Source organism: Neopsephotus bourkii, unplaced genomic scaffold, assembly GCF_033783945.1.
Source record: "Neopsephotus bourkii isolate Nb327-2 ecotype Australia unplaced genomic scaffold, CSIRO-AGI_Nbou_v1 NB_1394, whole genome shotgun sequence".
NCBI lineage: Eukaryota > Metazoa > Chordata > Aves > Psittaciformes > Psittacidae > Neopsephotus > Neopsephotus bourkii.
In genome coordinates, this window is record NW_026901872.1 from 3,977,484 (window position 1) to 5,130,916 (window position 1,153,433).

General features: G+C 37.1%; 1 protein-coding gene, 1 long non-coding RNA gene and 1 other non-coding gene across 4 annotated transcripts; all 3 read left to right on the forward strand.

Moving 5' to 3' along the window:
- The first annotated feature begins 72,195 nt into the window (after positions 1-72,195).
- LOC133220028 (uncharacterized) lies at positions 72,196-974,152 on the forward strand. Of its 2 annotated transcripts, none has more exons than XR_009727626.1 (3): positions 72,196-72,255; positions 537,407-537,481; positions 973,967-974,152. It is a non-coding gene; the product is annotated as an uncharacterized LOC133220028 (long non-coding RNA). The 2 variants fall into 2 exon arrangements; XR_009727627.1 differs by lacking the exon at positions 973,967-974,152 and adding an exon at positions 886,531-886,659.
- Positions 116,981-117,055, forward strand: TRNAK-CUU (transfer RNA lysine (anticodon CUU)). The gene has a single exon. It is a non-coding gene; the product is annotated as a tRNA-Lys (tRNA).
- Positions 271,734-467,588, forward strand: KLHL1 (kelch like family member 1). Its single transcript, XM_061367773.1, has 11 exons — positions 271,734-272,313; positions 338,357-338,539; positions 348,386-348,522; positions 361,774-361,970; positions 395,758-395,970; positions 423,095-423,281; positions 438,732-438,956; positions 448,174-448,336; positions 461,254-461,466; positions 464,923-465,094; positions 466,810-467,588. Exons 1-11 carry the CDS (start codon positions 271,820-271,822, stop codon positions 466,861-466,863), a joined length of 2,238 nt encoding a protein of 745 aa, XP_061223757.1. The 5' UTR covers positions 271,734-271,819; the 3' UTR covers positions 466,864-467,588.
- Positions 974,153-1,153,433: the final 179,281 nt, after the last annotated feature.

Sequence of the window (1,153,433 nt, forward strand, 5' to 3'; positions counted from 1 at the left end):
GTGAGTTGGGCTAATGCCAACCTCATGAAGTTTAACCATGCCAAGTGCAAGGTCCTACACCTGGGTTAGAGCAATCCCAGGCACAGCTACAGGCTGGGCAGAGAAGTGATTCAGAGCAGCCCTGCAGAGAAGGACTTGGGGGTGTTGGTCGATGAGAAAATGAATATGAGCCAGCAGTGTGCGCTTGCAGCCCAGAAAGCCAACCGTATCCTGGGCTGCATCAAAAGGAGTGTGACCAGCAGGTCGAAGGAGGTGATCCTGCCCCTTTATTCTGCTCTCGTGAGACCTCACTTGGAGTATTGTGTGCAGCTCTGGTGTCCTCAACATAAAAAGGACATGGAACTGTTGGAACAACTCCAGAGGAGGGCCACGAGAAGGATCAGGGGACTGGAGCACCTCCCATATGAAGATCGTCTGAGAAAGTTGGGGCTGTTCAGCCTGGAGAAGAGAAGGCAGCGTGGAGACCTCATAGCAGCCTTCCACTATCTGGAGGGGGCATATAGGGGTGCTGGGGATGGACTATTCATTAGGGACTGTAGTGAAAGGACAAGGGGTAATGGGTTAAAACTTCAACAGGGGAAGTTTAGATTGGATATAAGGAGGAAATTCTTTCCTGTTAGGGTGCTGAGGCACCGGAATAGGTTGTCCAGGGAGGTTGTGAATGCTTCATCCTTGGCAGTGTTCAAGGCTAGGTTGGATGAGGCCTTGGGTAATATGGTTTAGGGAGAGGTGTCCATGCCCATGGCAGGGGGGTTGGAACTTGTTGATCTTAAGGTCCTTTCCAACCCTGACTATTCTGTAATTCTATGATTCACAATCACTTCCAGTTTTTTTCTACTGAAGAAATACTTTCTGAAATAGAAAAGTCAAGGTATCACACTTGACCTTTAACTGCAGAAGGTTATTAACTTTCCGTAGCTTCTGTGTCATATCTGTCTGTCACAGAAGTCTTGATATATTTGAATGTATCAAATTGCACCAGATACTAAATAGCCTATCTCTTCTGAATATAATGGAGATTGGACCTGTAGACTGCTGTATTGTAAATACCAGATTTAGGGCTTTTGAGCCTACATTTAAATCCCAAACAAGTTTCAGATTAATTTAAATAACCTATCAGAAATAAAAAATATTGTTAAAAAAACCCAAAACCGAAACTGTAATCTAAAACCTAAATATAACGTCATAATGTATTAAAAAAAAAAAGAGAAAAATATTGATACAAAAAAGAATGGGACAAGTCTATAGGGAAGCATACCATAGAGAACTTGAATTTGAATATACATACAGAAGTAAAAAACTCAGTTCAAAGTAGTACAGTAGAATGGATTATTTCCTATTTCTCCTTTATAAAAATGTAGGTTAATTTAGACAACAGCTTCTGTCAGTTTTTCATACCGTTACAAACTTATTTCAGGATGATCTGAGCCCCCTTCTGGAACTATCTTCCTTTTTTTCATGTAGAGTGAAAGTAGCCAAGTCTGTTACACTAAGAGCTAATATTTTAGATGGCTACATTCAAGTGAGATTAATCTTAATCTCATTCTTTATTTCCACCATGGCAGTTGTTTAATAGTTTTAATATCTTGTGCTTCAAATGTTAAACCAGTGGGGTAACAGTTGCTTGCCATAAAACAAATTACTTCCTTGATTAGTTCATTCATTGATCAGTGTTTTTATCAGCAATATATTAACACTTAGCAATCTGTCTCTAAAAATGTTTTTCTTAATTATTCCTTTACAAACTCCAGAAATTTGTGGAGGTTTGGGGGTTTGGTTGGTTGTTTTCTCTTGAGTTTGTTTTGGGGATTTTAATTTATTCCTATTGTTAGTCAGCTGGAGGCATTGGGAAAATAGTATTTTGAACATCGCTTTTCAGTGAAGACAAGTTTGTACATTGTGGCCAGTTGACCTTAATTGGCTGAGAGAAGCCTATCCAGCTGCTCTACCACTCCTCCTTCTAAACAGAACAGGGAGAAAAAATAAGGTGGAAGCTCATGGGTCAAGACAAATCTCCTTCCAGCAAAGTCCCCCAGATTTATATACTGAGCATGGCACCTTACAGTATGGAATATCCCCTTGGCTAGTTCAAGTCAGCTTTCCTGGCTGTGCTCCCTCCCACCTTGTTGTGCCCCTTCTCACCGGCAGGGCATGGGAAAATGAAAAGTCTTTGATCAGGGTAAGAAATACTTAGCAACAAGTAAAACATCAGTGTGTTATCAGCATTATTATCAGGCCAAATCCAAAACATAGCACTGTACCAGCTACGAGGAAGAAAATTACCTCTATCCCAGATGAAACCAGGACACCTGCTCATGTTTAATCAGCTACACAAGAACACAAGGCTGAACTAAGAAGGGGATGGTATGCAGGTCTTGTTTCTGTATTACTTAAGTAAAAAGGCTGTGAGTTTAAGAGATAAGGTTGATCTATGTGACTCAGAGGATAATTCCACAGTTCAGGACTCAATAATCATAAAGAAATAAATTGGGCTCAGCATAATAAAAAGAAAAATTAAAAGGAAAATATAAATTATCTAGTTTTTCACATATCATATGAGGAAAACAAAAAATGTTTTATGCTGGGTGCACATGTGACCTGACTTGATGAAATTAGGTGTCCTGTAACATGTAAAAGAAATGAGATTAATTTGTCGCAGACCACTGGCCTTAAAACATCTAAATCTATCTAAATATTAAAAGAAATATCTGTTCCTTCGGAAATAGCAGTGAATGATGGACTTCCATTTGCATGTCCTTTGACTTTAAACAAAGCCACTGAGTATTTCTGAGTAAGAATATTTCTATTGACTTTGGCACTCTTTTGGATACAGCCTAAGGATCTCTAATGGGATTCTATGTGTGTGAAGGGCTTACAGGAACTGTCCTTCATAGAAAGGCCCAGAAAGAGAGTCAGCTCAGCAATCAATAAGAAGGGAATACAATTTCATAGAAAGGTCTTTCAATACATATGGATCTCATGGTTCTAGAATGAATATAAAAAATAGTCCACATTATTTAATAATGAATTGTTGCCATATAGTAAATGCAAAGGATCTACTCAGTCTTTTTAATCGCCGAAGTGTCACAGAAGGCATATTATTTACCCAGAGCATGCTTTCAAATGTGGCAAAGGATTACTTGCATACTTTGCAGAAGAGACTTTTCCAAATTTTGTTGTCTTCATCAAATGTTTTTAAATTTGAAGGAGAATTTGGTTTGTGGCCAAAATTATTTTTGTAAAATGCATGAACACCCCGGAAGAAAGTAACAAAACTCTTGTATACTGCTCTGAGACATGTTCCTTAACTACCAAAATAATAATTATGCCCTGACTTCTATGAGACTTTCATTTTTCCCTAGAGTGATGCAGCTTCATCAGAATTGAAATAGTCACCATGCTTCACAACTCCATAATTCCTGCACTATGTGATGGTAGGTACGACACTTTTGTGCTATTAGAACTATCAGTTTAAAATCCCATAAGCCAAGTAGCAAATGAAGCTCCTATTTCTCACTTTATGAGAAATACCACTTACCAGTACCCTAGATAACCTTGTTTTATTTTTTCCCTGCTCCCTCTCAGATGCAATGTGGTGCTAGATGGTGTTAGATAACTGAATCTTGCTCATGCACTGTACTTACCACATTCTTAAGTACTCAGAAGTAGTCATAAGGAAAGTGTTCCACTACCTTGTACTATACAGTAAATTTTCAGTATATTGATAGTTATGAGCTTACCCAACATATGTTGGGGGGGAAGGGGAGGATATAATTCTGAAATAAGTGAGAATTTTGGAACAAACTGGGTACTGTAAACTCTCTTTTGTCTTCTGCTCCTTAAAAGTTTCCTGAGTATTTTGTTTCCAGTGACATCAGCGCTACACTCTTTTTTTCTTGGAGTAGAGCTAAGACATATCAAAGAGGTATTCCATACCACAGCACGTCATGCCCAGAGAGGTAACTGGGAGTTACCCAGAAGGGCATGGGCTCTCTTCCAGGTCATGCTTGTTTCGGTGGGTGGTATCATATTCTCTTCCCTTGTTATTTTCTCTTATCATTATTATTATTGGTGGTAGCAGTAATGGTTTGTGTTATACCTTAGTTGCTGGACTGTCCTTATCTCAAACTGTGGGAGTTACATTCTTTCAATTCTCATCTCCATCCCTCCAGGAGGGGGAAAGGGGGGTGGGGTGGGGTGGGGTGGAGAAGAAAGGAAAGAAAGAGGGAAAAAGCAGGGGGAGCGAGTGAATGAGCTCTGTGGCTGGATTTAAACTACTGTGTGGCTGGGTTTAAACTACGAAAATTCTTTAGACAAAGGCCTGGAGTAGCTGCACTGACTGTTGCTTTACCCTCAGATCCAGGGACATTTTTTTCCTTTTGAAGGTGCTGGATAGTGTTGAACAAGGCCCTGTAAGCATAGGCCAAGCCCCAGAAGGTTGCCATGATTTGTCCATCTCTGGTATGGCAGAATGACCACACACCTCATTTAAGTGTTTTACTAATGATGATAATGATAAGAGAAAATAACAAGGGAAGAGAATATGATACCACCCGCTGAAACGAGCCTGACCCAGAAAAGAGCCCGTGCCCTTCTGGGTAACTCCCAGTTACCTCTCTGGGCATGACGTGCTGTGGTACGGAATACCTCTTTGGCTAGCTTGGGTCAGGTGCCCTTTCTCTGCTTCCTCCTGGCCTCCCTTCCTCCCTGGCAGAGCACAAGATTCACAAAGTCCTTGGTCAGAGTAAATATTACTGAGCAGCAACTAAAAATATCGGTGTTATCAGCTCTTTCCCCAGGCTGAAAGTCAAAACTCAATGGTGCACCAGCTACTAAGAAGGAGAAAAGTTGACTGCAACTGCTAAACCCAGGACACCTAGACAATTTATTCCCTTAGTGGGAATTCAGATGAGGAAAAATATTTGTTCAGCTCAAATCAAACAGGAATGTTTTTTATTATGGTTTTTACAAAACAGGAGCTGAAAGAATTTTCTACCTCTTTCAGTCATGAGTTTTTAACCCTCTAATGTTTATTGTATTTCTTTGTAAAAGGCATTCATAATTTAAAACAAAATTCTGTGTTGCTAAAAAACAAGTGAAAAATTTAGACATGTTCCTTACAATGACATATTTCAATCACTGTAATAGTGATTTCTTTGTTTCAGTCTCCAGAAGATTAACTCCTTTTCACAGAATATTGTAAAATTCACATGGCTGTAAGGAAATGGGTAACTAGTGTGTCTCTGAGAGGTAGCAGAAATACTGCAGAGATAGAAACTATTGAATTTTACCCAGTATTTTCAGCATGTCTCTGTGGCTTTCTAATGCTGCATCTAATGCCAGCCTCAAGTTAATTCTGAACTATCGAGGTACATTTGGTGGATCTGATCTACTGTTTCTGTTCTCATGTTTATTTCAGATCCCTATAAATTTTTCTCAAATAGCTTCTCAAAATTTCAGCATCCTTTGGCCTTGAACATGATATGCTATTTCAGTGTTTTTATGTTTTTCATACTCTCTAATTAAAAATGTATTACTTGTTGCATTTTTCCTTGTAAAGCACTTCTGCTCTCTCCTCTTATTTTAGGAATACATTAGTTTTCATCAGCTCCTTCGTCTCATTTTGCATAAAAAAACTACTAAAATACTCAATAGTTTCAAAATGAAAAATTAAAAAAGTGGGTTTTATCTTCTCTTTAGCTGGCACCAATTATTTTTGTATAAAGAGTCAAATGTTTTCTAAATGACTTCACATTCTCTTTATGAGGTAACAGCTTCATACGTCTCAAGGTAATTTTCTTAGTTCATAATACTCCAGTTACAATGTGTCAACAATTACTCAAAGCTAGGTACCCTTACAAATGTCTGGCTGTGGGTCCTCCTAAGAACAGTTCATCTTCTCATAAAATATGTTTGAGGTAGGTGAGATAAATATCCTCTTGAAATGGCTGGGGTTTCAGTTGTTTTTTTCTCCTGCACAGAGGCGGCTTGATGCAATTGCTCACACTTCAGCATGAATTTATATTTAAGATCCCCAGAAAGGATCCTTTGGGGTCCTATGTTGTCCACACAACTCTTGTGTCATATATTTAGTCTAGTGCAAAAGTCTGGCATTTTCCAGTGGCACTAGACAAGTATTTTTTGGCTGCTTTATAAATATTGTAGTCCAAACACCTACTCCAAATTGGCAGCTACTTTTGGTCAGGTTATTTGGCTACACTGACTAAAAGTGGGACTCAGTTTCTCCCATCACTTCATGATTTTTATTTTACAGTTGATTCTTAGTTGCTGCCTGCCTGCTGCTATTTCGCCAATATTCTTCCAATTAGTTATAAACAAAGAGAAGCTCTCACAAACTGGGAATAACATCCTGGCTCCACAAAAGTCAATTGGGATGAGATCTATTTTTCTTAAAATTCAGACTGCAATCAATCACTTAAACACAGATAACCACTGATGTGTGAGGTATCTGAAGGTATCTAACCTGAACTGCTGTTCCTTACCAGAATCATGTTAGTTTCCCGTAGATCTTTCATCATATGTACCATCTGTGAGCAGAACACCTCAGATGTTATGACAATCTCAGATAGCCCTGAAATTTACTAAAAACTAATTCTACCAAAAAACCATAAAAATGATTTCTATGATGTTTGTGTAAAACCTCCCTTAAAAGTAGCTCCTTACAGTTCAAGCATTTTTTATACATTGATGATACAAACCAGTTTGGTCTGTACTGGAATTAAGTGGTCAAACTCCTCATACTCTTTTCAGGGGTCAGTTATTCATTAGATGTGACCATTTTGATTTAAATTAATACTTTTCCTATGCACTTTAATAAGAAAGTGACTTGAAACATGGGAGAGAAATTAAGATTACTTTTTTTTCAAATTTAATTAGAAATCCCATGGAGTCGGTATGTCCATACCTTGAGGGAGGGACTGACTCATATCAGTTAGCAACAAGCTGTCTGGTTTCTTTAGAAACATTGATAGAGTTTCCAAATTTCCTTGACCAGAGGAAGGGACTGTGGGTTTATTTATTTATTAAGATGCAAAGATCACTTTATCACTAGAATCACACTGTTTATGCAGTTCTGTTTAAAACTCCACTTCTGAGAAAGACAGGCTTCCAACACTTTAGTTAGCATTCTGTATCCTACAGTTCTTGCAAGCCTGGCTATGGCCTGACAGCTACATAAAAAGGGAAAGGCATGAACAAGTTGTCCCCCTCCCATACAAACACAGCCTCTGCGATGGTAATATCCATAGACTTGCCACTGCCAATCTGTACCAGGGTGTGAGTTCTGGCAACAAGGAGAACAAGAAAACGTCTGGCTTATGTCAAGGCAAAACCGGTGGCATAGTGATATGCCAGCACACTGGTGCCAGGAGCCTTTGAGGTAAAGGGAGAAAGCCATTCCTTGTGATTTGAGTGCTTCTACTTTGATCTCAAAGGAGACTATTGAGAAGGCAGGTTTTTAAATCATATGGGTAAGCTGTATAGGCATGTTAAGAGAGAGGGTAGCAAAGTGATTTTTTTTGGGTAAAAAACTGTCTCCAGTTGTCTGATGGAATAGTAAAATTTACTTTAAAATTATAACAAGGTTTTGATTTGTATTTATTTTTTTATCCAGTGAAACATTTCTACAAAGCTTCTGCTATTGTTTGAACTGTTTCAGGCTTTGGTAAACTGGTTTGAAAAGAAATATATGCTTCAATTCAAAGGCTATGACAACACTGCTAATAAAAGAGAACAAGAGACCAATCCCTGTCGTGTGGCCCAGTGCCATTGGTAGGTCACATTCCACCTGTTTAAACATAGCACCTCTGTTGCAGATTTATCTCAGAGAGAGCTGACTGAAGCAATTCAGACCTGAAAATTTAATGGGGTAAATAGTCAAGGATTTTACTGCTCAAGCTTACTCCCTAGCCATCTTTTACATAATAATATGGGCTGGAACAAAGAGAAAATTGTTAGAATTCCTTTCATTTTGTGTTAGAGATGAATGAAGGAATTGAGATTTTCATGTTCAGCATTTTGCACCTTTTTTTTTTTTTTTTTGGTAGTGGAGTGATAGAGAAAAAATAGTAATTAAAAAAAAAACAACAGCAAAAAAACAACCTGAAAACCAATCCAGTGCCATCAAACTATAGTTATTTTCCTTTAAATGAATTTGAATTGTATTTTTTTCATTTAACATTGTTTTGATGAAAATTACATAACCATATGAACTAAAATACTTTATTTCACTATAGCTTGTTAGACAAATAGTTCTCAGTAATTCTAGTAAATGATTTTCTCAAAAAAGAGGAAAATAAAGTCTTAAAGGACTTCTGATATAAAAATTTTCCTCCTAATATTTATCTGTGTCTGTCAGGGTTTATGTATTATAGATGTAGAGAGCTAAACAATCGCTGCATTCACAGGTGAAGCATTATTAAACTATTTCTAAATCTTATCTTTTTTTTTTTTTTTTTTTTCCAAAGCAAGACAGGAGAAGAGGACAGTCAATTTCAACATTCAGTTCTGAAATTTTCTGAGACTGAGGAAGATTTCAAAATCACAGCAGAGGACCACATCAACTAGCTATATGAGGTCCCCATTCAAAGCTGTCGCCAAGGAAATAAATATAACCTTAAACAAAAATAGGATGCCAGAAGTGTTTAACAGAATCACAAAATCGTTATGGCTGGAATGGACCTCTGGAGATCATCTAGTCCAATACCAAGTTAGGGTCACCTAAAGCAGGTTACACAGGAATGTGTGCAGGTGGGTTTTGAATGTCTCAAGAGAGGGAGACCCCACAACTCCCCTGGGCAGCCTGTTCCAGTGCTTTGACACCCTCAGTGTAAAGTTCTTCCTCATGTTGGGGTGAAACTTCTTGTGTTTTAGTTTATGGCCATCGCTCCTCAGCCTGTTGCTGGGCACCACTGAAAAGACTTTGGCACCATCCTCCTGGCACCCATCTTTGGGACACTTACATGCATCAATGAAACCCATCTCAGTCTTCTCTTGTCTAGACTAGGCCCAGCTCCCACAAACTGTCCTCATAAGTAAGTGTCCTGGGTTCAGCAGTATCAGTCATTTTTCTCCTTAAGAGCTGGTGCAGCGTTGTGGATTTGACTTTCAGCCTGGGAACAGCACTGATAACACTGATGTTTTTAGCTGCTGCTCAGTAATGTCTCATGCTCTGCCAGAGAAGAGGGGAAGCCAGGAGGAAGCAGAGACAGGACACCTGACCCAAACTAGCCAAAGAGGTATTCCATACCACAGCACATCACGCCCAGTATAGAAACTGGGGGGAGTTACCTGGAAGGTCCAGATGGCTGCTCAGGTGGGGCTGGGTGTTGTTTGGCAGGTGGTGAGTGGTTGTATTCTCTTCCCTTATTATTTCCCTTATCATTATTATTATTGGTTGTAGCAGTAGTGATTTGTGTTATACCTTAGTTACTGGACTGTTCTTATCTGAACCCATGGGAGTTACATTATTTCAGTTCTGCCCCCCCATCCCCGTGGGAGAGGGCAGAGGAAAAAAGGGGGAGAGTGAGCAAGCAGCTGCATGGTTCCTAGTTAACATCTGGGCTTAAATCATAACAGGAAGATGCTCCAACCCTCTGATCATCCTTGTGGTTTTCCACTGCACCCTCTCTAGCAGCTCCTTATCTTTCATGTACTGAGGAGCCCACAGCTGGATACAGTGTTCCAGATGTTTCCTCACCAGGGTCAATAAAAGGGGGAGGATCACGTCCCTCGACCTGCTGGCCACACTCCTCCTGGTGCACCCCAGGATACTATTGGCCCTCCTGGCTGCAAAGGCACAACTGCTGGCTCATAGTCAACATCATCTACCAATACTCCCAGGTCCTTCTCAGCTGAACTGCTCTCTACTTAGGCAACTCTCTCATGAGGAAACACTGAGAGCTGGAACTCTTCAGCATGAAAAAGAGAAAGCTCGGGGGAAACTCTTCAATGTATATAAGCCTGATGGGAGGGAATGAAGAAAGAAGCAGGACCATCACACTAGTCTCCAATTACAGAACAAGAGGCACATATTACAGTACACAAAATTATACCAGAATACATCAAAACATTTTATTTAATCTGAGGGTAATTAAACACTGCAAGACTGCCTAGAGAGGTCATGAAGTTTCTGTCTGTGGAAGTGATCAAAACCCAACTGGTCACATCCAGAGATTAAGCAGTGAATGGCTCAGTGTCTCCATGGAGATCAGTGATGAATGGTGTCTCCTCAGGGTCTGTATTAGGACCAGTACTGTTTAATATCTTCATCAGTGACACAGATAGCAAGATTGAGTGCACTCTTAGCAAGTTTGCAGATGACACCAAATTGAGTGGTGTGGTTGACACACCTGAGCAACAGGACATTGCTCAGAGGTACCTGGACAAGCTTGAGAACTGGGCACATGTGAATCTCATGAGGTTTGACAAGGCCATCTGTGTTACACTAATCCCTATTATCAACACAGGCTCAGGGGTGAAGGGATTGAGAGTGGCCCTGTGAAGAAGGACTTGGGGGTACTGGTGAATGAAAAGCTGGACATGAGCTGGTAATGTGCACTTGCAGCCCAGAAAGCAACTGTATCCTGGGCTGTATCAAAAGGAGATCGATGGAGGTGATTCTGTCCCACTACTCCACTCTTGGTTAGATGCCACCTGAAGTTCACCTCTGAAATCACCAACCCAGGAAAGACATAGACCTGCTGGGGCAGATACAGAGGAGGGTCACAAAAATTATCAGAGGGATGGAGCACCTCTCTGTGGAAAGGCTGAGACAGTTGGGGTTGCTCAGCCTGAAGAAGGCTCTGGGTAGGCCTTATTGCATCCTTTCAGTACTTAAAGAGTCTTATAAGAAAGATGGAGACAGACTTTTTAGTAGGGCCTGTATTGATAGGAGAAAGGGTAATGGATTTAAAAAGAATTAGCATATATTTAGATCAGATATAAGGAACACATTTTCTATGATAAGGGTGGTGAAACTCTGGAACAGATTGCACAGTGGGATGGTAAATGCCCCATTCCTGGACACATTCATGGCCAGGCTGGAAGTGGTTCTGGGCAATCTGATCTAGTTGAAGATGTCCCTGTTCACTGAAGGGGGGTTGGACTAGGTGACTGTGGTTTAAGCCCAGTAGGTAACTCAGAAACCACGCAGCCATTCGCTTACTCCCCCCAACCCTTTCTTTCCCCCACTCCCAGAGGGATGGGGAGGAGAAACAAAAGAAAGTGACTCCCATGGGTTGAGATAAGAACAGTCCACTAACTGAGGTATAACACAAAACCACTACTGCTTCCACCAGTAATAATAATGATAAGGGAAATAACAAACAAAGATAATACAACCGCTCACCACCCACCAACCTATACCCAGCCAGACCCAAGCAGTGATCTAGCTCCTCCAAGTAACTGCCCCCAGTTTATATAGTGGGCATGACATGCTGTGGTATGGAATCTCTTTGGCTAGTTTGGGTCAGATGTCCTGTCTCTATTTCCTCCCGGCTCCCCCCCTCCCTGGCAGGGCATGAGACTCAGAAAGTCCTTGGTAAGTGTAAAAGTTACTGAGCAACAACTAAAAACATCGGTGCTATCAGCACTGTTCCCAGGCTGAAAGTCAAAACCACAGCACTGCACCAGCTATTAAGAAGGAGAAAAATGACTACTACTGCTGAACCGAGAACAATGACCTTTAAAGGTCCCTTTCAACAAGAGCTATTCTATGATTCTATGATTTTATGTTTACAGACAACTGGCTCTAGAGCTTTGTCAGGTAATGCAAGCAGTATCTTTAAATCTTCTGGCCAAGTATCACAAGATACTGTGCTAGAAGAATGATCTGTCACTATTTTAAATATTTCTGCCTTGGCTGGGTATTTTCACAGCTGAATATCACATGTAATATTTGTAGCTCTGTCTGTATATATTGCATTACTGAAATATGAAGAAGTAAGAATTGAACTTTGTTAGTAATATTTAAATTACATAAATTGTCTGTATTTATGAATCAAATATGTAAACTTAACTTGTGATGGTGGTTTTACTTCTGCCTGTCCTGTGGAAAGTGAGAAGAAAATGTGGTTGAAGATCCTCATTGTTCCTTTAAAAACTTCATTTTAGAAAGATCAGTCCTCACATCTGAGAGGTTATAAATAGGTGGCTTCAGAAGCTCATAAAAACATTTGCTGTTGAACGAAGAAGCTTTTTATGCTGAGTACCTCAGATTAGAATCTCTCCCAGTGTTAGTGTATTCAGCTTGCAGAGAGGATTCATCATTTCCCCTAACAAAAAGCAGATTCTTTACATATTTGTTCTGTGATAATTTTTGTGGTCTGATCCACACACTAACTGGAGTGCAAGGACATTTGGTTGGATACACAGCGGAAACATTCTTTGTAGTGGATGTTGTTTTTTATTAAATAGGAAAGGATTTATTCCGGGGGGGCCCCCCCCCCCCCCACACACACACACTGATAGGCTGATAAAATGAAACACATTTCTGGGTTGAATTACACGGTCACAGTCATCACAAAAGTAATTGCCATTGGGTACCTGCGCCACTGAGGGTCTACAGAGATGAACAATGCACTTTAAGAGTACACTTTTGTCTTTTAAGTTGGGCTTCTTCCATAAGCCATCAGAAGATCTTTAAACAAGTTATTAAGGTCAGGGTTGTTTTGAATAATGTCCCAATGTTTCCCTGATAATTGCTTGGATTCCGCCTACCCATTCTTTAACCTAGTGACATGGCTAATAGAAAGTTATTTGTGTTTTGATGCACAGTTGTTTCGATAAGAGCTCCACTCATGCTTTCCCAACTCCAGGTATATTCTAGGCATGAGGGAATTATACTTAAGAAAAGAACCTATAAAATAAATAAAACTTCTCTCTGAGCCTATCAGACCTTTTCAATAAAGGCCTTTATGTTAGAGAATCTCTTGAATATAAAATGTTATTTAATCAGTAAGTCCTAGCTTTTATTAAGGCTGGCAATTTTTGTAGTGTTATTATTTTTTGCTTGTGATTAGGTGTATTTTCTATGATAGGCAATATTTCATCTTGAAACGTCCTAGCAAAACCATGTTTCAAAATAATGTTCCTATTTCCCATTACGTTCAATATGGAGATGAAATATTTTATGAATTTTTCTCCACACCTGTCAAAATAAACAAAATATAATTTCCAGGATAATTTCTAATGAATTTTAAACTTTGTATTTTCTTAGCAAGTTATATTTTCATATTTTCAATGAAGAAATAAGGAAGATTCATGTTATGTTTTGCTTTGCATATAAAACATGTGCCTTTGACTGGAATAAATGCGAAAGCTTATGGAGTAAAGTGCCATTTGCTGGAAGTCAATGTATCACAGTATCACCCTCTGAATTTTGCTTCAGTAAGGTATGTAAGATCTACTAAGTAATGCAGAAATTATTATGTGTATATATTTTGCAAATGAAATAACTTGCATTTTAATTAGATTTCCCCACTTACTTAAATGCTATTCTCAGTATATTTGGTTTTGTAAAAGAAACTGTATTTAAAGCCTGTAATCCTGTTTTTTGATTTATGATGAGAAAAATCAGGAAAAGATCAGTAAACTTACTACAACAGAAACTGCATTTTATTCTTTATTCCAGTGCTAGAATTCTACTTCTTCATTTGGGAGAGAACCCCAGAGATGTCCATATGGAATGAAGAATGTGCTTTTCATTGTACAGGAAGTAAAACAGTTGTAAGTGATATGAGTAACAGTTATGACTAAAATGCTTGCAGAAAATATACAGAAGGGCAAAAAGTAAAGTTTTGAAAGAAGCAACTTGAATAAAAAAGTTATCTATTCCCTGATTTCTAAATCTGTTATTAAGACTGAGACTGTCCAGAATCTTTGGATGTGTAACATAAGCCAAAGACTCAAACGATAAATTAGTCCAAACCATAGTGATCCTAGTCAAAAACTAATGATAGAGGAAATACACTTTCTAAATACAAAACTGGGAGAAGGTTTATCTTCTCAAATCCAGAACACAAATTAATCATTGGTGTAATCTGAATGCAGCCAGTTGGAATTATCCCAGAAACGAATATAACCCAATTTGTTAAAGATGCGGTACTGTAAATACTGCGCTGTATCAGCTATACATTTGTTCAGCAAGTGCCTCAGCTAGATAGATAAAAGACTCTTTCCCATTAGCTAAAAGCAACCTAAACATTTAACTCGGACCAACCTATTCTGTCAAGGTGCAGAAGTGGCCTTCAAACAAACTGTCTCAGTATTTTTCACTTGGAGTCAGGAAAGGCATCTAAAATTAGATTAAAAAAGAAAAAAAGAAAAATTACCAAAGCTCAGAAAGGAATAAAGGGAGGAGGGCAGCATGAAGGGCATTCAGAGTACCACATTCAGTCACTAACAGTCTGATCTTCAAAGAATTTCAACCAATTCATTAAAATAGGAGGTTAGTTTTTAATGAGAAGGTATACAAATGCCCAGTATAATTAGACAGTGGGCTCTGAGGATTTACAGGACTTATGAATTTTTGAAAGAGAAGAAATAGCTTAGCAAACTGAATTTAGCAAGTACTGTCCCTAATATTGTGCACAACCTGCATGTACAAGTTGTTTTAATATCATTATATTTCAACCCCAGCCAGCAACTAACTGCCACACAGATGCTCACTCACTACCTCTCTGGTAAAATGGAGGAGAGAATGAGAAGGGTAACAGTGAGAAAACTCATGGGTTGGGAACACAAAACACCATCACTCTGAATGTCCCCTCCTTCCTTTTTATTCCCTGGCTTTATACTGCTGAGCATGACACCATATGGTATGGAATATCCTTTTGGGCAGCTGGGGTCAGCTGTCCTGGCTGTGTCACCTCACAACTTGTACATCCCCAGCCTAACATTACACTTGACTCTGTGAAAGCACTGCTCAGCAATAGCTAAAACATCCCTGTGTTATCAACAGTTTCCATCAAAAATCCAAACCATAAAGTCATACCAGCTGCTATGAAGAAAATAAACTCAATCTCTATCACACCCAGCGTGTTCTCCAGTCCTTATTCCATTCCATTTACTTCATGCTCAGGTCCCACACTTTTCAAGAGATCCTTATTACACACCCACACCCTTTTCATCCTTTGATATAATATACAGATATCATTCTCTTAGTCTGTAGACCACTCCAGTGAAATGTCTGTAAAAATCTGTAAAATTGTCCACAGTTGTCTACAAAATCTCCATTGAATTCAATCAGTCTATGACATTGGGCTCCATCTGTTACTGAGCTCACTTAGAACAAGAGAGGTAGTGTGTTGCCTGGAGCTACTGAGCACCAAAGCCAGGTCAGGTCAGGTCACTGCTGCATTTGCACTGCTCCTTGTAAGGCTTGTCCTCCATCGGTTCAGGTGGTTTGTACTACAGTAAATCCTATAAAATGCAACTCAGATCATGGGTTACATCAGTCTAAAGGTATGTCCATTACAATCTCCACCCTTTGTCTCTTTGGACCAGGTCATAGGGTTTAACATTGTAATGGACTCCTCCACTTGCTCTTAGCCTGGCTAGAAACAAGGGGTTCCTCCTGCAACTCAAGTCCCAGGTTACAACAATTTCAAGGTATTTCGATTGCATTTTCCAGTCCTGGCCCCTTTGGACCAGACCATTGAGTTTAATATTACAATGAACTTCTGCCTTCACACCTGCTTGAGCTTGGATTTATCCACAGACTGCAGTTCCTTAGGGTTGTACCTGCTCCAAGTGGAGTCTTATCTGTGACCCACAGTCTCTCCAGAGGTATACCAGCTGCGGTATAGGCTTATCCACAGCCACATTCGACTTGAGGTATGCCTGTTCCAGTATGTGTCCTTCTCCATGAGCCACAATGCCTTCAGAGATAACCCTGCTCCAGCATGGCCTTACCCACAGCCACCGTTCCTTCAGAACTAAACCTGTTCCAATATGGCCTTACCCCCAGTTGCAGTCCCTCTAGGGGTATACCTGCTCTGTCACGGGCTTATTTAGGGACTCATGCTCTGAGGTGCTCCAGCATGACCTCACACAGCCACGGATACTTCAAGGTATACCTGCTGCATCATGGACATAACCACAGCACTTGAAGATGCACCTGCTCTGGCATGGGCATATCCATGGTCATAGATGCTTCAGGGTTCCATACTTCTGTGTGGACTCACCCACAGGCCATGGTCCCTTCTACTTGACTTGACACTGGAGTTCCAGCCTCTCCAGTACAATAGCAGCAAAACAGCCCTGGCATCATCCAGCCATGTTGTATCACCACTGCTGTTATCCAAATGTTCCCATGCACAGCAGAGCAAAATGATAAGCAGTACAGCAGTACAGGAAGCATTGTAAGCAAAGAGCAACCACTGACAAGCACTAAACTATACTATACAGTAAGGCAAGCAACCCCCACAGCAAGCACAGAAGCTTGACAGTTAGTAGCCAAACAGCAACAACAGGTATGAATTTGCTCTAGGACATTCCAGACAAATCTGTTGTTAACTCAAACCCTTCAAGCCCCACACTGAGTGCCCAAAAGGACTATGGTGGTTTAACCCCAGCCAGCAACAAGCACCACACAGACACTCACTCACTCCCCAGCAGTAGGGTGAGGGAGTGAATGAGAAAGGTAAAAGTGAGAAAACTTGTGGGATGAGATAATGACAGTCTAATAGGTAAATCAAATGCCACAGGCACAAGCAAAGCAAAACATGGAAATTAATTAACCACTTCCCATTGGCAGTCAGATATTCAGCCATCTCCAGAAAAGCAGGCCTCCATCACACGTAACAGTTACTTGGGAATTAGAATGGCAACACTGTGTATTTCCCCCTTTCCTCCTTCTTTCCCATTTTATATTTCTGAGTATGACAGGATATGGTATGGGATATCCCTTGGGTCAGCTGTGATCAGCTCTCCCTGCTTTATCTTCATCCAACTTCTTGTGCACCCCCAGCCTACTCACTGGTGGGGTGGTATGAGAAGCAGAAAAGGCCTTGACTCTATGTAAATAGGAACTAAAACATCTGTGTTATCAATAGTATTGATCACAAATCCAAAACACAGCCCCGTACAAACTACTGTGAAGAAAACTAACTCTACCCCACCCAAAACCAGGACAAATATGTATGCTTTGAACCTTGTGAGGCACTGAAAAACAACAGTTCCTTCCTCACTAGCTGTTTCATCGGACAATCTTGCCATGGATTGTACTAGAGCCTTTCATCTTCTTACCCCACCATTCTCCCACAGTGAAAGCTATCCTTTTTATTTACTAGACAATCTGCCATGTATGCTTTACTTATGTAGAAAACAGTTTAGCAGGGTCAGTAAGTGAAAGCAAGGGAATGCTTTCATGGAGGATTTTTTTTCCCTTTGTTTACTACTGTGCAGTTAAAAGCCTCACAGTTTTGCACAAATGCATCTTTTATTTGAAATACTGATAATTCCTTCTAGTGAACAACACCTCTCAGCTCTAGAAAGAAACAAACACTTATAGTGGATTAAAAAAAAAAAAAAAAGCAATTTTATAGACAGGCAGAACCTTTAAAAGATAATTTTGCTCGTGTATATGAAGCTTATTGCACCATTAGACTTACTATGTTTCTCCCTGGCTTAACTAGCTCTTCAGCTGTGGGGTTTTTTGGTTTGGTTTAGGGTTGGTTTTTTTTTTGGTCTCATGGGCCCTTTCCTTTACTTTGATTTTGTTTTCCAAGCCTAGATCTGGTGGCCTCCTTTCTGAGATCACTGTCTCTCTCTCTTTCTTTCCTTATGAGAAGGTTTTTGCATGTAAGCACTTACCAAAGTTTTTTATTTTTAGGAAATGAAAGAGCTGAATGCATGTTTTAATATATTTTTAATGGCCATTGCTGACAGACTGATGGTACTGTCTTGCATTGCTATTATGTTAAAAGACTTATTTTTATCAATATCTATTGTGCCATCCAGTTAAAATGACAGTCTCCCACGCTGAGCAAATTGAACAAGCTTTTCACTTCATTGAAGAAAAGGACTAGTTCTGGCTGCAATGGCTTTTTTTTGGAGAGGAGGAGACATTGTTCACATTCTATTGACTCTATAGTTCTTCTTAACAAATGTTCGTGTATTATTAAGAGAATATTCATCTCTAGTGTAACTAGATAATAAGTTTCTTTAAGCACTGTTCCATTTGGAGTATTTGCTCATGAGACTCAAGTCTTCTGCTGCCACCTATAGACACGATAAAGTATTGCTGCATGGTGTACCTTGTGTATAACGTAAATAACGCTGGCATGCATTCATCACGTAGTTTCAGAGACACTTCTTCAGTTCCCTGTTTCAGCGTAATTTATTCTACAAAATGTCTCGGAGAAAGCCCGTCACGTAGGGATACGATTAGGGAAATTGAATAACTGGCCAAAACCATTCTCATTGTTTACTTCTACTTAAAACTTTTCTGTGCAGGATGAATATACATTAGTCCATTTATTCTCTCTCCCAAAGTGAAAAGTGCTCATTCATTTAACTGCATACACCAGTTCTGTTCTGTGTTTGAGTTATTGTTTGTAGTGCCTTTCATGTTCAATTCAGCTCCTAGTGATAGGGTTTTCTTGCATCTCACTCCAAGCTGGTGAAATACCCTTCCATATGTCCTTCATGCTCATTGTTCTTTTGCTGTATCAGCCTGGAAGAAAAATTAAGTACAGTGGTTTCCTTCTCTCATTTGTAATACATAGTGCAGATGAAATTCTGCCAGGGTGAAGCATTAGTGCACAGACCTCCTGGAGCTGTAAATCTCACAGGAGGCACTGCACAGATGCATGTCAGAAGGAGTATCAACTTTTGCCTTACTCTGCTGAACATCTGTGGGTACTGGTGAAAGGAACCTCTCCTAAGAAATTGTACAGCAGAATGAAGTGCTTAAAAAAGGGTATACAAATGAGGAAAACTCAGTATATTGCCATTTATTCAAACACTATGGTCCACTATCCATTGAGGCTTGAGATTAAAAAGGGTCTTACTCACCTGTTCCATCTCTGAGGTCTTACGTGTCCCAGTGGCAGAAACAAGCTCCTGGTACTCACTCAGACCAGAGCATATTGTAGTAAAATACCCACAATGCACCTTGAAGTAAACCCTTTCCTATGAAAAAAATGCAACCAGACAAAGAAACTGTGAACACTGAAAGGCAACAGGTAATTTGTGTGTGTGTGTGTTTTGAGGGGGAAGTGGAGGATGAATGTCCAAAACTGAATTTTTGAATTCTCAAGAAGAAGCCTGCTACATGCTAGTTTCAAGTGGTATGGATTAGTGGTAAATTTTATATAACTTGGACTAAACAAAAGTGGCAGTTCTTGAATCCTTCATTTAGTAAAAAAGCATGAGACAGAACCACCAACTAGGACACTAAGCAGACAGTTTCTGAAAAGAAACTTTTTAGACAGGGAATGCTGAAGATATAGGAGGTTCTGAAAAGTAAAGGAGGGGGGGAAAATAAAGATGTGATCAAAAGGAAGAAGAGGCTTCAGAGAACAGGAGGTGACCTGGAAAGATGAAAATCCCTGCTGGAGAAGCAAGGGAAGATCCTGGATGTCAGACAGAAAAGAAGGAGCGAGGTGGCTCAGGGGCCTTGCCTGGTGACCCCCAAGACTGGTAACTGTCAACAGCATCACAGTGCTAAAACAGATGACTTTTGGCTTGATCTTCCCAGACCAGCATGAACCCCACTGAGGTGAGGGGAAGCTGAGTGTAACACTCAGGAAACAGATCAACCATGTACCATAAATGAATGAAGAGAAAGCCCTAATCTTGCTGGTTCTTAAATAAACCCCAGTAACAAAATTCATCATAAACTAAAGCACCTTAAATAAAATCATCATGTTTCAAATTAGCACTACAGATTAAACCATCATAGTCACTGTGATGTCAGATAAGGGATATTCTGAGGAATCTAGAGCTGAAGAATCTTAGAGACACTACTAGATGTCTCTGCTTGGTGGGTATAAAGAAACTCAAAATATGGTGAATTCCCAGACATTTGAATAAAATAGAGATTTTTTTTCTGAGGAAAATACAATTGTTGGTGACATCTTTTTCCTATTAGACCTTTTTTTTTTATGAACCAAAAAGAGACAAATTAAAAATAAAAACCCTTACTTTCATCTTAAGTTTCTTCTCTTACATCCTCATTTTTACAGATTTTGAGGCCAGAAAGACCCATGAAATTTCTGATTGACCTTTTGCTTAACACAATTTTTAACTCTGTTCAGTGACTTCTCACACAATAACACATTTTCATAACCACCTTTATCAGCTACAGTGACTTTCCTCTTGCCTCCTACTAGTCACTGTAATTTAACAGAAGGGGTATTTCAAATACTATAGATTTTAATATGCATTTTTCTCAAGAAGGGCTTATTTGTAAACACAATTGGAATACTAATTTCTTGGTTAAATTTTACTTATAGATGTGAAATTTTGTCTAACATTATTTCAGTATTTCCATTTGAAAATTTTGTTTCAAATAACATTTCTCCTAGTTAGAAATAACTTCTTTTTTTGTAGTAAAATTTAAGAAAAAAAGTTCAAGACCAGAAATAACAGATTTGCCATCAGCAGGCTCTTATAAACATTGGTCTTGTACGGTTATTTTCTGCTTAATCTTATACGCAAAGAACACGAAACAGTATGCAGAATCAAAGTAGAAACAAATGTCATCAAAGCATTAATAGGGCAAGACAGTATTTTCCACATTATTTCTAGACAGTAAAATGTTACACGTGAAATAAAACATTGCTATCTTTTAATAAATTTATCCTTCTGTTGTGGTGTTGGGGCTTTTTATTGGTTTGGGGGGGGGTTGTTTTTTTCCCAAATGATATCATTTGTATTCATTCTTGTGGATGTTTATTAAAGGCTGATAGAAATTATAAGGGCTACTTGCTGTATATTTTCATAAACACATATACTGCATGTTTTGATTTTGTCATTTTTAAGTAAATGAACTGCCATGTGAGAATGAATAACGTGTACAAAGAGGGTCTGAACTATCCACTTTGATAGAACAATGGAACCAATGTTATTTTCATAGGCAATAAATATTTTGCAGATTTGCAGTAATTAATGTCCAGTCTCTGGTCCTTTTTTCAGATTATTAACACAAATTCTTAGACTCTTCAAGTACTTCAAAGGTCAGTTCAAATATAATATGCTTAAATTGTATTTGTTCCTTTTATGAAGTGCATAGCTAAAATCTATATTAAAGGTTTTGCTCCTTACCAGACAAAATATTCATTCATTACTCACCCCTCAACCATCTCCTTTGCCTGAAAACTGGTGTCTCTGTTAATCTTAATGAAGGAGTTACTATTTCATTGGCATGGACTGAAGTGCTCCTATCTACCATGAAGAAGGTCTGAGAAATCAATCCTGGAGTAAGAACTGCAGGATTCGGCCCAACACCTATAAAATATGAGGAGATAATTCTTTCACAAGGAAGAAGAATTATCATCTATTGTCTGTTGATGAACTCTGTGATGACTGCATTACACAGCACTCTGGATAGCAGTAAATGACTATTGTACTTGAGAAGTCAGATTTATTTTGCACATGTAAGACATTATTTTCATTCTTGGTCTTCAAGGACTCTTCATTCAGAATCTAAAATGTTTCATCAAACAATGTAGCATCTGTTAAAATTATAATCACTCACATCAAGAATCCATATCAAAAGATATACTGTACTTTGCTTCCTCTGTATTTATTGCCCCCCAAAATAGGTGTGTCAACAATTTGGGAGATATATAGCAGACTTATATGGCAGAAAAAAAGTGTTCAGCTATTTTTTTTGTTTTGTTTTAGTTAGCATCAGAAGTGCAGTAATGCTAATTTAGAAAAAGTAGGTTTTAACTGGTTTTATGGGCAATGCAGAGGCAAAGTAATAAACCAAGCATGTGGGCTTTTTTCATCTATTATGAATAGTGTTATTACCATGAAATATATTATGCAGACTTTAGTCAATTTTCATTGTGATTTGTGAGAAATTAAACCACTGCTTGTTAACATGAAGGTGGAGAAGGATCTTAAATTCTAGTAGGCCATGCTGTTGAATCTTGACTGTAGGTCAAAGACCGAGGAAGCCAAGAGGAGATGAATGAGATGACCAAAGAATGCAAAAGATGTCTATTAACATGTGACAGTTGTCATTTTGGCATCCAGGAATGACTGTTTTTTTAAAACCACACTGAAGGTCTGAGTCTCCTTTTCACTGTCTTTTATTGACTGGATCATTTTGTGCATATTTGTTGTTAATTCTGTGACATGCTAATAAATGACAAGATAAGAAAGCAAAACCTGCTCTTTTTTCATACTACTTTCTTCTTCTCATATGTTTGTTTTTCTCATTTTCTCTAATGGCAGGAAGATCTTTTAAATTTCTTTTCGGAAAAGCAGTATAATCTGGAAACAGACTAACTTTCCAACTGAGCTCTCCCTGCATCCTAGGAAATCCTTCGTCTTGAATGGAGGGAGAGATGTAAGGAGAAATTTAGTTGTATAGAAAATCTTCAGGATTTGCACAGTCCCTTGATTTAAGTAACACAACAATATGACTTCATGTGTCTGTGTGAGAAACATGCAAATACGTAAGCTCACAGTTACATTGGGGGTCTAAAATTTCTGATGCCTTGAGATTTGGAAGGACTTGCATGCACTCCAAAATTCATCGAAATTAAATTAAAATGTTTAAAGCATGTTTCTAGCCCAGTATATCAGCAGAGAAGCCATATCTCATTTTTGGGACAGACAGGAAAGAAGAACAGGAAAAGCCTAAGAAGAAAGAAATCACAGCTGCTTCCCCCCCCCCCCCCCCCAGCACTGAATAACTTATTTCACAAAAAGACTTTGTCAAAGAATGTTGTAATTTCATCTGTGGTGGCTAATACGTCTTCTAAACCTCCTAGAAATGAATCAGAAGCATTGCTTGACAAAGATCCTGAAGTTCATTGAAACATTAATAGCCAGCAAGGGAAAACCAAGAAGAAACTGTGGGTTTGGGCCTAAAACTCAGTGTTTTCCATATACAGTGATGGACATGAAATATACCACACTTTTAAGGTCCTTTTGTCGTACTTGAGTATTACACATGCCAAATTAGGTCACTCAGTTTGGAATGGACCTAGGCATGGTGCAATGAGTTTTTATATCATCCTATGAAGCAATGAGTTTATTTTCTACTTATTCCAGATTGCAATTTTGATTTTGCAAACCAATGTAAATGTCTTTTAAAAACTTAAGGAATGAATGGACACATCAAAATTTTAAAAATAAAACATGGTACAATTAAGCTGTACACATGCTATATTAAAATAATTGGAAATGCCTCCCAAGAGAAAAAAAAATCTCAAAAGATTATGGACATATTTGGAAATACATCAATGAAACAATCAACTATCACTTAAACAAACAATATATCACCATAGGGAACCCCAGATTAAAAATCCTTCATACTTTAGAAGTCATTATAGATAGTGTTGCCAGTTGTACACTTGAAATTATTTTAATTTGCTATGGGATTTAGCTGTTTGGTTGATGTGCGTCATTACCCCTTTGATCAGTTATAATTTGGAATTTCCTCCTTTTTATTTTGCAGATAATGTTTCCTCAGATTTTTCTTCAGTCCTCTGTGTTGATGGAGGGATAATTATTTATTACACAAAATAGTTCTAGTTCTTAAAAGAGAGAATTACTTTGTCATTTTTTCTGGGGGTTCGGAAATGGTGAAAGGAGAAGAGGCAGTTTGTCATATTTTGTATTGTCCAACTGTTTAACGGTAAGGACATTTACCTGGAGATGCTTATTATAGAATCACAGAACAAATTTGTTGGAAAGGACCTTAAGATCCCCTAGTTCCAACCCCCCGCCATGGGCAGGGACACCTCACACTAAACCATGCCACCCACAACTCTGTCCAACCTGTCCTTGAACAAAGCGGCAACACTTCAACTAGCCAGGGTACAGAAGAAAGTAAGCTTGTTCCAAAACTGCACTCTGGGGTATTTGAGTACCAATATATAGGAAGATGAATGTAATTCAGTCCTGGGTTTACTGAACTCAAAAGGAACCTTGGTTAGTGGATTCAGGACTTAATCGGTGTCTCTACTGCAGACACTGTTTCTGTGATTTTATTTACTTATTTTTTTTAGCTTAAGCAGAAATTCAATAAAAAAGAGGGGAGTATTTTTCTATTTTACACCTGATATTTTTTTTACCATACTCTTGATATTATTGCAGCGTTGTATCCAAAATACTTTGAGATTAATCACATTTCCATGGGAGGTTTTTCATTAACTTCACTGTCTGTACGAAGATTTAAGACTGAAATTTCAGACTTTTGAAGAACAAAAATCTGCAGAACAAATGATACTGCACTAAAAATGTTGGTGCAGATATAGACTTTATAATAAAGAGACTGTAGCAAGAGAAATCAAGCTTGAGAAATCTTCTCAAATGTTATTGTTTCATTTCAGTTATAAACAGGTAATGCTGATGGAAATTTTTGAAAGGAGTAAACGACATTAAAAATTATGTGATTGAAGGAAAATAGCTGACATTTGCTGTAACAGATAAATCTAAGACTGGCACAGACCAGTCTGTAGTTACTTCAACTCATCAGTGATATTTGGTGTTGGGGCAGAAACATCCAGGATTTCATTTACTATTATTGTGACATTAAAAGGTACAGAAGAAATGCTGGAGCTGGCACTTATTTCTGCTTGTGTTTGTGTTTTGATATTATGAAGTGCGTTCTGCAAAGAATAGGACTGCACCTACTGATACGTGCTGAAATATATACTTAATGCTGTCCCCTTCTGCAAAGAGCAACAATGATCTCTAGTGGCAGCAACTTTTATTTCAAGCTTAGTGATAATAGAACATGGTGAAGATATTCCATATTGTCATATGGTTTAAGTTGTTGGTAGGGTATTTTTCTTAAACCCCCCCCAAAAACAAAGAAACAAAAAAAAAAAACAAACCACCCAAAACCCAAAAACTTGGTGTGGGGTTGTTTTGTTTGGTTTTTGTTGTTTTTATTTTGTTTGTTTGTTTGTTTGTTTTAATTTAAGCAGCAGCAGTTAATGAAATTTAATTCCCTTTATCCAGTATATCTTTCCCTTCTCAAGTTCACAGATTTAGCAGACCCTTTGGTAATAACCTGGTTTTACATGCGCAACTGTCTGCTATATTTTTTTCCAAACTGTTTCAGATATATTACTTTTATAACTACTTTTAGCTGAGGCCTTTAAATCTGTGAGTTACTGTTGATAAAACAGAAAAAACAGACAGCTAAATTCTTCCTTCCCTGCATACAGAGTAGCTTTACACTGCTTTTATACATTTGTAATTTATTTTCTATCAAATATGTATGGTTTTGGCCACCCCAAACAGCAGCACTGTGTTATCTAAGGTGGCACAATAATATAAGAATTAATAGTATGATTAGGAATTCTTGGCAAATGCTTGTACCCAGGATTGTAAGATGTTAGGTGTCCTAGGAGCTTTAAAAGCAAACAAATATAAAACCCTGCATTCTTTACATATGCTGTCTTCATTTACAGATGACTATTTCATATAAAAATTTGAGGCTAACAGTGTTTCCTAAACCTTGTATTTACTTATGTTGTGAAAACATTCTTATTCTTTTCTATCTTTTAAGAGGTGAGGCAAGGAAAGAAGATGCAAGTCAAAGGAAGGCACTCAATACATAGGTTTAAGAAAGAATCTCAACTATCTGTGTTACTGGAACCTGCTTATGTAGCATTTGTGGCCATTTACGCTGGAGGGAAGGAATGATGCCCAGAGGGACCTTGACACGCTTGTGAGGTGGGCTGATACCAACCTTAAGAAGTTTAACCAGGACAAGTGCAAGGTCCTTCACCTGGGTCTTAGCAATCCCAGACACAGCTACAGGCTGGGCAGAGAAGAGATTCAGAGCAGCCCTGCGGAGAAGGACTTGGGGGTGCTGATTGACGAGAAAATGGACATGAGACAGCAGTGTGCGCTCGCAGCCCTGAAAGCCAACTGTATCCTGGGCTGCATCAAAAGGAGTGTGACCAGCAGGTTGAAGGAGGTGATTCTGCCCCTCTACTCTGCTCTTGTGAGACCTCACTTGGAGTATTGTGTACAGTTCTGGTGTCCTCAACATAAAAAAGACATGGAACTGTTGGAACAAGTCCACAGGAGGGCTGTGAGTATAATTAGGGGACTGAAGCACCTCCTGTATGAAGATAGGCTGAGAAAATTGGGGCTGTTCAGCCTGGAGAAGAAAAGGCTGCGTGGAGACCTCATAGCAGCCTTCCAGTATCTGGAGGGGGCATATACGGATGCTGGGGAGGGACGCTTCATGAGGGACTATAGTGATAGGACAAGGGGTAATGGGTTAAAACTTAAACAAGAGAATTTTAGATTGGACATAAGGAACAAGTTCTTTATTGTGAGGGTGGTGAGGCACTGGAATGGGCTGCCCAAGGAAGCTGTGAATGCTCCGTCCCTGGTGGTGTTCAAGGCCAGAGCCTTGGGTGACATGGTTTGGTGGGAGGTGTCCCAGCCCTTGGCAGGGGGGTTGGAACTAGATGATCTTAAGGTCCTTTCCAACCCTAACTATTCTATGATTCTATGACTGGATATCTGGCCACAGATTCTGTGGAGCCACATAAATATATGGCTCTTTAGTATCCAGAGTACAGTGTCTATCATTTTCCTTAGGTCATCTTCAGTATTTTGGAGGACCAGTGTGTGTTAGATGTATAATGTCAGAGCACTGCCCAACCTACAGTGAGCCCAACCTACAAATTGGCATTGAATCTTAAAATCATAGAATAGCTTGAGCTAGAAGTGACCTTTAAAAATCATCTAGTTCCAGCCCCCCTGACATGGACAGGAGCACCTTCCAGATCGGTCAAAATCCCAACCAGCCTGACCCTGACTTAAAACCCCAACCAGCCTGACCCTGAACAATTCCAGAGATGGAGCATCCACAACTTCTCTGGATGACCTGTTCCAGTGCCTCATAGCCATCACTATAAAATATTTTTTCCTTATATCCAGTCCTTGATAAGGAGTCTCTCCCCATCTTCCCAAAGATACCTTTTATAAGCCATCAAGTTGATTTTCACAGTAAGACATACGAGTGTTTGTTCAGATCACTTACTTGGCCAAAGTGGAATTACATGTTTCATGACTGTTGTAATTTAGCTTCTTAATGACATGCTCCTATCTGGAATTAGTTAGAGAAACAACTAGAGTTAGAGAAAATCTTCACTTACATTTTCAAGCCAGAAATGTTTCTCCTGTTCTGTGATGTGATGCCGTTCTGTAAAAACCTAGAAATTTTTCCTGAAAGCAGGCAATTCTGTTCCAGCTTATGCCCCCTTGTTGTATAGTAGCCTAATAGTTAGCCTATTGGCCAAGATAAGACTGTCTAGGTTACATTGCTGTAACCTGTCTGAACACTATCAGTACTCTATTTCTTTTTTCCTTGTAAGATTTCCAAACTGCAAGGTATTCTAGACAGAGTTTTACCTGTTATCTCTTAAAAGTCATACTTATTTTGTCATCTTCTGAGTCAGAGGGAAAGAGCATAAGCTAGAATGCTTTGCTAGTTTAGCCTCATGACACAATTACAATGATACTGGTTTCCTGCAAGAGAAAAGTTTTGTATCTTGGTCCTATTTTTTTCCACTGACACACTGACATTGCTGGTAAGAGAAATTTATCTTTTGTAAAAGAAATCTGCAGCATGGAGTTTTATAGTAGCTGCCTGATTATTTTATTTGGATTTGGATTTATGTAGGTTTGGCACAAATTATAATAGCTGCTCATTATATAAAGATGTACATAGCCATTGATATTTTTCTGGCTTTCACACTGCATGACTGTACAACCTTTGCTAGTTTGAAAAAGGAAAGCTACAGCTGGTAAAGCAGCTGTTGTCTTGCTTAGAAGTTGTAGTCAAAATTAGCACATTACTTCAGGCTTCCAAGATTACTGCACGATCTCCATATATGCTTCTGGTTGCAATTCCATGTGTTAATATTTAATTTCACTTTAGTATACTGCATGCTTTAGGGCTTATCTGTTTGGAAGACTCTTTCCCTTTGTATTGATACAGCAACAGAAATCAGTTCAGGTAATATGATTCTAGGTCCCTGTATATGCACATTTTGGATATAAAATGGACTATTTCCAATAAAGATTGCTTCACTAGATTTATATTTTCCTGGTGAATCTTCCAGCCAGCTATTTTTATTCCGGTTTTCACCTGAAGTGAACTGTGACCTTTATCTATAGAATGTTCTATAGTGTGAGAGCACTTTTAAATACTTTTGTCAGCATGTTTGCATTTATTTTTAGTCTATGCACACATAGGTTATGCATAAGGGTTGGCAATCAGAGTTGGGCAAAAGGACAGGAAGGGACTAATATACTTTCCATTCACTCAAATTGCTCTGAAGCTTCCCTTTCTCTACAGTAAACCTTTGCTTCTACCCCAATAACCTCCTCTCATTGTAGTGGCAGGTGAATTCTCTCACAATAAACACCTCCTCCTTTTCCTTCTTAGCCTTTCTTTCTACTTCAGCAGCATCATGTCAGACCCAATAAACTCCTTCCATCCTTCCTCATCCAGCACCTATTCTGCCACCACCGCCTGCATCACCTGAAATCCTGCAACTGGCTCTGCTAACAGCCTTTTGTCTATAACATTTCTATATAAACTTTGTCATACTTTGCAATATAATTGCTGATAATAGCTGGTTGTGTAGACAGGCACTAAGCACGTGTGCCTATATTTAATTATACATATTAGTCAAGTATTGCTTAGATCCCAAAAGAAAAATATTTGAACGTGGGCAACATTCCACCATCTGGGATAACAGCATGGAATCTGTGGCAGCCATTTCCCACTGGAAGAGAGCCTTAAGGCCTAAAGGGTTGTTAATCCTTCAATTAGAATATTCTCCAACTTATTTATATTTTTTTAAGACAGACAGCCAAACTCAAAATTTAACAGATGTTAAACCCCTTTACCCTGCAGAATTCTGGAGCTACAAATCCCAGATTGCTACATCCAAGAACAGGCCTGCAGGTGTTGAGGAGCAGGCTCAGGGGAGGACTGATGTGTCTCAGAGTTTCTTGCTTGCATGGACCATAGGTTTGGGAATTTGGTGCACCTGATTTCATAAACACTGATAGCAATGAAAAAAGTTACTTGTAAGCATGCAGTCAGAGCTTAATTCAGGGACAATACTGGAACATCAGTTGTCCTCAAATAATTTCCTGACTCATTCAGTAACTGTACACGGTCAAATGATTTAACTTCCCAGTTAATTTGCACAATGTCAAGGCACTTAATTAAATAAATATTAATAAATTAGACACACTATGTAGACATTAAATAACTCTTTCATTTCATTTTCAAGTGAAGCAACTGGCTGCTCCTGGAAGAAAAATTGGGCAGAGATTTAGTAATAGTTCACTGCAAAGGTTGCTTTAATTTCAGGACATTATGAAAAATATTGCTTCTGATTTGGCTATCTTCGCTTTACATTTTTCAGTACTACCTTAAAGGTGCTGTTTCTTTAGATCCTCCCTTTGTCATCACGAGGTATGCAGCATATACACTTCAATGCATCTTGGTTGTAGGGTATGATGTCAGCTTTACAGCTTCTTCAGATACTTCAGGCACATTTGTCAGAGCTTCAGATAGGCAAGTTCAAGAGCTTCAGGCTCTTCAGAGCTTCACATATTTTCATCTGAAAAAAAAAAGATAAAGTAAAAATAATAATTACGTCTTAGATCTACAAGTATACCACAAGATGCCTCCCTGGTCAAGTGGTCTGCAACACCAGAGCCTCATGCAATCATTTTCCATCATTTCCATTTGGTAAGGCATGGATACACACTGCTACAAAAAGTATTTGCTAAAATAATCCTGAGAAGATCCTGCTCTCTCCTCTGAAAATATCATATCCACATCATCTCAGATTCTTTCTGTGTATTTAAAAGGCATAATGAAGAAAGTCAAGCATCACCAATAATTTTGTTTACTTATGGACTAAAGTTGCCCTCTGGAAAGTACTGTTTTTTCTGATGGCTGTGTAAGCAGACATGTGGAGTCCAAAGACTCAGATTATATTCCCATCTTTGTTCATATTGCATGGTGAGTTAACCATTAGGAATAGGATTCACACAAATCAGGAGGATGAGCAGGGTATTGCATAAAAGTAGTGTGAGAGCTATTACTTGTTGCTAGCCGTGAGCTCCCCCTTGAAGAGGCACTTAGCTGAGTCAGTCATTTCTCACAAAATACACCTGAGGGATCCGAATTAAAATATTACTTTTGGAAAAGAGATTTAAAGACAGATTCCTAAACTGTTTCATTATTTCATTCTATTTTAAGGTGCTGTTCTCATAATCTTACCCAAAGTCATTCCCCTCTATAAATCATAGACATTGGGTCAAGAGACATAAGAATGGCTAACACAGGTTTGTGCTTTGATGTGTATTTGATTATTTACAAAGTAGCAGAGATCTGAATAGAAAAGTGTGTGCAGAACACACTCTGGATGTCTTCTTTGCAGGACAGGCATGTTCTGAGAATTGCCAGTCCCTGAAGATAAATACATGGAGACAAAACACCAAAAATATCTTAAAAGTACAAATTTAAAAAATGCATAGTCAGCAGATATATGTATAAGTAGGGATTTAGGCATACACAGGATTAAGCAGCAGCCATGAAAGAAGGGGTTGTGAGTTCTTTCTGATGTCATCTGCTAAGCACTTAAGGAATTTAATAACACTTAGGTACAAATACTAAAATGACTCTGGACCTAGATTGTTTGAAATAGGAGCAAAAAGTCACAAGTTCCTCTCCCTTGGCAGAACACAGGAAGTTATTTAAGGAACTGTAATTGTGGTGAAGGTTCACTTTGGAAGGTAAACCACAGAAATTTGTAATTGCTCTCAAAAGTTAAATTGAAAGTAAGAGGAGAGTCTTGAAGACTACTCTGTTTTGTAAATCTGGGTATTTTTCTCAATGCTGTTAGACACACCCTCCTCCACTCTGGACTCTCAGTCAACACTCATTCTTTTTGAAACCTATAATTCTTTTCTCAAAGCCAGAGGTTTCCATATGAGAATCAGCTTGTAAAATATTTCATCTTGAGATCTAGAAACATACTAATGTTAGGGATGAAACTCTGGCTGTTACAATGAATGAATTAAAGAATTAATAGTGCACCGAGTAAATTTAGGATTTTTAGGAAGATGTTATATCATAGTTTAGGCTTGGTAATCATGAAATCGTATCATTGAGCTAGGAATTGGTTCTGACAGAGACTGTAGACAGGGGAAAACATGCAGACTGTGAATCAAAAACTATGTCTGCCTTGTAACTCTGTTTAAAGACTACGGATAAGCTGTCTGATCTATAGCATGGGTGACTTTCCAGTACGAGAGGTAGAAAAGTTCAGTTCATCTGAAAAGATGGGGAATGGCAGCCCCATCTAAACTGGTTTGGTTTCACTGTTATGCAGCTATCACCTTTACAGCTAATTGATAAAAAGGAGTAAGAGGTTGCCTTCCTTTAGCGTAGGTGATTAAAAAAAAAAAATCACTACAGAGACTACTATCATTGGTTTACTGCAACATTATTTTCCAGGTGAAATAATAATGTCCATGGTTACAGGTTATAGACGCCATTAAAAACACTACAGGAGTATCATGTAAAATCAAACATTCACAGAGAAAAAAGGTAGACAGAATTAATATTTTCCTGTTTAAATAGATTTAATAACAATTATAAAAGAACTATGACCATACTTCTAAAAAGTATATGCATAATTTTCCCCAAAGAAATTTTAAATTTTTTTTTCTTTATTCTGAATACTTTTTGAATCAGATTACAGTTTTAATTTTACATTATTTTCAAAATTATAGAATACCCTTTTTTCAATACCTGTTGAAATGATTTCAAATAAAGCTTAACCAATTGTTCTGATCAAATTAAGTTTAGGCTTTACTGCCACAGTTTCATATCAAGAGCTCATAATTTTTCCATTAAAACAAATCTCTATTAATAGCTCTTAGATACAATTCAGGAAAAATACTGGTGGAATTTTAAAGAGAAAGCTTAAAAACTAATTTATTCATTATTAATTTATTATGTATTTTATCTGACCTGCATTAGATGAAAAGAGCTAACTACCTTCATAAGCAAAATCTGTGTTGACCATTACACCCATTTTGATCTTGATGCCCTGGAAAAGATGGCTTATAACTTCATAATATGGAACTGATGTCACATGAAAGGACATATAGATTGTCCAGTTGCTTATTAGTGCTAGTCATGGAAACTGCATGATTCTAAGAAATATTATAAACAAAAAAAACAAAACCAAAAACTGACCAAGAAGACTTAAAGTTACACAGATTTTTGTTTTGTGTCACAGATGTTTCTTTTTAATATTCTGAAAATTAAGATGAATCTTAATCCTATGAAACTCTAGAGACCATAAAGATTTTACCTTGTATGCATGCATTGAATTTATGATGCTGTAGTTCAATATTGCACAAAATTAATATGATAAGACATAGACCAGTCACAACTTACCAGGAGAAAGAGAGCCAGTTCAACAATGGTACTGCAGTACACATTCCTTTACCTATAACCCCTATTTTATGGTCATTAGCTTGACCCTTAGTGGTCCTAAAAGCCACAACGGTTACACTCAAGAGTAAAAAGAAGGCAATTTAAACTCATGTTTCCAACTAAGGCTGTGTGTTTCTCCTACTAAAAATTACACTTGTCAAGATCATGCTCCAAATCAGTCCCAAGAAGCTGAAATATAAATTTCTTCCCATGATGTTTTAAACTACAGGACTAGAGGTTATCACACAAGGTTGTAGGAGATTTAGTTGGGTGAAGCAGCTGGGAATCAGAAGCTAAATAAAAAAACGGGAATCACTGTGGTAATATACGCAGGTGCCAAATGTACTTACACTGAACTGCTGTTTAAAAGAAGAACAGCAAAAGAAAGAAGGTTGGTAACAAACTTAAAATACTTCAGCTCGGACAAATTTACCTGAGTTGAAACACTGCATTTATATGTTCTATAGTGAACGTAGATAAAAATATAAAATTTTCTGATGAGAATTACGAACTTCTGTAGAAATTGAATTTCTTCTTAACTGTTTTCCATTGTGAATGTTTGGTTTGAAGATATTTTTGTGATAATGAATGCCAACAGTATTTCTTATTATAGTGTTATGAAATACAATACAGTTAGTAATATTATAGCAACATTAGAAGAAGAAATTTATACGTTAGGTGTACTATAATCTCTTTGCACTGTACACTGGCAACTATCCTATACATTATCATAAGCTTTAAAAGGTAACATATAAAACAGTATAATAAATATACACACTCATTCCCAGATTACTGCTGTTTATTTGCCACATTGCTGTTCCTTTTAATTATTTTACTTTCTCTTGTTATTTCAGTATTGCTTTAGTTATTGATTTTTAATAACTTTTTTGTTATTAACTTTTTATTAATAATTAGACAACTACTCTTCATGACTGACTCTGGTCTTATCTGTCATTATAATGACCTTTCATGTCCCACACTGGGCGCTAAAAGGAACTGCAGGGGTTTAACCCCAAGCTGGCAAGTAAGTACCACACAGCCACATGCTCACCCCCTACTGCCCCAGTGGGATGGGGAGAAGAACTGGAAAAAAGGAAAAGCTCATGTACTGAGACAAAAACAGTTTAATAATTGAAATAAATGTATTAATAATAATAATAATAAAGTAATAAAGAATAATAAGTAATAATAATGGGAAATAGAGATAGGGGAATAAACCCCAAATGACCCCAAATGACAAGTGATGTGCAATACAATTGCTCACCACCCACTGTCCAATAGCCAGCCCAACCCCGAGCAGTGATTGGACCATTCCGGGTGACTCCCCCCAGTTTGCATACTTGGGCATGACGTGCTGTGTATGGCTAGTTTGGGTCACGTGTCCTGTCTGCTTTCTCCTGGCTTCTTGTGTACCTCCTAACCGGCAGAGCACAGACAGACTAAAAAGTCCTTGATCAGAATACAGTGCTACTTAGCAACAGCTAAAATATCGGTGTGTTATCCTCATTATTTCCAGACTTAAGCCAAGCACAGCACTGCACCAGCTACTGGGAAGAAAATTAACTTCAAAACCAGGACAAGAGAGTAAAAAAATTTGTCAGGAAGCCCATACAGATTTACAAATAGCTACACAGAAGCCAAAACTAGCATGCTGGTAGGTAAGACTATGTGATGATGACAGAAAAAAATCTGGAAAATATGGAAAAACGTGCCTGTGGAACTTTTTCACCATTTTGATTGTGTCTACTGCTGAAATACATGCAACCTAATACGGAGAGGTGGAAGAGGAGAAAAAGTCCTGTTATTAAACCAATGGATAATATTTCACTTAATATGCAGAGAATAAGCAAAAAATTGTCCTCTAAATTCTTTTGTTGTGGTGTGCAGCACAGGAATATTGATTCTGAATTCAAACAAAACCATTGTGAAATTAGACATTAACTTAAACACCAGTAATACTGGAGTAAAAGTGGAAGATTTATTTATATTATTGTTACTTAGTCACAGTTTAATTACTAGGAATGAAATCTGCATATAAATTGAAGTAATTAATATTGTTAAAAAATGCTGGAATCTTAAGTAAGTGATACATTACTGCAATCAATAATATGAAAATGAATAAACAGATTAAAAAGCACAAAGCCAGCCTACCATCAAAAATAGAAAAGCACAGAAATCAAATAATATCAATCACCTCATAGCCATGATTTATGCATTCTTACTGACCCTTTGTATTTGTATTTTGCCTGAATCTACATGAACACAAGCAGCTCACTTCCAGTAAATCCACTGGTGTTCAGACATGAAAAAAAGATGCACTTTTAGCCATCATTATTTTCCTGTTATATGCTAAGGTTCTGGAACAACAAAACTGGTTAGATTGGGTTGACCTTGGCTAAATGCCAAGTACCCATCTCACCCCCACCTCCCCTCCCAACTGTACAGAGGGAGAAAAATACGACAAAATGTTCATGATTTGACGTATGGACTAGGAGATCACTCACCAGTTACTATCATAGTCAAAACAGATTTGACTTGGGGAAATTAATTTAATACATTAGCAATGAAATCAGAGTAAGATATTGAGAAATAAACCCAAATCTTAAAACACCTTTCACTACTCCACCCTTCTTCCCAGGCTCACCTTAACACCTGATTACTCTGCCTTCTTCCCCCAAGCAGCACAGGCAGATGGCAAATGGGGGCTGTGTCTCTGCCGCTCCTTCCTCCTCAGGGGCAGGACTCCTCACACTCTTCCCCTGCGCCAGTCTGGAGTGCCTCCACGGTGGACAGTCCTCCATGGATTTCTGCAATGTGGGTCCTTCCCATGGGATACAGTTCTTCATGAATTACTCCAGTGTGGGTCCCTTCCACAGGGTGTAGTCCTTCAGGAACAGACTGCTTCAGTGTTGGTCTCCGATGGGGTCACAAGTCCTGCAGAAAACCTGCTCCAGCATGGGCCCCTCTCTGCACAGGTCCACAGGTCCTGCCAAGACCTGCATGGGCTTCCCACAGTGTCACAGCCTCCTTCAGGCATCCGCCTGGTCTGGTGTGGGGTCCTCCATGGGCTGCAGGTGAAGATCTGCTTCACTGCATGTCCATGGGCTGCAGGGGCACAGCCTGACTCACCATGTTGTACACCACGGGCTGCAGGGGCATCTCTGCTCTGGCATGCAAAGCACCTCCTCCCCCTCCTTTTTCACTGACCTTGCTGTCTGCAGAGCTGTTCCTCTCACATATTCTCACTCCTCTTTGCTAGCTGCTGTTGTACAGCCATTTTTTTTCCCTTCTTAAATATGTTATCCCAGAGGCAGTACCACTGTTACTGATGGGTTTGGCCTTGGCTGGTGGTGTGTCTGTCTTGGAGCTGGCTGGCATTGGCTGTATTGGACACAACATCTTCTCAGAGAAAACACCCCTGAAGTCCCCCTACTACCAAAACATTGCTGCATGAATCAGATGTATTAGCATTAGAATATTCTACTACTACTCATAATCCAGCAAAATATTAAAGGTGACCTCACCCCACATAATACCTATTTTAGAACAGCTCAAATTTAAGTTACTGTCTTATTTTCAGATCATCAGCCACTGCCTGTTACTCTGCGTGGTGATCCCTTCAGCAACTAAGATTTTATTTGCTTACTTATATTCTTATATGCTTATATTATACTTCGGTGCCTTCCTTTCATGGTCCCAATATCAGGCATGTAGTATAGTACTCAAAGATTCATAGCTGTAACTGGGGCAAAATAGCAGCAGTAACTCAGGAGAATCAGCAAAAGAAGGTAATTTAATTTACAAGGAACAAATAAAATCTTAGTGATATGAAAATTTTGGTTATAATTTCTTAAGCATAGCTCTGACACTGCAGTACTGAATTGTGCAACTAGTTGGTAATGTGATTTGCTGCATGGTTATTCTTTTACTTAATTCATTGTTGTGCCTAAGCCTCTTTGAAGAGCTTTATTTGCTCCATGTTCTTGAATTCATTACCTCCAGTCTCTGCTGAATGTGTAACTTCCCACTAAAACCTGTGCTGTTTCAAGCTCTAAGCCCAAGGTTTGATAGATTTAAACTGTCAGATTAGACTGAATTAAGTTTTTTTCCCTCTTTTTTCTTAAAAAAAAAAGAAAAAACTGATTATAAGACTACATGTATTTGCTTTGACTGTCTAAAGCTCTACAGTACAAAGGTTCAGAGCAACCTGTGTCAGTTCTATTCAAGTCTTTTTATGCTGCAAAAGAATGTACTGCTCCCATATGATTTAGTAGGCCTGGTCCCTGTCCTGTGCTACTTGTACAGATAAATCACATGGGAAAAAAAGTACTTGTGGCAGTTGAAGTAGTGCCAAACACCATTCCAGTAATTCAACAATCTAAATGATTGAGACCTAGATCCTGCGAACGCGTCCTGGTATTGTTTGTCTATATGTACTCATATAGATGTAACCATGTGTGCTAAAATGAATCTTAACATATACGTGAATGATATATTGAACTGAACTAGATATTTGACCTTCAAGAATGGCAAGCTTCTGGCACAAAAACATCAAATCAAATGCCAGTTAAATTCTCCATGAAAAGACTCTAGAAATACTGCTTGATGATCATTAAAAGCCAATAGCACAACATTGCCATCCTCTGAGTAGAAGTAAATGGATAGGTAGATGAATGCTGAGGACGTGGCCACAGACATGCTCTAGTATAGTATCACTGACATGTTGTTTACTGGAAAAAGAGGTTGCAGGTGGTATTTTTGTCACTGGCCACCTTCTTCCACAGCAATCCAGTGGGAAGAGTACATCACCTTTCAGCATGTTTGCGAAATATTAGATGCTTAACTTTTAGATATTCTACATAAATTATCACAGATTAAGGCCACATCAAAACACCTGTGCAAACAGAAGCATGCATCTGCTAAATTATTTCTTGTCTTAAATAAAGGTTTCTGCAAAGCCATGATTCACAGCATAAAATCACATTCAGGACACAGTACCAAAGTTGCCTTGCTCAAGGCAAGGAGTATACAGTTCACAGTGTGAATGTTTGCTATTTACTATATATTCATTTAATCTAAGCATCTCTGGGGCCATAGATTAAATAGTACCATGTGTTCATGCCCCGGCTGCTGATCCTGGAGCTTACAGTCTAAATTGGCTTTCTGACTCGTGCAAAAAGCAGTGTTCAGTATAGACGCTAGCACAGAAATTTTTATTAAAAAATCACATCCAGTAATGCTAGTCGTTTTTCATGAGATGTCAAATAGCTGACAAATGGTTCTGGAGCACTTCTCCAGAAAGTGAAAAATCTGGATTCAGTCTATTGCTCTTCATAAGGCTTTCCAAACCAATAGCTTTCATCTTCCATTTACTGAAGTTGTGTCATTAGGGCAGTCTGGCGAAAATGCAAGACTCATCAAATTAGTGAGAGCAGAATAAAACCAGAATGTGATTCTGTAGTGTGATAATCAGGGAAATTCTCAATGGAGGGTATTACTCAGCCTTCTTAACAACTTCCAGAGTTGGGGAATAAAATATGAGATCCTTCAGTTACACAAGCACATTATTCACTAAGGCCACTTTCATTCAGTAGGGTCACAGAATTAAAGATCTGTATTTTGTCTTTTCCTGTTCTTACCATTTTTATTACAGCTGGCCACATTTTTCCTTACAAAAGAGAAATGAGAGACAAAATTTCAGGCAAATTATTTTAGCATCAACCAGGGACTGCTGTTTCTGCATAGCATACAAGTTTCTGTATAGCATAAAGGCTTTTTTTGTTGTTGGTGGTGGGTTGCATTTTGGTTTGGGTTTTTGTGGTTTTTTTTCTTTTTTTTGTTGTTCATTTTGTTGTTGGCCTTATTTTTTGGTTAGTTGGTTGCTTTTGGGGGTAGCTGAGTGGGTTCTTTGTTGGGTGAGGTAGTTGTGACTTTCTAATTTATTTTTTGTGAAGCTAGTCCTAAAATACTCAGGTTTGCCCACATATTTTTCAAGGAATCTGAGAATTTACTCTGGGTCTATGAGTTCCACTCCTCCAGCCACTGGCTATGAATTTGGGCACAGATAAACATTGCAGAAGAAAGGTGAATATGAAATGAACTAAGGCAAGATGGTCACTGACAAGGAGACTGCCAACCAAGGTATGAGATTATATACAGCATATAAACACTTAATTTGGTTTAACAGCATTTGGTTACTGTTTGATTTGGTTTACTGTTTGATTTTACTTGTTGATAAATAAAGAAAATCATTAGAGAATGGCAGATAGGGAATTTTACTGAATCACTGAAGATGATGGACTTAAGGAGCTACTTAATTTTAAAGCATGAAAATTTCTGTAGTGGCTATAATTTGAGGTCCACTTTTCTCAGAATCCTGCTATGTGCCACTGTTGGGAGAGCTACATTTTCTTCAAAGGACGGAACAAAATACTGTTTAAAAGAGTTCTCAGGAAAATTGTGTCTTAGAAACAATTTTTACTTCCTAATTGGGATTGCTGTAAATTCTGAGGGTATAGCTTAGAAAACTGAGATAGAGAAAAAAAACCCACATTGTGAGTTCTGTTGAAACTCAAATATACAAAACACTCAGTTTGTTTTTGGTTCTCCTCTTTCAAACTATCCTTTCAGACTATTCTTTATCTATCCACAAGATGGCACCACAAGCTTGACTAAGTTTAGTCTGTTCATGGCCACACATACCTTGACATTTTTGTTTCCTCCGCATCTCTGCCACCAAAGTACCAGAAATATAGTATGCACAGCACAAACCAAAAAATCTTCATCTGCAAAACTCTTTGAAATAACCTATAGTATTTAGTAAGAGTAAGGGCAGTACACATCTCTGATTCAAATATGTATTTTGTCGCATGTTAGACCAATGCTTAAACTTTAGAATATTTATTTTCTAAACCTATCTCAGTCATGATTTAAAAATGTAGACTAATTCCCAGGGAAGACCATTCATACAGTAACATTTGAGTTGACTGCTTGATACTCTTTTAAAGATAGAGTAACATACATTTTATCAAACGACCCAAAGTTTCATTTTAAAAGATCTTTTAAGATTGATAGAGGTTTATATAACTTTAAATTGATTTCTTTCTAAGTGGGAAAAAGTTTATAGTGTGGCTACTACAGGTGAACTTAGAGCCGCTGATAATTTGCTTAGTTTCTATTTTTATCTACCAAATCTTAAGAAAATATTTAGTTTCTGTAGTAATTTAAAGTGTATAATGAATATTTGTACTACCCTCCTCTGGGAATCTTGAACATAAAATTAAGTTATTTACAAATTCAAATAAGGCCCTTAAGACCTATCCATTCATTGGCATCTGTAACAAAGAGACTAGGAAAGGTTTCTTTTAAAATTTGAATGGTAAAATTAGTAGAAAAATCTAGCCTTTGCAAAGAAAAAATTATTTGCTTTGTAAAACCAAGATAAATAACCAAGTTGCAAAATAATCTGATTTACTTCTGAACTCAGATGCATGTCCTTTCTTCTTATAAAAGGTACAGTTTACATCTGTAATAAAAATACGTATCAAACGTGTGAAACTAAGATTCTAAAAATAGAAAACATAGTAATTTTCAAGCTAAGACAATTTTAAACCTTATAGCACAGCACACTACAAATGCCAATATGTCCTGGGTTCAGCAGCAGCAGTCATTTTTCTTCTTCTTAGTAGTGGTGTAGTGCTGTGGTTTTGCCTTTCAGCCTGGGAACAGTGCTGGTAACGCTAATGTTTTTAATTGTTGCTCGGTAATGTTTAGTCTGATCAAGGACTTCGAGTCTCATGCTCTGCCAGGGAGGAGGAGAAGCCGTGAGGAAGCAGAGATAGGACACCTGACCCAAACTAGCCAAAGAGGTATTACATACCACAGCACATTATGCCCCGTATATAAACTGGAGGAGTTACCCGGGAGGGCTAGATCACTGCTCAGGTCCGGCTGGGTATAGGTCGGTGAGTGGTGATCGGTTGTATTCTCTTCCCTTGTTATTTCCCTTATCATTATTATTATTGGTGGTAGCAGTAGTGGTTTTGCGTTATACGTTAGTTACTGGACTCTACTTATCTCAGTTTGTGGGGGTTACATTCTTTTGATTCTCCTCCCCATCCCTCTGGGAATGGGGGGGAGGAAGAAGAGAGAAGTGAGCGAGCAGCTGCGTGGTTCTGAGTTACCATCTCGGCTTAAAACACAACACAATAATATGTAGGTAACATTATTTGCCACAGCTGCCAAAAGTAAAGACAAGCATATAGTAAATCAGAAATATGTTCTACTAGAACCAGCATGCTGAATTTACCATTTCCTTTCAAAAAAAACCAGAGAGAAACATACAAAAGCAAATCTTGACTGCTCATGAAATACAACCTGGTGAATAGTTTGTTTGATCTGTTGTGCAAAGAGTAAATGTAAGTTATTAAGCAGAAACCATTCTATTTTCCTTGAAGTTGGAAGAAGTCAAACTGACAGGGTATTTTTAGTCAGTTCAAATACAATTTAAGAGTTTCATTAAGTAAAAAAACATTGGGCCCAATCCTATAATCTATTGATGTGTGACAGTCGACTGCAGAGGTGCTGCATGTGAAATAGTTACAGTTAATTCCAGTGCAGAAGAGCTGTCTCACACAAACTGCATCTTTCAAAATTTAATTTAGATACATTTTAGGTTGCTGTTTTGAACTGGACACCACATTATGACTTGCTTAATAAAAGGTTCTAATATTTAGGCATTGTTTTTTCTTATTTTTAGTGACTGCATCATAAGTCATCAACTGTAATTCTGTGATTTTTTTTTTCCTAGTGTCTAAAATTGTCAAAAAATATTTCAGAAGGAAACCTGGTTAGGTATTAATTTCATTTTAACACTGTGAACTGCAGATAATCTCACTAAACTGAGGGAAGGTGTAAATTCATAGTAGCGTAGCAGAAATCAGAATACAGACCTTAAAGCCAAAGTTCTCTTTTGAAAGCATCTGAAATTTTTTTAAGATAATCCCTTTGTGAAGTCATAGAAATAATCTCACAAAGTTTCCAGTGCATGTTTTTAAAGTATGCTCTAATAGAGAAGTCTTTGCTGAATATATCTTTCTTTTTAGATGCCAGCATCAGCATAGTCAGCGATAAATAGTTCATACATTTCTAATACGGTCACCACAGTTTAGCCATATATCATTTGCATGAATAGATGCTCTTTAACCTTTATTTACCACTAAATGCGTGGATTCCCCACACGGATGAACAATGTCACACTGTAAGGAACTGCTCAATGGTGCAGTTAAAAGGTTAATTTCTGTTTCTGGGAAAGAAGAATTGTTTTTTACAGCGCTAATTAGTTGTAGGAAGTCTCAATTTTTTCACAGTGTAACTCAGCTAGGAGTTTCCTGAATATATTGTTAGCTTTGCTGCATATTTTTAAACAAGGACAGTGAGGGTCTGCAGACTGATATACAGAGCGTGTTTCTTAACTGAGTGTGGGTTTTTACATCATAATCTCTAGAGTCCATATAAGCAACGCACAGTAAGTGCCACTCCAGTTACTGTCTGTTGAATTTTTTAAGATAGATGGAAATCATAATAATAAAAAGTGCTTCATCTTTTAAAAACATTATGGCTTAAACCATGACAATAGCTTCAAATCCTTAACATGTATAACCTTATGTAAGAAAACTAGTGCTAAGCAATGCGAATCCAAATTTAAGCATGCAAAACCTAGGAAACTACAGAATTAAGGTTTTCCTTTCCCTTAAATGTCCCTATTCAGTAAGACGCATATTAGGTATATGTCTTTAACTGCATTCCATTTTCTTCCTGTGCATGTCTTCCCTATTTGACAGAGTGGATGACAATGACAGGCTGTTCCCAGTTCTTCCCGTTTGATGTATATGACCAATGCATAATTTCTACATTTTATTCAAGATACAAAATGAAAACCAAATGGCTTATACCCTGATATTCCCACTCCCCCTTACTGTTCTAATAAGGTATTTAAATGCTTTGTATCTACTAAGAGGCATGGTTATCCAATGCCTCTTTGGTGCTTCAAGAAAAGGTTAACAACCTTCCTCAGTGTTACACACACTAAATACTGACTTCCATTTAGAAATACAATTTGGATGCAGAGTGCCCTAGAACAAGATACTTTACTGTTGCTCACCATGAAGACATTCAATTTACTCTCTTTCCTTAAAACCTGAAATAAAACCCTATTCTGAATATTTCATATGTGACAAAACCTGACATTCCAGCATTGGGTTTTTTTTTCAGTTTTCAAACCTGAAATAGTTACACCATCAGACCTCTCGGAATAAATGAGAAATTCACAAAATATCCTTTTGCTTAAGTAACAGGTACCAGATGTCACAGCAAGTAAACTATACCTCAGCTGCCTGTGGGTTAGCAAATTCCTTTCGTTCAACATTGCTTAGATTAATTGGCAGGCCATTTGCTTTTGACATGCTGCTATTTGCACTGCAGGACAGGGCACAGACTGGTACAGAACAGCCTCAGCTATGCAATTACATCAAAGATGACTAAAAATAAAGCTTCAGCTTTAAAAGCTGGAGTAATTAAAAATCCCAACAGAACAAGCTCCAAAACCAACATGCATATTTATGGCTTATTCTTCAAACAGTTTTTTTCTGCATCTAACCTACAAATAAAGGTGCCTTCAACAATGTTATCTTAAGATATTTTAACAGTCAAAAACATCTAAAAAATCTCTGATCAGTAAGTCAGAACTGGTATTATGTGGGTTTACAAAATTTCTTACTCTCATTCAAGAGGACAAATAGTATGTACTATAAAAGATTGAACTGGGAATACCCCTGGTAATATGAATCAACTAGATACCCATCTGTTTATTTTAAGTCAGGTCGTTCAAGATCTAGAGGACTTAAATGGCCCTTCTCTAGCATCAATTGGAAAACAAGCAAGTAAAACTGTAGTCCCTATACCATACAAAGAATTCAATTGCTAATTTTTATTAATAATTCTAGTGCATTCTCCTGTTTGATAGGCATCATCACAGAGTGAGATGATACTATTACTTTATTATAATACAGAAATATAGGAAAATAAGAATAATGTTTCTTTTCAGACTGGATTGTATAACTTAAATGTAAATAATTTGAAATTGTAAGGATTTTAACAATTGAGATGCTAGGCTAGTTTCACCCCTTAGAATCAGGGTGAAAACCAGCCTGGATTTGGGAAATTTCTGTGAAAAAATAAAGAAAAAGGTAATGAGCAAAAATCAAATTTTGTCAGGAAGAGGGATTCTGATTTTTTTAATAGTTAAATGTCAGTTAACTCTAAAATTATTTATTTATAATCTTAGAAACATTATCTTGGAGAAAGGGTAGCCTCTGCCTGCTTGCTATCTTTGAAGTGTCTTTGCCCTATGAACTTCCCTTCGTCTCTCTATGAAACACTTTTGCAGGCACTGTAACACCCAGCTAGTTTACTTCCAAACCTCACCTTAGAAACATTTCTGAGTTCATGTTAAACTTCATTTTTTTGTCATCATTTCAAACAGATATTGAGTCATGCTGCCCTCAGAAGAAAAGAAACCACGGTGAGTCAGGGAAATCTGTGCTACTTGTGTGTCTTACCAGGACTGTAAACTGGTAAATCTTCCATGAGTAACTAAGGAAGAAGGAACTGCATGGTTTAGCACATGAACCACCCTGAACACAGTATTCCCCACAACAGCTCATCACATCCCTACAAGTCACATAAGCTGACTTGCAACCTTGACATAACTGTCTGTTGTCACCCCTTGCAGAGAAGGACTTGGGAGTGTTGGTCAACAAGAAACTGAACATGAGACAGCAGTGTGTATTTACAGCCGAGAAAGCCCAGAAAGCCAACCATACACTGGGCTGCATCAAAAGAAGTGTGTTCAGCAGGTCAAAGGAGGTGATCCTGCCCTCTGCTCCCTTCTTGTGAGACCTCACTTGCAGTATTGTGTACAGTTCTGGTGTCCTAAACATGAAAAAGACATAGAACTGCTGGAACAACTCCAGAGGAGGACCACAAGGATGATAAGGGGTTCAAGCACCTCCTGTAGGAAGACAGGCTGAGAAAGTTGGGGCTGTTCAGCCTGGAGAAGAGAAGGCTGCGTGGAGACCTCATAGCAGCCTTCCAGTATCTGGAGGGGGCCTATAAGGATCCTGGAGAAGGACTCTTCATTAGGGACGGTAGCAGTAGGAAAAGGGATAATGGATTTAAACTTAAACAGGGGAAGTTCAGGTTAGATATAAGGAAGAAGCTCTTTACTGTGAGGGTGGTGAGGCACGGGAATGGGTTGCCAAGGAAGTGGTAAATTCTCCATCCCTGGCAGTGTTTAAGTCTGGGTTAGACAGAGCCTTGGGTGACATGACCTAGTGTGAGGTGTTCCTGCCCATGGGACGGGGGCTGGAACTAGGTGTTCTTAAGGTCCTTTGCAACCCTAACCATTCTATGATTCTATGATTCTATAGTCCTGGTTTTATAGGCCTCTATCATATATCATCTAATTAATATTTATTTTAGATTAGATGTTCTTAGCCTATTCAGTCATGGCTTGTACAGAAAATATTCTGTATTTTGCTGCCTTTCTGGATTTTTTCAAAGTATACTGCTATATTTTTAGACTCAGAACTGCTTACATTATTCAAGGTATGGGAAAGTCATCTAACAGCATTATGGTTTCTTTTGTTTTGTTCTACCTTTTTCCCTTAATAGTCCCTAATATTTTATTGATTTTTCTGACCACTGATAACATTTAACTGGTGTTTCAGGGAAGCACTTTTTACAACCCCAAGATGTCACTTTTGGGAGGTAGTGGTTAGTTTAGAGCCTATAACTTTGTATGTGAAATTAGGATTGTTTTTCTCCCATGTGCATCATTTTACATTCATTTACACTGTATTTCATCACTTCCCTGCCCTTTCAGTCCTTCACAGTCTCCCCCCAATTCCTCACAGTCAGCTTTCAACCTTACTATCCTGACTAATGCAGTTTTTTTTAGCAGCTTTTTTCTTTTCACTGATCTCCTGATTTCCATGTCAATGATAAATATGTTTTAGAGTACAGCCCCCTGCTTACCAGCACCAATGACGTCTTTTCACTTCAAGAACTTACAGTTTACTCCTATTTGTGTTTTCTTTCCCATAACTGGTCATTTATGTAGGCACAAATGGCTTTGCTTATGCCACCTAATTTACTTTAAAGCTTTGTATATGAGTCTTTGTCTAAAGTCCTTTTGAAATCTATCTAAACTAAATAGTTTCCCTTCTTCTCCTACAATCCCGTTTCACACAGATTCTTAATAAACCCCTTGAGAGTGGCTCTTAATAGGACTCTCCTCTCCCCTTTCTCTTATGCATGGATCACCACTTGCAGCCTCTCAATAACAACCTTTTTCTCCTTGTTCACTTTTAGTAATGTTTTATATTCATCAAGTAGGCATACAAAGTTCTTCATCCTGATGTGTGCAAAAACTAAAAAGGAAAAAAGAATTTAGTTGTTTATTTTTGTCACTTTTTCCTTCTTTTTAATTCTGGTTTTATGCTTTCACATTTTATAATTCCTTCTATTTTCCTTTGAATTGAAGGATATGAATTCAGCTTTTTGAAGAATGTTTTATTTTTTTTAAACACCTATTACTACTAAATTTTGTTTTATATCTCAAGGTCTAAAGAGCTTCATAGTGGTATTAAAAATATTGATTCTGTTCTATGAAATAGGCTGTGTGTTGCTTTTTTGATTGGTTGATTGGTTGGGTGGGTGGTTTTTTATGGCAGGGCATGGGTGCTTGGGTTTTTTATGTGTGGATTTTTTTTGGTTATAGTTCAGGTTTGGCTTTTTTTCCCAGTGGGAACTGACTTTCTGAATTGCTACTGTGTCTAAAAGATGGAAAATAAGAGAGGAAAAAAAAGTTTACTCTTTCAAGTGATCCAGAGAGCACTTTTCTCATGGAAACTCTCACACAATTGGAAATGGTCTTAGCAGATTTATTGCTTTTGTTGACTTTTTTAGGGTGCTGGGGGAACACATGGCGGGGGGGGGATCAGACTATATTGGCATGTGATAGCATAAACAGTTTGCTTCAGCAAAAGCTTGCTTTATCTTTGTTTTTGCATTGTATCCTGCTTAAGCATGATCGTGCAGGTGGATGGGAAGAATTTGACTTCCTGAAACTGTGAAACAAACAGGAACAAGTGACCTCTGTGGTCAGACATAGGACATATGCCAGCCATGCTTGATCGAACCAGCATCTAATCTAGAAGTAACAGAACAAGTTATATGATAAGGGCTTTAGGCACATGCATGGGGTTAAGTAGGTCAAAGTTCATATCAAAGACTACTGGCCTTTATCAGCTAGCTCTTAAAAGACCATCCTGGATATGCACAAAAGAAAGAACGAAGATTGCATCAGCCATCAGGAGGTGGATTCATCTTCCTGAAAGTCCTATGAATACGTAAAAGGCTTGACTATAAGAAACTTTGACTCTGTACTCATAAGTGCATATGCAGGATATGAAGGCATGCACCCAGTGCTGTAAATAAAACTTTCCTCTGTTGATTTTGTCCCCAGTTAATTTTTTCTAAAGGTGAGCACATTTCTCGTACAGAGGTCTAATTTTTCTTGCAAAATTTCAAAAAGAGATTTGAATCTGTGAAAAGAATGAAAGCTTAGACAACAGAAATAAACCATGGCATTCCTGGGCAAGCAGCTGAGGAAAAGCATTATCCCCGGAGCCATGTTCTAGGGAGTACGTGTTAATTTTCTGCCTTATTGTGGATGTCATGAGTAAGAAGCATATTAGAAAGGATGTGTTCTGAAAATTTCAGAACCAGGTGTGTATGTTTAATTCTCTTTTATACAAACATTTTAACTACCACCTGCTTTGAACTACTGTAATTTCCTGAGGCTTAAATTGAAGTGATTTACAAAAGAATCTGATGGGATTTTTTAAAGATTAAAGGGTAAAAAGACCAAAAGATCAAATTTCACTTAAAACAATGAAGTAGGACAACATAGATAAAAAAGAGAATTGAAAATTATTTTCCTAGAAAATACTATAATTAGAAAATCTTATACCCTTCCATATATCATGAAAATTAACATCCCAGATCCAAGTAATCTTTCTGGAATCACATTCATTTTATTAAAAATATACAGCTATAATTTTTCTCCTTTCTCCATTATCACAATATAGTTTCAGTTTTTGAAACCATTTAAAAGGCATGCCAAGGGGAGCTTGACGCAACACATTTTGCTTGACGCAACTCCTTCCAAACATTTTCCATTTAAGCCAGCCATGGTGCTAGGGGATGTAGGCCTCATCTCTGTGGTGGCAGCTTAAACTAGAGATAGGTTTAGGATTAAGGTTCAGAGATCCAGAAAACCTACAACTCCAGGGACACTGGGAATGTAAAAGGCATGCCAAGTGGAGCTTGGCACAGCACCAACTTACTCCTCCCACACTTATTTCATTTGTGCCAGCCATGGTGCTGGGGGATATAGTCCTCATCTTCATGTTGGTTTATTAAAGTAGGGTTAGGCTTAGGGGTCAAAGATTCACAAAGCCTATAGCTCCACGGACACTGGGGCTGCAAAACACATGCCAATGAGAACACTGCACAGCACCAACATTACTCCTTCCACAACTTTTTCATTTAGGCCAGCAATGGGAAGGCACTTGGGAAGTAGGTCTCATCTCCATGTTGGCAACTTAAATTAGGGTTAGGCTTTGGGCTGGGGTTCAGAAACAAAGCCTATAGCTTCAGGGACACTGGGGCTGTAAAAGGCATGCCAACGGGAGCTTGGGACAGCACCAGCATTACTTCATACACACGTTTTTTATGTGGGCTAGCAATGATGCTGGGGATGTAGGTGTCATCTTTACAGTTACTTGTTAAATTAGGGTTATGCTTAGGATTAGGATTTAGAGATCCATAAAGTTTACAGCTCCAGGGACACTGGGCCTGTTAGGGATGCCAAGAGGAGACTGGCACAACACTAACATTACTCCTTCCACACTTTTTTAACAGGCCAGCCATAGTTCTGGGAAAGTAGGCCTTATGTCCATTGCAGCAGCTTTATTTAGGGTTAAGCTTAGGGTTATGGTTCAGAGATCCACTAAGCCTACAGCTCCAGGGACACTGGGGCTGTAAAAGGCATGCCAAAGTAAGCTTGGAATAGCACCAAATTTACTCCTTTCACAATTTTTCATGTGGGGCGTTCACTGTGCTGGGGATGTACACCTTATTTCCATTGTGGCAGTGATAATTATGGTTAATCTTAGGGTTATGGTTCAGAGATACACAAAGCCTACAGCTCCAGGGTCACTGGGGCTATAAAAGACATTGCAAGGGGAGCTTGGCATAGCACCAACATTACACTTACACGCCTTTTTTAAGTGGCCCATCCATGGCACTGGATCATCTCCATGGAAGGGCATTAATTAGGGCTAAGCTTAGGGTTCGGGTTTAGAGATCAACAAAGCCTACAGCTCCAGGGACATTAGGGCTGCAACAGATAGGCCAAGGGGAGCTGGGCTCAACACCAACATTACTCCTTCCACACATTTTTCATGTACACCAGCAACAGCGCTGAGCGTTGGGGATGTAGGCCTCATCTGCATAACGGCAGTTTAAATTAGGGTTAGGCTTAGGGTTAGGGTCCAGAGATCCACAAAGGTTACAGCCTCAGGCACACTGGGGCTGTAAAAGGCATGCCAAGGGGAGCTTTGCACAGCACCAACATTACTCCTTTGACACATTTTTCAAGTGGGCTAGCAATGGTGCTAGAATATAATAATTACTATGATACGATATGACATGACATAATAGAATAGAATAGAATAGAATGGAGTAGAGTGGAGTAGAGTGCCCACAAAGCCTACCACTCCAGGATCTCTGGGCTTCAAAAGACATTCCAAGGGCAGCATTACACAGCATAAAAATTCTGCACATTTTTATTTTAACCAGCCATTTTGCTAAGAGTAGTAGATCTCATCTCTATGGTGGTGGTTTAAATAAGGGTCAAGGTTAGAGTTAGGGCTCAGAGATACTGAAAGCCTACAGATGCAGGGATACTAAGGCTGTAAAAGTCATTCCAAGGAAAGCTCAAAACACCACAACCATTACTCCTTCCACAACTTTTTCATGTAGGGCAGACATGGTGCTGGGGATTTATAGCTTATCTCTATTTCAGGGGCTTACGGTTAGGGTTCAGAGATCCACAAAGCCTACAGCTCCAGGGAAACTGGGGCTTTAAAAGGCATATCAAAGGAGCTTGGCACAGAACCAACATTACTACTTTGACACCTTTTTCATCTGTTCCAGCAATGGTGATGGGGATGTAGGCCTCATCTAGGTGGTGTTAAATAGGGTTAGGCTTAGCTTTAGGTTTCAGAAATAGAAAAAGTTTACAGCTATATGTGCACAGGGGCTGTAAAAGGTGTGCCAAAGGAGCTTGGCAAAGCACTAACATTCCTTCCTCACATTTTTCATTTGGACAAGCCATGGTGCTGTCGGATGCAAGTTTCATGTCTAAAGTGGCAGTGTAAGTTAGGGTTAAGCTTAAGGTCAGGGCTCAGAGATCCACAAAGGCTACAGTTCCAGGACACTGGGGCTGTAAAAGGCATGCTAAGATGAGCTTAGCTCAACAGCAACATTACTCCTTTCATACCTTTTTCATTTATGCCAGCCATGGTGTTGGGGGATGTAGGCTGCATTTCTATTGCAGAGGCATTAATTAGGATTAGGATTCGGGTTAGGGTTCAGAGATCCACAAAGTCTGCAGCTCCAGGGACACTGGGGCTGCAAAAGGCATGACAAAGGGAGTATTACACACCACCAACATTGCGCCTTCCACACCTTTTTCATCTGGGCAAGCAATGCTGCTGGTGGATGTCGGCCTCATCTCTATTGCGGTGGTGTGAATTAGGGTTTGGTTTAGAGTTAGGGTTCAGAGATCTGCAAAGGCTACCAATTCAGGGACACCGGGGCTGTAAAAGGCATGTCAAGGAAAGCTTGGACTTGCACCCACATTATTACTCCTACATCTTTTTTGTTTATGTAAGCCGTGATGTTAGGGGATGTAGTCCTCACCTACATGGTGGGGGCTTAAATTAGGGTTAGGCTTAGGGTTAAGGTTCAGATATTCACAAAGCCTACAGGTATAGGGACACTGGTGCTGTAAAAGGCATGCCAAGGGGAGCTTGGCACAACACCAACACTGGTCCTTCCACACATTTTTCATGCACGTTTCACCAGCTATGGTGTTAGGGGATGACGTCTTCATCTCTTTTGTGGACGCATTAATTAAAGTTAGGCTTAGGGTTGCAGGTCACAGATCCACAAAGCGTACAGTTCCAGGGAGACTGGAGCTGTAAAACTCATGCCAAGGTAAGCTTGGCACAGCACCAACATTACTTCTTCCACACATTTTTTAATTAGGCCAGCCACTGTGCTGGAGACTTAAGCCTCATCTATTTGACATTGGCTTGAATTAGGTTAGGTTTAAGGTTAGGATTCAGAGATCCACAAAGCCTAAAGATCCAGGGACACTGGGGCTGCAAAAGGCATAACAAGGGGAGCTGGGATCAACACCACCATTACTCCTGCTATACATTCTTTAACTGGGCCATTCATGGCGCTGGGGGCGTAGGCCCTATCTCCATTGAGGCAACGTAAATTAGGGCTAAGCTTAGTGTTAAGGTTCAGAGATTCACAAAGCCTACAGCTCCAGGGACACTGGGGCTGTAAAAGACATGCCAAGGGGAGCTTGGCACAGCACCAACACTAGTCCTTCTACATGCTGTTTATCTGGGCCAGCCATGGTGCTAGGGGATGTAAGCTTCATCTCTACTGCGGCAGCTTAAATTAGGGTCATGCTTAGGGTTAAGGTACAGAGATCCTCAAAGCCTATAACTACAGGGACATATGGGCTGTAAAAGTCAAGGAAAAAAAAGCTTGTTACAGCACCAAAATTACTCCTTCCACACCTTTTTCATGTGGGTCAGCAATGGTGATGGTAGGCCTCATCTCTGTTGTGGAGGTGTTAATTAGGGTTAGCCTTAGGGTTAGGGTTCAGAGATCCACAAAGGTTACAGCTCCTTTGAATCCCAACTGGAAACCTAAGCCTAATTTAGGCTGCCACCATAGAGATGAGGTCTACATCCCTCAGTACCATGCCTGGGCCAGCTGGGAAATCTGTGAAAGAAGCAGTTGGTGCTGTGCAATGCTCCCTTTGGTATGACTTTTGCAGCCTCAGTGTTTCTGGAGCTGTAGGCTTTGTCAATCTCTGAATGATAACTCTTAAGACTGACCTTAAATTAACCTTATTAAATTAACGTTATGATTTATCCTTAATTGTTTTAGAGTGTGACTACTATGTCAGTTTGGAAGATATTTTTTATTTCATCGGAAGTTATGTGTCTCTACTGATATGCATGTTGGCTGGTGGAACGTGGCTGTTCTTTTGAGGATCCTATATACTGCCACATCAAATAAAACAGGAAGGAAGGCTGACTAATACTGAACTACATAAAGCAAGAATTACTATTATGCTTTTACAGTGTAAACAACACAATTACTATCTTTATACTGTATTAGTTTTTAAATTGTCTTATCAAGTAATTTACTGTCATATCTTGCTAAGCAGTTAAAACTGTGCTAACATTTCTCCATTTAAAATTCTTTTACTTCAGTAGGGCCTAGACTTAATCTTGAGAAGCAAGCTAGGTTCTGTTTAAGCAGTTTATATAGTGGTGGAAGATGAAGCAAGATAATGCAATTTTTCAGTGATAAACAAAAAGGAACAAATTTTGACTTCTTTTCCAGTCCTCATAGGGGCATATTAGAATAAATCTCATTTACTGAATGCATTTTTTTGGTCCATTCTGACACTTCCGTTTCAGTTCAACTGAGATAGACTAAACAGAAACTCATCTGAATGCTTTCCTCACAGATAAAATGTGTTTGTCACTTGCCTCTAGCAATGTAGTTTGCTAGGGCCCTGGCAAATAATAAAGTCAGAAAATTCTTGTTTCTCAGTCTCCAAAACTTCGTATTAACTGAGAAGTATTACCAGAGAGCCCCATCTGTAACTCAGCTACAGATGGGCTCGACATTTGACTTGAAATCAAAGAAACATGTCAAAACCTCTCAAAGATTTCTAATTAAAAAAGTATTCTGCATAACAGTAGAATTTAAGAAATAACAAAGTGTTCTGTAATATAAACATCAAGAACAACAGCAATATGCAATGCAGTGAGGAAGATGCAGTGTAGTTTGAAACAGAGAGATATTGATAGCCTTTTGATGGATTAACGGTTAAAAGCCAGTCAGTCACCCACCCAACCCTCTCTCACTTCTCAACAGGTCAGGGAAGAAAATAGGCTGAGAAAGGCCGCAAGTCACTATTAAGACAGGGAGTTTATTTACCAATTACTGCCATGGACAAAGCAGACACAACCAAAATTAATTTACCTTGCTTAGAGCTACAATAGATTAAAAATTCATAAAATCATAGAATCAAAGAATGCAGATGCATTGCAGAACACAAACATTAAACAAGTATTTTCTTATTTTCCTCACAGGGAAAAACAGACAGTATGGCAATAAATATGTAGAAAAACAGAAGTCTAACAAAAGTGTAATTGGCTTAATTGTCAGATGCAATGGGAAGAACGGTAACACAAATCTGAATGAAAAGCAGCAGTTGTACTGCTGAGTTCAGCATCACCAATCTTGAATGAGCATATACTTAAAAAAGGTAAATTGTAGACTGATAGCAGGCAAAAAGAGAAACAAAAAACCCAGCAGAAAAATCTTTAGTAACATTTCACTATTAGCTAATTAATCTATCTGGCTCACACAGTCAACAGTGCCCAACAGAAAAGTAAAATCCAAATGTATATTTCCTAGAACACGCTAGATATGAAATGTACTTCTGTGAATTTGGTTTAAAACAAGAAATAGGTAGATGTCCAGGTTTTGATAAACCATGACAGTAGCTTACAGGGAAAAAGTTTTAGATAGACTAATTTGCTATTTAGTATTCATTTGATACATAAAGTGAAGATAAATGCTTCCATATGCCCTTAACAATGCTAACCATGTAACATTTTACATTTTGCTTTTTTATTATAATGCAGAAAATAGAATATGAAAATGAGTTGATATAATCACTTGTCTTAAAATTCAGTAATGATAAATTAACTAGGTTACTCCTAGTAAAATTTTGTAAAACTTACGTAAAACTGTGGCCTAGGCCATTTCAGACAGGTACAAGAAAACATTTATAAGCATTTGAGAATTAATTAAGGGTTTAGATTCAAATATCAACTAATAAGACAAGACTCATTTGAATTTTAAATATAGGGGGTTTAGACATTACTTTGAAATTGTTTACAGGCAAAAATAATAAAAAAAATATTTTCTCAACACTGTGAAATGATAAATACATTTGCGAGTTTTTCTAAGTCACCCGCAGAGAATTCCAGAACAGGGAGAGGTGAAATTCAATGAATAAATGAGAAAAAAACTTTCTCAATCTAAGTTATAATGCACAGATCAGCAAATTTAGGAGCCTCTTTTCAGCGCTTACACTGATTAACACACCATCTTTTCTTTACCATAGTTTTAGAGATGCTGTTTGTAAGTGTTAGTGTGTGTCTGTCATTTCTATTGTATGCTAATAATTGTCAGTTTATTCACTGAAATAGGGCATCATAATTAAATGTTAAGGTTATCTTGCTGATATTATTTACATCGGATAATTTATTTTTCAAGTTATCCCACTGATATGACAGATACAAATAATTAGGAAGAATAGCAACAAAAAGAATGTTGTCATTTCCTAATTAAGCAATTTGTCATATAAAGTAGAAAGACATCTGAAGTGCTGAACTAATTTCTGCACAAAAGAATTCAAGAAAAAAGAAAAAAAGAGTGATTTGCATACCCCGATAATGCTTGAAGTGTTCCATGTCTTGGATAGAAATCTTCTTTATGCTGAGTGTCTAGCTGAGTGTCAGTTAAGACCTATTTTTAGGTGATAATTGGATTGTATGAAAACCTCATGCTGAACAACTACACAAGTAATTAAACTTTTTTAAAAGAAAGAAGCTATTTCCACTGAAACAATTTTCACTTCCAACTACTTTGGTGGTTATAAATTATTAAAAAATATGAGCACACATTTGAGAGAAAGAATATGCCTATTCTGTACAAGTGCAAATTTTATGAGCATACACTACAGTTTATAAGAATGCAAGCAATATGGGTCAATTAGCAAGCACAGATAAGTTAAGATGCAAAAATGGAATCTTACCTCCTTAATACTATTCAGAGACACAGAGACACCTTGTGAGAATCATGTTGTTTTCATGGTTTGGAACTCTGCTTAGGAATAATTACGACTGGGGGGGGGGGGGCAGGAATCAAACACCACCAAACCAAACCAAACAAAAAAAAAAATCCACCACAGGTGGGATGTCTTAATGTCAAAGCTAGTTTATGGGTAGATTTTTCTACAACATCTCATTAATTCATAAATATAAACCTAGCTGAAGGTTACAAGACCTTGAGATGAAGAATCACTCCATAAATGCTCAGCAATGCAACCATTTCTTAAAGATACAAGTTTAAATACTAAAAACTTAGCTTCTGTATGATTGGTAAGAGCACTAACATCCAAATCCATCTTGGGAAATAGTTAAAACATTTGTGTTCATTTACAGGTATAAAGACTTAGAGAAGTCAACTATTTAGATGATTACCTTGTCAGACATGAAATATGATTATAAGGGGAAATTCTGTGATAAATGAAAAGACCAGTTACTTGGAAAAATACATGTAATTAGAGTTAAAAAAATTAATTTATGAAGTAAATTATGGGTATTATATTGCTTGAAATATTTATAGGAATACTGTGTTGTGTAAACAATAAGCAGTTCTTGGAAAGCTGACCTGTTATTCTGTCCAGTTTTTAGTGTATGACTCTATTAGCTTTGAATTCAGGATGTTATTAATCCTTGTGCTCTCCTCACACAGTAACGTTTCATCTGCACTATGGATACATGAACAAATTAACAGGAATTTTCAAGGAAATTGACATAAATGAAAAAGTTAAAAAAAAAGTCTCATGGAATGTTAATATAACAGGACAGTTATGTCAGTTTGGCTGCATTTTGGTTTAAAAAAAAAAAACAGAACCAAACTAGGCTTGGGGTTATTAATCATTACATTATTTTATTCACTGGAAATCTGAATAGGGCTTAGTAACAAGTTTAGTCCTTGTAAGTAATAAGCTTAAAAAAATTACATTGCTCAAATCCAAGCAAATTGAATATTACCCTATACTAACAGACATTGCCTCATTGAAATTAAAAAAGACAACTCATGACAAGATATTTTAAATCCGTATGGCTATCTGACACACAGAAATCAAAGAAAAAACATGCAATACCACTGCTGAAGCAAAAAGTACAGCATAAACAACAGATGGACACAATGAGGTGGTGTTGCAGATGGAAACAGAAGCAGCAATATGTTCAGTGAAATAAAGCAGCAATCTAGAATCATAGAATCACAGAATAGTTAGGGTTGGAAAGGACCTTAAGATTATCTAGTTCCAAGCCCCCTGCCACGGCCTGGGACACCTCCCACCAAATCATGTCACCCAAGACTCATCTAACCTGGCCTTGAACACTGCCAGGGATGGGGCATTCACAATTTCCTTGGACAACTTGTTTCAGTGCCTCACCACTCTCACAGTAAAGAACTTCTTCCTTATATCTAACCTAAACTCCCCCCTTTTAAGTTTTAAGCCATTACCCCTTGTCCTGCCACTACCGTCCCTAATGAAGAGTCCCTCTCCAGCATCCCTATATCCCCCATTCAGATACTGGACGGCTGCTATTGTTAGTGTAAGAATGACACATAACCACCGGAATTGTTATATGAGGTGCTTTATCGCAGCTCTGGGAAACCAGGGGCACACACCCAAATCTGGCTTCACCCTCGTCACATCACATTCACAATTTATACACTAAAATTTCATAACTAATACATATTCAATACAGATTACATCATTGACTAATACATATGCATCAAGGATTACCACATCAGTCTACTGCATCAGCCTCTTCTGCGCTTGCGCAGCCCCCTCTGGTGGTCGTCCTTATGAGGTAAGAAGTCTTCCTCGGCTTGTCCTTTTCACCTTTCCGCTCTTTGGACATGTCTCAACCATTATGTGGACGCCAGCATTCTCTTATCTTCCCTTGACTGCCTCTGGTATACCTAGGTTCTGCTTGGGTAGAGTTTCACAATATACTTCCCTAAATCCACCCATATACCCTTCACCATATATGGTTATGTTAGCTGTTGCTACCAAGACTACCATTGTAACATTTGTTATAACCATGATACTAAACTACAAAGTTACAACACTTCCTAATATACAAAACCCCACTATTGATTTATAAATTTCTCAAATATAATCATTTCCACTATTTTATATGATTATTTTATAGTAAAAACTTCTCCCTTTTCTAACACTATGAGGTCTCCAAGCAGCTTTCTCTTCTCCAGGCTGAACAGCCCCAACTTTCTCAGCCTATCTTCATACGGGAGGTGCTCCAGTCCCCTGATTACCCTAATGGCCCTTCTCTGGAGTTGTTCCAACAGTTCTATGTCACTTTTAAGTTTAGGACACCAGAACTGTACACAGTACTCCAAGTGAGGTCTCATGAGAGCAGAGCAGACGGCAGGATCATCTCCTTCAACCTGCTGATCACTCTCCTTTTGATGCAGCTGTCAGAGTCCAATTGGAGGAAATCCACAGTGCCAGACCCTGTTTCAATCTGAGATTCCAAGAGTGAAATTAAGACACAAATGAGGTCAAGTACCATAATGGGACAGTTTGTTTATTACAAGTTACAAAAAGACAATTATTATAAAAAGGGAAATTATTGCAATAAGGGGGATAGCAATAGAACAGATAGGGAAAAAAGGTAGAAAATGAAGGAAAAATTCAGGGTGCAGAGAGATAGTCACCACCGTGGATTCAGTGGTGTCCCGGGGATCAGTTGTTGTCGTCATTGGTGGTGGGAGTTCTTCAGGGTTCATAGTTGGTATCGGAGCAGAGTGCCCCCCAAGAATCCATCACTGGTGGGTGTCCTTCTGGAGGTGTCCTTCTGGAGTCCCCTTGAAGGTACCCATCTTGGTGATGTTTTACTCCCCCTTTTATTATTAGTTGGGGGGAGTACCTATGTCCTTCATGTCACCTGTTCCTGTTCCTGGTGGACCAGTTTTTCTTGTCTTGCAGCCAACTGCATGTGTCTGCACACACAGAAGTGTCTGCAGCAGTTCTTGGGATAATGGGCAACAATTCCTCACACCAATCCTCGAGGTAATGGATGAAGAGTCTTATCAGCTCTTTCTCATTCATACCTCAGGCATTGGATGGTGGAGTTACAATTCAGCTCTTCCTACCCTTCTTCCAGGCAATGGATGAAAGAGTCTTACCCCAGCTCTTTCCACCCTTCTCCCAGGCAATGTATGGAAGAGTCTTACCTCAGCTCTTACCCACTCATCCCTCAGGCAGTGAATGGTGGAGTCCCATCTCAGCTTCTTGTACCAATCTTTGAGACAATGGACAATGGAGTCTGATTTCAGATCAGTCTCTCACAGCAGCCACAACCTCTCACAACAGGGTACTGTTGGCTTTTTGGGCTGCAACTCTTTTCTTGCTCTTTCTCTTTTTGTTATCTCAAGTTATTATTGTTCCTGTTAAATAACAGTATTAATTCAATGATTAAACTGTCTTGTCTCATTCCACAGGTTTCACCTTTTCTCGATTCTCCTCCCTATCGGGGGGGGGGGGGGGACAGACAGGAGACAGACAGCAAAAAAAGAGTCCTTTAGCCCCAGCGTTTGCTCAGAACTGCAGAAGCAATAGAAACTGTATGGACGATACTTCCATTAGGTCTCAGCTGTGAGGATACAGAATGCAAACTCTCTTGGTAGAAGAGGAAACTAAAACTAGGGTGGGATTTGGCTCACTCTAACTTCTGCTGTGTCTCTGTTTGGGCTAGGTGTCCACACAGCTATTAGAGTGAGAAGGTATCAAGGGCTTGATGCAGTAGCCTACTCTTTGGCACATCTTGAAGAGCTCCTTCACCCAGCTGTGTCCAGCTAACACCTGCCCAGCCCCATCCTTGCCACTGCTGCTGCTCCTGCTCTACTGTCAAGCCGTACCAAGCATGGAAGTGCTCCCCTGCTCCCCAGGCTGGCAGCAGAGGGAAGAGCTGGCTTGGGTCTCACACAGCTCTTTCTCTGCCTCTTCCTAGTGCACAGACCACCTGAAGGAGTGGAGGTACCCTTGGTCACCCAGCTGACCTCCATGATGCTGGTGCTGAAGGAGCTGAGCGGCCAAAATGTTGTGAGTGTCCCTCCTGCCTCTTACTCTGCCCCCCAGGTGCTGCCCAGGTCAGCATCAGCTGCAACGCTCCTCACCTTCTGCTCTTTTCTCCTTGTCCAGGCGATGACACTACACGTCTGAAGCCTGGAGAAGCTGCTCCAGTGCCAGGCTCAGGTAAGGGTCACTTGGGGTGTAATCAAACCCATTCCAATCTCTCAGACACAGCCAGGGGCTGATTCAGCTCTCTGGGGACCCTTTCTGCTGCAGGACCCCCAGCACACTTGGTGAGTGCAGCACATTTCTTGCAGGTGCCAAACAGCTGCCACCTCCCATTCCCTCTGGCAATGAAGGTGGACGTGGCCACAGAGCTGGTGAGTTTGGGAGAAGACAGGGGCAGGACGGCCCTTCTCTCCTGCTCTTGCAGGCAGGCACACATGCTGCAATGGGGCTGCCACTGCCATTCCCACAGGGAACAATCATACCCATCACACTGCGGCAGGGAGGAGCTGAGCCCCAGGGTCAGCTCCCAAACAACGACACCTCTCTTGCACCCTTGGCAGTGGCAAGACAGCACGGAGGGATTCTGGGAGCGCTTTCCTGGTGCTTCTCCTCCGGGCCTCTTTGCTCTGTTTCCCTTAGCAGCAAGTGGGACCTGCAGGAGGACGCTGCCCTGGCCATTTGCGTGTCCAGGGACCTCGGCTGCAGCAGAGGCGCCAGGGCTGTCGAGCTCTCTTGGCTGAGGAGTTCCCTTCAGCTGGCTCCTTGGCAGCTCTGTGCAGCCAGGACAGCATGCTGCCCCAGCCCATCCAGGCAAGCCAGCCTGGCCAGGGGATCTCCATCCCATCCCAACCCATCCCATCCCATCCCATCCCACCCTGTCCCATCCCATCCCATCCCATCCCATCCCATCCCATCCCATCCCATCCCATCCCATCCCATCCCATCCCATCCCATCCCATCCCATCCATCAGCTCCTCCACAGAGGGGCTGTCCCCAGCACCTGCCCCACTGCTCTCCTCTGTCCCCTCAGGACTGCTGGCTCTACTGAAGGAGCACGGGCCACCCATGGAGGGGATCTTTCAGCAGGCAGCCAGTGAGAGCACCTCCTGTGAGATCAGGATGGCCCTCAACAGCGGGCTGGAAGTCTAGCTCCTAAGACAATCTGTGCTGCTGCTGGCTGTCATCATCAAGGTGAGCTCTCCTGGCCTGGAGGCCAGCAGCTCCCAGCTCTCTTGGTGCTGGCGGGCACATACAGGAGCAGAAGCGGAAACCCAGCTGTGAGGATGGAAGGCACGGACCCAGAGGTAGAGTACAAGCTGGATCATTTATTACAAGGATTACACGATATTTATGTGCTTTCAAGCAATTAGCCAAGCACATCTGTGTCTGCCTTGTGGTTACATTTACAACATCGGGCAAAAGGTTTATCTGATCTTTCTTACAAACATCCTCTTTCCAGTTCTGACATCCTTGTTCCTTGCCACTTCCAACATCTTCCAACTACCCGTCAGGGAGGGGTCACTCTTAATTGCCTGCTGTGAATCCTCCTTCCCACGGTCTCTGACAGTTTCGATACATTCCAACCCCCACACCGAGCTGCCTGCCCATGAGTCGGAGGGCCTGGGATGCTGTGAGTGCTCCTGGGGGTGGTGGCCAAAGCCTCACGCAGAGCCCTTGCCACTGCAGGACCTCCTGCGCAAGTTCGCCTCCAAGCTCCTTGATGTCTAGATATACAAGGAGTGGACCTTGGAAAAGACCAACAGGCAGCAGAGGCTGGCAGCGCTGAAAGACTAAGTAAGCATGCCAGCAGTCTGCCTTCTCTGCAGGGACTGGCACAGGCCAGGACTCCAATACAAAGCAGTGGCCTGCTTGAAATAGCCATAGTTTCTGCAAGCCACCTCCTGCGGCTGTGGGGTTTATGTCTGGAGGGAAAGGGGCACAGAAAAACATTTCTCTCTATGGAGAACTTTGTGCAGGCATTGGGGCTTGCTCCAGCAAGGGCCTCTTTCTGAAGGGCAGGGAGGAAGGGAAGTGGTTGTTTCTAGCGAAGGCAGTCCCTCTGCTGTAGACCAGGCGGTGTCCTTGGGTGAGATCAGCCTGGGAGACCTGTGCTGTCAACACTGACTCCACTAACGTTGTGCTCCTGTTCCATCAGGGTGCCAGCAAGTTACCTGAAGTCAACCTCTTCCTGCTCAGGCACTTGCTGTCCGTACTCAGTAACATCACCAGGAGCGTGGCCACCAACAAGATGACAGCCAGGAACCTGGCCATCTGCCTAGGGCCAAGCCTTCTCAGCCCACCCCATAAGCTGCCCTTTGATGATCTGGCACAGGAGACAGGGAAGGTATGTTGTGTTCACCAGCCAGCTACAGCTACCCAGGCCCAGCTTTGCTGCTCAGAAGGCCCTGGCTGCCTCCTCCTTCAGCAAAACCATTGGGCAGCAGCCAGGAAGAGCTCGGCTAGGAGAGGCTGAGCCCTTATCAACCACCTTGGTGAAACCAGTGGTTTGCCTGTGCAGGTGACACAGCTGGTGGAATTCCTCATCAACCATCGTGAGGAACTCCTTGGGGAGGAGATGGCTGGGCTGGCCAGAGCTTCAGGTGAGGAGCCACCAGCACTGGGAGCAGCACCAGAAACAGCAGAGGTATGTGAAGTTCACAAGCAGTGTGGCAACAAAAGCCTCCCCCCTCAGAAGGTAAGGCTGCTGCTGCAGGGATAAGCACAGTTATCCATTAGCCTGCAGCTCTGCCAAAGTGCAGAGTGAGGCTGATGCAGGTTAGCCATCGTGCTTTGTGCATCGATCCCACCACAGCTGGCTCAGCTGAGGTGAACAAACCCATACAAGGGATGTGCCTTTCAGAGCCAGGTTAGCAATTGGGCAGGGAGGTTCTTGCCCCCTGCTAACTTACACATTACCATTGCAGGTGCCTCCTGTTGCTCCCAAAAGCAAACACCGGAAGAGCTTTTCTGGGGAGAGAAGGTAAAACTACCTAGCTTTGCTTGGTTCAAGGTAATCATGGCTTCACCTATCTAAAAACACTACTGAATGGGAAGGTTGCCAGGCTCTGCATGAGACAGCAAGTGACAAGCAACCTGTGAAGAGAGCAGTGACGGGCGACTTTGCAGGAAGAAGAGCAGGTTGTCAACTGAGTTCTCAGGGATGTTCATCCAAGCAAGGGATGAACAAATAGCCCTGGTATGTAGCAGACCCTGTTTTCCATCTTTCAAAGATTATCGAGCCCAACTGTTACTCAAAGGCTGCCAAGCCCACCACTAAACACTGTCACTAAGGCCAATCTGATCTCCCCTCACGGCTGCTCCTCATGATCTCCAGTCACAGCGACCCCTCATCTGCCCCTCACAGTGGCCCACATTATATAGCTGTCACCTCTACCCCTCATGGGCACCCTGCCTTTCCCCTCAAGATCTTCCCTCATGGCCATGTCTGCCCCTGCTCTCCCCTCACAATCTTCCCTCACCTCTCATCACTGCTTCTCCTGTCCCCTCATGACTGCCCCAGCCCTCCCCTGATGATCTTCCCTCATGGTCGCCCCTGATCTCTCGTCACACCTCATGAAAATCTAGGTGCATTTACCTGTTGAAATTTTTAAAGACCTTCCATTTATACCAAAAACATATAAGAAACATTTAAGCATGTCATCTTATAAAACTGTGAGAAAGCAATGTAGTATTGTATTAAATATACCAGTCTGTGTCACAGAATGGGCAACATAGCATAAATGCATAAATTTCTAGATTTAAGCCATCAAAACTTTCCCTAACATGGGAGTTAGACAGTATTGAAGTACTTGAATTCAGAACACTGACTCAGCCAGCCTGCTAATCAGTTCAGAGTAACCTCAAGGGAGTTTTAAATTAACTGGCAGCTCATCTTTGGACGGATCTCAAGACAATTAAACTCAGGTATTTGTGCTAGTTCTCCAAGCTCAGCTGCTAGAAACTCAACTCCTAGTTAAGTATCAGAGCCATACAGAGACAGCACAAGGTACTGCTTAGGCTCACAGGGGAACCCATAACTCCTGTGTACAGAGCATTCCTAATGTATAGTGACAGCCCTAAATTCGTCAAGACATACAGCAGTCACAACCACTTTACAAAAGATATCTGTTGGCACTCTCCTTAACATCTAGCTTTTATATAATGGTCTATTGTTATCATTAGTTACCCAGCAGGCACAGGACATGGAATCTGAATCCTCCACTGCATGACAATACATAGCCAAACACTAAACTCTCATCCTCCAGACAGGCTAGAAAAGGGACATTCTTAAGGTGACACAGCCCCATTTTGATATTCAAATTTCATGTTAACCTTCTGGCAGGATGCACTGTGGATATGTGCTTTCTGTTTCTGTATATGAAAGAGGACTTGGACCAGAGAATATAGTGAAGGAATTTTATCCCAAAATATATACTATTTAACTGAATAATCTAAACCTTTCCCTAAAATTATGTCAGCAAGGCTTAGTGCAGTGAGAATCTCAGATGGATATCAAGCTAGTAAAAAAATACCTAGAGATCTCTAGCATTAAATATGGAGATATACATTTAAGAAATTTATGGTCAGAGTAACAAAACCCTAAATAATGATTAACCTGCAAACAATTGTATGCCTGCTCAGAGACTGAAGTCACTGACTAGAAAGAACATTGTATGGAAATGCCTGTAGTGCTTTGTGTAGTCTAGCCATGTCTCTTACAGCTACCCTCTTGGGGAATGCTCAGAGAGGATTCACATCATCTCTCAGCTGTAAAGACTGGAAGCTGCATGGACTTGTAAAGTTGCACAATAAAGCTAATGTTGCAAGAACTCCATCAATGCCAGACACTGAACCCTTGTCTCCAGAGCTCCAAATTTACTTCCCACGTATATATAAGGATAAAAACATGATTCATTTTTAGGTTGCAATATCTCTTTCTCCTCGGCACCCCCACCCCACTTTTTCTTCTTTGTAGTATTTAGAAATAATTTTCAAGGACATATTCTGGTTTTCTGTTTTGGCAAAAATGTAATTTTTATGTCTTATGTTTAAAAAATGAATCAGGTTATTCCTTAAGAGAGGAGATGTCTTTAAAGATTCCCTTTTCAGTTCAGAGTTCTCTTAAAAATGTGAAGTCAAGTTACAATATCTTTGTAGCAGATATGTTTCACTATCTGGGCTTTTTTTTTTTTCTACAAGTTTAAAGTAGTGTTTGGCATAAAAATCAAACATATTTAGCACCTCTGAAAATCTTTCCTTCCCTTTGAGTATCTTGTTTTAAAGTTTTATTAAAGTATTAGCAGGAAACTGGGAACAAAAAGAACATTTGACCAGAATGGCTAGAAAGCCGCTGAGTTTTGTCTCTTGTATTTTCTATTTCATTGTGCAATTTTTTTCATAACAATTAGAGATGCCAAATTCTTCCTTATCCTGCAAGTTCTTCCTATAATGTGGTTATAACAGGGTATCCTGATTTTCATGGTTTGAAGGCAGGAAGGTATCTTACGGAGTTTGAATTGTCATCACTTCTCCAGTTCACAGTGTTGGAAAAGGGCGAAGTTTTTATGATAAAACAATTGTATAAAATAGTAGAAATGGTTATGTTTGAGAAATTTATAAATCAATAGTGGGATTTTGTATATTAGAAAATTTTGTAACTTTGCAGTTTTGTATCACAGCTGCTCTGTAACCAGTGTTGCAACGGTAGTCTTAATAGCATAACCATATATGGTGAAAGGTGTATGGGTGGATTTATGGGTGGATTTAGAAGAGTATGTACTGGAGACTATACCCAAGTAGAACCTATGCATGAGGTATCCAGAAGAGCATACCGAAAGCTGATAAGAAAATGGGTTTGTAATGTAAATGTAATCCACACAAGGGTTGGGATATGTCCCAGTAAGGGAAAAGGTGAAGAGGACAGCCTGAGGAAGACCTCTTATTTCATCTGAGGAAGACTCCTTACTTCATCGGAACGACCAGCAGACGACCACCAGAGGGGGCTGCGCAAGCGTAGAAGAGGCTGATGTCGTAACATTTATGAGGTGGCAATCCTAATGCATATGCATTAGCTAATGTTGTAACCCGTGCTAAATGTGTATAAATTGCAAGCGCGATATGACGAGGTTGAAACCAGGTTTGGGTGCATACCCCTGTTTTCCCAGCGCTGCAATAAAGCACCTCATATAACCATTCCAGTGCTTATGTGTTTGCCCCTATGCTAACAACAGGGGAAGTGTTTACCTTTTCCATAATGCTTTTAATTCTGAGTTAGAAACAGTATGAAGTCCTGTTTAGATTACTTACACATACAGACACACACAAAAACACAATATGCTCACATTTTTGCCTCCCTTGAGTTTCAGAAAATATTTTCCACTGCCTTAAGTTTTAATAGTTTCAGATCCCTTGAGTTTTGACTTAATAAATTTAGTTCCTTGATAACTGTTATGAAGAAGGTGAAACACAAAACTGAACTCAATTTATGAGGTCACCAGTGCTTATTCCTTCAACAAATCACCACCTATTACCTGTTTCATTTCAAAATCAAAAATAGTCTTAAGAGTACAAAGTCAGTCTTAAAACCCCTGTGGCTACACAAGGGTAGCAAAAGCCTTAAAGCTACAGTAACAGCCTTGCCAACTCTGCAAAAAAAAATTGGTAGAACTTGACTTGATTTCCCACCCCGAACCCCCAATTTCCACTTTAAACTGGGAGAGTTTCATGTTTTTAGAATTTTTACAGAAACCTCTCAGACCTATGGACATGATCTATGTGCATATCATTGTTGCGCAGATTCATCAATGAAGAATCTGTTTATTGAAAACTGGAACCATTTTAAAAATTAAAATTAAGTCAATGATGGGTATGTAGTTCTCATCACTGGGACTGGAATATGTTACATTCACTTTGTCTTGGTGCAGAAGACTGCAGAACACACAGAAAGAGGACTTTTCTCACAACTCGTTCTCTTTAGCCTCTGAAGAAAAGAATTCTGAGTCAGGCAACTCAAAGTGAGAGCAGATAGTCAGCTATTGTAAGACTGCCTCTCACTTATTTCTGAAAAAGTCCATGAGATAAGCACAGATGCATTAGTTAAACACAGTATTTGTGCAGGTATATTTTTTCTATTGCAAACCTATTAGTTATATTTCCTTATTATTTCATGAAATACTATCATCTGATTGACATTAAGCAGTAGACTGTCATACAAACAGGATGAGAATCCACAGCTGTCTCAGCAGCCAACAGTTTGCAAGGATTAATGAGACAGTTCCAAGTTGGGTAGTAAATTTATCCTGTCATCAGCCTGGTGACAGAAAGGGTGAAGGCTGTGACAGTTGGCAATGATGACAAAAACGTTAGGTTCTAGGAGGCAGGAAGTTTATTGTCACACATTTACACCATTTGATACAAATACTATTAATATTCTAATCATGTCATTATTCACACAATTTAAAATTCATAGTACTTAATTATATTTAACTTTATCATGAACATCCTAATAAAAGGGAGCTGTGAGTTACTAGCCCATCTGTTTTACAGTGAACACTGACATACAATGGGTGATTTACCAGGCATCTATCTGTAACACTGAAAACATTTTCTGAGATTAATTCATATGTTTTTCTAGTTCCACAGCAAGCAAATTTTAGGTGCTTGTGTCACATACACCTGTCAATGCATATGGAAAAAAGAAAAAGTAACATTCAGTGGTTCGAAACACTTCAAAAAGAAAAATGCAAAATGAAGATTCAATCACATAAGAAGGTAGAATCTACGTGTTTTCCCACTGAAAAAAACATGTGAGACTTTCTTAGGTTCCTCTACACTTGACTATGTGGACAGACACACCCCACCTCCACTTTGAATCAGCTCTAATACTTGTTAGCCATATATTAAACTAGCTCAATTTGCTAGAAATCTACGTGATGAAAAAGCAGAATCTATGGTAACTGAAGAAAAAGAGCAGAATTTTACAGTTCACTGCATCAAAACCATCTTAATTCATGATTAGGATCACATCTGATTTCATACAGTAATTATTTGTTCTCGTAGAACAAAGACTTTCTGGTCAGGGCTAATAGAGCAGATATTTGGACAAAAAGGAAAGTCAGATTTAGTCTTGGTATAAATAGCTTAAGTCTTCAATTTCTTCTATTTGCATAATCAGCAACATTTTTTACCATAAATATATTGATTTTTATCTATTCTGGATGTGGGCAACACTAGTATTTCTGACCTGTTTTAAGTCACTTGGAGTTAGCAGTAATCTGAAAGAAAGAGGACAATCTCCAGGTCTCTGCTTACCAAAGCAGTAATAATTTTATGGAACAGGGCACCACAGCAAGTGCTTTACCATTTTAACATACTTTGCATAATGTTAAAGTTAGCTCAGACCATTCTGTAATTTGCTTCACAGGCTCAAAGTAAGAGTTCCTCAAGCAACCAAAAAATTTCCTAGAACACAGCAATGTACTGGTAGCATACCTTAATCCCCTGCAACAGGCAAACTGTTCCCATCAGGCTCAAAATAACCTAAACCTCATAGCCTTGTGTGTTTGGATAGTTGCCATAACCACTGGCACTCTTTGCCTCATTGGCCACCTAGCTTTTCAGAATGTGCCATTCTCAAGAGAACGCAAGGCAGGGAATGGCAAGGCATGGAATGGCAAACATTTCCTAATGGTTGCACATGTCCAGCTGACTAGAACTTCCAGAAATACTTGAATACCTCCATGAAGTATTTAGAAAATAGTTATGCAAGGCAAACCAGATCATATTTCTTCACACTCTTACTTTTCAGTGAGGCAGCACTAATGCAATGAACCACATCCTTGATTGAATCAGAAAGGTGAAGCATTTTGCATATGTAGCGTTGCAGAATATATTTTGTGATTTGAGAAGTATTTCTTTATTGCCAAATACGTATTCAGTGTAGACAGGGACAGGTTGTTCCATGTATAAACCAATATTTATCTCCTTGTTTTATGTTATTTCTGAAGTCACAAAAAATATTTCTTTTGTTCAGAGCGAACAGCAACTGCTGTGCTTGAGATGCAGTCACCTGTATTGACACTCTCAGTGTCATTCAAAACAGTGAAAAGAGCCCAAGACAATGTAATAGCTTGAATTATTGTTACAAGCTCTGTTAATTTTGATGTTTAATGCAAAACTTAGAAACATTTTAACTTTAAATTGTATATGTAGTGTATTCTAAATAAAGAAACACCATTCTCTTATATTAAGGTTGAAATACATTCAGTTCCAAAGTAATTTTTTGCTACCTGGTCTTTTTAAGCTAATTTCTAAACTGACTTCATTAAAACTTGACAGTTGAAATATGTCTGTAAATGTTGTAATTAACTATAGTAATTGTGATTCTTTAAAAAAAACCAACGGTGCCACTATATTTAACTCTCCTTCAGATACTGAAAAATCTTGAACTATGTACAACTGGCCATAAAGATGACTACTTTTGCTATATAAACATTTTTATTCACAGTGGATTTTATTCTTTTCACTTTAGCTAATCATGGCATAATATATTGTAAGCTATTGTTATAAGTTTGCAAAAGACCATTGCATTCTTAATTATAATTTACTTAATATTTTAAAAATTAACTGAAAAGGAAACAATCTCACATGGCAAAAATATACCTTATAGAATTGGTAGGTTTTCCCTAGCAAACGCTGGACCTTGAACATCTGTGTTGATATGTGCTATATTATTGGTTTTAAAATGTCAAAATAGAACATTTCTTGTTCCAACTGAAAGTATATGCATTTAACTATGAATCAGCTGTACGGGTATTTAAATGATCACAGAAGGAGTTTTTTCCTATATTTGTCCATGGTTTCAGTCTTTTGCCTTACTACTAGAAATACCAGCAATTTAAAAATTAAAATAGCTAATTGTGTATTATTATTGATTTGGTATAAATTTTATCATCATTTATATTTCACCTTTGTGCCTCATTGTTTTGTTTACAATTCTTGTCTCCAATATCAACTTGCATAAAGAAATGCATTTCTGCTAAAGCAAAAATAACACGTAACATCAATGTTACATTTCAGAGGTTTCTCTAGAATTATCTGAACAAAAGAAATGAAAGAGCTAGAATCTGATGCAATGATTAGAGATTTCAGATTTCAACATTAAGCTATGCACACTGCCATCAATCCACTATAATGGTAATTTCTGAAGGAAACCCTCACCTAACTTTAGTAACCTGTTATGTTAATGTGCATGCCTTAGGTGATATCCTTAGGTTTCTGGTTAGAGCTTCTGAACTGAAATAGGCATTTTTAAAGTATAATTTACCTATATCATACTGTTAATATCATAATGTTAAATGCGTAAGAATATAATAAATGTTCTTTATGAAAGATTTTCCTCATTAACCATAAAATGAGCCTTCGGTGTCTACCTAAGGTACATATATCTGTCCTATGTCCTAAATTAAAAAAATGTATTGTAAATGTCAGACATTTTAAAAAGTTAGCATAGTCTCAGAATATTATCACTGGTAATACTCCATCTTAGCTGTCTACTAATTCACTAATAAATAATTTCAGTGTATATCAGTGCTTTTTTGTGTTCAGTTTTTGATAGTGGCAAGATTAAAATTAGGCTTAGAGGTTCACCTCTTTCCTCTCTAATTCCAGGAGAAACTTCAGGGACAAAAGGAATTTGCTGTTAGTCCAGTGTTGGCCAGAACTACAGCTGTAAACATCTTAATGTAGGTGTCTGCTTACGAGCTTCACCTGCCTAAATGTAAACAAGGATTGCCATGTAAGCTGCTAGAATATATCCTCGCTTTCTAGATGCTGGTCAAGGAGAAAATGGGTCTCTCATTGTTCCTGTGTTGTATGTTCACCCCTGTAGAAATGTCCTAATCATCCTAATAAAGTTGAAATTAGGTACCTAGATGTAGGTGAATGATCTGAGTCTGAAATGTCATGTTTAAGTTCTTAGTACAGTTAACCAGTGGAGTCCTCTCGTTACTTAGACAACTAGACTGTATTGCACTGACTGTAACAACCAGATCTTCATTGACTGTGAAGGAGTCTAAAAACCTATCACTCTGTAGACAATTTGGACCTAAATTCCCACCCAAAGGCTGTAGTCCAATGCATGAACACAGGCAACTAGTGTTACTTTAGAAGCCCTAGGTTGCCCAGGTTTTTTCCACACAGCTCACAGATAGGACCTAGACAAGTGTGATACCAGGTTTTCTGGGGCATTAACATATGTTTTCAGAAACTCCACATTCGAAGGTATTTAAATTGTTAAATGGAAATTTCTTAAACTTACTGTGATGATCAAGAGAGCCTTTCGGGTTTTGTCTCAACTCTAAAGATAGAAGGAAATGACAGCTCGTTATCGTTTGGGCAAACGGCACAGAGCAGAAGATACTGTCCCACGAAGGAGGGGGATGGTTCTCCTGTGTTGTCTGCCCCAAAGCCACGAACGTAACTGCCTGCAGACAGTCGCACAAACACTGCATCTCCTACTAGGACACGAAGGTAACTAGCCTGGGGTCTCACCAGCTCCGCTGAGAACGATTCATCAATTCATCACTTGTGGGAGGATTCCAAAAGAATCTGACTCCAGAAAAAAACAACCGTCCTATAGCCTTGTAGCGTACCCCTCCACCCTGGACCACAGTAGACGGACTACAAGGACTGAAAAGACCACAAAGGACGAACTGAAATGATTTCCACTCGCTGACCGACAACACCGCTAGATCCACAAGGTGGTAAGGATGTTTCTTGTTTTCTTTTTCTTTTCTTGCTTTAATTCCTTCTTTACTTTCTTTCTGCCTTTCTCCCTCCTCTTCAATCTTTCCTAAGAACTTACAAGGACTTCTATTCCCCTTGACACAGTTTTAGGGACGTTTACAATAAAATTAATGGTTGTTGCCTGTTCCAACTTCTGGAGGGCCTGTGGTTTGTCCTAACAGTTAAGTACATGATCAGCTCCCCCTGTCACGGGTAGACGGGACACCCACATTTTCAAAGTTTCAGGAGAATTCATTTGAAATCCAGGCTGAATGACTAAATGCGATATATCGACCTTGGGCAGCAGCTAGACACCCAGCTGCTGTCTCACTGCTCCTCAGTAGAATAGGGGGAGAAAGTAAGATGAAAAGGCAAATGCAGGGAGATAAGGACAAGAAACTAGCAGATTACAATCACAGGCAAAACAGACTTGGCTTGGGGAAAATTAATTTACGGTAGAATAAAATAGAGATGGACAGTAGGGGGGAAAAAAAACCACAAACACCCCCCCCACCCGAAAAAAAAAAACCAAACAAAAACCAACAACAACAAAAAAAACCAAACACCAAAAACCCAAAAAAAAAAAAAACAAAAAACAACACAAACCCAAACAAACAAAAAAAACCACCCCGGAACAAACACCTGCCCCACTGCCAGCCCCTCTCATCCCATTTTTTTTCCAAGCTCAACTTCACTCCTGGCTTTCTTAGCTTCCACCACACCAGCAGCACTGGGTGACCATGAATGGGAGCTGCAGTCAGTCCCCAACAGCTCCTCTCTTGTCCTCCTTCCTCCTCACACTTCCCCCTGCTGCAGGATGAGCTCTCTCCAGGCTGCAGTGTGCTATCTGCTCTGTTTTGTTTCGATCATTTTTTTTTATTACGGCGTCTTAAACACATTTTCCATACGGCAACACCCTCTTCTGTATGCGGTGTTGTCATGGTTTAAACCCAGCCAGACAGCTTGTTACCCACTTCCCCCCCTTCTTGCCCTCCCCCTACTCCTAGGGGAATGGAGAGGAGAATCAAAAAGAAATGCAACTCCCACAGGTTGAGATAAGAACAGTTTAGTAACTAAGGTATAACACAAATCACTACTGCTGCCACCAATAATAGAAATGATAAAGGAAATAACAAGGGAAGAGAATACAACACCTCATCACCAACCGACAGAAAACTTGCCCCCCCAGCCTGACCAAGCACCGACTGATACCTCCTCCACCCCTGCAGTCCACCCTAGCCCTTCTGGGTAACTCTCCCAGTCACCTCCTGTGCATGACGTGCCGTGGTATGGAATAACCTCTTTGGTCAATTTGGGTCAGGTGTCCTGTCTCTGCTTCCTCCCGGCTTCCCTCCTCCCTGGCAGAGCATGAGGCTCACAAAGTCCTTGGCCAAACCAAAACATTTTTTTCAGCTCTGTTCCCAGCCCGAAAGTCAAAACACAGCACTGCACCAGCTACCAAGAAAGAGAAAAAATGACTGCCACTGCTAAACCCAGGACAGGTGTTCAGCCATGCCCTGTGGAACCGGTTGTGTCCGGCACGGGTCAGCCCAGCCCTCTCCTCACAGAGACCGCCCTGCAGCCCACGCTGCCAGCGCCAGGGCACCTGAACCAAGTATGTTAAAACTGAGAAGCCAATGCAATTCCGCTCCTTTCCACGACAGTGGGGAGGATTGCTTCGATGCAAACCTTTTTTTTCCTTGGCATTACAGTAATCAATCTACCTCTGTAAAGCAGGTGATGCCTGACGAACTTTTTAAAGATTCAAGTGGAAATACTTTTGTGTGTTACTCAGGTGATTTTGCCATTGTAATATTCTTAAATACATGTTGTATGCTTTCACCTGTTTAGTATGAAACACAGTGAGTGTTAGTGAGACACCTTGTGAAACACATCTGAGGAGGCATGGATTTGAAAAGTGGAAAAAATAGAAGTGCCAGGCAGAAAATCACTGTCTTGATATCAAGAGTCTGAATTCTGTCACTTAACTATAGGCTCTATATTTGAATGAAGGGTCTTAGCCTTCTAAGATTCACATTTTTGAATTTTCTTTTATTAGAAGGTGAGTGCTGTATGATAATTTTGTGCTACAGCCAAAGCATCATGTAAGTCAGAAAACATGTACTTATCTGCAATTAAAAATGTGGCATACAGAAAAATCCGATATTTTCTTTTTTCAGCGGAAAAATGGCAAAGTTTGCTGCACATATTAGTGTTGCAGACCTACAATATAAATATCACACCTACTATAAATGATGGACATCTGAAACATCCCCAGTGAGTGACTGGATGCAGTGTCTAAGACTAGCAATATATTGACCACCTTTATGTCTAAACAGCACGATAAGAAAGTTTATAGTGAATGAGAAAGTAAGGGCAATGTATTGAAAATCCAGTACATGAAAAATGAGAATGACAAAAAGTCCCCAAACCAGGACATGCATACGCTAAAGCGTATGCAAAACCCAGAGGAGAATTTGCATTGAGTGGAAATGATGTTGCTGTTTTGATTGTGCCTACTGAGTAGCAGGTGATTACTTCATGACAGAGAAGAATGACCCTTCTCTCCGTCATCTCTCTAGGTAGTTTCATAGCTGTCATCACTTCAGTACATGAGTGTAGTTTCTTTTTCCTTCGTTTATACATCACATTATTTATCTACTTTATGTACACCATTTAGACTTCCTAGCAGGAAGCCTCTGTAACAACCTTTGGTTGCAATTAGTTACTGTCAAGTTAATTGCAAAAGTTATAAGCTGTCCAAGATTTTCTTGCATTTTCTCACAACCAGTTCCCTTTAGGATACTAAGATGCACTTATAGGAAAATACTAGTGCAATGTTCACTAGGGCAAGGTTATTCATTATAATTTTTGGCAACAGGATAATATAGATAAGTAGATAGAAGACATAAATTATTTGTCATTGACAGATGCTTGCTATTTCATTTTCTGCTTGTTTTGGTTGGGATAGAGGTAATTGCTTTCATTGGAGCTAGTAGGGGGTTATGCTTTGGATTTGTGTGGAAAACACTGTTCATAATTGTGGGGTGTTTTAGTTACTGCTGAACAGCGCTTACCCAGAGTCAAGGACTTTCCTGCTCCTCACCATCTGACCAGTGAGTAGGCTGGGAGTGCACAAGGAGCAAGGAGGGTACACAGCAGGGACAGCTGATCCCAACTGACCAAAGGGGCATTCCATACCATATGGATTCATGCTCAGCATATAAAGCTGGGAAAAAAGGAAAGGGGGGATGTTCTGAGTGAAGTTACTTGTCTTCCCAAGTAACTTTAGATGTAGCGGAACCCTGCTTTCCTGGAGATGGCTGAACTTCTTCCTGCCAATGGGAAGTGGTGAAACAGTTCCTTGTTTTGTTTTGTTTGTTTGTGTGGCTTTTGCTTTGCCTATTAAACTGTCTTTATCTCATCCCATGAGTCTTCTCACTTTAAGCCTTCAGTTTCTTTCCCATCCCACTGGGGGGGGTGGTGGGGGGTAAAGTGAGTGAGAAGCTGTGTAGTGTTCAGTTGCCTGCTGGGGTTAAATTACAACAGTTTTACAAATGAATCGTAGATATATAAAAAGACTAGCAATAAAGATTTTTAAACAATTTTAACAACAATTTTCAAAAGTCGAAGTCCTAATACACTGTTAGAACACCTAAGAAAAGGGGGAAGCTGATAATAATCATAATCATTTTCCATTACTGACTAAATCAGGTCATTGGTAGATATCATGCTAGTCACTCCTGAGACTAAAGTAACCAAAATAAGTGTAATGTTGTAAGATTTACTGTATATTAAAAGAATTCTCTGGGTTTAATATTACACATTACTTTATGGTGCTTTTTTTGAGATTTTGTGTTGATTTCATCTGCCTTGTGGAAATCCACTGATTTCAGGAAAGTTTTACAGCTTAAGTGAAAAATAATGACACTAATAAAGGTACCATGCTTCTCTCCTACTTCACACTCATTTACTAGTAACAAAAGTATGTTTTCATTTGAGTAAGACCCCCAGAATTTTCCTACTATGGTAAGAGACTATAGGCAATAGATGTTTTTTTTATACTGTCATTAAAATTTATCACCTACTGGTATTGGGGAAGATTAAAGGATTGAATAATTAAGCTCTACTTCATATCTGGGCTTTGTTCATCTGTTTATCCACCCTGGTAACAAAGTGAAGTTGATCCAAGTGTGAAGACATGATTTATTAACAACAGCTAGAAGCAGCATGCTTCATATAAATGAAAGTGTTTGTACACTGATTTTATTTTTAAGTATTTTGAATTCAAGCAACTAATCCTCTCTGCAACTTTGTCAAAACCACAGTAGATACCATGGTTTCCTCAAGATACCCGTCAACATTTCTTTTCCTATACTTACTAAACATTATTCTAGGCATCCTCTTCAGGTGCTATTTATTTAAACTGGAATTGTGTTTTTGTGATGAACTCAAAAGAAGTATGTATGTATATATATATATATATATATATATATATGTACGAACTGTTTATATATCTGACATTCAGTAAAGCTGAAGAACTTTGGAAACTAGGATTCGTGACCGGACTAAGGAAACAATAGGCACCTTTAAAAAATTATTACTATGAAAAATGAAGAATCCCTTTTTGATTAAGCCACAATAATTTACAACACCTAAGTGTGCTGGGCCCAGGAAGTCAGCAGCCTGCAGTTTTCTTGTACACAGCCTTTCAGCTATTAAACTGTATACAAATTTGTAGCTGCCAAGTGTCAGGTCTTCGATTTTCCTCCCTACTAGACAACAGCTGCTTTACTCACTCTTAAGAAATCTTCCTCTCTAGGTGACATTGGAAGTGTAATAAGAGACTTCATTACTGATGAAATAAAGCTTTGGATTACTACAAGTAAATGACAAAACTCCACACTTTTAGTAAAAATGCATAATTTAAGTGCAGAAGAGATTGGTGGGAGTAAATATAGTTACCAGGAGCCCTACCGTATGAATACCAATTTCCTAATATGCCCTCTTTTATATAAAAGCTTACTCTGTCTACTAGTAAAAGAAAGGTTTTTCAGATATTGTATTCACTCTTCTGTTGAATCTTAATATTGATAATACTGTCACCTAAGATAGGAAAGGATATTTTATCTGTGAGCTGTTAACTGTAGAATAAAAAAAAAAAAAAGTAAATGGTTGACAACATGCACAGGTGCAATGAGTAGGTTTACTCTGGTAAAGACTAATATATGGGTGATTTTTATAGCCTTTTAATAAGAATTTTAAGATTAATCCTACCTAAACAGGTCAGATCATGCCTAGGTTTTTCTGGCATTTCTCAGGACGTTTTGGTTCATGCATTAATGTGTGACTTTCTTAATCAATGTAAACATTTTTTTCTTCAGACCTTAAAGATTTTACTGTTTATTTAACAGCTAGTTCTCATGCACTGGAAATTAACAGGACAGTTTAAGAAATAAAGCCTATGCGAATATTGATATTTAATATATTTAATATACTAAATGTATATAATTTTATATATAAATATATATAAATATATATTAATAGATATACATTGTTATATATAATATAGATTTATGTATAAATATACATTTTATATATTTATGCATATTTTTTTGTACAAAATTGTCTCTCACTCTTTAATCAGTAATGGACCACAAAAGTGTGTTCACATTTAAAGTCAAAACAATGCTCATTCTGAAAAAAAAGGGAAAAAAGAAACCCAAGTCATAATCCGCAGCACACGTCTGTGTTCATCGACAAAGGTAGAGAAAATGAAGATGTTAATCGGAAGTCTCCACATCCTGATTATATACCATGAGCTGTGGTTACTTCTTCCAGTGTTTGCTGACTCTTCACTTAAAATATTTTACTGGAAATCTTTCCAATGTAATTTTCAAAGGTATAGATACAGTACCCTAATTATTAGTTTATAAAAACTAAGTTTACGTAGAAAATAGATTATTTAATTTGATTCAATATATCTGATCTATTCTGTGTTATTTTGTGTTTTATGGTGTTTCAGAATTAGAAATAATCTTGACTTGTATTTAAAAAAGCTTTGTTATCTGGTAAAAATTTTGTGGAATCTGTTCTTATCCACCTCTTCCACTTGTACTTGGAATTTGCATCAAGAATTTTTAGGCTGATAGATGCTTTATCACAGTAAAGTAAAATATCAGAAGGTCCAAGAATATAAATGTTTAGTTTCTCTACATATTCTGCCATCATACTTTATTACAATGCAACATATATGAAGATTTCAGATGAGATGAGAGTATTACTATATTATAAAAAGACTGTTTTTTTATATAAAAGATCTTTTGAATGAAAGGAGAATGTAAAGAAGCAAAAGACAGCAGTTACATATTATTAAATATTATACTAGGGTTAATAGCCACTCTACTTGAAAAATCTGCTTTCAAATTATCATGAAAAAGGCACAATTAATCTAAACCATTGAAAATCATTCTTCCAGATACTAACTCACAAGTGACATTTTTTTACCTATGATTATTTTATCTCTTTTTTGAAAACCACAAAACCTGTTACTTCCAAATACTGCTATGTAATTTCAATTTTGCAGTTTCCATATGTAAATCTTCAAGCAAAATGCTACAAAATCTATCAATTTTAGTTGTTTATTTATTGTCATGTCGTCTTAGGCAGTGCTCCCTGAATACAGGAACAATTAGAACTGCCAACTTAGCTAACCTTACAGAATCAATGTTCTTAGCAAGTTAAATACAAAGGGGTTTAGGCAAAAGAAAAAAAAAAAATGTTATAAGTGATAAATATGTTATGTATTTACAGACAAATAAAATTTAAGTGATAAGTAATGGGTTTTGATTACTGCTATTCTGAAAAGACTTAATGTAGATCCTGTGGGAGAAAGTTGTACCTCAGAAATTTGTTAAGTCGGTGAGCTTAAGGAGAAATTCTATGTTTGTACTTGGATTCTATAAAAATTTCAACACTGTCCATGATAGTAGTCTCCAGTGGAATAGAATGAAAAGTTTCAGGATTATTATGATGAACAAAAGCTACTGGAAAAAAAAATAATCTGATTTTCAAGCCAGAGGAAAGCTACCAACTGGATAATGCTCTGTTTTCTTTTTCCACATAACCTGCTATGTAGATGGGGACCACAGAAGGAGCTTAAACCAGACCTCTGGCCAACCATATATTACTTAATTTCAAATTTACTTGAAATTTTTGGACCAGATCACTCCAACTGGCTCTGTGAAAGCCAAAGTTTTTATTGGAAACCTTTGACAGTGAGGATGTCTGTCATTCAGCCATGCGCTAGTGGTCAAGCCAGGTCCTCTTAATTTTTGCATGTGAATGTAGTCTGCGTGTCTGTTTATAAGGAGAGGCAAAGGTATACAGTTCAGATGTCTGTATGCTAAGCCCCTATCACTGGTGGATGAACATAAAAAATTTAAATACTTCAGTCATTCCCTTGTCCATGGCAGGGGGAGTGGAACTAGATGATCTTAAGGTCCTTTCCAACCCTAAGTATGATATGATTCTATGATTCCTTGGTCTACTTAACACAAATTCAATATTTACTATTGTCGAGGTTTAAAACCAGTCAGGCAGCTTGTTCACTCACTCCCCCCTTCTTGGCCTCCCCCTGCTCCTGGAGGGATAGGGAGGAGAATCAAAAGAATGCAACTCCCATGGGTTAAGAACAGTTTAGCAACTAAGGTATAACACAAATCACTACTGCTACCACCAATAATAATGATAAAGGAAATAACAAGGGAAGAGAATACAACACCTCAGCACCAGCCGGCCAATAACTCGCCCTCCCCCACCAGACCGAGCACTCACCGATGCCTCCTCCAAACCCTCAGTCCTTAGCCTTTCTGAGTAACTCTCAGTTACATCCTGGGCATGACGTGCTGTGGTATGAAATACCTCTTTGGCTAGTTTGTGTCAGGTGTCCTGTCTCTGCTTTCTCCCAGCTTCCCCTTCTCCCTGGCACAGCATGAGACTCAGAAAAGTCCTTGGCCAGACCAAACATTTGAGCGTTATCAGCTCAGTTCCCAGGCCGAAAGTCAAAACACAGCACTGCACCAGCTACTAAGGAGAAAAATGACTGCTACTGCTGAACCCAGGACAACTATGTAATACATATTCTGAAAAAAAATAAATTAATGTGACCTAAAATTAAAACTCACAAAATTTAAACTGTGTCAGATTTTTATTAAATGTCATCACTTTTACCATGCAAAATGATAAATGTGGCTCATGGATTAGAAAACTAAATGGAAGCAGAAATGAAAATTTACTTTCCATGTGCATCTTGTAGCATTAGAAATTATTAGGGAGTTAATGAATTAATATGTCAGTTAAAATTATTAGTTCAGTTTTCATAAAGTCAGTTTTCAAATTTTCAGAAAAGTATGAAAGTTTCAGGTTAGAAACGCAGCCCCAGACTTGTTCCCACCAAAATGGTGGGACATACATAATAGAGAAAGGTGAATCTCTAAAGGGTGATCATATTTTCATGATTGATACATGGTGCAGATTAATGAGCAGCAAATATTCCAAAACATGCTTGATTTCTGTTCAGATAAAAGGAAAACTTGGAGAATGCAGTATATGAAATATACTGTTTAAAAGAATGGTATATTCATCATGAAAAACACTACTTGAAAATTAATTGTAATTAGCTGCACATTAAAACTGTTCATAGATTGAAAGCTGTCTGAAGAACAGTAAATGAAGGAGAACAATGAACAGCAGTATTTAGAATCTGGATATGCAATGTAAAATTAGTAACTTTAATAAAGACTGGAACAGACAATAAGCTGCTGTTTAATAGTTACTAGTTCTTCTAAGCTGGAAAATACTGCAAATGATAAAAGACAAATGATAAATACAGGGAAGAGAGAGAATAAGTTGTAAGCTAACAAATTTAGAGTGACTTCCCAAAAGCAATAAAATGGTGAGATTCTTACAGATACTACGTGAAAATATGTAGTTAAATAACTTGTTTTAAGAAAACAGTCAGGCTGAAAAGCACTGATTGAGAGTGTGTGTCGTCTTCATATGGGGGGGTGTAGTGGTTTAAGCCCAGCCAGCAATCCAGAACTACGCAGCTGTTAGCTCACTGCCCCCACCTTTCTCCCCCAACTCCCTGAGGGTTGGGGAGGAGAACTGAAAGTATGTAACTCCCACGGGTTGAGATAAGAACAGTCCAGTAACTAGGTATAACACAAATCACTACTGCTGCCACCAATAATAATAATGATAAGGGAAATAACAAGGGAAGAGTAGTACAGCATAGACATTTTAAGTTTTACCTCCTGAGATGAGATTGGCAATATGCCTTACCAAAACTAGTGAGATAAATGTTTTGAGTGACAGCTTCACAATTCATGCCAAGAGACAAATCAATTATATATTTATGAAAGTGAACCCTGTGTAGAGTACCAAATGCAAATTAAGTTTCTAACCCTTGGCCAGTCAGGTATTGCTCTGAATTTAAAACAAAACCAAAATATTCTTTATCCTAAACTGACTGAAAGAGAGTTAGGAACTTGTGCCACAAAACTGCCTGGAGACAAGTATCACATTATATAAAAGAATTAAGGCAGAACTTGGCAAGGCTCAGCCTGAGCCCCAAAACTTCAACAGATCAACAGAAAAGGGTTCTAGAAATCTCATTAAGATACTGAGGTTTGTGTTAACCTGGAAAGGGCTAGAGCACAACCTTATCACTGAGTTAAGTCCCAAGTTCTGTTCTTTCAAATTTCATAAAATATTCATCAATGATTATTTAATGTTTACTTCTGCATTTCAACTGTATGTGTCCCTGTACAGTGAATGACACTGTTCTAAAAACAGAGCACCTACAAAGAGAGATTCTAATGATTATGGGCCAAATCTAAAGGACAGTCAACAGGTATTCATGTTTTACATTCTTGCATTCAGAAAAAAAAGTCTCTTTTGTCCCATATTTCATGAACAAAAGTATCATTTAGTAAGTTCTGGCAGCAAGGTGGGTCATGCAAAAGAACCTTTGCAAAGAACTTTACTTGAGGAGCTTATTAAATGTAGTTAGGACAAGAGCAGAATCTGACTGCTCTTCACTCTCACTAACCAATGTATTTTCAAATACATTTTTTTTTATAAAAGGGCCAGGAATGAGAGACACCTAGTGAGATTCTTACAAAATAGGACAAGGCTATCTTTCAAGTATTTCTGCAGAATTTGTATGCAGAATTCCAGTTCTCATTAGACCATCTCAGAAAGTTAGCTTTCATTCCTATTTCCCACTTAGAAATTAACGCTTACATGACAGTCATTTTTAAACAGTAAGTGGATAAAAAAAGCAAGGAAAAGTTTGGAACCTTCCCCTAGCTCATATGATTGTTAAAAGCATGCACTTTAGAATGCAAAAATTTTGCCATCTTGGCTCAGCATGTCTATGAAAAAGAAAGTCTTTGATGTCTGATGTACATTAAATGAAAGGTTGCAGTCCTCTACATGACCCTCTCTAAAGCTGTAATATGTTTACTTTGGTGATACGCTGAAATAAATACTTTCAAAGAGATCTCATTAGATAGAGATTCTCTTTGCTTTTAGTCCTGTCAAATACCTATAATTTTGCTTCAAGGTCAAACTGTAGGATGTTCTATCTGAAGCAAAAGCACATTTCTTTCTGCTGAGTCTTGATTTCCTGAAGCACTGCTGTTCTATGTGAGCACCAAGAGCTAAATCACAGATTCTGTGTTCATTTATGAGTCCAGTCTCATGTCAGAAGCTATTCTCTTAATGTCTAACTTCAGGAAGTTAACTAGAATTAGGCAGTTATTTAAGAGATTAGATAATATCACATGTGATTAAAAAAAAACAGTTTTAAATTATGGAGCTATAATCTAGCTAATGCTTAGAGTTAGCAGAGGCTAGCAATAAAATAAGAAAATCAGGACAGTTACCAGCTGTATCACATTATCAGGTGATACTGCTTTTACAACCAGAAGGTTCTTTCATTCTATTTCCAAACTATACAGTGATTTACAAATATGCTTGCTTGAAAAGGACTCATACCTATGTCCAGCATGGATTCTCTTTCCAAGGTACGTTTAATTTATCAGATGCGTTACATTTTATATGCCATTGAACTGGCATTTTCATTTTAACATAATTTGGAAATAGTTTTATAGCTTTCAGAGCAACAGATGAAGAGTGTTTAATGTAGATTTTTTTTTTTTCATTCTTTGAACAGTATTCCCAGTGGTCCACAAGACTGTGAGGGTTAAAAATCTGATTTAAATTTCATTTAATTTCTGAAAGGTTTTGCTTCTCCACAGATTTAGATTTAATCACAGTAAAGAATAAAAGAATACATAACCTTTAGTGTCTAAAACAGATTAAACAACATTTGTAATTTAAAAGTATTAATTCATCGTTAAATGGCATCTAGGATGACTGTTCTATAGCCATATTAACATTGATGGAAAATATCAAAGTATCTAAATGTCAAGTTGTTTTCTTTAGGTTTCAACCATTCTTCCATTTTAATAAGTAACAAATTGGTCAAGCAACAGCACTTAAATACCAAAAAGGTTGTTGAGGCATCAGTATAATCCTATTCTAACCAATTGTTTACCTGGGTTGAATATTCTTGATATATATTGCTGTTAAAAAAACATGCATAGCATATCTGAGCACCTTCAGATACTGCAGTTGGGCATAGATTATATACATACCTCAATCTGGAGTATTTATTTCTATGAAGGATTTGAATCTTCCCTCAAATAAAACAAACAAACAACAACAACAACAACAACAAAAAAAAAACCACCCCACAGTATCATTTTAAACTCCAAACTAAATGTAAAATGAAAGGAGCCAGTCATACTGGTCTCATTTCCTCCACTGTAACATTATGCTGAAGAGGTATGAAGCCAATTCTTCTTGTAAACCATGAATAATTACTGTAAAACAATTATTATGACCTATCTGCAAACATATTGTAATTGGGCATATAATTCTCAATTTATTATTCATTTGATGGGTAAAGTTTCTTAATTTTTCAAAGAAATAGGTAGTACCATATATCAGCTGGATGGATTCCTCCATCCATCACCCCCTGGCTCAGAACTTAATCTCTTCAGCCTATTAAAGATCTTTAAAATTACCATTTTATAGAATTATTAATACAGGGTATGATAATGACTCAGAAAGCCAATTCCTTCAGCCTGTCCATTCTTTTCAAGTCAGCATTGTTAGGACAGAGGAATTTTAACTGAGCCTGCTCATTCACGCAGCACATTTTCATATGACTTCAGTCTCATAACACAGCCAAGAAAATTATTTGTCCAAAATTTAAATGCAAAAGGAAGATGCTAATTAAGGAGAATATGAAGGTATTCACTGGATGTTAAGAGACTAAGCATTCCAAGGCACATACTAAAAATGGTTGCTCTTTGTTACTGTTTCTTTATATGTGAATTTTTCTTTTATTGAAGTGAAAAGTCCTTTCTTTTTAGCTCAAGGAGGATTTTATGGCTATATTACTATGTTATTCTAAGACTCAACTTCCTTTTTCTTTTTCCTCTCAAAGTGGTAGTAAAAATCCTTCTAGGTAGCTCCCAGGACTGGACTTCCGGACTTTTAATTTCTGGGGCACTCCTGGGACATATGGGTTCTGCTGCCTCCTGGTGTCAGACCTTTGATTTCCATTCCTTTCAAGATGAAACGAAAATCTCCCTCATACAGTCTGGGAGGTAAGGCTGCTGTTATAAACACACACAAGGAGATTGTAAACATTATCTTCTGAGGCATCCATTCCCAAGGAGAAATCCGGATACACTGCTTTTCAGTGAATGAGATACTGTACTGTTTCCTACACTGTATCAGGAAAAATCGGAAAACTGCCATAATCACAGATTTGCAGATATGACTAATTCTTCTCACTGACTGAAGGCAGAAGTTGTGCATTTATTTTAGTATGCACAAAAATTATATTACTTGCCCAGAATTGAAACCTTAACATGATTTGAGTCCTTTTGAGAAGTTGTCATGATGGAGTACACATATTGCTTTGAATGATTGTGGAAGCATGCAAAGCTTAAGATACATTCAATACATTCCAAAAGAGAAATAACTGAAGCATATTGTCCAGGAAATAACACGTTCTTGTATGAGGTACAAAGTGAGATTTAAAATACTTCAAGTTATAGAGCAAGTAAAAGAAAACATATTAAAAAAATGTAAATCAAGTTAAAACCGTCATCAACTCAAAAAACAAAGGCAGTACTCTAAATATTTCCATTTATCTCTAACTTAACCACTAATATTATTCAAATTAATTTTTGTGACTTCACAGAATTACAGAAAAATTGGGGTTAGAAAGGGTATCTGGAGGTTATCTTGTCCAATACCTCTGGTCAAACAGGGCCACTTAGAGCAGGCTACTCAGGACTATGTGCACACAGCTTTTGAGACTCCACAACCTTCCTGGGCAATGTATGCCAGAACCCAGTCATCCTCATGGTTAGAAAAAGAAAAATAAAATTTTCCTGATGTTTAGAGTTTTGTGTTTCAGTTTGTGACCGTTGCCTCTGGTCCTGTCACTGGGCACCACTGAAGAGATCCTAGCTCCATCCTCTGCACCCTCCCTTCAGGTATTTCTATACATCAGTGAGACACCTGAGCCTTCTCTTCAGGCTTAAGAGTCCTAGCTCTCAGCTGTTCCTCACAGGAAAGGTGCTTCAGTCCCTGCATGATTCTTGTGGCCTTTCACTGGACTTCCTGAGGTGTGTCCATGCCTCTCTTGTACTGGGGACCACGGAACTGGACGCAGCACTCCAGATGTGGCATCATCTGCTGAGCAGAAGGAAGGATCACCTCTGTCAACCAGTTGTCAATACTCCTCTTAATGCAACATCAGCTTACTTTTTGCAGGGGCTTGTTGCTGACATGTTTTAAAAGACATAAACTTTTTACCTGAATGTGCTTAACAAAAAGAATTTGATTAATAAATGGTTCCTAGGTAAGAATACTAGCTATTACGTTCTTTTAAGGTAAAGTAGGACATCTAAGAAATTAACACTATCATAGCTCAATATAGGTATTTTTAAAAGATGAATTATTTCCTAGTAAAAGTAAGGATACATAAGCTAATATAAGTAAATATAATGATATATAATAAAAATGAGTTTGTATTTCATATGTAAAATTACTCCTTTTTTAAGGAAGCGTTTCATGTGTATATTTTATGATAATTTAATAATAAGAAGAACTATTTACCTGGAAAGCACTCATACAAGTCTGCTGAGTACGTTCCTGGAATGTAATTGTACCATGTATTCCACTACAAGAAAAAGGCATAAAATTGTAGCCTTATTATGTTTAGGATATGGAAGTTGATTTTTCTGTAGTACAACTCTTTTACAAGAGAATAAGAGACAAAACTGGCATAATACTTTGCAGATGTTAAAGAACAGCTTGTTAATCTTTCTTGGCATTTCATTGAAATACGACAAAACCTTGAGGGCTACAAAGTTAATACTTTGCTAGTTAGAGCATCTCTTAATTTTTCAGTATGAACGAATTTGTTAGTGTATAATGGTTCTAGTCTATATAACAAATAGAGATATGATGAACTCACCGTGTTGCATCTGTCTGTGCAGCTATTTATAGTAATTGTTCATTCAGATTCATAAATGTATCCTGCAGATTTTCATGAGGATCACATTGCATTATTACTATAAGCTACATAAAATTTCACTAAATGAGCTGCTAAGAGATTTATATATATATCTGGCTCAATTTGGATATGAAAGTAAAAAAATTATAATGCATTTTAAATATTCAGTGAACAGAGACACTACACATTTAATTTGACACAGGCACTAGTTCTAGTCTTCCACTGTTCCATAATGTTAAACCTTTTCTAGTGCCCTTTAAAAATTCTGTGATTAATGAAATTAGTACTTCAAATGCTAACCCTTTGAATTTCAGGGGCTTAAATATCTGAGTCTCAATTCTACTCAGTCTTTTTACTGTTTCAATTTGATTTTGTCTGATTCTGTCAGAGTAGATTAAGTTTGTAATTCCAGTAGACATTCATTTCTTAAGATCATATAATTCATTCTTTACATGCACAATTTAATTGCTTATGTTATAATTTATTTGTTGAATTGTTTATAATTTTTATTTTGGCTTATCTGTTGGAATGCTTTTAATTCATTAGAATTTGTTTATATTTTTTGTTGCTTAGCTTACCTGATCTTGCAGTAGGAAATTTTATAATATGAGTGTTATGATTACTACTTGGGAGTGAAAGATAGACTGAAGAGATCCAAGCACAAGCTTGCTTGAGGACCAAATGATAATCTCAGTTCTGAATAGGAAAGACAATAATTACCCCCTCCAAGTAATGAGATCAGAATTTCATCAGAATTACATAATGCTATTATATATTATTTTAAGATCTCTGTTCTGATTGCTTATGAGTTTGAAAACTGAACTAGATGATCTTAAGGTCCTTTCCAACCCTAACTATTCTATGGTTCTATGATAACGCTATCTAAAGATAAGGGGTTCAAATCTGGAGCAGACTGCAGTCCACTGCTTATCCTTGCACTTGTTTCTTGATTGTTCTCTCTGACCATGACAGCAGGCAAAGAATATGAAAAAAAAAAATTATAAAAATTAAGATCACATGACATTTGCAAAGGAGAAATCATGAAGGAAGAGAGGGAATATTTAGATTCTGGCAAGGAAGTGCAGAAAAGGTATGGACTATGCCAGAAAAGGTAGAGTCAGCTGAGTGGAAGTGAATGTGTAAAGGAGAGTGGTTAAATCTGCCTGGAAATAGTGTGTTTCCTCTTGCTAGACCCAGTTTGCTTTTTTTTTATTTGTAAAGAATAAAGATTCAGGTGAAAAATCAGTGAGATAGAAACTGTTTTGAGATACGTTTAACTGAGAGTCATCTGACCTAGATGAGTGCATGGGGGAGGCAGCTCACACATGACATTTGACAAGTACAGTATTAAATAAATATCAGTCATCCATATAGCATCAAGGAGCTTCTGAAAGCAAAATTTAGTGCAATCCTTATGACCCAAAACTCCTTTGAAGGGTTCTGGGATAATTAAATATATGAGAATTCCCAATCTGCCTCATACTTTAAATTGTTTAATCGTCTGAGATGATCAGGAAAAAAAACTCTCAAAGTATGGAATAGCATTGGAATTACTTAGAATCCTGGAATCTTCCACTTATATGCTCCTTGACCTTAAACAAGTCTGATTTATTAAAAAAAAAAAATCCTGACTCAAGCTTTCTTCTAACACTACCTGCTAACCTACTATCACTACCCACCAACCTGTTAACACAACCTGAATAAAAGTTATAGAAAGACTTAAAAATATGAAAGATCATTTCAAATCTAGAAAGACCATGCCTTTGCAACAGTAGGCAAGTCACAGTACAAACTGCAGCATTTCTCTTGTTATTTCCATATAAAAATAATAATTAGTCCTTTACAAATTAATGGAAACAAGTATAACTGCATCATCTATACCTGTTTTTTCCAGACTGTTGATATTTTTCTAGCTAATATGTTTTCTGCCAAAAAGATAATTCATCCCAATTTTAGTTTATTATACTAGAAGCCATTGTAAAATATGTTTTTGAAGTTTTCCTATTCAATGATGACACACTTCAGAGGAAGAAAAAAACAACACAGAGTGCACTTTGTTCTCCAGCATTGATCAAATGTCTTCATATTGTAGAGGTTATTACAGGAAATTTGTTTAAATTAGAACCCTTTTTCTTCATAACTTTTCAACATACAAATGACATATCTTAATGTGAAATCAATAAATGTTTCATATCCACTTCTAATTACCTCTTGTTCTGGTTATAACAATTCCCTTTAAAACAGAGAACCTGAATTCTTTATACAAAATCCTTTGAAGTGCTGGCAAGGAAGAGATTAAAAAAAATGTCCTGTGAAAAACCCAGTCGTGCAGTGAATAGTGTGCCTGAGTCCCTGATCCTGGGTGACTGAAAGTGTTTATTATACCCATTGTGAATGTAATTGTGTGCTAATGGAACACATGAAGACTCCAAACTATAACTTTTGTGTTAATATGGCACAATCTAACCAACGAAGCAAAATATTAGTTGAAAGATTTTGTTTCCATTACAGCTCCAGTAATATTAAGTTATAGGATATTTGAAAGACATTGTACAATTTTTGGTTTTCAGAAGAAAAAGGTTTTAGTACAAGAATTATATTTTATGTATTTGTATTGAGGTTATGAATTCATTATAATATTTTTAAACTTCTAGATTCCAGTATAGAAACTGTAATAAAAACCTGTAATTTTAAGGCCAAGAGTATATATGAAGAAACAACTTGTGCTTTGTTTCTTTTATACTTTGTCCTTCCAGATACCATAATGGAAAGTCACAGTCTTTGCCTATGCCTAATAGCTTATTGATTGACTTTCCTTCTGCCCCATTTTGAAGGACAGGTGAGTGGTGTGATTTGCTTACAAAGACATTGCTCAAAACAGATACAAGCAGTTGGATAAGCATATTGTAAGGTGTTCCCGGAACACAAATCACGTTATATTGGAAGCAAAGTCTGTAGAAGGGCTACTATGTAATGAAAGCCTGGGTGATAATGGGAGAATCTTTGCAATTTTTGCTCATGCTTGCTTGTCATTTGCAGTGCACAGGTATTATTGTGCACAAGACACTATTGGCTAAAGTCTGCAAAAATAAGCAATAGATTAAAGCATTAAATCAATGCCAAAGGTACGTCTATATTTGATAGATATGTTGGTTTTTTTAATTTACCTCTTTCAAAATTACTGTGTTACTCCATCAATGGTAGCAACAGAAAAAGTGTCTGTACAAATAGTTTGCAGCAACAGAATTGTTATGTCACTTTTCTATGTTCATAGTGTATCTATAACTACCACAGCAAAGTCTGGAAGCCTGGAAAAGTTAATTTTGTCCTTTTGAGTTCCTCAACTATCTGTACTAACTTTAGAGAACCCATATGCCAACTATACTCCCAACTTGGGCACCTTGATCAGAAACATAAAGCTCTAGGTTTGGTAAATTTTGGCTTTTATCTTGTTCACACAAGTGCTTCCCTTGCTGCAAATGCTGTAGTGCTGCACAATATACCAGTAAGTTCAGAGAAATGTTCAATTAGACAGACCGGGTAGGAATCCAGTTCATGTTAATTTAGATACCTGCATAAGACTAGACATCTAAACATCAGATGATACGTTTGAGTTTACATTATTGTAGTTGGTGATGTAATCTGCACAGTCAATGAACCTTCACCCTACCTATCTGATCTGTTAATACCACTCTAGAAACCAAGAACTATACTGACTGGATTCTTACCTGAAGTAATGGGAGCTAGGATATCAAAACCACATAATAGACATCTGTCATGTAGACACACTAATGCTGACATTGCTGAATCCCAGTTGAAGAGCTATAGGCTTGGTGTATGAAACCCTGCAATAATTCCAACAAATGTGTAAAATAAGGTATTCACAGTGACCAGCATGAGTATATGCTTAGGCTTAGCTTACTACAAGAACTAGCAAATTCACTCAGTGTGGGGCGTCCCCACCATGGGAGACAGTCTGAATCCCATGAGTTGCAGTTCTTCACAAACTGCTCCAACATCGGCCCTTTGCACAGGGTGCAGTCCTTCAGGAGCAGATTGCTTCAGTGTGGGTCCCCCACAGGTCATAGTTCCTGCCAGAAAATCTCCTGCATGGGCTTCTCTCCATGGACCACAGGTCCTGACAGGAACCATTCTCTCCTCTCCCCTGCATTCCCCCTCCCTTCCCTCTCCTATCCTCTATCCTCCCCTTCTCTCTTCGCCTTACAGGAGCCACGCTAGCAACCCCTCTGCTACCAAAACCTTGCCACGGTCACCCAATACACCCATATATGCATAGAACATAAGTAGAGAGCATTTTCTGCAAAATAAAGAGGGAAAACAGAATTAACCTTTTATGTGTTTCACATTATATATTCCAAACAGCACAGTATTACAGAGAAGCAGTTTCTTATATTTGGTGATCTTTGTTAGATAGCACAAACATTGCAAGATAAGTGCCAGAACAAAAGATAAGAGGAGAGTACATGCCATGCTGGTGTATTCAGTCAATGTAATTTTTGATGTTATCAGAAAGCAGGGTAGTAAAGATTTGTATGAGCTCTTCTAATGCTACTGTATAAGTCTCCTTTAGTATTTTCACTTTAGATCAGGCAAACAGCTTTGAAATTCACCTTCTGATTGTCTCCTGAGTCACATGCTGGAGTTGTTTCAGACAGGCAGTTACTGAATTCCTTTTGGCCAAAACCTAAACCACTGGATTCATTCCAGGGGCTCATGTAATGCACTCCAATTTCTCATGAGTGCACATTGTGGGACCTAAGTAGAGCTGGCCCAAAGTAAATGTTCGAGACATACACTATGGTTGCCATTTTCCCATCTTCATTTGTTTGCTCTGCAAGTCTGAGAAAAATTGTATTTCACCACTTGCGGATGTGGATGTAGTCCTCATTGTCATGAGTCTGAAGATCGGAGGCAACTCTCAGCAGTACAGCAATATTTTGGAATGGGAACAGGCTAGTTTTATATATCTATAAAATGTATAGTCAAGCAAAGAATAATAGAATAGCAATAAAAGAATTCTAACAGAACAAATAACTGCATATAACTACCTATTAGCTTTTTTTTTTGTGGTAGATTGTTGAACAAAAATTCACCGACAATTTAAAGTGTGATATAGTGTCCTGATTTCAGCTGTAACAGTTATTTTTCTTCCTAGTAGCTGGTGCAGTGATGTGTTTCAGCTTTAGTCTGACAACAATGCTGATAACACACCGAGGTTTTAGTTATTGCTAAGTAATGTTTACTCTGATCAAGGATTTTTTAGTATCTCATGCTCTGCTAGTGAGGAGGGGCATGGGAAGCCAGAGGGAAGCAGAGACAGGACACCTGACCCAAACTATCCAAAGGGGTATTCCATACCACAGCACATCATGCTCAGTATATAAACTGGGGGGGAGTTACCTGGAAAGCCCAGATTGCTGCTCGGGTCGAGGTGGGTTTCTGTTGGCGAGTCGTGAGCAATGGCATTGTGCATCACTTGTCTTTATTGTTTTTTTCCCTTTCCTTTTTTAGTTTTATATTCTCTTCCCTGGTTATTTACCATATCATTATTAGCAGCAGTAGTTTTGTGTTATACCATAGTTACTGGACTGTTCTTATCTCAACCCATGGGATTTACATACTTTTAATTCTCCCCATCCCACCTGGAGGTGGAGGGAAAAGGTGGAGGTGTGTGAGCAAACAGATGCGTGGTTCTGAGTTACCAGCTGGGCTTAGGTGACCCAGTACTTTTCCAGTGATTGTTCAGTTCCCTTTGGAGTGACCCAATATATGGGACTGCTGTTAAGAACTGCTGAAGCATCAAGAGTATTCACGTTTGGAGATGAGCTGTGATATGACAATAAATACAAAAGCTTCACAGCAGAATGTATACGTATCTCTTAATTTTTAAGTACAGTTTTAGGAGAAGATATCTCCAGTAACAACTAAAAAAAGGTTGTAGCAGCCCTTCAAGAAGTGGGAGATCTTAAGCCTTACTGTAGCTAACCTTTCGTCTTCCACCAGGCAAGGAGTTCATGTGAGGCTGTGTTTTTTTTCCCTTCCTCCTACTGAAAAGAAGCATAGGAGCTTCCTGGTGTGAGAAAGGGAATGTTAAATCCAACATGTATCTCCAAGGGCACTCAGTTGCGAAGGGGTGCATTTTGCCTTTATCATTAACCTTCAATAGAATTGTACGTAGTATATGTTTAAGCCACTTAGTCTGAAAAAGTGATTCTAAAATAATAATAATAATAATAATAAGCCGCTCAGGACAAGTGGCATCTATCCCAGCCAAGATCTGTTTGCATTTCTGAACTACCTTCTTCAGAAGAAGTGCAGTAAAATCAGACAGGCTGGTTAAAAATTACCTGGCTGATAGCTGTCTTTGGAAAAGGAGCTGAGGAACCTTTTCTTCTGAGGGCTGTTTATAAATGTCTTCAGGAATACCACTTTAGTATTACCGCAGTGAATAACCAGGATCTCATGTACTGGTTTCTGTAATTATTTCATAGGTGGTTTATGTATTCGATTTTAACCTAATTGAGTTAAGTCCGAGGAAGTAGAGAGGATGGAGGACAAATGACAATCAAAGTAAGCAGTGCAAGGATTTAATTGCTGGTCGATGTCTCTGATTTTTGTCCAAGAATAAGAGTAAGGTTTTACTCTGGCAGGTCTGAAGGAGGCTGAGTCTAGTAAGTAGCAAAAGCCTTTATTTAAGAAAGGGGCATTACATACAAGCACTGAACAGCCGTCCAAGGTTCCTGCTTGAGCAGATTCTGGAACAGCTGCAAGGAAATTCTGGCAGAAAGACTGAAATGCACTTTTTCCTAACTGGGAGACTGAGTAACAAGACTGAAAGGATGTTATTAAAGGAAGAGATGAAGATTTAGATACAAGGAAACAATTGCACAAGGGCCTTAAAAAAAATCTTTGAAACATTACAACTGAATGAATAACATTTTAGGTTATTTTAACTAAATTAATTGGAGAGTTGGTTTTCCTGTGCTTTAGTTCAATCCTGACAGGACAGAGCCTTAGTGATACGAAAAGATAGCAGTCTCAAATAGCCTTTTCCTTTATCTTCCCCAGTACACAGGTTTATGACTTCAATATAATTGCTTGGTTCTCTGTTACTACTGATGTTACATCTGCAACCGCGGTACAGATGAGTACTTCAGAACTTGCTTATTTTGGGTTACCCATCCACTGTGCTATTGGTCAATGGGAGATAAGTACCAATGTGTGTGACTTGAGTTCCCTAAACACCTTAGGTTTGCACTGTCCTTTATCTCAGTGCTTAAAGTTACCATTTATAGTGTGACTGTACCTTTTCAGTTGCTTGGTTAGTTTGTTTTACGCACATATGAGTATTAAAGTAAACATTGACATAATGACTATAGAATTTAAGCAGCAAAACAAGTGATATAATTTTGAATCTACCTGACTGACAGCAGTATAAGCCAGCACACATAGATGTCAAAACAAATTCCTGTTATGCAGACCTTGAGAAGCAATTTGGCTTCTGAAGAATAATAAATGTATCTAATGTTCTATTAGGCAAGGGTATTCAAGGGAAAACATTGGAATCATTCAAAAAACTGTGATTATATAGGCCAATGAAGAAAATGAAATACAGAGAAAGGAATGTGTTGTGACAGGCTAAATGCCCTTTGCTCTTTCTTCAAAAACTGTTTTGTTCTTGTTTATGGCTTTCCTTAGGGAAATGTGTCCTTGTTGCATATTCCTTTTTAAATGCCCTGTAAAACTATTATGACACCAGCTGTAGAACAACTTGACTGGTTTATGCTTACACAGATTGAACTGTGGTGCTGTAAATCTAAGAGCTGACAAACTGTCTACACACACTGTGCTGGAATTGCCTGTGATCCTCTATTATTTGTCTTTAAATATTTTATGCTTCTGACACAAATCCAATATTGCTTGCTTGGCTGTATGATGTTTTCAGATTCCAAGGTCATTTACTATAACTAGTAGTTCATGAACCCTGTACACAAACATTTTGTAGTGCTGTTTCTTGTTATATGCCATTGTATTTCAAAAAAGATGCCTTTCTCAAACATAATCCAGCAATTCTGACATGACAATGGAAAAGGTCAGTGAATGAAATGGAAACACTCGGGTATCCTGTATTCTTGTTCCCATTGGCAAAGCTGTTACCTATTTTTGTCTGTCACATGATTATGTAAAAGGAAGCCTGAAAGTCAAAAAGTGGCTGTTTAGCCATCTATATATGACCCTAAGAGATCACCTTCTTCACATGCATGCTATGTTGTGTTTTAAGTAATCCTACACCCAATCCCCTCTCATTCCATTAAATAAAAAAAGTGTTTGGTCTTAGAAGACTCCAGCACTGCAACTCAAGGATCAGCCCACACTGGAGCACTCCAAAGGGAGGGAGGGAGTCGTGCGGAGAACACATACTGGAGCATCATAAAAGAATGGGAAGGACGGAGCAGCCAAGAGGAGCTGCTACATCCTGACTGCAACTCCCACCCACTACCCCAGAGCTGTTTGTTGGCTCCCTGAAGGGACTGAGTGTAATCCATGATGATAACAGGGCGTGAAGGACAGGTGCTTAGAATGAAGTTGACCCTTGTTTTATATATCAAATATATCCTTCAAATAAAAATGGGTGGGGCGGGGAGGGGAGAAAGATGTTATTTTGTCAGTTATTACTTGGGGTTTTGTTGTTTTTTTTGTTGTTTTTTAAAGCACTACTGTCCTGGGTTCAGCAGTAGCAGTCATTTTCCTCCTTCTTAGTAGCTGGTGCAATGCTGTGGTTTTGACTTTGAGCCTGGAAGCAGTGCTGATAACACGAATGGTTTTAGTTGTTCCTAAGTAATGTTTACTTTAACCAAGGACTTTCTGGGTCTCATGCTCTGCCAGGTAGGAGGGGAAGGTGGGAGGAAGCAGAGACAGGACACCTGACCCAAACTACCCAAAGAGGTATTCCATACCACAGCACGTCTTGCCTGCTATATAAACTGGGGGGAGTTACCTGGAAGAGGCTGATCACTGCTCAGGTCGGGCTGGGTATCGGTCGGCAGGTGGTGAGCAGTCGTATTCTCTTCCCTTGTTATTTCCCTTATAATTGTTACTAGCAGTGGCAGCAGTAGTGATTTGTGTTATACCTTAGTTACTGGACTGTTCTTATCTCAACCTGTGGGAGTTGCATTCTTTCCATTCTCCTCCCATCCCTCCGGGAGTGAGGGAAGGAAGAAGAGGAGAGTGAGCGAGCAGCTGCATGGTTCTGAGTTACCGGCTGTGCTTAAATCATGACAACTACCCAAATCAGTAATTAATATTTATTTTAAATGACAATAAATAATGTTAATTTCCCCACGATGGGTCTGTTTTGCCCACTATAGTAATTGATAAGTGATCTGCTTGTCTTAACCCTAGAGTTTTCTTGTTCCTGTTCTTGCTGCCTTCTCCCTGTTGTCCAGCTTATTTTCTCCAAATAATTAGGATACAGTGTTTTTTTTCAGAGTTTTATGGAAAATGTGAAACACTTTTTAAAGGGTCATATGATCCATAAAAGAATGTGATTAATTCAAGCTGTTTATCTCCTTATGCATCACTGCACTTACACACTGAGATTCAAGGGCCATCATGTGGTCTTTAAATGAATGGATTTGAACTGTGTCTTACCACTTAATGTATTTTTGGGGTTTTAATTTTCAAACAGAATAAGAGTGTATCATGAAATCTGGTAGTTAACTTGGTTTTTTTTTGTTTGTTTGTTTGTTTGTTTTTGGGGGGGTGTTGATTTTGTTTGTGTGTGTGTGTGTTGTTTTTTTTTTCTTAGTTGGTCCTTGTATTTACTGCACAGAGGTTCTATTGAGATGTTCCAGTTCCTCGGATGTTCACTTCAGTTTGATTGATCGATTACACCTCACACACACCCCTTTTGTTCAGCAAAAGTATTACTTGTACTCTGTATGCTCATCTAATATTTTACAGCAATCATTCTATCATGTATGTTAGCCATCATCTCATGAAAACAAGTTTTTCAGAGTCCTGGAACTCTGATCTGTGTCTGCTGAATGTCACGGTCATCGAGTGTCAGGGAGCAGCAAAAGCAGGGGAGCTGTGGGTGATAACAAGGCCAGCAGGAGCAGGGCTTCATCTCACATCCTAGAGCATCCAAGCAAGAAGAGCAGGGCCACAGCACAGGGGCAGTAGTCATATTCAGCAGAGTCCAGATCACCAGGGAAGTCTCTCTGTTGATGGGGCAGGTCTAGGGGTCAAGCCAGGATGTGGAGCCAGTGAGTCATTGTCAGGTCCAGAAACTCCAACTGGGGTCAGACAGTCCAGTGGTCACTAGGTAAGTCCTTAATGCTGAGACATGTCTGAGGTCAAGCTAGTGAATCTGCTGGTCAACCTGCTAATTAAGGACAGTGCCCAGACCAGTGGGGTACATGGCCAGGCATGGGTATGACTGCAGCACCATTGAAATGTGGCTCAGGTTGGTATAAAAAATGAGCGTCTGCTTAAAAGCAGCCTCTAAGTGCAAGAAGGGGAGCTTTTGCTGAGGCTTCCTAGAAGAGCAGCTCAGTGGGGCCTTCCTGAGGCTTCTTCCATTTTTTAGTTTCCTCCCAAGGCCAGCTCAGGCTGTTTAAACAGCTCTCTCTCATCAGCAAATTTGTCTTGAAGCTCCCTAGATGAACTCGTAACAAGGGTGCACTTGTTATGTACTTGCTGGGATGGAGTTAACACCCATGTTTTAGGTGTTGCTGAGCAGCACTTACCCAGAATCAAGGCATTTTCTGCTTCTCAAACTGCCTCACCAGTGAGCAATCTGGAGGTGCACAAGAAGCTGGGAGGGGACAGAGCAGGGACAGTTGACCCCAACTCACCCAATGGATATTCCATACCATATGCTATCATGCCCAGCATATAGAACCGGGGGGGAAAGCAGGAAGAGGGGGGTGTTTGGAATTACATTTGTCTTCCCAAGTAACCATTACTTGTGAAAAAGTCCTTCTTTCCTGGAGGTGGCTAAACACGTGCCTACTGATGAGAAATGGTGAATGAATCCCTCAGTGTGATTTGCGTGAGTGCACAGCTTTTCCTTTACCTATTAAGCTGTCTTTGCCTCAACCCGTGAGGTTTTTTGCTGTTGCCCTTCTGATTCACTTTTGCATCCCACTGGGTTAGAAAGAGTGAGCAGGTGTATGGTGCTGAGCTGCTATCCAGGGTGAACCTGCAACAAAAGGAGGACACTCCAGGCCCTGACAACCACTTCATTAATACATGTTTTACAACATAAAAATGGGAATGTAAGAAGTTAGAATTAAAGTCTAAAAGCATAAAAACACAGTCAACAGGTAAAAACACAGTCAACAAGTATTTCCAAGTATGCCACCTGTTTTGTTAGAACAGAAAGAATAAACCTGAAGAGGCAGTAAATCAATCTTAACACACACGCATTCAGCATAACCAAAATACTTACATTCCTAGTCATCGCTTTTCATGCTCAGACTGAAGAAGTACTTAAACTATATGATTTTACTAACAAAAGTGCAACTTACTAGAACAATTTTAAAACTAAATCATCTTCTCTTGTCACTTCAATACTCCAGTAACTGTAAAATTAACTGAATAGTAGCCTTTCTAGACTTTTTTTTTCTAATATAGCATCAAAAGCACCGTTAATTCTCTTAGCAGTAAACATTTTTAATTCATAATCAAATGCAATCAAAATTCATGTAACTCAAACAAAGAGAGCTAAAAATATGCCATAGTCATAGAATCAACAGGGTTGGGAAAGACCTTTAAGAACATCCAGTCCAACCATTACCCAGGACTGCCAAGACCACCACTAAACCACATCACTAAGGGCCTCATCTACATGGTTTGATATGATGAATCATTTATTTTCATAAACTGAAGAAATCTGATTCTTTTATTGTCACATTAGTCTTGAATGGAAAGCAGACAAAATGAAAAATTAATTCCAGTGAAAATAATGATTTTTCAAATTCAAGCCTGTGGCAATAAACCAGGATGTATCAGCTTGAGTAATTTTCCAGATCTATACATAGATTTAATTTTCCAATGTCTGTCAAATAATTGTGACAGTTTAAAAGGCCTGATATTGCAAAGGGAGTCTTGCTGGGTCAGTTGGTGAAATTTAACTGTAGGACATAGTGGACCATGTCCCATATGTTGCAAAATGAGTGGTTTAGGTTTGCTCAAGGAATCATCATCAAAGATGCTAGTAAGAATAGTTTTAATATGAATTTATAAAAGCATGATTTAACAGAGTTCAGTGGCAAGGTTCATTCTAGTACTTACTACATGGATGAAACATAAAATGGAAAATAGGGGTAAAATCAGAGCTAAAATAGTTAATACAGAGACAGAAGGCACAAAGATTAAGAGACACTCTCTCACTGAGTAATGAGTTTCAGAGTGGACCCCCTTGCTTTCTAAACTCTTGATGGAGTTTAGGTGTGGCTAGGTCTAATCTTAGTCTCAGAGTTAGTCATTTATGTGTAGTGTATTGTTGCCGCATGTTCAGCAGTAGCAGTTATTTTTTCTCCTTCTTAGTAGCTGGTGCGGTGCTGTGGTTTTCACTTTCAGCCTGGGAACAGCAATGATAACACTGGTATTTTTAGTTGCTGCTCAGTAATGTTTACTATGACCAAGGACTTTGTGAGTCTCATGCTCTGCCAGGGAGGAAGGGAAGCCAGAAGGAAGCAGAGACAGGGTACCTGACCCAAACTAACCAAAGAGGTATTCCATATCACAACACCAAAGAGGTATTCCATATCACATCATGCCTACTATATAAACTTGGGACAGTTATCCGGAAGGTTTAGATCACTGCTTGGTCAGGCTGGGTATTGGTTGGCAGGTGGCGAGCGGTTGTATTCTCTTCCCTTGTTATTTCCCTTATCATTATTATTATTAGTAGCAGCAGTAGTGGTTTGTGTTATACCTTAGTTACTGGACTGTTCTTATCTCAACTTGTGGGAGTTATATTTTTTCGATTCTCCTCCCCATCCCTCCAGCAGCAGTGGGGAGGAAAGGTGGAGGCTGAGAGGGCAGCTGCGTGGCTGACTGAGTTTAAACCACAACAAATGTATAAAAAGTAAATTGAGGTAAAATCAAGCTAAAATGATATTCAAAGAAACTGAAGGTGTAAAAGGGTGAAGGTGACCCCCTAGCTGAGTCACAAATTTCAGAGTAGACCCCCTTTCTAGTCCTTAAGTAGATAGCCTTTCTTGTCTTGAAATGCATATTCATATTAATTGCAAAAATCTAGGAGGAAAAAACCAAAAAGGTATTCAAGTCAAAGCACATTTATATAGTCAGGTATATATCATGTAGAAAGTAAAAAGGAGTTTGTTTTTACTTAATTATGACTGGACTGTAGATAGGGTGGGAAATAGTAATCAACAAATAAATTAAAAATTATGTCAGTGGCTAAATTGATAGATACACTGACTTTCAAAAATGAAAGACAAAGTTCTCAAAAATTACTATTAGGACAAGATTTTAACATTTCAAAAGTGAGGTCCCTAAAAAATCTTGTTTAAAGGTTTGGTGAGCTCTTCAAATCTTTACAGAATGATTGACTTCTAAATGCTGTCATAGTGTTTCACAGTCATTTCAGTCAGCAGCCTGTTAGTGGCTCCTCTCAAAATGTCAGGATAATCCAGAATTGTTTGTTTTATTTCACATTCTTCTTACAAAACAAAGTATTGTCAACTACATATAGCTAATTTTCTTTAGATCACTCTAGGATTATTTTTAGTTTCTCGGTTAATAAACATACTTAGTTGAACTCTATTGTCAAAACCCACACTAGAACTGAAAATAATACTCAAAGCAGTTAGGAAATAGTTTATTATTTCAGACATGGAAATTATTTAATTTGTATAATGCTAGATAGGGGTAAAGTTGCAAGGAAATTGATGTATTGTTCTGTTTTGAAATGTCCCATTAAAAAAAAAAGTTTCCATATTAAAAAATGAGAATTTCTTTACCTGCATCATTGTCCTGGGTTCAGCAGTAGCAGTCATTTTTTCTCCTTCTTAGTAGCTGGTGCACTGCTGTGTTTTAGACTTTCAACCTGGGAACAGCACTGATAACACCAATGTTTTTAGTTACTGCTCAAATGTTTAGTCTGACCAAGGACTTTGTGAGTCTCATGCTCTGCCTCCTCCTCTGGAGGAGGGGAAGAAGCCAGGAGGAAGCAGAGACAGGACACCTGACCCAAACTAGCCATAGAGGTATTCCATACCACAGCATGTCATGCCTGAGATGTAACTGGGAGTTACCTAGAAAGGCTGGTTCACTACTCTGTCGGGCTGGGTTTTTTTGGGTGGTATTGTATTCTCTTCCCTTGTTATTTCCCTTATCATTAATTATTGGTGGTAGCAGTAGTGATTTGTGTGATACCTTAGTTACTAAACTGCTCTTATCTCAAACCATGGGAATTACATTATTTCGACTCTTCTCCCTGTCCCTTCAGGAGTGGGGGCAAGGAAGGGGTGGTTCTGATTTATGGTTTGGGCTTAAACCACAACAATCATTGTACCTGGATTATTTCTTTAATGCATTTAAAACTTTTTACTTCTAATATCGCTAATTGGTAAGTCTACTAAAACACCAAATAATTTTTTACCACTTTTCAGTTTCAATCAGAATCTATTTTGTGGGAAACTCTTGGCTGTCTTATCTAAATTATTTTAACCAATTTATGGTGTTTATGACCATATAATCTATACCGAAAATTGTTCAGAATATGACAACAGACATGAGTCTGCATGAAGAAAGAGCATATAGTAAGTGCAAAAATCACTTTTTTTTTCTTATGGAAGACCATGGGGAAAAATAGTCATACATCAAAGAACATTTTTCTGCTTTTACTGTGGTTTAAGCCATGTATCATCTTCCTACTGAAAAAAATATTAAGGCTACCAAAAGTCCATTTTCTTCCACCCAGTTTGAAAAGATGACTTACTAGAAAAAGCATTTATAGGAAAACAAGATGAATACATTTTTCTTTCTTTGTTGTTATTGTTAATACTATCTGGCCTGTCTGAGGAAAGAAATTTAGCCAGAGGAACTACAAATTTGCTCATTCTTTTGCATCATCAAATGTATTTCATTTTGAGAAGTAAAACAGTTGCATTTTAAGTATGCAGACTACATGATAAATAATCAAAACTAACAAGATTTCCTTTCTTCAAAGTTATTGAGGGCATTTCTGTTCTTTGGGGGATTTTCTTTTCATTTTGTAAAAGCTTGCTCAGAATGTGTTTCCCAAGCTGGATGACCACTGGAAACATGATAAAAAAGTTAAATGAATAGAATCTGGAATATTAATACATTTAATTTCATAGTTGCATACATCTTGAGATACTGCTGAGGGGATTTTTTTTCCTCGTTTTTTACTAAAAGTAAGGGTTCTTTCTTTTCTTTTTTTCCTCAACAAATCAATTTTCCTTTTTTTTTCTTTTTCATCTTTTGTTAGATAAATGATAATTTCCTCTGAAAAATTTTCTGATATCTGTACTATGTTACAATAATTTTTGTGCCTTACTCAAACTTAATACCCTAATTAGGATACTAATATCTATTGATTTAAATATTTTTTAACATTTCATTATTTTTTTGGTGTTAAAGCAGGTGACATTTTTCATTAAAAAAATAATGCTATCATTTCACCAGGGGTAATTGAAAACTACTGCATTTAAACATTTGTGATTCATACTTTTCAATAACCTAAAGGAAATAAAATTGTTCAAAATTATTACTTTAGAAGTATTCTTATATAAAGGTTTTGTGAAGAGAGAAATGAAAACCAGATCACTATTCACAGACTAACTCCATGATTTTAATGATTTTGGACTTTTTCATAAACTGCTCAAATGACAACAAGTGGAGGTAAACTGTAATTTCAACATTTTGAATCAAGAAGGCATACTGTACTTGTATAATAAAAAAACTCTATCTTGGAAATCAGTAGCTAGGAATAATATTCAGCCATATGTGGTAGGCAGTTATCATAATAACTTGCCAAACTTTGCTGTGGAATATGTTTGGAATTTTTTCTCTTCCTCCTGATACTTTCTTTGTCAAAGAAACTGACTCAGGAAACGCTGATTGTGCAAAACCTAAGTAAGATGTTCACTGTGTTTTCTTTATACTTAGCAGTCAGAAGTATAGCATGATTCTGAATTATTTTTCTGGATTCCTAAATGCCTATTTTTCTGTTTAATCAAAGTCAACAAGAATTAATTTTTGAAATCACATTAGCCAACTCCTGTTCCTTTCTTTGAAAGCATCTATTTTTTCTTATATTTTAATTGTATCATGTTACATGCTGGTGGATTTCAGTATTATTTCCTAACAGCCTTTGTGTTTTATATGCCTTAATTAAAACTTGAATTCTTCATGGCACCACGATGCTTTGCTTTCACTGGGAAGCTTACAATTCTTGAGTGATGGGCATATACTAAATTCACTTTCTTTCTAAAAGAAGTAGATGCAAGATTTATTTTCATTTTATAAAAATGCAGTATTATAGTTTCTTTCATGTTTCATGGTTTTCCACATTTATTGCCCAAGAAAAATTCATTTATTTGTGTCAAAAATATCCTGGGTTTCTGAGTATGCAAAAGTTAGTTAGTTTGAAAAGACCTAGTTTTCTTTTTCTTTCCAACTTTATCATCTGTATCGGTCACACACTGTAATTTCTTTTTTCTTCCAGTTCATATATCTCAGTTTGTAAAGGATTTACCCTGGTAGTTACCACTACTGATCTGTAACTTGCTGGGATTGTAGATATTTTTTATTTGCTCTGTAACCATACCTTTCTACTTTCTTTTTATATAGATCTCTATTGACATCCCAGTTATAAGAATCTTCTTTTTTTTTTTTTTTTTGAGTCTCTTTGCTTGTTTCTCATCCTTTCTAGCCTTGTGTACAGGCACTCTAATACAGATGGCTTTTGATTATTCATGATTCATTCTTTTGACAAACATGTTTTCCAATTTGTTACCATGATACCAAAGGTGCCAAAAGCCTAGCAGAACTCAAAGGTCTAGATTTTTAGAATAGATACTATTTTACAGTCAATAAACTTTACAGTTATGTAACGTACAAAAAAAAACAAACACCCAAATACCCAAAATACTCAGAACAATAAAACGAACCCTCCCAAAACAAACCCTAAGCCTTCTTGGTTCAGGGTTTAATTAACTGTTAGCTTTCATTTTAGACATACAATTCCTTTAACACGGATGTGTCTAAAAATACTAAGAAGCATCTAAAATTCTCTATTGTTCCTAATACAAGCTGTGGGAGTATTCCAGCATTTAAGAAACTAAGATTTATTTAGGTGCCTAACTTCAGGCACCTATTTCTAAGAATTTTCACCTACAAGTTGAAAAGTCCTGTTTTGAAATTATACAGTGAAATTAACTGACAGCATTGTAAGTTATGTTGTGATTGGAGATAAGAAAAACTTGACACTAGCATTTTCGTTCTCAAAAATATTTTAGATAGCATTGCTGGTGCCCTATATGCAAGATTTCATATCTCACAGTAAAAGTTAGAAAGAAACGAGCAAGACAGATGCCCAAATTCTGCATTAGTAAGAGTTTTTTCTAAGCAGCATCTACACTGACCCTGATCAGTGAAAAGGATAAAGCTCATGTTTCTTTAATTATATTCACACCCTTAATAATATTTACCCTTCGTTTTAATTTTTGTTCTCAAATAGAGTGTGGGAGTGAATTCATTCAAATGGGACTCAACAAAATATCAGTACATGTATCAGTGTCCTGACTATCTCTTCTGTTTCTTCTTCCATATAAATAAATTGTTTTCACACTTCTATTCACTGTTGAATTTTTGCTTCTTACTGTGGATGTTGGTTATGTCAAAAGAAGTTTTACACTGATAATTGGAGTTCATTTCATAGTCAACATGTAGGACATATTCAAACAACCAAAAGCTTTTCATATGAATTACATAATTTACATTCTTTACCAGTCCCCTTCATTTACAGATGAGGGTGTCATAGCTATAGCAGTCAAGTCTTACCTGGTTGACCTAATGGCTTTCTATAATAGAATGATCACATCAGTGGAAAAAGATGAAGAGCTACCGATGTCATCTAACTGGACTTCTGTAAGGCCTTTGACATGATTCCCCACAACATTTTTCTCTTTAAATTGGAAATGGATTTGATGGCTGGACTGCTCAGTGGATGAGGAATTAGTTGACTGGTGACATCTGGGGGCTTGTGGTCAATGGGTCAATGTCGAGATGGAGATGGGTGGTGGGTGATGTCCCTCCGGGGTATGTACTTGGACTAGTGCTATTTAATATTTTAACCAATTGCACAGACAGTGAGATTGAATGCAATCCTCAGCAAGTCTGAAGACAACACCAAGCTGAGTAGTGCAGCTGACATGCCTGAGGGATGGGGTGCCGTACAGAGGCACCTGGACAAGGTCATAAAGTGGACCTGTGAGGCTCAACAAGGCCAAGTTCAAGGTCCTGCACCTGGCTTGAGGCAACCCCCAGTATCAATACAGGCTGGGCGATGGATGCATGAGAGCAGCTCTGTGGAGAATCACTTGAAGGTTCTGGTGGATGAAAAGCTGGACATGACCTGGCAATGTGTGCTCTAGGCCCAGAATGCCAACCATATCCTGGGCTGCATCAGAAGAATTGCGATTGGCAGGTTGAGGGGGGTGATTCTGCCCTGCTACTCCACTATGGTGAGACTCCACTGAAGGACTGTCTCCAGGTACACAGTCCTCAGAATAGGAAAGATAGCAACCTGTTGGACTGAGTACAGAGTGCCACAAAAATGATCAGAGAGATTGAGCACCCCTCCTATGACGAAAGAGAGTTCGGGTTGTTAAACACGGAGAAGGCTTATTGCAGCCTTTCAGTGCTTAAAGGGGACTTACAAGAAAGATTGGGACAATTTTTTAGTAGGGACTGTGAGGATAAGACAAGGGGGAATGGTTTAAAATTGAAAGAGGGCAGATTCAGACAGAATATAACAATTTTTTTTTATTATGAGGGTGGGGAAACACTGGCACAGGTTGCACAGAGGCATGGTAAATGTCCTGTCCGTGGAAACATTCAAGGTCATGTTGCATCAGGGTAAGCCAGCTCATCTATCTGAAGATCTCCCTGATCACTGAAAGGTGTTGGAATAGATGACCTTTAAATTTCCCATCCAAATCAAAATATTATGTGACTCTGTGATAATGGTAAACAAAAGCAAGCATAGACACAGAGGTCATACTAGTAACTCTCATTTTCAAAGTTTTTTTTTTTTCATTAAAATATACAATCTTCAGTGCTTGAAATTTGCAGATAATAGCCTTTGTTTATATTGTTCATACAGCACATTTTTCATATCATGAGACAAATGCAAAAATCAGACATTTAGTCAAATGACTTTGCTTTCTCTTGTTACACTTGGATCTCTTACAGTATTTACACACTAAGCTTTTTATTTCTCTATTTAAAAAAAAAATTAACTACTATCATTTGAAGTGGTTAGCTCTGTTTATCACATCATGCACAGTGTAGTCCGTATTCTGTGTGTTTTCAGTGTTGGAAACTTGACAAATCAGATGCTGTTTTATCTTGTGATGCTTCTATGTTCACCAAGTCCTACAAATGCTAAAGGGCTTGACGCTCCACTTTCTCCAGTTAGCTGTACTATAATAGGTTTCAGTAGGCTTTGCCACTGTTATTCTGCAGGCAACAATAATAGGGATGATGGCCCCAATTTCGTAATATCAAGGCTAATACTGCCAAAAAAAAAAAAAAAAGGAAAACAAATTTTAGTTATCTGTTGAACAGAAAACAACAAAACCAACAAAACCAAAACAAAACCAAAAATCCCTAAACAAACCCCAAAACAACAAAAATATTTAATGTTTAGGCTACCTTTTCTTATGTGTAGGGATCTTTGATTTGTCAGAAATTAAGTAATAACCTCTTTTTTCCAAGAGAAAACAGGTTTTTTTCCCCTACTGTTATTCAGACCATTCATTTCCATTTGGGATAGTTTGTGCTTCTTGGTCAATTTTGTGATTATCCTTAGGATCATAGCCTTTAATCCAATCTGCATTTGCTCTGCTGAATTCAACTCATATAGAGAAGAACTCAAGCACTGAAAATAACTCAGCCTCTTCTCACAGGTCAAGTGCCCCACCCCCAACCATTCTTGTGACACTTGTTTAAAATTGCTGGAGCTTATTGATAAATTCCCTCTATAGAAAAGCCTCAAATGAGTCCATAGCATTATTGCTTGCTAATTTCACAAAACTGTCTTGAAGCAATACTTTTAAGTAACACCTTAAAATACCCCTTGGCAGTTTTCGGGAACTACTTTGATAAAAATTTATTCTGCCCTGAATTCTCTTTTCAGTGTCATTATCTTTCTGTTAGGAATTAGCTTATTTCATTGAGACTTTAATAGTGTTACATATCAGTATCTTAACTAGAAAACATTTCACTTACCTTCCACAAAAGGACTTCCATTCATCTTACTCATTTTTATCTTTCAGCATTTCAGTCGGTTTCTATACCTATGTTAAAATCATAATTTGTCAATTACCACTTGTAACTAGTGCTCAGTTTAAAAAGAAAGTAAGACAAGGAAAACCAGTAAATAAATCTACACTTACCCATCTTGCTGAAACCATGACCAACAGTAAAAATTTTATTTCAGCAATAAATACCAAATACTGTTTGTTTTTTTTTATCCTGGCCATTAATCTTTCTTCATCTATTTCCTTCCTTTTTTGTACTCCTGTTTTTTTATAGCTGATTGAACCTTTAATTAGAGGTAGGAGCTCATACAAGTTATATTTTAAGTCTATGGCAATATATAGACACACTGGATTTCAGAGTTTTGTCAGAATGCAAGCTAACATGTTATGAAATCACTCATCTAAATCATTATCAAAATTATTGATTTCAGTGTAGTAATGACAATTAAAATCTGGAAATATTCTCTTTGATTGCTTATGTATGCAATGTTCCAGCATAAGTCTGTTAGTTTTGAAGCAATTGCTTGGTTTGTGGAATTGCTTTGCTTTGGTTTTGTGCCTACAGTTGCCTCTATTTTCTTCTTGTAGTATTGTATGAAGCTATGCAAAGTCCCACTTACATAACAGGGTTCAAACTTGAATTGCATTTCCCCATCCAGTAGGCAACTGAATGTTGTCTCATTAGCAGTCTAGCGCTAGTCATTGAAATATTAATACCTGCTCATACCAGTATACATTCACATCTTGCTTACTTGGCCTTTGGTTTATGTTATACACAAGCAAATAAAGCAATAAGGGTTTTTTTATAAACAGTGAAGTAAACTATTAGACCTTGAATATCTCAGAAAAAGATGGATTTTTTTTTTTCTTTCTTCTTCTTTCTAGTTTACTTCTCTGAAGTCCAGGAGTTTGGCATACCACTTTCAAAGCTTGTGACAGTCTAAGTGAGGTATGGTCTGGACCCTAGCAGGTCACTTTTTAGGTCCTGTTCAGCAATTATTCACTAGCTTCATTAATCACAATTACATTAGCACTTCCATTAGCAAAAAGTGTGTACTTCTCTTTTCCTTCCTGAATTAAAGGCCTCTGAGATGTCAAGGTGCATTGTTGTTATTGTACTTTAAGTGTCCATTCAATACAGAATCACAGCTTTTATATATAATAAATCCACAGACTGATACTCACTTTTTTCTCTTTTATATTGCCATCATTTTGTATTTGTTTCACATAGTCATTGATCAATTTTATGTGTTGTCTTTGACTTGTGAAGGATGCAGCTTTTATATCTTTTTTGTTTAACACAGTTCTGGCCAAATACTTGGAGAAATTATACTGGTTCATCTTTTAAATGATACATCTTTCAGATAATAATGCACTGTGTAATTTTGTATATATTAACGGTAATGTACTTTATGTCTATTTTGGTCCTCAGATCTCATGATGTCCAAAGCTCCATTTGCCTATTTTGCTTAACAGACATTGTTAGTATCATTCCTGTGGGTAAATGTCACATTGCCCTGTGAAGCATTATTCAGGTTATGATGTATATGAAAATGCATGCATGCATGTAGGTACATGTATGTGAATCTGTCTTAATTAGAAAAATATAAATCAGATCTCCATTATCAATCCTCTATAGAGAAGTTCTTTCTAATGCCATTTATAACAATAGCAAATATACTTCTCTATTTTACTAGCTTAAAAAGGAGACTTGTTCCATTGCAACTTGAATTCTATTATCAATTCAGGAAAACACAGATGGAAGAAGAGAGCATGGAAATTAAAGAAGAGCAAGGAGGATTGCCTATAAAAAAGCACTGACTTTAGTTTAAATTATGAGCATAATCCTCCCATAAAGTATTGCAGGATGTACAAGTTCTGAATGATGACAGGACAGATATGAGAGACAGACTCTTAAATACTGACACAATTTGGCACAGAGACAGTATTTTTGTTGTTGTTCTTGTTTAATTGTAACTCAGTAGCTTCTTTTGCTTGTGATGAAATGCAAAGTCTGTAACTGAAGAAAGAAGAAAAAGGAAGACTCAGAAGAATTAGAAACGATAAGGTTTTAGAAGGTTCTGAAGATACCTATAATGTTTCAGATAATGATGTAATGAATAAAGAAAACAGTAAGTAGTAAAGAATAAATTCTTAAATAATGGAAGAATTCTATCAGCTACCTGCAGCTCAGAATACAGAATCATAATTGGAAGTCTGAAATAAAAAGCTTTAGCACAATTCTGTTCACCAAGAAATAACATTTGAAGGGAGAACATCCTTCCAGGTACTGTTTGAAAAGGTATTTTGTGTTCAACCATTCTAATCTTATATTCTTTTTACAATTGCTACTGATATTCCTGGCACCTATGCCACGATTACAGGCTCATAGTTTCCCAGATCCCCATGATCCTTTTTTTAAAACCAGCTCCTGCTCAAAAAGGTTTACTAAAGGTGTTTATTTAACAGTGGACACCAAATCAAAGAATTTCTTTTGCAACTCAGCAGCATCAGTGACATCTCTGAATACTACCTTTTTACCCTGGTCAACAATTGGATCTACAGAATTTCTGACAGGCTTTCAGCTCCTGATGAACTGAAAGGAATTATTAAGTGTTATTTGTTGCATTGCCTAGTTTCTCGAACTAGTCACTCCTCTTCATATCGCTGTGTCCTGGTTTCATCTGTAACAGTTTGTTTTTTCTCCTTCCTAGTAGGTGGCACAGTGCTGTGTCTGGCTTTAGTCTGAGAACAATGTTGATAACACGCTGATGTTTTAGTTGTTGCACTTACCGTGATCAAGGACTTTTCAGTCTCTCATGCTCTGCCAGGGAGTAGGGGAAGCTGGGGAGAAGCAGAGACAGGACACTTGACCCAAACTAGCCAGAGGGGTATTCCATACCACAGCATGTCATGCCCAACATATAAACTAGGGTTATTACCAGAAGGGCAGATCACTTGCTGTTGGTTGGCGGGTGGGAAGCAATCGTATTGTGCGTCACTTGGGTTTATTGTTTTTTTTCTTTTCCCTTTTATATTCTCTCCCTTTGTTATTTCCCTTATCATTATTATATATTATTATATATTATTATTAGTAGTGGTAGTTTTACATTATACTTTAGTTATTAGACTGTTTTTATATCAACCTGTGAGGTTTATATTCTTTCAGTTCTCCTCCCCATACCACCCAGAGGCGGGGGGGGGGGGGGGAGAAAGGTGAGAAGGGCACAGCATGCTATCACACATATTTAATAATTTAAGGATAAATATGCCTATTCCTCTATCCCTACGTACTCATCAGATTTTTAGCAGTCTTACAAATGCACTTTTCAGTATGTTTCTTGTCATATTTAATATCACTTGGTTTTAATATCATGAAGTCTCTGTTTTCTGAGTTTCCCTTATATTGAAGATACTGATTTTTCAACACTTTATTGTTAGAAATGATTTTACAGAAGTTATCCCAATGACTGTGCTTTGAAATTTCATTTCTAGTAAGAACTGTAATTCAAAGTAAAACACGGATTTGGGGAACAAACTTTCATTGACACTGTGCTAAGTCAGCAAGACACAAACTCCGTCAATTAAAGTAACATGTTCTATGAGGAAATAATTTATTTGACTCAATCCCTTGTTCTGTAATGTAACAATGCAAGTCTGTCATATACCTCTATACATGCTCAACCTATCATAAAATGCAATATTCACAAAAGTATACTTCAGACACAATATGAACATATAATGCAACTGGACATATAGTAATCCAAAGGGATAAACATGTCATATGACCAAACATGTATGAAACTCTGACCCATATGACCTGCTTAAAAGTACTTACAATGGACCTTCAAAAGAGAAGAGAATGGAAAAGGTAGAGGGTCTCAGAATATCTGGCTTGCAGCCAGCTGTCTTTTTGTCTTTGGGGGGGGGATCTAAAAAGAAAAAGATGAAATGGAGTGTAATGAGAGTTAAGTAAATAATTCTGCTAAAGTATATCTGAGCAATGCAGTAATAGCTGACTACTTCTGAATTTAAAGATGAAATCTGCAATCAAGTAAAAAATATTTATATTCCGCATCTACCAATGAGTGTAAAACCATAGGCTAATCTGAGTTGTGTTGTTCCCACAAAGTGTGGAAAAGGCAGTTAAAGTTTTCCTAAATAATGCTCAGCTGAATAAAGTCATTATAATACTTAAGTAGCATGCTCTATCATTTTAAGCCATCCAGAACCCTTATATGTTTTTTTTTAATTGCTCAGATACTCTTTGGGCAGCCATTGGTTAAGGAAGCAAATAAGCTGCTTGGTTATCTTAAAAAAGCAATAGAAAGGGATATTGAAAATATTGTTTTAATACTGTTTTACATTTTTAAAAGCAGCTAAACATCACATTTACCTTCGTAGATACACATATATTCTACATAGACACCAGTTAAAATAGTAAATATAATACTTTTTTGCTTTAGAAAGGAATTTTGCAAGTACACATTTTGCATGCTGTCATGCTACCTAATCCATGAAAGTAAATAACTGCTCACATTTATCCATGCTGTTACTTACTGAAGTGAATTGGGATCTCATTCAGCTTTCTTTACCCCTGAAGCATTATTTATGAATTAAAGTGTTCTTTAGCATGAGATGTCAGAATTAAAGAATACAACCCTCATTTAATATTTTTCTAAACACCTTTTTTTCTATTAAAGGAGGGAAGGAAAGCATATTGATTCACTTATTCACATATTGATACTTTTAAGTATTTGCACATCTAGAATATTGAAGAGAATGTCTGGAATCATAGGTTGGGGGCAACCTTGGCTGCACTGACCATGAGATGGCACAATTCAGCATCCTGAGAGAACGGAGCAGGGCTAAAAGCAAGAACACAGCAATTCAAGAGAGCAGATTTTCCTCAGTTCGGAGATATGTTAGGTGAGGGTGTTAGGGAGGGTGTTAGGGAGCAGCAAGGGTTGGCTGCCCTCCAAGGGAAGGTGAAACAGGAACACTGTGTGATAAGAAGGCAGGTGTAAGAAGTGACCTCATCAGTGAGGTCCTGGGAGGTAAAATGGCAAGTCAGGGTCAGGACCAAAGCCTGGGACAGTGGTCAGGGTCAGATATAGTCTAGTGATCAACCAGCTAGGTTGCAATGAGGAGGCAGGTCTGAGGAAGCTAAGACTGGGTCAGCTTTGGGGAGGTATAAGCCTGAGCACAGATGCAGCTGTTGCATAGCTGTGATATTTCATTGTCAGGATTGAGCGCTGCAGCCTCAGCTCAGAAGTGGTTCCCAAAGGAAGAACAACACGATCTTACTTTCTTCACAAAGGAAGCACAGGAGCTGACCTTGTAGTCAACCAACTAAACTCTTTGGATTTACCAAATAAAATCCTAGAAGGGGGATGCAGTACATAGCTGACTACAAGAATCCTGTGGGATGTATCCCTGGAGAGAAGAGGTCCAGGACAGTTTGATTTTCAAGGGTCACCTCCTTCAAGCCCCCAAACAGTCCATCTGGATTAGCTGAAAATCAGGCGAAGGTGGCAGAAGGCTTGTGTGTACTGACTAAAACTCAGAAGGTAGAAAAGTGGAAGAAATGATTGATACAGTTGGTGGGTTTGCTGCTGTTTAGAAGGAGCTCAAGTGGCAGGAGAACTTGGCAGAGAGGAATATTGCAAAGCATAACAAAGGGAATGTAGAATGTATTGTGATATTCTATATCTGTGGAGGAATAACCCCATGAACTACTATGGTCTGGGCAGCTACCACCTGGAAAGCAGCTCTGCAGAGGACCAGAGCGGGTCAGGGTAGAAACCAGGCTGAACATGAAGAAGCAATATGTCCTTGCAGCAACAGTATCCTGGGTTGCATTAGGAAGAGTGTTGCCAGCAGGCCGAAGGAGGCAATCTCTCCCTTGTACTCAGTGCCAGTAAAACACATTTGGCATGCTGGGACCAGGTCTGAATTTCTCAGTATGAGAAAGACCTGCATTTATGGTGAGCATCCAGCACAGGGACACTGAGACCACTAAGGGCTTTGCACATTTGCTGTATGAAGAGAAGCTGAGAGAGCTGGGACTGTTCACCTTGGAGAGGAGAAAGGGAATCTTACCAATGTGTATAAATGTGTATAAAGAACTTGATGGGAAGGGAGTAAAGACAGAACTAGGCTCTTCTTGGGAGTACTCACTGATAGGACAGGAGGCAGTGAGCACAAATTGAAACATGCAAAAAGCTAGATTCTTCTTCTTTTTTTTTTTTTTTTTTTCTTTTTCACCTTGGGAGTGATCAACACTGGAACAGATTGCCTAGAATGAAATCTTGCCTACTTGTGGAATTTTTGTCTCGAGATAATCAAGACCCAGTTGGTCACAGGACAGATCAGCCCACTTTCCTACATTAATCAGGGCAGTTGGACCAGTTGATTTTCAGATATCTATTCTAACCTCAAGCATTCTGTAATTTTATGACTATCTAGGATCATGCCATAGTTTGGTGGAAAGGATCCTCCAGAGGCCCTCCTGCAGCCATCTGCTCTCCAGGCTGACCAAACCGCAGTCACTCAGCATCTCCTCATATGCCAGAACCTCCAGCTCCTGCTTCAGTGGCCTTCCCCTGAGCTTGTTCCAGTTTACTGATATTTCCAGTCCTGTGCAGTCCAAAAGTGGATGCAGTGCTGTAGGTTTGGCCTAACGAGTACTGGCAGAGGGGAAAGAATCACTTTCCTTGTCCTGCTGACTGTTTTGTTGATACAAGTAGTTGTACTTTCAGCTTGATGCTGTCTGCAAACTTGTAGAGAGTGCACTCCATCTCAAGGTCATTGATAATGATGTTACACTGGAGAGTTTCCAGAACAGGCCTGTTCCAGAACATTGGTACTCCAGCTGTATGAACAATTAACCAGTACCTTTTGAATGTGACAATCCAGTCACCTTTTAAACCATCTAGTAAATCTTCTGTCTAGACTGCTGTCTGAGACATCAGCTTGGATGTTTTTGTGCTTTTTGCTATTTAACTGTGGCTTAAAGAAGAGAAATTTAAGTTCACAGGAGAAGGTAGGGACTTGCTGTCTCTACAGAGCTGATGAGAACAGGGTTTGCCACTAAGTTATGAGGGCCTTGTGAGATCATTAATAGACTTTGATAATTAAATATTTTAATTAGCTATGATGTTTTTGGAAGCGCCTAGAAAGTCCTTACTGTGAGGAAACTATTTCACAAATGATAAAATTTTCCTTCTTTTTCTTTCAAATCAGTAGTTTTGCATGATGAGCACAAGACTGAGTTGCACAATTTTGGATGGGTATAATGCTCTATTTTGAGATTGCACCAAAGAAAACCCCTCTCCTAAAGCAATGTTTTATGGTATCTGAACATACCTTTTATGATATTTTACAGTTAGAAATTACAAAACACTAAATTATCCAGTAGTGTGAAGGTGAGATTTTTTAATTTATTGTAAGCAAGATTTTCAGCCTGATGCAGGGAACAAGCACTCTATATGCTGGTCCTGACAGCTATGCCACTTTGGATAAAGGTTACAAATTTCTGTCTTTCCCAGTCACTGATGACCATTCATTCAGTCCTTATCCTCCTGTCTGGCTCTTGCTTTTAGCAATGGATGCTTCAAACTGCTGGTTTACTGACAGGGTGCTGAAGTATGCTGAAATAAATGAACTTTGTTTTTTGGATCAGCTTCTAAGGAGGACAAATGACATGAAAGTGACATTATGACAGCAGAGAAATCAAGTCTGAATATGCATCAGAAGTACTGGTAACATGTATTTGTAAAAATGTAACTATAGGGTAGATACTCTACTAGGGTAGATACTGTACTAGGGTAGATACTGTACTAAGATTTTTTTATATGACATTACTGAAAGCAAAAGGAGACGATAAACTCAGAATCTGACTTCTTTGGTTAGTTTTTTTTTGTTGTTTTTTTTTTTTAACCACACTACTAACATTATTTTCCCCAAATAATACGACCATATTCGATAGTATTAATCATGCACTATATGTTCTCTTAGGAGAAAAAGAAAAACTCGTGCTTTATGTTCTAACATGAGTCTACTGACTTCTATTTTACAGATATATCAAGATTTTGGTTAATCTTTCTTAATATACAGAAATAAAACTGGGGAGTTTTTTTCAGGGGAAACTAAAATTAACATGTAGAGAAGAGGAGAATGTGATAGTTATACCAGATAGCAGGCACTTCTGCTGTACTATTTTCCATTAGACAGACAGAAATTTCCCTTTAAAAAAGCCCCCAACAAAACCAAACACAAAATACATGGCAAATATTAGAGTACCTACCAAACTTCGAGTTTAAAGTATGTGACTCTTTGTTCATTGATTATAAATCTATCAGATGCTGTATCTTCCAATAGTACTTAAAAAATAAACACAACAAATCAAACAACAAAAAATCAAGTAAACCAAACCTTCAGATTCCTTATCTACTTGTTTACTAATATTCATGTCTGAAACTGCTAAACTACTCCCAGTGTCTGTTTAACATGACTGCCATGTCTGCCCTGGGAGATAAAGCCTTCTTAGATTTCTGTTCAAGGTCTCTTGTGTAGAGCTTCAGAATTTGGCCTAAAATAGCCTTTTAGAATGGTAGTTCCATGTAAATAGTAAGTAGTTTCAGTCTCAGCACACATACTTAATTCACATTAAAAATAACAGCAGAATGCAACTGTATAATTCTCAGTGCTTTACAGTCCACACCTCTGCTGGAATATGGTCAATACTAATGTTTCTCCATACAAAAAACGTCCTGAAAAGAGTATTTTAAAATAATCAGACACATAGAATCATAGATTCATAGAATGGTCAGAACTGGAAGGGACCTTAAAGTTCATTTTGTTCCAACCCCCCTGCCATAGGTGCTCTAGCCCTCTGATCATCCTCATGGCCCTCCTCTGGATTCGTTTGAGCAGGTCCACATCCCTCCCGTGTTTAGGGCCCCAGAGCTGGACGCAGTACTCCAGGTGAGGTCTCATTAGAGCAAAGAGTCAGATCACCTCTCTTGACCTGCTGGTCATACTCTTTTTTACGCAGCCCAGGATACAGTTGACTTTCTGGGCTGCGAGCACACACTGCTGGGTTATGTTGAGCTTGTCAACCAACACCCCCAAGTCCTGCATTATATATTGACACTGAAAATACAATATAAATTCATGATCTAATGTGTATTTTAATACATGCAGAATAAGAACTGAAGTGAATTGGAGAAGGTATCGTCACTATAAGGGATCAGTCTGTAGGAAAGCTTTAAATTTTGGAATACCACTAGTAAAACCAAATAAACTATTAGGGAAAAGAGCTGTCAGCTATTATAATTTAATCCGTCTCCAGGGAGCATTAGCACTAATTTCTATTGGGCAAAAAGTCTGTGTTTACTAAATATTTCTGTAAGAAATTTGTAACTTTTAATCAAAACTACTTTATCTACATCAGAATAGAAGATGAGAAAAACACGTGTAAAATGGTGTACATTTGGAAGTAATACATTCAGATACTTCAAATTGACTACCTCATAAGGTAATGTCTAACAATATCAGGTTTGTCTACAGTATATATACATTTTCTTTTATGCAAATGTTAACTTTAAAGAACTAATATAAACATATCAAGATAAGCATATCTAATCTGAAAACATTTTGCAGATACAGGTATTATTTTTCACCTGCAAAGAAGGGAACAACCGATAGCTAGAAGGAGAGTATTACTCACCGCTTCATTCAGGGTGCCTATCTGTTCTCTGTTCCTATGGGCTGTCCTGTTGGGTTTTGGTTGTTTTTTTTTTTTGGGGGTGGGGGGAGGGTGTGCTTTTGTTTGTTTTCAGTATCCAGAAAATAAAAATTTAATATGCAATGTCTTATGAAAGATGAAAGTTCACAAATTACTAGTACCATGTAGTCAAGATCACAGCAAGATCGTAATCTGAGCTTCAGCTTAGTTAATTATGAAGAAATAATGCCACACACACACTTTTAATTTATACTTTCACAAATTAGAATATCAATACAATTGCTCAGGTTCAGCTATTTGTATTACTGAGCAACTCTGAGTCTAAAGTAGAAAAACATCTACCCCGTCATTATCCTTTAGATGACAATTATATCAGCTTTGCTAAGTTTTATAAGAATAATAATCACCTGACAGAGACTAATGTTTAATGTATAGGCTTTTGAAATTTTCTTATTCTTTTGGGTTCAGGTAGTGTAACTGACATATCAGGTTTCCCAGCCTTTGAATATTTTCATTACATATACAGCAGTGCAAGGGATCATAACATAATACTTCTCAGGCGCCTTTCATTCATATTTAGCTTATGTCTATGTTGGCTCACAAACCACATTTCTGAGAACCAAAGGGAAGGACATTTGTGTTAAAAATCTATATATCATGATCTTAAGAGAAACACTGGACATAATTGGCTACATTTCCTTCTGTGTCACAGAAGACATATGTATTGCTGTTTCTCACTGCATAATTGGCTACATTTCCTTCTGTGTCACAGAAGACATATGTATTGCTGTTTCTCACTGGGGCAAGGTAACAATTTTCAGTTGCATTTAAAAGCTAAGGTTTATCTCCCGATAATCAAAGTCCTAAAAATATGGAAGAAAAAAGGAGAAAAAAAAAAAAGAAAAAAAACAAAAAATAACATTCATAGAAGGAAAAAAAAAAAAGATAACTGAATTTGGGCTAAGTTACAAAGAATGCTTTCAAGGTATCTTTTCCTATTGAAATAATAGCTTGAATTGATAGTGTAATGTTGTGGTTTAAGCTCACAGCTGGTCACTGGCTGGCTCAGTTGGTAGAGCATGAGACTCTTAATCTCAGGGTCGTGGGTTCGTTCCCCACGTTAGAGTGACTATTAATCCGAAACAATGAACGCTTATCACAAATACGATTAGACATACTTCAGTCAGATCTGTTGTTATCTCAACCCTTCATGCCCCACATTGGGTGCCAAAAAGAACTGTTGTGGTTTAAACCCAGGCCGTAAATCTGAACCACGCAGTCTACCCTCCCCTCCACCCTTTCTTCGTCACCCTGCTCCCGGAGGGATGGAGAGGAGAATCAAAAGAATGTAACTCCCATAGGTTGAGATAAGAACAGTCCTATAACAGAGGTATAACACAAGCCACTGCTGCTACAACCAATAATAATAATGATAAGGGAAATAACAAGGGAAGAGAATACAATACCACCCGTTGAAACCCAGCCCGACTGAGCAGTGAACCAGCCCTTCCGGGTAACTCCCAGTTACATCCCGGGCATGACATGCTGTGGTATGGAATACTTCTTTGGCTAGTTTGGGTCAGGTGTCCTGTCTCTGCTTCCTTCCGGCTTCCCTCTGTCCTGGGTTCAACTCGACAGCCCAGTGCCCCTGTCCTGGTGTTGAGATAATGACAGATCTGTCCGGATTAATAGTCATTTGTCACAATGCTGATTTATTGGCCTCAGAGTTGTTTCTCTTGACCTCACAGTTTCAGAATGTAGTACATTACTTAGACCCAGTATTTGCTGTGTTAGTGTTTATCAAGTGTGGGGACTTGGACGCCAAAAAATTAACTATCCCACATGTCCATGATTTTCCTCTCCATCCCTCCAGGAGTAGGGGGAGAGCAAGAAGGGGGGGAGTGAGTGAACGAGCTGTCTGACTGGGGTTAAACCACGACACCCTCCTCCAGAGGAGGAGGCAGAGCATGAGACTCACAATATCCTTGGTCAGACTAAACATTTGAGCAGCAACTAAAAACATTGGTGCTATCAGTGCTGTTCCTGGGTTGAAAGTCAAAAAACACAGCACTGCACCAGCTACTAAGAAGGATCAAAAAATGACTGCTACTGCTGAACCCAGGACAGGTAGTTTACTAAGCCAGAACATTTTTCAGCTTTTTTTATTTTTATATCAGTATCATACTGCACCATAATTTACTTCTTGGCACAGAATTTCATGATTTCATTATAGGTAAAAGCAGAAATCATCCAGAATGTTATTAAAACTTGAATCGCCATTTCTGTGATATATTCTCTTTTTGATAAAACAATAGTGGCTTTAGATATTGTGCTTTTTTCTTTTTTTTTTTTTTTTTTTTTTCCTATCACATATCCTTTTCCTCCTATGTAAGTTCTATTTCAGTTTGTATCAAGTCTGGTTCTCAGTATGGACTGCCAACACTGACATTTCAAGCAGAAGAACTTGAATATCATGTTCTTGGACTTCAGAATTTTATTTTTCATGCAGGAGTTTCCAACTCCAACATTTTTCTCCTAGACTTCAATTGCTTTTTGAAGAGACAACATAAAACATTTTCCTCTACTTACTGTTGAATGCTGAAGTGCTGAAACCATCTTATTTCAAGAAATATAGGTCTCATTGTGCAGTAACAAGATTGCCAAGATACACAAAATAATATGAGTCTGAAACTGAAAAAGAAATATATATCCAGCATTAGATAATAAACCTGTTAATGCTCTACATCTATCCTATGCAGTTTATACTGATGGTAAAGATCCATGTGGGTGTTTGGTTCTCCCTTATTAAATCTCTAATCTCTTTCCTATGTTTAATAATTCAGTAGCACAGGTGAAACATTACTAAAACCCAATAAAAACAGCTATAGAGGAACTCTGACAATTTCCCTGAGTTCAGTATGGGTCACACATCACTGCTCAGAGACACTACTTTGCGTTATCACGACCTGTCAAGGGAACGGGAAGCCAGAAATAGGGAAATATGTAACACTTCATTCTAGTTAAAAACCTAAGGACATTTCCAAAGATTAGAAAGAAAATCTTTTATATTTAGTTGTTATAATTCAAAGAGTATCAATTATTTGATGACAACTGAGTCCATAAGAGGAGTATGGAGCCTACAAGTCTTAAGTATTTCCCGCTGACTGTCAGAACTGCCTTTCTGACTACGTGCCTTGGGATATCTTCAGTGTAAAATTCATTGTAACTGTGACAAAAAGTCTATAAAAATGACCAGTAGATACAGCTCAACTCCAGTGCCAGGTAGCAGAAAACAACCTGAACGTATATTTGAATGTTTCTCCTGACATACTAGTATATCAGTCCACTGTGAAGTTTATAGCAATTTTTGAAGTACTATAGAATATGAGTAGAAAATAACCTGTCATGTTTGCTTTCATGGGACGTCTAGGCTATTGTAGTCAGCAGATTATAGGCAGAACACTGAAAATGACCAATACAGCTTGAAGTATGCCTGTAGGTGTGTTCATATACCCTTCTGTGCTTGTAACCATCCACAGAGAGGGAGTGTCTCAGTCATTATTAGTGTGTTGCAGTCTTTGAGTCTGACAACACATTATAAACCAGTCTTTACTGTGGCAGTAAAAAAAATGAACAATAATACTCCCATACAGTGATGTACCTGATCACTGATAACAAATACAGGATCATAAGTGATGCCGTGGTTCCAGTGTATGATCATGGATACTTAGCCTGCAGGTGATCCAACAGCAAAAACCAATTGTGATAATGCTTTTTTGTGTAGGCAAGAGTTGTGCCACTCCTTGGCTCCACCAATGGTAGTGCAATTTGAGAGAGTTGCACTACCATTGTAACTGAGCATTGAACTACTATTGAGATCTTACATGTCAGTAGTGTGCCCCTATGTGTCACTTTGGATGATGTGGGCAGTACCCTGACATACATGACAATATTGGTCAAGGAGCAGCCTGTCAGAGGGCAAGATGCCAGTTAGTTACTTTGGCCTTTATGGATATTCTTGTGCCTCTGTTCAATTTTTTTTCCTGCAATTCTTTATCAGGTTCTATTAGTATAAGTTGAGTTTGCAAGATTCTACGATTTGAGCCACTGAGGACAACATGGCTTGTATTGACTGTACTACACTCAGTCAGTTACATGCCTGCCTGTTGAGTCTGCAGTAAAGGAAGGCTGTCATATATAACTGTGAGAGAGAAAGTACAGTGGCTAGACTGAGTTGCTAATCCCTTTAGCTGTATACAACTGCAGCTGAAGAGAATGTGTAAATATCATTTATGGCTTTTAAACCAATTACAGGAATTTTCAAAGTATTCAGCACTTAGCTAGCTGAAGTTTTTTACAAAGTTGTAGTTTTATCATCAACTCAATTGGACTTTCAGAGCTAGTTTAGAACCGACCTGTTCTGATAAATCTCACCAATATTTAACATATTAACAATGAGAAAAGTCACTCGAGAAAATGAAATACTTGGTTTACCTAAAACTGCAGTCTTTGTGGACATATGCCCTTAATATGCCCAAAAATTTCTTTTGTTAGCAATAGCAAAGAAACTGCAGTTGGAATACAGGCAAATATCAAACTAGCTGGATAATTTGAACAGAGTAATATTAAGGTACCTGGAAGGACTAAAGGACAGTTATGAATTGGAATAGCTACAGAGTTACATAGTGGACCAGTTTTGAATTCTGCAGCTGACATTATAATTTCAAAGTCTGTTTAAAAACATTTGCAAAAAATAAACTGTCTTTTGTATTTTCAGCCCAAACGTTATTTTCATAAAACATAATAGGAATTTATTACCACAAGAAGTCAGCTTTGGTGACTAAAGACCATTCTTCAGAAGATCATATCAGCTAATTATAAGCTTTGGTAAAAGTATTTAACCTCTTTAGTCCCTTTTGAGGTCAATGGAGAGGCATAATTTATGCCATGTAGCCTATCAAAACCCTGAGTTCCATTTTTAGATCTCTTTCAATTCACTTTGCTGAAGTCAGTGTCACATTAGTGTGCGGCTGGGTCTTGTCTGACCACATATGTAGGCATCTCTACTTTGGCAAAGACAACAGAAATGATATTTTGGTATTTACATGACTTCCAAAGCCCTTGAGCCAATGGGGATGCTGAGTGCAAACCAGAACAAAGGAAATACTAACAAGGAGAAAATATATTCCCAAAGATTTTCCTGTTCAATGCTTTTCAAATAGCCCTAAGTAGAAAGAATCTCATGGAGTTCCGGCAGAGTCAGTTTTCTTTAATGTTTGAATTTCAAAGTAACACAGGTGGCCCTGTCAGCTAAGGATATGTAACTTCTTCTGAACCTGTCATGTGAAATCATCCCCACAATCTAAATTTATTTCATACATTGAAAGAAGGGCTCCTAATTTTCACAAGTCAAGAAGCCTGGAATAACTGACACTAAACCCCCTAAGGCTAAAAATATGAATGTTTACAGAAACCAAAATGCATCTTAAGAAAAAAAAGAAAACATAAAAACACTAGTTTTCAAGAAGTACAACCCTCCATTGTCACTTCTACCTGCTGAAGGGAAAGGAAGTTATATGTGCAGCAGCATCTACCCTAATGAATTGTTAAGAAAATAACTTTAACTATGCCTTAAATAATATCAAGTCCAAGATGTAATTGGATGCAATGTGATATTGTCCTGGGTTCAGCAGTAGCAGTCATTTTTCTCCTTCTTGGTAGCTGGTGCAGTGCTGTGTTTTGACTTTCGGAGCTACTAACAGTGATGTTTTGGTCTGGCCTTGGACTTTGTGAGTCTCATGCTCTGCCAGGGAGGAGGGGAAGCCGGGAGGAAGCAGAGGCAGGACACCTGACCCAAACTGACCAAAGAGGTATTCCATACCACAGCATGTCATGCCCGGGAGGTAACTGGGAGAGTTACCCAGAAGGGCTAGGTGGACTGCAGGGTTGGAGGAGGTATCGGTTGGTGCTTGGTCAGGCTGGGGGGTGTGAGTTATCGATCACCTGGTGATGAGGTGTTGTATCCTCTTTCCTTGTTATTTCCTTTATCATTATTATTATTGGTGGTACCAGTAGTGGTTTGTGTTATACCTTAGTTACTAAACTGTTCTTATCTCAACCTGTGGGAGTTGCATTCTTTTTGATTCTCTTCTCCGTCCTTCTGGGAGTAGGGGGAGGGCAAGAAGAGGGGGGAGCGAGGGAACGAGCTATCTGGCTGGGTTTAAATCACGACAGATATAAAGGAAAATAATATTATATACTTAGAACTGAACATTTCTAACATTTCTGAACATTCTGGTGGGAAATCTTCCTAATGTTAAAATTTTGTAGTATGTTTAGGATTATTTCTATTTTATATTTCTCATGATAAGGCTTTTCTATTGTGCTTATTAAAAGTGTTAATAGACATATACATGCATATTATGAGTTGTATATTTGATAGAATCATAAAGAATGTGAGGGTGGCATGGACCACATCCTGGGTTTAGCAGTAGCAGTCATTTTTTATCTTTCTTGGTAGCTGGTGCAGTGCTGTGTTTTGACTTTTGTGCTGGGAACAGAGCTGATAACAATGATGTTTTGGTTTGGCCAAGGACTTTGTGAGCCTCATGCTCTGCCAGGGAGGAGGGGAAGCCAGGAGGAAGCAGAGACAGGATACCTGAACCAAACCAACCAAGGAGGTATTCCATACCACAGCACATCATGCCCAGGATGTAACTGGAAGTTACCCGGAAGGACAGGGGGTGTCCTGGGTTGGACTTGTTTTTTGGAGGGTGGTATTGTACTCTTTTCCCTTGTTATTATCTCTTACCATTGTTGTCGTTGGTGGTAGCAGTGGTGATTTGTGTTGTACATTGTTTGCTAGACTGTTCTTATCTCAACCTGTGGGAGGTACATTCTTTCGATTCTCCTCCCCATCCCTCCGGGAGCGGGGAAGGGGGGACCCCGTGGGGGGTGATGTGGACCTTGACTGCTTCCAGCCTGGCACCACTCACTGGGTCTGAGTGCACAAGCTGTCTGGCTGGGTTTAAACCCCGACAGACCACTAGAAAACCTCTGGTCCAAATCCTTGCTTAAGTTGCATCAGCTAGAGCAGTTTGCTCAGAGCTGTCTCTAGATGAGATTTGAATATGTCCAAGGATGAAGACTGCAGCCTCTCTGGGCAACCCATCCCAGTGTTTGATCACAGTCATCATAAAGGACTTTTTTCTTATGTTCAGGTGCTTTTTCACTTTGTGCCTGTTGTTTCTTGCACTTTCACTGGGTAACACTGAGGAGAGTCTAGCTCTGTCCTCTTCACTCCTTCCCATCAAATATTTATACACATAAATAAGCACTCCTGAACCTTCTTTTCCACAGGCTGAACTGTTGCAGCTCTCAGCCTCTCTTCTTATGACAGATGTTCCAAGCCATTAATCATTTCCATGGCCCTTCACTGGACTCTTTAATTGTGCTGTAGCTCTCTTGTACTGGGAAACACAGCACTGTACCCAGTGCTCCAGACATGGTCCCTCCAGGGATGAGTACAGAGGAAGTTTTACCTCCCTAACAGTGCTGGCAATGCTCTTCCTAATGCAACCCATGATGGTATTAGCTTTCATTACTGCAAAGGCCCATTGATGCTATGTTTAGTTTGTCAGCCAGGACCTCCAGCTCCTTCTCTGCAGATCTGCTTTCCAGATGGTCCACAGTCTGTAATGCCACATGGGATTATTCCTCTACAGGATATTACATTTCCCTTTCTTGAACTTCTTCACAGGATTCCTCCCTGCCCCTTTCTCCTTCTTATAGCAGTTCCTCTAAATGTCAGCACACCTAATATGTATCAACCACTCCTTCCACTTTTGTTATTACCTGCAGACTTGCTGAGAGTGCACAATGCCCAATCATCATTTCTAGTAAGTGTCTATGTCTATGTAAATTGTAATATGTCCTATATTGACATAATTCATATCTAAATGTCATGTTCTCTTCAAAGAAGGAATTTTTTTTACAGTAATAAACCCAACTCTTGGTGTATCAGCTATAGTCAGTGATGAAGTATAATGAAGTGCAAGTGACATCTCTGCAACTGAAGCAATTAAAATTACATACTAGCTTCCTGTCACAGATACTGGCATGATATGCATGTACACGTGGCCGTGTACATGTGCCCATGCATGCGCATGCAAACAAGCAAATCATCTTTGTAATTTTTTTTAGGATACTGGGATACTGACACCCCTTCCCTTCCATTCTGTTCCTTTCCTTCTCCTCCCATTCCTTTTCTCTCCCCTTCTCTCCACTCTGCAACTCTCCTCCACTCCATTATTAAATTTTTCCCATTCACTTGACTATACTAGACACAAAACATTTAAAAATTTATTTTGCTTTCCAAATCTGAAGTAATATATGCTACTGGTGCTAACCAAGATGTAAACCTTTGCCATACTCATGAGAGGTGTCTTTGGTGAATAGGTACCACTAGCCCTGCTTTTTTGATAAAGAAGCTCAGAAGTTAAGGATCTTATTTCAAGCCTCTGGATGAGCTCATTCTAAACTCTAGATGTGGGAAGTTGAAAAAAAGGCAAAAAGGTTATTTTCTCTGTTCTAAGAAATCCCAATTTGCCTATATTCTTCTTAACCTGCTGCAGTTATGCCATTTTTTTTTGTATATGCGCATATATTCAGCAATCCTACTATTCCCACTCCTTTTTTTGTTTTAACAAGATTTGTATCTGAATGCCAGAATCTAGCTTTTACTATTTGTCTGTCTATGGATTCAGTCTTAAAACTGTGAAGTTTAGTGATGCTAGTCAACACTTGGCCAACTCATAGAATCATAGAATAGTTAGGGTTGGACAGAACCTTAAGATCATCTAGTTCCAATCCCTCTGCCATGCTCAGGGACACCTTGCACTAACCATGTCACCCAAGACTCCATCTAACCTGGCCTTGAATAGTGCCAGGGATGGAGCATTCACAGCTTCCTTGGGCAACCCATTCCAGTGCCTCACCACTCTCACAGTAAAGAACTTCTTCTTTATATCTAACCTGAACTCCTCCCATGATTAAGTTTGAATCCATTCCGCCTTTTCCTATCACTACAGTCTTCAGTGAAGAGTCCCTCTCTGGCATCCTTGTAGGCCCCCTTCAGATACTGGAAGGCTGCTATGAGGTCTAACTCAGACCATAGGAAGTAAAAGCATGTATTATTACAGGATGAAAACTCAAGAATCCTCTCGAATTAAACCTATGATAGACTCACAGCTTTCACCATTTGATGGCAGAAATTCAGATGTGCACACAGACCAATAGACTATATTTAAAATATGAGGTTGATACAGGGTGAAACTACCCATTATGTATAAAAGCAATTTCAAAATATGGAAACAAAAGAAGGTGAAATTATGTGTAATTTTAATCTTAAAAAAAAACAACAACCTAGCCTTAATAAAGTCAGGAAAACAATTTCAGTAGTCATGACTGAAATAGTGAAAATAAGATGAAGTGTCATAAATAAATTCTGATATCCTCCTGTTCTATTGTTATGTCCCAAAGGCATAAGATTTGTTTCCTGGATAGCAGGTGACTTCTACAGGTGCAAATTCATTTATATACAGTAAATTTCTGTCTATGCTTGCATCTAATAAAATCAATACTCACTAAAAATCACAGGAAGCTTATACACCCTGCATGATAACACCTTCAATAGCCCAAGGAAAGAGTATGATGAAAGCAACTTTCTCTAGTATGTACAGAGAAAATCTGATCAATAATATATCACATATTAACAAAGGTGAATTAATGTCTTTATAATGAAAAAAGGACAAAGAACATTCCTTCTAATTTTTTAAGATGATCCCTGACATGATGGTGTTGCCTGTCAGCTAACACTCTTTGAACAATGGAAAAATGTAACTTGGAAGGCAGCTAGAACTACTGGGCTATTCTAGTACACAGTAGGAACAAGGCCATTCTACTACTTGAGAAAAAGGACACCTTAGTCATATGGCTGCAAAGTGTGCTGTGACACTTGCTTTCAGAGCACAGAGTGGCTGTTAGATTATTTGCTAGTGTTGATATCATAGAATCATAGAATCATAGAATGGTTAGGGTTGGAAAGGACCTTAAGATCATCTAGTTCCAACCCCCCCTGTCATGGGCAGGGACATCTCACACTAAACCATCTCACCCAAGGTTTCATCCAACCTGGCCTTGAACACTGCCAGGGATGGAGCATTCACAACCTCCCTCATCACCCTAACAGGAAAGAATTTCCTCCTTATATACAATCTAAACTTCCCCTGTTTAAGTTTGAACCTGTTACCCCTTGTCCTATCACTACAGTACCTAATGAAGAGTCCCTCCCCAGCATCCCTATCACGTAAGAGTTCACCAGTGCTAGAAAAATAATTATCCAAGTATAGAAGTTCAGTGTTTGGAGTTTTTTTCTAATTCTTTTCATGTCAGACTCTAGTCCACTGTAGCCCTGAAACCACTACTTAATGATGCCGATTTCTGAAGGATAGTTACCTTTTCCTATGTTACCTGCTTAGCTGTTGCCGTTTTGCAGTAGAGAAGTAGGAGAGAAAAATGTCTCTGGCGTAGTTTTGTCTCATACACAAGGTTCAGCCTTTCCAGGTAAGAATGTAACAAAAAAATAGCGTTGTTAGTGTGTAAAACTGCTCACCTCTAAAACAAGGCCTTTTGTCTTTTAGTTTACCATCATTATGAAACAAGCTATTGAGAGCAGAGTTCATCTCACTTCACACTCTCTATGTATATATAAAGTCATCCAGGCTTCTCTACAGTCAGCTGTGAAAGAAAGATATCTCCAAAAATATTTAATCAATATCTTTGCCAGGAGCTTAAAGCTGTACCTCTACAGTCAAAGGTTGTCCAACACTTAAAGTACTGTGTCATTTAATTTTTCCAGTAGTAGCAAAATCTGTTAATGCAACCAGCATTTCAAACAAAGTAAGAAGACCAAAAATTTTAAATCAACCTCATTGCCATTAATGTTAAAGGACATTAAAGAAAAGTAATTTTTTCCTCTTCTGCTTTGTAGAGAGAGATGAGGGACTTTGGCTGTTTTATATCATGTGTCTATAAAGTTTCCATGTGTCTTTTATTTTAGTAAATACTATTGTCTGCCTCCAAATTACTATTACAGGAAGTCTTGCGCTTAGAGGTTATATCATTTGCCTAGGGTTTGCTATGGATAATAATATATATTTATTAGAAAAACATGATATTTTGTAGGTTTTGTCATTTGAATTATGAGATGTATAAATAATGCATAAACTCCAGGTAGCAATGCAAGGAATGTTGTTTATTCTCATGTAACTCCTTACTAAATCATTACTGGAGTGTATTCTCTCTTACAGTGAAATAATTCTAGTACACTGTACCAATGCAATATTTTATTCTACAAAACAACAGAACCTAGATTTTTCCTCCTACTAAATCTATTTTTAATTTATCTTTCACATGAGAAATAATTTTATTGACTGTGCACAGTCCAAGATGTTTAAGTAAAGCAAAATCAGAATTATACTTTGCCTACTAATCTGGAAACCTATGTCACTGCCGTGTATGGAGACAAGATTCATTTAAATTCTCTTCAGGCACTTGTAACATAGATGTCAAATACCTGAGCCAATTGATTAGACCTTCTTTGTAACAGATGGAGAAAAAATAGTACCTCTTCGAAATGCCTATCTGATCAATTTTTAGACATCTATCATAGGATTAAATAAATCTTTATTTAGATTGCCTGTTTCTGTTGAGAGGTTAAATGACTGGGTTTGTTACATATGTGTTCCTTAAAGACATACAAAGTTGATGTTCTGTTTTTTGTTTTCTGGTGACATTTGATCACTCTGTTCCTCTGCCATTAAGAAGAAAAAGGACCTGTTTCAGAATATTTACTATTTTACACAGCCCTTTCACTCTTATCCATTGGTATAATGACTATAACTTGCTGAGAGGTATAATTGACTATAAGTTTTGTAAATTTTGCTAGCAAGTTATATATCCCTGCTTGTGATGAGTTTATTTGACTTTTCCACTCATCAATATATCCCTGTGCCACCTCTGACTTGAAAGTTTGTATTGTGTAGTGGTTTGACTTCGGTTACTCTCAGGTGCCCACCAAGGCGCTCTGTCAGTCCCCTTTTCAGCAGGACAGGGGTGGAGAGAATAAGATGTAAAAGAACATGTGGGATAAAATAAAGACAGTTTAATAAAGCAAAGACCACATGTGGAAACAATGGAAAACAAAATATTTATCCTCTACTTCCCATCAGCAGCTTATGTTCAGCCACTTCCCAGGAAGTAGGGCTTCAGTACACATAGCAGTTGTTCCAGAAGACAAAAGTCTTAATAACAAATGCTCCTCCTTTCTCTCATCTCCCCATCTCAAAGCCCCCCCTCCCTCCCCCCCCACTTCTCTTAGCTTTGACTGTTTGGGTTAGCTGTCCTGGCTATGTCCACTCCCAAGATCTTGCCCACCCCCAGGTTGCTGGGTGAGAAGGGGGAATTTTGAGAAACAGCACTGATGCTGTTTGAGCATTGCTCACAGTAACCAAAGCATTAGTGTGTTATCAACACCTTCCAGGTATCAATACAGAGCACAGCACTATAAGGGCTGCCATAGGGAAAATTAACTCCATCTCAGCCAGATTCAATACACCGTGGAAGAAGCAGAGAAGGCAGGCAGGCAGGAAGGAAAAGGAGGGGGGGGGGGAGGGAGGAAGGGAATAAAAAAGGGAAGGAGGAAAACGAATCTCACCCCCAAATTTTCACAGAAGTAAAATATTACAACTTCTTTCTTTGCCTTTAACTTTAAGGTTCTGGTTTCACTACCCATTATTTTGGCTGCTCAGAAACCATATTTCTGAGCAGCTGCCTTTGGATATCTACCAGACCAGATAACTACAGATAATTGCTATTAGATTTTTGTGCAGGAAAAACAGAGAGGAAATGGTGATAAAACTAAAAAAACACACCTAAACCTAGTAGAAAATAAGTTCTTATTAGCAATGCACACTGCCAGGAATTGCCATACTGCATTCAGTTGGTGATAGAAGGGAAATAAAACTGATAGAGGTTATAAGGATATTTTCCCCAATTGTACTTTCCCTGTGCTGTGGGTAGAATGCACTAAGGATTAGCAAGTAGAAGCATTAAATTCCTCCATTCCTCCATTCCATGCATGATTAGGATAAGTTTTAGGATAATTTTTCCTGTGATCGAAGAAATGAGAATTCAGTACTGAGTTCTGGCAGTGACTTCAGCGAGTTTGGGGTGTTAACATAAAAGACTCTATTAAGCCTCTGTCCTAAATTCTGTTTACTTCAGGGTGGCAGAAGAGGGCTGTTAAAAGAGATGGTCTGCCTGTGTAATATCGGTACAGCCCCAAGGCATCAAACCCACTGGTATGTGATATGAGTCATCAGCTATAAATATCCTAGTTTTGCGAATTATTTTAAATGCATGACATGCATATATATGGGTGTGTAAATAGATAAATGACAGGGATAAAAATAAACCAATCACCTTACAGAAAAGCCTTTTTTCTTGTAGTCATATTAATTCCCCAGAAATAAACATCTTTTTTTCTAAAGTTTGACATTTCTAAATACCTGAAGAATTCTTTTGCATTGCTTTTTCTTCTGTTTAAAAACTTGAGTCCCTAGAGAGTATGAAATAACAGGAGAATCCTCAACCAATATTTTTAGTATGAAACGGCCTAATGATTTCTCTGTGCACAAGAGCACTTTAACAGAGCTATGCAAACTTTAGAGCAGCTTCACCAAAATAAGATTATGCTAGCATCAATGTTAATATTCTGAAATTATTAAGAAAAATAAAACAAAACAAAAACCCACAAAAACATAAGCAGTAGAAATGACATTATAATGACACTGCAGTTCTAAGGAAAATAAAGTGTAATTTTAGGGAAAATGTCTAAATTTATCACATTTGATGTATCAAGAAAAGAATTCATTGCTCAAAAAAACCCAGTTAATATGCAACACCTGTCATGCTAAAATAACGGGAAAACTGATACCTGTATGCATCCTGTAAAGAACACGGTATGGTACCTTGTTTGAAATTTTGAAGCTGTAAGAAGTTCTTGTATTTTGTAGTTATAAAAGCTCTACCTCACTGCAATCTATGAGGTTATTTTAAAATTCATATTTATTTCAATGTTTAAACTAAACTGTTGGTCCCTGTGCATTTCAGTTGACCGGAAAGCATATACATAATAGCCAAAGAACTGTAATGTTTCTTGCCCAGATATTATTTATGGGCTATAAAAGGAAGTAAAAGAAAAAGCTAAGAGAACTTAAATTACTGTGCGGGGAAATACGGTAATATTTGTCTTTAGTAATACAAGTTTACTGCACTCTGAAGAGGTGTAAGGACATAGAACATCAGATTTCATAAGTTGCAGTGCTCTTGGAACAAAATAGTAATCGCTTGATGATGCCTATGGTTTTAGAACTCAGCCAGACTTTTATACACATGTAGTTTAATAAGATCAAATTATAACTCCAAATTCTTTCCCTGAACTGCTACTATTTGTCAAATTACTTTAATAAAAATCTAAGGTAAAACTTTGTTTTGATAGGTTTCCTAGAGCATGAAATGTTAAACCTTCTGTGTGTTTGGCATGAGGGTGTTAGAGTGTGTCAAACTATTAGAAGTGATATAATTTAATTTACAGCTAGCTCAGTTTTAAATTAACAGTGAGCTGAATTATTTATAGGAATCTGTCTCAATTTTTGCTAGTGTACAGTATAAGTTTGAGTTATCAGAGTAGAACTCGGTTAGTACTGATGTAGTACTTTCATTGTCTAGATGTCTTTAAATAGTATTACAGAATGTAGGTAAGTATTCTGGAATTTCAGTCCATGTTACAAATACTGTTAATTTTGCCTACTCATCCATTGATAATACTATGTATGAAGCATATTTTTCTAAGAACCCATTATTTTTATACATCACTTGTTTGTTTATTACAGTTTAGACTAACCTGTTCTTTCTCAGCATACACTTACATGACATGATTTCACATATTGTTGAAAAAAATCGCATATTTTCTGTGTGTAGGTTTCAAAATTACCATATCATTTTGTCAGCAGTGCATAAAGTAATCTGGAATTTTGCTGGTTATGGTAAATATGCAATGAAATGCGACTACTTATCAAACCTGAAAGAACTTATAAATATTTATTTTTATGTTTGTGTAATAAAAGCAGATTAAGTTGACAATATTTTTCTACTATGTGAAGGAAGTATATAGGGGTATTAAAAGATACAGTAGACATAAATTGAGAAGTGTCATATAAGTATAAATATAATTGAGAACAGAATTGGTTTGCATTTTGTTTAATTTCAAAGTAGAAGAGGTATCTCACTAAGACTTCCTGCAATACTTTCCATCTTTTACATAGGAATAATCAGCACTATGTTATCAGTTCAAATAAAAAAAATTAATTATATGCAAACTTTTTGGGAAACTACTTGGTCCCTAGAAGATATTTGTATACTCTGTAGTAGTAGTTTTGCAGTAAACACAAAAATACTTAATAAAGTGAACCATAATGGAGCCAGTTAGATTAATGGCTCACTAAATGCAATAGCCACTTCTGTCAGTTTTTGCTAACATGTGCACAGGTATTTCCTGATAAAAGAACTAATTTTTATGCATGCATCAGAAATTATTTTTCCCCTCTTAGAACAAATTTCTCAATTTATAGACAAAATATTTCTTACCCTAAATAAAGAAGACATGTTGTGAGGGACACTTGGTCTTGCCATCAACTTGTGACTTCCATATATGATTTATATTTCATAAACTGATAACAGATGACTCTGATCCTTTTCTTAAAACTATTGCATTTGTCTTCTGAAAAAAGCAGCAAAGAAACGAGATGTAAAGAGTTGTGTCATCATTAATCAAATCTATTACTAACCTTTGCCTTAAAATTTTTAATTAAATCATTAGCATAAGAACCTCAATTATTTTTATGCTTTTCTTAATTATTAAAAAATTAATCACTGATCTACAGATTATTAGGAATTTTTTTCTCCTGCAACAGGCTGCTGGCACCTTGAAAAAGAAGAATCTTGATAGTGACCTTTAAGAAAATATATTGCAGTATTAGGAGGAAGTACCTGTCTTACGATAATATTGTTAAAAAAAATAATATTAAAATGTTTTCTAGAATATAATTCTATTCCATATAAATTTGAAATATTATGCTGTTTAGCATGCAATGAATCAATGGAATCAATGCTGGGCCTGGCTGTATGAACAAAACAAGAGAACAGTTGGCTGAAGAGGACTCCTGGAGGTCATCCAGCTCAAATGCCACTTGGCAGCATGACAGACATGGTTTGTCTAATCTTGTCTTAAAAACAGGGTAATCAGACATGATGAAACAATGAAAACATGATCGTCAATGATCTGATAAAGGGAACAAACAAATAGATATCCAACTTTACAGGTGATACTAAGCTCTGGTCCATAGTCAAATGCCATGCTGATGATAAGGAACTCCACAAAGGTGAAGTTGAGTTTCAGTATAAATGAAAATGCGTGTAGAGGTAGCAAAAATTATACTAAGCCTACATGATGCTGAACACAGAAGTAACACTTCCAGCCCTGAAACCATAGGTTTATTGTGGCTTAATCCCAGCCAGCAACTAAGAACCACGCAGCGGCTTGCTCATCCACCACCCTCTTCTCCAGTGTGATGGGGAGGAAAATCAGAAAAAGGTAAAAACCTGTGAATTGAGATAAGAATAGTTTTATTATTAGAATAAAGTAAATTATAGTAATGACAACAACAATAATAAAGGTAATATTAGTAGTAGTAATAATAATAATAATGTTAATAATAATGAAAAAGAGTGAGAAGAATAAAACCCAAGAAAAAAGATTTATGCACAGTACAATTGCTCACCACCTGCTAACTGATGCACAGACCATCCCCAAGCATAGCAGCAGCTTCAGACAACTTCCCCAGTTTATATACTGAGCATGATATTCTAGTTCAGATCAGCTACCCTGACTGTGCTCCCTCCCGGCTTCTTGTGTACCTCATCACTGGCAGAAATGGTTAGTTAGACTCCAAATACAGAAGTTGTACTGGAAGCATGGGAAAAATCTACTGCAGAAAGTCGTCCAGCTAAAAAAGTGTATGTTACTACAACTGTCAGACTTGAGCCTGGGCAAAAGGGAACATTGACTTGACACAGCAGGGTATTTCTTGTGTTCTTCCAGCTTCTCCTGGACACCTCAGAGTTTCCAATTCTTGACAGAAAATACCTGTAATTCTTTTTAGTAAATAGTACAATTGAGAAAATTGGCAAAGTTACAGACAATCCTGAATGTGTCTATTGTCTTTTATTTATCTTTCAGATCCATTTAATACTTCTAAGAATTAAAGGCATTGGCAGGTTTGTTTCCTTTTTTTATAACTATACTCTGTCTTCTAAATGTAGGTCATAGCATCAACACAGGCAACAAAAGTTTCAGAACATTTCCTGCTGTTAAATAAAGGATGAAAGAATTTTAAATGGAATTTAAACAGAAATTTCTGAGAGCTCTTGTCATCTGGCAACTAATCCAAATAACAACAGTTTGAAACAAAGTGAGAATCATAGAATCATAGAATAGTTAGGGTTGGAAAGGGCCTTAAGATCATCTAGTTCCAAACCCCCTGCCATGGGCAGGGATACCTCACAGTAAACCATGTTACCCAAGACTCTATCCAACCTGGCCTTGAACACTGCCAGGGTATGAAGCATTCACAACATCCCTGGGCAATCCATTCCAGTGCCTCACCACCTTAACAGGAAAGAATTTCCTCCAGTCTAAGCTTCCCCTGTTTAAGTTTTAACCTGTTACCCTTGTCCTATCACTACAGTCCCTAATGAAGAGTCCATCCCCAGCATCCCTGTAGGCCCCCTTCAGGTACTGGAAGGCTGCTATGAGGTCTCCATGCAGCCTTCTCTTCCCCAGGATGAACAGCCCCAACTTTCCAAGCCTGTCTTCATACAGGAGTTGCTCCAGTCCCCTGATCATTCTCGTGGGCCTCCTCTGGACTCATTCCAACAGTTCCATATCCTTTTTTATGTTGAGGACACCAGAACTGTACACAATACTCCAAGTGAGGTCTCAAGAGAGCAGAGTCAAGGGGCAGGATCACCTCCCTCGACCTGCTGGTCACGCTCCTTTTGATGCAGCCCAGGATGCAGTTGTCTTTCTGGGCTGCAAGCGCACATTGAAGCCAGCTCATGTTCATTTTCTCATTGACCAGCACCCCCAAGTCCTTCTCTGTAGGGCTGCTCTGAATCTCTTCTTTGCCCTGCCTGTTGGTGTAGAGAAGATGTCTTGAATTGTAGATTACAGTTTCAAGGTAATCAGTGAAACTTTTCTTAAAAAACAAACAGACAAACAACAACAACAACAACAAAAAACAACAAAAAAGTATTCAGCCTTTTTTTCTATTTAGAAAATAAAAGATAAGAATATTCAAATTTGCAAAACAATTGTAAATCACATTAATTCTTAGAAATTACATCAGTCTGGAAAACTCGCATGAGTTTTTAGTATCAGTAGATCATAACATAGGTAGCTGAGTCTGTGGTTTCTTTAAATCTTATTTTTATTTTTTTTGAGTAGGAATGCATTTAAAGCAAAGATCCACTTGACCTCACATAACAGATGCAGCAAATTAAGCAGTTATTCCTTACTAAAAATCTCTCTTCTGGTAACTTAAACTTACTGTGAACATCAATTGCCTTTAATCCTAACCATTTGAGCTTAAGCATAGTTTCGTATAACTATTTTCAAAGCAGTCTTTTATGAATATTTAAGACATCTGATCGTAAAACTCCTCAAAACATGATTTTTTTTTTTAGAGGAAATATATTTGTAAATTTTATAGGTCCTAGGATTAAAATAAAAGGAATAATGCTCAGAAAAAAAATATAAAAAATATATTTTTGAAAAAAGTGCAATAAACATATGTTTTAAGTATAACGCTTTTTTTTTAGGTAGAAAGGGTACCGAAATGCAGATTCACGTCTCTGGATATTTACCGTTCCTAAAATTTTTGAAGAAAAGTCATGATGTAATATTTTTTATCTGATCTTATAAAATAAATTATGTTCCAACACTTTGCACATTATCTTTCGTTTCAAAGACCTTAGCAGGCTTAAGCACCATGCTGAAAATTCTCCTTTTTTTAACTTCAGAAGAGAATATAGTACCATCATGTGACCAATTACTATTAGCTATAACCTAAGAAGGTTAACTGGCAAGACAAAACAAAACAAGAAAATCAGTATCAGGAACAGGGGAAACACCCTTTTTTAAAAAGGGACAATATCATAAATACCAGGGAAAGAAGACAACCATTTTGGTTCCATCTTTTTTTCCTCAAAACTCTCCAGCCTGAATGATTCCATGGGGAACAGCTAAGGATCACAGACATCAAAATTATATTGTTATTGTCTACATGGCATAGTATACTGGCAGACAATGTAGGATATGTGTTAAAGACTAATGTTTCCTATATCTTGTGATGGTGATGAATATTGTGTATGAACAGAGAATTTGCAAGGAATCTCTTGTTAAAGAATGCATTTTTTAAGGTTTGAAACTAGCCTGATTTGTCAGTCTTTTTAAATGCTTCTATCAGCATTCCCTGATCTCTCCCTCTCTTCCCTTTTCCTCCTTCCCCCCTCTCTCATTGCAATAATGGAATAAGTAAGAATGTATGAAAACTATGTATGTGTATATGTGAATCACTTACTAATAGCTGTGTCATGATCTCTGTTTTTTTTCCTTTGTTTTCATCTTCACAGACCAGATTTTCTTGAGAGCAAACTGAAGTACAGGCTCTAACTAAGGTGCTTATTAAGGTGCATATGTCGTAACATCTACTGGGCCCATAATTATGCTTATGGGCAGCTTTGAACCATAAATCTGATGAGAACATTCGGTCTAGGGAATCATGGCACTGATAGGAAGAACAAACCTGAACCATGATTTTAGCACAAAACAGCTCAATTTTGTGACCTTCTCCAATCTAATCTCTTATTTAAACAATGTATAACATCTACTTAAATTTTAAAATAATAATATAGAAGCTTCTGTGCTAAAAGTAGATATTATATATACCTAATCTTAATCTTCCTCTCCCGAATGAAATTCATTCATTATATTTTGAAATGTTCAGCAAGCATGTTGCCATTTTGATAGCATACCTCTGAGCTGAAAGTCAACAATGCAGGTTAACTGGGGTGTATTTTATGGTTTGAGTAGACAAAAAAAGGCGTGTAAACATTATATATAGAGAAATAGAAAAATAGTCCTCTGTGCTCACTAAAGCTGCATTATGAAGGTAGGTTCTGCTACCTACCATAAACCACAATGAAGACTATGCAGAACTTTGGCTTGCAGATATGCATTTTTTCATAAAGATAATAACTGCATCATCTAAGAAAGGGAGAGAGTAGATGGGGTGTATTCAGGAGGAAAAACTATAGGGCACTTTTATTGTTGGGCCTTGCCCTAGATTGCCCTACAACAGTGGGACAAAACAAAGACAAGCAAGCGGTGTGCAAATTTCCTACATATGTGTTAAGTGAAAGTGTTTCAAACACGTATTTTTTCTTAAAAAACACATGCTGAAATTTTCTGTTAAATTTCAAGGGTCAAGAATTTACCAATGCACAGAACTACTGCCACAGTCATACAAATCAAATACTGTGCTACATTTCCCTGAAACTGAAATGCCATAGCAGGGAATATATAATAGATCCTAGAAACAGATTATTATATAGAAATCAGCACAGAATTTAGCCTTGTATCTTTGCATCTGAGGGAGCAGATGTTAGGGTCTGATATACAAATAGCAAAATTAGTTGGCTTTGATTTCAAAATAATTAATTTTAAATTATTGAGTAGAATAGGACAGAATTAAAGAGACTGGATATTCACTGAAAATCTGCTATTTTTGTCATTCAGGTGACTCATATACCCGAATTTCCCCTGGGGCTACCATGTTGTTAAAACCAGCTTCTACGACAAGATTGGTGCCAGTAGAATATGTGCATACATTTGACTTCAGCAAAAAGTGTCCTTTCAGTCTATTTCTTTTGCTGAAATCATAACACAAGGTTACATTCTATCGCTTTTGCACTTTTATATATGTATGTATGTATTTAAAATTAACCCATTCCACTGGTATTCTAGACAAAAGAAAAATATTTAAATACTGGCTATATTTAGGAATTCCCTATTCGTGGGTGATAAGCCTGCTGGGTAAGGTAGAGATATAATCTGGCTATAGCCAACAACCTATGGCTGACTCAAAAGTAATAAAGATAACGTCAATGATTAAGTTCTTGCTTTCTTGCATTTTGTTGCCTCAATGTTTTGAAAGTTTTTTCTATAAACAAACAAACCAGAGTTCTTCATGTTGTCCGAGCTAAGACAGTAATAGCAATTGCTTTCCATTATGAAGTGTTCATCCTCTATGGTTTAAATTGTAATTTTAGTTTTTCCATTCTAAGAGGGGAAAATGTTCCCAGTCAACGTGATTTCCTCTTTCATACTTTTGTTGTGGCCAGTGATGGACTTAGCAATCACTTGTGTGGGAGTGTTAAATTCATTGTCTGATTGCTTAATTTCTGAATACCCTTTAACTGAAATAATCATAAACTTTTACCAAGTTGCATAATAATTAACCCACTGAAGGAAATCATATACATCCTGAATATACATTCGTATAACTAGACAGCACTGGTGATGGGTCAGCAAACCGATTTTGTAGAGACTCTTCCCTGAATTAATCCTTAGTCATTAAAACTCTAAGATAAAATAAAATTTTATTAATAAATTTCAAATACTGTAATCTCTGAACAAAGCAAATGGAATTCCTTAGTTGCAACAATACATTTTAGTATACAACTCCTTACTTCAAAATGATATGTCTACATGAAGCAAATGAGTTTCCTGCTATTTGTCATATCTTTCATGACAGAAAAAAAAAAAAATACCACAGGGAGGAAGGAAATAACTTTTCAAACTCTGTGAAATCCTGGCTTCACCAAAGTGAATGACAAAACTCCAGAAGACTTTAAATACTGTCCGCACATTATCCACTAAAGATCAGCATCTTTAGTGATCAGTTCGGTTGTGAGCTATTTTCCTTTCTATATTGAGTGTGTATGTGCCCATTTGTAAAAGTGACATGGGAACATTTAAGTTTCCCTGTGCTAGGTGAAATAATTTTGAATCTGAGCATTATTTGGGATAAGAAGATAGAGAAAAAAAAAATAAATAAAATAGTAAAACCAGAAAAGAACCTAAGAGACAGTTAAGAAAGGCATTTCTAGCTTGACTCAGGAAAAGTGGGAGAAAAACTAATATTGTAAAAACATATCAAAAAGGAGAAGCTTAGATCTAGTGAAAAGGAATTGTCTCATCTAGTTAGTTTATCTTCTGTTAACAGAAACAGGATTGTGTAAATATTCTTGGTAAATATACCAGAGAAACACTTCATCCTTGTTTTTCCTAATAGTAAAGCTGTCAACAACATAAAAAAAAAAAAAGAAGCTGTCAGCAACATAACTTTGTCTAAGAACTTTGGTCCATAAAGTATCACAGTTTTAAAAACAGACAAAATAAATTTACAAACACAGTGAATTTGTTCCCATTAAGTTAATTTTCACATAATCATTTTGAATAAGCAAATCAAATAAAAGCTTTCAAGACAGTACTCCTGTACAACTTTGATGATGCACAGAACAAAGTAGCTCTTCTTATAAATAGATTTTGCCAAGTAAACAGTCTGTAATTGTTTTGTTGAAGGTCATCCCTCAGAAGAAATGCAAAATTAACATCTTAAAAACATATTTTTTTAAAGCCATAAAATATATGAAAAATAATGCCAAACTATCATGAGTGTTGCCATAAAGGCAGGGTTACATTAAAGTCTTAAAACATTTCTAATAATAAGAAAAGGAAACAAATTTATTCTGCTGAAGGGCACAGGAGGTTTCTTTCCCCGTTTGCAAGCTGCCCTCTCATAAAATGGTATAGCTGTGGGTTTTAAGCTGAAAGTTTTCCCCAACACTCCACTGAAAGAGGCTTTCTAGAAAAGAAAAACAGCTTGGCAACAGCATGAACAGAAATAGCACTAGCCTGCTCTTATCAAAACCCATAGAAAATTAAAGGAGATCAAAACCTAACAAAACTGCTAAGGCTATATTTCACATTTGTGATATTTTTTTAAATTTTTTTAATTATTGTCATATTTTGTGCAGAGGAATATTATGAACTATTAGCCTATGGCAAAAGCTAAGGAAATGAGACTTCATTAAGTATTAATACTCATTAAAGCTCTTTGTATGAAAACTCCCCCACCTACCACCCCTTGGCAGATGTGTTTTGGAAGACCAGGGGCTTAGGCACTGTTTTTAATAAATGCTTAGGTGATGCAATTAAATTAATATTTGAATGTACCCATGTTCTGGCTTAACTCAGCCAGCAAGTAAATAGCACGCAGCTGCTCACTCACTGGCCACCTCCCCTGGTGGGATGGAGAGGATTTGGAAAATAGAGGGAAAAGTTGAAAAATTGGAAAAAAAACAAGATAAAAAATACATGGGTTTATCAAAGAACAGTTTACCAATTGTCAAAAAAGGAAAATATAATAACAACAATATTAATAATAGGAAATACAGAGGAATAAAACAAACAAACAAAAAGAAGACAAATGATGCACAGTAAAATTGCCCACCATCCACAAACCCAGCCTGACCCAAGCACTGATCTGGGCCTTATGTGAGACTCCCTCCAGTTCATATACTGTGCATGACGTGCTGCGGTATGGAATACCCCTTTGGCTAGTTTGGGTCAGGTGTTCTGTCTCTGCTCCTTCCCAGCTTCATGTGCCCCTCTTCACTGCCAGAGCACCAGAAAGAAAAGTCCTTGGTGAGGGTAACTGCTAATGAGCAACAATCAAAACGTCAGTGTGTTATCAGCATTATTCTCAGACTAAACCTGAAACGCATCATTAGGAAGAAAATTAACCCTATCCCAACTGAAATCAGAACAAGCTGAGAAGAAGAATGAATCATCTTTCCCATTCCTTTATTCTTTATATATAGAAATAAATTGATGTATCTAGCAGGGTTGTGACACTGCCTCTGTAGTCCACTGAATAGTATACAGAAATGGAAATAATACTTCATGATAGGGGCAAGTAAATTTTTCCCAATATATGTATGTTCCCCTACACATTACAGAAATTTCACATATTTGTTAGCAACTTCCTGATGACTTTGACTTTTTAGGATTATTTTATCAAGGTACAAAAGATATATAAAATGGAAGTTCCTGTCCATCTATATAACAATGTACCTGGAATAAAAAGTGCACTTTAAAGTTACTGTAGTTTGGTGCAACTTCCCTGTCAGAAACCAGTAAAACTGAAGAAGGCATTAAGACTGTAAATGTCCTCAGAGAAGTTTAATTTTTGTGGGTGTCTTTTTTTTGCTTGATTGCTTGTTTTTTTCACTTCCCTCTTACTCTTTTCTTCTTATAAATAGAGACACTGAAGAACATTTTAATAACAAGTTTGTGGCTTGAAGAATTATTCTTACCAAGAAGTGAGTTTGGTTATCATTAATGGACATGCAATGCCCACTACCTTTAAAAGAGATTTATTTATGTTGCTTTATTATATTTCTTTTGACTTTATATTTGGACTTACAAATATCACATAGTACAAACAGTAATTTAAGTTCTTTTGTCCCTATGCAAATGAAACCCCCAAACACGTGGAGCCAGTGGGAGGTTTGTGTGTCCACAACCCACAGATCAAGGTCTGGTTAAATGACGTGCATTTGAACTTTGATAATTTTTCAAGGGCATTTTCTGAATTTTAATCATAGAATCATAGAATAGTTAGGGTTGGAAAGGACCTTAAGATCATCTAGTTCCAACCCCCCTGCCATGGGCAGGGATGCCTCACACTAAACCATGTCACCCAATGTCTCATCCAGCCTGGCCTTGAGCATTGCGAGGGATGGAGCATTCACAACCTCCCTGGGCAACCCAGTCCAGTGCCTCACCACCCTAACAGGAAAGAATTTTCTCCTTATATCCAATCTAAACTTCCCCTGTTTAATTTGAGCCCATTACCCCTTGTCCTGTCACTACAGTCCCTAATGAAGAGTCCCTCTCCAGCATCCCTATAGCCCCTTCAGATACTGGAAGGCTGCTATGAGGTCTCCACGCAGCCTTCTCTTCTCCAGGCTGAACAGCCCCATCTTTCTCAGCCTGTCTTCATGCAGGAGGTGCTTCAGTCCCCTGATCATCCTTGTGGCCCTTCTCTGGACTTGTTCCAACAGTTCCATGTCCTTTTTATGTTGAGGACACCAGAACTGTACACAATACTTCAAGTGAGGTCTCAGGAGAGCAGAGTAGAGGGGCAGGATCACCTCCTTCAACCTGCTGGTCACACTCCTTTTGATGCAGCCCAGGATACAGTTGGCTTTCTGGGCTGCAAGTGCACACTGCTGGCTCATGTTCATTTTCTTATCAACCAACACCCTCAAGTCCTTCTCCACAGGGCTGCTCTGAATCTCTTCTTTGCCCAACCTGTAGCTGTGCCTGGGATTGCTCTGACCCAGGTGTAGGAGGACCTTGCACTTGGCATGGTTAAACTCCATGAGCTTGGCACCAGCCCACCTCACAAGCGTGTCAAGGTCCCTCTCGATGGCATTCCTTCCCTCCAGCATATCAACCAAACCACACAGCTTGGTGTCATCAGCAAACTTTCTGAGGGCGCACTCAAACCCACTGTCCATGTCACCATGTCACCAACAAAGATGTTGAGCGAGAGCGGTCCCAACATGGATCCCTGAGGCATTGACCACAACTCTTTGTGTGCGGCCTTCCAGCCAGTTCTTTATCCATCGAGTAGTCCACCTATCAAATTGATGTCTCTCCAATTTAGAAACAAGGATGTCGTGTGGGACAGTGTCGAGCACTTTGCACAAGTCCAAGTAGATGACATCAACTGCTCTACCCCTGTCCATCAGTTCTGTAACCCCATCATAGAAGGCCACCAAATTGGTCAGGCAGGATTTCCCTTTAGTGAAGCCATGCTGGTTGTCACCAAGCACTTTGTTGATTTTCATGTGCCTTAGCATGCCTTCCAGGAGAATCTGCTCGAAGATTTTGCCAGGCACAGAGGTGAAACTGACTGGTCTGTAATTCCCTGGGTCATTCATTTTCCCCTTCTTGAAAATGGGGGTTATATTTCCCTTTTTCCAGTCGTCAGGAACTTCACCTGACTTCCATGATTTTTCAAATATGATGGGCAGTGGCTTAGCAACTTCATTTGCCAGCTAATGTCAAGACATGTAAAATTTTATCCAAGAAATTTAGATAGGCCTTTTTTTGTCAGATTGAAACTGATGAATAACAACTTGTAATTTTAAAGCTGATGTCATTTTAGGCTATGGTTGGCCACAGTTCTTTGGAGTAAGTGCTCAAAATAGTTGGATTTGAAATACTGAAGCTGAAAGGAACACCTACTAAAAAGCCCCCAGTGTAATAAATTCTGCATTTTTTGATTGCCTTAGAATCATTCCTGTGTGAAAATCCAAACACTAAAATAAGAAACTTAAAAGAATGTTACCTAAATCATTTAAAAGATCAGGTAAAGTGGTCTCAGTTTTCTTTTCTATAATTTTTAATATATGTGTGAAAACATTTATCCAGCATGTAGAATACCTGAATTCCTCCCTCAGGTATTAAGAAAACATAATATCAAAGCTCAAAGTTGTTCTCAGCCAGGATATCTTTCTTAATTACGTGGGTATAAACATTATATTACAGGAGTTATGAAGTCAGCATCAGTACAAGAAGGAGCTTGGCTATTAGTACAGATATTGAAATGATAGCTCAACTTCCTGTTTTCAAGCTTTTTATTTCATTTCAGGTCCTTTCATTTTTTTCCAAAGACTACTTGAAGCTCAATTTACAATAATTCTTGCAGGCAGCAAAATAGACTTATAACCAAGTAAATATACTTACCTCTAAATTATACTTAATGCCTTTCTTAGATTCTCTAGATTCTGTATTTTCTGCAGTGGGGGTCTCATGTTCAACAGTAGAAGAAGAAAGTCTCCTATTAGTACTAATTAGATAATCAGAGTGTCTCATAAGCTCTTCTGAATTTATCTAGGTTAAAGGAAAAGCTGGATTTCCTTGCTAAGTACCCACACCCAAAGAGAGGCACGACACTATCTACTTCACACCCCTAAATATGGAAACTGGTCTCTCTCCCTCTCTCATGAGAAAAGTTTATTGCTTAAGTTCTTCCTGGTTTGGCATTGTTTTTCATTTTGGTGTTTTTTGGGTGTTGTGTTTTTTTTCGGGGGGGGGGTTGGTTTTGGGTTTTGTTTTTTGGGGGGAGGTTCGTTGGTGTTTTTTTCTGGGATTTTTTGTACTTGGTTTGTTTGTTTGTTTGTTTTTCCAGATTTAGAGCAGAAACATCACGTAGTACTCTGAGTGACCTGCAGGAGTATTTTACTCCAGATGTAATGCCTAAGTAGGAAAAACTTCTAAAATTGAACACCTGCAAGAGGATGTAAATGCCCTAGTATCTTAAAATACAAAATGTTAATCCCTTCTTCTAAGACCACATTTATATTTTAATCTTCAGATTAATTTTCCATACTGTAATCATGATTAACTGAAACATGGCTTTTCTTGAAATTCTGACTCAGCTTCCCGGTCACCAGAAAGGGGTAAAAACCTGGTGACTGGCATTCCTTCGTTATCAGCAGTATGTAACTCTGAACTCAATTATTGATCATCCATCTATGGATGAATGAGTAGGGATCATTCCTTATGAATTATTAAAAAAAACAAGGCACCTAATCTTAAGTTTCAGCAGCCTTACAGACATGCGGTTCTTCATTGGATCTTATATTAATGACTTCAGAAAAATTATATTAATGTATGTAATTACATACATAAAGTGTATGTAATTTATCTGGCTTTCAGAAATGTGTTTATAATTTTCAAATCTTAACATATATAGGACATTAATCCTTTTTCAGTGACTTCAGAGAAAAAAAAAGTATTTCTCCTTTTAGATTAACATGCACTAATTGTTTGTGTTTTTTTTCCCTGTGAAAACTGCTTTATTATGAAACAATCACTAGCTAGATGATTTAGTGCTACCAAAGCAAGCATTTCATGACAACCCCTGTCTTCTCTCTTTCCTACATCTTCAGGCTCATCACAGTGAAAGAAAAGGCAGAAAATGATTTCTCCAATTTACTATTGCATTTTTCTGGAGGCAATTTTCTGACTGAAATGACACAAAATCCACTGGGAAACTAGAGCCGTGGACCTTATAAATATGCAGCCATCACTTCTCTGATCAAGCTTTTGACTGTGTTGCTATGACTGTCATAATAAGCCGAAATGTTATGGGAGAAAAATAAAAAGGTTTTTGTTTGAAACTCCGTGGCTCATTCCCTAGCACCCACAAAATTGCTGTCTATTGTAGGAAACACAGAGTCTGAAAAATTATTACACACACAGTTGGCAGCTGCTGTCAGCTAAGTTGGAAGCTGTTATTCACTTCAGAATGTCAGAGTCAATATTTAAAAAATCATTACAGCTGCCTATTCTTCAGTGCATTATGTTGGTGAGGATAATTTGGGATATTGTTTTTCTTTTGCTGCCTATTGGAATCTCCTGGTATACTCCAGCTTTCCATTTAATATTTCTCAAATAAAACACAGAAAAAATCTATCAGAAATGACATAAAAATTGTTTGCCTGGACAGAATAGAGCCAGTATTATCATCTGCGGCTTGTCGGCTCATTATTATTACATTTTCATGCATCCAATTACAATTTCTGTAAGCCAGGAGCCCCAGATTCTGCCAGCAATGTGCTGCAACTGGCACATTGTCCCCTCCTCACCGAGTGTGACTGGGTTTTTCAGACAGATGCTATTACCATTCTGATTTAATAGGAGTATGATGTGATAAAAAAATCTGTCAGCCAATCCAAAATGGCTGAGAGTCATTTGGTCTTTTCCACTTCACTTTGTGATCTAGCTGGACAGGAATCCAGCTGATTACAGAAATACCTTTTATCTACTCTGTTGGGTGGCAGTAGATTAAATAGTGATCCCCAATCACTCTGGAAACAGATATGTACTTAGTATGAACAGACAGCTGTGTGGAAGCTCATGAAGAACTAAACAGGAATTGACTCAGCTCTAGAGAAGCAGGATTCTGTTGTTACTGTCTACATGATCTAAGAAGTGAGTAAGGATGGAGGCCTGGTTCAAAGTGAAGCTTAGGGGAATACTATATATTTAGTTTTCTACAGACCAGTAGCAGGAAGCTCACAGACATCCTGAAGTCAATAAGCAGTATTAAAAGTTCATCAGAATGTCCTGAGTCCATGAAAAAAAATTCAAATACTTAGGTATGAGAGCTCCCTAACCACTCAGAAGCTTACCTATACATAAATAATAATTGTTTCTAGCTCCTGCAGGCACTGAACTTCACAGACTCAAAAAGAGCAGCTGGGGCCTGATTTGGCAACTGGCCTTAAGGAGCACTAGTTCTCTAATTGTTTCACTTGAACTGTTCTCCACAAAAAACTTGGATATTTTTTTTTTTCTTACTGTACATGTACCTTTTTTGGAACAGGAATCTACTTCTACTCCCAAAAGTGGAATTCATAGTTCTAAAAAGCACATTATAATTTCAGATTTGAGCAACTCAGTCTGCATGCTTGTGTATTCAGGAGAACTACCCAAATAAGAAGCATAACGTATTTTGGTTTTACCTGGTACTAAGGGTCAAGCTCTCATCTTTGATTACCTGATAGCTTCTTTTTGGCCTCTGTGATCTATAGAAAAATGTGGAAGGAGGGAAAAATATCTGTGATTTTTATTCTTCACGAGCCTTCTTTATATATACTGAGTGTCGGGTGAACAAAGACAGAAGCTATACTGAGAATAATAATATAGACTGCAGAAGCCACCAACCAAAACAAGAGCTGATAAAACAGCTGAGTGGCAAGCCAAAGGAGCAAAGAATTTTCTGACTTGCATATTCAAATAAATATGCAAATTTAAAAGGTCCAGTTCTATTCTGCTATGAACCACCTTTTAGCCTCTGATCCTGGAATTATGGTAAATTTGACAATCTCATTTCTTCTGTTTGTAATTGCAACTTCCTTTCCTTAAGCATAAAGGCTGCCCTATTTTTCTTTTCCTTTATGTAACTGTATTATAGAAAATGGAATTTTCCTTCTATGTTTTCTGCCCAATGTATTTTTCCTCTTATTTTCTTATTTTTACATGCTCTACATATATCCCTGAACTCCCCATTATCCCCCTCTCCCCAACTGTATTTTCTTTAGTCTTTTTTTTTTTTTCCTGGCTTAGTGAAAAGGAGCTAAGAGCAGCAGTCAGGAAACTGCAGTTTTGGTAGCTCTGCACAATAAAGAGCTGGCAGTGCCTTCAAAATTTTTGGAGTTTTTTCCTTATTTTCTATGAACATAGTGTAGCATAAATACTTAAAATATGTAATGTGGCTGGAGGGAATATTTTCAGTTCATCAGAGGAGCAAAAAGTTGAAGGAGAGATACTATCATCAAATTGTTGGAGGAAATCCAACTTAGCTTTTTCTTTTTCAGGTAATTTATTAGAGACCAAGGGGGAGTGTGCGTGGTGTGTGTGTGTGTTGAAATCAGAAATGCCATTTCTGTGATTGGCAAGAATTATTAGGTTCCTGGTTAGTTATCAGAGGCTTTTATTAATTTTTCTGATACTCTATGGCTGTACATTCTGTCTTCTGGTTTAATCAGACTGTCCTAGTCCTACGCAGATCCATTGGGTTGGATCTGTGATGCAGCACATCATCAGAGGTGTAACATAAAAGGTAGGTCCGCTGGAAAAAGCAAAAGATAATCAGTAGTAGCATGCAAGTCAGCATTTTTCCATGTTCAAAATACTTTGCAAAACCTCAAGATTTCTATTAAATTCACATTATTTTAAAAACAGCATTTATCACTTCTGACAAGAACTTTCAAAAGAAATCTGAAGGCCAGCTTTTTAATTCACATCTTTAAAACAGACACCACATTCTTTCCTATGATTTATATGACTGATTTTTAAGTTTCTTACATTCTTGTTTTCATTTTTTTTATTTTTAATGTTGCTTTTTATTCCTTGCAATAGAAGTACCTAAACACTAGAGAGAACTAGGTAATATTCACACTCCTTGTCCAGATGCAGACTCCATATTCTCCATACATTTTCTATTCTTAGAGCAAACTGCTCACTGAGCTGAAATAAATGATGTTATAACAACATAAAAACTATTCCCATGTAAAGCTCAAGCTCAGTATTTTTCTTCTATCTATATATTCTGCCCTAAATAGCCACTGTTAGTTCGAACAGGATTGCTCCAATTTCATTCAGCTCTTCAAAACTCTAAAACATCCTTGCTTGGTCAGCAAGCAAATGCTGTTAAATGACCAAGCAGCCCTGGGATTTTTTTTTCCTGGACATCCAGTCAACTTCCCTCTCTTGCCAGGCTCTACTGGTGTTGGTTTTGGTATGTTATTTGTGACATGTTATTCAGAAGCTTATCTGGCAGAACTTGATTTTCAATATGACATTTTAACAGAAAAGCAACAGTAAAAACCAAGGTTATGAGTGTAACGGGAACATTATGTGAAAGAAGTTTTATTATTTCATTCACTGTAAGTCTTCATCTAATTAGATTTCTGCCCTTTTTTAGTATCATTTGATTAAACAAAAAGCTTCCTTTAAGATTTAGAATTTAAAATTTGTTCTTTGTTTAATGACAAAGTGCCCAACTTCAATCTTTAACCATACTCAGTCCCCAAACACTTTTTTCGTAAGTAATATCCTAACATGTTCCCTTTTATTAATAATTCTTTTAAGTGGGTGATTTCTTGTCAGTTGATAGACTCCTGCTACTTTTTCCTGATCATGTTAGAAGTTTACTTTACCAGTCCTTTTAGTTCTCAGTTGTTAGATTTAGCTGAGAGCCTGAAATATAAGACTCAGTCCAGTAAAGGATTTGGAAGCCCAATTCCTGATTTTAAATTGCTTAACATAAAGAGGTATCTAAAGTAGTGTGTTTGGATGAATGATTCATTAGAGCATTAGGTAGCTGAATTTAGAAAAACAAAATAAAGCAAACAACAACATACAAACAACCCAAGCACAAATCCAACCCTTTCTTTATTGGCTGGTAGAGGCAGGCAGTGATCCTAGAAAGGATCAAGCCAGAGTAGCCATTTGAGAAATTCTGTACCAGCAACTAGAATGTGGCTGAAGAACTGGGGTTCCTATGTCTAGGTGCCAGCAATGGGGCAACTGGGATGCAGGGGTGGCTACAGGGCAGTCTGTACAGGACCAGCAATGTCCCTTTGTGGAAAAGAGGGCCAGTGGTGTCTTGGGCTGCATTAGGAAAAACATTGCCAGGAGGTCATGGGTTAATCATTTCCCTCTACTCAGTGCTGGTAAGACCTGCTCCAGCATGCCCTCCTCTCCACAGGCCACAGTTTCAGCCAGGAGCTTTTTCTGGTGTGGGCTTTCCACAGGCTGCAGCTTCCCTCAGGGCACACTCATCTGCTGCAGCATGGAACCCTCCGTGGGCTACAGGGTGGATACCTGCTCCAACATAGAATCATACAATGGTTTGGATTGGAAGGGACCTTAAAGATCTCTAGTTCCAACCCCCCTGCCACACGTGGGGACACCTTTTTCACTAAACCGGGTTGCTCAAAGTCCCATCCAACCTGGCTGGTACTTCATGGGCTGCATCTGCACCCAGTATGCAGATATAGGTTGGAGAGCTGCTTAGAAAAGTAAATAATCCAGCTGACTACGTGACATCAAATAAGGTTTAAAATAAAGTGCTTTAGAAGACAAATCTGAATTCTGAACATAGATTCATAAATTTAGTTTAAATTTCTGCTCCTGGCACCTAAGCAGCTACTGGAATCTAGACCTAATCTGATTTACCCCTAAAATGCAGTGTAGACAAAACAGTGTGAATATAGGTAGAAATGGAGTGTTGACATTCATTTGCATTATTAGGCTTCAGAAATACAGCAGCCAAAAATCAGTGCTGAGTGGACACCCTATTAAAAAAAAAAAAAAAAAACAAACAAAAAATGAAGCCAAAAAAATCCCACAACTTTTTTTAACTATATAATTTTCAGTTTTTTAGAATTTGTGCACTAGTCAGCTATCCTACAAAGCCAAGTAGACTTCAAGCTGTCACACTGTTTTCAGTTCTATGTCTCTCTACCAACAGACAGAAGCTCATTCCAATCTGTGAATCGGGTGTGCCTGTAAAGACGAGTACCAAGAACATAAGCTTGTAGTTGTAGCTTTTCAGTTTCTGTGTTGTCAGACTTATCTTAGCAAAAATTTTGCACAGATTTGAATCTATTTCCCTCCAGTTGAAGGGTTCTAAAATCTGATCTGAATCTGATTTTGACAGACATGAAATAAGTAAATCTAGGATTATTTAAAGTCTTACTGGTTTATCTTTATAAGATAACATTTTGACAGGTTACTTACATGTATTGAAATGATTTGAATCTGCAAACACAACAATTATGTGTATATTGGCAAATAAAGCAGCATGGACCAATATCTGACCCAAACAACAGATGGCATAGCATGGTCTGTGACTTCACTGGCTGTGATTTTGTCCCTCAGGAGCAGGCTACCCACACCTCTTTGTTGTGCTTAGCTCTGGGTCTCCTTTGAGTAACATTTGACTCCCTATAAAACAGTTACCATGTGGCCCTCAAATATTTTACATACATATATATTCAATTCAAAGTGTATGAAACACTTGGAGTGCTATACTGTACCTCACCAGTACATCAGTTTATAACTCTGAGGAATTTATTTCGGTGAGAATTGAGGATACTTAAATGTGCAAAGCCTGGAGTGGAGTCCCTTTGGGGACTTTGTAGGTAAAGGGAACCTAAACTTTCCATCCATATTGCCCTTCAGGGAAAAATTTGCAATGAAATACCCCCTCAAGTTATGCCCAGTGTTTGTCTTGGAAGCAAACTAGATGCAGTTGTCCAAAACAGAGAAAGGAAGAAAAGAAATAGTTGAGTGCATGGTCAGGCAATGACACTGTAGTTTACCTTCCAGCACTCTCTTACTTATACTAGCGTCATTCCCAAAAGAAGAGAGCAACTTATCTGCTACATAAAACTGCCTTTTATTTTATTTTTTGTCTTTATTCCCTTTCTGCCTGCTGCTTCTGCATCTCAATGAGAAGTAAACTGGCAAGTCTCTGCTCATTCATTTGTATATTAATGAAAATGTGTTAAGACCTTTTATCTTCATTCTAATTCAAGGCAGAATAGTCATGTTCTGCATACCACCATTCAGAAGAAGAAAAAATATTGTAGGTGTAGGTATGGCAAAAGTTCTATGTATTCAGTGTATAATTTAATGCTCATAGGAAATTAGTTTATTTTTTATAATAGGAAGGTCAACAGTTTCAGTTTTGTTAATGCTGAGAAGACACAAAGGAGCCAGAATCTCAAAAGATAGTCATCTAAAAAGGGAAAAAAAATTCCTGAAATATGCTTAATTTGCATGTCAGACAATACAATCATTCATTCCCTGTAGAGACAAAGATATTCACGTGTATGGCAGCAAGCAAAGTTTGCACAAAAAGAGAGCCATGTATCTATCTGTCCTACACCTGGGTCGGAGCAATCCCAGACACAGCTACAGGCTGGGCAGAGAAGAGATTCAGAGCAGCCCTGCAGGGAAGGACTTGGGAGTGCTGGTCAGTGAGAAAATGAACATGAGCCAGCAGTGTGCACTTGCAGCCCAGAAAGCCAACCGTATCCTGGGCTGCATCAAAAGGAGCGTGACCAGCAGGTCGAAGGAGGTGATCCTGCCCCTTTATTCTGCTCTCGTGAGACCTTACTTAGAGTATTGTGTGCAGTTCTGGTGTCCTCAACATAAAAAGGACACGGAACTGTTGGAACAACTCCAGAGGAGGGCCACGAGAATGATCAGGGGACTGGAGCACCTCCTGCATGAAGATAGGCTGAGAAAGTTGGGCTGTTCATCCTGGAGAAGAGAAGGCTGCATGGAGACCTCGTAGCAGCCTTCCAGTATCTGAAGGGAGCCTATAGGGATGCTGGGGATGGACTATTATTCAGGGACTGTAGTGATAGGACAAGGGGTAATGGGTTAAAACTTAAACAGGGGAAGTTTAGATTGGATATAAGGAGAAAATTCTTTCCTGTTAGGGTGGTGAGGCACTGGAATAGGTTGTCCAGGGAGTTTGTGAATGCTCCATCCCTGGCAGTGTTCAAGGCCAGGTTGGATGAGGCCTTGGGTGATATGGTTTAGAGCGCGGTGTCCCTGCACATGGCAGGGGGGTTGGAACTTGATGATCTTAAGGTCCTTTCCAACCGTAACTATTCTATGATTCTATGATTCTATCTGTGACATTGGGACTAACTACTCCACAAATTTCCTTTTTTGGTTCTACACATTTTTGCAGCTAGACATAGTGGCAATCTAAAACTAAAAAGTTTCTCATAACCTATGTTTTTACAGTTTCAGCACAAATCTGTTCCCAAATTTTTAATTTTTGGCAGGTTTTGGCATAACAGGTGGTATTTATCTAATCCTAGACTAAAGAAATTAAACTACCCAACTAGTAACATCTGACCTAGCTCTCCTAGTCTTTCTTCCAGAAAACTGAGAAAAGACCTTACTAGCATGTAATTAATATCATCCTAAAAAGTTCTCAAAATTATATAGAAAACTAACCAACCTATAGATATCTCCAGTGTCTACATGGTAGATTGCCTAAATCTCTGAGATGAATCATGTGTCCCTAATGAGTGCATGTGAGAAAAGCAGAAATGAAAAATGTGAAGCATGTTATCTAACTCATCTTGATCAGATGTCAAAATATATTTTTAGGATTAAATAAAACAAACTCTTTTTCTCTTCTCTGATTAGGAAGGCAGCTTAGGTTTACTAGTTTAGATATAGCATATACACTTGCGGTTAGTGTCAGTATCACATGAGCATTATGATTTGCAAAACTTAAGAATTTAATAGAATTATCTTATTGAAAAAAAATTAGGGTTTGCTTTTGTGCTGTTTGCTGGATTTTGGATTTGGGCTTTGTTTTGGGGTGGGTTTTTTGGGTTTTTTTTACATTAAGTCTTAGTTTCTTTCAGTGAATTTGCTGTGATCCTTCTGGAGTCAAGATAGTATGTAACAAATTCTTGTAGCTACCATTGGGATGGCAGTCTCTATCAGAAGAATCAGAATAATAATCAGAATTAAAAAAAAAAAGAGTACTCACAATTAAAAAATAATGATTTACACTTATTTTTTCTTCTAAACATCAAAAATAGGAAAAGACATTATTTTAGCTTTCTCGGTTGACATTCATTCTCATTTGTTCCCCCAGTATCCCTAATCAGACAACTAGTCTTCATTCTTCCCTAATTCCTTCGCAGGTAAAATATATTTCAAGATACCTTACCGCATATGTGGAAGAACCAGACAATGTATAAATCATCCAGGTCCTCAACTGAAATTCTACAGAATCAATTTTCACAGAAATAAAGGACAAAGAATGTTCTGTGGTTAATTTTATTTAGTCTCACAGCAGTCCTGCCTTGAATAGTAATAATTGTATTCCCTATCTTAGCTAGGGGGTGTACGGGAGTATTGTTTCCCTTCAAACTTTTTTTTGTGTGTCAGAAAGGTCATTTAAAGCATAGCTAATCTATTTATCTAAAATCCATTGAGACGTAAAATAAATAATGTAGTATCCTCATCCCAATAAATCTTTTATCATCCCAGTTACTACATTCTTCCTTCCCTTGGGTATCAGTTATTTTGCTGCTGTATTTTTTTTCTGCAATATTTTATAAGATTTCATCATATTCCTTTTGTATATGTGTTTGTTAAAGAAGCTTTTGACTAGACTGGAAGTTAAAAACCTAACTGCAACTAAATGATCAAATACTTGATTGGCTGGACTGCTGCCTACTGTTCTGCTATATGCATATATATATATATATATATTCTATATTTGTTTTCCACATATTCTTTTTTTACTTCTTTTACTCATGATGTCTGTATTTATTCCTTGTGATTTGTCTATTAGCATTTCCTGAAAAGACATTAAATCACACAAAATCTCAAATTTCTCTCTGTTTTTTCTAGTTACTTACAGGTGTATTACAGAAGGTATTTGCATTTGTGAAATCTGTATTTCCTACATTTTTCCCATATATCCGTTTGCAGAGATAGATATTGTTTGCAGCTTTGGGATAAAATCTTTTGTCAGAAGACAATAGCTGTCTTATTTTTCAGAGTGTGCAGCTCCTTTGGGCTTGGTATCTCACTGCAGATGTCTTTCCAGTAGAAGCTATTTCTTAAGGGTACTAAAGTCTTCTAGCAGGCTGGAATCCTGCTAAGCATTGAAGTCTAATTGAAAAAAAAAATAAACACAAATTGCTTTTCATTCATTTCAAAATTTCCAGCACAAATATTGAAATACCATGCATTTTATTTTCCAAAATAAAATAAATCTAGTGTTTACTATAGGTATTATTAAGTATGGTCCTTCAGCATTATAGTGATTGCAAATTTTAACACTGGCTCTCATGAGCATGTATACGAGGCCATCTGCTTGTGAAAAGAAAAGCCTTCTTTGCAAATGCAATATGACAGTTTGAGGTGAAGCTGTGTTTTTAGAGCAAGTAGTTATGCCTATATGTAAATAAATTCAGCTCAATAATGGTCTACATATTGATGTACAAATTCTGTAGATGTACATCTTAAGACCTCACCTGCCACCATCTTACTCCCTTTGTCATTTTATCAGTTCATTTCCAACAGGATATTAAGTCCTTTAAAGCAATATATTTCTTGGGATGGCATAAATCACTTGATTGATTATAGCAAAACTTCCTTGCTTGTAATCAAAATTATTCTTTTCCACAGTGTAAGAAGACATGGTGATCACCATGTGGGAAAAAAAAACAAACAAACCAGCAACCCGACATTTAGTCTTAATGAGAGTTATCAGAGAGAAATAAAAAACCACATATTTTTCAGGACTGTCTTCTCTTTTTCTTTCCAGCTGTTCATGGGAACAGAATGTCAGAAGTGTTCCCACAGGAAAACATCAGACGGAATCCTAGTAAAGTGGCTTCAAGCATACTTGTGCAAAGTACATGCAATGAAATATTTCTACTATCATTTTTTCCTGGGTTTGCATCATAGTTATCCCATGCATTATGAATTAATTTATAATGGTGCATATTTCACAGTATATCTAGCATGCAGTTCTTACTACTAAAGTAGTATAAAGCCCTGAATGTGCAACTGTGGGAGTTACTGCCATTGCCTAAGTCATACACCCAAACAAACTTCTTATCTCTTTAATGTAATATCTAGATAGCCTTTCAAAATACTTCAGGTAGCATCCTGGGGTTTGGGGTGGAGTTTTTTGTGTTTTTTTGTTTTTTTTTTTGGCTTTCAGTAGATTCCTGTCATTAGATATTGTGAAAACCTTTCTTTAAGTCTAATTCAGTGCAAAATAATCCACTAAAAAGCCTGTTACACTGTTCAAAAGATAGCTCTCATATAGGTATTTAGGACAAGCACATATTTAAGTAAAAAAAGGAGAGACTGATGAAAAATATTTTCATTTCTATTTCAAATTGAAAGGTTCTAATTTATTTATTTTTTCCTCAGTCAAAGCAATTACATATTTTCTTTTCTGTACTGTTACAGTTGAGATGTAACTTTTTTGAGATGAGGGATCTAATCCACACATAGGATTCAGAAAGAATATACAAAATGCCATAACCTCTTTTATTTGTTTGGGGTATTTCATTTGGTTTTCCTCTAATTCTTTTCTAATAATTTCAAGTGAACTTTAATTTTTATTTTGAAATAGCTGTTGGTTGTAGAGATTAAGTTTCCACAGAACCATATGTAACTCCAAGGTCTTGTTTCTGACAGCTATTAGTCAGATCAGAGCCCAATATTTGAGCACAGAATTGTGGTTTTCCCATGTGTGTTACTATGTATTTGTCAGTGGTAAATTTTGTCTGCCATTTATGTATCAGTAACACAGAACTGCAAGGTCTTTCCACGGTTCCCTACAGTCTTTACTATTTACCTGAATAATTTAATGACATCAGCAAACCTAATGATTTCATAGTCCTCCTTTCCAGATTTTTACGAATTTTGAAGAACTTTACTAATGCAGAAAACTGTGAGAGTTAAGGATATTAAAAAGTAAGAAAAACCTTAATAGATCAGGTTAAATCATCACCTTAGCAGACAACTTTTCTATTTTTTTTTCTCTGTTCCTAGTTTATATCCTGTGCTTGGCATTGGGTAACATCAGATGCTGACAAAACAAATCATATATGACATAATGTTATTGTCCTTTCCTCCAGCATCTTTCAGTACAAAACTCCTGACCCTGAGGTGATATTTTTGTAGCACTTTTAGGAATTTACTGCTAGGTCTCTCTTCACAGTGGAAACTTGCATTTTCATTTTTCTGGGTTTTAGCCAGTTATGTATCTATGGAAATTATTTTACCCCTAATGGTTTTATATGACAGCCCAGGCTGGATGTGATCTCAAAAGATCATTTGGGCCAATCTTTCATGGAAAAGGGAGCCTAGATGAGATTATGAGAAAGGGAGATTAGATGAGATTGTTGGGAGCCTAGATGAGATTATTCCAGTTCTGTTTAGTTTATTGATCATTCTTTGATGATGGACCTTATCAAATACCTTTTGGATATCTCCATAAACTATACTTCATGGATCACATTTATATCATCTGGATATCTTTGTGACTACTAATAAATTTGCCCTACAGTAATAAAGACTCTATTCTTGGTTTCCCATGTAATGTTGAGTAAAAATTTCAGATATAATTCCACTCAAGCCTACTAAGTATGTGAATGCGCTTTTAAATGACAGTCACCAAAATAGTAATAGAATATCTCTGAGAGGAACAACTATATTTAGAGATTCCCCGATGGCCTGTCAGAGCATCTTTCTAGAATTGTTCTTGGTTATGTTAAAAAATTTAGCTGTCTTGAGTCCCAGCATGTAAGCTCCTTATTGTTAAGTACCTTGAGCAGAAAGCAAATCAAGGACTGCCCCTCCTTCCCTTGGAAGCTGTTTTGAAACTAAGACTCTGCCCCTTGGCCCTGCCTATGATTTCACCCTTGATGCAGTTTTTCCTTCACTGGTAACTGTTCTTGTTGCTCCCTAAAATATCCCAGGTGGAATTTTGCTGTGGATATCAGAACAGAGACAGAATATAGGGTGAACAGGACATTAGGATGTCAACACTGGACAACAGAAAAGCAGGTCAAAGTCAGATCGTATTCAGTAGAGATCTGAAAATTTCCTGGAACAGAGATTTCATGGCTTCCTTGGGTAACGTGTTCTAGTGCTATTACTTACATTGAATCTTTACTTGTTTTTTCTTTTCTCTTTTTCTTTTTATTTTTTTAGTACTTTGCCTTTTTTCCTCCCGTTTTGCCTTTTTTCTTTTTTCTTTAAAAACCCTCTCTCTGAGTTTTATGTTCCAGACTCAGTTGTCTGACATGTTAATGCTTACAATTTAGATGCCTATATGTGTATTACTTGAATAGATTGCATCTGCTAAACAGCTCTATAAATTCCATGGGTTTGGATTAGTGACCCACACATAAGAACCTAATGTCACTTAATAAACCTTATGTTTTTGACAGCAACCACATGAACTGGCCCTTTTCTCAGAGGACATATGGGGTATCTGCATTGATCTTCAATAGCAGCTGCTGGAGAGGTAGGGTAATTAAGGTGGTCTCAAGTGACAATAGGTACCTTTTGTGTAGGCAACTGAATCAAATCCATTAACTGTTATTATTGGTTTTCCTTTGACTATGCTCAGATTTTAACCACGTAGCTCACTTAAAGACAGATCATTAATTACAGGTGTCTGCAACCTAGAGCTGAACCCCAACTTCAAGGACAAGTGCCTGGGATCTGAAAGTTAGACCTATTATAGAAATCTCAACTATTTCCTATTTTGCCTGACAATAATACTGTTTTTGAAGTAAAGGTGAATATAAATGCAGGAAGTAATCTGGCAGTTTGGGAAATGACAGAAAATGTAGGGACTTGTGGATCAATCAAGCCACTTAATTTTCTTCTTAAGGTAAATAAAACTTCCTAAATACCTCTTTCTGAAATAAATTTTCATTGTTTCAATTAAATTAAATTTCAAAATTGCTTTTGAAACCAAGAATGGGACAGCTTGAAATAAGCATAAACAAAGCAGGAAAATTCATACCACCAAAAACTTGTCCACCTTCGAGTGGGACATCAACAGCAGCTACACTGTGGTGAATAGGGTGGCACTGTGGGGTGTAATACTCAGAGTGACAGTGCACAGACCACACACTTAGTGTGTGTGTGTGAGCCTGTGGGGTGCTTTCTCAGCAGTCAGCAAGGTGTTGGGAGTGGCAGGGATGCACTCAAAGCCAGAGCACCCTCATCTCCCATTGGAAGGGTGTGCATGAAGGGGAACCTGCACTCCCTGGGCAGTGGGGTGCTGATTACCAGCATTCATCTGCTTGTGTGAATGAGTGTGTGTGTATGTGTCTGGTGTGTGTGTGTATGACAGCAAGAAAGAGAGGTCACCAGCTACAGAAGGGGGTGTTTAGAAATATGTAGGTGTTTATTGATTTTTTTAAATGGCTAGTGTTGTGGTTTATCTTCTGTATTGCTGTTCCAGACCTTGAATGCGTAGTTCACAAAGTGCTTGTTAATTACTTGTCATTAATAAATCAATAACTCACTTTTATAACAATTTTTTTAAAATTACATGAACTAAGTATTTTTTACCTGTGATAGATAACCTGAGGTTCTCAGGTTTTTGTTGTGGATAGCAGGAATTTATTTTTTTGTCTCTAAAACTATATTTTGATTTCATAGTATACAAATCTGAATATTGTCTGCCTTGTCAGACCCCAATATTTTAAAGTGTAACTGTTGACATTTCTGAAAACATTAGTTCCACAGATCAATATTATTAAAAATGTTATTCATGATAGGCCTAATTCAGTACCCTGTCCTGTTGCATCCTTCCCAGCCCCCAACTAATACAGAAGTGTCATATATTACAGCTTTATTTACATCTCTTGGAAACACTGGTATTTCAGATAATATTAAACATCTCCATTTGCACTATATCAAGCTTTCTGTCAGCACTTAAAATAGAACCATTTACATACAATGAGAAAGGTTCCTGAAGAATGGGAACTCTCAGCTGGATATAGATTCATGTAAAGAAATTACTGAGAAATATGTAACACATGTACAGTTGAAATACTAGGAAGAAAATCAGCATGACGAAAACAGTACACAGAACAAACTTGCTACTTAGATTAAAAAAGAGTAACAAAATGGGATGTTTTGTGAGGAACAGTGAAGGATTAATAGGTGAATTTAATGTTTCTCTTCCTGCAGTGATCTATCAAACCGAAACCAAATTTGTATTTTTAATTTGTGATAAAATTGTGATAATTTGAAACAAATCAGAGAAGTATGTAGTACCTTCTGCAAAAGTAAAATCCTAATTACTCAGTATCCATAAACCCACAAGATTCTATCACACTGGCAAGTTTTACAAAACCATTATTTTAATACCAATAAAGACTTTCATCAGGCCTACCCTTTTTGTAATTTCAGACCTAAATCTATAAAAGATAACTGACTTGCCAAGTTAGGACATCCATCTGCAAATATTTAGTCAGCATTTGAAGTACAGTTCATTAACTTTCATTTAGTGTAACAGACCTAAAGAGAAAGAAGACTCTGATTAGAAGAGAATGGTTTAAATCTGCTTGACAATACCATTGGTTGCATCAGATTACATTGAATATTATCTGAATATTAATTTCTTTCAGATTCTGCAGACACATCACATACTTTCGTAAGTGCAAAGGTTTTCTCCAGTTCGAAATACTTAACACAGGCATCATATCATAATGTTGTTGACAAAGGGGTACATTCTCTATTGCTTCTTTTATGACACAAGAAGCAGAGAAGCACATCAGAGGGGATTAAGATGCAAAGGTGTTTTTTTACCTGAATTTTATCTGCTCTGCAGACTGATGCAAGTGCTGATCCTCACAACAGCTTTTACATTGTCACCTAGCTGCTTTGAATTCCAGAATTGATTTAAAATAATGCACTTCAGCTGCACTTCTCCCACCCTGATATGTTACACTTGCTTCCAGAACACTTCTGGGCAAGATAAACTAAAGAGAGAAAAACATGAAGTTTCTCCCCTGCAGCTCTAGGAGAACTCCTATAAATTGTTACTCCCATGTGCAGGAATATATTAATAAGAATCAAAGCTAAACAGTTTATAAACACTGTTTCAGCAATAAAACATCTGTTCATGTTCACCATCCTATCTGGAACACCAAATAAAATCGTTTATTTCTTAAAAAAAAATATATTATTTTTTATTTGCTGTTAGTAACTGGTTGCACATTAGAACAAAAGTGAACTTGAAATCTGATTTAATAACAGTGACAAAACTCAAAACAGAATTCAGGTGATTATATGATCCATTGTGAAATACTTATTTATGGAGGATATCATACATGTTAAAAATATTTTAAAAAGCATTATGTCCAGAAGACAGCTTGAAAACATTGAAACCTTGAAAATGAGGCAGAATATAAATTCTGTATGAGCCTTAAGCAGAACTTCTGCATGTGGTGAGTTTAACCTTTGATGCATTTTTGTCTAAATTATTTTGGCTGCCCCAAGTTTGTAATAGAATTGGTTTTGCTCAAAATTTTCCACTACTGAAAAAAATTACATTTTATGCCCAATTTAAGTTAATGAATGTGTCATCTAAGCTGATAGATGTTCTCTGTTTCCTTCCACTGGTATAAGATAGGAAAAGAAAAATAGAGTATATCTTTCTTTTTATTTATTTTGTTTTCTGTTATTAAAGAAAAATTCTGCAATGCTTTAAATAATGAAGATAACATATTAATGCAATTGAACTGTATAGATTTCTATTGTTCAAATGGCATTTAACAAAAGTAAAACAAAATGAAACAAGCATTAAGTTTTTTAACTTTGTTTTTAGATCCTCCGTCAAACTTTAATATATTACTAAATTAAATCTGAGGAGGTAATTTGGTTTCAAATGTATTCCAATATTTATGCCATTGGAAGTGTGAAATGAAAAAAAAAAAAGGTAATATTTTTATCGGGCCGGATGATAAGATTGGAAAAGGCAGAAAGCTTTTGGACACAGACTCTTCATATATATTTTCATATCACTATGGCTACAGCATATTGTCATTATTATATTATTTCCATCACTAGACACAGAACGGTAGAGATATAAAGAAAGGCGTGCAATTTCCAGAGACATTTCCCTACTAATATGCAAAATGAAAAATAATCAGTTCAAGTAAATTAAAAAAAACAAAAACAAACAAACAAACAAAAAAAAACTATAATTCAGCAACTCCAGAACTTAGGACTGAGGATCAGCTTCTCCTGATTCACAAGTGCGGTAATGTTAAAAATGCGTTTTCATTAGAATTAAAAAAAAAAGAGATTCTGTAGTAAGCTTATTTTATGTCCACTCACTTCAGACATTCTGTTTAATTAGTCCTTCCCTTCTTTTTACCTTCCTCTAAATTTCTCATTTTATTTCCTCATGTTTCTCATGTGTCTTATGTTTCCCTTTACATCTTTATTCCTTCAGAAGTGTATACTGCATATATTAGCTATACACTGTTGAGTGAAATTGTTTTCACTAGAAGAGTCTTAGATACTGTGGTGTTGAAGCTGGTAAAAGATATAATATTGAATAGAAAAAAATGTATGGTATGGTAAGGTTGCTAATAATTAAGCTATAGGTATTTTATCTCACTGTAATTTATTTATCAAATAACAAAATAATTGCTACAAGTAATATTTACAGCTAAACAAATAAAATCTTATTTGAATAAACACCTTCCCCCCCTCAGCATCCTATTTAAAAAAATCTATTTTTTAAGCATTTGAATTTTACCAACTGACATACCTTCTTCGTTGATATTGCACTGAGAGGTTTTTCACTAAATCATAGAATCATAGAATAGTTAGGATTGGAAAGGAACTTAAGATCGTCTAGTTCCAACCCCTCTGCCACAGGCAGGGACACCTCACACTAAACCATGTCGCCCAAGGCTTTGCACAACCTGGCCTTGAACACTGTTAGGGATGGAGCAGTCGCAACTTCCTTGGGTAATACATTCCAGGGCCTCGGCACTCTCACAATAAAGAACTTCTTCCTTATATCAAATCTAAACATCCCTGTTTAAGTTTGAACCCGTTACCCTTGTCCTGTCACTACAGTCCCTGAAGAATAGTCCATCCCCAGCATCCTTATAGGCCCCCTTCAGATACCGGAAGGCTGCTATGAGGTCTCCACGCAGCCTTCTCTTCTCCAGGATGAACAGCCCCAACTTTCTCAGCCTATCTTCATACAGGAGGTGCTCCAGTCCCCTGATCATCCTCATGGCCTCCTCTGGACTCATTCCAAGAGTTCCATGTCTTTTTTTATGTTGAGGACACCAGAACTGCACACAATACTCCAAGTGAGGTCTCAGGAGAGCAGAATAAAGGGGCTGGATCACCTCCTTTGACCTGCTGGTCACGCTCCTTTTGATGCAGCCCAGGCTAAAGCTTGCTTTCTGGGCTGCAAGCGCACACTGCTAGCTCATGTTCACTTTCTCATCGACCAACACCCCCAGGTCCTACTCTGCAGGGCTGTTCTGAATCTATTCTTTGCCCAGCCTGTAGCTGTGCCTGGGATTGTTCTGATCCAGGTGTAGGACCTTGCACTTGGCGTGGTTAAACTTAATGAGGTTGACAACAGCCCACCTCACAAGCATGTCAAGGTCCCTCTGGATGGCATTCCTTCCCACCAGTGTATCAATCAAACCACACAGCTTGTTGTCATCGGCAAACTTGCTGAGGGCTCACTCAATCCCACTGTCCGTGTCAGTGACAAAGATGTTGAACAGGACCGGTCACAACACCAGTCCCTGAGGGACACCACAGGTCTCCAGCTGGACACTATAAGCCATTGATCACAACTCTTTGCGTGTGGCCATTCAGCCAGTTCACTATTCGTCGAGTGGTCCACCTATCAAATTGATGTCTCTTCCATTCAAAGACAAGGATGTCATATGGGACAGTGTTGAATGCTTTGCACAAGTCCAGGTAGATGACATCAACTGCTCTACCCCCATCATAGAAGGCCACCAAATTGGTCAGGCAGGATTTCCCCTTAATGAATCCATGCTGGCTGTCACCAGCCACCTTGTTTTTCATGTGCTTTAGCGTGCCTTCCAGGATAACATGCTCCAAGATTTTGCAGTCACAGAGGTGAGACTGACTGGTCTGTAATTCCCCAGGTCATCCATTTTCCCCTTCTTGAAAATGGAGGTTATATTACCCTTTTTTCAGCCATGGAATGTGGGTTCTAGTCATAATTTTTATACCTGGATTAATTGCCTCCATGTTTTGACCACATAGAAGTGGGATGAATTTTGGCATGAAGATCAGGAATATGGGACATGACTGCTTGACTGAAGCTCACATTTTCAAATATTTCAGCCAGGCTTTCCTGTAACACAAAGATGTGCACATGTATAGTTTTGCAAAGAACTGACATCATCCCTTCTAAAATGTGTATTCATATGTTTTCTTAAAACATTCTACCCCATATTCTCCTTCCCTCTTTTACTTCATCTTTATTGCTGTTGGCACGTGGAGAGCCTCTTGTAATGTTAGTAAGGGATGATAACAATAACAGCAAAACAAAGTTAGTCACTGACGACAAAACTTAACAGAAAAGCTTCTTAAGACAAAAGGGAAAAAATTATATCCTAAGAGATAAAAAGCTCAGAGGAGAGGCAGAGTAAGATACATTTCTGAAAATGTGGATTGCATAGCAAATGTATAGGATTTCTTCTGCTGCTATCATTTTCTGGTTTTGACAAAACAGGTGCATCTTAGTCAAATTGCTGAAACTACAAGTAAAAGCACTGACTTTGTGTACCCTGGTGCAGCAAAGAGCAGAGAGATGACAGGAGGTGGTAGACTGGGCAAATCATCTGGACGGATTGTTCTCTCTGCACCTTAAATGATATGTATAGCCTTTCCATTTTAAGTACAAGGTGCCCCTGAATTCAGGAATAGGGATGGTCACCCTCTGTTAGTCTGTAATGCTGACTTTATCCTTACAACAGCTTCCTATCTGGGCCTTTCATTTTGAATACTATAAATAAAATGGATCAAGAAACATTCTCTGGCACTGAGATCAAGCAGCGTGGAGTATTTCATTTCATGCATTCAAACTGTGTCTCTCCGTTGGTTTTATTCTTCTGTACCAGCATTTGGTAACAGTTCCTCTAATTCTGTATCTCCCAAACCATGATGGGGTTGCTTAGGAAAATGCTGGAGGACTGGAGGAAAAACATATCATAGGCCAACTTGATAATACATATGAACATGTTCCCCTGACCAGCACTGGCTATAGTTTCTTTAATGGTATTCACATAGCCTTAAGGGCCTTTTTTCATAGTTTTCACTTTGTATTTAAGTTTGCCCCCATGTAACTTAAAAGCTGAAAAAGGTGAAGGCAAGGAATTAATAATCCTGATTTGGGTGCTTGCATAATCTGAATTAAGTGCAGAGCAAAAGGAGAAAAGAGCAAACACCGTTACTTCATGTGTCTTTTTTGACTCCCCTACAGGGAGACCAGGCTGATCTCAAAAGCAAAACAAACATGGAATTGTTTCAACTTTTGTCACATCTTTCAGTCACTTGGTTCAGCTAGAAACCTATGAAGCACAGGATGTAGAAAGGACTTTTTGTTCTGGCACAGTTTTAATAATAAGGGCTAAAAGAAGAGAGAGTGATGATAAATCTGAGTTTTCCACATCTTCAGTGCTTATTCTTGATTAACTTGCTTCTGTTAATCATTTCTAGGTAGCATGTATTAGAGGAAAACACCAATCATGTATCTAATAAGAACTTCATAGCTCTCCTCCAGGGATATCACAATTTTTTTAAGGAGGTTTAGCTTGAGAATAACGTTAGCTTAAATACCAGGCGCTTAATTGCAGATTTCTGCAATTGACTCATGCATGGTAAAATGACATCTGTATGTTGACACAAAATTATATGTATTTAGATTCCTTCCTGATAAAGGAAAATAAACCACAGCCTGTTCTGTTCTCTAGCTTCTCTGAAGTGTTCCTTTAAAAATATAAGTATCTGAGTAGTTCATCTATTAATAAACAAGAGCCTTGACATCACTGGGAGAACAAGGGACTTTGGTGTAGTCTAAATGAGCCTATCATTTCAGTTACTCAACTGGCTTTAATCAGCAGACAAAATAAATAAATACAAACTGATTTCTGGTACCATGTGCAAATATATATTGGGCTGAAATAAGCATTATTTTGCATATTGTTATCTATCTATTAAAAGCATGAAGTATTCTGAAGCATATTATATTTTATGGCTCTTTTAGCTGCAGAGCAGCTGGTCTAAATTGTCAAAGGAGGATGCACAATTAAGGAGGATCTTGCTAGTACAATTGAGGTCTGTAATTAAGCCTCTGTCTCCATAGACACATCTGATATCTGCCTCTTCACTGTGCTCTGAAATCTGAGATTTACCGTTGTTTGTGAATAACATCTGTGTTGGGGCAGGTGGGTAGTGAGTTGTGTGTCCACTGGGCATGATACACCTCACAAAGACCTGCAAGATCAAGTCCTTAGTTTTAGTGAACTGAATTTCAGGTGAAGATCTCACTTATTTTCTTAGGATGTTTTAAAATTTCCATTAGCCACATATTTTCCTGTATCTATTTGCATTTTTAAAAAACACATGAATGTCTGAAAACAATGGAGTCATAAGCTACATCACACTTAAAGTAATAGCACAATTGTCTGTAAAACTGTTTTTTTTTTTTAAATTCTATGCATTATGTAAGTAATGTGGCAACACCTACAGGTTAAAGGATTTTCCATTTCTATTCTGTATGTTATTATTAGTTAGAATGCATTTAAAATGTATTATTCCGTATTGCTTATATAAAATTAAAAATGTACCTATTATAGGTCATAGATTAAGGATCAAAGTCACACAACTGTAAGGCCAAAGTAAACATTTAAAATCATCTCTATTCTGTTCTCATACTAGTATCAATGAAATAAGAGATGATGTCACTCGTACATAGGCTCATAGACTCATAAAGTGGTTTGGGTTGGAAGGGACCTTTGAAGATCATCCAGTCCAACCCTCCTACCACTGGTAGGGACATCCGACTCTAGATCAGGATGCTCAAACTCCCATTCAACCTGGCCTTCAACACTTCCAGTGACAGGCCATCTACAGCGTCTCTGGGCAACATGTTCCAGTACCTCGCCACCCTTATTGTAAAAAATATCTTCCTTATTTCCAATCTAAACCTACCTTTTTTCAGTTTAAAACTGTGCCCCTTGTCCTATCCCTACAGTCCGTTGACAAAAAGTCCCTTCTTCATTTTCCTTGTAAGTCCCCCTTAAGTATCAAAATGCTGCAGTAAGGTCTCCCTGGAGCCTTCTCTTCTCTGGGCTGAACAAGCCCAACTTTCTCAGCCTTTCTTCAAAGGAGAGGTATTCCAGCCCTCTGATCATGTTTGTGGCAGTTCTCTGGACCCATGCTAATAGGTCCATGTCTTTCATGCACGGAACAGTCCAGAACTTTTGGATGCAGTACTCCAGCACTAAGTAAAAGGGGAGAATCACCTCCCTTCACCTGCTGTCCATGCTCCTTTTGGTGCAGCCCAGTATATGGTTGGCTGCAAGAGCACATTTCCAGCTCATGTTCAATTTTTCATCTGCCAGTACCCTCAATTTCTCCACAGGACTGCTTTGAATCCCTTCATCCCCCAATCTGTACTGACATTGGAGATTGCCCTGACCCTGGTGGAGGACCTTGCACTTGTCCTTGTTGAGCTTCATGAGGTTTGCACATGCTCACCTCTCAAGCCTGTCAAGGTCCCTCTGGATGGCATCCCTTCCCTCCAGCATTTCAACTGCACCACTCAGCTTGGTGTTGTCGGCAAACCTGTCCAGAGTGCACTTAATCCCACTATTTATATTATTGATGAAGATATTAAATAGTTTTGGTATGACCTCTGAGGTACACTCTTTACAGGTTCCCACTTGTACATTGACCCATTGACTCTAAATCTTGTGTGTGTGGCCATCCATCTAATTCTTTATCTAATATTCTATCCATCAAACCCATCCCTCTCCAATGTACAGGGAAGAATGTTGTGGGAACAGTATCAAATACCTCACAGAATTACAGATAGATGACATGTAGCTTTTTCTCTGTCCATTGATGCTGTCACTCCTTCATGGAAGGCTACTAGATTAGTCAGGCATATATTTTCAATTAAGTTAACAGCTGAGTAGGAATAAAATAAGAAGTGCAGGTACACACAAAACCAAGCAGCACATACATTGTGATTGTAATCATGTAACCATATATATACATCATTAACAAGAAACATGCTTTCAGTCTTTGAAGGATATCTGGGTTGTAGAGTTAGCTCCTATTGGATCACACAAGTAGCACAAGTATAAACAAGTCTCTGTACAATTGCTGCATATGTGAGAAAAGGTAATTATTTCAGCACAACAGATATTTGCTGCTGACAATCAGCTTTATATAAAGCCTCTCAGAAGCAATTGAAAAGTTCTCAGCAATTTCAGTGGTTCTCATAGTAATCATGATGTGAGGAGTTTGTGTATAATATAGTAAGTTGATAAATCTGTCCTTTTGCATTTAAATAAAAGATATTTCACTAATTATAGTGGATTAATAAATAAAATCATTTTGTAACTGAACCTTCTAAAAAGTAAAAAAGTTTGGTCTTGATCTTGTCTGCCTGCATCTCACACTCTGTGATACCTGTACAATGAATATATGCATATATACATATATATCCACTCACCTCTTGTTAAACTGGAGCCAGACTAAAATTAGTGTTTCATATTCTAATGTCAAAACCTGAATATCTTAAAAACACTGTTTTATAAAAGGGGATGAAATAGCTGAGCTGGGCTTCAATATTCAGCATAGTACATTTTAATAGGCAGAAGTATGCATATTCATCCAGAAACACACTGCTGACTCTACAGCATTGTTATGAGTAGGATAATAGTTGCCCAGTGCATGTGAAGAAGACTTTATTAAATATTAAAAGCATGAACTTACCCTGTGTGGGAGATTTTTTGCACTCTATTCTGCAGGTTTTATGAGGAAAACCTTCAGGACTGGGATGATGATGTATTAAAATTTTTTGAGAATAATTTGGATCAGAGATTGCTATGGCTGACTCTATAACTTGAAGGTTTACTCAATAAATATGAACTATGTTGTGTTCTGGTTACTAAGGAAACTTGCTGCAGATGTCCTACCCCCATTGCTTTATAAATGATGGCATAGTAGCCATGTGCTGTTTGGAATGAAAGGAATCAAAAGGAATGAAAAACCAGGAAATACCTGTACACAGTCTTTGATTGAATCTGAGAGAACAGCAACAGAAAGCTACAAGAAAAATCAGAGTTTTGCTTTGCAAGTTTGACTATTGCGTTGAATTAACAAAGTCTTATTTTTTTCTGAGTATACCTGACATAAATTTCTGTTATATGAACTTGTAACTTGTGATGATTTCATATTAATTGGATGAGCCAGACATGAATTTAGGCTTTCTGATAAACCCTTATCCCTTATTAACACAATTGATTGGCTGTTGCCCTGAAGTAGGATGAGAGATTTGAACTGGTTTTAGCTTTATGGATTGATACAACCTAAACCCCAAAATGCTTGTCAGATGTTTTGCTTACCAATCCCAGATGCTTTCTGTGGAACAATTGGCATTCCTGGAAATCAGTGTTGGATATGGTGTTAGCAATTAAACATGGATAATGACAAATCTTCTTGCTGGTCCTGTGTTACTCATATGTACAGATAACAGCCCAAGTGTCTTATGGCTGTTTATTAATATCATTGGTGTTAGCATTATCTATGTTTAAATAGAAGGCACATCTTTAAGATGTTTATTATTGTGAAAGCTGAGTTGTATGGCAAGTATAAATGAAAATTAATCACATTATATTCTATAGCCAGAAGAAAATACACTGTATATGATTAAAGAATACACTTGGGAGCAGACTCCTTTATTCTGATGCTGCAGGCAGGTGTTACCTATTCAGCATGTCACTGAGCTGCCTGTGCCTCATAATTCCCATCTGCAAAAAAAGGCATAGTTTACTCATTAACTCTAGGGAAATACTGATACCCTACAGTTTTACTAAAATGTGGTGTTCCCTTTATACATTTATACATACACACACTTAAATATGAGTGAACTTTGTTTTTGAAGAAATCACAGATTTTGAAGGGGAGAAAAAAAAAATAGCTGTGTGTGGGCAAATGGCCAAAGCAGTCTATGACAGAAGGAAGAGGGTACTCCTGTCTAACAGACAACCTGACAGAACACATGATAATATAATTCAATCTAACTGAAAATCATAATTGCATTTTAAGATTAATGGGAATTACCAATATTTAGCAGTACATACTCCCATCTTATCCCCAGTAGACATTAATGAGCATTCAAAGAATGAATGAAGTATGCAATTGGAAATAATCTGTCATTTAAAAAGTGACATTGATCAACCTTTAGCTATTCAATAGCGTACTATTTTACTATTTAATTTTTATTTAAAAATCTTTTATTTTTATTCTTAGTAAGTATCCACAGAAGGATCTTTCTGCCCCTATTCAAGTGCACACCCCATGCTCATAGATCAGGTATTTGTCATCCACTTCTGAGATCTTTAAAGAGAAAACTCACGTTTAGAAATGTTGGCTTCATGTTTAGAAATAGTGAGAAAACACTGTGCATTTTGCCTTCTAGAAAAAAATATAGAAAAACCTGTTACAAGCAGACTTACTCAACTGTTACCTAGCGTTCTGCTGAGGACATTTTCTGTGGTCAACAGACACACTCTAACTCTAGACATTCAGGTCAACTTCAGATATTTTGTGTAGAAGTGCAACTCCTCAACACTTCAGTGGTCTATAGAGAATTTTTAATTTATGAATCTGAGACGCCAGTTGATTTTTTTAGGGGTTGATCATTATTTCAGACATTCCAGGTGCCATAACTGAAGGTGGGGAGGTTTTCACATTAGGAAGCACTATGGTTACAACAACTGGAAAGATGTTAATATCACTGGTTCCTTTCCCTCCTTAGAGAGGAGGAGGAGATATAAGTAAAGTGTTACTCTAACAGCAAGAAACTATTCTGTCCCAACCCTCATAGAATGGAGTTGGAGTATTCATACAGATTTTTCATCTTACATGACTCATGAATGGACGGAAAAGTATACATTGCCACTCTGCATCATCACATATTGTGTTTATCGTGACAAAGTTTGAATGAAAATATTGACACTTATTTCTTTGTTAAAATTTAAAAACCCAAACCCAACTCATCCAGACTCATCAAAGCTCTATATCTACAAGACAAGGAGATAAAACATATGTGTGAATCAAGCACAGAAAACAGGGTAATCAGGTGTACTGTTTAAGAAGATGGTATATTCATTGAAGCAATGAATTCATGTTCCTTGAAGAGAAAATAAACATTTTCACATTAACATGACATTTCTTTTGCTATGAACATTCAAAAGGACTCAGTCAAATAAGCGCAGCAAGTCCTTTTGAGATATTAGGTGTCACGGAAGAGTCTTTGCATCTATGCACCAGTAGAGGATGCCAAAAGAAAATGTAAGGAAAACTTTCTTGTCCCATGAGCATATACCTGCATTGTCAGTGGATACCTTCGCATTTCATATCTTAGCCTTTCAGTCTGGCAGTCAGAAGCCTGAAACAAAGAAGACAAGAAAAATCACAAAATAATAATTACAATGTGATAGCAGCAGTCAATGTACAAAAAACCTTTGTAATGGAAGAAGCAGACTAGTTTATTGGTATGCAAGTAGTGCTGTGAAAAATTTGAAGACTTCAGGACTATTACACATAATAAATAATAGGGTAATAAAGGATCAGTCAGTATATATCACTACATGCAAAATGTCTTTTTTGCTCTAAGAAGTACCTAGTTTTGTGTTTATGAGTTTAAAATATTACAAGTATATATTAAGTCATTAACATTTATGCCTAAATTTGGTAATTGATTTATAGATTTCCCTATGATAAATCATTTATGGCATGTAACTTTTAATGTATTTGTCCAATTTAAGTTATATTTCTATACTATGTGGCAATCACAGTGATTACTTTTATTAAATAATGTATTGGGTTGAAATGCCATTTTGCTTTATAAATTCACATTGACTTGCTTGTTTTTACCATATTTTTTGTTTGCAGCATTAGCATTCTGTGGTGCAGCTGCATTAAACTAACCGAGCTAGGCAGGCATTCAACCAAAGGACTTCATTTATATGGTGCTCAAAATTGTGAAACGTAACTGCTCAGCTCCAGCAGTAGAATTTGCAATGCAGATGATTAAATTCCCATAAACTGGGATTCCCATAAACCTCCCCGAACTCTAGAAAACTCAAGACAAAAAAAGTACAAAATGAGAAAGGAATGGACTCAGGTGATTTGCCTAAACTGAATTGTCATTTGATATTCCCTACTGATGATGAACTCATGTTAGGAGCACCTCACCAAGTGCTTTTTAAGATGGCTGAGGGTATCCAGTAGTTCACATGACCAACCCTGGGCATGTATCTCAGGTAGCCATCTCAAATGGCAGCTGATGTGAGGTTGCAATGTATTGAGCCACATGTGCCTGAAATTCTCTTTTATTTTAAACGTATCAGAGCCTCCTATAGGTGGGGCAGGGGGGGTGTGGGGGGGGAAGGGCGGAAGGGGAGAATCTTGTTTTAGGTGTCTAGAGCATAGTCAAGTCATAAATTAGGAGGAATAAATCCTAGGAATGTAATTTCTGCTGCCTGCAACAATCATCGCCTAATGCAAAAAAACACAAGGAGCTGCTGGAGAGTACTCTGAAATGTAACTAGTGGAATCTACAAATTTCTCTGGCCCAGCTTTTTGCTTGTTTGTTCATTTGTTTTTCTCATTGCTCTGTCCATTTTTATTCTAAATGAAACAGAGTCCCAATTTCAAGCAAAATACCTCTGCATTAGTTTGCAATATAGACTCAAACCTCATGCTAACAAGAGGAAGAGTTCAGATCACCATTTTGGAGAAAGGGTAAATTTTCTAATAGCTTGTTAGGTTAATATGCAGAAAGTTGACGTTTCCTTCAATATCAATCAACTGAAATAAAGAGAGCTCTGAATATCCTTACCAAGTAAACCTCCTCCATCAGTTTGTATACTTACCTGCTATTTCAAAAGTTTTAATGCAGGAGATGGGTATATCTACATTATAATCAGCAGAGCATGATCTGAAAAAAAGTTTGTTGCCCTCTGAGAAGAGGTTTTGGCAAAGTCCTGCTGTCCCTGAATATGAGGAGAACCATTGTGCTGCTCTCTCCAGGAATGGGAAGTGAAAGGTTCCATCTCTCTCCATGCACTTAGACCAGTGCCCATACCCACACTCCCCATGCACTAGCCAAGTTTTGCAAAATCTTCTCTCATCTCCTGTCCCCACATGTCTGTGCCCCATCTACTTTATCCTGAAGATCTTGAACACTTAAATAGGTTAAATATTTTATTCTCTTTTTCACCCCTTCCCCTCCATAGTAAGCTAATTATTGTATCAATCTCAGAAAATAAAGTTTTCAATGTAATTAAAAGTGTAACTAAGTTAGAATTCTATGGATAGATAACTTACCTAATTTTGTGTATAATAGTCCATTCATGGAGACCATCTCAAGAAATATTCACAAAACATCTTATTCTGAAACATTAGTGAATTCTTTAGGTTTATATTAATTCACTGTTAGCAATAAATAGCAAATTGCAGATCTATCTAGATTCCATTGAGCTCATACAACTAACTGTTTTAGCTAATCGCTACAGCTCTAAATGTTATGAGAGATTAAGAGAAGATGGAGCCACAAAGCAAACACAGCTTCAAGAACGAATTTACAAATTAAGAAGATAAACTGGATTCCACATACATTTCACAGTTATGTTCACTATGGCTCAATTTGTTCATCAGACAGTTTTTTAGTGTCAGATGACACATTTTATGACTTATAACTTAATTTTCAATGTTGTGCTAATCAAATATTGGTGTCATAAACACCTGGCAAAGTGTGACAAATCTGACTTTGACAAAATAGTGTACTGTTCACCTTGACACCTGATATATATATATATATAGATATATATGCGCCCTGATACTTTAATTTATCGGGGAAATCTGTGAAAATTACAGAAGAATGCCAAACAGATAAGATAAAAAATATTTTTTCATGTACGAAGTACTATATATCTTTAGAAGGCTTTTTAAAAATGCGCTGTTACTAGCAATTATCTTTTCTGCAGTTCCACAGGCTACATTAAATGATCATTCCCATTAAGCTCTAATTATATTTCTTGAATAAATGTGTTGATTACTTTGCATCTAAAGAAGATTATTCAGTTAAAATTATCCAGTGCACAAATTGTTTTCAGCTGTGTTATACTGCATTATCACTTCAGCAAGAAAATAATTTATAAAAAATATCTGTCAGTACGGGAAAGAAAAGTCCAATTTGGGGGATTTCTGCTAGCTTCTATCATATTTATTTTACTTTATTATTCACATCCTTTTCTTTGTGATTTCTTAGAAATTGATACAGTAGAATATGCAGAGCATGTAAGTAATAATACTGCAGAACCTTTTTCTATACAAATTAGACACTGTCGTGGTTTAAGCCCAGCCTGTAACTTAGAGCCACACAACTCCTCACTCACTCCCCCCTCATCTTCCCTTCCCTCTGCTCCAGGAGGGATGGGAGGAGAATGGAAAGAATGTAACTCCCACAGGTTGAGATAAGAACAGTCCAGTAACTAAGGTAAAACATAAAACCACTACTGCTACCAGCAATAATAATGATGATAAGGGAAATAACAAGGGGAGAGAATATAAAAGAGGAAAAGATAATGAAAACAATAAACACAAGCGATGTACAATACAATTGCTCACCACCTGCAAACTGATCCTGAGCAGCGATTTGGGCCTTCCGGGTAACTGCCCCCAGTTCATATACTGCGCATGACGTGCTGTGGTATGGAATACCCCTTTGGCTAGCTTGGGTCCGGTGTCCTGTCTCTGCTTCTTCCCAGCTTCTTGTGTCCCTCCTCATCTCTGGCAGAGCATGAGAGACTGAAAATTCCTTGATCAAGTGCTAGGGTAAGCGCTACTTAACAACAACTTAAACATCAGTGTGTTATCAGTGTTGTTCTCAGACTGAAGTCCAAAACACAGCACTGCATCAGCTACTAAGAAGGAGAAAACAACTGTTACAGCTGAACCCAGAACAGCTACTGAAAAAAGTTAAATAAATTGCAAGCTCAGTGAATAATTTCCTTCTTAGTAATGCAGTTTAAATCCTAGTTTCCAAACACAGCCCGCATCAAGACACATCTCCTTCATTTCACCTCTATTTTTCTGCTGTCAATTCACACATTCCCCAATTAGGAATTAAAAAAAAAAAATTAAAGAGCTTTTTCCTGGACAAGAACATACTGAAAATATTGCTGGTACAGTAAAAAAATAAATTAATAAGGCAAGACATATTTTACCTCATTTACATGGTAGCAAAGTCCCTCTATCTGGAAAAAAAAAAATACTATCAAAGTGTAAAATGTATTCAAGCAATTAGGTTACTCAGGTGAAAAAGAACAGGTCCTGGGAATGTCCTTCGATGCAAAGAATTTATATTCACCTTCACTGTTTCTCATTTGAGGTGCATTGAACTTCATTCTTACTTTACATGTCGATACATCTACTCCAAAAAAAGCACAATTATACCCATGGCAGTCCTGACAGATACCTGCTATGCAAAGCTTCTGGTGTTAAAGACTTCACAGACTTGCTATGGATTTTAGTAGTGCTCTCCTAGTCATTAGAAAATTTTATTAATTTTCTAATTAATTTTATTAAACTTGCTCCATTATTTCTTATGTAGTTCACCATGTAAACAGGGTGCAAATTATTGCATTTGCAGGAAGCTTTTATGGATTTGAAGCGTATTCTCATGATGGAGCTACATGCACACACACACCGTTTTGATCATCTTCAAATTAAACAATCCTCACAATACATTATCTCATAAATGTAAGTTAGTAAGAAAAGCATGGCAAAGATAAGCAGTGCATAGCTACAGGGGATTGTCTACAGACAGCACACTTTAATATTTTTAGTTAGATAGAGATACATTTTTTGATTAGTGAATTACACAACCATCAGTGTTTTGGGGGAGTGGCTTTGAATTCGAGATGACACTGGAAACTGAGAGCATGGCTACATAGGAGCTGCTACTTTTAGATCAGAACAGTCAACTGCTTGAAGGCAGGTAGGAGAGTAGCTGATCAGTGACAGCTCTGCCAAGAAGAGTGTAGGGATTGACCTGTGGTAACAATACTAACATATTGCAAAGGAAGAAAAAACTATTTTCGGAGGAATGAACATCAGCAAGAATAAAAAGGCAAGACATCCTTGGGCTCTACTCATCAGAAACATGCGGTTCTCCAAAATACTGTATTTGGTTACAGAGAGAGTTCATCAGGAGAGGTGCATCAGTTAGAAAATCTGTAAGAGTGCACACTGAATGATGCAACACAAGCTTATGTAATATGCAACATTATACAAAATAACAGGAACAAACATTCATTTCAATCTCCCACGAAATTCGTGACTTTTATTTTGCTGTGCTAGCTTTAGAAACTGAAGAATTTATTTTTTAACCAAAATATATTAATTCAGTTAGACTATATTTTTTGATGTTTGCATACCTGTACTGATCATTGAAATGGCAATGAGAAAGGCAATGAAAGGAACCTGATCCACCTCTCCCTCCTTGTAGTATCAGAACAATGAGTGATTAAAAGTTAGGTACTTTTTGTTTAAGATTAATAGCTTTAGCAAGAGAGAATATTGTCCAGCCTTTATCTTTCCTTTTGGAGCTGTTCCACTTTGTAATAATAAATTATTAATTCAGCAGGTGAGAAACAATGGCATTACCGCCTTAGAGGCTAGGGCACACAGCTGGGAAATTAAAGTTTCATGTTCAGGTCTCTGCTTCAGTGAATATTCAAAATTCATCAGAATATGTTCAAAGACTAGAAATACCAACTCAAATAGCCTAATTGGGATAGTCTGACTGCACGCCCAAACTGACGGAGTAGAGGCAGCAAGCAGGAGCTCTCAACTGTTAGACGACTACCCTGTCAGCAGGATATTGTCTATTTAGGAGGCAGTAATTCCTGGATTGATTTCATTTTTTACATTGCAAGTTAATGGTCAGTCCATTGTATTACTGGGTGGAATAGAAAAGTGTCTTCTGAGTGCTTTCAAAAGGGCAGGCTACCTGGCTCTACAGCTACTTACTTCCATGATAGGATGCTTTGTATTAAGAGGAAATTTTTCTTGGCATTTATCATTGGATGGCTTGTATAGCTGAGAACTTCACTCAGTATGCAGATTTCTATCAATGTAATTCTTCTATGTCCTGTCATCACAGGTAAACTTTTATGAGTCTAATCACTCAAATCATAACTCTTCTGTTAAGTCCATGTGCTGATGAGATGCATCCACAAGTCCTGAGGGACCTAGCAGATGTTATTGTGAGGCCAATCTCAATAATCTTTGATTTATTATGAATCATGAGCAAAATACTCAAAGACTGGACCAAAGCACATGTCAAGGCCATCTTCAAGAAAGCAACAAGGAGGACCCACGGAGCTATAGGCCCATCAGTCTCATTTCAATTCCTGGAAAGGTGGAAGCTAATCCTGGAAACCGTTAGGTATGAGAAGATCATCAGGAGTAGTCAGCATGGCTTAACTAAGAGGAAACCGTGCTTGACCAACCTGATAAACTTCTCAAGGAAGTGACTGGCCTGGTGGGTAAGAGGGGAGCAGTGAGTACTATCTACCTGGAATTCAGGAAGGCTTTTGACAATTATGGCTCAGAGGGGATCTTATCAGTGTGCAAAAATACCTGAAGTGAAGGTGCAAAGAGGATGGAGACAAGCTTTTTTTTTCAGTAGTGCCTAGTGAAAAGACAAGAGGCAATGGTTACAACCTGAAACACAGGAAATCCCCTCTGGACATCAGGAAATAATCTTTTACTTTGAGGGTGAGTGAACCCTGGCACAGATTGCCCAGAGAGGCTGTGGCATGTCTATGCTTGGTGATACTGAAAAACCATCCAGCCACAATCCTGGGCAAGTGACTAGATATTCCTGTTTAAATAGAGGGGTTGGACGAGATGACAGGCATAGATCCCTTCCAGCCTCAATCATTCTGTGATAGTGATTTATTTTGGAAATGACTGTCATACAGATTTCTCTACAAAGCTAGATCCAAGTCAACATGGGAAAATTTCCCATAGTGGACTTCAAGTAGAATGTGAAACTCAAGAAGAATACTCACTTCCATAATTTAATTCCTTTCATGAGAAATTTCCTCGGTATCTTCTGATACACATATGTAAGACTGGCACCATCAGCATAAGTCTGTGTCTCTAAAACCAATTAAGATCTTCATAGCAGGTGCTGGAAGAACAGTAACAGAAGATATGTTGATGTCGCATCCTATATAACAATGATGGCTATCTGTCCACAAAATATCTTAGAAACATCTACTTGTATTCAAAATAAAGTATTAGTCTTTATGCAATACTTTCTTTACAATACTCATAAGGAAAGGAGAAGACCTAAGTCGTATGCTTTCTCGACTCTGTCATAAATCTTTAAAAATTTCCCTGTGAAAGTTTAATTACCAGACTAAGGAAAAATGGTAGTGGGAAAAGTGCTATGGTTGTATAGAGTGAAGAGGGAAAAAGCACAAACAAGAGAACAAGAATGAGCCTAAATCTGCAGGTCAGTCCTAGAAGCAGTCCCCCTATAACTGGACTTCAAGTTGAATTTCAAAGGTGTTTATGCGCTTCATTCAGTAATTGGTCAATGTAGAGGCCAATCCTTCAGCTCAACTACCAGCAACAGGAACTCCAACAAATTGACACCACCAGCACTGTGGTCCCAGGCCATATTTCAAATACAAGTGAAAAAACAGCTTAAGTAAAGGTTTTCTTAAAAATCTATTTTCATAAAAGTTGTATAGTATTTCAGGGATTCTCCAAATTCCCATTTCTTTATGCAGGTTGAAAATACAAATAAATTTGATAAAATATGTAATACAGTATCAATAGTAATAAAGATTTTATTATTTATAAGATACAGTAGAAATTATTATTTTGTAATTAATCACCTGTTAAGTTTGGTGTTCACACCCTGTGAAGTTTCTCAAAAAAAAAAAAAAAAAGAAAATGGAACATGATTCTGCCACTGCAAGTTTCCTATACTGCATTAACTACTCCTTTTAAAAGTAACACCCTTTTTAAAGCATTCAAATCCATTTCATGCATGTTTATACCACTCCAGAAGTAAGACAGCAGGAGTGTTTAATATGTCTATTTGGAAAAATGTAGTCAAAGTCTATTACTAGTACCATAAAAGACTATTAATCATACAGAGTGATATTGAAGCACAAATAATATTCCAATTTAAGTTAAATAATCTGAAACTATAGACAATGTAGTCTAGAAAACAAAGCAGTGCTTTGATGAATACATGCCCATATCTTGTGATCAGGCCTATTACATTGCAGAATGTTTTAACAAAAATGTCACATTACAATTACAAGAAATATTTCAGTAGAAAATAGGATAAGCAGAACTAATTAGTTAGAATATGTAAGACAAAGAACTACCCTTAAAATATTTATAGCACTGATTTTGGTATTCCCTTTGAATGTTTTATCTCCGTAAATTAATTAGTTCTACAGGAGCTTTCAAAAGGATAGTTGTTATCTAAAATCTTAAACATCAAATTTTCCACATACTAGAGTTGCCTGTCTATGGTTTAAATTATTAAAAGAACAAATAAAATCATTAGCAAGCTTGGTTAAGAGAAGATGTTCATGTATAAATCATAGCTTCAGAAATACATTGCTTTTCAAACTAACTAGAAATAATACTGATAAAGGAAAAAAAATGAGCAGGGTTTATGTAATTGTACAAGTGTGAATAGAAGATACTGCAGAATTTGAATCTCCAGCTTACAAAGTTTAGGTAAATAACCATGACATACTGAAGCTAGAAAAACAAACTTCAGCTTCCAAAACTGACACTCAATTTTAATTTTCAGCTCAGAAGATTGTCATTATATTACATCTATTTCAGGGGAACAGAAGGAAGATGACAGTTCATATGCAGTGGAATAAAAGGTAACAAATGGAAGACAAAGAATAAAATTTAAAAGTGGCTAAATAAAATTCAATATGTAAAGAGCTTTAAAATATTTGGAGCTTTGTTTACATTTAATATAGCATTTAAAGTTGTTTATCTAAAATTAAGCATACTTGTTTCAGTATAGCACTTTTCTCAGTTTGCTGCCCAAAACATTGCTATCCAATGTTTTAGGCAGTAAACAAAACCTGACATAATTATAATTCTACAAAGATTTTTGTTCATTCTCCTTTTTTCATATGAGATAAAAAAATAGTGTAATCATCCTGTGTGTGGAAGATAAAATATTTCAACATAAATGTATATTGTTAAGTTGCACATGTAATAGACCCAGTTGTGTATTTATTATCCCATTAACTAGATTAACAATATGTGGTGCAAACATATCTCATCTACCAGTTATATTGCTTTGTTCATCTTATACATAGCTGCTGATAAATGGTGCAGTAACATGTTAGAAATGCTGAAGCTGCCTATATAACATCACTTGAATTGTTTTTTTGTCATTAATATTTAATAAATTAATTAATGTGGTGAAGTAATAAACTCAAAGCTTTCTTTTTGTAATAGCAGTGAAGCAATATATTTTGGCTACTAAAAATAGAGGTAAATGTTTTTAGTAGGCAGCGTCAAAGAAAATTATTTACACAATGCTTACACAGCACTTTTAAGAGAAAAATGCAAGCATTCCACATTTAATTAATAAAAAAATACCTTAATGGGGCAAAAATTGGAAAAAACTTATCTTTCTTTCAGGAATTCCAATTTCAGTTTACAGTTTTTTCATTCTTGTTGCCACTCCACTAACTGGCGGAGTTTAATTTTCTCTAATACATAAGCACAAAATAATGGAGAAAGGCATTTGTCAGAAGATTACCCTTGTAGAAGAAAACAATCTATCTGGCTACTACAGAATTAAAATAATTTATTTATTGAAGTTTCTTGATATGGATTATGATACAGAGGTTTTGCAAGTGTTTGGTACCCAGATAATAGGATGCTTCCCCAGTATCAGGATATATAGAAAAATGTGGGACCTGAGCATGATGTAAATGGCATAGAATAAGGGGTGGAAATGGTCCTGGTTTCAGCTGTTCTTTTCTCCTTCTTAGTAGCTGGTTCAGTGCTGTGCTTTGGACTTCAGTCTGAGAACAATGCTGATAACACAAATTTTTTAGGTGTCGCTAAGTAGTGCTTACCCTGATCAACGACTTTTCAGTCTCTCATGCTCTGCTAGTGAGGAGGGACACAAGAAGCTGGGAGGAAGCAGACAGGACACATGACCCAAGCTAGCCAAAGGGGTATTCCATATCACGGCATGTCATGCCCAGTATATAAAGTGAGGGAAGTTACCTGGAATCAATCAGCAGGTGGTGAACAATTGTATTGTGCATCACAATAAAATTTGGGGATTTTTTCCCCTTTCCCTTTTGGTTTCTTTCCCCTTGTTATTTCATTCTCATTATCATCGTCATTAGTAGTAGTATTGTATTGTACTTTGGCCATTGTACTGTTATTATCTCAACCCATGGGGTTTGCATTCTTTTGATTCTCCTCCCCATCCTGCCTGGAGGGAGGAAGAGGAGAGGTGAGCAACTGGCTGCATAGTGCTGAGTTACCACCTGGGCTTAAACCACAACAGATGTGAAGACTACTAACTTATAAAGCCATGCAAGAAAATGCTGAGTGTTTAAGGAACATAAAAATGTCTGTACTGGGACAAACTGATGATTTATCTAGCACAAAAGCTTGTCTATGAAAATGGCCAACAATGGATGTTTAGCAAATAACGAAAACAAATGAAGAGGCTGCAAATCTGATTTAGAAATTTATACTACACACATTTTATAGAACATTAGTGTTTCAGAGTATTAAAAAAAGACATATGGTCCTGATTTTCAATTACTTATATACAAGTAATAAGAAATAAGACAGATACTTGAATTCTTATAAGTGTCGTGTGTTATTTTCTGCAAGGTCAGCAAACTACCTGACAACAGCAAAATGACTTGCAGTGTAGAAAGCAAAATAAGTCTAAAGTTCTTCATGTTCAACCTTGAAATGTTCTCATACTAAGGTAGCACTGGTGTGGGCGCACTACTGATGGAAGGAAGAAACAAAGTGCCAGTCGGAATCAAGAGCTTAGATGGTGACTTTGTGTGACTGTGTGTATGTGTGAATATATACCTATACAGATCCACTTTCTTTCACATTATGAACTGTGCTAAATTTCTCTGAGGAGATTATAATATATTTATTTACTAATGGTGTATTGATATTAAAACGAAACAAAGGAAACCTCAGTCCACCTTTTTTTGTTAGAAACTGGTAAAGGTATATGTGCTTAGGTCTTCTACCATAACTGCAATTCCGGACTAAACTGGACCAGTGACACTTTGAAATAAAAGCATGTTGCAACTTCCATCTGTAGGCACTGAATTTATTTGCAAATGCAAAAGTGACCACTATCACACTGTGACTTTCTTCTGGCTCTGTGTTTCTCCATGTCTTTTCAAAGTGTCCCAGTATTGGGTGCTATATTTACCATCATATATAGCAATGGTATTTCTCATGGCTTGTTTGTTTTTCTACTGCATTTAGATTAGGTCTGTGCCACACTCTGCTTTACCTTCCCGGCAGTGGTTATTCATGCATATAGTCGCTACACCTGTTTACTTAAGAAATAATGAAACTTAAATAGAATAAAGCATATGAGCTTTTAGAGTGAGGTGTCCCTGCCCATGGCAGGGGGGTTGGAACTTGATGATCTTAAGGTCCTTTCCAACCCTAATTATTCTATGAGTCTATGATTCTATGAAGCACATGTGAGCCCAAAACATTAAAACAGTGAGAACAAGGGCTCAGCAGCTACTTCATGCTACCAATATAACTAATATATAAAGTCATAAACCAAAAAAGCTTTACGACTGAGGAAGTACAAGAAATGGATGAAGTTCTTGTACTTTGGAACAGATCTGGATTCCCTCCTGAATTATAATAGAAACATCATTTGTAATGGGTTAAAACTTAAACAGGGGAAGTTTAGATTGGATATAAGGAAGAAATTCTTTCCTGTTAGGGTAGTGAGGCAATGGAATGGGCTGCCCAGGGAGGTTGTGAATGCTCCATCCCTGGCGGTGTTCAAGGCCAGGTTGGACAAAGCCTTGGGTGGCATGGTTTAGTGTGAGGTGTCCATGCCTGTGGCAGGGGGGTTGGAACTTGATGATCTTAATGTCCTTTCCAACCCTAACTATTCTATGATTCTGTGACTCTGTAATAGAATTATCCAAAATCAGTCACCAATAATTAAATGTGAAAAAAGTCTGTAAGTCAATTTTTGTTAAAAACAGGGTTTTAACAATGTTCTGATGAAAGACTGAACTTTTAGTGAGTACATTGACCAGAAAGATTGAGCTTTTCCTTAATGTTCTGAGTATTGCAAAATGTGTCCTGGCATCCATGAGAAGCCTTCTGTCTAAAATGTCAGTAATAAGAGACAGTAGTATATATTTTTTTGTAACACTGCCAAACGAAACTTGTATGCAATGTATGCACATTTTACACGTGTGTGAAGGTTATGACCAACAAAAGACAATGAAGTGTGCAGTTTTTTGTGGGAGGCATAGAAAAACTTGTAAACAGTGGCCCAAGTAACAGATATGCCAGAGACCAACAAAACAAGATTAGTATTAGGGACTTCAGGCAAGCAAGACATCCTGATAAATGTGTGGGATAGATGAAAGGAAGATGAAAAATAAGATAAACAGCAGTTAGTGCAGATGAGCTTCCACATCTTTAAAGTGTGGTGAGAAGCATGAAAACACTAGGGTTAAATGAGTGAATCTAGATAAAAAGAGCACTTCTGCTTCAGTTCAACTTTCTTGGTTCTCAAGAATGATAACCATGACCTTAGCAACTCAGAATAAATCAAGGACCACAGCCCTCAGTGCTAAATTATGGCACCAACTCCATGGTATTGTATACACAGTTAATTTGGAATATAACTTTTAAGGACTAACAAGTGTGTATATGAACCGATAAATAGTGGCAGTAACTTTCAAAATGCACTCCTAATAAAAATCAGTCAAGTAAAATTTTATTTTAATATTTTAAAGAAGACAGATGAATCAGACTGTTGTCACAATGAGTTCTAATTCTCTAAGATAAATAATATGCATGGGTGTATATAAATATTTATATATGTGTGTGTTTTGTATTCTGTAAATATATGTGTATCTAAACATATTTAGCTTGAGTAATACATATTTACTAACTCCAGACAGTTCTGATTTTTATTGATAAACAGGGTTAAAATTGTTTTTTGAATAGTTATTGTACTTCCTTCACAGTGGGTCAGCTGAAATCCATGAAGTTGTTCTGCTGACTTCTGCTGAGCTCCAGGTAAGGATGCAATCTCCATGAATTCCAATATCTTCTTTTGGGGGGGGGGGAAGTATTTAAAAAATGGTCAAAATGTTCTAGTTTTAAAACAAGTTTTTTTGGTATTGATTCAAACTTAATGTCTAGTAATGAACTACAGAGGGAATACATGTTCTCCTGTTCCACATGGAGCATAATTCCATCAGCTATGCCAATATACCATAATCTACTAATGAACACATAGCAAGATACGTCACTTCAGCAAATGTTGCTTCAAGTCCTGACTATTAAAACTAACCAACCCAAAACCCACTCTGTACTGGATACATTAAAAAGTTAAGTACACACAGAGATCTTCCAGATCCTCAGGGTCAAAAGGCATTAAGACACAACAGAGGTAAAATTAGTGGCAATGAGTTACTATCGTAGTAACAGTAACAGACCTTTTATATCTAAAAATAAATTATCTACACAACAGTGAAAGTATACATTGCAAAGGTGAAAAATAAATTAGTGAAACAGTTAACAATGTTTAAAAGTCTGAGATATTTTTTCTGTGTGAAAAAAGTAAATGAGAAATCATGGTTAAAACACGAAGTATGGCATGCTTTGCAATAATAGGTTATATCAATTATGAAATAATGAATGTCAGAATGTATGGAAAACATGAAGTTACACAAATCAGTGTGAAGGGTACTACTCAAATTTATTTACCAAATTATTCTTCAAAATCATGTACAAATGAAGAAAATTGTAGGATGACTAAATAAATGTTTCTCTGCTAATGAAGTTATTGCTTCAGTATTGGGAGAAAACTGTAAAATTTTTTTGCTACTCTTGTGTAAGTTTGTGCCCACAGTTTCTTTAATACTCTTAACAGTTTCCTATATACTGTGTGCCATATCATTATCTCTCCTGCTAAAAATTGTCTCCATTCCTGTACTCCTTCCCTGCGTACTGAAAAAATTCAAAACTTAGGTAACCTATACTACAAAAAGCATAACAAGTAGTTTAGCTATTTACAACTATAATTCAGTGGCTGACAGATTCTACATGAGACAGAGCTTGCTTCCTGCAGAATCTCTTTTCCATTTGACAATGCACAAACTCACCAAAAGCGTTTGAAAAACAATTAAGAGGGATTTGGATATGTTGCATGTTTGCAAAGCAGCTAGATTCCCAAAAGTTATTGAATGAAGCATAATATCCTGCCTTACTCTTCATTCCTTTTCCCGGAAAAGATAGTAACAGACAATATTATCTACTCTGTGTGATATCTGTATGACGTATTTATTTGGAAGGGCTTTTATTTCAAGACTATTTCACTGTAAAGGCAGACTGGTGTTAAACAGCAACTGAACCTGAAGGCATGCTTCACTGAAATTTAAAATGAACAGACACTGTTAGTTGACGGAAACTGGACAAGAACTATTTATAAAGCAAAGGGGAAAAAAAACCAAGCCACAAACAAATCAACAATCACTGTTGAAATTCGTTCCCAGGAAGCTCTCGGGTGAACTAGCTACACAGGATTTGGAGAAGGCTGAGGTTCTGAATGACTTCTTTGCCTCTGTCTTCACTGGCAAAGGCTCTGACCACACCACCGAAGTCTTGGAAGGCAGACGCAGGGACTGCGAGAACGAAGACCTTGGGCTCACTGTAGGAGAGGAACTGGTTTGAGACCATCTTAAAAATCTGAATGTGCACAAGTCCATGGGTCCTGATGAAATCCATTTGCAGGTCCTGAAGGAGCTGGCAAATGAAGACATCCTTGTCTCTAAATTGGAGAGACATCAATTTGATGAATGGACCACTCAGTGGATGAAGAACTGGCTGGATGGCCGCACACAAAGAGTTGTGGTCAATGGCTCAATGTCCGGCTGGAGACCAGTAACGAGTGGTGTCCCTCAGGGATCAGTGTTGGGACCGGTCTTAACATCTTTGTCGCTGATATGGACAGTGGAATTGAGTGCGCTCTCAGTAAGTTTGCCGATGACACCAAGCTGTGTGGTTCGGTTGATGCGCTGGAGGGAAGGAATGTCATCCAGAGGGACCTTGACATGCTTGTGAGGTGGGCTGATGCCAACCTCATGAAGTTAAACCATGCCAAGTGCAAGGTCCTATACCTAGGTTGGAGCAATCCCAGACACAGCTACAGGCTGGGCAGAGAAGAGATTCAGAGCAGCCCTGTGGAGAAGGACTTGGGAGTGCTGGTCGATGAGAAAATGAACATGAGCCAGCAGTGTGTGCTTGTAGCCCAGAAAGCCAACCATATCCTGGGCTGCATCAAAAGAAGTGTGACCAGCAGGTCGAAGGAGGTGATCCTGCCCCTCTACTCTGCTCTCTTGAGACCTCACTTGGAGTTTTGTGTGCAGTTCTGGTGTCTTCAACATAAAAAGGACATGGATCTGTTGGAACAAGTCCAGAGGAGGGCCACGAGGATGATCGGGGGACTGGAGTACCTCCCATATGAAGATCGGCTGAGAAAGTTGGGGCTGTTCATCCTGGAGAAGAGAAGGCTTCACGGAGACCTCATAGCAGCCTTCCAGTATCTGAAGGGGGCCTATATGGATGCTGTGGTGGGACTCTTCATTAGGGACTGTAGTGATAGGACAAGGGTAATGGGTTAAAACTTAAACAGGGGAAGTTTAGATTGGATATAAGGAGGAAATTCTTTCCTGTTAGGGTGGTGAGGCACTGGAGTATGTTGCCCAGGGAGGTTGTGAATGCTCCATCCCTGATAGTGTTCAAGGCCAGGTTGGACGAGGCCTTGGGTGGTATGGTTTAGAGCAAGGTGTCCCTGCCCATGGCAGGGGGGTTGGAACTTGGTGATCTTAAGGCCCTTTCCAACGTATTCTATGATTCTATAAGTTGCTGTTTTGAATATTAGCACCAGACATCTTGCTACTCTGTGGTGTGAAATTCATACTGTTTTGAGTACAATGGGTAAAATTACAGGATCACAGGATGATTGAAGTTGGAAGGGGCTCTTGAGATCATCTAGTCCAAATGCGTTACCAGTGTCAGTTGGACCAGGTTGCCCAAGACTGTATGCACTAGTGTTTCCACAATTGGAGACTGCACAGCCTTTCTGGGTAATCTGTTCCACTGTTTGAGATCTCTCACAATAAAAATGGGTTTTCTTGTGTTCAGATGGAATTTCTTGTGTTCCAGTTAGTGCCCATTGTCTCTTGTCCTTTCACTGGATGCAAACAAGTCTGTCTCCACCTTCTTTATTCCCTTTTTTCTTGTGTTCCAGTTAGTGCCCATTGTCTCTTGTCCTTTCACTGGATGCAAAAAAGTCTGTCTCCACCTTCTTTATTCCCTTTTATCAGTTACAATTACAGATATATTCCCTTGTGTGTTCCTTCCCTTCTCTACACTGATAATCAGGCCCAGCTCTCTCAGCCTCTGTACAACAGATGCTCCAGACCCTTTAATCATCTCTGTGGCTCTTCATCAATATGTTCATATCCCTTTAGTACTGGTGAGCCTAGAACTAGGTCCAGCAGTCGAGATGTGTCTTACCAGGGAATGATCACCTCCCTCAACCTCCCAGTCCAGTAAAGGTCTTTCTACTGTAACTCAGGAAGCTGCTGACCTGCCTTGCCACATTTCTCGTTCACAGTCAGCTTGTCCTGGTGGCCATAACCCAGGGTGTTTCTTTGCAGTGGTATGTTCCAGCTAATTGGCCCCCAGTATGTATTGGTGCATTTGTCTTGGCATATTCCTTTGCTGAACTTCATGAGACTCCTGTCAGTTCACTTCGCCAGCTTGTCATATCCCTCTTAATGGCAACAAAACCATCTGGCCTACCAGCCATTCATCACAGTTTTGTATCACCTGGTAACTTGCTGAGGGTTCACTCTGCCTTGGAACCCACATCATTAAGGAAGAAGATGAACAGTACTGGTACCAGTACAGTACACCACTAGTAACTGGCCTCCGACTGGAATTTGTTACACTGACCACAGCTCTATGCACCCAGTCATTCAGCCATTTTTTTGATCCACCTCACTGTCCAACTATCTAATTGTCCACTTATCTGTCCACTCTATCTAACCTGTACTTTGTCAACATATGCTACAATGTTGTAGGAAATACTGTCACAACCCTTACAACAGCTACTGTTCTTCTATCATTCATCAAAATAGTCATCTCATTGTTGAAAGCTATCAGGTTGATAAAGCATGATTTCCCTCTCATAAATCCAGGCTGACTACTCCCAAACATTTGCATGTCTGGAAACAATTTCCAGAATCAGTTTCTCAATTTACCTCTAGGGAACTGAGTAGAAGCTGACAGTTTGTAGCTTCCCTGGCTTCTTCTTGCCTTTCTTGAAGATGGGAGTGGCATTTGCTTTCTTCCAGTCTTCAGGAACCTCTCTGAACCATAATGACTTTTCAGAGTGGTCCCTCAATTATATCAGCCAGCTCCCTCAGCACCCATCAGGTTGCATGGATTTTTGTACATCCATTTAAATGCTCCTTAACATGGTCCTCCTTCTTGACCCAGACCTTCCCTTTACTCTCAGGAATCTGGGATTCCTGAAGGCCAATTTACTGGCAAAGACTGAGGCAAAGAAGGCCTCAGTACCTAGCCTTTTCCATGTCCTTTGTCAATATGTCTCCTGCTCTATTCAGCAGCAGGTCCGTGTCTTTGCTAGTCTTCCTGTTACTGTTGATGAACATGTAGAATCCCTTGTTGTTTCCTTTCACCTCCCTTGCCAGAATTAACTTCAGGTCACCCTTGGCTTTCCTAATCTTATAACTGAATGACTGAACATGGAATGCCATGTGTTGAACAGTAGCTCCATACTTTGCTAGGGCCTCTTGCACACTTCCTTATTATGTCTTAGTTCAGTCAGGAGCTCCTTGCTGATCCATGCAGGCATCCTACTGCATTTGCATGACTTTCACTTTGATGGATGAAGCCTTATTGGGCTTGGAGAAGGTAATTTTTGAATATCAGTCATCTCTCCATGGCCTCTTTTCTCTCTAGGACTGTACCCCATGTGATTCTTCCAATCAGATCCTTGAAGAGGTTAACCTTTTCCTTACAAAAATCCAGGGTTGTGGTTCTGCTTTTTGCCCTGTTTCCTCCTTTTAGGTTTCTAAATTCCACCATTTCATGGTCATGGCAGCCAAGGCAGCCCTCAACATTCACATACATGATAAATTCCTCATCTTTTGTAAGCATTGGGTCCAGCAGAGCACAGTTCCTTGTTGGCTCTCAGACACCGGTGTCAGGATGTTGTCAATATATCCTAGAAATCTAGATTGCTTGAGCCCTGTGGGGTTGTCCTTCCAGCAGGTATCGTGGTAAAGCCCACCATGAGAACCATAGTCTGTGAACACGAGGCTTCTGCCAGTTGACTCCCTTACCAATGCATCTCTTGTCAATCCTAAAGAACTGTAGATCACAAAAGTGAAACTAGAACAGAAAAATGTCAATTGAAATACTTTTAAGACTTATATCCTACAGTGTATTTCACCATAAATTAAAGCAGAAGGTAGAAGCTAATGCAACAGATTAAATTTTTCTTCCTTATGAAGTTTAACCAATTTAAATCCTAACCCCACAGTACTTCAAAATACTGGTCAAATTCACCTTTGATTAGAATCAAACTAGTAATTTAGAGCTGCTATTTGTGCATGTCAACACAAAATTAAACTTTCTGAGTTAATATCTGAAGGAGGAAACATGCTATATCATCATAAAATTATTTAGATTAACATAATAATGTAATGTTGAATAAAGACTAATATAATAAATATTTTAATAAAATTAACATATTAAACAGTGAAGGTGCAAAGGGCTCGTTTGAAAGTGATGAACAGTCACAATTTTCTGAAAGCAGTAGAAGTCCAAATTACTTTATGCATTCCAATTCATGTCTTGTTAATATTAATTTTGGCTGGATACCTAGGAGAGGCAAAACTGAATGTGTACTTCCCACTCTTCATCTTTATTCAAGAATCATTCAGAGAGTAGATAGAAGAGACTTTTTATACGTTATTCTTCTAATTTAATTTCACCCTTCCCCATTCTCCATCCCAAAACTGTTTTCACTACTGTCTCAGTTCTCTGACAGATACATTCAATGAGTAAGATAGCAGAAGTCACAATTAGATCTTCCTTTATTTCAATACACAACTTTTATTTTAAATCTCTGAGGCCCATGAGATGATTACTATATATCAACAAACTTTGTTGCTTTTTAAGATTGTATAGATATATATTGTGAGAAAAGAACACAGATCCCTATGGGTTCATTTCCATTTATAAAAGAAATTTGATGAAAATGAGTCTGGAAGGTTGCGAGTCTTCTATTTTCAATGAGAACAAATATGTTACTTCATAAATAAACAAATAGCCCTGCACAAAAATGTTACCTTTTTCTTAAAATCTTGTTACTACCTTATAGATAAATTAATATCTTCCAAATAATACCAAATATTACCTAGTTATTATCTGTTTAGATTAGACTATCAGGCAAAAGGTAGCAAGAAGGAATACAGATTAAGATGTATATACATTTATCAGACTATGACAGGAGCAAAAATGTTAGAAATTCACTCTTTTTGCTAAACATGTACTTGGTGTTCCAAAGATTGCACTGTACTGAGGAAAAATACAAATCCTTAGCAAGGGCAATATGTCTATTCAGAGATGAACAAGATAACTTCTAACTTCAGACATATACAAAATATCTTTCATATATTGAGATAAAAGATGAAAATCATTGCTTTTTTTTTCTGTTCTGTACTGTGGTAAACGCAAAGGTCAGGTCAAAAAATGCCATCCAATAGACTTGCTATCTGTGAAATAATTCCAGCAGCAGTTGGACAAAAAAACAAAATTAATTTAATTGTTTCACCAGAAAAAAAAACACAAAAAATTGACAAAAGAAAATCGGAAGATAATATCAGCTAAAGAAATAAAGAGTTAGAAAATAAGAAGTTTAGAGATCAAGGAAACATCACTGACATAAATACGGATTTTTATAAAGTTAATTAGGAATAAAGGAGTAAAAGGAGTAACAATCACCAAAATTTTACACACGACAAGCAGGTGTTAACAAATATAAATTAAAGTAATGGCAGAACCTAGACTTTATCACTTAGTCATATGATCAAATACCTTCTCTAAATGATGAGCAGGCTAGTCTGGTCTTCTGAAATCTTATGTTTGTTTGATTTTTTAAGCAAGCTTTTTAATGTGAAAGAATAAATTTGTTCGCATGTGCTTGGTTAATTAAAGTACAGTTTTGTATCCAGTAAGAGACTGGGTAAAAAGTCACTTTGAGAAGACTCCTAACTCAGTACATATAGAAGAGTAGCTTTGAAGTAGCTTTCATAAGAGAAGTTAGAAAAAGTACTTTGAACAAATTATGATGTACTGCTTGTGTCAAACCAAAAACTGAGTTCTGCAGTGGTCTGTATAACTCACTGAGATTATAAGAAAAAAAAAAATCATGTGTGACAAACATTAGATTGGATTGTCTTTCTGAAATTCTTTCTAGCTTGTGTATGTACTTCTTAACATATTTATTTTTAGCATGTCATCCTACTCATCTGTTCCATTTTTATAGGGCATTCTGCCTCAGGGTGGATTGATAAAGGGAGCTAATTTGGCACAAAACCTCTGTCCTGGGTTTAGCAGTAGCAGTCATTTTTTTCTCTTTCTTGGTAGCTGGTGCAGTGCTGTGTTTTGACTTTCGGGCTGGGAACAGAGCTGATAATAATGATGTTTTGGTTTGGCCAAGGACCCTGTGAGCCTCATGCTCTGCCAGGGAGGAGGAGAAGCCGGGAGGAAGCAGAGACAGGACACCTGACCCAAACTGACAAAAGAGTTATTCCACACCACAGCACCATGCCCGGGAGGGAACTGGGAGTGTTACCCGGAAGGGCTAGGTGGACTGCAGGGTTGGAGGAGGTATCGGTCAGTGCTTGGTCGGACTGGGGGGGTGTGTGAGTTATCGGTCACCTGCTGATGAGGTATTGTATTCTCTTCCCTTGTTATTTCCTTTATCATTGTTATTATTGGTGGTAGCAGTAGTGATTTGTGTTATACCTTAGTTACTAAACTGTGCTTACCTCAACCCATGGGAGCTGCATTCTTTTTGATTCTTCTCTCCGTCCCTCTGGGAATAGGGGGAGGGCAAGAACGGGGGGAGTGAGTGAAAAGCTGTCTGGCTGGGTTCAAACCACGACACCTCTTATGTGAGATTAAAGGCAAAGTTTGCTTTGTTTTTTATAGCCTTAAGGAAAAATCTGACATTTACAGTATAGAACGGTGCATCATCCCAACTCTCAGGCTGTCATCACAGACTTTCCAAAGCTGTAGAGCACTTGAAAGTCTCACAAATCTTTTTTAAGGTTTGAAACTATTTTCTGACTAAAATACTAAGCCTTTCCAGCACATTATCTAATTTTGTTTATATTGAAATTGTAAGTCAATAAAGATTATTACATTAGAGCAAGAAGATGGTTTGCTAAAGTAAATTTTCTGTAGGTGCTCCTGGTGAAAAGGTCTTGATATTAACTTGTCATTAGTGTGAGAATTGCAATAAATTCAATTGTATTTTATATTTCTTCTGCAAAATTGCGACTTTTATTAAAACAGTATGTAAGATTATTATAATTAACAGGAAAAAAACAACTTTTTAAACTCTCTATGAAAACTCAGTTGGCTTAAATACACATACACACAAAAAAAAAAAACCAACAGACTCCAAACAAAAAAAAGGGATTAGTCTCCAGATAAAACTACCATGTGAATTATCTGTTTATACACACCTCTTTCCATCACAGCAAAAAATGATGAAACATCACTAATTTGATTCAAACAACCTTATACATAGAATTGAAGAGTTACATGCTTCCTCCTTACAATGGAGAGTGGCAGCACTTTCAAGCTTTTCTGTGTTAACTATAATGTTTTTCATTACGCGCAGGATACTGCTGCAATCAGGTTTCATGATACGGAGCCTGAGATGTCATGGTTTGTCATGCTGTGGCATTTGCAGCACAAGCTAGTTCAGGCAGTTATGTCCAAGGACAGTAGGCTATACAGTCAAAGATCTGATAATCCAGTCATCCAGGGTAAGGAGTCAAAAACCTGAATGCCCTGAAAAAACAGTTCTAATGAAAATTCCAGTTTCATTTTCAAACCAGGTATAATACCTCTGGGGTTCTGACAGTTCTAGCACTCAGGATTTACTTGTTTCTACTGCCATCTTGGGAAAAAAATTTGAGGTTTTAGGAACCCCAGGTCCATTTTCTGCCAGCTGGAAAGCCTTGTCAGATGCCTAAAAGTCCATGAGGTTTCAGAGTCTGTGAGAAACTGATCTGAAATCAGACTCCACAGTCCATTGTCTCAAAGACTGATCTGAAAGATTGATCTGAGAAGCTGAGATGGAAATCCACCTATCTTTTGTCTCAGAGATGGGTGGGAGCAGTTGAGATAAGACTCCAGTATCCACTGCCTGGGAGAAGGGTGTGAGGACTGAACTGGGACTCCACCATCCATTGCCTGAGGAATGAGTGGGAAAGAGCTAAGACTCCTCCATCCATTACCTTGAGGGTTGGTGTGAGGTATTATCCCAAGAACTGCTGCAGACATGTGTGTGCAGACACATGCAGTTGAAGAGCTGGCTGCAAGATCAAGGAAGCTGGTTCACCAGGAATGAGTAATACGTGACATGAAGAGCAGAGGTACACCCCCCAGCTCTTTCTTTACAAAAGGGGAAAAGGTAACCACCAAGAGAGACATCACCAAGAGGCACATCGCCAGGGAGCCATTGCCATGCGGATGACTCCAAAAGGACACCTCGATGAGGACACTCTCCATCAATGACCACTATAGACCCCGAGGGACACCCTCCATGAGACATGGCCATGAGGGCAACTCCACGAGACACACTCCACAAGGTACCTTCAAGGGAACTCCTGAAAGATGCCTCCACAAGGACACCGACTGCCTGCCAACGGACTCTTGAAGGCACTCTGCTCCAATATTATGAGACTATAAACCCTGAAGAACTCCCACCGCCAATGACAAAGACAATGGATCTCCCGGACACCCCTGGATCGATGATGGTGAGTCTCTCTCTCTTTCTGCACACCAAATCCTTGCTTCATTTTCTACTTTTTTTCCAACCTGTCCTATCGCTATCCCCTTTATTACAATAATTTCCCCTTTTTTTACAATAACTGTTCTTTTTTGTTTTTTTTTTTATTTTTATTTTATAATTTGTAATAAACAAACTGTCTGATTATGGTACTTGACCTTGTTTGTGTCTTAATTTCACTCTTGGGATCGCTACTGAAACAGCACTGGGGGTTTTCCTTCAATCGGACCCTGACAGAGGCCACAAAGTTTTCTGGAATCTTGCGGTTTCTAGAATGATTCTGAAGTTAAGAAACTAGAGGGCTATACTGTAACAATTACTCTTTATGATCACATATGTTTTACTGTCCTGAGACTGTCACCTGTATTGGTGGATGTTATTTACCTGTAAATTAGTGAAGCCTTTGACATGGTTTCCACAGCTTTCTCCTGGAGAAACCAGCTGCTCATGGCTTGAATGGGCATGCTCTTTTCTGGACAAAAACCTGGTTGGATGGCCAAACCCAAAGAGTAATTTTGAATGGAGTTAAACCCAGTTGGTGGCCAGTCACAACTGATGTTCCCCAGGGCTCATTACTAGGGCCAGTTCTGTTTAATACCCTTATCAGTGATCTGGATGAGGGGATCAAGTGCATCTTCAGCAAGTTTGCAGGTGACACAAAGTTGGGTGGGATTGTTAATCTGCATGGGGGTAAAAGTCTCTACAGAGGGATCTGGATAGGCTGGATCAATGGGCCAAGGCCAATTGTAGGAGGTTCAACAAGGCAAAGTGATGAGTTCTGCACTGGTTACACAGTAACCCCCATGCAAATATACATGGGGGTCTAGAGGAGGGTGTCTGGAAAGATGCCCAGTGGAAAAGGACCTGGGGGTGTTGGTCAACAGCTAGGTGAATATGATCTGGCAGTTAGGCCCAGGTGGCCAAGGAGGCCAGTAGCATCCTGGTTTATATCAGCAATAGTATGACCAGAAGGACTAGAGAAGCGACTGTCTGCCCATACTGGGCACTGGTGAGGTTACACCTCAAATACTGTGTTCAGTTTTGGGTCCCTCACAACAAGAAAGACTTTGAAGTGCTGGAGTGTGCCCAAAGAAGAACAGCAAAACTGATAAAGGGTCTAGAGCAAAAGTCCTATGAGAAGTGTCTGAGGAAACTGGGCATGTTTAGTCTGGAGAAAAGGAGACTCAGGGAGACCTTACCACTCTCTACAACTACCTGAACAGAGCTTGCAGCGAGATGTGGGTTGGTTTCTTCTGCCAAGTAACAAGCAATAAGATGAAGAGTCCTCAAGTTGTGCCAGGGAAGGTTTAGATTGGGTATTAGGAAAAAATTCTTCTCCAAAAGGTTATCAAGAACTGGAAAATGTTGCCCAGGGAAGTGGTTCAGTCCCCATCCCTGCATTATTCAAAAGACATGCAGACATGTTGCTTAAGGATATGGTTTAGTGGTGGACTTTGAAATGTTAGGTTAATGGCTTGACCTGAAGATCTTAAGGATCTTTTTAAACCTAAATTCTATGAATTTATGATTCTGCGATTTACCATTCATAGTTTATATTACATATCAAGCCAATGGGGTTCCTAATTTGTCTAAGGAATACTTAATAGCATTTAGATAGCAAAATATGGAAAGATTCACATTTCCAACACTAGCTTGAAACTCTCATGCCTATTCATAACATTGCTTTGCAGTTATACTGCATGATGCCTGAGTACCAGAATGAAGTTAAGCATAACAAAGATAGCTTCAATTCAAGTCAGAGTAAAGACAACCATTCTGAAAATGCTGTAGTTGTATTTGGTTGTCGAATGAAACATTCGCTGCTGCCCCCACAAGCCCACTTTTCAGGCTTTGTCAATCAGAGCAGCCAAAGTGAGATGATCGTCTTCAAGCAAAGAGTGTTCAGCATTTATTTTCTAAACTACAAGATTTCCAAAGCCTTTTCAGGTTATATTTCTAGTCAAACATTGTCTGAATCCATATTACTGTAACCCAAAACACTACCAAGTCTGAATACACACTTTCTGTCTTGATTGTTACCAGAAAGCCTTTAATCAATTTCTTTTAACTGCCATATCCACCTGGTGAGATCAAATTCAGGCTATGAAAATATTTAAAAAATGGGGAACGTTCCCGTATCCAAGGGTATGCTAGATGTTCATGACAGTTTTCATATTCTTCCAGAAAATACCCAGAGAATGTTCCTGGTAAAAAGCCAAAGGATGTGAATTCAGAATTTCCATTTCCACATGTTTTAATAGATGGGGTAACCCATGTTGGGGATTTTTTATTGTCACTGAAAAGTTTCTTGGCTTAAAAGCAGAAAAGGATCCACTGTGCCATTCTTAATATTAGATGTTTGTATTAGTTTGCATTTCAGAAGCAACAGTTTAATGCAGCAAATTTACTTAATAATGTGTGCTGTTTGGGGAAAAAAATAAAATTAGAAGAAATTAAAATCCCCTTTCACTGTTTTGTCCAGTTAACATTGAACATGAGCCTATATATTATTCCAGAATATGGTGAGAGATTTAGAGTGCCCTTGCACTGCAGCAGTGACCTGGAGAAATGCAAGCTCATTTCATGTCCTTCCCTATCAAGATATTTGTGCATCAGTTCTGGAAATGTAAACACTGCACAGAAGGGTAAAAAAGGAATATCACAGAATCATAGAATCACAGAATAATTTGGACTGGAAGGCACCTGTTACAAATTAAAATTCCAAAATCTGTGGAGGCACAGAAGCCAGATAACCAACAGAGCTGTCAACAGACAATGTAAGAAAGATATTCTGCAGAATGAGGAATGATAATGCTCACTATAATTCTATGAGAAAAAGATTTAAATGAGATGGAAGGATTTTACGCAACAGGGAGTCTTGAAGTAGATTTTTTTTTCAGGAACAGTGGGCAGATTTTCACATAAGCCTGCACATTTTTTGATCCATGTGTTAAGACTAGCTGGAGGAGCATTATAAGCACTTATCTGGATTTGGCTGACCTGCCAACAGCATTTACACTGATTTTAGTGCTTTACTGCAAGTTCCTTGCATTCTGTATCAGCAAAAATCATGAGTGGCTTTTGCAGTCTTTATTCCCCCAATAACTCCTGAAAAACTTAATCCCTATGGTGATTCCCTTCAAGGGAAGAAGCAATAATAGGAGATACAGAGACAAAAACACTTATTTTGCCTTTTATCACAGTTCACAGCAAGGTTAGAAGAGCTAAGGGAGAAACAATAAAACAAGAGTGAAAGGGTGAAGTTGAGGGAAGAGAAGACAACTATTTATGCTGCCTTAGAGCAGCATATAAATTCATATAAATGATATATGAAATTTACTTTTATATGCAGGCATTTTTTGGCTGTACTTTACATGTAATTATTTTTGCCTCTGATGAATTCAGTATCTGTTAATTTATTTAATATTCTCTTGTTGGGTGAGAAATTGGCCCGACAGGTTGGGCTCAGAGTTACAGCAAATAGGGTTATATCGGGTTACATGGTAGCCAGTCACCACTGGGTTCCATCTAAACTGGAAATGCTTCCACTTTTTTTGATCTCTTAAAAAATGAGTTATCTCTCCCTCTAAGTATCATCTTTTTGTGGCTCCACTTTATGAGTTACACACCCTCAGGGGAACACTGTAGATCATAGATGGGGTTATGATGCATGGGATGTTGAATCTCTAAGATGGGGGCCAACACCTGACTTGGCAATAAAAATAGACTTGGTCAACAGACACGACAATGACAAATATTAGTAGTGACTTATTTCAATGAGGACACAAGTCATATGGACTATGTAAGGCTTGCAAGCTCAGCTACAAATAGAACATATGCAAATAGAGGTGATTCTGCTCTGCCTCTGACCTCATCATGAGCAAGGTGTGAAGTTTTCTAATGAATTTATCTAATGATGTACTGCTGGTTCTCCATCATTCAGAGTTAAACATAAAATCTTTTAGCAACCATTCCCAACATCTCTTTTTTTTTTTAACTAGCATTCATATGTCCACATTTTTATGTATATTGTGAACTACTAGGAAAAAGAAAAAAGCAAGTTCACATGCACTTTTAAACTGCTGTAGTTCCTAGGGAAAAAACAAAGAGTATGAATCACATATATTTCATATTTGATCTAAAGGTTAAAAGGGTAAGAGAATGGAAAGAATTATATAAAATCCTATCATACCCTAGATATCTTCGAGCAATATAAAGAAAAGCAACACACACCTAATTGCCATCTTTACCTATAAAGTTAAAAGAGGTCTTCTATAAAAATTACATATAATCAATATGAATGCAGCTATAAAAGGAACCACACATGGCACCCTGCAATTTAATACTGTCCTTATTACTGCTGGGTTCCACTTTTATATTTATAGTATGCATAATGAATGAATACATTTTAGAACTGATCCAAGGGGAAAAAAATCTCTTTGCCTTTTGACATATCCTGAATCAACTACTTGTTTTTCTTAAATTCAAATTAAAATACATTTGGTTTGTGGTTGTTCTGATGAAGAATTAGGTTGGTTTTATGCACTGAAGAAGCTGTATGAAGGAGAACATTTAATTAAATAAAGAAAAATGTATCACAGACATAATCAGAAAGCCAATCAGAGAAAAGAATGAATAAATTAGCACCAGTAGCAAGTGCAAAAAATTAAAAAGTGCATACATATATATATATATATATATATAGTTTCCAGATTTGGAGTTATTTGTCAATTAGTTGTAATGCCTCTGGCTTACCTTGACAATATCTTAAAAAGAAGTATTTGCCATTTTAAGAAGCATTATTAGGCAATATATTCTGTGTGAGAAAGTATTTTTCTAAGTATGTGTGATTTTAGGTGCCTTTTTATGATCAGCTTATGCAGTTCAAGCTTAATTAATTTTGCTTGAACACTTGAAGTCCAAAAGAATCTACTGTGCCAGTGTCCTGAGTCACTTAATCCTCTTCATTCAGACTTACTGATCTACATTTAGTGCAAAAAATCTAGTAACTAACAATATCTATGTAGCTCAATGTAGATTTCAAATACAAACTCACTGACCTGTGAGCAAGAAATAGAGCCTGCTATAAATATGAAACTTACCGATACCTAAATCAAAGAGTTATCTAGTTTAAACTAAAATAGTGGAGATTTGGACTAGTTATAAGAAATATTTTTTTAACAATGAGGGTGATTAAACACTGGAACGGGTTGCCTGGTGGGGTAGTAGATGACCCATCCCCAGTAACATTCAAGGTTAGGTTGGTCAGAGCTCTGAGTAACCTGATCAAGTTGAAGATGTCCCTGCTCATTGCAGGGGGAGTGAACTAGATGAATTTTAAAGGTCCCTTACAATCAAGCTATTTTATAATTCTATGTTTCTATTGTAACTACTTACTGCAAGTAGGATAACAATAGATGTTTTGTACTCATCAGTTGTCACAATCTTTGCTATCATGAAAAACGTGAAGAAGGAAGTATTTTGCAAATATGCGGGAGTTTTTTTCTCCATTCTTAAGAAGCCAGAAGTGCATGCAAAACTGACAGGAGAGATGATTTCACTCTTCAGTCCATATCTATGATCAGATCTAAGGTCTTTAAATAGGTCACATAGAGTGTGCATGGAAGGCATAACCAATACCACGCACATCAGATGTACTGTAATGTGTTGTGCTACTGTTTGTGTATGCAGTGTTGTTGTATGTGCTGTCACTCTGTCCCATGCAAACTCCTGAAAGCATACATCTCAGCTTTCAGATATGCTCATCTTATTGTACATGCCATATAGCACATCATCACATAGATATTGAATTGCCCATGTCACCTTGGAAAGGCATATGCTTTTCCTTTCCTTGTTATTGGAAACTACTAAATATTCTCCTGTTCAGACTCTATAGCACCTTTTCCATGCATCATCATCTTCTGCTCTGATGTAGCTGCCATTATAACAGAGCTAGTACTTTGTATTCTCATTATTATTCAATAACCTTGCTTTTCTGTTGAGCAACTGCCTTCTGTCCTTGTGTTTGACCTCTGAAATTAAGTCATTCTAACAAGAGGACCAGTCTTTTTTACAACTTTGTAAAATGTCACAGAATTGTAGAATGGTTTGGGCTGGAAAGGACCTTAAAGATCATTGAGTTCCAATCCTCCTGCCACAGGCAGGGACACTTTCCACTAGACCAGGTTGCTCAAAACCTTGTCCAACCTGACCTTGAACACTTCCAGGGGTAGGCGTTCACAACGTCTCTGGGTACTGTCTGTTCCAGTGTTTCACCACCCTCATATTGAAGAAATGGCATAAAAACATTCTAACAGCACAAAAATAAAATCTGCAGTAAGGTACAACTTACTCAAATCCAGAGTTCCTGAGCTCTAGTTTTCTCTGCCATTGATTTTTTAAATAACATAAGACAAAATTTCTGTGATTTAATCTGCTCAATTTTACTTTAGGTTGATATCTAATTCAGTGAGATCCTTCTGAACTCTTATTAGAGCATTGTTAGGGATATGAAAATAAAATGTTACATGAATGCAAAGTATTGCTATGTTTAGATGCTTTGCACCAGCCTGCTGCTCATTGATGTTGCTCACAGGCAAGAGTGAATGATATAAACATATCTGACAAAAAAGTCTTCAGCAATCACCAGGATTAGTGCTATGAAGGTACTAAAAACTAATGACAGTGTCATTGTATTCAGGCTAACAGGCTTTGCTAAGAGGCGAGAAATGTTAACTTAGGTCTAGATCTGTAAATAGACTGCATTTCAGTCATGGCTGTCTGGTGTCTGGCTGCTCTGATATGCTAGAAGGATGAACACCTGACAATCTGCAGCAATGAAGCCTATGACTTCAAATATATTGAGTTACTAATGCTAATATTATTTATTTCGCTATTGGAATTAAGCTGACTTATGACAGATTGGCTTAGAGGACTTAGAAAAAACTCTATAACAACCTGCATCTATCCAGAACTGTCCATACACAAGGGTTTATTAATTCACTGCTCTTCAAGATCAACTAGAATACCTTTTAATGACTTTCAGATCTCAGTTTTACAGCTTTAGGGTTGCATTAAAAGTGTATTGTTTTTCCTACTAAACAGTTTATTATTAGACAACATAAGCTTCTTAAGATGTTACCTAATCAATATCCTTCATCAGGCTTGATATTTTAAATAGCCATTTTTAATTATTAAAAAGTAGTAATTAATAGACTGTTGAAGAACAACAACAAAAAAATGCAAGTCCTTTTTTTGTAAGATTTTATATTCAAAGGGTTTAAATTCTTCTGCTTTCAAAGAGGCAGAAAGCCTTACAGAAAGACTAAAAAGAGGGAGCACTGCTTTTTTCTTCTCAGAAATGACAGGAAATATAAAATGTAAATTTTTGCAATTTAAGTACATTTTCAAGAAGTGTCTATATATTTTGTGTGCTTGCATAAAAGTACATATTCTGAGTACTTCATCATGGTCAATCATTTCTTCACTAATTTCTATTGAAGAGTTGTCTAGGATGTATAAACTCTAAACTTCAGTATAACTTGACATTTTTCTTATTCTTTCCAGGATCGTCCATTTTATGAGTAATAAGGGTTCTACTTGTTTGTAAGATAGTCTTATTAGACGAAGCTACAGCTTCAGCAGTTTCCCACAAAAGATATTTGCTGCACACAGTTTGTTTACACTTTATTCTTTATTTCTTCTTGATACTTCTACTCCTTCTTTGTGATTCCCTTAGAGATATGTTAATTCTGTCTGTTTAGACTGGTTTTGCTTCCAGATCGCTTTCTGTATATTTATTTATTTTCTTCTCAATGCATTACGGGGAAATGAGTCCATTCTGCATCTTAGAAAACACACAATTCTTTCTCTAAGTTTAATAGTTTTTAATAGCCTTCCCTTCAATTTTGGGCCTTAGATTAATAGTATAAACCTGTTTACCGGGGTTTCAAGTACCTTTCAAAGTTCTCTCACTAGCCTCAAACCTGCTTTTAATTATTTTAATTATTTTTTTTTTTTAGTTTCTCACATAAGACCAAAATATGCACATGGCCTCATTCTCACCTGCTGAGGTGAGTAGCTCTGGAGAGGACGCCTTCAGCACCGGAGTGTGGGGAAGTCACAGCATCCAGGAGCCTTGTTCTTAACTGCAGGAGCAACCAGTGGAGCCTCAAGTCCTCCTCAGGACTTGCCCAGGAGCTGCAGCTCTGCTGACGAACCGGCTGCTTCACAGGGACAGCGCTGGGACTGCACCTCCCCGTGCAGGGAACACCAACCTTGGGAGTGTGAGCACCCGAAGCACATCACGTCAGAGCAAGCAGGCAGTGTCCAGCAGCTCAGCAAGCTGCAGAGGTGAGCTCAACCAGTGGTCACTGAGACAGTGCTCTAGGAGGCACCCTCTCAGCAGAAAGCACAGAAAGCTATGTCCTCTCTGCTGGCCCTCAGTGATACATTTTAGTGGTGGTGGTAGTCCTGAGGTAATGGTTGGACTTGATGATCATAAAGGTCTTTTCCAACCTAGCTGATTCTATGATTCTTTACAAGACTTAAATTTCCTTAACTATCTTTACATTGCTTTTGCACTCTTCCCAACAACTATGAATGTAATGTCATAGTCTGTATTTTTTACTCTTAAGTCTTCTATTTAAAACTTTTTTTTTTATTATATTATTTCTTTGCTCCCATAGGTCCACTTTTCATTCTGATTCTACTGCTGATACTCAGTAGTGTCATATTGTGCTTTAATTTACAAATTATAACAATACCAAAACCTTAATAAGATGACAAAAATGGAGATTTTTGTCTTTTCAGCTGAAAATATGAAAGTAGCTTTAGATAGACTAGGATTTTGCAAAGATTGTTTCTCTTCTAGTTTGACTAGTCTCATGTGTACAGGTTATCTCAACAGTTTTCTGCTCCAGAACAATGCCTTTAAACTTTTCATCAGCATATATAACATGTGGGTTTTTTTTATAGCAATATATATTTAAGGCTATGTGATAGTATGAAAAAATGACAAGTGCAGTAACAACATATATACCTATAAAAATAAATTTAAGCATAAGACCTATGAGAATCAATGAAATAAGTAACAGTAGGTTATTGTTTTTTCCAAGGGAGAACAAAGATTCTTGACCATCATTTATTGTTCTGCAATTTCAAGTGTGATGGAGGACAGAAAAAAGCTGAACATCAAAAGGGTGCAAGTAAGAAAAGTTAAAGTGTAGGGAGAAAAGTCTAGATGGAATGCACTGATAAAAAATTAGGCAATGAAAGAAATCAGGAGAAGAGTGGAATAATTTCACTTTAAAGTCTATTTTAAAGGTTGAGGAATGTAATGTAGTTCTTTCTCTAGTCTGCACTGTGGTTCTTAATAGTATATTCTGCAGCTGCCCTGTACACAGGACTCCCACTGATATTAATAAATGTTCTTTTCAGCGAACTACTGCAGAATATGAATAGAAATCAAGAGAAGAAAACTTTTACTGTTATGCCCAGAACACAGAACACTTTCTATCCTTACAGTGCTGACCTGTTCTTTCATCCCTTGATCACTGTAATCTGTTTGAATTTGACCTTTGTCTCATGGTTATATATATGTGACATGTTATTTGCAGAATAACTATTGCTTCTTCCTGTTTCTTTTCAATATCCATGCATTCCCATTTTTCTCCATGACAACTCTGAAGTGTAATTACAGTTAAAAAAAAACAAACCAAAACACAAGAAACCACAATCATTATTGCCTTAGAAATCTTCATGATTTCCAAATACACCACAAAGTATCGTAGAATAATAAAGACTTGCTTTTGCTATCTTTGGTTGATTCAATGCTTGTTGACCTTCATGATTCATGTATCACAGAAGCACAGGGGGTTGATATGGGAAGGTGTCCTGGGTTTAGCAGTAGCAGTCATTTTTTCTCCTTCTTAGTAGCTGGTACAGTGCTGTGTTTTTGACTTTTGGCCTGGGAACAGAGCTGGTAACACCGATGTTTTTAGTTACTGCTCAAACGTCTAGTCTGACCAAAGACTCTGTGAGTCTCATGCTCTGTCAGGGAGGAGGGGAAGCTGGGAGGAAGCAGAGACAGGACACCTGACTCAAACTAGCCAAAGAGGTATTCCATACCACAGCACATCATGCCCAGGATGTAACTGGGAGTTTCCTGGAAGGGCACTCGCTCTGCTCAGTTTGGCTCATTTCAGCGGATGGTATCGTATTCTCTTCCCTTGTTATCTTTCTTGTCATTATTATTATTGGTGGTAGCAGTAGTGATTTGTGTTTTAACTTAGTTACTGAACTGTTCTTATCTTACCCATGGGAGTACATTATTTCAATTCTCCTTATCCCTCCAGGAGACTTGGGGGGGGGGGGGGGGGGGGGAGAAGGGAAGAAAGAAAGGGGTGGAGGGGGAGTAGAAACTGCGTGGCTGGCTTGCTCACAGGTCTTAAACCACAACAGAAGGGAACTCTAAAGGCTCCAACTCTCCTGCTCAAGCATGGACACCCAGGGCCAGTTGTCCAGGATACTGTCTGTGTGTCTTTTAAATATCTCCAAAGATGAAGACTCTACAACCTCCCTGGCAATCTGTATCAGGGCTCAGTTACCCTCACAGTCAAAAAGTGCTTCCTGATGTTCAGAGGGAATCTTCTGTATTTCAGTTTGTGCCCATTGCCTCTTCTCGTGTCGCTGAGCATCACTGAAAAGAGCCTGACTCCATACTCCTTGCACTCTCCCCTTCAGGTGTTTATATACATTGATGAGATACTGCCATGAACCTTCTTCAGGCTGAACAGTCCCAATGCTTCAATACCATTTTACAAAATCAGATTAAGGAGTGTTGTTAAAGGATTTGCAGAACATAAGGCAAATGACTTCTAAGAGTTATCTAATTTGAAACAAAAGATGATGTTATTTAAAAGAATGTATGATATGTTAATCAATGTCAAAGGAATTGCATTTATAGCTCTATAGTGCTTTGCATATTTTTAGATCTGACTAAATTTGTAGGATTTCTAATAAATTATATCTTCATTATAAAAGGAAAAGCAAACACAATATTTGGTTGATTGTATTTAAGGCATTTCAGTAACCAGCCTGATGATCCCTGCCATTTCACATATGACCTAACGTACTCAGTAGTAACAGTAAAGTAGATTTTCAAACATCTGTATGTAATTTCTTTCAAAGAGTAGATGATTTAAAAAGTTACATGTAAAAGAGTGAAATTATGTATTTTGTAGACAAAGAGGGGTAACGGAAATAAAGAATTTTAGAATTTCAGGCTACCATAATCTAAACTGACTTTGAGTCTAAAAGAATTAAGGAAGATGTTAGATATTTAGGAGGGAGTGCTGGTTTTGTTTGTGGTTTTGTTTTTTGCTGTTTTGGGGTTTTGTTTTTGGTTGCTTTTTTTTTTTTTTTGTTGGTTTGGGGTTTTTTTTGTTTGTTGGTTTTGTTTTGGTTTTTTAATTGAAACTATGATCAAAACAACAGAATCAGAGATTATAAGGAATCCAAAGACATTTCTGCTCAGTGGCACAAATAGTTTATTTTAAAGCCATAGCAATTAGTGAAAAACCTTCAACTTCTCATCTAACTTCAGACACAGACAGTCTGGATCTCTGTCTTTGATGTATTGTCACTAGGATTTATTTATAATCAATATAAAGAAGCAGGTATTTTTAGGATGTGATTTATCACATCTTAAATAGACCTCTTCAGATAAATCACATACTGCAATTGTCCTTTTTTTTCATTAACTATAAGCAAAATCTGAGAGTAAATACCTAAGATGCATACTTCTCCACTTAATTGGATAAATCCCACTGTTGATAACTTCAGTGGGTCTTGGATGTTTAGAAATTTTATCTTTTTTTTATCACCATTAAATAATGCAACATATTGATATGCTGCATTAGTCCAAGAAAGCCTGTGAGGGGCAAGAGGATTCCTGTTAACCGGAAAGGGGTGATTCCATTCACTTTAGGACTGATTCTGCTAATTTACTACTTAGGCATATTGATTTGGCTATACTGAGCTGACTAGCTCATATTTTAGTTTTAACTGAAGTACTTGATGCAAAAAGAATGCAAGTTTTCTGTGGAAAAAATAATTAAAGGTAATAATTTCTTATTCTGAAGTTTCTGAGCAATACAGTAAGTTTTGAAAGAGTTCAGTAGTTACACACTCATCTCTAATCAAACATACACACTAATACCCACACCCATGATCGGTATAGCAGAACATTAGCACCTTAGAAAAGACTGAAATGCTAAATTGTTTTTCTGTCCAAAACACCCATTGTAATAATGGGGAAATGCAGTTTAATGTCTACACCATATTTAAAACATGGCTAGTTTGTTTTTTTCATTTTTATTTATATATTAGTTTTCTTATTTCATTTAATTAAAGTTTCACAGCTTCATTTATCATCTTTTAAATGTCTGCCCTATTTCTATGAATATTTTCTTACTAATAAGAGAAAAGATTGTATAATATCTTCTACAGTAACAGTATACAGGGATACTGAGTACAGGGATATTGTCCAGGAAGCTAGGGACCAGGTTAGGAAAGCTAAGGCCCAGTTAGAATTAAACTTGGCTAGGGATATTAAGGATAACAGGAAGGGATTCTACAGGTACATAGCAAATAAAAAACAGATTACGGAGAATTTAGGACCCCTCAGGATCTCTCAGGTGAGCTAGCTACCCAGGATTTGGAGAAGACCGAGTTTCTGAATTACTTCTTTGCCTTGGTCTTCTAAAGCAAAGGCTCTGACCGCACCACACAAGTCTTGGAAGGCAGATGCAGGGACTGTGAGAATGAAGACCTTGGGCTCACTGTAGGAAAGGAATTGGTTCGAGACCATCTTAAAAATCTGAACGTGCACAAGTCCATGGGTCCTGATGAAATTCATCTGTGGGTCCTGAAGGAGCTGGCAATTGAAGTTGCTAAGCCACTGGCCATCATATTTGAAAAATCATGGCAGTCAGGTGAAGTTCCCAACGACTGGAAAAAGGGAAATATAACCCCCATTTTCAAGAAGGGGAAAATGGATGACCCGGGGAATTACAGACCAGTCAGTCTCACCTCTGTGCCTGGCAAAATCTTGGAGCAGATTCTCCTGGAAGGTATGCTAAGGCACATGAAAAAGAACAAGGTGCTTGGTGACAACAAGCATGGCTTCTCTAAGGGGAAATCCTGCCTGACCACTTTGGTGGCCTTCTATGATGGGGCTACAAAACTGATGGAGAGCAGTAAAGCAGTTGATGTCATCTACCTGGATTTGTGTAAAGCGTTTGACACTGTCCCACATTACATTCTTGTCTCTAAACTGGAGAGACATCAATTTGATGAATGGATTACTCGGTGGATAAAGAACTGGCTGGATGGTTGCACACAAAGAGTTATGGTCAATGGCTCAATGTCCGGCTGGAGACCAGTTGCGAGTGGTGTCCCTCAGGGATCCCTGTTGGGACCGGTCTTGTTGAACATCTTTGTCACTGACATGGACAGTGGGATTGAGTGCGCCCTCAGCAAGTTTGCCGATGACACCAAGGTGTGTGGTTCAGTTGATGCGCTGGAAGGAAGGAATGCCATCCAGAGGGACCTTGACACGCTTGTGAGGTGGGCTGATGCCAACCTCATGAAGTTTAACCATGCCAAGTGCAAGGTCCTGCACCTGGGTTGGAGCAATCCCAGGCACAGCTACAGGCTGGGCAGAGAAGAGATTCAGAGCAGCCCTGCAGAGAAGGACTTGGGGGTGCCGGTCGATGAGAACATGAACATGAGCCGGCTTCAGTATGCGCCTGTAGCCCAGAAAGCCAACCGTATGCTGGGCTGCACCAAAAGGAGCGTGACCAGCAGGTCAAAGGAGGTGATCCTGCCCCTTTATTCTGCTCTCGTGAGACCTCACTTGGAGTATTGTGTGCAGTTCTGGTGTCCTCAACATAAAAAGGCCATGGATCTATTTGAACAAGTCCCGAGGAGGGCCACGAGAATGATCAGGGGACTGGGGCACCTCCCATATGAAGATCAGCTGAGAAAGTTGGGGCTGTTCATCCTGGAGAAGAGAAGGCTGCGTGGAGACCTCATACCAGCCTTCCAGTATCTGAAGGGGGCATATAGGGAGTTTGGGGATGGACTCTTCATTAGGGACTGTGGTGGTAGGACAAGGGGTAATGGGTTGAAACTTAAACAGGGGAAGTTTAGATTGGATATAAGGAGGAAATTCTTTCTTGTTAGGGTAGTGAGGCACTGGAATAGGTTGTCCAGGGAGCTTGTGAATGCTTCATCCCTGGCAGTGTTCAAGGCTAGGTTGGCCGAGGCCTTGGGTAATATGGTTTAGAGCGAGGTGTCCCTGCCCATGGCAGGGGGGTTGGAACCTGATGATCTTATGGTCCTTTCCAACCCTAGCTATTCTATGATTCTATGAATATATTTTCAGGATGAAAGATTATTTGGTTTATACAACTTCGAGCAGTTCTGCAGTTCTCATGTGGAAACATTCATTTGTTCTTCACTAATTTGAAATAAGTAATTTAATCACAGACCATTTATAATGAAATACTTTACATTTATCATATGGTTTCAAAACATGTGGTCCTCATTGTTTATTCATTTTAAATAGTAAGTTTTCCTTGAAAGGAAAGTATGTATGATATATTAGTAAAAACACTAATTATTAGCAATGACCAGGCTGAACTACAGTAAAGAATGCCCTGATTGATGTTTTATCCTCTTGTCACTTCCTGAAATCTTATCACTATGGAGTGATCCTCCATATATTTTATATTTTAATTATTTTACTATATTTTTTAACATCTAATGTATCTTCTGCACAGTTTTCATTAGCCTTTCTGTTGCAGTAACATAAATCACACATAATTACATTTTTATACAACTTTGAATTTATACCAATAAAACTGACTGATGAACTTGCTTTTATCCTGAAATCTGAGCTTCTTTCATAACTGTTAAGAGGCTTACTTGCTGCTATGGAGCTCAGCAGTTTCATCACTTAGTGATTATTAGCTAAGCAATAATTCTCATTCATTCTTCAAATGTCTCCTGTTTTCTATTTGGTCTTCCAGTCCCACTGTTAACTTTACCTTTTCCTTTCCCTCAAATCACTACTTCTAAGGGCTTATCATTGCCAAAAATGCTATTGAGTAGTGAAACTTGTTAATTTAAAATCCCTTGGATTTGGGAAGTATTGATGGAAGTACAAACTTAGGTATTTTCATTCTAAAGTTATCAAAGATATTATTTTGGTGTTACTGCTTAAATGTCACATGGTTATTATTTAGTGGAAACTCACCATGCTATTATTAACTTCTAGTACATGAAGATAGCTTCAACCATCTTCAGATTTTTAAATAAGATTTTCAGATTTGCCTCAGATATTACTCTTTTGGTACTTCACCCAACAACACTAAACTGTAAAATAAATGAGCTTTGATCAAAATGCAGTCACCACTTGGAGTTCGTGGAAAGCCCCACTCCATGGTGTTAAAGAACCAGAGATATATTTCCAGATCTGGTTCTATGAGAACACCAGACAATTAATGGATGGTGAGGTTCTTGGAGGAGAGTGGTATTTTTAAACCTCATGATGCCAAGGAGGGCCCAGAGCATACCTCATTCATGAAGCTGTAGCGAAGAGACAGTTGTACCAGGAAGTACAGCAGGCTCCTGCAACCTCATAAAAGGACATGAATTTCCAAAACTTTGGTGAAAAGTTGCATCTACTATGTAGACCTTAGGACAGTATTTGAGGATAAGCACCTGTTCTCTGTTGTATCCCAGTTTTTAGCTCCAAGTACGTTCCAAAATTGGAATGCAGAATCACTGTTGGTTCTATCAGTGCTATGAGGCTTTATGCTTTACTTTTAAAAACAAATATATATTGTCCCAGTCACACATACAAAGCTTTAGAGATAGGTAATTGATTACATCGGGATCTTGGTAACCAGTGTCTGAATATTAGTTTGAAGAACTTTGATAGCTGAAACTGGGTCTCTGCAGTTAAGTATTGCAGCACTGAAATCATGCAGCTAAAGTAGATGGTTTTCAGTATTCAGTATTCCAGTACACAAAACATCTGTTTTTACTCACAGCTGAAGGTAGTGCTGAACTAAAATAGATGGGGTTCAGTACAGATATAATTTAGCTTACAGTTATGTGTATGACTTTAAGTCACAGTATGTTAGAGATTGGAAGGGACCTCAAAAGTCCCAATCTCTCCTATGAATTTCACAACAGGAGGTTGGAATGGAATGATGCTGTTGTTTGAACTATCTCCTATGTTCTTACTATTTCTTTTCTATATGTACATTAACAAGCTGATAAGGACTTTTCCATAGGTTTAGTAGCATCACAGATAAAGAATGGGAAAAAAATAAAATAGGTAAGCTTTTATTTTATTCATGCATAATACATAAAGCAGCTTTGATTGCATGATTTTTTTTTCCATATGCCTTTGTACCTCAGCAGGTGTTTCTCCTAAAATCAATAGTTTGTAAATTGTCTGAAAAAGCTTTATTTCAGCTTTTTTAGCAAAGAGTGTTTTGCAGTAATAATGAGTTCCCATTAAAGTAAAAACATTTTTTTAATTTATGTTGGAATTAATAATTTAAGTGTATAAAATTTAAGGAAAGCTTCAAAAAAAAAAATATTAATATCAAATTACTATTATTAATAAAACAGTAAGTTTTATTATGATGACTGAAATGTAACTAGTTAAAACTTAAACAGGGGAAGTTTAGATTGGATATAAGGAAGAAGTTCTTTACTGTAAGGGTGGTGAGGCACTAGAATGGGTTGCCCAGGGAAGTTGTGAATTCTCCATCCCTGGCGGTGTTAAAGGCCGGGCTGGACAGAGCCTTTGGTGACATGGTTTAGTGGGAGGTGTCCCTGCCCATGGCAGGGGGGTTGGAACTAGACGATCTTAAGGTCCTTTCCCACCCTAACTATTCTGTGTTTCCATGTGTTGATGTGCATTTGAGCTTGACACTTTTTGAAAAGTGCTTAGATTTTAAACTTAAAAACTGTAAAATTACAAACATCTTACAACTTCCTGAGATTCAAAGTTGCAGGTGGCAAGTCTCTATGCTCTATATATATCCGTCAAACACTCTCAGAAAATTTTACTTCAGATGAATATATCTTCTCTGTAACACATTACTACTAGATTTTAAAGTGGAGACATTCACAGTGCAGTGAAGCTGTCCAGTGAAGTTGAGGTGGCAAGCATCTTCTCATTGGATTTGTGTACACTGTACATCTTATCAAAACTGGGAAATCCATCCCAGGTATGTTATATTCATCATTCCCTCTGTATCAGGCCTCAAGAATCTGTGAAAATTATGCTGTGGACTTTGAACATAGTTCATGCAAAACAGATGAGAGATAATGGCAAAGAAGTTGAAGGAGAATGTAAGGTGCATATGGTCCTGGACAGATCCCATTAAATATTGTTTTCTATGATCTACAGCCTGGAAAATTCCTTGGCCCCATTTAAAGGCTGTGTTTGAAAAAACAGTGCTGAAACAGGTCTTCAGAATACCTTGTAGGTCAAAAATGCCTTCAATGAAAGTTCCCTGGACAGCCATCTTGCTGATGATGATTCTCCCTTTACCCTAGCTGGTCAGACTGAGCCATGTTGTCATAGAAAGACTGCACAGAGAGTTGTCACATTTTCACAGATCCAGGGAAAAATCTCCTTGTGATAAACCCTGATGATTCATCCAAAAATTGTAGCAACTCATGTACTCTCACCTACTGAGCAATATGTAAGTTAGTGGGTTCACTGCCTATTAGCAACAGTTTAGAAAATAAATGTTTGATTTACATTCAATGCCTCATACATCCTATCTGTCTTTGCTAGATTTCAATCAATGAAGAGGATTTGCTCCATCATCAAAGTGTTTATGGTCGTATAATTCTTTAAACTGTTGTAATTCCCCTTTATTTTCTCTAAATCCAGACTGTCTGTCCATGATTGCCAGATGTTCATGGTAGTGGCATGACTAAGTTTCTTCTTCTTCACTGGCTTCATTTTTCCAAGAAATATAATTTTGGTTATTCTTTTATTAAATTACTGCCTTGTAACGTCTGTCTGAAATCTGAAGAACAAACTTAATTTGCCCTTTGCCAGGTATCATCGTCTGTAATGCAAATTCTACTTGATAAATAACACACACGCTTTGCTATATGATACTACTAGTGTTGTCTTTGCAACATTTTTTTCATCGTTTGTTTCTTTGATGAAGTGAATGATTAGGACATAAGCAGTGGCATTTGTTCAGGATGTGCCAGAAAGACCTGCACTCTTGTTCACTTCTTCACTGCTCATGTTAGCACTACACTGTTAAGAGTAAAGAGGACTAGAAAAAATGTTACTTTTAATCTAAATTTGTGTATAATATTCTGAATATCCTGTTCAATGACAAGATGCTATTTTTTAAACACTGCATCTTAAGGGAAAAAGTCATCTTTAAAGAGGCTTCAAGGCAGCTGTTTCTAGGGGAAAAATACAAATTGAAGCATCTTCGAGGCTTTAGCCATGATACTTCAAAAAGTAGTCCAAAACAGTTTCCTCATAAGATGAAAAGAGGACAATGAATACAATTCATTTCAAAATGAAGCTACGTAGACTTATAGATGGACATACTGAACAAAGTTTCTTGTGAAGCCAAGGGACTGCAGTCAACCCTCAAATGCTTTCCTCACTGAAGTTCTTGTGCATTTGCTCCTGTATACAGGTTCTACATTTATTAGCCGTAATATAGTATGCAGTAGAATATACAACTAGATTATGTGTCCAATACCTCTAGTTAAAATTGGCTGGAACTGAATGTGTTATGCAGTATTTACAGTAGCTTTTATTAGTCTTATTTTGACAGGTTTTCTTTAGACTACATTTGAGCAGTAACAAGTACTACAGCTTGCTTCAGAGAAAAACTTGTAAGAACAGAAAAATGTTACAGTGTCTTCTGCTTTCTCACGTATGCTGTAGTTAAATGCATGCCAAGAAGCTTTTGTTACTAGTGGTACTGTCTTATAGGAGTGCTTGATCTGTTTTTATCTTTGATAAAATTATTTATTGGCTACTTTTCCACAAGGCAACAAATTCTAGTTTTAAAAATATGGTTTTAATAAGTTGGAAACCTAGCCACTTAAACAAACGAACTTAAAAAATGTCCAATATGTTTGACTTAAAAGTAAATATCCTAAGAATCTTCATTCTATCAAGACAAAACTTTGGTTTATTTATTTTGTTTTCTTTTAAATTTTTTTCCTATTATGCCTTGGATTTGTTTGGGTTTTTTGTTTGATTGGTTTGGTTTGGGTTCTTTTTTGCATGAAACTCCTTTTTGCCAACATAAAGATTTTTTTCCATGGCAACTGTGTAAATATTTATGTTTACTTAGTATTGCAGAACTAGTAGATTGTTTATAACTATTTTAACTTTTAACATGGTCCAAACTTTTCTGACAGCTAGACAGTGGGGGTTAGTAACAGTGACTGAGAATAATTCTGAACGATTTCAGAAGGTTTTCCAGGAAGTGCTTGCTTCCTGCTATTGGAAATTTTCAGAGATATCTGATTAACTGCAGCATAAAAAGAGTACTTTTGCAAAAAAGCTGGAGGCAAGTTCAATTGCCAATTTACCAATGAATGCAAAGAGGGTACTCTTCACAGAATACAGTGCATATTGTCACTTCATCCATCTTTCTCTGGGACTCGTGATAGTGCTTAAGTGGCCAGTAAAAAAATTTGTACCATTACCAAATTTGAACATGGCTAAAACACATCCAATTTAATCCCTGGCATGGCAATGCTCTACACAAACAGTAACATGCGACCTTTAGAAGACTATGCAGGGATATTTGCGTATGTGCATGAGTTTGGGATTTTTTAAGCCTTACAGGTAAAATAATTATAATAATCATACTGGAAATAAATATTCCTTGTTGTTTTGGGACAATGAGAATTGCATGTCTACATCTGTACAATTCATTGAATTTGAGGGGAATGAGCACCATTTGCTTTCCTGTAGACTTTCTTTGAGCTAAGGAATCAGAGAAGGGAGAAGCTTTAACTTTGAAAACTGAAGATTTTGCACTTCACAAGCTGATGGGAATTTTGCCATTGATCTCAATGGCAATCCATGAATGAATTCTATCCTTGACCCTAACAGCTTTTTCTAGTTCGTAATTCAGCTCCTGGTTTTGGCAGAGAGCAAGGGATATCTTTAATTTGTTTGCTTGCTTGCTTTTTTTTTGAGGTTAAGTAGACAGGTTTTTCCAACTGGTTACATTTGAAAGCAAATTATATCTGACATATTATCACAATCCCTATTCATGGCAAATTTTCCATTGCAAATTTTTGCAGACTCCATAGGAAAATAAAACAGCTTCAAATCCTTACATAGTTCTGACTTTCCTGCCAGAGGATCCCTCAGATGAAACACTCAGTTAATTCTTCTTCCACTATACTTCCTTTCTTACAAATCACCTCAAATACATTATTACCTTGTCATCCACCAGTTGCATCACAGCATTGGAAGATCTTTAATTCACTAAGAGCTTTTTTGGTTTGATAATAATATAAAATAATAAATATTATACAATTATTATAATATATTAATGTAACAAAGTAATGTAATGTAATGTAATATATATCTGTATTATAATGTGTATGTCCTTTTTATACAAATGCTACAGAATACAGTGAAAGTAGCTAGCTATAAATATAGAATCATCGAATAGTTAGGGTTGGAAAGGACCTTAAGATCATCCAGTTCCAACCCAACTGCCATGGGCAGGGACACCTCATACTAAACCATATCACCCAAGGGTCTGTACAGCCCGGCCTTGAACACCACCAGGGATGGACCAGTCACAACCTCCCTGGACAACCTATTCCAGTGCCTCGGCACCCTCACAGTAAAGAACTTCTTCCTTATATCCAATCTAAACTTCCCCTGTTGAAGTTTTAACCCATTACCCTTGTCCTACCATCACAGTCCCTAATGAAGAGTCCCATCATAGCATCCCTATAGGTCCCCTTCAGGTGCTGGAAGGCTGGTATGAGGTCTCCACGCAGCCTTCTCTTCTCCAGGATGAACAGCCCCAACTTTCTCAGCTGATCTTCATATGGGAGGTGCTCCAGTCCCCTGATCATCCTCATGGCCCTCCTCTGGACTTGTTCCAACAGTTCCATGTCCTTTTTATGTTGAGGACACCAGAACTGTACACAATACTCCAAGTGAGGTCTCAAGAGAGCAGAGTAGAGAGGCAGGATCACCTCCTTCGACCTGCTGGTCACGCTCCTTTTGGTGCAGCCCAGGATACGGTTGGCTTTCTGGGCTACAAGCACACACTGAAGCCGGCTCATGTTCATTTTCTCATCGACTAGCACCCCCAAGTCCTACTCTGCAGGGCTGCTCTCAATTTCTTCTCTGCCCAGCCTGTAGCTGTGCCTGGGATTGCTCCAACCCAGGTGCAGGACCTTGCACTTGGCATGGTTAAACTTCATGAGGTTGGCATCAGTCCACCTCACAAGCGTGTCAAGGTCCCTCTGGATGGCATTCCTTCCTTCCAGTGCATCAACTGAACCACACAGCTTGGTGTCATTGGCAAACTTACTGAGGGTGCACTCAATCCCACTGTCCATGACACTGAGAAAGACGTTGAACAAGACCGGTCCCAACACCGATCCCTGAGGGATACCGCTCGTGACTGGTCTCCACTGGACATTGAGCCATTGACCACAACTCTTTGTGTGCAACCATTCAGCCAGTTCTTTATCCACTGTGTGGTCCATTCATCAAATTGATGTCTCTCCAATTTAGAGACAAGAATGTAATGTGGGACAGTATTGAATGCTTTACACAAATCCAGGTAGAGGACATCAACTGCTCTACCCCTGTCCATGAGTTCCATAGCCCCATTATAGAAGCCCACCAGATTGGTTAGGCAGGATTTCCCCTTAGTGAATCTGTGCTGGTTGTCACCAAGCACCTTGCTGTTTTCCATGTGCCTTATCATGCCTTCCAGGAGAATCTGCTCCAAGATTTTGCCAGGCACAGAGGTGAAACTGACTGCTCTATAATTCCCCGGGTCATCCATTTTCCCCTTCTTGAAAATGGGGGTTATATTTCCTTTTTTTCCAGTCATTGGGAACTTCACCTGACTGCCATGATTTTTCAAATATGATGGACGGTGGCTTAGCAAATTAATTTGCCAGCTCCTTCAGGACCCACAGAGGGATTTCATCAAGTCCCATGGACTTTTTCAGGTTCATAAGATGGACTCGAACCAAATCCTTGCCTACAGGGGGCCTATGGTCTTCATTCTCACAGTCCCTGAATCTGCCTTCCAAGACTTGGGTGGTGCGGTCAGAGCTTTTACCAGTGAAGACTGAGGCATATCAGTCATTAAGAACCTCAGCCTTCCCCAAATCCAGGGTATCCAGTTCTCTTCATAGCTTCTGGAGGGAGGCTACATTGTTCCTAGCCTGTCTTTTATTCTCTACATACCTATAGATTCCCTTCCTGCTACCTTTCACGTCCCTAACCAAGTTTAATTCTAACTGGGTCTTACCTTTCCTAACCTGGTTCCTAGCTTCCCGGACAACATCCCTGTATTCTTCCCAGGCTGCCTGACCTTGCTTCCACCTTTTATAAGCCTCTTTCTTCATTTGAATTTTCCTCAGGAGCTCCTTATTCATCCAAGGAGGTGTCTTGGCCCTCCTGCTGCACTTCCTTCTAGTCGGGATGCAGCACTCCTGAGCTTGCAGTAGGTGATCCTTGAATATCAGCCAAAAGGCTTGGGCCCCCCTGCCCTCTAAGGTTATATCCCATGGAACCTTACTAAGCAGGTTCCTGAAGAGGCCAAAGTCTGCTCCCTTGAAGTCCAGGGCCGTGAGCTTGCTGCACACTCTTCTCGCTGTCTATCTCATGATTGCTGCAATCAAGGATGCCCTGGAGTGTCACATTTCCAAACAGCCCTTCCCCGTTGGTAAGCATGAGGTCAAGCATGAAGCCCCTTCCTTTTAACTGTCCTCTTTCTCATTTTTTTGGTTTTTTTTTTTTTTTGTTGCTGTTTCCCAGCTTCCCGGGTTAGTAGCCTCCTTCTTTCCTCCATGAGCTACAGGGGACTCTTGAGGCCTCTGCACAGTTTGGGCCTGGAGCAAGCATTCCTGCTTCCTCTCAGATTCCCTGACATCTTCCAGCCTATTGACAGCATCCGGCAGGTCAGCCACCTGCTGCAGGAGGACCTCCATCAGGGAGCACCGAGTGCAGCCCTGCCCATTGTGCACCTTTCCCTCACAAGACCAGTGCAGGCACTCTCTACACCCGGAAGTCTGCATTGCAGCCTCCCCTCTCATCGGCTCTGTCTGGGTGCCTACGCTGGCCACTGCCAGGGCAGCCATAGCAGAACTCCCAGACTGGGCCCTGGTCATATGGCAACTGCTCACCATCCCGCTCTCCTGCCCACACAAACTGCATCAACACACACTGTTTGCCACGCTTCTGGTCACTCCCCGGGGCAGGTTTTTATCCAGTCAGGGCTTTTGCCTGTCTCTGCCCCCTGTGATTCAGCTGCTCGCGTCAGCTGAGCTGCCGGCTCCTGGGCAATTCCTGCCGAGGACTTGAGGCTCCCTCAGTGTGGAATACAAATTCAGAAGTTTAGAAACTAGTTAGAATAAAGTAAGTCTGAGGTGACATAATAACAAGAAGAAAGTAGCTTTTTTATTTTTCTTTTCACGAAAACATTTGGGGAAACTGAAGAACTGAGTAGGTTCACTACAGATGACAGTTTTCATTAGGAAGGGAATCCTTTTGAAAGTACTTCAATTTGACTTCAAATAATTGTTGTGATGATTAGTTTTACCGGTCATGAGCAGAAATTCTCATCCCTTTTTATGGAAGTCATCCTGCAAATGGAGCTAAGGATACTTGAGTCATGAACTGGGGACATAAGAAAGCATTAGAATGCAGGTAAGACTGTACCTGTACTAGAGACAACAAAGTGCAACAGGGACAATTTCCTTTAAGAATCTACAGGATTAACAGCATAATAAATTAGTTCATGTGAAGTATTTATGAATATAATTAACCTTTAACATAACATTGTTTTCAAAAATGTCAAGGTTTACAATATCTCTTCAATGATAGACAGTTATAGGTTGAAAAACAAAAACATTTTTCTAAACTGTTGTGGCCTTTGAAATGATTTACAATAAAAATATATTTTTTTCATACTGGAAATTATGTTAATTACAATAATGCCTTGTAGCACACTTGACACTTGTCTTTTGGTTAGTGCAGATTTTTATTTATCTACGATTTTTCATATTGCACTATTTTTCAAGTTTAATTAATGCAGCATCCATGGAGAATTTCTTGAGTTTTATTTTGTTCTCTATCCTGAATGGCAGGTTCTGTATTCTGCCATCTGTCTAGCTTTCCTGCTTGATACAGCTTCTAAGTGGTATTTTCAGAGGTGAGGCCTACTTTCAAGAATGATGTTAAATAAAAACATGCATTTTATTTATTGGTTTTTTTTCTATACAGCACAATAATAATAGGCAAATAATGATGGTAGATTCAGTTCTCATCACAATAATACACAGAGGACTATAAACATCATTAGAAAGTGAGCAAGTCACATTTATTGCAAACACAATACTGCCAATAATGCAAATTACCCTGAAAATTCAAAATAAATCTGTATCATAGAAGTTGATTGAATTTTTCTATTGATATAATACTTAAAACAATGAAACGAATTATTATGTCAAAAAATATGATTTAAATATATTCATTAATATTACTCCAATCTACGTTTACAATGCTCTTTTCAAACAGTTGAAACATGTCAGTTTTTTAAAGTATACAATACAGTACACAATACCAGATCAGCACGTACACATAAAAAAACCCCAAACCATCCAAAGACAAATTCAGTCAGGCCTGCAGGCCTTCAAGAATGCTTAGGCTTAAAATACCTCCAGAAAACCATGCCAGTGACAAATTTTCTACCTTTGCTTTAGCAGAGGCAGCTGGCATGTGTTACAGGATGCAATCACTCCCCACAGCAATGTTCTGCACTACTGCTTTATACAACTTCTGCTCTTTCCTTGGACTTCACATCTGCATATCTACACAGTCACTGAGTCACTTATATAAAGACAGGTGAAGTTTGGCTAATGGGTTTCTGAGATTTAGAGTTGCTGTGTTAAGTTTATTTTAGCTCATCTAAGCATACTATAACTTTCTGATGTGATATATGGCACTCAGCAACATGGTTTGATTGATGCACTGGAGGGAAGGGATGCCAGTGCCAACCACATGAAGTTCAACCAAGCCAAGTGCATGATTCTGCACCTGAGTCAGGGCAGTCCCAGGCACCGCTACAGGTCGGATGGAGAAGTGATTCAGAGCAGCCCTGCAGAAAACAGCTTGGGGGCGTTGGATGATGAGAAACTGAACATGAGGTCCTTTCCAGCCCTAGCTATTCTATAATATGTGGCCTATGTAATGTGTGCATTTTGCACATTCTTATTTCTTCACATAAAAACTTCTCACAGAGCCCCGTGACACCTTAATGCAAAAATATGTAGCTGAAAAGAGCGAAGTTAGAACAGCAGGGAAACCATGTAAACAATTCATCTAACAATAGAGGCTTGAATATCTGAATACATTGACTCAATTTGAAATAAAAATATAATATCTAAAATCTTTTAATATAAAAATGTTTTGTATGTACCATTTGGTATAAAAATGGTTTATTCTTTGAACAATCTCAGAAAAAAATAGTATTGTTGAAAGTATAGCATTAAATATTTGCCAACATACTGAATTTTTATTACGCAATAAAATAAATCACATAACTGAACTGGAAAACAGAGGAAAAAAATAATAAAAAAAGAATAAGGCTTCAAGCTATGAAGAATGTGAGGTTTCTTTCACAAGTAACTACTCAAACGCTTTGCCCTCACTTGTTGAAACTTTCCTTCTATTCCAGGCTAAAATGTTAGCTGACTAAGTACTCATACATTGTTTATAAAAACATCTGCACATAAAAGCACATCAATTTGTGCTTGGGACTTGGATGTTATGCATTTCTAAAACCCTTCATTTTACTGCTTCCGAAGCCTGATTCAGTCCATTGGAATTCACCTATATTTTAGGTGGAATAGGACTTCTAATGCATATAGTCTGCAGAGAAAGGTAGATAAATTTGAAGATATTTTTCAGTCAGTGGCATTTAAGTTATTTGCACAAACATATGGTATTTCTGCTGTCTTCTCAAGGTCCCTTCCCTCAGAGACTTTTCCATTATATATCTATAGTTCTTCTAGAAAGACTGCATTGTCAGACTTGTGAAATGTAGACTACAAAGTGCACACTAATAGTGTACACAGGGTAATAACAGAGCGTCTGAGAACATAAGGAGCCAAGACACCTCATGGAAAACTCAAAAAGCAACTCCTTTTTTTGAGCCCCAGTCAGGAGTGGGAATGTCCAACTGCATGTAATTACTGCATTTACAGCTGTACACTGAGATTGCGTGTGAGCATCATGTGAAGCGTTAATAATGTAATCTTATTAGTATAAAATGAGATACCCAACTGTCATTCACAGAAAAAAAAAAAAAGAAAAAATTGAATAAGAAAATAAGAACTGTCAAAACAATAACAACTGTAATCATTAACTTAAAGCATTAGTTCATTTGAAGAAATCATGAAAGAGGATTAATCATGCAAATATCCTATCCTAAATGTCATTCTGTTTATTTATGCAAGTACCTTCTTATATTCCTATCTAATACACTGGGCATATATGTTTCTGGTGATACAAACACTTGCAAAGCTTACCAGATAAATCACGTGCTCTCTTCAAACAACTGATCATTTATTTGTGGTTGGACTCAATGATTATGGTTGGACTCAAAGATCTCACATGTCTTTTTCCAACCAAAATGCTTCTGTAAATGTCACAACCTACTCTATAGAGACCTGTCATCAGACTATGGGAAGAAAACTTTTTGGAACTGCTAATAAAAATTCTACAACCACACTGAAGCAGGAGAGAGAACACGGATCACTAGAGTTACTTTGTGGCATCCCAACACTCTCTTTCAATCCTGATAAATAATCATACTTTTCCTTTCAAAATCCATGACATCACAGACACTAATTAAATATCATTTGGCAGGGAGGGAACATGCTATTATTCTCATTTTACTGATGGGTAATCTGAAATGTGAAGCAACTAATCCAAAATTAACAGGTAATAAAATCAGTACTAGAACTCACCACTGTTTTGCTTATTACCTAAATTCTTGTTATCCCAAAACACAGTAGCTCAAAATACAATAATACCTGTAAAATCCTTGTTCCTCCCTATTATTTTCTATACCTACATGACAAAGTAAGGGCAAAGACAATTCCAAACAATTATAATCCATGATAAAACAGCCCTAATGCCATGTTCAGATTCTGCATAGCTAGCTCTTCACCTGATAAAGTTACTCCTTAGCAACAGTTTAGGAAGTGTTGTGGAAGGCTGGGTGTTGTTTTTTTAATCATCTTAGCCATTCAAGCATTCAATAGCAATGAGAAAGCTCAAAATAAGGTAGTGCTATTGGTTGACTTTTGTATATGACAGGCATACTTCCATAATACAGAAGCTGACCTAACACTTTACTGCATGTGGGTGAAGTGGTATCCTATTCCCCATAGGTTTTTCTATTCATTTTTTAATTGCTTTTCCACCTGTTTAGTGAGCTGAATTAACTCACCAGGAAGCTAGACAAGTGCCAGAGCTTTCAAAGAAAAAAACAGATGCAAAATTATGATATTGATGTTTCTTGACAAGATGCCTTTTTTCCTATTTTTTCTAGCTATATGGCATATTCTAGAATTATATTGTTCTAATTTTTTTTCATTTTTTTTTTTTTTTAGATTTTAATTCTTAGGTATTCTTTTGTCCATTTTAAGAAATATATTTCCTTTGTTAATATGGTCTTCCAAGCTGAAATTGGTTCTGGTAGATATAAGCTCTGGTAGGTAGAAGTAGACCATAAAAGGTAACATTCAGAATGCATTTCCCTTAACTTCCCATTAAAGAAAGTTAAAGAAGCAGGCCGAAGATCAGATAATGTGCTGTGTGAATTGAAAGGAACCTGTCCTTATTTGAAGCAACTGAGAAACTCATACATCAAAATAAAGTTCAAAGGGATTAAAGGGTCACATGTGATATCAAATCTATACTTTTGAAGTTTGAACTAAACAAGGTGAACAAGGTGTCTTTAAGTTCAATTATATAAAATAAAAGTGGATTTGCAGAAGCAGTTGAACTAGGTCTGTTATATAAATCCAATGTTTTATAATTAAACTGAGAATTCAGGAAGGCAACCTTGAAATTAAAAGGATTTAGGAACTTACAAATGACAACATTGGCAGTTCATTAGCTTTATTACTCTTTGAGATAAGATTTATTTTTCACTTCTGCTTTTAGTTATTCTGATGCCTTTGAGAATGCTGTATTTTAAAAAATACTCTGAAAAATCCTTGAGAAAGCACTCGAAAGTATTATTTATAGGGGTTACATGGTCCTTTAAAAGGTATCTCTTGGAAAGGAGATGAAAAAAACTGTAATGTTTTGAGAAAAAACAGTATCTTACAAAACCCCAATATATTACAAAAAAAACTATATTACAGAAATGCAATGAATTCTGTAAGGAGCAAAAGTCTGTAATAAAAGCAGCGTGATGGGTATCATCTATTGAAAAACAAAACCCCAAACAAAATTGTTGAAATTATGATTTGGGGAGGGAGGGAGGAGAAAAGGTTTGGGGGGGGGGTGGGGGGGGGGGGTGGAAGGGAGGAAAAAGCCTTCTGAATCTGCTTTCCTATTCCAGGATGCTATAATGTTTCATTTTGCGACTAAGGCTGATTCATACCTTACTAAAAGTTACAAAATGGAGAGTATGAGTTTTCACATTTTAACCACACAAAGAAATATTGATGGATCTCTTTTATACAGCAGCAGCTATGACTTAATATCTGCTTCACAATTAAGCGAATTCTGGAGGACTTCACAGTTCAGTCCTCCAGATTCAGTGAGGGTGTCAGATTTAACCTCTATTCCCATTTCACCAGTATCCTTAATTATGTTTAAAACACTTGGTTATTTCATTATCTGAACATGTCTCCCTATCTCCACTTTTATCTCCTTTTTCTTGAATATACGGGAAACCCCTTCCAGTTTAGGCTATCAAGGATACAGCTCTTCAAGATCACATACGTACATTCTATCTTCCTACAGATACACTCATACTATGGGGTATAGTTTGAAAGATCCTAGTTTTCTGTTTCTCAGATGTGCTGCTGTGTAACGTCCCCTATTATAATTTTTCCCTGTTAAAATATAAGGTCTGTGCTTAAATTATTCTGATGCTAACACCATTATCATATATTCTGTAGGCTTAGAGAGTAAACAGCAAAATATTCTGTTATTCAGAGGACATTATTTTTATGAGAAGTGCTGAAGGTCTGTATTTAGTTGCAAATGCCACTGATTCACAGATTGTAAAACTGCTAAGGCTAGTAACAGCAGGAAAAGTATCCCACTGCTGTATGTGTAAATGTCAAGTCAGCTGCCGTTGGGATAAAAAGTATAAACATAATCAAAGATCTCTGCATAGGGCTAAAACAAGATGAAGAGTGTGTATGGAGTGTTAATTTCAGTGACTAGCCAGTATCTTGACCAGTGAAAATATATTATTTTATCTCCAGATTTTCCTCTAATTTTGATGGTTTCAGAATTTGCCATAAGTTATATCTTGTAGCATCATACAGTGGGCAATGATGTTTCACAAAAGGATAGTGACTCAACAAGAACAAGTGCCATTGGTTGGCAGAAAGTTGGCCATACCCACTATCATTCCTAAAAAAAAAATATATATTTTTCTTGAAACAGCACTGTCTTATTCCAACTATTCCTGCCAGATGTCCAGGAGAAAGAGACAAGTGAAGGCATATATTGTAATGAAGTATTTGTGGGTATTTCAGTTCTTTAACAGTATGTTTTTACTGGCACCACCCTTTTATAAAAAAATAACGTATTTTTCTATCAAAACATATTTTACAAGTGAGGCCATCAGACAAGTGATGGTGCCTCTGTGAGAAAATACTCAAGAAAGGGCAAAACACATGAACAAGCAGTGAGGGAGAAAAGTGGAAGAATCAGCCTTGTAACACTAAGGTTAGGGGAGAAAGAAGGGGTAAAAGATGCTCCAGGTGCTGGTACAGAGATTCCCTTGCAAACCCTAGAGAAGATTATGGTAAAGGAGGTTGTTCCCCTTCAGCCCTTGAGGAACTGTGGTGGAGCAGATTGCTACACTGCCGCCTGTGGAGACCCCACGGCTGCAGCAGGTGGATGTGCCCTGAAGGAAGTTGCAGTTTGTGAAGAGAACCAGAAAGCTGTCCTTGACCTTTACCACCTATGTGTAAATATCTAAGAACTACTAACTGTAATCTTTTTTTTCAGTTAGTATCATAGGTTAGTAAGAAGACAGTACAGAATTCAAAATCGAAATATTTGGTGGAAGTTAGGTTGAGGGTCCCTCACTCCTCACTCTCCAATGGGTTTAGTTACACGTGAAATTAAATTCAGTATAAAGTCCTTAAGAATTGAGGTTTAGGTTTTGTAGCAAATAGTTCAAATCATTCTTGTTGCTTTAATTTTTTTTCTTTTCATAGGACAAACAAAAAAAAATTACTATTTTCTAAGGTAGAAGTGGTGAGAATGTAGAGTATAATTAATCTGAAATGAGAATACCATTTAAGGACATCAGTTGTTGCAAGCTCTTTAGTTTGTAACTAAACTTTTAAACAGACCTAGAACACAATTTTTGTCTCTGATAACATCTTAGCATTCAGCTTTAAATAGTTCTATCTGCCTTACAGTTATGACTTACATTTTAGGTTTTATTTGAAAAGCAATATTTAAGACTCAGATAATCTGCAATTCTGAAGCATTCCAGTTGTTGACAGCTTTCACTGTCTCCCAAGGGCAGGAAAAGAGTCTTTACACCAACACTGAAATAAATTACTTGGAAAAAAAGAATATTTTTCTATTTTCTGCCTATTCTAACAAGCATAACAGAAGCACCACCACTTCTATGACTCTTATGATAAGCTACAACTCATGGACGACAAACTTGCAGGGGTGGTATTTTATTTACTCACATTTCTGATGGTGGTTGTTAACTGTTGTGCAGAAGAATCTGTAAATTATTTTCACAGGGGGATACCTGAATTGCTTCACTTATTAGTGAACCAGAGAACTAAACTAGCGCTGAATTTTTTGAGATCTTGCTGTGCTATCCCCCAAACCCATTTGCTTCAAAACGAATTCTACTTTAGACCAAGGCACTTCATTACTTCATGATAACACAAAGCCATTTTTCTTAAAGTTCAGAATATTATTGTATAACCACACCACCATATTCCAGTAAGAAGTTATAATTTCTGTCCTACATAATTTAAATCACTTGTCTTTGGTGCATGGGTCATAACATCTGCAAGAAATGCAGTTTTCAGTAAATGTACACAGTGGGTAACTAGTCAAAAGTTTATGATTCTTTCTTAATTTTTCTTTGGAATTTAGTTTTTGGTATTTGAAGCGTGCTTTTAGTAAAGCAATCAAATACTGACTGAGACATGCTGAGAGAGTTGGGATTGTTTAGCTTAGAGAAGGCTCCAGGGAGACCTTGTGGCAGACTTCCAGTTCCTAAACGGGTCTACAAGAAAGATAGAGAGGGACTTTTTATAAGTGTGTATGGATAGGACAAGGGGTAATGGCTTTAAACTAGAACAGGGTAGATTATAATTAGATGTTATGAAGAAGTTCTTTACTGTGAGGGTGGTGAGACACTGGAACAGGTTGCCCAGAGAAGGTGTGGTGCTCCATGGTTATAAGTGTTGAAGGCCAGGTTGGCTGGAGATTTGAGCAACCTTGCCTAATGGAATGTGTCCCTGACTGTTGCAGGGGCATTGGAACTAGACGGTCTTTATGGCCTCTTCCAACCCAAACCATTCTATGATCCTATGGTTATTACCTGTTCCACAATGAAGAAAAATAAACATTATTCTGTGGTTGATCAACATAGAATCGTAGAATCATATGCAACAATTCTAATAGAAATAATGGTCTGAGTCACTAGTGTAGCACATCAAGGCTGTAATAAAGTCACAGTTCTTCAGGAGTGTATTTGTACTGTGCAGTAGCAGTAAGCACTTTCAGGATAGAGATAATGGCACAGGCTCCTGCACAAAGAAAGGAGTCATGGCATGGGATTTGTATTTATCATAGTGCTATCAATAATCCAGAATTCTTCTGAGTCTATGTATAGATACAGAAAAATACAACTCAATTAAAGCATTTCATGACCTTTCCTAGTCTGAAATTTGAGTGACTTGAAGGTACCTTAATGGCATCTCACTTGTCTTGGTCTGCGTTATGTGCTATAGCTGTTAGAAAGCTAGCCAGAAGGGCACTTCTTTTACAGTCATCTGTACTGAGAAAAATGAATTATTATGAATTATTATACTAACATAATGAATCAATGTGTATTGCTTTATGATTTAGCATGAAAAATCTTTCCTAAAATAGGGAAATAGATGTGATACCATTAGGCAGACCATATGCCATAGAAGCTATGTTAATAACTGCTTTATTCAAGGTCAAATGTGATGCATTAGAATTGAAAGAGGAAGTATTTGCAGTAGAACTCCTCTTATTTAAGTCTAAATTTGTGATAATATAGAAATATTTATTTAAGATTGGATGCTTTTGATTTGTCTGTGTTTTTAAAAAATGTCCAATCTGGTCTGTTGCAGGGCATTATGCTTAATCCGTTCATTGGTCTATAACTAAACTTTTCTGTTCCCAGGATTTTGAAACAATATAAATGAAAATCAGTTCCAGACTTAATTTGTTAATTTTAAGAATGGTATTCAGCTTTCAGTGAAGTCATCTAAACTGATGCCATTCAGTTAATACTTTTTAACATATTGGCACTGATAGAGATGTCCTGAGTTATCTGAGATGTACAGATGGAGCTAATAGGTGTGAACATCTCCTATTGCTTTTTTGATGAATTAGCAACAGCACTTGATATGGGTTTATGGTGGTTTGGGTTTTTTTGTTTGTTTGTTGAATTATATCTGTCTGTAATTAAAATAGTCCTACTAGAGCCACATTCGTATTTTAGAAAACATAAAACCAAAATACTCCCCCAGCCCTTCCACCCAAATCTCTGTGTTGGTTAAGACCAATGAATGGAAAAGAAAATAAAAAAAAAATGAAGTAAATATATTGATTTAGTGCAAAAGAGACAATTTTATTTTTTTTCCTTATTCCTAGTCATATTTAAAAGGCAACAATGTTCTATTTTAAAATACATTCTTTAGGATGGTATAGTCCCAAACTACTGATTCTGAGTCCTTGCAGGGAGGAAGAAGTCAATGAATTTCCCAAATTTTTGGTGTTTCCCAGGTCTGCATTCAGTGCAGTCAAAACACTGGATCTGAGAAATCACTGTCCAAGGAATTTAACTGTTTTCATGTTTAAGTTAGCATTCTTATTTCTAGTTATGGTCCTGGTACGTAAATATCAGATGTTGCAGGAATTTTCTTAACTTCTTAAGGGTTCTTAAAACTATGAAACAGACTATTTTAAGTGTTTTTTTTTTGTGTTTCTGTGGTACATATTATGGTCTCAGTTTTTACAGAACATATATTCTGAAAGTAGATATTGGCACTTATTAGTTCAGATAATAAAAAATATTTCCAAAATTTTTCAAAAATTAATTTATGCAGCTGAAGATAAAATATTCTAAATAGTGAATTCCAGTACAAATTATTATCCTTAACATTTAAATTGAGCTGCATGAAGAATTCTAGTCTCTCAGACACATAGGAGTGTTTTTCAATTGACTGGAAAATCCTTAAAAACAGCTTACCTTTGAAAAATTAAAGAGTAATGGAAATTGTGAATCATACACTTCAACACTTTACTCTGTCAGTTACTAACATTAAGCCTGCTCTGTGGGTGAGCACACTTCTCTACCACCCCTTTCCTACAAAAAGTTCTGTGATTTTGAGTGTCAAAGTAGGGACTTTTTTTTTTTTTTTTCAGTCTGTTTTGGATCTGAAAGACAAGATGTATTCTTCATGGATCTGTCAATAAAATTAATAAAATATTTGGTAAAAACAATCCAAATTACACCTTCATGTGAACCATTAATTTTAAGTTGGTCTGCTTACATACAATTCTTTTCTGAACATAAAATAGCAATTAAAGAATATTTATGTCAGTGACAGATCATCCTTTGCATGTCTGTGGTGTGTTCAGTACACACCAATGGCATGCATTTTTTAGTACAGCGATTTTTTTCAATAAATCTCTCTATATTTAATTTTTCCTATAATAATACCCTGTTTTCATTAAAATAAAGGGAAAAACTCTCATTAAAACCAGAACCTCTCTTTCTAAAATATGTACTGTCATAAATGTACAGGGTTGCTGTTAAAGTAAGAGCAACTAATTTAGGTAACTTGAAGATAAAACTATGAAATTAAAATTAATTTTATCAGAGTTTATATTTTTTTACAAATATAATCCTATATAAACATCTTCTTGAAAATATCAATTTAAAGTAATTGAATAATGGTACTGTTCAATGCTCGCATTTCTAAAGTTGATTCCATTTAATTTGACTGTTAATAAAAGAGAAATCTATTAGACAAATTTACACAAGTTCATTTCCTATAGAAGAATCTTGTGAGATACATCTATATTGATTCCTCAGACCCATAAAAATGTTCAATAGAGGCTTTGTTTATAAGGGGTATGTAATAAATGCAAGCTTAATTAAATTACAGACATATACCTATGAATGGACAAATCATAAATCCACCCTTTTGATAATTAGTACATCAATTGTAATAGAAATTATATGAGTAATAAATGGAATTGCAAGCTTGTTTTAATTAAAACATGAGAGTGCAAATATGTTACATATACTTTCTAAAGATCATATTGTAGTACTTCAGCCAAGTAGAATCACCATTACAAAAGCTGAAAATAAATACCTTTCACCTAGTTTAACTACAGCAGTTTCCACGGAAAGCATTTAAATAACTAGCCAGTATATCAAGATTCATATCAGGCCTTCTGGATTACTACTTATAAATTACTAAAATGTATGAACCACAGTATACTTTAAAGTAATTTGGTATGAAAAATATGTTGAGCGTGTATGTTATTCAGCCAATATTTTCTACTCTGCAAAATAAGAAAACAGACAGTATTATAACTATGCAAATTACAACATATGGAACATCTATGCAGAACATGCACCATAAATCCAATTATAATTTAGGATCTATTAAAAATGAAAAGCCTGATAACTGGAGGACAGACCAGATGGTGGGCTGCAGCACGTCACTGCAGTTCCTTTGTCTTCATCTGACAGGAAAAGTCTAAGGATGGAAGATCCAACTTTGACCGTGATTCCAAGTAGTGGCTAAGAGCATTACATATCACAAGAGGATATATACTTTTAAAATAAAAGTGTGCACCTATAATTTAAACAATAGGCCATTCAGTCTGAGATAGAAATGTTACATTGCCGTGGTTTAAGCCCAGCCGGTAACTCAGAACCATGCATCAGCTCCCTCACTCCCCCTATCCCCACCGCAGCAGGGGACCCCTGCTCCTGGCAAGATAGAGACAAAAATCGAAAGAATGTAACTCCCACGGGTTGAGATAAGAACAGTCCAGTAGCTAAGATATAACACAAATCACTGCTGCTACCACCAATAATAATGATAAGGGAAATAACAAGGGGAGAGAATATAAAACTAAAAAGCAAAGATTAAAAAAAACAATAAACACAAGTGATGCACAATACAGTTCCTCACCACCCGCTGACCGATACTCATGGCAGCAATCTGGGCCTTCTAGGTAACTCCCCCCAGTTTCTATACTGGACATGATGTGCTTTGGTATGGAATACCCCTTTGGCTAGTTTGAGTCAGGAATCCTGTCTCTGCTTCCTCCCAGCTTCTTGTGCCCCTCCTCACTAACAGAGCATGAAAGACTGAAAAGTCCTTGATCAGGGTAAGCGCTACTTAGCAACAAGTAAAACATTGGCATATTATCAGCATTGTTCTCAGACTAAAGTTGAAAACACATCATCACTGCACCAGCTAGTAAGAAGGAGAAAAATACCTTTTACAGCTGAACCCAGGACATATGTTCTAAGTAAAAACCTCGAGTTTGCTCTTCCTTTCTTGGAACTATCTAGTGCTGATAGAAAAAAAAGGACAAATAATAATGAATCTGATTTAGGACTGTGAGTTTCCTATGTATTTGGAAAGTACATTAAATCTACATTACTGAAAATATTTGCTAAGGATTTTATCTTAAAATTACAGAATCAAGTGCATATTTATTTGACCTAACTGCAGAAATGTAAAGTTGCAATCTATCTGAGGTGTTTAAGGCTATGCTATTTTGAAATTTGGTTATAAGAATCTACAAATACTTAAATTCACATATCTTAGATTCTCAGTTCCAAATTCGTTCTAATATTTACAACAGTGAATACACAGACATACACATATATACATCCATGCATATATACATTTTACTCCTGTAATCAAATCATGTTGCACAATTTAATTTGGTGTTAACCACAGAAATATTACTAATAAGTAATAGTTTGAATTACACCTTATAGAAGCGTTACCACTTGCCTTTTACAGAAAATCATATCAGTAACAACGTTCAGACCAAAATACTTTTAGAAACAATATTGTTTCAAACAGCTTTTAATACTTTCTCCCCCTTAAGCTGATAAAAGTTACACTGTCAAAGATGAGTGAAAAAATTGCAACTGCATAAATTGTTTCTTTTGTTTATTTTGGGGTTTGTCGATTTGGTTTTTTTTTTTTAACAGATCATAATTTATTATTTATAATATTAAATAACCCTAGCAGAAGATATTTTTAATTTTGGTGGAAAAGTATATAACGCTTACAACAGTTGTCATAGAAGCTACTGGTTACCACGCAATGTGAAATAACAATCTGGAAACACGTTTTTATGATTTTTTCTTTTTTTCTTTTTTTTTTCAATATTTCACAGAAAGTCATGCCTTAACCTAGAGATACAGTTACAAATCACTTTTTTGGGCATTTTTGTTTCCATAGCTCAAAGAATGATTTTATTTGGAGGGAATCCTATTTAAGAGAATAATGTTTCAGAATCTTTAGTTTTAGTAGAGTGCTGTCATCTAGATCACTAGAGAAAAAAAGTCACTGAAATTAAATTTCTCACCTTTTTTAGATGTCATTAAGTGGTGGTTGGATTCCTTTGTTTCTAGATACTTGGGACTAAATAATACACTACAATTCTTTGCATTGCTTTTGGAAATATGGCATATTTTTGTAAATTGTACACTCAGTTTTCTGAAAATTAATTGAAACCAAAATCTGTAACAACCAGTAACACAACATTAAGAATGAATGCACCAGGAAAAAAAAGAAGTAGACAGTAGATGAACTGATGCACTTATTTTATGCAAATATTAAAAAAAATAAATAAATTCAAAAAGCTTTAAGTTACAGGTTTTAGAGGCAATTTAAAATGCAAAAAAATTACAGTGGGAAGTTTTACTAGGTGGCTAGACATGCATCCACAGGACACCAGCCTCTAAAGAAATTCTCTAATGCTAAATGCCATTAATTTTTTATGTTTCTCATGCACATTGACATTTTAAACACGAATGATTCTATGATTCTATAACTTATTACTCTGTACATATATATCTCACAGATTCCTCATACGTAAAGCAAATATTTCAATGATTCTCTTTAAGTTCTGCTGAGTGCTCTATACATTTATATACATACTTTTTTACTTCTTGTAGTGAATACTGCACACTTCATGTTGTCCACAAAAAGTATGATTCCTTCAACCTAGGTTTATGTATTTAATCTTTAGGGTCCCCTTATATTAAACTGGAAGAAAAGTAATTGATTTTTTCCACCTAACATTGATCTTTGTGTAGAGTTCACCTTGACAAAACTTTCTTTCTGCTAGGATTCAACTCAAAGATTGAAATAATTAAATCAAGATAACTAGTGGGCACTGGAGCATGGAGAATTCTTCAGCCTCTGTGGATATATAGTATAGAATAAAATTATCAGCTCTTCAAGCTTCATTGACTGTACTTAACAGAACTGACTATAATACACTTCACATGTAGATACCTACATTAAAGACGCATTGTAAGATGAATTCCACCTCCTCTTCTTTGCAGATGTTTGTATTTCTATTGGCTATTTAGGAAAACTAAGTGACTTTCAGATGGCTGAAGTTAGATGAGATGAAATCCGTTCTCAACATCTAGAAAACCCTCCATAGAAACTCTAAAATTCAATGCAGCATTTTATGTGAAATAGCATTTAGTGAGATTGCAAAATATCTGCACCTAGGTATTCTTCAAGATATTGACAAAGTATTCTTAACATAGGAAGATTTGAAGACACATCTTTCATCTTTTCAATTAATAAAACCCCAAAATATATTACATTTTGGAATTTCTTACTCCTTCCTGTTGAAATTATTTAATTTTGTATGGATGAATTAAAAAGAGTTCAAATCAGAGAAAGATCATGAGGAGGTAGAGAACTCAGCACAGAAAGTTAGAATGGTGATAGAGTATGAGTAGAAAGACTGGGAGCGAAATAAAGAGTAAGGAAACTTAACAGAAGCAGTGACAATATGAGACATACTGGGAGTTTCCTACTGGAATTATGTATTATTTAATCTGTGACAAAATTAAAAGAGCTTACACATTTGATATCTCACCAAGGGAACACAATAGCAATTGTGCATGCTTATAACTGTCAAAGCAACATGGCAAATATAAGAAAATATACAGAATAGAAGAAATGAGTAATAAGACCTTCTAAATAATTAAAATTTATAATATAAAAATCAACATTTTTATTTTATAAAGCAGCAGATACAGGCAATCTGGTAAACTGCATGTATGTATCACTTATGCTCAGAAAAACTATTTGTAGAAAACTGCAAGATTCTAGTTGTGATCAAAAGTTTCTGAATGTCACGAAAGAGAGTATAAAAATGCAATTCATAATATTTGGATAGAGGACCAGGATCTAGGGATCGAGAAATTCATCAAGACTCAAAACACACAGCTGAACCATCACAAGCTAAGCCTAGGCTAGTTAATTAACTACAACTTTTGTTTATTGCTGAGGGCAACTCTGTGGAGCAACCTGCATCTATTAAACCATTAAACTCCCGTATTCTCCAGAACACCATGGATACGTTCACAGTGCTATTGGGGGGTCATCCATAGTCAGTGTTAACTCCCAGACTGTCTCAAGAAATGCTCTGGGAGATTGTTAATGTCACAAGCTGAAGTCTTTTTTGTGGACCCTACTAGCAGTCTGACAGAATACGTAATGTCTGTCCACAAGGATATGTCCAGGAGCATTTCCATAAACTGATTTATTTACTGATATAGATGTAACCAAAGGCTGCACTAGCAATGTTGTTTACTTTTTTTTTTTTTTAACTCTTACTTCAGATTACATGCAGCTAAATAACTGGTATTACATAGTATAACATTGTGCTTTCAATAAACCTCTCTAACTGGTCATTTCTGAGTCCTGGGCCCTTGAATATTAAATATGTATGTTTAATCCATTCATAACTTTTAGTCTGTCATGATATTTCTCTGCACATTAGGGTGTACTAATTGGAGACATCTGCCTATCTGTTCAACAGTCCGTAATCCCAGATTTATTTGAGAGGTGTGAAGACTAAGGTATGGTTCAAAAAGCTTACATTAGAAATGTCTGCTAGTCCACTACATGATTTCCATTTCATGTTGCCTAGCAACCTTTCTCTGGTATCAATGCCAGCATACAGATTGGCAAAAGGATCTACAAAAACAAAACAGAGATAATCAAGAAAAGAGTGAGCTATCTGAAAGAAATACAGGTAGAAAAGGATTAAACTTGTTTTCATGAATTTTTGCATGCATGTTCATTCATACACTGATACTTTGTAAAAGAATAAAGATGCCACTGTGGTCACTGTGATCTGTGCACCTTAAGGTAATGTCAGGAATGAATGGATCTGGAAAAAACCCAAAAGCATAAACTATGTCATGATAGTTGTAGACTGAAGGTTGTAAAAGCAAAAATCCATTCACGTTTCCTTTAAACGTTCTGAAATGCTCTGCAGCTATTAATATATGTTTTTCAGAAAGAAAATTTCTGAAATAATAGGTAGGCCCACTTGTAATGCTGTCCAGCTTTTTCACATTAATACAAGTTCCATAAATGAAAAATTGCAGAATTCTGGGAACAACACTGGAACTGCTTTATGGTATAGGATTGGGTACATACCATGAAATTTAAGATATATTTAACTTGTTTTAATTTGAATAGCTATATCAAAGACTGAGCTTCATGGAAAATCATACTTATTCTTTTGTTAGCATATATATCTGGATATAGATCCTTCATTGTGTCTGAGAATATTGTCAAAATTTTCTCTTTATGGTCGTGTCTACTTACATCTGGATTCCAGCAACAGCCCCAACAGAAGTACCATACCCAAGGTAGCATATGATTATGAGCTGCTTCTAAACAAAAGCCAAATGTCATACCTTTTTTTGACTGCCTTTTGATAAAGACAATGTCTAGCTCCTTTATGCATTCACCTACATCCCCAATGTTCTTAAGTACAGTTTGAACAAGTATGGGAATGGATCACCTGAATGATGAATATTAAGGCACAGAGAGCATCTATCCAGCTTCAAACACTTCCTTCTCAGTACATGACTCTTGTGAAACTTCATCTCAGATATCCATTCAGTGTGCTCACTAACAGTGTGAGGATATTTAATTTTTCTCCCCCTTTTATATTATACAAGATTGAATTTAACAAGGAAGACAGTGATGACAGCAAGAAACTGTACTCTTCAACTATCACATTCCAAAAATTTAAACAATATGGAAAGAATTCTGGGGGGATGGAGAAAAGGTACAGAAATATTAAGTCTCATAAACCCATTTTTCTATTTATACATTAGGTATTCCACTTGTCAGAAAGATATAGATTCAGCTACTAATAGAAACTAAAAAAGTATCCATTAGGATCTAAATTAGGATTTACTTCATTGCCATGTTTATTTCTAAGCCTTGTGTCTGTGTCTCTGACTTTTACCTCTCTATCGTTATCAGCAAACCTATGACTTGTTTTACTATAAATTCTGACACTTTTTACTGTAAGACAAAGTGAAATCACGTAGATTTGGGCTCTTAATGAAGGGATCATCTGAAGCAAACACTTTAGGGTACATAGAATCATAGAATAGTTAGGGTTGGAAAGGACCTTAAGATCATCCAGTTCCACCCCCCTGACATAGGGGGGAATGGTCCCTGCCATGAGGCCAGAGGCACCTCACGCTAAACCATGTCACCCAAGGCTCTGTACAGCCCAGCCTTGAACACCACCAGGGATGAAGCATTCACATCTTCCTTGGGCAATCCTTCTAGTGCCTCACCACCCTAACAGTAATGAATTTCGTCCTTATATCCAATCTAAGCTTCCCCTGTTTAAGTTTTAACCCATTACCCCTTGTCCTATCCCTACAGTCCCTAATGAATACTCCATCCACAGCATCTCTATAGCTCCCCTTCAGATACTGGAAGGCTGCTATGACATCTCCATGAAGCCTTCTGTTCTCCAGGCTGAACAGCCCCAACTTTCTCAGCCTATCTTCATATGGGAGGTGCTCCAGTCCCCTGATCATACTTGTGGCTCTCCTCTGCACTTGTTCCAACAGTTCCATGTCCTTTTTATGTTGAGGACACCAGAACTGCACACAATACTCCAAGTGAGGTCTCAAGAGAGCAGAGTAGAGGGGCAGGATCACCTCCTTCGACCTGCTGGTCACACTCCTTTTGATGCAGCCCAGGATACGGTTGGCTTTCTGGGCTGCAAGCGCACACTGAAGCCGGCTCATGTTCCTTTTCTCATTGACAAACACCCCCAAGTCCTACTCTGCAGGGCTGCTCTGAATCACTTCTCTGCCCAGCCTGTAGCTGTGTCTGGGATTGCTCCAACCCAGGTGTAGGACCTTGCGCTTGGCATGGTTAAACTTCATGAGGTTGGCATCAGCCCACCTCACAAGCGTGTCAAGGTCCCTCTGGATAGCATTCCTTCCCTCCAGCGTATCAACCGATCCACACAGCTTGGTGTCATTGGCAAACTTGCTGAGGGTGCACTCAATCCCACTGTCCATGTCAGTGACAAAGATGTTCAACAAGACCAGTTCCAACACCAGTCCCCGAGGGACACCACTCGTAACTGGTCTCCACTGGACATTGAGCCATTGACCGCAACTCTTTGTGTGTGGCCATCCAGCCAGTTCTTTATCCACTGAGTGCTCCACCCATCAAATTGATGTCTCTCCAGTTTAGAGACAAGGATGTCATGTGGGACAGTGCTGAATGCTTTGCACAAGTCCAGGTAGATGACATCAGCTGCTCTACCCCTGTCCATCAGTTCCATAGCCCCATTATAGAAGCTCACTAGATTGGTCAGGCAGGGTTTCCTCTTAGTGAAGCCATGCTGTCTGTCACCAAGCACCTTGTTGTTTTCCATGTGACTTAGCATGCCTTCCAGGAGAATCTGCTTCAAGATTTTGCCAGGCACAGAGGTGAGACTGACTGGTCTGTAATTCCCTGGGTCATCCATTTTCCCCTTCTTGAAAATGGGGGTTATATTTCCTTTTTTCCAGTCATCAGGAACTTCACCTGACTGCTACGATTTTTCAGACATGATGAGCATTAGGGTAGATGATTCAGCACTGGGTTCTGTGGCTTGTGGGCAGCTGTCCACATTGATGTGGCCCTGGGACCTTTTTCCATATTTTTGGTTAGCACTGGAATTTATGTGCCTTACGTGGTTGGAACGATGCTGGCACTACTACAAAAAAAGCTCAGGCATTGCTCTCAGATCTGTTAAAGGATTGTGTCACTGGAGAAATCTGTCATTATTGAGTTCTTGCAATAAGTGTTTTGCATGAAGGCAATTATTGCAAGCAGTACTCTTAGCCTGTATACCTTGATCCTGTATAGAGTGTGAAGATAATAAGGAAAGTGTCTATGTAACTTCCCAGGCACACTCAGAACAGCCTTTAAGGTTCCTTTTTTGATACCCCCACCTGCCTCTAGTAACACCCCCCCCACCACCCTCTTCCATATGTGTTGTCCTATATTAGAGGGGTTCTTCCACCTTACACGGCAAAGTGAAAAAACACTACCGTCCTACATGCTGCTCAGTAGGAGAGCGATCTTCAGCTGCCAGCATCTATATGCCCTTATAACAGAAACTAAGTATGCAAATCATTAACTATACTGCACTACAGGCAGCAATTATAATATTTATTGTCTGAACATATAAGATATTTGCATGGTCTATTTGCTTTGGTTTTGGGTGTGACAGATGGGAACCATGGTGTCCAGGTTTGCCATATTTTGCAAGCTTACTGCTTCTGTGAGACTAGAAACTATGACTCTTCTTTTGGAACTGTCTTACAGAGGCTACATCTTTTTGTCCATGAAAACTGCCCTTTCCATTTTCTGGAAATTTCACCTGGGGTAAAGGAAAAGAGGTCCTGCTAGCAGAGAAGGAAAAATAAACCTCCAGCTTTGGGGGTTTTTTGTAAAACAGAGTAATGACAGATTTGAAGAAGGAACAAGACTAAGCTGAAATATGGAGGGAAAGAATGGGAGGAGGGGGTTTTAGTGTGATGCCCTGCAGCACTTTTTCTTCATGTTGCTGTACTGTCACGTTAATAAAGCTGAATCACCTGAAACACTCCAGCTGAAGGCTGCCTGTCCATAATATCTTTCATTGTGTAAATAGGGGAATAGGATGTCTGCCTTTAGGCAGATATCTCATGATTAAATGCAGTCTGGAAGAAGCACTAGCTTAAATTTAGAAGTCTATTTTTAGGCATCTGAATCACATCCCAACAGAAATAATTGTGGAAGTACATTGAGTTATCACTATGAGCCAAAGGATGACCCTGCAGTCCCTCTCACAAATTTCTTACAAAGAATCTGAGAATACTTTTTAGGAGCACAAAAATATTTTATGGTTGATTAGCCTTCATGGAAAAGAATCATGGAAAAAAATGGAAAAAAAGGTAACTGTAACAATTAGCAATTGACAGAGGAACTACAAAGCCTCTGAGTCCTACCTAGATATTGCATGTAAGAAATGATAGAAGTCAATGTCAGTTAATGCATTATGGATACTGTACAGCCATCACATCTGTTATTAACATGTTTTAATTTGCTGCATTTGGTTAGAGTCTGGAACACTGACATTTAAAACTAATCTATTGGGAGAGGTGCATCCAGACTAAAATTAAAATTGTGTGTATATCTTTCAGGAGTGCAGTTGGGAAGCAAAACATTCTCTAGCACATAAGTATGTGATTAAACAAAGGGTCCTTGTTATATTATACTCATTAACTCATACCTATAATAAATGTCCATCTTTAAATATTTTTTTATGGTTGAATTCATGTTGCTGAATACTGTACTTCAAATCATAGAATCATAGAATGGTTAAGGTTGGAAAAGACCTTGAGTTCATCCAGTTCCAATCCTCATGCCATGGGCAGGGACACCTCGCACTAAACCATGTTACCCAAGGCTCTGTCCAGTCAGACCTTGAACACGGCCAGGGTTGAAGCATTTACCACTTCTTCGGGTAACCCATTCCAGTGCCTCACAGTAAAGAACTTCTTCCTTATATTTAGCCTGAACTTCCCCTGTTCAAGTCTGAACCCATTACCCCTTGTCCTATAACTACAGTCTCTGATGAAGAGTCTCTCTCTGTCATCCTTGTAGGCGCCCTTCAGATACTGGAAAGTTGCTATGAGCTTTCTCTTCTCCAGGCTGAACAGCCCAAATTTTCTCAGCCTGTCTTCATACGGGAGTTGCTTGAGCCAGCCCCCTGATCAAGTTGTAGGGTCTCTGGGAATATCATATCTATCTCTTTCTTACTCATCCTCATGAATGCTACACAACCTACTTACTTTCTCCAGTAACTCCTTGGCCTGGTGACATAGCTCATCAACAGTAGCACTATTCCTGCAGAAGGGATGACTGTCAGCCTCAGCTTCACAGGGAGGCACCAGGCACTCCATGCAGCCTGAGACCTGCAGAGCTACATCTACTGTCAGAAGGTATGTCTGAGGAAGCCTCTGACACAGCTGATGCAGCAACTCCAATAGCCACTGGGAAACACGCTCTGTGGCATGTCATAGCCATTTCTTAGGGATCGTACTACAAAGACTGGGGATGAAGGGGTTAATACTATTCTCTGTGATAGTGCCTGTGAAAGAGTAAGATATTGATAACTACATACTATCTGTCAATAAAGACTCATAATACCAATAGAGGCATGGAATCAAAGCTCTGGAACATTGCAATGAAAGGTACATGTGACCTTGCTGTCTCATTGGGTAGACAGTACAGTTTAGAAGGAAGGGAAAATGGGTCAGCATAGTTGTTGCAACTGTGTGGTGAACAATCGTGGTGGCTGGGCTGGGTATCATGCTGGTGCTGTATTCTGCAGTTCCATCAGTCCTGTCTTGGGTCCTGTCCTGCACAGTCCTGGGTCTCTCTTCTATCACCAGCATCTTTCTGTTTGTCTCCAGCCCTTCACAGAATCTGTATGTGTCTCCCTAAATGCCTTCTTCATGTCTTCCCAAGAGTCTATCCCAAGCTACCTCACCTCAATGCAGAATCATAGAATCGTAAAATAGTTAGGGCTGGAAAGGACCTTAAAATTATCTGTTTCCAACCCCCCTGCCATGTTTCGCCATGTACCTCTTCTCCCATGTTTCCCAAAATGTTTCTCCCTAATGTGTCTCGTGTACCTCACAGCTGCTCCTCTTTCCTAAATACATGTGATCCAGAGCACCTATGGTTCCCCTGACTGGCTGCAATTTGGGGTCCAATGAAATGTGTCTGTCAATGTCACAGCCAACTGGAGTCCCAGGGCCTCTTCCACTGAAGGCACTCTGCAGCTCCCAGCAACCAAACAAATGTGCTACTAAGGTCTGACACATAGACGTTTAGAATCAGCTACTTTTTCCTTCCTTCACTTTTTCAGAGCTCAGAATACTTTGCTGCTAAGGTTCAAGATTTGATGGTCAACCTTTTTCATTGTTTCTACTATATATAAAATATATATTTTTCCTCCCAGCAGGCAGATTTACTTGGTTTTATTGACCTGTAAACTAGCTGCTTCCTATAACATTTTTTTTAATTTATTAAGCATATCAGACAGCTCATATATATATATATATGCGTATAATTTCTCTGTAAGATGCATTAAAAAAAGAAAAAAGAAAAAAAGAAAAGGGGAAAAGTCTTGTCAGAATTTGACTGGAGCATGATACAATTACTAGATAGATTTTTGGTGTAACTTGTCTATTGTAAAGTAAATAATCACCAAATTTATGCATTTCTGGCTTATAATTTTATAAACAAAGTCAAAGAAAACGAAAGCAAAGAAAGCAGGATAGTATGTACACATCTCAAAAGTGTCCTTTCTTGCTCCTGATGGTTGTCTTTCTTCTGTTTCTATCATGGAATCTGTTTTTCTTTTATTTTTGATGTTCAGCTTACACAAGCTGTAAATGGATGACAGGCTCATTTTACATCTAAGTTCCATTTGGGAATTTCTCTATCAGTTAGCTCAAGGTCATTATGGGGAATAAACCCATGAAACATAAATTGTTTTCTTATCATTGGAGAACTTTTTCTACAGAGATCAAACAATCAACAATTCTTCTATACTTGCTACAAAGTTTAAGAAACTTTGCTTTTAGATGCAGTATTACATGCATTATAATGTCTGAGTCGATCTATTAAAAAAAAACAACCTTAATTACTCTACATCAAGTAGTTTTGCAATGCTTGTCTCTCTGTTTCCTGTCATTCTGACTCACCTAAATTTGTTGGAAAGGGTTAAGACACATGAGCACTTGAACTTTCTTTCATATTTGTGTAAAACTCTCATTTATATCATGAGGATTTAAGCTGTAGATTGAAGATGTTTTTACATATCCAGAAGCTCATCAACCCTAAAGAAAAGAGGTTTGACAAATCCTCCCTACAGAATGACTGTGACATTCTAGTTCTAAGGTTTTACTCTAAGTGAAAAAGTCAGAAGGCATCTAATTTTTAATTAGTTCTCCCCATCTGGGAGATCATCTGATTTTACTGGCAGAATTAGCAAGTGAAATCACTTAAGATCTGCCATGTAAATGTCTCCTACCCCTAGGCCCTCAGTATATTAAATGAATACATTGTTAACCTGGAAACATTATTATTGATTTTTAAATGACAGCAGCTCTGAAATTTGGGGAAATCATTAAATTTAAATTATTGTTTTTATTCGTTTCTTGATAACTGATAATGTAAATTACATGTTTAAAGCTCTTTTTTGCAATTTCTGTAATCTTCCCCTATTTTACTGATTATAATCAATAATTTATATTTATTCCAGAGATATTTTATAGTGTTTTCTGACAAACAAGTTGAAGAACTTACAGGGTGTATTAAAAAAAAATGCTGCAAGTCTTTTTTTTCATCCTTGGTCTTTATTTTATAATTTTTTTTTTGCTAACATACATAGAATAACATTTCACTGAAACAATTTAGAAAAATATTCTGAGATTTATTTTTCAAGTGCCATTTAAGTACTAAAATTCAACCATATTTCTGTGACAAATTTGTGACATTCAAATTGGTTACAAATAAAGGCTCTTTCTGTTGTATCAGTATGGAAGCTCATTTAGTGTAAAATTTACAATGCCTATCTAAATTGTGAATGACTGCACCCTGGGGCCATACAGACAGCTGTCATGTACTTAAAGCTCATTCCTCCAAAATTTCTTGAATAAGGGCCCCAGTCTTGACTAGTCTTGTAGAACTGTCGCTCTTATGGCACATATTACTTGAAAACTAGAAATAAGCAGAGATTTGATTAGCTTTGCTTTCTAGTTGCCTTTACATAAATTGCACTGCTAATACAAAAGACTCTCTTAAAAAGAATTAAGCATTTTCAGTTAAATATCAAAGTGAAAACCAGTTAGTGTAAAAAAACATTAGTAATAATAACATGAAATTTTTATGTGTGCTTACATTTTCATATACACACATATGCATATGATTCATACACAATAATAGAATAATATAATTGTTAAAGCTGGAAAAGACCCTTAAGATCATTGAGTCCAACTCTTAACTAAGCACTGCCAAGTCCACCATTCCTCCATGAAACCACGTCCCTAAGTGACACATCTGCATGTCTTCTAAATACCTCCAGGGAAGGGAATCTACCAATGCCCTGGGAAGCTTGCTCCAAAGCTTGACAAACATTTGGTGAAGACATTTTCCTAATATCCAATCTAAACCTCCCCTGGTGCAACTTGAGGCTGTTTTATCTTATGGCTTGTATTGTACACTTTCTCCAGGCTAAACAACTCCAGTTCCCTGAACCATTCCCCACAAGACCTGTGCTCTAGATCCTACACCAGCTTTTTTGCCCTTCCTTGGACACACTCCAGCAGCTATGACCTGGCACTTTTCTTGGTCATAGGAAAAGTGCCATGGTTAAACATAGAATCGTAGAATCATAGAATAGTTAAGGTTGGAAAGGACCTTAAGATCATCCAGTTCCAACACCTCTGCCATGGGAAGGGACACCTTGCACTAAGCTGTGTCACCCAAGGCTCTGTCCAGCCAGGCCTTGAACACCACCAGGGGTGGAGCATTCACAATTTCCTTGGGCAACCCATTCCAGGGCCTCACCACCTTCATACACAACTCCATGCAGTTGGCCTCAGCCCACTAATCCAGTGTGTCCAGATCTCTCTGTAGAGACTTCAAATCCTCAAGCAGAATAACAGTCCCACCCAGGTTGGTATCATATAGAATCATAAAATCATTTAAGTTGGCAATCTTTAAGACCATTGATTCCAACAAGAATTAGGAAGAACACCTGTTAGAATATCAAAAAATACACTCAGGCATAAAATAAAAATTTAGCTTTCCCAATTCCCTTCCATCTTTTACTCCAAAGGATAAAATGACACATGACAGATTAAAATAATTGCACATTCTCACATTGTTCTGGGTTCAGCTGCAACAGTTATTTTTCTCCTTCCTAGTAGCTGGTGCAGTAGCTTCAGTCTGAGGACAATGCTGATGACACACCAGGGTTTTAGTTGCTGCTAAATAGTGCTTACCCTGATCAAGGACTTCTTCAGTCTCACTCTCTGCAAGTGAGGAATGGCACAAGCAGCTGGGAGAAAGGAGAGAAAGAATTCTTGAAGCAAACTAGCCAAAGGGCTATTCCATACCAAAGCACATCATTCCCAGTATATAAACTGGGGGGAGTCACCCAGAAGGCACAGATCGCAGCTCAGGTTGGGCTGGGTAGTGGTAGGCAGGTGGTGGGCAACTGTATTGTGTGTCACTTGTGTTTATCGTTTTCTTTGCTTTTCCCGTTTTAGTTTTTATATTCTCTCCCCTTGTTATTTCCCTTATCATTATTATTATTGGGGGTAGCAGTAGTAGTTTTGTGTTATACCTTAGTTTCTGGGCAGTTCTTATCTCAACCTGTGGGAGTTAACATCCTTTTGACTCTCCTCCCAATCCCTCTGGGAGCAGGGTAGGAGGAGGGAAAAAAGGGAGGGGTGAATGAGCGAATTTGTGTTTCTGAGTTACTGTCTGGGCTTAAACCAATGACATACATTTTCAAACATAAATTCCTGCAAAAAAAGTAGCAAAAAGCAGGTCTTGATTTCACAAATCCAATTAAGGTCAAAGGTGAATGCATCTTTTAAAATCAGAGAAGTGGTATGCAAATCTATCGTAGTAACGGAGAAGACTACTTTTAAATGTAATCTAAAGCAGCCTGAAAATGTCACATCAGAGAAAAAAACCCCAAAATATATTACATTTACTATCACAAAAAAAAACCCAACAAGGAATAGATCAAATCTTTGAGAAACTCTGCAGTCCTCAGAAGGATAGAGAAATAAATACTTTCACCAAGGAGAGGCTCATAAAGTCTTAACAGCCTCAGAGATATATTTCTTTCTTAGTCACTAATGCTTTCAAAAAGTCATGCATAAAAGCAACAAGGTTATGAAATTGATAATGAAATAGAAAGATAACAAAATGAACCATTCATTTTTCCTCAAAATAAACATTAAGATTACACTTAAAAAAACCCAGACTAAGAAACTTCATAACTTATTACACAGCTTTTCTGAATACAGTCCACCAAATTTAGAGAACACTGACAATTTACATTGCAGTAGATTTTGGCCTTCTCTTATTAATATATTATTAACAACATTAATATTAATAAAGCAAAACAGTTGGGGCTATTCTGTTAAGACAAATTGTTATTATTATTTTCAGTAATACCTGTATCTGTTCTCAATGATAGAAGTCAACACTCGCTATTCTATAAAACATTATACCTAAAAATGGAAATTTGCTTCTAAGAGTTGTCAAGAAGGATATGAGAATTCATTAAGAGCTACAAAACCTATTTTAAACAAAAGCAGAGTACTTGAAAAATGCTTACAAATCAGTCTAAATAAATGAAGCCTCGAGAAATATGTTAGTCAAACAGAACAGGATCCAATTCTATAGTGCTCTTGATCATGCAGTCATATGCAGCTGCAGAATATGGATATAAATCATTATCATTTTGATATTTCTAAGAATGTAAATATGTATGTATACTCAAAACCAAAATAATTGGAATCTGAATTTTAACTTCTGTGACTTCCTTTCTTTTATTTATTTAAATGGTTGGACAAATGAGTATAAAAACTGTTCTTTTATCGAATTGTCAGATAATTTTGATTTGTAAGCAGGGCCCAAACCTGTGCAATATTTGGATGGTCAAGAGTAAATGTATATTTTCTGAATATTTCTCTGACAACATAGTCCCTTTTGCTGCTTCTGTCAGGTTCTTCTTTATGGTTCTGTCAGATACAGGCCTCAAAGAAAGAAACCATTTTGGCAACTATGTTGCCAATAAGGTTCTATGAATAATATCACGGAATAGCTATAAAGAACTGGTATCTGTTATATAAGCCACCCGAGAATATCCATTCCAGTACTGAGAGCCAAAAATCTGCCCTATTTATACACCAGTCAATATGGTTTTATGTAGAGACAGGTGATGCTTAGAAGTCATGATTTTCTTTTTTCACTCTCTAAATTTCAATGTTTTCTTGTCTTTATTTTATGTTATGATGTCTCAACTTGCATCTTATGCTCCTAGAACAGAAAACAAATGAAAGTATTATCCGAATGGAAAAAGACATTCAGCTACGAAAGGAAAAAAAAAAAAAAATAAATCCAAACAGTAGAGACTTATAATCAAAGAAATGTCTTAGCTGAAGCTATTTCAAACACTTTGAAATGTACAGTATAGTTTGTCACTCTATGTCCACCACCTTTCTACTCACTGGTTCCTTTGCGCTTTTGTGTTACTGATTTTAATTCAAGTACATCAAGTTCCAGCAGGAGTATGCTTTATGAACCATGCCTATGTTGCGGGAGTCAAATTGCTATATGCAAGCATTTCATAATCACTTAACTACAGACAAGCATACTGATATAACTGTGTAGTGAATCTTGCTTTTTAAGGAGGTACAAACCTTATGATCTACATATACTGTGAATAAACCATCTGAACTTCCCTAGAAGCACTTTGGTGTGAGCTCCTTGCGAATGTACTGTATATCAGCATGTACATCCCACAGACCTTATAAAAAAATATTGTTGCAGTGTTATTTCCAAGACATTTGACTTCTTTAGTTTTAAAGAATAACCTCTGGGAAGCAAACTGATGTTTCTTTTTTACATTATTTCCTTACAGCCAGAGGACTGGTAGGTCTAGGCTGTCAAAGTTCTTAATTTAATCAACAACTTGCACCAACAGAGTAAAATAAGCATCCTGGACTTCCCAGAAAAAAAAAACCCAACCAAAAAAAACAAAACACCTTAGACATGACACTAACAGATGTTGGGTTGGAACAGAAAACTTCTCTTGTTTCCTCCTTTTAAATAGTACAGTTATGCAATACGAAAAACAATAATGTGTCAGAAGAGATACTACAAGTATGACAATAACTCCTATATCTTCTGAAAGCTTCTACGAATTTGATGCCTTTGAAATAGGAGAGATAAATGAATCCGAACTTTTTAATTTGTTTCAGAATTTCAGCTACTTCACTATTATTGTGAATTACTTAACTAATATGCTACTGATAATTTTTTTTTTTAGTATTATTGCAATTTATGAGGGACAAATGTGATGATAAACTTTGTTCACTGTGGCTTGGGATTTCTATAGAGATGATGTTGGCAGAATCACTGGGTTTAGTATGCAGCAGCAAGGTTCAAGACCTTGGTTATGCAAATATCAGAATGAGACTCCCTGCAAGCGTGCACATAATCAAGGCAGACTGATACTAGTGCAGGGATGGCCTTTGTATGGTTTTCTAGCATTATATACTATATCCAAATTTTGGGTTTAGTCAAAGCCAGATTTCCCAAACCCAAATTAAGAGTCCAAGTTTTCTAACCATATTTCAGAGGTAGTATTTTTTCAGGTTGAGTCTATCAGTTACTTGTGCAGTTATTCTTATTTTGAAAAAGCCTCTGTAAAGCATCAGCACTTTCCAGCCTGGATACATGGATCCATGTATCAGCTTGGAATAGTCAAATCTGTATGCCAGCAACCCATCTGAGAATGCTTACTGTAGCTAATTCCCACAGTTGATTTTGATAAACATAATTAAATTGTGTTCAGTATCACAAATGTGAATATATGAGAACATAACGAGAGTTTTACTTCTGCCATTGTAATGCAGAGAAAATATATCTACTTAATTAAAATGATCTAACTATAATCTGATTTGTATATTCATTTATCAAGGACTAATTATAATAAATAATCCTATTTATAGTTACAAGTACGCTATTAAGCACAACACAGTATGCAATCCAATGAACATGTGGTATGTGCAGAACCTGCAGTGCCACCAAAAACAAAACATAGCAGTTATCATATTTTATTTATCTTAAGATAAACTATCACTGCATTGGAATTATACAAGCATGACAATCAGACAACATCATTATTTGAGCTCCTCCTTTCCTTGAATCTCTTTTAACTTAGAAATCCTAATATCTGTGGATGTTGCATTGTTTTACTGAATGTGAATTATTGTAGGCGTAGTGGGTTGAGTTGTTCTCCAGTATTATTTCAATATAGCAATGATTTATTCTAGGTATTAATTTTGTCATGTTTCATATTGTATCTATTTATATATAGTTCTTGGCAAGAATACCTTGTCCAATATTCCTTCAGTAATGAGCTATTAAGTTCAACAAGTGAACTTACAATGCCCTTAGAAATAAAGCATTCAAATTTACCTTTCATTCATGTCAGAGGCTAATAATTTCACAAGTTAATAACTTCAGTCTTACATAGGCAATCAATATTATTTTGTTCGATAAGCTGGAATGAGCATAAAAATTATCTTAGTAAGAGATATTCGTAGCATCAAAAAAAAATATTTCTTTTCAGTAACTGAGAAACAAGCAAGTTTATAAGAGTTAAAATACCACTGAGCAAAGAACTAAAAGCATACACATTTGAAAAGACAGCTCTAATTATTTTCATTATGTAAATAAAGCATGCAGGTACAATTCAACAGCCAGTGCTACATCTTAAATTAACTTCATGTCACAGTGCTGACTTCTGTTTGCATAAATAATGATTAAAATAATATCTTATATTACTTATTTCTTTGTGGCAATAATAAAAATTTAAGAACCCTCAATCTGTCATGGTTATGTACATAACTTGACAGAGCTCATCTTGCATCAAGATGTACTGGATAAAAGACATTTTGCTTTGGAATGACTTTGTTACTATTATTTAGACAGCTAAATAAATTATCAGCCTGCTCTAATTTAAAAACTCAACAGTAGGCCAAGTAAGAACTCCAATTACCTCACTCAGTAAGAAAAAAAAAAATTTTACCTAAAATGTGATGATTGGTTTAAATAGAAAACTTGTAACAGTTGCAAGTTTCTAGCAATTCATGGGAAAAGCTGAAGACAAAAGAGAGTAACAGTAGGTGAAATACTGAACATCCACTTGGAAGCCAAGCAGAATTTTAAGCTTAGAGAATAGTCCTATATGTTATTCTTGTTCTCTGTTAATATACTGATACAGGCAAAAATTTTATTTTATAAAACTTTCCATTGCGAGTTACAATCTCCGATCTGGTTATTAAATGTTAAGTATTTTCAAATTACTTGATATTATACACTTATATCTATTAATCTGATATAAAAGATCAGTTCTCACAGTATAATCCTTTCTGGAAAGGGGTCTGCAGAGGCTTTGCCTGAAATTGAAGGGATTTTAAGCTAAACAGGACATAGGTAAACAAGAACAAACCACCTCACACAAATGAATCAAATGAATTTATATCAAAATCATGCGATTGTTTATCTAAAACAGCATTAATACTGGCATTGCAGAAGAATGGCTAATTTTTAAAGTTTTCATGGGTAGACAGAGAGCTACATCTTTATAACTCTTATACCAAACAAATTAAGACACTACAAACGACAGAATTAATAGATATGTGGATAAACAAGATCATTCAGTGGCTTGTTTATGCTTTTCTCTTTCTATCAAGACAAACAAATATTTTAAATCTTGCTCTTAATATTAGAATTTCACTCCACAGTAATCTATAGCCTGGAAGATATGACATATGCAAAATACCCCTCTCTGCACGGAGAGGAAGGAATATGACTTCACATGTACTGTATCCTATCCTAATAAACTGCTGCGTGAAAGGGAAACAAACCTTTTCTTGCTGTGCTCTGTATCTTAAGAAGGACTGTTAATCACTAACGGAGAAAACAGCCTCCCTGGAGATCAGTATTGTCTGAAGACTAATGGCACTGAACAGACACTTGTTATTGTCTAGCTATTGGCTCATCATACAGCACTCTAGCCTTCTAGTCAGCCTCAAATATGTAATTTTGTTTAGGAAGATAATAGTCTAATAAAAATGTCTGGGATTTCAGTCTGCAATGAACACATGTGAAAACCAGAATTGAAAATGAGGTACTGCAATAATATGCTGCAGTGCCTAAATTCCTTTCCAGATGTAATCTTCTATTAATTTAAGATAACACTTAAACTGTTCCTATCTGTTAGTGGAGTCAATCATACTGGAAATATTTTATTACAGCAATATTTTGTGAATTGTATTTTTTATTGGTTCAAAATGAGTTATTAATAAACAGTCTACAGCAGAAGAGATTTTGCTTTTAACATAATTGAACTAATATATGTAATGAAATTGGATAGATGCATTTTGGAGTACATAGCCTTAATTGCTTCTGTAAAACCAAGCAAACAAAAAAACAAAAAAAAACCCAAACAAATAAAGAGTCAGGCAAAAATAATTAATATTCTACCCAAGTAGTCTGTTAAAAGAGAGAAGAGAAACCTAACAAATATGACTTATCTGGATGACAGCATGAAAAAAAATTTGATCTCTTTGAGAACTCCTGAGTTCTTTGGACTATGCAACTCTGGATAAATCATCTTTGATAGTCATAATGAAACATGTTTGCCTGACAGAAAAGTAAATATATTATCTGTTATATTATTAATTTAAATTTTTATACAGGCACAGTGAATCTTCAGGCAGCTCAAACAAGAATTAAACAAAGAAATAGAATTGGCTGCATTTTTGTGATTCTGGGTCATCTTATTAAATGCCAGGCTAACATATTGCAAACTATTATCATCTGGTTTTAATGAAAAATAAACCCTGAAAAATACTGCTGAAACCTTCTGGCTAGATTTTTTTTTTTTTGTAAGCCAAAACATGCTCTTTAAGTTAAATTAAAACAGAAGGAAAGAACAGTGTTCTATAAATGTTTATCAGTGAGCTCATGCCTAACTCTAACAGAACACATATACTTTGCAAAATGGTTTCTTCTCTCTCTCTTGTGTCTTTTGACACCTTTTTTTCTCCAACTTTCTTCCATCACATTTCCAGAGTACCACTCCTAAAAGTGCATGAAGATCAAAAAGAACCTTTAGAACAACAGAAGAAACAAACTGCCAAATGCCAGACCAAGTGTAGTTTTGTTTTGTTTGGTTGGTTTTTTTGGGTTTTGTTTTTGCTTTGTTTTTTTTGGTGGGGCTTTTTTGTTTTTTTTTTTTTTTGGTTAGTTGTTTTTCACCATTGTTTGTTTGATTTTTTTTTTTTTAATTTAACTTCTTAACCGTCCTCCATCTTATAATTTATATTACCCTTTCTGAAGCTTCATAGGCTTTTAGACTTATTGGTCTTTTATTTCTCAATTTCACTTGGCTGAAACTAGTCCATACATGATGCTCTGCCGGCCACATCACCTTTTTCCTAGTAGAAATAATCTAGATGGTGGATTTCTATCCACCCAGATATATTTGTATTGGGGAGGAATGGTGTGACATGGCAAGCTAATGATGTTAGTCTGTGCACCAATGATTTTTGTTGGACATTAACTTCATTGAATTTTAAAGTAAGGTTATCTGACTGGTTTCACCACATATTCTTTGTAGCGTCATAGAATCATAGGATCATAGGATCATAGAATCATAAAATCATAGAATCATGGAATCATAGAATCATAGAATAGTTAGGGTTGGAAGGGACCTTAAGATAGAATCATAGAATCAATAGTTAGGGTTGGAAAGGACCTGAAAATCATCAAGTTCCAACCCCCCTGCCATGGGCAGGGACACCTCACACTAAACCACCTCACCTAAGGCTTCATCCAACGTGACCTTGAACACTGCCAGGGATGGAGCATTCGCAACCTCCCCGGGCAACCTATTCCAGTGCCTCACCACCCTAACAGGAAAGAATTTCCTCCTTATCTCCAATCTGAACTTCCCCTGTTTAAGTTTTAACCCATTACCCCTTGTCCTGTCACTACGGTCCCTAATGAAGAGTACCTTACAGCATCCCTGTAGGCCCCCTTCAGATACTGGAAGGCTGCTATGAGGTCTCCGTGCAGCCTTCTCTTCTCCAGGCTGAACAGCCCCAACTTTCTCAGCCTGTCTTTATGCGGGAGGTGCTCCAGTCCCCTGATCATCCTCGTGGCCCTCCTCTGGAGTTGTTCCAACAGTTCCATGTCCTTTTTATATTGAGGACACCAGAACTGCACACAATACTCCAGGTGAGGTCTCACAAGGGCAGGATCCCCTCCTTCGACCTGCTGATTCCCCCTCTGCCATGGGCAGTGGCACCTCACACTAAACCATCTCACCCAAGGCTTCGTCCAACGTGGTCTTGAACACTGCCAGGGATGGAGCCTTCACAGCTTCCCCAGGCAACCCATTCCAGTGCCTCACCACCCTTACAGTAAAGAACTTCATCCTTATATCCTATCTAAACTTCGTCTGTTTAAGCTTTAACCCATTACTCCTTGTCCTATCACTAAGGTCCCTAATGAATGGTCCCTCCCCAGCATCCTTATAGGACCCCTTCAGATACTGGAAGGCTGCTATGATCTATATAAAGCTAAACATATAAGTTAGTAAATTACAGGTAAATAAGTACTGACAAGGGGACTTAGTGTCTGCAGTGCCATTCAGCATTCAAGTGCATAAGGCACTGAGACATCATATTTCTATCTGGCCATATAATACACTTATATGGACATAGTGTCGGGTATAAGAGCTAACACAGAATTTTGGAATTTATGTTGTGTAAACACACAGACAATGCACAGGCAAATGAGAGACTTCTGAAGAACTTAGATACACTATAGCAAGAATAACCTAAAACAGTACATTTAAAAAAAATAAAACAATCATAATATATATGCAATAGCTAACAAAGTATGTCAAATATCAGAAAATAGTCATCAGTAGAGGATTTGTGCCTTTAGGTATCTTATGCAGCTGTCACTTGAGAAGGGCACAGGGACTATGTTATAGCTGCCATATCTGTTATATCTCTTTGAAAATCAAGGCAACTGTATGGTGCCAAATCTTACTATTGAATATAATATAAACCACAGTATTTCACTTTCAAAGCCACATGTAATATCTAAGTGCACATAAATTTTAATGTGTTCAGTCTGTAGCTAATTCCAACTTTGCTCTATCCTACGTTTACTTTATCCTTAGTTCTTAAAAAATCCATTCTTCTAGCCACAAAACTGTCCTTAAAGAATCTGTCTTAAAGCCTAACCTACATTTGTAAAGGGACCTGAAGATAGTACACAGGAACTAAAGACCATAATTTGTGCATTTGTTTCTTACATGAGCAGCAAGCCCAAAGAATCTGTGAGTCAGATTCACAGGAGGATCAAGTTCCAGGCAGTATGTGTACAGAAAACCAGATCCACTGGTGTGCTACATCCTCATTTTAAAACATACAAATATATTTAGACCTTTAATGTACAAATCTATAATAATGAAATGATCAGGTTTGTTTCAGCTATGCTTTCTTTCAGAAACAAATGGTAAATGCAATATATAGCTAAAACAGATAGTTTTTAAGTTCTCAAAATAAAACTCCAGCAATTTGTGGTAATTTTCTGTATAGTTAAAAAGGAGAACACAGAAGGAAAAATCAATACCTCTGAAACTGGAATTGACTTTGAGTGCACTTTTTAATTAATATCACAGTTTGCTCTTAATAACATTTTAACAAAATGAAATCTTTTATTCTGCTTGTAGTGTTCATAGACTTTATGTATATATATAGCTAAAATCTTTCTACTTGATGGCAAATCTTCACACATAAAATATAAATACAGTGGACTGTAAAATTATCAGACACAGCTTCATAACTAACATTTTTTCTTACTCAATTAAACTTTGTAAGGATCATTTAAATGAAATGTAAAATTCAAAAAATTCTGAAAATAGATTTTTTTATTTTTTTTCTAAGAAGGAAGACTTTTGAGTATGTTTGAGAAGTAAATTTTGTATTAAAGGCTAGAGCATTTGAGCAAAGTAATCAAAACCAGCAGGTTGTAATAGTTATTTTAAGTCTCGTAATGTTAAATACTGTTAGTGGTGTTACTGAAAAGGTTACCTGACTATAAGAATGTTACAAACATGGGCACAAAAGTGATGGATATTTGCTGCTATTTATTTTATAATCAACCTTTTGTCACTGCAGTTTTATCATTTGAACTTATGTGTTTTAGTGGCACTTAGTCACCTTAATATTTGGTATTTTATGTGTATACATATATGTTGCTGGACTGAAAGTCTCTTAAATGGTATCAGCAACAAGGCTATAAAACTTAGATATGTAAAATATACTTTGGTAAGAAAACAGGAATTTCTGTTCAAAAGTTTTCATTAAATTCATTATTCTGTTATTTTTTTAATGGAGTCTTTATGATCTACATGGAGACCTTTCAATATTCAATACCAGCATTGAAAAAAGTACAGAATAAACTGCAGGAAAAAAAACTACACCACAATTTATTGAGCTGCAAATAAAGGGCTACACAGGTAGTATCTTTTGCTTCAAGAAGACTAAGTATTTATTACCTTTATATTTATCATCAACTAAACTTCAACACAGCCTAAAAAATATTCTGCATATCTTCTCTCCCTTCCTCCCTAAATCATATCTTTTCTGTACAAAATACTTGTGTCATAATTTTTTATTAATCTAAAATATTTTCACCTCTTTTACCTTAGAATTCTACATCTAGCTCCCCAGAAAATATTAAAATTTAGGAAGCAACATACGCTGAATACAAAGAAGGAAGAAATATACCCCATTACTGATAATTTCCTGATTATAAACAATTAAATACTTACTGAAGAAGAATAAATTTCCTACCTCAGCTTCTACAGATTTATTTCCCATTTGTAATATTATGAAGTTCAATGAAGAATTTGGTCCTGCAGCACTTCAGTATATTCAATAAAAAAACTAAATTTATTAAAACATGGAACATAGAATATTTTAAATTTTATACAGTACAAGACAGGTTAAATTACTGGATAATACTTAATTAAAATATGATGAAAGAGGAATAATATGCACGTAAACTTAAAAAAAAAGTTTAACACCCATAAATTCTCATCCCAATAAAACAAATTAATTTTTATAATCTGGTATAGTTTTAGTATCATGAATAACAATATTAAATGTATATGCAAAACACTCACATAGCTATTCATTGCTGGTTTGTTTTTCTGAGAGGACATGAGTCACATTCACAAAAATTGACATATTTCAGCACCTCTGACACTGAGAGATCATTTTTAAAGATATCTTTGAAATGGTCCCTTCTCTTTTCAAGATGCCATGATGCCATACAGGCTCAATAGCAGTCTGCAGTCCACTGCGGGAAAAATGGATTAGTGCATGAATGGTAGCAGTGACTTTGGAACTCCTAAATAGACAACACTTTACATATTAATGTGATTGTTCAACACATTTCTTCAAAGGAAAAAGAAAAAAAAGGAGGAAAAAGAAAAAAAAGGAAGAAAAAACAAAGGAAACAAAAAAGGGAAAAAGTTTCTTATGTGGGAAAACCTGGAAATCAATCAAAAAAGACCTGCACATTCATGTAAAAAAATGTATGTGTGTTCTTATCAACAGAAATTTCTTAGACACTTTACAACCATTTACAAAAAAAAAAAAAAAAGTAAAATTCAGACTTTCAGCTCTGAAACTCTTTCATGAAGATTCCTAACTCATGTCTGGATCTACCTCAACTCCTGTAGACAACTCTTTCAGTTAAATCCTTTCTTTCTTAGTTGTTATTTTATATTTCTATTGTCTTTAGGGCTTCTGGCCATGAGAATTCTTCATGAGGGCAGAAGTCCTTATTTTCAACCACGTAATATATATACTATAAATGCAATACTGAACCTGAGCACTTATCATAGGTACAATACTAGGGCTTATAAAATCTTTTCTGGGTCTTCACTGCCTTGCTTATCAATTGTTTCAAAATGAAGAACATGAGGCAAATGCAACATATTATTACTTTCCATGCTATTTATGTGAATAAAAATGAATGCTATAGTAGGGTGTTTTCCAAGTAGTGTTTACTGCCAAATGTTAATGAATACTAATTTACATTTGAACAGGGCAATATTTCACACAAATTCCAATTAATAGGGACACATTTTTCTATGCCAAGAGATAAGTGGCTTTCAACAAATTTTAAAGTATATCTGAAATTTAAATTTGATTTTTGATAATTTGATTTTTTGATCAAATATTTTTTCAAAAATGAAACACATTTTAATCAATAATTATTTAAAGGTATATGAGCCAGTTTATTCAATGCTGCCTACTTAACAGGGACCTAAATTATTATTAATCTTAGGTGCTTTGTGAGTCATAGTATTTGCAGCTCCTAAATTCCCTAGTGGTAATGTCAGCAGGCAGCTATCTTTAAAGGTACTAAAATAAATATTTGCAAATAATAACAAGAAAAATTGAAGAAATTTTGTTTTGTGTTGTTTTTGTTTTTGTTTTTTTTTTTTGAAAATGTGTTCTTTCTGAAAATTAGAAATCATACCAAAGGAAAGAAATCAAGCTTTCAGAAATTTGTGAAGACAAATTTAAGATAAATACTGCAACTGAAATCCAGATGTTTTACTAGACTTTATATGTTTTTATTCATAAATGTTTTATTTAATTGATAATTATTTAAATTTAATACATGAGAACTAATACTTCCAATGCAAATGTGCACACAACAAATTACAGTACATGAATATACCCCTTGATCAACAAGTACAGCTGCTTGTGATCCAAGGCTTAATTTTCTGCAACACAGCTGTGTGACTTTGGCACTGTTTTGCTGAGAGAATTATTATAAGTATAAAAATATAAGTGGTCTAAAGTAGTAGAAATTTCTTTTTTTAAAAAAAAAGGGTGAGAGGAGGAAGTGTAGGTGTTGAGACAGTGATAATCGGCAGGTCAGAGATTCAATATGAAAAACGCTGAAGTGAAAATTAATTAAATCCTGAGAAAAATTCAGCAACAGTCAGAATCAGCCTGTTCAAAGAACAATAAGGTGCTTCCCCATCTGACTACTAACTCCCCAGTAGACTAAGACTCATCAGAGATCAGCATTAGGGTTCGCAAGCATATTAATACTTTGCATGGTATTAGCAAAACAAAATAAATATTGCTTTTCACTCCTAAGGTGTTCATATCTTACTGACAGTGTCTTCCTTTATGATAAAAGAAGCACAAAAGAAGTGACCCAGAATAAGGGTTATCCTTGGTACAGTAAGGTAGACCTATCCTTCATGACCATTATGCTAAGGAAAACTGAAAGAAACCTACAAAGAAGGATGAAAACTGGATAAGATTTTCTGCTGAATAAAATTTATTAACCTAACAAGCATTTCAATAATTGCCATTTAAGATCATTTCAATTACAGAAAACATTCGATTACCACAATATGATTTAGAATTGAAAAGAGTTTTAAGTTCTTGAAAATGTGTTAGTGTCATGTTAACAGGCTTTCATTTGGAAAACTTTTGAGTATGCTTATATTTTGTTTTAGGTGTGCAGTTTGTTCAGATGTATCCTAAATAACAGGAAAATTAAATAATAGTAGTATAACTGATTTTGTTTAAACGTTGATTTTATACCCCATTGAGCTACATTTCATAAATGTATTTGCTACTACATTATGCAAAGACAAAAGAAATCTGATTCAATACTATTCAAGAACATTTTTGAAAGAATACCGTGTATCTTGCTGCAACTTTCATACTTGTGAAGGTCAAAAATGTTGGTTTCTTTTTATTCTTCAAATTACTCCAAATGTTGATAGCATATTTGATATCACCCATGATACTGTTAAAATAGGGATATCTGAATGAGATTAGTTTTCTTTCTCTTTCCCTTTTTACAGTCATTTATGCCAGCATTATGTATTGATATTCATCTATTTGCAAAAGTATGTACTGACAGCATAGAGAAATTTTGCACAGTAACACCCCTAGTGCTTTCCACTTCACGCAAATTCATATGCTCAACTGGTTTAAAATAAAAGTGTCTCTTATTCTTCTCTCCAAATAGATAAAAAAAAAAGTCTTTGCTAGACAAATTTACCCATTTTTGTCCACCATTCATAAAATTGTGATTAAAAGACATATCTTACTTTGAGGACAAAGCAGTGATGAAAATCACATTGAGAAAAAAAGATGGAAAGAGCACCAAACTTCCAGGATAAATAAATAAGTAATGAGCTACACCATGACACTACCACAATCTAACTTCAAATGGCTTTTCTCCAAATTGATAGCCTTATTCAGATTTTGTATACTGTAAACCTTAAACTTAAATGTTACCCAAAATAATACTTCTCTTGGACATTATCAGAGACTCATTTTTATCAGTAAACTTAAAAGAAAACCACACAAATGAAACAATTAAATTGCTCTCATATTTAGCAAAACACTAGAGGAATGTAAATTTTAAGTTTTCATTTTCCAGAAAAGTCTTGACCAGGATTAAGAATTGCATTTCTAAGAAAACAATGACATTGTTCACTTGAAAATTATTGTGCTTATCTGAAATTATTACAAAACAAATGGACAAGCAGGTAAGAAAACAAAACAACCAGAAGTCAGCAGTACTGGTTAAGTAATGGCATTTATTTGTCTATTTTCAGACTTTTAAGATTAAGTTAAATGGATTAGCATTGCACATTATTTCTTCTCCCTAATTACCTCTGTGTAAATCTGAATAAATGCATTAGTTTTCAATTACATGAAATAAAAAAAAAATTGTAGATTTGGATACAATTAATTTTATTTGACATCTGCATTGCAAATGTTTAAATAATAACTCCTAATTTTTGTCTACTTTTACATTCAACAGTGACAACTTCCAGAGATTGGTTCGTGTCACCCCAGAAAGACACCTGATAGCTACGCTGAACAACCCTTTGCAAATGCCATCTTCTTCCCACTGATTATGAGGTGACTCATGGTGACCAGCTTAGACCCAATCAGAAAATATTGTGACCCAGGTTGCATAGCTCAACAATAGTACAGGAGGCTCAATTACACTTGTGGATGAAAGCAAACAAGGGAAAGATTCTTACTCTTAATAGCTTACAATGCTTAGCTGCTAATTTACTATTGGCTCTTTTTCTTGCACATCTGTCATTAGTTATCTTCAAGACTAATCTGTCATTAAAATGGATGAGTTTAAGCAATCTTTTTTTAACACTTAACCACTGGTCTAGTAGTCATTCCCTTGCCTTTAGTAAATTAACAGTAGCCAGGATAGCCAAGGCACAGGAAAAAATCAGCCAAGGCACAGGAAGGGAAAACATACTATCAGTTAATTGGAAGCAAAAGGATAGGCAAGAAAGAACTGAATTATTATTTAAAGGGCACCAAACACTATTGAATAAGCTGGGAAGTATGAAGTCTTAACACTTTTCCTGCTTCAGTTTACATTAAGGAGGTTATGGATAAATGTACGTCACACCAAGACAGACTAAGAAAAAAAAAATTCTTAGATAAGTCAGATGAAATTTAATCAGGTTAATCAAATTTTTTGCAGAGTATAAATGATATTCCAGAAGATTAGAAAAAAATAACAAAAATATACTGTTTTTAAAAAAGAAGAAAATGGACCACAGTTATCAGGCTCCAGCTGCTGAAAAATATTAGTACAAAAATTTGGAAAATCAAAAGGTGTTTATTACCAGCCAATAAATCATGTCATAACAAAGAAATTTCATTCAACAGGATACTTAATCTCTTTAGTATGTTAGAAATACTACATGTTTCAGGTCGTGTCTAGTACTAATTTCTTACATGAACTAGAAAATAACAGTGAAGAAGAATCTGCTGCAAGGTAAGTGGAATGGTTGGAAAACTGTACTTAGCTGTTATTCATTGCTCACAGTAGAACAACAACAAAAATTTGAGTGTGTTTACATATGCATTTTCCTTCAGTACTGTTCAATACATTTATCATTTTATAATAGAAAATAAAGTACACTATTCAATTTGCAGAACACTTCAGGCTGGATTAGGCTTTCAAGACCACATTAAAATTCAAATGATATTGAGAAACTGAAGTAGTTTATCTTAAAAAAAAATCCCAAACAGAATGTTTGGTGACAGTAATGCAATTTTACCTTAAAAGAGTACAAAAAATTGTTCTTATCTTCACTTTAAAACTACAGCCTGATTGTCAAACAGCACATGTGAATGTCTTAGGCAAATAAAAAACTTTCCCAAAAGGTTACCAGAGTGATTCTATAAATTAGGATTTTCTTCAGTGCCTTCCTTAAGAGCATTAAAAATAAGGTTGGGGTTTTTTTTGTAGGTTTATTCCTACTAAAACTCAAGCATATCCAAAGATACTACTTCAGAACTGCTCATATAACTCTTGCTGAATAGATAACATACGTTCTGGCTGTCACAGCAGCCCAGTTACTGACCTTTGATAATTATGACTCCTTATTGATTATATGCTGTAGCAATCCAACTGCTTAACTCAGTTATAACCAAGTTATACCAAAATAAAATTATTTCAGTTCTTATTTCATATACTTGCAGCTATAAGCAATGTATCACACCTGAATTTTACATATACATTCAAATTATATGCAGCCTTATGTTGCTGCTAAAAAGTACAGAATAAACTGGGGAAATAAAAAACTTTCTATCATCAGCATTTTTAAAAAAACCTAAAATATCTGTCAGAGTTCACTCAGCTTTGAGGAGAAAGGTTTAGGATAATTCTTTCATTAAATTAATTGCTATTTTTTTAGGTTCTATCTCTAATTCTATACTGTAATTTATGTCTAGGCTTTTCTTGACAAAGCAACTATGTCAAAAAATGAAATTAGAACATATTTGCCATGTCAGCAGTTATAGTCTCATGAAACTGAAATCTATGATGTTCTACCAGTATAAAAAACTGTGGCCAAGGGACTAAATACCTACTGTAGTTCATCTGTTAAAATCAGAGAAAACACTGTAGGAAAACAATTCTGCATAAAATAACAGCTATCAGTATGTGAAATGTCAACTACATAACTACATAATACAATAAAACATGACAAAAAAGTTCATAGAACCAAATCTTTCTGCTTTTGTACTATGTAGCTAAAAAGAGAAAATTTCAAGCAATCTGTGATCAAGAATATAGTGTGATGTTAACATCTACTACCGCAGGTGTCATGGCATTTCTATGCAAAAATATCCTCTCAAGTTGTTCAAGTGATTACAATAATATAATCTGAATTATAAAATATTTTCAAGGGAAAAAAACTCCACCTTGTATACTCTTTGGGACACTCAGTTCAACTGAAAGATTGAGTAAGTAGATTAAATAAAGCATTATCAAATATTTGTTTTTTTTAATTCTTCCAGACACTGCATATAAACAAATGAAAGAGCATTTGTACACATAATCATAAACAAAGCTCCACTTTTACTTTTTGAATAAGTTACATTTTGTTGCCTTATTCTAAGTGCTGAAGAATTCTTTTACAGAAATAACACATTTATGCAAGAAACACTGTAACTTCTTGCTGAAGTTTTGAAAGAGTTATTTGACTGTGGTGTAAGACATGAAACAATAATACGCATGGTAAATAAAGATTTCAGTGTCATTAAAGGTTTAAAGTTTAATTTTCATGGGAAATAAAAAAGAAAAAAAAACCAAAACCATGGAAGTATACATTTTTTTTCAGAGTCCTGGAATCTGTTCACTGAGACCAGAAAATATGGGAAGCATAAGGCAGCAGAAACATTAAATAAGAACTTAATTGACAGAATACACATCTTTTAGGACAGGGGTCTCATATACCATGAGAAACACCTAAAAATACGGAAATGCTTCTCCTGTAAGCGCATGCATTCATAAGAAATTAAGCAGTATGGATTGGAAGTTATACCCCAAGGGCAACTGAGACAGAGCTGGAGAAAAGGCTAGAAGGCATCAAGATCATCATATGTTACTTGTTTCAATACTCAGTGTCTCTAACAGGCTTCTAAAGAGCAGCAAGGTCTCATAGAATCATAGAATCATAGAATAGTTAGGGTTGGAAAGGACCTTAAGATCATCCAGTTCCAACCCCCCTGCCATGGGCAGGGACACCTCACTCTAAACCATATTACCCAAGGCCTCATCCAGCCTGACCTTGAACACAGCCAGGGATGGAGCATTCACAACCTCCCTTGGCAACCTATTCCAGTGCCTCACCACCCTAACAGGAAAGAATTTCCTCCTTATATCCAAATTAAACTTCCCCTGTTTAAGTTTTAACCCATTACCCCTTGTCCTAGCACTACAGCCCCTAACGAAGAGTCCCTCTCCAGCATCTTTGTAGGCCCCTTCAGATACTGGAAGGCTGCTATGAGGTCTCCACATAGCCTTCTCTTTCCCAGGCTGAACAGCCCCAACTTTCTCAGCCTTTCTTCATAAGGGAGTTGCTCCAGTCCCCTGATCATCCTCGTGGCCTTCCTCTGGACTTATTCCAACAGTTCCATGTCCTTTTTATGTTGAGGACACCAGAACTGCACACAATACTCCAAGTGAGGTCTCACGAGAGCAGAGTAGAAGGGCAGGATCACCTCCTTCGACCTGCTGGTCACGCGCCTTTTGATGCGGCCCAGGATACGGTTGGCTTTCTGGGCTGCAAGCACACACTGAAGCCAGCTCATGTTCATGTTCTCATCGACCAGCACCCCCAAGTCCTTCTCTGTAGGGCTGCTTTGAATCTCTTCTCTGCCCAGCCTGTTGCTGTGCCTGGGATTGCTCCGACCCAGGTGTAGTAGGACCTTGCACGATTCTACAGGTACATAGCAAATTGTGTGGAAGGTTTACATCTTAAGTAATTGCATGTGAATGAGATGTAGAGGAATTTCTACATTGTTTTATATTATCTTGTCTCAGTTTAATTACGGAACTTTTGCTTATATATTTCAGTGGCAAAATTAAAAATGCAAGTTCATATTTAACACTAACAGAAGTTAATTGGTGGTCTGTATGTAAAAAAATTTAATTGTACACTGCAGGTGGAAAATATTTATTTAGAAACGCATACAACACTTATTTTGAAATAGCAAAAGTTCAATATAAAATTTTAAGATTATTACACTTGTTACTAAACATATTAATCTGAGCAATAGCATGCTATTAATCTATGCATATCTCAGAATAAAATTGTAGATATATAATGCAGTACAGTTGGTATTTTCTACTTTCCATTTTTCTACTCTGATTGCAATTTAGACACTAAATAATTTTATCAGAAACGATTCCTTAAAATAATCCAATATCCTTTTAGTTAGATAAAACGTTTTGTTTTTTAAAACTAAATTCTATAGCAATAGTCAGTTTTCCTATAAAATAAAGCAATAAATTATAAATCAGATCTATTAAAAAAAAAAAAAAAAGAAGCAGCATTCCTGTTAAAACAACCTATCTACAAACGGACATTTAAAAGTACCATATATCATTTGAAAGTGAATACCAAAACCATGATTATTTTTTCATCTTAACCAGACAACTTCCTTCCTATATTCAATTTATAACACAATGTCTTATGACACTGGTTAAGATTGCTGCTTATTCAGATGCTGGATAAAGACATACAGGCTTGGAAAGAAAGTTACTCAAAAGATAACCTCTACAATAATGTGACATTACAAATCTGCTATTATACCATCTGATCTTTGTTCCTAAGAAAAGTCCAAAAGCCTTTTGTTTTCTGTTAAATACTAAAAGGCTTTAAGGATGAAACACCCCTGAAATATATATATTTATATATATATATATTTACTTAAAAAGAACCTATAAGCTAAAATACATGCATCATAAGGTCATGTCTAGAACAATAAACAAAATCTCTCAGGGCCTATTCTCTTCTCTGTTCAGGCTCTGGGACTCAGCCCAAATGGCACAGCACAATTTACCTCAATACGATTGAATGCTTTTATCATAAAATCATAGAATAATGGAATCATAGGATGGTTTGGGTTGGAAAGGACCTTAAAGATCATCTAGTTCCAACCCCACTGCCCTAAGCAGGGACACCTTCCACAAGACCAGGTTGCTCAAAGCCACATCCAACCTTGGCCTTCAACACTTCAGCTATGGATCATCAAACTTCCCTGGGCAACCTGGTCCACTGTTTCACCACACTCACAGTAAACAATTTCTTCATGATAACTAATCTAAACCTATCTTCTTCCATCTAAAGCCATTCCCCGTGTTCTATCACTACATGCCCCTGCAAGAAGTTCCTCTCCATCTTGTAGACCCCTTTAAGGACTGAAAGGCTGCAACAAGGTCTCCCTGGAGTCTTCTCCAGGCTAAATAACCCCAGGTCTCTGTGCCTGTCTTCACAGAGAGGTGTTCCAGCCCCCAGTCATCTTTGTGGCCTGGACTCCATCGAGCAGGTCCACATTGGAGGCTCCAGAGTTGAATGGGGTACTTCAGATGGGATTTCACAATGATGGACTAGAGGGTGAGAATCGCCCCCCTTGACCTGCTGGTCATGATTCTTTTGATGCAGCCCAGTATCAGAAAGGCTGGCTTTCTGGGCTGCAAGCTCACGTTGTTAGGTCATGCTGGGCTTCTCGTCAATCAATACCTCAGATTCCTTTTCCACAGAGCTGCTCTCAATACAGTCTCCACCCAGCCTATAGCTGTATTTGGGATTGTCCCAACCCAGGTGCAGCGCCTTGCACTTAGCCTTGTTGAACTTCATGAGGTTGGTATTGGCCCATCTCTGGATGGCATTTCTTCCCTCCAGTGCATTGACTGCACTACTCAAATTGGTGGTGTCAGCAACCTTGTGGAGGGTGCACTCAATCCCTCTGTCCATATCTCTAACAAAGATTTTAAATAGTGCTAGTCCCAATATTGGCCCCTGAGGAACGCTGTTCATCTCTGGTCTCCATTTGGGTATTAAGCCATTGACCAAAACTCTTTGACCACAACCATCCAGCCAATTCCTTAGTCACCAGGAAGTCCATCCATCAAATCCATGTCTCACCAGAGAAAGATGTCATGTGGAACAGTGTCAAATGCTTTGCACAAGCCCAGGTTGATGACATGACATCAGTGCCTCTTAACTTGTCCACCAACACTATCACCCTTTGTCCTGGGTTTAGCAGTGGCAGTCGTTTTTCTCTTTCTTGGTAGCTGGTGCAGTGCTGTGTTTTGACTTTCAGCTGGGAACAGAGCTGAAAAAAATGATGTTTTGGTTTGGCCAAGGACTTTGTGAGCCTCATGCTCTGCCAGTGAAGAGGGAAGCCGGGAGGAAGCAGAGACAGGACACCTGACCCAAACTGACCAAAGAGGTATTCCATACCATGGCACGTCATGCCCAGGAGGTAACAGAGAGTTACCTGGAAGGGCTAGGTGGACTGCAGGGTTGGAGGAGGTATCGGTCGGTGCTTGGTCGGGCTGGGGGGGTGAGTTATCGGTCTCCTGGTGATGAGGTGTTGTATTCTTTTCCCTTGTTATTTCCTTTATCATTACTATTATTGGTGGTAGCAGTAGTGATTTGTGTTATACCTTAGTTACTAAACTGTTCTTATCTCAACCCATGGGAGTTGCATTCTTTTTGATTCTCCTCTCCGTCCCTCCGGGAATAGGGGGAGGGCAAGAAGGGGGGGAGTGAGTGAAAAGCTGTCTGGCTGGGGTTAAACCACGACACCCCGTTATAGAAAGCCACCAAATCTGCCAGGCATTGCTTAATGAAGTGATGTTGGCTGTCACAAATCACATCCTTACTGTCTGTGTGCCTTAGCATACTTTCCAGGAGGATATACTCCATGACCTTGCTAGGCAATGCACTGCAGTTCACTGGCCTGCAGTTCCCCAGGTTTTCCTTTTTTTTTTTTCCATTTTAAAAGTCAGTGTTATAATTCCCATTTTCTAGTCAGTGGAAACTTCATCAGACTGCCATGACTTCTCAAAGATCCTCTAAAACTTTAGCTATATCTGAAGTGCCTATTGACAGTGTTTCCTGGCTTATGCTAATTCCTGAACTAGTTTGAGAGATGATAGTTTATACAACCCCAAACCATTTTAATGATTACGATAATGCCTTATCAGTATTGACCATCTTATGCCAGTTACATTGGCTTTGTTTAATTTAATAAGTCCAATTTAATTCACTGGTATATATGTAGTGGTAAAATCCTAGATACTTCATTTTTATATAGTCTTTGCAAACTATGTGTGTCTCCATTGTTGCGATTTCCTAGTATATAACATTTGAAAGAATTTTTTGCTTCATCCTGAAAAATAAATGTTAAATAAAAAATCAGCAGGGAACTGCATATTTTTTAAAACAGAATAGGAAAGCAAACCAATTCAAAGAAGGCTCTGAGTCACAGAAAAAAATTACAGCAACTATTATTGAATCTAACTAAGAAAAAAAAATCGTATTTTCATCACCAGAATTTCCACTGAGATGAGAGACTGATAATAATTCATAGAAGCACTGCTAAAAGTGGTTGTTTTGTTTTGCTTTGTCTAACACTTTTCTTATTGGTGATTTGAATGAGAAATTCGATAACCTAAAATAGATAATAACAACTTTTGTGTGAATCAGCAAGTGGGAGACACAAGTGGCTTTCAAATGTTAAGGTCTAGGGATATTACACGGAACATGGCATAGGAGCACAAAGGTTTGTGTGCTCTTTCTAGTGTGCACTAGATAAGAGTTTGGTGTTTCTTCCTACCATAACTTTGACAGGAAGGCACTTTTTTTCAGTAAAGTGTAATCTATCACCAGCTTTGGTACTGCAAGTAAAAATTACGTATTTCTCAAGAGAACTGACAACCATTGAAAAGAGAGAAACTATGGGAACTGATTTTAGAATTGAAGAAACTTAATAGTCTTTATTTTGCCTACTTTTATAAATTTAATAATTACTTTCCTGGTTTCATAATTTTATGTTCTCTAGCCTTCATTTACTTATGAATCTTTATCCATGACAAATCATGTAGCATTTACTCTTCCTAAGTGAAAGTTTACAACCATTTAAAAACTGCTTTAAGATGTGTTTATACGAAACTGTTTAAGAAGTGACTGTCCCTCAAGCTAATATGAGATAACTGACCATGCTCTTCTAGGCTAATGCAATGCAGAATAAAATGTATCTCATCAAATCACCAGTGGGAGCAATTCATTTATCATTATTTTATCCAGCATTACTACGGAGGCAGTAACCAGCAACTATAGAGAAGCAATTTTTGTTACTCTCTGAGATAAATGTAGCTGGGTTATGTCACTACACTTAAAGAAATCTATCCTGTGCTGTGCTAGCTCACTGTTAAATTTGAGAAATAACATTTAACCTTTTAACTTATCAAAGGCATACTAATTCTCAGAAATTCAGTCTCAGTTGAAAACTCACTACAAAAACACACACAAGATCTGACAAGTGAATCAGGTCTGGTTTACTGTTTGGCTGGTTTTGCTATTCCTTTCTTGCCATTAGAAAACAATCATTAATAAATGTAGACATACTTATAGCATTTTAAGTATGTTTATATATACTATTATGGAAGGAAAATCAGCTGAAATACTTGAAACTCCACTTCCTGGCTCACAGGATTATATGTATACATTACAAACAAACTAACAGTTTAGTTTCCCACTACTATCATCTTTTCCCAGTGTTTCACGGTTTACTTATCTAAATGAACTCAGAATATATGTGTGCTTCATAAAGCTTGTTCAAATTCTTAGTACACGATAGAATTTTAAAGAACACGTCTAATACATTATTTATTTGTTTATCATAGCACACTGCCACTTTCTTTTCAGTAAGTTTTGATCTCCCAATGGATGTCTAGTCCCATCAATTTCTTTCCCTACTCTCTTTAACTATAGATCTGTTTCACAGCACCTTTATAACACCCTCAGATTCTTGCTTCTAAATGTATAATTAACCACCCACAAAAACAGCATCTTTACAGTTGAAGCGCATGTTCGTTCGTTCATCCATTCATTCATTCATTCATGTAAGAATTCCCACATTCAAGTGAGATTTGATTTAAAACCATTCATTCTAATATTGTCTTTATCCAAAGCACAGTGATGTATCTTGTGCTTTTTCTGTTTCTTTTCATAAAAGTTTAGTGTCTTCTGGAATAAAAGGCCACACAGATTAAATTTAAGCAACAGAATTACCTCTGATTCTTTTAGTTTGCTGTTAAGTATATATCTTCTCCTATTAATAACTATCATTCCATAGTAACACATATGCTCATCACCTTCAGACTCGCTGCGTATCTTTTGACTTTATGTAATGTGAAGACTCACACTGACTGTAGACTAGGACTATACATAACTCTAAGGATACTGTTAGGAAATTATTTTGCATGATGGTTCCTTTGTTGCTTGTTTTAGCAATCACTTACTGCACCTATGACTTTATTCCTGATCCACCAGTTCTCCCTGGGATACAGGTACAACATGCAAATAGCTTAATGTGATACAGCTGAAACCTAAAAATAAACAATACTCCAAAACTTTGAAATGGAAAGAAGGGAAAAAAAGGGTTAATAAAATCTGACCAGTTTGGATACCTACTTTAAGGTTCTTCTATTTGAAAGTGATTTTTACTACTTGGAGGACTTATTAAAAGAAGATATATATCCCTGAGCTACTTTTCCTGCAAAAAAAAAAAAAAAAAAAAGAAGCATGATACTTCCTAGGAGACACGACTATGTGAATTTAATTCATTTGAAGAGCATCAGAAAGACAGAAACACAAAGTGTCGGGAATCTGACTTATAACAGGGGCATAAAAAATAATCACTTTCATCTGTTTGTCTAACTAACAGATAAAAAACAGCCATAAGTACTTTCAAGCTATGTATGTAAAAGTGTTCAAGATTTCAGTGGCTATGTATAAAACAGAGAAACTACAACAGGTGAGGAAATTCAGAAACTTGTTGTTTAATAAACAAACCTACAACGTGACTCACTATGTTCCAATGTGCAATCAACAGACACAGGAGAGACTAACCATGCTTATAATCTTGGAGACACTTCATGGAATGTCTGAGATACGGATGGAAGGCAGTTAGGCATCAAAATGTTTTCCTTCAACAACTCAGCTACATGTGTTCATGTTTGCATCAACCCCATATGAGTAGACTAAGACATACTTGAATAGCAATTATTTTGTTGTAATTCCTATGAGCAAGTTCCCTAGAACTCCAGTAGAGAACCTCTTTTGTTTTGTTTTGTTTTGTTTTTCTCTCCTGATGGATAAGCAAGTCTAGATGACCTATAGAGTTAAGTTACTCTTTCTATGTATCAGAAGTTTCAGCTGAAACTCAAGACATTTTTGTTCATCTTTCTGTGTGACAGCCTAGACTATATTGTTTGCTTCACTGGCATATGTCAAATGTGTTCACATTGAAACATGAAGACAAGAAACAGTGGAAATCTAAGTAAACCAAACTCTTTCATTCTTTTAGTTTATGCTCAGGAAACCAATCTATACACTAACTACATGTAGTGGTATCGGCTACTTCTTCAGTGTAGCTTTTTTGGGGGGTGGCTCTTGTTTACAGTAAATTGAAAAAGTAATTGTGACAGTGATGTGAATGAAGAAAATCAAGAGACCTTTCCAGAGTTCATTTTATGATAGAGAAGTGCTCATATATCTTCATACATGAAAAAAATCAGGTATACATACTAAATGAATTGTAGAATCAAAGAATCATAGAATAGTTAAAGTTGGAAGAGACCTTAAGGTCATCAAGCTCCAACCCCCCTGCTGTGGGAAGGGACACCTCACACTAAACCATCTCACACAAGGCTTTGTCCAACCTGGTCTGCAACACGGCCAGGGATGAAGCATTCACAACCTTCCTTGGGCAATCTATTCCAGTGCCTCACCACCCTAACAGGAAAGAATTTCCTCCTTATCTAAACTTCCCCTGTTTAAGTTTTAACCTGTTATACCTTGCCCTATCACTACAGTCCCTAATGAAGAGCACCCCTATAGGTAGCCTTCAGATACTGGAAGGCTGCTATGAGGTCTCCACGCAGCCTTCTCTTTTCCAGGCTGAACAGCCCCAACTTTCTCAGCCGATCTTCATAAGGGAGGTGCTCCAGTCCCCTGATCATCCTCGTGGCCCTCCTCTTCACTTGTTCCAACTTGTTCTATGTCCTTTTTGAGGACACCAGAACTGCACACAATACTCCAAGTGAGGTCTCACGAGAGCAGAGTAGAGGGGCAGGATCACTTCCTTCGACCTGCTGGTCACACGCCTTTTGATGCAGCCCAGGATACGGTTGGCTTTCTGGGCTGCAAGCACACACTGAAGCCAGCTCATGTTCATTTTCTCACCAACCAGCACCCCCAAGTCCTTCTCTGTAGGGCTGCTCTGAATCTCTTATTTGCCAACCTGTAGCTGTGTCTGGAATTGCTCAGACCAATCTCTTACTTTAAAAAAGAAGGATATGTACTAAAAAGTGAAAGAATAAAGTAAAGATAAAAAAACATATGGAAGCCAATACACGATATATTGAAGAGCTGAGATTTTAATTATAAAAAATAAATCCAAGAGTATTTATTTCAGTTACTGACATAACTGATATAAAGAAGTATGAATAACAACCTGTTTTTTTTTTTTTTTTCTAATTGCTTGCACGTGTATACTGGAAAAGTGATAAAAAATGAATTATTTTCTTGGGTCATACTGTAATATACTTATTGGATACCATCCAACATATATTTATAAAAACATTTTTTTAATATACTGTCATCTATATTTATCTATGCAACAGAAATAAACCTAGAAAACATAACTTTTCAACCACACGCATCAAAAGATTAACTAAAATATTAATGCAGATTTTAAAACGTCTAGGATTTATAGTATGGCAAGGAAATGACATAATTCTCAGCACATTTCTGAATTTTCTTAATCAGTTAAGAGGTATTAAAACCAGAACAGATAGCATGCTACTGTCTATGTATTCCTTGATTAAATGTAATTTATATGTACATACCCACATCTCTTAGAGCTTGTAACTAGATATTAAGTAACCAGAATTCACCCATATTGTCATAAGAGATGCATTTTTTAAGTGCCTGAAATGATGAATGTTTCCAATTCTAGGTGAAGAGTTTTAGGCTTTCCTTCCTACTCTCCCAAGCAGCATGCGTTCTCTCAGATTACTTCCTGAATAAGAACGAACTGTCTTTTCTGTTTGTTTTAGAATGTTTTTTGTTTGTTTGTTTGTTTTTTTTTAAATCACCTAATGCTGAGAGCAAAATTGAAGCACTGGAGAGTTTGCTGTCCAGCTGTTGTAGCATAAATCAATATTTAAAATACACAGTGGCTATTTTTCTTCCTTTGAAAGTAGGACTTCAGGTCCTGAATTTCTTGTTCTTTTAAAACCAGAAGTTTATCAATGTTAACCAGAAATCCTAATATTGGTTTGTAGCCAGAAGCACTACTTCAATAGTAAATAAAACAGTAATATACTTCAGTGATAAAGTAAACAAAACAGTAATAAAATTGTTAATTAATGTTTGACTTCTGTTTTTCTCTGGAGTAATTTCCAAGCCCTAGTGTTTTATCAATAAGGAGCTAATGCATTCCAGCTTCAGGGAAAGAATTCCTTCATTTCTTGATTTCAGAAAGAGTTAGTATAACAAACTTTTGTGACAGCTCACAAGTGCACGCATAAAGCTGGCCAATGTAAAGAGGAGTACCTGAAGGAAAATACAACCTTTTTGATATTTTTCCTAGAGATAAATCTTCTTCTAAAATACTAATTTCTAAGATACAGGTGGACTGCAGGCATTCAGAATATCATCTTATTGCTGACAAATTTTTATGCCTGGGGATTTATGAGCTAGCAGATGACGATATACAGTTTTGCTTCTGTATTCCTCTCCTACTTTTTGCCATGAAGCTTTTAACTCTGTAATTATATCCCAGATGAACAGTGTACTTCTTGACACTCCTCCCCAGTGGGCAGCTGTTTCTAAGCAGATCTCTCTGTTGTGAAGTAACCTCCCTTGGGTTTAACACTGTCAAAGTGCATTAAGAGCAGATATAAAAGGTAAGAAGCAGATATGCAGTGCTATTTCTGTTTGACACACTGTCCTTCTATCCAGTGTTTTCTACTGGTACATCAAAACTAAACCAACAGAATAAATTGTTAACCTGTAACCTCACCCAGTCTGCATGCAGTCTATTAAGTCTGTACTCCTGTGATTCACACTCTTGTGTTTACTTTGCTGCTGCATTTGTTGTTTCACTTTATTTTGCTCCCAATTTTACATTGTACTCTCAGAACCGAAATACCAAGGTGAGGAGGCCTGCACTGGAGGGAGGGGAGGAGGATGCTGTGAGTGGCAGTTAGTGGCCTGACAACTTGCACGAAGAAAACCGAAGCATCTCTTTTTCCCTCTGCCTCTTCCCACTGACAGCCCCAGAGCACATCTGCGTCACACACAGGGGAGGGGGCGGCTTGGTGAGAGGCGCTGAAATGGATAGAAAATTGTACACTGAGAACCTTGACAGCCTCAGGGGCGTGATTTTTTTATTTCCCTTTCTCTCCTGCGTACAGTGTATATAAAGGAGCCCCTCTTTCTGTGTGCCAGATCTCAGCATTTGCCACCCCAGATAACCGCAGGCATGGGACTCCCCTGAGAAACAGGATGGGAAGGCGGGAGGTGGAGACAGGCTTCCATACGAGTTTTTCCCCTCTGGCTGCACTCGGTCACGGATCTCTAAGAGAGGGAGGAAGAGCCACCTGCCTCCTGCTGTGGCTGCTGCCGCTGCAGGTCCTCTCCGGGCTGTAGCTCGGTTCCCCGCTAATCAGATTAGCGCGTCTTCTCAGCCTCCCTCACCCGCTCTTCCCTTGCAAGTGCTTGTTTCCCCTGAGAAATGTCTCTCATTCCTGCTTTTCTCTCCTCCCCTTTCCACTGATCACCGTGTAATTCTCGTCAGCTCTGGGCATCTTTGTCTATCCCTCTTTCCTGCTGGGTGTCTACCTCCTCTAGGCTCCGTGCATCGCTCCATCCATCCATGCATCCTCTCTCTCTGCACTGCTGAGTGCTCGCATCTCCTCCCGTCGGCTGCCACCCCTCGCTCTACAGCGCAGCGCTGCCCGGAGGAACCACCGCCACTGCCGGGAGCGGAGCCGCACCGAGTTGCTGCTGCTGAGACCGCCGCCGCCGCCCGGCCCTGCCTGGCCGCTGTGAGTCGCTCCTCAGCCCGCGCCCGTACCCTGCCCGCCGCATCACTATGTCCGGCTCCGGCAGGAAAGACTTCGACGTGAAGCACATCCTGCGCCTCCGCTGGAAACTGTTCAGCCACCCCTCGCCGGTGGGAGGCCCGGCGGGGGGCGGCTGCCTGCCGCCCGACAGCAGCTTCGAGCACTGGGGGCCCAGCCAGAGCCGCCTGTTGAAGAGCCAGGAGAGAGGCAACAGCATCTTCTGGAAGAAATCTGCCTCCTCCGCCTCCTCCTCCGCGGCTACCACCGCCAGCCCGCCCAACGGGACATTGCTGTCCGCCTCCAGCCGGCCCGGCGGGGGGCACGGGCTGGGGCACGGGCACGGGCCGGGTCCGCCGCCGCCCCGCACTGTCTTCTACGTGGAGTCCCTGGAGGAGGAGGCGCCCGGTGGGATGGAGGTGGCCCGGGAGCCCGAGAAGCCCCTGGAGCCGCCGGAGCGGGAGGAGGCGCCGGGGGGATGTGCTGATGGAGGCAGCCGGGCAACAGGTGATGGAGGCGGGCACAGGTAAGGGACCCGCGGCTGCTCCGGCGCAAACGGCGCGTGTCGGGGTGCGTCGGGGGGTCCCTGCCCCGTGCCCGCGGTGGTAGGCTGTCAACCGCGGGGGCTGGGGCACAGATGAGCTGGTATGCGGACATTTTTGCTGGAGGGTCGTGGGGCTGAGGTTGGGAGGACTCTTCCTTTTGAAATGGCAGGGTTTGGGAGTGTGAAGGGCTCCCCGCCGAGCGGGAAGGGCGGGCGAGGGGCTGCCAGAGGGTCTCAGGAGACCTCGGGCATTCGCGGCGTCGGGGTGCCGCGGACAGGGGATGCTGCCGTTGCCCCTGTCCTACTGCTGTCCTGCCCCTCCTCTGCCCCTGTCCTGTTCTTTCTCTGCCTCAGCTCCTGCCCGCGGCGCTGGCCTGGGCACACGCGTATCTCAAAGCCGGTGCTCCGCGCTGGGGATCGTCACCACTCAACTTTCTCAGAAGTTCATTAAAATGATAGCGGGAGGTGATGTTCTGGGTATTGAGATGGCAGGTGAAAAGCTCAAAAGTAAAAACCTTCGCTTTTGTGGAGCTTGGCGACTAAATCGTGTCAGCCTCAGAGAAAAATTGTTAGTTTTACTAGTCATCAACTGAGTGACTCCTGAGAATATGTGAAAACAAGCAAGACACATCCAGGTGCTTGTGTCTCATATGAAAGTTCAGTTAATGTTGAATTGTTTTTCTTTCTCAGTCCTTGTCCCCTCTTCTTCCCCCAGCCCAAACAGAAATTAAAATCATTAGAAGTAAATGTAGCGAACACAGAACTATCAGAAATACGGTGACACAAATAATCCTGAGGACGAAATGCTTCATTGCTTTAACTCTGCTTGCCCCCACCTCCCCATGGTTAAAATAATTGCATTTTCATTTCCCTTGTAATTTACTGCTTTTCCTATAGAAAAAAAAAAGGAAAAAAAAAAGTTCTTTTTCTAAGCAGAAAAGAATTATTTGTGTTCTTTATATTGGTAGTAAAGCATATGGTATTAAATATTTTATTATATTTTATCTGATAAAGAGACATTGCTGTGTATGTGTTTGATTTTAATATAGCTGTAGATAAATATACATGTGCATATAACTTTAAGCATGTTAAGCCTTTCAGACAGACCTAAAGTAATATATTCTCTACTTGAAAATCATAAATTGTTTTGTCAGTTATCATAGTTAATTTCATAGAAACTACATGACTTAAAGAAATGTGGAATAGCTGATGAATCAATTAGGTAATATTTTTAAAGGAAAAGCATTACAGAAGTTTTCATGAACACTGGGAATTATTCTGAACAACATGATGCTTATTGTAGGATTCAAAACAAATTGTTATTGAAATATGCTATGTGACAGGTAAAACAAAATAAATTTATCTCTTCAAGTTTTCTGAACTGAATAGAAGAGGTTAAAAACTGGCACAAATATAATCCCATTCTATAGATTTTACATTAGGTATGTCACAGATCTGAGAGTCTTCAGATATCTGCAGTGCTGACAGAAGCTTACTGAATTTTAATGGCACCACTTAATTTGTCCAGAAGAATTGTCTTGCTAAATGAAATTCCTCATCACATATATATTCTCTGCTAATATAGAACTAATTTATTCTTACTGCTCTTTTTTTTTATAATCCATTTGTTCCATGTTCTTCATTCGCTGCTACTGAAGCTACACACCCAGTCATCAGTAGCTCCTCATCTCTTTGAAGAAATATGCTAAAATTGTTCAGATCTAGAATAAGTAAGACAGGGAGATACCATTTTATTATTAATGAAAATGCCACCTTTTGAGATATTTAGATGAGATAGTTTTAGGGTCTGAGACTTCTTTTTCCATCCAAGATTCTTTCATTTACCTATATGAGTCTTGAATGCTGTGGCAAGAGGTGGTCAAGTGATGCAGAAATATCAGTGCTGTGCTTGAAAGCTCTGTGATCCAACAAGCTTATAATGCCCTTGCAAGTTATGTCTTACTGCTTCTGTAGAAATTAGCCCTTCTATAAATCCCAAATGCCACGGAAAAGAACACTTTCCACTAGACCAGCTTGCTCAAAACCCTGTCCAACCTGGTCTTGAAAAATTCCATCTAGTTCCAACTACCTGCCAGGGCAAGGATTCCTCACAATAGGCCTTGTCACTCAAGGCTCTGTCCAACCTGTCCTTGAACACTGCCAGAGGAGCATTCACAACTTTCTTGGGCAACCTATTCCAGTGTCTCACCACACTCACAATAAAAAACTTCTTCCTTGTATCTAACCTGAACTTTCCCCGTTGAAGTTTGAGCCCATTGCCTCTTGTCCTATCACTACAGTCCCTGATGAAGAGCTGCTCTCTGGCATTCTTGTAGGCCCCCTTCAGATACTGGAAGGCTTCTATGAGGTCTCCATGAAGCCTTCTCTTCTCCAGGATGAACAGCCTGTCTTCGTATGGAAGTTGCTCCAGTCCCCTGATTATCCTCATGGCCCTCATCTGGACTTGCTCCAACAGCTCCATGTCCTTCTGATGTTGAGGACACCAGAACTGTACACAATACTTAAGTGAGGTCTCACAAGAGCAGGGTAGAGGGGCAGGATCACCTCCGTCAACCTGCTGGTCACACTCCTTTTGATGCAGCCCAGGATACGGTTGGCTTCCTGGCCTGCAGGCACACATTGCCGACTCACATTCAGTTTCTCATTGACGAACACCTCCAAGTCCTTCTCGCAGGGCTGCCCATTGGCATTAAGAAGAATGAAGGGATGGACTTCATACATGGCATAAAGTACTGACCTAATGGTTCTACATTCAATTTTGCATTTGTAAAAACAAACAAACAAAAAAAGTTTTAAAGTTAACAGTTAATATTAAACCACTATTTGATTACATGAAATTGCTTGAAAATTTGCATATCAAATTGTTTTAGACCCTGTATGACAAATCTGGCAATAACTGCATTAGATAGTTAAACATAGATTCTATTTTTATCTTAATTTTGTAAGAAAAAGCTGTAGAAACCAAAATCTGTATGCTGAATTTACAATTCATATTTATAAATCAATCACAGAAATGCTTGGAAAATAGCAGTGGCTAAGATTTTCTATACAGCCACTCGCTAGGAGTTTATAATGGAGTTTATCATAATAGCTTATTTTACAGGACACATTAATCATCCCTCAACATGAAAAGTATTCACTTAATAAGCAAAGAGTCGGTATTTTCTTTCCTCGTTCCTCAGGGAATGATAGTATACTTTGCTTGGTTTACACTGTCTGAATCCTATGAAGATATCATTACTCATGAACCCTCAGCACCGTTCACCACTATACTCAGTATGTGCATCATAGACTTCATGGGTTTATCTTTACAACTGTCCTGTTCTACAATGGTGGGGTGAGTCAGAGAGAGATATAAAAGCAAAAAAAGAATTGAATTTCTCATTTCAAAGCATACAGCTTTTTTGTCTCAGTTGCACCCATAAGTAATGAGCCCTTCTGCAAAGCAGTCCCAGAGTCCTCTGGCTGCATACAAGAGGAGTAAGTAGCACAGGATTCACTAAACATTTTGTTTGAGGGTAACTTGAAGTAGATATGCCTAGTCCATACAAAACAAGCAGACAGTGAGGAAGTCTTTCATAAAACATACAAGCGTTTGATAAATCAGCTTCTGAAAGATGGCAAGTTGTCCCACCATTAGATACTGTTTAACAGTATAATGTAAAGCAAGAAGTGAAATGACTGAGTACCATGCCTTTCCTACGCAAGCAGTTTCACACTAAAATCTTGCTTTGCCAGAAAAAGTCATGAGGAAGGAATTTTTTCTACCATTCCTGTCAAACTTGTCAGTGGGAAGCAAAAAGTTCAGTATTAATGGGAATCCAAAAAGTTAAAAAGTAAGAGCATAATTTTGTAATTCAAACATTAACTGAGCAATTTAGTTTAGAAGTCTCTACAGTCAGAACTATTTATTTAAATTAAACAATTTTTTTATAAGAAACAATAATGATCAGTGTAAAATCAGGAACATAAAAATGTGTATTTTTAAACTAGAAAATCAAAACTGTTGGATAAGCATTTATTTTGTGTTTTTCTGTTCTGATCCCACAAATATTGTACTTTATGCTTTTGATCATTAATTTCTCCCAAGTCTTCCTTCTTTTCTCTTAGAAGCCTACCACCTTGTGGTTAGCACAACGATATAGAAGGTTACGAGTTTGAAACTTGATAGTATAAGCAAGAATTTCAATGCAGTTTTCCGATTTAATAAGAAAACATTCTGATAATTATAGAAAATGTAGATAAAATTCCCATCAAAATTTAGAACTTAAGTACTTGGTATACTGTTCTATGTGTACCTTGTCTCAAGAGAGGATCCTGGGCTTTGTTTTCTAAGTAGATGAGGTTTTCTTTTTTGCAGCTGTGACCTTGTTACCTGAGCTTACAAAAAAGGGGGATCAAGACTGTGTCTGTCCTGTAAACTCTCACATCTTTAAGTACTTTCTCAACTGAACACAGAGAATGTTCAACTCAATGCCTTTCTGAGTTGCTATCTTCTTTGTATTATTTAAATATCAAAATATGAACTGTGGGTACTACTGTGATAGCCAAATTCTAAAATTAGGCACCGTAGATGTCAAATTTGTAGCTGTTTGCATTTCCCATTTGACTTGGCTAGCTAACTGCTCTGTTAGCTGTGTTGTGTTAACTGTGCTTTGTTAGGAATGTAATTTAATGCTAGAGGTGGAATATAGATCACATAACTCTGCATTTATAGGTTATAGAATCAGAAGAGAATAATTATTTTTTCTTTACCATGAGCTGACTTTTCCTCAGTTATAAAACTTAAAATAATGGTTACATAACTTCTATGCTTTTATACTCACACTTTTTCGTGAAAAAAAAAAAAGAAGCAGGGTTCATACACAACACAGAACACAGACCTTTTTCTTCCAATGTACTGGTTAATTCTCAGAGGATGCATGTTCTGTGCTTGGGATACAAAAGAATCTTGTGATAAAAAAATAGTGCATGATCATAGTGAGACTGTAGGTACACATAAATGGAATTAAAGTCAGAGGAAAATCTAGTTCTGGAATTTCCCATGTTGTCTTCAGCTTTGCTATCTGTAGAATGTCATTTCTAATGTGGATTGTTTAGGGTTTTTTTGGTTTTAACAAAGGAAGAGGAGCAACACACATCATTTCATGTGCTGTTACTTTTTGCATTCACCACTTGGATACAGGGCTGAAACTTGAGAATTCACTGTATATATCCCACTGCCACTTGAACTGACAGAATAGCTAATGGCAAAAGGAAGTTGTTGATTTTTGTGTGGATAATTACAACAGTGATTGTATACTTCCTGTGCAGAAAGATTGGAGTAGATGATAGCTGAAGGGATAGCAAGCCTTCAGTGTCTTCTGCTGCATTTGGGAACCTAGTAGTAAGGACAGACTCATACACTTTTCTTCTTGGTGCTCCCAAACTTACTTCCTTTTGCTCCCTCCTCTTTAAGCTCTTGTTGTCTTAATTATGTGTTTGCTTTCTGGTTCTTATTCTTTTTTAGTCCTTTCCACAATCTCAAACCATTTCTGAGTTTCCTTACTTAGTGTCGTGAAACTTAATGTTCCAGGTCACTAAAAGAAACACTGTCACATATATTATCAAAAGTAATTTTAATAGAAATTTATGAATATGTGGTTCAATTTGATGGCAAGGTTCACTCTATTACATTCAGGAAAAGTTTGTGTCAGAATTGGCAATGTTTTATATGGGATTTGGTTAAAGTGATTTAGACAGAATTGAAATAATGTGTATGGAAACCAAAAATACAAAGGAATAAGGGAGACCTTCCTGTTGAGTCATGAGGTTCAGACTAGACCCCCCTTTATAAACAAACAGAGCCTAGGTGCAGCTGGATCTAGTCCTAGTCTCAGACTTTGGCAACACTTTATGTTTAAAGGAATTTAAAAGAAAATTGAGGTAGGGGTTTTGAAAGTGAAAAATGTAAGGGAAACCCTCCCATTGAGTCACAAGTTTCAGATTGGAACCCCTTGTTTCCTAAACTTCCTCTTGGAGAAGAGCTTGAGTGCAGCTGGACCCAATTTTAGTCTCAGACTGGTCAATGGTTTGTGTCTAATGAAAGAAATAAAGAAAATAAGGACATCCTCCCTTTAAGTCAGACTCAGCAGTCAAGGTTGAGACTAGACTCCCTTGCTTTGGAGAGGAGTCTAAGTGCAGATGGATCAAGTCTAGTATCAGACTTGGACAATGGTGTACATCTAGAGGATTACAAGTGTAATTTAGGAGCAGTTTGTGTTGTTAAAATGAATCATGAGATTTCTAAAAACACTTGGCTATTGAAGCTAATATATATACATTTAAAATGAAGTAGCTAAGCTAAAACAACATACCAACATGGAGAGACAGGAATATATAGATGTATATACATATATACACATACATATGTTAAAAATTTTCCTCAGGTGCTGTGAAAAGTAATATACTCACATCACCTTTCTCAACACTCCTCAATGGACAAAAGGTTGAGTGTCAGTGAGCAGCGATAGCAGTCCAGGCAGATTATCCGCCCTGTTTCATAAACTGAGAATTTACTAACTTTGAAGGCTGTGCCACTTGGAGGGACGTGACTGGTCCCAGCCCACTTGGGTCCCAGAGAGCTCACTCTCTCTTGGGACTACTATTTCTAGGGTCTTAAGATGATTTGCTTTAGTCAGTAAATTTTCATCTTGGTCTCAAATCTTTTCCAGGGAATGAGTTACCATCTCAAAAGAACTCCTGATATGATCAAGGAGTATGTGACCTTCCTAGTATCTGCATGGCTGTTCCTACCTTTGTTAGGCAGTTACAGTTAATGGTCAGGGGTTTCCAGCTGTCTAACTCCTTGCATTTGGGCAAAGTCTGTGGCCTAATAGTAGCTGCTTGTTGAAACAGAGGTGTCCAGAAAAGAGGAAAGGAGGGGGATGCACCATCATACTCAGATAGTCTTACTTGATTTTACTGGCTTCTCTTAAGATCTGCGTCCTTGGTTTACTCAACAGGTTGCTTACTGTAATGCAGAACTGTCTATTCTTCGCTGTATCTTGCCCTAGATAGTTTCACAAATCAAGTGCAATTGTCCTATAGTTCCTTAACAGCTTGTCTGATCTCTCATTCTGATGTTTCTCTGTCACTAATTTTTGAATTTCAGTATCATTTACACCTTCCTCCAACTGATCTGTCAGTTTTAATGGAATTTGAATAGAATTACCATTCCTATATTTTCTCTCCAGCTCCTAGTTTTACTGTTTCTCTGACCAGTTTCCTCAGCCGTTGCCAAGTTGATGATACCATTTGTTATGTTTAATGGGTCAGTAAGACACCTAAGTTTGAGTATTTCATTCTGTCAATGATGAGGATTTGTCTTCTATCTTTCTTAGATGCACATTTTTGAATAAGGTGAATTGTCTTCTGGACATGCCTGTTTCTCTTCACTGAGTGTAAGAGTAGTCTAAAGTGTTTAGTTCAAATTTAAATGTTCATTTTAAATGTTTAATGTTCAATTAAGTTTGAGAAAATGAACATCATTTGGAGTCTACATTGCAAATTTAACTGCTTTAAAATGATGGAACTAAGTTAATTAAATGCATTGTCATAGCATTAATAAAGAGTGTATCTCTCATCCTAATAAATGTAGGGGTGCTGCTTTGAAACATTGACCCAGTAAAATCACTAGAAAGCAAGATCTGACAGTTAATTTTGTTGTTATCCCTGTACTTCAAATATTAGCTAAAACATTTTTTTTTCCAGACTAATTTTCAGAAATGCTTGCACTGTTTTGCTGGAATGTTTCCAAAAGATTCAACATGAAGAAAACATTTGGCAGTGAAAATATCAGCTGCACAGAAAGTGGCTAAATCAGTAAAATACTTCTGAAACTATGGTTGTCATACAGGTAATATCAAACAGCGTTAGAAAAGGGAAATGCTGTTCAGCCTTTCTGTAGTAAAAGCAAAAGCTCATACAGAGAAAAACAGCTGGGAAATCTAATTGATGTTGAATCTGTAGGTAAGCCTCCTGAAATAATTTTGGCTTGAATAGTTTTTGTTTGTTTGTTTGTTGTTTTTTTTTTCTGTTAAAAAAAAAGTTAATAATGGTAATATCAATATATATACATCTGTATGTGCACACAGACATCTAATATGTATCAGAAGTGTTTCCTAATATAAACATCATAATGCATATATGTATATAAATGGGGTGTATGTATACATGCTTTGTGTTTATGCATATACACATAGTTTTAATCTTTAGATTCCTAGTTATTAATAAATAAATTGTAGTTGATTTTCCTATGCAATTTTTGTGATCAATAAAGTTCACTTAAATGGTATAGATGAAGAAAAGGTAGAGCATATTGCTTGAATCTCTGCTAGATTCAGAAGTATGGTGCTGCTACATATAGGTTAACATGTTCTTAACACATGAACATTGCTTTCTAATAGCTATTTCTTACCCTTGTGACACATTTTGGTTTTATGTTCTGTTTCAAGTGGATTAAGAGATTGCTCTTTTATATCTCAAACTTGCATTTTTTAGGTGAAATCTGCTTCTTAAATATTATACTATGATGTTTTAGCAGAACTTTGGAGCAGACGTATTTCCTGCTGGTGTTTGAGCAATTTTTTTAAAATACGGGATTGGTGACCTAAAATAATTTATTTTCACTAGCGAAATAGTTAGATGTGTCCCATTAAAAGTTTCAGAAAGGAAATCTGTCCTGTAAAAAGTTGAGAACTGCTGCAGCTTCCACAGTAAGCCAAGTGTGTAGTCATCCCTAGTAATACTGAATAAACCCCAAACTAAGCCCCCAATCCTAAACTTTACCAAAAATATAATCTCAGTAGTGCCTAAATTTTTAGATTTTTATTTCAAAAAGTCATAGTTTACCAAGAATTTTACCCACAGTTTCAACTTATTATTGTGATTTTACATTAAAATGTTCAACCTTTTATAACATTTGGATTTGCATTTTTCACCCGTTTTTACCCTTGCTCTCACTCTAACCATATGGAAAAAGCAGCATCGTTTTGATCTTATGATATCTTTTTGCTGCTATTGTAGTGTTGCTTTGTGCAAAGCTCAGAGGGAAACCCCAGACCAAATCAAATCAAAGAGCACAAAAGATCCTTCTATCTGAGCGGGTATAATCGCACATTTGTACCTTCTTTCCTGAATGTAGCCCTAGAATTGAATCCTGTTTTGCCTCCTAATTGTTTATAGTGATTCTTAAGCTATGTAAGTATGTAGGTGATTCATACCTATAAATAGGGTTCAATATGCAACAATACAGAAAGAAGGAAAATACAGAATGCATATCTAATGGATTGTTGTGTTGTGTTGTGTGGTTTTGTTGAAACTATCTGCTACTGGAATATCTTATAGTTTATCAATGAAGAAGTTCTTTCAGGGCATAGAAATTGTCTTACGTTTCTTGGGCAAATGTTCTAAGTATGGAGAAAGCATGCAGAAAGAGCAGTCCTGCTATATTTGCAACAGTATGTGGTTCTTCAGATATCAGCTTTCTGTTCTTAGACTTCTGGCTATCTGTGGAGATAAATATTTCCTTTTATGCTTTAGACAAGTTAGGTGTATCACTAATTCAGGCCTTCAGTCACTACTTTTTCTCAAATTCCATGTTATTCCTCTACTTATAAATTGGACTCTAGAATAATATTAGTATGCATCTATTCATTTTTAATCTCCACATGCACTCAAGCATTTTTATGCATGCAATTGAATTATGATCATTTGTGTATATCAAGAAGATTATTTTTATAAAATTATTACATAATTTTATAGTATTAACCATCATGCTAAATTTGTGCCTTCTGCTTGTAATGTCTAGTGGCTTTATTTATGCAAGTTGATTTTTATTTTGTCTGTTGTTTTGCCTTAATTTTTATTATTAATTTATCCACAATAATAACCTACTCTTTATGTTAATTATCTGAAATTCAGATTAAAGCTACCCCCAAATAAATATGTGTCCCTACCTTACCCCCTGAAGTATCTATAGTAAACAAAACTTAAAAGTATGAGATTCAAAGCAAGGAAGACAGAAGGAGAAAGAAAAGGAGAGAGAAGTAAATAATATAGAATAAAAAATTCCTAATATTTCAAATTAGTCTTCCACTGGCAGACATAAGGGCTTCAAATTGCTGCTACATTTCAGAAGATCTTTTTGATAGAAAAAGCTTCAATAAATAGTTGTTTGTTAATTAACAATACCTTCACCATATTTGATTATAATTAATTCTCCTGAATTGACATTTGCATATCTTGTCATTTTAATTTAGAAGAGAATGACTTTGTTTTGAAAATGTAATAGTCTTTGAAAGGATTGAAATTTAGATGAAAGTGAATGCTTCTGTGCACTGTTCATTTGCAGTGGAAGTGGAATTTATGAAAACTGCTATAAAAGGTATGCAAGAGGAAAGCCTTGTTCACATGGAAAAGGTAGGGAAAATAGTTCTATCAGGTGGACTTCTTCATATATTTCTTCTGGGCCCAGTATTTTCACTGTAGTCACTAATGAGTAAATAATGAAATAAAGCATGAGCTTCTTAAAAATAAAGACAGAAACAGGCTTAGAGTTTCCACCAGTATGTTACAGAAGAGAAATAGAAAGAAATAATCTTGAAAAAACAGAATAATCAGAAGAGATAGCCAGTGGGATCAAATGCCTAGATAGAAGTTCAGCAGAAGTGTTGCAGTTAGTGAAGAACAAGTAAAATATGAGGCAATGATGCCATGCTGCAGCTAAAATGTAATCATGGGAATACATGAACAGATATATAGCCTGGAAAACAAATAATTCCTCTGATCAGCTTTGGTAGAGCCTTAGCTGTACTATATTGTTCAGGACAGTCAAGACAAGTATGGGTTGTCTGAAGAAATTAAGAAATTCCAGGCAGAAAAACAACAAAAAACCCCAAGAATTTTAGAAAACATGTACCAAAAAAATTGCCATAGGATATCTATCTGTATCTATATCATCTATATCTATATCATCTATATCATCTATATCTATCTATATAATCTATCATCTGTATCCATATATCTGTATCATTTATATCTATATCTATTTATATAGCGGGCCTATAGGTATATATATCTATATTTATATTTAGGGGGCCTATAGGGATGCGGGGGATGGACTATTCATTAGGACAGGACAAGGGGTAACGGGTTAAACAGGGGAAGTTTTAGATTGGATATAAGGAAGAAGTTCTTTACTATAAGGGTGATGAGGCACTGGAATGTGTTGCCCAGGGAAGTTGTGAGTGCTCCGTCCCTTGTGGTGTTCAAGGCCAGGTTGGACAGAGCCTTGGGTGACATGGTTTGGTGGGAGGCTTCCCAGCCCATGGCAGGGGGGTTGGAACTAGATGATCTTTAAGGTCCTTTCTAACCCTAACTATTCTATGATTCTATGATTCTATAGCTGTATCTATCTATATCTACATATATTATTTTTTTAAAAGGTTTTTGCAATATCATTCTTCTGCTCTTCCTATGAAAGGAATGTAGGAAAAGACTTGACTTAAAAGATTTAAATTACCCAGGAGATGATCAGTAAGAAACTGATTCTACAGATATTGATGCACGTGAACAGATTTCCTGGGAGTGGTGTGGACCATCTGATGTGTGATCTTAGAAGAACAGGCTAGACCAGTGTTCATCAATCATGACACATTTAAACGTGAAAGCCCTCCTGACTCGAAGAAGTAAGTGCATTAAATAATCTCTCACAGTCTTTGTCAGTCAGTATGATTCCATGAAATGATTGGCCACAGATACTGCCAAAGAGTTAAAAAAAAGTTCTAACTTTTCATATGGGGATTAAATGTCTTTTGTTATCATCCCATTTTTACAGCATTCTTTGTATATAATTTTATAATTTAAGTACCTGCATCTCTTACATTTTATGACATCCTTGTTTAATTTGCTCTTCCACTGAGGGTACTGTGGTGTGTCAAATCTCATGGCTATGCATAACCAAAATCAGTCCCCACCATGTTAGGCATTTAACATACGCATATCTTAAAAAGCTTAGAGTTTAAAGAAATAGTACTAATTGGAAATAAATGCCAGTATTACCTGTTTTGGTTTTTTTTTTCAAAAAAAAAAAAACATAACACTGAAACAAAAATAACTGAAATATATAGGGAAATTTTAAAAACTAAAGAAGCCGGTTTGAGTCTGAGTCCTTAAAGGCAAGACCCTTTATCTTTTACAAATAGATGTTGTAAAATAAATTCACCCACCGTACTCATAAAAATTAAGTTAAAGTGCATAATCAAAACTTGTGTGTTTAGTTCCTCAAACTCTATAATTTTAATTATGTGAAAATGCATATGTTCTTTTCTGCACAACATCTTCATTGATATGCCCCAAATAAGACAATTCAATGTCATGTATCTCATTATATAATATAAAAAGAGTTTAAAGAATATCATTAAGTCTTTGCTTCTGGAAACAGTGAATTAGATACAAAATAGACTTAAAAGTAGTTTTGAATAGTTTCCTAATAGCATTAAGTATTCTGTAGTGCCACTTGTCTCAAGCCCATCTAAGCTGGTATGTTGATTTCTCTTCAGGTGACACTGTTTTCAAGACAAGCTTCTAGCATTACTAAAGGAGTTGTAATAATGTCCTAGGCTCTTAATCCTCTTGTTATAAAAGAGTACAAAGCATTAAGAGTGTAATTCACAAAATCAAACATGGATGTATAATCAAGGAGATTGCTGTCCAAAACATCCCGTTTCCTTTGTGGTGGTGTTTGGGAATTATGTTACAAAAACAAGGCAGAGAGTAATTAAGAAAGGAAGAAATTTGCCTTGTCTGATGAACCCTCACTTAAGAGGCTTCCTTCTGAAAGAGAAATTAGTTGAAAAGATTCTTTCCAAAAACTTACACACTTCCACATGACATCCTTGTCTATGAACTGGAGAAGACATAAATTTGGTGGATTGACCACTTGGTGGATAAAGAATTGGCTGGATAGCTGCACACAGGTGCAGGCAACACCCCAATGTCCAACTGGAGACAGGTAATGAGTGGTGTCCATCAGAACTTGGTACTGGGGCCAATCCTGTTCAACCTCTTTGCTGGCCATATGGACAGTGGAATTGAGTGCACCCTCAGCAAGTTTGTCGATGACACCAAGCTCTGTGGTTCGGTTGATATGCTGGAGGGAAGGAATGCCATCCAGAGGGACCTTGATACGGTTCTGAAGTGGGCTGATGCCAACCCCATTAAGTTTAACTATGCCAAGTGCAAGGTCCTGCACCTGGGTCGGAGCAATCCCAGGCACAGCCACAGGTTGGGCAGAGAAGAGATTCAGAGCAGCCCTACGGAGAAGGACTTAGGGGTGTTGGCCAATGAGAAAATGAACATGAGTTGGCTTCAGTGTGCGCTTGCAGCCCAGAAAGCCAACTGTATCCTGGGCTGCATCGAAAGGAGCGTGACCAGCAGATCGAAGGAGGTGATCCTGTCCCTCTACTCTGCTCTCTTGAGACCTCACTTGGAGTATTGTGTGCAGTTCTGGTGTCCTCGACATAAAAAGGACATGGAACTGTTGGAACAAGTGCAGAGGAGTGCCACGAGAATGATCAGGGGACTGGAGCACCTCCCATATGAAGATCGGCTGAGAAAGTTGGGGCTGTTCAGCCTGGAGAAGAGAAGGCTGCATGGAGACCTCATAGAAGCCTTCCAGTATCTGAAGGGGCTACAGGGATGCTGCGGAGGGACTCTTCATCAGGGGCTTTAGTGATGGGACAAGGGGTAATGCGTTCAGACTCCAACAGGGGAAGTTCAGGTAGATAGAAGGAAAAAGTTCTTTACTGTGAGGGTGGTGAGACACTGGAATGGGTTGCCCATGGAAGTTGTGAATGCTCCCCTGGCAGTGTTCAAGGCCAGGTTGGACAGAGTCTTGGGTGATATGGTCTTGTGTGAGGTGTCCCTGGTCATGGCAGGGGATTGGTACTGGATCTGAGGGTCATTTCCAACCCTAACCATTCTATGATTCAGTGATTAAGAACCAATACAGGTGTTAAATATTTTGTCAATTATATGTCTACTACATTATATATTCATTTCCTTGTGCCTGACACAAGAACATTTTGAAAAGATCAGTAAAAATGTTCAAGATACAGAAAACTAAAAAAAACCCTAAGATTAATTAATCTCAAGAATTAATCTCACAAAGATTTTTTTTCTTTTTTTTTTTTTCTGCAGACTCATTGATATATACAACAGAGGCATACCTAGGTGTATGTTCTTTTGCAAGTGAAGTCAATAACTTCACTCTTCAGGGGTGTGTTTTTCTCTCTTGCCTGTTCATGTAGTCTAAACAGAGCTAATCAAATGATTACTGTGCTGTAGGAAAAGCTCAAATATACCTCAGCATATGAAAACAGCAGTTGGGAAAACCCCACCCATTGCATTCTATTACAAACCCCACTCATTTGTTCATTCTATTACAAACAGATGATAGGTGCTCCGGCTAATATTATGTAGATAATATTGTCTGCTAAAACTTTTGGAGAAAGTATGATTATGGTCTAAATTAAGCAGAAAAATATCAGTATGTCTTTTTCTGTATATATTAAAAGGTGAAGAATCTATGTATTTCAACATATACACAGTTATGTTCCTGTGTATATAAACATAGATAGGCAAGCCAGGAAATCAGGAACAGTATTCCGAAGTACTACTGCCTCTTTATTCAAATGTCATGTTTTGATCATATGTCCTGAACTCTGCTGTTGGGGCCACAACACTGTAATAAAACTTACATCTCTGCACATTTCAGCGTATTGAAATGCCAAGTAGATGGGTCCCAGCTTGTTTTCTGATTTGTATTTCTTTTTTTTTTTTTTTAATATATTTTTTCATTGCTTCCTTTTTTTTCTGGAAAAAATCCAGGTAATGGTATTGCCTTTTTGTCTTTTCATAATAATGCTAAATTGGAGGAGACCCTGGTGCAGCTCAGAAAAATACATTTCCTGTTTGCATGCAGGTGAAACTTATCTAAGATTCCTTACTATTACGATAACTGTCAATCTCTCCCAGAGACTGAATTCCAGCATCATTTTAGAGTAAGCAGCAACTGTAATTACTTCTTTTCCACTTTCATAGCTGTTTTTCTCTTCAGGAACAGAACACTGTTAAAAACTTAATTAAAAAAATTAACCAAACAGAAACCTTATGTCGTATACCGTAGACAAATTTCAGAATATCAAAGCTCAGTCTAAAGCTAATCTAATGTAAAGACAACTATGTCTCAAACATAGCTATTACTAATGACTGTTTCTGTAAATTATGTTGCATGCCTTGTGTTTGCTGTGCTGATTTTCAAAAAATCCTGTAAATTTAGGTGCATTTTTGTGAGTTCTCCTGTAAGTTTTGATCCTCTGTAATAATAGTCTTCTTTTTTAAACTTATGTACAGGGTTGGAGTCTGGAAAATTTCCAGATGGCAGTGTGGAATTTTCAGAACATTATTAGGAAATGGATATATGGATATGTTTGGAAAGCCAAAATGCAACATAATAGGAATCTGAAGCAAGAGCTTCGGAAATAAATCTTTGACACCTTCCAGTAACTGTATTCCTGATTATTTGTTTTATTTGGATTATTTTTTATTGAGGCCAACCATATGTTATTAAGTTTAAAAAAAATCAGAAAATATCAAAAAAAGTCAAAATTTAAAACCTACAATTCATGTAAGAAGTGATAATAGAAAATAAAAAACTTATAAAATTCTTTCTTTATTTTTAAGTCCCTGATTTGCTTTATCTTTCAAATTACTTTTCATGCTGATTTGTATAACAATGTCTTACCTTTAAGCATGCTTTTTAAATGAGTCCTTCTTATAGAGAGTTCCTTTAGGCTTGTTTGAAAATTAGTGGAAACTAAGAGGTATTAAATGCGATCATTCTATTCGAATTCAGTTCGACGTGGAAGGGTCATTGTGAAAAGAGTGTTCACAAAAACTAATAATAAATGGGTCAAATGAATGTGTTGAATTTAGGTGGTTGAGACTTCTTATTTACTAATTTATGAATTCTGTTTCATGGAATCATCAAGGCTTTGACTACATTGTCAGAGCCTTGGAAAACTATTAATCTCAAAATCCCATGAAATGATTGAGGAGATGGTTACAAGTCCAGTGGAAAAAGGAAACTATGTTTTGTCATTAATTCTGAGATCCTCTTTTAAAGAATTTTGCCATCATGTGAATATTTTTAAAATGTATACATTTTTGTTGATGTAAGTTCTTCCGGGTATATAGTTATCTCACTTCATTAATTTTTTATTATCTAGTCTTCTACATTTATACAGGCTCGGTATATTATTGAAAACAGGCCAGAATTAAAATAGAAATAATCAGTTCTAGCTGGGTAAACTTTGCAATATTTGTAGCCTTTTTAATAAATATACACAGTCGGTCTTACATTGTTGTTTATAGTTTGCTAATAAACATAATACTTCAACATATTGTTTCCTTTTACTGCTGATAAGTACTCAATAAGATGCAGTGTCAAAGGGGAGTGAGCCATACCACTCTTACCAGAAATAACTGTTTCTCTTAAAAACTCAATAGAGGCAAAAAAAGCAGTGTCATTCTTCTGCTAAGCCTTTTGTCACATGTTGTGTATTGTCACTGCTGTATGACCTTTTTAAAATGACGTTTCTTTTTGATCTCTACATTGCATTAGAAATTAATTCCTGAGAATAAAAGAACAATTCTTAGGTAATATAATTAGAAAATTTTGGAGAAGTGGCATGCAATGAAGAGTACAAAATTTCTTACAACCCTGTTTACACTACCATAACTTTTCTTAGCATTATTTTTGTGTGTTGGCTTATCAGGTCCCAAACAATTTAACAGCTTTGCTAAATTTTCTTTGCTAAAACTGCAGGCAGTCAGCATTGATGAAGCTATTTTAGCCTTGTTTTTTCCATGACAATTAGTTTACTAATAGGAGTTTCTCCAATTTAATTTTACTCATCTGAAAGAAAGACATCTAGTCCAGTATTCATCTTGCCAACCTAATGGACTCAACAGTTGAATATAGTTATTTGAACACAAAAGATGTGACATATGCTGCACAAGATGAGTCCTCCGTCTGTGTTATAAAAGAACATGCATTAATTAAACAAGTGAAAGCAGAAATTCATTATACAGTCCAAAAATAGCTTCAGATGATTATACAGGTGCCAAAGTGTCTGGCATTCAACTATTTGGATGAACCTTGGATGCTAGTAGTCAGACACTGCTAGTGTTAACCTGTTGTGCACCATAGAATTGAAGGTGGCAAAATATGTTTATGAACAGTGTGTGAGCGAGCATAATACTTCAACCACTGGATATTTGTGTATATTTTAAGTATGATTTCCTTCCAGATCAGGTTTTACACCATCTCACTATAATTTTGTGTTTTAATTCTTGCATCACAACCTTTTCTGTTTATCATATCAGAAAAAAAATATGAATTACAGTAAGCACCCAAAATAATTATGTTCCTACCATTTTGTAAAACACTATCATTTGAACATCATAGCATTCACCAGCCTAAATACAACCACCAAACTACTTTATGAAAAGGCAGAATATGTCTTTGAAGAGGTAACAGAAAATCTTGTAATTCAACCCAAACCCCAAAAATGCATAAAAAATCAAGATTCACGAGTCCTGGTGCTCACAGGATTGTTTGATTTTATTAAAATGTGATTTTCCTATATATGGAAAAGTTTTAAATTGAAATTAGAATGTTGACAGTGAAGTCTTGGTTAAAAAGTAACCTCCGTCTGGTTAATATTAGGACTTCTAATTTGTAATTGTAAATCACTGTAGTGATTTCCAAACTGCAAAAAAAAAATAGATTATAGGAAGTATAAAACAAAACAATTGAAAAAAACAGTTGTAAGGAGAATGTAAACTGATACTGTCATCATGGCTGTTTAATTCATTTTACTTTACAGCTGCATCAGTTTAGAAGCATTTTCAGGGACAGTTACTGTATGTCAGCTGAGAACAGAAGTATCATAAGAGAGGTCAACTTGTTAATTTGCTACCATCTTCCTATATCCTAAGACTGAAAATTTTAAATGTTAAGAGTTTTTCTTTATTCAATAAAATAGAAAAATGAAAATGTTACTTGTCTTACATTATCCAATATTCTTGATTTATGTCTAGCTTAGTATCTGCACACCTAAAAAGTTATGTTAAAAGAGAAGGGGTTGGAGGAGATAAATTATTCACTTTGCTCCAAAACTTTTTGTGAAGTGCTCCTCATTAGTGGAGCCTAGGATGAAACCAGGATAGTCTACAAAGGTTCATTATTTCATTGCTTAGAAGTAATGTGGTAAGAGGAGGCATTTTTAGGTTCTTGTATTACAAGGGAAGCAGACTCACAATACTGAGATGATCATGATGATCTCAATTCACTTCAGCCATTTGCATTTATTTACTTTAAGCCATGGTTCAGCTAATGTGTCAAATGTCTACAGTAATATGGCATGGATCATGCCTCAGAAGTGCTTATATTTCCTGTGTTTCCATAAAGGTTCTTTATATATAGAATAATGTGGAGTAAACTGGGGCAAGGCAGAATCTGAAATTTAGCCTTCTCATGTGCTTTCATTACTAGGAAGGAAACCCAAGCTTTTTTTCCCTGTTATGTGTTTACCAAAAATATATTTGACATGAAGAGAAAAAAAAAAAAAAATCAGAAAATCATCTCTGTAAAGCAGCACTGTAATAAAATGTGCATTTCTTTCCTTTTTCATAGATGTTCTCTTTTAAACAGAACTTATCACAAACTCAGTTCTTGTCTTAATATTTTATAACCTTAAACCTTATAAAACTTTAACTCTGATATAAAAGTTTAATACCTCAGCAGAAGATAGTTGCTGAATAAGAAAGTTTTGAAAGGGGCTCTTTAGCACAAAGAAGGAAGCAGTGACGTAATTTATGAATATTTCATATTACAAGAACCAGCTTCAATGTCAACCTCCATTTTTTTTTTACAAAAATACCGTCAAAAGGTTAGTCATAACCTTTAGAAAAGGTTACGTTAATAATAACAAGTATAGAAGTATATGAAATGTTTGCATGCCTTTGGGTTTTTAGTATTCATGTTTCTGATGTCAATTAAAAATATCATCATTCAGGGAAAAATGAATTTTGAAATAGGCATTGGTAAAAGTTTTACCCTTCAGAAAGTATTTCAAAGGAAAACAAATAAGAGGGAAATTATTGATATATATTTCAGATTGAAGTCTTTGTAAAACCCCATTTTATTCTGGGAGTTAGATAGTTGAACTAGTTTTCAGTTCCTTCCAGCAGACTATACTGTTTTGCTTCACTGCAATGGTCCTACTAAAATTAAAACAAAAAATTATGAATGACAAGAACAGCAAAAAACTTCTAAGAAAAGAAAGAATCATCCCTGAAACCTAGGGTGTTTGGTCACAGCTGGATCCGGTAGTCCTGTTATTGCAAATAGGCCACTTCAAGATATGTTTGGTGGTCCTATATTGATAAAATCTGGCCTAACTAGTATGATTGCTGGGTATCCAATAGTTTTGTGTCGAATCCTCAACTTACAAATAGAAATGAGGGACATCTTGTTTCAATCTGTTTTTTCTTTGCTTCTTCTCCGTGCCCCAGTTGCTCTGTAGTTTACAGCAGTATGAAATACAGATCACTTTTCCACTGGCTACACAAGTTTTGGCAAGCATTAACATTAAGGAGGGTTTTATACAGAATACGGGAAACAGCTTCCCAAATTATCTTTTCTTCTTTCTTCCTTTCATTTTTTTTTTTCTCATTCCACAGTATTGAGCTGTACTGCTGTCATTGCCTCAATAAAAGAAAATACTGCTTTATAAACTGCAAATGTAATAAAATTGCTCATCATGACAAATGAATTAAGTCAGTGTTCCCTATTATGTCCATGTAATGGCTGTAGTAGGTACTGTGCTGCACTGAAAAAACAAAAGAGCAAAGCTTCTGCAGGTACTATAGTACCAATTTTTCCCACAAGTAAATCAGCCAGCCATGAATTGCTTTCCTCTTTCAGAGTATTCGTAAAGTCTCTATGATGAGTTTTCTGTGGAGGCAAAAGTTGCCCAGAGTGCTGGAACCCTGCACAGCTGCTGTGTACCATTTTTCTCTTATTATTAGAAATGGTCTGGCTCTAATTTCTCTCAATACAAATTTTCATGGGGACTCCGAGAAGGTTTGATTTAATTAAAAATAAAATTTGCCTTTCGTTTTACATCTAAAAGGAGAGGAGTTGAAAGATATCACTAGTAACTGGCTTACTAAAGGAATACAAAGTGCAGGAAAGATGGAATGAGGGATGGGATGCTTGCAAAGGCATCTACTCAGGATCATCTTAAATGTAAGGCATGTGATTCAGAAGATGATTGTAAGAAGTACTTTTTTTTCAAATATAATCAGTGTGGTGGTATATTGTGCATATAAAACACACATAGACACATGCACAAAGAGATTATTTTTTTCATTCTCACAGAGTAAGGATATTGAAAAACTCTCAGAAAAAAACTGCCTGTAGTTTAAGTTTCTAAGAAAAGAATGATCTCTATTAAGAAAATAAAATGTGAATGCTAAAGTAAATAGGATTAAAATTAAATCACTATCACATTGCTTTTTCTGAGCAGTTAAAGACAAAAACCTGCTGCCAGATCAAAGATCCCAGCATCTGATTTAGGAAGTAGCTGCTGACATACATAAGAAAAGATTATTGAATACTTTACTGGACTTCTTAAGAAAAAAATATTATCCACTGTGAATCCAGAGTTTTGTTCTAAGTGGATAGCTGATTTAGTCTGTTGTTTCTCATGTCAGAATAATTTTCCAGTCTCCTTCAATCTGCAGTTTTCAACACTGAATTTAATCCAATTTTGTTAACATTCATGTATATTGCTTAGTCGTTCAGAAATGTGAGGTCTTTCTTATACCATTATGATTAGGTTAGATTTTATTATAATTAATAATTTAAATAAAAGATTTTACATACTTTTTTTTCTTGGGTAAATAATTAACGACAAATTCAGCAACACAGATTGTTCAAGGATTCCTTTATGCGGTCTCTTCATTATGCAAAATGGCCATTCATTCCAATCATTTTTCTGTCTTTTAGCTAGTTATTAATTCATGAAAGGTCTTCCTCTTTCTTTAAAACATGATAGGTTATTTCAGATATTTTGATGGGAGAACTTAAGAAAATTTTATTGGAAAAGTTTTATTGGAAAAACAGAGTACATACTGTTCATATCTTACTCACATACTTGCGGATTCTTTCACATGACTCAACTAAAATTGTAAGGGCAGGATTTCTTCCATGGAAGACAGTTTGAGACTTCCGAATGTAACATATATTCAAATGTGTAAAGAATGATGTTCCTTATAATAAAATTCAGACAATGGCTAGATCTCTTTTTAAAATTGGTGTCACACAAAGCTGATTAAAGTAATAGCTTATACTACAGAACTAAGACTTTAGCAGTTTGATAAGTATTTAATACAAAAAAACTAGTAGATGAATAAAAATTAACCAATTTGTTATTTTGAATTTCATAAATTTATACCAGACCCTTTCTTTCAGGGATTTCATTTTGTGGCTACTTGTCAGGTTTTGTTTCCAGTGAAAAGAAGACATCCAGTCATAGAACTTACATGCGTTCCTCTGTGACTGAACTCTGCTGTAAATAGAAAATGAGATAGGATACATGAAAAAGCAAAATCAGAAACCCCAAAACTGAGTGAAGCATGGGGTTTTCTATGTTGGTTTTTTTTTTTTTTTTGAGCTTTGATAAATGCAGTTTAAACCATTGATTTTTTACAAAGTTTATTTTCAGATGTGATTCATTCTTTCAGTGTGCAGTATTATAATACTTTTCCTATCAATTTCTTGTTCTTTGCTACAGGCATTGTATTTATTTCAAATAAGTCTCAAAAAAAAAAAGTAACAGACATTCAAGCACATAAAGCTAAAAAGTTGTTCCGTTCTTGCCTTCATTCTATCAAGCTTTTTTAATTGCAGCAAAAAACGCATCGTAAAATGGAAAATAGTCGATACATTTTGTTGTGTTTTTCTGTCATAGTATTCAAAGCAAAGAGAGAGATATGCTAAAAAGCAGACTTGACTTTTAGTAAGTAAATACAAATTTTTTTTTCTTTACCATAAATACAGATTTATGAAAATAATTTAATTTCTGTTATATCAGATGTTTAGTAATGATTGTTAAAAGCTCACAGCCTTCGGCCTTTGTTAGTACAAGGAGATGTGACATCTCTCACATATATCATTTGATGCTCAGTAAAATCTCACTTGAACTAATTAAGTTTTACCAAAGTTTTATTTACAAAAGGAAAAGATTAGCTTCCTCATGATTTTGCATTTCTCATGCACATAACAAAGAATCTTTTGGAAAGGAAGAGAAGAAGGGAGGAAGACAGGAGTAATTTAGATACCATTGAGATGTTCTTGGCATTTAGTTATTCTTCACATGTAAGGTCTATTGCAGTATACTGTCTCCTAAGATTAATGTCATCAGAAGATATGCAAACAGTCTGATATTGACTAGGTTGGGTGTCTGAACTCTATTTTGGGGAATTTTTGTTTGTTATATTTATTTAACTTCTAAATTACTTAACAGAAAAACAAAAAAAAAAAATCTTTAATGCCAGAATTGTGATAGATACAACTATTTCTCAATATTGGCTCTGGAGTCTTCCAGAAACTTCTAACTTTTCTTACAAATGAAGAAAATAGTATGAGAGATTCTCCCTTTTGAACAGATCAATTCAGCTTCTTTGGTTATTAACATTTTCATGTCATGTTTGAATAATGTAATAACCGATAAACAATTGCAGAATTACAGGAATTTGTAATGTGGTGGTGAGTTAGCTGCTAATGAATTCTGTGACCAAATTTTTTCTGTATTAATTTTAGCCAAATTGAACTTAAAAGAAAATCTTAAAAACTGAAGCAAGTCCTTATGTTTGAATTTAATTTCTTATTTTAGGAAAGTTTGAGGGAGTCTCAGAGTTATTTGGGAAAGCTTGCATTTGTTCTTTTTTTTGTGTGTGTGTGTTTGGTTTTTTTGCTTCTATATTATTAGTGCTGACTAAAGGATTGTAAAGGTCTTCATAAACATAACAGCCCAGATTGAAAAGAATTCTGACAAAAAAAAAGAAGTTGTTCACTGTATAAACAAGCATACTTTGTATTGCTGAAGCAGATACAACCTGATTTTGTTTCTTAACTTCAAACTGTTTTAAAAAAAGAAAGTAATTTTTATAGTTGTCAGTAGTCTGTAGCTGTTCTTGTGTTTTGGACAGACTCAGAAGCTGTGAATTCCAGTATGTAAAGCCCACTTTTCTTCTCTCTCCCAAAGAATATTTGCTTTGTATTAATATTTACCTAATGACCATACGTACCTTTCTAATTCATCACTGAAAATAAATCAGAAAACAGAAAAGTGCTGTTTGCCTTTCTGAAGTCTGGGGCTTCATTCAGGAAATAATACCATCCTGAAAAGGTAAGGTTTGAGTCCCACCAAATTCTTTAATGAGAGCTTACGTTAATAATCTTAATTTCAGTTGCTCTTCACTAACACACAGGAAAAAAATCACCTATCTATTACTCTTCCTCAGCAAGATCTTTACAAAATAGCAGTTATGTTTTTATTTTTGCTGCAAGTGACAAGTAAAATTTTATTGTAACTTCTGATCACTGTATCAAACAAAATTGAAAAAGCCATTTCTCTTGCTTCAAGAAAGCTCCTGAAGCTGTAGTGTTAAAAAAGTGAACAAATAATAAATAGCTTAACTTTTTAAATATATATTAATGTTCAGAATGCTCTGTAGAAAGAAAACAAAATAAGGCTTTACCAGAGAAATTGCTCATGAATATACAGCTTGAAGTCTAGGAGCTGTTAAAAGTTACCGGTAGTTTTATGTGTTGTCAATAAGTAAGATAAAATGTGTGTCTGAGTTTGGGGGCCAAATTAGTGTTGGCATTCCTCATTCTGCTAAATAAGGAAGTGTGAGCAAAAGTTGTTTCCTGCCTATGTGCCTTGTCACTATGTTCACAAAGGAGTCTATATGTGGCTCTTAGCCTTGACTAAGTGCTCCTAGCTATAGGCATCTACCTCAGGTCTAAAGATGAGGAACATGAGAACTTCACTTAATGGTAGCAGAAAAAGGAAAGCATTTCCAAGTAATCTAATTTATTTTAGGTCCATTACACACAGTTAATCCAGGGTGATGAACTGAGCCTTTCCTCATAAGCACCTCCAGCATTCTGACTTCTTCAAAGGGAGTCAGAAAAATAGGGGAACATGTAGTAGTGTTTTGAAAGGTACACAGTCAGCCTCCATTCACGTTGATTCGGGAAGACTGAGAAATCACTCCCAGCAGACACTTTCAAATCTGTTCCTGTCTAAGCCACTTCTCTCAGGTCACTATTAAGGAATGACATGGGGCACCATGTGGAATACTACTTGAAGAAAGTACACTTGCATACTTCTGTGAGTCCAAGATTATTCCAGAAAATTTGATCTGCTGTGGTAATAAGTTTCTTGTAGACTTCACTCCCCTCTGTTCTACCTCCATGAACAATAAGGGAAGATGAAGGAACATGAACATTAAAGGAAAGTGCAAGTAAAATTCAGTATCAGGCAGATTAAATGGCATTTGGGAACAGCTTTATTTTTATTATGGACAAAAAACCCCAAATAGGTATAGATTTTTTCCTTCTAATTTAGAAGCATGACTCTGCTTACCTTCATTGAGACCGCTAGTCTTAGGATTTCAAGTACCTTTTTTGAAAATGAAATTTTAGAAATTCAGAAATTATCGTGTAATTTTTACTAATTTAACTGAATAAATCTGGTGTGTCAGCCACATTTAACTGAGTGTTCTGCATGCATATGTGTTCAGTGCTGCAAAGCTGTCATCCCTTATGATGTTTATTCGTAGCATAATAATAGAATAAACTGAGTGAGTGTGCCTGACATCAAAAGAAACTGTATATGAAAGCAAACTGATGTCCTCACACATGAGCGTACCACAAAGTGAAACTCTAAAAAGGCACTCTTTGGAGACGTACTGAAATGTTGCAATGGCTATTTCTTGTATAAACATGGACTGGCAGAAAAAAAAAAAAAAAGTTTTTAAACCAGAGAACAGGTTTATGTAGGCTTAAATATTACGAGGTTAGCAATTCTAAACTAAGTAAACCTAAACTGCCATGTAGTGGAAACCCCTGAATGAGGGTTATCTATTAATTTCTTAAAATTCGCTATTCATGGATTGAAGCAAATGAACTCTTCCATCCCTCCTGCTGTTTTGTTTGCCTTAAGGATTGTTAATTAATCAATCAACAAGTATTGCAGATAACCTCCTTACAATAAAATTTTTAACTAAGTTCCTTATCCTCAAGCATTAAGTGAGACTCTCATGCTCTGGTACTTAACCAACTACATGTCAACATGATTTGGCAGGCAGGCACTGATACATCTCTATGAAGAGGCTTTAAAAAAGAGGCATCACAAATATTTAATTCAACAGAATAAAATGCTAAACATTTATTTCTATTCTTTCATTTCATGTTATTTTCAAGCAAGAGAAACAGCTTTGCAATCCTAATACAGAGGTTATACTTTAAAAATATTAATTTATGTATCACTCCCACAAAGTGATGCATGGAAAATCATAATATTGCCATGTGCTTGTTATGTAAGACAACTGATGGTTTGTGTCCCACTGTCTACCAGCTATATGCAAATAACTGTTGAGGGTGACAGTTGTGTTACACCCACTTAGCAGCTTTGGTTGGACACTCTCAGCTTCAGCTTCAAAATATTCATGAGATATGAGCAGTTAAGAGAATATGTATCCATTGATTACCCTATAAGTGGCTACTATAAACCATGTACTCAGCGGTTTCCTTAGCTGATAAAATGTGGAATTCGTTTTTGAAGGCTTTACACAAATCCAAAGCTCTGAGCTTGTATTTCATTATTTATAATTCCTATTGCATAGCTGGATGCATGTGTCAATCCCCTCTGATGCTGTTCTTGTTTGTTCTTGAGTAAGCTGAGACAATGCAACTATCAAGCTCAAGGAATGTAAAAACAAACACGTTTATTCTGCATTTAATGGTCACAGTATCACAGTATCACAGTATGTTAGAGATTGGAAGGGACCTCAAAAGATCATCTAGTCCAATCCCCCTGCCGGAGCAGGAACACCTAGATAAAATTACACAGGAACGTGTCCAGGTGGGTTTTGAATGTCTCCAGAGAAGGAGACTCCACAACCCCCCTGGGCAGCCTGTTCCAGTGTTCCGTCACCCTCACCGAGAAGAAGTTTCTTCTCAAGTTTAAGTGGAACCTCTTGTGTTCCAGTTTGTACCCATTTCCCCTTGTCCTATCATTGTTTGCCACTGAGAAGAGCCTGGCTCCATCCTCGTGACACTCCCCCTTTATATATTTATATACACTAATAAGGTCACCCCTCAATCTCCTCTTCTCCAAACTATAGAGACCCAGCTCCCTCAGTCTTTCCTCATAAGGGAGATGCTCCACTCCCTTAATCATCTTAGTTGCCCTGCGCTGGACTCTCTCCAGCAGGTCCCTGTCCTTCTTAAACTGAGGGGCCCAGAACTGGACACAATATTCCAGATGAGGTCTCACCAGGGCAGAGTAGAGGGGAAGGAGGACCTCTGTCGACCTACTAACCACCCCCCTTCTAATACACCCCAGGATGCCATTGGCCTTCTTGGCCACAAGGGCACAGTGTCGGCTCATGGTCACCCTGTCGTCCACCAGGACCCCCAGGTCCCTCTCCCTTACACTGCTCTCTAACAGGTCGTTCCCCAATCTATACTGGAACCTGGGGTTGTTCCTGCCCAGATGCAGGACTCCACACTTTCCCTTGTTATATTTAATCAAGTTATTCCCCGCCGAACTCTCCACCCTGTCCAGGTCTCGCTGGATGGCAGCACAGCCTTCTGGCGTGTTGGCCACTCCTCCCAGCTTAGTGTCATCAGCAAAACCTCCTTCAAATCCTTTGTATGTATTTTTAAATCTTTCTACAGGCTTTTAAGAAGCAGACTTTATACTGGGATTCATTTTGCTTGACTTCACTGCCTGTAATGTTGATATTTGAATGTGGCCTAATAATTGAAGCAGACATTGTTAAGAAAAAAACAAAAGAAAACCAAACCAGAGCAAACCAACAAAACAGTTAAGGCATCTGGAGAGCTATTAATCTCATTGCTAAAGTAAATTTCTGTAAATATCCATATGAATAGTTCTCTAGGCTATAGCAATAACTTAGTTCAGTTCCCTATGCATGCACATCTAGTGTTATTTGACATGCCCTAAGATGTCTAAGATTTAGTTACAGGGTTGGCAGATACTACATGGGATCAGGAGGATACCATGCTTTATGTGCTACCACCTGAAGACCAGACAAGATACATAAGAGCATGTTAAATTGCTTCAGGATGACTATATGTAGGCAGATGAACTGGTATCTTATGGCATAAAGAATGCCATGAAGTGGCATATTTATGTTCAAGGCAGAAAGACTGTCATCAGTGAGGACTGATTTTAAATGTGCAGATGTATCTTGTGTTTACTTAGTGAGCAAGTGTACTGTAGAGAAGATGATTTCACAATCCTCAGTGTAACATTACTTGTCTTACTAATGTCTCTATTTTAAAATATCATCATAATAGGGTAACATAATTGCCTTTGATACAAAATTATCATTCCTTAGTTAATACACACATACAGCAGACTCTGTTTCTAATTACAAAAAAAAAAAAAAAGGCATATCAAAGAGAAGATGGAGTGTACTGTAATTTGGTTTTGACTATTGTAATTTCTTTTTGGAAAAAGAAAAAATGTTACAGACCATGTTATATTCTGATTTATGGCCACATAGCACAACTATAGCATGAAAATCCATCCTAACTACCAAAATTTGGTACAATGCTTCAAAGAGAAAGATTGTTGGTGATGGAGAGAAGAAAAAGAAAAAAAAAATCCTGAAAATGTTTCAGATTCAAATATCATGTCTATTTCTCTTTCTTATGTTCTTGCCTATATTCTAGATATTATTTTTTTTAAGTTCTGTGACCAGAGAGCAAAGACATTAATTATATTTGATACTTGTTTCTTTAAATGTTCTAAGTTCTTAATCTTAAATTTAACATTACAAAAAAAAAAAAAAAGAAAGAAATTGCTTTCAATTATGTTAGGGAAATTGTATTGCCCATTATTCACGCTATATATTCACTTAAGATGCCTTGAGATTCCAACTCTAAGAAAAACAGTTTTGGTAGGATCCTTTCACTTTTATGAGACACTGGACTATGAAGTCTTTTATAATGTGACATTTATTGTATCTGCTGCTTGAAAGGAGTACTGTCTCCTACACTGGGAGTTCGAAAGCAGTGAAGAAATGATGGATTTATGACAATTAAGTCCTGAAGGGACCATTACATTGACTTAAGTCACATAAAGCACATACACAGAATTGCACAGAGGTACTCCTATGCTCAATAAATAAGCACCAACCTTATAATACTGGTATCAAGAGATAAAACCTATCCTATCATCAGGAGGTGAAGAATGAATCATGTCTAATCAATCTCTTTGTTGGATTGACTGTCCCAATAAATTAAACCTAGGAAAGATTTCAGTACTAAACCACACTCTAAATAAAATAATGGCATATGATAGGGGCATAATCAGCCTCTGGTGAATGCTCAATTGCTTAAAATATCATTCATAGAATAGTTATTAAAGGCTGCTTGTTAAGATGGAAGGACATTTAATGCAGTTATGTCCTGAAGTCAGTTTCATTCAATAGTTTAATTGCTTGAATAACATAATAAAAACATAGGCATCCAATCTGCAGGTGAAAGTCAAGATTCTTCCAAAACTGCTTGCAAACATAAGTCTGAACTCATGTTGGTTTCTGAAAAAAGGAAAAAAAAAAAAAAAAAAAAAAAAAGGAAAAAGACAGCTAGATGTTGAAACACAAGGCTCAGACTCACAATTACCCATGGGTACTTTATAATCACAGGTATATATATCCCACAGCAAATGAAGATAATTTGAATTAACTTACTCCTCTTATGACAAAATATGTTATTTCACATTTGTTATATCTGTGGCTAAATAGGAACTTTGACCACCTGATGTGTACTGCCTTTTGGGAATATATTTAGCTATAGACCTAGTTAAAACACTGAAAAAGATTATCGTAAATGTCTGTGAATCTCACTTCCTGAAAGGTTTTAAGTTCTGAGAATTAAGCGGACATTTTCCAGTGATCTTTAGGCGCATTTAATTCCAACTAGGCAGATGGTTAAATAATTTTCCAAGATTTGTTCCATTTTAATATTTACATCATTCTCTCGTTAGCTGTTCTTCCAGTTCTCTTGAATTTCCCTTGTGACGTTCCAGAGGAAAAGGAAGCACAAAAAGACCTAAAGAGCTGGAGTCTCTCCCTTAGTATTCAGAGATTTTTCTTTGTGGCTCCAAGCAGATCTCCTACAGCTGTAGCTGTACAGGTTCTCATGTGTTTTTTCTCACTGAACAATCTTTGTTTCTGGAAAAACTGTATACAGGCTTCACAGAATGGTTGAGGTTACAAGTGACCTCTGAAGGTCACAGGGACATTTTGAGTGCACTACCTAGGACCATGTCCAGATGGCTTTTGAATATCTTCGGGGATGGAGACTCCAGAACATACCTGGGCAGTCCGTGCCATAGCTCGATCACCCTCACAGTGAAACAGTGTGTCTTAATGTTCCTGCATTTCAGTTTCTACCTCCTGCCCTCTGTTCCTGTCACTGGGCATAACTCCACCCTCTTTGCACCATCCCTTCAAGTGTATCATCAGCATAGGCTTGCCAGTGCTGTTGATGGCTAGCTCCTTCTGAAACAAGCCAGCTAAATTCACACTATAGAAAAAATTTCTCATTGTTCGTCATATCTCATGCCCCTTGCTTGGCCAAATGCATCCGATGATGAGCACTAGCACTGTTCACCAGAGCCCCCCTGAACCGTCCCTGAGGAATGCTATCTCTCGCTCTCATGTAGTTCACAGTCACAGAATGCACCAGGAACACCCGAACTGGAGTAACACCCTTTCCACCCCTGTTCTGAATTTGTCAGACTATTTAGTGTGCAGTTAAACTAGTCTGCCATGTTCACAAATGACATCTGTGTACAAATACTGTCTTGATATCAATGTCATTTAAAAGATATCAAGTCTTCAGCTCCCTTCTGCAAGCAGATGTGAGATCACCTGAGAAACCTTCTATGACGTGTTTACCCTTGCCTTACAGTAGCCTTCACGACCTGCTGTCCAAGGGCATTGTGAATGGTAGTAAAGTAGTACCTCCTGGTGCACAGCTAATGTGCATATGTGTCTCCTTTGTAATCTTAGGTCAATTTAGAATTGTTCTGTTTACTAATAGTATCATTAAACAAAGAAATGGGCCACAGCAATACCATGTTTGAGAAAATAAGGAAAGAGGAGTGGCAGAAGAAATCAGTATTTTACTGTAGCTTATTTTGAAAACCACAATAGCAGCCTCCCTCTACTCCATGTCTTATCTCCACATCCCAACTCACATTGCATGACAGTTCAGTTGGTACTGTGAACATTTCACAACTCATCCACAGTTGTCAGACTCACAGCTGTCATTATTTCTGTTATCCACTTTGCCTTCTGACAAGTCAGCATCTGCCCTGCAGGCTCACCTTGCTCCCTGCCTTAAAGTCTGCTTCTCAGAATAGCAGGCTGATGCTCAATTGTCCTCTTCAGTAACACTATGTGCACTTGCCATTAACTGCATGAAAAGGAGGAAGAGCTCGTTTTATTGAGCAGGCATTGGATGGAACCATATGGAATAGAAAGAAGTGATAGAAAAATATGTGGTATTGTTATTGTTAAGATAAGATACTTCCAGAAGCTCATGAAGGGAAATCACATTTTCCCTCAAAATTTGTACAGTCCTAAGATCATCTTAATGTTCTACCATCTCTTCCAATTTTATGTGAGGTTCTGTACAGAGATGACCTTTCAGTGCTAGTGCAGTGAAGATCATCTTGGCAAAAATTGCTGCCTACATCTGGATGAAAACTGTTCTGTTATGGATTATTTGTAAAGAAGGAGAAAAACACCTGGAATTAGATTTTTTTTTTTATTTTATTTCAGGAATTCAGAGAACTCTGACTATGTAACCAAACTATTTACCATAAAGTTAAAAACTTCTGCTGCAATTTTGAGAATAAATTCATTCCTCTGCTCATCTATTCTTTCATTATATAAAATGAGTCATGATGGAACACATTAATCAAGAGTAACCTGATTTTTTGAGATTGGCTTTTCTTATTTATTGATTTTTTTCAGCTTATTAACATCAGTGTTATGTTTGTTTTGTTTTGATTTGGTATTAATTCACATCTCAAATCTTTGCAAGAAGCAACCTTTAATATGCATAGGTAGTTCTCCTTTACAAGATACAGTTAGATAGCTAAGTAAACAGTCAGTCTGTGGATTGGCTATTTTCTTGGCTCAGCATATTTTCTCAGGAATCAGCATGATTCCTGACAGAACTGTAGTTAATGAACCATTACTTCAAAGTCATTCTACATATTGTTATTTTGGCCACTGGTAAGTAGGCAACTGCAACTAATGCTTAACTGTGGCCAAATCTATCAAAAGGAAAAAAGTCTGTATGCATGTATGCAGCCAGAAATGAATTTTACAGAAGCTTAAAATCTTTTTTTCGAAGCACCAATTGCAGTTGAACAACCCCTGTATTTTTGCTGTTACTGCTGTTGTTAGTTATATGCTGAATGTTGGTCACAGTTAAGAAAGGAGATCTCAACCAGAAATGCAATTTCATAAATGCAGTTTTGTTTTAAAATAGGTTATCATTTTATGACTAGATCATATTAAAAAATGTAGATAGACATAAGTAACTTATGCTACTGCTTGTCCTTATCAAACTCATTACTTGGAAAGGCTTTCATCCCTTGCCCTAACCAGAAAAATGACAAATTATCACAAAAGGACCTCCCGATATCTGTTCCCTTCCCAAACACCACAAGCAATGTTTTCCTGTAGAAAAAGTAATGAGAACAAGCTCACAGGATGTGATCAGAACAAGCTCTGGAGAACAAGCTCCAGCTCTGAGTTGACATTGCATCCAGAGTAATTTCTCATGATCAAAACTTAATGTGTGTGAAGTTCCCACTGAAATAGCTACAGAGAACGGGGTAAAGGAAATCAAAATAACCTTTACAGAACATTTTTATAGAGCAGTCTCAAACTCAAACAGAAAATGACCAGTGGGTTATGTTAAAATTCTCACCTTACGTAACTTCAAGAATGGGTTTTTTCACAAAGGGTTCTACTTTGAAGGTGTATCTCATATTTTTGGGAGAAGGGAGATCAGAGACTGCTCCCCATGGGAAGATGAACAGGAAGCCAAGTGTGAGCACAGCATGGAAAGTGCCTCCAAAGATGTGGTACAGCCCTAGAGTATCTGAGCATGGCAGGCAGAGCCCACGACTGGTAACTGGTACTGATGACATCCTTAACATCCAGGACTGGTAATGGTATGAGCTGTGAGGTGTATTAATAGTGTCTGGTTCTGCCTTGTCTCCAGACAAACAAAGAAATATTGAAAGGGAGGAAATTAAAAATAGAGAGGACAATTTATACTTATCTCTGATTCTTGTTATTCATTTACTGGGAGACTATAATTCTAATGAAAAACACGGGTCTCAGGCCACTGTACTTCAGTAAATCTAGAAAAATATTTAGCTAAGCTTATTTATTCTTAATTATAGTTAGCTTTGTAAAATAGAAGATCTAGGTGAAAAGGAAGGATGGTTCTGTCACTGAAACATTGGATTAATACACAGGAGATTTAAGTTCAGTTTTTGGCTTTAACTCAGGGCAATTTTGTGGACAAGTCACTTAACCTCAAAGCTTCCATGTGATCTGTAATGCAAGAGGAAGACCTTGAGTCCCTTGGATGGTGTCACCATGATTGTGAAGTACTGGTGAAAGTGTTAATTATTCTGATTAAAGACTAAACAATGAGAAAGATAATTATGCAGGCAAAACCAGTTTCTCACCTTAAAGTTATCAGTTTAAATTGCATTTGTTTGTCTTTTATATATTTGAATTTTTCATTATATAACATATAAACAAAGCAGCAAAATATAGTAATTATCAAATATGACAAAGATATGTCTGGTACCAGTGAAACTGAAGTCAGTGCATAACTGAGAGATACTCTGCCATAATTTCTAAGTACTGCACAGTGACCTGCTTTTTGGCTGTGCATTGTAAGAATTTGTCTAATTAATGTCTGTCCCAAAGAAAAACAAGCAAGAAAATAGTAAAACTAGTGCAACATAAACTGCTTCCTTGCTCACGTTGGAGTTATAAGACAGATCAATTCAAGACTCACCAAAAGATACTGGAATGCTACTGGGGAAGGGGGCAGGGAGCAATTATTGAGGAATAATCTGCTTGTATTGAGAGAGATGCTTACTGAAACCTCACCTCCTCCAAAGAGCAGTGTCTAACTCAATCTGGAGAGCAGCCCTTCATAAAGGTAAGAAGTCAGACACCCTGAGGAGTGGATCCAAAGAGATCATGAAGAAGAGAGATGCAGCTTTTATGCTAAACCATGTCAATCAGCATTAAAGCCAAAACATAATTGTCTATTTTTTTTTTCTATTTTTTTCTCCCCTCATGTATTAAAACAGAACTTTTAATTATTTGTATTCTGCCAAGGAAATTTAAGGTTTCAAAATAGTTAATTCTACAGTAGTAAGTAAATAATTTCAGGTAGTTAAAAAAAACAAAGAGAAAAAAGAAAAAGAAAAAAGAAAAAAAAAGGTGTTTCACCTGTGCTAAAAAGTAAATTCTAAAGCAGTATCTGCTGAAGGACAAAGAGTTTTGAAGAAAAATAATGGGGAAAAAGTGTCTATGGTTAAGGGGATTAAAATACATTTAAATATGTGCAGTGTATTAAACAATAAATGTCTCTTTCCAGCATTCATTAAAGACGTTGCATTAATTGTTTCTGCCAAAGATATGTTTGCTATTGACAAGATGGTATGGAACAGCTTTGAAGAGGTTTCCAAGACTAATTGTGAATACAAGCTTGAATCCTTTAGACTATACAGCTCATCAATATGCATAAAAAGACTATGCAAAACAAACATCTGTTAAAAACATAAAAAGCTTGGGGAAAATTAACCCAGTCATCTGATGGCTGAGTCTTTATTTCTACAAAGCACAAAAGTATTGCAGGAAGGGAGGGCACACTGTTTCAGGTCTTGAAATGAAGCATCCCCAAAAACATGTTATTGATGTTTTTTTCTTCTTTTTCTTGTGTTTTTTTGTTGGTTTTTTTTTTTTTTTCTGCCACTAGTAAGCTTGGCATTATATACATTAAAATATAAAGACCAAAAGTAAAGGCAGAGTTGGTGAAAATGCACTGTAGTAATATTTCCATTTAGGAACCTTCAACAATATGTTTAGGAAGGAGGATTTATGTTGACTTAAGACAGTTTGGAAATGTATAGTGAGGAAATGTGTGAAGTACACTGAAACAGGCTTTATGCTTTTTGTCCATTTGTAAAGAGGAGAATTATGAATGGACAGCAGTATAAGATCATTCCATGAACAGATGCTGTTGTGGTTTTATTCAGATAGATATAACACTTATGCATAATACTAAATTTCAAGCTTAAGAAAGTACCAAACCACTAACTGAAATTCTTTTCTTGTACCTGATCCTCTGTAAAGCCATAAATGATACATTTAGATTACATGGTAAGGCAGTTAACGATGTTTAGAGAGGGCTTCCAGGTCATAGTAGTATATAATCAAATTAATTAAAAGCTTTCCTGGGCCAGAGTGGTACAGAACCCAGGGCTCTGGGTACGGGACCCAGATCCTTCCACACTTTGAACAGATTTGTCTTATGTTGAGCCATTAAGGACTGCTGATCTTCCCAGAGGCAGGTAGATTAATAACTCTAGAATGGATATGTCTTCATCTCTGTTTTATATTTGTGCTAGTCTGCAGTTGTGAGGGAAACTTTTTCAGTCATACAGTGTAAAGAAATCCAGTTTCAGTCCTTTCACTGGAATTCCCTGCTGGCTTGATTAGGTGTCCCAGCTTCTGGTACCTTAGCTGTTATGAATCAAACAAGTTATTTTGTCTTTTGCCACTCCATAGGATTATAGATTACCAGGTTGGAAGGGACCTCAATGATCATCTGGTCCAACCTGTAGAGGAAAATTTACAAGCACTCTATTAATATAATTTCTGGAATTGATAGGCATTCTGTTAGGCATCTCATAATACCTATGACTATAATGAACTCTAATTTAGGCTTATATCCCTTGGATTTTTTTCACCCTCAGGCAGATTTTACCTGGCATTATTTTCTTCCCAGCTGGCCTTGTTGCACATATTTGCAAAATTTAAATAAGAGGTAAGTCACTCCTGTATTTCCAGGGGTCAAAAAGGGTAAATTTATGTTTCTTTCGGCAGATACCAAGGCATGGCAACAAACTTTAAGATCATTAGGGGTCATTTCATGTGCCACGTTTTTGTTGTTTAAGCCCAGCCAGCAACCCAGAAATTCCTCCCCCCAATTTCTCCCCCTGCTCCTGGAGGGATGGGGAGGAGAACTGAAAGAATGTAACTCCCACCGGTTGAGATAAGAACAGCCCAGTAACTAAGGTATGACATACATCACTGCTGCTGCCACCAAAAATAACAATGATAAAGGAAATAACAAAGGAAGAGAATACAACTGCTCACTACCCACTGACCGATACTCAGCAGGACCCGAGCAATGATCTAGCCCTTCTGGGTAACTGCCCCCAGTTTATATACTGGGCATGATGTGCTGTGGTATGGAATACCTCTTTGGCTGGTTTGGGTCATGTGTCCTGTCTCTGCTTCTTCCCAGATTCCCCCCTCCCTGGCAGAGCATGCGACTCAGAAAGTCCTTGGTCAGACTAAACATTACTGAGCATCAACTAAAAACGTTGGTGTTATCAGCGCTGTTCCCAGGCTGAAAGTCAAAACCACTGCACTGCACCAGCTACTACGAAGGAGAAAAATGCTACTTCTGAACCCAGGACACATGTCATCTGTGAATTACTGTCTATTTGGATAGAATAATAGAGGTTGATGAGAAGGCTATATTGGCTTTCTTTCTGTGTCTCTAGGGTTTAAAGCTTAAACCTAGAGATTGATATAATGTGGGGTTAGGAATTTATCAGCGTGAACTGGAATTGAGTTAAGGTGCAAAGCTAATCTTAAAATGTAACCTAAATGGGCTCTTCTGTTGCATTTGGTTACAGCAGCACAGTAGCTGATGGCTTGGTGTGTAAGCATAAGTACTATGCCATGATTAATGTTTGTATGTATTAAAAACATTGTTAGGACATAAGCCCCTTTTCATAGTTGGCAGTTTTGGGTTGGTTTCTTTACTTGGAAAGGACAAGGATTTCCTTTTGGTCAAGGGTTGTTTTTTTTCTTTTTTTCCCGGTTTCTTGTTTGTTTTTTTTTCTTTCTTTCTTTTGTGTGTATGTGTTTATATTTTGTTGGTTGTTTTTTGCTTTGTTTTGTTTTGTTTTTCCTAAAAACAATGGCTAATATTTCCAAGCATTATTTTCTTTTTTTTTTTATTATGAAAGCCATCAGCATTTGAATACACACCTGTTTTATCTGAGAGCATAAATGCTCTGTGCATAATTTTTTTCATGCCAGACCATTTAGATATATTAAATACATCTAAAATCCTTTTAAAATTAATTCAAATCCTTTTCCAAAGATACAAAGTGAAGCAACTTTAAACGTAGCATGTACTTCACGGTACAATAGTCTACGTACCCCACAAATTATCTTGCTGGATTTTCAATGCTGACACATTGCAATTTTGTTTGTGTGTTAGTAATAGTTATGCAAAAATCTGTTCTGAGTCTGCCTTTTTAAAATTATTCCAGGAATCTACATGGAAATTATACCTGTGCTAATGAGGATGGGCTGTCAGTGAAAAGTGCATATTGGATTGTAAAGGAAAACCTTGCTCTGAGAAGATGTGAGCCCTTTCTTTCCCCTTTCTAAAAACTGTAGCCTCTCCTTTTGTCCCTTTTGTTCTTGGAGCGGATCCCTGGGTGAAGAATGACCATCAGCCTGTAAAGAAGTATGAACAGTCTATCAGGCTGTTTTTACCTAGGACAAAGTAAATAAATGAACATAAATCTTTTAATGTAATTTAAATGCTCTGGCTTTTTAATTTTTATTTTCCATACACTGTTTGTATTATTGTCCTTTAACTCTTTGGCTTAATGTACTTAAGCTGTTATAAGTTTGCTTGTAGGCTTTGAAGCTAGTTTGCCTGTAACTCAGAATAATCTGCCAGTATGCCTGAACACATGGGCTTTCAAGAATACATGTCATGACAGTTCAGACAAATCCTGTTTATTTGAGCAAAATGCCCTCAAAAAACTTTAAAGCATACAGTCCATCCTGCTGTTAAAAAACCAAATCATATTACTTCTCACCTCATCTCATGCTGAAACATGGAGTCAATGTTTTAACTGTTACAAGGCTTTGTAAGACAAGACAAATGTGTTGTTCCAAACATAATTTAATAAATACATATAAAATAATATTATAATTATTAAATTTGTTCATCAAAATTATGGCAAGAAAAACAGGGTGTCAGTAAAAGAAGCAGCACTAGCTTATCTTATTTGAATCGTTTTTCAAAAACATCACATGCTAATAAAGTAATTGCATTCGGGATCTTTCATTCAACAAGTTATTTGAAAATCACATTAAAATATAAAGTCCAGTTTAGTATGTACCTTTTTACTTTCTGTGTGATGAACTTAGGGTTCAGTGGGGAATAACAACATCTGGCTAAGTCTGTACTGTAAAAAATACAGACCAATATACAAGCTTGTGCAGCCTTCTATCACCTATGCCATTTAGCTGCTAGCAAATTTGATGATGTAGGTTTTTTTCCTATGTCCCATCTAGGTATGAGCCCAAGCATGGTTCTCAATAGGGAAAATGATCATGCTTTGGGGAGGGAAGATTTTAGCACAGTGGGTATCACATATGCCAAGGACGGGTTTTTTGATATGTTTTGTTTACTAGTATGGATGAAGGTATTGTAATTTCTTACAGTTGGTTACCTAAATTAGATTATTTACAGAAAAAAACATCATTGTGCTAAACTCCAACATTAACTGGTTCATTCTGGAATATATTGCTTCAGCTTTTATTGACTAACTAGTGTTTTTTTTTGCAAATACCACTTCATATATTGATGACACATTTTTCCCATTATTAATAGGCAGTTAATAATGACAACATCCTTCTAAGAGTAGGGATGCTGAATGTGCAAAATATATCTAGTTAATATTTTAGTTTAATGGAAATGTCGGTTTGGTGAGCTAGTAAGAAGGGTCATATGAAGTCATGATATGCTATACTAGCGTTAACCTTTTAATCCATTTTAGTTTCAAGTGCAAGAAAATCAAAGCAGTCAGCTGTTTACATATTTATATCCTTCCTAAATGCATCATATGAAACTACATAATATGAAATCGCATGATTTATTTTTCACTACTAGGTAAGCAAAAGTCTCTGGTTGAGAATAGCCTGACATAAAACCCAATCTAATCAATGCTAACTAAGTTCATTAGCTGAACTTGGATAAACTGATATACGGTGGATTACTGGTATCTTTTGAAAACTGATGTCCTAATCATACAATCCTTGAGATCCATAATGGCATTTTGAACTGTACCTGGAATTCAATAGGCAGATGGTGCAGTTCACAGTGCAGTCAGGTCGCAATGAACTGTGCATCTTTGAAATTTTTTCTTTCCTTTCAAAGCATCATTAAGAATAACTAATTACAGCTATCCAGTCTAGAGAGGGTCACAAAGCCATGCTCTAATTTGACAGCTATGGTGGTAATTATTGTGCAACATGCATGTGAAATAGGTGAGCTTAACCCTGAGTCACGTGAAATTTCACAGATGATCACTGACCTTATTGAATTCCTCCTGCAGTGTTAGCAGTATTAACAGTACTTGATAAAATTTTATCTTCATGCCTTTGTTTTAATTGCACTGATCATATTTTGTCTCAAATTTAAACTTAACAAAATAATGTGCAATACTCATGGAAACTAGAAAACAAAAATCTAATATGCAAAACCTTTTGCTGGGTGAATTGTACATATGTGTCTCTATATGTATGTGTTGTACACATATATACATACATGTGAGTGCATGTATAAACATGAAAACACACCCATACAAAAAATATATGTATTATACATACACAAAAATATAAATATTTAAGTAAACAACATACATAAAATTAACAACAAATGCCTAATGAATTAGAGTCAGTGGAAAACACCAGAAGAAAAAGTGTTCAGGCTCACAGGGTATGACCTCTGTCCATTCAAGCCTGTCACAAGTGTGGAAAATGAGAAGCTAGGTTTCTACCTTTCTTTTTAAGAAAATGCAGCCTGTAGCTTCCACGTCTCAAAACACCACCAAAGGACTACAAGAATGATGTTAATGCTATATTGTGAGATCTTTTCCTCTATTGCATGAGGGACTTCATTAAGTATACTATGAGGAAACCTGTTTTAGCGTGATAATTAGTGCATTTGTCCCCAAGGGAGAAGCACTCTTTTATGGTAGTTCCTCTACTAAGAGCTGTTGATATATTCTTTTCAGTAACTTTTGTCATGTTTTCCATTAAGAATCTCTGGACTGGGAACAAAATCAAGTTTCTGTTCCTGTGTGTGTGTGAGAGAGAGGGAGAGAGAGAATGAAAGGGTCTGTAGTAGCACCTGCAGTAGGCTGTGACCTAAGTATGTCCAGGTGTCAGCAACTGGGCAGATGGAGTGTCTGAGTCCAGCTGCTGGAGACATCCACCTTGTACATATTGACTGTCATCCTGCCCAGCTGGAGAGGGGAGCAGGATAAGGCCTTTAGTACTATTTCCTGTGAATGCTCTACTAAGACTGCATTACAACTTAATAAAAATTATTTAATGATTTAATCAAAACAATTTTTGAAATTTCTGAGCAGCAGTCTGGTCTTCCAAAGAGTTTTGAATGGCATTACCATTATCTTATCGTAAATTAGCTGCCTCTTGTGGACAAATAACATTTTGCTGATTTTAATTGCTGTCAAAATTTTGTTGCTCTGAAAGCTAATTTTTTTCATTCAAATCTTTCTAAACATTGGGATTTTTCCTAATGATGTTTGTTTGTTTACAATGTGGTAATTTCTCAAGTTTCACTGTTAAAGTGATGAAATAACTCTCTAGTCTCCTGTGCAATATCCCACACGAATATTATGGTTAACGAAATATGTTTTCCCCATCCTTCAAATAAACATATGCTCTCTTGCTTTCTGTTTTTGCATTCTGTGTAGTAGGATTTTTTTTTTTGATTCCAGTATAGAATTTAAAACATATTTTAGTATTAGAAGCAAAGTAAGCTCAGATACTGCAGATGTATCCTAAATGTAACAACACAGCATAGTTGACAAGCGCTTCATTGAAAGCATTTAAGGATTAAGTAAATTTGTAATGTGTGATCTGTAATATAAGAACATGGACTAGTTACAGTTTTGAGTTCATTGTTTAGTTTAAACTGCTCTGCTTTTCAGCAGCAATGCAGTAGGCTTACCACAGAATTAAGAGTTCTGTCATATATGAGGGTGAGTTCATGCTAAATATGTGGATTAAATGATTTCCTGAATATTTTTGAAGGCTGAAATGCTTGTGAAATTGTGCACTAAATTGATTTGCCTGATTTTCTGTTGCAGCAGTTTTCTAAATCATCAGAAAGATATTCTCAGGGATAAAATGAACAAGTACCCCCCAAAAGTCACCTTTTAGTCCTTTTTACTGTAAACTGAATAGCATTGCACATGCAGTTATTTTAGTTATGTACTTGTGCATATCCACACACATATATAACATAATAATACATTTGCATTAAATGAAACATATAATGGTAAAGAAAACTCTAATCACTTAACGAGGGTCACCAAACTATTTTAAAAGTAAGGAAAAGTGCTAATGAAAAGTCATTTTAAGAAAATTTAATTTGACACAGTGACTGAATATAATGGTAAACATAACTATTATAAGTTGGACTTTTTTTTTAGAGCTTAGGTGTTCTGGTGGTCTTTTTAGGGGTGAGATTCTTCCAGACAAGCGCAAGTAGAATAAGCTTGAATAAGCACAATTTTGTAGGGAGTTCAGACTCCCAGACTGGACTACATTTTTCATTTGGTTGTTGTTTGTTTATTTTTTTTTTTCCCAGCATTATATGTACCTTTGAGATAATCTTAGTCGATGTCTTGTCAATGGTGGTGGTTTAAATAGGAAAGGCCTGTCCAAAGGGTAGGCATAGTGTTTTGCAGTCTTTTACAACTGCATGTTATGATTGAGAGGTTTCATATCAATGTATGATAAATTAATTCTTTTTGACAGTGAGAAAAATTATTATGTCAAGCATGGAAAAGATCAATGAAATATGATTTCTTGGAAATCTATGGTCAGTCAATAGCATAATGCATACTTGATAGATGTCCAAATACAACAGCAGAGAAACACAGAAATTTGTGTGCACGCACATGCTGATGGCTTTAATTGATTACTCCATCATATCAATGCTTGGCAGAAATGAAAATTATTAACAGGTGTAGTTCATTAATATGAGTCAGTCTCATACATAACTGAACGTGATTTAATGATATGTAACGATTGTGATGATCCAAGAATTATTTGCTACTAGCTGCTTTATTATGGTCACACAGAGTCTACAGAGAAGATGTTCAAGTTCATTGCCCTGTTTACTAGTACCTTTTGATTTAGTTTCTGGCTGCTAAAATGTAGTGTTAATTAATATTAAGATTGTCACAGGAATGTAGAAATAGAGGCATTGTACTTCACTTTTTGACATAAATCAAAAAAGTACAGGTGTGCTGCCTCAATCTTTCATCAGCAAGGAGTTAATGGTCTACATCAATGAAGAAAAAAAGGGTCTAGTTTGGAATTTAATGATGTGGAGTAAAGGTTCTTGATTCTTCATGGAATTGTCAGTGGTTTATTGAGAGGCCATGAAAAAGTATTATCAAATAATTATCGCTAACATGGCTTCTTGTTAGAAAAAATACTTCATGGTGTGAAGTGGTAAACAATTTATCTTTGGAATAAGATTGGAGGAAACCCTTTTTTGTTTTACAGCACTCCTAATGAAACCCAAAGCATGCTCATACGTATTGATTTATCTGCTAATCTTGTCTATGTAAGTTGCTCAGGTGTGGGAAAAAAGCTGACAATAAAACTCTTTTAGCCTACAGATACCTTTGGCCAAGAGACTAAGCTATAACATTGGCTAATTGTCACATTCTGCACTGAAGTATGTGTCGGATAGTTTGATGTATTACAGTTATAAAACCTTTTTATACAAGCTGGATTTTTAAGTGACAACTACATTAAATTAATTCCACAATTACGGTCTCTGTAACTACACAGTATGTAAACTACTCATTTCAGGCAGCAATTTCAATAGTGAAAAAATCTCACATCTATAGCATTCTTAGAGATAGGCTAGTAATTATGGCATTAATGCCTTCTCTTTGTCTAATAGATGCCAAAAATATGGAAAAATTCAGTCATGACCAGAAATGGCTTTTCATCAGAATAATCTCAACCAAATGAATACATTACAGCAGGTAATGCTTGCCTTCATTTCTTTTTTTTTTTTTTTTTTTTGGCCTCTTCAGGAACCTGCTGACCTCTTCAGGAGCCTGCTTAGTAAGGTTCCATGGGCTATAACCCTAGAGGGCAGGGGGACCCAAGACTCTTGGCTGATATTCAAGGGTCACCTGCTACAAGCTCAGGAGGGTTGCATCTCAATAAGAAGGAAGCACAGCGGGAGGGCCAGGAGACCTCCTTGGATGGATAAGGAGCTCCAGAGGAAAATTTAAATGAAAAAAGAGTCTTATAGAAAGTGGAAGCAAGGACAGGAGGCCTGGGAAGAGTAGAGGGATGTTGTCCAGGAAGCTAGGGAACAGGCTAGGAAAGCTAAGGCCCAGTTAGAATTAAGCTTGGCTAGGGATATTAATGATAACAGGAAGGGATTCTACAGGTACATAGCAAATAAAAAACAGACTAGGGAGAACATAGGCCCCCTCAGGAAGCTCTCGGGAGACCTAGCTACACAGGATTTGGAGAAGGCTGAGGTTCTGAATGACTTCACTGGCAAAGGCTCTGACCGCACAACCCAAGTCTTGGAAGGCAGAAGCAGGGACTGTGAGAATGAAGACCTTGGGCCCACCATAGGAGAGGAATTGGTTCAATACCATCTTAAAAATCTGAACACGCACAAGTCCATGGGTCCTGATGACATCCATCCGTGGGTCCTGAAGGATCTGGCAAATGAAGTTGCTAAGCCACTGCCCATCATATTTGAGAAATCATGGCAGTCAGGTGAAGTTCCTGACAACTGGGAAATATAACCCCCATTTTCAAGAAGGGGAAATGGATGACCGAAGGAATTACAGACCAGTCAGGCTCACCTCTGTGCCTGGCAAAATCTTCGAGCAGATTCTCCTGGAAGGCATGCTAAGGCACACGAAAATCAACAAGGTGCTTGGTGACAGCCAGCATGGCTTCACTAAGGGGAAATCCTGCCTGGCCAATTTGGTGGCTTTTTATGATGGGGCTACAGAACTGATGGACAGGGGTAGAGCACTTGATGTCATCTACCTGGATTTGTGTAAAGCGTTCAACACTGTCCCACACAACATCCTTGTCTCTAAATTGGAGAGACATCAGTTTGATGAATGGACTACTCGGTGGATAAAGAACTGCCTGGATGGCTGCATGCGAAGAGTTGTGGTCAATGGCTTAATGTCCAGCTGGAGACCAGTAATGAGTGGTGTCCCTCAGGGACCAGTGTTGGGACCGGTCTTGTTTAACATCTTCATCACTGACATGGACAGTGGGATTGAGTACGCCCTCAGCAAGTTTGCCAATGACACCAAGCTGTGTGGTTCAGTTGATATGCTGGAGGGAAGGAATGCCATCCAGAGGGACCTTGAATACTTGTGAGGTGGGCTGATGCCAGGTCCTACACCTGGGTCAGAGCAATCCGAGACACAGCTACAGGCTGGGCAGAGAAGAGATTCAGAGCAGCTCTGCGGAGAAGGACTTGGGGGTGTTGGTGGATGAGAAAATGAACATGAGCCGGCTTCAGTGTGCGCTTGCAGCCCAGAAAGCCAACTGTATGCTGGGCTGCAGCAAAAGGAGCGTGACCAGCAGGTCGAAGGAGGAGATCCTGCCCCTCTACTCTGCTCTCTTGACACCTCACTTGAAGTATTGTGTGCAGTTCTGGTGTCCTCAACATAAAAAGGGCATGGAACTGTTGGAACAAGTCCAGAGGAGGGCCACGAGAACAATCAGGGGGCTGGAGCACCTCCCATGTGAAGAAAGGCTGAGAAAGTTGGTGCTGTTCAGCCTGAAGAAGACAAGGCTGCGTGGAGACCTCATAGCAGCCTTCCAGTACCTGAAGGGGGCATATAGGGATGCTGGGGATGGACTCTTCATTCGGGACTGTAGTGATAGGACAAGGGGTAACAGGTTAAAACTTAAACAGGGGAAGTTTAGATTGGATATAAGGAGGAAATTCTTTCCTGTTAGGGTGGTGAGGCACTGGAATAGGTTGCCCAAGGAGGTTGTGAATGCTCCATCCCTGGCCGTGTGCAAGGCCAGGTTGGACGAGGCCTTGGGTGATATGGTTTAGAGCGAGGTGTCCCTGCCCATGGCAGGAGGGTTGGTACTTTATGACCTTAAGGTCTCTTCCAACCCTAACTATTCCATGATTCTATGATTCTAATATTAGCTGTTGAAAACTTACCAAAGCAAAGCACAGGTCTAGAAAGCTATCTACCTCATTGGTAGAGCTATTTAAACTATTTCAGAATGGAGCAGTTGCATATAGTTTGGGCTGTGTTTTTTTCTTTCATTCCCTTCCCCCCCCCCCCCATTTTTTATTTTTTTTTATTTTATTTTTAACTAGTGCAGAACTTTCTTCTTTATCTACCCTGACTTCCAACCCAAACTTCTGCTGTGGAGGAATACTCTGGTGGTAAAAATTGTGCCATACAGAAATAAACCCTGAGCAGCTGAACACACAATCTCAGGTTTTCTGAGATCAGATTGCACTAGAGCCATTCAAATTGAAGTCCAGAAGTAAACAGTCCCAATGATCTTACAGATTAAAAGATTTCTTAGACATACCCTATGTTAACACACTCTTAAAAAAAACATGGTGAGGCCAGGCATGAAATAATGACTGGTTTTGTTGCTCACACATTGCAATTAATGCACTTTTATAGTACTATTATGTCTGTGGCTTGACTAGATTTAAATTGATTGAAGAATCTTAGTTGAGCCCCAGATTACCAGGTTTCATTTGTTGAAAAAGCTTTTTTGTTTTTTGTGTAGTTGTGTCTTGTATGTGTAGAACTGGTCTTCATCACCACTTCGATAGCTTAGAAGTCATATTAGAAAACACGGTAGTATGTGCTTGTTTGTATTCTTCATGATCTTTGGCTGTTTAAGCCCAAAAGGAAGTTGTGAGTCACTTCCTCAAGAAAGCTTGAGGTGTAGAAGATATGCTTTTCACAGTAGGCAAGGTTCTCCATACTTTCTGATTATGTGAAGTACAAATAATATATAGTTGCAGAACTTCATGTAAGATTATTTCCAACTAACTAGGCCTTAAAATGTCATTTTCCTTTTAACTCAACAGTTTATTTTTTAGTTTATAAGACAATTTAAATTGCTTTTACACATTTTTTTAATGGACTCAGGTGTTTGCAGTTGTATCTGCATTTTATACAAAAAATGGCATAGAAATTGATAAAAATCTTTTTGTAATTTGGTAGTACATTTCTATTCTCTATTTTTACATGAGTCTCCACCTTTCCAATGAAAGTTAGATTGATCAAGGATGACTAAGTTAAAATATTTGAATGCATTGTTATCTTTTATAACATCATTAGAATATAGGGTAATTAATGTAATATGTATTAATATCTGGTATTGTGATAAGGACATTAATGACTAAAAATTGTATAAGATTATTGTACATTTTCAGTTCTTTTTCTTTCAATAACTTGTACAACTAGAGAAGTAAAAAAAGCATACCAAGTTCCCTTAATTGTTTAATGCAAAAGACTAAGTACCACAAAATGAAGATCCCTAAAAGCCATCATACAGAGTGAGAGTCCTTATAAACTAGCCAATGCTGGGCAAGTTAAAATTTTGCTTTTCTTCATATGTATTCCTGCAAGTACCTTCATCTGTGTGGGAGTCACAGGCAAGAGTGTCTCATCCCTGTGTCCTCTGAAGAAGTTAAACTTTCATGTCTGTTGTATTACCTTTCCACATGCCCTGCGCAAAATGCCTGAATGCAAAGGCCTGGTTTATCCATGCTTTTTGCAGTTAGCTCTGTGGTCAGAGCACTCGTGCTCTGAACTTGATTCTTTTTCTGCCTGTGGAGGGAAAGGTCTTACCTACTTTGCAGTCTACAGAATAATCTGTGGACTAGAAAGAGAGTGAAAGTGTATAAGCTACTTCATGTTTCAAGAAACAAAAAGGCATAGGCAGAAGGGTGCAAAGAATTAACTTCTTTAGTGGAAAAAAAAATGTCTGAATTCTAAGTTTTGCTTTCAAGTTTGTATCACACTTTGGATAAAATATGTAAAAAAATCTTGAAATCACAAGCAGTAACACTGAAAAATTCTTTTTTTTTTTTTTTTTCTGTTCTGTAAGATAAGCACTAATTATGCCATAGGCTACCCTGCAGCTCTCTGTAACTGTACATAATATTGTGGCTTTGGCTGGAGATCCCATACCTACAAATTCGCAAATTAAGGGGAGCTTTTAATTTGGATGTGTACCTACCTTTTTAATTCATAAAATTATTATTGCTTGATTTCAGCTTCTATAGATAATAATTTTACAAATAATGTGTTAGACCAAAACAATATTAATGGCTAGATTTTTTTCACTACCATGCATGTATATAAAAAGTTCAGTAGACTTTTTTCATATTGAGATTCCTATGAAGAACATAGCTTGGGTATGTGCAGGGTTAATGAGTGGTAGCTGTTATGGAATATTCAGACCTTAATTGCTTGCAAGTTAAGTTTCCAGGGTTGTAGCAATCCCAGGGTTGTAGTGTTGAAAATAAATCCATCAACATCCACCTTAAACAGGATTCACACGTTGTCAATTTTAATTGCTGGTTTTGAGATTAGCAATGTACTGATGTTTCAAAACAGTGTGGCAAAATCACTTATGATTTATTCCTTTATTTCAGAAGTATTTTTCCTACAGTTTGCAGATGCAAAGCAGGCATGTCAGGGCAATGAATTTTGTAAGTATCACTGAAACATATGTGATGCTCAATAAGTCTGTAACAAATAGCAGGAAGAAAGTATATGCTGTTTGGTACTGAATGCTGTGTAAACTCCCACAAAGCTTATTTTGCAACAGGACATGGGTAAAAGCATTATTCAGACAGTCTACTGAATGGGCACGTGGTGAGGTGGGTGTGCATGCATGCATGCTGCAATCTCCCACCTCACCAAGTGCAGTACGTAGCTGAACCAAAATTTTAAGTTGGGATCTTTAAAGATTAAACTTCCCATAGTATATAACATTATTTCTACTGCAGTCAGTCATAGGTTAAGCTTTGACATGCTAGTTGGAATATCAGTGCACAACATAGTTACACGCTGAAATTTTATTGGCATATATGCTAAATGCAGCAGTAATAAAATGCATGCCCTTTTTTGTATGCCATTACCATCATTCACATATATGATTTCTGTTTATGTAAAGTGCCTATATCATAAATTAAATCTGGAAGAAAATGTCTTTTAAAAAAGGAGAGATCTGCATCTGTGTATGTATTTATGCGCACACTATAAGTGAGTAACCATGTCAGCTAATTTACTTAGTTTACTTGTATAGATATGGCCATTTGTAATGACAATATAGTTAACAGATGACACTAGCATCTTTCTTAGGCATAATGCAAGTCATCTATTAGGAAAATACAGCACCGTTGTAAGGAAGGAAGTGAAAGCAGCTGTAAAGGGATCAGCTGGGGCTGGAGTGAATAAGTCTTTCTCTTGTCCCAAAACAGGAGCATGCACCTCTTCCACCTCCTCTCTCTCTTTTTTTCTTTTTTTCTTTTTTCTCTGTGTTTTGTTTTTTTTTTAGCACTGTCTTTTGTAACCTGAAGTTGGATTATTCCCAGCATAGTTATGTGTCTAACATAGAAGAGGGCTGCTATGTCAGTGACACTGGCACTGGTCTTACGAAGTTTGTGGAGTGCCAGTTGTTGGAGAATTACACAACATTGATAGTAGCTGTAAATAGATTTACAGGCAGAGCCACCATAAAGATATGGGAGCTTTCCCTCCATAGTATATTAAAGGAGCCTCCTGAGTGGTATTTGCTTCTGCACAGTCTTCAGTGCTGATATTTGTAAAAATCTCATTTTGTGTTGCAGTATATGCATAAAGGTTGAAAGGTGATAAAACCACAAGTTATTTTATGTGTATTGCTTCTGAATTCAAGTACTAGCTGATGTCAGGGCCTTGTTATACTTAAGTCTGAAACCATCCTCTTTAATTGCTTTGCCTAAGATAAAGTGAGTTCAGAATTGTGCTGTTCTATGTTTTTATTGTATATCTGTATAGTATAGGGGAGTAGACTATTTAATATTTGCAATTTTAATGATAGAAATCAGAAAATCATGTCAATACAACACGGTTTAATTTATTTCAAATTGTGAAAATATTATAATACTTAAACTGTCAGTAAATGTTATTTTGTATGTCCAGTAAATATTATTAAGGCCGCATTATCAAAACCCGGTGTATTTTATTTTTTAGTCTTTCACTGTGTTATTCTTTTGTATTTTCTCTATTCACTTACTTGATTTAGTCACTTAGTAAAACTCTAAATCTTACCTATAGGCAATAATTTTGAATAATATTTGAAAAATAAAAAAATTAAAAAGTGAAAAAAGGTCATTAGAATTATTCTAAAATGCTCAGGAGAATTTCTCATTTATTAAATGAACCAAAGTTAGCCTATCCCCATTAGTTTTAATACTGCTAGTTTTTCTCTGAGAAATAATTTTTATCATCCATCAAAATATCAGTTTCTAAAGCCACATACTTTCAATTTTTAATAGCCTCACCGTAAGTTTATTTTTATTTGTGAGAAGCACATCTGGTACCAAGTGTATGATGTGAGGCTCTTATTAGAAGATACTAAGGATAGTTTTCCCAGCTGTTTACATTTCTCCCTCCTCTACAAAGGGTACCAAGACAGACTGTGCTTAAAAATATCTGTTCACACTTAATCTGCATGCTCAAACTCAGTCCAGTTTTTTTAGCTGAGTTATAATGTGCCAACACGTGTCATTTGCCACCTGGTAAAAGGCGGCACCAGGGGTAAGGGAATTATTTTAATGATGTAGGAGAACTATTTTGGTATCTTATGTTTGACCACTTAAGTAACTCAAAAGGGCTCAGTGCAGATCCTTATCTGGAATAAGGCATTTTAGCAACTGGACATTAAGGAAACAGTGAAACCCTGTGCTTTGTGAGAGTGTGGAGTCTGTGTCTTTGCTGGGGCTGCTTAGCTGTTAGTGCACAGTGGTACACAATACATTGTCATGAATCTCTTGAGCTATTAAGAAAGGAAAAGGAATCACCTCTCTCTCGTTTTCACTATGGTAATTGCTGTTGGTATTCTTCCTATACCTGTCTGCTTATTACTACTTATCCAGAAGAATGAGTAGTTATAAGGAGCACTTCACTTCTGCAAGAAGATGGGAAAATACATCTCCAACCTGTCACATTTAATTCCTCAGGCCAGTAACATTAGCCTCCTTTACAATGGTCTCTAACTTTAGTCTCAGATTTACCCGCTAATAACTCCCACTGTAAATGCCACAACAGACACAAAGCTCTTTCTCATCTCAACTTAAACCTCACTAGTGGCTTTGTCTGCCATGACCAGCTACCTCACAAACATTTATTTGCCTGCATTCATTAATGGGTAGGAACAAAAAAAGTGGAGAATCTGTTTTAAAGGAATTCATATAAATAATTATTATGAAATGAAAAAAACCCCAAAACCTATAGAAAATGGTGTGCATATCACAAAAAAAAATGGACATAGTTTTGCTGTTACATTTTAGAAATGGGAGGACTTCAACTTTTATGGGGAAGTAGCGGTTACATTCTCTTTCACGTACACCCCCTTGCCGTGGGGAAAGAGCTTGCGTGCCCTTGTGAAGTTGGGAGCTATGCTGGTGGTGGCTTATGCTTCCGGTAGGGTCTCCCATGTCAGTCAGGTCTCAAATGAAGGGTCAGTCAAAGTGTGTCCATGGGCAGGATGGGCTTACTAGCCTTCGGGCAACCATCAGAACCATGCTTGATACAGCGAACAGTGGGTGTCCTGAGCGCTGTTCTGCGCTAATTGCCCATGAATTGTCACGACTTAACATCGATATCACTGCTCTCAGTGAAGTTTGCCTTCATGAGGAAGGTAGCCTCAAAGAACATAGTGCTGGCTATGCACTCTACTGGTCAGGCAAACCCAAAACTGAAAGTCATCTTTCTGGAGTCAGCTTCATGATTAAAAACTCCACCATCTCTAAACTTGAAAATCTGCCGATAGGTCATTCCGATATCTCCTTACGTCTTCCACTACACAATAAGCAACACGTTGTTCTTTTCAGCATATATGCTCCAACTCTGCAAGCTGACCCTGCAGAAAAAGAACAATTCTACTCCGACCTGCGTCACCTCACTCAAAAGGTTCCTATAGAAGATAAGATCATAATCCTTGGTGACTTCAACGCCCGAGTAGGAAAGAACTTTGAGGCCTGGAAAGGAGTACTAGGCAAGCACGGTGTTGGTAGCTGCAATGGTAACGGTCACCTCTTACTAGAGTTCTGTGCAGAGCAACAGCTTACCATCATCACTATCTTCCAGCAGAAAGACAGCTGGAAGACAACCTGGATGCATTCTCGATCTAAACATTGGCACCTTATTGATTATGTTTTAGTGCACCAGAGAAATATTCGTGATGTCTGCCAGACCAGAGTGATGCCTAGTGCAGAATGCCAAACAGATCACCACCTTGTGCGTTGCAAACTTAATTTCCACTTCAAGCCCAAACCTAAGAGGGGCAGCATTCCGAGGAGGAGGCTCAATGTTAATAATCTCCAAATAGCTGCAGTGAGGGACAGCTTTCATGCTAACCTTCAAACTAGTCTTGAAGACCAACTTATAGATTCTTTTCCTGAAGCGCTTTGGCAACATATTAAAAATAGCATCCTGCAGTCCTCCGTAGAATCCATTGGGTTCTCCTCCAAGAAAAACAAAGACTGGTTTGACAATAGCAACCAGGAGGTACAGGAACTGCTGACAAAAAAGAGATCTGCTCATCAAGCACACCTCCCTCAGCCACTCTGCCATGTAAGAAAAGCAGCCTTTAATCTTGCATGTAGCAAACTCCAACAGAAACTTAGAGACATCCAGAACAAGTGGTGGGTCAACCTAGCAGAAAAGACTCAACTATGTGCAGATTTGGGTGACCACAGAGGATTCTATGAGGCTCTGGAGGCAGTATATGGACTCACATTTCAGTTTCAAAGCCCCTTACTTAGCGCAGGTGGCCAAATGCTTCTTAGAGATAAAATCTCCATTCTGAATCATTGGTCTGAACATTTTCAAACCCTCTTTAGTGCTAATCGTGTAGTCCAAGGCAAAGGAATCCAGCACATTTTGCAACATCCGGTGAAAAACAAATTGGATGTAGCCCCTACCATGGTAGAGACTCTTAAGGCCATACATCAGGTGAAAACTGGCAAGGCAGCTGGGGTTGACAGAGTCCCACCTGAAATCTGGAAGCATGGAGGCCAAGCACTTCATGCTAAATTTCATGAGCTAGTTGTGTGCTGTTGGGAACAAGGCAAAATACCGTCAGACTTCATGATGATCGTCACTCTGTATAAGAATAAAGGTGTCAAGTCAGACTGCTCAAGCTACCGTGGTATAACTCTGCTCTCCATTGCTGGTAAAATTCTTGCAAGAATACTGTTGAACAGACTAGTACCTGCTATCGCAGAAGAACTTCTACCTGAAAGTCAGTGTGGCTTCAGGGCTAATAGAAGTACCACAGACATGGTATTTGTTCTCAGACACCAGCAAGAAAAGTGTAGAGAACAGAATAAGGGGTTATATGTAACTTTCGCTGACCTCACCAAAGCTTTTGACACTGTGAGTAGAAAAGGCTTGTGGCTGATCTTGGAATGATTAGGTTGTCCCCCCCAAGTTCCTCAAAATGATTATCCTGTTACATGAGGATCAGCAAGGCCAAGTCAGGTATGGCGATGCACACTCTGAGCCCTTCCCAATAACCAGTGGTGTGAAACAAGGTTGCGTTCTCGCACCGACTTTATTCACAATCTTCTTCAGCATGATGCTCCAAAGGGCTACGGCAGACCTCAACTAGCAAGATGGCATTTATATTAGATATCATACCAATGGTTGCCTATTCAGTCTAAGGCAACTTAAGGCCCACACTAAGACTCTAAATCATCTTGTCTGTGAACTGCTTTTTGCTGATGATGCCGCCCTTGTTGCCCACACAGAAGCAGCTCTGCAACATTTAACATCTTGCTTTGCAGAGGCGGCTGAGGTTTTGGGGCTGTAAGTCAGCTTGAAGAAGACAGTAGTCCTCTACCTGCCTGCACCCCAAGAAGATTATTGTCATCCCCACATTACCATTGGCAAGTCAGAGCTTAAGACAGTTCAGCAGTTCAGCTATCTGGGAAGCATCATTTCCTCGGATGCCACGATCGACAAAGAGATAGACAACAGAATAGCAAAGGCACATAGAGCCTTCGGAAAACTCCGTAAGAGAGTCTGGTGCAATAAACACCTGAGGAAAAGTACAAAGATCAGTATCTATAGAGCCATTGTATTGTCTACTCTTTTATATGGGTCTGAATCATGGGTCATCTACCGTCATCACCTGTGACTCCTGGAACGCTTTCATCAGCACTGCCTCCGTGCAATTCTAAACATCCATTGGACCGACTATACGTCTAATGTCACTGTCCTCGAACAGGCAGGGGTCACCAGCATCGAGGCCATATTACTGAAATTGGCTGCGCTGGGCAGGGCACATCTCTAGGATGAAGGATCACTGCCTCCCCAAGATTGTGTTTTACGGTGAACTTGCCACCAGTAGCCGCAAGAGAGGTTCCCCAAAGAAGAGATATAAGGACTCCCTGAAACAATACCTTAGCCTTGGCCATATTGTCTACCATCAGTGGTCCACCTTGGCCTCCAATCGGGAGACTTGGAGGCACACCATACATAATGCCATTGACTCCTGTGAGAGCTCATGAAGAACTAGTCTCGAGGAGAAAAGACAACGCAGAAAGAATCAAACCCCACCTGTACCACCCAAGGAGACCTTCTGCTGTGCTTTTTGTAGCCAGATTTGCCTATCCCACATTGGCCTTTTTAGTCATCAGTGCACCTGTAGTAAGCGTGGGTAAAGCCCTTCCCAAATATTTGTTCACGAAGTCAAGCCATGAGAGGTTACATTAAGACTGCAGTTTTTAATTCCTGAGTCATAATAATCTTTTTTCAATTTTTGGTTGTTAGAAATGTGGACTTATTATATGCTAGGAAATATTTAGCCAGAGTGCTAACACAGTTTTATGATAGCAATCTGTCTTCATATTGGAGAGGGTGTTTCCCCACTTCATTGCCACTTAGGTAATTAAACTATGAATGCACTGTGAATGCATTACAAATGCTTGTTTCCTGTGACAAATGCAGTCCGTCTTCCTTTTATGCATACATCTGCCATAAAGGGTTGGGAGACTGTAAAGCAACTTCCTTTTTTTTTTTTTTTTTTTTTTTTTGACAGTGGGAAGGAAGCAGCCTCGCAAATTGAGATCTCCTGTGACATCTTTCCCGCTATCTGTTTTCAAGAAGAATGTCTTGCCTCCTTCCAGGAGGCTGTTTCATAGTGTAGGTATACATGCACCTAGTATCTGTTTGCAGGGCTTTGTACTTATAACCTGTCTGTTTCCTATATCCTCCAAGATGCAAAAAAATACGGACAGCAAGATTCAGTGTGACAAAAAGTTCTGTTCGTAACATGAATGTAGAAAATATATCAGTTTCCAAGTCATTCAAATATGTCTACACATAGCTAGAAAAACTGTATTTTCTTGTAAGTTAATAATTCGCTTTTTCGAGAACAACTGGAACAAACTATTCTTTCTACATGGACATGCAAAGCTGAAAAAGTGATGGATGCACTATTAGCTATGGGTGGGAGAGGGCAGTCCAGCCAGCATCTTTTCTCTCATAGCAAAACTGTTTAGAGGCAGAGTAGGACAAAGATAGAGAAATTAAGTGTAATTTGTTAAGTAAATATGAAGGCTGCTAACTTGTGACAGTGAATTGTAGTGGTACAATTAATAGTATAGTTGTCAGGAGCCTGGTGTGACTAGGATGATGAAACTTGAAAAATCAGATCTCTTTCGAAAGTTTTTGCTAGATTTAAAGAAATGATGGGAATTGGAAATAGAGTTTGCAAGAGGAATATATTTATTTTGAAATCGGTTTTGAAAAGCTTATGCTTATGAGACTGATTTTAGGTATGTCAAACAACAGCATTACAATGATGCATTTTTGTCTTTACAGAGGAACCCCACCTACCCAAAATTACAGAAGGTGAGGCACAATATTGGTAGACAGCTACTGGAAATACTAGTGAGGGATAAACAAAAAATTAGGTAACTTTTTAAGACTGGACGTTGCACTGTGGAGAAAAAGGTGAAGAAATAAGAAAAGTCTGAAGTAATTGTTTGGAAGACGGTGCAGGATAAAAGTTGAAAAAGTGAAAAAAGTTAAAGGAACAATTGAACACAATACTTAATAAAATAATAACAATTATACAAAAAACAATCAAAACTTCCCAACAGTTTAAGTGGTTCTTAGGGCATAGGACATAGGTGAAGCTCATGTCATTGATAACAGTAATGAATTCTGAAATAATTCATAGAAGACTAAAGGGAAGATAAAGCTTTCATTATTAATTTAACTGAATTCAGTAAGTTTCTTGCAAAATTATGAGATTTTTCAGTAATTGTTCATTAATTGAATTATTTTTATTTAAGCTTTTATTTAAAAAAAAATTAAAAAAATTAAAAAGTTATAAAACCCAAAAAGTATTTCAGGAGGTTGTGGAATCTTTATGTATGTTGATTTCTTACTACTGGCAGTATAGAGATCTATGCTTGTAACTTAGGTTAGATAATTATCAGGTGAAGGGTTCTAGATAAAAATTCCAACTGTGAGTATTTTGAACTGAGCCAAACAAAAGCCTTACTTTGTATATTTTATTGGTAACCTAGGAAAATCATTATTTGAACAAACTGTCTCTAACTCTACTTTTTTTTTTCTGTCATCTACTGAACAAAAAAAAAAATATTTCTTGTCTACAGAAGTACTTGTTACTGTCCTTTGTATTTTTCTGAAGGGTTGATCAAACAACATGCCTGAGATCATGCAATAAGCTAGTAGCTAATATTTTGTTTCTTGAGGCTGGTAATATTCTTAATATGCACAGATACATGGAACAGCAGAACAATAATGCCTATTTTTGCTAGGCACACAGGTGTTCTAGTGACTGAGTTTTGCCTTATGGTGTCCAAAGAATGAGTTATATTACAGTTTGATACACAAATTATATTTAAGATGGAACACCATTGTAAATTATGCATTATGCAAATTTATCTACAGAACAAGAACAATGAGTTTATAATGTACACTGGACTCTGTAATTTTTTATTTTTTTTTTTTTTGTACATAGAAAAGGAATCTCTGTGACAGAAATAATGCATCTTTGAGATGAACTGGTGTCACTAAAAAGTCCTGTTTAATATTGTGATTATTTTTTTATCTGGCACTTCTACATAAAAAGAAATTTATGAAAACCTGCTGAAACTCTGGGCAGAGCCTTTACTTGCAGATATAATTGCTGGTAGCAGAGCGAAAAGCACACCTTTTGATCACAAACAGAACTTCACCCCTGCTGTCACTATAAGAAAAGTTTAAAGTCTTTATAAAACTCTCTCTCTTGCATTTTTCATGTGGTTGCTAATGAAAGCCATGATATTTCACAGTCTTAATTTGGTAAGTGCAATTTCACAGGTTATTGATTTCTAAGCATTCAATAAACAATTGTGTGAAGACTTTCCATTTTTACATGTGGAATAATTCTTATATGCTTTTACGAGTTACAAATAGCAAAGCAATATTTTTTTCTCTTACGAAGTGGTCATGTTTTGTTTCTTGACTATATGCTGTAGATATATAGCCAGTAATATGCACTGAATTCTCTTTCACGGACACCCCCTTGTCGTGGGGAAAGAGCTTGCGTGCCCTTGTGAAGTTGGGAGTTATGCTGGTGGTGGCTTATGCTTCCGGTAGGGTCTCCCATGCCAGTCAGCTCTCAAATGAAGGGTCAGACAAAGTGTGTCCATGGGCAGGATGGGCTCACTAGCCTTCAGGCAACCATCCTAGGAGAAGGACAACTCCAACTTCAAACTCGGGCAGATGGAGCTCGTGTAGCCCTGTAAGGCCATCCATCTAAGAGAAGGATACTCTAATTAAACCTACGACCTGAGGACTTTGCTGTCACCGTCCAAGCTTGCTAGGCCCTGGCAGATAAACCTCAGGTGTAAAGGGTGAGGCCAGTTCTGCGCACGCTGTGCCTCACCTAAAATAAATCCACTGCGCAGGCCCGAAGGGTTTACCCACACTTGCAAAGCCCTGCAGCGACAGGCGAGGGACGAAACGGCAGGTGATAAGGTGCACTGGAAGTCGCAGACCCAACCCTGCATGCAGGCGGTTCAGGACATTGGTCGCTCAAGTCTGACCCAGGAGATGACAGTCTTGTTCGGCAGCATCCTGAATGACCAAGCAGCCTTTTTCAAGGACAGCACTGCTTGCTCCATATGGAGAGAGGCCTAGAAAAGGTGGCCTAACCAAAGCTCATCTCCCCCTCCACCTGGTTGGCTAGCCGCGGCCAACGGGCATCTTCTATTGCGGTCAATTAAAAACAAAGAGACCAAGGCATACACCTGCCTCCAAAGGTGTGTCCAGATTGACACTCGCATGTTGGAACATCAGAACCATGCTTGATACAGTGAACAGTGGGCGTCCTGAGCGCCATTCTGCTCTAATTGCCCATGAACTGTCACGTCTTAACATCGATATCGCTGCACTCAGTGAAGTTCGCCTTCATGAGGAAGGTAGCCTCAAAGAACATGGTGCTGGCTATACACTCTACTGGTCAGGCAAACCCAAAACTGAAAGTCATCTTTCTGGAGTTGGCTTCATGATTAAAAACTCCATAGCCTCCAAACTTGAAAATTTGCCGATAGGTCATTCCGACCGTATTATCTCCTTACGTCTTCCACTACACAATAAGCAACACGTTGTTCTTTTCAGCATATATGCTCCAACTCTGCAAGCTGACCCTGCAGAAAAAGAACAATTCTACTCCGACCTGCATCACCTCACTCAGAAAGTTCCTATAGAAGATAAGATCATAATCCTTGGTGACTTCAACGCCCGAGTAGGAAAGAACTTTGAGGCCTGGAAAGGAGTACTAGGCAAGCACAGTGTTGGTAGCTGCAATGGTAACGGTCACCTCTTACTAGAGTTCTGTGCAGAGCAACAGCTTACCATCACCAACACTATCTTCCAGCAGAAAGACAGCTGGAAGACAACCTGGATGCATCCACGATCTAAACATTGGCACCTTATTGATTATGTTTTAGTGCGCCAGAGAAATATTCGTGATGTCTCAGACCAGAGTGATGCCTAGTGCAGAATGCCAAACAGACCACCGCCTTGTGCGTTGCAAACTTAATTTCCACTTCAAGCCCAAACCTAAGAGGGGCGGCATTCCAAGGAGGAGGCTCAATGTTGATAATCTTCAAATAGCTGCAGTGAGGGACAGCTTTCATGCTAACCTTCAAACTAGTCTTGAAGACCAACTTATAGATCCTTCTCCTGAAGCGCTTTGGCAACATATCAAAAACAGCATCCTGCAGTCCTCTGTAGAATCCATTGGGTTCTCCTCCAAGAAAAACAAAGACTGGTTTGACGATAGCAACCAGGAGGTACAGGAATTGCTGACAAAAAAAGAGATCTGCTCATCAAGCACACCTCGCTCAGCCACTCTGCCATGTAAGAAAAGCAGCCTTTAATCTTGCATGTAGCAAACTCCAACAGAAACTTAGAGACATCCAGAACAAGTGATGGGTCAACCTAGCAGAAAAGACTCAACTATGTGCAGATTTGGGTGACCACAGAGGATTCTATGAGGCTCTGAAGGCAGTATATGGACCCACATTCCAGGTTCAAAGCCCCTTACTTGGTGCAGATGGCCAAATGCTTCTTACAGATAAAATCTCCATCCTGAATCGTTGGTCTGAACATTTTCAAACCCTCTTTAGTGCTAATCGTGTAGTCCAAGGTGAAGGAATCCAGCACATTCTGCAACATCTGGTGAAAAACGAATTGGATTTAGCCCCTACCATGGGAGAGACTCTTAAGGCCATACAGCAGGTGAAAACTGGCAAGGCAGCTGGGGTTGACGGAGTCCCACCTGAAATATGGAAGCATGGAGGCCAAGCACTTCATGCTAAATTTCATGAGCTAGTTGTGTGCTGTTGGGAACAAGGCAAAATACCGTCAGACTTTCGTGATGCAATCATCGTCACTCTGTATAAGAAAAAAGGTGTCAAGTCAGACTGCTCAAACTACCGTGGTATAACTCTGCTCTCCATTGCTGGTAAAATTCTTGCAAGAATACTATTGAACAGACTAGTACCTGCCATCGCAGAAGAACTTCTACCTGAAAGTCAGTGTGGTTTAGGGCTAATAGAAGTACCACAGACATGGTATTTGTTCTCAGACAATTGCAAGAAAAGTGTAGAGAACAGAATAAGGGGTTATACGTAACTTTCGTTGACCTCACCAAAGCTTTTGACACTGTGAGCAGGAAAGGCTTGTGGCTGATCTTAGAACGATTAGGTTGTCCCCCCAAGTTCCTCAAAATGATTATTCTGTTACATGAGGATCAGCAAGGCCAAGTCAGGTATGGCGATGCACACTCTGAGCCCTTCCCAATAACCAGTGGTGTGAAACAAGGTTGTGTTCTCGCACCGACTTTATTCACAATCTTCTTCAGCATGATGCTCCAAAGGGCTACGGCAGACCTCAACGAACAAGACGGCATTTATATTCGATATCGTACCGATGGTAGCCTATTCAATCTAAGGCGACTGAAGGCCCACACTAAGACCCTAAACCATCTTGTCCGTGAACTGCTCTTTGCTGATGATGCCGCCCTTGTTGCCCACACAGAAGCAGCTCTGCAGCGTTTAACATCTTGCTTTGCGGAGGCGGCTGAGGTTTTTGGGCTGGAAGTCAGCTTGAATAAGACAGTAGTCCTCTACCAGCCTGCACCCCAAGAAGATTATCGCCATCCCCATATTACCATCGGCGAGTCAGAGCTTAAGACAGTTCAGCAGTTCAGCTATCTGGGAAGCATCATTTCCTTGGATGCCACGATCGACAAAGAGATAGACAACAGAATAGCAAAGGCATATAGAGCCTTTGGAAAACTCCATAAAAGAGTCTGGTGTAACAAACACCTGAAGAAAAGTACAAAGATCAGTGTCTATAGAGTCATTGTATTGTCTACTCTTTTATATGGGTCTGAATCATGGGTCATCTACCGTCATCACCTGCGACTCCTGGAATGCTTTCATCAGCGCTGCCTCCGTACAATTCTAAACATCCATTGGACTGACTATGTGTCTAATGTCACTGTCCTCGAACAGGCAGGGGTCACCAGCATCGAGGCCACATTGCTGAAACTGCAGCTGCGCTGGGCAGGGCACGTTTCTAGAATGAAGGATCACCGCCTCCCCAAGATTGTGTTTTACGGTGAACTTGCCACTGATAGCCGCAAGAGAGGTGCCCCAAAGAAGAGATACAAGGACTCCCTGAAACAATACCTTAGCCTTGGCCATATTGACTACCATCAGTGGTCCACCTTGGCCTCCAATCGGGAGACTTGGAGGCACACCATACATAACGCCGCTGACTCCTTTGAGAGTTCACGAAGAACTAGTCTCGAGGAGAAAAGACAACGCATGAAGAATCGTGTCCCACCTGTTCCACCCAAGTAGACCTTCTGCTGTGCTTTTTGTAGCCAGATTTGCCTATCCCACGTTGGCCTTCTTAGTCATCAGCGCGCTTGTAGTAAGCGTGGGTAAATGCCCTTCCCAAATCTTCGTTCGCGAAGTCAAGCCATGATGATGATGCACTGAATTGCATTGAATGGGTTTTGGATCATTTTGCATAATTAATCTTGGATAAGTGAAAATTGAAAAAAGTCGAACATAACACGATTTACTATTTGAGTAACAATGACATGATATGACATTTTCTGATTAAAGTGTTATTTATTTGGCGCCAGGGCTTCAGTGGAATGTAGGAGAAAAGTATTTCAATTTGAGTATGTAAAATACCTAAGTAGCCTATAAAGTACTCTGCTTTCTACAGTGATACAATTCTGCTATTTTCTGCATCTCTCTGTATACCATTTTCAGACTGGAGAAATGTCTAAATCTAAGCCTCTGTTTACTCAAAGAAATGCAGTATAGTTTCAAGTCATATAAATTCTTTCAACTATATTTCAAAGTAAGTTTAGTTTCCTTTTGAAACTTATTTTAGTTTTATGTAATGTTGTTTGCTATTGCTGTTTCTGAACCTTTGCAGCTCAAGAATGGCAGTTTTACTAATTACTTTCCCATTTCCTAAGAAAAGAGATACAGGTGGCTAAACCTGTATGTGTGATCCCTTTTTTTCTGGCATTTTCTCTTTAACTGTCCAACAGCATTACTGTAAGCTAAGGCATTTCATTTCTTTACACTTTATATTAAAGCTTATTAGTGTGTAAAGTCAATGAGCAAAAATCAAGTCTGAGTAGTATGGTCTTACTAGCAATAAATGTGACCAACTGCACGAGGTACACGGCATGGCAAATCAGATACCTACCTAATCGTAGGGTATCAACTAGTCTGCCCAAAATACATTCTGAGGATTAATCTCTGTTTATCTTGCCACAAAACCCCCATTTATACCTAAATAAATCTTATCTGGGATGAAAAGGTTGAAGGTTTTTAAGGTGTCCCTAGGAGACCATTGGTCGGATTGCCTTTTCCTTATAATTTTCTGTGTACAGTTGCCATTACTTACAGTGACCTAATATGAGTACTTAAAGGGTTGTTAAATTGTGGGAAGAATCAGAACACTTTACTGGGATTTTACTGCTGTTTTACCTTTTCTTTTTTCAAAGACATTTGGAGCAAGTAAAGGGTGATTAGAGAACAGCACCCTTGTTCAAATCAAAGCCCTTTTTCTAGGAAAGGAGAATCACCATGGAATCAGATGCTGTTGATCCTAAGTGTTAAGCTTCTATTTCTGTTTACATGGGTTTAAGATCCATAAAGGCTCAAAGTCTGAATTTTCTCATCAACACCTTTGGGCTCTTGTAAAGCATTTCTCTTTTGAGTTCTTGAAACTGAAAATTAGTCTGCACAATGTTGCTGAAGTGAATTTCTTTCCTCTTTTTTTTTTTTTTTTTTTAATGTGCTATGCACCCAAGTTTGCCATTTAATAAAGAAACACTTGAGATTATTGGTTATTTTCAATGCTGATAATTTCTGTGAGCCTTTTAGTTTTCTTATTCTTATCACCCTTCAGTGTCATTATTGTAATCCTGTTTCCTTATTTCTGTACTATTGATTGAGTCATTTAAAGATAAAAAATAGCCTAGTCTGACTAGCTCCTGAATGTTTCAAATTCCCACACTAAACTCAGGTTTTTTTGCATATGCCAACTGAGAAATATTATGGAAAAAACTCATCTGGAATCTGTCCTGTGCAATGATTACTGGATTTTGAGGTACACGAGTACTGAAAAGGGTTTTGAAAGAATCAGGGAATCTTCAGGTGAATTTGTGTTGGAGTTCCTGCAGAACATAATCAACAACATATGCAAAGAGAAAGGTTTATTTTTATATCACTAATTGGCCATAAGTACTTATACATGGGTTTCATGAACTGTTAGAAAGCAAGTGGCATTTGCTGGATGATTCTCTTTAACTAATTCCTACTTTAACGTGCTGCTGACTGCATTTAAAGCATTGATTAAGCGGACAGCATTTGTAGTGAAAAAAACGTACCTCCTGAACAGGATAACTAGCAGGCTTTTTATCTGTGCTTTCTTAGAAAAGAAATAAAAGATTAACTTACTGTCTTCTACTAAGCTTATTGCTTGCTAGTTTTCAGGGTAATAATTTAAATGTGCTGAGCCTTTGGGGCTTGCTTTTGAGTAGTTATTTAATGACTTGCTAATTTACAGATATACTGCTGAGTTTGAGTGTTGTTTATAAATGGCAAACAGGAAAGAGGGCAAAATCTGTGGCAAACACTGTCTAATGACTCAAGAACAAAATAGACTAAGCTCATTGCAACCCAATCTAACATAATAGAACTGACATAAATTCAGTCAGGGTACTTCTCTTTTTCTGACCTGAAAAGAGTAGCATGTTTTGAATAGCCAAGAAGAGACAGGATTATTACCCTATCTGTTCAAATGTAAACTGACTTAGGCCTAAATTCTGAATTAACAAACAATATGAATTCATTCAGATCTGCTCATTCCTGTTATTTTTGGTTTTCAGAATTGCTGTTGTTGTCACGTCTAAACTCCCTGGAGGAAGAGAAGAAATGAGTCTATTTGACCCTAGAAACCTCATTTATTAGGCACGGATTTATTTCTTGTAAATGACTTGTAATTCTAATTCTTCAGCAATAAAACTAAAAAAGTCTGCATAGGGCTGTCATCAAAGTGAGGAAAAAAAAAAGAAAGAAAAAGCCTGAAATATCTACCTACTACCCATACTAATGAGCTTTGCTGCATCATTACAGTTTATTTGTGAAAGCATTTGTTGATCATCCAAAGATACCAAAATAAACTTGGATTTCTGATCAACATGGTTCGTACTCCAGACGGGATAGGAACACATGAGCAGATGATGTTTGTTTTATCCTTTAGAAGAAGTTTGCAAGAGATACCTAGCATAATATACTTAATAATGTAACAAGATCGAGTATAGCAGGATTAGAGAAATGTTCTTTTCTAAATCAGTAATACATAACTGTTTGTGTTGAGGAATCATGGTTAATAAAGTTTTGCCAGTTTAATTTCCTACACTATTGTATTACCAACATACAAATGGCAATACTGATCAATATAAGCCAGCTGATGATATCTCAGAATCCAATTTAATGTTATGCAAGTGAAGCTACTGTGGGTAATAATTTTAAAAGGTAACTCAATCTCTTAAATAATTAGTGCCAGCATGTGACACAGAATAGATGGTGGGGTGAGATACAAAGATAACTCTGTTGGTTCTCTGTAAAATTATCTGCAGGCCATATTTCATTATGCAGGCTTCCAGCTACTTTAAAGGAATTCTGTGAGGCCTAGTAATTACTATGACAGAAAGATGGGCCAGCCTTTCCTTCTTAAACCTGTAGACCTTTGTACAATGACTGTAGGAGATCATGTGGAATACTTTTTGGACAAAAACTAATTCAAAAGTAAACCACTAGCATATATCAGAAACAAATACTGTTTCCTGAACTGTACTATAATCTACCAAGAGTCAATACAATACATTATTTATTTTTAATAACTGATATTAAAAATTATTATTAAATATCTAATTAATTAATTTAATTATTTATTATATTAATGCACTTTACAATTTTTCTACCACCAGGAGTGCAGGTTGGATCTATTATAGGTCTATTGATATAATTCTTACAACATACTATCTACTGAATGTAATGAACCTCATGCAATGAAACTATTATTGCCATAAAGTATAAAAATTTCTTATCTGCTCCTTTATATTTTGATAGAATATATAAAATAATCACATTGGTTTGAATTAATTGATAATATTGTTTCATATGCTGGACTAATATATGTTCCCCTTTGCTCTTTCATTATGTAATCTGTTTCATATATATCTAGTTGAAGTAAAAAAATAGTCAGCTTCATATATGAAATTCTTAATTTTTTAGCACTACAAGACATATAAAACCATATGGCTTTCATTTGAAATAATCTCATGACATATTCATAAAGAAGAGGTTATTATCTGTGTTGTAAATTATTTGGAAATGCTAGCATAAGTTTCCTCAAGGGCTAGTACTTCCTGACACGTTTCCTTATTTTCAGTAAAAGTCTGAACTTGAAACACTGAATTAAGTAAATTTTAACTAAGAATATATGGCTATATGATGAGGAAATAATTAAATTTTTCTTGTGTTTCTATTTCCCCCCCCCCGCCCTTTTTTTTTTTTTTTTTTTAATTACAGACATCATTCTCTTTGTAGGCTAAATTCACTTTGTACTAATGCATCTTTGGTTAAAAGTATGTAATCTATCATTAAGAATATATTCCCAATTGATTACCAGTTAAGTCAGTTAGATTTTTAATTTTCTTTCCCAGGTGGTGTAAAATGAATGTGAATTTGAAGAAGTGAACTACACTCTTAGAATCAGTGGGAAGATACAATTGCTTTCTCTAGTTCATAAAATCATAGAATCATGGAATAGTTTGGGTTGTGTCCTGGTTTCAGCAGTAGCAGTCATTTTCTTCCTTAGTAGCTGGTGCAGTGCTGTGGTTTTGACTTTCGGACTGGGAACAGCGCCGATAACACTGATGTTTTTAGTTGTTGCTAACCGATGTTTACCCTGACCAAGTGCTTTCTGAGTCTCATGCTCTGCCAGGTAGGAGGGGAAGCTGGGAGGAAGCAGAGACAGGACACATGACCCAAGCTAGCAAAAGAGGTATTCCATGCCACAGCACATCATGCCCAATATATAAACTGGGGGCAGTTACCTGGAAGGGCTAGATCGTTGCTCGTGTCGGGGTGGTTATCGGTCGGCAGGTGGTGAGCGGTTATACTCTCTTCCCTTGTTATTTCCCTTACCATCATTATTATTGGTGGTAACAGTAGTGGTTTGTGTTATACCTTCGTTACTGGACTGTTCTTATCTCAACCCGTGGCAGTTACATTCTTTCAATTCTCCTCCCTATCTCTTCAGGAGCAGGGGGACGAAGGGAGTAGGGAGGGAGCGAGCGGCTGCATGGTTCTGGGTTGCCAGCTGGACAAACCACAACAAGTTGGAAGAGACCCTAAAGACTGCCTAGTTCCAACCACTGAGCCATAGACAGGGACACTTTCCACTAGATTAGGTTGCTCATATTTATATTTTGAATAATTTTATCAAAGAATAAAGAAATAGATTACTTCCATGTCTATGCTAAAAAGCACCAACATTTCGGTGTTAACAGACTTACAACTTCAGTTGTCCCTCCTAATGCAGTGAGATTTTTCTATCTTGTACTTCTAGTGGTGAAAAGTAGGAAGGATGCATTGTTTACATATATCAGATTCTGGAAGCCTGTGATGAAGTTTGGTCACGTCTTATGGACTTTCTCTTGTGGTTTACAGACTGTCAGGATCCAGCCACCCCTTGCCACCGCATTGTGACATGGATTCATGTAGCTCTGAGGAATTCTACCAAGCTGTTCACCATGCAGAGCAAACCTTCAGAAAGATGGAGAGCTATCTGAAGCAGCAGCAACTCTGTGATGTTATCCTGATTGCTGGGAATCGCAAGATACCTGCACATAGGTAGGGCATATGCATAAGATACTGAAACTATGAAAGTAAATGTTTTGGGTTTGCTTATGTCTTAGAAGAGTGTTTTCTGTGGCCTCTTATGCCTGCTTTCTTCTTGCTTTAAACACCACAAGTTTAAGTGGCTGCACGGGCCTCTAAAGTTGGTTCCTTTCTTTTGAACAGATTTCAAAAATTCAAGAAGCACTCAACTATCAAACTTACCATGAGTGTGCCAAACATTTCTCCCTGCAGTAATGTTATTCATGTGTGAGAATAGAAATTTCTGAAATGAGATGCTGTGCAGCTACACTTGATCACAGCGTCATTTTAGCATTAGATTATAATACTCTGATCAGTCATTCTCTCAGACACTTAGAGTAGAATAATACCGAATACAGACTTCCTATGATCTGTACCTTTGTATCGACTAAAAAATATCTTAATTACTTTTAATGATAATTATTAGTATAAAAATTATTATAACATTTTATTTTTTTAAATTCTATAAGATTACCTGGTATTAAAGAAGTCACTATATATATGAAAATATGCTTGGTTTGGGATTGTAATTAGAGCTTAAAAGTTATTCTTCATTGAGATTTTGGTCTTACCTATAGACTTTATTTAGTGCATGCAAATAAAAATCCAATCCTAGAGTTTAGATTAAAATAGAGATTACTTCTGAGTTTCCAGGCGAGCAGGATTTTTTGCATTTAAACTCTACATAATGCTGCAAAGTAAGGGTGACCTATTGCTGCTTGTGCCCTGCTTTCTCTGCTGAGCTAATAAACTCAGCGCAGACTATGGTTCCCTAGCACAGAAACAAAAAAAATAAAAAAATAAAATTAACTTTATGATGTAGAGAAACACTGTAAAGTCATCCCAGTAACTTGGACCTTACAAAATTCTTTCTGGCATAAGTGAAGATGGACACAGAGACTATTCTTTTTCCGTTTTACAGAAAAGTTGACTATTTTATATTCCAACTCCCATAATAATAACTAAAAAGATGCAATATGTAAGACGGCAAATCCAAAGTTGTTTTTCAAATACTATAAAGTAAAACCAGACAGAAACCTTAATTAAAATATTTAAACTGCCCCAGTGATTATAATAAATGAGAGAATAATTCCACTTTACAAGCAGCAACGGATTGATCTAGGTAGTTTGCAGCACACAGGAAACAGCTTGGTTTCAGATTAATAGCTGTAATAAACATAGAAATCTTTGTCCTCTTCTTTCAGCACTTTTTATTTTTAAGACTGTTTCTACTCCCTTGTTTTCTAAGAGCTGCCATTCCTATTTCTTCCTTGCGTTCACATACTCAGATGATAATTACACTTAGATGCCAGCTAAGTCCCCAGTAGCTTCTTCCCACTGACTTGGCAACTAACACAATTCCTGTGTTCAAGACTTTTTCTGCTGTTAAATGTATCATGCATCTGGCACTTTATGCACCCCTGATAATTGTGGTCTGATGCCATTTTTATCTAAATCACCAACATCTTTCCTTTATGTGTATAGCAAGTACAGAGGGAATAATATTAAGCTACAGTCCTTCTGTCCATCTGCATTTTCAGTGTTCCAGAGCTGCAAGATATGCCTTAAAGTGCCTCCCAACAAAAAGAAAACGGGAGGGATAATAACCTAAGGCTTTGTAATTGGTGTCTAATGTTACATGCCAGTATATTACTGCCAGTTTATGTCATCCATATTAAACAGGGAAAATAATACCAATTGTGGAATATTTCTATGTATCTAAGAAGTATTTTTTTTTCTGAATGTAGTTTAAGAATGTGGATTCAGACATTGAAATTTTATTTTTTTTAACTGTGTTGAAAAATGTGAAAAGCAAAAATAGGCCAAGTAAATGTCAAGAAGGAAAAACAATATTCTCATTCTTTCTGAAAAAAATTATAAGATACATCCAGTGTGTATTTACCCATATATTCCTTCTTGAGAATGACACGGAAATTGATCTTTCCAGTCTTCAGAAATCTCCTGTAATTATCATGATCTGTTAAAGAGAGAGTGGTCTTTCAATAACATTATTGAGCTCCCTCAACCATTGGTCCTTGAACTTATCCTCTCTGGTCCCAAGGACCTGTGTATGTCCAGTTCATTTAACTGCATCCTAAGTACATCTTCTATTATGAGTGACACCCCACAGATCCTGCCACTGGGCACAGGGACCTAAAAGACCTGAAGGCAAATCATGCTAAAAAAAAAAAAAAAAATTAAAAATTATAAAAAATGTCATTGCTAGTAGCATTAGCTCCTTTTTTCCCCTCTTCTCTAATCACATATTTTGATTATGTCCTTTGGTGATCTGTTTAAATAACTTATTCTCTAGAGGAGAAGTTACTGCTGTGCCATAGCTCTAATTTTAAAATATTATGAACATGGCATTTATAGTTTCTCCACTCACTTTGGAGATGCATGCTGTATATATTTTTCTAATTTTCTGTACCTCTCATTTAGACTGTAATCTCTTTCAGACATTGCAGCTTTACAGTACCTGGAATAGAAGGAACTCAGGCATTGCTGTTACAAAACAAGCAAATTAATAAAGCCAACCCACTATAATTGACACTTCCTTTTTTATTCAAGATACAATCAGCCAAATGCAGTTATATCTAGAAATCTAACTAGACTGCAGCTAGTAGATGTCATCTGAAACAGAAAACCATTGGGAAGTAAATGTTATTCAGAACGATAGTGACATGATCAGGGCAGTAATTATTTCCAAGGTAAAAAAAAAATTCTTCATCAAGCAATAATCCATAGGTCAACATGAAATTAAAAATACATATTTGCCACAAATAATTTGATTATTTGCTTGAAGAAAACTAACTTGGATGGCATTGGTTTTTAAATGCTGTATTTGAAATATTATATTCTACAGCTGCTGAATAAACATCAAAAATGCCAAAACCAGCCAAAGTCAATACAAATGAAAGATAGACCTTTTTTGATTTACACTAGAGTTCATTAAAACTTCCAGCCAAGAAGTATATATTATAGGCAATGCTAAAGTCAGACTAAGGTTTAAGCCATAAGTTGTTTACTAGGAATGGTGCATAAAGCAATACAGGAACTCAGTGATGTAGGAGAAAAAAAATAATAAATTGATATAAGCATACAATTTACCTACCCCTATTCAATTAAAACAAAACACTCCCATATAACAGAGGTGGAATTGCAATAAAACAGAAAATTCAATAAAAGCACAAAATGCAAAAAATATAGGTGAAGAGTTACATCCTCAGGTTGTGATTCTGATTTTCATTGCACTTAGTGAGAGACCAAGATTGTGAATGAAAAGTAACGGAGAAACCTACTGTTGTTGATGTTTCAGTATTGTCAAGTATACTTGAGTTTATAATGAGAAATGAGTTCCTTCATTTTCTGATTTATCTTACTATCAAAGATACATAGACATTTATATTCTTTCTGATACCCAGGGATCAGAGGGGATTCTTAGTGTGATGGGAAAACTAGCACAGATCGATAAGAAAATTATCATTTACATATAGAACAAAGAAATGCATTAGGGTGGCTAATCTTTCTACAAATGTTTGTATGAAAAGTGAAAATCTGTCTTTCAAAACAAAATTTAAATTTTTTGTCATAAATTCTGCTGATGACTTTTTTTGGATGCTCAGCTGTAAAGTAGTACAGCTTTTATATACTATAATTCAGATAAATTTAATAAAACTCTTTCCACAAACTAATTTATGGTCTCCTTTCCAGTTCTGTAGGGGGAAGGGCCATCTTTTTCACTGTATTTTGAGCACTACTATAGAGAGAAGATGTTTAAGAAAAAAAAAAGTATCAATAAAGTGGAAAAAATTAATGTAGGAAGTTAAGCTGAAAGGAGAGATGAAAGGATTAAGAACCAGATAGAGAAGGAAAGACAGTTGAAAGGCAGTGGGTAAAAGAGGTAAAAGGAAAAGTGTGTAGTCCTAAGATTCGGCTTGTTTTCTTGCATTAATCAGTAACAGATTCATATGGAAAGCACACAGTAGAAGTAATACATCTGCCCTATGTATCACTACCAGATATCTGTAATTAAGGTTTGAGGAACTTCCCGTTTCAAACACTGCATCTAAACTGATGTTTACCACAACCTACCAACCATGAGTTTAAAACAAAATTGGTAAAATAATATGGCTGGGACAGAATGGCAAGAACAACAGAAATTCCTGCTATCAGAGGGAAAGCAGAGATGCAATTTAGACAAGCTTTTAATATTAACCTTGATTGATAACTCCTGTTTTTACATATTTTTTTTTTAAGAAGAAGGAGTAGTCAATAAAGAATATTTCCTGATACTGACATTAATATTTTCAGAGGAATTTCTGTGATCTCCACAAGGAACTCTTCTGGTTTTATTTGTACCTTTTTCAGACATAACAGATCTTAAGTTCACATCATTCAGTATGTACCAGTTCAAGATTTTGCTCATGCAGAAATGGGTCTTGAGTTTTGATCATTTCTGAGATTTTAAGGTTGGTTGTCCAAGTAAGATTTGGTTTTGATATGGCCATGTGTTTAACCTCACTGTAATCAATGGAGATCTATAGCTTATGTTACCTGAAGACCTGTGTCTGACTGTGATGTGTTGACCTTGGCTAGTTGCCAGGTGTCTACCAAGCCAGTCCATCACTCAGCCACCTCAGCAGGACAAGGGGATGGTAATAAGATGGAAAAGCTCATTGGTTGAGATAAGGACAGGGAGATGGCTTACCAGTTACCATCAAGTTCAGAACAGACGTGGGGGGAATTAATTTAATGTAATGCCAGTTAAAAGCAAAGTAGGATAGACAGGAACTATAAACACCCCTCCCTTCTTCTCAGGCTCATCTTCCATTCCATCTCATCTACCTCCTCCTTATTAGCAGTGAAGAAGGGTGGGGAACAGGGGTTATGGTAGTTTCATCACACATTGTCTCTGCCACTTCTTCCTCCTCACACTCTTCCCCTGGTCATAGCATATCTTAGAAAGTCGAGGGAGGTGATTGTCCCACCCTATACTGTACTGGCACAACCTCACTTTGAGTACTGTGTGCAGTTTTGGGTGCCTTAATATGAGAAGGACATCTAACTATTGGAGTGTGTGCAGAGGAGGGTGACTAAGATGGTGATTTTTATTTTTTTTTCTTCTTTTAAGAGGGGATAGGGAGACAAGTGGCATAGAATATAAACATAAACCAAAAAAAAAAAACAGGTAGATGATAGAATGACAAAGGAGGACATCCAAGAGTAACTTGGGTCATGAAGACCTGTCAGACTGCCATTAAAAAAAAGGGGTTAAAGATAACACACAAGGATTTCACCAAACTGAGCTCTATGGAGGAATAAGTTGTGATGATAAATTAAGAATTCTGCTTTATTGTATCATTTTGCATAAAGGGGCTTCAGAATAAAATGATGATAAGAGGACCTCAAAAAGATCTACATACTTAAGCAGTCGCTTATTCTAACAACTTCACAGATCTCTACTTCCATCAAATCTAATCCCTGTGTTTCTGACATTTCTCCTCATAGTTCAAATGAGCTACAATTTAATTTTTCCTTCTCCTGCAAGCTTTGTTTCCTCTTTTCCTTGTGGAATTACAGTGAATAAATAAAATCGTTAACCCAGCAAATAGGGGATTGAAGTTGATAGTGTCTTTCTACGTTCAAGTGTGTATGCTATACATAAATATGTGGGGTTACTTGCGGATAAAAATACTGAGCTCTGCTTTGTATTTGTGACACCTTCATCAGCTTTCATCTTCACCACTTTTTGGTAATCATCACGATTTTTGCTCATTCCCAAATATTGAAAAATTTGCCTACATTAATATTTTTTTCCTTTTTCTTTTTTTTTTTTCCCCTTCCATCTTTCTCCTGGTTCAAAAGAGCACAGAGTTCAACATACAGCTTGCAGAAGCAGATAGCTTCAAATATGACACATTGACACATGGACAAAAAGTGACACTGCCACAGTGTTTTGGAAAATGGACTTTGTTATCAAGTCTGGTAGCTATGATACATGCATTACTTGTGGTCTTGAGAAAAATTAAAGCTGTGGTAGATACTGTGTGTTTGGTGGAAATAATGTTGGATCTGTGTAACATTCCCAAAAACATCGTGGCAATTTAAGAGATATAATGACATGTACGTTTGCATTTCGTTTTGTACTGCTGAAATGATAAAGAGCCACTTAATGTATTTATACTTAAATGTCTGGGATATGGATTAAGAATTAAAAGAAAATAAAAAAAAATGGAACAAAGAAGAGAATGTAAACACAAAAGTCATGGTCTTCATGGCAAAGAGGGAACATCACTTAGTGAAGATTGGTAGTATCACATACTCTCAGCTATGCATTGTATAATAGATTAAAATGGAAGAAAACTATGTTTAAGTTAAGACACAAAGGAAACTTGCTTGTTTCAGGCTTAATCAGCTCTTCAAAATTCCATCTGCCTGTCTGTGGGCTTGGGGCGGGGTGTTGGTTCCTCATTTGGCGATTCTTTATTGTTGATGTTGTTGTTATTATGTGATTGCTCTAAACCAGGGTTTTTTTTACAAATAGGTTAGTTTGTAAATACTGCTCAGATGGTCAGAGAAAAAAAAACACAACTTTATTGTGTAATTCTGTTCATTTTTTCTCAAGATAAGATAAGCAGACAGGACAAACCATCAATATTGAGAGTTACAAGCGGAAAGTATGAGACAATTCTCATTAACTGTTATATACTCACTGACAAGAATGAACAAAAATAATTCATGATCTATTTTGTTGCTTTCCTTACATACTTATAAATTCAGATGATGGAGGCAGTTACAGCAGTAACAAGCCCAGATCAACTTTTCAGTGTCTTTACTGCAAAGGAAGAAAGGTAGATGACAATTCTATATGTAAAATGCTGACTAGATTACAGGTGGAAGTAGAATGTACCTATAGTGGCAAATTCTTCAATAGGGAATGGATGTTACACATTCAGCTTGATCCTAATTAAAATGAAATGACTCTAAAGAACAGAATTAACAGATTATGAAAAATAAAACAAAAATGTTACAAAACAAATACATTGCCATGGATAAAAACTGAGTGGAGATCTCAACAAGCAAAATTCACCAAGGTACCAATAACTTTACAGCAAACACACTTAGTTTTACACAGTCTGTTAGTAAGTACAGAACAGGAAGATTTGGGTTTGTGCTGTCATTTAGTACAAATGACATTGTGGTGTCATTTGTGCTAAAATTACATCATTTTCTACTTTGTGTCTATTAAAGCCAATTGTAATAGTGTGTGTGTAAGAAAAACTGAATTAAAAAAAAAAAAAAAAGACATCTGACTCCAAGTTATGGACAGGATAAAACTGAGTGATCCCAATTAGCTACAGATTAGAATTCTGAGATAGGAGATGCCAATTTAAAGTTTGTGGGCAATAACTAGTGTCAAAAAAAAAATTATTTTGTCTAGACATAATTTTTTCCTAATGATCTTTGATACTGAGCAAGTAATAGTCTATGTTCTGGATTAAATTCGCCGTATATTTTTGCAAGGCTGTTATAGCTTTGTCTGTATTGAGTAAAATGGTGAGGGATGAGTACCACAGTCATCAGGAAAGGCAATCACTATGTGGTGTAATCACAGTTGTTCTGTTTTACAGCTTGCTTTTTGATGTATTTTACTCAGGAAAGATGTTAGTTTTGTTTGTACGGCCAAAATTGTTCTGGAATGGCAACCAGTGTCTACTTCCTTATTTTCTTATTTTATTTTTTTCAAGTCCATGCATGACTATAGCTTAGTATATGGTTTGCTAATGGAAATCATGCCTCCTATATACAGTAAATGCTTGCCTCCTGTGAGGAGATCTGTAGAGCACCATTATTAGTAAAGACACCCAGTGTCAGCTGGTGTCCTCTACAGAGCAACAAATTGCATTTAAAAACAATGAATGTTCAGCTTCTATATGAGCTGGCATAATATCTTTGGGAAAAAGTTCTGTTATGCCTAGGAGTTTTCAGTCCAAGTAACGTGAGATTCTACTAGGTGGTAAAATATTGTTAAGAGCTTGCTTGAAGAAATGATCAAGATTTGGTTTTTTTGTTTGCTTCTTTCAATTAATAAATACACCAACATTGTTAAGAGAGTTCTGTATCAAAGGTGTATGAGAATGTCATAGTTTAAGCCCAGCCGGCAAGCCAGAACCACGCAGGTGCTCTCTCACTCCCCCCCACCTTCCTCCCCATCCCTCTGGGGGTGGGGAAAGACAGAGAAAAAAGTTGTGAAAAATGCAAGCAGATATACTGTAACAAAACAAACAAAATGTATCACAGGATAAAAAAAGTCACAACTGGAATCACTTATATTCTGTATTATAAAATAAATCAGAAATACATGAGGCTGAATTTAGCTTTATTAAAGATGAAGAAGTCCTTTAATCTGGAGAAAAATCTTTCTAAGACCACAAACTCATTTTAAGCCAGGAGTTACATGCCATGATTCTCAAGGTTGAAAGAGTTTATTATGTATTCTCAGTAGTTGAGAAAGGTGACATCTTGAGACACCTGACCTTTAAACATGCCTTTAAACCAAGATTTAGGGCTTTTTTGAGCCTTCTTGGCTATGAAAAAAGCAGATGATCATAACAAATTAAATGATTGCTTTGATTTCTCGCTTTTCACTTTCCATTTTAACACTGGAGCACAATTAAGGTGTCAATTCTGAAAGGTGACAAAAGGTGTCACCTTTCGGAATTAAGTGTAATTAGCGAGTTCTTTTCCCTTCATTTCAGCCTGTGAAGCACTTCTTAAGGTAAAAGTTTGTCTTGAAATGAGTTAACTCTTCGGCTATATTCCATTGATTCATTGATTTCATTGATTCCATTGAAGTGGATAATTTGCCATCATCCATGATTTGTGTCAGAGTAAAGATCAGACATACACTTTCAAGCTGCTCTGCTTGCAGGTAAAATATAGTATCTTAAAGCACTGTAAAGTTGTGCAGCCAATTCTAACTTTCATATTTACTTTGCTATTGGATGTGCTAAGAGAGAAAAAAACAATTAATTACCACAGTGGCTGATAAGTAGCAACTTGTACCACAGATCTAGCTGAAGATCACCTGTGAATATTCACTCCTAACAAAACCATAATATTACTATAGATGGCATTTAGAATAATGTCTTAGCTTAGGGTCCCAGTAATGCCAATCATACTTGATACTTGCTGTGGTTTTGATTTATGTAAATCAGATCCCTGAACAAGTCATCACTTTTTTAAGTATTGTGAAATTATTTTCCTTTGGAAAAGTTTCCTAACAAAAACATTGCATTACACAGTGCTGAGGATTTTGTCTGTTTGCATGTTTTAATGAATAACATGTTAAATTATGAAACAGTTTTACTGAAGGCTAAAGACTTTAGCAAAGTCACGTACTGTTAACAATTTTTTTAATAAACAGAACTTTAAAAAACAATGCTGAGTACTTCTGGAGTACAAAATGTTTTTCAGCAATACGTTGTCTCTGTAACTGAGAGATTATCTTGTTAACAATTGGAACATTTGCATGATTGGAAAATTATCAGAAAGATTGAACACTAATTTCTGTGTCTGTTTTATAGTCATATGCTAATATGCTACTTGGTTCATATCACAGGAAGCAAAAACAAATTAGAATTAAATTTCATCCTGTATTTGGCTGCCTACATGAATTAATAATATATTGCTCTTGGTAATTTGTAATTACTATGAAAATATGTTTTATATTTTTTAAAATTGAGGGCTTTTTTTAATATGAGGTTTTTAATACATGACAATGTAAATGACAACCAGTTTCTAACATTTTTGCAGACTTGTCCTTAGTTCTGTCTCTGACTACTTTGCTGCCATGTTTACAAGTGATGTTTGTGAAGCCAAGCAAGAAGAGATCAAAATGGAAGGTATAGACCCCAATGCACTGTGGGATCTTGTCCAGTTTGCATATACAGGTATTTCGCTGCATATATTATACTTCCTATATAGAAAGTTGTTTATTTGAATTACATATACGTATATTATACACAATTATATTTATGTTCTAAATATGTTTTTCTTTTTAATCTCAATCAATCAGAACACTTACCATTTCTAGGGTAGAATTTGGATTTTTTATCTTTCACCTGCAAACTGTTAAATATGTCAGGTTCGGTAAGTATAAGAAGACAGTCTAGAAAATGATATATTTTTCTTTGTTTTCAAATACTTAGACCAGAGTACAGTGGTATTTTTTGAAGAATACCCCTATATTACTATTTCAGTATTTTTTTCAGTTTAAATAATTATATAAATATTTTAAAATAATGAAACATTTAAAAATGTTTTATTATGAGTTGGATGTTGTCTCTTTAATTTCCTGTTACAGTCTGGTACTCTGTTGTGTAATGTAAACTTATGAATAACTCATAACTCAGAGTTAATAACTCATAACTTCCTTCTGAATAGTTATTACATTTTAATGAATAATAGATTTTGTTTTTATCCTTCTTAAACAATCTGTTATATACAATGTGTCTGAAGTGCATTGAAATGAAAGAATACTAAAATTACAAAATAAAGTAATTAAAGAAGGGAAAATGTCAACAATAACATTTGTAGTCTGAAGTTTCCTCCCCTTGCATATAAATCACGTAAGTATAAAATATATGCTGTTTCTTATTTTTTCCTAAAATACATCAGCAAATTAATTATATTAACAAAAAATAATACATTTATTGAATATTTGATTTCACCTTCAATTTTAAATGGCTTCCCCATGTCCTGCAGTTTTAATCCTCTCTAAATACACATACTAATTTAATCAATAAGTTGAGTCTGCTTAGAAATATTTAATCAGGCTACGAGCTGTTTATTTTATGACTTTGATAACTTTACCATTTTAAACTGCAAATAAACATAAAGTTAACAAAGCTCATTTTGAGAATCATGTCTGAGAGATTCAGTTTCCAGAAGTGTCAGACCATCTTCATTTATATAGTATCCTACATGTCAAAGGGTAGTGTCTACTCCCTTCAATTGAGGTTTTGCTATTTGTGAATGTACATCATCCAGAGGGTTTCAAATTAGGTATCCATGATTTGAAGAACGTTACTTTTTTTTTTTTTTAATCTAGTATGAGAAGGATACAATATCATTGCTAGGTGTGAGTATAAAAGGAATACCAGGGCAGAAATCACGAATACCTTGGCACAGAATAGCAGAAGACCTTACTGCTAATGTTACACCATTCTATAAGAGGAAGGCAAAAGGCAGAGGAGGCATGAGGAAGATGAGGGACAGTGTTGGGACAGAACTGTGGAAATACAGCACTGTCTGGTTCTTCTGCTTCAGTTTTCACTAAAAGATCACGTGCAAACACACAGCACAGTTTGACAACAAAAGCTAGCATGTAAGTGTAGATTAAGAAATGAAGGAGATACAGAAGGAAACAAAATACTTAACTATTTTCAATATGAATGAAGCTGTCTCAGAACTTTCCTGGTTATTTGCGATAAGGATGAGGTAATGAAAATCTAGAAAAAGCAAACTTCCTCCTTTTCTGCAAAAGATTAAGATTTTCAGGTGCTTTATGCTCCTTAATATTTTACTATATCCTATAATGTACTCTGTTTATTATATGAGTAGCAATTCTTGGAGGCTCCTTCTTGGTGTTAGCTAAATAAGATCCAGCCTTCATGAATGGGGGAAAAGAAACCACACAGGTCATATAATTCCAGTGTTTCTAATTTACCTTTTGCATTTGCATATGTTCTCTCAATTAAACTGTCACATAAAATCCAAACCTTAAAAATGGCCACATTTATGAGCTATCATAATGGTACCCTGAAGAATTAGAACCTGAAATGTTAACAAAGGTTTTCTAATTTCTCTCACGTGGAGTGCCAATACACCATTATCTTTTTATTTCTGACCCACTTTTGAGACCAAATAAGACTCTAAAAGTGTCTTAAGTTTGCATTTTAAATTTCACAAATACTTGCTAACAAGAGAAGAGTGATGAGATTCAGGAAACAGGAGTCCAATTTGCATGCTAAAAGACAACATGTATTGGGTGCCATGGGCCATTCTGGTGTTTATCCTGCAATTCAGCTCCATCTGGTTTTTTGTCCAGACTTATTCTGATTTATCCTGATTTATTTTCAGTTTGTGTCCTTATCTTTGGAAATTAATGTTAGATTATTTCTTTCTCAGACTATTTCTTTCTCTATTCCTTTTCTCTGCATCATTTTTTTTTTATCAGACTCCTAAATTTCCTAGCTACGGTTATGCTAGTAAATTAAACAGGGCTAGGGAATATTTGCAGGCACTAGAGCACTATTATCTGTATTAATCCTGGGAGTTTTAGCCAAATCCAACTAATAATCTCTCTAACAAACCTTGGGTATAGCCTGGATGCACAGGCTCATAATGAATGTAGTAGCCATCCTTGTATAGAAGTCAAGAGCATTCAGAAGTGCTACAGACAATTCAGCAATAACTCACAGGTGATAAGGGGATTACTAGAACATCGTCCCAGACGTCTTCAGTTTATTGAAATTAAAGAAAATTGTTGCTCATGGGATAATAATTGTTTTCCCATGTGCTTTGCTGGATCAAAACCTATCCCCTGAAACATTTTTTCCATTTTCTTTCCACCATCCCTCATGATTTATCTGTCTTCATAGTTTCTTATCTCTTTTCTTGCCCTCTGATTCCTTATTTACCACTAGACTAGTTCATGTCCCCTTTTCTTTTGAGTCAGTTTACTTTCTTCTTTGTGATACATTGATGTGAGCAAGTGGAACACTGAAAAGTGAAGGAAATATCCACTCTTCTGATACATTGCAGGTTAGCAGCCAACAGAAATTCCCATTCAGCCTTTTAATCTGTAATCTGAAGCCTACATAGTCTAGACAGAATATGTGGAGAATTCAACTGCCGCTTTCCAGTTACTGACTGCACAGTATGTGGAAAAGGTTTCAGCAACTCATGTGTGTGACCAGTTTAGCTCTTCATTCTTTTATCCCAGGAACAGCAAACCATTCTGACAGATAGACAAGTATTCACTCTTCTTCTACTTAATATTTTTTTTGTCACTACCTTCTTAACTCAAGGGGATAAAAAAAAAGTAAGTTAATTTCACATATATTTGCTGCTGTTAGGAGTTTTTCCCTGGGGAAAACGTCTTAGGTGTGATTTTAAAAAGGGAACTATTTTCTCATTATAATAACTGTAATTCAGTCAGGTTTATATTTTTTTTTAATCTAGTGAAATTATTTCATGTGTATGAGCCATAGAAAAAAATGAAATAGTAGTTAAAGTAGTGTAAAATATCTATGAAACGTCTTACTAAAGATGAAAGCATCCTGCACCAATACCAGACCTTTCAGTTCCAGCAATAAAATAAAATATTGCTGCAAAATAATCAGAATGAAAGCTCAGCAAAGGGGATGTTTTGTACATCACAAAAGACCTGAAGAAAGATGAGTATCTTTTATCTGAGAGTTGTTAAATTCTGCTGTAGCCATCAGTACAAAAAAAGGGAATAATAGTTTTGTAATTAGTTGCACACTGCTTTGTGTATCTTCAATTTTTTTCTTTTAGCTCCTGTTAATTAAAATAGTCCTTCTTCCAGAAACATCCATACACTTCCAAAAGGACATGATTTTTCTGGACAGAATTTCTGAAGGTGCTATTTAGGGCCATTACTTCTAAATCACTGAAATATATGATACCTCTGGTTTGTTCCAAACAACAAAATTATATTGCCTACTTTTTAAGGTCATTAGTAAATATTTTTCCTCTTGCCCCTTTCTAAACACAGTCTGTGACTGTGAGTAGATGAGCCTCTTATATCAGACCAGGTCATAAATGCATTCACTCAGAGACTTGCCAGTAATATATGATAGTAAATATTTGATAGAATGTTATGAATAGTTATGAGTTGTCTGGCAGACTGTCATGCCCTGTACAGACTTGGTAAGAGCTGTCCCTAAGTGAAGGCAGCTGTCCATTTAAGAGTAGTAACAGGAACACAGAAAATTAAGACTGCCAAATCCCACTGATTTAAAGGTAGCAAAAGGTTTTAAAGTTTCTGGGAAGATTCAGTGTGACTAATTGTAAAGTTAATGTGATGGATGTACTTTTAAAACACAATTTGTTTAAAGCTGAAAAAAAATGAGATGTGTTAAAATATGTACTATAAACTCTATCTTAGATGGGCCTTGGGATTTTTTTTTAAATTTAACTATATGTGTAAGGATTATAACTGAAGAACTTAATTTTGTAAATAAAATTGAAAAGGTAGTGGCTGCATCTTGTTTTATCTGAAATAAGCATAAAGTTTTCTAATTAAATAAGCTAAACTGTAAAGTAATTGCAAGTTCTATAATTCAAATTATAGCTATATATACTTAAGTGTGATGTAAATTTATTGCTAAAATGCTACATCAAAATTATGTGCTGTTTTATACTTTGCATACATTCACAGGGTAAGCCCAAAGGTTTTTGTGAAGGATATAGTTGATAAAAAACGTGCCACTTGTATACAAGGTACAGCTTTAATCTGTTCACACTTTGCTTCATTTGATTGGTTTAGTCAAATAATGTATGTTTCATCTGTGGTTGAACTATAACTTAAGAGGAAACAAAGCTTCCTCTTTTGTATGTCTCTTAAAAGTTTCATGTGAACCAGCTGAGGAACTCTGAAGCCAAAACTTACATACAAAGGCTATGCACAAAGTATGTTTAATTTTTCAAGCAGCAAGATGAGTGATAGCAGAAAACCTAGAATTGAGATTCCAGTGCCCTGGGATACACGGATATTTATTCTTTGATCTTTGCAGAGTTCAAGACAACCTCATTTTCTTAGGTAATGCTTCTTTCTTGATCCTAAAACTTGGGTTTTCATGATTTGCAATTATGCTTTAATGTTTTAGATAGAACTGGAACTAGAGGTGAGTTTCTGGCCTTTCCTGCCATTGGTGACTCTGGGAGCCTTCCTTTGAAGTTACAAAAGAGCTGTGAAGTTACTATAGATTTTCTCATACTGCATTAGGCTATCTAATTAGTATGCATTCCCAACACTGATCAAAAGAATAGCCTTGTGCTTTCATGCTGTTAATGAAACTGAAAAAGCAAAAGTCAGTTAACTAATAGAAAACAAAGATACCTTGATTTATTTACACACATCTGGGATAAAAAACAGGAAAAAGAATGTGGATCATACATGGAAGAGTTTCAAGCCCTCTGTATAGCTTTTAATTAGATTTTATTTAGGAGATTCTTTAATTAAAGTACTGTCAAGTACCTTCTCTGTCAGTGTTATATCTGATACCCCACACAGGGCAGACAGCAGGCATGTAGCAAGGAAGGAAATGCCTTTAAGCGCAAGCACATTTAGGGTCCTTCAGAACAGAAATTTTATTAATGAACTATCCCAGGGAGGTTTGTTTTTAAGTTTTGGGTTTTTTTGGTTTGTTTTTTTCATTGCTGAAATTTGGTTGTCTATATGAATAAACAGTGAGAATTATTCTTAGCATAGTTTTAGCCTGTGGAAATCCACAGTGTTCCTACAGTCCAGGGGTTATAGCAGCCACGGGATAATTCTTCACTGTGCGGTTTGAATGTGACTACTGTGGTTTGGAGGATGACAGAGTTTAGTGTATATCAGGAAATTTCAGTGCAGTTAGTCTCCATGTTAGAGGGAAGCCACAGGCAAGCTTAACTTTATAGACAAAAGGCTTTATGCATATTATTGAAGGCATCAGCTCAAAGACTCAGTCCTAGGCTCTTAGGTGATACTAGCCAATTTACAGTGTTTCAGGCTACTACCTCCCCTCTAGGAGGTGCAGATCATATTGAGAACTGGAGTGAGCCCTGACACTGCATATCGTGGAAGTCTTTGCCTCCACCTCGTGATAAGTTGAGTAAGTTCAGGAGTTGTTTGTTCTGAGGTATCATGTTAGAAACCCCTATGAACATCTCTATCTAGCATTTTTTGCAGGAGACTATTGCCTGCTGCTGTCCCATGTACTTGATGGCTGGCTTTGCAATTTCACAGAATAAGCCCTTGTGAACTGCCATTCACTTCAAATGGGAGAACAGTTGTTCCAGAAACTTTGAGATGACTGATAAAAGGACAAATTAAGGTAATTTAATTGACCTGGAAGACTTTGTTAGTCATTTTGTAACAGAGAGTACAGAAAAATGGTCATAAGTCATACCAAATCAATGTAGACTTTTAATAACTTCCAGATATGGAAGATCCTCTGTGAAGTTCTCAACCAGAAGCAGATGTCATAAACTCCTCTTTAGGAGTCAGTACAGTTGTTTTTGTTTTTTTTTAATCAGGGTTGATCCAGTTTAGCAAATGGGAAGGTGGTAGTGATCTCATGACCTGTCCACAGATGTTCTGCATTGACTACACTTCCAAGGTCATATGTACCTTTGTTCAGGTTACATTTGTTACTGGTGCTGGAGCAACTGACAAGATTCATATCGTATTCCTTATCAAGTTTTTATTTATGTACCAGCTAAACCTTAGTGCGACACCAAGGATTATTCCTGGATTAAATTATCAGATGTACTGTCCATGTGTGCAACGTAGAAATCTTCCAAATTTCCTCATTTTAACTGTAGGACTAGACTGTCATCCTCCATCTGTGGATATCAGCCTGCTTGGAATCAAGATACCTTCCTACACCAAATGTCTTTCTGATCCTAAAACAAGCTATGGGATTTTATGTAATTCAGGTCTGTGTGAAACATCTTTATAGGCTAACTTAGCTTAACAAACTGCAAAGACTGCCTGTCTCTCTTTTTTGAGCAGTTCCTGCTCCAAGGAGCTTGGGTCCAGCTAGAGTAGGTGTTTTCCATTCCTGCCACTGAAATGCTAAGTCCTTGCTCATTTCTGGAGTTAAGCAATAAAACAAACTGTTGCTGCTCCTACTTCTACCCAGGATACTCTATTAAGAGACAGAATTTGCAGTTATGTATTAGGATCCAGCTGTTTTCTCATTCTTTTGGTGCCCTATATGAGAATTGCTTGGAAAAGAGCTCTGAACTCTTTTGGATATGGATATGGATATGAATATCCATAGATTTGGATATGGATATGAATATCCATGGATTCTGAGTATTCAGAATTATCTAGACTGTTATGGGAACATAGCTACCATCTCCCTCTTTAATGTGCTTTTTTTTCTGGAGTTCCTTCAGTGGAGACATGTACCTATATCCACTCTGCTGAGCAGGCAGCTGCTTAGCTGTGTATCCACAATTCCAAAAGAAAGCAAAAAATGCAGGAGAATCACCATGGCAGTTTGTGAAAGAGGTCCTCACCTTTCACACATTGCTCTGCTCTTGTTCTTGCATTGTAAAACATACCTTCATTCCCTTTCTGTTCTGTGACCATGGCACAGCGACGGTAATGAAATGTTCCCACTGAACAGGATGTGACAGTAGTATTCAATTCCCCCAGGAGTGCAATCCAGCCCAAAGGAAAGCAGATTTAATTAGGCTGTAAGGTGGAATTATGAGCAAAAATCTTTTGTGAGCAATCAGCATCTTTGTAACTTTTTGTTCTTTAAGCATAAGAACTTCTCAGTGCTACCCTAGTACAAGCTGCCAATCATTACCTGAGAAGCTGAGAAGCTTGTTCTGCTTCTAAGCTAGCTTCAGATGTGGAGAATAAAATACTTCAGACGTGAAAGCTGAGCTCCTTTGTCCTCGAGACAGTTCATTTTAAGTCCCCTGTGTGAAGAGGAGTTAAAATAAGCCAACCTTTTCAATTGATTTTTATCCACAGGGATTAAAAAAGAGATGCTGAATGAGTAGAAAATCAGGCTGTTCCGATCAGATGGTTTACACCTGAGGAGGATTGAAATTGGGGAAAAAACATTCTACTGGGAAAAAAATAGTTTTCCTAGTTAAGTCATATGGTTTAACTTGTCTTTTATTTCTGGTGGCTGATACCAAAATGGCTGCCAAAAAATCAAGTGATTCATCAACACCCTCAAGTAAACACGTCTCTTGGTCACAGATACTTTTAGGGTTAGTTTGTGTTTGGTTTAGGTTTTGGCTGCTAGTATGTAAGATGAGTAGACTGGTAATAAGGAATGGGCTGATCCTAAGTTTCTCCCTGAATTTAAACTGCATTATCTGTTTGTGTAAGAGCCTACTCCTTTTTAGGGAGTAATTATTTTTTTTTTTTAATACCCTGGCTTTGCCTGGAGTTAACAGTGTCAGAGAGAATTATCATCAGACTTGGAACCAAAGAGTATTTTAAGGATGTGAATCATTTCCAGTGATTTCATTACCTGACACCTGATGATTCTGATGATTCCAATTCTGTGTGTTTGGGAGCAGATGGACTGAATTCTTATCAGCAAATATAAATATTGACAGTGTCTCAGTTGGTCAAATGAAGGTGCTCCATTTATGTTTAAAGGCAAGAAATAGCTCTTAGGGAGTGAGTAATCTCATTCTAAAATAGATACAAGGCAGATATAAACTGCTCTAACACCTCATAACACCTCCATTAACTGTAAATCTCAGATCATTAGCTCAGATGGCTACCTGGCAGATACCTAAGATTTGCCAAGATACTAATAAGCAATGTGAAAAAGGTCTATTATAGCAATATTAAGCATAGCACCTTTTTAATAAGCTTTTTCTAGTTGTCGTGGTTTAAACCCACCCAGACAGCTTTCACTCACTCCCCCCCCCTCCCCACTTCTTGCCCTCTCCCTACTCTCGGAGGGACGGAGAGGAGAATCAGAAAGAAATGCAACTCCCATGGGTTGAGATAAGAACAGTTTAGTAACTAAGGTATAACACAAATCACTACTGCTACCACCAATAATAGTAATGATAAAGGAAATAACAAGGGAAGAGAATACAACACCCCATCACCAGGTGACCGATAACTTGCCCCCCCCCAGCCCGATCAAGCACCAACCCATACCTCCTCCAACCCTGCAGTCCACCCAGTCCTTCCGGCTAACTCCCAGTTACATCCTGGGTATGACGTCCTGTGGTATGGAATACCTCTTTGGTCAGTTTGGGTCAGGTGTCCTATCTCTGCTTCCTCCCGGCCTCCCCTCCTCTCTGGCAGAGCTTGAGGCTCACAAAGTCCTTGACCAAACCAAAACATCATTGTTTTTCAGCTCTGTTCCCAGCTGAAAGTCAAAACACAGCACTGCACCAGCTACCAAGAAAGAGAAAAATGACTGCCACTGCTAAACCCAGGACACTAGTCTTCACTGGAATTTGATGCAGTTTAATCTTGTAAACTTAATTGCAAGCAATTAATCCACCGTGCAAAATTTGAATAAATATTACCTTGATGCTACTTACTGCTTTTATTAAAAAAAAAAAAAAACTAATTGAGAAGCTGTGCTCCTACAACCAGTTAGCCTATAGAAATAACTCTGTTCAGAAACTCTTCAGAACTGCAACACAAGATCATGTGTCATGATTGAGACACATGAAATAGAAAAGTTAAAAACATAAATATCTGATCAAAATGAATTCTGACTTTTGTTTCTAATTCCTTGACAATTCCGAAGATGTCACTGATGCACCCTTACTCACAACTGTCTTAAGAATGTTAAAGAATCTTGCTATAAATTGGTAAATGTGTATTTACAAGACAAAAAAAAGTTACAGTTCACGTAAGGTAAAATGATATTACCATATCTTATGGATCTGGGTTAAAAATTGTTACTTATTCACAGAGCAAGTGAGTGGTCCCACCATATTTGTAATGATACATACTGGTCAATAGCTGTGGAAGGTTGATTACTGTGATGCACACTGAACTTAATAACATCATGCAAAGGTGGTCAAAGATACAGTGACTCCCTGTAGAAAAGATTAGTTGTAACTGTGTAGCCTAAGGAGTATAAGAAAGAATAAAATAAAAAGATAAGTTTAAAAATAAATAAATAAAAAGAATACCCAAATTGTCCCTTGACTCGGAAAAAAAAATAGCAGAAAAGTAAACATATCAGAGAATTTTTATATAATATACCTATTTCAGATTTTGTAATGCGGTAATAAAATTTATTTATTCTTTATAAGGATGTATCCTAAAGACAGGCATTGTAGTTTCCGCATAAGCAATGCACATAAAATTTGTCACAAATAGAACTATAATTTAGAATAATAATTAGAAGCCATTAAAGTTCTTTTCATTGTGGTTGTGGGTTTTTTTTGTTTTGTTTTGGTTTTGTTTTGTTTTGTTTTCACCCCAATTAATGTAATAAAGAATGAGATTTTAAGCTTTGGTTAATTTGTTTTTCTCAGACTGAAGTACTTGTGTAAGTTCCTTATTGCATAAAAATGTGAGGGGGACGTGAATTGAAAAAGCAGTAGTATCAATGTGTGCTTGGATATTCTATTAAACATTTTTAAGTAGATGCTTGGACACTCTAATTGTCAATATGAAATCATCTGAAGTTGACACTGTAAACACTGAGCCTCTTAACCTTTTTTTTTTTTTAAAAAAACTTTGACTCTGATAAACACTGGGTATCCCAGAGGAATTTACATTAAAATGTCATACCACTCTATTGAAAAAACAAATACAGACCTTGCGAAGAAATTTACGAAGGTGTCTTGACATTTAAAAATGAAGATAAGTAAGACCTACAAACCATTTGGATGGATTAGATACTAATGCTTTGTAAAATGCTTAGCTAATGCTTTGTAAAAACAGGATCCTTGAAAGTGATATCTTCTTACGTTTATATAGAAAAAAAAGGGAGAAAAAATCCAACCAACCGACAAAAAACATTAAACAACACAACAAAAAAAGTAGGATAGGACAGTACTGAAAGAAACACAGTACACTTGAACTCAAGCTAAGTGTAATTTTCTAGCTCTTACGCTACATACAACAAGTAGTAAATTAGTGCTTCTGAGTTTAGTTAAAAATGTCAAGTTACAATGTATTTATACCCCAGATATCCCAGAAACCATTGTATGTTTACTCAATAAATACGTAAGGCGCAAACTTATTCACACTCTTCCATAAAAATGTGAAGGATCTCCTTCAAAATGGTCATGTTGGTTGCATAAAGAAATACATAGTTTATAAAACAGGTGATAATATTTATTGATTTGAAGTTATTTTAATCCTTCTAGTTCCCAACCAGTACCCTTCTAATAGTGGTTTTCCTTCAAGTTAACAGAAAGTATCTTCAAATTGAAAATAAATAGATTGATGTGGCTTCAACTGTTTCTTTTGTGTTTTTGCTGAAAAGCTACATTTAGAGATAAAAAGCCAAACTGTGACACTGTTACCTTTCCTCATAAAGGGTGGTTCTTTCAGTGCTCATGTCATTATGCAAATGTTATCTGGATCAGGTTGTAGGTCCAGAGGCTTCTTTCAGCTTGTTGAAAAACAAGAATGCAAGGATAATAAGAATATAAGCTTATAAGAAAAGGATATTTTAAACTTCATTTTTCTAATTTTATCAGTACATTTATCAATCCATCTACTTTTCATAGCTATTCTGGCACATTTTTTAGTTTTCTTCCTTCTGGTACTGGGATGATCAGTTTTAGCCTGAAAACGTCTTTTGGTAGCTTCCACATGACACAGTGGATCTGTATTCTAGATAATGAGAAGTTGTTCCTGCAAGCATGTAACACATGTGGGAACATCATTGATAAATATATAGGTCAGCCAAGAATCAATCAGCTGCTGAGTGTGCCTTCTGACCATATTACATAAACACGTGATGGATATAAATTAAGAGAAAAAGTCAGATAATGTGAAAAGAAATGTGACATTAACAGAAACATAAAAATAAGCAGAGGACAGCTACAGAAATTATGCTGTGTACTTGATCTGATTGATAATCTCACCTTTGCAAACGGATGTTTTATAACTAAATCCAGTAAAGTATAACTTCCCAGCTTCAATCTTATATTAAAAGCCCCATATACAATGAAAGAAGGAGAAAAGGTCAGATCTTCAGTTGTGGTTGTTGTATTTTGGGCTGCTATTGCAGTATTAAGCAGCTTTTCTTTTCAATGGTATTCTATTGTAATATTGAGGATTTCAGAACTCCTCAGTGCCATGTAATAGAACTATTAAGATTTGTAGCTTTCTCTTTATGTGATAATAAATAAAAAAACCCAGGTGAGTGGGGAAAAGAGTGACTTTATCTAACTGTTGAACTATATTACTTTGAACGGAAAGATAAATATACACTTAATCCTCCTGTAGGTTGAAATGATATATTTCCAAGTGCAGCAAAATAAAATCATGTTAGTTTCTTACAATTTATTTTGTTTCCACATTTTAATTTACTATTTTTTCCGGTTCTCCAAGATGTGACCTCTAATTTAGTTTCTTAAATTATTAATGTAAGAACGTTATAAGAGATACTAATGTAAAACCCCACATTTAAAAATAATCATTGAGGGGGTAGCATGATGGCAAAATGACACTTATTTCTCACTAAAAGAAATATTTTTTAGTTCAATTTATTCTGCCTTTTATTCATTTAAATGTTTATCAGTCTGCAAGATAAAAAGCATGTCTTGTGAAATTGTAAAATTTAGTTAAATATAAATATTAAAGTAAGATAAATATTATGCATCCATATATGTTTTTTTATTAAATATAAAGTCTTTTAGAAGACCTATATACTTTGAGAGGCTCATATGTTGCTCAGATAAAATTAATCACAAAGTCAAGTTACAAATAGCCAACACAAAATTTGAAGATTTTTAAGCCCTATTTTGAAGATATTTTTCTGGTTTAGTCATACTAAGACAGGCAGTTTTTAGTTCTTTGCAGAGAGATGGTTGCTGATTTTGCTCTACCACTGAAGAGAATGACAATTTTATTACCAGTTTCAGTGTGTGTGTGGAGGGGAAATCACAGCCTGACTGATACTGAGATACTTACTTAGATGTTAGTCTGAGTTAGAAAATACAGTATTCCTAAGTCTTCTTTTCCTTTCCACACTTTACAGTCTATTTTTGTATCCTTATATAGTTGAACTAATAGTAGTTTAAAAATAAATGTTTCTAATACTGTAATGTACAAGTTCCTGAAGTGTCCAGTCAGAGAGACTAATCCTCCTTCTTTTCACTTTTTCTGTAGAGCTTTTTAAATAGAGCTCAGATTATTTATAAAAGATCTTTTCATATTGCATGTTTTATAAATACCAAGTAAATAAGTTTGCATCCTTTTTTCTTCTCAGGCTGCCTGGAACTGAAAGAAGATACCATTGAAAATCTTCTAGCAGCTGCCTGCCTCCTCCAGCTCCCACAGGTAGTAGAGGTTTGCTGCCATTTTCTAATGAAGCTTTTGCACCCATCCAACTGTTTGGGAATACGAGCATTTGCTGATGCGCAAGGATGTACAGAGCTGATGAAGGTGGCTCACAACTACACCATGGTAAGGCACTGATCTTGTGAATCCACTGTGTCTTCTCTAAGTAAAATACATTGTTAGTTTTTGGCTTGAAATCATTCTATATTGTATGGAACTTTATTTCAAAAGTGGCCCTTTTGAAACCATGATAGTGGGGATTCCTTTTAATGTCAGTGAAATTATTAAAAGTTGTAATTAATAAGCACTGATGTAACTACAGTTACATTTGCAAGCAGGCACAATATTCATGCTTTCTCCTTGCTACTAATAAAAGTAATCACATCTATTCAGTTATACCATTACAGTATTCTGTACATGGTTAAACTTCCAACCCAGTGACAACGTAATCCCCAAAATTAAGCTTTGTAGTGCACGATATTTAGGCATAGGCATTGCGTTATTACATTTAGGTGTGAAGCACTTCACATCTATTTGATTTACTGTTTGTGGTAAAGGGTGTGGAAGACCAGTTGTGAGTGGGGGAAGGGTGCCTTATTGCCTTCCTTGACTGCAACACTCTCAATAAGAAGGAATCTACATAAGAGAAAAGTGATTATTTCTTCTACATGCATGCATAACCAATACAAGCTTCTGCAGTGCAAGGGAGATATTCTGAAGAGTGTGATAGAAGACTCACAAGCAGAGACCTTGTAATATGAAGAAAGGATAGGCAAGTATTGAGCAGCGCAAAGAACAGATGCATAGTCTCTGGGATGACAGAAAGCATTTTTTTCCTTCAGGGAAATAGTATGCACTGTGACAACAGCAAATGTAAAGCAGGGCAAGGGGGAATTTGTTAACAAACTCCACCTGTCTTATGCAAAGGATTTGAGGGTAAGTCCTGGTTAAAAAAAGAATAGGGAAATCCTTGTCTTTTAAAAGTTCTTATGTTTCCAAGAGCACTTCAAGGCCCTTGCTTTAAAGCTTTTCAGGGTGCTTTTTTTAAGAGTTGCAAGTGACATACCTCAAATTTTGGCTGTGTGAATCCTCTTCCAAGGTGCAAAAGGTTGTATGTTCTGATAAGGTAATTATGTTTCTCCCTTAAGTCTGGCATATTATGTGGCATTTACTGGGAGAAAATTTGGTAATGGAGGGAAGTTTTGACAGCATTTGAGAGAACTCTAATGGCTTTTGAAGAGTAAAACAGTATTATGATTTCTTTCTACACTTTTTCAAATCTTGAGAAACATTTCTGTCTGGATATTTAGTACTACATTGGCAGAATATTTCAATATAGTTCAGGGAAGAGGGAATTATGGCTGACTATCTGAATATTGAGATCTAGGATGCTAATCATCATAATACATTTTTTAATAGAATATAAATAAGCAGGCTAAATGGAATAGATACACATGTCCCCATAGAAAAGAAAAACTGAGGGTAGTGACTGAAATTATAAATCTTTCATCTTGTTCTTTGCGTCTTCAAAAGTATCTACTCTGCATTAAGCAAACGAAATAGTTTTTGGCCCCATTTTATGTCTCTTAAATACTGTAGGCAAGTATTGTGAAAACAATAGTAACAATGATTATGATATTATATTTTTATTATTGTTGTTATTATTATTATTATTATAACCATAATGATATAGATAAATACAGCAAGGCCTGACCAGAAATAATGGTGCTGTACCATAATTTATTTTTTATATAAAATATCTCAAAGAAACAGTAATTCTGCATTAGTGGGAATGGGGAGCAAGTCAGTTTATCAAATAATTTTGCAAAAATAAATTTATAGCTATGTTAAATGCTACAGAATGTGCAATAATTCTGAGATGTGACTCAAGTTAAGTGTCATCTTGGAAAAATTTTGCTTCTTAGTTAATTACATAGGTGAAATTAAATATTAATTTATTCCTATAAAGAAAGGCTAATTTTCAGCTGAGGTACTGCAACCATAGGATAAGTCTCTGATTGTACCTAGGAAATGACTTACAGCTTCCCTGCACCAATTATTTTTATGTCTTCACAACAGCATTTTAATGACAGTCAATATATTTCTATGAAAATGGTTTGCTTCATTGGATCTCCATGAATGTTTTAATCTTAATTTTCTAAAAGCATTTTCCTTGCCTAGTGTCAGACTTAATATTTTACATGTTGTAAAGTTCATTAAAAATAAATAAATATTATACATAAAAATGCATATACAAAATCAGTTTGCTTTGTGATTTCACATAACCTGTTATGAGAGGAAGACATTTGAGCTTGGCAATTTGGTTATACTGAAGAAGAAATAGCTGCTAAAGGGCAGACCCTTTAGCATCCTGTTTACTTCAGGAGATAGTTCATTTCCAATGCATTTTCTGTCACATTAAATAACTTCCATTTCCTACAACCATGAAATCTGTGAAGCCATGAATACGAATGTTCATTTGCATAGTTGACACAGGTATGAACAGACTTAATTCAAATGTGACAAACTTATTTCAAAATGCAGAAGCATTGCTGACCGTGGAAAAAACTTCTAACAGAAGTAAAATTCATTAACTGTACAGTTATATATCCCTTTCCATGAGCAGAGGTATATAATATCCTTGGTATTTACAGAGATATTTTGTCTTCAGTGTCAACTACCAAATTGCTCTTTTGAAATGCAAAATCGAAATGAGGAAAATAAAATGTGTACATGGAGAAGGGAAGGCAGTGAGCAATATAAGAAAAGAAGTGAAGGAAAGCCAAAAAACATCTGAAACATCTTTTGGACAAACATTAGCCAAATAGCAAGTTATGCAGCAAGAGAGGAAGGTAGACTTCATAAAAGTTTGTGAACAATGAACACTAGTGATTTCTATGTTTGCATTCCCTGTCTTTTTTACAAATGGAACTTGAATCATAACATTTTACAGCATTAGAATCAGAAAGTTAAAAATAAGAGCAAAAAATTAAAAGTTTAATTCGTTTCTTTTTCTTCGGCACATCAGAATCAATGTGGGTTGTTTCTGAGGTATGAAATTTTCCTGCCAGTGTTTTATGGTGTGATATTGTTGGTTTTTGGTTGCTTAAGGGTGGGGGAGGTGGTTGTTTTTTTGTTGTTGTTGTTTTTCTTTTTTGTTTTGTTTCGTTTTCTGGGTGGCTTTTTTGTTTGTTTGTTTTTGAATGAATCTGCTGATTTAAATGGCAGCACAAGTATTTACAGCTCTCTTGAGTTAAGACTGCTGTACTTCTTAATTGCAATCTGGGGTTTTACTAGCCTGTCAATTTCTGAAAATTTTCAGTCTGATAAGCCATATGCATAATAACTTATAATAAATTCTTAATTTATTGTCAGTTATATGTTAGTACACTAAAATGCATATGTGATATATTTTTACAAAATAAAAGCAGAAAAATGGAACATACCAATAAGATAAAGCAAATGCATTCTTCTAACAAGGATTTTTAATGGCAGTTCTTTATTCTTCTGGTTGCCAAGAGTTTCATATGTGGGGAAAATAACTTTTTAAGTCAGCAATTCATCAGCTTGTCACACTTCTCAGAAATCAGTCACAGTGTTTGGTCTTATCTGTCTCTTTATGAAACAGAGTAAAATCTAATTCAGAATTGTGGTGGCAACTTTGTTGGAATGCAACTCATTTTGCAACATATGACTTTTTTTTATAATATACCTTATTTTTTTGAGCCATTCTATATTTATAATAACCAGAGAAGGTTTTTTCATAATAGACCATGATAGTTTAATGAATTCCATGGTCTTGATGCAACTTTAGCCCTTCTTATATAGCTACTTTTCTACATTAGTAAATATATATAAAGTATGTGATAATTTTCCCTAAAAAGATAATTGCAGTTTGGTTTTAGACCATGGGAAATTATTTTAAAATTTATTCATATTTGGTAAAGTTTTGAACACAGCCATAGTTTTCTTTCTCTTTCTCAGTGAACAACATGGTTCTGCTTGTCATATAGATAATGCTTAGAAATTTAGTGTGGCGTTTGAAGTTATGCTGTCAATTTCTTCATCTCAATGTCATGCAATTTGATGGAAGCCCAATTGTTTCAAATTGAAAATTGAAATACCTCAAAAATATTTAATCCTTCAGTGCTTTACCTTTCAAGAAGTTGCACTTAAACTTCAGTGATCATTTTGAATCTAGAAACAGCAATTTGACTATTGAGATATTAGAGCTTGTTCCACATTTTTGTTTCACCAAGATGAATAGCTAAACATAAACTTGGAAAATATCTTCAAATTACCTTGATGCTCTGAGTAGGAGGAGGGCCATAAGTAAAATTTCCAAAACCAGAAGAATGTGTATAAATAAAGTGGTTGATGTGCTTGTAACCCAGAATGTTAGCAATATAAGGGACTCTAACATATGTTACAGTTCCAAGCCTGGAAGATGCAGCATGTTTTCAAGTGCCTTTGAATGGAGTGGTAGAAGGTGTTTAGTCTCTCGTAGATGCAGTTCCTTGCTTCATACTGCAAGGGTCATTAGTCCCAGCACAGCAAAACATTATTCAAACCTAATTATAAGCACATAAGTAATCTCAGTGACATTTACTTACGCTATATAGACCTTTTAACTTACTGAGAATTCTGACTAGACTGCAGATGGAGCAAGCATTTCATTTATGTGAAGTGTATGCCTTATGCAAAATTTTTAATGATCTTTTATGTTGAAGAGTTTCAGTGATCATGTTATTGCTTATGTTTATTATCTAAGCCACAGTCTTTTCCATTTAAGACTTTGTGGAGTGGAGTGGGGAACTAGTGAATATGTAAAACCTTTCCTATCCAATTCATCCAGCTCATCCTGAAGCATATTGAGGTATTGTAACAATACTCACCCCATTGGTGAGACATGGATAAGTAGACAATGAGATGGGTGAAAAGGTGAGTGGTCAGACAGGCTCAGGGAATTTTGATCTGTAGTAAAAAGTAAATAGAGATGTCCCTCATGGATCACTTCTGGGTACTGTTTAACAATGCTTCACGATCTAGAGGATAGAATGGAGTTCTCCCTCAGCAAATTTTCCTTTATCGTCATTATTATTGGTGGTAGCAGTAGTGATTTGTGTTATACCTTAGAAAAAAATCACTGTTCCCTTCACCTTGGTCAGAGTAAAGTCGGGGGGAGCTGGGTCTGTTGAACCCAAGTAAGAGAGGGATAAGTGAAACCTCACTGCTCTCTGCATCTACCTGATGGAATGAAAGTGTGAAGATGGTGCCAGGGTGTTGGAAATGCAGAGTGACAGCCAAAAGACACAAATTGGAACATAGGAAATCCCGATTAAAATATTAAGTTATATATGTCTTTATTTTTAAACCGTGGGGATAGTCAAATACTGGAAAAACAATAACCAGAGAACAATGTTTTTATCTGTTCTTGAAGGTATTAAAGGCTTCACTGAAAATGTCGCTGAATAAACTAACCTTATTAAATGTGCACTGAAGGAGTTTGACTAGATGAACTCCAAAGGTCACTTTGAACGAGAAGTATTCTATGAGTTTGTCAAATGTATCTCCTGTACATTTTCAATGGTTTTAGATATAAGCTGTGTATTCAGGGACAACCTGGAGAAAAAAAAATCAGATTTTTTTTAATTTTCTTTTATTTTTTTTTAAGAAATGTGCAACAGATGGGATTACCAGATCTAACAGTTAATTGACTTTTATTAGCAACAAGCTATTGTTATAAGGTAAAAACAGGCATTTTATGATTTTTTGTTTCTCGTGCTCTGACGCATACATTTCCAAAATATTTTATTGTACAAAATGTCCTACTTGCACCATTTAGCAAATATAAATCTGCAAGAAGACCTATGTAGATTGTGCAAACTGTGTTCAGACTTTATGACATCCTACACTTAATGGATAATCTAAAACATTTGTTTTCTTAGGATAGTGTTCATAGATGATGTTGTGATAAATTACAGTACTGTAGCAACTATGGAAAGAGACTGTGTCACACACTGGGAGGTGACATCGTTACTCAAATTGCTGAATATTTATTTGCCAAAAAATTGGAACATATTATGTTCTTAACACTTGGAAAAAAAAAAGGAATAGTTTTGAAGGAAATATTTTAAGAAAAAAACTTTTGAAATAGGATATTTCCATCTCATAGTAACGTGTATTTGTTTTTAACATCTAACAACTTATGGTTTATACAATGAGAAATGTTGCAGCTACTGCAGTGTAATGAGAAAATTTGGCTTAGTGTATATAGTATACCCTTTTAAAGTGAATTTGTGTGGTAAGAGCTGTGCGAGAAATTTTCTTGGGACATGATGGGGAAAAATAAAATCAGTGTTATTTAATTGGAACATAAACTAACTCTGTATACCTATGACTAAAATGGACATATGACTCCATGAAAAACATTTTTCAAAGGGAGAGGATTGGAACCAGATTATAGAAAATTGTAATTGCTTTGGTTTATACTTTTTACCTTGTAGATTCTAATAATAAATTTGGAATACTCATTGTAAAGAAAATCATGCACTGTGAAAGTTTATACATACTATTTAAAACTTGCATAGTTTTACACATGCAGAATTTACTATTTATTCCTGCAATACTAACAACAGAAATCAGAAGATGCTGTGTCAAAACCTTGCTGAAATATCACTTATTATTCAGTCTGTGGGACTCTTTCCAAGTCAGTAATTCTGTTCTTGCACATGGCAGGTTGTCACTGGAAAAAAATACTATGCATCTTGTACATTTTGACATATGGACATGGAAAAGTATGGCTTGTTACATTGAAATTGTTTATATATTGTCTGTTCAGATGAGTTAATTTTTCAATACAGTAGCTTGGGAGTAAAAAAATTAATTATGTCTCTACTTAAAATGCTTCTTAGATCTACACAGAATGATAATTAAAGATATCATATCCCTTCACTTATCTAGTTGAATTCAATTGTTAAATTTGTTATTTTGACATTCCAACTGTTCAGGTTTTGTTTCAAAGATCCTTTCTCTCTTTAGCATCCTTTAGACTAGTAAATTAAGATGAAAAAATTCCAAAGAAACCAGGTGAATTGAAATAAATAATAAAACTAGAGATGCAGACATGAAAACCGACAGCTTGGAGCTCATTGTATTGCTTATGCCTAGCCTAGAAGTATACCTTTTGAGATTTTACAACTTTAAAGCCACACTAGCAATATGCAAAAGTGCAAAAGAAACATTGCAAATACAAATCTCAAAATGCTTGACTCGCAACCAAAACACACAAAACTAAACTTGGACTAGTTTATTTCTCCTGATAGCATGACTTTCCAAAAATATTACAGGAGCACTCTGTTGTTTTTTTTAATTGTGATATCAAAGTATTATTATGACTATTATGACTCTTGCTTCCAATTTCTTTTTTTTTTTTTTTCTTCTTTAAGAAGAAGAGTTATCTTTTTCTTAGATAACTTTTAACACTTTTGGGTTTTTTTAAGGTGTTTGTTTTTTAAGCAATAATCAGCACTTGACAGTGTTCTCCTTATTACAGCTGTGACATGGCGCATTACAGTACCACTCCATCAAGACACAGTAGGAGAAGAGGAAAGTAAGAGCATTTCAAGAACTAGCATATAGACAACAAGATAATTAATAGGAATAGAAAAGACAACTGCTGGTAGTAAAATGCTGTGAAATCTACAGGAAGATAGTTAAGCAAATAGTCCATAGTGCATTAATCACAAGTTGATGGCTTCTTTATCATCAGGAACTTAAGTTTTATTGCCTAAATGCCACATTGAAAAAGGTTAGTGTGGCAAAATGCTGTATTATTCCTAGAGAGTGCTGGTATGAAAAGTAGCACTCTCATCTGAAGTATTTTTTTGCATTATTCGTAGGACTGAACACTTCCTATAGTTTTTATTTGGTTTTGAACTTTATTTTAGTTCCAGAAAACTGAATATTCAGCAGTATGGTTAGTATCCCATTGAACTAATACTTACTATGCATCAAAGTGCTAGCAGAAATAAAATTTCATATTAAGAGTACCCTGATGTGTCTCTTCTTTCTTCAGTGGGACCGGTGATGGTTTGTCAGGTCAGCAAATCTACGTCTCAATCTCTTGAGTGAAAAATATATCAATTTCTAAATCCTGCTTCATGACACTGAACTGTAGGCATAGATAAATTACAGTCCATAGACGTAGTTCAGGGAAAGCAGACTCTTAACCTAAAAAGCATTGGTGTATGCCCAAAATCAGTTATCATGAATCTGTGTCAGCACATGCAGAACTGCAAATATCACACTAAAAAAAGGACTCCAAAGACAGTGAATTTTGTAGGATTTTCCTGGCATTCATGCAAAACAGTGAAGATGAGAATCAAGACAGATGACTTTATAGCTGTAAATTCAAAGCCTTTGAATCTGCAAACTAGTGTGAAACCAAATAGAATCATAGAATCATAGAATAGTTAGGGTTGGAAAGGACCTTAAGATCATCAAGTTCCAAACCCCTGCCATGGGCAGGAACACCTTGCTCTAAACCATATTACCCAAGGCCTCGTCCAACCTGGCCTTGAACACTGCCAGGGATGAAGCATTCACAACCTCCCTGGGCAACCTATTCCAGTGCCTCACCACCCTAACAGGTAAGAATTTCCTCCTTATATCCAATCTAAACTTCCCCTGTTTAAGTTTTAACCCATTACCCTTTGTCCTACCACTACAGTCCCTAATGAAGAGTCCATCCCCAGCATCTCTATATGCCCCTTCAGATACTGGAGGTCTCCACACAGCCTTCTCTTCTCCAGGCTGAACAGCCCCAACTTTCTCGGTCGATCAGTCGATCTTCATATGGGAGGTGCTCCAGTCCTTTGATCATCCTCGTGGCCCTCCTCTGGACTTGTTCCAACAGATGTCCTTTTTATGTTCAGGACACCAGAACCGCACACAATACTCCAGGTGAGGTCTCACGAGAGCAGAATAAAGGGGAAGGATCACCTCCTTCGACCTGCTGGTCACACTCCTTTTAATGCAGCCCAGGGCACGATTGGCTTTCTGGGCTGTAAGTGCACACTGCCGGCTCATGTTCATTTTCTCATCGACCAGCACCCCCAAGTCCTTCTCCGCAGGGCTGCTCTGAATCTCTTCTCCGCCGTCTTTGGCAAGATTGAAGGATATGTCCCAGTACTGGGATAAACATTCTTTGTTTTCAAGAAAGGGCATTCAAGGATGGCTAAATACAAAAGCCCTCAGGAATACTCAGATTGCGTGTGTAGTGGAAAATTAGAAGTTGGAGGCTAAATTCTATGAAATGTAGTATGTATTGAAGTTCCAATTCAGGGGTACCAATAAAACATGACACAACCTGTAAGTGCATTTTATGTCTTCAATTCCCTCCACTTTAGGGTTGAGAAGAGATCCTTTAGGGTAGGAAGGAGACCCACTAGTACTTTCTGTGGGCTTCCTGGAAAACAGAGAAGAAATAGCCTAACGAATACGTAGCTGGTGTTTGTGGGGACAAGGAATTAACACTGGACAGAATGTTTGAACTGAAAATAACATGGGGAGCTCTGGAAGGAAAAACAGAGAAAGGGAAGATACAGGAATGGGACAAGATATAAAAGTGAATCTTAGGCATCAGGCTATGATTGAGAACGTAAACAAAAAAGTATATGACCAGTAGACATATTACTCTGTAGAAGCTCCATCACCAAGATTCTTGCCTCTAGTCATTGCTTTTCCTTCTGCAATTATGAGTGGCTCACATTCTTTAAATGATGCATCCTTAGAGATTAAAACTTAGTTTCAATATTTTTTTCATTAAGCTTTGATATACGGCACATACAACCATTTATGAGAGCATCGGGTGGTATTCTAAGGATTATTAGTTGTAGTCAAGAAGAGACTGATTTTTTTCGAAAGCAAGAAGACATATTGAGTTACTGATTCAGAGGTGATGCTCCTTTTTAAGGGTTAAGACATACCAGATGCTTAATATTTGGTGATAATAGCAAAGATTTTAACTTATTGTTCAGCAATAATATTGTCAGTGTAATGCAGGGTAGGCAGCTTATTTCTCTGTTGATTAAGTCGGGAACAATTTGTGGTCACGCAAAAATAAAGACAAAATCTCAAAGAATGAGATCTCTTGATGCTTTCAGCATTGGAAAAAAAAAAAAAAAAAAAAAAAAAAGAGTGGTTTGGAATAAAGGTTAGCCCTACTCTTCCCTGAAGCAATATCAGAAAGTGAGGCTTTACAGTGTCCTGTCAATGTACAGGTGCCCTTCAATGCAATACTGACAGGTGTTAGACAATCATAATACAGAGATTCTGGAAAAAAAAACAACAAACAAAAACACAAACATCATCTGCAAATATTTCTTCCTAATAGGAGCCAGGGAAACAGAAAGGTACATGTTTCCACTTCATCTATATTAAAAACCTCCCTAACAATTATTATTAATAGGCAAGACTTGGGTCTTTCCATCTTATTGGCTTGTTACTCCATCCTGAGCCTTAACATTGTGGTGAATGCTGGTTCACGAAATACATTATTCACATTTAGAACATTTCTTGTAGTACTGCAAGCTTCTAGAAAGTTTTTTGCCCTGGATACATCATAATGTTGCATTAATAAGGAATTGGGTGACTGAATATAATGAGCCAGGGCTGACAATATAATGCAAACAAAGTGTGATAAGCCTTGGTACAGGCTGTGGGCCAGCAAGCAGAAAAGAATAAAACATGGAAGTGCCAGGAAGATACATAATGCAGTCACAAAGTGATTTTGTTGATGGCCTGTGTGATACCTCCCCAGCAACAGAGATTGGTATACCAGAAGTGCAGGGAAAGAGGAATATTGTTGTACAGGCATACAACGCTGAGCTAGAGAAAGTGTTGTGTTTCCTCAGGCTTCACTGTGCCGACTCACAATTTAGGGCCAGCTTCAGTGACTAGAACTGTGTGTGGGTTGTGTGTGTGGGAGTGTGATTTTTTTTCCTGACACAGCTTGTCTGCTGCTTTGGTTCTGTTATTAAATTGAACTTTGCAGCATCACACTATCTGGTGCTCTTTCTCCCTGTCCTCTCTCCCTTGACAGCTGTTCATCATGCTTTTTGTCTTGGCACTAGGAAATACCATATCGTTTAATGTTGACTGGAAGTCTTCCTTGCCAGGTTTTTTTTTTTTTTCCTGCCTGTCTCACTCTCCCTCTTCTTCATTTTTATTTCCCCTTTTTTACTGGCTTTCCGTATATCCTGTATGGATGTTTAACCTCTTGGTCATCTAAAGTAGTTATATGCTTTAATAGTTGTGTGTAATAACTGTGTGTTACACAGAGAATATGTAGCTGAAACCTTAAAAAAATAGCTGTAAGAACATAAAATACAGAAGAATCAATAAGGATTACTGGAAATGACAACATATGTTAGCTTCACTGTTTGGGTATTGTGTTAATTTTTCCCTCCTTTTTTTCTGCTTTCCAAGATATAATTTTCATTGCCACCATCAATTGCATGGGGACTCCAGGAGAAATCAGTGGGATTTTTCAAGTATTGCTCAAAGCAGTGATGGATTATTTGGAGATTTTTCTGGGCAACTACTGATCTTCATCATGGTTTGCAATTTGTACACTTAAACATAAATTGTATTATGAGCAGGTGTTAAGATACTGCATCTCCCTGTTATAACTGAACTCTATTACCTTGCCCTTAACAGTACGTAGTGAAAATCCCGATTAGCTCATCTAAATACAAATGGGTATTTTATCTCCAACTTAGTGAATATAAAACCAAGGTATAAGTAATAAAAATTACTTGACCTAATCTGATCAGACAGTATGAAATGAAAATCTTTCAATTGAAGTCCCAGACAGTTTAACAGATATGTTTGTTTTTTTATGAAAATCTTCTAATTCTACTGTGATTATATTCACCTATTTTTATTTAACTCAGGTAGGCAGCTCAGCCCTACAAAGCTCCTTTTTACCCTTCACCGGGGGTTAGGGGGGGGAGAAAATTGGAAGGGTAATAGTGAGAAAACTCATGGGTTGAGATAAAGACAGTTTAATCGATAAAGCAAAAGCTGTGCACGCAAGCAAAGCAAAGCCAGGGATTCGTTCACCACTTCCCATTAGCGGGCAGGTGTTCAGCCATGTCCAGGAAAGCAGGGCTCCATTACGCTAATGGTTACCTGGGTAAAAAATCACCATCCCTCCAAACGTTCTTCCCTTCCTCCTTCTGCCCTAAGCTTTATATGCTGAACATGATTTCATATGGTATAGGATATCCCTTGGATTAGCTGTCTCTGTTGTCCCCTCCCAACTTCTTCTGCTCCTTACACCATACGCCCAGCCTATTCACTGGTGTGGTGGGGTGAGGAGCAGAAAAGGCCTTGACCATGTAAGCACTGCTCAGCAGTAACTAAAACATCCCTGTGCTATCAGCACTCTTTTCAGCACAAATCCAAAACAGCCCCATACTAGGTACTATGAAGAAAATTAACTCTATCCCCACCACAACCAGGACAACCAAAAAGTGTGTTAGTTTCTAAATATATGCGAGAAACTGGTTAACCTCATTGCTTAAAATGCATGTAAAAATGTTCTTCACATTTTCTGAAAGTATGACCAAATCTAAGAGCACCTTCCTTCCACTCCTCCCTTCTTCCCAAGGCTCAACTTTACTCTCGATGTCTGACCTCCTCCCTCTGCCCGAGCAGCACAGAAGGATGGGGAATGGGGATTGCTGTCTGCTCATAACATGCTGTCTCTGCCATCCCTTTCTCTTCAGGGAAGGGCTTCTCAAACTCTTCCCCTGCTCCAGCATGAGATCTCTCCCATGGGAGACCATCCTCCACAAACTTCTTCAGTATGGGTACCTTCCAAGGGGTGCAGTCCTTCAGGAATAGACTGCTCCAGTGTAGGTCCCCCATGGGGTCACAAGTCCTGTAGCAAACCTGCTTCAGTATGGGCTTCTCTCTCCATGAGGCCACAGGTCCTGCTCCAATGCAAGCTTCCAATGGGGTCACAGCCTCCTTGGTCATCCCCCTGCTCCTGTGTGGGGTCATCCAGGGGGTAGGAGCAGGACAGCCTGCCTCACCATGGGCTGCACCGTGGGTTGCAGTGGAGTCTCTCTGGAGAACCTTCTTCCCTCCTTTTTCACTGACACTGGTGTCCACAGAGTTCTTTTTCTCACATATTCACACTCTGTTCTCTTGCTACTGTTGCACTGCAGTTTTTCCTCTTTCTTGAATATGTTATCCAAGAGGCGCTAGCACCACCACTTACAGGCTCAGACTTAGCCAGCAGTGGGGCAGTTTTGGATCTGTCTGCCATTAGCTCTGTCGGATGCAGAGAAAGGTTCTCACTGAAGCCACCCTTGTAGTCACCCCCTACTACCAAAACCTTTGTCACTCAAACCTGATATAGTATGTGACCCCACTTCTGTAACACCCAGTGGGCTTGAAGCCTGGCATCAAAGAACAACTGTTCTATCGCATAAGAAAAGCAACTCAAAAAAAAAAAAAAAAAGGAAAGAAGGAAATACCTTGAAATAATTTCTGATCTTTCAGAATTGCATTTCCAAAAGTCTGTTTGAAGATGACTGCTTCTGAATTACTTCAGAAATTAAAACATACTTCAGAAAAAAGAATCAGTTGCTTCTTCGAAGAAAATAGCCTTACTTTGTTTTGAGATCATTATGACATTGACTACTAAAAAAGTAACTAGAGAATCAAAGTATAATCTAATTTAAACCAACATAATTTCATTAAAGTCATTAGAGGTATGCTCGTTTATGCCAGCTGGCAAACGCATACACTTCTAGAATCACTCTGTTAAGACTTAATCATCTTATCTGTGTATTCCTTCATAACTCTTAAAATCTTTTATCCTAATTTGTAACCTTTAGAATAAAGGTTGAACATGAGCCAGCAGTGTACGCTTGAAGCCCAGAAAGCCAACCGTATCCTGGGCTGCATCAAAAGCAGTGCGACCAGTAGGTGAAGGAGGTGATCCTGCCCCTCTGCTCTGCTCTCCTGAGACCTCACCTGGAGTATTGTGCACAGTTCTGGTGTCCTCAACATAAAAAGGACATGGAACTGCTGGAACAAGTCCAGAGGAGGGCCATGAGGATGATCAGGGGACTGGAGCACCTCCCATATGAAGACAGGCTGAGAAAGTTGAGGCTGTTCAGCCTGGAGAAGAGAAGGCTGCGTGGAGACCTCATAGCAGCCTTCCAGTATCTGAAGGGGGCCTATAGGGATGCTGTGGATGGACGCTTCATTAGGGACTGTAATGACAGGAAAAGGGGTAATGGGTTAAAACTTAAAACAGGGGGAAGTTTAGGCTAAATATAAGGAAAAAGTTATTTCCTGTGAGGGTGGTGAGGCACTGGAACAGGTTGCCCAGGGAGGTTGTGAATGCTCCATCCCTGGCAGTGTTCAAGGCCAGGTTGGACAAAGCCTTGGGTGATACAGGCTTGCGTGAGGTGTCCCTGCCCATGGCAGGGGTTTGGAACTAGATGATCTTAAGGTCCTTTCCAACCTTAACTATTCTATGATTCTATAATTATTCTAATAAATCATTCAACATTGTGCCCTAACATCATATTTAGTGTTAGCTTATTTATCTAGTGTTTTACAATGTTGAATATATTGGTATAATCTGAGTGTCTTTCATAAGGAAAACATCACCAAGAGCAAGATGCAGAGAATTATGTGGATATTTCTTGGGGCTTTTCTTTGGGATGAAAATGTTTGGGAAATCTGTCATTTAACACTTAACGGCACTAAAACTTATGAGGGCATTGTGTACCACTGAAGTGCCCATGATAAAGGACTGGCAACTGACTCATGTTTGAATTTAATTTACTTCAGTAATTATTAAAGAATACTTATGCCACCAAAGATTAGAGTCACTACGAAATAGCTGCATTGCATTGTTGCCTATATGAGTGTTTTGGAACCCTGGAAATTTCAATTTCAAGATGAGACCATAGTTACTAAACTCTAATTTTCTTGACATAAGCTTGACAAGAAGTTTTACTCCCCAATACAAAGCAGAAGTTATGGCAGTTGTGTATTTAAACTGTTTTTCCAAGTGTTCGTGTTTGTTGTCAGTATTTCTATTTTATTCATAGAACTCCCTCTGGTGGATTATTTAAAACTTGAACATACTTGGGTCATGGTTTAACAACAGAAAAAAAAAATAAATCCTAAGAATATGATGCTAGAGACTAATTATATTACTTTAAGTACTAAGAATTTTTCAGTTAGCACTTCATATATATATTATTTATCTTGATAGTAATTCTCAGAGTTTTGTCTTTTTTTTTTTTCTATTTACATATGCATAATGTTGGTATCATTTACCATGCAAAAGAGAGGTTATTAAAAAAAAGAACAAACAAAAAAAAAAGCCACCAAAACCAAACAAAAGACAATTCTAATAAATTTAATAGTCTAAAGTCAATGGATAATACAAGATTGGCAGGGCAATAAATTATTGTGAGAAAAAGCAACTGTGGAGAACTTGAGAGTGTGGATTGATTACTTAACATTAACTTGTTATTCTTTAATATGCTTACAAGTGATTTAGTTATTTACCTTAGAGCAGAAAGATGAAGGATGAAGGGTCTGAATGTGAAGTGAAACAGTAGGTAAGGTAGACCAAGAGAAGGCAACTGGAGCACAGGGAATTGTAATGGACAAGAAATTCAAATTGTAGTGCCATGTAATTATTTATGTACTAACGTTAAGACAGAACATCTAATTAGGAAAAGTTTTCTTAGTTCATGTGCAAAACTAGATCTTACACAGATACTTACAACTTGATTATTGTGTGCATCTTACACACATGTGAGATTTGGCTTTTTCATCAAAGAAAGGAAGTGAGCGTGACAGGTGTGGAAATAATAAAGGACAACACAAAAAGCATGTTCTGATAAACTGAAAAGGGAAGAATATCAAAATAGAAAAAAGTTTCTATTAGAGATTAGCAGAACTAGATTTGCAATGGCTGCCATTGTCTGATAAATTATAAGAGATATTACTAGGGATTGTCATTATGGAAAATTTATACTTCAGTAATGTCAAAATGTAGAAAAGAAATCTTGCTAACAAAAGTAGGGGCCAGTAATTTTTTTTTATGTAGTATCTGCAAGGTTTCTTTACCAAATAATTACTAAACCAAAGTAAAATCATAAACTAGTGATGCGAGAGTAACATTGAAAAAGATTTTTGAAGGTACTATTGGTTCATATGATGATGGGCAAACTTTACTTAAAAAGATGGACAATGAAAGGATGGGTGGCACTTAACATTCTTGACTGCAACAGTTGTTTTTTTAAAAAGTTATTATAATAAATGAATAATAAACTAGTCAATCAGACCCAGCAAATTATGGACTAAGATCATGAGAGTTAAATCTTTAAACCAAAGGTATAAAATAACTCAAATATAAAACTACATGGATATTTTATTTCCAGAAAGAGGAAAAACAGCTTGTAGGGAGGGTTCTAACCAAATAAATAATTGCTTCAAAAACAAACCCACAAAACCAACTTAGAAATAAGTTGAGAAAATACAAGTAATATGATCAAAAATAAGTGCAGAAAAGGTAAAAGTCATTTAATAGAGACATAATGTGGGAAGCACCTAAAGCAGATTTAAATTATTTCTCTTTAATTCATAGAAAAAAAAAAAAGATTCTAATTGCTAAATTAAGAAAATATCAATGTTACTTGCAGTGAGATATTGAGGGAGTTCATCAATACTTTTAATAAATACCATGAAACCTAACAGAAGCTTGAACTTGCTTCTAATAATTACACTGATCAATTATTATTATTATCATCATTATCATTATTATTATTATTATTAAAGATGTGATGTGCTTCTAGGAAAACTGAAGTTCTTGAAAGGAAACTTATAAGGAAAGTTATCACAATGAAAATGAAGGTAAAATTCAGAATTCAAAATATGTTAGTTATACCTATGTGTGTATATGTCTTTGTTAATGTATATACACACACAACCCATATACAGTTATTGATGTGTGTGTATGTGTTTATACTTGTGTAAAATATCTACATGCATATATAAATTACAAGCACAAACACATGGGATTTCCTAAAGTGAGATCATGTCAGACTTATCCAACTTAGTTCTTTAATAAGAGGATTGAAATTTCTCAGAAAAAGGAAAACTAATGGAGCTAATATATTTGCAACAGTGGATTTTGGAATAGTTTGTGTAGTTTCCATGTCACCATTTTTTAATAGTGCTTGATATTTGGAGGATGCGAAGAAAAGAGACAAGATTACAAGACAAGATAACAAGACAAGATAAAATGTCTTGCAATAAATGTCTTAGAATGATCAGTCTATTTCAGCTTATTAAAAAGAAGATAATACAATGTACTTGATTATAGTGTATCTCCACAGGGAGAAACTACTGTGAAATAAAGAGCTCTTTAATGTAGTTGAGAAATCTTAACAAAGGCCATTTCAGTTTAGACAGACTGGAAATAAGGTATTTTTTCATCAAGAAGAATGCTTAAAAACTAGAATAAACTGGGATAGCTGAAGAGAAAATAGTTGAATTTTTCACCTCTCAATTTTTCCTCTCAAGATTGAATGCATTTGAATAAAATCCATGCAAAGCAGAAATTATTCTTAGTCCCAGGGTAACTGGTGAAATGTATGTGGAGAACATATTTACTAGACAATAAATTATATTAATGATCTAACCAGTTTTCTTGGCTTTAATTCTAAATATTTGTGACATGATGATATTTTTTCCTTGTTAGTACTTGGTATAGTCCTGTTAAAAAGAGCAACACAAAAACAGGCTGCTTTTTTGTTAGTCACAAATACTGGAAACTGAGTAAAGTGAAACTGTATGAAAAGAAGGATAAATTCTCCTTAACAGGAAGCTCAGAAGTGGGAACATTTTGGAGTTCAGGATGTCAGTGGAGAGATTTAGCTAAACAAGGAATCCACAGTATCAGAGATACCTGGACTTGAACACCAACAGGGATGGAGCTTCGTAGCTTCCCTGGGCAATCAATTCCAGTGCCTCACCACCCTAACAGTAAAGAATTTCTTCCTTATATCCAGTCTAAACTTCCTCTGTTTAAGTTTGAACCCTTTACCACTTGTCCTGTCACTACAATCCCTAATGAAGAGTCCATCCCTAGCATCCGTATGGCCCCCTTCAGATACTGGAAGGCTGCTATGAGGTCTCCATGCAGCCTTCTCTTCTCCAGGATGAACAGCTGGACTTTCTCAGCCTATCTTCATATGGGAGGTGCTCCAGTCCCCTGATCATCCTCGTGGACCTCCTCTGGACTTGTTCCAACAGATCCATGTCTTTTCATATTGACACCAGAACTGTGCACAATACTCCAGGTGAGGTCTCAGGAGAGCAAAGTAGAGGGGCAGGATCACCTCCTTCGACCTGCTGGTCATGCTGCTTTTGATGCAGCCCAGGATATGGCTGGCTTTCTGGGCTGCGAGCGCACAGTGAAGCCAGCTCATGTTCATTTTCTCATCGACCAGCACCCCCAAGTCCTTCTCCACAGGACTGCTCTGAATCTCTTCTCTGTCCAACCTGTAGCTGTGCCTGGGATTGCTCCAACCCAGGCGTAGGACCTTGCACTTGGCATGGTTAAACTTCATGAGGTTGGCATCAGCCCACCTCACAAGTGTGTCAAGGTCCCTCTGGATGGCATTCCTTCCCTCCAGTGTATCAAGTGAACCACACAGCTTGGTGTCATAGTCAAACTTGTTGAGGGCACACTCAATCCCACTGTCCATGTCACCGACAAAGACGTTGAACAAGACCAGATGTGCTGGTGAGCACGAGGTCAAGCATGGCAACTCTCCTTGTCAGCACCTCTGTTACTTCCAGAAGGAAGTTGTCTTCCACACAGTCGTGGAACCTCCTGGATTGATGCTGCTGGGCCGTACCATCGTTTCAGCAGATATCAGGGTGGTTGAAGTCCCCATGAAAACAAAGGCCTGTGAGCTGGAGGCTGTTCCTATCTGTCTATAGAGTGCTTCATCCACAGATTCCTCTTGATCAGGCGGTCTGAAACAGATCCCCACAATAATGTCTCCCATCGCTGTTCTCCCTTTAACCCAGACCCACAAACTCTCTGTTGACTGATCACCTGTCCCCAGAGTTCCATACACTCCAGCCTATCCCTAACATAAATAGCAACTCCCCCTCCCAGCCTGCCGGGCCTGTAGCCTTCCATTCAAACACTTCAGTCATAGGAGCCATCCCACCATGTTTCTGTGATGCTTATTATATCATACCCCATAGATGTGCACACATCTCTAATTCCTCTTATTCGTTCCCATGCTATGGGCATTTGTACAGAGGCACCTGAGCCGAGCTCCAAATGAAGCTGGCCTATTGGCTGGAGTGGCTGGAATATCTCTACGTTGCTCCAAGCATTTATTATAGGTGCTGGCAACTGACTGAGTGTGTTGGGATGGAATGATGCCCCCCTCCCCCAACACATCTAGTTTAAAGCATCTTTGACCAGTCTGGCAAACCTCCTACCAAAATTGCTCTTCCTCTTCATTGTCAGACCAGCTCCATTTTTATGGAATGTAATAGCAATACATAGCCATAATACCAGAAAATGAGCATGCACATCAAGTGTAAAAAAAATGAGTAATCCAGTTTTTTTAAGCACTTAAGCAAAATGTAATGTTTTGTAACTCATTTTGCATAATTTAACCATTTAGGCAAATCTTCAAATGCCAAACCTCATCAAGTATATTTGGAGTTTTTCTAGTTTTCTTCAGCTGGCTTGGATGTAGTCCTAAAATTTGGTTGATGTGAAAAGCACAGTTAAAGTGAGTCTCTGAGATCATCAATAAATAAGCTTATGATTATATCAAAAAGTGCCGTCCATATCCGTATCTATGTATGTTGTGGTTTAAGCTCACCCGGCAACCTAGAACTACGCAGCCGCTTGCTCTCTGCCCCCCCCTTCCTACCCCCACTCCCTGAGGAATGGGGAGGAGAATTGAAAGAATAACTCCCACAGCCTGAGATAAGAACATTCCAGTATAACACAAACACACTACTGCTGCCACCAATAATAATAATGATAAGGGAAATAACAAGGGAAGAGAATACAACTGCTCACTACCTGCCGACCGATACCCAGCCTGACCTGAGCACTGATCTAGCCCTTCTGGGTAACTGCCACCAGTTTATATACTGGGCATGATGTGTTGTTGTATGGAATACATCTTGGCTGGTTTGGGTCAGGTGTCCTGTCTCTGCTTCCTCCTGGTTTCCCCTCCTCCCTGGCAGAGCATGATATAGCGTAATATATATATATTAGTATAATTTTACTGTAACAAATATGGATTAAGTAAATGAATTGAAAGTATTCAGATATTTTCTTCTGATTAAATTCTGTGCTGCATCCCTATGAAGACTAACTCTATACTCAGCTGAATTAGCCAGCCCATTGGCAGAAATTATTCCCTTGTACCCAAGACTGTATTTTCCAGTTGGTGACATTTCAATTCAAGAGTAAATTGAACCAGCTATGAGGATGAAGCAGGAAGCACATAATATATGAAAAGAACCTGAGGGGATATTCATGGAGAAAAGAAAGCTAAGGGGGACTCAATATTTTCAGTGATCAGGGCTTATAAAAAAGATAAGATCATTCTCTTCCTGAAGGTGAACAAGGAGAGGACATGGGGTAACAGTCCCCAGTTGAAAATTCGAAGTGAAATTATTTCTTTACAATGATAGTAGTAGTCATTTTAGCAGTTTTCCCAGAGAGGCTGTGGAATCTCTGTGCTTTGAAATATTCCAAGCTAGACTTAACAAGGCTGTGAACAATCTGACCTGTGTTTGAAATTAGCCTTGATTTGAACAAGGGTTGGACTACATGACCTCCAGAGGTATCTTTGTACCTGAATTATTTTATGATTCTGTTTCATTAGAAAATTTGATGCATTAAGTCTAAATTTACTATATTTCATTGCTTTCTAATCAAGGAAAAATGTAATATTCACAAAATAATAGCATTCTGAGGATCAGTATTTTAGTATTATCTACTCCCCCTAAGAAATTGTACCCCAAAGAACTAGCGTTAGATAGGGTTCTAAATCCAATGAAAATAAACAATTTAGAATTTGAAAATTTTAATATCCCATTAATTGTCTTGATTGAATAGTCAGTACAATATCTATAACAAAAATGGTGATGCACAGAACCATGTTCAAAATCAGCTTTGTTGGGAGGGCACTGAATAATGTCTTGTTCATGAATACTAAAGATACTGTCTTGAGAGCTGATGAAATGGGATTCATTCAGAGTGAGGGTTGACTTGTTCCCTAAAATGTCTCAGGTAGATTCTTGAACTGTTAAACTGCTTGAAAAATAGACATCGTACTACTGGTACCACATATTTTGCAGAGATTTTGTGGCTTGCCTTCCAGAGAGGAAGTGCTCAATAATCTGTGTATCTTCACTGCAGGAAGAAGATGGAATTTAAAATATATCATTAGATGCATTGTTTCATTTGGGCAGTTTCAAAATAGCATCCTCTTTATTGTACATAAGGCATTCCATTATACTCTAAAACTTTATGTTCTATGAGCACTTAAATACCAATTAACATCTAGGTACCTGAATTCTGTGCAAAGACTGTGTCAGCTATCAAAAAAATTTATCCAAATAAATTTTTTTATTTATTTTTTTTTTTTTATGTAATGAGTGTCTTCTAGACCCTTAGGGTATCAGGAGAGGTACTCCTAAAAATCTAGCAAATCCCCATGTTGTTTAAAATTTTTTAGATTACAATGACAATGAATTATGTGATAACTTGAGCACAAGCTAATGAAAAAAACCTCAGTCAACCAACCAACAGCAAGACACAGCTATAAAGTGCTTTTCACCTCCTCCCCCTTCCTAATAAAAACCTGACACCAAGAAATTATTACATAGTATAGTTAGTTGGCCACATGAGATTATTTGATGGTAACATGCAGTCTTGAGGAGAGCAAAACATAATGTCTATTCCTTCCAAATTTGTAATTTCCCAAGCACCAATAAAACAAGAGCAACTGTCAGTTTAATCAATATTATGTGCAGGGTGACAAATGTTGTACAATTTCACTTCAATCTGAAATTTCCCTTTAACACAGTAGGTTAATATATTTTCAGTAGGTTTATATATTTGCAGCAGTCATTTAACTTTTTTTAAGTTTTCTATCATAAACAACAACTTAATGTGACAAGTTTTTAGCAGCCACGTATCTTGAAAAACCACATCAGATCTAAATGCAGTGGTTATTTTATATTATAATATATACCATTCTTTTGTTGGAAAGAGTATGTAAATCAGTGCTGTTAATGACCAGACATCTTTTGTGAATTATGCTATTTTCTGAAATGCTCTGGAGTACAAGAAGTCCCACTTATAGAATTATAGAATGGTTTGGGTTGGAAGGAACCTTAAAGATTACCTAATTCCATCCCCGCTGCCATAGGCAGGGACACCTTCCACCAGACAAGGTTGCTCAAAGCCCCATCCAGCCTGGCTTTGAGCACTTCCAGGGATGGGGTATTCACAATTTCTCAATGCAATCCCTTCCAGTGTCTCACCACTGTCATAATAAAGACTTCCTAATGTTTAACCTAAATCTCCCTTCTTTCAGTTTGAAACCATTCCCACTTGTCCTATCACTGTATGTCCTTGTAAAAAGTCCCTCTCCAGCTTTCTTGTAGGCCCCCTTTAGCTACTGGAATGTTGCTCTAAGGTCTCCCTGTATCCTTTTCTTCAGAGTGAACAACTCCAATTTTCTCTTCCTGTCTCCATAGGAGGGGTGCTCCAGCCCTCTGATCATCTTCCTGGCTCTCTTCTGGACTTCTCAAGCAGGTCCATGTCCCTCTTCTGCTGGGGGACCCAGAGCTGAGCGTAGTACTGCACTTGGGGTCTCAGCAGAAGAGGGGAGAATCACCTCCCTCAACCTGCTGGTCACGTTCCTTTTGTTGCAGCTCAGGATATGATATCCCCATGGGTATTTCCCCATATCTAGGGGAGGAGTATGTGTGGTTATTTTAATGAATTTTGTACCAAAATGCTGCGTCTTATGTATTAATCTGGATTTAATAATGTGCTTGAAGGCTATAAATGGTGTCAGAAAGTAATTACCATCTGACTTTCTTCAAACCTGCTTATACAGTGGAAGTCCCTGGAAGTCCACTTCAGATACAGAGGTGGTTCTCTCTCAGAATCCTCTTTCTGTTCCAATGTTTTTCTAATTGGTAATGTATTCTCCTGTTTCACATTAATTAAAACTCAGGAATGCTTCAAAATATGCTCGACGTTAGTTGAAGGGTAGATCAGAGTCTCACAATAAAAAAACAAAATGTGTGAGAGAATGATTCAGTCACATGTTTGGGCATTTCCTGAACTTTGTATTTTTTGTATGAGGGGTTATTTGGTTTTTAAAATGCTTTTGGAAGGCATATACTTCTTCAATATACTGCTTACTATAAATTAGAAATGCTGAAGTCTTCATATGTCTCTGCTGTGACTTTTTAAAAGTTTGGTTTCAGTTAAAATGACTACTAAATCTGAACTATTAGCATAAACTACCATTATAAAACATTTCACTCCCCAAACAAAACTGTAACTAAAATTTTCTTCATCAACAGCTTATATCATGTGATGCAGAACACATGCTTTGACATAGCTAATAAAGACAGAAGAAACAATATAGTAGCAAATATTTAGTGTGTGGAATGGAGAGTAATAGAGCAAGGCATTTTTCCTCCATGATCATGCAACTCCCCATGGATAGTTAGATGCATTTTCATTTTAATGGCTACTTATTTTTAAAGTTTGGAGTACAGGAATATTGGAAAAGATTTAATACTGAGGCACTGACTGAGGTTTCAACTGCTTTTCTGGAATATTATCTTAATCACAGCATTTATTAATCATTTATGAAAGTAGAAGCTTTGACATGATCTCACATATGCCTTCAGCCTTTGCTTTGTGCTGTGTTCCATCACTGTGTTCCATCACATTTCACAAGCTAAGTAGGGTCAGGTTAGGCCAGTGAATGATTATGAGATTACCAGTGAATCTGAAGTTTCTACCACAAGAAACTGTGTTAATGAATAAATATCTTGTTTTCACTCCTGAGTATTACAAAGTGGTGTTACAGGACATAGTACTGTGAAAGAATTGTAAAAGAAAGCTCATAACCACTCAACTCCTTTGAGTTATTGAAGACCCAAGAGATTATTTTGAGGTTTTTAAGTTTTGGTGCTAATGGGCTCTTTAATCAGGGTGAGAAATTCATAATAAGAAGCAGTATCCAGGATGTATGAGTGGAAGACAGATGAGTTTGAATGGGAAATTAGACACACATTTTAATGTTGAGGATGATTACTTCTGAAAGCTACTGCAAAGTGACAAATTATCCATCTCCAGATGTCTTTAAGATGATGCCTTTATAGAAAGCAGTCTTCAGTGGATCCAATGTTATTAGGTTCAATAGAAGGGTAACTGGGTTAAAGCAAAACTGAAATTAATTCCAAAACAGTTCACTGCTGTCTGGGAAAACCACCTCATGTAATCCCTTCTGTAAACTGCATCCTAAATTATTACACTACTCCTAACAGACCTTTTCCCTGCCCATCCACTGGCAATATGTTCTAGAGCTTGATGCTTTAACAGCAAGAAATACTTTTTTTCTTGTTTCCAGCTTTCTTTTAATCATATTTGATTTGGGTTAGGTTCCTGTTAGCTTTTTACCCTTCATTTCCCTTGTTTTCATTTTCTAAGCCTGTAATCAAAATAAACAAGACAGGACCTCCATTAGGACATAAAAATATGTACTTACCTTGACATAAATTTTGAAAGGTTGCACTGTGCTTTTCTGCATCCAAACTCCGTTTGTGATATGGTTCACAGGCTCACACTCACATCATGAGTAATGATTCCTTGGGAAGAAATGCCATCACTCTGAACGCCCTCCCCTTCCTTTTCCTTCCCACAGATTTATATGCTGAACATGATGTCACATGGTATGGGATATCCCTTTGGTTAGTTGGGATCAGTTGTCACTGCTGTGTCCCCTCCCATCTTATTGTGCACCCTCAGCCTACTCACTGGTAGCAGAAAAGGCCTTGACTCTGTGTAAGCACTGCTCAGCAGTAATGAAAACATCTGTGTTATCAACATTGTTTCCTGCAAAAATACCAAATATAGTCCCACACCAGCTACTGTGAAGACAATTAACTCTATTCCAGCCAAAACCAGCACAACTTGCCACAGAATGTGTGGGTTCACGATTCCATCCTTAGTGAATTTTAACCTACAATGGATAGAGTATTCCAGCAATGGCCACAAGCTGTGGGGAATGTAGATGGCGCTTTTAGCGGAAATTATCCTCTTTCCATTGGTCATGATTTCACCCTGGTATTATCCTGCACTATGTGACATGGTAAATGATGGTCCTTATGTCCTATCCTACAAAATGATTCTGTTCTTCATAGAACAGCATTTCATGGGGAAGTTATGGAATGGTTTATCTCCAGTGGTTGCCCCAAGGCTGCTTGAACATTTTTCATATTGGAAGAGGTTGAAATATTTGTGACTCTTTCCCTGGAAAGAGAAGCTCAGTGCAAATCTTTTCAATGTGTATATGCTCCTGATTAAAGGGACAGAGGATGAGAGAGGCAGACTCTTCTCAATAGCACCCAGTGACAGGACAAGAGGGAATGGATACTTATTAAAAATCATAAAATCGCATCAGCACATGAGAAAACACTTCTTTGCTGTGAGCGTTGTCAAACACTGGAATTCAGTGTGAAGAGAGCTTGTGGAGTGACCTTCTGTGGAGATACTCAAACCACAGCTAGACAGTCTTGGACAGCCTGTTGTACCTGATCCTGCTTGAGCAAGGGCACTGGACTATAGGGATGCTGGGGATAGACTCTTCATTAGGGACTGTAGTGATAGGACAAGGGGTAATGGGTTAAAACTTAAACAGGGGAAGTTTAGATTGGATATAAGGAGGAAATTCTTTCCTGTTAAGGTGGTGAGGCATTGGAATAGGTTACCCAGAGAGGTTGTGAATGCTCCATCCCTGGCAGTGTTCAAGGCCAGGTTGGATGAGGCCTTGGGTGATATGGTTTAGAGCAAGGTGTCCCTGCCCATGGCAGGGGGGTTGGAACTTGATGATATTAAGGTCCTTTCCAACCCTAACTATTCTATGATTCTGTGACTAGGTGATCTCAAGTGCTCCTCTTTAATCTGAATGATTCTGTGAGCTACAGGTTAGGAAGCCACTGGACTGGGGTAGCAAACTTGTACCAAAGCATTATTAGAGGAACAGGGAAGGGAAGAAAGAAAAGTTGTGCTAGGGGAGTAAGCACATGACTGCCATGATGACTACTTCCCTGGAGAGTTTTAACGTAAACCCATAAAATTGTCATTCTGTTACCTATGTGAGAAGTGTTGTATTCTTGCTGTGCAAACAGTACAATTAAAAAAGCTAACACAGCTCATATTTTCTGTTTTTGGGAAGTGCTAAAGCTACATCTCATGCAAGTAAAAACAAAACAAGGCAGTCATCAGTCAGTGCAAGTGTGTTGCTGTACTTTACAGTACTGCCCCATTATGACAGTTGAATCATAATGACATTATAGACAATTGAGTCTATTTTTGTCACTTATAGACTTTTCAGTCCAAAACATCACCTCTAGAGGATTCACAGTGCTCATCTCTTGCTGTATTCTTGAAGCTCTGCTGAGAATATTTTCAATGCCAAATATATCAATCTGGGTAAATTCAAGTTGTGGAGCACAAACATTCCAGATTTTAGGTCCCCAAATTGTTCTTGTGAGTCCTATTTACTTTATTATGGAAGGGTAAACTAACATTAAGAGAGACCTAAAAAAAGGAAGGGAAAAACAAAATTAGAAAAAAAAAAAGGAAAGTGGAATAATAGCAAGAGGACTCATTTACAGGCTATTAGAGTTCTTCTTTTTTCCTGAATACCATGCTAGGAAGATCATGTTATGCATGCACTACGGCTCAGCACCCAGAAGTTCCACAGTTTATGGGATACGGAACACTCCAGAACAGTGTTGAAAGGCCGCTTCAGTTGGGGGAAGCAAGATGTGTAGATATACTTGTCCCTTTAGCAAATTGTGCAGATTATGTACACAGGTTTAGGCTTTCTGAATTTTCTTAGATGTGAAGAAGAATGCATTGTGCTCGCAGCCCAGAAAGCCAACCGTATCCTGGGCTGCATCAAAAGGAGCGTGACCAGCAGGTCAAAGGAGGTGATCCTGCCCCTCTACTCGGCTCTCCTGAGACCTCACTTGGATTATTGTGTGCAGTTCTGGTGGCCTCAACATAAAAAGGACATGGAACTGTTGGAACAAGTCCAGAGAAGGGCCACGAGGATGATCGGGGGACTGGAGTACCTCTCATATAAAGATAGGCTGAGAAAATTGGGGCTGTTCAGCCTGGAGAAGATAAGGCTGTGTGGAGACCTCACAGAAGCCTTCCAGTATCTGAAGGGGGCTATAGGGATGCTGGGGAGGGACTATTCATTAAGGACTATAGTGATAGGACAAGTGGTAACAGGTTAAAACTTCAACAGGAAAAGTTTAGATTGGATATAAGGAAGAAATTCTTTCCTGTGAGGGTGGTGAGGCACTGGAATAGTTTGTCCAGGGAGGTTGTGAATGCTCCATCCCTGGAGTTGTTCAAGTCAAGGTTGGACAGAACTTTGGGTGACATGATTTAGAGCAAGTTGTCCCTGCCCATGGCAGGGGGGTAGGAACTGGATGATCTTAAGATCCTTTTCAACCCGAACTATTCTATGATTCTATGCAAGATGTGTGAGGCAAGACTCTTCAGCAATACAGGAAACAAACATTAATCATTCTGACACAGTTAATGAAACATGCAAAATGAAGGCGCTCTAGCTTGAAAGTTTTAGCCAGTTTATTGTGATGAACTAGTATATCAGCAAGCGTGTATGACCAGCTGGTTGTGAACTACATTTAAATTGTCAAATCCCAGAATGTTGCATGATTGCATATAAGGAGGAAGTTCTTTCCTGTTAGGGTGGTGAGGCACTGAAATAGGTTGCCCAAGGAGGTTGTGAATGCTTCATCCCTGGCAGTGTTCAAGGCTAGGTTGGATGAGGCCTTGGGTGATATGGTTTAGAGTGAGGTGTTCCTGCCCATGGCAGGGGGGTTGGAACTTGATGATCTTAAGGTCCTTTCCAACCCTAACTATTCTATGATTCTATGTTTCTATGACTGATTAGGCTATAATCTGGCTAATTTTGCAGTCATTTAGAACCCCCAATTTTTTTGGGGGAAAAAAAAGTTGTATATGAAGAGGAAAATGTTTAGATTGTGGCAGTCTAACTTTGAAATCTAGAAGTCTCTATTAATATTTCAGTGTGCTGTGTGAGACGATGTCCATAGTCACAGCCTCTTCTATCTTCCGCTTGCTGTCTGTTCTCCCCAGAAAGCATCAGCTGCTGATCTCCCATTGACAAAGTTCAGAGTAGCTTACACTGACAGAATCTCTTTCCACTAGCTGCCTATCCACTGAATGTCCCAGCCTTTATATCCCTTCCGTAAGAACGACATCAGGTTGGCATCTGGTACTGGAAGAAGCATGTAGCTCTTTATATTACATAAGACGGGTGGAACTCACTCTCAAAATCTAAGGTTTGGCTGAAGAACCAGAGCATAAGCATATTAATAAGTAGTGGTCCTTTGTCTAATTGGAGTTCAGAAATTTGAAAAGCCCATTGTCCTTCGGAAAGTAGATACATGATAGGGCAATTTTTGAAAAGAGTATGTAGTCTTATATGATTCCCAGCTGACAGGGAAAATTTGGTCTATGAAACAACAGGGGTTGAATTCAGTGTAGATCAGCGGGAATAATTCCAGACCAAAATAGTTCAGGGTTTGATCAAAATCAAAATTGGTTTTTAGGTCTTTTGCATTTCAGAAAGTATAGTTTATGATTTAATATAATATATTTATTAATTTATTTAAATGTTCTCATGAAAACTTAGGTTCTAAACTAAAATGCAGCATGGACTTAAAATATAAGATTAGTCATATGCTATCTATGTGAAGGCTAATGTACAGATACTATTTTTTCGGCATTATGTATTTCACATTTCTGTATCAGAAAGGTCACAACATCAACATTATTAAAATGTTAAACTTAAATAAGACCCCTACATCCAAACAAAAAAAAAAAGTCCTTCTAAACATTTTGCTGCCATGGCAACTCTGATGTAACAGATTCTAAACAGCAGTCTTGGAACATGACATTAGTTTTTAAAGTCCAAAAGTATTTTATATTTTTAATAATACCGAAGAAATTACTCTCAGTTTCTTCCATATAGAGGATACATGCTGATTAGTGAAATCAATGACATAAACGGCAATATTTTTGCAAGATAATTTGATTTCATGTGAAATAATTATCATTACAAGTAACCTTGTTTTTAAAAAAAAATAATAAATAATCAAATTAATTGGTATTGATAGCATCACTGTAAAGATATATGTACTAGGATTTATTTTTATTAAGTTCGATTTGGCAATAATTTCATTAAAGCATCTATTTTCTTATAATGCACAATCTGTTATACTCGGATACTTAGGTCCTTGTTTATCTTCCTTTAAATACAGATATATTTTGTTTGCGTGACCTATACTTAATTCTAACTCTGTGTGCTGCTGAAAAGGTTTAAATGTGAAGCAGCTCCACTGTGGAAATTCCTGACCCCACAGCAATAGTTATTGAGTGATCATTTTGAGAAATTGAAAAGGCAACCAAATGAGACATAACTTTCTTCAAGTGGGCTCAGAGACTTTCTATTCTGTTACCTTTTCTGATTTAAAAACAAAACTCACTAATCCACTCAATTAGAACATTACAATTCTTGCTGAAGGGAAGGGCTAAGTGAATGACCCATGCAGGAGAGGCATTAGGCACAGTCCAGTTGATCTTATGAGACTTATGAGACAATGAAGACCAGATCTACAAAGCTTCTTAAGTATCAGAATCAAAAGTTACAGCTTGTTAAAAGTCATAGACCTCTGTAACATAACCCTTAATATGCTTAAATGCTGAGTATCTTTATTCTGAAAATTAAGTTTGCCAGCCCTTGAAGACTTAAGCATCTCTGAAAGAACTTCACTAGAACAGGACTGAGTAGTTTGATTCTTATCTTGTACCTTAATTTCAGAATAATTTAAAATTTGCTTCATTTATCCTACACAATATAACCAGTAGGTGACAGACATCTTTTGTATCCTGTTCTCTGAGGTGGAAAACAAAGACCAATAGTATTTTAAAAGAAAGGTAGGTATTTTTCCATAATAATAATTTAACAAATTATTTCCATTACAATAAAACAGCAAGCCAATGAAATATGCTTTGCTGCTACAAATGAAATGAGTCTCAAGAAAAATAAAATGTGACCTAGGAAGTTCTAAACCTTAAATAGTCAGTCTGTGAAATGGTGAATACATGAAGGAGGGGGTTTTATCTCTGAAGCTCAAGAACCTGGATTTTATTCCTGGTATATATGTATATGCTATATGTATATGTGTGTTTATATCTGAGTTATAATCCTATATAAAGAATTTTTGTTAAATAGCATTTTCTGCAATACTCAGTTTTGAGTAACATGAGACTAGTGTAAGTCCAGATGTTTAGAAGCACAGATCTGAGCTCATGTATTTTGTCTGAAAACTTTGTTGTGTTCTATTTTCAGCCAAAGGTAAATCAATAAAAAGGCTGAAATAAGTTGTCTTTAATCATATATCCAAATGAAAAGAAAATTAAAATGATACAAAAATCTTAATCAAACCTAAAATTATTATTTTTAGACTCCCTTCTTTGAATGTTATTAAAAATTAATTCAGTTCTGTGAGTTCTTAAAATGTATTCTACCATCACAATACTTTTCAGTAATATTAGAACTTTGGATTAATATGCTATTGCCAAGTTTGAGGTTGGCTTCTATTAAGAAGTAGGGTTATATTTTTGTCATAATGGGATTTAATGTCAGTTTAACCAGTCTTAATTAAACTTTGGCTTATAAATCATTTTTTGAGAAGCACAATGAAATTTTCTGAGTTTTATAGATTTTTAATTAAAATTAATTAAGCCAACTTGTGGTCAAGTGCCTGAAAACTAGTTCCATTAAATTTCTAAGCTATTGTACAAAGCTGTAGTCGCACAATTTAAACTTTATCAGGAGTCAACAGATTAAAACCTTAGAGCATAAAAATCTATGTTTTGAGGTACCTGTTGACATTAAATCAAGAAATTTAAAAAAAAAACAAACACCAAACCTGAGTCACGTTTTGATTTCATTATCAGTTATGTAAATGTCTTGGGTTTTGCTGCAATAGAGTTTATTTTCTTCCTAGTAGCTGGTACAGTGCAGTGTTTTGGCTTTAGTCTGAGAATCATGCTGATAACACGCTGTTGTTTCAGTTGTTCCTGAGTAGCACTTACCCTGATCCAGGACTTTTCAGTCTCTCATGCTGTTCCAAGGAGCTGAGGCACAAGAAGCTGGGAGGGAGCAGAAACAGGACAGCTGACCTGAACTAACCAAAGGAGTATTTGATACTATAAAATATCATGCTCAGTTCAGAAATTAGGGGCAGCTGGCTGGAAGGAACCAATCACTGCTTGGGGATGGGCTGGGCATTGGTCAGCGGGTGGCAAGCAGTTGTATTTTACACTACTTGTGTTTCTTGAATTTTATTCCTCCTTCTCTCTTCTTTGTTACCTGATTATAATCATTACTACTAATACCATTATTACTATTACTGTCATTTTCATTATTTATATAATTATTATATTTTATTTTATTTCAATTATTAAACTGTTTTTATCTCAACCCGTGGAGTTACATTCTTCAGATTCTCTTCACATCCTGTTCAGGGGTGCTAGGAGTGAGCGAGCGGCTGTGTTGTATTTAGCAGCCTGCAGGGATTGTCTCTGCTACCTCATAAGAAATAATATGAAGTTAATTTTTAATAGATTCTTTTAAGCAGTAACGTTCAAGAACTATGATGCTGAAGAATTAAAATAATAGTTTCTTTATATTTCATGGAGTTGACAGAGGTCAACATGTGACTTTATGAGGGCCAGAGTTTAACTCGGATGTTTTAAATCAAGTCTCGCACCATTTCTTTTTTTTTTTTCTTTATTACATGTCAGTAATACTATTTAATTCTACTTCAGTTCCTGATAGCCAGTCAGTCTTTCCCCAGGCCCAGACCCAAGGAAACGATTAGAAGAAGCATTAATTTGAATTTTGATATGCTAAGAACTGAATTGAGTGTGGAAGTGTAATTATCCACTTCCCTCAATTTTGATGTCTTTGCAGCTAAGTCATTAACTGATGTTTTGTCATTCCGTCCCTGCTTCTCATTTTATTCTATCCAAAATAGCCTGGGAAGCTCTCCATACGAGGGAAGACTGAGATAACTGGATTTGTTCAGGCTTGAGAAAAGAATCTGGTCACCATGTTCCAGTATTTAAAGGGTGGCTACAAAGAAGACAGAAACTTCCTTTTTACAAGTCGCTTTTTACAAGTCGCATGGAAAAGACAAGGGGTAATGGGTGCAGGTTACTCCTGGGAAGATTCTGGTTGGACACTAGAGGAAAATTTTTCACAGTGAGACAATCAGCATTGGAGTAATCTCCCTAGGGAAATGGTGGATTCCCCAGTGCTGGATTATTTTTAAGACTCAGCTGGCCAGTGTGATGAGCCATCTTGTTTAGACTAGGGTTTTGCCAAGAAACATGGGACTAGATGACCTTTGAGGCCTCTTCCAAGCTGGTCTATGATTCTGTGATTGATTTTCAAAAAATTATGAAAGTCACAATTATCTTTTAAATATCAGGTATTGTAGTTTCTTCCTCCAACATTTTTTACGTATTTGGTTTATAGATTTTTTTTTTCCAGGTTTATGCCTCCAGGATATACCTACTTTACTTTCTTCTTACAGTTATCTATGAATCGGGAATATGAAAACACATGTGCAGTTTCTCCACAGAGATCAAGCACTCTTGGAGAAAGATACCCTGCAGAACTGTGGTTCTGTTTTGTCAAGTTAATGTAGAGTAGGTAGTTCAGAGGGAGCTTAATTAAGTCCTTAGGATTCAGTCAATTAAATGAAACATTTCTCTTTAGTTGATATTGATATGTATTATATAGTTTATATATTTTTTAATTTTTTATAGTTATTCATATACATGTTATAAATGTCCATACTGTGAGATTTTGACTGCTGTACACAGTTTGCATGCTAGCGGGATGTAAATAACCAGTTCCAAACAAGGTCAAGAAATAATGCTAATTTCATGGTGTTGATCTTCCTCTTAGCCTTGTCATATGTATAGATAGCCATCATCTGGATATTGATAATATAACTGTATGACTGACAAGTTATTTAAGGAAAAGATCAGATAGCAAAAAAATGCAGGAAAATGTTGTATGAGCACGTAAAGATTGACAATATATTGCATGTGTTCAATTACATGAGTTGAGAAAAATTCCAAACAGTGTGCAGATCTGCCCTAGCATTTAGTAATTCTAGCAATTTTTAATTAAGTATTACAATATAATCTGTATATTATTTTCTACATATATTTGTATATGAATTACAACTACAGCTTTTAATTTCTAATCATCATGGGTTTTTATTCCTCGTGAGGTGTAAGAGGGCTGGGTATGGTAGGGATTGATTAACCTTATGGGTTTATTAGCTTTGGTGCCTGTTTTTATTTTCTTCCAGTATTATTTGATCTGAAATACTTTCTTCTTCTCAGGAGAATATAATGGAAGTTATAAGAAATCAAGAATTTTTGCTTTTACCAGCTGAAGAACTCCATAAACTTCTTGCTAGTGATGATGTGAACGTTCCTGATGAAGAGACCATTTTCCATGCCTTAATGATGTGGGTGAAGTATGATATGCAGAGGCGATGCAATGACCTAAGTATGCTACTTGCTTATATCAGATTACCACTGCTTCCACCTCAGGTATTTTTTAAATTATTTTTTAGAACTAATAATAATATCACTGTTACTTAGAAAATTCTCATCAATTTAAAATCTGCAATTGTTGAATACTCTGTTTAAAAGCAAAACTGTTCAGAATTAGAAAAAATGAATGATAGCCCTTCATGCAGAATGACCTCAATGAATTTAAAGACTGGGCCAATAGATAGCCAAGAAGTGCAGACTTCTATCACTGAAGAGGAATAACCACAGATATCATAGCATGCTACGAAGGACAGGTAGAATAGTAAATAACCTCAGAAAAAAGGCCCTGGAGGTTATAACATGCATTGCACTGAATATGAGCCATCAGTATGAATGAGGAAAACTGCATGTTGGTAATGCTGCAGCTGGAATACTGTTTCCGATTTTGCAATCCACAGTTTGAAAGGCATATGAAGAAACTGGAAAAGGTCCACTGATGGGCTACCAATATTCCATGTCAGCTATGAAAGGAAAGGCTGAGGAAGTGGGCTTGTTTAATCTAGTGAAGAGGGGGCTAAGTGGTGATGCAGTAGCAACCTAAGACTTCTTGAAGAGATGGTCATGGAATCAAATTCCTCTTAGGAGCACCACAAAATAGAAGAAGAGGCTAACGCCCCAAATCATAGTGTGGACTGTTCAGGTTGGAAATTGGGTGGGGCAGGGAATTGCTTGGAAAGAAGTGAACCATTACAGCAAAGTTTTTCAGAGGCTAACCAATCTTCTTCATTGAAGATTTTCCTAAATTAGCTAGACCAGATGATCACCAAATCCAGTGTTTGTGTTAGCCCTCATTTAAGTGAGAGCTTGAACTAGTTTATTGCTGGAAGTCCTTTGGAGCTCCCTTCCTATGAATGCTTATATGATTCTTGATTCAGGCATTGGTTTCTTTTTATTTTATTTTTATTTCTTTCCTTTCACAGAAGTAAATAGCAATTTTCTTCTGTTTGGTACCTCCAGATCACCATTTACCTTTCAGCTAGTGTATTGGGTTTACTTTCTTCATGGCAGCCTGTATGGTGCCATGCTTTGCACTTGTGGCTAAAACAGTGCTGGGTAACACACCAGTGTTTTGGCTATTGCTGAACAGTGCTTATACAGTTCCAAAGCTTCCTCTCTTCCCTACTCCATTACCCCTCCAAAAGCCAGTATGTCATCAGTGGGCAGGAAGCTGGGAAGACACAGATGAGACCCCAAATAACTAACAGGATATTCCATACTGTATGGCATCATGACAGTGTTCTTCATGTTCATTCGAGCACAATTACTGTTCCTTAGAGATCAAATCCTGATCCATGAACGAACAATGGAGTCACTGAAAGATCAAGATAGGCTAAGACTGGAGCTCACTACATGACCAAATAATGGAATTATAATGTCTATGATGTACAAAAAATATACCCACTCTGAAAGGGATCAAGAAAAAAGTGCTAGGAAGGAGATGACTAAAACAAGAACTATCATGAATCATGATACTAAGATTTACAATCACTTTGTGTCACACTGAGATCTCAGGGAGTTGTGTGGGTTTTCTGATTTGCTTTCCAATATAAAATATGATACAAAGGAAACTGTTAAAAATGACAAAGCTAAAGGTTTGTTTGTCAGAAATATGAGCTCTTTATTTTTCAACATCTGCACCGAGAATCTAGCACACAATACTGTGCATTATCACAATCTTTAAAGTGTTGGTTTTAGTCTGCCAAGCTCTTACAAAAGGTAACTCAAAACTGTTCACACACCAGCCTCACCTCTACCTCTTACTGCGTAGAAAGAGATCATGCAGGCTTTGTTGATTAATGGTCCCTGCCCTAGTTCTTAGTAATAATTTTCATTATAATTAATACCTTCAAGATCTACCACTACAGAGTTAAATCAGGCTATCTACATAAACTGGATAAATTCAATACAACTATTTTGTTTGCTCAAAATGGTGAAAAGTGGAAAATAGCAGGTTATGTATATGTATGTATGTGTGTAAGGTATGTAATGGTCTCATTCTCATCTATATTCCCTTCCCCATGAAAGGCTGGACCAGAAGATCTTTCAAAGTTGCTTCCAACCTGCTTTGTTCTATGATTCTATGATATATAAAGTATCAGCTGAAATAATTTAGAGGTGAGATTTCAAGCTACTTTTATGTTCAGAAGCTTCAAATCCCACTACAAATTCTAAATGTATGGCTCATAATTTTTACTACATTCCTTCAGTCAAGAGGGACTTTACCTCTCTGTGTTTCCTCTGGTGTCTCTGTGTCCATAACACGTAAGGATATCTTGGGACGCTGCCAACAGTACTGAAGTCCCTCCTTTATGTAACTGAATTGTGTCCATTTTGTTCTCATTCTCAAGAGAACATCCTAGACATCTTAAATTATCTTAAGTATCACTAATCTCCCATGTTTAACACCTAAATTAAATCCTAGATTTCCACTGCCTATCATAAATAAGCATAACAAATGTAAGCATATCATTGTTCTCTCACATCACTGACACCTACCTGTAAACTACTAAACCAGTTGTGTTTACCTCAAGCTTAGTTCCACTGTGTACCTTTTAAAAAATTTTCTTATAAAGCTTTCTTCAGATTCAAGTCCAACTTTTAGAGGGAACATGTTTCTTTCTGAACAGCGAGAAGCGAAGTGACCAGACAGTAGAATATAATAAAAAAATATAATAACAATTTCAAAACTGTTTGTAAGGCATTTATAAAAGAATTATTTTAGAGTTATATACTTCTGGCAGTTCTCTGTATTGTTTATTCAATTTAATCTGAAAATTAACTCTTATGCACTGGTGCTTGACCACATTTGAATACTGCATCATATAAATGTTTCCTATAATGCTAAAATAGATTTAAAATTGTTTACAAGTTAAAATTAAGATATAACAATTTCAACAGAAAATTATTGAGAGCTGGCAGTGAAAATTTACTTTTCTTAGCAAAAGGTGAAATTTTCCCTACTATAGTGTATACTTAAGTATAAATCTAGTAGAACACTATCATTTCCATTGCACTGAAAATTAACGGAAGAGCTCTGAAGAGAAGTGAGGTCAAAATTAAAAGCAAATCATTAGACCTTTGAGAAAAAAAAAAAATCGCTCCTTACTTTTAAATTCGTAATAAAAGATGAAGTCATAGACTGCAAAGATTACAGATTGGGAAGATTGTACTGAGGTCCTCCTAAAATGAGAGCTTAAATTTATAGCCTGAGTTTTAATGATACCTCATTTCACTTTCAAGGTGCAGAAATTATATTGGGAATGAAGTCAGCCTTGAGTAATAGGATAATAAACAATGTTATTCAAAATTCAATAGAAGAATTTAGGGAAGCCAATCATGAAGCTGAAAATGAAATAACAGAACCTGCAAAGTTGCAGGTTTTGCTCCCTTGATTTGCCTGAAACCATCTATTAAAGTATCTCATATTTATTCACTTGAGTCAAACTAGAAAGATTAGTGGCTTCACCAATATAAAACAAAATATTCCATGTTATAATAAGTAATATATACTTACTTCCAGTAGGTCTTCCAGATATTTTGGGTTGCTCTGTACAGAAGAGCTTACTCCTTTCCCAAAAAATTTAATTTACATTCATTTTTACTCTTAAAGGATTCAGAGAGAGTAAAAATTTGTGGTAGCCTTAAATCTTATTAATGAAGAAGATTTTAGAGTATTTACTTGAAATGTTAATTTCAAAGCATATAATAAATATTTTTTCCTGTGATTTTTGATAACATTCTTCACTAAGAGTAAGAAGCAATCAAGAAATATTTTTAAGTTTTTAAGTTTTCAGTTTTTCAACAAGTAAGAAGCTTGACTACAAAAGTCATCACAGTTGCTCTCAATTTTCAGCAGTACTTTTGAGTAAAAAAAAAAAAATAAATCAAACATAATTAGTACCTGTAGAATGAAGAAAAAACACTAACGACAGTTTGTGGATATGTCTTTTTTAACATGGTATGATAAACGTATACATAATCACAAAATCATAGAACAGTTGAGGTTGGAAGGGACCCCTGGGGGTCATCTGATTGAAAACTTCTGTTTAAGCAGGAGCACCAAGAGCCAGTTGCCCTGGACTATGTCCAAATGGTTTTGCTTCCAAGGACTGTGCCAGGGTTGTCACCCTCACAGTGTGTTTCCTAATATTCAGACAAAACCTCCTGTGTTTGAGTTTGTGCCCATTGTCTCTGGACTTCCCACTGGACTCCCCTGAAAAGAGCCTGGCTCAGACATCTATGCACCCTCCCTTCAGGTATTTCTACACACTGATGAGACCCCTGAACCTTTTCTTCTCCAGGCTGAACTAATCCAGTTCTCTTGTCCTTTATTCATAGGATAGATTCTCCAATCCCTTTATCATCTTTGTGACCTTTCACTGAATTTTCTTCAGTATGTCTCTGTATCTCTTGTACTGAGGAATCTAGAACTGAACACAGCATTCCAGGTTTAAACCTCACCAGAGCTGAGTAGAGGGAAAGGATCACCTTCCTTGACCTGCTGACAGTGCTTTCTCTAATGCAGCCCAGAACATTTTTAGCCTTTTTTGCAGCAAGGGCACACATCTGGCTCCTGTTCTGCCACGCTGCATTCCAGCTGGGTGGCCTACAGCATATATTGGTGCATGGATGTACGTATGCATGCACATACATGTGCACATTTATTTAATTCTTTTATAATAGAATGTTCCTGTGAAACTTTTAGTTAGAGGTGAAAAGCTATAACTGTGGAAAGATACATCCATTAAGGTCTGGCTAGGATAGCTAAAGATGTTCTCACCTTGTTCCCTGATGACACATCAACTTATGATTGCCTTCCCCATGACACGACATGGTGATTATCACCCCCACAGCAGGGAGCAAAATGGTTCTTCTGAATCCTTACTAGCTGTGTAGGCATATATACATGTAATCTGTGGTTGAAGTTAAAGCATTAACTTCAGGCCCTGAAGGCAAACAGTATAGATGAGTTTATACCTGTATTATCAAATTCTCCTTATCTTTTCTCCTTTCTCAAAACAGAATGGTTTCTTCTGTGCTTTTATTTCCTGTTTCCTAACTCAGAGTGTACCTGGAAACATTCGGTATGATTCATCAGCATGTCTGAGCCCCTGCCTAGCCTTATTTAGTTTACTAGTGATGTAATTGCATTTACTAAGATGAAAAGCTTGATTTTGCTGGTTCTCTGTACACAGCATAATGTAATTGTTAATGCTGAGGCTATAGCATGAGCCAAGAATGTGTAACATACTGAACAAAACATTATTTTTATGGTGTGGGAAGTTACTATTGACAGTTGGGCTGCTGAATGAATTTACAAGCAAAAGTTAAGAGTTAACACAATACTGAGCATACTGAGAATACTGTTCCCACCTGTTGGTCTGGAGTAAATGTTAAGTAGGCTAAGACATCCTCAATAAAATTTTGTCATTTCTTTCAATCATTTATAAATTAAATTGCTGCCAGGAGATTATAACTTGCATCTGAAAGGACTGAAGGTATGATCAAGTTTCTACAGACCTATGTGTGTAGGCTTCTCCACATCAGCTAGGTTCCTGGCCTCACAATGTAGACGATGAAGATCTAGTGCAGTTCCCAGCACAAGAACAAACCATGTACTGCTCTGAGAGGTGCCATGGATGATCATGCTGCCTGGCTCCCAAAAGATATTCTAAAAGCATTCCCTAATAAATCCAGTACCATATTTACTGGCTTTTTGTGGGTTCTTAGGCATCATGCAGCATCTGACATGGTGCTAAATGCTTGCAATTTATGTAAGTGAATTATGTAATTACTTGATTTGAACATCAGCCTGTATCAGGATAATATAAAACTGAGGAATGTGAGGAAGTTTGACAGTATTTAAAATAATATTTATGTAATTATTTATGTTAAATTCAAGTAAATAAAACCAAATACATTATGATAAGAATTAATAACTTCTCAGCCCATAAAAAAAGGAGCTTCTAGAATGATCTCCATACTTTTCTATTAGCTTATCAATGTATGAGAAATTTGGGTCTGAAATTCCATTTCCCTGTGAAATGGCAATTAATTTATTATAGTCAGTACAGACAAAATGTTGTATTTCTCTACTTTTATTATGTAGGTCATGCAGTAAAGCTAACTTTTTTATAACAACTTCTATGGCTATAGAGGTATCTTGTGAGCTGGTATTTTATCTGAGGAAAGACATAGTAGTTCACAGCTGTTCAAAAGTTCTGTCAATGGCTGGCATTTCTTGTGTAGGTTGACTGAAAATTTGTAAATAGTGAAAATGATAACTATTAAATGCAGGTATATATAACATATATTTTATCGGGTCCTATGGACTTGTGTACATTCAGGTTCTTAAGATGGTCTCAAACCAGATTCTCTCCTACAGGGGGCCTAGGGTTATCATTCTCACTGGCCCTGCGTCTGCATTCCAAGACTTGCGTGGTGTGGTTAGAACCTTTGCCAGTGAAGACTGAGGCAAAAAAGTCATGAAGAACCTCAGACTTCTTCAAATCCAGGGTAGCCAGCTCTCTTGATAGCTTCTGGAGGCAGCCTACATTGTCCCTAGTCTGTCTTTTATTCGCTACGTACCTATAGAATCCTTTCCTGTTATCCTTAACATCCCTAGCCAAGCTTAATTCTAACTGGGCCTTAGCTTTCCTAACCTGGTCCCTAGCTTCCCGGACAACATCCCTGTACTCTTCCCAGGCCACCTGCCCTTGCTTGCAACTTTATAAGTCTATTTTTTCATTTGAATTTTCCTCAGCAGCTCCTTATCTATCCAAGGAGGTCTCCTGGCCCTCCTGCTGCATTTCCTTCTAGTTGGGATGCAACACTCCTGAGCTTGTAGCAGATGATCTTTGAATATCATCCAAGAGTCTTGAGCCCCCCTGCCCTCTAGGGCTATATCCCATAGAACCTTACTAAGCAGGTTCCTGAAGAGGCCAAAGTCTGCTCCCTTGAAGTCCAGAGCAGTGAGCTTGCTGCATGCTCTTCTCTCTGTCCTGAGGATCTCGAATTTGACCAACTCATGATCGCTGCAACCAAGGCTGCCCTGCAGTGCCACATTTCCAACGAGCCCTTCGCTGTTGGTGAGCACGAACGAGGTCAAGCATGGCACCTCTCCTTGTCGGCTCCTCTACTACTTCCAAAAGGAAATTGTCTTCCACACAATCGTGGAACCTCCTGGATTGCTTGTGCCGGGCCGTACCGTCATTCCAACAGATATCAGGGTGGTTGAAGTCCCCATGAAAACAAAGGCCTGTGAGCTGGAGGCTTTTCCTATCTGTCTACAGAGCACTTCATCCACAGATTCCTCTTGATCAGGCAGTCTGATCCCCACAATAATGAGTCCCATCACTGTTCTGCCTTTAACCCTGACCCACAAACTCTCTATTGACTGATCACCTGTCCCCAGACAGAGTTCCATACTCTCCAGCCTATCCCTAACATAAATAGCAACTCCCCCTCCCCACCTGCTGGGCCTGTCTTTTCTAAAGAGCCTGTAACCTTCCATTCCAACACTCCAGTCATAGGAGCCATCCCACCATGTTTCTGTGATGCCTGTTATATCATACCCCCATAGACGAGCACACATCTCTAATTCCTCTTGTTTGTTCCCCATGCTATGGGCATTTGTATAGTGGCATCTGAGCCGAGCTTCAAATGAAGTTGGCTCATTGGCTGGAGTGGCTGGAATATCTTTACATTGCTCCAAGCAATTATTATAGGTGCTGGCAACTGACTGAGTGTGTTGGGATGGAAAGATGCCTCCATCCCTTAACAAAAAAAAAAAAAAGAAAAAAGAAAAAAAGAAAGCTTACATCTTAGATTTTTGCACTCCTTATTTTGGTCACTATGTAATTGCATAGATTAATAAAATCATTGTGAAATGTCATCACTTGAGGCAGGAGCTGGGAGAAGGAGAGTAAAATAATTACCGTTTCCTAAACTGAATAACATCTGAATCAGAAACACATCATCAGGGTGATAATTGGACAAATTAGTATCAGTTTCAAAGTCGGAACCAATAGTACTGATAGTCCAACAAAAGTCAATATGTGTGCCAAAACCCTGTGCTGATATTTACAAATTAAGTTAATATTAAAGTATCATAAAAAATAGCAAAGCACCACTTATGTAAAGCAATTTTGAAGATCTTAATCAATGGGCTTATAAAATCATAAGCTTTGGGGAAGTGTTACTGTTGTAAAAGTGGTTTCAGCATCACAGATGCTATCAATGAATATTGCAATTCCGTTACTTGGTTTAGTCAAGAGTGTGGTGAAAAAAAAATAATCAGTCTCTTAATTTTTATATCAAATGGAAAACATCAGAGAATGTGTGTGTGATCATTTGTTTATCTAATATATTCATTTTGGTAATGTAATGATAGGTTAAGAAAAACAGACTTCAACTATGTCGTATTTTTGTTTGTTTGTTTTGGGTTTTGTACCCTGATTTGGGGGACGGATAAGGAGCACTCAGGATTATAACTGAAGGATAGAAAGCCGGTTTAGATTTTCTTCTGAATATGATTTTTTTTTTAATGTGTGGGGAAAGTTGGAATTATAAATTTAACACTGAACACATTTCCTTTGCTGGTGACTAAGAGCTCCAAAAATACCAGCTTAGCAGATGTCAGAGGTCAGTTGTTAGACAGAAAACACAATCAGGATTATTTCCAAAATCCCAGTCCAAGACTGTTGACTACTACTGCGATGTGACTGATCTTTTTGCAATATATTATCACCTGCATGCATACAGAGGTCACAGACTTCCAGACAGACAAATGAGTGTCTTCTGTTTCTAAGCAATAAGTCTCAATGTATATTATTTGCAACAGAAATTATTAGCTGTATGTTTCAAGAAAGAGCAGATCTATAGTTTCTTAAATATCTTAAATGTACTGTGCATTCTTGCTGAGGAGAAAGCATTTTTCTGAGAATACAGAAATCTGAGGAATTTAGTATAGCACCTTTGTGGTTTGGTTGAGCAGCTGGCTTTACTAAATCACACATTATGAATGATTTAGTCCATGAGCAACACAAATATTGAATTTTATGTATTGAATATTTGTGTTACTACAGAGAAGTGCCTGGAAACCATCTCTAGGATAAAACAGGTTTACTGAAATCATTAATTAAATGTGAATAAGAAGGAAAGAATTCCAAACAGATGCAGAATTTTCAATGAGCTGAAAGAAAATGATAGAAAATGAAAGAATAGGAGACATGCTAAGTTATAGGAATTATTAATTGCAAATATATTTTGTTATTTTATTTCTAAGACAATGTATAGAAATGGTTGTTCTAAAAACAAGTAAAAATTCAAAAAGATGAATTAGGTATAAACTTTTTAAAAAAGTATCAATTTAAGGACCCTAACTACAAAACAATCAAGTGAGTAAAGCAGATGATTATGTTGGATTTAGCTCAATTTATTCAATTTCTAGCAAAAAACCCTCCAGCCAGTAAATAATAGCTAAGGTTCAGTTGGATAAAATGGGACTTACATAGAAATGGATTTTAAACTCCATTTCCATACATTATCAATTTGAGACCATGTGACCACTACATTTAGGAGTCCAGAAAAGATAATGACCTTTGTACTTTTTAGAAGACTTCAAGGGGAGAGTGAGGGAATGTTTAAGTGTTTTAATCTACTTTAGCCTTCTTGCTAGTGTGGTGGGTTGAGATACAGAGAAGAGCTTTACAATGTGTAAGCACTGCTCAACAATAATGAAAACCTCCTTCTATTAGAATGTTTTCATCACAAATGCAAAACATAATCCCACACCAACTACTGTGAAGAAAATTAAATCTATTGCAATCATGGCAGCAGAGTGGTCATAAAATGGGCTGTAAATTTTACACTAAAATAGGAGAAGTAAGAAAAGTTATAAGGAACTGGGTTATATTTTCTGCATAAAACAAACAAACTTGTTATGTTATTTTTTTATTTTTTAAGACATCAGCCCAATACTTAAAACATTAATTTGAAAAGTCTGTGTTTTTTTTCACGGAAAATATTTTCGGTCTTGGAGAAGAAAAAAATTAACTATTACTTCTCTTTTTGCAGTTTATAGAGCATTATGTATGTGTTTTCAGGGCTTCATGGCTTTGTCTATGGAAGAAAACATAAAAAAAAGAAAATAACATTTCATTTTGGCACACAAAGGAAATTAGTCAGGGAGACTTTTATATTTTGATGTACTCGTGCATCTTTTCGAGCCCTACAAAGATTGTTTGCATGCACATCTTTGTTCATAGGTATATGACAAGGAGTCAAATAATTAAATTGAATCTCTTTGTAGTGTCTGGTAAACAATCACTTGTAAAATGCCCGTTTGTGAAGACTAGTTGTTAATAAGCTAACTCAAAACTACTTGGAACATCATACTTCCAAGTAGTAAGTGCTAAGTCCAAGTATCCTCTGTCCATATTATATTAATTTTCATAATTTTAACATGTTTTTTCCTACTGTGCTTTGTAGCACTATGTAGATAGAATAATTTATATTATGAGGTTTGGGAATTATCTGGAAAGTGTTAATCTAAATTAAAATTTAGCACTCTGCATTGGAAAATTAACTGATTTGAGCAAAGTATATAATGCCTTCCAGAAAAAGGTAACATCACTGGTATGCTGTTTCACCTCTCAACTTTCTTGGACTTAAAAAAAAAAAAAAATAAAAAGAAATCTGCCATCAATTCAAGAAAAGAAAGTTAAAGTACTTTCTTTACCTACAACAGGAAAAGCAGCATTCATTCTTTTCTAGTTAAGTGGCAACAGAATTTATTATAATACAAAATCAGAACTTAAGTGAAACCCTATTATTCCTGATTTAAAACTTCTTAGTGAGATTAGCATTTAAATGATATGCTATCGATTTTATTCAAGTTTTTAATAATGGTTGATGTCTACTGTATATTTCTAGACTAAACCAAACTATCTTGTTCCTATCAAGCATCATTTTAATCTCAGAGAAGACAGGGATATATTCATTCAGACAGAATCCTGAATTAATTCGTGCATGACCAAATGTATTCATACAGAAGTAGATCCATTTGTTATGCTATTAATAATATTAGCTCAGTAGACTGCTGTTTCTACCTATAAGATCTAGTTTAAGTGGAAATAATTAAGTTTGACCTCAGGCTGTTCTTGGAAAAAGAAATAACAAAACTGTTTACAAGCATTGCAGAATTCATGAAAAACATAGTGTCTCCAAGATCAATATACCTAGGAAAAATGTAAGTTACAACTGCTAATCAGTTGCCAGTTGCAGAACCTAAGTTCATCTCTCTAAAGGAGCATTTCAACAAACTCTTCAGATGAAACAAACAAACAAACAAAAAAAAATGCAAACAATTAATTCACTATTTTATTCATCACATAAGTTCAAAGGTTTTTAAATAAGAATATGAAGTTTAAGCACAATTAAACAACTAGTCTTCACAAGAAGGTCTGTATCCAACAGGAGTAGCTCAGAGATTATTTGTTTTGTCAAAAAAGTATCACTTTCTGGGGAAGTTTTATTTTTTCCCTTCAGATTTGCAGCAAAGCATAAATAGCCTAACCGGTATTTCTTAATATAGAATCATAGAATAGTTAGGGTTGGAAAGGACCTTAAGATCATCTACTTCCAACCCCCATGCCATGGGCAGGGACACCTCACACTATGCCACCCAAGGCTCTGTCCAACCTGGCCTTGAATACCGCCAGAGATGGAACATTCACAACCTCCCTGGGCAACCCATTCCAGTGCCTCACCACCCTCACAGTAAAGAACTTCTTCCTTATATCCAATCTAAACTTCCCCTGTTTAAGTTTTAACCCATTACCACTTGTCCTGTCACTAGTCTCTAGTGAAGAGTCCCTCTCCAGCATCCTTGTAGGTAAATACAGTTTTAATCTGAGTGTCAATGCAGTTACATTAGTATTTACAGGCATTCTTGCAGTTATCTTATAGGTAGAAAATAAAAAGTGTCAATTTATTCCTTCCACCACATTAGGCAACTGAAATACTTCCATTTATATACAATACAAATATGTAAGAACAAGGACTTCTTCTTCTACCAGCTTTATGCAGATAAAAAATTCTTCTAATTGGAATTTTGTTCAAAGATGAACAATGTTTCCTAAAAGCTAGAGCAACGTTAGCATGGTAAGACTTCAAAAGTGGACTGAGAACTTCTTTTAAAGAAAGTTTTAAAATGGTATTTTTATACTTTCAAGGAATTCAGACGAACCCTTTTTTTTACTTTTCATTTTAATCTGTACAAAGAATAATCATGACCTTACATTTCAAAAGCCTCTATTCTTTCCTGGTAGCTGCCTTACTATGATAATCAACAACTACCAGCCACAGCATATTTGTGCATGGAAGAAGACTCATAAAAGGAAAATGATGGTTAGTCAAACATCTCTCTTGAAAACTATTCAATGTGCAAACTTTAGGTCATTTCTTCTTCAGATTTTTGTTTCATATGGTAATGTGTTTCTCTGACTCAAGGCTGTCAAGTGACATCAGGTACATTTTGGATTAAGGATACTGAAAGGCTTTGTTAAACAAAATGTGCCATGAAAATCCGTATTTCATTTATTCAGTTAATTTAAAGGATTTTAAGTTTTTTGTTCTTCTGTTATGATTAATACCAGCAAAATAAGGCTAATCCTGTGTTCCATGTATCACTGGCATATAAGTTTCTGAAGGCATTTCAGGGTTCTTTTACAGGGAGAATGCATCTAAATACTGAGATAATATTTAGAGAACTGGAAGTTACTTTCTATCTGTAATGACATTAACATAACATTGGGTATAAAATTTTATACTGTTCAGGGTATAGAAGTAAAGATTTGATAGATGGACTGTTTGGTGGATAAAGAACTGGCTGGATGGCCGCACACAAGGAGTTGTGGTCAATGGCTCAATGTCTGGCTGGGGACCAGAAACAGGTGGTGTCCCGCAGGGGTCGGTCTTGGGACCAATCCTGTTCAACATCTTTCTTGGCAACATGGACAGTGGAATTGAGTGTGCCCTCAGCAAGTTTGACGATGACACCAAGCTGTGTGGTTCGGTTGATACGCTGGAGGGAAGGAGTGCCATTCAGAGGGACCTTGGCATGGTTGTGAGGTGGGCTGATGCCAACCTCATGAAGTTTAACCATGCCAATTGCAAGGTCCTACACCTGGGTCGGAGCAATCCCAGGCACAGCTATAGGCTGGGCAGAGAAGAGATTCAAAGCAGCCCTGCAGAGTAGGACTTGGGGGTGTTGGTCAATGAGAAAATGAACATGAGCTGGCTTCGGTGTGAGCTTGCAGCCCGGAAAGACAATCGTATCCTGGGCTGCATCAAAAGGAGCATGACCAGCAGGTTGAAGGAGGTGATTCTGCCCCTCTACTCTGCTCTTGTGAGACCTCACCTGGACTATAAGATAAGCTAAGGAAGTTTGGGATGTTCATCCTGGAGAAGAGAAGGCTGCATGGAGACCTCATAGCAGCCTTCCAGTATCAGAAGGGGGTCTACAGGGGTGCTGGAGAGGGACTGTCCATTAGGGACTCTAGTGATAGGACAAGCGGTAACAGGTTAAAACTTAAACAGGGGAATTTTAGATTGTATATAAGGAAGAAATTTTTTACTGTTAGGGTGGTGAGGCACTGGAATAGGTTGCCCAAGGAGGTTACAAATGCTTCAGTCCTGGCGATGTTCAAGGCCAGGTTGGACAGAGCCTTGGGTAAGATGGTTTAGTGTGAGGTGTCCCTACCCATGGCAGGGAGGTTGGAACTAGATGATCTTAAGGTCCTTTCCATTCCTAAGTATTCTATGATTCTAATTATGTGTTGTTAAGGACTGTTCAAAATTTTAATAAAAATAAATAGACATGGGAAGATAGAGACCACATAAAGGATATGAATAATACTGTGCCCCTTTTAGCAGCAGCTATCACGTGGAAAAAAGAAGATAAAAGCTTTTGTATGTGCTTAGTATCTTACTTTGGCATCCAGGGAACACCTCCGACTTTGTTCGGTTTTATGGACCCGACTCTTGTCCTGCACAAAATATCCTTTTTTTTTTTTTTTTAATGGTAGGTATCATCTCTTTTTCATCGTCTCCTCTTTTGGTAATTATTGTGTCTGAAGAACATATCAAGGTGGTGAAATTTGAGTTCTCCCTGACTAAGCAAATGTTGTCACATTTCACCCTTTTCACAAGGTAGAGGAAGCTTTACTTAAATAACAAGGGCACGTTTTGTGCCTCTTCAAAAGGATGAGGATACAAAGTTTTGACAAGGCAGTTCTCTGGCACTTCCATTGTCTTGTAGTCTCTTCCAAGAATAGGTTGCAGGAGAAAAGAGGGTGATTGCTTCCTTCCCAGGACAGCTAGCATCATCTTTTTGCCTCATAGTTTCTGAATTTCATCCTAGGTGCCACATTTTCAAAGGGGTAAGTAGAACTTACCCCATCTCTCAGATGTTCATTTATGTAGAAAATGCTAGATTTACCTTAATATCATTCTAATCAATTAATTGAATTACTAATACTCTCACCTGGCTTTTACTTGCGAAATCAAAAGGCTAAAAGAGATGCTGGAGAAGATCTGTCAGGGAGCTGCAGGGGAGATGCTCACCAAGGAAGGAAGTTGAGAACTAAGGGTGATGACAAAGCAGGCAGCAAAAAGGGCACAGTCCCGTGGTGTGTGAACTGTCAAGTCATTGTGCAAGTACCAACCTCTTCCTTATGTGCTTCTTAAACTTGACTTTTCTTTTGTCAGTACTTAAATACTTTTCACTCCAGATATCAAAGTGAGTGTACTTCATTGAGTTGAAGAATTCCTGCTCTCTGCAGAATTGTACTAAATGTATAGAAGCATAGAAACAACTAGGTTTGAAAAGACATTTAAGATCATCAAGTGGAAAGTAATTTATAAGTACAGTTGAGAAAGGAATCGGTGGGTGTTTTAACTAGGAAAAAATGAGAAGCATGATGACACAAAGTTATTAAAAAATTTCAGGATATCCCTAGTCTGAGAAGTTCTATCAATGCTAGAAGTAGCTATGCTGAAGTGGCACTGCAATGAGGGCTCTGAAAAGTGACAGCCCTGTGAGTTTCCAAGTGTTACAAAACCCAGAAATATTCCTTCAGTGTTATATGCAATTCTTACTTTAATATTATATGTCATAGCCATGAAAGAGCAAGCTGAGCATAATACGGTTTCCAAGGGAAAATCCTTGTTTACTGAATTTCCTGATTAAGTGCATCCTGATTTAATAAAAATATATTGATTATTTTGATGTAATAAGGAAAGTTAATTATAGAGTAGAAAGACATTAAAGTAAATTATTGAAATTTAGACAACATGAAACAGCTTTATAGGACTTTGGTTTAAAAACAATAGCTTTAATTTCAACTTCTTTTTTTCTCTTACTAATAGAATCATACAATCGTATGATTTAGACATTAGGACATTCAGAGATACAGCGTTTATCACAAGTCAGCTCATGTGGGTAAAGTAAGTGGGTGGAAGTAAGGAATGAATATTTTTCTCAAAGCTATTTTTTCCATATCTTCGCAGTTAGAAAAAGGCCTTGATATGGAATAGCATGTTTTACTCCATATACCTGTTACTTTTAGAGTTAGTATATATTTTTTATATAGTTTACATAGTTATAGATTTTTTATAGTTAGTTTATAGGTTTTGTTTGTTTGCACAAACCCCCCCGTATTGTTAGTCTTTTTTTTTTTTTTTTTTAAGGAAATGAATGCAGATTTCTTTCTTTAAAGTTTGGGGATTTGTTTTTGGTTTTGGGTTTGCTTCGTTTTCATTCCTATGATGTATTTATAATTGGAAAGACTTCAGCCTTTATTTCTTTTTGGTGCATGAAATTTGAGAATTTTGGAACAGAACAGTGTTCACTGATTGTTATGTCTTTATTTGAAACACCTGGCTACTCAGTCAGAAGATCTTATAAATATTTGCCTTAAGATCCTTGGTAGGTATTGGAACATAGAATCATAGAACAGTTAGGGTTGGAAAGGACCTTAAGATCATCAGGTTCTAACCCCCCCTGCCATGGGCAGGGACACCTCGCTCTAAACCATATCACCCAAGGCCTCGTCCAACACTGCCAGGGATGGAGCATTCACAACCTCCCTGGACAACCTATTCCAGTGCCTCACCACCCTAACAGGAAAGAATTTCCTCCTTATATCCAATCTAAACTTCCCCTGTTTAAGTTTTAACCTGTTACCCCTTGTCCTATCACTACAGTCCCTAATGAAGAGTCCATCCCCAGCATCCCTGTATGCCCCCTTCAGATACTGGAAGGCTGCTATGAGGTCTCCATGCAGCCTTCCCTTCTCCAGGCTGAACAGCCCCAACTTTCTCAGCCTATCTTCATATGGGAGGTGCTCCAGCCCCCTTATGATTCTCGTGGCCCTCCTCTGGACTTGTTCCAACAGATCAATGTCCTTTTTATGTTGAGGACACCAGAACTGCACACAGTACTCCAAGTGAGGTCTCAAGAGAGCAGAATAAAGGAGCAGGATCACCTCCTTCGACCTGCTGGTCACACTCCTTTTGATGCAGCCCAGGATACGGTTGGCTTTGTGGGCTGCAAGCACACACTGCCGGCTCATGTTCATTTTCTCATCGACTAGCACTCCCAAGTCCTTCTCCGCAGGGCTGCTCTGAATCTCTTCTCTGCCCAGCCTGTAGCTATGTCTGGGATTGCTCCGACCCAGGCGTAGGACCTTGCACTTGTCATGGTTAAACTTCATGAGCTTGGCATCAGCCCACCTCACAAGCGTGTCAAGATCCCTCTGGGTGGCATTCCTTCCCTCCAGCGTATCAACCGAACCACACAGCTTGGTGTCATCGTCAAACTTGCTGAGGGTGCACTCAATCCCACTGTCCACGTCAGCAACAAAGATGTTAAACAAGACTGGTCCCAACACCGATCCCTGAGGGACACCACTCGTTACTGGTCTCCAGCCGGACATTAAGCCATTGACCACAACACTTTGTGTGCGGCCATCCAGCCAGTTCTTTATCTACCAAGTGGTCCATTCATCAAATCGATGTACTCCAATTTAGAGACAAGAATGTCATGTGGGACAGTGTCGTACGCTTTACACAAATCCAGGTAGATGACATCAACTGCTCTACCCCTGTCCATCAGTTCTGTAGCCCCATCATAAAAGGCCACTAAGTTGGTCAGGCAGGATTTCCCCTTAGTGAAGCCATGCTGGTTGTCACCAAGCACCTTGTTTTTCATGTGCCTTAGCATGCCTTCCAGGAGAATCTGCTTCAAGATTTTGCCAGGCACAGAGGTGAGACTGACTGGCCTCTAATTCCCCGGGTCATTCTTTTTCCCCTTCTTGAAAATGGGGGTTATGTTTCCCTTTTTCCAGTTGTCGGGAACTTCACCTGAGTGCCATGATTTTTCAAATATGATGGCCAGTGGCTTAGCAACTTCATTTGCCAGCTCCTTCAGGACCGGCGGATGAATTTCATCGGGATCCATGGACTTGTGCACGTTCAGAGTTTTAAGATGGTATTGAACCAATTCCTCTCCTATGGTGCGCCCAAGGTCTTCATTCTCACAGTCCCTGCTTCTGCCAAAACTTGGGTGGTACGGTCAGAGCCTTTGCCAGAGAAGACTGAGGCAAAGAAGTCATTCAGAACCTCAGCCTTCTTCAAATCCTGTGTAGCTAGTTCACCCGAGAGCTTCCTGAGGGGGCCTACATTCTCCCTAATCTGTTTTTTTATTTGCTAAGTATCTGTAGAACCCCTTCCTGTTATCCTTAATATCCCTAGCCAAGTTTAATTCTAACTGGGCCTTAGCTTTCCTAACCTGGTCCCTAGCTTCCCGGACAACACCCCTGTACGCTTCCCAGGCCGCCTGTCCTTGCTTCCACTTTCTATAAAACTCCTTTTTTCATTTGAATTTTTCTCAGCAGCTCCTTATCCATCCAAGGAGGTCTCCTGGCCCTCCTGCTGCACTTCCTTCTGGTTGGGATGCAACACTCCTGAGCTTGTAGCAGGTGATCTTTGAATATCAACCAAGATTCTTGAGCCGCCCTGCCCTCTAGGGCTATATCCCATGGTACCTTACTAAGAAGGTTCCTGAAGAGGCCAAAGTCTGCTCTCTTGAAGTCTAGGGCAGTGAGCTTGCTGCACGCTCTTCTCACTGTCCTAAGGATCTCAAATTCAACCGTCTCGTGGTTGCTGCATCCAAGGCTGCCCTGCAGTGCCACATTTCCAACGAGCCCTTCCCTGTTGGTGAGCACAAGGTCAAGCATGGCACCTCTCTTTGTCAGTTCCTCTATTACTTGCAGAAGGAAGTTGTCTTCCACAGAATCATGGAACCTCCTGGATTGCTTGTGCCCGGCTGTACCATCATTCCAACAGATATCAGGGTGGTTGAATTCCCACATGAGAATGAGGGCCTGTGAGCGTGAGGCTTTTCCTATCTGCCTATAGAGTGCTTCATCCACAGATTCCTCTTGATCAGGTGGTCTATAACAGATCCCCACAGTAATGCCTCCCATTGCTGTTTTGCCTTTAAGCCTGATCCACAAGCTCTCTGTTAACTGCTCACCAGTCTCCAGACAGACTTCCATCCTCTCCAGCCTATCCCTAACATAAAGGGCAACTCCCCCTTCACGCCTGCCAGGCCTGTCGTTTCTAAAGAGTTTGTAACCTTCCATTCCAACACTCCAGTCATAGGAGCCATCCCAGCATGTTTCTGGGATATCATACCCCAGTATATGAGCACACCCCAGTATACGAGCACACATCTCTAATTCCTCTTGTTTGCTCCCATGCTATGGGCGTTTGTATAGAGGCATCTGAGCTGAGCTCCAAATGAAGCCAACTCATTGGCTGGAGCAGCCGGAATATCTCTACATTGCTCTGAGCATTATAGGTGCTGGTAACTGACTGGGAGTGTTGGGATGGAATGATGCCCCCCTCCCCCAACACATCTAGTTTAAAGCATCCTTGACCAATCTGGCAAGCCTCCTACCAAAACTGCTCTTCCCCTATCAGACCACCTCCACAAGCCCCCGCTAGACCTGGCCTACAAACTTGGGTCCCATGTTCAAGACACCCAAACCCCTGACTGTGACACCACCCTTTTAACCATTTATTAACCTGGCTAATCCTCATAGCTTTTTTTAGGTCCTCCCCTGTATCCTGGAGAATAGACAGACTATCTGAGCTCCAGAGCCCTTAACCACCTCTCCCAGGGCTCTGTAGTCCTTCTTTATGTTCCCCAGGCTACTACTATCTATATCCAGGCTACTACTATCTATATCCCTAGCACTCACATATATCACCAGAAGTGGGTGCTTACTAGAGCAGGCAGCCTCTCTGCCACATCCCTAATCCATGCCTGTGGTAGGCAGCACACCTGCCTTGAGACTGGGTCAGGCCGACAGACGAGTGCTTCTGTCCCTTTCAAAGTAGAATCCCCTATTACTACGACCTGCAACTGTTTCCTGGCAGCACCAGTAGAAATCTTCTTTACTAGTGCATTAGCCGGCCGTTTCTGACACAAGTGCGTTCCTCATGAGCCCCCTGCAGGACAGCAAAGGAGTTCTGCGTGGGGGCAACAGGTTTAGGAGGAAGTCCCTTGCTTTTAATTGTCCTTCTCCTCCTTTTTTTCTTTTTTTTTTTTTTTTTTGTCACCAGTTCCCAGCTTCGAGGGTTAACAGCCTCCTTCTTTTCTCCATGAGCTACAGGGGAAGCTTGAGGACTCTGCACAGCTTGGGCAGGGAGCAAGCATTCCTGCTTCCTCTCAGCTACCCTGACATCTTGTAGCCTATTAATAGCTTCCTGCAGCTCAGCCACCTGCTGCAGGAGAACCTCCACCAGGGAGCACCAAGTGCAGCCCTGCCCATTGTGCACCTTTCCCTTACCAGAGCAGTGCAGGCACTCTCTACACCCCGAAGCCTGCACGGCAGCCTCCCCTCTCATCGGCTCTGTCTGGGTGCCTACGGTGGCCACCGCCGGGGCAGCCAGAGTAGAGCTCCCAGACCAAGCCCTGGTCATACGGCGAGTGCTCACCATCCCGCTCGCCCGCCCGCGCAAACTGCCTGGACCCGCTCCTGGTCGCTGGGGCAGGTTTTTAACCAGTGACGGCTAGCGCCGTTCCTCCTGGCTCCGCCCCCTGTGAGTCAGCTGCTCGCGTCAGCTGAGCTGCCGGCTCGGCAGGTCCTGTCGAGGACTTGAGGCTCGCTCGGTAGCTCTTGTCGCTCTGAGTTGAGGCTCCTGGACGCTGATCTCCCCCGCTCCGGTGTTCAAGGCGTCCTCTCTCGAGCTACTCACCTCAGCAATTGAACATAAGAATAAAGAAGTAGCTCTCTGATAGGAAGTCACCAGGATTCTTACTGATATAATAATCTTGCTGCAAAGGAAGAAAAAAACTTGTCATGAATTCCACTAATGCTATTAAGTATTAGAAAACATACATAACAATATATTGCCTCAAATTTGTGCAGGGGAAACTGATAATTTGATTTATCAGTTTTCTTGTGCCTGTATTCTGTTAAATTAATTGTTGTCGAAGTACGCTGGGTTAGTAGTCTCAGATCTATACTAAATCATTTTACAAGAGAAGAGATTATCCTGCTTAAAATCTGAACGTGATTTGTCTTAGATCTTTGATTTTTGATCTGCTGAGTAGTGTGTTGAACACTTCAATTGGCAAGAAAAAAAATCACAAAGCGATATATTAAAAAATCTTGATATTATGAAATACAAATTAGCATGACGTTATGACATATACTTAATACTTCTGCTCATTAGCACACTTTAATATTTAATCCTTATCACATCTAGCTTATAAAATGCTTACTTTTAATTTCTTGATACTCTGAAGTTTCTGAACCCTTCCACTGATATTGTGGGTGTCAAGTTTATAAGGATAAACCCTTTGGAAAGTTATTAAAAATAATAGCTAATATCCTTTCCTGGGAACTGCATTTTCTCTGCACAATAGGGAAGGTAAATAAATTTGAAAATAAATTGGACTTTAACCACAGACTCAGTTTTCTTGGTGCTCAACTTAGATTAAGAAATACAGTAAAAAGCACAGTGATTATTTGACTATTACTGAGCCGATCTCATTAATATTAAATGTAAAAACATGTAGAAATGTTGTATTTTAGGTAATACCTTTACAGTCATTGTGAAAGCATTCACCAGCTATGAGGTAAGAGAGTGGAATAGTGATATTTAAATTCATTACTTTAGACATAAAGGTAGCATATGTTAGGTCATAATGCAGTTTGACAAATGTGTTAGAGTGATATACATTTTAATGCACTTCCTGATAAAATTTTAAGGGGCTGCTATTTTGATTGAAAATAGCAGACTTTGAGAGCTGTCAATTTTAATGTTAAAAAAAGTCAATATCAAAGTTTAAGGATATTTTCAAATCTAATTTTTTTTCACATGAAATTTATTTACAAACATTTATATTGAGCTATTAACCTCAACCATGTATAATGACCCCTTTAAAAATACTGCCATCAAAGAACACTGCTGGTTTTTGCACGTGTCTATTTCAGTTCTGCCTGTGCCTCATATCATTTTAATAAGACTTGTGACAACCCAGCATATTGAGCCTTTAGCCAGAAAGCTCTTAGAAATGTAAGTACAAATTGTAATCTGGCCATAGTCTTAATGGCTGTTTACTGAATGTGTTTTTCCAAAATAGGCTTTTTCTTGTTAAAATTATCTGAAATCTAGACACAGGCATGTGTATTTCTGAGGAGTAATCCATCAACATAATTATGTATATGATATTGGCTCCCTTCTACTGAATTTCTGTGGCCAAAGGCATACGGCCTCAGAGATCAGCAGAAACTAATTATGAAACATACTTACATGCTAGGGAGATTCCACAATGGGAGTCTGTGACAAATTTAAAAGAGCGGCAGATTTAATTTTGAATCTTTTCTGTAACATTTCTCTTAGGCTTAATTCATGTTATCCAATCTCAATATTTTTCTTGTTTTTCCAATCAGTTATTTACTGTGCAACCTCGTCTAGTTGAAGATGTCCCTACTAATTGCAGGGGGGTTGCACTAGGTGACCTTTGAAGATTCCTTCCAATTCAAATCATTCTATGATTCTATGATTATTCTGCTGTTGCTGTTTCTAAGATGTTTTAGTGTTTTCTTAATACAATAATCATGCACATTTATAAGAATTGCTATGCTAGGTACTGTTGTTTGATTAGAAAATAATATCAAATACACTTTTGGAAAACAAAGATATGGAGGGACTTCTATACCTCATTTTCCATGTAAGATGAGAAAAGTGCTTGTCGCACCAGACATAGAGTTCATAGACAGTTTGCAAAAACCTGATCTTCCTAAATGAAATAAAGCATATTCCTTATTGACTGGAGGGCTGAGGAGGGGAAACTTCAGACCTCATCCCTTCATTTGTTATTACATTAATCCAGGTTTGGCACAATGACAGCAATTTATTCAGAGATCCTGAAAGATACTCACAGTCCTCAAAATATATTGATACATGCATTCTCAGTCTATTTGTATCCTGTCTGACTTTTCCTTTCATTCATTTGGTTTTGCTTTTATGATTGTGGGGTCATGTTATTGATGCATAATGTATATGAAAACATTTACATAAAGCTATTTATCTGGACCATGTTTAGTGACATTCTCTGAAAACACCATCAAAGAAATTAGCCATCTTTTTGCTTTCACATTTTCACTCTTTTAACTTTCTTATATTTTAAGTGATAAAACAACACCTTTGTGTTCAGTCCATAGGTTTAGTGATAAAAAAGAAAAACACTGTTACTTGGTTTAGCCTTCTTTGTTGTACATTTATGATATAGCATATATTCATTATAACATTTACTTTCTGTTGTGATTTAAGCCGAACTGGTAAGTCAGAACCATGCAGCAGGTTGCTCTCTTCTCCTCTTTTCTTGCCCCCACCCTGCCCTCCTTCCAGCAGGATGGGGAGAAGAATCAAAAGAATGTAAACCCCACAGGCTGAGATAAGAACAGTTCAGTAACTAAAGTATAATACAAAACTACTACTACCACCACTAATACTAGTAATGATAAGGGAAATAACAAGGGGAGAGAATATAAAACTCAAAAAGGGAAAGGAAAAAAAAAACAACAATAAAGACAAGTGATGCTCACCACCCACAGACTGATACCCAGCCCAACCTGAGCAGCAATCTGGGCCTTCTGGGTGACTCCCCCCAGTTTATATACTGGACAAAACATGGCATGCTATGGAATACCCCTTTGGCTGTTTTGGGTCAGGTGTCTTGTCTTTGCTCCTTCTCAGCTCCTTGTGCCACTCCTCACTGGCAGAGCAGGAGAGACTGAAAAGTTCTTGATTAGGGTAAGCATTACTTAACAACAACTAAAACATTGGTGTGTTACCAGCATTATTCTCAGACTAAAGCTGAAACAAAGCACTGTACCAGCTACTAGTAAGGAGAAAAATAACTGTTACAGCTTACCCCAATACACTTACATCCTAAGAAGAACATATGGATATGAAGATTACTTCATTTAAGATACAGCAAGTGTATTATTTATGCAGTCATTGTGCAAACTAATAAATCTCCTGATTTTCTTTGTGTTATTTATTCCCCCTCCAAGATTGAGAAGATAACAGAACAGAATAAAATAGATTAATTTCAGATGGGAGGGGCCTACAGTGATCAACAAGTCCAACCACCTCACCACTTCAGGGCAGACAGAAAGTTCAAGCATATTATTAACTGCATTGTTCAAATGCCTCTTTAACACTGACAGGCATAGAGCATTGACCACCACTCTAGGAAACCTGCTCCAGTGTTCTCACCACCCTCAAAGTTAAGGTGATATTAAAAGTGATATTCTAATTTGCAAGATGTGAGTAGCATTTAACCAACTCAGATTCCTTAACAACTTCATTTCTACAATTTTACTGCAGATAAATTAAATATAATGTGCCTGGTCAACAAAGAATAATAATAAATAAAGAAGAAAATCATAATAATAAAAAAAAAATCCTTAATTTAAAATTTAAATTTAAAATTTAAGTGGCTTGGCCACTTTCATTCATGAGTGAAATTTTGGGTGTCCAAAATACAAATTTCTGAGAGAAGTCAACTTCTAGATCTGTAACAGTCAAAAAGAAATTCAAAAGTTACAAATTATTAGAAAAGAAAAATAAAGCAGAGCCCATCATTATGCCACCACAAAGAATTATGTTTTGACAATATCTTTAATAATGTGTGCAGATCTGCTCCATTCACAGAAAGAATCTAACAAAACAGAAAACTTCAGAAAAACCAACAGGGGTAAAAAAAAGACATGAATCTTCTTTCATATAAGCGATGATTAACTAAGCTAAGGTTCCTCAGTCTAGAGAACAGTCAACTAATATAGAAGGTGACTAAAGCCTAGAATATTATAAAGAACCCAATATGGTAGGGTTCAGTTACTTGTTTTCCAATGGAAGAATCAAAGAGGCACTGGTAGGAGAAATGTATGAAACAAATTGAAAGCAAATGAAGCAACAGGAGGTGAGTTTGAAACCTTCATATGCAGTGAGTGATAGGTTGAATTTGTTGTGAAAACACTGTGGATGCAACAAATTTACATAAGTTCAGACAAAGGTTGAACTATTTCATGGAAGATAAGGCCCCTGAGAATTACAAAATGCATGGAAAAGACATCCAACTCAGAATGTGCCTGATCTGAAAGTTGGATATTGGGGGAATATTAAGGGAAATTACTCTATACTTTACAATAGTCCTATGGTTTGCTCTCTAGACATTGACTTATGGACACAGCTAGAGACACATTTTCTGTAGGCTACATGAACCTTCCTACTCATTTGTGTTAATAAACAGGTCTGTTGTTTGTTAGGTCACCAGCCATGTAAAATAAAGAGTTCTGGATCACCAGTCAAGGTACTGCAGTGCATAATGCCTTTCTTTGGACTTGAATAGATTAATTCTGTGACTGACACTTAAAATCAGAAGCAGGAGTCTACTGTCTACATGTACAAGCTAATAATATTTTAGGTGTCACAGAACACGTTACCTGCAAAAGGCTGACAGATTGACTAAGGACTGTCATTCATTCTTCAGCAACTGCTGAAGTTCAGATGAATTAGCTGACAGTCCTTTAAAGGAATCTGGCTGCCTGTGTTTAGGTAACTGCAAAGCAATTTGCATACATTTGTATATATGTGTCTCTCAGGAAGATACCACCCCATAGACTCTGGAAATTAAATTTTCCTGCTTCCTGGCCTTCATCTGCTTCTCTGAAAATGATTTGGTCTTCCAGGTAGATTTCCTATGAGATATAGAAACCTACCAGACTGTACCTATATGCTGCCATATCCAATTAAAACCCACTCTAATCTGATAGTACGTAGAATATAGGGATCAAGCATCTAGAGGTAATATTAAATTACCTAAACATAAACATTGAGAGTCTAATTTCGGGTATCCAAGATATCTCTATGGGTCTGGTAGATATGGCACAAAATCTCCATAAACATTGCACTATTGTGATCTGATACCAGTGAGGAAACAGAATCATTTAGGTGGGAGTAGACCACAAGTCTTTAGTCCAACAACCTGCTGATAGTTGGGTCAGCTATGAGGTTAGACCAAGTTGTTTAGTCCTGTGAGATCTTGTACAGCATCTCAAAAGCCAGTAGAAATGTGTACAGACAAATGAATCAAATACTCAAAATTTACAACTTAAAGCCTTCTTCCTTGGAAGCATGATAGAATATTCTTTCTGCTGTATGCACTGGGCATCCGTTCTGATAATTATTGGTGGTAAGTTTTTATGCCAATTGTAGTAGTTACATTATCTAGATTATTAATCCTTAAATTTGCCAGCAATGCAGAAAACATAGATCCAAAACTTGCACAAGCAAGTTCTTTCAGGCTTTTTGTTTGTTTGGTTGGTTGGTTGTTTTTTTGTTTGCTTTTTGTTGAGGGAAGAAATGGACTATGCCCGATCCATTGTGAATCCAGCATAAGATGCTTTATTGTGTGGCAAGCCCATATTTATATCATACTACTTCCTTTACACACAATCACACATTCTTTGATTGGTCGCTTCACATCCCTTTTATAGTCTACTAGGTGCTAAGCATTAACTTTCCACTCTTTTACTCCCTTATCATCCCAGTTTAGCAACATTACTAAGGGTTACAAATATTCACACTGTCTGGTCTGTCTTTGAGATGCACATTCTGCTTTATCTTGCAAAACGCCTGCTTTGTTTTGCTAACCCTTCATAGTTCTCTTTGCAGTTCCCAAGGCTTAGGCCCAAGCAGGGCATTAACACCTGGTGTTTTCTTCAGGGTTCCCAAGGCCTGAGCCTGTCCCGGGCAGCAGAACCTGGTATTTTCTTTACCATTCCCAAGGCTTAAGCCGGGCCAGGGCGATAATGCCTGGATCCTTTTCGTTAACTATTTTTATCTGTCACCCACATTTTGTTTTGTTTGTTTTGTTGTTGTTGTTGTTGTGGGATTTTTTTGTGCCATTATTATTATTATTATAATTATAATTTTCATCATGATTGTCATCATCATCATTTATTTTGGGCTTTTGTTGTTGTTATTAGGGCTTCTGGGTTTGTTATGCTGGTGGTGGTTGGTTGGTTTAGTTTGAGTTTAGAAATAAGGGGTGTACCTGGAAATATTACATAAAATACTGCAGAATGTTGTTACATTACATGACCACACATTCAAGATGATTGCAAAGAGATGCCTTCTGGATTCTTTCAGAGTTATGTTGGAAAATACTGAAGTAAGTCAAGCGGTAGCCTACAAGAGAATACTTAATTTTCTTCAGTGTCTTCAATAAAAGAGTAGTAAGATGCAGTCTTAAGGGATGGTGAAACAGTGATCTGAAAGTTGCCTTAAGTCTTTTAAAAATCGACTAAATATTTACTTTCCTGATCTTCCAAGAAAAATAGCAATGCAAACCTCTGTATTCTATAGTCAAGTGATATGATATCCATTTTTTTATCTTCTCTCATTGCATGGTATTGCTTTTCTAGGAATTTCTAGCATTTTTGATTCATGATCATGTCATTTACAGATATTGGCTGACATAGAAAACCATGTGCTTTTTAAGGATGACCTAGAATGCCAGAAGCTTATTCTGGAAGCCATGAAATACCATCTTTTACCAGAGAGAAGAACTCTCATGCAAAGTCCAAGAACTAAACCTAGAAAATCTACAGTCGGGACACTTTATGCTGTTGGAGGAATGGATAACAACAAAGGTATTAAGAGGATAGCTGTTACTTTATAAAAGTTATATTTTGCATTTTCTTCAGTAGAAAATAGTGAAATAACTTTCTATTTCAAAGCTGGGGTGGGGGTATCTAAATCAGTCAACAAATGCTGCCAAGACTTTTGCTCCAATGAATAGCTACTAACATTTAAGGAAAAGTATAATATTGTTCATTCTTTGTTCAAAATTATTATAGTTTCAAGAAATAATTTTAACAAAATATCTAGAGTTACATTCATTTAAAATATTTTTTATCTTTCTAGAAATTATGTTTCACTTATAACTTAGCCAAATATGTACACACTTTTTCTAATCAATGAAAAAGCTTGGTATGCAATGTATTACATCCTTAAGTAGCTGTCTGAAATATTATGGTCTTCAATGCAGAAATTTGTTAATCTTTTAGAGAAAAAAAATAGAGAACTAGCTTAAACTAGGTTGCTACTTAGTCAGCAGGTAAAGGAAAGTGAAATTATCCCCATCTTACTGTGAAGAAAAGTAGGAAGAAGTGGAAATTTTATAAAAGTATTTTGTTGTTGCTTGTGGTATTATGATGATGTGGTTTTATTGATGTAAGAAATCTAATCCACTGATTCCTTGGATGGAATGAAGTAAAATGCTTGAATTAAAAGCTAGATGTGCTATAAGCCTGTATAATCAGACAGGCTGTATTTATTTATTTTTTCCTTAAAATTCACTAGCAGTTCCACAGTACCTTACATTTTGATGTTCATATTTATACTGAAGAATATGCCTCCAGAAACATCAGTTCAAATATAAAATAAACTGTACTTTAAAACAAAATAAAATTAGATCAGTATTTGAGAATTCTGTTTCTAGGTGTAGTTATTGCAGTTCTTTCACTAAATTGCTGTGGCAGCATCATCTGAAAAAGACATTTCATGTTTTTCAAATGAGGGTACAACAATGAGAAAGATGCATGACATCTGTGCTGTTTGAAAATGAAATGTTGAAAGAATAGGTAAATGCTGAAGAATGAACCAGTATGCGTATCTTATTGTAGATGCGGATTATATTTGTCCTTTAAGCATTTCTAAATGTTTGTGTAGCTAAATGTTAGGCATGGATTTGCAAAGAATAGGTTTTAGATCATAAGATAGTAGAAATACAAATTTCCTCTTACTTAGGACAAATGACAACAAACACTAAGTATTCAGGCAGTGGACATGACCATAAACCCAATTTAGGTGCAGCTGTATTTGTTCTAGTTTACTATACAGATCTGTTCCTTGTTCATACAGGAAAACAAAAATAGAAATATGTAGGAAGACAGCACAGAGCATAGCACACCACAGTCTGTTTTGCAGATTCAGGTCAGGGAGAAGCAGCTTTTCTGTAGCAGCAGGGGAGAACAGAGTGTGACAGAGGTTCAGCCCTCTGTGGATGAGACTGAAAAGAATCAGGGTTTATAAACATTTACAGCAGATAACTGTTTTGAGATAGGGCCTGGCATGGCACAGCAGTATGTACATAGTAGGAGCTTTTATTACAGCCAATGTAATGTGTATTTCTAATAACTGAGGATCTGCCTCAACTGAGGATCATGTGGCTTCAACTTGCATCTGATCACCTCATCCCTCTTGTGATGCTGCTGCATCCTTGACTATCATCTGTGTTCAGTGAGTCTTGCTTCCACATGTCAATGCAGGAGACCTGAGTGCAAGTCACATGTTTTGAAGAGATGCCGAGTTCGTAAAACACTCCTCAATATTTGGTCTGTGAGATGATGCTGACACTGTATGATCTCTCCTCCATAATTTTTTTCCCCCACAACTTTCTCCACTGAAATGCTGACACGAATGATTGTAATTCACAATGATGTATTTTGACTGTGATTCACAATGATCACCTCCTGGTGTTTGCTACCAAATATGAAGCATTTACATATAGAACTGGATGAGCTAAGCAAGTTAGCGCTTTATTAGCTAGCATACAAAGCAGGGGGTAAGTGCTAGTATTATGAAAGTATTTTAAGGTTGTGTGACCATCATATAAAAAGTATTCTAGCACGCAAAATCAAGCTTGTTTTGAAATCTGTTCTATAATTATCTCCTTTTTCATAAAAAAAAAAGGGTGATAGTTAAACTCCAGCAGCCAGTGACTGGAATCATGCCTGATGTGAAAAGTTAATGCAGCACAGTACTAACTGGATAGAATTAAAAGGAATAAAGTTAGATTATTTTGTTATTTTAATTTCCTAAATGTACAAACCCACTTTTAAGTCTCTGTCTCCACACACCTTTGTTTATTTATTCATTTAATTTGAAAGGCACATATGAGAAACAGATTTTTTTTTCTGTATATTTACACTAATAGAATGAGATGTGTGAGACTAGAAGTATATGCTTCTAACAATGTTCCATGTGCCTTACCCGTTCATAACATCATGCTGATTTCTGTAATTGGGATTAGCAGGATTTAATTATCTGGTACTGTGCAAAAGCTAGCTAAGTGCACATACAGAGGAGGATCCTAGACTGAAATAAGTGAGTAAATGTAAGTAATGGATGTACAGCAGTTTCTAAGAATGGTAAAATATTGATTTCTTGCAGCCATCTTGGAATCTCAAATGCAGAATAAAACCCATGTGATAGAACGTGGTGTATAGGGTCTATGTTAGATAGTGATATGGAAAATTATGAGGAAAATGTACTTTCACAGAAGTAAATGATTGGTATAAATAATTAAGTAATATTATATTGATGGCAGAATACTGACTGGTCTCTCATGAAGTGTTCTGACCTTTCTCACTACTTAGCAGATAACCTAATAAGAGACAAGGAGAATCTGCAGAAAAAGAAAGCAAAAGAAAATGAATGTGTCAGAGTAACCATGATCCAAAACCACTGGTGTATATTACTTTTAGAATAGCCCTAGATTAGTTCATCAATGTCCAAGATTAGTTCATTATTTACTGAATCACAATTTTCAAGTAAATACAAGTTTAAAAAGTATTGAAAAATTACATGAGCAAGAATCTCTTCCATAAAATTGTGACAGATCATTACAAAGAGGGGGAACTGTTGTTTTACAGAAACACTGATAATAAATGTGTGTTTTCATTAACCTTGTAACTAGATATAGAACCTATTGCAAAACTTGTTCTGATAGCAAATTGGTGAGGTGCATCACTGGTCTATATCAAGCAGTACTGAAAGTTCTGTCATTGCTATTTAGATATTTTGTTAGAAAGATATTCCAATTCTCTCTCCCCATAAGAATGGGGTGAGAATTGGAAGAATAGAAGTGAGAAAACTCCTGAGTTGAGATAAACCGGTTTAACTGATAAAACTAAAGCTTGATAAAGCAAAGCAAAACAAGCAATTCACTCACTACTTCCCATTGGCAGGCAAATGTTCAGCCATCTCCAGGAAAGCAGAACTCCATCACAATTACCTGGGAAGGCAAACACCATCAATCCAAACATCTCCCAGTTTATATCATGACACTCTGTGGTATGGAATATCCCTTTGATTAGTTCAGGTCAGGTGTCCTGTCTCTGCTCCCTCCTGACCCCTCTTCACTGGAAGATCCTTCCTTTCTACTCAGCACTGATGAGGCCACACCTGGAGTGACATGTGCAGTTCTGAGAGAGATAAGGAGCAGGAACTGCAAGACAAGGTTTTCCCTTTGAACATCAGAAGCACTTTTTACTGTGAGGGTGACTGAGCCTGTGACCCTGCACAGAGAGGTTGTGGAGTCTCTGACCTTGGAGATATTAAAAAACTGTCTAGACAAGATTCTGGACAACTAAACATTCAGATGTCCCTGTTTGAGCATGGGGTTGGACCAGATAACTTCAGGAAGTCCCTTCTGTGAGTCTGTAACATATAGCATAATCATCGGTGGTGGAGCTTGGTTAGTTACTTCATCAGAGGAATATGAAATAAACTGGCTAATATGACTAATGAGATAATTAGATGTAGAAATCACACTAAAAATCTCTTCTTATCCAATCCTTGTAAGTATTAACATTATTATTTGTTTCTTTTCGCTCCTGTGTATTTCAATATGTTCCAGAACACAGACTCATAGACCAGTTTGCAGTTACAGTACTTTGATTTACCTGGTCATTTCTGAATAGAAAAAAAAAAAAACAACAAAAAACCAAACCAATCCAGATTGTAACGCCATCTGATAATTTTTCAGTACTTATTTTACTTCACTTTATTTCTGGCATTTTTTCAGTGCAGTTAACTTGTGAAATTGCTGATTCACTTATGGTTTGAAATAAAGATCCTGAAGTCATCTATTCTTAAGCCTCCACAGCCTTAATATAATGGAAAAGCCAAAGATATCACACAGAGGCTAAATTTCATCATCCCACAAATTACCACATTGCTAATCTATTGCCCTTGTATTCACAGCTGTTGGTACAACCTATGGGGTCAAAGAGAAATGAAAGAGGTTCCTGACTTCATGGAAATATTGGGAGGATCATTCCCCCAAGTACATGCCTGTGTCCCTCATTACTTCCCTGCTGCTCATTCTATTTTTTGATATTTCCAGTGAAGGTATTTTATCACTGATTAAAGTACACACATGCACAAAAAAGGAAGCCTTGTATACAATCTAGAGAAGACACATGCATGGAACCTCTGCATTGTCTTAGCTTTTTCCATACACTAATTTATGTTCTCTGATTGCCCAAGTTTTATTGATAGTTTTTCTACTGTGATTGGCTTTGGAGTAAACTAAACTGTTTATTGCAGCACAAATCCTGCATGTTCTGGAGACAGTTCACTGCTGGAACCACCCTCAATAGTCAGTGTGGATAGGACTTTAAATGTTTGCACCTCCTGCCCTGTGCAGTCCTCCAGCTCTGTCTTGCACTTTCAGCCACCTAATAAATCTTCATGCCAAATTCTAGGAAATGCACCAGGAGGCTGTAGTTTCAGTCATAAGAAGATCCAAGTAAGCTTCAGTACAGCTCTCTCCTTATTTTTAACAGTCTGAATTGGAAATCCAAACACACATATCACTTTGGACTACAGAAAGCACCACATAGAGCGCTCAATGGATACTGGGCTTTAGCTGGCTCTTATCCATTGAAGTTTTGGTTAGCACCCTTTATAACAGGTTTACGTTAGAGGGCAGTAATTGCAGCAAAACATAATCTCTCTGGAACTGAGCCAACAGGTAAGCAGTGTGGATAAGCACCTGTATAGCTATAATGATAAACAATAAAAGGCTAATAAATAATGGGAAATTGGTGCTGTTGCAGAGCCAAACTGCTCAGTTCACATTTTTAAACCAAATCATGGTCAAAGCAGCTTATTGATTTACTTATGATACCTAATCAACTGACAATCAGACAAACTGTGTTTAGGATAATATCACTCATGCAATAGATAAACTGCAATACTGGACACTAATATGAATTAGCTTCTTCAAATTTCTGACCAACTTTCTTGAGCAAATTCCCAAACAGTTCTAGTCCCAAACACACACATGCACACACACCGCAGATACATGCACCCATTCCTTCAAGGATCATGCAGGTCACCATTATCACCCCCCCAGTGATGGGAACTCAACCGGGTGTACATCCATTCTGCAGGAGATGCAGTTGCCCCAGTATTTGCTGTTGTCCACACACAGAACTTCTTTTTATTGTTAACACCTTATTTACACAATTTCCAGTGGGTACAGAACTGCTTTTAAAGAAGAGGCATGTGTGTTTTTGATGAGCAAAGGTAGACTAGCATACTGTATGACATACTACTAATAAAAGGGACTTCTGTCAATTTTAGACTAGATAAAAAAATACAATAAAACATGAATGTTTTATGTTGTAAAACATAATACTATGCTGTAAAACAAAACACCTAACACTAACGTCATTACCTAAAACCACTGTCAAAAATCTGTCATTTCTGATACTCTTTAAAATATAAATATTATTAGAAAAACTTGTAGCAGTTTTAGAGAATTCTGAATTCTGATCCCACTTAATAACTAAATTACAAAAAATTTTCTGATATTTGTTCATGTCACTTTATAGCAGATCCTAATGTTTTTGGTTGTTAGGGTTTTTTTACTAAATTTTTTTTTTTAATGTACAATTTTTGGAGTGCTTAAAGGAATTTCTTACATTCTAAGTGAAGAATGGTGAACTGTTCCCTTGTTTTCTGTATAGCTCTTTCTTTACCAAGAGATTATCCTCAGTAGATGCATCAGTAACCTGTTTAGGTCACATTCGTTCCACTTGAGTAACCATCTTTTCAGTTCAAAATGTAATGTTGCAGATCACTAGATCAAGGTCATCATTTTGCACCTACTCACAGCAGCATCTCTAAATCTTAAACAAAATGGTCAGAGTACAAGTCAGCAACAGCTTTAGTATAGCAAAATCAGCAGAAAGTCTTACAGGGGAAAAAAAAAAAGGAGAAATTTTGTCATGATAAATGCAGAACTTACTACCCCTTCTTCATGGGTTTAAGTATTGAATCATAAAATCATTAAAAAAAAAGTTCCTTTATGACGGAAATATCTACACTGAATACAAAGGTGGTGTCTGGGGCAAGGGGAGATGTTAAGGGATTTGTGTCTGTTTCTGAAGCAATTTTCCCTCTGTTTATATCAGAGTTCCTGCATTTATACTTAACTGAAATGAATACAGTGCTCTTACAGTCTCAGACATCCTTCGTGAAGTTCATCTGACTTCATGTGGCCTGCACCTACTTGATAACATCTTTGGAAGTCAGGTTCTACATATTTCTGCATTTGACTTAAAACATTGAGTTACAAGCAGTATTTTAACACATTTACTCTTTTTAATTATATATATATATAATGACATTGCTATATATATATTTAGTCTTCAATCAACTATGAACAAATAATGTGAATGATAATCTGTTTTATACTAAATTATTGATTTAAAAATCACTTGCAAGGAAATGTAATATGCTTAACTTCAGAAAAAAAGAGTAGGTATAATAGAAAGATAACTAAAAGATCACTTGAAAAGGTATCACCAAAACAATTTCACAATTTCACAGGCTTACAAATTAAAACTAAACCAAAAAATAGATATTTGTATTTTGCAATGGTGTACAGATTTGCAGGTGAAGGTAAATTTACTAGATCTAGTACTTTATTATTTCATCAGAAATATTGGATGGTAGAAACATGAACACCCTGTTGCATACATACTGGAGTTGTCAGCAGCACTTGAACTGTCATGCAAAACTACCCTGATCATTCTAAAGTTTTCTTTGTAGGTCTCTCATTATCACATAAACCTTGATTAATCAGGGCTTATAATGCCCATGATAGAACATATGATATGCAGAACTAATCTAATCCAGTGTGCCATTGGATAATAAGTAGAATTTCAATTAGGATAAAGGAAAAAGTATCCAGAATATCAAGAGAAATCCTTCACTTCTAATTGGAGATAATTTGAACTGCCACAGTCTTATATGGTTTTAAATTTACCATGCAAATACCTATTAAATGAATCCTGTTTCACCTCTCAATGTTTTCTTTCATACACTCTGTCTTCAGTACTACTCATTGAAATAACCAGACATTTTTAGAGATCTGTCCTTCTGAAAGATAGGGGTTTGTGCATGTATGTGTAAATAGGAGAAGTGGTGAGTGCATAGTATGTTTATTATAAAATCCTCAATATTCTATGTATTCGCTTTTGTTTAATCTTTCAGATTCATACCCAAAATCTTAAAAAGCATCTAATAAATCACGTTTTTCTTTTTCATCATTAAATGACTAAAAAACACTGGAGTGATACATGACTGAAATAAATTATAACACAATATATTTTAATGTAATTTAATTCAATCTTTTAATTAGCAGTATTTTAATTTGGGCTTAGTGTGTTTTACTTATATTGTGGCATCCCATCTGTTTTGTTTTATAGGTAAATATGTCTGTCTCTGCACAATCAGCACATACACCGCACCCAAAAAAAATTAATAAAGTATTTTTACTATATTTTGTTTGTATTTTCGTATTAAACCTGTATCTGCTGCTTCCCTAAGAAAATATACCATTGTATCTTTTCTGCTTCTTTCCATCCTCCTATTATTGGGGAATCAGATTTTTTTTCTATTTTTCTGAAATATTTAACCAGAATTACTTTGCCCATGGAGACTAGAAAAAAGTAGTTCTCTACAGATTTCCAACATTGTGAAGTCATCACAGCCTGTATAGACAGGGGTAGGGAGCATTAACCAACATTGGTCATTTCTTCGAGTTTGTACAGTTTGGAAGTTGCTTCAGTTAGGATTTGGCTCTGATGGCTGCCATCTACAAGTGATGGCAGAGAAAACAAAGCTTCCTGAGCCCAGCTGGCATGTGGTGCTGTCACCTTTTGCTCGTCACTGCAACCAGCATCTTGCTGTCTGTTCTTCCACAGCGCCACACCGTGGTGGTTTAAAATGAGTTGTTTGACTCTTTTAGTAGTGAAAATTAATGAGAGGAGGGTTTCTTCCCTTTTTCTGCTACATGCATATGTCCAGGGAATATTCTAGAGTCCCTCCAGACCTGGTGGCAAAGACTGACTTGTGTTCCTGCAATCTGATTATATCAGATAATTAGATAATTACATTGTAGGAAAATCTAACTTCTTCAGAATTAATGAAATAATGAGGCCTATGTCATAGACAGTGTTTTCATATCACAGTTTAGATGCTTAGAATTGTATAGAGATGCTTGAGCTTAGAAAGCCTGCTAAAATCCTTTTCAAAGTAACTGCAGGATACAAGGAACTGCAGGAAGGCCACCAACCTGCCAGTGAGGAGTGGACCCTGAAGTGATCACTGCAACCAGGTGTTCTATTTTTGTTTTACTGCTCCCACTAGAACCCAGTAAGGAACAAATATGTATGAAATATAAGCATTCAGGACTGTCATCTTCTTCTGATAATCTCACCTTCATTTTACTATCTCCTTTATCATTTTCCTTTCTTTCTCCCTGCTACCTACGTCACCCTCCTTATTCCCCCCTGTTTACCTCTCTCTAGTTAAATCCAGCAAATAAACATATGGCCATAGAACTAACCAATATTTACTGTTATCAAATTGTTTATTTTTGTATGCCTTCTTCAGCCTAAGTCTGGTTTTCAGTCTGTAGTATATTTAGTTGATTTTTAATTTTTTTTCCAGTGTCTAACTAAAAGGGACCTATTTGTGAGAAGTTCTATGCATACTAACACAGTAAACATAAGGTAGATTTTTTCTGGCTCTGAAATCTACAGGCTGTTTAAATTCTGAATTCATATGTTTTTATTTATTTAAATAAAAATTAATAAATTTACAATTATTCATAATTCTAAGTGCACCACTACATTATTATTAATACAATAAAAATCATATCAGCATCACAGTGAATTCAACAATAAGGTCTTAATTGAGCATTTTGGTTTCCAGCAGCTTTAATAAAGATTAAGATCTCTTTTTTCTCTTACATATATATCTAAATATATTTGTGTCTGTTTTTTCAGACACACACTTTCTGCTATATTTTTTTTCTTATACTTCTGACAGTTTTCAGTGGCATCTGAGAAAATCATGACTTCCTGCATCTGTGGAACAGAGACTTAATCTAAGAAAATGGGGCCTCCCATAGAGCTATTACTGTTATGTGTGCCCATGTTATTCAGCTGTACCATGAAAAGACTCCTATGAAATTATAGACCCTTCATGACCTGTAGACAAGTTGGACCATGTATGGCCTCTCTCTATCCATTGTTTCCTGTTTCCTGCTTTCTTTCTGATATCATACTAGTTTAATAAGGGACTTGTCTATTTCTTCTTTTTCCAATCACTTAAATATTCTGTTTGTAGAGAGCAAGTGTGGTAGTTGATATGACAACTGAGAAAAGGATATGATTTCTGCTAAAACCAAAACCAAGAAAAGAGCATATTTAAAGATGAATGAGGGACTAAAATTACATCAGCTTTCTACTGACAAGTAGAAAGATGGAACATCAATTAAAAAAAATGAAGTACATACAAAGGTTAAGTTTAATGTGACTCATAATTTACTGTTAATTGCTTAGTGATTACTTTCTGTGAAGGCAGATATCCATCATAATCACTTTGACCCACATAATCCCATGCTTATTATATCACTGTCCACCTAAATTCTCTGAGTGTTCCTTACTGAAGCTGTATACATCAAAAAATATCCCTTACAGAAAATACCTGCCATATTTCATATATATCTGAATTTCTCATATTGTTTTACGTAAGTACAGTTGTGATCTGTGGTTACTGCCCCACTACCCTTTTAAGTGAAAAACTTCTTTTATAAACATTCATTGGTTTATTATCCAAAATTTTTTAGGGAAGCAAGTTTCACTCACACTCATGGCAAAGACTGTAACTTGGCATGTTATTGCATGTTTAAGGATGTATTTATGACTAGTATACTTTCCTAAAATTTTGTGCAGTGAGATTTTGTTGCAATTTTCTGATGCATTTTGAGAAGTCAGTTGAATTGATGAGTCACTCCTTTTCCGACCATCTTCTTTCGATTGCTTTAGTCACTCCAGTATATCAGGGACTAGACACCAACACCCACTATTAATGTTAGAAGAAAAAAATTGCAACTCTTATAATCCCTGTTATTATCATCTCTAGAATAGAGACTTAAAAATAGACAAATAATCTGTTCTTCTTTCCCTGCTTACAGATGAAAAATTGACATGTATGTTAAAAAATACATTCATGTACCTTTATATAAAATGTATGCATTTTATATATATAAACATATGTGTGTGTATATATATATAGTATTAATCTAAAGTCATGCTTACTTTGAAGTTCTCACATGCCTGCATGTTTACACCTGATAAGAAAATGTAGTGATGCTAGCCAGTGATGTTAACTGATGGATTTAAATGGTATACCTCTAATTTGTTGTTGCATTTCACCTCAGCATCACTTCCTTACTTTCGGGCTCTACCCTGACAAATGTCTGGCATCCTACTACAGTGGAGTGCACATTGCAGTTCATAAAGTGGCTCTCGTTTCTTTGAAATCGTTTCCTGGCAGTATGGCAGGAGTATTGCAGGGCACAAGCTTGTTGTCTTTACAGCAGCTGGTGCATGCTGTGGCCACAGTCCGAGGGAGCTGGTATTAGAGGCTTAGTTGGACAATCTTATGGCTTTATTCCAGTTTGTAACCAAAATTTCTTACCTTTAGAAAGAAGGGTTTCTGGAAAAGGTTGTGGATAAGGAAGAATCCTGGTGCTTATCCAATTCTAGTCCAAGCAGGGGACTGGACCATGAAGAGAGATGAGAGATACATCATAGAATCATAGAATAATAGAATAGTTAGAGTTGGAAAGGACCTTAAGATCATCTAGTTCCAACCCCCCTGCCATGGGCAGGGACACCTCACACTAAACGCCCAAGGCTTTGTCCAACCTGGCCTTGAACACTGCCAGGGATGGAGCATTCCACAGCCTCCATGGGCAACCCATTCCAGTGCCTCACCACCCTAACAGGAAAGAACTTCCTCCTTATATGCAATCATGCAACATTCTGGGATTTGACAATTTAAATGTAGTAACCCTTATATCCAATCTAAACTTCCCCTATTTAAGTTTTAATCCATTACCCCTTGTCCTGTCACTACAGTCCCTAATGAAGAGTCCATCCCCATCATTCCTGCAGCCCCCTTCAGATACTGGAAGGCTGCTATGAGGTCTCCATGCAGCCTTCTCTTCTCCAGGATGAACAGCCCCAATTTCTCAGCCTATCTTCATATGGGAGGTGCTCCAGTCCCCTGATCATCCTTGTGGCCCTTCTCTGGACTTGTTCCAACAGATCCATGTCCTTTTTAAGTTGAGAACGCCAGAACTGCACACAATACTTCAAGTGAGACCTCACGAGAGCAGAGTAGAGGGGCAGGTTCACCTCCTTTGACCTGCTGGTGACGCTGCTTTTGATGCAGCCCAGGATACGGTTGGCTTTCTGGGCTGCAAGCACACAGTGAAGCCGGCTCATGTTTGTTTTCTCATCGGCCAACACCCCCAAGTCCTTCTCCACAGGGCTGATCTGAATCTCTTCTCTAATATCGATATGGATATTACTTAAACAGTTTGGTTGATCAGTGTCAGGAAAAAGATTGAGTCCAGGCTTATGCAGAAAATGAATGCTGAAGTCTGACAGTTGCCCAAAGTTAATGTTAAGAAAGAGGCCAACTAGTATGAGGACAAGATTAAGTTGAGAAACAACCTATCCTAAAACCAAATGTGGCCTTCTGCAGCATTAAGGCAAAACCCTCTGTAATAGGATTTTCAAGGATTTCAAGATGTCTCTGAAGATCAAGCCTCTGGAAATGCTCCGACTGTCACTGTGGAACACACACATATAGAAACACACACATCTTTTCTCACCAAAGCAGCCTAATATGTAACCTACTTAGGAGGTGAATGTGAGCTCCTGGATCTTTTTTCTCATCTTAAGGTATCTTCTGCAGTCAAGCATGCCTGTAACAGGAATCAAAATGCTTTGAATGTTTCTCTGTATACTTTGAAGAGAGGACATGATCTCTGCATGAATCTCCAACCATCTCTCCACAAATTATGCCCCTTATTTCCCACCCTCCAGGGGACCATGTGGTGTCAGTTCCAAATTGCTGAGACTGATACGCAGAAGATATAAAATGTAGATCAGGATCAAAAAGGCTGCAAGAGTGCTGTGTATTGTGAACTGAAAAAATGCTTGCTGACATACTTTTTCACTTCCAACTCAGTTCACCTGGGGTTTTTCTAGTAAAGGCCTGTTTACTTGTAAAATTCCTATTCCCTGTAATTTTTGACACCTCATCAGCCTTTTTGTCTTCTGAAAGCTTTGTTTCTAAAATATAATCACACTCTCCAAAGAAAAATAAACTTTGGAGAGGTTTCTCTGTTATGGGGATCTTAATCCTCTGTATGCTACAGTCAAGGAACAGCCAACCACAACAGAGGATAAGGAATAGATTTTTGCAGAAATTTTGGCCAGTGTTCTTCCCCAATCTGGAGGTCAAGAGACAGCTGAATATGAGCCAGCTGTGTGATCAGGTCGCTTTTATTAGCAGAACTAGGGAAGTATAGGGAAGCCCCACCTGTACCTGGCACTGATGAGGCTGCACCTGGAATACTGTATTCACTTCTGGGCCCCTCGCTACAGGGAAGAAAGTGAGTTCCTGGAGTGTGTCCAAAGAAGAGCAGCAAACATGCTGAAGGGTTTTTGTATTTTTTTTTTAGCTGGAAGAGAGTTAATTTTCTTCCCAGGAGCTAGTGCAGTGCTGTGTTTTGGCTTTAGTCTGAGAATAATGTTGATAGCACGCTGATGTTTTACTTGTTGCTATGTAGCACTTACCCTAATTCAAGGACTTTTCAGTATCTTATACTCTGCCAGTGAGCAGGAGCACAAGAATCTGAGAGGGAACACAGCTAGGACAGGTGATCTGGACTAGACAAAAGGATTCCATACTATAGTGTGTCATATAAGCTGGGGGGAATTTGTCAGAAGGTGCTGATCACTGCTCGAGTATGGTCTGGGCATCAGTCAGCTGATGGTGAGCAATTTTATTGTGCTTCACTTGGGTTTTTGGGGGGCTTATTCCTCTCTCCAGATGATGATGATGATTATTATCATTATTATTATCATTATCATCATCACCATTACCATTATTATTTTACTTTATTTCTATTCTTATACTATTCTTACCTCAACCCATGTATTTTTTATTGTTCTTTTCTGATTCTTCTCCCCATCCCACTAGGGGCAGGGAGTGAACAAGCAGCTGCATGGTACTTTGTTGCTGGCTGGGGTTATCCGTAACAAGGGTCTAGAAAGTAAGTCATATGAGGAGTGGCTGAAATCAATGGTTTTGTTTAGTCTGGAGGAAAGTAGGCTCAGGGGAGACCTTATCGCTCTCTACAACTACCTGAAAGGTAGAGGTGGGTGTTGATAACAACCAAGCTTTTGAACTGTACTTTTTACCAAGGAAATAGACAGCATTATAGAACTCATATGCTGAAGTTCTACTTTTTAACGTTAATAGATTTCACATATAAAAAAATTCAAGCATGATAGCATAATTTTATTAATGTGCATCATTATAATATGTCCTGCAGCACCACCAAACAACTGTATCAGATAATCTGTAATTTTGTTCTTTCAAACCTAAAGATTAATACATTTACACGGTTCTCAATTTTAAATTAGGGGCAAAAAGATAAATAAATATGTTTCCTAATCGAATGCAAAAATTGCTTCATATATCTTATGGCTTCATGAAACTAGCAGGGGATTTAAGACACCCAGTTGAATTGTACATTATTGCTGCTCTGCTGTGCTTATATACAAATTGAATTTAAATTAAAGCTTTTTTTAGTTCAATTAACAAAAGTATTGCTTTCATGATGTTTGTTTGTACTTGGTTCATTGCTTCTCTATTCCAAAGAATAAATGAATCCTAAAAGAATTATTTCCCATGGAATTCCAACCTTATATTATAACCCAAATAGCTAGCTGTTAAAATGTAATAATTTTGTTGATTCTTTCTTTAGGAATATTTAAACTTTGAAAATGAAGCACTCTTACGTTTATCTAGAAATAAATTGTTGGTTACATTTCTGATGAATTATCAAGTCTTGCTTTTAAGGATTAACTTAAACTCATCTGCATTTAAATATTTGTGCTTTTGCTTTAACTTTTCCTACACCCATATTACAATTAATGGAATGCATTACATTTTCACTTTCTGAAATCTAGTTAAGTTAATTATGCTTCCTTTGTCCCTTGTTTTTAATAAACTCTTCATTTTATATCTCATCTTTGTATATTTCATACAAGTTTGTTTTTTTTTAACAGCAGGGGCTTCTTAATGACTTTGTCATGATTAACTGGTAAATTACTTTATCTGTAAAGCTCTTTTTAGCTTTTGAGTTCATCTGTGAGAGTAATTCAAATAACTAAGTTCAGAAGGAAATGTTTTTGACTGTGTATGGAAACATTCTTTAAATATTTTGCTTGAGATTGTAAATACATTCTGTACTTCCAGCAGAAACATGTCTGAAACATATGAGTACTTAAAATAAAAAAGAAATTGTGGACCCAAATTAAAATAAAACTTCTAATTCTTGATGAAAATATCATGTAATCTTACAGGATTTTTTTTACACTTTATGTAAGATTGGAATCAAGTGTAACAAGATTAGTTATCTTAGGTATGACACTGAACTGTAAAAAAAGTTATATATATATATACATATATTTATAAACATGCTAGGGACTACTTTATCTAAAGAAACAAATATTTTTCAAGATGTTGGAAGTACTCAGAAATTAATATTAAAATTTTGACACTTTTAGGAAAAAAAAACAACTAATGACAGTTTTGTACGCATTTGGTACACATTATACTATTATTCTGTTATGTCTCATCAGGTGCTACAACTATTGAAAAGTACGATCTCAGAACAAACATCTGGATTCAGGCTGGAGTGATGAATGGCAGGAGGCTTCAGTTTGGTGTTGCTGTCATTGATGACAAGCTATTTGTCATTGGAGGCCGTGATGGTTTAAAGACATTAAACACTGTTGAATGTTACAATCCAAAGACCAAGGCTTGGACTGTGTTACCACCAATGTCAACACATAGGCATGGCTTAGGTAAGGAAAAAAAAAATATAAAAAAGATGCCACATTTTTCAGATATGTAATTTGTAATGGAAAACTCAGCACTTTGAAGCTATTATAGCACTCTGAACAGTAGCAATAAGTGATTGCATTTTTAATTTTTCTTGTTAGTTTGCTAAGAATATATACAAGGTTAAAGTACATTTATATTTTTTACCAAAATAATACTGGGAAAAATGAAAAAAACAATCCACAACACAACAAATGAAAGGCGGAAGAACAAGGAAAAAGAAACACTAACAAAACAATGAAATTTTAGGAAGTTTAGGCTGGTAAGAAAATTCAAGTTTATATGCACTGATTTAAAAAATGGACATGTTTATCAAGCAATCAAGGTATTATTTATTTTTATTCAAATTGTATGTTTTCATTAATATAGTATGTTAGGAAATAAAGGCTATAAACACTGTACCAGTGATGGATTTATTTACTTTACAAAGTATTTGTAACAATAGTTTTATCACGACTGATGGCATATTTTCCCATAGCCTGTTTTCAGATAAGTTGTATTTCTCTTTGTTTTATTTTGGTTTGGGATTTTTTTGGGTTGGTTTGGGTTGGTTTGGTTTTTAGCAATATTATCCATAGCACTCATAGCATTGATCTAGCCACACTGTACTCCTCAAACAAGTATACATTTATTGTTGTTGTTAAAATTATTTTTAAATTAAACAGAAAACATTTATATGGTTTTCTATTGTATATATCATATATATACACTAGAAAAAAGCTGCTATTTATTTGATTGCATAAATAATTATATGATGTTTCAAAATATTCTTTTTTTATTCTTAAATGTAAAATTATGAGGGAATTTTTTTTTTCTCAAAGAAAGGACTTTAGAGTATATAGGACATACCCACCAGAATATAACTTCTATAAGGTACAGAAATCAGTAGAAATGTGCTCACTAGCTGTTCTGCTGCAGTTACTTGGGTGTGACAGAATCATTACATCATGAAAAATAGAAATGGAAAAAACATGCTAGGTTATAATGTCCATTACCCTGAATGACAAACAGCAGTAAGTCCTTTAATGTACTAGTGTGTCAATATCTCACAAAATGAATATTCTTCCCCTTCCCCACCATTTTACACTTACAATATGCATTTCAACAGTGGCTGGAGCAATGCATTTTTGCTATTAAACAAGTCTTTCTCACAATAAAAAGTAGTGATGAGAATATATGTTGTTAGCATCATGGAACTAAATACCTCAGTGATTTAAAATTGTTTCCTAAGATTAAATTTAATAACAATGCTGCAGAAATGCATATAAGGTCTCTTTTACCAGTGTTCCAGAATTTTACAGAATCTGTTTTTAATTTCAATGCTGTTCCTGCTGTTCCCAGTGGTGGTGAAAATGCGACAACTTCAGCTATAACACAGGAAAGTATTAATAAATCACTAAGGAATGCTTGATAAATAAAAAAAGCCCTAAACTTTTCCTAGTGAGGAAGGGAAAAAAAACATAAAATGGATTGGGGATTACAAATTCAGACAAAAAAAAAGTGGAAAAGTAGGTGCAAAATTGCTTCATAAAAAGTCTTTATAGGCCACAAAGAGGAGGACAAGGGGAGAGGAAATAAGGAATCAATTAGAACTTTAAATATTAAATACAGTAGAACCATGTTTGGTTTGTTGTTTATTTGTTTGTTTATTTGTTTGCTTGTTTTTAAACAAAGGATTGGTAGCCATTTTGTCTTTCCAAAGCAATTTTATTTGCCTCAGTGTCAAAATTAGGCTTCCAGTGTAGTTGAGGGATAAGGGTAGTCTTTTCAGATGGGTGTCCTAAATTGTCTTGCCCTTTCCATGAATTACATAAAGAGTGTCCAAGCTCCTATTTTAGGCTAGCTTTATACTGTTTGTTAAGCCTAGACCTGGCCTGTAGATTTTTGGCTTTGTATATATACACTGATCTCACTATTTATAGTCAAACATATATTTGCAAGATAATCAGTGTGGGAAGAAGGATAACCATGCCATTACCTAACAAACTCATGCACAGCTTATAGGGGAAGCAAATTGCATATTTTTCCTCCTTCCTTCCTCAAGAAGAGCATTTTGCCAGTTGGAATTGTCCAAGTGAAAATGCTAGAAAGTCTATGAAAATATTCACTGCTGATGGGAAAGCCTTAGATTTACTTATATAGCATATAGGTCCAGAGTGAATGGTCCCAGAGGATGTAAAGAGTTTCTGTATCTCAGTTTACACAGTGGGTTATGGCTTCAACTCATTATTCTGAGCCAGCTAAATATGTAATGTACATGTATTCTTAAGGACTTAAGAGCTATGATAAAATTAGATGGCATGAATACCTGCCTATGTTGGGATTGTCATGAAACTGACATGTACAGGAATGAATATCTAAAATGCAAAATCAAGATTCAGAAGTGTAAAGAAAGCACAAAATGTTAGGGGATTGTAGGATAAGATATCCCAGAACGTCTTTGACATTGATATGGGATTATGTGTTTTCACAAGGGTCTATCTGTATTTCACTGGAGAAGACTGACCCACCTGCTTTCTTAGACCCAGCTTGATTTTCCACTTCCATGTGTGCTGTTGTCCTGGGTTGAGCAGTAGCAGTCATTTTTCTCCTTCTTAGTAGCTGGTGCAGTGCTGTAATTTGACTTTCATCCTGGGAACACCAGCTGACTGATACCCAGCCTGACCCAAGCAGTGATCTCACCCTTCTGGGTAACTGCCCCTAGTTTATATACTGGGCATAACATGCTGTGGTATGGAATACCTGTTTGGTTAGTTTGGGTCAGGTGTCCTGTCTCTGTTTCCTCCCGGCTTCCCCTCCTCCCTGGCAGAGCATGACTCAGAAAGTCCTTGGTCAGAGTAAATGTTACTGAGCAGCACCTAAAAACATCAGTGTTATCAGTGCTGTTCCCAGGCTGAAAGTCAAAAACACAGCACTGCATCAGCTACTAAGAAGGAGAAAAATGGCTGCTGCTGCTGAACCCAGGACAGTATAAAGCCTACAGCACCTAGGATTCCCAGGCGACCTCCCATCCAAGTACTAACCGAGCCCAACATTGCTTAGCTTCTGAGATAAAACTAGATAAGGCTTTTTCAGGGTGGTGTGGCCGTAGGCCTCGTGTGTTGTTTAGAATCCAACACACAAGGAAGAGGGAAGGAAAAAAAAAATTTGAAAAAAATAGCAGCGATACCTCTGTAATTTTAAGTAGAAATATTAAAAGAGGAAAAGATTGTGAATAAACTGAATATCAGACAAAAAAGTGGTAAGTTACATATCAAAGGGAGTAGGTAAAATCAGAAATAACAAATAAAAAATAAGAAGAACTTTATTTTGGCCAAAATCAAAGACATTATTACCTACTCTTTGATCCATAAATAATAATGGTATGTAAAAACCTATACATATATGTCTATGTATACCAATTCAAACAGATCTGTGTGTATATATGTGTACATGTGTATATGTCTGTATATGTCCATATATGTCATATATGTATATATCTATATATCATTACGTACCTGTGTGCATGTATATAATTCATATACACACATATCCAGTTAGTCTAAACGTACTGCTTTTTTTTTTCTGTGGATATTTTGGTTCATGATCAGTGCTTCTGTCCATTATAGAACTAGTGGCATTTTTGAGCTTGTAAGTTGTAAACTGCCATTTACTTCATCACAAAATAAATTAAAACAATTTACCTGCACTAAAAGCATTCATTAAAAGCTGTGGGTCCTTGCCTTATGTTGTCAGCAGTTCTAATGTATGCATGTCCAAGCATGAAGAAGTTTAACTGATAACTAAATTCCAAGGGCAGGTGCATACTTAAGCTAAATATGTTCCTGAAACTGCTAATAATAGGGAGTTTTGTGTATTTATTGAATAATTCTTGTAGCAATTTTATTTTGTATGGAAGACCATTTTTTAAATAATACAAAAGCTTAAAGTCAATGCTTCTATCCACTGAAATTTTCTCCTATGCAATTTTAAGTACAAGACTTAATAAAGTAATTTTTCCTAAATTATGAGGTGCAATCAACTGTATATACATTTAGATTTCCATTAAATGCTGGTGAAAAAAATTATAATCCAGAATACAAACAGCAATCAAGATGTAAATTTGCAATATAGTCATGGGACTTTACAAAAGTATTGTGATTCTCTAAAAGGACTATGCATATTAAAAGTTACAGAGAATATAAATGTAGTTAAATGTCTTATGAGTATTAAGAATAAAAAATGTTACATAAACTTTATTAAGGTGGATGGTTTACCCAGGAAGACATTTTCAGTTGTTTGGGTTTTTTTAATACTAAGGTTATTTTGCTTTTTCCCAACATAGAGAACTAACCACCATGCACTATTTAATAATGATAATTAAATGTGCCTATGCAATGAGAAATTTTGAAGCTTTCTTGAACTTTGAAGAAAATAGTTCTCCATTCTGAAAAAGTTGTAGAAATGCTAGGCCAAATATTCATTATTTGACTCAGATCATTATTTCTAGAGATTTTCCGTATTCCAGAGAAAATATTGTTAGATTCATGAGCAGACTTGCACATGACAGAGTTGTGTCCTGAAATCATGGAATGATAGTGAAAAAATCTGAAGATATTTTTATTATTTATGATGTTAGAAATTCTTGAGATTAAAACCTTTTGTTAATAAAAAGAAATAATAAATCAATTGAAGAGCTTACTCACCAGAAGAAATGCATGACCCTTATCAGCAGTCGGTCATGACCCTTACTGTTGAGACAAGGGAATAAGCTTCCATATATAAAGAATATCAAGACTGAATTGCAAACCAATGTAAATTTAATGTTACGTATTTATGCAAAATGTCACAAAAATTCTGGTCTGCATAAATAATTTATCCTGGATTTGGTTTGATTCTTTCTACATGGTAAATCTCAGAAGACAAATACTTGTATAAAGACATTAATCAATCTAAGTCTATACATTTTTAAACTCATTCAGTTATAATTTCTACAATATTGTAACTACTTTTAGAATATTTCATTGTTGTCTGTTTCAGTGATTGAAAATCAATGAGATGCTTTCTAAAGAATTTTAAAATTTTCAAAAAATAATTATTATTTAATAAATATTTTTTAGCATGTGTGATAGCTTAAGACATATTTACAGACTACAGTTTTAGAGACCTAAGAATTAGGGTAGGATTCATCCCCCTAAGTAAGCATATATACAATGGAATAGAACAAATGAGGTGGCAGTCCCATTTCCATTAAAAAAAAAAAAAAAAAGAGAAAGTTTAGTATTAAATAATCTGTGGCTTGGAGCAGTTCCTGCCTCTCAAGGTACAACTAAGATTATTGAGTAGATTGCAAACTGGAAATCTGCTTCCTGAATCTCTCTTTTTTTTTATGAATGATGACACTCTTTAGACCTAGATTGAAAGTTAATTTTCAAGTCAGTGAGAGCTTAACTTTCATCTTTTATTTTGAAAACTGCTGCCATGGCAGTTAAACAATGATGTTATTTTAGATTGAGCTTGAGTCCCAATAAATACATGTTTGTCTATAGAGTTACAATCTATCAAGAAAACATTTAAGGCATAGGAGAAACCATTAAGTAGACTAGGAATATAAATAAATGCTTAATACAACCATAACAGTTACATCCATGGTAACTGTAAAAGAAACAATAAAAATGTGAATAATAAAGGGGATTCTTTTTCTTCTTTATCTGCTCACTTACAGGATAACATTTTCTTTTTCTGTATCACCATTAATGGGTTACAGAGGAGGCAAAAATGACAAATTCACATCTTCTATTAAGAGACAGACAAAGATAAGTAGGGATTAGTTTTGTCTTGATGTTTTGGTTTTCTTTATGAAGGTTTGCGGCAAAATATTCCTGAAGTTTATATATGTTCTTGTATGTAAAAGAAACCACTATGTGGATTAAAAAAAAATATACAGAAGTGAATAAACAGACGTGGGAATCTGAGATTCTGTTTCAGACATCAGGGCAAATAGAAACCTTCAGTGTCTTTATGGACAGGAGGCTTGAGATGAAAGGCAGGAAGAAAGAACTGTCAGTAAAATGAGGACAACTGTATCAGCTTTGAAACCAACAGACCAATCTTATAATAGCTTATACACTATTGGTATGATAAAGCTATTGGTATGATAAAACTGCTGGAGGGGTGGGGTGAGAAGCAGAAAAGGCTCTGACACTCTGTTAGCACTGCTTAGCAGTACCTAAAACACCCCTGTGTTATCAGCAGTGTTGCCTGCACAAATCTTGAACATAGCCTCATACCAGCTACTATGATGAAAATTAATTATCCCAATCAAAGCCAATACACACCATTAATCTGCTTCTTCTTCTTTTACATTCTTGCACAAAAGATTATTCGCTAGCATTAATTTAACAGTATGTCTGGAATGGAAAACAGGACAAAAACTCATCTCCCAGAAAGGTTCTTTGGGTCAAAATCCTGTAGGAAATATCTTTCTTTTCTAGAATGGTAAGTTTTGCAGATATAACAGCATCTCACAAAGCAGTGCTGTGCTGGATATCTGTGTTCCTCCTCTTTATGTGGTGATTTCTATGCACATACCACCAAGTCCTTCCCAAAAAACCTCCCCCCCCCAAAAAACAAACACAACAACAACAAAACCAACCAAAAAACAACCCCCCAAACCTATAATCGTCTAAGCATTAAGTATAGTGAATAGTTCTTCAGCAGACTAGCTTACCAGAGCACAGTATGCTCTTGCATTGATGTATCATTTACCCCTTCAGAAGCAACTGTTTGGAGATTCGAGACCCTTTCTTTTATGCTGTTTTGACTAGTACCATGTACCTCTATGTAGTTAAATTACAGTTATTTCTTAATGTTGAAATCTCAGGGGAAATTTATCATTCTAACTGCTTTCACTGTTTGTTGACGGAAGACCTGAGTCTTTTAAAGTATTTTCTCTCCAATATTGATTTACATGTATTAGATTTTTGCTTTGGAGTTTTCTCCTATTCACTGGGACCATTACAGTGATATTTTTTTCTGAATCATTAAGTACCTTAGCATTGTACTTTGCACCCTTTGTAAGTAGTAGATCATGACCCAATTCACTAAAGAGCTGCAAATCATAATGGCAACACTTATATAATTTCTGAGTCATGCTCTCAGGATAATAGTGTGGCAGACTTGAGAATCTGGTGTTTCATCTACAAATCCAAATGTAAATAAAAAGGCAGCAGGCCAATCTTTACTTCTATAAATTTGCATTATATTAACATTTCTATGTAGTGTCTTCTGGCCCAAGAGGACAGGGGTACTTTGTAATCCTTTTAATCTGCCCTGATACCTGCCTGTGAATAAACATAGGAAGAGGTATTTTCAACAGTGTATCTCTGAATATTCACTAATGAAGGTAGGTCAGGTCTAATTCTCAGTTTTATCATACACTGTTCTCAGCATGGCCTATGGCAATACTTGTATTTAACACCCAGTTAAGATTATGTTTGTGAAAATTCAATACCAGGTTTAATTAATTGATGTATAGTTTAAAACAAATTCGTCTTTGTTATCATTACATTTATTTATGTTTACCCAGTAATATGAAAATAAATGGTTTAAGGCATAAAGAGGACAAGAACAGAGAAAGGAAAAGTAACAATGTTGGTTGCAATTAATACAGAATTATCTAAGTATCCTTCTGTAGATGTTGGTGAGAAAGGAGATTATTAGAGATTTACAGCTACCTGGAAACTAAATAAATTTGAAGCTTAAAATAGTGGTGACTGGTTGTTAATTATCAAGTTTAATACTTTGATAATAAGTCACTGATATATTTGCCTCCTCACCTTTAGTGTCATTCTATAACATATGCCTGCTCTCTTAAAAAAATTTTCCTTATTAAAAAAATTAGTTGTGGGATACAAGTTTATCCTTCCAGGTTAAAATTCTATCTCTGCAAATACCAAAATGCAGACACTACAGTAATGCTGGTACCATTTTTACTTTGCCATTTCATATCCAAAGGTGTCAATAAGAAATTATATTTCCTGTTATTTTGTAAAAACTGGCACTTTTTAAAAATTTACTGTGTGAAACTCAGTCTATCACCCAGATAAAAGGCAGAGTTCAAAATATGATAGGTAGTGTTCCATTATTTTTGACACCACAGAAAAGCAATTTAAAATCCCATTCCAATCTCCAAGTATAAATAATTTAAACTGTACAGATCTCAGCACCTAATTAGACATAATAGAGTTTTTGCTACATAGCTTTGGGAAGGCAATCAAAAGGAAAATGCTTGCTATTGCACACTAGACAACATTCACTTTTAGATCATTTAGCTAAAAAATAACACAGTTTGCTTTCATAAATTCCTAAGTCTAAATGCTTAGAAGAATTATTTTTCAGGTAGGAAAAATTGTTCTTCCCATTATACAGTAATATCATGGTAGTGCAACTTATTGTCCTCCTATCTTGTGGTTTTTTCTCTCTTTTTTTTTTTTGCCCCTGTTCGTTCAATTTGACTGCAAATTTTTTTTAGTGTTTTCAACAATTTTTTTTTTTTTTCAGATTGCACTGATGAGCAGCAATGTATTGACACCATTTAGCTGGGACACTTTAATCAAGACTATACATATTGCCCAAAAGCATCTTTATTGCAGTAAATAAAGTTTAATAGGTAGTGAGTTCTGTATGATAATAAATAACAAATGCTTATTTTAGAGAAGTCAGTGAAGACTATTTTTTGTATAAAGCCCAGTCAAAGAGTAAAACAGGAAATGCAGATAAAAATCCATTGCATTAATGCAATTACCTTGTCGTTCTTTAGTCATTAAAAAAAAAAAAAAAAAGGAAAAGCTAAAAATCCATGAAAATGAGGGAAGAACAGTATTTTGATTAAGGGGAAAGCAGATTTTCTATAAAAAGTGGCTGAAATAATAGTTAAACGCTATATAGAAATCTAAGACTATCGCATCCTTTTAAGGAATCGAATTAGATTTCTTTGACAAGGCCTATTTTTCATAAAGTCATGTGGAGTGGCATTAATTTTACTCATGTTCATTAATCCTAAATTAATCAATCTCAAATTTGTGCATCCATTTTCACTTTGAATATGCAGGTTCATTTGTTATCTGTGTTTTGGAAAACTTTGTTTTCTTACTATTAATAAAGAAAGCACACTTTTATTCTCTCTCTCCTTCATTTCAGGAGTTACAGTGCTTGAAGGGCCTATATATGCAGTGGGAGGACACGATGGTTGGAGTTATTTGAATACAGTTGAGAGGTGGGATCCTCAAAGTCAGCAGTGGACATTTGTGGCAAGTATGTCGATTGCCAGAAGCACCGTTGGAGTAGCAGCATTAAATGGCAAGTGAGTAGGGTGTTCTTACATGGTTGAAACACATTTCATAGAAGGATGAAAAACTGTTACAAGTAGTAGTAAATAGCTTTTAGCATATTGCAACAGAAAGTGTCTTTTAAAATAAATGTACCCTCCTATAACTTGGCTCTTATATTTACTTGAAAAAAGTAATTTATATATATTTTGTGTATTATTCTTTTTAAATTAGTATCAAATGATTACGGATATAGACCTGAAATTTCAGTGTGTATGCTATAAATCAATTCAGGACAAATTGTCAGTTGACTACTCTGACTTCTATATGTTTTATATGTTAGTTCTGGTTAACCAACAGAATTTATCCATCTAATATAGTCATGTACCCAGTTGTATAGGCATTTTGCACCTTGGTTCAGCCAAACACTTATCCATGAAAGCTTTGTTTTAAGGCAACTACATTCACACAGCAAATAAACAGAAATTTTACCCATGTCAAAACAGTTAAGCTACCTCAATTCTGTAATTCTAATTGTGTTCAGATTCTAAGTTTCTTTTTTATAACTTTCACTTTTAAAAATTTTAATGTGACATTTGCTAAAACTCATTTTATAGTAACATATTTTGTGTGTCTTATCACTTTTAAAGTACTTGCTTTTAGCAATGTAGCTAAAACAAATATACTGTGAACTGTAATAATTTAGAGATAGAAATTCATCACAAATAACTTCAAATATTTTTGTATAGACATCTACAGCTGAGCCAATCATCCTAAACTCACCTTATGGTCAATGGAAGCAATAATCTACTTTTGGAAAGCATTTGACTTACTTATTTTAGACATTTTGTTAGGACAGCATGAATTGTGCTCTCTAAGTGCCCATTTTTCTCTCCTAACTATATAGGAAACTTAAGGACTCTATCCCAGGTTCTGGATTCTGTGGTTTTGATGTTTAAGAGGGGAATATGAATCCCACTGTGGACAACTGAACATAAATAAAGGGCAGTCAGTGAAGAATCCCTTGGCAAATTTCTGGAGTAGCGTTTTCCTCATACTCTATTGCTGCTGAACAGCAAGGAAGAATGGATCAGAAAAAGCCGCAGATGTGGGATGGAATAAGAGACTAAATGTTGATGGCACTAAAAAAATATTTGATAAAACTTAAGATAAAAAATATATAGGGAAAAAAAGGATTGAATAACGCTATAGGGTTTCCTGGTAGAATATGTTACGCAATTCAACAACCCACTAAATTTTGCCCACCCCATGTCTTCCAGTTTCAGATCATTGAGTTTTCATTACACAGTTAAAAAATAAATAAATAAAAATTCCCCTCTATTAGGTGGTGCTTATCACTCCTAAGATACAGGCTTGAGATAAATAGGTAGAATTGATTTCTGGGATTGTCAGATTCTCTCCACTGACCGTAAGAATCACTGAATATAAAAGTCAAGCAAGGATCTTAATGTAGCCCACAAAAAACTGTTACTAGACCTAGGTAGTAAGAGATTGTGTATCTTTCTTGTAGCAGCAGCAGGAGGCCTGACAAAGTGCCCATAATCCCATTGTTACGACAATATGCTGATATCTTTTTTTTTAAATTGAATCTGAAATTAATTAAAACTACAGGCTTTAAAAGTGCTAACTAATTTTATGGCTTTGTCATATTATAGTTGTGTCCTATTTGCAAAGTAACTCTGGATTAACTAAGCTTTATTGGGTGCATTCATCATTAATATTGCATTATTTAATTCATGGTATCATAAACTCAGTTGATCTACTTCTCATCCCTGACATTAGGAGTTAGTTTTATGTTGAGAAATCATCTGTAAACCACTGAAGCTTAATTGCCATTGCTTTTTCTTTCTAAGTCACAGTGTCATTGAAATGTTCCAGAGTAGGTCAAATGGACTAAGATGCTTTAATAATGCTCTTACTCTAAAAGAATCTTGTTTCAATAGTGCATGAGCCATGCAGCAAACTAGCAGAGACAAGATCTAGAGAAATAACCCTGCAAATATAGATCTAAAATTATGAGGAGCTGCATATGATTATGTATATACATTCCAGGTATGTTTCTTTTGCTCAGCTGATCATGTATTTATCAATGCTTCTTGGTTAATAGAGGTTCAATTGAATTTTGAATGACTTACATGAACACTTTTAAATAAAAGAAGCTGTTAACTCTGTCTCAGAAAAGGAGAACTGACACCGCTAAAACCTGAAAAGTAGTGGTTTCAATGAAGCAAATAGGAAAGATATTACTGTTTTTTACTCTTTTTAATCCAAATAACCATATTTTTAAAATGTCCCATATACCAAGGACTGAAACTTGGAAACATATGTACAGAGTGAAACTTTCAACTCTGGTGCTATACTTACTACACTGCTGTTCCACAGAACTGACACATGCTGCATTCCTCGTTTGAGCTTTTTGCTTTGAAATAGGCAAGAAATTATGGATTTTTTTTTTTAATAAATTTTAAGGGTATTAGAAAAGGGTGTCTCAAAGACAAAAAAGATGTTGGCTTTAACATTCAGTAATGGAGAAACTACTTTAGTATGGAAGATCTGAGGAGTTTTTTCCTGGTTATTCCATATGTTTCTTTTCTTTTCAACTGAATTAAACAATTAAATAAATAAATAATTTGCATCAGGGTTGAACTATATTTGAAGTGAGAGAGTTAGAAAATATTATATATGGGTGTATCTCCCACATGCTTTGAGCACTTCACATAAAACAGTACTGTATGCTAAATATCTCAAATGTGAGCTTCTTTAATACTTTAAATAATATATTCTTTCTTTTATTTTTTTAGCACTGAAAACTATTCCATTTGTGATCTTCCATGCCTCTATGGTCTGCTTCACTGGTTTTCCAGTTAAAACCATTTTAAGCAGAAAAAACTAATGATAACTTTTCCCATAAATTTGGATGAAAATAGTATTTTATCTACAGGCTTACGGTGGAAATAAAAATCTTTTAGATTCTGATCTTTTTTGGCTCTGAGTTTATTAATTTGCAAGTAACTTTTCTTTAGTTCTTAATATATTGTTTCTTTACATGCTTACTCATGTTTTTAAAGCTCACTCATTCCTTTTTTTAGAAGAAAATGAATGTAGTAAGTGGCAGAAGAGAGGAAAAAAGGCTATCTTTTTAATACAGACAAAAACACTAGAAGAAATCTGTGAAAAAAGGAAATGCAACTGAAGAATAAAGTTTTATTCATTGTGGAAATATTTATGAACACTGGTTAATTCTCATCATGCATATTGAAGAAAGTTTAACTGGAAGTTCAGAGTACGAATAAGGGGTCACATGACTATCAAAATGCCTGTCATACCAAAGAAAAGCAACACAAATTATTTATTGTCAATTGGTATCAGATTTTGTCTGTCACTTGGCTAGGTAGAATTTAGAATGGCTTCCACATTCTACCAATTCTGCTTAAGAATTCATAGAAACAGAGTGTACCAATGATTGTTTTTTGGATACACATGTATATACGTATTTAGTATTTTGTCCCTTCACACCCATGCAAATTCATTTGTTTCATTTTCAATTTAATTTGTTAAGTGGAGAGGCTTTAATAACATCTATATTAAAAAACGTACTTTTATGTGTTTATGTTCAGTTATATTCATTCAGTTCCATGAGTTTTGCACTAGCTGCATTCATTTAGGAATAGATTTCCATAAACTGGGTTACAGTCTTAGCAGTAATTTTGCAGCTATTCTCTTTTTCTTTTTGAATGGGAAACACAGAGACCTGGTCAATAAAGGTGCTGACATATGGCAGGGGAATGTTTTGTTTTCAGGTCATTTAGTGAGATTAAGCTGGAATGAAGCTTGTGTTATTTAGATCAATATGTCTGTGTTAAATAGTGGCTGCTTTAGTTTAATATGTCCCTTGTGACTGTCATGGATTATTGCAAAGTGAACATCAGAAAGTTTAGGTTGTTTCAGGAAAACAGCAAAATTCAAACCAAATTTGTGCATGCACACAAAAGGGTCTCAGAATTGTCTTGTAGTTAGTCACTCAGGAATATATTTGCTGTATACTGACCTCAGAGAGGCATAGATTAATAATTCCACAAAGTCCTTAACAGCAGTTCAATATTTGGCACAAGAGAATTAGCAATGTATTACATTCATATAACCACTTACAAAACTCAATTGAGTAGCTGAGTACAGCCTCCTCCAGGAGTTCTGCTTCTTTGCCTTTCATACATTATATAATAAACTATCTCTGGTGTTTTCTTTTAGCAGAATCATTAAAGTTTATTACTAATCCAGTGCCCTGTCTGATCTTTTGTACTTTTGCACACAAATTCATATTTCCTACTTGGGGATACCATGAAGCTAAGTGAATGTGCAGTTCAATTCGTATCATATTCCTTCTTTTGAGCAAGACTTAACTTGATATTTTAGATCCAGCCTGCAAAACAGGAGTCTCTGTACAGTTTTACTTCATTTTATGTGTCTAGGCTTGACTTAAAAATGGCTAGAACAGATATAGGCTAGGTAAATGTATGTGACTTTTCTAAGAGAACAACGAAAAATCACGAAACTTTACAGTAAATGCAGTATTTTTCCTACAGTCCAAGGCAAAAGCATATTCAGCTAGGATGTATTGCTCTTTAGAACCCAAGTGAAAGCAAATGTGGAGATGCTAAACACATTGCTGCATTGCAGGGTAAGAACTTGGGCCCGTTTTATCTTGATTCACCATGGTCAGACTTCCAGATGCTTAGGCCACATTTCTGTTTCACATGTTTACAACACATCTACATCTTTTAGTGTGTTAGCTCTGCCATGCTCTTTTCTTCATTCATCACCCACACAAAAAAGCTGTTGGACTAGCTGTCTGTTGACTGATATATAGCTAGCATTTACTGTAAAGTCTGCCATTCACTTTTTATAATAAGACACATTTTCTCCATACTACATATTTCTTTTTTTCTAATTTTTGTAATGAACCACAAATTCTATGTAGATAATGAACATAACATGGTATGGTATGCATTAATGTGGGCATGTAAGGGTACTTCTGAACAAGCAAACAGTGAATTACCTTACTCTGTCCTAATACCTGACAGCTAAAGGCAATCGGGTCACTCCGTCTAATCTAATTTTTTAAATGTAACATATGTACCAATCTAGACAGTGGGAGGCAGTGTGGATAACACCTAGAAAGATTCACAGCCAATTTTTAAATAATGCAGCTCCCTGAATTAACCAGAGACTTTTAAAAAGAATTTGTGTGTCACTGTCTTGTCTCTCAAGTTTTGCAGTCAAAACAGCAAAACATATTAGCATCCCACATTCTGAATTATTCTGAAAGCCTGGGTTTTAATTACTATATTTAATGTGAGATGAAATATAAGAATCCCAGCATGTCTCAAAGAGTATTTGGTACTTATATGCTGGGACCTGAAGGAAGCCATTTTCACTGTTAACTGATATTTCTATTTTCTGAATTTGAAACTTGATTACCTTCTTAATAACTAATATTGAGGTAAAAGGAAATGTCTTTTGACTCAGTGGGCCAACTTCAGCTGAATATTTCATTGCTGCTTGAAATCATTGAATTGAGAAGGATTTGTTCATTGTGAAGGTCACAGACTAAATGGTCTGGTCTAAGAATTTTTTTCAACTCATCCATATAATTTCAATACACTGATAATTTTCATACTTGAGCAAAAACTAGGGAACTGGCTCAGTATTATTAGATAAATGAAGTATTTATATGCTGTAATTGTGATTTTTAAAGCTGAAGTAACACTTCAAAATTTCATGCCAGGCTAACTAGATAAGAAAGTATGCCTGAAACAGTAATATTTCCCATCAGAGCAGGGTTTTTATGACTTTTTTCGCTTGAGGGCTTTCCTTGCTTTTGTGACTTATTGATGATTCAATTATTCTTTTACCAATCCATTTGAACTAAGAAAAATATGATACTTGGCATACATAATTATAGTCATGTAAAGAGAGGGAATATCTTTCATATTTCTTGGTTTCTGCCCACAGTACTCTCACTGACTACAAACAAATACTTATAAATTGGTACTGGTCTGATAAGGGGGCTAGAGCAACTCCTATAGGAGGACAGGCTAAGGAAATTGGGCCTGTTAAACCTGGAGAAGAGAAGGCTGCTTGGAGACCTCATAGCAGCCTTCCAGTATCTGAAAGGGACCTACAAGGATGCTGGAGAGGGACTCTTCATCAGGGAGTGTAGTGATAGGACAAGGGGCAATGGGTTCAAACTTAAACAGGAGACTTAGGTTAGATATAAGGAAGAAATTCTTTATTGTGAGGGTGGTGAAGCACTGGGACAGGTTGCTCAGAGAAGTAAATGCTCCATTCCTGGCAGTGTTCAAGGCCAGGTTGGACAGAGCCTTGGGGCGGCATGATATAGTGTGAGGTGTGCCTGACTCATGGCAGGGGGGTTGGAACTAGGTCAACTTATCATCCTTTCCAACCTTAACTGTTCTATGATTCTATGATTTTCTGAATGATACAGTTATTTTGCCTTATACTGAAATACAGCAGTGTTTTTCCTTGTAATAAAAATTCATGGTTTCACATGACTGTTTCCATAACAGATCTTTCATTATCTACCCAACTAGAGAGTAAAATGAAATTTGACTTATTATTATATTAATTACTCATTAGGTATTTTATAACTGTAATTAATTTATAAAACCCTTTGGCAATGGGAAGAATGACAAACTTATTTCAAAGACTATCTCACAATTTATTAGCCTTAGAATGCTTTTGTAGAAAATTTTTAAATCTTGTCTCTGTTCTTACTATATTTTACTCTATATGTAATTTGTCCTATAAATAAACTTAGAGCTTAATTTAAATCCTGTAGAAGCTATTTCAGGTTCTTTTAGGACAGTTTTGACACTGCTGCTGTTTTATATATGTGCTTTTTATTAACTGTTGCTTTTGATCAAGCTCTTTTCTTACAAAGGCAATTATTCTGCCTCCTGCTATAGGAAAAAAGGGATAAATGCTGAGAATATTCTTCCTTAACTTTAGAAATTCAAAAAGGTGTCACTTTTTTTTAGCATTTTAGGCATAATTGCTCAATAAATGGATACTGAGACAGAACAAAATGGAACATCTGTATGGTCTAAAATTATTAAACTTAAAAAAGATGAATATGTAAACACATTTGCTCAGTGTAGCACAAAGTAATTTTGTGCCTTTGTTGGGTGACATGGTTTAGTGTGAGATGTCCCTTCTCATGGCTGGGAGGTTGGTTGGAACTAGATGATCTTAAGGTCCTTTACAACCCTAACTATTCTGTGATTCTATGAATTCAATAAATTCTCATTTATGGACAGTTAATGTATCTTTTTTAATAAATAAGAAAGAAAACAAAGGGCCTTAAACTCATGCTGCAGTAAATGATTAACTTACAAAGACTATTTTGCCTTAACGCTATTATAACCTGATAAAGTCATGAACATTTTTAACTGGTGAAGTCTGCATTCAGTCACTGGTCTTGCAGAGGTAATGTAGCCCATATAATTTTTATTAGATTTTGATTAGATTAGATAATTTTCATTTGAAACAGGCTCTTTGTATGAGGAAACTATAATTTCTAATGTAGGAATTAGAACTCTGCGATAAAAACATCAGATATCAATGCAAAAGGTGCTTCCTCCCCTCCCCACCCCCACCCTCCCCCACCCCCTTTCCCCGGTATTTTCTGTCAGTATTTACTCTTTCTTTAATTGCAGGAACTTACTCTATAATTTGTTTTATCTTTTTTTTTTTTTTTTTCAGTATGCATGTATTTTTAACTTAGCTTCTGAACCAAATACATAAAATACCATTCAAAATTTACACACAGAAACAGGATATCATTAATGCTTTCCATTCAGAAAATTATTCTTTTTTTAACTTTTACCAGTGAACATGGGTTGCTATCTTTCCTGCCCTATAATCTGATTCCTAGATCAGGAGTGGACTGATTGAGCAGTACAGAAGTTCAACACTGATGAAATTGCCTTCCCCTCACTTCTACCAGGGAGATATTCTTTGTGTTAGAGTAATTCTTATGCTCTTTCACACATACTGAAAGGACAGAAAAGGGTACAAAGGATCCTAAGCAAAAGACAGGATATAGTCTTTGATATTCAGATTTAAAGAATTTTGAAAGGTAAAAGCTTGTTAAGAAATGCAGCAAAGGCATGATTCAAGCACTACTACCTCACATCAAAGGTAGCCTGGTCTTTTGAGGTTGACTTGTCAAACTGAATTAAAAAATGGCTTTTCTGATTAGTTATCAAAGGATTGTAGTGATAGAACTGAGAAAAATGCTTTTGGACCTGGTCTATTTTGGATCAGATTTCTCCTAACATCTCCTGTTTTGTAACTGCTACTGCATTTTCTAGCCAATTTACACATACCTTTGTATATATATATATATGTTTATTAATATTTATCCATCTGAATACAAAAGAAGTGATGAAAGCCTGCAGATTTCCAGCTCAGAGGAGACTGAGTTTGGTCTAAATTCACATCTGCACTCAGTGGCTGAATAAGCTGAAGTATAGACCACTGGGGAATAGAAATCTATAACATCTCTGCAGGCAAAATTTTCACTGTGATCAGTGGAGATAAAAGTCCTCAGTACTGACTGACTTCTTGTCAATCTTTCACTCTAAATAGTGAATAATAATTATAATAGAAATCCCAACAGTTTTGGTGGGATACACAATGAGGTTCAATTCAGTTAAAAGAATATTTCCAACTCAAAATATGACTGTTACATGATGATGATTGTGATTATTTCTCAAGCTTTCTTTTTAATCACGTAGTGCTGAAAATTAATCTTACACTGCTGGTTTTGATGCTAAATGAAGTACTACTAATGTAACATTACTAAGATAGCCTTATAAATTAAAAATATGAAATTAGCAAAGAAAAATTTGAGGGACTTGATTTTGCTTGATTCAGACTCACTGGATTATCCTTCATCTCTGAATTCTGAAAGCACTTGCACATTAAGATGAAAGCTTACTTACAAGCATTTTCAACAAATCATCCAGAGCAGAGGTGGCATCTGGTAACTGAAGTGATAGAACTTAACATAGTTAAGAGGCATAAGAGTAGCCCTTGCAATTGGTGGGCTATCTGTAATCAGTAATGACAGGTTTTCAGGTTTTTTCTTAGAGAAATACGTTATACTTCTCCCTATAGACAATTTTACTATAAACTGTTACCAAGAAAGGCTAAGATGCAAAAAGTGATTAATTTGAAGACATCTAATAAAATAGGACCCTGAGAACTAAGGAGGAAGTAAGACTTATAAATACCTTTCATGTAAGTATTTTTAAGGTTTTGATTAGCTGAACAGTAGCCTGAATATTCAGTAGTGATTGTAGAGTTGTTCTGTATTTTGGACCTTTGGGTCTATGGATTAGGAAATTAGGAAATTTGAATGAAAAGGGGAAGCAATTCCTGTCAGAGGTGCTCAGGCTTATCCACAACCAGAGCTTTAAAGCAATTACTCAATTTCTAACTTTTCTTTGTCTGCGTTAGACCATTGTGAAATTAAATTTTAATATTTGTCTTATGAACTATTCCTTGCAAATATATAAACATAAACTCTAAAATGATAGTTCCAAAATGTGATATTGGGAATTAATTTTGGTTTGCTTTCAATAACATGGATTGTTTTAACAAAAGTAGGTGATCCCAATTGCTGACTGGAACTTTTATAATTTTTAAGGAGCAATTGCTGTGTCTTTATCAGCAACTCACTAATGCCTTTAGCTATATTTTACAAGCTGTCTCAATTGAAATAAAGGAATGAAAAAGTATGCTTAACTTTAGGTGTGGGAATATCTTACAGAATTATTTCAGTTGAAAGACAGTGGAATAGATGAAAACTTTTCATGCCAGGAAAAAATAAACAAAATAGTGGGTATTTAGGCTAGGGAAAACACATAGAAACATAAAATACCGGGTTGAAATGGACCTCAAAGAGCATCTGGTCCAACTTCCAGGAAAAGCATTACATAGACTAGACATCTCAGCACCCTGTTCAGCTGAACCTTGTGTCCAGCACTGGGGAATCCACCATTTCCCTAGGGAGATTAATCCAATGGCTGATTGTTAACATTGTGAAAATTTACCTCTAGTATCCAAACAGAAGGTCCCAGGAGTAACATGTATCCATATCCCTCATCTTTCCCATGTGACTCCTTGCAAAAAGGAAATCTTCATCTTCTTTGTAGCCACCCTTTAAATACTGGAACATGGTGATAAGGTCTCCCTGAAGCTTTCTTTACTCAAGGTTGAACAAACCCTGTTCTCTCAGATTTTCTACATAAGGCAGGCTTTCCAGTCCTTGCATCATCTTTGCAGCCCTTCTCTGGATACTCTTCAGCCTGTCCACATCTTTTCTGTAAGGTGGGGACCAAAACTGAACACAGTACTTCAGGTGTGGCCTTACAAGTGCTGAGTAGAATGGGATAATGGTTTCTTTATCCCTCCTGGTGACAGCCTTGTTGATGTGAAACAGAAACCTGTTGGATTTTTTTTTGCTGCAGCTGTATGCTGCTCACTCGTGCTGAGCTTATTGTCCGCCAGGACCCCCAGATCCTTTTCCACAGAGCTGCTCCCCAGCCGGGTAGATCCCAGCCTGTGCTGCACTCTAAGATTGTGTGTACCCATGTGCAAGACCTTACTCTTGTGCTTGTTGCGTATTCTATTTCTTGTTAGCCCAATCTTCCAGCCTATCCAGGTCTTCCTGCAGGATGGCTTTCCAAAGTGTCCACTTCCCCATCTCAGTTAGTATCATCATGATTATGATTATTCACACTGAACTCTGCAGCAGTGTGGTGGTTTTTTTTTTCATTTTTAAAAATTATGTGAAGTGTTTAAGTGCTTGAATTCTATCTGGAAATCTCAGAGTTGTTAACTATGATACTAATTTTCAGAGATCATTTATCTACAAGTAATAGACTACTGACATTTGAATTGCATCAGGGTAGCCTCCAGCAATTATGCATATTTCTCCTGTGTAGTCTTTGTCAAATATACCAGCCCACAGGGAAAGCCACTGTACTCTTGATATCACAAATAACTTTTAATCATTGTCTGTGGGCAGCTGAACCAAGTCCCACCTTTGAAAATAAAGATAACATCCTTCAAAAAAAACTATATGCGAAAGCTTATATTTATGTTAATACTATTGCATCACAAGTTTAAATTTTTTTTAGCACTGTTCTGCAGTTCTAATTCTCTGCTGAAGTAAAAGGTATGGCTGTTCTTTAGACTCAGCAGACTACCCGAGCATAACAGCCATTTAGACACAGCAGACACCCACATATTAACACTTACCTGTAGGTTTCATAATCTCAAATTGAATTCTACCTGTGGATATCTGATAATCATAAAGAAAGGTAAATACCTTAGGGCTGTATCCACGGAAATAGTTGCAAAAAAAGCATATTTACCTGAGCGTCTCTCATGGGGGAGTATAGGTTCTCTTGGGTGCTTTAGTCAGAGTGTTAGTATGTCTGTCAGGTAGTACCAAAATGCTCTACAGCTTCAGTGACATATTTAGTGGTAGTACAGTACTTCATTATTCATCAACATCCATGCCAGTGAAACTTAATGGCAAATGCACACTTAAATAGATGTGAATAAGACAATAAAAGCTTTCAAATGAATAATTGTTTCACAGAGACAGCTTTTGCATCTTAAATTGCTCAGTGGTTGGATTTTAAAATAGCCTGTGCTTTTCTTAGTTAATCTCCAGGCACTGATGAAAAGGCAGCAGACTGCCAAAGGATTCATTTACGAAAATGGGAAAGAACAATCAGAACTATTTCCTCCTGGGAACCATTATAAGGGAAGAAAACAATTTTTTTACCTGCAGATAATTAAACACATTTTTTTTTTTTGTTACACCGCAGTTCAGCCATTTTGAATTTAATATAGTTTCAGAAGTTTTCCTTGACTTCCCTACAGAGCTCAATACTCATAATATATGAAGTACCTGGTGGAGGGGTATCATTTTCTTACTTTCTGAGTAGGCATGTTAATGTTAGTGTAAGAAAGATTTTTCTTCTATATAACCAAGATCCTTGAAACCAAGGTTTAAAAAAACCCACCATGTTTAAAAGATAATGCAATGTCCTTTCCTGCAATGCAGTGCATATTTTATCCGTACTGTATTATAAGTGTAAAATTAATTCTGGACACGAGTGTCCCATTCATAGCTTTCTATGTGGCATAGGCTGAATTCTAGATCAAACACTGAGTACAGTTATCCATATGGATTTTACTTTAGCATACAAAGCTAAATTGCATACAAAGGAGTGTTTCTTTATTTTTTCTCAATTTATTATTTTTTTTCTTTTTCTTTTTAAGAAGGGCGAATTTGGAGCCTGTGAATGTGTTCAGCATTAAGGAATTACACAAGATAAGCAGGAGTTGTCGGACTAATTCCCACTGCTTTGATGCATGATAAAAACAGAGAAACAATAAATGGATTGCATATTTCTTGTTTGTCTGGATTACCCATTATAAATTAGCATTTACACTTCCTCTTCACAGATGATGAGCAGTTAGGATGCAACCCTGCTTGCATGATCTGTAGACACAAATACGTATGTCACTTACGGGACTCTTGGCAGTATATGCTGTAATCAAAGAATGAAAATATCCAGTACCAGAAAGAATATATCTTCCTTTCTAGTCCTGTGGTCAAAGGACGAAGTAGTATGTGAATGTGTGAATAATATTAAAACCATCTATGCTTGCTGATCATATGAAATTCATATGATTTTTGAGAGGTTATGTTTTTTTATTTTTCCTGTTGCTGATGTCGGATAAAACCCTAGATGCTTCTTGATTTTGTTTCTACAATTCTGAGTTCTTGTTTCATTAATGTTTTTGTTTGTGTGGACTTTCTTAGGCTATATTCAGTTGGAGGTCGGGATGGAAGTTCGTGTTTGAGTTCAATGGAATATTATGACCCTCACACAAATAAATGGAATATGTGTGCTCCTATGTGTAAGAGAAGAGGAGGTGTAGGAGTAGCAACATGCGATGGCTTTCTTTATGCTGTTGGAGGCCATGATGCTCCTGCTTCTAACCATTGTTCCCGACTGCTGGACTATGTAGAAAGGTACTTAATTATACATGTATTTTTTTAAATACAAAATAATGTCCAGTAACATCACTCTCTTAGCTAAGTGATGGTTAAATGAAACAGATGTTTTTACCCAAGAAATGCCAAATTATTATATATTTGAAAGATTCCACAGACGTTTGTAGAAGACAATTTCTTCAAAGGTTATTTATTTTTGCATTTTTTCACAGTAACATTAGATATTATAATGGACACAAAAATCCACTCTTCTCACACCTCATTTAAGAAATTTTATTTTTAAAGCATGATGCAGAGCCATAAACTAAACTGCTGAGGTAGCAAAATCAGCATTGGATTAATTTTATAACAAAAATTTTGTCCAGTTTTATTTTGTAACTCTAAAACCAGCTGAGCAAGGAAGTAATATAGAACTGCTTAAGTGACTTATATTTAAGGTACATGACATTGTTTCCTTTAGCAATGCTACCACTTCCTGATGTGCTGATATAAGCCTTAATACACTGTATCTACAGTATCCCGAATTTTGCAGGTGGATATTCTGCAAATTCAAGAATACCTGTTAAGGCAGTAGGGCACAGTCAGAGTGTTTATAGCATTCCGTTTGAAGGTACTCCTCAAATGTTTAATTAAGGTTTGACTCTTTTCTATTTCTGTATGATTTAAAATAGAAAAAGGAAAATAGATTCTCCAAATATACACAGGTTGGAAAATTTGAAGTAGATATGTTTGAGTAGTTGGTTTATCTTTATGTACAAGTAAAAACGGGTGCTAAGAGAGACTTGTATATTTCTTTTCTGAACGGTTTAATCTTTAAATGTCTGGCTTGGCATTTACCATTTACACAGTATGCAATCCAAAATTCGTATATGATTTTGCTCAGTCTTAAACTCATTTCCATCTCTTCTTTATGCACACAAAGACCACATACTGACAAGTACTTTACTTCTCATCTCCAACAGATCTAAAACTCAGCAGAAAAATCCTAAGGTGCCTGTACTTCAGGGCCTATTCTCATGGGCTTCTATTTACAAGGAACAATGACCAAAATTTTCAATGAAATAAATTTATATTAAAACTACTAGGTACAATATTAATAAGTATGAAATCTTTCCAACTACTTTTGATTATTGGTACTTGTAAGGGAGCTTTTCTTTCCTCTTTTTTTTTTTTTTTTTTTTTGGTCTATAAGCAGAAAAGCCTTCTGGTGTTGAAAACAAACCACAAACTATCACATTTGTGTTTCTCAGGGAGGACTGTTACTACGAAATATACCACTCATTCTTAAGCTATTTCATGCACTGATATCTGAATGTCATTATATATTCTTCCTTGTTTAGGTATTCTTGCATTGACAGCAAAAAATGTAGATAATATACTTCACGGACAGTTAGCTTCCAGACTAAAATCTGGGACTAACAAATCAGAACTTGTAAAGCTAGTATCTTGCATAGAGTGGATGTGAATTAATTAGCGGACTCCACTCTAAAACATTAAAAAAACTCTTATGTCCTTCCCAGTGATTGATAAATTTGTAAGGTGGCTGGGATGTGATTTAGTTTGTCCATTTTTACATTCAAAATTAATGCGTCATCTTCAAAAAATAAAATAATCTGAATAATTTACATAACCAAACACTAGCAAGTGATAATGAGGTATATCACAGTAAACTATTTTACATATCTCTGAAAGTTTTACTTTATGTGAATATCTAGGGCATATTTTTTTTTTTTACTAAGTTGCTTTTCTTATTCAGAAATGAGATTCTGCTACAGTCATTTTGTCATTCTAATACAACCTGATAAGATGTACTTTATTCAAATATTATTTTGCTCCTTGAAGATTGTCAAACCAGGCATAATGTTTTAAAACTTATTTTTGAGATTATGTAAATCTAAGGAGACCAGATATGTGGGTTTTAAATGTTACTGCTAGAATCTTGTTCCGCAGTAATTAGCACTCCTAATTTAATGTCTTCTAAGACTGATGCAATTGTAAAGGATTTCCTATAGATTCAAGCACTCTAAAATAAAATGTTTGTCTGCTCCTCACAAGCTGGGAAACTACAATGTTGTATAGATTTTTTAAGGGTAAAATAACTAGTCCCTTTTTAAGAATTATAAAATTTTGGAGATATTTTGGAAGATTTTATAAAACAGTTTTCTTTTCCAGATGTTGCTCAAAACAACTATTAAAACCTTAAGCAAGTTCTTCCCCTTCTCATCTTGATTTCAGACTGATTCTTTCCACTTTCAAGAACTTCTGTCATAACCCTTCTGACCTTAGGGCATACCTAGCTATCATAGAGATGAAATATACAGTTGTTTTTAGCAGAAGAAAAGATATAAGAAATCTCAGACTTTTGCCTTGCAATTACAAAAAAACACAAGTTCTTGTGCAGTTCAATTTTGCTGACAGAATTGAGCTATAAGAATTCTGTTTAGCCTTGCATACCTCTTTGTGAGAAAAATATGAAGCCCAAATATGTCAACTGTATTTAGTTTCCCTGCTTTAGCACATCTTCACCACAGTCTTTCTGGAGTAGTGTATTAAAGAGTCTATCAAAAGCCTAGAGTTTTCCTTTTTTTTTTTTTTTTTTGTAAAGCATATGTATGTGTCCTGGATTCAGCTGTAACAGTTATTTCTTTCCTTCTTTGTAGCTGGTGCAGTGCTGTGCTTTGACTTTAGTCTGAGAACAATGCTGACAATATTCCAGTGTTTTAGTTGTTGCTAAGTAGTGCTTACTGCAACCAAGGACTTTTCGTGCTCTGCCAGTGAGGAGGAGCACAAGAAGCTGGGAGGAAACAGAGACAGGGCACCTGACCCAAACTAGCCAAAGGGGTATTCCATAGCACAGCACATCATGCCCAGTATATAAGCTGGGGAGAATTACCCGGAAGACCCAGTCTGCTGCTCTGGTCTGGCTGGGTATCAGTTGGCAGGTGATGAGCAATTGTATTGTGCATCACTTGTGTTTATTTTTCGCTTTTTTCCCCCTCTATTTTTAGTTTTGTATTTTCTCCCTTATTATTATTGGTGGTAGTAGTAGTTTTGTATTATACCTTAGTTACTGGACTTCTCTTATCTCAACCCATGGGATTTACATTCCTTCAGTTCTCCTCCCCATCCCGCTGAAAGCCAGGGAGAACAAAAGGAGGAATGAGTGAGTGGCTGCATGGTTCTGAGATACCATCTGGGCTTAAACCACAACAGTATATACAACTTTCTGTAGTATTATCAACTTCTAGTTAGTAAAGTTTAGACTACAAGAAAATATGTTGACAGAACTTGGCTCTTTCAAAAAAAATGAACTTATATCTAATGCTGTCTCTTAAAGGTGCAGGCGAAAGTGGTCTGATGCGTATTTTTGTATAGGGTACTAAATGATTTTTCTTTTCCAGAGAAAAAGGACTATATTCAGGTCAAAGTCAGCATGAACTGACACTTATCTGGACATTCTTTCTCTTTCCTCAGGTATGATCCAAAAACTGATACATGGACAATGGTGGCTCCACTGAGTATGCCTCGAGATGCTGTTGGTGTCTGTCTCCTTGGTGACAAATTATATGCAGTAGGCGGCTACGATGGTCAAACATACCTGAACACTATGGAAGCCTATGACCCTCAAACTAATGAATGGACACAGGTAATCATAAAGTCTTTTTATTTTTTTTTTCATCTGTAACATATTTTGACGTACACAAAAACATTTCTGAAAAAGAAGTATGGTATCTGAGGTTGCTATTGCTGTAAAACTAGTTTTAGCATTTTACCAACTATTATGTCAGGAGATTCCTCTGAAGACAGAAAAGGGATACTTAGGTTCTAAGAAATTGGTCAAAGACAGAATAAGCAGTCGTTATAAATATTCTTTTTTCACCTGTTAGACAAAATTCCTTTTCTGATCAAGTTCTATAGCAAATTATTCTTTTCCAAATTTCTTCATGCAGAAGAAGCATAAAAAGTAGCAAAATGGGTTTAGACTTTTCATTGGTACTGAGCATGTCCTGAATATCCTTCACAGGAAAATATTTGTATTATGTAGAGACCCAAGTTTCCATTTCATTCTTCAGTTCCATTTTCTTCTGTATGATAAAACATTTTCATAGAATCATAGAATGGTTAGGGTTGGAAAGGAAGGTAAAATTATCTGGTTCCAACCTCCCTGCCATGGGCAGGGACACCTCTCACTAGAGCAGGTTGCTCCAGGCCCTGTCCAACCTGGCCTTGAGCACTGTCATTTTTAAAATGTTTTGAAGTTTTGAAATGTTGAATTGCACGCATTGCCCTAATTTTTAACTACATAAGAATTAACAGGTACAGTATTAAATTGGTTGTAGGACATAATTATTTTATTACGTCACAGTAGTGCTAGGATCAATAGCAAAACCAAAAAGAAACAAAGCATTGTTTCCACACTTTGTGTTACTAGTTCTAAGACTTTCGGAAGAAGTAATTTGCTCCACCAGTGTAGATATCTACATCTGAATTAGTCACCCTGAGTTCCCTTTGAAGTTGGTGAAAAGTACATACTTTGAAAACATGATATTATCCGCATATAGGCATTTTAAATATGCTAGATGTATTATACTCAAAATGCTTATTTGTTTTTTATGATTCTAAAGGCTTGTTTCTGTTGTCAAGCTTAAATGTTGACATACATGGTCTAAAAATAATGCAGAAGCCTATCTTTTTAATCTAATATTAAAAATTATAAGAGCATTTTTCTGACTTTCTGTAGCAGATAAGAAATAAATTTCAAAAGATTCTTTTGCTAAATCCACCAGTCCACATAAAAAACCCCAAAACAACCAATGAATAACCACATTTGGACAGACAGTTAGGAAACATATATCATTAATTATAGTGTATTATCTTTACTATTATTATTACATACCATATAAGCTGACTCTGCTGTGTTACTTTAATCAAGACCCAGTCCCCTAAAGGTATTCATCCTTGTGTTGTCTTGAATAGTGTCTAAATCTGCCAAACTTATTCCAGCACTTGAACCTGTTTAAGAATACTGGAACCATATGATTTTGATATTGGTAGTCTTGACCTTGTCTCAGGGGCTACAGTCCCCGATTATAGAAAGCCCTTGCATATCAACAGTTCACAAAACTAATGATAACTCTAAAATCACTTATTTTTTCTGTCCTCACATTTTTCAAGTGAAAGGTTTCAGATGTAACTTTAAAACTACACTACTAGGATATTGTGGGTTGTATGTTTGATTCTTTTTCAGTGGTTTATAGCCCTATTAGTTTTGACCATTAAAGAATAATGTTGACACAGCACTTTGTCAATCCCTTGCATGGCTTGTTCCTGTTCGGTTAATTTTTGTCTTTTTTCCTGCAGATGGCATCCCTAAATATTGGAAGAGCTGGTGCATGTGTTGTAGTCATCAAATAACCATGACTTTGATCAACACTGCTTAGGGCTTTACAGACTGTGAAATGATTATTTTTCTATCAGACAACAAGAATTATTGCTTCATGATAACAAGGATTCACACAGTGGATACTCTGTTGATCACAAACTTGAAAAAGTTTGGAAGTGAGAAAGATTAAGTATTTACGCATAAAATCATGAAAACTGTTCATAGTCAGTGAACAAGAAAAAAAAATCCCAGGCTGTTGTAGGCATAAATATGTGGGCACGGGATAGTAAGTTCAGGTACTGTTCTCATGAATGTGTCCTGGAGAACTGGATAACCAAGGGACAGCTCTGCGCAAGGAGCATGAGGGAATATGAGAACAGTTTTCATGGCTGCAAGGGTTTTAACTGCAGAAACATTAAAGTACATTTAATCACTTTTAAGCTGTGCATTTTAAAGAGGAAAGTAGATAGTAACTTAAGAAATCTGTTTAGGTATTGTCTTCAGATGGGTTATGGTGTTCTCATTTAAACAAGTGGTTTGGTTATCACTGAAGTGAGGAGGTAGAAAAGTCTAGATATTCAAGTTTCATAGTGACTGAACTGCTACTCTATTGTAAGAAGAAAAACAAAACTAAAAGTAAATCTCCAAGATTACTTCTTCTTATAACTTTGAATTGTATGTTCTTGCCAGTATTAACATATCTCATGAGTCTATTAAAGGGAAGCCTGTGTGTTTAGTCTCATCAAACACAAAACAACCCTTTGGCTGCGCTGGAGCTTTGCTGCAAATATGGGAGTCAAAAGAGAAGTTTCCCAATTCTTTCTTTATCTTGTATTCAATTTAAGCATGTGGTCTCTGATCTCATTGCTTAATACATCGTCTGCATGTTGGAAGCTCATGAAATGCTGAAAAATAGATACTGTTCCTTCACTGCTTCTTGTAACAGATGAACCATAGCCAGAACAGTCTATATACAGCCTCTTCTAACATTTCAAAAGGGATAAAAATACCATGTCTTATTTCTTTCTGACACTTGTATGTACACAATTTCGCCTGATTAGAGCTGCCAATTTATGACTTTTCAAATAAAGATAAGCTGCTGAGACCAAAAAAATTTTAGAATTATAATTGCAATTAGACATTAGCATTCAATTCTCATACACAGACACCTAATGAATTTAGAAGTAAAATTTTTAATTCTATTCCCAGAACTTCCTTTTGATTACAGTATATCCATAAACACTAATGGTATGATTACCTATGTACTGGCCTTCAAAAAAGGATTATGTCTGTTAGTTGCAATTCATGGCAGATTTGTTTTCTATGCCTTCATCATTTTCAGCCTCAACTTACCCTCAATTTTATTTTCTAATCTTAATTTACATTTGCACATTTCCTTTTGCCTTTTTTAATTTGTTTCTACTAATAGAGTAGCATAAACCTCAGTTTTAAAAAAGAAAGATTAAGCTTGTGATCCTCTTTTGTTTATGGACTTATAGATTACCCTGCCATTTTGGACATCTCCTTTTAGTTCCTTTTTACATTTACGGTTTTTATTATTGGCAGTGAGGAATGCTAGAAATATAATCATTATTAGCAAAGATCGTAATATAAAAATGTCATTTAGAAGTCATTATTTAATAGAGATCTTTGTTATTGATATTTTGTGGTCCAATTTTACTGATATTTCTTTGAAATTGAAGCCACTGAAATCAAAGCCACAAATAAGGCAATAAAATGATCTGAATGTAAGTATATTGTTTCTTTGGCTTTAATGATAATTGTTCAATACATATTTGTATATGTGTTCTTGCAATAGAAATACTAATATTGTTTAAAAGCAACAGTAAATTTTAAAACATCGTTTTGCATATAGAACAGGCTTTTAATCATATGAAACTTGTTACATTATTAAAGTAATTTAAGGATGCCTGCCTCATAATGCTACTCTGTCAAGCTACTGTTAATTTATTTAAGGAAACCGTTTTGGCATAGACAAAGGATGATTTCCTTGAGTATCATTTTCTTCTAAAGAAAACTGCCATAAATTGACCAATATTTGAAAAGTACTTATGTTAAAATATATCTAGAAAGCTCTACCTATTATTCAGATTGGTTTATGTGTTTAGAAAGCCCCAATTAATTCCCTCGAATATATATTTCAATTACTTAAACACTTCTGAATTACTTCAGGAAAAATAACTCACAGAAGAATTTGAAGTGACACAGGTTTTAATGGCTCAGACGCTGATATTCATTAGTAAATACGAGAAACACTGTGCATTGTGATCACGAACAAAATGTATTTTTTTCCACAGCGGAATTGACATTCTAGAAATGTTTCTTAATTACTGTGCTCTAAATGAACTGGACATAACAAAATGTTCCTATGTTATCTATGACTTTGCATTAGCTGTTTCATGAAGAATAAATAGAAAAGGCATTTCTGCAAAGGCTCGAAAGAAAAATCTCTTGTAACTATTATCAAATAGCAGTAATAAATTACAAGAACAATTCTTTCATTTTGTGAGAAGCTCTTTTCCTGTATGAAATTCACAATCTGGAACAGGACACAGTGCACTTTTTTTTTCATTAGCATCACCTATACATACACCTGTGTTTACTTTTATATGCTCACAATCCAGCTGTACATAGGCTCTTTGTACATTACTGCTTTCTCACTTTTCTCCCCTCCCCATATCCAGTTTTTCAGTTTCTGTTTATATTGCAGAGGCTTTTTACCATTAGGCACATTTTGCCATGTGTCAGGCACATCAGAATCATTTCTGATGAGAGCAGCAGGTATAATGGTACACCATACTGGTAACCATCTTCTTACCACTCTATATACAAAGTGGATACGCATCACATAAAAAAACAAAGGTTTATTTTTCTTTGCCATAATAAAGTTTTTTGTTATGTCATCAGTCTTTTAAAGATCTATACATTGAAAAAAGAAATGTAAACTTTCTAAAAATGTAATCATTTTTAATAGAGAGCTTCCAACTATTCACAGATTACTCCAACCTTAAAAAATTGTGTTTAGTCATGCATGATTTTTGATGATCCCAGTACTGGCATTCAGAACTCTTGTAGATGTTAGTGTCTGTGAATGTGTCTCATTATCTCCAGATTTTTGCTAATCCAAAGGACATCTCCTGTTGAGTTAAAACAATACCAAATGTAGTATTTACAACTTACATTGAAACTTCCATGTAGCTTGCACAAATTAGAAAATCAGGACCCCAGACTGCTCACAGAGCATGCTTCCAAATTTCATAGAAGTTTGACTCAAAGTTATAAAAAGTATCAGAGTAGCAAATATTTGTGCAAAGGATAAAACAGTAGAATAATCTCATTTCAAAAATATAAAAAGAATATTAGGGAAAAAGATTTCTGTTACTTGCAATCCGCAGGAGTACTATATTTTATTCCCACCACAAGCAATTTGATTTTAGGAAATAACTATGCAACCAATCTACTGGCTCATAAACTGAAATACTATTTGAAAGCAGCATTTCTTACATTACTTCATGTAAAATAAGGACTTGACTTTAAAAGAAGAAAAATTATTATTTATCCCAAAGTAATGCTTAAAATCTCAATATTGAAAAGCAGTAGCAGAGACATACCTTAGAAGTCAGTAACTAGTTACGTACTTTAAATTCCGAGAATATCAAGTTATTGGACATTTTTGTGTCTCTTGTATCAAAATATATGTACATACACTAGGTAATACAGGCTTGCTACCAACTCAAAAGAGAATCTCAATATGTAAAAGTAATTTCAGAAATATTTCTGCTTAAAAATAGATTATCCATGCAATCTATCTGTTCTGACTTAAATGAGAATGTATAAAATATTTGGCAGGATAATTATTCTTCAGCCTTACTCTAAATCCAGTATAAAGCTGCTCAAATTGGAATGACCTTACACTTCATTGTAAATTTCCTCATTATAGTCACTATAGTCCCTATAGCACATGGGGATTAGGTGCACTCAGGGGCAGAGAGACTGCTCAAAATATTTAAATCAGCAAAGCTTTGATTTCCCTGTGCAGAACTGCAACTGTTGGAAATTAAACTATACAAAAAAAAAAAATACTACCAAAGGTAAGAAATGCAGTGGCAGGGAATAATACAGCCTATATTCACTGGCTATCCACAGCTTCCTGAAGGGATCAATGGAGCTGCCAAACCCATCACCCTCTAAAGGTTGTGTATAAAGACTGGCATCCTTAGTGAACTATTTCTAATGTAGAGACTATGCCCACAAATACTCACTGGAAGGGCTGCATATGAAGGCGTCCAGGAAAAAAATACTGTTCCAAATGTGAGGTATTTAGGTAAATGAGCTTTCACTTTAGTTGCCCACACGTAAGCATCTAATATCTGAGATTTAAGACGTCCACGTTGAGCAGGCAGGTATGACATAGATAAGGTTTTGGAGTAGCAACAGAAGTTCAGATGGGTGGTTCTAATGTTTCCAGATGACTTAAGGTGCCTATATGTAGGCAAAGGGAATCCATGATCCCTTATATCCCATATATATGCACCCAGTGCCTTTAGACGTTTGAAGGCAGCATCTTGTATCCCACCTGGGTTATAAGAAAGGCCAAATTTAAAAATATTCAATGTTAGGTCTCTTAACCATGAAAATATTAATTTTAGGCATGAGAGCACAGTCAATTAATACTCACTGATACTGACATACGATGTTTAAATATGCTAAATGCTAACTCACAGAGAGGTTTTTTTACCATGAAAATTAGCTTTTTTGCATCACTTCAGTGAGAAATTTGTTCTGTAAGCAAGTCATGAGTAAGTCACCCTTATTCAGCAGGGTTATTAAAATATTACCTACAGTAGTTTCTGTTGCCTAATGTAGAGTTCCTGGTTCTGCCTTTGTATTTAATGCTGAAATGTTTCCATGTGCAATTCTGTAAAGATTTGTATGGCATATTTCAGTCACATCGTGGAAAATTCCCACATGTAAGCATAGTATGGAAATGGTGTATCAGGGGTTGTTGATTTTTTTTTGTTTGTTTGGTTTGTTTTTTTCCTACACCTGCATATTTTCCATGATATCACTAAATTAAAAATATAATTTGTCCCATATGAAAGGAAAAAAAGAAAGACCTGCAATAGCACACTGAATGAATAATTATCGAATTCTTAATATCATGAACATGCAGTGTTCTTGAATATATAGATTGTTCTTGAATGTAGATATCTACTGTGTAAATATCCACATCAGAGTTATACACCCTAGGCTTTTTTCTTAGAGCTAGAATAGTGAAATCAGTATTTTTAGGACATGAATCATGTCATTCTAAAGATGGAATAAATCACACTTTAAAAGTGTGTTTCTCTCCATTGACTGCAAAATGTGCTAGTGCCGAAATGACTAGCTCAGATCCATACATTCACACTGCGGACACATACATTCCTTAAGATAAATATTAAAGCTGGGTGAGATGAATCTCTAAAATCTGATAAAAGTCTAGAAGGAACCAGCCACACAAATATTTAATTCAAATAACTATGACAGGAATTCCATTTAGAGCATTACTGTAAGATTCAACTACACGCTGAACAAAACCAATTTCCTTGTTCTGAAATCAAACACTGCTCATGATCTACAGAAAATGGTAATTTTGAGCTTCCAAATGATATTAAAGAAGTAAAAGATATCCTTTAAGTAGCCTAAAAGGAGAAAATTTTATCTGCAGGTCCTGGTTACCTAATGTTCAGATATCTAGCTAGATTTCAGGGACAAGGGACAAATGTCATACGATAAGTTGCAAAACATGTATATATATTTAAACTTTAGAGGCCTTTAGAACATAAAATAGTATTATTTAGACACTAAATATGTTAGATTGATGTAATGAATGGGTAAGATTTATGCCAGGCCCTTGTGCAGGAAGAGAAAAACTGGGCAAAACCAGACAGCTTTCACTGGACGTTTGATTTCATCCAAATACAGGTATGCAAAATAGTCACGCATTTGAAATGCATGGTTTCAAGGTGCCAATATGACTAATCGAGATTTAGGCATGTAAATTAGCAAAAATCCCAATAATGAAGTGTAGAAAAATACAAAAGGGTATGAGCTGTCTAAAACTGCGAATCTGCTTGACTTTCTGTTTTGCTGACAGACAGGGTATGCCACAAAGTGACCACACACTAACTGAATACTATGCAGAGTTTATTAAACAAGCATGCTAAAAAGCTAATAAGTGCACTAAAAGTAAGCACACTAAATGTGAATCAGGTAAATATCTCTCTCTATATATAGCAAATAAGTACAGTAAAGCAAATCAGAGATATAGGTATATGAGTAAAGTACCAAAGAAAGTTAACAATGCATTAGGTCATTACTGTGTAGAGAGAAGTGAGATTAAGAAGAAATACATTTCCAGTTACCATTGTATCACAGTTCAGGCCCACACTTCCAGCTGGGAAGCCCTGTTGCGGACAGTTCCAGGAGACTCAAGTAACAGGGAAAATTCCTATGTGGGACATCCATCCATAGGTGAGGCTTCTCCCATGGCCACAAGAGAGTCCAGCTTTTATACCCTTATTAAAACAGCTGGCTTTATGCCAGATCTCTAATAGCTTACTCATGGGACTGTGAAGTTTCTCATGATCTCACCGTTGTTAACTCTGAGAGCATAGCCCAGGAGCCCCCAGTTCGGCCAAGTATGAGGGTCATAGAACAGCTGCACACCTATGTTTTCCTGTCTCTTTCAGACAGTCACGGTGAACACAAATATAGTCTGCCTAATGCACTGTGGCAAACAACATCCTTTTTTATGGTTCTCAGTCATGAGAGGGATTCAACTCCCAGCTAGGTTCCCAATTACGCTTTCTCATAGATTTATCCAAATTATAATTTACTTTGGAAATAGTTTATACCATACTACGTATTCTTTACCAGCTCTGTATATATAGACTTAATTTAAGAAATATACATTTTCAGCTTAAAGGAAATCTTTGAAATAATGCATCCATTGTGCAGCTATTGTAGGTAAAAAGCTCTTATGTGAGTTCACGATCTTTGTGCAGTTCTGAACAATCAATGGATTCATTGTTAATTGAATTGTAAATTGTGAATACTTAGCACTTCCTAAAATCACAAACCATTTTGATCAGATCAAAATGAGGCATTATTTTTTTAATTCATTTTTTTTCACAGTTATGGCTGTTTTTTATTTGTTTATGTAGCAATACTTATGTGTGTAGAACCTTGCAGAAAAATACATGGAAGAATTCTGCTGAAATCATATTAAAGAACACATAATCTTTCTATGTCAGAAAGCTAGGATATTTTTGATTAGTGACTTACAGTCATTAATAAAAATTATGACAAAAATGAAACCAAGGTTTTCATTGAACTCCAATTCTTTTACTTCAGTCTTCTTCCCTCCTAAAAAAAATAAAATAAAAAAAATCCAACCAAAACCTCCTCCAGACAATAAGCAGATAAGATCTATGTCCTTAATTCCAACATATGTTTGCAAACTTACATTGTCATAAATAATAATTAATCACAAAATTAAAATTAGAAGAAAAGCTGTAACTAAAATATCACAGAAGTAACAGTTATGCTCAGAACAGAGAACTTCATTAGCTATGGTGAAAAAAATTAACAACAGAAAATTAGTAATAACTTTTCTAGAATGATCAAATCAACATACACTGTCAACAGATTTATGCTAGTGGATGACTTGTTCTATAACGAAAAAGCTTCTGCCCTCAGCTTGTATACCGAAACAGCTTCTATGCTATTATGGCTGCTGCAACAGACTGAAATCTCAGGGCTGAGTCTTCCCTGCTAGTGGGACATAGTTGAAGTAAACATGGTGTGTTTAGCAGTATGTAATGAATATGAACTTTCCAGTGCTGTCATGTGAGAGTGCAACTGTTTGCAGATTTATTATATGATTTTTGCATCAAACTGGTCCAGTCATAAGTTTTGAAATTTTAGTTGAAAACAAAACTGGTATTTATAAAGTATCTTGGGATGCTGCGGTATATATGACATGATAAGTGACCACAGATCAAGATAAGTGTACAATGGTTTGGAATGTAAGAAAATAAATGCATTAAGAAAATGTACAGATAAGATTGTAAATACATTCAATTAAGCTGTCCTAAATTTTGCAATATTTGCAGAGCAGTTTACTGAATGTTATGCTTATACGGTGATTCCATTAGATCTTGGACATGTGTGTATAGAATTCAAGTGAAGACATAGAGTACAATGTTAAACTTGTAACCTGGCTTTGTTTGACACAACTTATTTTTAAGGAATTTCAATCCTGAAAATGTCACCATGAAAAATTAAATATGCCTGGTTTTATGTGTTGTAGAGACAATTCTTTAAGTAAATACAATAACACAATTAATGTTTTAGCTTGTGCATTTTAAACTTTGCTATAACTAGTTTTCCTTATGCAAATTCAAAGGGCAAGACCTTAAGATCCTAATAAATATTAATATTTAAGTCATTTACCCTTTTCTCAAGTCAGACTAGCAAGACTATGGAATGACACATAATATCATCATTAATTCAGACTCAATTTTTTTCATCTTTCATTAGAAACATAATAAAAGAGCTCCTCTCTCCTAAAAATGAAAAAATAAAAAATCTACATTCACAGCTATGTGGTTCAGGATTTAATTACAGTAAGAGATGTGAACTGCAAGTGAGTCTGGATGTTGCTTAATAAGATGATAAATAAGTATTATTTTCAGTAGCAAAAAATAAATCTGCTTAGGCAAAACTGTGTTGGCTTGGATCAAACATATTTGGAATGGTTTAGCATCTGAAATGTTCACCTGGGATAAAAAAGCAAATCTGTATTGTAGGATCTAGGAGTACCTCATATTTCTTGGGTACACCTGTACAGTCTAGTTTTATTCTGACTTCATCCTACATTGAGATCCAGCTGAGCTCTCTATTGTGTGGGTGGACAGTTCATACAGATAGACAGTTCAGACTGACCTAGATTTGAAACTCTTTGTTTCCTCAGTTTTCATGTATAAACTGGGAGAATCACATATTCCTTGTTCTTAAAATCCTCCCAAGAATCCTGGATCATACCCTATACTTAACATAAATAGGATTTCTGAGAAGATATGCTAAAATATATTGATGAAGATATGTGAGGGATGCAGGACAGGCAGGTTAAAAGTTCTGCTAAAGTAAAATTTTAATAGAGAGTCTTGAAGCATAAAGAACGCATATACTGGAATTTGCATTAAGTGATTTCAAGCTCCTTGGGCAGCCAAATACTTTAGACATGACTGCATCAGTAAGCATGAATTTTGAATAATCATTGTTAGACTTTCTAAGGTGGACAGTTTAAATGCAGAAACTTTGCTGAAAACATACTTCTCTGACACTTATCTTAACATATTTTGGATGAAACCTGAAGTTTCAAAAATCTTTTCTTATAAGAGATATTAGAATTTTTTTATGCAAGAAATTCTGTTTGTGTCAGCTGAGTTTAACTTTTGATACAATGAATTTTTGCCATAGAAACCACTTTTCTCATGGTCTCAGCTTTTATTTTAAGTAATATACAGTTAAACAATGGGTAATTGTTTGTAATTCAAATTAATGCTGAAGAGAGAGGGGACTGAAAAAGTGGCCATAAATTACATTGTATGTCCTGTTAATTCATGCAATTTTAAATCTGCCAATAAACTATATGGTCAAACCTGTCTGGCATGCTAACATAACTTTCCAAAAGTAATATGCTGGGTTTTGAGCCTTGATCACTCTTGCAGGTGATAACTATGACCATTTACCAAGCATCTTAGAATAAACAATCACTCTGTAAAACTCACATTGTTATAGTAAGAGGGGTTTATTTATTAAATTGAAATGTTAGACTATGTAATACTTCATGGTTTAATATTCAGGTTTGAATCGTTCCATGGAAATGTAACACCTGGAAAGAAAGTACATTTATACTCTCTTAACTACTTGCTATTTTACGCATCTTTTCCCCTTTTTTCTGTATCTGTTTCATCCTGCTCTCACTTCCAGTTTTCTGTCGTATTCATATGATCATTTTCTTCCTGCCAATAAGTTATACTTCTTTCTATTTTAATTTTTTTTCCAATTTTCTTCCTACTGTTGCATTCTACCTATCCTGCATGAACGCAAATTTTCTGTTTCCTTTTCATGGTGGGTTGAAAGGTGTCCTTTATGTCACGTTTAGCAGAAGCTCATAATTTTCTTCTTCCTGTCAGTATGTTTCCTTCAACTTCGTCTTGTGTACACAGACTACTTCAAGAAGTCCTGCTTATGTTGTATCCAACATGGCTATATTACAGCTGTCATTTAAAAGCCTTTCTGTTTGTCCTATTATAAGCATTAAAAAATGGTATTTATCTTGATAAGGATTAATTATTATTAGTCTTGACACCCCAAATATGAAAATAATTGCTCAATATACTAACATAAAGGTTGTTTTTAAGCTTATGCTCTCCAGAGGTCAAGAACCCATACTACACAACATATTGTATAAGTTCCCTGTCTGAAAGATTTTATATATGTGTCCTGGGTTTAGCAGTAGCAGTCAATTTTTCTCCTTCTTAGTAGCTGGTGCAGCACTGTTTTGACTTACAGCCCGGGAACAGAGCTGATAACACTGAAGTTTACTCTGACCAAGGACTTTGTGAGTCTCATGTTCTGCCAGGGAGGAGGGGAGGCTGGGAGGAAGCAGAGACAGGACACTTGACCCAAACTAGCCAAAGAGGTATTCCATAACAAAGAGAAATAATTATTTACAGGATCATACTAGGCAGGGAAAAATACATACAGAATAGTTAAATATAAACTGCATACAGAAACTAAAATGAGATGTTTAAGTAGAGGAAGGCTAAAGACATGGAACTACATTCCAAAAAGAATGCTCAGAAGCCAACTGAAAAATTGATTCATAAACTCCAGAGTTCATAGTCCTGTCTCAGATCTCCTTAGTCCTGATACCACTTAGCTATTTCTCACTACATTTTGGCCAGGCTCCTGGTTGTCCTGAAAAGATTCTAATCACCTTGCAACTTTGAAAAGTAACGGGTGATGATGAGAGGTACCTAAAGTTGGTGTCATTCTTAGCAAATTGTAAAATTAAATCAAGATTCTTAAATTAATATAATTGAATCTTTTCTAATAATTTCCACAAAGTTCCCTGTTGTCTTCTTTTCTTCCCACAGCAACATATTAGTGCTGCTTGAAATAAACAGACAGAAAACACACTGGTATTTTGAATCACAATTTCCTGTGGCCCAAGCACTGAAAAAATTGTTCCTTTGTGAATTCATGATGTTGTATTCTTTCTGTAACCTCATATTTAATTTTTATATTTGCTATACTCCTCAACCTTGCAGTTGCCACACAAACTATTATTAGGGAATTTCACAGAACATATTCTCTACATTGCTGCAAATGTATCATTAGGCAGCAAAGAATGAAAGTTTCATTGGGCTGGAGAAAGAGATCATGAGCACAAGTATGAGAAGGAATATGACTTTTTAATCTATTAATGTAGGCATTTGTCATACAGTGTTTCTCAGCTATGGCTCTGCATCAGATGTTTTATAAATTGCATTTTGTAGTTTATGATCCTTTAACATTAAAATGATATTAGGTAAAATAGCCATCGATGAAATGAAGTCCTGAATCTTTCGATTTTCAGCATTTTCTCGCAGCTGATTTAGGTAGTTCTCACTTGCATGCTGATTGCTTTTTTACACTGCATTTGTAGCTTAGATTCCTAATCCTGAACAGTTGCAGGTGCATGAGCTTATGTTTGCACATACCTGGACAGGTATGTTCTTTCTGTACCTTATCTACAAATTATTTAAAGCAAATTGATGAACCTAAACCCAAATACTTAATTTTCAGGAGATTTATTCGTAGAAGTTCTAAGACATCCTAACACAATCCCACAGACCTCTACTTGGTCAGATTAAGTTAATGTACACCCAATGCATATTACATAAGTCTATTCTTAGCAAATGACATAAAAAAATTAAGCATGACCCTAGGTGAGTCAAAGGGCTAAATGGCTGTAGAGGGTTTTTTTTATTTTTGCTGTGTTGCATGCAATCTAACTATCTGTATTCCTCACTCATGCAGGTGTTATTGGTGTTGGTTTTAAAGCATACACAGTTCTAATTCAGACCATTAAATAACAGAAAATTGGTGTGGGTTTCTTCTGATTATTTTGTGTGTGCATGTGTGTGGTTTTTTTTTGTTGTTTGTCAAGGACCTTTATCAAACAGTAAGGCATGAATGAGAGTGTGTTTGACCACAGTCAAATAGGTGCTCCAGATCTTGACATATGCCTTCAGCTGATGTCTGGAACCATTGTACCAAAATAACTTTGTGGGATAAGTTACAAAAGCAGTCAAAGTTCAGGATGCCTGAAATTGCTTTTGAAGGGTTTGAGGATTCCCATACTTGTATAGCATTGACAAAACAGTTATTGCTATAGTATGTCAAATTGCTCAGTATGAAGATAGGAAGGTGTCTAGACCTTTATTAAGTACCACAGACCTATCTCAAACATTTCACAGCAAACTTCAGCTACTAGAGATGCAACATCTGTATTATTGGCAAATAAAGTAACAACAAAATTTCCTTTACAGTGACTCCAGGGTGTAAGGAAGAATGAAGTAGAAGGTTTCCTGTTATTTCAGGAGAAAAGTATAGCTTTTATGTGTTGGAAATTTGTTGGAATCATGCCACTACAGTCTTTTAGTGATTTTGAATGTTTCAAAAACGAAAAATAAAAGCTACCTGTAAGAATATAGAAATTCTTGCACCAGTTCTAATGAAAAATCCATTGACTTTCAAAATTTACCTTTCACTGGTGGCCACCAGCAGCAGCTTCAGAAAAAAAAGTTTATAGGGTAGTATTCTCACCTACTCCTTCCTAACTTCTACTACTGCCTGACAACTTCAGTTTGGAACCCAAATTCTTGTGTTGTCATGAAGAAAGAATTCCTGTGTTTTAACGAACAATCTTTCCTTTTTTTCTCAATCTTTTTTCATTTCACAGTGCTCATTATTTTACTATTTTACATTATTTCAATTCACTATCTTTCATCCCTGGTATCTTTTTCTTAGGTAAAGAGAGATATTTTCTTTGCATTGTACAGTAGCTATTCTGTAACTTCAATTATCTTTGTCAGATTTTTACTACTTTTTCTAAGGTTGTTTCACTATGTTATGCTAGATGTCATAATTCATCAACTGTATTCAGTATTTAAAATTTAAGTATATCCTGGAGGTTCACACTGGCATCAGAATATTTACTATTTTCTTGTTTATTTTAGTAGCTGTAACTTATTGACCTCTTGCATATCACATTATCACAATATTGCTACAAGAACTCTTCCCTAACAATAGCTAATTCAGAAAAATCTTTTGGTTTTGTATAATTAAGGCTATTTTCTTTACAGTCATTATATGTATTGATCATTATATGTATTGATCCATTCTTGGGTGGCACAGTTTAGTGTGAAGTGTCCCTGCTCATGGCAGGGGGGTTGGGCTTGATGATCTTAAAGTCCTTTCCAACCCTGACTATTCCATGATTCTATGATTAATTTTAGCTGTCATTTTATCAATTTAGTAGAGCTCTCAATAGTTAGGATTTGGTTTTACTGCCCAGAATAATATTTTTATTTGTTTCAAGCATAATTATCATTCACCCTCTGTTTATCCCTGTCAGGATCTTGGGTTTATCTCATGATGGCTTAGTTTCTTTAGTAAGTTTTATGAGATAACCTTAAAAAGTTTTAGAAGTCTAGGTACACTTTATTAAATAAAGCTCTCAAAGTTTTATAACAGATTTGTCTGCTGTGATATCTTTAAAAAAAAAAGGCCATGTTGAATTTTTTCCTCATATTTTTATCTAAGAATTTTATCCTTTAGCACAATTTTTAACAATCAGTTATGTAAAATTCAGTCCTAATGATGTGCAGTTACTCATATGCCTCCAAATCTCATTAACTGATGGTTTATTTTCCACGTATCATTCACCAAGGTCAATTAGAGCCACTTAATATTTGAACAATTTTATTTTGTATCTGGTTTCCTTTAGCACTCTTTCATAAATACCACTTGCTTCTGGAAATCTGAGTATTTTATCCTATTGCTTAGCACGTGGACTATTCTGATAGTACTTATCTTTAACGACAGATCCTTCCCAGTCAAGAAATAATCAAATGTGTCAAATTTTCAGAACTCATCACAGCACACAGAAAACACTAAAATAGTTCTGTTTTCCACAAGTTTGATGTTTCTCTTTTCATATTCTTGTATGATTTCTTTTACACCACGATTGCCTGTGCACCCAGTAAATTCTTTTTAACCCTTTTGTTTTCTTCCTGATTCTGACATGTTTGAATTTGTTTCTAATAATAGTTCAATAGTTTACAGCAAGGGCTTTCTCAAAAATTCTTTTGGACACTTTCATTAAGGCTTTAAATTAATTGCCTCTTCTGTTTTCTTTGTTCCATCCTATTATGTACCAGCTGATGAGTTATTTTATTCTACACGTACACTTTATTCTTTACTTTCAGTAGTTTAGATTTTTTTATGGTGGCAAACATTTCCATTAAGATGCCAGTGTAGTGTCTCTCACAATATGTTTCACTTGCCAATATTTTATCCTTTTGGTTGCTCCATTGCATTTCCTTTCATTGAGCTTTACTAAATTTTTATATATTTATTTTTTTTCTTAGCATGGGATTTTTCTTTCCTTTCAAGTACATTCAGTTTGAGTTCAAAGTGGTCATAGTTACATAGTTGTTTCTCACTAGTAATATGCCATTAGGTCACTGAAAAGTCATTTATGAAAGTAATTTTTTTTCATTCTGCCACAAAGGGATGATGAATGCCAAGGCTAGTGCATACTCCTTCATATGACCTATGAGATGATTATGAAATGTCAACAGAAATTAGATAAAAGGTGATTTGTATTTTAATTTCCTAAGATTTAAATGGCATGAGGTAAATTGTGAAGTCATATAACAGGGTATTTATGTCCATGACTGTGCTCTTCCTTTTCTTTGCAATTGTGTGAAATTCTCCAGAAGCACTAAGAAGATAATACTTATTTCAAGTGGGTTGAAAATCTTCTATAGCTTCAATTATGTCACTTTTCATACTTTAGTCATATAGTCTTTTATACTTGTACTTTACTTTTGAAGATGTGTAAAACATTTACAACTCAACATATATACAAGTGCTAGATATTAATGCTAGCAATAGCATGTATCATTTCATAATGAAAAATGAGTTTTCAGTATAAGGCCAAGTTCATATTATTTTCAAGGGACAGGACACTACAATATTCACAATGTTTTTATAAAATGAATCAAAAAGAAGAAAGTATTGCACTTCACTTAAGAAGAAATTATTAAAAGTTTGACAATAATTTAAGAAAAAATAACTGAAGACTTTTAAATTCAGAAAAAAACAGTATTTTTCTTAAGGTTTCCGAGTCTTTCTGAAACATTGTATTGAGTACACACAGTAGAGGAGGTATTATAGGAACTTCAGTGGACTATCAGGAAATGAGGATATTTTAAGTGGTTGTATATTAAACAACTTGACAGTCTTGTTCGGCAGCATCCTGAATGACCAAGCAGCCTTTTTCAAGGACAGCACTGCTTGCTGCATATGGAGAGAGGCCTAGAAAAGGTGGCCTAACCAAAGCTCATCTCCCCCTCCACCTGGTTGGCTAGCCACGGCCAATGAGCATCTTCTATTGTGAGATGAGATGATATTAAACAATTCCTTTTTTTACACCTTTTAGACATGTTGGCCATGGAGTTCTGATTTTTATAGACAAAAAAATATTTAAGAAATTACTATAATAAATTAATAATTAATATTTGAAAATGTAAATTAAAAGCTGCACTGCTACGTGTGCTTGCCAGTTTTAAAATTCTATGACGAGAGTCCTACTGAAGAACAAAAAGTAAAATCAACATGCAAGCAAATTAATTTAAATTATTTTATTCAATTGCTGTCTTTCTTCCCACCCCCTGCCCAACCGCCAGCAGACCATCCCTTTTCACAGTCCTTTTTGGACTCATGTTCATTATCTCTCTTTCACTCCCTTAGGTCTTCAGCCTTCCATTCCTTCATTTCCTCTTTACCACTAAAGTTCATATATTTAAATTTCTCCTACTTATATTTTCCTCTGACACACTGTGTTCCACAATAGTTCTCCCTCCTTTTTCTGTTTCTTTCTCTATAACTCTTCTCAGTCATATTTTAGTTCATTAATGTTAAGACATGTAGGGAAACTATATCATTCAAAGCAAACTACTATTTTAGGCTGAAAAGGAAGAAGTAATATTTCATATGGTCTAGCCATGTCTGAAGCCTGCCTGATGGTGATTTGTTACATTAGGTGAATTCATTTAGAAAATAAGGGAAAGAAGAATAATGCTAGAATTCTTCCTTCCTCTTTACTGTTCATAAAGGAAGCCTAATTAAATAGCCCAGGTACACACAGCTGTGCTGTAGACAGCTAAACCTAAGTGAGATGAATACTGCATGAAATGTCAACTTTTATTCTATGGCTCAAATGCAGAAACAATATAGTGGCTATCTTTAGTAATTAAATCTGTTAAATTTGATAGCTGTGTTTTGATTCAGAGCAGCTTCAGATTTCAGAGTAATTTACAGTAATAAAAGATGACATTCATAAAATTAGTCTCCAGAAACATTCATACAGTAAGATAATGATAACTGGAAATTTCTGTGCAATAATTTGTAAACCCATGTTGCTATGAGTTGTACCCAGTGTTGTTCTGTTTCTGATGTTAGTTCCTCTTCCAAGTAATGAATGGCTCAGCTACTCCACTTGGAGGGCAAAAGTTCTTGATGAAAAATTTTGCCATAGAAATAAAGTTTATTACATGAAAATGAAGTATTTAAAATAATAGGTATATACATTAAAAGAAGAACTAGAAATTAATATTATTACATTTCCATAATAAGGCTATTGTGTTGCACCTCTATGTTAGAGAAGGGATTAAAACAGGCCCTTTTTTTTTTACTGTAAGAGAGACTTCTTTATGGAGAAACTGCATTGGTTGAGACAGTCATGCGAGGGACATACTCCCATTGTAAAGAAAGAGCAAGGGAATTATGATGTCTAGGACTTACAAGTAAAAACCTAGAAGATGAAGACATGTAAAACTGTCCTGGTTTCAGCTGTAACAGAGTTATTTTTCTTCCTAGTAGCTGGTTCAGTGCTGTGTTGTGGCTTTAGTCTCAGAACAGCGCTGATAACACACCCATGTTTAGCTGTTGCTCAGTAGCGCTTACCCTGATCAAGGACTTTTCAGTTTCATGCTCTGCCAGGGAGGAGGAGCACAAGAAGCCAGGAGGAAGGAGAGACAGACCAAACGAGCCAGAGGGATATTCCATAGCACAGCACATCATGCCCAGTATATACACTGGGTAGCCATCCAGTTGAGCTTGGGCTCAGTCTCTGTCAGCGGGTGGCAAGCAATTGTATTGTGCACTACTTGTGCTTTCTGAATTTTCATTTCTTTTTCTTTTTGTTGTTGTTCCATATTATTATTACTGTTATTGTTATTGTGGTATTATTTCTCTTATCGCTATATTTGACTTTATTCTAATCATTAAACTGTTCTTATCTGTGAGTGAGAAGCTGCATGTTACTTAGTTGCCAGCTGGGTTTAAATCATGACAGATAAACACATAGGTTCTGAAGAATCAGAAAAATATTATTTTACTCAAGAAAGGAGACAATATCCAGAAACTGAAATTTTTCAGTTTAAAAACTTTGGCCCTCTTGGAGTTTCAGTTTTATACTATGGTTACCACAGATTAAGTTTTCACTTGTAGAATTGAGATGACAACCAGCAGGAGAGGATTTAAAGCATGGCTGCTCATCCATAATTGAGAGATTATAAACTTGTTATTTGAAGCTGTCTGGAAAGCAGACGTGTAACTTCTGTATTGCTCCTGTAAGTCTTAGGCATTTTCCCCACTGCTGTAATATCATGGAGCCTCACAATACCAGGACCCTGAAAATCTTGTGCAACATAAAACAGAAACCCCTTCTTTCTATGCCTTAGATAGGACCTTGATTTACTGGTCAGATGAACATGCTCTGAAAAGCCTAAAAGCTCAGAAATTGTGTTAATTAAAATACCGGTCTGGAATTATTTGGGGTTCATTAATATTCTTTGAAATCCAGCTGAACAATAAAATGATTAAAAAAAAAAACAAAACCAAAAAGCACCCAACCAGCCAATCAAAAACTAACCAAACAAGAAAAAAAAAAGTAACCACCCCCCCCAAATCATAAAAAACCTCAAACACACACACACACACAAACCCAACATAAAAAACCACCACAGTCACCACCCCCCCCAACATACACACTCCAAAACACATAATTTGTTTACATTTGCAGAATTCAAATGCATAGGTATACGAGAAACAAAGATGTTTATACTTACCTACACTTTTGATCAATGTCAAGTATCTCAAATTTCATACATACTTTTTCCTAGTTAAACTTTGGTGAGATGAATCCCACTTTCATTATATAGAACTACAAAGTATTTAAATGCATTTCTTACAGATGTGTTTTTGTTTTGTATACAACTACTCCTTATGGACATACATAAATAAGAATATGGATGACACTTATTCCAAGTAGCTGACTGAATCTCGAATAGCTGCAGATGTAGTTCCAAGGTAGCCTCAAATTACTTCTTGTGTGACCTTTGAGGCATACCGTGCCCTAACATACACTACATGATGAGTACAGCCATAAAACTGTCCTGGTTAATTTGTCATAGCTGCTAGTAGGCATCCTCATAAAATTTACCACAGCAAGTTGTAAGGTTTAAAGATGGACGTGCTGTGCCCCTTCCTTACACAAATTTCTTATATGCATTTCTTCAAGTCTTCTGGGTTCACATATTCAGAACACATGCTAGTTTGATTAACTTGACAACAGCTGTGCAAATTCCAGAGCCTCTAAACTCAGAATTTAGGTGAATAGAACTTGTAAATGTCTGGGGGGTTGTTGATTTTCTTCTCTAACTGCCTGAGATGTTTCTAGTACATCACATAATATCTGAAGACTAATGAAGTCAGTAAGGGCACACACGAAAAATAAAAAGCTTTGCAATGTCAGATAGGAATACTGCAATTCTGTCTGACTCTGGCTGTGAACAGTGTCCATGTCATTCAAAAGTTGCATTGAATCAAATGAGGCAACTGATAGAGCAATATATTTCTCAACATGAATATTTGATATTCAGTTACAATGTCTTTTATTCTGTGGATTTCCGTCTCCCTTCTGTATTGTGCTTAGCAAGTGCTCACTTGCTCACTGCACTGCATAGGAGAAGAGCTCACAGACTATATTTTCAAAGTGAAAAAACAGTGAAAGCAGTGCAGTAAAAAAATAGTGAAACCAGTGGAAGAGCTGCCTACAGCTCTGTTCTCATCTCCCTGGAGCTCTGTCTCATCTTCCTTCATTTGCTGGCTCATAAATATTCTTAGGTTTGCATTTTATTACCTTTGCCCTTTAGACCCTTCATCTCTGTAGAAAAGCACATTCTCCTTTAATAAGGAGTAAAAATCGAATACATTCTATGTAAGCTCCTGATCATCCTGAACATAGCCCTACATATAAATATAGATTCAATTTTGCTGTAGTTCACTGAACATCTGAAAAGATAAATGTTCCCTGCATAGACTACTGTGGTGACTTTGACATTGGTGGACATACATTTCCCCACTAGTGACATTCACTGAGGAGACAAAAAAAGGATTAAACATTATAATTGTACTTTGACAAGAACATACAACTTCTGGGATGTATTAATATTCCTGCAGAGGATTTTACTATTATATCTGACAATACATCCTCATGAAGTTTTATTCTGGGTGCCCTTTTTCTTTAGCAGTAAAATGACACATGGAGCGCCTCTGAACAAACATTTATCTCTATTCCAGGAAAAATATACTGTAAATTCATGAAAGGTTGTCCAGACTTTTTCATGCTCAGCAGAATTTCATCATCTCAGCTGACCTTACAGCAGGTCATCGATTCTTACTTTTTATATTGGGTGACCTCTTCTTCTGATTATCACTTGCGTAACTGAAACTTACCTATTTTTCCTGCTCTATTGCAGAAATCCTGACAGTGTCCATTTAGATGAGTGGACCATCTATGGTTAAGCAAAGTATTTCTGGGCATTATAATCATCTTTCTTCTGAACCTTTTCACATGGCCAGACTCATTCAGAGTAGCGACTCTGCCTTGATTGATTTGAATGGGACCCTTATTTAGCTGGAACTTTGAAATAGATCTGTCTAGATATTTTTTCTTCTAGAAGTACTCTAAAATTACCAAAAAGGCTTTTAAATTTAATAATAATAATAATACCCAACGCAAAAAAAAAGCAACAAACAACAAGCCACAAGCAAACAAAACCCACAAAAAAAAAAAACAAAAAACCCGCAAACAAAACAGAAAGTTGAAAACCATTTTCTTTTTACTGTACCATGGGAAGGTAAATCTCTGTTTCCAGACTAGTCTGGGATTAAGATTAGTCTCTAAGTGTATTCTGCAATGGAAACAAGCTCTACACAGTCCCACTTAGTTCCCTTGAAATGGTTTTCTGTTTGTGAGCTATTCTCCAAAGCCCTGTTCTCTGCTTTCTTCTTCCTTATTGGTGTCTCACACTGTGTAGGATAGGCAAACTTCTTGTTCTATACTAAAATTTCCCTATTTCTTCTTTCACTGTCCCAGGAAACACGTTTTGCCCCAAGCAAGCTAAAATGGTTACAGAAACGCATCAGGCTCCCTTCATGGGGAGAGGTCCACCTGAACACCTCATTGTTTTCTTAAAGGAACACATTTGCTCTCCTTGGGCAAATAAAGAATTAATTTCTATTCCTGATACTGCAAGAGTGCTTGTCTGTCTGAAAAGGTGCATAAAGAAGTAGCAGCAAGATTTAAGTGGGCTGAATTAGAGGTTTATTTTATTTATTCATCTCCAATCCCATGCATTTTTTGTGCAGCCATACAGTCGTGTCTCATTGGAGAGGCTATGCAGTATTACATAAACTGTTGTAGCTTCAGTAATGTGTCAGAATAAAAAAAATACTGTTATCCATGGAATTTAATACACTCACAAAATTGCTAGAAATGAACTTCTACAAATAAGAAATTTGCCAGTAAAACACCTTACAGTGTTTACTGATCAGCTTATTATACAATTTTTGCCTTTACATACATATGTTCTATTGGATTTAAACAGCAACTTCAATAATTTCTGCTTTTAGCAATAGGTTTTCAAACTATTATAAGTTGGGGCTATTCTTAAGGCATCAACATTTACCTAGTATTTCCTAGTAAAAAACACTGAATTTGTACCAGCAGTTCTAAATAATAAATCCTTGATAAAGCTTGCCAGAAGTTTCCAAAAATCTGAGCGCATTGACTCACTGTGAGATTAATTATCTAATCTTAAAACTATTATTTTTTGCATTATTTCAGTGCTACTCTTTAACCTCGTTGCTGTTTTTAGAGCAAATATAATACTGACATATGGATACCTTTTTTAATTCACCATTATCTCATTTTTGTAAGCCTCTTTAATACTGTTTTATGTGTATCTTCATGTCTTTAGTCTTTGAACTTAAATTTATTCTGTGATTCTGATGGACATACTTTCACTTCACAGCAAAGAAGAATATCATCTTGCTTGGTACCCTTTTTTGGAGATTGAAGAGCTGGAAAAAAAGAGACATGCTTTGGCCTGAGTAAAAAATATAGCTGATCCAGCCTAGCTTGCTTACATATTTCTCTGAGGAAGACACAATTCCTTCTTCTTTCCCCATTGTCCCCACCATTTGCCAACAGAAAGAAAATGAACCTACATACATTGCGCACTGGTAGCAAGGCATGCTGGGTTAAGCTTGCAGCTTATATGTTGCTGCATTTTAGTTTTTGCTAGCTTTTGCTGAATGCATTTTGACAGCATCAAGTCCATCTCTGTTTCTCACTCTGCCCCCTCAGTAACTAAACGGGGGGGGGTACGCAATAGGCTGCCAGGGCATACAGTGAGATGGATGACCTGAACTAAGAAAAGACATGTTCCATACTATGTAACAACATGCTCAGAAACACAAGTGAAAAAAGGGGATTTTAGGAGGATTGGCCATCTTTTTCTCAGGAACTTAGTAAGCATTGGAAAACCCATGGGAGATGGTAAATGCCTTTGCATCACTTCTTTTATTTTCTTCTCTCCCCTTCTACTTATCCTTCACATAATAACTTTTTCTTTGTTTTATTTTATCTTGATCCCCAAGATTTCTTGGTTTTCTTCTTACTTTTCTCTTCCCCTGTCACACCAAGAACTGGGGGTGAGTAAGTAGCTGTTTGGTAGCTAGCTGCTCACTGGGATTAACTCACAACATAAGGCTTTAATGGGTCCTGAGCATTTCAGGTCTGATAAACAGGTACACTGTGGGTACTTACTAGTCTATTAGGGACTTGTGAACTCCTAGCTTACATTGATGCCTCAGGTTTGTGTCAGATATGGTTTATGACTTATTATTTTTTCCTCCCTGTAATAGCGAGAACTGACTTAGATTAATAAAATTGGGATAGAAAATCCTAGTTTTTCCAGTACTCAACACAATTACAAACAAAGTAGCCAGTTCTGTCCTGTCAGGGGGTTGGACAGGGTGATGGAGTGTCAATTAAATGATCTCCATTTTCCTTGATTCATTATGAGGGTAAATTGACTAAATTTGTAATCCATGGTTTGATTTCCACTGCTGGTGTTTGATGACTTGTGCAGCATCAATACATCTTGTCCTTTCATGGCTATCTTATTTTTCATCATATTCTGCTGCTGAGGATACATATCAATATCTATTGAAAGGTCTGTATGATTTACTGCAGTGAACCTATAATAAATTCATGTGGGTCTGATCTTACTTGGGTTTAATACCAGGTTTGCCACTGGCAGAATAAGGTGAATTATTTTTGTCTAAGCTGTTACCAAAGTTTTAATTTTAATACTGTTATAGTGACTTAGAGATACGTTAATCACAGACTAGTGAGTTGAACAGTTAGATAATTGTTTCAAATTTCATTAAAAGGAAAATTAACAAAATATAAGCTGTAATTATGAAATTTTGATTCATCTTTTTGGACAGTGAGCCACTAAAACTGGTATGGCCATATAACATAACTATAAGCCTTACACTTAACATTAAAAAGTAACAAGACTCCAGTCCTGGACTATTAGGTTTTTTATGGGCTTGTGAGAATATACTGCTGAGTCAGAGCTTGGTATTACATGGTTTTTTTTCTACAAATTGTGAGAGGGTAGCTGCATCATTCTCTGAGACTACTTGCCTCCTTCTTTTGCTGGTAGAAAGTACTGGGTGATTAGTTCAGACTTGATTTATGTTTAGAAGGCTAAAGTTCAGTGAGACTCCCACCTATATAATGCATAGGTTAGATTATTCACTGAGCCACAGAAGATATTTCACCAGTTTCCTGCTTTTATTATCGTAAGCATGAACCTAGATATTGGATCAGTGAAACCCAAACAGATTCAGAAATACAAATGAAAATTTTAACATTTCTGTGCACAAACCTGTAAAAATCATAGCATTCTTAGGTGGATATCAATATTGATATAGAAATATTTTTTCCAATCTATTAAAAACTCCTTAAAATGGGATTTTTTTCATGTTTTTCACATGACTCCATACAAAATATGGATGCAGGAGTTTAATGCACTATTAGCAAGTTTGCTGATGATACTAAACTGGGAGGTGCTGTTGACTTTCTTGAGGGACAATGGTCTTGCTGAAGGATAATAGATAGATTGGAGCATTGGGCTATGATTAAAGGGATGAAATTAACAAGCCAAAATGCCATATTCTGCATATAGAACAGTAAAACTGAAGTATAAGCTGGGAGAAGGGTGGCTGGAGAGCATCCCTGCAGAGAGGGATTGGGGGGTACTGGCTGACCACAGGCTCAGCAAGAGTCAGCAGTGCGCCCTGGCAGCCACGAGGGAAAACCTCAACCTGGGGTGCATCAAACACGGAATAACCAGAGAGTCAAAAGAGGTGGTTATCCCAACGTATTCAGCATTGGTCAGCCTCACCTTGAGTACTGTGGGCAGTTCTGGGCCCTACAGTTTTGGAAGGATAGGTCCTTCAATATGTCCAGAGGAGGGCAGTAAAGTTGCTGACAAGGCTGGAAGGAATATCCTATGAGAAGCAGTTAAGGATTTTGGGCTTGTCTAGTTTGGAGAAGAGAAGGCTTTCTACAGCTTCCTGAGATGGAAAGTGGAGAGGGAGGTGCTGATTTATTCTCCCTGGCAACCAGTGGTGGGATACATACTGCATAGGCTTAAACCTGAATCAGGGGAAGCTTAGACTGGGCATATGAAGCATTTGTTTACCAAGAGGGTAGTAAAACACAGTCTTCCTGGAGAGGTGACCAGTGTTCCAATCCTGTCAGTATTTAGGAGACATTTTGACACTGCCCTTATGTTGTGGTTTAACCCAGCAGTCAGCTAAACATGACACAGACATTTACTCACTCCCCACCAGTGGGATGGGAGAATTAGAAAAGAAAAAAAAAAAAAAAGAAAAAAGAAAAAGTAAAACTTGTGGGTTGAGATAAAAACAGTTTATTATGACAAAAAAAAAAAAAGGAAGGGAAAATAATAATAACGATAAAAGGATATACAAGTGATGCACAATGAAATTGCTCACCACCTGCTGACTGGTGCACAGCTAGTCCCCTAATAACAGGCTGCCACTCTCTGGCCAACTTCCACTAGTTTTATTGTTCAGCATGATGTCATATGGTACGGGATATACTTTTGGCCAGCTGGGATCATCTGTCCAGGCTGTATCCCCTCTCAGCTTCTTGCGCACCACCAGCCTTCCCCCTGGCAGAGCAGTGCGAGATACTGAAAAGTCCTTGACTTGGTGTTAATGCTGCTCAGCAACAACTAAAACATTGGTTTGTTATCAGCATTATTTTTATCCTAAGTCAAAGCACAACGCTACACCAGCTACTAGAAACAAACAAACAAACAAACAAACAACTCTATCTCTGCTAAAACCAGAATACCGTTAACAACATGCTTTAACTCGGTTAGCCCTGGGTTAGTGAGGTAGTTGGACTAGATGATTGTTGTAGGTCCCTTCCAAATGAAATAATTCTGTTCTATTCTGTTCTGTTTTATTTTACATATGGCACTACTTTTCTTGAGTCATCAGTGGACTGGACTGGTGGTTTTGGGTGATAGGAGAGGGTTTTGTTTTGCTTTGCTTTTTTCTTGATGGTTGGTCTAATAGAATGAAGGTAGTTGTTGTCCATGGAAACCTGACATTACTTTGAGCATGTAGTGATAGGACAAGGGGCAATGGTTTTAAACTAAAAAAGTGCAGATTTAGATCATAAAGAAGGAACTCTTTACTATGAGAGTGGTGAGACACTGGAACAAGTTGCTGAGTGAACTTGTGGATACCCTATCCCTGGAAGCCTTGAGGACCTGATTGGATGGCGTTTATAGTGACTTGGTCTAGTGAAAAGTGTCCTTGGCCATGGCAGGAGGAATTACACTAGGTGAGATGTTTCTGAGATTATAATTCTTCTTTCATTATTAGCTTTATTCAAACTCTTATTAATCAAACACAAAATAAAATAAGTCAGCATTCCAGAGTGCAGTCTTATTAGCCTGAGGATTTTCCAATAGATGATGCATCAGAGCTTTCAGACATAATAACTGGAAAAGAAATCTCAGCTCACCAAGGAATATACCTACATCCATGCCTCAGATCTGTTTGAAGGAGATCTTTTGACAGCCATATATCAAAAGAAATAAAATTGTTTCAGCTGTACAACTTCAAAGTTTCTCTAATATAAAACAGATCTTCACAAATACTAAAGTCCAAAAAGGCAGAAAATGTCCATTTAAAAGGGAACTTTTATCTCCATCTTGACAGGGGCAACTGGAAATAATAAAGTTCCATTTGTTAAGCAGCAATATTATTTTAGTGTCCCCTCTATATACTTTCTGTAGTATTGTTAAAATTCAAGACAACTCCCAGCATGTTCAAAGTCCACTTAAAACACTGAAAAATTGCTGTGTGATTCACTATGTTTCAGAGCATTATTAGTAAAACACCTTATTTTTCTACCCATGCAGACTGAAGAAAACAGGAAAGGCTGCAAGATGCTAACCCAGTTTTGAAGCAAAGATAAATGAAGTTGCGAATCATATACTCATGTTTTGTTCATGCTACAAAGGGAACAACTGAATTGAAGTTATATGTTTTCTTAAGGTGATATAAGTACATATGCTATCAGCAATGACTGCAACACACAAGACCAACAGCATCCTGGGCTGTATAAAGAAAAGTGTTGCCAAGAGGATGAGAGAGGTGATCCTTCTGCCCTAGTGAGAGAAATCTGGAGTGCTGTGTCCAGGTTTGGGGTCCCCACTGCAAGGGAGACATTGACATACTGGAAACAGATCAAGCAAAGGGACCATAAAATCCTTTGGAACTGGAGCACTCGTCATATGAAGAGTTGCTGAGAGACCTATAACCGTTATCCTGGAGAAGTGAAAGCTCAAACCAGTGTTATCAATGCATATGAATAGTTGATGAAAGGAACTAAAGACAGAGCTAATCTGTCTCAGTGTTGCCCAGCATCATGAAAAAACACAAGGTGAATAAATGAAGTATAGTAAGTAATTTAAATAATTTAAATAAATTTAAAGATATGAAAAAACTTTTTTTACTTTAAGGATGATCAAACATTGGAAGAGGTTGCCCAGAGAAGTTGAGTATGTTCATGAGTTATCATAGGTAATATTTTGCTGCCTTAGTGATTTGTATTCTCTCTTGCTTACACGTGAAGAAAGCCACTCCAGACATTTTGTAATCAATTGTCAATTGGTAAAGTGTCTTCTTTTCTGGAAGAGTCTTTCAGGTCTGAATCCCAACCATTCACTGGTATAATTGATGAAAGCTGCAGCATTGATGCATTCACCACTAAATAATCACAAATGTGCTGAAAAAAGTGTCCTGTTTATATCACTCACTTTTTTGAAATAATAATAATAGATGCTGTTATCACTGTTCTTAAAATGCAAAGAGTAAACAGAAATTGGAGGTATATCTTACCTATATGTGTATAAAGGCATAGGTGTATATAAATCACATATGTATCACATTTTTAGAAATGCTCAGCAAACTGTAAAGCTATGATACTTTTGTTTGTGTGGTAATCAACAGTCTTTCAGGGAAAACCAGTGATGCATGCAGCCATGCAGCAAGAAAGTCTGAGGATAGAAGACATTTGCTATACTAGCCCATATTAAAGTGTGGTATAAAAGGATATGGTATCTCATTTCAAATGCCTGTGCAGAGGGCAGAGGCTTACCAACTTGGGACTGTGGACTCTCAGGGGTTTATAAACAACTTCTCAAAGGCCTGTGAACATTATTGAGACAAACAAGTCTGGCTTAAGTTCTGCAAGGTCTGTGTTGCCTTTTTTTTTTTTTTCCTAGGGTTTTATAAAAGTAAGATTATTCTGAAGTGAAGAATTTGACACGTTTTCAGTACATTTGGTCTTTTTGGGTAATTTTTCTTTTAATTTTCATCTTCATTCATCTCACTCTTTTCATCTTTATATACTTATTGATAGAATTTTTAATTACATAGTCACTAAGTCAAGCTCATAAAAATTCAGTAGGTTTCACTGTCATGACTGCAAGTTTTTTCTTTTGTCTCCTCATCAAAATTTATCTTTAAAAGTAGTGGGTAAAAAACTGAACAAGGTATATTGCAATCCAAGTCTCAGAAGGCTAGGTTTTTATTTCTTATATCACTTAATCTTACTATTTCTATGCAAACATTCTGTAAAACATTGAAATTAAATGTAATGCACATTTCACAGTCTTTTTTAGATTCTATTTTGTTTAAATGTCATATTTCATAAGGTATTATCTTGCCAAGCTACTCTTTTCTTGTTAGTACTTCAAACTAAAACAGAATATAGCATTCTATCTTGTGTAATCTATACCATTATTTTTAATACACCAGTTGAATCGTGTTGTTTCAGTATATAATTATTCATTTCGTATGATACAAGTGACCTATGGTGAGGCTGATAAGTCATCCATGTCAGTAAGACAAAAGGTGATGAGAAAATCATTATTTCTTCTTACAGCAGTGATCAGAAATTGCTGCTACAAAAGTAATTGTGAAGATACCAAGTCAAAACCCCTGTCATATAAAGATTTTTTTGATACATGTTAAATGAAGTTGTGGTATGAACAACATGGAGAGAAAGGATCATAAGCAGGCAGACTGTAGGCAGTCAAGACAAGCAGGGACATCTAAAAAGTATGCTTCCAGTAACAGCTCAGTCTAATCTGAAAAAGATTAAGTGTCTCTCTTCTACTGTAGAAATAGAAAGATGCTGTATGAAGTCTCAATTGGGGAAAAATCCGAAGACTGGACATACAGTCTTCTAACCTCTGTCACATGCATTTGAACTTTCCATTCTCTGAGCTGTCAAGAAGACTCAAATTCTTACCTACTGTTTTAAAGACAATCACAAGTGACAAAAGAATAGTTACATCCAATCTGGCCTTAAACACTTCCAAGGCTAGGGCATCCCCAACTTTTCTGGGCAACCTGTTCCAGTGTCTCACCACACTCACAGCAAAGAATTTCTTCCTAGTATCTAATCTAAATCTACCCTCTTCCAGTTTAAAGACATTCCTTCTTGTCTTATCCCTACATGCCTTTGTAAAGCTTTCTTGTAGGCCCCCTTTGGCTATTGGAAGGTTGCTCTAAAGTCTCTCCAGAGTCTTCTCTTATCCAGCCTGAACAACCCCAAATCTCTCAACCTATTTCCACAGAGAGAAACAGTTATATTATTTTCAGACACAAAGGTTAATCCTAAAGGTAAACCATCCATATTATTTTTAAACTGCATGTATTAAAGGAAAATAGAGTCATAGAATCACAGAATCATTTGGGTTGGAAAAGACTTTTGAGTTCAACCATTAACCTAGCACTGCCAAGTCCATCAGTAAATCATGTGCTTAAGCACTATGTCTACATATCTTTAAATGCGTCCAGGGATGGGGACTCAGCAGCTTCCCTGGGCAGTCTGTTCCAATGTTTGACAACCCTTTCAGTGAAGAATTTTTTACTAATATCCAATCTAAACCTCCCATGGAACAAGTTTTCCAGATGATCTTTCCCAAGCATTTTATGGAGTTGTTGTGACCCAAACTCAGAACCCAGCAGTGAGCCTTCTTGAAACTCACACAGTTGGTCTCAGCCCATTGGTATGGCCCTGTCCAGTTCCCTTTGGAATGTTCTACAGCAGATCAGCATGCCTACCCAGCTTGATGCATCTGATTCCCTTGCCCAGATCATTAAAGATACTAAACAGAACAGGCCCCACTACTAAGCCCTGAGGAGCATCAAGTGTAACCAGCCACCACCTAGATTTAACTGTTCACCACTCTTAGGACTTGGCCATTCAGCCAGTTTGTCACCCAGTGAGGAGTGTACCCATCAAAACCACAAGCAGCCAGCAGCAAATGACACAAAAGAACTCCAAAACCTCACAACGCTGTGACTTTTAGTATCCCTCCGTGCTCAAAGCCCTACTTTATCCTGGTTTTTTATTTGTAATTGGAATTCTCCATTCACATAAGATTTCTAAAATTTGATGCACATTTGTAGTTATCCACCTGAAACTTGGCTAATTAAAATGATACAATGACCTGAATAAATTCCCCATTTCTGAAAATGTCATCAATATTTTCATGTCATGTCATCATGCTAATCTATACATTCCACTTATTTTGCACTTACTGTGTTAAAAATGGCACTACAAATTATATTGTCTATAATTCACATGGGGAATGCCTCCTGCATAACAACTTTTTTTTTTTTTTTTTTGCAATTTGGTAAGTTTCCTTAGTGCTTTTTAATAGAGACTAAATTTCACAACCATGTTCCATCATTCTTTTTGTAGTGAAGACTGATATTCTCTTCACTGTCTGAGGTTGCCATTGAGCTGTAATACACCTTGCCATACTCATGCTATGAGTTAAACCTGAGACTTCATTGTATTCCACAATTTGAGGGTAAACTTCTCCAAAACCAATGGATGAGTCAAAAATATTACTTGTAACATTCTGAATCTCTTTGGAAGTGTATGTTAACATTTACTTTGATCCTGGAAAAGTTAAAAATCACACTGACATCATACCTTGCCACACTCAGCTTAGCTGAATGCAAAAAAAAAATATATATATATATATATATGAATGCCTTTGCTTTTCTGAAAATAACTTTAATGTTGTCAGCTTCACTGGAACTTTAGTCTTGAAACAAAAAATAGTATTTGAATTAAAAAAGGAACATATATGATAAAGATGTCATGGAACCACAAAATCACAGAACAGTTGAGGTTGGATGGGACCTCTGCAGGTCATCTGGTCCAACCCTCCACTCAAGCAGGGCCACCTCGAGCCAGTTACTAAGGACCAGGTCCAGACAGCTTACAAATACGTTGAAGGAGGGAGACTCCACAACGTGTCTGGGAAACCTGTGCCATTGTTTGGTCATCGTCAGAGTGAAAAAGTGATTTTTGATGTTCAGGCAGCACTTTCTGTGTTTCAGTTTGTGCCCATTGCCTCTAGTCCTATCACTGGGTACTACTGAAAAGAGACTCTCGTAATCCTCTCTTCATTCTCCCTTCAGGTATTTATATACATTGATGAGACTGCTGCACACCCCCCCCCCCTCCCCCAGAGGTTCTCTTCTCCAGGCCAAACAGTTCCAGATCTCTCAGCCTTTCCTCATAGGAGAGGTGCTCCAGTCCCTTCACCCTTTATCACCCTTTGTCACCCTTTATCGGACTCTCTACAGTATATCCGCTTATCTGTTGTAGTGAAGAGCACAGAACTGCACACAGCAGTCCAGGTATGGCCTCACCAGTGCTCATTAGAGGAGAAGAATCACCTCTCTCAACCCACTGGTGATACTTTGTCTAACGCAGTCAAAAACATTATTAGCCTCCTTTGCAGCTTGGTGCCCATCAGGACCTTCAGGTTTTTTTCTGCTTTCCAGCTGGGTGGCCTTTAGCATATACTGGTCCCAGGGGTTGTTCCATCTCAGGTACACTACTTTGTACTTCTTACAGTGTTGTCGTAAACTGTCATCACTAATTCTCACTAGTAATATGTACCTAATGCCATAGAAATTCAAAATATTGAACAGCATATGAACTGAAAATAGATATTAATTCACAAAGAAATTAAAACATGAAATGATACCTGGCACAGCATGGAATAATTATACTGAAATATATTTTGAGAAAAAAAAAGATTTGTAATAAGACATGTTTACTTGGTATAATACTAGTGAATTTTGTAGTGAACTACAAACTGCTGAACCCCTACAAGTGGATTCATACTGCTTTTGAGACAAACTTAACTAAAATTTATCTTAATTTTTTAATATATGTTATGAATTTATTTCTTCTGGTATTTCTGTTTAAGGCATAAACCATATATTTCTGTATTGAGACACAATTCTATAATGACAGATTGCAATTTAAGTAACTACAGCTATATATATATATACACACATATGTGTGTGTATGTATATCTACAAATACAGCATTTTAATAATGCAAAGAAAAGCCTGACACAGGACATGCCTCCAGAGATTCCTTTTTTCATCAAATATTTTTTCCTTTCTTTGTTCTTTTATAAAATTGAACACCCTCCCATGATTCTTCACCTTGGAAAAAAAAAAAAAAAAAAAGAAAGAAAGAAATCCCCCAAAACAAAGCAGAAAAGCAGAAAAACCTCCTTTGTGATCAGTGTTCCAGGTCTTTAATAGCATCAGTTAATTAAAACATAATTCTGAGCTCAACTTGAAAAATCAAGCCTAAAGTATAGCCAGGTTAAGCTTTTTAAAGATATCTTGCATTCCATACAGGGGTGAGGATTTACTGTACATTTAAAATATTTACTGTAAGGTTTGTTGCAAAGGAACTTAAGCTCCAGGCAGACAAAAATAAACTGATAATTTTTTCCTCTATTCTTTAGAAATAGAAAAAATTTAGACTGCATAATCACATGATAATTAGTATGGAAGATTATGATTTTTTTCCTTCTACTTAAGTAGAATTATTAGAGTCTAAACGTTAACAGACTAAATCCAAAATAAATTACTTCTTTGTTTGAATTGACTCTTCTTCTTTGAAGTGCACCCTCTTTATTTCTTCCAAGAATATGTGGTTTTGTGCATTGACCCTGTATCATTTTATGAAAAGAACCAGTTCAGAGCAATCACTACAGAGGCTGACAGTTACACTACAGAAGGGAACCTAGGCTTATTTTGACGGTTATCAAATCCAAATAGAAGACAATATAATCTGCAAAAAGAGTGGAGCTGTGTTCATAAGCTTGCCTCAGGCAAACCAAATGTTCTGTTCACATTTACTCCTTATTTTCCACAGAAAGGAACTGTAAAGCCTAGAAAGAAATCTTTGATCATATTTTATTCCTACGGGACCTCCCTGTATCTGAAGTAATATGATCTCTACTATTTGCAAACCTCCTGAAGTGAAATTTTGGAATGAAGTATTTTGAAGATACATCTCCATTGGAAATACCGATCCCCTAGGGTACAGCTAAGATTTAGCCGTAGGTAGAATGGTAGCTGACTTTAATATACCTCACCTGACACTGGCAGTGGGCGAAACATTTTTATTAACATTTTTCAGGAATGCTCTCCCCGATTCCTGGGAGGAGTTAGACCCAGATAACCCCTTAGCAAGTATCTGTTATGTTGGCTGAAGTACAGAGCAGTTAGGAAAAAAAACCAGCCACAAACAAAGCCCTCTTCTTTTGCAAGCCTACTCAAAAGCAAGTCACAAAATAACAAAGTTGCATGCTTTGAAATACGCAATAAACAGACATGGATTATTTGTGCAGTCAACCTTACTACAATTTTCCCCATCATGTGTGCAGTGCAGGCAGATGGAGAAAGAGCTCAAGTGCACAGTCTGCATTTAACCTCTTCTATGGTCAATTCTGCCAGTGAGACAGCTGATTATAACAAGCAGCAAATGAAATGTAAAAGGAAGCACAAGGGGTATTGCAGGTGAAGATAATAAAGTTAGAGGCAGCATGACTGCATAGCTGCTAAATGAAAGCATGTCTTGTGAGAGATTCGGAAAGAATGAAGCGTGATAAAATTGCATATTCCCACAGACAAGGACTTCTACAGCCCTAGACCCTCTAGTAACCTTGCATATAAGCCAGGCTTTAGCTGTCCAGTTCAGAGAATATGTCCCAGCTTCAGCATCTGGAGCAATGCTGACAGAAGAGCATATAGTAATCAAGTCTGAATAGCCAGTATGGCAGCCAAGTTGATTTCTAGTGAGATATTTGTATCTACAAGCCTGTGTATGAGCCTTAGGGGGTGGTAAGATCTGCTACCAGGCTTTAACCAGGTAATAAGTAGGAGCAGAATCAGGTAATTTCTGTTGTTCACACTTATGTCAGTGGTGCTTGGGTGTAACATGATGTCAGTAAAGCCACCTGCTATTTGCTCATCTATGGGCAGTTGACTGTCTGTAGAGGCATATGCACGGGCATGTATGTGCATCATAGCACAACAGGAAGGACAACTCCCTCAGGTCCTGAAGTACATTGGATCCAGTCAGAACTTAAGGATTTATACAAAAATTGCTTTCTCCAACTGCAAAATTAGTCTGATGAGTCAGAAGTGATGCCAAGCTGGCTAGCAACGACTTCCTGCAACCCCCAGAGATAAGTAAGTCATTTATATATTACAACAGTATTTCAAAAATATTTTGATAGAGAGAAAAAGCCATAAATTAAATATAAAATTGTTTTTGGAGTTAGTACTGTATTTCCTGCAAGAGACACTTATATCCCCAAGTGCAAATGAAATCTTGTGACAAAACACTTTCACTGGATTAATACATAATGAAGTAAGTATAAATGTTAACATTTCTATTGGGCATTCATTTTTCATTTACAGTGATCTAATATAGAAGTAAATTATGTAGAAATATAATCTAGAAAACCAACTTTTGCTGTGAAAATAGTATGATTAATTGATATAATATGTTTTATATTTTCAGTGTTCTAATAGAATCTTGTATCAAGATTTTCTACATTAATTCTTCAGATTTCCAAGTGTAGAAGTTATTCTAGCCTAGGCTCACTAGTGATAAGTCCTAAGCCAAAGGTATTAAATATTTTTCTTTGTTACTATGAAAGGTAGTATTAACCTCATTTACTAGATGACTAGAAATGTATTGCTATCAGTTGTTCCTGTCAAGCATGATTAATTATCTCATACTAATAAAAATTAGATATTTCCATTCCTGTAGAGATGTCAGATGCAGAACACACTCAGCTCATTTAAATTCAGTGTTCTCTGTATTTCAACAAGTCTCTCAAATGAAGATAATAGAGTATCTTAGCAGAAAAAAAAAAAAAGTGCTAAAATGTATTTGAGAGTAGTACATTTTAACAAGGCAATATTCTTTCTAGAGTACAAAAGAGCTGTCACTGCTGGTGGTACCTGGATTTTTTTTATTTCTCTCCTTAGTAGCTGGTGCAGTGCAGTGTTTTTAACTTTAGTTTGAGAACAATGCTGATAACACACTTGATGGTCTGGTTGTTGCTAGGTAGTGTTTACTCTGATCAAAGACTTTTCAGTCTCCTGTGGTATGCCAGTGAGGAGGGGCACAAGAAGCCAGGGGGGAAGCAGAGGCAGGACACTGGACTCAAACTAGCCAAAGGGATATTTGTACACAAAGAGCTGTGGTGAATGGCTCAATGTCCAGCTGGAGACCAGTAACATGTGGCATCCCTCAGGGATCAGTGTTGGGACCGGTCTTGTTCAACATCTTTGTCGCTGACATGGACAGTGGGATTGAGTGAGCCCTCAGCAAGTTTGCCAATGACACCAAGCTGTGTGGCTCGGTTGATACGCTGGAGGGAAGGAATGCCATCCAGAGGGACCTTGACACACTTGTGAGGTGGGCTGATGCCACCCTTATGAAGTTTAACCATGCCAAGTGCAAAGTCCTACACCTGGGTTGGAGCAATCCCAGGCACAGCTGCAGGCTGGGCAGAGAAGAGATTCAGAGCAGCCCTGTGAAGAAGGACTTGGGGGTGCTGGTCGATGAGAAAATGAACATGAGCCAGCAGTGTGCGCTTGCAGCCGAGAAAGCCAACCGTATCCTGGGCTGCATCAAAAGGAGTGTGACCAGCAGGTCAAAGGAGGTGATCCTGCCCCTCTACTCTGCTCTCGTGAGACCTCACTTGGAGTATTGTGTACAGTTCTGGTGTCCTCAACATAAAAGAACATGGAACTGTTGGAACAAGTTCAGAGAAAGGCCACGAGGATGATCAGGGGACTGGAGCACCTCCCATATGAAGATAGGCTGAAAAAGATGGGGCTGTTCAGCCTGGAGAAGGCTGTGCGGAGACCTCATAGCAGCCTTCCGGTATCTGAAGGGGGCCTGTAGGGATGCTGGGGATGGATTATTCATTAGGGACTGTAGTGCCCAAGGAAGTTGCGAATGCTCCATCCCTGGCAGTGCTCAAGGCCAGGTTGGAAGATGCCTTGGGTGAGATGGTTTAGTGTGACGTGTCCCTGCCATGGCAGGGAGATTGGAACTAGATGATCCTTTCCTAGGAAAAGCATCTAGACTAGAAAAGGACTAGGAAAGGACTAGAGGGTCCTTTCCAACCCTAACTATTTTATGATTCCATGATTCTATGATTCCGTATCATAGAGTGTTGTGATCAGTATATAAACTGGAGGGAGTTGGCCAGGGGGGCTGAACGCTGCCTGGGGACAAATTTGGCATCAACCAGTTGTATACAATTTACTTAAATTTACTCTGATATAAAAGATTTTGTCCTAACAAATATGAAATTAGGCCAGTGCTACTTATCAAATATCTAATCAAGTATGAATAGTCTAATAACATTTTTTGAGGGGATGAAATCATTTTATTTATGATATGCTGGGAATTATAATTAAACACAAATTTTTCACCATACAGCAGAAAGGTCTTAGTATTGTTACGTATTATTCAAACAGAAATAATGCTATATCAAATATATTACACTTCATGAACGCTTGATTCTTCACCTTTAAAAGATAATAAAAAATTAAAATATACCTGGAGAGCACTCAGGCTATATTAACTTTCAATATTTTCACATTGAAGAAGAAAAATTACTTTGGTAAAGGTGGGATTTCACTCACCTAAGGTATTTAGCTAAAAAATTAGTTCTGTTTCAGAATGGAAAAAGTAAACTACTAAAGATACCCTGCTTAAGGAGACTTTGAATTCTCAGGTTTGAAGTAGATATGTAACCTTTAAACATTGTCTAAATTAATCCCTTTCTAAGGATGTACAAGAATCTTTCGAAGTTTTGGTAATAAACCAGGACATCTTTAAAGTCCTATTTAAACAGCTAATGAACTGCAAGACTAAACGCAAATTTTTTTTCAGAGTGCCACTATATGGCAAGCTTTCTTCAAAAGAAAGTGGTGGGCAGGACGACCTACTGAGAGGTGCTGAGATCCCTGGGGATATAGCCTCTATAAAAAGGTACTCAGAATGCTCCTGTGCAAACTGTTTTCCATATAAATGAGGTATTTAGAAACATTCTTGTCTGTGTATTCATCTCTTTGTGTGGAAAAAGGGGCAGAATTCTAATCTATCATCAGCCTAGACCAGGATCATTTGACCCACACACAAACCTGAGAAAAAGAACTGGTCATTAATTTAATGTTTGTGTGTTACATGCTATATTCCCTTTCTGTGTATTTGTTACAGTTGTCATTTCTCTACCTGTGGAAGGAAAGACCTCTTCTGCCCCAGCATTACAGACAGAATGAAAATGAAGTGGAAGCCAGGATTTTTTTTTTTATTCTTTTTTTTTCCAAGAAACAAGAAGAAATAAGGATATTGAAGAGACCTGTAGGTTAAGTAGTTTGCGCTGAAGTTATTGTACCACCCCTTTTTGTCATACTGGGAAACTGAAGAAGACTGGAAATTCTGCCTCCTTAAACTGCCTAAAGTGAGAATTTTGCTAGAAATTTTAATAACAGAAACTTATGTCTCTTAAGTAAAGACCTTGGTAATCCATGAAATGTAAGGGCATTAGAGACCCCTCAGTCATGGAAAAACTAGAAAATGCAGTGAATGGCAAAAAAGGAATATAACAATAGAAGGTATTGCAAGGCAATCAGTCTATTTGCTACATCAATCCTAAAACTGCCAACATACTGGACTTCAAGAATGCAGTGTAAAGAAGAGATCACATTAGTATAAGAACATACTTACTTCCATTTTTTAATTCCTGGTAAAGGCAAATCATTGCATTACTAGAAAAATGCCCTTACATTTCCATTGAGGTTGCCACAAATCCCCGGTTAGAAAGAATGTCTGCTGGGAAGGAACTCTTCCACTTTCACATGTATTTTGCAGTTTGAGAAATAGGAATAGAAGATTAACTTGTACAAAGCGGATAATGTCTGCAAGATATTGAGAAAATAAAATGATAAGTACAGAGCATAGTATGCAGAGAACTTAAGGTGTAAGCGCACAAGATGTATGCAAATCAGTAAGAATCAGAGACATGACATGATATAAGCCATGCTTAAATAACATAATACCACAAGGGACAAGCTGATAAAAAGAGATCTCTGATTTATATCACTCTTTTTTAGCTAATATTCAGCGAGACAAAAAATTGATGAACTTCTGTGAGACATGCCCATTTCTCTTTAATCACAAAAACAGTAGTGGACTTACCTGAAAAAAAAAAAAGGAACAAATTGACATGGCTTTCTCATAGTAAAGGGCTGATACAATTTTTTATGATTAAATACAACTTAATTTGAAATGAAAAGGAATATTTTGAAAACTCAATCATTAGTTTTGTTTTGCTATGGACCTTCCAGTCTTTAACATATCTCCTTAGTCCAGTCAATAGTATAGTAAATATTCTCACACTGAAAGTTAAACAAATATTTAAGCATTTTCTGTGTGCTTATCCCCTAGTCACACAGTACTCTGGAAGAACATGTTTTAAAATTCATTATGGAATCCTGCTTTTATGCAAAATTCATTGCAAGTAAGATGACTCCCTATTCTATCTATTTGTCCTTCTAAATGGCAGGTGAATATAGGTCTTTAATCTCACCTAGACCATCAGGTAAATTGTTCTTCATCACATAAAGATCTATTTATTTTCATGGACATTCAACATACTCTACGAAAATACAGTCTTTCTGCAGTTCACTGAACATTTAGGGCCAAATAAACCAAATAACCTCATAATTTCTCATTAGTGAGAAAGGTCAACAATGCTATATCATAGAACAAGCACTTCTAAAAAGGTACTAGGCAGAAGCTACAGTTGTGTCCTTTTGAAGCACAAAAGAGAAACATAGCTGTGTATTTTTTTCTCTTTTATTTCTTCGTTGATATGCTTTCCTAATTAGTCAACTGTTTTTTTAACTGTAACTTTTTCTATAAGTTGTGTATGTTTCTGTACATTTTCTCAAGAAGTCTGAATGTGTTATGCCTCCAGAACTTTAAAAAGGGTCTTAAAATAACTTTAGATATCACTAGTTTCATTGGTAGGGTCTTTATATTCCAAAATGTGTTTAATTACTGTTGTCTTCATGGTTTGAAGAATCCCCTATGCTGCTTGTTTCACTGACGTTTATATTATGTTTTTTAAAATAGCTTTAGCATTATTTTATAAAATGTGCAGGAGGGTTATCTTTTCCATGTGCTTTGGTACCATTCATGGGGTTTTTTTTAATAAATTCAGTCACTTCTTTCACTCACATATTTGTAGCATATTATTAACCTTTTTGAAAGACTTTTCAAAAGTAGTGACAGTCTAAAAAAATGCAGACATCTCTTTCGTACCTTAAAATCTATGTAAAAGTTCACTAAAACTAAACAGAACAAACTATGCCTATTTTGACCTTGATGAAGAATGAGTTAAAAAAAACACACAGAAAATATTCCATACCCATTACATTACCTGATTTTTTTTTTTCTCTGAGGAGAAATCTAGCACCTTACTATAGTGTTTCCACTATGACATTTCACAAAAGTTGGAGTTGTAACATCTAAGACTTGATCCAGTGCCTCATGTGGTTAAAAGTTTGGACTTCAACTAACTCAATTACTGTTCTAAAAAACCACTTCACCCTGTCTCTAAAACCTATGATGCAAAATGAAAATAAGTATGAAGTAAAGAGGAAGGCAAGTTCTTCCATTAAATGCCAAAGTTAAATTTTTTAAGACTTAAGGTCTGTATTTAAATAAGTCATGCTGTATTTCATCCTATTTTTGGAGGAACTTTCATGGATTTTTAATATTCCTCTGTGTTCTGGTTTTAGCAGTAGCAGTCATTTTTTTCTCCTCCTTAGTAGCTGGTGCAGCCCTGTGTTTTTGACTTTTGGTCTGGGAACAGCGCTGGTAACACTGATGTTTAGTATGACCAAGGACTTTGTGAGTCTCATGCTCTGTCAGGGAGGAGGGAAGCCGGAATGAAGCAGAGGCAGGTCACCTGATCCAAACTGACCAAAGAAGTATTCCATACCATAGCACATCATGCTCAGGATGTAACTGAGAGTTACCCTGAAGGGCTAGTTCACTCTGGGGTTGGACGAGGTATCGGTCGGTGCTTGGTTGGACTGGGTTTTATCGGTTGGCGGGTGGTGAGGTGTTGTATTTTCTTCCCTTGTTATTTCCCTTATTATTATTGTTACTGGTGATAGCAGTAGTGATTTGTGTTATACCTTAGTTGATAAACTGTTCTTATCTCAACCCATGGAGTTACATTCTTTCAGTTTGCCTTCCTATCCCTCATCCAACCCTGCAGTGAACTAGCCCTTCAGGGTAAGTCTCAGTTACATCCCGGACATGACATGCTATTATATGGAATACTTCTTTGGTCAGTTTGGGTCAGGTGTCCCGTCTCTGCTTCCTCCCAGCTTCTCCTCCTCCCTGGCAGAGTGTGAGACTCTCAAAGTCCTTGGTCAGACTAAACATCAGTGTTATCAGTGCTGTTCCCAGACTGAAAGCCAAAAACACAGCGTTGCACCAGCTATTAAGGAGGATCAAAAATGACTGCTACTGCTAAACCCAGGACATTCTGTATTTCTATTGTCAAGTACAACTGTCAGGTAAGTATGAAAAAAAATAAGTCTGTGGGACAAAGGAAATGCCCTGTTTGCAGTTAAAGTTGAGAATGTGAAATGGACAGAAGGTATAAACATTTCTCGGTTTCTGTAAGCAACTTGAAAATTATCTGGATGATATGCTCCTGTCCAATAGAATTTTTCAGATCATAGTCATAGCTGATAGATAAAGAAGCAATGGTCTGAATCCCTAAATGAATCTCATATGTCTCTGCAAATCATGTCAAAACTCTCACTGCTATTAATGGAGTCAGGAATTCAACCCCAGCTAAGAATAGTAATGCTCATGATATCTGTATGCGAACTATATGCACTACTGCATAAGGATGTATAAAAAAGGGTCTGTACCTTGTAATGTAAATTTCAGTAATCTGCTGTAGCACAATTATTCATCCAAATAGTATGACTAAAATTGCATTCTTCTTAAAAAAAAAAAAAAATTCATGGTGAGACTTCCACTCCTCTTGAAGTTTAACATATTTTAGACTAGACAGGGATAGATTAATAATATACAAATTGCAACACTTAATATTCTAAATATGTGCATAAATAAAACCCTTCCATTTTTACATTAAGAACTCTCATAGACAAGTTTCATAGAAGCTTGCTATGCCTGATTAATTAATCTTAGGGGTTTTAATTGGAAATATCAAATAATTTACTTTTCATCCTTCCTTTTCACACATCATTAAAATATTGCCACGCTATTATGTCTGTAGATATAACCAGAAAGAATTAGTACAGAACAAACTATCCATCTACATGTGTCTAAGAAAGGAAAGAATAAGTTCATATGGATATTGACAAACAAAATTGCATGTACGCATAAGGATTCTTCAGAAGATGGTAATGTTAATCTATGTCAAAAGACATTAAAGCCAATAGAATAAATGTGTTGTCACTGGTTCTAAAGAGACATTCTAAAGAGTAGAAATATAAAAATAAAATAAAATAAAAGTTTGAGCTCTTCCTGACTTAAAACGAAATGCAAGCTTACAAGTTTTGAGCTTTACCTAGCAAGCATCTTGATGCAAAAGTTCATTTATCAAAATTTATACTAAGCAGGCCTTAGGTATACAAAGCTCAGTAGCTTTTATGAAAGAACAGGAATGTCATTATGAAGTGTACATAACAAAATAAAAAGAATACTTGCAAATGACTATTTCCTTCATTGTGACCATTCTCCACATAATATAAGCTCAATTTTTCCGAGACCCACAGATACTCTGTTAACAGTCCTATAAAGCCTGCATATATGAATCCCACATGCGTCATAGTAGTTCCTTTCTATATTATTCACTTTTCTTTTTTCTACTGACACCAAAGAGGAAGAAAGGTAAGGTTTTTAAGAACTATTTTAAAAGCCTATTAAAAAAAAAAAAAAAGCAAAAATCGATGGTTGCCACCATAAAAGTCATTCACACAGAAAGAAAACTAGAATACTTTGTGAGTGACTGTACATCAGATGGCAGAAATCAATAGTTTCCTTAAAGAAAGTATCCTTGGGGAAAGAAAGCTTCAAGGTCTGAATAGAGCAGTAGTTTCACTGCCTGGCATCTGCAAAATTGATAATACAGTTTCTAATCCCTGCCTAAGAGTGGGTAAAAAAAATACAGTTTCCAAAATTTAATGATACTTTATGCTGTCTTTCCTGTAGAGCTGCTTGAGCTCTTCTTTACTTGAGGGCTAAGTTAAAAGACCAATCAAGTAATTCAGAAAATTGCTACAGCTTAAAAAGCAGTATTGGAATGGTGTTTACCTGTCATGGTTTAAACCCAGCCAGACAGCTTGTTCACCCACTCCCCTCCCTTCTTGCCCTCCCCTTCCTCCTGGAGGGACTGAGAGGAGAATCAGAAAGAATGCAACTCCCAGGGGTTGAGATAAGAGCAGTCCAGTAACTAAGGTATAACACAAATCACTACTGCTACCACCAATAATAGTAATGATAAAGAAAATAACAAGGGAAAAAAATACAACATCTTACCACCAGCCGACCGATAACTGGCCCCCCCAGCCTGACCAAGCACTGACCAATACCTCCTCCAACCCTGCCGTCCCCTCGCACTTCTGGGTCATTCCCAGTTACATCCTGGGCATGACGTGCTGTGGTATGGAATACCTCTTTGGTCAGTTTGGGTCAGGTGTCCTGTCTTTCCCAGCTTGCCTCCTCCCTGACAGAGCATGAGGCTCACAAATCCCTTGGCCAAACCAAAACATCATTGTTATCAGCTCTGTTCCCAAGCCAAAAGTCAAAACAGCACTTCACCAGCTACCAAAAAGGAGAAAAATGACTCCTACTTCTGGATCCAGGACACTACCCTTCCTTCTGAGTGCCCTAATGGCTGCTGAAATCTCAAATACCTCAGATAGCAGCTTGATTTTTCACAAGCAGAGATTATATTGATACGAAGTAAAAGATTTTATGTAGTACTTGTAAATCTGCTTTGTGCATTAAGCCACCTTGAAGTACAAAAGCCCAAACATAGGGCTTCCTAGTGTCTGGGATTAGTTGTTATCAGTCCTTGGTAATATCTCGACTCCATATCCACATTATCAAATTCTCTTTTCCTGTATTCCAGTTTCCATGTAAAGGAAAAGTACATCTACAGAGTAATAGCGTTCTCCAGTTCATTACATCATACTCTGTTAACAGAGGACTGGGATGTAATGACTATGTACAGACATCCACCAACAGGTTACTTGATTTTAATTGTCTTTCAGGTCAGTAACAACCCATCATCCATTCTGTATGTTTGCTTCTCTTGTCTCCTTTGTAGAGAACTAACTAATTACAGCCAAAACAAATCACAAGAAGGTGACTTTGAGGGCATGTTTCACACCAAAAATTGTTCTCTACAGTCAGTGAAAAAAAAGTTAAACCTGGTGTAGGATCTTTCCCTTCTACAGTATTGCCCACAACTTCCTAGAAATACACTGTTGTGGGTTCAGCAGTAGCAGACATTTTTCTCCTTCTTAGTAGCTGGCGCAGTGCTGTGGTTTTGACTCTCAGCGCGAGAACAACGTTGATAACACCGATGTTTTCAGTTGTTGCTAAGTAGTGTTTACTCTGACCAAGGACTTTCTGAGTGTCATGCTCTGCCAGGGAGGAAGGGAAGCCGGGAGGAAGCAGAGACAGGACACCTGACCCAAACCAGCCAAAGAGGTATTCCATACCATAGCATGTCATTCCCACTATATAAACTGGGGGCAGTTACCCAGAAGGGAGAGATAACTACTCGGGTCAGGCTGGGTATTGGTCGGCGGGTGGCGAGCGGTTGTATTCTCTTCCTTTGTTATTTCCCTCATCATTATTATTACTGGTGGTACCAATATTGGTTTTGTGTTATACCTTAGTTACTGGACTGTTCTTACCTCAACCTGTGGGAGTTACATTCTTTCAATTCTCCTCCCCATTCCTCCAGCAGCAGAGGGAGGAAGATGGGGGGGAGTGAACAAGTGGCTACGTGGTTCTGGGTTGCCGGCTCGGTTTAAACCACGACATGTATTAAGAACAGTTATTACGAAAAAAACTAATGGATTTACATGAAGGAACTGATCCAGGATGCTTTACCCCTCAGGTAATATTACTGTGTGAAAAGAAGGGAAGAAAGAATGGAAAGCTGAAGAGAAAGAAGGCAAGAAGGAGAGGAACAAAAGTAAGAAGGCAGGGAAGGAAGAAGGGAGGAATGAAGGAAGGGAGGCAGAAAATATGTTACATTATTTCAGACATTCCTATGAATGACATGAGGACTGAGAGGACTCAGGACCAAATGTTCTGTAGCTTGATCATCTGACTTTGGGGATTAAACCTACAAAATACATCTGAAAAACATGCTGCTTTGCCAGATATTGAGGGGAGGGTGGGCACCCTGGGTGCATTTCATTTATCAGTACAGGTAGTAAATACTGCATATATATAATTATTAATAAAAAAATAGTTTAAACTATTTCTTCTACTATTTAACTTCAGAAAGACTCCTCTTAGAGGTTTATAGATTGCCACTTTTAAACCATAAAAAATAATGAGGACAGAGAAGACAGTCTTTGAAGGGAATAAATTATTAGTCCTTTAGGTATATTTACCCCAGCTTGGGGAGACATAAAATCTTCTGTCATCAAGTTTTAATTAAGCTGTTGTCGTGGGTTCAGCAGTAGCAGTCATTTTTTTCCTTCTTAGTAGCTGGTGCAGTGCTGTGTTTTTGACTTGCAGCCTGACAGCAGCACTAATAGCACCGATGTTTTTAGTTACTGCTCAGTAATGTTTACTCTGGCCAAGGACTTTCTGAGTCTCATGCTCTGCCAGGGAGGAGGGGAAGCTGGGAGGAAGCAGAGACAGGGCACCTGGCCTAAACCAGCCAAAGAGTTATTCCATACCACAGCACATCATGCCCAGGATGTAAGACTGGGGGCAGTTACCTGGAAGGGCTAGATTGCTGCTTGGGTCGGGCTGGGTATCGGTTGGCGAGTGGTGAGTGGTTGTATTCTTTTCTCATGTTATTTCCCTTATCATTATTATTACTTGTGGTAGCAGTAGTGATTTGTGTTATACCTCAGTTACCGGCCTGTTCTTACCTCAACCCGTGGGAATTACATTCTTTCGATTCTCCTCCCCATCCCTCCGGGAGGGTGGTGGAGGGCAGGGAAAGGTATGGGTGGGAAGTAAGTGAGTGGCTGGGCTTAAACCTCAACAGCTGTACTTCTGCCAAGTGTATTAGATATATATGTTCAACCTGACTCTTTTGTCATGACAAAATGAGAAAAATTGAAGATGTTCCTCATGTTTCTGAGAGATTCCCTGCTAATCTGAGGATCCTAAGGAGCTGCAGGTAACAAACAGTACGGTTAAGAGCTCTGGAGCATTTTTTAAAGTGCTTACATTTGAAATCCCTTTTTTAATTCCATCACTGCGAGTCATTTCATATTATCCATTTCACTATGTGCTTAGGAAAAACATAACAAACCAGATTTGACAACATTGCATGCACATATGTGCTTGAAGCTATAGTCTAAACAGGGTTGCACCAGAAAAGTTGAATAAATCAGATATGTCATTTATTTGACATTTCCCTTTTCAATAGAGTATGTACAGACTTACTGCTACAACCTAACACTTTCATATGATTTACCATACACAGTAACTGCCATTCCTTATCTGGAGTTCTTGTCATGTCAAAAAATGTACACAAAAGAATGAGATAAGCAAATATTGATGTATACGTTCAAATCATTTTGAGGGCTGTGTTGCGTGCTTACCATGTGCTGTGCTACTTTTGCAGGTGCTATCTATAATAGACAGGCTGATTTAAAATTAAAAAAGAAAAAAAAAAGAGGCATTATAATTTTTGCATATGCGAGTTTAAGGTATGGTTTTCTAGCTGGAGAGAAAATCAGCCTATGTTCAAACACTACATTTTCTGTCATGTGTTTCTGAGGTACCTGTTTCTCTATTTTCAAAATACATGTGGCAATTTTGCTAGCACTGTAATTGATAAGTGACTGCTAGGCATGCTGGGAAACCTTCAGAAATTTTCCTGCTCTGCACCTCCTATTGTGTTGAATAATAATCTGACTTTTCTAGATGAAAGTGATAATGATGAATCTTTATGACATTTCTTACAGTTGTATATTCAAGCAAAAGGAAGTGAAAAAAACACCATACAGCTTTTAAAAATTTTAGTATGGTAGTGTCAAAAAAAAAAAAGTGACATATTTAAAACACTAAGTAATTCCTAAGCTTGTTGTGTAAATATTTGCCAAAAAGTCACATAAGTTTTAAAAACAAAATGTAATTTCATAATATAAGGTAGCAGGGTGGGGATTTTTTGCTGAGTTTTCTTAACAGAATGCTTAAATTAGAATAGGAATTTTGCTTTAGTCTCAGAAATGTACGTATTTTCAGACACAAATTATGAAACATACCAATCAGTCTTATGATGCTTTAAAAGTATCCTCTTTTACGGTGAAACCTAAAGACTGGAAAAGTACAGGAAAATATAGATAGTAAATATAATAGTTCTAAACAATTTAACTGAAATTATATAGTATTTCATAATGTTCAAAGGAACCAACATTTCTCTATTTCTTAGTACTTAAGTATTTTATAATAGAAGTGTGACATATTCTGAGTGTGTCTGTGGCATCAGATAATGAGAATCTGCAGTCTGGTCTTAGGAAGCCAGTCGTCTCCTGATCAGCTGCTTATTTACTTGAAGATTGTCCTTCAGACTGAAGCAACACATTATCTTTAAAACTCACACAATTCCAGTTCTCAGGAAAGTTCACTCTTAGGAGCCACCCATGTATACAATATGGATAAAATAGCCCCAGGTTATTCATTTACACTACAGATGAGCAAGCTATATACCCATAGGAACCACTACACATTCTCAAATGTCACTTCAGGACATGTAATATACATTTTCAGAATAAGAATATTATCCCAATGAGTTGCAACATAATCCTCAATTTTTTTCAGTTACTCTTAACTAAAAAAGTGCTAAAGAAATGTCTCATCACTGAGGATATTGAAAGTCTCTGGGAAGTTCTATGGTCAGTCCATCCTGTTGGACCTTAATTGGTTAATTCAGTCACAACAAATTCTACTTCATCTGTCTGGAGGACCAGCTTTGTCCACCATGCCTGTAGTTATGAAAACGAATGCCTTCTGAACTGTTCTATTATACTTGATAAAGGTTCATGCATTTATTAATTGTTCAAAGTGCTGAGAATGACAGCTGTAAGTGAACAATTACTTTAGATACAGTTTTCTCTTTGTAGAAACTGTTGAATAATCTGTGAATCCGTCAGAATTCTAAGTTGCATGGGAAATAAATTCATTCTGAAGAATACAAAAGCAGTACATTAAATGTTACTGTTATAAGTGCTTTCACAGACTTTTCTCAGCTCCTTAGAAATGTATATGAATGCCAGGTGTTATTCCTAGCTCAACTTGCCTAGTAACTCCTTGAAAAATTTATGGTATTGCTTGAGAAAATATAAGTTTTTTTTCACTATATCAGCCTAGCAAGTTTTACTTCCAAACATCAACAGTCTTGAATAACTAGAAAGTAAAAGGAGAAGGAAAAAAAAAAAAAAAAAAGGCAGAATTTGGATTATGTGAAATGAAAAATTATTTAGGTTAAGCTGAATTCAACATCTCACAGTATGATTTCTGTGTAGATTTGAAAGAATATTACTTAAAACTCAAAATCAGAACTTGGAAATTAAAATATTATTATTTATTAGATGTCATGGAGGTATGCTTCTAAATTACAAAAAAAATCACAGGATCATGCTGTTGCTCTTGGTTTTATTCAATATAACGATCCAGAAAATTAGAAGATATAAGCATTTCTTGCTTTAGATTTCAGTATGTAACAAATTATTACAATTATATTTCTTACTGTGATAGCATGGTCTGGTAGAGCTCCTTTCTTCAGTTAGCTGTTTAAGAACCTAGTTTCAAAAAGTAGTGAAAGTGATATTAAGATGCCAGAAATAATTATAACAAAACCAGATAAATTAGCAGAACATTTTATAATGGTTCTCTTTATATAATCAGATTCCACATATTTTGTCCTAGTCAAACAGTATTCTATTTCACCCTACCATACCTTGTTTTCTTCAAGACTTTTGGTAAAGACTTTATCCGACATGCTCACTAACTCCTTCAAAGAGATCTGGAATATAATAGAACTGCCTTCTATACTATTTGTCATGGTCATGAAGAGTGACTCAGATTTGTTCAAGTAAGATACAGAATAAATTGATATATTGCATGAAGTGGATGTAAATTCATAAAGATTGATACTGTTCTGATAGCAAGTTTCCTTCCACATCAGTCATATCAGCACACTTTCTAGGCCACCATAGCCCAAGCAATGCTGATCCATAAATCTTCTCTGTTCAGTATGTCCTGTGATTTATGGAGTCCACATAAACTTGAATATATGTTGACAAATCATTTTTTTAACTTTTTTTTCTAAAAGAAATAAGGGGAAAAAAAGTTTTTAAAAGTACTTGCATATTTTAAAAGAGCATAAACACCTTGGGGACATATTGGTCATGTCTGCACTGTATAACTTTTCTTGATGTAGCAAATACTTTTTAAATACTTTACAATTAACATTACGAAGTATTATTAGACAAATTAAAAAAAAAAAAAAAAACACAAAACAAACCAGAAAGTAATTCCAGTTTCTTTGGTTTTGAGCAGCGCTACTTGGGTATACCCTTGTATGCATCTACTGAAAGCAGTTCTGCCTGATAACCAAAGCAGTTCTCTGGTAACCAAATGTAAAATGTTACAAAAGCTGAGTGTTTTGGTCCTGAGACATGCTTTGTGGAGAGATATTATCATCATTTTTTAATGCATTCAAGATAAGAATAATGTTGGTTCCAGATAAAAGAATTTGTGTTTTCACCCATCAAAGGTGCATGCAGAGAATTCATGCAGAGGCATGTTCTGTGACGACATATTATTGCTACTGTATTAGTGCTACATATTAGTGCTACTGCAATTGAGAAGATAACTGGAGGAGTGATTGAGACTTTTCTAGTTTTATGCATAATACGTATCGAATTAGTTCCTGGTATGATCTATTCTCTGCATTTCTGGCACCTTTTAAGGGGAAAAACTAAACAGTTCTGCTACAGCAGTAATCTGACATTTATGGAGGGCAATGTGAACTGCATTCCTGACTGCAGTGTATAGGAGTCTGAGAACAAGGACCAAAAAATATCCACATAAACTGATACTTCAGAAACTGATCAGTTACTTGCTAGTATAAAATGTATGCAACATTTGAGCATTAATAGTAGTCCCTTAGCATGGTAAGATGAAGTTGCTGCAGCCTCAAGCCCCAAACAGATAACTGGTTGATGATGATGATATTTTTTTAAACTTATTTGTATGATAGTATCAATCTAATTTTAAATACATATAAACAGATGCAATAAATTTTAACAAATCTTGTCTGTGGTGCTTTTCTTTGCCTGTAATACCACTAGTGGTATTTATTTTAAGATATTATAACAAAAACAAACAAACAAACAAACCCAGTTCTAATTGAATCATCTCTGCTAAGGCATTTCTGCATTATGTCATATGGTTCATCAGTCTGATAATTGCTCCTTGTCATGTTTTCAAGGCAGTTTTGCCTCATTTAGTTTTAAACGTTCAAGAGAAATAACTCTCTTTATTCCCACAGGAGAGTATATTGGCTATGAGATTTTATTGCAAAGCAGTTTTTATTAAGTTCAACATAATAATTGTTGTTTCTATAAATCAGTGAGATAAATTTTTTGTTACTGTTGTGTTAAAAATCCTGTTTCTCATTTAACCCAGATATATGTTTAACTTCTAAATAATTCTCCTCTCAGTCACCTGTCCAATCTCATGCACTTATCTTCCAAAACTATTTACACTTCTCTGGTAATGAAATGATTTGAATGAATTATTTCTAAATCTGTCTCAACAGAACCAGTCAGATAAATAATGGTATTTGCATAAAGCAAAACTGTGTTCACAGCTCTTTGGTGTGACTCATTGCAAAGTGATTTCTATTTCTTTTACTGTTTCATCTCCATTAGCTTTTACTTGTTGCACAGCAGAAAATAAATATTTACAGGCCTGAGATAGTAAAGGATTAGTTAAATGAAACCATTTCCAATGCTTCAGTGAGGATGAAGAATGAAAAAGAATTATTTGTAGGCAAGTTATACAGCAGATAATTGTGTAGCATGGACATTGTTAGTGGCTTTCAGAAACAGTCAAAGCCTGAGAGGTGGAGTTAACTAAACACACAAGTAGCTCTGTTTTAAGAATATGGGTTTTGAATATTATTTTGAATTAATATTTTTGCTTATTTTTCTCAGGTTACAGTGGTTCCAATACCAGTACCCTGAACAGGTACTCCTGCACTTGTGTAATGTGCCAATTAAATCAATAGACCCAAATGTGAATGTACGTATACCCTCGTAAAATTGAAGTCGCTGCTGTATTTTTCTGAATGAATGTTATCTTTCTTCTGTCTTTTATCATATATTTCTTTTTTCCCTTTATTTTAAATAGTTTATATCCAATTTGGTGTTGATAAATCCCATTTCTATTACTTGCACTTCATTTTCTTTCCCTCTTTTCCATACAGAATGAATGTCACTCAAATGCTTCCTCTTCCACTCTTTGCACTTGTCCTGACACAAGATGCAAAATAGAACAATAGGTATAAAATCACTTCAGTGAGAAAAAGTAAATGATAGCCTTGTAACGGTTTCCACAGATCTAGAAATGAAAATGAAACCAGTGAATTTTAACATTTCCATTTGAAATACTGTTACTAGCATCAGTAAGACTGAGCTCACTTTTTTTTTCCCCTGTTTAATAAGGTTTTGATTAATAATTGATATCACATAGCCTGAAAGAAACCAAAGCAAACTCAAAGATGCTGTGCAGGTGTTTGGGAAGTCTTGACTTTGGTTGATATTGCATATAGGCTGGCTGCCTGAAGGACCTGGAACCACCTATTTTATTTTATAGGCAAATACTTCAGTTTTTATGCTGTTATACAGCTAGAATCCTAACGACCATAATGTATTGTGAAACTATATTTTTTCACCCATCTGTCCTAAGAGTAAACATAATCTCACACTCTAACCTTCAATCCCTCCCATGACACAGGTCCATCTAATTAAATTGGCAGAGTTTTTATTTAAGTAATGTGTTCCCAGTTTTCAACTGTCTGTTTCATAAATAGGCTTAGGGGAAACCCAAGCTGAATTTTCTTGCTAACCCCAAATGAAGATTTGAAAACTGATTGAACAAATCTTATAGAAAAAAAAAAAAAACAAACAGGAAGAACCACAGGCAGTGCCAGGGAACTGCTATTCTTTTGTCCTGCAGCAATGCCTGCTGTGTATTGCCAGCATATGCCTTATCCACTGTCTTGAGGTGTTTAAACCATAGGAAGCAACCAGGTTGAAATAACTTCTAGACACTGTCAGATCTAAAAATATGAAGATATTTAAGTTTGCCTGAAATTAAGTTTAATTTATTTTATACTAAAGCAAATACATTTACATTATACAGAAGGTAGTCTTAAATCTGAATGACACGGTACAATTGGTGGGTTTTGTTAATTTGTTAAATTTTGTTAAATTTATTCTATAAAACTGTGGACAAAAATGCTAGTGAAAGAAGCGTTTCCTGTATTATACAGATGCAAAACATAGGTATAATGGTCAATCTTCTAATCTGCAGAAGGTAAATGCATAGCGCATGTAAAGATTATGAATGAATTCTGTAATATTCTTCTATATTTGCCTATTAAGCTGAACCCAAAATGTCAATTTATTAAGTGAAACTGTGGAGATCAAAGCACTAGACCTAGTAAAGAGGAGTCACTGAGTAGCATTACCAAAGTCTCATTTCTCCCAATCTTCTGGTGCACCTAGCACATAGGAACATTATTTGTTGGTTTGTGGTTTTTTTAATCGTAGTGAAGAGTAACTTGCATTACTTCTCATCCTGTTAACTTCAGGAATGAAACATGCAGACTGACATAATCCTAAAGAAAACCTTTGTAAATTCAACAAGAAAATAGATTACTGTCTTGACTTGTGCTATATTCCTGTGTTTGCATATATTTGTGTAAACGTCTCATTTAAATTTCATGTAAGCCAAACGGTCCCTAGACCTCCTGCATTGTAATCAGTTTTCTAAGCAAAACCCTGAAGCATCAGTCTTCCTCCCTTCTTAATTTGCTTTTTGCTTTCTTTCATAAGAATACTGTATTAAGTCACCAGTTTCAGCAGTCAGAAAGCAGAGATATTTTTCGTTTTTTTTACACTAAATGACATTAAGTATCATGTCAATAAAAAAATGGGGTTTTTTTGCTTTTGTTCAGAATGCAGACACATTTTATTTTCTTTATGTTACAGAAAAGGAAACTGAGAGTTAGAATTATATTGCTCTGGAACTCTTCAGGTTACAATCCAGTATAACAGAGTAGACCCATTTGCCATTGACATATTTGTACTACCTCTCAGAACGAGCTAAGAAGATTTTTAACATTTTGATTAGGCTATTTTACTGAGCCTAATTAATTTCACATGAGTGCTAATAAATGCATGTGTTTATTTTTAGTTGCTGGTAAATGCACATATGTCACTTGCTGAGGTGACCAGCTCTGGAGCAGGCGCATTCCAGAGCAAAGCAGGGGATCACAGCGTACAGAGGGGGTTTTCCTGAGCCAGGAGAAAAACAGGGGAACTCCAAGGGCCAGCAGCTTGCACAAGAGCAGCTGATGAGGCATGAGCCAGGCCAGGAGTAACAGTGGCCACCCTAGCTCCCACAAAGGGCAGCCCTCAGGAGTGTTGCCAGCAGACCTGGCAAAAGAGACAAACAGAGCCTGGTGTATCAGCCAGGGCATGGTGCAGCAGTTTGTGTGAGATAGCATGCAGAGAGGAAATCTGGACTGAAATAAAAGATAGGCAGATAGGCAGAGGTGTTTCGAAGAAAAAATGCTATATCTGGAGGATAAAATAGGAAGTGAACTATGAATTGCTTATGCAACAAGCAGAGATCATGAAATAACTGGAACACTAATCATATGAGACTTCAATTATCCTGATGCTGACAACAATAAGAACTGTGGAGTAGTTGAAAAGGAAAAAAAAAACCAACCCAAAGCCAAACCAAAAGTCCCCAGCCAACTGAACAAAAACTCAACAAACATACTTTCCACCCAAAACAGAAAACATGAACACCCAAGCCTGCTTCTTCTGAATGCTGAAAAAAACTGCAGACTAGCTGTAGCTGGAAACCTGAGAAACAGAATAACGTGATAAATGATATAAAATGGTTGTCATCTCATACCGCACCAGTGGGGACCCATCCCTGTGGAGAAGTAAGCTCTTGTTTTCTTGGGACACTATCCTAATACCTCTAATTTTTGCCTAAGGCTTGCAAACAGAAACTACCAGACTCTGATTCAAAACATCCCTGGAGTTCTGAGAACTCTGTTCTCAGCCTGTGTTAAACATTTTGTCTGCTGATTTGTCCTCTGTGGAGAAAATACTGCAAGCATTTAGAGCATCCATGGAGATTGTTTTGTGCCTCCAGTGATCACCATCAGAAAACAGCATATCCCTTCTATGAATCAAACCAATTACATTATTACTTTAGAAATCAAATAATTATGGTTTCTGTTACATTACAGTTAAGGGTTGTGTATGTGATTGTCTTTATCTGGTTTTAGGTCATATAAGGCATTGATAAATCTTATAGGCAAAATAGCTGTATTCTTTAAAGAACAGCATGAAACATCTGTAAGGAAAATATATTAAAGCCAAATCAAAACCAATAGGACTGATGTAGCCAAAGTTAATGGGCCACACACCAGTGGTTTCAAAGACAAGATAAATAATACATTTTTTTTGTACATGAGGTATTGTAAAAAATATTGACTGTGACAGGGACCCATCACTTCTAAAACTTTAGAAATTGTGGGAAGTTAAATATATATTCAGAGTTCTAATTTTTACTTGAAGAAGTTTTACATGTAACCTGGAAAAAAAATGATAACAGAATTATTCTACAATACACTCATAGATTTTTCAGAGCAAAATATATTTGATCACAGTTAAGCATCCATAGAGTCATTCTCATTAAAATCTTATTACTTTTCCTGTAATTGTTCTCATTGCGTTCAATGAAAATATCTCTACTTAAGGCAGATAGTAACCTTAGGACAGAAAGTAATTTAGGTTGGAGGATACCTCTAGAAGTCATCTGGTCCAAAACCTCCTAGACCAACTTTCAAGCTGGATCTAAGTTTGAAGTTTGATGAGGTTGGTCATGATCTTGTTCAGTTGATTTTTAATATCTGTGAAGACAAATTCCACAAGGTTTTGGGCAACATATTCCAGTGCCTGATTACTTTCATTTGTGGGTTGTGGGTTTGTCCTGGGTTTAGCAGCAGCAGTCATTTTTTCTCCTTCTTGGTAGCTGGTGCAGTGCTGTGTTTTGACTTTCGGGCTGGGAACAAAGCTGATAAAAATGATGTTTTGGTTTGGCCAAGGACTTTGTGAGTCTCATGATCTGCCAGGGAGGAGGGGAAGCCGGGAGGAAGCAGAGACAGGACACCTGACCCAGACTGACCAAAGAGGTATTCCATACCACAGCACGTCATGCCTGGGGGGAACTGGGAGGTACCCGGAAGGAGAGGGGGTCGGCCGGGTCGGACTGGTGGTTTGGCGCGTGGTATTGTACTCCTTTCCTTTGCTATTTTCTCTTATCATTGTTGTCGTTGGTGGTAGCGGTGGTGATTCGTATTGTACATTAGTTGCTAGACTGTTCTTATCTCAGCCCGTGGGAGTTGCATTCCTTCGATTCTCCTCCCCACCCCTCTGGGAGCAGGGAAAGGCTGTGGCAGCCCCTGGGGAAGGGGGGGGGGGCGGACTAACGTGGGCCTCGATTGCTTCCAGCCTGGCATCACTCACTGGGAGTAAGTGAACAAGCTGTTTGGTTGGGTTAAACCACGACAGGGTTTTTTTTTCCAATGGGGTTAAAACAGAATTTTCCTTATTGCAGCTTGTATCCATTGTCCAACATCCTATAGCTATACTTGTCTAAGAACAGTTTGGCTCCTTGTACACTATAACAACTTATTACATATTTGAATGCAGTAATAAATTTATTCATTAGCCTTCTTTTATAAAGACTGACAAAGTCTATGTCTTTCTTTTTTTCCCCTCATTTCTTATATTTAAGAATCTGAATGGCTATGGTGTCTACAGTGCCATTCTCTGCCCTGTATTTTCTATTACAACTCAAGAGCAGTTCTAGCTAACTAGTAGTCAAATAAGTGCTAGATATAGAGCACTACAGATTCTGTTGTTTTTTGTTGTTTTTTTTTTTTTTTGTGTGTGTGTGTGTGTCTGTCATTTAGACATTACAAGGATTTTCATTGTACTATTTTGTACTTTTTGGCAAAACCATCAGCGATATGGAACTTTGCATTTCTGTATTATGTATAAGAACGATCAGATTTGTGTTAGAAACATCGGTGTGCTACAACTTCGGCGGTTGTTCAAGTGTGTACTGACATCTGGTGGATGTTTAAAGGAACAGAGTACTGCTACATAATAGTGTCCTGTTAGTTCAAACACTTGCAGTGGTTTTCTTAGCATAAGCAAGTTCTGAGTCCTCTTTCCAAAAACACCTATGGGAAAAACTAAAACCTAAGTAAATTTCACAGACAAGATTTCTGTTTTTGTCATGCCATTTGGGTAGAACAGATTTCCAAAGAAAGTCTTATCATTTTCTGTTTGTTTTTTTTTTTTGTAAACAAATGCACTTTTTAAAATGTATACAATAACAAATCAGACCATTTGGACACATATGACTATATTTACATATGTTCATCTGGCAATATATGACATAGCTTAGCCCATTCTCTAGATAAAAAACCCCACGTTATAGCATTTTCTGACTTCTAATTAATGGGACTGTGTTTAATGAGTACCTCATCATGGAACAGATGCTGTTCAAGAATAAATGAGTGTGATAGTTGAAAACAGGCTCAGTATGGGTCAAATGGTGCCTGTCAGCCAGGAGGACAAAATGCATCCTGGGGTGCATCAAAAGCAGTATAACCAGCTGGTCAAAAGAGGGTATTATCCCACTCTTATTTAGTGTTGATGCAGCCTCACCTTGAGTACTGTGGAAAGTTCTAGGCCCCGTAATTTAGGAAGGATGTGTAGGTCCTTGAATGTGTCCAGAAGAGGGCAACAAAGCTGCTGAAACACCCTCAAGGAATATCCTATGAGGAGCAGCTAAGGATTTGGGCTTGTTTAGTTTGGAGAAAAGGAGGCTGAGGAGAGAAAGGGAAGAAGTATATGCTGGTCTCTTTTATCTGGTATTCAGTGACAGAATACATGGGAAAGTTTCAAAGCTGCATCAGGAGCAGTTTAGACTGGACATCAAGAATCATTTCTTTACTGAGAGGGTGGTCAAACATTAGAACAGGCTTCCTAAAGAGATGGTCGATATGTGCCACTAGTGTTTAAGAGGCTTTTGGACAATGCCCTTGACATCATGCTTTAGCATTTGGTTAGTCCTGAAGTTTTTAGGCAGTTGAACTAGGTGATTATTGTAGGTCACTTCCAACTGAAACTGTTTAGTTCTATTCCATGTTATGCCATTACATTCCATACTGTTCTGTAAATCTTCTCAGTTTGTAGAAGTTCCAAATTATAAATCCAAAGTGAATTCTTGCAGCTATCATTTCATTTTGTATGTTCTTGACTGTCTTCTGTGTTTGCTTGGTTTTGTTTTGTCTCTTACTCAAAAATAAATTTTCTTTTTGGTCTTACATTTCTTACTGTCAAGTTTCTCTTTTCTACACCCTATCTTCAAAGCATTATATTGTTGTTCACCGATACAATTAGTGCAACACTGTCTTTGGTTTGGCTGGGATAGAGTTAATTTTCTTCCTAGTAGCTGGTGCAGTGCTGGGTTTTGGCTTTAATCTGAGAACACTGCTGATTTCACATCCGATGGTTTAGTTGTTGCTAAGTAATGCTTACCCTGATCAAGGACATATCAATCTCATGCTCTGCCAGTGAGGAGGAGCACAAGGAGCTGAAAGGGAACAAAGACAGGATACCTGACCCAAACTAGTCAGAGGGGTATTCCATACCACAGCACATCATGCCCACTATGTAAAATGGGGGGAGTCACCCAGAAGGCCCAGGTCACTGGTGAGGTCAGGGTGAGTATCAGTCAGTGGGTGATGAGCAATTACATTGTGCATCATTTGTGTTTATTGTTTCTTTTCCTTTCTGCTTTTAGCTTTATATTGTCTCCCCTTGTTGTTTGCCTTAGTAGTAGTAATAGTAGTAGTAGTAGTAGTAGTAGTATATTGTACTTTAGTTGTTAAACTGTTTTTATCTCAACCTGCATCTTTTACGTTCTTTCTAATCTCCTCCCCACTTTATATTCCGAGCATGATGCACTGTGGTATGGAATATCCCTTTGTCTATCTTGGGTCAGATGTCCCATCTCTGCTTCTGCATAGCACTGCATTGGTTACTAGGAAGGAACAAAAATAACTGCTACAGCCGAAACCAGGACAGGTCTGAAAAATATAAATATAATGTTATGCACCTAGGACAGAATATCAAACAGTACTACAGTCTAGGGTCCCATTGGCTAGAGGAGGTAGCTTTTCCAAAACCACCTCATGATCCTGGTGGACAGCAAGTAGAACGTGAGTCATCATCGTACCCGTGTCCTCAGCAACATCAGTAAGCATATGGTATAAGGACTTAAGGCTGTCCGAAGTTATAAGCTTGCAATATGTCTACAGACACAGTCCAACAGCTTCAGGGATAAACAATTTATCTCTATTCCTCTATAGTACAGTAACTAATACAGATCAGTAGTGAGATTACCTAGGTCAAAACAATAGTAAACTACGAATACTGAGCTAAATATAATATCTGCACATGCAAAGACTTACATGATCATGGCTGTCAAGCAAGCAGGCAGGAAGCAGGGCGTAGCTTCTTCTCCAGACAAGAAACTTGAGCCAGCCAATGCTGCCACGGGATTCTGAATTCCTTGGTTGAAATGCTTTTCTCAGCTACTATTGAACAAGAGTAATTTCATCCCAAAATAAAGATTTGTGTTTGGGAAAAAGAGTCCTACTCCAAAAGTGACATTTTTCACCCCAGGAAAACAGGAGGCACAGGGTGGCTAAGACTCACATCTGCAGTGCAAGCACCAAAAGTTATATGAAAAGGCCCCCACCCATATTGTCTCATGCAGTGATCAGGTGTTAAGCGATAAGAGAGAGCAAGAAGTAGGATATATCATAGGCAGCACATTTCTGAACTTCAGATCTGCCAAGACCATGAAAACTAGGCAGGACTAGGCCATTGACATTACTTAAAATCTCAGCATATATTTCGTATTACTGTACCTTCAGCACTCGTGGATGCATCTCACTAAGGTGCATGGACTTGTGTATGTCTAGTTTAATTATTTCACAACTTGATCCTTCTCCAGCAAAGGTAAGTCTTCCTTGATTCAGAGGTTCCTACTGGTCTCAATTGCTGTAGTTCCTGAGGTCAAATCTTACCAGTAATGATGGAGGCAAAAAGGCATTGATTGCAACTCTTATGGAATTATAGAGTAGTTAGGGTTGGAAAGGACCTTAAGACCATCTAGTCTCAACCCCCCTGCCATGGGCAGGGACACCTCACACTAAACCATGTCAAGTGCTAAGAATTTTTAAAAGGTGTGGCATATATTCTAAAATGAAACTTCATTGCAACATCACAGATAACATACATGACCAATTATTGTGCTTTCATGGCATGACCTTATAGAAAACGGCAGTCGTGCCACCCCCCCTGCCAAGGCCTGGCACTCCTTTTCTCTGCTTTTTAATGATGTTGTAGCTTCAAAATTTATTGTACTGGCTTCAATACATGAAATAGTCCATTCCCAGTTATTATTCCCTGGTTTATGGTTCAGTTCCAAACTGAATCAGAAGCACTTGTGGAAATAGAGAAAGTCAGTAAAAAACTGTCAGTGCCAGCAGAGGGTCTTGGAGAAACTTGTTGCCAACCTGCAGAGTTTGGAACACCACAAAAACTATTTACCTACACCATGCAGGTTCCATATATATGTACAGTTAAAGAATGATAAATCAAAGCCAGATGCTGGAGTCTAAGAAGATTGCCCTGCAGTGCTTTAAATACTGTCATACCATTGGTAGTATCAGGCTTCATGCTGAGTTTGCATAAACTTGGGACTGATGTGTGCCAGTCTTACATTTTTAATGATTTAAATCACAGACATATAGCCTCTGAAGTCAGTCAAACTACTGATTTGAATAAAACTGTTGACATTTTGCCATTATTTATTGTAAAAATCACAACCTATTTTCAGAATTGTGACATTTATTTATTTTAAATATAATTTTATCTATACTGGGAAACTCAGTAGTGTGATTTAACTCAATTTGTCTTTTTCTCTCTAACTTCTATGAAGGAATTATTATTTTAAGCCAGGAGTGTAATGACGTGTATTTTCAGACTAGTTCAATAAAGCTTTAATGGCTAGAAAAAATATTTAAATCACGCCATAAATTTCTTCAGCTCTTCGCTGATCTCAGCTTTTGTATCTATTCCATGCACAATCTCTTTGTAGACTTAATTTTATGTTAGTAACATAAACAGATCCATGAAGGTGATACTGCCAGGACTGAAATGCAATTGTATTTTTGAGCTTTTAAACCATTCTCTAGAACTATTTTGACTTGGGCCAACTAGGAAGTTCTAAACTAATTCATGAGTATGTTTTTGGAAGTCAGATCTCCTATGTTTAAATGTCAGCCAGCAGTTTGTATTCAGCCACTCTCTCTCTGTGGCTAAAAACATTTACTAAATAGATGTAGGTCATTCTATTTAACCCCATGCCCAGGAAGGTTTCTGAGTTCTGTTTAATTTACTGCTGCTGACAGAGCTTTAGCTTCTGTGATGGAAGATTTTAATTTATAATGTTCTTTTAGCAATATCTGAACTACAGATGAGAGTACTTCGAAAAAAGCTTGACTAATTTGAAAAAAAACTCCAGCATTCTGATTTCTGGTGCCAATTGTTGACCTTCTTAGGAAAATATGCATTAGTTATATGGAAATTTAGAAAAACACTAAAATTATGAAAGGTTTTGTAGATATTTTAAACTTAATTTCTTTGGTTACCTTTCATGAGACAATGAACTGTGTTGAAATAACATCTTCCATCTGATGGTATCAGAGTACTGCTAAAACATTAATAAATGAGTCAGTGAAGCCTCATTGTAACACATCAGTGAGCTAGGGAGGACTGAGAGCTGGTTTTATCATTTATTATCTGTGAAACTACTTATCAATACATGACTCTGTGAAGCAGAAAAGCCATGTCAAACAAAAAACTTGTAGCCTGCCTGAAGAGATTTCATCACCATTTGATGAGAGCATGTTAGTAAAGAGCAATTAATCTACTTGCCAAACATTGGTGAGTGTAACTCCCAGTTGTACTAGGTTCCAGACTGATATTTTGTCCTTATTAAAGAACTTTAGGTCCCATTACTCATATGCATTAAAGCTGAAATGTATAATCCTTGATAGTAACCACAGTTCCCTTACAGGACCATATTCCAAAGCTGTCTTGCTCTCTACTCTCCTCTGGTAAGCAGACATCATTATTGAAAATCCCCACATTCCAGATAGAATAAGGAGATAGTCCAGACACACAGGCCAGTAAAGGATTCTTGAGGGACCCCTTTTGTTGAAATAAGGCAGTTGTCACCCCAGTGCAGGTAGAAGGTTTGGGTCAGGCATGAATTCAGTCCGAAGGCACTCTGGAACAGGTCCTTAACACAGTTCAGCTTAATGACTTATTACTGTAGGATGATCACTACAAAAACGAACATCAAAGAAGCCACTCAACAACTTCGTTCAAACCCTTTCTGAGCATCTCTCACTTGCGACAGGAATATTCTTGTTACAGAGATATGAGAGGATAAAGAGAGGTATATCACTGCACAAAAGTGGCTGAAGCAATTGCATTGTTATCCTTTCCTTTCCATTTTTAAGGAGTTCTCTAGTGTTGTGTGATGACAGACCAGCCCTCCTGTACATATGTTAATTTATTTCAATTGTCTTATCATTGCTTTTGCAACAGTGTTTCTGCTGATTCTGATTTCTGATCAGCTGATTCTGATGAAGTTCTGATTCTACTTAGTTCTTGTCATCCTTCCTATGCTGGCTATGATTTTAAAACTTTCTATTAGATTAAAATATAGGAAATTATTTTCAGCAGCCTTTATGCCTTAGAGAATAAACAGCGTATTTTTAGATTGTTCAGATTTATCATTATCTTATCATTATCTGCTGCATGGCTGTACAGGGTTAGGTTATTGCTTTTCCTGTTACCTGAAATTGCAGTATAAAAACTATTTTTCAAAGGTCCTCAAAATATTTGAACTAGTTATAATGCAGAAACACTTATAACCACAAGAGAGAGCTCTTGTAAAAATGTAAGGTTGCTTGAGAAATAAATACATTTTGCAGTTTAACAATGAAAAATAGTTATAGGGATTAGTATTTAATTATTGTATTTCAAGAAATTAGACACTGCTGTAAATTAACATAGTATTCTCAGTTCCACTTATATTCCTTTTTTTTTTTTAATTTGTTCTAATTAAGGACAAGAACTAGTAATTAACATGTATGTAGCTACATATTTTGAAATAACGACAAAGTTCCCTTATGCAACCACACTTTCTCTAACATTTTGTCGCTCCCTCTTTGCTTACACAACACAATGATCTTTAGAGATAAAATGTATTAATTCAGTTTGAAAATGCAGCTCCAGTACAAATAATGTGTTTGCTTTATATATAATTGTTTATGCTAGGTAAACTTTTCCTCATGCCCTTTGTGTGTTAAATTATTATACCTTATTAGGTGCTTAAACATAGCATACACCCTTGAGAACTTAGAATGACCTACCTCTCCATAATGTCCTAGAAGAGGATAAATTGTAATTGCAGAATAGAGCATGATACACATATTTGTGTAATGCCACTGAATTCTGCAATTTAGCAGTAATTATATCTTAGTGACAGATACCCTACATTGCTCAAAAACAAAATGAACTATGTAAAGAAAGCATAGGATCACAGGGGAGCTAGATTTTTCTTGTTGATTTGAGCTACCTAGTTTTGTTGAAGATCAAAGTACAGTGCTGCCCTAGTTTCTATTAAGTGACTGAACCAGTATAAATGAGTATCTGTCTTTGTTACATCTTACCATCATAAAACTCATTTAAGTCGAAAGGAATGAATCTACTTTGCTACTTTTTTCCCAGATAGATAACTATTTACCTGACTAGAGGACTTGGCCAGTGGTTATGTTTAGCCCCTTGAAGTCCAATTTATGTTTATAAAGCAGAAAACTGCACCAATTGGAGAATGTGGTCTTTGAGGTTTACAACCTTTTCTCACCACTTCTGATGATATACTTTATTCTACTCTAATTAAAATAAATGGGAAAGCTCTGTTTATTTCTGTCACTGCAGAATCTGGCTATTAATATGTCAATTTCTACTCTTCCCTTCCAAATTCTACCATCTGCTTGCTTTTTTTTTTTTATATTTTGAATAAAAATATGTGTTCTACAGACATATTTTCAGTTACTGATGTTATTACTTCCCCTGTGCTTGATTCTCTTCACCTGAACTTTCCAGATGGTATCTAAGATCCAAACATGTTTTCCTTGGATTTCTCATTTTAAAGTTGTTGGTGCATGATACATACTGAATTAGAACAACAACCTTTCTCAGGTACCAAAAATAACTCACCCTTCTGATCTCATTATTTTCTTCCATTCTTTCTCAAAGTCTAATAGCTTTCTGTCCTCGAATTGCAGTGCTTAAAATATCTGTGACTCATTAATTGTAAAAAAAATTGTCTTTTTATTCATTAGTAGTAGAGCTTTTCATTGAATGTCCCAGCAGTGGCTGAAGACAATTTAGATAAAATCCATTATTTCTTCTGTCTAGACAGGAATTAATTTGTAGTTTTGCCCTTTTACATGGGAACGATGGAGAATTGTTGTCATTTGTTATAATACAGAAAAGACTTTTGTACCTTTAATCTGCAGATCAGATATTGTCAGTGTTCCCTTTATGACCAAGGTGGCCACATTTCAGCAAAGTACTTGAACAGATGTTTTTTCTTAATGGTGTAATTTCACAGTACTTATTAATTCATTTAAAACTACACTCATGTTCAATACATTGACTTCTGAGGTCTTTATTATTTGAATGGACAAACTTTACATATGTTTTTCTTCCTTTTGAACAAAACATCACCAGACTTCACTTTCCCTAATAGATACTTCTCACTAAATACAGATTACTAAACACTAAGTCTAGGAATAAAATCCTTCACTCCATAATTAATATTGAATAACAGTCAGAATCACAGAATCAGAAAGACTGCATGGCTTATGAGATTCAGTAACTATAGACATCAATAAAGTAGATATTTAATTAAAAATATTTATAGAATGTACATTGTATAAACCCAAAACACATATATATTGCTGAATATGTTATCAAGCAAGAACCCAGACTGCAAGATTTATTGACACCAAACTTTTAGTGTCTAGACAAAGGCAGAAGGTATTGTTCATCTAAATACATGTTCAGATTGCTTAAATACTGCTTTTTTTTTTTTAACTAAAGTTTCTTGCATTTTTCAGCTTCTATTTCTCACTGCTCTGTTTTATGCTCTTATTCTCACTTTAATCTCCTTAAATCAGTTTACTAAAAGCTCTATGATACACATCATTATTTTGCTGTATACAAATACAATAATTCACTGTCTCTCTGTTGGCTCATAATTATTCTCTTGTTCAGCACATTGGGAAATAAACTGGATACCTGTAAAGCTAAAGCATGAATTTTCTGATCTCAGTAGTGAAGACAAAAAAGACAACAGCCCATATTCTCTGTGGATTAAATATTGAGGTGAAGTCAATATGCCCTGAATGCTGGATTAAACTGCAATTTACTGTGAAAATGACTTTCAAGCAAGTGGTACAGAGGCATGACCTAGAGGAAATCTCTGATCACTGTAATCTAGAATGAGCTATCACCTAAAATTTACTTCAGACTGCTCTGTTAATCTTATTTCATCCTGGAGGATTTTACTCCATTTTAGAATCTGTGTAAAAAATTATATCCTCTGTGAGTACAGTATTACAATTATTGTAATTTTTGTTCATATGTGCCACTCTGGGGGATCTGATTATGCATGTTACTGGTTAATCCTTTTTTCTCTTCTTGTTCCATCCTCAAACAGTTCATTATGTATGTAGAGAGACTGGATGTCCTGCCTCTTTTAGAACCTACATCCAGGTTCTTGTACAGGCAGTCTAAGAAAAAATGTTTTGTTTTTCCTTTTCTCAAGAAATATGAGCTGCATGGGACTAAATTTTTTTTTAATTTTTATTTTTATTTTCATTTTTAGCTTACTTCTAAACAGCTTTCCTCACTATTAACATGTTAATATTATGCTTCAGGTAAAGTAGCCAGCAAGTGGAAATGCAATGAAAGCTACACCAGTCTATTTTCCATCTTCCTAAAATTCTGTTATAAAAAATGCATTTACTTCATGTCTATGCCTACAAATTCCTGGCTGCATTGAGCTGAAGCGTATCCAATGTCTGTAACTGTAGGGGAGAAAAAGTATGTCTCTGGCTCAGAGCATTTTTGAAGCTGTACTACTATGCCAGCCAAGATATTTGCATTCACTAGTACAAAGACTTTGTATATTAGATTTATATATTAATGTTCTTCATTCTATCGACTTTCAATATTTTGACCATTTTAATAAGCATCAAAGAAATTATTTAAACTGCTAGCTCTGCCTTCTGGACCTCCTGTTGATTTAATATTTTATTTTATATTATATTTAATATTCCAAATCAATGCCATAAGGAGGTTTGAATGAGATATCAGCTTACTTGAAAAAATTCCCTGGAGGAACTCAAAATATAGTATTTTCAAGGTTTGAAAAATTTTTTTCATACAATTAACACAAAATTATATTTTCATAGATTTGCCTTAAGCTGTCACAAACTTTCTTAAAAGACTCCTTTGTAGGAGCTAAATGTAGAGCTAAAAACATTTCTGCTATGGTAACTTCATCTTCCCATAACATCTGAAGAACAGAGGGTTTCTCCTGCAATGCAATGAAAGGCATATAATTTTCATCCAGAAGAAAATGTCCCTGCTTACCAGCTGATATTTATTCCAGAACACCCCCCCCTTTTTTAAAAGTTTGTTGTTTTTTTTTTACTTTTTTAAAAGATTCTGACTTTTACTAGATTCACTATGGCATGGCAAACACTTGACAGAGCTAAGTCCATCTGTAATGGGCACCATGCTGAGGATTCTGTTTGTTTTTCTGTTTTGGAACCAAGAGAGTACTGATGCTGAGTAGCATGAGGATAAAACTCCCTGATGTGCATAGCTATAGCTTTTAGGTAGAGATCTACTGAGAATTTCCTTCCTACAGCCTCATCTCCTGCATCATCTTAGTGATATCATTTTTGTGTAAGCTCCTTTCAAGGCAATTACAAGTTCTTTTCAGCACTGTTCTTTCATCTTCTTTGGTATATTTGCTCCTTCAGTAAAGTCTCAGGGATGAGTATTCATCTCTGCAACTCTGCTGTGATTCTGCTACTGGCAATACTCGTTTGTCTGACCTAACAGCCCTCTTAATTTCCTGTTATGTCCCAAAGGGTTCATATAGTGACATAATTCCTGAGTTCCTAAGACTGTTTCAGGATGTATACAATTTTGTTGGTATTTGATCATTATCTTGATTTTTTATCACAATACAATCCTCAGATCTGACGGTTTTAGTGCTACAGAAATACTCCTTATCTGATTCCATTCTCTGAAGATGTATTTTATTATTCAAATGAATCCAAAGTACAAATACACCTGAGTGAATGCTAACAAATAAGATTTTCAACCTACACTTTGCATTTACCTCCAATGTTAGTATTTGATACTGATACTCTTGTGTCCTATACCCACAGCATATACATATATATATATATATATATGGTTTATGGGCCTGAAGTGCCTGCAGCTAGCATCCTACTTTACACAGGTCATGTAGTGTGTAACCAAACAAGTGTCCCTCCTGCATGTTAAACATGTTTATGCAGGTAATTCCAAATATTCGTGAACACATGCTCATAAGTTACTTACATGTACGTCAGCAGCTTAGAGACACCGGGGAAAGAAACTAAGACTCTGAATTTAGCTCCCTGAAAAGGGGAATTTCAGCACTATTACTTTCCAGCTGCTTTTCCTGTAAATGCTCTTTCTGTCATTGTGGCAATGGAAATAGGTAACCTATGCTGTTTTCCTTCCAGTATGTAGATTTTATAAATTTTAAAGTATCTATTACGAGGCAGATTCAATTTATACTAGTTGCCCCCTATCTTACACTTAACCATATTTAAAGGATAATTTAGAAAAAGGAAAAGAAGGATAGATGGGTAAGGTATAAAGGAGGAAAAAAATAACATGAAGAAAGGTTCATTTTAAAGTGTTTGTATTTTCAAGAGGCCTTAAGATTGAACACCTCAGCCATTGTAATTGCATTGGTAGACTTTTAGTAGTATTTCTTTCTTTCTTTCTTTCTTCCTTTCTTTCTTTCTTTCTTTCTTTCTTTCTTTCTTTCTTTCTTTCTTTCTTTCTTTCTTTCTTTCTTTCTTTCTTTCTTTCTTTCTTTCTTTCTTTCTTTCTTTCTCTTTCTTTCTTTCTCTTTCTTTCTTTCTTTTTCTTTCTTTTCTTTTCTTTTCTTTTCTTTTCTTTTCTTTTCTTTTCTTTTCTTTTCTTTTCTTTTCTTTTCTTTTTCTTTTTCTTTTTCTTTTTTCTTTTTCTTTTTCTTTTTTCTTTTTCTTTTCTTTTTCTTTTTCTTTTTCTTTTTCTTTTTTCTTTTTCTTTTTCTTTTTCTTTTTTTTTCTTTTTCTTTTTCTCCTCTCCTCTCCTCTCCTCTCCTCTCCTCTCCTCTCCTCTCCTCTCCTCTCCTCTCCTCTCCTCTCCTCTCCTCTCCTCTCCTCTCCTCTTCTCTTTCTCTCTTTCTCTTTCTCTCTTTCTCTTTCTCTTTCTCTTTCTCTTTCTCTTTCTCTTTCTCTTTCTCTTTCTCTTTCTCTTTCTCTTTCTCTTCCTCTCTTTCATTTTAAGGGCTTACATTTAGTCAGATCCCCCACTGGACATAATCTTCAGAAAGAGTTGTTTGGGACTTTTTCCTAACCATGATCCAAATTGAATGATGAAGATGATGATGATGATGATGATGAAAATAATAGTAATAATAAAAATAATACCCTCTTTTCTCTAAATATGTTGTCACTTTAAAACGTGTTTGATGTTCCTGAGATTTCTGTTTATCTTCTCACAGAATATTTAAAGAAATCCTACAAAGTGAAAAGGAAGTTTGTAAGTCAAAAGTCCTTAGTATTCCTCAATGGACTTGATATCTGGTATTGTAAGCCAAAGACTCACAGAATGGATGAGGTTGGAAGGGACTTCTGGAGGCTGTCTCTTCCAGTCCTGCTCCAAGAAGGGTTAGCTGGAACAGTTTGCCAAAGACAGTGCTCAGTCAGATGGTTTTGAATACCTCCCAAAATGGAGACTCCACAGTCTCACTGAACAGCCTATTCCAAAATTTAACAACCCTCACAGTAAAAAAGTTTGTTTGTTCTTTTAATATATATTTTTATGATTAAGTAGAATTTCCTTGGGTTTAATTTCTGTCCATTGCCTCTTGTCTTTTTGCTGGATGACACAGGGAACATTCTGGCTCCAGGTTCTTTATTGCTCCCCTCCCTTCATCCCGAATCAGGTATTTATATGCATGCAAAGGTCCTCCAAAACTTTCTTTTCTCCCAGCTGAACAGTCCAAGCTATGCCGTATCTCCTTATGTGAGAGATGCTCCAGTGACTTAAACATCTTAGTGGCCCTTTGCTAGTCTCTCTTCAGTAAGGCCGTGTCTCTCTTGTATTGGTGTGCCCAGAGCTGGATACAACACTTTTGTGGTGGCCTCCCCCACAGTGGGGGGAAAGGTCATGATCAGTGACCTGGAGACACTTTTCCTAGTGCCCCCAGATCCTTTTCTACAAAGCTGCTTTCTAAATGGTCAGCAACAAGCAATAAATGGTACATGAGGTTATTTCTCCACAGGAATTTCCCGGGGGAAATGTGCATTTCATTTTGCTGAACTTCATTAGATTCTTGTCTGCCCAAGTACCCACCCTGTTCCTCTGAATGGCAGCACACCCATCAGGTGTATCAGCCACTCCTTGTGGTTTTATGTCATCTACAAACTTGCTGAGGGTGCATGCCCTGACATTTTCTGGCTCATTAATGAAGACATTAAACAGTATTGGCCCCAGTATTGATCCCTGGTGCACACTGCTGGTGACTGGCCTCCAATAGGACATTATTCTGCTGATCACAAACCAATACGTTCAGCATCAGACAGTAGTCAGTGTGCAGCTGCTTATATACATTTAGCTGAAGGTTTATCATCACCCTTAATGCCACAGTGGTGTTTAATTTTTCACAAATAATAACCAGCTAATTTAAAATACGTTGAAATGTTAATCATACCTGAAGTATCTAATTACAAAAATAATTTTGCAATGTTTTAAACACAATGTATTTATGGAATAATTTGTTTATATGTGTGTAGCTAAATTTAATCCTATTAATGCTATAAAAACAAATTAAAGCACCATATTTTTTCATTATATAAATACCCAAGCCCAGAATTGAAATAGCCCCTAACGTAATTAGAAGTAAATGCAGCATTTTCCAAAAGGAATATTGTCATCACTAGCACATCATCTTGTAAAGTTATTATTATAGTCCCTAATTGTGAGTAAACACATCATAAAATTCCAAAGGAACCAAGGGAAGAAAAATATTAGTGAAGGAAGCTCTAGGAAAACAGCCTCATATACTTCAACAGAAGTCAGAATATAACAGCTAAAAGTTGCACTTACATTTTTAAGTGGGCAGTTTTGGAGAAAAAAATGAGGTGGAAAATGGTAGCTGGAATTTGAAAGGCACAGAAGAATGGAAAAATCTTTTCCAGAATGGAAAAAAGATAATTCAAATGTACCACATACACATTTTATACCTGGGTGTGTGAGTTATCTGACTCAAGGTCCAGGCTCAGGGACAGGACCACATTTATATGGGTGATGTAATAAAGTACCTACAGAAGCACTGTACTGAGTGTAACTGGTAGGCTGGCTGGGTAGGTGATGGCTGCAGGATACTCTTTGTAGAAGAGATTCTGAGCTGCTCTGGGCCAGGCACATCTGGCTTTGGTAGGCTCTGACATTGCAGTAAACTCCTCATCTTGCACCAAAACTACAGAAAGGCAGGGGAGTCCCCAGTGCCCTAATTCATACCTTTTTAGGAAAAGACAGCAGTTACTGGAGGTATGTAGAAAACACCTCCAGAGAAATGGATGGAACACATAGAGGAGCTGTCACTGGGGAGAAATCAGGAAAAGGAAAGAGGAATTCCATGCCAGAGAAGGTACCTCTGAGGGACTGTAGACTGCAAGTGAAAAATGTCAGGACACAGAAACTGCTAAGAGACTACAGAATTATCCAGCCATAGAAATGATGAAGAAGCAAGAACCAATCAGCAGAAAGAAAATGTTACTTACTGATACAGCCACCGTCCTGCACGGTCAGAAGAATTGGAGAGGGGGCACAAGTGCAATGTGAGATGATAACAAGGGACATTGAGATGTGGAATGGCAAGGACTCAAACACAAGGAGGAAAGCTGTTTACTTGTAAATCTGTGTTGTTTTTTCTTTTCTTGAATATCTAAATCAATAATTAAAATTTTGAATTAACTAGCAATAAATTAAGTAAAATTCCCTGAGTTGAAGCTGTTTTCCTCACAACAGCTGCAACACAAAACCTGAGGTGCCTGGCCTATCGCTGACACAGTAGAAGAGGAGATAAATCTGGAAACACTACAAGATTATTGTTGAAAAGACACCTAATACGGTAGAATGACAAAATATTTAGATCATGTACTTTAAGCCCAGCTGTAAATCAGATCCATGCAGTCTCTGTCTCACTCTTCCCCTTCCCCCCTGCCCTGGCTTCTGGAGGGATGGGGAGGAGAATCGAAAGAATGTAACTCCCATGGGTTGAGATAAGAACTGGCCAGAAACTAAGGTATAACACAGACCACTACTGCTACCACCAATATTAATGGTGATAAGGGAAATAACCTGTGACACAATTGGTTAGCATGTTCGGCTGTTAACCTACAGGTTGGTGGTTCAAGCCCACCCCAGGGTCGGGTTCACCTTTCAAGGGAAGGGGATACAACTGTTCACTACTTGCTGACGGATACCCAGACCGACCCAGCAGTGATCTAACCCTTCCGGGTAACTGCCCCCAGTTCTACATTCTGGGCATGACGTGCTGTGGTATGGAATACCTCTTTGGCTAGCTTGGGTCAGGTGTCCTGTCTCTGCTTCCTCCCAGCTTCCCCTCCTCCCTGGCAGAGCATGAGACTCAGAAAGTCCTTGGTCAGAGTAAATATTAGTTAGCAACAACTAAAAACGTCGGTGTTATCAGTGCTGTTCCCAGGCTGAAAGTCAAAACCACAGCACTGCATCAGCTACTACGGAGAAAAATGACTGCTACTGCTGAACTCAGGACAGTATCCACCCCTTATTCCATACTATTCACGTCATGCTTAGATCCCATATTTTCAATATACCATCACTCTTATCTCATGTATATACATATGTATACATCTACACAGAGAGAGAGAGAGAGTGAGAGATCATCCCTTAGTGCATGGACCAATCCCCATAAAACTGCTGAGTCCATCTGGTCCATGATGTTGGGCTTCATCTCTTGCAACAGTCTTTCAGAGCAGGAGAAGCTGTGTGCAGTATTCACACTAGTGAATAACCTCGGCAATAGTGTTCATTGCTAAGTCCACCGTTCAATCATGAGTGCATCTATATGTTGCATCTCTGTCCTGGTGGCCTGAAGTGTCATGGGCCCACCGGGCTCAAAATAATTCACCCTCTCCTTCAGCAGTTTCTGCAACTTGTCATTGCTGACTCCGTGGCCTAGATATTTGCCCATACTGTCCCACACACCCTGTCACTCATGACTGTCCAGCCTTGGGGAAAATCTCTTGGTGGTCCTCCTATATTGTTGTCTAATCCTAGATGAGACCCAAATCTGACTCCACTTAACTTTCAAGATCAGACAAAGTGGTTGTGGATAAAACACATTCTGTATGTGTGCCAACATGGTGATGATCCCCATCACAATCAGCAAGCAGGTCTCAAGGGTACCCAAAGGCCATTCAAAACCTTCAGAACTGTCAAACAATGCTGCTGTATTTGTCTCTGAGGTTGGTGTAGCTGCTGTGCTTGGAGTTGGAGTAGCTGTGCTGTCTGCTGTGGTCAGAGTTTGAGTAGCTGCTGTACTTGTTGCTGGGGTTGGTATAGCTGCTGTACTTAGAGTTGGAGTAGCTGCATTATCTGTTGTAGTCAGAGTTCGAGTAGCTGTTGTACTTGTCACTAGGGTGTGTGGGAATGTCTCCCTCATAGGCTGATCACCTGAGGAGGAGAAAAAAGATGTATAATTGTTATACGCTTCTATTATATACTTCCCAAGGTACAGAGGTGGTGACCATACTGAGAACGAAAGCCAAATTAGTTTCATGATTGCTGATTCTATTGTATTACCAGTTATTTACATAAAGTACAATGAAACAAGAACTTCAGCCCAAGGCCCCCAGCCGATAAACACTAACACAGCAAATACCGGCTGTAAGTAAGGTACAACATGCTGAAAGTGTGAGATCAAGAACAATAACTTCGAGAGACACTAAATCAGCATTCTGACAAGTGACTATTAATCTGAAACAATGAATGCTTATCACAAATACGATTAGACACACTCTGGTAAGATCTGTCATTATCTCAACCCTTCTTGCCCCACGTTGGGCGCCACAAAGAACTGCTGTGATTTAAACCCAACCATAAATCAGAACCACGTAGTCTCTGTCTCACACCCCCCCACCCCCGGAGGGATGGGGAGGAGAATCGAAAGAATGTAACTCCCATGGGTTAAGATAAGAGCAGTCCAGTAGCTAAGGCATAACACAAACCACTACTGCTACCACCAAAAATGACAATGATAAGGGAAGAGAATACAACCACTCACCACCTGCCGACCGATACCCAGCCTGACCCGAGCGGTAATCTAGCCCTTCCAGGTAACTGCCCCCCGTTCTACATCCTGGGCATGACGTGCTGTGGTATGGAATACCCCTTTGGCTAGTTTGGGTCAAGTGTCCTGTCTCTTCTGTCTCTCTGTCAGGGTAAACATTAGTTAGCAACAACTAAAAGCATCAGTGTTATCAGCTCTGTTCCCAGACAGAAAGTCAAAACCACAGCATTGCATCAGCTACTAAGAAGGAGAAAAATGACTGCTACTGCTGAACCCAGCACAGGTCAGTAAGAGGAAAATTTCCAGTTTGCTTTGGGTCCTGGGTATTCCTTACCAATGAGGTAAGACCAGTCATAGAACCAGAATTGATCAATGTGAATGACCAGATGGCAGAATCATTCAAGAAGGCATGGAAGAACATAAAGCTGTACATAGGTCAATGGTCTGGTAACACCTGACTTGTTCAACACTGGATGGATGAATGAAGCAGGGGAAGCAGGCAAACATGAGAGAGATGTTGCCTTTCCCCTATTATAATGTAACCTTGCTTACTATTTCCTTTTCTCTAAGGTAACTTGAAGTCTGACATTGCTTCCAGTGAGTGACCTGTAGAGTTCACATCTCACCTATGTCATTCTACAGTTCCACAGTTTTTAAGTATTTGTTTAGCTTGCGTCATATTCAAAGCTTATTGTATATTTACATAGGTAGCCACATTACTTAGCCTGCATTTAGAAAAACATTCAATTACTGAACTACAGTCCACTGTTCGTCTCTTCTTAACTCTCTCTGAGTGACCAGAAAAATGATCTGTATGATAGATGTCTGCTGAGAAAGCTTCCAGCATGCAGAGTATCTGAATCCAAAGGAAGTGTCAGAATCCAAAACCTCTAAATTGAAAGCAAGGTATATCACAGTTCTCATCAGGAAACCATCTGTACAATAAAAAGGCTCTTAATATTTCTCCAGGACAATATGTCTTCCAAATTGCATCAGTTTTCTCTGGCTAGATTTTGACTAGTACATTGTTGTGCTCAACTTTCCAAACCCTATCTGGCCTTTAAGACCAGAGATAGTAATGGTTTAATATTTGACAAAAGAAAAGAAATATGAATTTGTCTCAGGTGCTAGTTAGATGTCCTCACTTTATTGCCTGAAATATCATTTCTCTTTATGATTTTGGAGCCGTGGCTACAGAACTTTCTTTTCTAGTACTTTCATTCTACATTAACAAGTATTCTGTGTTTTAATATATTTTGTTGCTCATTTGATCACCTGGGTGAACAGGAAAACTCTTCCAGAAACTTGCATGCAAGGTCAAGTGTCAAAAATTCACTTGTATTGTGCTTATGACTATAAATGGCTAGACTGGTCTGGCCATATCCACACAATGAGCTCTGTCCCTCATTTCTTATGCATAGCATTACTGGTAACCCTAATGTGCTGGTTTTGTTCTGGTGTGGTTTTCCAGTTTCAAGCTGTTGAAATAATTTGTTTTATAGATACCGGAATGTGGTACAAATACATGTGCACTTGACCAAGCGTACAAAGCCTACAGAGTTGACATTGGAGGAATGTATAAGATTAAAGACAAACCTCGGCTCATCTAACCATTGCTTTTTGGGAATAATCATGTATACTGACTGCATTTGAAATTGCCTGTCAAATTTGCACAAAGCAGAAATAGAGAAAAGGAACAGTGTGGATGCTCCAGGAAGACAGTGTTCAAGGTTGCTTCCTGATCTTTCTTTAGTAGCTTAGATGTACTGAAATTTTTCTGAAAACTCACATCAAAACTGGATCTTTGAAGGGAGTTCTCTGAGGCAAAGGATTCATTAACGTGTTCTGAAAGCTGCTTTCAGAAACATTTATTTTTTTTAATTTACTGATTCAGTGTAGATGTATAAAGTAGAAGTCTGGCATAGTCTCACTTGTATATGACTAGTGTTTGTTACACCAGAAGCCATATTCTATTACTATATTCCAATATTCTATAGTAAAAATAATTGTGTTATTCTAAACTTTGAAATGCTATGATAAGAAACTTGTTTTCTGTGGTATTCAGTATCTCAGTAAAGCAGACATTTACAGATATGCACTATGTATTTCCAGCAGTAATTTATTACATTTCAGGGATTCAAGATAAACTTCCTAGGATTTTACAGTAAGCCTAACAGGCCACCTTATGACTAGCTTTATCTGTCAGTGTCCTGGGTTCAGCTGTGACATTTTTCTCCTTCTTACAAGCTGGCGCAGTGCTGTGTTTTCAACTTTAGTCTGAGAAGAATGCTGATAACACATCAATGATTTAGCTGTTGCTATGTTGTGCTTACCTCAGTCAAGGACTTTTCAGTTTCTCATGCTCTGCCAGTGAGGAGGGACACAGAGGCAGGGCACCTGACCCAAAATGATGATCTTTGTTAAAGAATCTTTATTCTTTGAGATAGATGCTTTGTCACTTAGGTACAACACTCAGGGCAGTGCTGTGGTCTGGATGGGTGATTCCATCTTTGATATTCAGTTATCATAGAACTGAGAATAGATGTTAGGTGGTCCATGAGACCATACTCAGAATAGCACATATATAAAAAAATATAGCACTAAATAGGAAATAAAAATAATAGTAAAACAATTCTGATATTTGACAAGTATTGTATATTTTTGCATGTGCTGAAGCAATTTACATTTCACAAGGCTCCGTTAATTATACTGAAGAAGAAAGAAGGATTTCCTTTTAGAGTCTTAAAACTTTGGCAATATTTTTCAAGGACAAATAGCAAGATAATATGAATTCATGGAGGAATTCAGCTTGTTAATATGTATCTTTTGTTGTATTTTTTACTGCTTTTCTTTTTTAACCTCTTTTTCTTGGTAGGTTTTTTTTTGGGGGGTGTTTCATTTGTTTGTTTTTTTGGTTTTTTTTTTTTTTACTGTGTACTTATTTATTTTTCTAGAACTGTTCCTTTGCTTACATTTGCCTTTGCTGTAACACTGTTTCTATTATAGCTATCTTGATCAAGACCAGGGATGGCCTTGTATTTGAGATTACCTTATCTTTCAGAGAAATAAATACCAGTAAAATATATAGGTAGGTATGAAGTTACAAAAATATCTATAACCCTTTCAGAGGTAGTTCTGGTGAGCTCCTCTCTTTAGACTCAATTATGTAACTGAGATAAGGTGCAATTAGACACTTTCTGTTGTTGTTCTTTCCTTATTCTATCCTGCAGGGAGAATATTAAATTGTTTGGGTTGGAAAAATGTGCAGGTTAAGTAGGATTTCTAGAAGATTAATTTCTATTCATAGGACAAGGTTTTAATATCAGGCATGTTATAGTTATATGCCTGGTGTTTTCTAGGAAGCACAAAACAATTAGCTACTATGCCACTTAATCGTATAATTCATATAAACAGCTAAATATATATACATGTGTATGTATATAATGAGAAAACTCCCAGTTGTTCAGAGAAACTGTATTAAACCTGTGGAGTATCCAGCAGGAAAATTATGATAAATTAAGGAAATCATACAGTACTTGCTGTTGTATTATCCTTGAATCATCTTGCTGTCTGGCTGCTCATGGCAGAGCTGTCAGGTGAGGTGTCCTCGATGATGTAATTTCAAAAAGCATAACAGCAGTGACACAAGAATGGACAAAGCTGGTTATTGCAAAAGTTGTGACCACCAGAAGGTAGCATAAGTGTAGGGTTAGGATTGTCTAGCAAGAGAATTTTTGTATTTCTAGACTTTTTTTTATATTTCTTCTATCATTATGTTCATTTAAGACATCTTCCAGCTAGCTAAATGTTTCTTGCCACTGGTATTGATGTCTGCCATTAAATATTTTCCTATATAGAGTCTGAAAAGTGAGCTACTGCTCCTAGCTACCTCAGCACAAATTTGGGGTAACTGTGTTTGGAGTTATTTTCTAAATTACAGAATTTGCAGAGATGTATAGACTGCAGAGAAGGACTTGGGGGTGCTGGTTGATGAGAAAATGAACATGAGCTGTCTTCAGTGTGCGCTTGCAGCCCAGAAAGCCAACCGTATCCTGGGTTGCATCAAAAGGAGCGTGACCAGCAGGTCGAAGGAGGTGATCCTGCCCCTCTACTCTGCCCTCCTGTGACCTCACTTGGAGTATGGTGTCCAGTTCTGGTGTCCTCAACATAGAATGGACATGGAACTGCTGGAACAACTCCAGAGGGCCATGAGGATGATCAGGGGACTGGAGCACCTCCCATATGAAGATAGGCTGAGAAAGCTGGGTCTGTTCAGCCTGGTGAAGGGAAGGCTGCGTGGAGACCTCAGAACAGCCTTCCAGTATCTAAAGGGGGTGACCTATAGGGGTGCTGGGGAGGGGCTCTTCATTAGGGGTTGTAGTGATAGGACAAAGGGTAATGGATTAAAACTTCAACAGGGGAAGTTTAGATTAGATATTAGGAGGAAGTTCTTTCCTGTGAGGGTGGTGAGGCACTGGAATGGGTTGCCCAGGAGGTTGTGAATGCTCTATCCTTGTCAGTGTTTAAGACCAGCTTGGATGAGGCCTTGAGTGATATGGTTTAGTATGAGGTGTCCCTGCCCATGGCAGGGGGTTTGGAACTTGATGATCTTAAGGTCCTTTCCAACCCTAACTATTCCATGATTCTATGATTCTATATTATATAAATTAGGCTAGATTAGTATTTAGAATTAAATATCCTTGAATAAATTTAGAAAATATATGTAGAAAGTGAGAAATAATAAAAGATCATGATAGTCTTCCTGCAAGCTTCATTGCTCTGCAAGGAGCATTCTTGTTTTCCAACTCAAACGAAATCCACACATTCTATGACAACCACTTTGCTTTGTTTGAATAAGAGGATGAATTGCTTCAGACTCATACACATCTTAGATTACACCAGTGACTTCTCTACTTTTTATGATTTTTCCTGGTGGAGGAATAATGTATTTAAGCTAAGGTATAAGCCTGTTTCCAATATTTGTTATCCGATTGAAGCAACTGATACACTTTTTTTTAATCATACACTATGCGCTCAGGATATTAAAAAAAGTCCAGTGAGCTTACACTGAAATTTGGTAGTTTCATTAAAATCACTGCACACATCACATTATCTCTTTGTGCTGTTTCTCAGCTCTGTTCTGTATGTTAATTAGGTAGGGAACTAAAATACGGCATGTAAAATGATCAATAATCCCAGGAGATTAATATAACCATCTCACACTGAAATGTTTGCAGGATGATTGGGTAAGATGATCATACCTCTGAATCCTTTTCTGCAGGATATTTGATTCTCCTGCCTGCTCACACAAATTAAATAGTCAAAGCAGATGGGTAATACTGAAACCCATATTAAACAAGATCAGTATCTTGTGTTCCTGTGTCTTTCCCAGTCCTTTTCCTTACTTTAGCTCCCCAGGAACAACTTAAATCTTTTTTTCTTCCATGCTTGCCACCAATATAATTCAGAACATTATAGTTAGGTCAATTTTCTCTTCTGCTCCCTTCAAAGCATCATTGTCTGTGACTAGTGGAGTCCCTCAGGGGTCAGTGCTGGGACGAGTGCTGTTTAATATTTTCATCAACGACCTGGATGAGCGAACCGAGTGTACTCTCAGCAAGTTTGCTGATGACACTAAACTGGGAGGAATGGCTGACACACCAAAAGGCTGTGTTGCCATTCAGCGAGACCTGGACAGGCTGGAGAGTTGGGCGGGGAGAAATTTGATGAAATTCAACAAGGGCAAGTGTAGAGTCTTGCATCTGGGGAAGAACAACCCCATGTACCAGTACAGGTTGGGGACTGACCTGCTGGAAAGTAGCGAAGGGGAAACGGACCTGGGGGTGCTGGTGGATAGGAGGATGAACATGAGCCAGCAATGTGCCCTTGTGGCCAAGAAGGCAAATGGCATCCTGGGGTGCATTAGAAAGGGTGTGGTTAGTAGGTCAAGAGAGGTTTTCCTCCCCCTCTATTCTGCCTTGGTTAGGCTGCATCTGGAATATTGCATCCAGTTCTGGGCCCCTCAGTTTAAGAAGGACAGGGAACTGCTTGAAAGAGTCCAGCGCAGAACCACAAAGATGATTAAGGGAGTGGAACACCTCCCTTATGAGGAGAGGCTGAAGGAGCTGGGTCTCTTCAGATTGGAGAAGAGGAGACTGAGGGGTGACCTCATCAGTGTTTACAAATATGTAACGGGTGAGTGTCAGGATGATGGAGCTAGGCTTTTTTCAGTGATATCCAGTGATAGGACAAGGGGCAATGGGTGTAAACTGGAGCATAGAAGGTTCCACGTTAACATCAGGAAGAACTTTACTGTGAGAGTGACAGAGCACTGGAACAGGTTGCCCAGGGGGGTTGTGGAGTCTCCCACATTGGAGGTATTCAAGGCCCGCCTGGACAAGTTCCTGGGTGATGTACTCTAGGTTACCCTGCTCTTGCAGGGGGGTTGGACCAGATGATCTCTTGAGGTCCCTTCCAACCCTTGGGATTCTGTGATGAAACAAAATTAGTTCAGATAGGTCAATACCTGTTGTAAGTGGTTTTTCATTAAAATGTAAAGTTTAAAGTAACACTGGTTATTTTGACAGGTACCATTACTTTAAAACTTAGGAATATAAGTAGCAGGAAAAAGCTGTTGAATTCAGGTGACAAAGTGTATTACCTCCTCAAGATCTCCTGGGTCTTACACCCCTGATTTATAAGGACCCTGCACAGGAAAAGAAAGTATAATCTGAACTTGGAAAAGAAAGAAGTTCATGAACCCAACCTGTAGTTGGAATAAAACAATGCATCTATAATTATAGAAATAATAATTTACTCCATTAACAATTCTTAACATGTTTTCCAGTTAACGGAACAAAATAACTAAAAACATTTGGTAGACCAAGAGTTAATAATATTTATCAAGAGACACAGAAATGCAAGCTATTTTGCAATATTTTAAGAAGTTTTTTAAAATGGGTTTTAAAAACTTTTTTAAAGATTTTCCTTGAATATTCTTGTGAGACATATATATGATCACACTGCTGTTTGCTACTCATAAGAGATGTGAAATATAACAGAATTCTAAGATACCTCATATGAATAAAAAGTTTTAAACCAGGTTTTATAATATTTCAGACACTGCACCTTACTATTTTAAGTAATTCTTGTAGGGAGCACTATAGGCGAAGGCAGTGGGAGTATATCACTGTAATGTAAAGTGCTCTGTAATGTAATGATGGTGACTTCAAGGGAACAAGTATGCAAGACCTAATATAATAGTGAAAATAATGGCCTAAGCAAACTATGATTTCAGTTCACTAGTTCTCAGTTTGGGGTTTTCCAACTATAAAGCAAAAATGATGTTTTTCAAAATAAAGGTTTAGTCTAGAAATTTTATATTACAGGAAATGCAACAATCCAGACCTTTTTTATGACACTCATTCTGAGTGAATGCATGATGCAACAGTACACATGGCATACATAAAAGATGCAGACAAAACCCTTGAGTTCCTGCTGTATGCCAGGCTAAAACTCAAATGCAAACCAGTTTCACTTACATTATTTCTGAATGCCTCCACCACCCACATTTATCTTTATTGCTCAGTGGAAATGAGTAGCACAGCAGGTATACTCTTAACTTTTCAAGTGGCACTAGCTAAAAGTTCTGATCAATCTCTGACCACTACCTCAGAATATGCAAGCCTACAAACAAGTAAAGTATATGCATATTATAAGAGCATAGTTCAAAAAAAGTAAGTTCATGAGATCAAAATCACACACATTTCATAGTGTCTGTTACATATGCCAATTGGATAAACCTAAAAAGTCAGACTGGAACCTAAAAGCCTAACTAGCATATTTGGCCCATCTGGTACTTTTACTATTCTGACAATTTTATGCTGATGTGGCTTCTTTTTTAGGTCATTCAAACTCATGATTTTCTCTCCCAAGTGGGTATAAAATTTATGTTGTTGCTTTCAGGAGGCTGAAAACCTGGACTAAGACAGATCTTTGCTCTACCTGCTGGAGATTAGCAGAGTACCGCAGAGAGCAAAAGTTGATGGTGCTTTACATCTGTGCATTCAACATTCAGTGGCACGAAGCCACTAGTCTCTTTTCTGCCTGACCAACTGACTAATTACTGTACTTGGCCTTTTTGAGTCCCTTCAATTAATGCAATGTGCAGTTGCACACAGTGATGAAGTCACCCATACAGAACAGAATCTGGGCCAGAATTAGGCTCTAAGTCCCAGAAGCACCTGTTACAAATACAAAGTGTCCAGATGGTCTGGTCTTTGTGGGAAACTGTCAAGAGTTGACTTATCTGTCTTTCTTACTTTTGGTTTTAAGGTCATAAACATAATTCTTTTGAAGCAGAAAACCAGTCACATTTAGGGAAAAAAATAAATAAAAGAAACTAACCTTAAAATCAGTGCAAAACCAGCTCTATTTGTAAATCTTGATAACAATGAAGCTCATTGTTATCATGTTCTGGGCAGGAAAAATGGGATTAGCCTGTGATTACAATGCAGCCTTCAATATAATTAGACAGATTTATTCAAGCACAGCTGTAAACCATAAAAATGTATAATATTTAGTGACCAGAAATTCCACATTTTGTGGTGTTGTTTAGAAACACTAGAAAATATTGCACTTGTTTCACTCTTTTTTTTATAGATAACAGATCTAAATTTATAACAACTAGAAGCATTCCTGAATGCTGATAACTTTCTAACAATGCATTGCTTCATTTAGTGTTTTTCCTCTTTTGAAATGTAATGTTTGAGATCAGTGACTACATTGTCAATACAATGGAGTTTGCATCTCATGCCTTCTCAGCTGCATGAGATGGAGGAAGAAATAAGGAGTTTTATTTCAGATCCTAAAAGGAGTAATAGCTGTCTGTTTCATACATTGCTGAAAGCTCTTCTTTTTCTATTCCCTCCTTGCTTCCTTGTTTTGTTCCTTCTGTATGTGCTCTTTCTTCCTTTATATAACAACGCAATCTGAGAGAGAAAAAAGTGAGTTGAGGAAGGGAGAGGGGAAGATATTTCAGTAGAAGGAAAAAGTGTGACATTAATGAAACATATTTTCTGCCCACAAATCATTTAGCTTGAATAAAATATTTATTTATTTTTCAAAAATTATTATAAAATATTATTCTACTATTTAGTGTCTGTAGACTTTAGAAACCTTGAATCCAGACTGTTATATTCCTGCGTTTTCGCTTAACACAAAAAGAAACACATCTTAATTAGCTTTCTGAGTTCCTAGCTTTAATTTGAGCAATAATAATTGCATTCAGGTCATTCACATTGGAACCATGCTTATTTTTATTGAGGCATGTAATTTTTTTAAGCATAAAGTACAGTAAGTAACAGTTACAATGAAAAACTGTGGATTTTTTTTTTTAATGGAGATTCATTATTTTCCTTGTATTTGGGGGAAGTTATAATGCATACTGAACAAAATTTCTGTATTTGCAATAGCTCAAGAGACATATGCCACTTGAAACAAATATTCTAAGTGAATGAATTTATGTGATGCTTTAAAATACAAACATTAATCAATATTTTACTGGATTTTTGAAGAATCTTTTCACAGAACTAGTATTTGAATTTTAAAATATGAAAAGAACATGGAAATGTCACAAGGAAAGGACATTTTTTATATATCCTGAGGACAGAAAATGCAGTATTTTCACAGCTATGAAAAAATATGTATTTTAAAGGCACTGACTCTATGAGACAGGTATTATTCTGTTTGAAACTCATATTCATGCCATCAAACGTATAACTGTTTTAGAGCAAGAAATACTGCAAGAATTTAGCTGTACTTTAACATGACCAATTATCAAAAAGTCATATATTTATCTTTTTAAATAATAAATTTATCTTTCTAGCTGCTTACTGGAAACTATATATATCCTATAAACATAAATATATGTTTAGATATACTATTTAAATATATATATATGCTATAATATATATACACACAATGTTATATAGATATGAAATAAAAATTAAAAATTAGCTTGTTTCATGTCATTTTTTGTTTGTTTGTTTTCAGAGTGAAATTCATCCCATCTAAATTCTGAAGTCTAATAGTTAAGCATTTAAATCCAAATAAGTAACTCTGGCCTTTCTTTGTAGTCACTTGAGAGAAATACATATGTCCAAGGGGAAGGTATATTTCCAATAAGCATCTATGGGAAGTAAAATTAATACTTACTATTACTTAGATGTGTTTACTTTTGATGCTTAATTCAAGCTGACTAACAAAGACTTAAATATCTCTATATAAGGTAAATAAAGTAGTTTGAATCTAGCATGATGTAATTGAAAAGCAGCTGTAAGTGAATATTTCCACATCCATCTAAAATTTGAATTTTCTTTTATAACATCTTTTCTATAAGATGAAATGTAATAAAGGATCAATAAATTAAATGTTGATCTCACTTTCCATTTCCTTGGAAAACGACTTTGTGAAATTCAGTCATGGGCACACAGGTCGTTTAAGAAGAAAAAGACCTAATTTATTGGAACATATCAAAATCACTATCTGACAGAGAAAAGATATCTTTACAGTCTCTTCCTAACTTGATCTGACATAAATATGAAGGAAGAATTACCATCCTGAAACATGTCATGTCTCCACTCGTACCTGTTCAATTAGTAAGAGGCTGAAACTGTAGATCTTGTCATCATTCTCAGTAACTGCATATGATCCTTTGCTCAGAGGCACCTGTAATCAAAATCCTCATTTATTAATACTTCCTTAAAAGATGCATAACTTTTCTAGGAATCGTTAACAGTTTGCTAGAGTAGATAGTACCTCTTCATTTTCTTCTACCTTTTCAAATAAAAATCATGACAGAACTTGGAAGTCAGATAAATACCCTATGTTCAGGTTAGTTACACAGAATCTTTTCACAGTAAATGGGTATTTAGAGGATTTAATTAATCTCATCTTAAATTCGACATCTAAAATAGAGTGCATCAATTGTTACTTATTAATTGCTCACCTTTGACAACAAAAGCCTAAACTGACTTTCTTAATTGTGGGTATATGCTAAGAGTCTTGCCCTAACTGTCCTGAATATTCTCCTCTACTTGGTGTAAAAGTAAATACCAGACTTCTAGTTTGCTGAAATCAGTATTTCAGTGAACGTTTCTTCAGATGGCACTCAGTCATGGGACCAGGAAAATACAAGCTTGGTTCTATACTGTGGGGAGGGAAGGCGATAAGATTTGCATAAAAAAACAGTTTGGGAAAGAGCTCTGAGGCCTTGGTGCTTGACAAGCCCTGGAGCGATGAGCTGGGGCGCTGAAAGACAAGGAAGGTCAAAGCGCAAGCCTTGGGAGGATGGGCCAGTTGGAGGCCAGAGGATGTGGGGGTTGTGAGAAGGTCTGCAGCATTGTGATTGGACTATTTACCTAGAGACTTTTACAGGGGCCAGTGAGATTGAATGTGGCATGCTTGTGCAGACTGGGAAAGTACTGAGCAGGGGGATAAAAAGGGCTTGGTTGTATTTGAGTCTCGATTAGGGTTTGAGACTCCTCATCAACTTGAGTCTGTGTCATGAAATGCCTCACTGTACAGCAGAACAAGTTTATACGCTGTATGCAGACATTATAGACGTCTTTACTAAATTCTGTTAGGAAAGTTTGTGCATGAAGATTTACTACAAAATAGATTTGAAAGAAGTTTTAAATTTGGTGAAACATAAGTGAAACTGCTGGCAGACGACAATTCAGGGTCACTTCTAGAAACTTTAATGAATAATGAAACTGAATTTGTAAAAGTGATACTATGTTTTGAACTCTTTCTTTTTTAACTGGATTCATATTATAAAAACAAACTCATACACTTGAACGCAGGGTAATTACATTCAAATTCAATATGTACTACTTACTGTGTTGTTTTTATATCCATTCTGCAGTTTTCCAGTACTTTTTATTGCTCACATGTGAAAGAAAGCACAAAGAAGCAATTTTTAGCTTTAGAAAAACCTATTAAGTCTACATGGATGGAGTCATATGTACAATTAATTTGCCTACAGGTTCTGCTGCCTCAATTCACATATATATTTTTCTTGTATCAAACTGTTTAAATTCAGGAAAGTTTAGCTCTGAAACTAGCCCTTTCAATTCATCCATACTTCGATTAAAATTATGGAAAAAAGTAGCATTGAATTCCTCTGTAAAGTATGCTAGTTTTTGGTAAAAACAGTAGCAGTTTATGAACATTTTACAAGATCTTTTAGTACCATTGTCTTTCTATGCTTTGTACATTCTGAAAGCATTTTTGGACATTGAAATACTCGAAATGGACCTTCTCTATTCCTGTTACCTTTTACAATAAGAAAACAAACTCAAACAAACCCAAGCAAACCTCCTTTCCTTTAATTATGTCTTTCTCCATAATTCTTTAAAAAATAAATAAATAATAATAAAAAAATTCTAGTTCCCAGTTACTCTTTATTATAAAGGACTTACAGGGTTTTTTTTGGGTTTTGTTTTTTTTTGCGGGGTGATGGTGGTGATTAATTAATCAATTAATTAATTAATTTATTTATTTAGTTGCATTTCAGTTCTGCAACTGAAACTGAGAGAAACCACAGCTGTACAACTAAATCATTTAAGAGGTGAACTGCCACCTTTGTTTACCTGAGTCCTTTTTATTTTTTCTAATTTCTTTCTACTGCTGCTGAAGGGAAAGTAACCTGAAGCAAGTGTCCTCTTCTAGAGCACTTCTTTAGTTGCCCTAATGTGTTAAGGGCTATAGACAACAATAAGTCATCTACTCCTGCATGAGCAACACACCTTCAATATAATAATAAACATCTTAGAAAGGCTTTAGGTTATATCTGAGAAGACATTTAAGAGATTAATAACAACATAGGTACATTTTTAAATCTTTTGTTTGCACTGTAAATTGTAGAAGCATATAGTTACTGTATTAAAAAAAAAAACAAACCCAAAACAAAACAAAAACACCCAAAAACTTCTGAAGTGTGAGGATGTTATTCAAGCAACTTGGTTTACAGAAGAATGGTTTAGATTGTTTTTAAAGGTTCAGAACAAGTATCTATGTGTTCAGAGCCCTAATACCAGTAATTTCTCTTTGGCTGGGGTTGTGGTTTGTCTCTAGGAGGAAGTACAGTGAAGTAATTACAGAGGTGAAAAGACTGTGGAAATTTGCTTCTGTTCGTTCCCATTCCTGTGACAGACTGAGAACTTGGAGCAGATGGTTTCCTGTCTCTGGGGTACTTAAGTATATTTAGTGGGCTATTTCTGCCAATATTGCCCCCCGGCAGTGTGTCTTACAGGAGAGGACAGAATAACAGATCGATTATTACAATGTGGGCAATGACTGAAAAGTCATCATGTCTCATTCCAGAACGAGGTTCACTGTTATGCGCCTAGGCTTACAATTGCCTGATATAGAAATTAAAAACACTGAGATATAATATTTTAGTACCTAAGTTGTTCCTGTGCTCATGAATTAAACAGTGGCAGGGAATCTTCTCAGGTACTGAAATTTGAAAATTTACCATGCTGCGGTGTTATAAGGGGCTTTGGCATGTTTGATCATGGACATAATTCAGAAGTAGGGATGGCCCATGGCACACCTTCAGGATTAGTTCTTGTTTTGGAAATTCAGAGAGTTTAATACTATCAGTGTAGACTGTTCTATGATACTTTGGCTTGATGTTATCTTAGCTTGCTAGCACAGATGCAGCCCACACAGTTTTCCTGAATATTGGCTTATTTCCATTTGAAGATGGGTCTTTAAAACATTCTCAGTGTTTTATTTTGATTTCAAACTCAGAGAGTTATACTTTGCAGATCACAATAATATAATCGTGTGCAGATCACAATAATCAAAATCTTTCCTTGTATTCTACAGGGATCCAAAGTGAACGACCTAGGTTTATAAACTCAACTCTAGGACAGTCTCTTTATGAATAGAAGTTATAGAGCTTAACTATGACAAGAAATAGTATAATATCCTAGTGAATAATTTCTTTCTTTAGTCTTTCAGACTGAAGTCCTTCTGTTAAAGATGCTTTCCTTATGATTTACTAAATGAGGGCTGTTTGACAATTTTGAGATTGGTCCTGGCTTATGGTGGAGCAAATAACGCACCCCCAGAAGGACAGCAGAAGGATATTAGCATCATTAACTCATCTAGGGTAGCTAGAAAACATAGTGGACAAACTTCTCTGATTTTCTTTGTGTTCTTTTTGTTATTCTGAACTTTTAGTCAAATTCAGTCTTCAAAGACATTAATTCTCCTGCGAAAATTAGTGTTTAAAAAAAGGAGATATCAAATTGATAACATTAGTAGCTGTGGCAGAATACACTGAATCTGATTATTAAGACTGAATGATAACATTATCTAGATGTCAAAAAATGCTTGGATCCAAAAACAGATCTATTTCAATTGAAAAATGTTATACATTTTGTTGATATGTTATTACTTTTTTTCTGGAAGAATATTCATCATCAGATCAACACAATATATAACTAATTAGCTATATCAGGTCATATTTTTCCTTATTAAACATAACCTGCTCAATATAGCTCTCAACATGGAAAATAGTTTGGTTAGTAATAAATTCATTTATGTGCTCCACTAAACAGAGTACATGCATGCAGAGTCTTCTGAAATCTTGAACCCTGTGTAATTTGTTCAGAAATATTTAACTCAGAAAACAGAGGGATAGCAATTGCAACAGAACTATTGCTTTTAAACAATTCATTAGGCCTGTTTCTTTTTTCTTCTGCCAATGGTTTAGATCTGTGTGACTTTAATAACTTCAGTGCTATCACCCCTAATTTGCAGTGTAATGAGATGTCATGCCAGCACCAGTACACTGTGCCTGTCTGAAAGGTTGCTTTACAGAGTTTAGAATTGAAGACCAAAAAAAGCTCTCTAAATAGACATCTTCCTATGAGGTCCTTGCACATAGCAAACGCACACCCTCTCTGGGCATAACTTACGTTCTTAGTACTACACTGCAGCATGCTTATCTTCTGTCCCTGTGTGTGCGCACAAATTGCAAACACAGAGCCATCCTAGCATAGTCACTATTTTCATGGATAGAAAATCTAATCCTGAGGGAGATTTTGGAGAGGAACTGAGGCTAACCTCTATTACCTACATGATTCTTACTAACAGAGAAGTAAGGTGCATAATTCTAGTGCATGAATATAGTGATAATCTAAATACTGTATGTTAGCACACATGGCTTACATCTGCCACTCATAGGTGGCTCAATTCTCCTACAGGTCCTGTGTCTGTCATATCTGCCACCCGCTGGGTGTCTTGTGTATGTTTTAGTAATTTCAGTAATGTTATATTACTACATGACATTGCTCAAATTGTTCACTTGATTTGCTGTGTGAAATAATCTGGAGTTGCAGACATGGAATCAACATAAAGAAGTTTAAAAATCCATGGGAAGAAGAGCATTCAAGTAGTGACAGGTAATATTCTGAAGTTTCACAAGCTTCTTTTGGTTTTGAAAAGCCTGCCAAAGTTTAAATGTGTTAAAAAATGTTATCTCAGCCCTGTAAGGCAGAAAAGCAGTTTGGAAATCTCAGTGGCAGGCTACTCTAAAATGACTTAACATATCAAACATAACCTGACTGCTGCCAGCATGGTTGTATTTATTAATTTATTTACTGAAAACACTGTACTGACAGTCTCACTTTCCCTTTTCTGCTGTTATCAGAAGCAGAAGCAATAAATGCCTCTATCTTTCTCCATTTCCTTTTAGACTTCCCAAATGTCAGAAGGTGTTTTCTATTAACTGTTTCCTTTACATGTTCTTTCTCCTTTGGCTTCTGGTTTTTAGCTCTTTTATATACATATATATATATTTTTTTTTTTTTAAATTATTTGACATCTTGGATCTTTCAGTAGTAGTCTTTGACACCTATTATTAACAGATAAAATTTGTCCTGTGATGCTATTTTCATTGTGTCAGTTAACTCCTCCTTGAACCTATAAAAATGTATGATGTAAGCACAGTATTTTTCCTGTTGTCTCACTGAACAAAGGAGTGCTGTTTAAATTGGTACTGTAGTAAAAAAGGCACATATGTGTAAAATTTTAGTGGATCTCAATATTTTGAATCTATACAGCTGTAAATGAAGCCACATAGAATAATGTGAATCTGCTTTGCTATTGAAATAGTTGTACTTATCTCCAGTAGCGTAGCATTTTATAGTTTCTTAAGAAGGAAAATTTATTAAACAACAATGCATGTAAAGTAAAAATAAATGTTTTTTCTTTTCCTATTTAATGCTTTTAAAACTCTGCTGTAACAAAAAAAAAAAAAAAAAAAAAGGAAAGAGAGAGGTCAATTTGAATCTAGAAAATGATCTTAAGGGAAATAGCTGCACAAAACCAAACCCCTGCTAGGCTATCAGGATGCTTTTTTGCAGACTGTAATGGACATGAACTCTGAGCTGCTAATGCCCCAAAATCCAAACACAGCTCATCTGATTGCAATTATGACTGAAATACACACAGGCATCTGGATAATTTATGAAACCCTGAATACCTGATGCAAGCCTAAGTGCTTAGCAGACTTCTTATGGAGAGTTTTTTACTATAGTCTCATAATAACAATGTATGTTCTACATATATTCCGAAATGCAATTATCACACAAGTCAACTGGGATAATTAAAAAGAGCTTTTATTGTATTTTAGCATTGAATTCAGAAGTACTTAAATGTAGTAGAATACCTCATGTTATATATATATATATACTTTCAAGGTATACAAGCTGTCATTTCTGACAATTTCAAAGAAAAATAATATTTCACAAAATCTTTCCTTCTTGCTCACTGTCCTGTGTTCAGCTGTAACAGTTATTTTTTTCTCCTTCCTTGTAGATAGTGCAGTGATGTGTTTTGCCTTTAGTCAGAGAGCAATGCTGATAATAGACCCATGGTTTAGTTTTACAAAGTACCGTTTACCCTGATCAAGGACTTTACAGTCTCATTCTCTGCTAGTGAGGAGAAGCACAAGAGGCTGGAAGGAAGCAGAGACAGGACACCTGACCCAAACTAGCCAAAGGAGCATCCCATACCACAGCATGTCATGCTCAGTATATAAACTAGGGGGAGTGGCGTAGAAGGGACCAATCACTGCTCAGATCAGGTTGGATATTGCTCAACGAGTGGTGAGCAATTGTATTGTGAATCCCTTGTGGTTTTGCTTGGTTTTTTTTTTTTTTCCTTTTACTTTTATATTCTCTCCCCTTGCTATTTCCCTTAGTAGTAGTAGTAGCAGTAGTTGTATTAGCAGTGGCAGTAAATTGTACTTTATTTATTAAACTGTTCTTATCGCAACCCACAGGGCTTACATTCTTTCAATTCATGATTCATCTCCCCCTCCCACCTGGAAGGGAGGGAAGATGCGAGGATGAGCAAACTACTGATCAGTTCTGGGTTACCAGCTGGGTTTAAACCATGACACTCAAGCTTGCCATGTAGTAGCACAAAGGTATAATATTGTGTAGCTCTGTGAACACAGTGAATTCATTGTTTCTAAATGGCCCTGCACAATAAAATTCTTATGTGATAGTTATTTATACAGCTTCACGTTTTTTCCTATTTTACAAAGGACAGGAATTGCAAATTACATAAATACCACATATTTTTATAGGTTTTTAAAAAATCTTTATATTCTTCCAAACCAGTAAAACGGCTTTCAATGGCAGTGTATTGAAACAATGGTAGCAAAGCAGAGTCACTAACTGATGAGAAATCAGTTGTAACAGAATTCAAAGCATCCAAGCCTGCTCTTTAAAACATACATAAATCTTTTTGTGGGAGTATGAATACTTGGTAATATAACTTTCATGTAATGGGAGAAACATAAAGACCTATTATCTGCAGATTATATAATGTATTTGCACGTAACATTTAGTCAGCATTTTTGACAAGAATTCTTTGTTCTGCTGTGCTTATCTTAATTCCTCAACACGCTATTTTTGAGGACTGAAAAAAATGAATAACTAAAATTTTCCAAAAGCCAGAATATATAAAACAATATTTTACACTGAAAACTTTTTATTTCTATTGGCAAATTCCGATAAGCAAAAGCTGTTAAATGATCTTAAATTCTTATTTTGTTTCATAACTTGTAGCCTATATAGTTTTCTACTTCTGTGCAAAATTAATGAGCAAAGTGAGTGGATCACAATGCTAATCTAGAGATTAATATAACTAATTGGATAACTAGCTAATCTTTGAAATGCTAGCCTGTCATATCTTAAGGAGTTTGGATAGATTTTCCATAATTTGGGAATGCCATAGAGATTGTCCTGACTCTGGATTTACATGTGCATGAACAAATAAGGCAACATTTATTTACCATACGTTATGAAATAGTAGACTTAATAAAAGGTTGTATGTGAAACGCAAAATGAAGATATTTGATAATGATTTGAGGTACTATACCATTTCTTTTCTAGCTACCAACTTTTGTTGGGAATCTGTACTTCTATTTTCTTGCATAATAAAGTCACTAAATATATGGCGAATAGTGTCAGATATATGGAAGATTAAGACTGACTAGAATGCATGTTGACAGCCAGGTGGAATACCAGGGTGCCTTAGAAAATCTTATATAACACCAAATACCTACAAACAGGCAAACAAATTGTGTTCACCTTGTCAGTACATGTTAGAGGTTCTCTGATGATCCTAAACAGCATCACCTTCAAGGGATTAAGTGGAGAACACCTAGATGGGTTACAGAAGAGGAGAAATGCCAAATGTTTGTGACTGTATAAAGTTTAAAGCACAGTACTTAAATTGTGGTCTAAGTAAATATAAGCAGAGGTTTCCAACATAATTAGAGAACTTTGGGAACTTTGGAGTTAAATGAAAAAAGCTTGTCACCAAATAATGGTGTCTACTTAGAAATTACTGGGATTTCAGACCTTGAACTAGATAATTCCTCTGTAAGCAAGCCTTTCTTTAGTCACTTACAGCTCCTGAGATTGCCTAAACATTGACGTCCAGTGCCATTCAAGGCACTAGGCTGACCAGTGGCAAAGAGAATACAGGGTGCTAGAAAGACAGTTGCCTTACTGATGTAACTGCTGAAGGTCATGGGAGGTCTACTGGGGAACTTCGAGTAACTCTAGATCCTGGTTGTGAGGGCATTTAGATTGAGATCCTACTGGCTGTTGAGCTGAAAATCTAGCTAGGTTCCTCTGGGGGCATTAGCAATATCATGTTGGGATAAAATTGAAGAATAGATGTCTAGAATCTGAAAAGACAGCAATATCCTATATGGCCTCCAGAGGCTTATCCACCTTGATGTGTAGTAAACAGTAAACAAAATAAAATATTACGTTTATATCAAAGATAAATCAAAACACATGCATGAATATTTGAAACTCATATTTTTTATAAAAAATTAATCACATGACAATAGAAGCCTTTAAAGTGCAGTTAATAAACGTCATAAAATGCCTTGCCAATTTACTCAATATCACAGGGTTACAATATTTTAAACAGTGTTAACTGCAGTGTAACATTGAGGGGGTATGATTTAAGGTGGTCCAGTCACCCCACATTTTAATGACCTCACCATTAAATTACAATTCAGCCTAAAAGGGAAGTAGGTATAAGCCACCAAAATACAAGAATCACTGTGTTTATTCATAACATGTATCTGCAAGTGCAAAAAGGTGTAAGGAAATGGAAAACTGGATTTTGAAGGTCGAATTATTTCACAGAATAACTCCACTGATGCCAGCAGAATTATTATAAGTATGCATTTGCTTTCCTGTCTTAAGTGGCATGAGGGAAAAAAAAGAAACAGTTTTCTAGAGCTTCTAAATTAGCTCCATCTGATCTCTCCCATCTATTCTGTCCCAAATTTATTCAGCCTGTCTTCCTCTGCTGCAAATAACAAGAAATGAAAAACTAGCCAAACTACCATCGTGCTTCCTGAAACTCATTTGTCAGTGGCAATTTCGAATGGAACATTTTGTACCTAAAGAGGTAGTTGATTAATTTGTTCATGTTTAAACAAGAACTCAAGAGGCAGAGTCAAAATGCATCTTTTTCAGATTGCACAACCTGGAATAGACACAGTCCCAATCTAACTGGGAAGGCTTAATCTGTATCATATGACATTGGCCTGCATGCAATAAGAGCCATGGGGGAAACAAAAAGGTGTGAAGAACCCTCAATCATTGTTTTCCCCTGCATTGCTTTAATGCAGATTGAGTGAGCTACAACTGTATCTATACAACCGATCTCCATTAAAATTAAATTAAAGTATTAAACTAGAGTAATTTGAAGTACTCACTGGTATTTGTAAAAAGCAAACTTGGCTAATGGGGAATTTCCATTTAATACCAACTCTGAAGAGTCAAGTCTAGTCTACCAGCTCTGTAAATGCTCTCACACATTGTGATTAGGCATTGCACAGAGAAAATTAGAAGGTCTGGTACATGTTAGCACCTGCAAAGCCTTTCTGTTTGTTTGTCCCAAGACACGACACAAAAAGACACTTGTTGAAACTGCTTTTCCCAGCTCATTCAGTGCTTTTGAACTAAAACTAGTTATTGTTAAGAAGAGTCTACACCGCTCCAGTGATGATGTCAATATATTTTTCCAAATAATCTGACATTAATTTTTTTCTGGTTTCTTTTCTTCCTATGGCTCTTCATATGTGTTCTGGTAGAAGAAAAATATATATTCTGTCAAAAAATATAGATTTTTTTTTCTGTATTTATATATAAACCAATTCTGAAAACTTTTCTAAATATACTGTTTCTGAAAGACTGCGAGAATATTACTGATGAAAATAAACACACATAAGATATATTTATTAAACCCTTCCCCAGTATTTTTTTTCCTTTAAATAGGAAGAAAATTGCTGTCATAGTAAAACTACAATAAAAGAAAACATTTAAGCCAAATATACAAAAACAAAACCTGAAGAAATATTTTTCTTAGAATAAAGCAATTCCAAAAGAAGTGAACTATTATTTAAAAATAAAACTTTGAAGCATAATGCAGGACAAAACCAAATTGCATAGCAATTATTTTGTATGTGCAATAGAGCTAGTTTTAAAGGTTCATTGGCAATTGTCTGTTCAATTAGGCTTGTAGTACTGCACACCCAAATACCCTGTGTTTAATCTTCACTTGGACTAATAGCTGAAATTGCTCCTGAGATAGTATTTCCATGTGTTTGCATTTATGCAATTGCACATTAGTGTACCTTAAAAATCCACTCTTTGAATTGTAGTATAGCCACAAGGTAGCCTTCAGTCAAGGGGACAATGTACTCAGCTTGCTTTCTGTTAAGGAACAGTAAAAATAAACCAGAAGATAAAACAAAAACTAATACGAAGAAATGTATAAAGGTATAGAAACTGAGGCACCATAATGACCAGCAGAGTCTGGCACAATCACTGAGGGTCGGGTTATTTTTTAATTTTCAGTGCAAAAGTTTAGAATTTTAGAAAAAAAATGAGAAATTTGTTACTGAAAAGTCGATCGATTTATCCTGGAATAAATTACATCAGGATGTATCACAGATTGCTTATTCAAATATTTTATGTTCACATTCTTTACTAATCTTGACACCTGATTAGACTACATCCTATAATTTGTTCATGGCAAAAAAGTAGTAGCAAGGAATCACAGAAACAGTGAGTTAGCAAATATGACACATGGAGAAAAGGATAGAAAAGGAGAAGAAATTATGACAGGTATTACATTTTTTTTAGCCACTATCTGAAGAGTGGCTAATTTTGTGCAAATAAATGCTTTGGTTGATATGAACTGATTACAGTAAGAGAGTATCTGCCTTTTTCTCATATAGGAACTTGCACTTGGGAACTAAACTTATATGTTTATGATTTGGAGCTGAAATACACACATTCTTAGTGTTCACGTTTTACAAATTCTAGAATTTAGTTGTGTTGGCTTCTGATTAATATATACGACTTATCTGATGGTAGTAGAAGTGTTAAAGTAGAAGCAAACTTTAGCCGTTGATTAAGCTTGTATGAAAAACGGTTCTTGTTTCGTCATAGTCATTTAATGACTGTCATTAATCATAAATGCTGCAGTGGTTAATCCTATACTCAAGCTGTAAATATACCTAACAATTGTGGGTATTGAGTGGATGATATTCTACTCCTTAGACTCCCAGGCTATGAGATATTTTGTCTTAGAAGCCATATATTTACACCTGAATTTCACTAGATAAGTAAATGCGTAAACAATATTTACCAAAGATACAGACATATATATATATTTTTATATATATATAAATATGCAATATTTACCACTGTCTACACACACAGAGAGACACAGACACACACCACATATTGGGAATGCCATTCAGAGGGACACGCTTGTGAGGTGGGCTGATGCTAGCCTCATGAAGTTTAACCGTGACAAGTGCAAGGTCCTATGCCCGGGTCGGAGCAATCCCAGGCACAGCTACAGGCTGGGCAGAGAAAAGATTCAGAGCATCCCTGCAGAGAAGGACTTGGAGGTGTTGCTCAATGAGAAAATGAGCATGAGCCGGCTTCAGTGTGCGTTTGCAGCTCAGAAAGCCAACCATATCCCGAGCTGCATCAAAAGGAGTGTGACCAGCAGGGCGAAAGAGGTGATCCTGCCCCTCTACTCTGCTCTCCTGAGACCTCACTTGGAGTATTGGGTGCAGTTCTAGAGTCCTCAACATAAAACGGACATGGAACTGTTGGAACACGTCCAGAGGAGGGCCACGAGGATGATCAGGGGACTGGAGCACCTCCCATATGAAGATAGGCTGAGAAAGTTGGGGGTGTTCAGCCTGGAGAAGAGAAGGCTGTGTGGAGACCTCATAACAGCCTTCCACTATCTGAAGCAGGGGACCTACGGGGATGCTGGGGAGGGACTCTTCATTAGGGACTGTAGTGATAGGACAAATGGTAATGGGGTCAAACTTCAACAGGGGAAGTTTAGATTATATATAAGGAGGAAGTTCTTTCCTGTTCGGGTGGTGAGGCACTGAAACAAGTTGCCCAGGAAGGTTGTGAATGCTCCATCCCCAGCAGTGTTCAAGGCCAGGTTGGACGAGGCCTTGGGTGAGATGGTTTAGTGTGAGGTGTCTCTGCCCTTGGCAGGGGTTTCGAACTAGATGATCTTAAGGTCCTTTCCAACACTAGCTATTCTATGATTCTATATTTACACTCCAGATATCTAATTAGTTACTTCCCACTGGGTGATATAGAGCTCAATTAAGTATTTTGAAGTGTTACCTTAAATTTTACAAATACTTTTTTGACATGTCCTATTTTTAATTTATAAGCTGAATGATAACCAAGGATAATTTAGATTGCAATTATTCAGTATAATGTCTGGAATAGATATTAACTTTTGAAATGCATATTTTTAGTAATCTCCATTTAGCCTGTTTAACAAAAGCAGCAGGCACACTTTGTACTTTGCTATGCAGTAGAAGGTGATACTGAAAATACAGTCAAATACCGTGGTGTTTTATTAAAAGCAATATGGTAAACCGAGACACTGTGTGTAAAAGGATAATGATCTGACATCTAGTGGCTTTTCTGCTTATTTCTACCTTGCAGGTATAGAGATATTAAAAAAAACAAACAACAAAACCCAAAACTAATTTGAAACGAGAAATAAAATAACTGTGTAACTATGAAAACTAATAAAATTGCAGGTGTTTGGGTACTACATCTGCTATGAAGATGGGTATTAATTTTTCCTCCAAATGTGTTTCAGTGGTAATTTTAGTAGCAGTTTCTTAGGGTTTTTGGCTTTCAGTATTTCTTACAAGCTTTTATTATAGAGGGATAATTATAATAGTAAATCCTGGTTCAGATGTCAAGATGAGAATGTGTTTTTCATTGTTAACACTAAACACACCAATTATGGTTCTTTTCAGATTTGGTACAAGCTAATTTCCATTCAACCTATCCAATATAATACTTTTCTTATGCTGGGAAAGAGATTTTTTTCCACCCCAATTCCCTTTTAAAGGCAAATAAAATATTGAGTCTATTTCTTTTTAAAATAGCATAAGGAAAATCTAGCCACATACATTTTCCGTTATTCAGTTTAAGTTGCATCCTGATGTAAATTCATATCTTTCTGAAGAATATGACATTTTTGTGTGGATTTCAGAAGTCATAAAGAGATTGGTGTTGAATGAAAAAAAAATTTTATAAAACCATTCACAGTAATGTTTGTATTCTCCATAGTAGTGTCTCTGCTGAATAAATCAGATTTCTAAGCTGGTTTTACTGGTTACTAATGCTTATGAAATGAAAGTACTGATAGATAGCAGTGTTACTGAGTCTTTCCATGCTTAGTTCAGGAAATGGTGTGGCTAGGCAAGAATGATACAACAGATGAAATAGTCACCACATCACTTTGCAAGGCCTGGTGATGGTAACATGTTGCTCCTGACCTGATGGCAATAGTAGTGTATTAATTATTATTATATGACACGGACATGTGACATGCACAGTGGGATTGAGTGGGCCCTCAGCAAGCTTGCCAATGACACCAAGCTGTGTGGCTCAGTTGATACGCTGGAGGGAAGGAATGCCATCCAGAGGGACCTTGACATGCTCGAGAGATGGGCTGATGCCAACCTCATGAAGTTTAACCATGAGAAGCGCAAGGTCCTACACCTGGGTTGGAGCAATCCCAGGCACAACTACAGGCTGGGCAGAGAAGAGATTCAGAGCATCCCTGCAGAGAAGGACTTGGAGGTGTTGCTCAATGAGAAAATGAGCATGAGCCGGCTTCAGTGTGCGTTTGCAGCCCAGAAAACCAACCATATCCCGAGCTGCATCAAAAGGAGTGTGACCAGCAGGGCGAAAGAGGTGATCCTGCCCCTCTACTCTGCTCTCCTGAGACCTCACTTGGAGTATTGGGTGCATTTCTAGAGTCCTTAACATAAAGTGGACATGGAACTGTTGGAACAAGCCCAGAGGAAGGCCACGAGGATGATCAGGGGACTGGAGCACCTCCCATATGAAGATAGGCTGAGAAAGTTGGGGCTGTTCAGCCTGGAGAAGAGAAGGCTGCATGGAGACCTCATAGCAGCCTTCCACTATCTGAAGCAGGGGACCTACAGGGATGCTGGGGAGGGACTCTTCATCAGGGACTGTAGTGATAGGACAAATGGTAATGGGGTCAAACTTCAACAGGGGAAGTTTAGATTGTATATAAGGAGGAAGTTCTTTCCTGTTCGGGTGGTGAGGCACTGAAACAAGTTGCCCAGGAAAGTTGTGAATGCTCCATCCCCAGCAGTGTTCAAGGCTAGGCTGGACGAGGCCTTGGGTGAGATGGATTAGTGTGAGGTGTCCCTGCCCTTGGCAGGGGTTTGGAACTAGATGATCTTAAGGTCCTTTCCAACCCTAACTATTCTATGATTCTATGAGTCTATGATTTTACCATTTTCTGCCATGTAGATTTAATAAAAGTATTGAGATTATTATCCTCTGAGCCATTTTTTAAACTGTCAGTTATACCACAGTCCTTGATGCATTTCCTTTACAGTAATGCTTGCAATATGTTAGGTAATACCCAAACAAATCATGGCAAAACCCCCTTCATTTTAACGGTTTCTGTACCTGGCAAACTTCAATTATATGATTTATTACTTACAGAATAAGGCAGAGTATAATGTTTAATATATATAGGAATGAAAAGAAAAATCTTTGTAGATTGAGGACCCCTAGTTTAACTGAACAGTGAGTTTAGCTCTGGTATTATACTAAAATATCAAGTAGAGGTCTGTGAAGTTTTGAGTCCCAAATTTATTAAGAATTTTCTCTATATATCAAAACTAAATTAAAATATATAAAAGAAAGGAAACCAGTGTATTATTGCCTTTCTTTTAATATCTCAAAAGTAGTTGTCACTGACTTATGTCCTATATATTTTCATTTTCATCCCTTGCAACCTGATAACCTAATTACATCTTAGCAGAGATGAATTTTACATTCTTCTAGTTCATGTAGTTCATGGCCTCAATAAAGCTCAAACAATTTGTAGCATTTTCTTGAACATATTACGAACTAGTTGTAAACTTTAACTCTCAAACTTAACACTGTAGAAGTTTGTTTAGAGATGTACCCTGCAAAATGGTCATTCTTATTGTTTGAACCTCAGTGTTTACTTCTACATTAGCTTTGTTTATGCCATTTTAGCAAACAAAAGGAACAGCATAGTAAGTGGTTTGAAGTAGTCATTGCAACATGGTCTGGAAGAAAGTATCTAATACTTGCTGTAAATTGACTGGTGTCAACACTGTAACATGTATGTTGAAAGAATTTGAAAAGAAAATCCATATAAGTAAACTGATTATTTTCACAGGGTTCATAGCATAGTAACAGTATAATTTGCAATGAATACCCAAAACCTGTCTCCATGGAAACATAAGTTGTAATAAACATCCTGAAATTAATAATGCAACATTTCAGATAAAGAATTCTTGTAACTTAGAATTGTTGAATTCACAGGCAAAATAGGCACAGTTTAAGAAACTATCTTAAGACACAGTCCTCTCTAAGGCTGTTCTAAGTGAACATTTAACAATTTCACATATATAGTAGCCACAGTTTTGCTTTCAGTTACTGTTTTCTGTGAGTATATTAAATAAATAAAAGAAAATTTGTGTTTATACAGATTAGTATATATTAGTTATATCACTTTTCAGATACCAATGATGGAGTTCACTTGTCAGGACAGCTACTGCGTCAGGACAGAGGTCTCCTTTAGTTGAAGTAGCATGTCATGGTAGACAATGTCCAAGATACTCCAGGAAACTCTATATGCAAGGCTTGGGTAGTTGAATCACTCTTTGAACATCTGACTACACAGGATTCATTATATTTTCCTGTAAAACTCTGCCTGAGATTGTTTGGAAACAGGTTCCCCGAGAAAGAGGATCGTTTAGTTTAGGCTTGAGAATGATCTGGTAGGTACCTTTAATAGACATACAATGAAGACTAGGAGAATATTTGTGACAGGCTGCTTAACACAAATTTAAGGCAATGTTGTGGACCAGCTGCACCTAATGCATGGAGTAAAAGACTGGTTGTGTCACTTTGGTGTATTCAGGGATCTCACAACTTGGTGAGACAGTCCATCCTGAAAACACAATCTATCTAGATGAACACAGAAGTATTATTCATCATTATCCCAAATTCAAACACTGGTCAGATATGTGATCTTGATTTTGAGAGAAATTAAGAGCTGTTGAAGTTGCCTAGTGGTGAGAGAATCGCATCCTTCCATTGCAATTTTGTTTAAATTTGGGGAAGGATTGCTATCAGTGCTTGGTTTAGCTTTTTTTTTTTTGCTTTTTTTTTTTTTTTGGGCAATCCTACAATATTTTTCTTCTCCCTTTCCCATACACTCTCCCGTCCATTTTCTACTCATGGTGACATACACTGCATCATCTGCTAGTATGAAAATCAGGACAAATAACCTCTGATGGTAAAGCCATAGCATAAATGGAAGGTCTTTGTAATCTTTTAGACTATTCTTCACATTTTATATTTCTGTCATGACAGCTTCATTTAAACCTTATGCAATCTTAGGGGCAAATGGGAATAGGTTATCTTTATTTTTTAAATGATATGACAGGACTAAAATCTAGGAAATGCATTCCCTGACTGCAAAATCATATTTTCAAGAAACCTTTTTTATGTCAGCAATATCAGCTATATGTAAAAGTTCGAGATGTCATTTCAATTAGATAAATGAAAAAATAAATAAAAGGCATTCCCTATCTGTCAGTATTTACTTGATATTCAGGCTTTCTGTGCACCTTGCCTGTACCTTCAACTTTCTGTTAAGAAATGTATAGAATGCTTACAGTATTTTTTAATCACATGAATGAACAAAGATATACAAATACTAGCATTACAGCAATGGGAATGATAGAAAATATTAGAAGATAATTTAATCCTCACACACTCTTCATATTAATATATTTCATGGTGTATGTTAGCATATATAACCTGCCGTGTTTGAGGTCATATACAAAGAATGTAATTTCCTACTAACATTTTTCCAAGGGGAAAAAAATGGTGTGGGTTGGTTTCATTTAATTTAAGTTTCGTAGTCCTCTCAGAAATTAGTGTAAATCCAGTGTGGAATATTGCTGACAAATTAAAATTTGGAATTTAAATAAGTTCGAGGCTATTCAGTATGAGATATTGCATCTGTGGTATTTCATTAGTAAGTGGAAATGTGTTAATATCTGGTAAAGGAGGACAGTGAATATCTTTTGCATTATGAATCAGATGTCTGCCTACATGGTAGAATTTCAGCTTGATTAATATGCCAGGATTGTTTTAATCTGTTTACACACATTAACACTTCTGAGGAAACACATTTATGGAAAAGCAGCAAACTCATCAGAAAAAAAAAAAAAAAAAGCTTTGTTTGATACTAACTGGAAAACCCTTTTTTTTCCTTGCTACTGTTAAAGACAAATTCCCACCCCAACACCATACTGCCTGGACAGTGTATTTTGTGACCCATTAGTCTCTGAAATTATGAGAAGGCTCCAGGGAGACCTTAGAGCAGCATGCCAGTACCTCCAAAAAAATCTGGAGAGGGCCTTTTTGAAAGGGCATGCAGTGACAGGACAGGAGGTAACTGCTTTAAGTTGACAGAGTGTAGATTTAGATTACATATTAGGAAAACATTCTTCACTATAAGAGTGGTGAGACACTGGAATAGGTTGTCCAGAGAAGCTGTGGATGTCCCCTCCCTGGCAGTGTTCAAGACCAGGCTGGATGGGGCTTTGAGCAACCTGGTAGACTGGGAGGTGTCTCTGCCTCTGGGTGGAGGGAGATTGGAACTGGATGATCTTTAAGGTCCCTTCCAATAGAAACCATTCTATGGTTCTATGATTCTATGAGTGAGAAGGAAAAAATAAAATTATATATTAAAAAAAAAAAATTCTACTTGAATATAGACTTTGATTCAATGCCACTACAAGAAAGAAGAAAATATTAATTTTTTTCAAACTATAGTAATCCATGTAGTCCTCTCTCCAGTCCTACATTCTCCAAAGCCGCCAATAAAGCAACTGTTTTATTCTAGATTTACTCTGTTGCAAGAAGTAAAGACATACTGCAGGCTCCTCAGACAAGACTCTAATTTGGCCCTGAAATAATGCAATGTGAAAGCAGAAGCATGCAACTATAAAATAAACCAACAGCATTTCAAATAATGTATTTTGCCTGTCTCTACCTTGTCAAAGTGGGACAAGAAGGTGTGCTATCAGCAGGTGTGAGACTACAATTTGTATTATCTGAGCAAGATACTGAGAAAATTGTTTCAAATAAAGTAAAGTTGAAAACTGCAATGGAATTTGTCACAGCCCTCTTGGAGACGCTTGACTAGAAACTCATTAGATTGCTATATTGAGATTCATTCTGGGGTAGAAATGAAAATTTTTCTGAATTAAAGCAGGCTTTTTTAGGTCTGCACTCAGATCAGAGGTCAGCCTCCTATAATTTTATGGAGGTGGTTCCAATGGGTATGTTTACACTGTTAAATTAAAACAAAATTGCAAAAAACAAACAAAAAAAACCAACCCAACTCCAAAAACCAAACCAACCAGAACAAATAAATAACAACAAAAATAAACAACCAAAAACACAACAGAAAAAAACCCAAAAGCAAGCAAACAAAAAACCCCACAAAATCAAAACCACACAAACAACCAGGAATTGAGCTTAATGACTTGGTTTGTTCTAGCTCTGATTTGAACAACATTAACCACTTTTGTGTACAAATTTTACCCAAGTACAGATACTGCTAAGCGAGTGTGGATTCAAGTGTCATGGGTAAGTTAATGACAGCCTATAGCAGATCTGGATATTGAGGCTTATTTAAAAACCAATGAGAGTAAAACTTTTACCTTACCTGATTGTCACATGCAATTTCTCTGTTGCTTCTCCCCTTAAAGTCACATTTACTTGGTTCTGACTTTAAGCAGATAACTGTGGGTGTGGACAAATGTTGGAAACTAAACTTTTGAACTCTCCATCATGAGCCTGCCACTTGCTATCCATAACCAGGATGGCCTGGCTGGAAATGTTGATAATGCCTAGACTTTGCATAAATGACACATGGTGAGACCATCAGTTAGGAGGCCAATCACACTTTGTGCCTCTGTCTATCGGCTATTTAGATGGAGCAGAAAAGACTTAGAATGGAGGCAATTCCATGGAGGTGAATGTCATGGAACACGTGGAGGCATTGTGGGTGATGCCTGAAACTGATAACTTCAAGCAGAAGTGCAGCACAAGCTAACATGACTGTCCTAGATCAGCAGTGATATCCCTGATAGAAGGAAAGGTTTTAGCCTTCACTGCTTTAGCCTTCACTGCTTACTCCTTTGCTCTCTGATGTTTCAATACTTCATTACCCTTCTATCCATCTTTTGTATTTCAATGTCACTGGTGGATCATTACAATTTTACCACCTTTACTTGTCACCAAGACATAAAGTTCACATTCTTTAGGTAGGCATCTACAACTTATGCACTGAAAACCACTTATCTCTTGTTTATACACAAAGGATATTAATTTAAGGTGGGCACCTAGATATCTAGATAACAGGTTCTAGTGGTGACTCTTTTCCTCCACTGAGTGTATGAAAGTGTCATTTGGTGAATACTTCAGCTTTTTAACACAAGTAGCAGATTATTTTACTGTTGGTAAATTACGGTGGTAGTAGTAAGCTAGTTTCAATGTGACGTAGCTTTCAGGTAAAAATAACACCTCACGTTATTTTATAATATTAAATATATTAATATTTATTATTAATATTGAAATATTCATATTAATTATACTAAATAACTCATCTATAAAAAAAAACTTTCTTGTTTGTTTGTTTGGTTTGGTTTGTTTTTTTTTTCCATGACTGAATTCATCTGGCTTTTTTTTTTTTAATTATTATTCTGAAGAAAATAATCAGTACTTATAATTACAATAATTACAAACTCTTTTGATTGTGTTGTCACCTAACATTTTCCATTATCTTTTTCCTAACACTAAACTTTACCTATGGTAAATTAAGCTCCAAAAGACTTTGCTTTCCTCACTGCCTGCACTGTCTTCTCTTTAAACTGTCTTCTGCTGTCCAGCACTTTGAGCTGTAAACCTCACTCAACTTCTCTCATGCCTTCTCACTAACCATTATGGTCTGTAAGTATTTCTTAGAAGCTTCTTCTAAGAAGGCACCATCTTCCTTCCTTTTTTCTCTGTTCCTTGCTTATTAACCCACTTACACTTCATTCAGGATTTTTCATATTTAAGGTAATTGGCATCATCATAAGGATAGATGGATGTATAAGTACAGCAGATGCAAGCCTTAGGATGTTTATCTAACAAATCCCAAACAGATCTTCTCTGAAAACTCAAAAGTTTATTCCAATGTTTCTAATTTGGCCAAAATTACGTACTTTAATCGGTCGACTACAGAAAGCATTCTGTGGTCTACACTGCTAATTGCGTGCACCCTCCTGCTCCGTCACATCGAGATTCAAGATATTCGTAAAAATTACTGAAAATAATTCAGTAGTCCTCACTCCCCTCCCCCCCCCCTTGTTTTGTTCCTAATGAATTCAGCTGGAAAATTTTATGCAAATTGGAATTTTTAAATGGTTTATGCTAAACAAAGTTACATATGAACCTAGCTTTTATAACAAGAAGAGTTCAGTAATTTCAAGTAGGTACAACAACTCCACATGCAAAATCTGCTTATTGAGGTATGCTGGTTTTGTCTGGGATAATTTTATTCATAGTAGCTGGTATGGACTCAACGCCTTTTCTGTTCCTTGCATCACTTGTTAGCAAGTAGGTTCAGGGTGCACAAGAAGCTGGGAGGGGACACAGACATGACAGATGAACCCAACTAACCCAAGGGGTATTCAGACCATATGATTTCATGCTTAGCATATAAAGAGGAAAGTTGGGGGATGTTTGGACTTAGGACCTTTTGTCTTCCCAAGTAACCATGGAATACAATGGCACCCTGCTTTCCCGGGGATGACTGAACACCTGCCTAACACTGGGAAGTGGAGAATGCTTGGTTTTGGTTTGCTTTGCTTTTGCACACAACTTTTGCTTTACTTATTAAACTGTGTTTCTCTCAACTCACAAGTTTTCTCACTTTTATTATTTCAGTTCTCTCCCCCATCCCATTGTGGGGGAAGGAGTGAGTGTTTCTGTGGCACTCAGTTGCTGCCTGGGGTTAAACCAAGACATGGGGAAGTTGAAGTATTTTATTCTTTTTTATTAATTTAGATGAAAACATTAACTAAGTATCTTACAAATAAAAAAATCTAAGACATTTACTATTCCTGGTAATTTACTAAGAAATAATTATTAAAAAACACCAAAAATTTAATAAATGCACTATTTAATAAAATGCACAAAATATTTGTAAAATTTATGATACTAGCATGTCTGCTTTTTTTCTCACATGTATTTTTTTGCATTACAATCTTGATAAATGTTGTGGTTCTGAACATAAAAGTAAGCTAGCCAGTGTTCATATTACTTTTGTGTTTTATTAAGATATTCAGTGCCTTATATTATTTTTGTACAATTCAGTTTTTCCATTTGTATTACTTTTTGATTTGTCATCTGGCTCATAGGAAATTATATGAATATTGGAAGATATACAGTTTACAGTCAAGTTTTTGAAGTATTCTAGCGTAGATTTTAAATTAGCAAGGCTGGCAACAATAAATTCAGTAGACTATTACTAAAGTGAACAGAAAAGCCAGTAAGAATATTCTTAATTTTTAGCTGCTGGGGTTTGGGTTTCAAATAATTTATTGGATTTCTAATTGATTTTGCCATTTTCCATCTTTTGTTTGTGTTGTCTTTTTTTCACTCGCTGTTATTCCCTTGCAAACATACCAGCACTATTTTCCATGAGGTGAAGAGACTGTCAAAATTCGTGAACAAGTGAGGCAATCTGCCTAATCTCTGAATCTCTGAAAACCTTTAGGTTTTCTCTGCAGTATCCAGATCTCCACAGCACAGTGCCTTCAGTGTTGCTGGTTGCATGGCTGTGTACAGTATTAGTCCTACGCTTATTACTTTGTTTTACATTCACAAAGACTTCCAAAATGCTACTTCCAAATACACAACCTCAGTTTTAAAAAACAAACCGGCCAACTGATCAACCAACCAAGCTCCTGATATATGGAACATTTGCACTTTTAAATGAAAAGCAATTCATATAAAATTGAAGTCTGTTTGGAGTTTTTTTATATATATTCTTGGACTTTATTCCTTTTTTTTTTTCTTTTTTTTTTTTGTTTCTTGCTTAGACAACTCAAATTTAGAAGCTTCTGAAATATTTATCTTTGCCTCATAATATGCATTATTTGCATCTGAAGAAAATGTTAGAATTAGGAATTAAATGTTGGACCACTGATACCCTTATTTTTATTTGCAAGATAATCACTGAACAAATATTATTCAGCTAAGAGAGAAAATAAGACAACAGCAAACAATAAACCAAATCTGTGTCCCAGTTTGCAATGACAGACTAAAAAGTAAAAATAAAGACTCTTAATGAATCACCTAACTGTAATATTTGACCTTGTAAAATTAATACCTAATCCTATTACTATCTATTTACACTACCTTTGAAGGAGATAATTTTAAATGCAAACTCCTCCTGTTCATACTGGCAAAACGTTTGGAATCTAACCACTTTGTATATTATTTTGGTTCTCATAATGTGCACTGTGAAGGGATACTCAGTTTAGTCTTGGTTTAAATTAGTGAGTTGATGTCATGGTTTAACCCCAGCTGGCAACTAAGTATCATGTAGCAGCTTGCTCATTTCATCACCTGGTTTAATAATTGAAATAAAAGTAAAATATTATAATATTTTGTAATAATAGAAATAACATTCTAAACAAAAACCACCACCACCAATAATAATAATAGGAAATAGGGATGGAGAGACAGGAATAAAAACCAAGAAAGACAAGTGATGCACAATATGATTGCTCACCACCCATGGACCAATACACATCCCATCTCCAAGTAGTGATCATCCACTTCTGGCAAATTCACCCCAGTTTATAACTGACCATGACAGTATGGAACGTCCCTTCAGCTAGCTCAGGTCAACTGTCCTGACTGTTCTCCCTCTCTATTTCTTGTGCCCCTTCTCATTGGCAGAGTTAGAAATCAAAAAGTCTTTGATTAGGGTAAGCACTATTTAACCACAACTAAAACACAGGTGTGCTATAAACTTATTCTCAGACTAAATCCAAAACAAAGCACTGTACTAGCTCCTAGGAAGAAATTTAACTCTATCTCAGCCAAAATCAGGACAGTTAGAAAATTCATTTTTGTTAAAAAAGGAAAAACTTCTGTATTTGTTCTGTAATCAGGATTTTTTAGCACCTGAGAGAATAAACTAGGCAAGCCATACAGGCTAAGAATAATTGGCTCATATCTAGCACTTTTACTATATCTTAAACCACACTAAAACAGGCCAGTGAATTTCCCCAGATTTTATGGAAAAAAAAAAAGAAACACAAAGCAATTAATGTTTTTTCCCAGGGGCATGCTGAGAAAACACCTACTCCCTCAACACTGTTGCAGAGTTCTCTGTGAAGAAAATCAGCAAGAAGATTTTTGCAATGTTACTTTGCTACATAGAAAATGATGGGTTCCTTTCATTTTAGCTTAACCAAGTGAAAGTTATATGTCTTAGGAATGTCTGTAGTTAATGGAGGAATGTCTGTAGTTAATAAAGGAATGGCATCCTTGGTCATCTCATTTGTATCAGATACTTATGAGGATGGTTAATTTTCAGTCCATTGGCTAAATGAAGAACAATCTTTAGATTAAGTGCTTTTTTGTCATGTTGTTGAATTTAGTTGTATCCAGTATTTGTGTGCATGGTTCTGAATTATAGTATGTCAGCAACTGCAGAAATTTTCTATATTCAAAATATATTTTAAATTTATTCTGGAATAACCTTAATTAGTGTAAGTGATAATCAGGAAGAGAATAATACATTTTAAATACTTTTATTGGTCAGAGCTATCATCAGCTCTTTACTCAGTTTTTATCAGAGATTTATTATCAGGCATTATTATCAGAGACATACTGACTTACAAGATTACAATGAAATAATGCATAAAAGTTAACGTAATATTCAGAACTAATTCAGCTTCATTTTTGCCAATATAACCTCAAATTAACATGGATTAGCATATATTTTGTAACTTGTAACTTCCTATATGGAACAAATTCAGAATTTCCTGGAATACCCTTTAGGTACTACAGTTTTGTATTCCTTCGTCTCCAAAATTTAGAATCAAAGCATCTTTGTTCTTTTTGCATTGGTACGTTACTCCTATTGTCATAGGGCAAACTAGAGTATGTATAAACTAGTAGAACATTAGGGGTCCATAGATCAGTATCATTAGTTCTTCTTTTTTTTCTTTCTTTTTTCAGGAAAATTATGAATAATTAAGACAAAATGTAGAAGTGAATGAGGAAAGAAAGTAATATTTTCAGAATCCTTATTGAAACAAGCAGATGAAATAAAAATCGTAACAGATGACATCAAAGTCTACTGATTAACTGACTGAAGCTGACTAGAAAAAGATGTTACTCTTCCATTTGGGAGGATTAGAGGAAGTGCCTCATGAATGCTAGCACCACACTCAGTGGTCCTTGATAGGCAAGGAGAGGAATATACTGCCCATTGCATGCACTCTTCACAGCCAGTATAAAGGCCTGGGATTCAGCCTGTCTGGAGGCCTTGAAACTAAGCAATCTACTAAGATGTTCATGTATGAAGTAACTTTGCAATTATTTTTCCTTCTGATGTTGTAATCTACCTCTTTGCAGTCAGCTTTGAGATGCTAAAGTCTGCATGCGCAGAGTGGCCCTCAGAATTAGAATCCTAGAGCTAGTTGTTGTGGATTACTTTTTATTGTGTTTTATCCAGTAAATTATCCTTTTTTTTAAGCATTTAGTATGTTGAGGCTAAGCTAAGTTGCTGCACAGGTCTAGGCACAAACCAGTTATGTGATGAGTCTCTCTAATCTAGCCCTTGTTTGCCAGATTATATCTTTGAATTGATGAGAAATTTATGTTCCCTAAAGGTCTATGTGGGATTAGCTGGATGTTGTTTTTTTTTAAAACCTCTAAAATAGCAAAGCATCTGTTGGATTATGTAGGCTGCACAGGGACATAATTGAAACTGGCATTTGGTCTTAATCATGACCATTCCCATTTACAAATAGAATACATAGCCAGTATATAAAAATTCTCTGTATTTATTTTAATAATAATAATAATAATACTAATAGATCTGTAAATAGTTCTGGTTAGTGGACTCTGAGTAGTATATTCATTTGTAATCTATAATGCCTTGCAAACACTGTCAAAACACTTTGGTTTCAGGTATGATATTTTGAAGTTCCACAAATATCACCACAACTTTCAGTTTCTTTAATTATATGGCTCTCAGTGGTCTATGGCAATTATGGGTATGCAATTGTAACTGACATGTATTGTCTTGCTATATAAAAAAAGACATTTTGTTTTTATTTGAAGACCAATTTAAATATTACAAACTAAACACAAGTTTGTCCAAGTGTAACATAGCATGGAAGCATTTTGGTATCAAATGCTTTCAGAGATTGCTCCTTGATCTCTGTACTCCACCTTGCTGTTCATATATAATAACATTTTCTGCACTCATAGAAATATTAAGGGTGTAAAATCTTAATAAATCTCAACCTCAACTGACTCATATGTTGTCATTTTAGGATTGGAAGAGGCAGTTTTTCCTCCAAACAAAGCTGCTTAAGTGCTCTTCTGGACTCTGGGAAATCTCTGTAGATCTACAGCCATGACAAGGAATGAGACTACAGATGCTGGTCTGCCCTTCAGTCTTGAATCATTGTGAGATGTTAACTGTGTAAGTCTATGGTGTCTCAAACACGTGCAGCTTCATATGGACGATTGTCCTATCTGTAACTAAAAAGGAAGAAGAACATCAGCGCTTTTTCTTTTATCACCTTGATTTTCAGGATTCTTTTTGTTTATAGATCCATCTCAAAAGGAATGGGTAGTACATCAGACAAAATTTATAACACCACAAAGGGGAGTGGTGACTCTTGAGCCTTAAAACTTTTAAATTGATACTGGAATATTGACTGAAATAGAATTATACATCAAGAAGAATTCAGAGAAAATTAAACTTCAGAACAATAAAACTTGATGACAAATATTCTTTCTTGATGAAAATTTTCTCACTTTCTGTGGATTTATTCATGTCCTAATGTAAAATAAGAAAACATTATACAAAACAGAGCTAATGAATTTTTTCTTCTCCCTAAAGGGTTAAATGAAGTGTACTTAACGGAAGTATTATAATATCTGAAATATTTCACTTTATTTTGTAAGCTTCATGAAATAAAGTATCTTTCAAGCAAAACAGGAGTGTGTGAGTACAAACACAAAAGCTGAAGAATATATTTTACTAATAAAATACTAACCAGATACGATTGCTATGTTTTGATTGTTATTTCTCCCTATAAAATATTTTGTAAGTCCATCCTAAATGACTGCCAGTGAATGAATGCTTTGTCAAAGTTTCATTTTTCTTGAGTTTAGTAAGTTTAATATTTATATCACAACTTAGTTTAATCAATCTGTGAAAAGAAAATATAATTACCTTTAAAGTAAAAGAACCATTAAGCATTGGCAGCTATTCAGTTTGATTTAATTTCTACATAACGTGTAATTTTAAATCACAAGTCAAAACCATAACTTTAAATAAGAAGAATTTTATCAACCATGTTGAACTCCAAGTAAGTAATCCTTTGGCATCTTGCTGTAAAGTTATAAACCAAAGATTCAGACACATTACAAATTCAGTAACAAAACTAATTTAATTGAAATTTATTGCATATCAGATACTATAACCTACTTTGAAAGAAATTTTGGAAGGGCAATCAATTATGGAAGACACCTTTTGACAGACTTTATACTATATACAACATTAGTTAAAATATTACAATTTCAGGTATTGAAATAAATTCTGTTTTAGAAACCAGTTTGTATCAAAAGATTACAAAGTTATAGGAACCTGTGTTATAAAAAAATGTATATATGTGTATATATACACACACATGTGTAAACTTTGTTTTCCACTAATTATTAATATTATAAGTCACAGAAAATAAAATCTTTCACTTTAGATTTACATATTGGAAAAGTACATTCTGATGTAAAAAGGTGGATACGTATATATAGGAAAGTTTAAATTATTGTAGATTGATGATCTAACAATGTCAGGATCTATCTGTGACAATCAAAGAATGCAGGGAAAAAAGGTTTGTAAGTACTAGTAATAACTTTTGTTTGTTCAAATATAGCTGGTATAGCTGGAGAAAAAAAATCTTGCATTACTGAAGTCTTGTCTGCTCTCCAAAACTAATAAGGCTGATACTGAAATATTTACTCCTCAGAAGAGGGGGAAAAAACAAACAAACAAACAAAATATATATATATATATAGCTTGTTTTGTGCTCAACAGGTAAAATCCAGTCCTTTTGTCATCAATGGATAATAATGGATTCTTCCCTGAAAAGAGTTTCCTTTCTGCAACAGCACAGAACAAGCTGATAGATACACTCCAGGAACAGGATTGTTCTGTCTGAGCTCAGAGAGCTTACAGAGCTTATAATCAAACAGCAGTCATAATTACTATTATGATCACTGTCATTTGTGACAATGACATACTATTTTTTTTTTTAGAGTTTTCTAATTCATGTATATTTTATCCTTTGGGAATAATGTTAACCTAAAACACTACAAAAACTGTTTGAAAACAAAGTGAAAATTTTAAAACCGAATAATATTCTTTGTCAATTTTTAAAATTTACAGTTTGTCATTACATTTGCTTATCCAGATTTTGAAAAAAAAATAAATTTATTATGATACAAGGATATTTCCAAGGTGTTGGCAGTAGTGGTAGTAATGAGAAACCTATTACTAAGGAAGAGAGTAGCATTAATAGCTAATGTTTGGAGGTCTCTATTCTGATGACATTTAGAATAGCTATGTGTGCTATGTATATTATTTGTACAAAGATTTCTCAAAATACATATACATAAACACATATACGTCTTCCTTAATTTCTAGCTTCTAGAATAATTCAGTTATAAAAACAATTCCACTGTCATGAAAAAAATGTACGGTTTCTAGTGTTTAGGCTAGAAGAAATAAAGCTTTGAAAATGCAAAACCTTAAGGCTCAAAATCATTACACAAAACCAGAAAATTTAAATTATATTTTTTAAATGTGTGTTGTTGACAATTCTGATTCCTGTAGTCATATGACCCACATGTCCAGCAGGGATTTTCAACAGAATCCCATTAAAAAGATTCTCCTCTTGGGAAAAAAAAAAAAAAAGTTTCACAATCTTAGGACAGCACTAACTCTAACTTACAGTAGTATTTTAAGGCATATTCCCCTTCTATCTTTACTGCATACAGTATATTGCTAGCACTCAAGAAGTAACAGGCCTACCTAACCTCACAGCAAGAACAATATCTGTATTATTTAGAATCAATCAAATTTATCCTAAGAAGTGTGACTATGCAGCTTTTTATAATTAAAAGTTGAATTCTTTAACTTCTTGGACAAACCAATTTGTTAAGTAATATATGCTGCAGATGTTCACTGTGAACATCTACATAATAAAAACATGGGTAGTCTCTGAGGGAACTACTTCTTAAAATAGATAAATATATGTGTATACATTTTTAGGACTTTAAGACAGCTTTAAACTAGTTACTGGGGGGGGGGGGAGGGGGAGTCTCCATCTATATCACTCCTACCAGTCTGATGCCAGTGTCAGCAAGAGATGTCCAGAGCCTGAAGAGAGATTGCAGGTCAGCAGAAGAGCACCTGAAGGGCAGCTCAAAGGAATTCCACCCACTCCAGCTAGCAAGTTGGCTTCACTGGGGACCTGCCTTAAGTTCCTGTATGCCAATGAATGTAACATGGGCAATAAACAAGAGAAGGTAGAAACATGAACATATCTCCAAGGCTTTGATCTTACTGGCATCACAGGGATGTGGTGGGATGGCTCCTATGATGGAATGTTGGAATGGAAGGGTACAGGCTCCTTCAGAAAGGACAGACAGGGAAGATGAGGGGGTGTCACCCTCTATGCCAGTGACCAGCTGGAGTCCACAAAGCTCCACCTGGGGACGGAAGGGGAGCTAACTGAGAGCTTATGGGTCAGAATTAAAGGGAGGACAATGTGAGACAATGTTATAGAGAGGGTCAGTTACAGGCAAATCAACAAGGAAGATTGACCAAATGAGGCCCTCTATAGACAGACAGGAGCAGCCTCGAATTCACAAGCCCTGGTCCTCACGGAAGACTTCAACCACCCTGGTATCTGCTGGAGGGACAACACAGCAGGACATAAGCAATACAGGAGGTTTCTCAAATGTGTTGATGATAATTTCATTCTCCAAGTGATACAGGAGCCAATGAGGAGAGGTGTTATGCTGGACCTTGCTCTCACCAAGGTCGGGCTGGTGGGAAATGTGAAGCTCAAGGGCAGCCTTGGCTACAATGCCCATGAAAGGGCGGAGTTCATGATCCGTAGGGTAATGAGGAGACAGCACAGCAAACTCTTTGCCCTTGGTTTCAGAAGAGTGGACTTCAGCCTCTTCAGAGCTCTGCTCACTAGAATACTGTGCAATAAAGCACTGGAGGGAAGAGGGGTCCAAAAAGCTGGTTAATATTCAAGGATCACCTCCTTCAAGCTCAGGAGCAATGCATCTTGACAAGAGGAAGTCAGGCAAAACTGTCAGGAGGCCTGCATGGATGAACATAGATCTCCTGAGCAAACTCAGACACAATAAGGTGGAAACAAGGGTGAGGAATCCAGAGAAATCATCTGAGCCACAAGGGATCAGGTTAGGAAAGCTAAAGCTGTGATAGAATGAAATCTGGCCAGGGGCATCAAGGCCAACAAGAGAAGCTTCTATAGGTATGTTGGTGATAAGGAAAGGCTAGGGAAAATGTTAGTTCTCTCTGCAAGGAAGTGTGTGACCTGGTTACCTGGGATATTGAGAAGGCTGAGGTACTCAGCAACCTTTTTTCCTCTGTCTACACAGGCAAGTTCTCCATCTACATTACCCAAGATGCAGGAGGTAAAGTTAGGGGCTTGAATAATGAAAACCCACCCACTGCTGTAACCTTAAATCTTAAACTAACAATAGTGTGTGTGCCTTTAACATAGTAGAATAAGCCAAACTGTTCTAACTTACTAATACATAGAGAGAAAGGAATGTTTGGCTGATGGGGGAAGGAATTTCATGGAACCGATAACAACTAAAGAGACAATAAATAAGACCAAGGATTGTGGCCTTCAAGATAGCAGAGTGGTGCCCAGTATGGAGCGAGATTGGAACAGAAAAAAGCAAGGACATACCCACTGCTAACTTGGCACTAACACCTTACAAACTTGAGCAAACACTGAGGTCATTCAGTAAACACAGAGAGGAAGACTATCAGTGAACACCAACAACCCCCCACTCAGCAAGAAAGCACATGGGTAATTAGGATACAGATATAATCAGTTCAAGGAAAAGCTGTTAACATGCATGAGTAAGCTAAATACATAGCCGCTGTTGGCAAGTATTGGGTGCGCTTACCTTTGTGAAATAATTTGCATGTGCGCCCAGCACTGCAATAAAGAATGCCTGCTTTCTAAAACTCTAAATTGAGTCTCAGAGCATTTCTCTGACTAACTTTTACGTTAACACTGTAGAAGTCGAAAGTGCGCAAGTCAATGGGACCTTATGAGATGCATCTGCGGGTCCTGAAGTAGGTGAAGTTGCTAAGTCACTACCTGTCATATTTGATGAGTTCTGGCAGTTCAGTGAAGTTCCACTGACTGGAAAAGGTGTCCTGGGTTCAGCAGTATCAGTCATTTTTCCCCTTCTTAGTAGCTGGTGCAGTGCTGTTTTTTCGACTTTACTCTGGGAACAGCACTGATAACACACCGATGTTTTTAGTTGTTGCTAGGTAATATGTACTGTGATCAAGGACTTTCGCAGTCTCACGCTCTGCCAGTGAGGAGGGGCACAGGAAGCTGGGAGGAAGCAGATGCAGGACACCTGATCCAAACTAGCCAAAGGGGTATTCCATACCAGAGCACTTCATGCCCACTATATAAACTGAGGGGAGTTACCCGAAAGGCCCAGATCATTGCTCGGGTAGGGCTGTTTATCAGTCAGTGGGTGGTGAGTGGTTTTATTCTCTCCCCTTGTTATTTCCCTTCTCATTATTTTTACTGCTGATAGCAGTAGTAGTTTTGTGTTATACCTCAGTTACTGGACTGCTCTTATCTCAACTCGAGATTGATTTACGTTCTTTTGATTCTGCTCCCCAAACCTGCAGGAGCCGGGGCGGGGGTCGGGGGGGAAGAAGAGAGGGGAGTGAGTGATCAGCTGCATGGTTCTGAGTTACCGACTGAGCTTAAACCATGACAAAAGGGAAAAGGTAAACCTCATATTTTAAATGAAAGAGAAAAGGAAGACCCAGGGAGCTAGAGACCAGTCAGTCTCACCTTGGTGCCCAGCAAGATCATGTAGCATATCCTCCTGGAAATTATACTAAGGGACATGGAAAATAAGGAGATGATTGGTGACAGCCAATATGGCTTCACAAAGGACAGATCATGCCTGACAAAATTCGGTGTCCTTCTACAGCAGGCTGACAGTGTTGGTGGATAAGGGAAGAGAAACTGATGTCATCTACCTGGACTTATGCAAAGCATTTGACACTGCCCTGTATGACTTCCTTGTTTTTAAATTGGAGATGCATGGATTTGACAGATGGACCACTTGGTGGATAAAGAATTGTCTGGATATCTGCAAGCAGACAGTTGTGGTCAGTGGCTCGATGTCCAAGTGAAGACCAGTGATGAATGTCATTCCTGGGATCAGTAGTGGGACCAGCACTGTCTTTGTTGGTAACACCAACAGTAGGATTGAGTATACCTTCAAGCACGTTTGCCAATGACACCAAGCTGTGTGGTGCAGTTGACAAGCTCAGGAGAAGGAGTGCCATTTAGAGGGAACTTGATAGGCTCAAGAGGTGAGCCAATGTAAACTTCAACAAGGCAAAGTGCAAGGTCCTACACCTGGCTCAGGGCAATCCCAGGCACAGCTACAGGCTAGGTGGAGGCTGGATTGAGAGCAGCTCTGTGGAGAAGGAATTGGCTGTGATGGTTGATGAGAAGCTCAACATGAGCCAGGTGGTGAGGCACTGGAATGGGTTGCCTAGAGAAGCTGTGGATGCCCAATCCCTGAGAGTGCTCAAGGCTAGGTTGGATGGGGTTTTGAACAACATGGTCTAGTGGAAGGTGTCCCTGCCCCTGGCAGGAGTGTTTGAGTTACATGATCTTTAAGGCCCCTTCCAACCCAAACTATTCAATGATTCTATACACACACAGAATTATATTATATATATATATGTATAAAAAAAATCTATGTTTTTCTTTAGATTTGATTTCCCTAAGAAATAAATATATTATCATAAATATTGTTTACATACACTTACCCTACAGACAATTTTTCAGAAAATTTTTTATTTTGCCTGCTCATGTTGTCATATGTAACTTGGAGAAGCATTAACTGAGCATCTGATTCATTAAAAAACAAAGGATTTGGTGTTTCATAGTACCCAAGAAAATGCATTTTTTTCTACTGTATATAGAAATTGTTGGAAAAGTACATTCCTGCAATGTGTACCAGGGTGTAGCTTTGTCAGTTCAACATTTCAACTGCTCAGAAGAGAGAGCCGGCTCTGAAAACTTTTAATAAGTGTAAAAGGAAATAGTAGTTTGGGGATTCTTCAACACAAAACTGTAACAAGGAACTTATTGCAAGAAGTAATTTTGTGATTAATACACATGCCAGAATAGTGTTCAGCCAATTCTTTTTCATTAGCCTAGCAGTGGTAAATTCTAATGAAAAACTAAACATGCTGTTACTTCTATTCAGATCAGGAGATAAGGAAGTGCATAGTCAATATAAAGAACCAAAGGCAGAAGAGACTTATAGAAAAGTATGTAGGAATTAATACAACAAAGGTACATCACTCTTTAAATTGACTTCTTGCACAGATATGTTCAGAAATTTTGTGGGTCTTTTTGAGACAAAAGAAGTGATGCAGCAGGAAATTCAGGCCATTGAATGGAAGCCAGGAGGAAGCAGCAGTGATAGACTACCACAGTCAGAGCTAACCCAGCAGCCAGACAGATTCCCAGCATGTCCTGTGTTGGCAAGAACAGTAGCTTGAGCCAGCATCTGATAGCCCAGCAGGTCACTGAGGGAATCAGTACAGAAGCAGATGTGTGTTAGAAAAGACCTGGCAGGCTATGTGAGATTGAGAAACTGGCAGGAAAGTTCACTGGACAGAGCCAGAACTATGCCTGGGAAACCTTTTGAAAGAAAAGAGGAAAGAGGCTATGTTCAGACTGTATAGTCAGATTTGAACTGTTTTGTTTTGTTTAACTTTCTGTGACCATAATAATTGAACATAATGACTGCTAATAAATTACTACTGAAAGAATTATCCAGCATGTACCAGAGAGTCTTTGGCTGTCTTTATTTTGGAGATATGGAGAAATTAAAGAGATATGCTGTAGATAGATGAATATTTCTTCAACGCATAGTAGAGTTTCTTTAACCGCTGAAGGGATTTCTCACTGTTATGGGGAAAATCTGCGCTTCATAGGTATTTAGTTTTTGTCATGCTAGAAATAAAACCAGCTTTTGTGAAGAGAAAACACTACTAAACAAGCTACTACACCTCTTCCAACTTGGGTTACCTATTTACCTGTCCTACAACCTCATTCTCTCATGATTACTTTTCACTCTGGGATCTGTGTGTATCAGGTATCTACTGTCATACTGATTCAACTTTCATTTCCAAGGAATTTGCAAAGCTATCATATTCATAGTATTTGCTAAAGAGATCTGAATGTGCAAGCCATGCAGAAATAATGTAGTTAAAAAATGTTTTAAAAAAAGGTTTTATTGCCAGCCTCTATTCCTTTCCCCCCTCCCCAAAAAAAAGAACACCCTCAACCCACAGACCAAGATTTTATTTTACCTGAAAGCCTCAGTTTAACTTCCTATAGTTTGTATTGTCCTAAAGAAGCACAGAAGCTGAAAGGGTCCATTGAACAAATTTCGATTTGAACATACATTAAAAAAAATTGGTCTGCAAACACATAACTATATTAATCTTACTCTAGGGGTTACAGATGCATTATATCAAGGTCATGATTTAGTCTTTCTGTAAGACAGGATGAGTCTTTGCTACTAACCAGTCACACTATAAAATATAAAATATAAATATAAATCTATAAAATAAAAAACATCATACACTGTAAATAGAAAGTACCGCTTCAGTACCCTTTAGAGTTTTCTTCTTTTTCCTTTTTTTTTTTTTTTTTTTTTAATTCTGCCTTGCAGAAATCACTTTGAGTTTTACCTGTAGTCAGCCACTGAGATTGAAGAAGCTGAATCCTAGAAACATAGTTTAGTTTAAAACTCTCACTCACCTATACCTCCACTTTTGTGGTCACGTGTCAATCCTTTTTTAAGCCTGTTTGATATGACTGATTTTTTTCTCTTTCTTAAAAATAACAAATCAATTTCACCTTCCTTCTTCTGTTAAACAGGTTACTATAAAATCCTCTGTTTTACTATGAATCTGCAAAGACATAGCATTATAATTTAGTAATTTCCTCTATTAACTGATCATGAGTTTTTGAATGTTTTATACAGCTGTTTGTATTTCTTGAGAATTTTACTCCCTCTTGTACCCAGTCTGCTGTACTATCAGATGAAATGTTGAGAAGTCTTATCAGAGTATAAAAAGGAGATATTAAAAGGCAAAATTTCTTTGTATATAATTTAAAAACATTAACAGAAAACCAAAAAAAATAAATAGCAACTGTATTCACCTTGATGTACTTGGTGCTACAATATTTTTCACAGCAACAATAAGGTGTGGTGACTGAATTATTCCATGAAGATGGCTATTTGAATATTTTATTTTTTTTGAATTTTCAAAATTAAGCCTGTGCCAGAATCTGCAAATTAAAATTTTCTTTAAGGACACCACTTTTGCAGTTATATGTTCTGAACTATATAGACCATAGTTTGTGTTCCTATTTTCAAAATTAGTCATAAAGATGCAAATCCACTTACAGATATCACTGCATCATCTACATAATAATAAACAGAAAATTATAAACTTATATGAGTTGTGTTTGAAAAGAATTCTGACTTCCAGTGAAGATATGTTCTATTTTTGTTTTGTTATCTATCTGTTTTGGACGTGTCGCTATTAAAATGAAATGTAAGTTTACTTACACTGAGCTATGTAATACAAGTTAGTAATATAGGTTATTCAGTCTCATTTAGAACCGTATTTTTAAAGATAGATAAAAGGGTGGGGGAACACACATGACACATAGGTAGATATGGAATATGTCTATTTCAAGCAGAATAAATTCCAGACCACATTACTTTAAATGATATTTAAATGATATTATTGAATAGGCTTTTTTTTTTTTTTTTAAGTTTTCTTAAAAATCTTTGTATCAGCTTAGCTTTGCTGCTTTGCAAATCAACCTTATCGAGTGTTAAGCATCCAGAATACTGAAATAAGTGATTAGTTTAGTGTTTGAAAATTGTAACTAATTATGGACTAAAGTTTCACTTGTAGTTTTTTTCCATTCTATACTTAAAGTCATTATTTCAGACTGAATGTGAGTACTATACTTTGTAAGTTACTTTGATGATTTTCCAAAGATACAGTTTACAGTTTACAACAGGCAATATATTTATAAACTTTCTACTTGCTTCTGTGACAAAAAGCTCTCTTCTTATCCATGTGTGGTATACAGGCTACTACGATTCTTATTTTAAAGTGCTCACTTAAATGGAAATGGCTTAGGGAAAACACGGAAAAAAAAAAAATCTGAAAATTATACACGCACCTTCTTTCCATTTTCTGCAAGATGCACCAAGACAAGAGATATTTAGCCAGAGTTCTACCATTTTCTCTCAACTATTCATACCATAAAACTGTATCCAGGATTTTATATTCCTACAAAATTAAGCCCCACAGAACTAATTGCATGTATAAAATTATATCACTACATGTTCTTTCTCTATGTCTGTTTGTCAGACATTGACAACTGACACCATCACATTCTGAACTGGAAAAATACTTGTAGGTAAGTAGCCACCTACGAGACATAGAAAGTTTGAGAACATCTAGGTCTAGCTATACAATGCTGTCAGGAGTATTCAGATGGAGTAGTCATTAGGCTGCAGAGTCCTCTGTGGGCTTCTTTAAAAAAAAAATTCTGTGACTCACACAGTAAAGCTGCAGCATTTTTTAAATTTGATTCATTGATTGATTCATTCATTGATTGATCCATTCATTGATTCATTAATTCATTAAAAAAGTGAAGGGAAAACAGCAAAAAAGAAATATAAATTTGAATTAATATATATACATATATTATATACATGTATATATATATATATACACAGAATACCTAAAGGAATGACGAAGAAAGGAGATTCTCTAAGAGAGATATTTCTTAAACATAATTACTTATTAAAAAAAAAAAATCTTATTTATTTATTTCTAACAGGTTGGTCAGTTGGTCAACAATGGACCAGATCTATCTTCTGAGATATTTGGAATGCCAAAGGCTACAAAAATCCTCACTCAGTTGTTTTATATGATTCAGACATTCAGTAGCATGGGTGATAAATTCTCTGAGCTTGTTTTTGTTTTGAACCAGCCTGGATTTTATGTTTTTAATAGTTCAAATATCATGGCAAGGAAAAAAAAAAAAGAAAAAAGAAGGGGAAATTTTTTGTGTAGTTAGATAACGTAAAAGTTGCTCTGTAGGCATTCTCCAAACTGATGGCGGACAGAAGGTTTCTCCCCAGCATTCGAAGTTCATCTGTTTTCGAGAGTGAGCTGACGCTCTAAGCTATGTTAACTACAATGGATGTATGAAAATTGACATGTAGAAATGAATAATTTTTTTTTCTACTTCTGATTGAGTTTAAAATGTGTTTAAATTTAGAATTAGTAGTGTTTCTGTGATCCAGAGGTGAGGCTGAGTTTATTTTCCAAAGCATAGAAATCAGAATGTTTACTCTATTTGCACAAATGTTTATTGGAATGTTTTCTGTTTCAGTTTTATTGCTGAGATTAAGAAAAGAGTTATCCTGTTCATTTTTGTAGGCTTAATTTAGACACACTAAAAATAATTTGAATTGTAATTAACATGTTGCAGTATTTATACACATAGAAATTGGTTTTGCTTTTGTTTTGATTTGTGTTCCATTGACTCAGAAATGCCGACATTCTTATTGCAATTGCTACCAAATATTGTTTTCTTACTCAGAGATTAATTTCCATACCAGACCTATAATCAGCTATCTAATTTTTCTGATGCCAAAATTGATGCATATTAAATATAGTTAAGACTGGATTTTGGTATTTTTTCTTTCTAAGCAGTATATTGGATTTATACTGCATATTAGTAACCCGTTCTGATTGATTACCATATCAGTTTTCAAAAAGGACTCAAAAGTGAGTTGTAGACATTGATGTGTGATGATCAGCTTGCAGGAGTTATTGAGCTGTTGTTTTTATTCTGAGAAGAAACTTAATGCTGAACTTCAGTGTAGTTATGCCAGACAGGTAAAAATATTTAATGTCTAGCTGGATTAATAATGTTACTTGTTTGTTTAAGTGGCTGGGTAATACCCATTCTGAAATAAGCTGTCTTTGGGACTAGTTGCATTCGTTAGTCTTCTACTGTAATATACTGTGTTAATATACAACAGCAATCAGTTATGAAAAAATCTAAACAGTTTCAGATTGTACCTTAAAACTGGTTGATGGGTAAAAACTGTATATTAGGGTGGGATTTGTTTAATTGTTTACTGAACAGTAATTTTTATTTGTGGTTTCTTTATTTTTATGTTCTTGGGACCCATGGTTTTTTACGGTACCAGTGTGTACTAACGCCTTGCTCTTATACTATTGGGGTTCCTGCTATAACATATTTTTCTTTAAAACCCTTCATTATATGGCTTGCAAAATATAAGTAATATTTTATAACCATGACCTAGTCATGATATATCCTTATTCTGGTGTTATTCAGTATTTCATTATATGAAAATAACAGTGTGTTAGAAGATACATAGATATAATATCATGCTAATTATTTTTCATGTCTTACAAGAATATAAGAAATCATACCAACACATCTTACAACAGAGAGGATGATGCATAAAAACAAACACAGATAGGCTAAAGGAAATCCTATTCTATAAAAACAACCTGAGGATGTTAGGCTTGGAAGGCTTGCACAATGACAGGCTCATGACTAGCTGAATGTTAAAACAGATTATCAGCTAGATAATAAAGGACTCCTGTATCTAATGAAAATATATTTTTTTATTTGTTTTACTTCATTGTTTTTCTTTTCATCTGCTTTCAAAATATGTGTAACATTTCTTCTTTGTATTTGAATTTTACTTTTAATCGTTTTTCCCTTAACTTGGTACAGAATGAGAACTATTTCAATATACCGTCACTCTGGATGTGGAGATCCCTAAAACTGGAGCTGCCGTTACACCACTCTATGCCATCGTACGTTGCTTCAAGTATTTAAAAAACATATGATGAGCCAACTTTGATCCAAAAGTTTTCCTGTAAGCTTTTCAGTGTACTGAACAGTTGTGGTGATGTGTTTCATCTGCAATCGTGACCTTTATTTCCTGTAATTTAGCTAAAGTGAAAAATACTGGTGATGATCATATCCAACTCAAAGTGTATTTGTGAGAGACAGATAACATAATAGCAAAAGGCTAATCTGAGCAACGTGCACTCCCTGTAACCATAGTGCTGGTCAAGGTGTGGAAGAGTTGAAGGCCAGGTTGAACTTTAAGTTCCCTTCTAACCCTAACCATTCTACGATTCTATGATTTAGCTCTCCTGCATGGCAGTGGGCTGTACCCCAGGATCTCTCCTTGTGTAGTACACCTCTCCTCTTCAAGGCTGAGACAATCCCTGCCACAACAGATTATTGGTAAGTGATTAATAGCCTGCCAAACTTTAAAATCTTAGCTAAGTGATATAAAGGATTGATTTTGCACATATAACCCATTAGACATAAACTGTTGACCAAGTCTGATACCAAGTTTGGATCTAGCTTCACCTTCACTCCTCTCTTGAGAAGGAGCTTAGAACATGAGGGTATCTTTTCTGTCTGACCCTGCCCTCTATGCATTAAATAATCAAAGGTATCTTGCCATCAAATCTTGTTAAACCACCGCCACATTTATTACCAAACATTGTTAAATTTCTGTTTATGTCAATAAACTTACTGATACTTTCATTTTACAACTGAAGTGTTTCACTCCATCTGCAACAGCACTACAAAATAAAAACATCAGAAATATTTAAAATAAATAGCAAATATTTTGAACACACATACTTAAGTCTTATGTTAAGTCTGGGTGACTGAGGCCTCATGTCAACAGCTATTATTTTAAAATATGTGTGAAAGCAAAATATTCTCCCTAACTCTGATAGTGTGAGATTTTTTTTAGTTCCAAAATCTGAACACAATTTTTCCAAAATCTATGAATTAGTTTTGTGTAAAAAAAATGGATTTTAGCATATATCGCTTGTAAAACCACACAGGGTCACTTGTATTTCTTTTCATCTTGGAAATAATCTATTTTATTCTACCAGATATATTGTTGGGAAAACTAGTTTGATTCAGATAGTTTTTAAATATTCTTTTTAGTACAACCATTGCACTGTATTTTCTGGGGGCTCCAAGTATCCATTATGTCTCTACATTGCATTCAACAGCTTTTGATCACCAATACTAAGATCCTTTTATTCTCCTATTCATAATAATAACTTTGATATCAAGAAGATCAAATGTGGCTTTTCATCTGGCTAATTTTTTTACCACCTTGTCTACTAAGTAATGCAGCACTCTCATAATTCTTGTTAGCTGTATTTATTACTGAGTAGGTCAGAATTTAAATCATACATGCAGCTAAAATGAAAAAAAAAAAAAAAAGCCTGGAGGGTTTTCCAGAAATGCATCAAAACATATGTCTGAATACCACACACATATTCTTAGGTGTAAACAATTTAAACAACTTTAGCATCCATTCTTTCCTTCTTTTTTCAGGTTTTATTGTATGAGCATGTAATTTCTTCCCCATTTTCTCAAATTCCAATTCCACTGGCATTTTGTAACTTTAGATGCAAGTGTTTGCCTTAATATCTAGTTTTTCACTTTTTTATCAATTATGTATGGATCTTGCTCTCTGATGATCAAGTGATGTGAAACATCAAACTAAATTTTATTGTCCTAATGAGATAGAAATATCTGACATTTAAGGACTTCGATGTCTCCTTGAATCATTCTGTATCTCACTTCATGTACAGATAATTTAGCTGATTAATAATCATTCTTCATTATTTTTGCATTACAAACCCCCTTCTTTCCTTTTGTCTGCAAATGTAAGTTGATAATTGAATTTAGTGAAGGTCTTTCTTCCTTTTTTTAAGCTACATATTTGGAATTCATTTATAGCATGGGTAACATTCAAATCTTACTTCAAGTATGCTAGTATTGTACAACTGATGCCTATGCTCAGCATTAACTACATTTAATCACAACTAGAAGGTTTTTTAAATTTAAAATTGAGGGATAGCTTTCTATATTAGTTTTCAGGTATATTAATATCCCTCCCACATTGAAGTTTATCTAAAATTACCCATCAGCACAACCTGAGGTGTTTAATCTTGAGAAGCAAGGAGACGTGCCATGCTTGAACTTGTGCTCACCAACAGGGAAGGGCTCGTTGGAAATTTGGCACTCCAGGGCGGCCTTGGATGCAGCGACCACGAGATGGTTGAATTTGAGATCCTTAGGACAGTGAGAAGAGCACGCAGCAAGCTCACTGCCCTGGACTTCAAAAGAGCAGACTTCAGCCTCTTCAGGAACCTGCTTAGTAAGGTTCCATGGGATATAGCCCTAGAGGGCGGGGGGCTCAAGACTTTTGGTTGGTCTTCAAGGATCACCTGCTACAAGCTCAGCAGGAGAGCCAGGAGACCTCCTTGGATGGATAAGGAGCTCCTGAGGAAAATTCAAATGAAAAAGGAGTTTTATAGAAAGTGGAAGCAAGGACAGGCAGCCTGGGAAGAGTACAGGGATGTTGTCCAAGAAACTAGGGATCAGGTTAGGAAAGCTAAGTCCCGGTTAGAATTAAACTTGGCTAGAGATATTAGGGATAACAGGAAGGGATTCTACAGGTACATAGCAAATAAAAAACAGATTAGGGAGAATGTAGGCCCCCTCAGGAAGCTCTCGGGTGAACTAGCTACACAGGATTTGGAGAAGCCTGAGGTTCTGAATTACTTCTTTGCCTCGGTCTTCCCTAGCAAAGGCTCTGACCACACCACCCAAGTTTTGGAAGGCAGACGCAGGGACTGTGAGAATGAAGACCTTGGGCCTACTGTAGTAGGGGAATTGGTTCAAGACCATCTTAAAAATCTGAACGTGCACAAGTCCATGGGTCCTGATGAAATCCATCTGCGAGTCCTGAAGGAGCTGGCGAGTGAAGTTCCTAAGCCGCTGGCCATCATATTTGAAAAATCATGGCAGTCAGGTGAAGTTCCCGACGATGGAAGAAAGGGGAATATAACCCCCATTTTCAAGAAGGGGAAAAAGGATGACCCGGGGAATTACAGACCAGTTAGTCTCACCTCTGTGCCTGGCAAAATCTTGGAGCAGATTCTCCTGGAAGGCATACTAAGGCATATGAAAGAAAACAAGGTGCTTGGTGAAAGACATCATGACTTCACTAAGGGGAAATCCTGCCTGACCAATTTGGTGGCCTCTTATGATGGGGCTACAGAACTGATGGACAGCGGAAGAGCAGTTGATGTCATCTACCTGGATTTGTGTAAAGCGTTCGACACTGTCCCACACAACATTCTTGTCTCTAAATTGGAGAGACATCAATTTGATGAATGGACCACTCGGTGGATAAGGAACTGGCTGGATGGCCGCACGCAAAGAGTTGTGGTCAATGGCTCAATGTCCGGCTGGAGACCAGTTACGAGTGGTGTCCCTCACGGATCAGTGTTGGGACTGGTGTTGTTTAACGTCTTCGTCACTGACATGGACAGTGGGATTGAGTGCTCCCTCAGCAAGTTTGCCGATGACACCAAGCTGTGTGGTTCGGTTGATATGCTGGAGGGAAGGAATGCCATCCAGAGGGACCTTGACATGCTTGTGAGGTAGGCTGATGCCAACCTCATGAAGTTTAACCATGCCAAGTGCAAGGTCTTACATCTGGGCTGAGACAATCCCAGACACAGCTACAGGCTGGGCAGAGAAGAGATTCAGAGCAGCCCTATGGAGAAGGACTTATGGGTGCTGGTAGATGAGAAAATGACCATGAGCTAGCAGTGTGCGCTTGCAGCCCAGAAAGCCAACCATATCCTGGGCTGCATCAAAAGGAGTGTGACCAGCAGGTCGAAGGAGGTGATCCTGCCCCTTTACTCTGCTCTTGTGAGACCTTACTTGGAGTATTGTGTGCAGTTCTGGTGTCCTCAACATAAAAAGGACATGGATCTGTTGGAGCAAGTCCAGAGGAGGGCCACGAGAATGATCAGGGGACTGGAGCAGCTCCTATATGAAGATCGGCTGAGAAAGTTGGGACTGTTCAGCCTGGAGAAGGTAAGGCTGGGTGGAGACCTCATAGCAGCCTTCCAGTATCTGAAGGGGGTATATAGGGATGCTGGGGAGGAACTCTTCATTAGGGACTGTAGTGATAGGACAAGGGGTAATGGGTTAAAACTTCAACAGGGGAAGTTTAGATTGGATATAAGGAGGAAATTCTTTCCTGTTAGGGTGGTGAGGCACTGGAATAGGTTGCCCAAGGAGGTTGTGAATGCTCCATCCCTGGCAGTGTTCAAGGCCAGGTTGGACGAGGCCTTGGGTGATATGGTTTAGTATGAGGTGTCCCTGCCCATGGCAGGGGGTTGGAACTTGATAATCTTAAGGTCCTTTCCAACCCTAACCATTCTATGATTCTATGAGAAAAGTTTACAGCTGCTAACAGGGAATGAGTTTGTTTAAGTGTAGGATTTTCTAAATGCTTATCACCTTCTTTAGGCAGTCAGAACTAATGGTATTTTGGGGGGGGGAGAACACTTTCACTCTATTTATCAATATCAATTCAATCTTATAAACTTTCATTTAACAACTTTAAGAATTAAAACATTTTGATTTTTCTCAATGTAAAATATTTCATAAGTAAGCACAGGTTTTTTTTCAGGGGTTTAATTTTTTTTTTTTTAATCTCCTCATGACTAAAATCTTTTATTCAGTCTAAGGTAAATTTCTTCAAGACCTCTGAATCCTCTGAGTGATTAGACCAGGTAACAAGAGATACTTATCCACTATACGGCTAAACTACTATTCAATAACATTTCTGCACTTTCACTGGAACCGTTATAAACTGGCAATACCACAAATTACATGGAGACTGCAGGGTAAAAAGCTCTTCAAAGATTTTTTAAGAAGCATTGATTTAGGTTTTATTAAAAAAAAAAAAAAGAAAAAAAACATACACACACACACAAAAAAAGGAAAAAATTCTTAAAAATAACCCCCAACATAAACCCAAAAGTTTTCAAGGTTCTAATGTTGTTCAGGAAAGATTTTGTTTTTCCCCAAAAATGGATGCATCCTTGGCCATTATTATTCAGGTTTTTTATAGGCTTGTGTTTGCTTTTTTGTTTGATTTATTGAAGTATCAGGGTTTGTCTATAGCTGGGAGTGGAGTAGTGGCTTCAGGACATGATGCTTCGGTGGGAAATGGAATTGCATTCCCATTCTATTTCTCTTCACAGACTATAGTGATTGAAATGTCTGTGGAGAAATTTCCTCTCCCCAAATCATCATTATATTGACAATCACTTCAATAATTTTTTTCTTCACTGGAGTCCGTGAGAAACTTGAAGTCTGCCTGGCCATGTCTCATCTAAGTAATTCCTTGGCAGCACAATTTCGTGGTTCAAAGGCATGTAGCAGTTTAGCCTCTTGAGATCTGCAGTGGTTTGATCTCTTCACTGGCTTAGCATAAGGAATCAGAAATAAACTAGTGTTTTCCTTCTGGATTTAGCTCTAAAACTGAGATTGACAGGGTCCAATGAAGGAAGAAGCATGGTCAGGCAACTGTGAAAAGATATTCAGTTCCCATCTCCACAGGAAACTGTTTCCCAGTACGTGTTCCAGAATGTCTACTGACTTTAACCATTACTGTAAATGAAACTACATTATATAGCATTCATTTCATGTTGTAACAATATAATGCAGGAATCATAACATTATTTAGTAGCTAGTGCTTCTTAAGATAAATTATATTTCCACATAAAATAAAATGCCATGTGTTTTTATATCATGAAATAACAAAGCTCTACCCACCTTCTAGATAGAAGATTTTATCACCTAGAGCCATAATCTTAGCATTAGAATTTGTTCCCTACATTTGTGAAATATACCTCAAATTTGATGTTCTGTAGAATAAGATGACTTTTCACATAGATACTGGATGCAAAGAAACGAGCATGCAATTTGTTTCCCTATATTTTAGAATGACTATTAAAGGTTGGTGTATTACTTCTTTGCCAGTTTCTGATTTTAAATACTTTGGAAAGTGATTTCATAATTCTCACCCACTTTTTTGTTTTTCCATATTGCTGGTGTTGCTGTGGCTATATTTGAAATCCAGTTCAGGTAAGGAAAATGCAGCTTGTTACACAAAATGATTAAGTTTCTAATTAGGAAAAGAAGAATTGCAGTTATAATACATCCCTGGATTCTATTAATATTTAATTTCTTAACATCCTACAACAAGGATTAATCAGAGGAAAACTTGTTCTGAGTACTAATGAGTCAAAATAGGAAATATTTTAAAGGTATTTCTAAGTTCTTTGTAAGGGTTATACTGAAATGGAAAAGCCATGAAAACTAGTCTATAACATCCAGCTGCTAAAGAAATATTTCTAATTTTCATGTCTCTGAACTTCACTGATAAATAAAATCTTTGCACTGCAGCGTTTTAGATTGCAGTTACAAATGCAAACATTCTGATTAAATATTTTTCCTCAAGTTGATATGACCAACTATGACAGGAATGTCTTCACTTGTATTTCTTCATCATCTACACCGGCAACAACCTTAAGGTAACAAAAGTTCCCTTACTATGGCTTCAACAAGGTAGACTTAATCATAGGAATTTTCCAGTTTACACAGTTCAAGTATTCCATTAAGAACACTTGATTTAGATCAGTGGTCAATGTAATCCATGAAGTTGTCTCTCATAAAGCTTATTTCTCACTGTCACTTCACATCTCTCTCTTAGCAGTCTTCCTGGAAGACCGGTTAGGCTGGGGGGAGCTTCTAGCTGTGATAGGTTTATGCTGCTGCTTTTATGTTCCACAGTAGCTGGGCTAATATATTTCTTTGTTGCTCAAGGAATATAAAGAACTAGATTATACTTGTAATTAACTGGGTCAGAATTCATTCATGCAAAATTTATGTCAAGCTGACATTCTCTAATGAATCGCCAGTCAGTATAGGGAGGTGGGAGAGAAGTGGAGCCAGGTGATGTAATTTATCGGTGCTTTAATTTACCCAAGTGGCAGCAGATCTGTCATCTCCCCCTGATATCTTTAAGCCTAAAACCTAAATTTAGAAGCACCTTAAAGATTTTGTTTTCTTTAGATTTAGATTACATTGTTTGCATCATCTCAATTTTTCATTGCTGTAAGGACATAATTTAAGCTTTTGTAATGTGCTCCCTACATGCAACATTTAAAGAAGAGACAATATGAAAAGTTTTGGCATTGCATAAATAGAGATTTATTTATTTGTTTGCTTGTTTGTTTTTTTATTTTTTTTAAATCTTCATCTGGTTGAAATGTACTAAAGAAAACTGCTTCTCAAATGCTGGATGTCCTGAATTTTAAACATTCTTTTTGTCTGCTGCAGTTTAAATTAGTGTTATGTCCGGTTCACATGTGAGTTAGAAAAGGCTAGGCAGATATATCAGAACAGAGGAACTGAGGACAAACACACTTTAGCAAATCAGTTTGATGAATAGCAGCAGTGAAAATTGGTTCAGACTATGGATTATTCAGTCTCCAGATAAGAAAAAAACATGAAAGTGTAGTGTAGATTTTGTATAAAACACCAAAAGTGAAATCACATCCCTAACAGTGCTGATTTTATCTGCAAAAGAAAGCTAGATGCAAACAACAGATGAAGAAAAAGGAGGAATGAGAAAGTCATATCTAACATATTAAACCCAAGGGTTCTGAAAAGCAAAGGACTACTATGATGTGCATGCTGAATAACAAAAACATTTTTCTGCAGTTTTAAACAAATACTTATAATTACTTTTAACAAAGATAGCAACCTAAGAGATAATGTAATCCTGTTACAAACTTCTAAGATAAGACACTGTCTATAGAGGGAAATATGAATGACTTGTCCTTAAACCCACAGGAAGGATCTGAATTTTTATGGTGGTGTGTTGAAAAGTTAACTCATTTCAATATTCTGTGCCCAGACAACCTGCTGTAAAATCACAGGTGATACATCTGAAAGATCATTAGTTCATAAATTCATTACAGAAGATCAAGATCCCTTTTTAAGTAACATATGTGTTTTGAGGAGAGTTATATATTTTACAGAAATAACTCTGATTGTCTTGACAATAAGCTATACACAGCACACCATAGGACTTTCCTGAATTAGTTCTGATACAAAACAAGAAAAATAATATTTAATTTAAAAAATAATCCAATATTATTTGGATTGCTATTATAAATATGACAGTTTGGAGAGGAGAATACTACCTTTAACTCATTAATTCCAATACTGTCTGTATGTTAACTGTGTTTCTTATTTTTGTTTTACACAAATATGTTTTATCTCAAATTACAGCAGGTTTGCAAAGCTGATAGATGTACTTACCGTTGATTTTTTAACAACTGTTTTTTAGAGACTTTACTTACTAGCTTCTTTTTGGTCTTTCAAAAACAGAACTATAAAGACAACATTTTGCCATGCAACAAGGCACAGTTGTCTAACTACAGAATTTAGTCTTCAAAATAGATATGTGTAAAAGACAGGGGAAGACAAGGCCCTGGTGTGTGTTCTTTCTGTTCTTAAAGGATTTATTGCACATAAATGGCTGAGGTGGACAGAAAAATTTATAACCATACGGTTTACTGGTTAACTTTTCATAGTTTCATGTGTTTATAGGACAGAAATTCCATTAGATCATCTAGTTTGACCTCCTATTTCATAAGAATTTTATCCGCTTACTGCCATATTGAACTCAATAACTTATTTCATTAAGCTGATATTTCAGGACATTTATCTTGATTTTAACTGAATATGAACAGTTCAGTTCATATTACTCTTACAATTTTTACTATTAATGCCCACTATTATTTCAACATTTATAAATATACTTTTTTGCCTATTTTTTAGTTGAAAATAATACTATTTTCAGCTGTCAATCACTGCTGTTATGTCCTTCCTCACTAAAACAAGGATTTCATATTTCCTCTTAAGGTATTTACAAGTTTTTATTGATTTACTTTGAAAACTTTTTGTGCTCTGTCAGAATTTGACTTTTTCCAATGTTCATCTAATTTTTTCCCCTGACCTCTCTTACATTCAAGTAGGTATTTCTTACTGCTGCTGTAGAGAAGCATCGCACATTAGAAACAAAAAAAAAATTATCATGAGTAAAAAGCTATTACTCTAAAAAGTATTACAACTTGAAAAATGAACACTTGAAGATCTTGGTAACAGAGAAGCAGATTGAAAGAAAAATCAAACAAAGAAACAAACTCCAGAACTCTGGGATTTCAAATGTTTATTATCTCATCTAAAAAAAAGTAAATTCTGTTGAGGTAATAGTGGTGTGCCAAGGAATTTTCTGATATGTTGGGGGGAGTTTCAAGCAGTTTTTTCTAAGAAATTAATAAAAGTATATTGCAGTGGTCTGGCAAAATGTCACAAAGCATGGAAGAATTTTTACCAGTTAGAGGAAGAGAAGGAGCTTGTGAGCAAGCCTACGTATTTGTTCTTCCTTTATTTTCACTAGTGTAGCTGAGGATTTATATAGTGTCAAATACCTAAAGTAATAAATTGAGTTCACGTATCTATATCAGTCACTGCACTCTGCAAGGTGTGATTCTTTTTAGACAAATTAAGTGTTGAGATTCCAAATAACTTCATATGCATTTTACTTATCCTTTGTGACATGAGGAAGGTTCAGAATCTCAGATTATTTGGTTGAATAACCTAACATCAGTGTTTAAAAGAATGTCCTTGTGTATAGGAATGAACTCCGATACCTCCTTTTTATAAACGCTCAGCCAAAGTCAAAACACTGAGTAAAATATTAAGACTATTTCTGCCGGTAATTGATTGCCTACTGCAACATCATTGCATTCTGGTTTCTTACAGAGGACTTCAGACTGATTGACTTTATTAACATATTTATGTTTTATTGATCTATTTATTTTACTTTCTTGAACTGAGTATCTGACACCAAGCTAACAAGGAAGGATCATGATTTAAGATATATATACCCAGAAATGCATAATTTTCTCTTTACAATATTAGTGGATTTGAAGTTTTGACGAAGCAGAGCTATGCTCATTTTGCTGGCTGTATTCTTGATCTGTGGACCAGAAAACAATCTTTTATAGAATCATTCAGTTTTCTGTATTATGTCCTGGATTCAAAGACATACCTTAACTGAAGATGACTCTCCATGAGATATAAGTGAAATATTTCAGCATGTGTGCATTTAGATTTCTATTTTGTTTTCATCCCTGAGGCATGGAATAAGTTGTGTATTTTTTTTGACAATTTATAGTTACCCTTTTAAACCATTCGTGTGACAACATATGCTTATGGTTAGATTTTTTTATTTATTTAGTCAATGATTATATACAAAAAGGTGTAGTTTGGGGTTAAAAAAAAAAAACACTGCAAACTTAAAGATTACAAGGTATTAAAAGGGAGAATACTTCCTGTGACAAAATTAAAATCCTTATAGCTGTTTCATTCTGTTCATGTGTAAAGATTCAAAGATCATCGTAATATAAATTCTACCTGTGATAAATAAAAAACCCCACTTTTTTATTGTAACTACCTAATTAACCATGTTTTTTTAAAAAGACAGAAGACCCATTCATTAGTACATAATAATATTTCTCTTGTCTAATTTAGTTTGACATGCAGGTAAGTCAGTGTCAGACTACAAAATTGAAATTTAAAACAAAAGAAGTAACCTGACGTGGACAGTAGGTTAGTTGCAGCTAAAGGGTCTTACTTGCCCATTACTGTTTTGTAGCTTGCCTTTTAAATGTCCAATATTGTCTTACCAAATTTGTTTGTCATGCTTGTGTCACAGTGAATGTTTAGAAGTGATACTTTTACAGAATTCTATATTTGGAATAACTAAAATGTCATGTTATTACTTTTTTTTTTCTTTTTTTCCCTCAATCTTTGACCTATAAAAATGAACCAATTAAAATTCATATGTTAAGGACAGGGTTATCAAAATTTTTTAACAATAGTCTAGCAGATTTCAGTGAAATTACTAGCAAAGCCAAAGACTATTTTCAGTTGAAGATGTGGTTAACACAATTTTAACACAAGGTTCATGATTTATTTTTTTTTAGTGTCATGACATTAACACAATATTGAATTCTTTTAAAAATAGATTGTACCACACTGATTCTTTTAATTGTCAGCTGCTTGTTCTTTCTAGAAAATTTCCCTAAACTTTATTAAAAATATCTGAAGAGTGTCACAAAATAAACAAGTGAATAAACTGGAGGAAAAATATTTTAGCTAAAGACTATTCAAAATCACAAGTAATGAGTGTGCTGGGAATCTACTAGTAAAACTCTGGATGTATGGTTTCTAAGACTATACTTAATATTTTAGGCAAGGGACTAGATAGACAAAAATAATATCTAGATATTTTCAGAAAACACAGAGCTTGATATGATATTATTTGAGATAGAAACAGATTCTGATGTCATACAAAAAATGTAAACCACATTAAAAGTGGAGAAATGATATGCTAGGTCACAATATGGACTTCAAGATTGTGTTCTGAGGATTTGATGAAATTCAATTGTTCGATAAACTCTAAGAAAGACCTTAGTTGGAAAGAGAAAAAATGTTGTCTGGTTTAGTTATACAAAGGTGAACATGTATAAAAAAAAAAACCCTTAAAATTGAAGAAGCTTATAAAAAAAAGACATATGAAGCCAAGCAAGGCTCTGGGATGTGCTTTAAGAGAAGGAACAGAATAACTAAGTGAGTAAGTAAATAAATAAATAAGATTAAGTGCTCTGGATGAAATAGTGATTTCCAAAGCAGTAGTGGTAACACTGCAGAAAGGGCACTGAGGTGACATCCAGTACAGCTTTTATCCCAGACCCGGGATGGTTCACGCTTTGCTATAAACAGTTCACTGGATAGCTTAATGTTCCTCCTGGCAAGCACAGTCTCAACCACAAGACAGTGAAGTCACCTAATTTGTAAAGTTTCATTTATCTGAATATTTCTTGACTACCTGTAATTAGAGCGTTTTGGTATCTAAGTCCATTTATTTAGTCTCTGTACTGTAGTTTTGGTTTTAAACTGTGATACATGTTCTCTTACAATAATAGTGTCTGAGTGAGTCTTTTCCAGTTATCTTTTAAAGCACTGTTTGACTCATTTATTTGTAGCAAATGTGATTGCAGAGAGCAGCTTAACAACCTTGTGTTAGAATACCAAAACACAGTAAACATGCATTTTTTTCTTGTTTTAGCTTGTAGCTTTTATGTCTTATGATACTCTTTTATACTACTAAGCTTCATTCAATTCCTCCTACTCGATATTAGACTGTTGAAAGTTTAAGGTAAAGAACTGTTATTTTTAGTCTGTTTGATGTTTCCGTTACACTTTTCAGTATTGTAAAATATATCTGTAAGTTGCTTCATCTTATTGTTTTGCTTTGAAATACGATTTTGAAAGTGCTAGAGCAAAAAAAAGTGTGTTATATATCTAGGAAACACTTTATAACACAGTAATGTCTTCATATCCATACCTTCAGTCTTGACTTGCTTGATGTTCTTGGATCATCTCCAAATTCTCTGCATGGGTCTTTTAATTTGCATTGATTATCCACAGAGGGACAGTGACAAGACAGAAAAGACAGCTATGTTTATGAATGCCAGGTTTCTAAACTTCTGTTTTGAGAATGCTTATAACAGCGTAATTTCAAACTGTTGGTATACAAGAACACAGTAGTGGGAACTGAAATTTCCCAAATCAGTATTAACAGCTCATAGGAGACAAGATAAGATGGAATACAGAATTGAAAAATAGCAAAAAAAGCAATACAAGCATTTTCTTATTATCAACTCAAACAACTGAGGGGGCTTGTAATTTGGGAAAAAGTGAACAGTTTTAATACACATATTGATAATATGATTACCTTGAACAAGTGTTATATGTACATGAATTTTAACCTGACCAAAACATTTTTAGATTTATTTTTTTTTTTCATCTTGATTCTGAGCTGAGAAGGAAGAAATATCTACAAAAGTTGCAACAGCGTATTTTAAAGTTCCTTGAAAGAAGGTGTGGAGCATGCTGTTGATCAGCTGAACAGAAAACACGGACTGGTCAAAGAGAAAAGCCCTCTGCAACAGAAGGTCTGAAAAGGTAGACTGTTGCCAACAGAAAGTGGAGAGGTTGGAAGGGTAACAAATAGGTATATTTAATCTGGGAAGGTAAGAACAGAGAAGAAGGGGAATTTAATTTTGGAGGCTTTTAAGATCACAGAGAATGAGTGAGATACAGCACAAATGATTATTGGTTTTGGTAGCAAAAATATGAAAAATGGCATGAAAAATGAATGCTAAGGAATGAAAAAAAACCCAACAAAACAGAAACCCACAGAGATGGGTTTTTGATTATACTGAGTTCCAAGGCAAGAAGGCAGGACAGTGGTTTACACATCACTTCCCCAAGGCCTCACTCCCAGAAAATGCAACACCTTGACATATGTTTTAAGCATACCATTTATGGATACAAGGTCTTCTTCTGTAAGGCAAGTCTAATTGAGCTATTGCTGGGTCCCTGATTTGTCTATGTTTATAGAAAATAGGGGGTTTTATTATAAGTGGGATTTAAACTTAACAGGATTCCACCATATTTATTAGAAATAGAGGTACCTTGACCAGAATATTTTTGTCAGAATTAGTAGAAATTGCATGTGCATTTGGAAGAATGAGTTGTTAGTCCAAACTAATTTTCTTCAAGAATACCTTTAAGGTTGTGGAGACTGTGTGTGGAGTGTGTGAGTGTGTGTTTCTTCCTCAGAAGAACATGTAATATCATAGTCTAATAGTCAGTCATCTGGCCCTCATGCAGAACAGGCTGAACAGAGCAAAGAACTCAGTTTAAGGTTTCAGACAATGAGAATTAACAGACTTATTTTATTTTACATTTTGTTAAAAATTTATCAAGATAAAAGCTTAAAACTTTTTAAAAACAGTCAAAGCTGGCTCTTTTTCTGTAGCGAGAAGGCTACTGTTCAGATTGTTTTAAACCTTAGGGATTGTACAACTCCTTAGAAACCTGAAAGTCTAAACTCTGCCTATTACATTCACACTCTCCAGTTCGTTGTAGAGAAAAGTTTGTACAGGGACTACTAACTTTAAAACTAGCATAGACAAATGAAAAAGGACATACAGGGCAAAGAGGCAAGTAAACATCGTTAATCTTTAACTAATATTTCTTGTGAGCTAAGGAGTGTATTGAATTGAGAAGTGTAAGTAATACTATTTCCAGAAGATGGCACTCTTACACAGTGTATTTTTCAGCCTAAGTTTGGTTACTATTTATGTCTGTATATACACTTCCCTATTTGTCTAAACTATTTAATTATCTATCTGTACACAAAAGGTAGAGTAAAATGTAAAATATAGTCATCTGCATGCAGCCTTTTCTCCAGGAAGCAGTATTTATTTGCCAGCAAGAAATATCACTAACTGAAACAAATAATTGTCTTTAATTAAAAATTATACTTGGACTTAAATATGTTGTTTTTAAAAAAGGAAAATAAGCACTTACACCAACTTTTTAACTGATAGGTGTATTTCTCCTTTGGAGGTAACACATAAAAATAAAGAAAATATTGACTATTGAAATGATATAGAAATAGTTGCAGTCTTTGAGGAATTCAAAAATGAAGTAGCATGGAGGCAAGATGGTTAAAATTATGCAATAAATTATAGTCCTAAATCCGATGAACCATGAACAGAAGTTTCATGCCTTCTTAACTAAAATGGATTTGATCTCTCAGTCTTGCACACTTAAGCAGCTCCATTTATATTCAGCCATGACAAATTTTCTACTGTTTTTTCCAACGTTATATATATTTTCAGAATTGCAAGAATTGAATAGCTCCATTCTTTTATCTTTACCTGAAAGATCTGCAGCCATTTCCCCCAAATCTGTGTCAGGCAAACCTCTACGTTGTTTACTCTAAAACTAATTTCTTTCCTCATATTAAATGATTCCTAATTATTCCTTGTATTAATTATTCTTAATTTCTTTTCCTATGTATTAGATTCTGTGCCATTATAATGAAGATGCTTAAAAGAACTTAAAATAAAGATCTCAGGGACATGCATAAGGAGTCAGACAGAACACACCAATTAATACAAAACCATCAAAAAAACACAATTTTTCAGCTATGTATTACTTAAGCAGAATAGGCATTAGATTTAAAGACACATATGTGTCTAGCTAATTAATGCATTCCTATGTAAATTAGGAATAGTTTTGTAAAAAAAAAATATTTTTTAAAAATCTACATCAAAGCACATCTGTATGAACAGAATTGGAAGCTGTCTAGCTGAAGAGCATCTACCCCTGCAGTATACTTTAGATCTATTAGTTTGTGAAGTAATGTTGCAAAAGAACCAATTAATGCTATATGAATGTAGCTCATTGATAGTTTTCTCCCTTTTTTTGACACTGACAGCTATTTAGCTGGATAAGTGGTTTTTTAGGTGTTTACATAGTACTTATTTGTGCAGAAGTTGTGCTGGTGTTTTGTCACTGCTATTGAGCTCATTTACATAGGGATACTTTATTCAGTTAAAATTTTCTGATCTGGAAATACAGCTGTGGAGCACACATCTCTTCACTATTTGTGATATCATGTTTGGGGGAGGGGAGGAGGAGGTGTAGGATTATGATAGATCAGGCTTCTATGGTACTACTTAATTATTTTTATTTCTGAAAGAGTCTAGGATACCAAACCTTAAAAAAAATTAAAACATAAAGCATAATTTGTAAGCATAAAATTCCATAAGTTGTGTTATTTTTTTAAATAATGGGGTCCAATTAAGAGTGTAGTACTTTGAGACCTTGGAAACCCTTGGAATTTTGCTTTGTAGGATACATAAATACATCTTGCCATGTTCTGCATAGCAAAGAACAATGAAAACACACTGCAAACTCCCCCACCAAGAGGTGGTCATAAGCTGATTCAGACTTGAAAACTATTCAGCCGTGTCATTTTTGTCGTGTTAGTACAAATGTAATTATAAATGCTGTTGGAACCATATAGATAATTGCATAGGAGACTGTACTATTTTACATGATTCACTGGTTTAGACAGCACTTATTCTGGGACGTGTGCATATTTCTGCTTGTTCAGTAAAAAAGAGTTTTATGAGGCTGCACAATTCACATCACTCCTCTGAATCTCTTTTAAATCTCCCTATACAAAGACCATAAATGCAGTAAGTTCAAGGTTAACAGCATCAGACAATTTTAAGGCCTACAGGGAAAAGAAAGAAGGATACAACACCTTCAATCTGAAGTAAAAAGGATAATGTTAACTTCTTTTTTGCTAGTTTAGATCTAATTTATCAATATAATTTGAATATCATACTGTTCCATTGTTTATCCTGATTTAAGCTTCGAAATATGACAATTATTTTCAAATACCTATTGCAGCAGCAGAAGATACTATTATTTTTTATAAAAATATATAGTTCTACTTGACACATGATTTTATTTTAATTTGATAATTTCCATTGTCAGTGAATTCTACAATGGCACCCTAGATGTAATATTTTAAATTTCCATGGCTGAACTTTAGTTTACACCAATTACAACTGAAGTCTTGAATCCTGAATATTCTGTGCTATTGATTTTTACTGCGCTTTCTGTATTTCAAATACTGAAAGAAAATCTTTTTTATATAATTCAAAATGTAAATTTAAGACTTTTTTTGTATGTATGGAACCCTTAAATTTTTTATCAGTACTGTTCATATATACGTTACAGACATATAGCTTTATAAAACGTGTATGTATAAGCTTACAATATAAAAGATTTATAAAATTTGTATAAGTCTTTTAATATAAACCTAGCACATATTTTAATATAAAATGCAGTCTTCTGTGTAAATAATATACATGTTTCCATATATGTCTCTATAATAAAAGTATGACTTTCCATGAATGTTTTTAAAAAATAATTAAAAAAAAAAAAGTAAAGGTTTAGCTGAAAATATCTCAGCTAAAACATGTAGGTGAAACTAGGCTAAAAATCTTGGGAAATTCCCCTGATCATACCACTGATGACATAAATGGCCATTCAAACTGAAATGTATTTGCCTGTGTCACTTTAAGCAATTCTAGAACTCAGGGACTCTCATTTTCTGATAGACTACTGCAAGCACTGGAGTCACACTGTTTTCTTCTGTGTGCTTCATGATTTTCAGTTGTTCTATGCAGGATAGAGAAACAACAAAAAATAAATAAATTAATTAATAACTACTTTTGTTCACTTTTTCTTTTTTTTGTAAATACATTATATTCATGAGCCTGGCATTTTCTTTGAAATTATTATTGTTACAGATTGAAACTCCTTTAAGTGGAATGTAGTCTGTCATATTCTATATGAATCCCATCTTTACTGATCCATGTCTTAAGAAGCAGATAAATATCCTAAATCAGCTTTTCTTTAAATTAAAGAGGTGATCATGCTCCTTTTGTAGCTCTTCATTTAGTTCCTATCTTCATGAAAGGCATCTATCTGTGAATCCTACATGGGCCACAGTTACCTATGTAACACAGGTGGTAAAGAAGCAGAGGAAAACAGAATATAACACTTATATCAGTGTCATTTTAACATTAACCAGCTCTCTGTTTATCATAGAAGCTATTGTAGATCATAATGTGACTAACTTGCTTTTTGCATTGTAAATTAGGCAATGCAGCAGCAGACATTCTGAAATCTGGTGCTTCTGTCAGAGAATGGGAATTTCACTGTGAAATATTAATTTCACTTTTAATTAAAAACAAAAATAAACCCAACATTTGTTCATTGCTTATAGTTCATTCTCCTCCTAAAGGCTAAGTGTCAACTTATTTTCATGCAGATACTGAAGATCGGTTGCTATATACACATTCAAAAGGGTTTTATTAATTTATTCTTTCATTCTTTTTTTTGCAAACCAATATTGTCCACCACATATTGTGATTCAAATATTCTTCTGTTCTTCAATTACTTGTTGTAATGTTTGGAGCAATTCCAGAGAATTTTGTTTGATACAATTCTAAATTCTTCATGCTCAAAAGCATAAAATCTTTATAATATATCAGACAAGAGATTATATATATCAGGCAAGAGATTATACACATTCTAGTAGCAATCTAGGGTAATACTTTCTAAACATTTAAATTACTTCAAAGAGAAGTTGGAATAATTGGAGTACCTTAATGCTAAGAAATGAAGCAGTCATTTTTGAAAATTCATCTTAGGTTCCCATTGTTAATTGGAAAATCAAAAAGTAGCCTGAGTCAAAATATTAAGACTCCATACTTGTTTTTTATATATTTGGCAATGAAAGGAAACAGCCTAAATTAAATATCTGAAAAAATCTATCATTTGGGTTACAGGAAGGTGCCTTTGGAAATGTTAGTTCCCAGATCTTACTGTTGAGCACCTTCTAAAAAAACCCCCAAAGAGATCTTCTTAAGGATGGAGGGGAAAGGGAAGTGTGAGGGAGAGTGAGGTGTGGGAAGGGTGGGGAAAAAGGTATAATAAACTACAAAATATTAGACAAGAGAGATAATGAAAAAACATCTAACAAAATATCATATTGATTAGAGAACTCATCAATGAAAGGAGGAGAACCATATGTTATTTCTCCCTCTATCAGTATTCATATCTGGATTCCAATACTGCTCCAAGGGGAACATCTTAAATACCATTGTGCAAGATATTCCAGGTGAAAATATCAGACATGCTTCTTTGTGGTGTGTGACTATGCAGAAATCAATTCAGAAAACTGTGAGCTAAAATGTCTGTTCATTATTACCTTACTCTCTTTACTCCCTTTGCAGCTTCATCTCTGGTTGTGCATTTTTACTGGTATCTAGATTGAGAACTATTTAGAGCATGAGCTTTCTTTTTGATTACTTGTCTTTACAGTGCCCAGCACAATAGAACTCTGATCTTTGATTGGGATACACATAAAAGAAAAATCAGAACTAGATAGTGGGACCGTAAAATAAGCCTCCTGGACTGACATACTCTAAAACTACTCAACTTCACTGAAATCAGTGGGCGTGGATATAGTTAATGGCCTGAGCATAAGTAGGGGTGTCAGGATCTTTCCTTAAATTGGGAGGAGGGGGATAATTATCAGAAAACTGTAATTAATCTCTTAGCCTGATGACATCTGTAGGTCAAGGATTTATAACCGATTTTCCTGTCAAGCACCTGAAGTAGGGTCTTATAGCATTTTCTTCCATATTTTGAATGACATAATGAATTGGACAATATGCTTTTTGGCATATAATCTTTGTTCAGCGTTCTGTCATGAGTAACTGCTTATCAGTTTATCAACTTTAACTAATTGTAATATTTCGCAACAACTATGCTGAAAATGAATTTGGAGAAAAAAGTATGGTTTGGGGGTTTTTTAGTAGCTAGACCTGAAATTACTTTATGTGATTTCTTTCAGTAAAACAATTTAATACTAATATTGTTACTCTTGTATGCTCTGAAAAGGCAATGTAAACATTTATTCAATAATTCTCAGAACACCTCTCTGGGGCACCGAAGTGTTAGGATAACCCTTTTACAGATGAATAAATCAAACACAAGTGAAATGACTGATCTAAATTCATGTATTGAGGGGCAAAGCTAAAAATAAAGCAACGGCTCTCTGCAAAAAAGACTGGACCCGTTGCCATGGAGCAGTCCTTGTCCTATTCAACCCATGTTGGAACACTGACAGCTGAGATGTTTGGGGTTTTCTTCTCCATATAACAGTGCTGTGGTCAAAAATGAGATGATGTCAGTAAGACTTGACATTGTCATGTCAAAACAAATGGAAATTACGTATAAGTTACTTCTCCGCTAATAAAGAAGAACATTTAAGACATTGACAGTTGTTATGTTTTGGTGGAGGTTTATTTCTAAAATGAGATGTTAAAAGAAATACTAAGTGGTCTGGCCAGAAAACCCCAAGGACACAAATTTTTGAAAGTTTGGAATATGCTAAGTCAAAAAAAGCAAGGCTATTTAAAATCCGCATCCCACAAAAAGGAACAAATCATCTTTTAGAAAATCGTTCCAGATGCAAGCAGATGGATAACTATTTTTAAAAGGTATCAAGAGTAAGAAATAGCACTACCAAGAATGGAAAGAGTACTGATAAGGTAAAACAGCTGTGACCAGTCAGGGATAAAGGAAGAATTACAAAAAAACTACAAGTTGGATTTGTGAGGAAGTTAATAACAATAATCAGAGTTCTTCAGTCATGTAAAATCATTAAAAAAAAAAAAAAAGCCACTAAAACCAGTGAGGCTGCTATGGAGGTATTTAGATTAAAGGATATCACAGTGCAAAGCAGAATTAAGCAAATACACATCCTCATCTTTCAAAATGATGATGCTGCTAAGCACAGGGTGAAGGAACAGAAGATAAAAGAAAATGTAGGTATGCAAATATGAATCACTGGAGCTGACACAGAAGAGCTCTTTTTGTTCAGATTCTGGGACCATAATGTTTACTATCTAGTACATGCATTTACAAACATAGCAAGGATTTTTTATGTATCTTTTAAAATCAGTGGTGATTAGATATTAATAAAGAGTGTCGAGTGTTTGCAATTTTGTGTCATCAGATCTTTTTTCTAAGGACAATCCTACTTTTTGACAAGGTCAAAATTCTGCTGAAAACAGTGCTAAATTTACATTGCTCAGGGCATTTCAGTCAGTTATGCCTTTAATATCTTAAGAAAAATTCCAATGTCCTCATATATTGAATTTTAATTTCCCTTTGTGCAATTTGTGATACCTGCTTCTTATCCCATTGTTGCACTCATCTGAGAAAAATCCCACTTCATCTTCTCAGTAATCTGAAGACTGAAATTATGTTTGCTCTCCTTAGCTTTCCTCACACTTACCTAAGCTAAAAAAAAAATCTAAGCTCCCTAGCTTCATTTTATATGCCAAGGGCTGTAGGCCATTGGCATTTAGTAGCACTCCTTTGCTCTTATTGCAATGAGAGAAAGAGAGAGCCTAAACCAGTCGCATTATTCTCAATGCAGTTTCACAGATGCCTAGTAGAAGGGAATAATAGTTTCCCTTGACCTGAGTATGCTTGTAATGTATTCAATATGTGATTAGTTCTCACTGTTGCAAGGATGTACTGATGACTCGTGTTCAGATGGTTGTCCACCAGGACTCCTGTATCTCTTTTTGCAAAGCTGGCCCTTAATAAGTTAGTCCACAGCCTGTCTTATTGCATGGAGTTCTGGGGGATTATGTAGGGGTCTTTGCATTTATACTTGTTGAGTTTTGTAAGATTCCTGTCAACCCATTCCTCTAGCATATTAAGATACTTCTAAATGGCAGCCCTGGCCTCCAGCATATTAACTTTTGGCCACCTAATTCTGAAAATCATTCGTGAATTTGATTAAAATGTATTGTATCATGTTGCATAGATTACTGAATATATTAATATCATCATTAAGCCCAAGAGGGATGCCACTCATAACCAGCCTAGAGCTCAAAATGTTGAATACTAACTTTAAAGTCTGACGGTCAGCCAGCTTTTTCTCCTGGTTTTAGTGCATCCATTCAGTGCCTTTCTCTCGTTTGCCTAAAAAGCTGATAGAGGAAACAAAGCCAAAAACCTTCCTATAATTTAGGTAAACGACATCCATTGTTATAATCTTTTTACAACAAGTCATTTAATCTTGAATAAGTATCAGGGTAGTCAGGCATGATTTGGCTTGGTAAATATCCATACTGGCTGTTCCCAATCACTTTCTTGTCCATAAGATGTGTAAAAATAGTTTCCATCTTCCTTCACAATCTTCCAAAGTACTGAGGCAGGGCTCACTGCATATTAGTTCCCTTGTACTCCTCCCTCTTTTTTGAAGATGGGTATAAACATCTGTCTTTTCCAGTCAGTGGAACTTGAAGTAAATGATCTTCCCCCAGTTTCCATGACTTTTCAAAGATGGTACAGAATATTTTAACGATGACACCAAACATCACCTTTAGGTACACTGTGCCCAGTTTCATGGACATTTTCATTTGTAGTTCATTAGGTAGTCCATAACTCCCCTCCACAACTTCCCTACTACTAAGTAATTTTCTCTCTAACAAGGCATAAACGTGGGAATTCTAGGGACAAAGTTTGTCAACAAAGGTTGGGGGAAAGGGTGCATTTAGCTCCACTGACTTTTCCGTGTCCCTTGTCGCTTACCCTCTCAATCCAGAAAAGGGCTCACATTTCTTGGTTTTTCTTTTGCTGCTGTAGTATCAATAGAAGGTATTTTTGTTGTCATTCATATTCCTCACTAGTTTAAACTTTTGTCAGACTCTGGACTTAATAATTCCATTGCTGCATGCCTGGGAAATGCCTCTATATTCATTTCAGACAGCCTGTCCGTGTTACCACCTTACTTACACTTGTGCCTTTGATCTTCATCAGATTACTCAGCCAACTCTACCATCTGCTTCATTTCTTGCACATCAGTGTGTGCTATTCTTGTACTTTGAGGAGCTTCAACCCGCTTAAAAATGTTTATGGGATTATATATATATATATATATATATATATATATATATAATAGTTGGACCAGTAACCCAGAAAGTAGGAAACATTTTTTATATTTTGCCACAGGAAAGAAATGTTTTTGAGGTAATACATTTTTAGCCTGCGTCATTTGCATATCACTTAAACATGAGAAACAAAATATTTCAGTTATGAAGCCTTCAATTCTTTTCTGCACTGTTTAATTCCTAAACCATAGTAATCTAATTGATACATCTTACAGACATTCATATTTTCACGCTACCCTTCTATTCAAAAGATTTTTCTGTATGTTAGCATAGATTCAGAAAATTATTAGCTTTTGTTAGTTTCTTGATATTCTAAATTATCTGTGGATGAAAAGTCTTTTGTGAAAAATATAAGTTTAAATTGGCTTTGACAGAGGAAACCTTTTTCTAATTAATTTTGCTCAGTGTATGTATACTACCCATCAGATTCTATGAAATTTCAATTGAAAATAAGTAGGGACCAGTGTTTAACCTTCTCATTTGAAATAACTGAGTTATAGGATAAAGAGAATAGCAAGCAGACTTTTATGATGTGATAGTTCAGGTTCTTCTTTCAAATGTACAGCTGTGTATTTACTTTTTTGACTGAATTGTTCCTTGTCTGTGTTGAATTTTGTTTTTGAGCTCACATAAAACCATTCACAGTAAGAAAAAGATAAAACAAAAAGACCAGAAAAAAAGCATAATGATTCAATTAAAATCTGTCCATTTAAAAACAAAAAGTAAGCAAAACACAGTTCTTTTACTTCTTTTCATGTCATTATGAATAGTTTATACCACTTGCAGCCTAGAAAGACAACCAATATGGGGCAGCATGAAAAGAAGCATGACCAGAAGGTCGAAGGAGGTGATCCTGCCCCTCTGCTCTGCTCTCCTGAGACCTCACTTGTAGTACTGTGTGTACTTGGAGTACTTGGAATACTGTGGAGTACAGAACTCCAGTACTTGGAGTTCTGGTGTCCTCAACATAAAGAAGGACCTGGAGCTGTTGGAGCAAGTCCAAAGGAGGTCCACAAGAATGATCAGGGGACTGGAGCACCTCCTGCATGAAGACAAACTGAGAAAGTTGGCACTGTTCAGCCTGGAGAAGAGAAGGTTGCATGGAGACCCCATAGCAGCCTTCCAGTATCTGAAGTGGGCCTACAGGGATGCTGAGGAGGGACTCTTCATCAGAAACTGTAGTGATAGGACAAGGGGTAATGGGTTCAAATTTAAGCAGGAGATTTAGGTTAGATATAAGGAAGAAATTGTTTATTGTGAGGGTGGTGAAGCACTAGAGAAGGTTGCCCAGAGAAGTGGTAAATGCTCATCCCTGGCAGTGTTCAAGTCCAGGTTGGACAGAGCCATAAACAATACCTTGAGCAGCAGGATCTAGTGGGAGGCATTCCTGCCCATGGCAGGTGGGTTGGAACTGGATGATCTTAAGGTTCTTTCCAACCCTCACTATTATATAAGTCTATTATTATATTAGGAACTGGTAGTTTCAGATGTACAAAACCTGTGTATTAAGCTTTTGCTACAGTACATCAGAACAGGAGAATGGGTGATTCTCCACATAAGCAAGAAGGTTTACGGTTGTACATCCCTTTTTGCTGAATAGTCATCTCAAGGTAGTGGTTATCATTCCTAGAGTGTCTTCTTTACTTTGACTAGTTCTCCAAGACTGATACCTAGCTTTGTGTTTGTATTTGTAGCCCTCAATGAGGTTAAGTTTTCTAGGCTTTGGCAGAGTACTAATGCTAGTTTTGCCAGACCTCCAGATGCACTCTTATTAAAATTCTTTGTAAGTGGAACCAGTGTAGCATTGCAACAGGAGACTGAGATAATAACATAACTACCACTTCACAGAGTAACTGCACACACAATGAGCTTGCTTCATACCTTTCAAATATGCTAGTTTTCAATGTATCTAACATACCACAGCCAATATTGTATAAAACTGGAACAACATCATCAGGCATATCATTTGTACATTGTGTTCAGGTTTGTGATATGTTGAGTATAGACTCATTCTTCAATTTGAAGTTATAGCTGTTTTATAAACCCAACCTGGTTACAAATAAGAATGTTGGAACCTTTTTGTCCTCTTTTAATTAATTCCTTAATATAAAAAAAACCAACCAACCAACAAACCAACTAACCAACCAACCAAACAAAGCCAAAACCAAAACAAAACAAAATACCAAACAAACAAACAAAGAAGCGTAGGAGCATGGAGAAAACATTTATTACCCAAGCATGGGATTAATGTGAGAGGTTATGCAACTCTTTTACTCATTCTGCTGCATTAAAATGTAATGCTCTGATTCCATTTCGGTTCTTGACTGGGACTGAAATGGTTAAGATTTAAAAAATTTTCACATTTTCTGGCATACTTATAAACTCAGTACAGATTTTATGTATAGACATTTGATTACGTATCAGAGACACTAAAGGTGGGAAATAACTGTATCTTCTCTGAGTTGCCAATTAGAACAACTTATTAACGGCACAGATAAGGCAGGTGTCCATTTCACGTGGATTCAAGGCAGCCCAGACAAGTTTATGAAAGAGAAGTAGCTGCAGCTACATGAGCATCCAGAAACTCTCATTTTTGATAAGAAAATCCTTGAACTCAAAATTGTTCAAAATTGTGAATATACTTGGAAAAAACCTTTCTATATTTATCTTACATCTTATTCCATTTTTCCTTGGCATCTACTTTGGAATTCTGTTAGAGACAGGGCACGGGAGGTTGGATGGACCTTTGACCCAAAGTGGTATGCCTCATATGTTATCTTCCTAGATGGAAGGCAGAAAATTATAATGATTTAACTAGATTTAACTTCCATTATGTAACTTCCATTTTGGAAGAGAAAAAGCTGCAAACCAAAACCCAAAACCTTGAAGAGTGAATTGAACTTCCTGAGTGTTTTCTTCCTTATTATTTCAACATCAAATTTCTCATGTGGATAAAATAAACTATTACCGTATTGTAAGTGTCAAAATCTAGTTTTGAGAAGTGCAGCGGTTAGTATGACTTAGTTAGAACAGCTGTTGCTATAAACCCATGAACTTTACTTTTGTTGCAGTAGAAATAGATGAAATATAATCAACCACTTGTCCCAAGTGACACGGTAGTTCTAGTGTGCTTAAGGAAATAGATAGCCAAGCTTTGCGAGCAACCTTTTGGAAGTTAAGAAGTGCAGAAGTGTCAAATGGGTCTGGAAAAAGCAGGTTCTCTGAATTCCCAAAAGAGGGAGAGCAAATCGAGAAGTGGTGACACCATCTGAATAGGCCATTCAATATGTGAGAATACTTAATACTGGAAGATACTAGAAAAGACACTGTAGAGTGTAACATCACAGTCCTACACTAGGATCCAGGATCATCTCTGTAACCTCGAGGGAATACAGGGAACCAAAAAGAGCGCAATGATCCTGCCTCATAACTATACACAGTATGGCTGGTACTGCTATTAACCATAGCTGTTGACCTGTCTAACCTCTTTTCAGGACTGTGCCATGTCTCCTGCACAACAGGAAGAACATGTGAGAAAATACTGCATTAATGTGCCTCTTTCCTTCACTGCATCATATTCACCCATGGCACAGAAAAGTAATGGTATTTGTAAAATTGCATGTTAAATTTTAGATTGGATATAAGGAGGAAATTCTTTCCTGTTAGGATGGTGAGGCACTGGAATAGGTTGCCCACGGAGGCTGTGAATGCTCCATCCCTGGAAGTGTTCAGGGCCAGGTTGGATGAGGCCTTGGGTGATATGGTTTATGGGGGTTGGAACTTGATGATCTTAAGATCCTTTCCAACCCTAACTATTCTATGTTTCTATGATTCTATGTATATGTGGTTAAAGTGCTTTGGTATCCAAGTCCATTTAACTTCCACAATGTCATTTGATATTAAACCATGACAATTAAAAATAAACAGCTTCACAGATCCTTTATACGCAAAAAACCCCAAAACCAGTATAGATCAAAGGAGCAGACTAAAGCCTACAGTTATCAAGTAAAAATTTGAAATAAACCAGGAGAAATTTAGCACTACCAGCTCCAGCAGGTCTGGCTTTTTATGTAATAACAAAAGACATCCATATGTCTTCCCCATATGCTATTTCCATAACAGCGTTAAGTATATCCATTGCATTACTGATCAAAACAAATAATTTCTTTATCGGACTACAAATAATTGGAATAAATATTATGAAAATTGTCCATCCCCAAATTATCACCAAAGCATAACAACCTTCTAGTTCTAAGATGGATGCCATTAGCAATTAAGACATATCAAGCTACTTCCGTCTTACTACAACTAATGTTTATGTTTGGTTTCAGCTGTGGTATAGGCAAACTACAGAGTACTAGTCACTCTAACATGCCATACAGAAAATTGCTGCTGAACATGTGGGAGGGAAGTAAGACTGTGTAAAACTAAGATGCTTTCTGTGCATGTTTCATACTATTCACCAGTTCCCTTTCCCAAAACACAAACAAGCAAACCAGCATGGCCTTGGATAACAATTTGCTTTACAAATTGCAGCTAATTCCTTTTACTATGGAAAGTGACATGATCTAATGCCATAGTTTTATTTAGACAAAATCCTATTTCTATAATTATCTTTCTATGTATCAATTATTTGGGTTTATATTTCTTTTATTATTTATTATTTGCTTATACTTTGTTATTATATTAACATCTATCATAGTTAAATGCAACAGAAGGTAGTTTGCAAGACTGGGCATCTTATTCAGCTTACTGGATCTACTGATTAATGTATGGTTACTTCAAGAACTTCCTGGTTATTTTACTTCTCATGGATGTATTAGAAATATGAACTGTGTATATAGCTTTTGGAGTCATTGAACTCAATTTGCAAGCAATAAGCAACAAAGAACTGTGAAAGGGGTATTCATTGCTGCATAAAATACTGTATTGTCTTGGTATTGAGCTAACTGTGCTTTTGCTAACTGCATGCACATTCAATTCTTTGGTAACATAAAGGCATTTCTCACTACATGGTTCTTGGGAGGAAAAAAATGAGGCTTTATTGGTATCTTGTGGATAGCAGCAGTTTGGGCAGGGCAAATCTTTTTCTGCCATCCTTAAGAGAAAAAAAGAATAAAGGGATGCAGTCTGTATTCTAAGAAGAAAATAATTTCACAGATCCATTCTTGTAGATCATATTTTTTTTGCTTTGTTATTTATTTATTTTTATTACAATTTCCAGGGTGAGTGGATATTTTACTACAGTTATTGATTCTGAAGTTGCCAAGGAGAAAGCAGGAAGTGTAAGAAAGAGGAGTGGGGAGTATGGGATTTCTGTGGGCTGCATCCTGTACACTGGTAACAGCATTATTCTAAATGAAACAATTCCTTCAGAATGATGAGATGATTTCTGTCTCTTAGAACTTCCACAAAATATATTCACAGCATCTACTGGACACTCAACATAGCACAACCATCTTCAATTTTTCTTATGCCAGTTAAATTCTCTCTATATGCATGACTTTATAATCTAGATCATGTTGTCATTTCAGTGTTTAGTTTTTCTGAGCCATTTGCTTAAGAAACATTGACAACAAGGTACTGCAGCTAAGACATTTTTAGAATGTGAAATAACTTTGGAGAAATCCTATTGGTCGACATTTTTATTGTTATTGGAGAAATGTTGTAATGGTCAATGAGAAAATGAACATGAGCTAGCAGTGTGCGCTCACAGCCTAGAAAGCCAGCCATATCCTGAGCTGCATCAAAAGGAACATGACTAGCAGGTTGAAGGAGGTGATCCTGCCCCTCTACTCTGCTCTCGTGAGACCTCACCTGGAGTACTGTGTACAGTTCTGGTGTCCTCAACATAAAAAAGGACATGGAACTGTTGGAACAAGTCCAGAGAAGGGCCACGAGGAAGATCAGAGGACTGGAGTACCTCCCGTATGAAGGTAGGCTGAGAAAGTTGGGGTTGTTCAGCCTGGAGAAGAGAAGGCTGCGTGGAAACCTCATAGCAGCCTTCCAGTATCTGAAGGGGGCTATAGGGATGCTGGGGATGGACTCTTCATTAAGGACTGTAGTGGCAGGACAAGGGGCAATGGATTAAAACTTAAACAGGGGAAGTTTAGATCAAATATAAGGAAGAAATTCTACTGTTAGGGTGGTGAGGCACTGGAATGGGTTGCCCAAGGAGGTTGTGAATGCTCCATCCCTGGCTGTGTTCAAGTCCAGGTTGGACAGAGCCTTAGGTGACATAGTTTAGTGTGAAGTGTCCCTGCCCATGGCAGGGGGGTTGGAACTTAATAATCTTAAGGTCCTTTATAACCTTAACTTTTCTATGATTCTATGATTCTATCGTCCCATCCACTTCAATGAACTCTGCTCTGATTGAGAGTAGTGGGAAAAACAAACAAAAACCAACTGAACAAACAAAATGCCCCACACTGTAACTTACACCAAAGAACATGAAAAAGAAAGATAAAGAGGATATTACAAATATCTGTGCTTATGATGAGTGTGCTAGTTCACTTCAGCATGCATTTGGATGCAGTTACATCTCTCTACTTCACCTGAGAAAGACCCATAACTTTGGGATCCATGAGTTTGATCCATCCAGGGAAACCAAAGCGAAGAAATCTACTTGTGGTGTACCAACTTCTTTACCAAACACAAGACAGTTCAGCTCATAAGTTGTTCAGCAAAGCCCACTGAAGACAAAAAAAGCTCCTACAAAATCATACCCTGTTGTGTGGTACCTTAGGGTTGGAGCATATCTTACAGTTGAAGAGCATTGCTTTGCTGAGTGTCCTGATGCCTGAATAGCATGAATAAATGAGATACAATATCTGGGAAGGTTATAGAAGAATTAAATTTCCTTCTGTCCTGGGTTCAGCAGGAGAAATTGTTTTTCTCCATCCTGGTAGCTGATGTAGTTCTGTGGTTTTGACTTTCAGCCTGGGAACAATGCTGATAACACTGATATTTTTAATTGTTGCTCAGTGATATTTACTCTGACCAAGGACTTTCTGAGTCTCATGCTCTGCCAGGGAGGAGAGGAAGCCGAGAGGAAGCAGAGATAGGACACCTGACTCAAGCTAGCCAAAGAGGTATTCTATACCACAGCATGTCATGCCCAGTATATAAACTGGGGGCAGTTACCTGGTAGGGCTAGATCACTGCTCAGGTGGGGTTGGGTATTGGTCGGCGGGTGGTGAGTGGTTGTATTCTCTTCCCTTGTTATTTCCCTTATCATTATTATTATTGGTTGTAGCAGTAGTTTTTTTGTGTTATACCTTAGTTACTGGACTGTTCCTATCTCAGCCTCTGGGAGTTACAATCTTTGGATTCTCCTCCCCATTTCTCCAGGAGCAGGGGGAGGAAGAAGCAGGGGAGTGAGCAAGCAGCTGCCTGGTTGTGGGTTGCTGGCTGGGCTTAAACCTTGACACCTTTGCTGCACTTACCTTGACAGTGCAGTAGATTTCTTTTTAAGGTTTGCTTTAGACTTGTTTAGTGTGAAAGATTTCAGTCTTTCTTTGTTTTCAAAAAAGTATGGAAAGCTATAAGAGAAAAGAGTTAGGTGCTGAAAATCAGTGCTATGTATGCAGAAAAAAATTGTACATGTTTAACAGCTCCTTCAGCTAATGCAAAGCAACAGATATTTAATTTTTTCATAGCTCCCAGGAGAAGTACAAAGACATTAAAAAAAGGGTCAATTTAATCAGCCATTTTGTGTTTCTGCCTTTCTTAGGGCTGACACTAAAACTCTTTATTTAACATTCTTAATATGGAAAAAAAACCCTCATATAGATAAAGTTAATTGTTTAATACACAACAAGCTGGTAACATTTAATATGCAAACTTTAACTTTTTTTTTTACATGAGTAAAATATAGGTTTTTTTATCAGATTTTTTTCATAGTTTCTTGACAGGAAATGCAGATTGTAGCAGAGAATCAAGTCCATTTACTTGGTCATTTTATACACAAGACAACACTTTAAAATAACTTTACCTATCTCCTTTATTAGGATTTCAGGTCTGGTGGAGGGTTCTAAAACTTTATAACATTTGTAACTGCCTAGCTTCATAAACATTATTACTGAATTCTTATATTGTGTATAGCATACAGACCTTCAAAAAGATAGCAATGAGCTGCCTTTAAGCTGTTTATTTGAAATTATGCTGGGAAAGAGAAAAAGCTTCTTGATTTAACCTTCAAAATCCTTTTAAAGTACTGTCAAAACAACAGAACTTTTAAAAGGTTTCTAATCTATTTTTAACCTCACAGAATTTCAGTACTTTAATGCTTCTTGAGCACACCAAACTGCACTCCTTGTGTGACCTTGTATCCCCCTTGTTAACTTTCCCTTTTTTGGGGCAAATTCTTTAATGGAATTCTTGGGGTCTTTTTTAAAACAAATAAAATACCAGCTCACTAAAATCACTTCTATGCACTGAATGCATAGTAAATATGTTTAAATGCACCATGAGTCAGTTTTGTACATGATTTGTAAACTAAATGACAGTCTATGCTTCACAATTAGATGGCTCAGTGTATAAAAGTGTATTGCTGGAGATGCTCTGGAGATATAGATTGCATTATAGACAAGTGAACTTTAAATCCTGATCACATGGACTATTTTAAGATGTTTATACCTTGATAATGCTTTCATACGCATTTCATTGCAATGTTCTGCTTTTGCATGTACTTTAGTATCATAATATTAATCCCATTTCATCTTGAGTGTTTAATGGGATAAAAGGTAAAAAAAAAAATGGAAGCAAATTATCACTAGATTAAAAAACTAGTTCACTTTGCAGATGAAGTTATAAAATTTCTCAGAGGATCTTGACTCAAAGCCACCATCTGTTTTCACTGAAGCTTAGTATGAACATATTATAGAGTCAATTCAGAAATAAAACATAAGTCATCTTTCAAATTTTAAATGTCCAGAACAAAAGTCACATAGCACAGTTCATCTGTACCTACAATTCAACAAGAAAACCCAGAGTAGTCAATATTTCTAAATTTGCAAATTATGTAGAATGCAACATTGTAAGGCAAATTTTTGAAATAATGTTGGAAACAGCCAGATCACTCCAGTTATAAATAATGTGAATTATTATGAGGAACAATAAAGCCCAAAGTTTGGTTGGGTTGGATGCACACAGAAAGCATAAACACCAAGTTCTAATAATGTTGTTATTCTCTCTCTGTAGTCTACAGTTGCTCAGTTCTACTGCATGCTGTATTACATCGTTCATTAGGCAACAGTTGTTAGCATTCAATGGCGTTGCCTAGAGAAAGGGATTTTTTTATTTTTTTTTTAATATACAACACTCTGCCTTTTCTCAACATAGCACTAGCATTGAATGATCATTCTCAGGTGATTATTTTTCTCCTCTGGCTTATCTACTTGGAACGCATTCTTTCTCCAATATCCTTCTCCTTTCTAGAAAGTAGCATATAATGTACGGTTAGTTTGACTAGTTTCGCTGAGACTGCACAAAAAAATTTTAGCTCTGCATTAATAGAAAATAGGAAATAACAAGGCAATATTCAAATAGCAAGAGAAAGGCATAGTTAAATATTAACTATTGAAAAACTACTTTGTGAGATGATCACAGGGCACTGTGATCAAGTGAGTGTTAGAGCTGTGTCAGGCAAAACACTGAATACCAGATTTATAAGCTCAGTCACAACAAATGTGAATTGACCAGGGCATAGTCTCATACTGTTTTCAAAAATCAAGCAGAAAATTAACAGATGCCACACTGATGATTCAAATATGAGTTGTTAATAGGTTGTAAGACAGATACAGTAGAAGATCCTGAAGTCAGAAAAGGTGAAAAGCCAAGCAGAAGACATAGGAGAATGAACAAGTACACAGCATATTGAATATTACTTGGACTTTTTATAAGTGGATATTATTTCTTGTTATGTGTTTGGAAGAGAGAAATCCTTAGTTATGAGATAAATGAAGGGTTCAGAACAAATGAAACAAGGGAATTAATTATGTCACATTTAACAGAAGAGTAGAAGACAAAGCTGTAAGGAACAGCAACCCTGAAAGTTCATGTATTCTCTGCTTTTTGCCTGAAATTATGTTCCTGCATCAGCTATCTGTATTTCCCACAAATATCTGTGGAACTTTTAAAAAAATACCTTAACTGCTAGAGATTTCATAACCTAACCAGACAATCTGTTCTTTGCCTTACTACATTTAAAATTGGAAAATATATTTGTTAATACTTTTGCTGTATGTTAAGATTATTACTTTTTGTTATCTTGAAAATATATATTAAATATGATTTATTCATCTCCTGTAGTTCCCCTTAACTCATTAAGATATCACTGGCAAGTCACTGGCATCATCCATATCATTAAGAAAAATACTAAGTAATCTAGGCAATTCTAGCAATAGTAGGAAGATTATTCTAAACCTTAAAAATGTTAGGATTTTCAAAACTTCTGAAAATGCCAGGGAATCTGAATGAATAAGCAGTAGAAAGAAAGGATTCATAAAGAAAGGAAAATAAATAAATAATCTGGCTCAAATAAGACTGGCAAGATGTATTTTATTGGTTTGAGACAGAATTGTAGCACTGAGCCTGACAAGTTTGGAGAAGTGACACAGAGGAGAACAGGTTCATAAACAAAAGGTGATTGAAAAAGGAGCTTTAGGAAAGAAAGGGAATAGGAAACTAGTATTCAATCAGTTCTGAATAGATTAAATTTAAACTGATAACACAAGCAAAGAAGAGATGAGAGAGAGGGACTACAAGAAAGAGGCCAAGAGCAGAAAAATTTTTATGTCACATACTAGCACAAGATCTAATAGTCAGAGATATTTAAGGAGAATTAGTCAGTCTCAGAAAGCATTCAAAACAAGTGAAAGTGTCTAGGAACAGAACCTTTCATGTTATTTTGTTATCTGGTTACTATTTTTGTATTATCTGGTTTCTATTTTTGTATGTACATTTTTGCAGTACAAATGAAGGAGCTGGAATTGTATCTTTACCTGTAGCATAATTAATTTTATAATTCAGTACCTTTCCTTCTCAGTAACTCCTCTGAAACAACAGGTAGCTGTTTTATGAAAGTAAACATATGATTATTCATATAGTACCTACAATACATAAAATTAAACATTTTAAGGTTGTGGACTCCCAACATTTTCACTCTTTGCTTTGACAAGAACAAATGACTGTTCAACTACACTGATCTTCAATACAGCCCACATACTGTTTACCCTCAGACACAGATGCCAGAGTTAAAAATATAATTTTAAAAGAGGATATTTAACTTTTGTTAATAAAAGCATATCAGTCTCTTTAGCAACCTCTCAAACAGGCAATGTAATAAATCATCTTAATTATTTTTCAGCTTCTGCTGATTTTTTAAAGAGCCTACTGATGCCTTCAAAACAAGCTAGATTTGATCCTTAGCTCATAAGCATTGAATCTATCATTTAAAATTACATTTGATTTATTTTTATATTATTTTGACTGCAAGCAGTGTGTAGATTCTTGCTGCTTTTGATGGCAACCTGACTTTTCACTTCTATAATATGAAATGCAAAATACTATTTCTCATTTACTGTTGGTGATTGCTTACTTTGTGAATTCTGATCAAGGTTGTGGAAATGGAGCCGAGAAAAGATGGCAGGACTTTGCCATTAGCAAAGAAGAGAAGATTAACATTTAGTTTCAGGAATAGAAAAGAAAAAGAATACTTTGCTTTCCTCAGATCAGCTTACAACTGGCATGAAAAATGATACAAATCTTGTGAGGTTTTTATTTATCTAATTAAATATAGCTCATTAGCTATTTTTTTTTAATAGAAGCTGCTTTTAAAGTACGGTGTCAGTTTTTTCCCATGCCCACTGTGCTCCAGTTAACTGCATTGAACTCCTACAGTACTGCAGCCCTGATAGTTGGCTAAGAAACTACAAAACAATACCTTTAACAGTCATGAAGTCTGTTCCTTAAAGGTATAGGAAGTTACTTAATACATACATATCTTAAAGGTGTCATTTGTATTAGGCTGATCTAATACATGTATTCTCCTTATGCTCTTATCTCAGAAGTATTGTTAAATGTGTTCACCTTAGGAAATCAACACTCAAAAGGTTGTTTCAGTATCAAAATAAATTTCCATTACTAGGGTGCAGAGGAAATAAAAAAAACCAAATCCTTCACCTGAACTTAGCAAGTATGTGTATATGCACATATATATCTATTATAATATCCATACCCACAAATGAGTGGATATAATTTCTAAAAATTAATCAACATGAAGCAGTAATAAAACAGTGTGTTAAGTAAACAGTGTAATTGTTTCAATAATCAACCTTAGAAATGTACTTTTCCTCCTCATTTTTCATTAGTTCATTTGAAGCTATTTTACCTATTAAAACTTCTCTTCAGACTAATATTTAGCTCAGTTGCACTCCAGAAGGGATTATTTATTGTTGAAGGTAGTGTGCTAGGAGACAGCTCCCCAACTTTATTTCATCCTCGTCCATATAAATAGCTTCAATATTTTGTGTTAATTCATTGTTAATTTTCTAGGTTATTTACCTGCACCCTATGTAGCCATGCAACAGTCCCAGGGGAAAGAAGGAAGGGTGGGAGGCAGAGGAACAATGGCAATATTTGTCTGCAGATATTACCAATGTTTTGCTCTATCGAGATAAGAAAGATGCAGACATTACATAAAGCTGTGGTTACATATTTTTTCCAGAAGCTAGCACTTCTTTTTATCGCTTCTCATCTTGCAGAATTTCCTGGTAATAAAAAGGGTAAATGTGGAATAAATTCCTCCCTCAAGTAGTGAAGAGAAAACCAGAAAAAGATACTATATGCCCAATTTTTACTTTTTCCTGTAATGTGAAGTCTCCAAGGAGCTTATTCTAACATAATTCTAACATAATTTTTCAGATTTATTCCATCATCCTTATATTATTTACATATCAAACTGGAAGAAAAAAAAAAATCAAGCCCAAATCCCACTCTAAAAAAAAATTCACATATCTAGGTATAGATTTCCTTTCTTACCCCTGCTGCTCATATACATATCCTGCTCTGGCAGGGGGATTGGACTAGATGATCTTTTGAGGTCCCTTCCAACCTCTAACATACTGTGATATTGTGATACATTAAAGGGATGTTGCATGTTAGACATTGTCTTTAATAAAAATTGCGCAATTACAGAATAATTTAAGTTAGAAAAGACCTTTAAGATCATTGGGTCTAACTGTTAACCTAATCCATATCTAAACTGCATCTCCAAACACTACATCTATATGTCCTTTAAATACTTCAAGGATGGTGACAGGCATTTCCCTGGGCAGCCTGATTGCAATAACTTAATAATTTATACTGCCTTTTTCCCAAGCAGGCATATTTAGTAGAACTTTTTGACCAATTCTTATGGGAATGTGTTAGTCTTAACTGAGAAAATTCCTCTTTAACTGCAGAGGTGTTTTAATTTTCTTCTAATACAGTGTATTTCTCTGATGTGCGCTACTTTACCAGAACATTTCAGTTAGATTGTCTAAGTGCCATATTAAAGAACACACAATTTGGGTTTACCACATCAGAGTACAGGAATTCACTAAGGTGTAAAAGCACAGCTAACTAGTATATTCATAAGAAAACCATGGGCCCTCTGGTATGAAAAACTGTTTATAGACTTAGAAAGTGCGTATTACTGTCCAGGACAATCTATGTACAAGACGCAGAATCACAGACATTTTATTCCTTTTCACAAGTTAACAGGCCCATCTGACCTGCTTTCAGCTAGGATAGAGTGGGGGTTTTTTGTCTGTTTTACTTCCTGAGAATAATGCTAACAACACACCAATGTTTTAGTTGTCACTACGTAATGCTTATGCTTGATCATGGACTTTTCAGTCTGTTGTGCTCTGCCAGTGAGTAGGGGTACACGAAACTGGGAGGGAACATAGCCAGAACAGCTTACCCAAACTAACCAAAGTGGTATTCCATACCACAGAATGTCATGGTTGGTATATAAACTGGGGAGTGTTAGTTGGAGAGGGCAAATCACTGGTCAGAGATGAGCTTGGCATTAGTCAGCAGGTGGTGGGCAATTGTACTGTGCATCATTTGTGTTTTTTCAAGGAGCAGTATTCATTCCTCTCTCTTTATTTCTGTATTATTATTATTATTTGTATTATTTGCTTAATTTACTTTATTTACTTTATTTAAATTATTTAAATTACTAAACTGATCATTTCTCAGCTCATGGATTTTTACATTTTTCTGATTCTCCTCCCCATCCTAGAGGGAGTGAGTGACTGCATGGTAAATAGTGACAGATGGGCTTAAAACACAGCACCATCTCTTCTATAATCTGTGGAGAGGAACATAACTGAATGGTTTCAGTTTATATTTTACCTATTTCTTTTCATAACTAGGTAGAAATATGAATACATAAATAATCTTTTTTCAATTATGAAAACTTTGGTCCCATGGCTGGAAGAAGAAACCACACTTTCATGAAAAAGTGTCCTTCCTACTCGGATTTAATGACACATTTTATTCCTTCATTCAGTAGGAAGGAAAAAAGTTAAAAAAAACCCCAACAAACAAACACACAAAAAAAACCCCATGCACTCCTTAATATGCAGAGATGTTTAAATTTACTTTAGAAGTCACTGTAACATAAGTGAATGTCATTATATAGTTAGCTATTCAAGCTGAAACTGTCCTTGGCAGCACTCTACAGGGCAATCTTTCCGTAAGAATAAACAATTCTTAAGCAATCTCTCCGATCTATTAGGCACAAACATATTTTTGTCAGCAAGAGGCACGCATGTTTCTCTTCCAATTATTTTTATTCCTTACACAAATGTTCATAAATGTTTATCAAGGACAAATCTGAAGAAATCTCATTCTGTGTCTGTATGAGCGCTCTCCTCTTTCACTTTTACACTCATTGCATTCAGCTGTTACCAGTTGCTTTAATAACTTGAATTCAAATCAAGTTTCTAGCCGAGCTTCTAATGCCACACAAAAACTATTGGTATTTATGGCTTTAGATACCAGAACTTTACTGTTCTTAATGACAAATTCTGGTTAAGTCTCTAAGTAATTCTTAGGACCATTAGTATGTTTTCCTCTGGCACAAACATGGATGAAATGTGTCCAGCGAGCTTACCCCACTGCAACATGATTTTCATTCCACACACATTGCACAAAACCAGATATTGCTAAATGTTGTACAGAGCATCTCTTAAGCACTCAGGCCAAACCTGAGATGCACATGTGAAATTTCCACTAAGCAGACAGTGTGATTTCTTGAGATTTCGTTTAGCTTGATCTTTTATTGTATGATGTGACCTGGTTCCTATCCATATTGCTAGAGTGCACCTTAGCCCTTATCTGGACTGAGAATCTGCATTTCCTATAAATGCTGACCAGGATGTACAGTGCTGCTGTCCCTCTCAGTGCTCACCCTAGAGTAGGCAAGACACAGGAAATGAGCTGAACCTGTAGGTAGTCTAGATACGTTTTACACATACGTAAACAAAAAAAAAACCAATCAACTGTTTAACCACCCACCAAAATGAAATATTGTGAAGTAATTTGACCAAATCTGAAAAAAAAAAGAAGAGAGATTACACAAAAAGCTTTCTAACAATTTGCTTTCAATTACTATAAAATATTTTTTAACTCAATTTAATTGTAAGATGCTTTCAGGATATATGATATATGCAACAAATGCATTCTTGGAAAATTATGTGACATACCATTATTTTCTGTATATCCCTTTCCAATGTGGAATGGCCAGTTGCAGTTCAAAATACAAATATGAAAAGTTGTTAAAAACTGATTTTTATTTTTTTTTTAGAACCTTCATCCTTCTTTAAAGTGCTTTCATTTTCATACTGTAACTAACTAAGCCCAGGTTAAGACAGGTCACAAATGCTAGTGTAATCCAAGCAAAAGTAAAAAATCAAGAGAATACTGTTATACCACTTTCTTACCTAATAGTAAAACAATGTTGTAAGAAGCAATTCAGATGCTCCAATAATGCTAGAGATGCAGAAAAAGAAAAATTAAAATGAGATTGTTAATTGGTGCCTGAGTTGATGGTGTGTCTAAGACACGAACATAACAATAGACAGTAAAAATGAAAGAGCCTTGCTTCAAAGTCTTTTTGTTCACCAAGAAGCAAAGGCAACTATTTAAATAAAGAATTACTTAAAGAGAATCAGGGAGAGTAAATAAAGGACATTTCATAAAAAATCAGCAGCTTTTGAGTTGTTTCTTCAGATTTCTTTAATGAGACCCAGGTTAACTCCTTATCCAACTTCAGTTTGTGAATCATCCAACTTAAGCAGTGAATCATCTTCATGTGGTTAAAGAGCCAAATCAAAGTTACTGTTTGCTGTCTTTACCCTTTGCTCCCCTCACTATGTAATCAGCAAAACCTCATTTCTATTTTGTGAACAACTGTTTTGGAAAATAAAAATTGCTTTTTACACATGGCAAAATCTGTGACACTACACTGAGCAAAAAAAGTTTAAGTCTTGCCCTTTCATGAATCTGTCAGAAAGGCAAATTTTAAGAAATCTTAATTTGCACATACATACACACACACATGCACGCACTGCAATGAAGAAAAACAAGAAATTCATAGACCAGAATATTGCAAACCTAAGTACTGATATATATTAAATATCATTATGGAAGTTGTTTATGTAGTTTTCATTTAATCTTGTGCAAAAGTTATAATTTTCTCATTATCTGTGCAATCTACATTGTTAGATATATTTATATTCAGCAGAAAGAAAATAGACAGTTCTCAGTTACCAAATAACTGTTCAGTATACTTGCTGTATTTTTTCTTTTTTTTTTTCCCTATTTCATATGTAGTTCATAATTTTACTTATTAGAAACTATGAAACTAGCTCTGAATACAAATTTAAAAGGTCAGGACCAAAAAAATGGCATATTATAAATTCTTGATTGAAGTAGTTCTGTAAAGTCGAAAAGTTACAGCAAAGAACTGAGATATAGAGAGATTAAGAGTTTTCTACTTATTTTGAGTTCCCAGTCTAAAATATCTCAGACGTTATTTTTCGGAACAATTTAGCACTTTGTATCAGTAAACAGTGGTAGAATGTAATTGATATTATTTGTAAAAAGGAGTTTTTACCTACTTGGAAAATCTGATCTTTGTATCTCAGATCTGGCATCCAGAAACGGATGAACGAACATTTAAAAAGCACTTCACATAAGTAATGTCTTTCTGCCTCCTTCCTGTTTTTCTGTACTTGCATCTACTATGTGGAGGTTCTGAAGAAACAAAATGGGTGCTATATAAATAAGATGACCTTAAATGTTTAACCCAGGCAAAGATCCTGTGAAAAATTAGACAATGATTGTACATAAAAGCTTAGGCACAACGAGAACTTTGCCATGTTAGAATTCTTATCTCTTTTTAAGGCTTTTTAATATATATATAACCTGCAAAAAAAAAAATCTGAATTTCATGTGGTCAGACAGAAACTTAGATTAATTTTAAGATTTACGTTCCTCTTCCACAAATTTACCTCATTGCATTATTATTCGTGTAAGCTGCTTTCACAAGTTCCCATAGTAACGCACTCCACCATACTTAGAGTGCATGAGAAATAACTTCTGTTAGATTGTTCTGGAACACACCATACTTTCCACTTCCTAAGTTAACTTCATGAACAATAATTCTCATATTTTTGAGACTGATTATTTCTTAGTTCACTCTTTTGATGCTACATATTCTTACAAACCTTTACCATTATCCTTCTGTATTTTCTAGATTTAAGTGTCCTCATCTATCAGTTGCTCCTTGTACAATAAAATTTTTTTACATGTTTTGGGTTTGTTTGTTACTTTTTTAAGAGGCTGATATAGTTTTCTAAAAGTTCCTTGAGATGTAAGGACTAAAAATGCGCAATTATTAAATATATCACCATAATAGGAATTTGTAAAATGGTATAATGATATTTTCTTCAGTGTTCAATATTATAATTCAATATTATAAGATTTTTAATTCTTCAATCAATTTCATCTTTACTGCTTTAAATACTTTTTTATCTTTAAAGACTTTTTGTCTTGTCTAGAGGAAAAAGCCGGTAGGAACCCACAGAACTTGTGTGTAGCCATTCTTAACAGACTACTGCTATCTCAAGGTTAAAGAGCCCTGTATCTTTGCAATGAAGTCTCTTGTTTGTCTTCATCTAATACTCAGTATTCACAGAAAGATAAAAACTCAAAGTGAGCATAAATAGCATAGGGAATAATGTTCATTTCCTGAAAACATCTGTGCTTGTCTTTAATACCATGAGACTTTCTATTAATTCCAATGGATATGTGCAACTGCTTGTAAGGACTGGTATCATGGATGTTTCTGCGTATTCTGAAATAACAGTCATAAAGCACAATGTCTAATCCCATATCTTGGTTGCTTGTCTGTTTTTCTGTAAGATCTATGAATTACTGTTACATGTAGATTAACAACTTAAGTGAGTACAAGAGAGTGAGAAGAATAATTCAGGGGCTTCTCATTGGTTTTCTTTACTGAAAGGCTTTGTTACCTTCTGTGTTCCACAGCCAAAAGCCTAAGTTGTTCAAGTATAATTCTCCTCTGTTTAAGTACAATTCTTCAGACGTTCTCTGAATTACACTTACTTATGTTGCACATAAACTACACAATTTAAAACAAAATGTATTTAAGCAATCTGTGTTCTTTTCTATTTATAAGATTTTTAAGCTAAATTCCATAAGGCTACTAAATCTTACATGTAAAGCAGAATTTCCTCTAGCTGCCAGTAAAACTGCTAGATTAGTATATGATTTGATGAGAGCACAGAGATGTGTTTATATACTATGGAAGAATAAAACCGTTCAGGGGAACAATATGGAAAAGAAAATCTTTCTGAAGAAGATAGCCAATATGGTTAAAGCAGTTAAATTCTAATGGAAACAGAAATATTTAACAGTATGTTAGGGGGAATATAGATCTCTTTGTTCTAGTGCAGTATAGTTTGAATCTGTAATAATTACACAACTGGTGTTTATCACACAGAACTCCAGCAGGACAGAAATGATGAAATTAAAACCTGTGACAAGCATAGGAAAAAACCAGACAAGAAAAGAATAACGGAAGACTTCACAGCAGAGGATAACTCTTTGGCTTCAGTTTTGGTTTTAATTTTAAAATCTTATTCCTTGTGTTTACCAAAGTTCACAGTTTTCTTGATGAACTGAAGATAATTTTTTTCTTTCTTTTTTTTTTCTTTCTTTCCTTTCTTTCTTTTCTTTATCTTTCTTTTCTTTCTTATCTTTCTTTTTTTTTTTTTAATGGAGAAATATAAAGATTTTTGTGTACTCTGAAGTGCACAAACTCAAAATTCTCTTTAAACCTCAAGAACAGATTGAAGAGCCCGTAGAATTTTATAGTGCAATTCCCAATGTTGCACTGTTGAAGGTGAAACATTTCTAAAGAGTAATAAATCAATTTAAAGAAAACTTCAAAGTAATTTTAGTTGCCAGGTCCCTGGTCCTTCTTGTAAGATCAATGGGGAAATAATATAGATGCTTTCTGATTCAGAAAAAACTCCAGAAACAAACTTGCCAACAAAGTTTTAAGTTGACAAGATGGTATTCTTTATTCTGGCGCTGGGAGACACGGGGGATAGCTCCACCTAGCGTGTGTCTTTCTAATTGACACACAAGCCGTCCTTTTATAGCCACTGGGCATATATGCATATTAATGAGGCTACGTACGGATTACATAATTTTCCAGAAAGTTCCCTGCATGCGAACAGAATTGTGGTGGTGGTCTCTGAGGGTCATTTACTTCTTCCAACAGTCTTCATCACTTCTGGCAGCCTGTGAAGCACGCACAGCAGGTGCTTATACCAGTTTAATAGGTTTGTTAGAACCAGAGACATAATAATCCTCCTATCCTCCTACTTATCAGTTAGTTTAACTGTAGCCCATCCTGGACACCTGCCTTTCTCAGATGTGTCCTGTCCCAGATGTGTCCTGTCCACATCCCTGTGTCCTGTTCTTCTAGACTGTTTTTCTGAAAACTATGACAACTATAACAATTTATCTTGTGCAAGAATTCTCAGTATGTTCTCTAGCTTTATTCTATTTTTTTTTCTATGTATCATGCGTCTCAGTAATTTTCCATTACTACTGTTACAAAGCCATCAAAATTAACGTTACTTAAAACTAATTCTAAAGGTTTATATATTCCATTTTGTGCCCCCCTTGTCTCATTTCACTATATTAAAATCTGGAAGTTCTAGAACAAAATTCTTCATAGCAGTACATACATAAGGGTCAAGTGCCCTTTGAGTTGTCATGTAATGTCCCGACTTATGTTCAGGTGTTTTTACAAAAAAGTTTAAGTGAAAAAACTCTGTGTAACTCCTCTACCTGTGTGGGCCAATTGGGATGTTCGGAATTTCAGAGATGAAAAGATGGTTTTCTGTCACTAAGGAATGTCAGTAAAAGTCATTCTTTTGTTCTGCTTTCTTAATTTTCTACAGACAGCTTTAGCAGACAGAGAACTCAACTGTGTTTCCTGTCTCATTTTGAATGTGACTGTTCTGAGAAGCTAAAGAAAATCAACTCAGAGTTCAGACCAAGGTAATTTAAGAAATATCAAACATAACTAGATGTTAAGGTAATCCTTTAAAGCAGCAGTTTTCTCAATTATTTTGTGATAGTATTGAGCCTTTCATAGAGTAGCTGAGTTAGTTTTCTTAAGTCTATCTGAGTTAGTTTTCTTAAATCGTCTGTCCTGCTTCGTCATAACTAAGGATGCAATCCAACCAATTCTTTACAAATCTAAAGCATATATTAAATGGTGGCTTCCTTTTTTTTTTTTTTTTTTTTTTTAATGTCCCTCTTCACCTAGAAGTTTAAGCTTTCCTTTTCTTACCTTTCCATCACGTTGCAAACTTCAGGTATTTGCTTGTAGAAGTCAAATGAGTACATACCAAATTCAGACCCCGGGGAAATGTACCGTTCATTTTAACAAAATCATTTTCTGTCAGGGTTTCTAAGATCTGGAAATTAGTTCAGAGAAACTGAAGGGAAATTCTTTTACATTTCTACACTTCTGTCCAAGCCAAAGGTTTACCCTGAAGTAATTTTAACATTTTTTAACATTGTGATAAAAGCTAGCTTGATATTCAATTTTATCATGGATAAAATAATATTATAAAGTGTTATCTGGTAGAGATGTGTCATTTTGTATGAAGCTGAAGTGAAGAAACTCTTATGTATAATCGAAACTGCTATGCTAATTATGAGAAGAGTGTTTCAGGAAATCATAATAAAAAATAGAGTGACAGAAAAAAAAGAGAGAAAATTGATTGCTTACCTCACAGAGATGAATAAGAACACATGTCAACAAAAATATACTGAGACGGGGGGGGGGGGGGACGACGACAAAATTACAAGATCGGATATAGAAATCTTTAGAAGTAGCTTTAAGTAATGTTAAGTTTGATGGCTTTGTAACAGTAGCAATGGAAAATTACTGAGGTGCAGGATACATAGAGAAAAATATATAGAGAGAGTGCAGCTAGAGAACATACTGAGAATTCTCGCAAGATAAATCGTTACAGTTGACATAGCTTTAAGAAACAAACAGCCTAGAAAAACAGGACACAGGGATAAGGAGTATCTGGGAACTGCAGGTGTCCAGGATGGGCTACAGCTAAACTAGCTCATAAGTAGGAGGATGGGAGGATTATTATGTCTCTGGTGCTAACGAACCAATTAAACTGGTGTGAGCATCTACTGCGCGTGCTTCAAAGGCTGCCAGAAGTGATGAAGATTGTTGGAAGAAGTAAATGACCCTCAGAGACCACCACCACAATTCTGTACGCATGCGAGGAACTCTCTGGAAAATGATGTAATCCATATGTAGCCTCATGAATATGTATGTATGCCCAGGGACTATATAAGGATGGCTTGTATATCAATACAGGGGCACACGTAAGGTGGAGCTATCCCCCATGTCTCCCGGCATCGCAATAAAGAATACCTGCTTGTCAGCTTGAAAACGTTGTTGGCAAGTTTGTTTCTGGAGTTTTCTCCGAATCAATTTGGCGACCCACATGGGACCCTCTCTGCTCGGCTGCAGGACCTGCTGAGGACAGGGCTCCCTAGGGCCCTTGGGAATTTTTCCTCTAGGGACCCCTCGACTCATTTGGATCGCTGCGGGAGCAGACAAGGACCATCTCATAAAAGGTATTCTTTTTCTGTATAGCCTGTAAGGTGCAGGGGGCACCTCAGTTTGCTAAATTGGTTTGGTAAATTTGTTTGGTAAGTGTACACATGGTTTGGAAGCCTTCCATAAATCGAGATAAGAAATCTTGTAGGTAAAGGTGTATACCCGGCTGCTACCGTCCGTTTGGTATACACCACAAGAAGCAGGGGGCTTCTTGTGGTTTCGGTCCTGCAAGACAGAGGGGGTGTTTTGCAGAAAAGGTTTTGGATTTTACTGGTTTACACCCAAAGGAAGCAGGGGGCTTCTTGTGGTTTGGGTCCTGCAAGACACAGGGGGTGTCTAGCAGAAAAGGTTTTGGATTTTACTGGTATTTGATTTATTTTGTGGCTTGTTATATTAAGGATTTTGGTCTTGTGATTTTGGTATCAGTGACAGACTGTTATAACTAAGCAGGGGGCATCTTGTGATTTAGGTCCTAAAAGGCGCAGGGGGGTGTCTTGTGGAAATGGTTTTGGGTCCAGTGTGCTATCAACAGCCCATAAGGGATTTGATTCAGTGATGCTGTCAGCGTGGGTCCCTGAATAGGTTAGTAGAATCACCCACCGATACAGCAGGCAGTTCAGTATGGTTCCCACAGTGGGACGCAGGCAGGCTGGTCGACACAAGGGTCTCGTCCTTCTTGGGACACTGACAGGCTGGTCAACTATAAAGGGTTCAAGGAAACCCCCCGTTAATGTTACAATATGGTCTGAGCCATAGGGGTTAGGAAGTATTGCTTTTGATTCTACTGGTATTCGCCTTATTTTGTGGCTTGTTACAGTAATGATTTTGGTCTTGTGATTTTGGTGCTGGTGACAGGATGCTATAACTGTGTTGTTATTAACTGCTGTTTGTTTGGTTGAATTTAAGTCTCTGTCTTTGTCTCAAGTGTTGTAACTGTGTGGAGTATGTCTGGGGATCCCGTCTGTGTGTGTGTGTGTGTGAATGTGAGATCGAAAATGGAAAATCAGCAGAGTGAAGAGATCTTGAAAAAGAATCCTTTTGAGTGCATTTTGGCATACTGGAAAGAACTTGGAGGGTCTCCTGGGGGTTTGGTAAATAAGAAAATATGGGTAAAATATTGTAACCAATGGTGGCCTTTGTGTACTTTGGAAGATCGGGAAAAATGGCCTAAAAATGGAACTCTGAACTATAATACAGTGTTACAATTAATGTTGTTTTAAGGGGACAAGGAAAATGGAATGAAGTAATGTATGCAGATATGTTTTTCACTTAAAGAAATCACACGGAGTGACAGACTGAATGCAAAATTAATATAGCTCCGCCAGATTCCTTAATTTTGGCTTTGGAAAAGGACAGGGAGAAACTGAAAGTTAAGCTGGAGATGCTCAGCCTGTGATATTGGGGAAAGTTGTTTAAAGTTAAAAAACAGTAATCAGGAAGATAGAGTGGAAAATCATGTACCACAGGTACCTCCGAGAGGAGCACCCTCTACATCTGTCCTATCTGATACTGATAAGGAGGAAGAGACAACATAGAGAAAGTATCATGGATCAAGAGCTTCTGGTTTGTTGTTGTTTTTTTTTTTGTTTGTTTAATTTAGTTGGGGTTTTTTTATTTATTTTTGTTTTAAGGAACATCAAAGGGACCATTAGTGAAATTAAAATAAACAAATTAAATACAGGTTAAAGGACACTCTAAAAAAAACCTAAAACCCAACAAACAACAACAAACCAAACTTTTCTTCATATCGGTGCTGTCATGAAATTTCCATTGAATGACCTTCAAGTAAAAATGTTTAGGCTAAGAGCAGATATAAACATGTAGAGGTATAATAAGAATATCCTAAACATTTATAGTTAATGCAGGCTTTAATGTTTGGACATGGCATAAAGTCTCATGTGTTCTAATAAAAAAAAAAATCTAGTAGTTAGGGAGTTCAAATATGAATGCCAGAAAAAAGAGAGAGTGACAAGAAAGTAGATTATTCCACATCAATTGAATATAGAGTTCCGTGTATGTTCACTGCAGAATCCAATTCTGCTTACTTCACTAGATAATATAATGTATTAGACCTGAATTTTATTAATTATTTATTAAATAATTCTTTATTTGACTTATATTTGAATATATATGACTATTTGACTATATTTGACTTATAATTGGCTATTTGTTTTACTATTTTACTCATTTTATAATGACATTTTAAAATTGTATATTGAAAAATCGTAATTTTGTTATTTTTTAATAATTAATTATAATTATTCATATGAGAAAATGTGCAATGAGGTGAGAAATATAATTTTTTAATGTTAGCTTGGCTGGTTTCAGAAATTCATCTGTTTAGTGGACAGCTATATTTTTATAAATCATGCTCTTACATCCGTACCAATTTTAAAAGAACATGTTCAATAGATCCACTTGCACTTTTTCTCAGAAACTTCTAAAAATCAAGGCACCTTCCCAAAATGTCTAATTTCTCATCTGCCTGCAAATGTCCTTCTGGTAATGCAACTCCTCAGACATAACTTTCAGTATAGAGAAAAAACAGATTTCTAATTCCTTATTCCCTATTCCTTTTCACTGCAGAAGGAAAGTGGGAAAGAGTATCAGTGAGAAACAATTTGAATTTTCTTATCCTCTTTCCTTTCTGTCAATTTGTCTGACTACTAATGGTTTACTAATAATAATATCCATTTTGGTTTTATGGACTCTCTCCTTTTTTAAGAAATAATTTGTGAAGAAGGAGTGGATTGGAAAGAGACTCAATTAATCATCTAAGGATCAGTTGAAATATTTTAAATAAAGTTAGAATATTGGTATATATAATGTGAAAAATGAATGATGATATAAATACTTTGAAAATGAAAAAAGATCATGCCTTTGTGAGGAATATCATAGTTTGTCTGGAACAGCTATATATGTCGGCATTTCAAAAGTGAGAATTTTCAGTGTTAAACCCTTTTATTGTAGAAACTGACCATCATTTTGTCCAAAGAGAAATTAAAAACATTATTTTGTCCTCCAAACAACCCAAAAGTCTTAGAGTGGCAAGCATTTCTTTTCTTGTTTCTGACAATGATGAAAAGTATGTGACATGGAATTGAAGAAAGAACACAACTTTGGACTATACTTAACATATATGTCACGTATAAACATTGCTCCTGCAGTGTTTTAGATCTCTAAAAAACTACTTGTCCTTTCTTGTGCAAGACAGTGAAAAATCATATTCTTGAAGGCTACCATAGCCTATGCATATATATTTAATGTAGCTGTCTTAAAGAACAGAAAGAATAAATTATATGTCTCAGTTAATTTTTATAATTATTTTGTTAACCTCATTTTGTCTCAAATTTGTATGTTGATACATCCAAAAATTTAATTTGAACTTTCATAAACAACTTGGGTACTGCCAGTGCTGCCTGCAAACTGAAAGAAACATATTGCACAGCATAATTGACTTAAAATAAATGAATCACAATTGGATTTGCCTTATTGGGTTTACATAAAGTAGTTGAATTTACCTAAATCTTTGTAATTACATTTTGAAGTACAAAAATTAAATATGCTTCACAGATGCCATTTATTTTAGATTTTGCATATTTCTTTATCTTTTAACCTGTTCTTTTGAACTACATTTTTTTAACAAAATTGATTACATGCAGTTGAAGTAAATTCATTAAAAATAACCAAAATAAATGCAAATAAAGAAATCCTCTGTAAATCAGCCATTTGATATGAAAATTAGATAAACTATCAAATAGCTTGACTCAGCCAGGCAGTAGGATGATGATTCTGTAAGATTAAGGAGATGCATATAAAAGCTAACACTGATTATGAACTTGTTAATTGTAATGTATTTGCTCATAGAATACACTGCATTGATCGACATATCTCAGACAGGGATATCTTGGTCTAATAATTATAATTTGATATTTCTATTCCTTAGTTGTTGACTATGAGATTGTAACTGTAGAAAGGGAAGTCTCATTAAATGCTGCACATGCAAAAGATGCAAGATTCCTTATTATATTTTAGATAATATATTCTGATTTTTGAAGAACACGTATCCTGCAGCAGCTACATTGAACTAAAGTTGTGTAAAAATTTAACCTTCATCCATCCCCCTATATCTCAAAAGCTATTTATATAACCAGAAATGTTTTATGTTCTGCTCTCACTTTGCCTCATTCTTTTATTATTTTTAAAAATGCATCTTTGTGACTTTTTCTTAAACTCCTATATTCACTGTATTCTGAAAGCAGGCAAAATCTAGATCCTTCTTTTCCTCTTATTCTTCCAGATTACAATTCCATAATCGAGCTTCACTTGTCAATGAACCCCCCCCAAAAAAAACCACAACCAACAACAAAAAACAACAACAAAAAAAACCACCATTTTAAATTCAAGAGCTTAAGATCATGGGTTGTTTGCGAGGCTATAGTTGGAAACTATAGCATTTTTGGAGGGCCAAAATGTTTCCTGAATTTGTAACATCACCTGGAAACAAATAGGAAGTAAATACACTGAACTCTACAACAACATGCAGTTTGCACAACTGCTCTAGGTGCAAAGGTTTATTTGAGTGCATCATGTAATGATTCACTTGAGACTTTGATTATTGCTTATGCTTGGATTATATTCTTCTAATTGCCTGCATTTGAGATCTAACCTTTACCATATTGCTTTTTAGCATTTAGTATTTATTCACTTGGAAATACTGAGAAAATTGATTTACTATAAATGAAGACATGTTATTCTGTTAAAAAAAGACCTTTGAATTAGCATTGAATCAACCAGTATTTTGACAGCAGCTGGTTAATTATCTCACTAAAGACCAACTACTGTATTTCAAAACTATTATTACTAATCAGCAGCTTTAAACAATTTAGTAGGACATTTTCCATCGGCTTGAACAACTTGCATGTGTTGCTTCCTATGAAATCCACTTATTGTTGGTATCCAAACAAAGCTTTTTTGAAACTGAAAATCAGAGCGTAGAGACAGTTAGCTATGAGAAAACACTTCAGTTTACTGGAGTACCTAACATGAAGGCATAAATATAGCTGTTGCGGAATGTTTGAAAGATGAGATTTAAGAAGAGGACTTAACGGATGGATCTGTATTTCCACATAGTGAGAATCTGGCCCAGATTGCGCACATAATCTGAAATCTGACCTTCCTGATCCAAAACATTAGAAAAGTTGATATTATTTGGAAATTTATTTAGCTTAGAAATGCGCAATTCTTACATTTTTATTATGGTACCAGCAGCACTAGGACTTAAAAAAAAAAAAAAAAAATCAATAAACATGTCTTATGGAAGGAAAGTACTACTGTGCAGTTGAAAGAAAGAGAAACAACTTTAGATCTTGCCAGCAAATCAGAATTGGCACAGTTCACCTAAAGCTGTATAGAAGATTAATTTGAAAATAGAATACAGAACATAATGCTGTGTTCCAGAAGAATTCTTGAGTCATATTCAAGGAGACATGTACATCAGCAGGAATTCTGATGGCCTTACCCTGGCCTTGCTCTCCCCTTCTTTCTCATATAAAGTAAGACCCCAGTGTAAAGTGTACCAGTGAGCTAGAATCACCTTAGTCATTGCCAGGCATGAAAAATAGATAAAGACAGGACCCTGTCTTTTCGTAGCAAAAGTGGGACACTACAAGGTCTTTGTAGTCAAAGAGTATGAGTAATATTGTAATGCAGTTGTCACAAAACCTGGTGCAGGACTGTGGAGACGCCATCAAAGGCAGAAGTGAGAAGGAAATAAGAGGCTGAATATCTGTTTTCACCTCTGTTCCACTGGCAAACAAGCTTGCAAATATAGGGAGCATATGTTGCAAAACGTGTCTGTGGGTGCTACTGAAGGCCACTCTGAAAACAATGTAACAGTTCCTTTCTTCAGATGGAAGCTTGATTATAAGGAAACAAGGGTAGCTACATGGACTACAATAGCTCTAAAATTAGCTAATAAACTTGTCTAGCATTTTATACAGTGCTTCACCTTTAATTAGAAAAAAAAAGTTTTATGTTTGAAATAGTTTTATGGCAAACTATATATTTTAGCATTCTTCAGAACAAACACATTTTTCTGTCCATTTCCCCAAAGAGGAATTTGCTCTTATTTACTTCATTTATTTCTTTTCCTGTAATTAGAGTCACATATTACGAAAAGTAGTTTGTTATTAAAAAAAAAAAAAAACCACAACAAACTCAACTACAAAACAACCAACACAGGGCCATATAACATCTACAAATTAACCATAAAGCTAAGATGCTTTTTCATTGTTTCTGTTGCAATCAGATTACTTGATGCATGTCCTGAATTATGCCTTAAGCAAATAGCCTTATATTGTCCTTTCCGTACACAAATTTAACTGTCCAGTTTGTTTGTAAGTTTGAAGATTATTGTAAATAATCACTGCAAATTATTTATGTTTACAAATTGTTAAGAATCTAACCTTAATATTTATCCAAGAGAGTAAATACAGAGGTCAGGGACAGAATCTAGAAATTTTAAGTGTATCTGAAAAATAATAAAATGTCAGAAGCGTAAATGTTCTTTTAAGTTATGACCCTTGCTACTTTTCTTGTATTAAGGACTACAGGCTCAGAACTATTGCTCCATTTGTATTATGAATTTACAAAGTTATAAACTGATAAGCAAACTATAGTTCTGCTGCTGTAGGAATTATTCTCAAATTATTTTTTTTTTTTTTTTAAGGAATTTGACTATTAAAGATGCATAATGATCTAGTATGAGGATGAATGAAAACTGAAAGGAAAGTTTGTGGGACTGGTAACATTCACTACAAGTAATTCTTATACCTGGAATTATTTTCATAGACTAATGTTCACTATACATTTAAATGTTCAGTACTGATAATACAGGCTAACTTCATGGGTTTTATCCCATTAGGTTTACAGTGTTAGAATAGCATGAATTTCAAATAATCTTTAACCAAAAAAAAAAGAAAAATAATGCTGTTGAATGATCTAACTGCCATCAGAATGAGAAAAGAAGTAAATATGTGGACATGCTGATAGTGATTTTCCACAGTCTGATCCTTTATGGATGAACTAGCTCTATTTCAGACTGATTATTCTGTCATTCACTAGAGCCTATCTTGTCTGCTGCTCTCACGCTTGGTCTTTGACATTAATAATAAGATTAGCACCAGCTCTGGCTGTCACAACACCAACCAGAGCCTAGAAAGATATCGGAGAGGTTGCTTTGATACAATTAAATTTAAAGACAGACCCTGTGCCTCTGGGCAATGATTCTCAAACTAGGCCTAGGACAGAATACTGAATTCCATTTGGAAAGAGGAACACCAGCATTGTTTTGGTAGCTCCCAGCTTAAATTCTTGAGATATGTATATAAACTACACAACTGATTTTACTATGTTATTATCTATTATGATTAATATGTATAAAATGCATATTTTCTTTTAACATAATTGTTGTCCTTCAGTTTATCAGTGTGTAGTCCTCCTTGCTTAGGGTTCATATGAAGAAAAACAATGCTGAGTACTTTTACAACTGCAAATTTTTCTTTACTGTGATGTGACTGTCTATAGATACCTTCAGTTTCACCCAATGCTTGCACGAATGTCTCCTTAGGAAAGCAAAGTAAAGCATATACACATGCAGAAAAGGCACAGGGCAGAATTGGATGGTTCCTTAAATGTCTTGAGAAAGCAACAGCTCATGAACTTAGTTCTGGAACATGGGGGCCCAGGTGGGCATATTGGGCTGCCCATACTTGGTCTAAAGTCAATTGTAGCTGTGCTAGAATGAGAACAGGGCCATAGATACTCATTCCTTCTTTCCTGTGTATGGACAGCTCCTTCCAGTGGTTTCTAAGCATGTTCATGAACTCTGAAGTTCTGCAGATGAGGGTTTCCCTCCACTTTAACATCATCAGCAAACTTACTTGTGGTGCGTTCACCTCCTGCATCCTGATAACTGATTCAAATATTGAGCAGAACTGGCTCTTGAATTGATCCCTGAGGAACACCACTGGGAACTGGCTTCCAGCCTGATGTAGTTCCGTTCATTATAACCCTTGGAGAGCTCCCGTGCAGCCAGTTCTTCACTCAGCACTGGGTACTTTTTCTTCTCACAGTTGGACAAACTGTCCAGAAGGTTACTGTGAGGGATAGTACCAGAAGCCTTACAAAAATCCAGAACAACTACATCCTCTGCTTTCTTCACATCCACCAGGCAAGCGACCTTGCCAGAGAAAAATACCAAATTATTTCAACAGGACTTTTCATTTGTGAACTGTGCCCAATGACTGTGTTGTCCTTGAAATACCTCTCAGTAGCACCCAGATGATCTTCTCCATTACTGTGACAGAAACTGAGGTTAACTTAGGAGTTCTGTCATTTCCTGGGTCTACCCTCATGCCTTTCTGATAAACTGGAAGAAGGCTGGCTAGCTTCCAGTCAGCGGGGAATTCCCCAGACTCCCAAGACCTTTGGTATACAGCTGAAAGGGATCCTGCTGTGAAATTTGTTAACTCCTTCAGGACTCTGGGATGAATCACATCAGACCCCAAGGACTCCTCCCTTACAACAGCAATGTTCGCAAATGGAAAGTCACGGCTCCTGCAGGCTCACAGGACCAGAGAGCCCCAGGTCTACTCTGCAGACTGAAGACTTGAGGCAAAGCACAAGCATTAAATGCCTCTGCCTTTTCTTCATCCCCAGGTTTCTGGTGACCATCTTCACCAAATATAGGTCTGAGACTTCCCTTAGGTCTCCTCTTGCTATTAGTGTACTTCAAAAAGCCTTTTGTTGTTTGGCAGAACACTGGCCCGAGTGTACTAAACCCCTCCAGACTAAGCAGGCAAGCAGTCATACTTACTTTTGTGACGCTGGCCAGTCGGCCAACAAAACGTGTGGCCTAATATGCCTTAAAAATATTTTCATCCTCCAGATTTCTGCAGTTTTCAAGTGTAGCCTGAACACCTTTAAACTTTGTTACAACAGCCATTCTTGTCTGCCTGTCTTAAACCTGTCAGCTGGTACCTTTGCTTTTCTGTCATGACTATGGATCTTTTAGGACTCATTCTGCCCTTTAGGCTGGCAGAAATAGATCGAAATGTGCAAGAAAGGCTAGATATGACTCAGTTTTTGTTGTGATCGTTTTTATTATTATTATGATTACTGTTATTGTTGTTATTATTATTATTGGAAACCTTCACTGTAGTTGTCAATGTAAAAATGGTGGAAATATTTCTTAAAAAACAGTACTAGCATTTAGTTTTATGACACTGAATGCTAATTTTGTTTTTCATGGTAATGAGCTGCATGTGGTTTTCCCCTTGCAGTGAACTGTGCTAGATGTAAGGCTCTGCTGCTAAACAAAGCTATCTTGTATGACTGCTGAAGCCTTAATACTGCTGTTGCAAGTAGTCTGTTAGAAACATGCAGCACAACTGCTGAGACAGTCATAACCACAGTCAAATTGTGACATCTCTTCCTTGTTCACTCTCCACTGTGTTAAAACTGAAATAAAATTAAGCTCTGTTATCCATTTCTTGTTCTAAAAACTTTTTAGCACATACTATGGAGTATTTGATACATCCATCACCACTGCTGGCAACAGCGAGTCAGAGTTTTGAAGTGGATTTATTTCCTTGTGAGGAAAGAAGAGTTAGGACGAATTGTTGCACAAAGCGGGAGCTGCCTCATGCAGTTTTGGGAAAATTTCTTGGTATCACAAGAAATTCCAAGGTATTTTTCTGTCTAATCCAAATACTACATTCACACATTACTCCTTGAAACACCACCCCAACCACCACCACCTACCTCAGAAGAACTATAGTCCTTAGTGTAATTTGTTTTGTTCTAGATCTTACTTGATACTATTGGTATGAAATTTTTTTTTTTTTTCCTTTAAAAACTCTCAGTGATTAGTTGATGGGAAATGACAGCTAGCAGTACATCCTGCTTAGGAATGTGGGTTAGTATTTTATCATGCTTTTTAGTTCAACGTAATATGAATGGGAGGGAAGTTTGCACAGGAGCGCACAGGAATGAGCAGGTGTGTCCTGTGATGTCAGTATGCAGATTACACCCAGCTTCATATAGCCTCTGACTTAGGTTCTGCAGTTGAAAAATTTCCTCAGACTGGAATTTAAGTAAGTGTTGACTTGCTGGAGTTCAGCCAGAGAGGGTGAGAACAGCATATCTAGACTGCGATCAAAAAGCAGATCCATAGATAAAGAGCACATGATCTATTATTTTCCTTTGTGATTTTGAGGTAAACTCATAGCCTTGGTTAGTTTTACTGAGGAACAGGCTGTGAAGTAAAAAAGCCAAACAAACGTAAAACAAAGGAAAAGCCCTTTCCTCCAGTCCTCTCCCGGCGAACTCATTCTTCAGGAGAGAACACTGTGCTGGTGTGATGGGAATGAACATTTTTGGTTTCAGAGATAGCTGCCACCTCAGTTTTGGCTGTTTTTGAGGTCATGGCTGAGCTTTAGGGTCACACTCACACTTAATAAACAGTCCTTTAGCAGAACATACTGTCATAACTATGTGACTTTCACAAATGTGGAGGTGGTCTGGTTTTGACTCAGATTTTCCGGATAGCTTAGTGACAATTTCCTCATATTACAGCAAAGTCTGTGGTTATTAGAAGCCTGCAGTTATTTTATTATTTTTTTTCCTTTAAAAGGGCAGAGATTGTTCCAGGAATGACTTTTTTTTTTTTCTCCTTTTAGAAAAAGAAATTCTAATTATGGATTTCCCTCCATAAACTTTTCCCCTAAATCAGGTCTTGTACAAACACTCCTAATTTTCCTCACATTGTAAAATTCACTTCCACATCTTCCTGTGGCTGACAGCTCAAGACACAAGTATTTCAGAAAGCTGCAAGGACCAGGAGGTCTTGCAATAACTCACAAGTGTTACATGGCAATCCTTTCCTGCCACGGTCCCTCTAGATGTCAGAGCCAAGCTGTGTGGGCAGCTGTGTCCCAGGTCTCAGGATTACTCACTTGACACAATCACTGCTGCCCCTTCTGACTTGCTTCCTCTCCGGCCATGACCAAAGTGTGTCAGTAATCCCCAAGCAAGCATAGCCCTGCTCCTGGCACCTTACTTGAATAAAGGGGCAACATTTGTATTCTAGTAAACTCCATGCATCCCAACAGCCACAAATTGACACTTTTTCTAGACTTCTAGCCCACTTATTTCCGGGGTTTGATTTCACAATGTGTATGTTATCTGCTGTCTCAGGGTACTGTTGGAACACAGGAAAGATTCAGCTGTTTGCAGTAGGCTGACTAATAGGTTATCTGCTGTGGCACGAAAGGGGTGATAAAGGCAACTCAGCTAAAAATAACATTACAGTTCCTTAAAATGTTGGTGTTTGAATAAACCATAAAAAATGTTGCATAAACTAGAATAAAACTGGATAAAGGCACATTTTCTTCTATAGGCTTTATTAGTTTTGCTTGAGCATCAGCATGTTTATCCACTTGGACTTGCTTGTGTCATGTTAAAAGCTAGAGAGCACTCAGTTGCAGATAACTGGACCAAACAGTCACGTTTCTTTAGAAAATATTAGAGGAAGAGCACGTTGTATACAAATGTGGGTTTTTTTAGAGACACCACAGTTTTTGTGTTTCTAAAATTAAAGTTTGTAAGTTGCCTGTTGAAGATTGCATGTTTTTCAACACATCATCTCCTAGGGCTTGAGGACAGACAGAAATGTCTAGATCACCTAGTCTACTGTTCTACATAGCATACACTGTGTTTCCCTAAACAGAGCTTTTAAATTAGGCAGAGAAACACTCTTAGACTGTCATCTAGTCTCATGAACGATATTGCTGGTGAAAGAGAAGACGCTGCAGTGCTCAGTTAATTGTTTTTCTGCAAATGTCACCAGCTTTGGCTTCCACCCAGAAGCATCTGTAGTGCCTTCCTCACCGACACCAAGAGACTGGAGAGAGCATTCTGTAGGAGGGTATGTACGGAGAGAGGCAGTTCACGAGATCTAAATCTGGTGATGAACTATCCTGTCTTTTTCTTCAGTTCCCTGCCACTTGTCCCTGTAACCAGTTTTCTGTTGGCACTGCTTTTGTGGTTATAGGGTGAACCAATTCAGGGACCTGGTGCAGATGAAAACCTTAGGCGAATAGAAAATGGCAGGTTAGCTGTCAACCAGAGCAGCTCCCTGAACTGGCTCACAGCATAATGAATTTACTGGAGCCAGGAAAAATGGTCTGATAACTAAACTGACTGAGCTCTGATAATAAGGCATGGTTTTTAGTCCTTCAGTCATCTCATGATTCTTTTCAATATCCTCTTCAATTTATCAACATCTTTTGAAGTGCTGATTTCAGGTACTGCTCATTCTAATAAGGGGATGCACTAAAGCAAAGCAAAATTTCTCTGTCTTCCCCTGTGTTTTGAAGTTCATCTGTCCAAGGTTTGCACTTTCAGTCCCAGACAGGTAAGAGTCACTGGAGTTAATGCTCAGTAAATCACGACTGTGAGGACCTATCCTCCAAAGGCTGTCCCAGTTATCAGTCCAAATGCAAGACAGTGCATAAGGTGTTTTCATATTAAACGTTATACCACCATTTAACTTCTAACAATTAGCTTTAAAAAACAAAGCAAAACTAAAAAAAGAGGATCTGTTTTTAAGCATCAGTATTGGCGGACGTTATTACTGTGTCACGTGAATGTTCAGGGTAGTTGCTTACTAGTTATTACACTGGATATGTAGTTTTCAACTGGATAAATGGACGGCTGAGGATTACTGACAGGCTGGGTGACTTCAAGCACCCAAATTACCCAAGTTTGTCACCACTATCTTCAAACACAAATATTTTGCTCATTTTTTCCCTTTGCTTTGGAGCTCCCACAGGCTTGTGAGACTTTCTGCATTAGTAACTACACAGGCTCATAAAGACACCGGATGTAAATTGGACAGACCTGATTAAAAGAAATACTTGTTGCTCATCTCTTTTGTATTAGGCTCAGCAGGGAAATTGTTCATTATTCTCCACAGACCTGCAGAGAAAATATTTATACTTTTCCTGAACTTACAAGCCTCCAACTTCCATCTAGTAATAAATCAGTACAATTTTTCATATTGTTCCTAATTAAATAATTTTAATCATGCTGACTACTGCTTTCTTTGTGGGTCTGTTTGTGGTTTGTTTTTGTTTTTGGTTGTTTTTTTTTTTTAATCTGATTGAATTGCTATAATGTGATTTAGTGCAGCATTTGGAATTTACAGCTCTTGGTTCATACTGGTTGTGGTAACTTTCTGTTTCCCTGTTAGAGTTCATATCTATGACTTTTAAATGTTAGCTATCTGGATCCTGTCCCGTGATGTACCGGATAACTGTGACTCCTACTGCTCTCAATAAAAGGTGCTGTCACTGCAGGATGTGTATAATGATTTAGTCAAAAATTGTGCTCACTCTTTTACATGTCAGACTTCACATTGCTGAAACTATAAGCCAGGATTTAGAAACGAAGTATTTTTAAAGGTAAGTTTCTTGATATGTAGTAAGTGGGAATTTATGCCATAACGTTACTTGTGTTTTGACTGTTTAATCTCATTCTACCTATTCTGGTGCACATCCAAAGAATATCTAGAGGATATACCAGCTGAACACATTCTCAGGTCTTTCCTAGCACTGTTTTGACTCATCTAAAAGTTGCTTCTCTGTTATTTAAGTTATTCTAAAACTCCATTTATAGCGTCACCCAAGAACATTGTTGATGTGCATTTTGGAGTCCTACACATGAAGCACACAACTCATTCCTTTGCTCTTACCGGGACTTGCATTCACTGGAGTTGGCATTTGCTTTTTTTGAGTCCCTGCTTTCAATGCATTCCTCCTCTACGTATGAATGGGTTTGGAAATGAGAGGGACAACAGAGAAACTCATCTGTGCTAATGGCATGGGGCCAGGTAAGAGTCACCAATGACAACTTCTTGACTCCTGAAGGCTGTAAGCTTTGCCTACTCACCACACAAACTCATGAGGTGTGGAGGCTGATACCATCTGGATAAATTATAAACACTTAACATTACAAAGAATAGGTTGTAGAAGCTTTCTCTTACTTTCTGTTCATCAGGTTACTTCTCAAGTGAAGGCCCTATTGTAGATTTAAATACAATTTTGGCTATAATTCCCTCACTACCATCGATACTGTTGTCCTCACCATTTTTCATTTGAGAGTCTCTTACATAACTCAATATTCTTCCCATGTTTTCATTTACAGAATTGGATTACATAAAATTAGAGCAAGAAATGCTGCTTTAAATTAACACCCTTAGACAATGTGAGATTACTTTTAACCTTAATTTTTTGTAGCAGCAAATGGGAATAAGAGTTGTTGGCTGAAACCAGTGAGTCATTCCTTTTGCAGTATGGAATAGCAGAGTATGTAGTTCTGAAAAACTTGGTTAGAATCAAACAAGATAGTCTTCCTTAGGTCAGAGTATGGAGAAACCTACACAGTACCGGTGTACCTACACATTAGCTGCAACGTACCAAATAGAATTGCACTCTTCTTTTGGGTCTGCTTTACTTGTCTCAGGCTTTGTAAAATAACTTGCACCTCTCTCATTATATTATATTTTTCCCCTTGACACTGCTCTCTGATTTCTAGAGAATGTTTTTATTATTTTGATAAGAAAATAATCTTCTCCATGGTTAATTTGTATATAAAAGTAAGATTAAGAAAGTGATTTTTATTTTTTTCAGTCTTCTGAAAGCCTCAGTCTTTTTCTCATGATTTATCATCTCTAATGTTATTTCATGAATTTATCACTTTCGATGATTAGAATTTTAGAAGGTTTTTTAAATCTGTCTGTTGTCTGCTCTCAGTCAATTTTAATGAATTTAATAATCTTGAGGTTTTTATTGGAACAGCTAAAACCTGCAGCCAACATTGGCTTTATGGGACCAGGCAAATTCAAATGCATACACAGGTGCATCTACTTCATTCCTTCTTTGTTAAAATTCTCTTTCTCACCGTTTTATTTGAGGTGGGTTGTTTTTTTTCTGAAATCCTTTCACAGGGGCACATGCTGATCTCTGCATGAGACCTCTCTTAGGAGGCACAGTGTATTACAATGGCAAGAAGGCCTCCTGAGTTACTGGAATGTATGGGGCAGGGATAAGAAGGCAGAAAGGACTTGCATAAGCAGTACTTAAGGTCTTTGTTGATGTTGGCTTTAGTACTGTAAGCAACCATTTCCCACATAACCCTCCTCTCCCAGCACACTGGGAGCAAATAGAGATTTCAAGACAGAAGAGTGAGCAGCGAGTCACATTTACCAAGTACATGCTTATTTTTAGAAATAAAATCAGAATTGCAAGTTTCCTAAGTATGAATGCATACATAAGGAACACAGTTCTCAGCATAATTCAGTCATCCTTAACTGAGAATGACCATGGTCAACTTGGGTGCTCCAGATCATGTACTCCAGTTTGCTCCAAAAGGTAGAAAACATCCATAGTGATAAGGGAACATGTTTCAGCTCCCTTGATGCCCCTGTCTTGCTGGAGTAAGGGCATGGGAGCTTTAGTTTTCATTCAACCCTTTGTTCTCAACATCCTATATGTTTTGGGGGTTTTATTTTCCCCTGAGGAAGATGAGTCATCTTTCCTGTCATTGCCAGCTAATAGAGAACAGTTTTTAATTCATCAGCTACTTTTTAGATGAAGTAAATTTGAAGTGGCTGTTCCTTTTTAACCTACTAATTCTTTCTGTCTTTTTGAGGTGACAAAAAATAATCTCCATTCCATAAACAGAAGCTCCCTACAATCTTTAAATTATGCTCTTCCTAACAGAGTCGTCTGGCATGGCAACATGGCCAAGAGGTTTGGGGCTTTGGAACTGAATGTGAAGAAGGATGTAATGAAAGTAAAATAGCAGAAATACTGACCAGTGGCCTTCTGGGCAAAAGTAGTGATTTTGTTTCTCAGACTAGAAAAAGTAGCAACATACTCAAGTTTTTTCCTTGTCAAGACCTTTTCATTGATTGCAAATGTCTCCTTAGGTTTCTTAGGAGAAAAGACAAAGTTCCTGTGAGAAAGAAAAGGCTGATACAAGTGCAACCATTGTGTGACCTTTTTTGTCTTCTTGTATACGTAAGTAAGGAGTACTAGGCAAGCAGGGTGTTGGCAGCTGCAATGATAACGGCCACCTCTTACTAGAGTTCTGTGCAGAGCAACAGCTTAGCATCACCAACACCATCTTCCAGCAGAAAGACAGCTGGAAGACAACCTGGATGCATTCTCGATCTAAACATTGGCACCTTATTGATTATGTTTTAGTGCACCAGAGAAATATTCATGATGTCTGCCAAACCAGAGTGATGCCTAGTGCAGAATGCCAAACAGATCACCGCCTTGTGCGTTGCAAACTGAATTTCCACCTCAAGCTCAAACCTAAGAGGGGCGGCATTCCGAGGAGGAGGCTCAATGTTAATAATCTCCAAATATCTACAGTGAGGGACAGCTGTCAGGTTAACATTAAAACTAGGCTTGAAGAACTTCTTATAGATTCTTCTCCTGAAGTGCTTGGCAACATATTAAAAATAGCATCCTGCAGTCCTCTGTAGAATCCATTGGGTTCTCCTCAAAGAAAAACAAAGACTGGTTTGATGATAACAACCAGACGTCCAGGAACTGCTGACAAAGAAGAGATCTGCTCATCAAGCACACCTTGCTCAGCCACTCTGCCATGTAAGAAAAGCAGCCTTTCGTCTGGCATGTAGCAAACTCCAGCAGAAACTTAGAGACATCCAGAACAAGTGGTGGCTCAGCCTAGCAGAAAAGACTCAACTATGTGCAGATTTGGGTGACCACAGAGGATTCTGTGAGGCTCTGAAGGCAGTGTATGGACCCACTTTCAGGTTCAAAGCCCCTTACTTAGTGCAGATGGCCAAACGCTTCTTACAGATAAAATCTCCATTCTGAATCGTTGGTCTGAACATTTTCAAACCCTCTTTAGTGCTAATCGTGTAGTCCAAGGCGAAGGAATCCAGCACATTTTGCAACATCTGGTGAAAAATGAATTGGATTTAGCCCTTACCATGGTAGAGACTCTTAAGGCTATACAGCAGGTGAAAACTGGCAAGGCAGCTGGGGTCAATGGAATCCCACCTGAAATCTGGAAGCATGGAGGCCAAGCACTTCATGCTAAATTTCATGAGCTAGTTGTGTGCTGTTGGGAACAAGGTAAATTACCATCAGATTTTCGTGATGCAATCATCGTCACTCTGTATAAGAAAAAAGGTGTCAGGTCAGACTGCTCAAGCTACCGTGGTGTAACTCTGCTCTCCATTGCTGGTAAAATTCTTGCAAGAATACTATTGAACAGATTAGTACCTGCTATTACAGAAGAACTTCTATCTGAATATCAGTGTGGTTTCAGAGGTAATGGAAGTACCACAGACATGGTATTTGTTCTCAGACAACTGCAAGGAAAGTGTAGAGAACAGAATAAGGGGTTCTATGTAACTTTTGTTGACCTCGCCAAAGCTTTTGACACTGTGAGCAGAAAAGGCCCGTGGCTGATCTTGGAACGATTAGGTTGTTCCCCCAAGTTCCGCAAAATGATTATTCTGTTACATGAGGATCAGCAAGGCCAAGTCAGGTATGGCGATGCACTCTCTGAGCCCTTCCCAATAACCAATGGTGTGAAACAAGGTTGTGTTCCTGCACCAACTTTATTCACAATCTTCTTCAGCATGATGCTCCAAAGGGTTATGGTAGACCTTGACGAACAAAACAGCATTTATATTCGATATCGTACCGATGGTAGCCTATTCAATCTAAGGTGACTGAAGGCCCACACTAAGACCCTAAATCATCTTGTCCGTGAACTGCTCTTTACTGATGATGCTGCCCTTGTTGCCCAAACAGAAGCAGCTCTGCAGCATTTAACATCTTGCTTTGTGGAGGCGGCTGAGGTTTTTGGGCTGGAAGTCAGCTTGAAGAAGACAGTAGTCCTCTACCAACCTGCACCGCAAGAAGATTATCATCATCCCCACATTACCATTCGTGAGTCAGGGCTTAAGACAGTTCAGCAGCTGAGCTATCTGGGAAGTATCATTTCCTCGGATGCCACGATCGACAAAGAGATAGACAACAGAATAGCAAAGGCATATAGAGCCTTCAGAAAACTCCGTAAAAGAGTCTGGTGCAATAAACACCTAAAGAAAAGTACAAAGATCAGTGTCTATAGAGCCATTGTATTGTCTACTCTTTTATATGGGTCTGAATCATGGGTCATCTACCGTCATCACCTACGACTCCTCAAACGCTTTTATCAGCACTGCCTCCGTGCAATTCTAAACATCCATTGGACTGACTATGTGTCTAACGTCACTGTCCTCGAACAGGCAGAGGTCACCAGTATTGAGGCTATATTGCTGAAATTGCAGCTGCACTGGGCAGGGCACATCTCTAGGATGAAGGATCACTGACTCCCCAAGATCGTGTTTTACGGTGAACTTGCCATCGGTAGCCGCAAGAGAAGTGCCCCAAAGAAGAGATATAAGGAGTCCCTGAAACAATATCTTAGCCTTGGCCATATTGACTATCATCAGTGGTCCACCTTGGCCTCCAATCGGGAGACTTGGAGGCACACCATACATAATGCTGCTGACTCCTTTGAGAGTTCACGAAGAACTAGTCTCAAGGAGAAAAGACAAGGCAGAAAGAATCGCGCCCCACCTATACCGCCCAAGGAGACCTTCTGCTGTGCTTTTTGTAGCCGGATTTGCCTATCCCACATTGGCCTTTTTAGTCATCAGTGCGCCTGTAGTAAGCGTGAGTAAAGCCCTTCCCAAATCTTCGTTCACGAAGTCAAGCCATGATGATGATGACACGTAAGTATCAGAGAGACAGAAGTGAAATCCAGAGATGAAGACAGGAATAAAAAGGGAAGGAGCTCATCCAAATACAGAGACTGCCAGATAGATATTTGACGCTATTTCTGTGTGTAAATGGTAAGAAAATTCAGAAAGACATAATAGATATGAAGAAATGGTGAGAACTGCAGGCAGTCTGTACACCGTATTCCATCAAATGCAAGGGTGTATCAGTCACTCTTTCCTATTACAAACAAATCACTCTGTTGGAATTCAGATTTGAGACTGCTTTGTTTGCAGATGGCTGGGATGCCTGCTGTTACTTCCCAATGGCATTTAAATAATCTTCTGTTTATAAAGTAACACAATATAAACTGGGACATCTATGGTAGATCACACTGAGATCTTGAGAGCTGGTGGTTCCCCCTTTTGAATGCAGAGGGATTTGAGGGATTTTTATTATTTTTTTTCCTAGAAAAGGATTTAGTGGGTTTTGGGTTTGTTTTGTTGTGTTGGGTTTTTTTGTTTGTTTTCATATTTTTGGAGGGGGGGTTGTTTGGTTGGGGTTTTTTTTGGTGTGGTTTTTTTTTTTTGTTGTTGTTTTTGTTCAGCATCTCTCTGCCCAAAATGAGCAGTTGTAAACAAAAACAGTGTGGTGCAATTCTATGCTCCTTTCTGCTGCCTGTCTGCACTTCATTTTAGGAACAACTTTCTCTGTACTTCCTGACCCTAACAGATGTCTAGAACATGCAGCTGTATTCCAATAGCAGGCCAGTACTCTTCTGGAGGTTATTTGAATCCTTTTCAAGGTGTAGTGATTTGTTCCTGTACCAAAATGCAGTGTAGCTCAGCTGGCATCATCCACCTTCTTGACACCCACTCAGAAGTGTCAAGTTATATATGAGATAAGCTGTCATTCTGCTTCTGCATTCAAAAATATCTTTCTGTCATTTCTTTACTAATCTATAGACTTTTCAGTATACTTTCTTTTCCATTTTGCATTCTGCAGGATGCATATGGCAACATAGAGGGATATGACTTTTATAACTCCTTTTGCTTTTTTACTAATATAGCTAGAAAGTCACTCTAAAAGTAGTCTCATGACATAACATGAAATTACTAGAAGTCCTTTCCAACCCTAAGTATCCTATGACTCTATGATCCTTTGACCTGTGTATTCAAACAATGTTAAACAAATACTACTCTAGGATGTGTTTCCTAAACTATATCCTAAATATATCCTAAAGTATATCCTAAAATTTGACTCAAAAAGACATAGTAATAGAATAATAAGCACAGTAATAAACACAGTAATAAATAATATTAATATATGAAAGTAACAAACACAGAATAAACATAATAATAAACATGGTAATAGAGAAATAATAGTAACAAGCATGGTAACAAACATAGTTATAAACAAGTGTCCCAGCATACGTGTTGTGCCCTCTGTCCCACTCAGATGATCTTCATGGCCATGTGTAGATGGAGTTCAGAGGCCAGCTCCCCACATGGGGAGGTGCCAGTGGATGGGCATTTGCTGGCAGAACTGACGAGTAAGCCAGAAAAGCCTCCTGCGAGAGCTGGAATGGGTCTAAGGGTGCTGCTCTGGCTCCGGAGCGACCTGGTGGAACCTTTCAGCCAGAGCAGAAGGACTCGGTGACTGTCCTCGCCACCTCGCTACCGCCGAGGTGGTGCTGGAGCCAAAGGGTGGAACTCCAAGGTGGCTTACAGTAGCTATGTTTATTTCAGGCAGACCGCTGCTTTGCAGGCGAGTCCCACCCTGCACTAATCCCTGTGGAGCAGGCAGGCTGCGGCCACACTTACTCTGTCAGCACTGCCAGCCTCTCCTGCCTGCTGGTCTTCTCCATGGCACTCATCCACTGCTTGCACAACTAGACATCAAGGAGCTTGGAGGGGAACCTGCGCAGGAGGTCCTGCATTGCCAAGGGCTCCGCGTGAGGCTTTGGCCACTGCCCCCAGGAGCGCTCAAAGCATCCCAGGCCCTCTGACTCATGGGCAGGCAGCTGGGTTTCAGCTTGTGCTCCAGCATGTGCCCACCAGCACCAAGAGAGACAGGAGCTGCTGGGCTCCAGGCCAGCAGGGCTCACCTTGATAATGACAGCCAGCAGCAGCACAGGTTGGCTTTGGAGCTGGACCTCCAGCCCGCTGTTGAGGGCCACCCTGATCTCACAGGAGGTGCTCTCACTAGCTGCATGCTGAAAGATCCCCCCCATGGATGGCCCGTGCTCCTTCAGCAGAGCCAGCAGGTCCTGAGGGGACAGAGGAGAGCAGTTACTGGCTGGAGACAGGCAGTGGGGCAGGTGCTGGGGACAGCCCCTCTGTGGAGGAGCTGATGGATGGGATGGGATGGGATGGGATGGGATGGGATGGGATGGGATGGGGATCCCCTGGCCAGGCTGGCTTGCCTGGATGGGCTGGGGCAGCATGCTGTCCTGGCTGCACAGAGCTGCCAAGGGGCCAGGCGAAGGGAACTCTTCAGCCAAGAGAGCTCGACAGCCCTGGTGCCTCTGCTGCAGCCGAGGTCCCTGGACACGCAAATGGCCAGGGCAGCCTCCTCCTGCAGGTCCCGCCTGCTGCCAAGGGAAACAGAGCAAAGAGGCCTGGAGGAGAAGCACCAGGAGAGCTCTCCCAGACCCCCTCAGCTCTGTCACACCGACGCCCAGGGCATAGGAGAGGTGGCATCGTTTGGGAAAGAGGGGCCCCAGCGCTCAGCTCTCTCCTGCTGCTGATCGACGGGGATGGATGCTCCCTGTGGGAAGGGCAGCAGCAGCCCCATCGCAGAACACGTGCCTGCCTGCAAGAGCAGGAGAGAAGAGCCATCCTGCCCGTCTTCTCCCATACTCACCAGCTGCGTGGCCACGTCCATCTCAACTGCCAGAGGGAATGGGAGGTGGCACCTCCTTGGCAGCTGCTTGACACCTGCAAGCAATGTGCTGCGCTCACCGAGTGTGCTGGGGGCACGCAGCAGAAAGGGGCTCCAGAGAGCTGAATCAGCCCCTGGCTGTGTCTGAGAGGTGGGGATGGGTGAGATTGCACCCCAACTGACCCTTACCTGAGCCTGGCACTGGAGCAGTTTCTCCAGGCTGCTGGTGTGTAGTGTTGTCACCTGGACAAGGGGAAAAGAGCAGAAGGTGAGGAGCAATGCACCTGATGCTGGGCTGCGGCAGCCCCTGAGGGCAGAGCAGGCGCAGGAGGGACACTCACAACATTGCAGCTGCTCAGCTTGTTGAGCATCAGCGTGATGGAGGGCAGCTGAGTGATCCAGGGTACCTCCACTCCTTCAGGTGGTCTGTGCACTAGGAAGGGGCAGAGAAAGAGCTGTGTGAGATCCAAGCCAGCTCTTCCCTCTGCTGCCAGCCTGGGGAGCACTTCCACGCTGCCCGGAACAGCAGGTACTGCCCTGCAGTGGAGCGGGAGCAGCAGCAGTGGCAGAGATGGGGCTGGCAGGTGTTGGCTGGACACAGCTGGGCAAAGCAGCTCTGCCAGATGTGCCTGCTCAGCAGTGAGGCACCCCTGCCTACAGCTGTGGGGGACATCTATGCCTGCAGCTGTGGGGATACTTCTGCCTGCAGCTGGGGTGGACACTACCCAGCTCAGAAGAAGTGTTTCTGTATATTTTAGACGCCACACGTGGAACATTCGCCCGCAATGGGATCACGGGCTGCCCAGGCTGCAGTGCCAGTGCCATTTATAAATACAGATCTAGATATTTTTTCATATGTAACTTCACATACAGCTTTTCCCCCCCTTAACCGAAAAGGTTGTTACACATTCAGACATTCAACCTGTTAATCAACTGCCCTTGATCATCCTGTTATATCTGTGTCTATTTTTCACTATTTCCAGGATAAAAATATAGAGCTAAATATATTTATGTTAAAATAAAATAATAATTAAAAACCCCTAAAATAACAAAATAAAAGACAGTAACATAGGAGAAGCTATACAAAATGAAGTCTCTTCCTATTTCTTTCAAGTAAAAGTTAAGAGATTCCCAGAAATATTTCTTTTTAACAGGTTAAAAATTTTTTCTCATTAGTAAGAAAAATGCTATGATTTGGCTGCAAAATGAACCCTTGAACTTGACTCAGTGTGATGTGCTAAGAAATCTGAATAATTATATTTTACTGATAGTTTTTCTGAAAGCTACAGGCTTTCAAATCCCACAAGTGGTGCCTCATTTACAATCTGATATCCTCTAATTATAGTATATCTTAAGAAACTCAACCTTCCTGAGCCAAAGAAACTAGGTTTCAAATGAAATAAGAAATAAAGACTTTAAGCATAAAAAAAAAAAAAAAAAAACAAACCACAAAATCTACTGATGGTTTTCAAAACAGAAAAAAGTGAAACTATAGCGTTATACATGAAAAAAAGACTGGTGTAGATCTTTCAAGTGAAGATGTTCAGCTCCATTTGACTTGTTTCTTGGTTACTGGTACCTAACAATCTTTCATTTTACCAGCTACGGTAACACATGTCACTTGTTATCATGCAGTCATGGCAAATTATCATCATGATTCACTGTAAGCAATTAGCAACCATAACTCAGATGGCTGAATTCTAATGCTTTTCTCTTTGGAAAATCTAGTTCTACATTCCTTAGTAGTAGATATTCTCATTACAAAAATATGATTATAATCCTTTCACCTCTTTCACTTCATTCTTGAGAATTTGCTACTGATAGCTGCACAGTGAAACCACTGGAACAGAGAGCCTCCTAATTCCTTACCCAAGGATAGCCATTCCTGTTTGGTAGTGAAAGTTATTATAGATGTTAACTTCTATGCTGAGTGTAATGTTACTGTTATATTTTAGATGTAATCTGCTAGTGAAGCAATTCTGCTGGGAAAAATGGGATACTTAGCTTTTTAACAATGTAAACTGGTTTGGCTGTTAAGAAGCTAAATTTCTTCATAGTAGCTAATATAATGCTGCGTTTTTGATGACTTATGATGAAAACAATGTTGATAACATGGGGATGTTTCAGTTATACAGCGTCAAGGCCTCCTCTGTTTCTCACACACCTGCCAGTGAGTAAGCTGGGAGTGCACAAGAAGTTGCAAAGTGACATAGCTAGCATAGCTGAGCCCAACAGAACAAAGTGATATGCCTTATTTCATATTTATGGTTTCTCAACAATAAGAGATTAGGGAGAAAAGGAGGAAGGGGGTGTCATTTGGAATTAGAGAATTTATCTTCCCAAGTAACCATTATGTGTGATGAAGCCCTGTTTTCCTGTAAACAGCTAACCATCTGCTTGTAGTGGTGGGATTTCTGATTTAGTTTGCTTGCACATGCAGCTTTTGTTTTACCCATTAAACTGTCTTTATCTCAACCCACAAGTTTTTTTTCTTGCTTTGATCCTCCCATTGCCTTCATCATCCTGCTGTGGGGAATTGAGTGAGTACCTGTGTGGGGCTGAGCTGCCTCCTGGGATTATACTTCTGTTTAAGGGTAAGATTAATGTTTAGATACTGAGCTCAACCATCTTGTAATCAGTTCTATGCCTAGAGAATGATAGATTCTTAGAGGAATTTATAATTATTAAAAGACAAAAGGGTTTATACATTATGGTTTTGTGTGTAGGTGCTTAAGTTTTCTCTGCCATAAGCATCAAAATTCTTCTTATGAGATACAAGATCATGAAGGAAACTCCAAAGTTCTTTGAATAGTGTGTATAGGAGTATATACTGCTAATATCTAACAGAAGGCCTACAGCAACTTGCTGTAACTCGATAACAGCACTGAGCTGGAGATTGCATTGCATAGCCTCCAGAGAGCCCTTCCAGCCTAAATTCTTTGGTTACTTTGAGGTCAGGTAAGTATTACAGCGATTGTTCCCTACATTCATTGTGATTAATAGAATTTGCCTGAAGTGAAGTGATAAAATAGGGCCAATGGCAGAAAGAAACCATCCTCTACTTCACTTATCCAAGCAGTGTCAGCTAAGACACTATGATAACCCTTGGCCCACTCTATAGTTGGAGGTGTTATAACCTACAGAGTTGGACAGGAAGTTACAAAGGATCCATCTACTGAGTAAAAAGGCCACATATAACAATGAATTTTCTATCCCAAAAGTTTAGATTGCTGGTGAAATTTAAGTGAAATGAAGGCTACAGTGGACTGCTGTGTCACCAGTTTTCAAAATGTGAGTGTTGCAGGGAAGAATAGAAGAGTTTCCATTGAGATCCATCTTTCCACCTCAACTATAACTGCACTGAAGAGAATAAATATTAGTAGGGCTTTGATGCTATGAAGACCCCAGCTGTGGTGAAACGCTGTGGTTTTGCGTAAAGGAAATTAGGTCCATGTGTACACTGAGGTCCTAACTATTCAGTCTATACTCTGTGGATTTAGTAATTAAAATTGACTTTCCTCCTTACCTTCTTAACCACTGTTGTACTCATTTCTTGTTTCTCTAAGTCTTTTCTGTAGAGCATATTTACTGTTTAGTTCAAAGAAGCTCATAGATAATAAAGCTATAAGCATACTCCACAGGAGTTCATAAAGGGTATTTAAAAAAACCCCTCCAGTTTCTTTCCTTACAGCAATATACATTTAGCAGATGCAAAAAAATCAGCAGATGTTTGCATATATATGTATGTTGAATTTTAAATGACATAGCCATTTTTAATCAGTTTCATGCAGCATGCTTTGAAAGTCAGCAGTTCTGGAGTACTTTGAATCCAGGAAGGGAAATTTTTCTATGGCTAGTACTGCCAATCAGAGAATGTGTTCAAAAGCCAGGTCCTATTTTGCTCTTAAGACTTACTTCCCTGTTAATGTAAATTACAATTTACCTAGATGTCTGTGAAGAAAGAATTACAAATTTTGAAGCATAGACTACCAAATAATTATTAAATAAAAGCATTTAATTATTTTTACAGTATATCACCAAGCTTTTGTCAGTGTAGTAACTACAAATTAGTTATATTCAATAGTCACCTAAACAGGGCATAGTCTTAGATCTATGTAATAATGGATGGGACAGTGTAAAAAAAAAAAAAAAAAAAGCCTCAGCAAATAAACAGGTATAAGCATTATTTTACTTAGCTAAAAATAGAGGTGGATTGTGTTAAAAGTGCAAAGAAAAAAGTTAACATTTAAATTGTCACAGATTTAGGAGAAACAGAATCTCAGTGATCTCTCTAGCATTCCAAATATTTTACAGTACTAGCAAAATTTGTGAATCAGTTGAATTATTAAATATGTCAATGACACATGATCTCATATAAATCAGATATCATTTACTCAAATGGAATATATATACTGTGAGCATTACTGTAATTACTTTAGAAATTCACCATTTGTAGTCTGTATTTTCTATTCTTAAATATGCAATATATGTGGTAATCTGTGTTTCTGATGTATCATAAAAAATACCATACTTTAGTTAACAAAGTACCATAGTCATGCAGTGTGAAATATCAAATCAGAATTTTGTCATTTATTTTCAACTGTTGTGTATTAGTATTTCGAAATATTTAAGCTTCTATGTATGACTGTATTCACAGGTTACTTAAATAAGCAGGATTCAGTGTGATGAATTGTTGGACAATTGTTGCTAAGGCACATGAAAATCAACAAGGTGCTTGGTGACAGCCAGCATGGCTTCACTAAGGGGAAATCCTGCCTGACCAATTTGGTGGCCTTTTATGATAGGGCTACAGAACTGATGGACAGCGGTAGAGCAGTTGATGTCATCTACCTGGATTTGTGTGAAGCGTTCGACACTGTCTCACACGATACCCTTGTCTCTAAATTGGAGAGACATCAATTGAATGGACCACTTGGTGGATAAAGCACTGGCTGGATGGCCACACACAAAGAGTTGTGGAATGGCTCAATGTCCAGCTGGAGACAACTAATGTGTGGTGTCCCTCAGGGATGGGTGTTGGGACCAGTCTTGTTTAACATCTTCGTCGCTGACATGGACAGTGGGATTGAGTGCGCCCTCAGCAAGTTTGCCGATGGCACCAAGCTGTGTGGTTCAGTTGATATGCTGGAGGGAAGGAATGCCATCCAGAGGGACCTTGACATGCTTGTGAGGTGGGATGATGCCAACCTCATGAAGTTTAACCATGCCAAGTGCAAGGTCCTACACCTGGGTCAGAGCAATCCCAGACACAGCTACAGGCTGGGCAGAGAAGAGGTTCAGAGCAGCCCTGTGAAGAAGGACTTGGGGGTGTTTGTCAATGAGAAAATGAAAATCAGCTGGCAGTGTGCGCTTGCAGCTCAGAAAGCCAACCGTATCCTGGGCTGCATCAAAAGGAGTGTGACCAGCAGGTCGAAGGAGGTGATCCTGCCCCTTTCCTCTGCTCTTGTGAGACCTCACTTGGAGTACTGTGTGCGGTTCTGGTGTCCTCAACATAAAAAGGACATGGAACTGTTGGAACAAGTCCAGAGGAGGGCCACGAGAATGATCAGGACACTGAAGCACCTCCCATATGAAGATAGGCTGAGAAAGTTGGGGCTGTTCAGCCTGGAGAAGAGAAGGCTTCATTTTTTATGCCAGAGTGGTTTCTGAGCTATAGCTCAAAACAAAATTGGAACCAAAATAACTTTCTGACAAATGTTTCTTAAAACAAATGTACCTACATATAAGCTATGTTTTGTGTAATTTTGCATTAATCTGATCCTTTTAAACATAAAAAATTCACCTTGAACTGACAGTAGCCTGGTATACTTTTGTGATTTAGAAGCTATTTCCCAAGTAGTTTCTGATTAAGGATGAGAAGGGAATGAAAATCTCAAATGAATTTAGTAACATGTTTCTGCTGTTTTCATGTATACTGGAGAATTATTTATCCACTTACAAACAGTAAAATAAAATTGGTGTCTTTAGCCGTTCTCTGCGAGACATCTTTAATTTTAACTTCATCTAATTTGCATACATTATTTCTGTCTTTATACACAACAGTCAAGCAACAACACTGTGCAAGTCAATCTAAAAGCCTTTTATTACATTAAGTTTAATTTCTTATTTACTATGCTCACTAAATTATATTTTTGAACAAAACTGGCAGCTGCTCTCTCAATTGACCAGAATGATGTATTTTTAATGATTGGAGCTGGAAACAGCTGGAAGCTATTGTTTTAAACATAACCTTAACTTTGTTTGCATGATAAGTAAACGGCTATGCTGACTGGTAACTGAACAAGATTGAAGATGGTAGGGAATAACAAGATACAGTCATGAACACCCTGAAGACATATAGTTGAGGAAGCTAAGTTAGATTCCTTTTATGTTAAGAATTTGCTTTAGGAAAAATCAGATACAGAATATTTGTTTAGTGAGTGATCTCTACTGACACCTGAGATGATATGGAATAGTAAAATTGGTTCCAGTTTGCAGGAACTAGAAATTCAAAATAATCACTGCAAGGGGGATAGTAAGTGTACCCTAAAATGTTTATCATGTGGGCACACTGCACAAAGGTGTATTTCCTTATAATCGGTTATTATTATATAATTTGATTATGACATTCTGGACTACTGCAGAAACAGAGTTTGATGAAAATATCACTGTTTGAAGGGGGCCTACAAGGATGCTGGGAGGAGTTCTTCATTAGGGACCACAGTGGTAGGACAAGCGGTAATGGGTTCAAACTTAAACAGAGGAAATTTAGGTTAGATAAAAGGAAGAAGTTCTTTACTGTGAGGGTGGTGAGGCACTGGAATGGGTTACCAAAGGAAGTTGTGAATGCTCCATCCCTGGTAGTGTTCAAGCCCAGGTTGAATGGAGCCTTGGGTGACATGTTTTAGTGTGAGGTGTCCCTGCCTCCAGAAGGGGTTTGGAACTGGGTGATCTTAAGGTCCTTTCCAGCCCTAACTATTCTATGATTCTATGATTACATATTGTGAGAACAGACATAAATGTTCTCCATTTATACACAGCATTTACTGAAACAAATATAGTGCAAATTTATACGATTTCCTTCTTAATTATTTCCCTTACAAATCTTTGTATTTTCATGCTTTATAGATTGGTTTTGAAGAACTTGGAAGAATTTTAGAACTTACAGAAATTAAAGACAGGAAAATAAAATAAGGATTAAACTTTTGGCATTACTGAATTCTTTCACGACGCTTTCATCATGAAATTCTTTATTATTTATCCCATGACTAGCTGTAATGCTATACTAGAACTGAACTGCAGTTGTTAGAAACCATCTTCTAAACTCCAATATTTCAATTTTGTTATTATTTTTTATTTTTTACTTATGTTTATATCTTGTATGATGTTAAAAACAGAGACTTGGGTACCTGAGAATTCTTTACACAAAAAATTGTTGACATATGCCAGGCATGATCTTATTGCAACATCCTTCTCAAAACAAACAATAAAAAATATGTAGGAGAGATATCTGGTCAGTGTAGAATGCTCTAACCATAGGAAAACTGACCATATATTTAACCTCTCTTTTCCTTTCTCCTCATATTTCCATTTAGTCTTTCAATATCTGTTTGAAAGCTTTCTTATTTCCATTAGCCTGTATTTCCTCCTTCTCCCTCTCCTGAAAAGATATATAGAAGTATTCTGATTATTGATCAGCTATTTTAAAGTAACACCTCAAATTTCATAATAGTTTCCACAGAGCCTTTAGCCAACATTTGTTTTTTTCAATTCTGTCTGAAATCTGGAATAGAGATTGCTGATTGTGCTGAATTTAGCCTGTCAAAATCTTTGGATTTTTGCCACCATCTAAGATGAATGTTCCTTTTACGACATTTAGTCTCATTATAAACATTACAGTTAGCATGTACTACTCCATCACCACTGATTGTTTTTCCCTCTCTTTGGGATATTCGTAGCACTGAGTCTGTAGTACCACATCATCCATTCAGTTTTGTAATATTAAAAAATAAGTCACATAAACTTTTAGATTGACTTGCCTGCCACAACAAAAAAATAAATATTGGAAGTCATGCAGCAGAAATAACTTTATTGTAAAAAAAAACCAAACATATGTGTATGAATGCACTGTCTATATGAAAATCTGATCCACATGCTGATGCAGAGATAACATCACAGGAGATATCTGCAAAACTTATCTTTAGTGTTTGAAGATGCCAAAACTCTTGGATTTGTTCGGAGACTAAATTTCCTCTGACAATTCTGACATTGTCATATGCAATACAAAATGTGAAAGGTACAAATTAAGGCAGATGTTAACGTCTCAATTGTAATTTTGTACTTTATTCTTTGGATTTTAAATACAGATGATCCTTGTCCCAGCATAGAGATAATTAGTTTGATGGTTGAGTGACTGTACTATTAAGATCATGCAGGTAAAAAGGACATCAGTCTGTAATCCTCAGAGACTGAAGCAACACAAACAAGATACATGTTCATGTAACTCAGGTTGGCCACAATAATTCATAAGTAGTGGCAGTATTTTGTCCAAAAAAAAGGGAATTAAATGAAACAACTTTCTTGTCTGGCTCCTGTGAAAATACATGTCTGCAAGAACTCTAACAAATATGATTTATTCATGGTTTGACTAACTCATTATATTTGCTTCACTACTGACTTTTGATTTACATTAATGTTCACTATAGTTCTAATTGCATTTTCCTTCATGCTATATTTTACCGCTATAATCTATGGCTGTAATTAAAAATGACTTAATTTTTAATCAGGGATGTTTTATGTGGAAAAAATATATATCATTTTAATGTTACAAAAATTTACTTTATTGTATAGAACTACTGAGATGTAAATTCAGAAACTGCATCTATAAAGTATCAGCCTCATAACCAGTATGGCTATAGGCAAATAGACAGACAGACAGACCTCAGCCTGATGAAGACATGTTTGCTGAAAAGATTTTAACCCCAGATTTTAAACTGAAAGTTAGGTCATTGCTCTAACAGGCAAGCAATTGTGGAAATACTGAACAATTTTGTATAACTTGACATACAGTTTATCCAAATGGTGCCCGAAAAGGAAGCCCTTTAATTCACATAGGACAATAGAATTACAGTGATGTTCTGCATCTCAAATGACTGCACTGGAGTAAACCTAAATCCAGAACTGTTAATTGGTTGACACTGGATTTTTTGGGGTTCGGCTTTGGTTTTGTCCCATGGATTCAGCTGTGAGTACCTTCCTTGTCCACCATGGACAGTCCCAGCTGCGCTACCTGAAAAAAATACTTGAATTTCTGATAATGCTCTGAAATACTTATTATTGCCTACTGTCTTATGTTCAGTATTTTACATATACTGTCTACAATACACTTTCACAAATAGATCTTTGGGGATTTATTGATTATCTTAACATTTTAACCTTACATCTGCATTCAAAATAATGGTATTAATATTTCACGTAAGTACTCATCACGTTTACTACTGTTCAGTATTAGTCATGATTGGGTCAATGGAACTTCCTTTTATGCACTGGCTCTGCTATATAAACTTTTTTTTTGTTTTTGCAGCTTTATGTAGGTTATCCTGTGAATCAAGCTAACATATTTTAATTTAACCACCTTCATATTACTTTAAAAAAAGCAGCCATGAACTGAACCAGAACTTTCCAATACATATTTTAACTTTCTTGATGGTTAAAATTATTCTAGTGTACCATATGATCATTAAAATAAGGGGGGACATAATTTACACTAAAACCACTACTTAAGAGATTATAGAGCAATTACAGTGCAATATATTGCACATAATACTGTTTCAGTTCATGCACCATTACGACTACTTTTGGTTTCATCAAGTTATGTTTTATTTATGGTGTTTGGAGGGGTTTTCTTCCCACTTATGAAATATATTCTATACTCTAGGGGTCTTGTAAAGGTAATTCTACTTACTAGCCTGATATGTGAAACATGCCAAGAGGCATAGAAACTAAATACATTCTTAAACAGATGCAATAGCTCAGACATAATAGACTGTCCAATATCTCAATTTTTAGGTGAAAAGTAAAGACTCAAGAGAATCTACTAGTATTCAAGTGCATCACTGTAGTCCTTCCAGTACTCAGAGTTCCCTGAAAAAAACTCAAACTATTCGTGTTCATACCCAAAAAGAGGAGTTTCATTATAAACTGTAAGGCAGGCATATGTTTAAGGCATGCAGATGCGTTATATTTATCATTTAGAATAAGAAAATGAGAGGCAGAAGGATTGAGCAGTGACTGCCCTTGTCAAACTGAAAAAATTGATTTCATGTCATGAGCTGCCCTCTACTTAACCTGAAGAGAAAAATGAGAAATCACCCTTATGTATAGATCTATTTCTTATAAACAACCTGAGAGTTCTTCCCTTTCAGATAGAAGTAGCCGACATTAGTCTTGGATACTAAGCAGCAATCTTTCAGATTTCAGATGACTACATAACTCTTGTAACAGGTACATTGGCTGCTCTAACACCTTTGAGCATCATGGGTAACTGAAGATTTTACTGAACAGATCTGAGAAGGGAATATTGTAAAATGTAATTTGGGGATGGTTCCTGATCTGCAGTAGCATGGGAATCTTCAAGTTGCCTATAAAACATTTATCTCTCTTGCTCTACTAGGCTGTTGTCTGCATAATGTCTGCAGTGCTCACTACTGATCTTCCTGAAATTTTATACACTGATAGACATTCACAGGCAAACCAACCTGGGAAACAGAATGAAGCAGTAGAGCCTAAGGACCAGAAGGAAACAAATATGAGTGGAAACTAACAAACAAAAAATAAAACCATGAAAAAATTATATATATTTTTTTCTTGTAGTGGAGTCTTTAAAACCTGATGTTGATACACATTACTTCAGAAACGTAGTTTAGGAAAACTTCTTTAGCCTGCTTTCCTGAGATCCACCATTTAGTAGTGTCATGGATTATAAGTCATTCATGCACAGGCCAACACCTAAATGGTGTGTGCTTCTCTTCTGTACATTCACGAGTACATTCATACCATCAGGTCTAAAAGGAAACATTCTACTGAGGTTCAGTATCAGCTGTGTACTTATACTGGGTTTAACATCTACTATAGTGGGTTTGGGTTGTTGGGGGCTGTAGAGTCTCCTGTGCAGAAAAGACCCTGATATGCCTTGAGCTCATCACCTCCTAGTCTAGGTGACTCCAACACCACTGTGTATGTCCCATTGCTCCCTGATACTGCAGCCGAACAAGGGAACCCTTGAGATCCCAATTTGTATGTATTTAGGAGAGGCAGCCATGAGGGAGGAGAAAGATAGGTGAATTGAGACAAACTAAGTGTAACCAGCAGTAAAAACAGGGAAGGTGAAAATATGAAGGGAGGAGGAGAGTTGTGTGCCTTGTGTCAGGCCTGGAGAAGGTCATGCATATACTTAAGTGTTGGTGGGGTTTTGTTTTGATTTGCTGGGGTTTCGTTTATTTGTTTGTTTAAATTATGGCCTTTATTCCTAATAGTTGACTCAGTCATCAGAAGTTGGTGGTACCTGGAAGTAAATTCAATTAAGTAATATCTCTGGTGTGTGACTCCTTTTCCCACAACATAAACATGTCCCAAGACAATTATGATGTAATGATTTTAACATGAAAAAAAAAAAATCTTCTGCAGCAGAAGAAACTTGGTTTAAAAGCTACCACAGTAATTCAAGTATTTTCAATTCACTGATTAGATACCCATGAAAAACAGATTTTTTTATTATTTTTTTTTTTAGCCAAACTCAGATCTTCAAGTACTTTATATAGTTTTTCTGGTAAATTTTTATTGATGAGAATGATGTAGCCTTTACCCTTTGAAATCTTTTTCTGCCCATGAAATGCTATTTTAGAAGATTTTGTTAATTATAACTCTCTCTGGAGATATTAAAATTACTCCAAGGCTTCTACAGGTATATTGGCCAGAAAAAGAAGATTAAAATAAATGTTTCCTTCCTCATTGATAAGACAGAAGTAGTGACAACAAACATGGGGAAGGCTGAGATGCTCAACAATTTTTGTGCCTCAGTTTTCAATAATAATCTTCCTTTTCCCACCACTAAAACCCCTGACTCTCAGGGCAGGTAGCTGTTTGAGACCACTTGAGGAACCCAAAAACGCACAAGTTTTTTGAGATCCAATAGAATCACAGAATAGTTAGGGTTGGAAGGGACCTTAAGATCATCTACCTCTAACCCCCCTGAAATGGGCAGGGACACCTCACAATAAACCATGTTGTCCAAGGGTCTGTCCAATTCAGCCTTGAACACCACCAGGAATGAAGCATTCACAACTTCCCTGCACAATCCATTGCAGTGCCTCACCACCCTTACAGTGAAGAACTTCTTCCTTATATCTAACCTTATATATACCTTATGTATTTTTATATCCTAACCATTTTATGATTACTACAAAAGCATACAAGTTATGAAATAACTATGTTTTAAGATCTAGAAGCTCACTTAGATATGCAAGTTTTGAAGTATGAGAATCTTAATTTAATGGGATATTTCCTAATGTAAAGATAAATTTTTCTTTGTTCCGTTTAAACAAATAAGCAAACCCCAAGAAACAAAGACAAACATCTTTCCAGATCAAATACAAAAACAAATCTATTTTTTATTTCAATATATGATCACCATCTCCCATCTTGTTGTAAAAACTCACATGTCTTTGGTACAATTATGCAAGAGTGTATATGTGAATAAATAATTGTTTTATTTTGCACCACCTTTTTACATTTCTGAAGGTTAGAATTACTAGGATAACCATAAGAAACCTAAATACCTTCAAAATAGAGTTACCAGAGTGATGAGAAATTTAAATAGTACATTTCAGCAGATCATGAATACACTAGTGAGAAAGAAAAATTAACCACAGAATGGTATATCAGTTTTATATTCAATTTTCTGAAAGTATTGGGAAAATATTACTATTTGAAGAAAAAAAAAAAAAAGAAATCACAATATCAGTTTCTACAAGCTGAAACCTGTGTGCTTTCTGTGCACACATGCAGGAGTAGTATCTTGTGCCTGAAGAGTTTCATTCCAAGCTTTATGTAAATCCCCTGACCTTCTAGCCACCGTACATTCTTCAAACAGACACCTACCTTCCAAAGTGACAGCAAGCAATAATGTGACAAACGAGCCTGCAGTCTGCACATGTGAAACTTACTTTACCTAGAATATACGGATGTGATAGAATTAAGCTAACCTCTGTGACAAGGACAAATTAATCAAGAGCCAGAATCAAAGGGTAGATGAGAGGAGAAAAGCAATCCTGATGGGTCCTGTGTTCCAACTTTTCTGCCTATTGGGTTAGGACATTTCTTCATCATTCTGTCAATATTCGCAGTGTACCTCTTTATTCTGATACTTCCATTTTTCTGAAAGAATGCTAAAATGTCTTACACCATTCTTACAGAACAAGAGAAAAAAATAAATTTTAAGAGCAATCTCACAGTATACTTTGATTAGTCTTTAGGTAGACTGTACAGAACTTTAATAAATATTGACAGTGGAATTAATAATGCTTTGCTTATTCTTTGCTTTTGCATACCACAAGATTTAGGTTGGCTTAGTTCCGGGTTGTTTGTCTGGGGGGTTTTTTGTTTGTTTTTAAAATGGGAATATTAATTGTGCATCCCTTATCTGGTTTTTGTTTTGTTTTGTTTAATGAGGGAATTATTGAGGGAAAGAATGTTAAAACCTTTCCAACTGTCTGGCCACTACAGGTAATGTAGAAATTAATTGTTTCCTATTTACTTTTACATGAACACAGTCAGAATCCTGTGAAAGCTTTATGGTTTCTTAATTGCAGCAATAAAATTTCAGAAAACACTACAGAGTACTCTTTAAATTTGTCTTGACACATTTTTTGCAAGATATCCTCAAATTAACAAGGGAAAAAAAGAAATTACAGTAACCTCGCAAGGAGATAAAAATCACCAACTGATAAAAAAAAAAAAAACCTCTTGCAAAGGTACATTTATGAATTGGCTTTGGTGGTGGAGAAGCTATTAAACATCTTAATTTTGCATTTTCAGCATTATTCTGAAGTAGTACAGTAATTCAATTAGAATGCCTTTGACAATTTATTTGTGATGAAAGTGTTCAAGACAAACTTCTACAACATGCACAATATGCATACAAGGTAAAATGCATAGACAGTTAATATGCAGCTCAAATGGTTTAGATATTCTGTTTCAGAGACAGAAAAGGTAGTTAGGGTATCAGAACTGCACTCCAGTTCTGCTAGGTTGCTCTGAGACATTCCGAAATCCCTATGGGTTTCCTTCAATCAAAACCGTACTGAAGAGGCACACAGGGACCACAAAAAATATGATAGAAATCACAGAATCATAGAATAGTTAGGGCTGGAAAGGACCTTAAGATCATCAAGTTCCAACCCCCCTGCAATGGGCAGGGACACCTCGCTGTAAACCATATCACCCAAGGATTCATCCGACCTGGCCTTGAACACTGGCAGGAATGAAGCATTCACAACCTCCCTGGGCACCCTATTGCAGTGCCTCACCACCCTAACAGGAAAGAATTTCCTCCTTATATCCAATCTAAACTTCCCCTGTTGAAGTTTTAACCCATTACCCCTTGTCCTATCACTACAGTCCCTAATGAAGAGTCCATCCCCAGCATCCCTATAGGCCCCTTCAGATACTGGAAGGCTGCTATGAGGTCTCCACGCAGCTTTCTCTTCTCCAGGCTGAACAGCCCCAACTTTCTCAGCCTATCTTCATATGGGAGGTGCTCCAGTCCCCTGATCATTCTCGTGGCCCTCCTCTGGACTTGTTCCAACAGATCCATGTCCTTTTTCTGTTGAGGACACCAGAATTGTACACAGTACTCCAGGTAAGGTCTCACAAGAGCAGAGTAAAGGGGCAGGATCACATCCTTCGACCTGCTGGTCACACTCCTTTTGATGCAGCCCAGGATACGGTTGGCTTTCTCGGCTGCAAGCACACACTGCCAGCTCATTTTCATTTTCTCATTGACTAGCACCTCCAAGTCCTTCTCCGCAGGGCTGCTCTGAATCTCTTCTCTGCCCAGCCTGTAGCTGTGTCTGGGATTGCTCTGACCTAGGTGTAGGACCTTGCACTTGTCATGGTTAAACTTCATGAGGTTGGCATCATCCCACCTCACAAACATGCCAAGGTCCCTCTGGATGGCATTCCTTCCCTCCAGCGTATCAACCGAACCAAACAGCTTGGTGCCATCGGCAAACTTGCTGAGGGCGCACTCAATCCCACTGTCCATGTCAGCGATGAAGATGTTAAAGAAGACCGGTCCCAACACCCATCCCTGAGGGACACCACTTGTTACTGGTCTCCAGCTGGACATTGAGCCATTGACCACAACTCTTTGTGTTCAGCCCTCCAGCCAGTTCTTTGTCCATCGAGTGGTCCATTCATCAAATTGATGTCTCTCCAATTTAGAGACAAGAATTTCATGTGGGACAGTGTCGAACGCTTTACACAAGTCCAGGTAGATGACATCAACTGCTCTACCCCTGTCCATCAGTTCTGTAGCCCCATCATAAAAGGCCACCAAATTGGTCAGGCAGGATTTCCCCTTAGTGAAGCCATGCTGGCTGTCACCAAGCACCTTGTTGTTTTTCACGTGCCTTAGCATGCCTTCCAGGAGAATCTGCTTCAAGATTTTGCCAGGCACAGACGTGAGACTGACTGGTATGTAATTCCCTCGGTCATCCATTTTCCCCTTCTTGAAAATGGGGGTTATATTCCCCTTTTCCCGTCATCGGGAACTTCACCTGACTGCCATGATTTTCCAAATATGATGGCCAGCAGCTTAGGAACTTCACTTGCCAGCTCCTTCAGGACCCACACATGGATTTCATCAGGACCCATGGACTTGTGCATGTTCAGATTTTTAAGATGGTCTCGAACTAATTCCTCTCCCACAGTGGGCCCAAGGTCTTCATTCTCACAGTCCCTGCATCTGCCTTCCAAGACTTGGGTGGTGTGGTCAGAGCCTTTGCCAGAGAAGACAGAGACAAAGAAGTCATTCAGAACCTCAGCCTTCTCCAAATCCTGTGTAGCTAGTTCACCTGAGAGCTTCCTGAGGGGGCCTACATTCTCCCTAATCTGTTTTTTATTTGCTATGTACCTGTAGAATCCCTTCCTGTTATCCTTAATATCCCTAGCTAAGTTAATTCTAACTGGGCCTTAGCTTTCCTAACCTGGTCTCTACCTTCCCGGACAACATCCCTGTACTCTTCCCAGGCCACCTGTCCTTGCTTCCACTTTCTATAAAACTCCTTTACCATTTGAATTTTCCTCAGGAGCTCCTTATCCATCCAAGGAGGTCTCCTGGCCCTCCTGCTGCACTTCCTTCTGGTTGGGATGCAACACTCCTGAGCTTGTAGCAGGTGATCCTTGAAGACCAACCAACAGTCTTGAGCTCCCCTGCCCTCTAGGGCTATATCCCATGGAACCTTACTAAGCAGGTTCCTGAAGAGGCCAAAGTCTGCTCTTTTGAAGTCTAGGGCAGTGAGCTTGCTGCATGCTCTTCTCACTGTCCTAAGGATGTCAAATTCAACCATCTCGTGGTCACTGCATCCAAGGCTGCCCTGCAGTGCCACATTTCCAATGAGCCCTTCCCTGTTGGTGAGCACAAGGTTAAGCATGGCACCTCTTTGTCAGTTCCTCTATTACTTGCAGAAGGAAGTTGTCTTCCACACAATCGAGGAACCTCCTGGATTGCTTGTCCCAGGCCGTACCGTCATTCCAACAGATGTCAGGGTGGTTGAAGTCACCCATGAGAACGAGGGCCTGTGAGCGTGGGGCTTTTCCTATCTGCCTATAGAGTACTTCATCTGCAGATTCCTCTTGATCAGGTGGTCTATAACAGATCCCCACAGTAATGTCTCCCATTGCTGTTTTGCCTTTAAGCCTGACCCACAAGCTCTCTGTTAACTGCTCACCAGTCTCCAGACAGAGTTCCATACTCTCCAGCCTATCCCTAACATAAGGAGCAACTCCCCTTCCGTGCCTGCCAGGCCTGTCTTTTCTAAAGAGTCTGTAACCTTTCATTCCAACACCCCAGTCATAGGAGCCATCCCACCATGTTTCTGTGATGCCTACAATATCATACCCCTGTAGACGAGCACACATCTCTAATTCCTCTTGTTTGTTCCCCATGCTACGGGCATTTGTATAGAGGCATCTGAGCCGAGCTCAAAATGAAGCCGGCTCATTGGCTGGAGCAGCCGGAATATCTCTGCACTGCTCTGAGCATTTATTATAGGTGCTGGCAAGTGACTGGGTGTGTTGGGGTGGAATGATGCCCCCCTCTCCCAACACATCTAGTTTAAAGCCTCCTTGACCAGTCTGGCAAGCCTCCTACCAAAACTGCTCTTCCCCTTTGATCAGCTCCACCAGCCCCCGCTAGACCTGGCCTACAAACTTGGGTCCCATGTTCAAGACACCCAAACCCCTGACTGTGACACCACCCTTTTAACCATTTATTAACCTGGCTAATCCTCCTAGCTGTTTTTAGGTCCTCCCCTGTATCCTGGAGAATAGATTAAAAGACTATCTGAGCTCCAGAGCCCTTAACCACCTCTCCCTGGGCCCTGTAGTCCTTCTTTATGCTCCCCAGGCTACTACTATCTACATCCCTAGCACCCACATGTATAACCAGAAGTGGGTAATAGTCTGTGGGACTTACCAGAGCAGGCAGCCTCTCTGCCACATCCCTGATCCGTGCCCCTGGTAGGCAACACACCTCTCTTGAGACTGGGTCAGGCTGACAGACGAGTGCTTCTGTCCCTTTCAAAGTAGAATCTCCTACCATTATGACCCGCTGCTTTTTCCTGGCAGCACCAGTAGAAATTTTCTTTACTAGTGCATCAGCCGGCTGTTTCTGGCAGAAGTGCGTTTCCTCATGAGCCCCCTGCAGGACAGCAAAGCGGTTCTGCATGGGGCCAACAGGTTTAGGAGGAAGTCCCTTACTCTTAATTGTCCTCTTCCTCCTTTTTTTGTTGGTTTTCTTTGTCACCAATTCCCAGCTTCGAGGGTTAACAGCCTTCTTCTTTCCTCCATGAGCTACAGGGGAACCTTGAGGCCCCTGCACAGTTTGGGCAGGGAGCAAGCATTCCTGCTTCCTCTCCAGCTACCCTGACATCTTGTAGCCTATTAATAGCTTCCTGCAGCTCAGCCACCTGCTGCAGCAGAACTTCCACCAGGGAGCACCGAGAGCAGCCCTGCCCATTGTGTACCTTTCCCTCACCAGACCAGTGCAGGCACTCTCTACACCCTGAGTTCTGCACTGCAGCCTCCCCTCTCATCTGCTCTGTCTGGGTGCCTACGGTGGCCACCGCCGGGGCAGCCAGAGCAGAGCTCCCAGACCGAGCCCTGGTCATACGGCGAGTGCTCACCATCCCGCTCGAACTGCCGCACAAACTGCCTCGCCGCGCTCCCTGGGGCAGGTTTTTAACCAATCAGGGCTAGCGCCGTTCCTCCTGGCTCCGCCCCCTGTGAGTCCCCGCTCGCATCAGCGGAGCTGCCGGCTCCTGGGCAGGTCCTGTCGAGGACTTGAGGCTCCCTCGGTGGCTCTTGTCGCTCTGAGTTGAGGCTCCTGGACGCTGATCTCCCCCCGCTCCGGTGTTCAAGGCGTCCTCTCTCGAGCTACTCACCTCAGCAATTCAAGATATCTATCTCCTTTGTATAAAAAGAAACCTCAAATTCTGCATCCAAATAAAGCATTATTCTGGCATTCTGGGTGATTGGAACTAGATGATCTTAAGGTCTATTCCAACCCTAACTATTCTATGATTCTATGATTGTGTTGTTTGATTCTTCTGCTTGTAGAAGAGACATAAATACGCGTGTTAGTTCAAATATATATTTAGAAATTAATTTGGGTTTTCTAGAGTTAATCATTTCTGGACAACATAGTGCATTTATTTTGAAATATGAGTAGCTCAATTATGAAATATTCAGAAAATAACAATATGGGTAATAATTGAAACTGATGTGGCCTATTGTGTACAAGGGGGTTAGACAAAATGTACAGGGGGGTTGTCAAAATGTACAGGGGGGTTGTCAAAATGTACAGGGGGGTACTGCTTAAGTCATAGCTGGTTTAACGAGCTCAGCAGATGTCTTATCAGACAAATACCAGAACAAAACCTCCTAGTGAGGAGAATGGGGGTTGTACAAGGAGTACTGCTTAAATCATGGCTGGCTTGACAAGCCCAGCAGTTGCCTTATCAGACAGCACTAAGATAAGGCTTCCTAGCGAAGGGAATAGCTCATTAAACCAGCTAGACATGGACCAGACCCATCCAGCTCCTAAAGAGCATGCGTGAGGACCAGAGGTAAAAAGTTCAAGCCTGAGGAAGACTCGTTTACTTCATCTTGAAGACCCCTACCCACAAGAGGAAGACTACTTACTTCATCTGAAGACCCCTGCCCAAGACCAGCAGGAGGCACTGCGCATGAGTGGAGCGCCTTTTAGCTCATTATAATACGAAGCGGGGATAGAATATGAATATGTATAGGCGTATTGTGCGACCTAATACCTATGTATGACTTTACAGGATAAATGTAAAAGGAAAATGGCACTGAGGCACGCATGCCTTTTGGAGGACCAATCCCCCGTGCGTCTTCAGCTGAATAAAGCATACCTACTTTACAACTTTAACCAAGTTGTGGAGTCTATTCCGCTATCAATAATAATGCAGGTAAAGAAACAAATCAACCTCCCCCCCAAGTATAAAAACCACCCCCCCCCCCAAAAAAAAAAAAAAAACCAAAAAAAAAAGCACACTGGGAAATTCTGCAGATGGGTAATATTGTGTCCACTCCCATAGGCACACACACACAAAACCAAAGCAAAACAAAACAAAACAAAACAACTAACTTCATTGGATTTTTTCATTTGAAAGATTCTTCTGGGGAAGTTAAAGTAAAGGCAACAACAGAAGCATTAGGCAAAACAATTTAATTTGAGGTTTCTAAACCTCTTGTTTAAATTCAGTTCAATTTAGTGTTTCACATTAGCAGCTGCTAAATGTCTGCCATGTGTCAAAGTATTTGGATTCAATTTAATTTCAGTGTCTATCTCCCTGCAATAATTAAATTTATAGCAAGTCTACTTAAAGAAATATCCTACAGCAGAGAAAAATCATGAAAGAATTTAACTGCATTAAATAAATTATAATATTTATCAACATAAGGCAGTATTAAACTTAGTATTGCACTCCATGAGTCATTGGTTTCACTTTCTTTTTTAAATCTATAAATAGTTTGCAAAGGATTAGAAGAGTTCAAATTCCATTGAAAAATACAGAATTTTAGTTTCAGAAAATTTTTTCTTGTTTATTTTGGTACTGTAAGCTTTATTGCAGCATATGTCATCAACTCTTGAAATTATCTTCCTTTGGAAAGTGTGTAGTAGTACTCTAGTGTGTACACAGAACTATATTGGAGTAGAAGTGAAGAAATATGTTGGAATAGAAGTGACAATTGGAATAGAAGTCTGCGAGTCAAGTGGACTTCATGAGTTTATTCTTTTTGTTGTTTCATGGACTGGTATCATCTTACAGGACTATGGTGAAGTTGCATACATTTAACAGAGGATTTGTTAGTACAGAAGTATTATTTTATTGTGTCTCTAAGTCCTCTTACTGGTGACATTTTTAGACTCTAATGTCAGAAAATGCCGCAGCTCGCTTATTTTAATAAAAAAATCAGGTATTGCTTAAAGGTAGCATTTATTTTAGCAGTTGATTATGACCAAAATGAAATAACAGATTTGGTAGTACAGAACACATGTTTTAAATATTTTTTGTTGTTTTTATTTCCTCAGGATGATGCAATAATGGAAAAAGGAGGAGTTGTTGTATATGGTTGACAGTAATTGTTCTATGGACTGCTCATCTAAATCTGCTGAAAGGCTGTATAAAGGTTGTAGAAAGGTTGTAGAAAGGCTGTATAAAAGGTTGTAAAGGGGAAAAAAATGACGCCTTCTAACACAATGGAAATCTACTATAAATTATCAAAATGAGATTCAGATGGATCAGAAAACTAATGAGAGAAACCAGAACATAGGTTTAGGTCAAAAAAGATATTATGCCTAATAAATGCACTCTGAAGTTTCTAATATTAAATGGAGCATAACCACCCTCCCCCAAAATAGAAATAGGTGTTTATGAAATTTGCTACTACTTCTCTGTCACTAGAATCTGTTACTGTGAAGTGTCAGTTTTTTTAAAGCTTATTAAATAACCCTGGAATCCACAAAATGGTTATCCTGAAATAATTGAAAGGGCATATGATGGAATAAATATATACACACACATATTGGAATAAATATATATATACACACATATATGGGCATATATATACATATACAGACATATATATTATATACAGACACAGGTATATGAAATTCCTGTTTATAGTAAATTAGCCAATAGGAATATCAGAGAATAGAGTTCAAATGCATTCATATGGAATTTGTTTCTGGGAAGATTACAGTGCCCTGTTAAAAACTAAATTGAATATTTCCCTCTCTAACAATGAAGGTAACAAAGCTAAGCTGCATTGTCAGATTTAAAGAAATAATAGAAAAAAAAAAGGGGGGGGGGAGGGGGGGATGGATGTTGATCCGCGTATATAAATACCTGAAGTGAGAGTGCCTAAAGGATGGAGACAGGCTCTTTTTCAGTGGTGCCCAGAGACAAGGACCAGAGGCAATGAGCAGACACTGAAACACAAGAGGTTCCACTCTCAAGGTGAGTGAACCCTGGCACTCAAGTGAATCCCTGGAGGTAATCACAAACTGTCTGGACATGGTCCTAGGTAACCAGCTCTAGGTGACCCTGTCTGAGTGCAGGGCTGGTTGACCTCCAGAGGTCTCTTCCAACCTCAGCCAAGCTATGATTCTGTGATTTGCAATATTTCCTACAGTGTGCTTTACTAATTTTCTGTTAGGTATGTCTTGTGTATTAATTTATTTCAACTGAAAGTAACAGATGATTGTTGGGTTTTGTGTGCTTTGTTTTTTTATTTCTTTTGTCTTTTTCCCACTCATTAAGGGTCCAGGTTTGAATTTTTTTTACAGGTATGCTAAATATTCTGTAGAATACAAAGAGAGCTTTTGAAAATTTTAAGTTTTATGATCATAACATATAGTAGCTCAGTTTTGGATTTTGAAAATATGAATTTATTTTATTTTTCTTGGATCATATAGCACTGGGGATATAAGTGAAATTAAACAAGGGGGGAGAGAACTTTTATTTACATTTAATAACACAACTGATTCCTTTTTCTTCAGGCTAAGTCTACCCTTTAGAGGTTTTTTTAACATATTTTGCATCAGGCCAGGGAATGATAACTTGCGATGACCATCATAGTTTTGGCAAGCAGAAGCAAATCATGAATATTCGTTATGTGTCAATACTTTTTTTGTTTTCACAACAGATGAAATTTCATTTCACGTAGAATAAGCGGCAAAGGCAAAAATACAAATGGAAAGTTCAGTGCTTTTTATTTAGGATTATGTACTTTATTTTTTAAACACATTACAGTAAGACAATTTTTAAAAGCTTTGAAGTCTACACTAACTACCCACAACTAAAACTATTGAGTAGGAAAAGAGGTGAATGAAAGGCCAAGATTTAAAAGGCAGTAAATCCAAATGAAATTATTGATACTTTTTTATTCTTATTGTCTTCTTGTATGCGCAATTCAAAGTCCTTACTCAAAATGGGTCAACTGTATCACAGTATCACAGTATGCTAGAGATTGGAAGGGACCTCATAAGATCATCTAGTCCAATCCCCCTGCCGGAGCAGGAACACCTAGATAAGGTTACACAGGAATGCGTCCAGGCGAGATTTGAATGTCTCCAGAGAAAGAGACTCCACAACCTCCTTGGGCAGCCTGTTCCAGTGTTCTATCACCCTCACTGAGAAGAAGTTTCTTCTCAAGTTTAAGTGGAACCTTTTGTGTTCCAGTTTGATGGGAGTGACATTTGCTTTCCTCCAGTCCTCAGGCACCTCTCCTGTTTCCCAAGACTTGGTAAAGATGATGGAGAGTGGTCTAGCAATGACCTCCGCCAGTTCCGTCACCACCTGCGGGTGCATCCCATCTGGACCCATGGATTTATGGATGTCCAGATTGCTCAACTGGTCTCTAACCCATTCCTCATCAACTAAGGCAAACCGCTCCGTTGACCTGACTTCATGTGTATGCTTTATAGTCAATGCAGATGAATAGGCACCTTTAAGAGGGTGAATTCATCTGACTGACAGAGGAGGACTAAGCTGAGCAACTTTGACTTATGTATATCTAACTGTAGGGTAGATGAACTTTAGCTCACATATCCATGATTGTCAAGATTGAGTATGCTTAAAGAAAATAATTGCAAAAATAATAAGAATCTTGTGTACTAAACCAATCTCACACTGCTGAAAATAAAAGCATGTTGAAAAACTATGTGATTGATTCTTGAGTGACATAGACCTTATTCTTTCACTTCCAAGTTTTAGAGTTTTTGCTCTAAGGATAGAAAAGGCTGTTGAGAAGGACTAGTTTGGCAGTTACATGACAGCTAAACCAAGTTAAGCATTTAAGCATCAATGTTTTAAAAAAGTGTAAAGGGTAAATGCATCAGTGTTCTGCATGCCATTTCCATAAAAAAAGAAGAAAAAAAAAGCAACATCAAAAAAGTATAATTTTAATAGAAATACCTCCAAAATCCTGAGTACCTCAGCAGAAAGAGCAGTTGTTATGCAAAAACCTAGCTCAGTTACCCACTGTAGTAGACCAGAAGTCAGAAGAGATGATCTTTAACCTTTAAAATGGTGTTGTATGTACAATTTGAGGTTAAAATCCAATAAGCACAAGATCAGCAATTGAACTTTGATCATCATTTACCAAAATAAGTTACATCTAGAGTCCTATTTACTCTGTAAGGTTCATAGATGAAAACATAAATATATTTATGCTATTCCTGTGATTTCTCTAATGTAGCAAATTTTCCCCTAATTTCATGACAGCTGGAATTGTTGTTGGCCACTTCTTTTTGTCCAGCCTGGGGATTCTAGCTTAACCTATAGCAGCAGATGCTTAATGACATAACATACCAACTTTTAACAGTTCCTCAGTGATGGTTATATTGAATAATTTATTCTGTCTGTTAGTATGCTGTAAATTGGACTGAATGTTGTGACGGGAAGGTTAAAATGAGTGTCCAAGGAAAGATGCAGACACGATGTCAAAACTAGCAATTGGGACATCTGGTGACCTGAATTTTGCCTTTTTTTTTTTTTTTTTTTTTTTTTAATCTTGGGCTTGCGCCTTATTCCCCTACATAGACTTTTTCCCCTACAAGCACTTCATGTGCTTGATTGATGCATCTGATTCCCGAACGACTTTCAGGGAATTGTTTGAAAACCTGTGAATGAAGTTTAACCTGATTTTCCTTTAATCCCTCTAAACTCTATACCACTAGAAGGAAACAATCACAAGGCCCCTGTGTCTATTGAGCTGTTTCTTAGATTTTAAATTCCCCCCAAAAAAAAGTAATGCACTGCATGACCACCACCTCAAAAAAACAAAACCAAAATAAAACTATAATTTTCAGTAGAAGACTGTAAAAAATTCATTGGAATTGGCATGCCACTTGGAATTCAATCAGAGTGCTATTAATTCCTGACTAGCAAATATCTACATGGTGTAGTGGAGTACCACAATACAAGGCAGAGCTCTGAAAATGTTGACTGAATTGATGGTAGTGCAGCTGAACAAACACCCTACTTGCCTCAAGATGAAAGATCCTGCTTTGCATCAGAGCCAATAAAGCCTTTGTTGAGTGCTGTGCTAAGACATTTCTTCTGCTGGAATCCAGACCAGCCTATTTAGATCAAACTAAGGTATCTTCTTGTAAGAGGGCACTGGGCAAGCAGACGTGTCTCACTTTACACTCTGTGAGACAAAGTACACTTTACTCAGTATAAACCATGTCTTTCTCCAAGAGGCTGGTACACAACTGACTGAAGATGATGTTAAAACTCCTGTTGACTTAGAGGGAATGTGAACCAGACTTCACAGCTTTCCAGCAGGTTATTATGAAGCTGCAGAAGGAGAATAAAATCAGGGCACAAGCAGTGCAATGACGGAGAATGAAAATAAGAGAATACTGAATATTTTCTTTTTATCTTCCCCAGAAAAGATGGCCCTAACATAGCTATTAAGTAGCAAATAGGAAATTCCAGCTTCCTCAAGCACTTATTGTTGTCACTACGCATTTTAATGTCTCCATTTAGCACTGCAGCATTTCTTTTTCTCAACACTGAAGAATAACATGCTGAGATAGTTATACTCTTTGCAAGTGGAGTTTTACTGAAGAATAGAAAGGTGAATGCCTGGTGATTTTGCTCTTAAAACTGTAGAGGGCATATTTTGGATACTATGTTTAAGGAGGAAAAGAAAATTAAAAGCAAAGGTTAGCAAGGAAGATAAAGGGTGAAAGAGAGAAGCAAAGGGAAGAGCTAATGAAAAAAAAATACATTGAGCATTTCTTTGCATAACAGCTAGTAGAATATAACAAATCATGCTGTTGTAAGCACACAAAAGTAGAACAATAAAAATAGCAAGGTAGTAGAAATGTCGCAACACTCTTCTGGTAAATGTAAAATGCAATTTGCAATATGTTGAATGCTGCAAAGGTTCCACTATTTTCAAGTAAATTGCATAACTGTACTTTTTTTTGTCTGTTCTCTTGATTCTACCAGGCAAAAAAAAGTTCAGTGACATAAGTACATCTATACAGTTCTGGCTGCAGCTCCTGCAAATTCCGTCCCTCAGCAGACAAACTTCTGTCTAACCTATCAGATGCTAACTAGTTCCTTACACTTGTTAAATATATATGAATCTGTAATATAGTAATATAGGACTTGTATTAACATTGCAATAAGGCACTGATGTTAAGGATGCATTTATTACAGACTTAAACCAGCTGCAGATGATTTAGTCACCTTTTTTATTATTAGTGCTTAGAAAGGGAAAATGGCCCAGACACCTTAAAAAAATAATGTTTTTACTGCAAAAATAAATAACTTTTTAAGAGTGCATCAATATTTTAATATTTGAAGTAGTCAGTTTTTTTGGGTTTGTTCTTTGTATTTGATTCTCTGATGGTATTTTTAAGATTAATAGTTTAGACATGAAGAAAAACCTTTAAAAGGGCTCATTTAGAAACAAAAAAAGGAAAAATATAATATGCCTTTATTTCTTAGCAAAAAAAAATATTTTTCTATGATGATGAATTCATTGTAAGTTGGTTTTGGTTGGGTTTTCCTTGTAGTTGCAGCAGTGGTGGGCATAATAGCATTTGATTAACTCCCAATGTTCAGACTAAGTAGGCATGCAATAGCTTTGTGAATATACAAAATATTGTTAATTAGCAGCCTGCTACAGAAATATTCTTCAGTCTGGTCCTGGAATTCCATAGTTTCTATGTTTTAAACTCTCTGTCTTTGTGTGTATATATATATATTATAAAAACATATTTATAAATACTATATGTACATATATACATATGTACATGTTCTTTTCAGCATATATGCTCCAACTCTGCAAGCTGACCCTGCAGAGAAAGAAAAATTCTACTCCGACCTGCATCACCTCACTCAAAAGGTTCCTATAGAACATAAGGTCATAATCCTTGGTGACTTCAACACCCCAGTAGGTAAAAACTTTGAAGCCTGGAAAGGAGTACTAGGCAATCATGGTGTTGGTAGCTGCAATGATAACGGTCGCCTCTTACTAGAGTTCTGTGCAGATCAACAGCTTACCATCACCAACACTATTTTCCAGCAGAAAGACAACTGGAAGACAACCTGGATTCATCCTCAATCTAAACACTGTCACCTTTTTGATTATGTCTTAGTGCACCAGAGAAATATTTGTGATGTCTGTCACAACCCAAATCCAAGAAGGGCGGCATTCCAAGGAGGAGGCTCAATGTTAATAATCTCCAAATATCTGCAGTGAGGGACAGCTGTCAGGTTAACATTAAAACTAGGCTTGAAGAACTTCTTATAGATTCTTCTCCTGAAGTGCTTGGCAACATATTAAAAATAGCATCCTGCAGTCCTCTGTAGAATCCATTGGGTTCTCCTTAAAGAAAAACAAAGACTGGTTTGATGATAACAACCAGACGTCCAGGAACTGCTGACAAAGAAGAGATCTGCTCATCAAGCACACCTTGCTCAGCCACTCTGCCATGTAAGAAAAGCAGCCTTTCGTCTGGCATGTAGCAAACTCCAACAGAAACTTTGAGATATCCAGAACAAGTGATGGCTCAACCTAGCAGAAAAGACTCAATTATGTGTAGATTTAGGTGACCACAGAGGATTCTGTGAGGCTCTAAAACCAGTGTATGGACCCACATTTCATGTTCAAAGCCCCTTACTTAGTGCAGATGGCCAAACTCTTCTTACAGATAAAATCTCCATTCTGAATCGTTGGTCTGAACATTTTCAAACCCTCTTTAGTGTTAACCGTGTAGTCCAAGGCGAAGGAATCCAGCACATTTTACAATATCCAGTGAAAAATGAATTGGATTTAGCCCCTACCATGGTAGAGACTCTTAAGGCTATACAGCAGGTGAAAACTGGCAAGGCAGCTGGGGTCAATGGAATCCCACCTGAAATCTGGAAGCATGGAGGCCAAGCACTTCATGCTAAATTTCACGAGCTAGTTGTGTGCTGTTGGGAACAAGGTAAATTACCATCAGATTTTTTGTGATACAATCATCATCACTCTGTATAAGAAAAAAAGGTGTGAAGTCAGGCTGAAGTTACCATGGTATAACTCTGCTCTCCATTGCTGGTAAAATTCTTGCAAGAATACTATTGAACAGATTAGTACCTGCTATTACAGAAGAACTTCTATCTGAATATCAGTGTGGTTTCAGAGGTAATGGAAGTACCACAGACATGGTATTTGTTCTCAGACAAGTGCAAGAAAAGTGTAGATAACAGAATAAGGGGCTCTATATAACTTTTGTTGACCTCGCCAAAGCTTTTGACACTGTGAGCAGAAAAGGCCCGTGGCTGATCTTGGAACGATTAGGTTGTTCCCCCAAGTTCCGCAAAATGATTATTCTGTTACATGAGGATCAGCAAGGCCAAGTCAGGTATGGCGATGCACTCTCTGAGCCCTTCCCAATAACCAATGGTGTGAAACAAGGTTGCGTTCCTGCACCAACTTTATTCACAATCTTCTTTCAGCATGATGCTCCAAAGGGTTATGGTAGACCTTGACGAACAAAACAGCATTTATATTCAATAGTGTACTGATGGTAGCCTTTTCAATCTAAGGCGACTGAAGGCCCACACTAAGACCCTAAAACATCTTGTCCATGAGCTGCTTTTTGATGATGATGCCGCCCTTGGTGCCCATGAAGAAGCAGCTCTACAGCATTTACCATCTTGCTTTGTGGAGGCAGCTGAGATTTTTGGGCTCAAAGTCAGCTTGAAGAAGACAGTAGTTCTCTACCAACCTGCTCCATGAGAAGATTATCATCATCCCCACATTACCATTGGCGAGTCAGAGCTTAAGTCAGTTCTGCAGTTCAGCTATCTGGGAAGCATCATTTCCTCAGATGCCACGATCGACAAAGAGATAGACAACAGAATAGCAAAGTCACATAGAGCCTTCGGAAAACTCCGTAAAAGAATCTGGTGCAATAAACACCTGAAGAAAAGTACAAAGATCAGTGTCTATAGAACCATTGTATTGTCTACTCTTTTATATGGGTCTGAATCATGGGTTATCAACTGCCATCACCTGCCACTCCTCGATCGTTTTTATCAACGCTGCCTCCGTACAATTCTAAAAATTCATTGGACTGACTATGTGTCTAATGTCACTGTCCTTGAACAGGCAGGGGTCACAAGTATCGAGGCCATATTGTTGAAATTGAAGCTGCGCTGGGCAGGGCACATCTTTAGGATGAAGGATCACTACCTTCTTGAGATTGTGTTTTATGGTGAACTTGCCACCGGTTGCCGCAAGAGAAGTGCCCCAAAGAAGAGATATAAGGACTGCCCGAAACAATACCTTAGCTGTGGCCATATTCACTACCATCAGTCGTCTACCTTGGCCTCCAATCGAGAGACTTGGAGACACACCATACATAATGCCACTGTCTCCTTTGAGAACTCATGCAGAACTAGTCTCGAGGAGAAAAGACAACATAGAAAGTTCCATGCCCCGCCTATACCACCCAAGGAGACCTTTTGCTGTGCTTTTTGCAGCCAGATTTGCCTATCTCACATTGGCCTTGTTAGTCATCATTGCGCTTGTAGTAAGCGTGGGTAAAGCCCTTCCCAAATCTTCGCTCATGAAGTCAAGCCATGATGATGATATATATATTATAAAAACATTTTTATAAGTACTATATGTACATATATATGCACATGTATGTGCTTTATGTTATGTATGTATTTTAAATGAAGTATCCTCTTTGTCTTGAAATAGATTTAACTATACCAACCACAGTCAAGCAAAATCTGATTATGTCCATATTCATTACCACTGTAACCTGTTAAGGGATTTCAATATTACCTATTGAGCATTTCTTTTGCTGACAGGGTGTGGACAATTAGACAATCAATTTATCCTTTGAAAATAATGTCAGCAGTGAAGAAAAGGATGATCGCTTATTTTGAGGGGAAGAATTCTACCTTAATTACCAATAGCTGAGCAACGAACATTCTGATGCCTGCGGGTAATCATAAGTTTTTCATTTCAGGGGATTTCTTTTATTTTCATTTGTTCTCTCCTTTCAGTAACCTTTCTTCCATGTGCAGTGATAAGTGATACATACTGTGCAGCTGCAGATGGCAAAGGCACTGGACCCAGATAATAAATGTTCAGCATATTGTTCACAACAACAGCTTCTGTTGAAGCAACAAGAATGACATTTCCCACTTTGTAACTAGGATTATGCTGCTCAAATCTGTATAATCTGTGGGACTGAGTCCATGAAAGCTAAGTAAAAGTATTGACAACACTTTCTTGTAACAAGAGTTATGAATATATTCAAACCCACTTAATGTCATCTTAGATTATTTTCTCAGCACTTTTTGACGCTAGTTGTGATTTCCCACGTAAACTGACATGTCCTTCTGATAAATGAAATCAGATGGAGAGAATGTTTCATATTTTAGAGTTTTCTTAACACAAAAATATTAAATCCTTCTTCCATCCTAGTCATGATAATGTGTTCCACAAAAAATACATCAATGAAATCATAAACCAATATGACATAGTTAATTAAAATGCATTTTGTAAAGTTAATTTAAAACTGAAAAACCTAAAAATACCATGCTCAATAACTGTTGTTTACAGATATTTGAAGCAGAAAAATCTGTTGATATTACTGGAGAATCTTGCAATTTGTATACAAAGAATTTTTCATTTGGCTTCTATTTCTGTGTGCAAAACGGTTAAAAAATTTGGTTGGATCTTGTTACTTCAATGAGTAAGGGGATATATATCACAGAATTGCAAATCCATTTTGCAGTAAGCACAGATAAAATATGCATATGGAAATTTTTTAGTTCTGTGAGCCTAAATCAGTGATCAAGTCTTTTTAAAGCCAAACTGAAGACACATTTTTCTTGAAGCTGACAATAAAAGGGTAATGGATTTAAGTGAATCAATATTATAGATTCCAGTTAGTGTCAGATAGTTTACTGAACAGAAAGCAAACAGCTTTCAGGATAAGAATTTTCTACAGGCCTTAACTGAACCAGAAAGCCAACCGTATCCTGGGCTGCATCAAAAGGAGTGTGACCAGCAGGTCGAAGGATGTGATCCTGCCCCTTTACTCTGCTCTTGTGAGACCTTACCTGGAGTACTGTGTACAATTCTGGTGTCCTCAACAGAAAAAGGACATGGATCTGTTGGAACAAGTCCAGAGGAGGGCCACGAGAATGATCAGGGGACTGGAGCACCTCCCATATGAAGGTAGGCTGAGAAAGTTGGGGTTGTTCAGCCTGGAGAAGATAAGGCTGCATGGAGACCTCATAGCAGCCTTCTAGTGTCTGAAGGGGGCCTATAGGGATGCTGGGGAGGGACTGTTCATTAGGGACTGTAGTGACAGGACAAGGGGTAATGGGTTAAAACTTCAACAAGGGAAGTTTAGATTGGATATAAGGAGGAAATTCTTTCCTGTTAGGGTGGTGAGGCACTGGAATGGGTTGCCCAAGGAGGTTGTGAATGCTCCATCCCTGACAGTGTTCAAGGCCAGGTTGGACGAGGCCCTGGGTGATATGGTTTAGAGCGAGGTGTCCCTGCCCATGGCAGGGGGGTTGGAACTTGATGATCTTAAGGTCCTTTCCAACCCTAACTATTCCATGATTCTATGAAATTGTAATAAAAATAATAAAACAGGCTTTCCAATTTCAGTACTTCGCATTGACAGTAAGAATTTTCTGATACAATTTCTGGCTGCATTTTATCTCAATTTTGAAAAGAGAAGAGTTTGGAGAAGACATAATTTCAAGTTTAGCATAATAAATTAAAAAAAATTTTTGCAAAATATTTCACAATCTATTTGTTTTCAATTTTTGACCAATAGACAAGAAATCTTGATTTTTATTTGCTTAGAGCAAAAGAACTTTTGCAGTAAAACAGTAGAAAGCTAAAATATTTCTTAGAATGCTAATAAAAAAACCAACAAAAAAAACAAAATCCAAAGCAAACAAGCAAGCAAGCAACCAACCAACCAGCCAAAAACCAAAATAAAATTACACTAAAGTCCTAGGAATTTGAATAAAGTTTTGGGGAAGAATGTTTTTCTTTATTAAAACAGGAACAATATTTAGAGAGAATTATATATGGGGTTTTAGTACCAAATAATAAATTTGCTTTTCTGCAGCTTTTTGCATCAGTGCCTGCTAAGTGACATGTGTTTAATAAAGTAGAATTCTGCTAATTATGAATTGATTTTAAGACTATCTATGCTCTGAAGAACTCCCATCCATCCAAGAAAGAGTTAGACTGATATTTAATGTTAAAGATTTGGATTCATCTTTACTGCTTTCAAAAATGGCACTATCATTTTTATTAAAGGAGTTTTTCAAACTTTCATGCAAATTAATTTATTCATAAGGTCATTTAGTTATAAAAATGATAAGAGATCTGATTCCTGAAGCATAGTTTTGAGGTCTCAGCAGTAATACTTCTTTTATGACTGAAAATAAAAATATTTTTTAAAAAAATATTCTAGACACTTTGGTAGAGAAAGCTACTGTACTATTAATAGGATTGGAAGTTCTGTACATTGCATTTTCACTATACTACTATTTATAGTTATGGACTTGCTATCTATGGTACAACATATCAAACATTATTAATAAAATTTTTGTTTTCTGATTTTTCTTTGCTTAGTGTACTAATATGTGTAAGCAGTTTTGCCACCACGAATAGATTAGTAAGTGAATAATAGCTATTTTTATTTAGTAAAGATGGATTACTGTCTCAGCTGATTAAAAAGGATAATTTAAATGCTGATCCATCAGCTATTTCATGTATTCATGTGTTCACTATAAGTAAGTGTTGTTATGGGATTTCAGACATCATGTGTCAGAGCTCTGAGGGCAGTAACAGACTTTAGTGACCCCAGCCATTGAAACCTGGGACCCACACCAACACAAATGAGGCCAGGGCTCATTCAAGCTAAGGCTTGGGCAGCCAGTCTTAGCTGTAGGAGTGCCAATGCACACCCTTGCCTCTGAACTTGCCTCCTGGTTGTGTCTTGGTTCTATGTTTCAGGGTAGTTTATCTCCCATCTAGGTCCCTTGGACCTATACTGCGCGTTGTCTCAGGTTTGGTAGGTTGGGTGGACTTTGCACCCATATTGCAACCTTGTCTCCACTCCTGTCTTTTGCTCTGTTTCCTTTTGCTCCTGACTTCCTGGAAAGATCCCAGCCTTGGATAATTTCTTGACATATTTGGACTGTCAATAATGCCTGTTAACAGCCCTGGGCTCTGCCTACTGTGCTTACACACAGCAGGTTGTGTCCCATTAGTGAAGACACTGATTATGTTGGGGTCACCATTGTCTCTGGGCTTGCTTATGGTTAAATAGAAGTCCTGAACACATCCCTCAAGGTATGCTAATGTAGCATGGCAGACATGATTGTTCATTATTATTAAGAGCCCACATGCTTAACACCCCATGGCCTCTGGACATGTCTGAAATTGTGGTAAGGAATGTGGAATAAGAAAGCATTTCCTTCAGTAAGTTAGCTGGTTAAGGTCTATTCAGCATAAATGAGATAACAAGTAAAAAAGAAAGTGATAAATTAAACACATATACAGACCTAACAAGCATGTGATGACAAAGACAATAATGAAGGCCTGAACTCTTCAGCCATTGAGAGGCCATTAATAAGACTACTCAGGCACAGCCTAGCCTTGAAGAAGGTCAGTTTGAACTTTGCAAATGATAAGAAGCATGAATCAAGATTAGCATGGATATTTAGGAGGTACTTGAGGAAGGGTCTCTGGGCTGGTGAAAAATTTATTATAGGTTGCTTAGGAGAAAGGACAGAAGGTGGGAAAGAGGTGAGTCAGGGAGGAGCAACTTGAGGAAAACAGAAAGGAGAATTAATAAAAAAGGATCTGTTATGCACAAAGAATACCAGTCAGTACATTTATCTAATTGATCCTTATTTATGATCATTGTGATATACACTATCTTCTCACTAAATTTTTATAGTTTGTTTTGTTGTGGTTTTTATCATTTTTATGTGTAACCTCTCTCTCTTTGTGTGAATGCTTTAGGGTCTAAGTACTAGCAACTGAAAAAAAGGTGTGGTTCACAGGGTCTACGGGTCTTGATGTCAATGCCTGGAAGAAATATGTGCCATTGGGCCCACAGGTCTGCATGACAGCAGCAAGCAAGATGAATATCCAAGGAAGTGTGCAGGAAGGACAATGAGATGTAGGGTTTGTTAAGTTTAAATGTCAACAACTGGAGAAATATGGCATGTATGTATGCATCAAAATGTTTAAATTCCAGCAGCTGGAGAAGGCACTCTAGGTCACGGGGATCTCAAGTCTAGTACCAGCAAGCAGAATGGTTGACATGCAGTAGAGGTTTGGAGGGTGAGCAAAGGGGGAAAGACCATAAGCCATAGGTGCAGGTGCCGCAATTAGAGGAACTCAGTGTGTGCTATAACATCTAAAAGCCAACAACTGGAGAAAAAGCTGTGGATCAGAAGGCTGTAGGTCGCTGTGTCAGCAACTGTTAAGAACCCGTATGAAAGAACGATGTGGATACCAGCAATCTGAGAAGCGGATGCAATTCGCAGGCCCCTTAGATCTGTGTTAGCAACAAGAAAGGTCAGGCTGTGTATGTGAAATAACAAAAACTGGAAAGGTCTTGGCGTGCTTATTTTTTCCCACTGAACACTATCCTGTGCATTGGTATGTGCAGTTCACTAGTGAATGTCAAACTGGACTAGCTGGCAAAGAGTAAGAGATCTGTGTAGTGGATGAGTGGGCCCAGAGTTTGCACATAGATATTAGATGTGTGGAGGGCCCATGCTGATATTCAAGGGATCTGTGTGAGTATGAGTGTGTTTGTGAATCTAGATGGTGTGTTCGCACTGATGAACTTCAGTTCTGAGCTTCAGTTCTGATCAGCTATAGGTGAGGAACAGGACTTGACCGTTTATACTTATGCTTTGTGAGAGCTGGTAGTCCTACATGTGATTACTGCTAAATGCAGTGCCCTGTCTGCAGCAGTCTGTGCAGCTGTTGGCATTAGTATTCCATGTGCATATGCTTATTTGGGGTACATACTTTGCCTTGGTACTGGATGAACTTGTAAACATGAAAGCAGAAGGATCTGCATCTGACAGCCTGCAATTGAGACCTCTGCACCTCACAGTGCATCAGGCTGGGCTCCATCTGTGAGGAAGAAGTTGACCCTGGGCGACAGAGTCTGATGGCTTCAGTGGCTTTCCTAGCATCCTTGTCTATCCTGGGTTCAGTTACAGCAGTCATTTTTCTCCTCCTTAGTAGCTGGTGCAGTGCTGTGTTTTCAGCTTCATCCTGGGAACAGTGTTGACAACACACTCATGTTTTAGTTGTTACTAAGCAGTGTTTACTCTGATCAGGGACATCTTTAAACTCATGATCTGCCTGTGAGGAGGGGCACAGGAAGTCGGGAGGAAGCAGAGACAGGATACCTGACCGAAGCTAGACAAAGGAGTATTCCATACCACAGCATGTCATGCCCAGTATATAGACTGGGGGGAGTTATCCAGAAGGCCCAGATCACTGTTCGGGTCAGGCTGTGTATCAGTTGGTGGGGGGTGAACAGTTGTAGTCTCTTCCCTTGTTATTTCCCTTACCATTATTATTATTGGTGGCAGCAGTAGTGATTTGTGTTATACCTTAGTTACTGGACTGTTACCTTAACCCATGGGAGTTACATTCTTTCTGTTCTCCTTTCCATCACGCCGGGAGCTGGGGGAGGAAAAAGAGGGGGAGTGAGCAAGCGGCTGTGTGGTTCTGAGTTACTGGATGGGCTTTAACAGCAACACTGTCCTAGATAGAAATTATCTTAGCTTGTCTTTTTGCAGTCATAGAGACTGTCTAGAAGTCAGGTAATTACTCCCTGAATTTATGTTAGCTTTAATTTAACTTTGTGTAATAATGTGCTCTAATTCCCACTGTAAGTAGATAGCAACCACAGGTAGCTAGTCTGTGTGACATAACTGTCTACTAACTGTCTACTATTAAAGAATAAAATATCATAGCCTTGTTTGATTGTACTAAGCTTAGACAGAAGGATTTTGAGTAGAAGCACTAGAAGAATAGAAGAAATTCAAAGTGACAGTGGAGACAAACTTTATGGTAAAAATATACCTTTCCCACCTTCCAGAACCATGATGTTGGAGTATATATGTTCTCCTAAACTTAATTTCATTCCCTGACTATATTTAAGCCATTAGCCTTTTTAGCAAATATATATTTTGCGAAGGATGTAATTTTTGTCTGTCTTGCAAGTTTGCCTCCAGTTTGGATTAGGCCTTGAGCAACCTGCTCTAGTGGAGGGTGTCCTGGACCATGACAGGGGGGTTGGACCTAGGTGATCTTTAAGGTCCCCTCCAAACCAAAGCTTTCTATAATCCTATGATTCTATTCTATTCTAGCTTTTTGTATTGAAATTATAATTTTCCTTCCCTCCCCCTTGGAAAATGCAGTACGATTTAACAAACTCCAATAACTTCCTTACCCTAGAATGTAAACATTTTTCTCTTTCAAAATGTTTTAAAATGTTGTCTACATTCATTTTGAGTCTCTGCTGAGACTTTTCTAAAAAGTCTGTACAGTTTTTACCCTTTTGATGACCCTTCTTAATTTCTTTCTCATTTTCATGTAACTCCTTTCTATTATTAGTCACTACTGTAAAGGATATATTGGTTTTGTTGCTTTGTCAGGATGTTCAATTATAGTACTTTTGAAGTGTAAATCTAGGTAGTATTGTGAAATGAATCTCTGATAATGATATCCTCACCAAATTTGTCCACAATTACAATCTTCATCACTTCTGGCAGCCTTTGAAGCACGCGCAGCAGATGCATATACCAGCTTAATTGGTTCGTTAGCACCAGAGACATAATAATCCTCCTGTCCTCCTACTTATCAGTTGGTTTAACTGTAGCCAATCCTGGACACCTGCAGTTCCCAGATGCTCCTTATCCCTGTGTCCTGTTCTTCTAGACTGTTTCTCTTAAAACTATGTCAACTATAATGATTTATCTTGTACAAGAATTCTCAGTATGTTCTCTAGCTGTACTCTACTTATTTTTCTGTGTATACTGCACCTCAGTAATTTTCCATTGCTACTGTTACAAAGCCATCAAACTTAACATTACTTAAAACTGATTCTAAAGGTTTATATATTCCATTTTGTCTTCTTGTGTTCTCTGGAATCTGTTTGCTGATTATTTGTTTGGACAAGAAAATAAAGATATTTCTAGAACCTAACAAAATAGCTACTTTCCTAAACTAACTGCAGTGTATGAATAATTTTGAGTTTGAAGAGTCTTCAGTCACACCATCTTTGAAACAACCCACTGATTCTATCCCAGAGGGAGGTGGGTATGGGAGTATAAACAGTCCTAACGTTGTAGCAAAAGCCTTCTTTCGAAGAAAAGGCCCCATAACACTGTAAAACAAGTTGAGAGAACAAATTTCTGAGTACTTTATAGAATTCATTGCAGCAAACATAAACAAACATAAACTTTATTATGCCCTACATAACTAGTTAATAAACACGAAACAAATGCTTTAAATTGTTTGGATAATCTGCTTTACAAGAATCTGCATTGGAATCTATATGATACAGAAAAAAGCAGGAATTGTGATGTGATGAGGTTGCAGATGCTACTAAGTTATTCCGAGTACTGACTAGGAGGGCCTACTCTGAAGTGTTAGATACACATGAATTGACGATTGATGTCCATTAGAAATAAAAATCTTAACCTTATGTATAAAACAATGGGGTTGAAGATGGTTGTTGAGTTTAAGAATATTTAAATTTATACTGGAAAATTAAAAAAAAACCTCTTACTGATATTCAGAGGCATACAAGAAATTATGTCCTTAAATTGAATCTGAGCTTATCTGGTTTCAGATCCAACTGGTGCCTGCATTACTGCAATTCAGATCCTTCAGCATAAAAGTATGTGACAGAAGCAGAAAAGATTAAGAGGATGATTATGGCTACAGCATAATTTCCATATATGAGGAGCAACTAAACAAAGATCAGAATTTCAGTCTTGAAAAGAGGCATCTGAAGTCTGTCAAACTGTGAGTGGCATGGAAAGGATGACAATACAATGACGATTCTTTGCACTAAGTGCTAGCTGAAGCTGAACCTAGCAGATGTGGGTTCAAAACTTTGTCAAAATAATATTGTGCATTATGAAATGTCTTTCAGCGTGAAGAACCTTGTCTCCCTAAATGCCTCAGCTGAGGTACCATGAGCAGACATGTTTTGTTATGGCAAAAGGTATATGCCAGGTGTGATGTTTAGTGGGCATAAAGGACTGTAGATGGAAGCGATACTGAAAGAACAGCTTCAAAATAATATTAGGCATAAAAAGTTTATTGCAACCTGGGGAGCTCTGAGCCATTTGAGCTCTTAGCCACTAATAGCAACAACTATATAGCAAGGTGAGTACAAGGACAAATATATCTGAACAACTAACACCATGTACCCTTTGGCAATAAAAGCAGGCGAAAAAAAGGAGGCATCAAAAGCTGTGCCTACAGGAAAAAGCAGGTTTATGAGCTGAGTGCTATTGTAACAAGTGTGATAGATTTTTTACTGTGCATAGACCCATACAGTCTGCATGGTGACTACTCATACCACATCATTTTCCATGCTGCAGTCATGGTCAGGTACTAGAGACCTCACAATGGTATACTTTTATATAGAAATTAAAACAAGTATCCTTAAGTTTGTGCGCATAACAATTATTAAAATGTTTTAAAAGATTGTTTAATTAGTTGCACAGTTTAAATTTCATGCGTTAGCAGTCAAACTTCTTTCAAATTTTTTTTTTTTTTTTTTGCCTTAGAATTATAGATTTATCTTTCTCCTGTAATCATTTGGATGACACAGCAGCCTTTCAGTTCAGCTTAATAGTAGGGCTAAAATGAGGATCAGTTTTCAGACATCTTGATTGGGTTTTCACCTAAAACAGGTGTATTTGTGATAATGGGTATGTCATTTAATATCACTGTGTAAAATATTAAAAAAAAAAAAATTAAAATTTGAACGTGAGACACAGTTACCTAAACTGTGAAAACGTATCATCACGATATGTTATCACCAGTTTGAGAAATGTTAATCAGTAGAGCAAGGTTTACGGGATAGCTTAAGTAACTGATCTATAAGGAGTTTACTTCAAGCACAACTTCATAGGTGCTTGAATTTCCATCATTCTCTCTACATTTTCCCGCTGCTCTTTCAGTGAATTAAAGAAATTGTCTCCAGGACAAAGTGTTCTCAAGAAAGAAAACAATAAAGAAAGAACATTTTCTAGCATGATGGTAAAACTATTTATTGTTTAAGAAAAATAAGTTATAAAAATAAGTTTTCCTTTCCAAAGTTCAGGTTTTAGGGGATAAAAAAAAAAAAAAAGACTTTTTAAATTATATGTTTGTGCACTGAATTGCTCCGTATTTCTGAGCCTTAAGTTCTCTTTTTCTCTTCCTTACAGGGATGTTTAGACTAATACTGTAATCCTCAATGCCTCACTTTACCATTGGAGGGAAGGGGAAGAAATGAAAGACTCCATACAGCAGCACTTTCTGAATGCTTCTGGGGCTTCTGTGAAACTCACTTTGAAAAATAAGCTACACAGATCCTTTTTCTATAACCTTAATATAGAACTCTTCGTAGAAATGACTAACAGCTAATAGCTTCAATGTTTCCATAATTTTCTGGTACAGTAAATGTCATTTTAAATCAGCCAATCACAGCAGCTTTTTTTAATCCTTTAATTTCATTACCCTGACAAATGTTCTCTTCATTGCAATTAACTTTGATTATTTGTTGTGTGCTATAGGGGAAAGTAAGCATGTATGTAAAGTTCTAAGCACATACTGAAAGTTAGAAAAAGACTGATTTCTGGAAACTGTTAGCCACTTCAACTGATATATACCATCTCAATACCGTCTTCAGGTATATTGCTTAGAACTGGAAAAGCACGTTTCCATTATCTAGATAAGCATTCTCGTCATTATCGTCCAAGAAGCTGCTAGTACTGTGACAGACAACGCTTATTAAAAGAAATTAGATAAATAAATTATTACATTTTCTTTCAAGACTTACAGTAAATAAGATACCTTACAGGACAGTATACTTCAAACATTGCATTGTCAGACTTTGATATTTTCATGATGCTAGCAAGAATAAAAACTTTTCCCATTCTGTGTTTCTTGAATCCAGGTTTTCAGTGTCAGCGAAAAGAAAGAAAACATGTACATGTGCCACTGGGATTTAAGTCAACACAGGAAAAAAATAGAGTGTAGAGAAAAGAACCTTAGAGAATAAAAAGCAAGCAAGATTGTTTGTGTTTACGGATTATTGAGATAGGTGCCATAAAAATGCATAAAATTTGTAGAAAAGTGTCTTAGATTATTTGTCTCCATGAGAAAACACTTCCTACACCTCATTTATAGAAAAGGCCTTTTGTTTTTCCTTTTACATTCATAAAATTTGTTTACCTTGCAGTTCTGCAGTAAATGCTAGACTCCCTCACTGTAGCAGGTAGTCTGACTAGAGGCCTGTTTTTTCCATATGCATTTAAGTTACCTTATCTACTTAACTAGTCCAATGGTAGTTAATAATGTTAGTGAAGAGAAATTAGTGTCTTCTACATTACTGATTTTCTTAGTTTTATAGCTACTTTTTTTTTTTTTTTTTTTTTGCCAAAATTACATTATCCATTAGCAGTTGAAGTTCCCTTTGCTTTGGAGACAGGACTCTGTCCCTAAAACAGACGGAAGGTTCATAGTTAATAAGTCTTTTATGTGTTTTATATATAAAACTGAATCATGTCCAAATATAAGCCAAAGTAACACATTTTGCAGCAGTTAAGTTTTAAGCTGATTAATGACTTTCAAGAATTCTAGCTAGAAAATTCTCTTGTTCCCTAAGAATTGTTCCCCACAATGAGGATGATACCAGCCAGGTGCAGGCTCAAGAGCTCTTCACTGTGCTCGCTTCCAACACTGAAGCAGCATATTCATGCTAAACTGTAATGACAGAGATAATACCACACCCCAGCTTCCATTAGTAAGGGCCCACCTGACTACTCTAAATGAGATACATAGAAGAAATATTACAGCTTCACCTACTTTATTTCCACCTTGGTTAGCTAAAATAGTAATCACTAGCTTAGTATGTTTTTAAAAAAGGTGGATCTAATCTGTTCCACATGTCTTTTAACTCTGAGATGTTCAATGTGTTTGTTACAATGTATATGTTTTAGGACTGCTTGGTTAAAATAATTTGGGAAGAAAAACTATTATCTTTATTTTGTAAGACAGAGTATGATGCCTTTTCAGAAAAAGAAGATGCTTCGTTCTGCTTGGGTTTGTTTGGGTTTGTTTTTTTTTGTTGTTTTGTTTTGGTTTGTTTTGGTTTGGTTTGGTTGGTTGGGTTTTTGTTGTTTTTTTTTTTTTTAATTTTGTGAAGCTTACGTGATTGAAGGTTAATAGAACATTTGCTTTGGTTTGCTCTTATTGGTTAAAAGTGACCTTGATAGAAATGTCATTTTCATAATTTGATCTCAACTGTTGGCTAGGGAACAAAAATAAAAGGCTATATTTTCATAAAAGTACTCAAGGTAGCATACATCCTTTCTCCCCAGTTGCTCATTGCTTAAAGTGACAAGCAAAGGACTATATTATATTTTAACTAAAAAAAAAATAAAAAAATAAAAAGAACCATTATTTTTTCTCCCAATTTGCCTTCTAATTTGCAAAATAATCTATACACATTTCTAACTGGGACACCTTTGAGATGCTCATTTGCAATAGCTGTTTTATTTTAAATTAAAAAATGTGATAGGTTAAGGAGTCTAAAGAAAAATAACTGCAGTTGCCTGCTTACATATTGATATATGTGCAAGCATTCCATGCACAGAGAATGTAGTGGCTAGAGAAAGAGAAGTTGCTGTGAAATTCTTGTGTTATGGTGTAGTTAGCATCCTAAGGTTCCTTCGTTCTTACTGTGCTAGTCTGCAAACATGTTTTTCTCTTTCAGACATACTCACAGCTTAATGAAAGGATAGGCCAGAATATAGCACTCAAACCACATCAAAGGATATAACAATTTTTGCATACCCTCTTTTGACTTTTATTTCAATCACATGCCCTTATAGTACATCAAGATGATGTTTTCCCATTATTTCTATTTGCTGCTTCTTTCATTTTAGCTAATGTATACGCTCGATCATTCACCAATATTTTACAGTAATTCTAAATTCTGACAGATATAATGTACTTGAATTATTTAAAAATGGTTGCCAGGCTTGCTTGTAAAAGCCTTTTCTCTCTACTATCTTCCCCAAACACATTTTTGTTTTTTATTTGAAGTGAAAGAAATAGATACAGAAAAAAAAATGTGTATGTTAGAAACATCAGGTTCCATCACATCATACAGGGTTTTTTCCATATTCAATGACGGTATTTTTTTTAAATATAACTGTGTCAGAGTTAAAGAACTAATTTTTTTATTTTTTTTTAATACTCTCTATTTTTCACAGTTGCATTAATAATATAGATGCTTCAAAAAATTGGGGAAATCTTTTGGTACTGTTAAATAATGGGGATGATAGGTTATGTAGGCTATACTAGAAATCCTGAATCCCGGAATCATGTGAAAAGGAAGGGTCACTTGCTCCAACTTTTCTCACACTATGCTAAATTACGTAGTCTTCTGCCACAGGTTCCTGTTTGGGAAGTAAAACCTGTAGAATTACAATAGTAACTTTTTTTTTTTTGTCCTGAAAAGCCTTTTTAATTTGAGAACATAGAATATGTCTTATCATCAATAGGTCAAGACAAACTGTGCATGGACTCAGAATTTAGAAATTATTTAAAAATAATTGTCTTTTTCTTGGAACATAACTTGCATAAATTTCCTTTCTTCTATAGAATATTTTTGTAGGTCTTCCTGCCTATGATGCTGAGTCATTAAACCTACATAAAACTCTCTGCTGAGATTTTTTTTGTTTATTGTACAAATGCAAATATATATACACCCACATACGTACGTAATTGTGGAAATTATTTTATTATTTCCATTTATTATGAATTTTCAACATATCATGTATGTACTAATTAGAGGAGAGATATGAATATTCTGGGAAGTCTTACATTAATCAATATCTTATGCAGTTTCTAATGAACATAAAACTTGTTAATATAACAATTCTGTCAGAAAAATGCTAAGGACAAAAAAGAGATTATTGTGGTAAACAGATGCAGCTATCTAAAACAGAAAAGAAATATAGTCAAGAAAGCATAAGCGGGAGTAACTAAAAGAGATGGAAAAAGCTGTAAAGTCCATTTTAACAAAAAACAGCACCCCCCCAAAAAAAAAAACCCACAACAAACAAATCCAACAACAAAAACAAAACCAAAAACAAACAAGCAAAACCCAAGGTGTTTATGTATTGCTCTTACTACTGTCCAGATGCATGGTCTGTGTGCTGTGGAGAAGCATGGTAAGTGTATATACATTTCTGAAATATCTTCTTTAAAAAAAATAATTTATAAAAGAAATCCCTACCCTTCAAAAGCAGCATAAAGCAAGACATAACTGTGAGTTTCCTATACTCTCATTCTAAATGTGTTTTGCTCCATACTTCATTGAAACATTCTGCCAGTTAGTATTCTGATGTTGCAGGATCAAAATAAGGGCTCATCACTCATTTTTAGATGTGTCATATGCAAACCTTTGGATGGGCTGTGCATTGCTTCGTCTTGACTGATCTGTGATTCCATTTAATCTCAGACACTCAGACCTTATCTTATTCCAGTACACTAAAGAAAGATCTCACCCGAAACAAACAGAAAGATTCTCTAAATAACAGATACATAATAATTTTCAATCCAGTAGCTGGCAGTGGTACACAGAAAAAGAGTTATTATGAAATAAATTTACATATTTGCCAGATATCATTCTTAGTCCTGGCAGTCAATTGGCTAGGTCAGAAATTATCTGCTGGTTACTTGCTAAATGTCTTAGTCTACAGGTACCACTACTGCCAGATGAAGAAGAAAGAATTAGGAGATTTTTTATATGCTTCTATACCTAAGTGCATGTGCTTACGAAGCTCAGAGACACATATTTGCACACATGAACACAAACCCCAGAAACTAATGTTCAGTGAAGCCAGTATTTGGCTAATCACTTTGTCACCAAGTGAGGAGAAAAGATAATTCAGTCAAACCAGAGGGGAAAAAAGGTGAGCTGAGTGAAAATCACAAGAGAAAATATTTTTTTTTTAACTTTTAACAAAAATTTAATACGAAACTAATTTTGATAAGCAATGTCAAGACATCTTCCTTCTTTTGCCCAGACAGGTTGTGGAGTTCCCCTCTTTAGAGTTTTTTTAAAGCCATAAGGATGTTTTCCTGTGCAAGTGACTCAGGGTGCGGGCCCTGCTTGGGTGGGGGATCTGGACAAGATGATGTCCAGAGGTCCCTTCCTACCTCAACCGTGCTGTGATTATATGTTATCTCCAAATAATATGGAGAAGTGAGAGGATATTGTTCAAGAGCTGATCTCAACTTCTGTAAAGAATGCTTTGTAAAAATCACTGTCCATGAAAAGATAACACAGCCTTATGTCCTTTGCTTTCCCATGAATCAACAACAGCAAGAAAGGAGCAAAATGACAATACAGACATGAATTTCTCCCCTTTGCATCCTGTGAAGATAATATGTAGTATTCTTATTAATTCTAAACGTGGCCTAGAAGATTATTTCTGGACTCTAAGCTTTCTTTGTTGTAGTCTCTGGAGTTTGGTAATGAGAACTTGCTCATCCATATAAGCCCACCAACACACATACAGACATCAAGATTGCCTGTATAATGAATTATATTTCAGCAATTGCCTTCAAATGGACAGGTACCTCATATCCAAACCTTTCTATAATCTTGACCATAGAGTTCTACAAATCAAAGAGCATTTTTGATTCTTTTTTCCTTTTGATATTGCAGAAAAAGAAAGTTTTCAATAAAATATAACATAAGAATAAATATGAGGGAAATAATATTCTATGTATTTATATAAAATATTTCAGATTATTATTTCTGAGAAGAATGCATAAAACATAGACAAGTTTGTATAATGAAGCTTAAAGCTGTCAAGGAGACAACTTGTCTCCTGTGCTCTCCTCTGGAATTACAACAATATAATCAACAAAACAGTATTGAATTTCAAAATATATTTTATAAGCTATCATACTATTTGTTGCAAAAGACTGTGTTTCAGATAAAACATGGTTTAAGAAAACTCATCCGTTCATTGCATTTCTCAGAAAGTGGACTTTCCCTTTAATATACATTTCAATCTGAAGAGCGACATGCTGGCAAAATAAAAATAAATGACAGTGTTACCTCCAAAGAGACAACGTATTATTTCAAAATGTATGAAAAGGCCCTTGCTCTGCCCTTATGGCAGTTAAATGCTCAAAGTGAGACAGGCAAAAAACGTAGTTAACTCATTCAAGGAAACATGAAAAGTGACCCTCATCTTTTTCTTCAGTGTAGAGAGAAAGAGATAGAGGATGATGGTGATTGACAAAATAAATACTTATGTGTGTGTGTTACTGAAGCCTCTCTGTGGTATATGCAAAATTAAACCAGCAGTTATGAATTTTCAGTTTTGGATCATGCAGTCTTTGTTGTTAATAATTTCAATATTTAAATCTCTCTTTTGAGTTGTTCTGAATAATCATGCATTAACATTTGAATACGTTTTGAGATCTGTGGTTGGAAAGCACTATGAAAACACTAGCACACATGATCCTATAAAATGTGGAAAACAGAACTGATTAAATACCTTGGGTATAAGATGCAGCTTGTCCTGCTTTTGACACTGATCTGGTATTGGATGTTTCTGGGAAGTAAACATCCCATAGATGACATTTATATTTTAGAAACATAGTCACAAAATTATAGAATAACTTAGATCAGAAAATACTTTTAAGATCATCAAGTCCAAACATTACCCCAGGATTGCCAAGTCCACCACTAAACTATGAACTTGAGTGCCACGTCTATGCATCTCTTAAATATCTCCAGGAAGGGGACTCCACCACTTCCCTGTGCAGCCTGTTTGAATGCTTGACAACACTTTTGATGAAGAAATTTTTCCTAATATCCAGTCTAAACTCCCCTGGTGCCATTTGAAGACATTTCCTCTCATCTTATCAATTGTTACTTGGGAAAAGAGAGTGACTCCCACCTTGCTACAGCCTCCTTTCAGGTAGTGGTCAAGAGCAACAATGTCTCCCCTGAGCCTCCTTTTCTCCAGGCTAAGTCTCAGTTCTTGTTCTGTAGGCCCTTCCCCAGCTTTGTTGCACTTCTTTGGACATGCTGCAGCACCTCAGTGCCTATCTTGTAGTGAGGGGCCCAGAACTGAAAACAGTATTCAAGGTGCATCATCACAAGTGCCAAGTAAGAGAGGACAATCACTACTTGGCCACATTCTTTCTGATAAAAGCCAGTAGCTATTTGGTGCCATATAATGTCAAAAAGGTACAAGACTGCTTTACCAATTGAATCATAAACACCGTTACAGAAATTTTGACTAATTACATCATAAAAGACATTCCTGACAATTATTTGAACATTTATATTCATTAATGCTAGCATTTACAATAAATCCACTTCTCCAGTAGTAAATCAATGGCAAAGTTTTTTCTTTATATTATTAGTAGAAATTACATTTTCAAGCATTTCCTTTGTACTACAAACACAAGTATTTTACTGAAACTATTTTTTTAATAAAGTATTATAAACATAAGGGTTACTTCAGCTCCTAGAGGTATGTTATGTATGTGCGCAATCAAGCCCTTGTTTCAAATTCATAGAACAGAAATCTCATTGTCTTTGGATAAATTTGCTAAAGCTCTGACAAAAATGAAGCACTAAGTTGAAGCAAGTCATTCTATACTTGTATTCATCTTGAAATAGTAGTTTTGTGATTTTGTAATACACATCATTCTGGAATTATGTCATACTGTGTAGAGAGGATTATATCTACTTCACACACAGATTATCCAACATGCCATTAATACCAACAGATCAACATCGATTAATCTATTAATATAAATTCCTATGGTCTTATAAATTAAATTTACTGATATTTAGTGGACAAATGATGACAACAACAGGACTTAATGTTACAAACATATAAATGATACTGAGTTTATTTCTATCATTTATAGTATCAGTGATTAGTATAGTAAAGAAGAAAACAAGCATCCAAGAAAGGGCAAAGAAATCTTGAAAACTAAGAAATTATGAAAATCTTATTCTCCATCTGCTAATTCAAGAACATCTACTAGGGTAACAATAATTCACATTTGTAGCAGAATATTTTAACCATCTTCTGCTGCTTTGCAGTCCTGAGATTTTCCACAGTTTCTGATGATCTTAGTTTAAGTTGAACAAAAGGAGACAGCTGGCACTGCGAAAAAAAATGCTGTATATTTTTTGAAGGTTCCTGAAACGTAACTGCATCTGCTGGGGCTGGTCTAAAAGACAGAAAAAGTGATGGTATGGAAAAATGAGAATTGAAATCTAAGACATAGTGAATATATTTGTTCACTTGAATAAATCAAAAAACATAAAAATAAAAGAAGAGAGAAGCTGCAAGAAAATAGAAGTGAGAACGAGTAGTTTTGTAAACATTCATGTTTAGTTTAAAATTAATGTCGTATAACAAATATTCTAGCTTCACCCCCTTTCCATATTAAAGCTAGGTCTATAAATTCACCATACTACTCTATGGCTTGGTTTCTAAGAAAGAAAAAGAAAAGATGGAAATCTGCTTTCATGAACAAAATAAAGTCAAGGAAAGTAACCAACAGGGTCCAGATGATGAGGATATTGTATGTACAAGTAAGTCAATTAAGAAGACATTATAATGTATCTCTTTTGGATGGATGGAGCAATTTGTAGGCAGATAAATTACTCTCTATGAAAAGCCAGTGCTAAGGAATTACTCTGCATTCTTTGAGTGACTGTAATAAAATCTTAATAATTTCCCCAAGTGTGAATGGAGCATTACACACTATGTTTGAAACAGAATAAACTTTTACGTTCATTTCCCATAAAGAGTAGTAATGTTTTCCTTTCTTTTTTAAAAACTAATCTCACAAGACACCTATGTGTTCCAGTTGCAAAAGCCTGTACTTAAACTGTTGTTTTATCAAATAAAACATCAGTCAAAGCAATTAACATATGAATACATTCAGTGCTTAGGCAAATTATATAGGACCCCTGTATTCAGCAAAAAACTTGGAATTCCTTTCACAGTGGTATTGTATTTTTAAAACTGCTTTCAATATTCCTGTATTCACATAGGCTCAATAAAATACAAATGCATTATAAAACTTTCTTAGTTTATGATATTTTATAATAAAGATTATAACAATTTCAGTGTTACACAGAATGTACTTAAACTATTTTCAAGAGCTAAGCAATTCACAGATTGTTTGGACATTATTTCAATTTAAATCACAACATGAAACATCACAAATAGTCATCTTTTTCTGTGCAAACTGAAAGTGTGAGGTGATTGTTTACAGTGTGTGGAATGTATGTGACATATGTGGATGTGTATCTTCAAGAGTTGAGTGACAAGCATGAGAAATGGTTCTCGGTAGTGATGACTGCACTCCTAGCACAGATGACAAGTCTGTATTTCCCTGGAGGGCAGTGTGAAACTGAGAATCACAGTGGAGACTAGAGCTAAGAGGAGCGCTGTTATTACCTGTTTTATGAAAACCATACGTGCTGTGTAATCTGGAATACTTAAATATTCTTAAACTTTAGATTGATTGCATTTATTTTTTACAAAGTTAAAGAGACAATACTGGTGTTTCAGTAAAGAATTTATTCTGTAATAACACTTACGTGTTTCTTTTTTCTTCTTTGTTACTATACTTCTGTTTGCAAAAAGATTTACATTGTGCTGTTGCAGTCTCCTGTAGCATAGATGCAATAAAATTCTGATAATTCAACAAAAAGTCACTGATTATTTTAAAGATGATGTCTCTATATCTATACATATAAACTTTTTTTGCATTGAACTCTTATTTCATGATGAAACAGAGCCTTATATTTACTTATTCAATGCACTAATCAGACTAACGAATCATCCTTCCAATTTAGCAAGTACCTCTTTACAAGTCTTTACATCGCCATATAAAGATATTCAAATATTGTAATTCCAACTATTCCAAAGTATGTGTTTCGTTCTTTAAAGCATATTATTTGCACATATGTGCAAACATAGATGCACAAAGGGACTCCTATAGTTTCTCCATGATATAGATTACTGTGGAATTCCCATACATACTGACACAAGTTTGATGAGCAGCTGTTCTGTTTTTCTTTCCCTGCTCCTTGTCCATGTGCCCTTGCATCCACCTGTGTCATAAAAATTCTTTTATCTTTCCACTTGCGTGTCATTAAGACATAATCACAAATTCAGAGTAAGTTATATTGAAAAGGACCAGTTTTAAAATGGACCCACTGCAGGATGCAGTGACAGTAGGAGGAGTGAAAGTGAGCCTGCAAAACTGAAGGTGAGGGTGCAGAGGAAGGTATTTTAATTTTTTTTCTTACTACCCAAATCTATCTGAATTGGCGACAAATTAATTTTCCTGAGGGTTTTTACAATGATGGTAAGTGGTAAGTGGTCTCCCCATCTTTGTAAGGACCCATAAGTGTTTTTGTAATATTTTATATCCTGGGTGGATGTTTCACTGTTGGCTAAGATTAACCTACCACAAATTGACTGCTCAAAGCTGGGTCACTTCTACCAAGCTGTTGAGGGCCTTACCAAGGATTGCATATTATCAGGGATGAAAATTCCACACCTCTCACAAAAGCCCTTTCCAATATTCCACAATACTTTTTTTCCTGTATCAAGCAAGAACATCCTGTGTTATGACTATTGTCGATCACTTTTTAACTTGTCACTGTGCACATCTAAGACGTCCACCTCTCTAAACTCTTCTGGTAGGCATTAGCATTAATATTCCCCTTTCTGTTCCTCTTTTTAAGTTTGAACAAAACCCAACCCCACTTAACCTTTCCTTGTACTTTATGCTTTCCAAACTCCTGAACATTTGGTAGCTCCTTGCTGGATGCACTCCAATACATCAATGTCTTTTTTTCTTGTATAAGGGTGTTCAACATTGGATGAGACACTCCAGACGTAGCCTCACAGTGGTAAATAAAACATCATTTCCACCAAGCCACAGGCTGGCATCTCATAAATGCAGTCCAAGATGCTAGTAACCATCTTTGCTAGAAGGATGCATTGCTGGCTTATGTTTCAATTTGTCCGCTAGGTCCCCCAATGTCCCCTTCTGCAAATATGCTCTTTGAAAAGCAGTCTCTAGCCTGTACTGGTGTATATGATTGCTCCCACCTAGATGCATGACTTTTAATTTGCCATTTCTGAACTTCATGAGATTTCTGTCAGTCCTTTCCCAGCTGTTCTAGTCTGAATAGCAGCCCTACCCCTAGGCATACTGACTGAGCCCCTGTGTTTTGTATTGTCTACAAAGTTGCTCAGACTGCACTCCATTCCACCATTCAGATTTTTAGTAAAGGCATTAGTTGGTGGTGACTCAAGTATTGATCCTTGAGGGAAAGCACTATTTACAAGCTAGACTTCTGTTAATTGCACATTGCAGTAATGATCACCATACTTTGAACATGATGGTCTAGGCAGTTTTCTGTTCATCTTATTTTCCATTTATCCAGTCCTTGCTTCGTAATATTTGCTGTGAGAATAATATGGGATATTGTGTAAAGTATTGTGTGAAGTTACATAACATCATATATAATGTAATTTCTTTTCCACATTATATTTTTCATTATTGCATTATGCAGTATTTTTCCTATTTCTTTTTGTCTTATAAGCATTTTGTTCCCTAAATACCCAATATTACATTTTTTCCTGTATTTCTCCTAGTTTTCAGTCCTGTTTTGTAATGTTCTCTTTGTTTCTTCCACAGGTTCAGTGCTTGGCAAATTCTTATTTTGAGTCCTTTTTTCTGCCTTTTAAGTAATAAAAGGGGCAGAACAGGTTCAAACTCACAGCTAAATTGTAATAATAATTTTACTTACAGAAATGCAGGAACATATGTTCACATTTCTCAATGCACCCTTCAACTTTGAACCGAATAGTATGTGCAAAACTCAGCTACCTCTGATCTAAACTTCTGTTGTAAACTGATGCAATCAGTTCCAAAGATTAAACAGGTTTCTTCTTTGGTCTATAGGGTGCAACCTGCCATTTCATGTCTATTGAATAAAGTAGGATACTACATTTCTGAGCCAAGGCAATCTGACAAAATAAAATTGCAAAAAACTTCGCAAGGATTGAGATGCACAAAGGGCAAGAACTGCAACAAGTGGAGTAATCAATCTCAAAGCCTTTAGGGAGTTTGAAAACATTTTGTTGGTTTCTATGTAGCCATGAAATCAGTAGCCATGACAAACAAAATGAGAGTTGGCTTTTGACATTATTCTGGTTTCTTGACTAAGTGGTAAAGTGATAAATGTATAAACGTCTGAAAAAAAGTCCTTTATTATAAAGTTATTTGCAATACATTTGCCTACAGTCCTTGAAAAACTGGATATGTGAGATACGTATAAATCTGGGAAGAGTAAGTTGTGCCCTTGGTTTTGGAGATCTTTAAATTAATTTTACTTCTAAGTTTGTTCAACATTAAACATAGGATATGGTCTAAGAGATCCTGTATTTTTAACTTGCATGTGTTTGATTTCTCAGATATACTATGTGTGATTTCCCCTACCTAGTTGAAAACAGTATACTCAGTCTGCAAGTAGGAAAGATTTATTTTTGCATGTGTGTCTAATTCCTTAGAGTAAATTCATTACCTGTGTCTGAGAAGACAGTTCTCTGTGTAAGGAGACTTTGAACTAAACTTTAACCATTTAAAGGAATTTACAGTTTAAAGGAATCAGCAAATAAGTATGACCAGAAAAAAAAAAAAACAAAAAAAAAAACCACCACCAAAAAAACAACCTTGCAGGATGCAATGCCATACAATGAAGTTTAATGTACCTTTGTTCCAATTTTCAGGTAAAATAGGCTGTCACAATTCAGCAAGTCTGTTCAGGAGCACTAAGTTCACTCTAGAAATGTGCTAGAAGTGGAAGGGCAAGGTAATTGGAAGAGTAATGGTGACCAAGATGAACAAGATAATTGTCATTGAGATTAAGGATTTCTTGGGTTTTATTTGTTGTCAATATTGTTGCCACAGTTATAGACAGACATTGATAAAAAGTTATATATATTTATATTAGATTTTCCAAACAGAGAAAAATGTAATTATATTACTCTTGCTTTCTCTGTTGTATTTCTGATAGCATCAAATTAAAGAAAGAAAACCCTATAGTGTCTTATATTTGCAGGAGGTAGTGATTTTGTAAAAAAAAAAGTAATAAATGTTTTTTAGTTAAATAAATATCAGTATCACTCACATGTCTAAAATTTTGGTTAAAAACTGTACAATATATGCATCTAAATTTATACTTAGCATGTATAGCTGTATACACATTCTGTATTTATAATTCTCAGGTACAGGGATATATTTTAATGTTTTTTATACAAACAAAGAATTAGTTTCTGTTTCCTCGGTGAGCCTGTAAATGTGGGAAAAGGTAGAGTTCCACAAATCAGATATATGTTTTCCACTAGGAGACAGAAGTACAAACTAAGCAGTTTTTGTGCGATTTCGTCAAGGAAGCTTGACTTAAAAATTCAGTCACAGAAACATTTAAAGTGATGTATTTTCCTTAAAATATCTCCAATTGAAAATGCATCTCAAATCTCATTTTAGAGATCTTCCATAGAGATCATCAGGCAAGATAATGTCATGAAGTATTTCAAGGCTAGCTCTCAGGAAGACTAGAGACTGTGTATTAGTCACATGTTTAGTATATAAAAACACTTCTATTAAGCACTTAAGATTCTAAATACTTATGTATCCCTTATGTTACCTTATCTTATACCATGAATATGAAATTCATGACCACAGATGACTCTCCAGCTCACATTCCTTTCTAACTAAACAAGTTTTACACAATTAAATTTCCTATATTTGTATGACAGATGAAATAACAGTCTTTGGCTGTCTAAGGAAGCTTGCCACATATCTAATGTTTGATTTTTTTGTTTTCAGAGACTAAAGTTTCTCTGTCTTTTAGCCCACTAGAGAAGACTGACCTCCAAGCTATGATGCTTCAAATTTCTCGCCTGCCTGACACAGCTTGGATCCAGGTATGGGTGAGGAAGTCACTTTCCTTGAAACTGTCACTTTACAAAGAATTATTAATTAGGCTTTTTTTTTTTCAGAATAAGGAAATAAGGCTAAGAAATCCCCTAAGACCTTTGAGACTGCCTCAAATCTACAGCTTTTATTGTCCTATGGAAGGAAGAAGGGATTTCCACTCCTCTTTTACTTTTTAACCTAAGAGTCTGTCCTATGAATCCTGAATCAGCATAAGAAATCTATTGAAGCTGTTAATCACCTAAACCCTAAAAAAAAAAAAAGGTTTTAAGACCCAAATTTTCTTCAGTGTTTGTCACTGATGCATTATTTTGTATGCAGATTGTTGTGAGATATTTTCTGAAGTGCCCAGCTCTTCTGCTGCAAAACATAGGTATATTTATTTACAAAACTAACAAGATTATAGGCATTTACAAGACTACCAAAAAACAGATGGAAATGCTGGGGGAAAAAAATAAAAAAAAAATAATCTTAGCCAACATACCGTAAATCCAGATGCATAAGACTTTTCTTCCTCTTCATAATCAGCTCACAAGACAATAGGTTCATGGTCAGTGTCAGTCTTTCTTTGTGCAACATAAAATCTCGTAAGGCCTTGGTTTGAGCTAGCAGGGTGTTGTGGTTTTTTTTGTTTGTTTTATAGCTCAGCTCCATTTGAGAGTTCTTTGGGACTTAGAAAGCTGTCAACAAGATGTTAACTGAGTGTATATTAAAGCATTCCTTTCTGCCTCAGTGAGCATTTTTCACATTTCGTTTTCATCTTTTTCAAACACTGAACTGTGCATTACATTCAAAACATAAAACTTGACATTTATATACATTTATATTAATGATATTAATGCAAGATGTTTATTACTGGCTTTAATTTCAGCCTTCACATCTGAACCAGCAGACATCACACTAACCGATTATTTTGCGATGAACTGAAATTCAGCCCTGTCAATGAAAAAAAAAAAGAGGGAAACTTTAGGTAAAAACATCCACTCATCAGAGAAAGTAAATACTTTTGTTCTTCAGCACTTTTATCCTAAATTTTAAATAGACTTAAAAAAAAAACCAAACAGCACCATCTGAAAAAATAGGTAAAGTGTTTAGATGTCTTTGAGATAAACAGAATTCCCTGAACATTCTCAGTTATACACGGTATATTTTATAGTTTAACTATGATTTACTTTGGATAAATTAGAATATTCTAAAAATGTCTTCTTGCCAGTTATTTCTAGAGAAGTAATTCTCTATGGATTAAGATGTATTTTTATCCTTAAATATACCTTATGCACCCAATGAATGCTAAAAGTGGTTTTATTTGCATAATTCTAGAGCTGGGAATACAATTTTTTTAAATAACTCTCCAACAGCCTATTCAGCTTTTCCTTTGAACTGAAATGACTCTATGTCCTGTTATACCAGCTTTGTTGAAAAAGTTTAATGTAAATTCCACTGCTAAACTAAATTCCCCTAATTTAGAAGCATTTGGGCCTGGTATTCCTAATTCTGTGCCCACTGACAAGTTACAGAAGATACTAATAGTTTTTTTGAATGGCTGCTATTCTCCATTTGACTGCCATGGAAAACTGAACACATTTTTCTTCACAAATGCACTCAAGTAGGACAAACTAAGATTTTTCAAAGCTAACATTTAATTTTGTATTAATAACTTATTCACATATTTCTCTTCAGTGTTTAATTCATATTATAATTGAGAGGTTTCTAATTCGTATCTCAGCCAGCACTTACAGAAAAGGTCACACTGCAGCTACCTGGTGGTTTTCTGAAATTTGGGTTTTTTTGTTATTGATTCTGCAATTGCAGTTCCGATAGCAATTATGTGAAGAGCATAGTAGGTTTTGGAGAAGAGTGAAGCTAAAACGTCATGTTTTCTTTCAAACCTAGGTATGTGATATCAATTGTTAGCATAACAAAAGGATTTCTGAATAAGAGATCTATATCTGTAGTGAGGAATAAGTGACAATGGTTTACACTTCTAACAATTTAACACACCGCATTTTTCAGCTGAATGTTCTGTAACATCCATATGTGTGAAGAGCTGGAATGAAAACAGTGGGAATAAATTCTAAGTGGTCTGTGGGTTTCAGCAAGAAGTTAGGTACTAAAGGAATTGAATCTGAGCCTAATGGCTAAAACTGAATTATCTAGTGCTAGAAATCAAACTTTGACAGTGCTGACTTAGATTTCAACAAGTAAAGTAGATTATGTTATGAAAACAGAATAACAAGTTTGAGATTTGTAGCACACAGTTTATTGTTTGCTGAGATACCTACATTAGCCAAAATGACAAGGAGATAAAAAACTTGCATGCTTAAAAATCCAAGGTACAGAAAATATTCCATTTAATGCAATTTCTAAAGGATTCTGCCACTGCAGCTGCTGCCCCATTTAGCTTGAAAAGGATTCCTACAATTCTTAGAAATATCTTTCCATCAAGGTAGGTATTAGTCTTCCATGTAAAATCAATTTGGTAGCTGATAATGTTAATGTCCACGTTTTTACTGACAACTTAGAAGTAGGATCAGCCATTACACAATGGAAGAATTTTCCCTGTAATTTTAGAAAACTACTAGAGAAAAATCCAGCAACATTTTGAAGAGCAAAATACTCTTCCACCTGTTTCCATCCCCTATTTGCCATCCTATCTGAGCAAGCACTCAGAACTGTACTGCAGGTAAGTTTACAACTTATGTATTATTCTGCTAGATCTATTCCTGAGAGGCTAGTGGTTTAGCTTCCAAAAGAATTGTGAGGACAAATTGTACGCAGAGTGGCCTAAAGACTGAGAGAGTATTTTTACAAAATGAAAATCATCTTACAGTGAGAAAAAAATTAAACTGTTCACTTCCTGTAAAAGTGCTGTGATTTCTATGTTTTTACTGTCTTGGCCAGTAGCCTGAGTGAGTGAAGCATGTTCTAAATTGGGATAGATATTTGGATTTTTCCAGCAAGCTATGTGAATGGAAGACTATTATATGCATTTTCATAGGAGGTGTATGCTGCTCTAATTTGCTCTATAGAAAAGTGACTGTGATGGGGATTTACTATAATATATGTTTATGTTCCAGAAAAGGCTTCATTTGAGACCTGGCACATAATGGGGGTCAGAGACACCTTAGTAGTCTAGAAGAAGCTCTTGGATGACACATTTGAACTTCTGAAAGATGATTGCAGGGAGACCTCATAGCAGCCTTCCCACTTCTGAAGGGGTTTTACAAGGATGCTGGGGAGGGACTCTTCAAAAGGGATCATAGCATTAGGACAAGGGGCAATGGGTTTAAACTTAAACAGGTGAAGTTCAGGTTAGATATAAGGAGGAAGTTATTTACTGTGAGGGTGGTGAGGCACTGGAATGGGTTGCCCAAAGAAATAGTAAATGCTCCGTCCCTGGCTGTGTTCAATGCCGGGTTGGACAGAGCCTTGGGCAACACGGTCTAACGTGAAACATCCCTGCTCATGGCAGCGAGGTTGGATCTAGAAGATCTTAAGGTCCTTTCCAACCCTAACCATTCTATGATTCTATGATTCTACATCCACAGAGCATTCTAATACTCTGAGAGTTTTGCTGGGTTACACTTCCATTTTTCAAATGCCTGCCAATTTAGCCATACATTGTTCATTGTTTTGCACAGTGTCATAACTGTATTTCTGCTTATTTTTTTTCCTCTCAGTTTTGTATAAATCAAGCAGAAACTAAGAATATAAGTTGCCATTTTAAACCTGTTCTCTGTTCAAGACTGAAGAAGGAATCTGCAATTTCACTGCACTTCTCTCTTCCTCCTCTATATACTTAACACTATCACCGAACCTGACAATACCACACACACTAGTCAAAGCGGGAATAAATCCTTTTCCCCCATGTTTATTGTACAGAGCTAAGCATTAATCCATTTATGTCCCTAGATTGCCTAGAATTCTCAAAATTGCTGAAGATACTTAAGGCTTAGAATTTATCCCCTGTTTTGAATTTTCACAGCTATGAACTTGGAGCAGTTTTTCAGCACAGTGACATGCATTTTTAAAAGTTCTAAATAAGTAATGCACATTTTAAAAAGATGGTGTGAGAGAGCCAAAATAAAAAAAGAAAGCTCACACAAGCTGACAACCTCAGGAAATGCAAAGCAGATTACAAAGCCCCACATCTGTTTCACACTGCAATGCAGAGCTATTTCAGGGACAGCTTGTCAGTCTTCCAGCAAGTAGTATTTGTAAACAAAGCTTAGAGAAGGAATAGAAAACCTCCAAACTTTCATTTAGTTCTTCTGAAGACTTTTTATATTATTTGAATTATTTTGAATCTTTGACTGTATAATAATATGATTTTTAGCAATTATGTGTTGATCATGCATGGTTTTCTGAGGTATTTTACTTTTTTACCTGACAGCATCACAAAAAATATTTTAGGGCAGTAGCCTGGTTTTAAACTCTTGCTCTCCTGAAAACCTAATTTCAAAATGGAAAAATATCAACATGGAAAAAAATTGAGTTCTCCTGCCTCCAGGATATTTAAATTTTTTTCTGCAAAGCACAATAACTTCATAAGCAAAAGTCTCTCTGTGGAGGAATTGTGCCATGGCTGTGAGCCGTGTTGAGAGAAAATTAGAATTCTGTGCCCTGGGTGAATAAGCTAGTGACAACGTATTAGTTAAATAAGCTGTATTGTTCCCTTTTTTTGTCTCTGATTATGTATAGTGTCTACTTTCCAAGATATACTCTAACTAACGAAGACCAGATCACACTTCAGGGCCACACAGGCAAAGAAATGCTTTGACTGTTGATCTCACTGCAATTGCAGATGCAAACAGAAACTAAACTGCTTTGTGTAAATATGAATAAAATACCTCTGAACATAACTATAAATAAATATTTTGATCCCCAGTGCTGAAAACATTAAAGGTAATGGATTTTAGCTGCCTTCAAAACTAAACTGAAGTTCCTAGAGTAAGAATTTTGATTTTAGACACTGAAAGTGAAAGTTGGTCAGCTGCCCTAGTTGAACTAAGTTGAAAGGACTGATTTTTTGTTGAGCTAAGTTGTAGGGACTGATATTTTTTAAGAGCTCAGGCCAGTTTCTCTTCCCTTCTCCTTCATTATCCTATTATAATTCAAGCATAAGTGTAATGCTATTTCTACTGCTCTAAGCATGACACAATTTTATCCTCAGCTATGCAATTTCTTATCTTATTTGCATAGAAGTTTAATAAAAGCATACTTCTAAATCAGATAGCTGTCCACTTTCACTAAACTAAAAATAATTTGGGCTCATAATTGTGCTAATTCAATCAGTCCCACAAAATATTTATGTGATTGAGAAAATCAAGTTCTGCTTAGTTTTGTTTTCCTTAACTCAAGGAATTAGTTACAACAAGAGAGATCTTAAGGAACGGTTGCTAATATTTTGTGCATTGCTTCCTGTATCGACAAACCTTCACTAAGGCAAGTAGCCCTGATATGTTCAAGTTTCATTATCTGTCATAAGATTATAGCATGTTTTTTTTTCCCCTGGATACTGTAGTAATTTTCATCATTAGAGAGTATAAGAAGCTCATTAATTACCTTGAACTGCCTAGTTATTTTCTTCCTAAATTACGTCTCTGTTTCCTATTTTATGTGTAAGCTTTCTCTTTTCAAGATAAAATTTAATCTTTTTGTTTGTTTGTTTGCTTTTTAAAAGATTTGCTAAAGCAACATGATCAACTCTATAATTAAATGTTTTGATGTGAAAAAACTTACATGCTTTCCTGAAGAGAGTGGGTGTAGATTATGCAGTTATAGAAGTCTTTATCACCAAGTGCAGGAATTTGAATGCAGGATAGGTTATAAATATTGAAATAATCTTTTAGAATAATTAACAATTTAACTACTCTTATAGGGATTTGAAATAATGATGGGCAAGAGATTTTAATGTTTCATTTTAACTTAACCACAAAGCTGACCTATCTCTCATCAGATAATAATGAGCATTACTACCACTAGTACTTGAATTCTTTGATCAAACAAATAGAATAGGTAAACAAATGGTCATCAACAAAAACATTTCTAGTTTTGAATTCATGCTTGTCACTGTTCTCAATTTTTATATATTGCCTGTCTTTTGACTGAATCATAGTAATCCTGTCAACTGAGTAAAATGGACTGTGTTGTTACAGCTGGGCTTAGAAGAAATCTAACTCCAAATATCCTTCTACTCTTGAAGCTGAATTAAGAGTTATCAATCATATTTCAGAGGTGAGTAGCTTGCAACCTTATACCATTAGCATTTCTGGCCCACACCAGTATTTCATAACCAGGTCACTATACACAATAGCAGTGCCTTTGGGTTGCTCTACTTTCTGCTTGTGTAAATTGACTTTTCTGCTGCAGTTGTGTATCAGTAATTTACAAATGTTACTGAAAACCATTCTAGCACTACTCCTAGTAGCAATAGTAGTAGTAATAATAAGGATCTGGAATTAAGACACTGTGTACACTAAAGTGCAATCTTTCAGCTGCCAGACTTTGGAACAGTTCTGTTCTCTGATATTCTGTCTTAAAGAAGAGGTGTAGAAGAAAATACATCTGACTTCTTGGTTCCTTCAGAAAGACATTTTGGTTTTATAAAGTTGTGCATTATATAGGTATTCACAAATTTCAAAGTGTTTTCTGTATTTTACATTGCATGGCTTAGGTGTTATTTTGAGTAATCTTAACATGCCCAGAACAATTTTGTGAGTGTTCAAATGTCATTCTAAAATAATTCAGTGTGCCACAAATTGTATTCTTCAGCAAGGGTGGAACAGTCTGGAATGCAGGTGGGTATAGGTAAAACATAGTTTTCCAGAATCATGAAAACAGTCTTTTGTATCTGAGTGTTTTTCAATGTTATACGTGGTCTTGATTACAAGCTTGGAGCTCTACAGTGGTCCTGACTATGTTCTTATGTACTTAGGAGGGTCAGCCATATTTCACAGAAACTATTTTGAAGTTGTATCTACTCAGTGTTTCCTACACCACACTTAAGAACAAAACAGCAAAAAAACCCAAACAAACAGAAAAAAAACCCAACATACTTTTCAGAATATTAAGAATTTATACCCTGAGATATTCAGCAATGAAACCTGTAGATGGAGAGACTTGAATAAAACCTAATCTACAACAAATTGTCTTCCTGAAATAACAGACCTTCAGCCCACTGAAAACCTGAATGACTGAACTTAAATTTTCCTGAGCTTTTTTTTTTATGCAGTGTTTTTTCCACTACCCAAACATCAGTGGTAAATCTCAGCAGTAAAAGAGAACAGAATGATTTTAACAGATTTTGTACTATATTCACATCTCTTTAGTATGAATTGTAACTATGGATTCTACTTTTCTATGAGGAACAACTTACCATTATCTAGACATGTTATCATATAGCTTAAATAGTCTAGTTTTAATGATGCCGCACAAAAAAAGCACATGTACGTCTAAGGACAACAAAACAAAGGGGAAGGATCTTTTAATGAAAGAAGTGCAACTGAAATAGTCTTTCTGTTAATTTTAAGTGCTAAAACATATTTTACGTATAATTATTTAATTGGTTTTCAGTAAAAGCTCTTTTGTCATAGCATAGTTGTTTGGACTTAAGGTGGATTGAGAACTGAAAAGGCTGGTGTCTGAGGCTTGAGATCAGCATTACAAACTCCATATGCATCCCAGACACTAGCAGTGTACTCCAGGGGCTGATGCTGGGCCCAGTACTTTTCAACATCTTCGTTGATGACCCAGATGGTGGGAAAGAGTGCACCCTTAGCATTTTGCAGATGATACAAAACTGGGAGAAGTAGCACCACCAGATGGGTATGCTGTCATTCAGCATGACCTTTACAGGCTGGCAAAATGGGCTGACAGGTATCTCATGAAGCTCTACAAAAGGAAATACCAGGTCTCACATCTAGGCAAGAATAATCCAAGTCATGAGGACAGGCTGTGAGACCAGCTGTCTGGAAAGCACCGTGACAGAAAATGGTCTGGATGTCTTGCTGGACAAAAAGTTGGCCATGATGCACAAGGGAGAAGCAAAACAACTGATTAAGATCAAAATGGCAATTTGACATGTAGCTAGCTAGATTAAGCATTTGACTCCCTGTGTGCTATTCTAACAGTGATCACATCCAATTGTAAATAGCAGTAATGATATTAATATTTATTATGGAAAAAAAGCTATTTGTCAACAGCTTAGGCAAAGTTGCCTTAAATTTCTAATAAACGTAAAATTCTAAAATACATATGAAGAAAATAAATTCTTACTAACTATAAGAAGCCTGTGATATCCCAGAACCACAATCTGAGCAGTTTGGGGTTAAATCATACAGACTAACAGAGTCTAGTTTATTATGAAGAAGGAAAAAAAAAAAAAACCAAATAAAAGGGAGCTTTTAGAATTCTCCTTCAAGAAGGGAAATATTCTTTGCAGGACTTTTCACTTATACTCATCCTTCTTTAAAAGTACTAAATAGTAAACCCTGTAAGTAAACTGTGAACAACTTCAGTCACCGCAACACATGCTTTATCAGCTACATTACAAACACATGAATTCCAATAATGCTGGTTAGCACAGCATGATAGTTTAATTCACTCAATGCCAAACCAATTTTATCAGTACTGTTCCTGTGAAATTTGACCTTGTAAGAGAAAATGTAACTTTATCTTTGTAATAGAAATAAGATGTCATATGGCTGAGCAAATGCAGTATGTTCTGTGAGCAACCACTGAAATTAAAAGTCAAGCTATCAAGTACAAACCGTCACACAGCTTAATGTTAATTAAAATTTTTTTCTAGTACCTCCAGAAGGGACTTTTTTTTTTTTTTTTTTTTTTTTAACAAGAGAAATGTCTCCTCAGGGTATTTTTTACAAGGAATATTTTACAAGGAAATACACCTCGTTTGCCGCATTGTGTTAAAAATTACATATAAGGGTGGGTTCTTTTCCCAGATTTTTTAACTAACATAAATATACTACTTTAGAAAACATCTCCAAAAATATTTCCTTATATTTACAAATTAGTACTAATGAATCCGACTTCTGAGTTATACAGTAATTTGATTATCTTTTGAATTTATTTTTTTTTCTTCTGGGAGATGTTTAGGAATGATTCTACTCTCCTAACTTTAGTCATAAAATAACATGTGTTTTGTCTAGGCTACTTCTTGACATACCATCTGCAGTAGTGTGTGGAGGTAAATAAGCATCTCCAGAAGGAAGTAATCTCATTTTACACAGGGTGTACAAGATGAATCTCATTCAGAGTGTTCAAGGTTGGAGCAAAAATTACAAAATTACAAAAATTATAGCTATAGAAATTATGAAACTAATAAATATTGAAATTATGAAACTAATAAATCAATTACTTGAACTTTAATATTCAGGGCTATTTTCTATTAAAATGGGTGTAATTAAACCATCATCTGTATGCATATATATGTACACATATATTGCAAAATTGACTTAAGACCACTGGTTAAGGACCAAAAATCTCATGGAAACTATCAGAGGGTCACAGGACGTTTGAGTTTGTCACGGATCTCTGGAGATCATTTACTCCTACGCCCTTGCCTGAAGCAGGGTCAGCTAGAGGTGGCTGGTCAAAGCTGTGTTTTGAATATCTCCAAGGATGCAGATCCCACAGCCTTTCTTGGCAAACTGATCCAAAGTTTGACCTCCCTCACAATGAAAAAAAAAAAAAAAAAAAATGATTTCCTACATTTAAGTAAGGTTTCATTCATTTTGGTTTGTATTTCACCAGGCACCACTGAGAGGAGTCTGACTCTGTTTCTCCCTCCTAGCATGTATTTATATACATTGACAAAATGTACATGAACCTTCTCTTTTTGAGGCTGAAATGTCCCAGCTCCCTCAGCATCTCCTTATATGTTGGATACTCCAATCCCTTAATCATTTTAGTGGCTCTAACTCTAGTGCAAAATACAAACTGCTCAAAGCTTCCAAGAGGAATATCTACCAGAGAGATGCATTAAACTAAAAAAATGAACAAATAATTGGATTAGATAAATAGAAATACATGGAACAAAAACGGGACTAGAGATGATGCCAGTGACACAAACTGAACCAAGATACCACCTTACTCAGTGTTCAACCATTGTTTCTAGACATCTAATAAAATACAGTGTAAGAACACTGAAGAAAATCTTTTCCACTCTTAAGAATCTGAATGGTAAGTAAAGTTTAAACTGTAAAACAGAAAACTGGAAAGAATTAGGAAGCTGGAATACAATCTATTTTGGAGTTAGCTGAAAATTGTAAAAACTCTCCCCACAGATAGCTGTTAGGTTATAAACAACCAAATTTTTAATATGAAGTCTCCATGAAGACTTGGAGTGACACCAATTTGATGAATGGACCACTCTGGATAAAGAACTGGCTGGATGTCCGCACACAAAGAGTTGTTGTCAATGGCTCAGTGTCCAACTGGAGACCAATGTTGGGACCGGTCTTGTTCAACATCTTTGTCGCTGACATGGACAGTGGGATTGAGTGTGCCTTCAGCAAGTTTGCTGATGACACCAAGTTAAGTGGTTCAGTTGATAAGCTGGAGGGAAAGAATGCCATCCAGAGGGACCTTGACACGCTTGTGAGGTGGGCTGATGCCAACCTCATGAAGTTTAACCATGCCAAGTGCAAGGTCCTGCACCTGGGTCAGAGCAATCCCAGGCACAGCTACAGGCTGGGCAGAGAAGAGTTTCAGAGCAGACGTGCGGAGAAGGACTTGGGGGTGCTGGTCGATGAGAAAATGAACATGAGCCTGCAGTGTGTGCTTGCAGCTCAGAAAGCCAATCATATCCTGGCAGCCCAGCCCATCAAGAGGAACATGACCAGCAGGTCGAAGGAGGTGATCCTACCCCTTTATTCTGCTCTCTTGAGACCTCACTTGGAGTATTGTGTGCAGTTCTGGTGTCCTAAACAGAAAAAGGACATGGAACTGCTGGAACAAGTCCAGAGGAGGGTCACAAGAATGATCAGGGGACTGGATCACCTCTCATATGAAGATAGGCTGAGAAAGTTGGGGCTATTAAGCCTGGAGAAGAGAAGGCTGCGTGGAGACCTCATAGCAGCCTTCCAGTATCTGAGGGGTCTATAGGGATGCTGGGAGGGACTCTTCATTAGGGACTTGTAGTGATAGGACAAGGGGTAATGGGTTAAAACTTCAACAGGGGAAGTTTAGATTGGATATAAGGAGGAAGCTCTTTTCTGTTAGGGTGGTGAGGCATTGGAATAGGTTGCCCAGGGAGGTTGTGAATGCTCCATCCCTGATAGTGTTCAAGGCCAGGTTGGACGAGGCCTTCGGGTGATATGGTTTAGAGCGAGGTGCCCCTGCCCATGGCAGGGGGGTTGGAACTGGATGATCCTTTCCAACCCTAACTATTCTATGATTCTATGATTCTAAGACCATAGTTATACATGTTCAGCTTAGAAAAACTGGCAGAGGTAGCTCTCATGAGTCTTACCTACTTAGCAATATATCAACCTGCATTGCTACAGTTCAGCTCATATACACATATATAAAATTTCTGGTAAACAAAGACCAAGTAAAAATACAGTTAAACTTAATTTAGTGTAGGCATCTAACAGCAAGCTATTTCTTGCTCGGAATTACTGCATTATCCTCACATCATGTCAAGAGATTTAACATTTTCCATTTCTAATTTCATCTTATTACACCCTTTATCCTTTACCTGCTTGTTTCCTGAAGCTGTTTGCAGTTAACAGGCTCTGTGGATGAATTCTGTTAGAGATTTCTCAGTAGATCTAAGTGAATAGTGAAACAGGTATAAGGGAATCTATTACCCAAAAAAGTTTGCTAACATATTGGAATATACTGGGAATTGTAAAAAAAATGTTTTAATCATATCATATTCAGGAGTTTCAAGAGAAAATATATTTTAATACTTGATTAACATGCTATATTGTACATTCATATAATTTTCTATTTACTGTAATAAAGGGAAATAGTTTTGAAATTTACTTTGTAAGACAGAAAGTGATATTCCAACAAGTTTTAGAAGAAATTCAAATATATCTTAAAAGCATACTATAGAACAACAAGAATCAAATCATCTTACAGTAAAATATGTTTCTTAAAATAAGGATTTTTAAACTTTGGTTAATATGACTAATATATTATTGGAGCATTCTTATTGTGTTATGGCAGTCTTTCAAGGCTTCAGCTCCTCTTTTTCAGGCCAGAAAGAAGTACTGATATTTTTTTAGTCTTAGTTTATCCAATATATATTATCAGGTGGTGATTTATTACTGTTTCTGCTCTCTTCTGCTACTTCACCAGTATCTCTTAAACCTTAGTGAAAACAAAGGGAAATATATGGTTTATATTGACTAAATTGGGTAGCATGTTCAACAGTCATTTCTTTTCACTTTCTTGTTCTATAAATTAAACATCTAGATTAAGATAGTTGTCTAGATTCTATACATCTGTGATTGAAATGCTCTTCAGTGGCACAGATGACAGGTTGAGTGATCTGATAAGGGGTTTTGCCATGCTCACCCTTGCAGTTTAAATCAACATTTAGCTGGCTAATGTGAGGTTGAGAGAAAACTATTCACTATGCCTAAGCTGATGACACTTTCTAAATAGAATCATCCTTTGCACCACTTTAAATATTACATTTTTTTTCTATATTCCGCTAATCTTTTTCTCCATCAGCCATTTTAAAATCATGCCATTTTGTTTTGATGTCAAAGTTATATAATTTTCCTAAGTAATCCTTTAAGTGATCACTTTATTGGTTTCATTAATTAAGTTTCCTTTCAAGATAATTTATTGTATTTTTTCCCTATGGTTTCTCATTTAAGAATCGCAGAATCATAAAATAACTTAGTTTGAAAGGAACTTCAGGAGGTTGCCTGCTTCATGTAGAGATATAGAAATACATGAGTGCAATAGATAATATTTTCTCTGATATCAAATTGCATGAGGATGAAACAAAAAGTCAAGAGGCATTTTGCTCTTATTGCCAAGGTGACATTAAGTGGGAAAATAGAAAAAATGTCATATCTTTGATTTGCAGACCTAGTCTGTCATAAAAGTGATAGTTCATCTTCAGAAAGGCAGGCATAAGAATCTCACGTTCCAGCTCTCCAGTGTTCCCAAATATGCAGTTATTATATTGCATTGACCAGTATCATTATCTATGCCTTCAATGACTCAAAATGCTTATATATTCATTTATTCTAACATAAACAGAACCATGTCTAAATCATAGCAGGAACACGTATTTATTCAAATGAACTGAGTTGTTGCTTTTCAGTTTACAAAATCTATAAATATACATAAAACAAACCTTGCATGTATTAGAAACTGACCTTGTCTGCACGTTTAAAACACTTTTTATTGTTACAAGGAGCCTGATAAGAATTTAAACCTTAGAATTCATTATATGTGGTTTTGTGTTGTTTTTTTTAAGAAGTTATTTGGAAACAGTCAGAGTCAACCCAAATAACTTGATATTACATTCAGCCTATACCTCTGCTTTTTGGCAGAGACCCTACAGCTGTGAATGCAGCAATTGGCTGAAGGTGATTTTATGGTATATTTTCAGTAAGAATCCCTAAAGAGATCACAGTGTATGAACCAATAACCATCTTCTATAGTTCTGATAAATCTGACATCTTGCTGAGTACATCACAAACTGCTCTGAGAACTCTGCCATTAGAATTACTAAATGAAGTTCTAAAAAAGAAAATAATTTCTTGGCTCAGGATATGTCTATTTTATAAAGAGATTCCTCATGGTAAAGACAATAAAATGCGGTCATTTGAAACTGAAAAATGTTTTCAGCATCTGTAAATAAAAAACTTTATTCTGCCAAGTGTTTTAGCTGTTGTCTAAGATGGATTTTTCAATGCTAGAAGTTATGAAAGTTCACATCCATATTCTTGTTTAAAAAATGGAAGATTTGTCTGACCTTTAAATTATGCAGTTCAGATAAATGATGTAGTTCAGGCTAAAAAGATTAGACAATCTTAATGAGGATTCCTTTTCTTAGTATTTGCACCTATAAAAGAATTTTCTTCCTCTTCAATACTTTAACTGTGAATTATTTCTTGAAACTGATTAATGTGTTCACCACTGCCATTATCTATTTGATTTTCCCGAGAGAAAAATTACCTTTATGGTAACGTATGCACACCATTGAAGGATCATTCGTATGCTTCAGGCAGAATGATTATATAATATTAGCCAATTCGTATTATTATTCGACTGCCAATTGATACAATTGGAAATGCTATATATTTCATATGCTATCAAGTGGACCAAGAATAGAGCCAACTGTTCCTTTCATTACACCGAAATCATCAAAGTGATAGTTAAAAACCAGACAACAAAAACCTCCAAGCCAAATAAACAAACAAAAAATCCTGTTGCTTCAAGAAACATGAGTTCACAGAACACACATTTAAAAAAAAAAAGAAAATATACCAAGTTATATGTCAGATTAGATAAATATTTTTCCTTCCCTTTGTTAGCTCCATTTCTGGCAATGGATAATGGAATCTACCTGCAAGTACACCAGCTACAGAACGACATGTGTGCAGAGTGTTGAATACTGGATGTATTCACTGGAACAGTTTGCCAGAGCTGAGACTGACAAAAGTGATTCAGAAGTCAGCAACATGGATGTATCTTAATATATTGGTTTCATGCCAGTTCTGTGTTGCACACTTTTTATCAGCCGTGTGTAGAGATCTTCATATGGGGATTACCAGGTAATACATGATGCGAATGAGGTCTGGTTATTTAATCATGATTAAGAGAAAGTGCAGTGTTAGCAATGCATGAAGAAGTATGATGAAGCATGATGTAGGAAAATAATAATTGTCCAGAGTTGTTCAGCACACAAACATCTGGCACTTATAATACATATTTAGGCTGAAAATGTTCACGTTATTGAGACTGTTAGCATATTCAGTGAAAACAAACAAAATTATCCTGTGTTCTGGGTAGGAACCTGAGATTTCCTAGTTTTCAGGACTTGCAGTTTTGCCAAGCACAAGATGTTTTATTCTGAGCTAAGAATCTGCTTTTGTAATAAAAAAAAAATATTTATTTTAATTGGGCTTCTCATTATAGAAGTTATGTCACATATACACCTCTCCTTATCAGCTGTCTTTGTAGCTGGCTTTTTCCAAAATAATACTGATTCTTAAAAGTTTAGTTTTGTTTGTGTGAACTTTTTTTTTCTGAAATACGTTTGAAGCCATTGTGAATAGATGTTAATGTAATATACACGTGGTAGACTATATATGTTAATATTGCTAACGATAGTAAGAGCAAATTTGGCTTCATGACTGATTTAGTAAGCCATTCCAGGAACTCTTGGGAGCAATGGTATGAATTTACTCTTTACTACACATATACAGTTTCTTTATTATATCCAACTACAAACTCAGCTCTCCTTGCTACAATTTCTGTCTCACTTTCTTCTTCCTAAACAAGTCATTAGCATGTTAGAAGCTAAGCATGTTAGAAGCTACATGAACATAAAGAAAATGTAGCTGTCTGATTCATTTCCTGGAAGTTGCTTATCAGAAAGCAGTACATTTCCTATATTAAATACCTTGAATTTTTTTTCTAAACTGGAACTCTACTTGCACAGTGTCTCTAAAACTTCCAATTTCACCTTCTGACTTAAATATTTCACACTTCCAGTCAGCCATGCTAAGCCACTTTTGGATTCTGGATAGTCACTTCATAAATTTAAGTAATCTTAATTTTGTGCTCCTGGCTTTCAAAGTGTTATATATTCACCTACAGGGGATAAAAGTTCCACATGAGGTACAGGGAAAGGAATTCAGTCTCTTTCTTATACTAGTGGATACCACATGATAAACACACCTAATCCTTCTCCCTATCCTGTAGATGCCTGACTCCTGACTTTTTTCTTATTATCAATACTTTCTTAATACTTTCTTCTCTACCAGTTGGGACTTATTTATTCCTTCTAAATAATGTTTGAGAGCCTGTTGAATATCCTGCAATGCTTAGTGGTACACAAGTTGTTTACATTTAGGATTAAATCTGCACACTTTCAGTATAACACCAATGTGAATTCTGTTCCTCAGTCCATGAGGTCCTTCTCTGCTGTTTTTATCTGAGCTAGCAAGAATAATGCCAGCACTCAATTTTGCCTCTAGTTATAGCATCCAAAGTTTAGCACATAATATTAAAAAACTAGCTTCAAGATTAAACTAGCTTAATTCTGGCTATGATTTTCCATTGCTGTGGGTCTTGTTTATATCTTCTTTGTATGCTGGGTAATGTGATGAATTTGCCAGTCTGAGTTTCAATAAATAACTTCTTGTCACAGTCAACTTTAGTAACAAGTACTAAGGAAGTCTTTTCAATGTTACTTTGCAAGAAATGGTCGTAATACAACCTTTTCACATGAGATCATGAGATATAAATAGATTTATAGACTCTGTTGCTTTCCCTGGTAAGCTAAAGTTTGCAACGCAACTGTATTCTTAGGGTAAGTACAAATCACCTGTACAAACAAGGGTTTAAAAGACATCTGTTTTTGTTTTTTTTTTTTTTTGTACAAGCCTTTTACCTTTTTAATGAAACAGAACATATATTTTAGGAAGTGTACTTCACTCTCTAGTGTGGATTGATTATTTTAATTACTCAAACTATTAAGAAAGATGTTTTCTGTTTTTTTTTGCTAGTTTGACCTCCAGACTAGATTCTCACACAGATGTATTATTATGGAATTGTATGCAAGTCATGATAGTAAGACTGAAATATTTTTGTGTTTTATTGTTTTTTGGTTTTTTTTAAATAAGCTAAAATGCATACAAGAGCTAAAAAATATCCGAAACCAACAAAAAAAAAACAAACCAAAAACCAATAGAAAGAAATGGTGGATGTGATTTACACAGATTATGTGTGATGCAAGCAAGCAATCAAAGCAAGATGAGGGTATAAGGTGGTAGGTATAGTCATTCCAAACTTTGCCAACATTCCATTTTTATGTATACTTAGTACTTAACAAACTCTTGATCTGGTTTACCTTTTTAGATTGAATACAGATATATCTTTTTTTTTTAATGTTATTTTCATGGATCACACCTGATGAGCTTACCAAGGTTATAAATTAGAAAGTGATATCTTTAAATGAATGTTTCACCCCCTAAGTGCTACAATAATATTCATTTACTGTACACCATTTCACTGTAATTTGCTTGTGAGAATTTATGTGGTTATGTGCCCTACCAAGGGAAAACCAAAAAAATCTTACTCAAAACCTCCTCAGCTTCCTTGGGCAGTTATCTATAGCAAAGAAGGAATTAGATTTGTTTGACGTTATTTGATCTTGATAAATCTCTTAGTTGTTTCTTACAATCTTATTATCCTCTTGGTGATTACAAATAGATTGTTTAATAATCTGTCCTAGTATCTTTTCAGGTACCAAAAAACATTGTAATTCCCACCAGTAAAATCCCCCCACATATATTTTTATCTTTTTAAAACTGTCCTGGGCTTAAGCTACAACAAAACTGGCTAATCATATCTTGAGATTTCATTCTTTCCTTGTGAGTTTTCCACACTCAATGGCTCAGAAATGGTTTTGGTTTCCTTCTTTAAACACAGTAAATTTAATCAGAAACTGATATCTCAGATACTTTTATCTACAGAAAATTATTTTTCTTCATTCAAGCCCATGCTTTCACAACATGACCTTTTTTCAGTCTTTCCTGTGCTGCTTCTTTATTTCTCCCATTAAATAGTCACAATCTCTTTTATTGACAACAATTAAGAAATCCTTTTATTGTTGTATTTGGTACATTTTTGCTAACTTTAAGTCTTTTTTTTGTGTGTGTGTGTTTGAAATTCTTCCTCTTTAAGTTAATATTCTGCTTTTAATCTTATCCTGATAAATGCATTATTGCTTCCATTGTTTACGGTATGGTTTCTTTTTAATATCAAATCACTAAAGATTTTTCATGCAGCCATGTAAGCATATATTTGTCCGTAGACAATTACCTCTCTTGTACATCCATTCTTGTTATTGTACATTCTGGATATTGCCAGCTGCTCTGAAATTCAGTTATTTATTTCTTTGTTTTTTGCTTAAAAATCATCGCCTTGGGACCAGATAAGTTTATTTCAAAAGTTTTCTGAAGTATTTCTTTTGCTGAAATTCATTGTCACATTTTTGCTGATGGCACTCCTTTCTTACCTCACAATCATGGATTCAATCATTTCATTTTGACTTATGTCGTAATTGCCTTCCACCTTCAGATTCTGAACCACTTCCTCCTGTTAGTCAGAGTTAAATCTATTGTCAACCCCAAAATGCTCAGTGAGGCCCCCTAAACTTGAAAGATTGTTATGGAAAATAAACTTTTAGTTTCTTTACATTTGCCTTCCATCTTTTCAGCCCCTAGGGTGCTCTTGGGTTATTTTTGCATGCATTTGTCTGCAGTCATAAGGGCTATCAACCAGATTTTTAAAAAAGTTAAATGAGGTTTTCATCCACTCTTAAACTGCAAAACCTTAATAATGATCATCATGAGACTCTTCACAAAATTAGGATTCTCTATATTGACCACTTGTCAAAAAGTAGTATTGTATGAGTATTTGCAGTCTCCTGCTGCTGTGTTTCTAATATTTGATTATTGAAAAACTCCCCTTCTTCAGTTGTTTTTCATTTCTTACACTGAAAAAAGTTGAATTCCTTCTTCCCTCACAAATAGTTTTTACAAAATTATGTGTCCTAAGGCTTTCAATAAACTCAAGACAGTGAAGGCAGTAATAGAGGTGTTAACCTTTAACATAGCATAAACTCAATGTAACAAAATGAAATAAACAACATAGAATAGTGGGGGGGTCTAAGTTGTGTATAATTTCATAAAAAGGCATTTTGTGGTCTAATGAATAAAAATATTCCTATGTTATAGTATGATAGTATAAAAGTAATTGTCCCCTAATTGTTCTTAGAGGACTTCATATTTTTATCTTTTTTTAATTACAAAACAGTGAATTAATCCTACTTTATAAAAATTGTAGCCAACAAGTTTTGTTGAGTTTGATGTCTACTTTACATAATAAAATTTGAAAGCTTATGTCCAATAATGAATCTGTCAGTTGGAACAGAATTTGGTTCAAAATGGATTACTTTGTAAGTTTACAACTATACGACCACCCTATAATTTTTATGAAAACAGATACTACAGGGGCAATTGCAATTAACATATTAAATGGTAGGCAGATAGACATACAGGCTCTGCTTTCTTTCTTCCAAGTAAATATCTGTACTTCTATTACATTTTGTACTCAGAAGGGTAAAATGTAAGATAAAACCTCATGTTATTCTTCAGTGAAAACACAAACTCTTGCCTGTGGTTTGACTGATCACATTTTACTGATCTGTTTTAATTTGTCCTATGTATTGCATCAGTATTATGCCACTTCGGTACTACACTACTAGTGCTTTTTTATCGGCAAAAGTCTCAAAGTTGGTTGGAATTTTTATGAAAACTGTGATTAAGATGCTTGAGGAATGGTGAGGACAACAGCCATCAAATTAATATTTCCCATAGGCCAAGATGGATATTTTCAGTGAAAGGCATCTGGCTGGAAACAGACCCATTTCTGGCCCTGAATTGTATACATGGCAAAGTTTCACCAGTCTGATGATATGCTGTTTATTTAATAATGGAAAAATAGCTATACCTCTTTTTAAACCAGGTTTTTCTTGCAATAAAATGTAATTCCACAGTCTAGATCCAATGAAGAGGTTAACTAGTGTTACATTACCGTATTCTCTAGACTTTTTAGTTGTTTTTTTTTATTTTCATGCACAAATTCAGATAAATATTCCTTGTAAAAATGTAACAGAAAGAGAAAAATAACAAGGAATAAAACATAACATATAAGGATGCTATGAGGTGTATTTTGTTCCTCCAAACTTCAAAGTACAAAAGTTCATGAAGTAACAGGTACATGCAGTTGTAAGCAGTAGATAAAGGAAATATATATCTTTATAAGATTTTCAAATGAAAGACTATCCCACAAACAGTTTTATCCTACAGCGATAAAGGTTTGTAAGAAGTGTGAGAGTAGACGTCAAGTAAAAAATGTAGAAGTTAAAACTTTCCCTCTCTCTTGCTCAGTCTTTTTCCTGCCTTCTCATTAAGGAAGCACTTTGAGTTACAGATTTCATTTACACTATGTAATTTGAAAAAGAATTTGTTTGCACACAGCAGTAGAGAACAGAGTTTCCTGACACTTTGGGTTTTGCTTCTCTCCTGGCAGATCCTTCTACAAGTGCTGCTTCCCTGCTGAGTCCATCCTCTCCTAGTGAGAATCAAAGCCCTATCAAGCTGAGTTATAGGATGCCTTCTGTTTTGAAAAGCCAGGCCAGGCAAATAGAACCAGAATGTAACAGTCTTATTCATGTGACAACTTTGGGGTTTGAATGACATTTCTAGGTACTTTGTATACTACGGAGCAATAAAAGCTCGTTTGTCTATCATAAAATTCATTTATGTAAACAACTTAGTTTATTAGAATCTGTTACGATTAAAATAGGAAGGGTAAGTGGTTTTGAATTTTGCTTTTTTTTTAATCCTGTCTGTTACAGTAATTATTTTATGTTGTTATGTAATTTGATAAGTAAGATTGACTGTGAAGATGTCAAAGAATCTTCATTTAGTGAGAGAAGGCTTGGGATTTTTCTCCAGAAACCAAGATATCTTTTTAAAAAATTACAAATTCGCACAATCATACTCCTTACAATACAGTTGTTGTGTGAAAATAGAATCATTGCATTCCCTTGTCGTATTGAAACATTTCAAAGTGTAACTTTCTACTGAATTCTGAATTGTTCTGAACAGTAGGTAAATACAACCTTGAATTTGCTTTAAAATTGGGGGCTGTATCATAAACTTTCAACAAGACCTAGAAGTAATTTGAGAGAAGTCCTGATATACAGTGACTGTGTGCAAGGAAAGTAAATGAAAGATTTACTATGAGTCTGTAACTCTTTAAGCAGCCTTAGAATGAAAATACGTTAAAATTTCTTAGTCATGAAACTGATTGCCATTAAGTTGCTCACTGAGTATTAAGCCTACTTTAACTTATACTTTAATGTACCTAGCCACCTAGTGTTGTACTGAATATAAACCTGAATTACGTAAGAGTTTAACAGAAAATCTAAGACTCTTGGTGATGGTAAAACTTATACACATAAACAATCAAGCATTAGTCTGTTATGTTTATCTGAAATTACTTCTGAAATTTGAACCCAGTATTGTTGAAATATATAGTTGCAGACTTCTGCACAGCTTTAGTCCTCCTATTCAACAACAGTAAGAAACTATTGTAAGGGATTCCATGATCCTGGGTTTGTGTCTTGGAAACTAATACTATATGTCTAGCATTCCAGTAATAGGCTCTATCATGGCAGAACAATGTAATTTACAAAAGAACTATCTACACGATTACAGCAAGCTGATCATTGAAATATAAATGATTTTCTGTCAGTCTTTAGTAATTTGGGATCACAATACATAGTGCCTTTAGATTATCAATATAAGTAACAACACTCACAAGCAAAGACAGCGGCTAATGGTGAACAAAAAGACAGAGTATGTATGGGACATTTAGATGCGCAGCTTTTCTGGAGTACCTGTTTTGCATGCACATATATCAATTGAAAATGCACTACAGAGTTTTTCATTTAGTCAGTGCAAATACTTGTGGTCATGTGTCCTTCAGTAATCTGAGGTTCTGAAAACTGTCGTTAGAACAATGTTGTAGATCCAGACATATATTTAAATTCTTAGGAGTGCTATTAGTGAGTGCTCTTGCACAAAACAAGCACTCTTGCAAATGCTCCTGCAAAAAAGTGTCTTGCAAAATTAGAGCAAGATGAATGCAATAAGTTATTCCTGAAGTGACCAGTACAATTGAAAAATCTCTAGGTGAGGTAAATAATAATTGGAAGGGAAGACAGAGTGAAAGAATGTCACAAAACTCAGAGTCTGAAACAAATTGTGTGTGGTATACATTCTATCTGAGAGAAACCATTGAACAAAAACATATGAATATAGAAGTATGAATACCAGGTTAATGTTGGGGGTTTTATTGGATACTTTTAATCTAAAAGACATAATTTTCATTTTTTTCTGAACTACAGAAAATACAACAAATGAATCCCTTCAAGTGCAGTGTCCTGGGTTAAGCAGTAGCAGTCATTTTTCTCCGTCTTAGTAGCTGGTGCAGTGCTGTGTTTCTGACTTGCAGCCTGGGAACAGCGCTGATAACACCGATGTTTTTGGTTGTTGCTCAGTAATCTGTACTCTGACTGTCGTGGTTTAAACCCTGCCAGACAGTTTGTGCACTTACTCCCAGTGAGTGGTGCCAGGCTGGAAGCAATCGAAGCCCACGTTAGTGCCCCCCCCCCCCCTTCCCCAGGGGCTGCCCCCCTTCTCCACTCCCAGAGGGATGGAGAGGAGAGTCAGAAAGAATGCAACTCCCACGGGCTGAGATAAGAACAGTTTAGTAGCTAAGGTATAACACAAATCACTACTGCTACCACCAATAATAGTAATGATAAAGGAAATAACAAGGGAAGAGAATACAACACCCCATCAGCAGGCGACCAATAACTTGCCCCCCCAGCCCGACCAAGCACTGACCGATACCTCCTCCAACCCTGCAGTCCACCTAGCCCATCCGGGTCATTCCCAGTTACCTCCTGGGCAACTCCCCGTTACCTCCTGGGCATGACGTGCTGTGGTATGGAATACCTCTTTGGCTAGTTTGGGTCAGGTGTCCTGTCTCTGCTTCCTCCCAGCTTCCCTCCTCCCTGGCAGAGCATGAGGCTCACAAAGTCCTTGCCGAAACCAAAACATCATTTTTATCAGCTCTGTTCCCAGCTGAAAGTCAAAACACAGCACTGCACCAGCTACCAAGAAGGAAAAAAATGACTGCTACTGCTAAACCCAGTACACTGACCAAGGACTTTCTGATTCTCAGGCTCTGCCAGGGAGGAGGGGAAGCTTGGAGGAAGCAGAGACAGGACACCTGACTCAAACTAACCGAAGAGTATTCCATACCACAGCATGTCATGCCCACTATATAAACTGGGGGCAATTAGCCAGAAGGACTAGATCACTGCTCGAGTCAGGATGAGTATCAGCCAGTGGGTGGTGAGCGGTTGTATTATCTCCCCTTGTTATTTCCCTTATCATTATTATTATTGGTGGTAGCAGTAGTGGTTTGTGTTATACCTTAGTTACTGGGCTGTTCTTATCTCAACCTGTGGGAGTTAAATTCTTTCAATTCTCCTCCCCATTCCTCTAGCAGTGGAGGGAGGAAGGACAGGGGGAGTGAGCGAGCGGCTGCATGGTTCTGGGTTGCAGGCTGGGCTTAGATCATGACATGCAGGGATTGTTTATGCCAAAATAGAACAGTGTCATTATATCAACTTTAAGAAGTGCCAGTATCACACTGACACTACACATGCTCTGTGAGCCAAAAATGATAATGGATAATCATTTTCAAACTTAGCAAGATCAGTGATCAGATACAAAGGACTATGAACTTTCAGTAAACAAGGCATCACAGAAGAAGAAAACAAAGGCATTCCAAAAATCATAATTTAGAGATGGTCTAATATCCTGGTCAGAGAAATAAAACTGTAGGCACTTTCCCATGAAAATGGAGAGTTATTGCTGCATGGGTAAGCATAAGACATAAACTATTTATATATATATATATATATTTTTTTTTTTTTCCTTTTGCAGTTCTAGTTGCCATATATGATCCATGTGTGTTTTAACAGAGGAAGATTACATGAGTTTAGAAATGTATGTGGATTTAACAATAAACTTCAGTTGAAAAAAATCAGGCTTGTACCAGGCTCAGCTATGGTGTTTAAGACACAGTCTATTTTGTTCTAAGTAAAGCTCTAAAGTTAGAATGTACAGTAACTGGATTCAATATGTTCTTTCCCTGTGGCTGATCTTTCAATAACATCCTTCTGCTATGCATGATGTCTCTGCTGACATCTGATCAGAGTGCCAGATATCTTCCTGAGCAGATTTAGTAGTCTGACATTTCTTTTTCTGAGTCTTGGTCACAGCCATCTGAACCCCAGAACTGCAGATAGGACAGGAGTTAGAAATAAAAAAAATAAATGCCACAATCCCATAAAAGGTAAAAATAACTGCAGATTATGTTGCTGTTGAAATACGATTCTTGCTCTGTGTGACAAGAACTAAAAGGACTAAACGTCATTTTCACCATGTGTTTTAGATGAGATGATGCAGACATGATAAAAGGTGGTGCCACATTTCTACTTCTGCATGTCAGTCACACTGTCTATCACAGATTTTTCTTCTCTTGTTCAATGGATACTTAAATGTTATCTTTCTGTCTAACAGTACCTGCCACTGAGGGAGACTAGCCACTCTTGAAAATATTAGACAAAATCAATTTCTTCTGCAGCTTCATTCTTACAGTCCATAGGATAACATGTTTCACTCAATTTATAGCACCAACAATAACAGTAATAAATTTGAATTATGAAATTAATAAGTGTTTCCACATTAACTTTTCATACTTATAGTTTTTAAGAATGTAGTTTTACTGTCCACAATGAGCAAAGTTTCAGCTGGGCACATTAATATAACTTATGCATTATGATTTTTACATCATTTATCCTTTATTTTTCCCATGTGATTTTTTTTGTTGTTGTTGTTGTGGAGATCTGATGCAAAGGACCACTGCATAGCAGGAATGATGACTCCTAAAGGATATAAAAGATTTTTTGAAAACTAGTTTGCTGTCACCAAGAAAAATCCCAGAAAGGCAATGAGGGCTTAATAGCTGGTGTCCTTTCTCTTCTGTAGCACAAATAGGTTCCAGCCAAACCATTACATGTGTCTTTATGAATCTATGTGGCTATAAGAGACTGAATGCATGAAATTTATGAGGATAAGTGCCAGAAGAAGAGAATTACTTGTAGTTTTGGACACTGGGATTGAGTGAGCCCTCAACTTAATGGCTGTAAATCAAAATACTTAGATGTAAAAGTGCATCAAAACATGGTTTTCCTTATGTGTCCATTTCTACTTTACCATTTGTATGTAATCCCAGGCAACCATTTTCAATATATAAAACCACCTTTTTGCTACAACACTGTGGTACTTAATTTATATGAAAATACCAAGTGATTTGATAAGAAGTCACCACAGACTATATTACATCATTATGGTCATTCAGATGAGGAAGGTCTCTTCTGCTCTGATTATGACTGTAGTGACTACAAGCATGAGTATGGGATTTTGTCTGATATTTTGCTATCATTTGTGAAAATACTTAGATTTTCAGAGAGTGAGATGAGTGTCTTGATTGTCAATATCTGAGTAGTTAACCAGACATATAGGTGATTTGAAGAAATTTGTTACAAATAGCAGCATAATTTGCATTTCCTTTTGAACACTTTAGCCAAGTGTAATAAAAGGTGGGAAGATTAAATTCTGAATACAATTAATGAATCACAGTAATGAGGTGTTGTGATTTAAAACTGGCTGGTAGGTCAGTACCAGGCAGCTGGTCATTCACCCACCCTGCTTGTTCCCCTTGAAAGACAGGATGGAAAAGAGAATCAGAAGAATGTAAACCCCACTTGTTGAGATAAGAACAGTTTAATAACTGAACTACAATACAATACTACTACTGCCAATAATAATAATGGTAAGGGAAATAACAAGGAAGGGAATATAAACTAAAAGGGGAAAGGAAAAAAGCAATAAACACAAGTGACGCACAATACAATTGCTCACCACCCACCAACTGATACTTAGCCTCACCTGGGCAGCAATCAAGCCCTTCTGGGTAACTCATCACAATTTATATACAGGGCATGACATGCTGTGGTATGGAATACTTTTTGAGTTAGTTTGGGTCAAGTGTCCTGTCTCTGCTTCCAGCTTCTTACGCCCATACGCAGAGCATGAGAGACTGAAGAGTCTTTAACTGGGGTAACAACAACTAAAACATGGGTGTGTTATCAGCACTGTTCTCAAACTGAAGCCAAAACACAGCACTGCACCAGCTACTAGGAAAACAAAAAAACAAACAAACAAAGAAAACAAAACAAAGAAAAAAAACCCAAACCTCTTGCAGCTGAAACCAGGATATGAGGTTATTCTCCAGATCAGGTATTGCCTTGGGTGCTCCTAAGTTGAGAATTCCAGATCTGACAGAGAAGGAGAAAAATCTAGTCAAATAATACATTCATGATCTCTGAGAGAAGATGCATCAGAACTGTGAGCAGGCATGTAAAAAGTATTTCAGGGATTAATTGTGGGTTTGACTGAATGAAATAGAAAACCGCTGGTAAAACGGATTCCCAAATCTGTATTATTTTGCAAGTCTCTTTGTTTTGGTGATCTCAATCCATCTTGAAGACACAAGTGTTAATCCTGGAGAGGAACAGCAGTGCTATAGTAATGCAGTCTTAGTACTGGAGCTAATTCTAGGAGGAGACCACATACAGAAATTAAATGCAAACCGCCTCAGCAGTGTAAGCACAGTACACCTAAATAGATAAAGCAGGTCTTTGTAGCCTAGTTAGGATCCCAAACAGCAGGGTCTCCCCTCATTATTTCAATCTGGAAAGGCTCCATTATTGTAATACTGCTGTTCTCATCTCTGCTTTTCTTTGCCCTTCCTGTTCTTTCTCTTTCAGTACAAAATGAAAGAGCATTCAGCTGTAGCAACAGTTCCATTAAATTACCTTGGTTCCAACAATTTCCACAGTGATTTCTCCTTGGAAATTCCAAGTGATTGTGAATAGATACAGTGATTTATCATTCTTGTCTTATTTTCAAACTCGTTTCTAGTTGAATTTGTCTGCCTTCAAATTCCATTTATTGGATCTTGTTACTTTCTGAGCTTTTCTCCAGTTTCTATACCAGTATAGGAGCTGGACTACAGCCAGACTGATAGTTTAGGCACAGCTCTCTGTTGTGGAGTGACATCCCTTCCTCTATGAAAGACCTAGATTGTTCATTCACAATCTGTTGCTTGAACAGTAACAGTGTCCATCATAATACAAAGCTTTATTGACACAATAAGAAAGATGATCAACTCCTAAGGTGACTCATGTAATCACTGATAGCACACGCAGGATCACAAGTGGTGTCGTTTCCCCAGTGGACTGTCAGTGACACTTAGCGGGTAGGTCATCTGGCAGCAACAGCCAATCATGCCAAGGACTTTTGAATGTGAGTAAGAGTTGTGACACCCCTTGGGCGCCATTGTTCCACAATGGCAGTGTGATCTTATAAAGTCATACTTTACATGAGCAATGAGGGAGGTTTCCTGCCTGTGCTACCCATATCAGTCAAAAGGCAGGGTGTCAGGAAGCAGGGTGATCTGCTAGCAGCCTGAACTTAAAAGGATAATTTTAATTTTCCCCAGACAATCCACTTTTTCAAGGTTACAGTACTATAATAAGAAAGTATGGGATTCTCCTTCACTTGCTGAAGCTTGATCTTGGAATGCTTCAAGTAGACTAAGAGATAATTCGTAGAGCGAGAGATAATTGTTCACTGAAAATATTGCAAATACAACTTCTTGAATGACTCATGATAATGATGTTTGATATTAATTTTTCACTTTCAAAAGATATTTTCAACTTTCTTTAAGAAACAGTAATCTAATTTATTATTTTCAATACTATTGAATAGTTGGGTTATTTTTAAATACAAACTATTCATACATTCCAGTCCTAGTCTGAATCATCAGGAATGCAACTACTGAAGTTCAGAGGAGATTCAAAGACTGAGCAGATGCAAACACCTTCATATATCATATCCATCAAGACACAAACAAATTGTTTTTATAGCATTCTAAAGCTAAATTTTAATTCAGAAAAAAATAACAACCAAACAAAAGTAATTTTCCTCTTTTCCTGCCCCAAGACCTCATATTTCATTTGAACTTCATTAAAATTTAGATTTAAGTTCTGTTGTTTCCGTCTCAGAAGTAGTTGCTTTTGCTCATGCCATACCAAGTCACAGGTTTGAATATGAAGTTGTATGTCTCTCAAAGAAAGAGAAGTGACCATTAGCCAAGGCTTATTTTTCATAAGAGATACAAAAAAACCAGAAGAATCTGTACTAAAGCATAATACATATTTGATTGAATGCAAGCAAAGAATGATCCCAGTGGCCAAACTGCTTGAAGACTTTCCACAGAAAATGGACAAACATTGCAATTAAAATAGGAAAATTAAAATCACAGGCATGTGCCTGCAATGTTCATTGCATGGGCAGCATAAAAGAAAAGTTTTGAAAGTGAAGTGCAAGTTCTGTCACCCTTAATCAGTAAGGTCTAAACAATATTTTACAGGTGCAAAGTTCTAAACATGACCTCCTATGTCTTTTTGCACCCTGTGATGTCAACTATCATGCTTTCAGTAATAGGATCTACCTCAAAGCCTTTTTAGCACCACAGGATTTCTTTCTGCCTTACTAGGACTTCTCTCTGATCTTGGATAGCCTTTGGATCACGGTAGGGATGAAAGATCTTGAAACAGAATGAATTAATGAACAAGTAAACTTTAAAGAATTCAGGCCTTTGTGTCTTAATATGACACAAACTGCCTGTTCTAAAACTGCTCCCTGACATGGATAAACTTTTCTGTTATTTTCCTGTGCTACAATCCAAGTATCTCCTCAAATTCACAGCTTTATGCTGATAAGATACTACATTCAGTTCTTGTAAAAAAACATGGCTTCAGAACTTCATAATGCCTCAAGAAATCTGCCGAGGCTTAACATTTCTATTCTCTGAAGCCCCAGATGAATTTTCTGTTATCAATAACTATTTCTCCCCTTTGCTTTTAATATTTCTAACTTAAAAGTACAGACCTGTTTAGTACTTGAACTGTACAGTTTGAAGCTGGCCTGTAAAAAAATCATTTACTGTTGTCCAGAAGTCTTTGTCAACAAACTTTCCAATACTCATGAAACCACAGCTCCTATAAAATGACTCTGTAATAGACAGCTTGAGGATTTGTAGCTCTCTTGTAACCCTTGTTTGAGATCCTTTCCTGATAGCCATTTATACATAATCAGCTGGAATTTATGCAACCTCATCCAGTAAATGGGCCATGTGAATGTTTCTCTTTTATTGCCTTCATAGCTTGTAGACTATAAAACAGTTGATAGTAATTCTGTGCAAAACCAAATTACCGTTCTAACAATAGAAATCTCAATGGCATTGACATAGGTCATTTCAAAATACAGTAGAGCCTAGATCAAAAGGAGTGCTTTAGGGGCAGAAAAATTGTTTGTTAGACTGGTTTCCCACTAAATTGGTCATTGCACTCATTGTTCTGGGGTGAAAAAAAGAAAAAAAAGAGAAAAAAGAAAAATAAAAAAGAAAAGCAATTAGTTTGATAAAATGATTAGGCTCTTAAATTTATGCTCCTCAAATAAATCCTTTAGTTTGTTGCTTTCACAGCAGCCCAGAAATAATATTTTTAATTTGCATCTTAGTATCAAGTGAAAAATGTTTTGTAACACTCTTTATAGAAGGCACCCAAATTTATCACACTTCTTTGAATTACTCTAGGGAATTAAAAACTGCCTTGTACTTATGAGTGTAATATGTATATATGTAGTCCTAGTGTTAAGGTGTATTGTTAAATTTTGCATAGTGCAAGGTACTTAATGTTGATTAAGTAGATATTTTTGTATCTGCAGTTCTTGTGTCCATACTACCTAATGGCTGAGATATTAAACAACAACAGTACGCAAAGCAAACAATATGCAAACATTAACATAGGTTTTGTAAAAAGACAAAATGAGCTGTCATCCCATTGCATAATTTATTATATTCAGTGTTGTAAAAAGACAACAGTTGAATACACGCTTTCTGATCTCAAATTCTCTGTAATTTTAAGGCTGAATTAGTTTTTTATGATTCTGTGCTCAGAACCAAGTGTCTAGTTATATTCACCTTATTTGTTATTCTGTCTTCCCTCAGTTTGGTCTGAACTTTATTTTTTTCAATAATATGATTTTTAGCTGTAGAGTTACCAAAGTTTAGAATTTTAATTTGTTTTCATATTGTGACTGAAAAAGCATATATCATACCATGTGTTTTCAATAGCATGAAGAAGGCTCTTGACAGAAATTATTGTTCAATATTAAGCTCTATCCAATGTCAGTCAGGGGAAAGAATGTTTTTTTTTGTCTATTCTCTCAGCTATCAAATTACTGAAGTTACAATCCTAAATACTTCTTAAGCTTGTGAAGAGCAGCATGGGATCAAAGCCAGCTAGCCAATATTAAATTTGAGAAAGATTAGTCAGTGAGGTTTGCTCTATTTTGTGATTGCTATCTGCTATATGCAATTTTAAATTTTTGACAGTAGCCAGTTTATTAAATTTGTGTAAATAATTGTTTTTAAGAGATATATATTAAAATTGGCACACATTTAAATTTTGACAATCACATTATATTAATTTTCCCAGGTTGCACTCCATCACAGAAAAAACCCAAAACTCTTAGGTGATTTATGATATTTGTATTTCATAGATTAGATTTCAGCCAGTCTCTTGTTATTTATGTTATGTCAAATTATATAAACTCAAATAAATTTTATCATGTAAGCTTTCTAGAAATGTCAGGAAGCCATGACACGCTTTATACTTTAATGTGTATTAACCTCAAACTTAACAAAGCACAAAAACCAAGGAACTGCAAAGAAACTAAACTCAACATGTTATGGTACTGCACATAGCACCTACACCAACATACAGTGTTCTGTCTACACTAAATATTACATGGTCATTTTAATTTAATATTATTATGTTGTTTTGGAGAAGATAAAAACTGAAGTAAGCTAAACAGTACTTACTAAAGTTGTCACTTTGCAGTACTGCGTTACTTTACATAGTACAAAAAAGCAGTACAAAGCCTTTCATGTGCTTAGTGCCTGCAACATACTTATATTGTTGTGGGCCTTTCTGTTTTCTTCACTGACCTCCGATAATAGGTTTTATTTCAGTTTTGAAATGTAACATTGGTTCTGATACCTGTGTTTCTAACTTACAATAATGCATGTGATCCTGTATTCCGTTCACTAAGGAGCATCATGCTCATGTGTCTGAACGAATGACTGATAAAACTTTCACAGAGGGAGAGAGAGAAACAGACCTCCTCTGTTAATTTCACTGAACTACCTAACATCATCTTTCAGGAAACTGCATTTTCAGTCATGGTTCTCAGGATACAAAACATGTACATACTGACAGTGTTACGGCTCTGATTAAGGAAATACAGGCATGGGGTTGGTAGCGTGACATCATTGCCTTTTGCTGTGAATGATGAAACAAAAAAATGGAACATTTTAGTACTTGTAAAAGTGAATTTTATGATTATGATCATTACACAACAGTTTGCTTCTTCCTCTCCTTCTTCTTCCCACTTCTTTGCTCCGCAATGATTTCTTCTGTGGGCTGCAGCAGAAACTTTCCTCCAGCACCTGGAGCACCACCTCCCCCTCCTTCTTCTCTCACCTTTGTGTCTGCAGGGTTATTTCTCTCCCATTTTTAACCCTTCTTCCCTCTCTGCTCTGTAGTGTTTTGCCTTTTCTAAAACATGTTTTTCCTGAGGTGCCGCCCTCTTGTCTGTGGGGCTCAGCAGTGCCCTGTGGTGGGCTGGTTGGAGCTGGCTGGAATAGGCTGTGTCCGGCACAGGACAGCCCCACCTCTCCTCACAGAGACCACCCTGCAGCCCCCACTGTGAGAGCCTGGACAACTGTACTCAATATAGTATGTTGTATTACAGAAAATGCAATTAAAATATGCAATTTACATTTTTTAAATTAGTTAATTAAAATTTTAGCAAATGAATTCTTAAATTAAGCTAAAGTAAAACTATGTATACTTGAATACTATCAAGAACCAAAACAGGAGTTTTCTTCCCTTTTTTTTTTTTTTCTGATTTGGTAGTATCTCCATCAAGTTGCTTTTATTTATCCTACTGTGTTATTTTTAATTAATAAGTTACATAATTTTTTTTCAAAATATAAAAAAATACTAATGAAAACATTTTGAAACCCCAGAATAGTAAAAAGACAAAATATGAAAAAGGTAACATCACCAGTCAAAATACCAGCTATATAGCTCTATGTGATATTTCTCTGTGTGTGTGTGTTCTGAACAAGTAGGTGGTAAATATTATTGATGAAAATAACTAGAGGACAATGACTAAGTGGAAAACAAAAAGAGTGAGATGCAAGCTCTTAGAGGCCGATACCTGAAAAATGCAGAGGGCAGGTGAAATTACGAGATCAGTAAATACTATAGTAGCTCACAAGACATTTGATTGCATGTTTTGATCTAGCTCTCCTATGCTGAACGAAAAGTTTAGCCAATAGTCACCCTGCACCAAACTTACATTTCTTGGGTTTCTTTGGGACAAACCAGACTCTTAGTGTGGGTTTGGCTATCTGGCACAATTTAGGCTATCTATTCAACTTTCGTAATTGTTCACAACTGTGAGAAACCATAGTAAACCACTGAAGTTACACAACACCATGAGGTTCCTTATACATGTTTTCATTTCTCCAAAGAGGATATTATGTGCCTGAAGTAACAAGAGTTCCTATAATGTATCCTGGGTTCCCTGTAAGGCTTTCCTCCAAGTAGTAAATTATAAGGCACTGAGGTTGGTCTCAGGTAGAGGGTTTTTTCTATTGCTGACACAATGTAAAGGAGCCAAGAAAAGAAACCAGAGCATGATTGTGTCTATTTTGAAATGAAAGTTCAGGCGTTTAGCATAATCTCAGAGCTAAGAAGTTGAATCTTTAAGGATAATTTTGTCTGTCTTCCTTCCATTTATTGACCATTATTATTTCCAAAAGCTAATGATACCTTTTCTTGTTCTTCAGTTGCCTGGTTTTTTGACGCTTTTTGCACATGCAAAATAGAATACAAAGATAAAAGGCTATTGTGTATTTGAAAATAAATTGCATATTTATCATAAGAAAAAATATTTTTTGTGAGGACTGATTCAAACAAATAAATAATGGAGTGAAATAAAAACTACGCACTGAATTAGTTTTCACTCAGAATCAAGGAGATAATGCAGACTGAGGGTCAGGACTGATAAAATAATTCTCCAATATCGCTACTAAGACAAGTGGTTACATAATCTTCTTTAATAAGGCCAAATAAGTAAAATAAAATATTTATTCCTTTATTTCAGTAGACACTGGTTCACATCCTATGCATGAAAGAATCTGTAACACTATATTAGACTATACTATATACTTCACTCAATGCAGATAAATACAAATTTGATTGAGTTGATTGGGTGATTTTTTATTTTTTTTTCCAAAAAACTCATTCAGTATTCATTCTGCTACAAGTGGGGTTTATATCTCAATCTCAAAAGCATCCCACCAGGCATGTGCCTTAGTTACCTACTAGTTTCATACAACATTTTGAAAGAAATCTTTGTTTATGGTGAAATTATGCATTAACCACACAGAGAATGTACATAGTTTGGTAACATTTGATAACAGTAAGAATTATATATTTCCCCTTCAAACTTTACAATCCTGCCTATGGCTACTTAATATGATTTAATACACCATACCTACTTTGCATTTGAATAGTCTGATTTGTTACAAAGGACATGCAAAAGCAAAGAAACCTTTTGACAAATTCACCTGCAATTGTGGAAAATTGTAAATAAATTACAACTGGTTCCATAATGCAGAATTTCCAACTGAATTAAACAACATATTTAAAGGATATAAAGGAATATTTACTTTGATATTTCAATGTTAGTGTGCTCAGAGAAAATGTCAACAGATTGTCAGGATAAAAGAACTGTATTTCTTGTGGGTTAGTATTAGTTTTTGTATCTGAAGGATTGCTTATGAGACTTCATCCAACAAGAGAGGAAATAACTTGCCAGGAAAAAAAAAAATGTCAGAAGTTATATACTGTACTTCTAATAAGTTTTGTTTTGTGTTTGCATATGCATGCATTTATATATGTATGTGTATACAAGTACATATGCTTTTTTTGTGTGTGTAGATAATGCCCTCTGTCAATATTAAAAGTCAATTATCTCAAGGTAAAACCAAACTTCTTTTAGGGAAAAAAATTGAGACTTCTTTAACATTATAAATATTATTAACTTCCTAACATGTTCATCTGATGGTCTTCTCCAAAAAAAGAAATAACTAAACAACCTTAGAAGTACAACAGCTGAAACAAGCAATTTTTTAAGTTTATTTATTTCTATTTTAAACAACACATACACTTGGCTTTAAGCACATTTAAACTCTGATAAAATTTTAAATAAAGATGATTTATCTTTCTAGATTTTTAAAGCTACAAGTTACACCTATGTGCCACTTGATTAATGCTAGTCAGAAAATGCTCAATATTTTTCTAAAGTTAGCTGTCCCAATAGTATTAATTTTTGAAGAATTTTAATTTAGGATTTTATTTGTTCAGTTTATTTTCCTTTTTTATGTGTGATTTATTATTGATTCTTATGCTTAACAAAAATACATAGGAAAAGTCATTAATTATTAACCTCGTCAAAGTTCAGATAAAGTATATTCTTATAAAAAACAAACTGTCCATCTTTCTGTCTTTTCTATTATTTCATATATAGAAATATTCAAAAGTAGTACCTGACTTCATCATGCAGCCACTAATCTATTTTCTCTTTTAAAACTTCCTATGTTTACATTCATTAGCTTTCCAAAAAATTGGTTTAGCAATGAAGTTTTCCTCTGTCATAGGTTCTTGCTCACCTCGTCATGCCGTATCTGAACTCCTCTATAAAGCATATATTCTACAATAAACATAATTTTTACTACCATTCATTATCCCTAGATCTGTGAAGAAATATTAGCTGTGATGGAACCTTTCATTTTGAGAATTCGGTCAAGAGGAGATTTCGGGTGACAACAGGTAAGACACATGTCTGAAAGACCACAGAATGTAATAGCAATTGCATGTGGGGAGAAGTAAAAAATTAGATGACACAAAACAAACTACTGGGAAAGCAAAGATTGACAGTATAGGCACAGCTTGAAATGAGTGTAAGGACTTTTCTAGGATTTTGTAAGGACAGCAATGGATAGCCCGGAGAATTGAAAGTGAAAAAAGAATCATTATTACCTGAAGGGATGATTAGGTGAATGGACAGAATTAGAGGGGGAAGACTGGGAAGAACTACTGAAATCAGATTATTTCCTGAATTCAAATATATTAAGAGCTTAAGGATGCAGAGAAGCGATGCTTTGTAGATGGTTGCCAAACAGATCATTCTCAATAGTGATGAATAAAAGAATATGAGTAGTTGTTACACAGTAGTATTATCGTTGTGTCAGCTTATTAGTAAAATAATCTGCATATAATGACTACAACAAAGACAAATCCTCTAAGATGACAATATTTTTAAAAAACAATGCTAATTTTTTTTAGTGAAAAATGTTACATACTGGGAAACTCCTGGTAAAATATCAAGATCAAGCCTATTAATTAACTAATTAAATTATATGTATACTATATTATGGTAGTTTTATAATTCTTATCTGTTATGTTTCATTTTCACTCAGTACCTATTGATAGAGAAGTTTCTGCACAGTATAGATTGAGAGATAGTATTGACTTTTTTTCTGAGATGGTAATTCTGGTTCTACACTTGGTGTGGGAGAAAACTTAAAGGTGAGAAAAACATTTTGAAAGTCACGAAGAATGACAATACTATTAAAAAAAGTTTGCTTTTTTTCTCTAGAAGAAAAATATCATTTTTATTTTCTTTGATATTTTATAATATTCATGATGCATTTTTTTCTGCAGTACTTCAATTTTACTTGCTATGATGCTGAATGAGTTGCAGGTCCCAACTCCTAAATCCCATAAATCTGATGATAATTCATGAAACCAGTAATGCATCATTTTCCTCAGAGAGAATCAAAGAGTGGCACCAGCTAAGTGATTATTTGTCAGCCTGCCAGAATAACAATGTGTTATCTGCTTTGGGTATACCAATAATGTATTTCAAATGGTTAGATAAATGTATTTTAATTCACAAGGATTTACCACTTTTTTTCAGGTCCATTTTTTGTTCAGCTGCTGATTTAACAGGCGTCTCAAAAATGCCTTCTATGTGTGCTTCCTTTGTAGTTGCATTTTCGCATAGCTGTCTCTATTTCTTTTTCTTTCCAACTATTTAATGAAAATGCACATTATACTGACTGGTCTTACTTATAGGCTCGCAATTTTCACTTCGTTCTTTTTCATTTTTCTGTCTCTGTCAAAGTTTGCTTTTTTCCTTTGAGATGAATACTTTGAAGTACCATTCACACTGATATTCTGCAGCTCGTACTTTTGTTAAACAACACCATATTCCTCAAGCAGTATCATTATACTGAATAGTTTGGTAGGGTATTATTTTTCTCAGCATTAAGAGAGGAAAAGCAGATTCTTGCCTTAAACTGAAAATAGTAGGCAATGCTGGAAAAGGCTGAGATTTTTCAATACTAATTTCTACTTTCTTTTCAACACTGAAGAGCACAAGTTATCAATCTTTCTTCATCCTCTATGCATTCTTTAAAGATTTTAGAATTCTTTTGTGTACTTTCATGTTAGTGAAGTAAATCATGTTCTTAATGTGTATGAAATAACTGACATCTGGAGATACTAATGTGGAATATATCTGTATGTTTACATGGACATACAATTTGTAACATATTAAAAATGAAAATATATTATAAGGTATAATATATATAATAATATGATAGTAGATGTATGTCATATAAGTATATGATATATAAAAATATTTAACATATTTTCCTTGCTTGTTTTTTTTTTTGTGGCTTGTTTTTGTTTTTAACAGTTATCTATGTAATCTTCTCAAACAGATGAGAGAAGTAGCAGCTGTATGAGGTAGACTGTTTTTTTTCCCCAGTTTGACACACAATTGAAAATACTTTCAGTAAGCATGTGTATTAAAACCTTTAAAATGTTTTTATCTTTTCTGGTCAGCAAAAAAAAGTGTTAAGGGAACCAAGTGAGAAAATCACTTAATTCTTCACTGACATTTTTAAAGTTCATACCACTCAAGAGAGATTCCTAAGGATTGAAAAGCATCAAAGATAACTTCATTATATTCCTTTGAATGGTCATGAGGGAAAACAGTGAGTTTATAATTTTCTATGAGAAAATGCAGGAATTCTCATATGAAATGTCTAAAGTAAGGTAAACTCACATCATTTGATTAAGGATAGCCAACATGGATTCAGGCAGGAAAGGTCATGCTCAGCTAACCTGCTGGAGTTCTTCAAAGATATTACTGCCACAATAGATAAGGAAAATTCAGTAGATGGTAGTATATTTATATTTTCAAAAACACTTAATAAGTTTCCAAATCAGAGATTGATGACTAAAGCAAAAGAGTCATAAAGTGGTAGAAAAATGGAAATGAGAATATGTCCCTTGCTACAAACTGGTTTTTATATTGGAAGTGGCCTAGACTGGAGCAGCCCCATAGGTCATTTTTCAGTATTTCTATTCATGCTGTGTTAGGTCATACAGCTGGAAGCAAAATTTGGATAAAGAGGTGATTCTTTGACTGGAGACAGAATAAATACATAAGGAAAAGTGAAACACAATTAAACCAGTTTTGAAGAGGATTTAAATATTTCAGACTATTAAAATTAAGGTTCTTCTTGCCAGGGAACTTAGCTGTGGAAAAGGTAGATATTTGTTTATTCAAAATTTTATTTTCTTGCCCAGGATATAGTAATAAAAATATTTTTTCTAGTTGCATACCTCATGTAATAATAATTATAGATACTCTCCAGTTGCCTAGCTTGAATAACAAGTTAAGGTATATAAGGTATATATATATAAGGTATATATAAGGTATATGTTTGCTGCAGAAAGTTTTGAGGGCCTCAATGCGACATTCCACCTGATGAGTTGAATACTAACTGCTTCCTATTTTGCAGAGTTATTTAAATCAGTGTAGAGTAATACTGCTAGCAACAAATTCTAACAAAATTGTACTGGCAAACCATCCTAGAAAAGACTAGAGTATTTAGCTAAGTTTTCAGATATTTGGCAGGGGAAAGAAAGAGAGGAAAAGAGGAAGAGTGGAAGAGAAAAAGGTGGGAGAAAGGGAAGGAGTGAGGAAGGGAGGGAGAGGAGAAAAGAAAGAGAGGGAGGGAGACTGAGACAGGCAGAAAGAAAGGCAGGAAGGGAGTCCACACCTCTGAAAATATTCAGATCAAACTACTGTTTACTTATCTTTAAATTTCCCATGACTCTCAAATAACTAAAGGATAAATTGACTGCCAGTTAAATGTCACTGTGTTTTGAAAATGAAACAGCAATAGAACTTGAATAAAGTATGGAGTTCCTATATCCACCCATTCAAGAAAACTAGTGTATATAATTAGAAATATGAGATGAGGTTTTGTACTGCTTTCTAAATTCTACCATGATTCTCCAATTATAATTTCTTTTTTTTCTATTTTTTTATTTTCCTTCTTTTTCCTAACTAAAAATGTACTCTAAGTACTCAAATTCATCTCTATATCTAACTGCATATTGTTTGCAATAAAAAATGAGATTAGGGTTGCAATAATTGGTTTGCTATTATGACATTACAAAGTATGATGAATAGAAAATAATTTTCAGTTTTGCAGTCCTGCCAGTAGGTGGTACTAGCAGTTTCTACTTTTGATAATAAATGCCTAACTCAAATATTCAACGTACCTGTTTATATTTGATGTACTTGCACTCAAGGGCAGATATTAATTCAGTTATTATTTTATTCAATGGCGGTGATATCTGTAAAGTATCCTTTATAACATACAGTTTTAAATCTGTGTGACAAATGATTACATCTATTAGCTTTCAATCTAAAGATAATATTTAAAGTATATTTTATAAGCAGTTTCTGCAGTTTTGCAGCAGCTGGATCTTCAAGATAAAGCTCAGAATTCAGCTTAAAAGTTGTTTTTAGCAATATTTACTGCCAAGATTCACTGAGGTGAGTCATCCAAGTGGTCTTACTACCTCTGTTTAACTCACTATACAGGCTTTTAGGTCTTGGAAAATTACATGTTGTTTTGCTGTGTAAGTCTTTTTGGCATATGGGTATCCCTGAAGCAAAATGTCTTTTTTTTTTTTTCCCCTAGTTGAGGAACAGTTGGATTCAAATAACTACAGAGACACAAAAATAATGCCTACAGAAATTTCATGTAAGGAAAGAAAATATCTGCATAAGGCCAGAACATTTGAAGTGTGTCAATACTAGCACTTCTGGCCTTGCTAGCAGACGACAGTAGATGCAAGACAAAAACTTATTTTGCTGCAGGTGAGTTGCTTTTAAAGAACTGAGATAAATAACTATAAAACAAAAGAAATTAAAGCAGAATGTGAAGTTTCTTTCAAAGGGTCTCTGATTTCAAAAAAATGAAGGGACAATGCTAATTTGAGTATGAGTGAAAGATATTGGAAATGTCAGATAAAGATTCAAAACAAAAATCCCTTCAACAACAAAAAAAAAAAACCTACAACACCCAGAAATTACATAATTATAATAATCTTAATGAAGACATTTTCTTCAGAGAGTCGATTTGACTCCTATGTTTGTGGCCATCATGAGAAGCTGTGTATCAGTTTTTCTCTCGTTGTCCTATTTATACGTACAATAATAAGTAAAGTAAGTGATCTTACTAACATGTACCTATAGGTGTTTGCTCAGAATCTACTGCCACATCATGAAGGATTCCTAAATGGAAGGACAAAGAAAAGCGTCTGCGCTTTTGTCACAATATATTAAATGTCATGATCAGGAGATTTACTCCAATGTCAGGTACATTCTCTTAATAGCTGATATCAGTTCTTGCTTATATATGTTATGGCTTTTTATAGATAAATTCAAACTGATTGTTCAAGCTTTTAGTTTCAATAGGTTTTGGCAAAATCTGGAAAGGATATGTACTAATTTTGTGTGTTCTTATGAACTGCATCTAAAATGATTGATCTATGAAGGGCTATTTACTTGCCTGTGAACTATTGTCTGTCTGCAGACTAAGAGGGTTTTGTTTTGTGAGTTGTTTTCTTGTTTGTTTGTTTGGTTTATTTTTTAATTTCCATCATTGTCAATTATTTGAGGAAAGGAACGTCTTTTTTTCTCAAGGAACTTCATGGGACTGTATCTTTTCACCTGTTCACTGATCACCTGAGGCGTCACGGTCACCAGAGGGGTAACTGCAAAGGTTATGTTTTACATTCATAGATAGTAACCAATTTTTATTTCTTATTTTGTTTGTATATGGTTCATGGCCTGAGTTACAAGCTTTGGAGGATCCTGAGGTGTGAATGAACTCTAGTTGGCTGATAAGATAATCCATGTAACAGTTGAGATGAGTCTAGCTATTGCAACCTTTCTTATAGTCAGACTGATTATGCTGCAGAATTTCACAGTGCATAGGGATTCTTATTCTCATACTGAAAACATATTTGGTTGTAGCAGGTGAGAGAATGCTCCATTATAATGTAAACATGTATATTATATATTTTGTTTCCAAATTTCCCGATTGTTATCAAGTAGCATAATAAATAATAAGGCTCTTAGAGGTGAAAGTTTCCCATCGTTAATTTCAGAGGAGTAGCTCTTTCATAAGAACCTGAAAGGATAGCGTTTATGTTCTGATGGTACAAGGATTTAAGCATGCCAAGTCACCTTCACACAATTAATTCTGTCCTTTCTATGACAATATTTCAAACAGGCAAGGTGATATGGAAACATGTAGAACGGGACATCTGAAGGAACATGGAGATAGATCCTTTCCTAGATGCGTGCCTATCAGGGGTTTTCATGCAGCAAGGATTAGTAGTCATTTAAAAACCTCTGTGCTTCATAGTCCTAAAACCCCCGGAGCTCTGAGGATACCACCAGTGCTGAATGACCCTGTCCAACCTCCTCAGGGCTTCCCCATCCTCCCCTTGGTCCAGACACTACATCAGCCCCCCAGGACGGTCAGTCCTTGCCCCAGTGATGCCAAGGCTGTTCTCCAGCTCCCCATAGCCCTGCCCTGCCCAGACATGAAATGGGCCAACCCATGGGACCATGTCTCAGCCCAGCCTTAACCTGTCCCCAGCCCAACGAGGTACCTGAATGACTGTTGCTGGGCTAGTCCTGGTGCCCCACTGGCTGCCCTCCTCCTTGGTGGTGGGTGGGACATACCCTGTCTGCCAGGTCCTGCTCTGACAGAGCCATGAAACCCCCAAGTTCCTGACCCCCAGGGAGCCCCCATACTCTGCAGAACCCCAAGAAGTGCTGAAAGACAGTTCCAGAGTGTGCAGCTTGGGGCTGAGCAGAACCATTCTGAAACTGAAACTGGATTTATCAGCATATGATTTTACTCCAAATTTTTAACATCCAGTAAAGTTACATTTATTAGAACTGTAATTTGTGATGGAAAAACTAAGTCATTCTTTGCTTTCACGGCTAAATAACCAAAGAGCTCCAGAATGCTTTTTCTTTTTTGAGGCATTGAGGGTGGTGTGCTATCTGGATCTTTTTTCCGAGTCTCATGTTATTCCAAAGGCATGCCAAAGCTGACTAAATGAATCACCACTTAAAGATAGCTGGCAGCTACAGAAATTCAGGCAGCAAGATTCATTTAACACATTGATCCATAATAGCAGTGCAGACTGAGTCATGCTGACTATTATATTACAGCAGAAAATTCCATCATCCATTTGGTTACTTGCTGGTTTTCCACCAAAATCTGATATGGCTATACACACATATGTATAAATGTATATGTATATAAAATATGCATGCCTCTATATATACATATATTTGCATTTATATATGTTTATACACTGATGTATAATAGCCTAATATATGTGTATTGATATATAGTAGTTTATACCTTTAGCTTATAACTATAATTATAACCTAAGTTGGTTTTATTCTATATATGTAGGAGTTTGCCTCTGCATTTATAGTTCTGAAAACATGTGTCATTGAAAATATTGTGGAAGGGCTGCTATTAGTTTGAGATACTTGGTGAACCTGAATATGCTGCAAAAGGTTTATTATTTCATGCAGACTTTAGGAGGGCTTCTAGCATCACTAAATGCTGTTGTATGTTTTAGAAAAAGATTGCTTGGACAAAGTTTCATTTAGCTTAGATATGTTCTTTGGTTAAGAGGTAAGGAATATTTGCAAACTTGATTTCTAAATAGATTTGATTTTTTTTTTTTTAAACTTTAAGCAGAGTACTAAAAGGGGGAGTGTCACGAGGATGGAGCCAGGCTCTTCTCAGTGGCAAACAATGATAGGACAAGGGGCAATGGGTACAAACTGGAACACAAGAGGTTCCACTTAAACTTGAGAAGAAACTTCTTCTCAGTGAGGGTGATAGAACACTGGAACAGGCTGCCCAGGGAGGCTGTGGAGTCTCCTTCTCTGGAGACATTCAAAACCCGCCTGGACACGTTCCTGTGTAACCTTATCTAGGTGTTCCTGCTCCAGCAGGGGGATTGAACTAGATGATCTTTTGAGGTCCCTTCTAATCTCTAGCATACTGTGATACTGTGATACTAGAGAATCAGAAAGCTACCGAATTTATCATTAATAGGAATGCTCTAAAAACCTAAAACTAATTACAAGTATGTAAAATGAACCTGCTTTGTTGTAGAATATCACACATAGTAATAAACAGAAAATGAATCTAAGATATCAAGAATGTCACTGAGAATAAGGTCCCACCCTGAATAATAAGATATATGCTCAATTTCTTGCTTTATGCTTTAGAAATAGTTCCACTGGTATAGTGCCTTAGAGCTTTAGAAGCCTACATTTTCTTAGAATGTTTGAAAAAATAATCCATCCTTAGGATTTATACAGCATTTTGCATGAAAATACTAAAAAACATTAATACCTGAGGCATCTTTAGTAGAAAGATTTTTCTGTGTCATTTATACTTTCTATAGTTATGGCCTATGAATTTGTTCTCTGAGGACTGCTGTTCAAAAATCTGAGGTTCATTTATGTTGTTTTATCAACCTGTTTTCTTTTTCCCGCGCTCTCTAAAAAAGAAAAAAACATTAACCTCTTACCTTATTTTCTGTTACTGTATTCTTTCTTTGTCCTTTTCACCCCAGCAGTAATATTGCTTTAGTTGTTTGAAGTTACAGTTTAGAAAGATATATTATATATATTACAGTTAAATTGTAGGATACTCAGAAAGTTTTGAAAGATAAAGCCACACTGGTTTTCATAAGAAAATGGGTAGTGTTCCTCAGGGGTCAGCACTGGGACCGGTGCCAATCAATATCTTCAATGGGGGACTGAGCACGCCTTCAATAAGTTTGCTGTGTAGTGCAGTCAACATGCTGGAGGGAAAAGATGCTACTCGAGGGACCTTGACAGGATGAAAATGTGGGCCAATACAAACCTCCTGAAATGCACTTGCATCAGGGCAATCCCAAGCACAAGTACAAGCTGCCCAGAGAATAGATTGAGAGAAGCCCTGAGGAGGACTTTGGGTCTTGGTTTATGAGAATCTCAATATGACCTGTTGATGCATGCTTGCAGCCTAAAAAGCCAACCATACCCAGGGCTGTATCAAAAGAAATGTAACCAGCAGGTCGAGGGAAGTGATTCTTTCCCTGCCCTCTGCTCTTGTTAAGAGCCTCTGGGGCCCCCAGCATAAGAAGGAAGTGGTTCTCTTGGAGCAAGTCCAGAGGAAGTTCATGAAGATTATTAGAGGTCTGGAGTACCTCTCCTATGGAAACAGGCTGAGAGAGTTGGGGTTGTTCATCCCGAAGACAAGAAGGCTCTGGGGAGAACTTGCTGCAGCCTTCCAATGTCTAAAAGGAGCCTACAAGATGTCTGGAGAGGGACATTTTACAAGAGCTTGTAGTGATAGGACAAGGGGTAATGGCCTTAAACTGAAAAAGGGTAGATTTTAAAGTAGGGATTAGGAAGAAATTCTTTACTGTGCTGGTGGTGAGGCACTGGAACAGGTTGACCAGAGTTGTGGATGCCCCATCCCTGGAAGTGTTCAAGGCCAGGTTGAATGGGGCTTTGAGCAAGCTGATCGAGGAGGAGGCATCCTTGCCTGTGGCAGAGGGGTTGGAAGTAGATGATCTTTAAGGTCCCTTCAAGCCCAACCCATTCTATGATTCCATAATGCTCTGGAAAGAATATTGAAGTTGAAAGCTACACAATTAATTTCTTATTCTTCAAAAAGAAAAAAAGAAAAAGTGGAAAAGTGCAGCCCAGCATTTCACTAGCTGTCAATATGTTAATCTTATGTAAATAATATCATTGGATAAGAGATATCTGTTTATAAAAAGGACTACAGCAGAGATTTCATGTCTAAATGCATGTCCAATAGTTTAGATGGTTTCTTTAAAAAAAAAACAAACAACAAACAAAACCACAACCACTTTAAATGCTTTTCATTTTGTTTTGATTTTTTCAATGTTGATTGCAATATTTTTATTGTTCCTCACCTCAAGCATTTAAGTATTTTCACTAACATATAAATTGTTTTCCTTTATTGTAATATATTGTAGAGTGCATTTAAATCCAGCAAAGCATGTAAGCATGCATTTAATTTTTAAACATAGTAGAGATCTATATGGTTTACATTAGTAAACTCAAGAGATCTATGACATTAATAAACTCAAGAGATCTAGTAACATCTTTGAATTCTAAACATGGACTTAACTTTTTGCTACGTTGTGGTAGTTTGTGTATTGTACACCTATTATGAGGAGACTAAAATCTTTTGATAGTTTTTCCATAGCATTTCTCTATTATTTTTTACTATATGCAAGTTTGGTTTGGTTTTGTTGGTAAAATGAATTTTGCTAGTAATTTTACTCTAAAGGACACACATTATAGGAAAATCAAGTAATTCAAGAATTACTTAATAATACAATTTTTTACTTTGCTATATTAAAACACTCTCAAAAATCTTTAACATAGTTCTATATCATAAGGACATGTTTTATGTCACTCTAATATTTACTTGCCCCCCTTATTAATAAACTGGTTAGCACTGAAGTTTCTTTTTTCCTACCTAACTATGAACAGGTCATTGATGTGTGACTGTGAATCACCAAGAGCAAATACTGTTCACTCACTGCTGATCAGTTATAAATGTTTCCCTTTTGGACTGGATTTCAGTCAATGACTATAAAGTTAAAGAAAGAAATGTTTTTCTTTTTCTTTTTTTGTGTCTTTAAATAAAAAAGTAAGAGAGGGCACAGCAAGCAGATCTGACAAGCAGCTCTGGCAGCTCTAGAGCTTAGAAAAGCAGTTATATTTAAATTGCCACTATAAATATTTAAAGAACATTAGCATCAATTTATCATTTCTAAAAAGTCACCGAAGTTTAATGGACTGAAAGTGCAAAAAACATTCAGCAACCTAAGAGCATGCTTTATTTTGGACCTGTGCTATAGAAATTTTATGATGTAAACATGTTTCATAATCTTGGCTCTGGCAGCAGACAGACAGTCTGTTGCTGTCAATGACTACTAACTTGAAGAGGACTGAATGAAAATCTAATTATATGACAAACAGGATTTTTTGACTCTTGCTCTTTGTAATGGCAGAACTGCCAGTTTGGGTCTTTCCATCTTACTACCACTTAGACCCCAAAGCCAAAATCCATTTTGACTAGTCAATACTTTTGAAATATCTAGCATACTGCTTCACTGTTTGGGACAAGGTATATCTAGGGGATGTGGGAGGTTGCTTTGGATTTTTATGTTATTATTCCTGAGCAGGATCACATCCATAATCAGATATTTTGATAATTGTAATAACCATTCCATGTTTATAATGAAATAATTATTTGACATAAGCTTTATTAGACAACTTACATAAGCACAACCATGACCTAATGTATTTCAAGAAAGATCCTCTCTATCTGCAGGCTCAAAGTGGACTAATAGAAAGTGTCTTTCAGTAGGTGCCATAAACACCTGGATATTATTTAAAAGCCTGAAAGTGTAGCGGTCCATATGTAGTCGAGGTTATTGCTAAATTTAGGAAACCAGAGAGACTACTTCCTCAAAAACATGAGTAACAAATTCTACTAGTTTTGACTGGGGTAGAGTTAATTTTCCGCATCGTAACTGGTATGAGGCTGTGTTCAGGGTTTGTGCAGGAAACACTGTTGATTACACAGGGATGTTTCATTACTGCTAAGCAGTGCTCATAGAGAGTCAAGGCCTTTCCTGCTTCTCACCCCCCCCCCCCCAACAGCGAGTAGGCTGGGGGTGTGCAAGAAGCTGGGAGGGGACACAGCCAGGACATCTCACCTCAACTGACCAAAGGAATGTCCCATACCTTACATGTCATGCTCTGCGTATAAAGCTGTAAGAAGAAGGAAGGAGGGGACATTTGGAGTGATGGCATTTGTCTTCCCAAGTAACCGTTATCATGATGGAGCTCTGCTTTTCTGGAAATGGCTAAACACCTGCCTACAATGGCAAGTAGCAAATGAATCCCTTGCTTTGCTTTGCTTTACCTATTAAACTGTCATTATCTCAAACCATGAGTTTTCTTCCTTTTACTCTTCTGATTCTCTCCCCTGTCCCACCAAGGGAGAATGAGCAAGTGGCTGTGTGGGGGTTAGTTGCTGGCTGGGGTTAAATCATGATACAAATTAAGTAAAATATAATATAAAATAAGAAATTAATGAAGACAGGTAGTCCAATTATTATACAGAAAATGTTAAGCTTATTACAAAATGCATTCTTGTGCTGCTTATGAGGTGGAGAGGAGGGAGGAGGGAGGAGGGGAGAAAAAATAAAGAAACCTGCGTTTTTCTTCCTGGGAGGTATTACAGAAGAACAAGTGAAGCATAAAGTATTCATGCATCAGGAGCCACATACTGTGGCAAGGCACAGAGAATTCTTAATTGATTGAAGTAAGAAGCACAGTAAAACAGTTAAAAGGAACAGCTCTATCCATTTAGCTCATGTTTTTCTGCCTCTTTCAAGACATTTGAATTTTCTTTATGTACATAAAAAAATGCCAACACCTCATTTCACGCTGCATCTGTAAATAACTCTTTTAAGGCCAGAAATAAGTAGTTACTTGTTAGCAAAAACCTCATATAGCTGCCAGTAGAAAGGTATCCTAAGAACGTCTAATAAAGTAATAATATTGAATACCGTGTTTAGAGCTTCTGCATGTAAAATAAGATTGAATGAGGCACTGTGTGTAGTAATCAAGCACTCTGTACCTATTCAGAAATTTACAAATGGGTTTAGAAGACAAAAAAAAAAAAAAAGCTAAGTACTCTATAAGTTAAAAAAACTAAATAAAATGTAGACTGCTCCAAAATTATGGAGAGAAAAGATTTTCTCATAAGTTCTAAGTGTTTTGGCTGAAACTACTTCATACTATTTATTAAAGATGTCCTTAAAGAGTGAAGTTGTCTAATGTAATTACAATATTGTAAGTTATTCAAAACCAGTTTCATCTGCATTATTTTAAATATTAGGTTTATTATTATTTACTTACTTTCATTATTATTTAGGTATCGAAGTATGTTTTCTAGCACCATAATTTTTAAAGAGGTGATATTACAACTTTTTATGTTCAGCTAGGATTCACTTTATTTGGTGTGAAATGATTTTAGTATAGAGATAAGCATCTGTCATGCTCCTTTATGGTCGAGAAAGAGAATCATCTAACATTTTCTGGGAAGCTATTTAAAGAGAAGTGTTGTGCTTTAAGACTTCTTTTTTCTCTCCATTGATCATAAAGGCATGTCAGAATCACTACCTCACCATTTGCAAATTTCTGTATTTTAGATGTTAGCACCTAGCCAGATTAATCTTGTAGCTAACATTTTGGGATACCTTTCTACTGCTTTTACCTTGCAAAAATGTTTGAAGTTGATGCTTGCTGAAAATTTTTTCCATGTGTCTTAGCATATGATGATAGTGATCCCTGTGTTGAACATTGCAGCATAGTGGAAATTCACTATAGTGAAGCACTTAAGATACAAAAGATTAAATCAGTTAAAGGCAATCTTTCATAGAGTTACTCCTACCTATACAGTGTTTATGGCTCTGAAGAAGTGCAGAAAGTAAGTAAGGGACAAATAGGCTGGTGACTAAACACCATTTCCTGATTTAAGGTACCTAACTTCACTCAGACAATAGACTGTGGATACCATACCACAAATACTGAGGCCTGCTGTGATTTAATTTTATATAAACTCAACAAAATGTGGAACTTGATAAAGGTCTATTTGAAGGTTGTTGCAGTGAAATTCTAGTTAACTCCTTATGACAAAAAAAATAAAATCCTTTTTTTTAATATCCCTTTATTAAGAGTATTCCAAAAGGACATGGATTGCATGTTTACTTCTATATTAACATTAACTATATTTAAAAAAAGGAGGAATGAAGCCATAAAACACATCCTGATGCGTACAGTAACAAAAACGTCCTGCAAATAAATTGGGGCACAGCAGGAAGGACTCTGTGTGTAAGCAGCAGGCTCTTAAAATTGATCATCTGTCTTGCTGAAAGTTAATGAAGCTCTCTCAATATAGATTGACAATATAGTCAATCATGCTTCTTAGTATAATTAACTACTGACTAAACTTGGAATAAGTTGAAAATATTTCACTGGTTTGGCAAAAGTCTAGTCATGTTGATGACCTCCCTGTTTTTGCAATACCAGTGGGAGACACTGGATGAGCAGGATACGGTGTTAAATTATTTTTACACCATTATAGAATTTGAAAATGTAACTCTACCTTCTATGTACATTGATACTACTGGAATTTCCAAACATATAACATGGACGTTGGTAAAATCCAAATGCAAATCCAAATACAATCCTTCTGAAATGCCATTCAAATCATTGATAGTACATCCCCTGATAATTCACAGGTGTCAGCATATCAGCAGAAAATCAAACAGCAGGTAGTAATCATTAGCTGTACTTGAATGAATATGGCTAGAGGTAAATTTAAAAATATTCTGACACAGTATGCAATAAGCTGTTTTGATGACATATACAAGAAGGGACTTCACCCTAGAAGCATCAGATGCCACTGGAAGAATCATCAAGTCCAGCAGGAGGAAACTGTAATGTCACTACTTTCAGCAAGTGTCATTAAGTCATTCCAAACATGTAGAAAAGATATATCAGTGTTGTTAACTGGATGAAAGCCAGGTTGAAATGGATTGCATAAACCATACCTCGATGTTTCTAAATAATTTATATGCTGAGCAGCAACCATTGTTGAATCACCTTTGAAAACAACATATGGAAATAACATTGCAAATTTTCAGGGTCATCTTTTTGCCTGTTTTCCCAAAGATTGGTAGTAAAAATATATATTTTAGTATTTTTTATTCTATTTTTTATTTTGTTAATTTTCTTTTCTTTTCTTTTCTTTTCTTTTCTTTTCTTTTCTTTTCTTTTCTTTTCTTTTCTTTTCTTTTCTTTTCTTTTCTTTTCTTTTCTTTTCTTTTCTTTTCTGAAGTTTACTAAAGGAGTTTAATGTATTTTATAAGACAAATTTTTCTTCTTATAGAAATAGTGAGTGGTCTGATCTCACTGCATATGTCTGTGACTGAAGCAGGCAAAGGTATTTGTTCTGTAACATCAACTAATTACAGATAATGCATCACAACCTTACAATAACAGGGATGAAACTTCATCAGCTAGCAGATTGCACTGTAAAGATTTGAAGAGCTTAAAAGCTAAAGCTCAAAAACCTAAAGTTGCATAAGATATGATACAGAAGTGTGCTTGTGACATATAAAGATTATATAGTATACAGTCATCTTCATGTTAAGAAACAAATACATGAGACAGAATATCTAAGAAAGTAGGGGGAAAAGCTATCTGAGAGCACACCAATACCCAGCTTTACAGTTTATTTTATCTATGTTTTTTTTCTAAAATAACATTCTTAGGATGTTTTGATTGCTGAGTTCTACAAAGTTCCCAGTGGAAGGGCAAATTTAAGCCACTTGACAATACATAATTTTTTTAGAGACATACAGACCCATAAAATATTGCACAAACCTCAGAAGGGCACACTTCATACACTGATAACCACTGAATAAATCATTCTTCTTTGTGTGACTTCAGAAAAGGGGACATTAGATGAGAAAAAAACTAAAGATCTTAGAATCCTAGAGAATCCTAGAGAAAGCTTCTATTGTTCATCATTAGAACAGATTTTATTATTGGAATACATTTATTTTATAAATGGTAATAGAAAATTTATTACTGACAAGGAAAAATTGCTTGATAATGTCTGTGAAAAATTTTTCAAGACACAGTATGAGTTTTATTCTGTAGAGTTAAGGAAAAGTAAATATATTCTAGTTTTTGTCAGTTTTCTTGTTCATGCATTCCTCCTTATGATCTTGACACACATATTTCTGCAAGAACTTCTTGGATTTTTAGTTCCTCCACAATCATGACATTGTAAATCAGAGACATCAGAAGTTTCTAGGGGACATAAGGAAGGCATCTCTCTGAAAGGATACATGGGAGAGGCTTTCTAGCTTTAAATCCCTTTCCTTGACTTCAAAAGGAAAAAGACAACATAAAGGCCCCCCCCCAATCACACATCGTTGCCATTATTAAATAGCATGTTATAATGCAAAATCAGAAGGACTTTAGCATTTTAAGATGATCACAAAGAATTCTTAAATTTATAAAAAAGAAGAAAATTGCATCTGAAATTGAGAAAAACATTTTCTTTCACATTTCTCTAATTATATTCATTTTTAAAGTAATTTTTTTTTTTTTTAATTTAGATTTATGTTGTAAGCCAGCAAGGTCAAAGCATGCAAACTGAACAGTTTGGGTTTTTTTTCCCTTTAATGGCTTGTTTAACATGTTTAAATGGCCTTGTGTAGTACTTGCTGAAATCACAGTGGTTTTTTTTCAGGGACTTCAGTGTTTAGGCCTTGAAATAGAATGAAAAATAAAAGTGCCAGTATATTATAGGGAAAAACATTGTATTAAAAAAAAAAGACAAAAAGAAAGAAATGATTTGTATGTCAAGGTAAAGCAGAGAAACCTTAAAAATTAAAAAAAAAAAAATCAGTACTTACTTACTTTTCTCTTTCATTTCCTTCTGCTTGTACGAGCATATGGCATATGTTGGGACCAGTGTTGTTTAATATGTTTGTCACTGACATGGACAGGAGGATCAAGTGCACACTCAGCAAGTTTGCTGTTTACACCAAGCTGTGAGACGCAGTCAACATGATGTAGGGAAAGGATGCCATCCAGAAGGGCCTTAGCAGGCTTGAGAGGTGAACCTCATAAAGTTCAACAAGACTACGTGCAAAGTCCTGCACAAATTCCAAGCACAAGTACAGGTTGGATGGAAAATAAATTGAGAGCAGCCCTGATGAGAAGGGCTTGCGGGTGCTGATTGAGAGAAAGTTCAACATGAGCTGACATGTGCACTTGCAGCCCAAAAAGCCAACCGTATCCAGGGCTGCATCAAAAGAAGTGTGACCAGGAGATCAAGGGAGGTGATCCTTTCCCTCTACTCCACTCTCATGAGATCCCACCTGGAGTACTGCATTCAGATCTGGGGCTCCAACCCCAAAGGGATGTGGATTTCTGTGGTGAGTTCAGAGGAGGGCTATGAATATGATTAGAGCTCTGGAACACCTTTCCTATGAAGACAGTCTGAGAGTTGGGGTTGTTCAGCCTGCAGAAGAGAAAGCTCTGGGTACACCTTATAACAGCCTTCCAGTACCTAAAAGCGGGCTACAAGAAATCTGTAAAGGAACGTTTTACAAATACATGTAGGGAAAGGACATAGGGCAATGGCTTTAAGTTGCAAGCAGCGAGATTTAGATTTGATATAAGGAAAAATTTGTTACTGTGAGGGTGGTAAGGCATTGTAACAGGTTGACTGTAGAAGTTTTGGATACCCCATTACTGGAAGTGTTCAATGTCAGGTTGAATAGGGTTTTGAGCAGTCTACTCTAGTGCGAGGTGTCCCTGCCTGTGCACAGGGGTTAGAACTAGATGATCTTTAAGGTCCTTTCCAACCCAAAACAATATACGATTCTACTAATCTGTAAGTCTGCATAGGCGCACTATAAGACCAGAAATGTCCTTTCATTAAATAACCTAAAAATCAGTATGATGATTTATGAATACCAATGCACATCTTATTAAGAATTCTGTTTATGTAATAGTGTAGCACTGAACTGTAGAACTTTGGTTATAGGGATTTCTAGCACATATTAAAATAGGCAATTCTGTCAATAGTTACAAGTTCAGTTTTATCATCCTTGAGGCAGTGACCTCTTACAATTCAACACCAACCTTTTTGTGTGTTTTAAGGTACTGAAAGATGGCATAAAGTCTTTAAAACTGTTTCATACTAGAGACAACTAAAAAATATAAAGCTTTAAAATTTGGGTGATAGTGCAGTGACAAATCTAGACTAGGTAGCAGGAAAGCTCATTCATTGCTAAGGAAGTATTGTGCCTTAACCTCAGCCGGTAACTAAGCACCACAATCATTCCCCCTGCAGTAGGTGGGGGAGGGAATCAGGAGAGTAAAAGTGAGTAAAATCGTGGCTCGAAATAAAGATGATTTAATAGGTAAAGCAAAATCCATGCACACAAGCAAAACAAAACAAGGAATTTATACACTCTTAGCAGCAAGCAGGTTTTCAGCTGGAAGGAGGGCTCCATCATGTGTAACAGTTACTTCGGCATAACTTCAAAACATAGCCACATACTAGCTATGAAGAAAATTAACTCTAACCCAACCAAAACGCTGGGAGTTGCTGGGGAACTACCTTTTTCAGCTTTCAGAGAATGCCACTGAAGCATAAGTAAGCTCTGGAAGAAGCTATGGATGCCTGAATCTACTTAAGTACAAGTCCACCTTTATGTCCTAACACGTTTCATTTGAGGTGTGAAGGCTGTATGTTTTAAAGATTAATATCACAGACAAGGTATACTCAAAATAGCTGTCATTGCATGGTAAATCTGAACAGAATGGCCTTTGTGAAGTCAAAGTAGTGGATTAATGACCATTTGTAATTGCATGATTACAGCGTTAAGAGTTCATGGTTACAGTATAAAAATTCTGTGAAACGCCTTTTTAACTGTAATTGTGTTATTAATTCTAAGCATCTATTTATTGAATTATTTTTAGTTTCCTCCAAATGTACATTGGCTGTGCAGATTAGTCATTCATCTTGCCAGGAAGAATGACTTTGGTCTTTAGTCTTCATCTTCATTCCTGAGTACACCTAAGACACCACAATAGATATATTCATTCATGATGACCTGCCTTCAAATGTAAAAATCATTAATCTGGAAAAATAAGGTCAATTAACACAAATTAAATTCAGACAAAACAGACTGTAGCCTATAGGTGGCAAATCATTGTAACTGTGAGGGAAATGAAAAAAAAAAAAGTGATATAGAGCTGTTTAAGACAGGTAATTTAGTAAACAGATGAGGCCAGAGCTCAGCATCTTCTTTCAATTGCAGCAGATGTTCCAATGTTAGAAAAAGGCATTTGAGTGTAACAAGCTGTATTGTCTCACAGTTGACTAGAATAAGAGAGTTCTAAGGGCCTGGGTTAGTTTTTCAGACATCAGCTTCTGATGCCAACTGAGAGACATCCTAAAATATCCAAGATGACACGCAGTTGATGTAAATCTAAAACTTTCCAAAGTGGCAGCTAGAGGTTCTACAGTTTCATTAGATGCCTAAGGTTAAGTTGTTGAATCATACTGCGACATCCGATCATCTCTGTTCAAGAGATGCTGTTTTTCCTAGCAGAGATGAGAGGAATGAAGATCTCTCCATGTGGAGTGGAACAGGTTTCATATGTCAGGGAAAAAAGAAACTGAGACACACAGTGTGTGACTTGGAATAAATGTCCCCACCCTGCCTGTGTTAAGAACTTGGAAAGTGGTAAGTTTGTTTACCCAAGGTGTTACCAGGGCCTCTATTGTGTTTTATACTGTGCTGTGGAGGTTAGAGACAGGGCAGGTACATAGGATCTTTACACAGAGAGACACCAAAGACTTGGTGTACTCTCTGGCATACGCAAACTATACTACATACTTTCATCACTCATAAAATGAGGTGAAAGCTTTTTTATGGGACAGAATGGTTATATACAACAATATTCTTATTATTCTGTCGTCAAAAAAAAATTGGTTAGACCATCTTTGACACATAGCCATTCCACTTTAACATAAATTGAGTATACTAACATGGAGAACAGTGTGATTGTGTTTTAGTTCACACATATATATATATGCATATATGTGATGCTTTGCCTAATTGGAAAACTCTTTTTAGGAAATTATACAATGTAAAATATGAATAACAGGAAAATATCATCCTGGGAAGTAAGAATCTGATGTAGAATGTTTGTCAGTAAAATGACATCTATAGAAAAATGAAACACCCAAACCTACTATATTTAAGATCATCAGTTCAACATATTTCTCTGTTTTCTCCTATCCCTCTTCCAAACTATGTTGTTACCTTTTGTCATTTTATTCTATGTTTGAAATCTCTTCATGTAAATTCTGTGCATTTATCTCATTCTCCTTTTGCCACCCATATACAGCTTTTTCATAGAAAAACAAGACAATAGCATGCCTGTACCATGTTGCTGCCAGCTGTCTGGGAAGGTTCAAAAGGACTTCAAAGAGCTAAGGAGGGTTCATTTTGTTTTGTTTTGAAGCACCTTCAGGTTGTTTTATTGGAACAGAAACACAGTAGGGTTCCTTCGCTTACAAAACAGCCAGACACTAAACACAGAATTGTGTCTGCAGACGCAGGGGGCCGTAAACCATCTTCTTATGTATGTAGCTGTTGACTTCAGCAGAATTTTTCCTGACTTAGCCAAGTCTGGCTGAAGGCATATTCCAGCACAGTGAGCTTATGAAACATCTAAGGAAAGAAATATGGGTGTCCTGTGTTCTCACAATTGGTTATTTCTTCCTTTTTTTTGCATTTCTCTCTTTTCCTCTTTCTTCTCTCCTGTCTTCATGAACACTGTGATAAAGCAAAGCTTTATTTAAGCTTTTCATTGTTGTAGCTTAATAACATCTCCTTCCAATGAGAAATTTTGTCTGAATCAGGCCTTCAATCTCTTAATAATGTGTCAGTAAGGATTATTAATGACATTTCTTCAGCAAGTCTTACCATTTTGAACAATCAGTCAGGGAAGAACTATGTTAGTGGGAAATAAGTTTTGAATATATATTAATTTGAAAAGACTGCTTTGATCCCAAGATATCCAGATGACAACAAACTCCAAAAAAGTTTTAATTGAGTAAATTTAACACCATATTTTCTCCTGGAGTTTAACTTGTATGTCTGTTTAGATAAGAGAATGAACTGCTGTTGAAGAACAACTGGAGTCTGTTCCTAGAGTTTGTTGATCTAGTACCTCCTCCATATGTTTATCCCATGATTGTGTTTATGCTTTTTTCCATGACTTTCCAAGTTCAGATTGGATATAGATGCATGTGAAGATGCTTACTGGTTTGCTTTCACTGAGCTTCCCAATTACACAAGCTACTGTGAAGTTCATGCAGATAAGGAGGAAGTTTATTGTAAGGGTGGTGAGGCACTGGATCAATGATCAATTTTCAATTTAAACATTTCACACTGAAATTCTTTTATGGAAAACCAGGTTTTGATATTTTTCTCCCAGAGAACTTGTATAAAACTGATACTTTGATAAAATGGATATACAAAACAGAATTATTTGAACTAATATCTGATCTCTGCTAATAGCTAGAAGCAGATGTTGAGAAGAGTATTAAAAATAGCATTGTGAGAGAACACCCCATTATTTTCAGCCTCCATCAGTCACATATGGTTTTCCAACTTTAAGGTTTCATCTAGACTATTGTACTTAACTGCAATCGATTTATGTTTCTTATAGGGATTTCCTAATCTATTCCTGAACAATTTTATACTTCCCAGTAACCGAAAACCTCCTGTGACAGTGAATTATACAATTATGTATGTAAGAAAGAAATTTTTTTTGCTTGTTCACTCCTGCTTTAAGATTGCCTGATCATTCGATTTTATTTCATGTTTTTGCACTATCAAAAATAAGAGATAGTCATGCTTTATCCACCTTTTCCATATAATCCCATGACTGGGAAATATGTTGTACATATGACCAATTTGAGTCATGATTCATTATCTTGTGAAGCTACACAAAAGCCTTTTCCTCTATGGTGGAATAACTGTAGAGCTACTTCTGTTTCCAAGATCAGATCTGGACATAAACATAACTCAACAACCTTGCGTGATAGTACTTATGAACTGTGCACAACATCAGATGGAAGGATTATTCAGGAACAAAATCTAGCCTACAAACTCATGAAATATAAGAATAGTGTAAGACAGAGAACATATCTGAGCATTAGGGAAAGATGAGAAAAATATTTTCATTTAATGGTAAAGTTGAAACATAATATGAACACTTTATTTCAAATATCACACATTTTTCATCTATCTAATTTATTAAAAGGGGTTACAAAAAAGAAACGAAAAGCAAAAAAAATTATCAAAAAAGCCTTAAGTTTTATTGTGAAAGTGGCCAAAAGGAGAGTATAATAACAAATACATAAATTATGATTAGCAACAAAACCATAGTGTGAAAAATAGGCAAAGAATTTTAGGTTTTAATGAAATCTTGTGAAATTATAAATATTCTAAATGGAGCATTTTCGACAGGAAAAAAAAAACCCAAAACATATAAACCAAACCACATTATTTTTTAATATAAAATATCATTAACTATGTCTCAGAAAGAGAAATATATTGAATGTATCAGTATCAAATGCAGATTTCGGAAGGCAAACCATGAGAAAATGAAAAATTCTTAATTATTACTCTGTGGAAAAATTACTAATTTGCTTATGACTTCTCTTTAGACTTTGTTTCATTATTGTCTGCTTTCACAGTTTTATCATCTTGTAAATCTTTCCAGTAGCTTCAGGTGTTAGTAAAGTGTAAAATGTTCATACCTCTTCAAAGCAAATCCATCTAATTCAACATTTAATCTCTGAAAGTGACAATAGAGATATCTGCAGTGGATGCGTGGATGCTGAGACCAGAGCAGCCAAATTCTAGGGTTATCTGACCTAATAGGAATTCCTTCAACTAAGGGTTTGGACTGGGGGACCTCTAGGGATCTCTTCTAACCTAAATTATTCTATGAATCTCTATGATTAACCAAGAAGTTCTACAGATCTAAGACCTAGTGGTGAAGGAACACTTCTTTTCAGCTTTTCTCCTTACGTTTTCATCTATTCTGGTCTTCTTAAGACTCAGATCACCAGCTAACATTAGTTATTTTAACTGATAAGTGCATTATCATCGAAACACAAGAATATGAAAGAGCTACAAAAAGAGCTAGTTACTGTGTCTGCTTCATTCAGATTCCGCTCCCCGTTTATCTTCTACATTTTTTCTTTACTGTAGTTAAATTGAAAATAATATTGAATAAACTATTTTTGTGCAATTTCTTATTTGATTTCTAAGCATCCTTAATTTTATTTTTTACTTAAAGGTATTTTAAATTATTGATACCATTGTTTAATCTATAGAAAATTTTCCTGTTAAAGAACTTTTGTTTTCCTTCTCTTAGAATGCATTGTGCAAACTCGTGTACCAAGGAAAATGAGAGTTCTGCTCCTGTCATTAAACTCTGAAGGAAAAAAATTGCTTTTCATTCATCTTTAGCATGCATGTTATCACCCACATGACACTGTGGTGGCAAATGCTAGGTACATCTGAAGTTCAATCTGTCTCTTTCTTTAACTTACTTTTTAGTGTTTATTTTCAGCAGATTTTTATTATTCTGTCTCGAAAGTTCATCTTTCAAGAACTTTGAACTTTTCTCTGTTAGTTTCATAAATGAAAATACCACCTTTATCCTTTAGGAATATGTAATATCTATTCACCTTTACACATCAAGATTTTTTTTTCCCCCTTTCCTGAGCATTCTATTATGTTTTAGTTCAAGTTAAACTCTTTTCCCCGTCTAGTTAGGAGGATCTTGTAGTTATAACCTCATATCTTTTATAGTTATTTATATTCTATAGTTTAAGAAACAAATACTAGAACAATAGAAACAGAAAAATTCTACCTTTTACATTTTCCAAGCTGAACCTGATCTCAAGCAATGTTCCTCCCTCTACTGAAACCTTCTTACGAACTATGAACATGTGTGTGAGCTGACATGTATCCAACATCCTCTCTTATTTAGAATTTCTTAATAATACAGAAGTATGTCCAACACTTTCTAGTGTCCAACAACTTTAGACCAGTAAGTCTAAACCTCATCTAAAATTTTGCCTCTTATCCTTCACAAGTCCTACATTGAAAAAACCGAAAATGTAAAATGGGGGTGTACTGGCAGTGCTCTGCTTAGCAAATATGAATGGTATTTTTTTTTACCTTGAGACAGCTTGTATTGTTTCTGTCTATGTGCAATTCTGCTTATAGCAAAATGAACGAATCAAGTTAACAACTAAATAGGTAATTAAGAAGAAAATGTTATGTATTGAATCAGAACCTCTAGTCTTCCACTGTAGAGTTGATAGGATTTGTATGAAAAAATACTCAGAGGAAAAAATTAAGATCAGGTTCCCTTTGTTTTCTAAATGGAACAAGAAAAAAATCCTGTGTGCAGTGATGTGACAGACACTAAAGAGGCAGAAACAATAAACTCTTTATATTATATTAGACTACTAATGTGTATGCAGAAATGGAAATGTGTGACTCTCAGTCAGACAGATTGACCACTTGCCTGAGGGAACTGTAGATTAATCAAATGTTCAGGTCAGTACTGATGTTGAATGATTTCTCCTTTTCATAGATCGGCCCATTTTCTCTCTCCTTCTCTCCCCCAAATATGTAAACCCAGAAACACAACTATAAATTAAAAAAAGCAAATTCATAAATACATTTCACAGATTCTTAAAATAACACTCCCAAGAGTCAGTTGTTTCACTCATTCCAAAATGAAGCAAAAAACCTAGGGTTTTTGGACATAAAAAAGCCCAAAGATGTTGTTGACTGCTATGAAGAAACAATATTTGAGACCAGAATATGCTGAAGACATTTAGATCAAGGTGAAAATTTAATTTTCTTTCATTATAATCTGAAAAAGATCATCACTTCAAAGCCTGCTACTTCAAAATGTTTCAGTGTAAGTAGACAAAATGTGTCTAATGGAGAGGATTCATCAAATCCAATGTTTAGATGTGGGCACAATAGACATCAAATCATCTGCGAAAAACTACACTTCATGATGAGATGGACCTGACTTCTAGGTCTTAACTTGGATTACTATATGAACAAGCTAGCTGTCTGCATTTGGTCAGATGAATTCCCACCAAAATGTTGATTATAATATGACTGGATTTGGAGGCTTCAAAAATGACAACATATTGTTAGTGAATTTCCTCCCAGTGTTGTAAGAGTAATAATTATACTATGTTATCTCTTCTTATGAAATTAGAACCTATGAAATTACTAAGTGTGAGTTGTTGTTCTTTCTGTTCTTAGTATAATAATTTTTTGTATTTGAAAGTGACTCCAGGGAGGTCCACAGGGTTGCTGTTTTTTTCTTTGCCACTGAAGAAAAAAAATTAGGTTTGTTTTTTTTTTTTGGTTCCTTGTTTGTTTTTTCTTTAAAAAAATCTTAAAATACTCAGAGATTATAGAATTACATTTATGTTTTTACTTTTTCCTTAATTTTCTCTGTGCTTTAGCATATGTGATTATTTTATAAAATTGTCTTTTTTTCTAAAGATATGATTAGACATATGGTTACTCAGGCTTGTTTCTTCTTCAGTAGATAACTATTTTCACAGTAGGCATTTTTAGATTTGCTGTCATTTCCATATTTGTGCTTGTCCTGGGTTCAGCTGTAGCAGTCATTTTTCTTCTTAGGAACTGGTGCAGTGCTGTGTTTTCAGCTTCAGTCTGACAACACTGATAACACAGCAATGGTTTAATTCTTGATAAATAATGCTTACCCTGATCAAGGACTTTTCAGTCCCATGTTCTGCCAGTGAGGGGTATGGGAAGCCGGGAGGAAGCAGAGACAGGGCGCCTGACCCAAACTAGCCAAAGGGGTATTCCATACCACAGCACGTCATGCCCAGTATAGAAACTGGGGGGAGTTACCCTGAAGCCTCAGACTGCTGCTTGTGTCATGCTGTGTATTGGTTGGTTTGTGGGTGGTGAGCAATTTTATTGCACACCGCTTGTATTTATTGTTTCCTTTTGTTACTTTCTCCTTTTATATTTATATTCGCTTCCCTTGTTATTTCCCTTAACATTATTATTATTGGTGGTAACAGTAGTAGTTTTGTATTGTACCTTAGTTACTGGATTGTTAACTCAACCTGTGGGATTTATATCCTTTCGATTCTCCTCCTGTCCCTCTGGGAGCAGGGGGAAAAAAGGCAGGGAGTGAGTGAGTGGCTTAATTGTTCTTAGTTACTACCTGAGCTTAAACCATGACACTGGTGAACTCTTGCTTAAAAGCAGTTAAAAATATTATTTATTTAGAGTCCTATTATGTTGTGTTTGAAGAGAAATTTTGCATTTACACAGGCCCAATTTTATGACATGCAAGAAGTCCAGATTAAGCAGAAATCTTTTTTCTTAAAAAAAAAAAAAAAGAAAGAAAGAAAACTAATTCACTGTTCTACTGTTCTATATAGGATTACCTTCCACATCAGGAATTTATTTTCAGATGAGGTAATGAAAGTTATACAACCTAATCCTGAGGTTTTAATTAATGACATAAAACTTTGGTAAAATTGTGCCATTTGTTAAAAAACTAGGCCATAGCCATCAATTTACAAGCTTTCAAACTTTTACTTTAATGTCTTCACAGTTTGGCAAGTTGCAAAATATTGTGATTTGATTATTATTTTTTTTACTGAAGAAGAAATTATTAAATTGCTAGATTTTGGAGATGGGGTTGGGAGGGAGTGTCAGTTTTTGAAGTATCATCACCAGCATATGCAGTTTGTAGAATCTAAATTTAATTTGATGGGAAGATAAGGCCTAAAATATCCTTTAACTTGCATAGAAAAATATTTTATTTTTTCATATGAATGCATCGTATTAAATTTTCTTATGGTTAACTTTATATTATTGACTTCCTCAAATGGAAAACACCACAATGTTGTGTCATAGTGTCTCCTCTAAGATTTTAGAGTCAATCTACATTCTTTAGTCCTTGTACATCATGCAGACAGGACTACAATTGAAGCAGTCTGAAATTTTCTTAAAATTATACCCTATGGCTATGATCCTCTAAACTGAATTTGGTGTGAACGGAAGTCATCTTAAAGGAAGTACACAGAAATACAGCAGGTTGACTCAAAAAAAATTACCTCAGATTCTTAGCCTGCTTTTTGCTTTTCTGATTTTTTTTTTCAAATTCAGAACTGATTTCTGAATGATTAAATATTCACAGAATAATGCTCCTTAGCAGTTTTCCATACATAGAATAATGGAAAAAGCTTACTTTACAATTCACTGGTCAGTATTTATGTTCATGTTGCCACTCCTCTTCAATAAATGACTGACAATATTCAAAGGAAAAGATAAATGACTATTGAGTAGCAAAGATTTTTTCATGATTGTCCTTAATCTCCAATAAGAGTAAGATGGGCGACCACTCAGGCAACGAGTGGGATTGAGTGCGCCCTCAGCAAGTTTGCCGATGACACCAAGCTGTGTGGTTCGGTTGATACGCTGGAGGGAAGGAATGCCATCCAGAGGGACCTGGACACGCTTGTGAGGTGGGCTGATGCCAACCTCATGAAGTTTAACCATGCCAAGTGGAAGGTCCTACACCTGGGTTGGGGCACTCGCAGACACAGCTACAGGTTGGGCAGAAAAGAGGTTCAGAGCAGACCTGCGGAGAAGGACTTGGGGGTGTTGGTCGATGAGAAAATTAATATGAGCCAGCAGTGTGTGCTCGCAGCCCAGAAAGCCAACCGTATCCTGGGCTGCATCAAAAGGAGCATGACCAGTAGGTCGAAGGAGGTGATCCTGCCCCTTTACTCTGCTCTTGTGAGACCTCACTTGGAGTATTGTGTACAATTCTGGTGTCCTCAACATAAAAAGGACATGGAACTGCTGGAACAAGTCCAGAGGAGGGCCATGAGAATGGTCAGGGGACTGGAGCACCTCCCATATGAAGATCAACTGAGAAAGTTGGGGCTGTTCATCCTGGAGAAGAGAAGGCTGCGTGGAGACCTCATAGCAGCCTTCCAGTATCTGAAGGGGGCTTAAAGGGATGCTGGGGAGGGATTCTTCATTAGGGACTGTAGTGATAGGACAAGGGGTAATGGGTTAAAACTTCAACAGGGGAAGTTTAGATTGGATATAAGGAGGAAATTCTTTCCTGTGAGGGTGGTGAGGCACTGGAATAGGTTGCCCAAGGAGGTTGTGAATGCTCCGCCTTTGGCAGTGTTCAAGGCCAGGTTGGACGAGGCCTTGGGTAATATGGTTTAGTGCAAGGTGTCCCTTCCCATGGCAGGGGGTTTGGAACTGGATGAGCTTAAGGTCCTTTCCAACCCTAACTATTCGATGATTCTATGATTCTATAAATATGGGAGGATTGATAAGACAGCAGACATCTAATAAAATATAGATGAATAACAATTGTTTCTCAGGTATCAGTTAGTACCATGTAACATCCTATAGATTCAGCCATTGAAATAGTCCAACATGGAATATTATATACCTCTAACATGAGGTAGACCTAGTCCAGTAGTACAGCAAATGGCTGTGTATCCAGCTTAGATGGGTTATGTGTAAAAGCAATCATTAAAAGAAATGTCCTTTTACAGAACATGTTCTCAGTTGGGCATGATTTGCAGAATAATCATTCACACCACAGGATGTCTGAACAGATGTGGAAAGTCACAAACCCTCTGTAAATCTGTAACTAATATACCCTTCTTTCCAAAGTTCACCTAGTGTTAGCGCAGGAACAAACACATAACCCCCAGAATGGTTATATGAGGTGCTTTATTGCAGCACTGGGAAACCAGGGGTACGCACCCAAATCTGGCTTTGACCTCGTCACATCGCGGTTGCAATTTATACACATTTAGCACGGGTTACAACATTAGCTAATGCATATGCATTAAGGATTGCCTCATCATAAATATTATGACATCAGCCTCTTCTACACTTGCGCAGCCCCCTCTGGTGGTCGTCTGGTTGTCGTTCTGATGAAGTAAGGAGTCTTCCTCAGAAGAAGTAAGAAGTCTTGCTCAGGTTGTCCTCTTCACCTTTCCCTTACTGGGACATATCCCAACCCTTGTGTGGATGCTAGCATTTTCTTATCAGTTTCTGGTATGCTTTTTTGGCTTTCTTAAGTTTAGGTTCTACTTGGGTATAGCTCCACAGTACATTGCTTCCTACACTCCCTGTGCCATATATGGTTATGTTAGTTTCTATTGCTAAAACTACAGTTACTGGATGGTACAGCTACGCTAAGTTTACAAAATAGCTAGAATACAGAAGAACAAAGCCCCAATCACATATAAAAACCTTCTATTAATTTTAAACCTTTTGAATATAATTATTTCTACTATGCTTTCTACTATGCTATATACCCCCTCACAAAACTCTATCCTTCCTTAATATCAAAAGAGGGAAGTTCTATGATAGAACAACCACACATAAGTTATGGAGAAAAAATTTACCATTTTCTAACACTAGTGGTGAATAAAACACCCAAGAGGACTATATTTTTTCTGTTTTTTTAATCCTTTGCTTTTGTTGGTTTTGTTTCCAGACATAAACATAATTCCTACCAGTTTAGTGTTTCTGTATGTGCAAAATTAAGATACTAGATCACCTGAAAAATAATGTGAAATTACTTGGATAATTTTAATACTTTGAAATGGCAATATGCTAAGAAAAAAAATTACCCCAGATGGTGAAAGGGATATTCCATACCATATGACATCACGTCCAGGAAAAAAAATAAATAAGGAGGAAGGTGGAACGTTCAGACTTACAGCATTTGTCTCCCTAGCCAGCCATTACACATGATAGAGACCTGCTTTCCTAAAGATGGCTGAATACTTGCTCACTGACAGAAAGTAGTGAGTGAATTCCCTATTTTTCTATACTTGCACATGCAGCTTTTTCTTTCCCTATTAAAATGTCTCCATCGAAATCCACGAGTCTCCTTACTTTTACCCTTAAATTTATCTTCCCCATCACACTGGGAGTGAACAAGCATCTCTGTGTGGCTTAATTGCAGTAAACCCACAACTATATATATTATAATTGTTATTGTTACTGTTTTTATTGTTTTATTTACAGGTATTCTACTGGTGCTACCATAAGTAGATGACATTCAAAGAAAAACTTTAATGAAAACTGAAAAAAAATTCTGGTTAGGGCTGTATCTTAGTTTTCCCGGATAAGAAATATCTGGAATAATTGTTTCTGGTTTCAACATAAGGATTCAGTCTTAAAGATTTGTTATAAACATAAATTTTGTCTCATTTTTTGATGGATTATCTAAACAGAAACTTTTTAAAAAATATTTTATTTTGTTTACAACAAAATCTTATTGCAACATCAGTTTAAAAATCTCTAACTTTTAAGTTGATCAAATAAAACTTTTTCTTTTTTTTTTTTTAATGTCTTAGTTGTTCCGAGACAAAGCTTGGAAACTGTAGCTGCAGTAATTCATTGTTCTCAGAATTACCTGGAAGTAGGTTTTGGAAAGGAATGGCTGCAGAAATTTAATTATTGAAAGTGACAGAAGAAGAGCTGTGGCTTGTGAGGTCAGTGAGCAATGAAACACAGAAAGACTAGAGTCCTTTCAGGTCTCCCTCCACTTTCTTTCTTGTGCTTTCCTTTTCTCCTTCCCCAGCGGTTTGTTTTTGTTCATTGGTCTGTACTGACTGCATTGAAAATAACTTCATCAAATTTGCCTTAAACTGAAGCATAGTCCTCCGAACAATATTTTCAGAAATCTACCCCATTCTCCATTATTTGGGTGTTCAGATGGAATTCACTGATTTCAGTGAGAGCTGACGAGAAGGTGAAATCAAATAAGCATAGTCATCTCCTCTCCAAATAAAAAATACCATCACTGTGAATTAATGGATTGTGTGTGCTTATTCCAGTAATCACTATGCTTTCTCAGTATCACAATACCATAACAATCTCTGTGCAGTAGCAGAACTTGGGCGAAGTGATGAAAGCTTTTACTACTGAAGGTGAATTATACAGTCTCTTTTCCTTACTCCTTTGGAGAATTTAGCATTTAAGAAAACACAATTCCTCATTATAGCTTATAGGCTGCTACAAAATGAACCTCGCAATTTACAGCTGGCTGCACTGCTGAGTTGATACTGCTTTGCATCCTATTTGTCTGAACTGTGAGTCTGATTCGAAACTATTGAGGCATCTGTGAACATGTCAGCACTCACATATTTATATTGTGTTCAGCCCAAGTCATTTCCACCCTGATGCTCTTGCAATGCTCAATTTAGATTGCCCTTTGCAGTTCGGTGAACTTTATCAAATTTCATTTCATTTTTTTCAGGGAATCCACAGTCTTTTCAGGGAATCACAGGATTAAGACATCAGTATAGCCAAATTGATGGCAGTTAAAAATATGAGCTCAATTTATAACTGTCATATTCAGCATATATTTCAAATGTGTTTATAATTTATTGAGGTGACTCAAAACTTAGTTTTGGCATTTGATGTAAAGAAATACCAGAGGGGGGAATTTAATTATAATGTTAGATATACTCTTTAATAATAGGGAAGGGAAATTTTCAAAATGCTTAAATTGGTTTATAAGAGTGACATAAACTGTAGTGAAAAGTTTTATTCCAATCTACTCATTCCAAGGGGGTTGTATGTTGAGCTTGGAGATCTTAGGGAAAAAAAAAAGCCTTCTTTTGTAAACTCATACTCCAGAACCTTTGTATCTTTATATACAATTTGAATTTGATTGTACTTTTCTCTGCACTTTAATATAATTATGAAACTATTAAATTAGAGAAAGTTAACAGATGGAAACAAGTAGCATATTATCCATCTGATAAGTAAGTATAGCAACATCAGCAAGTACAGCAGAAGAAACTGATTATCAGTTTGGGTTTGGTAGAATGTTTTCAGAAGCTTTTTTATTATAACTCCTTAGCTCTTTCTAAAACCAGTTTCAGATTGTTATTAGGCTTTCAAATGTAACTCCAAATGCTAGAAACATATGGCTTAATATTTTTACATTCCAAACAAAAATTTAGGAACCGAGGTACATGTTGAATTCTATACTAACACATCTATATGCATATGACACAGTTTGTCCAGCAAATTAATCTCTCTGGTACTTCAAAAACATTTTGGAAAGCCTTCAGGTGAGAACTGGTTTTGAATGGGATAATTAACCTTGACAGGAATTTCTTCATATCAGAGCCAAATAGCAGTTGGAAAGATGTATTCACTTTTCACAGAGTGCTAGGTACTTATGGTCTGGAAAGAGGATATAATGTTTTCAAAGAAGGTGTATTTCAAACAAGCATGGAAAAGTGCTCCAACAGAGACTCATCCATCTCATCCATCAAAACCCTGGAGAAAGACATAATTCACATGGGAGGTAATAGAGGCCCTGGCTTCATGTTTACAGTAGTTTATTTTCAGTCCTAAACCAGTGTGATTGTTTCCTGAACTAATATAATCAAACAACATAATTAGATTATCCCAAAACCTACTTTTCAGGTTATCGGAAAATGAATATATTTCCTTGTGATGGAAAGTTATGAATAATTACACTAAGTTTTATCAGCTCTATATCAGTAATCGTGTAGGTAAATCTGCTTACAATGCAGCCTAACAGATAACATTTTTCATTTTTAGCAAGTCAAAAACAGGTCTAAAAGCTCCTTCCATGTTTTTTATTCCTCTTTTTTCGTTAAGTAGCATTCTTCACTGCTTATATTAATATTTCACTGGTCTGCTTATTTGTTGCTTTTGAATTCAGACAGATTGAGTAGGCCATTATGCCAGGAGAAAAAAAAAAGAGTGATGGTATAACTGTTAAAGTTTATAATATTCAAATTCAAACCATCTGTGTACTTTGAGCTTGAAAACAACTTTCCTACAAAGGGAACTGAGACTTTTAAAAATTAATATTAAAAATATCAAGGGATTTGTTTCAGGTTTTCCACAGGATGCTGCTGCTTAGAATTTTTTCTCCTGAGGCAACGTGCAAATATGTAAAACAGAATTTGATAGGAGCAGAGGTAGACCTCTAAGGCAAAGTCCTTTTGAAAATCTTACCCATCATTTGAATGAATATTTTTGTTAAAGTTATTCAGATTTCTCTAAGGTACTCTACTAACTGGCTTCTCGGGCAAACAACAGGTGAGAACTACTGAATAGTTCTCTGAATTCACTGAAGAGTTCTCTGAATTCTGATTAGTGACTCTCTATAAGGAGGGTTTAGACATTGCTTAGACAGCTGTGTTTTCTGTAGGTATACTGCCTACATGAAGATTTTCTGTCTTGGAAATCACCAGTCCCAGACACTTATAAACTGCAGCTGATGCACAATAATTATAGCTATAATTTCCAAAGGTAGTTCCAGGATGGTAATTGAAGAATGGGAGACAAAATATGACATATGGTTAAAGCTTTTGTGCTCCTAGCAAATATTTAACTCAACCTTATAATTTCAGGAATAAATTACATTATCTGTAAACTGAAGACAGACATTTCAGAGTTGTGCCACTCTACAAAATAGATCTAGTCTCATCTATCATTATTTAGAAGACTGCATCTTTTCCTGAATGCTGTAATTTTGAATATAACTCTCTTTTATTTAATATATAAATAAATAAACTAACCTGTGAGGAGGGAGCTGAGTGGCTGACAATTTTCCTGATGCTACCTTTTCCATTTTCAAACAGGATTAAGTTTACTTTTGTGGTTTAACTGCAGCCAGCATCTAAGTACTATGCAGCCAATTGCTCACTTTTGCCTCTCACCCCCCAGCAGGATCAACTCTCACCCCCCAGAATCATAGGATCAACTAGGTTGGAAAAGACCTTTAAGATCATCAGGTCTAACCAGGACTGCCATAGTGCCGAGTCAATGTGACACAAGGGGAGGGGCACAAGAAGCCAGGAGGAAGCAGAGAATGAAAACTTTTGATCTGCTTCAGGTAAGTTCACCATCTTTCTCCATTATTAGTATTGATTCGGAGAAAACTCCAGGAACAGAACTCCAGGCTTCTTATGATTGCCATATTCCAAGAAGCAGTACATGGAGAGCTGGGAGAAGGAATGTATGTAGTCTTCAGTGTAAATTATTTATCTCATTGCTGATTGCAACAAATAATTATTCTAGGTTGAAGTCATTTTAAAAACATTATTTGCTAACAATGATCAGTCAGATAAAAACAATGGTCTTCTGAAGACTTGCAAGAATAGTTCCAAAGAGACTTGTAGAATTTTAATTATTTCTGAAGCTGATGGATGGTTTTCTACTGAATCAAGGTCTAGTCTACTTTCTTTCTATATTTGCTATGGTTTTGTTATAGTAATAATAATAGTTATTATATATATTATTATTAATATTAGTGCTACTAAGCACTAATTGTTTAGTGTTATGTAATAATTACTAAACGATTACTAAATTATTATTTCCTACATTATTAGTAACTAAATAATTACTAAATTATTTAGAATCATAGAATAGTTAGGGTTGGAAAGGACTTTAAGATCATCTAGTTCTAACCCCCCTGACATGGGCAGGGACACCCCACACTAATTATTACAATGATTACTAAAACTAGTGCTATGGTTATTATGGATTTAAGCATGTGCACATTCATGAGGCATTCAGAATAATTAGCTGATCCCATTCCATTTCATAAATGTCTCTGCAATTCTCTGTTTTTCATTAAGATCTTGGCAGTGACCAGAAACAACTTACATTCACCTAGTAAGATAGATAAAATTAGCATTGTGCTTTAAGGGCACACTGAAGGATATTGTGTTGGTTTTGAATTAGGTTTATATGGCATTCCTCATTTGTTCTCCAGGGCTTCTGAAGACTGGAGCTGAGACTGACTGAAAGCAATGCTGCATTATCGTGCACATTGTAAGAAAGCATGTTTCATTACTGCATAGAGTACAAATTGTCAGCACTATTTGCTTTTTCTATAAAGACAAAAGATTTCATTTTCCAGCAGTCAGTACAACATGTCATACAAATTTTTACAGTATCATATCAGAGAATCATGACAGAAGAGAGATAAAATGCTCCTAGTCTTATTTGAAGTGTTGGATGCTATGTGTTTGTTTTTAGTGGTTGCCTTTTAAAAAAATAAATAAGTAATGTAAGGTGCAATAAACATAAAAACATTTGCATGCTAGAAAGCAGCTATTTCTGTTTTGTCCTTTTAGGAATTACAGTAGAGTGAACTCAGTCTGTCATGGGATGCATACAGACAGATGAAGAAGGTACAAATACATACTGTCCAGTGATATTGTTAAAAATTTATAACTGAGACCTACATCAAAAGATAAAAACAACAGGACATAAGCAATACTGAAGGTTACTGGAGTGCACTGATGATAACTTCCTCCTCCAAGTGACAAAATCTTCAATGAAGAGATGACCTCATACTCACCAACAAGGAGAGGTTCATCAGGAATGTGAAGATCAAAGGAAGGCTTGGCTGCAGTGTCCATAAGATAGTGGAGTTCAGGATCCTGAGGACAGGGGAAAGATTGAAAAGCAAGCTCACCAGCCTGCATTTCAGGAGACGAACTTTGGCCTCATCGAAAATGGAAGAGTCTGGTTGGAAATATCCCATAGGATAAGGCCCTAGAGGGAAGAAGGGCCCAAGAAAGCTAGTTAATATTCAAGGATCAACTACTCCAAGCACAAGAGGGCCCCGTTCCGATGAAGTCAGTCAAAGATGCCAGGAGGCCTATATGAATGAATGAGGAGCTCCTGGTCAAATTCAAACATAAAAGGAATCATACAGAAGGTGGAAGCAAGGATGGGTAACCTGAGAGGAATACAGACACATTATCGAAGCATGCAGGGATGGAGCGAGGAAAGCTAAGCTCAAATGTAATTGAATCTAGCCAGAGATGTCAAAGACACAAGAAGGGCTTCTTTGAGTAGATAGGTGACAAAAGGAAGACTAGGGAGAATGTGGGCCCAATGCTTAATGAGACAGGGGGCCTGGTTATACAGAACATGGAAAAGACAGAAGAATGCCTACTTTGCCTCAATCATTATTTGTAAAATCAGTCTTAAGGAATCCCAGGCCCCAAAGACCACAGGGAAAAGCTGGAGCAAGGAAGATGTATTCTTGGTAGAAGAGGATCAGTCAGGACTCAAGCAAACTGGACATGCATAAATCCATGATCCCTAATGGAATGAAATAAGGAGTGCTGATGTAGCTGGTATACGTCATTGTGATGCTACTCTCGATAATCTTTGATCAATCACAACAAATGGGGAAAATGCCCAAGACTGGAGAGAGACAAATGTTACTACTACCTTTAAGAAGGGCAAGAAAGAGGGACAAGGGAATTATAGGCTGGTCAGTCTCTCCTTGATGGCTGGGAATGTGGTGGACCAGCTAATCTGGAAAACCGTTTCTAAGCACATGAAGAACAAGTAATGAGAAATAGTCAGCACAATTTCAGTAAGGGGAAGTCATGCTTGACAAACCTATTAGGCTTCTGTGATGAAATGACTGTCCTGGTAGGAGAAAACAGTGGATATTGTCTGCCTGGACTTTAATAAGGCTTTCAATGCTGCCTCCCATATGATTCTCATAGAGAAGCTTTTGAAGCATTGTCTGGATGAGCAGACTGTAAGAGGGACTGAAAACTGGAGAAATGGCTGAGCCCAGAGTGTGATGATCAGCAGTGCAATGTCTAGTTGAAGGCCTTAGAGATACTCATGGTCTTGGGCAACTGGGTCTAGGCAGTATTTCTTGAGCAACGGTCAACGTCTCTTCTAACCCCACCCATTCTGTGATTCTGTGATGTGGAGGATTCAACTTCATTAGAAACCTAAATGAAAATGTCTACATATAGGATTTGATTTAATCATCTCATGCATCCGAGAAGTTAGCGGGTACCAACTTGACTTTCAAACGTCACATCATATCTTCTAGGTCTGTGAAGATACCTCAGATGCCATAGAACATGCAAAATGATATTATATGTGAACACCTAAACCAAGAGAGCACCTGTATCAAGACTAAAGTGTCTATACACAGTAGGTATTTTTTTGGCATAAATTAGGATGAATATGATGTCTTTCAGGCTGAACACATATTTGTTTTTCACTTTTCCCTGCTTTTTTATTTCTTGCTGGTTTTGTTTGTTTGCTTGTTTTTTCTTCCTCCTTTTTCAGCCTGGGCTTCAGCCTCTCTTAATCCCATTCCAAATTTCAAGCCATTCTAAATATAACCTTCTCATCTAGCTGTAGACATATATGGATGCTCCTGCCATAAACACATTTAGCATATATATTTGAATAATCAGAAAAAAATAACATAAGATATTCAGATCAATTTAATAGAAAAACCATTTTGCGTTTTTTATATTCTTGATGATTATGATGTTGAAAACCACCTATTAGAACTAGCAAACACAACCAATAAATTAATGTGTCAAAACATAGAAATAGTTGCAAATGGATCTAAATTTCAGTCATATTTTCCAATATGATGATTTGAAACAGAGATAGCATAATCTGCTTTCTCTTTCTCTGTGCTGGACTCAATCTTACATTTCAGAACACAGTATTACTTCATGAAAGTATAATTTTTTTGCCTAAGAAGTCAACCGGACATTTCAGAAGTACCAAGAAATGGTCATGTGGTGCGCTAAAACAGTATTGGCCCTTGCATTTTCTTTTATTTTTAACTTGAAAGGCCATGGGCATACAGAGCTACTTTCTCAGATCTATTGACTGAAGTTGCTGATGGGAAAGAACAGGAAATATGCCCTGCATAGTATGAGTTTTAACATACACTCACATTAGCTCTCCCTTGAAATTAAGTGGTTTCACAAAATAATATTTTTTTTATGCATAGCATCAAGGTAAGCAGTTAAATACTAATTCTTTCTAAAACCTAAAAAGTGTCCTCATTGTTTTTTCAAGGACAAGAAATAACACCTAAAATTTGATGTCTCTTTTTTTTTTTTTATCTTTAAATAACTTCATGGACTACATTCCTCCATGAAATCTTGATTATGAAAAAAGGTAATTTTCAACATAATCTGACTACTTGAAGAAAGGCACAATAAGCAATTAAATGTTAATATACCGGTTATGTTAGACGTTGCTTTGGATTTTTTTATTTTTTAACAAAAGTAATTAAATGCATGTATCAAATAATACACAGTATACAATAGCCAATTATGGAAATGAGGGTCCAAGGTTAGCTTGCAGCAATATTTTTTAATTCAACAAATATTAAAATAAACTTATTCCTTCTGTAATAGAAGGCTACAAGAGTTAAAGAGCTCAAAATGTTTTTGTAGTCCCCCATCTAATGAACATTTCCATTGTGTGACCTACATTTCCCAGAACTGTAAGTGAAAAGAGCCCTCCCCCAACCTGCTTTTTATATGATTTCTTTTTTTTTATAAAATGTTTAAGAGATGAAAGGCAGAGCAATCAGTGTTTATCCACCTTCCTCTGCTGGAAATAAGTGACAAAATAAAGTCATATTGATGCAGCAATTTGCAGCAGAAAACCTTTCTGTGCTAGAATATCTCATTTCACTCTAATGGAAACCTAGAGATGCTGTGCTGTAATTACATGTGTTTAAGGTTATACAGAAAATACTCTGCACAAGTCACATTCCATTTATATTTCTTTACTGTCTTTTCCATCTTTTTTTTTTTTTTTGAAAGAAATATAAAAAGAAAATAGGCTGAGTGTTTAAATGTTAATTATGTCAGCTCTGGTTCAGATGTCAACAGAATCTAATATATTCTAAGTAGATACACTGCAAGAATAAGGTTATGGAAAATCCATTACTGCAGTCAACAAGAATTTAAATATTTATTTTAAGAAAAAATACTAATGTCTACCTTATTAAATCTTTTTGAAATTCCTCTTTCTTTTTTTTATTTTTCTCCATCTATGTTTTGACATTTTTTTAGTGCTTGAATTATATAAAAATGCACCTTCTGTGTTGTTTTTTTTTTTTTTTCCTCCAAGGTGCTAATGGAGTAAAGCTAGAAAACACTGACTCCAGAGACTAGGTTAGACCAGCCTGTCACTTTCTGCTTAATACAGTATCTTGCACTGTGAAGAATTATATAAATGTATAATTTCTAAGCTAAGGGAGAAAAAGGCAAAGGAGACCTTGGTGTGAAGGTATTTGAGTTTTATAGTTCATTGTGGCAATGTGCTCCCTCCCCCACAATCTGGCCCGTATTTCTCAGCTCAGGTGATAACCATTGGTGGTGGTACTAGATGCATCTGGGTCTTGAAGGGGAGACAGATAACAATAGAATAGCCAAGGGTTAATCTGAACAGTGGGCACCACTACCCATCAACCATATTAAAGGTGTGAAAACTCCTTCATATGATAGCTGACAGTAAAAAATGAAGCCAGCAATTAAATTCAGTGAGTTCTTCTGTGGAACGGGGATCTTTCTTAGCTGATTTCCAGAACAAAGATTGACTTCTATCCATACTCAGTATCTCAGATTAAGCTGAGCTCAGGTCCATAAAGCCAAACCTTGTAATCTTTACCAATTCAATTACCTTTTATAGTATAATACCGGTCACATCTTAAAACACCTGAAGCTTTGTGTTTCTCCAAAGAAGTTTTAACTACCATGCTTCGTTACTTAGTCTCTTGCCTGTGGGGAAGATGATCTTGTATATTTGTATTCCAGCATTTAGAAACAAACCCAAAAAAGTATATGGAGTTGACAAGAGCATCACAGAAAAAAAAAAAAAATATAATAAAAACAATCCATGAAGTTAAAGGGAAAGAAACATATGAATTCATATGGCATCAACAGCAATATTTTGGTTTATAGGTTTGCTGGGGAAAAAAAGTGCTTGAATTCTCTGAGCCTATGAATAGTCAAAGAAAATACATGAGATATACTGCATATTCAAAGTAAATATACATCTTACAAGTTTATTTCTAACCATGCAGGGTAATAATAATGACCAGAATAAATAATTTTATTTCATGATAAACCTTTTGTGATTTTAGCAAGTTTACTTTTATATCCATGCAAAAAATAGTGTTTATTCATGTACTGTATAAAGGAGTTATGGTTACACCTAAAGTTTTCCCACTTAACTAATTCAAGATAGGGACTTGAGGGATAGAGTTGAATGGAAGCAAGTTTCTGCCTGAGATTAGTGAACAGAGGGTGAAGCTTCTCCATGTCTGCCTTGCCCTCCTGGATGTCCTTACACACAGATATGAGGCTCTGGAACTGGAAGGGTAGGGACAGCAGTTTGTTCTAGAGAAGTCACCAAGATCAGGCCAGCCTATCCCCTGCATCATGATCACCTCCAACAAAGACAGTGAAAAGACTAGAGGACATGACTTACGTACAGCAGTCGAGGATAGGAGTTTTTGTTCAGGTTAGAGAACACTGGTGAGTAACCTTGCTACTGGTCTACAACTTCCTCATCTCAGGGAGCAGAGGGAGGTATGGTTCTCTTTAGTGGCCAGTGATAGGACATGAGAAAATGGCTTAAAGCTGTATCAGAGGAAACTCAGATTGGATATTAAGAAGAAGTTCTTCAGTGAGGGGGTTGCCAAGCACTGGAACAAGATCCCCAGGGAAGTGCTGATAGCTCCAACCCTCAGTGTTCAAGAAATGTTTGGAATATACTCTTAGATATATTGTTTAACTTTTAATTTGCCTTGTGTGGAGACAGGAGTTGGACTCAGTGATCCTCCAACATCCCTTCCAACTCAGGACATTCTATGATTCTATTATTCTAAAATTCTAATAAATTGATGATATGGGCAGGCTCAGAGAGCTCATATCTGACCTTGTCAACTTTGTAATCTGGATAAGTGAGCCCGTTTCATCTCTATGCCCTCTTTATTGAGTAGAACCACAATAGGTAATCAGCATATTTTTTTGCTTCCTTGATTGAAGTCATGGCTAGAAAAAAAAAAAATGGTTCAGAGTTTAAAGTGTGTTAGCTTTTATGCTGTACTTTATCTCTGTAAAGAAATAATCATAGAATAGTTAGGGCTGGAAAGGACCTTAAGATCATCTAGTTCCAACTCCCCTGCCATGGGCAGGGACACTTCACACTAAACCATGCCTCCCAAGGCTTCATTCAACCTGGCCTTGAACACTGCCAGGGATGAAGCATTCACAACCTCCCTGGCAACCTATTCCTGTGCCTCACCACCCTAACAGGAAAGAATTTCTTCCCTATATCCAATCTAAACTTCCCCTCTTTAAGTTTGAACAAGGTTTAATATGACCTCACAAGTCCACACCACTCAGCTGATAGATGGTGGCAATGTCATTTTAACATTACTGGGAACATGAATCATTTCCATTCCAAAAAATCTCTGTTTTTGAAATATGTGTTAGAGTTTGAAAAACAAAGTTTAAAAAAAAAAAAAAAAAAGACAACCAAGCACTTCTTCAAATATAAAGACAATATCTTGAAAAATAACTAGAATCGATTTATATTTTATGTATCCGTGGGGGGAAACAGTGTCCTTCACTGCCATGTACAGAATACCTACATATTCTTCTTAAAAGACTTTTCAAACTCTGCTTTTATTTATCCTTCCACGAGGTAAATAACAGACTACAATGGGAGTGATGTTACCTTTTCTCTTCCATTATCCCAAATGATTTATCTCATCATGTCCATTACAGAGGAAACTGTCTCACACTGATAATTAACTTGCATATAAATTCTTTCTTTCCCACAGCTTTCTCAGCAAAACATATACTCGTCTCACATTTTCCAGGTTTTATTTTGTGCTTCTTGAAATATAAAATATTTAAAAGGTCTATTAATCTTCATGCTTCATTGGACAAGCTGAACAAGATCTAAGGTCAAAAAGACATTCTGGAAATGGTCTGACATTAACTTCAGTTGAGTTATTGTAATTTGCTTATTGGTCTTGCTCTGATGTTTCTCTCATCCCTCACTGTGAATGGTTATGGGGTTTTATTTGTTTGTTTGGGTTGGGTTCTTTTTAATGTCAGGATTTTTTCAGTTGTGAATATTAAAACTGGTCAATAACTGTCTTTCTATAAAAAACTCATGATTAATGATGGTATTGTTGTTAAAAGAAAGTTTAAAAAACATGGAAATTTACAAGACAAGTAGGTATCATCCCTGGAAAGACTATTTGTACAATACCTCTGTGGTTTATTTTGAGATACCTCCAAAAGTTACATCCAATTTTCAGTAGGTTTTTTCGGTTTGTTCCTGGCAACCGAAAATTATAGTCAGGTATGAAAATTGGTCAAGGGTGGAAAAGTTTCATTGAGCCAAAAAAGGTCAAGTACAGACATTTGTATTTTGGCAGCTTGATGAAAAAAAAAATACAGAATTTGTTACGTGGTAGTGAAGGAGTTGAGTTTTGTGCTTAGACGTAGAGTAGACATGGACAGGATCTAAATGTGGTTATGACAATTTATTAAAACACATGTACTTAAATTTATTTTGCAATCCAGATTTTCACAATATTAATTTATTGAATACATTGAACTATATTCATAATATCCAGACTGAAGTGTTCATATGGTGGATTGGTACTTTGATATAATCTAATTGGGAACAGAATATGAGTTATTCTGACATCTGAAAAGTTATAAGTTATTCTGATTTCTGACATTATTATGTGGTCTCAGGTACCAAAGTATTTAACAGTTTCTTAGTAAATGTTTTCTCTAAGGACTGATACAGTCCATCAGAAAATAAAAAGAAAGAATATCTATTTATATGAAAGTGGGAAGTGTAAAAATGTAATTCAAGATAGTTTTAGGAGGGAGGAAAGATTTTTTTTTTTTTTTTTACCTAGGATATAAAACAGAAGTGAAAGTTTCATTCAGCTAAAAACCAAACAAAAAAAAAATCCCAACATTAATAACATTGATTTAATCTATAAGATGCTGGTTTATTATCCTATGTGAAAGATTAACTCCAATTCTTCCACTGTTTGACTGTTTTCCTCTATTATAATAGATCAGATTTCCTCCTTATATTTTCCAATACTTGCTGCTGTTTTTATTACAGGACTAGCACTTTCATTATAAATGTATTTTGATGTGTTTTTTCTACAGATAAGCTTTCTCTAGCTTTGAAAAAATACTAATCATCTCATCATATAATTTATTAAACCTAAGATGCATTAAAAAACCCGTGATTGCGTATGACCAGGATTATTTTTTACAAATACTAAATCTGATATGCACTATTATTTTTAAACTATCTTTTTTAAAAAATCTGAGAGCATCTCAAGGTTATAGTAAGAGAAAGAAAGAATGTAGGAAAGAAACAATGCTTGCTTGTTTGTTTTCCTACATTATAAACAATTTTTTATCATCACAGAAGTGCCTTGAAATCAGAGTGCCAGTGGTGTTCCTTCTCACTACTCTGTGCTTATCTGGTATATGGGGGGAAAAAAAGCCAACAGATTTTTTGCTGTATATCTCTAAGTATTAAGGTAGCTTGATTTGATTATCTTCTCAGCACTATGCCCTCACAAAAATAATCTTAACATTAAATGGAAAAAAGAACTTATTGTAAGAACAGTCCAGTAATGATCTAACTTGACAAAAATCTGAACAGAAAATAAAATTATTTGTCCCTAACAATACATATCAGCTAAGGGTTCAGCTATCCAGTTTAAGAAAAATAACCCTAAAGGCAAAAATCTTTTATACATAGTAAAAAACCTCATATGTCCTCATTTTCATTTTTAAGTAAAAGAAAATAAATCATATTTTAAAATAGAAGTCAATATGATACAATCATAGAACCATAGAATAGTGAGGGCTGGAAAGGACCTTAAGATCATCAAGTTCAAACCCCCCTGCCATGGGCAAGGACACCTCGCAGTAAACCATAACACCCAAGGCCTCATCCAACCTGGTCTTGAACACTTCCAGGGATGAATATCTGCTTTGTGTTAAAACAATATGGAGCAAAATAATAGCTGTATCAACAATCTGGCAAAATTAATTAAGTCAATTAATTGTCACTTTTTCTACTAGTGGAAAAACATCCAGAAAAACAATCACTTTTTTGGACCCCTCCCCCAACCCTCCCCACCTCCCCTCAAAAACATAAATAAAAAATAAAAAATTTAACATGTCCTGCATTCCTAACTTGTTGCTCAATTCTGTTAACACTGAAGTCAGATACCAAATTTTCCTTGAAAAGAATGTGAGATACTTTTGTCTCCATTTTGTAAATATTTCTTTTTTTCTAATAATGCTCTTCAATGTATGAGCATGGATCCATAATCAATGCATGCGTCTGAGAGCCAGGGACTTGGTGGTTTGTTTATTTGGCCTTTTTTTTTTTTCTTAATTTTTAGTTTGGTTTAGTTTTTTTAACAAGAATCTAATCCCATGGTGTGCTTTTAATTGGTTTTTGCTCTTGTGTTTTTAACATTATTTGCTTAAACATTACTTGAATCTCTCTCAAGTGCCATGAATTAAACTTCTGCTAAAATCAGTAGCCCACAAATGCTAAATTTTGCACCACCTCTTAGATCCTTCGTTAGCAATGAACTGATTTTATTTAAGTCCTTATTCTGAGGACCCATAGGCACCTCCTGGTAAGTTAATTATACTTCTCTACATCTGTTGTGGTTTAAGCCCAGCTGACAGCCCAGAACCACACAGTCACTTGCTCACTCCCCTCCTTTTCTCCTCTGCCTCCCAGAGGGATACAGAGGAGAATTGAAAGACTGTAATTCCCATGGGCTGAGATAAGAACAGTCTGGTAACTGAAGTATAACACAAACCACTACTGCTGTCACCAATAATAATAATGATAAGGGAAATAACAAGGAGACAGTCACCACCTGCTGACCAGTACCCAGCCAGACCTGAGCAGTGATCTAACCATTCCGGGTAACTCCCCCCAGTTTATATACTGGGCATGATGTGCTGTGGTATGGAAATTCCCAGAGTCTGATGCATGGTAGGGGGTGTGATATACTCACTCAATGTGATATACTCACTCTTTGGCCTAAGTGTCTATAAGGTTATTCCAGAAATGAGTCCCATTTTCTGACTCATCTCTGGGGTGCCATGTCACCACAAAATCTGTTTCTCAAAGCCCAGGATAACGTTCCGGGCAGTGGCGTGAGGAACAGCATATGTTTCCAGCCATCCGGTGGTTGCTTCCATCATGGTAAGCACATGGCATTTGCTTTGGCGGGTTGGTGGCAGTGTGATATAATCAATCTGTCAGGCCTCCTCATATTTGTACTTTAGCCATCGTTCTCCATACCAAAGAGGCTTTAACAGCTTGGCTTGCTTAATTGCAGGACATGTTTCACACTCATGAATAAGCTGGGCAATAGTGTCCATTGTTAAGTCCACCCCTTGATCACAAGCCCATCTGTATGTTGTATCTCTGCCCTGATGGCCTGAAGTGTCATAGGCCCACCTGGCCAAAAATAATTCACCCTTATATTGCCAATCTAAGCCCATCTGAGCCACTTCAATCTTAGCAACTTTATCAACTTGTTGGTTGTTCTGGTGTTCCTCAGTGGCCCGACTCTTGGGTACATGAGCATCTACATGGCGTACCTTCACTACCAGGTTCTACACGTAGGCAGCGATATCTTGCGACAGTGCAGCAGCCCAGATGGGTTCCCCTCTGCATTGCCAGTTGCTCTGCTCCAGTTCCTGCAACCACCCCCACAGGTCATTTGTCACCATCCATGAGTCTGTATAGAGATAAAGTACTGGCCACTTTTCTCATTCAGCAATGTCTAAGGCCATCTGGATGGCTTTCATCTTGGCAAAATGACTATATTCGCCCTCTCCTCCTGCAGTTTCCTCAGCTTGTTGTAGGGGACTCCATACAGTTGCCTTCCATCTCTTATGCTTCCAAAGCACTGGAGGGGCCCAGTGGACTAGATTCTTGCCCATACAATCCCACACACCCACCACTCATGACTGTCTAGCCTTGCGGAAAATCTCTTGGTCCTCCTATACCATCATCTAACCCTAGGGAAAACCCAAACCCAACTCTGCTTAACTCTTGAGATCAGTCAAAATGGTCATGGTTAAAACACACTCTGTATGTGTGCCAGCATGCTGATCCCCATCACAATCAGCATGCAGGTCTCAAGGGTACATTCAAAATCTTCAGAACTCTCAAATGATGATGTAAATGGTCTGGTGGGGGGCTGGGAACATAAGGGAACGTCTCTTTCAAGGGTTGACCACTTGAGGAGGGGAAAAAAGAGGTGTAATTGATAAACACTTCTATTATATACCTCCCAAAGTATAGAGGTAATGACCACACTGGGAACGCAAGCCACATCTGTTTCATGGTTAATGAGTCTATTGTATTACAAGTCATCACCATAAAGCACAGTGAAACAAGAACCTTAGCACAGGCCCCCAGCTAAATGCTAAAACAGCAAATACCTACTGTTACTAAGGTACGACATGCTGAAACTCAAGACCAACAACTTTGACAGCCAATAAATCATCATTGTGATGAGTGACTATTAATCCAAAATAATACATGTTTATCAGAAATACGATCAAACACACTCTGGTCAGATATGTCATTATCACAACCCTTCATGCCCCACATTGGGCATTGCAAAGAACTGTCATGATTCAAGGCCAGCTGGTAACCCAGAACCACACAGCCGCTCGTTCACTACCTCCTTTTCATCCCCCCACTCCTGGAAGAATGGGAAGGGGAATGAAACAAATGCAACCCCCATGGGTTGAGATAAGAATAGTCCAGTAACTAAGGTATAACACAAAACCACTGCTGCTACCACCAATAATAATAATGATAAGGGAAATAACAAAGGAAGAGAATACAACTGGTCACGACCCACCAATCAATACCCAGCCCAGCCAGAGCAGTGATCTAGACCTTCTGAGTAACCGCCCCCAGTTTATAATAGTGGGCATGACATGCTATGGCATGAAATACGTCTTCAGCTAGTTTGGGTCAGGTGTCCTGTTGTTATAAAAATTCGTCTTAGCCATGATCTGATTTAATTATTTAATTATAATTGATTAATATTGAGAGGCAATAAGCAAGTAGCGCTGGGTGCGCCAGGGAGTTTCCGCTCAGACAACGACGCACACCGGGGGCTTTGGTGTTCAGTCTTTTATACTTTGTGGTCCTGGGTCTCAGCCAATCCTGTCTTCTTTTTTACATCGATGTGGCTCTTTTCTACTGTTCTTCCTTGGTTGCTGGGGTCTTGTCTCTGGTTGAGAAACTTTTACCCAACCCCTTCCTTAAAGCACTCAAGCAGTAAAACAAAGCCATAAAGCACCCTTATTATTTTAACAGTCAAAATGTTTAAAGAGGGGACTAGTCTATTCCTTTGTTTCTTCTTCTTTCCCATCATTACCTTGACAGCAACATGCATTATACATGGTACACTGGTCACAGGTGCATTGGTAAAAATGATCCCTAAGTTCTTGACACGAATCATTCTCGTATTCTTTACACTGTCTCTGCTTCCTCCCGGCTTCCTCTCCTCCCCAGCACAGCTTGAGACTCAGAAAGTCCTTGGTCAGAGTAAACATTATTTAGCAACAACTAAAAACATCGGTGTTATCAGAGCTGTTCCCAGGATGAAAGTCAGGAAAAAAGCACTGCAGCAGTGTTAAGAAGGGGAAAAATTACTAACTCAGAGACTAGACTGTAGCAGAGAGTGAATTTAGGAGATAACTGCAGTAAGTAGAGATCCTGAAATAATGTTTCATTGCTATTAGAACCATATCTAATCTAAAAACACTACAGCATAATAGCCTGAGGCACTTCATCAAATTCAACTGTAAACAGCCTATGTATGGGTATGAAGTTTCTTAAAACATTTAAATAAAAGAGAGTCAAGGTTCATACAGAAAGATCAGGTTTGATCTTGAGGTGTTAGCTAAGAAACAGGTTTGCAGATGTACTATGGATATATTCAGAGGGACTTAATCAATTTAAAAGCATATTATTGTAGTTGTTATACACTTGTGAGCTCTTGCACTTTTATATCCTAGGCATAAGGAACTCATTCAGTTAGAGTCAACAGGCTTTACTGTGATGCAAAGGGTTAACCAATGTACAGGGGGGGAGTAGGTCATGCTGCTTGCTTAAGTGTTACTGCTTGCTCACGTTTATCGTACTTGCAATGTACAAGGGGGTAGAGCAAGCCACTTGCTTAATGTTACTACTCATTCATGCTTATCGTACTCACCGTATACACTAGAACAAGATGTAAGGATGTGACTATTGGTAAGAGGTAAGGACAGTGACTTGATTCCTGTCCTTTGGACTCCTAGGCCAGATGAAATTGGCTCTGCGTTTTTGACAATGACCAAGCCTCCAGGGAACATGCGTAACAACTAGAGGTGAAAAGTTCAGGTCCGAGGAAGACTCATTTACTTCATCTTGAGACCCTTGCCCATGACTACTAGGAGGCACTGCGTAGGCCAAAGGACTTCTTAGCTCATTATAATATGAAGTGGGGATAGGACATGAATATGTATAGGCGTGTTGTGCAACCTCGTGCATATATATAACTTTAGAGAATAAATGTAAAGGGGAAACAAAGCTGAGGTGCACATGCCTTTAGAGGAGCTATCCCCCATGTGCCTCAACTCTAAATAAAGCATACCTACCTTACAACTTTAACAAGTGGTGGAGTCTATCCATGCATCAATCTCCTGTGGGACATTTTTTCTCTTCTGACCATTTACAGTGGAAGATATAATGTCCTGTTTGAACTCTAAATACTGAATATGCAACGATACAGAGTTGTTTAAACTTAATATCATTTCTTTTTGCAATCAGTCATGCAGAACAACCATGTCATATTAGTCAACTATTAGTCATAATCATAGAATCCATTGTCACATGAATGAAAGAAGATAATTTTATTGCTTCATATGTTCTATAAATCATAAAGTATACTTCTACATTGTCCTATATAGTATCCTGTTGTTCTACTGTTCAGGCATTCAGTTTATCTCCCTAGCTGTAGCCCACCAAGCTACTCGTTAGAGACTGCGCAGATTCAGATAATGAGGGTGGTACAGATATTAAGTGCCTGTATCAAATATGTCAGAGCAGACAGAAGTAGCAAGCAAAGAATTTACTTAGATTGCAAATCAGTTTATTCCCAGTTACTAACTTCTAAATTATTCTCAAACATGTGGGTCCTTCTCTAATACATTCCTGAAATATGCCTGTGATGGGTACACTTGCCCTAACAACAGCCCTGACAACGACCTGATAAAAGCCCACAAAATCTTCCACCAAAAGGCAAAAGCCTGGGAGAGCTTCCCATATGCACAGCTCTTGTCCCACCCACATGATGGTGGTGGGTGGGTGCACGGACAAAGAAGTTGGGTCCTCAGCACTTGTGGGGGGGTTACATGACCATATCCGACCATAGGTCAGATTTAACTAAGGAATAAAAAGAGCCCTGCTGGAGAGCCAATCTGAGTTGGTCCTCCCTGGAGCAGCGAGCCTGAGGACTTTTCTCATGGGTCAAGGGAATTCCTCCAGGTTGAGAGCCCTCCATTTTTTAGGTGAGTGTGCATTTTAGATCACTGGTCATAAAGTTTAAGAATCAGCACTGTAGTGAGGAATGCATGTGACATCCCAAATCTGTAGTTGATGTTGGTGGAGCTTTAATGGAGTTTGAACAGTAAATTTCATTTAACCTCAATTTATTGTTTCCGTGACATTTAAATTAGCATAGTCAGTAGGATGTCCATTGAAAAATTTGTATGGATGCACGTTGGTGAGCCCTTCTCCTCCCTCAAGTGTACAGTGGGCGAAGAAGTGTTTTGACCCAGGAATGGTCCTATAAAGAATCAAATGGTGTTGTAGGTATGAGGGAGGTGATAATGCATGAGCACTTGCACGTGCTTGGTACAGGCACAGAACTATTTTGAAAGGAATAATTTGGAGAAGGAATATGAGAGGAACTTTTTAAAAGAGGAATTAGAAAGAGGAGCGTGAAAGTGTTAATTGGAACAAAGAGTTGAAATTATGCTGACACAAGAGAAAAAAAACCAAAAAAACAAAAAAACAAGCCCAACAACAACAACAATAAACCCCCCCAAAAAAACCTGCAAAACCCCGACAACCCAGTATTGTCCAAATTCAGAAATTTATTGCAGGCACAGCTCCTGAGGACTGGGATGGGGAAATTTAGGGGGATTCTGATGGACAGCTCTGAAGATGGACAGCTCTGATAGACAGCTCTGAAGAATTGCTGAGGTGAGTAGCTTGAGAGAGGACGCCTTGAACACCGGAGCGGGGGAGATCAGCGTCCAGGAGCCTCAACTCACAGTGACAAGAGCCACCGTGGGAGCCTCAAGTCCTCGACAGGACCTGCCCAGGAGCCGGCAGCTCAGCTGACGCGAGCAGGGACTCACAGGGGGCGGAGCCAGGAGGAAAGGCACCAGCCCTGATTGGTTAAACACCTGCCCCAAGGAGCGCGAGCGATCAGGAGCGCGCAAACAGAGTGCGGTGAGGCAGTTTGCGCGGCAGTTCGCGCGGGCAGACGAGCAGGATGGTGAGCACTCGCCGCATGACCAGGGCCCGGTCTGGGAGCTCTGCTCTGGCTGCCCCGGTGGTGGCCACAGACAGAGTCGATGAGAGGAGAGGCTGCAGTGCAGATTTCGGGGTGTAGAGAGTGCCTGCACTGCTCTGGGGGAAAGGTACGCAATGGGCAGGACTGCACTGGGTGCTCCCTGGTGGAAGTTCTCCTGCAGCAAGTGGCTGAGCTGCAGGAAGCTATTTATAGGCTACAAGATGTCAGGGTAGCTGAGAGGAAGAAGGAATGCTTGCTCCCTGCCCAAACTGTGCGGAGTTCTCAAGCTTCCCCTGTAGCTCATGGAGGAAAGAAGGAGGTTGTTAGCTCTCAAAGCTGGGAATTGGTGACACAAAAAAAAAAAAAACAACAAAAAAAGGAGGAAAAGGACAATTAAAAGCAAGGGACTTCCTACTGAACGTGTTGTCCTCACACAAAACCACTTTGCTGTCCTGCAGGGGGATCATGAGGAAACGTGCTTGCACCAGAAACAGCCTGGTGGTGCACTAGTAAAGATTTCTACTGGTGCTGCCAGGAAAAAGTGGCGGGTTGTAGTGGTAGGGGATTCTACTTTGAAAGGGACAGAAGCACTCGTCTGTCAGCCTGACCTGGTCTCAAGGGAGGTGTGTTGCCTACCAGGGGCACGAATCAGGGATGTGGCAGAGAGGCTGCCTGCTCTGCTAAGCCCCACAGACTATTACCCGCTTCTGGTGATACATGTGGGTGCTAGGGATATAGATAGTAGTAGCCTGGGGAGCATAAAGAAGGACTACAGGGCCCTGGGAGAGGTGGTTAAGGGATCTGGAGCTCAGGTTGTCTTTTCGTCTATTCTCCAGGATACAGGGGAGGACCTAAAAAAAGCTAGGAGTATTAGCCAGGTTAATAAATGGTTAAAAGGGTGGTGTCACAGTCAGGGGTTTGGGTGTCTTGAACATGGGACCCAAGTTTGTAGGCCAGGTCTAGTGGGGGCTGGTGGAGCTGGTCCGATAAAGAAGGGGAAGGGCAGTTTTGGTAGGAGGCTTGCCAGACTGGTTAAGGAGGCTTTAAACTAGATGTGTTGGGGGAGGGGGGCATCATTCCATCCCAACACTCCCACTCAGTTGCCAGCACCTATAATAAATGCTCGGAGAAATGCAGAGATATTCCTGCTGCTCTAGGCAATGAGCCGGCTTTGTTTGCAGCTCGGCTCAGATGCCTCTATACAAATGCCCATAGCATGGGGAACAAACAAGAAGAATTAGAGATGTGTGTTCGTCTGCGGGGGTATGATATTATAGGCATCACAGAAACATGGTGGGGTGGCTCCTATGACTGGAATGTTGGAATGGAAGGTTACAGACTCTTTAGAAAAGACAAGCCTGGCAGGCGCGGAGGGGGAGTTGCCCTTTATGTTAGGGATAGGCTGGAGTGTATGGAACTCTGTCTGGGGACAGGTGAGCAGATAACAGAGAGCTTGTGGGTTAGGGTTAAAGGGAAAACAGCGATGGGAGGCATTACTGTGGGGATCTGTTATAGACCACCTGATCAAGAGGAATCTGCAGATGAAGTACTCTATAGGCAGATAGGAAAAGCCTCACGCTCACAGGTCCTCGTTCTCATGGGTGACTTCAACCACCCTGACATCTGTTGGAATGACGGTATGGCCTGGCACAAGCAATCCAGGAGGTTCCTCAATTGTGTGGAAGACAATTTCCTTCTGCAAGTAATAGAGGAATTGACAAGGAGAGGTGCCATGCTTACCCTTGTGCTCACCAACAGGGAAGGGCTCATTGGAAATGTGGCACTGCAGGACAGCCTTGGATGCAGCGACCATGAGATGGTCGAATTTGAGATCCTTAGGACAGTGAGAAGAGTGTGCAGCAAGCTCACTGCCCTAGACTTCAAAAAAACAGACTTCAGCCTCTTCAGGAACCTGCTTAGTAAGGTTCCATGGGATATAGCCCTAGAGGGCAGGGGAGCTCAAGCCTCTTGGTTGGTCTTCAAGGATCACCTGCTACAGGCTCAGGAGTGTTGCATCCCATCCAGAAGGAAGTGCAGCAGGAGGGCCAGGAGACCTCCTTGGATGGATAAGGAGCTCCTGAGGAAAAGTCAAATGAAAAAAAGAGCTTTATAGAAAGTGGCAGCAAGGACAGGCAGCCTGGGAAGAGTACAGGGATGTTGTCTGGGAAGGTAGAGACCAGGTTAGGAAAGCTAAGGCCCAGTTAGAATTAAACTTGGCTAGAGATATTAAGGATAACAGGAAGGGATTCTACAGGTACATAGCAAATAAAAAACAGATTAGGGAGAATGTAGGCCCCCTCAGGAAGCTCTCGAGTGAACTAGCTACACAGGATTTGGAGAAGGCTGAGGTTCTGAATGACTTCTTTGCCTCAGTCTTCTCTAGCAAAGGCTCTTACCACACCACCCAAGTCTTGGAAGGCAGATTCAGGGACTGTGAGAATGGAGGCCTTGGGCCCACTCTAGGAGAGGATTTGGTTCGAGACCATATTAAAAATCTGAACGTGCACAAGTCCATGGGTCCTGATGAAATCCATCCGCGGGTCCTGAAGGAACTGGCAGATGAAGTTGCTAAGCCGCTGGCCATCATATTTGAAAAATCATGGCAGTCACGTGAAGTTTCCGGCGACTGGAAAAAGGGAAATATAGCCCCCATTTTCAAGAAGGGGAAAATGGATGACCCGGGCAATTACAGCTAGACAGGAAAGGAAAGGATGGGATACTTGAAATTAGAAAGCAGTTACTAAATAAAAATTACTTTGGGCAGGGTAATTTGATTGAAGATATAGAATTTGCGCATGGTGGATATAATTAACTAAACACAGCTCAATATGAACAGTATGACAATGCATTCAGTAGCGATAAAAAAAAAGAAATAGAAAAAGATGTAAAATAAAGTGTGAGGTTTTAAGATTGCAAAGAGTATAATCTACTCACTTTGAGGAGAAAGACTAATTGGAGCAAGCAAGTGGTAAAGCCAATGGCAGCCGATTACAAAAAGAATACCTGCATCTGAATCAGAGGATGAAGAAAATCCTAGTAGGCAAATAGAAGACAAGTTGAAGAGATAGTCGCAATGTTTGCTGTATATTTAGTAAGACAACTGTGGAAAAGGGAAAACTGAGTCTAAAAAAGCAAAAAGGTAGGAAAAAATGGATGGAACAAATTACATAGTTTTGTATAGTTAGAGAAGCAGGAGTATTGAGAAAATAAAGTGACAAAGAAGATGACAAATACAGCCTGTGTTTAGAATGCCCATCAGACATCCTTTTCAGCATATGATTTTATTTAAAAGAGATGGGCATAAATGTTCACAAATAAAAAGAATAGCTGGAGGTGTATCTATTTTGCACAGATGTAAGGATTGTATGGTTCAAGAAACTGTGTGTTCACTAACCTTCAAACTTAAACAGGGGAGATTTTAAGTTAGAAATAAGGAAGAAGTTCTTTACTGTGAGTGTGGTGAGGCACTGGAACAGGTTGTCCAAAGAACTGTAAATGCTCCATCCCTGGCAGTGTTCAAGGCCAGGTCGGACAGGGCCGTGTGCAACTTGGTCTAATGTGAGGCACCCCTGCCCATGACAGAAGGGTTAGAACTTGACGATCTCAAGGTCCTCTCAAACCCTAACTATCCTATGATTGTCTATACACATGTGGGCACAGTATTTTCAAACTCCATAAAAGGAAGATTTCTAAGAACAATCTGTGGTCATTCTACTGATATTGCCTCTGTTCATGGTTATTTGGGTTTTTTTACCTTTTCTTTTGATCATACAAATGTATAACATTTCTGTGAATGCATTCTGACTGTTGCCAAGAGATTCTGATGAGGAACAATGTTTGATATAATGTGGAAAATATGTTAATGTGACTGATAAAACCCCCAAAAAATAAAAGTAACCCTCACTCCCAAAATAATTCATAAAATTAATTTAAAACATCATTAATTTAATCAATGGGGTTTTTTTTATGAAGTATATTCATGCCAGAATCTGCACCTCCTCCCTAGTAAAAATACTGCTTTCACTAGCACAAACTCTACCTAGCAAAAAGGTTTAAAGGCTTTTATAGAGGAAATGTAACTCAATCCCCTGGTGTTCATAGCATCTGCAAGAGCTGAATCAGTATTGTGTCTATTGGGACTTAGCTCAAAGACAACAACTAGATTAGAGTTGCCATTCACATAACTCCCTAGTTTTCAGAGTCTGGTATTTCTCTAGACACAAGCACTGCCAAAAGATGCACAGTGCCACATTCATTTTGCACAGTGGGTTTTTGTTTTGTTATTTTTTTGTCAATTAGTTTAGTCTTAAACACCAATCTTTGTACTTTTCTTCAGGTGTTCGTTACACCAGACTCTTTTATGGAGTTTTCCAAAGGCTCTATATGCCTTTGCTATTCTGTTGTCTATCTCTTTGTCAATCGTGGCATCTGAGGAAATGATGCTTCCCATATAGCTGAACTGCTGAACTGTCTTAAGCTCTGACTCACCGATGGTAATATGGGGATGGCGATAATCTTCTTGCGGTGCAGGTTGGTAGAGGACTACTGTCTTCTTCAAGCTGATGGTCTGAATCATGGGTCATCTACCGTCATTGCCTGCAACTCCTTGAACGCTTTCATCAGCGCTGCCTCCATACAATTTTAAACATCCATTGGACTGACTATGTGTCTAATGTCACTGTCCTCGAACAAGCAGGGGTCACCAGTACTGAGGCTTTATTGATGAAGTTGCAGCTGCACTGGGCAGGACACATCTCTAGGATGAAGGATCACTGACTCCCCAAGATCGTGTTTTACGGTGAACTTGCCACCGGTAGCCGCAAGAGAGGTGCCCCAAAGAAGAGATATAAGGACCCCCTGAAACAATATCTTACCCTTGGCCAAATCGACTATCATCAGTGGTCCGCCTTGGTCTCCAATCAGGAGACTTGAAGGCACATCATACATAATGCTGTTGACTCCCTTGAGAGTTTATGAAGAACTAGCCTCGAGGAGAAAAGACAATGCATAAAGAGTCGCGCCCCACCTATACCACCCAAGGAGACCTTCTGCTGTGCTTTTTGTAGCCGGATTTGCCTATCCTACATCAGCCTTCTTAGCCATCAGCGTGCCTGTAGTAAGCGTGGGCAAAGCCCTTCCTAAATCTTCGTTCGCGAAGTCAAGCCATGATGATGAGTTTAGTCTTATTGTAGTGGCTAGACTGTGAATAAAATTGTTAATGCACAGAATTAGAAATGTATTGCATTCAAGGCAAGGAAACACACTATATCTGTGTTGTACAGTATATGGTGAATGGAAATTAAAAGCAATGTTATTACTATTACTGTTTGCTGCTCCTTTGTTGAGGATTTTTTAGTCCTACAATTAAACTTGACAATAGAGACAAAAAAATAATTTAAAAAATTCATTGACTTGATATGGACTATCAATATAATTATATTAGTGGAGAATGTGTTTCTTCTTCTCCCAGACATTGGTCACAGTAGGTGATGTCTTCCATTCCTAATTTCTGTTTTCAGAAATGCCACCTGTGTTGTCATTGCATATACCACATTTGGCATCTTTCACTACTTTCTGCGTAGAAGTCAGTGAGCTGAAAGGAGTTCAAACAGGCAAAACAAAGAATCCAAGGACAAAGATTAGAGAAGCAAGGAAGACCAAAGGGGTGTTTGTGTGTGAGTGTGGGAGGGGGAGAATGCCCTTAGAACAGAGCTGGAGTTGCAGAGCCTTTTCCCAGTAACACCACAAGTACTGCAGAGATGCATTGTGCAGCAAGGTGAATACAATAAAGCCAAGTTGCAATGGTAATGGTTGTATCACCCCAATAAATCCTAAGACCTTCAGACTTATAGTCAGATAATGATGTTACAGCTACAGTTATGGCTTATTTATTTAACCAAGGGCAAAGTTGTTGAGACACAGTTTCATTTTCCAGAAAAGCCTGACAAGGCAGATGGCAGTAGTGGCACAGGACAAATGAACTTCTTTGCTAGCCAGCCAACACAAAATAAAGCGCAGCTCAGAAGGACAGAGTGTGGCTCTAAAGAGGAAACATAAACCAATGAAATATCTACTGAGCATTAATAAACCCATTAGTGAACATTAATAAAATACAAAGGCTTACTCTTTTTCAGCTCTGGGAGTCAGCAGCTCCAGTCTCTATTTAGTGGGGCTGGAAGAATGATTTCAGGGGGAGAGCTGGGAAAAGAGTAAATCAGTAGGTACATTTTAGTTAATGTGCGGGGACTGAATATAACTAAAGGCTGAATCAGCTGAAGTGAAGGTTGGAATGAGTCTATGAGGAAATTAATAATTCTGTGTACAGAGAAGGGTTTCAATAGCATGCAGTAAATAACACCTGGGGACACACACTGAACAAAGAGGAGGAAGCAAATAATTGAATAGCTGCAGTATCCTGAGTCACTGCTCCGCCTGCCTGCAGGAGGTGGGGGGTGAGGTAGAAAACATGTCTGTTATGAAATATCATATAAGAATGAGATGGTATGCATGGGGCTCCCACCCTACTCTGTCTTCCCAATACTGAGTGGATTCCCTCCCTTAGATGCAGTGATTTCTTTTTCTTTTACTTCTCCTACCATCTAACTCAGGTACATCTTCTCAAATACAGTTGTATGCAGTGCTAAGGGACTGTATCCATGTTTCTGGATTACTCCTCCAACATCCTATCTATAGTTTATTCAAGAGAGACTCATACAAGAAATTACATGGAACTGTGAACAGTGGATGAGTTAAGCTCCCTCTTGTACACTACCCTTTAACGATTGTTGTAGTAGAAAATAGGACATTAATGGTTTTACAAACAGCACAGTTTTCTCTTGTACTTTAAGGGTTGAGTCAAAAATTAAGTTTTAACATATTGAGAAGCAATGTCTTGGCAGGGCTGCATAGTTTCTTCAATATGCCAGTAATGACTATTCTGCCTGGAAAAGAGAATGTAAGAGACAAATCAGGGGCTAATCTGTGTACTTAGAAAAGTTTTGAATAACAAAGCCTTGAAAAATAAGTCAGGGCAAATCAAGAAAACCAGGGGATTTCTGCTTTTTAGGCCTTTTCTGAGTTTAGATTCTACACGGAATTCCTAATTTTTTCTGTAACAAGAAAAAAAAATTACGGCATGAAAGTATATTAAAAAAAAAAAAAAAAAGAAAGGTAAGCAGATCTGATGTTGGTTGGGGTTTTGTTTGTTTGTTTGTTTGGTTTGGTTTGTTTGTTTCTCTGAGGGTCAAAATAAATCATAAGACTCGTTTAGATGAGACTTAAAAAAAAAATCTTCAAATTCTTTTTATATTCCTTTTTATTTTTTTCTTGCTGTAGATACTGTTGAATTTTTTATAATTCGAACTCAACATAATTTTTTAATTGCAGTGACCTTTCTGAACAGTATCAAAAAGAAAAAAAATTTAAAGTGGCAAATACCTTTTTTTTTTCAGTTTTACTGAAGTTTTACTCAGTGATAGCATTTAAAACACATACCTCATATGCATGTTTTTCCAATATGTTCTCGATTTGCTTAAAAGATAATGCATGATGCAAATATTAACGTGCTGTTAACCTGCCAAATCAAGATTGGGTGTGATTTCACTGCAAATATTATATTGCAACTTCATTTTTTTTAAAAAGTCTCATTTATATATGAAGTTGGGGGGGTTATTAAAATAACATTCAGTTGTTTTTACATAATTCATGAAAATCATATGATATCTCTTAGGGCTGATATGAAAATAAAGGAGGGGGGGAAGAGGGAATGAAGCTAGTATTGTGTTAGGGTATTTGAGTGACCAGATATCCAGAGAGATCAGCAGAAAATTAGTCAGAAATCTGTTGATCATATACAAGGTAACTTCAGGCCTTCTGGCCTTCTGACAGAGGCCCAGAATACAGCTGTGGTAAACAAAGTTTCATTTTTATATCTGGAATTAACAGCACTGCCTGTATTTCTCTCTCTAGTGTGTATAAAATCACTTTAACATACTCCATGTGAAATTGCTAAAAGCATGCAACAAAGCTTCTGAGTGTGTTGAAATTGCCTTAGAATAAAAGCAGGAAATAAAAATTATTAATTACTGAGGAAGTACATGTGATTCTCATTTTGCCTATATCAACATAAATGAAGTTGATATAGTTAGCATAAAAACCTTTAGAAGCAAAGAGATATTCCATTATGTCGTGGGACAGATACCACTGCAACAGAAGTCTTCAAGAACTTATCTATACATTTATACATTTTCTCCAAATAAACTCTTGCCATAATTAATTAAATTAAAATTATTTGTATACTTACTTGTTCTTGCAAAAAAAATCCATTTTTAGCATTTAGTATTTCAGCAGTTTCTTCATAGCTTTCTATTCTTTGATTGATTGCTTATATAAAACAAACTTGTTTTAGAGTCTGTAGCATTGTCTGAAACTCAAAGTTATCTTGCTTTGTGAATTTAATTTTTTGTCATCTAACCAAAGCTGAAAAATATAGAAATAAGTTCACTATATTACACTTTATATTCAGCCATTTGTCTAGCAAAAATATAGGAAGGTAGATAAAACCAGACAAGTATGTGAATCTATGTTAATCTCAGGAAATATTATTAATATCTCTTGTATTTTTCTCCAGGGGAAAAAAAAAAAAGGTAATTCCAAGAACCGTTACAGTGTTATCTGCAGACTTTTTTAATAAATCTACAAGACATTTAGTTAGATTCATGAATTTAAGCTGAAGGAATGATTAAAAAAAATCACTACAAATGTTCTTTAAGTGCATAAGCCATGCAGACACCTAGGAAAAAAAAACAGAGGTTTTTTTTTTTTTTGCTATTATGAAATATTAGTAACATATCTAACTTTGATGAATTTACTTTCTGAGACTTAAATCCTACCTCAGGCTACTGACTTTCTGAAATCAGATATTCCATATTTCTGAACAGTTAGCCAAGAATTATGAATTCCAACTCTTATTTGTTGTTAGAGTATTGAAAAATATTTCTTCAAGGAAAAGAGTTCTCTTTACCAGAATATGATATATTCTATGAGATAAATCTTGCTTTTCTGTTATGTCAAAACCAGAACTATAGTACTCAAGGTCATGTTAATATAACAATGATATAAAATATATATATAAGAAGGGTCCAACAGCTACCCCACCACCACTCCCCCTGCCCCCTTTTTTTTTTTCTTTTTCTTTTTTTTTTTTTTTTTTTTTGTTTAGTTTGGTGTTGGTTTGGTTTGGGGTATTTATCCCTGCCCTTTCCTTTCCATGTTATGATTTTTTTTCCCCTATGATTGCCTATTGAAAAAGACAGACAAAAACCTCTCCCAGCTGAAGTCTTGGTAACAAGAATTATGGCTAATTTCTATATTTATTTTGATAGGTTTTACAAAATTATTTAGTTAGTTAAAGACTGTTAGTCCTCCATGCCATTTTAGTGAGTCTTTTTGCAACTGTTTTAATGAATCTATATTAAGTATGATCGTAGGATTTATCTCATTTACAATTAACCAGTGAATGTTAGGTATCTAAGATAGGACAGTGAGTTATTTTTATTATTAAAGTTTGATGATTTATTGGCCACAGTGATCTACTTCTGTGGGCTCCAGGAAGAACCTGGATGTTGCTTATACAATTAATATCCTGTTTCTGCTACTAAAACACAACACTGTAACCACGATTAACTTGGTGCTCCAGGTGAGAACTCATTACCTTTTCATTAAATGTGCTCTTTCCAGTAAAGTACATTTTCAGAAAGGTAAGTTCGTCTGTTTTATATCCTTGTTATATTGACAACTCTGTCATCAGATACTCCTTCCAGCCCCAGGTAATTCTCATTTCCAGCTCTGCTACTACTCTCTAAAGGCATGATTTTGTCTCATTTTTTGTCTCAGACAATATGAAACATTTAATTCTTATACTATGATATCTTAATGGTCTTCACCAGAAATAGAGCTTTATAACCAGACTCTGACTAGTTTTTTGTGTGTGTTGGGGGGTGTCCAAAAATCATTTTCATTCTATCTTCTCTGAATTAAGCTTGCTCCTCCTCACCACATTAAAGAAAAAAAGAAAAATTTAACAAAAAATATCATAATCCAGCAGTTTTAGCTTTCATACCCATCTCAATAAGAAGGAACCTTTACTTAATAGAATCCTTTTTCTTTATTTATGACATCTAACATCTGTTTTCTAACAGACACTTCAAGATATTTTGATTTATTCTCAGACTCAGCTTTTTCCTTAGTATATCTTGCTTATTCCTTCTCTTTTAAGTTTTGTAGACAGAATTTTACATGACTTCTACCTAATTTCAGAATTTGACCTTCATCATGCAAAGTATATGTTGAAGTATGATTTTAAATTAATTCAGAAGATACCAGAAGCAAAAGTTTGTATTTTCTCAAAGATACGATGTATAGAAAACATGTCACCCAAATACCAGTGGAAATTCCCTGAGACAGAACTGCACATTAATAATAAACCTGAACTATAATTGTTTAGGATTAAGACATTTCTTTCATTGCATATACTGCAACTCTGGTGAGAGAAATAACCTGCTGCTGTTGGCTGTAGTGGTGGTTAGTGTCACACAGATAAGTCTATACATATTTAGTAACAGAATAAAATCTGACTTCAGTAAGACCTAAATTTCACACACACACAATAAAACAACCTTTAAATATATTTTTTACATCAGCACTTTTCAGTATATAATACAGTATACTTAAAACTTCTGTTACTTCCTGAAGGAGGAGAGGGGGTGGAAAATAATCGCATGAAGTGAAATAATATTATATTTTAAAAGACGCATATGTATCTGCCCTCTATTGATGAGGAAAAGGAGCTCTTCTACTTATAATGAGCATTTCAATTATTCTTTTATACTGCAATGTTGAAAGTCATTCCACTACTAACAAGAATTAATACTGTTTCCTTTGTTCATCACCTGCTTTTATTAAAATATCAATTCAATCTGAAGAGGTGATTAAAGTACATGGAGGAGAATTCCTTTTGATGCATGTATAGGGGGTTTTGCCTTTTTTTTTCTCTCTTTTAACAATGTGGCCAATCTGTCATAGCATATAGAATATGATGTTGCAGCTGAAAGTACTCACACTGTTTTTCATTTTGTGTTCATTACTGTTTTCTTTCAGGTTTTTTTTTTCAGGGACCAGATTTCTTGTAATGCCTATCAAAATCAAAACCACTCATACAACAGCTACTAGAAGGGGTACGCAAATCATGTTAAGTGTGATCTGAGGTTTTTTTTCATTCTTACAGATCTTTCTAAGGTTAACAGTTATCTTGTCTACCAGGATGTATTTAAAAGATCTGGCCTCTGTCAAGTATATAGAGCTGTATTCAGAGTTATATATTCTGTGCATAGATTATAGTTTTGGAGAGTTACTGATTTCTATTAGACATTTACTCACATAATATCCTTTGTTGTCTCCACTGCATTGTAAGATAATGTGAATACCTAGCTCACATATAATAAACATGTGAGCTAAACATACCTTCAAGATGAATTTGGTGAAATTAATAATATTCCTCAATATGTAATTTCTGTCTACAAAACTTTAATAAAGTATTTAGTATAAACAGTATTACAGGTTATGATACAGGTTATGACATTTTTGTCACTATAGTGGACAGATATGGGTCATGAAGGGATTGAAAGCAGCCCTGAAGAGGAGGATTTGGGGATGCTGGTGGATGAAAAATGACATGAGCTGGCAGTGTGTGCTTGAAGCCTAGAAATCCAACCAAAGGCTGAGCTGCATAAAAAGAGGTGTGACCAGTAGATCAAAGGAGGTGATTCTCCCTTTCAGGTAGGTAATTCTATCCTTCTATTCTGGTCTTGTGAGACCCCACCTGGAGTTCTTTATTCAGTTCTGGGCTCCCAGCAAAAGAAAGACATGGACCTGTTAGAGTGGATCTGGAGGAGGGATGCAAAAATAATCAGAGGTCTGGAGCACCTCTTCTGTGAAGACAAGGTGAGAGAGTTGGGTTTGCTCAGCCTTGAGAAGAGAAGATGTTAGGAAGACCTTATTGTGGTCTTTCAATATTTAAAGGGGGTTCATAAGAAAAATGGAAAGAGACTGTTTTATCAAGACCTATGGTGATAAGGCAAGGGGGAACAGTTTCAAACTGAAAGAAGGTGTGAAGGCAAAGTGCCAGGTCCTGTATTTGGGCCACAACAACCCCTAGAGTGGCTAGAGAGCAGCTCAGTGGTAAAGGACCTGGGGATGCTGATTGATGGAGCTGAACATGAGCCAGAATATGCCCAGACAGCCAGGAAGGCCAACAGCATCCTGGCCTGTATCAGAAATAGTGTGGCCAATAGGGCCAGGGCAGTGATCATCCCCCTGTACTCAGCACTGGCGAGGCTACACCTTGAATCCTGTGTTCAGTTCTGGGTTTCTCACTACAAGAGAGATACTGAGTGGCTAGAGCAGGTCCAGAGAAGGGCTGGTGAAGGGTCTGCAGAACAAGCCTTAGCAGGAAAGGCTGAGAACTGGGGTTGTTTACTGTGGAGAGGGCTCAAGGGAGCTGTCTATAACTGCCTGAAAGGAGGTTGTAAAGACGTGGGTGTTGGTCTCTTCGTCCCAGTAACAAGTGATAAGAGGTAACAGCCTGAAGCTGCACTAGGAGAGATTTAGACTGGATATTAGGAAAAAGTTCTTCACCAAGAGAGTGGTCAGGCATTGGAACAGGCTTCCCAGGGAAGTGGTGCAATCACTGTCCCTGGAAGTGTTCAGATAAAACGTGAAAATGAGGCCCTTAGTGAAATGGTTTAGTGGTGGAGCTGGCAGTCCTGGAGTAACGGTTGGACCTGATGACCCTAAAGGTCTTTTCCAACCTAGTTGATTTTATGACTCTAAGGTAGGTTTAGATTACATTTGTAATCTAAAGAGGTTGCTAGCAGAAGATGAGCATGCTCTATTTCTGGAAGAGTTCAAGGTGAAGTTGGATAGGGCTTTGAACAACCGTATCTGTTGGAAGATACCTGTGCCCATTGCAAACGGTGTGGACTAGATGATATTTAAAGGTCCCTTCCAAACCAACCATTCTTTGATTCTATATTTAAGCAAAATCAAACCAGTACAAAATACCACACTTTCAGCATTAGCTCAAAGGTTACATAATTGCCACTCTAAATGAAATATATTCATTGCATTCATACAGTTACTAAACATAACTCTTTTTTCTGTCATAATAAAGTTTTAATTTTCCCCAGGTGAACATTACAGATATTTTTCTCTGACCCTTTCATCCTTTGATCATGGCAAAAGTGTCATAGAAGGTTGCCCTCTGCTTTTCAGTGCTTGGGTTATGACTAAGATGTTTAAGGACACCAATTTTTCATTGAAAGAATGTGCTGTGATGACACAATGAAAAAAGTGTTATCTAAGTTAGCACACTGTGGAAATACACATCTCTTTGTGTTCTTCAGCTACACAGTAGAATAAGGGAAATTTCATGAGAGTACAGTGGAATAGGGTAAGTATGCAAAAATTCTTCGAAAAGCTATGAGTATAGCAAAAACTCTTGCATACAGCATCCAAAAGAAACAAAACACATATGACCTAAATTGGGGAAATTGAAGTTATTTACCTTAGAGAGTAAAATTTCTGGAAAATTAGTGAAATACTTCACAATATTAGAACTTAATCAGATCTTTTTCTTCTTTTTTTTTTTTTTTTAGAAAATTGTGGAAGTCTTGTCTCTGAATAAGAAGTTTTATGAGTCAGTTTAATACTTTCTCTTTCTTACTCCTATCAAATTTCTCTTTCATTATTAATGCAAAAAAAGTGTTATGAGAAGTTACTAAATAATTTGCCACACAGTCCTAGGCACTCATATTGAAGGCCTTTGTTGTGTTAGTACTGTCTCTAGCCATCTGTCTATCAGTCAACAGTCTGGTTGCCTATCCTGTGTGAGTATATAGCACAAATTCTCCATGATTTACATCTGCTGTTTTTGCCAGACTTCATAAACAGCCCATGACAGATGCTGTAGAAATCAGCAGCTGGTTAGTTTCCCAGCTCTCTCTTACTGCTCTTTCTCAGCCAAAACAAGGGGGGAGAGTGAGAAAACTTCATTTTGTATACCTATTACACGTACATGCTTACAAACAGACAATACAAAGGTAAATCCTGCTGAAAATGTAATCTTCATTACATTTACTATTAGACAGTTTCTTTTCTTCTTCTCAGTTTTTGTGATAAGATTTTAATGCTATTGGTAGTCTAAGTAAGAAAAAGTCAAGACAGGGAACCTGAACAATATGACAGGATAGAACCAGGAATATGTTTAAATTATTGAATGTGATCACTATTAAAAATGGCTATTAAAACCTCACATACCCAAGTAGATTTCCACTGTTAGAATCATAGAATCATAGAATAGTTAGGGTTGGAAAGGACCTTAAGATCATCAAGTTCCAACCCCCCTGCCATGGGCAGGGACGCCTCGCTCTAAACCATATTACCCAAGGCCTCATCCAACCTAGCCTTGAACACTGCCAGGCATGAAGCATTCACAACCTCCCTGGACAACCTATTCCAGTGCCCCACTACCTTAACAGGAAAGAATTTCCTCCTTATGTCCAATCTAAACTTCCCCTGTTTAAGTTTTAACCCATTACCCCTTGTCCTACCACTACAGTCCCTAATGAGGAGTCCCTCCCCAGCATCCCTTTAGGCCCCCTTCAGATACTGGAAGGCTGCTATAAGGTCTCCACAGAGCCTTCTCTTCTCCAGGCTGAACAGCCCCAACTTTCTGTTCTAAGAATTGAAAGAGATCAGTTCAAACTTGAAAATTGAACTAGACCTTGTTAATTTTAACAAATAAATATTTCCACTCTCTCAATTACAAGTGTTCTATGTGCCTGCTTCTTGGCATGAGCAGCTAATAAATTTTACACAAACAATTTAATAGAATACTTAAAAAGTAGATGGATATTTCAACACATTTCTAAGATTAGGCTTTTATCTCCAAGAGGAGCTAGGAAAAGAAAATGTCTTAAGTTCTTCTGTTTTCTCATCTCCCATTTACTGTTCCTGTATAAATAAAAATATATTAAACAAACAATAAACCCACACTAAAGTAGAGGAGGAGGAGATGAGGCCTTGTGTTTGGAGGATTTTACTGAAGTTTTTCCACAAATGATTTGTTAACCCAGCTGTTCTAATAGGATGGCAAGAGTGCAAAATGGAAACAGGCATTTTATCATTATATCATGGTATTCTCTGAGTGGGATTATGCAGAGGGACAGTAGTAAATCTGAAAAATATAATAATATTTGAAAACCTTTACTGATAAATTAAAACCAAGAAAACTCACTTGATAAAGCGTTTCCAGTTGGACATTGAGATATATCTGGGATTATTAAAAGAAACTCCACTTATTCCTATTGGATATTTCTTTCAGTGGTTCACCAGAGTATCTATAACGTCAAAAAGTAACATTTTTAAAAAAGAAGTACTTAGAAAACTGGTAAATCACAAAAATTTGAGGTTAAATTATCTCTTTGGAAGAATGGTGTCATCAACAAAACCTGAGGAACAGGATGCATTGGCCTGATGATCATTGCACAGGAAAACCTTTGGATGTCTCAGCTGGATTAAGTTCCACTATCATATAAAAGTGTTGTTATTTTAAATGCTCCAGAGTATCCAGCCTAGCCTCTGTCTGCCACTTGAGAAAGTCAAGGCCTTGCATTGTAGTTAGTAGTCTGACATGGAAGTCTTGGATAGTCTAAAACATCTGAAACGAAATTGGAAGTCTAAATTTGCAGAATTGTATTGCTTTCAGAGAGACAGGTTTTTCTCTTTGATTGTTAACAGGAGATGTACTTACTGCCTGCAGAATGTAGCAGAAAACACTCAAACTCCATAACACTTCTGTTATTAATAGAAAAATATTGCAGTCCCCAAGATAACTTTAAAGCATTTTTACAATAATTTATACAGTGCTGTAGTAGCTCCTATATTATAATGAGGTTTAATGGATTATAGTTATAGAATATCAATCTAATCTAAAATGCATTATGTATGCACCCTAAGCAAGCTTTCAGTACCATTATACAACAGATGTCATGATCTTTCCTGTCACTAATTGTTTAAAAGGATTAATATTTTCCCATTTGCTTCCTGTGGCCACAGTATGTGCAAATTGCAACTCTTAGCATTTCTTTAATTGGGAAATAGTTACTATTTCCTGAATTATATATGTATATGTTCTCTTAACCTATGGAAATTTTAACATAGCATAAGAGCTGTATTAACACCCATGATAAGACCACATATTGGTTACCCTGGCAGTGTTCTCTTGAAATGCATTCAGAATTTTAGAGTAATAGAGTTTTGTGAATTACATTAGGCTCAGTGCTCAGCCAACACCCTCCAATTATCTCTCATGGATGGTGCTTTACCTTCAAATGAACTCTATGAAGCCACTAGTAAAAAGGCAGTAGAAACTTAAGGCATCAATTATCCAGCACTACAAATTGCTTAAATGCAACTTTAATACCTAAATAGATCATTTAGAGCTGAAATTTAAAGCACAGCATGCCCAACTGAAGCAAAATGTAGTACAGGTTGGGAAGAAAAGGCACTACGGATGATATCGAATGGTCAGATATTTAGATTAGAAATAAAAGACACTTACCAGATAAAGGACACTATGTTTCTGCCAGTGGAAGTGCCTTTTCAAAGACAAATATTTTGGAAGATGTGAAGACACCTAAAAGCCCTATATATGGGCAGATATATAGCTACACATCACAAAATTTTAACAGAACAGGGTAATTGCAAAAGCTGGATTATTCCCATTCTCAAATTCATCAGCTTCTCTGGGTATTGCTAAGCAGTGTTAGTAAGCTTCCAGGTCTTCAGAGGAAGAGGGAGAATTTAACCACACCTGAAAGTCTACCCTAGCCCTTTGTTGCAGTGCCACGTTGTTCTCTGTTAACTGTAAATTAACAGTTATTCTTGTGGATATCTCAAATCATGTATTTGTGTGACTGAAAATGTTACGTGTGCATATTTTGGGGAATATACTTGGGAGCAGTGAGTTGACACAGCAGATACCTGTACTAAGTGAAAACAGTGAAACCAGAGGGGAAAAGTAATTATCTCCATGTGAAGATAGTCACCTGGGTGTACAGGAACAGAAAATTCAAATGTGATTTTCATGAACCTTGGTTAAAAGTGACCACTATTGCTTGAACTTTGCTTCTTCTATCAGTGGTACATTACACATAATACAATGCACAGGGTAGTGCACTGAAAAACAAGTATATATTTTCAGTCCAGGTAGGTCTCAGTAGGCCATCACTCCACATTTACTCTCTCTTCCTCTGCTGCACAGAATTTACTTTTGGAAAGAGATCTGCAGGTCTCAGACAGTAATTATTTTTGGATCTTCAAAAATATTTTGGACTCTGCCACTGTCTCAAAGTAGTTTTGGAGAAAATGTTTATGAACACATATGAATAGGTGTTGCCTGTGGTCTAATTTTAGCTAATAAAATATTTGCTTAATATCTACACCGCATATCTCTGTCAGTGAAAATGAGCCACTAGACTACACGCAGAAAGTACTCCTATTTTAATTTTACCTAAGCATTTGCTTTAACTGTGAGCTACAAATTTGCCTCTTAAGAGATAGTTTTGTAATGTGGAATTCAGATTACAAGAAAAAAAAGTTTGCTTGTCTATTTTGGAAATGAGCTAACAAATTCTGTCTTTCATTATGTTCAGAAAGTCACAGGACTGCAATATCAACCCATAAAAACTCTGGTTGAAAGACTTTGAGACATGAAGAAATTAACTAAACATGGTTTGACTTCTATCCCTTTAATGGCACATTTTACAGTGTTTTCAGCCTTCATGTTTTCTTCTTTCTCAAGAGGATAAGACTCCAGGCACTAAACAATATACTCTTCTTTCAAACCTTCTTTACTTGTTAGTCTTTAATATGGGCAGAGAAAACTCCTAGTGCATGCAAAAAGCCTTAGGAAAATAGAATAGGATTAAGCTTCATTAATGTAAGAATAATATCTTTTACATATGAATTCTTGTATTGCAGTGTCAAATCCTTGCAGATACTTTCCATTTAGTGAGCTTGTTGCTAACAAGAGATTTGGAAGGAAACTGTAAAAGAATCACTCACAATAAGATGCTTACTGTCATTTGAAAGATCATTTTTGCAAGGTGTCAGAAGAGAAGTACACATTTATTTGCTTAAGAAAGAATAAAAATTGCAAGTGAATTTGACCCTAAATGTAGCACAGGTCCAGGTCAGAGTTGCTAACTGGAGACTCACACAGTGTGAAATCCAGATTACATCTTTTTTTTTTTTTTTTTTATTTTTTTATTGTTGGTTGACTGATGTACCAGCTTATCCATTTTATTTTAGGAATTCCTAAAGAAAAGTGACTTATGGAGTGAAATGCAGTATCTTGTATGAGTTATAAGAATTTCACAGCATTATGTTTGTATGCGTTTGGGTGAATTGTAGCTATTGTTTGAAAATCCTTTAAAAAACTAGTATGTTGTGGAAAAGGTTTTACATAGAACATTGCAGAAGATTGCTGTTTGACTGAAAACCTAGCTGTGTTTCCAAAGCTCTCCAGATGATGCTAGTTTAGCTTTGATTTATTCACTGTAAGTGGCTTTGATCAGAACTAAAGTAGTAAATAAAAAGCAGAAATCAGGAATCATGATTCTATTAGTCAGGAACAGGAATATTTCTGAACCTGACATTTAAATCAGGTTTTCCAGTCAGTTCAGCAATAAATGTTAATTTTGTAAGGTCTACATACTTCAGTAATACCAGCTTTGACAACCTAGTTTTCTCATACTCACTTCTTTTATAGTACTATATTAGTGATGTCTATTTTAGATATTCTTGGATGGTATTAATACCATTGTATTTAAAACAAGGGGGTTTTTGAAAGTCAAATGAAACTGTCAACAACTTGAAAAATAGAGGGAAAAATATTATTTCATATTTAAACACATTCAGTTTCTAAATATATAAATTAGAAATACATTATTTAACAAATAACATTTTAAATTTAGGAAATTAGAAAAAATGTTTTGGTGTGCTAAGCTGCTAAATAGCATTAAACCACTGAATTTTTGGGGGATAAATTTATAAGAAAATGAAGACAAAAAAATGGAACACCACAGTAAGAATCATTAGATCAGAGGACTGATTTTTACAAATGGATCTTTATCTTCTTTTCCCACAAAGAGGTTAGTAGGGAAGTCATTTGTGTGACAAGTAATGTATAGTTTTAACACATAAAATAATCAGAAGATAGGAGACCAAATAGAATAAACAGGGTAACCAGACAAGTGATAAAATTCTATAATTGACCACAGTCATATACATCAGTTAAAGCTAAAGAAGACTACTAAAAAGTTTTCAAGATCTGAAGGAAATAAAGTTGAATTAAGAACTTGTTATCTAATTTAACGTAAATCATGTATGGGGCAAAGTGTATTGACAGATATAATATTTAACTACTGAGCTTAAATCCACCAGCTGGGTCAGAAAAAAAAACAGTCAACATAGCAGAAATCTGTCTTAGGCAAGCAGCAATATTCAAATATTTAAGCATGCTTTTAGTGGTAAAAAAAACCCAACAACAAACCAGCTTATTGAATTTTCTCCGCTATTATACATTCTGTGATATTGTCTATTAATGGCTTTCACAATATAGAGATCATGCATTACAGCATGAAGCTGAATATTTTAATTTTAAGACAATCCAGAGTGACTGATCTGGCAAAATGTGGAGCTGGAGTGGGGAGAAACTCAAATAACAAGCTCCTAGGCCTGTGTTCACCGAATAATAGGATTGTTGAGGTTGGACTGGACCTCAGGTCATCTGGTCCAACTCCCCTGCTGAAGCAGGGCCACCTAAAGCCAGTTGTCCAGGACCATGTCCAGATAGCTTTTGAATGTCTCCAAGAATAACAACTGCACAACCTACTGGGCAACATGTTCTTTCAAGGCAGATATTTGTTCTAAGATTCAATTCAAGCAATGCCTGCAGTCCCTTCAGTGGACTTTAAAGGGCTTTTCACAACTTCTGAGGCCGAATTACCTGTTCCCACTCTTCTTGGCAAGCTTTCAAACCTGCCTGGCTTGATAGCTAAAGTATGGGCCCCTGACTTTCCATAGTTTATTTGTTAACTTTCCTCTTGGCCTCTTGCCTATTTCATGTCCTCTAAAGCAAAGTTCAGGTGTTACTCTGGGGAAGCTTCTTCAGAGGACCAGCTCCTAGAAGACACTGTGAATAAGAACACATCTAGATGGTTATCGTATGAAATCCTCCAGTACTGGTCTCTGATCTTTTATCCTCAAGGACAACCGTGGATCTTCACGCCACACACCAGAGTGTGCAATAACATATTCCTTAGGCTCATGCTAGAAAAACATTCCTCTGAAGGGCTGAGAAAAAAAAAGAAAAGAAAAGAAAATTGGGTCTGGAAATTTTGCAGCTTTACCCGAAGTACTTCATTCTTAATTCTTGGTTAGGTCATATGTAGACAACCTGTTTAACCTGCTGTGAAGACATACTTAAGAGACATAGTGAACTGGATGATTTACATAAGACTACACAGGGTGACAGAAGTATCTATGTCTCCCAACCTCAAACTTTCCCCTATTACCCATTTTTTGTCCCTAAAAACAAACAAACAAAAAGCTGGGCTGGACAATATTAATTTCTTAAAAGATAAATTAAAAGTAGTCCTAAAATGTAACTGGGATGTCATGCGCAACTTCTGAAATAAAAACTGTGCAATCATAGAAGCTTGTGTTACCAACATCTCTCCCAGAAATTTCTCCTGTTCTACAAAATTCAGTTTGTATATATTATTTTTTAATATATTCTTTTTCCAGTATACCTGCATGACAGGAAAGATCATTATTTACAACCCTTTTGACCACAAAAGGGGTAGGTTGATTTGGTCACTGGATTTGTTCAGCCTGGAGAAGGCTGAGGAGCAACCTCATTGCAGTTTGCATCTTCCTCAAGAGTGGCAACAGTGGGGGAGGATCTCTCTGATGACCAGTGACAGGACTTGTGGAAATGGAATGAAGCTACATCAGGAGAAGTTCAAATTGGATATTAGGAAAAGGTTCTTCACTGAGAGGGTGGTTAGTCACTGGAACAGGGTCTCCAGGGAACTGGTCATAGCACCCAGCCTGTCAGAGTTCAAGAGGTGTCTGGATGAAACTTTTAATCACAGGTTTAGTTTTAGGTAGTCCTGTGAGGAGCAGGGGGTTGGACTCAATGATCCATATGGATACTTTCCAACTCAAAATATTGTATGATTCTATGATTCCAAACCTATAAGCATGGAAAATTTACATTGTGCTAAGTGCCCAGAGATTCACACACGTGGCATTTCAGTTGCTTATAGGCACTGAGATAAATAATTGGGGAAGATATTTTGTCAGCAGAGTCCCAAACATTAAAGTAAAAACTGTCTGTATTTTTTAAAAGTAAATTGGAAAGCAACAGTAGTATTTACAGTAGCTTATTGCAGAAGTTTATTTCTCTCTAATATTATGTGGGATTTATTAAGACCATCATTTGCTCCCAACAGAGAAAAACACTGTAGACAAGAAGAAAAAACAGGTGAGGTAGATTACTAGGACAGAAAATTGAGGTTACCATTCTTTTTGTGTAAACAAGTCTTTGAAACAAGCTGCACCTCATATACAGTGATTTATTAATTACTTTTTTTAAATGGAGACTTGTATTAATATCATTCCGCTGAAGCGCCTGCAATTCTGAGTTATGTGAAGCTAGACAGGAAACAAACCTTAAAGTGACATTAGTTTTGACATGCACTAATCTGCTTGGCAAGCTTTAATAATTCTTCAATATTATATTTATTTCAGTTGTGTTTCCAGAAATCAAATACTTAACATACATTCTCTCCAAAGTCAGACCACACAAAAAAATCTAACCTTTGAAATACAATAAAGGAAAATGTATGTTTGCTCGGCAAAAAAAGGATGTGACAGAGTGTGCAAAACACAAATGCAAAAGAGGAATATTAACAAAGTATTTTGAAACAACAGTGAAGCAGTAAGCCTAAATCATGCTACTAAGGTTTCCAGCTGCACTAAATGAAAGTATTCTGCCAAAATAATTTTGCCTAAAATCTATTACATGATCTTAGGTGGAAAAATATGACATTCGACTGCAGGACATTCTTTTGCTGTTAGTTAGGTTTGTTCTGGTGTAAACGATATGAAAATTATTTTCTAATTAATATTTATTTCACATTCCTTCATGCATAGTATAAAGATTATGGGATATGAAAACATAAATTATTTCTTTTTTTTTTTAAGCTGAAGTAAATAAAATTAGTTTCATCGTTATATGCATCTATGTATATACATATGATTTACAGCAAATTTTATATTTTATCAACAATGAAAAAAAAATTGAAATAATACACAAAACTGAAATTGCCTTGCCCAAGATTAGTGCTACAGGTCCATGTTTCCTTGTGTTTCCATTTGGTCCTAGAAATAAATTTGCATCTTCAGCTGTAAGCTTTTCCTTGTTCTTTAGTAACCATCAACTGGGTACTTTTCCTAACTTATTCTTGCAAAATTAAGGAATTTCTTAACAACAACAACAACAACAAAAAGAGGGGGCAAGAAGAAGAAGTAGGAATATGACAGTATTTTATTTTTTTTTAATGAATTTTTGTTTTCGGGGTTTTTTGTTTGCTGCTTCTGGCTCTAATTGTTTTGCTCTTCCAGAAATCTCATTATCATGTGCTAGGTGTAGCAATCATGCTTAGGAATTAGGAGTGAGAGTGCATAGTGCCCTTGAAACATGGCTATAATTTACACGCACTGTAAATCTAGGCAGCTGACACAGACTATCACAATATGTCATTATGGTTGGTTTTACTGTTATCCAAATGCTGAAAACCTTCTTAGTACTTTGCAAAACAAAAGTACACAGGGATGCACTGTGAACTGTACTTTCACACATGCAACCAAATAAGTGGAAGTGAAAATACATAGATTCAGTTCAAAAGAGTAGTTTCAAATATTTCCACTTTGGCTTGAATCACTAAGCCTACATTTCTGAAGACAACACAGTAGTATGTGATTAGAGACTTTAATGATCATGCTAAGTATGATGTAATCCGTGGTAGCAAACCAGGAAAGCCAGGTATTGTTGCTTCAAGTGTGAACTAATGTTAAAATTGATGTTGCTTTTCTGTTGTACCAGGACGCCCCAGGCAAATCTGAGTATTCAGTCAGGTATCTCACAACTACACAGGAAATTGGCAGCCTGTGTCCTTTCAAAGATAACATCTCTGTTAAAGACACGATAGAACAGGTATGTGAACAAAACAAATTCACACAGAATCTCAGGCTGTGGTAGGAAGGCAGTCATGACCACCTAGTTCAAACCTATGCTCAGAACAGTCACATCAAGAAGCTTACTTAGAGCTGTGTCCAGTCAGGTATTTTAATATATCTAAGGTTGGAGACTCCACAACCTCTCTGAGCAATGCATTCCAGTAAAATCTTTTTTTCTTGCTTTTCAATTAATTTTACTGTATTTTAGTTTGTGCCCATTGCTTAGACTTTTTATTTGGTACCACTGAAAAGACTTTGGATCTGTCTTCTTTATTCACAGTATCACAGTATCACAGTATGTTAGAGATTGGAAGGGACCTCAAAAGATCATCTAGTCCAATCCCCCTGCCGGAGCAGGAACACCTAGATAAGGTTACACAGGAACGTGTCCAGGCGGGTTTTGAATGTCTCCAAACAAGGAGATTCCATAACCTCCCTGGGCAGCCTGTTCCAGTGTTCCGTCACCCTCACTCCCTTCCGTATACGTTGAAAAAAATCTCTCCTGACCATTCCCTTGTTGTCCAACTTATTTTAATTCAGGATCCCCCATGTCTTTTCTGCAGAGCTGCTTTCCAGGTGTTTGGCATAGCATTATTCTTCCCCAGGGCAGGATTTGGCATTTCCTTTTGCTGAATTTCATTAAATTTCTCTCTGCTTTTTTATCCAGCTGGTTGTGGTCCATGTGAGTAGCAGCATCTTCTACAATATGTTGTACCAACCACTCCTCCCAGCTTTATATCTCATTTCTATACTTGATGAGGATGTACTTGGTTCAACCATGCAGGTCAATTAAGAAAGCTGTCAAAAAAGTACTGTTCCCAGTATTGACCCCTGGGTACACCACTAGAAACTGGACTCCATATGGTCCTCATCTCCTTATCACAAACCTCTGAAACCAGTAGCTCATGCTCACTGGCAATCTACCTTATTATCTATTTATTGTTGCAAATTACCTTGTTGTCTACTTATCTAATCCATACATACTTCAGTTTGCCTATGAGTCTGTTGCTGGGACACATTGACAAAAGTCTTACTAAAGTCAGGATAAGCAACTGCTGTCCTCTCATCCTCCAAGCAAGTGAGTTTCTTGTAGAAGACTGCCAGGGTGGCCAGAAATTATTTCACCTTTGTAAATAATCCATGCTGACTCCTCCCAATCAGTTTCTTGTTCTTTATGTGTTTAGAAATGGTTTCCGTAATCAGTTACTCCATCACCTGTCAAGACAGCAAGCTGAAACTGGCCTGTAACTCTCCAAATCTCATTCTGGGCCATCTCAATTGCAGGAGTGATAGTTGCTTTTTCTTTCTGTCCTCAGAAGTTTCCTCTCGTTGCCATGACCTCTCAAAGATAATCAAGAGCGTTCTCACAGTGACATCAGCCAGCTCCCTCAACACTTGCAGATCCCATGGATTTATATATGTTCAGTTTGTTTAAATATTCTGTAATCTGATACTCCTCCATTGGGGGCAAGTGTCTTGTTCCAGGTTTTTCCACTGGTGTCAGGGTTTGGGATTGTCTGATGATACTTGGGGTAGCTTGGATAGATGTTTGGGAGAGGATAATAATCTTTATCCTGTGCTAGGCGCTACTTGTCCAAGGGCATAAAAGAACTTTACCACTATGCTATTTCATGGAATAACTTTTATAACGCTGCCTAATTGTGTGGAGTACAAACTGTGCAACAAAGGTGTGTTTGAACACCTAGCACTATAAAAACCCCATATAATTTCTATAAATGAAAAATACTTGCTTGGGCAGCTATCATAATCCCTGAGGTGAGCAAGGAGAATTACTTTGTGACCTTGTTTCTGTCTTGGCCTATAAAGGGCTTTACAATGTGTTCACATTAAAATAGTAACTTCCAGTCATTATTCTGTTGTCACAGGGCACTTAGGCTCAGTAGGTTTCAGCAGTTTTCATAGGCATCCTTGGTTTGGCAGGATTACTGAACTGAAATTCCAAATCCATTTAAAGTTTTCCCATCATTAAATGCGTTAAGTAGAATTTCATTCATTTGTAGGTGTTGATGGGAAATTAAACACATGCAAAAAATAGTTGATATAGAAAAATAAAGATTATATGGCTCTTAAAGAAGGCTAGTTTTACAGAAATAATAATAAAAAACTCCTAAAACATTAATGTTTAAAGTCTCTTTGGGTGGCTTGGGTTAACATTTCAATAACATCAAAGTACACTGTGCTTTACATACAAAACAGGTGTTTTGACCAAGGGACTAGGTAAAGTTTAATATTTGTTCACCTTTTAAGCTACTTTCTAAGAACACTATATGAATTCAATTTAGTAACAGCAAAAAAAAAAAAAAAAAAGAAAAGTATTTATTTGGTGTAGGTGTCCAGGGTTTGATAGTGTGTTGGGGGTGAGATGTTGCAGGGTGGCCTCTGAGGAGAGGCAGGAGCTGCCACATGCTGGACACAGCTGGTTCCACCCAATCCACTGTAGGGATTGGTTGATCCCCTTTGCCAAGGTGGTGGTCCTTCAGGGAAAACATGTTTAAGAAAGGGCATAAAATGACATACAGGCAGTGAGGAGTGAATTAAAAATGTGAGAAACACTACTGGAGACACCAAGGTGAGAGAAAGAGGAGGTGTGCCAGATAGGTGCTGGAAGAGAGAACCCTAAAGACTCTGGAGGACACCACCTTGAAGCAGATATATATGCCCTGAAGGAACTGTGGCCCAGAGCCCATGCTGGAAGATACTTTTTCCTTCCTGTGAGAAGGACCAGTACTGGAGGAGAGCCATGTATGGGTAAGAAGGAGTGGCAGAGAAGAATTGTTATGAACTGACCACAGCCCCCTTCCCTATCCCTCCAGCACTGACTGGGGAAAGGGAGATAGAGGAGTCAGGAAGGAAGGAGGGAAATTGAATCTGGGAGGAAAGGGGGTGTGATAGGGATGAGATGGTTTCATGTTTTCCTTTGTTTCTCACCATCCAACTCTATTTTAGTTGTCAATAAATGAAAATTATTTTCTCCAAACTGAGTCTGTTTTCCATGTGATGATAATTGGTAAATGATTTCACTGTTGGCCCATGAGAATTTCCATCTGATTTTTTCCTGTTTAGCATGAGGACTGAGAGAGCATCTGGTGGTTGTTTAGTGTCTGGCCAAGGTCAAACCATCATGAAGGGAAAATAAAATTGTAATGGGGAGATTCAGGCTGGGTGTCATCTTCGTCTCTGACATGGACAGTGAGATTGAGTGCGCCCTCAGCAAGTTTGCCGATAACACCAAGCTGTGAGGTTCGGTTGATATGCTGGAGGGAAGGAATGCCATCCAGAGGGACCTTGACACGCTTGTGAGGTGAGCTGATGCCAACCTCATGAAGTTTAACCATGCCAAGTGCAAGGTCCTACACCTGGGTTGGAGCAATCCCAGACACAGCTACAGGCTGGGCAGAGAAGAGATTCAGAGCAGCCCTGTGGAGAAGGACTTGGGAGTGCTGGTCAATGAGAAAATGAACATGAGCCAGCAGTGTGCGCTTGCAGCCCAGAAAGCCAACCATATCCTGTGCTGCATCAAAAGGAGAGTGACCAGCAGGTCGAAGGAGGTGATCCTGCCCCTTTATTCTGCTCTCGTGAGACCTCACTTGGAGCACTGTGTGCAGTTCTGGTGTCCTCAACATAAAAAGGGCATGGATCTGTTGGAACAAGTCCAGAGGAGGGCCACGAGAATGATCAGGGGACTGAAGCACCTCCCATATGAAGATGGGCTGAGAAAGTTGGGACTGTTCAGCCTGGAGAAGAGAAGGCTGCGTGGAGACCTCATAGCAGCCTTCCAGTATCTGAAGGGGGCCTATAGGGATGCTGGGGAGGCACTCTTCCTTAGGGACTGTAGTGGTAGGACAAGGGGTAATGGGTTAAAACTTAAACAGGGGAAGTTTAGATTGGATATAAGGAGGAAATTCTTTCCTGTTAGGGTAGTGAGGCACTGGAATAGGTTGTCCAGGGAGGTTGTGAATGCTTCATCCCTGGCAGTGTTCAAGGCTGGGTTGGACGAGGCCTTGGGTGATATGATTTAGAGCGTGGTGTCCCTGCCCATGGCAGGGGGGTTGGAACTTGATGATCTTAAGGTCCTTTCCAACCCTAACTATTCTATGATTCTATGATTCTAGAAATTTTTTACAATGAAGGTGGCGAAACACTGGCACAGGTTGCCCAGAGGGGTGGTGGATGCACCATCCCTGCAGACATTCAAGGGCAGTCTGGATGTGTTTCTGGGCAACCTTATCTAGTTGAAGATGTCTCTGCTTATTTCAGGGTTTTGGATTAAATGACCTTTGAAGGTCCCTTTCAACCCCAACTATTCTGTGATTCTGTGAATCTGTGATTCTGTGATGATGTAAACTCCACTAATGTTGAACCTTAAAGAGTGCAATATAAGTTTATCTAAACTCAGTAACAAATTGCTTCTTCCACTTTAGTTATAATTGAAGGAAGATATATGTTAGCATTCACACAATATTTTTTGTCTATTATAATCAATATTTAAATGGAAAACATGAAAATAATTATATGCCCCAAATTATTGGCTGTTTTATACTATAGGAGGATCTGGAAAGAATTATTGTGTGAGAAATTGCTAGACTACAATCTCAACAAGTCAGAGACTCAAAGTCTCTGATGACTGTGAGTAAAGTAACATCTTTCCATATCTCATAATAGGACCATGATTCTTATGTTTTAGTACTAAACTTCTGCATCTGAGTATGAAAAGAATCTTACAGATACTAAATAGAATTATGGTAATGATTCCTTATGCATTGGGAACAACTGATGATGTGACAATTTAATAGTCAGCAAGAATAAAGAGGATGCATTTTGTCTGTTCTGTCCCATAGATTCCTTTGGAATGAATTTCCAGTCCTGGACTCTTTGAGGACTGTTATACCATAGGAATTTATAGGGATCAATAGGTCACTTGTCTAGCTTATCTAATACTGTAAACTCATTGGAAGCAGCAAACTATTAAGAAAGGCATGACTGTACCATTTTATTTAGTCTGCAGAAGATAGAAAAGACAGAATTCACAAAAATAGTTACTCGCTAGAGAACTGCATAAGTAAGTAAGTAATAAATGGGAAGAAGGGAAAAATCCAGATGATGCATAAGTAGTAAGTAAATTTTTGTGGCTACCAACTAAAAATATTTGACACATTCATATACTAAAATTTGGGTTATATTATATCAGGAAAAAAGATTGCAAAAAACCAATTTTATTGGGAAAAAATCTTCTTAAATACAGAATATTCTTTGGAAGAAAAAAATCTGTCATTTAACTCCCTTAGATTTGAATATTTCACCCAAGAGATTTGAACCAAGATATGCTATAGGGCAACCATCCTAATTGGATGAAAAGTTAATATTTTTGTCTCTATTCTGTACAACTGGGTGTAATTAATATTCAAAGTAACTAATGAAAAGAAGACAGGTTTGTAAGCAGGCACTGAAAATATCTTGCTCCAGAATACCCAAATGACTGACATCAAGAATATTCCTCTGGGATAAGACTGACATGAATTCCTACTCTAAATTACATTCAGTATTGGATTTAGTTCAGCTAATTTTTGGTTTATACAGCATTAGGGTGTGATTCATCTGCCTGAACACAGGACCTTAAAACAATCTTATGTTATTTGTTCATTTGAATAATCCTTTATACACCACTGACTGTAACAACTAAAATATTAATTCAGTTGGCCACAGTGGGTACATAGTGTCTTCTTAAATATTACAGACTGTCCTGTCCTGTCTTTCCTCTATCCCAAGCTGTATGGTGGGTCACCATGAGCTTGGTCACTCCCCTTCTTCAGTGGAATGAGGAACAGGAAAAACAAGAATGAAAAAGCTCCTGGGAAGAGATGAAGAAAGGGAGATTGCTCGTTGATTACCATTACAGGCAAAAGGGATAAATACAACTTGTGAATGGTTCAGAGGTGCCAACTCGTCTGTGGGGCTCATCTGTGCCTTGAGGTGGGTCTGTTTGAATTGGTTCTTGGAGTTGGCTGGAACTGGCTGTGTCTGGCACAAGGCAGCCCTGGACTCTCCTCACAAAGGTCATCCTGGAAGCCTCTCTGCTTCCTGCTAAAACCTTGCCGTCTACACGTGATGTAAAATACTACTACAGAAGGCCAAATTTTCCACAGATACTCAGGGTTATAAGTGACAGCCCTTTGGGGTATCTTGAATACTCCAGAACATCTCTGAGACTGGACACTATATAAAGATAACTGAAATAAGCACTTCATCTCCATCAAATTTAATGGCACTGCTTACATGTAGAATTTTACATTCTAGGTCCCTAAAGTTAAGAAAAATAAATCCCATCCAGAAAGTTGCAACATTTCTCACTGCTTATTTAGAGCATTGTATCAAAAAGTCAAGGATGCTGCCATCAACTATCCTTGAAAACAAAACCTGAACATCACTAGTGTGCTCACTGACCACTGCCTCACTCTTCTTTCAGAGAATAGTCATAGTTGTCTATCCAGAGCAGGACAGGGAGTACATAGCTCAGGGGCATTAAATCTTACACTGATAAAAGGCTCTAAGCTCTCTAGAGGAATACCTTCTACACATTCTGCTGTTTGAACTATCACCTGGTAACCAGCACTTGTCTCTTTATTGATTAAATCCTAAACTCAGAAGACCACGTAGTCAAATTATAGTTAGATACACAATATTCATCAGAACCACCAGAGTACTTTCTAAATGGTTAAAACTTGTTCTTTCAAAAAATAACTGAGGAATTAATTGAGGTTTTCTCTTGAACTCAGTCTTTAAAATCTCTTATCTTCACCTCTGATATTAGCTGCCTAATCCCTCTCTCCCTTTGTACTAAGTGTTGTCATTTGAACTGCAGGCCTTAGGAATTAAGAAAAAAAAAAAAGAAGATGGAACTATGAACTGAAAGCAGGAATAAATTTCCATTGTTCTTGAGAGGCTAGTAGGAAAATAAATTCATATTAGGAATTAGGTGCTCAAATTGCCCCAAATTTATGTCACTGGTTTTGATTTACTCCTTAAAGAGTCAAAGGCTTCTGTTTGGTTTGAGGTGTTTTTTTTTAAGGGGGGGATTCTTTGTTTAGCAGGGTGGGGGGTTTATTCAGTCAAAAAATTGTACATATGATAAGGCCTAAGAAAGAATTATAAATCACCATTATGCTCTTACATAGCTTGCATGGAATCTAATCTGTAGATTCCTTCCGTGGGCAGAAACACAAACTTCTAGTGATTCAGTCAACCCACAATATGAATTACCCTTTGGAGAGGCCTTTCTTGTTTGCCTGGAAAGAAAGGGATGCCTAGCATAAGTAAGTTCCATACAAAGTGAGTTAGCTAAGGTCTGGGCTCATTATCTTGAGAAACTAAAAGCTTTATCTCAGGAAAAGAGCTATCTCTTTATGTCAGGTTGCCTATTTCTCCAAAGAGATAAAAAACTGGGGACACTTCATTCAAGCATTTGAAACGAGACAGTATCTATATTTGAGTTCCACCCCTCCTGTTTGGGTAAGACATACATGCAGTACTAAACATTCCTCAACATATTATTAATGTCATACTTGTGAAAAAGAATATACAGTAAGGGCATTGTTCATGAATAGCTTTTAGGAGTCTGGAATATAATGAGCAGATTGAACTCCAGAAATCCAGAATGACTTCCTTGGTAAGTCCTTAAAATAACGCAAAATGAACCCAACCATTAACATGCAGGCAGTTCAATGTGTGAACTACACCACTGTTTGCACTTATTTTCTTACCCAGTACAACAGCTGCCAAACTTTATATCATAGCAGGCTAGCTGTTTCACTGTGCACCACAGCTCACCTTTCCAGCTCTGCTGGTGCTTTGACAGTTCATCCTACGTGTGAAACCTCACTGAAGGCAATCACCCAAACTCAGTGAACTGTCTGCTGCTCTGACAAGAAGGCTACTACTAATATGAAATTATATCCTGGTGTGCTATGGGAGTACAGACAAGACAATCTGCTCAGTATGTTGCACTGCAGTATGATGCCAGGCTGCTATCTCTCCTTTATGAAACAGAGGATAGGAAGAAGTGAGTTATTCTGCCATGATGAGGTGAATCGTACTCTAAATAGAATATACATTCAATTCAGCTTTTCCTAGATGAAATGTAGCTTTTCTATTTCTTTTTTATTTGATGTGTGTCTTCCAACATTTTATGAAATCTGCCAGATGTATGGCCAAAGCAAGAGAGATCAGCCTATAAAGCCAAGCTACACTTGCACAAAGCCTCACCTAAGTACTGAAAATGATAGAATGTTTCAAAGTAACTAATTCCCAGAGTCTTGAACAATAAACGCACACTGCTTGTCAGACAGTGATTTGCTACTCTTCTAACCAACTCCACACTGAGAATTTTTAGTTTTCCCTTAAATTTCCACCCAATCCCAGCTTCTTTTCTTTCTAACAGATGGAGATGGTGCTAAATTCCCTTCAATCACTTAGAGAGAAATGAAATGTATACATAAAACCTGTCCCAGTATATCTGGTGTGGCCTTCTTAAAATATGGTGTTATTTTTGCTGCTCTTTGTGCTAAAGCTTTAAATTATGTTCTATGTAGTACTCACAGTAGTTTCCATTAAATATCTGTATGCTTTATGTATAAAGGCAGTAAATTCTGTGTTTTAGAGATGGCGAATGAAGCACAAAGAGAGGAATGACTTGGCCAGTGTTATTCAACTTACCACATCAACAGCACAAGCAGAACCCAAGCATAATATTATACTTCCTACCATAATGGAGGAAGTTGCTTAAGCAAACTACTTAACTTCCTGCAGTCCCATAGCAAAACCATTGGGGGGGGGGAAGGAAGGGAGATGGGAGGGAAGAAAATTAAAAAGTAAATATCAGCGTTTGTATATATACATATATCTATGTTGAAATAAGTTTATTAATAAAACTAACTATTAATTGGGGTTGTGTTTTGTTGTGTTGTTGGGTTTTGGTAAGGTTTTTTTTTCAGTCAGTATTACTGCATTATAATTAACAGTAGTTAAGTTCACAGTGGCAAAGAAATTATAATAGCCATTAAAGTTTTTGTTCTTTGAAGTACTGTTATATTTGTATAGTATTATTTTCAGCTCTGCAAACCTTTTTGCTGGGCAGCTTTTTGAAGGTTAGTGGAGGTATCTTCATAAAGTGACACCCAAAAGGAGATGAATGTAGATGGGTAGTGAGTAAAGGGGTAGAGTTCTGCTTCCAAAGGCAAATTCTAAATATGTTTAAAGAATGACTGTATTATTTTTTCCAAATTAAAAACAAACAAGCAAACCTGAAAAAACAAGTCACAGCTATGTTTAGCTTTCCTGTTTAAAGGGAATTTTAATTTCAATTGGGCAGTAGTTCATAATAGATTACAAGTAATAATTCTTCCAATTGATGTACTGTAGAAATGACAGCTGGAGATTAAAAGGCCATAGAAGAAAGCACTTTAGGTTCTTTGAATTAGTCTTTTGTCATGTATATTCCTGTAGCTGTCATAGCATTTCTAGGAGACAGGTCAGGGAAGTTATATTGTTTTGAAGTAGAAAAAATTTGATCAGAGAAGTTAGATGACAGTAAGCCATCAGGGCTGCACAGCATCTGCCTGAGATAAACTGAAAACTATCAAATGTGAAACTGCAGAACTGGTGACCAATGTGTGCGTAACCTATCATTAAAGAAAGCTATAGTGAGACAAGATCATTGCTATAATCACTCTCACAAAGGAGTGGCCAATGTAATCTCCAGTTCCATGAATGAGTCTGTGCTTTTTCAAGAAAACTTCAACATGAATAAACATAAATAAATGCAATAAGGAAAAATGATAACTAAAGATTGCTGAAGAAGTCCCATGTGATGATGAAGTGAGATCTGGCAGCTACAACTGGGGAAAGAGATTTTGGACCCCAGCAGAGGCAGTACTCTGAAATCAGTCTGCAGTGGTAGAAAACAAAACAAAACAAAAAAACATGGACATCATCAGGAAGAGTATATAGAGAACACAGAAGATAATATTTAACCTTGGTCTGGATCAAGGTTTGTGTAGGAAATCTGAGACAGAACAGAAATGTTGTGAGGTCTCTGCAGCCTTTCATTCCTGGAGTAATAGAACTGTTTAACTTGGAAAAGACTTAAGACCAGTCATCCCAAATTGTTGCAGTGTGATGAAATGTTCGTTAAGGAATTCTAATATATATTTCGTGTGTTGGACATGAATATTAGCTGTCTTTCTCATCACTACGGTCTTAAAATTGAGGTTTGGCATTTAAATCATTCCCTGCATCTTATTTTCTTGATTTATACTTTTTCTCTGTGTCTCCTAATAGCTGTTGAAACTAAAAAACTGTATTCCTAGCTTATATTGACTCATTATATTGATTAGCATTACATGATTGTATACAATATGATCATGCACATAATTCTGATTTCTCATATATAAATTTATTTTTTTCCAAGGAGATTATGTTTCACACAAAAGCAGTAGCTGAAGGAGTATTTTCATGGAACACAACTGGAGAGTTTTAATAGCTTGTAGTATGAATTGATTCCCCCCCTCACGCCCTGTTTTTTATAAGAAGTAGGGGAGTTTACACCACTTTTGAAGTGTTGCTGTGCTTCAGCAATTTTCCAGCGGTAGTACTGGAAATTGGGGGGAAAAAAAAAAAACAAAAAACAAAACAGTTTCATAAGTTAGAATATCTTTAAGGGAAGAAAATCTGCAAATTTGAGATTAAAATAAATTCTGCTTTTCTTCAAATCTTTCTTAAAATGTTGATTCTAGTTATACTGCAAACATCCATTCATTTTTCCTAGTAAATCTGAGTTTTCATTCAGAGGATATTTAGAGAGACTGTTGAAAGGACTTTAGATACTTACTTGTGTCACACATGTGAACCATATGCATAACTTTTCCCCCTATATTTGACCACACAAGTATCTACCCTTATAAATCAAATGTACTCCAAAACATACATTATTCTAGACAAAAATCACCTTTTAGGTTTTTACGTACATAGACTGTGAGGGCTTAAGTAATCAGAATAATATCTCACCTTTTCCTCATGAATAAAAAGTAAAATTGAGTATAAAATAATAAAAAGATTAAAAGTGTCCAGAATGGCACGAGTGAACTACGTAATTCTTTCTTTCTACATCTGCTTTATCCATTCTTACGAAGAAGCTCTAAGGACTAGATTCTTGACTGAATCAGAGCTTAATGTTATGTGGCTGTCTTGTTAAAAATCTCTTTAACTGAGATTCATTTGCACTTCTAGTTTCACAATATAGAAAATATGAATCTGTTAGCAAATTTATAGTAGCTATATTCTATGTTCTTCAACTTGGTTGTAGAAATAATTGCATATATCTGACAGTTTACACTCCATATTTTATTAGTATTTTTGAGTAATGAAGTTACATTAAAACAGTTTACTGCTTATGCAGAATTTTCATAATTTGTTATTTGTATCATTTTTTATTAGCATTAAGTAACACTATTTACAAGTAAGCACTGTTGCATTTTGTGCTCAGTAAAAGAAAAGCAAGCAAACAACAACATCAAGAAGTAACTAACCCCAGCATATCAAAAACAGAAGAGTGAGGAAAAGGAAATACAAAAAAGCAAGCCAGTTCGTGGAAACTGGAAAGGAAATTTTGGTATAATAGTATAGAATAGACTGTAGTAGACAGCATGACTTTTGGGGTTTTTTGGTGGTTTGTTTTTTATTTTTGGATTTTAAATGAGTGAGGTTATTTTAGATGTTTATAAGATGTTTCCTTCACTGTTAGGGGCATCATAAAAAGAAGACTGTGGATGCTACTTAAAAAACCTGTGAACAGTAACAGTGGAATTACCAGCACAGGAAAGGTCAGTCAATTTTTTTTATATCCCATGAAGGGGAGGACAGGAAGAACAACATTTTATTCATCTCAATTCTGTGTGTTATATAAAGAGAGGCTAAAGGAAGGATGTACTGTTATTATTAGCACTGGTTACTATATGTCAAGTTTCAATTTGTTTCCACAAATTTTGCTAGAAGCAAGAACTTCCATTCAAATTAATGCAATATTTTGTGTAATTTGAAGTTGCTATACCTCTGTAATAAAGTTAAGGAAAATTGAATTAAATGGCTACAGAAACTTGTATTTTCTTATTCTCCCACTGCTAGGACTGCTCATCAAGAAGGAAAATGTGAGCATGTCAGACCTATTTTCTCATTATCCTACTGAGAAACAGATGTGAAAAGGTTCAGTTGGTTAATTTTTCAGCCAGCAGGCATTGTTACTATTCTACTATGCATAGACAATAACAATGAAAAAAATTAATAACTGTAGTTCAGCTCTGTTGGCTACGTTATCAGTATGCTGGAGTGATCAGCAATACACTTTCACAGGAAACTGATGGAGTAAGCAATTGGGGGTTATTTTATTGCAGTAAATTGATCTTAAAATAAGAGAAATCAAATTTAAAGGAATAACTTTTTTTTTTCTCAACAGATATTAGATGGTGTCCTATCCTAACTAATGGTGCTATTCACATGTCTGACTGTCATAACGGACAAAAAAAGAAGCATTTTCATGCAAATAAGTCACTTCAACAGGGACTTAAGTACCTTCGTACTTATTTGTGAAGATCATGAAGAAGATTTTAAAAATGGTTTCTGATTTTTATGTTACATGTCTACACTGATTTCTACTGGAGTCATTACTAAACAGCTAAAACCAGAAATATGCTGTGTTTTGAAGTGTATAATTGTGTTATAAATTTCAACGTCTGACAAATGTTTTCAGGACATGTGCGCACATTTGGAAATTTTTGATAAGGAAGATCACAAAAGCAGCTTTAGGAAACAGCAGAATATGTTGGAGTCTCCAGATAGAGAGATGAGCAGGAACTGGTGGAAACTTTTGTCAGGTCCATAACATCCAGCTTTCTTTGTGTTTAATTCAAGAATTAGGGGGGAAGAGGCATGAGTCTTAATGCATGCCTGTGTCTCACCCCAATAAGGTTAGGACAAGGCAGGGCATGTACACGGAGCAGACCAGAGAGCCTGAAGCTACACAAAGACAGCAGTAGGGAAGTACACCTGATTTATCAGTTCCAAAGATCAATATGACTATTTGCTCATTTTGAAATTTGTTGAAGTCACAAATAAATCTGAAAACAGGTTGCTCGCCAAATTAGGAACAGCAATGAGTCTTTTCATAGCTTGAAAATACAGAATGCTGAGAATAATGATGTGCAGCAATTACATAAGACAGTACTTCAAAGCATGTTATAAACATTTCATCTACTTCTAGAATTGCTTCTACATTCTCTACCAGCATTAAAAAAAAAAAACAACAACAAAAGCAACTGTATCTGTTAAATTATATATTTTCAATTTGCTCACCTACTAAATGTTGCTGAAATAAAAATACCTAATACAAAAGAAAAAAAAAGTTATTCAGAAAAAGTAAAATAAAACCCACTTTCTTAGCTACATTGAATATTTTATAATTTTATTTTACAGTAAAAAACCTCAGATTTTACTAGACTAGCTATGTAAATGCATTGTAAAATTAAGGATCTGCTATTTAGGAAAGGTGAACTGTAAAATGCTAAATGCACTAAAGCGCACAGTAATATTCTTTGGGTAAGTGATCCAGGGCCATTATTCTGATGTAATCAACTTCAGAATTATAAGGCAACCAGAGCTAAGCTAAGAATAAATCTGGAGAAGCTATATAATGAGCAGATAATTTCCCTTTAAATTTTATTTGTGGTAGTATTTTAAAATGTTTCAAAATGAAAAAGAGGACCTGGAAAATTGAAAGCATAAGTACTATATTAGAAAAAACCCAAAGGTATGCAGTTAACTTATAGGTAACTATTTACTTTTCTCTAAGTAAAAAAATTTGATCGATGCTAGAGATTATACTTATGCTTTTGTACCAGTTGTAAATTTTCTAGTTCGTATGTAAGCTGAAATAATTAAACTTAGTATTTGTAATTATATTCCTTTCTAAATATATTTAAGGCTACATGTACAAGTGATATGAAATTGTGTGACTACAGTTTAGTGGAGCAATACAAGCTTCGTACTCAGCATCTTGCACAAAATTCTGAATTGACTGTCATTGTCTGAATTAAATAGGAAGTTTAGTTTTTAACCATCCTTTACTCCTAGTTCATAAACAATTTTCTTTGGTTTTTTTTCTTTTTGTAAGTTTCTGTTTGCTTCTAACCATAATCCATTTTCATGATTGCTTTCCATAGCTGTTGTTGTTCCAACTAAATACCTAGCTAAGTAATCATGATGATCTAATTAAGATGTTCTAGTTAATCTCTATAGTAGTAGTTTTCTTTATAAAGGTATTTTATGTAAAAAAACTTTAATCATTTGGGTCTTGTGGATCCTGGTATCTATTTCTTCCAATTTAATCTTCCTTACAGGCTATTTTTGCTTTTCAGCATCTCAAACTACGGAAATAATTTACAGTTTCTGTTTTCTTCTCTTCAAAGACCAGCAATTGTGTTCTACATCAAAATGCCCTTTCTGTTACAACAGTAGGTTCCTGGGGTTTTGCAACTCTAGTTTTGGTAAAAAAATTAACAAGGATTCAGTGTTTAACTTTATTTTTATATTCATCAAGCTTCAAAATTTCTTAGGTCTGAAACAGGCTTTAAATCACAGTAATAGGTTAAAAAATATTGCATTTCAAATTAACATTAATATAATTTAATGACTTTTTTGGTGCGGTATAATACAAGAGTGATTGACAACTGTCCAAACATCATGCTTTTATTTCCACACAGAAAACCCACAGAATAAAGAAAGTGAATAGCATGCAGTAGAGCATAGCATTCTGGAGAATATAAAGTCTGTATTATGGGTTAGTTCATAAAACAGAGCACTTCTTCTGCCAAAAAAATCTAATGTTACTTCAGTGTGATTGAGTGGGTGTCCAGGACTGGGACAAGCACAGTATTATGTAAATATTAATTAGCGTTGCCTTTTGGTCTGAACTGGCTAGTCCAACGAGACCCAGTGTAATCCTAGAGATATATCACTGCAAGTATAACTTTCAAAAGGCAACGCTAGTGGAACTACACTTGATGTTGGATTCTCCATGTTACAAAATCTTTAAAACTGTCTTTCAATACTTTCACAACAGTTATGTCCTTAAGGTCTCAACCTAATCCAAAATTCATTTGCCACATACCAGGAGATAAAGGCATGATCAAAGTTGCCATTTTTCAGGATTTTAGCCAAATAATAACTGAGTCCTGAAACACTCGTAGACACAAAGTAAGTATGCTTGAACTGGTGTGTAATAAGTATATTAGGACCTGGGAGTCTCCCTTACAGATGTTATGTGTTACAAATTTTGCTAACTGTAATAAGTACATTAGGGCCTGGGAGTCCCTTTTATAAAAAATATGTATTACGAATTTAGCTAACCTGCTTTAAAGTGGTCTGTTTTAACCCCAGATGGCAGCTAAGCACTGGCAACCAAGTACTAGAAACTAAGGACAGAGCAAGACAGCAATATGGATCTAGACTCATTAATGCATTCTCCTATGAGAACTACTTTTACATCATTCTTTGACATAACAAAAATGCTAACATTTTAAGGATAGAAACTCCGTAACAGAAATGCTGAAAACCACAGTGAATTAGAAAGGATAACTGTTTCTTGAAGCAAACTGTATTCACTTAAAATTATCAGAAGTATTGCCACATTATTCCTCATTTTTTTCTGACAGCAGAAGTATTTAACCATACTTAAAAATAAATAAATAAATAAATACATATTTAAAGGCTTTCATTGGTACTTCTCTGTGTCATACACATCATTCTGCATGTATAAAGGTGGTTTCCCTATAGTAAAAATATAAAAATTATATGAAAATAAGTATAATTTATGAAATCCATCATTCATTACCCCATCATTTCCCATCCTATTATTTCCCATCCCATTAATCCATCATTATTTCCCCCATTGATTATGAAAATTAAACATTGATATAAAATTCTATTTCCCTAAGTTGCACTTACATGAGCTCTCCTGCTAATATTATTTGGTCTTAAACTAGAAACAACATGGAATATGAACATATATGTGATCAAATCTTACGGCTAAAATTCTCAGTTTATTAGTTTCTGCACATTATTTGAATCCTCCAGTTTTCTGCCAAATAAAGAAATAGAATCATAGAGTTATAGAATGGTTTGGGTTGGAAGAGACCTGAAAGATCATCTAGTGCCTTCATTAACATTGGGTTTTTTTAATATTAATAGGTTGAAGGGGGGCGTTCACGACAATGTACAAAATAATTAAAATCCATTAGATATTATTCCATTTTCCTTGCCGTAGTGCAGTGTAGAGTGTTACATAATATGAAGACTTTATACAAAGCATTAAAGGAAGCTGATATGGATAATAGTATCAATATGTCAACAGTAGTAGTACAGTTTTCGTAAACGTAGAAGAAATTATATTGCAATGCACATGTATGTAAAGCTGTGAACCTATGACCGCATTTCTATGGAAAACCTTGTACTTAATCTAGAAGGGACATAAAGATATAAAAATTCAGAAGCAGTAATAGTCAGGTCAGAATGGCACAGTATCCTGTGGTGTTTTCTCCACTGTGTAGACCACACTGGCTTCACATTCAGCTCATGTGATTCTGATGAGCCTTCTAATCTGAAACCCCATGCAGTGGGGCAAGATTTACTAATCATCATAGTTTTCAGATGTTTTACAGACACTTTCTGTATTACTAAAATCCATTGTCTCTTTCCATAGACTTTCCTCTGAAAATCTCCCTGGCTTCAGATATTAACAATTCAATGAGAGCATGATTTTCATCTGCATAAAATTATTCACAATATTCATTTTTGCTTAATCTTAAATAGCTGTTATTCAGAAAGGAAATTATCTGAAATTCCAAAAGTATGTCTTGAATTTAATCTTCTAGGCTTACAAAGATGAATTTAAAATATGGTTATGAAAAAATGAAACATGAGAGAGCATTAATTTAACGTATATATTATCAACCTACAGAGTTGTTTCCATAAATCTCTTCTGCTTGAGCCAAAAAAGAAAAAGAAATTAGAACTTTTTGATATATGTTACTATCATTTTAATTATGTTATTGTCAGCTTTCATAAGATGTTAATAAACGCTTGTATTTATACAGTACATTTATAGGAATCCATTTATTCATCATGTTTAAGATTTAAATCCAATGTAAAAAACTCTCTGTTGTGTAGAACAGATAATATGCAGAGTAATAGAAGAAAATTACTGGCTGAAATTACTGCAGGAATTTTACATTTATGTGCAATTACCTCATTATTTATTCCACAAATTTCCAAATAGTTCAAGATGGTCCCTAGCTGGACTTCAACTGACTGGGGTATCAGGGCAGCACACTGAAAGAAATCAGATCGAAAGTATCCCAGACATTGTAAGGTGTGAAATATTCCTTTAGCTAGGGTCAGCTACTCCAGCTGTATCCCCTCCCAAATTCTTGTGCACTCCTAGCCTACTTGCATAAGGCCCAGAGTGAGACAAAGAGAAATATGTCCAAAAATAGCCAAAACACTGGTTTGCTATCAACACTGGTGTAGCCACAAGTCCAAAACACAGCAACATACATTGCTCTGAAGAAAGTCAACTCTATTCCAGGAAGACCCAGTACAGTTAAGTTAAACTGAGATGAAAATGTAAGCATGACTCACAGGGGACAGAACCAAGAGAGTTTTCTCTGTATACTGTTTTTGGCTGCAATAGACCCAATTTTCTTCACAGTAGCTGGTATGGGGCTGTGTTTTGGATTTGTGCTGAAAACACTGCTGATAACACAGGGATGTTTTAGTTATTGCTGCTTGGTGCTTGCACAGAGTCAAGGCTTTTTCTGCTCCTCACCCCACCCACCAGCGAGTAGGTTGGGAGTGTACAAGCAGCTGTGAGGGGACACAGCATGGACAGCTGACCCCAACTGACCCAAGGGAATTCCAGACCATATGGTGTCATTCTCAGCCTGTAAATCTGTAGGAAGAAGGAAGGGGGGGATGTTTGGAGTAATGACTTTTGTCTTCCCAAGTAACTGTTATGTGTGGTGGAGCCCTCCTTTCCTGGAGGTGGCTGAACACCTGCCTGATGATGGCAAGTGGTGAATTAATTCAGTGTTTTACTTTGCTTACGTGTGTGGCTTTCACTTTACCTATTAAACTGTCTTTATCTCAACTCATGTTTTCTCCCATTTACTCTTCCTAATCAATCCCCTGTCCTGCTGAGGAGGGAGTGAGGTTTGGCTGGGTGGTGCTTCCTCACCAGCTGGGGTTAATCCACAACACTATGACTAGCATTTTATTTGCATGTATAGGCTAAAGTAGTTTTGTAGAGTTTTTTATTAATCTAGGGAGAGGCAACACCAAGGGAAAAGTCATCATAGCCTTGTCATGAAAGTGAGTGATTTGGGATTGCTCAAAGAATTACCATCAAAGTTATTAGCAAGAGCAATTTCAATATGAATATATAAAAATGTGACCTAACAGAATTCAGTGTCATTCACTTTATTATTATGTGGATAAAGCATATAAAGCTCACATATGAGCTAAAATGTTTGATGCGGAGATGGAAGGCACAACGGTAAGCAGAAACCCTCCCACTGAGTCACAAGGTTCAGAATAGAACTCCTTGCTTTCTAAACTCCTGAAGGAGTCTAGGTGCAGCCAGGTCTAGTCTTAGTCACAAACGTGGTCAATGGTATATATTTAAGGGGTTACAAGTGTACCAATTCACCACAGAAGGGATTTTTACATGGCTTTTATCTAGCAGCAGTTTACAGTTTTAATGTGAATCTGAACACTTAGAAAATGAGTCAATAGGATTTACTACACTTGCTATAGCAATTTATGCACACACACACTTGCACACATAACAGACAGAAGGATGCATAAATAAAAACATATAAATAAAGACCTATTAAAAATTCTTCTGCAGTTGAGTGAAATATTCATGTCAAATGTCTCTGAATTTCTGTATGAGCATGGTCTGAGCCTCAAGAAGTGGGGGGACTTCAGCCCAGTTTCCGTCCTTTGATGACAGCCCTCTTGATTATGGCAGACTTGAAAGTTTGTGATCTCTAAGAGGTGTCCTACTCAGAGGGAGATGCTGGTCACCACCCTCTGTGGTCCAGGAGAGCTCAAAGGGCCCTGCTTAGGACCGCAATTTATAGGGCTGGAAAATGATTTGCTTCAGTCATTAGTAAATTTCCATCTTAGCCACAACCCAAGCCAGTAATTACTAGAAATTTTTCAAAACTCCAGAAACAATGGTACCATTCCACTTGGACTATGATCAAGGGAAAGAATGTTCTGAGACTGTTATGGGATGACTGATTATCGCTGTTCTCACTTTCCACCTTAGCCAGGTGATGGGAGTCCCTGATATGATCAGTGCCTCCCTCCTTAGCCATGCAAGCATTCCTGGTATACTCCCTGCACAACTCATTAGACAAGCCCCAAGGCCTGATAGGAATTTCTTGATCTGTAGAGTAGTCCAAAGGATGAGGGGGAGGTGAGGTGCACCATCACAAGCTCAAACTTAACAAATATTATGACTTATCTTCTGAAGTTGAGTATCTTTCTTCATTTATTATACAGGTAGTCTAATGGAAGAATTCATTTCAGCTGACACAGTCAGCTAAGCTCCTTATGCTTTCTTTAAAGTCAGTGGGGAAAAAAAAAACAACAAAAAAAAATCACTGCCACAAAGAGAGCCCTGTTTGTCTTAGATGATATTTAAAGAAGAGATGATCACGTCTTGGAATAATTTGTTTAACTGCTATATAATATTGAACTATGAGAATTTAAACTTACACAATTAATTTGTATACATTTGAAATTAGAAGAAATTATTCCCACTCTAGGTAATTACTCTAGACTTTATTTAAATTTCAGGTAGTTATGAAACCCCAGTGTTCTTTCTTGTTCAGAATAATAACCCAGTCTAAATAACTGGTGAATCACAGAAGAAAATCCCAGTTTGGTAGTATTATATTTGAAATATAATGACTTGACTTTGCAGTAACTGAAGCCCCTGTTTAAGTATGAAGGATCATCCATAAAGTCTGAAAACACATTCATCTATTTTCATGAGATTTTTTTGTCATAGTCAACTTCCCTATAAAGAAACAGTGTTGTTTTCCATAGGAGGTATTTTTCAGACTTTTTACGAACGTATACATGGATAAAACTTTGACCATGTCAAACCAATGGGATTTTTGCCTCTGACTTCTGAAAATCTGTATAAATCTGTATAAATCTGTATAATCTGCATAAAGGTGAGAAAATCAATCAATACAGAAGAGTTCTACTGGGGGGGGGGGAGAGAGAGAGAAATTCTTATAAGGTATAAATTATATCTGATCATCTTGACTGTCTGCTTCAACAAGGCTTTTGACACCATCTCCCACAGCATCCTTGTATTAAAGGTAGTACATTATGGACTGAGTGGGTGAGCATTCAAATAAGAAACAGTTGGATGATCCGGCTCAGAAGGCTGTGGTTAATGGATCATTCTCCATACCTGGTGTCAACCAGAGGAGTACTGGGTCTGCACACAAGGGTCTGTACTGATAGGCTGGAGGAATGATGTGATATTAAACTAATGAAAGTCAAAAAGGACAAATGCTTAGTCCCCTGGGAAAGTAGACCATAGAATTACAGGCTGGAGGACTGGGGGACCGGTGCTCAGGTCTGATCAAAGCTGCTGTGGCCTTGGGGGCAGCAAGCTGAAAATGAACTGTGCTTGATCTGAAAGCAACGACAGCCAACAGCATCTGAGACTGTCTTAACCAGATAATAGCCAGCAGATCAAGGGAAGTGATGAACATCCTCCACTCAGAGCTCACTAAACTGCATCTGTAATAAAGCACCCAACTTTGGGCCTGCTGAGTACAGAAAGGTCATAAATAAACTGGAGCAAATTCAGCAGAGGGCTATCAGGATGGTCAGGGGTGGCACACTGGTCAAGAAGTTCACAGACAGTGGCTCATTCAGCTCAAAAAACAGACAGCTTCAAGAAGCAGCTCCCCAGCAACTACAGAGAGATGATAGAGGGGATGTATCCAGGCTTTTCACAGCCATGCGTAGAGGAGACAACAATAAGTTGAAAGAAGAGAGAGACTGGGTATAAGAAGAAAATTTTTCCCTAAGAGGAAAGGCAGCAGATCATGTAGGTCACAGAGACTGTGCTGTCTCCAACTTTGGAGGTTTTCTAGACCTGACTGGTTAAAGCCCTCACTAAGTCAGTTTGGTCTAAGAGCTGAACCTGCTTTGATCAGTTTAGCCTAGATCTCTTCCAACCCAAATTATCTTATTATCCTGCAAAATCCTTTTATTTGCTCCTTTAGGCATAGCTCTTAATAGAGTTTCTCTGGAGATTTTTAACAGCATCCAGAAGAAATGTTTATATGTGCTTAATTACTAGTAATTTTATACTTCTCCTTAGAGACGATAAAATATTGAGAGACAGAAGCTGTTATATCTCTCTATTGTGTAAAAGTTGTTATCACAGTATCACAGTATGTTAGAGATTGGAAGGGACCTCAAAAGATCATCTAGTCCAATCCCCCTGCCGGAGCAGGAACACCTAGATAAGGTTACACAGGAACGTGTCCAGGCGGGTTTTGAATGTCTCCAAACAAGGAGATTCCACAACCTCCCTGGGCAGCCTGTTCCAGTGTTCCGTCACCCTCACTGAGAAGAAGTTTCTTCTCAGGTTTAAGTGGAACCTCTTGTGTTCCAGTTTGTACCCATTACCCCTTGTCCTTTCATTGTTTGCCACTGAGAAGAGCCTGGCTCCATCCTCGTGACACTCCCCCTTTATATATTTATATACACTAATAAGGTCACCCCTCAATCTCCTCTTCTCCAAACTATAGAGACTCAGCTCCCTCAGTCTTTCCTCATAAGGGAGATGCTCCACTCCCTTAATCATCTTAGTTGCCCTGCGCTGGACTCTCTCCAGCAGGTCCCTGTCCTTCTTAAACTGAGGGGCCCAGAACTGGACACAATATTCCAGATGAGGTCTCACCAGGGCCGAGTAGAGGGGAAGGAGAACCTCTCTCGACCTACTAACCACCCCCCTTCTAATACACCCCAGGATGCCATTGGCCTTCTTGGCCACAAGGGCACAGTGTCGGCTCATGGTCACCCTGTCGTCCACCAGGACCCCCAGGTCCCTCTCCCCTACACTGCTCTCTAACAGGTCGTTCCCCAACCTATACTGGAACCTGGGGTTGTTCCTGCCCAGATGCAGGACTCTACACTTTCCCTTGTTATATTTCATCAAGTTATTCCCCGCCCAACCCTCCAGCCTGTCCAGGTCTCGCTGGATGGCAGCACAGCCTTCTGGCGTGTCGGCCACTCCTCCCAGCTTATAATGAATATCATTATTTCTCTTCAAGTGAATTACTTGCTAAGGTTCTTGTTTTGTTTGTTTTGTTTTGTTTTTTTTTTTTTTTTTACAATGTTTGATGGAGGTTTTTTTTTTTTTTTTAATATATTTTTGCTTATAATAGTCCAAAACCAAGCAAAGCTATCAATGAAGTTATAACTTGCCCAGATTATGGTTTTATACCATTACTTTTCTGTAAATTTCAGCATTATGTTTTAAGTACATTAATTTGGAGAACTCAGCTCCTTTTAATGTGAAACAGATTGCTACTTAGTGACCATGTTTGAGGTAGCTCACCTTAAAAGTTACTAGCTTAGTATGGGTAGCTATAATCTTGCTACATATATTGCAGTTGACTAAAATTAGCTGAGATGATTACAGTTTGAATACTCCTCTGTTCTGGAAATTTAAGCAATTTTGGAAAACACACAGCTCAGTGGCAAAATTAGGAAAAACTTTAGGATGAATTTCAGGGAGTTTCTAGTTCTATTGAAAGATGGAATATTTTTAGTTGTGACCTGATCTTGGGGAAAAAAAAAAGAATTGAGGAGTATGAGTAACCTTACAAAGTACTGTAGGTAGAAAAGTTTGAAAAAGATAACCTGAAAGATAACCTTTACTCAAGAATCTCCTCTGTCACTAATAATCTAATTTCCCTCATGAGAATTAATTTGTGTGAGGCATTTGCAGCACTCCTGAAATTAAAACTAAACAAGGAAAATTATTCCCTATAATATGCAGTATTCAGTACAATGATGCACTGTTTCAAAGTTCATTGTGTTTGTAGCACATGACAAATAATAATAATTATAAATTAGTAGCTTTACCATAAGATATTCTGCAATCAGTTTTGTTGTTGTTTTACTAAAATACACAAACTACCTTTCTGAAGACTAGGAGCTTACAGAGTTAGGATTTTTTAGGAAAATTTTAACATATTTTACTAATATTGAACTGGTATCTAAGGAAAATTAGGAAACAAGAAGTCAACAATAACACAAATTTGCAAAGTCTACCCATTTTCTAAACATAAGTGCATCTTGCATCTTTCACACTCTAAATTCAGAACTTCTTTTCCCTGAATAAAAGTCTTTCAAGCCATTAGTCTGCTTTGTATAATAATTATGTTAGATATATATCAGATGAAAACTAGAAAGCTGAAAATATGTTTTGTCTCCACTTTTGCTATTTATATTCACATTATAATAATTAAGGTATAAAAGACAGATTTTATTGCTTTTGCTAGTATGTGTTGAAATTTTAAAGTGTTATCACTACAGAAATGTTCTTTTGCCAATCCTAGTATGCAACCTACATCACAGCAATGTAATAACTATACTTCTTGAGCTTAATATCATTAATGAGGGTAATAAAAATATTTCATGCGTATCTTCTGGTTTTAATGACACAAACCTAACCGATCAGAATTGTGAAAACATCAGCATTAAATATCATGCAATTAGATAAACTATTTATCTTTTCTTACAGCTTTGAACTGCTATTAGGCAATTAAAATGTATTTTCATGTAAATTTATACAGCTTCAATAGTTTTAGTATGTTAACTTGTTTAAAGCTTGTGAAAAAAAAATTAGTGAAGACTGGGAAACTGGATATTGTGAAACCTGGTTAGTTTTATTTGTGAGGAACTGAGGTAAAACAGCTTCCTGTTTATTTATATCAACTCTCATGTAGCTATAATACATACCAACCTTAAGAAAAACTGAGATAATTGCTAATGTATCTTAAACAAAAGATATATTTTATTTTTGTTCAAAAAGTGTTACTGAAGGTTATTCCACCCAGCGTTCCTTATACATAAACCATTTGAAAAATATAAATAGTGCACAGATTTTTAGATTAGCTACAGAAAAGAGATAGTTCAACATTCTTACATGGATTCTATAGATTACTATTAGGTTACTCTAATTCTGAGACTCATTTCCCTAAGACATGTACAAATAATTAAATAAGGATTCTTATTCATGCAACTGTCCGATATATTACTCTATTATTTAAAAGATAATTAATTTTTAGGATAAATCCATGGTTGTACAAAAAAAAGGGCTTTGAAGCAGAAATATCTGACGGATGAATCCCACTAAAAATATTTAAGAAAGTTACTATGAAATCACTTGGAATCACAGTTTGCAGGCTTAACAACTATGGAAAGCTGAATAAGTTTTAAACTCATAAGTCTGAGTAAGAAACAATGAGAAGTGGTTGGTATAACATGGAATAAAAGGAATTTCATTGAAAACCTTTTAAAATATTACTTTGATTACCTAAGCCCCTTGGCTTTGGCTATTAAATGCGGTGTTGATTTGATTGTTTGTCATTCCAATATATAGGAATAATTTCTAATATATTAATTCATTCCTTGTGTTTAAGTTCCTTGTTCTTTGAGATTTCCCCCCCCAAAGGTGAAAAGTCATTATTATATGCATATAGTCAGAGCTGCATATTATCATTATTACTTCTAGTATATATCAGACCTTTCACCCCTAGCTACAGACTGAATATTTGAACACAACACTAGTGCACATTGTAAAGATAAAACAAAACAAACTTGTGGTTGAAGACTGTCCTTTTATGAAGAGTTTCGTGTCCATTTTGGCTAGCCTTTTATTTCGCTATCTAGCTTGCTCATACTTCCCTTCCTTATAATGCATATGTTAGTGGAGTTAGCCTTTCATATCTAGTAGGAAAGTTAGCAAAAGTAAAGCTAGTGTTTTAAAAAACAAATTATTAAAGAAATAGAGGGGGTTTGCTTGCTTGTTTTCTTTTTGACTTTTTTTGTTTTTTCCTTTTCATCAAATAATTGTCTGGTCAGACTCTTGAGACCTTCTTACAACCACCACCATACCTTTCCTATTAATGAGTTGACCTGACACTTGTAACTATATATACTACAAAATACTCTTTTATTTATAGTGACTGTTAATAATTAACTGAACAATTGATTTTTTGAACAAATATTTATTATTATGCACAGGGTTCTCATTGAACTCTTTATAATAGCTCATTTTATTAATACAAAAATATTAATGATCCTTTCATACATTGAAAAACAGACAAAACTATGTAGTAAGTGATGGACTCTCAAATAATTTGCTCTGTCCTAATTACAGTTCTAAGGCTATATGTAATAAACTACAAAGGTCCCAAGAGGATTAGAACAAAGTTAAAATGTCCAAAAAAATAATTAAAAACTTTCCCATATGAAAACCTGAAAATTTTTAGAAGGTGATTTAATTTGTTGGGCATAATTCACAAAATGTTCTTTAATGTCAGAACTGGACAGATACAGTGTTCTATGACTAGATCCTCTAAGGGTCTTTACAATTAAAATGCACATAGGCAGATATAGACATATGTAATCATCCTCTAGCTTTTGATTAGTGACATCTTAGCACCTAACTGACATAACAGATAGCAAGTATCAAACTTATTTGCTTAAATTTATTGTACATCTGTATTTTCCATCGTCCAATAAAAATATATGATATTGAAAATATGATTGTTCCCACAAGATAAACTACATAAAGATTTTAAACATTAAATATACAGTTTGATTACTATCACCTGTCATTTTGACTGATAACATATATTAAATCAGGTTTGAACTTTTAATAGTAATTGGTAGCTGATTTTGGTAGGAATATACAAAAGAAAATAACACTGACTTTGTATCCCTTATAAGCACTACCATCCACTTTATTTTTAGAAATAACATTATACTTTCTTGTTAAACAAGAAAAAAATAAATTAAGTAAAAGAGTTTGGGACTTCATATTCTTTTTTCCCTCGGTAAAAAATTATTATTACCAAATCAGAATAGCAGTGTATTTTAAACACTTTGCACAGATATCATATTTCCTTATCCCTGAAGCACCACTTGTATGATACCTCTAAGTAATTCTGAGGCAGGTGCAGTGTTAGTTTTTATAGCTAGTGATTATAAAAGTAAATTGATCTAACCTCGTAACTGATTTCACATAATTGAAGACAGTGGTGGCTGCTGAATATAAATCCTGCTGACACAACTACCGGATTTTAAAAGATTGAGCTCAGAAAACTTAATATGCACAAAGAGAAGTCTCAGCATGTGACTGTTTCTTTACAAATGGTGAAACTCATCCAAGCAAGCTGCATTAGTTATGAAGAGTAGTTTTACAAATGACTGTGCCATGTTACTGCAAATCTACTCCCTAGGGGAAACAACCAACATGACTTGTAGTTTAAATAGAATCAAGTAAAGACTGAGGCTGAGTCTGATTTAATCATACTTATCTCTTAAGAATAATAAAACTGTATTAAAAGTTCCCTTCTTTTCCCTTGCATTTGTACACTGTTTCATCTGAATATTTCACAATGTAAGAAGTCAAGCAAAGAGCAGTACTACATCATCTTTGGCCTATGTTTCAAAGAATAAAAGAATTAAAAGGCTGTAACTTACCATCAAGACCTGTACTTTTCTCCATTTGTGTTCCTTGCCAAAGTCAAAGGCCAAAGAGTAAAAATACATTTTTAATTTAATTTTAAAACTATACAGCCTAATAAAGTCAGTGAAGTGCATTCAAATCATATTATCCAATGCTTCTAGGAGCTTTAACTCATTTTGCCTTACAGTTAAAGAAAAATGTGTGCTTATCATAAGAGTAATAAACATGGATAATTATGCATAATTATAGAGATTAAGTTCCAATTAAACTTCAATTTATGTAATAATCATATTCAAAAGTCTTTTGACGTTTTTGGTGGCACTAATAAAGACCAAGGTAACTCAAGGTAGCAAGGATTCTTATGATTATAGGCTAAAATGTGATTTTAAATCTGGGTTGTTTGAATGCTTAGACATGCTTCAACAGTATTAAGTTTTAAAGTGCGTATTTCCTTTTGCTGCAGAACTTTTAATATTTTCCTATAGCATCACCTTAGGTCAGAAGAGTATTTTTTCATATCATACAGAAACACTCTGCTAGGCATATTGAAAGAGGCTTTGGTTTCAGTTTGCATGTCTGCATCTCAGTAATTTATACTTTTGCTAGTTCTGCTATGCTAAAAACAAAATTCAGAATCTTGTTCCACCTAAATTCCTTTATGTTGTTGCATAAACCTTATTTTAATAAGCTTAAAATATTTCAAATCTTATTTTATTAATAAAAAAGGCTTAAATTGCAAAAATACAAATCAATACAATGAACATTTTCATGTGATATTCTGCAGAAATTGGTCAAGAGTTATAAAAATCTATGGAGAATATAAATACCACTCAACTTTCAGTTGTGCAACTTCACATACATCCCAAATTGTCTAATTTCGTTTGTTAAGCAATAAGCTTATTATAGCAATATATGTAATTTTTAACTGAACGGTCTTGTGCTATAATAAGTGAAATCCCATGCTAACATTTATTTTCAGAATTCCTAAAGACAGTGTCTGAACTACAGAAGACTGGCTTCAAGGATAGCTTGGAAGATAGGCAGGGCCAGATTAAATTATATGACTGCAACAGATGTGGACAAATAAATACGCATTCAGGGCAGCTGGAGGCAGTAGTTCTGCAGTTTATTAAAATAAAGAACCAGATTTAACATGCATTAGCAAAAAATATAAAAAAGAGATTAAAAAATAAATGGAAAAATATACATTATTATGCTTGACAGGAAGAAGTTTTGATGTTCATGTAATTATGACTCACTTGATTGATAGATTTTGCTCCTTAAGGCTGCATACCTATAAACTGAAAGGAAACTTGAAGTTCTACTACAGGAGAATTCACTCACCACTACCATCATCAACAAAAGAGTAGGCAACCCTTTATTCACTAAGACAAAATATTTATTTGATAATCTGTATCCCATGGCTACACATTTAGAATCCAAATGGCATGGTCCATTGAAATTTGTGAAGTTTGCTCTTTCACAAAGCAACTTAATTGACAGTTCATAGGTAGTTTTGATACTATACTTGATTGAAAGTTTAAACTTTTGCAATCACAAGGCCTTACAACTTTTTCAGTAAAGAGAAAACTATTCTATTGCTGTTGCAATACAGAAGATGTAGCACTAGCCGTGAGTGTATTCTTCCCATTGCTTAGTCGATTTCTAGAGATCTCAAAATACAAGTTGTAACGAAATTTGCTTTGTTATCTAGCTGGTTTGGAAACTGAAGTGTTGGCATTTATCAGATATTCGAAAGAAAAGAAGAAAAAAAGATTATGTCATTGTTTTCCATTACAGATATGCATAAATATTTCCATTTTATGTTAAAAATGAAACATAAATTTCCATAGAAACTGGAAATTTCAGGGAAAAAGAACTTCTTCAGCATAAAGCAGAATATGCTCAAGTTTAGATGATTAACTGTATTTAATTTTATATCTATGCATACACAAGTACATATCTATGTACAACTTTTTTAAGTTCTTGTATGTATTTGCAAATATGTAATTTGATACATATAAGTATCTTACCCATAATTGTATATAGATGTGTAAGGGATCTTTGTTTATATATATATCATTTTTAATAATATAAGACCTGATATATTCTTGTGGGGTATTTAGATTAGACCATGAGGAAAAAAAAACCTATAAAGCTTTTACTTATCTGTCTTCTCTGTATCAAATTTGTCTAACAGTGTTAGAATTTCCTACAGTTATATAACAGTGATACAGTCAGTATCATACAGGCTAATATGACACAGGTGAGATTAAAATGTTTTACACATTTAGCTACAGTTATAAGAAGGTATTTGATTTGGCATCTTTGGGTATTTATCTATATTTAGCAGTACAATGGGACATTGCCTGTTATTTTTTAAGCTAAACCCAAAAATAACTCCAGACATGAACACATTTGCCACTACAGAACATCAAGGCCATAATATATATGTTAGTATAAGCAAAGCCATTATTGATGCCAATATTTACAATGGCACATAATTAAAAAGTCATAGAATCAGTATGTTCACATCTAAGTTTACTTAATCTTGGTCACTAAAGAACTGAACTACAATACTTTGAGACTGACTTCTTCTCGTACAAATATGAATAATTTATCTTTTACTAATATGATCACTAATATAACGAAGAGTTAAAAAAACAAACAAACAAAAAAGTAAATGTCAAACAACCAAAAATAAAGCACAACAAACAAAAACAACAACAAAAACCCCCCACAAACACAAAAACACCGCTTACTTATTTGCCAGTAACTTTGGGGTTGATTGCTAGAAAAATATTTCCTCTACACTCATTCCCTTATGGATTTCTCTTGATGCCACACCTATTTCAGAAGACCATCACCAGGAGATTACAGATTCTTCTTAACCACTGAAAAAGCATAATTCAGAAAGGGTCTCAGGTGGGATGTCAGTGATCATCCTGAGTACAATTCAGCCATTGTATGTTTCAGCAGATAGTTATGTCAGTGTGCAGTGAGCCATGAAATTTCCACTGTGGGTTTTTCGCTGCTCCCTCTTCAGAAACAGGTCAAACTATCAGATACAGCAGTCAAACATTCTGTTTACTTACAGTAACAAGAATACTGATTATGATTGCTTGAAACAAATTCCTCTCATTGAAATCATTTATTGCTTGACCTTGACCTTCAGGAATTATTTTTCTATCTGTTGTCATAACTATGTTAATATTTTCAGGTGTTTACTTGTAAATGTGTAACATACAACATCTTGGAAGTTATTATAAGGGAACATAAATTTACTTAACTATATTCAGAATGTTAGCCAAGTGTAATTATCATCAGATGTACCATTTTTCATTTTGGAAGTAGTTATGCAAATTACATAAGGAAATAGTCATAAAGGTAAGAAGAATATTAGATTAGAGGAACATTGTTTTGCACTAGCAATAGAAAATAATGTCATGGTTATAGGTTTTTCATTTAGCCAAGATGTGGTTAGAAGCAGTGGTTTTATATCATGTGAAAATGAACCTGTGTACTCAGTTTCCTTTTTCTTACTTAATTCAGAGATAATTGGGATACTTACTACCTTGACTTTTTCCAGGTTTAATAATGTCATTGTTTGAAATTAAGGAACAAATTTAAGAATGAGAAAAAGCTTCTGCCACATTGCTATAGTAAAACTGAAACTAAACCCACTACACAACAGCTGAACACCATATACAATAGGTCTTAAAAGATAGAAACATGTAGAAGTCATTTATCAGGCAGAAAGATGCAAACTAAATTGAGTGTAAATTCACTGTTGATCTTGGGGTATGATATTGAATTTATATATTTCTTTTATCCACTAATTCGTAGTGTACTGACACAAAGAAAAAAAAAATTAAGAGAAGAGGAAGACCACAAATGAGGGAAAAGTGAGAAACAGTATTAAGATTACATTATTTTATTCCTAGTCAGTGATGTTATGCATTGAATAAATCTGTTAGGAGCCAATGTTTTGTTAAGTGAAAATTTTATTTTCTTCTTCATAGAGGTAGTAAACATTTTTTATACATATGACAGAAATCTTTGCCAGCATTATGATCCCCCCATCACAGAAAAAGACCATGCCATAGTGACACAGTGATAAAGTGTGAAAAGGATTGTAAAAGTCTAACTGCATTCATCAGTTTTTTATGAAATATTATGTAGTCATATGCAGAAATTTACCTGGTCTGGTGCTCCTGTTGCTAGTGTGTTGTCTTGCATATTTTTCAGTAAAAACCAAGGGGCATTCTGTTTATGCTCAAAAGGTCCTAAAACTTTTTATCACTTTGGCAAACCATTGCTGCCCGTTTGCAGGTAAGAGCTCAAAAGAGTTGACTGGGAAATTAGACTCAATCATGCATACCTTTAGGGTGCCCTTGAAGCACTTTCTTGGGTTGTCATGGCTCTTAATACACTCCAGTTAAAAAGTACAGGAACTTTTTTTTTTTTAGAGAGTGTGTTCTTCATCCATCTAAACCATCATTTCTATCAGTCAAAATGATAGAGTCTTGGGGGATGATAAGTATAAAAAATGCTTGCACTGCACCCTGAAATATAACAATAAAGCTATTTTAGATGACTAACAGATTCAAGATCCCTAGGCTAGAGTTCTGTGTGGGTTTCCAGACTACTAAAAGCCAGGTGTTAGTAATAGCAATGCACAATTTAGAGCAAGCTGTCATAGTACTAAAAAGGAATTAAAAAGCTGAGTGAAGATGTAGGAAACTTTTACCTTTCCAGTTTGTAATACAGAGACTACTGGTGAAATCAAGCTGTAAAGCAGTAAAAATTAGATTATAATGACTACAGATATATCGTGGTTTAAACCCAGCCAGACAGCTTTTCACTCGCAACCCCCCCTTGCCCTCCCCCTACTCCTGGAGGGATGGAGAGGGGAATCAGAAAGAATGTAACTCCCACGGGTTGAGATAAGAACAGTTTAGTAACTAAGGTATAACACAAATCACTACTGCTACCACCAATAATAGTAATGATAAAGGAAATAACAAGGAAAGAGAATACAACACCTCATCACCAGGGAACTGATAACTCACCCCCCCAGCCCGACCAAGCACCGACCGATACCTGCTCCAACCCTGCAGTCCACCTAACCCTTCCGGCTAACTCCCAGTTACCTCCTGGGCATGACGTGCTGTGGTATGGAATACTTCTTTGGTCATTTTGGGTCAGGTGTCCTGTCTCTGCTTCCTCCCAGCTTCCCCTCCTCCCTGGCAGAGCATGAGGCTCACAAAGTCATTGGCCAAACCAAAACATCATTTTTATCAGCTCTGTTCCCAGCCCAAAAGTCAAAACACAGCACTGCACCAGCTACCAAGAAAGAGAAAAATGACTGCTACTGCTAAACCCAGGACAAAATATTTTTTAGAATTTATTTACCTTTTCTGGTAAATGTATTATGACTCAGTGACTCAGTCGTACATTTGACATATGTTGGTTATTTCAGCTTTTGCCCAGTTGCAGTATAGTGGCTGTTTTAAATATATCTGGTATCTTTGCAGGTTCATTACAAGGTTATTATAACTGAGTCAAATTAGTATATTTTAGTTCAACAATGTATAATGTCTGTAATACCTTATTAACTCTGTGCAGCAGTGGCTGTTAACAGCTCACTCACTATTGTGAAAGAGAAATGGATAAATTATGCTCTAGCTTGAGGTACAATGACTTTTAATTGTGCTCAAAGAAAACTAGCCTGGTTGAGCTGTTAGACACAAACAGCTATTTCTCTATGATTGTAAAAAGTAGCTGTAAAATATTGTGAGTAGAAGAAGAGACAGACTGATGAATATTGCATGAATAAATCCAGCGTGAATATTGTTTCCTGCAGTATCTCTTGTAGAAGATTAGTCTCTGAGGTTTGAAAGATTCCCTAGCATATTAATCTTTTAAACTTTACGATGTTGGAGACAGTACTTGGAAATGATCAGACTGCGAATTCTTATGCCTTGAAAGTGATCCAAATATAATCACTGTCTTTCAATAGAAAATGCACTGAAAAACAGTGTTAGATCTCTTTCATGTTTGATTACTAGAGTATCTTTCTGATTAGCATATAGTAGAGGTGCTATTCTGATATTCTGAGCAGAACTGTTCATTAAACTGCAGTATTTTATTCCCACAGAGTAAAGCTTGTGTTAAGAACTTCAGGGGATATTCATTTCTTCTACATTTATCTCACAGTTATGCCTTCAGTTAACTTATAACAAACTTAAAAGCTACCTGATTATTGTTCATAAGACCTTGGGCATCTTCAGGCCAGGTAAGTTTGAACAGAAAGACAGATAAATCTTTTCTTTTTTGACACATCTCCATTCTTATTTAGTCTCTGTGGGTCATGGGGCAAGCTCAAGAATTGTAATTCTAATGTTCATCAGTACAGATTGATAATCTTAGCTCTGTTTCAGACCACTCCAACTTGCTGTCTTGAAGAGAAATATCTTCTAGAAAGAGTAAATATAATCAATGTGAATGAAAGCCAGCTGATTTAAAGTGGTCTCAAGGCCAGGGTTCGGTCCAAGGCGATATTTATCAAGAAGTATAGAAGTAGCCTATATATTCCAGTAAAGAATGTATATGTAGGGAGACTGTCATGACCTAAATGATTACATGGCCTACAGCTGTATAGAGCTTGCAACTGCGGGCTCTAAGGATTCTGTAATATACAGGACATAGTGGCTATATCCCCTAAATTTCTCTATTTTATTACAGATTACCACTAACAGAACACAAATCACCACTAGCAAATATAATACCACAAAAATCACCACTGGCAAGTATACCTGTGACTAATAAAGAGAATCTTTCAAGCTATTACAAATTACTATCAGCAATCAATAATATAGCATCAATCATTATTATAGTATTAAACAATATTATAACAGCAACCAGTAACAGCAACAACCAAATAAGTATATACTTTTACAAGCTACTACAAGGTTGTTATTAGTGAAGCAAATTTAACTCTATAACAGAAGATACATTTCAGATAGGTCACTATTCTGGTTTCAGCTGTAGCAGTTATTTTTCTTCCTAGTAACTGGTACAGTGCTGTGTTTTGGCTTTAGTGTGAGAACAGTGCTGATAACACACCGATGTTTTAGCTGTTCCTCAGTAGCATTTACCCTGATCAATGATTTTTCAGTCTCTCCTGCTCTGCCAGTGAGGAGAGGCAAAGAAGCCAAGACAAAGCAGAGACTGGACACCTGACCCAAACTAGCCAAAGGGGTATTCCATACCACAGCACGTTATGTCCCCTATATAAACCAGTGTTACCTGGAAGGGGCTGCTTGGGTTGGACTGAGTATCAGTCAGCAGGTGGTAAGCAGTCACTTGTATTGTGCGTCACTTGTATTTATTGGTTTATTGTGGATTTTTTTTTTCTTTTAGTTTTATATCTCTCTTCTTGTTATTCCCCATATTAGTATTATATTTTACTTCATTTTAAATATTAAACTGTTTCTCTCTAAACCCATTGGTTTTACATTCTTTTGATTCTTCTCCCCATCCTCCCTGGTGTGGGTGTAAGGAGGAGTGTGAGTGATTGGCTGCGGGTACTTCATTGCCAGCTAGGTTTAAACCACAACAATTACTTATATGAATATATAATACCAGTGTCAAGCCTCTGCAAGGCTTCTTGTCCCTCAAGAGAGTCAACAGCACTTCCCAGTTTGGTGTCATCAGTAAACTTGATAACAGAGCATTCAACTCTTTCATCCAGATCATCCATAAATGTCTTGAACAGACTGACCTTATAATTGAACCTTGAAGAACACCACTGGTGACAGGTTGCCAGCCAGTTGTAGCCCCATTCACTACAACCCTCCAAGCTCTGCCGTTCAGCCAGTTCTTCAGGAAGTGCACTGACCAGGTCTTCCCACAGTTAGACTTGTCCAAAAGGATGCTGTGTGGAATAGTATCAAAAGCCTTACTAAAATCTGGAAAAACTACATCCACTGCCTTCCCTTCACCCACTAAGCAGGTGGCCTAATCATAGAAGGATATCAGATTAGTTAAACAAAACTTTCTTTTTGTGAACCCATGTTACGGGAATGGACTACATTGCAGGTCACATATGAAGCATATTTCTTTCTGGAATGCTAACTAAGGAAATCAGGATACTGCATGGAGACTAAAATCATGTAAGATTCATATACTTAAGTACCAAATCTCATAACAAAAAAGATTGGGGTGTACTTTTAGATTAAAAACCTTGAGGCAATGCCTACAAGGAGATACATACATGTGAGCTAGATTTTTAAGCCTCCTTTACATTTAAATGAGCTCTAGGTCTTCATTGGACTATACAGTAGTGCTTATTTAGTGTAATTTCACATGCCAAAGTGAAATCAGAACATACGTCGAAGACTGATACATATAACTCTGGACTTAGAGTTCTGAGAACCAATAGGCATTAGAGGCTCCTTGTTGACTAATATGATGGTAAACACAAATAGTTAGGAAATTGTATCTTGCCTTTATGTCTTTTAGTCTGAGCTGAAGAGCTCTTCAAGCTTTTCTGATTACTCCTCTCTTTGAGATCCTTCTTTTGAACCTTCCTGTAACTTATCTGATAACTATTAGGTTAGGGTTATAGTTCAAAAGAGTTATTAGAGCAAGATCACAGCCCAAACTTATCCCTAGCTAGATGTCTGTGTTATCATCTAATGTAAGATTAATGCCTTATCTACTTCAAAAATACTATTTTCCTTCAGTTTCTCTCCAGAGATAAGTAATGTCTTTCAACACGTTTTCAAAAAGCACTTTGTATGAGATATTACATACACACACAGTCACACAGTATGCTAGAGATTGGAAGGGACCTCAAAAGATCATCTAGTCCAATCCCCCTGCCGGAGCAGGAACACCTAGATAAGGTTACACAGGAACTTGTCCGGGAGGGTTTTGAATGTCTCCAGAGAAGGAGACTCCACAACCTCCCTGGGCAGCCTGTTCCAGTGTTCTGTCACCCTCACTGAGAAGAAGTTTCTTCTCAAGTTTAAGTGGAAACTCTTGTGTTCCAGTTTGTACCCATTGCCCCTTGTCCTATCATTGTTTGCCACTGAGAAGAGCCTGGCTCCATCCTTGTGACACTCCCCCTTTATATATTTATATACACTAATGAGGTCACCCCTCAATCTCCTGTTCTCCAAACTATAGAGACTCAGCTCCCTCAGTCTTTCCTCATAAGGGAGATGCTCCACTCCCTTAATCATCTGAGTTGGCCTGCGCTGGACTCTCTCCAGCAGGTCCCTGTCCTTCTTGAACTGAGGGGCCGACTGGACACAATATTCCAGATATGGTCTCTCCAAGGCAGAGTAGAGGGGAAGGAGGACCTCTCCCTACCTACTAACCACCCCCTTCTAATACACCCCAGGATGCCATTGGCCTTCTTGGCCGCAAGGGTACAGTGTTGGCTCATGGTCATCCTGTCGTCCATTGTGTCCATGGCGGCAGGGTTGGAGATACTTGATCTTTAAGGTCCCTTCCAATCCAAACCATTCTATGATTCTATTCAGTTTAGTGACTTATTTGTGGACCTCAAGTAGCTGATAGACTGCTACATTTGACAATTGGTTGTGGACACTGAATAGCCAGTTAGTTACTTGTTACACATCTGCAAAATGCAGCTAGGAAGACTGAGTTGAATTTACATTGACATAGAAGGAGTTCAATTCCTCTAAAAAGTTGAAATCTCTTGTAGTTAAAATTAATTTTTTATATTCAAAAATTATTTTGACATCACACGACTGGGAAAAACACAGTGGATGACAATTCTTCAGTAACCTAACAAATTCTCAAAAGCAGAAAATTAATAGACTTTAAAATTACTTCTAATTAGAGTTTTCATAAACTCTAGGAAACATAATATAGATAGATAAACTGAAAAACACAGAAACAGCAAAGAAAAACATGCAAATTTCAAACAGTAAGAGGTTGGTTTTTTTTCACAGAATTTGTATTATTCTTTATTAAACTGTCCTACAGAGACATGCTAATGAAAATAAGTTCATCCTAGAGCTAAATCAACAGGTTTCTATAAAACTATACAAATCAAGTGGGTTTTTTTTTGATAAAAAAATTCCATTTATAGCTTTGCAAGTAAATTTATTTATGAAATGCAATCAGAATTTTAAATACTTCCTTATAATACTTTAGAAAGAAACACAGTTGTTATACTTGTGCAGCTTTCCTGATAATAGTTATTTATGTTTCACCTGCAGCTGTCTGTATTTTAAAGTTGATTGACTACTACTAATTTGATGTAAGAGTATATTAATAAACAAGAATTATTTTTAAAATCTACTGTGATTAATAGACCATCATTATCTATAGGCAAGCATCTAGTAGTTTTGGACAAAGTAATAAAGAAAACTTTCCTTTTTGTGTTTGCTTTTTTTTTGCCCTTTTAATATTTAATGTAAGTCATCATGGATTAAAAGTCATACAATGCTGGCTAAATGACCAGCCAACACACTCAAAAAAAAAACCATGAGGTTTTTCAGTGTCAGAGAATCAAATTTCCTCAGCTCCTTCGTAGTGTCCTCTGCAATGGATTACAATTACTAGTTAAATTAAAAACTTCATAGAATGTCCTAGGATGAAACACTTAGACAAGATTTTAGACTAGTGCATTACTCTACCAACCACGTGATGCTAGGTAAATACGCACACCCAAACTATATTTCATTTATTCATTAAATCTCTGTCAAAGATGCTGCAGATTTAAAACCAAACCAAAATCAAACCAAACCAAAACTATTGAATTCCATCAAATTCTATTTAGGTGTCTGCTTGTCTTGACTGAATTATCAGCACAGCAACACCAAATTAAGCCATAATTACAAATATAATATGAAATGGATAGCTTCAAATCCTAATAAAAACTATTACCTGTGAATATTTTTGGTTATAATTACATCTGTGAACTATGAAGTATTATCAAGCTAACTGTACTACACAAAAAAAAAAAAAAACAAAAACAACCAAACATAATGATTCCTTCGTGAGTTACACATTCAGCCATCTAGTTCTAGGTCCTTCCATCCTTCATCATTAAACTATCAGTTATCTGCCACTGCATGTTTGCAGATTCTAAATTATTATTTAACTTCTACCAAAGGAAACATCCTGGGACAAATAACTGAAAATAAATTTTTAACTCCTAGTATCCTCTACAGATATAAAGAGCAGACTGGAAAAGACATCATTAGGAATTGACAATTTCTCCTTAAGATTAATAAAACCGCAAAATTGTTTGTCTCCTTTTCCTTGTCTTGCTCCTTTTTTGGTTTCAATTACAAAGTCCCAAATATTGATTAATCTGCCTGAGAAAACGAGATTACAGTTACTATTCTTGCATCATGGAAATTAATGCACTTGAAAATCTTGATGAAGATTTAACCACGTTAATTCTGTGTGTGAATGATACCACTATGACTAGGATTATAATGAGCCTAGACAAAGAGTACTAAGTTTGACTTCCTTTCATACTAAGTGTTATTTCAATTTAAGTAAAATTAATAGAACTACATGCAAGGTACACTCAAATACATATAAAATAATTTTTTTTTACATATTCTTTTCCATAAAAAAGCAGCTCTGAAACTAGTCCAAACACAGATCACTAATACTATTAATGGTGTTAAAAACTCACAAGCATGAATTCCTGAAAACCTTAACAATCTGTTAAAGTAGATCTGGCTTTAAAGGTATCTTCTGGGGATGTATGCATAATATATTTAATTTTGTCATATTACTTAAGGAGAGCAAATTACTCAAGCCTATAATTGCACTGTATATTCATAATGGCACTACTAGTGATGCTATTCTGTTTTATGCATGTTACGAATCTACTCTTTGAGTTTCATTTTTTCTTCTAGCTCATAATGGGCAAAAAAATCAATATTTACACTTAATATTGAAACTACTTCAGATGCTGCTTCTACTAATAAAAGATTTCAACCCAGTAATTCTGTATGCTACAATTTGTCGGCAAATTTTGTCATCACTAAAGAGCTAAAAAGTGAAAGGAGTAGATGGTATCTGTCAGGGTTTGACTGGATAAAACCCAGTGTTGGAAATAGTTCTGTTCATGATTCCCAGAGTAAAATTAAGATGTCAGTAACTAAACGATCTCTCTACTGTGCTTCAGTAAAAACCATTGTAGTTCTTTATAGATATAAATGGTTCAGCTCATTTTAGGTAATTAAATTATGATAAAACTAAGCAGAAACCACTATGCCTCCTCCCCATTTCCCCCCAAAAAACACACAAATCCAACATCAGCAGAACAAAAAAATTATGATATTTCAATGAAGTTGCTGTATTTTCCCAACTTTTCTCAGTGCATGAATGAAGTACAAGTATCATATGATGATTTGTATTTGTTACCTTTCATTCTGATGCAAACTTGTCTGCAAATTATGATATTTCAATGAAGTTGCTGTATTTTCCCAACTTTTCTCAGTGCATGAATGAAGTACAAGTATCATATGATGATTTGTATTTGTTACCTTTCATTCTGATGCAAACTTGTCTGCAAGATCCCTTTGATCCCAGACTTTTTGTAATCATCTCTAATTTTGTTCTGATTTTCCTAAGAAGTTTTCTTCACTCAGCCTTTTTCTCCATTCTGATTTTATTTCTGTTGACATTACATTATTGAGCCTGGGAGCCTTTTCTGAGTTAATTGGTCCAGGTAGATTTATATGGTATCTAATTGCACAACTGGTTTTTGATGCTGTTGTGAGTTTTTCAGGGTCACACTAAGTGAACCCCATTGAACACTTTTTAAAAAATTAGGAATACTTGTTGATTATTTATTTTCTTAATCTCAGTCCAAGTCCCTTGCTCAGTCCAAATCCCTTTGAAACTAGAGGCTAAATTCTCACTGACATAATTGGGTGCAGAAACCACATATATAGATATCTGTAAACTGTCACATTTCAGTGCATTAAAAAACATATGCTGCCTTTGAGCTGTTTGAAATACTCACAGGGCATTCACACTCCTAAGTCACCCTCTTTCTTAAAGCATACATAGGCAAATACCATGCACATTTCACCTCTACAATTTCAGTGGGGTATTGAATACATAGAATTTATTCTAAACGTTATGACCAATATGTACGATACTCCCAGATTTAGTGAACCAATAAAGGACAGGTTCTTTCATTAAGCTCTATGCATAAAGGTTGAGTATATGCATTGGCTGAATGTTTTTCTTCAATGATGGATGTCAAGCCTTTTATTTCCTAATCTGTCTTCATTGATTTTGTGGCATTATTACACACAATGCAACACTCAGAAAGGAATAAAATGGGGAATGAAACGCACGATCATTATTAAATCTGTACATGATGCTACAAAGAAAGTTTGAAAAATCTAAACTACCACAATAAATCAGGTCAGGATAACAGGCAGTCACATTTTATTATTATTATTGCTATTTTCCTCTCATAAGATTAAGGGAGTGGAGCATCTCCCTTATGAGGAAAGACTGAGGGAGCTGGGTCTCTATAGTTTGGAGAACAGGAGATTGAGGGGTGACCTTATTAGTGTATATAAACATATAAAGGGGGAGTGTCACAAGGAAGGAGCCAGGCTCTTCTCAGTGGCAAACAATGATAGGACAAGGGGTAATGAGTACAAACTGGAACACAAGAGGTTCCACTTAAACTTGAGAAGAAACTTCTTCTCAGTGAGGGTGACAGAACACTGGAACAGGCTGCCCAGGGAGGTTGTGGAGTCTCCTTCTCTGGAGACATTCAAAACCCTCCCGGGCACATTCCTGTGTAACCTTATCTAGGTGTTCCTGCTCCGGCAGGGGGATTGGACTAGATGATCTTTTGAGGTCCCTTCCAATCTCTAGCATACTGTGATATAAGTCAAAGTGGGCTGAACAAATATTGTGGCAGAAGGATGATAAAAAATAGGAAGACAAATTATATTAGTGCTAGACGAAGAGGACAGAGAAAGAAATGGACATACAGGAAAAAAAGGTGGCTACTGAAATATGTGTCTTGGTTACCACTAAGCCAAATGAACACTTTATTGGCAACCATTCTAAAATGACCAGAAAAACCTAGGTGCTAGTAATAGAGATAAATTTATGCAAGACTCAGAGAAGAGTTAGATCTTCTAAAGAAGGTGATATAAATGCTTGAGGTTTGTTTCTTGGGTTTCGTTGTTTTTTTTTCATGTTTTGTAATTTCTTAATGATGCAAAAGCCTTTGAATCAGAACAATTTCTGTAGGTTTCATTTTGACCTGAACTAACAAAATAAAAATAATAAAAAAAACATCCAAAACAACAACCTAATAAACTAATATTAAAGATAGCTTTGACTACAAATGCCAGAATTATCTGACCTAAGAATTTTGTGAATGTCTTCAAAATAGCCAGTATTTCTACAAAATCATAGAATCATAGAATGGCTTGAGTTGGAAGGCACCTTAAAGATCATTCAGTTTCAATCCCCTTGCCATAAGGAGTTGGGCACCTTCCACCAGGCTAGGTTGTTCAAAGTCTCACCCAGTCTCGCATTAAAAAAAAATCTTCCTTTTATCTATCTAAACCTTCCATCTTTCAGTTTAAAGCCACTACCCCTTGTCCTGTCACTACATAGGCTTGTAAAGTCCTCTCCAGCTTTCTTGTATGCCCTTGTTAGGGGGGAGGTTTCTCTAAGTTCTCCCTTGAACTTTCTCCAGGCTCAACAGACAACTCTCTCAGTCTGTCTTCACAGGAGAGGTGCTCCAGCCCCCAGTTATCTTCGTGGCACTTCTCTGGACTCCCTAGAGCAGGTCCAAGTCCTTCTTATGTTGGGGGCCCCAGAGCTGGATGCAGTACTCCAGGTAGGGTCCAATGAGAGCAGAGTGGAGGGGGAGAATCACCTCACCCCACCTGCTAGTCATGCTTCTTTACATGCAGCCCAAATGTATCATAACACTTCATGGAATACATTGACTATTTTTAGAGAAGTCTGACCCTTGAGAATCAAAATTGGTACTTTGTATACTGTGTAACTGTTAGTTCAGCTGCAGTATAATGTTTCTCCTCACTGACTTTAAGGTCTCTTCTGCATCACTGAATTGAGGAATTAGAAGCATTTTTTATCACTGCAGCTCTTGAGCTACATGGCCAGTCAAAAAACCATGCCCATTACAGCATGAGAGGACTGTCTCACTAAGCACCTTCAGAATAGGACAGGAATGATGCAACTATATAAAGATAGGCAAGAATCATCCTTAATAAACAATGTGCAAAATGGAACTGAAGAAAGTTTGATAAATATGTACGAAATATGCTTTGTAGAACTTTGCAACTATGTAAATAGAGCTGTATATGTAATTGTGTGATTTTTTGTGATTGTGGATTCTCCATCTGTAAAGATATTCAGAATGTATGATATTGTATTCCTGAGCAACCTGGTCCAGTTGACCTTGCTTGAACTTCCAGGGTCAAGCATTCTGTAACAAAGCTATACAAAACATAAAAATTACTTAACTGTTTGCTAAAAACACAAAATCAGATTGAAAGACTAAGGTAGAATAATTAGGACCCTATTTCAACTTTTTCTCATAGCACTATTTCTGAACTTAGAAGAAGGCTACATAACAAGACACTTCATATTTTTACTTTTTTTTTAATTTTTGAAATAAAACACTCTAATACATCATCCATACAAAAAAAAATCTTGTACATCTTTCACTTTCTTTTAGAAGTATGGAGGTAACAATATATAGTCCTTATCAATTAAGAAAATAAATGCCAACAAGATTCAAGGATAGACAAGGATAGACTGAATTTTGCCCTCAGTTTGACCAAGGCATATTCTATTGAGCTGGTTCCAAAGAAACACTGACACATTTATATCTTTATTACTCTTGCTATTATTACTTATTATTACTATTTTTAACATAATTGTTATTATTAGTTTCATTGTTAAAGAACTAGAAATGCAAAAAAATATGCCTTGAATCTCAAGAATATATATATTATGTAGGCTAACTCACCTTCAAAATATTACAGAATTTGCACTATTTTTTCATAGAATAGAAGCGAATGTTGTCATAAGATACGGTGAATACTCCTCTGTAAGAAGTCTTGTTTCAATTTCTCTTTTATTGTTCTATGCTTTCTTCCTGTTTCCTGTCAACATTAGCAGTCTTGTTTTCAAACAGTATCTCCTCCTACTAAGATCTAGAGGCTCATACAGAGCTTACATCTGAGTAATTCAGATTCTGTAAAGTTCTGTATGCTTTGCTGTAGTTTTGCTTTGATTCAAAATTTATCAGAAAACAGTTGTCTTGGTGTTAGTCTAAAATGTTAAGTTATAAGAGGAGACACATTTTCCTTCTGAATTGCATTTTATGAGTATGTATATGAGAAATTCTTCCTCATTTTTCATCTTCACAAGTGCCAAGCTTAGTATCCTTCTAGCAAACAGAATATATCAGTTTCTCAATCGTATCAAAATCTGGAATGTTCTCATGTCAAAATTTTATTACTAAAAAATTTACAAAACATAAGCTTCATGGTCATGTTATGCTTTCCAGTAACTGAATTCCTGTTTAGCATTGTTACTTGTCTAAACAATGTTAAAGCCTAAATTAAACTTCCTTTCATACTTTTAACCAATAGACTTTCAAAGATGTCTGCTTAGAAATAATTCTAAATACTCATGGTGCCTTTAATTATAAAGTGTGACGTAATTTTAAAGTAAATTATGCAAAAATGTTAAGAGAAGTAGTCTTCTCACATCTTCTATAACAACATAACACTGATTACAATCCTTCATCTTGCTTCAGGAATGCTTTCTGTGAATTAAAAATATAACAGACCTGTGTTGAAGAGAGGTGACCATCTCCTTTTTTCCTTCCCCTACTCCAAGCTTTCTTCACTTGAATTGCTCTTTAAATTCCGTTCATTTTAGCAAACTTTCTTTTTTTTTTAATTCTTCTTCTTCTTTTTGTCTATTACATTTCTTGAGGATACATGAGGTACATGTGGAATTTATTTCTAAACAGCACCTGAAAGTGAATTAACTGTGTTTAAAATATTTGTACTTGCTCAAATGCATATGTCTTGCATGGCTGATCTGCATATATGTAGGAAAGTCTGGTGTGTTGTACTAACTACATATGCATATATAAGAAGGACTCAGCATTGCATGTAATATAAAGTGTACAAAGTGTCCAGTCCTTGAGCCCATGAAGTTTCCAGCACCTTCTTGGACCTTAAAATTGCCCTGCCTTTATTTTTTTTTTTCTCAACCCATTGTTTCTCAAGGCTGATGAACTGACTTAATAAACTCAGTTATCTAAAATTATCTCTTGTCTAAAATTATGTCTTGTTATCAGCCCATATGACTGAATGTTAGGGATGAACAATTTTGAAAAACGTTAAATTATTGTTCATAATTAAATGTACCATTTGTATAAATATTTTTTATGAGTTAGTCTTCCACCTTTTGATTTTTCTCCTTTTTTAAGGCAAGGATATCGTGGTGTTTTCCCCAGGTTTCATTTGTTCAGAATTACTTTATAGTGATCATTTCTTTATTCCCCACCAGCCATTCCTTGTAATGTTTTATACTGTTTTTTCTAGATTTTTTTTTTTAATCTGGCTTGAAGTAACTTATAGTTTGTATTCTCTGAGCAGAATTGCAAATATTCCTACCAATAATAATTGCACATGAGATAGAATTTAATTTCTCTGATAATTTGTATGTGTAAGACTTAATTACTATGAACATCTATGGAAAGAAAAACAGGAGAGGCAGGAAGCTAGCCAAGGCAAATGCATTTAGAAAAAGTAGTCATAAAAAGAATCATCATGTATTCACATTTTTTAACATTATTCTCTCACTGCAGCTTCCCAAGAATCCAATACATGACTAGTCTTTCCACTGATTCCAAATAACATTTTTCAAAGTCATTTCTACTTTGTTATGCAACCCAGTTCAGTCTATTGTGCCAATAAAAATAATGTGCTGGTATGAATAAAACTATTTTCCCATTTTGTGATTGTGACTAGAAATTCAGCAAAAAGACACAAGCACATCTGTCAGCAAAACCTCTTATTTATTTTTGGAACTATCATTATTTTGAATATTTCATTTGAAAGTGCCAGTGTAGAAAAGGAGTAGCATATTCTTTGTCATTTAAATTTAATGAGGTTTAGAATTCTATGGAATTAAACTTTTTTGTTAGTTATCTTGTTTCCTGGGTGTGAATCACACAGCTGGGTAGGGTTTTCTTTGGGTTTTTCTAGTAGGTATTTCTCAATTAAGTATGGCAGCATAATACTAGGTATTACAATGACTTCTTATTTTATTAGTGTCATAATTCTTGTTACAGGAAAATAATGGATTAATGGTAGCCCAGTTCCATGTGTACTCTTGTAAACACAGTGTAGAAACTTAACATTACAACATTTAGAGCATCCCTCTAAAAATGTTAAAATTCTCTACAGAGAGTAAAATTCCATAATCTTTCCCCATTATTATTGTAAATTCCTAATATTCTTAGGTTTCTGGCCACATCACTTCTCTCATCTTTATTACTATACTGAATAACTGAACTTGAGAAACATTCTCAATGGCTACAGCATATTCTAAATGTTACATTATTTCATAATGTCAGATTATTTCATGCGAAACATGCTGAAACTGCTGTCAAACTGACTTTATCTTCTAGAAAATTAAGCTTCATTATCTCACACAATGCAGACTTCTTATAAAAGCAGCAAAGCAAATCTAGTTGGTAGTTGTCAGGAGATAATCACCCTCCTTGGGAATTATAGATAGAATTTAGACTCTGTTAAATCTCATGGTTCTTACAGCCATACGGATATGATTATATTATGATAAAAATACCACATTACTTAATTTTTTTTTCAGTGACAGACTACCTGCAATCATCTAGTTGAACTACCTCAAAAGTACATGTCTTTATGCTGTTAAATTTCAAGTTTCAAATAACCACATGAGAGAATATCCACTATTCATTTGCAGAATTCTAAAACTTTGTAAACCGTGTTATGAGAAATTATCAAAGTCTGAGGTTTTTGTGTGAATACTTATATTAAGATTATACAAAAATTAAACAAGATCAATACATTACAACAATCATAATAAGAATGCAAACAGTACTGATAGCAGCAATAACATCTAAATAAACACATCACAATCAGAAGCAACATTATTTATTTTGTTTGTTTGTTTGTTTGTTTTTAAAGCCGTGAACGTACATTAACTAATTCCAAGATCAGTGTTAGTCTTGACTCTGAGCTGAGCAGAATATAGAAACAGGAAAACTGAAACGTGACATTCTGCTAGTATCTTTTTGACTGTGACTATGTAAAGGATTTGGAGAAGGCTGAGGCTCTGAATAACTTCTTTGCCTCGGTCTTCTCTAGCAAAGGCTCTGACTGCACCACCCAAGTCTCGGAAGGCAGACGCAGGGTCTGTGAGAATGAAGACCTTGGGCCCACTGTAGGAGGGGAATTGGTTCGAGAACATCTTAAAAATCTGAACTTGCACAAGTCCACGGGTCCTGATGAAATCCATAGGAGGGTCCTGAAGGAGCTGGCAAATGAAGTTGCTAAGCTGCTGGCCATCATATTTGAAAAATCATGGCAGTCAGGTGAAGTTCCTGACGACTGGAAAAAGGGAAATATAGCCCCCATTTTCAAGAAAGGGAAAATGGATGACCCGGGCAATCACAGACCAGTCAGTCTCACTTCTGTGTCTGGCAAAATCTTGGAGCAGATTCTCCTGGAAGGCATGCTAAGGCACATGAGCAACAACAAGGTGCTTGGTGACAACCACCATGGCTTCACCAAGGGGAAATCCTGCCTGACCAATTTTGTGGCCTTTTATGATGGGGCTACAGAACTGATGGACAGCAGTAAAGCAGTTGATGTCATCTACCTGGACTTGTGTAAAGCGTTCAACACTGTGCCACACGACATTCTTGTCTCTAAATTGGAGAGACATCAATTTGCTGAATGGACCACTCGGTGGATAAAGAGCTGGATGGATGGCCACACACAAAGAGCTGTGGTCAATGGTTCAATGTCCGGCTGGAGACCAGTTACGAGTGGTGTCCCTCAGGGATAGGTGTTGGGACCAGTCTTGTTTAACATCTTTGTTGGTGACATGGACAGTGGGATTGAGTGTGCCCTCAGCAAGTTTGCCGATGACACCAAGCTGTGTGGTTCGGTTGATATGCTGGAGGGAAGGAATGCCATCCAGAGGGACCTTGACATGCTTGTGAGGTGGGCTGATGCCAACCTCATGAAGTTTAACCATGCCAAGTGCAAGGTCCTACACCTGAGTTGGAGCAATCCCAGACATAGCTACAGGTTGGGCAGAAAAGAGATTCAGAGCAGCCCTGTGGAGAAGGACTTGGGAGTGCTGGTCGATGAGAAAATGAACATGAGCCAGCAGTGTGCGCTTGCAGCCCAGAAAGCCAACCATATCCTGGCCTGCATCAAAAGCAGCTTGACCAGCAGGTCGAAGGAGGTGATCCTGCCCCTTTATTCTGCTCTCGTGAGACCTCACTTGGAGTACTGTGTGCAATTCTGGTGTCCTCACCATAAAAAGGGCATGGATCTGTTGGAACAAGTCCAGAGAAGGGCCACAAAAATGATCAGGGGACTGGAGCACCTCCCATATGAAGATCGGCTGAGAAAGTTAGGGCTGTTCAGCCTGGAGAAGAGAAGGCTGCGTGGAGACCTCATAGCAGCCTTCCAGTATCTGAAAGGGGCCTATAGGGATGCTGGGGAGGCACTCTTCATTAGGGACTGTAGTGACAGGACAAGGGGTAATGGGTTAAAACTTAAACAGGGGAAGTTTAGATTGGATATAAGGAGGAAATTCTTTCCTGTTAGGGTAGTGAAGCATCGGAATAGGTTGTCCGGGGAGGTTGTGAATGCTTCATCCCTGGCAGTGTTCAAGGCCAGGTTGGATGAGGCCTTGGGTAATATGGTTTAGAGCGAGGTGTCCCTGCCCATGGCAGGGGGGTTGGAACTTGACGATCTTAAGGTCTTTTCCAACCCTAACTATTCTATGATTCTATGAAACAGTACTCTTCATCATATTAAATTGAAATTTAACCTTCAAAAATACCTAGCTATAGATCTGGTTTAGCATTTGATGAATATACTGAAGAAAATCCTGAGATAATTTAGTGATTGCTTACTTTGGCAGAGGGGTGGTGTACTTAGGGGGGAAGAAATAAACTTTTCTCCCTCTTTGCAGAAATGAAACCCTGGGTTTTTCATTTTATTTAATTGCAACAGTATTTGAAATGTAAGAATAATGTTTCTTTTGAGCATCTGTTAAAGAACATATGAAAGGAGGTATTCAAAATGAATGTTACCAGTGGAGGAATAGAGAGGGTTTTTTAACAGCCTGTGGGGCAAAAGAGTAAGCCTTCAGGGCCTGAAACCACATTCTCTTTCCAAGAGACTTGTAACCTTAACACTACAAATTATTGTGACCTTATTGCACAGTAGCTGTATGTCTTAACTGTAATAATTGAACACCAGTTAAAAATATCTAAACTACCTTTTAACTCTCTTTTCTATCAGAAGTACATAGTAGTGTAGTGCTACAGGCAAGGCAATTTGTCTGCTGACAGAAATCTTTAAGGTAAATTAGGAGTAAAGACAGAATATTAAGCCAAAGACATTAAGCTAAACATTCCTAGTCTGTTAGTTTCATTGTAGTAATGAGTTCTAGTTGTTATAGACAAACCTTTAGTATGAGTTAAAGTTCACTTGTATTTGTATGTAGTGGAGAGATTCCAACAGAAAGAAAATGAGTTTACGCTATAGCTTTGAGATCAGAACAGTCCAGGTTTTGAAAGTCCAGGTCAAATTTAGGTGAGGGTAAGCTAAGCAAATTTGTTGAAAAATAAATGCATTATTGTGCAAACTAGATTCCTAGGATCCCTTTATATATTTGCTAGAACACCAGTGGAGAAGTAATGTTTCGTTCACTTATTACTCATTCCTTATGCTTTACTTGAAAATTGGCACATTTCTCTTCAGAGAAGGCACCAGTGAGGTCAATCTGTGCCCTTCCCACCATGGGAGAATTACCTCACAAGTACCTGAAGGGACATGAGTGTGCTAACGGGCTTTAACGGCTGGGGCCCTCCCTCCCCTCCCTCCCCTCCCTCCTCCCTACCCATGGCCCACGACTCCATTTTAGTTCCCCAGTCTGCCACATATTTTCCCTACAGTTGCTGCAGCAGATCCAGTCTCCAGCTTCCCACAGGCCTGCCTGTCCTTGGGCCTTGCCAAGCCAGGCCGGCCCAGCTCAGCCTCTGCGCATATCCATAGGCCTGTCTAGTCAACCCAGGGATGTGTCTGTGACACTGCTTCCCCTCCCCAGGCCTGACCCTAATCCCCATCTGTGGGCTGCTGTCTTTGCATCTCCTGGGCCTGGGCAAATCCCAGATTTGCCTGTTACCCTGGGCTGGGAGATGTCCAAGTCCATTGCCCCAGCTCAGAGCAGGGACAGTTACGGCAGGTTGCTCAGGACCATATCCAAACATGGTTTGAATATCTCCAAGTATGGAGACTTCACAACCACTTTGGGCAATCTGTTCTAGTTATTGATCCTCACAGTAAAAAGCTTTTATTATTACAGAGGAATTTGTGTTTTGTTATTTTTTTCTCATTGTGCTTCAATTGCCTTTAGTCCTGTCAGTGAGCAGCAGTGAAAAGAGTCTGGCTGGGTCTTTTTGTGCACATTGAGAAGGTCCCATGGAGATTTCTCTCTTCCAGTCTGAATAATCACATCTTCTTCAGCCTCTGCTGATATATAAGTTGTTCCAGTTATTTAATCATCACAATGACACTGAAGTCTGGTCTTAAGGAAAGTTTTTATGGGGTTGTAACAGGTTTCTGAATATTTTCTGAAGTTTTAAATCCAAATTCTGCTGTGAAGACTACAGGTTTCTGGATTATGTCTGTTTTGACAGGCAAGTTTAATTCAGCATTTAGATACAAAACTGTTTAAAACCCAAGAAATCCAAGTGGCATAGCATCCTTTTCTCTCTCTCTCTCTTTTTTTTTTTTTTTTTAACAGTATTATAAATGGGATCCAAACTTCTTAAGGAACCTACAAAGTGAACTGCTGTTAAAGTTTATAAATTGATGAGTTTTGCAACTTCATTTCTTGCGCTTGCTGTCCCTATATCTGCTAAAGTGCTAAATTCTAGATCAGCAGTGTTTTCTGGTGAAAGGTGAATCTTGAGTCTTCGTAACAAGAGGTGGGGATCAGGAGAGTGAAGTAGCATCAGATGAAACAATGAGACTTTAAAAGTGCAGTCATATGACTCAAGCAATAACATGATAAATGAAAAAATCTAATAAAGAACTAGAAACTCTACCAGACAGGATATGTGAAATTAGCCTCTTAAGAAATTTTTTTATGCTAAATGAAATTTGGCAAGAGATGGAATAATGCTGATGTTGTCAACACTGAAGACATTTCAGTAATGGTTTTATAAAAATAAAATCCAAAATAAAGGAAATCTAGTCAAAAGTCTAGAAAGCTATTCAGCTAACCAAGTATAGAAGTCTAAATTGTTATTTCAGTTTGTCTACCTGCACTTTCTATAGAAATACTGGCAGCTTAATAACTTTGTTTAGGAACCCTAAAGCCTAAATGAAGTGAGGGAAAAAATCACAGTAACAGTGCTAGAGATATAGTGTGTACATGAGTTAATGTAATATAAACATTGTAGGACATTCTATCTGAAACATTAAGAAAATAATTTGGCTTTGACATTGCAAAATTTATCTGCATAAACTGATTGACAGGAATATGAAGTGTCTATGGAAGGCTCTGGAACAGGCAGGGTACCAGTCTATTCATGGGAGGTGGTAAATGATTACCTTTGCATCACTTGTGATTTCTTTTCTTCTGTCTTCTACCACTTCTGTCACTGACTAAACTTTTTTTTTTTTTTAAATCTTGATCTGCAGATTTTCTTGCTTTTATTCTTTCTTCTTCCCCCATCCTACTCAGGGTGATGGGGGAAAAGTTAATAAGCAGCTTTGTGGTGCCTAGCTGCCCGTTGAGGTTAGCCCGCAACAGCTGTCAACCTGGATGAGATTCATTGCACAAAGCCTTAGCAATCTTTAATTTCTTGAAAATTATGGAAGTGGCAAGAAATTCAACTTTACAGTCTGAAATCAGGCATCTGTCACACTCTTTCTCTACCAGTGCTATTTTAGTCTGCTGTTTGGCCTCCTGTTGTAATAAAATATGCCCTGCAGATTATAAAACCTTAAGGAGGCAGTGATTTAAGCAAAACACAGGAATTCTTTGATTTAAACTGATTATGAACTACAACAGCTCTTCAAGGAAAGCACACATTTTAGTGGCAAATTCTTCACCACAGTTTGCAAGTACAACACATTATTGCCATAACAATTAAAGTTATATTCCTTATTTCTAATCTAAATGAGTCTATTTTTAACTTTCAGTCACTGGTCTTATTATACATCAGTCGATTACTCTTAAATGACAGGATACTTGTTACAGAAAGTCCTATTGCAAGTCAGTGTGGGTCAAGCAGAGCTTCAGGTTTAAAAATAACAGTGCAATCAATTATCATTTTAACATCCTTACTTTTATTTGCTCTTCTCTGTTTCTAAATTTTTGAAGTATATTAGAACATTTGCCACAGTACTCATCAAAATTTATTGTCAGTCTGAATGTCTGACTTAACATTTGGCCTCATTAATTGGTATTGATCACTGGTTTAACAATTGATATCTCTAATGTTATCAAACATTCTCATTCGTTATTTACCACTTTCATTTTTTATTCCACTTTTTTCAATTTTGATTGTCAACAATTTTATTATTTCTTGCATATCTACTATACTCTACTCTCGTGAGACCTCACTCGGAGTACTGTGTACAGTTCTGGTGTCCTCAACATAAAAAGGACATGGAACTGTTCGAACAAGTCCAGAGGAGGGCCAGGAGAATGATCAAGGGGCTAGGTCACCTCCCATATGAAGATAGGCTGAGAAAGTTAGGGCTGTTCAGCCTGGAGAAGAGAAGGCTGCGTGGACACCTCATAGCAACCTTCCAGTATCTGAAGGGGGACTATAAAGATGCTGGGGAGGGATTCTTCATTAGGGACTGTAGTGACAGGACAAGGGGTAACAGATTAAAACTTGAACACAGGAAGTTTAGATTGGATATAAGGAGGAAGTTCGTTGCTGTAAGGGTGGTGAGGCACTGGAATGGGTTGCCCAAGGAAGTTGTGAATGCTTCCTCCCTGGCAGTGTTCAAGGCCAGGTTGGACAGAGCCTTGGGTGACATAGTTTAGTGTGATGTGTCCCTGCCTATGGCAGGGGGGTTGGAACTAGATGATCTTAAGGTCCTTTCCAACCCTAACTATTCTATGATTCTATATTGCTGACACTAGCACAAGAGCAGAGTCAGATCAAGCATCAGTCCCTATTATGCACATGCTGTTGTTATCTATGGATTATCTTGGTTTTGACACCAACGGTGAGTCAGTTTTCACTCCATTTAATGTTTACCATACTCATACCATTTTAGTCTCTTTATCCAAGTGTTCCAAGCCACTAAATCATATACATGCCTCACAGCATCTATTTATACTGCATCTTCACTATTATTTATAGGAAATTCTCATAACATTTCATTTTAAAAGCTGATAAATTTTTTTCCTTACATATATCTGAGCTGTATTTTGTTTTTAAATCATCCTGATTTCATATTTTAAATTATTATTAAATTCCTCTATCATGTTGCCCTATAGAAAATTGATTTTGCTCTGGTTATGAGCAGAGAGGAATCCCAACTGCTTACACTTAACCTGTTGGTATCAAACTACTTTTAGCTTTCTCATAAGCATAATACTAGGCCTATAAGCAAGTTCAGGATAAAAGCAAAGGTACCTTTAGCTGTCACTGTCTTATTTTGAGGTACTTCAATGGAAACCTTGAGGTTTGATTTATACTTAAGAAACTAAAAGAGGTGTTACTCATTTGAGTCCTCCGTAAGTCTTACTGCTCTATCAGCTCTTAGGGTAGCCATATCATGAGCAAAGCATAATATGCAGGCTTACAGGAAAACTATTGTGCATAGCTTTAAAAGAATTAGAATAAGCATAACACCTTTAATTTTTATCATTTTACTGAGATTTGCATGGCATACTTAAATTGTCATAGGATATGGGTCAGACTGTAATGAGTAGCTTTTTGCTCCATAGCCACCTTTAAGTCATGTATATGTACAATGGAAATTTTGTAGCAATAACAACATGATTGAAAACAATCTCAGGCTTAACTATATATGCACAATTCAATGCACTACCCTTCACATAGAAGATCAGGATAATGGTAAAAGTTCTTATGTAGCTTTATATTCAGAATTAGTTTGGAAACTAAACACGGTAACTAAGTTTCATGTGTGTTAGGTTTGTACTATCTATGTATCTTTACTATTATTTCAACACTCTGTGTATTGAGGAAGGCTGTCTATCTCCAGACAAACCATAGTCCAATTTTGCAGTATTATTAATTTATAAAATTCTGTAGCTGTTAACACCACATATAATTTCATTCAGTTGCTATAGAGATCTCTACAGGGACACAAAAAAATAGAGAGGAAAAAATTAATCTGCCTTATAGTCTAGTTGCCTAGAGTGCACCCCCTATAGGGAGAGTGCAATAATTAAGTCTTGTTTACTGCTAGTTCCACTAAACCTTTGTTGTTACTGATTATATCATGGTTTGATTGATTTGTCAGGTGTGGAAAACAACAAAATTAATTGCCTTAATCTTTATGAGCAAATGACGTGCATTATGAGCTGCAACACAGAATTCTTCTTGAATGGCTGGAGCTTTTCTACTTGTTCCTCATTTCCCATTGTATCAGTGAACTCATTTTGAGATAGGAGAAATTGCTTCTAACCACAAATTTGGATTTTTTATATGATCACTGCAATAGAGAGAACAAAAGGATTTGTTCTTAATATAATACTTCCTTGTTACAAAATAACAGCAGGAAAGAAAATGTTTTTCATCACCAAGAAATGCATTTAAGAAAAATGGTGAGATAAATTTTACACTGTATTAAATTCCAGCTGGTGGTAATAAATGAATCAAGGAAGATAACATGATTTTCACAATCTATTTTATTGCTTCATTAGAAGTATTTTACTTACATATTTAATGGAAGAAAGGATATAGATTATGTACCTCAGGTGGCTTTTTTTTTTTTTTAATGCTCAGCTGTTATTTGCAATATGAACTTTATTACCATATAAATATTTGATTCAGACGCTATGGGTGGATATATTATTAGTTTATTTATTTAAGGCATACATACTTTTCAGGGATTTGTACAAGGTATGACTATTGAAAGTACCTGGAATGCACATTCAACAAAAAGACAATACTGTTTTCTGAGATGTAATTATAGTTGGGTTATTAGATAGCAACAATGGGTAATGGTATGTTTAACCAAGTAAAATCTGTTATGTTGTGCACAATACATTATGTAGATAATACATTGAGTTTTTTACTCTTCAGTAGACACAATTATGTCTTTCCACTATGTAATAGTCAGGAGAAGCAGTATATGTGTGGCTGTGGGTGAATCAGTTTCTCAGATTTTGCTCACCTTGACATGCTTGATCACAAACACATTTGTATCATATATTGTTTGCTGTTGCTGTTGCAGCACTTTAGAGTCAAAGATATGTTTCAAATGTTCACAAGAAGGTCTCAAAAGTGACAAAAATAAATTCCAGCATTTATAAAGACAAAATTGCAACTGGTCACTTGGTCATAGCAAACACATCAACAAGTAATGGTAACTTAAAGGAAAATTATATGATAAGGTACCTCCTGTTAGAATATTTCAAAAACTAGAATTGTGAATTGAAACAGGAGTAGAGATTATGCTTTTGTTATACAGGTTCTCAGTTTAGAAAAAACAGTATGCTACACTAGTACTCCTACAAAGAACTCTATTTCATAAGTTGCTTTCAGCACCAATTCAAGATATGCAAGCTACTATGAAGAAAATTAGCTCAATCCCAGCCAAACCCAGTACACTAGAAAACCAGAAAAAAAGTTGACTTTACCATAGAGTTGTTATTTTGTCAGTTGTTGTATCTCGACAGATACCCCCCACTTCCAGTAAAGTATAAAAGAAGCACAAGATAAACCTTATTTTGGACTGTTTAATAGTTAGCTTAAGTAAAATGTGTTCAGCAATGGACATTTAGCTTGGCTAAATAATGAGAAAAGTAAGGTTTCCGGCCTATGGGTTACAAATATTGACTTCACTGGTTACTTCAGGCTCTCTTCAATTATATTCTTGTGTCCTTTTAATATAAAATTGCAGCACATCTCTTATTGGATCAGTATGCATAATACAGATCTTAGTGAAACTAGACTGAAATACTAGATAAAACTAGAGGTAAAAGATTTTGGAATCCAGAAGAATGGAAAAATATCTCTCTTCTGACAGAAGGGCAAAGTTAGTTTTCCAAGGATCAGTAACTGTTAACATCACTTTCTATCAGACTATGTTTATGCCAGTGATAGAATTAACAGATGTGGTTTTTATTATTTTTAAAGACTAGAAAATAAATTAAAAAATTATGTTTAGGCCAATCCAAAAGATTTTCTTTTGTATTTTCCAAAAGTGCCAGCTCAAAAAAAAACAAACAACAGTTGGGTTTACTGTTCCCTTTTATATACCATGGGAGCACTAGTGCATTCAGGAGACCAAGTTTTAAGTAATCTGTTCCTTGAAGGGATCTAAATCCATACTCGCTACAAGAATCTTCAGTACACAGGGTTCCAGGATACCTTGTGCTTTATGTTTCCTGTTAACTGTTCTACTGTTTATAAATACTATGTTATCCTTTGTAAGATAATCTATGGGATATAAAAATCAATACAAGATGACAGAATCAGAATGGTTGAGGTTGGAGGGGATCACTGGGGGTCATCTAGTTCAACCTCCCTGCTTAGGTAGAGTCACCTAGAGCATACTACTCAGCATGTCCGAATGGCTCTTGAATATTTCCTGGGAAGGAGACTCTACAGATTCTCTGGGAAACCAATTCCAATGCTCAGTCACCCTCACAGTAAAGTTCTTCCTTATTTTCAGGTAGAGCTTTCTGGGTTTTATACCCATTTCCTCTCACTTGATAAGTTCACAGAAGTCAGAGTCCATGTGAATTATGCAGTATGTGCACAATGCCTTTACAAAAATAGCAGATTGTTTTTAAGCTTCCTGAAGTGAATAATTCTACATTGTTTAGATCCAAAACAGAACAGATCATAGGGTATTCAGTAGGTCAGGTGTTAATGTGTTTTGTATAAACATGTAGAGACTGAGTAGAGCAATACAGGTTCTAAACGTCAAGTATTACTTCACAAATCTGCAAAGCCAAGCAAATTCATATACTGTTGAATAAAAATTTTGTTTAATTTTGAGGAACAGGGATTTAGGTTTCAATTACTAGGCGAACGAACTATACCTCAAACTTTATAGGGTAAGCTTAAAAGACAACTTCGGCTGTGCGAGGAATGACCAGCATCCCTCCACTATTCTAACCAAGCTTCAGTTTTTTGTTATACTGCTACTCTTCTAAATTGAAGTGCCCTCAAATTGGAGTTGTGTGCCAAGTTCACCAAAACGTATTTTGGAAATATCTTCTGGGTTTCAAAAACTATGATTTCAAATATGCATCCCACAATATAGCTGAAAACATTGTCATTAGACTTTTATTATACTTTTCATGTGAGCCAACTTATAGCACAGTGCACTTGAGTGTTAATTTTGGGTTTTTTCCCCTCTAAATATGCATCCCACAAAAGGCACTAGAATAAATTACACACAGACTTTCTACAGTTTGCACAGACTGATTTTAAAACCATAAGAAAATATGAAAATGCTAATGAAATAAGCTGCTGGGCTCTGATAAGTGACTCAGAGCAACTTCAAACATTTCTATTAACGTAAATCTCTGTACTTCTCACTGTTAATGTGTGCTATCTATTCAGACATTGCAACATGGTGCCCTTTTGTCCCATGGCATGTAGTACCAACCTTTGTATTTTCTTTTTCTGGTAGCAGCAATAGAAACCAGGAGCTAAATTTGCACTAGCAAGCAATTGTGTTATCTTCTGACGATGCAGAAGTGGTGTGTGTATATATGTATATATATATATATATATATATATACTCATTGTGTCAATGAGTATTTGGTGGTTTAAAGTACCAAATGCTATTTGCATCATATTATTTTATAATTACTAATTAGAGATTAGGGTCTAAAAAATGACCAACACAAACCTAGAGGGACAAAAACAACAGAGTGAAGTTGTAAATTAATGGTATAAACTGAAACAGCTGACTCTAAAAAAAAAATGATGAAAATTTAAACACACTTCAGTCTATTCAGCTGAAATGAAGCAAACAAATAAATAAAATTTGCCCTATATCTCCTTTGTAAAAAATCATTGTATTATACTGAATACTGCAGTAACAGCTGTTCTGCTGTATAATTCAAATCCACTGACGGATAAGAGAAATGCGCATTATGAATATGGAAGTCCTGCAGAATCCTTGTGGAGTATTGCTGGAAAGTCATCTTATTGAAGGTCTCTTTCTACAAAGCTCAGCTCTTACATTCATGGGGATTCCTCTGTCTGGTTTTCTACATGTTTGCTGTCACTTACCTGGCAGTTACAGTGGCCAGCACACGATTATTGTGATGTTGAGTTTGGGTATTATCAAATATACATAATATATAAACTCTTAATGAGCCACTGGATCCATGCTTTCTAGGCTTGCACTTACAAAAATGTAAATTTAATATCTACTTATTTTAAAGGTTTCCTGGTTTATATGGAAATGTATTAATCAGCTTCCAAGCGAAACTACTTACATTATACACTGAAGATTTGAATGATAATTTGACTATTTAAAGACAGCAATTCTGTTACAAAAGTAGATTTGTTAGTAGAATAGGCAAAGTAATTACAGCAGCCAAAACTAGTAAACACTGAACAGGAATATTCACAAGAGGGGTTTGTTTGGTCTTTGTTAAATGATTAGTGGTGAGTTTATTCTCTCCTTCATACAGGAGCAGTTAACCCCAAATTCTTCAAATGGAGAATCAGAATCAGTCCTACTCTTCTAAAGGAAAATTGATTCTTATGTGAAAATAACATTTTGAATTGTGACTAGACTGGCTAAAATTATTTTCAAACTGAGCTACTTTTGCTCGTAGTTTTCATATGTACAAGGAAAGCCATCTAGCTGTTTTTATCTGACCTTGATTATTTTTAGAAGCAAGCTGAAGTTGGAGGGTAATTATCAGACTTTTTTTTTTTTTTTTTTCATATAATTACCCTTCTCTTTCCCAAATTGCTTTTTTTTTGGGTAATCTTAGATTTTCTCTCAAATGGTCAAATGGAGATAAGTGTATGTATTAGTTAATTGTACTTAATCTCCATCTGGACTTGTTATTTTTGTGTTCAAACTCACTTCCCTTTTGCAACTTTCTTTTAGGTCAGCAGCAAGCTGGCAAAATCTTATTTTGATCTCAACAATCCATATCCCATTGTTCTTACTTTTCTTTTAAGGCAGTTTTTTTTAAATTTGTTCATGATGTGACTCAACCCCCCTGTTGATGTTATAAAATGTCATTAAATGACTCCATTATATTTGAAAAGTCATGACAGTGAGGCAAAGGCCCCAGCAACTGGAATAAGGGAAACACCACACCTATTTGTAAAAAGGAGGACACTGGGAACTACTGACCAGCCTCACCTTGTGTCCAGAAAGATCATGGAACAGATCGCACTGAAAGATATTGGTAGATCAGTCAATTTAAATCTCCATGTCTCTGATCACTTTTCCTGTCCTTCTCTTCACGTACTCCATGTTTCTTCTCTGATCAGAATTTCAAATGAACTCTCATCTTTCTTTGCATACTGGCATTAGTTTTTCTCTAGCCCTACTGGAATAGACAATTAGATATAATCCTAAGAGTATGCTTCTGTCTGGTGATTTCCCTTATGTTTCTTTGGTGGTTTATCATCATCTGTGATTGCCTGATACACCCAGAAAAGAAACCACAATTTCAGTAATATTGCCAGTGTGATTCATCTAACCAACATCAGATGTTCACATTTGTGAGAACAAGTTAGTGTTCCTAGCAAAATCTTCAAAGCATGATTCATCTCATTCTGAACTGACATGAATTTGTCCCTGAAAATAGACATTTTCAGGGACAGTACAGAAAGAGTACCAAAAAAAATTAATCTACAAAGTAGACTCCTGTAGTTGTCTGGATTGCAGATATCTGAAGTAAGATGAGCTGAAACTCACCTTTTGTTGCTATATATTCTGTTGCGTAATTAGGTGGTTTGTACTTTCAATATTACACTTTTCATTTGGTGAGATGTTGTCCTACAGTTATATCACAAATGGAAAAGTATAGAAGTTTGTAGTGTGCACTTTCATCGTAACTTTTCTGTAGCACATAGTGGTTGAAGGTAACCACGCTATTTGATCTTTCTTTCCAATAGTCATATGAACACAGCAGATATAAAAGTAATTCAAATGCCACCAACATCTACAGCTTAATCTGCTGTTTTGATTCTGTCCAGTTAAGATCCAAGAAATGCCAAAGCCCAACCTTTCTGACAGCTCTTTAACACAGTGTATATTCTTTATGGTCAAACATGAATTCTGTGCAAATAGCAAATTGTGCAGTGCTAGCTGTTAGCTGCTTTGGCTATGCATTTTCAATTCAACTAGAAAATGCAAGAAATATATGACTTGTAGCTCAAGAAAATGTTAACATTGTCAAACCTGCTTTCATTTTACAGAGCAACTCACTTCAATTTCCACCATAAACAGTGATAGGTAGACTTCTACCTAAAAGAAGTTTAACAGTATGGATTTCTTAAATTAATAACTTTGAGGTACTTAACCTTATTACTGTAGTTATACATTTAACTGTGAAATTTTTTCAGGTGTAATGTTCCAAATGTATTCTATACTTTATTAGCAGATATGCTCGCCCATACAGTGTTGTCCTGGGTTCAGCTGTAGCAGTCATTTTTCTCTTTAGTAGCTGATACAGTGCTGCGTTTTTTACTTTAGTCTGAGGACAAACATGTAATCTTTGTTCTATCCATACTTAGAAGTTGGATTCTGAGAATAGGACAAAGCTGTTTTGCCTTAGGTCTTTTCTGTAAGTTTTGTATCTTTCTGTTATTTTGGAGAGCATTACCTTCTTCCTAGAGAAGGGTTTAAAAATATTCCATGGTATTCTCTGGACTGGTATCCTAGTCTTGATATATGAATCATGTCTACCAAGAAATATGTCCAATCACCTGTAATTCCAAAGTAGGCTGCCTATGTATAATGCATGACTTAGTTAATCAGGCAACCTTTGAATATCTACAATGAAATTATTGGAAGATGGTTGTGTCTCATTAATGGCAATAAGTCATTAAAGTGGGAGAGAAGGGCACAATACAGAGAGACCAATCAGGTGGGTCAGCGTTTTTGGAACACTGATAAAAGACTTGGATACAAAATGACCAATGTTTTTTTTTTTGTTTGGTTGGTTTTTTTTAGCAGTCAGTTCATTGCATTTGCACTTCATATGCTAGTTGCTCATAGTTGTTGCTATAGCTTCAGGTTTTCTCTGTAGAGAATTTGGCATTTAACTGTGAAATTTATTTCTAGACAACATGACATCTGAAAAGTAGGTAGTTTGCTCCCAGTATGAAAAAGTTAGATCCTGCTTTGGATTTATTCCTTAGGTTTTTATTTGACTTCAACAAAAATCAAACAGGAAGCTCAAGGTCAGAGAACTTAGTCCCAAAAATATTTTTCTCACTCCATCTAAATTGAGCTGGAGTCTGTGAGATAAATCACTCTCACAGGTAACTGGGAGAAGTTTATTCTCTATCTAGTTTACCAGAACTAGAAAGCTTCTGAAACAAAAGAGCTTGTTATTACATTCCTAAATGAGATTTGGTTATTCTGCATCACTGTCACACTGCTGGCATTAATTTTGTGTGTGATACATGGTTGCTGCTAGAACTCCCCTTTGTTATATTTAATCCTACCTAGATACCTGTCTCTTGCTACTTAAAAACTTTTCTTTCCCCACGATTTTCCCTGTATGCATTATTGGTATGAAAATACAGCTAAAACAAAAGATAAAAAGTACATCTCCCACTTAACCTTGCTTTGCAGCCTGAGGAAGAAAGCAAAACCAATTGTTACTACATCACTAAGAATATGTCCCATGGAGTAGAATCTTGGCTTTAATCACTAAATAGTAAATAATGAAAAACTTTTATGCTTCTCCAAGAATTCAGAGGAGCTTCATCAAGAGTTATTCTTCATAATAAGTTTAATTTTACTTGATATTTGACTAATTCATTCCTTCCAGTTAATTAGGAAGTGTGTAAAATACTTTGAAGATCAATATCACTACAGAACTTCGCAGCTCAAGCTACCATTTGATTTCAAATTATTCAACCAGTTGATTTAGTTTTTTTCCTCTTTACTCTGTTAAATGTACACACACCACCCACTACCACTGAATTGGCTCTCCATATATTTTTTTTACTAGGTAATTAGCTGGAACACTGAAACATCATAATCCTGATTTTTAGAGGCCTGACTTGGTTAAAGGAATTGCTTTTGTTTAGTATTTAAAAATAAATCTGTTCTAGATTATGAGAAACAGTGTGTTGTAGATTTTGTTTGGAAATTTTGCTATATTTTGTGGGTATTTTGACTTTGGGTTTTGGTTGGGGTTTTTTTTGGTGGTAATCTGATGTATTTTTAAAATATTCAGCAAAAATGAAGAAACTTCAATTATGAAATAAATTCTGTTTAAGTTATAAAAAAACCTTAATCAGCATGTAACTTAGTCTCCCGGGAATAAAAATAATGCCAGTTCATCTCATTCCTGTTTGTTACAGACTAATTTATTCATCACATTTCAAAGAGAGGTTGCAAAAATTAAATGCTATCTATATAGTGTTTTTGCATGGATTTGGTGGATGCTGCTTTGCAGGTTCTGTGTTTTGTACAAGAGTAGGGAGTGAAGAGAGAAAGTATGAGATTTTTAGTAGGAATAAAAGAAGCCCATACTTCTGCATTGGAGATACTAAAGAGAAAAAAAAAAAAAAGTTGTTGTAATGTAAAACAGATGAAAGTGGAACCGTGATGTTTTTATAATAATATTTCACATTTTATTCACAGTAGCATGTACCATGTCTTGTGCACAGATACAAATCATAGATCTCTTAATATTTAGTTCGTTATGCTTGTGCTATTAATTTTTACTTAGCATAAATGTTAATGAAAGCTGACTTACAAGCTGATGAGAAGTAAAAAAACCCAACAACCATGAATATAAAAAATTATCTTGTTTAATCCCCCATGACTGCATAACCAAGGGACAGCAGGATTTTAATCTATTTGCTATTCTAAAAATTATTTTTTTTTTGCGTTTTATACATGTATTTATAATTAGAAGAAAACTCCCAGGAAAAGATGAGACCTATTGCATATATTTAGTACAATTTCATAATTCTGTGCACATCTGACAGAAGAAGCAACAGTGGCATCAATAGCAGCGACAAGATGAAAAAATGCAAAATGAAAAAAAGAGTTGGACCAGGTGATCCTTAAGGTCCCTTCCAGCCTGGTTTCTATGACCATCTTTCACCAGGGCCTGATGATTAGTCAATAGCCCAAAGATAAATTTGGTCCACTGATACTTTGCTAAATGTAAGTGTAGTACAACTTCAAAAGAATTTATAGTTAGTGCCCTGTGGCTATGAGCACTGAATTCCCCTGCCATGGTTTCTAATCTGTCCTGTGACTTTCAGTGTCTGGTGATTCTTATTCATGAAAGAGTATAATAGAGAAGTCTCTGTAACAAGGAACCAGCTTTTCTAGGCTCTCAGAAACAAACCTTCTGGTGTTGCAAAATCTAAACATACTCTTTTATTATAAATAAAGAGTATGAGGTATTGTACTGCTCCAAAAGACGTGGGATTTCTTTTTGTGTTACCTTGTTTGTTTTGGTTTAAGGCTTTGTTTGTTTGTTTTAAAAAAATACTACATGTAGGTCCACACCAAAGGATCTCCCTAAATATATATTGTGGTGGAAGGACATTCATAAAAAACTAAAATTACTTGAGCAAGATAGGTTTCAAGTAATTTTTATTATTTCTATTAATACTTCTGTTAATGGACCTGAAAAAAACCTCAAGGGATATATTAACAAATTTTTCTGATGACATAATATTAATTTAAAACACAAAGGACAGTGAAAGTATTATGGAGAAAGAATTATTTGACTTTGTAGTAACTTAAATTATAGAAATGGGATTTAGGACAGTACTAAAGAGATTAAGATCATGTGGGAATGGATTAAGAATATAAGTCTTTTCCTGTTTATTGAGGAGGACAAGGAGATATTTGAAAATTCTGAAAAGCAAGATTATACATTATCATAATGTATGATCTTTTGTATGTGGATATGAGGAAACTTTGCACATAGTTCAATACATCCAAGTACAGAGTCCTAGTAATTCCTAATATGAGCCAGTCATAACTGCTCTTTCTCAGCCCAGACTGAAGCATGGAATAATGTGTTTCTCCTCACTGCAAGGATTATTAGCTCAGGAAGTATGTCCCACCAAATATAGATATATATTTTTTGTTATTGTTTAGAAATAGCTTGTATCTAGTAGGACACAATGATGCATGGTGGTATATTTACATCTTCCTTCAGAAGATTATATTTGGTTGGTCTTTTATGGAATACCTATAAATCATCAATTTAATGTGGTGATAAAAAGATCTATGTTGTTTGTGGTGCAGCAGTCAACATTTTCAATAGGTATAAGAAAATATAAATGACATTACAGAAAGCATTAAAGTACTGCATATAATTTTGATCAACTACATTAAAGAAAGTGGAATTGTTCAAACTGGAACAAGGCTTAGACGATTATTATGCAAATGGAGAAGTTATACTGAAGCTGGTCAGCAGATTTTAAAGGTTCTTCACTTCTCACTATGATTTATAGCATACTAAAGTCATAGGAGTGCATGACTTCAGGTGCTATTGTAATTTCAAGTAGTATCAGGTTTGTGTGTCTTATTTAAAACTGACTCTCATGGAGATATGCAATCATAGCAACAATGCTCAATATCTATAAAATGAAAAAGGTGGGGGTTTAGAGGGCAAGTTAGAATATTCAAATAAGTAGAAATGGATCTTGAAAAATGATGGCTGTTTTCCATGGGGAAATTTCAAAGGATGTTATAAATAGAAAGAAATGTGAAAAATGTTGTGTTTTTTTAAAAACAAAAAGATGTCTTCCATATTCAGTTAACATGTTTTTCTTTACTTACAGAAGTTTCATCAAATAAAACTTCTGAGATTTGAAATGAATAATAATTTCTCTGCCATAAGCATCTACAACAAGCAAAAATGCAGCCTGTCTGTTGCAGACCAAGAAAATTGGGGAACTGGTTTTTCAGTGGAAGATAAAGCTGAAGTACAGCATCAATTGATTCAAAAAGTGGAAAATTCATCTTCTCTTTTAGGAGGGAAGAGGTGAGGTAGCAAAGGATGTGAACACTGGTGTTTGTGCTTGCCTGTAGATACAGACAGCAGGAGAATTCTTTCTGATGAAGTAATGAATAATTAAAACATGCTTAGAACCTAGGATATAAAGTGGCAGGGTGCTATCAGAAGAGCTGTTGGAGGCAACAGAAATGGCATCCTGTTGGCTATTAATGTGGAGGCATGAGTAATGCTGTCTCTTAAAACAAGAAAGCTGAGAACACCTAAGTGGAAGACTTTCTCTTCTGACAGTTATTCCAAGAGAGTAATAAAGTGGCATGATGGTAGTTAGCAAGTTGTTACCTTCCCATTCCCACAGTGATTCAGAGTAACTGATGCTACATTGAGATGGAGAGATAGAAGGGATGATATATAGCTGTTTCAGCAACCTTTCTATTATAATCTTATAATTTGTGATTTTTTTTTCCCAGTGAAAATTAAAAAAAGTATAGAAGAGATATTTTTTTTCTACTTTTACATCAATTGTGATGCATGAGGCAGATATTTTTCACTTAACACATAGGGAGTTGTAGCTATTAAGCAGAATCAATAGGCAAACATCAGCTAAGTGCAGATAGTTGTCTTACTTCTCTGATGAACCAGCTGCCTGTCCTGAAATACTTGTCTTCTGTATGTTGTAACTCATAGTTCTATGGAGATTCCAAAGTTGATCCAAGTTTCAGTTCCTGTAGCTGTTTATCTACTCCATACTTCCCCAGCTTCCACAAGACTGATGCAAGGAATGGTCTCAAAAGCCTTCTTGAAATCGAGATTGGCCTTCTACTGTCTCTTTCTCTGCATAGACCACCATTTAACAGAAGAAGATATTCAGTTTGGTCAAGAAGGGTCAGCCTTAGTAAATATGACCCTCATGCATTTGAGAGGATTCTGAGAAGACGTGCTTCATGCTCTTTCTAAGGACTGAGGTGAGGTTGAATGGACTTTAGGTTCTTGAGTTCCTCATTTAGAATAGATTCAGCATGATTAATTTTCTGAGCTGTTGGCGACAACTCCTGAATAGTGATTTTTCATAAATGAATGACAGTGGTAGTCCAATTCCATCAGCCAGTTCTTTCAACACCCTGAGGTGAATTAAATGATCAAACACTCATCAAAATTAAAATTCTTAGAGATGATGTATAAACCTCTTAAATTCCACATCTGCTGCCTGTTAATTTCTTTTTTTCATTTTAGTTCACAAAAAAAGTCTGTATTTCCTATTAGCAGGCAATGTCCAGACACTTCCTGGGAAGTAGGGCCTTAGTACATGTAGCAGTTGATTCAGAAGACAAACACTTTAATAATGACTGTCCCTCCTCCTCCTCTTTTCCCTGATGTTTTATTACTGAGCATGATGTCATATGATGTTGATAGACTTGGCAGTGTCAGGTTTATGGTTGATATCAACCATATCAACTGTCCCAGTTATGTTTTCTCCCAACATCTTGCCCACTCCCAGACTACTTGCCTTGGTGAGGACTGGGGAGGAGGTGAGCTGGAGATACACTGTACATGCACTGCTCAATAATGGCCAGAACACTGGTGTGCTGACAACATCATTCTAGCTACAAATAAAAAGCACAGAAACATATGGGCTGTTATGGGAAAATTTAATTCCACTAGCCAGATCCAATACGGATAGAATCACAGAATCGTGGAATGGTTTGGACCTGAAAGAGTCTTCAGTCCTTACCTGCTGCTTTTTATTAGGTCCTTGGTCACAAGAATCCAACTCTTGTTAGAAACACGACTTTCAGATATTTAACTCTCTAGATATCCCAGGGTTGATATAATTTTTTTAGTGGTCATAAAGCCAGAGGTAATCTTTTGAGATATATCTGGCAGTTTAGACTGCCCAGTTTATGAACTTTCAAGTTCAGATGAGAAATATGTTACTCCTCAAGTCTGAGCAAGGTCAGCATTACTTTAAGGAAAGCTTCATTGAGGATCTGCACAGGTTTTGGTGAAAATTTTGTTTGGAGAAAAAAAATATTCTAGTTTTAGCAAAATCTATCATAGCTCTTGGACGCAATTTCCACTGGTTGCTTGCTTTCACCATCATAGGTGGATTTTTACAGTATTATTTTTTTTGTATACTATTTGAATGTGTACCTCGAAGTATAGAACTTGTAAATTCTGACTGTGAATTAGCTAATGAGTGTTTCTTTGCTCATAAAGTCTTCTTTAGTGTAGTGTTTATTTTTTTTTTTTTTATTTTTTTTTTTTTGCCTTATTGGTTATCAACTTTGATGTATGAAAGGGAAAGTTTTCAGGTCATCACATTCCAAGCAACCTCAAATTTAAAAGTTTTGCATACTGTAGTCTGGAGAAACAAACGGTATAGGTGTGTCTTTTAGTGGTAATCCAGAGAATTGACTTCTCTTTTGAAATAATTTTTCAAACAAGGTATCTCTTGGAATGTGGAAACAAGAAAAACAATTACTGTTATTAACCAGGACTATTTTGCAGCTAAATAAGTATGGTAGGGAGATGTTCAAAGAAAGGAAGTTATACACATTAACAAATAATTATTTAAATATCTATCTCTTTGAATACTTCCCTGTGGACAGCTCTTGAAAGACTGTCATTATGAGAGTGGATTTAATTTTGAAAAGCACAAAGTGTCTTAGTATCAGTCATTGTTACTTCATATTACCATCAATAACGTGCTTCAGTATTTCACTTTCATAATCAAAACATCATTATTTGTTAGAGATGTTCTCTTGTAAGGTAAGTATCTTGAAAGTTGGTATGCTTGAGCTATGTCAGCATGTGGCAAAATGTGTCTTGTTCTTTGAGAAGAGATGCCTGTTCATTGTTTAACTCTTGATCAAATGGTCCTATCTTTGCAAACTGTCATTTGCAGTTGATTTACAACCTACATTTAAATATTTCTTTTAGATGTTTATTACAAAGAAAACAAATTCTTCCAGACTGTTGAAAAATCTCATATGTACTCTCTGAACGTTATTTTACAATGAAAAGTATACCAGAAATTAAAGCCTGATAAGGGATGATTTTTGCCAAATATGTATAAGTGCACAGGGACATGTTGCAGTCTAGATTTGCCTTAAGATGACAGAAACGCGTAAGTGCTGGAATAGTCACTTGGACTTAATTAATTGCAGAAAAAAATATAAACAAGTCTTACTTATATAACTAAAGTTTCTAACAACTTGCAATATAAAAATATTTATACTTTTTTTTACAAATAACTGTTTTTCCCATGAATAATAGAATCATAGAATGGATAACGAAGACCCTACCTTGTGTGTTTTACCTTTAGCGTTCTTATAATTATCCAGAAAAAAGAAAGGTCTACTCAGGTCAATGTGAGGTTTCTGAAGAAACAATTTCTCCTTCTGGATGGGGTCATTAGTGTGTTCTGTGTATTATTCTCACATACTATTAAATTAATAAATTTCATAAAAATTAGCAAAAATATTTATGTTAATGTGCTCTGGAAAAAAACATTTTCCCCTTAAAAGGTAGAAAGACGAAATATTTTTAAAGCACCTCTGCCTTATGCTGTACTTAGAAGTGCTGCTTTTATAAATGTTGAGGTCATGAAAACCCAGCAGATTTTTCAGCTTCTTATTGTAAATATATGTTTTATATAAACTGTGGGGCATGGGGGGAATAGCAGGGAAGTAAAAAATCTAACCCTTAAAGAGGGTAGACAATTTAGAAGACGTCTTGATTTAAAAACACAGAATCTCTGCTCCAAAGACAAAATGAAAGCTTACAGACCCTTCCCCTTTCTCTAAGTGGTACTAGCCTTTCTTAGTTTCTGGCCTTGACATTTAAAGCAAATTGTAAATCTAAATTGTACATGTATCAAACTGAATCCTAGAAATATTGTAGATAACAGGAAATAACATAACTGTGTCTCATTTGCGAGTTTTTTACCAAGAAACAAAATATAAAAAGGAAGAATAGTTACAGAGGAAAAAAAGACAGTTTCTAGATATTATCGCTTCTCTTTCTTTAAATTGCCGTTCAGTTTTTGTGTCGTAAATAAACCTAATTATTAGGTGATCTCTGAAACATCAGCTGTTTAAATTACCATTGATGAAACTTGTTATTATGAATAAATAATATGGGTATGTCGTGATTTAAGCCCAGTCAGCCACGTAGCTCGCTCGCTCACTCCCCCCTCCCCCCCTCCCCTTCCTCACCCCCACTCCCGGAGGGATAGGGAGGAGAATCGAAAGAATGTAACTCCCACAGATTGAGATAAGAGCAGTTCAGTATAAAAGGTACAGCACAAAACCACTACTGCTACCACCAATAATAGAAATGATAAGGGAAATAACAAGGGAAGAGAATACAACCGCTCACCACCCACCAACCGATACCCAGTCCGATCTAGTCCTTCCGGGTAACTGTCCTCACTTTATATAGTTGTCATGATGTGCTGTGGTATGGAATACCTCTTTGGTTAGTTTGGGTCAGGTGTCCTGTCTCTGCTTCCTCCCAGCTCCCCTCCAACCTGGCAGAGCATGAGACTCAGAAGGTCCTTGGTCAGAGTAAACATTACTGAGCAGTAACTAAAAACATCAGTGTTATCAGCACTGTTCCCAGGCTGAAAGTCAAAACCACAGCACTGCACCAACTACTAGGAAGTTGAAAAATGACTGCTACTGCTGAACCCAGGGCATGGTATTACAGGCATAATTTCCTTCTTTTTTTTTTTTTTTTTACTTATACATATATATAGGGATAACTTAATTCACAAGAGATGTACAAGTAATTTAATTCCAAATACTGAAGTAAAACAGGACAGTAATTTCTCAGACTTTTGATGTGATGTGCTTGCTAAGGCATAAATGACATTGAGCAATAACAAATAGTTGTCATTTTGGTGTTTATCTTTGCCTTGGAGCACTTAGATCCTTCTTTTCTTTGCAAGGCCAAATTGCTTCTCCTTTTACACATTTGAAGAAACAGATCAGATATAAAATAGAAATGAAATGAGCAAGTCATTGTTGACTTACTTAAATTGGGTAGTTACTGTGCTGCAATCAAAAAAGAGGACTAAAGATATTAGTCCTGTAGTGTTCTGAAATACTTTGAAAAACTTAATGTTCGTCTTATCCTTGCCAATCTATATAATCAGCATATTTCAGTCTGTGCAGAATTCAATTTGGTTTTCTCTCTTTGCTTTAGAAACAAACACTGCAAACTATACACTTTCTGATTTTATTCAATATATTGAAATAAAATAAGTGGTACTACTTGTATTCCATGAATTATGAAAAAAGATTCTTTGTTCCTTGCTCAGCCAAAACCCAGTGACTCATCAGAGGCTTTGTGACTACTCATAAAGGTGTCTTAAAAATTAGCAGGTAATCCATATCTGGATAAAGAATTCAGTGATTCAAAGTCATCCAGAACAAAAATATCTGAACATTTTTTGATTGGACTCAAATCATGAACTGAATCCAGACTTAGTACTAAGGGAAAAATGTGGTCAAGGAAATTTGACTAAGTCAATATGACATATTTTTACATATGACTCAAGAAATTTTAGTCAACAGGGAATATAATTATAGAACCATAGGACCACAGAATCATAGAATTATAGAGTGATATATTCATAGAATCATGGAATTATTCCAGTTGAAAGGAAATTTTAAAGATCATCCAGTCTAACCCCCCTGATATGGGCAGGAAAATACTGCAATAGATCAGGTTGCTCAAAGCCTGTCCAACCTGACCTTGAATACTTTCAGCAATGGGGCTTTCACAATTTCTCTGGGGAGCCTGGCCCAGTGTCTCCCAAGTCAACCACTATCAAGATTCACAGGATTACAAGAGTATCAGAGATCTTCAACGTTTTGAACTAGGTTTCTGTCCTGGTTCAGCAGTAGCAGTCATTTTTCTCCTTCTTAGTAACTGGTACAGTGCTGTGGTTTTGACTTTCGGGCTGGGAACAGTGCGGATAACACTGATATTTTGGTCTGGCCATGGACTTTGTGAGACTCATGTTCTGCCAGGGAGGAGGGGAAGCTGGGAGGAAGCAGAGGCAGGACACCTGACCCAAACAAACCAAAGAGGTATTCCATAACACAGCACGTCATGCCCAGTATATAAAGTGGGGGCAGTTACCCAGAAGAGCTAGATCACTGCTCTGTCAGGCTGGGTATCGATCTGCAGGTGGTGAGCAGCTGTATTCTCTTCCCTTGTTATTTCCCTTATCATTATTATTATTGGTGGCAGCAGTAGTGGTTTTCTGTTATACTTTTGCTGCTGGACTGCTCTTATCTCAATCTGTGGGAGTTACATTCTTTAGATTCTCTTCCACATCCCTCTGGGAGCAGGGGGGGGGATTGAGCAAGTGAGCTGCATGGGCTTAAACCATAGAGAGTTTCTCATGAAACAAATCTATCAGAGCTTCCACCAGAGGAAAAAAGTAGATGGAATTCAGGAATTCAAAAATTTTAAAAAGACCATTTTTTGTATTTCATCAGTTTTCCCTGTTTTAAACAGATACAAAAATTGTCATTGGAAACCCATACTGTATAGATTCCTTCTTTGCCTTGTTTTATTCTTTGTATTTTGTTTGTTGTATTACACTTTGGTCACTGACTAAACTTTAATTGTTTTAATATCTTTTGGAAGTGTGGAGAAGCAATAATTCTGAGTGCCAAGTTTTGATCCTTAAGGGGTCTGCAGGGCCATCTCTGTGAGGAGAGGACAGGGCTGCTTCATACCAGGCACTGTCAGTTCCATCAGGCTCCAACTGACCCACCACAGGACACAGCTGAGCCCCCCAAACAAGGGGGTGGCAGCTTCGGGAACTGCATTCAAGTAACAGAAAAATGACAGAGAAGCAGTGAGAATTAGAGGATAAAAAGTGTAAGAAACAACCCTATGAACACCAAGGTAAGTGAACTAAAGAGCAGGAGGAGGTGCTCTAAGCACTGAAGCAGAGATTCCTCTGCAGCTGATAGAGATGGCCACACTAAAGTGGATTTCCACACTTCAGACAGTGGAGGAACCCACAATAGAGCAGGTGGATGTTTCTTGAAGGTATCGAGCTCATGCTGGAGCTGGCTCTCCATGCTGGGTAGAAGAACTCAACATGAAGGACTAAAGTTGAACGTGGGAGAAAGGTAGTAGGAAGGTGTTATTTTAGTCTGTTTGCCACTATGCAAATCTATTTTTCTGTCAAAAAAAAAAAAAAGGAAATTAATTTTCCCTAAAAGAAGTCCGGATTACCTGTGGTGGTGACTGGTAAGTGATCTCCCTATCTTCATTGCTACCTACAAGATTTTTGTTTCGGTTTGGGTTGGGGTTTTTATCTTATTTACTCCTCCTGTCCTTTTGAGGATGAGGAATAAGAGAGTGGCTGGGTGGGTGTTTGGTAGCTGGCTAAAGTCAACCCACTGCACGTGTTTAAACCTTTTTCAGTTAGTGCCCATTGCCTTTTAATTTTCCACTGGCCACCACTGATAAAAACTTGGCACTTATGAAGCATTATTATACACCCGAGCCCTCTCTTCCTCAATCTGAGCAGGCCAGTTCATTAGACTTTGTGTATTTATGTATTTAATTTATTACTTTATTTACTACCTCTAATTTCTTATGTTAACCTTTAATTAGATTTCCTCCCAAACCAATTATGCTTTACATTTCAGGTATCTACCTATTCTTTACATTCCACATACTTCTATGTACGCAGTCAGCTCAAGGGAAATAAAACACCATCTAGAGTTATGTGCTGAAGTTGTCAATATATTAGATGGTCTAATAAAGACTGAAAGGCAATCAGCATATCAGGCATCTTTGCTTTGTGTAAATACTGAAAACACTTTTCAGATTAGTTTCACATCTCATGCTCTCTAACACAATTTTTTTTGAGTGAAGACTTACTTCTAGTTTTGGAGGTAGGTTTCCCTTTGTTTATTATTTTTCCCTAGAAAACAGATCCCTATAGATCAGCTTTGCAGAGGACCAAAAGATGTATCCATCAGACAGATCCCACCATCTCCCTGCCATCTGGAAAAAAGGATTTAAAATACCTCCTTGCATTTGTATCTTCCTCATTCTTTTATTGCCATGTTCAGAAATATCAATTTATTTCCATGCTTATCCTCCTGTGACATCTCAAGGTAGAATAGGAAAAAGTAATGGAAAGCAATCGACACTGACAGGATGATCTCTTTTCATACAAAGTCATATCTGTATTGATCATCTGCTAACAGGAATTTGCCATCACTGACATACTATAATTGCTGTTTTGTAGTTTGTATCAAATAAAGGTTAAATAAAAAAAACATAAAGAAACAATATAAGGGAATTACAGAAAGATGCAGAAAAATAGAATGAAACAAAAAAACAGCATCAGATTTAGCTGAATGATAACTGAACAGACATGAGCTCAGGCTCAGCTGACACTTTAAGTGATAAAACTGGTGACTGTAAATAGTAAAAAAAGAAGTCACTTGTTTGTTAAATGTCATGGTCAGGCTTTTTGAACTGATGACAACCCTAACACTGTCAGACTAAAACTTACAGTTCAGTGATAATCCAAGACAGGTGACAGATCTTGTCTAAGACAATAAAAAAACCTTTCCTGTACTCATTACTTTTTTTTTTTTTACTTCTATCCATATTGTTTTTCTTTCATTACTGTTCTCTTTTTTTCTCTCATTTGACAAGCTATGAATGACATCCATCTGCCTTTTAGGCAGCACATAAATAAGCTCACAATGTGTTCAAGTTTATGAAGTCTACATATTTCTGTCTCTATTATTTGTAGGATAAGCATAAGTCTTAGGACAATAGTTTCTGAGCTGGGGTGGAAGATATTATTTATTTAGAAATATAAAATTGTGATATAATCTTATATAAATAGATATCAAACATTCCAAATTTTAATTTATGACAGTGAAACAATGATGAAAGTAAAGTGCAAGTTCAAAAATGTGATTTCCACATTTCTCTTCCAAATGTGTAAACAAAAATAAGGAAAATGACAAAGGCTGTCAGACCAAAAAAACCCCAACCAAACAACAAGATCCAGCCCCCCCCAGACAAAACAAAACAAAACAAAACAAAAACAAAAACAAACCTACATAATAGAACTGCTTACAGAAATTATTTTTTTACTAGACTGGTATCAACTTTTTAGAGACAAATTATTTTATAAAGGTTTATTTATTTATGATTTAAAAAAGATGATAATATGATGTGTATTAAAGCATATAATTCTGCCAGCAGTGACTTCTACAATTCTCGTTACTACTAACAGCACTTATACACATAAATCTCTTCTGATCTGAAGAGAAAAAAGATCTCTACTTTTTGAGCATGCGTATTTCTTAACCACCAGACTATAGCAAGTCTTCAGGATTCAAAACAGTTCATGGAGTAAATTCCTATTTAAGTGTTTCATGGTGGTGATTTTTTTAACATATCAAGCAAAACACTTCTTTTCAGTTTGTAGTTTTGATTTCCATTTCTCTTCTGTACCATTACAATCATTACTAAACTGATTCAGTTACATGATCACATAGTTCAGCTAAAACTTTGAATGTAGTTTTTTTTAATGGTAAGGGTAGGTTGTACAGACTCTTGGCAATATTATTACTTTTCAGTTTACTGAAATTCACTAAAGTAAAAAAATGCTAGGAACAAGACTAATATCTTTTAATCATTTACACCTCACAGAAAACCCCATTTAACACAGAAATGTACAGAATTTCTTCAAAGTTTTTCCCTTGTTGTCTGATTTTGCATATCAGGGGGGTAAAAAAAAGCAGAGAAAGATTTTGTGCTAAGAAAATTACATTGCTGGGTTTGTTTAGTATTTTCATTTTTATTTTATTTTATTTTACTAACCAATTTATGGGTCAAGCATATGTTCAGGTAGCATCTTTCTAGACCTGCAAGAAAGCTTGAATAAACTATACTGTCGAGATTAAGTTGTTCTTTCTTACTAATTTCCTTTGGTATTGAGTTTGCATGGCAACATTTTGGTAGCTGCTGAGCTACAAGGGTGGCTTCTGTGAGAAGCTCTCATAAGCTACCCCCTTGTCCAATAAAGCCAATGCCAGCCAGCTCCAAGACAGACCCGCTGCTGGCCAAAGCCAAGCCCATCAGCAGTGGTGGGAGAGCCTCTGGGATAATGTAGTTAAGAAGGAGGGGGAAAATGCTGCATGACAGCAGCCAGAAGAGAGAAGTAACGATAATACAAGAGAAAACAACTTTGCAAACACCAAGGTCAGAGAAGAAGTTGAGGGAGGAGGTGCTCCAGGTGTTGGAGCAGATTTCCCTGCATACTATGGTGCAGATCATAGTGAGGCAGGCTGTCCCCTGCAGCTCATGCAGGTCCATGGTGGAGCAGATATCTACTTGCAGCCCATGGAGAACATGGGTGCCCGAAAGAGTCTGTGACTTCTTTCCCTAAGAGAAACTCTTGAATCATGTGATGGACTCCATGCTGGAACAGAGGAAGAATGTGAGGAGGTAGAGTGGCAGAGACAACATGTGATGAACTGACTGCAGCCCCCATTCCCTGTCCCCCTGTGTGATGTGAGAGGAGTAAGGAGAGAAATTGGGAGTGAAGTTAGGCCTGTGAAGAAGGGTGGGGTGGGGGGAAGGTGTTTTAAGATTCAGTTTCATTTCTCATTAACCTACTCTGTTTCAACTGTTAATAAATTAAACTAATTCCTCCTAGTTGAGTTTTTTTTTTGCTCGTGGCAGTAATTATAAATGCCCTCTCCTTGTCCTTGCCTCAACCCAATAGCATTTTGTTCTATTTTCTCCTCCTTGTTCAGATGAGGGTAGGAAGTCATATAGCAGCTTGGTGGGCACCTGGTATCCAGACAACTTCAACTCACCACACTCCCTCTTCCAGAATTACAGCAACAGCTGCCAATGGCATATTTTATATGTGCAGTTATACAAAACCTTTGTAAAACATACCTTTCCTATGCAGATGCTTCCTGCTCAAGTAAGAGCTTCCATTTCTTAATCGGTTTATGTTAGCATGTTTCTGATGAGATCAGAAAGCTCCTTACATATTGTCCACATTAAGAAGCAAAACCTCAGATTCATCTTTTTGGCTTGGCAGAAACTGCCATAATCTAAATGCAGAACACCAATTCTGGAATATAGCATTTTGATTCCAATTTCTACATCTATTTCTCTATTATAAAAATACCCTCTCTGGAATGGACACAGTAAGGGTCTAAAGTCCTTTCTTCATGAGTGATATCTTTTTTATCTCTTCCACCTGGGAGCAGAAAAGGCTTACAAAGATTGCAGCTGAGGAATTTCTGAATTAGGATTGCTCTCCCATGGAAAAAGGACATATGTTTGGATGCCTGAAAACAGAACTCCTATTCCTATGTTTGTTACTTCCAGGTGTTTCAAAGATTTCAATAACCAATTAGAACTCAAGAAAATATATAAGTCACTCAAAGCTCAGGACCTTGAGGTGCAGTTCTGAGACTGAGTTGATCCATCTGAAGACAAGAATGTAACAGTTGACATATTAGAGCTATCACCTCTCTCTCTTCCAGAGAGAGATACCCATCTCACACTAATGGGAGGAAGGGGCATTTTAGTGATGGAAAGTACAATGGTGCCATGACAGCTTCATTCAGAATTAATAACCATTTCTCAGAGGTAGATAACCAGACTAACAAAACACAACCAATGAAACCTTACATCAGATACAAAGAAACAAATCTGTTCAATGACAATAAGATGGGATTTTGATATTTGGCAGAGCATTGTAGGATATCAGAGCAGTGAGTACTCTACACCTTATTCTGAATCAGTAGCTCCTGTGCAGCTGGTCATTTTTGTGCTAGTGTTACACACATTTTAAAGACAGCTCCACTACGCTGTCAGTTAATGTAACTTCATTAGGCTTTTTACACAACTGTAACAGCCAGTGTATTTCTGTGTTCTCTGTTATTACCTTGTTCTGGTAACTTCAAGGCTATGAATGTCTCGCACTTCTAGGGATATATGCTACAGTCTTGTGACTGTTCTTTTACATGTTTTTATATAGCTCATATATAGTTCGGTCATATAGTTCAGTATGAAAAACAAAAGTATTTGTAAGCAGATAGACTGAGCACACATGCGATAATTTCTCAGCAACTTGTCAGTATCTAACTACAGAAATACTATTAGTATGGGTTACATTTCTTTTTTTTTATAATACTTTTTGTCAAGGTCTAAAAATTTGTCATAAACTGATGCTATTTAATGATGTAACTGATACTGACTTGTATAACATGAACTTAAATGAATTATACATTTAGATGAATTATTTGCAAACAACCATAATTAGTATGGGAGCATTTACCAGGTAAATCTTCTACTGTAAATTAGTGTGACTTAATAGTTAAAATGTTCTACCTTTTGCATTATTTATCCCCTTAGGAAAGATCTGAGAGTAAAAATTAGAACACTGAAGATCATTTTTATGGAGATGTTATGCCTGACACAAACACTGTTTACATCACATAAGATAAAGCTTTGCTGAATTAGAATAGGGATGCTGAGGATGGACTATTCATTAGAGACTGTAGTAATAGGACAAGGGGTAACAGGTTCAAACTTAAATAGGGAAGTTTAGACTGGATATAAGGAAGAAATTCTTTACTGTTAGGGTGATGAGGCACCGGAATGGATTGCCCAGGGAAGTTGTAAATGCTCCATCGCTGGCGGTGTTCAAGGCCATTTCGGACAGAGCCTTGAGTGGCATGATTTAGTGGGAGGTGTCCCTGCCATGGCAGGGGGGTTGGAACTAGATGATCTTAATGTCCTTTCCAACCCTTACTATTCTATGATTCTATGATTGTATGATTGTATGATTGTATGATTCTATGATTCTATGAATTAATTTATTGAAGGTTTTTAACAATGGCAGAATTTAAAATCATTCACTCCAAGCAATCTATAATTGTATCTTCATGAGGTAGTCTCTACACATGTTTATGTTAAATTCTAAGCCACATTGTTCTTCCAAAAACACCAGCCAAAACCTTGCTTCCAAAAACCCCCACAGTTTTAAAAGCCTTAGCACAGTTTTTCCTGACAAGTCATTCTTTGGTTCTATTTGTTATCTGAGCTGCATGGATAAAGCTTTTTGATTTACCATTTGTACCATGATGTTGATTGACATGGAACAGTCATAATTTTGGTTAGTGATGCCTTAATTGACTTCTTCAGAAGAAAGTTATGGATGGTAGATTTTCCAAATTATTCCTTTACATTATTTGACTTACTTTTGATTCTTTGCTGTGATTGGCTCTGTTCCACTTTCTTGCCCTACATATCACCCTATTCTTTATAATTGTACTATTAACAATAGCCTAAGCAGAACTTCACAAAATCAGAGAGATTCATCCTCATCTGAATGAAGGTTCTTCTTCCAGCCACCCAACCATGATCTTCTATTATCCCAAACAAGTGATGTCTAAATCATGACACTGGCTGAAGTGTGCTTTTCAATTTTTTCCCATCTTGGATAAGCAAATATATCAGTAATCTGCCCATTAGCAGAAAAATGCTGGAATGCGGTGGCACACCAAAATTTAGTATCAAAGTATTTATCAAATTGTGTTATGTTTGAAAAAGGAGAATGTATAATGGATTTGTTATCATGAATAAGTAGCTGGAAGACATACATTTTTACTACAAAAAACCCACCATCATAATTGTCATAAATATTGGCAGTTCTAGCAGAAAGGCTAACAACTGAAAGATTGTAGGATTCCAGCTATTTGAGACAAGGCTTGCAGAAGAAAATATTGCAGCCTGTTGGAACAATCGTATGAAAGAGATTGTATATCTTCTCTGTCAGCTGAATTTATTACTTCACTTCAAATAACTGTTTTTAATGGGCAGGATTTTAACTTATTTCTATATTTCTAGTGCCTGACCAAAGATCTCTTCTTTAGTATTTTAGAAACACATAATTATATTATTTTAAATGCCAAATCTAATGTAAAAAAAAACCATATTCTATTGATAGGAATAAAAAGCAGGGAGTTGTGGTGCTATCTTTGTTCAATCAAAAATGTTGTTTTCATAATGTTGAATTAATACTAGTGAATCTGGGAATGTTTTCAAAATCTGATACACTTTTATGTGCTTCCAAGGTTCATGTCTGCATTATGATCTAAGTGGAGAACTGCAGACACTTTTTGAATGTATATTTACAATTATAGAGTACTTCGCTGGAAGCCCAGACACTGTGATATTTTTCTTGACATACAAGATTCACTAAGTCTGAGAACATTTGAAATGTCTCTGTTAATGGATAAACACTGAGTCTGAAGATTGAAAGTGTGCTTCCTTCAGAAAGTGATGTGCACACAAATAAGCACAAGCTGTAGCTATGAAAACAATCTACTTCCAAAGCAATCAAGAGGAAAAGAGCTCAGAATATATGACCCTCCACAGAAAACAAAATATTAGTTTTATTCAGTATTTGTCAGTCTTTTCAGAGATGTAACAATTTCAATCAACAAAGGATAACACCTGTGAAAAAAAAAAAATCAACAAACAACTCTTGGGTTATTAGTAGCATAGACTAGAGAGTTCAAACCAGTATTGAAAATACCAAATTCCACTTTAAGACAGAGCAAGATATAGTTCTGATGTGGATGAAGGTCCTTGTAGTTAGTAATAAGACATGTGGAGACTGTAAGCCAGTAAGACAACATACATGACATTGCTTTTGTAATGGTTTATAACAGTTATATTGTGATTATAATCACTTACAAGTTCTTAGTTATGAGGACCAGTTTCAAAAATGATACACAACTGTATGTGATGTACATGCTGGTTTCAGGTATTTAATAGCCATTTCCATTTTTTTTTATTTGAATTGGGAAATAAACACATAATTTCAGTTTATCCTTTCCATTTTAGTCCATTTTGTGTTTACTCTGAACATTTTTTTCAGCAATGCTTCCCTTATTTCAGAATTTATGCCAACTGAAGTTTGCACTACGTAATGACATTCATTGTGGTCATAAACAAATGCCTCTGTAGAGAGACAATAACACATCTAAAATATATCTAGCAATAACATATCTAACATGTTGCTAACATAGCTAACACTGTAGATGCAATAATAAGAGAATTTCATTTTATAGACGCACTCACCATGTGCCAGATATCCAAGTCAAGAGTGGGCTCTCTAACCAAAACAGATAAAGCAAGCTGTTTGATTTATACGTTTGCATGTCTTGGGCAGGTATTATAACAATCTTAATATACCCTTTCCATTTAATGATCACAGTGAAAGCTCAGAATATTACAAAGACCTAAAGAGACAGAAAACAGTGAAATATATATATTTGTGTTATAGGAGAAATATACATGTTAGGAGTTATTCACCATTCTGCAAGATACTACTTGACAGTGAGGCAACACCATGAATGCCCTTTATTCCATTTCTTTTTCACTTTCCTCTGTTAACACAGGGCAAAGACATTTCAAGGACTGAAGATGAAACTTTAGAATATGTCACAATATAATAATATATTTCTTAAACCTATCAGAATAGTGTATCTGCATATCTGCACTGGTTGGTTCACTTCTTCCCCTTTCTAGATTGTCTCACCAGAACTCTTCTTTCTTACACTACTAATAAAAAAAGAATAGGGTAATTGTACCTGAGACCGTCCCTTCCTTTTCCAGTTCTTCCCTTTCTACAGAAATAAATTACACTTAGTTCTTTAAGTTAAACACACATTTAAAAATAAAATTCCACACTTTATTTATAAGCTAAAAAGTTTATCCGAAAATATTTAATCATGATTTTGTCTAATATGCTTTTCTCAAAGGATTTGAGGCCAACTTATTCATGTAGAGCTGTAAAATGTATTCTTTTTAATGCAAAACTAATGAGATATACTGTTTACAGCACTGCTAGTATTCTGTGTTGTCATGATAAGTAGGAACAACAACTGCACATTATCCTTTTCATTGGTAGCTGCATAACTAGTGTGATATCAAGAGCATTTTATCTGTTTCTAGGTGTGAAATTTGAACAGAAATAGCTTTGGCAAGGAGCTTGCAGAGTACTGTGAAGACTTTCCATAAGGCCTGCTGTTTCAATACTTTGGAACACAGTACATAATTCAGACTTCACAGGATTATTTTCTGTAGAGATGGTTAATGTTTAATGTTGAGGTAAAGCAATTTTCTTGCTCTGACTCCTTCCAGTTCAGTCAAATCTCAGTATCTAGACAAAGCTGTCTGGCAAACTTCTTAATTCTTTTTTTTTTTTTTTTGAGAGAGAGTTTTCAAATGGTGGTCTGACAGATCAAGGGTAAAATATAGGATAAGGAGAAGACTGGCTGAAAATTGATCTTTGAAGGACTGAAAATGATGAAAATAGATGTAAGAGAGCTCTGAAAAAAAGTAAATGCTGCCATGCACTATTTTGTTCTGTTGGAAATGGGGAATAGAGCTTATTTCTCTGTGTGTTGAGACTTCTAGAATAGAAAAAAATGCTATTCGCATGTGAAAAATAGTAGTGTCTCACGCAAGATTTACTGTGATAAATTCATCTTCAAAATAGAATCCTAGAATCCTAGAATAGTTGGAGTTGGAAAGGACCTCAGGATCATCAAGTTCCAATCCCCCTGCCATGGGCAGGGACACCTCACTCTAAACGATATCACCCAAGGCCTCAGCCAACCTGGCCTTGAACACTGCCAGGTTCCAGTGCCTCACCACACTAACAGGAAAGAATTTCCTCCTTTTAACCAATCTAAACTTCCCTTGTTTAAGTTTTAACCCATTACTCCTTCTCCTATCACTACAGTCCCTAAAGGGGAGTCCCTCCCCAGCACCCCTATAGGCCCCCTTCAGATACTGGAAGGCTGCTATGAGGTCTCCACGCAGCCTTCTCTTTTCCAGGCTGAACAATCCCAACTTTCTCAGCCTATCTTCATACTGGAGGTGCTCCAGTCCCCTGATCATTCTCATGGCCGTCCTCTGGACTTGTCCCAACAGATCCATGTCCTTTTTAAGTTGAGGACACCAGAACCGCACACAATACTCCAAGTAAGGTCTCATGACAGCAGGGTAAAGGGGCAGGATCACCTCCTTCGACCTGCTGGTCATGCTCCTTTTGATGCAGCCCAGGATATGGTTGGCTTTCTGGGCTGCAAGCGCACACTGCTGGCTCATGTTCATTTTCTCATCAACCAGCATCCCCAAGTCCTTCTCCACAGGGCTGCTCTGAATCTCTTCTCTGCCCAGCCTGTAGCTGTGTCTGGGATTGCTCCGACCCAGGTGTAGGACCTTGCACTTGGCATGGTTAAACTTCATGAGGTTGGCATCATCCCACCTCACAAGCATGTCAAGGTCCCTCTGGATGGCATTCCTTCCCTCCAGCTTATCAACCAAACCACACAGCTTGGTGTCATCGGCATACTTGCTGAGGACGCACTCAATCCCACTGTCCATGTCACCAAGACAGATGTTAAACAAGACCGGTCCCAACACCGATCCCTGAGGGACACCACTCATTACTGCCATTAGCCATTGACCACAGCTCTTTGTGTGAGGCCATCCAGCCAGTTCTTTATCCACCAAGTGGTCCATTCAGCAAATTGATGTCTCTCCAATTTAGAGACAAGAATGTCGTGTGGCACAGTGTTGAACACTACACAAATCCAGGTAGATGACATCAGCTGCTTTACTGCTGTCCATCAGTTCTGTAGCCCCATCATAAGAGGCCGCCAAAGTGGTCAGGCAGGATTTCCCCTTAGTGAAGCCATGCTGGCTGTCACCAAGCACCTTGTTGTTGTTCATGTGCCTTAGCATGCTTTCCAGGAGAATCTGCTCCAAGATTTTGCCAGGCACAGAGGTGAGACTGACTGGTCTGTAGTTCCCCGGGTCATCCATTTTCCCCTTCTGGAAAATGGGGGTTATATTTCCCTTTTACCAGTCGTCGGGAACTTCACCTGACTGCCATGATTTTTCAAATATGATGGCCAGTGGCTTAGCAACTTCATTCACCAGCTCCTTCAGGACCCGCGGATGGATTTCATAAGGGCCCATGGACTTGTGCACGTTCAGATTTTTAAGATGTTCTCTAAACAGTTCCTCTCCTACAATGGGCCTATGGTCTTCATTCTCACAGTCCTGTGTCTGACTTCCAAGATTTGGGTGGTGCGATCCGAGCCTTTGTCAGTGAAGACCGAGGTAAAGAAGTCATTCACAATCTCAGCCTTTTCCAAATCCTGGGTAGCTAGCTCTCCCCAGAGCTTCCTGAGGGGGCCTACATTCTCCCTAGTCTGTTTTTTATTTGCTATGTACCTGTAGAATCCCTTCCTGTTATCCTTAATATCCCTAGACAAATTTAATTGTACCTGGGCCTTAGCTTTCCTAACCTGGTTCCTAGCTTCCCAGACAAAATCCCTGTAGTCTTCCTAGGCCACCTGTCCTTGCTTCCACTTTCTGTAAGACTCTTTTTTCCCTTGAATTTTCCTCAGGAGCTCCTTATCCATTCAAGGAGGTCTCCTGGCCCTCCTGCTATACTTCCTTCTAGTTGGGATGCAACACTCCTAAGCTTGTAGCAGGTGATCCTTGAATATCAACCAACAGTCTTGGGCCCCCTGCCCTGTAGGGCTATATCCCATGGAACCTTACTAAGCAGGTTCCTGAAAAGGTCAAAGCATGCTGTCTTGAAGTCCACAGCAGTGAGCTTGCTGCACGTTCTTCTCACTGTCCTGAGGATCTCAAAATTGACCATCTCGTGATTGCTGCATCCAATGCAGCCCTGGAGCGCCACATTTCCAATGAGCCGTTCCCTGCTGGTGAGCACGAGATCAAGCATGGCACCTCTCGTGTCGGTTCCTCTATTACTTCCAGAAGGAATTTGTCTGCCACACAATCGAGGAACTTCCTGGATTGCTTGTGCCGGGCCGTACTGTCATTCCAACAGATGTCAGGGTGGTTGAAGGCACCTATGAGGATGAGGGCCTGTAAGAATGAGGCTCTTCCTATCTGCCTATAGAGTGCTTCATCCACAGATTTCCCTTGACAGGTGGTCTGTGACAGATCCCCCATTCCATCGCTGTTTGCCCTTTAACACTGACGCACAAAATCTCTGTTAACTGCTCACCAGTCTCCAGACAAAGTTCCATACTCTCCAGCCTATTCCTAACACGAAGGGCAACTACCCCTCCCTGCCTCCTGGGTTTTTCTTTTCTAAAGAGCCTGTAACCCTCCATTCCAACACTCCAGTCATAGGAGCCATCCCACCATGTTTCTGCGATGTCTATTATATCATACCCCCGTAGACTTGCACACATCTCTAATTCCTCTTGTTTGTTACCCATGCTATGGGCATTTGTATAGAGGCATCTGAGCCGAGCTCCAAATGAAGCCGGCTCTTTGGCTGGAGCAGCAGAATATCTCTGCATTGCTCCGAGCATTTATTATAGGTGCTGGCAACTGACTGGGAGTGTTGGGATGGAATGATGCCCCCCTCCCCCAACACATCTAGTTTAAAGCCTCCTTGACCAGTCTGGCAAATCGGTCCTGGTGGGGACAACAGATTTAGGAGGAAGCCCCTTGCTTTTAATTGTCCTTTTCCTCCTTTTTTTTTTTTTTTCTTTTTTTGATTTTTTTTTTTTTTGTCACTAATTCCCAGCTTCGCGGGTTAACAGCCTCCTTGTTTCCTCCATGAGCTACAGGGGAAGCTTGAGGACTCTGCGCAGTTTGGGCAGGGACCAAGCATTCCTGCTTCCTCTCAGCTACCCTGACATCTTGTAGCCTATTAGTAACTTCCTGCAGCTCAGCCATCTGCTGCAGGAGGACCTCCACCAGGGAGCACCAAGTGCAGCCCTGCCCATTGTGCACCCTTCCCTCACCAGACCAGTGCAGGCACTCCCTACACCCCGAAGTCTGCACTGCAGCCTCCCCAGTCATCAGCTCTGTCTGGGTGCCTACAGTGGCCACCACTGGGGCAGGCAGAGCGGAGCTCCCAGACTGGACCCTGGTCATAAGGTGAGTGCTCACCATCCCGCACAAACTGCCCGCGCAAACTGCTTCGCCGCACTCCTGATCGCTCGTGCTCCCTTGAGCAAGTTTTTAACCAATCAGGGTTGGCGCCGTTCCTCCTGGCTCCGCCCCCTGTGAGTCCCTGCTCGCGTCAGCTGAGCTGCCGGCTCCCCGGCAGGTCCTGTCGAGGACTTGAGGCTCCCTCGGTAGCTCTTGTCACTCTGAGTTGAGGCTCCTGGACGCTGATCTCCCCCGCTCCGGTGTTCAAGGCGTCCTCTCTCGAGCTACTCAACTCAGCAGTTGAAAAAATAAGAAATGTGAACAGAATCAGCTAGGTTGGAAAAGACCTATAAGATCATTTAAAACATTCTTGATATTTTCTCTTTTTTTGGATATTTTGTTTGTAATCAAGATTCATCATCATCCTTGACACTGACATGGAATGGAACATAGGTTATTCCGAACTGCAATCAGAATTTTTCTTTTCTTTTTTTTCAGAAGTAAAAGGGTTACTGTAGAAATGCATGCTAATGACAAAGTATTTTTAACAGTCATAGATTTTCACAGTGTTTTACAAATCAGAAAAGACATTTTCTCTAAAAACCTAAGAATGTATTACTCCACTGTGCCCAGACTGTTTACAATTAGACAACTCAGAAATACATTAGGGTGCTTGCTTTAGCTTTTATTACTGGTGTGGACTCTGTAAAACAGTTATTGGTAAACTTCACCTCTGTTTTTTACTTATTTTATCTACCTGGAGAATCCATGCTGCAAAACAGACTTTCATGGATTCATCTTACTGACTTTAAGCACACATTTAAGATTGCCCTTCGGTGTTTGTACTATATTTAAAAACAAATGTGAATCAAGGCAGATGCAGATTACCTAAAACATACAGCCACCTGAAGAAGCCTAGGATGCTTTTTATGTAAAATGAGGTGTCATGAATAGATGCTCGTAATTGTGCCGGATGAGTTTGAGTCATATCTTACAGTAACAGCTGGACTTGATAAATTTCACTGACATCTGACATGCTGCATAGGAGTATAAAGTATTTATATCTTCAGGTACAACCAAGGCCTGAATATACATCCTGAGGCATTCCTATCTATGTAGATGAATGCCTTTAATAATGCAAAGAACTGGACAAACTGCGGATGAAATGGTGAAGTCAAGGGCACATCAGAAAGTGAAAGTGTTAAGGGTGGCAGACTGTAATCACATGAGAACAGAAATTACTTTCTAAGGAAGATGTCAGAGTACTAATGATACATAGCAAATTACATTGGCGAGTTATTTGAAATGATGTGACTTATCACAACAGTAAATTACAGCAATGAAAGAGTATTTGTAAAATTAGGATTTCACAGAAAGTCTAATAGTAATTTATTTCCTTACAAAAATAGAAAACAAAATGTTAGTGGGACTATTTGAGGGAAAAGAATTAAATTACTTTTTAGTAAGCTACAGCTCTTGACTCATCAGTGTCCATCATTTCACAGATTCTAGAACTATCATAAACAATGTGACACTGACAAGAGCTTTTAAACAGTTGAGCACTAAAATGTATTTTTTAGATTAGCAGTAGTTCTCATCAAATAAAACATTGTATTTTTAATCTTAATCTTCTAACCTATCTTAAAGAATTTGTAATCTTAAGTGACTGACTTAATATTTTCTTTTTGTAGAGAAAATATTAATGAGATAAGCAAATGATGTGTGTTGCATGGTACAACTGAAGCATTAAAAAAAATAGTAATAATGATCACGTGTACTATATATGTTGAAAATTAAGCGTGGCTAAGTGTTTAATAAAATCATCATTTCCTCATCATTGACCACTAAAGCTTATTTTTGCCCAGTCAATATAAGGCAGTCAAGGACAACTGTTTTAAATTTGTCCTTGCTTGTAACTTACTGCATTCTCTTAATTTTTCATTGACTAATATAGAACAGTACTACACTTTGAATGATTATAATATGTAAAATATTAATAGAATTTACACTCTAAAACTGGCTTGTGAAATACTAGCAACCACACTGTCATATATTAGTAAGGATGAATTTGAAGTAACATTATGGTAAGATACAACCAAACATTTCATATCCTTGGAAATACCCTATAAAAAAAAAGCATAGTTAGTCTATATACTTGAGTTAATGACAAAAATTTCACTGCACTGCAGGAGTTTAATATTGCTAGGGGAGCCATTGATGCTTTCTCTAGCGATTTTGGTTACAAAATTGAAACATTTGTATCAATTGATGTTGTCTAAACCGGTAAATCTTCTTCAACCTGCTCTGGATCTTCGAGATTAAAAACCTGGGTCTTCACCTCCCTCCAAAAAAAAAAAAAAAAAAAAAGAGAGAGAGAAAAAAGAATAAAGAATAAAATTCAGATGTCTCCTATTTTTCTGTAGTTCTTAGCTGCAGACTAATGTAGCACTCTGAAGCTAAGAGGAACAAATTCAACATTTTTTATACCCATGGTTTGCCACAAATATATGGCATCTACATACAGCACACAACCATATAAATACACACACCATTATCCCAGGTTTACAGCAAGTATAATTGTTGTCTATCTTAATCATAAGACATTTGATTTTTGCCTGTTTATGAGAATTTAAAATGCTGCTATTTTTAAAGTCCAGGGATATGTAGCTTAGGTTTTAGCTACTCATTGAATAACATAGTAATAAGTTAGTCTTAATGCAAAAGTGGTGAATTGCAATTATGAGTACTTAAAATAGAGTTCATAACTTTGAGTATCTTTTTAACACTTTAATGCCATTGTTATGCATGACTTTAGATACATTTAAAAAAAGTCTGAAATATTGAAATGCATGATTATTGTGTGTTATTATCATAGGGTTTTTTTGAATAATATGTTTCCTGTATAATTTTCAGAGTTCTGTTTCTGAAAAGTGAGAATCTATGAGTAATCCATGTATATTTCTAAGGAGGCAAGCAAAGCTTTATCAATAAGAAGAAATTGAAGTTTCTCATATGATGCAAATGAGGTTGGCTTTGTGAAGTTGCTTTATTTTCCTCCATTGTTTTTCCTTCAATTTCTTTCTATTCTTTAATCTTCTATTAAAGTTTCTGCTGTTACAGGATCTCTTTAAAACTGAGGTAAATTAGTTCAGTATTCTTTTTTTTTTTTGACTGCAATATGGTGTTTTGCATCATCTTCATAAGTTTTTGCATTTTAGTAGTTCTCCTTACTTCTTAAGAGAATAAAATTCCTGTTTGAACTTCTGTTTCTACTTTTTCCAAAACACTGCATGATTACTGAAGGACTTGGTATATATTCTTACTAGATCTTTTTTCTTCCATTTCGATTTTTAGATTAAACCTTCAGTTTCCATATATTTCTCCTGGTGCTACGATCTGTTTTCTGATGATTATTAATGAGAATTTTGAATAACGGCATGGTTTTGTCATTAATTTTTAATTAAAAGAAAAAAGAAAAAGAAAAAAGAAAAAAAAGTATTAGGTTAACATTTAGTAGGAAACAACCTTGAAAACTACCTGTGCTTGTATCATTAATGCTGACTAATGCTAATAAGCTGTTCTTTGTCACAGTAACCAACAGGTTCTAGACACTTCAAGAGCTGATATATTTTTGCCTATGCACATTAAGGCACATACTGACCTAATGGTAACATCACAATTATAACCAGTCTTCCCTGTTAATTTACCAGCTAAATCCCGAAATAGATTTCTAAACTTGAGAAAGCAGATCCATTTTCATCTTTTTCTCTAGTTTTGTTTTTCCAAAGGGGCGTGTGATTTCCCACACACTGGCTTTGCTTCAAAAAATTGCACTGAAAATAATTTTTATTCATATTCTTTGACCATCTCTGTTGTTGGAGCTTAAATACACAAATCAGGTTTAAGCACACTTCTTTTTTTGTATTTTTTTTTTAATTTTACTCTTCTTTATTAGAACTGTCACTGAGGTACTGAACATCACTACCATCATGCTCTATCTCAATATATAAAGCAACTATTGAAAAGATAGAAACATTACATCATGTAAAAAAAAACACATGCATTAAAAAATATCAATATTTATTTAGAAACCACTGTTCACACTTCTGAAATACTAGTGAAAGATTTTAGACACTTTGCAGGAGATAAAAAAATACCAAACAAAACCCAGCTGTTTCCAGAGCTGAGTCTACTGGCATGAATGGTTAGAGTGAACATGTCACATACTGGCAAGAATGAGCTGCAAAATAAATAAATTATTAATAGTTGCTTGACAAAGAGAAAAAAAATGTTCTCTCTCTAAGGCAGTGAAGCATATGACATCACTCTTCTTTTTATACATTCAATAATAATAAAGGGAAGGAAGTTAAAATTTGCACTGAGAAAAAGCCCTGCATAGGATTTATCCTTGAAACATGGCTGTACAGAGACATAGCATATATATACACACACATATATATAGTTTGTATAAATATGTTACATAAAAAACTACATATTGTTTCTGTATGTTTCCATATATAAAAAAATATAATTACACAAAATTAAGTATTCTAACTTAAAAACATAAATTAAATATTATTAAATATTATAATTGCAATAATTATATAGAAAGATATCATTTCCATATATTTATATATAAATCTATCTATCCAAATATAATTTACATAGATAAAAGAAAGTTAACCCCAGATGGTCACATGTATCACTTTGGAGTTTTGATTATGCTCTCTGCATAATCTCCACAGACTTTGTATCAGTAGAAGCTGAAGATCATAGAACCATAGTATAGTTAGGGTTTCATTCAGAGAAAACTCCAGGAACAAACTTGTCAACAAAGTATTCAAACTGACAAGCACTGGGAGAGACGAGGGATAGCTCCTCCTAACATGTGTCCCTGCATTGCTACACAAGCCGTCCTTATATAGTCACTGGGCATACATACATATTCATGAAGTTACATATGGATTACATTATTTTCCAGAAAGTTTCCCACATGCGTACAAAATTGTGGTGGTGATCTCTGACAGTCGTTTACCTCTTCCAACAATCTTCAACACCTTTAGCAGCCTGTGAAGCACACACAGTAGGTGCTTATACCAGCTTAATTGGTTCGTTAGCACCACAGACATAATCCTCCTGTCCTCCTACTTATGAGTTAGTTTAACCATAGCCCACCTGGACACCTGCCATTCCCAGATACTCCTTATTGTTGAATCCTGTACTTCTAAACTGTTTTTCTTAAAACTACGTCAACTACGACGACTTATCTTATACAAGAATTCTCAGTATGTTCCCTAGATGTACTCTATTTTTTTTCTGTGTCATGCACTTCAGTAATTTTCCATTCCTACTGTTACAAAGCCATCTGTCCTGGGTTCAGCAGTAGCAGTCATTTTTCTCTTTCTTGGTAGCTGGTGCAGTGCTGTGTTTTGACTTTCGGGCTGGGAACAGAGCTGATAAAAATGATGTTTTGGTTTGGCCAAGGACTTTGTGAGCCTCATGCTCTGCCAGGGAGGAGGGGAAGCCGGGAGGAAGCAGAGACAGGACACCTGACCCAAAATGACCAAAGAGGTATTCTATACCATAGCATGTCATGCCCAGGAGGTAACTCGGAGTTAGCCGGAAGGGTTAGGTGGACTGCAGGGTTGGAGGAGGTATCGGTCAGTGCTTGGTCGGGCTGGGGGGGCGAGTTGTCGGTCGCCTGGTGATGAGGTGTTGTATTCTCTTTCCTTGTTATTTCCTTTATCATTACTATTATTGGCGGCAGCAGTAATGATTTGTGTTATACCTTAGTTACTAAACTGTTCTTATCTCAACCTGTGGGAGTTGCATTCTTTCTGATTCTCCTCTCCGTCCCTCCAGGAGTAGGGGGAGGTCAAGAAGAGGGGGGGAGTGGGTGAACAAGCTGTTTGGCTGGGGTTAAACCATGACACCATCAAACTTAAAATTACTTAAAACTGACTCTAAAGGTTTATATATTCCATCTTGTAATTTTTTGGCCCCCCTCCCCCCACCCCCCATCTTAAGTTGAAAAGGACCTTAAGATCATCTAGCTCCAACCCCCCTACCATGGGCAGGGACACCTCACACTAAACCATGCCGCGCAAGGCTCTGTCCAACCTGACCTTGAACACCGCCAGCGATGGAGCATTCACAGCTTCCCTGGGCAACCTATTCCAGTGCCTCACCACCCTAACAAGAAATAATTTCTATCTTATAACAAATCTAAACTTCCCCTGCTTAAGTTTGAACCTGTTACCCCTTGTCCTGTCACTACAGCCCCTAATGAATAGTGCCTCCCCAGCATCCCTGTAGCCCCCTTTCAGATACTGGAAGGCTGATATGAGTTCTCCATGCATCCTTCCCTTCTCCAGGATGAACAGCCCCAACTTTCTTAGCCTATCTTTCTACAGGAGGTGCTCCAGTCCCCTGATCATTCTCGTGGCCCTCCTCTGGACTTGTTCCAACAGTTCTATGTCCTTTTTATGTTGAGGACACCAGAACCGCACACAGTACTCCAAGAGAGATCTCACAAGAGCAGAGTAGAGGGGCAGGATCACCTCCTTCGACCTGCTGGTCACACTCCTTTTGATGCAGCCCAGGATATGGTTGGCTTTCTGGGCTGCAAGCGCACGCTTCCGGCTCATGTTCATTTTCTCATCAACCAGCACTCCCAAGTCCTTCTCCACAGAGCTGCTCTGAATCTCTTCTCTGCCCCGCCTGTAGCTGTGTCTGGGATTGCTCTGACCCACGTGTAGGACCTTGCACTTGGCATGGTTAAACTTCATGAGGTTGGCATCATTCCACCTCACAAGCGTGTCAAGGTCCCTTTGGATGGCATTCCTTCCCTCCAGCGTATCAACCAAACCACAGAGCTTGGTGTCATCAGCAAACTTGCTGAGGGTGCACTCAATCCCGCTGTCCATGTCACCAACAAAGATGTTGAACAAGACCGGTCCCAACACTGATCCCTGCGGGACACCACTCGTTACTGGTCTCCAGCTGGACATTGAGCCATTGACCACAACTCTTTGCGTGCGGCCATCCTATCTTGTGTGCAAGATCCCTAGTGTTTGTATAAAGGTATTTTTGCCCGCAACTACTAGGCTGTTATTATGACAGCACTTTCTTAAGTGAAGGGTATTTTTTTTTTTCCCTAAGATAAATAGAATCGTAGAATGGTTTGGGTTGGACTGAACCTTCAAAGTCACGTAGTACAACCTCCCCTGCAATAAGCATGGACATCTTCAACTAGATTAGGCATCTCAGAGCCCTGTACAACCTGACCTTAATATTTCCAGGGATGAGGCATCCACAGCTTCTCTGGGCAGCCTGTTCTAGTGCCTCACCATTCTCATAGTTGAGAATTTTTCCCTAATATCTAATCTAAATCTACCCTCTCCCAGTTTAAAGTAATTGCTCCTTATCCTATCTCTACATGGCCTTGTGAAAAGTCCTTCTCCAGAGTTCTTGTAGGCCCCCTCTAAGGTACTGAAAGACCAAAATAAAGTTTCCTTGGAGCTTTCTCTTCTCCAGCCTGAGTAAACCCAAATCTCTCAGCCTGTCTTCATAGAGAAGGTGATCCAGCTCTCTAAACATCTTCATGGCCATCCTCTAGGCTTGATACAACAGCTCCATGTCCCTCTGGCTTTAAAGGCCTCATTTTAAATCAGTCATTCATTTGTTCATTACATTTGGTAAGTTCCTCTAAAAGAGAAAAGTAGACATAGAAGCAGTTTAAAATACAGGGAGGTTGTTTGTTTGTTTGTTTTTTTTAATAGGAGTACATTATCACCTTCATTTACTGAAAACATCCCTATAAAATACCTGTTGAATAAACAAACAACCCTAGAAAGAAAAAACATAATTTATCAAAATCCTGCTGTAGTCTCACATCTTCTGAACTGTATCCCACCCCATTCATGCAGAAAACAAGTTTAAAAAAAAAAAAAAGCAGAACAGTTGTTACCTGCAACATGGGGAAACCCTAAACAATAGCTACATCCTTAAACATCTACATATTTGAACCATACCTACAAATTTCACAGACCTTTCTATTAATGCTCATTTTTATTCCTACTGCTTTTAACTCCATTGCCTAAAACAAATCTGAGACTTCTGCTGGAGGGCATTAGTAAAGCAGAATACTCATATGGCCCCTCCTCCTGCTGACCCGTGATTGCTGTACCTGTGACTCCTTAAGTTCATCACAGCTGGGCTGGATTTGGTATGATAAAAATCAATTGTCAGGAAGTACCTAATAATCTTACTCTGTCTTTTCTTCTATTTCATACATTGAATTAGGAACAGATGCAATTCTATTCTCTGTTCTGGAGGTAGGGGTGTCTATGGTTATGATCTTAGCAAGAATAAATAAAATAAAATGCCCTTTCTTTAGAAGACATTAATTTTCTTCCATCTGTAAATAGACATCTAGTATGCTATTTAACTTGATTAATCCATTTAGCAGAGCTGACTCAGGGTTTTGCAACCAATAAGGCAGAACTGATTTTTTTCTGTGTTGAGTATGAGGTGTTAGGTTCAGTCTGCTACTTAAACTAAAGCAGAAGAAGATGGTGTACACTTAGGAGAGAAGAATGCAAATTGTATCTGGAAGAATTGATTTTGCTGTTCCTATTGGAATTTTGAGGTTAGTTATTACTGGTGTTGCCAGAAGTCACACAAACTGCTGTACCACATACCTGAGTTATTCCTCCAGTAGCACTCGTCCCAGTTATTAGCTTAGTTTTCCCACTCCTCTAAACAACTACTTTGCATGTCTTCCTTTTTTGCAAATTAAACTGACTCTTTGGATAGAAAATCTGAATAAATTATTCATTGTCTTATATACTGTAACTTATGAACTGTGAGACTGCTACCAAGTCTTCCTGGAGTACTAAATTTTTTAGGTTTCTGGATGAGTTTCCTAGGACTGCCTATTCATGAATTTGTAAGTTGAGAGAGTATTGCCTTAGTGAACTTGAAAACCATCAGAAGTGTTGCCAGTGTTTCTCCTTACATGGAGGAACAAAGTACAGTTTTGGGATGGGTGGGCACATTCTTTAATACGATTCTAGGCCCCGATAAAGTGAGTTGCAGGATGCTAAAGTCAATGATAAACGTTTTTCTATTTTTACGTAACATTTTGGCAGTTAAAGCAGTAATTCAGGAAGGGACAACACTGGAAAGCCTCTTATATGACATTCAGGCCAAGATGATACGAGTTCATATATGTAGTACCCCAAATGTCAAAATCAAGATCTTGTAGAGAAGCTGGAATATGTTCTGTGCTTATCTATTGGACCTGAGCTGGAGTTTAGGTAGCAGTTATGGTCTTCTGTTTGGTGAAGCATTTGGCTGCATCTTGTCATGAGGTCTCAGCTCTGGGGGAGATTCTTCCTCCTGGTTCTCACCAGCAAACTGTGTTTTAGGTTTGCTTTTTGTTTTATTTTTTCTCCATGTGAAAAGGATGTATTGGGAAAACAATGTAGTGATAGTCAAACATAAAATACTTTTATATCCCAGAAGCATTATTAAAAATCTGTGGTTGCATGTATGATTTCTGGTCACTAGATCTGGTTAACTGCTTTGATCATTTAGTGTCATTTATAGGAAAGCCTCTAGATACATAGGAAACATGGATTGAGTTTGCTTCTAAGTGGAGTTTAGATTGCCCAGCTACTTCTTTCACTGGGCACTATTCAGATAATTTGCCTTTATTGTAATGATAATGTCAGAAAAGAGCCGAGGAAAGTAAATGGAATCACTCCTTATCTCCAATGGCTTTCTGTAGTCTTAGGAGGACATGTTATTTAGCGAGATTTAATTGTCCCCAAATGTTTTCTGTTATTTAAAAAAAAAAAAGGGATGTGGGTGGCAAGTAATATAGTTTTCCTAGGTGTGCTGAGTTGTCCTCTGAAATACTTAACTAAAATTCTGGCAAGGCAGTACACAATTTAAGAAGACTAAGTTCCCCTCACTTAACTAAGGCTCCTTTAGAGTTGCTTTTTTATCATCCCGATCACTGCTATTAAGCTTGAAATCAGTTAGATTCAATCTCCAGATCTTTTTCTGCTTATCTACCTAATGTCCATTGTATGTGTGCAGGAACACATGCCTGATTCACACCTTTGATGTTGTCTGACAGCTGAAGGCTGCTGCCACTTCTCAGGCTGGCTGATAAAAAGAATGCCTCCAGTTTCCATCCACAATGTGACTCTCAGTAAAAGAAGGGAAAGTGTGTAGTGAAGGCAAGTATTTATTCCCATGCACTCTGACACTTATAAGCACAAATAAATAGATTAGCCAGTCATGTAAGGGGTATTGCATCATACTAGATTTACTTTTCAGATACTGCAAATACACAAAACTATGGTTAAATAAGATTTGATCAGATCTAGGTTCTTGTGTTGTTTCTCAGATGTTTGCGCTGTTATTGGTGTTATTAGGTCAGTGTCCTAGGTTCAGCAGTAGCAGTAATTTTTCTCCTTCTTAGTAGCTGGTGCAGTGCTGTGGTTTTGACTTTCAGCCAGGGAACAGCATTGATAACATCGATGTTTTTAGTTGCAGCTCAGTAATGTTTAGTCTGACCAAGGACTTTCTGAGTCTCATCCTCTGCCAGGGAGGAGGGGAAGCCAGGAGGAAGAGGAGACAGGACACCTGACCCAAACTAAGAAAGAGGTATTCCATACCACAGGACATCATGCCCACTACATAAAGTGAGGGCAGTTCCCTGGAAGGACTAGATCTCTGCTTGGTCAGGCTAGGTATCAGTCGGCAGGTGGTGAGCGGTTGTATTCTCTTCCCTTGTTATTTCCCTTGTCATTATTATTATTGGTGGCAGCAGCAGTGGTTTGTGTTATACCTTAGTTACTGGACTGTTCTTATCTCAACCCATGGGAGTTACATTCTTTAGATTCTCCTCCCAGTCCCTCCGGAAGCAGGGGGAAGGAAGGCGGACGGGGGAGTGGGAGAGCGGCTGCGTGGTTCTGAGTTAGGACTGGGCTTAAACCATGACAGTCAGAAATTTTTTTTTTTTTTTTTTTTTTTCCCTCTGCTATACCCCATCAGTCACTCTTTATAAGGTTTTAAGTGTTATGTGGAATTGATTTCTTCCATCCAGTCAGTCTTTATTACATTTGCCACAGGCAGCTGACCTTTGCTTTGCATTGCCTTCTGCATGTCTTCAAACTTCCTCACTCTAGTTTATGAGTTAGGTTAAATGCCAGTAGCATATTTTTCTATTACAAGGTCAGCTTTTCTCATTTTCTCTTCAGTTTATTTGATTAGGTATTTTGGGGGTCTACAAACCTGTCTGAATAGCAATCCCTACTATGGATTACGTAAAGTTAATTCAGGACTTTATAATATGCCTCAAAAATCTATTTTACACTGAGTTTCTTTACTCCAGTTGTTTGAAATTTACCTCTTCTTCTTAATGCCTTTAATCTTTCAGCTTTCACCTTGGGAAATGACAAAATCTTACAATTGTACAAATCATCCACATTTTTTGTGACAGCACCTACTTTAAAACTGTGCTTGAAATCCCATTTCAGTTTCATGGGGAATTGCTAGCAATGATATTTTGAAGGTTGATGCTTTGGAGGGTTGGTGGTGGTGGGGGGAGGGTCGTGTTTGGTTGGGGTGTTTTTAATCAGCTCTGATTTTGTCTTAGCCTTTTACTCTGAGTTTCCTGGATTTTATGAGAAATCATGATAGAAATATTCTAAAGTTAAATCAAGTTACGTTACATGAACACTGCCTTCTTTTTTACAAGACAAATTGTATTGACAATTTCATATGATATCCATTCCTTACGAACTCTTGAATGTTTTACTTACACAAAAGTCAAGTGACCTAAATGAAACCATAATTTTGCTAGTTCTGTTTTTAACCTGTTGTGGTTTAAACCCAGTCAGCCATAAATCACGCAGCTGCTCTCTCACTCCCCCCCCCCCCCCTTTTCTTCTCCCCAAACCTGGAGGGATGGGGAGGAGAATGAAAAGAATGCAACTCTCAAATGTTGAGATAAGAACAGTCCGGTAACTAAGGTATAACACAAATCACTACTGCTGCCACCAATAATAATAATGATAAAGGAAATAACAAGGGAAGAGAATACAACACCTCACAACCCGCCGACTGATAACTCGCCCCACCCCCGCCCGAACAAGCACCGACTGATACCTAGTCCAGCCCCGGCAGTGAACCAGCCCTTCTGGGTAACTTTCAGTTACATCCTGGGCATGATGTGCTGTGGTATGGAATACTTCTTTGGTCAGTTTGGGTCAGGTGTCCTGTCTCTGATTCCTGCCGGCTTCCCCTCCTCCCTGGCAGAGGACGAGGCTCAGAAAGTCCTTGGTCAGACTAAACATTTGAGCAGCAACTAGAAACACTGGTGTTATCAGCCCTGTTCCTAGGCTGAAACTCAAAACACAACGTTGCACCAGCTACTAAGAAGGAGAAAAAGACTGCTACTGCTGAACCCAAGACAGAACCAAATCAAAACAGCTCCCCTTATTTGATATAAGCTCCTATTCAGTATAAAAGTAAACTACAGAGTCTAGGTAGAAAAATTACTTTTTATTTGGGAAATTCAAGATAGCCTTTGTAACTCAGACTCTCAGAAAAGATTTAAAAACCAAAACTGTCAAAAACCAAAGACACCCACACCAAAGATCTGAACCTGTCATTGCAGCTGTTTCGTTCATAGCTGATGTAATGCTGTGAGAAACATGATTAGAGAGTTTAAATTACTTGAAAGCAAAATAAATTGAAAAAAAAAATTCCTAAAGTAGGAACCAAGCTCACTAACTGGAAATTAAGCCATTCTGATAAAGCAAGAAATGAGGATTTGTATGATCCTTGTACATAATCTTTTTTATTTCTTGCTACGTTTTATTTTATTACTGATCAACTTACCATTGCTTGATGGGACTCCCTGTTAGTCATGCTGTCATCAGAGCACTGACGCACTGGTAGTTTCCAACTTGCTGAGACAGCAATCAGAAAGAAATTTATTTTTATTTCCTCTTACCCAGACAATTATTTATCCTGAATTTTCTCATTTAAAATATGTGAGGAAAATGTAGCTAGAATCTTTTTCCAGTTTCAGTGACGTACCTGCTAAAAGAAAATCAAAAGCAAGAAAAATATAATAAGTAGATGTAATTAATATTAAAATAATTAAAATTTTACAAGTTGATATAAAGTTAATTAAATACTTATTAAGCATAGTTGAGCATGCTTCAGGCTGGGGGTTAAATTACTCACTTCTGTATCTTTTCCTGTTATTCTGAGTAGCTAACAGTGAAAAATCTTCCCAAGGAATCATTCAAAGTAATTATAAAATAAACAGAAAATTGAAAGTTTTATAGTAAAGCAGTAGCTATTTTCTGCTTCTGTAAATCACAAATATTGTGGAAAGTTATCTTCCTTAAGACTGAATTTGTATTATTAAAAATGCTTTACAGATTAGTAGGTTAGTGTTGAATGGTTTGACTTTGAATACAATCTTTAGCACGAAAACTGGTATCAGGAGTTTTATCAAAATAAGATATCTTACTCTTGAAATCACTGTCCTGGGGTTCAGCATTTTTGTTGATGGATACATCTGTCTTGCTATGTTATGGTAAAGTCACCCTTTCATATATAGTGAACTTCTAAGTGGATTTTGTTTTGGAAAGCAATTTAATGTTTGCTGATAATGTTGATTGGTACTTTGTGAGTGTTAGCTTTTAAGCTTCTGTTCTGGTCTGCTTAATTTTTTGAAATAACTTATTTGATTAAGTGATGCTTTACCACCAACAGTTCAGCTGGTTTTCTGTTGATAGTTAGATTTTCTCTCTTCTGTGTTATTTTTCACTTGCTGAGCCTCTTTGTCACTAGAATAAAAAAATGTAGTTTAGATTCAGACCTCTCCTCCCCCACTGTGCTGTTCCTTTTCTACGTATGTCCTAACAAACTGTGGTAGAATGTACCCTCATGCTTTCTGATTACGCAAAACTGGGAGGAGTGGCTGATACACCAGAGGATTGTGCTGACATCCAGAGGGATATCAACAGGATGGAGAAATGGGCTAGCAGGAAATTCATGACATTCCACAAGGGGAAGTGCAAAGTCCTGCATCTGGGAAGGAACAGCCCCATGCACCAGTACATGTTGAAAACCACCCAGCTAGAAAGCAGCTGGGTAGAAAGTGACTCTGGGGTGAGACCACATCCGGAGTGCTGCAGCCAGTTCCAGGCTCCTCAGTACAAGACAGACATGGATACACTGGAGAGAGTCCAACAAAGTGCCTTTAAGCTGATGAAGGGGCAGGAGCACCTCTCCTGTGAGGAAGGGCTTAGAACTGGGACTGTTTAGCCTGGAGAAGAGAGGCTTGGGGTGGTGATGGGAAAAATGGGGGGGGGGGCAAGGGAGTGTATCTTATTAGTGCCTATGGATACCTGAAGGGATGGTGCAAAGAGGATGGAAAAAAGTTCTTCAGGAGGTTCCATCTGAGCATCAGGAAACTCTTTCTACTTTGAGTGTGACCAAGCGCTCAAGAGCTTGCCCAGAGAGGTTGTGGAGTCTCCCTCCTTGGAAATTAGACTCAGTAGTTCCAATAGGAGACCTATCTTTCTTGATACAGGTACATTTGTTTATTGCTTTTCTCAACACATACGTTTTTTTTACTATAAAGCCATTTGCTCTAGTAATTGTAGTAGAAGAGGAGTTTGAACGTGGTCAGAGTATGCTGAGTGACCTTAAATTTTTGGGGAATTAACTTTGAGCCAGACTAATTTTAGCTGTGTGGGGACCTAACCTCAAGCAAGAAAAGTGGAACAAAAGAAATGGAACAAAAGGGGATAAAAAACGAGAAGAAGAAACTGAGAAATGAGGAGAAGGTCGAAAAGATGGTGTCAGAAAAGCAGACTAATCAATTATAATTTTGAGATTATGCACGTGGACAGCAGCAACTAACCAATTGTATTGTAGCTTTAAGCACATGGATATGATCAAAAACATACAGAAACCATATAAACCAAAGTAAAAAGGTCTTCAACCAACAATTGGAGTCCTTGCCTTAAATCCCCTCAAGTAATCACAGACACACACTCCCCACAATAGAAATGGAAATCTGGGAGTGAGGCAAATAATTTATCACTCATCACAGAGATATACAATTCCTTCTGCCTTCCAAACTGGTAGAAGGTTATTTGCTAGAAATCCATAAAATATAACTTTTTTTTTTTAGTAACTTCTCTAGAAGATACATGCTTTTGAGCAGTTTTTTATAGGAACACACTGCAAGATAAAAACTCTGCTCTACTGCTGTCTAAATGACAGAATGAAATATAGAATACTATTGTGACAAGGATTTTTTTTTTACGTCTCATACAGCAAAATTAAATAATTTATCTTTAAATTGGTCATATTCTATATGCTTTGCATTTATCTTGTAATCAGTAATTTAAATAACCTTATTGGATTCAAAAGACTACCTGTGAACAAGAATATTGATCAGTCTAAAGATTTAAAGTATAAAATTATGGCAGCAAACAGGTATTTTTTTAATGAAACATATACAATATTTATATTGTCAAACACTTATTAAAGGTGAAGGTTGGATATCAGGAATTAAGTTTATTAATGATTCTCTGTAACATAATATCACTGAAGTATTCAAAGGTATATCAATATAATTCCCTGAAGCAGGGACTGTAAAATGTATATCTGCTGTGAAACACAGTCCAGCAAACCTCTTGGAAATTTTACAAGAAAGTTCTACTTCTCTCAGCAAGATAACAATTTTTCAGCCAAAGTGAAAACCAAATTCTGCTCAGATAGGAAAATATGTCCACAGAGGAAATAGTTAAAAGTTATTTGGCAATAAAATGCATTTATAAAAGGCTGTTATGATAGAAGGTATGCTCAGTGTTTCAGAGATAGTTATCACAAATGAGCACACAGGTCTTCTACAAATACCAACTTTTCAACCACTGACCCTTTCAAATGTAATGGCTTAAAATTGTAGTCATTAGAGCAACTAACGTTTCATGATTATGTACCATGAAAAAATGTCAAAGAATATTGATCATAGCTTTGAACCTGACAAAAGACAAATTCGGAAACTTGGTCTTTCAGGCATGTGATTTATCTGAAAATAAGTGCCCAATCCTGCTCTATTTACTTCAAGCAGAGTGTATTTGATCTCTGAACAGCCCTAGACTAGTAATAAAAGAAGTCTGGAAATGATGCTAGATATTTTTTTCTGATTCATAAAAGCATATCATAACCTGTCTCTGATTAACTGTGGTTGAACAGCTTGGAATGAGTAATTTTAGTTGAACAGAAGAGGCTAGCACAGCAATTTCTCAGTGAACTGCAGTGGAAGGGTGATAAGTTTGTTTTACTCTGTTAAGCAGTCCCCCTGAAATTACTGTGCCAACAGTGAACCATTTTTCAAGACCTACAAGAGATGTCCAGTGGTATGCACTGGTCAGCATTCATCTGTTTTAAAAGCTTTGTCTTCTTAAAATCTCAGTACAAATAAAGAGAGAAATATATACCACCAATATGTAATTCAGCCCATGAGCTATGATGTTTCTAAAAGCAGTTATGGACTTCGTAGTTAAAAATCAGTTGATATGAAGCTAAGTCCTGTCCATAGTGCTTTTAAGCCATTGAGGTCCTTGTTATTCATGGCAAGTATGAAATCACACAAGCAGAGGTTGTGTTTTTTTTCTCTCATGCTCTTTTTAAAAAGCTTGAACCTTTCCTTTCATTTCATCTCTTCAATTATTTTTAAACAGTTTCAGGATTACTTCCAGCATTAATCCTTTGAGAAACTGATGATAATTTTTTAAAATATATTTATTAAAAAAAAAATCTTTACTGTTGTGAGTTTTGTGTGTTTTATTCAGTAATAAGAATACTATATACCAGCAATAATAACACTATATACTATATGGTATACAGCTGTGTATTATAAATTGTAATATATGTTTTGTCAAACAGCAGTGCACATATACTTAGCATATTCATACAGACTGTATTCTTTTGAAGCTGTCATAAAATCATTTCTGAGTCAGAAAAAAATCTAATTGACCTGACTCATAATTTTATTTCTGTACAGTATTGTAAAGTTATTTTGGAACACTGAAACAAATTATAAAAATCTTTCAGATCAAATGCAGCTCACTTTAGCAAAATGGTATGAAATACCTGTAGTGTCTTAGATGAACAAGGCTTATTCTCTTGTCAGAGTGAGCCTGTCATGTTAACTTCTGTTTGGAAAGGTACATGTCTTTTTTCTCTCAAATTTCCATATCTTTCCTACCAAAAAAAATTGCAGTTGTGATAATTATACACTTATTGAAAATTTGAATAAAAATACATCTAAATGATCCATTTGGTATAGACTTAATATTATTCATGAGTATACCACAGCTCAAAAACATCTGTAAAAAGAACTTTTCAAACTATCACCAAGTTTAATTGGGCTCTTAAGCATACAAGGCTGTTCTGGTTTTCCTCTCAATTATTGGAGACCATAGATAATGATTCAAAAGCAGTACGTAACCTGCAGTTCACTAATTAAGATTTTTTGAAGATTTTAATTTTGCTTTTTGTAGAACCATCATATTACCTGGTCTAACTTCTATTTTACTCTCTGCTGGACCAGAGTGGTAATTTTAGCAAGTAACAAATTAATGGTTTTCTTTTCTTCCTCCCCCCTTCTTTTCTTGGACATTTGCCAAGAGCTTATATTAATACAGGTCAACTTTTGAGCTAAAATAACTTAATAATATCCTTTTAAGGAAGGACAGTAGTCTTTCTTTTGTTTTGCTAATGACATGACATAGTAGTGCATTACTGAAAGGTAGGAAAATCTGCAGAGATTAGAAATATTATTAATGTTCACATTTAACTATAAAATCAGGTCTTCTATTTAAGCACATATCTTCATACCAGTCTGCTCTACTTCAGTGCTTGGGGAAAAAACTCAATCTGTCAAATAGGCTCCTAACACAGCTTAAATAAAATGTTAGGATAAAATTTGTACTTGTTCTCTTTATGGACGTATTTTTATGAGTGTGCTTAATACTCAGAGGAGATTTACAAATAAATAGTTAAAAGACAATTTTATCTACTTTGCTCACCCAGAAGTCTGAAACTCAGAAAGTCCTCCTCAGTGTAAATAAAATGTATTTGAAAATAAAATTTTACTTTATAATTGGGATATCTGAGTCTCCTGCTTTGGCAACCATCTTGCTGACAAAATACTGGTGGAATGATGCCCTGTGTCACATGCAATTGAAAAAAGAGGTATTTTTAATATTGCACTTGGCATATCAGTAGATGTTAGTTTTGAATTTCATTCTTTGCATACCTGACTGGGGAAAGGACATGTTTTAATTGTGACAACTAAATGGTATCTATCAATAATGGGAGGTCCAGTTAAAAAAAGATCAATTTTTGTAAATAATGTCATTTTGACTCTTGTACATGGGAAAACAAAAGCCAAATCTTGGTGTAATTATAGGTGTTCTAACTGTCAAATTATTGCAGACACTTGTTTATACCTTCATAAAGGCAAATAAACAGAAAACAGACACATGGATCATCAGTAGCGTGATGTTTCCTGGTTTGCTTTTTTTCTTTCAATACTTTCAAATAAAGCTGCAAGTATTTATACTGTTATGAGTAGTTAGATCTGACCCTGCAATGAGAGTATGTAGAAATATGTGTACCTTCTGCTGAAGGCTTAGAACACGGCCTTCTGGACCCCAGCCATCCTAAGTTCAGCTACCCGGAAGGGAGATGGACATATCTGAGTTAATCATCCTAGTTCCTCTGCCACAAAGGAAGAAATTAAGCACTTCCTGAACAAGCTTTCTCTAATAAATTTTAATCTTTTTCTTTAGAATGAAATTAATAATGTCCTATGAGAGCTAATTTGCCTTCATTTATTACAAATGGCATTAAGACAGGTAGCTCAAACTATCTGTAACACAGCTATTTACATTTGGTCAAAGTAATCTCACTCCAGATTTAAAAAATAATACTTGCATTTGATGCTTGGGATGCTGCACTCCCAAGAAAAGATGGTTTCAAATTGTGTTTTCAATCTCACCATTGACATATTTTGACTTCTTGAATAATATTAATTTTTTGACAGTTTTAATCAGTGTGTATATAATTCCTGGTCTTTAAAATAAGCAGCCTCTAAATAATTAGTGAGATATAAATAATTCAGGTAGAAGAGACATTGGGGGCCATAATTATCAATAATTACAAACATTAACATTAGACATTCCAGCCATCTTTCTAATAAGAGTATTAAATATGCAGCCAGGTCAAAAGATGAAAGTAGAGATCTGACCTCCATTCAGCAACATAAATAATAAATCTATCTCTCTATCTATCTACCCATCCTCAATCTATTCCATGCAGTCCTTCAGCTTGTTCTTTAAGTTTTGTAGGAGGAAAGAAGTCTGTAACTAGAACCATGGAACTTGAAACAACCTTCCTTGATTGCATTTGATCTTTCAGGAGTCATAAATTATTTTTTCCTTGTACTTCTGTTGATTTCCATTCTTAACTTTAGGCTATGAGGGTTGAAAACATAGTTCACCACCATGATTGTTTTGTTTGCTCTAGTATTATATACAAATATATTGGTTTGGTTTCTGCTATCTCAATGTTAGAAATAACATTCAGCAAGAATAGTGTGTTTTGTGTAAGGAGCTGCACAGACACAAACAAGGTTTGTTTGGAAAAAAATAATTCAGCTTATTGGCATCTCTGAATAGGGTATGAGGAATAAAATCAGTTGAACAGGATGGCTGGTTGGTATTTGGACTGTGATGAGAGTCCCTGTTGCAAGGGCCCTTTCAACAGTATCTTCACAAATAATACCTAATAACTGGTCTGTGCACAGCCTGTGTGAATGTTTGGGACTCCAAGACTCCCACTTTCTGCTCCAGTTAATCAAATGCTTTGTCTGACAGTGGCTAGAAATTCAGTCAATCATCTTGTCTCGAGTCAGTCTGCTGTTTCAAATCAGTGCACTATCTCATCTATGCAGAGACTAGCTGGGGGTTTCTAGACAACATAGGGAGCTGATGACTAAAAGCACTGTGGGTGCATGCAGGAACATCCCCCATACACAGCCAAACCACAGTTATAACTGTAGAGCAAAATGGAATTTCATCTTTATATCTCAATCACAGCTTAATTCCATGCCAACAGAAGTACACAGATTACTTGGGCAGGTGAGTGTGTAAAAGGCAGAGGAGTTAAAACTAATATTCAAGGCTACTTTTTGGAAGGGGAGTATTTCAGTACTTTGCAAACCTCTTTCTGGTTTCTGTATTATACTAGATTAAAATCTTAAAGCTGGAAATTGCTATCCAAACACATGCATTTATCACAATGCAAGTCCACTTCAGGAATTTATTTATATTTGTGTTTTAAAATGTGAAGAGCAATTTTGTGGGTATTTTACATGTCTAAGGGCTTGTATATGCTCTCAGAGGGCTTTGCAGCTAAGGTCCTGTTCAGATTAAGGATTGCAGCAGTATGTCTACTCCTATTATTATGGCCAAATTTGTCTAAATATGAATAATTAAAAAAATAAAAAAAAAAACCCAAAACAGCCAGCTTTCTGTCATTTGTATTAATTATATTCTGTATTCAATTTGGTTTATGTGTAATTAAATACATTTGGGAAAAGATTAATTCTTATTGTTCCTACACATGTTTTTTCATGGTAATTGTTTCTATTGCAGAGCTAATTAAATACAATTCTAAAGTTCTTTCCTTTAACCATAATTGCATTTTAATGAAATGTATACATATTTCTCGGTATTACTGGTTAACATTTAGCTACTTTTTCTATTTCTTTTTTTCCACTTATTGCTACGCTTTGCGCTTACATAATGCTATTAACACAGAAACCTTGATAGAGGCAAAAAAAATGTGCCTTATTTTATAGAGACTGGATAATCACAGGGTACTATATCACAGGTTTCAAGAGCTAAGTGTCTTGTGTGGTAAAAGATCAACTCCACCCTCACCCACTGGGCAGGATGGGATAGTGTGGAAACAACATATATATATGTCTGGCAGCACAGCAGGCCACTAAACCATGCTGAGGTTGCTCTTGTGTGTTTGTTTCGGAATAAATCTGATCATAGTTGTGTTCAATCATCTGTACCAATTTGGTATTACATCACTTCTTTTATGAGAAATGAATTCAAATTTGCTCCAGCTCACGGGTCTAAGGGTTTGGTTTCTATTACTTTCTGAACAATAAATGAGTGCAAATATGTGAATGAATGTCCTGGGTTTAGCAGTAGCAGTCAATTTTTCTCCTTCTTAGTAGCTGGTGCAATGTTGTGTTTTGAGTTTCAGCCTGGGAACAGTGTAGATAACACCGACGTTTTTAGCTGTTGCTAAGTAATGTTTACTCTGACCAAGAACTTTGTGAGCCTCATGCTCTGCCAGGGAGGAGGGGAGGCCGGGAGGAAGCAGAGACAGGACACCTGACCCAAGCTAGCCAAAGAGGTATTCCATACCACAGCACATCATACCCAGGATGTAACTGGGAGTTATCCGGAAGGACTAGCTCACTGCAGGTTGGATGAGGTATCAGTCCGTTCTTGGTCAGGTAGGGTGGGGCGAGTTACAGGTCAGCTGGTGTTGAGGTGTTGCATTCTCTTCCCTTGATATTTCATTTATCATTATTATTATTGGTGGTAGCAGTAGTGATTTGTGTTATACCTTAGTTACTAAATACTTAGTTACTAAACTGTTCTTGTCTCAACCAGTGGGAGTTGCATTCTTTTCGATTCTCCTCTCTGTTCCTCTGGGAGTAGAGGGAGGGCAAGAAGGGGGGGAGCAAGTGAACGAGTTGCGTGGCTGGATTTAACCCACAACAGTGAAAGAGCAGTCCAATGTGATAGGATTTTATGTCCATCTTACAGTCCCTTTGTGCAGATACAATTAGAAAAGTATAGAAGAAATTACTGAAGTTCCTTCTAAGAAATGAAAAGGAGTGTTCTCAAATCTGGCTGCCTCTTCTGAAATCATGTTATCTCTACTTCTGTATAGAAAGTAATTGACTTCTGTGAGTCTTGTCTATAGATGCGTTAGCTCCTCTTCTCTTTGGATGTTTAATTATTTATCATTAATAACATGTGGATGTTGGATCGATACAGTTTACCAGATAGTATGCACAAATACTATTCCTTATGGAAAAACTGTGCAAGTGGTTTAAAGCATGAGTGACAGCTCACATATGCAGTCTGTGAGGTGAATTAGCAATATTAAAATGATGTATGGCTGATTACTGTGCATAGGTGCTTTATTATTAATGTGGAAGATGTGCTTGGAAATAGTCTTTGTCATCTACACATCACAAGTTGGCCTTACGCATTCAACTGAAAAGATTCCCTAATTTATGCAGTAGCGTTGTGTTACTGGAGTTGGTTCCTGCACCTTCTTTTCAAAATCCTTATCTGAAAATGAGGTGCTTGAGTGCTTTTGGTAACTAGACTTACCTGTCAAATAGTAGTTTCTGAACAGAGATTTCTTAGTGTTTCTGAATAGAGATTTCGGTGTTTGAGAGGGTGTGGGAAGCATGAACTACCTCATTTAATATGAAGATCATAATAATTATTTAATTAATCTATTAAGATAATGATGTAGATTCGTAACTACTTTTATATGCACAGCTGGAAAGAATGTTGTTTTTGAAAAGCAATGTGATGGCAAAGGTGATTTCTTCACATGTAGAAGTACTTGACATAATATAATTGTGTAGTTCACCGCTCGAAACAAACCTCATGTTTCTAATTTGTCCATATAAAACTGAGGAAGGAAAGTCTCAGTCTTTTACAGCTGTGATGTAGAATTATATTAATTCTTTATATCTCATACTGTCAGACTGTTTAAAATTTAATAATCAGAAATTTAGATGAGCAGTTGAAGGCTATTAGTCCTGGACAGCAGTACTGAACATCCAGTAAAATACATTCTAAAGTTCGAAAGAGACTATTTTCTGTCTGCTTATGAAAAAAAAGTAATTGTTATTTCCCAGTCTGTACTGAAACCAGTTCAGATCAGTAAATCACAGCCAGAAAAATCTCTAACAGGATTCCTTTTTTTGCCAGGCCAAATGTCAAGTCAAAACCAAGCTACTTAAGTCTATTATTTTGAAAATGTTATGCACAGTGAAAGACTATCATATATAGAATGAAAAAGACAAAGTTTAAAATTGCAAACATTATTTCAAGCTAGTGTTGTTAATATTTTAAATCAGATTATTCTAAAGAATCATCATCTCTTTTAAGCATGTATAACAGTACAGGTATCAGTGGACTAACAGTTGCCAAGATCTGGAATAATGCTGCAACCAGTTTTCTCTTTTGACAAGTACATTAAATGTGCATAGAGGGTTTATAAAACTCATTCGGGGACACTTCTCATGACAATTTTAGTATGTACTGAGGACATGGTGTGTTACCTTGGCAGAAGTAAGCTGTGTCACCTGGCTGTCTATTTGCACAGATTGTGCACACACTACATCAGCTAAACTTGGGTTGACAGCGATAGTTTGCTACTCAGGGGCAGCATGCTAAATTAAGGTGTTTGTGTCTATACACAGCACAAATGAGTTTAGCAACTAATTAATTAGTTAACTAAGTTATGCAACAAGTTATGTATTCCCTTTTATTTTACTATGAGCTGCAGTGTGTACACTTAACCAAAAGAGAGAGTTCCTAGCATTTGATGAACAGTATTTTGTACAAAGACTCTTCCTCTTCAAAAGCTCCTCAACAGAAAGAGATACTGGTAATTTATATTTATTGAAGCAGATCGCACTTGAAAGTAAACATATGAGGAGGATGACAGAAGATAGATATTGCAAATTTCCTCTTTGTGTCTCCCTTTTTTAAATGAAGAGAAAACGTCAATGGTGCAACTTTTCATGGTGTGCCTTTCTAATTTGTGCAGTTAGATACACTTAAGGTATATATTGGTACATTCAAAGAGCTTGCTCTAAACAGTAAAAGATTCTGCACCTGTATAGGCCTGTACCCCATCATGCAGACTAGTATGTGTTGGGACATCTATCATGAATGTATCCTTTGTAAAGAAATCCAGGTGATAAGTGAGAAGATCTGGAGAAAAGGAAACTATGATGTGCATGGAGATCATATTGCCATGCTTAGTGTTGTTACAGTGTCGCTGTGTAATCCCAGCTCACTCATATTTTACCAAATTTTTTTCAACATGTCTTGCAATCTTTCCTGTTTCAGTGCTCACCATGCCCTGATGAATCATAGAATGGTTAGGATTGGAAGGGACATTAAAGATAATGTAGTTCCTACCCCCTGCCGTGGGCACGGACACCTTCCACTAGAACAGGCTGCTCAAAGGCCCATCCAACCTGGCCTTCAACACTTCCAGGGATGGGGTATCCTCACCTTCTCTGGAAAATGTGGTCCAGTGTCTGACCAACCTCACAGTAAGGAATTTCTTCTGAGTATCTAATCTAAATCTAACCTCTTTTAGTTTAAAGCCATTGCCCTTTCTCCTGTCCATACCTACCCTTCAAAGAAGTCCCTTTCCAGCTTTCTTGTAGACCCCCTTTATTTACTGTAAGGCTGCTATGAGGTCTCCCCAGACCATTCTCTTCTCCAGGCTGAACAATTCTAACTCTTTCAGCCCCCCTTCATAAGACAGATGGTCCAGCCTTCTGAACATCTCTGTGGCCCTACTCTGGACTCACCTGATCAGGTCCACATCCTTGTCATGTTGGAATCCCAGAATTTGGGCAGGACCTTGCACTTGGCCTTGTTGAACTCACTGAGGTTGGCTTTGGCCCACCTCTCAAGCCTGTCAAGGTCCATCTGGGTGGCATCGCTTCCCTCCAGCATGTCAACCGCACCATGCAACTTGGTCTCATAAGCAAGCCTGCTGAGGGTGCACTTGATCCCACAGTCCATGTTGCCAAAAAAGGTGTTAAACAGTGCCAGTCGTGACACCAGCCCCTGGGAAGCACCACTTGAATGTAACTATGCAGGATAAAAACATGTAAAGTGATCTTAATCTTTCTCATGTTATAACACCTGGCACAAAGAAAATATCACTGCTACTGAAAACAATGTCATTTTTAAAGTCAAAAAACATCAGCCAACATAGAAGCAGCATAGTAATCTCTATTACACATCACAGAAGCCTGAGAGCCTATCATGCCTGGCATCCCCCCTTGGGCAAATATTCTTTTTCACACTTCCACTGAGGTCCAGGATCGACAAAATGCATGTCCCATTCTTCACACTGGTTTAGCCCTAGGAAATCATAGAATCATAGAATGGTTAGGGTTGGAAAGGACCTTAAGATCATCAAGTCCCAACCCCCCTGCCATAGGCAGGGACACCTCGCTCTAAACCATATTACCCAAGGCCTCGTCCAACCTGGACTTGAACACTGCTAAAGATGGAGCATTCACAACCTCCCTGGGCAACCTATTCCAGTGCCTCACCACCCTCACAGGAAAGAATTTCCTCCTTATATCCAATCTAAACTTCCCCTGGTTAAGTTTTAACCCATTACCCCTTGTCCTACCACTACAGTCCCTAATGAGGAGTCCCTCCCAGGCATCTCTATATGCCCCCTTCAGATACTGCAAGGATGCTATGAGGTCTCCACGCAGCCTTCTCTTCTCCAGGCTGAACAGCCCTAACTTTCTCAGCCCATCTTCATATGGGAGGTGCTCCAGTCCCCTGGTCATTCTCGTGGGCCTCCTCTGTACTTTTTCCAACAGATCCATGTCCTTTTTCTGTTGAGGACACCAGAACTGCACACAATGCTCCAAGTGAGGTCTCACAAGAGCAGAATAAAGGGGCAGGATCACCTCCTTCGACCTCCTGGTCACACTGCTTTTGATGCAGCCCAGGATACGGTTGGCTTTCTGGGCTACAGGCGCATACTGAAGCCGGCTCATGTTCATTTTCTCATCGACCAGCACCCCCAAGTCCTTCTCTGCAGAGCTGCTCTGAATCTCTTCTCTGCCCAGCCTGTAGCTGTGTCTGGGATTGCTCCGACCCAGGTGTAGGACCTTGCACTTGGCATGGTTAAACTTCATGAGGTTGTCATCAGCCCACCTTACAAGCATGCCAAGGTCCCTCTGGATGCCATTCCTTCCCTCCAGCGTATCATCCAAACCACACAGCTTGGTGTCATCGACAAACTTGCTGAGGGTGCACTCAATTCCGCTGTCCATGTCACCAACAAAGATGTTAAGCAAGACCGGTCCCAACACTGATCCCTGAGGGACACCACTCATTACTGGTCTCCAGCCAGACACTAAACCATTGACCACAGTTCTTCGTGTGCGGCCATCCAGCCAGGTCTTTATCCACCAAGTGGTCCATCCATCAAATTGATGTCTCTCCAATTTAGAGACAAGAATGTCGTGTGGGACAGTGTCGAACGCTTTACACAAATCCAGGTAGATGACATCAACTGCTTTACCACTGTCCATCAGTTCTGTAGCCCCATCATAGAAGGCCACCAAATTGGTCAGGCAAGATTTCCCCTTAGTTAAGCCATGCTGGCTGTCATCCAAGCACCTTGTTGTTTTTCATGTGCCTTAGCATGCTTTCCAGGAGAATCTGCTCCAAGATTTTGTCAGGCACAGAAGTGAGACTGACTGGTCTGTAATTCCCTGGGTCATCCATTTTCCCCTTCTTGAAAATGGGGGTTATATTTCCCTTTTCCAGGCGTCGGGAACTTCACCTGACTGCCATGATTTTTCAAATACGATGGCCAGTGGCTTAGCAACTTCATTTGCCAGCTCCTTCAGGACCCGCGGATGGATTTCATCAGGACTCATGGACTTGTGCACGTTCAGATTTTTAAGATGGTCTCGAACCAATTCCTCTGCTACAGTGGGCCCAAGTCTTCATTCTCACAGTCCCTGCATCTGCCTTCCAAGACTTGGGTGGTGCAGTCAGACCCTTTGCTAAAGTAGACCGAGGCAAAGAAGTCATCCAGAACCTCAGCCTTTTCCAAATCCTGGGTAGCTAGTTCACCTGAGAGCTTCCTGAGGGGGCCTACATTCTCCCTAGTCTGTTTTTTATTTGCTATGTACCTGTAGAATCCCTTCCTGTTATCCTTAATATCCCTAGACAAATTTAATTGTACCTGGGCCTTAGCTTTCCTAACCTGGTCCCCAGCTTCCCAGACAAAATCCCTGTAGTCTTCCCAGGCCACCTGTCCTTGCTTCCACTTTCTGTAAGACTCTTTTTTTTCCCTTGAATTTTCCTCAGGAGGTCCTTATCCATCCAAGGAGGTCTCCTGGCCCTCCTGCTATACTTCCTTCTAGTTGGGATGCAACACTCCTGAGCTTGTAGCAGGTGATCCTTGAAGACCAACCAACAGTCTTGAGCTCCCCTGCCCTCTAGGGCTATATCCCATGGAAATACAATTCTTCAGTCTTAACCTTACTTTGACAGCAGAAGAGTGGGTCAACAGCATACTCCTTCACCAGTAGTCGCAATGAATAGCCAACTTTCTAAAGGCTGGAAAGTTCAACAGTTCACTTCCAAAATAATATCCACCACAGCTCCAACAGAAGCTTTTCAGATTTCAGTTCCATACTAGCTTTTTGATTAAAAGTTATAAACCCTTTCAGGTCAGAGTTTATGTAAAGACTTCTATGCATCAGAAACTCTTTTGTTGTAGTTTAGAGGATTATGATGACACTTGAACCCAGGTTTTGCTAGCATCTTGCCAGATGCTGCTGAACCTTACATTGTTGTGCTGGTCTGGAAAGCCCCCTCTACCCCTCCTCAAGAATCTATGCTGTCAATTTCCCTCTAAGACTAATCTGTCATAACATGGCATGCTTATTGTGTTGCCCAAAATGCCTCAGAGAGAGGAATTATTTTATTAATATATTTTTATAATTACTCTTGCAATAACTTTGAATACAACATACAATTTTTTTGCAGTGAATTCATCTGTGAAGGAGACAGGGTTATGTGTTACATATTTTATTTCTTTACATAGGCAGCCTTTTTTCACCAGAATCACTCCAATATTACAAGAAAGGTAAGGTCTTACAAACAGCTGTATTCACTCCTGCCTTTAAGGTAAAATAATATCTTACATGTTGTTTATTAGATACGTGACTAGGATTATGTTGAAGTGTGGAAGTTCATTGTGCTTGTGAACACAAATATTTTTTCAATTTTTATTAAGTAGAAGAGTTATATTTACACAGTGTGTTAGTCCAAGGCCAAATTCTACCTTTTGTTCATTAACTTAGAATGTTAAGACTTCTCATTCAGACCTGAAAAACTTTTGCTACCTCTACTGTCAGTGTAGCATTTTAAATTTTACTCTAGGCTTTTATGTAATATATGTGCAACTGTCATGTAATGACTAGTTTATTTAATGCAGTTTTGTTTCTCAGTAACAATAGCTTATTTTCAATTTTCTCACATTCCTACTGCCACTTACACACTTTCTCATGGACTGTTATTCTCAGCTTCATTAGCACTTTGCTTCCATTTCACAACATTTGAAATGGCTACTCAGGCAGAAAAAGAAACAACCCATATGTACTGTCTGTAGAGTGAAAATTAGCCTACTCATAGTTATGTCTCTTAGGAGAATTGCCAATTCACTGGCTTCTGAAAAGGCTATCTGCACTAACAACAGTCTTCAGTGATTACTGAAAAAAAAAATATCATGTAATGCCAGTAAACTCTACTTCAGGTAAATTCAATAAATTTTGGCTGGTTCCACACACCCCACTACTGACTGAAAAATTACTTATCTTTTCAGTCTAATTATGAAATCAGTATGCAAGTTCTTGAGCCACAGATTTTAAAGCCACAAGACAGGATTTCTTACACCTAACTTCAGACATTTACAATCTAAACTTCTACATATGAGGTAGTTTCCTGTGCTTCCTTTATACTGGAGATAGTTAATCTCTTAGAGATATGATTCATCTGACTTATGTTAGACATCTGTTTTAGGATAAATCTGCAGCTGCTCAGATTAATCCTATCTAATGTGACTTTGTCATAGAGCAGTAAGACTAATAGAGGCTTAGGAATAAATGTAAATATTCCTAATGGTTTTTCTGCAAGCCTCCTTTGACGAAACACAGAAAATTTGAACTAATGTCTTTTCTGTCAGGATATGCTAAAACCAGAAAAATGCACAGATCAAATTCTCTGGCTTAATCACAGTTCTTCATGCAGTATGGGATCTAGTGGCTTATTAAATAGTTTTAATTTCTACTTAACTTATTCCTAATAATAAATATAAAAATAGTATTAAGAGGAATTTGCTAGGTTTTTCTTTTTAAAAGACAGATTCAATACACAGAAGTAGGAACATTCAGCTATATTTAACCTTCCTTATGAGTGGTTTGACTAGATGATCTGACCTCTTAATCAAGGATTTTAAGATTCTGACGAGCTGATGTCTGTTTCTTAAATATTAATGTTGACAATTTATAGAACTGAAGGATTTCTTCCACTGATGTCTTAAAATGGTAATTCTGATGCTCCAAGGAAATATCTATAAGGATATTGATACGGAAGCAAAATTTCCTTTACTACTCCACACTAAATCTAAGATTTTTTTTTAGTAAACAAAATTATGTCATATATCAACTCCATTTGAAAAAAAAAGTGGAAGCAAACCAGTCAATTGGTGTTTAGCTAGAAACAACTCTGTTTAGGGTTAGGTAACAATAGAAATCTTTTATGATACAACACATGAACTTTTTCCAGCCCTTGCTTTCTAACAGTACTTGCCATAACTACTAAAATGTTTCTTGCTTCAGATTTATACAGGCAGCACTCAGAAATACTTGAAATGTGTGAAAAAGGATGAGGTGCTATAAATCCTATAAAAAGATACATGATGTAATATTTTGCTCTACCACGTGGTGAATGAGAGACAAGGATTGGTGAGTGAATACCATCAATTACTTAAGGTACAGAGTGATTTATGCAAGTGTTGTTCCTCTTCCAGTCAATCCATTTTAATGGTCAAGCCATCAGATCTACTGTTATTCCTGAAGGCAACATTTTTCCCCAACACTACTGATCTGTTCCTGTGTCAGTCTTATGTGGCTGATGGGTATATGAGCTGACCAATTGAGGTCTTTCTACAACTGTTCCCATCAACACTCTAGCCTTCTCATTGCGCAGTAATCTTTGAAATAACTGAACACAAGATATCACCAATAAGTTCTAAAATAAAAAAGTAGGCATCACTTACTGCTCTGTCTTCAGCTGGGACTGGGAAAGATAATGAACCTGCATGTAAAACTCCAAAATAGTTATGAAGGATGTGATTCCCATTTAGAGATGGAAATCCAACTGCAATATAGAATAAGATGACTTGGAAAAGTGGAGCTCAAGGTTTATTTTTCTCCAACATTTTTGTCGTCAGCATAGTTTTTGTTGCCTCTTATCCAGGATGTTAGATTTTGTAGACACCCTGATGAGTATTTAGTTATTCTGACTACATAAGGAAGGCAGGATTCTGCTTAGGACTCCAAATCTTATTAGGTACCTAGATGTGTATGAATGACATGCCACAATATATTGAGGGTTTTTTTATCTTTTAGTAGAAATTGTCTTGCTTAGCTTACCTCTTCAACATTCTTCTGGCTTTGTTCATCTAGAACAAAGAAAGTATAAGGCAAGATCCTGCAGGGAAGAAAACCTGCCCATTATATTATTAATAATTGCATATGTAAGAGAAGAGAAAAGAGAGTTGTATTTGTGCAGGAAGTCTTAAAAGCAGAATTATCTTAAAATCTTGAGTATTTGACTTTGTAAATGTAACAAACCATTAAGCCTTCTATTTTCCTGCTTCCTTTTCATTTTTACATACATAAATGTAATTCATATTACTGTTACCTGTAATTTGTAACTCCAGATTTATAGGTAATGAAATTTTATGGAAAACAGGTCTTTCTCTTGACCAGTTTTCATTTCAGTGGAAAAATATTTTAAAAGAACATTCACAATTAGTTCTCACTGGCATTTTAAGAGGAAAATTAATTGAAGAAAGTTAAATGGATAAGTTTTACAGAGAATAAGACCCCCCAGCCATTTCTTGACAGACTCACTAGGTATAAGATAATGTATTATTTAGTACAGGTTTAAAATCTTTTCTGAAAATTTCACTTCTATCACACTCTCTGTGTGGTTTTGTACTCAGAAATTAATTCTGTCAATTGTATAGAAAGACAATAGTTTACTGTTGGACTGGTTTAAGTCTGAAGTCTTATTATAAATGTCTATTTAAAAATCACAGCTATGCCACTCAATCATACAAACCTAGGCAAAAAATATAGCAAAATATTTCTGGGTTTTATTGCTACTGTTACAACTAAAAAAGCTAAATTAAAGCTCCAGAAAAAATGGTTCAGACAGAAGTGAAAAGTGTCCTCTTCAGAGCTTTGCCAAGTTAACACAGTAGCTGTCTTGTTACTAGCACTGCCACTTGTTTATGCATTTGTCTATAGAATAGACTCTCAAAGTTTATTTCATGGGTTTGTCGTTGTTTGTTTGCTTGTTTGTTTGTTTGTTTCTAATGTGGAAAATGTTTCCTGTAATATTGGTGAAAGGAGGAATAATAGTCCTTGAATGAAGTTAACATTGCCCACCAATTGACTAAGGCAGGATTCAAACAAAAATTGCATTCACTGGTTACAAAAGCTTATAAACAGGACTTTTAAATAAATTCTCAAATTAATTTCTAGTATGGAGTAGAAATACCAGGAAAATTAAATTAACCACATAAAGATGGAAAAAGACAACAAAAATGTTTTGAGATACATTCAGCAGGGCTGTCTACCCCATTTCTACTTCATTACTTCCCACCCAATGTGTTCTTCTGAATCACAAATACACATAGCTTATAAATTGCTCTTGATTTAGTCAGTTATAAACTGCATAACTTCCAAGCTCTGCATGGTTTATGTAGATCGTAACAGCCTTCCACAGCCTTCCAGTATCTGAAGGGGGCCTTAATAGGCTAGATGCTGGAGAGAAACTCTTTATCAGCGACTGTAGTGATAGGACAAGTGATAATGGCCTCAAACTTAAACAAGGGAAGTTCTAGTTAGGTATAAGGAAGTTCTTTACTGTGAGGGTGGTGAGGCACTGGAATGGGTTGCCCAAAGAAGTGGTGAATGCTACATCCCTGGCAGTGCTCAAAGCCAGGTTTGACAGAGCCTTGGGTGACGTGGCCTACTGTGAGATGTCCCTGGCCATGGCAAGGGCTTGGATGATCTTAAGGTCCTTTCCAACCCTAACAGTTCTATGATTCATCATTTTGGCAGTATGACATCTGCAGGTGCTTTGCTCTCGGCTAATCACTAGAGAGTCAAAGGTCTTTTCCTGACAGTAGTTCACCCTGAAGGAATTTTGTCTGCAGTATGTGATTTTATTTATACAAGGAAGAAAATCCCAACCAAACAACTGGAGAGGTCACAAGAAACTTGGAGAAATGCAACTTTCTATTCCAATTTAATGGCAGAGAGTAAAGCTTTATAAATTTATTCTCTAACTGGTTCATCTTTCACTGCAGACTAAGGTTATCAAATTCTGGGATAAAAGGGTTTAAGGATATTAATTTTTTCTTAAAGTGTCAGCATATTCCGTATTTCTTCCTCCCACAGAAAAGATCTGTAGTTCTATAGACTGAGTCAAATTTATTTGAACATTCAGCAAAGTAAATGATTACTTTGGATAACTTTTTATAGCAATAAGATGTTAGCTAATAGACTTGATTAGAACTGAGTCAGCAAATAGTTCTGCTTTTTCCTGTGTAGGACTTAAGTACATAGAAAAGGCTATAAAATACCGAGAAAGGACAGGAAAATGTGTCTATTTTGTCAATATTTAAAAATCCAAGTCAGGAGGAAGTCTGTCTTGCCTTATGGAATTAGGTGCTACAGTTGCTTATAATAAGATAAAAGGTTGTTTCAGAAAAATAGTTTGTAGAATGATGCCCAAAGTAAGGTCTTGACATGAGTTATTTTTGTATTATAGTGACTGGATTTACAGTTCAAAAATCGCTTAGAAGACAATCTCTTTTACAACCAATACAGTCCGCTTCCTCCCTTGCTCAGCAATTTATTTATTTATTTTCCCCAAAATTAATATTAAATTTTATTGTCCTTTTCAGTATTTTTTTAGTTATTTTTTGCTTAGAATCTGTTCTCTCCTGCTGCACATCTGAGATATCTAGTGGTTTTGCAGTAATTTCTTTTCTTCCATTCTATTTATTTGCAAATGTACAGAAGGTGTCCCTGACCATGGCAGGGTGGTAGGAGATAGATAATCATAGAATCACAAAATAGTCAGGGTTGGAAAGGACCTTGACATCATTAAGTTCCAACCACCCTACTGTGGGCAGGACACCTCCCATGAAACCATGTCACCCAAGGATTTGTTCAACTCAGCCTTGAACACTTCCAGGGATGGAGCATTCACAGCTTCCCTCGGCAACCCGTTCCAGTGCCTCACCACCCTAACAGGAAAGAATTTCCTCCTTATATCCAATCTAAACTTCCCCTGTTTAAGTTTTACCCTTTGTCCTGTCACTACAGTCCCTAATGAGGACTCCCAGCATCTCTATAGGCCCCCTTCAGATACTAGAAGGCTGCTATGAGGTCTCAACACAACCTTCTCCAGGCTGAACAGCCCCAACTTTCTCAGCCTATCTTCAGACGGGAAGTGCTCCAGTCCTCTCATCATCCTTGTGGCCCTTCTCTGGACTTGTTCCAACAGTTCCATGCCCTTTTTATGTTGAGGACACCAGAACCGCACACAATACTCCAAGTGAGGTCTCATGAGAGCAGAGTAGATGGGAAGGATCACCTCCTTCGACCTGCTGGTCACACTCCTTTTGATGCAGCCCAGGATACAGTTGGCTTTCTGAGCTGCAAGCGCACACTGCCGGCTCATGTTCATTTTCTCATCAACCAACATCCCCAAGTCCTTCTCTGCAGGGCTGCTCTGAATCTCTTCTCTGACCAACCTGTGGTTGCTACTGGGATTGCTCTGACTCAGGTGTAGGACCTTGCACTTGGCATGGTTAAACTTCATGAGGTTGGCATCAGCCCACCTCACAAGTGTGTCAAGGTCCCTTTGGATGGCATTCCTTCCCTCCAGCGTATCAACTGAACCACAGAGTTTGGTGTCATCGGCAAACTTGCTGAGGGTGCACTCAATCCTGCTGTCCATGTCACCGACAAAGATGTTGAACAAGACCGGTCCCAACACTGATCCCTGAGGGACACCACTCATTACTGGTATCCAACTGGATACTGAGCCATTGACCACAACTCTTTGCATGCGGCCATCCAGACAGTTCTTTATTCTCAGAGTGGTCCACTTACCAAACCCATGCCTTGCCAATTTAGAGACAAGGATGTTGTGGGACAGTGTCAAACACTTTGCACAAATCCAGGTAAATGACATTAACTCCTCTACAGCTGTCCATCAGTTCTGTAACCCCATCATAAAAGGCCACTAAACTGGTCAGGCAGGATTTCCCCTTAGTGAAGCCATGCTGTCTGTCACCAAGCACCTTGTTGCTTTTCGTGTGCCTTAGCATGCTTTCCAGGAGAATCTGCTCCAAGATTTTGCTAGACACAGAGGTGAGACTGACTGGTCTGTAGTTCCCCGGGTCATCCATTTTCCCCTTCTTGAAAATGGGGGTTATATTTCACTTTTTCCAGTCATCGGGAACTTCACCTGACTGCCATGATTTTTTCAGATATGATGGCCAGTGGCTTAGTAACTTAATTCGCCAGCTCCTTCAGGACCTTAGGATGAATTTCATCAGGTCCCACAGACTTGTCCACGTTCAGATTCTTAAGATGGTCTCGAACCAGATCCTCTCCTACAGTGGCCCTAGGGTCTTCATTCTCACAGTCCCTGCATCTGCTTTCTGAGCGTAGGGTGGTGTGATCAGAGCCTTTGCCAGTGAAGACCAAGGCAAAGAAGTTATTCAGAACCTCAGCCTTCTCCAAATTCAGGGTAGCCAGTTCTCCTGATAGCTTCCGGAGAGGGCTCACATTGTCTCTAATCTGTCTTTTATTCGCAATGTACTTGTAGAATCCCTTCCTTTTATCTTTCACGTCCCTAGCCAAGTTTAATCCTAACTGGGACAAGTTTAATTTTAACTGGATTAATTCTTAGGCTTTAAGGTCCCTTCCAACACAAACCATTCTTCTGTGATTCTACGATATATCCACTGCAGTTCCTTTTGTATTTCTTGACACAATCTACTATTTTTATGTAACCTCCTTGTCTTTATAATGATTTGTTTTATTTATGTAATCAGCTTTGCAGTGAAGCAAGAACTGAAAGGAAAAGGTGTGTTATTATCACAGATATTTTTCTCTCTACCGGAGGGAAATAAAGTAGTATTAAAATTTATTGTAAGGGAAATATTCCATTATTAATTATGCTATATCCAGTCTAAATAGGTTGATTTTATGATAGCTGGAACAAAGACTCTGTGTGTAGTTTGATAGATTGTTTCACAGCAGGAGGCAAAAATTCTGCAAGAGGAACACGCAGATAGGAAAACTCAGGAAGTAGTAGCAAGGAGTTAGATGACTGTTTGCAAATCATTTGCATTTTAGCTGCTGCTTAAGGATCTCTGTATCATACTTCTAATAAATATGTGTTTTTAAAGAACTGTACAATCTCCGTACTGCTAGGAAAACTTACAAAACCTGTTGCCTTCAAATTTAAAGTTTAGGTTCAAGTCATCCTCAATTTATAATTGCTTTTTTTTTTTTTTTTCACTTGCATAAAATTAACATTTGGGCAATAATTTGAAATACTTCCAATTTATTTGTCATAATGAATTCTGAAATTCAACTGCATAATCTAAAACTTTTGCTGTTTTACTCTTTTCATAAAAAAGATGTTTAAAATGATAAATGGAAAGTTGCCTCTCTCACAGTAACCACTAATTTCCAGGAAAAAGTGATTTTGTGCATTTTCAGAAATTTCAGATATTGAAAACTGTATTTCAGCAAACAAATTAAGTTTATGACATCCAAAACTAAACAAAACTAAAGAATCAAAACTAAAGAAACACTGGCTTCCTCATCTTTAACAGGACATTTTCTCAGGTGTGTCTTTTTTCTCCACATGTTGGTGAAGGTTTTGTATATGAAGGGAAACTTCTAAATGGAGTAAATAAATTAATTTGTAATTAGTCTCTGATTCAAAACATAAATAGGTATAAAATAGAAATATAATATTATAAATAATAATAATTAAACAATTGTCTAAGCAATCCTAAACTGTAAGTACTGCCAAATCTGCTAGAAAGGCCAGATGTTGCATGAAGCTGATTGTGCTCTTAAGACAGACCCTTATAAACAGACATCTCAATTAACACAAACTCTTATTTGTTGCTGTTCTAATTCCTGCTTTATAGCTACTGGTGGTTTTAACTGTCCTCCAATACAGACACAGCTTCTTCATCTGGTTTTGTTTTAGATAAGAAAGTGAGCAGCATTCATTGCATTGGGGATGACAAATGGGAGATGAAGAAGAAATTGCAGAAATAAGAGTCTAAACTCTATACAAGTGAGAAAAAGGATATGGCTAGGACAAAGATCTCTTGGGAATAGGGGTAATTTTTATTTCTTGTACCAGCAGAAAGGCTGTCTCTGTCTGTTTGCCTAAGTTAGATTATGTGATTAAAAGCTTGTTTCAGTAAACACAAAGGAGCAGAGAGGAGTAACAACTGCTGAAGGAAACCTGATAAAGTAACTGGAGCCACCTGAGCTCCTTGTTCAGGGAAAAGGACCAAAGCAGAGAAGGAAGGGAGCAAGGCGTTTTGCTGATCCATATGCTTGTCTGACTATGACTTGTCTGAGCACCACAGCCTGTCTTCTTGCTAAACTCCACTTCCTACTGCTTTCCTCAGTGAAAAGAAACACAGGGAACAGATCAAGGCCCTTAGAATTGAGTTGGAAAATGAGTTCAATTTGGAAAAGTTTCTTCTGTAATTCAGGTCTTTGGATGGGAAATGGTGCCAAGAAGAACTTACAAACATTACTGGTTGGTGTTTACATTCTGACTGGCTCAGAGGCATATTCTTCCTAGCATTGGATGGGGCTTTGAGCATCCTGGGCTAGTGAAAGGTGCCCCTGCCTGTGGCAGGGTGGTTGGATCTAGATGATCTTTAAGGTCCCTTCCAACCCAAACAATTCAATGATTCCAGGGAAGCTTGTCATTTTCCAAAAATCTGTATGCATAATCTTGCAGGCAGAAACTTCTGAGAATTGGTCAGTCACATTATAATGGTCCATTTATTACCCTTTTCTTCTCATCTCTATGGGAACCAGTGATATACACAAGGAAAAGATTGAACCATCCACAACTTTTCTTCTAATTCAACTAAATACAAAAGACACATAGTGAACATTTTATATGTTCTTCAGGTATCATCACAAACCTTTATTTAAGTGGCCTCTGATTTTAAAGGACTTCCATGAAACACTAGGGATGTAAATACATCCTTATGCTTTATGGAAAGTGCTTATAGATTGAAACCTGACAAAGTAGGCAAAATATTAGGGCTACCCAGTGATCTAAATAATTACTAAATCAACCACATTCTAGGAGTTGCCAGGGAAAGGAAATTAACTCGTGCAGTTGTAGCTCACAGCTGATATGCCAGAAAGGTTACTGAAGTTTGCAAAAACCCCACATTCGTATGTATAAGGAATATCACTGTTAGTTCTGCAGCAGGACTAGAGTAGTGTAAAGTTATCCTGAATTTTCTTTCTTTTTGGAGGTATAGACTAAGGCCCAGAATAAAATTTTTGTTAAGATGTGCTAATTTGTCTCTCCAAAGGTAATTAAGCTACTGTATGAAACTAAGGAAATTAATATTCTGCTAACACTGTGCTTCTGTAAGCACAGGGCTAGCACTTCTAAACTATTCATAGTATCCCTGACTTGATCTTAAAAAAAAGTTTTGTTTTGTTTTGTTGTTTTGTTTTAAATGCTCAATGCTACAAACGTACATGCATGTCAAGCCAAAAAAGTACATTCTGCTTGTTCAGATAGGAAACAGACAGGGTCATCTTGGACTACGGCCAGTGACTTCAGTCAATTATCCCTGCTGTTAATGCTAATGTTAGAGTGGTAATTACCATGTAACATCAATTGAAATTATTCCATGAAAAGAATTTCATACCAGCTTGATTACCACCTGGATTCTCCTGATTAAAATTTTTTAAGTGGAAAGCAAGGAAAAGAATTAAAGAAAAGGCAATACAAAAAACAAAACCCACAAAATAGTCTGCATTCCATTAAGGACTCCTTGAGGGATCAGTCACTGAGTGACTGAAAAACAGGAACAAAGTTATAACTCACAAATGAATACATATCTCTGGTGGTTGTTGTTTTATTCTGTGTTTTGTTCAGAATGTAATAATAGTCTAGGACAGATGAAGGGTGAAGACTTGATATAACATGAATCCTTTATAGTCTGAGTCTTCATTATTCACACTGAAGAATTAATTATACTCAGATAATACCACAGTTTTTGGAAGGTTGCTCATTAGTCAAAATATGAATTTTCTTACAGGTACATAGAACACAGGACAGAAAACAAAAGCCAGACATAATCAATCTTGCTTCAGGACTAAAAGTATAATTACCTTGCTAATGTAGCAAGCTACCTGAACAAACAAACCCTGGCACAGCAAGTCTTTTAAGCAAAGAAGTTAATAATTCCACAACCATTCTAGTTTGTACTGAACTAGTATTCTTATGTAAAACTCAGTGACAGCTGGGAAGCCTACCATGTTCAAAAAGTGTTAATTCAAGTATTTCTACACAGAGCTCAATTCCATGATGAAGACCAAACCTCAGGGAACATTTTAAGCCATGGCTGAAGTTGATGAGCAAAAGAGTTGGTGCCAGTGAGTCTGTATGTATAAGTAAATGCTTTTGATTCGTTTCCTCCTTCAGATCATCACATCTGTAGTTTAATCAAGGCTATAAAAGATAATTCACAAGGAGTCAATGAGTGATCAGAGCCTTGTTCAGTAGCTCATGCAATTTTCAGTAGCTTTGGCGTTGCTGTTTGTACAAACATAGAGGGTAATTTTCTGTTACTCAAAATAATTTACTGTATATTTTTACACACAGTTTTGTGATGAAATGAGCTGTCCATTGGTGATATGGCAGTCTAGCTCAAACGTCGATGACTGTAGTGTGGATGTGAACATTTGATAATTATTCTACCCCTTTGTGCTTATCAACTTCTGTAAAGTTCCAAGGTCTCGAAAATATGGCAAAGAATGAAAAAAACATACATATGATAACAAAACAAACAAACAACTTGTCCTTCATTCCAGGTCTAAAAAAGATACAGAAAATCAGGGAGGCTTAAAAACATCATGTGTGTTGCAAAGTAAACATTTGATTGACATGCATTGTTAAAGAAAAAACAGGTAGATGGAAGAGAAAAAAGTGGAAATTGTAACTAAAGCTTACACAGCTCAATTTTATGCACTCACATGGAGTACTGTATTAATTTATGTTTATTTCAGAAGGATGTGGGACAGCACATGGATTTCAAAGTGGATGACAAAAGCAATTGGAAATATCAAATTATATCTGTGGCAAGCAAAACTCAAAAGGCTAGGATTTAAAGGAGCTCAAAAGGAAGATGGGTAAACAGAAGATGTGACAAGGCAAACAAAATAATAAATAGTACAAGGAAGACAATTTTTTAGGGCTGCCATGCTGACTGCTATGTCATATTACAGTTTGAACAACAAAAAAAAAAAAGATGCCATAGCAGAAGCTCTTGCTTGACTAAACAGTATAGAACGCAAAAATCACAAAAAGAGATTCTTATATATGCACTATTAGCTGCACTGTCTGACAAGCACAGATACATAGACAAAGTACATACGATAAGAATGTGATTCTATTTGTGATGCTATTTTACTATTCTTGGCTCTAGCAATTGAATAAAAATTCTTGACTCTATCGTTGGTCATTTTTATGTCCTTTCTCACTCAGATCTTTGGCATTGTATTCTGTGACCGATACAGTAAGAAAAGAAGGGGAAAGAAGAGAGAAGAAAGAAGGTACAATCCATATTCTCTTGGGTTTTTATTCTATTATTTGAATAATAATATGTTTCTTAGAGAAAAGCATGAGATGTGGATGATCAGTGGAAAGATTTTTCTTCAGGTTGATGCAGAATATAGTGGGAGCAGTAATACATCAATGATTGCAGCAGCAAGTCTAGCAAATTCTGCTTCGCATGCAGCTGGTGATTGAAACTGTTTCAACTGAGTCACTAGACAGTCCTTTGCTTAGTCTTTCAATAGCTCATTTATCATAATCCTATAGAGACATAACCTGAAGTACTCAAAAGCTTCAGGCTAAATTTTGTTTCTGGTAGTTTCGATGCTTGATAATTAATGCCTGGAACATGGAGTCAAGGAGAACTGTGATGATCATCGGACATCGGCTGAATACTGTAAACATTCCCTCCTTGTAAAATAACAAAACCAAAGCAAACAAAAAAAAAAAAAAAAAACCTCACACAAAACCTCCTACCTTAAAGCTGTCTTTTGCTATACAGAACTTATGTAAAACCATCCAAGCCTTGTCAGTCTGCTTCCTGAGCTTTGAAGTAATATAAATTCATTTGTATAAACTATCTAGAGTTTTCAGCCCTTTCTGTAAGCTGCTGGATGATATGCATTTTGATTTGAGCATCCAGAATTGGTATCTGCAGAGTCAGTGAATGCTTCTGAAGAGGCTAGTGTTCACACTGTACTTCCTCCTGTTTTGGAAATTCCATGTCAAAGTGCCCAGGTGAAGGTCAGACAGAAACCAGCAATCAAGTATGAAAATAATAAAACCAAGAGTATAAATTCCTATCTCATTTGTCCTGCTGATAGCTGTTGTAAGTATTGGTAATAACACTCATAATTTCACAGACATAACAATAAATGTTTGGAAATGTTTCCAATGTTTGGAAATCTATTCAGTTATACGTTTTTTCTTTCCTTTTTAAAAAGGCTTTCTCTTTTTCTATGATCAGGCATTACATCATGTTTTTATTTAATGCATATAAAGTAGCAGAAAAATCAGCATGCAGAAAATGACCAGCCCCTGGCCATAAAATGAAAAATGACCATTTTTATTATATAGGCACTGAGGTTGCTGTTTTTGATAAGAGAATAATTTGGTTTGAATATGAAACACTTGAACAGTGAACTTTATATACATAGTCTACCGTAGTTCAGCTGTCCCAACTGTTATTTATTAAGACAGGTGAATAATAAACAATAAGTATTTCTGTCTTATATAATTTCCATATACTCAGAACTAATTAGTTCTCAGTGCTAATGGAGCTGTCACCTTCAAACAAAGTGAACTTAGAGACATTTTGAATTCAGAGTTGAATTACAGATTTCATTTTTCATCCCTGCAGAAGTGTTTTGAAATCATGATAAAAAGAAATAAAAAGAAAATAAAAATCTATTTTGATCCTCACATCCCAGAAATAATAACTGTTAATCATATGTTGTTGGTACAGTAATTATGACTCAAAAATAGAAAATGGTCATAAGAAGCAAGAATGTGGGAGTAGCTTAAGAGATAGCTGTTTCTAAAATTCAATACTGAATATAAAAAAATAAATCCTGTTTTCATATACATGAGCAATACATGCTTCCAAGTGGAAATCATAGAAATGAAATTTAATGCTGATTTACCTTCACAAAATCTTTTCTCAGTGTCATGTACTTTGTCTGAGCCTTAAGTTTGATATTAACAAAAGGTTTTAGGTTATTTTTGGGTTTGTTTTCTTTTTAATGTAGAACAGTTTCAATTTCCTTTTAAATGTACTTTACTTAGGACCAATCACTTTCCCATGAGGTAATGAAAATTGCTAGATGTTTTCTGCTTCTGAGGTATCATATTTCTAGTAAGATCATAATTGCATTACTCAGTTTAGTGTTGTGTTGTAGCTGCTATTGGTTTGTCACATCATGTTTAAGATCATGGCAGTGTTCTTATAACAGGTCAGTAAGAATCACAGAAAATGTTACAGCTCACCAAAAATAAAAACATTAATTTGAAAATTTATTTTGCTGAAAATGTATATGGTTTTGATTATTTGGATGTAAACATTTATTATTGAAACTTTTTATTGATAATCTATTTTCCTTCAAGTATCAGAATACTATAAGTACATTAATTTTGAAAATTCTCATTAAACATTATTATAATCAATGAACTAAATTACTTTTCCAGCCACTAGAAGACACTAGAAATGTTTTATATCAGAGATCAAGTAAATAAAAAATGGAAAATACCTGCAATGGGAAAAAGTCCATTAAAAACACTTTCTCAATATAAATATTGATCTCAGGACAAAATAAATAGCACTCATAATATCTCTAATTTTTTTTTCAATCTTGTTTAATGGAAGATCGTATATGGTGAAACAAATATTAAGATCTATAGTTGAAATGAAACAATTATTATGAATATCTATTTTCTGAGATAAATCATAGAGTTATAGAATAATTTAGGTTGGAAAAGACCTTTAATATCATTAAGTCCAACCATTAACTTAGCACTGCCAAGTCCACCACTAAACCATCTCCTTAAGGGCCACATCTACATGTCTTTTAAACACTTCCAGGAATGGAGACTCAACCACTTTCCTGGAAAGCCTGCTCCAATGTTTGACAATCATTCCAGTGAAAACTTTTTTCCTAACATCCACTCTAAACCTCCCCTAGCATAACTTGAGCCCATTTCCTCTTGTCCTATGAGTTATTATATGGGGGAAGAGGCTCACACCCACCTCACTACAACCTCCTTTTAGCAGTTGTAGAAAGCAATAAGCTCTCCCCTGAGCTTCCTTTTCTCTAGACTAAACAACCCCAGCTCCCCCAGCCACTTCTCATAAGTTTTGATCTGCAAACCCTTCACCAGCTTTGTTGTTCATCATTGGACACACTCTAGCACCTCAATGTTTTTCTTCCAGTGAGCAATCCAACACTGAATTGGTATTTGAGGTGCAGCCTCACCAGTGCCAAGTACAAAAGGACAATCACTTCCAAAGTCCTGCTGGCCAAAATATCTCTGATGATATGAGCCAGGAAGCTGCTGGCCTTCTTGACTAGTCATGATGTAGATGATTTGAAATTTTGTGTCCTCAGCCTCAGAAAGGCTTTTGGTTCCAGACTTTTCGAAAGAAAAGGGTTTGGTTTATTTCTGTATATGCTGTAGTTATGCAATTCATTTATATAAAACATCATTGTATTTGTCCAAGTAGTGATTAGCTTAGCACATTCAGTGTCATCTGTATAATTTTATAAATCACTAACCCATTTATGTGACATACTTTAATGTGAAGGTATGCTTCTGTAAGAAACCTTGCCACCCTACCATAACCAGAATCAAAACACACAATTGCCTCTTTGCAGCTTCACTAATTAAGTCAATTCTAAACTACATTTGGGGTGAGTTCAATGTTCATAAAATGAACAATTGCTGAGGATCACAGTCTCAAGTGATACACTATACTAGTATTAGTCAGAATTAGGTGTATGGCAGGAAATAATGAACGAGTGTCCCCACAGCCCTATGTCAGTTCATCTCTGTCTTGACCTGCAAACCTCCTGGTACTCCATTCCTGGCCTTGCCTTAAGCAAAGACTAACAACTGTGGCATATTGTGACAGATTGTGTTGATACATAATACAGACATTTTTCCCCAAGGGACTATATAATTACAAGCATAAAATAGAAATAAGATATATGAATCAAAAACTAATGCCTAAAAAAAAGGGCAGGTTTTAACTGGGACCTGCGAGAAAACAACATTTGAAAAATAGAAAATATTTTAAGACTTATATCCTCATCTCAGTATATCTGCAGCCATCAGTACCTTAGAAAACTTCACGTTTATTTAGAATAAAAGTTTCGCTCTCTTACAAAAGCTGTGTTAACGCTTTTTTCCAGTGTCTTGGCTGTTTATCCTGGTTCCTAAGTTTGCATTTGCTTCTTCTATTGTGTTGGCTTTTTTAGACTTGTCTCCCAAAGGCTGGATTTCATGCCCATTAGTAATGGCTATCTCTATTTGGTTGCTGCTTTTGTATTTGTTTCTTTTTCTCTTTTCTGTATCACATACTGTTTCCGTAGTTTTAAGCTTCTTTTTCTCTTTTGTAATCTCATAGTTGACCCATCAGTCTCTTCAGCTTTATCTTCTCTTTCTCTCCTTATGAAATCCATGTCTGTCTCTTCACACAGATATTTTTTTTCTCTCTTTGTTCTGATATCATCTAATCAATTTTTCCCATCGTCTATCCTTTTCCTCTTCACTGCTCTTAATTTTTGGTATTACTACATAGTCCTTTGGAATAAGATGTTCCTTTCAGTGTGGATTGTGTTTGTTTATAATTTCTGCATAGAAAAGAGTTAACTACGTTAGAAACATTTTGATGTTAAAGAGAAAAAAACAGGTAGCTCATTAAAGTATTTCTGATCTGTTTTAACTTTGCAAGGCCAGGAAGCAGAATTCTTATGGTAAAGGCTATTCAGTTGTTGTGGTGAGAAAGGGGCTGAATTGCCATAATCACATTCAGTCATTTTTATTTTAGGGGCAGTGATAGTTGACCATTACTGTGGTAATGAAATCAAACCTGATGGCTGAGTTAAACCTGAGGATTGCCTGTTCAAGAGTTCTGCATATACAGAGGAGCCTATCAACAGGACTAATGGGTACTCAGGCAAATCAGACATTCTTCCCCAGGACATTTCGCAGAGCCTTCTGACTATGAAGGATAAAATCTATGTAGGCCACTTCTTTGAAGTGTACCACAAGATAGCTGAAGGTTCTGATCCTTTGCATTAGGTGTCTTCTTGAAACATCTTCAGTCATTGTAGCTCATCTGAGAGGAAAGGTATCTGGATTTAGAAACTGGAAAGCTCTTCTGGTTGCTGTCATACATACTTCATTTATTCAATCTCTTACACCTTAATTACTTCCAGTGAGTTATTCAGGGACAAGGCAGTAGAGAAAACTGAATATGAGTCTAGATCTGGCATGAGATTTGTAAAGACCTGTGTGAGAATGAGTGGAATGCTTCTAAAAGAGTATTGAAATAAGTAAATAAATGAGGCAAGAACATTTGTCACAATGGGAAAAAAAAAGTCCTCATTTGCCCCTATGTACAGTTAATGTTATGAACCACAGTATGCGTTAACCATAGGAATAGTATTTCAAACTGTCTTCTTATGTTAGAAAGAGTAAGTGGGACATCTGTATAGATGCCTCCATGCAAAACTAATCCCAAACGTGAGATGGGGTTTGAAATGATTCAAATTTAAACTGTATAGGTGAAATTCACACAGAAAAAGTGAACAGCATGTATACCTGCAGAAATGAAGGAGATTTGAATACTGATTTAAATAATAAGCTCAGTATATTATGCAAGCAGGAATTTTGGAGCAGTTCTTTCAACTAGGGCAAAAGTTGAAAATAGAAAAATCAGAAAATGCTACAAATTGTGCTGGGGAGGAAAAAAGGGAAGGAAATAAAAGATGCCAGTATTAATCATGCTTGTTCCTGGACAACCTCTTATGAGGCAATTTCAGTCTGATTTGACCCTTTACAACTCCCAGTGATACTGCCTTTACTTATGGTTTCCTACAGGTAAGTGTAAGGAGCAGAACAAAAGCAGGGACAGAGAAGGAGGACAACAGGAAACCTAATAGTGTATGGGGGACAAGAAAGCCATCAAGAACAAGTATTATGTTTACCCTTGTATTCAAAATAGCTTTTGGTGGCCATCTTTTTCAGAGCTAATTGTGTCTTAGCTTTTGCTGAAAAATAGTTTTTATGTCTTCAGTAATATTGTTCAAGATCTTTTCATTGCTTTCCAGTTACAAAGAAATAATACCTAGGAAAAAAACTACTGTTCTTGTGGAACTTACAAATACAAAAATATTGACAATTTATTGCTTTCGTTGAAAGTGCTGACATTAGTAATGGTTCATGGAGTTTATTGCTGCTTATTTAAGCCAGTAAGCACAAAACTAGATATCACTAAATAAGTTCTCTAGCAGAGAGCAAACTGAGCATATTACAACGAACTAATATTGAATTACTTGATTTCAGCTGAGGCAGAGCTGGTTCCTCAAATGCTTTAGTTAACTAGCTTTTTCACCTCTATCCTGTTAATTTCAGATTTTATAAAACAGATTCTCTGACTGTTGCAATGGACACTCCATAGCAGAATGTAGTTCTCCTAACTCCAGGTTTTGTCTTTGTCTCCAGGTCTACACTATTTTGTGTAGTCTTCAGCAATTAAAAATGAATGTACAAAATCTCAACTAAATTCCCGTTAAGATCTCCTCATGAAGAAAAATTAAAAAGTTTAGATTCTTTACAGGAATTTTCATGACACCACCCTCCCACCCCACCCCCCCCCCAAAAAAAAAGCAACCAAAAAAGCTAGACAAACCAAACCAAAATCACTGAGGTGTGCGATATAAAAGCAGGACCTGTAAATATTTCATTAAAAAAAAAAAACACACAACACTTTTTTTTTTCCTCTCTTATAACATTTTCTCAGTGACATTGTATTTCTGAAGAAAAGGCATCTGGTAAAAACCTTTTAGTAACAGGGAGCACAAGTGATTATATTAGTGGTTTCAAAAAATTTTTCTTTATCTTTTTCCTAGACATACTTTGTTGTAGATGTCTAAATATAGCAGATGAACAGAAAATGATAATATAATTTTCCTCCCAAAAACATCTGCAGTGAGAAGTTTCAAGCATGCTGAAAATGAAAGTTTCATGCAAACTACTCTCTTTTGGAGGATTAAATAAAATCACCACAAGATGGCTCCCCAGCTTCTCCAAATATTTTTTTCCCTTTTTTTAATCAAACTACTCTCCAGTGAAGGCATTGATTATCTTATAGAAGTCTTGAGCACAGTTTAACAGACTGTGGATTAGAGCCTTGTCTAATAAAATAATAGCTATTTTTACATTAAAGCCATGGAGATCTCTTTGAAAGGTAATTCTGTTACTTTAATTTCTGTACCCCATAAAAGGCTGTTATCTAGTTTGTGCCTCTGTTCATTTTTTCTCTAAGAGACAAAGATTGGCTCAGAGAATTCAAACTGATTTGGAGTTTAAGCCTCCTGTTTTTAAAGGCAGCTTAGTCTCCTAAGATTTCTAAGTTTCTAAAAGTACTAGGAATTTGAATGCTACATATATTTTCTTAATTATTATTTTTGTTGGCCATTAGTTTTTTAAAAACTAGAACTAAAATAAAGGGTTGTGAGCTATGACAGAAAGTTTTTAGTAGAGGTTTTCCCAAAACAATCTGAAATCAAAATAGAACAAACACTATTCAGAAGGAAAACGGAGGGTTCCTTTTGGGAAATTTATTTACTTTTTTTAAGTTTCTAAAACAAATTAAACAGATTCATTTAGTCAGAACAGTATGTATATTTTTTTAGAACACCACTTCTTGACTAAATAAGTTTTGTTTTGTTTTTCCTGGAAAGATTTTACTGATACAGTCTTCGTAATACAAAACAAAGATATGCAGAATAAAGAACAGAAAAAACTTGTGGGGGGGGTAAGGAGTAGGAAATTTAGCATTGAAGAATTATTTGATAGCAGCAGAAATCTTTTCAGTTTGTGCACAGCAAAAAGATAAATTTGTAGTTATGCAAAGTAAGAATCTTTTTTTATTCGCAGTGTAACTCTGGAGAGACTTTCACTGAGGAAGCGTGGTAGTGATGGAGTTTACTGCAGTCTGGGTGCTACAAACCTAAAAATTTTCATTTCTGTGAGGTCAGAAGGGCAAGTAACGGCCATTCCGTCTTTTAAGCCCATTTGTGAGGTCAAAGTCACTGATCAATCACACTAGCTATAATTTTTCACTCAGTCATAGGGTGACATTCACTGGTAAAATTTATCTTTGTACTTAATGCAGAGAAAGTAGAAGATGAAAATGAGTTCCTTGTTCAGCTGTGGAAAGATCACACTTTTATTTAAGAATAGCTGCTATTCCCAAGGAAAAAAAAAAGAATATAACTAAGGCAGAACATGAAGGAAATTGGAATTAGGCATGAATGTACGAAACTGAAGAAAACTGGATACTTCCAAGAGGACCTGTCTTGGGTATAACTTTTCTATGGATCTGTTCTGCACTGATTGAATCTATAGCTCTTCGTGACACTTCTTTTTTTTTTTTTTTTTTCTAATTTTCAGCTTTCTTTTTTCCTGTCTGTTTTACAGAATGGCAATAGCAAAGCTACCCTTATTAATGTAAGAAGCAACCCTTCACAACTGTAATCCTTTTTTGCCCATTTTTTTAATCTGTCCACCTATACAACTAGGTCTCACAGAATCTTTCTTTCCATTGTCTATAAGACACCTCTATGTCAATTAGCAAAGATACAGATATATACACTAAGCACCTGTGAGACAGAAAAAATTCTACCTGCCTCCATCTGGAGGAATGATAGAAAATGTTTCCAGTTAAAGTTTATGCTTTAGCACATGAAGTTGCAGCAAATTTGGTGACTGAAGCAACCACTTTGCCCAGGTAGCATGAACAAGCAGGAATATAACAGTCCCAAGGCCTGGTAGAAACTGAAGCTTACATATAGGGTGCCATAATCTTAGGAATTCACACTGAATTCTGCTCTGAATTTCCCATGTGCTCTCCTGTTGCTCCATTCAGTGTGTTCAGATGTCATGCTACCCTTAAACTAGTGAATAAAATTTTTGTGCAGTTTTTTTGCACCTCCATCGTCTCTTATTCTAAGTCAGAAAGTCCATGTGAAAAGCAGTCACAAATTTTTTCACAAAGTATTTATCTTTCTTTTTTTTTCCTCAGTCTTGAATTAAAAATGCAAAAGTAAGTTGCAACCAGGGAAGTCATTGACATACTGAGACACTGAAACCCAGGCTGTGCATTATTTCACCCTTAGTGTGGTCTGTTAGGAAGAAGTATATCTTCAACTGTGTTGAGAGTGCCAGAATTTCCTTACAGCGTGATAGAGTAAAATTCTGCCTCAAGAGCAAAGAATTTTAATGTATTCTGGCCTTTATTTATTTATTCACTCACCCGCTTATTTTTGAAAGGGGATATTTTTAATTTGATGCTAATGAAACCGTATTAGCTTCCCGTATCATTGATATAGTGATTTCTATTCATAAAGTTAGGTGTAATAACAGCAGCTAAATAACAACAAATGAGCTGATCAAAGGCTGCTTGTGCAAGGTGATGAGGACTGCCAGCTAATATTTCTTCTCACTTAATACGTCATTATGGGAAAATGCCGTCCAATCACTGTAATGACATTAAGCCCAAATAGAAAATTCTATCCCAAATGAGTTGGTACCATTCCCTTTTTTTGTAAACACCATCCTTCTGGTACAGATTTTAGGCATTAACTGGATTAGATAGAAAAAAATCTACTTAAAAATACCTTAAAAGCACACAGTATCACAGAAGCATTAGTAGCTTCCTTGAATTATTCAGTAATCTCACTTGTATAATATATACTAGAATACCAATCTATGGAGTAGGCTTAGCATCTCTGAATTAAGCTGCTGTTTTGTTACAAATAGTAACAACCATTTCCGAAAAAGAATATTTCTTCAAATTCCTTAAGTAAAATTCTTTCATTGACACAAATTTGCCTCTTATTAATGTTCATAACATTATTATTTTTTTTCTTTACTGTTTTTCAGGGCAATATACAAAAATATATATAAAAAATAATTGACTTGAACGAATACTATTTCCACAACTAAAATGCTAGTAAATTAAAGAAAAAAAATATATATATATATATACACCCTTGTCTAATAAATTCACAGGATACACAGATCGGCTTTCAATCACTCACATGCACTTTGGATTTCATCTTCCAATCAGTGTGTATTGAATTGCTATATACATAACATAGCTAGCTACATACACTTGTATATTACCTACTATTAGGCAGTTCACAACTAGAACAGACATTTGTGTAACATAAGATTTTAGAAATTATAACTTTTTCTAAGCTTGAATGACAACGCGATTGAAAAAAAGAAAATTTAATAAATTAGTGAAGAGTATTTTAAAGCCACTTTTTCTGCTTTTTTTTTTTTTTAAGATAAATGAAAACTTTGATCTTATTCCACTAAATCACACATAAAAGTGGACAGCAAAGAAACATGTAAAATCCTTTTGGGTGTTTTTTTTTGTTCAGCACTTGAGGGAGTTTAGATTGCTAGCCATTCATGCACAGCTCTCTGAAATCTGTGCAAAATATTCTACTGATATCAGTGAATTTGAGAGCAGAAAGGGAGTGATACAAACATAATCTTTAAATACTCAAGCCTGTATCCATATGTTTTGATTCAAGAATCTTTAACCTACTCAATACACTGTATTACCAATCAACTTAGAAAATCAAATAAACATACTTTTCAAACAAAAAAAACCTTTACTATTTGATCTGAAAACATGAAAGTTAATCTCTTTCTCTTACATACATATTCACATATTTAACTGAAACCAGATTTGTACTTCTCTTGTGAAGGTGGGAAATGATACTTCTGCCTAATTTGCAGGATATTGGGATTGCATGTGAAAATTGTTAGTGCACTGTGCTAGCAAATGTGGGTTTCAATCACTAGCTCTGGTGTAACTAACTGAAGAAAGAAAATTAGAAGTTTATTCGCAAGGTCAAGCTATATGTTTTTTATGGTTTGCGTTTTTTTTTGGGAGGGTGTGGTTGGATATTAATTTATTTATCTATTTATTTATCTATTTACTTATTTTTAATTCTAAACAGAAACATGGCATAGATTCATGTATTTTGGATTGTAGTAGGTGAAAAATCATGGATAATGAACTCTCCAGAGCATCACAGTGAAAACATTTCTTCAAATAATTGATGAGCAAAAATTTTTCAGCCGTTACAGATGGAATTTGCCTTGGTCTTCTATTTCTGCTCAAAGTGGAATTCTGTTAGATTTAGTCACTGAGTTGAACAAGAGTTCCTAGGACTCAGCTACCACTTTTTTCCTGTTTCCATAGAAACACATGCCAGCATGATGAACATGAAAAACTGTGCTTTAAAATAATTTTCATTTTGAACATAAAAAGTAAACCGGGTTCTGTAAAGTAGCAATTATTTTAAAGTACCCTATCCCATTTTTCAGTTGGTACAACAGCAGCTTCCATGAAAATGAGAATATAACTAATAACCAGGAGCAAGACAGCCAGACTTCTTCAGTTTACTGATTCAAGTCCATGGATGGAGACTTAACTCCGCAGGTTTTCCTAAAGGTAAAATCTCGATGTTTCTTAAAGTTACATACATCTTGCTATTTTGTGCTAGAGGACAGTTGCTGCAATCAGAATATTTGATTTTCTTTTGAACTACCAGAAATTAACAGGAACACTCTCTCTTTTTGATGCATTCTGTATGTGACTAACACAGAAAGTTAGTGCATATGAATCAGCCTTTCTATGCTGTGTTTAAATAGGTGATTTTAAAAAGACAGTTTGGGGGAAAAAGAGACACCACTGACCCCTGCACTGTATTTTTCTGCATGTTTGAAACTATTTGGATGCATATACCTCATAGACCTCATAGCAGCCTTCCAGTATCTGAAGGGGGGTTATAGGGATGCTGGGGAGGGACTCTTCATTAGGGACTGTAGTGATAGGACAAGGGGTAACGGATTCAAACTTAAACAGGGAAAGTTTAGATTGGATATAAGGAAGAAATTCTTTACAGTTAGGGTGGTGAGGCACTGAAATGGGTTGCCCAGGGAAGTTGTGAATGCTCCATCCCTGGCAGTGTTCAAGGCCAGATTCTATTCTATGATTCCTATAGTTTGTTAGAATTTGAGCATTCTCTCTGAACAAAGTGAATAATGACAACTGATGGCCAACAATTATTATACTATTATTACACTATTATAACAGCTTAAGTAGAAGCTATATCTTTGTACTACAAGAATAGTTTAACTTCTAGGTCTGCATCTAATGGAGTATATGCTCTTTCATACTATGTGCATATCTTTGTCCTGATTACAGGTTTTGAGCAACATAGAATGTATGTTACATGTATTTTACACATTGATGGAATACTATATAACATTCATTTATGTCATCATGCGGCCAGTAAGTTGAGTATGTTAACTTAGTTCACTTATTAATTGTTAATTTAATGAAATTCAACCAATATAATGTTGAAATTGCATCATTTTGTTTATCCATTACAGGCTTGGTAGGGTCAAGCTTTTTATCTTCACACTCATTTTGTTTAAGGAGCAGCGCTTTTGAAAACAGTCTTTACCATGGGTTTTGTTATAAATTAATATATTACCCTGAGTTTTGTAACAGAAATGAAATCAAAATCAGATAATTTCCTTGCCTCCTTCACAATTATATCAACCTTAGACTATCTTTCCAAATAAAAATATGGGAGGTTCAGTGGATTCCAAATTTGCATGCCTGAAAGCAGTAGATATTTATATATTATTTTTTTACATTCATCTTTCTTTTTACATCATATTTTTATCTTGTGCCTTGGAAACATTATGTGGACATGCCATGATCTGAAAAATCTATAGGCTTAATATTTGGGTTTATTTCATTTTCATTATGAGCTTAGAAAGATGTTATTCTGTCTATTGACAAATGGAATACCATAAATGGCCTTTTTATGCAATTAAAGGCTGAGGTATTTTACAAGAAAGGACATTTATCAAAATATAATACACTTCAAACATTTCTCCTCCCACATGAGTCTACAACAGCTCAAAAACCCACAGAAATTTTAAAAATACTTTAGTGCTGATTTTTTCTTTGATGGTTTGAAGTTTCACTGCTATTTCATCATCAGACTGTTCATCAGGATCACCATTTAGGTATGGTAGCAATAGTTCTGAAAAAAAAAAAAAAAGATCACTCTTAGACTGTAACTAACCTGGTGGATTTAAAAAGTAGTAATTCCTCAATGGAATTCCTCAGTTTAAATGGAAATAAACTGGACACATTGTCCTCATGTCTAATGGAGTGACATGCTGAAACAATCACCTCAGATTAAAGTTAAGCTAAGTCTATGAAAATGAATCCTAGATTTTAAGTATAAAGACATTGCATTATATCCCAGTTAACAACTTGTAGGTTCTTTAAGAAATTAAACAAATCATATCACATTTATCACTGAAAAAAAAAAAGTTTGATTTTTATTCTTTCACACAGGAGTAGCTTGCACGTAAGAGGCATTCAGTTCTAGCTTACATAGAGAAACCTCAGTGAAGCAGAGACTATGGCTAGGTACTATGAATGACTATTCATCACTAACAGCAAAACATGACTGAACAAACACAGATAAAACAGATAGTCTATCAGGCACAGATACACAAAGAATCTGCAAATTTATTCACTAACCTGTTGGATTTATACAACCCTATCTAAATAATTCTCAGAAAAATATGACAGTTCATGCTGTTTCCGATATAAGCTCAGAAATACAGTGTTGCTTATTAGAGAAGGTCTTAAGTTACCAGCACCCTTGCTGAGAAAAAGATTTATGGCTAACCTTTGCTAGGTCAGTGACAATAAGACTGGGAAAGTGTTTTATAGAGAAAAAGCAGTCAGGTGGTTCAACATGAAATTAGATATGTTGCCAGACTCAGCAGGTAGCTGATAACATGATTGAAATTCAAGATATCTATAAATAAATAATAGTGCCTAGCATGCAGGTTGGGTCATGAAGATCTTTTATCCTGTGCTACTTTCAGTGTCCTGCATTTGTTTGAAATATCATACCACACACATTACTTTTTGTTCACTAAAGCATAGAGACTGTTTCATTGTCCAGCGTTTCTAGTCATAGTTTTCAAGTGTGCTTTGTTGGACTAAATTGTCTTGTTCCCTACATCAGTTTTGAATAGTGGTAGTATACACTATCTTTCTATTAAAAGAAAGATCTGCTGATTCTGTGCAACTTGATGTCCCTGTCTGTGGTAGGGGGGTTAGAACTAGATGATTAAGGTGCCTTCCAGCCCAAACCATTCTATGATTATATGATTCTGAAGGTGGAATCTGTAACCCAGCTGCACAATACCCCCAAAGTAAAGGAAAGCTTGTCTGGATTAAGGTTAGGATTGTGAAAGTTTTCTAACTGTCCTTGTAGAGATGTAAGAAAATTGAATGAAAGCTCTTGAGAATATGATTATCCCTAAAACACCCGAAGATGGGGAGAGGAAAGCTTGTACCAAATGTTTGTGTGTCCACCACCGGATACAGATGGATACTGATATAAATTGGAGATGTAAACAGAGCTTTAAATGGAGCTCTGGAATGACATTTTTATATTCTTCGTGATGATCATGGAGTATGTGTCCCAAAATATTAGCCTGTTAGCACTGACTGTGGCTGTGGGAAATTAAAATATTTAGACTGAGACCAATACGAAGAGTATGATATGGTTTCTTTTTGAATAACTTGCTTAGAATTGTTGCTTGCAGCAAGGAATTGTGGAGACTTCAGCCATAGGGGCAACATTCTGTAAATTAAACATGCCCACGGCTACTCTCTGGCACCGAAATTAGTCAGTACAGAATGGTGCACATGCTTTCTGTTAAATTCTTTTACTCTCTGGAACAGTTAGTCCATATTAAAATGCTTGTTAGAAATGGTCTTTGACTTGTACTTAACTACCCAACTGTACCTGAGAAAATGCTGCCTGGCCAAGGTTCAAACTAAACCAGGAACTATTCTGAGTGTTTACAATACATCAGGACTGAAGAGAACAGACTTCCTGACAGAAGCACCTGGGAAATTAGTTCATTTGATCAAATACAGACATCTGTGATGCCAATCTTCCCATCTGATTTAGATGTTTAGACTGTCTTTATAATCAGTAGAGAGAAACAGGCACATCTAGGCAAATGATTCACTCCATCATAAAGCAGACACTTAACATTCTCAGATTAATTGTTCCTTGCAAGTGCCCATTTTTCTCTCTTCCCTGTAAAAAGAATCCAGGAAGACAAATATATATGTCCCTATTGTAAATATTTAAAGATAAGACGAATTCCAGACTAAATGCATTAAGATGTGCTGATTGAATCTGTGTCTTTGTGCTTTTATAAGGCTGTCCATGATTCATATTCAGATGGTGTAAAGCTCAGACTAATAGAGGACAAGAATTGATTTCTGTGCATCTGAGGGAAAAGTTATTTCACAGATCCTTCTTGTTTTATTAAGCAAAATAAGTCTATGAACTTCTGATTCTGCATTAGAAAATCAGAATTTGACTATATGTCTACTTTAAAGAACCTGTTTGTTGCCATTTTAGGGCTTGTTTTAAGCTGTTGACTTTTATTTATTCATAAATAATTAAAGAATAGGAAATAGTTGCAGTAAGAGTAATTTTCTATTCATGGGGAAAGAAGAAATGAATCAAATATTTTACAATCCCTGTAACTTTATAATCAAAGTGCGAAGGCAAGAAGATGGTTCTCCTGCAGGGAGATAATGTCTCAATCAGTCCAAGGTTATACATGTTTCAGGAATAATCTAGTAAAAAATATACATGCTAAAGCCAAGGTCACCCATGAATCAAGATTTCTTTAAGTGAATAGTGGTTGCAGGAATGAACTGTGAATAAGCCAAACACTGCAATGAGTCCATCACACTCTAAATCACTCCAAACTTATCAATAAAAAATAAATTTCTATTAATGAAAGAAAAAAAATCTTTTATAATAATCTTGTGATTAAAGCACTAAAATGAAGCCAGCATGTCACCAATTCCCAATTCCTCCAAAGGCTTCCAGTGTAATACTTGTTTGGTGGCTTTCAAGTGGTTGAATTGTTTCTTTGTCCAGCATGAATAATATTTATTTTTAATTTTATCTGTCAATGGAAGTGTTATTCTGATATTTTATTGAGAATACATAGATAAACTTGTACATTTTACGTTTCAAAAATAAAAATATCTGGAGAAAAATGTTCCAAATCATATATTTAGTTCAACTTTCTACTGTACCTCCTTATCTCTTATTTCCCTCAAAAACAAAATTGGATGAGGATGAGGGGGAGTCCAGGTTGAAGCCATGGCTAAGGTAGCTGAAAAGAACTTGGAGATTTAGATATTATTTTGACTATTTGGGGATCTGCCCGAATACACATGTACCTATTCAAACATAAGAAGTTACAGAAATACAATGTTCTTCAAATTAACACCATAAAAATTCTCTTTCCTGAGCAGGATCCTTTCCTAAATCACGGTAACATTGTTAAATGTTAAAAGACTATTTTTATTTACAATGTCTCAGGGTATTTCATTTAGCTCTTTCACATCATGTTTCCATCAGTCTCACAATACATGTGTATAAGATACACATGTACAACTGTATGAAATACGTATATAAATGCACAAAATAGGAAACAGTCATTCACACTTTTCCCAGATTTTCATAGTACAGCTCAGACTTGTTCTGCCTTCCTTCAGGGATTTTTTTTGGTACTGGTGCCATTAGTTGTAAACATTGCAACGTAAGGGAACTATTTTATCATGGAATAAGGATTACTCATCTACTGAAAGCTCCTGCAGAGTGCTGACTTCACACGTTAGTTTACTGAAGTGTGGCAGGATGAGCCCCGTTTTTAATGAATTCATGACATATAATCAGCTGACATGCAACTTTATCCAAGAACTTCTTTCAGCTCTCCTTCAGTTTTCAGTGACTTTGGACTGACTTGCGTGTTGAACAATTATCATTTGCTTGGATAAGGATTTTAGAATTTCATTTCAGAACCCAGGTTTTAAAATATTTATTTGCATATTCCAAAAAATGTTTCATATGTTATTTATATCTATGTTATTATGTCACCATACTTTCAGTTGCCTAAAAGTATTAAGTTTTGAATGAGGAGAATTATATGCCAAAAAAACATTACTTCCTTTTTTTCCCACACTTCATTAATAGTTGTACAGAGCATTACACCAATTAGGGTGCTTCACATATATGAAGCATGGATTCTTCCCAATTCCCTCTATTTGGATTGAAAAAGATAAAGAGGATGGCACAAAGCATTCTCTCTCTTAACAGGCACATTAAATGGCCTTAGCTAAATCTCATGATCAATCAATAATTTTATTTATTGTGAATAAATATATGTTTGTTTTTGTCATGTATGCAGTGAGGAAAACTTTTAATATTCATTTAGATATATAGATTTTATAATTTATCTGTTTAGTTAAAAGGAGTCACATTGTAGGAATCAGATCAGCTGTACAGGGATACTTTAAAATATTTCACTGTATCAGTGTAAGGTTGGTACTATATAAGTTTATAGATACATATTAATGTTTTCTAAATATGTAAATAATCCTCTTCCCACATAACCTGCTAGGCAAACAATTCCTATTCAGCCAATCAGAAATTCAATAAGTAGAGAATGAGCAGAGCTGGATTGCTTTCTAGACATTTTAAAGCAAGTAGATAACCCCTTATTTCTGAAAAATTATGCATTATGTTTATAATACCAAAAATAATGATGTGCTATCTCAGACCATAATTGTCCTTATCTCACTAGCACCACAAGAATTTTGCATATTGCAGAAGGCATACAAGATTCAGGTAAGGATGGAGGAAGTATGCAAACATTTGGGAATTTCTAGGTTACATCAGATGCATTTTAGAGTTTTTATCTTAAGTCACAAAGTCTTAACAAAAACATATCTTAAAAGTCTTCCTGAGTTTTCTTTATAGATAGCTTCTCAGAGAATTCAGCATTTTAACTTCCCTCTCATTGTCCACTACGGGGTGGGGTAATTTTTTTTCTCTCTCTGTGAAGTTCTGTCTAATTTGGTAAAAGGAAAAGAACATGTTGAAAAAGTACTATTTGAAGACTATGAAGTCTTGCTTTAATAGCATGAAAATATTAACAGGGTCATCTAGCTTAGTACTTCATTCACACCCACCATTCCATTACCTGAAATTAAGAATTTTTCTTTTTCTCTTTTTTTAATATGCTTCTCTTTACCATCATCTACTATAAACAGGTAGACTTCCTTTTTTTATTTATATTACCACTTTTTCCAAAAGAATTTATGCTTGTAGAATGTATATTAGAATCATCATCCTGACAAACATAAAAATATTGCCCAATATCATACTTCTAATCATATACAAACCTTTGAGAGTTAATTTCAGATTTAACACTCTTTAGAAGTAGTTAGACACTGATGTTTGCTTGCTTTTTAACTTTTTTGATTGCTGATTAGCTAGAAGGTTTCCAAACACAGTATTCATTCAAAAGCCTATTTTATCATATCTTAAGTGAGGAATGTTTATGTTCACTTAACCATAGAATCATAGAATAGAATCATAGAATGGTTTGGGTTGGAAAGGACCTTAAGACAATCTAGTACCTACCTTCCAGCAAGGATGCCTCACACTAGACCATGTCACCCAAGGCTCTGTACAACTTGGCCTTGTACGCTGCCAGGGGCAGAGAATTCATCACTTCTTTCGGCAACCTCTTCCAGTGCCTCCCCAGCTTCACAGTAAAAAAACTCTTCTTTATGTCTAATTCAAACTTATCCTGCTTTAGTTTGAACCCATTGCCCCTTGTCCTATTGCTACAGTCCCTGATGAAGAGTCCATAAATCCCTGGAAGTGAAAGTAAATCCGTGGAGAATGATATGAGGACGGAATACAGACTGGATTATTTAATTGTGCTGTGTGTTTATAAAATATAATTGGAAGTGTGCGGTGAAGCTACACCAATTAAAGCTAATGGAGGAAGTGTGAGTTAGGGCAACTAGCTATGTTAAATGAAAATTCAGTTAGACAACAGAATTATAAAGATAAGTGTTAATGTAGCTGATTCTTAATTTTTAAAAGGAGCCTTCATACATTAATTCTACATTTGTTATCACCAGTAAAAGCCCATCTTTTTCTTAAAAGAAAGCATTCTATTTTAGTGTGGCCTATACCGTAATAATAAATTCCTAATGCCCATTGTTGCTGTCCCTGTCAGACTTCTTTTAATTCCCTGGTTTTATCATGTAACATTTTATTTTTCATGAATGACTTTTATACATTCCACTCCTCTGAGAAAAGAAATGACAAGATAACTACTGGGAGAAGATTATATGAGTATGTCTACTTGTTAAGTAAAAAAAGGGCAGAAACTGAAACAATCCAGACTGCAGCTGAACCAGATTTTTGTCAGAGCAAGTCCTCTACTAAAGCTTGGACTGTTTTGGAAACAGATAGTTAAAATAGTCCAACAGAAAGCCAGGGACTGCATAAGGAGTAATCCACAGGGTGAAAAATAATCCCCTTACATCTTTTCTTTTAGTAATATAAATAAAAAACTCAGGTGTGTGATGATATTTGTCAATATAAGGGTAAGAATTAATACAAACTAATGGCAATTTTATCCTTACTCCTATGAAAATTGAAATTGACTGCAGTATACTATAGAATGAAATTACCAGTGCATTATTACCATAGTAGAAAGAATGTAACCAACTTATTTTAACAGAATTACAACAAAGATAATATTTTAGACTCTTTAGAAATTTTACCTAGTAAGCTCTACTTATGTCTCTTATTTGATACAGAATATATGAATATGACCCTGTTGTCCACAGTGAAATATAATGAATCCACTTAAGAAATAATATTAGTAGAAATATAAAAAAATAAGAGAATGTAGTATATCTATCTTGCATAGCACTATTAAATAGCGTATACCATTGTTTAATTAGACAATATGAGATTACAGCACGTTGAAACAGTGATGACAGCATCATATACTAGACAGAGTTGTTTTCTGAAGAACAGTCACAAGGATGGTTGCAACTGCTGCTGTTAAATAAAAACAAAATATTCTTGATGGGAAAATTGCCTGATACTTTATTGAAATGATATTTCAGTCTTGTTCCTGACAGACAACAAAATAAGAACTTCAATTTGCAAAGCGGGCAGTGAGGTTTTTTACTGTGAAAAGTTCTTTTAGTTTCTGAATAATAAATATTAATTTTTAGAGACATGGAAAGTTAAGATTCTATATTTGCCTGAAATACAGATAACTTCTGAAGAATCATATGACAACTAGTGGGTAATTTCTGATATTGTATATAAGCATTTTTGTGAGAAGTATAAATTAAGTATAATTGCCCTACTTTCTTTCATCTTAACTGATGTATTTTCTGGGTATAATTTTTGACATTTTTCTTTGTTGCAATATTGTTATACTTTTTAAGGAAAAAGACCCAGTTTTGTAACAATATGCTTGCAAAGTCTTAAGAGTGTAAAGAATAAAGCTTCATGTGGCATGTGGGTGTTTTGATTTCACTACTTTTTTTTAAGAGGGATATGGTTTATTTTTTCCTGCAGCTTAGGTTCATTTTGTCATGGACTTTCTTGAGAGTCTAGAAAAGATTACTGAGATACTAGAATGGGGAATAAGCATTTAAATGCTGTGTCCACTGTATTCTCTATTTTATTTTATTATGCTACTGCAATAATATTTTTTGGTTTAATTTTGAAAAGTTTTTTTTTCTTTCTTTCTTGTTTTAAGGTCAAATATTGCTTGGTTTGGTCTACATAATCAAACTTTTGGACTTTGAGAGGGGGGTAATAATTTTCTTTTTATCTATTAAAATACTTCAGAAGATGTGGAGATTAAAGACTGCAAGGAAACTGAAATCTAATTTCTTTAGACATACTATGGATTCCATATCAAAAAGTCCAGCTTATTAGGAAGTAGCTCTCTTTTCTATTCTCTTTTGTCTGAGTGGAATAATACAAGAGAATCAAAATTACTTCACCCTTCCACAGAGACTCCTGTTGTTTTAGGCAGAGATTTCATTAGAATGGGGCATAAAGTGATATATGGGTCAGTAGTTTCGGCCTGTAAGTGTAGATGTCTAAGTCACAAGTCTCAGATAATGAGATGCTGTAATCTAGTGACAGTGCTAAGACACACGTCAGCCCTATGAAATCACTCAGTGGGAGTCAGAAGTTTCCAGGATTTTTAACTATAGCTTTCTGAGATGAATGCTCATGCAGCTGATATATTCCAAGTAACATCCATCCTATCATCTAAGAAATACTATATAACCCATATCAGTATTCCTTTTTAAAACAAACAAACAAACAAACAGAAAACACGTAAGTTGTTACTAATGCTATTGGCTTCTAGAGGGATGTTACTATTTTACCTGTTCTTGTCTCTTACAGAATGCAGCAAAATCAAAGAGAAGACAGGAAGTAATTGGGTGGGTGTTTCCTCTAAAGACAATGGAATGAAAGTTTCTTAGCAGTGTCTGAAGGGTAAGACTCTAGGAATACTTTTCATCTTCTTAACTTGGGCACCTGCTTTGGTTGTGTCCTGACCGAACAGCAGCATGAGAGCAGATACACACTCTTTTCCTTCATCTGCTTCATAGATGCTATTGCATGAAGGGAAAGAGAGAGTGCTCACTTGGTCTCAGGAAGGGAGCATGCAGCATCCTATGCCAAAAAGTCAGCTACTCTGAATGGTATTTACAAGTGTGCTCTACTTGCCAGATAATGTGTCTGTCCTATGATTTTGATGCAACCATTTCCTATTAAACAATGCCTAACATGAAAACTTGCATGAAAAAATGAAATAAATAAGATTAATTTAGTCCAATGATTTAACTAAAATTAACCAAAATCCTTAGTATTATTTCTCACCTGATGAAGAAATATTTTTTACAGAAATCCATTACTTATTAAAACAAAACAGAAACGATATAACTCAATGTTTTTATAACCAAGAAATGTAAAAGAACAAACTTTATATGGGAAAGTTAATTAATTACAGATTAAAGTCATAAATAGAGAAGCTTCTGAAACTGTAAAACTGGATTTTTCCTAAGTAGTAATAGCTAATATGTGCAAAATCTTCCCAGAAGATGAATAAGCATATATATGAACATGTCTGAGTTTCATGAAGTGACTACTTTAAATGATGGCAGGAAATTTAAATGGAGTAGTATTACTTAGAACATGAAAATAATCAAACAGAAAAAACAAATAATTTAAAATTTTGGACAAATTACATAGTGACAAATAGTTTGCTATGTTTTTTTTTCATAAGACTTCAGTATAAAAAAATATTTTTTGGCGATAGTTTCAACAGAATTTTCCAATTCAAATATATTTTGAAATAATCTAATCTTGTTAATGGTTTAAAAATGAAAAAATACTATTTCTTTGTTCAAAAAAAGAAGTGAGTGTGGAATTCCTTTCCAGGTATTATGTACTTAGCGTAGCTTTTTTTTTTTATTTTTTTTTTTTAACCTAAATATGATTGTCTAAACTTGGGCTTCTAATGCTTCTTTGTGGTTTTAGCAAAACATTTTTTGCCCTTCTGAAACAGCAGCTGGAAGACTGGTGAAATCTACTAAGAAATTTCAAATGCCTCTAGACACCATCTCTCCTCAAGTTGAGGTCCCGGATTGAATGTATATACATAACTCCCTACACACACACCCCACATCCCTTCCAAATTCATCTAAATTAATGTGGTAGTTAGTGGAGATCCAGGAATTAATTTGTCTGACTAATCGCTACTGGAATTTAATATATCAGATACTACTGAAGACACCTGTGCAGACTTAGTATATATGAATCAAAAGCATTAGTAATGTCCTGTAACAGAGGCGGAGACTACACAAGATGGTCTAGGACATCTCAATGCCAGTAGACATACTTGTGTCAGCAAATGAATTGTACCATGAGTCAGTAAGATCAGTGGAAACTGGAGAGATAATCAACTAACCAGGTGTGTCTGCATCAGGATAAACTGATTCCTACTACCATGACATAAACTAGAGCCAGCACCACTTGCAAAGCATCTGAGAGAGCCAAGTAGGAGCTTTTCTATCAGAATTAACAGTTAGAGCACTGTAAATGCAGCTAGTGTTTTATGGTTTGAAAGCTGAACCAAACCTCATACGAGACATATGAAAGAGAAGTTTATTTGGGCTACAGTGAGTAAAAAACTAACACTGAATGACAATCATATTAGTCATCATAATGGGAGTATTTAATAATAGTAATACATGGAACATTAGTTGTTAAAGACATAGTTTACAGTGAGGTAAAGCAGGAACTCCAAGAATAAAAATAGAAATAATGTAACTATCATATCGGGTAGCTCAATACCTATTGCACATAGAATCATAGAATCACAAAATGGTTATGGTTGGAAAGGACCATAAAATAATCTTGTTCAAGCCCCCTGCCATGGGCAGGGATGTCTCACACTAGACCATGCTGCCCAAGGCTCTGTCCAGCCTGGTCTTGAACACATTTACCACTTCGGGCAACCTGTTCCAGTGCCTCACCACCCTCACAGTAAAGACCTTCTTCGTTATATTTAACCTGAACTTCCCCTGTTTTAATTTAAACCCATTACCCCTTGTCCTCATGCTAAATGATTTTGATATCATTAAATAATACAGAAATACATACTTATGCCGTTGTTGCCTCCTAACATTAAATACTGATTGTGCAGGTTATGTGCATATGTGGTTTATTCCAAACCATAATATGCAGTGCAGAAGGTTACTATTCAAATCACCTACAAATAATTTTTCACACAAGAGTTTTTGAGTAATGGAATAATTCACTGAAGATTTTAGGTATGACATGCATTTTGCTTAGTTTCTTGAATAGACAGAAGATGGAGAGGATTAAGACTATATTCAGGACAAAGGTATCGATTTAGTAATTGAGAAAGCTAAGAATAGTGAGAGACATGAGTTATTCCCTATTGAATCTGAAAACACTGTTGAAAGTTTCCTCCAAAATAACCCACAAGCTACTATGGTGTAGATAAAAAGAATAAATTAATTCATAAATACAGGAGTCAGAATACACTGTGGAGAGACTGAAGAGTAAATAAGTGGGAAATCCATTGCAACAAAGAAATCAGCAAGATGGGAAGTGCCTGTTGCATTGGAAAGGAAGAAAAGATGCAGCATTGTACTCTGGCATGATGACTTTTGACCTGTGTGAGTAAACCAGCATCCTAGTCTTACAGACTTACAAACTTAATAGTAGGCTTCTCTTCCCTAAGTGAAAGAATCAGCAACATTTTTTACAAGGAAAATAGCAAGACCAGCATTTTCAAAACTGAAATGTTACTTTTGGACAAGATGAACAGTCATCTTTATGGATTAAATCATGTGTCTGATGTTCTAGGGAAGTTTTTTCTGAAGAAATGTGTTTCTATATTTAGAAGAATGAAAAAGAATAAAGAAGAAATGAAACAGTCTAACTGGGGAAATCTGAGGCACATTTGTAAACAAGCAATCTTTTCTAAATCCTCATAACAGCAACAATCATCAAAATATATGAGTGAATTCAAGAGATCATAACTAGTTACAGAAGGTGTAGTGGAAGCAGTATATTCAGTTACCATTAAATGTTTATTTAGGCTTCAGTGCCTTAAATATTGTAAGAAGGAATTAAGAACTATAGACCAGAAGCCCACATAGTCTATGCCTAAACCCCACTGAATTTAGGAGGTAAATATAAGTCCTTTAGAATAGAAGGCTTAGAGGAAGCAGTGATGAAGCAGTTTGAGTTTTCTGTAATGCCTGTGAGAAGCTAAATCAGGAAGAACTTGTTTGCATTCTCTTCTGCAGTGAACTACAAGCATTTGTGATAAGTGATACAAATAAATCTTAGCCCAACCTCACACTCTGATTTTATTTTTCACCCTGAAGTGTTTTCTCATCTGCCACTTGCTTTGGATCAAGGAACACTGACATTGTAATATCAGGCAGTTCCTCTTTGTGTTTGCAATAAGGAAATAACAAACATTCCCCACAAGGAACACTGACATTGTAATACCAGGCAGTTCCTCTGTGTGTTTGCAATAAGGAAAAAACAAACTATCCCCACCCTTTGCTTCTCTCCCTATGTAAATAATTGCATTTAAAGGCGATTTTGTGGAAAAAATACCTCAAGCAAACAAACCCCCTGACAATTTAGTCTCTTAAAGACTATACATTTTTACTAATAGTCAGAAACTTTTGAAAATGCTGATTTCCTTGATAAAACGGATAGTCATTTCATAGAAGAGAAACTACACCGAGAAACCAGTAATCCATTGTAGACTTAAACACCATGAAATAATCACAGATTAATCTCTATGCAAATTTCAACAAGAAAAATAGCACAAGGATACTTGAATGTGGTAATGAAGCTGGTGACAGGCAAAAGTTACTGAGTCAAATATGGACAAAGATGTGTTCAAAGAGAAATGATGGAAATAGACCAACCCTAAACTGTGTTTAAAAATAGAGGCATCTTTCTGACCCTTGCTGTATATCTTCTGCTACGTTTGTCCAAACTTTCATTTTACTAAATTTTCCCACCCTCCTATTTCTTACCCCTCTCCCCCACCCCCACTTTTTTTTCCATTTTCAGTTTTCCATTCATGAAAATGAATGGAAAAGTAGGCTCTTCTTTCCGCAGAAATAACTACATATGCTACTAAACAGAAGAGATGGAGTGGTATTATCTAAATAAGGCAAGCGAGAGGTAGATAGAAATGTTACAGTTCTTGTGAGGACAAGAACCTTGTTGACCTGCTTGCACAAGATAAAGATTAGGATGGGGAGGGGTATGTTTATGGAAATAGAAATAATCCAGTGAATCAACTTCTTTTAATACAGTTTTCCTTTCAACAGCTTGGCAGCTCCATTTTCTCCGATTTTTGGAATGTTTTATTCTATTCTTTCATATAAATTTTAGAGTTTTTCTACATCAGTTGGAAAGAAAGAGAAGCTGAGACTGCATCTTTGTTGCTGGTAAACAGCTTGAACTATTGAGAAATAACCGTACGGCGATTATGCAAATCAGATAAACTCAACCAACCAGTGTGCAGAGAAATGCACAGCTAAGGAAAAATCTATACAGGTATGCATCAATAGCTGTTCAGTTATTTTGTGCTCTGATTGGTTAGAGCAAGTCTATTTCTATGTGTTATTCTTGCATTGGTGAAAAGCTAAGAGACATACAGGACTGGTTCACAAAATGTTTAGAAAATTATCTTGATTACCTAAAAAATTTGGCTGCTTAAATGCACAAGAGATAAATTTAGCCACCAAAATTAACCTTTTTCATGGAATAGAGTAATGCTTTTTCATTTATCACTGCTTACAGCTGCAGTTCTGTTGTGGAGGTGCACAATTAATAGCATAAAATGTATTTGGAAAAATTACCCCAATTCAACAGAAAGATATTGTCCACAACTGTACTATAAGGTTCACAAATTTGTTTCTTTAATTATTTGAATATTCTTTAATATTAGATTTTCATTTAAGAACTTCTGTTGGACATGAGTTGTACTTCATTTGGATATTTTACATTGTTCACTTAATATGCTAATTTATCTGGAGAAACATTGAGGTTATCCAAAGAACTCATATACCAAATACTTTTAAAACCCAGTATCTTAAAAAAGAATCTTTCCAACATTTCTCAAATACCAAGAGTTCCCAAATCTTGAAGTAGCAAAGTGAAATTGAATTCTTAGAAGAAGCAGTAAACTTGTGATATCTCTAGAGCAGCACCCGTATGCTGTTTTCTCCTCTATTATGTATTTGTAGGCTTAGGACTTCCAGTTTTTTAATTCCTTCAGTCTTCAGTTAACAAAGTGATGTGCAATGAATTTGCCACCCATGAACTTTGTCATGGCTTGACTTCGCGAACGAAGATTTGGGAAGGGCATTTACCCACGCTTACTACAAGCGCGCTGATGACTAAGAAGGCCAATGTGGGATAGGCAAATCCGGCTACAAAAAACACAGCAGAAGGTCTCCTGGGGGAACAGTGGGACACATCTTCCTCTTGTCTTTTCTCCTGAACTAGTCTTGGAACCTCAAAGGAGTCAGCGGCATTAGTATGGTGCCTCCAAGTCTCCCATTGAGGCCAAGGTGACCATATGGTATCAATATGGCCAAGGCTAAGGATTGTTGGAGTCCTTATCTCTCTTTGCCTCTCTTGCGGCTACCTGGCGTGAAAACACAATCTTGGGGCGGTATCCTTCATCCTAGAGACGTGCCCTGCCCAGCGCAGCTGCAGTTTCAGCAATGTGGCCTCGATGCTGGTGACCCCTGCCTGTTCGAGGACAGTGACATTAGACACATAGTCAGTCCAATGGATGTTTAGAATTGTAGAGGCAGCGCTGATGAAAGCGTTCCAGGAGTCGCAGGTGATGACGATAGATGACCCATGATTCAGACCCATATAAAAGAGTAGACAATACAATGGCTCTGTAGACACTGATCTTTGTACTTTTCTTCAGGTGTTTATTACACCAGACTCTTTTATGAGTTTTCCAAAGGCTCTATATGCCTTTGCTATTCTGTTGTCTATCTCTCTGTCGATCGTGGCGTCCGAGGAAATGATGCTTCCCAGATAGCTGAACTGCTGAACTGCAACCCCCCAAAAAAAACCCCAAAACACCCCAAACACCCACCCAAAAACCCACCCCCCCAAACAAAAAACCCAACCCCACAACCACACACAAAACACACACAAAACACCCACCCAAAAACACCACCCATGAACTTTGTGCTGATTTCATAAAATGAAAAATATTACAGATTTTTAACTATATAACAAGGATATACTTTGTGTGGCTCAGTTGCTTTGGGGCAAGAAGGGAGTTCCACCATGGATATCAATAACCTTAGAAGTACCCTTTACATCTCATTATTTTTCACTGTTGGTCTCATTATTCTTTGAACTGTTAATTATATAATGTGTGATTAAGGATACTTTTTCTGTGGCTGTATGTAGAGGGGTTGCATGAGGCTGTTGCTAAGGAAAGCCAAAATTATCATCAAATAATATAACCTCCAAAATATAAGACACAGTCTTTAAAAAACATATTAGGATTCTGAAAAGTTCTGAGTCCATTGCTAGATGTCATTAATAAGCTTACACAGAATTATGTTAACTAGGTTAAAAATATCTAAATTCCTTTTCATTTGTAAAAAAATATTTCTCTAATACTTTAAATATGTCGGGAAAAATGGATTGATATCACTGCCTGGGAAAAAACTATGTGAGGATTTTATCAACAATTAATTAGCGGGTATAGTTTTAATCAATGTTACTTCACATGAGATAAAGAATAATAGTGTTTTTCAAAAACCTAAGAGTCCTGTTGTCTTATTTTCTGGTTAGTGTATATCTGACCGATCAAGACAACTGTGCTGCCACTGTGCATTTTGACTTCTTGAACATTTAAGACTGTGTGTGTAACCTTATGATTTACTAATGTTCACTATTATAAAATAACGTGCCTTAAGAATTTTGTAAATGTTCCAGGTGAGAGATGTGAGGGAGTGCTGAGACCTGGGGATATTTTCTTCCTGGCACACCATAGCAGAGTCTGTGGACTCTTAGCACAAGGGTTGTTCTCCCACCCCAGCTGGGTCAAAGCGGGGCTGTTATGGCTCACTGTCCCAGATCCAGCCAGTTTCCAGGTTGAATGTATTTTCCCAGACACACACACAGTACAAGCAAAGCTGGACATACACACCTGTACAGAGAGCAGTGCCTATCTTGGCACTCACAAGACAAGAACAGTGCAGCCTATTCTTTTTCACCTTTACTTCATGATCAGGTTGGGAGTTTGATAATGGAGTAGTATATACACCTCCCTGGAAAAAATACGGTCTCCAGTAGCTGATTTCAAGTCCTCAGTTGATCCAATATTTGCCCCCCGCTACTCTGATCTCCTTCAGCTGATGCAACCTGGACTTGTGAGTTCTTCAGACTTATGGTGTCTCCTTTCAGTAGCTGGCACTCAGACCTCTTACCACGCTTGCACATTAATCTAACATGAACTTTCCTAACACTCACATGCACAGTGTTATGATCGAGAGTTCATACACAGAGCAGATAGTTATAAATTAATAAGAATTACGGATAAAGAGCAATGGTCAAGCATAGGGCTCAGTTGGGCAAGCTTATCAACTAGAACTTAGTGAACCATGAGCAATAGTTTTGTATGCCTTTTACCCTTTACTCTTTCCTGGTTATTAATCTTAATTCACCTTGACCACTCTCCCTTACTTTATTCTTCCCCCTAAAAATCCCATAATAAGTTTTACACAGTCACAGAATGCTCTCTGCTGTGTTCCCAATTTCACTTCCTCCTCCATCACTGGTAATTCTGTACTCATTTAGTTTACATGACATTCTAGGGGGAATCTCTTTCACTGAATTGTCTTAATGGGCTCCTCTGTGATAAGCTTAGGAGCAGTCAATTCAATAACTCTGTTTTCACAGGTAAGGTTACTAGGATTCCTCCAGCTGTCATTTTCCCTATGGTTCTCCTGGAGGATTATTTTTTTTTTTTTTGGTGTGTTTAATTTACTTAGCCTTCAGTCAAATAGTCTAACAATAAACAGTGAAAAGGAAACAAAGAAAAAAGGTATGTCAAATCATAAGTAATATGATAATAAAGAAATAAAATAATAACATGCATGTCAAGTTACACAAGAGAAGAAAACCTAAATTTCTGGAGACAAGAGAATGTGCTTCATAATGACTATATGCTCTCCAAAGCTTGCATGCATTTAATTACCTGTTTAAAGCTGACACTTATGACTTTCACAAGATTTGCTTTCTTGAAATCAGCAAATCAAAATAAAGTGGTCTAATTTATTAACTCCTGTGGCTTTCCAGCAACAAAACAGAAGTTTCAGAACCCCATAGATAGTATTCTCCCTATAGCATAGGATTCATTTTGGGGTCTGGTAGAAGAAAAATGCTTTTGAGAATAAACAGTATCAAGTGACTTTCAGGAAACTGAAGCTATTAGACAGACAATTCACAGTTGCACAATGTCCCCCACTAGTATGCCTGAGAAGAGCCTAGATATTGTGATACTTGAGGGAAATAAATAAAGAAAGCCTCCTTTAGTCAAAGCAACACAGAATTATCCTATTTTCATGCTGATATTCAAGAAGAGAAGAAATACCATACTAAATATACATCTGTTGTAAAAGTTTAAGCAAAATCCATATTAGGCTGGCTGAAGAAATTCTGAGGAGACATGAATACCTAAAGTGTGAAAAACAGTTCATACTGGAAGGCTTTTTTACCTCTAGGGCCTAGAAGATGCAATTAGGGAACCAAGGTGATAGTTTTGTGACTGAAGCTGATTACATTCTGGAGTGGTCATCTAGGGGATATGACTGACTTGCTCTTAATAGAGATTTCAAGTCAGATTGGATAACATACTTAACAACATGCTCCATTTGGAACATGCTCCAGAAACAGTGGTTATTTGTTTACAATATAGTCTGTGGACTGTTAAGTCCACCAAGGTGCATTATTCTTTTTTTTAGCCAAAATTACTTTCCAAAATATAACAAATTAGCTTTTCTAATAAAATTTCTGATAATGTTTAGAGTTGTTTACCTGATATAACCAGGAAATACTCATCATATTTATTTAACTAAAGCTTTTGGGTGGGTGTGGGGGTGATTAGTTTTGCCTTTCTTGAAAAGGACAAATGGCCACAGATGCAGATAATTCAGTGATGAGTCAGTGGTGCCTTGCTGCCTGATGCTTTCTCACAGTGTTGAAGGATTGCAAAATACAGAACCGGGAAGCAGTCAGTTCCTTAGTAAAGTCAGGGAAGTTTCTGCAAGGAAGTGTTTCTCCCTAGCATGTGGCTGAGTTTCACATCTAGAATAGTAAATGTGTTTGGTTTATATGCATTATGTAACATATGTTATCTAATCAATTTTGTCAACCTATGCAGGTCTGCAAGGTTTAGTGACATCCCAGGTTCTTTTGTTTTCTACTTGTTTAGCTTTCTGAAGACTAATAAAATAGCTTCAACATATAATTAGCCTGACTAAGAGCTCTAGTAGTGTCTTTAGCTGTCACGTCTGTGAAATCTGTGTCTTCAAAGAAGTGACAAAAGCCTGTTATTATCCAATCCAGATGAAATGTTGTCAGTAGTGATATGCACAACCACTGTAGCCAGTATTTTTTTTTCTATATCAAAGTCTTTTTAAAAAAAAAAAAAAGCTTTTTTAAAATTACAATATTTAGGACTACACACCAGAGGCCACAGTTATAAAACAGAAATAGCCTTAATGCCTACCCCCAAAGTGTTCGTCTTAAATATTGTCTTTTATTTTGTCAGTTTTAAGAGGAGAAAAATAATAATAAAAAAAATAATCAAAGGGAAAGTTTAAACTATGTTTGACTAAATCTGCAGACATTTCTTGCCTCACTTGCAAGGAAGGACATATATCTACTGCCTTATAATAAGGATACTCTAGAAGCTGTTGGGGGTTTTCATGATTTAAGCCCAGCTGGCAATATGAAACACGCAGCCACTCACTCACTCCCCTCTCCACCCTTCGTCCTCCCAACCCCACAGGGATGGGGAGGAGAATAGAAACAATGTAGCTCCCATGGGTTGAGATAAGAAAAGTCCAGTAACTAAGGTATAACACAAACCACTACTGCTACCACCAATAATAATAATGATAAGGGAAATAACAAGGGAAGAGAATACAACCGCTCACCACCCACTGGCTGATACCCAACTCGACCGAGCAGCAACCTATCCCTTCTGGGTAACTGCCCCCAGTTTTACATCCTGGGCATGGCATGCTATGATATGGAATACCTCTTTGGCTACTTTGGGTCAGGTGTCCTGTCTCTGCTTCCTCCTGGATTCCCCTCCTCCCTGGCAGACCATGAGACTCAGAAAGTCCTTGGTCAGAGTAAACATGACTTAGTAACAACTAAAAACATTGGTGTTATCAGTGTTGTTCCTAGACTGAAAGTCAAAACCACAGTAGTGCACCAGCTACTAAGAAGGAGAAAAATGACTGCTGCTGCTGAACCCAGGACAGTACCCACCCCTTATTCCATACCATTCACATCATACTTAGATCCCACATTTTTCAATATAACATCACTCTTGTCTCGTTGTCTTGGTTTAAACCCAGCCAGACATCTTGTGCACTCACTCCCAGTGAGTGGTGCTGGGCTGGAAGCAGTCGAGGCCCGCGTTCCCCCCCCCCCAGGGACTCCCCCCCTTCCCCGCTCCCGGAGGGATGGGGAGGAGAATCGAAAGAATGCAACTCCCACGGGCTGAGATAAGAACAGGCCAGCAACCAATGTACAACACAAATCACCACCGCAACCACCACCAACAACAATGGTAAGAGATAATAACAATGGAAAAGAGTACAATACCACCCGCCGAACAACAAGTCTGACCCAACCAAGCCCCTGTCCTTCCACGTAACTCTCCCAGTTACCTCCTGGGCATGACGTGCTGTGGTATGGAATACCTCTTTGGTCAGTTTGGGTCAGGTGTCCTGTCTCTCCTTCCTCCCAGCTTCACCTCCACCCTGGCAGAGCAAGAGGCTCACAAAGTCCTTGGCCAAACCAAAACATCATTTTTATCAGCTCTGTTCCCAGGCCGAAAGTCAAAACACAGCACTGCACCAGCTACTAAGAAAGAGAAAACATGACTGCTACTGCTAAACCCAGGACATTATCCACCCCTTATTCCATACCATTCACGCCGTGCTCAGATCCACATTTTTAATATACCATCACTCTGATCTCAGTGCACTCCTATCTTAGTGCATGGACTAGTCTCTATAATGCTGCTGAGTCCATCTGGTCCATGATGTCAGGCTCCATCTCTTGTAACAGTCTTTCAGAACAGGAGAGGCTGTGTGCAGTATTGGATCATTGCCTGCTGATGCTGATCATTCCCTTACTGCAGAACTCATCTGGTTCTATCAAAGTTCATTCTCTGTTGGGATGATGGCTGGAGGGAAGTCAGGGCCAGTCGCTGGTGACCTGAAGATATCTGGTTGATGGGCTAGAAAAGTATTGCACAACAGCAACAGCATACAATTAAGTTCATTGGCTGTTTTCCCCTAAAATTAAATCCCCTTGAGGTATACATCAGACTTCCCCATCTTCCCGCATTACCCACCATGTATATCGAGGTCCCTCAACAAAAGCAATCCCATGAGTGGGTTTGCCTTTACTTGAAGCAGGAATAACCCAGACTGTCTTCCCCAGCAAATTCTTCATATGCACCACAGGAACTTTGTCCCCCTCTACAATATGTAAAAGTTCTGATTGGGTTGGGCCAGCCCTGTTGGCAGATCCTCTGGTGTTGACCAACCAGGTGCCCTTTGGTAAGTGTGTATCCCATTGTTTGAAAGTCCTACCACCCATTGCTGTCAGTGTAGTTTTTAACAGCCCATTGTACCTTTTGATTTTCCCAGAGGCTGGTGCATGGTAGGGGATGTGTTATACCCACTCAATGCCCTGCTCTTTGGTCCAAATGTCTATAAGGTTATTCAGGAAATGAGTCCCATTGCCTGACTCACTTCTCTCTGGGGTGCTGTGTTGCCACAAAATCTGTTTCTCAAGGCCAGGGATAGTGTTCTGGGCAGTGGCGCGGGGAACAGAGTATGTTTATAACCATCCGGTGGTTGCTTCCACCATGGTAAGCACATGGTGTTTGCCTTGGCGGGTTGGTGGCAGTGTGACATAGTCAATCTGCCAGGCCTCCCCATATTTACACTTTAGCCATCGTCCTGCATACCAAGAGGCTTTAACCGTTCGGCTTGTTTAATTGCAGCACATGTTTCACACTCATGAATAAAGCTGGGCAATAGTGTCCATTGTTAAGTCCACCCCTTGATCACGAGCTCATCTGTATGTTGCATCTCTGCCCTGATGGCCTGAAGTGTCATGGGCCTACTGGGCCAAAAATAATTCACCTTTATGTTGCCAATCTAAGTCCATCTGAGCCACTTCAATCTTAGCAGCTTTATCCACTTGTTGGTTGTTCGGGTGTTCCTCAGTGGCCCAACTCTTGGGTACATGAGCATCTACATGGCGTACCTTCACCACCAGGTTCTACACCCAGGCAGAGATATCTTGCCACAGTGCAGCAGCCCAGATGGGTTCCCCTCTCCATTGTCTGTTTCTCTGCTCCAATTCCTGCAACCACCCCCACAGGGCATTTGCCACCATCCATGAGTCGGTATAAAGTACTGGCCACTATTCTTATTCAGCAATGTCCAATGGCATGTGGATGGCTTTCATCTTGGCAAAATGACTCGATTCACCCTCTTCTGCAGCAGTTTCTTCAACTTGTTGTTGGTGGCTCCATGCAGCTACCTTCCATCTCCGATGCTTCCAAAGCACTGGAGGAGCCCACTGAACTAGATACTTGTCCATACTGTTCCATACACCCTACCACTCATGGCTGTCCATCCTCAGGGAAAATCTCTTGGTGGTTGTCCCATATTGTCGCCTAATCCTAGACAAGACTTGAGCTGGACCCTGCTTAGTTTCCACTATCGAACAAGATTGGGCTTTCTCAGGGTAGTCATGCCATAGGCAAAACATAGAGAGCATATGTAGCAACAACCTGGTTCCCAGCAAGAGGAGCAGGGTGCTTTCAAGGGCATTGAAAAGATATTCAGGATCTTTAAATCATCCAGAATCTGCTCCCACTCTAAATAGTTTGGTGGGGGAGCAGAGGGTGTTAGGGAATGTCTCCTTCATAGGCTGACTACCCGAAGAGGGAAAAAATGATGTGTAGCTGCTAAACACTTCCATTATATACCTCCCAAAGTATAGAGGTTATGACCACATTGGGAGCACAAGCCAGATCAGTTTCATGATCAATGAGTCTAATGTATTACAAGTCATTGCCATGAAGTACAGTGAAACAATAACCCTAGCCCAGGCCCCCCAGGAAATACTGGCTGTACTGAAACAGCAAATACCAGCTGTAAGTAAGGTACGACATGCTGAAACTCTGAGATCAAGACCAACAACTTTGAGAGGCAATAAATCAGCATTGTGATGAGTAACTATTAATCCAAAATGATGAATGCTTATCACAAATACAATTAGACACACTCTGGTCAGATCTGTCATGATCTCAACCCTTTGGGTGCCACAAAGAACTGTCTACACCACAGGTTCACTGAGACAGGATTTGGAGTTGTGGAGCCCAGTTAATGATGCTCAGCTTGGACATGCTGGGACCATGATGGTATGAGGGCCAAGATCCATGATTCTCACTCAAGATGGACACAGCTAATTGTCAAGGAGCATCAAGAGCAGGGATGCTTAGCAAAGAAATATGAACTGGCAGCCAGGGGTGGCAAAGGCAGAGGTAGAGGAAGTACCCGCAGCTGCAAGAGCGCCGTTCCATGTTAGCTGAATAAGGTGAACAGCCTGGGGTTTCATCGACAGTCTGCTGATCATCAAATGTGGGATGGCAAGTCAGGTCTGAGGTGAAGCCAGAAAGTCCTGTCTGCTTGTTGACGCACTCAGGCCACCTAAGAACTAATCAGAACAGTGTTAGCTCATTCTGTCTTTCTCTTTTTTGGCCTTGCTCTTTAAAGTAACATTGATTAAAGCAAAGTTCTCTTTTGCATCTACAGTGCTTGAATATTGCTTTATAGATTTTTATTTTTCCCTCCAAGAAAGAGATGTATTTTCTTGCTGAGTTGCAGAAATATAACAGCATGATGCACAAAATATCACAGCAAAGTACAAAATATGCATACTTGGAAGTTGTTGGTTTCTGTGAAATATTTTTACATGGCTCTGGGAGGTTGCATTGTCAAAATGTAGCAAGTTGCAATCACAGCTGCTTTTCCATGGAGTAATAACATAAATTAACATATTCTGAAGGGCTGCAAATCAGCAGACCAACCATTTAATTAATTGGAAATGATTCTACATTTGTCTTTAGTCTGCTGTTAAGATTGTTTAAAAACGTCTAGTTGTTGTGTCATTTAGTGTAAGCACTTTATTTTTTTCCACTGACCCATTATAAATTTCTGTGTTTTTCTAGACAGCTTGAAAAAAAATGGCTTTTAACTTTTCAGACTAAAGTAGATTCTCACAGGCTTACTGCTGTACTTTGCCTTTGCTTGTTCTGTTGTAGTAAAACCTGTCAAAGAAAAAGAAACAGCATGAAAGTTAAGGCTTCTTTTTATCTCTATTTATATCACCTACAATTCAGTGATACAGTCAATACTTCTCTTGTGCTAGGCTTCTACTACCAAAAATTATTACATGTAATAATTACATGTGTAAAGATTAATTGCTTAGGTGACTATCAAGGATTTTATTAATTTTCAACCTTGATTTAAACTACAGAACAGTTACACAACAGTCCAAATCCATAATGTCAAATTCTTATTTTCTGTAACTAGGTAGCCATACCAAATCAATGGTCTATGGTAACTGCTAAGGTGTACCATGACGTTATTTGGGAGTGCTGACTAGCTCAGGACAAAGAAAAGCCCAGGACCTTCCTTAAAATTTAATAGCTACGGGTGGCCAGGTTTGAGTATATAGGAAGCTAGTTACATTTCCTAGCAGCTGTTTAATTTACTAATAATGACATAAGTTTCAATCTGTATTTCAATGAGAAATAAAGGATGTTTTAGTAAATACATCTCAAATATGGCATATTCCACCAGAATCCACATTTTATGACTAATTTTTATCACCTACTTTGAAATTAATTCACTTCTGTCCTTGTTTAAAGGAAATCAGTTTATAAGAGTGTTTTATTGCAGATTGGACTTTGAATTTTTGAACTTCAGAAAGAGACCACCAGTGCAAAACAAAAAGTAATACTGCACAGGGAAGGAGTCTTTTTCAGGAAAGAGCTTTCTTTTGGAAAGAATACAGCAAAGCCTAAGTGGCACAAAGATTGAACACATTCAGGAAGGTCTTGATTCAGATGCCACATAGTATGATGCCTCTCAAAAGGAAGTGAGCAGCAATGTGACAGTGGTGGTTTAGAGAGTGGGAGCTCCCTGCAGAGCAGCCTTAGGGAGCTAAAGCCTGTCACAGTTATCTATGAGCTCCTGGGAGCTGCAGCTTAAGCTAGGTCTGAACATATTATGAGTTGAGACCTGAAGTCCCAGGGCCAGTTCTTGGTCCAGACTCCTTGCTGTGATTTCAGGTCAAGTGAAGTCTACATGAAGCTGTATATTACTAAGCCTATCCTTACTCTAAATTTTCTCATATAGAGGTTTTAGCACAATAGTTCCTTTACTCACACACCAGTAGTCTTGGCTATTCATACTAAAAAAATGTAGCTGCTGGGTTTCCCTACAACACTTATGTCTACACAGTTATTGAGCACTAGACAGCTTTATTAAGTGACAACAGGGAAGAACAAATCATTGATGTAGATGTGTATTAATTTGAAATCTATTCTAATGGAATGGTGAGCCCACCTTATTGATACTCTGCTTTTCATTCAAGGCAACTCAGTGACCAAAAGAATATTTCTAAATGGCAGAAACTTAAAAAGTTATTTCTGCATTGCATTATGCTTGAGTACACAACTTTTTGTGGTTTTTTGAGATACGCTTATAAGTACATTTTTTTCCTATTGTCCTAATAACATTGTACTTCAATCACATGGTATGTATTCCCATGGTGAATCAAATGAGCAGTCAACAGAGAGTTTGTGGGTCAGGGTTAAAAGAAGAACAGCAACGGGAAGCATTCCTGTGGGGATCTGATCAAGAAGAATATGTGCATGAAGCACTCTACAGACAGATAGGAAAAGCCTCAAGCTCACAGGCCCTTGTTCTCATGGGGGACTTCAACCACCCTGATACCTGTTGGAGCGACAGTATGGTCTGGCACAAGCAATCCAGGAGATTCATCAATTGTGTGGAAGACAACTTACTTCTGCAAGTAATAGAGGAACCAACAAGGAGAGATGCCATGCTTGACCTCGTGCTCACCAACAGGGAAGGGCTCGTTGGAAATGTGATGCTCCAGGGCAGCCTTGGTTGCAGCTATCATGAGGTGGTCGAATTCAAGATCATCAGGACAGTGAGAAGAACGTGTAGCAAGCTCACTGCCCTAGACTTCAAAAGAGCAGACTTTGGCCTTTTCAGGAACCTGCTTAGTAAGGTTCCATGGGATATAGCCCTAGAAGGCAGCAGGGCTCAAGACTCTTTGTTGGCCTTCAAGGATCACCTGCTACAAGCTCAGGAGTGTTGCATCCCAACTAGAAGGAAGTACAGCAGGAGGGCCAGGAGACCTCCTTGGATGGGTAAGGAGCTGCTGAGGAAAATTCAAATGAAAAAATAGGTTTATAAAAGGCGGAAGCAAGGTCAGGCAGCCTGGGAAGAATACCGGGATGTTGTTCAGGAAGCTAGGGACCAGGTTAGGAAAGCTAAGGCACAGTCAGAATGAAACTTGGCTAGGGATGTTAAGGATAACAGGAAGGGATTTTATAGGTACGTAGCAAATAAAAGAGAGACTAGGGACAAGATAGGCCCCTCTGGAAGCTATCAGGAGAACTGACTGCCCTTGTTTTGAAGAAGGCTGAGTTTCTGAATGATTTCTTTGCCTCTGTCTTCACTGGCCAATGCTCTGACCACACCACTGAAGTCTTGGAAGGCAGATGTAGGGACTGTGGGAATGATGACCCTAGGCTCACTGTAGGAGAAGATTTGGTTCAAGAACATCTTAAAAACCTGAATGTACACAAGTCCATGGGACCTGATGAAATCCATCCATGGGTCCTGAAGGAGATGGTGAATGAAGCTGCTAAGCCACTGCCCATCATATTTGAAAAATCATGGCAGTCAGGTGAAGTTCCCAATGACTGGAAAAAGGGAAATATAACCCCCATTTTCAAGAAGGGGAAAATGGATGACGCGTGGAATTACAGACCAGTCAGTCTCACTTGAAATATATAAAATGAAAATCCTTATAAGATTAAATAGGGTCTGTGTGAAAAACTTACAAAATGAAAACCATATGAGTGTATAAAATGTGGATCTGAAAGTTTTTGGATTGGAAAACAGATATAGAGATGGTATTTTGAAGTTTTAAAAGGAATTAAGTATATATATTTGTATTTATAATTGTTGTACAGAAAGATGTAGAGAAATATGATGGTAACTAGATATACCCCTGTTGATATAGGAATTAATGTACATACTTTGCATTAGTTCTCCATTGTTGTATTATTTCTCCTTTCAGCATCAACAAACACAGCAGTAACCCATACAAAATACAGTAGATCTAAAGCTTCAAATGCCTTAGATATGTGGTCTTAACTTCCTTGCTTTTATTATTAATTTAATTTCAAATGGGCAGATTAGGAGAAAGTAAGGTCTAAGCAGATGGCTGTCAGAAATGTGCTTACCATAATGCAATTGTGAGTTAGTGAATGAGCATTTGGAACTTGGAACCATATAAAATATTCCCCCATTAACATGCCAAAAGAAATCAGAGTTGGAGAATATTTTACAATTGTAATTGACTCTTTACTGTTTATATTTTAGAAATATCAAGTGCAGAAAAAAACATGCTCAAAGAACTATGCAGAAACCTGTAACTATAATAGACAAAGATGAAATAGACACAGAAGCTTCAGATCGTACGTGAACTTTCCAATTAACTTCCTAAACAACCTGGAACAATTGATTCTGCTGAATCAAAAGCAGTAAGATTAATTAGATTAAAAATAACAGAAGAATATTAAACCAAACACCCAGCAAATTGAAGTTTGATTTTTAAATGCTTTCTGCTAACACACTGCCATCTTTTCTTGTGACATTTCCAGTGTTATTGAGTGATTCAATTATCAAAGAAACAAATCTGAATGTGTGGATAATTAGCATGTTTTAAACTCAGCTGAAGTAGTCATGTACACTTGTAGGACTTAAAGGAGAAGAAACAAAACCAGAAATAAAATAATAAGAAACTATTATTTTAAAAGGATGGAGTCCAAATCTGGTTAAATAAGACTGATGAGTATATTCTAAACCCCTCATAGTAGGACCCCAATAGCACAGAAAATGCCTGCTTCTATTCTTATTTCTTAAAAAGTACAAAGGGTAATTAAGTAAATGATGAACATATAACAGATAGATATTTGTGCATGTCATACATTAGACACAAATAAGTAGTTGACTTGTACTTAGAAATCCCTGCTCTAAATTGTTCTTGTGTAGTGGACCTAGTTACAAGTATTGCCCACATGTAGAATAATTTCTCTATCCATTATAACATTTATTTCCCAAACGATCTTGCCAAGCCTTCTGCAGAGATTTTTTTCTCTCTTCATCCTACTCTTTACTCTTCTTAAAGAAGATTTTATTTTTTTTTAGTGCCATAAACAGACCCTTTATGTTTTTGAGTACCATGTAAGATGGCTTAGAGCTGTTTCTAGTTCTATTGTCCAAGAAGGAAAAGGAAATCAGGAAAGAGGGACTGAGAGACCAGGGCTTTCTGCTTTGTTTTCCACAGTGGTGAAAGTGAGATGGGGAAGGAGAAATGGAGAATAAGCACAAACACAAGATCCTTTACTCCTCCCTCAGCAGAAAGAGCAATGGCCTGTGTAAATAGAAGATAGAGAAGAAAGAGGGTTCAGTCTAAGTAGTCTCAATCTTTTCAACCAAAGGTGAAATAGCTAGCTGCTTACAATGGGCTACTTTGGTCCTGGTTTGAGTCAGACATACTTCTCATGTATCACAACTCCCTTCTCAATATTCCTTCCCTCCTCTTCCCCCTTATTCCCATTTATTTCCAGAGCAAGCAAGTCAATGTTATCTACTTATTTGTAAAAGTAGGCACTACATAGAAAACAATTGCCACAGAAGACTCAGGTAGAATATTTGCCAAGTATTCTTGTTACCCCGTGGTTATTTCCTCTGGTGACAGGTTCCTTGAATGACATTTCAGTTGGTACTTTAGGATACCATCACTGCCTTTTCACCCTAAATTTTGATCAGTAGCATGGGCACAAGGAAGGTTCTGGGTTTTGGTTTTGTTGCCCTCTCTATGAAGAAGTATGTATTCAAGGGCTTCTTGTGCTTGAAAGGCTTGAAAAAAAAGGAAGGACTGCTGCTGATTTCAGACACAGAAAAACTGGCTGTAAAGAATAAGATTTTAAAGGAAGAGAAAGGAAAACCCTATACATGGCAGAGTTATTAAACCTAGAATTAGGTCTCCTGAAGGGAGGAGCAGTGCTGGTGGTGGGCTGTGTAGCAGTTTAAGACAAATGTGTTGATTCAGCCTGGTAGAACTGTAAGAAAATTTTCTGAGCAGTCCTGCTGTCAACATAATAGTGTTTTGCATTTAATGAGTCATATTCACATATTATCAGACCTTGCATACTATCACTCTCCTGGAGGTAAGTACAAAGAACTCCTCCCTTTGAAATTAAACTGGAAATATGTATGTTGTTGCCATTAATTATCTATTGGTTCAGCTTGATTTTTTTTATCCTCCTAGTGTTGTCAGCTATGAAATTTATGAATGCCATTTCTATATTTTCATACTTAAAACCACATCTGAGCATAATCCTGTTGTCCTACATGCTTTGCTGTGAAAACAAATGATGCCTTACTCATAGATTTTTGTAGACTAAAGGACAGATTTCATCAATAAATGAGACTAGTAATAAGTAAAATCAAAACCAATAGTGATGAAAAAATTTGGAACAGAAAACAATAAAGATCGTGGATGTGTTAATTTCTTCTCCCGCTGTGTGGAATTTATTTCTGTTGATGGTTACCTAGGAAATGGCTGTAGGATGGAATTTGTTTAACTGTATTGTCAGATTGATTGTCAGTTTTGAGCATGGTTGTAAGTAGTGGATGTACTCTGGATGTTAGAAAAAAGTGAAGATAATTTATTTTTCTCGTTATCAATATCAAGGAAGCTGTAGTAGAATGAACCTTTAGTTATTTTATTTCCTAAATCTTTCTTGGCAATAATTTATGTACTCATGGGTTAATTTATCCTGAGTGAATATTAAAATATTTTCTATTGCTAAAATAATACCCCAGTATGAAAGAATACCTTGTGGCTCATGTGAGACTGTTAAACATCTGCACCCTGTAATTTCTTCCTCTTGCAAATACTTGCCTGAAAGCTTTATGTATGTGCTCACAGTTAGATGTTCTATGTCAGTGTTTGCAGTCCATTCTGCCTATTAATTACCTCCTAAGTTACCTGTCCCAGATTCTTCCACTCATAGTCTTTTATAAAATCTAATTTTTTAACATATTACCCTCTAGAGTCTTTATTGTGTAGTCTATAAGTCTCAAGGATTAGAATCTTCATTACTTTTTCTAAAAATATCTTTTCAGGCTTGTTGGCCATTTATATGAATTCCCATAACAATTTTTAAACATCTTTTGAATATTAAAGGTCAGATTCTCACTAGTTTTGCACTGTTTGGTAATCATTTATACCTGTGTAACCTGAGTATAAGCTACCAACATAAACTGGAATAATTTTATAACCACTTAACATTGGATAATTGGCAGTAAATAGTGCAAGGTAGTGGAAATTTAGGTGATAGACATGCAATTATGTTTAAAAAAATCAATAAAAAAACCCTTTCAAATTACAACCATGACATAAATAAAACAACAAAAAAAATCAATAAGCTTTAAACTACCCTTCATTGTCTTTTAAAGTGCTAAGCAAAAAGAGAAACCTACATCATCCCTTCAGTGCCAAAACACCTGAGCTGCATTACGCAACAGAAATGATAGTGATTTTCGGAACCAAAGATACAATATTGCCAGCTCCTTTTAGCTCTTGTCAAAATAGAGGTTGGCTAGATTGAAGGTCCCACTAGATTTCAAGCATTGCTGCTTACTAAAAAGAAAGGAGATTTTGTGGTTGCTTTGGACCTACACGCCTAAGAAAAATAACCACAAAATAGTGATTTACACCCTAAAATTAAAACAGATCACTGCAAAAAAAAAAAAAAAAAAAGAAAAAAAAAAGAAGAAAGTTTTTCTTGGGGCAGAAGGCTGGGGTTTTTTGATTGGTTGGTTGGTTGGTTGGTTTGTGTCGCCATGTTTGGATTGGGTTTTTTTTCCTATTCTTGTGTGACAAAAAAGCAACTGCTTTTATTAGTTTTCCAATGTTCCCCTTTAGCATGTACAATAACCAGGCAAATGTTTTCAGTAAGAACGTTATAGAAACATGAAAAACTGAAATTATGAGAGTGAAAATAAAAATAATTATTACATAAAAAAATACACCAGTGGTAGGCAGTCTGCTCCACAAATTACTGTTGTTTGTTCAGTGAGAAATGCTGAATTTGAAATATTCTGATTTGAAATACTGTTGAAAATGCCAGAGCATATCTTGTATGTACAATGGAGCATTCCAGAACCTCAAGCATCTCACTCAGAATTTAGCTCCAGCTTGATGCATAGTTTACTACCTAGAGACTGTGGAGAATTTCGGCATTTGTTTACTGCAGTTTGGACAAAGCATCTCTAATTTCCATCAGTAAGCAAGAGTCTGTCTGTAAGTGAACTTTCAAATTAATGAAATGGCAGGAAATAGACAAATAAAAGACTATGATCAGAATGAAACTGCTATCTCTTATGATATGGAGGATGATAAGTTTAGTGAAAAATTTACATTCCACAAATGAGATGTTTGTGATTAGCACTTACAGGGCACCATACATGTGAGCAATTTTTGCAGGAAGTAAAGAGAAAGATAGGTATGGCAAACAGCCAGCAATCTGAAAAGATAGAACATCATGGAGGCAAGATTACTATAATACCCGCTATGAAGAGACCCAAAGAGAGGAAGCATTAAGACTATGAAGGGAATAGCAGGACTAGAAGGCAGTTAGCAGGGAGCTGGCATAACAGGAGGAAGAATTTGTCCCTACCATGGAGTTCCACATTAGGAAGAATCACATAAGGATGTTGGCTGTGATAAGTGGGACTTCTGTGGTACTCAGGTGCAATGTCTGTGGGGCTTTATGAATGTGAAGAATGTGGACACTGAGAAGAGAAACAGAATGAAAAAATAGTATGCAAGACTAAACAGAGACATGAAGAACCCTGAAATTGTACAGTTGTTACTGTAGTGACAGGACAAGAGGTAACTGGTTAAAACTTAAAACAGGGGAAGTTTAGATTGGATATAAAGAGGAAATTCTTTCCTGTTAGGGTGGTGAGGCACTGGAATACGTTGTCCAGGGAGGTTGTGAATGCTCCATCCCTGGCAGTGTTCAAGGCCAGGCTGGACGAGGCCTTGGGTTATATGGTTTAATGGGAGGTGTCCTTGCCCATGACAGGCAGTTGGAACTAGATGACCTTGAGGTCCTTTCTAACACTAACTATTCTATGATTCTATGATTCTATAAAAGAAAAACAAACCCAAAACAAAAATCAGAAACAAAAATCAGTGACATGCAAGATTTTGGTAGCTAAAGCTATTAAGACAGAGGTGTGTTAGAAGAAACACACATGAAAAAACAAAGAAAGAAATTATGAAAAAGGTCAAGCCATGCTCCTACTGATGTTCTGACACCATCTGTGTCCTGGTGTTCATTGACAAAATTACCCTTTGTATTCCATAAGCAGGTGAATGAATCTATATAAGATGGCAATTTTAATATGGGAATACAAGACATATGCAAATATATGACAAGATACAATAGTGGAATTCAAAACAATTTTTTTTTTTTTTTTTTGCAGAATAAAATAAAGTCTTTACCCAAAACTACTCTGAGAAAACTAGGGCTGTTCAGACTGGAGAAGAGAAGGCTACATGGAGATCTCATAGCAGCATTCCCAAATCTGAAGGGGACCTACAGGGATGCTGGAGAGTGACACTTCATTAGGGGCTGTAGTGATAGGAAAATGGGCAATGTTTTCAAACCTAAACAGGGGAAGTTTAGATTACATATAAGGAAGAGGTTCTTTACTGTGAGCATGGTGAGGCACCGGAACAAGCTGCCCAAAGAAGAGGTAGATGCTCCATCCCTGGCAGTGCTCAAGGCCAGGTTGGACAGAGCCTTGGGGACATGGTGAGGCAGCCCTGTTCATGGCAGGAGGGTTGGAACTAGGTTATCTTAAGGTCCTTTCTAACTCAAACCATTTTATGATTCTATGAAATGCTTAAAGTGATTTACCCATCTCTGACAGAAAACCCAGGCTCCTCCTCAGGAAAAGAAAAAAATAAAACAACAACAAAAAACAATCAACCTAGCAAAAAGCAGCCCAGAAATAAAGTCAGAATATAAAATTAAATGAGACAGCAAAAAAATGTAGGATGCTGAAGACTGCCTAAAGCAGCAGGGTGCCCAGAGCCAGGTTTGACCACATAGTTTCAAAATCATTGCAATCTGATATTTACAAACAATTCAATCGCAGTACCTTTGCAGCACTTGTTACTTCCAATTTCTGTGACAGCAGGCTGATCCTTTGCTAGTTTATCAGAAGCTACATTTTTTTCAATAGGGTTGTTAGAAAGTATATTTTAAGAACCTCAGTTTTAATTCAGTGCACACAATTTTTGACTGCAAAATGTACACATTTTCAGATGTTTCAGAATCCTTAGGACTATAGATCTCAGAATTCCTCTAATCCCAGTGACAGAATTTATTCCCAAAAGATCTGATTACAGAAAGTGAAAATGGGGACTTATGCTACCCTTTTTTTCCATACAATAAAAAAAAAAAAAAAAGTGAACATTTCGTTGGCAGAAAAAACACTTGAAATATGCATCTCAAGGGTTATTTGTATTTGTCTAATGACAGAGCTACACTGTAGAAGTCTACATCTGAGCCACTCTCTCATCTCAGTACAGAGAAATAGGCTCTTCAAGGACACAATTCACGTCAACATAAAGCAGCTGGTTAAAGCAGATCGGTGGTATTACAACTATTTTATATAATTACTTTTTTATTTTCACAGGGCCTAAGGTGAAGAGTTCAGGTGTTTGAAGTAAATCCCACTCAGCCTGTCTCATATAGGACATTCCTACCAGATGCCTGGTAATATAGTAGGGAACAAATGGCTCTTTCCTCCTCAAAGGACAAATACTAATAAGCCTCCTTTTTCACATGTAGCCTCTTGACAGAAGATATTTGCAAGACACAGCTCCTCACTCTAAACCAGAGCATCTTTTTCCCATCAGGAAAAATTATGAGATCAGGTAAAATGAAAACAGATGCCACAACTGTCAGCTTTCTCTAGATTCTTCCTTTCCACCTGACCCATCTATCACTTCTATTGATTAATTATTTTATCAGCTTCAATGGTAACATCAAATCCACATTTTGTGTACTTGCCATGTGCTGTATCTAGGTTATTCTCAGTAGACATGTCCATATAATCCAGAAATCAGGCACCATTTTGTAATCTGACTGATCCTCAAGATAGAATGGTGCGTGCTTGTCTGTGATCAAAGCTGCAACATCAGCTGGGGGGTCCGCACCATCTACTGCAGTGGTGGCCAATGACTCCACCCAGATGGAGCTGCTGAAGGGAAGAGGCTACAGAATAGACTTGAGACTGCAGGAAGTGCCCAGACCATTCTCCTGGGGCAGGGCTAGTTGATTCTGGAGAATCGACAAATGGCTACAGGATTTGTGCCACAGGCAGAAGTTTGGCTACCTAGACCTGAGGACTCACTTTGAAGAACCTGCTCTGATGGGGGTTGATGGTGTTCCATCTCTCAGAGAAGAAGAAGAGCATCTTTGGTCATCAGCTTGCCAAACTGGTGAAGAGGGCTTTAAGCTAAAGTTGCCAGGAGAGAGGATCCTCTCTCCATTCCAATCCTACCAGTCTGATGCCAGTCTGATGGCAGTGCCAGAAATAGATGACCAGAGCCTGGAGAGGGATCACAATCAGCAGGAGAGCACCTGAATAGTAGCACAGAGGAATTTCCACCACTTCAACCAGTAAGCGGCATCATTGTTGGCCCAACTTAAGTACCTATATGCTCATTCAGGTGGCATAGGAAATAAACAAGCAGAGTTAGAGATGTGCAGAAGCCTCCAGGGTTTGGTCTTACTGGCAGTATGAAGACATGGTGGAATGTCTCCTATGACTGGAGCTCTTCAGGACCAACAGGAAGGGAAGTTAAGGAGGGTGTCACTCTCTGTGTCAATGACCAGATGGATTGCACAGAGCCCCACCTGGAAATGGAAGAGAAGCTAAATAAGAGCTTATGGGTCAGGATTAAAGAAAGGGAGGGCAGGGACATGTAACGTTATAGTGGAGGTCTGCTACAGGCCACCCAACGAGGAAGACCAAGCAGATGAGGTACACCTAAAGGGGGTTATCATGGTTTAAGTCCAGTCAGTAACTCAGAATCACGCAGTAGCTAGCTCACTCCCCTCCTCCTTCCTCCCCACAGCTGCTGGAGGGATGAGGAAGAGAACTGAAAGAATATAACTCCCATGGGTTGAGATAAGAACAGTCCAGTAACTAAAGTATAACACAAACCACTGCTGCTACCACCAATAATGATAAAGGAAATAATACGGGAAGAGAATACAACCGTTCACCACCCGTCAACTGGTACCCAGACCGACCCGAGCAGTGATCTAACCCTTCTGGGTAACTGCTCCCAGTTTTACATCCCGGGCATGACGTGCTGTGGTATCAAATACCTCTTTGGTTAGTTTGGGTCAGGTGTCCTGTCTCTGCTTCTTCCCGGCTTCCCCTTCTCCCTCGCAGAGCATGAGACTCTCAAAGTCCTTGGTCAGAGTAAACATTACTGAGCAACAACTAAAACCATTGGTGTTATCAGTGCTGTTCCCAGGCCAAAAGCCAAAAACACAGCAGTGCACCAGCTACTAAGGAGAAAAATGACTGCTACTGCTTAACCCAGGAAAGGGGTCTACAAGAAAGTTGGAGAGGAACTTTTTACAAGGGCATGGAGTGATAGGACAAAGAATAATGACTGAACTGAAAGATGGTAGATTTAGATTAGATATTAGGGTTCTTTATTGTGGGGATGCTGAAGTGCTGAAGTTCAGGTTGGATGGTGCTTAGAACACCCTGGTGTTTTGGCAGGTGTCTCTTCCTGTGACAGAGGGGTTGGAACTAGATGACCTTTCATGTACCTTCTAACCCAAGTCATTCCATTAGATTTGATTCTGTGCTTTTTTACTCTGTACTAATCTGTTAATGTTTGTAAAATTTAGTGTTTTTTCCAGCTGGTGTGTCTAGTCATCATCAGTTATGATTTCCACCACCATTAGATCATAACTGATATAGATAAGCAGGTAGTTCACATACAACTTTATATACCAGTTTTATGTTCTGTGGTTTTGAGTGGTGTCCCTCAGGGATAGGTGTTGGGACTGGTCTTGTTTAACATCTTTGTCGCTGACATGGACAGTGGGATTGAGTGCGCCTCAGCAAGTTTGCTGATGACACCAAGCTCTGTGGTCTGGTTGGCAAGCTGGAGGGAAGGAATGCCATCCAGAGGGACCCTGACACACTTGTGAGGTGGGCTGATGCCAACCTCATTAAGTTTAACCATGACAAGTGCAAGGTCCTACACCTGGGTTGGAGCAATCCCAGGCACAGCTACAGGCTGGGCAGAGAAGAGATTCAGAGCAGCCCTGTGGAGAAGGACTTCGGGGTGTTGGTTGATGAGAAAATGAACATGAGCCGGCTTCAGTGTGCGCTTGCAGCCCCAAAAGCCAACCGTGTCCTGGGCTGCATCAAAAGGAGTGTGACCAGCAGGTCGAAGGAGGTGATCCTGCCACCTTATTCTGCTCTCGTGAGACCTCACTTGGAGTATTGTGTACAGTTCTGGTGTCCTCAACATAAAAAGGACACGGAACTGTTGGAACAAGTCCAGAGGAGGGCCACGAGAATGATCAGGGGACTGGAGCACCTCCTGTAGAAAGATAGGCTGAGAAAGTTGGGGCTGTTCAGTCTGGAGAAGAGAAGGCTGCATGGAGACCTCATAGCAGCCTTCCAGTATCTGAAGGGGGCTTATAGGGATGCTGGGGAGGGACTCTTCATTAGGGACTGTAGTGATAGGACAAGGGGTAATGGGTTAAAACTTCAACAGGGGAAGTTTAGATTGTATATAAGGAGGAAATTCTCCTCCGGTGGTGAGGCACTGGAATAGGTTGCCCAGGGAGGTTGTGAATGCTCCACCTTTGGCAGTGTTCAAGGCCAGGTTGGACGAGGCCTTGGGTGATATGGTTTAGAGCGAGGTGTCCCATGGCAGGGGGGTTGGGACTTGATGATCTTAAGGTCCTTTCCAACCCTAACTATTCTATGATTCAATGATTCTATGATTCTATATTTTCTCTAGTTTGCTGAGAGTCATACCTTCAGTAAAATAAAATGTCTGAAAATTTGATGTGCAATCTATTTTTATTTTTTTTTCTATTCAGTGCTGTAGGACTGTTTAAGGTCAAGTAAGTCTTCAAGAAGAATTATGGCACTATGAATATTTTTCTTGTCTCTTAGACAATGTATAAATTTGCTGTAATTTTCACAAATAGATTATAAGAGAAAGAGTAGCCAGTAAAGGGGTTACCTCTCTCTTACACTTTTGTGAGTGCAAAGATCATTATCTAATGTAAGTTCTGCTGGAGTTCTTCAGAAGTCTAAAGAGACCAATAAGGATACCAGAGCATTTTGGTAAAGGAATGCCTCTTATTTCATGCCTTGTCACTACAGGGGACCAGTTTAATTTATGTTGTTGCAGTGCCGCTTGTTTGTATTGTTTTTTCTACGATGCCAGAAAGACATTATTTTTTTGATGTAGAAGCTTCATTACACAATTTTTATTATTTTTTTTCTCTGTATTTCTTCTTTTTTCTTCACAGAATCTTTCGTTACTGCCTGACAAATATATTTCTTTTTGCTCCTTGGAACATATTGTGTTACACTTTTGTATTGGAACAGATTGCAATATCTGCCTTCAAGTTTTGTCACACATTGTGAACTAGAATACCTCTTGCAGGTTGTGTATCTGCTTTGGCTGATCCTTACCAGCTCTGAAGAAAACAGTGCTGCTGATTACACTTCAATGGACAATATTGTTCCGTTTCCTGTCATATACTCCTCGTTTTTTTATCCTCTACTAGAACATCCACTTACAGACTCTCCTGGTGACAAACAGAATCAATGTATTAACCTACTAATTACTTGCAAAATTATTAGCAAAATTTTCAAATAATCTTCTAGAGGCTGAAAATACCGCAAAATTTAAGGGTATTACTTCCCTTGTGTTAAATTAGTATGTGTTACAAAGATGATCTCTTTTGTTTTCCAGTATGACAATAAGACAACAGAGTGTATATATATATATACATACATATGTATATATCTATATCTTCCCTTGGCTTAAATGGTTAGAAAAATTGTTGTGCTAATACCTTGTAAGAGAGAGCTAAAGAGATAGTAAAAATGATTTTGGTCATACTTTTTTTTTTTTTTTTTTTTACATAGCTTCTTTCCCTGCTGTTTTGGGAGATATTTTTGCATTTCATGTATTAACAACAACGATGAATCCAGATGACATGGTACTTAAAATTTATCTTTGCATTATCATAGAGGTGATTGCTTCTAGTGTGACAAATCATGTTCCACCTTATACGTGGATTTCATTCTGCAACAAATTACTATCTTATGGAACTTTGGTGCTGCATGACTTTAATTTATAAATAATAGGATGCTTTTCAGGCCATTCTATTGTTGTAGCTTTGTTCTGAATTTTTGTTTAGTGCTGTTTCATATTCATTATTCTACATACTACTTGCTGCATCATTTATTTTAAAAAGTGCTTTCATACTGAACTACAATTTTTGTTTGTAATTCATAGCTCTCTTCTTTTTACCTATATGTTCGTCAGTTGATCTATGACTTAGTATAGTAGGACAAACCGCTAATGAACCTTTATCAATTTGATGTTGTTATGAGAATTTGAATTTTTATACTGCTGCAGTCATGCTCTTGGTGGAGCTTTTGTTTTATTTATCGGATTTTTCTGTGTATATACACATTTTTTATAATCTCTTTTAAACACATAGAAGGCATTGTCAGCAGCGGAAAAATGATCTAATAAACCTTATTGTTTTTCAAAGAGTAGTAATGTGTTGTACACAATGTCATAAATATAAAACCATTTGTTTCCACAGCCAAAAATGCATTTTTACAGTTATGTCAGTGTTGTATTATGACTATTGCTCCCACTTCTAATAAGTGAGAAGTTACTTAAAAAAAAATAATTTGAATTTTAAGACATGTCTGAAAGTGCAGAAATTTCCAAATACACAAAAAGAAATTTGCTTTTTACTGTCCACCTATCTACTGAAAGTTATATCAGATGAAAATACTATTTGAGGGAAACTAGATACCTAAACGTGTGAGGTACAAAATATTAACTATATGCATAAAATGCTACCTAATGTTGTTAATATGTGTACTAAAGAGGATAGATCTTCATTTTTTATTCTCACAGGTTTTCTGTTTTATTCTGTGCTGGAAGAATCTTCTTTCTTCCCATTAGGAAAGGAGATTCCTAGCTAGGGTGTAAGTAGTCAGTGAATCAAAAAGCTACATATAGGGATGCTGGGGGTGGACTCTTCATTAGGGACTGTAGTGGTAGGACAAGGTGTAATGGGTTAAAACTTCAACAGGGGAAGTTTAGATTGGATATAAGGAGGAAATTCTTTCCTGTTAGGGTCGTGAGGCACTGGAATAGGTTGCCCAGGGAGGTTGTGAATGCTCCATCCCGGGCAGTGTTCAAGGCTAGGTTGAACGAAGCCTTGGGTAATATGGTTTAGGGTGAGGTGTCCCTGCCCAGGGGGGTTGGAACTTGATGATCTTAAGGTCCTTTCCAACCCTAACTATTCTATGATTCTATGATTCTATACTACATATTTGGAAAGATGCTGTAACTACAGTTATTCAGTAAGATGAGGTAGATGAATGCTAAGAATTTTCTACAGAAATTGTTGGGATATTTTTTTTTCATGAAATAATCATGTTCCTGCTGAGATACTAGGAGTATGACTGGATATCCAAAAGATTTCAGTGCTCATGTATAAATTGGTAAACATGACATTTAATGCCTCTGCATTGAATGATCTTCATTGTTTTCATTTGAAGTGTTTGTGGAGCATAGAAATGAGTACCCTAACCCCACAGTTAACCACTTATGGTCCATTTCTTTCTCAGTCACTGTAGCCCAGTCACTTTAATATGTTATGCAAATGGAAGAGCTTCAACAGAAGGGAATGAGATTGCCTAACAACCACCACCAATGCAACATGCTCTGTCCTAGTGCTCTTAGCACTCACCTGGGAAAGAAAGGAAATAACTTCAAATCTCCTTTGGCAGTGAAAGCAGACTTGGGTCAAGGATGTTTCTTTGCACAGCAAAAAGCAGGTATTTTAGACAACCCCAAGATATAAATAATTGAACTTAGAATGAGACACTTCATATTTTAAAAGAAAGCAAATGTCAAAAAAGAGCCATCTTTATTCAGCTTGCTATCAAATTTTCAACTGAAATCTTTGAATAGATTTTTTTTTCATTAGAAGGAATAAACAAATGATAAATTTTACTAGGATTTAAAAGCTGTTTACATGAGATTATGTAGGATCTCTTTGGGACTGGTTTTGACTTTCACAAACTGCCTAAGAACAATGGAAACTGATATAAATTCATTGAAATGTGAGCTCACTGAAGTGTGAGGAAACAAGAACCTACATAAATATTAATTTTGGGTTGGTTTTTTTTTACTGCAGAAAGTAGTTAAATCTAAACAGGTTAAATAGTAGCTTTATGTGCTAACTTTTAAAAATGGTGGACCATTTTATCACAGAAATATGTACATCAAAATAATACTATTTGTAAAAAAGTAATGCCAGTGGAAACTTTGTACGGGATCCTGACTCAAAAAAAAAATAAAAAAAATAAATAAAAGCGTAGAAAATGGGGAGGAAAGGAAGAAGTCCAAAAAAAAATCTGTATAATTTCAGTCAAAAATTGTGATTTTGTGAGATGAAAAATCATCTACTATCACATATGTGAGCAACAACAAAGCCAAATACAAGAAAAAAAAAAATTAAAGGAGAAACTGAATTTTACATTTTAGGTTGGAGATGTAATAGTTTCCAAGCTGTTTCTGCTCATGTGCCAGCTAGTGATCTAATCCATAGTAGTTTCTCTGCCTTTCAACTTTGAACTACCTCCTTTCTTCTTTAAAGATTATTAAAAAGCATCAAAATATAACAGAAGTTTCATTTGCCAAAAAAAAAAAAATGCTTACCACCAAAAAGTAAGTTGGAGAATTATTTCTGTTTTGAATTTATTTATACTTATTTCATTCTTCAGCTTTTCTAAACTCTGTAGGCAATGGTTTTTATTTTTCTGTTCACTGAATGTTTTTTTACAGTGATTAAAAGCTGCTCTGCATTTTTATTTAGATAATTTAGTAGCTGGTTCTGTCCATTTACTACTAGTGCACAGAAGAAACAGGCTAAGAAAATAAAAGTCCTTCTGATCAAGGGAGTTGTCTGGAGTTTTCAGAAAATTCAAGCATATTTTATGAATGCTCATACGTGGGAAAAGACTAAGAACATGGAGGAATTTATACTAGTCATAGATCTTTAGTGAGGGATTTAATATTGCTTTGTGGCATTTCACAACACGGACTCAAGTTAATGCCAAAAGTCAAAATCCTTGTTTATTATCACCAAGACATTTTTATCCCCTTGTTCGGTACTTTCCCAACCTGCACATACATACAACGTTCAATCTCATTGGCCACTGTGAAACTCTCCAGGTAAACAGTCCAACCACAAGGTTGCAGACCCTCTCACAGTCCCCACATTGTCTGGCCTTCAAGGCACCAGCTCATTGCCCCAGGGCTTGTCAAAACACCAAGGCCTCAGAGCTCATTCCTGAACTCCTTTTCATGCAAATCTTATCACCTTCACTCCCCACACTACTTAAAAATACAAAATGTTAATTGTAAAGTTTTCTGAGACACTCCAACTGCCATTTTGAAAATCGACTGCAGGCTGGCAGCTCGTAACAAGCAGTGGCATAATGTGCTGAACTCTGCATGGGACTATAGCAGTGATATGAAAATGTCGTGGTTTAACCCCAGCCAGACAACTTGTTACCCACTCCCCCCCCTTCTTTCCCTCCCCCTACTCCTGGGGGAACGGAGAGGAGAATCAAAAAGAAATGCAACTTCCATGGGTTGAGATAAGAACAGTTTAGTAAGTAAGGTATAACACAAATCACTACTGCTACCACCAATAATAGTAATGATAAAGGAAATAACAAGGGAAGAGAATACAAGACCTCATCAACAGGTGACCGATAACTCGCCCCCCCAGCCCGACCAAGCACTGACCGATACCTCCTCCAACCCTGCAGTCCACCTAGCCCTTCCGGCTAACTCCCAGTTACCTCCTGGGCATGATGTGCTGTGGTATGGAATACCTCTTTGGTCATTTTGGGTCAGGTGTCCTGTCTCTGCTTCCTCCCGGCTTCCCCTCCTCCCTGGCAGAGCATGAGGCTCACAAAGTCCTTGGCCAAACCAAAACATCATTTTTATCAGCTTTGTTCCCAGGCCGAAAGTCAAAACACAGCACTGCACCAGCTACCAAGAAAGAGAAAAATGACTGCTACTGCTAAACCCAGGACAGAAAACAATTAAAACTTTGTTTCCTTGACATGTTTTGAAATGCACCTTGAAGACAGAAAAAGCCAACTGTCAATTATTTTTTTTTTCTAAATGACAAGCAGTAAGTGAAGTAAACATATGACTACCTTTAACTGCTAAAAATCTTTGGTATTTTTATATAATAACATCTAACTTAAAGAAACAAAAGACCCAGCTGTGAGTATTCTTATGTAGATATTGTAAGGAATAGTTTCAGATGAAAAAAATAGTACTGATTAAAAGAGATACACTATTTGTTATGAAAATATCCCTGTTAGTTACAAAAAAATAAAATTAATTATAAAATTTACAGAATCTTTTTTTTTCCCTGCAGTTGCTTAAATTATTTTCTGTTAATACAACACAGACACTATATCTTGATGCTATTATTCTTGTCAGTCTAATTTGTTATGCTTGTATTTTACTGGAAGAATATATGACAAGGCAGTAAGCCTATCACTACATAGCGTTTCAAAAAGTCTCTCTCCAACTTTCTACTGGGCCCCCTTTTGGTGTGCTGGAAGGCTGCTCTAAGGCCTCCCCTGAGCCTTCCCTTCTCCAGACGGACTAATCTCAACTCTCTCAGCTTGTCTTTGTAGAAGAGGTGCTCCAGCCCTCTGATCATCTTTATGGCCCTCCTCTAGACTCATCCCAACAGGTCTGCATCCTTCTTATTTTGGGGGCCCCAGAGCTGAACAAAATACTGCAGGTGAGGTCTCACAGCAGCAGAGTAGAGGGGCAGGATCACCTCCTTTGACCTGCTGGTCACACTTGTCTGATGCAGCCCAGGATACTGTTGGCTTTCTGGGCTGCAAGTGGACCTTCACAGGTCATGTTAAGCTTCTTGTCAACCAACTCCCCAAGTCCTCCTCAGGGCTTTTCTCAGTCCATTCTCCACCCAGCCTGTATTTCTGCTTGTGGTTACCCTGACCCATGTGCAGGACCTCGCATTTGGTCTTATTATCAAGTGAAGAGTGCAATATATATTTTGCAAATTAGGAATCTAAAAATCAGGTAACTAAGAGTGATCTAATCATTGTAGGCTCCATTTACAGTTTAGGAAGATACTTCTAAGGAACAATTCAACCTATTTTGAAGTGGACGTCTTTGAAGAAAAGGAATCATGATGTCAAATCCCTTTTGTTTTTTATTGACTCTACACGAAGCCACATGTTCAGAGACAGAAGTTTTACATGACTGTCTTCTGTATTTGTTTTTGATAATGGACTTGGTACCTCAAATCTGAAACACAGAAAGGAAGAAGCAAGTAGTCTCTGCAGTCAGCTACTGAAATATACTTTAAAATGAAGACATACTTTTCATGTATATAAGCCAAGAAATGTAGGCTGTTTGATAAACAATTCATTGGCTCATGTCCCATGTCTGCAAATGGTAAATTGGTGAGACTTAGCACAGTAGGCAGTGATGAGAACAAAAATGTCAAGCTAGATGCATTCATTCAGAGCTCATCTAACAGCAATCATTTTAGAATAAGTTCTGTGATACCCTGTTGTTATTTTCACTTGCACCACAGTGTGGTTGCAAAAGAAACTTATTGGAACTTCTATCACTCTATGAGAAGTACATGAAAAATAGTCCTTCCAGATGTGCACTGTTTTAGATGTAATAGATTAAAAAGATGATAGATTAAAAAGATGAAGAACAAAAATGAAGATACGGAGTTGCATGTATTTTATGATCTGTGGCTTTCTACAGTGGAGAAGTTGCTGTGAAAAGTAGTCATATTTTTTCTTCATATTTGATGCAAAGGAATAGATGTGTTAGGGTACATTTTATTCTTATTTTATTGTAAACAACTGCATTCTGGGTGCAACTTTGTCTCTCCAGTGACTGTAAGAGAGTTACTAACTCAAGTGTAAATTTCTATTCTTGAGCCATCTACATTCATCTGAATCACAGAATGTTTGATGTTCTAAGGGATCTCTGGAGATTATCTGGTACAAATCCTTTGCTCAAACAGGGCCACCTACAGCCAGTTGCTCAGGATATTGTCTAGACAGTTTTTTAATATCTTCAAGAACAGAGACTCCACAATCTCTCTGGGTAACCTGTGACAGTACTTGCTTATCTTCACAGTAAAAAAATGTTTACTGATGTTGAGATTAACAATAATATGTTTCATTTTGTGACCATTATTTTGTGCTCCATCCTCTTTATACACTCCCTTAATGAGATATCCCTTGATTGTCTTCTCCAGGCTGAACAATTCCAACTCTCACAAACCTTCCTTATATAGTGGTGCTCCAGTCTCTTCATCATCGTTGAGGCCCTGTGCTGGACTTTCTCCAGAGAAAAACTTTCATGTGAATCTGATAAACAGAGAGGAAAAAAATCAGATATGCCAAGAGAGCCTGTTGATTAAAGGTGATCTTTTCTTGAACATTCTACCACCAAAGAGGGTCTGTATTCCAGATACAGGTTGTAGCCTCTGTGGATCTAAGCACTCTCATTTTCTTTTTCTCCTTCTCTCTGTCCTTTCAACAGCTTTTACCTTTTTTATTCACCTTTTTTTTTTTTAACAGGTGCAGTTTCAAATTTATCTTTCACAGTTGGTTCATTGACTTACCTTTCAATTTGGACTTACCTTTCAATTTTGCCTTGCATAAATAAATGCCATTATAGTATATTCCTAGACTTTCTGAACAATATTCTCTTTGGGCTTATTTCTGGCTTTACATTTTTGAAAGATGCAAATCTTTAGCTCACAAAGCATTACTGTGTTCATACAGAGTATAAAACATCCTAATTATACCTTTCAACATTTTTATCTGAAAAAAAAATGTTTATCTGAAAAGCCATATTTTCTATGGCTAAGTTCTTACATATGTATTTATGGTGATGGAAGTGGGAAATAATAGTAATTCCATCACTTATGGTAGAAGTGAGGAGCATTGAGCTGTTAACAAAATTTCTTTATTCATTTTCTTTGGGCTTTCATGGTATAAGAGCAGAGTTGGTATGTATTTGGTCTGGCTGGAATTGAGTTAATTTTCTTCATAGCAGTATATATGTTGCTGTGGTTTGGATTTGTGACTAAACCAGTGCTGATAACACGGCAGTGTTTTGGCTGTTGCTGAGCAGTATTTGCACAGCATTGAGATTTTCTTCCCACCACTCTGTCTCTGCAGCAAGTAGCCTTAGGATGTACAGGAAATTGGGAAGAGACACAGATGGAATGGCTTACCCAGATTGGGCAGAGAGATAATCTGTATCATGGGACAACATGCTCAGCAGTAAAAGCTCAGGGAAAGGAGGAAGAAGAACATTTGGGGTTATGGCTTTTGTCTTTCCAGGTAAGGTTACACATGTTTTCAGGGCTAAAATGGATACAAATCTGCCTAACAATGGGAAGTAGTGCATGCCTTATTTTGCGTTGCTTGTTCAGACATCTTTGTTTCACTTATTAAAGCCATTTATTTTGACTCACCAGTTTTCAGCTTTTGCTCTTCCAATTCTTGCCCCCATCATACTGAATGAGGAAGCAACACTGCTTAACTGCTGGCCACGGTCAATCAACTACAGTTGAGGAGGCTGTAGCCCCACACATATCTCCATTACCCTTCTAAAAGCCTCCTATCTATAAATGTCTCAAAAGGCATTTTCTGAAAGTATATCTGAAGGAAACAACAAGGTGAAGATATGTGTATCAAAGCCAAATTCAAGACTTAAAAAACTCAAACCTTGAATTCCAGAACATTCAGTGCCCTAATGCAAACCAAGCTGCAAGCCTTTTCACTCTAAAGTGAGTAAAACTAAAAAAAAAATAAAATAAAAAAATTTAAAAAAAAATAAAAAATTGTACTTAATGTTCCAGATACATATTAAACTTTCTGAAGTTCAAACACCATTCTACATACATGGTAAAAAAAAGTTATCCCTCATAAAATCTGTAGCAAAAATCTTACATACAATTACAAAAAAAAAAATCAAGTGCAAAATGTAAATTTAACACCATTCTTTTCATATAGTCAAATTTTATAAGGCCAGTACAACAACAAGAAATGCCAACAAAAAAAAAAAAAACCAAAAAGCAAACTTCAAAATATCCAGAGCTGTTAAAAGAAAAACAAAACAAACATAAATATGCAAACTTTCATTTGTTATATCATTCTACATATTTGAGCAGTAAATCTTGTGCAAACATTTCAAGATGTTTTGGTTGAAAGTAAGACAACAGACTTTTCTCATTAGCATTTTCAGCAGTACTGCTTCAGTGCCTTAGGAATACTTAAGTATAAAACATTTGTTTGATGTTATTTCTAATTACTTTTTGCAAACCAAACAAATTTTCGCAAAATTATTAACTTGAGAGAGGTACTAATAATCAAAGATTTTATTTTTACGGAAAGACTTTCTTTATCTTTTGTGTCAAAGGAAATATTCTCCGTATCAAGTATTTACATCTCAGGAACTGGGCCTCAATAAATACAGGATTTGGAACTGTGATACACTTTGGAGGTGTCATGGAAACTTTTGCTTTGTCTCAACTTCGATAATAAGTGCCATGGATTTTTCTAAGCCTAAGCCTTGCAGCAATCAATTAGGAAATTATCCTGTTCCTCTGAAGCCTTGACACGACTGGAGTGGTAAATTTAAGCTGGAGGTGAAACTCTAGCCTATCATGATAAATTAACCATAGTGGATTTTTAAAGCATTGAAGCTAGGGACCACAGATGGAAATTTGTGTATCAGTGTCTCAGTGCCTCATGTTAAAAAATAATTCTTTGTTCCAAGTTTTTAAATAGTCTCTGCCCTAATAAGTCTTATTTGTCATGCATCACTGATAAATGCTCTTAGGAGGACTGTTCTGGGTATTAAATGATATCCTACCAAAAATAGCATCCAATTTACTATGTGCTGTGGGATTTAGCTGGCCTATATTTAGGTATCTGTATGTGACCTGGATACCAACACAACCACTTTTGTCACTGGAGGACTAGTCAATATGTTCACTGGAGCCCGGAGTTCAGTGTACCCCTAAAATAGACACCCCCATGTGATGTCTATATGTATTTCTAGAATCCACCCATTCTATTGAATAGACCTCCACTGGGCATAGTAGGTGCTTATTGATTTAGGTTACATGTAGACACTTCCACTGTAAACATCTAATGTTAGAGATACTTGATTCCCACCTGAATTAGGGTTGATAGAAACTCATTATTTTTAGTTCCTGATTTGTTAGAATAACGTTCTGAACATGCTATTTTGAATGCAAGGAAGGGAGCAGGGGGAAGCCGGGTGGAACTGAACTGCTGGTAGTTTGACCACTGGAAAGGAGTATCTCCATCTCCATGGCACAGACATCTATCCCTGGTAAAAGAACAAAAAAATTGTATATAGAATCATAGAATAGTTAGGGTTGGAAAGGACCTTAAGATCATCAAGTTCCAACCTCCTGCCATGGGCAGGGACACCTCACATTAAAACATCTCACCCAAGGCTTCATCCAGCCTGGCCGTGAACACTGCCATGGATGGAGCATTCAAAACCTCCCTGGGCAACCTATTCCAGTGCCTCACCACCCTTACAGGAAAGAATTTCTTCCTTATATCCAATCTAAACTTCCCACGTTTAAGTTCTAACCCATTACCCCTTGTCCTATCACTACAGTCCCTAAGGAAGAGTCCCTCCCCAGAGTCCCTATAACCCTCCTTCAGATACTGGAAGGCTTCTGTGAGGTCTCCACGCAGCCTTCTCTTCTCCAGGCTGAACAGCCCCAGCTTTCTCAAACTATCTTCATATGGGAGGTGCTCCAGTCCCCTGATCATCCTTATGGCCCTCCTCTGGACTTGTTCCAACAGTTCCATTTCCTTTTTCTGTTGAGGACACCAGAATTGCACACAATACTCCAAGTGAGGTCTCATGAGAGCAGAGTAGAGGGGCAGGATCACCTCCTTCGACCTGCAGTTCATGCTCCTTTTGATGCAGCCCAGGATACTGTTGGCTTTCTGGACTGCAAGTGCACACTGCTGGCTCATGTTCATTTTCTGATCAACCAGCACCCCGAAGTCCTTCTCCACAGGGCTGCTCTGAATCTCTTCTTTGCCCAACCTGTAGCTTTGCCAGGGATTGCTCTGACCCAGGTGTAGTACCTTGCACTTGGCATGGTTAAACTTCATGAGGCTGGCATCATTCCACCTCACAAGCGTGTCAAGGTCCCTCTGGATGGCATTCCTTCCCTCCAGCTTGCCAACCAGACCACAGAGCTTGGTGTCATCGGCAAACTTGCTGAGGGCACACTCAATCCCACTGTCCATGTCACCAACAATGATGTTGAACAAGACCAGTCCCAACACCGATCCCTGAGAGATACCACTCATTACTGGTCTCCAGCTGGACACTGAGCCATTGACCACAACTCCTTGCATGCGGTCATCCAGCCAGTTCTTTATCCACTGAGTGGTCCACCTATCAAATTGATGTCTCTCCAATTTAGAAACAAGGATGTCGTGTGGGGCAGTGTCGAACGCTTTGCACAAGTCCAGGTAGATGTCATCAACTGCTCTACCCCTCTCCATCAGTTCTGTAGCCCCATCATAGAAGGCCATCAAATTGATCAGACAGGATTTCCCCTTAATGAAGCCCTGCCGGCTTTCACCAAGCACCTTGTTGTTTTTCATGTGCCTTAGCGTGCCTTCCAGGAGAATCTGCTCCAAGATTTTGCCATGCACAGAAGTGAGACTGACTGTGATCTGTAATTCCCCTGGTCATCCATTTTCTCCTTCTTGAAAATGGGGGTTATATTTCCCTTTTTCCAGTCATCAGGAACTTCACCTGACTGCCATGATTTTTCAAATATGATGACCAGCGACTTAGCAACTTTTTTCACCAGCTGCCTCAGGACCCACAGATGGATTTTCAGGGCCCACGGATGGATTTAAACTGTACATGTTAAAACTAGAAATATTTGCTAGTTTCTGTGCCTCAATACACATTCTGTTTCCTGAAGAGTTCTTTAAGCAAGTTCTATAGTCATTTGATAGGTATCTAAGATTAAACTAGGACTCTTGGCTCTATGTCTGCACAGAATACGTAAGGCTATTTTCCCCATTAGCCTGTCCTGTCTCTTTTACCTTCAGTATGTCTGTTACCTTATCTGTGCACTCTATCACTTGTATTTTTTCCAGTTCTGCTCTTACCCTTCTGTTCTTCCTTTGTATTTTGTTCCTTGCATCATCCATCTTGTATTCTGCTTAGTTATAGTACTCTGGTCTTTCCCTGATCATGTTTTTATTCATCTTCTTCCAGTTTTACCTTCTTCTAGTTAAGCAACAAGTCTTCCTCCTTATCCACTCTCTTGGTGCAAGAGAAAGGGATGCTATGGTTAAATACTAAGAAACATATATTTTTGCTTCAAGAAATACTTTACAAAAAGGAAAGTGTATATGGTGAAGGAAAGAAACACAATGCACTAACATATTTGTCATTTATTATTCTCACATATATAACACTTTCTGTCTGCATATGAGCAATGAGAAATTAAGAGATCATTTCAAAAGAGATGTCTGGTATTCCCAGTGCAAGTGCAAGATAAGACTCTAGGGTCACTTTCCAACAGAACGTTCAGAAAACTTCTGAAAGCATTAAGTGATTTACTGATCATATATGCATGCTGAGCAATTTCGCGGTTCAGATAAACAATTCTTAGAACTGGTAGAAGATATAGATATATATATCTTCATACTAAAGAAAACCTGTTAACTTTCACTGGGTATCAAAAGAGTTAAACAATGTAATGAGAAACATGTTTCAAGTTTCTCCACCATATTGATAAATATCCCTTGTTTTCAGCAACTCACCTGCTCTCTCCATATTGTCGCATAGCTTCACCTGGCTGATTAACTGGCTCTGGTGTATGCAGTCATGGAGGACCAAGCAGACCAGAATGAAACCCAGCCAAGAGCTGTGTAACTTAGTGTCCAAATGAATGTTTCCAGAAGTCACATTTTGCATTTGCAGATCAACGTTAAACAACCCTTCCTACCTGGCAATTTTCTCCATTACAGAGATGAGGAAAATGTGTCTCATCACAGTCTTACACTGTTTATTCTGTTGAGTAAATATTCAGCAACAGAAGTCATGTGATGCTGTAAGATTCTTAATTTTTATTATAAGTAAAAAGTAAAATTCTCACACCTGATCTCAACAACACATTTGACAGTGAAATCTAAGCGTATCATTTAGTTTCCTAAACAATGGACAAAAAAAAACCCCAAAACAACACAGATTTAATTTTATTGCTTTTAAATTGAACGTCTTGAAGATAGGGTATTAAAAAGATAGGTTTTTTTTCTGTATAAGAAGCCTTAAATTTACGAATCTTGTGTCAACAAATATGAGAGGAAAAACAAATATGTCCTGTTATATTTTTAAAGAAAGTATAACTTAGCTGTGACTCTTTGAAAAAAACATATGAGCCAGAACTGAAAACTGCTTGTGAGCAAACTTATTTTTTGCCAAATTATGAATAGCTGGAAATTGGGTTGCACTGTGGAAGTTAAGATCAGAGTATTTTTCTATGATTAGTACTTGCAGTGGAAATCTGGATGTAGAAGAAACACAATAGATAACAAATTCTGCCATGAAGCCTTGCTCTTCACAGATGGCATTGGTATCACGAGTATGCCACTGGAGTGGACAGCTCTCTGGCTATACCCGCATTTACCATTAAAGAACTGGAATATGAGGATAGATCTTAAATTTTTCAGGATCAAGGATGTGTTCCTGCACATGCATCTGCTTATATCAACTGTTGCCATATAATCCTGATGATACCAAGGCTGAGAATAAAACTCTGACTATATCATTTATATAGAAAGAATGCTGAAAATGTTAAAATAAAATAGGAAGTTCTAGCTTTATTACTGATATGAACATAACCTTTGTATGGACAGTGAGACCAAGCGTTGGAGAAAAGGCCAGAGCTCTGACTTTACAGACATCGTCATGGAAGCCAAAAATGTAAGAGTTGCTGATGAATGTCAATGCTGGTAATGTCAATGATAGGGACAGAGCTTTGGCTGCATCAAATGGTTGCTGTGGAACACTGGCTCTACCACAGATGAGGCTGGAGCTCTGGCTACTTCAGAAATAATGATGGCACTCTAAGCATATCAGTGTTTGCCTTTGACATTTGGCTATACTAAGGGTAGACAGGAATGGACACCTGGCTTTTTTAAAAGTGGGCATAGAGTCCTGGCTATGTCAGTATTTTTTTTAGAGTTAATATTTTAACATATAGAAGGACGAAATTTCCAATATAGCTGTGATTTAACTTGTATGACAGATGAAAGCATAGAGTTTTAAAATGTTGTTTAGAATTGCTTGATCTCTGAGGCAACCACCTTTGCCTAGAATCAACACTGATATGCATCTTCACATGTCAGAAAAAATGAATAAAACTATATCTATACAAGAACTATTGTTAGGAGCCACTCCTCCATTATTCCAACTATTTCTCTAATATATTCATAGAAATAAGATACAAATAGGAGGAAGCATTTTATTTTGTGTGTGGTTAAAATGCCATGCTAATCGCAGCAGACATGATTCCTTGTAAAGATTTACCCTTTTTATTTGTCTAAACCATACATATGTACCAAGTCATGTTAAGTAACACAAAAATCTGATTACATTAGTGGTCATTTAGTGCTTTTTTTTTTTTTTTTTGTAAGGGGTGATAATGGTTATATATTTTAAAATGGAATGGACTCAGAGATGGGCATTTGAAAATCTTTTCTCTGCTGGATTACTTGTTCCCAGAGAGCAGCAGGATGTTCTTAATGTGCGTTGATTTTGTCCTGGTACTGAAGTAAATATATACTTATTGAAAAAGTCTTAATAGAGTTTCAGGTTTTGTTATGAAAATCTCTCTATGTCTATATATAGAATCATAGAATAGCTAGGGTCGGAAAGGATCTTAAAATCATCAAGTTACAACCCCCCTGCCACAGGCAAGGACACCTTGCTCTAAATCATATTACCCAAGGCCTCGTCCAACCTGGCCTTGAACACTGCCAGGGATGGAGCATTCACAACATCCCTGGGCAACCTATTCCAGTGCCTCACCACCCTAACAGGAATATATGTAATAGAAGTCTGCATATGCAAAAAAAAAAAAACAACCCCAGTTTTCTTAAAATTATCCAAAGTTCTGATCTGGTCAAGATTGTAAAATGGTCCTAGGCATTTTGCATATAAAATAACATCCGTGCTTAACTACTGCTGGGGAAGATAAATTATGAAAGCTTATGCTATCGAAAAGCGGTAATAGAATTCTTTGTAAGTCAGTGGTGGTTTGTAAATGAGGAAGAAAGACATCATACTTCTTTACTTCTTTTTTTCTTATATGAAAGGTGAATGAGTCTTTTCTAGGTGAAAAAAAAAGAGTAGGAGAGTTCTGCTACTTTTTGTTGTAGTTCTTGTCATAGATTATGACCAAACAACTCTAAATACTCAAATTATATCTAAGGTGTTTTTATAAAAGTTAGTGATATTTTTTTCAGTTGCAAATAATTCTCACCATAGTTACAGGAGAAAGTATAGCTGTGTCCTTATCAGTTAAAACTAGTCAGTAATTTTGCCTGATAATCTGTGTAAGAGATAATTATTGGCCCAACCCCTTAAGACCTTATTCTACCATATCTGTATGCAGCCCTCTTCACCAACTGCATCAGTGATGGACTGGCCAGAGCTCAAATGCAGACAATGTTTGGAAGCAAATAATCTGTCCGGATGAAGCTGAAGAAAAGGTACTTATCCCTGATGAGGGGAGGAAGATCTCATAAAACTTTCTTGTTATTGGGCAATATCTGTTTCTCATTTTAATTGTTATTAGAGAAATTTACATTGTGTATGTAATTAACTGAATTTTGAAAAGTTGTGGTCAGATCTATGTCAAATGACATTGTACTCCATTACATACACTCAACCAGACAACATTTTAAATTGTAAAGAAAGCTGGATCTGATGTACTTGACGTGCCCTTTTAAAAGGCACGCTTTGTACTTTATTAGTTAATACTCTGAAGTTGTTTATATTTAGCCATCAGCTCCATCTGGGCCAGCAGCTAAATACCTCATGAAGGCACAGATAATAAGCTCTTATACTTTCATACAAATGACTAGTGTTTTGTTATCAGAGTCTGTTTGCAAGTCTGTTCAGACTTTCAGATGGAGATAGAGTGTGGTACAGAAGAGTAAATACGGAAACAAGTGAAAGTATTCTTTCCTTTATAATGAAACAATGGGGTGAAGTTGGAGGGCAAAGAGGAATTCTCCAACTCATAGCTACCTAACAGTCACTGCAGAAATTCTTTCTCAGCAGTTCTGCATTTCTGCATGGATAAAGCTTCAGCATTCTGCAGCATATAGGTTAAAGGACCATTAATTACAGCCTTCTCCTACATTAGATGCAAACACTCCATCTGTTCCTATTCCTGAGGATTGCACTCTGATTCTCTATCAGCTATGGAAGCCATGGACAGACTCTTTACATATTTCTGACCAAAAAAAAAAAAAAAAACAAACAAAAAACAACAAACTCTTTCCAAAGACTTTTGCGTGATCCTCAAAAATCTGACTATACTTTGCCTTTAACATGGAATCATGACTAAGCAGCACGTTTTGGGCTAGTTTCAGGATACATAGATTTCATTTCCCGAGTTCAATACCCAAAGAAACTGAGCACAAACCCTTTATTTTCTGAATGATAGGTTGGCTAAAATGTAAACAAAAACTGTTTACACTGGACCATGATGACCTCTGTGCTCTTTGCCTTACCACACTTATCTAAAATGAAATTACATATTATGTTCTACTGTGTATTATATATATTATGAAGACACTGTTTTCATTATATAACTGCTATGAAAATTTGGAAAGGAATAGAAAAAAAGGTTAGAGAGAAAGTTACAGTTCTGATATGAGTTGATAGGCGTTTATTTTGTAAGCATTAGAAATTAAAGAGTACACACACATGCACAAAAGAAAATTATGGCTTGCCTGTTGAGGAGACAGTTCAGCTGGCAAGAGAAATGAAAACCAATTGTCAGATGGATTTTTTCTTTTAGCAATTAAAATAAATTATTTGCTGTTCTGACCTCCCTAAAAAAAACTTTTTTCAAAGGAAGACAAAAGAATTACTATCAGGAGATAATCAGCATAGATATTAATTTAGTAGTCAAAGACTAAAATAAGACAGATTGATTTATTCATTATATATAGGCAGGTTAAGCCTCTGAGCTCATGTTGTCATTTAAAACCAGCTCTGTCCTTATGTCCCTGTAAAGAGTAATGTTTTGAAAGGCATTTTGTATCTAAGGTGATTTTTTTTTCCCCTGTCTCTTCCTCTGTGTGTATATATGTATATACATGTATGAATACACACACACATTTATTTGTTTCAGTTTTTCAAATATCATATACAGTTGGAAGAAGTAAACATTGATCTGACACTGTACACTTCAGTACAGTTTGAATATCACAATGGAAATTTCTGATGGCAATTATAGGCAGTTCAAATCTAGTTTTTTTTCATAATTAGGAAAAAAAGGAGGAAATGTCATAAAACTTTACAAAAAAAATCATTTCTAAGCAGTTATTAGAAATTAAACACTGTCAGAGGATTCTATTTAAGAATCTGTACACCCTACCTTCTAACATCTCTCTTCTCTGACCACTCCACAATATTGGACAAGGCTTTGTTTTCTACAGCCATTCACCCAGATGCAGAAGTCTTCATCTTCCTTTTTCTGATTATTTCTTTGTCTGAGTCATATGGGACTTCATAGTTCTGTTTCAAGTCCTGGAACCTTGCGCCACAAGTTTCCATCCTGAAGCCTTATCCTTTGGTGTTGCTTATCTGCATTCTTTAAGAGTCATATTCACCTGGAAAGGAAGTTAAAAAAATAATGTCTTAACTTTCATTTGTGTTTGGTCAGATCTGAAGAGACACGAAAAGGGAACATTTCCCTCTACAAAAACGGAAAATTTCATAAATCCAAAGTTTCCAATATGTAAATACCCTGATAATTTATTACCAAACTGCAGGATTGCTTAAATTTCCTGAAACCTCTTTTTGCTGATTCCTTCCCCTCAGCCCCCCTTTAATCTTTCCCTTTCTTCATGTACGCACTCCCTGTACTTTTTCACAGTAGCTTGACAACCAAATACTCGAAGAAGCAATTGGGCAATTGTATAATGTCACAAAAGCTTTTCATAATTCCTGAATAAAACATACTTTTTCTTACTTTACTTTATCCAGGACAGTCAGCTCAGGTGCAACAAAAAAAAAAGCTGGAAAATAATACACACTAGGGGGAGTGTTCAATAGGATTGCATTTTCTGGTGGCACTGAGAGCTTATTCTGGCTCAACATGGTTGTTGAATGAGAGAGTGAACATTGCTCAAGTCAATGATCTACACTGTAGCCAGATTAATTTGTCCAAATTTTATCTGTTCAGAGTAACACCCGCTTTGTGTGGTGCGTGCATTTACACTCTGAGACCAGGGTGGTGCCTGATCCCCAGTTCATCAGTGATCAATTATTGGTGATAGAAAAAAAATCCCACACAAAGAATGTTGAAATATTATCTCTTCTTACTAAATTCCACTATTTTTCTAATACCATACCAACATACTACAGTAATCATAATCTTCTCTTTTTGTCGTTCATTCTTTAAAGCCTGTGACAGGGTGTTACTTCCTTGAGAAAAAGCTACTTTAAATATGTCAGCACTCCTTATACTGAGCTCTAAATTGATTTTTCTTCCTTTCTAGGCCTTAGGTATAGTATTCATTGTTCTACATGGCCTCTTGAAAGGTAATCAGAATTAATAACTTCTGACTATTGCTTAACTAAGGCTAATCAGAAGCTGTCTAGGTTTAACCCCAGCCAGAAACCAAGAACCACACAGCCACTCACTCATCCTGCCTCATTCGGATGGGGGGGAGAATCGAAAGAGTGAAAGTGAGAAAGCTTGTGGTTGAGATAAAGACATTTTAATGGGATGGAAAAAGAAGAAAATTGCAATGATGATGGTGGCAATAATAAAACAAATTGATGCGCAGTGCAATTGCTAACCAGTTGCCAATGCACGTACAGCAAGTTCCTGAGCAGCAGCCCCAACCAGCTTTCTCCCTAGTTTATATACTGAGCAAGATATTATATAATATGGCCCCTTTGGCCAGATTGGGTCAGCTGTCTGGGCTGTTCTGCTCCCAGCCTTCTACCTGGCAGGGCATGAGAAGCTGAAAGTTTATTGACTCAGCATGAACACTACTCAGCAATGACTAAAAACGTCAGTTTATATAAACATTATTCTCATTCTAAAGCCAAACCACATCACTATACCAACTACCAGGAAGAAAATTACCTCAGCCAAAACCAGAACAGAAGCAGATAGTGTCATTTCATGCTTTATTGTTTAAATTCTTCAAAGAAGAAATATGAAAGCCTTTCAACTGGTTTGGTGAACATAGAATCTCATTTCTCATTTAGAAAAAGGTATCAAAGTATAAAACTGACAAACTGTCTGTAGTCAGTGATGGGGACAGCTTTTGGCTTGGGCAGTAAGATGCTGAGGTTTGCTGCTTTGTATAACGTAACCTAAAAAAATATCTGTCACTTCAGAACTGACATCTATAAGAGGAAGTATACCATGTAGCTTTGATCAAATTCAATACCATTGAAAAATCTCAGCTTCTACTTTGAAAGATCTTTAGAGATTGTTTCACATTGAGGAGGTGAGTACATCTTATGGGACAGATACTTGAAATGCAGTTCTGGAGCTTTGCCTGGGACATTGTGTTATACAGAATGTCAGAAATTGCAAAGTAAAAATCAGTTCACTAGATGACTCAGGTACCTCACATTATACTTCCATTTACAGTCTATTATTAGTAATACTACTATTATTATTCCTATAGGCCTTTGCATTCTGTTTATTCTATTAGCAGGTGTGGTTGATATGCTAATTATCCTTGGATTAAATTTCGGGGGGGGGGGGGATGAAAAAAAAAAGAAAAGTTTTAGAAATTGTCCCCCCAAAATAATAGGAGAAAAATAACACCTAATATTGCAGAAGAGAGACAGTCTTAAATATGTATTAAATAGAATAATATGTGAAGTAAATAGCAATATTTAACAGTGAAAAAGAGACTTGAAGGATTCAGCCATTTCAGATGATGAAAACCAGAAGCAAGAGTTCTAAAGGGTACAGGTTGCATTGTGTTTTTTTTCCATTTTGTCACTTTAAACAGAAGTCTTAGGTAGTCTAATACACTATAATTAGGATTTTCCTTTCAAGCTAAATACCATGCGTGAAATCTTCTGCTACATGTAATTATGGCTGTCTTTGAAACTTAGTATAGTATATAGAAAGAACACTTGTTAAAGGGCTTTTGAGAAACCCACTTTTTATCCACGCAAACTATATATGATTTTTACATCCATCGATTTGGTCTTATTCTTTTTTTAAAGACCTGTGCCACTTCACTAGAATACAAGTAACAATTCAGTAATTGGCTCAATTAGAAATTAGACTTCATTAGAGTAGGAATTTGAAAATTATTTGTATTCACTTTAAATTTTTAGAAATATCCAACATATTTTGAGACAAAATATAATTTAATGTCTATCTCTTTTCAAAGCTTTATTTCATAGAATCATAGGATCATAGAATCATAGAAACATAGAATATAACGAGGATAGAACAAGCTGTTAGCAGAAGAAAACATATGATAGTCTGTCTCAACCTTCAGTGAAGATAAATTGAATCATAAAATCATAGAATGGCTTATGTTGGAGGGGACCTTAAAGATCATCTAGTTCCAACCCCTTCCACAAGGCCAGGTTGCTCAATGACCCATGCTACTTTGCCTTGAACACTTCTCTGTGTTCAGGGATGGGGCATCCACAACTTCTCTCGGCTACCTGTTCCAGTGTCTTACTACCCTCACAGCAAAGAATTTCTCCCTCACATCTCATCTGAATTGTACCGTCTTTTATTTTAAAAGTGTTATCTCTTTTCCTATCACTGCACTCCCTGATCAAGAACTTCTCCCTGTCTTTCTTGTTGGCCACCTTTAAATGTTAAAAGGCTACAATAAGGTGTTCCCACAACCTTGACTTCTCCAGTCTATACAACCAGAACTCTTTAAGTTGTTCTAGACTTTCGCTCTGGTCTCAAGGAACTGGGATTCCTGAAGGCTGGGTTGACTGGTAAAAATAAGGCAGGGAGTACCTTTGCCTCCTCCATACTATTTCTCATCAGTTCTCCTGTCCCATTCAGTAGCAGTTCCATGCTTTCCCTCATCTTTTGCTGTTGATTCACTTGCAGAGCCCTTCCTTCTTGCCTTCTGATCTTCTGCCAGATTCAAATCCAGGTCACCCTTGGTTTTTCTACCTACATCCCTGTAAGATCGGACATCTCTTGGCCTACACTCTTGGAAAACCAGAGAAGAAAATCAGAAGATAATGAGAGAAAGACACCATTGTTCAGAGCCCTAGGGCCATGTCAGAGTAACGTAGTTATGGATAAACTCTTAATAGCACCTACTGCGAACAGTCTGTTGCCTCTGCTGTCCCTGAATCATGCTTGTTTCAGGGGAATAGAAGATCTACAGAATACCGTATTGACTGATGAAGCGATTGATCAAGACTGGAAATTTTGCTTCACCAAAGGAAAATGATAAAACTACTGTCACACACTGTTGATTAATACTTTAACTGTTATACTATTAAAACCAAGAGACAGTTATTGTTTTCTGCTTGTGATTGTTTATTATAAAGCACAGTCATGCTTACAAAGAAAGAAAGAGTCTAAAGAAACAAATTCTTAGAATGGCACTATGCCAGAGACACTCCTTTCCAATTTCTCTTACTTATACGACTTTCTGCCCCAGATCTTCATCATGTGTGTGTCATCTAATTTTCTGATACATAATTAAGACAGACATCCAGAACAGATTTGGTTCTCCAAGGAATTTAAGTGTTTTGGTGCCTCAAACTTATATAAACTGCCAGGGGTATCTGACTTAACTAGAATGAAGTAGAGGTGCAAATGGTAGTTTTTCAGCCACTATTCTGTAACAATGGAGGATGTGAGTGCTTGTTGTTATATGCCACTCTGTTTGACTTTACATTTTCTGCTGAGTATCTGACATTCTTTCAAGTATCCAGGGTTTGTGGGAGAGGGTGCTGATTTTTCTTTTCACTTTTTTTTATTCCTAATTAGGCATACATTTTAGTTTTTCATGTATCACAGCATAGAATATCCTCTCTCATCAACAAACTCAAAGGGGATTTTTTTTTCTGTATGCTTCTCACCTGTGTATTCATTCTCTGAAAATAAACCTATTCGAAAGCAACCTCCTCTCCAATGTTTTCTGTATGCATGCACAGTATAATTCCTTTTGTGCTATTGCCCTTGTGGAAAAAATATTTAGTTTGGAAGCTGTCTCCAAAAATTAATTCCATTACTTTTTGTATTACATATTAAAGTTCTTCATCTTTTTGTCACCACTTTTTTTTATTATTATTCATGGCAAATACTAGGCCTAAGGTCTCCTCTGGAGGACATCTCAGTGACTCTCGATATTTTGAGGAATTTTTTGAATCTGTACTCTAGTTGATTCTGACATAAAATTACTGAGTTATAAAAGCACTTCTGTAAGGATGTTGAATCCACCACACCCGTCTTAAGGTTCTCATATCCCAGAGAGACTTAACCAGCTAATGATTTTCAGCTAGAAATATCTTGGGACAATTGAATGACTGAAGCAAAAAAAAAATTAGGTCTGAAAACCAGAAAATCTCAAAACAGAATAGAAAGAAAAACTCATAGATTTCAAAAACACAGGAAGATGAAGTGGAAACCTCAGAAATCCATACAAACAAAACTGAAACCTGAAGGAAGAAGACAGAAGTTTGTTTCAACAGGAAGTCTGAGGGAAACTACCAAAGCAATCAGACATTTCTCTAAGTAATGCTCTGGAACAGTGCAGAAGAGATATCATGTAGAGACTGCTAAATCTCTACATGTCTGTAGAGACATGAAATCTGTACATGTTTGTACGTTTGCATGCTGCTGAGGGCTATTGTGTTTAATTGTAGCTCTTCATCTGTTTTCTTGTTAGCTCCCCTTTAGGAGGTGGATGCCTAGGAGCATTCACATGTTTAGTCCTATGGTAAAACACTACAAATTGCCTGGAATTTTGGCATTATTCCTGTGACTGAATATCTAGCTGGTGTCTTGATTTCTTAAGCTCCTGCAAACTTAAGAATGCTGTGATTCTATGATTCTATGCCCAGTGAGTATGGGCTCCAAGGCAATAACTTTAGTATAATCATGAGCAAAGAGCTTTGTCAAGGCTAATCAACAGCAAGTGCCTTTTTTGCAATTCAAAGCTGCTCAGAAGAGTCATCTAAGGTCCTCCTTGATATTTCAATAATATTCCCTTTGCTGGCATCATAGTTTATGCCGTGGCTGAATCAAAGGTAGGAAATATAACTAGTAGAGTCTTTGGTAACCCCTTCTGAAAGTCAATATAAAATGGCAGCACCTAGAAAAAGATCTGAGCTAAATTAATTATTCCCAACTCCCATGAGCAGGATAGAGAAACAGTGAAGTTTAATTCCAAAACCTGTTAAGACTTTTTATTTTATTTTTTTTTTTATCTTGCACTTGTGGCAAGCAAATTTTAAGAGTAATATAAGGAAATCGGGATAATGTTTAATACTGCTAAACCTTCCTATTGTCTTTTTCAGTTTTCTTTCAGAACTTGTCAAGTTTTAGACACATAATGACTAAGGAAGAATGCCAACCTCACGTAGTTATCTACATCTGAGTGTCTCAAAGGCTACATAATACTGTTTACTCATTCAATAAAAAGAAATTCTGTACTAGCTCATGCACAAGGTCAGTTGAGCCAGTCTCCTGATTCCATCATGGCTAATTGCAGAACATGATTAGAGGAAATGGGCAAGGATAAGATGGCTGTTGTGAACATTAGGTGTTAGGAGCTATTTCCTTTCATGTCATAAGGAGCTTCATGTCTCAGTTCACTTTTGTAAATTGTATTTCAGATGACAGGATCCAAAGCACCTTTGTATGACTGATGTGAAGTGTTTTTGTGGATATGAGCTTTCAGTTTCTTTCAGTACCATTTAAATCCCTTGACATCACTTTTGCTGAGGTTACATGTATATACATAAATATATGTCCATTCATGGTACTACAGTCGTTTAAGCCCAGCCTGCCAATTCAGCCGTGCAGCTCGCTCACTCCCCCTTCCTCCTCCCACTCTGGGAGGGATGGAGAGGAGAATCAAAAGAATGTAACTCCCACGGGTTGAGATAAGAACAGTCCAGTAACTAAGGTATAACACAAACCACTACTGCTACCACTAATAATAATAATGATAAGGGAAATAACAAAGGAAGAGAATACAACTGCTCACCACCCACTGACCGATACCCAGCCCGACTGAGCAGTGATCTAGCCCTTCTGGGTAACTGCCCCAGGTTCTACGTCCTAGGCATGATGTGCTGTGCTATGGAATACCTCTGTGGCTAGTTTAGGTCAGGTGTCCTGTCTCTGCTTCCTGCTGGCTTCCCCTCCTTTCTGGCAGAGCATGAGACTCAGAAAGTCCTTGGTCAGAGTAAACATTACTGAGCAGCAACTAAAAACACCAGTGTTATCAGCACTGTTCTCAGGCTGAAAGTAAAAAACACAGCACTGTACAAGCTCCTAAGAAGGAGCACAATGACTGCTACTGCTGAACCCAGGATAAGCACTTGGTATGAAAGAGGAAAAAGTGACCTTGTTATCAATCTAGGCTAAATATTTTTAAGTTTAAGATTCTGAAAAATGTTCGAGAAGGTAGGCTAACATATAGCATATATTTTCAAATATCTTGTTTGCATATACATATTCACCCACATATACCTGTGTAATAGACTGTTCTGTTTTCATTATTTCCCCATAAAGAAACCACTCAGAAAACTTGATCATACAATGCGTATGCTTATCCATAAAGTATGGAATTTACCTATTTTCAGCAAAGCGAATAGGAGGCTCAGATTTTAATTATATATGGGCATGAGTAAGTATTTTGTGGGAAAAAAAAAAGAAAAAGGAAAAAAAAACCATAAAGGAATTTTTTGCTTCCTGAAAAGTAATTCCTGTTTAGGATAAAAGTTATGTTGCAGGGGAAAAGTGATTATCAAAATTGAAATCCTGATAATGTTAAATTATAAAGAAAATGTTTATCGTATCAGTAAATAATGTAGATAATTAGAATAAATTCGACAAATTTTCCACTGATAATGTACAATTATAGGTCAAAAGCTAGATTAGTAAAGTGTTTCTTGTAGTAAAACTCTAATGTTAAGAATCCTTTCATGTAAGTTCATTATTATAGACATTTTAATATATATAGACATTTTAATATATGCTATTCTCTTTAAATGAAAGTTTGTATATGCACATAACACACAGTGGTGTTTCTAAGTTAGCATCTAACATTTTTTACTCCTAAATCACTAGAAGGCTAAGATGAATAACATTGTTATTTCAGAAGCATACAGGATACAAGACAAAGTAAGGGACAAAATTTTTCTGGAGAGAAGTTAATAAAACATTACTTTTTATGGCTTGCTCTAGATAGACGTTTTAGAAACATTACTATGTAGCATTGTTACGTGGCATAATTCAATCAGTATTGACAGAAAGTTTTATTTTGACATGGTGGCAGAAGCAGCATTCTATAAAGGCAACAAATACTTCCATAAAATCTCTTTTATTTTTTATTATACATATATATATATACACACTTTTTTTATACATAGTACAAACTCATGCAGTCTCATGTTCAATATAATGGAAGGAACTTGGACCAGATTCAAAATATTAACTCAGGATCTGTTTAAGATTCTTTCACTATTCAGACTTTCACACCAGATTTTAAACATGTAGCTGCTTTTCATGCAGGTGTAAATGCTCTTTATGTAGTGGATTAATTATTGTATTTTCCTTCACATGGAAGAGTTCACCTAACAGCGGTATAAAGCAATTGTATTGACTAGACTGTTCAAGATTAAAAGTATATGTAAACCCTCAAAACATAACACTGTATCAGAAAAACATAATCCCAGCTCCATGAAATTGATAGGAATCTGGCTGTATTTTTTTATATGTGGAAATGGAAATACCACTAAGTAATGGTTCAGTGAGTAGTGTTTAATGACTATAATCTGTTCTGTATGAATTGATACTTAGTTTACCCAACACCTAAACATTTATCCTGAATGACTGAATGCTAGGTACTGACTATACACTAACTATGTTTATAAATATTCAGCATCAAGCACACCCACTTGTATATGTTGGATGATGTATGTTAGTTAACAATTCACCAAAACACAGCAATCTGTGATCAGTGATGAACACAAACGTGTTCATTAAGAAAACATAATGGGTGTCAGCATTTTGTGATCAACCAGACTCCAGCAAATGTATTTTTTTTTTCACTTTGTAAATACTAAAATAAGTGAGGTTAAATTATTGTATTACAAAGTATTTTAATTTGCAAAAAATATTTACATCTAATAAACAGATTCATACTACATAACTCTGCACTGTACTTTTTTTCTCATAAAGATATAATATCAATAAAGTATTTTACAGTTAATGTGCTAAAACACTGAGCTAAGCATTAAAACTATATTTACTATAAAATAATATAAAACTAATTCATCAGAAAATTAAAGTTTCTAGTGCAAATTTGCTATATGTTTACATCATCACTTACAGGAGGAATCAAGCACCAAAATAATGTTACCTCCAGAAATTGTATGTTTGTTTATTTTTAAAGTCTAATGTGAAATAGGAAAAAACTTGAAGGAAGAACATTGTGTTATGATTTCTCATGTAATTCATGTTGATAGAAACTTTTGCATCATGCCCTTTATAGTTCTTAATGAAGAAAAGTAACAGGTAATGCTGTTTTAAAAATACAGGAATTATAAAAGAATTGTCTATCTTACAATTTTGGCAATTGAATTTTTGATAAAAAGTTTATTTCTTTGAATATTCTATGTATATAAACCTTTTTTAAAAATTAACAAATTCTTCATGTCTTTGGGTTTAACTAAAAGGAATTTTCCTTTTTTTTTTTCAAATTGACATTATATATATCATATGAGCACAAGTGTTTTCACTATAATTATTATACTTGAGGCAGGCATCAATATTTCAAAATAATTTCATTTTATTTTTCTATAAACTCTGGAAAATTTAGCTGTTTTTCATAAGTATAACTGAGTTGTATGAAATCCTTTTAACTCAATAAAAGATGAAGGAATTTACTTTTACAATTCACTTTTAATCTGCAAGAAACAGTCCCTACTTTTTCTGTCAGTAAAACTGTCATCTGCTTTCTCAGATTCTTGTTACAATCTTTTCTCTATCAAACGTAAAGTAAAATCTTTCAACATAGTCATTCTTATGGTATTCGGTGAATCTTTTCAGTTGAAACTAAGGAATTTGAAAAGATAACCAGTATAAAAAAAGCATTATATTTTTAGACTCCTTGTAAAATGTAGTGATACTGGAGTTAAGTCACCTCATTCTGAGCCTGAAAACACAGATTTAAATTATTTTCATTGCCCAAATGAAGTTCGTATCATGCTATCCTCACTCACACAAGAAGATATCCACAAGAAGATACCACAATCTCATGTTATAGTTTACATGACGGAAAGCAGTAGAAGAAATACTGTCAAGTCACCTTCTGTACAGACCTTACAGAGACAAATAGGATGGAATTCATCTGATTTGGTGTAGATATTTGTGATACAGTTACCTACAAATGAGCTAATTATGCTAAGCTGTATTTATAACCAATAGAGAGAGATGACTTCTCCAGGTCATTTTTCACTGCATTTCAAAGAACTGTGTGATAAAATAAAGCCTTTTTGTCTCTATTGACTACATAAAGAGCTTAGGGTACCAGCTTCTTTCCAGACAAATGGAGATACCTATATCTCATTAGGTGAACCCTATGAAAATAGTTAAATATCCTTCTGTCAAGATACAGAAAAAGGAGTGAACATGGTACTTATCTAGCAGTTCATCATTATCAGATTTGAATAATGTAGACTAAAGTTCCTACCTCAGTGAATATAAAATAGATTTGTGGTTTACAAATCTGTTTGTAAATATAGTTTTTGTCACATGCATGGATCTACACAATCATGTAGTGAAAATACCTAATAATAATCATAGAATGGTTTGGGTTGGTAGGGACCTTAAAGATCATCTACCTCCTACTCCCCTGCCATGGGCAGTGACACCTTCCACTACACCAGGTTGCTCAAGGCCCCATCCAACCTGGCCTTCAACACTTCAAGGAACGGGTCAACCACAACATCACTGGGCAATTTGTTCTAATTTGTCACCACCCTTGCAGTAAAGAATTTCTTTCTAATAACTAATCTAAATCTACCATATTTCCATTTAAAGCCATTCTCCCTTGTCTTGTCACTACATGCTTTTATCATCATATTTAAATGCTTTTTAAAACTGTATTTTAAAAGAACTTTCAAATCATTCTATTTAACCAATTTGAAATAAGCTTATTAGTTCCTTTAATTTTATATTTCCAAAATATTTTTAAATATATCTTATTATTTTTATATAGCTATTTTAGAAGGATAAATTATATCTAAACAGATTTCTTTCAGAAAAAAAGATATATAAGCCAACAGAAGAGTTAAGGTTGATAAAGACAGCATTTAGTAGTTTGAAGTCTTTCTGTAGAAAAATGATGACAGTGCTGGCCTTTTGTCATGACAAATCAGAGAACCTTGACACTGTGTCTAGATGTAATAATTTTCATCTGCTTGGTCTCCCAGGAGAAAAGAGAGCTGAAGGTTATATTGAAAAGCCTATTAAAACATTTTTCAGTTAAATTAAATTAGCTAAGACATTCTGAAGTTTTGGTGGTGGTTTTTGTTTGTTTATTTTGTTCATTAATGTTTAACATTATTATCTGTTTGTTTTTTTTTAAGTTACTAGATATAATGGGGTTCGGGTCACTAGTGGAAGTGAGAGGAAAATATCAACAGTCTCCCCAGACTTATCAACTAATAATCCAGTGTTATAACAAACATCATGGTCATATACTACTGAGTTTTCAAGACACACAGTGTTCCCATTTCCAGTTCTCTGAAGTATTTGTGGCTATCTGACCAGTACTGCACAGTTTTTTGCTCCAGTCATTCTGAGGTGAAGTCTTTCAGAAATTGCCTAATGAAACCTGTTGAGACTAGTGTTAAATGAAAACTAATAAAGCATAGAAAAGCCAGATGATTTCTCTTTCTACATTACTGCCCAAAGCTTAGCATGAAAGAAGACATTTCATTAAAGATGCAAAGAAACCTGGCAATAATATGATGCCAGGTATTCTATGCCCTTTCTTTCAAACTGGATTTTGAAATTCAAAGAGCACTTGCAGACGTTATTAAGTTTTTATTCATTCATGTTTTTTGCTATAATATGAGACATGAAAAACTTGTTTCCTATAGCAGACTAGTAAGCCAAAGGTGTATCTTAAAGGATCCAATAATTCCCATAGACTAAAAATGATTATTGACTTTAAAGAAATACACATAATTAAGTCCTTTATTGTATTTGGAAAGAAAATATCAAAAACCAAGCTCATCTAGAATCTTATTCTTGCTTATTTGGGCAACAGATGATTCAAAACTTAGTTTTCCTTGCTATCAAAAAAGTAAGCATAAGCTTTGGGAAAAAAAGAAAGCAAGACAGAGTTTACGAAAATACAGCTGTTAGTCCCATAGAAAAGACAAGAACATCTATTTTAAATTAGTAATCTGGTGATACTGACTTCATTTCAAGAGATTTCTGGATACGGATATGCTAAACCTTTATTTGAGAATAAGGTGAGATGTAAGTGATTTTACACTATTATCTCTCATTTCCACTAGTCTTATATTATCTTATCTGAGCATGGCTGTAGATAACACAATTGAAGCAATGTAATAGCTCACCAGAAGGAAAGGTCACCTTTTCTTTTTCCCTCCTCCCATATTCTTTTCCTCCTTACTTATGTTGTATTTTACGCTTGACCAACTTCATGGTGAGCTGATTTAGTTCATCACTCTGACAGAAAATTAACCAAATAAAAATTTTTGTTTGGTTTTCTTTTTTTTTTTTTTTTAAAAAAAAAAAAACCAACCCATCTTTGCAGGTTTGATGAATTAAGGCTTCTATCTGTGCATAAAGTGCACAGGCAGGAGCAGAAGAAGGCAAATTAGAGGCAGTGCCCTTATTGCCTGCATGTTGTTAAACCGCCACAGCTGCAGAGTCTAAGCGCACCCAGAGTGACTTTTATTCAGCCCGTTCTGTGAAGGCAACTGTAACATTGCCTTCATGTCAAATACATGAATGGTTTATCTGAAGAGTTAGGGCTTTTCAATGTAATCAAGTTAATCTCATGCTGATGTGTTTATGCTTTGTTCACATACTGAGAAAATGTTCGTATATTTATTTGTGAAGTCAATATTAATAGAAAAGAAACTCAAAGAAACTTTCAAAAATTAGATAATTCTATGGGATTTTTTTATCTTTGTGAAGACAAACCAGCTGTATTTCTTTTTTGAAGGGTGTATTTTACTGTGCACTTGCCAGTCTTTGTGTGTGCAGGAGTGTGAGGAATTTACAGTAACAAATATGGCAGTTTATCTGAGTCCTTTTTTACACTGACAGTGAAAAAAATGCCTAAGGGTTAAAAGGAAAACTGTGGATTAGGCCTTTGTCAAGAGGAGTTAGCTACAGACTTCTTAAGGAAAGCAGGATTTGACAGAAATGTAAAATTCTAAGTTTATTGTCCCAGAGCTTTTTGACAGCACTTGCAAGCACAGATTCAGAATTCAAATCTCTAATTTCTGCTTATGAGCAACAGTTTCTACTGATGGTTCTAGTCAAGTTTATTAGATTTCACTGTGAACAATTACTGATCAGTGAACCAGTGTTTGCAAATTGGTCCTTATTTTCCTTCTACATGTTTTATCTTGATAGGGTGAGTATATTTCTATTCATCCAGCATTAGAGATCTTTGCAGGACTGTTAGTTTTATTTTCTTGTTTTGGAGCAAGACTTTCAATACTAGAAAGAAATCCTTGCAGAATTACTGCTTATTTTGCAGCTTACAAATCTCTCATTATGTGGTCTGAAGGTGGAAGAGTTCCTTCACTGCAAAAGGCAAACTAGACAACAGTAGAATTTATAAGGAAAACAGTCCTTTATCTTTCTTGTAAAGAGAAACTGCCCATTCCTCATTGATAACTGGCACAGGTGTTGAGTAAAGTGTATCAGAATTGTGGATAGTGATCATGTGTGTAATTATCCTGACAGGAAGGAGTGGATTTTGTATTTATTCAGTTATTAACCCTGTAAAGAAAGAACATAGCAGACATGCATTGTTATAAAAGCACTATTTCTATTTTCAGTTTTCCCCTAGCCATTCATTCTGTACCCAAATAGGTCCTGACATTCAGTGCTATACCAATAATGGCTTTAAGACTCTGTTTGTCAGCATCAGTCAAGCATCTGCATTTCAGAATGCTCTGGCTTTATATTAATCATTAACAAGTGGAATCCTTTGCAAAAAAGCCAAGCAATGTAATCTAGTCTAAAAATACTTCAACAGAACAAAAGTGGTAATAGAGTTAAGCAGCCAAAAATCAGGAAACAATAACATTAAGTCAGGAGTTGTAACCTCGTCTCTTTGGTTTTGTACATATGCATTATAAAACAGTCTTCAATGTTATTGTCATATCCTGTTAATTTAATAAGACTGTTGTCTTACACACTGACAGTTTGGCCCTACAGACTGAAAAAAGCAGGATTTCTAGTTTTATGTTTTAGTAGCTTGTTGGAATAAGAAAGATGTTGTTTCTAATGCAAGCAAAATTATACAGTTCCCTAGAATTTATCTGTTTTAGACAACCCACTCTTATTTATTCAAATGCATATATATGCTCTTGTATATATATATATATACACACGATTTTGTGTATGAGTGTTTATACATATGACTGTGTCTTTCAGTTACTAAGCAACAATGAAATAATCCAATTATTTCCAGAACAAAGACTCAGAAAAAAAAAACAAAAACAAAAGTAATTTTAGTGAAATACTTTTTCTGGTTCTGCAGATATCTTAAGAGAACTGGGGGATTCCACAGGAGCAGACTGAATTAGAGGATTACCTTCAAGTTTATGGACGAACTGAGTTTTTTGGAACTGTAACAACATTGGTATTTACTGGAAAGGCTTGTTATAGCATGTCAAAGTTTTCTTAAACTAAGGACTTTCCTGGTTGCACTTTGACATGTGCATGCTCTGTGTAATAGGACAAAGAAGTGCTCCACGAATTATAGGAATCATGCTGGTAAAGTAATAATGCCACCTAACAGTGCCACTGTATTTCTTATTTAAATCTATATAAATAATTACTGTTTATAGGATAACATCCTGGTATCAGTATAGTTACTGCAAAGCTTCTCATTAATTTCAACAGGGCTGTGGTAAGCTTTATGTTAAATTTTCCCACATGAACTGACCCAAACCATAATTTGTGTTGTGAAAGTGTTAGCAGTTTATATCCTTAAATTTAAATTGCTAAGATGTCTTATAGAATTTTTATCCTTCCATATGAAGCACTTAAAAATTTAGTACATATTCAGCAAAAAAAATAAATTGATTTCTATATATGAAAAAACACGTGAATGTGATAAAACATCAAAGTACTATATTTATTTTTAAGAAAATATTAAGAAGGATGAAGAAACACTAGTTCATATAGTAAAGCTTTCCTAGAGCTGATAAATCAGAAGTGCAGTATTTACTATTTATTTATTTATTTACTTAGTTATTTATTCTTATGTCACTGTAGCTATGGTGCTGTTTGTCTCTATGATTTCGTTACAAATTGCTTGCTTGCCTTTGTGCAGCCCTCTGGGACCTTGTGCTAAGCAATGAGACACTTAAAACTAGAACTTTCTGGTAAATTGCGACTAAATAGTACTTAAAATACACTTTTCTGAAGGGTGGTGAAACACTGATCTCCATGATAGTGTTTAATAGAAAAAGGAAATATATAGAGAAAAAACACCATTTAAACTAAATTATTTGTAGTAATTTAGGCTGGAATAGAGTTAATTTTCTTCATAATAGCTAGTGCGTGGATATGTTCTGGATTTATGCTGGATACAGTGTTGATAATACAGAAATGTTTTAATTACTGCTGAGCAGTGCTTACACAGAATCAAGGACTTTTCTGCTTTTCAAGCCACCTCATCAGTGAGTAGGCTGGGGATGCACAAGAACTTGGGAGGGGATACAGCCAGGACAGCTGATCCCAAATGACCAAAGAGATATCCCATACTGTATGGCATCATGCTCAGCATATAAAGCTGGGGGAAGAAAAGGGAAGGGAAGGGATGTTTGGAGTGATAGTGTTTGTCTTCCCAAGTAACTGTTAGACATAATGGATCTCTGCTTTCCTGGGGATGTCTGAACAACTGCCTGCCAATGGGAAGTAGTGAATGAATTTGCTGGGTTTTTTTGTTTGAGAACACAGCTTTTGTTCTACCTATTAAACTGTGATTATTTTAACCCATGAGTTTTCTCAATTTCACTCTTCGAGTTTTCTCCCACATCCCACCGGGAGGGGAATAAGCAAGTGGCTGTGTGGGACTTGGCTGCCAGCTGGGGCTAAACCATGGCACCATTCAAACTCAAGCACATGCTTTCAGCTTCATTGCTTTTTGTCATGGTCTTGTGTCCCGTCTTTCATTTCTATTTGTTTATGCAGATTGTCAGGTATTTGAGTCAGGGGCCCTGGCTTTTGGTCTGATCTGGCTGCTTGTCTTCAGAGTTGTATGTTGGTATAACAAAAAGCTGCTCATGTGAGTCTGAGGCCAGATGTGGACCTATATCTGTGTTTTGATAAAATCCTCAGGAGGGTATTGATTTCTGTGCAGAGAAGACAGACTAATGAAGAATGACAATATAGATTTTTTTAAAAGGAGCTATAAAACATTAAGATAATGAACCATGTCTACAGTATAGCTTCCTGTATGTTTCTTTTTGAACTGTACAGAATGCTTAATCTTTGAAAAGTAATGAATTAAAAATGCATTTCAGAACTGTAAAAGTATGAATATGATGCATATATTGTTTTATTACTAAGATAAGAACACCAAAATCATGTTCTTGTATACATTTTTTAAAAAAAATTATTTATTTATTTTACATTTTTCAAAACATGTGCCAATATCTTTGTCTCTGGATACTTTTATAATTTTAAAATGCTCCCTAATTAGAGATACAGAGCAGGCACCAAGGCCATTCAGAATTAAATTGCTCTAGATCTGGTTATCAACCTTTTACTTTGAGCTAGCTGTCCGGAGAGCTAAAAAGGCAGTTGTAAGCAAGAAACAGTAATGATTAGGTCTGAAACAGAGAACGGGCATGATAGGATTTTAAACAATATAAGGGTTGATTGAGTATGAGTGCTGGCTAACTTCTGTAAGGAAAATCTTGAAAAATTTTTTTCATAATTTTTAGTCTCCACAAAGATTAAACAAAATTTACAATAGCATAGAAAATGTACTAACCATGTTTGTGGATTGCTTAATACAATCAGATCAAACTTTTTTCTTAAAAGTCTCTCTACAGGATTCTTATTCAGCTACTGAACAGTAATAGAAACAAAAACAGTTGTAGTCTACAGATTCTGTCCTAATAAATACCAACACTCACTAAGGAATAGCAAAGATAGTCCAATGTAGCAAATTCCTTCAACTAAAAAACTTAACTAAAAAATCAGACTCAGATTAAGACCTGCAAGTCAAGATGATTATACTGTATCAAAAAATACCTCAACCAACCAATAACAAAAACGAAGAACAAAGGAAATCGTTTCAGTGCTTGATAATAACAGCAACCACCAGCCTTGTCCTCTGCCCCTAACTGAAGTACAAACTTGAAATATGATTTCAAGGATTAATAATTAATTGTGACTTCTGCTCTAAAACTGATTGCTCATTGATAGGTTTGGAGAATGATGAAGTTCCACAAGATATTAAAAGTCACTGAGATTACACAGATTCTTCAAAATACAGAGCCCTGTAAAAAAATTATCTTGGTAGAGCTGGAAACGTTACAACTACACTCTGCATTATTCCCTTCCTATAGCTCTAGGTTTTAAAACCAGTGGTGTATAAGAAAAAAAAAAATCATAGAAAAAAAAAGGTAACTGAAAATGTACAAAGGTGCTGACTTATTTATTCCTTTCCAGCTTTAATCAGATACTGCTAAATATTCTAGGGACCTGAACAACTAAAAAAATGTAGAATTTCACTTTGTGTTGAAATGTTTTTCAATGCTTTTTTCTTCAAATTTTTTTTATCTATTCCCATTAAAAACACTACATTCTCAGTCAGGCCTATTTATAGAACAGCCTACAGAACAATTATAAAATGTTGCATAATCATTTTAAAGTGCTAAATTCCTTACTTTCATTCCAAATGTGAGAGGAAAATACTGAATGTTACCTATTATTGTAAGCTGATTTCTTTGAATGGATTTGTTTTTACACTTGCATGGATTTTTTATGTTTTTTTTTTTTTTGTAGTTTCTTAGCTTTAACAAATGAAAACCACTCTATTTTAAATTACTTACTATTTAAATTTCAAACAGGGACTACTTTCAATTTTATTACATACAGAGAAATAACCCTTACTTATTAAGAATCTCTATTGGAGTTATTTATAATATATCTGCACCTATACATGCTTTTAAAAAAGGTAAAATGTAATGAATATACATAGAATATACAAAGAAAAAAAGAAACTATTAAAACCAACTCTCAAGATTACAATAATCCATCTGGCTATATCATTATCTTGTATACAAAGAAATTATTACAGACATTTATTACTATGATTCTGAGAACTGGTTCATTTTCATGTCTGCAATGGAAAGCCAGTATGAAAGGAACAACCATTTATTTCCTGATCCAACATTACTGCTGTAAAGGTCCAAATTAAGAATTTTTTTATTTACAATACATATCCTTCTATACTTATCACCAGTATTGTCAATGTTATTTATATGGGTTATATGGTTACATTCAGTTTAGCTATTACTGGACATTTTTATTATAAATTATCATGTCAACCTATCTAAATTCTTAGCATTTCTTTTATTAGTTAATTTTTTGTAAATACTGAAGGAAAAGTTTTCCCTTGTTATCAATGAAACTATTGACACTCAATTACTGTTGACTGAGCAATAGCATGTCATCATTATTATCGTTTAAAATTTAATATCTCTGAAGCAGTAATTCATCTATCTACAGGCCATTAGTCTGAGTGTAACAAACTTCATGAGATTAACAACGCAAGCACTCACAACTTCTCCTCTTATTCAACTTTGTTTTAAAAACCAAGTGGATCAGTTTGATTATAAACCCCTTGGTAGGTACAAGAGCTCATGGTTTTGGGGTCTCCAGAAACCCAGCGGAGAAACTTTGCCTCTTTAATAGTATGTTAACACACATCCAAGGGTTAAAAGGTCTCAAAGACGGAAAACGAGGACTTGCCCTTGGCCATCATTTCAATAACCCCAGGGCAGGGGATTAGAACGCAACTTTGTTTCAACTTTGTTTTAAAAACCAAGTGGATCAGTTTCCTCAAGTTTGTTGAATAGCCAATGGGTATGTTGGAAAAGGGCGAAGTTTTTATGATAAAACAATTGGATAAAATAGTAGAAATGATTATGTTTGAGAAATTTATAAATCAATAGTGGGTTTTTGTATGTTAGAAAATGTTGTAACTTTGCAGTTTTTTATCATGGTTGCTCTGTAACCTGTGTTGCAGTGGTAGTCTTAATAGCAAAAACCTAACATAACCATATATGGTGAAAGGTGTATGGGTGGATTTATGGGTGGATTTAGAAAAGTATGTACTGGAGACTATACCTGAGTAGAACCTCGGTATGAGGTAGCCAGAAGAGCATACCAGAAGCTGATAAGAAAATGCTAGCATCCACACAAGGGTTGGGATATGTCCAAGTAAGGAAAAGGTGAAGAGGACAACCTGAGGAAGACACCTTTCTTAATCGGAATGACCACCACACGGCAACCAGAGGGGGCTGCGCAAGCGTAGAAGACGCTGATGTCATAACATTTATGATGTGGCAATCCTTAATGCATATGCATTAGCTAATGTTGTAACCCATGCTAAATGTGCATAAATTGCGAATGCGATGTGATGAAGTTGGAACCAGAATTGGGTGCATACCCCTGGTTTCCCAGCACTGCAATAAAGCACCTCATATAACCATTCCGGTGGTTATGTGTTTGCTCCTATGCTATCAGGTAGAGAAGAAAGGAGGCCTTGGAAGGATTAAATTAGAAATCCTGTCTATTTACATACATTATAAAATGACTGCTGCTTCCTAAGGGTTTCTACTCGGAGGGGAACCAAAGGCTTGCAAACTTGCTTCAGATTACTAATGGAGTCTCAAATTTCACAACTTTGGATTCTGTATAACAAGGTTACAAGTAGGATTCTCACTTGTATAGGAACTGGACATGAAAAGTTTTAGCAAAATAAGTAACTCATGCTCTTGAAAAAAAATTTGAATAGCAATTGACCAGAAATTATTGATTCATAATAAGGATAAGAAACAGAAGTCCCCTTTAAGAACTGACAATTATTTCTGCCAAAAAAAAAAGATTCTATTCACCATCAAAACTAACATTGCAGATGAAAGTTTCTCCATTATCTTTTGTATAGCACAAACTGCAAATTTCTGTCTTTGTATTGGCTGAAACTTTTGCTGCTGCAGCAAACTGTGACTCTTTCCACCTTTTTTGCAGCTTCTCATAAAGTGTAAAAAACATGCTGTGAAGAATAATACAAGTCAATGGTAGATGCATCCTATGGAGCTGTCTATTCCTGGGTGTAAGGATACTTGAATCTACAGATATGTTTTATCAGATGTGTGTTTCATCTTATGTGACTAGTACTGTTCAGAGAATCTGCTGGTGTGAGCTCAGTGATCCACTCTTTTGCTGTGGCTTTACTTTGACAGTTAATCACCTAATATTTTTCCATGGTGAGTGAGATCAATAAACATAACTTACCAGACTCAGGAATAGAAATAGAGAACCCATGTTGTACAAAGGAGAAAAAACCCTGCAGTTTATATAAAGATATAGCTAATGTTTTCCATTTCAATAAAACTAACATTAATTGGAAGTCTGTATGTCAGAACTTCAGGAGTCTGTTCTTCAAAAATTGACTGAATACAGGCCCAGATTTACATGTATGAGTGAGCAGGTATATAAAAGGTATATATGCCCTTTTTGTATAGAGGTAGTAGCTATTGGACTTCTGGTCTTAATAGACTTTTATAGGAAAATATAGAACTCATGCAAGACATATACATGCCTAACAGTAAAAGAGTAAGTATTATAAGAGTCTGGACAGAAGTATGTCTCTAATCATATTTCTAATCTAAATGGACAACCACAGAACAGCTGCAGTTGGAAAGCATCTCTGGAAATCAACTATTCTAATGGCCAAGCTCAGGAGCAAGGACAGCTAGGGCAGGTTGCTCAGGACCATGCCCAGTCAAGTTTTAAGTGTCTCCAAGAGCAGATACAACTGCTCTGGCAATCTGCTCCAATGTTTGACCACTCTCACGGTAAAAAAAGTATGGTTTTCTTGTGTTCACATGGAATGATGTTTTAATTTGTGTCCTGTCAGTGGGCATCACTGAGGAAAGTCTGAGTCCCTGTTCATCGTTCCCACCATCAGGTATTCATAGATATTGATAAGATTCCCCTGAGCCTTTTTTTTTCCCAGGCTGAACAGTCCCAACTCTCTCAGCTTTTCCTCACATGACAGGTGCTCCATTCCCTTAAAAAATGTGGTGTCTTGTTGCTCAATTTTCTCAAGTAGCTCCATATCCCTCTTCTTCCCATGAGACCGGAGCAGACTTATATAGGAAGGCATTGGACTTGGGAAAGTGTAGGCATAATGGAAGGGGGAATGTGAATAGAAGGAATTGGGCAGAAGTATATATCTAATTATACTTCCAATCTAATACTGAAGTTGAAAAAAAAACAAAACAAAATAATAAAAATGAAAACACTAGTTTCTGAGGCTCTTGAGCAGGAGCCTAGAGGAAGTGTAAAGGTTACAAAAGACCAACATAGTTTGGTGAGTAGAAGAGGAGAGAGAAGAAGGAACAAAAGAAACATCAAGAGTATATAAAATCATCAAGTGGGGTGTGAGCAAAAAATTGTGTTAATACTGTAGGCATTGAAAGGTTACAGGTACTCTGGAAATAAATATGTAATATAAGAACTCTGATCATCGTGGAATACAGACATGTTTTCAGGAGAGAGAGACTGGGAAAAACAAATGCCTCAAAGACTCTCTGTTAGCTAGAGTCATTCCTTCATTCCATGTTTCCAATATTCTGATACCAAAATTCCTTGAGATTAATACTGTGAGCATGAGGGTCCAAATTTATTAATTAATTATTTGTTTTAGAGCAACTTCAGACTATGCAGAGATTTACCATTGTGCCTCAGGTTACTGAGACTCACTTATCGCAAAAGGAACCAGATGTTCTATGCAGATAAATTGCATCTTTCATCAGTGAAAATTATAGCTTTTCCAGTAGCATAGTATTCCAAGTAGAATTAATCTCAGCTAACTGCAGGTATCTGGAAGCTAGATGTCTGTAACTAGTAAGCCAAGTTTATAGATATGGTAGGAGAAGTAATACTGCTAAGCACTTTCAGCTGATTTGTCTTCGATACCTGTTTCAGGATGAGATGAACTGTCCTGAGGTTATGCATGACTTTTTCTGTTGACTATGAAAGAAGGTAGCCAGTTTAGAAAAGTTAGATGTCCAAATTTAAGACATCTCTGAACAGATAGGTTAAATTTATTCAACTACAGAGGACAAGCAGGTGGAAGAATAAAATGTATACACTGAAGAAGAGACATCAGAAAAGAAGTATATTTAAAATTTTATAGTCACAGTTAGAGGACATGTTGTGTTAAAATTCCCTTTATTTCATTAATTCAAGGAAACCTGAAAGAACTTGAAAAAAAAAAAAAAAGGAAGAAAAAGACTTCATATCAACTACTAGTTTTGTTTCTATATTGGTTAAATTACTAGGACAACTCTGAAAAATTAAAGCGATACTAATTGTTCCAGATATCAGTAGCCTTTGGCAGGCTTCAAAGGGACAATCATGTTTCCAAAAATCAGACAAGCTCCAGGAGGAGAGCAATTTAAGCAAGGGGTTTAAATTGTTAAAAATCATATATCTTTAGATTTGAAATCTGATTGTGTTGTGTCATTCTCTTGCTTTCACTGTCCCTGTATATTTCAGGAATACAGAAGCAAGATCTGTAAAACAAGAATTGTGTCTTCTGGTGTGGATAATTTTGAAAATGCTAACATTCTTTACACAGCGTATAAATAAATCAAGGTACAGCAGTGAAGAAAAACAAGTCTTTTCCTATTCTATTCTTCTGCTGTTATTTTCATACTAATTAACATCTAGATTGTGAGTAAGCAGAGTCTCTCTCTTTATTAAAGCAAATATCTGCCCAATCCCTATCTTTTTGAATTTGTTTCCTTTCAAAGACAACAAAGCTACAGGTTGGGCAGAGAAGAGATTCAGAGCAGCCCTGTGGAGAAGGACTTGGGGGTGCTGGTCGATGAGAAAATGAACATGAGCCAGCAGTGTGCGCTTGCAGCCCAGAAAGCCAACCATATCCTGGGCTGCATCAAAAGGAGCGTGACCAGCAGGTCGAAGGAGGTGATCCTGCCCCTTTATTCTGCTCTCCTGAGACCTCACTTGGAGTATTGTGTGCAGTTCTGGTGTCCTCAACATAAAAAGGACATGGATCTGTTGGAACAAGTCCAGAGGAGGGCCACGAGGATGATCAGGGGACTGGAGGACCTCCCATATGAAGATGGGCTGAGAAAGTTGGGGCTGTTCAGCCTGGAGAAGAGAAGGCTGCGTGGAGACCTCATAGCAGCTTTCCAGTATCTGAAGGGGGCCTATAGGGATGCTGGGGATGGACTCTTCATTAGGGACTGTAGTGATAGGACAAGGGGTAATGGGTTAAAACTTGAACAGGGGAAGTTTAGATTGGATATAAGGAGGAAATTCTTTCCTGTTAGGGTGGTGAGGCACTGGAATGGGTTGCCCAGGGAGGTTGTGAATGCTCCATCCCTGGCAGTGTTCAAGGCCAGGTTGGACGAGGCCTTGGGTGATATGATTTAGAGCGAGATGTCCCTGCCCATGGTAGGGGGGTTGGAACCTGATGATCTTAAGGTCCTTTCCAACCCTAACTATTCTATGATTCTATGATTCTAAAATAAATAATGTGATTAATGTAGCGTAGTTGTGATGTATATCAGCTGAAACTCATACTTTAAAGGAATTCAATGCCCTACCAAGGTCTTCCAAAACAGTGTGAGGCATAATTATTTTAGTTCACTGGAGTTTCAAAATTTTCTTTTAACAGTGAATTAAGGATATAATAAATACGTTTGTTAGTTTAGAGAAGAGTTGACCTCAGTTTTTATTTTGCATGTATATAAATAGTTATAAGTAGGGGAATCATGGTCAAGGCTGCCAAAAATCTTGTTATTATACATTATTATTGTGAATTATTTGTGTGTCTTTCATCTACTTATACTAAGAAAACTATCACTTCCATATACCTCACCCTTGAAAAGGAAATAAAAATCCAGCAAACAAGGTATCTTATTACTGAATGGGAAAAACCAGCAATATCTATCTATGCAGTATTGGAACAAGGTGTCCAGAGTACGTCAGAGGACCCTAGTACAAAGACAAAGTGAAATGTCTTAGTTATTACACAGAACAGGCCTAGCTGTTAACATTGTTAAGATTACAAAGGGTTACAATCAATCTTTTGAAATTAAGTCTATATGATTTAATCCATTCTATAATACGGAAAAGACCTTTTCATTTGTGTAATAAAGGCTTTACAGAACTATTTACTGGTACTTCAGAATGAACATAAACTACTATTAAAGTTGAAGAAAGAAAAATTAAAAAATATTTTCAAAGTCAACAATATTATAAGGCACATTCTTATTGTGTATAAATAAGCAGAGTGCAACAGTTCATCACATAGGAAAACCTGCCAAAATTAATTGTGCTGCACGCGCAGAGAAGGTCAGAGACAATCTGTTCACATTTGTCAGCAGTTTTCAGACTGGGAATATTTTATTCCGAGTAAAACATAAGTAGATAGAGGAACATGTATACATTTATTTCTACACCTAAAACTGTAAAAGTGGTACAACTGATTCCACAGCAAATAGAACTGACAACATAACTCTTTAAATAACGGTTTGAGTTCAAAGCAGAAGGAACAAACTCATCTGATGTAAGTTGGCATTTCTATACAGAAGTAAACACTTCTAATTTATTCCAAGGAACTGGTCTGAAATATCCATTCTTTACTTTTCTGGAGGTTATCATATGCTGATATAATAATTTCAGGTCTTTTCTAACCTCTGAAATTCCTATTCAGATTATCTTCCTGAAAATCTGCCATTTGATTTCACATTATTTTCACATATAACAATGTTGTGGTTTAATCCTGGCAGGAAGCTCAGCAACATACAGTCACTCACTCCCTCGCAGCAGGATGGGGAAGAAATCTGGAAGTGTAACTGGGAAAATTCATGAATTGAGCTAAAGACAGTTTAACAGGTAAAGCAAAAGCTGCAAGTGCAAGCAAAGCTAAATAAAGAATTCATTTGCTACTCCCCATTGGCAGGCAGATGTTCAACCATTTCAAGGAAAGCAGGGCTTCATCACATGCAAGGGTGGCTTGGGAAGGCAGAAGCCTGTAAACTAATTTTCCTGCCTTCCTGATCCTTTTCCCAGGCTTTTATTGCTGAACACGATGTCATATGGTATGGAATACCCTTTTGGTCAGTTGGGGTCAGCTGTCCCTGCTGTGTCCCTTCCCAACTTCTTGTGCACCCCCAGCCTACTCTGTGGTGTAGCAGCATGAGAAACAGAAAAGGTCTTCATGCTGTGTAAAGTACAGTTCAGCAGTAACTAAAACGTGTATATTAACATGGTTTTGGTCACAAAGCCAAAATATAGCGCAGTACAAATTACTATGAAGGAAGTTAACTTCATGCCAGTCAAAAAAAGTATACACAGGCAAAATATTCTTGCCCGATTCTTCTCTATATTGATACTGCCAAGTGATCTCTTCTGCCTTCTGTGCTACACACTTCAGAGCATGCTTAACTTCTTGCATTAATTTTTAGCTTTTCTGTATGAGTAGAATTGAAAAAAAAAAGCTGTTATACTAGCTACATATAGCCCAGTAGATAAAATAGGTCCAACGTAAAGACAAAATACTTTCACATGGATTTGACCCAAACCAAGTAGTTTGCATAAATACCTAAGCAGTGTTAATTATAGTGTTTCCAGTAACTGTTCCCAGTAGTCACTTTAAAAGTGACCACGCTCTTTTGTTAGGGATGCCAGTTTGTCTTAGGGTCAGTGATTAATCCTTTGCCTGTGTTTTTCTAAAGGAATAGATGTAACTCTACTTCTGTGATTTCTGTCAAAGAAATGAGAGAAATAGTATGCCTTCTTTACTGTCTTTTAACAGTGTTTTACCTTTCCTGCATTCGTATGAACCAGACAAAACATATCTAAGAGAGGGGAAAGTAACCATAGCCTTATGCCAAAATACAAACTTGCAGCATGCTGAGGTTTGGCTGAGGTTACTTGTATGGAACCCAGACCAGGTGCTCATATTAGACCCAAACCCTGCAAAGGCTGTTATCAAATCAACTCAGAAGCAAAATATGAAATATACCTCTAAGTTTAAACATCTATAAACCTTCACATGTGAAAATATCATACCAGTTCATGACATTTTGAAGTTTTGTAAGCCTTTGTGCACAGGGTCCCATGCAATTCTGCACATGAGTAGCTTTGATTTAGAGGCCTGTAAGCCACATTCTATGTAGAGCAAGAAATTTATGGTCATTCTGACAACTGGACCTATTATTCACTGAGAATTTGGGCCTTCTGAAGCTATCTGCCAGAGTTCTACCACTGTTAGGAGGGATAATATCGTAAGTGAACTCTATATTTCGGAATATGGATCTGTGTTAGGGTAATCATATTCTTTATTTCTTTCATTAATTACCTGTGTAAAACGAAGACTGAATCAGGTAAACTTTTTCAGAATAGCATCATATTATTTCTCAACCTAAATGCTCAATCCCACTGGATTAAATTCCACTGGATAAAAAAATTTCTTATTGAATTGCTTACCTAAAATAAAAGCTATCAATATACCTTTATTACGACAAGTATATGTTCCTCTACTTGCAACTAAGATTAAAAAGATTGTATGCAAAGTAGATAATTTCCAGATGGGTTCATTGATACAGCCATGAATATTTGCCATGTATGTGCACCAAACATTTTATTGAGAAATATCTGTCATTATTGTGTTCAGATTGAACTTTGAAACATGCTGGAAAGCTGGATATTTTTGTCAGAGCCTGGAATTTCATAAACGAAAGCTTAACCACATTTTCATCAAGATTTACATCTCTACTCAGAAGTCAGTAAATAAATAATCTACTCTGAATTGTGTTTTCCTAAGTAGTCAGTTATGTTTTGAGATTACAACAGGATATTAGGGATTGCACACCAAAGACATGCATAAATTCTTTATAAGGCATGTACCCAATGTGTTAGGATTATTTGTAAATACTATTTTGTATATTTAATCTTAAATATATTTTATGTACATGAGGGTTGCAGAAAGGTATACTTGAGACACAAATATATACCATATTAAAAGAAAAACCAAAGCATTTTCTTAAACAAAAATATAAGAAACAATGTCCCTCATAATCCGAAAATTAGTTACTGAGACAAAGGGGCACAAAATCACAAAATGGAATATATAAACCTTTAGACTTAGTTTTAAGTAATGTTAAGTTTGATGGCTTTGTAACAGTAGCAACTGAAAATTACTGAGGTGCATGATACATAGAGAAAAAAAAATAGAGTATAGCTAGAGAACATACTGAGAATTCTCGCAAGATTAAATCGTTATAGTTGACATAGCTTTAAGAAAAACAGTCTAGAAGAACAGGACACAGGGGTAAGGAGTATCTGGGAACTGCAGGTGTCCAGGATGGGCTACAGTTAAACTAACTGATAAGTAGGAGGATAGGAGGATTATTATGTCTCTGGTGCTAACGAACCAATTAAACTGGTATGAGCATCTACTGCACGTTCTTCAAAGGCTGCCAGAAGTGATGAAGATTGTTGGAAGAAGTAAACAACCCTCAGAGACCGCTACCACAATTCTGTATGCATGTGGGGAACTCTCTGGATAATGATGTAATCTGTATGTAGCCTCATGAATATGTATGTATGCCCAGGGACTATATAAGGATGGCTTGTATAGCAATACAAGGACACACGTTAGGTGGAGCTATCCCCCGTGTCTCCCGGCGCCGCAATAAAAAATACCTGCTTGTCAGCTTGAAAACTTTGTTGGCAAGTTTGTTCCTGGAGTTTTCTCTGAATCATTACCCATACCCTCACAAACCAGCAATTGTGTTGCACCAGACCCAAATTAAACTCTAGCCTTATTTGTGTCTCTTAAAACATACTGCTCAAGGACTAGCTGCCATTTAAGGTAAGCAACTTGTGAAAGAAAAAGAAGGAATTTGAGATTCCTTGACCTCCAGCTGCCAGTCTAGAATTACAGTGTTTTGCTATGTATCATGTACATATATATGTGGATATCTCATTCACCGAATACCTACAAGCTATTTCATGTATTTTTTGATGTCAATATTCACGTAAGAATATATGAAGGAGGTAGGTTTCTAAATTCTCAAAGGAGGTTGGTGCCTGGGTTTAGTTGCCGAAATAAATGCATGAAGTTCCATTTGACATGTCCTAAGATATTCTCCCTGGCTTGTGTTTTTCACTTTAGGAGAGCAAATAAGTCTCCCAAAAGTCCTATATCATATCTTCCTGCTGAATATGACTTGATTGTCTAGGATGTTTCAAATTACTCTAAATGCCTACATCTAAACAATAAACACTGTGAATAAAACATTTTGCAGTCTAGAAAGCTGCTCAGCTCACTAAATGTAGTATAAAAATAATAACTCTAGATTACATTTGATGCGCTAATTATAACTTAATTGATTGGAATGGTAGTTTATCCATCTACCTCAAAGGTAAACAGCTCTCATAGTCATGTAAATTTAGGTGTCTGAACATTTCATCCTAAAACTACTTCCCTTATTGCAGGGATTATAACGATTTGTCTACAGACGAAAAAAAAATTTGTCTTTATTATTTCACGTCAACACCATTATTAGGTCCTTTAAGAATTAACAGCTTTAGCTATAGCTGGTTTGTATTATATTGTAGTGCCATTGTTACCTATATATATATAAATATATATGCACATACATATATGAATTAGTTTGAGATATCAGTGGTATCTCAATTTAACATTCAAATAATGTAGAGCTTGTTTAAAATTTAATATTTCTTGATTACCCTCTATCACACAAAACATATGTATTTCTAACTGAACTTAAACCTGTATTTCATTATATATATATATATATATGCAACGGAGTTAGGTAATTGTGTAATTCTCAGTGAAGTGCACAAGTTAAACAGAACATGGGAAACGGTGTCTCAGCTGCTAGTTAAAAAGCAAAATAACTCTACATTGACTATTCATAAAAATTGCCTTTTATTGCAACAACAAAAAAAAATTGAGGTGGTAAATGCGTGACACTGACCTTTTATACAGAATGAATTACTTTTGCGTGAGTAATAGAACACAGGTGTTATAAACATTAGAGCAGTTATACATATATATTCTCTCACATGTCCTACGGCTTGTATTCATCATAATATCTACTGAGTCAAACTTGTACTTTTGAAGGAAGCATTACAGGTCTTACAGTGTAATATTTTAGTCCTCCACAAATCCTGTAGGACTACGTTACATGTGATTGAGCTTTATAGGATTACCTCACAGTCATCAATAAATCCCTTTAATCCATCAGAAAATCCTTAGGATTGTTTTGTAAAGGCACAAATGAACATAGCTCTGACCAAGACTGCTTTTCTCACAAAACAGTTCCCTCAGGATATAAGAATCACATCCACAATCTCATGCAATGTTGGTGGCACTTTCCATTTCAGTCTAATAAATTCTTTTGGGTTTTACTGAACCGTAACCTAGATTTATGAGCAAATACCTTTCCTGAACATACTTAATAAATTCAGCTACCATCAGTCTTTAATAGAGAAAATTATGTACAGAATGATTTTGGGACAACATGGTAACAATATTCATGCATAGCGTTGCAAACTTAATTTCCACTTCAAGCCCAAACCTAAGAGGGGCGGCATTCCAAGGAGGAGGCTCAATGTTGATAATCTTCAAATAGCTGCAGTGAGGGACAGCTTTCAGGCTAACCTTCAAACTAGGCTTGAAGACCAACTTATAGATTCTTCTCCTGAAGCGCTTTGGCAACATATCAAAAACAGCATCCTGCAGTCCTCCGTAGAATCCATTGGGTTCTCCTCAAAGAAAAACAAAGACTGGTTTGACGATAGCAACCAGGAGGTCCAGGAATTGCTGACAAAAAATAGATCTCCTCATCAAGCACACCTCGCTCAGCCACTCTGCCATGTCAGAAAAACAGCCTTTTGTCTTGTATGTAGCAAACTCCAACAGAAACTTAAAGACATCCAGAAAAAGTGGTGGCTCAACCTAGCAGAAAAGACTCAATTATGTTCAGATTTGGATGACCACAAAGGATTCTATGAGGCTCTGAAGGCAGTGTATGGACCCACATTCCAGGTTCAAAGCCCCTTACTTAGTGCAGATGGCCAAACGCTTCTTACAGATAAAATCTCCATCCTGAATCATTGGTCTGAACATTTTCAAACCCTCTTTAGTGCTAATCATGTAGCCCAAGGAGAAGGAATCCAGCACATTCTGCAACATCTGGTGAAAAATGAATTGGATTTAGCCCCTACCATGGGAGAGACTCTTAAGGCCATATAGCAGGTGAAAACTGGCAAGGCAGCTGGGGTTGACGGAGTCCCACCTGAAATATGGAAGCATGGAGGCCAAGCACTTCACGCTAAATTTCATGAGCTAGTTGTGTGCTGTTGGGAACAAGGCAAAATACAGTCAGACTTTCGTGATGCAACCATCGTCACTCTGTATAAGAAAAAAGGTGTCAAGTCAGACTGCTCAAGCTACCGTGATATAACTCTGATCTCCATTGTTGGTAAAATTCTTGCAAGGATACTATTGAACAGATTAGTACCTGCTGTCGCAGAAGAACTTCTACCTGAAAGTCAGTGTGGTTTCAGAGCTAATAGAAGCACCACAGACATGGTATTTGTTCTCAGGCAACTGCAAGAAAAGTGTAGAGAACAGAATAAGGGGTTATATGTAACTTTTGTTGACCTCACCAAAGCTTTTGACACTGTGAGCAGAAAAGGCCTGTGGCTGATCTTGGAACGATTAGGTTGTTCCCCCAGGTTCCTCAAAATGATTATTCTGTTACATGAGGATCAGCAAGGCCAAGTCAGGTATGGTGATGCACTCTCTGGGCCTTTCCCAATAACCAATGGTGTGAAACAAGGTTGCGTTCTCGCACCGACCTTATTCACAATCTTCTTCAGCACGATGCTCCAAAGGGCTACCGCAGACCTTGATAAACAAGATGGCATTTATATTCTATATCGTACCGATGGTAGCCTATTCAATCTAAGGCTACTGAAGGTCTACACTAAGACCCTAAATCACCTTGTCCGTGAACTGCTTTTTGCTGATGATGCCACCTTTGTTGCCCACACAGAAGCAGCTCTGCAGCGTTTAACATCTTGTTTGGTTACATTTTTAAATTTACAACTGAAAGAGTTTGGAAAACCTTGAGAATATATAAATACATATATATATGTACATATATTTGCATCTCTGGGCAGTGTCCAAGAGTGCAACAAAGTGGTTTTGGAAAACCTATGTGGTATTTCACCTGCTGAAGGATTTGAAGGACAAGAGAGTTTCTATAGGTATAACTGCAGCAAAAGAAAAAGCAAGAAAAAATGTGAGCCTGCTGCTAAACAGAACAAACTGGTTACAAAGACCACAGAAAAGACTGCAGTACTCAGTGTCTTCTTCAAATCACCCTTTTTTTGATAGAACTGCCTTCAGCAATTCTACGTCCCCAAGACACATGGACAAGCATCAAGTTCTTCTTTAAGTAAGCTAAGGAAGACACGGAGCTGTTGCAGAAAGCCCAGGGGAGGGCCACAAGGATGACAATGGAACTAGAGCACCTTGAATATGAGAAAATCAGTGCTGTTGAGCCTGGAGAAGGGAAAGCTGCATGAAAACCTCATAGCAACCTTCTAGTATCTGAAGGGGGCCTACATGGAAGGGGGGAAGAGAGGGAGTCTTGATCAGGTTAGATATAAGGAAGATGTTCTTTACTATGAAGGTGGCGAGGCACTGGAACAGATTGTTCAAAGAAGTGGCAAATGCTCCATTCCTGGCAGTGTTCAGGGCCATGCTGGACAGAGCCTTGGGCAACATGGTCTAGGGTGAGGCATCCCTACACATAGCAGGGGGATAGGAACTAGATGATTGTAAGGTACTTTCCAACCTTAACCATTCTATGATTCTATAATTAGAATGAATATGGGCAAGTACACTGGTCCTAAGATGTACTGCATGTTGTGTCTCACATCCATATGGCTAAACCATTACATCTATACTGCTTACTGTGAGAAGTTCCTTACAGGTTCTGTCATTACCTGAAAAAGAGATTGTTAATTAATGGTCTGGAACTGTGCAAAGGTATGTAACAAGTAGACAGCATGGATACCTACAAGCTATTGCTTGATGTGATGTTCTGATCCTTTTTAATTTACCAGTTTATACGAAGGCATAAATATCATCTTCCATCTCAGTGTGTTTCTTAAATATAGCTTCTGGAAGTCCCTGTGCCATTTAATGTGCTTAGCGGGCAATGGTGATGAGCAGGTTATGGAAGAAAATACCATTCTCACTGAGCTGAGTGATGGACTGCAAGACTTTCCTGCATAGAGGCAATACTGGAAAACTGTTCAGGAACCAGATATAACTGCAATAGCCAGGTCTGCAGAATCAGAACAAACTGGCTACAGCAGAACCGTTTATGGAGATATTTACTCATCTCTCCCTCTAGCCCATTTTTAACCTGTCAAGTACCACAGTGTCATAGCTGAAGTGTCACAAAGGGTTCTAGCACAGAGTATCAGCTCAATTTCCCTGAATGTTACCACAGGAGAACCACAGAGCAAATGTCATCCACAAGTTATGGTAGCAGATAAACAAAATTTAAAATGAAATTCACTCAAAAATAGTTTTAAAATTAAAATAATTGACTTATTATCATGAAGAAATTGATCCTGGACCTCACGCTGAATCCAGGAAGAGATTGTATGCAATTCACTTGTAAGTCTGCTGGTTTTTGTTACTATATCCTGGGAAGCTTGGTATTATAATGGAAGTCACAGAGTGAATGCCAGTAATAGTCAAAATTACCTTTGAATTGCTGACTCTGTAAGTAACTAAGAAGCTGAATACGTAATTCTTGTCTCAGATGCTTATATTCTGTAAATGTGTTTCGAGTTCATCATTGCAAATATAATTACTTTAGAATTCATTTTGTTTAATTTACAGTTAACAAACTTATTAGGTGCTTGTTATTTAAAAATCAGACTCTAAAAAGAAACTCATTATAAAATCAATTAGAAGCTTATTGACTTAAGTCCAAAGCTCATTGTACTCTGTGTAATTTAGAGAAAGTTCAGTACAAAAGCATGTTATATGAATGAAATCCTGACCTTTTTATGTCACTGGCAAAAATTCTTTTGGGCTTTGTAGGGTAGCATCCATATGTATTCAAAATACTGTGTGAAGCATTCATCACTGTCTCTAATCTGGAGAGACAAAAATATGATGGATGGACTACCCAGTGGATAAAGAATTGGCTGGTAGCTGCACACAGAGAATTGCAGTCAAAGGCTCAGTGTCCAACTGGATACTGGTGATGACTGCTGTCCAGAGGGCCACGAGGATAATAAGGGGGCTGGAGCATTCCCCATTTGAAGAAAGGCAGAGAAAGTTTGGGTTTTTCAGCCTTGAGAAAAGAAACAGTATCACAGTATGAAGATCTCATAACAGCCTTCCAATATCTGAAGGGGACCTACAAGGATGCTGGAGAGGGACTTTTCATCAGGGACTGTAGTGACAGGAAGAGGTAATGGATTCAAACTTAAATAGGGGAAGTTTAGGTTAGCTATAAGGAAGGTGGTCTTTACTATGAGGGCGGTGAGGCACTGGAACAGGTTGCTCAAAGAAGTGATAAATGTTCAATCTATGGCAGAGTTCAAGGCCAGGCTGAACAAAGCCTTGGGTGACATGATCTAGGGTGAGGTGCCCCTGCCCCTCATGTCAGGGGCACTGGAACTAGGTGATCTTAAGACCCTTTCCAACCCAAACTGTTCTATGAATCTAGGATTCTATATTGATGATTTAACACTTATCACTTTGATTTAATTCATATCACTAATCCCACGGTACTTTTCTGTCATGCCATGACACTTTCCAACATATCAGTACCAGACCTAGGTTTTTAAATTGGATGCTTTTACTGACTGCACAGAAATCATATCTTTTTATTCAGGTGCCTGGACATGTTTCAAGGTATATCTTCTATCCAGACAGCTGTCTGTGTGAATAGGAGCCCATAATCTTTCAGCTTGCCCCTCTGCTGAAACCTTGTGTTTTAGGTAAATACACCGTCTTCTCAGAACTTAAAGTGTGAATCTTCTGGTTGGTCTTGTAACATTTTTTTTTAATTTTATATTTCTTTCCAAAGTGACTAATTTCAACACCTGAGACATATAAACCTCCTTTACTGGTTATAAATACATGTTAAATGCTACTATTTAAGGTATATGGTATAGCACCCATAAGCTCTTACCAGGAGAACATGGGCTTTCTTGGTTATATCAACTCCATGAAAATATTTCGCTTACCTAAAGGATTATAATGGCATGAAGGTTCTGAATTTGGGAAAAAAAATATGATTGAAGAGATATGTTCTCAAGTATGAAAACAATACTAACAGTTTGATTACCTTAAAATATGGATATGAATCTCAGTAAATCATGCACAGATGGATTTCTTGGTTTATGCTGAAGACAGATTTGGATTTAGATTAAAAAGCGTTCCTTCAAGTTTTGATAAGAGCTTCTGCTGAAAGCATTTAAAGTTAATGGAAAGAATCAAAAATTACTTTTGATTTGAATCAGGTCATAAATTTCATAGCCCATAAATATTTGACCATTATATCCTACTGTCAACATTTCAGTGTGTAAAGAAGTAATTTTTTACTGTTCTTAGTAATGATAAATCCAGTCAATAGTATGTTACACACCATACATGCAAGCTTTTGCTGAAGAGATGCAAGGAAGTAACAAGTAATCATGATACTAGACACTATCTCTGAAAGCCATATTTATTACCGAGAGAGTGAAATGCAGATTTATTAAAATTTAAAATTAAACTAAAAAAACCCACACTTGAAGTGAAATATAATGCTTCGTACAGACACTTAATATAAGCAGAAACTACTTTTCCTTCATGGAAAATTAAGGGGTTTTTTTCTTCCTATTAGCATTTCAATTGAAAACATTTCCACTCATTTCCTTCTTAATGGAAGTATATAAATAGCAATAGCCTCTAAGTACTGCCTTTTTTTTTTTTTCCAGGCAAAAAACTATTTTGCATTAAGAACCTTAATAAAGTTTCTAAATAGGAGTGACGCAAAAAGTAAACCACTCAAATTACTTTTTCAATTCATCAAATATACATTGACTATTATACTTATTATATTGGTTCATATTTACACCCAGAATGGTCCTTAGCACTTTTTATGATTGTCATTTTAAGTAGAAACCTCATGCTTATAGTGTAACAGATTCAAGCACCTTTTTTTTAGCCTTAGTGCCCTATTTTCTGAAATGGCGTGGCTCTACCAAAAAAAAAAATAAATATTTCTTGAAGGGTTTTGAGTATTTAAAGCATATGTTTCCAAAAGAAACCAGTACTGCAAGAAAAGTGAATTGCCTGATATCAGGAAGATCCAAGTGGAGTGCAAGTGGCATGTGTAAATAACTGATCACAGTACTTCTAGGGATAATTTCTGTAAGCATTTGTTGAATGTGAACAGTATGCAGACACCTGGAATGTAAAGACATCTGATTTGCTAGGTTATCTGATTAATGATTAGTCAAGATAAAAAACAAATATAAGGTAGGGAAAGGAAAAAAAAAAGAAATTAACAAAAAAAAATCCAACCAAAAGCAAAATTCAGAGAATACTTAAATGTAGAAATTCTCATGAACAGGAAGCATTAGAGACAGCAAAAAGAACTGTAAGTCTCAGGCCACTGACTATTGGGCTGTTAAAGGAACTCCTCAAACACAGACTTATAGAGGTTCCCCCAGAACTTTGCAAATGGTAAGAAAGGGGGAGAACAGGCTGTCAAGTCTCTTATGGAAAACAGCAAATATGAGTTCACATTCAGCTAATCTGAAGTTCTTGTGCCTACTGGGTTTCTGCTATTTGTAGCTGAACTAGAATAAATTCCTGTTTAGACATTAGACTCTGGCTATTGGACTTCTCAGTGGCATAGTACCACATGGTACCATCACATATTTTATTCTACATAATTCAAGCAGAAGAACCAGTTCAGCTGGTGAAGCTTTGCAGGTGAGCAAATGCAGCAGTTCAGTCAGGACATCAATCTTTATTCTGGAACGAATGGCTTTTTGTCATCCTGCTTCATTTCTGCATAATAATAAATATAGTTAGCTTTTAATTTTTTATAGTTAGCTTTTTTTTTTTTTTTCTTTCTGGAATTATCAGGTCTAACTTTGTCTTCCGTATGGTTTTTTGTAGCTCCATCTCTTCAATCAAAATTCATAAATTTGTATTAATATTTTCTTTAGTGATCTATCTCTGTTATGGGGGAGAGAAAAAAGGGAGACAGAAGAGATGATGTCCCTTTGATATTTCAGTGAAAAATAAATCTAACAAAAATATTAATTTTGTAATAAATACCTCCTTCTTAAATTACAGAATCATAGAACTCTTTTCATAAAAATTATTTAAAGATTCCAATTTATTTACATTCAGCCTTCACCAAAACACACAGAAATACTCAGCTCCTTGCAGGGACCTTAAGACCCGGCTTAATAGCAATGATCCTTTCTCCAACAGCAGGGAATGGAAAAGCAGGAGTAAGATTTTACTTCAGTTCCTGCCTGCTTTCTGCTCCCCTTTTGGCATTGCTCTTCACTGTCTTTGAGATACTTCTGCACTAAATCCAAGTTGCTATATACCTAAGAAGAGGCTAAGAGCTATAATTAGTGTTTCAGCTACTGAATGAAATCAGAGGTTTGCTAGATAGCCTGCTACAAGGTGTCAGAGAAGGAACAGAAATTGTCCTTTTCCCTGCCTGGAGCAAAATACCCACCTATGCCTGCATATTGCTTTAGAGAAAGGTAGTTGAAACACCAATCTAGGGAACAAGTTAATAAGTAACAGGAATGATGAGAGTGCAGTGTACTTTTTACTTTTAGCATATATTTTCTTTAGTAGATATAGTTTGAGAAACTCGTGCTTTATATTTTTCTTCATTTCTATACGAGTCATACTAGTCCTATTACAAATGCTTCGGAACATTAAAACACCTGATGTCAATGGGATGCTTTTTGAGCTATCATAATTGCAGTATCATTACTGCTGTTGGCTGTGCAAAATACAATCACTTATACAAATAGTTCAGACCTAATGGTGGTTGATACAAATTAGTACAGATGCAAAGACTGGCAAGAACTTAGGTGCCAAACAGAGCAGATGATTGTGTTCTCCATTCTGCCTTTTTGTCAGTGCAAATATATTCAGGTTTCCCCAGGCGAGTTGGGCATTACACTAAATGTAAATGTAATTTAGTGTAATACTGAGATTTCTACCTCTCCCTTGAATGTTTGGAATTGGCCAATGCATTGAAAAAATGAAGATGGATGCTGACAGAAAGAAAAAGGAATCTCATGAGATGGTCACAGGTTCAAAATATTAATTTTTGCCATTCCTAATGAAAGGAAAAAAATATTTATTTTATGTAATTTAAAATGAGAGGAGGAATGAGGGAGGGAAATGGAGGCAGGAGGGAATAAAGGGAAGGAGAAGGGAAAGATCAAGCAAGGAAGGAGCCTTTTATTTTTTCTTCTAGGACTTTGTTTTATGGCATTTAAGTACATATGGGGTTATATTTTGGCATGTTGAAATCTTTATTATGCAAAAAAGGAGATCATGATTCCTTTCTTACCTTTCAATCTAACACTATTTGCAAAGCATTTTCTAGATATTGTAGAAGGGTTGAGAAGTCAGTGCTGAATAAGCAAGAACCTTCATTCCCTAGATCCAGATTTGAGAGGTCAAGAATTTTCATAAACAGATATATACAGCAGAGGCCATTAATGAAAGAGTTGAGACTGATTGGATTCTTGAGTGGTCGTATTATTCTTGATCAGCAAACACTGACTGTTATAATGATGATTATTTCAGCACCTCTTTTCTCCCTCAGCTCACAAGGTTATAACAAACTCTTCACAGTTTTGTTTTGGTTGGTTTGTTTGTTTAGCGGTTTCCACTCTTCTGCCCTTCTTTTCCATCCTGGGTTTAGGATTTTTTTTCCATATTTTCTTTTCTCCTCTTCATATTACGAACTTTACACTTACTTTATTTTTATTTCATGACTCATTTCTATTCTACTTCTTAACTCCTTGTTCTGCAATGTATGTACTTTCACCTAATATCTCCACGAGAAGCAGAAGCACTAAGAAAGGAAAGACTAAGGAAAAAACTGCACCAGTACCACCACTGTGGGGAGTGGAGGTGATAAGATTTGCATGAAAAAGAGTTTGGAAATAAGCTCTGTGGCCTTGGTGCATGACAAGCCCTGGGGCGATGAGTTGGAATGTTGAAGGACAGGGAAGGTAAACGAGCAAGCCTTGGGAGGATGTGCCAGGATGTAGCTGTGGTGGGAATCTCAGTTGGAGGCCAGAGGATGTGGGGGTTGTGGGAGGGTCTGCAGCATTGTGACTGGAGTATTTACCTGGAGGGTTTTACAAGGGCCAATGCAATTGAACGTTGCATGTATGTGCAGGTTGGGAAAGTACAGAACAAGGGGATAAAAAGTGCTTGGTGGTAATAAACGGGGATCTGAGTCTCTGCATTAATTTGAGTCCCTGTTTTGAAATGTCACACACCATCAACAAAAAAACCACAAACAAAACCCGACAAAACAAACAAAACAAAAAACAAACAAAACATGGGGAAAAAAAAAAAAAGAACTAATATTAATGAAAAGAGTAACCAGGCAGGCAGAACTTATGTATTTCTTTGCTACTGTTCTTTTCCATTATTTTTTCATTTACTAGGTATTTTACATAGCTTTCCTTAGGCAATTGTTTCCCCAGATGCATTCAAAATCACCTCTGTAATATGTTTGTTTGGTTTTTTTTCCACTGAAGAGATTAACATCTTTGGTCTCTAAAGAAAAAATGCCTTTCAATTCCAAACCCCTGAACTCCTTGTGGTAATGTACTTTACATAATTTACTTGTCTTTCTTTTGAGGTCAAGTTATCTGCATTAAACTGTACTTGACACAGCTCCAATGTGAGAATGTGTAACAGAAATGGAACAGGATTTCAGCTGGGGAGATGCATGTGCTTCAGCTGCTACATGGCAACACTGCTTCTTCTTTTTCCTACTACTGCTCTTGAACTTAATTCATGCAGGTAAGGAGCTGGAAAGAGGCTGTGGTATTTGCAGAACACTTGCTATTCCTTTGAACAGGGGGTGGAAGATGTGTGATTCTAGGCATCTTGACTTCCCTGGTAAATTCATGTAGTTCCACTTATATTGTTCTCTTATTAACTGAAGCCTTTTACCTATGCATGTAACATGAGTGCTAGACACATTATAAAACATGCTTTTTTGTTGAGTACTTAAACCAGATCTGGATGATCTAGAGGAAGTGTCAGAATCAGCCTAAAGAAAAGAGAATGGAATTCTGCATGGGTATATCTAGTCTGCTTCTCATCTGTGATTTGTAGTTGTGTTCAAGTCTATTAAAGTAGCAGGACCATGGGTCACTGGACATGAATCATCTTGCAGGTACATCAAACACCTTATCTTTTTCTAATGCCAACATGTGAAATCTCTAATACTAACATCACACATCACTGGTTTCCACTCACAAGTCAATCCACGGACCCAAAGAATAGAAAACTACAAAGATGTTAGCAATTTGTGGGGAGGTAAAAGGTGTCAGGAAAGTCAATACACATGTTCTGTGGAGGCAAATAAAACCAAAGATATTAATTTAATATAAAAATCCCCCAATTGCCCTACTCCAGAATAACTTATGCTTTGCAGACTGAATTTTTATGTTTCAATTTATATCCCTTATCCTAGTGTTGCGGTATAAAGCCTGCTTTCTGCAGTAGGCACAGAGTGGACAGCACAATATAAATTAGAGTGATAGTACAGAAACTTTTCATCATTGATGTATATTGATAGCATATTATACAAATTTTTCAACGGTTCATATATTTTTTTACTTTCTATCTCTATTATATTGGTGAATTATTAATTTTTTTTTTCCTAGCTCCTGGTTGGTGGGTTTTTTTTCTGCATTTTTTTTCCCCTGTAATCCTCATTTAAGTCCAAGTTATTTTATCTCAGCTTTCTCAATTTTTATTATTTCATTTTTTAAATTGTCTTTCTTCCACTCTCTTGATCAGGTATACACCAGGAAGTTATAGATATGAAGCTGGAAGTAGGTATCTGGTATATTTGTTCCTCTCTGACGTGATTCCACATAGGATGGTGGTATTCTATGACAGGAGGAGAGCTTTAAAATAGAAGTGGGAAGTACCAAAGAAAGAGCACAAGGGCTCAAAGAGAGGTGGAGAGAGGACTACATTTGTACATGAAGTGTTTATAAAATGAATGCATCAGTTGTTCTATTTTATAACTATTGGCCAACTAGCAAATTCCAGAATCTTGGAAAATCTGCATGTTTGATTCACTGTTTGTTGTCACACAGTTATTTATCATGTCTGCAATAGTGTACCATTTTGATTTTAAGGACTGGGAATTTTATGGTCTTCCAATGTTCACCCATGATGAGAGAGAGAAAAAATACTATAGAATTTTTAGTATTAAGACTTAAATTTATTTAGCTTTAATGCTTCTTTATATTTAATATCATTTTTTGAGAAGCTGTTAAAATTTGCTTAAATTTGGTCAAGCAGTAGCACTCATTACATCATTCACTATGTCATAAAATTCAACATTCATTACATCTAAAAAAGTCATTGTTCTCTGTACATTTTTATGGGTAGGATATACCTCCAAAGCACAGATTATTGTCTGACTCTATGCCATGGGACAGGACTGACCTCTGATATAATCCACTTTCACGATTCCTTGAGACCATATCCTGATTCCATGAGAGGTGACTTTCAATGACACCATTTCTAATCGCAGCCTACCTTTCCAAAGGAGACCAAAGTGCATAAGCAGTAAAGGAATGGTTAGTGCACTTTGATACACATAGGATGGAAAGCAAGGGAGCTCCATAAATCACCCTTCCTCTGAGGGAATGACATGCCCAGAGTGCTCCTCTTGGAACTCGACTCTTGTGGCACCCTATGCAAAGATCCCATCCACAGTGTAAATTCAAACATCGTGGAAAAAGGTGATGGAATTTGTTGTCATTAGTTTTCTTTTTTTAGAACATTTTATACTCTTAAAGCCACTCTATACATTATGCATTTCATGACAGATTCAGGAGAAAATGAACTGTTCTGTAAGGAAATATTTTAAGGAGTTTTACCTCTTGGCTGATTGTTTTTTTTCCACTAAGTTAAACTAAGGAGCTTTACGGGCTTTGGTCTCTTCATATACCTGTGAGTAGGTCTTTATCTGTTTACAAGGTGGGTGTCTAGACCCAAGTCAGAACAATTTATTTAGCTAAGTGAATACGTGTCAAATACCATTGAGACTCCCTAGGGCACCTGAATCACACATAAGGAAGCAGAATGAAGTTCTTCTGTTTGTAAGATAGAAGAGAATAAGAGAAAAGGAAACAGATTCTCATTTGCATTGACATCTATAGTGTCTCTTCACTACCAGCTGAATTAAATTGAAGGGAAGTGAACCAAGTATAATATTGAAGATGAAAATATCACTGGAAAAATGAGTTTTCATGGGAAGTCAGAGTGAAGGCTAAAGCACTTATTGGGGAGATAGTCTACAAATTAATTCAAATATAGTCAAATTAAAAAGAGCAGCATACACATTCTGAAATGTTATAGTACTTTCAAAGTACACTTTCCTATTCCTTCTGGACTGCCCAAGATATCTCTGCTATTGCCTTCAGAATCTGATGATAGATGGAAAGAAAGAATAAAAAAATAATTTCCAACGATATTCACAGTTTACTGCCTAATACAATCCTCCACAACAGCTGATTTATTGATAATAAATCTGGTTAGAATTAAAATAAAAACAACAACAAGAAAACCAACAACAAATCACAAAATTCCTTACTGTGGGAATGCTAAAAAGTATACATTTATAATGGTATAAACATTTGGATAAGCTCAAACATTATGTTCAAGCAAAACAGAAAAATTAAAATACGTCATTTGATACTGCTTCTTCCTTTAATAGATTTTGTTTTACCTATGGGATAGTAAATAGATCAATACTATGCAAAAAATGAGTGTATAAAAGAAATTTTAAATTACACAATGCAGAATGAAAAGTGAAATTTTTCTATTATTTTAGGATCTACATTAAATTATTTCAGATGATGGATGACATTGAGGTGAAAGCTTCTGTGAAGTTATAGGTTGCCTGTCAAAACTAAAGAACTGTCAAGAATATAATGTGTCAGAAGACCATCTAACCTAGTAATTTTCTTCTACTTCTGCTTCTTAAGCAAGTAGTCCACAAGTAATATTTCTCCTGATATTGCATCCCAGCCTCCAGCAGACTGAGAATTTGGGACTATCCCAGTTTGACAATCCATGTTTCAACTTTCTTTGCTGGGGGATGGAATTGGCCCTGCAGTAATGACTAATACACTAAAGATTCAAGAAGCATGAAGAAATAAAAATTCCTTTGAATGTGTATTGTGGGAATTAGGAATAACTTTTATAGAAAAAAATGTAAAAAAATTCTATCTTTACATTTTTATTTGTATCCTTAGACTGCCAGAGTATTAGTGTCAAGTAGTTCATTTTTATTTGAGTCTTTTAAGGATCTTGGAGGCCTGAAATCAGGACCAGGCAATGATTATCTAGTATACACTTCATTATGTTAAGCAGTAATATGATTGCCATCCCTGGTGCAGTTATGAAAAATCTCAGATGACTGGATTAATAAATTGCTGTTAAGTATGAATTCAGTGATCTCACTTCTGATTTTTTCTACTTCTTTTTCTTGTTTTGTTTGACATCTTTATGCTGCCTGGCTTACAAAATAACAGAAGTGGTAAGGCCTCATTAACTGCAGTAAAACAGGGCTCTGTGTCACAATGACTGTTAAAGTCTTACTACTGTGCTATGGATAGTAATTATTTCTCTGTTAAGAAATGCTCACAGAAGCACAAGATTTTACAGTATTACCTAAAAATAGATAGAAAAAAAAATTTTATGAGTAGTAAAAACTTCTTTCCTGGCCTCTACCCAACAGATATGACTGTTGCAACAGACAAGATTCTTTTACAGTACAATGAGAAAGGAGGGAATAGTTATGGCACTCTGCTACTGATTTGCTGAGGTGAGTAGCTCTAGAGAGGACACCTTCAGCCCTGGAGTGTGGAGAAAACACAACATCCTGAATGGCAGGAGCCACCAAGGAAGCCTCCTTGTCAGGACTTGCCCAGGAGCTGCAGCTCTGCTGACGCAGCAGCTGACTTATTAGTGGGCAGTGCCGGGTGGGCAGTATCACTCCTGAGTGGATAGAAGACTGCCCTTGGGAATGTGAGCACCTGAAGCACATCACGTCAGGGTGAGCAGGCAGTGTCCAGCAGCCCGGCAGGCTGCAGAGGTGAGCGTAACCAGTGATCATAGAGACAGTGCTCTAGGAGGCATCCTCTCAGCAGAAAGCACAGAAAGCTACGTCCTCTCTGCTGGCCAGAAGGATATGGCGACCCAGACAGAGGTCCCTCATAAACATGTAACTGTCCAGGCATCTAGCTGTAGTGAGTTCCACAGCCTGTTGTCACTGTTAGATGGTGATTGTGTGCGACATCAGCAGGTTGATAATTGCTCTGCATCTTGGCAGAGCTATTGGAAGAGGTGGAATGACTAGGGAGCATATGGCAATCTGAGGAGGAGATTGACTGCTGGACCCACAGTCTACCATCCCTGAGAGAAGCAAGCCAGCCAGAAACAAGATCCAAAACCCTATCCGTTTGCCATCGGACAGATGAAAAGGACCTAGGAGACAAGGGAGGTTGGAAACAGATCACCCCTCAGCACAGATGGCGTATTACCCTGCTAGCTCATGTCACCTTCCTAAGTACCCCTTTTACAACAGATTGGAGGCCCTGGTACTGCAAGATCAGGAAAGTGATGAAGCTGATGATAAGGGATCATCCAGGTCAGAAGAGTTGCCACAGAAGTCAGAGAACACTGGTTTATGACCAACTGTACTATAAAGAAAAAAAGAAGAGTGGTTGTGATTGGTGACTCTACCCTAGGGTGATCAGAAGGTCCCATATGTCGGCCTGACCAGGCTCACAGGGGATTTTGCTGCCTCCCTGCGGCCTGGGTAAGGGACCTCACCAGAAAACTCATCTTGTACGGCCCTGCAACTACTATACTTTATTAGTCTTCCAGGTGGGCAATGAGTAAATCTCTTCAAGAAGCCTGAGGAGACTCAAGAAGGACTTCAGGGCTTTGGGGATAACTGGTTCGGGGTTTGGGAGCCCAAGCAGTGTTCTTGTTCCTCCTGCCAGTCACAATCAATAACAATGGTTACATCAGAAAAATCTCAGTAATTAATTCCTGGCTCCATGACTGGTGTCACTGCCAGAGTTTTGGGGGTTTTGACCATGGGTCAGTCTATACAACACCAGGCCTGCTGGCGGCAGATGGGGTACGCATGTCCCAAAGGGGAAAAGGTTTCTAGCCCAGGAGCTATCAGGGCTCATACAGAAGTTTTCAAACTAGGTCTGAAGTGGGAAGGGGATAGCACCAGGCTGACTAGAAATGAGCCATGGGGTAGCATGCTGCTGTTGGAGTCCAGATCCACAGGGCAACTTAAATGCATTTATGCCAACGCCCTCAGCATGGGCAACAAACAGGAGGAGCTGGAAGCCATTGTGCAGCAGGGAAATCATGACATAACCACCATCACAGAAACATGGTGGAAAGGTTCGTATGACTGAAGTACTGCAATGGATGGCTACAGGCTCTTTAGAAGGGATAGGCAAGGAAAAAGAGGCAGTGGGGTTGCACTGTATGTCAATGAATGCATCAACTGCCTTAATTCAATGTTCATACTCAAGTGCATTAAACATTATAGAGAAAACAGCTAATAATTCTAGAAAAGACAGTAACTGTTCTACAGTACAGTTCATGTAGATTCTTGCAATTCAGGGAGGGGTTTCAAACCAGGTGCAGCTGATCTACAACCCTGAATCCTGTCAGTTCAAAATAGAGCTTGCCAAGAGGCAATTTTAAATAAAGCAGGAATTACATGTTTTAATTATATGTTAGTGTTAGAAATGTCCTTTGTTCCAGGAGGTCTGCATGGGCAGTGATTCAGTGAGATATGAAAATGTTAAATACCCATTTTAAGGGCAAACCTCAAAGCAGATCCACCCCAGTACTGCAAAAAAATGTAAAAATTAACATGCTACCCTAAGGAATATAAATTATTCCTGAAAGAAAATTATGGAAATAATGAGAAATTTATGGATTCCCATGGAAACTTGTCTCAGATACAGTAAAAACTCATCAAAGCAAATAATTTCCAGGTAAAAACTTTGCAGGTTGAAAAGCCTCAATGTTCAGGAAAAGTTTTAAAATTAATTTTCCAGTCAGCTCAGTTTAGGAGAAATTTTAGATGGAATTATCGTGGCCTTTTCTGGCAGAAAGTAAGCTCTTTATGTTTAAGTATCTATCCCCAAACCTTTCTGAAATCATCCTGAATTCTTTGCATGACTTTAAATGGGTATTAAATATGGAAAAGTAGAATGATATTGCTCAAGCAGAGGTGAGTGTGAAAAGAGAGCTGAACATATCAATTTATAAGATAAGGTCAAAGCATAGAGTCTGAAGTTGCATGTGGTGAGTTAATCAAACTGAAGAATAAAAATGTGGGCTACATCTGTCTGAATTTGGCATTTACAATTTAGATGTCTGCATCTGACCAGATCACCATGATCCACATTTATAATCCTGATGTTCTAAGCACTTCTCAGAAATCAATTTGTATTGTCCAAAGTCAAGCAAAATAGCCCACAGGAAAAAAAAAAACACAAACAGACAAAATGCCAAAAAACAAAACCCTCAAACCCCCAAAAAAACAAACCACAGACAAAATAAAAACAAAAACAAACCCACAAAAATTAAACCTCAATCAAACACCTTAAGAGAAGCATTTGTTCATATTGTGCTTTTTAAACTTTTGGTATATAGAGTATCTTAATCCTAATTTTGATCCTATTTCTGTTGAACACCTCTCTATTTACATTGCAAAAGCATAATTATTCTTATTATGACTCAATGGATACTGCCATAAGTTATAGGTCAAAAGATTATTTAATATGAATTACAGTTTGTCAGAAAAAGGTAATGGAATGAGGAATAAAACAACAGGGATACAAAAAAGCTAAAAATAAGATCGAAGGTGACCTACAATCTTTTTAGTTTATTTTAAAAATTAATTAACCCTAAAGTTACACATGGAAGCCCACAAGAAACTAAGTTTCAATTTCAAGGCACTGTTTTGTTTTTTGTTTTTTTTTTTTATATATGCATATGTATGTATGTGTGTGTGTGTGCATGCATACTTATTTACAACATAAAATGACATATATATGTCAATGAATACTTTTAAATACACAAAAATTCACAAAATAATACTCTTCAGTCAAGAATCATAACATAACCCCTGAAATACCACACTACTTTTGTGCTTAGAAGGTACATTTGCTGATGTATCATAAAAACAAAATACATTTCTAATACTGTTTTGCTCCTTACCATTCCTCCAAAAGCCTGTGTTACTATGATCCTACATAGAATCATAGAATGGTTAGGGTTGGAAAGGACCTTAGGATCATCTAGTTCCAATGCCCCCAACCTGGCCTTAAACACTGTCAGGAATGGGGCATTCACAACTTCCTTGGGCAACACATTTCAGTGCCTTCCCACCCTTACAGTAAAGAACTTCTTCCTTATATCCAGTCTAAAATTCCCTTATTCAAGTTTTAATCCGTTACCCCTTATCCTATCAGTACAGTCCCTAATGAAGAATCCCTCCCCAGCACCCTTATAGGACCCCCTTCAGATACTGGAAGGCTGCTATGGGGTCTCCCTACAGCCTTTTCTTCTGCAGGCTTATGTTTTTATGATGTAAGAAATTGCCCACAGAAAAGTAATATTTGAGGTGAAATTTTTAAAGATAATGTGTGACTTTACAATGAATGGAATACAACAGAACTGACAAAAAAAATAAGAGTTACTTAGAGTTATTTTTATGTCTATAGATTTTGTGTCAGGTGCTCTACTTCATCCATTGCTAATAAGGATTCTCCACATCTTACTATAAGGCTGTACGGTTCTGAGTTACCAGCTGGGCATAAACCATGACAAATGCTAAATAATTTTCCAAGAATTTTTGCACATCTTTATTAATGGTCAAAATATTGCTCATCCATTATCCTTTTCAGTACTGATGTTTGTTGCAGAGAAGTAAGAGAAATGGTTTTCACTACTGACTTTTTTTTTATTTTACTTTTGATGATGCAAAAATATTAGATACAATAAAAGGTAGTTTACAAATAAAGGTCACCAAGACAACTATAAGATCTGTTTTTAAACCCAATTAATTTGGTAATTCACAGGAATTAACTATCATTCCTGATGTTATAATGAAGTTATACCTTGTACGACCTCTGTTCATACAATTTTTTTTTTATTTTTTTTTTCTCCTGTTTGCAGTTCACTGAAAGATTTCTGATTTTTCGTTTCACTGTTATCAGGGTGGTCTTATAATCATTCCTACATTTTTTAAATTCTTTTTGTAAAAATAGAAAACAAAAGAAAACTTTTAATCAAGCATCAGCTAACCTTCTGTTCATGTCTACTTATTTCTGCCAAAGATATACATCATATTTCTCAGGTGTATGAAGTGAAAGAGAAAATAAAAGAATAAATTCTGATACTACTGAAACATATTCAGAGCAGATGTCCCTTTGTTTGCCTAAGGGGGCAAGATAAGTGTATATAAATTATTATTTTCAAGTAAATGAAAATGGTAAGTGCAAACTTATCATGTAGGATGTTTGCATTGTTGAATACCATTCCTAGTAAGCTGGTAAAGACGAAGAATGCTTTGGTTTAATGAGCAACAATAGCAAAGCATATTTGGGTTAATTGGGTCTCAAGGATATTGTGAAGAACTTCAAAAGGACTTCAGTGAATAGGCAGCATAATTCTGGATGAAATAATTTTCATTGAAAGCACAGTGGTGAATGTTGGAGGGAATAACATGACCTGCATGTGTATGTCTGAATCCTAAATTAACAGCAACACAAATGAGAAAAAACAAGGCACCAACAGTGATAGATCAATAAAAACTTCTCCAGTGGGGGTCATAAGAAAAGAAAAAACATTTACCTGAAGCAGAATGTATACAAGGTGGTGGTGAAAAAGAATATATCAATTATTGTAATGTTATAATATAAAAGAGAGGTATGTTACCAGCTAAAATACTGTGTTTCTTAAAAATGAATATTCAGTTTCTTCCTGTTCTTCCTAAACCACATTTATCAGCAATGTCAGCTCTGATTCAGATACCTACCCAGTGATCAATGGGGCTCTGAAAAGAGGAAAATGTGTTTCATAAGGAAGCTGAGAGTAATATAAATTATTGCCAAATGCTGCATATGCAGATTACACAAAACATAAGAGTGCTTCCTACACATTTTAGAAGCATGGCTCCAGAGTTAATGTGCCCAAGAGCCATCATGCAGAATGTCATGAGTTCTGTATCTCAAGCACTAGGATTTCAGCTATAACTCAACTACTTGATGGTTTTTAAGGGATTCAGACTCTTCCGTGGAACTCTGCTCAAGGTGAATATGCCCCTTTCTTTTCACAAAGAGTCTGTGATCTCTTTATTAAAGTAGATGTGGTGCTTAGAGAAGTGCTTTAGTGGTGCACTGGGCAGTGTTATGTTAACAGTTGGACTAGATGATCTTTAAGGACTTTTCCAATGTAATCAATTCTATGATTCTATGACTCTGAAGTAAGTTACTGTCGTGGTTTAAACCCATCCAGACAGCTTGTTAACTCACTCCCCCCCCCCCTTCTTGCCCTCCCCCTACTCTCGGAGGGATGGAGAGGAGAATCAAAAAGAATGCAACTCCCACGGGTTGAGATAAGAACAGTTTAGTAACTAAGGTATAACAGAAATCACTACTGCTGCCACCAATAATAGTAATGATAAAGGAAATAACAAGGGAAGAGAATACAACACCCCATCACCAGGCGACCGATAACTTGCCCCCCCCAGCCCGACCAAGCACCGACCGATACCTCCTCCAACCCTGATGTCCACTCTTGCCTCTTCCGGGTCACTCCCAGTTACCTCCTGGGCATGACATGCTGTGGTATGGAATACCTCTTTGGTCAGTTTGGGTCAGGTGTCCTGTCTCTGCTTTCCCCCGGCTTCCCCTCCTCCCTGGCAGAGCATGAGACTCACAAAGTCCTTGGCCAAACCAAAACATTATTTTTATCAGCTTTGTTCCCAGCCCGGAACAAAACACAGCACTGCACCAGCTACCAAGAAGGAGAAAAAATGACTGCTGCTGCTAAACCCAGGACAGTTACTCAAATTGACCCATTAACAGTTTCTTTTAAGTGCTGAATATTTCAAGAGAATCAAAGAAGATTTATAAATCTTTGGAAGCTTTCTCCTACTTTCTAAATAACTTGCATGGGGTTGATATTTTTATGAGTATGTGGTGCAGGTTCTTCTCTCTACTTCATTTCTGTCTCAAAGCAAACGAGACAGTCAGGACTTCTAGCATCTGCCCTAAGGAGGTAAGAGCCTGAAAGAACTAGGAATTCTGATTTATTTACTGCAAAGACAGATATCCTTGCAGGAAAACATTAGGATAAGCCTGCAACTCTCACTATGACCAGAGACTCAGTTATTCCAGGGCAGGTGTTCAGAGGATCCAATAGTCACAGCTTTGGAATAGTTACACCACGACTTCCAGGGACAAGGACTTTACATCCATTGGAAAGTTCGATCCCACCAGGGTCCTTAGATTTATGTGGGGTAGCCCTCAAACCTAAATCTCAACATTCAAGTCTCCAAGCTCTGTACTGCAGTGTGACTGTTCCAGACTCACGGAGCTCAGAAAACCCATGAACATATTTATATCAGATATAAATTTGTCAGTTTTATACTTTCTGAACAACCAATTGTTCTCCAAGGGCAGTATAAGTGCTTTATCAATACACAGATAGATAAAAAGATATACATGCATACAAAAGATATACATGCATATAAAAATATATAATATGTATTAAAGACAGCCTGAACTTTATCACAGTGTGATAGAATATATCTAAAAGCATTTCCCAATATATACCCACAGTAGCTATGAGTAGTTGATGTCTGACTGGAAAGTAACTCCTGTTTTTAAGGTAAACACGTTGCTTTACTGTATAGCACTCATGGGACTACTCTGTCAAAGTTAGTCTCCAGTCATAAAAGATAAATGAATCATAGGAACAAAATAATTTTTCAAATGTGCAGCTAACATTTCTCTTTTAAAGTTATAAGAACTGAAGATCAGTTCTATAAGTAAAGTCAAAGCCATTTGTTGTCTTTGTGATTTAAGCTATTCAAGAAATTAAATTCTCTAGCAAATTAAATTTATCAATTAATTTATTTTTCCTATTTTAATATTTTTAGCAAAGCTGTTCTGAGCCAAGCAAAGTCTTATTTTAAAGAGTGTTTCACTGCTATCTTAAAGATTATATTACTGGCATAATTAAAAGTGCTCCAAAGAGAAGAAATACTGTGCTGGGCATAGTAGTCATTACTTTGAATCTAACCACAGCTAGTGATGTGGCAGTTTAACAGTTAGGAGGAAAAGTGCAGGCCATAATAGGCTATGAAAGGGAATTCGGGGGAGGGGCGGGGGGCGGAGATGTAAAGGATGAGGCAATATATTTAGATACCTCATTAATGTAATTTTGTACACCTATTCAGCCTCATATGATGAAAAACTATAGTCTGTAGTGATGTAAAAGAAACTAATAAAATGTTATATCTTATATATATATTTATATATATACCATATATATGTATATATAAAAAATAAACACCACCTCCCCGTACAATTTAACAGTTGTGTTATAAAAGATTGTAAACCTATTTAGAAGTTCCACATGCAGCACTCGGAAGAAAAGATGAAAAACAATTCCTTATCAGCAAGTGTGAATTTATATATATGAATATGGAAAAATTAAGAACTACATTAATGCCTGTAAATGGGGAAGATTTATGGTTTTGGAAATAGAAGGACATTTGTAGCTCTTTTATCCTATAAATAATGGGGTTAGAAGTAACAATATTTGAAAATCGGGGAGAGTGTGGCATCCCAGCACCTCACCTATAATGTGAATTGGAGCATACACTACTCCAGATGGTGCTAACATAAAAGGAGTTAAAATCCTGTTGTGCCATGCATAATTTGTTCTTGCATGATATGTGAACTTCTGAATTCTTTCATATCTCATTCCATGTGTATAGGGATGCTGTGTCTCAAAATTTTATTTTCTAAATCTTGTGAAAGAAACTGGGAGAAGCAGTCTGGTTCTTCTTTAATATGTTATTTAGCAAAATGCTTTGGGACAAAATGTGCTTAAAAATGCAATTTTTTTGATCTCTAGGGAAAGGTCAAAACTTTAACATGTTACTGTAAAGTAGATGTAAAATGAGCCAAAGATCTTCATAATGATATAGAATTCGGAAATTTCATGGTCTACCAGATCTGAGAAAAGCTGAGTAAAACCCACTTACTACAAACAAAATCTGTGGAATACCAGTACTTTGTAAAACTAGAAGTCAGTGGATATCATGGGTCAGTTGCTGAGGTGAGTAGCTCGAGAGAGGACACCTTGAACACTGGAGCGCGGGGAGATCAGCGTCCAGGAGCCTCAACTCAGAGCGACAAGAGCCACCGAGGGAGCCTCAAGTCCTCGACAGGACCTGCCCAGGAGCCAGCAGCTCAGCTGGCGCTAGCAGCTGACTCACAGGGGGCGGAGCCAGGACGAACGGCGCTAGCCCTGATTGGTTAAAAACCTGCCCCAGGGAGAGCAAGCGACCAGGAGCGCGGTGAACAGAGAGGGTCGAGGTAGTTTGCGCGGGATGGTGAGCACTTGCCACATGACCAGGGCTCGGTCTGGGAGCTCTGCTCTGGCTGGCCTAGCGGTGGCCACTGTAGGCACTCAGACAGAGCCGATGAGAGGAGAGGCTGCAGTGCAGACTTTGGGGTGTAGAGAGTGCCTGCACTGGTCTGGTGAGGAAAAGGTGCACAATGGGCAGGGCTGTCCTGGGTGCTCCCTGGTGGAGGTTCTCCTGCAGCAGGTGGCTGAGCTGCAGGAAGCTATTAATAGGCTACAAGATGTCAGGGTAGCTGAGAGGAAGCAGGAATGCTTGCTCCCTGCCCAAGCTGTGCAGAGTCCTCAAGCTTCCCCTGTAGCTCATGGAGGAAAGAAGGAGGCTGTTAACCCTCGAAACTGGGAATTAGTGACAAAGAAAACCAATAAAAAAAAGGAGGAAAAGGACAATTAAAGGCAAGGGACTTCCTCCTAAACCTGTTGCCCCCACACAGAACCGCTTTGCTGTCCTGCAGGGGACTCATGAGGAAACGCACTTCTGCCAGAAACAGCCGGCTGATGCACTAGTAAAGAAGATTTCTACTGGTGCTGCCAGGAAAAAGTGGCGGGTCGTAGTGGTAGGGGATTCTACTTTGAAAGGGACAGAAGCACTCAACTGTTGGCCTGACCCGGTCTCAGGGGAGGTGTGTTGCCTACCAGGGGCACGGATCAGGGATGTGGCAGAGAGGCTGCCTGCTCTGCTAAGCCCCATGGACTATTACCCACTTCTGGTGATACATGTGGCTGCTAGGGATATAGATAGTAGTAGCCTGGGGAACATAAAGAAGGACTACAGAGCCCTGGGAGAGGTGGTTAAGGGCTCTGGAGCTCAGATAGTCTTTTCGTCTATTCTCCAGGATACAGGGGAGGACCTAAAAAAAGCTATGAGGATTAGCCAGGTTAATAAATGGTTAAAAGGGTGGTGTCACAGTCAGGGGTTTGGGTGTCTTGAACATGGGACCCAAGTTTGTAAGCCAGGTCCAGCAGGGGCTGGTGGAGCTGGTCCAATAAAGAAGGGGAAGAGCAGTTTTGGTAGGAGGCTTGCCAGACTGGTCAAGGAGGCTTTAAACTAGATGTGTTGGGGGAGGGGGGCATCATTCCATCCCAACACACCCAGTCAGTTGCCAGCACCTATAATAAATGCTCGGAGCAATGCAGAGATATTCCGCTGCTCCAGCCAATGAGCCGGCTTCATTTGGAGCTCGGCTCAGATGCCTCTATACAAATGCCCATAGCATGGGGAACAAACAAGAGGAATTAGAGATGTGTGCTCGTCTACAGGGGTATGATATTATAGGCATCACAGAAACATGGTGGGATGGCTCCTATGACTGGAGTGTTGGAATGGAAGGTTACAGGCGCTTTAGAAAAGACAAGCGTGGCAGGTGGGGAGGGGGAGTTGCCCTTTATGTTAGGAATAGGCTGGAGAGTATCGAACTCTGTCTGGAGACTGGTGAGCAGTTAACAGAGAGTTTGTGGGTCAGGGTTAAAGGGAAAACAGTGATGGGAGACATTACTGTGGGGATCTGTTATAGACCACCTGATCAAGAGGAATCTGCAGATGAAGCACTCTATAGGCAGATAGGAAAAGCCTCACGATCACAGGCTCTCGTTCTCATGAGTGACTTCAACCACCCTGACATCTGTTGGAATGACGGTACGGCCCGGCACAAGCAATCCAGGAGGTTCCTCGATTGTGTGGAAGACAACTTCCTTCTGCAAGTAAGAGAAAAACCAACAAGGAGAGGTGCCATGCTTGACCTCGTGCTCACCAACAGGGAAGGGCTCATTGGAAATGTGGCACTGCAGGACAGCCTTGGATGCAGCGACCACGAGATGGTTGAATTTGAGATCCTCAGGACAGTGAGAAGAGCGTGCAGCAAGCTCACTGCCCTAGACTTCAAAAGAGCAGACTTTGGCCTCTTCAGGAACCTGCTTAGTAAGGTTCCATGGGATATAGCCCTAGAGGGCAGGGGGGCTCAAGACTCTTGGTTGGTCTTCAAGGATCACCTGCTACAAGCTCAGGAGTGTTGCATCCCAACCAGAAGGAAGTGCAGCAGGAGGGCCAGGAGACCTCCTTGGATGGATAAGGAGCTCCTGAGGAAAATTCAAATGAAAAAAGAGTCTTACAGAAAGTGGAAGCAAGGACAAGCAGCCTGGGAAGAGTACAAGCATGTTGTCTGGGGAGCTAGGGACCAGGTTAGGAAAGCTAAGGCCCAGTTAGAATTAAACTTGGCTAGGGATATTAAGGATGACAGGAAGGGATTCTACAGGTACATAGCAAAGAAAAAACTGATTAGGGAGAATACAGCCCCCCTCAGGAAGCTCTCAGATGAACTAGCTACCCAGGATTTGGAGAAGGCTGCGGTTCTGAATGACTTCTTTGCCTCAGTCTTCTCTAGCAAAGGCTCTGACCGCATCATCCAAGTCTTGGAAGGCATACACAGGAACTGTGAGAACGGGGACCTTGGACCCACTGTGGGAGAGGAATTGGTTCGAGACCATCTTAAAAATCTGAATGTGTACAAGTCCATGGGTCCTGATGAAATCCATCCGCAGGTCCTGAAGGAGCAGGCAAATAAAGTTGCTAAGCCGCTGGCCATCATATTTGAAAAATCATGGCAGTCAGGTGAAGTTCCCGACGACTGGAAAAAGGGAAATATAAACCCCATTTTCAAGAAGGGGAAAATGGATGACCCAGGGAACTACAGACCAGTCAGTCTCACCTCTGTGCCTGGAAAATCTTGGAGCATATTCTCCTGGAAGGCATGCTAAGGCACATGGAAAACAACAAGGTGCTTGCTGACAGCCAGCATGGCTTCACTAAGGGGAAATCCTGCCTGACCAATTTGGTGGCCTTTTATGATGGGGCTACAGAACTGATGGACAGCAGTAAAGCAGTTGATGTCATCTACCTGGGCCTGTTCAAAGTGTTTGACACTGTCCCGCATTACAACCTTGTCTCTAAATTGAAGAGAGATCAATTTGATGGATAGACCACTCGATGGATAAAGAACTGGCTGGATGGCCACATGCAAATAGTTGTGGTCAATGGCTCAATGTCTAGCTGGAGACCAGTAACGAGTGGTGTTCTTCAGGGATCGGTGTTGGGACCGGTCTTGTTCAACATCTTTCTTGGTGATATGGACAGTGGGATTGAGTGCACCCTCAGCAAGTTTGCCGATGACACCAAGCTGTGTGGTTCGGTTGATACGGTGGAGGGAAGGAATGCCATCCAGAGGGACCTTGACACGCTTGTGAGGTGGGCTGATGTCAACCTCATGAAGTTTAACCATGCCAAGTGCAAGGTCCTACACCTGGGTTGGAGCAATCCCAGACACAGCTACAGGTTGGGCAGAGAAGAGATTCAGAGCAGCCCTGCGGAGAAGGACTTGGGGGTGCTGGTCGATGAGAAAATGAACATGAGCCGGCTTCAGTGTGCGCTTGCAGCCCAGAAAGCCAACCATATCCTGGGCTGCATCAAAAGGAGTGTGATCAGCAGGTCGAATGAGGTGATCCTGCCCCTTTATTCTGCTCTCGTGAGACCTCATTTGGAATATTATGTACAGTTCTGGTGTCCTCAACAGAAAAAGGACACGGATCTGTCGGAACAAGTCCAGAGGAGGGCCACGAGAATGATCAGGGGAGTGGAGGACCTCCCATATGAAGATTGGCTGAGAAAGTTGGGACTGTTCAGCCTGGAGGAGAGAAGGCTGTGTGGAGACCTCATAGCAGCCTTCCAGTATCTGAAGGGGGCCTATAGAGATGCTGGGGAGGGACTCTTCCTCAGGGACTGTAGTGATAGGACAAGGGGTAATGGGTTAAAACTTAAACGGGAAGTTTAGATTGGACATAAGGAGGAAATTCTTTCCTGTGAGGGTGGTGAGGCTCTGGAATAGGTTGCCCAAGGAGGTTGTGAATGCTCCATCTTTGGCAGTGTTCAAGGCCAGGTTGGACGAGGCCTTGGGTGATATGGTTTAGAGCGAGGTGTCCCTGCCCATGGCAGGGTTGTTGGAACTTGATGATCTTAAGGTCCTTTCCAACCCTAACTATTCTATGATTCTATGATTCTATGATCATTGCAGTTTTAAATACCAGAGTTAGGTTCTGATGCTGAAAAAAGGCATGCATACGCCACCCTTTATGCAGGTAAATTAAGTTTTATTCTATAGTTGAAGTGTGATTTTATCATTTAGGCCTTATTATGAAAGAAAGTTTATTTTTTGTTGTACATTTACAGAAACTTAACAAATAATTTACATTTTCAAGGGTTTAAATGGGATTACAGCAGAGTTACAGTCTGGAGAAAGAGCAAAACAAGATTTCAAAAGCTATATAAAAAAATGTTTTAAATCTCCAAGCATCTGTGCTGCGTCACCGCTTCCCTTGGATTCAGGCCAAGAGAACAACACTGTTCTGTTGAGCTTCCTGTTTTATACTGAGAAGTTAGGAAGACCAGGCCCTTGGGCTTTTTGAGCCCCAAAGGTTAACTACAAATACCTGTCCTGAAATTATTTATGATGGTATAGGCACTTCCATATTATAAGGTTTCAGTTGAGTGATCAGCTTGCATTTTGAAAGTTATGTTCACTGGAAATCTGAAGCAAGTAATAAACAAAAAATTAATAACAGACTCACAGCTAGCAAGTTATACAACCAGTTTCTGTTGGTTTTGTCACATAATATGAAACAGATGCTGGCTCTTTCACAGCAATGTCTGTTACGTGTAGGAAGTTAAGGAAGAACAGTGTCATTTTTTGCCTCTGTGAGATAAGGAAACAGAGGAAAAAAGTGTGAGAAGACAGTTTGAAATCAGTATTGATGCAAACTCTTAAGCTTGCTGTAAGACTCTAAATGTGAAGTTACATTGACTGTTCTCTTTCCATCAGTGAATAATTTGACATGAGTATTGAGGCATCACCTAAGCAAGGAGTCAGTGTGAGACTGCTGAGAGGGATTAGTTAATTTAAAAAAAAAATCAGATATGTCAGAAAATCTTGTTCTCTTGCTGAACATAAATCTTAGAAGAAGGTTTCATATATGTGATAATATTCTTTGTTATTTAGTAGATCAAAATTGGCTTTTGTTAATATTGACAGACAGTCCAGATGGTAAACTTATTTTCTCTAAGACTTTGAAAAAGAAAATTAAAAAAAAACAACAACAGAAACCCAACAATAGGGTCAAGAAAGTCATCCCATGAACAAAACCAATTTTGAGATATTTGCAGATTATTTTCTCCAATACTTGCTCAAATGATTATTGCAAATTAAAAAAAAATTAAAAAAAAAGTAAGTTTAACATTCACATTTTAAATGCGCTGGTAAGTGGTAGTTAACATGTCACCCCTTTATGCAGAACAGGCATATGGCTTATTTCTGCTTAAAATCAATTAGGTTATCTTGTTTAACAAGTACATCAAGTACAAGTACTGATGGAGTAACATTATGTTTATAACCCCACCTGTCCCTTGGGGCACTGAAATTGATGGTTTTACACAGCTTTCCTCAGTAGGAACTATTTTTTTAATCCTTATATTGCAAGATCGCTGAACATATGACAAGAAACAGAGGTCCTCTAGCACTTTTCTATTGTAGCATGTTATTTTCTTTCAATAAATTTCAAATGAATGACTGATCTCATTTTACTTTGTGGTACATCAGTAGATCTATTGGGAGGTTTGGTAGCCAGCCATAACCCACATTTTTATTATGAGCATTTAATAGCATTTCATGTCACTGCATACAAGTAGTGGGCCTTACTATCACAATACTAGTAGCCATAAAATATCTTAAAATGCAACTGTATGACTATTTCATGTGCTGAACTCTTTAATTGTAGCACTCATTTTCTGAATTAATACACTTTTCAGCATGTAAGATTTTACCTGTCACCATTCATCATGATCATTTTAATAGTATCTCCTGTTGACCTGATCATCTGAACGGCCTACAGCAAAACCTTTACTATTTTGCAGCCCATTAATTTTATAAATTTTAATTGTGTGTAGTTTTGACAGCTTTAATTTTCCTGATATCCTGGAGAGATATTATCAAAAGATGACAAATTATTTAAAATTAATGCTGCAGTTGGTGCACTAAGTAGGACTGCAGAAAGGGGAAGTGGAAGAGATGAGAAAAAAGAAAAGCTTAAAAAGTTATCATCTGAATCTAAATGCAAGCTTAAGGTTAAATGGTGGCATTAAGCACAGCCTTCAGAAAGAGATCGCTTATCAGTATTAGACTCCATGACACTATGTTGCAAACATATCTTTTCACATATGGTTCCTCTGTGGCATTTTCTCTCTTGATATGTTGTGGCTAAGGTAATTCAGTATAAGGTTAGTTAACCAAGCCAGAAAAAAATAAAGAAAATTTGGGTCCTGTGTTTTTCATCTGTTCCAGTTGCTATTTCATTAACAACATACATGATGTTCATCAGAGCTTTTCACTTTAAAATGTCATAATCCAAGTAATCACCCCTTCTGGAGGCAATTGAAATCTAAAATAAAGCAAAACACTAACATTTTTGTAAGAGCTTTCAAGCTGAAAGGAATAATCCACTTTCCTGAGTAAAAAAAAAGTGAGCACTGTTAAAATAGGGTTAAGTGTATATATTTTGGGCATTAATCTTTTAAAAGCCAGTCTGGCTCACATCCAGCTGCTTCCATACCATTTTGTACAGGTGACATACTTAGTTCTTTCACATCACAGACTTAAATCAAAGCCAAAACAATACTTACTGAATACTTCTGGTTTTGCTTTGTCATGTTCTTTTACTTCCTTTGTCATTGGAAAGCTTTGTCCTAATCCTTCTTGAGAGCTTATAACCTCCCTGTTCCATTTTTTGACATCGCAGCTATTTTTCTGCCAGTGCAGTTTAATGTCCATAACCACTGGAGGTTCAAAGTCATTAGTTGACAAGCTGGTGTTCGAGATCTATATGTGAACTGCAAAGAGGAAGAAAAGCTTTTAGTTCAAAGGAAACAGAAAGCAAATGCACTGTAAATCAAGAAAGGTTTAAAAAGCAATCTCAATGTATTCAGAGTAATAGAATCATCCTATTGTAGAGGTTGCCATCTCAATCCAAAGTGCTTTCACTTGTTTTTATGAAATAAATGCATTTTGACTACTTGATTAATAACTACAAAGTTCTTTCAAAAACATTACTCTAGTTTCATATCCTCTCTTTTGAAATAAAATACAATTTTTAATGGACTATTTAGAAATATGTGTTAAATATAGAGTTGAGGAACTGCACTTGTACTAATGTGTACTAACATTTTAAGGAATGAAGAGGTATTAAAATCATAGAATCAATACACTGAAAAGAAAGTGCACAAAGGTTTTCTTAAAATGGTGATGTTTGCTTGCTTGTGTAAAACGAAAAGAGCATCTTTCACTGAACAAGCTGGCTGTACCATGTGACATTGTATTCAAGACCAAAAGTCCACTGGACACTGGAGGATTATATCCTACCATTTCACATTCATTGCTTGTGTTCCCACTGCACAATTCTTCCAATGAGATTGTTGGGCTTAGTCACATAGCAGCAGTTCTTTATTGAGATATTATATAATGTCACATTCTCTTTCTACAAGCAGATTTTCTTTTGGGGGACATAAAAGCCCTTAAAATAGAATATACAATCATTTGATCTTCTTGAGAGTGTTGTAGAATTAAGGATCTTTCTCACATAAAAAGGAAGAAAAATTGATTAAAGGTATTTGGTTAATAGATGCTTTGGAGGACTGTTCAAACCAGAAATTCCCCTCAGTTACTCCTCCTCACTAGACCTACTAGACCTGCCAAATTATGGCCTCCACTTTTTTTTTTTTTAACTTATTTTTTATTTATTGTTGTGTTGTTGTTTTTTTTTAAAGTAGGATTGAGAAGTTTAAAGTCCTGTGTGTCCTACAGCAGATAAGCATCCCAGTTCAGCGAGTAAACAAGAAAAATGGGACCTTTATTCCTTTTTCTAGAAGACCTGCAATTTTCATGTAAAGTTGCTGGGTCATTTTCAATCAAAATCATTACATTAATTTCTGCTATACTCATAAACATTTTGTGACAATAAAACTTACATTTTTTTCTTGAGAAAATGTTTCACTAAAAGACAGAATAAACCTCATAACTTTACGAAGAACTTCCCAGATGGCTGCATTTATGGGAAAGGGAAACCATAATTCATAAGCAAAACTAGATAGAATAACGTCGTAAGGCCACTATTTGATTTTCCAGTGCATACTGAGTATAGATTTAGCAAGGACACCAGAGTTCCAGCTGATATAGATTCTTTGATATTTTACATTTCCACTAAGAAAACCAGTGTGTTGTTGCTATCTCTACTGCCATTAAGACTGATATCTTTCACTTAAATTATTTTAGTCTGCTTTTTCATATTTAGATAAAGGTCAGTAGGATGCACTCTCAGCTAAATCACTTGTGGGTGATTTTTGTCTTTGTTTCTTCATTTTAAATGTACTACAATTCTGGAAATTTGAGAACTAGAAAAACTGTCATTTGCGGTTATATTCTTCTCCTATTACACTAACTTTTCTTGTTCTGAAACAGGTAATTTGTCTCTATTTACCATTGCTGGATGACAGAATGTCGTGGTTTAAACCCAGCCAGACAGCTTGTGCACTGACTCCCAGTGAGTGGTGCTGGGCTGGAAGCAATCGAGGCCCACGTCTTCCCCCCTCTCCGGGGGCTCCCCCCCTTCCCCGCTCCCGGAGGGATGGGGAGGAGAATCGAAAGAATGCAACTCCCACGGGCTGAGGTAAGAACAGTCCAGCAACCAATGTACAACACAAATCACCACCGCTACCACCACCAAAAGCGATAAGAGCTAACAGCAAGGGAAAAGAGTACAATACCACCCACTGAACAAAGAGTCAGACCCAGCAGACCCCCTGTCCTTTCAGGGTGACTCCCAGTTGCCTCCTCGGTATGACGTGTTGTGGCATGGAATACCTCTTTGGTCAGTTTGGGTCAGGTGTCCTGTCTCTGCTTCCTCCCAGCTTCCCCTCCTCCCCGGCAGAGCATGAGGCTCACAAAGCCCTTGGCCAAACCATCATTTTTATCAGCTCTGCTCCCAGGCTGAAAGTCAAAACACAGCACTGCACCGGCTACCAAGAAGGAGAAAAATGACTGCTACTGCTAAACCCAGGACACAGAAGTAGGTTAATAGTGTAAAAATATGTCAGTGTCACAACAAAAATATTTTTTCACCTATGTGTTTAGTTATGGTTTAATTAATAATATCGAGGGACTTTATTTATGCTTTCATACAAATTGGTCCTTACATGAGTAGCCCTTTTAAATACTAATGAATGTATAAAAGTGTCCTGGTTTCAGCTGGGATACAGTAAATTTTCTTCCTAGTAGGTGGTATAGTGCTGTTTTTGGCTTCAGTCTGGAAATAATGCTGATAACACATTGGTGATTTAGTTCTTACTAAGTAGCACTTGCAGTTCAAGGACTTTTCAGTCTCTTATGCTCTGCCAGTGGGGAGGGGTACAAGAAGCCAGGAGGGAGCAGAGACATTATTATCATTACTATTAGTAGCAATAGTAGTAGCATTATAATGTACTTTAGTTATTAAATTCTTCTTATCTTAATCTGCAGGTTTTATAATTTTGTGATTTTCCTCCCCATCCTGTTTGGGGAGGAAGGAGGCAGTGAGTGAGTGGCTGTGTGGTACTTAGTAGGTGCCTGGATTTAAACCACAACAAAAAGCAAAGTATGAATAGTCACCTGAGCAATTCTAATATAATGGCAACATTTCAGTTAGATGAATATATCGACCAACTCTACAGTATATATCTATTTGAAATGTATCACTAGCTAGATATACGTATGGAACTGCTAACCCAGATTTCATTCCCTTGGAAAATTCCAGCAGTTCCAGAATGACAGCTTCCTATACTACAGCAGCCTCTCTCTATTTCATGGATACAGATTTTCTCAATACAGTTATTCCTGTGTTTCATTTAGATTAGACCCTGAGGTTATGCTCATTTGTGGACTATCAGCAGTCTCTTCATGGATGTCTTCACTTCAGCATTCTTCCACTTTCCCCTTTGATGTTCTTTCTCATCACCTGCCATTTTCCCTTTTATTCCTATTGGGCATTCTTGACTTTTTTTCCCTTTAAGTTCATGTATCCGATAGGCATTTGAACACCAAAAGTTCTTTAACCATAATCTTTTTAGCCAAAAATTTTTGTCTCTGGTCCCTTTCTTTTCTGTTTTGTCTCCCTCAGTATCTTCTCTACTCTCCATTGCCATGGCTGTCAAGCCCTGAAATATATTCAAAATGTACCTGCAAAAAATATCTCTGTTCCTTTCATCTCACTCATATATGAAGTGAGCCTCTTCACTGAAAATTTCATATTCACTGACATACATTCAAGAGGCTTATTCAGAACTCCAGTACTGTTCAAAGCTCCACTTGTCTTAACTTTCCAAGTTCTTCTCTTGTACCACACCACTGCTGTGTCAAGGATGATAAGTTTCATCAGTCTTACTATGTATGTCCTGCAAAATTACTGTGCTTCTTCCAGTATTGCATTTCATTTGCCACAGTTCATTTAGATTCTATGACTTCTAGAAGTTACTTCTTTCAGAACCTCTGAAAAAAATTTTTTTTAGGTGTAACACCTAAAAGTAATCAGTTGAAAATTATTAGTTTGGAACAGGAAAAGTAAAAAATTAGTAGCATATTTAAACAAAGGGCTGCACTATGCTAGACCAATAATTAACCTGCATACTCATCGGCTCCTCTTAGCATTGGTGTCCTGTATGTGATCTTGGGAATGGAGCACTGCACTGGAAATCAGAAAACTTCAGTTTTGATTGTGGAAGGGTATACTCTGTAAACTGCAATTTTCATTTAAAGTAGGAATATATTGTTGAATGTAATCACATTTCTTGCTTTAATTAGCCTTCAGTATTTACACGTAACCCTGATGTACATGATTACTTGTGAAGGTGTTAGAGGACTATTTATCTTACATGTCATTTATTGCACACCAAGGACCACAAAGAGTTTTCACGTGAGAATCAAGTTCAAATACGTATTAAGATTGATCAAAACCCACTAGGCAAAGAAAACAAGAGCACTTTCAGCACCAGCAGACTTTTAAAAATAGTGGAAATGAAAAGTAAATTTTATAGATAATCATAGAAGTTGGGACAGTACTCACATTAGAATTAAAGACAAATTTGATGTGAAATGTAAATATCCTCTTGACTCAAAACGGGATGACAAGTCTGTCCCTGAGATTAGGAGTAGGAGATTTAAGTATTCAATTTCTACTGATAAGGGATAATATAGATAACATAAATTTCAGTCTTCCAGTTACTTGGAACAGGTCATTAACAACTTGGACTTATACCTCTGATGCAATTGTAACTTTTGTTTGCTTATACTGTGTCTAAATCAGTGACATAATTGAATCAGTATAAAAAATCAGGAGCAAAAAAACATCAGGATATATTCACCTTCATTCACTTCATTCACCTTCAATTCACTGTGACCTTCATATTAGTTGAGTAGACTATGCAGTTCCAGAAACCAGTGCTTTTCTTTTTCAATGAGAAAAGTATATAATGTAGCTCTGGATCAGTATTTGTAAACAGTTGCTGACAGACAACACATATATTTGTTTTCATGTAAAACAAACAAACCTATTTTTTTGTTGGCAACAAGAAAAGAAATAACATTTACAAAATAAAAGTGGAAGTATAATTCACATGACACTATCTGCAGAATAAGAACTCACAAGAGAAAAGATTTACAGTGTGGTAAAAATTCTGAGGTCCACAGACTTTGCTAAAATATCTAAGCTTAATATTCTTGCTGGGAAGCTGATATATGTGCTGTTGAAAAATCATGCATAACAGTTTCATGGAATCATAGAATCATAGAATGGTTAGGGTTGGAAAGGACCTTAAAATCATCAAGTTCCAACCCCCTGCCATGGGCAGGGACACCTCGCTCTAAACCATATCACCCAAGGCATCGTCCAACCTGGCCTTGAGCACTGCCAGGGATGGAGCATTCACAACCGCCCTGGACAACCTATTCCAGTGCCTCACCACCCTCACAGGAAAGAATTTCCTCCTTATATCCAATCTAAACTTTCACTGTTGAAGTTTTAACCCATTACCCCTTGTCCTATCACTATAGTCCCTGAGGAAGAGTCCATCCCCAGCATCCGTACAGGCCCCCTTCAGATACTGGAAGGCTGCTATAAGGTCTCCACACAGCCTTCTCTTCTCCAGGCTGAACAGCCCCAAGATTCTCAGCCTATCTTCATATGGGAGGTGCTCCAGTCCCCTGGTCATTCTCGTGGCCCTCCTCTGGACCTGTTCCAACAGTTCCATGTCCTTTTTATGTTGAGGACACCAGAACTGCACACAGTACTCCAAGTGAGGTCTCACGAGAGCAGAATAAAGGGGCAGGATCACCTTTTTCGACCTGCCGTTCATGCTCCTTTTGATGCAGCCCAGGATACGGTTGGCTTTCTGGTCTGCAAGCGCACACTGAAGCCGGCTCATGCTCATTTTCTCATCGACCAGCACCCCCAAGTCCTTCTCCGCAGAGCTTCTCTGAATCTCTTCTCTGCCCAGCCTGTAGCTGTGTCTGGGATTGCTCCAACCCAGGTGTAGGACCTTGCACTTGGCATGGTTAAACTTCATGAGGTTGACATCAGCCCACCTCACAAGCGTGTCAAGGTCCCTCTGGGTGGCATTCCTTCTCTCCAGCGTATCAACCGAACCACACAGCTTGGTGTCATCGGCAAACTTGCTGAGGGTGCACTCAACCCCACTGTCCATGTCAACGGCGAAGATGTTAAACAAGACCGGATTTGCAAGTGATAATTGCATTGTGGTGTAAACATACCACATTTCCTCACTGTTATATATTCTGGCTAAGCAGAGGTGGCACAAATGCGGTTTTATCCTTTTACCCACCTGAAGACTTTGTCCCATCATCCACCACTGGCCATTGTTTTAGTTTTCCAGAATACTTAAATGTCACATTGGACACTTAAAGACAGGGAAAAAACGAAAAAGCCCTGCAACACCAGCATCAGGTAGGTATCAGCAGCTCCCTGTTTACAGAAATAGAGATAAGAGATTAAAAGCTTTGTTCTTAACCAGTGATAAAACAGACTGTCCTATCCTAGTTTCTGTAATTTAAACACATATTTCTTATTTTAAATCAGAATATTTTGCTTGAATTAACTATTTGCGTGCTGTTCAGAATGCCAAGTTACATAGTACAAAATGGATACATATTATTAGAGTACTAACTTCCTTAATTTAAGACCGTTTTAAAATCACACAGTTTGAAATGTTATTATATTCAAGGTGGTTTTATATTTTAATGGCAGATGTCATTCACAGAATCACAGAATCCCAAGGGTTGGAAGGGACCTCAAGAGATCATCTGGTCCAACTCCCCTGCAAGAGCAGGGTAACCTAGAGTACGTCACACAGGAACTTGTCCAGGCAGGCCTTGAATATCTCCAATGTGGGAGACTCCACAACCCCCCTGGGCAATCTGTTCCAATGCTCTGTCACTCTCACAGTAAAGAAGTTCTTCCTGATGTTAACATGGAACCTTCTATGCTCCAGTTTACACCCATTGCCCCTTGTCCTATCACTGGATATCACTGAAAAAAGCCTAGCTCCATCATCCTGAACACCCACCCGTTACACATTTGTGAACACTGATGAGGTCACCCCTCAGTCTCCTCTTCTCCAAGCTGAAGAGACCCAGCTCCTTCAGCCTCTTCTCATAACGGAGGTGTTCCACTCCCTTAATCATCTTTGTGGCTCTGCACTGGACTCTTTCAAGCAGTTCCCTGTCCTTCTTGAACTGAGGGGCCCAGAACTGGATGCAATATTCCAGATGCAGCCTAACCAAGGCAGAATAGAGGGGGAGGAGAACCTCTCTTGACCTGCTAACCACACCCTTTCTAATGCACCCCAGGATGCCATTTGCCTTCTTGGCCACAAGGGCACATTGCTGGCTCATGTTCATCTTCCTATCCACCAGGACCCCCAGGTCCCTTTCACCTTCGCTACTTTCCAGCAGGTCAGTCCCCAGCCTGTACTGGTACATGGGGTTGTTCTTCCCCAGATGCAAGACTCTACACTTGCCCTTGTTGAATTTCATCAAATTTCTCCCCGCCCAACTCTCCAGCCTGTCCAGGTCTCTCTGAATGGCAACACAGCCTTCTGGTGTGTCAGCCATTCATTATATCAAAACCATGAAGACAGATGTTAATAAATGTTTTGTTGCTGTTCTTTGACAGGTGGATTTAAAAATTGCATTTAAAAATTGTATTTAAAAATACTAGAATTTTTGTAATTACAAAGAAAATGTTTAGGTTTAGCCTAAAAAATCCTCAACCCAAAACCACAATCTCATTAATCTGTAATGTCATGTGTCATCTGTTAAATTACATCAGGCTGCAACATCTGTAATCAGCTACATTAGATGTTTTTTGTCTCTCTCATTACCTGCCTGCATAAAATATTCAACACCAGAATATCTGAAATCAGCCACTATGTTTTAAAATGTAATGCATTTAAAGACACAGCTTTTCAAATGAAACCTTGTTACTAATTAATAGCTTTCTAAATTTATCCTGTAACATTATTATATGCAGTACTGGAGCTAGGGTGGGGATGGGGAAGCATTTTTTTGTCATTTTAATTGAAATGATATTAAAATATGAGTGCTTAGAAAAAGTAAACTACAGGGAAGGTTGCACTGTAAGAATCTCCAGCTCTTTCTCATAAAGACACATTATTTTTTTTCTGTTTTTGTTTGTTGTTTACTTTTTAATTTTACTGCAGCAACTATGTTTTCCAGTTTTATATTAGTAACTGTTTGTAGTAATGTTGGTAACAAGTATGGATTAAATTCTGTATGAAATCAGAATATCTCAGCCAATTTACAATTGAAGAGTATGATTAAATCCAGTTACCTTTGGCTGTCTAAAGTGACACATCTTAGTTAAGCTTTGCTCTGTATGCCAAGCTAGGTTGCCTCTATGAACTCTGAAGTATGACTTCAATGCTACCTTGGTTGCTTATTTCTCTACTCCAATTAGAAAGGGAGCAGAGTTGACTTACTTATAATAGGTGTCTACCTAACTTTTAGACAGATTATCTTAGATATTTTTTTTTTTGCTAAGCATGATACAAGACAAAGCAAATAGACATAGACAAAAACCTGTCAGACCACAGTGAGACAGTGAGACAATGTCAGTCATAAAGATCAGCACTGATCTCAAAACCTCATCTGCTTAATTGTCACTTATTGCTAAGCATCACAGCAAGAGAGGCTTCAATGAGAACAATGAGTGTTTTGTGTATGCTTCTCTGACATATCAGTCATGAAGAGGAGTGGCAAGGGAGCATTCATAAAGAATCACTTATTCACTTGTTAAATTTTTGATGCAGGAGTGGACCTATGATCGGATCAGGAGACAGCCTCTCAATCTAAGATCTAAGGAAAAAAACAAAAATCGTGAAAGGTCTTGAAATAGAAAACATATTATTTACATTTGTTTCAGTATAATGGATACTAGTGAAGGAATGTAGAAGAGTGCTATAGTCAGAGGCAAGATGAGAAAATTTTATTTGTAACAGCATTCTTAATAGATAAAAGCAAATCAAGATGCACTTGTCAAGATAAAGAAAACAAGGATTGAAAAAATCAAAGAAGATACTGGACTTTAGGCATGAAGATTCTTCCCAGAGATGTGGGGCAATAAGAAATCTGCAAGACTAAAATGTAACCTGGGTATGATGGCCTAGAAAACTTGTGTTAACTAGAAAATTACAGATTTCAGTGACATTCAGGGTTGAATTAAATTTACCTTAATGCAAAATTTCTAAACACTTGCATATGGATGGGTTTCCTTTTTTGGCGACAGGCAGTAACAAGCACTTTTACAACATAATTCATCTCACCTTAAGAAAGGGAAATAACTGAGGCAGCTTAAAGAGAAGACTAAGAAATTTTGAGACGATAGCTAAGTAATTGTATGGAATGTCAAGACACAGGCTCAAAATTTTAAGTCAACATCTCTGCTAGAAACACAAGCCAGCGTAAACAAAACAGAGGCACCTGTTAGAATATTTCCTTCAATATTATGAGGCAAAGCAAGCATTCTTTTACATCCCAGTTTTGTTGCACCAGTCTAACGGCAAGCAACATGGGACATGCAGCTATTGACTCTACCGTCATCTCCATCTATCATTATTTCACTGCCTGCATACAGGAAGATTCTAAAGAGCTTTTACTTCAAACACCAAAGCAAAATGACTGTAATTTCTGCTTCCCTTACATACGCTATACAAAGACTGTAGATGACCTTTCCTGTTCTTTGCAAAGCACAAGACAAAACCCAGGCCATTGAGTTTAACTGATTTTCTTGTATGCTGAGGGAAAATTCTGAGTCTGAGCTATCAGCAGTTTGAAGACTGTGTTTTCCTTAAAGTAATTTGCTACCTTTGCAGTGAACCAAATTTTGGTAATAGAGGATAGTTCATATTCAAAAATGTCTAATAGATTAATAGGAATGTTTATTGGAAGGCTAAACTCCCATCTTTTTAATATATAAGCAGTATATTTTGGGTAGATGAAGTCAAATACACAGATGATGTAAGTCAACACAATTACAGAAAAATAAACATTGGTACTTCATTTTAAAACAGGTGCAAATTTATCATTTAGCTAAACTAACCTCTGAATTTGGGTGTGGTTTTTTTGTTTTGTTGTGTTTTGTGGGGGGTTTTTTTGTTTGTTTTTGAGCTACATGCCTTTGCACACAAAAGAGTAGTGGTCGCATGCAAAGAGTTGTGGTCAATGGCTCAATATCCACCTGGAGACCAGTAACAAGTGGTGTTTCCCAGGGACAGGTGTTGGGACTGGTCTTGTTTAACATCTTCGTTTCTGACATGAACAGTGGGATTGAGTGCTCCCTCAGCAAGTTTGCCAATGACACCAAGCTGTGTGGTTTGGTTGATACGCTGGAGGGAAGGAATGCCATCCAGAGGGACCTTGACACGCTTGTGAGGTGGGCTGATGCCAACCTCATGAAGTTTAACCATGCCAAGTGCAAGGTCCTACACCTGGGTCGGAGCAATCCCAGGCACAGCTGGGCAAAGAAGAGATTCATAGCAGCCCTGCAGAGAAGGACTTGGGGGTGTTGGTTGATGAGAAAATGAACATGAGCCGGCTTCAGTGTGCGCTTGCAGCCCAGAAAGCCAACCGTATCCTGGGCTGCATCAAAAGGAGTGTGACCAGCAGGTTGAAGGAGGTGATCCTTCCCCTCTAGTCTGCTCTCGTGAGACCTCACTTGCAGTATTGTGTGCAGTTCTGGTGTCCTCAACAGAAAAAGGACATGGATCTGTTGGAACAAGTCCAGAGGAGGGCCACGAGGATGATCAGGGGACTAGAGCACCTCCTGTATGAAGACAGGCTGAGAAAGTTGGGGCTGTTCAGCCTGGAGAAGAGAAGGCTGCATGGAGACCTCTCAGAAGCCTTCCAGTATCTGAAGGAGGCCTATAGGGATGCCGGGGGTGGGCTCTTCATTAGGGACTGTAGTGATAGGACAAGGGGTAATGGGTTAAAACTTCAACAGTGAAAGTTTAGATTGGATATAAGGAGGAAATTCTTTCCTGTGAGGGTGGTGAGGCACTGGAGTAGGTTGCCAAAGGAAGTTGTGAATGCTCCATCCCTGGTAGAATACAAGGTCAGGTTGGACAGAGCCTTGGGTGATATGGTTTAGAGCGAGGTGTCCCTGCCCATGGCAGGGGGTTGGAACTTGATGATCTTAAGGTCCTTTCCAGTCCTAACTATTCTATGATTCTATGATTCTATTTTTTACTTAGCATAATTATGCTTCATAATATAAAGATTTTATGCATATATTACAAGTAAATCTAAACAAGTTTTGGAACAAAACTTCATGGCTAACTGCAATAAAGTGATTTTCAAAAGAAACAATAAATATGATTGGGTGACAGTCAACACTGAATGTAAGTTTAGTGTCTCAATAGTACAGAAGTGCAATGAAAGTCTAATCCAAAAGGTGAGAAAGGTAAGAAGCTTAATCTTATTGAAGGGCTGCTGTGATAAATACAAGGGGAACTGTTTCCTTAGCAGTACTTCCAGCTAGGATCAGGGTACCAGAAAGTAATGTTGCATCCCTTTACACTTTAAAATACTCTTATTTACTCTCTAGACTTTTTCATAAGTAAAAAAATAATATATTGTTCAATTTTAATCTAGATTTACATCCTAATTAAGCATTCATTAGGGACGGTAGTGATAGGACAAGGGGTAATGGGTTAAAACTTAAACAGGTGAAGTTTAGATTGGATATAAGGAGGAAATTCTTTCCTGTGGGGGTGGTGAGGCACTGGAATAGGTTGCCCAAGGAAGTTGTGAATGCTCCATCCCTGTCAGTATTCAAGGCCAAGCTGAACGAGGCCTTAGGTGATATGGTTTAGAGCGAGGTGTCCCTGCCCATGGCAGGGGGGTTGGAACTTGATGATCTTAAGGTCTTTTCCAACCCTAACTATTCTATGATTCTATGATTCTATGATTTATCTATGAATAGTCTCAGACTTGTGCAAATGCAGACTTATTATCAGAAAATCAATCCAACACATTGAATTTAATTGTTCCTTGGTTCCCTCTAATCAATAAAATAAAAATTAGCAATGTTAACATCAATATAGATTAGTTTCTTTTTCTTTCTCTTTTGGAAAATGCATGAATTAGTAAAAACATTTAAAAATCTAACATTCTCCTAAGATCATTACTACTCATCTCTAAATTTGTATCTGTGTAATTGTAACCCAGTATTTATAGCATTTGACCTGAAAACTGAACATGTCACAACTTCATTGTGACTGGGAGTGATCAAATGACAAGAAAGAATGTGGATAAAAGCTTGTAGGAGATAACAGAACAGGGACGATGAAGGAGAACAGATCAGTGAGTGGAGTGTGACAGAACAAAGAGAAAGAGAGCACTGCTGTTGTCTGCAGTGAGAAATATACAGACCATTATTTTCAGAAGAGGGTGAAAAAGAGGGCAAATGAAAGCCCTAGGTAGAGAAGAAACAAAAGAGAAAGAAAGGAATAAATAAGTAAAAAATGTGTGAGGGACAGAAGGAAGAATATATTTTAAAGGCCAAATTTTCCCTTCATAATAAATAAATTAACAAAGGCTGCTGAATTTGTCAGTAAAATTTAAAACTCATGTAGTGATAGTAAACTATGTATACCTGCAATTGTTCACTAACACTGAGGCTGTGATACAAATTAGCTCATATCCAGACTGTGATGTTTCTTTACCTTCCAACATAGATTGGCAACATCAAATTCCCTGTTAAGAATGTTTTCTTACACATGCTCTCTCCTCAGTGGTGCCTGAAAAGAGTCAGACATGTTTGTAGGACCTAAACTGATTCTACTGAACTTCATAATAATTTAGCAATAGGGATGATGACATGCCTATGCCCATTAATGTTCCTTGGTATTATTTAATTTACTGGCACAAATTCAGCTACAAAATCTATGAGCTTTTCTCCATTATGAATCTACTATGAGGTAGATAAAGATCTTCGGCCATATTACAGTAACCGTTTACACACCCAGGATATTCCTATACAGGTCAAGTATGTAGATCCAGCAATATTACTAATAGTAGTAATGTTATGAATGGGTTTATAAAAGGATTTTTTTTAAACTACAATTTATATTCCACCCTCAATTTCAACGTTCACACACAATTAATATTTTTCTGAATGAGAAATGAAAAGTATCTTTTTTTTCATGTGTTCAATTAAATTTATCTTAGGGACAGAAATACTCCCACTATCGAAAACAAAACCAAAAAAAGCCTTGAAACCTATGGTGAAGAAATATAAAGTATTTCATATTCTATCATAATAGTGAAAAACAATTCTCCTAAACATAGCAAAGTAGAGAAAAAGTGGAAAACTTTAAAAAATACATGACAAAATGAAATCACATTTTCTACCCCTGTGTTAAATTAAATGAGATTCATCTATTGCTTATCAAAATGCACAATGACATAAGTGAAATTAGCTACTGATACATTAAGTCCCTGCATTACACAATTCTACAGGAAGTTCTAAGCAGAAGTTTCCAGAGTCTGGGCACACACTTTACTGATTTCCCTGGAGCTTTGTGCTAGTGTGCCTTAAAAATTCTTTCCCTATACAATATATATAATTATATATATATCACTGTGTATTCCAGGATCAAGACCTATCTTAATGTTGCCTGTCTTCAGGGTCTAAAGATACTAGCCACTTTTCAATATTTTTCAATTTCCCTAGTTGTTTCCATCAGCAGCCTGAAACTTCAGCCAAACTGCATTGTAAATGATTTAGGGGTACAAATAGGGGAAAAAAATCAGACGTAGAAACTGAATCAATTTTTTTTTTCATGGACGATGTAATAACTGAGTTATTTGAATAGGTAGTAATTAATCAAATTAATCAGCAATATATTTCTAATTTAAAAACTGCAACAGGTTATAACCAGCAAAATTATGCAAAATTTAAAGCAAGCAGAAGATGTATTTTAAGAATCCAGTCTGTCAAAGCAGAAGAAACATTCCAAATGGCAGAAGCGAAGCGAAGACTAAGTCCCTAATTTTATCATTTCAGTTTCAGACACCTTTTCATGTTAGATATTTTCCAGTTGCTCACATTCTGGAATTTACTCATGATTATAGAAACTGCATGCATATTTTGAGTCTGATTTTTCTACTTCTGGGCCACTGCACATTAGGATTTTTCATGCCTTTCTACAGTCATCATAAGATATATGAGATATGATTAAGGGAAGTCAAGTTGAAGACTTGGGTTAAAATTCTCCAAAGGGTTAAAAATGTGTTCTTACCAGCCAGGCTTAGACATATAGCTCTGACAGCACCTCATACTGCTAGAAGCTGTCACTACCTGTTCAGCCACTTCTCTGCCATTGTAAACTTTTACTTTCTATTATTATTCTCATTGTCTAAATTGGCAGATGAAAAAAAGCTGCTGAAAAAAAGTAGAAAAAAAAGGCTAATAATTGGACCATATGACTAAAATAAAAACAGAAAAGTAGAAAACAGGGTAACTGGTACCAGAAAAAAGCAGAAAATATTGCACAGCAATATTGTGAAATGGATTTGATACATGTAACAGCCTTCCCTACACACAAAAAGGAGAAATTTTTAATTTTAAATTGACCATTGATAAACTTAATGCAGCAAGAAAAATTAAAAGGCACCCTATCAAAAAATTATCAGATGCAAAAACCAAACAAGAGCACTCTTTTCCTATTACTTAAGGATATTGAAGATCCTTTATTCTTTATGAAGGATATAACTATCTTTCATATTGTCATAGGTTAAGCTGCTTGCTCACTCAACCATTTGTCTCTCCCCTTGCTCCCGGATGGATGGAGAGGAGAACTGAAAGAACGTAACTCCCATGGGTTGAGATAAGAGCAGTCCAGTAACTAAGGTATAACACAAATCACTACTGCTACCACCAATAATAATAATGATAAGGGAAATAACAAGGGAAGAGAATACAACAGCTCATCACCCGCCAACTGATACCCAGCCTGACCCAAGCAACAACCTAGCCTTTCCTGGTAACTCCCCCCAGTTTCTATACTGGGCATGACCTACTGTGGTATGGAATACCCCTTTGGCTAGTTTGGGTCAGGTGTCCTGTCTCTGCTTCTTCCCAGCTTCCCCTCCTCCCCAGCAGAGCATGAGACTCAGAAAGTACTTGGTCAGAGTAAACATTACTGAGCAGCAACTAAAAGCATCGGTGTTATCAGCATTTTTCCCAGGCTGCAAATCAAAAACACAGCACTGCACCAGCCACTAAGAAAGAGAAAAATGACTGCTAGTGTTGAACCCAGGACACATATTAAGATTCAATAAAATAAAAAAAAAAATCAATTTAAATTACTTTAAAAGGACATGACTTCACTATCCACAATCAGGCCAGCTCATGCATTTTCCATTTCTTTGTGTGAACATCAATTAAGATCTGCACATAGCGGGTAAATCTCACAGTAGCCTGCCTTTCCTAACAATGATGCCTTTAGGCAATGCCTGTGTGGACAAGAAGAAGGGTTTAAAATACTTAATATGATTTCCCAATTTTTCTTATCTTTTCTCTTAATAAGCTACCATGCCTTGAGACTTTCAAAGACCACATGATTTTCAATTATCCTTGTGAACATATAGATTATACTTAACCAAACAATACTGAAAGACATATCTAAGCAACTAACAAAGCTTCAATTTGCAGTATCAGGCTTTAAATACTGGAAGTTATCTACCCAGAATATAAAACAAACAGAAAACTCCTCCCATTGCTGTAATACTTGTCAGGTATATTTGAATAATAATAAATACCTGAAGAAGTTACACTGTTCTCAGACATTAATTTTGTTTCTGATCAAAAACAGAGGCAATGTTGCATATATTTTACTTTGGATTTTAAACTGGATTGTAAAACATAATCTGTCAGTTCTTAGGACCAATTTTTTAATTATACTTATAACTCATAGTACTTATTGAAAAAAAAAAGGAGAAAGGAGAAAAATAACGATCAAGAAAAAAGAAAATTACTCAATAGTTCCAGTTTTATATATAGAGAAAACCAATCTTGTTTCCTCCTCCATGCCCTTTTCTGTCTCTGAGGCAGAAATCTCTGTTTTATACTGTTCCTTTAAATTAACATATACTTCTATATTTGAGTATATGTTTCATTTTTTTTTCTTAGTTGATAGTTCAACTTACATTCAAATATCCGTCATCACAGCAGTTCAGTGTGAATTCCCACATCAACAATGCATTTTAAGGGTACACACAGTTCACAGTTCTCCGAATACCTCTTCAGTACTTTTAGATCTTATTTAAAGGGAAGTAGGATTTGATCTCACATTTGGTTGGCAGATGATGTATTCAGCAGCCTGCAATATGTGTTTAAGAAGTACAAAGATTCTTAGAATAAACACTATAACTTTTATTTTTAAACACTCTCATGTTTTTTGACTGGAAATAAGTCTATCAGAGAATTCAAGACAGCATTGCAGACTTTAAGTGAAAGGTTAATTCATTGTGGGAATATTTTCAGGAGCCAGTGGGGATGGCTAAATACTGAAAAATCTCAGTGGACCAGTTGTTGATTTCTTCCACTCATTCAGTCCCTCTTTCTCCACACAGAAGTTAACATATGTTCCGCACTTATAGGCAGTATTTTTCATAGGTGGCTGCAAACCTCTGTTCCCTCAGGGGTAAAGGGATCTTCATTTGTGGTCGTAAGAACATCAGTGGTGTTTTCAGGAATTTTCTAACACACAGCTTTTGAGAAGAGATCTTGAGGTATCAGAATTCAACAAGGATTTTGCTATTTTCTCAGAAGCTTTGCTGTACAGTTGTGTAGAAAGGAACCTGCATTTTGGGGAGAAGACAGACAATAATATCTACTAGTTAATTGGGGGTTGAACAGAGCACAAAACCTCATCATTTTAGCAAAAGAAAAACTGAAAAGGAAGTATGGCAGATGTCTTAGGGAAAGTTTTAGGAGTAGGTGATAAGGAAGATAGCAATTTCACCTAGGAGTTTGTGTCATATGCCTTGGTGTTTACTAGGAAGATTTCCCAGCAAAATCTAGAAAAAGAGTGCACCAAAGCCTGTGATGTTTTGAATGCACTTAGGTGTCTATTTTTACAAATGTAGTGAACTATTATTTACTTCAGATAGCTAATTTTAACCAGTTTAGCAGGTCCTTTGCCTGTTAAATTGCCCAGTCATCATCTTACTAAAAGATGAAACAAATGTTTTCCAATACATCGAATTAAAGTGCTACCTTAAATATAAACGAGTTGAGAGTCACATTACATAAGGTTATTTTCAGCTTACAACAAAACCAAAAAAAAAAAAAACCAGAAAAAAATGAGGAGCAGTGATGCATAAGCTCAGTATATTCTTACAAACCAGGGGTATGTTAGCTTTGCCTTGTTAAATATTTCTTAAACAATATTTAATTGACAACATATGTTGAACATCACATAGCAATGTGTGCAAAGCACTTTAAATCTGTCATAGCCTCCTGAAGCTAATCTCTCTTTAATGTGCTAGCTTTCTTTGTATTGCTGCAGGCTTTGTTTCTTTTTACTGTCTTTCAAAAGGAAGGTGAAAAAAAAACCAACCCAACATGTTAGCTGTCAGTGAGAACAGGCTTATTTTACAATTTTATCTGATCTTTATTCTGTAGTACTTAACTTTTAAATATGAAATTTAGCTAACTACTATTTTTTGTGGCTAATTTCTGTAGTACACTACACAAAGGTAGCTTTAGACTCTGAATTATATTAATCTGTTATGCAAACTGATTCAAGTTACTTATTGATATCACCACTTCCTTATCTGGAAAAAAAATAAAGTCAACAATATTATTATTCGATATATGTAAGTTTTGAGTTGCAAGCATGAAAAACAATGTAAAATGTAAAGTTTATTATAGGATTTTTTTTTAATTTCTAATTTATATATGATCTTTGCTTATAGAAATCATCACAGTATGTGGCACCAACAGTTCTATCTTTTAAGAACTTAAAAAAGGAATATACTTACAGAAAACAGCATGTGAGGAAAAACTCATGTAGAAAATATACTAAGAAGATGAGGCTCAAGAGATACCTTATCAATATGTATGAAGGGAGTCTGCAAACATAATGTAGCCAGGCTTTTTTCAGTGGTTCCCAGTGACAGGAAAAGAGATGCTGTCTGAACACTGAGTATCACGTTTTTAACCCTAGCTGGCAACTAAATACCACTTGCTCACTCCTCTGCCTCTGCCCCTTCCCCAGTGGGATGGGAAGAAAAATTGGAAGAAAGGTTAAAAGTCATGAGTTAAGAACAATTTAAAAATTGAAATAAATAAGATATACTGCTACTACTAGGCAATGAAGAGAGAAAGGAAGAAATAAAACAACAACAAAAAATTCAGCCAAGTGATACAGAATTCAGTTGCTCACCACCTGCTGCCCATCCATGCTTGAGCAGCAATCAGCCTCTTCTTGCCAGCTTCCCCCGGTTTCTATGCTGAGCATAAGGTTCTATAGTATGGAATATCTCTTTGTCTAGTTCAGATCAGGTGTTCTGGCTGTCCTTCTTGTGGCCTCTTCACTGGTAGAGCCTGGGAAGCCAAGATATCCTTGACTGAGAGTAAGCACTACTCAGCAACAACTAAACCACTGCTGTGTTATCAGAATTATTCTCAGTCTAAACCCAAAACACAGCACTGTATCATATACTAGGAAGAAAATAAACTGTATTCCAGCTGGACCCAGAACATTGGGAAAGAGTTTTTTTACTATGAAGGTGACTGGGTACTGGCACAGATTACCCAGAGATGCTGTGGGATCTCACTCAGAGAAATTAAAAACCTGTCTCAGCATGATCCTGGACAACTGGCTGTATGTGGCCCTGCTTGAGCAGTGGGGTTGGAACTGGTGACCTCCAGAGTTCCCTCTCAGCATCAACCGTTCTGTGATTCTATGACTATGATACTGTAATGATGCATTGTAAAAAGATGTATTTCTGATGTGCTGCAATGTTTTCCATGATTTATTAAGTGGAACAGTTGTATGTTTTCTCTCCCCCTCCCAAAAAAGGAGCAGTCTTTGCTCAGTGTTTACCCAGGCATTTGGGTTTAGTTCTCATTCTTTCCTTAACTTTTTGTTGAAGGGGTAGAAAGTATATCAAGAAAATGTAAGACCTAGCATGAAATTGGAGAGATTGCTGCTATTCCTAATTTAATGTGTTGCTTCAATTTACTGTTTCAGACTAGCTACAGTTTGTCAGTGTCCTGGGTTCAGCAGTAGCAGTCATTTTTCTCTTTTTTAGTAGCTGATGCAGTGCTGTGTTTCTGACTTTCGGCCTGGGAACAGTGCTGATAACATTGATGTTTTTAGCTGTTGCTCAGTAATGTTTACTCTGACCAAGGACTTTCTGAGTCTCATGCTCTGCCAGGGAGGAGGGGAGGCTGGGAGGAGGCAGAGACAGGACACCTGACCCAAACTGACCAAAGAGGTATTCCATACCACAGCACATCATGCCCAGGAATGAAAACTGGGGGCACTTACCCAGAAGAGCTAGATCATTGCTCTGTCGGGCTGGGTATCGGTCAGCGGGTAGTGAGCGGTTGTAGTCTTTTCCCTTGTTATTTCCCTTATGACTATTATTATTGGTGGTAGCAGCAGTGATTTGTGTTATACCTTAGTTACTGCACTGTTCTGATCTCAACCCGTGGGAGTTACATTCTTTCAATTCTCCTCCCCATCCCTCCGGGAGCTGGGGGGAGGTACGGGAGAGTGAGAGAGTTACTGAGTTACGCTGGGCTTAAACCATGGCAGTCAGCAATTTGTTTCCTTTGAAGTAAAAGAGAAGTTTATTGATTATAATAGAAGCAGGACTGGCTGTGTGAGAGCGTTGTCATTATGCCTGCCTTAGTTTGCCTTTCATTCTACATCTAAAGTAAAGGAAAGAATGTGGTAAAAATCTTATACTGTGCTGGGAGTTTGCAGATATTTATAGTAGTATACGCAGCACTATTGGGAATTCAATGGTGCCCTCCTACCTGAGGAATTACACTTTCCTGAAGAGAATGGAATTTTCAACTTGCAGACATTTGCTTTAAGCAGTGAATACCTCCTGGAGGGAGGAACAGAAAGCCAATATAAATAGGAGTTGTATTAAAGAAAAGAGCAGGTAGAAGACTAAGAGTGTAGTTTAGATATATATATTCTTTGGAAGTGAAGCTAATTTAATAGGCCTTCAGTCCCTTCAAAAGGCACACACCTTGACCCCCCACTTCTCGTTCTCAATCACCACCTCCCTTTTGTGCTGCTGAAAATATTTGTAAGACCAAAATGTAGGATAGATGCCTGAAATGAACTGTATTAATAAAAGAGTCTCAACGGTTTGTTATTCAAGTCAATTACTAATTTTACAACACAGTCTTACAAATGTTTTCTCTGCTGCATTAAAGAAACGGTGAATCCTAGAATAGGGCCAGGAATGAGCAAGTAGTTTTAGAAAAGTGATCTTTTAAATCAGCTTTGCCACTAAAGAGTATGTGAAACTGCATTCTGGAAACCCATGGGGAACGGAAGGGTTTTTCAGGTATCCTGTGCTGCTTCACATAAAAAAAGCTTTCCTCAGTAGAGTCTGGGTGTTCTGGCTTCAGCACTTTGGTTTACGATTAGATGTCTAATAAATGCTTCACAGTATCACAGTATCAAAGTATGTTAGAGATTGGAAGGGACCTCAAAAGATCATCTAGTCCAATCCCCCTGCCGGAGCAGGAACACCTAGATAAGGTAACACAGGAACGTGTCCAGGCGGGTTTTGAATGTCTCCAGGAGACTCCACAACCTCCCTGGGCAGCCTGTTCCAGTGTTTTGTCACCCTCACTGAGAAGAAGTTTCTTCTCAAGTTTAAGTGGAACCTCTTGTGTTCCAGTTTGTACCCATTGCCCCTTGTCCTATCGTTTGCCACTGAGAAGAGCCTGGCTCCATCCTCGTGACACTCCCCCTTTATATATTTATATACACTAATAAGGTCACCCCTCAATCTCCTCTTCTCCAAACTATAGAGACCCAGCTCCCTCAGTCTTTCCTCATAAGGGAGATGCTCCACTCCCTTAATCATCTTAGTTGCCCTGCGCTGGACTCTCTCCAGCAGGTCCCTGTCCTTCTTAAACTGAGGGGCCCAGAACTGGACACAATATTCCAGATGAGGTCTCACCAGGGCAGAGTAGAGGGGAAGGATGACCTCTCTCGACCTACTAACCACCCCCCTTCTAATACAACCCAGGATGCCATTGGCCTTCTTGGCCACAAGGGCACAGTGTCGGCTCATGGTCACCCTGTCGTCCACCAGGACCCCCAGGTCCCTCTCCCCTACACTGCTCTCTAACAGGTCGTTCCCCAATCTATACTGGAACCTGGGGCTGTTCCTGCCCAGATGCAGGACTCTACACTTTCCCTTGTTATATTTCATCAAGTTATTCCCCGCCCAACTCTCCAGCCTGTCCAGGTCTCGCTGAATGGCAGCACAGCCTTCTGGCGTGTCGGCCACCCCTCCCAGCTTAGTGTCATCAGCAAACTTGCTGATAGTACACTCAATTCCCTTATCTAAATCGTTGATGAATATATTAAATAATACTGGTCCCAGTACCGACCCTTGAGGCACTCCACTAGATACAGGCCTCCAACTAGACTCCGCCCCATAGACTACAACTCTCTGGCTTCTCTCCTTCAGCCAGTTCACAGTCCACCTCACTACCCGATCATCCAGACCACACTTCCTCAATTTAGCCGCGAGGATGCTGTGGGAGACTGTGTCAAATGCTTTGCTGAAGTCAAGGTAGACCACATCCACCGCTCTGCCATCATCCGTTCACTGTGTTATTTCCTCATAAAAGGCTATGAGATTGGTCAAGCATGACTTCCCCTTGGTGAAGCCATGTTGACTGCCCCTCATAACCCTCCTATCCTTGATATGCCTTAAGATGGCACCAAGGATAAGGTGTTCCATCACTTTCCCAGGAATAGAGGTGAGGCTGACAGGTCTATAGTTACCCGGGTCCTCCTTCTTGCCCTTTTTGAAGACAGGAGTGACATTTGCTTTCCTCCAGTCCTCAGGCACCTCTCCCGTTTCCCAAGACTTGGTAAAGATGATGGAGAGTGGTCTAGCAATGACCTCCGCCACTTCCCTCAGCACCCGCGGGTGCATCCCATCTGGACCCATGGATTTATGGATGTCCAGATTTCTCAACTGGTCTCTAACCCATTCCTCAACGACTAAGGCAAACCGCTCCGTTGACCCGTCTTCATCTTAGGTCTCAGCGGTACAGGGCTCTTCAGGACTGCCTCCGGCAGAGTAGACAGAGACAAAGAAGTCATTCAGTAACTCTGCCATCTCTGTATCTTCTGTCACCAGGGCACCCGTCCCGTTCATCAGCGGGCCTACATTGCCTCTGCTGTTAGTTTTATCTGCCATGTATTTGAAAAAGCTCTTTCTGCTGTCCTTGACCCCTCTCGCCAGCTTTAATTCCAAGGAGGCCTTAGTCATCCTAGCTGCTTTCCTACATCCTCTAGCAGCAGCCTTATATTCCTCCCAAGTGGCCAGCCCTTCCTTCTATGACCTGTAAACTCTTCTCTTCCACTTCAGCATACCCAGCAATTCCCTATTTAGCCACGCAGGTCTCCTGACCCTCTTCCTTGACTTCCTACGTGTCGGGATGCTCTGATCTTGAGCTTGGAAAAAGCAGTCCTTGAACATCAACCAACTATCTTGGGCCCCTTTACCTTCAAGCAGCCTAGCCCATGGAATTTTCCCTAGCAATTGCTTGAAAAGGCCAAAGTTTGCCCTGCTAAAGTCCAGGGTTGCAATTCCACTTGCTATTCTACTGGCCCTACCACACAAGATCCTGAATTCCACCATCTCGTGGTCGCTGCAACCAAGTCAGCCCTCCTCAACCTTCACTCGTTCAACCAGACCCTCTTTGTTAGTGAGGATGAGATTCAGCAGCGCTCCTCTCCTGGTTGGCTCATCCACCATTTGCATGAGGAAGTTATCATCCATACACTGGAGGAACCTCCTGGACTGCGGCTGGGTTGCCGAGTAGTCCTTCCAGCAAACATCAGGGAAGTTAAAATCCCCCATGACGACCACGGCCTGTGACTGTGATGCCACTCTCAGCTGCCTGTAGAAGGCCTCGTCAACTTCCTCACCCTGATCCGATGGCCTGTAACAGACCCCCACAACAGTATCGCCCCTGCTAGCCTGCCCCTTAATTCTCACCCACAGACTCTCAACTCGCTCATCATCTGTCCCCGGACAGAACTCAACGCATTGTAGCTGCTCTCGCACACAAAGAGCAACCCCACCACCCCGCCTGGCTGTCCTGTCTTTCCTGAAAAGGACATAGCCCTCCATGACTATATTCCCGTCATGTGAGCTGTCCCACCACATCTCTGTAATTGCCACGAGGTCATAATCTCCTGATTTAACACAGGTTTCTAGCTCCTCCTGCTTATTTCCCATGCTGCGCGCATTGGTGTACAGACATTTCAGGAAGGAGCTGAGCACACCGATTTCACCCTAGGATTACGGGAGGCCTCCCAGTTTTCATCAATTCTGGAGCGCTGTCCCACTGAGGTAAGCCCAGCTACAACCCCATCCCCCTTCGAATCTAATTTAAATTGTTTTATTATCATTACTAGGTGGTACTAAATTGTCTTTAAGAGTGTTTAGTTCCAAAGTGGAACAGTTTAGGTATCTCTGGTGGGACATAGAACAAATTGGCATGTTGTGATTCAGCCTCTTCATAAAGGAATAGACCCATTTATTCTAGCCCACATAACTGTATAGAGCACTTGATCCAGGGAAAGACTTGGGGAACCTGCATAAAGGTCTGACTCTTGCATAAAATCAAAGGGAAAAAAAAATTTTTAACTATGTCCAATGCAGAAGGAAAATAAGTGTTCTCAAATTTCAAGAGAACTGGAATTTGGGTATAAAGTCTCAGTCACCAGTTTATTTTTGCCCACCGTTCCCTGTTTTATGCTGCAAACATATTTGGTATCAACAGACCAGAGAGTCAGATATGAATAACTCAGTGTGCCATGATTTATGCTAGTAGTGCTATAAATCGATTTTAATTCAAGTATGAAAAAGAGAGAAGTGCAGTTTTTGTATTTACATTTTAATTAATTATATTTCTAAGCTAATTATTAGTAATAGCTGATAATGTCTTCACTGTGAAATTTGGAGATTTGCTTGAATGCAATTTACATTCCACGTAAATGACTAAGTAACATTAGCATGAACAAATATTTTAAAATATGCAAACAGTAAACTTCCCCCCAAAGTTACACATAAAATGTTAGCATGCCATAATATATGAATTAAATAAGAAAGCAAACATAATTTGGTTGTTTGGTGGTGGTTTATATGTTGTTCATATGTCAACATACATCAAGATATTTTCATATCAACTTAGAAAAACCTCAAGAAATTGCTACCTTTACTCGCGAAATGAAAGAAAGATTTCCTTTATTTCCATCAATAGACTCTGAAATAACACAATAAAAAGATGGCAAAGATGTAGTAATGCAAACAGAAAAGCAGCACTACCATGACCTTGTCTTTTTCTATCATCTTAACTTTTTTGAATGAAGTCTTACAACATCATGAAGACTTATTAGACATTATCACCAATGATTTTCTCAGAAACATCAAAGCAATGACAGTCATCTTAACTCACATTGGTTTTCAATGCATCTTAGCTCTCTTGTAAAATGAACTCTCTAGGGCTTCATAGGAAGCTTAAATTGCCATAGTTTGACTGCTGAATATTACTGAAAGAACTTTAAAAATTGTGTGTGTTGCTATAAATCTTCTGTTCTGATTTACAGCAAAATGAGGGAAGACATTCTGAAAATTAAACCTGTAATTTCAATTGAATCCAAGTCTCATACAGAATAAACATCCAGCTTTTTTCTCCCTCTCTTGATTTAAAAAAAAAGAGAAAAAACAAAAGAAAAAATAAAAGAGCCTTCAGTAAACAGAAAACACAGAGAACTGAAAATGGTAAGAATATGACAAATTGTCTTGATTACCCAAGCACTTAATAACTCTATTCAGTTCATATCTGGTTTATTTGCAAACTTTTCAAATTATATAATACTATAAAATACAGAACCAAGTCCCAGTGGCATGCTAGAAGACAACTGTGTTATAGCACAGGTAAAGCCAGTGTCCACATTTCCCAGCTGTTTATCAGGAGAGGTATCAGTATATGCCAAATTACCTTATTTAAGTAAGTTAGTTGAAGTCCAGTATTCAATCTATAGAAATTCTTCAATGTAGTGATTTTCCTGAATATGTCTTCTAATGGTAGGTGCAGACAGAAAGGAAACGCACCCAAATATCGCATCATGTTTGCCCAAGGTTCTCCTAACATATCAAGTGCATGCAATGAGTTTTCAGTCACTTCTGTTTTCATAGCTATCCTAAAATTGAAAACTGATACTTTTGTACAGATAGGTGCAGACTTTTTCTCTGGCTAGGGTAAGGGATGTTTCTGTTTTTTCTTTGTCTTAGGTAAACTGTATTCTCCTTGTCTTTCCACTCCTCTTTGGTTATCAGGCAAAAAAAAGTTGCCCTAGATTAGACTAGTGTTTTGGATGTTTTTATATTATCTTGCTGTGTGCTGTGAGAACTGTTTTTGCTACATTGTTTTTTGAATTTGAGAAATGACGCTTCTCTGAAATGCAGCCAAGCACCTAAGAGAAAGATTTGGTCTTCAAGTGCTGCTTTTGAGAGAGTGTAATCCTGTGCTACATGAAACAATGCAGTGTTAAGTTTGCACCTAGATTTTCCCCAGAAATGGCAAATAGTTGTTTTGGTAAATACTCTTGAAGCCTTGAGACATTTCATAGAATTGTAGAATCATAGAATGGTTAGGGTTGGAAAGGACCTTTAGATAATCTAGTTCCAACCTCCCTGCCATAGGCAGGGACACCTCACACTAGGGCATATTGCCTGGGGACTGAACAGCCCCGACTTTCTCAGCCTGTTTTCATACAGGAGGTATTCCAGCCCCCTGATCATCCTTGTGGCCCTCCTCTAGACTTGCTCCAACAGCTCCATATCCTTCCTATGTTGAGAACACCAGAATTGTACACAATACTCCAAGTGGGCTCTCACAAGAGCATATCAACACCTGGCACTACAGAAAAAAGAAAGTGGGTCAGAAACTACATTTCTGATAGGCAGGATGCTCCAGACAAAGGGAAACAATGCACAACTAGAAGTTTCCTTCCATTAAAATCTTACACTTTTTTATAACATATAAATTTAAAATTTGAAAATTGAAAAATCTTTAGAAAAACAGCTTTCTGCTTGGTTGGCATTTTTTTCAGCTTAACTGTTTAAGTCATTTATGACACCAGCAATTTTTGAGACAGTTGCATTTAGGTGAGGTTGGAGTGCTCATTTCAGTCCCTATTTGAAAAGGAAAAATGGCTAGGATACTGAATCGGAGTCCTTTGAGCATAATCAGAAAGGATTTGCTGTCATTTTGGAAAGCTCCTCCTTAAATGACTATACCTTAGGGCAGTTATCTTTCAGTGCTTATGGACAAGAAGACAAAATTGATATATCTGTTCAAATTATGAAGAAAATAGCTAAAATAGGTGATGTCAAAAGACATGCAAATCCTGAAATGTTGTTGGGAAGAAAGCTAGTGTGTCTTTCTAATGGTTACATTCAAGTTCAGGTATATTCCCTTTATTTTCAATTCCCCAGGAAAAGGTGCCAAATAATTCTGAAAGTGTCAATTGCAGTCTGTACTTGTTCAATTATTCTTTTTATCACAAAGTTCTTCTTCTGGGTTTAATTTCAAATGTTTGTGTACTTGATTCTAGTGGTTGCATCTTTAACATCTTGAGAATAGTGACTAAAGCTGTGGTTTCATATGATGGCCACATAGCAGGAGAGTCTTCCTGTCCCATCCCGCCTTTTCCTTTTTCTGTCAAAACCCATGTGCTACCTCTGGTGTTCATCAGTAACAGAATGTTGCTGATTTTCATTTCGTCCCATAGGATTAAAGAAGTACCAGGGCTGAAACACCAGAGGAGCTGTACAGGACAATGAAGCTAAGAGCAGAAGGGGGAATTGGATGCTTTTTTTTTTAAATGTAATTAGATCAGCCCAACTGTTTTGTCTAGCATCGAATTAACCTTACAGAAAACTTGCTGGACAACTGAAGCAAATAATTGATTGTGGAGGTTTTCAGTTACCGTAACACCTGTTTACTCTCCGTCCCTAACAAAACCTTTTTTAAATGTTCAGGATGGTTGTTCGTCTTTTCGTCTTTCCTTCTCTCTGTGGTTTAAATTTCTGTTAAAAGCTTCTCTGTTTGTACACACACACACAAAAAAAAAAAAAAAAGAAAAGAAAAAAAAGCTTTCTCACTCTATGTAAGATGATTTTGGACTCTACTTACCATGTGTCATAAGAAATCAAATTCATACAAATAAAAATAAAAAATATCCATTCATCACTGTTATATGATAAACTGGACTTTCTATTTATAGGTGATTTCATGCTTAAATCTTAAATGATTCTAAGGAATAAAGGAACTTTTACATTCAGTTCCTTTGTAGAGCAGATAAGGATTAAAGAAGTTTTCCTCAAGATGGATCAAGGCAGATCTGAAGAGAAAAAGGGTAGCTATTTCTGCTGAAGTGCTCTCCACATAATAATTTTCTATTTTAGACAGAAGCAGGTGATGTGTTTTACTGTACAGCCTGAAGAAATAAAACAAGAAGGTCAGATTTGAAAAGTTTGTGATAATACTAAATATATCAACAACTACAAAAGCCATACTGGGATTAACAAGTGAGGAGTAGAATAATTATACTGATAAAGAAGAGAAAAATTAATATAACTACCTTACATTTTCTGTAAATTTCTGCTTCTTTATATGGTATATTTCCTTTTTACTTGCTTTATTTCTAGTTTTCACATCATTTAGGAGGGAAAAAGAACACTCTAATGCAGGAAATATGTATCTATTCCTAACTCATACTCACATTATACATTTGACAGTCACTGCCACACATCAAACTTTGACTTCTCAAGAGAGAAGACAGGCTCTCTGGCATCATGTTTTATCTATAAATTTTAAAACTACACTTGAAGTATTACTGAGTAGAATAAATCATAGAATCATAGAACAGTTAGGGTTGGAAAGACCTTAAGATCAGCTTCCAACCCCCCTGCCATGGGCAGGGGCACCTCACTCTAAACCATATCACCCAAGGCCTAGTCCAACCTGGCCTTGGAACACTGCCAGGGATGGAGCATTCACAACCTCCCTGGGCAACCTATTCCAGTGCCTCACCACCCTCACAGGAAAGAATTTCCTCCTTATATCCAATCTAAACTTCCCCTGTTGAAGTTTTAACTTGTTACCCCTTGTCCTGTCACTACAGTCCCTAATGAAGAGTCCATCCCCAGCATCCCTATAGGCCCCCTTCAGATACTGGAAGGCTGCTATGAGGTCTCCACACAGCCTTCTCTTCTCCAGGTTGAACAGCCCCAACTTTCTCAGCCTGTCTTCATACAGGAGGTGCTCCAGTCCCCTGATCTTCCATGGCCCTCCTCTGGACCTGTTCCAACAGTTCCATGTCCTTTTTCTGTTGAGGACACCAGAACTGCACACAATACTCCAGGTGAGGTCTCAGAAGGGCAGAGTAGAGGGGCAGGATCACCTCCTTCAACCTGCTGGTCACACTCCTTTTGATGCAGGCCAGGATACGGTTGGCTTTCTTGTCTGCGGGCGCACACTGCCAGCTCATGTTCATTTTCTCATCGACCAACACCCCCAAGTCCTTCTCTGCAGGACTGCTCTGAATCTCTTCTCTGCCCAGCCTGTAGCTGTGCCTGGGATTGCTCCAACCCAGGTGTAGGACCTTGCACTTGTCATGGTTAAAGTTCATAAGCTTGGCATCAGCCAATAATATACATTTTTTTCAAAGAATGATAAAATCTCATGTACTGTACAATGGGTTATACTGCTACTCACCAATTTCTTGGGGAAAAAGCAAGACCTAAGAAACCTGACTAGTTTTACATACAGACAGTATCACATCTGTGCAATTATCTGTTGGTAGAAAAATGTAGGGCATAAATGGTCTTATGAGATAATTTTAAGTTCAAAGAAAAATTGCTAGTTGGACAAAATTTGTTACAAAGTTTATTACATTTATTTAAGCTAATATAAATCAAGAAACAGTATTTCATCATTGCTGAAGTTATGAAGTAGGGAAAATATTGTTATGTGCTACACATTTATATCTCTGCGTCAACATTCTTAGGAGATAAAAATATTGCTGGAGTAAAAATTAACAGGCTGATCTGTGAGTGTAAAAAATTAACAGTCTGAACTGTGTGACCCCTGAAAATTACCAGTCTGCAAACTTCAGAATTGGTTTCCCACTTTGTTTCATTCCGTAAAAATGCCTCCTTTTCATTTTTTGTACAATGCACTTCTGTGATAACATCGGCTGTAAATTCATTGGCCTGATTTTAGTATACATTTCATTTTGGTCTGGAGAAACATAAAGATCAAATACTTAGAACATGTACGTTAAAGTTTACACTTTTAGGTTTCTACTCTTTTCTATTTTGCATTGTAAAGTTGTTCACTTTCCTCCTCTTTCCTAAAAGCACAGGATAATCTGTGTAAAACTAGACAGATTAAAGTAATATTACTGCTGTCGGTAGTCTGTGATCAAGAGCCCCTAAAATATTTAGATACCTAAAGTAGAGCTTTAAGTGTGTTTCAGGTCCCATTTTTAAAAATCTTTCATAGCTACCACATGATGTGCCCTACTTTTTTTTCATCTTTTCATGTGCTTTGAACTGAATTTCTGCTTATGTAATAGTACTCCAGTCTGTTTCAGTTTTGACTTTAAGTGAAGTATAAATAAATATAGTGTGAGTTGCCTCGTAGAGGCAGTATGTCGATACTATCAGCAGCCCCAGTTCTCATTCCCTGGTCTACACTATAGCAACATTTGCATCTTGACTTCTGTTTGTAGCGACAAAATTCCCTGGAATGAAAATCCATTTGTAGCTGTGGGCATAATTTGCTTCAGACCATTTCCAGTAAGGCAAGGTAAATGAAAACACACTACATAAAAGGCCTGAAAGGAACCTGAAAGGTTCCTCCATTTCTACACATTCTTTTAAACATTCCTCCAGTCCCCCACATTACACTCCCAGTCTCACACAACTGAAAAAAAAAATCAGGTAAGTTAGGTCATCCAGTAAAGACACGAGCAGTTTGTTCTAAAAAGGGGTATCCCTAGTCAGTGTGAATGCAAGTTGTTTCGTACTGTTTTGCCTTGGGACAAATATTGATAAGCTTTGGCCCATATGAAATGACACACAATGATGATAGGACATGAGTGAGAGCATAATATTGGCCTGGGGCTATTTCCAATAGGCAGCCTTGTCCTGTGGGGCAAAAGAGCTTAGACTGGTGGAAAAATTATGGTGTGCCACTTAAGACTAAAGAATTATCACTAAGTTATTATATTTAGTAGTACAGACATAGCGTGACTAAATATCTAGTTCAGATTAAAACATACATCATATCCTTCTTAACACAGTAAATTAGCCAAAGATACCAGACTCCAAGTGGAGCTTCCTCTGTCATGCTCATCAAATATGTGACAGCATGTATTAAAAAATAAGAAAAAGTAAATCAGAACTTTCTTCAAAAAATTGTAAGGTGGATGTGTGTGTTTCAATAATTTTAAATTTATCTCTATCAATTCAAGGAGGTTTGTTTTTAATTCTAAGCACAGATGAAGTTTTATGCCATGCAATTCATGTTCCACAATGCATATCTGTCATGCCTGACATGATATACAAAAGTATGAAATTAATTCAGAATACTAGATTTTACACCAAGTCTACTAACTCCACTAAGTTCATTAATTTTGACAAAGTTATGTAATTCCACAACATTTGACCTTTTAGCATTAAATGACAATAAACAGCTAGCTAAGATGTACCATTTTAGGCCAAATAGAAATTAGCTTACTCACACAGATTCAACAATTTCACTCAACAAAATAAACAACAATCATGGGTTCAGAGCAAGGAAGGTTTACATTTTTATTATCCTTTTCTCTCACAGTAAAATATTACTTCATTTAAGGCTGCACATAAGCTTTGGTTGCACATAAAGTTGACTATTAGTTGGCCCACACAGAGCTTCTTTTTTGGAGTGGTATGAAATTTAAACTCTGATCCTGCAAGACTTTACACATGGGCTTAATCACAGGTACATCTCCATGGCCCAATGTTATTTGAATGGAACATGGTGCTCTATTGAGGCTACACTTTAGCAGAGCTAATTAGTTCAAACCAAAGCCCTTTCTAATCTTGTGCTATTTCTGGTATTCAAACTTGCTCATTTTGAAGTATTGAAGTATGACCATGTATCCCTTGTTTGCCCCACATAGATCTAACCTTTGCATGCAGTGAATGGATGGAGGGTTCTAGAAGAAGCAGAATAAGGCAAATCTTGAGAACCTTTTTAGGATGTGCAAGTTTAATACAAGAGCAGTGCTTTAGATAATAAACACGTTAGATCATTTGGGTCTTTGTTACATAAAGAATCATTTAATTTTGCAAAAAAGTAGAAGCTAGGCCATCTTCTGTGCTTGTGATATGCTTTTGAGTATTAAAACAATAAAATCTTTAAAGTATATGCTATGGTTTCTGGATTTTAACTTGAGTTGCAATAGTGTGATTTTGTGGCATATATGTAAAGTGAATCAGTGGTCTTTAAGGGAAAAAATGGAACATGAACATGCAAGAATAGTACATGATTATATTTAATTTTCAAGTACAACTGATCTGAATTAAGATCTCTCATGTTATTTCTGAATATCAAATTTTGCAACTTCCACTCTTCATTTACCTCCTTCTTTCACAAGTAATGGTTATGTTTGGTAGGACTGAAAATGTTAACATAGATTGATCCAAGACAGGTTGTTTATTTGCTTTATTTTGACATGCACTGTGTGTACAGTCAAGGTTTTTGTTGCAGAAGGCAGCTTCAGAGGTGGTCTCCATAAGGAGATTCTGGGGCTACCCAGTTCCAGTTAGCTCCAACTGACCCATTGCAGGCCACAGCTGAGCCCTTCACCTTCTCCTCAGGGGAAGCAAAGGGCAAAAATGCTGCAAGGCAGTGAGGAGTGAGGAAGAAAGAGTATGAGGAACAGCCCTGTGAACACTGAAGCCAGTAAAAAAGTGGGAAGAGTTACTCCAGGTGGTGGAACAGAGATTCCCTTGAAGCCTATAAAGAGATCTGTAGCATAGCAAATATCTACACTGCAGCCTGTAAAAGAACCTACACCAGAGAAGGTGGCTTTTTCCTGAAGGCATTGCCACTTGTGGAAAGCCCATGCTAGAGCAGTTTTTCCATGTTACAGAAGTCAGGAATGAAGAAGTAAAGTTGAACTTAGAAGAAAGAGGACATGTGAGGGGAAAAGCATTTTAATTCCGTATTTTTTTCTCACTGTCCAAATCTATTTTAATTGGCAACAAAATATATTCATGTTCCCCAAGTCAAATCTGGTTTGCTCATGACAGTAATTGATGAGTGATGTCTTTGTCTTTATCTTCACCCACAAGCTTTCTCATCTTATTTTCTCCCCCATCCTGTTAAGGAGGGAAACTGAGTAAGTGGCTTGGTGGGTGTCTTGCAGCTAACCAAGGCCAACCCACCACATAAGAATACAATGATCAATAATATAAATCTTAAGGCAACACAGTACAGAGATCTTGACTTTGCACCAGACTAGGCATATCAGATTTTTAAAAAGGTGAGAAAGAAAACTTGGAGGTTCTGAGAAACAGACTCCATTTAAAGGAAGTCTATGAGCCAGGGAGATTTGGAATCACTAAAACTGACAGCTCCTCATAGGTGACTTAGTTAAAAAGACATGCTGGATATTAATATAATCACCCTAAGGACAGAGCAGCAATCAGAAGAAATTTAGTTTCAATGTGAAACACTGATTTGAGCTGTGGTGTTCTATGTGCATTTCCAAGAGGGATGCTGCTCTTTTCTGAATTCTTTTTTTTTTGATGAATGTAAGGATATGGAAACTGACATTCTGCAAGGTAAGGATTTTGAGTGACCCAACTCTAAAACTCAAAGAAATAGGAAAATATATATTTAAAAACTTCAAATTAAACAATTAAAGTTGAAAAATTAAAAACTGTACTACCCAAAAGATGAAGAATCAGAATCAGCATTCAGACATGTATTACCGTTTTTAAGTAAGACTTTTTAGTTCATTCAAATTCAAGGTTATGTCTACATCAAACCCTGGCAGCCCTTTCCAAATCGTTTTTCCTAACTGTGTTTTTACATGACTATGCAGTGACATGGTTTTGTTTTCTGGTTTCTCCTCCCTACAATGTCAAGATTTTCCCAGAAAGGAAGCCTGAAGTTACAAGGCGGTTTGGAGCTCTGACATACTCCAACAGATAGGTTAGATAGCTGAAGAGAGAAAAAAATTGGCACTTGTCAGTTAAAAGCAATCATAAATAAGTTAAAAGTATTAGCTTCTTTTGAACTCTGTAATAATTAGTTTTACATAAAACTTACATTGTTATTTGTTAAATAATCCCTAAAATATGACCAGTGTAATTCATTAAATTACATAGTAATGTTTAGGCTATTAGGATGATTTCATCGTGTGGAAAGTAATTCTTGAAATGAAACTCAGTAAATGAAAGATGGTAAATAGAGTGTATTTGCCTGGATACTGCTCAACACTTTTCACTCACAATTGGCAAAATGAAAGTGAAGCAATGAAAAAGCAAACATCTGGCACCAAAAGAATGTAAACATATTGAAAATTACAAGGAAGGTCATTCAGGACCAAATTTTTAAGGAATATTGCTGCAGACAACAAGAGCATTGGCAATGGTGGTTATTAAATGTTTGTACTGCAGTGGTTCCAAGAATTCTCAGAGATAGAATATAATGCACTAGGCACTCCACATGCTTGTAGAGTTCAGCTCTTCATCTCTGAAGAGTGTACACTGCATATAAAGAATGCTGTTAAAACGTGGAGGAAAAAGGCAACATATAATTAAACCTGAGTTGACAATGTTCTATGTCTCACTGATTTGATGACTCATCAAAATCACACACAAATCTCCATCCTCCATTCCACATAGAGACAAAAATAAAAAGGTTTTGAAGTGAAAATGAAGAAAATAGAAAAATTACGATAATACTGTCCTGGATGGATACAAGAGCAGGGACACTGCTGAGGGATCACAGCCTGCGGGCAGTCCATGGTAGGACAAGGGGTAATGGGTTAAAACTTAAACAGGGGAAGATTGGATATAAGGAGGAAATTCTTTCCTGTTAGGGTAGTGAGGCACTGGAATAGGTTGCCCAAGGAGGTTGTGAATGCTTCATCCCTGGCAGTGTTCAAGGCTAGGTTGGACAAGGCCTTGGGTAATATGGTTTAGAGCAAGGTGTCCCTGCCCATGGCAGGGGGTTGGAACTTGATGATCTTAAGGTCCTTTCCAACCCTAACTATTCTATGATTCTATGCTGGGGCAAAGGAAAACCAGTTGAAAAGCAAGGAAGAGTGACAGAAACAATCCCAAACTCCTTCAGCACCTGTCACCTCACCAAAGGATTTGGTACATACTGTATGTAACCCATGGTAAAAAACAAGGGAGGTTGAGAATAGGAAGAGGGGAAGAGAGGGTTTTTTCTTATGTTGAGCTTGAAGAAGGGGAAGAAAAAGTGTTTACTTAACTGTGTGTTTAACTTCATGTTTTATCCTTTCTTTTCCAAATCCATGATTAAAAGTTTGTATTAATTAACAATAAGCTAAATTATATAAAATTTCCCTGAGCTGAAACTCTTTGCAATGTGCAATTACAAGCCCACCTAAGCACATGTGCAGGCTGGGCAAAGAATGAATTGAGCCCTGACAAGGACTTGGAAGTGTTGATTAATGAGAAGCTCAACATGAGCCAGCAGTGTGTGATTTCAGCCATATCCTGGACATATCCCAGTATAATGGGATTGGCATCAAAAGGTGAGTGGCCAGCAGGTCGAGAGAGGTGATTCTCCTCCTTTACTCCCATGAGACCCGATCTGTAGTACTGCGTTTAGCTCTGTGACCCTTAACACAAGAGGGCTGTGGACCTGCTCGAGTGAGTCCGTAGGAAGGACACAAAGATCACAGTTCTGGAGCAACTCTCCTGTAAAGACAGGCTGAGACAGTTGTAGTTGTTCAGCCTGGAGAAGAAAAGGCTCTGAGAAGACCATACAGCCACTTCCAGTACTTAAAGGGGGCCTACAAGAAATCTGGAAAGGGACTCTTTACAAAGGCATGTAGTAATATGACAAGGGAGAATGGTTTTAAACTGAAAGAGTGTTGATTTAGATTAGATATTAGGAAGACATTCTTTACTGTGAGGGTGGTGAGACACAGGACCTGGTTGCCTAGTGAAGTTGTGGCTCCCCCGTCCCTTGAAGTGTTTAGGGCCAGGTTGGGCAGGTCTTGGAGCAACCTGGTCTAAAGGAATTTGTCCTTGCCTGTGACAGGGGACTTGGAACTAGATGATCATTATGGGTCCTTCCAACCCAAACCATTCTATGGGTCTATGATTTTCTCTAAAACAGGTACCTTACCTGATCAAGACTGAGGAAGATTATTCTGAACAGCTGTATCATTTTGGGGCTGATTTATTTTGTTCTGTGTGTGAAAATCATGTTTTGAACCTTAGTACCTAACATCTGACACAAGCAATCAAATGACCATAAAGTTAAATAACTAGGTCAAATTATGTAACATCATATTTGACCAGTCAGAATATTCTGAAGTATAAAACCTACTAGTGGTGCCTTTTAGATTAGTTTCAAGTTGACTAGTTCTACACACACTAATAGCCAAATTTTGTTATCCTCTGCAGCTGGTAAGAAGAGTACAGAGGGTTTTTTTTAAGTAATTTATAGCTCTGGAATGAACGTGAATCCTCAAAAAAAATTCTCTTTCAATTAAAAATTGAACTCTTCATAACAAGACACATTTATGTATCTATATATCTATATCTGTATCTATGTATATATATGTATCAATATCTATATCTACCTGTATATATGTATACAGGAGACAGACACACATATAATCACCAGCCTATGCCTGATGTTTAACATAGGAAAAGGAAACACTTAGGTATGAGGGGGGAAAATAATATTTTGCTGCCTTCCAAAGACACATAATACACCTCAACAGCTATGTTCCAGTTACAGGATTCATACTAGCTTTGCATTAAAGCACTTTATCTGCCAATAAAAATAGCTATAAATTTAGGGCATCATTCAGCAAGGCAGGCTAATCCTATAGATTTTAAATATGCACTGTAATATCTTTCTGAATTGGGCTAATTAATCCTTGGGTTGCTTGAAAAAAAGGGGTTAGGATTTAAGATAGAAGTTGGCAATTTTCTCAAGAAATATCTGTTTTGCTCTGAAGAATGGTGGACAAAATTCTGCGCTGTCTGACATATATAGTCAGGATTTCATCAGGTGTTTTGAGCCTCTGAAATGTCAGTTGCTAGGATATAGGTGGAAGAAATCAGAGAGATAATATGTTGGCTTTTGTCTTTAGACTAGCAGTAACACTTTCACTATTAAATCATGGAAAGCTCACTTTACACATCTCCTGGACATTAAAAATATAGTTTGATGAGAACTACTAATTTTCTTTTTCATTAAAAAATATAATCAAAATTCTTATTCTCTGTAGTCTGAGATAAAATGGTTCATTTTGTAAATGAAGCTTCAAAAAGAAATCATGTGGTGTTCCTCCATTATAAGCAGGATTAAAGTCTACAAAAGTGAACTAGTCCACTAAGTGTACCACTGATCTCCTAACTGCTAGCTGGGAAATATGTCCATTGTTATCCTCTCATCCTTAGTTCTGAGTGTACAAAAGTATTTAGCATAAGTAATATGTATTAAAATGTCAATAAACTGTCTGTGGTATTTGAGACCTAGTTAGCATTTTTATTGAGCTCTGGTGTTAGCATTTTCAGAAATGGACTTTTATTAATTACCAATTTAAATCCATACTTTTATATCACATGTAATTATTAAATGGGTCATTTCAACATTAACAGCTCTTACCAAGTGCAATACTTCAATTTCAGCATATTTCACTGTTAGTAATTAAAGTGTGCATGTACCCCAATCGTGGTAACTAGACAGCTTATGACATTTACAAGGTACTGCTCTTGATAAAAGACAATATTCTTCTCCATTGCTACTTTCAATAGCACTTTCATTTCCCATAATATAATCTAATTAAGAAGAACTAGTTATTTACCTGTCAGAGAAAAAATAATTTTAGATCTCAGATACAACCTAGGGAGATATAATTTGTATGTTCTTAACTTGCTTTCTTTGGTGGTTTTATGTTGAAATTATTGATATTGTTAAATCATTAGGAGGCTGCATTACATGTCTAGTATAGTTAAAGGCTTATGAGATTTTCTGCTGCAAATGTCAACATTAACACATTATAATTGAGCCTGTGCAAGTTTTGCTCAGCCTAGCAAAATGCAGATTTTCTAGACAGCAGTTTTTAACCAAAACAATGAAAGCACAATATCAACACACTAAAGCACTAACCAGCAATTGTATATGCAAAAGTCAAAGCACTTGAAGATGCTAAAAAGAATGTGAAAACCAATATTTCTGAATTTTAGGTGAAAAAAAAAATAAACAGCACCATAAACTGATGTTGATTTAAATATTTTTTTGGTGGCAAAACATTACTGTTCCATTCATTTCTGAAGAATGCAAGCTTTAATTTCTGAGAGAAAAATTGAAACATATTTCAGGAGTCAAGTTTACAGAAATATAATTTCCAAGAAATAAAAAAATGAAAAAAAAATATAGAAGAGGCATCTGATGTGAAAATTGACTTCTATTATAAGAGAAAAAACATAGAAGATAATTTTTCCAAGATGAAAGTCACTTCATGTATATACATATACATATAGTATTTATTATCTTCTTCTTGGTGTTCACAGTACTTTTTTATTATACGAAAAAAGATCCCATAAAATAACTTTTTAACCCCTTAGACAAAATAATTAAACTCAAGAAAAAGCACACCTTTGGTTAGGAAACACTACTTTGAGATCATGACTAAGTGCACAATTTCCTAAGCCCAATGTGCACAGAGAGTTTAAACATCACAGGAAAGGCTGATATGAGATGATAGTCTGTAATGATGATCACTGTCTTGTTTTCACAGGTAGGGAAGGGGTCCTATTGTCTGTTCTATTTTCTTCTGGAACCCTTTGGTTCTCCCAAAGACAGAAATACCAGAGTTAAGAGTTTCTGCCCCTTAGATGACAAAACCCAAGGTTGGTATTTTTGTTTTAACATGTACTTAGGTTTGACTTTTCACCAAACAAATACATTAAAATTATGGAATTAATAGATGTAGTGAATGAAATGTAATGGAGAAGAATTAAGAATATTTTTGCATAGGGAAGGAATATTTCTTTGGGCTTTCTTTACACTGTCATTCGAAATAAGATCTTCTTTTGTATTAATAGCTAGACACTTAACATGAAAAAAAGAGTAGAGATAAATGGTTAGTTTTAACAGTACCATGGGATGGTGTCACAAAGCTGTACCAGTATTTGTGCTGTTGAGTATATCTATGAAAACCTGGAGCAGAAGTATGTGTAGTGGCATGACAAAGATGGTGATGGTAGTTGATGGTTGATGATACTCAATTATTAAGAACAGTCAGAAATAAAACAGACTGAAATAGTTGAAAAAGAATTTCAGTCAAAAAAAAAAAGCTTTAAAAAATTGGTGTTGAAAATTATAAAGTAATGAATATGGAGAGCTAGAATTCTAACTGTACATGCAATTTTGATGGGCTTTATTGCTTTTTTAATCTGGAGCTGAATTAAGGAATAGTCAGGCCAATATTCACCTGAGATCAAAACCACAAATTAGACATAAGGAGTTGTTAGTTGTTATTTAGAGAAAATAATAGATAATATTGCTGTGTCACTTATATCTTTGCAGTATTCCTATGTCTCAAATACTGCATATAGCTCTGGTCACTTGCTCTCAAGGATATTATTGATATGAAGAAGGCTGCTAAGAGATATAAAGTGGCTTCTGTAGAAAGAAAAATTAAATAGAACAAGAGTCATCAGCTTCAGAGAACAGGTGGTGGGTTATGATAAAAGCATATAAAATAATGAATGGCATGGAATAGGTAAATAAGAAACTATTATTCACTATTTCACGTAACACTGAAAGAGCAACAAATGAGATTATAAGCCAGCTGGTTTGAAACAGATCGAGGGAAATAGTTTTTCACAGAACATATAACTAAATTCTGGCACTCATTACTACAGGATATTTGGATGCCAAAAGTACAAATGAGATCAAAAGTAGATTAGACATATTCATAGGAGGAATGTCCAGCAGGGTTTATTAAACACTGTGATATGAAAGTGAAGTCTTTGCTGTGGAAGGCTTTAAACAGGATCTTGCCAAAAGCTGGCAGTACACTGGTGGAAGTATTATTCTGAACTTCTATAAGCGTCTAGCCAAGGACAAGGAGATACTATTGGATTAAACAGACCTCTGTCTTAGCCCAGTATGATCCATTTTATGCTTTGTATTGTTCTAAGAAGCATCCAGTTGTTTATTGTATTTTTTTTTTTTTTACAAGCAATTTGCTCTAAAGCCCTGATTTTTGGTTCACATGAGGTGGGAATGAAGTTGTTAAATCTTTTCAAGCCTTTTCCAGCTATACTAGAAAGAGATGAATAATTGTGTTAGACCTATGGATGGATGAGCCAGTTCTGAAAAAATCAAAAGTGACCTAAACTTTCACACAGAATTTTTAGTGAAGAGAACAACTTTCTGAGGCTCAACATTTTCAGTTAATGAATTTCTATGACTCTGCACACCCTAGTTCAAGGCAGGAGTGAGAACAGAACATCAGAAAGACTGTTCATATTTCTTTCCTTGATAAAACTAAAAAATACTAGAAATCTCATAAATCACGATAATATACATTTCCCAATTTTATTTCCAGATCAATGAGCTTGGATTGCTTTTGCTACATGTTGGAGTGTGAGAGGAATAGCAAAGAAAGAAGGGGGAACTGTATTGTTGAACTGAACTGAATCTATAAACTCTGAATGTCAGTTTTGGTTAACCTTTCATATATAAGGTAGTTCTTAACAAAAATTCCACAGCTGTGAGAACAAGGTACTAGTTACAGAGAATTAGGTTGCGCCATCTTTCCTCCTTGACCAGGTCTCACAGAAATTTCCTATAGCAGCCTTCTCTGACAAGGGAATTCCACTGGTTAATAATTTATTAATAGACAGAAAACTGATTCTTACAATCCAGAGATGTCTACGTTATTCAGTCCCATGCTTATGAATCTATCATGTTTCATAATGTACAGAAACCTTTATAGTTACATACTAAATAAAATTTATATATTTTAGTATATAAAGGGTAATACATTTGTATAGCCAGGTTTTTTATGCAATATTAATTTTTTTCATTAAAACATGTGCCATATATCTTTATTCTTATTTTTAATCTCCCTATACTTATTTTTCACACTGCTTTCTCTGGCTTACTTTTTTTTTGTTTGTTTTCTTTGTTTAATTTTGCATATATTTGTTTAGATTTTATCTATCCTTTGCTCAATCCTGTATTTATCTCTCTGTGAATACAATTAACATACTATTTGGGTTAGTTTTAACTGGGTCATAGTCCAAGAGGTCCTAAATTGAACACACCCAAAAAAATCACTTCCAAAGTAGCAACGCCTTGGCAAAACTGGATACTTTTAAGACATTTTTCTCATCCATGGCTAGTTTTATTATGTCAACTGTTAGCCAAGAAATTAGACCATATTAATCTTTAATTTTATACGTCTATTCCTGATATTGTATCAGGTTGTCTCTGTTGTCGTACTCAGTACATAATACGAGATATTTTCATTAGGCTCAAATCCTGGTCAGAGTTTTCAGCCTTTCCCAGGAAGTGATGTTATTATAGTTTTATTTTTCTGACATCCAACTTTAGTTAAGTCCAACTTGGGTTAAATTTTATTACAGAAGTTCAGTACTTCGTTGCAAAGTACTTGTTTGTACAAGGTCTAATTCATAGCAGTTATTAAAGTTACACACTCGCATGTCTGGGTTCTGAGGTGCCTCCTCTTGAGATAAAAACAGGAATTGTCTTTTAGGGCGAAGAAGTGGAAAATTGTTCAAATTACTCTTTATGTATATAACATCCCCCTTTCGCTTAGAAAGTTTGTATTCTTATTTTCTGTTTTGTTAAAAGAAAAGCTGATTTCCAGTGCTACTGGAATTACAAGTGAATGACTGCAACGTGAAGATTAGTAATTTAGAAAAGAGCCTTGTTTAACAAAATGTTTTCTCTTAATTTAGCCAGAAAGGCTGCTTAGCCTGATGTCACTTAAAGTAGGCTATAATGCATCGTATTCCACTGAACTACAGATGAATTTCTTTGGCTAAAACCCTGCTTTCTTTTTAAGCTATTTCTATCCCACCTTCAAGGTTTGCAGCTTTTTTGCTTTTTCTCGTTTTTTAATTAGTTCTGCTGCATACTGAAAGCACATTTCTTTTTTTTTTGTTCAAATCCAAGTACAGCATTAAACTGCTCTACCACAGCAATACAAATCAGTCTTTCATGGTCACTAAGTCTAAGAAACTGAATTTCAGGGAAAAAGAGTTCTGTTTCTATAGAGTAAATTGTGACCTTTATCTCAAAGAAGCACCCACTTCAGGCAGATATGATTCATTTTTTTTTTTTAATGCAACAGACTATGAAAAGTAACGGTGGTTCTACAAAATCCATCCTTCTCATAAGAAAACATGAAGAAGATAAATGTTAGAAAATAAGAACAAAAACCAACTAAATAAAATTGTGAAGGCTAGAACATACACAGTTTCACCATCTAGTCATTTTCAGCCAGACAGTTGCCTTATTAAAACACAGGCTAGTATAAACAAATACAAAGAGATGATGTCCCAGTGTACCTTCTTAAGACCAGTATGAGTGTATCCTAAAACTTGCAAGTGCAATCACAAAACATGAGATTTGTTTTTTAATGGAATGGAGAATTCTTCCTCATCTCCATTCCACTTTCTATGCTAATGAGGAATGAAGCAAATCTACAGGCAATTTTTCTACCCTTTATTTTGCATAGGGTTGGTACTAATTGAGTATTGAATCAACTAACAGAAGGAAGGGAACATTTTACACAAGGTCCATGAATCAGTGAAGCTCTACCTGGACTTACAGAGGCTTTGTGCTTTTCAGAAAAAGTCAATATTTGCTTCCTATTTGAACAATAAGAAGAAAAGGGGATTTTATTTAATCTTTTGGAAGGGAGTAGTAACACAGAATAATGAAATAAAAAAATTCTGAGAGAAAAACATTTGGACTGAAATATGGTGAAATAAGGAAGTCAGGGAGGTTTACTAGTAGCAAAATCTATTAATGTCTTCCAGAAATTCTGGTAAAGTCTCAGAAATGCAAGGATGTGAAACTGGAAAATAAATTGAAAAAAGGTATGTATACTGACCTACATTATTGAGAGTAAGGCCAAGTATGCTATTTCATCATTGATATTACTTCCCATTTTTTGGTTGTTTGGGTTGTGTGTGGATCCCACAGTCCGAGGTAGTATTAAGTCCTGAATCTATTTAGCACTGTACATATGCTCCAGACCTATGCATCAGTAGTCTTTCTTCTGTAGTATCTCTGGAGTCATATAGTCTGATTCCATCAGAAAACAGGGGTAAACCTGCATTGCAGTTAAACTTTGACTGAGAATTCCTTGTGTTTTCTTTTTATAAGTGTACCTATATATGGGGGCAAATTCAAACCATAAAATCATAGAATAGTTAGGGTTGAAGAGGACCTTAATATAATCTGGTTCCAATCCCCCTGCCAGGGGCAGGGCCACCTCCCCCTAGATGAGGATGCTTAAGGCCCTGTCAAACCTGACCTTGAACACTGCCAGGAATGAGGCATTCACATCTTCTTTGGGGAACACTTTCCAGTGCCCCACTATCCCCACAGTAAAAAACTTCTTCCTTAGATCCAACCTAAATCTCCCCTATTTCAATTTAAACCCATTACCCCTTGTCCTATCACTACAGTCCCTGATAAAGCCCTCTCCAGCATCCTTATAGGCCCCCTTCAGATACTGGAAGGCTGCTATGAGGTCTCCACTCAGCCTCCTCTTCTCCAGGCTGAATGGCCCCAACTTTCTTAGCCTGTCTGCATCATAACTAATCTAAAATGATATAAGTCTAGGATTGAAATATTAGATTGAGCTCAGTGAGTCTGAACCAGTTGCACCCTTCTTTGAAATTCTTCAACAGACAGAAAGACTTTTGAGAACTTCCAGTTATGCTTGTAAGAAGCCAAGCACTGTGTCCTCTAAAGCACCAAATGCATACAGTTTCCCTACACAGAATACACGTGGTAGATAGGCCCCAGGTGGCAGTCATCTACTATATCTGGTCAAACCTTTTGGAAACTATCTTATGACAAAAAGACACAGAAAGGTGATAAGAAGCCCTGTTTGGGAGGAGAAAAAAGTCATGTCCGTTGCTACCAGGAGATTTATCAGCCAGGAAAACACACATAGGCTCTGACTTGAGCTTCACTAGACTTCTCTGTTAGTAATATAAAAGCTGAATCTGGATATTTTAGAGCTTTTGCACCCATTCATTAACTTACCTGCTCCTTTCCTTGAAGAATACAGTGCAGAGATTTTTAGGACTTTACAGTCTTGAATAATGATATGGAGCAAGGGAGGAGATTTTCTCTTTGAAGTAAGTTTGGTATAGGCCATAAGGATTACCTCATACTGCTCACAGCATTTCAGAGGTAAATTTCAGTAAAATTACCATAGGACTTAGATAGCAAAAATTCCCTGAAGTTTGCGTTCATCAAAAATCCACGGCCTGCACATACTGTTCTACAAAACAATGCCCTGCTGTCAAAAAAAAAAGATAAATTTAATAATAATTTCACAAAATTTAACTTTCTGACTGAAAAATCTATACTGCAATTTAATTTTTAAATAAACACAAATATTAAATACAAAACAAAAAACTTGTGTTCTCCAGCTTCCAAAAGAGATTATTCTTCCCAGCCTAGTGCTTAGATCATTAGTTAAAGCTACCTTTTTTTTTCTTAAAATAGCTGTAAACAATTTAGAAATTAAATACAAAATTAAAATAAAAATTATATTATTCTAGGTCAGAATATTTTACAATTAATTTGTTTCCAATGAGGTAATTTGAAAGATTATATAAAGGAAATATATATTACTTTCTTATCTTTCTTTTCTTAAATAACAGTCTGCATTAACTTTGCATCACTAAATTAATGTACATATGCACATTCAGAGAAGGTTATCAAATTTACTTTAAGATAAATCTCGTATATATATAATCACCTTACAGACTGTGTTATGGGCCCAGTCCTTCATTAAGCAACACATAATATACAGCAGTTTCTAAGGTCAGATTATAGGGGTTTATTAGATAAATGTCAGATTTGAAAAAATATTCTTATTGCAGCACAAAAAAATCCCAGCTATGGATAATGAAATTTTGCTTACATCCATAGTTAATCAATGTTTCAACCTTGCATTATATTCTGAAGTGTAAAACAATTAAAATAATGTGTTCAAAGACCCTTATCTCTTATGTAGTCTTTCAGAAATGCATTGACTTTTTCAAAAAGTTGATTAGAAATAATTTTCATTTAAATCACACTTCATGAATTACTTCTGAATCAATCATTTCATTTAGGAATAAAAAATCTCCTAGCTTTTGTGGAAGTATCTCCCTGTTCTCTTTGTTGCTTTTGACTCATCTGTTGTTTCTGTCTTTTCTTCTGCTTTACTGAAAACCAGCACAGGTTATGTTTCATCTTCTTCCTAACTGCTGTTTCTAACTCTCATCTCGGTTGTAAGTTTCTTCTTGCTCCTCCTCTCTGCTCTCCTTCATCAGTGCTAGCAGAGGGAAAGTCATCTTGGTAAGAGATGGGGGTGTAGTCCTTGTCCACAGTCTGAGCCATGCAAGTATCTGAATTCCTCCAGCACTCCTGTAGTTGTACCTTCCCAGATGCTGAAGAGCTTGAAGCAGGCTGAGAAGAGGGCTGTGAAGGGAAGGAGAGGTATGTGAAAGAGAGGAACAGCAATACTGAGAGACGCCAGGACAAAACCCCTGAACCATTCTTAATAAGTCAGCATAGTATACACCTTGTAGTACTGTAAACACAGCATTATTTGTTAAAGAATGGTCTACAGTGTGGCAAGAGCTATAGGACATGAATTGTAAGTATGAAATCAATTATGTGCTATGGTATACACTGTTCTGCTTATAAATGTCGATTAATACCTCAGGTGTGTCCCAAAGATTTCCAGATGTGATTACTGATATAGAAGCAATTAAATTGTATGTAGATTGTAAGTATTCCATAAAAACTATTCCTGCAAGCATGGTCAGGAGGATGGGTCTTTTTTTATGCAGTTCATTTATTTAAGAGATGTTTTGCATATTAAGAAATAAAAAGAGCAAGGAATTATGCAGGGGGTGGGGAGGGGAGAGAAGAAAATGGATCACAAGAGCTATGCAAAACAGTGATTTGAGGAGTCTCTCCTAGCTCAGCTGAAGATGTTACTGCAAAGACCCTTATAACAGGTCTCAGTACAAATACAAAAATTCCATAACCACCAAAGAGTGACTAACCACACTGCTCTGAAGACTCGATTTCCTATGCAAGTAGTATGTTTGCCAAGATGCCAAAAAATTACTTTTTTCTTATTTTTAACAAACACTATTACTGCCTGCAAAATGGAGAGAATTCACTTTGTGTATGGTTGTGCTATACTCCAAATTATGATCTAATTGTAAATTTCTGTTTCAAATGACTGTTATTTCTAATCTACCAATAAAGAAACTTTTTTTTTTTTTTGCTTGTATTTTCTTGATCTGCAGCCAGGGCAGGCTGTATCAACACTTCCAACTCTGTCTTTTAATGAATCAGCAATACAAACATTTGCAAAAATCATATGACATATGGAGTATGCAATACATAAAATTCAAGTGTCTGAAAATTCATAAAAACACATGATTTCAAATATTCTGTGGAAATCATCATTAAGAGGCAATTACACTCACAATACATAAAATAGAATTTGATACTGTACCACAGGCCATCTCTGTCTCTAACCTGGAGATACATGCATTTGATGAGTGGAACACTTGATGGTTAAGGAATTAGCTGGATAGTTGCACTGAAAGTGCTGTGGTCAACGACTCAATGTCCAGGTGGACACCAGTGATGAGTGGTATTCCTCAGTGGTTGATATTGGAACCAGCACTGTTTAACATCTTTGTTGGCCACATGGACAGGGGCATTGAGTGAACCCTCAGCAAGTTTGCTGACAACACGAAGCTGTGTGGCGCGATTGACATACTGGAGGCAAGGGGTGGCTTGCAAGATGTGTTATAATTTTGTTAAGAAAAGAAATAAGAATTACTGTAGGATACCAAATTCCCAAAAGGTAAAAAAAATAGTTTTCTGTTCCTAGAATATTCCTAGGAACAATCCTATTTAACTCATATGCTGCTTGTCTTCTCCTTGCACCATGAACTGCTTTGCATCATCAAAGATTTAAACTGCATAATACTCATAATTTCTCAGAAGAGTCTAGGATTTATCTGTTCTCGTAGTAACCTGTGAGGAAATAAGAGAAATAATAAATGCAAACATACTTAAATTTCATTTCACAATATCCACGTCAGTATTAGACGACTTAGACTTTTTTGAGGTTTTAGCAAATTTTGTTCACAATTGTGCCCAAGTAACTTCCAGTCTTAGAACTCCAAGCAGAAAGCTTTTAAGGCTATAAATTGGATCAGAGAGTCTGTAATGCTATTCACAGTCTAGATTTACACTTTAAAATGGAGACCTTCATATGAAAATCCTCCATATATATTCTGTGATACTTTCACTGTCATTTTTTTATAAAGGCTGTGGATGATTTTAGTCTAACAAAAAATCATATGCTAAGTAATCAGTGGTTTTGAAAGAAATCCTAAGCAACTCGTGGCTCCCTTGAAATTCCCCTCCCTTGAATTCAGTTTTAATGTAACAGAGAATTTACATCTCTTTTTTTTTTTTTTCCTATTTGTTTCATTTATCTTCGAGAGAAAAACAAACAAAAAAACCTAGGGCTTTGTTTTTTGTCTTTTCTTTTTTTTTTTTTTTTTTTTTACAGAAAATGGTGGGAAAATCAATGGATGTCCTGTACCAAACCAGTGATTTCATTGCCCTCAAAGAATCTTCAGAAGAAGACTTATTTGGCTGTAAATAAAATTCACTGAGTCTGAGGTAATATTGCTCTTCACTGTTAAGGAGATTGTATGTGAATCTGGGAATGAATTTGCTTAGCAACCGTTTTTTGGTTCGTTGGTCTGTTGTTTGTTTTTGTTGGCTTTTTTTTGTTAATGCATGTTATGAGGGAAGGGAAAACAAAACAAAACAAAACAAAACTCTTCACTGTCAAAGAAGTCAAAGTGAAAATGTGTATCTACAGGAGAAAGTTACATCATCTTCATGCAAGCTACCAAACCCCGGACCAGAAGCACATACAAGTCTACAGCAATCAAACAAGCCTTCAGAGTAAATAAGAACACAAAATATTTGTGTTTGGATGCTACAGTGCTCGCCTGGAAGTTACAGAGAATACCAGGATGCTAGCTTGCACAGATCTTGGTTGCAATTGGAAATACCTACCTTTCTCTTAGAAGCATCACTACATAAAACACTGTCTTATCTCTGAAAAAGTGTCTTGTTTCATGATCCTCATTAGTCTGTATTCGGTAGAAATACCCCCACGATATTTTAGTAACATGTAGCTACATGATAATATTCATAACACCTCAGTTTTAAAGGATTGTTAAGGAATCAAAATGTTTATGCTTTCAATAGCATATGTGGATTAAGAAGCAAGTTACTATTATTGAGACATTAACTAAGAAAACCCACTTTGAAGAGACTTTTAAATAGATTTAGAAAGAAAATATCCCTACCAATTTAAAATGTGGGAATAATACATTCCACAGGCTGCAGACACATATTCCATAGTCCCAGAATAATGCTGATTGTAAATACATATGAACCTATTCAGCCCTGTGGAGAAGGACTTGGGGGTGCTGGTTGATGAGAAAATGAACATGAGGAAACAGTGTGCACTCGCAGCCCAGAAAGCCAACCGTATCCTGGCCTGCATCAAAAGGAGCGTGACCAGCAGGTTGAAGGAGGTGATCCTGCCCCTTTATTCTGCTCTCGTGAGACCTCACTTGGAGTATTGTGTGCAGTTCTGGTGTCCTCAACATAAAAAGGACATGGATCTGTTGGAACAAGTCCAGAGGAGGGCCATGAGGATGATCAGGGGACTGGAGCACCTCCTGTATGAAAGCAGGCTGAGAAAGTTGGGGCTGTTCATCCTGGAGAAGAGATGCAGTGTGTGGAGACTTCATAGCAGCCTTCCAGTATCTGAAGGGGGGCCTACAAGGATGCTGGAGAGGGAGGGACTCTTCATTAGGGACTGTACTAATAGGACAAGGGGTAATGGGTTCAATCTTCAACAGGGGAAGTTTAGATTAGATATAAGGAAGAAATTCTTCCTGTTAGGGTGGTGAGGCACTGGAATGGGTTGCCCAGGGAGGTTGTGAATGCTCCATCCCTTGCAGTGTTCAAGGCCAGGTTCGACAGAGCCTTGGGTGAGATGAGTTAGTATGAGGTGTCCCTGCCCATGGCAGGGGGATTGGAACCAGATGATCTTAAGGTCCTTTCCAACCCTAACCATTCTATAATTCTATAAGTCTATGATTCTATATGTTCCTAAACATGCACATGCATCAAGCATAAAAACATGATGAGTAAAAATATTAGCTTGACAATAATGATCTTAAGGTCCTTTCCAACCCTAACTATTCTATGATTCTATAAGTCTGTGATTCTATATATTCCCAAACATGCACATGCATCAAGCATAAAAAAATGATGAGCAAAAATATTAGCTTGACAATGAGTATGACATTTTAATTTTATTCAGGTATATTTCTGATACATTGTTAACATGTTAAAAAGATTATCATAGTAAAGGTTCAGAAAAGTTTGTAGCCCTTGGACATTTGCCCATCTCTCATCTAGGATAATGCATTTTCCTGTTCTGATATTATTATAGTCCTATGAAGTTCTATCATTGTTTTATTAATATGGTTAAGCTGGAAAAAATAAACTCATTTCCTTTTGCCAATTATCTTCAGAAGTATTACACAATGCATTCTAAGTTGCATACATCTAAGAGAATAAGATTTTTAATGCAAGATTTTAATCTTAAGCAAAGATTTACTGCTCTTGGAAAAGATCTTTACTTTCACTACAGTAACCAGGGAATTGTCATAATTGTATGGCAGATGTTAATTTCTTGTAATTTAGGAAGTGGATGCAGTTACAGTTTCTTTTTATTCTGCTGGGGTTTTGTCAGACAAATTTTGATAAAAGCTCACGTGGACTGCAAAGTCAAAAATCTACATTTTTAAATTTGTAATTCTACTGTTGTACACAGAAAGGAACTTTGAAAGCTATACAGTGAAAAAGAAATTATTTTGGGACTTTATCAGCTGTGATGGTCTTCATATTAAAATTTTCATGTGCAATTAGAACAAGCTGAAACAGCAGGCAAATGGAAATGTGTGTGGATATTGGAATGATGACTTGAAACAGCTTGTAGCAGCATTTCCTCGCATGCCCTTACAGAATCAAGGACTAAGCAAGCTTGAAAAACAGAATGCACCATTTCATACAGGTCAGTATGTTTGCAGGTGATGTGAAGTTGTTAAAGTATTAGAGAAACTTCTAATTATTTGCAATACAGTAGAATTAGTGACAGCAAATCTAGGACTAACATATGGCAAATGAATTCATACTCAGTGTAGGGCTGGTCAGAAACTCATGTATAGATGTGTAGTATTTCCTCAGCAATGGGAAAGGAACTGCATTGCATGAAAAATTTAAACCAAAACTATACAATTTTCAGATGTTTCACAACACACAGATTACAGGTGGCTGAATTAAACTGGAAATACTTGTTTTAGTAACAGTTTTCTTATTCTACAACAGAAGTAGAACATATACATGGAGCATCTACTTCCCAGTTTCCAAACTGTTTTCCGAGAATATTCAATTGTGTTTCTTATTACCTCAGTTAAATTAATTAACAAACACTCCTTCAGAACTCAAATATAGTTCAAACCTTTCAACAGCTGCAGTGTTTTGGTTTCACTGCATGCTGACTGGCATATTCTGCATGCTGTCATGTAATCACAGTTTCATATGCTTTGGCAATGTATGGTTCTTAATCAGTTTTACCTATAAAAATGTCAGCTGATGGAAAAGGTTTCTTCATGATGTAGATAACTCCCTAGAAGCAAAGTGGTTGTGCTTGTAATAAGCCTGGTTGCCAGAAGCATCTGAAACATTTTGAATAGCTTTGCTAAATTGATGAAGATATATATGTGAATACTGTAAATGATAAGAGATGTCTGAGGAGACTTTTTTTATTGTTGTTGTTAAGGAATGGTTAGAAAACTAGACTTGCTTTACCATTTGGCAAGTTATAAAACCTACAGTACAGAAATAGGAGGAGAAAGAACAGATTTCTTATAGTGAAAGTTTTCCATGAATTATACACAAAGCTGGAAAACATCTACCTTTGCAGAGATAGGCAATAAGAAAAAGCAAACCTACAGAACTCTACCTTCTACTCAGACATTCTTTCATATCAGTTATCCAAAGAAAAGAACCTGTGAACAGCATTGGTTTTTCCATGCTGGCATGGCAAATAAACAATATTTAAAAAAATAAATCTGAAACTACAAATTTGTGATGTTGAGTGTCCAAAGAGAAACAACACTGGCCTTACCTCTGCCTCACTGACTGCAAATACTATACCGTGACTGGCTGTTCCTGTCAAGAGCATTTCTGACAGTTTTAAGGGATCACTGGAGGGGAAAGAGCTTGGAACACAGTCATCAATATATGCCTTGATTTGTTTTGTTTGTTTGTTTGTTAAAATAGGGGGTGAATGAGCAGCTGTGTGGTATTTAGTTGCCAGCTAGGTTTAAACCACAACACACCTTTGCTAAATGATCACAAACATAGTTGCTCAGTGTTCTCCAAAACCTCCTCCTGAAGTAAGCTCATGCTTTCACTTCCAGATTTCACTCTCAGTTTTGATCAAGACTTGACCTTTTGGCCACCTTACATGCACAGACCACATAGTCTTATTTTATTTACTAAATCCCCTTCACTGGAGAGTGAAGAAAACAGAAATTTAAAGCCATAGTTGTAAATGTGTAGTCACTTTCAAGAGGATGTTATGTGGCCTCCTTCTTTTTCTACTTTCTCTTATTTTTTAATAAGTCTCCCTTTGACAGTCTGAGTAATTCTACCAAACACTACCACTACAGCTGGCTTTCCCATGACAGCCTTCAGACTTCTTTTCATGGTGTGATCCAACAGCAGAGATGCCACAACTCCTAGACGCTAATCAGTAGAACTCAGACAAGACCTCAAATAGGACTACAAGATAACTTCTACTCTACTTTGTCCATTTATTTCTCAAAGAAATGTCTGTCTGCCCTGGACACTTGTAAACATACAACTGCTGACTCTCTCTCTCTTCAGTCCAATAGCTCTCAAATACAAGTTACCAAAACAGAAAGGTAGGAACCACCTAAGAAAGTTATCAGACAGTCAGATTCAATTCAACTGAGAAAACTATTTTTTTCATGATACTTAACTACATTACATAAGCATTGTACCAAGACAGAAAGCCCTGGGATAATATAATAATAAATATAAGTGTCATATAACAACAACAACAAAAACAGCAATAGAAATAAAATGCTTTAAAATAATTTCCTTTTGAGTAAATAAATATTCAGAGCAAACCCAACTCCGAAAGTTTCTGAACTACTAACTGCCAGAAATTAGGAGAATCTATGATTCTATGTATTGAAGTGTATCAGAGCAAAGGTGATCCTCAATGTCTTTCATTTATTATACTTTGTCCTTAAATGTTTGATGCTGTCTACCATTAAATATAGAGTACCAGATTTAGTGTAATTTTAAGAAGTATAACACACAAAAAAGGCTCCACTCAGAAAAAAAACAATATGGACTGTTAAAATTCCCAGTATAACTATAGCAATAAAACTTCATTGTGTTCATATTTAATGTGCACTCCTAGATTCAGGTCACAATATTTTAAGCACACATTATTAAAACATATAATCTGCATTCAGAATTTGAACTGTCATTATCATTATAGATCTATCTTCATATAAGATGAACTGAGACAAATTAAATTTAAAACTAATAAAAGAAAGGCAGCTTTCTAGGCTGTGTAACAAGTGGGTTTCAGATGGAGAAATGAATTTTCAGGGCATTTAAACTTATGTTGGCGACCTAGAAGGAGGATTGAATTTATTTTATTTTCTTTTTGAAGGCTATATCTAAACCCTTTCTGCTCATAGCATACAGAATACCAAACCAACACATTAAAATATTTACCTTTCTAGGTAAAAACACTGAGGAAATATACTTTGTCTTCAAATGAAGCACCAGGCCCTGACTGAATCAAAAGAAAGGGATATAACCTCTGAGGCACTGTTGTGCTTGGAAGAGTACTGTTGTGCTTGTTTACAATGCACAGTATGAGGGGACTCAAAATGTCAAGGAAATCAATATATTGAGATATAGTATTACCTGGTGATCCTGCTGTGAACTACATTTTTCTTTATTCCTATGGAACAGCAGGATATTTCAAATTATATATGCTAAGAAAAAAAGGAAATAATTTCCCATAAGAAACTAATCATTGTAAAAACTTGGGCCTCAATTAATTCCATCCCAGAGTAGAAAAGAGTTTAACAACTGAGTTACCCTCAGTTCTGAGCTATACAAGCTAGTGTATTACTTTACACATGTACTTCTTATGTAGTCTATTCTTCATCTTGCATATGAAAGTGTTCTCACAGAGTCCTACACACATACAAACCATAGAATTATACTACAGAGAAAGTGTATGAAATTTCTGTATAAATACTTATGCATGAAAAAGGGAGAAATTGATTTCATAGTCCCGTTACTGTAGGTGCAAATGTTTTCTGCAGTTGCATCTCTCATTTTCTAGCTTAAAATACAAAGAGTTAGCATCCATAGGTAAACTGAAATATAACCTTTTATAATTTCTTATAGTTTGTAATTCTAAATATTTGTAGTGATTGATTACATGTTTAATTTTTGCATTTAGCTATTTTACAAGAAAGAAATTAAGGCGGGGGATTTTCTTTTCACCTATCATGCATAATGTTTTTACTGCAAGATCATGACACTTTGGTTCTAGACTGTAAGAATAAAATTCATAAATTAACTATCTTAACATTATTCAAGATTCTCAACTCCTGTTTATGCAGTTAGTGTTTTAAACATTGAAAAGCACTCCTTTATAGCCATAAAATTAGGTTTTCTCACTATGAACAATGCAAAATGAGTGTGAATATAAGTGGGAAAAAGTACTTGATTCAGTATTAGGTTGCAAAATTGAAGCTACTATAATATATAATTGCCGTCAAATGCTGAAGTGAGTAGCTCGAGAGAGGACGCCTTCAACACTCAAGCTGGGGGAAGCTCAGTGTCCAGGAGCCTCAACTCAGACTAGCAAGAGCTACCGAGCAACGCACAAATCCCCGGCAGGACTTTCTCAGGAGCTGGCAGCTCAGAGCAGCTGACTCACAGGGGGCGGAGCCAGGAGGAGCAGCACCAGCCCTGACTGGTTAAAAACCTGCCACAGGGAGCACAAGCAATCAGGAGTGGGTCGAGGCAGTTTCCCCGAGTAGGCGACTGGAATGGTGAGCACTCGCCATATGACCAGGGCCCGGTCTGCGAGTTCTCCTCAGGCTGCCCCGGCAGTGGCCAGCGTGGACACCCAGACAGAGCCGATGAGAGGGGAGGCTGCAGTGCAGAGCTCAGAGTGTAGAGAGTGCCTGCACTGGTCTTGTGAGGGAAAGGTGCACAATGGGCAGGGCTGCACTCGGTGCTCCCTGGTGGAGGTCCTCCTGAAGCAGGTGGCTGAGCTGTGGGATGCTATTAATAGGCTACAAGATGTCAGGGAAGCTGAGAGGAAGCAGGAATGCTTGCTCCAGCCCCAAACTGCGCAGGGGCCTCATACGTCCACTGTAGCTCATGGAGGAAAGAAGGAGGCAGTTAACCCAGGAAGCTGGGAAACAGCAGCAACAACAACAAAAAAAAAAAAGAAACAAAAAGAGGAAAAGGACAATTAAAAACAAGGGTCTTCTTCCTAAACCTGTTATCCCCACACAGAACCGCTTTGCTGTCCTTCAAGGGGCTAACGAGGAAACACACTCCTATCAGAAACAACCAGCTGGTGCACTGGTAAAGATCTCTACTGGTGCTGCCAGGAAAAAGCAGCGGGTCATAGTAGTAGGGGACTCTACTTTGAAAGGCACAGAGGCACCCATCTGTCGGCATGACGCAGTATCAAGGGAGGTGTGTTGCCTACCAGAGACATGGATCAGGACTGTTGCAGAGAGGCTGCCTGCTATGGTAAGTCCCGCTATTACCCACTACTAGTGATACATGTAGATGCTAGTGATGCAGATAGCAGTAGCCCAGAGAAGATACGGAAGGACTACAGAGCCCTGGGAGAGGTGGATAGGGGCTCTGGAGCTCAGATAGTCTTTTCATCAATTCTTCAGTATACAAGGGAGGACCTTAAAAAGGCTAGGAGGATTGGCCAGTTTAATAAATGGTTAAAAGGGTGGTGTCATAGTCAGGGGTTTGGATGTCTTGAACACAGGACCCAAGTTTGTAGGCCAGGTCTAACAGGGGTTGTTGGTCTAAAGGGGGTGGTTCTGGTAGGATGCTTGCCAGACTGGTCAAGGAGGCTTTAAAATAGATGTGTTGGGGGATGGTGGCATCATTCCATCCCAACACACCCAGTCAGTTGCCAGCATCTATGATAAATGCTTGGAGCAATGTAGAGATATTCCAGCCGCTCCAGCAAATGAGCTGGCTTAATTTGGACCTCGGCTAAGATGCCTCTATGCAAACACCCGTAGCATGGGGAACAAACAAGAGGAATTAGAGATGTGTGCTCGTCTACAGGGGTATGATGTAACAGGCATCACAGAAACATGGTGAGATGGCTCCTATGACTGGAGTGTTGGAATGGAAGGTTACAGGCACTTTAGAAAAGACAAGCGTGGCAGGTGGGGAGGGGGAGTTGTTATTTATGTTAGGGATAGGCTGGAGAGTATGGACCTATGTCTGGGGCAGGTGAGCAATCAATAGAGAGTTTGTGGGTCAGGGTTAAAGGGAGAACAGCGATGGGAGACATTACTGTGGGGATCTGTTACAGACCGTATGATCAAGAAAGACTACAGGGCCTTGGGGCGGATGGTGAAAGACTCTGGGGCTCAGGTGATCTTCTCTTCACTCCTTCCATCTTCTGTTGATGATGTGGGACTGAATGGGAAAATGCAGTCCATAAACGATTGGCTTCGAGGCTGGTGCTGCAGGCAGGGCTTTGGATTCTTTGATAACGGCTGGTTTTATAGGGCACCGGCCTGGACATTGGCATGTGGGAAAGGTTTATCGCACAGAGGTAAAAGGATGCTGGGGCACGAATTAGAAGGGCTCATTTGGAGAGCTTTAAACTAGATTTGAAGGGGGATGGGGTTGTAGCTGGGCTTGCCTCAGTGGGACAGTGCTCCGGAATTGATGAAGGCTGAAAGGCCTCCTGTAATCCTAGGGTGAAATCGGTGTGCTCGGCTCGCTCCCTGGAATGTCTGTACGCCAATGCGCGCAGCATGGGAAATAAGAAGGAGGAGCTAGAAACCTGTGTTAAGTCAGGAGATTATGACCTGGTGGCAATTACAGAGACGTGGTGGGACAGCTCACATGACTGGAATATAGTCATGGAGGGCTATGTCCTTTTCAGGAAAGACAGGCCAGCCAGGCGGGGTGGTAGGGTTGCTCTTTATGCGCGAGAGAAGCTACAATGCGTTGAGTTCTGTCCGGGGACAGATGATGAGTGAGTCGAGAGTCTGTGGGTGAGAATTAAGGGGCAGGCTGGCAGGGGCGATACTGTTGTGGGGGTCTGTTACAGGCCACCGGATCAGGGTGAGGAAGTTGACGAGGCCTTCTACAGGCAGCTGAGAGCGGCCTCACAGTCACAGGCCGTGGTCGTCGTGGGGGATTTTAACTTCCCTGATGTTTGCTGGAAGGACTACTCAGCAACCCAGCCGCAGTCCAGGAGGTTCCTCCAGTGTATGGATGATAACTTCCTCATGCAAATGGTGGATGAGCCAACCAGGAGAGGTGTGCTGCTGGATCTCATCCTCACTAACAAGGAGGGTCTGGTTGAAGGAGTGAAGGTTGAGGGCTGCCTTGGTTGCAGCGACCACGGGATGGTAGAATTCAGGATCTTGTGTGGTAGGGTCAGTAGAATAGCAAGTAGAATCGCAACCCTGGAATTTAGCAGGGCAAACTTTGGCCTCTTCAGGCGATTGCTAGGGGAAATCCCATGGGCTAGGCTGCTTGAAGGGAAAGGGGCCCAAGATAGTTGGTTGACGTTCAAGGACTGCTTTTTCCGAGCTCAAGATCGGAGCATCCCGACACTTAGGAAGTCAAGGAAGAGGGTCAGGAGACCTGCGTGGCTAAATAGGGAATCGCTCGGTATGCTCAAGTGGAAGAGGAGAGTTTACAGGTCATGGAAGGAAGGGCTGGCCACTTGGGAAGAATATAAGGCTGCTGCTAGAGGATGTAGGAAAGCAGCTAGGATGACTAAGGCCTCCTTGGAATTAAAGCTGGCGAGAGGGGTCAAGGACAGCAGAAAGAGCTTTTTCAAATACATGGCAGGTAAAACTAACACCAGAGGCAATGTAGGCCCACTGATGAACGGGACGGGTGCCCTGGTGACAGAAGATACAGAGATGGCAGAGTTACTGAATGCCTTCTTTGTCTCTGTCTACTCTGCCGGAGGCAGTTCTGAAGAGCCCTGTACCGCTGAGACCTCGGATGAAGATAGGTCAATGGAGCGGTCTGCCTTAGTCGATGAGGAATGGGTTAAAGACCAGTTGATCAATCTGGATATCCATAAATCCATGGGTCCAGATGGGATGCACCCGCGGGTGCTGAGGGAACTGGCTGAGGTCACTGCTAGACCGCTCTCCATCATCTTTACCAAGTCTTGGGAAACGGGAGAGGTGCCTGAGGACTGGAGGAAAGCAAATGTCACTCCTGTCTTCAAAAAGGGCAAGAAGGAGGACCCGGGTAACTATAGACGGGTTAGCCTCACCTCCATTCCTGGGAAAGTGATGGAACACCTTATCCTTGGTGCCATCTTAAGGCATATCAAGGATAAGAGGGTTATGAGGGGCAGTCAACATGGCTACACCAAGGGGAAGTCATGCTTGACCAATCTCGTAGCCTTTTATGAGGAAATAACACGGTGGATGGATGATGGTAGAGCGGTGGATGTGGTCTACCTTGACTTCAGCAAAGCGTTTGACACAGTCTCCCACAGCATCCTCGCAGCTAAATTGAGAAAGTGTGGTCTGGATGATAGGGTAGTGAGGTGGACGGTGAACTGGCTGAAGGAGAGAAGCCAGAGAGTTGTAGTCTATGGGGCGGAGTCTAGTTGGAGGCCTGTATCTAGTGGAGTGCCTCAAGGGTCGGTACTGGGACCAGTATTATTTAATATATTCATCAACGATGCTGATGACACTAAGCTGGGAGGGGTGGCCGACACGCCAGAAGGCTGTGCTGCCATCCAGAGAGACCTGGACAGGCTGGAGAGCTGGGCAGGGAATAACTTGATGAAATATAACAAGGGAAAGTGTAGAGTCCTGCATCTGGGCAGGAACAACCCCAGGTTCCAGTATAGGTTGGGGAACGACCTGTTAGAGAGCAGTGTAGGGAAGAGGGACCTGGGGGTCCTGGTGGACGACAGGGTGACCATGAGCCGACACTGTGCCCTTGTGGCCAAGAAGGCCAATGGCATCCTGGGTTGTATTAGAAGGGGGGTGGTTAGTAGGTCGAGAGAGGTTCTCCTTCCCCTCTACTCTGCCCTGGTGAGACCTCATCTGGAATATTGTGTCCAGTTCTGGGCCCCTCAGTTTAAAAAGGACAGGGACCTGCTGGAGAGAGTCCAGCGCAGGGCAACTAAGATGATTAAGGGAGTGGAGCATCTCCCTTATGAGGAAAGACTGAGGGAGCTGGGTCTCTATAGTTTGGAGAAGAGGAGATTGAGGGCTGACCTTATTAGTGTATATAAATATATAAAGGGGGAGTGTCACGAGGATGGAGCCAGGCTCTTCTCAGTGGCAAACAATGAAAGGACAAGGGGTAATGGGTACAAATTGGAGCACAAGAGGTTCCACTTAAACCTGAGAAGAAACTTCTTCTCAGTGAGGGTGACGGAACACTGGAACAGGCTGCCCAGGGAGGTTGTGGAATCTCCTTCTTTGGAGACATTCAAAACCCGCCTGGACACGTTCCTTTGTAACCTTATCTAGGTGTTCCTGCTCCGGCAGGGGGATTGGACTAGATGACCTTTTGAGGTCCCTTCCAATCTCTAACATACTGTGATACTGTGATACTGTGATCAAGAAGAACCTGCAGATGAAGCACTCTATAGGCAGATAGGAAAAGCCTCATGCTCGCAGGCCCTTGTTCTCATGGGGGACTTCAACCACCCTGATATCTGTTGGAGCGACAGTACAGCTTGGCACAAGCAATCCAGGATGTTCCTCGACTGTGTGGAGGACAACTTCCTTCTGCACGTAATAGAGAACCCGACAAGGAGAGGGGCCATGCTTGACCTCGTGCTCACCAACAGGGAAGGGCTTGTTGGTAATGTGATGCCCCAGGAGTGTTACATCCCCACTAGAAGGAAGTGCAGCAGGAGGGCCAGGAGACCTCCTTGGATGGATAAGCAGCTCCTGAGGAAAATTCAAAGGAAGAAAGAGGCTTATAAAAGGAGGAAGCCAGGACAAGTGGCCTGGGAAGAATACCAGGGTGTTGTCTAGGAAGCTAGGGACCAGGTTACGAATGCTAAGGCCCAGTCGAAATTAAACTTGGCTAGGGATGTTAAGGATAACAGGAAGGGATTCTATAGTTACACTGCAAATAAAAGACAGACCTGGGACAATGTGTGCCCTTTCTGGAAGATACCAGAAGTGGATACACTGGATTTGGAGAAGGCTGAGGTTCTGAATGACTTCTTTGCCTCGGTCTTCTCTGGCAAATGCTCTGACCACACCACCCAAGTCTTGGAAGACAGAGGCAGGGACTGTGAGAATGAAGACCTTGGGCCCACTGTAGGAGAGGAACTGGCTCGAGACCATCTTAAGCACCTGAACGTGCACAAGTCCATGGGACCTTATGAAGTCCACCCGCAGGTTGTGACGGAGCTGGTGAATGAAGTTGCTAAGCCACTGTCTATTATATTTAAAAAATCATGGCAGTCATGTGAAATTCCCGACAACTGGAAAAAGGGAAATATAACCCCCATTTTCAAGAAGAGGAAATGGATGATCCAGGGAGCTACAGTCAGTCTGACCTCTGTGCCTGGAAAATCTTGGAGCAGATTCTCCTGGAAGTAATGCTAAGGCACATGAAAATCAACAAGGTGCTTGGTGACAGCCAGCATGGCTTCACTAAGGGGAAATCCTGCCTGACCAATCTGGTGGCCTTCTATGGTGAGAATATGGAACTGATGGACAGGGGTAGAGCAGTTGATGTCATCTACCTGAACTTGTGCAGAGCATTTGACAGTGTCCCACATGACATTCTTGTCTCTAAATTGGAGAGACATCAATTTGAAAGGTGGAACACTCGGTGGATAAAGAACTGGCTGGATGGCTGCACACGAAGACTTGTGGTCAATGGCTTAGTGTCCAGCTGGAGACCAGTAACGTGTGGTGTTCTTCAGGGATCAGTGTTGTGACTGGTCTTTTTCAACATCTTTGTCGGTGACATGGAAAGTGGAATTGAATGTGCCCTTAGCAAGTTTGCTGAAGACACCAAGCTGTGTGGTTTGGTTGGTATGCTGGAGGGTAGGAATGCCATCCAGAGGCACGTTGACATGCCTGTGAGGGGGTTGATGCCAACCTTATGAAGTTTAACCATGCCAAGTGCAAGGTCCTACACCTGGGTTGAAGCAATCCCAGGCACAGCTACAGATTGGGCAGAGATTCAGAGTAGCCCTGTGGAGAAGGACTTGGGGGTGCTGGTTGATGAGAAAATGAACATGAGCTGGCAATGTGCGCTTGCAGCCCAGAAAGCCAACCATATCCTGGCCTGCATCAAAAGGAGCATGATCAGCATGTCAAAGGAGATGATCCTGCCCCTTTATTCTGCTCTCGTGAGCCCTCACTTGCAGTATTGTGTGCAGTTCTGGTGTCCTCAACATAAAAAGGATATGGATCTGTTGGAACAAGTCCAGAGGAGGACCACAAGGATGATCAGGGGACTGGAGCACCTCCCATATGAAGATCGGCTGAGAAAGTTGGGGCTGCTTATCCTGGAGAAAAGAAGGTGGCGTGGAGACCTCATAGCAGCCTTCCAGTATCTGAGGGGGGCCTACAAAGATGCTGGAGAGGGAGGGACTCTTCATTAGTGACTGTAGTGATAGGACAAAGGGTAAGGGGTTAAAATTTAAACAGGGGAAGTTTAGATTGTATATAAGGAGGAAGTTCTTTCCTGTTAGGGTGGTGAGGCACTGGAATGGGCAACCCAAGGATGTTGTGACTGCTCCATCCATGGCAGTGTGCAAGGCCAGGTTGGACAGAACCTTGGCTGATGTGGTTTAGAGCGAGGTGTCCCTGCCCATGGCAGGCGGGTTGGGACTAGATGATCTTAAGGTCCTTTCCAACCCTAACTATTCTATGATTCTATAATAAAGTGTAATAAAATATCTCATTTATGCATTAATTTTCATGCATTTCATTTCAAATTGTGTGACATTATAATTTTATGTAATATCCCATATACAGAAATCCATACTGAAATCTTCCATGTACTCTGAATGAGTATGAAGATCGCTCATGAGTAATGTATATTGGTGTAGAATACAAATCAACTATTATAGAAGTGTTACAGCATTACATTGAGAATATCTCTAGAGAAAATAGTGAAACTGTGGTGATGTAAAGCTTTTTCTGCAGGGAAGAATGCTCTGGATATGTTCGTTGCTTGTTTAACTCCATCATTCATTTGAGCATTCAGATGACCAAATGTATATATCTACTTCTGGCCAAACTACAGTTCAAATGGAGTGTATTCAAGCCTTCAGAAATAAAACATATGATGACTTATGTTGGAAAAAGGATCATTTATACCAAAAGAAGTATTAGGGGGGCAGAAAACAAAAAGTGGGAAAATTATTTCACTGTATGATTTGGTCCATCTGAAACAAGAAAATAAGACTAAAAGGGATATAATTAGGCCTGGTTATAAAAAGAAAATTAAAAATTTGATCAGGTATATTAGGTATATTATGCTTTGGAATTAGTTTGGACTAAAAGTGATTGAAATCTTCTCACCTATGATATCTGTGAGTAAATTCTGAGGAAATCAGCATGAACTGCATGATAAAGGGAAATTCATCATTAGTAACAACATGGACTGAGTGACCTCCTCATTTTTATTCTTCCCAAGTGACTTTGGACTTATAATACAGGGGTTAAAAGGATTAAAACACTGGTTAACCCCTGGCATGAGATCAAACCACTGAAAAAAATCTGACACCTCGTTAAAGTTCATTGAAGAGAAACTGTTCAAGAAAGTGAGCATTAATAAATTTACAAAAGCATAGTGATACAGTATAACTCAGAATGAAACCATGAAGCAATCAGTTAAGAACATTTGGATTAAAGTTCCATTTACTATTGAAAAAATCCCATCGTTATTGAACTGAAATGGATATTTTTTATAATTATTAAGAGGTAAAAAATTCTTACAGTTTTGTAATTTGCAAGAATGCATTAAAACATTTGAAGAAAGTCACTTATTTTTGGATAATAAGTAGGATTTTTGTTTTTTTAAAGAAAATTTAAGAAGCTTTCAGTTGCATGACTCAGGTACCAAAAACTCAGAATAATTCTTTGCATAGTTCTTAGTCTCTAGGTGGTACGTCTAACTCTTTTAACACCTGTCTCTCCAGTGACAGAAAGACATGTTCACATTAGCATAATGTGTAAGAAGAGAGGTGTTGGGAATCAGTGGGGGGGTTTAAATATGTGCTCTATTTCCATGTTTCCCATCCACTTTACAGTCACTCCATGAAATTGGGATGACTCAACTTCAAGGAGTCATTTTGTAATGGTGACTTTACATAGCTTTCTTTTCTTGTCCATTCTGCAAGGTGCAGACAAAACAAGTAGGAGGAAGTGTCTGCGCTGTCAGGGGGATATTGGGAGTGGTGAACATTGGAACAGAACCAGACTGTTCACTGCATATAATCTAAATTTACTTGCTTAACAGTATAGGTTAAATGGGTGGATAACAATCCCTTTCTTCCAAAACACAAAGGTACACACAAACCAGAGCTTCAGAACCACCACACCACTTCAGACCACTGTAGAGTTGTCCCAGCAGAATATGACAATTGCTTGTCTCTGTTAATGAATTAGGTCCACAACTGAGAAAGCAATTCCTCTTTGAGCTCTAGCTTTGTTGGTCGCTCACGGTGTCTCCCTCTGAAGATATTGTTCAAAACCTTTGTTGCATTAGCTTGTCAGCATTAACTGCCAACTGCTTTACTAAACACCTAGCACAAAGTAATCACCAGTGGCCTGTGCTCTTATAGTACCTTTTCATCATGCAATTAAAACCTGAAAAAAAACTCTCAGTTATAATTTTTAATTTTGATAATTGAAGTTAGCCATATAAAAGAAAGTTGCCAGATTTTCAGAGGTTTTCTTGGCTTTTTGGTCTCATTAACATTAATAGGTTCAGAAGTACTCAGTACTCGTAAAAAAGTCAGACAGCATAGTGAGATGACAGGATATGGCTTCAGGTTCCTATTTTAGACATTGCAATTTGGCAAACACTGCCTGTAAATATTTCTGACTATGTGAAGTTCCAGTCCATAGAGTAATTCTGCAATTCTATGATCACTGTGCAATGTTACACATTTAAGATTATCTAGATTATTCATTCCATTAGTGTCTTGCAGTATTAATCCTGGTCAATGCCATGCAGACAGAATAGATAACTACTTACAAGATCAGAAGTGTAGTGTTGCCAGTTGATAAAGGTTAGAAACATTAGAGCTGATTTTTCCTGTAGGACACAGCATGCTAGAATTTAATTGTAATCTTGCGTCATTACCCATCACATTTCCTATTAAATAGCAAAATGATTATCTTTATGTCTTTATTTCTCAATTCCTAAATTATTGCCATTTGGAACATAAAACAGCATTCTTAACTGTTTGAATACATTACTTTATACTGGAAATAATATTCTTTCTCATTACTTAGGAATTTGTCTTTTGGGTTCCCCAGCATAGAACTTTCAACTTTACTCATGGGATTTTTATAGCAATTTGAGTAGTTTTAAATGTGTACACCCCGCCCTCCCTCCCCCCCCCCCCCAAAATAAAAAGGAACAGCTGGCCTATTTATGTACATCAGCAAATGTCAGTTCCTTTAGAAAACAAAGGGCTTATTGATCAGTTACTATCACCAAAATAGCCAATAGTTAATAGAGGCGGAATTGCATGTTTCTCATGGCTCTCAGGAATTATTTTTCACATTATTATTATCATTATCATCGTCATTATCATCATCAGCAGCAGCTACAAATATGAAGTAGATTTGCAAGAACCTGTCCTAGAGCACTGAGTGTCAGGCTAGACCTCATCTCCAAATAGCATCTGCCAAGATAAGTAAGTGCACATGCATCTGAAAAGGAGCATGTTTACATACTTCAGAATCATTTTGTTGCCAGAGGTGGTGATTTAATTTAATTGCTGTCTGTGTCAGACAATTAGTTTTGGCGGTTTCTTAGAGGGCAAGAGTGCACAAGTGAGTCAAAATTCTTTGCAATACTTAAAATATTGTAAGTATTTTTATCACTGAATATATTTTCCAGAAATTGACCACATAATATGATTTTACATCCCTGTTATGAAGTTTACCCGAAAATTAAAATTAACTGGATTTTCCCCTTCTTTCGAATTACATGATTAGACAGCTCATTCACACAGTTTCACTTTAGAGATGAAACAATTGTTACTTTTTAATAGATGTGACGTTTCAATTAAATATTTTCTAAAAATGTATCTTTATAAACTAGAACACTATAAAAAAAACACCAAAACATAATTTCCCAGAAAAAAAGGAAGACTACTTGTATATACAGTCTTTGAGTGCCAATAACAAAATTCAATTTAGTTTGAAATTTGCAAACACAAAAGATATTTTGTTATTTAAATTACTGAGTGGTCATGTGAATTTGGTATTTAGCTATGAACTGTTATATCCTTCTTATCAACATGAAGATAAAAAATGTTGCCTTAACATTAGAAGAAGATTGTATTTTGAGTGAGTTCACATAGTATTGTATTTTGAGTGAATTTACATAATATTCTGATCAAAGATATGCTCTCAGATAAAATCAGATTACGTATTTACATTTTTTTCTAATGACAGATTAATATTTGCTCCTATTTTATGTTTTCTATTAACACGCTGTTTCTTAAAGCATAACAAGATCTTTATTGCAGTCTTTATTTTCTCAGATTCTAATAATGATGAAATAACAGCCTAATTATTTTTATGTAGGCAAAAAAATGCAAATATACTCAAGTCAGTCTTTGTTAAAATTAACATTCAAAAATAAGAGCTAACATAATTCTTAATAATAATGAAATAATCCTTTTGCTACGTGTGTTAGTTTTATAAATCATTTTCATTTGTGATTATAGCTAACAGCCTTATGTTAAATCCAGACAACAAGTATTTGAATGGCAGACAAATCCCAACACAGTGAAATCAGGATCTGGGTATTCTCTTAAGGGATGCTGTCCATCTCTACAGTGCTGGAAAGCCATCCCCAATCAAACAAATCCATTCATACTTCATACATAAATCTCTTTCCTTTCTGCAGACACAATACTAAAGTGTCTGGTTGTCAGACTATTTTTACTTCCCCCCCCCCCCCTCCCCATTTTATAGCCATAGAAAATGAGAAGACCTGCTATTTGGGAAAGTTATTGCAAGCAGTCTAGTGGATAGGGGGTTGAAGGTGATTGGCACCTTACACCGAGCACTTCAGAGAATCAAGCTTCTAGTTTATGACACTGTGACTAAATGACATACAGGATGATGACTTTGTGAGATGCAGTAGAATAGTAAAATAATTGTGGTCCCTTTGCTGTATTGCAGTATAATAAAAGCACAGGAATTTAACGACAGCTGCCTGTATCCTGAACGATTTCCACAGCTTTCCATTTAATGCGTTACTAAGAAGGTTGCTGATTTATTTACAATGATCCAGCATTCAGGATTTCTGAACAGGAAGGTCACCTCTTCCTGCATAAAACTGACACCCCATCCCAAAACAAAAAAACACAAAGCATTTGAAAGAGATGGTTTGCCATAAAACTTCAAAACCCCTTCAACTATTTTAGTCTTTTCCCCACATGCCTGCATTTTGTCTTTCCATTTTGCACCTTTTATAATATGTCTAGTAGGTCTATTTGCACAGATTATACCTTTATTAGCAAACTAAATAAGTGCAGGCCTCAAGTACTGACCTGATATCACAGATGCAGCTGTTCTGTACTGTCTGTGGCTCATTTTCAGCCTGCACCATCTAGCATGTTCCCACACAACATTTTGAAACAGATGAAGGACATTTTGCACTTAAGACCACCCCGAGTGAGCAGTTTTAATATGGAGAGCTTACTCTGGAGCATTAGATGGTAACCATTTGGACACCAAATATGCCATGCCAGTTCTCAGAATCAGAGAACATCTCCTGGGCCCTTTTATTGTTTAGGAGAGCTTTTGCCTCAAAGAGAAGCTTTGAGCCCTTTATGCATGGATTTCCTCTCTCAGTGCCTAACTGTTGCTCCACAAAGCCACTGAGAGCACTGTGCCCATCCACCTTGCCAAGAGAACTGGGACAATATTCAGAGCCAAAGGAAGAGAGGGATGAAGGAAATAAGGTTTATGTGGGAGTTAGGGTTGACATATAAATACACCCCCTTCAGTCAAAGCGTAGCCCTGGCCATTTATCTACCAAGCTGCCTTCTGTACCCAAATATATGAAGTGGTGCAATGGGACACAACAGAGGACAAGTATACTTTCTGTGCCTACTGGAACAACAGATGGACCTAACTTCATTGTTACTCTGTTTCCCACCACACTGCTATTTGCCTTTGTCTCCATCTGTTCTGTCTTGTCATGAGCTTATGTTGTGAATGCTCTGGATCAGTGACTGCACCTTGCCAAGCTCAGTGGGGTCCTGATTGCTGCCTGGAGACAGGCTGTTAAGTTATACATTCACAAGGGAAATTTATGCCACAGCTACCTAATGAAATTTATATTATGCAGTTGAGACAGTTAGGTACTTTGTGCTTTATTTAGGTAGAACTTTTTGTTAAAGAATGGAATGTACAAAGGTCAGGACAAAAAAAAAAAAGAAAAACAACAAACAAACAAACAGGAAGACAGAAAGTAAGAATAACTGTAGGGAAAAATAGGAACTAAGGATGTACTCACCTAACTCCCAGCACCAGAGAACATTTAAATCCACAATTCATAGATCCATTTAGATTCATATCTGTGTGTCTCTGCTGAGATTAGGGCCCAGGATTTGATCAGAGACCTAATATATTTCTAAATAAGTCTGGAAGAAAGGGACAAACTACTGATACCACTCCTCCGATAATTCAGTAACAGAGCACTTAACTTGTGATATGGGACAGCTAATTTCAAATTTGTTTTTCTGCCTGGGTAGATATGAACACATATCTCCAACTCTAATCACTAGGCAGCTGTGTATTCAGAGATGAGAATCTGTCCTACCCACCAGTTGAGTACTCAATGGAAAGACAATATTTTCAGGTCCAAAAAAAAGACAGTAAGACAGCAAATGCATGTGTGAGTCTAAAACTTCTTGCCATGGCAGTAGGCTTGGAGTTGGCAGACATGGGATTCCATCACCACTGTTCAGTTTTATGTTGGATCTCACTGCATATAACCTACACAATAACTGGATCAGGAGCAAACACTCCTAAGGCATATTAAGGAGACTGCTCTAACAAGCAGGCCTCTATTTGGGTAACGTTAACAATGTAACAGTATCCCTTTTCTTAACTATAAATAACAAATCACAGAAAATAAAATTGAAGACTTGAGCACTCATAGATTAAAAATTATTTACCTGAGTATTAATGATATTCATCATCCAATTTTTCCATCAGTGGGAAACAGACCAGGACAGGAAAGAAAAAATTCTAAAGGAAGAAATCAGACTGTTATTACAAAATAATTTGTCTGCAGAGTTCCTGTGCTTCAATTGTTGAAGAAGCTTCAACATAAAAAATGAGACAAAGATAAGAGATTTTTAGGAGAAAGTTCTTACGGTTTTATAGTTAATACTGCACATAGTACATGTAGAATTCTAACCTCCCTTCTTTAAATGTGTAAAATGTGCAAAAGTCGTATCACTTAAATTAACTCTTCCACACACAGACAATGAACAAAATGTTCATTTACTGTGCCTGGCAAAATCTTGGAGCAGATTCTCCTGGAAGGCATGCTAAGGCACATGAAAAACAACAAGGTGCTAGCTGACAGCCAGCATGGCTTCACTAAGGGGAAATCCTGCCTGACCAGTTTAGTGGCCTTTTATGATGGGGCTACAGAACTGATGGACAGGGGTAGAGCAGTTGATGTCATCTACCTGGGCCTGTTCAAAGTGTTTGACACTGTCCCGCATTACAACCTTGTCTCTAAATTGAAGAGAGATCAATTTGATGGATAGACCACTCGATGGATAAAGAACTGGCTGGATGGCCACATGCAAATAGTTGTGGTCAATGGCTCAATGTCTAGCTGGAGACCAGTAACGAGTGGTGTTCTTCAGGGATCGGTGTTGGGACAGGTCTTGTTCAACATCTTTCTTGGTGATATGGACAGTGGGATTGAGTGCGCCCTCAGCAAGTTTGCCTATGACACCAAGCTGTGTGGTTCGGTTGATACGGTGGAGGGAAGGAATGCCATCCAGAGGGACCTTGACACGCTTGTGAGGTGGGCTGAAGCCAACCTCATGAAGTTTAACCATGCCAAGTGCAAGGTTCTCCACCTGGGTCGGAGCAATCCCAGGCACAGCTACAGGCTGGGCAGAGAAGAGATTCAGAGCAGCCCTGCGGAGAAGGACCTGGGGGTGCTGGTTGATGAGAAAATGAACATGAGCCGGCTTCAGTGTGTGCTTGCAGCCCAGAAAGACAACCGTATCCTGGGCTGCATCAAAAGGAGCGTGACCAGCAGGTCGAAGGAGGTGATCCTGCCCCTTTATTCTGCTCTCATGAGACCTCACTTGGAGTATTGTGTACAGTTCTGGTGTCTTCAACATAAAAGGGACATGGATCTGTTGGAACAAGTCCAGAGCAGGGCCACGAGGACGATCAGGGGACTGGAGTACCTCCAGACAAGGGGTAATGTGTTAAAACTTAAACAGGGGAAGTTTAGATTGGATATAAGGAGGAAATTCTTTCCTGTTAGGGTAGTGAGGCACTGCAATAGGTTGTCCAGGGAGGTTGTGAATGCTTCATCCCTGGTGGTGTTCAAGGCTAGGTTGGACGAGGCCTTGGGTAATATGGTTTAGAGGGAGGTGTCCCTGCCCATGGTAGGGGGTTTGGAACTTGATGATCTTAAGGTCCTTTCCAACCCTAACTCTTCTATGATTCCATGATTCTAAGTGAATGGTGTATACAGAAGAGCACATTCACCAAAAAAGTATTGCTAGAACCTTATTATTACCTTTTGAAAATTCCTGCTGCCTATCTTATAAAGAAAACATGCACTGTAGCTGTTAGCCAAAAAGACTGGGAATGTCTAATATATGCAGGATTGAAGAGCCATTTTAGAACAGTTTTGCAGAAGATCTCAAAAGTTCAAAGTCTTTTAAGCCTTTCCATGTTAATGGAATCAACTAGCAGAACAAAATAAATGCAACCACATCTTTTGCTGAACATATATTTTGGTACCTGAACATGATTTGGCTCTATGTGAATGGAAGGGACAAACATTTGCAATTCTCATTCAGAAAGGTAACAACGGCGTAATGTTTGTAAACTAGAAGCAATTGATGAATATGAAGTCAAATGTTATGCAGTCTGCATTGGCAAATAAGGTTGAAAAATATGAATGATTGCTGTGGCAACAAATGTAAAGTATTGCAAAGTTGGCTTAGAACAGCCGGCCATAACCAAACAGAATCCAACAAAATAAATCAAACAGTAAAATATTTTAGTCTTATGAATAGTATGTGAACAATAATGATACTGATTTCCAGGAATGCAGAAGCAAGGCTTAATTTTAAAAGATTCAGCTGAGAATGGGTATCATCATTCATTGCAAAGACTCAAAAATAATGTAATTCCACCTTTCAGTTTAGAAAACAGCCATGTCTTCTGACTCACTCCCAGAAATCATTACTTTATTCTATAGAATAGGTAGTTTTACATACAAAAGATCCAGAAAAGTTTATTTCAAGAATTTTACTTGAGACTGATGCATTAAAGATTTTCTTTTTATGAAGGCGTCTACAGTGTACATCAGCAGTCCCTGCTTTACCCTTTGTCATGGTTTAACCCCAGCCAGGCAGCTTGTCCACCCACTCCCCCCCCCCCCCGCCCTCCCCCTACTCCTGGAGAGACAGAGAGGAGAATCAGAAAGAATGCAACTCCCACGGGTTGAGATAAGAACAGTTTAGTAACTAAGGTATAGCACAAATCACTACTGCTACCACCAATAATATTAATGATAAAGGAAATAACAAGGGAAGATAATACAACACTTCATTACCAGGCAACCAATAACTCACCCCCCCAGCCTGACCAAGCACCGACCCCTACCTCCTCCAACCCTGCAGTCCACCTAGCCCTTCTGGTTAACTCTCCATTACCTCCTGGGCATGGCGTGCTGTGGTATGGAATACCTCTTTGGTCAGTTTGGGTCAGGTGTCCTGTCTCTGCTTTCTCCCAGCTTCCCTCCTCCCTGGCAAAGCATGAGGCTCACAAAGCCCTTGGCCAAACCAAAACATCATTGTTTTCAGCTCTGTTCCCAGCCCGAAAGCCAAAACACAGCACTGAACCAGCTACCAAGAAGGAGAAAAATGACTGCTACTGCTAAACCCAGGACACCCTTGCAGTAACATTATGGAAGTCATAGTGGTTTTGTCCAAGTTTTAAGGAATAAAACATCTTCATGGATAAAGTTCACCTAAACATTAACAAAATAAGGATTTGAGAAAATAAATAAGCCCTCACTCCTAAATGGTAATCTTGCTTTTTTGGAATCACCTAACTCCAATAGGCACACAGACATCTTTGAATGTCTACATATACAGGCAGACATACGTTCTAGGAAATATGATGGCAATTCAGGAAAATGTAGGCCACCACTTAATCTCCCAAGACTGTCAGGAGGAGATGATGACAGCAACCTTAAGCATAGGAAATCAAATCAGGGTTTAAGTCCTTCCCAGATGACAGCAATGTAGCAGCTCACCTCTAAACCTATTTCTCCCCTTTTTTCTTACTGTTATTATAGCCTAGTGTTATGAAACTCTCCTGCAGTGTGGGATATGAAGGTTGAGGGCTGCTTCAACTGCGTTAATATAAGACTACATGTATCTTATTGTCATGAATGATTGCTCTGATCACTAAGCTAGGAGGCAGTAGATGGTGATTATTGTTTTCTTTCTGGAAAGGAAGCTCACTTTCTTCCATTAGACAGGTGTTTGGAGACAGCAGCCACACAAGACACTAAAACAATGTGACCAAGGATTTCTTATTTCTTCCAATGAAATGAAGAGCCTATCACTATTACAGAGAGATAGCCACATAGTTTAGATTGTTTTTTAGGTGGATGGTAAGTCTTCAGATGCGCTTATATTTTTGTGAAGTACACACCATGTCCTGATGAGTGTACTTTGGGAGAATCATCTCTTCAAAATCAAATACAAGGACATTTTAACTAAAAACAGTCTACCAATCACAGATTAAAGGGATAAGAGATAGAAGTCATATTGCGGATGGGAAAGGTTATTATTATACTATATATTGGGGTAGTGGAACTTATTAGCATTAATGAGGAAAGCTAACTTAATTGTAAAAAAGTCTTGCAATATTAGGATTAGGCCCTGTGCAGGAAAAAAAAAAAAATGCCTGAGGCAGTTGCTTTGTAACATCTTCCTATCAGTTGCAATAGCTAAAGACAAAACTGTAGCTCCCACTCTTTTCTGTGGCCATTTGAAGGGAAACTGTAAGAAAGAAAGAAATAATGAGAAGTCATTCCTTCTGGTGAGAGAAGGAATACAGAAATCATTCATTAACATCCATGATCCAGATGTTAATGAATGTTAATGTGCCTTCTGAGCAGAAGAAACATGAGAGCATCACTTAACACACCTCTCTTCTGTACCTTTCACAAAACATACCTGGCTATACTGAGTCACAAAGGAATGGTTCATATCTATTGACTAAATCAATTCCAGAGCAAATGATAGAACGGAATCTGTACTGGAGAGTCAAATAAAAACCAAAGGGCTGGATTGTTTTTTGTTGTTGTTGTTGTTGTTGTGTTGGGGGGGGTTGTGTGTGTGTATGTTTTTTCTTGGTTTTTTTTTTTTTGTTTTTTTTTTTTTTTTTTGAGGGGGGGTGTTGCTCATGCTGTCATCAATTGATTATTCAAATAGTTATGGCTGAGTATACATTCCTACATTTGAGCCACAGACTGCAACTGTATTCTCACCAAGATTAATAGGACTTGCTGGGTAATCAGCACTTTTAAATGTTAAACAGCTTTTGCTGCCCAAGCTGTTAGAACTGTATAAAGATTTTTCTGATTAAGAGCTGTGAACCAAATATAAGGGCTCTAACTGATGAGTGTCTAAATGAGACTTTTTCAAAGAGCTGAATTTTTAGAAACTGCTGAATGCCCACCCTCAGAAAATCTGTTTTTCCAGTGTATTCTTAGGGCTTTGATTGGCAAGAAGGCTAAGACTGGGACGGCTGAAAAAGTTAGTGTCCCCCATCCCTTCTGTTCTAGAATCAGAACCTGAGCTATGGCAGCAACACATTATCAGCTCAGCCTCTTCAGAGGACTAACAAGTATCTTGTGCAGGGAAACAGGTCAGGCAGAGGAAGTGATAATGTTTTTCGCCTTCCCAGCCCACACCACCTTCCCCCATGCATTGAAAAATGCCCTAAGAAGATGAACACTCAGCAGATTCCAAGTTCTTTTAGGGAATCCTATCTGGACAGTGAAATTCATGGATGCTAAAAAAAAAAAAAAAATTATAAGTGATATAATGCCAGATTATGAGCCTGAAAGATCCCTGCCTGAAATCCTTATTTTAGATTAGAGTTTGCACTAACACCCTTTAAGGAAGCTTACCTTACTGTACCACCATCTACACAAATTAAGTGTTTTTTGAGTCCTTCCTTAGTAGCTTACTTTTCTCAAACACCTTAAGTGCTGTTGAGTCTTAGAAGTAGGTCTGTGTTAATATGTTGCATGCATTTTTGTGTCAACCTTCATCATGTTGTTTGGTACTATTATTTCTATTTTTTTCCTCAGTCTGTCAAAGTGATATAAAATTTTCTGTCAGATAAAAGTTGTTTAGTGAGCAGCATTGATGCTGAAACTTAATTTCTTGCATCTGTGTGAAGAGCACAGAGAACTTTCTGCTTCTCAGTGGCCTATATTATTCCAATATTAGACTTCCATAAATTTTCACGTGCTGGGCCGTATGTCCAGTGACTGTATTTATGATGCTATCAGTATTTTTGAATGAACTACAAGCACATAAAAAAATAAATTAAAAAAAAAAGTATTGTAAACAGTAGGAATGAGGTGAACTGACTCAGACCAGGCACTAGAAAACACTCTACTTTACCTAAACAAAACACAGAAGTTTTCTGGCTCTGAAAACATGAAGGGGATTCTCTTTAAAAGGGTTTGCCTTTTCCTAATCTAACTTGCATGTAAAACAGTTGAACTGTGCCCGTGCTTTCTCCACATACTTTTCTTATTTTGGCTTATTTTTCTATTTTATGCTCCTGCAAAATCAGTCCTGGTTCTATATTTTAGAAGACATGTGATGGAATAAACTTTTCCAGCTCTTTTGTCCTCTACTTTGTCCAGTCATATAAAGCGATATAAATACCCAGAGACAAATGGATGTACTGGTACAGCAGTAGTCCAAGCATTTCAGTGACCCTGGCCTCAATGAACAACTGAGGGTAGTAAGAGTCCAACTAGAAGGGGGATCAAGATTTCTTAGAGAAAAAGGATCTGCTTGGACTTCCCAGTCAATCTAATCCAGAATAAACTCGGTGTTCTGTGACAGAATTGTTTTAAAATAAAGAATCTCTTTCCAAGTATTCAGTGGATAGGTCTGATTTTCTTTTCTTAAAGCTGACTAATTCAGCAAAGAATGTATTTTCATTTCACAGATACATAGGGTTTAAACATGTATTATTCCCTTTCAAATTACACTTTGCAGAGTATTATACCCTGGGAAAAATTATTCATAAATGGCACTAATGAGTGTCAAGCTGCATTGCAAGGCATTTTGAAAATTGTCCTATTAATTAATGAAGCAATTAAGCTTTCGTCAGTGACATATCATATTTCTGACAGGAATAGATGGCCTGTGTAAGTCTGTGCTAGGCAGCTATCCAGGCAACCACTGTGTTTAATGGATGGTAGCAATTTAGTCCAGGTTTATGGTGATGGGACCACCTGCATAGGGGGAGCTGGTAACTTGCATACACAAACAGCACTTTGCACTTTTCTTCAGCAAAATCGTCTTAGTTCTAGATTGATGTAGGCCTCCCTAGGACGACACATTAGCTTTTTGCCATTAAACCATAAGTACTGTATCTCTGAGCTTTTGTGACAAAAAAGTCAATTAACTTCCAACTTTCATTCCATTTAATTTTGTATTCTCATTCTATTTGAATATTAATATGAACATGGTTCAGAACTGTTAGATTAAAAAAATCTTGCTAAGGCTAATAACATATAATGCATACTTACTGAGAATAATAGTTTGAAAACATAAATCTTTTAGAAAAATACATTTTCAAGTTGTCATCTCCTTCAGAAAAAATGTTCAAACACCTCTCCCATCATCCCCCTCCCAAAAACCCACACAAGTTTTTGATACGTACAAAGATAAAAACTACAGATAAGAAGAGGAAGGGGAGAAATTTCTAAGTGCAGGTCAACACAACAAATATATATATATAAATAATATATAAATAGGTATATTTATTATGCCCTCAGCAATGGATCTCTATTAATTATATTAATAATTTATAGCCTGACTTCATTTAGCAAGGTCTTAATATTTAAACCTGAATAAAAAGGGTATGAAAAGGGAGAACTGCATTCATGGACTGATTTTACTTCCATGCAGTTACACAGTCCATGTGCTTAGATGTATTAGCTACACATCTTAGGGCACATCTGAGTATTTTCAAATGTAGATGAGCAAAATTATTGAGCCAGCACTGACATGAAATATCCACTGTCTCTCTTGGCATAAAAAGCAGCAAGCTAGCTTCATCTCAGTGATCAGTGCAGTTAAACACTGTTTGTGACTGACCACTCCATCAGGGCATTTCTTACAAAACACTCACAGTGGAAAAGCAGGGAAGGTTCTTTTGTTGATCAGTTCCAAATTTCCCTTTCTTCCAATTTCAGATGATTAAGAATCTAGGGTTTTGTCAGTTTCATGGAGCTTCTAAACTCAGCAGAATTCAGACACTCAGGATCACACAGCATAAATGTCATGATTACAGTGTGAAATTCTTTAACATTGGAAATATCGGGCCAAATCTACTTCTGATATATCTAATTGAAACAAGCAGACTCATACTAATGACTAAATTGTAAAACAGTAAATACAATAACTAAAAATGAACACATGTGAAACATCTACTTTCTGATGCCATTCAAAATACATGATTCTGGACTGAAATTTCATTTTGCTGCTGTGAAAACAGAAGATATGAAAGCTGATTCAAGAGATGGAACAAATATAACATACGGATGAAAGGCTTGACCTTGTTGTGATCAAAAAAGACAGCTTGAATATCAGCTTCCAGGATAACTCCACTGTCCTGAAAGTCTCTGGATTTCAACTGCTTAGATTTCAGTTGTCAGAGGTTTTATAATATTTTTTCAAGTATTCCCAACATCCCTTTGGGAAGTTTGGTAAGCGTCCAATACATTTAAATTAAAATAATGATTCATTACAGTGCCTAAGACACAGAGTTACTTTGTCATAAATTATAGGTAATCTGTACTTTTATATTAGCTCAATTACCAGTAATAGAGTTTTAATGCAGTACTTACATGGTATTAGAGGAGAAATCCTTGGTACTACTAGATTTATCAGGCAGGAAATGAAAACAAAATAGGAAAGGCTAGTACAGAAGGAATGCTGATAGGGTAGCAGGGAATGGAAGTGAGAACAGAAAGCCATGTCAACTGCATGAATGGAAAACAAATAGTAAATAAAAGAAAGAAGAAGATTACAACACCATGTTAAGCAAAAATGTAGTGAGTGCACAAGGGAGACTGGAGGAAGGAGAAACAGCAAAATCTAGTAGGGCAAATAGGGCACAAAAAATGATGGACAAGAAAAAAGAATGAGAAGAGTGATAAGGTCCAGTTAAATTCTCAGAAACAAATTTATGTGACCTCCAGAATTGTTGAGAACTTTTAGCCAGGGTTTATTGGAATCTATTTATTTTTTTTTAAATCAGCCTGCTACTACTTTAATGAAATATCTAATAACATATTGAAGTATGTTTGGGGCTTTTATTTCACTCAGGCTGGAAGCATTTTCCTGTTCTGTACACATTGTCCCTTGGATTCATGAACTGGTCTTCTGAAAGAAAGGTGTGAGTGATATCTGTAGAATTTGGACACCCACATAGCTAGAGGTCTAACTGCATATTTAGTTTGGAGTTTAGATTGCAGAACATGAAATGCACTGATTTATGCTCCCTGCTAGCCCCAGGGAGCGCGGCAAACAGAGAGGGTTAAGGCAGTTTGCGCGGGCAGTTTGCGCGGGATGGTGAACACTCGCCGTATGACCAGGGCTCAGTCTGGTAGCTCTGCTCTGGCTGGCCTGGCTGTGGCCACCGTAGGCATTCAGACAGAGCCGATGAGAGGGGAGGCTGCAGTGCAGACTTCGGGGGGTAGAGAGTGCCTGCACTGCTCTGGTGAGGGAAAGGTGCACAATGGGCAGGGCTGCACTCGGTGCTCCCTGGTGGAAGTTCTCCTGCAGGAGGTGGCTGAGCTGCAGGAAGCTATTAATAGGCTACAAGATGTCAGGGTAGCTGAGTGGAAGCAGGAATGCTTGCTCCCTGCCCAAACTGTGCAAAGTCCTCAAGCTTCCCCTGTAGCTCATGGAGGAAAGAAGGAGGTTGTTAACCCTTGAAGCTGCGAATTGGTGACAAAAAAAAAAAAAAAACAAACAGCAAAAAAAGGAGGAAAAGGACAATTAAAAGCAAGGGACTTCCTACTAAACCTGTTGCCCCCATGCAAAACTGCTTTGCTGTCCTGCAGGGGGCTCATGAGGAAACGCACTTGCACCAGCAACAGCTGGCTAATGCACTAGTAAAGAAGATTTCTACTGGTGCTGCCAGGAAAAAGTGGCGGGTCGTAGTAGTAGGGGATTCTGCTTTGAAAGGGACAGAAGAACTCGTCTGTCGGCCTGAACCAGTCTCAAGAGAGGTGTGTTGCCTACCAGGGGCACGGATCAGGGATGTGGCAGAGAGACTGCCTGCTCTGGTAAGCCCCGCGGACTATTACCCACTTCTGGTGATACATGTAGGTGCTAGGGATATAGATAGTAGTAGCCTGGGGAACATAAAGAAGAACTACAGAGCCCTAGGAGAGGTGGTTAATGACTCTGGAACTCAGTCTTTTCATCTATTCTTCAGGATACAGGGGAGCACCTAAAAAAGCTATGAGGATTAGCCAGGTTAATAAATGGTTAAAAGGGTGGTGTCACAGTCAGTGCTCACCAACAGGGAAGGGCTTGTTGGAAATGTGGCACTGCAGTGCAGCCTTGGATGCAGTGACCACGAGATGATTGAATTTGAGATCCTTAGGACAGTGAGAAGAGCGTGCAGCAAGCTCACTGCCCTAGACTTCAAAAGAGCAGACTTTGGCCTCTTCAGGAACCTGCTTAGTAAGGTTCCATCGGATATAGCCCTAGAGGGCAGGGGGGCTCAAGACCCTTGGTTGGTCTTCAAGGATCACCTGCTACAAGATCAGGAGTGTTGCATCCCATCCAGAAGGAAGTGCAGCAGGAGGGCCAGGAGACCTCCTTGGATGGGTAAGGAGCTCCTGAGGAAAATTCAAATGAAAAAAGAGTTTTATAGAAAGTGGAAGCAAGGACAGGTGGCCTGGGAAGAGTACAAGGGTGTTGTCTGGGGAGCTAGGGACCAGGTTAGGAAAGCTAAGGCCCAGTTAGAATTAAACTTGGCTAGGGATATTAAGGATGACAGGAAGAGATTCTACAGGTACATAGTAAATAAAAAAGAGATTAGGGAGAACATAGGCCCACTCAGGAAGCTCTCAGGTAAACTAGCTACACAGGATTTGGAGAAGGCTGAGGTTCTGAATGACTTCTTTGCCTTCGTCTTCTCTAGCAAAGGCTCTGACCACACCACCCAAGTCTTGGAAGGCAGACACAGGGACTGTGAGAATGAAAACCTTGGGCCCACTGTAGCAGAGGAATTGGTTTGAGACCATCTTAAAAATCTGAATGTGTACAAGTCCATGGGTCCTGATGAAATCCATCTGCAGCTCCTGAAGGAGCAGGCAAATATAGTTGGTAAGCCACTGGCCATCATATTTAAAAAATCATGGAAGTCAGGTGAAGTTCCCAGCGACTGGAAAAAAGGGAAATGTAACCCCCATTTTCAAGAAGAGGAAAATGGATGACCCAGGGAACTACAGACCAGCCAGTCTCACCTCTTGCCTGGCAAAATCTTGGAGCAGATTCTCCTGGAAGGCATGCTAAGGCACATGAAAAACAACAAGGTGCTTGGTGACAGCCAGCATGGCTTCACTAAGGGGAAATCCTGCCTGACCAATTTAGTGACCTTTTATGATGGGGCTACAGAACTGATGGACAGGGGTAGAGCAGTTGATGTCATCTACCTGGATTTGTATAAAGCGTTAGACACTGTCCCATACGACATTCTTGTCTCTAAATTGGAGACATCAATTTGATGGATGGACCACTGGGTGGATAAAGAACTGTCTGGATGGCCGCACACAAACAGTTGTGGTCAATGGCTCAATGTCCAGTTGGAGACCTGTAACGAGTGGTGTTCTTCAGGGATCGGTGTTGGGACCGGTCTTCTTTAACATCTTCATTGCTGACATGGACAGTGGGATTGAGTGCACCCTCAGCAAGTTTGCCAATGACACCAAGCTGTGTGGTTCGGTTGATACGCTGGAGGGTAAGAATGACATCCAGAGGGACCTTGACTTGTTTGTGAGGTGGGCTGATGCCAACCTCATGAAGTTTAACCATGCCAAGTGCAAGGTCCTACACCTGGGTTGGAGCAATCCCAGACACAGCTACAGGTTGGGAAGAGAAGAGATTCAGAGCAGCCCTGCAGAGAAGGACTTGGGGGTGCTGGTCGATGAGAAAATGAACATGAGCCGGCATCATTGTGTGCTTGCAGCCCAGAAAGACAACCGTATCCTGGGCTGCATCAAAAGGAGCGTGACCTGCAGGTCGAAGGAAGTGATCCTGCCCCGTTATTCTGCTCTTGTGTCCTCAACATAAAAAGGACATGGATCTGTTAGAACAATTCCAGAGGAGAGCCACGAGGATGATCAGGGGACTGGAGTGCCTTGCATATGAAGATCAGCTGAGAAAGTTGGGACTGTTCAGCCTGGAGAAGAGAAGGCTGCGTGGAGAACTCATAGCAGCCTTCCAGTGTCTGAAGGGGGCCTATAGGGATGCTGGGGATGGACTCTACCTCAGGGACTGTAGTGACAGGACAAGGGGTAATGGGTTAAAACTTGAACAGAGGAAATTTAGATTGGATATACGGAGGAAATTCTTTCCTGTTGGGGTGGTGAGGCACTGGAATAGGTTGTCCAAGGAGGTTGTGAATGCTCCATCTTTGGCAGTGTTTAAGGCTAGGCTGGACGAGGCCTTGGGTGATATGGTTTAGAGCGAGGTGTCCCTGCTCATGGCAGGGGGGTTGGAACTTGATGATATTAAAGTCTTTTCGAACCCTAGCCATTCTATGATTCTATGATTAAGAAGGACAAACAAATATATCTGAAAATAAAGTCCATCTCCAAAACTCACATATTTCTCAGCCTTCTTCAGCCTTTACGACTGAATGAAGACAGAAAAATATGAATGCACTTGAGATTTTGCATATGTTCAAGAAAACATACATTGATTTTAGTGTGCAAAAATATGAATTACTACTATCAAAAATAACTACCAAAATACTGAAACTGCAGAATATTCATGAAATTTTGTCATCATTTAATTATTTCTGTATCATGTAAACTTTTGAAAGAATATTTGTATTATGCTGGGTAAGAAAATTTTTCATAACCACAAACAAACTCAATCAGAAGTGCGAAACAGCTGGGATGGAAAATACCCAAGTAAGCATCAGGGAGATTAAGAGACTAAATTGTACCTGAAAGCCTTTTGTTTTCCTTTAGGTCACATATTCAGTAAATTATATTGACATGTGGAATTCATACTTATCTGTAATTTCTGAATTACTTGTTTAAGAGATATTAGCATATTAAAAAGTTCTTTATCTGATGTGTGAGAATGAGTGATAAAGAGAACTCAAAGGTTAACAAGTTTCTAGATGTGTGATCTCTTACTTGTTTGTTATTAGAAACAATTCATATTCATGAATACAAATCAAGAGGATATGAGCTCTATCCCAGTATCCCAGTACCGTTTTTATGAACTAATGTTTTCTAAAAGCACCTCAGAAGCTGATGGATGTCCTTTTTTAGCGTAACACATCTGAAATGTGCTACAGTATGCTGAATGTTATGATGTTGTTAAGATTGATGGTGTCAAAATGACTCAGTGCAGACTTTGTCATGCACAGTCCTTTCAAACAAAATTCACTCAGGAAAATATGTTGGTGACGAGGGTTATTTTCGTCCCAGTTCTTCAGTTATGCAAAAAATATAAACACGCTGTTTTGGACTAACACTGAGACAGTTTATCAGCAAAGCTGAAAGCGTAATTGACTTCAAAAGCCTCTCTGTCTTTTGTTCAGTGTTGAACCTCTAAGGTGAAAAATACAAAATGTGTCTGAAACGAAGAAATCTAGAAGAAAGTTGTTATTTACAGCCTAATGTTCTTGTGAGCTGCAGTGCATTTTCTGTAGTGAGAGACACATTCTGTCTGAATTCATTTCTGGTCTATGCCATATACACTTCATTTATTTTCACTCTTTCTAAAATTCTGAGAATGAGGGAACTAATTCTGTGGCTCTGAATGAATACAATTACTTAAAGTTCTTCAAATACTTCAAGGTTTTCTAAGATGAAATTGCTAAACTGGCTTATCTTTCTGAGTTAGATCTGTAAATAACAGAGAGCATGCAAAATGAACAGGACACTTTTAGATCTGCTAATTTAGATAATGTGTGCAGATCTGCATACTGGCCGCAAAGATGTTGTATGTCATTTTTATTCATCCCATAAATCTCAAGCACAAAGTTGCACTGTGAAGCACAAGTAAGCAAATATGTCTTGCTATAGTAGATGCTTCGATTGTTGTCATGAGAGACATTCTCCCACTGAAGACTAATTTTGAATTGATGGGATAGTTTCGCAGCTCTTGTGAAATGGCTGAGAGTAGAAGATGGTTTAAAAGTTTCCTTAATTACCTTAGAAATAAAATACTTAACACTAATATAATGGTCCTAATACAACAGAAGACAACTGACAATACAGTTATATGGGATAACGCAGCTGGCTTGTGAATTATACTTTTGTTTATGCATTACTAGTGGTCAGTCTTAAAAAAAGCACACAATGAATGATGCTGGGTTATAAGTATCGAACATGCTATTCTATGATATTCTATGATTCTATGCTGAAAAATACCACCCAACAAAATACACATAGTTTTTATAAGTTTGGTAGTTGATATTCCTGTTTCACTAATTTCTTCACCTTTCATGTGACAAAGGTTTTATAATCCTATATTGTATTTATGGTAATGCAGTTTTTACACATATTAAAGCTTGCTAGAGCTTCTTAATTTTCTCCTGCAAACAGAGCACAGTTCTGCTTAGACATTACAGGAGTTGATGCATTTGTATGAGACTTGTTTGTAAATTTTTTGAAGTGTGTTCATACTCTTTGTACTTACTCAGAATTTAGCTTTTTATTTTATTGCGTTCTTCTTTGCTCTGCTTTTTCATTTTTTTAAATGTTCTTTATGACTTGCAAAGCTTTTCCCCCTCCATTTTTTTCTAGTGGTTTATCATCACTGTCTATCATTCAGTATCTTCTGTACTCTGTAGATTTTTACTGCTTCCAATAATGTTTTCCCTAATAGCACTAGCATGAAAAAGTGATCATACAGAAAAAAACCTGTGGGAAAGGGTTACCTCCTTGGGCACTGCTTATTTATTTCCTCAAAAGTAACACCTGCCTCCAGAGTTTATTAAATTCCAGTACGTACTACACAGCTAAGTTCCTGACTATAACAAATGTTTATTTTTTTGACCAAAACTTACTCTTCCTGGAGGAATATTAATTTACCAAGAAAAGAACCAACCAAACAAAACTAACTCCCCTCCCTCCCTCCACAAAGAATGCATTGGTACCCATGTTTATGGTTATTTTACTAGTAACAAGGAGCCGGAGACTAATTGCTGGCTTGCAGGTGAAGTGGCTTTAGGCTGTGAGTAGCTGGTGATTAACTTTATATTAGACTTGTATTACAGTGAACTAGCTGGAACAGTTGCAAAAAGAAGCAGATAGTGAGCTATTTCAACAGTGTTGAAATTTTCAATTTTTTTTTGTACCTTTTTTTTCCTTTCAGCTGTTGCTCTTTGACCTTCTTTTATTTAGCAGGACAAAAACATTCATAATACTTGTTTATGGGATAGAAAGTTCCTTGAACCATCAAGACTAACTTTTGTCTAGTTCTTGGACAATTTTGAAATCTTATTTTATTCTTTCTTTTTTCTGCAGAATACAATGAATATATAATTATCATTGGCAATCAATATTCTGCTTGTATCTGCACACATGCACACTCACATGCCACATATGTAAAAGTCAGTTCAGGAAAATGTAGACTTCCAATTGCTGACCTAACTTGCAACCATTCTAGACTCCAAGCTACTGCAGGAGCAATGGGGAATGAAGGAATGCTTTGTTTAGACAAGCATCAGCAGAAGTCACGCAGAGTGAGATTTATCTAGCTAAATGTGAAAGTCTTTATCGCATCTGTCAGTTGCTGTTTCTTCATAGTGGAGATAAATAAGCACTTCTAAGATGTGATTCATTTTAAAGAAGGCATCTCAAATATGTCATGGCTATGTTTCTCTGTAAGTGATTAATTCTCTTACTTGCCTATGAGATAGGGGTGATTGGCATATATATGCACTAAGCTAAGAGTAAGGGTAATAAGAGGTCCTTATTCATAATTTCTTTATGTTTTTCATAGTTATCTCCACTTGAAGATACAATATTCTTACAATAGTGTTTTAAAACCTAATAGCTCTGGGATCCTGAATCTTTGTTATATATTGAGAGCGAAAGTAAGAGGTGACAACTTACTACATTTACTTCTTTACACATGAATTATATTTGTTAGTTCTAGGATTTCAGTTTTATTCTTATTTTCCTTCTTTTATTAAAATTTATAATCAACAGCCACTTGATGAAAAAATACCTGCAGAATGACTATGATAGGGCTGGGCCCATCAGGACTAGTTTGCTGAATTAGCCTTCTCAGGAACATTTTGAGCAGAGGTCATTCATATTGAAAGAGGTTTGGATAATTTCCTTATTCAATATTGACTGGAACTAGAATTTTCAATCACGCAGAGCTCTGCTCTGAGACCTTTTATACATCCTGATGGTTGTACTTTCACAGCACGTCAAAGTTGGTGGAAAGGGAAGAGGTAGGGAGAGGAGGTGCAGTGTTTCTATCTGAATGCTAAAAACTTGAAAGCACATGGAACTAGCTGACATGATCTGTCAGAAAACAATTCAGTTCTCTCAGAAATTAAGGCATTAATAGTGTTGCAGCTATCACAATTATTCCTTCTCGTTCACCAGAACTGACCAGAAATAATGTGTCCTGAGAGGGCTTGTAGGAGAAATTTTTAACTCACATCTTTCTGCAAGAAAAGGGTTTTTTTCTGTCCCTCAGACCCCTAGAGAATCTAAATTAGAGAATCTAAGATTTCAATTGCAATTTTTAAATGGATACAAGAACAATAATTCCATATTTCTGCAGTGAATAATCACTGCTCATGGCAAAGGTGCATGTCATAGACAGAAACAAGGGTTCAGTTCCTCGTGACGATTACAAATCCAAATACACCCTACTACAAAAACAAAACAAAAAACAAAAACAAAAACAAAAACAAAAAACCACATTAATTCTGACACTTGTAATTCTGAGTATTTACAAGTGATATTACATTTTAATAAAGCACCAAACCCAGCTAGATTATGATACTCACAAGCTTAGAGCAAGCACCAACACGCTGATATCAGGTTACTCATTTTGTTTGGGTGTTCTCTTTGCCAGGGAAAATACTATTTTTTCCTGATTGTAAAAGGTTGGTTGATTTCTGCAGTAAGGTCAACACAACAGGTTTGGTGTACAGTCCTGGGTTAAGTTTGCAGTGATCAAGCATAAAGCTGCCCAGTGGGTATCCTCAAACAGCACTGAATACATGATTTGTATATCATGAAATCATAGACTTGTGGAATGATAGAATGGGTTGGGTTGGAAGGGACTTTAAAGATCACCTAGCTCCAACTCCCCTGCCATGGGCAGGGATACCTTCCAACAGACCAGGCTGATCCAAACCCAGTCCAACCTGTCCTCGAATACTGCCAGAGATGGGGCATGCACAGCTTCTCTGGGGAACCTGTTATAGTCTCACCACGCTCACAGTAAAGAACTGTAAATCTACCCTCTTTCACTTTCAAGCCATTCGCTCTTGCCATATCCCTACATACCCCTGTAAAAAGTCCCTCTCCAGACTTCCTGTGGGCCCTTTTTAGGGAATGGAAGGCTGCTCTAAGGTCTCCACGCATCCTTCTCTTCTC

What these genes read in the sequence shown, in the direction of transcription:
- KLHL1 (XM_061367773.1), top strand. Translation starts at nt 271,820, where the DNA reads ATGTCCGGCTCCGGCAGGAAAGACTTCGACGTGAAGCACATCCTGCGC. An exon ending in AGGAATGGATAACAACAAAG is followed by an intron (nt 423,282 to 438,731) that starts GTATTAAGAGGA and finishes ATGTCTCATCAG; the next exon opens with GTGCTACAACTATTGAAAAG. An exon ending in CTGCTGGACTATGTAGAAAG is followed by an intron (nt 461,467 to 464,922) that starts GTACTTAATTAT and finishes CTCTTTCCTCAG; the next exon opens with GTATGATCCAAAAACTGATA.